The sequence below is a fragment of the Ahaetulla prasina genome, chromosome 4 (assembly GCF_028640845.1).
Source record: "Ahaetulla prasina isolate Xishuangbanna chromosome 4, ASM2864084v1, whole genome shotgun sequence".
Classification (NCBI taxonomy): domain Eukaryota; kingdom Metazoa; phylum Chordata; class Lepidosauria; order Squamata; family Colubridae; genus Ahaetulla; species Ahaetulla prasina.
The window spans coordinates 65,143,402-66,171,636 of NC_080542.1; the positions used below are offsets into that span (position 1 = coordinate 65,143,402).

Here is a 1,028,235-nt window from a genome sequence, read left to right on the forward strand (position 1 = left end):
GTCTTAGTCTACAGGAAACCCAATGGCTCCCTAGGACACACCATCTACCAGAAGAAAACACACACAAACCGCTATCTGCACGCACTCTCTCACCACCACCCAGCACAGATCAACTCCGTAGCCAAGACACTCATCTCCAGAACAAAATGCTTAGCTGACGAACAACACCTAAAAACCAAACTAGACACTCTCACTAATGTACTAACATCCAATGGATTCCAAAGAAATAAGATTACCAAGCTAATCCAAAAAGAACCCCCCACTAAAATCCAAGACAGAGAACAAGAAAACGGCACAGCCCTCCTCCCATATATAAAAGGCACCACAGACAGAATCAGCAAGATCCTCCACAAACACAACATCAAGACAGCATTCTGCACAAACCGAAAAATATCCACCATCCTAAGAAACCCCAAAGACAAAATTGAGTTAGAAAATCAAGGAGTATATGAAATCCCATGCACCGCCTGCCCCACCACATACATTGGACAAACCAACAGAAGAATAAGTGCACGCATTGAAGAACACAAGAACTCAGTCAAAAAAGAGGAACCAACTTCTTCCCTGGTCCAACACTTTAAAGTCACAGGACATGATATTGACTTTAAAAAGACCAGAACTATCGCCAAAACTAAACACTTTAACAACAGAATAATCAGAGAAGCCATTGAGATAGAAAAACGCCCACACAGCATGAACAAACGAGATGATACCTCCCGCCTATCAGCCATTTGGAGACCTACCCTTATTGACAAACGAGTCCCTAACACGAGGAATGACACCAGACCCACACTCACGAGGTCCACACAGGATGTCACCACCGCACATCCATCCAGAAAGCAGACCCAAACCAGCATTGATCATGAAGCACGACCAAGGACCAGAAGCCAGACTGCAGCTGCAACATTAGCCATTTCAAACCCCTCCAATCCATACATGCAGCAGACTGACACCCACTATGAAGATGTAGCATGACCACAACGCCAAACAACAGCTATGCAGCTCACCAGCTCAAATCCCTCTGCAACACAGACTAAACTGAGCACAACGAAGCCCCCACCCAAACAGGACACACCCCCAGCCAATCAGAGCACAAAAAAACCTCCATCCAATCAGAGCACAGCCAAACTCCCACCCAATCAGTTCAAACCCCCACTAGCAGTTAAAAGGAAGAAACAGCTGCGATCACACATTGCTCCCAGAAGCACGAAGCTGAAGCCTGAAGATGACGAATGAGACTTTGTCGAAACGTCGCCAAGACACTTTCAATTTTACATGGGAAAAAACCCGAACAACCAAAGACCTGTGTGTGTGTGTGTGTGTGTGTGTGTGTGTGTGTTTGCCTGTGGAAAGCATTCCTGTGGCAAATACTTCCACTATCTACCATCCTTTCATCACATCAAAAATTATTACAATAGTATAGTGTAATTATCTCCAAATCATGATAGCAACTGGAGTTATTAAATGAACTTATTGTTCATAATTCTGCATCCAATGGAAATATTCAAGGAAGGGAGAATTCACAATCAGGTAATGTCACTGGTGGAATCTCTTTGGAATACATAACAATTCAACTATTAGTATTTGTAAATGACATGATTGTTTTCTTCTTTCTTCTGCAATATTTCCTCTTTTATAAGCAATATTAACATTATAGCAATAGCAATAGCACTTAGACTTATATACCATCTCTTATATACTTTACAGCCATCTCTAAGTGGTTAAGAATCTGCATATTGCCGGCAACAATTTGGGTTCTCATTTTACTGACCTTGGAAGGATGGAAAAACTGTAGCCAGGAAATTATTCTTTTTCTCTCTCCCTCCCTCCCTCTTGATTCAGTTAGCAACCATGTTGCTGTGTGATCTTTCACCATAACTACTTGCAGTCACTAAATGAAAAGTAACTATATTCATTTAATCATGAAATAATAACATAGGTAAAATAGCATAAAATATTATTAAATCTATTCTAAAGGGAAATATATTACATCATTTTTTATTAGTAGAAAACATAGGCTGTTCAAAAATGAATAAATTACATAGTTCGTTTATTCAGTCTTTAATATTCAAGGTAATAATAGTTTTACAGTTTCTCAATACACTTCTTTTGTTATTCTCCTTATCCAATATAATTGATATTCCTCAAAAATTGTCAAATTCTACAATTTTGGACTTTAATTCAAAACAATGACATATTTAGCTTGAAAATATTTACCCAGGCATCCATCCATCCATCCACCTACCTACATACCTATTCTTCCAAAAAGAATTTTTATATATATTACATTTTTCCAAAAAGAATCCAAAACCATATGAGTTAATATATCCTTAAATTTCTTAAATTGCTGACATAATCCATCATATATATATATATATATAGAATGTATCATGATGTTTTTTTAGTAGGATCAGGAGTCCATAGATAAAGAATAAACTAGTTTTGTAGATTAATATTAACTTCAAATCCAATGAAACAAACTTAAAAACTGGGATCTATTGATAATCTGTTATTGAATACTCCAAGTTTTATTCCACAAAAGTCATGAATATGTTTATAACTTTAAACATTTCCATTCCTGATATAATTTCTAAGTCATTTATATGGATATTATTAAAAAATCAGATGAATATAGCATCAGGACAGAATGAATTCAACCCTGAAATGAAACAAGCAAAATAAAATTTATGGCACTCACTATTTTTTTTGAAAATAGACTCTTCACGCTCTGTAGAGAGACTCTGTGAGTAAGAACTGAGGCTGGACAGGTTGCAATTACCTTTATTGCTAACAGCATAACGCTAACAGAATAACAGCTAACAGGCTAAACTTCTGTGAGGGCAACAGCAACAAGTGCCATCTGACAGCTGCTTAAATATGGATGGCAGCCAAAGAAGGAGGAGCTGTTGGTAAGTCCTCTAGAACTTCTGGAAACTGGAGGCTTCAGAAGGAGGCCTAGTCATCGCTGGGGAACCCAGTTCTTCAAGTAGTCAGGCATCGAGAACAATTCGGTTGTGCAGGGTTGGAGTGCCTCTGGCTCGGATGATGATCTGGTGGGCAATGTTTTTTCCCAGGGCATGGATAGGCCTGCTCTGGGCATTGATTGGCTGTGCTCAGGAACCTTCTTCTTAGCTGATTTATATGTCTGTACCACTCTCTCCTGTCTTCAAGTTGGACCCTGTAAGAGTAGGGCCCAGTTAGTTGTGTTATGTGGCCTGGCAGCCACCTTGGATTTGAACCATAGTTCTGAGCAAAGACAAGATCTCCGTTGGCAAAGGTTCTGGTTTTATTATGATTGTCCGGGAGTTGTTCAGTGGCATAGCTGGGATGCAATCAGTCCAGGGCTATCTGTAGCCATCGACTCATAAGCATTTCAGCTGAACTTTGCTTAGTGACTGGGCATGGAGTCGAATGTTGAGCCAATAAGTACTGGCAAATTTTATTATGCCAATTTACAGGGCTCAGGCGGCCTAAAGCCTCCTTAGCTGATCTGATGGCTTGTTCGGCCAGGCCTTTGGCGGTCAGGTGGAATGGAGCCGTCAGGGCAAGGCAAATGCCATGCCTGGCTAGAAACACCTAAAAGGGTGCCGACGTGAATTGTGGGCCATTGTCTGAAACCACAATGTTGGGCAACCCGTAGGTCACTAATAGCTATTCCATGACCTTTATGGTGGCCTCTTATGATGGCATAAGAACCAGCTCCACCCACTTGGAGTAGGCATCGACTACCACCAAAAAAGACTGGCCCAAAAATGGTCTGGTGAAGTTCAGATGGACTCACGACCAGGGTGACCGGGATGCTTCCCATTCCTGACTGGTGCTATGGGGGGATCTGGCCTGGTCTGCTGGCAGAGCTGGCACATGGCTACCCATTCCTCAATCTCCTGATCCATTTTGGGCCACCATACATAACTGTGCCCAAGGGATTTCATGCGTACGATGCCAGGGTGGGCATTGTACAGGCTATTCAAAATTGGCGCCCTTAAATCAGGTGGGGCCACCACCCTGTTTCCCCACAGGAGGCACCCTTTTAACACCAACAGCCCATCCTGTCTCCGCTGGTAGGGTTGGAACTCAGCGGGCACTGGTTCCTGCAGCCAGCTCCTGCGCACCCAGTCCAGCACCCAGAGAGGGTCTGATCTGCTGCAGAATGATGGGCAATGTCTGTTCTGGATAGCAGGGTTTGTAGTTCATTTATTTAAGAGGATGGTTATGGCAGGGGGTGGGTTGCTGACAGAGACAGGGAGGGGGCAGTGACTGAGGGCATCTGTGTGCCCTATAGTCTTGCCTGGCCTATAATGCATCTGGTAATTATAGGCAGCCAAGAACTCAGGTCACTGTGGCATGCACAGTGACAAAATCTGTGGCATTTGGCTATCGCCCACCAACAAGCCCAGAAGTATGGGCTTATAGTCTGTTACTAAATGGAAGAAACGGCCATACACGAAGTCGCGGAATCTCTAGATTCCCGCTACCATTGCTAATGACTCCCTATCCAATTGACTATAGTTCCTTTTTGGTGCGGATAGTGTCTGACAATAATAGGCAATTGGGGCATCCATTCTGTTGGGAAGGATGTGGCTTAGCCCCAATGCCATAGGGGGAGGCGTCACACATCAAAGATACTGGCTGACTGTTGTTATATTGGACTAGGATTGTGTTGGACGTTAGCACATCCTTCACAGCTTTAAAAGCAGCAGCCGCTTTCCTATCCTAGTGCCAAGGTGTTTTGGCATTTAATAGCTTATGCAGGGGCTCCGCTAGTGAAGCCTTGTGGGGCAAAAAATGGCATAGAAGTTAAGCAACCCCAGGAAGGCTTGCAATTCAGCCTTGTTTGCAGGGGCAGGCACATTCTTTATTGCCTCAGCCTTAGATGGAATAGGGTGGATTCACTGGGAGTCAATAAGAAATCCCAGGAGTACCACCCAATTTGCACTTTTCATTCTTTAACTTGAGACACTTGACACTTCTGAAATGGCATAGCACAGCTCTCAACTTATTGATGAGGTCTGCCTGATTTGATGCAGAGGTCAGGATGTCATCAAAGTAGGGAACGACATCTGTTAGCCCATGGAGCAGCTGCTCCATTAAGCTTTGAAACAATCTAGGGGCTATGCTGACTCCAAATTGGTGGCATTTACATTTAAATGTGTGTGACGATGGTATTGTCAACAGGTAATTGCTGGTAAGCCTGCACCAGGTCCAGCTTTAGGTCCCTGTCCTAAAGAATGGAGCAGATGTTGCACCATTGGAACAGGGTAGGGGTTGCCTTGTAACGCCCTATTGATGGTGCCTTTATAATCAGCGCATATCCTGATAGAGCCATCCTGATTGAGGTGGATCACTATGGGGCTTTCCCAATTTGAGTGATCCACAGGCTCAAGAACCCCCTGGGAAATGAGCTTGTCCAGCTCCTGGTCTACCTTGTGGCAGAGCGCAAATGGCACCCTTCTAGGTTTCAAGCGGATTGGTGCTACCTGGGGGTCCAGATTGAAAGATATGGGGCTCCCCATATATTTACCCAGCTGGTTGTCAAAAATGTCTGCATGTTCGCTGGAGAAGTTGTGTAGATGTCAGGAGCCATGGCATGGACTCCCATGTACATTGAGGCCGAACATCGCAAACCATTCTAACCCCAGGAGGCTAGGCAGGTTTCCTTTCATGATGATCAAGGGAAGGTGGCTGGAGAAGTTTCTGTAGTTTATGTGGAAATTGTCACATCCCATTATTGGAATAGCCTTCCCTTGGTAATTTTTCAGCCTAACCTGGCATGGTTTGAGGCGTTGCTTGGAGATGCTAGGCAATAGTCTTTGGATGGTGGCCCAGAATATCAGGGACTTAGAGAATAGAATATAGAATAGAATATAATTTTTTATTGGCCAAGTGTAATTGGACACACAAGGAATTTGTCTTGGTGCATATGCTCTCAGTGTACATAAAAGAACAGGGAATGCCTTCAAGCTTTACTGTGAGGTAAATTTTATTGTTAGGTGAAGTCGCTGTGGCATGGCTGACTGCAAAGGAGGTTTTTTGAATGTTTTCTTGTAGTTGGTGGGCTCAGGAGGCGCATCATTCATAGGCAAGGCAGCCTGACAGACCCTTGACAGATGGCCCCTCTTGCCACAGCAGCAGCAGATGGTGATCGGCTCTGTTATGGTTCCTCCCATAGCCCAAACAATTGGTCTGAGAGAACTTGACCGCTGGGGTCCATTTCTTTTTTGGCATGGTTTTGAGGCGACTCACACCTTCATCCTCGTGAGAGGTGTCGTCTTGGTCTGAATCCTCATGGTGGATGGTATGGCTTTTCCCGGCAAGGAGGGTAGATGCTTGGAACTGCTGGATCTCTGCAGCTGACCTTTCAGACATTTCAGACGCTTTGGCTTCGTCCATTACTGTTGTGACTCCAGCCCCCAAGCCTGTCCTCATGGAGGAGGATGACTCTGAGAGTGATGGGGAAAAGCTGACAAGGCCTCCCTCTCCAGGACCTTCCTGTCTGGCACCGCCCCAAGTTCCAGCTGCAGGCCAGGAGGAGGAGCTGACAAGGCCTCCTTCTCCTGGACCCTCCTCCTCCCTGGCAACACCTCAGGTTCCAGCTGTGGAAGATCAATCTTGGTTTGACCCAAGGCAGTGATGAAAAGATAAGTGTGCGCAGCAAAGGAAGAGGTGTGGCAGGCCCAGAGATTGCTGAGTCACTAAGCCACACCCCACAGGGGATAAAAGTGGGTGGAGTTGCCATCTGGCCCTTGTGATGGACAAAAAGCTACCAAGTGTGAACTGCAGATTGGTCATTTGGGAGTTAAAAGGCCTGGGCTGTGCAAAGGATTTTTCTGTGAGCTCTTGGCAACGGATTTTGGAAATGTGGGCTTCTGTCTCCATAAGAGATAAGGAACTCGGAACTTGGCAGGCCTTTGCACTGTCGCTGCCAGGTCTGTCATCCACTACAGAAAGTCAGGTTTGTTGTAAATATAAAGGACTGTGGGACACGTGTCTCTGCGTCTTCTCTGTGAGGTGGGGAGGGGGACAGAACAATTACTGTCAGGAAGTTCAGCTCCATGTAGGCTAACAACTCCCGCTGCAGCCTCATGTCTTTGACCCCACAGATGAGCTGGTCTAACAAACCATCATCTAGGTTGCGGAAGTCACAATACAATGTGGCTGACCACAAGGAGGCCATGTATTCATTGATCAACTCCCCCTCTCTCTGGATCCATTGGCAAAATGTGTGCCTTCTGTCTATGTGCGAGGACGCTGGGGAGTAGTGGTTCTTCAGTTTTCCCAGCAGGGTCTCCCATGGCAGATCAAATACTGGCTGAGGGGTTGCTAGGGCTCATGCCATTCTGAACATCTCACGGCAACATAAACTTAGGAAATAGCCTTGTTTCCAAGCGCTAGACAGCTCAGTGAACTCGTTTGCCTGTAAAAAGCACTCAAAATGTTTGAGGTATGTGTCCCATGTTTCAGTTGCTGTTCAAACAGCGTAAACAAGGGCTGTGTTGCCATCCTTAGAAGGACGGGATGGAAGAAAGCCTTCAGTGACTGCGTCTCAGCTCTGTTAGTGACTTAGCTGGTCTTACCTCAGTTTTATCCCACCTTCGTCACCAGTGTTCTGTAGAGACACTCAGCAGGTAAGAATTGAGACTGGACAGGTTGCAATTACAACAACAACCTTTATTGTTAACAGCTGTTAACAGAATAACAGCTAACAGGCTAAACTTCCATGAGGGCAACAGCAACAAGTGCCATCTGACAGCTGCTTAAATACGGAGCTGTCAGACAGCTGAATCAATGACAGGGCTTTGGTTTTCCTGCTTCTCATTAGCTTGTATCTTAGGCAATCAGGATCACCCAGCAGCCAGTAAGTCTGTAGGTGGCGTTGTAGCCCCAAGGACTTAACACTTCACAACAACAAGAACTCTGAATAGTCAATAGCTGGGGATTTCAAGGTACTTTATATTACTTCAGTAACTGAAATTCACTTTTCTGCAGATGTTGCCTTCAGCAATAGACATTATTGGAAGCCACAACATCAACATGATGTCACATGCATTATGATATTGTGATGCAAAATGGTGCCAGGATTCAAGCATACAACATTTCCACAAACATATAAACCCAATTATTCCACCTATGGACACCCATGTGCCAACATGTAAAACGTGGTAACATAGGATATCATTAATATGTCAGGCTTTTTCCTTTTTACTAATGTTAGCATTTTCACTTCAGAAGAGAGAGAGGTGCTAACCAGATATAAACCGGTATGGATGAATGTTATTTTTTGTGTGTGTGCAGGAAAGAAAAAGTGAAAGGGGGAAAATGTGTGTCTGCAGAGACCCTTTCTGTTTAGTGCTATTTCACTGTTAATGTATTTTTAATAATATTCATTGTTCTTTGGAGTTTTTCCATCTCTTATTACTCATAATGCTAAGAGGAGACTAAACTAGCTAAAATCTTTTTATGACCAGTTCTAAAGTGACTTTGGTAGGTCAGAAATTAAAATGCAAAACAGGGTAGTTGTCCCATTCCCATTTAATCATCCCCAGGTTATAGTAGGATGCTAATTTTGTTCACATTTTCCATCTAGGAATGCTATTTAAAGAACAACTTAATTTTTATTAGTCTCACTTTTTTAAAAAAAGTATGGTGGAAATATGTCCTAAATATGTCCTAAAGATTGCATCCATTAGACAGCAATCACTGATGATATTCTGAAAGGTGAAATCCTCAGTCTAATAAAACAACTATTTAAGAAGATGGTATTTAAGTAGCTTTATATAGTAGTACAGGTGGTGGTAGAGAGATAAATCCTGTATATATGTGTGTTTTACAAATTATGCAAAAATATGTTGAAATTAAATACTTACTTTATTTTTTTTAAATTGCAGCTGATTTACAATATTCAGTAATTAGCCCAGTTCTTATTCATGTGTCTTTATCATTATCATGAGGAATCCTTTATTGAATAATTCTACCTATTCTATATATATTAGTATAGCCAATGGGACCGCCTACTGTTACCTCATGCGTCCCATCGACCCGTATGCTCACACAGAGAGGGACTTCTCAGGGTGCCGTCTGCCAAGCAATGTCAGCTGGCGGCCCCCAGGGAAAGATCCTGCTCTGTGGGGGCTCCTACCCTCTGGAACGAACTTCCCCCTGGCTTGCACCAAGTGCCTGATCTTTGGACCTTTCGCCGCGAGCTGAAAACGTATTTATTTACTTGCGCGGGACTGGCTTAATTTTTAAATTTTCAAATTTTAAATTTCAAGATGAATTTTAAGGGTTTTTAGATTTTAAATGTTTTAAATTTCGGCCAATTATCTAATAAGTTTTTTAATTTTGTTTTAATTGTATATTGCTTGTGTTCTTATCTTTGGCTGTAAACCGCCCTGAGTCCTTCGGGAGAAGGGCGGTATAAAAATCTAATAAATAATAATAATAATAATAATAATAATAATAATAATAATAATAATAATAATAATGATGATGATGATGATGATGATGATGATGATGATGATGATGATGATGATGATGAAAACTTTTGTTAGTACATACATTGAACATAATGTCAGAATTTCCCCAGTTTGCTCCCCAGTAGTGGGTTCCAGTTACCTTTGCTACCAGTTCAGAACTGTGAACGCATACATGTGCATGCTCGCTTCGCTCACATGTGGCCCTTCTGTGCATGCACAGAGTGTCCATGATGACATCCCGCGGGTGGGTGGAGCCTCCCACCGTTGCCATTACTGGTTCGCCTGAACCAGGGCAAACTGGTAGAAACCCCCCATGACTCCATTTAGTTGAACCAAAGGAACTTTTACTGAAAGAAACTGGTTGCAATGAAGTTAGGTGGAATCCACACAAAATACAAAGCTATTCTTTTCAAATCCCAAACCCTCCCCCAATGACCAGTCCTGCAGCCTACCAATGTGCCACTATGATGTTTTGAGAAACTCTGAGGTGTGAAACTTGTTAACATTTCATTCCTAGGGAAAATGGCCTTGAAGATACTGATACAAGCTGGCTTGGTGATCTGGTCTTCTTCTGTTGTCATTTTGTCCTCCCAATTTCCCACCATTAGATACACAGGTATCTAAGTGTGGACTTCCCCAAATGCCTCCCCCACCCTTTTCCTTTGATGGCAGGAACCCAGCAAAGTGCCAGGCTGATGATGGAGATCCTGAAATGCTGCCTCCCTTTACAAGAATGCTAGTCCTGCAAAAGAAGAGAAAAAGAAAGAACAAGCAAAATCAGAGTTTTGGTTTGTCAGGATATTGATTGTGGAAGTGTTTGAGGAGTTTGATAGCTTTAACATGTTTGATATCTACCCACTCCATTTTGGAAAAGGGAAAGTCTTTCCATGCCACCAGGTTTTGGGTCTTCCCATGGTGTTTGCAGAAATCCAGAATGTCTTTGACTTCAAAATGCTGTTCCCCTTTGATCATGAGAGGCTCAGATGGAGGTGGTGGCAATGGGTACAGGGTGGAGAGTGCCTCAGGTTTCAGCAGACTGCAGTGGAAAATCGGGTGGATGCATCTGAGTTATTTGTGTAGTTTGAGTTCTACTGAGACTGGGTTAACCAGGAATTTAATAGGAAAAGGTTCAACATACTTGGGTCCTGGATTTCAAGTACTTGATAGATAAATACACCCAATCCCCTACATTATAATCCTTAGGCTTCATGGGTTTTTATCTGATTGCTTTTTATAGGAGTCCTTCACATCTTCCAGCAATTTTGTAGCCACTAGCCAAATGTTTTGTAATTGGGTCACCCAGTCTTTGAGAGAGGTGACATAGGAGGAGGCCATTCAGTTACTGAGACAAAGTCTTGGCCTGTGGCCACTTTGAATGGGGTGAAACCTGTGCTGCTATGGACAGAATTATTGTATGCTACTTCAATAAACTACCAGCAAGACAACCTCCACTTGTCTTGCTGGTAGTTTAAATAATACCTGAAGTAGAACCCCATTGGTTCATTCACACACACCATTAGTTTGGAGGTGATGATTGGCCCTTAGCCCCTGGGTGGTTCCCAAAAGTCCAAGAAACTCCTGTCAAAACTTTGAGGTAAATTGCACTCTGCAATCAGAGATTATTCATTGCAGAGCCCCATGGAGTCTATAGTCATGTTGAACAAAAAGTTTAGCCAAGGCTTGGGCAGATGGGATCTTTTAGCAGGTATGAAATGTACTTGTTTGGAGAATAGGTCTGTTACAACTCAGATCACCATATTTCCTGAGCTCTCAGGAATTCTACAATAAAGCTTAAAGAGTCCTTTCCTTAGAGTACTCTAAGGGGCGTGCATAAGAGCACAAACGTGCCTACCGTTCCTGTCCTATTGTTTCTTCCCCTATGTATATATATATTTATAGTACCTCGTTTCTCCTCATATATACGTTCATATATTATATAACCCTTTATGCAACGCTTGTATATATTGTTACGACAAAATAAATAAATAAATAAAATAAATAAATAAATAAATAAATAAATAAATAAATAAATAAATAAATAAATAAATAAATCCCATCAAGATTTCTTTCCATGGAGCGCTAGTCTCTGCTATTGTTTGAAGGAGGCTTAGTGATTTCCTTTGACATTATTTGGCTGAAGCAGCTTGCCACATACCCTTCAATGTTGTTTTTCAGCAATGGCCACCAAAACTGTTTGACCAAATGGAGTATTTTTATAAACCCAAAATGTCCCACAATTTAGTCATTTCTCTAGAATTAACTGTCTCTGGCTTTTCAGGATGTACAGTTTAGTTCCTACCCACACCAAACCATATCTCATGGTGCATTCATCCTTATGTGTTTGGAACCATTTGTCTCCCTCCAGAGGTCCTATTAATGTCTTCAATGCCTTCAGTTTTTAGCATGTGTTTGGTTTTTAGAAGGTCTCACTTTTGTTTGGGCCATGGTGCCGCTAGTTAGTGAGAAGGGATGACTGGTCTAATTATTTCTGGCTCAGAGCTATTATACGGAATCATTCTACATAGTGCATAAGCTAGGAAGATTTTTCCCCTTGGAAACATTTTAGAATGAAATTGAAATGATTGAAATATTGCACCCATGGGACTTGTTTAGGTGACAGCTTTCGGGTGGGAGTGGGGAGTTAGAGCCTGTAGATTTTTTGGTCTATCCAAATTTCAAAAGGAGTCTTGGGTCCCTCCAGGAAGTGTCTAGTGTGGGTGTTATTGAGAAATGCAAACTAATTACCTGCTTTGCTGCATTTTGGCTTAGCACCATCTTCCTAATGCTCTTCAAGAGCATCCCCATTATTGCATTATAACATCCAAATTGAAGTTAATTAAGGCATGAATAACCATAAGCAAGATCTAATCCAGAAATAGGTGCAATTGCACAAATGTTCCACTCTAGTCACCATCTCTTTGAGCAAAGATATGACTCCAGGAAGACTCTCCACATATCCCACCAACTCATATTGGAGAACTGTACTCCCAGACAGAGTTAAGTATAAAAATTTTCCAAAGTCAGAGAGCTTTAAAACCCACAGTCATTTAGTTTTGCTGGGGTTGAATTAGAGTGTGTTCTCCCTCAAAGAGAACCTTGGAACTAGGCACCTGGAAAGGACCTAAGTTAGCTTCTCTTGATGGGTGAAGATAGAACTAGAACAACTGGACATAATCAGCATGCCTGCATTGAATTTCATTCCATCTGATGATCAGTAACACCAACTCCTAAGTAGCTTCCTTAAAAAGTAATTTTCCACTTGCACAGCAAGTATTAGTCACTTTCATTATGTAGATATATTTATAGTGGGTAACCTAATTTTAAACAGTGAATAGCTGGTCTATCCTTCAAACTCAAGGAAAGTTTTTTTTTTTTAAATAATGTTGGACAAAGATGAAAACTAATGTTTGAATGACATCTAATATTCTATAACATAAACCTTAGTTAATTGAATATGCATGTGAGCTGAAGATTTAAAGAGCTCTGGATTCTTAATACAACTGTTTCTTTAAGAACTACCATTATGTGGACTCCTCCCCAAGATGGCTGTTGAATGGTAAGGGACTTTTTTTTTCTTACCCATGATCTGCTTTTTTTGTTGCCAGAGCCAGTTCTTTGGCAGTGCTGCTTCCTGGGAACACTTAGGATGACCCAAGTCAATTTTTGGATAGGTGTGGACAGTGGACCTATGGGAAGAGGAGTCTTGAAGATTCAAATTTCCTTTTGAATCAATCAGAAAGTCATTGGGTGTATCCATTTTTTTGTCATCACCTTTTTTTTCTTAAGCATGACTGGGCTATTAACTTTCACTTTTTGAATTTATTGTTTTACTTTGTTCTTTGCTTTTAAAAATTGATCAGCATTTAATAGATTCTAGGTTTTTCTTCTTCTTTTGCTTTCACTTTGTTTTATGTTGTTTTCAACAATCTTTTTTCTTGCCTTAAAAAATACAGTGTGTTTTTATGGCGAAATGCTTTCATTTGGCATATTAATTCTGGACTCTCACCACAGAATGTATGTATTTTTTAAATTTGCAAAATATTTGGAGTTTATTTCTTTTGAATTTTTCTTTTAACATTGGATTGAAATATCCAGAAAATGCATTTCCTGTTTCCTTCTGCTTCAGGTTTTTTGTTTCTGAATCAAGTTTCATAAAGCAACAATGTTTAAGATGACAGACAACAAGCAGCTTTTAGTTGAAAGTTTTATTAAAACATTTGATGAAATGATAATGCTCAGGGACAATTTAGATACACAAAAGGACTTTGATTTGAACCAAAGAGGTATTCTTATAGCTGGAGAACTGAGTTGATTCCATGTGTCTCTTTCAAACTTTAAGTCTGCATTTCCTCACAATATTAGAAACCTGACTGAACAGGAAAATGATAAATTATTTTTTCCTATGAAGACTGAGGGAGATTGGACAATGGATTTATTACACCTAACTGGAAATCACTACTATCTGGACTTGAATAGAATGAATGAGCTGCAGGGACTTGGAGGCCTTCTACTCCAGTTACCTGCTCAAGCAGGAGAACCAATACAATTTCAGATAAGTGACTGCCTAGACTCTTCTTAAAAACATCCACAATTTTTGGAAGCAAGCTGTTCCACTAGTTAATTATCCTTACTGTTAGGAAGTTTCTCCTTAATTCCAGGTTGCTTCTCTCTTTGATTAGTTTCCAACCATAGTTTCTTGTCCTGCCCTCTGGTGCTTTGGATAAAAATTTTACCACCTTTTTTTTTTATGGCAATCACAAGTACTGGAATACTGCTATCATGTCACTCCTAATTCTTCTTTTCTTTAGACTAACCAAACCCAAAACCTGCAGCCATTGTTCATATGTTTTAGTCTCCAGGCCTTTAGTCATCTTAGTTGCTGTTCTCTGAACTTCTTCCAAAATTTCAACATCTTTTTTGAAGTATGGTGACCAAAATTGGTTGCAGTATCCCAGATGTGGTCTTACTTGGATTTTATAAAATTGTACTAATATTTCATTTTATATTTGTTTATTTATTTATAATTACATTTTTATACCGCACCATCTCCCGAAGGACTCAGGGCGGTTTACAGCCATATTAAAATACACACACCAATACAAATATAATAAATAACAATATGTAAAAACAATTAAAATCAAATATTTAATGGCCGAATCACTAAAACAGTCAGAGACCGATTTAAAACCCGTTTAAAATTTCGCTAAAATATTTCTTAGGCTAGTCCCACTCAGTGAAATAATAAGGCCTTCAGTTCCCGTTTGAAGGCCTGGAGGTCGGGGAGTTGGTGTAACCCCAGAGGTAGCTCGTTCCATAGGGCCGGTGCTGCCACAGAGAAGGCCCTCCCCCTGGGGGCCGCCATCCTACATTGTTTGGTCGACGGCACCCTGAGGAGGCCCGCTCTGTGGGAGTGCACAGGTCATTGGGAGGCAATCGGTGGCAGAAGGCGGACTCGTAAATACCCCGGTCCTAAGCCATGGAGCGCTTTAAAGGTGGTAACCAACACCTTGAATTGCACCCAGAAGGCTACCGGCAGCCAGTGCAGGCTGCGCAGGATAGGTGTTATATGGGAGCAACGCGGTGCTACCTCTATCACCCGCGCGGCCGCATTCTGGATTAGCTGGAGCCTCCTGGTGCTCTTCAAGGGGAGCCCCATGTAAAGAGCATTGCAATAGTCCAGGCGGGAAGTGACGAGGGCATGAGTGACTGTGCGTAAGGAGTCCCGGTCAAGGAAGGGGCGCAATTGGTGAATCAGATGAACCTGATAAAATGCTCCCCTGGCAACGGCCGTCAAATGATCTTCTAAGGACAGCCGATCATCCAGGAGAACGCCTAAGTTGCGCACTCTTCATGTTATTTTGATTCTATGCCTCTGTTTTTACAACCCAGGATTGTATTAGCTTTTTTGGCAGTGGCAGTGGCTACACACTGCTGGATCATATTCAAGTGATCATCCACTAAGACTCCAAGGTCCCTCTCAGAGTTACTGTTTTTGAGCCAGATCTCGCCTACTCTATACTTATATCCTTGATTTTTCCTGCTTAAATATAAAACTTTTTTTCTCCACATTGAAATTCATTTTGTTGGATAGGGTCCATTGTTCAAGTTCATCAAGATCTTTTTGGATCTTGAGCTTGACTTCTGGGGTGTTGGCTATTCCTACCAGTTTAATGTCATCTGCAAATTTGATGACTTTAGTGGGAAAATACTCATTGTGGAGACCAAACTTATTATACTTAAATTAGACAATTGGTAAGAGATGGCATTAAGAAGCCATGCGGATAGTTGATCCAGGATTAATTACTGGAATGATAAGATGTTGCGGTAAATTTTCTGCAAATGATTTACAATTACAATTTGTTAGCAGAGAGCTTTAATCTTGTATTATTGTTGTTGTTGTTGTTGTTGTTGTTATTATTATTATTATTATTATTCACATAGTCAGGCAGATGTTCAGATGGGTTTGCATTTTTGTCTACCTACCGAGTCTTTACTAAGGACCTAGGATAGGCAAATTGGATGCTTGACGGCATTACAGATATTGTCACAGGTTGGGAGCTATTTCAAGTAAAGCTGCCATTTGCAATTGACTGATGGCAAATTTGTCAATGCTTACGGTGTACAAGTGGTGCTCCAATTGTTTTGGGATTGCACGCAAGGCACCTATTACTATTGGTACTACCCATAGCTTGCCTTTGCCATAGTCATTCTATTTCTATTTGTAGGTCTTTGTATTTTGTTATCTTCTCCAGTTCTTTCTCTTCTATTCTGCTGTCTCCAGGCACTGCCACATCCACTATCCAGACTTTTTTGTTTTGTTTCTTATTGACAACTGTTAAGTCCGGGGTGTTATGTGACAGGTGCCTGTTTTTCTGGATTTTGAAGTCCAGAGCAATTTAACATCTTCATTTTCTATGACTTTTTCTATTTTATAGTTCAATAGAAAAAGTGGTGGGACCATAAAATACAAAAAGTCACAGTCATTATTAGTCATTATTATTATTATTATAGATTTTATTCATTAAACATGGAACTCAGTCAACTGAACATTTAAAGATGTATCACAAATATTATTGACTGTCACTGATGGTTGATATGGGTTGCTGCCAGCATCCTAGGTATCGACCAGGTATCTTCTTAAAATGTATGATATTCCAAGTAGCACAGTTTTTTGCAGTTCTGCTGGTGTTATTGCAGGAAGCTGTAATTCCTTGATGTATTTTGTAAAATTCTTGGACATGGTGCCAAGTGCCCCGATGACAATGGATATCACTGTCACATGTTTCATCCATAATTACGTAGTTTCGATGGCCAGGCTTCGAAAACATTTCATGTTTCGAAAACATTTCATGTTTTTTTCTACTTCTTTTTCTTCAACTCTGGTGTTTCCTGGTGCAGTGATACCAATAAATTGTATGCTTTGGTTTATTATTATTATTATTATTATTATTATTATTATTATTATTATTATTATTATTATTATTATTATTATTATTATTATTATTATTATTCCTGATAATTTTGTCATTAGTATAGTATATAGAGATATACCAATAATTTGCAAACAGATTTACTATTTTTTAAAAATGGAGGGAAGCTGTTTTTGGAGTTTTGTATTTTAACTTTTGAATAAAATATTTTTTAAAAAAAAGAAAGAATTATCTTATATTATACAGAGATATAGCAGTTAAATCAAGCACACTGTACAGCATGCATATATCAAACAAGAGTTATTGTCACAATGATCAACTGGAAAGCTTTGCATTGTTTCTGGCTCTGAGAAAAGGCATCACCATGAGAGGAAAAAAATCAGAAAAATGGCCAAAACAGTACAGTTGGAGATCTCCATTTTTAAAAACATGCATTGTACAAACATCACTTTAAAAAGTGATGTGATTTTTAAATAAATGTTCATGACAATCATCTTCATTTTACTGAAATTCCTTTCTAACGCTATCTGAGATCAGAAAGAGACTTATGTTGGAACATCCTCCTGAAGGAGATCTGTTTACAGCATCTGCAGCATTGTGCACATCTGCCACATTTTCAGTGATGTGTCCTCATAACTTTGCCTTCTTTGTACCACTCCAGTAAATTTGTCTTTACCATTTCTGCATTAAAGTGGTGTTTTCCTCTCATGACCCAATTCTTCCTATGTAAATGATTGAAATGCTTCTTTGATGATAGGGGTGATATGGTCAAAGATTGGGATTTCTCAAGTTCTTGTTAAGCACTTTAGGCTGCTGCCGCTAACATGCATTGTTCGCTCTGGTAATTGGCATTCTCTTCCTTCCATTCTCCTTTTTGTTTTTTGAAGGGTTACTGTCATTACATGTTACTGTGATTACATGTTAGGAATTTAAAGTAGATCAGACCAAGAAACTAAAGTTATGAATGTTGATAGTACTTTTATTATAATGTCATAGAAACAGAATCTTGCAAATCTAAATGTACCTATGTACCTATCCTTCCTTCCTTCATCTTCAACAAAAATAGGAGAATCAAATCCAAGACCCTTTCTCAAATCATCTTTATACCTTGGATTCAACTTTTTTTTGTCTGACCACTGCCTTGGTTGGGCTTCTTCTTCTTCAAGGTTATTCTTATTGCCTATTAAGAATGTGACCAGAGGCTTAGTGGCTAAAGAATTAATTTTCCCATTGGTATCTATTAGCCAACCTGAAAAAAAAATAGGTAGTAGACACTGATGGGATACTGTTAGAGTAGTAGCTATATAGTCTCCTCATGTGGAAATGCTACACATAATCATAGACTTAACTGTTTTTCATAATAGTGACAAACCACCCTTTAAAAATAACTCTAAAACTGCTGATAATGTAATATTTTTTTCCATTCACTTGCCAACTGCTGTCCCTGACCTCTTTTTTTCTTTGTTCACTTCAGACTCCATGTGTATACAATTAATTTATTTCAGACTGATTTTAAGCAGCTCACAAATATATATCGTATATAAAAAATAACACAAATGCAGTAAGAGGAATAAAAAATACTCTAAGAAGAAGAAAAATAATGGCTTATCTATTCAATTAATATCAAAATATATGCAACTATTTTCAAAGGCAGATCCATGTACACCACAGTTCAGTAGATGAGCTATAAGGTGATAAGAGTATGAATGACTGCCTGAAGGGCCACCAGACCAGGAAAAGTAGCAATTACATTAGATAATGTTATAAAAAAAACTTCTTGGCCACAGTTACCATCTGTTCTTTGAGCCTAAAGAGACTCCTAGATCATGCACATTCCACTAATGGGAAATGTGACTCTATCCAGGAGTAATTACGGAAAATTCCCAGACTTCAAGCATTCCCAGAAAGCACCAACATAGGAATAAGTTGATTTCTCCCCATCTAGGTTGCCACAAACCTCCCTGAAACAGAGCTTCAGCAAACTTGTTTGGCTAATGTAGGTTAGACCTAGATATAATTGAGTTAAAATATAATCACTTAGGTTATGTGGAAGTTATCTTTATTTGAGTGAATCAGGCAATCATTTACCAGTTTATCCATTTGAACTGATTAAAAATCTAAAACGACATGAAGGATACAAAAACACAGACATTAAATATATGCATATAGAGAAAGTGAGACACACACACACACACACACACACTGTCAAGGTGTCCAGACGCTGCCACACACACACACACACACAAATATATACAAATATACATATATTATAATATACATGCATGTATGCAATGCTAAAAGATAATGCAAACTAATATTAAAAAGAAGAAAGATAAATGCAAAATGCAAAAAGAAAAAAAGAAATGACTTTGGATCTTCCTTGAAATAAGTGCAAACAAATTTAATGCTTTCCCAGCTCGTATGAAATTCTGAGCATAATCATTTCTTCCTATAATTCCCCCTTTTCCATTCACAAATAAAAAATTGTTATCATTTCTGTTCAAATATCAGCAAAAGATCCATAATGATTTCCAGTATTTTATGGCAATATTTGTTTATTTTCCCCTTGGTAAATCAAAACTTTATATTCCTTTGGAAGGGGGGGTCCTAGCAATACTGATCTTTAATTCACCAAATTGCTGTTGTAGGCTATATAAAGGTAGCATGTTTTTTGGGGGAGAGTTAGGGGAGAAGGAGGGAAGATTTGTCTTTCAGCTCCTACATCAGGGGTGAAATGCTCCTGGTTTGGACCAGATCGCCCAATCCGGTAGCGATAGTGGCAGGTGTTCGGAGAACCGGTAGCAAAAATCCCTGCCCCCTTATGCCACCAGATTTGAAATTCTGAGTTCTAAATTTTCTAATTTAGAACTACGCTGCCTTCCGTATGACCTGAGCATAGCTCATAAAATCATCTGCTACAATGTCCTTCCTGTCAATGACTACTTCAGCTTCAACCACAACAATACATGATCACACAATAGATACAAACCTAAAGTGAACCGCTCTAAATTCGATTGCAGAAAATATGACTTCAGTAACAGAGTTGTTAATGCCTGGAATGCACTACCAGACTCTGTGGTCTCATCCCCAAACCACCAAACTTTAACCTAAGACTGTCTACTGTTGACCTCACCCCATTCCTAAGTGGTCTGTAAGGGGCGTGCATAAGAGCACCAGCATGCCTACCATCCCTTTCCTACTGTTCCCTTTAATTGTATTCATTTTATGTATTCAATTCATGCTTATACTTATATATATTATCTAATATGTATTCGACAAAATAAATAAATAAAATAAGCTAGCTGACTGACTTTGAGCCAGTGACTTTCTCTCAGCCCTAGAAAGCAGGCAATAGCAAATCACTTCTGAAATCTTGTCAAGAAAATATTTCAGGGACTTGCCCAAAGAGTTCTCAAGAGACAATGCTGACTTAAAGGCAACAAAACAAAAACACCAACCAAGAACAAGCGGGCAACTGATTTGCTCACAGACTCCCTAGGGACTTTGAAAGCAACTCAGTATTTATTTTTTTATTTTATTTTTTATTTTATTTATTTTTCACAACAGTATATATAAGCATAAGCATGAATAACTATACGATATATAAGCATATATATAAGCATAAGTATGTAATAACATATTATTATTATTATATAAATACGAAATTGGATACAATCAAAGGGAACATTAGGACAGGAACGGTAGGCACGTTGGTGCTCTTATGCTATGTTATGTGATACTAACAGAACTGCCTTTTAAAAATTTTTGCAGATTAAACTCTTACAGCATATGCTCTTTTTCCCCAGAATACTTCATAGTAAGTTGGCACTTCTTAAGAAAATCTAAATGGTGGCACTTAACTGGCCTGTTAGTGCAACTGCAAGGTAAAGCTTAGAGAGGAAGAAAATAGAGTCAGTGAGACATCCAGTGGTTCAAGTAACAAAATAATATGTAGAGGAATGTTAAGCAAAATACAAGATTAAAACTGATAATGAATAATGGAATCAGTGGTAGGGACTCCACAGTATGAAGTGTGTGTTATAATCTACTGTTTTCTCCAGAAAAACATTTATACAAGGACCCCATCTACTGGAACGAAGTGCATATTAAAAGATATATGTTTCAGAAGTCAGGATAAAAATGTAAATTTGAAACAATTTTATTTTCAAAACAGTACATTATGGACACCTGTGTAGAACTCAACTTTTTGTTTTGTTGTTTTAACTTGAAAAAACAGAACTGAATAATAAATGAAAGCCATAATACAGACTCAGATTGAATTTAGAGTTCTTGACACCTACCTCAATTCTATACCACTATGACTTTCTTCTATACAAGGAGACTTTTAGAAGGCTTAAAATAGATTGTTCAATGAAAAGTTAAAAACATTTAAAAATAATTTAAAATAAAACTGTCTGAACGAATAATTTATTTATTTTATCCTTTCACAGGAGTAGATCAGCATTCTAATTCAAGATTTAAGCCAAAATATACTTCCGCACAAATAGTGCTTTTGAATCAGAAGTGTTTCAAATTCTTTACAATAATTAATAAGCATGAGATTATAAATTGAGGTTTTTTTAAAAAAGGTTTCTTTTATTTAATGGTTAAACTCACCTTAGTGATGTATTACAACACTTACTTCCCCCAATTCATAGTCTTTTTAGCAGGAACAGGCAGGACTGAGTTACCTATTTACTGATTTATAGTTATTTTTTCACAGTATATTTTACTGCTATCATGTGAATGTTCTGTTATTGCTTTCAGTTAGATTAATAGATTAATTAGAAGCAATTTACAAATCAAAGCAAAGATTTGAAATGATGCTTACAATTTTATTTTGTATATTCAAGGTCCAATAAAAAAGAAAACAAAATAATAATATTCAATGGCTGCTCAAAAAATTAGACTGTATTATTCCTTGCCCTTTTGTAATTACAATTTTAATTGCTTTTAATTGCTTTGAATTGATGGATTATTTTGTTTAACTTTTGTTTTAATTATGTGTGCTACCCAGTGTCACATGCAAGTGAGATTCAAACAATCAATAACTTTGCCAAGGTGTCCTATATAAGTTTACATAACACCAAAGCTTACATAGCACCAAATATGGTACTTAGAGGATCTTTCCAATGGATATCAAACTTTCTAACCAGCTTAGAAAGTCTCAGAAAGACCAATGCCTAGAGGCACCAAAACACCCTACCTTGCTGTATTATGTCATCTCACATACTAGGCCCAAAGTCTTAGAAAATATAGTAGGAAAATAACTGCTTATATTTTAAACAGTTTTTGAAACTGTTATTTATTTTTTTTAGCACTTATTTTCCTACTATATTTTCTAAGATGTGGGGCTTAGTATGTTAGCTGAGATAGGATGTTTTGGTGCCTCTAGACCAGGGGTGGGTTCTAATTTTTTTTACTAGCGATTCTGCGGGTGTGGCTTATTTTGTGGGCATGGTTTGGTGGTCATGTGACTGGGTGAGAGTGGCTTGGCCATCATGTGACTGGGTGGGCGTGGCCAATAACAATAAATAATAAAAATAATAAACAAAGTATACAAAACAATAAGATATACCAAAAACCAAGTTTCACACTTTACACACACACAACACAACACAACACAACACAACTGACTTACACACAATGTAAAAGCAATTGTACTTCACCCAAAAGGGCCCTGCAACAAGCAGGAACCTCACAAAGCCACAAAAAGCTCAAAAACCAAGTTTCACACTTTACACACACACACAGCACAACAGAACACAACTGACTCATGCACAATGTAAAAGCAACTGCACTTCACCCAAAAGGGCTCCTGCAACAAGCAGGAACCTCACAAAGCCACAAAAAGCTCAAAAACCAAGTTTCACACTTTACACACACACAACACAACACAAGACTCACACAAACAAAATGCCACATACAGCTTTGTGAGGTTCTGTGTGTTTGTGTAGTTAGAGTGAAACACTACAGAAACACACCAAATCTCAGAAAGCTGCACAAATATTTTGTTAATTTATTTATATTTTTTAAATCGGGGTCTCCAACCTTATAACTTTAAAGTTTGTGGACTTCAACTCCCAGAGTTCCTCAGCCAGCAAAGCAGTTGGCTGAGCAATGGATTCCAGGCAGATTTGTGGATTTCAACTCCCGGAGTTCCTGGGGAACTCCAATCAATTACATTAGCTGCAAATGATTCTGCCTTCCAGACATTGTAACTCATTGGAGACACCGAAGGAAAGCGAGCCCGAAAGGAGCTTGCTTAATTAAGTAAGTGAGGAGAGGGGATTGGGTGAGCCGGAGAAAAAAAGTTTTTAAAATGCTCCTCTGAGGATCCCTACTCAGCCACACGATCATCAGAGGGGTTTTTTTTCTTTTAAAAGCCCCTTTTTGGCTGAAGAAAAGAGGCTTTTAAAAGTTTTTTTAAAAAAACCTCTGATGATCGGAGAACTGGTTCGGGGACATGGCCAGCCAGCCATTACCACCAGTTCTCCGAACGCCAGCAGAGTTTTACTACCGGCTCTACAGAACTGGAGCGAACCGGGGTCAACCCACTGCTGCTCTGACATTAGTCTTTCTGAGATCCCAGGAGGATAGCACTGGTACCGTAAAACTTCATAACCACTTTGGTGGAAGCTATGTGTTGTAGCTTCCACGTTCTTATTAACTTTGCCTTGGTATTAGAGTAGGGAGGAAGCATGACTTCCAGCTAAGAAATGGTGAACTGAAGTAGCTCCTCTAAATGCAGAACCAACCACTACCTCAAAATGAAAAGCCAGCAAGTAGATTACCAATTCATCTCTGGAATAAATGACAAGTGACAGTTAGTGACAATTTCTTGACAAGAAGAGGATTTGAGATCAACCAAAAGTTTCCCACACAATTGCCTTTCATATGGAAATTGCAAGACAGCAATGTCTGGCAAGTTTAGATTTCTGTGAGAGGATGAAATAGCCATCTTTTGGATCAAACCATAGTTATGCCTTTAAAAGAACATTGGGTTTGCATACTTCCTTTTCTAATCTTTTTTTTTTTTGCGGGGGGCGGGGGTTGCTTGTTAACTGCTTTTCAGCTTTTAGGATCCTTTGGAGTCACACATTTTAAAGCACCAGATGAGTTTTCTTCAATTCTAGGTAAAAGATGTTTTAAATAACAATAGTACTTACATACCACTTCACAGTGCTTCACAGCCCTCTAAGTAGTATAACAGAGTCAGCATATTGCCCCCAATTGTTACCAACCTTGGAAGGAGGGAAAGCTGGGTCCTCATTTTACCAACCTTGGAAGGACGGAAAGCTGAGTCAACATTGAGCCTGGTGAGACCCCAATTCCCAAACTGCTGGGAGCCAGTGATCAGCAGAAGTAGCCTTCAGTACTGCATTCTCACCACTGTGCCACCGTGGCTCTTAAATACAAGTTTAAGGAGGGTCTCCTGCTTGAGCAGAGGGCTGGACTAGAGGACCTTCCAGCTCTATTCTGATTCTGAAATTCTGAGCCATTTAGAATAAACAGCAAAAAGATAATTTGAACTTTATTTTTTTGGAAAGTTACAAATGGATTAAGGGTTGACATAGATTTGAAATAAAAGTTCAGAATTGATTACAAAAATGCTTTCCTTGGGAAAATATTGTTGTTTTGAATTCTGTTTTAAAAATGATACTATGAGACTTTGAAGATTGGACACTTGAAGGAATAACAATTAAAGGAGAAAAATTTGACAATAAAATCCTAATTGAAAGCAGTGAACATGAGTAATACTACTGAAGGCAAATATATGCATCCCATGATAATGTTGGTTGGTCACTGGAGCTTTCTGACTCGTACTGGAGCCTATCTTCAAGTGAACTTTTCTTTAGAGAGGATTTTTCTCTTAACTTATATTCCTTCCACCTCCTATTTTTTTCCACAACTTTGTGAGGAGAATCTGGAGAAGGGGGAGTAGGGAGTGGGAGGGAGGGAGGGAGGGAGGGAGAGAAAGAGAGAGAGAGTTTAAAATATGTTTTGTAAAAAGAATACATTTTACAGACAAAACTGAGGTGGAGAATGGATTTTAAAATGACAAATTGCAAGAATGATATGAAAAGCATATTATGCTGGACATCCAATGAAATCAGGTGATATTTTAATAATTAAAAGGGATACACAAATAAGAAACCAAGAGAGTTTATAACTCTCCTATATTGTATATATAACTTTCCTATTTTGAGTATATAACTTTCCTTGGATTTACAAAAGATACTTGTAAAAGCTTTGAAGAATTTTGTAAAAAGGGACAAAGAAAAACATGAAACAAGTTCAAGTTCTAGAATGGGGAAGGAGCAAAAGTGAAATGCTCCCGGTTTGGACTGGATCAGGCGATCCAGTAGTGATCATTCGGCGATCTGGTAACAATGATGGAACAAAGCTCCACCCACCCACCCAGGTGTCATTACTACCTGTTTTTAACCAGGAAGTAACATTTTACCTTCTGTTCATGTGCAAGTTTTGTGCATGCACAGAAGGTCCGCTGGTGAAGAAGCACTGCCCCTCTCAGCCCCTCTCAGCCGCTGCATCTCCACCAAGGGCCACCTGCCATCAACCTTACCAATGCGCTTGCTCCGTTGGGATGATGGGCATGCTGAATACAATGGAGGAGGAGGTAAGGCTGACACAGAAGGTGGGGAGAGGGAGAGGTGTGCGACGCTACTTAGAGGGACATTGTGAGGCTCGCTCACTTTTTGGGTTTGGTGCGCTCGGCCTCTTTGGGTGACTGCTGCCCACTTGCCTTCCCCACTGCCTGCATTCAGCTCATGACCTGCCACTTCCAGGCCAGGCTGCCCGCCCTCCCAGAGCATTTTCTTCCTTCTCCTGCAGCAGCCACTGGAGCCGAGACTGATGCTCTGCTTGGGTGTGCATGGACAGCCCTGGGAGGGCAGGCAGATGTAAGGCTGACACTGGCAGTTGGGAAGGGAGATGTGCTGAGCTTAATTATATTATATATATAATTATATTATATAATATATATATTATATATAGATATACATTATATAGATATATAGTAGATATATAGTAGATATATCATAGATGATATTACTCATAGATGATCTACTCAGCATAGATGATCTACTCAGCATAAATGATCTTTGTGACCATATCTCAAGTAATTGTGTTCTCTTTGCTGATGATGTCAAACTATTTAACACCACAGACAATACATCTACCATTCAAAAAGACCTTGATCATCCAACCACTTGGTCCAAAATTTGGCAACTCCAAATCTCAACCAGCAAATGCTCAGTCTTACATATTGGAAAAAAGAACCCAAACACTAAGTACATACTTAATGGACATTACCTTGCAGATGACCCCCACCCTGTTAAAGACCTTGGAGTTTTCATAGCAAATGATCTAAGTGCCAAAGCCCACTGCAACTACATAGCAAAAAAGGCTCTAAGAATTGTAAACCTAATCTTGCGTAGCTTCTTTTCCAAAAACACTACACTACTAACCAGAACATATAAAACATTTGCTAGACCAATTCTAGAATACGGCTCGCCTGTCTGGAACCCTCACCACATATCTGACATCAATACAATTGAACGTGTCCAGAAATATTTTACAAGAAGAGTTGTTCATTCCTCTGAAAACAACAAAATACCTTATCCCACCAGACTTGAAATCCTAGGCTTAGAAAACTTGGAACTCTGTCGCCTTTGACATGACCTGAGTTTAACTCATAGAATCATCTATTGTAATGTCCTTCCTGTTAAAGACTACTTCAGCTTTAATTGCAATAATACAAGAGCAACCAATAGATTTAAACTTAATGTTAGCCGCTTTAATCTAGATTGCAGAAAATATGACTTCTGTAACAGAATCATCAGTGCTTGGAATACTTTACCTGACTCTGTGGTCTCTTCCCATAATCCCAAAAGCTTTAACCAAAAACTTTCTAATATTGACCTCACCCCATTCCTAAGAGGACCATAAAGGCGTGCATAAGAGCACAAACGTGCCTACCGTTCCTGTCCTATTGTTTTTCTTTTTCTCCTTCTTATATATATATATGCTTATTCCTCCTAATATTTACTCTTACATATGTTTATACACTATATAATCTTTTCTGTATGATACTTATATATATTGTTGTGACAAAATAAATAAATAAAATAAATAAATAAAGATCAAGTTAAAACATTCATTAAATAGTATGTAGTAGTTACAGAGCACCAATTGGACCTAGGAATTTTCCAGCCTTTTTTGTCAGTGAACCCAATAGTTTCTGCTTTCTCTATGTTAGAAACTTCTATGAAACTTGAAGTACCAAATCACTTTACAACCTTATTATGTCCTCCCTGAAGATATAGGAATATCTTCTACCCACAGAGACAATGCCACTGTAATTTTGGACATGAAGAAACAACAGAATATGTTTTGCTACTGCCTATACTACAGACTTGGTGGCTCAGGGGCTAGGACGTTGAGCTTGTCGATTGAAAGGTCGGCAGCTCGGCGGTTCAAATCCCTAGTGCTGCCGTGTAACGGGGTGAGCTTCCATTACTTGTCTCAGCTTTTGCCAACCTAACAGTTTTGAAAGCACGTAAAAATGCAAGTAGAAAAAATAGGGACCACCTTTGGTGGGAAGATAACAGCGTTCTGTGCGCCTTTGGCATTGAGTCATGCCGGCCACATGATCACGGAGACATCTTCGGACAGCACTCGCTCTTCGGCTTTGAAACAGAGATGAGTACCATCCCCTAGAGTCGGCAACAACTAGCATGTATGTGCGAGGGAACCTTATACTAAGACACATTTTGTAATGTCAGACTGATCTACAAAACTAGTTTCTTCTCACCATGATACAATTTTACACCTCTCTTGTTTTCAGATCTTGTGATGTAATTTGCATTTTCAGCAGTGGGGGAGGGAGGATTTGGCCAACTCAGAGCTTTTCCAGAAAGAAAATCAGATCAAGAGATTGTGCAGAGTGCAGACCGAAGCAGGATGGGGAAAGGTGGTAAAGGTTCATGGAGATACACTTAGTATATACATATACTTAGTATATATCTAGTAGCTTAGAAAGTTATAGCTTTTCCTTGGCAAGATTCTGTATATTAAAGATACTACATGTAATAAAATTAAGCACTGTATTCCACTGGATTACACTTCTTGTCTCTGGGATGGAGCCTGAGTCTCTGGAATTCATTTACACTCCAGGTTGTACTTCATGCACAGATCAGTCTTGATTTTCTTATTTTTCAAGTTTCCCTGCTTCAAATTCTTCAAATTGCAAAATGTAAGCAAATTTTCTTTATCTTCAATTACATTTTCCATTTTAATTTTCCTTTCTTAATAACTTCCTACTTTCATATTTTAAGCTCCAATGCTTAACATAGGCTGTGGCAAAAAGCAACTGGTTCATTTGGACTATGTTGCAGTTAGAGCCATTTTAGCACATTAATTAATATTCTTGATACAGTTTCTTGTGAATTGTATTCAATTTTGGCAAAAATACATACATTCTCTTTTAGCTTTCTTCATTCAGTCCTTGTCAATAGAAGAGAATACTTTTGTAGCCCAGGGTTCTTAGTGCTCTCTGAGCTTTGTTGTTTTGTTTTGTTTTTTGCAGACTACATTACTAAACTAGGCAACAACAGCAGTGCTAGAAAGGAAATGCGGCTTGCTCTTTTTTTATATAGTAGTGGCTTGTCGCCTACAGCAATCAACACTTAGATAAGCAGAGATTAACACCAAGATTAATATTAGATCAACAATCAAGGTAAATAACACCTCAATGAAGAAATCACCATCTCAGACAAACAAGCTAGCAGTGAACAAAGCCTAAACAAGATATTATCAAAACCATACCCATCAAGCACCATTTAATCTTTTTTATTAAATCATAGTGCTTGCAGGGTTGTTGTTGTTGTTTTGGCAACTTCAGTTCCTCTCCTTTTATTCTTCATTAACTTCAATATTTTCTTCACTTTCTAAATACATTAAATTTTGAATTGTATGTTTTTTAGCTGCTTTCAGTTCAGCATTGGCAAAATCTTTTTATTTTAAAATTATACATTTTTTCTTCATAAATTCATTAAACTTGAAGCCCATATGTGTTTCTTTCTAAAGCTGGTACATTTACTTTTGAAATCCATGTTTTGATTTTTTTTTTTCAATTGGTAGACATATTCAGTAATGGAATAGTTTTCTTCCTTTGGACATTTTTTTCACTTTCAATTGGCTTCCAGTAACCTGTCAATTCTAGGCCTGGTTAATTAGCATAGGATGCTGAGCCTTATAGTACATTGTATGATGAATGCCCAGGAGCCATAGGTTCTAACATTGACACTCATTAATCTGGGTGATAGTTGATCCAGCATGAAATTTGAATTATGTATTCTCACTATATTGAAATGGATTTTGGGAACAGATTTAATCTGACTCTTCAGCCAAGACCTGTCGCGTGGTTGTACCAGTTCAGTGTAACCTTCGCATCAGTTCAGTATACAGACCAATCCATCACAATGAAAGGTTGCTTTGAGGGTATATATATATGTTCCTTTATTCACAACAATGTGAAGTTATAGCTGCCAGTTCTATAACTAAATTTAATTTCATACACGTCGAGTTCTTAATAACCTAGGATGTTGTAATATAGTTTATCTGCGGATCTAGGCAGTGTAGCCTTTTGTAATTAACAGATGGAAATTTTGTCAATGCAGATTTATTAAGTGCATTCCAAGATTTTTTGGTAAGGCACCAAGTATGCCAATAACAACTGGGACCCTCTACAGCTGGTTTATGCATAAACTTTCAATTTCAATTTTCCAATCTCAATATTTTGCTTTCTTTGCTATAGTCGTTCTACTGCTATTTGCAGATATTTGTATTCTCCAGTTCTTTCTCTTCTATTCTGTTGTCTCCAGGTACTGCCACTTCTAGTTATTGTTGATGTTGTTATTGTTATTCAAATTGAATTTCAAAATGACTGCAATTAAATTAGTTGGCCTTCAAATTTCAAAACACAGTTTTAAATTGAATCATTCTGTGCATCTCAAATTGGATCTGAATTGTGATCTGAATTGGATCAGTGCTAATTTGCACAAGCTTTAAAATGATAATTGCAATCCACCTCTTGATATTGACTTTTGAATAATATGCCATTATTTTTATAGTTTATTTTTGTGAATGGCAATGGGGTAGAGGAAGCATAATAAAACTGACATGTACATGATTGACAATTGTTAACAGAGGTTTAAAATTACTCTGTGGGACTGCTATACTTGGCACAATATCTTCCAATGAGGTGAGGTGATGAATGAAGATTTCCTGTGGAGGCAGGAAGTTGAGAATAACATCTTGCTGCTCTGACAGAATAGTCAATCTAGTTTTCATCAGCAAAGTCAACCCGAAAAATTATAAATGCCACCCTCAAAAATAAATACCTGACAAGCTATTCATAGGTCTCCTTTTCTTCTTTTTAATAATACAATTAATAAATTACCCTTTAATAATCATAAAAGTTTTCTTGATTGAAAGTTTTTAAGCTTCAGATAAGAAGAAGTAAGCCTACACAAAACTTAGAAGCGCTAAATTTAGTGTAGCTGACAAGTGAAAAAGAGTGAGAACAGCCAATTTTTTCAGTGACTACCACACTATTCATTTACTAGGTTTAGAAGCTATATTATTTTGGGGAAAAATGTAGAGAAATTGTAGGAATTGTATGCAAATAATTTTGCGGCACCAAAAGAAAATGCTGAGCTGAATCTTTAAAATGCTTAAGAATAAACACTTGATTCTTAAATAAAAACAAGTGAAATTCATACAAATATAAATAAATTTTAGAATGTTTAAACTAAATAGATAGAACACAAACACACAGGAAGCAATCTTGTAGGATAGAGTTTGAAAGGCAGAGGATCCATTTTGCCTAGTTGATTTAAAGGAAATGGTATTTTGTATTATTTTTTTTGGAATCTTAGCATTTAGGTTCTCAGAAAACATCATGTCTATTTAGAATGCTTATTTTTCAATAAATGTATTCACAGAATGTTTACTTTAACTGGAAGTAGTAGAATTATATTATTTATCCAATTTATGTCCTATTTTTCTGTCCAGAGGGTATTCAAGACAACCAACTGTTTTTAAAAAGTGAACATATGCTCACAATAGTCAAATTGCTATCTACTAATTCAAAATGAAATGTTATGGGTAAAACAGAAAAAGTGCAGGGATGAACACAACTTTTAGGGGAGCACATCCAGTACTATATAAATTGCTTCGAAGAGAATTGCTGTTATCAGATCTTGAAACTGCAATCACATCTGGATAGAATTCTCCAAATAGAACTACTTTTGGGATCATCCTAAACTCTTACCTCCTTGGATTGGTACCAATTACGTTAGCATTTATTTATTTTATTTATTAATTCCATTTATATACCGCCTTCTCCCGAAGGACTCAGGGCAGTTTACAGCCAAATAAAAAGTAAAATACAAAAATTAAAAACATTTTAAAATCTAAAACTCAATTCGGCCGAAACGAATAAAACAGTAATAAAACCATAGTAAAAACCCACATTAAAATACGTTACGCCAGCATTGTTGATAAATAAGGGATATTAGTACTAACTACAGGTTTTTCAATTTTAGATTAGTGAAGTATTTAATGATAAGCATTAAAATATCTTAAATGCTTCCTGGTAGCTCTTCACAGAGAACTGTGATGAACAAGGTAAATATTGAAATTTCATCCTTCCTCCTGTTAATCATAGAACGATGGAGAAAATTTGTTAAAATGCTTGCCTGTGGATTGTCTTTCTCTTAAGAGAAACTCATATCAAACACCACTTATTTTGTTGGAGGGTGTATCGAGTATTGAGAGGGAAAAGATAATATAAATTTTTGATAGTTTTGTTTCGAAATTGGGAGTCAGGATACATCATTTTTATTGTATGTAGCTTGCTAGACAGCTGAACATTCATCTTTTCCTGCAAATAAGTATTTGCAGATACAAATAGAATTTCAATGATGCAGATGGAAAAAATCTTGACCTTCTAACTTTTCCTTCCCATCCCTGGTCTTTCAGCTTTCCAACAGAGTGGGAACTCATCACTGTCTGGGAGTTCTTTGCATGGGGAGTTTTGAAGACTACTTGGCAGCAACACAATGCAGTGGATTGAGTACTTTTGGTACAATTTGAAAGGCTACTTTTGAACTTTAAAATTCTAAATGGCTTAGCTTCCAATTATAGGCAAAACTGTTTTCTCCAAGTAGAATCATTTAGTCATCTGGCTAGATCATATATATATATAAACAGATCTAGCCAGATGACTGAGGTTTTCTGAGGTTTTCACGGGTGTTTGTATATAGGTCTTTGGTTGTTCGGGTTTTCTCCCATGTAAAATTGGAAGTGTCTTGGCGACGTTTCGACGAAGTCTCATTCGTCATCTTCAGGCTTCAGCTTCGTGCTTCTGGGAGCAATGTGTGATCGTAGCTGTTTCTTCCTTTTAACTGCTAGTGGGGGTTTGAACTGATTGGGTGGGAGCTTGGCTGTGCTCTGATTGGATGGGGGTTTTTCTGTGCTCTGATTGGATGGGGGTGTGTCCTGTGTTGGTGGGGGCTTGGTTGTGCTCAGTCTAGTCTGTGCTGCAGGGGGATTTGAGCTGGTGAGCTGCATAGCTGTTGTTTGGCTTTGTGGTCGTGCTACATATATATGTCTTTGGTTGTTCGGGTTTTCTCCCGTGTAAAATTGGAAGTGTCTTGGCAACGTTTCGACGAAGTCTCATTCGTCATCTTCAGGCTTCAGCTTCGTGCTTCTGGGAGCAAAAGCACGAAGCTGAAGCCTGAAGATGACGAATGAGACTTCACGAAACGCTGCCAAGACACTTCCAATTTTACACGGAGAAAACCCAACAACCAAAGACTCTCAAACACCCGTGAAAACCTCAGAAAACATATATATATACATATATATATATATATATATATATATATATTTATACATATATATATATATATATATATATATATATATATATATATATATATATATATATATATATATATATATATATAAAATTGAGTTAGAAAATCAAGGAGTATATGAAATCCCATGCACCGCCTGCCCCACCACATACATCGGACAAACCAACAGAAGAATAAGTGCACGCATTGAAGAACACAAGAACTCAGTCAAAAAAGAGGAACCAACTTCTTCCCTGGTCCAACACCTTAAAGCCACAGGACACGATATTGACTTTAAAAAGACCAGAACTATCGCCAAAACTTTAACAGCAGAATAATCAGAGAAGCCATCGAGATAGAAAAACGCCCACATAGCATGAAGAAACGAGATGATACCTCCCGCCTACCAGCCATTTGGAAACCCGCCCTTATTGACAAACGAGTCCTTAACACGAGGAGTGACACCAGACCCACACTCACGAGGTCCACACAGGATGTCACCACCACACATCCACTCAGAAAGCAGACCCAAACCCACACTGATCAGGAAGCACGACCAAGGACCAGAAGCCAGACCGCAGCTGCAACATTAGCCATTTCAAACCCCTCCAATCCATACATGCAGCAGACTGACACCCACTACGAGATGTAGCACGACCACGACCACGAAGCCAAATAGCAGCAGTGCAGCTCACCAGCTCAAATCCCCCTGCAACTCAGACTAATCTGAGCACAACCAAGCCCCCACCCAAACAGGACACACCCCCAGCCAATCAGAACACAAAAAAAACCCCATCCAATCAGAGCACAGCCAAGCTCCCACCCAATCAGTTCAAACCCCCACTAGCAGTTAAAAAGGAAGAAACAGCGGCAACCACACATTGCTCCCAGAAGCACAAAGCTGAAGCCTGAAGATGACGAATGAGACTGCGCCGAAACGTCGCCAAGATACTTCCAATTTTACGCGGGAGAAAACCCGAACAACCAAAGACCTATATATATATGTGTGTGTATATATATATATATATATATATATATATATATATATATATATATATATATATATATATATATATATATATATATATATATATATATATATATATATTCAGTTCATGATCTCTGGAGGGCCAGGGATAGGGGTTGTTCCTCTGCCCTGGTCCTATTAGACCTCTCAGCGGCTTTCGATACCATCGACCATGGTATCCTGCTGCGCCGGTTGGAGGGATTGGGAGTGGGGGGCACTGATTATCGGTGGTTCTCCTCCTATCTCTCCGACCGGTCGCAGTCGGTGTTGACAGGGGGGCAGAGGTCGGCCCCGAGGCGCCTCACTTGTGGGGTGCCGCAGGGATCGATCCTCTCGCCCCTTCTGTTCAACATCTACATGAAGCCGTTAGGTGAGATCATCAGTGGGTTCGGTGTGAGGTACCAGCTGTACGCGGATGACACCCAGCTGTACTTTTCCACACCGGACCACCCCAATGAAGCTATCGAAGTGCTGTCCCGGTGTCTGGAGGCCGTACGGGTCTGGATGGGGAGAAACAGGCTCAAGCTCAATCCCTCCAAGACAGAGTGGCTGTGGATGCCAGCACCCCGGTACAGTCAGCTAAATCCGCGGCTGACCATCGGTGCCGAGTCTTTGGCCCCGATGGAGAGGGTGCGCAACTTAGGCGTCCTCCTGGATGAACGGCTGTCTCTAGAAGATCATTTGACGGCCGTCTCCAGGAGAGCGTTCTACCAGGTTCGCCTGGTACGCCAGTTGCGCCCCTTTCTGGACCGGGATGCCCTGTGCACGGTCACTCACGCTCTCGTGACGTCTCGCCTGGATTACTGCAACGCTCTCTACATGGGGCTCCTTGAAGGGCATCCGGAGGCTACAGTTAGTCCAGAATGCGGCTGCGCTGGTCATAGATGGAGCCCTCGTGGCTCCCGTGATAACACCCATCCTGCGCAGGCTGCACTGGCTACCTGTGGCCTTCCGGGTGCGCTTCAAGGTTTTGGTGACCACCTTCAAAGCGCTCCATGGCATAGGGCCGGGTTATCTACGGGACCGCCTACTGCGACCAGATACCTCTCACCGACCCGTGCGCTCTCACAGAGAGGGACTCCTCAGGGTGCCGTCAGCTAGGCAGTGTCGTCTGGCGACGCCCAGGGGAAGGGCCTTCTCTGTGGGGGCTCCCGCCCTCTGGAACGAACTGCCCCCAGGACTCCGTCAACTTCCGGACCTCTGAACCTTCCGTCGCGAGCTCAAGACACATTTATTCATCCGTGCAGGACTGGCTTAGATTTTAAATTTATAGGGGTTTTAAACTGGTTTTAATATTTATATTTCTATTTTAATAATTGGGCATTAGAATAAGTTTTTTAATGATTATTTTAATTTGTATATTGATGTTTTATATGCCTGTGAACCGCCCTGAGTCCTTTGGGAGATAGGGCGGTATATAAATTCGAATAATAAATAATAAATAAATAAATAAATGTGACGTGAGTTCACTAGGACCCAGAGATGATGTTTCTGAGCCATGCTTCCCATCCTAAGGGAAAAGCCTTGTTTCAGATATGAATTTGGTGTTTTGGAAAGTTGTTCACAGATGATGTCACATCATGTCGAATGGCTCTACTAAGAGTGTTACTATGGTTATAACTGTGCTTATTTATTGTTATTTATGTAGACAATCTTATTTTGTAATTCTGATGGTAAATAAATAAATGTGACGTGAGTTCACTAGGACCCAGAGATGATGTTTCTGAGCCATGCTTCCCATCCTAAGGGAAAAGCCTTGTTTCAGATATGAATTTGGTGTTTTGGAAAGTTGTTCACAGATGATGTCACATCATGTCGAATGGCTCTACTAAGAGTGTTACTATGGTTATAACTGTGCTTATTTATTGTTATTTATGTAGACAATCTTATTTTGTAATTCTGATGGTAAATAAATAAATAATAAATAATAAATAATAAATAATAAAAAATAAATAATAAATAAATGTGACGTGAGTTCACTAGGACCCAGAGATGATGTTTCTGAGCCATGCTTCCCATCCTAAGGGAAAAGCCTTGTTTCAGATATGAATTTGGTGTTTTGGAAAGTTGTTCACAGATGATGTCACATCATGTCGAATGGCTCTACTAAGAGTGTTACTATGGTTATAACTGTGCTTATTTATTGTTATTTATGTAGACAATCTTATTTTGTAATTCTGATGGTAAATAAATAAATGTGACGTGAGTTCACTAGGACCCAGAGATGATGTTTCTGAGCCATGCTTCCCATCCTAAGGGAAAAGCCTTGTTTCAGATATGAATTTGGTGTTTTGGAAAGTTGTTCACAGATGATGTCACATCATGTCGAATGGCTCTACTAAGAGTGTTACTATGGTTATAACTGTGCTTATTTATTGTTATTTATGTAGACAATCTTATTTTGTAATTCTGATGGTAAATAAATAAAATGAATAAGGCATACATTTATCATTGTTCCAAATTAATTTTTAATCTAGCTTTTAAGAATAGAACAAGGAGGGAAATGGCAAAATTATAAATAGTAATATTATTTCCTAATTAGAGCTAACAGATTTCTCATCTCTATGCCTACATTCACAAACAATTGTAGAATTTAATTAATACCAGAAAATGAAATTCAAGTTCAGATTCTTGAATGACTTGGAACATATTCTTAGAACATGAACTATTGTACAATATTGGAATGAGAATAGGGCAATTGAAAAAAGGGTATTATCTGTTGCTGTGATCTTGCTGGAGAAATGTGTGGATCAAAATAAATAAATGTGACGTGAGTTCACTAGGACCCAGAGATGATGTTTCTGAGCCATGCTTCCCATCCTAAGGGAAAAGCCTTGTTTCAGATATGAATTTGGTGTTTTGGAAAGTTGTTCACAGATGATGTCACATCATGTCGAATGGCTCTACTAAGAGTGTTACTATGGTTATAACTGTGCTTATTTATTGTTATTTATGTAGACAATCTTATTTTGTAATTCTGATGGTAAATAAATAAATAAATGTGACGTGAGTTCACTAGGACCCAGAGATGATGTTTCTGAGCCATGCTTCCCATCCTAAGGGAAAAGCCTTGTTTCAGATATGAATTTGGTGTTTTGGAAAGTTGTTCACAGATGATGTCACATCATGTCGAATGGCTCTACTAAGAGTGTTACTATGGTTATAACTGTGCTTATTTATTGTTATTTATGTAGACAATCTTATTTTGTAATTCTGATGGTAAATAAATAAATAAATAAATAAATAAATAAATGTGACGTGAGTTCACTAGGACCCAGAGATGATGTTTCTGAGCCATGCTTCCCATCCTAAGGGAAAAGCCTTGTTTCAGATATGAATTTGGTGTTTTGGAAAGTTGTTCACAGATGATGTCACATCATGTCGAATGGCTCTACTAAGAGTGTTACTATGGTTATAACTGTGCTTATTTATTGTTATTTATGTAGACAATCTTATTTTGTAATTCTGATGGTAAATAAATAAATGTGACGTGAGTTCACTAGGACCCAGAGATGATGTTTCTGAGCCATGCTTCCCATCCTAAGGGAAAAGCCTTGTTTCAGATATGAATTTGGTGTTTTGGAAAGTTGTTCACAGATGATGTCACATCATGTCGAATGGCTCTACTAAGAGTGTTACTATGGTTATAACTGTGCTTATTTATTGTTATTTATGTAGACAATCTTATTTTGTAATTCTGATGGTAAATAAATAAATGTGACGTGAGTTCACTAGGACCCAGAGATGATGTTTCTGAGCCATGCTTCCCATCCTAAGGGAAAAGCCTTGTTTCAGATATGAATTTGGTGTTTTGGAAAGTTGTTCACAGATGATGTCACATCATGTCGAATGGCTCTACTAAGAGTGTTACTATGGTTATAACTGTGCTTATTTATTGTTATTTATGTAGACAATCTTATTTTGTAATTCTGATGGTAAATAAATAAAATGAATAAGGCATACATTTATCATTGTTCCAAATTAATTTTTAATCTAGCTTTTAAGAATAGAACAAGGAGGGAAATGGCAAAATTATAAATAGTAATATTATTTCCTAATTAGAGCTAACAGATTTCTCATCTCTATGCCTACATTCACAAACAATTGTAGAATTTAATTAATACCTGAAGATGAAATTCAAATACTTTGGCCACCTAATGAGAAGGAAGGACTCACTGGAGAAGAGCCTAATGCAATTGAGGGCAAAAGAAGAAAGGGACAGCAGAGAATGAGGTGGCTGGATGGAGTCCCTGAAGCAGTCTGTGTGAGCTTAAATGGACACTGGGGGATGGTAGAGGACAGGAAGGCCTGGAAGAAGGTTGTCCATGGGTCATGATGACTTTGCAACTAACAACAAGAAGCTTGCTTATATCTTATTTCAACTTGCTGATCTTATTTTCCAGTCTGATTTTCCATTTTTGTGGTGCACTGTTTGGTTTTTTTTTTCTTTGTTGATTTTTTATCCCAGGTATTCAGTTATAACTGCAGCTGTACTATACATTAATTGGTATGCTTCTTGCAGTGAGTTGGTGCTTATACTTGCTATTTCAGTATTTGCATCTTTTAACGCTTGTGCTAGCTGTTTCTTTGGAACAAGCTTCAATGCAGGCAACCTTATTCTGATGTTTTTGTGCTGTTCTAGATGCTAAGATTTTTTTGTTTCAATTTTTTTAACTTCTTTAGTTAGGAGGCTTTGTTCATTTTGAGGCAGAGGAGAGGGTGCCTGGTTTCCAAATGAAAACAGTTTTATATCTCTGCTGGATTTCTCTACTGCCAACTCCCCTTGGTTTGCCTCTACATTCTGAGTTACATCTGGCAAGGCTTTGTATTCTTTGCCGTTCTTCCAATTCTGCTTCTGTGAATACCTTATTTCATATTATAAATTGGCGTTGATCTTCTATTTATTTTATTTTATTTATTTTTGTCAATCATATATAAGATAACCGGTAAAAGTATAAACATAATTTGGATACATGAAAAGAGTAAGTAAAAAAAAAAAGGAATATTAGGACAGGGACTTATGCATGCCCCTTACAGACCTCTTAGGAATGGGGTGAGGTCAACCGTAGACAGTTTAAACTTAAACTGGGGGTTTGGGGAAGAAATTACAGAGTCAGGTAGTGCATTCCAGGCATTGACCACTCTCTTACTGAAGTCATATTTTCTGCAATCAAGTTTGGAGCAGTTTACCTGAGTTTGTATCTATTATTTGCTTATATATTGTTGTGATGGAAGCTGAAGTAGTCATTGACAGGTAGGACATTGTGGTAGATAATTTTATGTACTATGCTTAGGTCAGACTGAAATCTGCATAGTTCTAAATTGTCTAAGCCCAAAATTTGGAGTCTGGTGGCATAAGATATTTTATTGCGAGCAGAAGAGTGGAGGACTCTTCTTGTGAAATATCTCTGGACTCTCTCGGTTGTATTTATGTCCGATATGCAATGCGGGTTCCAGATAGATGAGCTGTATTCAAGAATTGGTCTTTCTGATTCTGGCTTTTGTTCTTTTCAGAACTGGTGCATTCATTTCAAATACACTTTTCTTGCTGGATTTGATCTGTTATAACAGATCATTATTTCTTTGTTTTCAATCACTGTATATTTGCGATGGGTAAACAGGTTTTCTTTCGGTGGTTGTGCAGCCGCTGGCTCTGGTTGCTCAGCCAAAAGTCCTCAGTCCTCTAGTCCATTTTTCATCAGTTATCCAGCCACTCCAACATTATCCTGAGCAACATCTGAGCTGGTATACATTTCTGAAATATATGTAACACTGTATTTTTTATTGGGAGGGACACTCTATGTTTGATTCCTCTGGGTGTGTCATTTAATGGGATAAAAATTATTTTTTTAAAAAAAATTTCAGTGAGGGGTTCTAAAAATATGTGTTTTTACAACAAGAATTCAAATCTACTGTTAGTTTTGCAATTGTACAACATTTAGCTTAGTATGGTAAATCCACATCTGATCATATAGCCCATAAAAGTCTCTTGTAACACAAATACTGTTAACTTTATCCTCTTAAAATTACAGTGTGCTACAAAAATTAAAGAGGTTTTTTTTTTTGCATGAATCTTATTTAGCTAAACAAAAATAATCCATGCAATGATAAACTAACACCAGAAATAAATTATCTGAGTTACAAAAATGTTTAAGTGAGTTTCATCAAGTCTTGTTTTGATTTTTTTCTTCGACATCAGCTGCCAACTTGCTTCTTGGCTTCTGATATAACCCTCATGTTTCTCATGTGTATGTATACACTCTGCTTGCTGCCTCTGTGACCTGTTTCACATATTTCTCTATTGTTTGGGCATAACAGGGCCACAGTGATACTTGCATTGGTTCATCAATGAATTTCTTTATTTCCACTGTAGTCAGTCTGCACATCAAATGTGGCTCATATATATACCTTCAGATCAGACAATCAGCTCCAGCAGAGTAGATGCATCATCATCTGTACTCTTCAAGTCAATGATCTTTTGCACACCAGATCTTGTCTATTGAATGACATATGAACATAAGAGTGTCTGGATTATCATATCACTGAAAGCGTACCATGCTGAGCACTGAATGTTTAGAAAAATAGCATCTTTTGCAGTCTGACTTGCTGTAGCTGGAACAATACAAGATGTGGGCCTTCAATCCAGGAATGTTTTACTTTGATGTTGAATCAGCAAGGATAGTACACACCAACAATTTATTCTTAATTTTTGGAGAGTTTTGCCTTTAAAGCTATGTTTTGAAATCCATATTTGATAAAGCCTATTTGCAGTTACCAACCAGTGTGAATGGCTTATCAGGCCATTTTCCAGAAGACCAAATCTGTGGGACATTCTCCTGTCGTTATTGCCTTTATGATTCTATATCCATATGCTTGATCAGTAGAGAGATCCTTTACAACATTGTTGTTCAGTGAAATGAGAGGTTCATCAATTGAAACCTGAAGAATCAATGTCAAGTTCTGTTGCAATGTCTAGCAGGTTGCCAATTTTACCTGCCATTTGTTGTTAGACAAGGTTTCCCCATCGAATGTTGTGATTAAGTGTTGTAGGGATAACGCATTCGTGTGGCGTGCATACACCCACCAGATTTACTTCCAGGCAAGCTTGACCTCTACCCAGTGCATGGCAAAATGTTTACAGCCAGTATTAACATTTGTAGAATCTCTTCCAATGGCCTTCAAGCTTTTGTCAATGCCTTTATTCTTCAGGAACTACACCAGATTATCTGTAATCATCTAAGCATGTTTTCCTGTTTTGACCCTTTCTCTGGAGTGAAATGATAAAGATATCTTCCATCCAGCTTACTGCATACAGAATAACCTTCTTCTTGGTGATACTGGGAATTTCTCGTCTGAATTGTTTGCTTTCAGCATAACTTTAGCTGCATCTATATGGACGTTGAAGAAAATGCATTCTATTTCACCTTTCTTACAGAGTTCATCAAATTCTTGATCTAGAGACTTCATAATTTTTTCCTGGGCTCTGGATTTCATTGTGGTCAACTACAAATCTCTTGTCTTCTTCAGTGATCAAGCCAGCATCTATGAAGGTGCCTATGGTAATGGCAGCAGTGGCACATTGATCAACACCGTATCTTACGCTTTGCATAGTGACAGTTGTTATTTCTAATTTATTGTATTCTGTCTTTTCTTTTAAAGTAGGGAGCATGTGTGTTTGGTCTAAGCCCTCTTCATAACTTCCATCACATTCCTCTTCCTCTTCCCCTTCATTATCAGTCATCTGTCCTTCGTTTTCATCATAATCTGTACTACTATTAATCTTCTCATCGTTCCCATCACCCATCTCCTTCCACTTATGACTGTATGACTGTAACTTTGTTGCTTGTATCCTTATGATTTATATTGATATTGATTGTTTCCTGGTTGCTTATTTGTACCCTATGACTATCATTAAGTGTTGTACCCTATGATTCTTGATGAACTTGTCTTTTTTTTTTATGTACACTGAGAGCATATGCACCAAGACAAATTCCTTGTGTGTCCAATCACACTTGGCCAATAAAAAGTTCTATTCTATTCTATTCTATTCTATTCTATTCTATTCTGTTCTATTCTATTCTATTCTATTCTATTCTATTCTATTTAGTGATAATTCATTTGTCAGTATTGGATATCTGGAATATTAATCTGTTTATATTTAGCGAGCCTTTGTCTCTCATCATCTTGCCGCTTTTTGCCTTTTGATTAATTGTTTCTGCTCAGGCATATTGGGCAAATTAATCTAGTGCTATCCAAAAGAACCAATCTTGTCTCTCTAACCTTTAACAAAAGCAAGTTCCTTCAATGGTATCTTCATCTCCTCTCCTTAGGGCAAATAAAGTTGATGTGAGCTTCTTTTTTTTGCAGGCAGCAGGACAGCCGAATTCATCACAAGAACAATTTGACATTTGTAGTTGAGGATGTCAAACAATTTGTCAAATTTCACAGTGAAAGTCTCTTTGACATGCAGCTTTCCTCTACCAAGAGATATGCTTTTAATTTTATCCCAACTCTCTTGTTCAAGATTGCCACTTTTGAATTTACAACAGTGGTCATAAAAGAAATGTTCACTCGTTCCCACATTTGGATACATGTCTCTTGCAAGACTGGCTGCTGGGTAGTTTCTAGCATGATCACTACTTTATTCTCTTAACAGTGGGGTATATCTGAGAATGTCTCACAGTGTTGGGAGTTCAGATGGCAACAAGTCTCTGCCAGTCCTAATTAGGTTGTTCATATGAGTGAATGTTCTCAGTCTTGTTCTTTTTTTAGAACCCATTACAGATCAGTTATCATACTCACAGGAAATGAATCCAGAAGTATTAACACTCTCAGACAAAATAAAGTTTAACAAAAAAAGAAAGACAGCTGAACCTATGAAATAAAACAAACAACGTGTTAAAAAGTTATGATATTTATGTAGTTACTTACCAAGAACATCTAAATTATATTAAAGTAACTAAAATATGTTTACAATCCCAAGGCATGTCACCTGTGGCACTATTTCTCCAACTTTTAGGCTGTATATATGTGCGCCTAAAGAATAGAATAGAATAGAATAGAATAGAATAGAATAGAATAGAATAGAATAGAATAGAATAGAATAGAATTTTTTATTGGCCAAGTGTGATTGGACACACAAGGAATTTGTCTTCTCTTAGCCTTTAAAGCACAGGCTCTGCTTTTGTCAGGCCCCTCAGCTTCCAGTTCAGGATTTTTAAATACCATTTCAAGCTTTGAGGCTCCATTACTGAATGGCCTTTGGACACAGCTAATCTCTGCACAGCCTTGCCCACAAACGATGCAGGCCAGGAGCCCTTTACCCCCAATTCTGCCTTCAGGGCTCTTCTGGATGGCCCCCTCCCCACATATCCCTGACCTGCTTTTGTCAACATTACAGAAGATGCAACACTGCACACAGTCCAGAAGCAACATGCAGCCTCTCACAGTAATGAGAATTGCCTGCAATTCTCCTTACTGTGAGAGGCTGCACGTTGCAAAGAAGAACAAACCAAGGTGGTAGGAGTGGTAGAGGACAAAGCAAGGCAGGGGCTGCAGAGCTGCCCCAAAGCTCTGCATCATCTTACCTGAAGGCCCTTCAGGCAGGCCACCCATGCCAAACCCTTCCCCTCCCCTCCGCAGGCAGCCACATCCCTTGATTAACCTGCTTTCCAGCTCTGTTCTCCACTGCACATTTACCACAAGAAAAGTAGTCTGTTGGATGAGGGTAAAAAACAAAACAAAACTGGTAGTTCAGACATTCCAACTTCTCATGAAGAAAAAAATGTCTCAAAGTTGGAAGGTGTTTTTACCGTAATCCCACAGACTACTTTTTTTGCCCTGCATGTGACAGTGGAGAACGGAATTGGAAAGCAGGTTAGTCAAGGGATGTGGCTGCATTGGGAGGTTTGGGGGGTTGAAGGATCTCTATGTTTGTGAGAGAGAGATGGGGGGATAGAGAGAACATTGCTGCCAGCCCGGGATAACTCTCTGAGGTTGGGTCAGATCTCTCTCTCTCTCTCTCTCTCTCTCTCACACACACACACACACACACACACACACACACACACACACACACACACACCATTCTTTCTTTGGGATCGCAGCACAGACGCTCTTCCCGGATTGCAAGGCTGAAGGCTTTGGATGGAGCATTTTGGGGATGTGTGTCTGTGCTATGACCCAAGTAAAGAACGATTGGCAGGAAAAAAGGGGGGAATTTTCCTGCAGCCTGTCCTTTCTTTGGATTGCAGCACAGACACACATCCCCAAAATGCTCCATCCAAAGCCTTCAGCCTTGTAATCCTGGCAGGGGCATCCCAAGTAAAGAACGATTGGCAGGAAAAGGGGAAGGAGGCCGGCATCTGGGGAGGTACTTTCGAGATCTGGGCTGAGTTGCAGGCTCAGCTGATCAGTGGGCAGCAATTATGGGGCTGAACCTCTAGGAGGTGTGGGGAAGGGAAGGGCTGCTTCCTGTGCTGGCTACGCCCACCCTTTCACTAGGGCTTATTTTCGGGGGAGGTTGTATATTTATGCCCACCCCAAAAATCAGGCTTAGCCTTATCTTTGGGACATGTCCTATTTCTGGGAAAACATGGTATGTAATGTGTATGTACATATATGGCGTATATACATAGAATTAAATAGTATATTTTGGATGTTCAGTAGTAGTAAATAAATAGATAGGAAAATTGTATCTCATTGAGGCCTTTAAGGTGAGGCAAGGCCAGGCAGGGCACCCCTTGATATGAGTGACGTCAAGTTGGCCACACCCACCCAGTTACATGACCACCAAGCTACGCCCACAGAACTGATAGTAAAAAAAAATTTGAATCCCACCACTAGTTTATTTCCCTTTTCTGCATCCATCTGAATCAAAAAAGTTCTTCCAGTTGTTAACTATTTTTCACTTTATTGTGTTTCCAAAACCTGATTGACCTGGTTGGATAATCTTGCATGCAACCATTTTAGCAATTTCAACCAGAACCCATGCAGCTCATCTAAACCAGGGATACTCCAATTCTTGATCTTCTTTGCTTGTTTTTGCACCATTTATTTTGTTATATGAACATCTTCCATCCCATTCACTTTTATAGTCCTTTCAACCTGCTTGATCCATTTTGCATTCCCATTATGCTTCTTGTTGACCACTTTCAAAGGTCTTAGAGAAATGATGCTGGTTTGCTCAAAATTGTGAATTTTTCTAAAACTGCATTATTCAGTTATCATATCCTTTGGGTATTGCTCCAAGAGCTCCTATTACTATAGGTACAATCATTGATTTCTTCTTCCAGAATCATTCAAGATCAATTTGAAGATTGATTTATTTCATTATTTTTTCTAGTTGTTTCTCTTCAACTCGTGCATCACCTGGTATTGTAATATTAATAAACCAGATTTTTCTTTTCTTTTCCACAATTGTGGGCCATATGTCTGTCTATTTGGATCAGAAAATCCCACAGGATCTTGATGTGCTCATTTTCAAGAACTTTACTGTTACTTTATTCCAGTAATATTTGCTGAATTCAAACCCAAACTTCTGGCAAAGTTCCCGATGTATAATTTTGGCAACTTGATCATGATGGTGTAGATCAGGGGTGTCAAACTCAAGGCTCGGGGACTGGATCTGGCCCATGGGGCCATCCTGGAAACAGCAAAGGACTGGTCCGCAGTGCCACAGCCAGTGAAAATGGAACTCAGGAGGGTTGCAGTAGGTCATCGCAGCCGAAAATGGAGCTCAAGAGCCCATTTTTGCTGGCAGAGCACTTGAGCCACCACAGGCGCCCCCAACACGAGTGACGTTGAGCTGGACACACCTACCCTGGTCATACCCATTCTGACCACACCCATCATGGTCAAATAGAAGCCCTCAATGAAATCGAGTTTGACACTCCTGTTGTAGATAATCTGTGAGATTTTGTTCCAATCACTGATAAAGTGATCCACTTCTTCATCTTTGAAGAAGATGATTCTTCATCATTGCATTAGTGACATTTGCTGTTGTTGACATGTTGAATTTTTGCTTTTATGGAATTGATCTGTAAGGCTTGTTCTTGGACAACCAAAATGAAGCCTTCACAGTTTCTTTCTTCAGCACCCCTGATCTCAACCATCTCCCTGTTAGCTATTTGATTCCAAAAATCCCATAGGATCTTGACTTGCTCATTTTCAAGAACTTTGTCAATTTGGTGTTTCCAGTAACTTTGCTGCTACTATTATTATATTTCAGAGACAAAAAGTATAAAGATAGAGGTATTATTAACTGATTAATAGCCTTAATTTGGCACAATTTATATTATAATCAGTGAACTTAGGTCAAGAGTTTCAGATTTATTTATTTATTTATTTATAATTCAATTTCTATACTGCCCTTCTCCCGAAGGACTCAAGCATGTTTACAACCATATTAAAATACAAAGAATAAATAGCAAATTTAAAAAGAATTTAAAAACAAATATTTAGTAGGCCAATCAAACTAAAACGGTCATAGACCGACATAAAACCCCTTAAAATTTACAATTAAAAATACACTTAGGCTAGTGTATAGATCATTATTGCTTCAAGGAAAACTAAAATTGATGTGATTTTTCTTTTCAAAAATTAACCACTGGCATTTAAAAAAAATTTTTTTAAATCCTCAGGCAAGCACAGTATCCTTGTAATTTCCTCCGGATCCACCAGGGGGCACTCACAGGAGCAACGAGTCCAGAGTACAGTTAGTCAACCAGGAAGCCGAAGGGAAGTGATGTCATCAAGATTCTCATAGTGAAGGCGGAAGCTGGACGCCACCATTGTTCCCCAGAGGGAGGGGGGGCCTCAAACCCTCCCTCCTAAATTTCTCCATCACCTCTTCTCTCCAGAGCTCCACAAAACCGGTAATCTTGTTATTTTAAGTTCTCCTCTCTCCAAAGTGATTCGTGCTCCTTCCAGTCGCAGGAGAGAAACCCCCGCACTCCGAGCACTCCACTCACATTTGCCGATATCTCCTTCCTTCTCCTTCCTCAATTCTTCTCCGTTCCTGTTCGCCACCAGGCTGCTGCAATTATAAATCCAAAGCCCGGTGTCACGGGCACAGCGCCCAGGCGACGACCAAAGTAATGGCGCGCCTGAGGCCTCGAACCCTCCGCGCCTAGGACGCGCCAGCATCGGTCCCCCCAGTCCTGTATGTCGGCTGGGAGACCCCTGGCGAGCCGTCCGTGCGGCAGGTGTCCTTTTCGGAACACCTGGCCCCTGAGGGCCTCGGAGGCGGAGTTGGTCAGAGACCAACTGCTGGAGAAATGGAGAGAATTTTGGAAAAGTTATCTAATATGGACAAGAAACTGGATGAAATAAGAGCAGAAATTGTGACTATCCAAAAGGATTTAAAGGACACTCAACAAGTCTCAGCAGAAAACAAGCAGAAAGTGGAAGGTCTGGAGGGTGAGATGCGGGCAGTGCAGAAAAGAGAGGAGACGACAGGCAATGCTGTGCTTGGACTACAGATGGATAAAATGTCTTATTTCCTTAGGTTTCAAAATCTGGAAGAAGTGGACCAAGAAGACTTGAGAGATGTTGTGACTAAACTGTTGGGAGAATTTCTTGGGAGAGGTGTTGACTTTATGAATTGGGATGTGGATCGAGTTTATAGAGTTAATTCACAATATGCACGCACGCATGCAGTTCCTAGAGAGGTTCATGTCAAATTTGTGAAAAGAGAGACGAGAGATGAAATCCTTAGAAAACATAGGAGTGGGGCACTGACTTATAGGGGCAGGGAGATAGCCATTCTGAGGCAGATTCCCAGACAGGTACGTGAAATGAGAAAGAAATATTACTTTTTGTCAAGCAAATTGTACCAGAAGGAGTAGGCTTCAGATGGCTGATGCCAGAGGATTGATGATTTTCCGGGAGGGCATTACGAAAAAATTAGTACAATTGCGGAGGCTGCGGCCTCGTGGAGGAACACAAAGCCCTCCTGGAATTAGATGACCCAGGAGTTGAAGAAGGGAGGTTATAGACCATGGGAGGAGGCGGCTGCCGCTGTTGCGGCCCTGGAGTTGGGTCAGGCTGAACCCAGAGTTCTGAGATCCAAAACTAGGAAGTGACAATGATATTTGGTATTGTGTTGGTTTTCCTTATTCTCCTTTGTATGATATTTTGATTATTCTTGACCCTTCTTTATTGCGTATGTAAGATTGATAAACTTAGCTACCAGATCACCTGCTTGCCATATGGCTGTTGTATGTGTTTAAAATTTTGAGTAAAATTCTTATCTTGTATAAGAAAAATGAAAATTTACCATACCTGATATGTATTTGTATAAACCTTTTTTGACCAATAAAAACTTTTTGGAAAAAAAAAAAAAAAAAAAAAAAAAATTAACCACTGGAAGCCATATAATGAATTAAGTTAATTTGCTTTCCTTCTCCAACTCTTTGTGGACAGGATAACAGTATGTTTGTGTGTGTGTGTTTCCTTCCCTAAGAAATGGCGTGTAACAGGGTGAGTCCTGTTACTTGTCCCAGCTTCTGCCAACCTAGCAGTTCGAAAGCATGTAAAAAATGCAAGTAGAAAAATTGGGACCACCTTTGGTGGGAAGGTAACAGTGTTCCATGCACCTCTGGCATGGAGTAATGCTGACCACATGACCACGGAGATGTCTTCTGACAGCACTGGCTCTTCGGCTTTGAAATGGAGATGAGCACGGCTCCCTAGAGTCAGGAACGACTAGCACGTATGTGCGAGGGGAACCTTTACCTTTACCTTAAGAAATACATCATATCCCAAATGCTAAATTATATTGCTTCATTTTCATATTTTTCTCTTGACACATTGAGAGAGAGGGACACACAAACACACACAGAGGGAGGGAGGGAAGAGAGAGGGAGACAGAGAAAGTGAGTATAATTTCCTGGCTACTGCTTTTCTTGGAAAGGAGGTGGTGTTTAACAACTGCATGACCGACAGGTATTTAAATCACTACCACCCATTCCAAATGCACATACTATATTTTTCGGAGTATAAGATGCAGCTGTCTATAAGACGCATCTACCTTTTTAATGAGTAAAAACAAGAAAAAAAATCTGCCTGTGCCTCCCAGCAATTTTGCCTCATTGCAGCAAACAGTAATAGCCTGCTTTACTTTCATGTTAGTTTTCAGCATAGCTTGATTAGCACAAGAAAAAAAAACTGCTCCCAGTAATTTACCTCCTTGCAGCAAGCAGCAGAGATCTGCACAGCAATAGGCAATGGCAATCCCTGCAGCCTGAAACAGCTGACAGTCGGAAGGCTGATCCAATGGACAATCAACTTGTGCTAATTAGGCTGTGCTGAAACTGAAATGGGCTGTTTCTTCTTGCTGCTTGCCCCAAGGAGATAAATTGCTGGGAGGCAGAGGCCAAAGGGTGGGGCTACATTCGGTGTATAAGACGCACCCAAATTTTCACCGCTTTTTAAAAAAAAGGTGGGAAAAAAGTGTGTCTTATACTTCAAAAAATACAATAACTATTTTCAGTGCCTAAAGAATCAATATTTAATACCTTCGATTTCTACCGCTAGTGCATTTTAAAAGGTGAAGACACTGTGATATGAGGAGAATGTAGAAAATTATTCCTACTTCAAATCTGAGATGTCAAGAATTCCATCCTAGTTGCAACTAAAAGGATTTTTCTTTTATTTTTTGAGCAAGAAAAATAGAATGGGGAAAGACACATCTATATAATCGAAGGAAAAGTTTCTTCAGGCAAGCCAGTGCAAAATTCAAGAACAGAAATGGCACCACAATCATACTATGTCAAGCTGAGCATCAAATACAGTTCTAATCAATCCTTTACAAAGGGTTACAAACCATTACTAAAGCTTGCTGAAATAGGAATTTTAAGACTTTTTATCACACTTTAGTATACCAATTGTTCGTTATTTACTTCTGATACATGCTGTGTGGATTAGGAGCTTTCAGGCATAGCCAGCAATTTTCATATAATAAGCTTTGTGGGTTCTGAGTTCCTTTCATTCTTTTCTAAATCTTTCTAAATTTGCCCATTTTTCTTCTTAATGGCTCTAATCCCAACACTTGCATGACTAAGACAAACTCAGAAGATTCATGTTCATACCACTGTACTTTGTTTCTACAGTATGAAACAACTGAATTTCCATAACTATTTCTATCAAAGGAAAAAATTTTACCCATCTTTCAAATTTCCCTTTTCTTTTGTTAGTTCCAATTAGCCATGAAATCCAGGGTAGAGCCTAAACTAGGCTACAATTGATTCTGACTGTAGTTTGTGAAAATAACTTTTGTTTTGTAGATGATGATGATGATGTACCAGTACTTGTGCAGTTGTGTGGGGTGCATCTATAGATGTGCATTCCTGTAAATACCCTTGACTATTCCAATCCGAGGCCTCATATTTAAGGTACAGGACTATTTGTGTCTACCTGGCCTTTTTATTTACATGGCATGTACTATTTTTGTACAGGGGAGGGAGAATATTACATGTACCTGGTGCTATGAGAATTCAATGGAGAAGGTCTCTTCTTCACTTAATTCTCATAGTTTTCTGACTGCTTTTATCTTTACTTACCTTTGCTTTCCTCTGTTCATGATGCCTGCTCCACCGCACTCTGATTGGAAGCATATCCAGGTGAGTGCCATTTAGCTGAACTTCACCTTCTTCCCATGCTGGTCCAGTTGGAATAGTTTTAGCATCATATCATGTATTTTTATTTGGAACTGGAAAACCTGAAGAACTTAAATGGAATGGAACAAAAGCAAGAGGAAAAGAGAAAAAAGAAAAGAATGAGACATTTTGCATTCTGTACTAGTGGAAAATAGTTCTGCATGAAATCCTCAGAGTACATTCTCCACCATCATTTGAAATAATATAAGCTTAAGCCAAAAATAATACACAAGGAGAAAAGATAATGTCCCAACTTTAACAGAAGATGGAGAAAAGAGGCAATATTTCTATATTACATATTTAAGCAGTATCTTTTCAGAACTACAATTTCCATTTTCAAAAGAAAACTAAAAGAGCTTAATCAGTTTATATTTTGTAATATAGTTTGCCTTCTGAACAATCCAGATCTAGTGAGCCAAGGCCAGTGATATCACTGCAGATTCAACTACAGTATCATTCATAATCTTTCAAATTTAATTAGGACTATATTGATCTTCTGTCCAGGCAACTACTTGCATTGTATTATTCAACCAATTGTTCATATTTATTCTAAGATAATATATATTTTTCAAATGTCTGTATTTGACATAGAAATTCAGAGAGCAGAATGCTCTGGCCAATACATTTAATATGCAGGATTTTTTAAAAATTGCATCACCTGAGATTTTAAATGTAAAATAATCTGACAATGAAAAACGTATTATTTAGACACTCCAATGTGTGTGGATCTTCTTTCTGTAATAATTTGACTCCCAAACATTATTTGATAACAAACATTGAGTATTTTAGTTCAAGATAAGCTTGAGGATTGTATTTGGTCTATATTTCTAAATGAATTCATATGCTTTGAACTTCTCTGAATGAGGTATAGATTAATGTAGTTATCTGCAGTGATAATGTACATTTTGCTTTTCTCCACATTTCATGGTGTAACACACTGCTAAAAAACCTACAGTACTGAACTGCATCTAAAATGTCTTTTTAGAAAAAAATGTAGACATTGAGTCAAATACATTTAGAAATTCATACCACATAAGGATGCGAACAAATAAATGGGTTGGTTTTTTTTTGAATTACAAATAGAACATAGTTACAAAAAGATACAAATAGAGCATGTTTATTTACATATCTATACTAAACTGTCATAAATGGGGAAATAGATTGATCACTCCATCCCAAAACAGCCAATTGTGCCTCTGTTATATTTTCTCAAGACAAGGAGAAGCAGCATTTACTTTTTGTGGAAAGAACAGACGAAACTACGCAATTGTGGCTTGGTATCAATTCTAGGTCAATTATTAAAATAGATAAGGAGTGTGCTCCTATTTTGGAAATCTATACGCCAGCTGAGCAAAAAAGATGTGATGTAAGACACAAAAGTGCAATGAAGGCTGCAACCCTTTTGTATGTTTTTCTACTCACACATGCATATAGAATTTTGATGACGCTACTATTATTATCATCTTGCCCCTTTTCACTATCACTCGTGTAAATTCAGGTGAGTTTACGCAACATTATCACTGTTGGAGGTATGAATCTAACAAGGCTGATTCTTCAATATCTCATTAGTCACTTCGAATAAGAAGATAATAGAATATAGAGAGCTAAAGATTTATTCTCTTCCCTCTTTGTCTATCACAGTCTCTACTTTCTGTTGTTGATATTGCTAATCTGAGGTCACATACACAGGTCCCCAGGATATTTTTACTTTCTTTTGGGTATGAAATAACTAGTTAGGTATTCAGATATATTTATTACACATAATGCTTCTAACAAATTAAACTCCTGAATGACTCCAGCCAAAAATTGTATCAGCCAATTTGCCCGGTGTCTTTCCATAGCCAACTCATCCTTGCCAACTCACCCTGGTCAACCTACTCTGGGACAATTTGACATGGCCAATTTGCCACAGGACAACTCATGACTTCAATACAGGATAACTTAAGAGAGACAAGTGAAATGCAGCAAGTCTTGTCCTGCTTAGTCTTGAATCTTCTCAAGTTAGAAGCCACAAAGCTGGGGAGAGCTGTAATTCTACTTGTCCCTCTCTTAAATTATACCATGTTGAATCCCAGGCAAGTTGTCAATGGCAAGTTGTCCACAGTGAATTGACTGGGGCAAATTGGCTATAGTGAAACAAATGGGGTGAGTCAGCCAGGGTCAATTGTCCCATTCTACTTTCAATTTCAGTAATTATAAACCTGTTTCACTAATAATTGCCTAAGCTATATTTCCACTCCAAGAATGCTTCCCCACCAAAAGAGAATGCTTTAACCTCTAACAGCCAATGGGTTCCCCTTGCCAATGGCCATATTGGACAATGGATGATAGCTGAAATCCCAAATAATAAGGGACACCAGACTGTCTTCCCAACAGTAGCACATAATCTTACTTGACACATTTCTGTGTTGAAAGAAAATCATTAATATTTCTGTTTGCTATATAAGCTTCCTTTCAAAAAAGTTGAAGCTTTGCATTGTATTATTCAACCAATTGTTCATATTTATTCTAAGATAATGTATATTTTTCAAAAGTCTGTATTTGACATAGAAATTCAGAGAGCAGAATGCTCTGGCCAATACATTTAATATGCAGGATTTTTTAAAAATTGCATCACCTGAGATTTTAAATGTAAAATAATCTGACAATGAAAAACGTATTATTTAGACACTCCAATGTGTGTGGATCTTCTTTCTGTAATAATTTGACTCCCAAACATTATTTGATAACAAACATTGAGTATTTTAGTTCAAGATAAGCTTGAGGATTGTATTTGGTCTATATTTCTAAATGAATTCATATGCTTTGAACTTCTCTGAATGAGGTATAGATTAATGTAGTTATCTGCAGTGATAATGTACATTTTGCTTTTCTCCACATTTCATGGTGTAACACACTGCTAAAAAACCTACAGTACTGAACTGCATCTAAAATGTCTTTTTAGAAAAAAATGTAGACATTGAGTCAAATACATTTAGAAATTCATACCACATAAGGATGCGAACAAATAAATGGGTTGGGTTTTTTTTGAATTACAAATAGAACATAGTTACAAAAAGATACAAATAGAGCATGTTTATTTACATATCTATACTAAACTGTCATAAATGGGGAAATAGATTGATCACTCCATCCCAAAACAGCCAATTGTGCCTCTGTTATATTTTCTCAAGACAAGGAGAAGCAGCATTTACTTTTTGTGGAAAGAACAGACGAAACTACGCAATTGTGGCTTGGTATCAATTCTAGGTCAATTATTAAAATAGATAAGGAGTGTGCTCCTATTTTGGAAATCTATACGCCAGCTGAGCAAAAAAGATGTGATGTAAGACACAAAAGTGCAATGAAGGCTGCAACCCTTTTGTATGTTTTTCTACTCACACATGCATATAGAATTTTGATGACGCTACTATTATTATCATCTTGCCCCTTTTCACTATCACTCGTGTAAATTCAGGTGAGTTTACGCAACATTATCACTGTTGGAGGTATGAATCTAACAAGGCTGATTCTTCAATATCTCATTAGTCACTTCGAATAAGAAGATAATAGAATATAGAGAGCTAAAGATTTATTCTCTTCCCTCTTTGTCTATCACAGTCTCTACTTTCTGTTGTTGATATTGCTAATCTGAGGTCACATACACAGGTCCCCAGGATATTTTTACTTTCTTTTGGGTATGAAATAACTAGTTAGGTATTCAGATATATTTATTACACATAATGCTTCTAACAAATTAAACTCCTGAATGACTCCAGTCAAAAATTGTATCAGCCAATTTGCCCGGTGTCTTTCCATAGCCAACTCATCCTTGCCAACTCACCCTGGTCAACCTACTCTGGGACAATTTGACATGGCCAATTTGCCACAGGACAACTCATGACTTCAATACAGGATAACTTAAGAGAGAGACAAGTGAAATGCAGCAAGTCTTGTCCTGCTTAGTCTTGAATCTTCTCAAGTTAGAAGCCACAAAGCTGGGGAGAGCTGTAATTCTACTTGTCCCTCTCTTAAATTATACCCTGTTGAATCCCAGGCAAGTTGTCAATGGCAAGTTGTCCACAGTGAATTGACTGGGGCAAATTGGCTATAGTGAAACAAATGGGGTGAGTCAGCCAGGGTCAATTGTCCCATTCTACTTTCAATTTCAGTAATTATAAACCTGTTTCACTAATAATTGCCTAAGCTATATTTCCACTCCAAGAATGCTTCCCCACCAAAAGAGAATGCTTTAACCTCTAACAGCCAATGGGTTCCCCTTGCCAATGGCCATATTGGACAATGGATGATAGCTGAAATCCCAAATAATAAGGGACACCAGACTGTCTTCCCAACAGTAGCACATAATCTTACTTGACACATTTCTAGTGTTGAAAGAAAATCATTAATATTTCTGTTTGCTATATAAGCTTCCTTTCAAAAAAGTTGAAGCTTTGCATTGTAGATATGCAAATGAAATTATTTTTTGAAAGTAGAAATTTTAGCTGAAATAGAGTTTAAAAACATGGTAGAATAAAGTAGTGAATTAAATCTTTATTGTTTGCATTGTCTATGGAATAGCATACAAATGTTAAAAGAGTAAAATACGAATGAATTTGCAGCACCTCAATATTCTTCCAGACTTTTTCAGTTATATTTAGCTTTTAATGGCACGATTAAACACTTTACAAATCTAACCAAACTCTTAACAATCCAAATCATGAAGAACATATAAGCATGGAGGATTGATATATCAAATATACACTAGAAAGTGAAGATTTATCTCATCTTAATATATTTCAGTAATTTGTTCAATAATGTAAAAAACCAAATCTACATCTCTCAGGAAATACAGTATTAACAAGCTATGCTGAAAATAAATAGTACATATTTTATAAGAATGTTTTAAAAATCTATCCAGTACTCCATATGCATATACTTTCTAATGTTATATATTCCATTTCAAGATTTAAGAGATAAATCTGAGATATGAAAAGAAATTTGTTCCCACGATTAGTCTCTTCTTTCCTTCCAAAACAATTTCATCTTAACACATGAGCAAGAACCAAGAATCACCAGTTGTTGTTGTTCTTTTGAAATACCAGGTATGCAGAAGATCCACCAACTGTTTTATTTATTTATTTATTTATTTATTTATTTATTCATATTTTTATACCGCCCTATCTCCCTAGGGACTCAGGGCAGTGTACAGCCATATAAAAACACATAAATATACAAAGTAAAACATTCATCTAAACAACTTATTATATCGGCCAAATAATTAAAATAGACATATAAATAATAAAACCCAGTTTAAAACCAAATCTAAAATTTAAGCATTTAAAAATTAAAAAAACTTAAAAATCTAGTCCAGCCCTGCGCAAATGAATAAGTGTGTCTTAAGCTCGCGGCGGAAGGTCCGAAGGTCGGGAAGTTGACGAAGTCCTGGGGGGAGCTCGTTCCAGAGGGTGGGAGCCCCCACAGAAAAGGCCCTTCCCCTGGGTGTCGCCAGTCGGCACTGCCTGGCCGACGGCACCCTGAGGAGTCCCTCCCTGTGAGAGCACACGGGCCGGTGGGAGGCATTCGGTGGCAGTAGACGGTCCCGTAAGTAACCCGGCCCTATGCCATGGAGCGCTTTGAAGATCATTACCAAAACCTTGAAGCGCACCCGGAAAACCACAGGCAGCCAGTGCAGTCTGCGCAGGAGAGGTGTTACATGGGAGCCACGAGGGGCTCCCTCCCGCGCAGCTGCATTCTGAACTACCTGGAGTCTCCGGATGCTCCTCAAGGGGAGCCCCATGTAGAGAGCATTGCAGTAGTCCAGGCGAGATGTCACGAGAGCATGAGTGACCGTGCATAAGGCGTCCCGGTCTAGAAAGGGGCGCAACTGGCGAACCAGGCGAACCTGGTAAAAAGCTCTCCTGGAGACGGCCGTCAAGTGGTCTTCAAAAGACAGCCGTCCATCCAGGAGAACGCCCAAGTTGCGTACCCTCTCCACTGCGCCACCAAGGCCTTTTAAGAGCCTTGGTGGCGCAGTGGTTAGAGTGCTGTACTGCAGGCCACTCCTCCTGACTATCGGTTGCCTGTAATTTGGCAGTTCAAATCCCACCAGGCTCAAGGTTGACTCAGCCTTCCATCCTTCCGAGATGGGTAAAATGAGGACCCAGATTGTTGGGGGCAATATGCTAACCCTGTTAAATTGCTTAGAGTGAGGTGTAAAGCACTATAAAACAGTATATAAGTCAAAGTGCTATTACTATTGCTATGTATCCTTAGGACACAACCAACAATGGTAGCTGCCTGAATTTATCCCTAATTCTTCTGGTTTATAGTAGTGCATTTCTGACACAAACCACGCTTAGGAATAACATAAAATGTCATATCTGCAATCCTTTTTACCCGGATTTCCTGCCATGAATCAATTTAGCATCCATGAGAGTTTTATTTATTTATTTATTTATTTTTATTTATTTTGTCACAACAGTAAATATAAGCATTGACATGTAACAACTATATAATATATGAGCATATGTATGAGCATAAGCAGGGGTGAAATGCTCCTGGTTCGGACCGGATCACGTGATCCGGTAGCGATTGAGGCAGGCAGTTTGGAGAACCGATAGCAAAAATCCCTGCCCCCTCCCCCAATGCCCACACCTCGCTGTTCCTCTTCTCTGTCCTGAAGCTCTCGGTGGTGATATAGCTGCAAATGGCCTTAAATGACTGCCGCGGCACTTCAAAGGACCGCACTACAGCTGATCAGTGCTGTAGGCAGCTAGTAGACCAGTGCCTCTATTTTTAAAGAAGGTAGACCGGTGCCTGCCAAAAGAAAAGGCACTTGGTAGACTAGGGTCTCTCAGTAAAAGGCAATTGATGGACCGGGGCTTCTCAGTAAAAGGCAATTGGTAGACAGGGGCCTCTATTGTTAAAGAAGGTAGATCGGTGCCTCCCAAGTTTTGTATACTTTATTATTTTTATTATTTATTATTATTGGCCATGCCAATTCAGTCATCTGACCACCAAGCCACACCCATCAATTAAGCCACGCTCACAGAACTGGTAGGAAAAATTTTTAGATTTCACCCCTGAGCATAAGTATGTAATAACTATATTAATTAGATATAATGAAAGGGAATAATAGGACAGGAACGGTAGGCACGTTTGTGCTCTTATGCAGCCCCTTACAGACCACTTAGGAATGGTGTGAGGTCAATGGTAGACAGTTTTTGGTTAAAGTTTTTGGGATTTTGAGAAGAGACCACAGAGTCAGGTAGTGAGTTCCAAGTGTTAATAACTCTGTTACAGAAGTCATATTTTCTGCAATCAAGATTGATAATAATAATAATAATAATAATAATAATAATAATAATAATAATAATAATAATAATAATAATAATAATAATAATTTAATTTTTATACCGCCCTTCTCCCAAAGGACTCAGGGCGGTGAACAGGCAGATAAAATAATACAATACATTACAATAAAAACACTATTTTAAAAACTTATCAATATAGCCTAAATTTAAAATACAATACAAAATATAAAATAAACCCCAATAAAATCCATGTTTAAAAACCCTATTTAAGCCAGTCCTGCTCGGAAGAATAGATATGTCTTAAGCTCGCGGCGAAAAGTCCGGAGGTCAGGAAGTTGTCGAAGTCCTGGGGGAAGCTAATTCCAGAGGGTAGGTGCCCCCACCGAGAAGGCTCTCCCCCTGGGGGTCGCCAGCCAACACTGTTTGGCTGACGGCACCCTGAGAAGACCCTCTCTATGGGAGCGTACCGGCCGGTGGGAGGCATGTGATAACAGAAGGTGGTCCCGAAGATATTCCGGTCCTATGCCATGGAGCGCTTTAAAGGTGGTAACCAGCACCTTGAAGTGCACTTGGAAAACCATAGGTAGCCAGTGCAGCCTGCGCAGGATCGGTGTTATATGGGAGCCACAAGTGGCTCCCTCTATCACCCGCGCGGCTGCATTCTGAACCAACTGAAGTCTCCGGGTGCACCTCAAGGGGAGCCCCATGCAGAGAGCGTTACAGTAGTCCAGGCGAGAAGTGACGAGGACGTGAGTGACCATGCATAAGGCATCCCGGTCTAGAAAGGGGCGCAACTGGCGGACCAGGCGGACCTGGTAAAAAGCTCTCCTGGAGACGGTCGCCAAGTGATCTTCAAAAGACAACCGTCCATCCAGGAGAACCCCCAGATTGCGCACCCTCTCCATTGGGGCCAATGATTCGCCCCCAACAGTCAGCCGCGGTTGCAGCTGACTGTACCGGGATGCCGGCATCCACAGCCACTCAGTCTTGAAGGGGTTGAGCTTGAGTCTGTTTCTCCCCATCCAGACCCGTACGGCCTCCAAACACCGAGACAACACTTCAACAGCTACATTGGGGTGGTCAGGGGTGGAAATGTACAGCTGGGTATCATCCGCGTACAGTTGATAACTCACCCCAAAACCACTGATGACCTCGCCCAGCGGCTTCATGTAGATGTTGAACAGGAGAGGTGAGAAAATCGACCCCTGTGGCACCCCACAAAGGAGGTGCCTTGAGGTCGACCTCTGCCCCCCTGCCAACACCGTTTGCGATCGGTTGGAGAGATAGGATGAGAACCACCGAAACACGGTGCCTCCCACTCCCAATCCCCCCAACCGCCGCAGCAGGATACCATGGTCGATGGTATCAAAAGCCGCTGAGAGATCTAGGAGAACCAGGGCAGAGGAATAACCCCTATCCCGGGCCCTCCAGAGGTCATCCACCAATGCGACTAAAGCTGTCTCCGTGCTGTACCCAGTGGAAACCGGACTGGAACGGGTCTAGATAGACAGATTCATCCAGGTACTGGGGTAACTGGTGTGTCACAAAGCGAAGGTTGGAGACTGGATGATAGTTACCCAAAACAGCTGGGTCCAGGGAAGGCTTCTTGAGGAGGGGCCTCACCACCGCTTCTTTCAAGGCAGTGGGAACAACACCCTCCTTCAAAGAAGCGTTGACAATCCCCTGGAGCCAGCCTCGTGTAACCTCCCGGGTGGCCAGCACCAACCAGGAGGGACACGGGTCCAATAAACATGTGGTGGCATTTAGCGAAACGGTTTACATTAAGTTTAAATCTATTGTTTGCTCTTGTATTGTTGCAATTGAAGCTGAAGTAGTCTTCAACAGGAAGGACATTGCAATAGATGATTCTATGAGTTAAACATAGGTCCCTTCGGAGGCGGTGGAGTTCTAAGTTTTCTAAACCCAGGATTTCAAGTCTGGTGGCATAAGGTATTTTGTTGTATTTAGAGAAGTGGAGAACTCTTCTTGTAAAATATTTCTGGACACGTTCAATTGTATTCAATTGTTTTCCCTTATTTTTTCCTCATTACAGTTTGGGCTGATGATTATTCCAAGGCTTCTGGTTGAGCAACATGGAAAAGGGGTATCTGAATCTGAATATTTCCTCCTTTAATCTATTTGCTTAACCACTATACCATAGTGGCTGTTATTTGTGTTGAAAGGAGAAAAAATTAGGTAAAACAATGAAAACAACTAAACAAACCTTTCACAGTGACTTGGCACCCTGGCACATACTTTCCAAATCACAGATAGATTGATCATCTGAGAATGCTCTTCAGAAAATTTGGCATTTCAAGCGGTTATGGACTCATTTGGCAGAGTTGGCCTTAAATCTGATAAAAGAAAGAAAGGCTAATTTAGATACACTAGTAGTTATCAACAGTTAGTAGATAATTAGTGAACCATTGTGAATTGTTCATTACAATAACAGTGTACTTTTACAAAAAGAAGTAGAGCTGTTTGGCAGCTGATAAACAAGCGGCACAGCTGCAGTGCCTTAAAAATAAAGCAATCATTTCAAAACACTCATATTTTGCAAAGTGAATAGGAAAACTTCTGCTTGTAAAAACACTAATGTTACTGGTAAATTGTTGTGTGAATTAGAATTGTTTCTTTGGATCCTTTATATCTTTACATTCATGTCAATTCTTTGAAGAAACTGACAATATAATATTATCATTGCATTAAACTGTTAAAGGTGAAAAGTTGAGAAACTAACAATCTGTGGCTGAAAAATAATACATTTCATTAGTGCTTGAAGTTTTTGAAATAAATGGATTCCAAAAGGGCAATCACCATGAGTACAGAATGTGAGAAGAGAATTGCATTGGAATAAATTACATATATGGAATCCTTGCTATTTTCTGAAGTTAATTGTTTGCTTGCAGAAGTTTTGTTTCCTGAATAGGTAGCATCAGCTCTGATCATTGATGATTACTTAATAGATAATAAAACATCTGCAAACAATCAATCTCGGATAGCAACAAGAACTTTACAGTTCAACTCAGAACTATGAATATATATATTCTCTTCTGTTGATAAAAATGAGGTAGGCAATTTGCCATTTGACTTATTTTCCTTCATCATCAGTAGTCTAAATCTTTGAGTTTATTATGATGCTTCTTACATCTTCTATAGTCCTTTATCATGAATATCTCTATCTCTCTCTCTCTCTCTCTCTCTCTGTAGAATTGTGGCTTGATTTTTCCTCTGTACATGGAAGAAAGAAACTATTAGGGACTGCTTCCCTCGAACCATATTCCCTGGCCTCTTTCTCTTGTTTCTTCTGTCAGAAATACCTAGGATAATAAATAGTTGTAGTTTAACATCAAGACATATATAAAGTACATATTGGGTTGAACATGATCACATGATTTTGTTTAGATCTAAACTGCTGCTGATAAATGTGGGCAAATAAAAAACCAAATTAATATTTCTTCTTTGTAGCATACTCAAGTATCATAAAGAAATCAACATATAAAACTATATGGATTGCTAATACATTATTACATAAATATAATTCATTTATAAAAGGTAAAGGTTCCCCTCGCACATACGTGCTAGTCGTTGCCGACTCTAGGGGACAGTGCTCATCTCTGTTTCAAAGCCGAAGAGCCAGCGCTGTCCGAAGACGTCTCCGTGGTCATGTGGCATGACTCAACGCCAAAGGTGCACGGAATGCTGTTACCTTCACACCAAAGGTGGTCCCTATTTTTTCTACTTACATTTTTATGTGTTTTCGAAACTGCTAGGTTGGGAGAAGCAATTCATCTATAAATATAGCTATTTTTCTTATAATGAATGAATCATTATGGCACTGATTATCATAAGCACAAGTTGCTTTATGTTTAAAACTTTACAATCAAGCCTGTATCAGTCCTCTATTTACAATTGTGTATAAAACTTTGGAACATATGTGTGATGTTGCAATACATATAAAAAGGGATGGAATATGCATCATTATATTATGTTTCTGATCTCAGTCTAACTGTCCTTGTTCTCCTAGCTATGTTGCTACATGCTTCCATTCATACAGTAATCATTGCATTATTTTAATTTTTATTAAAAAGTTACCAAACAAAAATAGCCAGTTCAGTCCAGTTTGGGGTGGGTGGGGGTAGAATCTTATAAGCAGATTTCCAAACCTTGGGCTCATAAATCTTCCTAATTGTCTTGGATATTTTTTTAATCCCAGATCTCATGCCCTGAAAATAACTTTTCATTATCTAACTATATACTAATAAAACACTCATTGTCATAACCTTTAACTGGGTGAAACAGTTCATAATAAGGCAACAATTTTTGAACTAAGGTACTTCAAAGGGGCTAACTTAGAGAATGCATACAAAATCTGGGATCCATGTTTATCAAAGGAATGAAATTTGAAAAACTTGTGAGTGCTTTAGTGCTACTGGCTGAGGCTGTGCTGTTGTGCTATTGTTGTATCACATGATTTTTGTTTTCAACATTCCCTTGATCCCCACTCACCCAGTCACTAAACAGGAAAGGGCAGGGAAGGGTGGGAAGGGGAACGAACCCCTGGCCCATGCTACTCCTTTGCGTAATCCTAATTTATGTCATTTCCCCACAACCTTCCCTGATCCTGCCCACTGCCCCATGTGCCCTCCCCAAGCCATGCAGTACTTCTTATGTAGTCTCATGTACTCCCCCTGTGGGAAATGCAACATTCAGTTAAAGATCATGACAAGAGTTTAGTTGTATCTAGTTCTCCTGTGTCATATAAATATGCATTATCTATATCCCATCTTTGTTCATCAACTTAATATTTCTGCTGATGTGGTGCCAGAGCCAAAGTCTGCCCTCACAGTTGTGCATTTCTACTTTTTGGACAAAATGCCAATTTCTGCCGTATCAAAGGAAAATCAGGACTGCCAATTTGCAACTTCTAATGTTTATATAGCAATTCTACTTCAAATGAGTTCTGGAGGAACATCAGATAATGCAAATGCCTCTTCCAGATAATACCTTTTGATCCAAAGGAATCCTTCCAATGAAGAAGGGATAGAATAATTCTGTGATTATTCAAGGGTAAATTCATTAGACATTTAATGTCTGACCCCAAACTGCAATTAAAATTTATTCAAATTTACTTCATGGACTCAAATCAATGTAGAACTGAGAACAGATATATTTCACAATGATGTAATTCAAAGTGAAATTGTTAAATTGGAGACAATACTATCACTACAAATCTGTATATTGTTTCCTTTGATTTGCAAAAGAACAAATTTGAGATACATCACAACTTTCCATTGACTAGATACCATTTGAATATGAGAGAAGATTTAATGCACAAATTGCCAATGAAGTCACTATGATTATATCAAACAACATTTAAACTGAATCAATATTATTATGTTGAAAGATGAGATGGTTGGAAATCATTGGAAATATGGGCCGTGGTGTGGCTCAGGCTGTAAGAAGCCTGTTATTAAAACACAGCTGCCTGCAATTACTGCAGGTTCTAGTCCCACCAGGTCCAAGGTTGATTCAGCCTTCCATACTTTATAAGGTAGGTAAAATGAGGACCCAGATTGTTGGGGGGGCAATAAGTTGACTTTGTAAATATACAAATAGGATGAGACTATTGCCTTACACACTGTAAGCCGCTCTGAGTCTTCGGAGAAGGGCGGGATATAAATGTAAACAAAAAAAAATAATTCGGAGTCTTATCACTCTTATGACAGCTTTCAATACATACTTTTCTTTACTCTCATAGATGATGGCTGGCATCGTCTACTCAAAATGATGAACAACAAGAAACAAACAGCAATGCATTATAATGCATATCAAATAATCATGAGAATGAATTTAATAACTTCTACAAAAAGTATTTGTAGTATTGTCTATTCCAACAATATATGGTTGACCTAGCTGCTAAGATGAAGGTGAGAGACTAAGTTACATCTGAATGAATCAAGAAACCTTGAGATTAGCAACAACACAGAGGCCTGACTGATGTACTAAATTATGATGATTTTAGAATCATTGGAAGGTGCAACATCTTCTCTTCAACATTTGTTGGTGGATCAAAATATATGATAGCATGATCTCAAGATACCATGAAGAATATTCAACTTAATGAGAAAATTGTTTATGAACTATCTCATTAGCACATATGGTATTTTTGATTGGTGTACTAGCATAGTCAGGTATATGTCATTTTAAGCCAAGGAAAAAGAAGTGAATGGCAGATTAATCACAAATGTCATCAAAAGTGTCCTTTCTTAAATGAAAAACATGTATATCTTTCTTTTTTAATAAAGGATATTTTTTCTTTAATTTTAAAACCAAAACAATATGCCCATTACCATTCTGTTTCTCTTTTTAGGTAAGGAAATGTACCTGAAAGAATGAGCCCAGTAAATCATGCATTAACTAGTGATCATATATTAATTATTCTCACATGTTGACTATCTGCTGTTGATTTTTAGAAGCCAAGAAGCAAATATAGCTTTACATTTAATCCCTGTGCAACAGTAGAAAAACATTAGTACCTCTAATATCTCTTTTCTAGGTTGGCCTTTATTCAAGAGATCAGATTATGACTGTACATTTAGAAAAGAACCTTATATATCAGCTTACATTTTCTGCTGCTTCACTTCCATTTTTAAAATGGAAATCTGCTCTGTCTCTCAACAAAATAGTAGCAGTAATAAACCCATCCACTGACTGCAGAGTAAGGAAATGAATAGTTTCAAGGTACATAAATTTTCAAATCTTTTCAAATTTCAGAAAATCAAATAAATTTATGTCCATGTCCTTGCTTTATTATTTTCTCATTATATGCTGTGTTTTAGAGACAGCATTTACTGAATGCTTCTCAATGTTATAGTACCTATTTACTTTCATGAACTCCTCTAGCTACTCATTATATATATTTATTGTCAGTAAAATATTTCTGAACTTTTTAATGAACTGTTAGCAATATTTTGGTCCACTGAGTTGCTTAATCCTGTCAGGAAAATACCTTGCTTTATTGATCATATTACTATTTGTGGAAAGGTTTCATTTGGTCACATTTAAGATACACCATTGCCAATAAACCTCTCAGCATTAGCGAGAAATCTATATTGCTTCTACAGATGAGTTGAAATAGTGTCCATTTTCATGTTTACACTCAAAAAAAAGTGAAAATTGAACTCTAGCATAGGCTTCTCCTACTGTGTTTCTCCAAAAATAAGACCTCTCTGGATAATAAGCCCAATCGAGCTTTTAAGCGCATGTGGTAAAATAAGTCCCCCCCCAAAAAAAATAAGCCCTCCCCCCAAAATAAGCTCTTCCCAAAAATATTTAAATGCATGCACAGCTGGTCCCCGCCATTTCCTCTGGTTAGGGTTAGGGAGACAGAGCTGGAAATCAGGTAAGACAGCAACAGCAGCCCTGTCTTGCTCCACGTGCCCCAAAATAATAAGACCTCCCAAAATAAGGCCAAGCGCTTATTTCGGGATTCAAAAAAATATAAGACAGGGTCTTATTTTTGGGAAAACACTGAAGTAATATCTGTAACAATGCTATATTTCTAATGCTGAGCTTTAATGACTTCCTATGATTATGTGTGTGTATTATATATACTTGTATATGTATATATAATATCACTGCCAGCAGCAAACCAGTGACAATTACTGAGATCACCAAAGAACTGGAACAACAACTCTATGTTCTATTACCATAACAGAAATAATACAGAAGTAATAGAAAATATGTTATCATTATTTTCTCCTGCTGGATGTAAACATTTAATCATAGTACCACATTTATAAGAGAAGGCTAGGAAACCAAATGTGGAACAAATGAATTATTGCTATAATACTATGAATACAGAACATTTTTGAAGACGAATAACATGCAATAATGCAACATTCATAAAAAACTGAATCAGTACAAAAGAAAGCGATCTGGAGAAGCTGTTTCCTTAATAAATATTGATCTTTTCAAAGGAAAGTATGGACAGATCATGTAGAATTGCACTCATTGAAACATAGATTCTCATGCTGAAAATGAATATTATAATGGTTCATGCTCACCAATATTTTATACAGCATATTATCAGAGAATAGAATATAGAATACAGAATGACAGAGGTGGAAGGGACCTTGGAGGTCTTCTAATCCAACCCCCTGCCCAAGCCAGAGACTCTATACTGTTCTATCCAATCTCTTCTTTAAAAACTCCAGTGTTTAAACACCCTCAACTTCTGAAGGGAAGTGTTCCACGGATTAATTGTACTCACTATCAAGAAACTTCTCCTTTGTTCTAGGTTGAATTTCTCTTTAATAAGTTTCCAACTATTACTTCTTATTTTGCCCTCAGATGCTTTGGAAAATAGATTATCACCCTTCTATTTGTGGCAGTCCCTGAAATATTGGAAGCTTGCTATAATGTTATGCTTACTCCTTCTCTTTGTTACATTGGACATACCCAGTTTCTGCAACCATTCTTTATATGTTTTAGCCTCCAATCCCCTAATGATCTTTGTTGCTCTTTTCTGTACTCTGTAGAGTATTATGGTGGCCAGATCTGGATGTAATATTCCTAATGTGGTTTTACCAAGACAGTATATAGTGGTACTAATATTTCACATGTTCTTGATATTATTCCTTTGTTAATGCAGCCTAGTATTGCATTGGCTTTTTTGTCAGCTGCAGCGCATTGTTGGCTCATACTTAAATGGTTGTCCACTAGGACTTCTAGATTCTTCTCACAGTTACTGCTGTTCACTACATACATTTGGTTTTTCTTGCCTAAGTGTAAAACCTTGCTTTTCTCACCACTGAACTGCATTTTGTTGGATAGGGTCAATGTTCAAATCTGTCAAGATCTTTCTGGATCTTGAGCCTATTTCCTAATTGGCTAATGTATATGTTTTAAATGTCTAGGAACCCCACAATACCAGCAGCACATCTTAAAAAATAACTATGGAATTAACAAAACTCAAAAGACACTGTTGGAAGAAATGTCCATCCGGTTTCAATTCCAAGTGGGGAGAAAGACACTGGAAACATGGAGGCTGTTTGGAAAGATGGTTTAATGGTGGACAGGACCACATGGGTTTGAAGTCCTGGGCAATTGAACACATGGGTGAGAGAGCAATTTATACCATCTCTTGGGCTTTGCAAAAAAATGAATCCTATTGGTTGTCAGACTCCCAGGGGGCTAAGCGGGGATCCAGCTAACCTTGTAGGCTGTCTGTGTCCCAGGCTTGGTTGAATCTGGCTGGGTGATGATGTAATGAAGAGGGTTATATTCTGAAAGAGTGTTGGGCAGTTCCTATTATGGCTTAATGCCTTTGTCATGGTTTGGATCTTGAGTGAGGGTTAATCCTATTAAGTCCTGAGGGTGAAGGTCTTTTGTTTTATAGATAAGCTTGCCCCTGCCTTTTTTCTTGGAGACAAGATGGCCCAGTCTTTCTGGGACTATTAACAAAGGTGGGCACTGCTTTCCAAGAGCATGTTTCTCCTTTTCTCATCTCATCATAATATTCTGCCTTTTAAATATTTCCTAGAATATTTCATTTTTCTAGGAGCGGGTAGGTGCTAACTTTCTACAACACAATACCATATAAAAGATTTATACTTATACAGGGCTATGTATATACAAACAATGCACAACTATAGATTTCATTTCATTATGCTACATAAAAAATTCTGATCTGGGGCATAGCAATGTTGTTTGAATAATTCAGAATCCATTATGAATCATTATAAAAATAGGATAGGGCTTTGATCACATGTTCAAGCCACCATCTTGATTATTATGATCCAATGTTTGTATAATGCCTATATATAGAAATGAACCCAAGCAATTTACAATGGGGACCAATTGTGCCATTATCCAACCTTGTCTGTTTATTCTAGCATATTTTTCATTTAACAAGAAATCCAAGAAAAAACAAGCATAGTTACACAAAGAACTCTTTGATAAACTGAAAAACAAAAAGGATAAGTTCAAAAAATAGAAAGAGGGGAACATAACTAAGGCAGAATATCAACAAATAGCCCAAACTTGCAAAGATGAAGTTAGGAAAGCTAAAGCTCAGAACGAAGTAAGATTTGCAGCAAATGTCAGAAATAATAATGAAAATGTTTCCTTCAAGATATAAAAAAATAAGAAAAAAGTAAAGGTAGCAATGAGAAGATGGCAAGGAAGTAACAGACAATAGAAGAAAGGCAGAGCTTAATTCATTCCTGGCATCTGCAATCTGCATCTGTCTATCAATGCATTCTTTGCCTCAATAATACAGTCCCACCTACCAAAAACAAAACTGTAAAACACAGACTAGGAATACAAATTAAAATAAACAATAAAGTGGTAAGAGAGCACCTGTCTACTCTAGATGAATTCAAATTACCAGAATCAGACTGTTTACATCGCAGAGGTCTGAAGGAAGTGGCAGATGTGATCTCAGAACCATTGAATCATATATTTCAAAGATCCTGAAACATTGGGAAATTACCAGAGAACTGGAAAAGAACTGATGTGATTCCCATCTTCAAAAAAAAGGGGGGGGCATATCCAGAAAGTTACAGATCAATCAGCCTGACATCAACACCTGGAAAAGATATTCAAGCAACAGATCTGTGAACACCTCAAAGCAAGCAAAGTTATAACCGGTAGCCAACATGGGATTGCCAAAAACAAATCATGCCAAACAAATATATTTAATTCTTTGACAAAGTGACTAAATTAGTGGGTCAGTGAAATGTAGTGGACAGAGTGTACTTGGATTTCAGTAAGACATATGACAAAGTGAAATTCGGTATGGAGAAAAGTAAGGTTTTATCCATAGGCAAGAAAAACAAAATATACCAGGTACAGATCAGGTGAAATCTGCTCAATAGCAGTAACTGTAACAGGGATCTTGCAGTCTTAGTGGGCAATCATTTAACTATGACGCCAGCAGTGTGCAGCAACAGCCAATAAAGTGAATGCAATCCTAGGTTGCATTAACAGAGGGATAGAATCAAAATCACATGAAACATTAGTATCACTTTAATCACTTTAAAGTCTTAGAAAGAGCCATATAAAACCTTAGTAAGATCATACTTACTACTGCATCGAGTTTTGGTCAGTATATTATATTATACAGTATATTATAAAAAATATGTTGAGACTAGAAAGAGTGCAGAAAATAACAAAGATGATTAGGGGCTGGATGCAGTGGTGACATTCAAATTTTTTCCCTACTGTGGGGGTTCTGTGGGGGTGGCTTGACTGAGTGGGCATGGCCAACTCAATGTCACTCACAGCCACAGCCACTCAGTCACATGACCCCACCATCACCAAGCCATGCCCACAGAACCCGGTAGGAAAAATGTGTGTTTGAGCACGAGAAGGGTGAATGTTGTGGCAGAGAGAATCTGAACTTTTCTCCTTCCATTCACAATGGAGCTGCTGCTCTCTTAATGGTCCCCCCGCCCCCTCCCTCCTGGGAATCAAAGTACCTTAAAGAGACAGGCTGCAGCAGCTCCACTGTGAATAGAGGGAGAAAAGTTTGGATTGTCTCTGCTGCATTTAACATTGAATTCTGTGGCAAAGAGAATCCGAACTTTTCTCTCTCCATTCACAGCAGAGCTACTGCTCCCTTTATGGTCCCCCCTGGCCCCCTCCTTCTCGGGAACTATCTTAAAGGGACAGGCTGCAGGAGCTCCACTGTGAATGGAAGGAGAAAAGTTCGGATTGACTCTGCTGCATTTAATGTTGAATTTTGTGGAATATCAAGTGGATGGAAGTGCTGACCAAGTGGCCAGAAGAGGTGAGCGGCAATCAAGCGATCGGGGCCAACCATAGGCGATTTTTACCAGTTTGGCAAACTGATTCAAATTGTCTCTACCAGTTTTCCTGAGCCTGTCCTATCTGGTTGAATTTTACCTCTAGCTAAATGCTTAATTATATGAAGAATGATAGAAGGAATTGGATATATCTAGTCTCGTGATAAGAAGGAATGGGGTGACATTTTAGCAGTGTTTCCAATATTTGAGGGACTGCCACAAAGAAAAAGTCAACCTATTTTCTAAAACATCAGAAGGCAAAACAAGAAACAATAGAGTGAAACTAATATAACTTTATAAGTTAGGTAAAATGAGGACCCAGATTGTTGGGGGCAATAAAAGTTGACTTTGTATATAATATACAAATGGATGAAGACTATTGCTTAACACAATGTAAGCCGCCCTGAGTCTTCGGAGAAGGGCAGGATATAAATTCAAATTTAAAAAAAAAAATCAAGGAGAGAAGCAATCTAGAACAGAGGTCACCAATCAGTGGTCTGTGGACCACTGGCGGTCCACCAGAAAATTTTGGTGGTCCACAGTGCAACCAGGTGGAAGAGCTGCTCCAGGATGACCGATGGGCCAGTCCTGTGACTAAAGCTCTGGAATATGGGACTGGGCAGGCAGCTCGTGGTAGAGCTGGAAATCTCTGCTGTAGAGTGTGGTATGTGCAACTTGCAACTTTGCAGGTGGTGCAGTGTGCAAGGAGTAGTGCACCCCTTGTCGGACGTAATGAGATAAAGGTGCTGTTGTGGCAAGGAGGGTGGTGGCACAGGTGGGCCAAAGAATGAATGTTGGCAACCCAGAGCTCTTTCATCCCCCTGCTGTGGCTCCCTGTCAGCTGAACCCACCAGTGAATGGCCTCGCCCCTCACCCTCCCTCCCCACCCGGTCACTCTTCACCTGGGCTGAGAAGGCATGGGTGATGGCAGCAGATGGAGATTTGCTCAACGTTCCAGAGTGGGAGTGCAGCACCCCTGTAGTTGCTTCATTTCTTTCTGGGTCTTGCGGGTGCTTCCTCCAGCTCTTTTTGGTGCTGTACACATCTCGGTCACTCTGGAAGATGTGTGACTTCCTTTCTGCACTGAGACACTGTCTTGGCTCAGCCGTTTCTCTAATGCTGCTGTTGGAACCTCCATGGCCCACCCACTACATTTGAAGCACCTTGCACAGCACAATTAAATGTAGCACACTTCACAATTGGAGGGAAGGCATACCCTCCTCCTCCTGGAGCCCATTACGACATGGAGCATCAGCTGCAGCCAGGTCGGGCGAGTGTCTTCGGTGGAGAGCAGATCATGCATCTTCCCGAGTGACCGAGGTGCATCCAGCACCAACAAAGGTCAAAGAAGCACTGTGAGACTGAGAGACTGCCAGAGAATCAGAATGAGAGAGAAATGTGAGAGAGAGAGAGAGATGAGAGAGAGAGACACACACACACACAGAGAGACAGAGATGAGAAAGACAGACAGAAAGAGAGAGAGAAAGAGAGAGAGAGAGGTACAGAGATAGATATATAGATTCCTGTTTCCCATAGAAAACATTGGGAACCACAAAACCTGGGTAGGCATGGCTGGGGGGGTGTTATGTAACTGGGTGGGAGTTGAATTGGCCATGCTCACCCAGGTTTTGTGGCTGTGGAAACAGGCAGCCAAGCTAAGTGACTGAAGGACCCCATCCAGCAGACTCACTGGAAGTCCACACACTTCAGCGAGGTGTGCACTGGATTCATATTAGTGGTCCCTGGGATTTAAAATTATGAATTTAGTGGTCTGTGAGCTCCGAAAGGTTGGTGACCCCTGATCTAGAACTAAGGAGAAATTTCCTAACAGTGTAAAAATGGAACAATTAACCATTGAAATGGCTTGCCTTGAAGTTGTGGGAGGCTTTAAGAAGAGACTGAATAGCCACTTATCAGGAATGGTATGGAGGTTCCTCCCATCTCTGTTATTATGTTAAAGATAAAAAGTACATCTTCTTCTTCCTGCTTTCTAAACATTCATAGAAAACAAAATTTATTTTCATGTATATATGAAAGTTTTTAAAAGTTTAAAAAAAAAACTAAAAAAAAAACCTCCTGCAATTATTAAACTAGCTACAACTATTCAACTCTGAACAGATACAGAGGTTCAGAGATGAGAGTTTTAATTTTGGTGCTAAGCTACAAAAAGTCTTTCATCTCTTAAGTCTCAAAGACTAACTTCCTTCTTGCCACTGTGAACTACCTTATTAAAAGCTAATTTAAAGCCATGAGTGGTAATGAAATAATTACCCCAAAGTTAGAATCTCCTTCACGATAAGTATTACACATATGCATAATAAAAAGAAAAATTAACAGTCATCTAACAGTTTGCTAATTGCTAATTAGCAACTGAAAACTACATACACTTTTTTAAAAAGCTGTTTTCCTCAGATGGATAAACTGTAAAGACAGGAGGGAGGACAATCTGAGGCAATGTTATAAAATTGGCAACATAGCAAATATTAATTCTAACAGCAGTTAGGACTAGACCAAATTCTGAATCTAATTTATTCTGAGAAGTATTTTTTTTTACTAATTTAAAGATCCATGAGTTTTTTTGTTGAATGTGTGAAGTTTGTTGAGCTCAACTGAAAAGCTAATGATGCCTAAAACTATTCAAAAGAGAAGAAATTTCAGAATTTCCAGACAAAATGAAGAAATAAAGTAGCAGATATATTCTTGGTCAAATCTAGCTAAATTTCACAAATAAACAACCTTGCAATATACCTCGCCCCCCTCATCCACCCACCCACCCATACTCTTCAGATGAGCCTTGTGCGAGGATAGCCTCGCAAGCTAGGGTGAAATTAAAAAATTTCCCCTACCGGTTTTATGGGCGTGGCTTGTTGGGGAGAGGTCATGTGACTGGGTGGACATGACCAACTTGACATCATTCACATCAAGAGGCTCCTTACCGGCCCCTCCCTTCCCAGCCACTCCTTGTCACGAATGGCAGGAAAATGGGGAAGGGAATATTCCTGCCTACCATCCTTCCCTCAGTCTGTGCTGAGATTGAGGAATGGATGACAGGCAGGAAAATCCCCTTCCCCATTTTCCCTCCTTTCACAAAAACAGCTTCATTTCAGCTGCTTGCCCCCCCCCCGGGTCCCCCTCCCTCCTTGGGACTACCTTAAAAGGGACAGGCTGCAGTAGCTCCATTGTGAATGGAGGGAGAAAAGTTAGCATTCTCTCTGCTGTATTTAACATTGAATTCTGTGGCAGAGAGAATGCTAACTTTTCTCCCTCCATTCAGAATGGAGCTGCTACTCCCTTTATGGTTCCCTCCTGGCCCCCTCCCTCCTTGGGACTGCCTTAAAAGGGACAGGCTGCAGCAGCTCCGTTGTGAATGGAGGGAGAAAAATTAGCATTCTCTCTGCTGCATTTAAAATTGAATTCTGTGGAATATTGAGCAGCTGGAAAAGGTGAGCAGTGACCGGCTAGGCATGGGTGGGGCCAAGGAGGGGTTTGTCCTCCTGATGAGGATCCGAAGGGAAAGCCTGTTTCTGCTGTGTTTGAGATATTTGATTGGGGGGATTTGAAGAAATCCTTCTGCTTGTTGCTTTCCCCCCCCCCTCTTTTTTTTATCAGGGAGAGAAGAAAGGAGGTTGTGGGGGCAGATAAGTTGGTTTGTGAAGTGAAATAACTCTGGGTGATCTCATAGACGTGTTAGGCATCCCACAGACTGGCAATGCCTTTTTTGCAGCAGGGATCCCAAAACCAGCCCCAAAATCAAAGTTTTCTTAGGAAAAGTATGTCTCTCCCCGTTTCTCTGCTCACTCACTCCCAGACAAGAATTCGCCTCCCTAAAGGGAGAAAAAAAATCCCTTTTTGGTCTTTTTTGGTTGCGTTTGGTGGTGGTGAACTGTTTAAACATACCAGGCCTTCAGCATTTAAACTATAAAGAAACAGGAGGAGGGAAAGGGGGGCAGACTTGTTGATCTTTCTTCTTCCACTGCCCCCAACCATTAGTTGCTGCTGAAGCTAAGCTCTCCACCTCTGTTTTCTGACCCCCTTTAACAATTTAATGGTGCCAAATTTACCATGCGTGCTTGCAAAGAGGATGGGGTGGGGGCAGAGGAGGGAAGGGTCTGCTAGATGTTGAGTGGAGATTCAGTAACATCTTAAGTCGGCTCCACTGGACACTACTAACCCAAAGATGTATTATTTATTGCAGTAAATCCAGAAAAGTCTACGGCTGGAGCTTTCGAGGGAGGGGAACGCTGAACTGAGGCCTAGAATCAGCTTCGCAATAACTCTACAACATTCCCTTAGATTGGTGGGAGAGGGCACCAGATGTAGGAGGAGAAATGTTTTATCTATTTTCCCTGGAGAGAAAATTCGGCCCTCCCTTTAATTTCTCACTGTCTTCCTGAAAGAGCAGAGGCCAATCGAGCCTTTTCCAAGGGCGAACACCATAAAGGGAGCAGCTCCGCTGTGAAGGGAAGAGGAAAAGTTCAGCTTCTCTCTGGCCACAGCATTCAATCTTCTCGGGCTCATACACACAGAGCAAACATGAGAAGGAGACAAGAAACAGCCAGATTGAATGCTACAAGACTTGGCAGAATTTTTCTGTCTGTGGGTGTGGCTTAATGGGCATGGCGTGGTGGGGTGGTGCCACCCCACCTTCCTGTGAGTGATGTCAAGTTGGCCACACCCACTCAGTCACATGACACCCCCCATCAAGACACAGAACCAGTAGAGAAAAAATGTGAATGTCACCCCTGCTACTACTTCAACTTCCAAGTGATAATTAAATGAGAGCTATTTATAAATTAAAAATGCCTTATACTGTGAAGAATGAATTGAACTTCTTGCTTCTAATAAACAAATGAAGAATTTTATTTCTTAAGCCACATATCAGAGAGTGATGCTGATAATTGAGTTTTGGAAGATTTCAGAATATTAAAGTCCTTAAAGAGGACTCTGACCTTAGAAGGAAGAACAGAAGAAAATTTGTCATACAATTTGGCAGTGGATGGAATAGAAAATAATTAAGATCATCCTAATTTAAACCAAACTGTCATCTAGTTCCACCATCCCATTTCTAAGATTGACTAGGCTGAATATATTTGAACACCAAGTTTAAGATTTATTTTGTATATTAGATACTTTTTCAAAGTATTATCTGCCTGGACAGCTTGTCTGTCTGGACAGATTTAATCTGAAACCTTCAATACGTAAAGCTTCTCATTTAGAAGGACAAAATAAACAAATGAGCCTATTGTTCTAAGATATGTCAAAACATATTCTGATCTTGCTCAAAATCTCTATTATGAAGAACAACACGGGACAAGGCCTAGTTTAAATTTAAAAAATATAGCCAGCCTAACTGTCTGTTTATGTCTGTTTGTCTGTGTTTCTGTCTGTCTGTAATTCTTCTTTGTCACTAAGTCAGGAAAAATAAAATATTATGATTCCCAAGTTTCCAAGCAGCAATTCAGAAGAAGCTTGGAAAAAGTTTCAGCTTCAGTTGCCTCTTCTCCTATTAAATTTATAACAGCTTTATTATTTTATGAGAACAGGTTCCAAAACTATAGGGGCTTTTAATAAGTCATTGACATTTTCAAAAGTACTGATATATGTAAGCTACGTTTACCTTTATTGCATGATAAGTATCAGGAAAACATACCACTCTAACGACATGGAAGACTGTACCCTACATAATTCAAGACAAACAAATAATTCAGTACCATAACTTATTTAAACACTTAATTCTTCAAGTTCTCTTTCTTATTTTGTTTGCTTTGGTAGCTATACTTGACAAGTCATTCTTTTATGGTTACTATTATGTCAATGAAGTGGTTTTTCTACAATTAGATTGCAATTAAGTTATAATAGTGCTATGTTTTACAAGACAATAATCCAAATTGGTTAATAATTGATCTGAATACAGGTGATGCCAATAAAACAGTTTATTGTTTTTAGAACTCAAAATAAAACTTTAAATAAACTGTTTTGATAATGTCTTTTATTTGGGATTAGTATACGTTAATGATTTGTATGTGATAGTATCTTTTTGAAACAAGCTTCACATATTTACAAAAAGAAAGTTGGTAAAATAATACTGCCTAATTTTGCATCTGAATTTCAGGTTATTGCTTGAACTTCCAATCCAAAATTAAAACCTCATTTTATAGGATGCTTAGTTAATCAAGCCATATTCTATTTACCCATTTGGATTATTATTCATTTGTATGGATAGCCATGCTTAGAATATGGAAAAGATTGAACTTTTTTCAAAGATCATTTTTTATGAATTTTCACATAATGCCCCCATGCACCAAAGAGTTCGGGAAAGTAACATTAGATAGATAGATAGATAGATAGATAGATAGATAGATAGATAGATAGATAGATTTCCTTTATTTAAAAAATGGACATGCTTTACACTCTTAATGGTTTGAAGTGATTTACCAAAACAGCTTTAAAATATAACAGAAGTGAATCCTACAGGTAAAACAATATCATAAAACATCCTGGAAAATAAAGAAGCTTGAGTCCTCTCCTAAATTATATTAATGAGGTCGTCTTCAAATAATAATGTATTTGGAAAAAGGGAGAAAGACAGAAGTAGTATTAGGTATGCTTGACACCTTGAATTATTTATAAAAATAACAAAGGCTAGATATAAATAATTATAAATAAATTATGGTAGGAACAATAAAAAGTGCCCCACTGATCACCCAAGAATGTTAGATAAACTATATTGCAGAATGTTCTAAAATTAGCTGGGGCTAAAGTGTGAATGTCATTAAACCTCTGTGACCACAGTCACTGGTGAAATATCTCAACATAGGAAAAAAAGAAGCCCATTCAGCACAATAATTTCTCTATTGTAAATCAACTGTAATTTCCTTCTTGGGCTGCTCACAAAAAGTATATTGCAAAGTCCAGGATTGTGATTATCAATACACTGGATATGAAAACCATATCTGGAAATATACCTATTTATCAGGTCAAACTTTGTAGAATACATGTGTCAAAACTAAATCCTGGTCCCAAAGTGCTTTTCAAAAAGCAACTGGACTTTCTTGGGGGTTTTCCTTGAAGATCCAAATTATCCTGCATTGTGCAGTACACTTTAAGGAAAACAGAAGCCTCAACATTTAAGTATACAGAAAACTCACACATAGAAATCAATATTTACATTTTGATTCTTACCACCAATTGGAGTACAAAATGGGAGTGATCAGAACCCTATACCACTTGGCTGGAAGTTTGCCTATCAGTAAAGAGGAAAAAGGAAAAAAAAACCTAAAATATATTTAAGGAAGCCCTCAGAACTTCTAGCTATCCCAACTAGGTCTTCATCAAATCTAGAAAAAAATCCACTAGGAGCTCCTCCATAACAGACAAAGAAGAGAACAACAAATAAAACAACATTGCCATTCCATATGCTGCAGGTATATCTGAAAACCTCAGAAGGATTTTTAGCCATCATAAAATACTTGACCACTTTAAATCCAAGGATACATTAATACAGAAGTTTATCCACCCCAGTGATAATATACCCAGACACAAACTGAGCAATGGGGTAAATGCAATACAATGCAGCAAGACATGTGCAGATCTGTATGGTGAAAAAAAGAAAACAAAATGTTTTCAAGGAAAAAATCAAAGAAGTCCAGGTGCCTTTTGAAAAGCACCTTTGGGACCTGGATCCACTTTGTAGAAGTGTATTTGTAGAAACTTAGTACCCACCCCTCTCCTAGAAGAATGAAATATTCTAGGAAATATTAAAAAGGTAGAATATTATATTTCCCTGGATGAGAAATGGAGAAACATGGGGGGGGGGTTGTTTTGAGGCAGGAAGCAGACTCATTCTTAATAGCCCACACCCTCCTCAATAGTCCATAGCAGATGTCAGCACTTAAGAAATAAAGAGATAGCTAAGTCTATTCATAAGCAAATACCCTTACCCAAGATCCAACAAAGGTAGGATTAGCCCTCAGCCATAATATAGCCCATAGCAGATGTCAGCATAGAAGAAATAAAGTGATGGATGGGTCTATTCATAAGCAAATACCCTTACCCAAGATCCAACAAACGTAGGATTAGCCCTCAGCCATAATAGGAATTGTCCAAAGCCCCTTCATTGCATCACTCAGCAAGATTCAATCAAGCCTGGGACACAGGCAGCCTACAAAGTTAGCTAAGACCCCTGCATAGCCCCCCTGGGAGTCTGACAACCAATAGGATACATTTCTTGCACAGGAACAGGAAGCTCAAAGGCTTACATACCCAAGAAAGTGTGTGTGTGTATGTGTGTGTGCGTGTGTATGTATGTATGTATGTATATATATAGGTCTTTGGTTATTCAGGTTTTCTCCCGCGTAAAATTGGAAGTGGATATAATGTAAAAAAAAAAAAAGTGTCTTGGCGACGTTTCGATGAAATCTAGAATTCTAGAAACACATTTCTAGAAGCACTAAGCTGTAAACACCTAGCCCGATGATGACGAATGGGATTTCGTCGAAACGTCACCAAGACACTTCCAATTTTATGCGGGAGAAAACCCGAATAACCAAAGACCTACATACAAACACCCACGAAAACCTCAGAAAACATATATATATATATATATAAAGAACCCCCCAATAAAATCCAAGACAGAGAACAAGAAAACGGCACAGCCTTCCTCCCATATATAAAAGGCACCACAGACAGAATCAGCAAGATCCTCCACAAACGCAACATCAAGACAGCATTTTGCACAAACCGAAAAATATCCACCATCCTAAGAAACCCCAAAGACAAAATTGAGTTAGAAAATCAAGGAGTATATGAAATCCCATGCATTGCCTGCCCCACCACATACATCGGACAAACCAACAGAAGAATAAGTGCACGCATTGAAGAACACAAGAACTCAGTCAAAAAAGAGGAACCAACTTCTTCCCTGGTCCAACACCTTAAAGCCACAGGACATGATATTGACTTTAAAAAGACCAGAACTATCACCAAAACTGAACACTTTAACAACAGAATAATCAGAGAAGCCATTGAGATAGAAAAACGCCCACACAGCATGAAGAAATGAGATGATACCTCCCGCCTACCAGCCATCTGCAAACCCCCCCTTATTGACAAACGAGTCCCTAATACGAGGAATGACACCAGACCCACACTCACGAGGTCCACACAGGATGTAACCACTGCACATCCACCCAGAAAGCAGACCCAAACCCACACTGATCATGAAGCACGACCAAGGACCAGAAGCCAGACCGCAGCTGCAACATTAGCCATTTCAAACACCTCCAATCCATACATGCAGCAGACTGACACCCACTATGAAGATGTAGCACGACCATGAAGCCAAACAACAGCAATGCAGCTCACCAGCTCAAATCCCCCTGCAACACAGACTAAACTGAGCATAACCAAGCCCCCACACAAACAGGACACACCCCCAACCAATCAGAGCACAAAAAAAACCCCATCCAATCAGAGCACAGCCAAGCTCCCACCCAATCAATTCAAACCCCCACTAGCAATTAAAAGGAAGAAACAGCTGCGATCACACATTGCTCCCAGAAGCACGAAGCTGAAGCCTGAAGATGACGAATGAGACTTCGTCGAAATGTCGCCAAGACACTTCCAATTTTACACGGGAGAAAACCCGAACAACCAAAGACCTACATACAAACACCCGTGAAAACCTCAGAAAACAAATATATATAGCTATATTTGTATATAGCTGAACAGTTGAACACATTGCTCCCAGAAGCACGAAGCTGAAGCCTGAAGATGACGAATGAGACTTCGTCGAAACGTCGCCAAGACACTTCCAATTTTACACGGGAGAAAACCCGAACAACCAAAGACCTACATACAAACACCGTGAAAACCTCAGAAAACAAATATATACATATATATACATATATATATATATATATATATATATATATATATATATATATATATATATATATACATACATACATACATACATACATACATACATACATATGTAGGTCTTTGGTTGTTCGGGTTTTCTCCCGTGTAAAATTGGAAGTGTCTTGGCGACGTTTCGACGAAGACTCATTCATCATCTTCAGGCTTCAGCCCGTGCTTCTGGGAGCAATGTGTTCAACTGTTCAGCTGCGATCACACATTGCTCCCAGAAGCACGAGCTGAAGCCTGAAGATGACGAATGAGACTTCGTGAACGTCGCCAAGACACTTCCAATTTTACACGGAGAAAACCGAACAACCAAAGACCTACATACAAACACCCGTGAAAACCTCAGAAAATATATATATATATATATATATATATATATATATATATATGTTTTCTGAGGTTTTCACGGTGTTTGTATGTAGGTCTTTGGTTGTTCAGGTTTTCTCCGTGTAAGATTGGAAGTGTCTTGGCGACGCTTCGACGAAGTCTCATTCGTCATCTTCAGGCTTCAGCTCGTGCTTCTGGGAGCAATGTGTGATCGCAGCTGTTTCTTCCTTTAACTGCTGGTGGGGTTTGAACTGATTGGGTGGGAGCTTGGCTGTGCTCTGATTGGATGGGGTTTTCTGTGCTCTGATTGGATGGGGTGTTGTCCTGTGTTGGTGGGGGCTTGGTTGTGCTCAGTCTAGTCTGTGCTGCAGGGGGATTTGAGCTGGTGAGCTGCATAGCTATTGTTTGGCTTTGTGGTCGTGCTACATCTTCATAGTGGGTGTCAGTCTGCTGCATGAATGGATTGGAGGGGTTTGAAATGGCTAATGTTGCAGCTGCAGTCTGGCTTCTGGTCCTTGGTCGTGCTTCATGATCAGTGTGGGTTTGGGTCTGCTTTCTGGGTGGAGATAGATAGATAGATAGATAGATAGATAGATAGATAGATAGATAGATAGATAGATAGATAGATAGATAGATAGATAGATATAGATATAGATATAGATAGATATAGATATAAATATCCATATAGATATAGATATAGATATAGATATAGATATAGATATAGATATAGATATAGATATCTCCAAGTGTTCAACTACTCAGAATCATGCGTGCTTGGTGGTTCTGCTTCACCATTAAATCATCCTTCCAAGCAGCCTCCATGTTTCCAGTGTCTTTCTCCCCACTTGCAACTGAACCCAGATAGACATTTCTTCCAACATATTGAACAAAGTCTTACCTGATAAATAGGTGCCTTTCCAGAAATTCTGGCTTGTTGTTGTTAGTTGCGAAGTCGTGTCTGACCCATCGTGACCCCATGGATAACGTTCCTCCAGGCCTTCCTATCCTCTATCATCCTCTGGAGTCCATTTAACCTCATGCGTACTGCTTCAGTGAGTCCATCCAGCCACCTCATTCTCTGCCGTCTCTTTTTTCTTTTGCCCTCAATCTTTCCCAGCATTAGGCTCTTCTCCAGTGAGTCCTTTCTTCTCATTAGGTGGCCAAAGTATTTGAGTTTCATCTTCAGGATCTGGCCTTCTAAAGAGCAGTCAAGGTTGATCTCCTCTAGGACTGACTTGTTTGATCTCCTTGAAGTCCAAGGGACTCGCAGGAGTCTTCTCCAGCACCAGAGTTCAAAGGCCTCAATTCTTTGGCACTCAGCCTTTCTTATGGTACAACTTTCACAGCCATACATTGCAATTGGGAACACCATAGCCTTGACTATACACACTTTTGTTGGCAGGATGATGTCTCTGCTTTTTAGTACGCTGTCTAGATTTGCCATAGCTTTCCTCCCCAGGAGCAAGCGTCGTTTAATTTCTTGGCTGAGGTCCCCATCTGCGGTGATTTTGAAGCCCAGGAAAATAAAATCTGTCACTACCTCCATTTCTTCCCCATTTATTTGCCAGGAATTGAGAGGGCCATGATCTTAGTTTTCTTAATGTTGAGTTTCAAACCAACTTTTTCACTCTCCTCCTTCACCTGCATCAAGAAGCTTTTTAGTTCCTCTTCACTTTCTGCCGTTAGAGAACAAAAGAACATTTTTGTATCAAAGCTTATACTTTCCATAACATCATGCTCCTTGAAGGGAGAGATCATTTTGACCTTCAGGAAGGGCTTTAAAAGGTGGTTTTGCCTATTGGCCTTGGGTCCTAATAGGAGTAATAAGCTCCTAATAAGCTCCTAACAAGAGGTGGTTACTGGACTGAGAGAAGTCTCTACTACATCCCATTTGTATTCTGCTTTCCCAATAGCCATCTTTGTTAATTCTAATGTTGATATTTATCACTGTAATATTTTAATGTTTTATATTATTGTTTTTACCTTGTTGTAAGCCACTTAGAGTCAGTTGATGGCACAATGGGTAACTTATAGATTTAATATCAATCAATCAATCAATCAATCAATAAACTGGAATCAACAAGGTTCCCAGCACACCCATAATCTAATCAGAAGCTCTGGGAAGTTTCATGTACCATATTTTTCAGACTATAAGATGCACCAATGTGTAAGATACACCAAGATTTCAAAGAGGTAAGCAAGAAAATAAAGTTTTTGCCCTCCCCAGTCTCCAGGAGCACTCTGCAGGCCTCCCAACCCTCTGCGCATTGGAAGGCCTGCAAAGTGCTCTTGGGGCTGGGGAGAGCAAAAATGCAATGTGTGGGGGGTTTGGGAGGTCAAAAATGGAGCCATTTTTCACAAAAGAGCATTTTTGCCCTCCCCAGCCCACAGGAGTACTCTGCTGGCCTCCCAAAACCTCTGTATGCCCTGTTTTTTGTGAAAAACGGGCTGTTTTTCACAAAAACAGGATGCAGGAATATAGGCCAAAAATGCCTATATTCAGTGTATAAGACACACCAACATTTCCACCCTCTTTTGGGGGAGGGGGAGTGTGTCTTATAGTCCGAAAAGTACAGTATTTTTTTCATTTCTATGCCTCAGCTCATAGTTTATGCAATTCTGTCTAAATTTAAATGAACTCAAAACATTTTATCTCTGAAAGTTTCTGTCTGTGTCTATTTGAAAAAAAAAGTACCTCTCTCCACTATGCAGATGTAAGTTGAATCTAAGGTGAGAATGACCATTTTGTGTCTGGCATGTGATTGATAAACTCATTCACAATTTTTTGAAATAGGGTAACAATTGGTGAAAGTAGTGTCAGCCGCACCAGGAAATTAATTCCTCAGGAAGGGTAAACAATTTTCATTACAAGTTTTGTTGTGTTATACCTCCTAAGATTACAGATGATCCACTCTTTGTATGTTCTTATGAAGTAGGGAGGTATTTGTTTGAGCCCCTTCTGCTTATCAGAATGTACATTAATAAATAAGCAATTTTGCATGGAGTGGCAAAAATTATTGACAAGGGAAGATCATTATCTGCCCTATGAAAAAGGTCACATATTAGCTTTGCTCAAAGAGAAAAAAATCATATATATAAAAATGAGATGGCTGCATTTTTCCAATCTGAAATATATTTTTCAAGCTTTTATAAATGTTTTATAAATTGTTCACTTTTCCTTAAGGGCTATTTAGTGATTTTTGCTTCCCTTCCACATTGACATATGGTATTGATTGAAGGTAAAAATGCATTTTCATCTCTGTAAAAAAAACTTCATAGTGTCCCTCAGATATCAATAAAAGTTTTGCCATCTCTTTATTGAAAGATTCTTACTGATAATTACTAATTTTAAATCTATAGATATTTTCCTGAGATAAGAAATAATATTCAATAAAAGAGGTGAATGCTGCTTTCACTTGTCAGTTTTGCTAAATCCCCCATTACCTTTTATCCATTTTTACATTGATTATTGTCATTTCAAATGCCACAGGGATATGTCATGTTAAATATTATATTTAAACAGAAAAGTTCCAAGCACTTGGACAGAAATAGTAAATATTTTTTATAGAAAGTATAGGGATAAAGCATATGCTCCTCTTTGTAGGATGACAAATTCTTTATCACATTATCAAGTTTAAAGATATTGGCCAAGTTGGCCAGTCACATTGTGCCATACACATTGTGCTGCTGCATGACATTATTCAGAAGTAGTGGAAGAAAAGATTAGTGTACATACCACCATCTATGACAGTTACGAGGTTACAAATTGAAGATTATGCAGAACATGAGGACCTATCATCACATGTCCTGCAGAAATATCCCAGAGCTGTGATTTTGAATATAAAAGCATAGGGTAATTCTTAAATGTATAATTCAAAATTATGAATATATATGTATATGTATATGATCCATACAGTTCTTCTGTCAAATCAGGTTTAGATTAGGTTGGATTTTTTTTCCTACCCTTGCTCAATGTTTTTAAGCCTACAACCCCTGAAAAGGCAAATGCAGCTTTCAACCTAGATAAAGTTGTGTGCTTCTGGTACACAGGGTAAGCCATACTTAATGAAAGGGACTAAGGGAGACATGATAGCTGTGTTCCAATATCTCAGGGGTTGCCACAAAGAAGAGGGAGTCGGGCTGTTCTCCAAAGCACCTGAGGGTAGAACAAGAAGCAATGGGTGGAAACTGATCAAAGAAAGAAGCAACTTAGAACTAAGGAGAAATTTCCTGACAGTTAGAACAATTAATAAGTGGAACGACTTGCCTGCAGAAGTTGTGAATGCTCCAACACTGGAAATGTTTAAGAAAATGTTGGATAGCCATCTGACTGAGATGGTGTAGGGTTCCTGCCTGGGCAGGGGGTTGGACTAGAAGGCCTCCAAGGTCCCTTCCAACTCTGTTGTTATGTTATGTTATGTTATGTTATGTTATGTTATGTTATGTTATGTTATGTTATGTTATGTTATGTTATGTTATGTTATGTTATGTTATGTTATGTTATGTTATGTTATGTTATGTTATGTTATGTTATGTTATGTTATGTTATGTTATGTTATGTTAAAGGACACCCTCCATATTAAGGTAAAGGTATCCCTTGTCCAGTCATATCTGACTCTAGAAGAGGTGCCTTAGTTAAGGGAGCCACAGTTGTCCAAAGTCATTTCGGGGGTCATGTGGCCAGCATGACTATATGCCGAGGTGCATGGAATGCTGTTATGTTCCCACCAAAGTCGTACCTATTTATCGACTCACATTTGCATGCTTTCGAACTGCTAAGTAGGTAGGAACTGGGGCAAGTAATGGGAGCTCACCCAATTGCACAGCACTCAGGTCTGAAACCTTGGCTGTCAGCTTTCCAGCATCTTTAACTGCTGAACCATAGCACTCCCTACCCTGCACATAATGAACAATTTCCAATTATTTCTGACTCCTTTTCTGAAAAGTTCTTCAAAGATGTAATGTGAATAATAATTGCAAACAAACCAGGATATATGGTGCTATCACAGATTTCTGCCACATTTTCTATCCTGCTGTTTCTAAATCATAATAATCATAAATCCCATCCTCTACAAGTGAAATAAGAGTTCTTGCATTCTTTTTTCTTACTGTAAACAAAACAAGAAAGTTCTAAAGGGAAAAAGTATAGAAATGAACCACAGTCATTTTTCCACTACTGTGATAAAAAGTGACAGAAGCCATTTAGATGCAACAGCAATAGAGAGCTGTCTTCTATCCACAGCTAGAAATAATTTATCCATCTGCATTTTTGCATGTCAGATGGTAATTTTATAGATCTACCAATAATTATTCAGCAAACCTCAATGTGTTTATATGTGTGGGATTTGTAATTAGTATAGCTTCTCTGTTCATTTCATAGATAGAGAAAATTCATTTTTGCATTCTTTTGGGTATTCAGACTTCTTTTTCTTCTTCAATTAAGAGTTAGGATTTGCTATTATTCAGTACCAATGCAAAAGCACAAAAGTTCAGATAAAGATACGTTCTTCCCAAATGATTTATGTTTATTTCACAGATAACAGGACCAAAATTACATAGTAAGATCCATTTTTTTCTAAGACAAGCCACACATAGAAATATCCACTATATTATACTGCCTTTCAGGGTGAAGAATTTTATGCTGAGTGCAGAAAAGGAATAAGAAATAGTAACCTAAAGACAAGGCACAAAATAAGAAAAATAAAAGACTAAAACTAGTGTTTATACCAATTAATATACCTTTACCAAGCTTATTACCTTTGCAAATCATGCTTGCTTACATCACATGCCTTTTCTTCTACTGATATCTTACCCATTTCTCAGAAACTCATGAAATCCAGCCAACTGTACTCTTACTTTTTTAAATGACATTTTTGTTTATTCTGTTTATTCCTTTGGGACATTCCTCTTCCCCACACCCCATGACTATACTGGTTTCAACTATGCTATTTTTTTTTTCAAAAGCCCTTAAGATTTGGATGCTCTCCCAGAAATGGGTGTCACATTAGACTAATGTTATAAGTATTAATGACTAATCAACTAATGGTCTATTGAATCCAAATTATGGATTACGCTGTGCAGCTGACAGCAAGACACACTAAGGCAGGAGTGTCAAACTTGTGCTGTCATGTCACCGCTGGGGGTGGGTATGGGCAGGATGTGATGCATCCAGCCCGTGGGCCGCAAGTTTGACGCCCCTGCACTAAGGCATTAATAAAGGTTTTAGCTTTCTTTCAGTTTTTTACCTTTGGGTTTCAGAACAGAAAACAGTCATTAAGACTAATAGCCACTGACAAGTCAGTTCTTCATGAAGTTATCCCATTTCTTTTAGAATTATATGAACTGGTGGCTAGTTCCACATTGGATAGCAGTTAGTTTTACAGTTTATGCTGCCATTGTATGCTTTATATATTTCTTTACTGATTTAAAATATTTGCAGGGCTGCCCATTTTATAGCACAAGTTTAAAGAAATTTTAAAATTTCCTTTTTATTAAATGTGAATCTCTCTACATTTAATTTTAAGGAATAAGCCTACATTAAATCATCTAAATTAGGTGACTAGTTTGTGTTAACATGTTTCATGATAAGAAATATATTTTTCTTAAAGTCATTAGAACAGGTATAATCTGCACACCCCATGTTACAATTAACATACGGTCAGACAGAGAAGGAGAAACGTTAAACTTTGCCATCCATTGATAAACTGCAACATTAACATGAAATGGTGGTGGAACGGTGTTTAAATGAAAGAGGTGGAGTAGCTATAATTTTAGAACCAATTTCAGGTACTTTTCTTGCTTAGAAGAAACACTTAATGGATATGACCTATAATCTATACCTATGTAAATTGGCTTTATGCTAAGTGTGAAATTGACTAAAAATTCATAGTGAAATGAGAAGTATTTGTATATAGCAATAGAATATATTTTAAGTTTTGTAAATCAGTTTTGTTTAAAGATAATAGAATGGAGCTGTAAAAAAATTGCTAATGTGGTAGAGAGGGACCAATTTTCAGCACATATCACATATGATTAACAAAAAACAGAGTTGTAAAGGAGCTTGGAGGTCTTCTAGTCCAATCTCCAACTCAAACAGGAGAACTTACACCATTTCAGACAAATGATTGTCAGTCCAATCTCTTTTTAAAATCCTCCACTGAGGAAGCTCCCACAGCTTCTGAAGGCAAGCTATCCAGTGATTATTTGTTCTAACTGTCAGGAAATGTCTCCTTAGTTATAGGTTCATTCTCTTGTTGATTAGTTTCCATCCATTACTTCTTGTTCTGTCTTCAGATGCTTTGGAGAATAGCCTGAGTCTCTCTTCTTGGCGGCAACCCATGAGATATTGGAACACTGCTATCATGTCACCCCTCATCCTCTTTTCATTAGATTAAGCTTACTCAATTCCTGCAACCATTCTGCATATTTCATTAGATTAAGCTTACTCAATTCCTGCAACCATTCTGCATATGTTTTAGCCTCCAGTCCTCTAATCATATTTGTTGTTCTTTTCTGCATTCTTTCCAGTCTCAGCATTGTTTTTTATATCATGGGGACCAAAGCAGTATTCCAAATATGGCTTACCAAGACATGAATAGAATAGAATAGAATAGAATAGAATAGAATAGAATAGAATAGAATGGAATGGAATGGAATGGAATGGAATGGAATGGAATGGAAAGGAATGGAAAAGAAAAGAGTAGAGTAGAGTAGAGTAGAGTAGAGTAGAGTAGAGTAGAGTAGAGTAGAGTAGAATCCTTTATTGGCCAAGTGTGATTGGACACACAAGGAATTTGTCTTTGGTGCTTATGCTCTCAGTGTACATAAAAAGACAAGATACGCTCGTCAAGAATCACAGGGCACAACACCCACTGACAATCATACAGTACAGTAAGCAATCAAATCATACTAAGAATCAATAAATATCAATATAAATCGCAAGATACAAACAACAAAGTTACAGTCATGCAGTCACAAGTGGGATGAGATGGGCAACAGGAACGATGAGAAGACTAATAGCAATAGTAATGCAGCCTAATGTGAATTATAAATTAGATCTTGATTATATTCCTCTTAATATAGCCTTGGACTGCTTTAGCCTTTTTTGGCAGCCACAGCTTACTGCTGGCTCATATTCATATTCAAATAGCTCAAATTCATTGTTCATTAGGATCCCTCTCAAAGATATTACTGTTGAGCCAGGTACCACCTACTCTGTACCTTTGCATTTGGTTTTTCTTTCTAATAGTAAAAAAAATGCCTTTTCACTATTGAATTTAATTTTGTTACATAGTGCCCAGCATTCAAATCTGTCAAGATCCTTCTGGATCATGATCTATCTTTGGGAGTGTTGGCTGTTCCCAGCAGCTTAGTGTCATCTGCAAATTTAATGAGTTCCTCTTCTATCCCATCTAAATCATTTATGAAGATATTGAAGAATACTGGCCTAAGACAAAACCTTGACGAACCCCACTATATACTTCCTTCGATGTAGATGCAGTTTTATTAAGGACTACACATTGAGCATGGTTGGTCAGCCAGTTCCTGGCTAATCCAAATTTTTATATCTGATCGTGTAGTACTTGTGGTCTTCTTTATTAAATGCTTTAATGAAGTCCAAGTAAATCCACAGCATTTAACTGGTCCAATAATTTAGTTACTTTGTCAAGGAATTCAGTAAGATTTGTCTGACATGATCTGTTGCTGAAAAACCCATGTTGGCTTCTGATTATAGATTTGCTTGCCTTTAGGTGTTCACAGATTTTTTGCTTGATTATCTTTTCCAGAGTCTTCCCAGGTATTGATTAATGTCAGACTGATAGGTGAATAGTTTCTGGCTCCATTATTTGTTCTTTTTTGAAAACATGAATCAAGTCAGCTCTTTTCTAGTCTTCTGGTAGTTCCCTAATTGGTCTCATTCAAGACAATGACGAATCCGCATATAGACGAGAGGTTGAACGACTAGCCTTGTGGTGCAACCAAAACAATCTGGAACTGAACACACTCAAAACCGTAGAAATGGTGGTAGACTTTAGGAGAAACCCTTCCATACTTCCACCTCTCACAATACTAGACAACACAGTATCAACAGTAGAAACCTTTAAATTTCTAGGTTCTATCATATCGCAAGATCTAAAATGGACAGCTAACATCAAAAACATCATCAAAAAAGGACAACAAAGAATGTTCTTTCTGCGCCAACTCAGTAAGCTCAAACTGCCCAAGGAGCTGCTGATTCAGTTCTACAGAGGAATTATTGAGTCTGTCATTTGCACCTCTATAACTGTCTGGTTCGGTTCTGCAACCCAACAAGACAGACACAGACTTCAGAGGATAATTAGAACTGCAGAAAAAATAATTGCTACCAACCTGCCTTCCATTGAGGACCTGTATACTGCACGAATCAAGAAGAGGGCCGTGAAAATATTTACAGATCCCTCACATCCTGGACATAAACTGTTTCAACTCCTACCCTCAAAACGACGCTATAGAGCACTGCACACCAGAACCACTAGACACAAGAACAGTTTTTTCCCGAAGGCCATCACTCTGCTAAACAATTAATTCCCTCAAGACTGTCAAACTATTTACTAAATCTGCACTACTATTAATATTCTCATCATTCCCATCACCAATCTCTTTCCACTTATGACTGTATGACTGTAACTTTGTTGCTGGCAATCCTTATGATTTATATTGATATATTGACCATCATTTGTGTTGTAAATGTTGTACCTTGATGAATGTATCTTTTCTTTTATGTACACTGAGAGCTTATGCACCAAAACAAATTCCTTGTATGTCCAATAACACTTGGCCAATAAAAATTCTATTCTATTCTAATGCTGAAGGGTCTTTGAAAGATATCATTCAGTGGTTCTGAGACCATTTCTGCCCGCTCCTTCAGAACCCTGGGATTTAATTAGTCTGGATCTAGTAATTTAACTCATCTATCATAAATAAATACTCTCTTACCATTTTCTTGCCTATTTTGTCTTACATTTCTAATTTGTCTTTTATAGTACTACTTTTAATAGATTTGAGTTTTTTCTTTTTGTGTACATTCAGATGCCCTGATACTCATTATTTTCTTGCCATTTTCTCCCATTAATGACCAATAATTTCCTTAACTTCTCCCTTATTTTTTCACATGTTGAAAGAAGTTTTTTTAATTTGTTTTTTTACTTTTTTTTAATTTATTTACATTTATATCCCGCCCTTCTCCGAAGACTCAGGGTGGCTTACTTTTGTCACAAGCCTTACTTCATTTTGAGTCTTGATTTTCCCGACTTCACCTTTGCAGGTTGAGACTATTCATTGATAATTCTGCCTTAGGTACGTGTCCTTCTTTCCATATTTTTTACTTGTCTTTTTTCTCTTTCAGTTTATCAGAGGGTTGTTTGTAGAGACGTGTTGGTTTCTTCTGGAAGCTCTTGTTTTTCTTCTTCAGTGGTATTGTGTAAGATTGGACTTTTGTAATTTCACTTTTCAAAATTTCCCCAACTTCTTGGGTTATTTTCTCTATGAGAATTTCCATCCTTGAAATCCTTCCCAAGCACTCTCTAAATTTGTTAAAATCAGCTCTCTTAAAGTCCAGGACACTAGTTTGACTTTGTTCTATTGCTTGTGCTTGCATTATGCTGAGTTCCAGTAATGCATGGTCACTCTTCCTCAAGGTCCCTGTAACTTCAACCCCTTCTATCATTTAATCTCTGTTAGTGAGTTCAATATTGCTGACCATCCGGTTCCCTTCTCTACCTTTTGGAAGGCAAAGTTATCTGGTAGATTTAATAGGAATTTATTTGATCTTCCAGATCAAACTGCAGACTTTATCTCCCAGTTGATGTCAGGTTGATTGATTAAATATTAGATTTTTATCCCACCTTTATTTTGTACAACACCAGGCACTATATGTAACATTCCTGTCTTCAATTTTATCCACAACTCTATGATGTAGATTGAGTTGACAATTGAGAGTTGAGACTGGCCCAAAGTCACCTAGTTGATTTTCATGTTTAATGGACAACTAGAACCCACAGTCTTTTATTTCCTAGGTCAATGATCTAACCAATTGGTTTTCTGCATTTTCTTTTTTAAATGCTTTATATTTACATATTCAAAGCAACAAATTCAAAAGAATTTATTTATTTATTTATTTATTATTTAAATTTGTATACCGCCCTTCTCCCGAAGGACTCAGGGCGGTTCACAGCCAAGTAAAAATACATAATACACTATAAATACAATTAAAATACAATTAAAAAACTTATTAAATTGGCCAGAATTAAAATTTAGAAATAAAACCCATTAAAAACCCATAAACTTAAAAAAACTAACCCAGTCCAGCGCAGGTGAATAAGTGAGTTTTAAGCTCGCGGCGAAAGGTTCGGAGGTCCGGAAGTTGACGAAGTCCTGGGGGGAGTTCGTTCCAGAGGGCGGGAGCCCCCACAGAGAAGGCCCTTCCCCTGGGCGTCGCCAGACGACACTGTCGCGCCGACGGCACCCTGAGGAGTCCCTCTCTGTGAGAGCGCACGGGTCAGTGAGAGGTATTCGGTAGCAGCAGGCAGTCCCGTAAGTAACCCGGCCCTATGCCATGGAGCGCTTTAAAGACGTTCACCAACACCTTGAAGCGCACCCGGAAGGCCACAGGTAGCCAGTGCAGCCTGCGCAGGATAGGTGTCACTCGGGAACCACGAGGGGCTCCCTCTATCACCCGCGCAGCTGCATTCTGGACTAACTGTAGCCTCCGGATGCCCCTCAAGGGGAGCCCCATGTAGAGAGCATTGCAGTAGTCCAGACGAGACGTCACAAGGGCATGAGTGACTGTGCACAAGGCATCCCGGTCTAGAAAGGGGCGCAACTGGCGCACCAGGCGAACCTGGTGGAAAGCTCTCCTGGAGACGTCCGTCAAGTGGTCTTCAAAAGACAGCCGTTCATCCAGGAGAACGCCCAAATTGCGCACCCTCTCCATCGGGGCCAATGACTCGCTCCCGACAGTCAGCCGCGGACTCAGCTGACTGTACCGGGATGCCGGCATCCACAGCCACTCCGTCTTGGAGGGATTGAGCTTGAGCCTGTTTCTCCCCACCATACTCTCTACAACCCACCATACTCTCTACAACCTTCGCCGCGAAGCGAAGGTTGGAGACCGGACGATAATTACCTAAAACAGCCGAGTCCAGGGAAGGCTTCTTGAGGAGGGGCCTCACCACTGCCTCTTTCAAGGTGGCCGGAAAGACTCCCTCCAACAAGGAAGCACTCGTAATCCCCTGGAGCCAGCCTCATGTCACCTCCTGAGTGGCCAGCACCAGCCAGGAGGGGCACGGGTCCAGTAAACACGTGGTGGCATTCAATCTACCCAGCAACCTGTCCATGTCCTCGGGAGTCACAGGGTCAAACTCATCCCAAACAACATCACCAAGACTGCCCTCAGATGCCCCGTCCAAATCGCCACAATTTTGGTCCAGACCGTCCCTAAGCTGAACGATTTTATCGTATAGATAACCGTTAAACTAAATAAAGAACTATTAAAGTCTTTATTGTTAGCCATCCCTTGTAAAATGTTATTCTATAATTAGATGATTTGGCTTATATATAAGACTAACAACCTATTTATAGATCTACATGCTTCCTATCAACTTCACCGGTGGCCATTAGCAAATAAGAATTCTGATTGCTATGCTGGTGAAATGTCCACTTCAGAAATTGCTTGCTAAAATGTATCCCTTGCCTATCCCACTGTTATGGAGGGCGTAAAAAAGATCACATATCTTAGTCAACTAGAAGTCTTAATAGTATCTATAATTCTGACTTAATTAATATTAATTGTCAATTTTATCTCCATCTTTCTTTTAAAAATGATTAACTCCAGCATGGTTCAGATAAGCCCCAAAGTCAAATAATTTGTTATTTAAGTACTCCCTATTGTATGGGAAACTTTAACTATCATTGCTGTGGGGTCAAGGAGTCTACATCCTGCAATCTTATGACCAAATTGTTGAATCATTTTTATAGAAGCATTATCTGATTGTAGTTAATTGTTGACATTAAACTAAGATCCTGACTGCTTATTACTGAAAAATTCTAATTACTTGCATACATTAGCTTTAATTTCCTGATAAGGAAAGCTCAGTTGCATTCACTCTTGATTCAGGAAGGAATTAATTGGCAAGAAGTTGAAAATGCAAAACACTGGCTGCATTTGAGAATAGGAACATCCCATCAGTAGAGCTTAGATAATAATAATAATAATAATAATAATAATAATAATAATAATAATAATAATAATAATAAGAAGAAGAAGAAGAAGAAGAAGAAGAAGAAGAAGAAGAAGAAGAAGAAGAAGAAGAAGAAGAACAACAACAACAACAACAACAACAACAAGAACAACAACAACAGCAAGAACAACAAGAACAACAAGAACAACAAGAACAACAACAACAACAACAACAACAAGAACAAGAACAAGAACAACAACAGAGTTGAAAGGGACCTTGGAGGTCTTCTAGTCCAACCCCCTGCCATAATAATAACATAATAATAATAGCATAATAATAACAACAAGAACCACAACAACAACAACAACAAGAAGAAGAACAACAACAAGAAGAAGAAAAAGAAGAAGAAAAAGAAAAAGAAGAACAACAACAACAAACAACAGAGCTGAAAGGGACCTTGGAGGTCTTCTAGTCCAACCCCCTGCCAGGCAGGAAACCCTACACCATTTCAGACAAATGGTTATCCAACATTTTCTTAAAAATTTCCAGTGTTGGAGCATTTACAAGATTATTTGCTTTACTTTCTAGGTAAAACCAGAAGGCATTTATTGAACTTAAGTATTACCCTAAATCTGAATTTAGAAACAAAAATAATAAAACTAAACTAACTAAAGCCATGAATATGTTGTATTCTTCCATGAAGAGATGCATTGGAAGGCAATCTAATGAATAAGTACCACATATACCTTAAACAAAGGGACGCGGTGGCTCAGGGGCTAAGACAGCTGAGCTTGTCGATCGAAAGGTCGGCAGCTCGGCGGTTCGAATCCCTAGTGCTGCCATGTAATGGGGTGAGCTCCCGTTACTTGTCCCAGCTTCTGCCAACCTAGCAGTTTCGAAAGCACGTAAAAATGCAAGTAGAAAAAATAGGGACCACCTTTGGTGGGAAGGTAACAGCGTTCCGTGTGCCTTTGGCGTTGAGTCATGCCGGCCACATGACCACAGAGATGTCTTCGGACAGTGCTGGCTCTTCGGCTTTGAAATGGAGATGAGCACTGCCCCCTAGAGTTGGCAATGACTAGCACGTATGTGCGAGGGGAACCTTTACCTTTACTTTATACCTTAAACATATGAATATTCAAGTCCATCCATCTTACTAGTATTACACTAATTCCAAGCCATTTCCAATTATTTAAAAATGATTTGTTTTTCAAATGCTTTAAAAATTAAAAACAAAACTTGTGGACAACTGTGAATTTTTCCGGATGTTCATTTTTCTTCTAATTTTTGTGTAGTTATAGCTTCTTAAGAAGCAGATTTTATGTTATACAATATTTCCAAAAGTTCTAAAATAAATCTATTTTAGTATGCACTATTTCCTTTAATAAGCAATGTAATTATGACTTGCACATATTTTGTTATGAAATTATGTTCTGCATAACATATGAGTTCAAGAAATTTCTCCATCTACAGTTAGGGGGATCTTTCACTCAAATAACAGGGAAAGAACAATTAGCATCTTTCTGATATTGTTTCTGTTCTTTCCAACAGGTAGTCAGGAGTGAAATGTGTGAGTCAAGAAAATTTGATGAAGGTATTTAATGTTCCTGCTGAATCATAATCTGCTCCACCCAGGGTTTGTGAATTCTTTTTTATGTATGTTTTATCTATGTTATTTTATTATATATTGCCTTGAGTACTGATCAGTGAGAAGGAAGGAAGGAAGGAAGGAAGGAAGGAAGGAAGGAAGGAAGGAAGGAAGGAAGGAAGGAAGGAAGGAAGGAAGGAAGGAAGGAGGGATCCATATGGATATATTCTCTGCTTTCCTTTAGTAGTAGTCTTCCTTGGATCACAATGAAATTACTATTTATTCCTGCTGTAAAATAAAAAACAAAGGAGTCTGTGCTGAGATTTTAATCATCAAATAGCCCTGGCTACTGATATTTAAAAAAAATCTGTTATTCGTTATGTATTTCTTTCTGATTGCCATTATACAATACACCATCTGTTTATGGCTCTTCCTAGGCCATTAATGCAGGCAGTCTAGCTAGTTTATATGGCACTTAACAGTCAGAAAAATAATGATGAATTAACACCTCATCACTCAATATTTTAGGACATCAATAATAGTTAATATTATAACACCCTTTTGAAACCTGGAGACACAAGATCTTAAATAATTCATATATTACTAAATATGTCACTGCATATTTCCAAATATGGCACTGTTAATATGGCACTGCACTACATCTTACAACATCTTAAATCTACAAGGACCTATACAAAGTTCTTTTTGTAGACTTCATCTCTGCATTCAGTATCATCATTTCAGATATTTGCTTCATTAAACTAACTCATCTACGTATGCTTGACCACACTTGTAAGTGGATCATAAGCTTTCTAACAGATAGGAAGCAGCAGGTGAAGCTAGGCAAAAATCACATCAGATACCTGCACAATTAGCATAGGTACCCCCCAGGGATGTATGCACTCTCTATTCTATTATTCTTTTCTCTATATACCAAGGACTGCATCGCAAAGGATCCCTCTGCTAAAGTACTGAAGTTTGCAGATGATACAACAGTGATTGGTCTCATTCAAGATGACAATGAATCTGCCTATAGACAGGAAGTTGAATAACTGGCCCTGTGGTGCAGCTAAAACAATCTTGAACAGAACACACTCAAAATTATAGAAATGATAGATTTTAGGAGAAGCCCTCCTATTCTACAACCTCTTAAAATACTAGACAATACAGTGTTAACAATAGTGCTTCTAGGTAAGTGATGGGGAATCTTTTTGGCACTGAGTGTCCAAACCAGAACACGTGTGTGCATGTGCGCACCGGAGCACCAAAAACCCAAAGACCACTGCCCAGTGCACATGCACGCACCTGCCAGCTGGTATTCAGGTTTCTGGTACTCTAGCATGCGCGACAGCTGGTGTGCCGGAGACCCAAAGATCAGGTGGCGACAATGCACGTGCCCACAGAGAGGGCTCTTGTGTGCCGCCTCTGGCACACATGCCATAGATTCACCATCATGGTTCTAGATTCTAATATATCTCAGGATTTTAATATCTTAGGACATAAGATGATCATCTAACATCAAAAATGCATCAAAAAAGTACCAAACAAAGAATATTCTTCCTACACCAACTCAGAAAGCAGAGTTATTATTGCAACAGAGGAATTATTGAGTCTGTCATTTGTACCTTTATGGTTTGGCACAGCAAATTTCAACAGATTGTTGGGACTGCAGAAAAAATAATTGCAATCACCCTGCCTTCCTTTGAGTGTCTGTATACTGCAGAAGCCAGAAAGATGCCTCTGACCCCTCCCATCCTGAACATAAACTGTTTCAATTCTTCCCCTCAGGATGACACTATGGGGCATTGTATGCAAAATAACCAGACACAAAGACAACTTTTCTCCCCATGTTATTACTCTTCTAAACAACTAATTCCCACAACACTGTCTATGACCTACGTCAAACAACCTAGTAGGGCTATATAACCTATTATCCTTCTCATCTTTCTTGGTAAGCTAGAAAAATGTGGGATAGGTACATCACCATCAGATGGATTTGTAACTGGCTGACAAACTGTTCTCAAGGAGTAGTATTCCTTAACAGGAATACATCTACAGGGAGAGAAGTAAGCAATGGGATACCGCAAGGTTCTATCTTAGGCCCAGTACTCTTCATTATCTTCATTAATGACTAAGGTGAGGGGAACTCATAGAGGGGAACTTATCAAATTTACAGATGATACTTTACTAAGCTGGCAGGAATAGCCAACACCCTACAAGATAGGCTCAAGATCCATCTGGATCTTGACAGACTGAATATTGGGCACTAACTAACAAAATGAAATTCAACGTAGAGAAAAGTAAAGTCTTACACTTAGCAAGAAAAACCAAAAGTACACCTACAAATCAGGAGAAATCAGGCTTAATAGCAGTAGCTGTGGAAGGGATCTTGGAGTCTTAGTGGGCAACCATTTAAATATGAGCCAACAGTGTGCGGTGGCAGCCAAAAAAGCCAATGCAATCCTAAATTGCACTAACAGAGGGATTCAATCAAGATCAAGTGAGGTCAAATACCACTCTATAAAGCCTTAGTAAGACTACACATAGAATACTGCATCCAGTTTTGGTCACCACATTATAAAAAGATTTTGAGACTCTAGAAAGAGTGCAGAGAAGAATAACAAAGATGATTAGGGGCCTGGATGCTAAAATATATATAAAACAGTTACAGGAACTGGACATGGCTAGTCTAGTGAAGAGAAGGACCAGGGAAGACATGATAGCAATGTTCCAATATTTAAGGGCTATCACAGAGGAGGACGTCAGCCTATTTTCCAAAGCACCTGAAGGCCACACAAGGAATAATGGGTGGAAGCTAGTCAAGGAGAGATTCAACCTAGAAATAAGGAGAAATTTTCTGACAGTGAGAACCATCAACCAATGGAACAGCTTGCCTTTCGAAGTTGTGGCAGCTTCATCACTGGAAGCTTTTAAGAAAAGACTGGACTGCCATCTGTCAGAAATAGTGTAGGGCAGTGCGGCGAACCTATGGCACGTGTGCTGGAAGCACATGCGAAACCATCCCGCAAAGAATGCACGGCCTCGCTGGCTCCTCTTCCGCGTTCCTGTGATCAAACGCGCACCGATCAGCTGGCCGTCGCACATGCAGGAGCAATGGAATCTGGAAGAGTGGAATTCCAGCATGCATGCACAGGCCAGCACCTGGCCTTTTGGATTGACATCGCGCACATGCATGACATCCAGCTGTTTATCAGGCATGCTTCCATGCTGGTATCTGGGTGTTTGTGTGCCGGCTTGCGTATGCGTGATGGACCGCCGCTCTTCTGGGTATTGCCGCTCTAGCACGCGCGAAGACCAGCAGGGCTGTGCATATCTCATGGGATGGTTTTGCCTGCCACTTCTGGCATGCAGGGCAGCACACGGGAATGCCAAAGGTTCACCATTATGATTGTAGGGGATCCCGCGTGGGCAGGGAATTGGCTGCCAAGGTTAATATCCTATTGTGATTTATATTTTGCTGATTTATCATTTGTTGCTTATATGTGTACAGAGAGTTTATGTACGGGAGACAAATTCCTTTTGTCCAATCACACTTGGCCAATAAAGAATTCGATGATGATGATGATGATGATGATGATGATGATGATGATGATGATGATGATGATGATTAATCTTCAATTCAATGTACAGTCTGGGACTGGTAAAAACTTAACAGTTCAAGTACTAACCAAGGACCTAAGAGCGGTTAAGGCAGAAGTTAAGTCAGTATACAGACTGCTTTGAGTAGGGAGTTGGTTTTTTTGCAAAGTCAGAATATTCAGATCTAATGAGTTCAACATTTCCATTCTAAATTTAATTTGGAACTTAAATAAAGCAATCTTCATTTTCTATGACTTCCTCTATTTTATGGTTCCACCAGATTACTTACAGATATTTCTTAAAGAAATTTCTTGCAGATCTTCCAATGCACCATTGTTGCGCCTTTGTCATGCCTCTGCTTGTAGTCAGCCTGTGCAATCTTCTTTCAGCAGTTTAACAGATATTCCACCGTTTCTTCAACTTCTTTGCATAGGCAGCACTTTCTATCTGTTGCTGTCTTCTCAATTCTGGTTTTGTATGGATTTGTCCTTAAGGCTTGGACTTGGGCAGCTAGAGTTAATTTCTCAGTCTCTTTCTTGAACTTTCCTGCTCTTAGCTATTGCCAGATCTTGTTATTATCTGCTTTCACTGTTGTTGTTGTCTTTAATATACTGGCAATGTAGTGCTTTGTCTTTCCATGCCTCCATTCTGTTCTTATTTGGTTATTCTTGTAGTCAGTTTGGTCTTTCCAGTAATCAACAAGACTTCCTGGCACACTAACTTCAGTGCATCTTCTTCATTGTCCATTAGATATTCTTCCAAAGCCCTTTTTTTTCTTCTTCAACCATCTGATATATTTGCAACATTCCACACAGTGGTGAGATTCTGCCGGTTCTAGACGGTTTGGCCGAACCGTTTGTTAAATTGCTGGCTTGCCCCATCCTGCTATGCAGCGCAAGCCCCAATCAAGTCAATTCCCGGGCCAGCCCTCCCAGCCTTCCTGCTGCCGCATCTTGAGGATCCTCTGATGCCCCTGCCATTCCTGCACTTAGCGGAGGGGATCACTGCCTGTCATCAGGCAGTCCCTGGCATTTGTCTGCTATAGCAGAGAGGGGCTCAGTCACTGCCTGGTTCATCCAGGCACATTGATGCAAGTACGTTCGTGCCAGAAGAATTGTGGCAGGAGTGTTCATAATGAGCCGGGCTGCCTGATCATATGTGGAAAGTGGCTGCCGAGTCTCATTATCATCATAGCCATGGCAGGAGTGCTCCTGGGGAGCCGGTCTGCCCTGATCCGCAGGAAAAGCGGCATTAGTGCTCGGCTGTCTTAGGTGGGAAGGGTGGGAAGCCTCCCTTCCATCTCATGGAGCACGGGAGCGATCAGAGCTCATTACGAGCTGGGCTGCCTAATTTATACAATGGAAAGTGGCTGCCGAGTCTCGGCATCATTACAGCCAAGGCAGGAGAATTTCTGGTAAGCCAGTCTGCCCAGATCCTCGGGAGACATGGCTTAGCACTCAGCTATCTTACAGCCACATCAAAAGCCTCCCTTCAAACTCCTCGATTATGGGAGTGATCAGCACAATAATAGCTGTGGCAGGAGCACTCAGTTGAGCCAGTCTGCCTCACACCTCAATGAGAGTGGCAGGAGACCTCTGGAGAGCTGGTCTGCCCCAACTATCAGGTAATATTGTGGAGGAGCTTTATACCTCAGCGCAAGATAACAATGTGCTGCTTCCCTTACAGCCGCGGCAGGAGAGCTCCCTTTGAGCCAGTCTGCCTGTTTTTTCGAATGGGTTAAGCAGCGGACGAGCCTTGTCCCTTTTAAATGGGAACTCAGGTCGAGTCAGCTTGTCAAAATTTAAACTACAAACAGTGGGAATATTGGCACCTTTTTTAGCCCCTCCATGGTTGCGATTTGTCAGCTAGTCTGCCCAGTGATATCAAGGTAGGCAGTCTTTGTGCCAGTGGAACATGAGAGACAATTGCTCTTTATGGGGCAGTCTTCCTCGCTACAGCTGGGGACGATTGAACTGCTAGAGGGATAGCTTAAGAGCTTGAGCACTCACTAAAACGGGCTTTACCTTTTATTTGGCGTGGTCTTCAGCCAGCCATCAATGTTCCGATCTTTCTGGTGCTCCAATCAAGTGACAGTTCCTAGGGCAGTAGGGCAGCCTCCCCCCCCCCAAAAAAAAGAGTCACTGCCCTGTTTTTCGGGCCAGTCGAAGCTGCTCGGAAGGCAGCTGCCACAGCCTGTAATTGCTACTTAAGAGCAGCTTCCAAGGCAGGAAAAGTTCAGTCAAGTTGTCTCTTTCTCAGCCTGAAACACACTGAGAACATGCACACATCTCACGGTGCCAGGATCTTCTGGCGCCATGAGGTGTGTGTGCCTGTTTGCTTGAGGCTGAGAAGGAGGAGAAGACTTGGCTGAATTTTTTTTCTCCCTCGCTTCTGACACTGGCCAGGCAGGTGAGCAGCCTCCTGACCAGTGAGCCAAGTGTCCTACCAGTAGGATTCTCTCCCCCCTGGCTGGGAACATATTCAAATAATTTAACAACCGGTTCTGTGGGTGTGGCTAGGTAGTAATGTAACTGAGTGGGCGTGGCCAATGATGTTACTCATGGCAAGGTGCTGCCCACCTTGCCATGAGTGATGTCAAGTTGACCACACCCACCCAGTAACATGACCACCTAGCCACACCCACAGAACCAGTCGTTAAATTATTTGAATCCTACCACTGATTCCACGGCCACATATTTTCCTTGGTAGGTAGAGTCTGTCAATCTCACTGCGAGGATAAAAGGAATATTATTTAAAATTTAATCTTCAATTCTATTCACAGTCTCAGACTGCTAAAAAAATTAACAGTTCAGGTCCTAACCCAGGATCTAAGAGCTGTTAAATTAACATCTGAGTATATAGGCAATTCTGAATAAGATGTTTTTTTGGAAAGTCAGAATATTCAGGTCTAATAAGTTTAAATTTTCCATGTATCTAGGCAACCCTTTGGGTATTGCTCCAAGGGCTCCTATTATTACTGGTACAACCATTGATTTCTTTTTCCACAATTTCTCAAATTCAATTTGCAGATTTCAGTATTTTGTTATTTTTTCTAGCTGTTTCTCTTCAATTCATGCACCACCTGGTATAGCAATATCAATAAACCAGACTTTTTCTTTTCCACAATAGTGATGTCAGGCATGCTGTAGGCCATATGTTCGCTTGTTTGGCTCCAAAAGTCCCATAGGATCTTGTGGTGTTTATTTTCAAAAACTTTGTCAAGTTGGTATTCCAGTAATTTTTGTGCATTCAAACCCAAATTTCTGGCAAAATTCCCAATGTATAATCTTGGCAGATTATCAGAAAACTATGTAAAACAAGATATGGGAGATAGATTACAACATCAATCCCATTTTTGTGGGATAAATTATATTAAATCACTTATTAATACTGTTTCCTTGAAATAAAAAAGGATACCCTGTTTCCCCCAAAATAAGGCATGCCCTGATAATAAACCCAGTCGGGCTTTTGAGCACATGGCAATAAGGCCAAGCGCTTATTTCAGGGTTCAAAAAAATATAAGACAAGGTCTTATTTTCTGGGACACGTGGTAGCTTTTTTTTTCTGAAGGAACCTTGGCTATTACTTTCTTGCTACACAGTGGTATTATCTGAACTAAAATATTTGTAGACTTTGTGGTACAACTCTCCTTATTTTGCCTTTTTTGCATTTTCAGTGAGGATCATTTCATTCATGTATTCAGGTTTTGCCTAGTTATGTCATAGGAAATCATTAATTTCATTTTTCTGTCACTCATCTTCCTAATCTTGCCTTTTTATTTCTGAATACATTCATACCTGCATAGTAACACTTATCCACAAAAGCAATGCAGATCTTTTACAGTGAAGATCTGGCTCAAATGCATTATTATTGATAATTGGCATACTGGTAAATACTGGTAAATATTCAGTTGCTTCTCCTAAGCATGCACACACACACACACACACACACACATCTTTAAATATATATTAATTATAACCTAATTCTATTCAGGATACTGATCTACTCTGGGAATTTAACAATATTTACGTTATATTAAAACAAATAGATATTCCTGATTTCTTCTGTTTTCCTTTCTGAATAACAGTATTTTTTGTGTGTGTAGTTATTATAAACTGTGAACATGGGATGTGCCACAACTCACCTCACTGTACATAGGCAGAGTGATTATAAAAGCTTAATCCAGAAAACAGAAAATACTTCTTAGCATAATTGTTAATATTTTAATACTAGTATTATAGATATTTTAAGTTTTTCATAGATAATAAAATGGCTGATGAGTATATTTACTTTGTAACAAACCTCAACATGATTTTAACATTTCTGACATGCTCCTGACTGGTATTATGAGTGGTATTATAAAATGAAGACTGTTTATAAAGATCCAAAAATTTAATATATATAAAAATGTTAAAAGAATAATAACATTTCACCTTAATTTTTAACAGGAACTTTAATTCTTTGCATTCTATTGCATTAGAACCCATTGCCTTAGATCCACTGTAGAATTTTCAACCTAAAAGAGTTCTTTATATGATACTGTTAAACTATTAGAACATTTTATTTATTTTATTTTATTTTATTTTATTTATTTATTTATTTTATTTATTTTATTTTATTTTATTTATTTATTTATTATATTGCCTTCTCCAAAGACTCAGGGCAGCTTACACTATGTTAGCAATAGTTTTCATCCTATTTGTATATTTATATACAAAGTCAACTTATTGCCCCCAACAATCTGGGTCCTCATTTTACCTACCTTATAAAGGATGGAAGGCTGAGTCAACCTTGGGCCTGGTGGGACTAGAACCTGCAATAATTGCAAGCAGCTGTGTTAATAACAGACTGTCTTAGCAGTCTGAGCCATGAGAGGCCCTTTATTTTATTTTATTTATTTTATTAAAAAAATACCTTATATCTATAAAAAAAAAAAACTCGTATAAGAGATTTTAAATTCAGGAAACATATCCTCTAATTTTTCTTCCTGGTTTATTGAAGGCATGTGGAAGTAGATGAACTTGTAAATACTTGTGATTAGTCAAGAAAAATAAACTGAATTGCATACGTTTACTACACAACTTAATCTCTTTTAATGAAATCATTTATGAACATCTGGCAATATATTTCTTCATAAAATTGTATGAGGATCATGACCTTTTCAAATGTAATCCAAATCAAACTTTCTTCTCCATAAAATTGGCTATGGATTCAAAGTAATAGAGAGAGCCAGGTAACTCATATGGGGATGCTTACAAAGACATTGTGGATATAAATCCAACATGTAGAAACAAAATAAAAAAATAAAAAATATATTTCATCTCCACCCCCACCCAATTTGTTAGTTTAGAAGAGCGAGAGTACCATATTTAGATTCTGTACATTGTTATTGTACCCCAGTATAGGAAAATTTGGAAACCTTAGATAGATCAGATTTTTATTATTTAAGAATGGAAAGTTCTGATGTTAAGTTCGGGCAATGAAGAGGCAGGAGACCAGTGATTGACAACAGCTCTTTAGTTTATAGTGAACCCAGCAAAAGACGACAGGCAAAAACCCCTCTTTAAATACTATTTTGGCTGAGGCTCCAACCAATCAGCAACGTGCTAGTTCCCGCCCAAACTTCCCTCCAAAAGTTTAAATACATTACACTCCTTCCCTCCCAGAACACATTGTACCCATATTTACATAAAATTTGCATGTTATTTTTCCACGTAGTCACGCAGGTAGACAGGGCGTCTCCTAACTCTTTCTGACCTGCGCAATTCATTCTCTGGGAGTGAGTCGAGCTGGTCGGAGGGACTGTTTGTTCCTCCCAGCTCCTCCTCTGGGCCGTCCGGCCCTGGATTATTGGCAGAGTCGTCCCTGCTGTCTTCAGGAGGAACCGGTTGGTGTCGCTGGACTTCACCGGATTCAGATAAGTCCTCCGCTCGCCTCGGGTTTGAGTCAGCTGTAGATTCAAACATTTGGTAGTCAGGGCCTGGCTGTTTGGTTTCTGTATTACTTGGTATTCGTTTTCTTAATTGGTCTATGTGGCGTCTCCAAACCCGGCCATCCTCCATGTCTACTACATATGATTTCGGCCTGGTTATGCCTAGAATTGTCCCTTTTAACCATGTTGGGCCCTCGCTATAGTTGTGTGCCCATACTGGGTCACCCGCTGACATATCCCTAGTTTTTTCTTGGATACCCTTGTACCCATCTGGGGTGTAGGTTGGGTTTAGTCGGTCTAATGGGCACCTGAGTTTCCTCCCCATCAATAGCTCCGCTGGGCTGCAGCCAGTTGTCACACAGGGGATTCTATGTTGGACTGCCAAGAAGGTATCGATTTTGGTTTGCCAATTGCCTGGACTTATCCTAGATAACGCTTCCTTGGTGCTCTGAACGAAACGTTCTGCAAGTCCGTTCGTCGCCGGGTGGAAAGGCACCGAGAGGACATGTCTGATGCCCTCTCCCGCTAAGTACCCCTCAGACTGGTTTGCCGTGAATTGCGGGCCGTTGTCGGAGACTAGGGTGTCGGGCAGGCCGTGTGTTACGAATAGATGCCTCAGGACTGTGATGACTGCTTCGGCCGTTGTGGTTTTCATGAGGATGATTTCTAACCATTTTGAGTAGGCATCTACTACAATTAAAAAGGTCTGCCCATGGAATGACCCAGCAAAATCTATGTGAATCCTGGACCATGGCCCCTGGGGTTTCTCCCATTCTCGAATTGGGGCTGTAGGGGGTAGTGGCCTTGACTCTTGGCAGGATTGGCATTTCCCTACCCTGTCGCTAATGTCCTTATCCATTAGGGGCCACCATACATAACTTCTCGCCAAACTTTTCATTCTCACAATTCCCGGGTGGCCCGCATGCAATAGTTCTAACACATTTTCGCATAGTTTTTTTGGGATAACCACTCTATCCCCCCATAACAGACACCCCCCTTGAACCGACAGTTCCGATCGTTTTTTCGCATAGTCTTTAAAACGCTCGCCCGGTGCAGCGGGCCATCCCCTTTGCACCCAACCGATTACAGTCCTTATTGTAATGTCCCTGTACGTTGCCCTAGCCACTTCCTTAGATGTGACTGGGCCTGAGTCCAAAGAGTCAATGAGCAAGACGGGTGTCCCCGGGGTCGGGTCTTCGATAGTTTCTGGTAAAGGGCACCTGCTAAGAGCGTCCACATGCCCTAAGTCTTTTCCCAGGCGATGGAGCAGTTTGTAAGAGTATGCTGCCAGGAAGATAGTCCATCGGGTCAGCCTGGGTAAAAGTGCAACGGGCGTTGGGCGGTCGCCCGCTAGGAGTCCCAGTAGGGGTCTATGGTCCATGACAATCTCGAAATCTCGCCCGAATAAGTATTCGTGGAATTTCTTCACCCCGGAGACTATAGCCAAGGCCTCCCTATCTAGCTGGCTGTAATTCCTTTCAGCTGAGGACATTGTTCGGGAATAATACGCTATAGGGGCTTCTGTTCCATTCGGTAACCTATGGCTGAGCACAGCCCCCATTCCGTAGGGAGATGCATCGCAAACTAGTACTAGTGGCAACGTGCCATTGTACTGGATGAGGAGGCTATCGCTGGATAAAAGGTTTTTTACCCCCTCAAATGCCTTAGCCTCCACTCTGCCCCAGGACCAAACAGCTTTCTTTGCTAGTAATTTATGTAGCGGTTCGGCTATTGTTGCCTTATTCTTTAAAAATACCGCATAGAAATTAACAAGCCCTAAGAATGCTTGTAATTCCGTTTTATTTTTGGGAGCTGGAGCCTTCCTGATGGCCCATACCTTGCTCTCGGTGGGGTGGATCCCTTTCCTGTCTATTCGGTATCCCAGGAACTCTACTGACTCTACCCCAATTTGGCATTTGTTAAGCTTAACCTTAAGCCCAGCAGACCTGAAAATGCCCAATACCTTCCTTAGTTTTACCCCTAGTTCATCTAAGTTTTCTGCCGATAACAATACATCGTCGAAGTATGGTACCACCCCGGGTAGACCCTGTAACAGTCGTTCCATTAGGTTTTGGAACAGCCCTGGAGCCACACTAACTCCGAACTGGAGTCGCGTGCATTTGAAAGCACCGCGGTGTGTGACAATTGTCTGTGCCTCAGCTGTGCTGCTATCTACAGATAGTTGCTGGTAGGCTTGAGCCAAATCGAGTTTGGCGAAAACCTGCCCTTGTCCTAACGAGTGCAGCAAGTGTTGCACTACCAGAACGGGGTATGCGCTTTTCTGCAATGCTTTGTTAAGCGTTGCCTTGTAGTCAGCACAAATCCGGACCGATCCGTCCGGTTTGACTGGGGTCACTATGGGTGTCTCCCATTTTGCATGGTCGACGGGGACTAGTATTCCCTGGCTTACTAGTTTGTCTAACTCCCGGTCAATCTTGGGCTTTAGGGCGAATGGGACCCTCCTAGCCTTTAACCGGATAGGGGCAACTTGTGGGTCTAAGTTGAAAGAAATAGGGGTCCCCACGTACTTGCCCAGGCAGTCCTTGAAGACGTCCTCGAACTCCTTCAGTAGTTCATCCTTGAGGTTGACGTCGTTTCTGTAGACCCCGGTCACTCCCATGCCCAAAGCTCGGAACCAGTCCAGCCCTAGCAAACTCGGTAGAGTTCCATCTACTATGGTGATTGGCAGGGTCTTCTTGTGCTGTCCATACTTGACTTGGACGGACGTGACCCCTCGAACAGGGATCCGATTTCCCTGGTAGTCTTGCACTCTTAGCTTCTGGGTTTGTAGCTGGCGCTTAGCAATGGCTGGCAAGTCTCTCACGATGGTGTCCCAGGACATAATTGTGATTGATGAGCCGGTGTCTACTTCCATTTGGCACTGTACCCCTTCAATGTAAGTTTTGGTAAAAATCTTCTTTTCTAGTCGTGTCGATGCGTGGCCCACTCTCACAGTGGTCTGATTTAACTTCGCGCCCTTTTTGAATGGACCAATCCCCGGCCGCTTCGCTGCTCCGGCGCTCTGATTGGTCGGTTTGAATTTTTGGTGGGAAGGTAGGGGGGCTCAACAGGCCTGAGCTATGTGTCCTTTTTTCTCGTACCGCCGACAAACCGCGTCTTTGAACCTACAGTTTTGTCGTTGGTGTTGGCCCCCACAACTCACGCACTCGTCCCGGTCACCTCTCTCCGGCCTCCCAGTGCGGAAAACCTCTTCCTCTTCCTCACCTTCCGATTCGGCCTGGACTTCCTCGCTGTGGACCGGTGTTGTTTTCGCTCCGGCACCCTGCGTGTTCGGCTTTTGCAAGGTTTCCGCCACTTTGGTGGACATCTCGTGAGCCCTGGCCTCGTCCAAGGCTATTGCCAAAGTCAGGTTGCTCTTAGACAGCAGCCGCCTTTGCAGTCGGATGTCTCTGAGCCCACAAATGAGTTGTTCGAGTAAGGAGTCCTCCAAATCTCTGTACTCACAGTGGTTCGCAGCTTTCCTCAACGCGGCCATGTACACGCTTATCGATTCGCCCTCTCGCTGTACCCGTTGCCTCAACTCGAACCGTTGGACGAACTTTGAGGGTATCGGTGCATAGTGCACTCGAAGTGTTGTTTGTAGTGTTTGCCACGGTACCGATTGTACTGGCGTTGGCTCTGAAAGTGACTCCGCGGTATCGAAAACCTCTGGACCGCAGTGGCTTAGGAAGTACGCTCGCTTCCAATTGTCCGAGACTCCTTGGAGTTCATTCGTTTCGAGGAAACACTTGAAACGAGCCATGTACGACCCCCATTTCTCCTTGGCTGGGTCAAATGGTGCTGGTGGCGTGTAGCTGGACATCGCTAACTTTCTGCCCTTGAAACTGGCTGGGTTCACGAATTCCTTTGCTCCTTCAGCTCTTTTCCTGATCTCACTGCCTCAATATACCACCTTCGTCGCCAATGTTAAGTTCGGGCAATGAAGAGGCAGGAGACCAGTGAGTGACAACAGCTCTTTAGTTTATAGTGAACTCAACAAAAGACAACAGGCAAAAACCCCTCTTTAAATACTATTTTGGCTGAGGCTCCAACCAATCAGCAACGTGCTTGTTCCCGCCCAAACTTCCCTCCAAAAGTTTAAATACATTACATCTGAGACACCATTAAATTAACTAAATAAAGCATTCTAATTTTGAAGAGAAATTCATTGTTCTGAATTTTACTTTCTTTTTGAAAAGGTTCTGAAAATGTACCAGCAGAAAATGATTAAACTGTTGCCCACTTTAACTCAAATGGCCCTGCAGCAGTTAAGATTTGACAGTCTTAACCAAATTTGGCAGCATCTGATTTTGTAATCTGTTTTTATGCTCTTATAAAATATTACCACTTAAATAGTTACATTTCCAAGTTTGTTAAAGTCAAGAGGAAACAGTGACCTTCCCCACCTCTTCATTTGTCTTTTCTTTTTCTGTCTTTTGCTGACTAAGTCTTAAAAGAATATGCAACATAAACATAACCCCAGGCTTTTGAGTTAATGATTTTTAAAGTATTTTCAGAGCAAAATAAAAACAAAAAACATAATGTGCTTAAACACATTGTTGTAGTTTAGATGCCATTATCAGAAAAAAAATGAATGTACTACAGTATTGTTTATATATGTGTAAGTTTCTCAGGGTGAATAACAGTTTGCCAAACATGGCTTGATTGAAACATCTTCTCATTTCTCTATTATTAGGGAAATGGTTAATCATCTTCCCTGCTCACAAAACAGTTTTTATTAAAATAACTCAAAGATAAATTGAATAAAGTGAATAAATCAATACTTGAGATTTCTATAATCTAATGCTTTTTTCATATCATATGAAAAAGGCATTCGATTATAGAAATCTTAAAAACTGGATTTATTCACCTTATTCAATTTATATCATTCTTCATTAGGGGAGGATCTTTTGGTTATTTTGATAAAAACTATTTTATAAATCTGATTATAAAGGACATTGTAAAAATCTTATTTTCTATTGCTAGTAGTTCAATACCCTTTAGTTTTTATATAGACTCTCTTTTAAGAAGCACAGTTTAAGACTAGAAAAGTAAAACCAAATCCAGCCAATCAAATACTTAGCTATGTGAAAGAAGTCTGAGGATATGAAAAAACTTTAAATAGGAAATATCTGTCCTTCAGAACTTAATTCTAACGTACAGAATTTAGATGATGTTTTGAAGCAGAAGAACAGAACAGAACAGAACAGAACAGAATAGAATAGAATTCCTTATTGGCCAAGTGTGATTGGACACACAAGGAATTTGTCTTGGTGCATATGCTCTCAGTGTAAATAAAAGAAAAGATATCTTCATCAAGGTGCAACTTTACAACACTTTATAGTCATAGGGTACAATTAAGCAATCAAATCATATTAGGAAACAGTCAATATAAATCGTAAGGATACCATCAACAAGGTTACAGTCATACAGTCATATGGGAGGAGATGGGTAATAGGAACGATGACAAGATTAATAGTAGTGCAGACTTAATAAATAGTTTGACAGGGTTGAGGGAATTATTTGTTTAACAGAGTGATGGTGTTCGGGAAAAAACTTTTCTGGTGTCTAGTTGTTCTGGGGTGCAGTGCTCTATAGCATCTTTAATCTTTAATAAAGATCTTTAATAAACTAAATATATAGTATGTTCAGAAAGTCACAAGAAATTACTTCATTATACGATGGATAACTGTATGATCATTTTTTAAAGAAAATGTTCATTGGATCTTAGTTGGTTTTGAAGCCAAAGCTGGCATTGCCCTTTAAAAACTGAAGAAACAGCTCTGCAGATTATTAGTTATGTTGCTTCCCCACTATTCTTTGGGCATTCTAGGACACAATAAGCATTCACATTTTAGAAACAAAACTAAAACCAATTTTAGATCTACCTCCATAGATAAAGCAAACTGAGAAGAAATCAAAATAATTTTGGCAAGTCTACTTCAGAAGAGAAATGTCTAGATGGTTTATAGATTTTTGTAAGAGTCCTCAATGGAGTTTAAGAGCTTAAGGAGCTCAGTGGAGGTAATTTCTCAAGGATTTTATATATTTCTTTAATGTAATAGTTTTCTGAAGATTGCAGTGAAAATGTACGGCTATACTGGAACCTTAACCTTCAGTGTATAGTCACAAAAGTGCTTTCCTTAAAAATCATTGCTGGAGCTTCAAGTCACTGAATAGGTACTATAATGACAGAATAAAAGGTGAAAATAAAGTAGAACTTGCAAAAGCAAGTTATGCCTTCAAATGAGAAAACAATGCTCTCTGAAATCTTTTGTACCTCCTGCCATATTCACTGTGTCACTTTAAGTTTTAAGTCTTTCAAAGGTAGATATTTAAAAATTAAATCAATAAATGGGGGCTGCAATGGTTACAATTGATAATATGCTATGATATGAATTACCGTATATACTCGAATATAAGCCGATCCGAGTATAAGCCGAGGTCCCCAATTTTACCCCAAAAAACTGGGGTAAACTGGGGACTCGAGTATAAGCCGAGGGTGGGAAATGAGGCAGCTACCGGTCGGGGAAACCCTCCCTCCCTCAGCCGAGAAGGCTGGCAGCTCCCCCGCCCCGCCCTCTCACTGCACCGGCAGGGCTTCCCCGCGCTAATGCAAAAGCCCGCCAAGTTTGCACCATCTGGTATAATGTGAAAAAAAGAAGAAAAAAAAAACTCAAGTATAAGCCGTATATACTCGAGTATAAGCCGAGGGGACTTTTTCAGCACAAAAAACGTGCTGAAAAACTCGGCTTATACTCGAGTATATACGGTAATTTAGAAATCTAAATGGAACAGAAAAAGATTTCAAGCTCTAAAAAAAGAACCACAAAACTATCTATTTCAAACTTTTGAAGTTACTTTTTGCAATTTAAATTATAACTTCATCATTAAATGCTTCAGCAGAATGTTGTTTTTTTAAAAATTCATATGTGTTATTATTGTTTTGTTTTCTTCTTTTGGTGTATGTGTGCAGACATGTATGCAAATATACTTTCTTGGATGTATCATATGCTAAAACAATGTCAGAGTTGAAACCTGGGGGTGGGGGAGGAATGTAAGAGTAGAAATATGTTTGGTGATTGGCAAGCAAAGGGATGGGGGAAGGAATGGTAATTTTCAGATAGCCATTTCTGTCTCAAGAATCCCAGCAGGAAATTGAATAAAGTGTCTTGAGAAATGTAGCTCATCAAATGCACCAGAAAAGTTTCTGGATATCTGTTTTTTTAACAACATACACAGAGGAATCTAAACTATCTGACAAGCCATATAGCATTCAGTGTAGTATTCTTTCTTTGAGAAGAGCAATGAATTTAGCTGTTGAAAGTGATAAAATATCTAAGCTGTAAGAATAACTGAGCAATATAGTAAGTTGTCAGTACTGAAGTTTTGAGATTTGCTTCACTAGGCATGCATTACTGACCTGTTGAAATAAAAAATTGGATATTATTTATTGAAATGTTATCATGCATTCCATTTCTTTTTTTAATCTCAATTTTTATTTTATTCAGAAGATTAAAATACAAAATTCAAAAGAAAAGAATTAAACAGAGAGAAATCAAAGCTAGACTAAAACATTGAAAATAATGTGATTTTTTTAAAAAAAAGACAAAAACACATACATCCCTTTCCAGTTGAACGCTCACAAATCTATTGCAACAATAATAGATTCCCCGCTTGCAAATCAGGTCCAAAATTTATAAGCTTCTACGTATATTTGAAACCCAACTGACTTGTCATACACTACATGTATGAAAGAAAAAATACTTAACCCCTTAACAACTGCAAATATAAAGTTCGAAGCACTGTATTAACAATCTGTTAATTTTTTCTGACAGATATGTATTTTTCAAACCAAGTACTTTTTTCTTCACATCTGATAGGAACAAAGTTGGAAATCAAGTCCAATTGTTATTTCCTGTTTTTGGATATCATTTTGACTTTGCACTATTGTTGACCCATCAATTTTTTTCTTTATATTTTCAAGTGTAACCTGTAAATTATAGAGCATTCTTTGTTCAAATACTCCCAAAAACTTTTATCTCCTTTTAGAGACATTAGAAATACTCTGCCTTTCTTTAAGGACAAGACAACCAGATAAGTTGTAGCCCAGCATCCACAAGCATTGGGAATTTTCCCATCAAAAATTAAGAGAGAAATGTCAAGGTTCTTTTTAAAAGAGCTCGAAAGAGCAAAATTTGTAATATAATTATGTGTAAATGTAAGTCCAATTGGATGACTTTCACTGCCAAATATATATACATATTCACTGCAAACTTCTTTATGGCTAAAGTGAAAATAATTTGTGATTTAATAGTAAGCAATGAAAGAACAGGAAAAAAATGTAAAAATCCAGCAAGGGTTTTAATATAGATCAGAAATCAACTACTCATAAATCAAGAGATTGTAACGCTTCAAAAGTGCCATTAAAATATTTGTTGTTAGTTGCGAAGTCGTGTCTGACCCATTGCAACCCCATGGACAACATTCCTCCAGGCCTTCCTCTCCTCTACCATCCTCTGGAGTCCATTTAAACTCATGCCTACTGCTTCAGTGACTCCGTCCAGCCACTTCGTTCTCTGTCATCCCCTTCTTCTTTTGCCCTCAATCTTTCCCAGCATTAGGCTCTTCTCCAGTGAGTCCTTCATTCTCATTAGGTGGCCAGAGTATTTCAGTTTCATCTTCAGGATCTGGCCTTCTAAAGAGCCTTCTAGAGGGTTGATCTCTTCTAGAACTGACGTTTGTTCGCCTTGCAGTCCAAGGGACTCGCAGGAGTCTTCTCCAGCATCAGAGTTCAAAGGCCTCAATTCTTTGGCACTCAGCCTTTCTTATGGTCCAACTTTTACAGCCATACATTGCAACTGGGAAAACCATAGCTTTGACTATACTTTTGTTGGCAGGGTGATGTCTCTGCTTTTTAGTACGCTGTTTAGATTTGCCATAGCTTTCCTCCCCAGGAACAAGCGTCTTTTAATTTCTTGGCTGCAGTCCCCATCTGCAGTGATCTTGGAGCCCAGGAAAATAAAATCTGTCACTACCTCCATTTCTTCACCATCTATCTGCCAGGAATTGAAAGGGATGGATGCCATGATTTTAGTTTTCTTAATGTTGAGTTTCAAGCCAACTTTTGCACTCTCTTCCTTCACCTGCATCAAGAGACTCTTTAGTTCCTCTTCACTTTCTGCCATTAGGGTCCTTGAGTGGCACAGACTGCTAAACAGTCTGTTATTAACAACAGCTGCCTGCAATAACTGCAGGTTCAAGTCCCACCAGGCCCAAGGTTGACTCAGCCTTCTATCCTTTATAAGGTAGGTAAAATGAGGACCCAGATTCTTGGGGGCAATAAGTTGACTTTGTATATAATATACAAATAGGATGAAGACTATTGCTTAACACAGTGTAAGCCGCCCTAGTCTTCGGAGAAGGGCGGGGTATAAATGTAAATAAATAAATAAATAAATAAATTAGAGTGGTATCATCTGCATATCTGAGGTTGTTGATATTTCTTCCAGCAATCTTAATTCCAATTTTTGATTCATCTAGCCCCGCCTTTCTCATGATGTGTTCTGCATATAAGTTAAATAGGCAGGGTGATAGTATACAGCCTTGCCGGACTCCTTTCTCAATTTTGAACCAATCAGTGGTTCCGTGTCCAGTTCTCACTGTGGCTTCTTGACCCGCATACAGGTTTCTCAAGAGACAAATAAGATGGTCTGGTACTCCCATCTCTTTAAGAACTTGCCACAATTTGTTGTGATCCACACAATCAAAGATTTTAGCATATCAATGAAGCAGAAGTAGATGTTTTTCTGGAACTCCCTAGCTTTCTCCATGATCCAGCATATGTTGGCAATTTGATCTCTAGTTCCTCTGCCTCTTTGAAATCCTGCCTGTACTTCTGGTAGTTCTCGATCCACATATTGCTGGAGCCTAGCTTGTAGGATTTTAAGCATAACCTTACTAGTATGTGAAATGAGTGCAATGGTGCAATAGTTTGAACATTCTTTGGCATTGCCTTTCTTTGGAATTGGAATGTAAACTGACTTTTCCAATCCTGTGGCCATTGTTGAATTTGGAATTTGGAATTGAATTTGGAAAACTCAACAATGGCCATTAAAATATAGGTGTGCTTAAGAAAAATAAGCAGCTGAAGAGAAAAGGGGCCAGAGCTTCTGATCAGTCTTACTGAGAATTGTGGCCTTGAGGACCCCCTCTTCTCTGTCGGAACACAATCATCCAAAGGAGAATTTGGGTCCATTCTAATGCCCCTTCAAAAAACAGATCCACCATCTATTTTTTTGTGCGGGGCTGGCCTAGGGTTTAGTTTTTTAAAAATTAGTTTTAAATGGGGTTTTGCACTATTTTAATCGATATTTTTAAATTTGGCCTACTGTAATAAGTTTTTTAAAATGTTGTTTTAACTTGTATTTATTCTTATGTTTTTTATGTTTTATAAGGCTGTAAACCACCCTGAGTCCTTCAGGAGATAGGGCAGTATAAAAATTTGAATAATAAATAAATAAAATAAAATAAATAAATATCCTGGTTTGGTGCAAAATCAGCAGCAGCAGGAGAAACAAATTCACCTGTCCAGTACACCATCTAGTGAGAGGACCATGCATTCCATTTCTGAAAGGATACATAAATTCATTCATTTATACCTGTCTTCAAGTCAAGATTGTTTCCTGGCAACTGTAAAGACAAGTACCTGCAGTTTTCTTGGCGAATTTTTTTGGAAGTGGTTTCCATTGCCTGCTTCCTATTCAGAAACAATGACTGGACTAAGGTATCTAGTATCCTCTCCCAGTCCACACATGCAAACATAAGCAGTGTTCAATGTGTTTGTTATACATCATCAAGCTCCATTGTCATTCCCCAGATTTTGACTACAAGTGTAGTCCTTCAGGAGTCTGTTCCTAACAGACTACAGTCCCATCTGTGTGTAAAGTATGGGAAGGACAATGAAAGCAAGGTTGCACCCCAACTCTCTGGCTCCAACACCCAGCAAAGTTCCACAGCAAAACAAATACAAGTCAATTGAGTCAAGTCACAACAAAGTGAATAGGCAAGAGCATGCATTAAACAATGGGTTGTGAACAGTTGTCTCTGACAACACTTGGGCTTCAAATGCATAGGTACTGACCATTGTGCCTCATTAGGCTGCCTTCTCAAAAGTAGCCTTGCCAGCCTGTATTGTGCCTCTCTTCACTCAGCTCTGTGTGACTTAGGATCCAGGGGGCATCAACTCCCCTTTGTTACCACTGACTGGCTGAAGCTGCAACTCTTCTCTGGCCCTCACAGACGGCTATTTGTCTGGTTATTTGCTCACAGATTTCCCTGATGTTCCTGACAAGCTTTGCCTCAATCTTCCAAACTGGCCACCAAGCCTTTCTCATCTCCCTGGTCTCTGTCCAATGTCCCCAAGGACAGCTCTTCCTCATCATCTGAGCCAGCACCTAAGGCTCCGGCCATTACACTTAGGTGGCTTTGTATCAGCTTTGCAAGGCAAACGAGACAGAAAATATGACCAGATGAGGTAATTCTATTTTATTGTAAGATTACATTAACAAAATCTTGCAAATCTGAAAGTATATTTCTCCCCATCCCTTTTATAGCCAAAGAAACTAGAGTGAGTCTCTTCTGGCTACTTGCCCACATTCTTATTGCAGGGTAAATTGTGTTTTATTTAGCCATTCTCTTAGCTCAGAGTTCCCCAACCTTTCTGACTTTGCAGGCTTGCTGGGCAGGGGAGAGGAGATGGTTCTGTGTGAGGGGTGGTCAAGGCACAGGCATGCATGCAACTCCATTTGCACAAGCTGTGAGCACAAACACCCACCACTTGCACAAAAAAGTACACATGCCCATGCTTGCCCACTACTTGCACAAGTGGGGATGCACATGTCCCATGTACATTCATCTGCCATGTCCAAGGCCTGGTAATAAGCTGTGGCCCTGGGATTTGTTATGTCTCCCAAGGTTATATCAAGATACCATTATGCTTTATGCCTAAGGAGAGTTTCTAGCCTGATGTTTCAACCACCATATCAAATAGTTCCTCCAAAATGTAATTTATATTACATAACTAAAAGGATTTCTAGAAAGGTTTGATATTGTGGGAACCCAAACTGAAAAATACATCAATTAATTAATTATTAATTAATGCAAATTGTGCTGCAGTAAAAATTCTACAAAGTACTACATTCATTGTCTATCATTTAATTGTATGGATTGGATCAAGAATTCATTAGTGCTCAAAAAGAAGTCAAATTCTTTTCATTTGTTTTAATTGCCTTATGCTTGATTGGTCTATGATTACATCTTAATTTTGTAGCTAACTCCAAATAACTATAGTGGGATATTTGTATAATAAACAAACCATCATTTAGAAAATCAAATCAATGATGCCATACTACAGTAGGAACAAGGATGAAATGATTTTAAAATAACCATAAATATAATTCAGTGTAGAAGCACAGTTCTCTTTATATTCATTATAAATATTTCATTGATTAAATGCTTTTCTTTAAACTAGATAACAAAAATTAACAAAGTTTAAAAGATTGAAATATGAATTAATGTGTTGCCCATCTTGCTACCCTAAGCAACTAATCTAAAGTTTATTATTTATTTATTTATTTATTATTTTATTGGCGTGCTGCTCATCTTGTCTCCAAGCATGAAATTTAAAGAGGTTCTTCACTGAAAGATAATATATACAGGTTATTGCACTTTAAAAACTGTTGTATTCATCAGGCATATGAAAACTAAGTGCTGACATCAAAGAAGAGGAAAGAACTTGCAATTTCCAGGGACATTACTTTAGGCCAGGTCTGTCAAACTTGTGGTCTGCAGGCTAGATACGTCACATGCTGGCCATGCCCATGCCCGGTTTAGCGAAGGGAGAAAAGGTCCTGATACATCACATGACGCCGCCATGATGACGCAAGCTTAACAGCCCTGATTTAGGCTATAAACAGTTGACTATATTATAATGTGTGCAAGAAGAGTCTTTGAATAACTAATATAAGCTTTCTTCATTCTATTATTGTATTGCATCATTATTTTTCCCTTAATCCTTTAGTATTCTATATATATAATTGTTCTTTCTTAAAATATTCATTAATTTCTCTATGTTATTAATTTTAAAAATTAGGAGGGGGGCAAAACAGATGTCAAGTTGTATATATAAGGAGAAGCAGGTGCATTCCAAAAACACCTGAAGCAGCAAGATCACCTCCGAGTCCTCTTGCATGATACAGCTTTTATGGCCATTTCATTATCATTCATCTGTCAGGTAACCAACCAGACACTAGACAGTCAACCAGTCAGTTAGCAAAAAAGCGTCATTCTGAGTAGTTCTCATTATTATTTATTTACTTATTTATCTAATTTATATAGCCATCCAGCTCACCAAAATTGACTCTGGGTGGCACACAACAATTATAAAAAACAACAAATAAAAAATATAAAATACAAAAGCCATATTAGTAAGTGTCATGACAGTGAAAGATCCAAACAGGGGTGAAATGCTCCCGGTTCAGGCAATCCAGTAGCGATGGCAGCGGGTGGTTCGGAGAACCGGTAGCAAACATCCCTGCCCCCCCCCGCCACCCATGCCCATCCAATCGCCTAGTCCCCACTTGCCTCCTTGGCAGCTTGCTGTTTCTTTTGGGTTTGCTCCGCCTTGCTCCGGCTGTTGCAATCAATTGCATCAGCTAGCTGCCTGCCTTGTCCCTTGAATTGGGTAAGTGACCCGGGAGTGGGGGGGGAGCTTTAAAAAAATAGTTAATTGGGTTTTTTTTTAGGAGTTTTACTTTTTTTTAGATATGCAATTTAAAGTTAAGGAAGTTTTAAATTTAGCTGCTTTTATCTATAAATATAAATAAAATAAAATAATAAAATAAAATATTTGTGCAGCTTTCTGAGTGTGTTTCTGTAGAGTTTCACTCTAACTACACAAACACACAAAATCTCACAAAGCTGTATGTGGCATTTTGTGTGTGTGTGTGTGTGTGTGTGTGTGTGTCAGTTGTGTGTGTGTAAAGTGTGAAAGTTGGTATTTGAGCTTTTTGTAGCTGTGTGAGGTTCCTGCTTGTTGCAGGGGCCATTTTGGGTGAAATGCAGCTACTTTAACATTGTGTATGAGTCAGTTGTGTTGTGTTGTGTGTGTGTGTAAAGTGTGAAAGTTGGTTTTTGGTACCTCTTATTGTTTTGTGTGCTTTGTTTATTATTTTTATTATTTATTGTTATTGGTCATGCTCACTAAGTCACCTGACCACCAATCCACACCCACCAATTAAGCCACGCCCACAGAATCGGTAAGGAAATTTTTTAGATTTCACCCCTGATCCAAACCATAGAGAAGAAGAAAAAAACAGTTGTAAAAATGATCCATTATTAAATATACAGTCGGCTTTGCTGATAGCGACTTTTCAGACTTTGCTGATAGCGACTTTTAGCTATCTTTCAGTATGTTGCACTGAGGACATCTGCAGTCACAATGCCCTTTATATGTTCCAATGGGCCAATTATGAGATTGGTACCCCCAATTTGATACTTACCATCTGCCAGTGATGTTAAAGAGAAGGGTAGTGATGGGCTTTGTTTTGTTCGTTTTGTTTGTTTGTTTGTTTTATTTGCTTATTTTGTTCACATAAGTGCTTCCTGTTGTAATTATTTCCAATTTGTGAACCTGAAATGAACACTATGTTTAAAAACAACCTGAAAAAATATTGTTTTTACTTAAGGAGAATTGTAACAATTTTTTGTGATTTGAGGTAGAGAAAAAAATAATTCGGACTTTTGGAACTGTAGTAGTGAAGAAGCAGACTCAGGGATAGTGCAGGGGTACCATATAAATTGCTGAAGACGTTCTCTAAGAAAGTGATTCTTTAGATTGGATTTCTAAATATATTGGTGGGTAATCACCCAAAAATATTTCTGAGGTTTATTGGCCAAAGCTAATAGGCCACTGTGCTATTTCCAGCTCTTAATGCTTGAACTGGAGCCTGGAAAACAAGAGGTTCATTTTTGTTTCTTTTTACCAATAATACTGGAAAAACTCCAGGTGCATCAGCTGTGTCACCATCATATTTATGTCCACTAAAGAAAAGTAAGAAAAAAAGAAGGCACTTAAACTGCTATGAAAAACTGCCTTTATTATTCTGAAAATGAGCACATATTTTTGCCAAGAAGATATAACCAAACTGTGCATAATATTTGTGTTTCCAAGGGACCAGTTGCACTGCTCTTTCAATGAGTTTTATTTCTGTGCTCACTTTGATCATGCTATTATCCCACTTAAGAAGCAAACATATACAGAAGAGTCCTTTGAAATAATAAAACTCAAAATGTGTATGATTGAAGATGGAACTGGAAGCCAAGTAACACAGTAGATATACTTGGCATGTACTTTTCTAGGTTAAATAAATGTAGTACCTGGAGCATCAGAAGACCAAGTTAAAAAAGGCACTATGGCTGCAGAAGAGATTCAAGCCTTTGTATGTTTTAGGTTCAGTCCTTTGTATGTATGTGTACGTTTGCATTATGACAAATCAAAGGAATCTTCTGAATACTTGGATACCTCTTTCACATATTTCAGGTTTAGGCAAATTATAAATATTGCAAATAAGTAAATAAATATTTCAGAAATATTTATTTTGACTTCAATGTTATCTACGCAATTGCAATTTATTATTAAGGGATATATTGCTGCATTTCATTATATGTATGACATTCTCCACATAGAAATAGCTTATTCCTTATTATGAAAAGCCTGTAAGGTCAAACCCAATTATTACCTCAATTATAGATAGGGTGGCAAATAGCACATGTCCTGTTTACTTGTTCTTCAGAAAACATCCCTTTTTATAAGAAAAAAAAAGATTAACAGTAAGCAACTGTGTAGAGCAGGAGTGTCAAACTTGCGGCCTGCGGGCCAGAGGTGTCATGCGTTGACCATGCCCATCCCCATTTTAGTAAAGGGGGAAAAGTTGTGATACGTCACATGATGACAACATATCGGCATGAGTTTGACACCCCTGATGTAGTGAGTAACAACTTTTGACCCTGATGTAGAAATTAGCCAGTTTTTCCTAAGTGATTACCTTTCAGGTTCCATCTTGGACTACAATCTATCTCTGTACCATGTATAATTAGTGGTCTGTTTGAGAATTATAAGTGTAGTAGTCCAATACCTGAATGGCATTAAGTTGAGGAAGATTACAATATATCAACTGATATGAATATTTCCTAAATATTGCTTTAAAAAAATGAAGTAGGAAAACTATCACAGAAGCAACCATCTCAAAAACAATGGGATGTATTATACCTTCCTGTACTGAAAGAAAATGCTGTATAACCCTCATTCAGCTGTTAGTCTACAGATCATAGAAATAATGATGCCAACCCAAAGCAGTAATTCAGTTACTATAAATCATTAATCCAACTGACTTAATTCCTCAGCAAATCTTTATGTGTAGTCAGTGTAGCCTGAACAAAATCCACAGGGTATAACTTTTTTGTTGATACTGCAAAGAAACTAAGTAACAAATGTAAGAGCCATGGTGGTGCAGTGGTTAGAATGCAATATTGCAGGCTAATTCTAATGACTGCTGACTGCCAGCAGTTTGGCAGTTTGATTCTTATGTTTATTGTACACTTAAATTGATTCTTTGTGAACAATATTTATCTTTGTGTGTCTACTCCAAAAAGCACTGTACAAATATAAAATTCTGTTTGGAGCCATTTTTTTTTCCTAGATGCAACCACTTCTATAATGCTGTGGTTCTCTACTGTTGTGAAGAAAACATGACCTAAGGCCAACTCATTTTTACTCAATTATCAGCAAAGTTCATTTCTGCAGAAATTAAAATTGAAGCAAATGAAACTTTTTAAATTCAAACATATTAATTTTTACTAGTCTTTTGTGTCTATTTATAGTCATTTTTTCAGGACAGAGAAATAATTTATTTTGACAGTTGTCTTCTGAAGACTTCCATTTTAATATTCCAGAAAAATCTAAATCATTTCATAATTTGGAGACATAGGAACTACCTTTTTAAAGATTCCTTGGACAGAGCAATATCTAATGTAAAAGTCAAAACACACTTTTACATTTACAAATGGCAGGACAATGCAAATTTTTGTTCAGATGTATTTTTCGGCTCACTTTTTAGGTACTGTGAAAATAGTTTAAAACAAAAGGTGGCCCTTTAAATTTCACTTTATCATGTATGTTACACTTTTTTTCAACAATGAGCAAATAAATGCAAAGGAATGCAATTTATGGGTTCCAATTTTATATATTTGCACTGTGATTTTCCGTTCATGTGGCACAGTTGGCTAGGAAGAAACTATGCTAGCAGTTGATAATAAAATATACATTCCTGTTATGTAGTTACTCAGTAACATATAGTTTCTCAGAATGTCAAGCAAACCTATCCTATCTATACATCTTATTAAGTTAAGTGATAGGGGACACCAAGAGGAATTGGGGCTGGCCATTTTTCCCTCCAACATCAATCTTCTATTAATGTTTCATAGGGAAGGTCTCCTGTGACTAAGATTGACTGAATGAGAGTACAATATACAATCATGCACTCAGATTTTGCAGCAGCCCAACAGAGAATATAACTATGGTATCAAACAACAGTCTGGTTTTTAGTCCCCTTCTGTCACTTAAAAAAGGAACGGGATATGGTTCTGTCCTACCTATTTATTGATACTTAAATATTACATTTTATTTCTGGGTTAAAAATATCCTAGAGCCGTGATGGCGAACCTATGGCATGTGTGCCACAGGTGGCACTCGGAGCCATATCTGTGGGCACGCGACCATTGCCCTAGCTCACCTCCAGCGCACAGGTGCGTACAGACCAGCGGTTTTTGGGTCTTCCGGGCCCATCGGAAGTCAGGAAACAAGTTGTTTCTGGCCTCCAGAAGGTCTCGGGGGGGGAGGCCATTTTTGGCCCCCCCAGGCTCCAAGAAAGCCTCTGGTGCCAGGGGAGAACAAAAAATGGACCTACTATGCCCACCAGTAACCTTTTTGCCGTCACATGCCAAAAGTCAGGGGAGCGCGGGGGGCATTGAATTATGGGTATGGGCACACATGCGCACAACCCACCCCCCTGTGTGATCCCCACTTTTGGCATGCAACAGCAAAAAGGTTAGCCATCACTGTCCTAGAGGGAGAAACCAGAATATTAAAATGAATAATAAAAATTGGTAAGTAGGATTTGAAAATAAATAAAAACCAATACATCTTAAGACCCTAACCCTGTGACTTATTTCCTGAATTCTAATAAAATAGGTTGCTTACTTGGCACTCAAATTTGAAACCAAGCACATTTTGCAGGAAATGTCATTCAATCTTTCTAATCCTATACAGGAAGGATTTTATGTTCCTATTATTGCTCAGCATCTGCAGGTTTATATTTATTTATTTATTTTAATTTAATTATTTTGTCACACAGTATATATAAGCATAAGCATGAAATAATTATACAATATATAAGCATATATATGAGTATGAGTATGTAATAACTATATTAATTGGATATAACGAAAGGAAACAATAGAACAGGAACGGTAGGCACGATTGTGCTCTTATGCACGCCATTACAAACCTCTTAGGAATGGGGTGAGGTCAATAGTAGACAGTTTTTGGTTGAAGCTTTGGGGATTTTGGGAAGAGACCATAGAGTCAGGTAATGTATTCCAAGCATTAACAACTCTGTTACTGAAGTCATATTTTCTGCAATCAAGATTGGAGTGGTTAACATTAAGCTTAAATCTATTGTGTGCTTGTGTATTGTTGCAATTGAAGCTGAAGTAGTCTTTGACAGGAAGGACATTGTAATAGATGATTCTATGAGTTCAACTCAGATCATCTCAAAGGCGGCGTAGTTCTAAATTTTCTAAATCCAGGATTTCAAGTCTGGTGGCATAAGGTATTTTGTTGTATTCAGAGGAATGGAGAACTCTTCTTGTAAAATATTTCTGGACATGTTTAAGGCTCTGCGCATGCGCAAGATGGCGGCCCGGTAGAAGACCGAAGCCGACGATGGTGGATCTGCGGCAGGATGGCGGCGCCCAGGCGGTGTGCAGAGCCATTTGCGCCCCCCGGTCGGTTGTGTGATCCCCCCAGCAGCCGTGGGAGAGGTCCGCGGACTTTCTCGGACTCACGGCTGCTGAGGATGAGACCGGGAGGATGAGGGCGAGCGGTGGACGGCAGCCATCTTACTGGGCGTGAGGTGAGGCCGCGGCTCGTCTGTTGTTGAGAGACGAGGCCGCGGCTTATTTCCTTTCCCTGCCGGACTATTCTGCGGTGTTTTCGCTTGCTTTCGCCTGCTCCGCCCTTTCCCCGGCCTTCTTCGGAGTGGTGTGGAGTGGTCTGGGAGCGAAGGGCTGTGAATGGTCCCCCTAGGGGCCTCTCTGTGTGAGACCCTTGGCCAGGATGAGAGGCTCAGCGCCTTGCCGCAGTGAGATCGGCGGCATTCTTATATTTTTACATCATGCAGGCGTGCAGGCCCTCTTTGGAGGTGCTTGGCCTGGCTCTTAGGAAAGGTCTGGCCCTGGGGAGTGGGCAGACCTGGACAGGACCTGGAGCCTTAGGAGCGGATGGCTGGCCTGGAGAGGTTTCTAGCTTTGGGACTATTTTGGCTGAAAGCAGTGGCGTGGTGGGCGTGGAGGTCCCCCGGCCTAGTTTGGCCTGCTTCTTCCTTTGATTATCATCTGCATTGTGTTTGGCCGTTATGGGATTCTCTGGCCATGAGTGTTCCTCTGGAATTGCTTTGGAAGATGTTGGAAACCAGCTTGTGATCTGCTGGGGACCTACCTATTTGGAAAGACCTACTTGGAAAGACCTACCTGGAAAGAACTACTTGGAAATATCTGTGGACACCGCTGGCGGTGGATAGAAGGGCCACCTTTTTCATCTTATGGATTTTAGGACTGAGCTTTGGGTGGAATAGCAACACCTTTGTTATCATGGATGCTATCTGCCTATCTTTACACCATCTTCCATCTCTAAGCCAGCCACCATTTGAAGTGTCACCAGATAATGGTTATCCATCTGATGAACGTTGTGTAATATGCTGCCATCCTGGGACAGTATCACCTCTTGTTGACTTCTATCTTCGTTTTATGTATGCGATACTCGGTACCTGAACTCTTGCGCCTGCGAGGTGCCCCCGCCTCGCAGGAATGGCCCACTTCATTACCAAGGGCCGGCCTCAATGATGGGTCTTGGGACCCACAGAGGTGGCATGCGAAGAGAAAGAGCCTTTGGGGTTTTTTAGATAGGGCATTTTTAAGGGGTGGGAGGGTAAGGGCGGGTGTTGGGGGTAGCCCATCGGGAGGGGGTCCAGTTCCTGCATGTGCTCGCGGCTGCAAATTAATAGGTTCGAAGGTTACAGGGGGGGATTGCGTTCCGTTTGCTGAGGGTGGTCCTATTTGTACGGTACGTGGGAGGGGCAGATATGGCGGAAGTGGGGGCTCATATCGTTCTGGGGGGCACACGCTCGATGTTTGCAGGCGATCGCGCACCCCGAGCCCTCTGACTTTTCCCGTTTCCCATATGGTCAAGACCCTCAGAGCCCGGGCCTTCGGCTGATGTTCTGCAACACACGGTCCATGGTCAATAAGGCCCCCCTAATATACGATCTTATCCAGGGGGGGTGCCGCGGATCTTATGGGCGTTACAGAGACCTAGTTGGGCACAGAAGGAGGCGTGCCCCTTGTTGAAATGTGCCCACCGGGTTTCCAAGCATTCCATCAGCCGAGGGCCGAAGGTAGGGGTGGGGGGGTTGGCGGTTGTTATTAGAGAGAGTCTTGAACCGAGGGAGACCACTGTACCTCAGATTGCCGGGTGTGAATCCCTCTTTGTGAGGTGGGGTCATAGATGTCAGATGGGCTTGTTTGTCATGTACCTGGCTCCTTGCGGCGTGACAGCAGCCCTGCCCGAGCTCCTGGAGGTGCTTGCTGGAGTAGCGGTGGAGACCCCCAGACTCATAGTCATGGGGGACTTTAACTTACCATCGACCGGCATGTCATCGACAGTTGCTCAGGAGTTCATGGCTTCCATGACGGCCTTGGACCTGACTCAAGTAGTTGATGGCCCTACTCACAGTGGGGGAGGCACACTGGATTTGATTTTCATCTCTGGTCAGTGGTTGAAGGATCTGGACTTGAGGGATTTAGTCATCGAACCTTTGTCATGGTCAGATCACTTCCTCCTTCGCTTGGACTTTCTGACCGCCACTCAACACCGCAGGGAGACGGAACCAATACGTTGGTTCCGTCCCAGGCGCCTGATGGACCCGGAGAGGTTCCAGACGGAGCTTGGGCCGTTTCCTGAGGGTCTGGCTCACGGCACGGCCGAGGAACTTGTCGCAGCTTGGGAACGGGCCGCGGCGGGGGCCTTAGACCATGTCGTGCCTTTGTGGCCTCTGACCCAGCGTAGGTCCCAACCAGCTCCCTGGTTTTCCGAGGAGCTGAGGGGGATGAAATGCCGGAGAAGATGCCTAGAGAGTTTTTGGAGGTCCAGTCATTCAGAGGCTGATCGGACACTAGTGAGGTCCTATACTAGGACCTACCCAGTGGCAATGAGGGAAGCGAGACGTTGCTACGTCTCCTCCCTCATTGCGTCGGCAGATAACCACCGGGCCGCCCTGTTTCAGGTGACTTGCTCTCTCCTTCATCAGGGGGAGTGGGATGACCCGTTGCAGGGACGTGCCGAAGAGTTTAGTGGTTATCTATACGACAAAATCGTTCAGCTTCGGGATGGCCTGGACCAAAATTGGGTAGATCCAGGCAAGATGTCAGAGAGCTGTCTTGTTGAAACTGTTTGGGATGAGTTTGACCCGGTGGCTCCCAAGGACATGGACAGGTTGCTGGGTAGGTTGAACGCCACCACATGTTTACTGGACCCATGTCCCTCCTGGTTGGTGCTGGCCGCACAGGAGGTGACATGAGGCTGGCTCCAGGGGATTACGAATGCTTCTTTGGTGGAGGGGGTCTTTCCGGCCACCTTGAAAGAGGCAGTGGTGAGGCCTCTCCTCAAGAAGCCTTCCCTGGACCCAGCTGTTTTAGGTAATAATTATCGTCCGGTCTCCAACCTTCGCTTCGCGGCGAAGGTTGCAAAGAGTGTGGTGGCATGTCAATTACCCCGGTACCTGGAGGAAACCGTCTATCTAGACCCGTTCCAGTCCGGCTTTCGGCCCGGATACAGCACTGAGACGGCTTTGGTCGCATTGGTGGATGATCTCTGGAGGGCCAGGGATAGGGGTTATTCCTCTGCATTGGTCCTATTAGATTTCTCAGCGGCTTTTGATACCATCGACCATGGTATCCTGCTGCACCGATTGGAGGGATTGGGGGTGGGAGGCACCGTCTATCGGTGGTTCTCCTCCTATCTCTCTGATCAGTCGCAGACAGTGTTGACGGGGGGCAGAGGTCGGCCCCAAGATGCCTCACTTGTGGGGTGCCTCAGGGGTCGATTCTCTTGCCCCTCTTGTTCAACATCTATATGAAGCCACTGGGTGAGATCATCAGTGGTTTCGGTGTGAGGTACCAGCTGTATGCTGATGATACTCAGCTGTACTTTTCCACCCCGGACCACCCCAATGAAGCTATCGAAGTGCTGTCCCGGTGTCTGGAAGCCGTACAGGTCTGGATGGGGAGAAACAGGCTCAAGCTCAATCCCTCCAAGACGGAGTGGCTGTGGATGCCGGCATCCCGGTACAGTCAGCTGCAGCCACGGCTGACTGGTGGGGGCGAGTCATTGGCCCCAATGGAGAGGGTGCGCAACTTGGGCGTTCTCCTGGATGGACGGCTGTCTTTTGAAGACCATTTGACGGCCGTCTCCAGGAGAGCTTTTTACCAGGTTCGCCTGGTTCGCCAGTTGTGCCCCTTTCTAGACCGGGATGCCCTATGCACAGTCCCTCATGCTCTCGTGACATCCCGTCTGGATTACTGCAATGCTCTCTACATGGGGCTCCCCTTGAGGAGCACCCGGAGACTCCAGGTAGTTCAGAATGCGGCTGCGCGGGTGATAGAGGGAGCCCCTTGTGGCTCCCACGTAAAACCTCTCCTGTGCAGACTGCACTGGCTGCCTGTGGCCTTCCGGGTGCGCTTCAAGGTTTTGGTAATGATCTTCAAAGCGCTCCATGGCATAGGGCCGGGCTACTTATGGGACCGTCTGCTGCCACCGATTGCCTCTCACCGACCCGTGCACTCTCACAGAGAGGGACTCCTCAGGGTGCCGTCGGCCAGGCAGTGCCGACTGGCGACACCCAGGGGAAGGGCCTTTTCTGTGGGGGCCCCCACCCTCTGGAACGAGCTTCCTCCAGGACTTCGCCAACTTCCTGACCTTCGAACCTTCCGCCGCGAGCTTAAGACACATCTATTTATTTGCGCAGGACTGGACTAGAATTTTTAAATGTTTTAAATTTTAAATTGGATTTTAATAGGGTTTTACTATTATATTCCTATTTTAAATATTCGGCCTTATGTAATAAGTTTTTTAAATTGGTGTTTTATTCTGTATATATATGTGTTTTATATGGCTGTAAACCGCCCTGAGTCCCTGGAGAGATAGGGCGGTATAAAAGTGTGAACAAATAAATAAATAAATAAATAAAATGTTCAATTGTATTGATGTCAGAAATGTGGTATGGGTTCCAAACAGTCAAGCTGTATTCAAGAATTGGTCTAGCAAATGTTTTATATGCTCAGGTTAGTAGAGTAGTGTTTTTGGAGAAGAAGCTACGCAAGATTAGGTTTACAACTCTTAAGGCCTTTTTTGCAATGTAGTTACAGAGAGCTTTGGTACTTAGATCATTTGATATGAAAACTCCAAGATCTTTAACAGGGTGGGGGTCAGTAAGGTAATGTCCATCAAGCTTGTACTTAGTGTTTAGGTTTTTTTTTTCAATATGTAAGATTGAGCATTTGCTGGTTGAGATTTGGAGTTGCCAAATTTTAGACCATTCAGATAAAAAGTCAAGGTCTTTTTGGAGGATAGCTATATTGCTGGTGGTGTTAAATAGTTTGACATCGTCAGCAAGCACAACACAATTACTTGTAATATGGTCACAGAGATCATTAATGTATAATATGAAGAGTGTTGGTCCAAGATCGCTGCCTCGGTGAACGCCACTTTTAACAAGAACATGATTTGATAGAGCATTGTCAATTTTGACCACTTGTTGTCTGTTTGATAAGAAAGCTGTTATCCAATTGCGGAGGGGTCCTGAGATACCGTAGGATTTTAGTTTTAGGAGAAGTTTATCATGTACTACTGAGTCAAAAGTTTTGCAGAAGTCTATGTAGATTGCATCTATTGCTTTGCCCTAAGCAAGATTTGTAGTCCATATGTTTTTGCAGTGAAGAAGTTGTAAATTACATGATAAATTTTTTCTGAAACCAAATTGTTTATTAGAGAGTAGGTTGTTTGTTTCTAGATGGAGGATAATGGATTGGTTGATAATAGATTCCATTACTTTGCAGGTGACACAGCAAAGAGAGATAGATCTGTAATTTTCAACTAGGCTGGGGTCTCCTTTTTTGAAGATAGGGATGACCATAACAAGTAACCAAAGTTTGGAAAGGGAACTGGTCGTGAAAGCTTTTTCAAAAATTATGCTTAGGGGTTCTGCTATATTAGTGGAAATCTTTTTTAAGAAGTATACACATAGTCCATCAGGTCCAATAGATAGGGATGGTTTTAGTTTGCGAAGAGCTTTTTCAACGTTATCTTCTGTGAAATCTATATGTGTTAGGTAGTTTCTTTTTGAAAGTCCAAAGGAGATTCTGTGCAGGTGCTATTCAGAAATCTGTTCCAATATTTCTAATACCTTGAATTGTCAGAGTGGCCTCTGAAGACAGGTGAAGCAAAGCAACATAAATGCTTTATTCTTAGAAGTCAAGGGTCACACTGCTTCACTAAATGTGTTGAGTAGTTTTGCTTCTGTCTTTCAAAGACCCACAGAGGCATAATATCTAGATCTGAATGTTTTCAGGCTCGGTATGATTTTAGTCAATCTGAGTTGGTTTCTGGTGATCTGTGAAATTTAATTTTTTCTGACCCAATTCACTATTTCTACAATTGTGATTATAAACCCTCTTTTGATCACATATATAAGTCAGTTTTTGCCTCCAGCATGCTGAGGTTTCAGCCAAGGAAATTTGAAAACGGAAGGTATGACAGAAAAGAAAGATGGATATTAATAGAGTAGGAATGGAATGAAGAAATAACAAAATTTTACTAAATGAACCTTCATAACAAGAATAATTTAGGGAATGTGACTGGTGACAATAATGTTCAGATGTGTTTTTATATAAGGGTTTATGTACCCTTGTAGGGTTATGTCTGATCACTGAAAAGTTTTAAAAATAGCAATTTAAATTCTGCAATGCTATGTTTAGAGCATGAACAAGATTTATTGAAAAGAATGAATATAGCTAATCCTCCAGTTACAATTATAATGGAGCCTGCCCATTCATTCGTAACCCAAGGATTCATGGGAATGAATCTCGTACCTTGAACGGGATCACTCCCTCCTTTCACCCATGCATTTGCTAATCAAATGCAAGGATCGCTTTCTGCACATGAGGTATTTCAAGGTGGGGAAGGCCATGTGGGGGGGGTGCTAGTGATGGGACAGGCCACCTGCATAAGATCACCCAAGGCTTCTCCAACCCACTGAAATACCTCATGTTCTCCACAATTTCTTTCCTCCTACCCAACCTGCGGTACCAGGTCACTTACATTGTGAAGATCTAGCTATGTAACACTCCATTTGGGCCTCTGCAGGCCTCACCTGGCATGTTGCCAGCCAAAATAGAACTTCTGCAGGGTGCATCTGCTCCTCAAAAGTTCTGTTCAGGCTTCCAGAGGCCTTATCCAGCACGTCACCCACCAAAATGGAGCTTCTGAGGGGTAGATCCATTCAGAAGCTCCATTTTAGCAGGCAACATGCCAGTTGAAGCCTCTGGATGCCCAAATGGAGTATTGGGACAAATGTTGCAGAACTTGTGTGGTTGTTCATAACGGCGAACAACTGCCATGGTGCAACAAGATTCTTAGTTTGTAAATTGTACATACGGACTTGTTTGTAAATGCTAGTGGGTGCTTATCGCGTAACTTCAAATGTTTATAAAGGGAAAGCTCTTAACGCAGGGATTACCTGTACATATTGAAAAGAAAGGACTTTGAGAATTTGGCTCATATCATGAATATAGATTCAAGTTGTGAGGAAATCCATTTCAGTATAGATGATCATTGAGTTTATTTTTTATTTTTTTACATTTGCCTACATATAGAATTCAAAATGAATTTTAAAATGCAGAGTTTAAGCATCAGAATGCATATAAATGCAAAACTGGGAGGTTTTTTTTTTTAAAAAAGAAAGAAAAATCTCCTTTTTTAAATGGCCCATTTCTTTCAAAGACCTAGCAAATCATGAATGCTATATTTTGTTTTCCCCAAGTTTCTTCCATTTCTCTCTATATATTTTTAAAAGTCAACTGATGCATTGTTTTACCATTTGTCCTGTCATCTACCATTTCTGATGCTTTGGAAGCATCTAAAGATCTGGCTCTACTGAGTACAGAGAAGCACACAACCTTGGGGTTGGTTATCATCTTGGAGGTAGGGGTGAAAAGCTCCCAATTCAGACCGGATCAGCTGATCCAATAGTGATGGCCATGAGTGGTTCAGAGAACCGATACCAAAAATCCCTGCCCCCTCCCCATGCCCACCCAATTTCCCAGTTGCTCGCTTGCCTGCTTGCCGCTTTTTAAAAAAATGCTTTTAAAATGTTAAAAAAAAGGTCTTTTTCCTCACCAAATGCGAGGTACGTGTGTAGTGCACACCAAAAGGAGGCATGGGATAAGTAGAACAGTGCACAAGGGGGTGATCAGCTATGGTGCGTAATCTTTCTTTTTACTTTTAAAAGCATTTTTTACAACTTATTTGGCCAAATAGGTTGTTAAAAAATGCTTTTAAAAGGTAAAAAAAAGCTCTGATTATCCCATTCGAGCTGCCTGATCATCAGAGCCTTTTTTTTACTTTTACATTTCTACATTGTAAAATCCAATCTGGGTTAGCCAGCAGAACCATAAGTTTTGTCTTCCAAGCTTTCAAACTTGTACCTGACCACATCTTCAGGGAACTTCTCTCTAGCAGAGTATATTTATTTATTATTTATTTATTTTGTCAAACACAACAATATATATAAGTATAAGCATGAAATAACCACACAAAGTGAATACAACCAAAGGGAACATTAGGTTATATATGCTATATATTATATACATAAGAGAAAAGTTATCTGAAGATGAGCTACAATATGAGTCTTAAAGCTCAGAAGCCAAAACCTCTGGTCCTAGTGATCAACCCAGATTGGACTCCACAACATTATCCTTGGACACATATATTAGCATTCATCCGTTAATTGTATGTTGCCCAGAATTGCCCTGTGAATGAGATGGGTGATTTCTACATTTGATATATAAATTAAAAAATAGCAAAACTGAAAGTAAATAGCTTTTTTGGATATGAAGAATCTTCAGAAGGACAGATTTGATTATACAGGGATTTTCCTTCAGTCCACAGTAAATGTAAAACTTTTAAAAGGTATATTTGGAAATAAGAAAGAAAATAAGTGATTTTGGTTAAATGGAAGAAGGGGTTAGATTAACTAGAAATAAGATTTGAAATCATTATAAAAATATTTCTTTTTGCTTGCTTTTTAAAGTTTTCTTAAAATATTTTTTAAAATGTGAATATTTTGAATTTAAATATAAGAAATCTTTCTCTGGGAAAATATTATGGATTACAGTAGTGATCCTGAACCTTTTCAGCTCTGCAAACTGGCAGAGATGCAGCACTAGAAAGGAGAGGGCTGGTTTAATATGTGTACCCACCACTTCACATGCTCATGCGCTCACCAATGGGCTGCAGACTGGTAATGGGCTGTAGACCAACAGTTGAGGACCTCTGGGTTAGAGAAAAACTACAATAAGATGAGATATTAAAGATAGATTACTAGAGGCAAGTAAAAAGAATCAAAGCTAATAATTAAAGGAGAAAACCCACTAGTATAGAATGGAGAAAATCATTTTTATACAGAAAAATGCAATGATATACTCAGAATTTTGTTTTAAGAATGTCTGATATTAGAAAATGCATTCAAAACAAAGATGTAAAAGAGGATACAACTAAAAATCAGGAAGTTTTGGATATTAGCAAATTAGCACAGGGGCCCCCCAAGGCTGTGTGCTCTCCCCACTTCTCTTCTCTCTGTATACCAATGACTGCATCTCCAATGATCCATCTGTTAAGCTACTGAAGTTCGCAGATGACACAACAGTGATTGGTCTCATTCGAGACAATGACGAATCCGCATATAGACGAGAGGTTGAATGACTAGCCTTGTGGTGCAACCAAAACAATCTGGAACTGAACACGCTCAAAACCGTAGAAATGATGGTAGACTTTAGGAGAAACCCTTCCATACTTCCACCTCTCACAATACTAGACAACACAGTATCAACAGTAGAAACCTTCAAATTTCTAGGTTCTATCATATCGCAAGATCTAAAATGGACAGCTAACATCAAAAACATCATTAAAAAAGGACAACAAAGAATGTTCTTTCTGCGCCAACTCAGTAAGCTCAAACTGCCCAAGGAGCTGCTGATTCAGTTCTACAGAGGAATTATTGAGTCTGTCATTTGCACCTCTATAACTGTCTGGTTCGGTTCTGCAACCCAACAAGAAAAACACAGACTTCAAAGGATAATTAGAACTGCAGAAAAAATAATTGCTACCAACCTGCCTTCCATTGAGGACCTGTATACTGCACGAATCAAGAAGAGGGCCGTGAAAATATTTACAGACTCCTTGCATCCTGGACATAAACTGTTTCAACTCCTACCCTCAAAACGACGCTATAGAGCACTGCACACCAGAACAACTAGACACAAGAACAGTTTTTTCCCGAAGGCCATCACTCTGCTAAACAAATAATTCCATCAACACTGTCAAACTATTTACTGAATCTGCACTACTATTAATCTTCTCATAGTTCCCATCACCAATATCTTTCCATTTATGACTGTATGACTATAACTTGTTGCTGGCAATCCTTATGATTTATATTGATATATTGACCATCAATTGTGTTGTATATGTTGTACCTTGATGAACGTATCTTTTCTTTTATGTACACTGAGAGCATATGCACCAAGACAAATTCCTTGTGTGTCCAATCACACTTGGCCAATTAAAAAAAAAAATTCTATTTGGATTCAAAATTGACAAATTACAAGAAGGATACTGTCCTGCTCACACACCATATGGATTTGAAGTCTTTATTGTGGCTTCGTCACCCCCAAATAGGATTCCCAGGACTCATCCCATATAGGAACCACCACAAAACAGCAAGTCTGTAAAGTCACCTACAGGTTTTAAGTCAAAAGACAAGTCCAAACTAAAACCAAAATCCAGGTCCAAGGTTGAAGAAGCAAAGTTCAAATCCAGCAACAGGAATCAAGGTTTAAATTCCAAGGCAAGATTTATGACAGTTAAACAAATGCATAGCAAGAAGTCTATAAGTTGTTCACTTATAGATTTCTATAAGTTGCTTTGCTTCACGTGCTAGGTTAAATTACCGCTGTCCAATGCAACTCATTAGGGGTAAGGCTGACTCTGCCCAAGTAGCCTCACTGATCTTTGTTGAACACATCCTCTTGGCCCTGGGTACCCTGGTATCTGATGAATGAGCTGGTTCCTTCTTATCCCCATTGACTATCTGCAGCTGTGACCCTTTCCTACCTTCTGCTTCTAGTTGGCCTTCTGAGTCTCTAGTTGAAGCTGTGTTTCTTCCCTCTCTTTGTCAGTGAGCCACTTGTCCAGTCACTCCTCTAGCCCTTTTGATGTTCATGGCCTCTCCTCCTTCTCTTACCCATCCCCTTCTGTTTCATAGTCCTCCATGTCTTCCAGATGCTCCTCTAAGCCTTGCTCTGGTCCTTGAGGCCATCTTTTCCTCATTATCCAATCTGGCTTTGTGAGCATCCATTACAGTAACTTGCTGTTTCTTGATTAGTCTGAATGTTGGTCATCTGCCCATCCATAGTCCCCTCATATATTTCATATATCTCTTCTCATTAGGCCTCTTGACTTGTCTATATATAGTTTGTTCCAGTAGCCCACTTATCAACTCCTTGATCTCCTTGTTTCTCAGCATTTGACATATTAATTCAGGTGATATCCAAGCCAGTATAACTGTCTTTGTTTGTGTCATTTTCATATTTTGAGGTAGGTAGGTAAAGCGATTAGGGAACGCTTGCCCAATGACCCCTACTAATAATGTAGATACAAGTGAAGATTTGAACCTCGATCTCTCACGTCAAAGGCAGCACTCTAACCCATTAATTATCTAGCTGTACTTAAAGGAACATTATTACTAAGTTTACAAATAATTCAAGGCGGCCAACATGTTGAAATGTTCCTCCTCCTATTTTCCCCACAATAACAAACCTATGAGTTAGGCTGGTCTGAAAGAGAGAGATTGGTTATCCAGCTGGTTTTCATGGCCAAGGTGGGATTTGAGCTCACAGTCTCTTGCTTTTTATCTTTTCATTTACTTTTTAATGTTAAAAAAACTATTAGTTTTTATCTTTCTAATTTTAAACTTCAATAAACATTAATATAAAAAGAATAAAAAAGCAAAATGCTATACTTATGTTTTTGACAGTTAAGTGTCAAAATTATGTGTTTGTATAACTACTGTAAGAAAAATGAATGCACCAAAAATATTATCTATAGTTGTTATCGATTTTCTCCCCTCAAAATAGAGAAATCTATTGTTTAATAACTTATTAGGGAATTTAAAAGCTGAAAGCATTTTCCTTGCCAGTATTGCTAATTGCCATCAGATCTTCCTTTCAATAAAATAGAAAATTCAATATACATTGCAAGTCAGAGGGGAAAGTTGAACATTAGTGAGCAAATGCAAAGCAATTATTAAAAAGCAGATATGACGGGAATGCCTGCACTGATTATCCTTCTTGATAAATATAAACTCTGCTTAGTGTTTGCACATCAAACAGCCAAGGATTAAATTAACAGAAATTCATTCAGAACATTTATTTGCTTTTTATGCATTGAATCTCTGCCTACAATTTAGAGCAGATCTTGGTAAAGTAGGCAGACTTTAGAAACCATAAAAAGCTATGATTTCCTATCTCATTATGAAAATTACATATACAGAACTTTTTTATTTATTTATTTATTGATCACATTTGTATACCGCCCTATCTCCCGAGGGACTCAGGGCGGTTAACAGGCATATAAAAAGGACATATAAATACAGATTAAAACACAAATAAAAAACTTATTCTAACCAGCCTGATTACCAAAACCAATTAAAATCAATATAAAATTTAAAATTTCAAAATTTAAAATCTAAAAACCTAGTCCAGTCCTGCACCTAAATAAGTGTGTTTTAAGCTCACGACGGAAGGTTCTAAGGTCCGAGAGTTGGCGAAGTCCTGGGGAGCTCTGCTCCAGAGGGCGGGAGCCCCACAGAGAAGGCCCTTCCTGGGCGTCGCCAGACGGCACTGCCTAGCTGACGGCACCCTGAGGAGTCCCTCTGTGAGAGCGCACGGTCGGTGAGAGGTATTCGTAGCAGAAGGCGGTCCCGTAAATAGCCCGGCCCTATGCCATGGAGCGCTTTAAAGGTGGTCACCAACACCTTGAAGCGCACCCGAAGGCCACAGGTAGCCAGTGCAGTCTGCGCAGGATAGGTGTCACCCGGGAGCCACGAGGGCTCCTTCTATCACCCGCAGCCGCATTCTGACTAACTGCAGTCTCCGGATGCCCTTCAAGGGAGCCCCATGTAGAGAGCATTGCAGTAATCCAGGCGAGACGTCACGAGGGCGTGAGTGACCGTGCATAGGGCATCCCGGTCCAGAAAGGCGAACTGGCGTACCAGGCGAACCTGGTAAAAGCTCTCCTGGAGACGGCCGCCAAATGATCTTCAAAGGACAGCCGTCATCCAGGAGGACGCCCAAGTTACGCACCTCTCCGGGGCCAATGACTCGCTCAACAGTCAGCCGCGGTTGCAGCTGACTGTACCGGGATGCCGGCATCCACAGCCACTCTGTCTTGGAGGGATTGAGCTTGAGCCTGTTTCTCCCCATCCAGATCCGTACGGCTTCCAGACACCGGGACAGCACTTCAATAGCTTCATTGGGGTGGCCCGTGTGAAAAGTACAGCTGGGTGTCATCAGCGACAGCTGGTACCTCACACCAAGCCACTGATGATCTCACCCAGCGTTTCATATAGATGTTGAACAAAAGGCGAGAGAATCGACCCCGCGGCACCACAAGTGAGGCGCCCGGAGCCGACCTCTGCCCCCGTCAACACCGTCTGCGACCGATCGGAGAGATAGGAGGAGAACCACCGATAAACGGTGCCTCCCACTCCCAATCCTCCAACCGGCGCAGCAGGATACCATGGTCGATGGTATCAAAAGCCGCTGAGAGGTCTAATAGGACCAGGGCAGAGGAACACCCCTATCCCTGGCCCTCCAGAGATCATCCACCAACGCGACCAAAGCCGCTCCGTGCTGTAACCGGCCGGAAACCGGACTGGAACGGGTCTAGATAGACAGTTTCATCCAGGTGTAAGGGAAACTGATATGCCACCATACTCTCTACAACCTTCGCCGCGCAGGTTGGAGACCGGACGGTAATTACCTAAAACAGCTGGGTCCAAGGCAGGCTTCTTGAGGAGGGTCTCACCACCGCCTCTTTCAAGGCGGCCGGAAGACTCCTCCACCAAGGAAGCGCCAGAATTGCCTGAGCCAGCCTCGTGTCACCTCCTGGGTGGCCAGCACCAGCCAGGAGGGCACGGGTCCAGTAAACATGTGGTGGCATTCAACCTACCCAACAACCTGTCCATGTCCTCGGAGCCACAGGGTCAAACTCATCCCATAAAATATCACCAAGACCACCCTTGGACGCCTCCTGGGCCACTGCAATTTTGGTCCAAACCGTCCCGGTTGAACGATTTTATCGTATAGATAACCGTTAAACTCCTCAGCACGCCCCTGCAACGGGTCATCCCGCCCCTGATGAAGGAGGGAACGAGTCACCCAAACAGGGCGGCTGGGCGGTTATCTGCCGACGCAATGAGGGAGGAGGCGAGCAACGCCGCTTCCTCAGTGCCACTAGGTAAGTCCTAGTATAGGACTTCACTAGTGTCCGATCAGCCTCGGAGCGGCTGGACCTCCAAGAACTCTCCAGGCGCTTCTCCGCGCTTCATCCCCTCAGCTCCTCGGAGAACCAAGGAGCCGCTTGGGACCTGCGCCGGGTCAGAGGCCGCAAAGGCACGACACGATCTAAGGCCCCCGCCGCGCCCGCTCCCAGGCCGCAACCAGTTCCTCAGCCGTGTCGTGAGCCAGACCTCAGGAAATGGCCCAAGCTCCGTCCGAACCTCTCAGGGTCCATCAGGCGCCTGGGACGGAACCAACGATTGGCTGGCCTCCCCTGCGGTGTTGAGTGGCGGTCAGAAAGTCCAGGCGAAGAAGAGAGTGATCTGACCATGACAGAGGTTCAATAACTATTTCCTTCAAATCCAGATCTCTCAGCCACTGACCAGAGATAAAAATCAGATCCAGAGTGCCACCCCCAATGTGAGTAGGGCCATCAACTACTTGAGTCAGGTCCAAGGCCGTCATGGAAGCCGTGAACTCCCGAGCAGCTGTCGATGACGAGCCGGAAGATGGCAGTTAAAGTCCCCATGACTAAAAGTCTGGGGTCTCAACTGCCACCCCAGCAAGCACCTCCAGGAGCTCAGGCAGGGCAGCTGTCACGCAGCAAGGAGCCAGGTACGACCAGCAAGCCCATCTGACATCTATGACCCCATCTCACAAAAAGGGATTCACACCCGCAATCTGAGGCACAGTGGTCTCCTCGGCTCTAGACTCTCTAATCACAACCGCCACCCCACCACCCCTACCCTGGCCCTCGGCTGATGGAATGCTCGAAACCCGGCGGGCACATTTGAACAAGGGCACGCCCCTTCTGGGCCCAGCCAGGTCTCCGACGCCCATAAGGTCCGCGCACCCCTGAATAAGATCGTGAATTAGGGGGCCTTATTGGCCACGGACCGTGCGTTGCACAACATCAGCCAAGGCCAGGGCCCTGAGGGTCCTGACCATCCGGGAACGGGAGAAGTTTGAGGCTCGGGCGCGATCGCCTGCAGACATCGAGCGCCCCCTAACACGATGTGAGCCCCCACTTCCGCCATATCTGCCCCTCCCCAACCGTGGAAATGTCACCACCTCAACCAATGGAGCACCAACCCCCATGACCTCGGACCCACCAACCCCCGCCACGAGCATGCGAGGAACTGGACTCCCACCCGGCGGGTTTCCCAACACCCGCCCTTAAATCCCTCCCACCCACCCCCAACCCAAACCTATCGATTTCCTCCCCTTAAAAACCCCTTTAACACCCCCTTAAAAACCCCGACAGGTTCTTCCCCTACCTGACACTACCTCCCCTTTAAAAACCCTTATTAAAAAACCTATCTACAAAACCCCACAGGTTCTTTTTTTTCGCATGCCACCTCTGTGGGTCCCAAAACCCGTCATAGAGGCCGGCCCTCGATAATGTGGAGGGCCATTTCTGCGAGGCGGGGGCACCTCGCAGCTGCAAGAGTTCATCAGAAGAATAGCGCGTCGTAATAGAAGATAAGATCGGCGAACTTCTGGTGAAGATAACCGACTAAATTCATGCTCAGGGAGGGATCCCTGAAAGGTTTTTTCCTGGGTTGTAGCTCTTCATCTACTAACTGAAGGGATAGGCACAGTGGTGAAATGTAAAATTTGTTACTACCAGTTCTGTGGGCATGGCTTGATGAGGGGGGTGAGGGGCAATGTGACTGGGTGGGGATGGCCAACTTTTTTTTTTTTTTACTTTTAAAAGCATTTTTTTTTTTACAATCTTTTCAGCTGAATAGTCCCAAATACAAGTTTTGGGCTTTTTCTTTAAAGATATTAACAAGATTGAGAAATCCTTGAGAAAAAGTTGGCTTATAATTACTTGATAAACTTTCCAGAGAAGAAAAAGATTTTATTCCATGAAGACAAGCTGGAAAGAGTGACTTAAACTTGATGAGTTAACTGGATCTAGGATGGATTTCTATCTGTTAGATATTTGTAATTGAAAAAATTCTCAATCCAAAATTTGAAAATGTAATTCTTTTATTTATATAATGCTTAAGTAACTCTTAAAGTATGCAAAATGTTATTGAAAATGTATTTGAGAATACCTATGTTAGGAGAAAGTTAAACAAAATGTAATAGTTTTTGAGTTTTCTAATATCTAAAAAAGAAAAAAGGAGAATATATTTAAGTACATTTTTCACTTGGATATCACTGCTGGATTTTATGCTTGTGATGAAAAAAATGAAATTTAACTTTGGTTTTGTCTGGATTTTTGAAATATTCATGTCTGATTAAAACTAAATTCCCAACTAACCAACATTTTATAAAGTTATTGATGACTGCCAGATGAAGAAAAAAATTTATAAAGCCATTTTGAAAGTTCTGGATCTCCCTGAGTCAGTCAGAAAATCTGAAATTTGGAGAAGTGTTGGAGCCAGTGACTTTTCCAGGAATAATCCTGCCAAAATCACTGCAAAAACCAAAACAAAATCATCCAAAACCACCTTTTAAAAAACAAGGAAACATCCAGGGAATTGCAGGATTACCTTGCCTTGGCTCAATTCATCAACACAGTTCTGGATAAAAACAGGATTTACAGTTTAATACCAAAACAGAAGCTCGTAATAAAGAAAACATCAATGTTTTCTTTATTAAGCACCTGGATCACAGAAGGAATATTATATGGACAACAAGTTAAAAGTTGAATATTTCAGACTAATGAGTGATATTTTTTTCTAAATGGAATCAAACATTCTGCATTAAGACCCTCATACAATCTATCATATAAAGAGATGGTTTTTTCCTGGGTTGTAGCTCTTCATCTACTAACTGAAGGGATAGGCACAGTGGTGAAATGTAAAATTTGTTACTACCAGTTCTGTGGGCATGGCTTGATGAGGGGGGTGAGGGGCAATGTGACTGGGCGGGGATGGCCAACTTTTTTTTTTTTTTACTTTTAAAAGCATTTTTTTTTTTACAATCTTTTCAGCCGAATAGTCCCAAATACAAGTTTTGGGCTTTTTCTTTAAAGATATTAACAAGATTGAGAAATCCTTGAGAAAAAGTTGGCTTATAATTACTTGATAAACTTTCCAGAGAAGAAAAAGATTTTATTCCATGAAGACAAGCTGGAAAGAGTGACTTAAACTTGATGAGTTAACTGGATCTAGGATGGATTTCTATCTGTTAGATATTTGTAATTGAAAAAATTCTCAATCCAAAATTTGAAAATGTAATTCTTTTATTTATATAATGCTTAAGTAACTCTTAAAGTATGCAAAATGTTATTGAAAATGTATTTGAGAATACCTATGTTAGGAGAAAGTTAAACAAAATGTAATAGTTTTTGAGTTTTCTAATATCTAAAAAAGAAAAAAGGAGAATATATTTAAGTACATTTTTCACTTGGATATCACTGCTGGATTTTATGCTTGTGATGAAAAAAATGAAATTTAACTTTGGTTTTGTCTGGATTTTTGAAATATTCATGTCTGATTAAAACTAAATTCCCAACTAACCAACATTTTATAAAGTTATTGATGACTGCCAGATGAAGAAAAAAATTTATAAAGCCATTTTGAAAGTTCTGGATCTCCCTGAGTCAGTCAGAAAATCTGAAATTTGGAGAAGTGTTGGAGCCAGTGACTTTTCCAGGAATAATCCTGCCAAAATCACTGCAAAAACCAAAACAAAATCATCCAAAACCACCTTTTAAAAAACAAGGAAACATCCAGGGAATTGCAGGATTACCTTGCCTTGGCTCAATTCATCAACACAGTTCTGGATAAAAACAGGATTTACAGTTTAATACCAAAACAGAAGCTCGTAATAAAGAAAACATCAATGTTTTCTTTATTAAGCACCTGGATCACAGAAGGAATATTATATGGACAACAAGTTAAAAGTTGAATATTTCAGACTAATGAGTGATATTTTTTTCTAAATGGAATCAAACATTCTGCATTAAGACCCTCATACAATCTATCATATAAAGAGATGGTATTGTCATGGTTTGGGAATAGATGCTTATCTCAGCACCTGGGTAACTTACATCATGAAGTAAACTTTATTTTTTACTTTGATCAAAAAATTCTACAGCTGTTTATCAGGTCTGTCCATCAATTTAAGCTTAAGCAGATGTAGGTCATGCAGCAACATGATGAACCCAAGAATACAAACTAATCTAAAGTATAGTGGGCAATGAGAAAGAAATGTAAAGTCTTGGAATAGTTTAAGTCAAAGTTCAGACTAGAAAACCATAGAAAAATGTTCTAGCAGGACTGAAATGAAAAGTTCATGGAGAAAGCCATCAGGTGTTACTGAGTATAAGTGCTTAACATGGATGAATTGTTACACAGCGATGTGAAAGACCAATCACTATTATAAGAAGCATATGGCTGCAGTTTTACAGCTAAATGTGGTGGAACTAATGATTGAATGTAAGGGGCTGATTACTTTTTCACACCAGTACTTTGTATATTATGTGATTTTTCATCCAAACCCCACTTTACCAAGTAGGATCCACATGGAACTCTTGATAGTATCCAGTGACAAAGGTATGCAAATATACAGAATATACAGAAGTAGCAAATGCTTTTTCACAGAACTAGCTAAGTATTTCTAGACATTTTCTATCTATTTAATTAAAATTAATTAAATAATATGGTGCTTGAATGTCTGCGTCAGTTTTGGAACTAAATGTATTTCTTTTGGAAATCATCAATTATTCTTTCATTTGAAATGTATGCTAAAATATTAAAATACTTTAATTTCATTGTCATTTTCTCTTCCTGATATCCTGTTATATCTTTTGCATCTTTAAACATTTTCCAATAAGATACCTGTATCAATACCTGTAATGGACTTGTTTATACTACTGAGACTGCTCAGCCAGAGAGAAGATGCAATCATTGCAAATAAGTTCAATATAAGAAGGAGTTCTACTAATTGTTTTCACCCTTGTAATTTAATAAAACTATTCAATAGATTAAAAAGTAAATTTGCCTAAGTGTATTGTATGTACTAACCATTAATTTTAACCTCCTGACATAATAGGTGCAGGTAAGATCCAATACATTAGTTTGCTCTTAAAATAATTGGATTTTGCACAAAGCATAGCATAGGTTTAATCACTCCACTATGGCAGTTAGATATTCTGGTTTATTAAGCTTTAATAATTAATTGTGATATTATTGCATTTGGAAAGTCTATTGTTATTCAAATTTAACCCACATTAGCACAGGTTTCATGTATATTATTATCTTCAATTGTGCAGTTACATTCATCTAGCACAATAGAGGTGACTCACAGGTGCCTTTGGCATAACTGCTTTCTCTTTTTCTTTTTCTTTTTCTTTCTTTTTTCTTTTTTTGTTACTGATCTACTATTCTATTATCCTAATACAAATTAGAAAACCTGAAAAAGGAAATATCAGATGGATTAGCCATGGACAAGAAACCCACAGTATATCTCTGTATAAAGACAAATGGATCCAGAAATAGCAGCCAGACCATTGCAAATGCTTCCTTATTTTCTTTCCTAAATAGTGTTAATGTTTTCCATTCAAAGTTATATAGGTAATTTCATTGGCTATATTTCAGAGCTGGAGCAGTAGCATGTTTTCTTTGTCCCTTATATAGTATTTCATAGAAGAATTTAAGAACATTTGTATACTGAAGAGTTAGTGGTGTTTTCTTCTTTTGCACAAGGTTTCCAAATAAATAAAGTTCACATGATATATTCACATATAACAAGAGATAGATAAGTGTTAAAATATTCATTCTTTTTGGCTTGCTAACCATGACCGCAGGAAATGTTTTCCTTCTTCCTGATAAAGAGTAATTCATTATCTGGTCCTCCTTGATGCATGCACTCTGTCCATGCCACTAATCTTCTCCAAACCACTGGTGAATGGTTTAGGGGAGTTAGCAATATAGAAAATGACCTTTCATGTATTCCAATCAAATGTTAGACCAGAAAGTTAGACTGGAAAGGACACATCACATCAGGAAAGGGAAGGAATAAATATCTCTCAAATGTCTTTTTTGTGCAGTAGTATGGCAGAAAACTGTTGGAATGCCTATAGTGTGTGATGATAGCTTTACCCTCTCCCACAGTACTGGCCACTTTGAGGCAATCCACTTGAGGGTATTGATCTAAGGTGAGTCAAGGCATCCCTTCAGTTCTGCAAAGCTTCTTTGGTTATTTACAGTACCTTTGAATTGGGCAATTTCTCCATCCCTTACCACATAATCAGCCATCCTCTTTCCACTCCACTCACTTCTACCATTCTGCTCTAACCTGAGCTGCAGAGGGTAAAATTGTCTTACATCCCATTGACCAGGCAGGCAGAGACTTCCTTGTCTTCCACCTAAGAACAAGAGGCAAGTCCAAACTCACTTAGTACCCAATTGTTAGTTGTTCTTAAGGTTTATCCCTCATTTTTGCTCCAGAAGCTCAATGCAACTCTCAGGGAGAAGTCACTTTATTATAGCAATTCTGTGCAATCACCTGAGACATAGTCAGTAGCCCAAATCATCATGAGTTTCTATAGATGAGGATGGATTCAAATGGGATTTCTGAAGCCTACTGCAATAATTGAAATGTATGCATCTTATTGAAAGGAATCCTGCTTATTTAATCAGTATTTTTATCATAATAAGAGAGACACAAAGTTGGTATGAGATCTCCTTTTATATATATTTGGCATGAGATGAAGTTTATACTGAGAAGGCAGTGAGAACAAGAAGTTAACAAGAAAGACATATTGAATGAAAAATAGTGTGTGTGGGGGGGGAAGAGACGAAGAGAGAGCGAGAAGAGAAAGGGGGAGAGAAAACAAGTCTAATAGATGAACAGGGGAGCAAGAACATGAGACAGACAAAGTGAGAGGAAGAAAGATAAATTGCAAATCAGCTGTGATCAGATGAGGTCATAGTGAGTGATAAAACAAGAAAATCCACCAATTATTTTCATTAAAATTGTCAGGACAACACCATTCACCACACATTATTAAGGTAGACTAGAACTGATGGCAGACTAGCTGCAAAAGCTTCCAATTCAATATGTGCTACTTTCAGGTAGCACATATTGCTGGTTATCTGGATATGCACAATTTTCCAATAAATGTGTTTATTTCCCAGTAAAACTGGTTAAACATCCAGGTCTGGAAACTTGAGAATAGCTTAGTGAGAGTACTCTCCCAAATAACAAATTGTTATTTAAAGACAAGAGTTCCAGATCTCATTCTCAAAAGCAGCTAATATTGTGGGGAAATACAGCAACAAAGCCTTAACTAATTACTAAACCACAGGAGGGGGGGACGTCCCCTCTTGTCCAGGAACAGATATGGAAATTTCAGAGAATAATATTTCATCTGAATGTTGAGGTAGTATTTCCCAGGCTGCTATGGGAAGATCTACATAGTTCATAGTTCTGTTGTCCTTCAAATCCTTCCTTTCTTCTGCTTCTGCAATATAGCTTTTGACTACAAATCTGATGTTTCTTAGGACAGATTTATGATTCAGTGGATTTCAGATCTGAATGACCCCTACACACACACACAAACACACACTTTTATACTTTAACGAAATGATTTGTTTGCTTATTATCTGTTGCATGACCCTGGTGAGCTAAGTTCAGTGTTTCTCAAACTTGGTGACTTTAAAAGCATAGATTTCCAGAATGGACAACTTCAATGGTGATATTCAAATTTCTTCCTACTGGTTCTTTGGGCGTGGCTTGGTGGTGGGGGTCATGTGACTGAGTGGGCATGGCCAACTTGATGTCACTCATACCCACGCTCACCAGTCACATGACACGCTCCCCCCCACCAAGCCACAGCCACAGAACTCAGTAGGAAAAAATTTGAATTTACAGCTATTGCAGCCTTTCTTTCTACCTGTTTTCTGCCCAGGCCTGGCCTAATCTGTCAAAGGCCTCCTCCTGCATGCTGCCCACTCTCCCTTCACAAGTTGCATGTGTCACCCCATTTCCCTTCCTTCAGAGGCCCCAGCCCTAGCCCTGCTTCCTCCCCCATGACTACCTCTTTCTCTGGGCTCATCTTCCTCCTGCAGCGGGCCAGAGAGGGGAAGGCAAGCCAGGGCTGAGCCATTGCTGCTGGGCTCCCCACCAGCCCACATCTCGTCTCCCCTTGTTGCAAGATGCTAAAATAATGTTTTGCCCCCTCTTTAATGCCTGCATGTGTGTGTGTCTGAGTGTGTGTGTGCATGTGTGGTTATTATGTTAAGAAACTGCAGTGTATTTAAAATGCACACACACATACACATAGATATACAAGTAGGCTGAGGAGCTAGTTTCCAAATCCCTTTTCAACTTCCTTTTACTTTATTTATTATTTATTCAACATCTTCTGTCTGCAAAATGTTTGCAAGGTTTGTTTGTTTTTCACATTTCTAAGCATCCCATCTCCTTCTAAGAGGGAATTATTCATTAACGTGAAACTTAATAGGCATCTTAGTCAAGTCATCTCATGTCAGCTTTTTAAAAGAGGGAATGTCAATCTATTTTCTCCAACAGAAGACCTTGAAAATAAAGTCAAGACAGGAGATGATATCATTTTAAGATGCTATTTTTAATCCAAAATCAGAGAACACGTGTGGGTCTGTGAGTTAAGTCTTACTATTCCAGGACTTGCTATGAAGCATAACAGAATGTTAGGAACCTCTTATTTTCCATCAGCATGATGTCTTGTCTTTGTTTGACTATAATCTTTATTAAAATTTAATTTTTAAAAACTTTAACAGAAGTTTAAAAATTAATAGAAGCTAATATTAAGTTATTGTATTATTGTGGACTTTATTATGGAAAAAATGCTGGCTCTTGCTGTGCATCAGGAATGCTGTATAACTTTGACAGTTCTCAAATTTGGTTTGATTACTGAGGCCTATTCTAAAATATATTTCCATGTCACCCATATATCTACATGTTTATCCTTGAGCAGTCAATCATCCACTTCAAGGTTCCCATTAACTTCTTTTTCCATCCAGCTTGCTTTTATGCACAATGAAAGATCTCTCATCTTAACCAGGATTCTAGTTCTTAACCAGGATTCTAGTTCTCTGTATTGCATCAGCCTGTGGAATAAATATATCTCAAGATGATAGTAATTTATCTTTATCAATATTCAATAAATTGTTTCTGCTATCAAATTGGTGGATTACTGCTGCATTGCATGTCTCATGTTTTAACTTTTATGTCAGCCCTTCAGCTCTCAAGACCTGGAAAAGATTAGTGTCTCCCATATCTACCTCAACCAATAAATCTCCAAGTAGCTGAACAATAGTTTGTTTCTTTTGCCAAAATAGTATTTTAATTGTGGATTAGGAACAGTTGGATGTTTGTGTGTGTGTTTGTGTGTCTACCAAGATTCACTACATGATAATTAATTGTTTCTGCAGTATTTTGTAGTATTCAAATTGTGTTGAATAAGCTCTCTTTTATGGTAACAATTGAGATTTCAGCATTATTTGAACTTTTCTTATAGTTTCTGTCTTATCAATTGACCAGGATCTGCATAATGACTTAAAGGAACTCACATTATGAGAACTCTGGGAATGAACACTGTTCAGAAAGCTTATCAAACAATGTTACTTCTGGACACTAACTACTTTATCTTCTGAAAACAATGAGCAAACATTTTTTCTATTGTTTCTGCTGTTTGAGGATCGGGGCTAAATGAGCAATATATATATATGTTCTCTATGTGTAACTCTCTGCTCTTAAGAACACTAACTACAGTATAATGCACAACTCATGTATACAAAAATGTATAGTTCATAAATATTGGTTGCATATAATAATATAACTAATTGTGGGTAACTAATTTATTGTACCATTTAAATGAAAAATGTCATAAATGCCCAAAGATTGTGACACCCAAAGCAACCACAATTTTCACTCCCCGACCAAAATCAATGGGTCATCAGAATAGAATAGAATAGAATAGAATAGAATAGAATAGAATAGAATAGAATAGAATAGAATAGAATAGAATTCTTTATTGGCCAAGTGTGATTGGACACACAAGGAATTTGTCTTGGTGCATATGCTCTCAGTGTACATAAAAGAAAAGATACATTCAACAAGAATCATAATCATGATTTAATGATAGTCATAGGGTACAAATAAGCAATCAAATCATATTAGGAAACAGCCAATACAAATCATAAAGATACCAGCAACAAGATTACGGTCATACAATCGTAAGTTGGAGGAGATGGGTGATAGGAACGATGACAAGATTAATAGTAATGTAGACTTAGTCAATAGTTTGACAGTGTTGAGGGAATTATTTGTTTAGCAGAGTGAGGGTGATCAGGGGAAAAACTGTTCTTGTGTCTAGTTGTTCTTGTGTGCAGTGCTCTGTAGCGTTGTTTTGAAAGTAGGAATTGAAACAGTTTATGTCCAGGATAGGAGGGGTCTGTAAATATTTTCACAGACTTCTTTTTGACTCCTGCAATATACAGGTCCTCAATGGAAGGCAGTTTGGTAGCAATTGTTTTTTCTGCAATTCTAATTATCCTCTGAAGTCTGGGGCTGTCTTGTTGGGTTGCAGAACTGAACCAGACAGTTATAGAGGTGCAGATGACAGACTCAATAGTTCCTCTGTAGAACTGAATCAGCAGCTCTTTGGGCAGTTTGAGCTATCTGAATTGGCGCAGAAAGAACATCTTTGTTGTGCTTTTTTGATGATGTTTTTGAGGTTAGGTGTCCATTTTAGATCTTCAGATATGGTAGAACCTAGAAATGTGAAGGTCTCTACTGTCAATAGTGTGTTGTCTAGTATTGTAAGAGTTGGTAGTATGGGAGGGTTTCTTCTAAAGTCTACCACCATTTCTATGGTTTTAAGTGCGTTCAGTTCCAGATTGTTCTGGTCACACCACGAGGCTAGTTGTTCAACCTCCCGTCTATATGAGGATTCATCATTGTCTCAGTCGATCACTTATATAAGGTCCATCAATTAATCATGTTAGCCTTGTTAGAATGTGTAGAAATAATACTTTAGCTGAGCATTTACACTCTTATTAAACTCTGTTTTGTTCTAGTTTTATTGGCCTCATTTTTCACTGTTCACAGGGCTTAAAAGTAGCTTACCCAAGAAAGTGAGATAAAATGTACATATCAAAGAAAGTTTTTCATTAGATACTTAACAGGAAGGGAGGGAGGGAGGGAGGGAGGGAGGGAGGATGGATGGAAGGAAGGAAGGAAGGAAGGAAGGAAGGAAGGAAGGAAGGAAGGAAGGAAGGAAGGAAGGAAGGAAGTAAGTTCCTTGTATGGGATGACATTGAGCAAATTGGGTGAATGGATAAGGGAATAGTATTGTAAAGGTGGGTCTGATTGAAATATATATTATCTGTGCTGGAGGAAGAAGATCTTTGCAGCTACCCACTAAACAGTTTGTTGACATTGCTCTTGGTTGAAGAATAAAGACTTAATTTCATGCAGCTGCCTGTTTTTTGTTTTTATCATCCCAGCTGAGAATGGTCTTTATAAGGAATAAAACTAATCCAATAATCTATTACCTGTAGAAACTTGCTTTCCTATCAAAAAACCATAGAGGCAAAGATCTATTTCTTTTTTCTGTTTAAAGACACTATATATTTTAGGGAAATAAGAAAAAAATCAGTTTCAAAATATCCTGAAGATGCATTCACTACTGTGAAGCTGTTTTTGCTCATTCACAGCAGGTAATGAGTGCTTTGAAAAGGAAGAAATAGAGGAAACATAGACTGACCATAGGAGATAATAACTCGTTCATTTGTTAAATACAACTTTACTCTTCAGTTTCTGGCACAAGACATTCTAGAAAACAATGAAAAGAATGCTAGGTCAATTAAACCACATGAAATGACATTTGTCTCACTATATCAGAAGGCAGGAAATGGGGAACATGTCACCTTTTAAAACTCTGAAGCCATTTGCTTATGCATGTATTGGTTTTCTTCTCCACCATTGTCTAACTCTCAATCATCAAGTGTTTGCTTTAAACCCAGTACAAATTCAGCCTACAAATAAAACAAGGGACTTTAGGACAAAAACTAAATTTCATTTACTTTTAATTAAAATGGAATGAACTAAGCAAAGCCTGTATAACTACTACCCAGTCACTGGCTTAATAGTTTTGTTCCCTATCCCATTATTTTGATGATAGTATTTAGTGGACAATGTTAAGGAATATAAATACTAGGGAGCTATATCTAACTCTGGAACTTTGCCAAAGAGATTATCAAACCAGATTTAGGAATATGTATGGATCAAGCAAGTCCCTGCTATTGATTGTAAACCATCTTCAGTCTCATATATTTCTCACTCACTACGGAATAATTGTCCCAAAGTATGTTATTTAGGGGCATCTCAAGATTCTTCTAATTGAATTCTATGATTACTCATAAACATAGCAGCAGATGTGGCATTGAGGGCAGAAATTGCTTTTGGTAACTCACTTCCATTTTAACAGCAACACGAAGAAGGCACTTTATGATCCAATTAGTTCCTTCAGGAACTCCCAAATCACTTTATAAAGCATTAAGCATAGAAGGAACATAGCACATCTCTAGTGATTTATTGAAAATATGGGTGAAGATGGGGCCAATTGGTCAGCACAGACTTTTAAGCAAGAAGGAACATAGCACATCTCTAGTGATTTATTGAAAATATGGGTGAAGATGGGGCCAATTGGTCAGCACAGACTTTTAAGCAAGAAGGAACATAGCACATCTCTAGTGATTTATTGAAAATATGGGTGAAGATGGGGCCAATTGGTCAGCACAGACTTTTAAGCAAGAAGGAACATAGCACATCTCTAGTGATTTATTGAAAATATGGGTGAAGATGGGGCCAATTGGTCAGCACAGACTTTTAAGCAAGAAGGAACATAGCACATCTCTAGTGATTTATTGAAAATATGGGTGAAGATGGGGCCAATTGGTCAGCACAGACTTTTAAGCAAGAAGGAACATAGCACATCTCTAGTGATTTATTGAAAATATGGGTGAAGATGGGGCCAATTGGTCAGCACAGACTTTTAAGCAAGAAGGAACATAGCACATCTCTAGTGATTTATTGAAAATATGGGTGAAGATGGGGCCAATTGGTCAGCACAGACTTTTAAGCAAGAAGGAACATAGCACATCTCTAGTGATTTATTGAAAATATGGGTGAAGATGGGGCCAATTGGTCAGCACAGACTTTTAAGCAAGAAGGAACATAGCACATCTCTAGTGATTTATTGAAAATATGGGTGAAGATGGGGCCAATTGGTCAGCACAGACTTTTAAGCAAGAAGGAACATAGCACATCTCTAGTGATTTATTGAAAATATGGGTGAAGATGGGGCCAATTGGTCAGCACAGACTTTTAAGCAAGAAGGAACATAGCACATCTCTAGTGATTTATTGAAAATATGGGTGAAGATGGGGCCAATTGGTCAGCACAGACTTTTAAGCAAGAAGGAACATAGCACATCTCTAGTGATTTATTGAAAATATGGGTGAAGATGGGGCCAATTGGTCAGCACAGACTTTTAAGCAAGAAGGAACATAGCACATCTCTAGTGATTTATTGAAAATATGGGTGAAGATGGGGCCAATTGGTCAGCACAGACTTTTAAGCAAGAAGGAACATAGCACATCTCTAGTGATTTATTGAAAATATGGGTGAAGATGGGGCCAATTGGTCAGCACAGACTTTTAAGCAAGAAGGAACATAGCACATCTCTAGTGATTTATTGAAAATATGGGTGAAGATGGGGCCAATTGGTCAGCACAGACTTTTAAGCAAGAAGGAACATAGCACATCTCTAGTGATTTATTGAAAATATGGGTGAAGATGGGGCCAATTGGTCAGCACAGACTTTTAAGCAAGAAGGAACATAGCACATCTCTAGTGATTTATTGAAAATATGGGTGAAGATGGGGCCAATTGGTCAGCACAGACTTTTAAGCAAGAAGGAACATAGCACATCTCTAGTGATTTATTGAAAATATGGGTGAAGATGGGGCCAATTGGTCAGCACAGACTTTTAAGCAAGAAGGAACATAGCACATCTCTAGTGATTTATTGAAAATATGGGTGAAGATGGGGCCAATTGGTCAGCACAGACTTTTAAGCAAGAAGGAACATAGCACATCTCTAGTGATTTATTGAAAATATGGGTGAAGATGGGGCCAATTGGTCAGCACAGACTTTTAAGCAAGAAGGAACATAGCACATCTCTAGTGATTTATTGAAAATATGGGTGAAGATGGGGCCAATTGGTCAGCACAGACTTTTAAGCAAGAAGGAACATAGCACATCTCTAGTGATTTATTGAAAATATGGGTGAAGATGGGGCCAATTGGTCAGCACAGACTAGACTGAGCACAGCCTTGGGGGCCCCTGTGCTAATTGTACAGGTATTTGATGTGATCTTGCTTAGCTTCACCTGCTGCTTCCTGTTTGTTAGGAAGCTTGTGATCCACTTACAAGTCTGTTCCGTACCTGTAGCTGGTTTAGCTTAGTTAGAAGAATGTCTGGAATGATGGTATTGAATGCTGAACTAAAGTCTACAAAAGGACCCTTGCATAGGTCTTTGGAGACTCAAGATGTTGTAGGATGTAGTGCAGAGCCATATTAACAGCATCATCTGTTGATCTATTTGCTCGGTATGCAAATTGCAAGGGGTCTAAAAGCGGATTCGTGATGGTTTTCAGGTAGGAAAGCACTAGCCTTTCAAAGGTTTTCATGACTACAGATGTTAGAGCAACTGGTCTGTAGTCATTCAGTTCCTTGACACGAGTCCCAACATGATGGAATGACACCAGACCCACACTCAAGGTCCACACAGGATGTCACCACCGCACATCCACCCAGAAAGCAGACCCAAACCCACACTGATCATGAAGCACCACAAGGACCAGAAGCCAGACCGCAGCTGCAACATTAGCCATTTCAAACCCTCCAATCCATTCATGCAGCAGACTGACACCCACTATGAAGATGTATATATATATATATATATATATGTGTGTGTGTGTGTGTGTGTGTGTATATATAAAATACGTGTAATTTTTTTTCTCCCACCATTCTGCCTTCTCACAGGAAACTCAGTAGGGAAAAGTCTTACCTACTATTTTGTAAGGTACTGTTTGACAAGTGTGCCACTGAGAACTGCTTAGAAATACAGGAAACAACATTATTTATCCCCACTGGAAAATTATTTTCCTCAAGTTTCTTTAGAAAACTCTTCCACTTTCCTAAAGAAGTTTCATGTCAGAACAAGCTCTTTCCCAAACATAAGACCGATACCACAAACTACATTTCTATCACATTAATATTCTTTGTTACTGGTGACCAAACCAAAGTGTCATATTTTAAAGTTACTTTGTAAACTATGTCGTGGGTGAAATGCTATGCATTCTGGTACCATTATCCTTCACACTGCATGCTGAATTATTTTATTCTCATATAAAGCAGCAAATTGAAATTTCTTTCAATTTAATATAAAACATCATTTTTACCACTTGTCTTTAGTTTTACATGTTATTTGTTTAAATTGTATGTTTAGGATTTTGGGTTTTAAGGTAAACTTTCTTTCAAGCTGAGCTCAATTCCTGGTGATTTCATAAGGACATCCTTACAGTAAAAAAAAAATGTCAAGGAACAAGGAAATGATAAAATACTTCTACTGCCAAGGAATGATTTGTCTTTTCCTAAGACACTTTTCAATAGGGACATGGTGGCTCACTGGCTAAGATGCTGAGCTTGTCGATCGAAAGGTCGGCAGTTCAGCGGTTCGAATCCCTAGGGCCACATAACGGGGTGAGCTCCCATTACTTGTCTCAGCTTCTGCCAACCTAGCAGTTCGAAAGCACAAAAAAAATGCAAGTAGAAAAATAGGGCATGGGAAGGTAACAGCGTTCCGTGCACCTTTGATGTCTGTGGCCACATGGCCACATCTTTGGATAGTGCTGGCTCTTTGGCTTTGAAACGGAGATGAGCACTGCCCCCTAGAGTCAGGAACGAATAGCATATACATGCAAGGGGAACCTTTACCTTTTTAAAGACACTTTTAATACTAACCTTGTTGCATTTTGCTTGGTTTATAAGCCATATTCTGTTGTCCACACATCTAAAACTGCAGTTTGAAAATTAGTTTGAAAATACAGTTTGAAAGTTGCATTTGAGCTTTGATAAATATGCTAAGCAAAGAACCCAGCTTGCCTATGGCATTCTGTTATTTGCATACCCTGAGCAATGGAGGCTAAACCTCCTAGAGTGCTGATGGTCCAAATGCAACCATTTTTTTGTCAAATTATTAACTGGCTAGTTTAAAACATTAATGTGTTATTTTATATCATATAAAGTAGAAGATTCCATTTTGATAATGAAAAAGAATCCAAAACCCATGCTGAGAGATTACTGAAGGCATACAAAGTACTTACAAGCATTTGTGTTTCCAAGAATATTTTATCAGCCAAGATGGTTAAATATCAAAGGAAAAGGAAACAGGAAAAATAAGCCTGTGTTTAAGCCAACTCTTAAAGCCAACTCTGTACTAGACTAGAAATGAGAATCGGTAAGGATGTACACTGGGTTCTATCAGGTGTGAAACGTTGGGAATGTGTCTCAACCTATGTGGGATACAGAAAATTCTTGAGATCATTGGGATAAACATTTCATAAAAGCTAGAAATAATTAAGTCCTCACCTTTCCATTTCCAAGTAAAATTTATTTTTGCTTGGATATTGCTCATTTCTTTCTGGGATTAAATCAAAGTTAGAGTTACATTCTGATGACCCTTTCAAGTACTCTAAATTAAACCAAATTTAAACAATCTCCCTGGCATACACATTCATTATAGGAGAAGGATATACAAGTAATGTAGAGTTAAGTAAAGAAAAAAAGTCATTTTCAGTTGCAGTAGCAGCAACAAATGTTTCTAAGCAGAAACTCTAATGCTAAATTTTGGCAAGTGTTAGAAGATTCTTCAAACATATTTTTCATTTGCTATTTGTCAGATTCTAGTAGAAAACCAGCCAATTATTGAATCTGTTCTTTTTTATCACATATTTCTAGATATTATAAATTTGGGTCTATAAATACATTCAATTAGAGTATTTACCAAATCTCATTTTATTTGAAGCAAATAGCTGGACCCAAGTTTTATAATTCCAAATGTATGTGTGACAATTCCTTTTTAAAATATCACGGTAGAAAAGAATCCTTTCTGTTGTAGTGCAGCTTTTTAGCATATTTTCTGGTAATTCGTTATATTTTCCTCTACGCGGGTCAAATAAGTAAGTGAGATCCTGTTGGAAGTCACAGTAAAACAATGAATACAATAAAAACCAGTGATAAATTTAAATAAAAGAGAATACAAATAAAAGCAATAGCACCAGAGACAATAACAAAATACATCTTATAGTACTAGTGGGTTCAGTGAAGTTGGAACTATTATTGACCACAAACATCTTCTATGAAGTTGCTCCTCCATAATCTGCAGCAGAGCTGTGCCCAATCTATCATTGCGGTTATAATTCCCAGAATATTTATGTGCCATCTGGCCATGCTAGCTAAGTATTCTGGGAGTTGCAGTCAAATGCATCCCATGAGTAAGCAATTGAGAATCACCTATAATATAATTCAGTCTATAACTGATACCATTACACTCTGCAAGCTAATGAGACTTTCTTGACACCATTAACTATTGGAGTTGACCGTCAATAACAATATGGTTATTGTTTCAACCAGACAATTAAAGCTGTATTTTAAAATAGTTACATATTTAGTTTATGTTTAACAGGCTAAAACTAATTTAATGTAATCTAATTTAAAATATTTTAAATAACTATTTTTATTTATTATTTGTCACAACAGTATATATAGGCATAAGCATGAAATAACTATACGATATATAAGCATAAGTATGAAATTGGATACAATCAAAGGGAACAGTAGGACAGGAATGGTAGGCACGTTGGTGCTCTTATGCATGCCCCTTACAGACCTCTTAGGAATGGGGTGAGGTCAATAGTAGATAGTTTTTGGTTAAAGCTTTAGGGATTTTGGGAAGAGATCACAGAGTCTGGTAGTGCATTCCAGGCATTAACAACTCTGTTACTGAAGTCATATTTTCTGCAATCAAGATTGGAGTGGTTCACATTAAGCTTAAATCTATTGTGTGCTCGTGTATTGTTGTGATTGAAGCTGAAGTAGTCTTCGACAGGAAGGACATTGTAATAGATGATTCTATGATGATTCTTGTAATAGATGATTCTAAACTCAGGTCATGTCAAAGGCGGCGTAGTTCTAAATTTTCTAAACCCAGGATTTCAAGTCTGGTGACATAAGGTATTTTGTTTTACTCAGAGGAGTGGAGAATTCTTCTTGTAAAATATTTCTGGACACGTTCAATTGTATTAATGTCCAAAATGAGGTATGGGTTCCAGACAGGCGAGCTAGACAGGCAAACTAGAATGCAATCCAAATAAAATCTATCTTCAACAGAACAAAACTAGCCCCCTTCAGTCATGAATTACATGATGAGCACTATAAATGATTAGGAGTTGAGCTATGCAACTGATCTTCAAAATCCCAAATGTCTAGCATTGGCTTGGACTGTCCCACAGGGAAAACTTAACTAGGAAAAGACATTCACATATAACCTTTCATATAACTGGCTTCCTATGTGACCAGAAATTCCAAGTGCATTGAAACCTACATATAAGCAGATAATCCATGAACCATCTTTCCCTTGCAATTTGTCCAAGCATCAAAAGAGGATAGAAATATAAAACAATGATGTATCTTTTACTGGGTATATATCAGACAGTTGTCAGGTGTCAAAAATTATGGACATTTTTCATAGATTTTTGTCCATTTTTATATTATACATCACAGCGTACATTGCTCACTCTGATATATCTGTAAGCACGGATAATTGTCACCCTGTATTTGACAGACTGATAACAACAGAAATGGAACAGAAGAGAATACATGATCATTGAGAACCTGGAGGTTATGGATGAGAGATTGGACAAAATAGAGAAATAGGAGTCATTTCTTGAGAAGAAAAGATATAAGATAGGATGGTGTGTCTAATTAGGATACGTTATATAGATACGTTATACAGATACGTTATATTGAGACTTTAATAACTTTTGCACATGCTCTATTGAAGGTTGGATATAAATCTATATTTATAATAAAATGGCCTCAAAAAATATTGGATTTATGCTGAATAAATGATTCCCATTGAAAGAAATTTTGGTTTAGTAATAGAAAGGGAACTCTAAAAAGAAATTATATTTGTTAAGGGCATGTATATGAATATCTGATACTTTAGATAAAAAATAGATCTTTTTTATCCATTGATAATTACTTTATAATTAAGGTATAATCTTTATTGATAATGAGTTACGATTAAACTTGTAAGATTTTGATATAGTATTGATTTTGATTAATGTGGATTAATGTGGATTTTAAAAGTGAAAATTATGATGAATGTATCTTCAATGAGATTTTTATACATGGTAAAAATGGATGTGTAACTGAGATTTGAAACTTTTTGCCATGGTGAAATATGGGACTTTTTTTTTTCTTAAGGCTATATCAGTGAGGCATCGTAGTGCAAAGAGATGAAAGAAATGTAAAAATCAGTAAAAAAAAACAAACAGAGTAGATTTGGAAAAGCAGATTGATGCAGATGTTGAAATTGACTGTTTTGGTTATTTTAATATTTTGTTAAGGTTTATTTTTAAAACTAGAGATTATTTTATAATACTGTTTGATAATTATCAATATTTTTGAATTAATGACTGGAAAATAGATTTGTTTAATATTACGAAAATGTATATGTTTTAAAACTTAGATAATTTGTTATGTTTAACTTAGAGTAAGGATTGCCTGATTATATATTTATACCTATATTGAGAAAATTTTAAATTCTTTTTCTTTTTTTTTCTTTTCCCCCACTTTTCATCTCTCTACGTTTTGATTCTTTTTTTCCACTCTTTATTTTGTATATTATTCTTTTTTTTAAAAAGTAAAATATTTTTCAGCAACATCCTAAACACATTCATGATAACTTTTGGCTGTAAAACAAATACTGAAAGACATGCTGTTCTACAGGTAAGAATAGGCTCCAGTTTAAGGTGAAGATAAAACAATAAAAAAAAAATTCTAGTGCCATTTTACACTACCAAAAGAATAAACATTTATATTATATTATAATATAGATTGAACTCAAAAGGTATTCTTTCTTTTATCTTTCTTTTTCTTTTCTTTTCTTTTCTTTCTTTCTTTCTTTCTTTCTTTCTTTCTTTCTTTCTTTCTTTCTTTCTTTCTTTCTTTCTTTTTGAGCAAATCTCTGGCCCTTTTATTTAGTCAAGCTTTTATTACTTATACAGACATTCTGTAAACTGATTTGTCTCAAGAATTATAATAGTGCTATGGAGGCCTTCTTGCCAACATCGGTAGGGTGCATGTTCTTTGCAGCAAGTGAAGCTGCCAATGAATTTTGCCTCAAGTGAATTTGATACAAAAATTAAGATAATTCTGAGTAAAATCTGTATTGGAGTTCTGACAAGATTAGTTAAAACTCTTGCAAAAGGAAAATGCTCATTTCTCACAGTAGCTGAGTTTCGTCTAATGTAAAATCTGACGTACATATGGAAGACTTTTTGGCTCATTATAAAAACCTAAATGTTTTTTGAGCCAAATGAAACAAGCATTAAAAAGTAAAAGAAGAATCCACAGCTGCAGAATATATTTTAAATCCAATATGCATGTATTTTCCAGCTAACCTAGACCTTTTTGAAATACTTACAATAAATCTATTTTTTCTTTGCATTCCCTCTCCTTTTTATTACTTTGAGAGATATTTTTTCCCTTGGAGTCAGAAAGAGAATTCTGATAACTCTTTATGTGAATGTCTATGCAAAATATAAGATTTGCATCTAAAGTAGAGATTTATTGTTCATGCTGAATTGTCATCATCCTTTGAAAATCCCTCATCCTCCCCAAAACAATTCATCATAATGGTGACAAAACATTTTTCTGTACTTAACTTGGACCACAGATAAACTCTGAATTTCATGGAGTGAACTGTAAAGTTCTCCTTGGGTTTAGGTTGCTCAGTTAAATATCATTTTAAGATAATATAAAAATGAACTTTAAGAATTGCTTTAAAAAATATAGTGTAATTAATTGGATTTATTTGGATTTAATGGATATTTGCAAGGATATTTCAATAGTATTCTTCCACTATAAAATAATATCTTTAAAAATAAAGATCTAATAATGTGACATGACAAAAATTTAGATATCAATATTTAATAGGGTATGCCACAAATATATAACTGATGATAAGCAAGATCACTATGATGCTAAGTAAATAATATGGCAAGGAAGGAAGAAGCAATATAGTTAATGCTATATTATCATTTATTTGAAAGATTTACTTACTGATAATGAAGAAGTACAAAATCACATAGTGAATATGCCTCAAATTATATAGGATATACTTCATTTGCAGGTTGCTCTAAACTGCAAGGAGAAACCTATCTATCTATCTATCTATCTATCTATCTATCTATCTATCTATCTATCTATCTATCTATCTATCTATCTATCTAATTATCTATCTATTAGAATTTGTCAAACAAAAACAAGAACAAGAATAAAAGAAAAAAATACAATGACAGGGAAGATAGGCATGTTAGTGCACTTATGCAAGCCCCCTCTACTAACCACTTAAATGTGAAGTAAGGTCCATGGAAGTCAATTTGTGACTGAAACTGTGAAATTTGAAAGGGGAAATCTGAACTGATTATGAACTGATATAGGAGTTCTGTACTTAGATTTTGTTGAAATTTCAAATCACTGAGATGATTGTCTAAATTAATGATCTATGAACTCGTAGGAGCTCATAGGAAAACTTGTAGGAGCACCATTCACATTTTCAGCAAACAGCCTATATTTCTAAGTATTAATCTTTCCATATTGCAGTACTTTATGTTTGTAACTATTTTGAAAGCTCAACATTTAATATAGAAAAAATTAACTTAAATTGCTATAAATGCCTGACTGGACTTTTATAAAACAATAGCTGAGCAATAGTTAAGAGAGCCGCATTGGTGTCTGGCTAGAAACCTGTAATCATGAGTTCTAGTCATACCTTAGAGACAAAGGCAGCTGGGTTATCTTGGGCCAAGAAAACTGCAGGGACTTTTTCAGGCAGCCTACAAAAATAAGATATGATTGACCAAAAAGATATTCTCAGTGATTAAGAAATTAAAGGTTGGTTGGTTGGTTGGTTGGTTGGTTGGTTGGTTGGTTGCTTTGGTTGGTTTGTTGCTTGCTCTTAGCTGTCCTTATCTATGGTAACTTTCAAATATGATAATTCTATATGTATTATTCCAGATAGAATATCCAGATATAATGTTCAGTAGAGACAGTCTAAAAGAATAGAATTGACTCATATATCTAAAAAAAGAAGTACTTCTAATTCAATTTGAAGAGGAATAAAGAGTCCATAAATTTAACTGTATTTTTTTCAACATCTAAGAAGCTACTTAGAATATATTTGTTTAGATAAAGTCTGAATTAATTAAAAAAAATAGTACTCTGGGAAAAACTTGAAAGAGTCTCAGAACCCAAATTAAATTCAATGACACAGGTGTCTGCTCTGCATGTAAATAAAGTATTAAATGTAATAATTCCGCAGCTAGAAGAGGCAGTGGCGACACATTCAAGAATATGATCATAAAGAAGGTACCTCTTTTCAAAAATGCTATAAAATTAGCCAGGTTTTGCACATTTCAACAGTGATAAATGCCCATTTTAAAAGGGCAAACTTTGCCTACTGTGAACTGATGAAATACAAAACAAATTGGCGTATCATTAGCCCACAAATTTCACAGAAATTTCACAGAAAAACACAAGCAGTTAGAATCAACAGAACAGAACTAAACTCATAGATAAACAATATCTTAATATTTTGTTTAGTCAGCTGCTATTTATTAATCTGTGATCAGCAAAGTGATCATGTTCTATTCGGAGTAAGTTTGTATAATAGATATAAAGCAGTTAATAAAGGGCTCTCAAAGAAGGGATTTGAGAATTTACAGTTTTCCATCGGGAGTCAGTAACATTTAAAAATTCCCAGAACTCTTAATAGCTTTATAAGTTCCCAAATTCTTTATTGTGGGATGTGGTGGCAATTAAAGCAAACCAATTTTGAAAAGTATGAAATATCAATGATCATATTTTCTTCTCTTTTAGACAGGCCATATCTGCACATTAGTCAGACTCTCCCTCTAAACAGACCAGAATACGTGGGCACATTTTCTCTTTATTAGTAGTAGACAAGAAAAACGGGCAAGTCCTTTATTATACAAATCAGAAAAAAGGTAGGTATTGCAATTACTATTGTTTCTCCTAGAAAAGAACATATGCCATACAGTGGTGGGTTTCAAACAATTTCACCACCGGTTCACCGAAAATGTGAGCCTGCACGCATGCGCGCGTGGATGGCTTCCACCACAGGGTGAGGCTCGACTGAGCAGCTTTTCGGAGCCTGATCCCCTCCATTTCTGCTCTCCAGGGCAGCAGCTGCTTCTCTCCACACTGCTGGGAGAGCGTCTTGTGCAATTTAGTGGCTGTGAGTTACCGCTTTCCTCTACATCCCATCCAGAAAGCTCTGCAGCTGAGACAAACAATATTCAACATGGCTGCTGCTTCTCTGTGCTGCAGTGCTTTCCAGATGGGACTTAGAAGAAAGTGACAGCTCACAGCTGCTAAATTGCACAAGACAATTTCCCAGAAAGAGCAGCAGTGGAGAGAAGCAGCTGCTGATCCAGAGAGCACATGGATCATCTCTGCGAGTGACCAAGGCTCGGCATGGGATGGAAGAAGCAATTGCAAGCTCTACACTGCTTTCCAGATGGGACATTTTTTCCCCCAAGTTTTTTATTTTTTTACAGACATATCAGTGCCTTGACAGTGTGGCACCCGGGTGTTATGTGTTCTAATACAAATAAAACTAGTAGTATTAATCATAGTTATTACATTCAATCAACATATACTTCTAATAATGATGCACATTTATATTAAGTTGCAGTCTATCAATATTCAATTTTCCATGTTTTCTCTTGTTATTGCTTTTATTTTATTATATAAAAGTGTATACACTAATATTCCTCCTTATTCTCTTATTTCTATCTCTTATTCTAATTTTTAATCATGTCACCCTTTATTAAAAGAAGTTTTCTTTCTAGCCTACCTAATTTCTAATCATGTCACCTAACCTAAGAAAAGAGAGAGAAAAGCAAAAGCAAATCAGAACAACAAAAAAGAAAAGCCATCTATCCATCGTCTCTTGTCCGCTTCAATACTTTAACTGCTATGCAATTTTTGACTTGTCTCCTATATTCCTCTCTTGGATCTTTATCTCTGTCTGCATCTGCTTCTTGGCTGTTCAGTCTAGATATTTCTCCCACCTCTACCCTCTTCCACTGCCTAGCTTCCAAAATTTTTGCCCAGGCCCCTATCTCCCTTTCAAAAGTATCTTCCAACTCTCTTAATATATTTCCCCCGATTTAATTCATCAGTCACTGTTATTTTCATTGTTGTCTCCTCTTTGTTTTTTTCTTCCTCCATTTCTTCTCTTGCCTCCTCCCTTTCCTGGGCATCTTGGTCTTTACTCAGCAACCCTCATTTGGTATTTTCTGTTTTTTCAGTAATCTCCTTAAATCCTTTCTCCCTCCTTTTGTGTTTTGAAAAAGTAACACCATCTCCTTTGAAGTTCCATTCATTTCTTCCTTATAACAGTGGACAGTTGCCGGCGGCCATTTTGGCTGGGCGGCCGCAGAAACGGGCCTGCGGAAATGGGCCGGCTGGCGAAGCGGTCGCTCGGACATCAGCGACCAGTTGGGGGGTGCGGTAGGCTGGCCAGCGACAGTGATACCATCAGCGGCTTGGATACCAGCAGTAGCGGCACTGATACCATCAGCGGCAATTGGTAGATGGCGCCGGCCATTCTGGAGGGGCGCGGAGCGGCGCTTGCTAGGAATGGCCGGGCTGGATCGTGGACGGTTGCCGGCGGCCATTTTGGCTGGGCGGCCGCAGAAACGGGCCTGCGGAAACGTGCCGGCTGGCGAAGCGGTCGCTCGGACATCAGCGACCAGTTGGGGGGTGCGGTAGGCTGGCCAGCGGCAGTGATACCATCAGCGGCTTGGATACCAGCAGCAGCGGCACTGATACCATCAGCGGCAATTGGTAGATGGCGCCGGCCATTCTGGAGGGGCGCGGAGCGGCGCTCGCTAGGAATGGCCGGGCTGGATCGTGGTTTGCTGCTGCCGGCCGCATATGTCCATCGGCGGCTGGATGTTCTGCCGCTCTATCCTTCAGTGGCATGGCTCAGCAGCATGGTTTCTACGATTCCACCCATCTGATGGTTCCATTGGCAACATCTGGGACTGTCTGGCTGCGTTATGGCCGCATTTATCATCAGCGGCTTGCGGCTGGATTGTTTTGCTGGACTATTTTCAGCGGCACCACAGACATTGGACACAGGTAGCTTGGACATTTTGGATTTTAGATCTCTAGCTGACTTTATATATACCATCATTCGACATCTGCGGCTGAAAACTTTTTCCTGTCCCGGTATTTATTTATTTATTGATGGCATCAATTGTGGACGGCCTTGGACCTGATTATGGGCGGCACCAGTGGGTAAAACTTTGCTGTATCCATTATGGGCAGTACTGAATGGCAGAATCCATCAGCCAAACTTCCACCTTATTTATTACCCTTACCGGGCATTTGGCCCTGGTTTGTGACTGTCCTGACTTTGTCCATAGGCTACGATAACATCAAGTGGCTAGGGAACACCTTTCTTTCCCCACTGTTATTTAATCTTTTAGCATGAAATATTCGTCCGCTGACCTCTTCCGACTGCGAGGTTCCCCGCCTCGCAGGAATGGCCTCCGGTTATCGATGGCGGCCTTAACGAGGGTCTTGGGACCCGGAGAGGTGGCATGAGGAAGAAGAATCTGTGGGGTTTTTTAAACCGTTTTTTAAATAAGGGTTTCTTAAGGGGGGGGAGGGATTCGACGGGTGGGGGGGAAAACCCGTCGGGGAGGGATCCAGCCCCTGTGCTAGTTCGCGACACTATTCCATCTTGTCTGGAGGCAGGGGGGGAGGACGTTCCAGGTTTAGAGGGATGTTCGATCTGTACGGTAAGTGAGAGAGGCAGATATGGCGGGGGGGAGGGGCCGTACCGAGTTGCGGGAGCACGCGTTCGATGTTTGAAAGCGATCGCGTGCTCCGGCCCCTCTGTCCCTACCCGTTCCTCGGGTGGTCGTGATCCTCAGAGCTTGGATCTTCGGCTGATGTTATGTAATGCCCGGTCCGTGGTTAATAAGGCTCCTCTGATTTGCGACCTTATTCAGGGGGAGTCCGCGGACCTTATGGGCATTACGGAAACCTGGTTGGGCCCAGAGGGAGGGGTCCCCCTGGTTGAGATGTGCCCTCCAGGTTTCCGAGCATTTCATCAGCCGAGGGTCCAAGGTAGGGGTGGGGGGGTGGCGGTTGTTATTAAGGAAGATCTAGAGCCGAGGGAGGCCACTATTCCTCAGATTGCGGTTGTGAATCCTTTATGTGCGGTGGGGTTATAGGAATCAGTTGGGCTTGGTGATCGCGTACCTGGCTCCTTGCTGCGTGACCACAGCCCTGCCTGAGCTGTTGGAGGTACTTGCTGCTGTGGCGGTCGAGTCCCCCAGACTTATTGTCATGGGGGATTTCAACCTGCCATCAGCTGGCTCGTCATCGACGGCAGCTCGGGAGTTCTTGGCTTCCATGATGGCCTTGGACCTGATTCGAGTAAATGATGGCCCTACGCACACGGGGGGAGGCACACTGGATCTGCTTTATATCTCTGGACAGTGGTTAAATGATCTGGTATTAGATGATTTAGTAACGGAACTAATGTCATGGTCGGATCATTTCCTCCTTCGCCTAGACTTCCGACCGGCCATTCACCACGCCAGGGAGACGGAACCTATACGGTGGTCCCGTCCCAGGCGCCTGATGGACCCCGAGAGGTTCCTGACGGAGCTTGGGCCATTCCCTGAGGATCTGGCCCACGGCACGACTGAGGAACTGGTCGTGGCCTGGGAACAGGCCGCGGCCGGGCCTTGGACCGTGTCGCGCCTTTGCGGCCTCTGACCCGGCGAGATCTCGACCGCCCGTGGTTCTCCGAGGCTGAGGGAGATGAAACGCCGGAGAAGACGCCTGGAGAGCACCTGGAGGTCCAGTCGCTCCGAAACTGATCGGACACTAGTTAGGTCCTATTCTAGGACCTACCTAGTGGCAATGAGGGAAGCGAGGCGTTCCTACGCCTCCACCCTCATTGCGTCGGCAGATAACCGCCCGGCCGCCCTGTTTCGGGTCACCCGCTCTCTCCTACATCAGGAGGTGCGGATGACCCTTGCAGGACGAGCCGAGGAGTTTAGCGGTTATCTATACGATAAAATCGCTCAGCTGAGGGACGGTCTGGATCGAATTTGGGATGATCCAAGCGAGGGAGAGGAGGCACGTCTTGTTGAGTCCATTTGGGATGAGTTCGACCCTGTGGCTCCCGAGGACGTGGACAGGTTGTTGGGGAGGCTTCACGGCACGACATGTTTACTGGACCCGTGCCCTTCCTGGCTGGTACTGGCCACTCAGGAGGTGACACGAGGCTGGCTCCAGAGGATTATCAACGCTTCTTTGTTGGAAGGGGTTTTCCCTGCCGCCTTGAAAGAGGCGGTGGTGAGACCCCTCCTTAAGAAGCCTTCCCTGGACCCAGCTGTTTTGGGTAATTATCGTCCAGTCTCCAACCTTCGCTTTGTTGCGAAGGTTGTAGAGAGTGCCGTGGCGCGACAGCTTCCTCAATACCTGGATGAAGACGTCTATCTAGACCCGTTCCAGTCCGGCTTCCGACCCGGATACAGCACGGAGACAGCTTTGGTCGCTTTGGTGGATGATCTCTGGAGGGCTCGGGACAGGGGTTATTCCTCTGCCCTGGTCCTATTAGACCTCTCAGCGGCGTTCGATACCATCGACCATGGTATCTTGCTGCGCCGGTTGGGGGGATTGGGAGTGGGAGGCACCGTATATCGGTGGTTCTCCTCCTATCTCTGACCGGCCGCAGACGGTGTTGACAGGGGGGCAGAGGTCGACCGCGAGGGGCCTCACTTGTGGGGTCCCTCAGGGGTCGATTCTCTCGCCCCTTCTGTTCAACATCTACATGAAACCGTTGGGTGAGATCATCAGTGGTTTCGGGGTGAGATACCAGCAGTACGCTGATGACACTCAGCTGTACTTTTCCACCCCTGACCACCCCAATGAAGTTGTTGAAGTGCTGTCCCGGTGTTTGGAGGCCGTACGGGTCTGGATGGGGAGAAACAGGGTCAAGCTTAATCCTCCAAGACGGAGTGGCTGTGGATGCCGGCACCCGATTCAGTCAGCTGCAGCCGCTGGCTGTTGGTGGCGAGTTATTGGCCCCAAAGGATAGGGTGCGCAACTTAGGTGTCCTCCTGGACGATCGGCTGTCGCTTGAAGATCATTTGACGGCCGTCTCCAGGGGGCCTTCCACCAGGTTCGCCTGGTTCGCAGTTGCGCCTTCCTTGATCGGGATGCCTTATGCACGGTCACTCATGCGCTCGTTACCTCTCGCTTGGATTACTGTAATGCTCTCTACATGGGGCTCCCCTTGAAGTGCGCTCGGAGGCTTCAGTTAGTCCAGAATGCAGCTGCGCGGGTTATAGAGGGAGCTACACGTAGCTCCCATGTAACACCGATCCTGCGCAGGCTGCACTGGCTGCCTGTGGCTTTCCGAGTGCACTTTAAGGTGTTGGTTATGACCTTTAAAGCGCTCCATGGCTTAGGACCTGGGTACTTACGGGACCGCCTGCTGCTACCACATGCCTCCCACCGACCCGTACGCTCCCATAGAGAGGGACTTCTCAGGGTGCCGTCCGCCAAACAATGCCGGCTGGCGGCCCCCAGGGGAAGGGCCTTCTCTGTGGGGGCACCCACACTCTGGAATGAGCTTCCCCCGGGTTTACGTCAAATACCCGACCTCCGGACATTTCGTCGCGAACTAAAAACACATCTTTTTATCCGCGCGGGGCTGGCTTAAATTAGTTTTAAGGGAAATTTTATTAATTTTAAATGGGGTTTTTAGTATGGAAAATTTTAATTTCAGGCTAATTTAATAAGTTTTTAAATGGTATTTTAATTTGTATATTGTGTTGTTCTTACTTTTGCCTGTACACCGCCCTGAGTCCTTCGGGAGAAGGGCGGTATAAAAATTAAATAAAATAAATAAATAAATAAATAAATATAAAGCATCTTTTTTGTTTTTAAAAAATTCAACTTTTATCCAGCAGTCCAACGTGGGACTTCTTACAGGTAAGAAGAAGCATCCAGTCCATTCCAAAACTGTTTCAGCTCTCCTGCACCCACAATGCTCCCCCCATGGCCCTTCAGCTTAGCACAGCAGGCTGCAGGCTGAATAAATTATTTCAGCCTGGGGGGGCATAGTTTGATGCCAGGGCGAGGTATGTGGGCAGAGGCCCAGGGCAAAGCGGGAGCAGGGGAATGGTGCATTCCCCGACTAGCTGAGGCAAATGGCGAAGCTAGCCAGGCAATTCCAGGGACAGGGGCAGCTAGCAGTGCCACAATGGATGCAGCTGCAGTGGCAAAGCAAGCCGGGCAAGCTTGAGGCCAGTGACAGTAGTGGGGGAGCTAGCTAGGCCACGACTCGCAGGCTTACTTACATAGGCAGGCAGATCAGAGCTGCTCAGTTGGGCTTCAGGCACTGCGTGGGAAGGCAGGCAAGCTGCAGAGACTGTGTGGTCAATGCAAGCAAGGATCCACACAGTGTGCTATGCCAGGGAGGTAAGATGGAGTGACTGAGCAGGGCAAGGCAAGGCGGGGTCAGGTGAATGGGTAGGTGGGGTGAGCAGGTGGGCAGGGTGAATAGCAAGCAGGTGGATGGGAGTGAGTGACGGATGGTGGGCAGGGTCAGGGCCAACCAGAGATGGTATTTGCCAGTTCTCCGAATTACTCAAAATTTCCATTACCGGTTCGCTTGAACTGGTCCAAACCGGCTGAATACAACCTGTGACATCATAATAGAACAGTCAGAATAACAGACTTGGAAGAAATATTGGAGGGTCTTCTTGTTCAACCCCCTGTTCAAGCAGAAGACTCTATAAATTCTAGACAAATGGCTGTCTAATATTCTCCAGTGATGTACCAAAATTTCTGGAGGCAAGCTGTTCCACTGATTGATTGTTCTCCCTGTCAGAAAAATTCTCCGTAGTTCTAGGCTGGTGCCTAGGTAAGTTTCCATCTATTACTTTTTGTCCTGCTTTCAGATGTTTTGAAGAATAGGTTGACCCCCTCTTCTTTGTGACAGCCCCATAGATACTGGAATACTGCCATCATCTTCTTCCTAGTTCTTCTCTTCATTAGACATATCCAATTCCTGCAATTATTCATTGTATGCTTTAGTGTTCAGTTCAGTAATAGTTTTTGATACTCTTCTCTGCACACTTTCTAGACATCTTTTTTGAATCATGGTGTCAAAAACTGAATGCAATATTCCAATTGATATTGCTAAAACTTCATGTGATCATGATACTATCCCTCTGTTGACGAAGTCCAGGACTGCATTGGGGTTTTTTGACAGCTGCAGTACACTGTTGACTCACATTTAAGTAGAGGTCCTCCTCAAGTCCTAGATCACTCTCACAGTTACTACTGTTGAGCCAAGTACTTCTAGTTTTTCTCAGATCCATTGCTTATCTGTTCCAGGATTTTCCCAGGTATTGATGTTAGGCTGATTGGTCTTTAGTTTGCTGGATCCATTTTTTCCTCTTTTTTGAAGATGGGAATCACATCAGCTCTTTTCCAGTCTTTTGGTAGTTCCACAGTGTTCCAGGATCTTTGAAATATATGGTTCAATGGTTTTGAGATTATGTCTAACAGTCTTTCAAAACTCTGGGATATTATTTCCTGCCCAGGCAGGGGGTTGGACTAGAAAATCCCCAAGGTCCCTTCCAACTCTGTTACTATGTTATGTTATCTATCTGGTCCTAATTATTTGAACTGTCTAGAATGGATAGGTGTTATTTTATCATTTTCCTGTATATTTTGATTTGTATTCCTAATCGGTCTTACAGTTTGTTTTTGATAGGTTGGACTGTTTTTTCCTTTTGTGTAAAGATAGAGGTAAACAACGAATTAAGCAATTCGGCTTTGTCTCTGCTCCCTTTCACCTCTTTGCCATCTTGTACCATTAGTGGACCAATTGTTTCCTTGACTTTTTTTTTTGGTTTTTACATGTTGAAAGAAACTTATTTTTGACATTTGTGGCAAGTCTTAGTTCATTTTGAGCCTTGGCTTTCCTGACTTCATATTTTCAAATAATGGCTATATGCTGGTATTCTGCCTTGTTATGTGTTGTTCTCTTCATTTTTTTATACTTGTCCATTTTATATTTCAGTTTATCAGAAAATATTTTAAGCAATTATACTAGTTTCTTCTGGGAACTCTTTGGTATTGGACTGAGCTTTTATCATTTCATTTTTCAGAGTTTCTCAAACTTTTTGAATTTTTTTCCCCTATAATATTTCCATCCATTGATTTCTTCCGAAGCTTTCTCTAAGTTTGTTGAAATCAGCTCTCTGAATGTTTAAGACACTAATATGACCTTGCTCTATTGCTTGTGTATGCATTATGTTGAATTCCAATAGCAGATCTTTTTCAAAATTCCTATAACTTCAATTCTTTTTATCGTTTCATCTCTGTTACAATTAAGAATTAAGCCCAATATAGCTGACCATCTAGGTCCATTCTCTATCTTTTGAGAGACAAAGTTGTCTGCTAGTTTTTTCAGGAACCTGATTGATTTTCCACTAGGGACATAATTGTTTTCCCAGTTGATATCAAGGTACTTCAAGTTTCCTATTATTATTATAGTGTGATTAGACAAATACTTACCAGAAATATCCCAGATTAACCTGGGTCAAAAAATGGAAAAACCATAGAAATAATAGAGTTGTCAATTCAGGTCACTGCTTAAATTGAGCACTGGACAGATGAAGATTGGAGAATCATAGCTATTCATATTGCGATTCTGATGGAAAAATAGTTTACTTTACTTTACATGGCAATAGCACTTATATGCACAGCCAGCATATTGTCTCCAACAATGTGGATTCTCATTTTACTGATATACCGGAAGGATGGAAGGCTGAGTCAACTTTGAGTTGGTCAGGATCAAACTCCTGGCTGTGGGCAGAGTTAGCTTGCAACACCGCATTTCCTACATGCATTCCACATAAGGGATAAAGGACAAGCAGGAGGTCCAGGTGGAGCAGTGAATTCCGCTGAGCATTCTCCCCCTCCCATCACATGCATTATGATTGAAGTGTGATTATGAATGGTGGGGGGCATATGGAGGTTGATGATTATAAAAACATAGAAAAAGAAAAGGAAGATAAGCTGGCAGAGGCCAAACAACATGTTCTGGAACAGAAGAAATGTACATGTTGGTATGTACTACAGTGCTCAACCTTGAGCTGTCAATAAGGACAATGGAGAATTCCAGCAAGACAATTCTAGGAAAGGATACTGCCAAAGAAAGGAAAAGAACAGAATCAAGAGGGAATTGGGAGCACATAAAGATTGACTGAAGTGAAAGTTTAAATGCTAATAAAGAAAAATTGAGCACTGAGGAAGACTAAAAAGGAAGCATTTAAAACTAGTGGCCAATTTAAAAATGAACAAATTTGGAACTGAAACGGGATGAGGAAAGTGAACCCTGGAGGAAAATTCTACTAAGCATTCAGCATAAATGTTAAAGAAATCTATCAAAGATGTCTATTTCAAAATGCCACAGCCTGCCAAAGTAGATTATGCTGCAGCACAGGCAGCAGCAATTGGAATGAATCTACTACTACCCATTCTTCATGGTTAAAAAAACCTAGTAAATACTAGTATAACTAAGTTAGAATGCTCCATTAAAATCACCATATCATCAGGGAAACTGAATAAAATAAATACATTTCATAAGGTTTTAATCAGAAACAAAATGATAGGAAAAATTGTAGTTAAAAGTATAACGAAGAAATGAAAAGTATGTGTTTGAAATGTTGTGGAGAAAATGCATGTAGTCATGTGATATGCAGAAGAAAATATGGGGTTATTGTTTTGTTTTTTTAATAGCTTGCACAATCTATAAAGTGGCCTGCAACATTTTCCTGCCATTAATCTGTGTAGCAATTTAATAAGGAAATTGATTAAAAACAATTAAAATATATAAAGTGAACTAAACCATACAAGTTTTCAAAAAAAAAAAATCTCTCCTGAGATACCAGGGGTGATATTTTGTATGAGAGTATCAAATCTTATGCTGTTTACATTTTATTTAAAAATGGATTTGAACTGGCACCATTTAAGAGTGTCAAGGGTGCCTGGTTGCCAGGGGCACTACACTGACAATTTTAGTTTAAAAAGCAATATACTGAAAAATGGAATAGAACGCTCTTAATACCTGCAGCATTAATATCAACCAAGCTTAATCCCTACTATACATGTAGACAGTGATGGGATTCAGCCGGTTCACACCAGTTCACACCCGGCTACACCCCTTGCCCCTCCCAGCCACTTGCCTCAGATGAGGCTGATATGTTCAACAATGGCTTTGAGTGGGCTCCTGGTGCTGGTCGAGGCCGAGGGGGTAATGGCCAGAGGTGGGCTGCAGCCTGCTGCCAGTTTGGGTGAACCAGTTGTTAAGATTCTGCGCAGTTCGGTGAACCGGCAAATCGTACCACTGGCTGTTCCCCCCGCCTGCCCCTCCCACTCACTCCTTATTTTACCTTGCCCACCTCTGCCAATTCCTAGAGTCACACCCATTGCCTGCAGCATAGCTGTTGCTGCTCTCTGGTTCCCTCACTTTCCTTGACCACAGGGCCCAGCTGATCTGTCTAGTGAGCCTTCTTTGCCAATCTTGTCTCCCATGTGGCCACACTTCACCTGGCCTGAGAAGTGGGGGAGAGGGCCTGCTGCATTTGTCCAAAAGCTGTGGGTAAGGGGGACATGGCAAGGCTTGGCCATCTTTCAGGCCTGGCTCTGGGAGGGAGGCCCAAGAGAAAGTGTCTGATCTGGGCACAAAGCACCCCAGCACGACGCTATCATGTGCCATCTGCCCAGAAGCAGCGGGTTGCTCTCTCACAGGTTGGATGCAGGACTCAAGGTAGAGGGAAGGCTGAGTGGGTGGCAGCTCAGAGCCAGGCCGAAAAGGAGGCAAACTGGCCAAACCTTGCCATGTTGCCACGAGGCAGGCCTTCGGCCGAACGGGCAGGTCTGGAGTGGGTCCCCCTCCATGGTATGCCACCTTCCACATTTAATTTTGAAGCCACCCATGCAGCCTGCTGCATCCAGGCCTGGAGGCACCCCCTGATTGCTGATCCCTGCCACTGCTGTACACGCCATCCAGCCAGCCTAGACCAAGCCCACTGGGGCCCAGGCCCCCCAGGGTCCACGAGCAAAGGAACGATTGTCCTCCATCAGCTGGCCCTCACCCACCCGGTCAGGTTGTGGGAGTGCCTGGCCTCTCAACTGCCCCCCGCCCTCTGGAACAGCAGCAGCAGCATGCTCCTATTGTCCCAGAAAACACTATAAAGCCTCTGTGACCTCATGTTGTGCTACCCGGTTGCCTCAGGAATGAGGGGGAACAAAGAGGCCAGCCAGCAGGCTGAAGCATCGCTGGCTTTGCTCTCCAGCCTCCACTCTTGCAAAGTGAAATGAAATGCCTTTTCTCTTGCCATGCAGGCCTCCTGATCTGTGGTGGCTCTCTAAATGAGAAAGCTGGCTGCAAGATGAGGGGAGCTGAGAAAAGGCAGCAGAAGTTGGAGAGCAGAGGAAGTGAGTGAACCTTTGCTTACCAGCTGGCCTCTTTATTCCCCCTTGCTCCTAAGACTGGAGCAAGACTGCCATGCTCTGGAATGGCAGCGGCAGCATACACGGCTGCCTTTTCTCTTGCCGCGCAATCTTTGAGACTGCAGCTCCCTAAAGTTAATGGTGCTGTGGCATGGGGGGGGGAGGGCAGGGTACCGCCAAAGTGGTGGTGGCAATGGCCTTAGTATGCAGGAGTGAAGCGCAACTTGCCTTTGCACTGCCCATTCAGCCTTCATCCATTCATTTGTGCCAGCTGGTGGCGCCCAAGGCAGCCCTCAGTTCGGAGCTGGAAGCCATGGCTGGGGTCAGTCCTAGCTTTGCTATCCATTGCAGCTAGGAATCTCAAATAAAGCCGAGAATGAACACTTGTGTTGCAGCCAATCTGAGTGCTAGATAGGCAGGCAGCCTGCAAACTCCATTGTCTTTGAGGAATCTGACCAAAGTTTCACTCGCTGAGGCACCAGGACTCCTGTTGATGGGATGGGATCCTTCAGGCACTCAGCTTACCTATTAGCTCCAAGTCCCATCATCTGCCTCAGCGAGTGGCGCACAAAAGTTCAGCCAGGCTCCTTGAGAGACGGAGTTTGCAGGAGGCCAATCTAGGGGCTGGTTGTAGCACAAACATTCATTCTTGGCGTTGAGATTCCTAGCTGCAATGGGCAACAAAGCTAGGTTTGTCCCCTTGATCCAGCAGCTGGAAAAGCAGGTGGAGAGAAACAATCCTGTTGCCAAGATATGCGTGGGTTGGAGGGGGGCGGGGAGAAATTCAAATTTCAGCCACGCTCACAGAACCAGCTGTTAAAAAATTTGAATCCCACCACTGCTCACAGAATATAAGAAGCTCCAAGCAGCAGTCTTCTTTCTCAAATTAAGGGATTATTTTGTGACTGAGGGAAACTTGACATATAGTAGCTAAAGATGTTAGTAAAAATGAGCTTAGAACATCTGCTTGAGGAGGACCAAGCTATCCACAATTCTCTTTGCAATATCTGAAGCAATAAACTTGCATCCTCACACACTCTATTCCAAATTCCATTCCACCTGTTTTTTTTATTTAATACACTGAAAAGTCTTCTTAGAAATTGTGTTTAGAATGCAAACAAGTGTATTGTCTTGCATAGTAATATTTGCTTATAATTGTATTTTATTATTTAACACGCTCCTCTTTCTTTTAGAATTTTTTCTTATTTTTATCCCAAAGGTATTTTCTTTCAAAGGGCAACTGGACACTAAGCTAAGTTCTCTCAACTAAGAATCTCCATATCTATGCACTTTTGGATGGACACCTTTTAAATGGTGGGGGAATTTGAACAGATTTCCAGAAAAATTGTAGTAGACTCCAGGATTCAGGTACTCTGAGGGCACAGTTAAACCTCCAAGTGGCCTCAAGATTCTCAAAAAGAGTGCTAATGACCAGCATGTCATTAGCAAGAAATATAAATCCTTCCATTCTCCACTATTCAGCCAGAACTGAAAAAGCTTCTTGGATGAGAAGCAGAATGTCTTCAAGCAAAACAAGGTGTCCTTTGAAAGAAAGCACTTTTGGGACAAGCATGACCTCAATGACTAAAAATTTCTATAGACATTTTTTTAAAAAATTGTAAAGGGCCTTGAAAAAACTCGGCCAATCACTTGCTCTGCCTATCTGGCTCTTACTTTCTGAAAGAACAGTCAATGGTCAAAGAACAAAATCTTTATTACAGTCAAAGATCAGCATAAAGATAGTGAGGTACAGCCTATTAGACGCAAAGAAATATATCAATTCATTTTGTTGGAAACCTTCCCATAAGAGAACCTTTGTAATAACATTATTTAGATGATCATAAATGTACTGCAGCAACCCAGAACACCAGAAAAATAAAACAGATCTCTTATACACCATCTTCCAACAAAAAAACATCCATTCAACTGTATCACTCAACCGATTACAGCACTACCAACATAGGTTATAAAAATGAGAATACTATCACACATCAAAAATATGTCATAAATGATCAACAGACTATTATAAGTACATGATATTAACATAGCACACAAATTAACAAAGCCATCTAAAATATTTTAAGTAAACTAAAAGATCCAGTAGTCCAAGAACGAAAAACAAAGTCCATTTACAACATAAAGTAGGATTATAACAGCACATAAATTAACAAAGCCATTCAAAATATTTTAAGTAAACTAAAAGATCCAGTAGTCCAAGAACAAAAAACAAAGTCCATTTACAACTAAAGTAGGAGGATTATAACAGCCGCTGTGTCGGACAGATAAGCAGAAGACTAGCAGAGTGAAAACTCCTTAATTTCACTAGAACAGACAGAATTAATCATGGTTTCAACTGAGAAACTATGAACATTCTAGATCAAACTAAATCCAAAAATATTAGAGAATTCCTGGAAGCTTGGCACTCATCATCCACCAACAAGCACATAAACAACATGTATACCCTATTCAAAAGAAACAATAAAAAAAGCTAAATAGGAAACAAATAGATCCTTGCCAGCAGTCAATATCCAAACAAGCACGGAGTAATGCCAGATTTAACATCAAACAAACATCCAAGCAGTAAATAATAATCAAGGAACTATCAAGGTGAAAAAACACCCCTACCAACACTCACAGGGTTATATAAACAAATAGCAAACTCATCTAGCACTGAGGATGTTACCTAGTCGGACAACAAATATCTGCAAACAAACAAACAAACAGATCCGGAGCTCCCCAAGGACTCCATAGTTTCACTTTCTGCTCTGACTTTTTTTAAAAAAAACTTTAAACTATTGCACAATGTCTGCATCCTATTTTTTCCCTCATTGCCAGGGATACTGTATAATATATTAGTCAAGGAGCAGTGGTTACTGGTTTGCTGCTTCCAGCAAACAATCATTACTTACCATTGATCCTCCTTCTCACACAAATCTTGCTTTGCCTCAGATATCAAGCAGATTTTTCAGATAGTGAGTGCTATCAAGTCACATTTTATAGTGGCACAGGATAGCCCCCTCCTATCCTGTTTAGGTGATGTGGTGCCCCCTAAAGTCGGGAACGACTAGCATATATGTGCAAGGGGAAACTTTACCTTTACCTATCCTGTTTAAAAAAAATAAACAAAAGTCATGCTTTTACTGAGTCATGTGAAGACAGTAAAATCCCATGAGAGTTGGTGTTTATGCATTTCAGACTAATGCTTAATTTCATTTTTATTTTATTTTCAGGTCCAATGGGAGCTTTTAAGTCCTGTGGAATCTACCAATACCATAAGCATACTGAAGAACAAAATTCAAGTAGCAGCATCCTCTATGACGTGGTTCATCAGTCTCTCCTGTTCCCCCCACCCTCTCTCTCTCTCTGTCTCTGTCTCTCTCTCTCTCACACACACACACACACACACACATATACACACAATCATGTGACTAGGTGGGCGTGGCTAGCTGGTCATGTGACCGGGTGGCCATGGTTAGGTGCATAGGGACTATTCAGAGGGCTGAAAAAAGTCATTTCTCACTGGTCTTTGGACTTTTGCCGGTCTTCGCATTTATGACCATCCTCACATTTATGCCCGTTGCAGCATTCTTAACAACCGTGTCACTCATTTCACAACTGCTTCTCTTCACCACGGTTACAAAATAGAGTGAAAAATGTAAAATGTGAGGACAGTCGTAAGTGTGAGGACTGGTCAAAAATGCAAGGACCGGTCAAAAATAACTTTTTCAGCCCTCTGAGTAGTCCCCAGAGGGTTGAAAAAAGTGATTTCTGACAGGTCCTCGCACTTACGACTGTCCTTGCATTTTACATTTTGCGCCCTATCTTATAACCATGGTGAAAAGAAGCAGTTGTGAAATGAGTGACCCCAGGGTGAAATCTAAAAATTTTCCCTACCAGTTCTGTGGGCATGGCTTAATTGGTGGGTGTGGCTTGGTGTCAGATGACTGGGTGGGCATGGCCAATAACAATAAATAATAAAAATAATAAACAAAGTATACAAAATAATAAGAGGTAGCAAAAACCAACTTTCACACTTTACACACACACAACACAACACAACTGACTCACACACAATGTAAAATGCTTTTAAAAGTTAAAAAAAACCCAAATCTCTGATGATGGCGTGGCTCAGCAGGGGCAGGGGGCAAGGGCAGGGATTTTTACTACCGGTTCTCCGAACCACCAGCCTCCATCACTACCGGATCAGGCGAGCCGGTCCAAACCGGGAGCATTTCACCCCGAGTGACATGGTTGTTAAGAATCTATTTCAGCTGGAAAGTAAAATTAAATTTTAAAAACCCTGATAGGTTTTCTTCTCCTTAAATAACAGGTCTACAAATAATTATAAGCTTTCCCATCCTTATTTTAAAAAATACTGTATAGAATAAACAAATATTCAAGATAAGAAAGTCTATCTATCTAATAAACAAATCAAGTAAACGTCTAATTATAATATGTCAATATGTTAAAAAAAGAAAAAAAACAGTCAACAGTTAGTCCAAATATTACAGTAATCTTCAAATCCCTCTGTTAACTGTCTATTACTGTATTTAACAGGTAGAAAGTCCACAAATGGCTTCCAGTCTCTCATAAAGTAATTTAGTACATTAATCAAGAGAGTTAGTTTTGTCATTTATGCTAATTCAGCCAATTTTAAAATCCACTGTTTGACAGTTGGCATCTTTTTCCCTTTCCCATTCTTAACAAGTACAATTCTCATAGCAGTCACCATATAAAGAAATAGTGTCCCAAACTGTTTTTCAATTGGTTCATCGATAATGCCTAAAATAAAAGTTTCAGGTTTCATTAAGATTTGTATCTTAAATACTTTCTGCATTATCATTATTACGTCTTTCCAGTATGATTTAACATATTTACAAAACCACCGTATATGAAAATTTACTTTCCAATTATAATTCAAAGTAAATTTTAAACTATTGGTCCATACATTTTCCCATTTATCTTTTCAATTACTTTAAAGATAAAGCCCCAGTTCAAATTAATATAAAAATAATTAAAATTTAGAAATCCATAAAAATGTAAAAAATATAAAAAAAATTGTGATTATAAAGCAAAGAGATGATAGTAGATATTAACTGTAATGGAGCAGTTTTCATGAAATAAAAAATATGGAGTAGAGATGAGAAAAGGATGTTGATGATTTTGTTCCCATATTCATTTTCTTTTATTTTTAAAGAGCAACACCCCCTACCCAAGTAGTGTTTTGCTCATAATAGGACTAATCATCTTTTTCTTTTTTTAAAAAATGGTCAGTGGGCTACATACTTTTTCAAAAAAATAGAGCTACCTCAGGGGTGTCAAACTTGATTTCATTGAAGGCTGCATCAGGCTTGTGTCTGACCTTTGGGGACCAGGTAGATGTGGCCGGGGTGGGCAGCAGAGGTAGGTTTCAGAAGGTTCTGACCAGTTCTGGAGAACTGGTAGCAGAAATTTTGAGTAGTTCGGAGAACCGGTAACCACCACCTCTGATTGGCCCCACCCCCATTTATTTATTCTCTGCCTCCCGAATCCCAGCTGATCAGAAGGAAATGGAGATTTTGCAGTAAACTTCCCCTGGAGTGGGGAGGGAATGAAGATTTTACAGTATCATTCCCCAGCCATGCCCACCAAGCCACACCCACCAAGCCACTAGTGGGCATGGTCAGCTCAATGTCACTCGTTGAGGCTCCATTTTTAGCCATGATGATCCTCCCGGGCTCCGTTTTCAGCCACTATGGCCTCCTGCAGCCCTCTACCAGAGAAAACAGAGCTCTCCTGAGCCCTCCTGAGTTCCATTTCCACTGGCAGAGGGTTGCAGGAGGCCATCATGGCCCAAACCAGAACCCAGGAGGGCTGCGCATGGCCCTCCTGAGCTCTCTTTTCATTGGCAGAGGCACCGCGGGCTGGTCCTTCCTTGTTTCCAGGGTGGGCTCACGGGCCAGATCTAAGCACCCGGTGGGCTGGATCTGGGCCCCAGGCCTTGAGTTTGATTCCCCTGAGCAACTTATTGATTCCTCATTCAGATCCTCACAGCATCTGGGCATCAGAACAAGATTTCAACAGCATTGCTTAATTCACTCATGAATAATTAGCTATCCCCAGCATACTCGTCTCATGGCAATAGATGAGCTCATCCAGTGGCTTCATGTAAATGTTGAATAGGAGTTGAAGGAGAACTGAACCTTATGGCACAGTGGGACTGAGAATTGAATGTCTCTTCTCCAATCACCATCAACTAATATTCCATAGGAATGAGACAACCAGCACAATACAGTGCTACCTATCCCAAATAAATTATATCTAGAAGGATATAATGGTTGATAGTACTGAAAGACACCGAGAGATCAAGCAGAGCCAAGCTAGATGCAAAGTTCCCATCCTGCCCTTGTCAAAGATCATCCAAAGTGCAACCAATGCCATTTCTGTCCTGTACCTGGGTCCGAATTTTAACTAAAAAGAATCTAAACAATCCATTTTATTCAAGGTCCTCGGATGCTGTTGTGGAATCACCCATAGAAAAGACATATGTCCTAGTCCAATAAGATGACAAGATATGAATAAAGGAACTTGAAGCCTGCCCTACCTATCGAAATGGTACGTCAGTCAGATGTTCTTGGAAGAAGGTGGTCCCTCAAGGAATCTAGCCTTCTGGCATTAAAATTGATACCTAGCATCTTGAATCACATCTGGGAGACAATGCAGTAGTGGAGAAAAGTGCATAAAAGATGTTACATAATCCATTTCTGCTCATAGAAAATGATTGCTTTCCAATTCTGATGCTAGCCAAATAAAATCAATTGTAAGCAGGAACAGATCCAGCTTTTACAGACTGCATCTAAACTTTGTAAGAAGACAGAAAGAAAACCTGGAGGTTTACAACTAAAATGAATGAAATAAAATAGTATTGATCTTTCTGTAGTGGTGTAGAAAAACTGACAAAGCGGAACTATTCTTTAAGACTCCTATTGTTAAATTTCAAATTTGCACAGATTTAAGAACAAAAATTAAGTTAGCAGTTTGTATTTGTCAGAAGCACAGATTAATTGAAGGACTGCTTCTCCCCAATTACATCTACCTGGCCTGCCATAGCAGGCCCATCTATTGGGGAATTAATGGGACCAAGAAGTAGGATCTTTTTGTGTTGGCTCCCTCCTTCTGGAATATTATTATCAGCAGGCCTTGGGACCTGGAACTGACACAGCGTTAATCAAATGGCTGGTATAATTGTGTTTTCTGCTCCCATGGGAATGGAGGAAATTAGGGTTTTTTACATTATGGAATTTTAATGGTGTAAAATCCTCAGAATCACTTGATGTGAGTTGGACAGCGATACAAATGTGTTTAATAAATAAACATAGGTTGTTGTTTGAAGATATTTTAGAAGAAAACAACTATCAAATAAGAATTGTTATTGAGCTGAATGAGAAGCCATGACCAGGGAAATTTGATTCTGTAAAGTCCAATGGCATGCATGACCTGAGGAAATGATGGCAGCATCTTTCAATTGTTAATCTGCACATTAACAAATGAATGAGGCTTTGAAACTCTTAAAAATGGAAGTCTAGTGGGTAATGTGTAATCGGTTCATCACCAAAATAGATAATCAATCAATGGGATTTTTGTCTCAGTGAACCTACTACAACAGCGTACAATATGCAGCAATAATGTTTACCAGTTCAAGTCAATGGGATTTTTGTCTCAGTTAACCTACTTGAACAGCATACAATATGCAGCAATAATGTTTACCAGTTCAAGTCAAGGGAAGCGTCATTGCTGCATAAAAGATATGAGAAAACTGAGAAACAAGAGAATATCTTTTCAGATAAGCATCAGATGGAGTAATCTTGAACTACCACAAAACATCATTTACCAATCTAGTCAACAAGCCAGGGGCAATTGTTTTCTCTTTGTCTTCAGCAGAGCTAGCAACTTTGAATGGTAGAGATATTTATGTCATAAGAATAAAGGCGTTTGGAACAATTGAATTTACATTGTTTATGCTGTGATGCTGCTATGTAATATCACAGGTGACTCAATTGATGGAAAAGGCAATTGTATTAAATCCATTCAGAATGGTCAATGGCTGTAGAAAAAAATCTTTGTATAGCACTTATAAAAAAACAATGAGTTTCAATAATAGCAACAGCTGTCAACAATATCAAGAAAAGCATGGTATGCAAGTAGAGAAAAGAGTTAGGTTTAATCTGGGCAGACTGGAGAGCCAATTTGATATAAATGGTTCTAGTCCTGTCTTAGGAATGACGCCTGCTGGGTGAACATAGGTCAGTCACTCTTTCTCAGCCCTAAAGAGAGGCGATAGCAAACATTTCTCAAAAAAAACTTGCAAAGAAAACTGCAGGGGCTCATCTAAACAGTCAGCAGTCAGCCAGAAGTCAGCAATGACTTGAAGCCATGATAGATGATAGATAGATAGATAGATAGATAGATAGATAGATAGATAGATAGATAGATAGATAGATAGATAGATAGATAGATAGATAAAGATGTGGATGGAGAGAGAAAGAGGGAGAGGGAAAGGGAGAGAGAGATGCATACATACTCATAGACCAGCATTCAGTTTATATGACTGGGGTCAGAGCAGGGATGAAATGCTCTGAAGTCTGCTACCAGTTGGCTTCGCTACTGATTCGCTGCATGTGCACATGCATGGTACATGCCAAACACGCACTTTGTGTGCATGTGCACTGCAGGCGCTACCATGCAGTGCTGAAAAAGGAGGCTTAAGAAACCTTTCTAAGGTAAGTAAAACAGCGAGGGGGGGAGACAGCTGGGCCGCGTGATTTAAATTTGCTAGAAAGCAGGATTTTCTGCTTTAAATTGCGCGGCACAGCTGATCATTGGAAATATTGGTTTGTCCGAATGGGTAGCATTTTTTTAGTACCGGTTCGCCCAAATCAGAAGCTTTTATTACTACTGGTTCAGGCAAACCAGTCTGAACCGGTAGCATTTCACCCCTGGGTCAGAGAGTAAGTGTTCTATGAGTACATGCCAAGAAATATAGGTAGAAAGAATTAACCTGAAATTAGAAGACAAATACTGGGACAAAAAATAAATATTTAACCCTTTATCTATATCTATCTAAGTTTGTGATGCTAAATCATCCTTTCATCAGACATTGTCTGCAAGAGAGAAGCCACCTTCCTTGTATAAAGTTCATAGTCTTTGATTTGGATCTTCATTTAATCAAAGATATAATAAAATGCCTAAAATTACAAGTAATTTTAAGATGCATTAGTTACACCAAAGTACTAGAAAGTATTAGAGATGTTAGCCGCATTGGTGTTGCTGTTGTTGTTATATTTCTTTTAGTAGGTAATTCAAATATTTTTCAGATATTCAAAATAAAGAGTACCATTTCAAGGAAAATTCCTGAGAATCCTTTATATTTCATCTACAAAATAGCATTTTACTAATCACTACTGTAGGAATTTAGCACCCACCCCCTCCTAGAAGAATGAAATATTCTAGGAAATATTTTAAAAAGCAGAATATTATACCTTCCTGGATGAGAAATGGAGAAACATATTTTAAAGACAAAGGAGCTCCCTGCAACTTCCTGACTCCCCCCCATCTTTGTCAATGGGCCATTAAAAGCCTCAGCTAAGCTCACTCATTCTCCCCACCTTTGTCAATGGGCAATTAAGGCTTCAACCAAGCTCACTCAATCCCCCCATGATTTGCAACACAATACAACTGAAACTCACCACATGGCAAGGCTCAAGCAAGCTTGAGAGACAGCCAGCAAGGCTAGCTAAGACCCCCACCCCCTGGGAGTCTGACAACCAATCAGGATACTCTTCCTGTGCCCCAGAAAGGTCAAAGCTCAGAAAAATCATAAAACCAGGGAGCACACAGGATCTCAGGCCCTTTTCTGTTCAGGAACTCAAGCCATGTGATCCTGACCACCATTAAACCATCTTTCCAAGCAGCCTCCATGTTTCCAGTGTCTTTGTCCCCACTTGGAACTGAACCCAGATGGATATTTCTTCCAACAATTGGCACCCACAGATGGGACTCTGTTAACCTAACCAATGGACCTGGCCCAGGTAAGCCTCCTTGCTAGCAGCAGACCCATTGAGTCTGTGGGTAAGTTTTCCTGGACCTTGGCCATTTGGAACTAGGTTTTAAAGGGGTTTTGAGTGTTGAGCTCAAAGACTGCTTGGAAAGAAGGTGAGTACCTCTAAATTTTAATTTTAAGCATGGAAAAGCATGGGAAATATGTGTATGCCTGCATGTGTGTGAATGAGAGAGCCCTGCTCCCAATCACAGCTGGATCTTGCATCCTCTGTGCATTTCCTAACCGCAGAAAGACCAAAAGTCTGAGAGCATGGGGTTTTGCCAGAGCACAGGACCTTCTGTTAGGGAAGGAAGAAGTGTGTGTGGGATTCCACCTAAGGAAACAGTCTGATTCCACCTCTTTGAGCAACCTCTAGCCGCACCTCTGCCTACTGCTAGCTCCACCGAGCCGTGACCGGTAGGATAGAGAAAGCAAGGGGGGGAAGCCAAACGTGGAACTTTGTGTTTATTGGGAATGGAAGCCGAGCGAGAGGAAAGTAAGTGTGAATGAAGCAATTAAGAGAGTAGAAAAGGAGAAAAAAAAGGAAGCAGGAGATCTGCTTGGGGCCCTGGATGCCCGGAGGCTGCCAGTACTGCCTGGTATGCTAAAAAGGAAGCAGGAAGCAGTGTTGAAGAGGTGCTCGTACCTACTGGCAGGGCAGTAGGTCCTCTGGGATCACCTTTTTTGATCCAAACCGGAAGCTCCCTTAACAGGAAGGTGCCCATACTTCGACAGAAGGGAGTCGAAGTCCTTCCCAGAACTTTTTTTTCTGAAAATTGTAGGAGGATCCACCCGGCTAGGCCAAAGTGAAAAATAAAACCTCACATCGGAGAGGGAAACATGGGAAGCAGTAGCTCGAGGGTGGAGGGAAATCCCCTGGAAAACCTGCTGGGGGCCTGGAGTGCCCGGAGGCTGCCAGTTTTACCTGGTATGGAAAAGAAATTGAGGAAATTGTGTAATAAAGATGAGAATAGGAAACAAATTTGGCTAAATAAAGGTACTTAAAAGAAAAGGGAAATATATAAATAGGAATGTTTGGGTTTTTGTTTTGTTTGTTTGTTTGTTTGTCTCTTTCTCTGTCTTCTATGGAACCACGTGGTCTGTCTGTTAAGATTTGTGCCTTCCCTAATTTAACTGAGATTTATGGCGGGAATGATCAGTGTGTGTGTAAATCTCAGAGTTTTGTTTTCCTCTCTGTCCTCCTTGTTTTTATGTGTGTATGTCTGTCTTTGTGGGCCCTTGAGTAATTGTAACTGTAAAATGTATCTGATCTCTAGAGACAAGAATTTTAAATTGTTAGGAAAACAAAAACAAAAGGTTGAAGCAATAAAATAGGGAAAAGAGAGAGAGAGAGAAAAGAAAGAAAGCCTTTGCCCTATTTTCGTGTGGCCACCGGGAATAGGGTACAGAACTTTTCATTTCTGCTTTTTTCTCCTCCTCTTTATCTTAAAGTAACAACTCAAGTTTATAAGGAAACATTTTAAGTTCACTTACAAGATAAGTTTATGAGGAAACGTTTTAAGTTCACTTACAAGAGAAAAAAAAAAATTCAGTCTTGCATTTACTGTGTGTTTAAATGATTTTACCTGTTCCTGAAGCATGTGAATCCAGTTTTTTCTTTCTCATCAGTTGTTGAAACTGCATTTTGTTGAAACTGCATTATCTTTTAGTAACTGCAATATTGATGTGTTGTTTCTTTTCAAACTCTGCCTGCAAGATATCTACCCCCCTCCTTTTTTAATCCTGTTACAATGCCTTTCCTGAGAAGATTACCACAAAAGTGGGGAGGAGATTCTGTTCTAATATCTTTCAGCCCTGAAAAGATGATTCTGCAACTGTGGAAGCAGAGCACATGGTTCCAGATGCTGCCCCCAGAGGAGACCTTCCATTTGTTGGAGCCAGGAATTGAGTTTGAATCCAGCCCCCACTGAAAGTCATCACAGCAACCAGATTGGAGCAGACCTTTCCAAACCTGACTGACCAACAAGCATGCCACCCAAAAGATATGAAAGAAAGGACCCTGAGATGTATAAGTAAAGACTAAAAGACTCTTTTCAATTCCCAGAAGACAACTGGAAAGACTATGGGGGAGGTGGAAATTCATTGTAAGGTTTTTTTTCTTGTCTCATTTACATTGTAATCAGTCTAAAGTACTCATGTAAGGATTGTATTTGAGTGGCTACCACAGCAAGTTCTGAACACCTGAGATTTCTGTCTAATGGTAGGGAAATTTGTCCAGCATGTTTGTATTGTTTGTATTGCCTGAATTGTAAAAGTAGCTGCATACACAGGCATACACAGAGAGACACACCATTCAGAATTAGTCTATTCCCTTCACTTACCTCCACACAAGACTTCTAGGTTGATTTTGCTCTGTGGCACTAAAAGCCCAAGGAGTCAGATCTCCCTGCTAATTCCATGGGGGAGGGGCATCCCCCTCAGGCAATTCCTCTCTTGAAGAGATAGCAGAAAAAGTGATATCCAAAACCCAAGCCCTGACTATGACTCACAAATGATGCTGCCCAGTTGCCCAGTAAAGCAAGATATGTTGCACTGGTGGTCTCATGAGTAGAAGTCCCAGGGCTCATTGTGTGTAATTTTTTTTAAAAAGAAAAAGAAAGGAAAAAGCCTGGATTGCACACTGATTAACCTCAATTTGGACTGAAAAAATCTTGGATAGACTAAAGTAAGAGCTAGGCAGGTTCAGTAACCAACCCTTGGAAATGAGCAGCCTGTAATTTAAAGGAAAACCATGGCTGTGAAAATTTTGGGATGTGTGCTTGCTTGACCTGACTGGAAGCTCACAGAAAGTGATATCTAACAGCTGAAATTAATTGGCATAGAAAATTGGATACTGTAAAATTCTTACCAGAACTTTTTCCCCTGGCTGCTAGACCTTCACGGTTGAAAGCTTTTGGGAGCCACTGAAGGAATCTTTTTTCTGTTGTCTCTATCAATGGCTTCCTTTGCATCAGAAAAATTAAAAGCACCCACTGATTTGATCAATTTTAATTTTGCCAAGAGCATGTTTCAAAACTCACGTTTTGAAAAAAAAAAAAGTAGGGATTGTAGGAATTTAGCACCCACCCCTCCTAGAAGAATGAAATATTCTAGGAAATATTTTAAAAGCAGAATATTATACCTTCCTGGATGAGAAATGGAGAAACATATTTTAAAGACAAAGGAGCTCCTGCAACTTCCTGACTCCCCCACCTTTGTCAATGGGCCATTAAAAGCCTCAGCTAAGCTCACTCATTCTCCCCACCTTTGTCAATGGGCAATTAAGGCTTCAACCAAGCTCACTCAATCCCCCCATGATTTGCAACACAATACAACTGAAACTCACCACATGGCAAGGCTCAAGCAAGCTTGAGAGACAGCCAGCAAGGCTAGCTAAGACCCCCACCCCCTGGGAGTCTGACAACCAATCAGGATACTCTTCCTGTGCCCCAGAAAGGTCAAAGCTCAGAAAAATCATAAAACCAGGGAGCACACAGGATCTCAGGCCCTTTTCTGTTCAGGAACTCAAGCCATGTGATCCTGACCACCATTAAACCATCTTTCCAAGCAGCCTCCATGTTTCCAGTGTCTTTGTCCCCACTTGGAACTGAACCCAGATGGATATTTCTTCCAACACTACCAAATACTTCCAACCCCATTCATATGTGACCAAAACCTACTCTTGACAAAAAAAAATCAGATTGGCATTTCTGATCCAAAGTATATGATAATTTAAAGCTAAAGTCCCAATATTTTTCTTTATGTGGACCACTATGCAATACTATCATTAAAGCTCTTTGTGGAGCACCATATAAGCTAAGGGAAAAAAATAGCATCAATAAAACCTGGTGGGTTTTTTTTTAATGGTCCAAAATCTTGTGAAATAACCAGTTCTCTCAAGTTTTTTAAATAACTTTACTGAAATAATCAAGATTTCAAGAAAAACTTTTAGCAATCTCATAAGGTTTGTGCTATTCAGAATATGTATTTCTATATCTGAGAGTAAGTGACTATGTAGATAAATGGATGGATGATGGATGGATGGATAGATGGATGGACAAATCTTTATGTATGTATGTATGTATGTATGTATGTATGTATGTATGTGTGTGTGTGTGTGTATATATATATATATGTGTGTGTGTGTGTGTGTGTTTTCTGAGGTTTTGCCCTGCCTTTCTTATAAGCAATATAGATGGTTCCTTGGGCACTTTTCCTTTAGACATTCCATACAATTTCTCACTTCCCATCTATGGAAATAGATATATTTTTAATTATTATTCTAAAAAAAATAATTTTAGATATAACCACTAAAAATCAACCTGTTAATTTAAAAAAAAATCATTATTGAAAAATCAAAGAAAGAAGCCTATGGCTTATGAATTCAAACCATGCATGTAATTCTGTGGGACATACATACAGAAAGTCCTTTAGTGCCTCTTTGGCACTTTATAGGTGACCACATAAATCTTATAAACATCAAGTTTAAATATCCCATAGAGTCATCCCATTTCAAATGAAAGGAAGTTTAATGTTTTATTAATATCTTATATTCCTCAGTTTAGAACTATATTTCTATATTTTCTCACTTCCAGAATGATAATAAATTATAGAAAATTACAAGGCTTGCCCATTAAATTTAAACATCATTTACTTAGGAACAGCTGTGGAGGATACAAAATGAATAGGATTAAATTCTATACATATTTTATATCTGAAAGAAAAAAAATCACAATTAATCAATCTGAAAGTTTTGAAGATCAGAACAGTTCAAAATACTTTAGATAACAATATTTCACAGTAAAAATAAAATATCTAAAATATACCAGTAATGAAGATTCAAATTACTTTACTTAGCACACAACAATTTATAACAAATCTATAGTTTTATAATAGCAGAAATTAGAGTTAGGAGATAAATATTCAGGTAGAGTTCTTTTTGCAGTTTACCTGACATTTTTTTCTTTTTGTTTCTTTTTACAAATATCTTCAAAAATTAAAGTGATAGATAGAAACTGATATTGCAGACCAGGTTTCACTTTTTATTTGCTGATTGTGTTCTAATTTTCTATTAATTTACTTTCTTATTTATCATCATGCACTAGGATAAAATGGAGTTTAGAGTAACATCACCCGCAAGAAACTTTATCAACAGCACAGAAGTATATATATATATATAAATAATTTTAAAGCTTTGCAAATTTGTCCGTTTTGTTTTTCAGATGCATAGATCTGAAATAGATCTTCAGAGTCCTTCTCTTGCTTTCAATTTGTTCATTTTAGCGTAGCACTTTCTTGGTTACTTGAATTTATCTCTGATTCCCCCTCCTTGTGGAAAATGCTATCCCATAACTCAGCATAATTAAGCAACTGGACAAGAAAAGAAGATTATCTCAGCATGACAACTGGTTACCTCTAGATCTGTGAGGGCGAACCTATGGCACGTATGCCAGGCATGGCACACAGAGCCCATTCTGTGGGCATGCATGGCGTCGCCCCATCCCAACTCCAATCACGTTTCCCCATCATGTTTCACTCAATCAATTCCAACTTGTCACAAAGTTGGAATTGATTGAATGAACTTTTTCACTTGTGCGCTTCACAAGGGAGAGATGGGGTCCCATCCTCTTCCTGAAGCCCATTAAATGTGGAGCCTGCGTCATGTCGGCTTGGCCTTTCCTGCAGAGCTGCCTGTGTTGGGATGCCCCTCCTCCCTGCCAGCCAGCTGAGTGTGGGCGCACTGCTCCTGGACTCGTCAGACTTGAGACATCATTCCCACCACCCAGCACCAGTTCAGGGGTTCCTCCCCCCCATGGGGTGGGGAGAGAGAGAAACAAAGGGAGGTAGAGAGAGAAAGAGGGAGAGAGAGAAAGAGAGAGAAAGAGAAACAGAAGGAGAGGGAGAGGGAAAGTGAGAGAGAGAGAGGAAAAGAGAAATTATATTACAAACATTTTTGTTTTTTATTATTCATAAACAATAAAAAGCAGAAAAAGTCACCCCAAAGGAGTCTTTGAGGGTTGTACGCTGAGAGGCATGGATTTCCTCTGCCTTCCACATTCTTACTCCATGCTGAAGTAAACCAAATGGGCCAGGATCTCCCCGCTAAGCGGCCCCGCCAAGCGGCCCCGCCAAGCTCACTTGCAAACTCCTCTGAGCGCAGCTCCAAACGTTCAGCTCACGCGTCCCTTCCGGCTAGTGCCAGCACTGAACCAGTGGTGGCTAAGATGCATGCCCTGCCTGCTCTGCTCTTACTGGCCAGAGGTGGGGCTCTATGCCATCGCCTCCCAGCCAGAGTGCCACGTTTGTTTTCTTGCTGGTTGCTTCCAAGAAGGGAGCTGCATTCAGGCTCAGGTCTCCCTGGCAGGATCCAGGTGGGAGTTGCCTTATTTTGTGTGGATCTCTAATGCTTGACTTTGCCTGCCTGTCAGCCTCCCCTCCCCCTCCACAGCCCAAGTGGTTGGATTCACATGAAACGTGAAGCTGGGCAGGAGAACACAGATAGATAGATAGATAGATAGATAGATAGATAGATAGATAGATAGATAGATAGATAGATAGATAGATAGATAGATAGATAGATAGATAGATAGATAGATAGATAGATAGATTAGACACAGAAAGACAGGGAGGGAAAGACAGAGAGGGAGAAACAGAGTGAGGCAGACAGAGGGGGAGAGAGAGAGGAAAAGAGAAATTATATTACAAACATTTTTGTTTTTTATTATTCATAAACAATAAAAAGCAGAAAAAGTCACCCCAAAGGAGTCTTTGAGGGTTGTATGCTGAGAGGCATGGATTTCCTCTGCCTTCCACATTCTTACTCCATGCTGAAGTAAACCAAATGGGCCAGGATCTCCCCGCTAAGCGGCCCCACCAAGCTCACTTGCAAACTCCTCTGAGCGCAGCTCCAAACGTTCAGCTCACGCGTCCCTTCCGGCTAGTGCCAGCACTGAACCAGTGGTGGCTAAGATGCATGCCCTGCCTGCTCTGCTCTTACTGGCCAGAGGTGGGGCTCTATGCCATCGCCTCCCAGCCAGAGTGCCACGTTTGTTTTCTTGCTGGTTGCTTCCAAGAAGGGAGCTGCATTCAGGCTCAGGTCTCCCTGGCAGGATCCAGGTGGGAGTTGCCTTATTTTGTGTGGATCTCTAATGCTTGACTTTGCCTGCCTGTCAGCCTCCCCTCCCCCTCCACAGCCCAAGTGGTTGGATTCACATGAAACGTGAAGCTGGGCAGGAGAACACAGATAGATAGATAGATAGATAGATAGATAGATAGATAGATAGATAGATAGATAGATAGATAGATAGATAGATAGATAGATAGATAGATTAGACACAGGAAGACAGGGAGGGAAAGACAGAGAGGGAGAAACAGAGTGAGGCAGACAGAGGGGGAGAGAGAGAGGGAAAGAGAGAAAGACAGAGAAAGGGAAGGAAAGAGAGAGAGAAAGAGAGACAGAGACAGAGGGAGTGAAAGAGAGAGAGAGAAAAAAGTGGGAGCAGGAAAGAGGGGGAGGGACGGAAAGAAAGGGAGGAGGGAAAGAGAAATGATATTACATTTTTTTTCTTTTTTATTGTTGCTAAATGTAATATTTCAAAAGCAGAAAAAAATGAAGGGGCATAAAAGTGCATTTATCACATTTTTCTTAGAACAATTAGCTGAACTCTCCATTGTTTATCATTATTTTAGGTAGTAAAACCTCATTATACAGGTTAAATTGCTGTGTAGGCACTGCAATAAATAAGTGAGTTTTGGGTTGCAGTTTAGGCACTCAGTCTAAAAGGTTCGCCATCGTTGCTCTAGATACAATACTGGAAGAAATGAATTGTTGGTATAAGATGAAACTTTGTTTCTATAGTGAGGCAGAAAGTCATTTTGTCTTCTGCAAAACTGTCTTCAGACCAGTAGCCAAAAAAGAAGCTGGCTTCCAAGATCTCCTAAATCATGTGTTTTATCGGGGTTTAACTTCCTGTTGCTGATAGTCTTAGGGATCTGGAGTTTATCATAGCAAATATCACTATGAAAACAAAACTATGATTCATTCTGCATTGGGAAATGTCACCATCCTCCAATGCAAACAAGAATAAAGGGTATTGGTAGAAATTCTTTCTTTGGTGATCTTGTAAAGCAAAATTAGTGTTGCTAAGCTGTCAGCAATTCTTAGTGCCCATATTTCTCACTATTCTTTGATGTCAGGCTTCATCATGCACTCAAGCTATGATTCCTTAGTGTAAGTTATCCACAAAAAAAGCTAAGACTGCTTTCAAGCCATGATCAGGTGAAAAGTCTGGTTGATGTCCAGGCAAATAATCAAATATAATGGGAACTTTCCTTTCAGTTTTCAGGAAAAGATCCAAGTTGCTATAAATCAACCAAAATGATAAAAGAATAAAATTTGGCATATAGAAAATATTTGTAAGTTTTTTCAAAATCTTATTTTTTATTAAACAGATAAAGTTTTCTCTTTTTGTTCAGATAAATAAATAAATGGAATTTTAGTTTAGATATTTGAAGTCCCTATATGAAATATTAGATCTGGCTTGAATACTGCACTATTATAAAAATCCATCATTTAATGTTAATTTTATAAAGTCAATGCTAGCAGTGGATAATAAAGATGATATCTAGCATTGTTTCCTACCGGTTATCTCTTATAATCCAACACATGGGATATATGGAAGATTGGCAGAAAAATTATTCAGCTGCACAGACTATCTCCTATCCAAGATTTGATTAATTTGTATCTTTGATGACCAGAATGGGTTTCTGTTTTTTATTTTTGGACCATTTTATCCCACAAGCATCTTTCTACAATACATTGGCTTTCTTTCGGATGCCTCTTTTTTATCAGGATTAGGTAGTCTGTTCAGTACAAATATTGCTGGTAGGATTGTTGCCTTGGATAAACAGCAGGTTGTACTCTTTTTATTGCATACTGTATTTCTATATCAGTGTTTCTCAACTTCGGCAATTTGAAGATGTGAGGACATCAACTTACAGAATTCTCCTTCCCATCTTCAATCTGCCATGGTTGAGAGACATGCTCTCTATATTGAAAATGCTAACTCATCCTTCTACTACATGATCCATTATATATAGACTGGTAAGTAAATCTTATCTGGAATTAATAGGTGGCCTTATATGTTCTATTGCATCCAATGATAGAAAGCTAAGTGTGGCTCAACCTAGATGAAACACACAAACCTTCATTTTCTTATATCCAGTATCCCCTTCCAACATCCACCATTTGAGGCAGATATTCCTTTTTCCCAACAATAAGAAAAATCCAGATTGATAGTGATATGAAATCACAGCAGGCACCATTACAATATATATTCCAACGCTTAATGTCTTTTTCAGTTTATTCCCTATTTTTGTCATACATTATTGAGATATAGATCACAAGCAAAAACAAAAACAGTGATACTTGTATCTTGTCCAGAAAGGTAGATTGTCATAAGACTCAATCTCATGCTAAGAAATCATAACTAAACACAATATATCGTCTTAGAAAAGACTTGATCCAGTTTAAATCTATTTTAATAGAATGGTCTTCAAAAGCACTATAAATGGTAACAGTAAAGGTTCCCCTCGCATGTATGTGCTAGTCATTCCCGACTCTAGGGGGGCTCATCTCCATTTCAAAGCCAAAGAGCCAGCGCTGTCCGAAGAGTCTCGTGGTTATGTGGCCGGCATGACTAAATGCTAAAGGCTCATGGAATGCTGTTATATTTCCATCAAAGGTGGTCCCTATTTTCCTACTTGCATTTTTACGTGCTTTCGAACTGCTAGGTTGGCAGAAGCTGGGACAAGTAATGGGATCTCACCCCGTTACGCGGCACTCGGGATTCGAACTGCTGAACTGCCAACCTTTCGATCGACAAGCTCACCGTCTTATCCACTGAGCCACCACGTGTCGTCCCCCCAAAAAAAGCACTATAAGACAATACAATTAATTGAACAGAACTCAAAAACTCCACAAAACTTCAGAAGTTTTCATAAACACACATACATACACACACACATCTACAAACAATTATGATTATATTACAGATGGACAAGTGTTCTCAAATGTTTTCTGGGCCCTCTAGTGGGTTGCCAAACTGACTCTGAGACCAGTGTTGCTTATTTTCATGTTGAGGTACGGAAAGCTTCAAGATAAAAAAGGAGTACAACAGGGAAGTCATCTGTCTCCCTTATTATTTATTCTATCCATAGAAATATTAATGTCACAAAACAGAGAGAAAACTCAAAAATAAAAGGATTAAAAATTAAATCACAGGAATACAAAGTCCAAGCATTTGCCGATGATCTGGTATTCATTATTGAGGAGCCCCTAGAATCCGGACAATTATTATTCGAAGACATAAACCAATTTGGTAAAGTGGCAGGGCTCAAAATAAACAAGGACAAAACTAAAATGTTGACCAAAAACCTAACAAATAAACAAATTGAGAAATTAGAAAAGAAAGTGGAGATTTCAAGAGTCAAAAAAAAATATTTAGGAATACAGATATCGGCAAAATGCACCACAATATAAAAAGATAACTACAACACACTGCTACAAAAAATTCAAAAGGATTTAGAAACTTGGTCCAAATTGCAAATATCGTTGATTGGTAAAATTTCAGGCAATAAAGATGAACATACTCCCCAGATTGCTATATCTGTTTCAAACTATACCAACTACACCGAACTATCCGAAGCAATTTGCAGAAAAGGAGGAGGAGGGCACATGGCTTTGTGAATTGCTTTGGGCAATCGAGGAGGAAAAAGAGTGTTGCCTCCATGCATTGCATTTTCCGACATTTTCCTCCTCAATTCCCCAAAGCAATTCGGAAAGCCACATGCCCTTCTCCTCCTTTTCTCCAGTCTCACTTTCTCTTTCCTCCTGGCCAGATCCACCTCCCGGGCCAGGAGCAGAAATTGACTGCTCTCAGCCTGGGTCATCTGGAAAAGGGCAGGCCAGGCGGTGAGCCACCTAGCCTTACACCTCTCATGCAGAAGTGCCTGCTTTGCAAGAGCATCACCTCCATGCATCGCGGAGCCGCACATCCTCATGAAAATGCAGCAGCAGGGGTTTTTGGCCGGTTCCAAGCAGCACTGTAAGGTGAGAAAGCAGATCTACTTAATGCATTTTTTGCATCTGTCTTTACACAAAAGGAAAAAACAATCCAACCTATCAAAAACAGCACCACAAAAAACAGATTAGGAACACAAGTTAAAATAGGGAAAAAAATGGTAAATGAACATCTGTCTACCCTAGATGAGGTTCAAATCACCAGGACCAGATGGATTACACCCCAGGGTTCTAAAGGAACTGGCAGACGAGATCTCAGAACCACTGAACTATATCTTTCAAAGATCCTGGAACACAGAGGAACTGTCAGAGGACTGGAAAAGAGCTGGTGTAGTTCCTATCTTCAAAAAAGGAAAAAAAAACAGATCCAGGAAACTACAGACCTATCAGTCTGACCTCAACACCAGGGAAGATTCTGGAAAAGATAATCAAGCAACGAATCACCGAACACCTAGAAGCAAATAAACTAATAACCAAAAGCCAACATGGGTTTGTCAAAAACAGATCATGCCAGACTAATCTTATTGCATTCTTTGACAAAGTGACAAAATTAGTGGACCAGAGGAATGCTCTTGATATAATTTACTTGGACTTCAGTAAAGCATTTGATAAAGTAGACAATAACTTACTACTAGATAAAGTAGAAAAATGTGGGTTAGGCAGCACCACCACCAGATGGATTCGTAACTGGCTGACCAACTGCACTCTACGTGTAGTCCTCAATGGAACTACATCAACATGAAGGGAAGTATGCAGAGTACCCCAAGGCTCTGTTTTAGGCCCAGTACTCTTCAACATCTTCATGAATGACTTGGACGAGGGGAGAGATGGGGAACTCATCAAATTTGCAGATGACACCAAGCTGGCAGGAATAGCCAACACTCCAGAAGATAAGCTCAAGGTACAGAAAGATCTTGACAGACTAGAACATTGGGCGATATCTAACAAAATGAAATTCAACAGTGAAAAAAGTAAGGTTCTACATTTAGGCCAAAAAACCAAAATGCATAGATACTGTATATGTGGTACCTTGCTCAATAGTAGTAACTGTGAGGGATCTTAGAGTCCTAGTGGACAACCATTTAGATATGAGCCAGCAGTGTGCAGCAACTGCCAAAAAGCCAATACAGTTCTGGGCTGCATAAACAGAGGGATAGAATCAAGATCACGTGAAGTGTTAATACACTTGGTAAAGCCACACTTGGAACATTGCATCCAGTTTTGGTCGCCACAATGTAAAAAAGATGTTGAGACTCTAGAAAGAGTGCAGAGAAGAGCAACAAAGATGATTAGGGGACCGGAGGCTAAAACATATGAAGAACGGTTGCAGGAACTTGGTATGCCTAGTTTAATGAAAAGAAGGAGGCTAAAACACATGAAGAATAGTTGCGGGAACTCGGTATGCCTAGTTTAATGAAAAGAAGGACTAGGGGAGACATGATAGCAGTGTTCCAATATCTCAGGGGTTGCCACAAAGAAGAGGGAGTCAAACTATTCTCCAAAGCACCTGAGGGTAGAACAAGAAGCAATGGGTGGAAACTAATCAAGGAGAGATGCAACTTAGAACTAAGGAGAAATTTCCTGACAGTTAGACAATTAATCAGTGGAACAACTTGCCTGCAGAAGTTGTGAATGCTCCAACACTGGAAATTTTTAAGAAAATGTTGGATAACCATTTGTCTGAAGTGGTGTAGGGTTTCCTGCCTGGGCAGGGGGTTGGACTAGAAGACTCCAAGGTCCCTTCCAACTCTCCTATTATTAAAATGTGATGCACAGAGGCTGACAACCTCCGAAGGGTGGGGGGGCGGGTGGATGGGGCTACATTTAGTGTATAAGATGCATCCAGATTTTCACCCTCTTTTTGGGGCCAAAAAATACACTGAAAAATACGGTAGGTTAAAACTAGGAGGTGTAAGTTACTGAATAGTGTTAACTGAATAGTGTTAATGACGGTTCTGTAAATAGATACCAATGTAAATATAAGCACATAGAGAAACGATTGAATAAGAACAGAGAATATATATCTATGTCGATACAGCAAGCTGTAAAATAATATATAATGTAATGTTATGTCTGTTATGACTTTTTATGTGTTTTTGTTGTTTTGTTGTTTTTTTCTTTATTTTGTTTTTAAAAGTTAAAAGTCTAATAAAAATTATTTTCAAAAAAAAAGAAAAGAAAAGAAAATATTTGATCCACAGTTTAAATCTATTTTAATAGATTGGTCTTCAAAAGCACTATAAGACAATACAATTATTTGAAAAGAACTCAAAACTCCCCACAAAACTTCAGAACTTTTCATACACAGACAAAATAAAATCTAAAAACTGTTATGATTACAGATGGGCAAGTGTTCTCAAATGTTTTCTGGGCCCTCTAATAGGTTGCCAAACTGACTCTGAGATCAGTGTTGCTTATTTTCATGTCAAGGAGGTTGGAGTTTTGCTAGGTCAGTCTCTCAAGTCTTAATAATACTTCAAAGCTGTGTTGAGTTAGTTCACTGGTTTTATATCCTTCATAACATATAATATAGAAAGGAGAAATGTCTCTAGCAGTCTGTAGAAGCTCCTACCAATCAGTAAGAACTAATTATCTTCATGACTAAACTAGTCTCTAAACATTTATTTTATTTCCGGGGAGAGAAAAAATATGGGCAGAATGGCAGGATATAAATCATATAACTCAATAATAAATAAAGACATAAAGCCTTGCTATCTAACAGTCTTAGAATCTGGAGGAATGAGAAATTATTTAAATCCCAAATGAGCGTGTTTTCAAGGCAAGCCTCCCCAAAGTGACTCAATTCTACATTCATAAGAAGTAAATTTACTTTCTCATTCATCACTGTAGCTGAATCCAAACTGAGCAGTATTTCAGATATGACAGAAATGCAGATTTGGCTACCATGACCATAACCTTTTCCAGTAATTTTTAAAAGTCCTGAAGATTTAGATTACGAGGGCTAGATAGACTCTATCTAAAAACTTAAAACAATGGTGATGCATTGAAACAGCAGAGTATACTTAGTTTTAAGTTAATAAAATGTAATTAGAAGTAAGCACTATCAATTTGAATAGGTTTATTTTTAGGTAATTATTTATAAAACTGCAGTCAAAACCATGAGCTATAGAATTACATAGCCTCTCAAAGTAGATTAATTTCTATAATTTTACATATCAAACAAAAAACTTTCTAATCAATATTCTACTCAGATGGATGTCACTTAATGTGAAATACTCAAAAAAAAACAAAACAGGAGGGGGAAATGAGTGATGTTTTTAGGAAATATACATCAATTTGTTTTTTTAAAGCATCTTCCATAACTTTTGTAACATTTTACATGAACTTTCAGGTTTTTTTACAATTCACTTTTGAAAGGAAAAAAGAACATGTAAGTAGGATGTTGCTACTAAGAGAAAGAATGTGCATCACAGATATTTTCTATCAGGAGCAATTACTTCTAATGGTATGCAGCTGCTACACCATCAATGTCTGTGCCAGCTCTTACCCATAAGTATAATTCCTGAATCCTTACCTCTTTCATTATCGCATGTTTGGCAAACTGGGCTTGGTGATTTCTTATACATATATTCAGATGGTTATTTTTGTAGTGCTAGAACTCCATTAAGGAAGCCATTTCCATCCATATGAATTAATTAGTAGTCAAAGATATCAAAAATAAAAATATCAATAAGTAGCTCTATTTTTTTAAAAAAGAATGTAATTCACTGACCATTATTTTTAAAGAAAGAGGTGATTAGTCCTATTATGAGCAAAACATTACTGGGATAGGGGGTATAGCTCTTTAAAAATAAAATGAATACAAGAACAAAGTCATCAACATCCTTTTTCATCTCTACTCCATACTTTTTATTTCATGTAGTAAATTATTCAGTGCAAAAGCAGCAGAAACTAAAGCTTTCCATAAAATCAATGGACAAGATTCATCTTAAAGTTAGATGCAAAAGAGAATTATTGCATGCCAATCTTCCATTCCATTAAACTGATTTGAATTGGGAACGTTTGACAGGGCGAAACCAAACCACTTTTTTGTGTGGTTTTCTAAAACAGCACTTAAAATCAACTTTGAATGCTTCAAACATGGGGAAATAATACGGATCAACTTAACCTCTTTGCTGCTATATGCTATGTGTTGTCAGTATTTTTACCTTTTACAAGGTAAAAATATTGTAGCCTGAGTCTTCTTGCACTCAAGTAGATATTTATTAATTCTGTTTCTATCTGCTGCAATGAAAAAACTTCCAACAGTTCCAGTATCATCTAGTTACATAAAATACCCACAGCCAATAAAATCAGGAATAAAAAATAGAAAAAAGGTCCTGATAAACTTGCCATATGGCAATTTCCCATGCAGTGATGAATCATAAAAAATCAAACAATAAATACTGGTATTAATAATTCAAAAGTTATTCTGAAATTACAATAATTACCATGGGTTTCTAAAATTCCATGAAGCCATGTTCACTTCTTTCAACAGTCATTCGTTACAGCAGTTCAAATAGAACCCATTCTCCCAGAATTTGTGCATATTCAAATGTATTAATTGCTACAGTTTAGTAAACATTTTACCAAGATAATAAATCCATCTGTTTGCTCTAAATTTGTAGCCATTTATGTATAACTTGTAACTATTTATTCCATTTTCCTTGTCAAACATAACTGCCTTCATCTTTGATTCATTCATTTCCAGTGTATCATTCCAAATGTAATCTTTTAAACATTCACTGCAGGTCAACATCATAGCTTAAACTGCCTACAAAATTACATATTCATTCCTGCTAATGCTTCTAATTCGGGTCACCACACATCTGTTCATCACATATTACTGCCTTATTTCATGTCATTATTAAACTACAACTTAATCCCATGTATGCTCAAATTCCATCACATACTGCTGCTCTAATTTCATCACACTCTCAGCAACCAATCTTCAATAGGTAAAACATCCAATATAGTCTATTCACTGTATTGGTTCTTTCTATAAATCTAGACACTATTTTTGACACCTTCCTACTTTTCTCAAGAAGTGGGTAAAAAGCAAAAAGCTGTTCTCTGCATTCATTCTCCAGCATTTAATACTTCCTTGATGGTCTGTGAGCTTGGTTGTTGTTGTTTTTTGCAGACTTTTCATTACCTAAACAATATAACATCATCAGTTCTACTAAGGAACTGATTCTAGTAGCTTTGCCCTTGCCTAAAAAAACAACAAAATGACTCCCACCAACACTGACAGGGAAAGCCACTAAAATACGTATATTGAAAGCAGCACCACGCTCTTACCAGCACTCATGATGTTACCTAATTTGGGTAATGAAACATCTGTAAGAAAACAGCTAAGCTGTTATTGACTAGAGTATCAATAACTCCTCAGTTCAACTCTTGCAAATATTATAAATCTACCAATTTCTCTACCCAATATTGACCTGTCAACAACAATATCTTTATTTTTGTGAGAGGATAGGAAGACTTGTAAATCGATTACAAATATTTTTCTTTATAGATACTTCCTAAATTTTTTATATTCTAATCTCTTACACCCTTTCAGCTGGCTTTATGCAAATAGTTTACATTGCATATTTAATAAATTACTTTCTATAGTTTTTGCATTTCTGTTATGTTTCCCTTTGTATCAGGAAATGAAAATAATATTCTTCCAACTTTTATTCACAGATGCAGCCTTGACATATGCACTTCAGCATTCCATATGCAGAACATATTTATATTTTAATATTTTTCCAAGATATATTATCAACCATTGCAGCCATATCATTTTGCAATTTTATTGTGGTACTTATGACTTCATTGAAATCCTTTTTTAATACATTAACATTGAACATTTGGTTCAAATCTACTCTTTGATAAATCATTGTCATTCCCATACACATCATTAAAATTCTCCTTCCAGCATTTCCTTCCTTCAATTTCATCCCAAATAATATAATCACTTTTATTTTTTTATTCCAATAATTATGTGCTCCAGGCTCACAGTTAATCTACTTTTCACCTGTTTCCAGAACAATAGTTTTATTTCCATCAAAACCACTGTGTTTTACCTTTTCTTTTTTAATCTTAACAGTTCCTTGTTCTGTTTGGCTACGTTATTTATTGCAAACTTTTTTTGTACATAATATCTTCCTCTCATTCTCATTTGTTGTTGCAATGATTCTTTCACATTTATTTTCATTCTTCTACAGTCTCTTTCACTTCATTGTTTGACTAAGCATCCTTTGTCCACACTTCTCATTAGTGAAACTTACTTAGGTTGCACTTTGCAGCATAAATCTATTTCAAGGAGCTTTAATATCATTTTTCCTTTTCCTAATTTTTCTATCAATCACTTGGGAAAATCTTAGTTTACATTCATACATTGCATATCTTTTATGACAATTTTCTTCATAAAATCCAGCTTTGATATTTAAAAAAAAGTGTTTTGTTTCACATTCAAAACTTCACAACCCCGCTGTTTTTTCATTAATTCTCTCAATTTGTCATCATAAAAATGAAAACAGTCATTCTTTCACATTTATATTCATTCCTTTGCTATTTAAGTATTTTCATGTGGGAAGGACCTAAGATGGGAAAGAAGCAGCACTCTATGCAAAGAAAAGTATTTCTTTTCTGGGAAAGTATTTCTTTATCACCATATATTTTAATATTTTTCCAAGATATATTATCAACCATTGCAGCCATATCATTTTGCAATTTTATTGTGGTACTTATGACTTCATTGAAATCCTTTTTTAATACATTAACATTGAACATTTGGTTCAAATCTACTCTTTGATAAATCATTGTCATTCCCATACACATCATTAAAATTCTCCTTCCAGCATTTCCTTCCTTCAATTTCATCCCAAATAATATAATCACTTTTATTTTTTTATTCCAATAATTATGTGCTCCAGGCTCACAGTTAATCTACTTTTCACCTGTTTCCAGAACAATAGTTTTATTTCCATCAAAACCACTGTGTTTTACCTTTTCTTTTTTAATCTTAACAGTTCCTTGTTCTGTTTGGCTACGTTATTTATTGCAAACTTTTTTTGTACATAATATCTTCCTCTCATTCTCATTTGTTGTTGCAATGATTCTTTCACATTTATTTTCATTCTTCTACAGTCTCTTTCACTTCATTGTTTGACTAAGCATCCTTTGTCCACACTTCTCATTAGTGAAACTTACTTAGGTTGCACTTTGCAGCATAAATCTATTTCAAGGAGCTTTAATATCATTTTTCCTTTTCCTAATTTTTCTATCAATCACTTGGGAAAATCTTAGTTTTACATTCATACATTGCATATCTTTTATGACAATTTTCTTCATAAAATCCAGCTTTGATATTTAAAAAAAAAAGTGTTTTGTTTCACATTCAAAACTTCACAACCCCGCTGTTTTTTTTCATTAATTCTCTCAATTTGTCATCATAAAAAATGAAAACAGTCATTCTTTCACATTTATATTCATTCCTTTGCTATTTAAGTATTTTCATGTGGGGAAGGACCTAAGATGGGAAAGAAGCAGCACTCTATGCAAAGAAAAAGTATTTCTTTTCTGGGAAGGTATTTCTTTATCACCATATTTTTAATTTATTGTTTTAAATGCCACTTTTGTGTTGCCTTATTGAAAGCCTCAACATTTAGAAAAAAGCTGAGAAAACTCCAGACATTAGGAATCATCATGGGAAAAAGAACAGAGATATCATACATATTTTGCTACACAAGCCACATTCAAACCCACACAACAGTCGAAATTTGACAGTCATCTGATGAACAGGCAGTCAATTTCTATAAGTATTCCCACTTCCTCAAATCCCTCCATTTACAATGCTTCAGAGTGGGATTTACAAGCAAATATTGAAAGTCAACTGTTTATAGACCTTTCCTCTTCAGTGGGAGAGAACTCTTCCCTCCTCCAAACACATTGCAGCAATCTGCTCTACCGTTATTACAGGCTGAGGGTTTGAATTCTAACCTGATAAACTTAACAAACGAAAATATAATTGTCATTCTAACCAAAGTCTGCTGACAGTGCCAAAGGTTCTCTTTAACTTTGACCTGTTTACAATTAAAATCAAATGGTTTCCTTAAAAGAAATCCATATAAAATATATTGCGAACCAATCAAATGACATACATGCTAAAGCATAAACCTCATGCATAGAGTGCTACAAAAACAGCCAAGAAGAAAGCCATGGGCAACTCTACCCCTACTCCAAGGAACAGCGAGAGCAAAATAGAAAAAGATGAGAATCTTTTTCCAGAGCTCATATAACCAAGGGAGAGAGAGAGAGAGAAATTCAAATTGCAAATATTATCTACAACCTAAGCAAATTATGGTACAAATATTAAATAATTGAGCAAATAAAGGACAATGGGTGGGGGGGGAGTGCAATTACCTTTAAGCAAAAAGCATCTGATTGATTTATAGCAGGCTTCTATCCAGCAGAGGCCAAGAATAAATTTTATCTACATTTAAGCAGCAATTAATTTTTTTTAAAACAAAATCTTTTTTTGCATTCTTTTTCAATTTTTCTAAGATGTGTATTCTGCTCAAAGGAACACAGGCCACTCCTAAACAACCTGTTTCTGCTGAAAGAGTAGAGTAGAGTAGAGTAGAATAGAATAGAATAGAATAGAATAGAATAGAATAGAATAGAATAGAATAGAATAGAATAGAATTTTTTATTCGCCGAGTGTGATTGGACACACAAGGAATTTGTCTTGGTGTATATGCTTTCAGTGTACATAAAAGAAAAGATGCGTTCATCAAGAATCATAAGGTACAACACTTATGGTTGTACCTTATGATAGGGTACAAATAGGGTACAAATAAGCAATCAGGAAACAATATCGATATAAATTGTAAGGATGCAAGCAACAAAGTTGCAATCATACAGTCATAAGTGGAAGGAGATGGGTGATGGGAATGATGAGAAGATTAATAGTAGTGTTAGACTTAGTAAATAGTTTGACACTGTTGAGGGAATTATTTGTTTAGCAGAGTGATGGCCTTCGGGAAAAACTGTTCTTATGTGCAGTGCTCTATAGCGTTGTTTTGAGGGTAGGAGTTGAAATAGTTTATGTCCAGGATGTGAAGGGTCTGTAAATATTTTCACAGCCCTCTTTTTGACTCATGCAGTATACAGGTCCTGAATGAAAGGTAGATTGGTAGCAAATGTTTTTTCTGCAGTTCTAATTATCGTCTGAAGTCTATGTCTGTCTTGTTGGGTTGCAGAACCATAGCAGATAGTTATAGAGGTGCAGATTACAGACTCAATAATTCCTCTGTAGAACTGGATCAGCATCTCCTTGGGCAGTTTGAGCTTTCTGAGTTGGCACAGAAAGAACATTCTTTTTTGATGACGTTTTTGATGTTAGCTGTCCATTTTAGACCTTGCGATATGGTAGAACCTAGAAATTTGAAGGTCTCTCCTGTTGATACTGTGTTGTCTAGTATTGTCACCTTAAAGAATGAGTGGAATTCTCAGGGACACTACCAGTTCTGCTTCTGAGAGATGACTATCTAGGCAAAAAGTCTGCTCTACCTATAGCAAGACAGTGCATTGATGACCTTCTGGGGGTGGGGGAAATCTAATTAACTGACAATTTGAGAGAAACTCTAATAGCAACATGTAAAGTAGCCACATCTCTAATTAATTTGGTTTTACCAACTATCCAAAGCATCTGCCATTATTTTGAAAAAATATCTATTGGCATCGACCTCACTCCTTCCTCCGCGTATTAAATCTATATCATCGGATAATCAATATAGAATCCCCTGGAATAGATCCAGATTCTTCTACCCCTTTCAAAATAGCACAACATTCAGAAACTTCAAGGAATAAAAATCTGGATACTACTGAGAGACAAGAAAGTTTTGATTGCCTAAAAGGATACCTGAGCCTAAAAGGATACCTGGTGTGGGCTGCACCAAGAACATGATATGAATATTTGCAGCTTAATATATCCAATAATTGTCAACACTTCAGCTTTCCTGGCAGAGGAATCACAAGAAATGATAATTACAGGACTGAAGGAGGAAGAAAAGCATCATCTGAGGTGGAGTCAACCACTCCAACAACCTATATCGGGGTGTCAAATTTGTGTATTTCATGTTGTCATCACATGATGTATTGTGACTTCTTTCCCCTTCACTAAAACGGGATGGGCATGGCCAGCATGTGACACACCTGATTCGTGGGATACCCCTAACCTATACTGACATGAAACAACAATCAGTTAATGTTCACCATGTTAAGTGCAAATCACTTTTTGATGCAAACCACCAAAAAAACCTGTCTAACAGGATAAGCAGCATAAGAATAGCAAAGGCCGGCCAAATTATAATCAGTGTGTCTTCCTAGATACTGAAGGATCTGTGAACCTCAATTCTTCTCTAGAATGATCAAATGAGCCATATTGTTGTACCCAAAATAGCTTAAGAATCACACATTTGTTCTTTGACATATGTTTCTTTTTTTTTTTTAATTCAAAAAGTTTTACAAAAAAAAAATTTTTCCCCTTTCCCCCCAACCCCTCTCCCTTCACAAACCCTCTCCCCCCTTCCCCCCCTGGCTTCCCGGAACAAACACAAGGTATAGTTAAAAATAAAACAAACATATGCTAAAAAAAAATTTCCCCAAAACTATTATACCAATTCTCCCTCTCTAGCTCTGACTTCCTCCTTACATAACCAAAATCCTTCAAAAAATTAACAATAAACAGTAATAAAATATATAAATCAGTAGAACAAATTAATCCTAAAATATTTAAAACCAGCTAAAGCATAAAAATCCAATCCAGTTCAGAGAATATCTCCCTTATAGCTTCTATAACCATATAACCATATAATTTCCCCAAGTCTTTCTTACATAAGATCTTTCAAGAATATTCTATTTAAAATTCAATACAACAGATTATAAAATTTATAAAATTTCAATAGAAAATTACAATATTATTTAATTAATTACAATATCTATTCAACTTTAGTCCTTCCTCATCAAAATCCAGTATATCCAAATATCTAGTCTCTTATAATCACAAATTGTCTTTCGGGACACTAATATTTTGTCTATTAATATTTTAAAAAAACCTTGTTTCAAAATAATACTTTTGTCTCTTGCCATTTTTTTTGGTGCATTAATCTCTGTCTTTCCTTCGTTGCTCCTTTTAAAAAGTCAATCACAATATTTCCTAGTAATTCCTTATGTCCAGAAATCCAAAATTACTGCCGTATATTCCATCAGTCCAAAAAGAGAACTCTTGGGAAACATTAAGCTTGTGAGTCTTTTCCATTTGAGGGACAATCTCCTGTAGCACAAATTCAGGCAGCTCATCCAAACTATTTAAAGAAAACTTCTTTAGATCACCTTGTTTCTTCACGATCAAATCTTCATATTTATCCACTTTTATTTGTATGTCCTCCATTCCATTTTCCGAATAATTGCACTGGTTAATTTGCTCCAAACTCTCATCCAAAACGTCCCCATTTTTTATCAATTCGTATTTTTGAATAATTAAATACATACTTTCTGTGTAGTCCTGTATAAAGTCACGAATCCATTCTTCTGAAAGAACCTCCATAACAAAATTCCTGCTGAGAATCCCCTTGTAAAATACTTAAACAGCGTAATATAATCCAACAGTCCACAGTCAAACACAATAAGATAAAATCTCCATTCAGTTTCGATTCAACAGCAAAGCTCCCTTTGATGTATCGCTCTGCTTTCAGTTTCTCTAAAACGAAAGGGGGGGGCAAAAATTCCTCTTTTTTTAAAAAAAAAAAAGGGTAGAAGTCAGAAAATCAAAAATACTTGCAAACCAATAATTGTTCCTCACACTCGTTCCGCCTGCTTTTCGTATCCACAAAAAGAAATCAATTGCTAGCAGAAGTGGACACCTTCCTCTTTTCCTGCTTTTTCAGGAGCGCAGAGAATACTGGAGGTTGAGGGAGGGGTAAATAAGGGAATTCGACCGTTCAGGACTTTGTATTACAAAAACAAAGCCCCTAGGGGAATCTACCCAATTCCTCCCCCTTGCTCTGTCTCTCTCTTTCAACCAGAGAGAGAAATGAAGCCGGGATCAGTTGTTAAATCCGGCTTTTACCATATTCAATGCGGAGTGCTATAAATTAGCACCCAGCGAGAAAGGTGGCGCCACCCAGAAGCCGACATATGTTTCTTTTGATTGCGTTCTTCTAGTTTACCCTCTTATACACCGCATGTTTATGTTAATAAGCTTTCTTATCAAAAGAGGTGTGTCTTTTACTGTTATAATAAAATAGAGATTACCAAAGTTTATATGTCTATGTGCTTTAGCTAGCATCCTTCTAGCATATCCTTCTAACTTGTAATTTTCTTGGTCCTAGGCAGTAGTGTTCCACAATTAGTTACACTAATCACTGCTGCAACTTTCAGTATCAGCAATTCCATTAACAAACATTACTAATTCCAATCTGAGTCCTTCTTTTCCTACCTTTGCTTCTTTTCAAAGCCTTGATTGAAAAGAAAAATCCAATATCCTAGTCTATGGGATCAAATCGTTACAACAACTAATAATTGTGGATAAATATTACAAGTAAACACAACATATATATCCTATCACAACAATTAACACAAGAATCATACGAAATACTTTTGAACCTTGCAAAACTGGATAGCCAGCTGGTAAACTGTTCTACCACTCATCTCAAGCAATGGTAGCACAGTGGTTAGAGTGCAGTACTGCAGGCTACTTCTGCTGACAGTGGGCTGCCTGCAATTTGGCAGATTGAATGTCACAGCCTCAAGTTTGACCCATCCTTCCATCCTTCCGAGGTGGGTAAAACGAGGACCCAGATTGGTGGGGGCAATATCCTGACTCTTTAAACTGTTCAGAGAGTGCTTTAAAAGCACTGTGAAGTGGTATATAAGTCTATTGCTATTCCTATCTTCCTCCTTGACAAAACATTCATATTCTAACCATTCTTGCCTTGCATACTCTGATAAAGTGGGGACTCCCTGTGAAAAAAAGGAACCAGGAATATAGCTTACATTTACTTTTATAGTTAACCCAATAAAGAACTTCAGAGCAGAAGGTGATTGGTTGAGAAATAGTCATCTGTCCAGTTACAATACAAAAATTGAAGCATCCAATAATACCCATGTTTCCCTGAAAATAAGACTGGGTCTTATTTCCTTTTAGGCTTGAAAATAAGCACTCAGGCTTATTTTGAGGGAGCTCTTTTTTTTTTTTTAGGTGCAGGAGGCTGGGAGCATGGTCACCTCATGGCTGCTGGGCTCCTTAACCATGGCCCATAGAACAGCTGAGCCAGCGAGGGCCAGTGAGGCAGACAGCAATGTGGCCTATCAGAATCAGCTCCCCTCCCTTCCTCTACCCAGCTACTGCTGCTTGAGAAAAGAACAATTCTGAAAGATTGTGGGAAGCATTTGCTTACAGTAGAAACCGCATCCTGTCCTTTCAACCAATCAAATGTCTGTGTGTGTGTGAGAGAGAGAGAGAGAGGGGGAGGGAGGGAGTTGGAGAGGAAGAGAGAGAATGGAGGGGAATAACAAGAATTGCAGGCAACGCTGTTTGAAAGGGTTTCCTCCACCATTTCTCTTTCTCTCTCTTTCTCACACATGCACATGCAAACACACACACACACACACAAACAGACATTGGATGAGAAACAGCAGAGGGCAACTGGGTAAGGGGACTGATCCTCTCTTGCCTCCAGCTTGGCGCATGCTTAGGGTGGCACCCCTAGGACTGGCTTCTGTGCGGGCGACCCTCACTCAACCAACATGAGAAATGGGTTGTGCAGTGCCTTGTCTCCTACATGAAGCCAGCTGGGCTCGGTGGCCAAGATCAGCAGGCCAGACTCAATGAGCTGGACATGCCATGGACACACCACCACCGCCCGGGAGGAGAAAAGCACATTGAAACTCAAACATTGGGCCTCACCAGATTCAGAAGCCAGGGATCCTGCAGGCATCCCAGCCCAAATCCTTAAGCTGTTCGCAATTTGAGCAAGCAGCACCTCATACCAGCGCAGCCTCTTGGAGCGTATTGTTACACTCATCACAGTTGCAATTTTCTGTGTCAGCAATTCCTTTAATAAACTTTCCTAATTCCAACCTGAATCCTTCAATATTATTCATTCATAGACCTCAATGAATTGCCAATTACCGCCTCTGATAACAAACAAGGAAGCTCTATACTAGAATCACTATCCTTACTCTCTTGGAAGATTGCTGGTTGAGAAATCAGAAGTAGAGACCCTCCCTTTATAAGCTATATCTTCAAATTCAACATCCTTATATTCCAAGAGACATGGTCAACAAATTATCTCTTTATTGAGAGATATAAATAATCTCTTAATCAGTTCCTAGTGCTGGACAAGTGAGCATATATATCTCAACTATGTCATTTGAGAACCTTTAGAACAGACTCATTGGATCTGCAAATTGTGAATAGGACCATTATTATTAATTATCTGGCAGAATTCTCACATTGGACAAACACAAGACCCTATCAGTTTGACTACACAGCCAAATTTATGTTCAGCAGTTCTCCAATTCCATATTGATAACCATTACAAGAGTGTCACTGATCCAATGTTCTGATTTTGAAACTCTTTGCTGTCTCTTTTTCAAATATACATCCTATTCCATCTGAAGATATCGCCAAAATTTTTAAAAATGGACAAGCTAATCAGGATAAATTAACCCAAAGTGCTCTCTGCGAGAACTGAATTCTGTGTTCAGTTCTGGATGACAAGTCCAATGATCAGACTTTGTCATCTTACATTCAACTAGTTCAGCTTCTTCAATTAATTCTCTCTACCCATTCATATATCTCTAACAGGAATCAGAGCTCTTTTAACCAACCCTGGTTTGATAGTGATTGCATGCAGCAAAGAGACAATTAATTTCCTGCCTTAAGGAAGATATAAAGAATTCTCTCTTCTACTCAACCAATCACCTTCTCCTATTGAAGAGGAAATATAAACAAATATTACAGACAAAGAAGAGGTGGATGGAACCTGATACAGTCTTGGAGCCAACTATGTCTACCACTTGCTTCAAGAATTCAGTTCTATTCTGGAAAGATATAACTTTCCAATCTGCTTTCCCTTATCTAGGAATTTAATCCTTTATTCCTGCTTTAGTTTGGGAAGACCATTTTAAATTGCTGTAGACACAGGAGCAATTCTCCCCCTCCCCACCAAAAAAAAAAAAGAACTAGATTATGAAGGTCATCTACTCCCCTCCTGGCTTTGTGTCAGGCTATAAAATTATAAAACTGATTAAGCACTTGAAACCAAACAAATCTCCTGGATATGATTTTATTTCAATAGAGGCTATCCAACATAATTTAGATTGGTGGGTATCTGTTCTGGCTGTCCTATTCACTTATATTGATTATTATACTAAGGTTCCTAATGATTGAGGCCTAACTTTGGTGATCCCAATCTACAAAAAAGGAGGCAGAGAACTAGCTGCCAATTTCTGTCCCATTAGCCTTTTCAGTGTCAGCATACTTATTATTTGTGAAACAAGTTTCTGGATTGGCTTGTAACTGAGAATATTTTGGCTGACAAGCAGACAGCCTTCAGAAAAGGCTGGTCAATCAATAACCATGCTTAAACCTTCCAACTTCTACTTGAAAAAATATTCTTTTGTAACATGCTCATCAGTCTACATAGTGTCCATTGATCTGAGATGTACTTTTGACCTTGGCAATCATAAAGCTCATGCTGGCTATGTTATTTTAAATGCACAAAAACAGTGCTGGCTTTGCAAACCTTTTATTTCTTCAAAGGAGCTCAACGTACACTTGCAGTGATTAAAATTTTCTTACCTAAGATCTGAGACCAGCTCCTTTTTGGAGCTCATTTGGGTCCCTCAGGTCATTCCTTCCTTTGGAAAGAGTTCAGCCCAAGTTTTTGAAACAGCTTTGCTGCATTTTGAACACAGTTCTGCAAGGATTCACATCTTCCCATACTAGCTTAAACTCTCCTCCTTTCTTAATTTTGATTGACAGTTTCCAATATTCCAGGAGTTAGGCAGTACATGCCAGATTATTATTTTATGGCTATTCATAGGCAGCATCACCTTCATGGGCTAATAATACATATTAGCTGATCTCAAACAGCATGCTATTGATCTAAAGCTGAAACCAGACTTTACAGATCTACCCAGAAATATCTTCTTGAACCATTCTGCACATCTTCTCCAACCAACTAAGTCAGGGGTATCAAATTCACAGTCCACAGGCCAAATGCATCATGCGCTGGCCATGCCCATCCCCAGTTTAGCTAAGGGGAGGAAAGTCACGATACGTCGCATGACAACATGACAATGCGAGTTTGACACCCCTGAACTAAGTATATCAGTCACACAACAATCTTCAAAATCCAGAATGTCCTTAACCAAATTCAATAACCTCCCAGCAGCTGTTACTTAACAAAGATACCACAATTACCCTCTCTGTGCAGGTGCTCACTGAAACTATTATTTCTGCTTCTTACTAAATACTCTGGTCATTTGAATTTGTTTTATCTCAAGCTGCTATAATTGGATCTATTTGATTTTACTTTCTTGATCACAACCAAATACTGTTTTATAGTTTGCACAACATGCCATGGTATTAACTTTAACCCTTTTTAGATATTTTAGAATTACATTTTTCTTTTATTTTAATTAATTGTAACTCTTGTGTTTTATTTTCTTGTCCATGACTGAATAAAGATAGGATTGATTTGAACTGAATTGAATACATTAACCGTTTTATACTTCAAGCAATATTCATAATACAATTTTTTTCTCAGCAGACTCTTTCTTCATTTTTACCTTTCTTATTCATTCTCAAAATGGCAACATTATTATTTTTTTCTTACTGTGTCACCACACTCCCATTTGTCCATTAATGTCAAAGTAATATTTATCCCTTGGGTCATATTTACTGAAAACAAAGGACAGTTTTTCCCCAAACCTACAGCTAGTTTTTCCGCTATTATTAATCACAAGAACATAACATGCAGCCATTCCCAGTTTATAGACTGCTATTTTCACATGCACCTATAGCAACCTAAGTGACATTAACTCATTCTTCCTATTGTAAGTATGTGGGCAATGAGGTAAGATAAAATAAGATGGGATAGGTAGATAAAATAAGATGGGATAGGATGGGATAGGATGGGATAAGATGGGATGAGGTGGGAAGGGAAGGGAAGGGAAGGGAAGAGAAGAGAAGAGAAGAGAAGAGAAGAGAAGAGAAGAGAAGAGAAGAGAAGAGAAGAGAAGAGAAGAGAAGAGAAGCTTTATTGTCATTTTTTTTAGTGGGCATTCTTGCACACATTAAAATATTAATCTTTTCTTTGATACTTACATCTACATGTATTTATCAACTCCAGTCCATGAGATTAGACTACTTTCATTATCTATTTTTCCATTTATCTTAGCTTCAAATTTAAAGAGCATATCCAGAGTTTGTTATGATTTTGTTTTTATTTCATTTGTTATTTTTTTTATTATTTATTTCCCTTATATTCTAAGTTTCAATCTTCCCTATATCATGGTCATAACCACGTGGGCCATCTCCTTTGCATTATAATATTTAGTAAGAGAAGGAAAGGTAGCCTAGATTACCACCTTTAGTAATATTTATTATAGATGTTGCATTCCCTTTCTAGTGGTAAAGTCTGTTCAGGCACATTTTGACCAATATACTACAAACACAACAAAAGTCTAGTTTTATTCATGGTCTTCTATGCAAACTAGAATCACTAATCAAGAGATTACCATGCATAATTTTGCTCATATCCTATCAACAAGAAAGCAGTATCCTTGGGACACTGAAAACACATTTCTCCAATTCAAACATTCTTACTACCCAATAAGTAACAGAAGTTGTTTGCATTAACATTAAATTGCAACAAATATCTGCTTTCCATCCAAATAATGTTTTATTTTTTTAAAAAAAGAATAGTCAGTTCTTATTTTCATAAGAAACACATCTTTTCAACAAACAAAGCATTGATAATATTTTCTTCTTTATGATTTCTCAAATCAATTTAATTTTTCCCTCTAGATTTATGTGTGTGCATCTATACATGTGTCAGGGGTGAAATGCTACTGGTTCTCACCGGTTCGGGTGAACTGGTAGTAATAAAAACTATTGATTCGGGTGAACCAGTAGTAAAAAAAAAAAGCTACTGGTTCGTCTAAACTGATATTTCCTACGACCAGCTGTGCTGCATGATTTATATTTGCTAGAAAACAGGAAATCCTAAATCTAAATTGCATGGCCCAGCTGTCGTCCCCCCCCCTCCCTGTTCTACTTATTTTCTTAAGCCTACTTTTTCTGCACACAGCATCATTTGGTGCACATTGTACATGCATGTGCACACAGCATGCATTCGACATGCAATGCTACTCTCAACCAGACTTTACCTTAATTCTTTTCCTAATATTACTTTTACTCTTTTTCTAATTTTAGAAGGTACATGGAGTAGGCCAGGGAAGTGCAAGAAGTTTCCATTTTCAGTATTAGAAATTGTTCATGAAATGCAAAAAAAAAATTAATACAACTTTCTGAAAGCAAAAGCTGAAGAATGTGAGGATGAATAAAGAGAAGAAAGAGGCAAAAGAGTTGAAGAAAAAAGAATGAATGAGTCTTCTTGTAAAAACTAACAAGTACTGCTGTAATAAATACTTTGAACCCATTTATTTTTAACTTTGGAATCCTGGCCATTTGTGGAAAAAGCTAACATGATATATAGAGTGCTTCAGTTTGGGTTGGGAGGGATTGTACATTACAGTTTAAAGCTTTTTGGCCTTGGGACTGTTTAGATACTTGCTGAGTAGATTAGCCTCTGAAGTGCACCTAGAGAAAGATAACTAGTGTGTAAGTTTTATTCTTGCTAAAATCAATGTTGGCCTTTATCTTGAGAAGGAAAACAAAAGGAAAATGTTAAAAAAAGTCTAAGGGCTAACAGGCCTCACTGTCTCTGTTTTCTCCACACCTGCTGGAGTATATTCGATATATATATTTCTGCCATAGGTTACTTCATGGCCATTTAAATTATTACATATTTTAGAAGGTGCTACATCATCTGCAGTAGTTTATCAAATCCAAGCCTGGTTTTAATTATGGAGAATTAAGACGTTAGTGGATGAGGAATGCCAGTCTTTGTTATAAATTCATGTGAAACAAAGAAAGAAGATCTTTATAGCAAGAGATTTTCCTGGTTCATGTTGAATCGGGAAGACTGCAACTATCAAATTATTGCTGATCTACATCTCCTACAATTAAGCCTGGAGGGTCAATGCTGAAAGTCACAAATTCTCCATTTCTTACCTTGTCATAATTGTGTACATTGCAGGACCATTCATATATTTCTATTATAAAAGAATGGACAAGAGTGAAATATGAATAAAAAAATATTAATGTACTTTTTCGGTTGACAAATCAATTAGACTATAGAGCCAAGCACCCTCATTGCAATAAACTATATGAGATTTAAAAGATTTTTTTATATGTCCTCTATATGTATTTGTTTTAATAATAAAGAGCACAAGAGGTTTATTCCAGCTGAGTTTTGATAGCTTCCAGAATGCCAGGTTATTTTTACTTAAATGTTGAAAGTTTTGTGTAAGAAGCCTTTCTTATTGCCTGACATTTGTTATGGAAATGTCTAGCCATAGTCTGTAAGGAAAGTAGTATTTACCCAATTATGGGTAAATGTTTCAGATTAGAGGTAAACAAACTGGAACTGATCTGAATAAAGCCACCTCACTTCTTGCCGTTTTAAAAATGATGAACCTGTACCATAGCCACAACTTTTAACTAGTGTTGAATATGCTCATATATTATGCAGAAGGAAAAATGTTACAACATTTAAATCTAAATGAGAGATAGCTGTAAAGCTGGAATGAAAGAGAAAAAATGTACTCTACAGCTAGCTTGATTTGAAAAATTCCACCTGATAAATTCCAAACATGAACATAAAGGCTGTATCGTGCACAGACAACCAGAACCAGGATTCCTTGCTGTTCCATTAATTTCTATTAACTTGGAGAAAATGTGGAAACTAAGTTGCAAAAATGGCATAGTAATTTGATTTCCCATTGCTGGAGTCACCAACCTTAAAGGTTGCATTAACTTCATCGAAGTTTAAATCTCTGAACAGAAAATAAAGTGTTTGTGTGCTTTCTGATATAATAAATGGGAAAGGGGGCTTGGAGCCCATGACAAAGCAGGTCACCACACACAAATGTTTTCCTGTTCCATATTTCCTCCAGATTTTTTCTTAATGTCTTCCAAAAGTAAATCAGTGAAGATAAATGTAAATCAGTAAAAAGGCAGGCATATGATAGGAGGGAATGTTCCATATTGGAAATACTGGTTCCTGCAAAAATAGCTAGTATTATGTTAAGCATATTTGAAATTCTGTTATCCATTTTACTCCAAAGGCTGATTATATGAAGGCTTAAGATTAGTCATTAATGCATATTTAGTTCAAGTTTAATTAAATTTTTAGAATCTTTGATGAAATAGAGAACACAGGAATCTATTCTTTAATTGTGAGATCAAGATTCCTGCTAAAAATTAGGAGTTTAGCAGTCAAGGAATCTAGTGAGAAAAATCTCATTTTATGAAGTGTCACAATTAACTGTAAGCACAATTATAGTCACTTAACAGCCCATTAAGATTGAGTACTTCAGCTTCTACCTTTTGCAGCCCATGAGTCTGTTGTAAATAGTTATTTCTGGTACCTCTAAAGAGGGATTCTGAATAAGCAATAGCTGAAGTGTGTATGGTATATATCTGCTGACATTGAAATTTATCTATTCATCTTTTGGCATTATATCCAGCTAATTGTATCCCAAACAAATGTTATGGTGTTCTAGTTCCAAACAAGTAGGCCTCTTCTATGATAATCCACCAGTTTTTATATATCTTTTTATATATATAAAAAGGTATATAATTTATATATGTTTATATATCACCCCTGCTCAGAGCAGGGGTGAAATGCTCCTAGTTTGGACCAGATTGGATGATCCGGTAGTGATGGGGGCGGGTAGTTTGGAGAACCGGTAGCAAAAATCCCTGCCCCCCCCCGCCCACGCCTCGCTGTTCCTCTTCTCTGTCCCTGAAGCTCTCGGTGGTGATATAGCTGCAAACAGCCTTAAATGACTGCCACGGTGCTTCAAAGGGCTGCACTACAGCTGATCAGCGCTGTAGGCAGCTAGTAGACCGGCGCCTCTATTATTAAAGAAGGTAGACCAGTGCTCTCCCAAGATTTGTAAACTTTACTATTTATTATTATTGGCCATGCCCATTCAGTCACCTGACCACCAAGCCACACCCATCAATTAAGCCACACCCACAGAACCGGTAGGGAAAATTTTAAGATTTCACCCCTGGCTCAGAGTCACCTGAACTGCAAGATTGGCAGCAAATACATTAATAATAATAATAATAATAATAATAATAATAATAATAATAATAATAATAATAATAATAATAATAATAATAATAATAATAATATTTTAATTCGTATACCGCCCTTCTCCCGAAGGACTCAGGGTGGTTTACAGCCAAGATAAAATACAATGGAAACACATACAATACTAAAAACAGACGTTAAAAAACTTATTAAATTTGGCCCAATTTTAAAATACAATCAAACCCTATAAAATTAATAAAATTTAAAACCCATAAAATCAACTACAAAATTAAAATTCAAGCCAGTTCTGCGAGACGGAATAGATAAGTCTTTTTTTTTTTTTAAATATACTTTATTGAATTTTTTTACATTAAAAGCATAAAAAAAGGAAAAAGAAAAGCTTATATCATTTAACAGCTATTTGTGGTGTTTTTCATCTGACAATAATCCGTGCAATAATGACAAACATTAAATTCTACATATTTGTATTCTTATTTTATCTATTGATTATGCTTAGTAACTAAATATTCCTATCTCCTTTCCATCCATCTATACCACCGTTCCCATATACCATAAAATACTGATGTCTCTTTACCCTTCAGACTCAGAGTTAATTTGTCCATTTCTGCGCAATTCATAATCTTTTGTATAATAAGTCTCTCTGAGGGCACACATGGCTGTTTCCAACATTGAGCAAAGGCCATCCTAGCAGCAGTTAATATATGTAGTATTAAATATTTTATATTCTTCAAGTATTTTTTTTAAAAAATTCCCAATAAAAAAAGTTCGGGTTCTAGATCCAATTGTTCATTCATAATTTCTTGTAGCCACTTTTTAATTTTTAACCAATATTTATGTGATTCGGGGCAGGACCACCACATATGGTAATATGTTCCATCTTTATTTTTACATTTCCAGCATATGGGAGACATTTTGGGATACATTTTTGCTAGTCTCGAAGGGGGCAGGTGCCACCTGTAGAACATTTTATATGTATTTTCTTTGTATGCTGCTGATTTTGTTAATTTATAATTTCAGTTCCATATTTTCTCCCAATCTGATAAATTTATATTATGTCCAATATTTTGGCCCCATGCAATCATATATCCTTTCACTACTTCTTCTTCCAATTCTACTTCTAGCAAGTATTTATAAATTTGGGTAATATTTTTTTTGTCTGGCCCTAGTAAAATTTTATCTAATTGCTGTGGTTTAAGATATATTCCATATTCTTTTATATCTTGTTTGTATCGATTTTGTAACTGAAGATAGGCCCACCAGTCAACCCGTAGTCCTTGTTCTTGGAGGTCCTGTAGTGTTTTTAATTTTCCATGAATATCTAATAGATCTTTATATTTTAGCATTTTATTCAAATCTAAATTATTTGGGTGAATCATCGCTTCCATTGTGGATAGCCAAATTGGGATTTTTATATAGTGTTTCTTTTTAACTTTAATCCAATTGTTTATTAGGGAATCTCTAATCAAATGTCTGTGGAAATACTTTTGTTTCATATGGCCTGTTTCCCGCAGGAAGGCATGCCATCCTCTCTGTAGGTTGTGGCCTTCTATAGCTAGTATTCTTTTATTCTTTAAATTGATCCAGTCTTTTAACCAAACTAGTGTTGCTGCTCTATAATATAATTCCCAATTTGGTAATCCAAATCCTCCTCTGCTCTTCATATCTTGTAGATATTTCATTTTTATTCTAGGTTTTTTCCCCTGCCAAATAAATTTTCCAATTGTTTTATTAAGGTCATTAAAAAAGATCTTTTCTAATTTGACTGGAACAGTCTGAAACAAATATAGGAATTTTGGTAGTATGGACATCTTTACAGCTGCTATTCTTCCTAATAGTGACAGCTGCATCTTCTTCCACAATTCTAAATCTTTTTTTGTTTCTTGTAATAATTTGTTGTAATTATTCTCCTTTATTGCTTTGCAATGCACTGTCAACCATATCCCTAAGTATTTGATTTTTCTTGTTGTTTGAAGTCCAAGTGATCTTTCCGGTTCTATTGTTTGTGGTTCTGTTAAATTTTTCGGTAGAAGTTTTGTTTTCTGTCTATTAATTTTCAGCCCTGCTACAGTTCTATATCTTTCTAATTCCTTAATTAGTGCTTGTCCTCTCTCTAGTGGTTCTTCAATGATAAAAGCCAAATCATCTGCAAACGCTTGCAGTTTATATTTTTCACTTCTAATTTTTAATCCTTTTATTTCTGGATTTTGTCTAATTCGTTCTAGTAATACCTCTAATGAAAGTATAAAGAGCAGGGGGGATAGGGGGCAGCCTTGTCGAACTCCTTTTTCTATATTTAAAGTTTGGATATTTTCTCCATTGATTATAATTTTTGCTTTTTGTATCGAATATATTGCTGTTAATAATATTCTCAAATTTGGTGCCAAAGTTCATATCATACACTTGTTGAATCATAAATTGCCAATTGAAATTGTCAAATGCTTTTTGGGCATCCAAGAAAACAAGGGCTACCTGTTTCTCTGGGTGAGCTTCATAGTATTCTAAACTATCCATTATTATTCTTAAATTGTTTCTAATTTGTCTGTCTGGAAGGAATCCATTTTGGTCTGAGTGTATATAATCATTCAAAATTTTCTTTAGTCTGTTGGCGATAATAGTAGCAAATATTTTATAATCTACATTTAACAGAGAGATTGGTCTATAATTTTGTATCAGCCTAGGATCCGTATCCTTCTTCGGGATTAGCAAAATTAGTGTTTCCCTCCATGTATCCGGCATTTTAGCTGATGTTAATACCTCATTAAATAAATCAACCATTATTGGTCCTATTTGTTCTTCTATTGTCTTATAGAATTCTGCTGGAAAACCATCAGGGCCTGGTGTTTTACTACTTTTCTGGGATCTAATTGCTTGATTTAATTCCATCATAGTTATATCCTTAGTCAGCATTTCTTTCAGTTCATCTTTTATTTCTCGAGTTCTTTTTTCCCTTAGATAGTTCCTAATCTGCTCCTCAACTATTTTTCTTTCTTATAGAGATCTTCAAAATATTTATGTGCAATCTCTTTTTCTTTTCTATTGTATATTGGTTTCTCCATTTTCATCTTGTAATTGGTAAATGATTCTTTTCTCTCTCTCTTTTTTGAGTTTATAAGAGAGCCATCTTCCTGGTTTATTTGCTTGTTCAAAATGTATTTGTTTGGTTGCTTTCAGATTTCTGACCAGTTCTTCTTGCTCAACTAAATTGAGTTTGTGTTTATAGAGAATCAGTTGTTCTTGTAGTTGAGAGTTTAATGGGTTATTCTGTAAATTATAGTCTCTAATTTTTTGATTGTTTGAAGTAGATTATTTTGTTGGGCATATTTTTCTTTGTTCTTTTTTGCAGTAAAGGATATTATAACTCCCCGAACCACAGCTTTCATAGTATCCAATAAGTTTTGGGTCGATGTATATTGATTATTATTTTCTTTAAAGTAAAAATTTAGTTCTTCCTTAATTTTCTTAGTAAATTCCTCATCTTTCAATAATTGAGTATTTAGTGTCCATCTTCTCCTTGGTTTTTTTTTCCTCTTCCAGCTAATTTTAAGCGGGTTGTGGTCTGCCCATGAATTCAATAAGATTTCTACTTCTGCCACTTCTTCTACTAGGTCTCCACTCATCCATGCCATATCAATGCGTGACCAAGATTTATGGGGGTTCGAATAAAAGGTAAATTGTCTTTTTTCTGAGTTTAGTATTCTCCATATATCTATTAAATTTAGTTCTTTAGTCATTTCTACAAATATTTTTGGCAGTTCTCTTTTTTTTTTTTTCATTTTCTTATTCTCCCCATTATAATCTTTTTGATAATTTGATATCGCATTAAAATCGCCTATGATACAAATGTTTTCCTTTTCTAATTCAATAATTTTGTCATGTAGGGCTTTGTAAAATTCATTTTGATTATCATTGGGGGCATAAATTACCACTAATAGGATTTTTTAAAAATTTATCTGTATTTCTATTGCCAAAATTCTTCCTTTAGGGTCTTCAAATATTAAATTTGCCTCTATCTCTTCCTTAATGTACACTGCTATTCCTTTCTTTTTCTCCTGATCTGCAGAAGCCGTAAACAGCATCCCTAATTTGGGGCAATTTAAATATTTTTCATCAGTTTTTAGAATATTTGTTTCCTGTAAGCATATGATATCTACATTTTGTTTTATTAAATTTGCAAAAATCCTTTTCCTTTTTGTCACTGAATTTAGTCCATTTATGTTGATGGATAAGAGTTTCACCTCCTTTTCCATAGCCCTAATTATCTTTCACTTTTTGTCTTCTAATTGCTCTTATATCCCTTTCTGTTTGTTGTTGATTAGTATTTATTTCTTCTTGTTCTTCGTGTTTATTTTTTAGTTGGTCTTGTCTTCTTTGGGGATTTAGCTCTAAATCTTCTTTGCTGCTTTGGTCTTCTGACCCCACCAGTTGTTCAAAAAAATCCTGAGCTTTTTCAAGTGTATCTATTTTAATTGTCCTTTCCTCTCAAGTAACCAACATCCCTTCTGGAATCAGCCATCGAAATAAAATGTTTCGTTTATTCAACTCCTTAGCCAGAAATTTATAATCTTTTCTCTGCTCTCTTACTCTTCTCGGGATTTGCTTGAGAATCTGAATTTCTTTACCTTTATGTGTTATTATTTCTTCTCTGGATATTTTGTATATAATATCTCTCACTTTCCTTCTTGTAAATCGAATGTGGACCTCTTTTGGGAGTTTGTTTCTTCTCGCATAACTCGTGCTGACCCTGTAAACGTCATCCATCTCCTTTAACATTTCCTCCTTGTCTCTATCTAATACTTCAGCTAAGATTTCTGCCATCACTGGTTCCAAATCTTCATCTTTTTCTTGCACTACATTTTGAAATCTTAAATATGACGCAGCCTTATCCATCTCTACGAAGGTCAGGGAATTTCCCATTTCTTTGCTCACCATTTTTATTTGTTGGTCCATCTTTTCTAGTTCCTTCTCTGTTTGTTCCGTTCTTTTCTCTACTTCCTTTATTGTATGTTCATTCTTCTCTAATGCTTGTTGGATTGATCCTATTTTTTCATCGAGTTTTGATATGTCTGATCTCATTTCCAGTTTTAATGTCCCCATTTCCTCTTTCAGTTCGTTAATATCCGCTCTTGTCTCTGAATGGTTCTTTACCATTATTTCCTGGAGTTTTGCCATTGATTCTTGTAACATAGATAGTGAGATTTGAATATTTATATTGGAGGCAGTATTTTGTTCCTCGGCTTTCAGTATTCCCTCTGTTGTTTTTTGTGTTATTGCTGAAGGTGTTGTTGTTGAGGGTGTTAGAGGTAGTGTAGTTTTCTTTCCTGCCTTAGTTAGTGTGATGTTTGTGGAAGTCATCTCTTCTAGTATCTCTTTCTGCTTTTTAAGAATATTGTACACGTTGTCCCAAATTGGCATTAAACACCTTCAAATTCTTTACTTTGAAAGTTCGTTATTAGTATAATTTAGTCCTTACTATAAACTTTTATGTTATTATATTATTTGTATAGATCTCAATATTCACATCAATATTCAGAAATCATAGAATGCATAATTAATTAGAGGGTTGAGGTGTCTTACTATAGATATCTATATGAAACTCTTTTTTTTTCCAAATCTGACTATAACTAATTATAACAGTAACTTATAGTTTGAGTTATAAATATAAATCTTAACAAGTATATATAAATATTGATTATATTAATCAAAATATGTGGTAATCTATAAATCTGAGTTATAAATCGGTATATATATAATTATATATATAGGTTGAAAGAATACAAAAAAGAAAGAGCAGAAACAAACATGAAAGAAGTATCAATGTATAACACTTTCAGTCAGTTAATATATAATGTTTAAATTAGAATATTTAGCTATAATCAATTCTTTGGCTGGGTTAGTTAGCCTTCTAACAAGTAAATTAATAGTTTAAGTGGATTAAATAATGATAGTGATTTCCAAAAAGCGTTCAAATCATTATATCCAGTAGAAGAAGAGAAAAGTAAGAAAAAAAATCAGTTGGCAAATTCAGTAAACAAAAGTAGGCAAAAAGTAAAGGAGTCACCAATTCCTCAGTTTCTTATTAATGTATTGGTCTCTCAAAATCAACTCAGTCTTCCTTATTATGCTGATAAGTTGCTAAGTAATGCTCTTTGCTATGGTTGCTCTCCACTTCCGTTACTTCAGCTGCTTCTAATGAAAAAAAAAAAACAGCCTCGTAACTAGTGTTCAGTTCTCTGTTTTTCAAAGTTCAAAGTTTAAAGTCTGAAATTCAATGTTCAAATGTTCAAAAGATATCCCGGAGTACTAGCTTCTCCTATTTTGTTTGTTAAACATCCTGCCTTTTTCAGGCTATCAATCGCTCCCAGTCACTCTCCGTTCTTTCTCACCAGCTTCTTAGCTGCCTTCTCGGGTTACGATCAATCAATCTTCACAATGAAATGCGAACCTCTTTTTTTGTTAATCTTCTGTTACACAAATTCTTTAGCACTGACCTTTCCTTGCTCCTCACCACAAGCTGTCAATAATCTTGCTTCCCACTTTGTTGGCTGTCAGACTACAGAGCCGGCATTAAAAAATGCCAGCTTTTTGCTTTCTGGGCTCCACGGGGTTTTTCTCTGTCACGTTGATGATTGCCTGTCACCAAACTGCTCCTCGAATCTCCCCACTTCAACACGCTTCCCTACAGGCTTCGTGTACCCTTTTGGGTTTTGCTCCAGCACCAAAAAAGAGGGATGAAGAACAGAGCTAGCTCCTCAAAGCCTCTCTTTGTCCGAGCCTCACCAACCGGAAGTTCGGCATAGATAAGTCTTAAGTTCGCGGCGAAAGGTCCAAAGGTCTGGTAGTTGTCGAAGTCCAGGGGGAAGTTCGTTCCACAGGGTAGGAGCCCCCACAGAGAAGACACTTCCCCTGGGGGCCGCCAGTCAACATTGCTTGCTGACAGCACCCGAAGGAGTCCCTCTCTGTGAGAACGCACAGGTCGATGGGAGGTACAAGATGGCAGTAGATGGTCCCGTAAGTATCCCGGTCCTAAGCCATGGAGCGCATTAAAGGTGGTAACCAATACCTTGAAGCGCACCCGGAAGACAACAGGCAGCCAGTGCAGTCTGCGCAGGATGGGTGTTACATGGGAGCTCCGAACTGCTCCCTCTATCACCCGCGCAGCTGCATTCTGGACTAACTGGAGCCTCCGGGTGCTCTTCAAGGGGAGCCCCATGTAGAGAGCATTAGATGAATGAATGAATGAATGAATGAATGAATGAATGAATGAATGAATGAATGTACGAATGAACAAACAGGCAACACTATATGCATTAAAATACTCTCTTTAAGTTGTTTTCCCCTTAATTATTTTTATGGAGATCTTTAGTAGATCACAGACCAACAAATAAAGCACAAAACTCACAGTTAATTAAGATAAAGGGAAAAAGCTTATTCTAAAATATCTAAAAAGTGGTGTAGTTAATACTATGCAGTATTGTCAAGACTATAGAACAGTATTTAGCTGTGATCAAAAAACATAAAATAATATTGATCCAATAGTAACATCTAAAAAAATACAGAATAACAGAGTTAGAAAGAACCTTGGATGTCTTCTAGTTTAATGCCCTGTTCAGGCAGGAGACCCTGGCCTATACCATCCCAGACAAATGGCTGTCCATTTATCTCTTGTCCAGGATATCTCTTTTTTTAAATCCAGTGATGTAGCACAATGTCTGGAGGCAAGTCATTCCACTATTTAAATGTTCTCACTATCAGGATATTTCTCCTAGTTTTAAGATAATCTCTCTTTGATAAGTTTCTAACAGTTACTTCTTGTCCTGCCCCCAGGTCTCTACAAAAACCCCTCTTCTCTGTGACAGTCCCATAGATATTGGAAGATTGCTATCATGTCAGTTATAATTCCTCTCTTCGTTACTAGATATACCCAGTTCCTATAACCAATCATCATATATTTTACCTTCCAATCGCATAATTATTTTGTTGCTTTTCTCTACATTTTTCTTAGAGTCTTAACAATTTTATTGTATCATGTTGATCCAAATTGGATGCAGTATTCCAAATGTGGTTTTACCAAAGCAGTATAAAATGGTCCTAACACTTCACATGACCTTGATCTTATCCCTCAGTTGATGCATCTTAGACCTCATTACTTTTTCTGGCAACCGCTGCACACAAGTAGTTCATATTTAAATGGTTGATATCCTAGAGCTCTCTCACAGTTACTGCTGTTGATCTGGGCACCACCTATTCTATACCTCTAAATTTGATATATTTTTTGCCTATGTGTAAAACTTTTCTCACCAATAAATTGCATTGTGTTGAATATTGCCCTGCCTCTAACACTTTATTTGCTTATTAAAGATAATAAATTGTCCATAATCAACAGAGACCATCATTAATGAAGAGCAGGAAACATTACATTCTTTATTAGATTTTGAACAATAACTCTTAATATCCCCATAACTCTCAAATATTGTCTGATTCTAGATACATAATGTGAAATGGACCTATGTAGGAAGCATCCATATCAAATGTTTAACAGCTCTCATTACTTTTTGCTTATCTAAAACGTAGCCCCTGTACTTAGCTTATTGTCCTAATTTTGTCAATACATTTTAAACATTCTTTCTCCACACTTGCAGAGAACAAATTGGAAACAAATAGTTTGCTCAACACATCTGCAGTCCCTCCTAATATTCTAATGTGATGTATGAAGACAAACCACCTCTGGATTGCAAGGTCTTTAAGGTCGCTTTTAAGCGGTATGACATGATTGAAGAACAGGACAATGTTTAACAGTTGGCATGATAATATGAAGGGGCAAGAGTTATTTTCATACATCATGAAAGTACATCAGCTTTTTGTCAGCTTTTATCCTTTAAATGTAATTGAGTGACAATTCTCACTTGTCCATGCCAACTAGAATTGTATATATTATGATCTCCAACATCTAATATTGAGATGATTGCCCTTGATTGTTCTACCTTTGCTGTTAATATATTATTTTGGTAGTGTTCAGTATCTGCATTCAACCTCAAACTGGATCAGAAATTCACACATATTGGATTTTTTTAATCCAATCATGGCATTAAATTGAAGCAAATATGTAATTCAGAAATCCAGGCATAATCTTTTGTGAAATTAATTCATATTTACTTATCTCACAAGATACTTTCTGCCTTATAAATATGCTCAGTTTCAGAACACACAATTTCATAACATATGGAAAGTTAGATTTATTATAGAATGTGTGTTTGGTTGATTTCTCATTCTGCCAACGCATTTCATGCATAGCCACAGCTGTTGGTTCTCCTATTTCATATGACATAGCAGAAGGTAAAAAAAGACTCATCACATCAGTATTCTTTTAGTAATAGCTTCTTTCCTAAAATGTCCATTTTGCCCATAGCAGGAAACAGATTAAGCAACAAGCAACATAATGTAAGATTTTAATATACAAGCACCTGGGCAATGTCATTACATGGCCAGAGACCATATAATTTAATGTTTGTTGAAATACAACATTTGTTGGAATTTTTCTCCTTTCACATTTTTCCAAGGAACTGCTTCAGAAATTGTTGCTAGCTATACCTGTATGTGGATGTGGGGTATGGTATATGTATTTATATGTATGTATGTATGTATGTATGTATGTATGTATGTATGTATACACACACACACACACACACACACACACTGTACACACACACACACGAGTACACATGTGTAGACACACAAACACACACATATATATTTATGTTTCTTTGTGTAGATTTATATACCACTTCACAGTGTTTTACAGCCTTCTCTAAGCAGTTTACTGAGTCAGCATATTTCCCCCAACAATCTGGGTCCTCATTTTACCCACCTCGGAAGGATGGAAGGCTGAGTCAAAATTGAACCTGGTTAGATTTGAACTGTCAAATTCAAATGGCAGCAGAAGTAGTTTATAGGACTGCATTCTAACCACTACATCGCCATGGCTCTATATGTATGTGGGTGGGTGAGTGGGTGCGCATATGTATATGTATATACATACACACATACACACACATACATATGTGCATATACATATGTACATATATGTACATATACACACACATATGGCAAACAGCCATAAGAATTTCTGATCCAGTCACATGCACTTAGAAAACCACATGGCTGCTTTAACAACTTGATAAGAGGCACTTTATTTTTTATTCCAAAGGATCTTTTCCAAAGGGAAAATAGATCATTCCCAATGATCTATTATATGAATGCACTGGAGAACTGTTCAGACTAAGAGTCATCCAAATGCCAAGGACACAAAATTCTACTTCTTTTTACTCTATTAGACAACCTATGACTCACTGGATCATCATTTCAAAGATATTTCTTTACAATATTCCTCAATGTCTTCAACAGTGACAGAGCTTCTAATATACATTCAGTGGAAAAGTTCTTAAAATTTAAGGAATTCTATTTCAGAGATGTATCTGCTTTGAAAGTACAGTATGTGCAGCAGAGTCAAATATCAGGAGTTGATTATAGAAAATAACACATTTGGAAGGAACCTTGGAAGTCTTCTAGTCCAATCGCCTAGTCAAGCAGAAAACTGTATATCATTTCAGACAAATGGTTGTCCAGTGTCTTCTTATAAACCTCCATCATGAGAGTAACCACAATTTCTGGAGGCATTCCGCTGATTAATTGTTCTAACAATCAGCAAATTTCTTCTTAGCTCTAGGTTGCTTTCTCAGGAAAGTAGGACTAGTGACTTCAAAGCTAAGGAACTTTTACTGAAAGAAACTGGCTGCAGCAAAATCAGAATCTGGTGTTCCCACAGAAAATACAAAGCTATTATTTCCAATTCCCAATCCCTTCCTCCATGACCAGTGCTCTGGCCATCCAATGTGATGCCGGTATGATTTTTTGATTAAGTCTGAGGTGTGAAACTCGTAACATTCCTTTCTCAGGGCAAACAGTCTTGAAGATCCTGGTACAAACAGGTTTGATGATCTGGTCTTCTTCCATTGTCATTTTCCCCTCCCATTCCCCCCACTACCTTCCCATTTCCCACCATTTGATACACAGGTGTGGGTGGTCACAAGTGCTTCCCCCCTACCTTCCCTTTTTATGGCTGGAACTCAGCAAGGTGCCAGTCTGACGATGGAGATCCTGACATAAAGTATCTTGATTCTTTCTTATATATTGAAGGACCAAGAAGAAATTTATTTCATCTACAGCTGAAAAATAGTAGTACACCATTAATTTATTTCCCAAACCCAGAGAAATGCTAGTTCTTACCCACGGGCCAGAAATCTCTATAAGAAAAGAAAGAAACAGAAGGTTTGCAGCTTAAATTTTAAGCATTTTCTAACCTTGAATTGTTTTGTCAAGTGATAGTCTTCTTTGCAATAAACAACCAATTAATAGCAAGATTAATCATGCCATTTTCAGATTCCCCAACTTTCATAAATAACAGAATTCATATACAGAATTCATGTATGCAATAAATTCAGGTAAGATTTAATTTTCTCACTAGTATTATTATCTAGCTCTTCCCTGTTGAAAAGTCACATTTACATGGCCCTGAATAACAATGGTGGATGGAGGCAGATGAGAATTCCCTAAGAAACCACTTATTAATTCTTGCCAAGTGCAAAATGAATTTGATTGGAACAGACAAGTATAATTCTTGTCTATAATATACTTCTATAATTCAGATGGGATTGCAGGAATTTTATAAACCCCCTATTAAAGAAACTGGATGCTTGTTTAAGTAAATATTTAAATATAAATTAAAAACTGATTACAACTTATAAGAATGTATATAACATCCCTTACAACTGTTGTCTACATATCTTCTTTAATAATTAGTTTGTGAATGATTTGCTTAGTCAATTATTTTGACAAAAGTATTTTTTAAATTATTATTTTCAGTTGTCAAAAAAGCCTAGCTTTATTAGTGAATAGATACTTTTATCATTTTTGAAGATTGTATAAATATATATGTGATATAATCTTTCTTTTCATTAATTTCCTGATATTTTTTAATTAAAATAAACTTCGGTTGTGTTTTTAATCAAAACATGTGTGATAAAATACCTGATGTTTTTCAAGTGATATACTGTATGTTATTAAATGTAATATATGTAATTAATTTAATGATTGAAATGGCCATTATTTAGAACAGTTTTTCCTAATATAAAAAGGTAAAGGTTCCCCTCACACATACGTACTAGTTGTTGCCGACTCTAGGGGGCAGTGCTCATCTCCGTTTCAGCGCTGTCCAAAGATGTCTCCGTGGTCATGTGGCTGGCATGACTCAACACCAAAGGCGCACGGAACGCTGTTACCTTCCTACCAAAGGTGGTCCCTATTTTTTCTACATGCATTTTTACGTGCTCTCAAAACTGCTAGGTTGGCAGAAGCTGGGACAAGTAACGGGAGCTCACCCTGTTACACAGCAGCACTAGGGATTTGAACCGCTGAGCTGCCGACCTTTCTATCGACAAGTTCAACTTCCTAGCCCCTGAGCCACCGCGTCCCTTATAGTGGGATGCAGTGGCTTTTCCCAATATAGTGCCCACCAGATATGTATGTCAAAGAATCCTATCATCCTTTGCCAACATGTCAAAGTGGTACTGAGAGAAGTGTTGTTGCTAAACATGTCAGGATCATTGGGTTGGGTGAAATTGGCTTATATGAGTGCTTCTCCAAGCCTTCAGCTTCCTAAAATAGGGTAAGCAATTTCTTTTGGGCGAAAGTGACAAGAATTTTGCCAAGTTTCCAATACAGATATTCCTCATTTAAGAACTGGTTGCTTAGCAACCTTTCAAAATTATTAAGGACCCTGGAAAACTAATTGCAGTTTGAAATTGTGAGTGCTGCTTCCTCCAATATAGTTACATGATTGCATTTTGGCACTTGGCAATCAACCTGTATTTATGGCCATTTGCAGCCTCCTGTGATTATGTGACAATTTACATTTTTTACCAAAAAATGGTGTTCACTTGCTTAATGATTACAATGTTCACTTAACAACTACAGTCTTCAATTTATGATTGCTATTTTCATTTACTGACTACTGCAAAAATGTAAAATTGGGTCAGTCATATGATGACCCGCTTAATGATCAGCATGACTTACAACCATAATTCTGGGCTCAATTATGGTAGTAAGTTGAGGATTATGTCCCAATTTTCGAGAAAAGACATTTTCCCAGAAAGAAGAGTATTTGCAACTTGCTTTCCTGGCATGGGTGGGAAGGGAAAAGAAATAATGGACTTCTCTAAATGGGCACCTTGTTAATTGCACTCCAGATATTATTTTTTATAAGATTTCAGGAGTGATTTTCCATTGTCTGCTTCTTGGGACTGAGAGTATGTGAATGGCCCAAGTCACATTCATTATTGGTAAGGAAACAAATTTTATTTTCACTGAAATTTTTTATCAGCTGATTAGGGAAAAAAGACCTAATTTGTTCCCAAACCTTTTACCGCAATTTGATCAATACATTTCGCCCATTAAAGTACAATGATTAGACTCAGTGTGATTCTGAAGTATTTTTTTTTAGTGTTGTTATTCCACATAAAATAGCTGTGAATAATTTATTCCAAGCTTACACAATTTGTGATCTATTGTGCTATCTTCAAGCCATCAGCCACAAATGCCAACCCTTCAGGGGCTCAATAAGCTGACTGCCTAAAACTCCAAAAACAGGATGCTATTAAGTTTCTTGGCAATCCACAAGACACTGCTGGTAAGGATTGCTTTTGGCTTAATGGGTCACGTATTGTGCAAACATGGTCTCCTACAACCACCCACTGAGCCATTGACCCTGATGAGGCAATTGGAGGAGCAATATTTTTACAAAGAAAGAAATGTGTAGGAGAGATTATGAACTATTTTTTTCAACCTGTTGTCAGTCCTCTGTCTCGAAGGATGCAGGAAAAATGCCACTTTTCTTTAGCACATACAAAAATGACTGGGAATGCTAAATGCATGTTTCAGTCTATTCAAAGTAACAATATTTCGTCTCCTTAATTTTAAAAAAATCTTTAAGTATTTGAAATCTGCAAAGAACTCTTGTTCTCAAAGCAAAATATTTGCTATCTGCTGTTACTTGCATGGGGGTTTATGCAGCTCTCCATATGACATTAAGTACGATCACAGATGTTCAAAGCACTTACATAGGATTTGATCAGGGTTAAACAAACATTTTCATGCATTAAAAAGAGTCTTCCTTACTAGTTGTGCCATGTTTAATGAAGTACCTCTGGCTTTTTTAAAAACAAAAAATCCAAATGCCCAATGAATATAAAAGAAATCTATAATTATCTGCTTTGTGAATTCTGCTTTAGAAGCAGCTCTTTAGAATAGAATAGAATAGAATAGAATAGAATAGAATAGAATAGAATAGAATAGAATAGAATAGAATAGAATAGAATTTTTTATTGGCCAAGTGTGATTGGACACACAAGGAATTTGTCTTGGTGCATATGCTCTCAGTGTACATAAAAGAAAAGATACATTCATCAAGGTACATTTACAACACAATTTAGTCTTTGAAATGCCATTTTTTACACTTTTTCTGTGGATTTCTTTACTTTTGTGGGTCCATAGGATAGGACACACTACCTCAACTAAGAGGAACATGTTCTCATGGGAGCCTTTGCAATAGTTATGATCTCGTTCATACAGCATGCTAAGCCTTATCTGACATGGATTGTTGAATAAACCATAAGTGACCATTTATAAATTTCACAAACCCACCATGTGGTGTGATTGACTTTTGCCTACATTGTATGGTAATATATTATGGCTTATGACAATGTGAAATGTAAGTCCAGATTAGAAACCATGGATTTGTTCTTGATTTATCAACCACTTTCTCCTAAATTTAACAAGAGAAAGAAACGTGAAAAACACATTTATCAAAATGAGGGCAAGGAGAAGGTTATATACATAATTCCTACTGTTTGTTCTTTAACAAAGACATTTACATTACGTTGCATGGCTGAGAATCACTAAGACAATAAGAATAAAGATTGCAGTATTTGCGGCCAGGTCACTTGGTCCTTTTCCACTGTATGGTAGTTATCTACCAATCAACTAAGTACTTAATTTAACCCTTCTTTCACCAATAATCCCACTGAACATTAACTCCCCCATGGTGTTTGCAAACTGTTTTCCAAATTAAAAATCTGCATCAGTGGGGGAAGAGCAAAACAAAAAACAAAACATGACGTGTGATGCATGAAACAATGAAGTAAGGGTTCAATTTCTCAGTTGCACCCCCAACTTTACTATTTTTTTAAAAAAAATGTATTTTAAATAATTTATTAAAAGGAAGAAAAAGAGCAAACAAGCAAGCAAAGGAAGGAAAAAAGGAAAAGATTAATTGGCACAGAAAATATATCTATAACTGGACAAAGGAATTACCAAGTTTGTACAAGTGTGTCTCAATCATTTTCACTGTTTAATTTCATCCTTGCAGATATATCTCTGATCTTCATGGAAAAATGGCCAATTCTCTTATGAGAATTATAGGAGAGGAGGGAGAAGAGGCGAAAGTGAGACCTCTCCTCTATGTTCCTTAATTCTAGGTGCCAGACCAGAAAAGCTGAACTTCAGAGCAAAAAGGCTGCAAGGATGTTCCTTTTACCCAAGATAATGTGACTGATAGGTGGGGAAACTATCAATTGCAAAAAAATCAGCAGATTACCCATGATATGTGTTTGGAGAGGATTTCTACTGAATAGAAAATGTGCATAATGTAATGTACACAATGGAATACGTTTTTACTATTGTCCCCAAAAGTATAAAAAATTGTCCAAGCTACATTTTCATGAGGTTCCTAAAAAAATGGTATAATGGAGAAAGTGGACAAAATTCTCTTAGAAAATATGTTGACAAGGAAATATGAACAGACTCTCTTTGCAATAGATAATGTTTAAATTCTTTATGTTAGATTCGGGCAATAACGAGGCAGGAGACCAGATGAGTAACAGCAGCTCTTTAGTTTATAGTGAACCCAGCAACCAACAACGGAAAAACCCCTCTTTATATACAGTTCAGTCGGAGGCTTCAGCCAATCAGCAACGTGCTATTTCCCGCTCTAATTTCCCTCCAAAACTCTTAAAGATACATTACACTCCTTCCCTCCCAGAAAACATTTTACCCCTATTTACATCAAATTAGCATCTTATTTCTCTACGTAGTCACGGAAGTAGACTGGGCGTCTCCTAACTCTTTCGGACCTGCGCAATTCATTCTCTGGGAATGAGTCGAGCTGGCCGGAGGGACTGTTTGTTCCTCTCAGCTCCTCCTCTAGGCCATCCGGCCCTGGATTATTTGCAGAGTCGTCCCTGCTTTCTTCAGGAGGGACCGGTTGGTGTCGCTGGACCTCATCGAACTCAGATAAGTCCCGCGTTTTTCCCGGGTTTGAGTTAGCTGTGTATTCAAACATTGGATAGTCAGGGCCTGTTTCGTCTGTTTCTGGATTTTTGGTTGTTCTTTTCCTTAATTGGTCTATGTGGCGCTTCCAAACCCGGCCATCCTCTATCTCTACCAGATACGATTTGGGCCCGGTTGTTTCAAGGATTGTCCCCTTTACCCAATTTGGGCCTTCACCGTAATTGTGTGCCCATACTGGACTTTCCACTGTCATTTCTCTTGTTTTACCGTTTGTCCCTTTGTACCCGTCTGGGGTGTAGTTTGGGTTTAACCGGTCTAACGGGCACCTAAGCTTCCTCCCCATCTGCTGGGCTGCGGCCAGTTGCTACACAGGGGGTTCTGTGTTGTACTGCTAGGAAGGTGTCAATTTTTAATTGCCAATTGCCTGGCCTGATTCTGGACAATGCTTCCTTTGCACTCCGAACGAAACGTTCTGCAAGGCCATTCGTCGCAGGGTGGAAAGGCGGCGAGAGGACATGCCGGATGCCCTCTTCCGCCAAGTACCCCTCAAATAGGGTCGCTGTGAATTGTGGACCGTTGTCGGAAACTAGGGTGTCGGGTAACCCGTGGGTTACAAATAGGCGAAGGACTGAGATTACAGCCTCGGCTGTCATGGATCTCATAAGAATGATTTCCAGCCATTTGGAATAGGCATCGACTACCACTAGGAATGTTTGCCCATGGAAGGGGCCGGCAAAATCGATGTGGATCCTAGACCATGGGCCCTGGGGTTTCTCCCACTCTCGAGTTGGGGCCGTTGGTGGTAGTGGTCTGGACTCCTGGCAGGCTTGGCATTTTCCTACCCTGTCACTAATCTCCGTGTCCATTAAGGGCCACCACACATAGCTCCTTGCTAAACCCTTCATTCTCATGATCCCAGGGTGGCCCTCGTGCAGGAGTTCCAAAACTTTTTTCCACAATTTCTCCGGGATCACCACTCTATCCCCCCAGAGCAAACACCCTCCTTGAGCCGACAACTCCCCGCGTTTCTTTACATATTCCTTAAACCGCTCGTCCAGCGCAGCGGGCCATCCTCTTTGCACCCAACCAATTACAGTTCTTATTGTAATGTCCTTGTAAGAAGCCCGAGCCACCTCCTTGGAAGTGACTGGACCAGAGTCCAAAGAGTCAATTAGCAGAACGGGTGTGCCCGGAGTGGGGTCTTCGATAGTCTCTGGTAATGGGCATCTGCTCAAAGCGTCCGCATGCCCTAACTCCTTTCCTGGCCGATGCAGTAATTTGTAAGAATACGCAGCCAGAAAGATAGTCCATCGGGTCAGTCTAGGCGAAAGTGCTACGGGCGTTGGGCGATCGCCTGCCAGCAGACCTAGTAGGGGTCTATGGTCTGTGACGATTTCGAAGTCACGACCAAATACATATTCATGGAACTTCTTTACCCCAGAGACTATAGCCAAGGCTTCTCTATCTAGTTGGCTATAGTTTCTTTCAGCCGATGACATTGTTCGGGAGTAAAATGCTATAGGGGCTTCTGTGCCATTTGGTAACCTGTGGCTGAGCACAGCCCCCACCCCGTAGGGAGATGCATCACAAACTAACACCAATGGCAGCGTGCCATTGTATTGAATCAGTAGGCTATCGCTAGACAGAAGGTTTTTTACTGCTTCGAATGCCCTAGCTTCCGCCTTTCCCCAAGACCACACAGCTGTCTTTGTTAGTAATTTGTGTAGCGGTTCGGCTATGGTCGCCTTATTTTTCAAAAATACCGTGTAAAAGTTGACCAGACCTAAGAATGCCTGTAACTCCGTTTTGTTTTGGGGAGCTGGGGCCTTCCTGATTGCCCTAACCTTGCTCTCAGTGGAGTGGATTCCTTCCCTGTCTATCCGATAGCCCAGGAATTCCACGGATCCTACCCCGATCTGGCATTTATTCAGTTTGACTTTGAGACTGGCGGACCGGAAAATGCCCAAAACTTTTCTCAGCCGTACCCCTAAGTCTTCTAGATTGTCGGCGGATACCAGTACGTCATCAAAGTACGGTACCACCCCGGGGAGTCCCTGCAATAGCCGCTCCATTAGGTTCTGAAATAACCCTGGAGCCACACTAACCCCAAACTGTAACCGGGTGCATTTAAAAACACCCCTGTGCATTACGATTGTTTGTGCTTCGGCCGTGCTGCTATCTACGGGTAACTGCTGATAGGCTTGGGCCAAGTTTAGCTTGGCGAAAACCTGGCCTTGCCCCAAAGAGTGCAGTAAGTGTTGTACTACTGGGATGGGGTAGGCACTCTTCTGCAACGCTTTATTAAGCGTTGCCTTGTAGTCAGCACAAATCCGGACCGACCCGTCCGGTTTGATTGGGGTGACTATGGGTGTCTCCCACTTCGCATGGTCAACTGGCACTAGTATTCCCTGGCTTACTAGTTTGTCCAGCTCCCGGTCAATTTTGGGCTTTAGGGCGAACGGAACCCTCCTAGCCTTTAACCGGATAGGGCAACCTGTGGGTCAAGGTTAAAGGAGATCGGGGTCCCCTCGTACTTGCCCAAACAGTCTTTGAAGACGTCACCGAACTCCTTCATTAGTTCGTCTTTTAGGTCGACATCGTTTCGGAAGACTCCGGTCACGCCCATGCCCAATGCCCGGAACCAGTCCAGTCCCAACAAGCTCGGCAAGGTTCCGTCGACCACGGTGATGGGCAGGGTCTTCTCGTGCTGTCCATACTTGACTTGGACAGACGTTACCCCTCGGACGGGGATGCGATTTCCTTGGTAATCTTGTACCCTTAGTTTCTGTGGTTGCAGCTTGCGCTTCGCGATGGCGGGCAAGTCTTTCACGAGAGTGTCCCAGGACATGATCGTGATCGATGAACCGGTGTCCACTTCCATTCGGCACGGCACCCGTTTAATGTGTGTTTTAGTAAAAATCTTTTTTTCAAGGCGCGTGGCTGCTTGACCCACTCTCACGGCAGTCTGATTAAGCTTCGCGCCTTTTTTGAATCGACCAATCACGGGCCGCCCGCTGCTCCCCGCTCTGATTGGTCGGTTTGAATTTTGGCGGGAAGTCAATTATTGTGCCCATTAACTCTTCCGTTAAAAACATTCCTAAGAGAGTCATCACTTTTTAGTCTTTCTGTAAAAACAATTGTTAGCATTGATTTGTTGTCTGAGGCTAAGATATTATGTTTAAAAGCTGATGATTAATGTACTAGATTTTTCTGGAAAACTCTGTAGGATGCCAATGGACAATTTATCTTACATTATCATTTGGAATAGCTTTTCTCAACCTTTTTCATCTAACATCATGTATGAAATGATATCCATGTATTATGGGAGTTGCAGTCCAGCATATCTATGGGTTCACATAGATACAGGACAGGTAGAAGTGAAATTACCTCTACATTACATCCAACTAAGGGGAAAATTAGAATCACAACTAAAAATAATAATAATTTGGATGAGAAAATGTAAGAGGAAAAGATCCATTATTTTTTCCAGACAAAGGCTAATTTTCATTTTACTCAGTGATAACTTTTCTTCTGACTTTTGCATGATTATATCATAGGGATAAGCTTCATACTTATTAATTACTCTGCATTGTCAATATATCTGCAGAATCTCCTGCAGTGTTTTCATTGTTTAGATATTTTCACCAAGGACAGTAATGCAATAAATTAAGGAAGAAGTCTGCCTTGTTTCTACGAAGCTCCATGAAAATTCATTGGGCTCATATAATAATATTGTATTTGACAACTTGTTTGAAATAGTATAACAAAAATCTAAAAATGCCCTCTTCCCTGCTTAGCATTACAAATAACTACCAGGCAAAGAATTTTAAATCTTCCTCTTTCCAAACAACCTCACCCTACCCCATACACACACCAAAAAAAGCCCAATTAAAATCAACAATAGCCCAATATTAGAATTCTATTTCAGTGTAAATTCAATTTTTCTTCTAAAAAGGGAAAGGTTGATTCACGAATAAAACACATTGGTTTTTTTTAGTTTTGATTCATTTTACAATTGGCCAAAATCACATAGTAATAATCTGTAATAGATTTCTTGCAGCCCTTCATATTAGGGTGAGAATATGTCATCATTGGATTTTGTATACCCCTCATTTCATTGCAGGTGGGGATGAAACAGAAAGGAAGAGAAAATAATTTGGCTATTTCTCCAATGTCTATTACAATTTCATTTGTCTGCTTCTAGGGCTTAACAGAATTCTAATTGTTGTTTGAGATGAACTTATTTTAAATAATACAATCTTTTGAAAGTTCTATCTTAAGGATACACTTTCCAGCACACTTAAAGGCCAAGAATTCCCAGATATCTGCCAGAAAATTGTTCTTTATTGAAGCAAGGATAGTGACCACATTCTTGAACAGGAAACAAAATTGGAAACCTTCCAGTTGCTGCTCAGCTGCAGCTTCCAGGAGCCCCAAGGCAAATGGAATAGGTAGTTGGGAATTGATCTTTAGCATTCTCCGAAGACTATAATTTTCTACCAATATTCTATGGCAAAAATAAACCGGAAGAAAGAATTTGGTTAAAGACAGATTTTGCTTTGCTCTGTTTTTGACTAGTTATCAGAAAAGAAACTTTTATGACCATGGATATTCTTATTCCTCTAGGTCATGGTTGTCCCAAAGGTGCTTTTTCAAGATGCAACTGGGCTTCCTGGTTTTTCTTTGAAGACATTTTGCTTCTTATCCAAGAAGCTTCTTCAACTCTGATTGGAAGAGGGAAATGGAAGGATTTATATTATTTATACTATTTAGACAAGACAATGGTGAATCCAACCTATACATCGACTACCGTGCTGATTGCATAAAAAATAAAACCTACAATCAAAAAAAATCCCTCTGGAAAAGAAACAAAAAAGGCTATGTTACAAATTTCAAAAACCGCTACAGAAATATATGCAACCAAATAAAAACTGAATGCACAAATTACCACACCAAGCAAGAAGAGAACTTTCTGCGCACAAATTCCAATCGTGTCTTTTATAATTTTGTTAACAATAAACTTAAAGACTCAAGATCCATCCCACCACTAAAAGATTCTAACAACAAAGAATGCAATGACGAAACAGTTAAAGCAAACCCCTTCAACAATTTTCTTTGGCTCAGTTTTTGTTAACTCCAATAACACATATCCAACATTCCACAAATGCACGAGCAATGATTATGATGATTTAACTCATATAGATTTCACAGAAGACAACATTGGAAAAGCTCTTCATTTTTTTATTCAAAAATGTTTACAAAAAAATTTTTTTCCCCTTTCCCCCCAACCCCTCTCCCTTCACAAACCCCCTCCCCCCTCTCCCCCTGACTTCCCGGAACAAGCACAAGGTATAGTTAAAAATAAAACAAACATATAGTAAAAAAAAAAAATTTCCCCAAAACTATTATACCAATTTTCCCTCTCTAGCTCTGACTTCCTCCTTACATAACCAAAATCCTTCAAAAAATTAACAATAAACAGTAATAAAATATATAGATCAATAGAACAAATTAATCCTAAAGTATTTAAAACCAGCTAAAGCATAAAAATCCAATCCAATTCAGAGAATATCTCCCTTATAGCTTCTATAACCATATAATTTCCCCCCCAAGTCTTTCTTACATAAGATCTTTCGAGAATATTCTATTTAAAATTCAATACAACAGATTATAAAATTTCAATACAGGGAAATTACAATATCTATTCAACTTTAGTCCTTCCTCGTCAAAATCCAGTATAAATCCAAATATCTAGTCTTTTATGATAGTTATAAAACATATAATCAACCCATTTCTTCCAGATCTTTCTCACGTATTGCCTTTCAGGAACGCTAATATCTTTTTCTGTTAATATTTAAAAAAAAAAATTCTTTCAAGGATGATACTTTTGTCTCTTGCCATTTTTTTTGATGCATTAGTCTCTGTCTTTCCTTCATTACTCCTTTTGAAAAGTCAGTCACAATATTTCCTAATAGTTCCTTATGTCCAAGAATCCACGAGTTACTGCCGTATATTCCCTCAATCCAAAAAGAGAACTCTTGGAAAGCATTAACCCTGTGAATTTTTCCATTTCGGGAGACAGCCTCCTGTAGCACAAATTCAGGCATTTCATCCAAACTTTTAAAAAAAGGCTTCTTTACATCAACTTGTTTATTCAGGATCCTATCTTCATATTTATCCACTTTTGTTATCTCCTCCATTCCATATTCCAAGTCCTGATTACATTGGTTAATTTCCTCCAAACTCTCATCCAAAACGCCTCCATTTTTTTCCAATTCGTATTTTTGAGTAGTTAAATACATTCTTTCTGTATAATCCTGTATAAAGTCACGAATCCATTCTTCTGAAAAAACCTTCATGGCAAAGTTCTTGCTGAAAATCCCCTTATAAAATACTTAAACAAACCAAAATAATCCAACAATCCACAGTCCAGTACAATAAAATAAAATCTCCATTCAGTTTCACTTTCTCAACAAGTAAACGCCATTTTATTTCATTGTGTTGATTGTAGATGAGAGAAAAATTTTTTTTAAAAAAAATAGAAGTCAGATTTAATACTTGCAATTTAAATGACTGATCTCCTGTGTTTATTCCGTCTGCTTATAAATATCCATAACAATCACTTGAAGCAGAAGTGGTCACTCTCTTCTCTGTCTGCATGAAGCAGAGACACGCTGGAGCTGGAGCTTTTTTTAGAAGGATTTCCAGGGAACTTTCCCTTTCGAGTTCCCCAAACGGGGCCTCTAGAGAGAGCTCTACCTTTCCTTCTTCTTGCTCTTTCCCTTCCCCTTACCGGGGAAGGTACTTTCAGCCGCAGTTTTCACCGGCTTTTACAGAATCCCAGCGCGGGCGCCCTTAGGGTGTCCTTCGGAGAGAGCGGAGCCACCAGAAGTGGAAAACAACATTGGAAAAGCTCTTCATGACTTAAAACCATTGCTATCTATTGGTCCCGATGGAATATGTGCATACTTCTTAAAAAAACTTTCCATTAATATAGCAGAACCCCTAAGTATTATCTTGGATAAAGCTTTCACTACCAGTTCTCTTCCCAAACTTTGGTCACTAGCCATAGTCATCCCTATCTTCAAAAAAGGAGACCCCAGCTTAGTCGAAAATTACAGACCGATCTCTCTTTGCTGCGTCACCTGCAAAGTCATGGAATCAATCATCAACCAATCCATTACCTCACACTTAGAAACTAACAACTTACTCTCCAATAAACAATTTGGCTTCAGGAAAAAATTATCATGTAACTTACAACTTCTCCACTGTAAAAACATATGGACTACAAATCTTGATTAAGGCAAATCAATAGATGCAATCTACATAGACTTCTGCAAAGCATTTGACTCAGTAGTACACAATAAATTTCTCCTAAAACTAATATCCTATGGCATCTCAGGACCCCTTCACAAATGGATATATGCTTTTCTGTCTAACAGACAACAAGTGGTCAAAATTGGCAATGCTTTATCAAATCCTGTTCCTGTCAAGAGTAGCGTTCCTCAAGGCAGCGTCCTTGGACCAACACTCTTTATACTATACATTAATGATCTTTGTGACCATATCTCAAGTAATTGTGTTCTCTTTGCTGATGATGTCAAACTATTTAATACCATAGACAATATTTCTATCATTCAAAACGACCTTGATCATCTAACCACTTGGTCTAAAAATTGCCCGCTCCAAATTTCAACCAGCAAATGCTCAGTCTTACATATAGGGAAAAAGAACCCAAACACTAAGTACATACTAGATGGACATTACCTTACAGACGACCCCCATCCCGTTAAAGACCTTGGAGTTTTCATGTCAAATGATCTAAGTGCCAAAGCCCACTGCAACTACATAGCAAAAAAAGCTCTAAGAGTTGTAAACCTAATTTTGCGTAGCTTCTTTTCCAAAAACACTACACTACTAACCAGAACATATAAAACATTTGCTAGACCAATTCTAGAATACAGCTCGCCTGTTTGGAACCCTCACCACATCTCTGACATCAATACAATTGAACGTGTCCAGAAATATTTTACAAGAAGAGTTCTCCATTCCTCTGAAAACAATAAATTACCCTATCCCACCAGACTTGAAATCCTAGGCTTAGAAAACTTGGAACTCCGTCGCCTTCGACAAGACCTAAGTTTAACTCACAGAATCATCTATTGTAATGTCCTTCCTGTTAAAGACTACTTCAGCTTTAATTGCAATAATACTAGAGCAACTAATAGTTTTAAACTTAATGTCAACCGCTTTAATCTAGATTGCAGAAAATATGACTTCTGTAACAGAATCATCAGTGCTTGGAATACTTTACCTGACTCTGTGGTCTCTTCTCATAATCCTAAAAGCTTTAACCAAAAACTTTCTACTATTGACCTCACCCCATTCCTAAGAGGACCATAAGGGGCGTGCATAAGTGCACAAACGTGCCTACCGTTCCTGTCCTATTGTTTTTCTTTTCTTATATATATATATGCTTATACCTCCTTATATTTACTCATATATGTGTTTATATACTATATAATCTTTTTTGTATGATACCTACATATATTGTTGTGATAAAATAAATAAATAAATAAATAAATAAATAAATAAATAAATAAATAAATAAATTTGCAGATAGCTGGTCATTTTCATTCTTTTAGCGAGTTGTTAAAGCCACCTAGAGATTTATCAGTGTCATCAGGGTCGCCTGAGCAGTGCAAATAGTTATAGAGCTTTCTTGATACTGTTGAAAGGACTGTGTTGTAGACTGAAGATAGATGGTGTTGTATCCCCACCCCCTTTGTTGAGAGACAGCTGTTCAATTTTGACATAGATGGCCTCTTTAAGCCCTCTTTCAAACCAGCAGTTCCTCTCTGTCCAAAATATGGACTTTGCTGTTTTTGAAAGAGTGACCTTTGTTTTTTAAATGCAGATGAACTGCTGAATCTAGTTTGTTCTCCTATGTAGTGCCATGAGTTTATGAACAAACCAACCACTTCATAAAAAGTCCAGTTGCTTCTTGGAAAAGCACCTTTAGAAAACTTTTATGAATTGAGGAATATATTTTTGCACTCTCTCCTTCCACTCATCCAAATCATGCTGGTTTTCTCCTTCTGCTCCTGATTATATGTGATATGTGGGGTTATGTTATATTTTATGATCTTCTTAGGCCGTCCTAATGCTGCTTGGTGGATGCAACAGGGACTAAAAATGTTACCTAAAATATTTTTATTAAAATTTCTGCAGTTCAAATTGCAGGAAAAATATATGAAACAGCCAAGCTGTTTATTGGAGAATGTTCTTCAACTTTTCTGATTTTCTCTCTGATTTTCTCACCTCGCCACTAAATAATCTACTTCAAAATTAAGTAATATAAATTATTTTTTAATAATATTTTAATACTCCAGCTTATGAACATGTTGATAATTCAATTTTTCTATTGTTATTTCATACAATTCTTTTGCTGTTTTTAATAATGAGGTATTTGAATGGAAAGGAAGGATATAAATCTAGCAAACAAGCATCACTGTGAATGTCACACATTCTCCAGCAACTGATAAAAAGAATGTAGTGTAGAAAAATTTAAGAGTCACAACAAGATAACCAGGATCCATGAGGTAACTGCATTTTTGCTTGTTCATTACAGATAAGGTAGCACTCAGCAGCATTTATAAAATCTGAACTCTGGATTTACTGAAAGAAGCTTGAAGCTAGCCAAGACTAGACAGTGACTTCAGATTATATGAGCTCAGTGGTGAAGAATCAGAGCAGGCATCCATCAACTAAACCTGGCTGGTAATATGACACCACTCCCAGCATAGCAATCAAGGAGACTGGCCTTTTCCTTATGTCAGATGAAGATATTCTTTCTTCTTCTTGCTTTCTTTTAGATGGCAGTCAACCATTCAGCTTCTGTTTCACCTTTGCTACAACACCAGCTATTACCCCGAATATCAGTTTAACTTTAAGGATAACATTCAAAGGTCCAGAGATACTTTAGAAATGCTGCCTTTCCTCAGTACTGGATTATATTTGAAATGCTTATATCTTCAGATCAGCAATCAGGTTGTGAATTGAGACTGGTTACCAATTAGCTTTTCAATCTTTTCATCATTAGAATCACTGGGAACTATTTTTCTATTTACAAAAAAGCAGAAGCAAACTTGCCTTTTATATGAGAAGAAATCAGTGCTTCCTTTAGTCCGGGTAGCGATAATAGTAACTGACAGCTGCTGTTATTTTAAGTAGTTTTTTCTTCACCTTAGCTGGAGCTTTTGTGGATTGAAAGACATTTTGTAGCCAAGCATGTCCTTTACCATAGAATTAAGGCTATATTATTGACATTTTAAATGAATGCAGAATGTACACACATTTTGTTTTGTTGGTTTCTGCAGGAAAATGCTGACAGTTTTAACCAAATACATTGCATGGTTGCTTTTAGACTAAAGTGAGGGTAGCAACTTTTCCCTATTCAAAGATACATTTAATTCTGGTCTCATGCCCATTTGTCAAGCATATGAGTATTTAATCTGTTCCAAAAGTCTCTGTGCAGCCTGATTTGTAGGAACAGAAATATTTGTGTCCACCCTAAGCTTTTCTACCATGACAGTTATGCCAATAATTATTCCACTTCAGAAGCAAGTAATGTCAGAAGCAAATAAGATCAACAAAATTGTCATTTATACAGTATTTCTTGCCATCCCTTCTCCGGCTTTTCAAGTCAGTTTTTTAAAAAGGGAAGATCAGGAACATCTACAAAACTCTGGTTTCCATGAACAAACAGAATATTCCATGACTTAGTAATAGAATGAGCTTTTAATATGAGAGTCCCATAAAAACAAATCTCTCCAGTACCTGTGTGTGCGTGACACAGATAACCAAGTTAGCTAGCTTTATGGTTTTTGTAAAATAATTGGCAGCAGTGAAGAGCAAACCTAACAATTATGCCCTAAGCAACCAGTATATCATGGAATGGAAAATAAATGACTACATAAAAAGAAAACCAAAGTTTATGTTGAGGCCACTGCAGGAAGTTATTTACCCAGTCGCCAGAAGTATGAGGTTTTTAATTATTTAATGGATGATTGGGGATAGCACAATTTCCCTAGTCTTATGGCCTCCAGACATGTTGAATTATAGCTTCTAAAATTCCCCTCCAGCAATTATACACATCTAAAGGACATCAGGTTGAGGAAAGATGTGCTAAAAATATTAAAGGACACAGTACACATGAAATACACATAATACCTACATAACAGATATTAAAATTGCAGTTACAATTGTTTTTCTCCCTCTTGAAACCAAAGTACAAAATAGTCAGCATTACATTTACTCAATATTGATACTGAATTTAAAAAGATTAAGAATGTGCTTAATTTTATTCCTTATTATTTTAGGGGACCAGAAAGAATTTATCTTTAGTTCGATAGACCATCAATGGCTTTTCTGAGGATTCACTCAGCTAGCAAGAGGCATTTTGACTAGGCTACAATATACACAAAATGTATTTAATACTAGTAAAATTCTCATGCCTGCAAATTTTAACTGGGAAAAAAATGCACCATAGAGCAAAATGTTTTCAATCAAGGTACATCAAATGGGCTAATTTATAGAATGCCAAGATCCATTACGCCATGGAAATGGAAGTTTGCACAGTTTTTACCATTTACCATTTACCACAGTTTTTACCACAATTTTACCATTTACCATTTCAATGCTGCTGCACCGTTATGTTGCAAGATATTCCCTGGTACCTTCTCACAAGTCAGTGGAAAAGCCTGGGAAGCTTGCAGAGGGAAATCTGCATGACTGTTACTGATTATAGGAATGCGGTGACAGTTTTGGATTTGCAACTTACTTCCAGGGAAATTAGCAGGAAGAAGGTGAACGGGGAACCTTGCAAGCTGCTCAGATAAGTTTTCATCAATCTGCATCCTCCCTGCAAATCCCTTTGTGCTTGGCCGTCACTAATCAGGCAGATCAAGTGTTCCTGTCTGCTTGTGTCCTTTGTTAAATGGAAAAACATCAATACCAGTCTTGCTATGCATCTTTCTTCTTTAATAAAATGATGTTTTCTTTGTTTATTTTAAAACCAAAACAGTTGCAATCCACCCATGGTTTCTTTGTTTAGGTAAGAAAATACATCTCAAAGGATGTCACCATGGGTCAGAGATTATTTATTTATTTTTTAATTATTTATTTATTTATTTTGTCACAACAGTATATATAAGCATAAGCATAAAAATAGCTATATAATATTTAAGCATATATATAAGCATAAGTATGTAATAACTATATTAATTGGATATAATGAAAGGAAACAATAGGACAGGAATGGTAGGCATGTTTGTGCTCTTATGTATGCCCCTTATTATATTTATTATTACTATTATTATTATTATTATTATTATTATTATTATTATTATTATTATTATTATTACTATTACTATTACTATTATTATTATTATTATTACTATTACTATTACTATTATTATTATTATTATTATTATTATTATTATTATTATTATTATTATTATTATACCTAATACTCCTGCCTCCCATTTCCCCCCGCCCCCAACAAAAACCCTCTGAGGTTTGATTGAATGGTTAGTCCAAAGTCCCCTGGCTGACTTTCTTAACTTAGAGAGGTTACATCTCATAAGTTCCTGGTTTGTAGGGCAGCACCTTAACCTTTAGGCCAAACTGACTCTCTAATTTATTCATGATTTCTTTGAAGCACTTCTAATATTGTAAGCTACATAGGATCATGTGTCATTTTTCATCCAAAATATTGACCTGGAACTTTGCATGGTACACAAAGCCAATCTATCAGACTCTATTAATGTCATATGATAAGGGATCTACTTCTGAAGATAATTTGGGTACTATAAAGGTTCTATTGTAACTTTATAAAACGCTAAACAGCTTCAGATGGAAATACATGCTAGACTAGCCTGCTTTCTGCAGACCTTGGAGCAGACTCTACTTTCATTCAGCTTGTGGACAATACCAAGGAAACTATGAACTGAACTAAGAGCTAGAGTTTTGAAACCATCAATAACAGGTTTCAGTCATTAAAAGTGAATTTGGCAGTTTAATTCTTTCAATTGCTTAAGATACAGTTCTTTACTCATGCAGTTAAAGTGTGTTAAGATAGTTTGAAATGTCCTTGTGAATAGATTAAGGTCCCTATATATACTTGATCTAAATCTTATTTAGGATTTTAATAGCATTGTATATTAGTGTTTGTATTGTGTTTCCATTTTTATCAGCAAGCATTTTGTAATTTATAACGAAGAGCACTAGGTAAGGGTAATTAATCAGTTGGTTATATATCAGCACTTAATATCACATAAAATCCTGTGCATGAACACAAAATGCCCCAGCAGCATCTCTGAATTTTTTGCATTGTCCTCCTTATAACAGTCAAATCAGGTAAGTTACTACACCACCTATGACCTTTTGAATCATCCCTTCAAAGATATTTCCTTACCTAAAAGAATGACCATAGGTTAATTGATACTGTTTTGGTTTTAAAATTTAAAAAGAAATATTCTATTAAGAAAAAAGATCTGTATAAAGACAAATATAGAAGCTTTTTGCTTAACAAAAGATATTTTGATAATAACATTTGTGACTGATGTGTCATTCTTTAAAAATAAACTAACTTTTTTTCCTTGACATAAAATGACATAAAGGTAACCATGCTGGAATACCGGCTTCTCCAAATAAATCAGCACATTTTTAATGGTTTGTCCTTGCACTTTTCATATAATGAGAGCAAAGCATCACTGTATTAGGAACTGTGTCCATTGAAGAGGGACGTCTTCTTAATAAATTAAGAACAATTCTCAGAATCACGACAGTGTCATTAATTGATTACATATATAATGGATTTTACAAATGAGCGTATTTATACATTGACATGACAACTGAACATTTTCAATAGTTGTGCATTATAAGCTACTACCCACTGAGAAGTTATAATTCAATTCTGTCCATTTCTTGTTCCATTTCTGAAGACCTGTAGATAGGATATGAATCACATCTTGTATGTTCATTGAGTGAATTGGGTACCTCTTAATCTATGTACCATTTTTCCAACACATTGAGTTTGTGCTGTAATATGGATCATGGATCATAGGCTGATTTTTAAAAAATGATACTGTTGTATTTCTGGTAAGTTTGGATTGCATGTCATTATAATGAAAAATTAAGAATTATCATAGTTCAATACATTTGTTTACATCATGGTATCTTGATACTGTTCCATCATATATTTTGGTTCAGGAATAAATGTTAAAAAGAGGATGATATGCCTTTCAGGAGTGCATAATACCTAACATGTCACTGGAAGGCAAAATCACAAAACTGTGTCTCACTTATTTTGGCCATGTCATGTAGGGAAATTCACTGGAAAAAGCAATTATGTTTGGAAGCATTAGTGGTAAAAGGAAACAAGGTCACCAAAGAACACGGTGGCTGGATATCATCAAAGCTAACACCAGCCAGAGCATAGAAAAACTGAAAGAGGTTGTGCAAAATTGGAAGATGTGGAGAGATCTGGCCCATAGAATTGCCAAGGGTCAAACAAGATTGAATGGATAATCATCATCATCATCATGCCCTCCAATATCTCTAAAACCATCACCATTCCATGCATACATCAGGCATCTGTATGTTGTTAATATCAAGACTGCTAGATGCATTCAGAATAACTCATCGTTTTGCCTTCAGTCTTAGCAGCCGTGTCAACTTTGTATTATTGGAATACTGTAAATATCCTCCTCTGGGAAAGTTATTCAATTCATATTTTATTATTTGATATGCATAGTAATACATTGCTATTAGTTTCTTGTTGTTCATCATTTGGAGCTGAAGATATTTGTTCAGTTTCAGTGTTGTTTGGTATAATGACAGTGACTTCATTGGCAATTTGTGCAAATGCTGGGCAGCTAGTCAGGATCAATGAAAATGGAAGCTTCTGGCATGACTTGAACTTGTTATTTTGCAAATCAAAGTGGTGCGATATATGGGTTTCACTATTGTACTAGTTTCACCAATGTAGTGTGTGTGTGTGTGTGTATGTGTGTGTGTGTGTGTGTGTGCGTGCGTGCGCGCGCGCATTTGTTTGTTTATTTGTTTTAATTGTGTGCCACTCATGATGGCATTCAGTGTGACATAGTTGAATCTCATCTAGAGAGTCTTCTCTAGATAAGATTCAACATTATCACACTGAATGCCATCATTATGGAGTATATCCATTCTCAATTTCATGCTGTATTGAGGTTCCATGAGTTAAATTTGAAAAAATTTGGTTGCTGGTGAGGTCAGGTATTAAATATCTGATGGATTTGCTCTTAAACATTCACAAAAGAATTCCATCAATTAATCGTTGGAAGGACTCCTTTGGCACCAAAGTGTATCATTTGGAAGATGTTGTATTGTCTGATGTTTTTCCAGAACTTGATTGCAATAGGTTCATCACTGTTATATAAACTGAGAGTTACTTCATTTGGTAGAAGCTGAAAATTGGCTATCCTGACCTTTCATTTTATATCACAGAAATCAATAGTTTCAGGAACATGAACATATTGTATTATTTAGTGTTTTCCACATATTCTCAAGTTGACCTTTCCTTTCTTCCTCCATCTTTTCTTGTCTCTTCATTCTATACCTTTCCTTTTGATTGTGGACACTCTAGCCCTTTCATCTTCATTTCTTCACTTGTCCTCCTCTTTGCCAACAATATTTATCATTTTTATTCATATTAAATCATGCATATATGCAATTACATTATAAGTATAACCTTCCTTTTCCATCTCTTCTCTCATTTTGAGTCTGAAGTCCATATAATCATGAATTGACAAATCAGCATATATCATCCATGGTTATTGGCTATCATTTTCCTTCTAAAATGGGTTTTTGAAGTGACTTCCAGGAAGGCATTTTAGAAAATAACCATGTTTCATATGTTTATATTTATATCTCAGTATGGCACACTTCACAAAATGCCTCTTAAATGCTGCATTAACTTTTGGCTTCTTATACTATAAATAAAGATGCCACCCAAATCTCAATAGAATAGAATAGAATAGAATTTTTTATTGGCCAAGTGTGATTGGACACACAAGGAATTTGTGTGTCCATAAATACATGACCTTCTTATTTCAATAGTCTTTTACTTTTAAAAATTACTCAGTTATTTATCCAGACTAAACAACATGCTTCAAATTATAATTTCAGACAGGGCAAATCCCCTCTCCTTCTTTCCTTAGCAACTTGAAGCAATTTATATTATTATTATTTTATTTTTTGCCTTGCCACATAAAATTTGAAATATCCTTTCCCCATTTGTCTGAAATGGTGTAGGATTTCCTGCCTGGGCAGGGGGTTGGACTAGAAGACCTCCAAGGTCCCTTCCAACTCTGATATTATTATTATTAATAATAAAGGTAAATCAGTTGCCATAATCTGTATAATTTGAAATAAAAACAACATCCATAGTAAAATATTTGTTTTTATAACATAAATTCTACCTAACATAGACTACTTTAATTCATACCATCTCACTAGGCCCTTTTGATTTCATTTCACAACTTTTTCATAATTATTCTAAAATAATATACAATTTTGAGTAGTCAATGATACTTCTAAATATTTAACTTTCTTTTCATATCATATTATTTATTAAGTAATATCTTGGTAAAATCCACACTGATCCTCATACACAAAGTTCTGTAAAATCTGTTATAGTCTCCTAGCTAAAATAATGGAAAAGAATTTATCATTGTTCAAGAGAGAAATAATTGATAGCTCTTAGTAGAGGATAAGTCTTGATGCTCTTTTGAACCAATGCTATATTTGCCTCTTTCCAGAAATCTGCCATAGGAAAGCCTTGCATAATTGAATTCATCAAGTTCTTTAATGCAAATAAGAGTATATCTTCAAAACACTCATTAAGTCATTAAGCCTAGGTGCCTTCCTTATTTTTAGTTTTTCAGATATTTCAAAAGTTGATATCGAATTGTTCACAAATTGTTTTGAGTTCCAGAACAAGGTAGCAATATAGATACCTGTTTATGTGCCAGAGAACAAGCACATAGAGTACTAAAATATCTTTCTTAATGCACCTTAAAGTTGGTATGTCTTTGAGAGACACCACATGTTCAGTTAATTCTTTTCTGATATACAGAAGGAAGAAAGAGAACAATTTTGAGAAATGAAGATCAAGTGGTTACAGCAGCAGGAGCCAATAGCACTCAAACAGCCTCAGCTTCCCCAAATTTTGTTATTTCAAGAGTCAATCCCAGATTCTGGATACCTTCTGTAATTTAGTCCATTTGAGGTATCTTGTTTTCACAAAATGTTGTTCTATGATGCACTATTTCACTCAGCTAAAGTTCATGACAATGAGAGTTTTAGTAGTATATAGACATTGCTGAGTGTGATTGAGTTACAGCTTAGTTTACCGTAACTTCATCCATTGTACAAATTTGACTACAATATGCTACATGCTAAATCTATAAAATCATTAATCCTTTACTTATACAAAAGGAAGATAACCTTGAAATTAAGACACCTTACCCTTTTCCAAAAAGGAAACATTACAAGGCATTACAAGGAAACAAGTTAAGGCAAACTCTTATTTCACTATATTTTGAGTTAACCAAATCTTCTTTTATATTAGATAGAACATTAATTCCAAGAAAAATCTGTTATAAAATACTAACCTTAAAAAGATCCTATAAACATTTCCATTTTAAAAACAATAAACATACAGTCATGGGGGACGGGGGACACCACAGAACTTTCTAGAATTCTATACTCAGATTATGAAATGAGACTAATTTTCAGCTCTGCATAATTTCCTCGTTGGAACAGCATCATTAAGCATTGAGGCTCGACAATTCAGTTCAAAAGTCTGGTTATGACCCCAAATGACATTGGACCATCTTTTGTGATAGGAATTTGCCTGCCTCAATGGGAGAGGCCATTTGCTATGCTCCATCAACATATGAGACGTCTTTCATAGAGACAAATAGCTTAGACCACACTTAAGCAATTCTACATTGCAGTCTAAACTGCTTATCTCCTGTGTTGCTCCCATCTGTTCCTGAAGTTAACTTATCAAATTCAGTTCCAGTGCAGTGGTTTGGCAATGAGCCAGTTGGCATTTCTTCAAGAATATGGCTACTGCAGGCCATTCCTATACTGTTTGGCAAGGAATGAATCTACCAGTGCCTGCTCATCCATTTAGGGACTGTTCCCTCTTCACTAATCTTCATTCTTTTCCTTTGTTTTCCCAATGTATTTGCCACACTGTGAATTCTTCACTATTTCTTCCTATATTTTTCCTTTGATACTTCAACAGACCTTTCTCACCCCCTTTATGTACCATCTTTGCTCTGATGCTAAAGTGATCAAAACAAAAAGACAAATTTGTTCCTTCATTCCTACATTTTACTTTGCTTGTATTCTAAAAATAGAATCCCATGCATCTTCTTGATGGACATGAACCACAATTTGTTGCACAGTGCCTGCTGGCCAAAAACTTTGTAGCAAGGAAAAACTGATGGTTTTGAATCTTCTGATTCATGGGAATAGAGTTTAAGGAAACTTAGTAACATTATTCTAGTATGCTTACATTGCAACTTAAAGGTTTTTTTTAAGGAGCTGGAGGGGGCGGGTGGAATCATTGCAGCACAAAGTGAGAAAGAGAGCTATTTTATCCAGATTGGGCAGAAATCGAAACATTGTCCATTAGGAAATCTAAGGTAGAACAAAAGTATACTGTCAAAAGAGAACATTGTGGCCAAGAAAATGTAATAGACTATACAGGTCATTGTTAAATCAACTGAAAGAAGAGAAAAGGAAGTTGCTGGCCAAGTGAGAACATAACAGCCCAGCATGAAATATCCAAGACAATAATCAGCTACTGGAGAAATGAAGGAATGCTAATTAGAGGTGGAAACTCTGCTTGATTGAAATGAAGTATGGTAGACAAAGTAGTGAAAAAGGTTTAAGATGGCTGTTGAAGTCAAACTTCAAAACACAAATGAGGATACATTTGTGCTGGACTGGGAGAAGATGGAAGTAGTAGGCTTCAACACCAACTGCACCCAATAAGCATAGAATAACAGAGTTAGGGACCTTGGAAGTCTTCTAGTCCAACCCTCTGCTTAGGTAGGAAACCCTACACCATTTCAGACAATGGTTATCCAATTATCTTCTTAAAAACTTCCAGTGTTGGAGCATTCACAACTTCTGGAGGCAAGTTGTTCCACTGATTAATTGTTCTAACTGTCAGGAAATTTCTCCTTAGTTCTTAATTGCTTCTCTTCTTGATTAATTTCCACCCATTGCTTCTTGTTCTATCCTCAGGTATTTTGGAGAATAGTTTGTCTCCTTCTTCTCAGGCAAACCCTGAGATATCAGAGTACTCTATCATGTCAGTGGATATGTCCAGTCCTATTTTTCATAAGACTAGACATATCCAGTTCGAGCAGCTGTTCTTTATATGTTTTATCCTCGAGTCCCCTAATCATCTTTGTTGCTCTTCTCTGCACTCTTTCTAGAGTCTCCACATCTTTTTGACATCATGGCAACCAAAATTGGATGCAGTATTCCAAGTGTGGCCTTACCAAGGCATTATAAAGTGGTATTAACACTTCACATGATCTTGATTCTATCCCTCTGTTTATGCAACCTAGAACTGTGTTCGCTTTTTTGGCAGCTCCTGCACATTACTGGCTCATATTTAAGTGATTGCCCACTAGGACTCCCAGATCCCTCTCATAGTCACCACTGTTGAGCAGAATACCACATATACTGTACCTGTGAATTTTGTTTTTCTTACCTAAATGTAGAACTTTACTTTTTTCACCATTGAATTTCATTTTGTTAGATAGCGCCTAATGTTCAAGTCTGTCAAGATCCTTATGTAAGCCTATCTTCTGGAGTGCTGCTATTCCTGCTAGCTTGGTGTCATCTGCAAATTTGATGAGTTCCCCATCTATCCCTTTGTCCAAATCATTGATGACTATGTTGAAGAGTACTGGGCCTAAAACAGAGCCCTGGGGTACCCCACTGCATACCTCCCTCCATGTAGATGCAATAAATGTTTGGACTCACTTCCCAAAGATTTTTCATTGAAAATTGGTGGCCATATTTATTTATTTATTTATTTATTTATTTATTTATCACATTTATATACCGCCCTATCTCCCGAAGGACTCAGGGTGGTTCACAGGCAAATAAAAAACATATAAATACAATTAAAATAACAATTAAAAAACTTATTCTAAAAGGCCGAATTATTAAAAACAATATAAATAATAAAACCCATTTAAAACCAATAAATTTAAAATCTAATCCAGTCCTGCGCAGATGAATAAGTGTGTTTTAAACTTACTTAAACAAACCTTTGATCTATTGAAATGACCATCTTATTTTGCTGCGTGTTTTCTCTTTGCTTTGTTGTTGTTATTAATTTTAATTGAATCTGATTTCAAAATATAATTCATGTAGAGATAATATAAACAGATGAGAGAGAGAGAGAAAGGTCTATGCTTACAAATAGAAATAAATATAAATACACTGTAATTTTTAATGTGCTATTTCTGTGTTAATGAGTTATTAATGTTAATGAGTTATTAATGTTATTAATATTAATACTAATTAAATTAATATTAATTAATTTAATTAATAAAGCAATATATCAATGTATCAATAAAAATACGATGGCAAGGATAAAAAAAATAAATTTAAATTTAAAATGTAAACAACAAAATATATAATTTTGCCTATGATATTTGGAAGATTGATTCTTTCAGTTCACTAGCTTCTTTTTCTATTTAATACAAGGATGGCACATTTGTCCAGTTCAAACTCCATTGCAAAATTTTGGTTGTACATACGGACAGTATTGAGAAGCAATTCTATTTCAGATGGCGTTTTTCAATACATCTTCAGTTCATCCATGTATGATGTCTCCTGGGGATGACGGCTCCTCCACTTCTTCCTCAGAGGCCTCAAGGGAGAATGAGGTCATTTCTGGCATGTCAGGAATTACTGACCCTGAACTGCCACACTTGGAATATTGCATTTAGTTTTGATTGCCACGATGTAAAAAAGATGTTGAGACTCTAGAAAGAGTGAAGAGAAGAGCAACAAAGATGATTAGGGGACTAGAGGCTAAAACATATGAAGAACGGTTGCAAGAACTCAGTATGCCTAGTTTAATGAAAAGAAGGACTAGGGGAGACATGATAGCAGTGTTCCAATATCTCAGAGGTTGCCACAAAGAAGAGGGAGTCGGGCTGTTCTCCAAAGCACCTGAGGGTAAAACAAGAAGCAATGGGTGGAAACTGATCAAAGAAAGAAGCAACTTAGAACTAAGGAGAAATTTCCTGACAGTTAGAACAATTAATCAGTGGAACGACTTGCCTGCTCCAACACTGTAAATGCTCCAACACTGTAAATTTTTAAGAAAATGTTGGATAACCATTTGTCTGAAATGGTGTAGGGTTTCCTGCCTAAGCAGGGGTTGTACTAGAGCACCTCCAAGGTCCCTTCCAATTCTGTTGTTATTATTATTAAGATTAATAATAATATTATTAATATTAATATTATTATGCCTGCTGTAGTGAATGCCAGAGTACGCAGGGCAGAGAGGCAGAGATCTGCCAGATTGCTGGGGGAAAGTCCCTGCCCCTCTTGATGGGCTGCACCAGGAGCTATTTAGCATGGCAGGCAGAGGGAGGCATTGCTGGAAGCAAGTGTGTGGCCAGATGTTTGTTTGTGAGATGTTGCAGTGGAATTAGTGTAAGTTGCAGGGAAACTCTGTGTTCATGTTTTGGACCCTGTTTGAGCAGTTGGTTATCTGTTTGATGGAATAATTGGCCATTGCCTGGAAGTTTAGAAGTTTAGTCTGGTGCTTGTTTGTGGGTAGTTTCACTTGGAAATGGCTCTCTGAACTCCTGTCCTTGGCTGTTACTGTGAATTCTACTTGTAAACCCTGAAATTTTGACCATTGCACTGGCTTATTTATTTATTTATTTATTTATTTATTTATTTTTATTTATTTATTTGATTTGATTTTTATACCGCCCTTCTCCCGAAGGACTCAGGGCGGTGTACAGGCAAGATAAAACCAGCAATATAAATATACAGGTTAAAATACCATTTAAAAAACTTATTTAAAATTAGCCTGAAATTAAAATTACCGTAAACTAAAAACCCCGTTTAAAAATTAATAAAAATTAATAAAAACCTTAATAGAAGGTTCCAAACTTCAGATTGGATTTTGGTTTCTCTTTTGAAAATACCCAGGCAAAGCCTGTATTTCTGAGACTGTTTTGAGTTTGCCATATTTTTATCATCTTTGTTATCTACTTAGTCTCAAGCCAATTGACTGTTTTAATTTAGCATCTGTGAGAGAGCTGGCACCTGAAACAGAACTGCTGGGAGGAAGACAAAACAAAGCTGTCTCTAAACCAACATGGGGGTGTGGGTGAATGGGGCAGCACACTATGTAAAGTAAGTGGGATAACCTGACAGATGTTTTTAATTCTTTGATAGCCACGGCCTGACTTGCTCAATATTGTTAACAGAGGAATCAGTGCAATGACAAATAGTGGGGATAGTGAGTCTCCTTGAAATATTCCTTTCTTGATATTAATTTCTTCCAGTCTCTCACTATTGAGCAACAACCGTGTCTTCCATTGTTCCATCAATCTTTCCACAAAGCTTCTAATCTTTTTACTGATTCTTGCTATTTATAGGCACTTGATTATTCATCATGTGGCAGGAAGTCAAATGCCTTTTTGTAATCAATCCATGCTACATTCAAGTTGGTCTTTCTTCTCTTGCAGATTTCCAAAATTTCTATCTACTCAGGTGGAAAGAATTTCTTTTCAGTTAGATCTGTTGGACTGCATTAGCTATCACAGCCATTAGCATTATTCTTATTATAATTCATCACACAATTGACCAGATGTTTAGACTGGTGTTGGAAGAAATATTCTTCTATGTTCAGTTCCAGGTGGGGAAAAAGTCAGTGGAAACATGGTGGCTATTTGGAAATATGGTTTAATGGTGGACAGGATCACATGGCTTGAGTTCCTGAACAAAAAAGGGAAGAGATGCAAAGAGTCCCTGGGTTTTATACCCTCTCTGGCTTTGAACTTCCTGGGGCACAGGAAGAGTATCCTGATTGGTTGCTGTCAGGTCAAAGCTAGCCTTGCTGGCTGATGTAATCTTCCCAGGTGCCATGTGGGGAGTTTCTGTTGCTGGATGAGTCCTTTGTGTTGCAGATGGGATGCTAAGGCCTTAATGGCCCATTGACAAAGGTGGGGGGAGAATGAGTTTCTGCTTTCCTTTTAGGGAGAAATATTCTGCCTTTTTAGTATATCCTAAAATATTTATTTTTCTAGAAGAGAGATGGGTTTTAACTTCCAACTCTGGATTTAGCATTTTTATTAAACTATTAAATCATTGCCAAGATCTGGGATAAGCAGATGTTGATATTTGATGATGTTAAAGATATTACAAGATGTAAGCTGTTCCAAGGAAAGCTGCCTTTTGCAATTGATTGATGGTGAATTTGTCAATGCCAGTGATGCTCAAGTAGTACTCCAGTTGTTTTGGGAATGCACCCACAATTACTCTTTTGCTTTTTTTGCCACAGTCGTTCTATTTCTATTTGCAGATCTTTGTATTTTGTTATCTTCTCTGTTCTCTCCCAATATCCACTATCCTGACTGTCCTGACTGTTTCGTATTTTTTATTGACTGTTATAAAGTCTAGGATGTTCAAGGATCTTATATTCTATATTCTAGATATAATATGATATTATATTCTATATTCTAGGATGATCAAGGCAAAACAATAGATGCAATCTACATAGACTTCTGCAAAGCTTTTGACTCAGTAGTACACGATAAACTTCTCCTTAAACTAATATCCTATGGCATTTCAGGACCCCTTCACAAATGGATATATGCTTTTCTGTCTAACAGACAACAAGTGGTCAAAATTGGCAATGCTCTATCAAACCCTGTTCCTGTCAAGAGTGGCGTTCCTCAAGGCAGCGTCCTTGGACCAACACTCTTCATACTATACATTAATGATCTTTGTGACCATATCTCAAGTAATTGTGTTCTTTTTGCTGATGATGTCAAACTATTTAACACCACTGATAATACATCTATCATTCAAAAAGACCTTGATCATCTAACCGCTTGGTCTAAAACTTGGCAACTCCAAATCTCAAACAGCAAATGCTCAGTCTTACATATAGGAAAAAAGAACCCAAACAGTAAGTACATACTTGATGGACATTACCTTACAGATGACCCCCATCCCGTTTGGAGTTTTCATGTCAAATGATCTAAGTGCCAAAGCCCACTGCAAATACATAGCAAAAAAGGCTCTAAGAGTTGTAAACCTAATCTTGTGTAGCTTCTTTTCCAAAAACACTACTGTCGTGTCCCACTCCTCCGCTGACGGCCGGGTCAGGGAAATCCGAATCAGGCTTGCCTCTGCAGCTCTGCCCAAAGTCCTAGCAAAGTCCTCAGAGCAGGCAGGAGACCAGAAAGTGACTTCAGCAAGATAAGTTCGACTTTGCCTGACTCAGAGACTGCCAGAAAGCAGATCTTTTATATAGGCCATGGGGTGTGGCTCCATGACTCAGCACTCATTAAGGCCTGCCCCTCCCTTCCTTCTGTTGCCTCCGCCTATCCAGTCTTCTGATGCGAGGGTCACTCCAATCAGCAGCTGTTGGAAATAAACCTTCCTCAGGCTCACATGCTGTGGAGGAGGGGGAGGGGTCTAGCTGCTCCGTTTGCCTGGGCATGGAGCCAGGGCTGGGGCCGGGGGGTGCTCCCTCCTCTGCAGCCTGCTTGGGCATGGAGCCAGGGCTGGGACCGGGAGGTGCCCCCTCCTCTTCAGCTTGTCTGGGCATGGAGCCAGGACTGGGGCCGGGAGGCATACATTCCTCCGTGTTCGGGAGCAGATAAGAAGGCCCCGGCTGCTGTGAGAGCGGGCAAGACACAACAACTACACTACTAACCAGAGCATATAAAACATTTGATAGACCAATTCTAGAATACAGCTCACCTGTTTGGAACCCTCACCATATCTCTGACATCAATACAATTGAACGTGTCCAGAAATATTTTACAAGAAGAGTTCTCCATTCCTCTGTAAACAACAAAATACCTTATCCCACTAGACTTGAAATCCTAGGCTTGGAAAACTTGGAACTCCGTCGCCTTCGACAAGACCTAAGTTTAACTCATAGAATCATCTATTGTAATGTCCTTCCTGTTAAAGACTACTTCAGCTTTAATTGCAATAATGCAAGAGCAACCAATAGATTTAAACTTAATGCCAACCGCTTTAATCTAGATTGCAGAAAATATGACTTCTGTAACAGAATCATCAGTGTTTGGAATACTTTACCTGACTCTGTAGTCTCTTCCCATAATCCTAAAAACTTTATCCTAAAACTTTCTACTATTGACCTCACCCCATTCCTAAGAGGACCATAAGGGGCGTGCATAAGCGCACAAACGTGCCTACCGTTCTTGTCCTATTGTTTTTCTTTTCTTCTTCCTATATATATATATGCTTATACCTCCTAATATTTACTCATATATATGTTTATATACTATATAACCTTTCTGTATGATACTTACATATATTGTTGTGACAAATAAATAAATAAAATAAATAATAATAATGTTGTGTGACAGGTGCCTGTCTGTTTGAATTCTAAAAGTCTCAGAGAACTTCAGATTCTTCATTTTTTATTACTTTCTCAATTTTATGGTTCCAGTAATTCTTGCTTGCAGGCAGATGGAATTTCTTGCAGATCTTCCAATGGATCATTGCTGCTACTTTGTCCTGTCATTTTTTGTAGTCAGTCTGTTATTATTATTTAATTATATTAATTAGTGTAAATAGCAGATGCTGACAAGGTTTGGGGAGATCAACTCTCTCTTTCATTGCCATGTTCCTAAAAACAACTACCCCTCTGAAGGTAACATTTATATTTCAGAACACTGTTACAAACTTCTCTTGAATTTAAATATCAGCAGTAAAGAGATTTCAGTTTTCTGTCCCAATTTCATTCATGAAACTCTCTATGATTCCTCTTATGTAAATGCTTTTCATCCACACAAATGTTGCAATTAATGTCACTTCCAGGTGAAGTCATATAGAATGATTAAAAGTTTATTAAAAATCCTTTTGGGTTTTTTAAAAAAAGTTTTTAGGATATTTGCTATCTCTAGTAAAATTAATCTGTGTTATGATTTCAAAGAATTTGGAAAAATGTTGATTTATCTATTACAAACAATCGTTTCATTAAGTTATAAAAACTTCTAATAACCTATGAATTTGCAAATTCCTTTAAAATGTTTCACTACTCTTTCTGAAAATCCAAAGAACCTTTGAATTTCAGAGTGATATTCCATATAAAGAAGAATCTCAAAAAGTTTTTGAATTAAATTTCTGGAAATTCTATGAATACTTCAAAGCATTTTAAAAGGTTATTTAGCTTAATTAAATGTTAAGCTCCCTTGGAATTCATATAAGTGCTTCCTCTGACAAAATGTCAACTGAATTTCACTTTAGTAAAATTTGAAGGCCACCTGTAACACAAAAAGAATTATGTAGGCTAAGTATGGTCTTAATATAGGTACTAAGGATGAATACGTAAATCAGCAGACATGAAAGGGCACATTTATAGAAAGGTATATGATTAAGTTATATTTCGAAGGCTATTTGTAGATGAGTTTCCTGGAAATTCAGGTTATTGTGAGAAGTCATTTATGCAACATTTAAAAATATAATGATTCATCTTGGTAAGTTAAAAAAAAAAGACAACATTAGCATGTAATTGCGTCAATTGGATGTTTTAAAAAAAATCCATTTTACTGGTATGCCAATCACTAAAATAAAGAAAAGATGTCAGATAAAATTATTGTTGCATAAGATCTTGTATTATTTCCGAATTATTCAAGAGTAGCAGAACTTCTGGCAATATGGCTGATAGTGATGTTTAAATTATTCTTTCTGTAGAAAAGATATTCATGAACAAATTTATTGTGCATATTAATCAAATTGTTCTTTAACAAGCATACAATAAATAGTAACACCTTATATGAGCCCTCTCTCATATTTATGGTTACTCAGAGTGTACACTTATATTTAGAAGCTGCACTGTATTCTATATCTTTTAATGCCACATGGCATTTCTAGGGAATAACTTTTCTTAAGATTTATATTTGATCACATCATAAAACATATATTAAGACTGTGGGTGTGTGAGTGAGTGTGGGTGTATGGGTGTGTGTGTGAGAGAGAGAGAGGTCTAACATCATTAAATATAGACAGATTTTATTATTTGATTAAAAAAACAAATATAATCTGAAATTGCTCCTCTAATAAAATTACATCTTTTTAAAGTATTTTGATAACTATATGTTAAAATCTAATTGCTTTTTAAGACATCTGAATCTTTATCTTCTAGGAAGAATCATTCCATTACAGACGAAAGACTTGCACTACAAAAGATACACTCTTTTTTAAAAAAAGAAGTAAAATGGAAAGAATAAACATGCAAATTAACTTAAACGTAAATGGATAAGAACCATGACAAGGGCAAAAGAATAAGAAATTAATCTGCTAGAAAGAAGTTTACATAGAAATCACTGGAATGACTATGAAAATCTTGCATAATAGGAAGCAAAAACAGTGTTATTTAAGTTTCTTTAATGGCATAGAACAGTAGAATATTTACTAGCAATAAATAAATAAGGGGAAACAAGCTGCTCCATTAACTTAAATCCATGGCTCAGACTCCATTTGAAGAAGCTCTTTTTTCACTGGAATTTGGCATACAAGAGTTGGAACACACAATAATAGGTGTAATTAATTTATACATCATGAAAGAATTGGACTAAGACTTTTGTCTTATATAATTTTAGAACTTCAGGGATATCCTGTTTAAATATAGTTTGAAAACTGGATATCATGGCACAGATTACTAAAGAAATCCAGAGTCATTTTATAGGGGAGATGGATAGATGGAAAAATGAATGAATGAGTGAATGAATGAATGAATGAATGAATGCAAAAAGAGTTAAATAATGATGTGCTCCTGCTGTGAAGCCCATAAGACTCACTTCTGACTTGCAATAATTTGGATTGAATTGTTTTCTAGGAAAATGAAGCACTTCCTGAGAACATTAACAATCATTTAGCAAAAAGTAAACATCATTGCTTTTCAAGTGCTTCAGAATTAGATGTTTACTATAGTATTTTTACTGTTGTGTGCATTCTTTCTATAAAGTAGTAATAAAATCAGGGTTAGACTAAAAGGCATGTATCTCAGGGTCACAGAATATTTAAATTTTACATATAGTTTAAATTGAAAATATGGCATTTTATTCCCTAAAATTTGCAAAGCATAATACTTTAGTTGAAAAATAAGAAATATACTTAGCTTTTTTTAAAAAAAATAATGCATTAATTTTTTTTAGTTCAACTATAACGTTATGTAGTCAACAATCCTTCATACATTCATGAACATACGCACATCTGTACTGTCACATAATCAAATGCTACACATATTGAGAGAAGATTGTAGGAAGACTCCCTTCTCCATGCCATATTTACTCTTCTTCTTGCCTGACCTTCAAAGAACACCAGACAGTAAGCAAAGATCTTTAAGCCTTTTAGCACCTATAGGTGAAATTGTCAAATACCAGTAAATTAACTAAATAAGAACATTCCTTTTAGATTTTATAATTTCCTCATTTTAGGGATATAATTCCTTGCCTAAATTCCTTCCCCCAAGGTCACCATCATTGATTTACAGAAGCTTAATGATTACAAAAGTTTCAGAGGGATCCAAGCCACACTTCCTTTTTATGAGACCAGGTGTGCTTCCCAGCAACCCCAGAAAAAAGGGTGAGCTTTCTAGAAAAGCCTCACTTTTCAAAAGCTGTAACCTTGCAGCTATGGTACCTTAGATTACTTGAGTGCCTGTCTTGTTGTGATTGTCTGTCATGCTCTTGCACACAAATGGAGTGCAGTTATGCCAGTCTAATATTAAAATATGCTAATATCTTTATAATATCATTGCACTTTCTTTCTTACTAGTTTTTTTATTGATTTTATTGATAGAACAAGGCTTCATCATTATGAGTTATTAGAGAGGGCCCCTTGAGCTTTGTATGTGCAGTACCCGTTCTATTTTTGGTTCAAGAGAGAAGTATTAACCCTTTCTCTCAAAATGGTGCTTCAGATGCCTTTATATTATAAATAGAGTTATAATATGAATTATAATTAAAACAGTAAAAATAAAATTAGCAAATCAGATAATTATTACATATGTAAAAAATGAATAATTAAACTATTAATTTGCTTCACTTTCTCTTCAGTCTTGTCTGCACATTCATGGAAAATCCAATTGGGTAAAGTAAAGAGCAAAGTAAAGTAAAGTAAACCTAAACTTCTTTTCCAAAAACACTACACTACTAACCAGAGCATATAAAAAATTTGCTAGACCAATTCTAGAATACAGCTTGCCTGTCTGGAACCCTCACCACATTTCTGACATCAGTACAATTGAACGTGTCCAGAAATATTTTACAAGAAGAGTTCTTCACTCCTCTGAAAGCAACAAAATACCTTATCCCACCAGACTTGAAATCCTAGGCTTAGAAAACTTAGAACTCCATCGCCTTCGACAAGACCTAAGTTTAACTCACAGAATCATTTATTGTAATGTCCTTCCTGTTAAAGACTACTTCAGCTTTAATTGCAATAATACAAGAGCAACCAATAGATTTAAACTTAATGTTAACCGCTTTAATCTAGATTGCAGAAAATATGACTTCTGTAACGGAATCATCAGTGCTTGGAACACTTTACCTGACTCTGTGGTCTCTTCCCATAATCCCAAAAGCTTTAACCAAAAACTTTCTAATATTGACCTCACCCCATTCCTAAGAGGACCATAAGGGGTGTGCATAAGAGCACAAACGTGCCTACCGTTCCTGTCCTATTGTTTTTCTTTTTTTCTTCATATATATATATATATATATATATATATATATATATATATATATATATATATATATATATATATATATATATATATGCTTATACCTCCTAATATTCCCTCATATATATGTTTATATACTATATAATCTTTTTGTGTGATGCTTATATATATTGTTGTGACAAATAAAATAAAATAAATAAAGAGAGATTAAGAACTTTTTAGCTCAACAGTTAAAAGGTTTATTTTCCTCACAGAAGTATCATGGGGAGTGAACTAGATCTATGTAGAATGCAGTGTCTTACTGTTAGCTCTGAGCTATTGCTTTTGCCATTGTTGTAATTATGACACTATCAATCCCAATGGTGTGATTAAACAGTTGAGGGACTGTTGTGAGATTCTAATTCCAGTTTCTTTAACTGCAGTGACCAGCAAGGTAAAAAAAATGTGACCAGCAAGAAAAAAAAACATAAATAATGACCAAATACAAAAAAATAGCAAAATTTTAAAATGTAGTTAAAATGTGGATTAAGAGGAAATTAAAAAAATAGTAAAATAATATAAACATGAAAAAGAAACAGACTAAAATAGCAACATAGTAAAAAATCATGTTCAGATGTTATAATGTCATTATTCTAAAATTAGGACGTCTTATCACTTATGGAAATTGCTGCAGGTAAAAATTTAACAATTTTATTGGTGATGATAGGATTCTGATCTACAATTAGGCTGTTTCCCTTTCATGAAAGACTGAGGGTTTGTTAAGTTGTTATGAACATAGATCTGCTTATATACTACTTTAGAAAAAGCAATGGAAAATCATGAGGATGTATCTGGGGTTCATTTTAACCACAAGGACAACAATTCTTGGAGAATGGGATCTTAGCATACTCCCATCTGGACCTGCTGAGGGAAAGCCATTAAAAAAAGTTCCCTCTTCCATGCACTCCCTATATAGGATCTATAACATGCTAAGCAAACAAAGCTGTAATAGTTGGCAAGTATTAAAGATTTCCACTTTAGAACCCACCACTGAAAGTTGAGTGTATCATCCAGATTGATCTATCAAGTGATGTCAAAGATTCTTTAACAGATTTCAACTTTAAATTGAAACTGTCTAAATCTAGAGAGACTAGAGAGTAGGTAAAAATACGTAACTAACACTATTAGGATTGGGGGGGGAGCATGCAACCTAGATCCTGTGCATGTACAGTTTGCTTGCCCAACACTCACTTCCAGCTGTGCAACCCATTATTAAGACAATAGTCCGTGTCTTAATATGACACGGACTATTATGAGTCCATGGCCCAGGGGTTGAGAATCCCTGCTTTAAATCACTGTAAGTATATACATGTGCTCCATACAGTATTTTGGCTGTTGTTTTAGCTTTAAAAATCTTAGACTATTATATATGCATTTGCCTTTGTGTCACAGATTTTATATGGTATTGTAGTTTATACTTCCTTTAAAATGCTAAACATTTTCCATTTTAAAAACATTTAAAAGAGTTTCTTTCTTCCTGGGGTTTTTCTTATAATTGCAGAGTCTACTTTTTTCAGATCAACTGAGTGCTGATCTGTTGGTTGCAAAAAGAATTGACTGACTGGCTTGTCATCCAAACCTGATGTTATGATCAGACACAGAGCATCAGCCCAAATTCACTGACATAGCTGCTTTCTTACCTAAGGAAGGAATAGAACTCACAGTCTCCTGATTTCTAGTCTGGAGACTTAATCAATAGACCAAACTGGCTTTCTTTTTTAAAAATTAGCTTTAAAACAAGTAAAATTAGCATAAACCTACATTAAATACTTAACAATACATGACTTAATACATTGCTTAACAATGCATAATGTAAGTGGATCACAAGCTTCCTAACAAACAGGAAGCAGCAGGTGAAGCTAAGCAGAATCACATCAGATACCTGTACAATCAGCACAGGGGGTCCCCAAGGCTGTGTGCTCTCCCCACTTCTCTTCTCTCTGTATACCAATGACTGAATCTCTAACGATCCATCTGTTAAACTACTGAAGTTTCCAAATGACACAACAGTGATTGGTGGCATTTGAGACAATGATGAATCCGCATACAGATGGGAGGTTGAACAACTAGCCTCATGGTGTGACTGGAACAATCTGGAACTGAACACACTCAAAACTGTAGAAATTGTGGTAGACTTTAGGAGAAACCCTTCCATACTTCCACCTGTCACATTACTAGACAACACAGTATCAACAGTAGAAACCTTCCAATTTCTAGGTTCTACCATATCTCATGACTTAAAATGGAGACCCAACATCAAAAACATCATCAAAAAAAGGAAAACAAAGAATGTTCTTTCTGCGCCAACTCAGAAAGCTCAAACTGCCCAAGGAGCTGCTGATCCAGTTCTACACAGGAATTATCGAGTTTGTCATTTGCACCTCTATAACTGTCTGGTTTGGTTTTGGAACCCAACAAGACAGACACAGACTTCAAAGGATAATCAGAACTGCAGAAAAAACAATTGCTACCAACCTGCCTTCCATTGAGGACCTATATACTGCATGAATCAAAAAGAGGGCTGTGAAAATATTTACAGATCCTCACATCCTGGACATAAACTACCGTATATACTCGAGTATAAGCCGAGTTTTTCAGCACGTTTTTTGTGCTGAAAAGCGCCCCCTCGGCTTATACTCGAGTCTACATCTCGATGTACTTCGGGAACCCCGCACAGGAGACGCCAAAGAGGCGGCGAGATCGTCCGGCGGGATTTGCCCAAGGCTGAGCAGTTCGCCGCGCGGACCCGAGCCAAGCCGGTCCCAGTCCAGCCGAACGGTGAAAGCGGAGCGGCGCTCGGCATGTCGGGGAAACCCTCCCTCCCTCAGCCGAGAAGGCTGGCGGCTCCCCCGCCCCGCCGCGTGGACCCGAGCCAAGCCGGTCCCAGTCCAGCCGAATGGTGAAAGCGACATGCCGAGCGACATGCCAAGCGCCGCTCCGCTTTCACCGTTCGGCTGGACTGGGTCCGGCTTGGCTCGGGTCCGCGCGCCGGGGCGGGGGAGCCGCCAGCCTTCTCGGCTGAGGGAGGAGGGTTTCGACATGCCGAGCGCCGCCCGCCACTGCTCGCTGGACTGGGACCGGCTTGGCTCAGGTCCGCAGTAACTCCCGCCAGGCTGTGCCGCGAGGAAACCATTTAAAAGCCCAGCTTCTGAAGCACGGAGGGAGAAGAAAGAAAGCCCTGGCGGTGCAATGAGAGGGCGGGGGAGCCGCCAGCCTTCTCAGCTGACGCTTTCACCGTTCGGCTGGACTGGGACCGGCTTGGCTCGGGTCCGCGCGGCGGGGCGGGGGAGCTGCCAGCCTTCTCGGCTGAGGGAGGGAGGGTTTCCCCGACATGCCGAGCGTCGGCCGAGAAGGCTGGCGGCTCCCCCGCCCCGCCCTCTCACTGCACCGCCAGGGCTTTCTTTCTTCTCCCTCCGTGCTTCAGAAGCTGGGCTTTTAAATGGTTTCCTCGCGGCAGGCGGGAAGAAGATACTCTGAGGCGAATATGGCTGAAGGAGTATGATTAGCCCAAGGTCAGAACTCATGGTCTCTGGCTTTCTAGCATGGTACCCTTTAGACCAAACCGACTATTTTTATTATATCTCGTAGGAATTATGCCTGGTAGGTAGGTACAAAGTCTAAATTACTTACAAGACATAAAGTACATTGCATTGGGAGACATTTGTTTGTATCTGAAAGCTTTCAAAAACTACTGAAGAAGTTGCCACCAAACTCTATTTTACTATGACAAAAGGTGAAATCTATTTATAATACAGCAGGTGAGTATATTAACTGTATTTAATTAATAGAAGCCTCTTCCTACTTTTGGAAGGCAGCTGCAAGCATTATCCAAACAAACAAGATTTAAGTATCAAGTATAAAAATAAATATTCAAATAAATATTCATGTTATTTTACTTGGCTCTATCTTTATTTTTTACATTGACCAGTAGCTGCCTCATTTCCCACCCTAGGCTTATACTCGAGTCAATAGTTTTTCCCAGTTTTTTGTGGTAAAATTAGGTACCTCGGCTTATATTCGGGTCGGCTTATACTCGAGTATATACGGTATTTCAACTCCTACCTCAAAACAATGCTATAGAGCACTGCACACCAGAACAACTAGACACAGTTTTTTCCTGAACACCATCACTCTGCTAAACAAATAATCCCCTCAACACTGTCAAACTATTTACTAAATCTGCACTACTCTCATCAGTCCCATCACCCATTTCCTTCCACTTATGATTGTAACTTTGTTGTTTGTATCCTTACAATATATACTGATATTGTTTTCTGATTGCTTATTTATAGCCTATGACTATCATTAAGTGTTGTATCATTAAGTGTTAAATTTGTACCCTATGACTATCATTAAGTGTTGTAAGTGGTATACCTTAATGTATCTTTTCTTTTATGTACACTGAAAGCATATGCACCAAGACAAATTCCTTATGTGTCCAATCACACTTGGCCAATAAAAATTATATTCTATTTTATTCTATTAAAATATAATCAATGTTTACAAATTTAAATAGCCATACAATTATAACTATTATCCTATTTGAAATTATAGCTTCTTGGCTGTTTTACTGCATTAGTCATTGCTGGTCATCCACAATATTACCAAAAGTAGAATATTTTGTTGATGACAAATTTATTATTGACCATCTAAAACATCATTTGGGGCTACTCTGATCTGGTTCACATAAAGACCAACCAAGTAATCATGGCACCTCCTACACTTACAAATCAAGGGCCGCTTACCACAACCCCTTGTCAGCAATGACTGTCAACTTGAAAAAGTTTACTTGATGCCTCAAGCATTTCTGTCCGAGGGTGCCAATAGTTAAGAGCTGATTCAGAAAACTGACGATTGTGAGCTGTTTTCAATTGCAGTTACTTAGTGTGCGTCTACATGTGCTACGTGTGTGTCACCAGAAAATATTATAATGGCTATTTAAAAATTGTTTTGTATTCAGCTAAAGATCTACACTCTCCTTGTCTCTTATTGCTGAAAAATTTCTATTCAAGAATATTTAATAGGTCTGTGCTAAGAATTGCTATGTGTCATAGCCTGCATAAAATAATCGAAGCAGTAATAAATACTTAATTATGTATCCCAGTTTTGTTCCAAAATTTAGCTTAAAAAGGCCTTCAAAAATGGAAATGCTAGGAAAGAATATTTAAATACAATAATTAAACACAAATATAATTGGATTTTTATTTTCCAAAAAATGTGAACTTCCATTATCTTAAAAATGAGCAAATAGCTGTTTAATTATGTGCTCCTTTCATTTTTTGAATGTTTATTTAATGCAAAAAAATTGACAAATGCTACTACAGGCATACTAGAAATACACAAAATTATATTTAAAAACAAAACAAAACAAGGCAACAGTAGTTTTTTGGATTAATGAGGAATCCTAAGGAATTATTGCCTTTTTCTTAAAATACATGACTGATTAAAGAGATTACCACTTTCATTTAGTATTTGACTGTCCAGGTGTTTCACCTCCTCACTTTAGCTACAACAAAAAGGGATTTGTAGTCTGGTATAGTTCAGGCCAGAAATGATTCTCTTTGCTATTTAAAATCAGCTGTGTTGCTATTCATATCTTCTACTGTTTTTCTCCCACCATCTGTTGCTAATGAACTCTTACAATGACAGGCATCTGTAATTTTTTAAAACTGAGTTATAATTTCTGATTTTTGTACAATCATACACATATACATATACAATCATATCTGGAAACAGATTTCTGGATAGATTTAAATTATTTAGAAATTAAAACTATTCCTTAATAACCATAGCAACCTAGGGAGTATCATAATCATTTCTTACAGTGGTTCAGCATCTAGACCAGTGGTTGTCAACCTGGTCCCTACTGCCCACTAGTGGGTGTTCCAGCTTTCATGGTGGGCAGTAGGGGTTTTGTCCGATACTGAAGTATTATTATTATTATTATTTATTATTATTTATTGAATTTTTATACCGCCCTTCTCCCGAAGGACTCAGTATGCAACATGAGGTTTGTGGTCGGAGAAATCAGCCCACTAATATTTAAGATTAATCTTAACAGTGAAAAAGTATTTCTTTTTTGAAGTAATCAAAATCAATTCTTTATTAGAGTCAATGAACAAATGTACTTTACATATTCAAATGCATAAACATTTGAAGGAAATAATTATGCAATGCTGCTAAAATCACAGTATTGCAAAGGAATCTCCCACAGAAAGTTGTACAAAACAGAATTTAAGATTTCTAAAGGAATCTTAAATTGCTGCTGATTTGCACTTTTTTGAAACTAACTCTGATGTAAAGAGTTTTCAAACTGCATAAAAAGATATAATAATTTACTGATATAACTACCAGAGAGAATAAGCATAGAGATTAAACTTAGACTGAAAAACAACACAGAAAAAACTAAATGAAGCCTAGCATATTTCTCAGTTAATGTTCTTCTATTCCTCTAAAAAAGACTTCTATTTGGAATAGAAGTTATTCTTTATCCAATTTATTACCTTGAAAAATCTTGCTTTCTCTAAATTTTCCATTTTGAATATGTGGATTAAAAACAGTTGCCTTGCTCTCTTTCCTAGTTCAATGCATTTCATCTTCCTATTTCAAAAGCCAAAATTGGTCTTTATCCCCAGAAAGAGGGACTGAAGTGGGAAGGCAGGGCAAATAGGGAAAACTCTGTTGGCTGCATGTTCAAATAAATAACTTAATCAGCAGGATGGTGATTCCACATCTTGGTCTGCAGATATGGCAATATATCATCCTTTTCTTATTTAGGTTACTAATATCAGGAAAACAATGGGGAATGAAATAAGATTAGATGTGAGAATGAGCACATATTATAGGAATCCTTGTTTTATAATTCTGGGCCTCCCTTCTTAAACTACTATTTTGCATTTGACTTCAACTGGCAGAATTGTATCTTTTGCAAAAAAAACCCAAAAAAAAAACAAAGATTCTGTAAGTGCATTTTTCTGAGAAAGAACACATCCAGATAGTATAATAATCACTCACTATGGGTGTGCAAAGGTGTTAATTCTAACGTTCTTGCTCGGTATGATATTTGTTGCGAAAGATATTCCACCCGGACAATTCTTCCAGGATTTAATCCAAAGGTCAGACCATTCATACCTACCTCATCAAATTGTTGCCATGAGTTAACTGAAAGATGTTTTCTTTTATCCAGTACCAAGTCTGACTTATGTTAACCCCATTAGATAGGCCAGACCAGTAAATTAACACTTCAGGAAGATAAAAACTATTTTTATTAAGATTGGCTAAAGCACTTTTGTCTCAGTCTCTTTCAAATATTATTTTATTTCATAAAGCTTAAAAAAAATCATTCTTTCCCAGATAACAGTTCTTGCATATTTCTATTACTGTCACCTTCCTTAGTCTCCACATTTATTTTCATATTCCTGTCCCTTTTTTATTTATTCCAATATGTTACCAACTCTTGTGATTTATTCTCTGTTCTCTTTATTCCCTTTTTCTCCTCAAAAGTCAGTTTAGATGTAACAGGAACACTCCTTTAATGAAGCTCCCAATTTCATTTTCTTTATATAAAAAGTAGTTGGGGAAAAACATCTGGATTGGACTACGGTAGGGAATTAACCTTCTCTCCTAAGAATCTTTCCCCAGCTCTTACGTGCCATGACTGCAACACATTTTAATCTATCCCACCCCCGCCTCTGTGTGTGTGTGTGCGCGTGCGCGAGTGTTCAACTAACAATGCTGCTTGTTATAAGGAAGAGATATTCAGTGAAGAAAAGAATACAAGTGTTAATTCTTCTCCCTGTTTCACAATCCCAACCAATGCAGCCCATAGCTAGTTTTGAAAAGGAAAAGAAGTCCGAGGCTCCCTTGTGCCCTCACATTTAGCTTGACCCCATTAACGGCTTGACCCCATTGAGTGTACTTGTCATAGCTGCATTTCAAACCTTATCTTGCAACTGCATGGTGGAACTTAACTGAACTGAATATTTTAGCTGAAATTTAGCTGTATAATCCCCTGATGTAAATTCACACAAATGGAGTTCTGAATTATTCCAGTATCATTTGAATGTCATCACTAAACAAGTCACAAATTTATTAAGAAGACAATCAGATTTGCTTTCACTTTCAAACATACATTTCAGGGAAGGGTTTTTTTGGATTGATAGATACATTTGGAATTTAGATAATATGCTGTTTGCCATAATGAATGCCATGCAGGTGTGAAAATTTTACCAAAAACAAATTAACTCAACTGTAGGAGCATTCTAAGCTACCTTGAATTCCTTAAAATAACTACCTGCATTTTGCCCTTGTAAATGTAGCTGCCTGTAAGAGAAAAAGCCAAGATAGTGAACTCTTGCTTTGAAATATATTTACTCATCTAAACAAACTCAATAGATGAAAATCACACACACTATACTTATCTGCTATGTGGCACAGAGTAAAAAAGTGGGAGGAGAATTATTTCTCTTCAATGCTTCCTAAAAAAGGCATTTCGTGGAGATGGGTGTTTATTATATAAAATATAAACAAATATATTTTGTTTATTTAAAATATAAATAAATAATATATACATTTCTTTGGATGGCTCCCTTTATGGGACAGATTCTTGGCTATTGGTTAAATTCTTTTGTTGCTTTTTTTGATAAAGCACAGGGTATACCAGTAGTCACTTTGTATTGCTGGCATGAAGAGAAATAAATCTTTGCTTTAAAATAGAACCCAGTCCAAAATCTGTTAAACTAACTCTAGATGACAGGTTTCTAAAATCCTCCTGATCTGATGCTATGCTATTACACCATAAACTCTCAAAATAAAACAACAGATTATTATTTCCTCCCTTTGTTGGCTAGTAAACAGATTATAGCTTTCTCAAGGAGAGTCTTAACTATTACAAAACAGCTGGCCAAAATAAACTACAGGGATGGTTCTTAAATATGCAGATTCCCAGTTTATAAAGCAGTGTGGTAGCAGTTAAGATATTGGTCTTGGCAGGTGGAAAGCCAGCAGCTCAGGTTTGAGGCCTCAGTGACATGTGACAGTGTGAGCTGCCATCCTTGCCCCAGCTCCTGCCAACCTAGCAGTTCAAAACCATGCAAACACGACTAAATCAATAAGTACCAATTTAATGGAAAGGTACAGTGTTCTGTGATGTCATGCTGGCTACATGACTCCAGGAATGTCTTTGGACCACACTGGCTGAATGGTCTTGAAATTGAGATGACCACCGCCACCTATAGTCGGCAATGACTAGTGGAGTAAGATCTGCAGGGATTTCTCCTTTAACTTACTAGTACATATTGGCTCTGCACACTAAATTAATATGTGAAAAAGTCACTGCACTCTCACAATTTGTCCCACACAACTCTTCTCTTTAAGCATTATTATTGACTTATAGAAGACAGAAGTGAATATTCTATTCTAATCTTTTTAAGGATGCCTGAAATGCCTTCTTCCATGTTGTCTGTAAATTTTATAAGCAGAATTTACTGAAAATATAATACGTAATTGTAATTAAACTGAATGTTTCAAGAAAACATACATATATACATGTATATTCGTTCTCTGTTACACAGAAAGAGGGGGGAGGGAGGGGAAGAAAAAGAGTATTTATCTTTTTCTATTATCTATATAGACATATCCTCACCCATTCAAAGACAGATACACATATTTTATCATCAATTTTTCTTGTGATAATGTTCATTTTGTTGAGCAGTGTTACACAGATAGTCCTCATTTAGTCACTGCTTAATGACTCTTCTCAGTTATAACAGTGATGAAAAAATATCCTTGGGGCCAAATTTTGCATTTGTGATCTTTCCAGATCTGTAAATTAAAGGAAAACTGAAGTAAGAGAATAAAATGTTAATGTTTCACTTCCTTCACTTAATACCCAGATTGCCAGTCCCAGCTGCGGTCATCAAAAAAGGTTTGCATGTACTGCATGTCAACTATAACAGCAGATAAGTTTAAATATTAAATGAATAGAACAAATATTGACCTTTAAATATATGACATTTTAAAATTGCTAAATGATTGTAATTATAGAAACCATGAGACTTCAAAACCCTTTTTTGTGCCTCTCAGAGATTTTATGACACTGGCTACAAAACTTGATGTCATATATTCCTGTTGGGTTTTTTAGGTGGAAATACTTATTATCTACAATGGAAGCCCTATTAAAAAGTCAAAGACATTTTTTAAAAAAATACACAGCCATTGCAAAAATTCAAGAAAATAAGCCAAGAATATCCTGCCGGTTTCCTCCAACTCTTAGAACATTGGCCATCGAACACTCATCTCTAGTTTAGATGTGCCCATTAACCACTTATGCATCGATTTGCTATATGGACAAGATGAATCATTCTGAACAAAGGAAAGAAAACATGTGGCAAGTGTGCAAATGTATCAAAGATTCTATATGAGGTAGAATTCCCTGGATACATTTGAAAAGGTGCTTTGTTTCCCATAAAGGTAAAGGTAAAGGTAAAGGTAAAGGTTCCCCTCGCACATACGTGCTAGTCGTTGCCGACTCTAGGGGGTGGTGCTCATCTCTGTTTCAAAGCCGAAGAGCCAGCTCTGTCTGAAGATGTCTCCATGGTCATGTGGCCGGCATGACTCAACACCAAAGGCGCACGGAACGCTGTTACCTTCCCATCAAAGGTGGTCCCTATTTTTTCTACTTGCATTTTTACGTGCTTTCAAAATTGCTAGGTTGGCAGAAGCTGGGACAAGTAATGGGAGATCACCCCATCACACGGCAGCACTAGGGATTCGAACTGCTGAGCTGCCAACCTTTCGATTGACAAGCTCAATGTCCTAGCCTCTGAGCCATCGTGTCCCTTTGTTTCCCATAGATGCTTTCAAACATTCCTGGGCCTCTGAAGTTATAAACAGCCAATGTTATATAAGGAAGAAAAAGTATGGAGAAGGTATTTGTTGAGCAAATGAGCAATCCAAATGTTGTGGATTCAGCATTCTGATTTCAAAGAGCAAAACTTCACATAAGTTAACAATCTGTAAGTATATAAGGGATTACCTTGCTGTAATTCAGCAAATAATTTACAATAGTTAAAGATATCTCCACACTCTGACAAGAAATGAATGTATTGCCACCTACACATTAAAAACAAACAAAAACAAAGCTATTTTTGAAGTAAAGAACATGATTTCATTCATTTTTCAACTTAGAAAAGCTATTAGCGAGTTTCAAAAAAATGACCAAATACCCATTGGGTGATGGACGCCATCTCAGACAAGAAGGAAGAGCTGATTCCAGGAATTTCAGAGGGCGGTGGGGAGAAACGCTGACAGCTCCGAGCCATGAGTGAAGAGGCCGGACTTAGTGGAGAGATTGCCGGAGGGGCAACCAGCAAACAGGCAGTTTGTCTCTCCAGGAAAAAGAAAGGCACAGCTGCAGCAGAGGTTCCACAGGAAGAATAGAGGGGAGAAAGTGCATAACTGAAGTTGGTCAGCAGGGATAAATTTCTTCTTCCACCTGATTCATGACTGCACATGGTCAAGAGGAGGCAGGCACAATGGAAGTCAGTGAGGCTACTGGTCAGAGAGGCTATTAGTCAGCAACGCTAGCCTTGCATTTTTTGATGAGTTGCTCCAATCAGAGGCTGTTACACTTGAAATCCACCTGAGCCTTCTATAATTTCATAAACACCAAACTTAAAGACTCAAAAACTATCCCATCCCTAATGGGGAAGACTTTAATGATGAAACCGTTAAGGCCAACCTCTTTAACATGTTCTTCAGTTCAGTCTTTGTCAACAGCAATGGCTTCTGCTCCACATTTCCTAGTCATACCACAACTAATTTGAACGATCTCCTACATATTGATTTTACAGCAGGTAATGCTGAAACGGCACTACACAACCTAAAGTCATCTCTATCTACTGACTCTGATAGATTATGTGCCTACTTCTTGAAAAAGCTTTCCACTGCCATAGCCAAACCTCTAAGCACAATCTATGAGGTATCTTTCAAAACCAGCTCCTTGCCCGACCTATGGTCATTAGCCATGGTCATCCCTATCTTCAAAAAGGGAGATCCAAGCTTAGTAGAAAATTACAGATCAATCTCACTGTGTTGCATCACCTGTAAAGTCATGGAATCAATTATAAACCAATCCATCACCCTCCACTTAGAGACAAACAATCTGCTTTCTAACAAACAGTTTGGTTTCAGGAAAAAATTGTCCTGTTATCTGAAACTCCTACACTGCAGAAACATTTGAACCACACAACTCGGGTAAAGCAATAGACGCAATTTACATGGACTTCTGCAAAGCCTTTGATTCAGTGGTACACTGACAAACTACTGATAAAACTAAGCTCATATGGCATTTCCGGATCCCTGCACATGTGGATAGCCGTGTTCCTGTCAAACAGGCAACAAGTAGTCAAAATAGGGAATGCCCTATCAAACCCAGCACCAGTTAACAGTGGTGTCCCACAAGGCAACATTTTAGGACCCACACTCTTTCTGCTTTACATAAATGACATTGCAATCATATTATAAGCAGCTGCATCTTCTTCACTGATAACTATTTAACACCACCGACAATCCTGCTGCCCTACAAAGCGACCTTGACTATGTGTCAGAATGGTTGTGCAGTTGGCAACTCCAAATCTGAACTAACAAATGCTCTGAACACCAAATACACCAAATAGATGACCCTCACTCTATGAAGGACCAAGGAGTACTCATCTCAAATGATCTAAGCCCCAGAGCTCATTTTAACAGCACTGCCAAAAAGGCATTAAGAGTTGTTAACCTAATTTTGCAAAGCTTCTTCTCCTGTAACATTGTACTGCTAACTAGGCCGTACAAAACCTTTGCCAGACCAATTCTTGAATACAGCTCGTCTGCCTGGAATCCACACTGTATATCAGACATTAATATAATTGAGCGGGTCCAGAGGTATTTTACAAGAAGAATATGCCACTCCTCTGCTCACAATAGAATCCCTTATGCCACCAGTCTTGAAATTTTGGGCTTGGACAACATGGAACTATGCTGCCTATGATCTGACCTAAGCATAGTATACAAAATTGTCTGTCTCAACGTTCTATCTGTCAATGACTATTTCAGCTTCAACCTCAATAATACATGGGCAAACAATAGATAAACTCTAAATAGATAGATAGATAGATAGATAGATAGATAGATAGATAGATAGATAGATAGATAGATAGATAGATAGATAGATAGATAGATAGATAGATAGATAAACTGCTCCAAACTCAATTGCAGAAAATACGACTTAAGCAAAAAGAGTGGTCAATACCTGGAATACTTTATCTGGCTCTGTTGTTACATCCTCAAACCCCCACAGCTTCAACCTTAAACTATCTACCATGGACCTCACCCCATTCCTAAGAGATCTATAAAGGGAGAGGGGTTCTTAAGCACACCAGCATGCCTATCATCTCTGGCGTACTGTCCCCATTTATTTGTACTAATTTCCTATGTTCATGTCCATGTTTATACTTATACTTGTTATCTTTTACATGTTATAAATAAATAAATAAATAAATAAATAAATAAATAAATAAATAAATAAATAAATAAATAAATAAATAAATAAATAAATAAATAAATATTTAGCCCAGCATGTAGAGCACAGCACTGCTGGGAACAACTCATCAATTCCTTGCCATGCATTCATTCAACCATTGTGATTCTTACAATGCACCTAAGCCTTGACTCTACTACTGGGCCTGGATGTTGTTTTTCTGACTTTGGACTTGCTTATTGGACCTGGGACATCCCATTTCTCGATGGAAATATTGGACGCATTGGGTTTTACATTAGTTCCTGTGTGGGGTGAATCCTGGGGAATACTCTTTGGAGTTGATGAAGCCCCAATAAAGACATATGTGGAGTGGGATAGAACATACTGCTTCTGCATTTAACAAGTTAAAGAATATACTTCATGGGGCCTGAATTCTGCGGGAGTGTAGAAGGGAGACAACAGGCTTCCACTGAATGCTTGTAAAACTGAATGGCCATGGATAGATGGTGTCTTAGGATCTGGGGGTTTAGCATCTTTAGTTCTGGATGGGATTGTACTACCCCAGACAGATTCCCATAGGTAAGTTGGTGTTCTTCTAGTCTCATAACTCCTTCTCAAAGAGCAGGTGACAGTTGTGGCTGGGAGACTCTTTGCATAACTTTGTATTGTGTACTAGATCCACCTTCCAGATAATTAGACTTGTACTCAGACCATTGTATCCTGTTTATCTTGTGTTTGGACTAGCACAGAGAATATTCAGAAGCTAGAATGTCACAGAATGCAGCAGTGTAGACAGTTCTAGGGGTCCTAAGATGAGACTTTTACATGAACTACACTGGTTGCTGGATTGCTTCAGGGTCCAATTCAAGGTGTTTTATCACTTTTAAAGCCGTTTACGACATGGGTGCAGACTATCTGAGGAACTGTCTCACCCCAATGAATTGGTCTGCATAATGGCACTGGCAGAAAACGCAAGTTTTGGACTCAATTGGCCAATGAATTTTAGCTTGCCCAGGAGAAGATCTCTTTCTGCCTTGATTCCTACCTTTTGGAATATCATGCCTCGCCAAGATCTTCCCTCTTAGTCTTCCGAAAAGGCCTGAAAACCTGGTTCTACCAACTGGTTTAGGGGCTTCAGTAGAGACATCCACTCTAGAGATGGTTAATAGATTAATAGAAGATTCTACCTCTACCCGCTATATCCAGTTTATTGTTAAAATTATTGTTAAATATTAAAATATTAAAACAATATTAAAAAATATAGTTAAACTTGTTAAAATCAAAATTTGTTGTTGTTAATTGCGAAGTCGTGTCCGACCCATCGCGACCCCATGGACAACGTTCCTCCAGGCCTTCCTGTCCTCTACCATCCTCTGGAGTCCATTTAAACTCACGCCTACTGCTTCAGTGACTCCATCCAGCCACCTCGTTCTCTGTCGTCCCCTTCTTCTTTTGCCCTCAATCTTTCCCAGCATTAGGCTCTTCTCCAGTGAGTCCTTCTTTCTCATTAGGTGGCTAAAGTATTTCATTTCAAAACCCCATGGACAGAACAAAAAGGGGGGGGGAATTAGATAGTAATATTGTTTTATTGCTCTAATTGTTTTATATTATTTTATGATGTTGCATGCTCCCTAGGATCACTCAACACAGAGATGGATAGGACATATGTGTATGAAAATATAAATGTAATAAACAAATAAATATATATTTTCATTGTCAATTTTTTTTCAAGCAAAACAAATGGATTAGACAATGAAAATGAATCTAACTTAGTATACCATCTGTAAAAGCAATAAGTACTTTCACTATCTATTTTATTTTATTTTATTTTATTTTTTTATTTTTTATTTTTATTTTATTTTATTTTTTATTTATTTTTTATTAATCCACATTATTGAACAGTGGTCCTTAAAATAACTGCATTCAGGAACAATAATGTGAATTAAATGCCCAAAGAAGGAATTAGGAACAGCATGTGATTTTCGAGCCTCAGCTTTCCAAACCTGGCCTAATTGATGACAATTCTACTTTATCGCTGCTAACAAAGTTTGATTTATCCTATTATAAAAGCAGCGGTGCCAGTATCTTTTCTTTAGCGGGTTTGGGGGGGGGCCTTAAATGGTAGCTTTCTAACATATACAATCAGCTTTTCATGGAATCTTTCTAGGTTTATCATCAGCCTTTAGATCTATTCCAAAGGACAATCAGCATTTATCTAGAAACTATTCACAAAACATGGGAAAGATCATAACAACATTGCAATATTTCTTCATGAAGAAGAAAGCACACCATAAATATGATTACACTCAGATTTTGAAATCTTTTCATAAAAGAAAAATTTAAACAATAAAAATTAGGAGTTAGAAATACACTAAAAAAGGCAGTTTTTGGCAATTCACTCTTAAAAATATTATTTAATTTAGATTATTAAATTATTATTAACAGAATAGACTAACAGAGTTGAAGGGACTTTGGAAGCCTTCTAATACAATCCCCTGCTCAGGCAAGAAACCTTTTCAGACAAATCCAATCTCTTCTTAAAAACTTCCAGTGTTGGAGCATTCACAACTTCTGGAGGCAAGTTGTTCCACTGATCAATTGTTCTGTCAGGAAATTTCTCCCTAGTTCTAGGCTGCTTCTCTCTTGATTAGTTTCCACCTATTGCTTCTTGTTCTACCCTCAGGTGCTTTGGAAAATAGTTTTACTCCTCTTGCTTGTGCAAAAACATGAAATATTGGAACACTGCTATCATGGCTCCTCTAGTCCTTCTTTTCATTAAACTAGATACTCAAATCCAGCAAGCATTCTTTATATGTTTTAGCCTCCAGTCCCCTAATCATCTTTGTTGCTCTTCTCTGCTCTTTCTAGAGTCTCAACATATATATATATGAGACTTCATCGAAACGTCGCCAAGACACTTCCAATTTTACGCGGGAGAAAACCCGAATAACCAAAGACCTACATACAAACACCCGCGAAAACCCCAGAAAACACACACACACACACACACACACACACACATATATGTGGCGACCTCTAGGGGGAGGGCCTTCTCTGTGGGGGCCCCTACCCTCTGGAACGAGCTCCCTCTGGGGCTTCGTCAACTCCCCGATCTCAGGTCCTTCCGCCGCGAGCTGAAGAGGTTGCTGTTTCGAAGAGCAGGACTAGCTTGAACGTAGTTTTTAAATTGGGATTTTTAAAAAAGGGGTTTAAATGAGGTTTTAAATTTGTATTTAAAAGTTTTAGGGCATCAATTGAATTTAACTGTCTATTCTTTTAGCTGTTTATATGTATTATATGTTTTCTGTTGGTTTTTTTTGGCTGTGAACCGCCCTGAGTCTTTCGGGAGATGGGCGGTATACAAATATAATAAATAATAATAATAATAATAATAATAATAATAATAATATATATATATATATATATATATATATATATATATATATATATATATATATTTATATATATATATATATATATATATATATATATTGGTTTTCTGAGGTTTTCGCGGGTGTTTGTATGTAGGTCTTTGGTTATTCGGGTTTTCTCCCGCATAAAATTGGAAGTGTCTTGGCGACATTGCTCCCAGAAGCACGAAGCTGAGGCCTGAAGATGATGACTGAGACTTCGTCGAAACGTCGCCAAGACACTTCCAATTTTACGCGAGAAAACCCAAATAACTAAAGACCTATATATATATATATATATATATATATATATATATATATATATATATATATATATATTTATTTATATATATATTTATTTGCATTGTGGCAATCAAAACTGGATGTAGTATTCCAAATGTGGTCTTTCTAAGGCATTGTAAAGTGATACTTACACTTCATGTGATCTTAATCCTATTCCTCTGTTAATGAGTGAAACCTAGAACTGTATTGGCTTCTTTGGGAGCTGCAGCACACTACTGGATCCTATTTAAGTGATTGTCCACTAGAACTCCAAGATCCCTCTCACAATTACTACTATTGAACAAGGTACCACCTATACTATATCTGTGCATTTGGTTTTTCTTGCCTAAATGTAAAACCTTACTTTTTTCATGATTGAATTTCATGTTGTTAGATAGTGCACAATGCTCAGGTCTGTCAAAATCCTTCTGTATCATAAGCCTATCTTCTGGAGTGTTGGCTATTGCTTCAGCTTAGTGTCAACTGCAAATTTGATGAGTTTCCTATCTATCCCCTCATCCAAATAATAGATAAAGATGTTGAAGGGTATTGGGACTAAAACAGAACCTTGGAGCAGCCTACTGTATATTTCCCTCTGTGTAGATGCAGTTCCATTGAGAACTACATGTTGACAGTTATAATCCATCTGGTGGTGATGCCGTCTAACCCACATTTTTCTATTTTATCAAGTAGTAGGTTGTCGTCTACTTTATCAAATGTCTTACTGAAGCCCAAGTGAATTATATCCACAGCATTATTCTGGTCCAGTAATTTTGTCACTTTATCAAAAAAATGCAATAAGATTTGTCTGGAATGATCTTTTTCAATCTTGTTCGCTAATTCATTGTTTGATTATCTTTTCCAGAATTTTCCCAGGTATTCAGGTCAGGGTGATAGATCTATAGTTTCCCGGATCTATTTGTTTTCCTCTTTTTGAAGATGGAAACAACATCAGTTCTTTTCCAGTCCTTTGATAATATCTTGGTGCTCCAGGATCTTTGAAAGATATAGTTCAGTGGTTCTGAGATCACATCTGCCGATTGTGGCAGAATCTTGTGGTGTAATACATTTGATCCTGGTGATTTAACTCGTCTAGGATGGGCAGGTGCTCATTTACCATTTTCTTGCCTATTTTAACTTGTATTCGTAATTTGTTTTTTACAGTACTGTTTTTGATACATTGGACTGTTTTCTCCTTTTGTGTAGAGACAGATGCAAAAAATGAGTTAAGCAGTTCTGCTTTCTCCCTATTGCTTGTCACCTTCTTGCCATTTTCTCACATTAATGGACCAATAATTTCCTTGAGTTGTTTTTTTTTTTACATGTCAAAAGAAGAGTTTATTGTTCTTGTTTACTTTTGTTGCAAGCCTTAGTTAATTTTGAGCCTTAGCTTTCCTCACTTTATCTTTGCAGTCTTGGGTTATTTGCTGATATTCTGCCTTAGTTGTGTGCCCCTCTTTCCCATTTTTATACTTGTCCTTTTTGTCTTTCAATTTATCAGACAGTTCTTTATGCAGCCATGATTATTTCTTTTGAGAGCTTCATTGGTATTTTTCTTCTTCGTTTGGTATTGTGCTACACTGGGCTTTTATAATCTCACTTTTCAAAGTTTCCCAAGTTTCTTGGGTTGTTTTCCCCTTGAAGATTCTTATCCATGGAATCTTTCCCAAGCTCCCTCTAAGTTTACTGAAATTAGCTCTCTATTGGCCTATACTTTAATTTGACTTTGTTCTATTGCTTGTGTATGCATAATTTTGAACTCAAATATTGTATGATCACTCCCTCAAGTTTCCAGTAGCTTCAATACCTTCTATAATTTCATCTCTATTAGTGAAAATTAAATACAATATGGTTTATCCCCTAGTTTCCTTCTCTACTTTTTGGAGACAAAATTGTCTGCTAAGTTTGTCAAGAACCTGTTTGATCTTCCACTTGGTGCAGAGTTTGTCTCCCAGTTGATGTCAGGATAGATAGATACAACAAGTATCTATTCCCTCTGATACATGTTTCTCTGTCTCTCTGTCTCTCCCTCTCTCCTCTTTAATATTCTGATATATTCCCTAGCATAGTTGTTGGATTCAATATATAGTTTTAAGTGGTGGAGGACAAAAAACATTTCTTAGCCTAACCTTAAGATATAATGTGCATTTATCCAAAATCAGTGCTATTTTTCTTCTTTACCTGAGACATTTGTCATCAATCTTTTGAAACAAGTCAAGTGGAAATCTAAGTTCTCATTCATGCATAATATTATACTCACAGCTTAGTAGCATCTTATGTTTCAAATCAACTAACTGAAGCCTTGAGCATCTTTCTGTTATTAATGAAAGTTTAATACATGTTATGTTAGTAAAGAATACACTTTAAAACATTAAACATATTCTAATCCCAATGCATAAGCTCAGTAGGCATTTTATTCAAGTGGAGGTCACCCTAATATGATATAGGATCCTATTTCCTGGTTTGATGTATGATGCTAACAGTATCCCTATGCACAGTGCAGACATGCGGACATGCACCCGCCCACATCTATATGCAATTTGCACATGCCTGCATTGTTTCAGTTCAAAGCTCTAAATATAAAATATTGGAATGGAAAACTGTCTTACTGAAACAGACCACTGTTCCATCTACTCATAGCTCATTCAAAATTAAGCGGTAGTTTAAATCTATTACTAAGTCCTCAGAATTGCCTGCTAGGCCCCATAAAAGGAAATATGGACTGTCCTTAAGGCTTCAGACAAACTGGGCACCAAGGTCTTAGGGACAATCCAAATTTCCCTCTGAAACCCATAAGGTCCAGCAGCAATTTGGGGCAAACCAGTTCATTCTTTTCTGTACAGAGCAACCATAGAAAACTCCAAGATTAAGAGTAAGTGATCTGCCCATGACAAGGGAGTAACAGTAATATTACATTGCCAAAACCTAAGACAAAAATGATATCTGAAGTAGATATTTTGAAGTAAATATTTTGCAAAAACTTCAAAGACATTATGTTAACAGGCATTGATGTTCCTAGAAAAATTGCAGAGAATCATCTATACTGTCATCTTCATTATCATCTAATGAATTTTGTATGGGAAAACACAACAATAAATGATGAACTATCAGTTGTAAGTACAAAATTTCCTGACAGGACACACATAGCAGAAAAGGATCACAAGTCTGAAGATAGAAACCACAATAAAGTCATAGCAGCATGGAAACAATTGCTTGCACATGTAAATGAAGTGGATTCCTGACCACTCTGAAATATTATCATAATTGAAAAATATATAATCTAAATGTAGAACTTCTGTTAGCCAAGTGTCTTATTAAAAATATAATTATATTGCTATCAACTGGTCACTCAAATGAAATCACAAAGCAGGAGCCTGACTTTTGGAATTTATTTTTCAGCTTTACTATTTATTTATTTATTAATCAGCATGGCTGTTGTTCATATTTATTTTGTGAATGTTTTATTGTTTTAATGCATCTTGATTTGTTTTAAAATTTTAAATTGTAAGCTGCCCAGAAACCTTGGCTAAGTTGGGTCACATTAGAAATTAAGTAACTAAACATTTCCTCAATTGGTTTTTGAGTTGAAGCTATATTAACCACTGAAATAGGTGAATATTACTTTCTTAGCTTTATTTTGACATCATACAGATTGTCAGTGTTTTGCACATGTAAAACTGACTTTATTTAAGCAATAATAAAGACATCATGAAGTGTTGGATTGAGTGAGTTTGTTCTGAATTTGTCAGTATTCAAGTCTAGAAGATTTGTGCTATGATTTATACAGTGTAATAATGCAGGTTTCCATTATCCCAAATACCAATGCCCTCTTGTATCATTATTTCTAAAATATGAGATAAACAGAAATAAACAGAGTAACAGAAGAACCATGGGTGGGCAAAAAACATTTGGAGCAAGATGACTTCCTGCTGGCTTCTCCATTGACTTTCATTGTAGGAAGCTGGCAGAGATAAATGTGGATCAGTGATGATGAGCAGCATTGAAATGACCATATCTTTGCCAAACTTCAATCCCATAGGAATCATAGTTCAGATTTTGGATGTATTTTTAACCGGCCTATTTGAGATACATTAATTCAAAATTGTTGTCCCATGATGCATTGTTTCACCCAATTGAAGGTTATAAATAATCTAATAGACACAAAGGTTCTAGTAGTAGATGGATGCAACAATTCTAACCTGTCCAGTTCCTTCTCTACAATTATTTTTGAATTCAGTTAGAAGCTTTCCACAATTAGTGGCTTACTCTATAAAGAGTATTATTATTTCTAAAATATAGGCTTTTTGGGAACATGGTTAATTGAGCACACATGGGGAGAGATCTCTGAAGGATTTCTCCCTGGAGTGTTGCTCTTCTGCCTTCTAACTGAAGGGATTGATATCCCATCAATTTTTATGACCCACCCAGTCAGGTTGTGTCGAAGAACTTTCCCTCCGGATCCTTCAATACAGCTGTAAGCCAGCTGTAAGCTTTTGGAGTTGAACTCCAAAGTTGTTTGCCCAGCAAAGCTGGGAGTGGAGAGGCTGCAATCTGTTCAGGGAAGAACAGTCATAAAGAAGCCGTCATTCAAACCAACAGTACATTATGCCTTCCTTATCTTAATCAGCTTCAAAGAGTATTATTCTATCTTGTCAATTTAAAAGAGGCCCTTTCTAGCAACAGTCTGCTATACCTTTTTGAAGACCTGTGCCATTTTAGGGATTTCTTGTTGTCTTAAAAGAACAAGGAAGAAGGCTGCTAAGGCAAGCCAAATAAAAAAGTGCGCCAAGAGAGAGAAAAATGATAGAGAAAGATAAAGATTGAAGCCGTGATTTTAGTTTACTATTACAGCAACTGGTAGCTTGATCTTCTCAGCTGTCGGTGGCTAAAATCTTTTGATTCTGACTAAAAGAGGAAGCTAAGATAGTGAAGCAAAATATTAGAGATATATTTGAAAGGTCTCTAAATAAAATACATCGATTTGTGGATCAGTTGTTCTCTGAGAATAAATAATCCTCTCAAAGTACTTCTGAGATACAAACATGTGGAGAATGTTAGGGAACTGCCAAGCCAACTTCACAAGTAGCTGAAAATGCAGAGGAGTGTATCACAGTTTTGGAAGATATGGTTCAAATGTAAACCTCTCAACACAATTTAAAGAAGAGCTTTGAGAAAATAGACAAATTTGGGACTTTTTCTTTAAAGACATTAATAAAAAGAAAGGACTACAAGTCTTTGATACTTCCAGAGAAGAAAATATTTTATTCCATGAAGATAAACTGGAAGGAGTGACTTAAACTTAATGAGTTAACTGGAATCAGGATGCATTTTTCTCTGCTTGATATGTGCAACTGAAAGAAAAGTTTAATCCAAAATTTGCAAATGTATTTTTTTACACACACACACACACACACACACACACACACACACACACACACACACATATATATAATGTTTAAAGTAGACAAAGGCTATTGAAAATGTATTTGAGAGTACCTGTATTAAGAGAAAGTAAAAGAAATTGATTTACTAGTTTAAAAAAAAACACTGTATATTAAAAAGGATGTTAATAAAAGAAAAAAATAATTATTCTATAAGAGTAGTTTGGAGGGAGGGATCTAAATGCAATATTGAAGTTTAAAGCTTGTACGTTAAAGTTAAAAAATAAGATGTATTAGAAAGTTTTGACTTAGAAGAAAAAAAGTGCCTTTTTTGCTTTTAAAAAGTTTAATACTTTGAAGCAAAAAAGGAAGGGGAAAGGGGGGAAAGATTTCCCTTCCTCTTTTTTTAGGCCAAAGAATTTGAAGAATACAATAAATTTTGTAATTAAAAATTGTGACAGTTCATAAAGATTACTAGGTGCAAATAGAAATACACATTATTTCCACAGCAAGCAAGAAAAAGCATGAATGGTTAACTTGATTACTTTATTTAAAGAGGAAAATATGTTCTTATTTGGATATCACTACTAGAATTTGTGCTTGTGAAGAAAAAAGGAAACTTTGATCTTGGTTTTGTTGATCAGAAAGATTTGGTGTTATAGAAATGGCTAGTTATATATTAATGGGTAAAAGCAAAAAAATTGCAGCTGGAATCTGTTTACTGTGCTAGGAAGAGTTGGAAGCCAATGCCCCCTTTTCTTTCTTTTTCTCTTTCCCCTTGTATTCCACACCCCCTTTTCCCATTCCCTTTCATATATGTATGTATGTATGTAAGCTGGATGTGGTCAAACAAGAGAGGAAAAGACTGAACATCGATATCTTAGGAATCAGCGAACTAAAATGGACAGGAATGGGTGAATTTAATTCAGATGACCATCAGGTATACTACTGCGGGCAAGAATCCCTCAGACAAAACGGAGTAGCCTTCATAATCAATAAAAGAGTAGAAAAAGCAATACTGGGATACAATCCCCAAAATGACAGAATGATCTCAGTTTTAATCCAAGGCAAACCATTCAATATCACAGTAGTCCAAGTCTATGCCCCCAACATTGGTGCTGAAGAGACTGAAATTGACCAGTTCTATGAAGCCCTACAGCACCTCATAGAATTAACACCCAGAAATGATGTCCTTATCATCATGGGGGATTGGAATGCTAAAGTAGGAAGCCAAAAGATAACCAGAATAACAGGCAAGTTTGACCTTGGAGTACAAAATGAAGCAGGGCACAGGGCAAAGGATAGAATTTATTTATTTATTTATTTATTTATTTATTTATTTATTTATTTATTTATTTATTTATTTATTTTGTCACAACAATATATGTAGGTATCATACAAAAAGATTATATAGTATATAAACACTTATATGAGTAAATATAAGGAGGTATAAGCATATATATATATAGGAAGAAGAAAAGAAAAACAATAGGACAGGAACGGTAGGCACGTTTGTCCAACAACCCAAGAAACAACTCTACACATGGACATCACCAGACAGTCAACACAGAAATCAGATTGACTATGTGCTCTGCAGCCAAAGATGGAGTAGCTCTATACAGTCAGTAAAAACAAGACCAAGAGCTGACTGTGGCTCAGATCATGAGCTTCTGCTTGCAAAATTTAGGCTTAAATTAAAGAAAGTAGGGAAAAACCCCAGGCCACTCAAGTATGAACTAAATCATATCCCTGATGAATATACAGTAGAGGTGACAAATAGATTTAAGGAATTAGATCTGATAGACAGAGTGTCTGAAGAACTATGGAAGGAAGTTCGCAACATTGTACAAGTGGTAGCAACTAAAACCATCTCAAAGAAAAAGAAAGGCAAGAAAGCAAAATGGCTGTCTGAGGAAGCTTTGCAAATAGCTGAGGAAAGAAGGGAAGTGAAAGGCAAGGAAGAAAGAGAAAAATACACCCAGTTGAATGCAGAATTCCAGAGAATAGCTAGAAGAGATAAGAATACATTCTTAAATGAACGGTGCAAAGAAATAGAAGAAAACAATAGAATAGGGAGGACCAGAGATCTCTTCAAGAAAATTGGAGATATGAAGGGAATGTTTCATGCATGATAAAGGACCAAGGTGACAGGACCTAACAGAGGTAGAAGAGATTAAGAAGAGGTGGCAAAATTACACAGAAGAACTATACAAGATGAGCTTAACATACCTGATAACCACGATGGGATGGTCACTGACCTTGAGCCAGACATCCTAAAATGTTTTTTTTATTTTTTTTATTTTTTAGACAGACAGACATAAAAACATCTTCAATACAAATACAAACAGTGTGTCAGTTGGTTACAAATCTTTTGTGCATTTTCATCATGTTCATAACTTGTAATTTATCTAATTTCACATTTTACCAATTGTAAATGGTAATACATGTCCAATTGTTTGATCCATTAGTCATTAATTTAACTGTAAATATTTCTTCCCTCACTTCATACTGAATGTTCTAAATTTTATTGTATTATTATAGCTTATATTGTATCCTTCATTTCATCCTAAATCAAACCAATAATAACACATTATATTTTTTGTATTTCAACAATTCTTGTATTATAGAAACCTCTATCCATTACCATTTTTTTTCCTAACCATTGGTAAAATAAGTCCCATAGCTTATAATACTGTTTATCTTTCCGTTCTCTAATTTGAAATGTCAATATACTCATTTTGGCACGTTCCATTATTTTCTTAATAACTTCCTCTTGCGCTGGTATTTTCTCATTTTTCCAGTTTTTAGCAAACACAATTCTAGCTGCTGTTACTACATTCACAATCAAGTATCTCAATTCCCTATTATATGTTTCATGTATGATCCCCAATAAAAAAGCATCTGATTTGAAATCTATATGTTTTTTTATCATTTTTTCCAACCATGTGTGGATTTTAGTCTAGAAGATTTTAGCTTCTATGCACGTCCACCACATATAGTAATATGAGCCTGGTATCTGATGACATTTCCAACAGTTTTTGGATTTATTCCAACAGTTTTTGGATTTATTCTTGAATATTCTAGCTATTCTCGTCGGTGGTAAATGCAACCTGTAAAACATCTTATACAAATTCTCTTTATATGCAATTGACATTGTCATTTTATAACTTTGTGACCACAATTTTTGCCATTTCTCTAAATCAATCCCATGTCCAACATTTTCCCCCGAAAAATGAATCATCGTTTCTTTAACTTGTTTTTCTTCCAGTTTAACCTCTAATAAATATCTGTATAATTTTTAATTATATTTTCATCAGTACCTGTTAAAATTTTATCTAGGTTAGTCACGTTGTTATAAAAACCTTCCATCTTGGAATCTTTAACATATCTAGAATATATTTGCAAATAAGAAAATCAATTCATTTTTATACCTTGTACTTCTAATTCTTGTTTAGATTTAAGGTCACCATTTTATTAAATAATTTGCTATAACTAACAATTTGTTCCTTTCTAAATGTTATTGCTTCAATAGTTGATAACCAGACCGGAAATTTTAAATAATGTTTCTTAATTTTCTCCCAATTTAATAACAAGGCCTGTCCTTGTATAAAATGTCTTCTGAAGTACCCTTGTGTTTTTGCTTCCTTGTACCATAAGAAAGCATGCCATCCCAACAACAAATTATGTCCTTCTAATATTCTAGTATTTCTTAGTGTTATCCATTCCTTGATCCACAACAAATTTGTGGCTTGATAGTATAATTCCCAATTAGGCAATCCAAAAACCCCTCGTATTCTGGCATCTTGCAACAATTTTAATTTTATCCTTGCTTTTTTGCTCTGCCAAATATATTTCAACACTATTTTATTCAATTCTTCAAAATATCCTTTCCCCAACCTAACTGGAATTGTCTGGAACAAATATAAAATTCTATGCAATATATTCATCTTAATTGTTGATATTCTCCCTATCAATGATAGTTGCAAATTCTCCCATTTTGCCAAATCTGTCACTATCTGTTATTTGAGTTTATTATAATTATTCTCTTTAAATGTACTACATCTTGCTGTTTTTATAATGTAAAAATTGTTGAAATACACATTGATTCAAGATGACGAAATGAATGATGCAATACAATTAACATGAAATTTAGAACATTTTATATGAAATGAGGGAAGAAATACCTATAATTAAATAAATGATTAATTGACTAAAATACTTGATATATATTAGATTGGTAAAATGTAAAATTAGATAAATCACACATTATGAATATGGTGAAAGTGCACAAAAGATTTGTAACCAACCAACAAACACACTGTTTGTATTTGTATTGAAGATGTTTTTATGTATGTTTGTCTAAAAAATTAAAAAAAATTAAAAAAAATAGTTCTGTTTCACACTTCTAATTTATTGCGCTAAATCCTCTTTTTCTATTAATCCCATTTTATGTTTAATTAGGTCCATTTTTGTTTTAATGTCCTTTTTTTGTGGCAATTTCTGTAATTCTTTTTCAAGTTTCTTATGATCATCCTGCAGTGTTTTGTAGGCTTGTCTTTTCTTAATATTTCTTTTTCTTATATAATCTATTATCAGACCTCTAGCATAGGCCTTCATTCTGTCCCAGAGATTTTGTATTGATATATCCTCTTTTCTATTTTCTTTAAAAAAGAAAGCCAATTCTTTCTCCATTTTCTGTACAAATTCCTTGTCTTTTAATACTGTATTATTTAAAGTCCATCTATATCTTCTCCTTTGTCCTTTCCATTTCATCTTCATAGGATTATGGTCTGCCCAAGTACTGGTTGCTATATCAATTTCTTCTATATTAGAAGTCAATTCCATTGTCATCCATATCATGGCTATTCTAGACCATGAAAAATGTCTATTTGAATAAAAAGTATATTGTCTATCTTCTATATTCCTTTCTCTCCATACATCTTTTAAGTTTATTTCCTCTATCATTTTAAAAAAGGATTTTGGAAGGGTCTTTCTACTTTGTTTTGTCATCTTCTGTGTATTATAATTGAATTTCTCGTCCACAATACCATTAAAGTCTCCCATCGTGCAGATATTGTCATAGTCCAAGTCAATTATTTTCATGTGTAGTTTTCTGTAAAAATCTTCTTGATTGTCGTTTGGAGCATATATTGCTATTAAGAGTATTTTCCTATTGTTATCAAAATTCTTCCATTTTCATCTGTATAAACTTGCTCCGCCAAAATTGTATCTCTTATATATAAAACTCATCCTCTTTTCTTACATTGTGGCAATAAAGTAAATATTTTCCCCATTTTTGGCTGAACCAATAATTGTTCATATTGCTTTTTAATATGTACTTCTTGTAAGCAGATTGTATCAAATTTTAATTTCTCTAATTTATGGAATATTTTTCTTCTTTTAGTGGCTGAATTAAGTTCATTTATGTTTATTTTAATCAATTTTTCTCTTCCATGTTCATACTTTATAAGAAGGGTTTATTGCTCTAGTCGATCTCGGTTCACATTGTTCTCTACCTTCCACATTACCTCCCACCACACCTTCTTCTTTTTCAATCATTGCTAACAATTCTATTTCTTGTAATTCAGTCAGTGTATCTTCTCTTTTTATCTCCACTTCTTTCTCTTTAAGGTATTCTGTACAAAATGCTTTGGCTTTGTTGATTGAATCTATTCTGTATTTTTGTTGTTGCCATGTAAACAACAGGTCTTCTGGTATCAGCCATCTAGAGCTTACGCCTTTTGGAGTAATATTTTGGTCAAAAAATGATATTCTCTTCTCATCTCTCTCACTCTTCTCAGTATTTGCTTCAGAACCAAAATTTCCTTAACCTTGTATTTCAGTGTTTTCTCTCTTGCAATCTGCAGTATTTGTGCTTTAATCAATTTTTTGGTAAATCTTATGTGGACTTCTCTCGGTAATTATTTCTCATTGCATATCTTGTATATACTTGAAATATCTCGTCCATGCCATCCATCATCTTCTCTCTACTAATTTCTAATGCTTCTGCTAAAATTTCTATCATTTTTCTGCCAAGTTCTCTCCCTTCTCTTCTTCTATATTTTGAAATCTGAGGTAAAATTCTGCTCTATCCATCTCCATCCCAGTATTCCACTCTTATCACATTCCACCTCATCTAATCTGCTATCAATATCTCTGATTTTTTGTCTCTTTGTTCTTCTTTTTCCTCAATTTTTTGTAGTCTATCTTCATATTTTTTCATCATTTGTTGTATGTTCTCCACCTTTTCATCTGTATTCTCCACTCTTGTTTGTATTTATTGAATTCCTTGAATTCATCTACAATGTCACTTCCTTTTCCTTTTCTCGTTCTTTTTCTTTTTCCTGTTGTAACATTGTCTGTATTAATCATTGTCCCCCTGATGGTGAAAAAAGAAGGAGTCAATGTGGCAGAACCAAATGTAGTTATCTTTCTGTTTATCTTTCTGTTCATTTTATCGTAGTCTTCAGGCTCTTCTATACCTTAATCCACTTATATGTAGAATAGAAATTCTCCCATGTAACAGTAAAAAAGGGGAGAACCAAAAGAAACAGCAAAAGAAAAAAAGAAAAAGAAAAAAGAAAAATCTTCAGACTCTTGTATGTCTTAATCCAATTAATCTCCAATCAAAAAAGGGGGAGGGAGAAAAAGCAAGGAAGGGAAGGAGAAAATTATTCTGTTAATTCTCAAATAAAATTTACAGTTCTCTTTCCAGAGTCACTGCAATCTTCTCCTTTTCAATTTCAGACTCCTGACACTGATAGTTCCCAGAAGAACACCTGAATAAACAGTCTTGTAAAACTTCTTTGATGCTCTCCCCACTATCTTATCTAAAATTATATTATATGTTATATTATATTATAAAATAGGCTCAGAGTCCTTGAAATATACACAATGTTACTTTCTTAAATCAAAGGAAAAGAAAAAAAGAAACAATATTTCCAGTACGCTAGATGGCTTGTTTTTCCTCCACTTTTTCTCCTTTCCATATCCAATACACAATATACAAAAAATTAAAAATAAAAAGAGAAAAAGAAAGAAAAAAATAGACAAAAAATAGCACCAGAGAAAAATTGTTCTAAAAAGGCACTAAGAGTTTAAAAATAAGAAAATGAAAAGAAGTTTTCAGTCAATCCAGTCCAAATTAAAACATAAAATCCTCCATAAACATCCACATAGAAGCATAAATTAAAAAGGCAGGAAGAACTACCTTAGGCTCAGGCTTAATTCCACTGCTTAATTTCTTCTGTCATCAATTTTAACTTTCTTTTAATCTCAGGGTGCTCTCTCTTTAATAGTTTGTTTCTTTAAAAAAATTCTCTCACCAAGCCGATATGCTTTCTTTCACTCTCTGCCGATTTGGAGCTGTCCCAACTTCAGCAGCTTTAATGGTTGCCTCTTCTCTGCTGGAAAAAAGAGCTTCTCCTGGATCAAACAGGAACTTTGCGATGTCCCTGGGATCAACAGGATGTGCCTTCTTCTATCACTGTCTCTACGGAACAGTGAGGTCCAAAAAGGACCATCCAGCGGTGAAGATATTGACAGTGATCTTAGAGCTCCAAGATCTGTCATACTGTTGCGACATCAGCTCTGACCCTTCTCCATGAAATCCTAGAATGTGAAGTCAAATGGGCCTTGGGAAATCTGAGCAACAACAAAGCTAGTGGAGCAGACAGTATTCCAGCTGAGCTATTCAAAATCTTAAAAGATGATGCAGTAAAAGTGCTACACTCAATTTGTCAGCAAATTTGGAAAACTCAGCAGTGGCCACAGGATTGGAAAAGGTCAGTTTACATTCCAATTCCAAAGAAAGGCAATGACAAAGAATGTTCAAACTATCGCACCATTACATTCATTTCACATGCTAGTAAGGTTATGCTTAAAATCCAACAAGCTAGCCTCCAGCAGTATGTGGATTGAGAACTACCAGAAGTACAGGCAGGATTTTGAAGAGGCAGAGGAACTAGAGATCAAATTGCCAACACACGCTCATGGAGAAAGCTAGGGAGTTCCAGAAAAACATCTACTTCTGCTTCATTGACTATGCTAAAATCTTTGATTGTGTGGATCACAACAAATTGCGGCAAGTTCTTAAAGAGATGGGTGTACCAGACCATCTTATTTGTCTCTTGAGAAACCTGTATGCAGGTCAAGAAGCAACAGTGAGAATTGGACATGGAACCACTGATTGGTTCAAAATTGGGAAAGGAGTCTGGCAAGGCTGCATACTATCACCCTGCCTATTTAACTTTTGTGCAGAGCACATCATGAGAAAGGCAGGGCTGGATGAATCTAAAGGTGGAATTAAGATTGCCGAGGGAAATATCAACAACCTCAGATATGCAGATGATATCACTCTAATGGATGAAGACTATTGCTTAACACTGTGTAAGCCGCCCTGAGTCTTCAGAGAAGGGCGGGATATAAATTCAAATAATTAAAAAAAATGGAAGAGTGATGAGGAACAAAAAAAAAGCCTCTTGATGCAGGTGAAGGAGGAGAGTGCAAAAGTTAGCTTGAAACTCAACATTAAGAAAACTAAGTTAATGGCATCTGGCCCTCTCAATTCCTGGCAGATAGATGGGGAAGAAATGGAGGTAGTGACAGATTTTATTTTCCTGGGCTCCAAGATCACCGCAGATGGAGACTGTAGCCAAGAAATTAAAAAAACGCTTGCTCCTGGGGAGGAAAGCTATGGCAAATCTAGAAAGCATACTAAAAAGCAGAGACATCACCTTGCCAACAAAAGTGCATATAGTCAAAGCAATAGTTTTCCCAGTTGCAATGTATGGCTGTGAAAGTTGGACCATAAGAAAGACTGAGCGCCAAAGAATTGAGGCCTTTGAACTCTGGTGCTGGAGAAGACTCCTGCGAGTCCCTTGGACTTCACAGTGAACAAATAAGTCAGTCCTAGAGGAGATCAACCCTGACTGCTCCTTAGAAGGCCAGATCCTGAAGATGAAACTGAAATTCTTCTCACTGGAGAAGAGCCTAATGCTGGGAAAGACTGAGGGCAAAAGAATAATTGGACGACAGAGAACAAGGTGGCTGGATGGGGTCACTGAAGCAGACAGCGTGAGTGTCAAGGTTCCAGAAAAACCTCTTCTGCATAAAAAAAACTCAGAAGCCATTGTCTTTCAGAGTTCTTTACTAGCAGAAGGAAACTGGCACACGATGAGTGAAATTCCAAAACTGAACTTCTGGATTCTTTTCGCAGTTATACAAACCCCAAGAGTCCCACCCCCATAACCCTTTGCTGGTCACATGGTCCCACGTTCTCCCAGTTCATTCGAATATCTTTTCGCCACTCCTCCTGCAGATGTGAACACCATCTGACCTTGACCGCTTGAAGAATGTTACCATACCCCTCAACCCCACTCCTTCCCCTCAGGGGAAAAATGTGGCAGTGTCTGGAACCCTAAAGTCTAGTATGGTTTCCAGGCCTGACAGGCATCCCCCCTTGGAAAAGAAGCTATATCCTAGGAAAGAAAACAAAGAATTAATAAAAAAGAGTGTCAGTGGTCCACACTTCCCTTCTACCCCCCTCTACCCCCTCCAAGAGGTTTTTTAGGTTTGTCAGGGAAAGTGTCGTGAAATTGTTTAATCAAATTGTCCGCATTTACTTTCCAACTTTTGACCCAAGTAGATTCAGATAATGGATATCCCTTCCAGTGGACTAAATATTGTAATTGACCTCTGTATAGTCTAGAGTCAAGGATTTTCTTGATTTCATAGTGGGTTTTACCTTGGATTATCAAGGGTGGTGGGGGAGCGGCAGGTTGAAGTCTCAGACCAGATTGTCTAGCAGGTTTTAATAAGCTGGTATGGAATACCGGGTGTATTTTCCCCAACATTCGAGGAAGCTTGAGTTGGACAGTAACAGGATTAATAATTTTTACAATGGGGAAAGGACCCACAAATTTTGGACCAAATTTTCTGCTGGGTATTCTCAACCTCAGATACTTAGTAGATAAAAAGACTTTATCTCCAATGCGAAAAGGGGGTTGAAGGGAACGGTGTTTGTCAGCTTGGGCTTTGTAATTCCGAGCTGTCACAGCTAAGGCCTTTTTTGTATTTTCCCAACCTTTTTTCAACGAATTCATCCAGTCCGTTAGGGAAACGGAAGTGGGGGATTGCACGGGGAGTTCAGGCATTGGAACGAAGTCCATGCCGGTGGTTACTTGAAAAGGGGTTAACCCCGTGCTGCTGTGTACAGCATTATTATATGCGACCTCTGCAAATGGTAACAAATCTGACCAGTTCTCTTGTTGGTAATTTACATAACACCGTATGTATTATTCCACCATCGAGTTCAATTTTTCAGCTGTCCCATTGGTCTCCAGATGGAACCCAGAACTAAGTCCTTGAGATGACCCAATGGACTGTAGGAACTCCCTCCAGAACTTGGCTATGAATTAAACACCCCTGTCGGATATTATCCTTTTAGGAACTCCATGCAGTCTGTAGATGTGTTTCACGAAGAGCTTTGCTAATTTTCTCGCCGATGGCAATCCGCTGCACGCAGTGAAGTGGGCCTGTTTAGAGAACAAATCCACTACAGTCCATATCACTGTGTTTCCCCCACTAGATGGGAGTTCAACAATAAAATCCATGGCAATCTCTTCCCAGGGTCTGGTGGGTTCGGCTACGGGTTGTAAGGGTCCAGGGGGTTTCCCTGGTCTGGACTTCATGGTGGCGCAGGTAGCACAGCTCCGCACATAGTCTTCGACATCTGATTTCATTTTTGGCCACCAGAATTGTCTTCTAGCCAAGTGGAGACTCTTTAAAAATCCAAAGTGACCTCCTAGGCGAGAGTCGTGGCTTCTCTGTAGTATAGGCAGCCGCATAGCGACGGGTACATAAATCTTGGTTCCCTTCCAGGGCATTCCATCCCTTAAGGTGAGGTCTGGCAAGTTTTCTTTAAACCAAGCATCATCAGTGAGTGCTGATTTTAATTCCGCTAGTAGTTTATTTGGTGGGATGTTAGTGCCACGGCGTGATCGCGGTCGAGTAAGTGCTTGGCTGGCCAGTTCGCTATCGGGAATTATCGCATGTATTACCTCTTTGCGTTGGCTGTCAAATTGCGGTTTCCTAGATAGGGCGTCAGCCAGTAGATTTTGGTCGCCGGGGATGTATTTGAGGGTGAAATGGAACCGTTTGAAAAACTGAGCCCATCGAACTTGTTTGGGAGAAAGCTTTCGAGGGGTTTTTAAGTATTCGAGGTTTTTGTGGTCCGTCCACACCTCAAATGGCTCCTTTCTCCCTTCAAGGAAGTGTCTCCAGGAGAGAAGTGCCCAACGCACTGCAAAGGCTTCCTTTTCCCAAACTGCCCATCTGCGTTCAGTGTCCGTCAGTTTTTTGGACACGTATGCGCAGGGCATAAGATTGTTGTCGGTATTCCGTTGTAATAAGACAGCGGCTATTGCTACATCACTTGCATCAGCTTGGACCACAAAAGGTTTATTTGGATCCGGGTGTTGAAGAATTGGTTCCATCGAGAATAGGTGTTTCAGGTGTTCAAAGGAACGTTGGCAGTCCATTGTCCAAGGTAGGGGTTGGGTAGGTTTGGGTTTGGCGGGTAAGAATTTTTAGCAATTCTGTTAATGGTAGAGCTACTTCTGCGAAAGAAGGAATGAATTTGTGGTAAAAATTCGCGAATCCCAAGAAACTTTGAAGTTGCTTACGTGTGCGTGGCGGTTGCCAATCCAACACCGCTTTTACTTTTCCTGGGTCCATTTTGATACCTTTGTTTGATATCCGGTAACCTAGGTAGTCTAGGGATTCCTTATGGAATTCGCATTTGGAAAGTTTGACATATAGCTTGGCTGCTAGGAGCTTTTAAGGACTTGTCTGACCAATTTGATGTGTTGTTCGATATTGTTTGTGTAGATAAGAATATCATCTAAGTAGACAAGAACCCCATGTAGAGATGGGGGTGCAGGGTTTCATTAATTAGTTGCATAAAAACAGCTGGAGCCCCCTGGAGGCCAAAAGGCATGACACGGTATTGGAAACTGCCCAAGGGGCAGTTGAAAGCCGTTTTCCATTCATCACCTTCCTTGATGCGGACCTGGTAATAGGCTTCCCTTAAATCCAATCTGGTGAAAATTTTGCCTTTTGATAAGTGGTTCAACAAATTGTGCATAAGTGGTAAAGGGTATGTGTTTTGTATGCAAATTGCATTGATATTTTTGAAGTCAATACACAATCTAAGCGAACCATCTTTCTTTTGTTTAAATAGCACGGGCGCAGCTACAGGTGATTTTGCTGGTTCAATGAACCCTCTGGCTAGGTTAGTGTCAATGTATTTCCTTAGTTCAGACATTTTGGCTGGCGTCATTGAGTACATTTTGGGTTTTGATAATTTTGCCCCCAGGTGCAATTCAATTGCGCAATCAGTTTGTCGGTGGGGGGGGGGTAAGAGGTTACATTCATCCTCGCTAAAAACATCTGATAAATCCATGTATGCTTTAGGGATGCATGGTTCATTAGGAGATGGATTGGATATGGTTTTTGGATAAGGTTTTTTTCGGCAGGGGGAATTGGGTCTAAGGGTCTGAAAGCCCATATAATTTTCCTGAATCCATCCTCCCATCTGATTGTGGGTTCCCATTTGTCCAACCAAGCTAAACCCAGGATGATGGATTCTGACATCTTTGGAATTACTATGAATCTTATAAGTTCATGATGGGCTCCAATTTCTAAGCGAACCAGTTGTGTGATTTGGGTCGCTGGAACGCCGCCAATCAAGATTCCATCTACTTGGTGGAATTTAATTGAGTGTTTCAAGGGAAATGTTTTTATACGGAGTTGGGCGACCGTAGAGGTTGAAATTAGGCATCTGGTGCATCCTGTATCCACAATAGCCTCTAATATTTTTTGCCCCCTCCCCCTGGAATTATTAAGTTTACTTTGATAGCAAAAGGAGTGCACTCACCATTGGGTCATTTTCTGCTTGGTTTGAGTTGTCAGGAGGTGAATCAGATGACGGAAGGTTAGTGGATACTTCAGTAGGGAGATCTATGGCTTGTCTTGCAAAGTGACTGGTATTTGGATTTTTTCAAGGGGGTTTGCGTGGTTGGGTAGCAGTTGGTGGGCGATACTGTGGGAGAGGTGTTGGGGCTAGGCAAATTGACGCCCAATGTCCTAGTTTTCCACAATGGTAGCATTTAATTATTGTTGAAGGCTGAAAGGTGGAGGGTGTGGTTGGTCTTAAGAGGGAGTGTCTTGTAGGTGGTCGTTGTGGAGTTGTAGCTGGTGATTGGCTTTGGGGGGGTTGAATTCTCTGTCCAGAGCTATGGACACATTGTACCAGTCATTTAGTTGTTCTGGGATTCCTCTGGTGGAGCAGGCTTTTCTGATGTTTTGATCGATTGCCTCTTTGAAGTAGTGGAGGAGGATGCGATCTGGCCAATGTCTAAGATTACCAGCAACCCTTCGAAAATCCCATACAAATTGTTTTAGAGGCATTTTACCTTGCTTCATTGTTTTTAAGGTGGTTTCACATTCTGCAATTAGGTCATCATCTTGCGAAGCGGTGCCATAAATCCGTGAACATCGTTTAGTTCCGGTGCACGTTCATTGTGTAGTTGAGCTATCCACTCTGAGGCTAGCCCCACGTTCATACCATCAGAGATGGCGTTGATTAGGCTTCTTTCTGATGGGTATTGATGTCTATATTGTTCAACATAAGCCTCAATTCTGCTGAGAAAGTAAGCCAGATGGTGTGGATTCCCATCAAAGGTTGATTTGAAAGGGGGAGGGGCTGGGTGAGGGGATGCAGGTGGGTTTAGCTTGCCTGCTTGCGGTTGAGGAGGGATTTGTGGGAGGGCCATTGCTATTGTGGCTGGTTGCTGAGTTGTAAAGGGGGGTGGAATTCCCCCTGGCTGCTGAGAAGGAAGTCCTTGAAATGCTTCAGCTGACGAGGCAAAAATCAGCCTGGGGCCCCCAGGAAAGAAAGGTGCTGAACTTGCTGGTTGCCATTGGTATTGGATCCATCCTTGTCCAGGATAAAATGCCCAACCGGGAGGAATAGAAGCAGCAGGAGGCAGCGTAGGCCTCTGTTGGCGGGAAAAGTCAATTGGAGGGGGGAGTTGCGATTCCCCTCAAGTCCCTGGTGCTGCCTGAACTCCATGCCGTCTGACGGAGGGAAGGGAGGTCCTCCTGCATTCATCAGAACGGCTTCGAGCTTCAGTAATTTCTCCCACTCTGGTGGGAGGGAAGGTGAATTTAGGCTGAGCTAAAGGCTCTCAAGGTGGGTGAGCTGAGCTTATACGAGGCCTCACTTCCAAATGCTCAAAAGTTTCAGGAGGTCTATGGCTTGTCTTGCAAACTGACTGGTATTTGGATTTTTTCGAGGGGGTTTGCGTGGTTGGGTAGCAGTTGGTGGGCGATACTGTGGGAGAGGTGTTGGGGCTAGGCAAACTGATGCCCGATGTCCTAGTTTTCCACAATGGTAGCATTTAATTATTGTTGAAGGCTGAAAGGTGGAGGGTGTGGTTGGTCTTAAGAGGGAGTGTCTTGTAGGTGGTCGTTGTGGAGTTGTAGCTGGTGATTGGCTTTGGGGGGGTTGAATTCTCTGTCCAGAGCTATGGACACATTGTACCAGTCATTTAGTTGTTCTGGGATTCCTCTGGTGGAGCAGGCTTTTCTGATGTTTTGATCGATTGCCTCTTTGAAGTAGTGGAGGAGGATGCGATCTGGCCAATGTCTAAGATTACCAGCAACCCTTCGAAAATCCCATACAAATTGTTTTAGAGGCATTTTACCTTGCTTCATTGTTTTTAAGGTGGTTTCACATTCTGCAATTAGGTCATCATCTTGAAACCGGTTGCGAAGCGGTGCCATAAATCCGTGAACATCGTTTAGTTCCAGTGCACGTTCATTGTGTAGTTGAGCTATCCACTCTGAGGCTAGCCCCACGTTCATACCATCAGAGATGGCGTTGATTAGGCTTCTTTCTGATGGGTATTGATATCTATATTGTTCAACATAAGCCTCAATTCTGCTGAGAAAGTAAGCCAGATGGTGTGGATTCCCATCAAAGGTTGATTTGAAAGGGGGAGGGGCTGGGTGAGGGGGTGCAGGTGGGTTTAGCTTGCCTGCTTGCGGTTGAGGAGGGATTTGTGGGAGGGCCGTTGCTATTGTGGCTGGTTGCTGAGTTGTAAAGGGGGGTGGAATTCCCCCTGGCTGCTGAGAAGGAAGTCCTTGAAATGCTTCAGCTGACGAGGCAAAAATCAGCCTGGGGCCCCCAGGAAAGAAAGGTGCTGAACTTGCTGGTTGCCATTGGTATTGGATCCATCCTTGCCCAGGATAAAATGCCCAACCAGGAGGAATAGAAGCAGGAGGCAGCGTAGGCCTCTGCTGGCGGGAAAAGTCAATTGGAGGGGGGAGTTGCGATTCCCCTCAAGTCCCTGGTGCTGCCTGAACTCCATGCCGTCTGACGGAGGGAAGGGAGGTCCTCCTGCATTCATCGGAACGGCTTCGAGCTTCAGTAATTTCTCCCACTCTGGTGGGAGGGAAGGTGAATTTAGGCTGAGCTAAAGGCTCTCAAGGTGGGTGAGCTGAGCTTATACGAGGCCTCACTTCCAAACGCTCAAAAGTTTCCGGGAGGTTTAATAGGGACTGGGATTTCAGGGGGTTTCTCAGGTCCCAATCCAGTGACTCTCCCGATTCTCTGGGTTTTACTGTCCTCCATTGAGGTTGAGAAGAGGGAGGGGCTCTCCATTCCGCCCCAGGGAAATGTTTTCTCCCGACAGCTTACCCATGAATCGGAGTCTTTGGGCTGTGCACCAAGCTGACAAGCGGGCTCTACCACTTTGGGTTTTTGAGTCATATTTTCCGATGGGAAGTAGGTGATTTCAACTAAGTCCTCAGATTCCAACCTCTGTGCTACTTCCACGCTTTCAGCTTGCTGCCCTTCCATCTTCGCTGGGTCTTTGCACCTCTGTGGAGGTTGCAGAGGCTGGGGCCCAGCACCCCTCTAACTGGCCCCCTCTGAGCGGAGAAGAGGGTACCGTTAAGCAAAAGAAAGTTAAGAGTTTTGGAATAATGTCAAGGTTCCAGAAAAACCTCTTCTGCATAAAAAAAACTCAGAAGCCATTGTCTTTCACACTTTCAACTGGCACACGATGAGTGAAATTCCAAAACTGAACTTCCGGATTCTTTTCCCAGTTATACAAACCCCAAGAGTCCCACCCTCCTAACCCCTTTGCTGGTCACATGGTCCCACGTTCTCCCAGTTCATTCGAATATCTTCTCGCCACTCCTCTTGCAGATGTGAACATCATCCGACCTTGACCGCTTGAAGAATGTTACCATACCCCTCAACCCCCCTTCTTCCCCTCAGGGGAAAAATGTGGCAGCGTCTGGAACCCTAAAGTCTAGTATGGTTTCCAGGCCTGACAGTGAGCTTAAGTGGACTCCAGAGGATGGTAGAGGACAGGAAGGCCTGGAGGAACATTGTCCATGGGGTCGCGATGGGTCGAAGACTTCGCAACTAACAACAACAACAACAACAACAACAACAACAAGGTATGTAGGTATGTATGTATTTGTTTTGATTCTGATATCTTACCTTTTTGCTAATCAGTACAAAAGAATTCAGTGCAACTGTAAACTATTAGCGAGAATCAACTGCAATACCATACAAAATGTGGGCTTAACCATAGTTTATAAGTTTGATTCAGATAGATCTTCAGACTGCTTAATATATTCAAGCATCCCCCTTCCTTTTCCTTTGCTGGACTCCTCAGGACTTTTGGCCTAACTAAAAGCCTGCCAATTGTAGCTCAATAGTCCACTCTAAGGACCATTATGATTTATTTCTAGCTCTTAATGCTGACTTTTCTGGGTGTCAAATACATTGAGAATTATTTTTTCCCCTTGGGCAGTGGCCTGTCCAAATGCTCTCAGGTGATCTCATGCAAGAATATTATAGCCATCATTTGTTGCATGTCTCTACTGATTGGAAAGAAAGTAGCTGCAGCTAAATATTAGTCTGCTACATGTGCTTCCTGCTTCTTTGGATCATAGCACCTGGATTTACCATTACAACCATTAGATTATCAAGGTACCCTGAAGCTATATGTGAGTAGAAGCTCAGATCACCAAATGCAATTTCTGTTTACTATTCACCAGAGCTTTTTCAGCTGTAAACAGGCCTTTAAAAATACATACTCGTGGAAGCATAAAAACTCCTTTTCTTTTCTTGCTTGCTTTTTTAGCATAGTACATAGTAAACATCCTACTGTATAAAATCACATTGCTATTGAAGAGATGATCCAAAAGAATACCAAAGTGCAAAAAGCAACAAAAATGCAAAGATGTAATTGAAAGATGTTTGCCATCTTCTGCTTTAAGTATGAAGTCGCTTAGGTAAAAGTTTTTCAATAAAGTGTGACATTTTGAAGTTTAGTGGCTTTGAGCAAAAAGATAAATATGAATTTACCAAATATCTGACATATCAATTTATACTTATGAGCAGGAAGAATCCAATTTTTATCCTTTAATTTAAATGCTGATATGACTTAATTATTTAATAACGTTGATACCATGATTCAAACAGCATTTGCCAAAAGTTTTGCACTTTATTCCTGTATTATGCTATGATTCTCAGAGATTGTCTGTGATCCCAACCAACCATTATTTCCAACAACCTCATATATACCACACACTCTTTCATCCTTCTATGATATTTCAGATATTTAAAAAGCAATGTATGATCTCTGAAAAAAGCACAGTGTATATTTGCTTATGGATATAACTTTCAAAATAGCATATATTTTCCCACCAATGGAAAATAATTCTGACTGATGTTCCTCTGGGTAAAAATGTTTCATATTAATATACCATACTTGATTGTATTTTAAATACACTGCCTCTCTCTGAATGGCACCAGAATCACCACCAAACATAGGTTGCAACAAGTTGATTGAGAAAATAAATTTAAATGTACATTCAACACAAAAAAGTTTTTATCTTCTTCAAGTAAGCAGTACTTTTTCACCAGTGATAATATATAAGGTTAAATATATAAGAATGCAGAAAGATAAAATTGCTACTTTTCATTAAGACCTATCTCATGAACCATTTTCTTTTCAATGATAATGAAAATAAAAAGATTTCCACATGTGAAATCAATTGTGACATTGTGAAATGGATAGAAGAATCAGGTCCCAGAATACAAAAATATATGTATTCTGGGAAGGTTGGATTATTTTAATTGAGCTAGTGGTATATGTGAACAATAATAAGCATTATGATATCACTGAGGGCAAAAACCCACTCACTTTATATTGTCAGTGAAACAGCTGGATTTAAGCTATTTTCACAGTTAGATATGATCTCTGTTCTGAAAATACAGTTATGGTATTAAAAGTGTAACTTTAGATGTGATATAAAACTTACTCAGCAAGAAGAAATATGCCCATTACCATATTTGTAAGAGCTTTCTCTAAATAGAATAGAATAGAATAGAATAGAATAGAATAGAATAGAATAGAATAGAATAGAATAGAATAGAATAGAATTTTATTGGCCAAGTGTGATTGGACACACAAAGAATTTGTCTTGGTGCATATGCTCTCAGTGTACATAAAAGAAAAGATACCTTCATCAAGGTACAACATTTACAACACAATACATAAATAATAAATAAATAATAAACCCATACATATCAATATTCTGTACTCCTGCTTATTCAAATACCAATTTTCACAGCCATAAAGTATCAAAGGAAAAATTGTTGTCTACGTAATGGGTACTTTCTCCTTTACTATTGATAACTTAGCCTAAAAGTCAGGCACTATTCATCTCTTCAACTGATTTTCAGATCTAATCTAATCACATCTAATCAGTTCTGTTTTTGTATCTTGGAAATAAGGACCAATTTTTTCCTCAACCTCCAAAAGGAAAAAAAAATCTACCACATCAAAGATTCAAAAGTTTCTGTGTCTTTTTTGTAATATTATATTGTGGATTTTCCTTACTTCATTACTAGCTGAAGACCAGAAAAAATACAGTTAATTGGATCCAGTTTGTTTTCACTATTCCCATAGAAAGCGGTGGTAATTAAATACCTTGGCCCATTGATTTTGATGGGAAATAAGTTTATCTAATTTACGCTGCTATTATATAATCTTCCCAAGGAGTCTATTTTACTTAATTAATGGGATTACATCTGAGTAATATAAAAGGTCATGCATTCATCTTGAGTTTGGATCCAGCCAAGAGTAAGTGAAAGGCAGTCTAGGTTCAAAAACAAACAAGAAAAGGTACTTCCACAATCTACAGCTCTTTTCATATTTTGTTTGTTTGTTTGTTTGTTTGTTTCACAGAGGGCAGCTCCTGGAGCATCTTGTCAGAAACTAAACAAAACGAAACTGCATCATCTTCAGCACTCCATCACTGGAGATTTTTAAGAAGAGACTGGGCAGTCGCTTGTCTGAGATGGTATAGTAGACCTCCAAAATCCCTTCCACCTCTATTGTATTCTAAGTCTGTTCTAGAAGGAGAGAGTTCTGCAAGAATCTATTCATCTGCTGACTATTGTTTCCCTAATATATCTCATCCTGTGAATAATTCTTTGAGGAGTTTGGCAGCTTTTCCTTCTCATACATCTTTTATATTTTTATATGCAACTGCTTTGATTAACACTGAAGGTCTCTTGGCCAGTGATTGGTAAGTAGAATTGAATGAAAAGGTATGAATTCAGGCCTAAGCATTCTGTATGGAACATAAGTGCCTATCTGCTGGCACACTATTATAACTTATTATCTGAATCTGAGTAATTTTGTCACAGGTTTTTATGCATGTATAATCGCCATAAATAATATTTAGGATCAAATTGATTTGATCCTAAATATTAGGATCATTACATTAATAATATTTTTATCTCATCCCAAGGTATAGGCTCTTTATCAAAAATCATTTTTGGCAAACAGATCTGAGTAAAAGGTTAGTTTTAGTAGTGGCACTTAGGTTATGGAATATTCTCCATAAAGTGTTCCAACTGATATTCACTTTATTGTCTTTCAATCCCCAGGCAAAACTGAATTAAAAATTAATTGATAAAAATCTGGCTTTTTAATGTAAATGTGATTTTTAAAAATGTTTTTAAATTGTTGTTATTTTCTCCTTTATTGAATTTTGCTTTTATGTTCTTAATGTTTCATTTTCTTATTATTGTAATATACTTTTTATTTTGAATTTTTCTGCATTTCTTTTCATTTGTCTTTACATGCTACAAACAAATAAAAATAATTTTGATCTTGCTAATTTTCAGTACAGATAATCAGTTGAAACACTTTTTAGTGACTGGCAATATGTATCTACTGAAACTCCTCTGAGATCTCACAGTGTGGTATCAGTTGTAAATATCATCCCTTTATATCATTCTCTTGACATTCTGTTGCTTGAGAACAGGCGTTTAGTGCTAAAACCAAGCTTGATAATAATTTATGGCTACACTTCCTAAACTTTCTACTCTGAATCTATATAAATGGTAAACATACATAGCATTATAATCAATACTAAAAAAATGTTTCATGAACCAAGACATTTAAGTTTTGGTTCAGGACTTCCAGTGGCTCCGCTCTCTCCGAAGGATGCCCTAAGTGCGCCCGCACTGGGATTCTGTTTAAAGCTGGCGAAAACAGTGAATATCAGCTGTTCGCCAGCTGAAAGTACTTTCCCTGGTTAAGGGGAAAGGAAAGAGCAGAAGAGAGATAGGTAGAACTCTCCAGAGGCCCCGCTTTCTCAATTTGAAAGTGGGGAATTCAAAGGGGGAAGTTCCCTGGAAATCCCTCTGCAGCAGCTCCAGACCCAGCGTGTCTCTGCTTCATGGCAGAAAGAGAAGAGAGCGACCACTTCTGCTTCAAGTGATTGTTATGGATATTTATAAGCAGACGGAATAAACACAGGCGATCAGTCATTTAATTTGCAAGTATTAAATCTGACTTCTATTTTTTAAAAAACTTTTTTTTCTTCTTTCATCTACAATCAACATAATGAAATAAAATGGCGTTTACTTGCTGAGAAAGTGAAAGTGAATGGAGACTATCTTATTGTGCTGGACTGTGGACTGTTGGATTATTTTAGTTTGTTTAAATATTTTATAAGGGGATTCTCAGCAAGAACTTTGCCATGAAGGTTCTTTCAGAAGAATGGGTTCGTGACTTTATACAGGATTATACAGAAAGAATGTATTTAATTATTCAAAAATATGAATTGATAAAAAATGGAGACGTTTTGGATGAGAGCTTGGAGGAAATTAACCAGTGTAATCAGGACTTGGAAAATGGAATGGAGGAGATACAAACAAAAGTGGATAAATATGAAGATATGATCGTGAATAAACAAGTTGATGTAAAGAAGCTTTTTTAAAAAAGTTTGGATGAAATGCCTGAATTTGTGTTATAGGAGGCTGCCTCCCGAATTCAAAAAATTAACAGGGTTAATGCTTTCCAAGAGTTCTCTTTTCGGACTAATGGAATATACGGCAGTAACTTGTAGATTCTTGGACATAAGGAACTACTAGGAAATATTGTGACTGACTTTTCAAAAGGAGTAATGAAGGAAAGGCAGAGACTAATGCATCAAAAAAATATGGCAAGAGACAAAAGTATTATCCTTGAAAGAAGTTTTTTTTGAAATATTAACAGATAAAAATATTAGTGTCCCTGAAAGACAATACGTGAGGAAGATCTGGAAGAAATGGGTTGATTATATGTTTCACATCTATCATAAAAGACTAGATATTTGGATTTATACTGGATTTTGATGAGGAAGGACTAAAGTTGAATAGATATTGTAATTTCCTATATTGAAATTATATAATGTGTTGTACTGAATTTTAAATAGAATATTCTCGAAAGATCTTATGTAAGAAAGACTTGGGGGGAAAATTATATGGTTATAGAAGCTATAAGGGAGATATTCTCTGAATTGGATTGGACTTTTATGCTTTAGCTGGTTTTAAATACTTTAGGATTAATTTGTTCTATTGACTTATATATTTTATTACTGTTAATTGTTAATTTTTTTGAAGGATTTTGGTTATGAAAGGAGGAAGTCAGAGCTAGAGAGGGAAATTGGTATAATAGTTTTGGGGGGAAATTTTTTTAGCATATGTTTGTTTTATTTTTAATTATACCTTGTGCTTGTTCCAGGAAGTCAGGGCGGGAGGGGGGAGGGGGTTTGTGAAGGGAGGGGGGTTGGGGGGGAAGGGGGGGATTTTTTTTGTAAAACTTTTTGAATAAAAAAAAGTTTTGGTTCAGAAGTTGGTTTTTCTAAATTACCGTTTTCAATGTATACATAAAATTACCGTACTTTTTGGAGTATAAGACACACTTTTTACCCCCAAAAAAGTGGGTGGAAATGTCTGTGTGTCTTATACAGCGAATGTTGCTGAAGCCCCACCCACCCACTGGCCCCCACCCTTCGGGCTCTGCCTCCCAGTAATTTACCTGCTTACAGCAAACTGCAAACAGCATGGTCAGCTTCAGTACAGCCTGATTTAGCACAAGCTGATTAGCGATTAGATCAGCCTCCCGGAATACTTCCTATCAGCTATTCCAGGCTGTGGAGATCGCTGCCACCCATCACCGCTGTCACCTATTGCCACCTCCATGTGCCCATTTTCAGTCTTTGTGCATCCCATTTTTGGCCTCTGCACATCCCATTTTCGGCCTCCGTGCATCCCATTTTCAGTCCATTCCAAGCGGCAGGGATAGGATCTTATAGTCCAAAAATACAGTACTTCAAAATGATAACAGTTTGTTCATGGTAGATTTAGGTTTCATTAGTTCATTAGATTTCATTTTATATATTTATTTCAGAAAGGGCAACACAGCAAAAGCAAACATCAATTTTTCACGAATAGAAAAAGATGGATTTGTAGCCACATGAAGCTAAATCTTATGCAAGTGTTTTAACACTTAATTTAATAGATATGCATGTAAGATTTCAACAGTAAACTCATTCAGGACTCTTAAGATTTGTAGATTGGGCTATCTGTACTTCTTGTCAAAGACAAGTACTTGTCAAAGATTTGAGATGAATATTTTAGAGTCATATGGTATTTTATTTACTGTCTCTTTGAAGCAATGTTAAGATTTCTTCCAATCACTAGGGCACAATTAATTTCATGATGAAATTGTTATGTACCATTGCCAGCATGTGCTTCATAAAGCAATTCTTCCTTGCCTTCATCTTACTGGAAGAGAAAATTGAATCTTGATCTGCAAGAAGTTCATAGCATAAAAACAGTTTCATAAACTACTGTTTTGTTTTTTTAATTGTGCTTAATTGTGTTATTGTGCTACAATGCTTATGTTGACAAATGCAAATCACATAGATTTGTCTACGGCAAAGTGATTGGCAAAAGTGCTCACATCAGTGTTCCACTTTATAAGCTACTTTATAAAGCTAATGCCTATAGTTTTAAAGATGTCAGGATGACATAAAACTTCAGTTGTACATAAACAAATGACATTTCAACATTAGTGCAATTGATTGGCATAATCTACCCCCGTGTTTATTTATCTCAGTGTTCATTCAGTGGCTCTTACCACAAACTAAAGGCTTTGAAAAATTATCCACTATATCAGTTTTAGATGGAAGATTATATTTTAACCGTAGAGCTAAATGCTTACAATTAAGGATATTTGATTTTCTCAGTATTAGGAATCCAGCATAAAATATACTCACAGATTTAATCACAGTCTATATGTAAAGGCTATCTCTTTAGTGCCTATTTCAATTTAGCTGACTCCTTATTAATTGAAATTTAATCCTAAACACAGAAGGCTTCATTAGATATATTATTGTAAAGAAAATATTTTTGTCCCAGCAACAGTCAAACTGTTTAGAGATAAACTACTTCAGCTTCTATTCTACATACAAAATTCCTAGAAGTTGTTCTCTCAAGATTAATCAGAATTATTCTTTATGTACCCAATTTGTTCCCAAGGATCTATTGTAATGCAAATTATCTCCTTCTTTTACAGATATCCACATGAGAATTTTTGCCTGAAATATTGATTGAAATTAAACTCGAGTAGTAATTGGGGGCCAACTCACCCTTGCAGGTAAATACAACTTTTTGTGAAAGGAAGTATACCCACCCTATAAAACCTGATAGGATAGGCAGAGAGAAGTGGTTCTGCAAGTTTATTTCTTTCTTTTATGCATACAAAATTCTGAGTAATTTTCAACCTTAAATTAAAATTAAGTGTAAATAAACTAATAACAAATATGGAAGTTATGAGCCACCTGCAATTAAGGCTTGCAAAAATGTTCCTCTCCAATTATAATTTCAAAAATAGACTATATTTTCCCTCTTGTTATATCAAGGTTTATTGTAGTGATTGGTGAAGAAAAGATATATAAGAAAAACATTCTGTCTCTGTTATCTAAGTATCTGGAAGAAAATAAAAGCAGAAAACTGAAGTATTATTATTACTATTTTATGTGTTTGTGTATTCAAGTTTTTTTATTTTATTTTACAATATATCCATATCAATGTATAAACAGTGGGGCATCTGGGTATCATACATTTTAGTACAAATAAAAATAGTGATATTAATCATATTTGTTACATTGCTCAGGCTTATGTAATTCTAGTGTTAATACACATATTAAATTATAAATTTTAATTATTTAATTGTTCAATGTTTCAATACATTATTCCAATGCCAATGACAATATTGTACATAATAATACTATCATTCAATTTCTAATCTTCCCTTTGATTATTGCTTTTATCTTATTGTATAAAAATGTGTATAATATCCCCTCTCTTTTATTTCTATCCTTATTCTAACTTTTAATCATGCCACCATTATATTTAAGAACAAATCCTTTCTATCCATCATCTCTTGCCCAGTTTAAAGCTTTAATCATTCATTTTTTAACTTGCCTCCCATATTCCTCTCTTGGATCTTTATCCCTAACTGCATCTATGTCCTGACTATTCATTTTAAATATTTTTCCCATTTCTGCCCTTTTCCATTGTCTAGCTTCCAAAATATCTACCCCAAAGTAGATAATTCTATTTTGGTAATCCTAAGAAACCCCAAAGACAAAATTGAGTTAGAAAATCAAGGAGTATATGAAATCCCATGCACCGCCTGCCCCACCACATACATTGGACAAACCAACAGAAGAATAAGTGCACACATTGAAGAACACAAGAACTCAGTCAAAAAAGAGGAACCAACTTCTTCCCTGGTCCAACACCTTAAAGCCACAGGACACAATATTGACTTTAAAAAGACCAGAACTATCGCCAAAACTGAACACTTTAACAACAGAATAATCAGAGAAGCCATCGAGATAGAAAAACGGCCACACAGCATGAACAAACGAGATGATACCTCCCGCCTACCAGCCATTTGGATACCCGCCCTTATTGACAAAGGAGTCCCTAACACGAGGAATGACACCAGACCCACACTCACGAGGTCCACACAGGATGTCACCACCACACATCCACCCAGAAAGCAGACCCAAACCCACACTGATCATGAAGCATGACCAAGGACCAGAAGCCAGACCGCAGCTGCAACATTAGCCATTTCACACCCCTCCCATCCATACATGCAGCAGACTGACACCCACTATGAAGATGTAGCACAACCACGAACATGAAGCCAAACAACAGCAATGCAGCTCACCAGCTCAAATCCCCCTGCAACTCAGACTAATCTGAGCACAACCAAGCCCCCACCCAAACAGGACACACCCCCAGCCAATCAGAGCACAAAAAAAAACCCCATCCAATCAGAGCACAGCCAAGCTCCCACCCAATCAGTTCAAACCCCCACTAGCAGTTAAAAAGGAAGAAACAGCTGCAATCACACATTGCTTCCAGAACACGAAGCTGAAGCCTGAAGATGACGAATAAGACTTCGTCGAAACATCACCAAGACACTTCCAAGACACTTCGGGAGAAAACCTGAATAACCAAAGACCTATATATACACACACACACACACACACACACACACACACTTAACAAGAGGATAAGTGCCATTTTTAAACCTATTACCTTTTTATTTTTCTAGGTTACAGTCTTCAGAATAATTGTCACCAATGACTTGTAGCACACAGAGGGAAAAAATACTGGCATTGGTGAGGAAAAGAAAAACAAAACAAAGCAACTTTTCCCCCTTTTTTCCCCCTAAGGCTTTGAGAAACAATAAACTTTGTCAGCTCAGTTATAAAACATTTAGAAGGTTAAGGTGTCAGCCTTTTGAAGCAGGCTGAGTCAGGAAACAGACACTACTAAGTCTATTGGGACACTACTTTATCGTTGTATGGTGTGATAACACAAAGTCTGACAGATTTTCCCTCCTATGCCACAAAGAATCAAGGCAGGGTAATTTTGAATTTCTTTTTCAGCCCCCCCCCCTTTTATTTCTCAGGGATAAACTAATGTTTATGTAATCATTATTGCATTCCCTTTTTTAGGGTTATCTCCATACTCTTCTACATTATGTCTCCCATTAGATTTGGTCTCATGCCCTATGCATGAAAGATATTAAGGGAATCAACTATAGACTAACCACTATCATCTTTGCTTGATAGTGCTCCCCAAGGTCACCAGACACATTTTGCCACAAAATACCAAATGGAAAGCCCCTGGATAATTTGTATTAGAGAATCTATTATGATAACTGGATAACTCAAGGATGACAAATGAATTTGAATGTCTGATAGCAGAAAGACCACCTTCCAAAACCTCCCAAAGCACCTTTATTTGACTGTAAATTAAGAAGCACAATCTGAGATCATATGATTGAGTAAGCTGAAATGAACTGGTTAACATTCCATGAATGAATTTGGCCCTGCAACAAACAAGACAAGATGAAATATGGTGCTTGACATCTGTTCTCACCCTAGCTACCATAACTCTCTGAACACCTAATGCAAAATTTCAAATACATGTACAACAGTTCTCTTGTCATAGCAAAGCTACAATATGTAGCTTTAAAGAATGGAATATAAATGGTTGTTGTGAAGCAATGAAGAATGAACCTAACTCAAATTAGCAAATCTGCTGCCTGCCTCTCCCCCCTAACTTTCCAAGAGGGTCTAATCTCTAGGGAGGGGCAATATTCTTATGGTTCAGGATCTTGACAAAAAAGAATGAGCAAGGAGGATCATATTCAGGATTATGTGCTACTACATTTGATTGTTTTGCGAGCCAGAAATATATGTGATATAAAATTTAAACTGGAGAAAATATTTGCCTACCTGATATGATGAGATGTGTGAAGGATTGGCTTTCTGTATATGTTCTAAATTCTCAAGATCTGTACAGGTAGTCCTCGAGTTACAAATGTAATGGAGCCTGCCCGTATCTTGAACGAGATCACTCCCTCCTTTCGCCCATGCATTCACTAATCAAATGCACAACTGATTAAGTGCACATGAGGTATTTCAGGATGGGGAAGGCCATGGAGGGCCTACTGATGGAACAGGCCTCCTGGCTAAGACCACCCAAAGTCTCCCCAACCCACTAAAAATCCTCATGTTCCTCAAATTGCTCTCCTCCCCAACCGGGTCACTTACCTTGTGAAGATATAGCAAGCAGTCTCCCCTTCAATCTCATGCATACCACTACTCCTCTGTTCATCCCTCCGCGGGCCTCTCCTGGCCAATTGCAGGCTGAAATGGAGCCTTTGGGAGCTGGATCCAAGCCTCCAGGGACCAGATCCAGCACTTGTAGACTCCGTTCCGCCTCCCCCGGCCCGTGGAGAACCAAAATGGAACTTCCAGAGGCTGAATCTGCCCCTTAGAGGCCCTGTTCAACCATCCAGAGATCTAATTAGAACAAACCATCCAGAGATCTAATTAGAACAAAATCTAATAGCCCAAAAGTGATGATAATCCATAATAATGTCATAGTTAATGAATGGACAGGCCATATTATATATATATATATATATATATATATATATATATATATATATATATATATATATATATATATATATATATATATATATATATATATATATATATATATATCATACACATACATACATACATACATACATACATATATAAAATCTCTGCAAACTCTGCCTATTTTTCTGGCAGAAGAAAGGAAGGAATGAGAGAGGAGCTTGCAAATGATGCTGCTGACATTATTGAGATGGAAAAGTAATTGTTTGTTACTTTCAGTAAACATCTGGATTATGGATTTGCAGATAATCAAGATCTAAGTTCATTGGAATACATAAGGAAGCTGTGACAAAGAATGGCAAGAATTCTGCATCGTTTCTTGACAACTGCAAAAGTATTCTCTGCTGTAAAACAGGACTAGGTTGCCCGTCAATCATTTCCAGCAGAATAGACTTCTCTAATAACTGTGGGGCAATTTAAACCTGTGCACTGTGGCCTCATCTATGAAATTGCCTGTGGCACCTAAATCTCTAAATTCTATTTCTGAACCTGATATTAAATAAAGAATCAGGGATAATAAAATGCACTTTCCAATATAAGCCATCTGAGCATTTCTTAATCGTCTGAGGGCAAGACAAAGTTTCCCAAAGACAAAGCATTGGAGCACTTTGGGGAATTACTTGCTATGTACATGCAGTTCCACAGATGTGGAATTGGTTTCACAATTTCACAACTGAATTTATATCTGCACTTTAGCAGTATATACTTTGGCTAGTTGTCCTGTCAAAATAGAAGAAGAAACACAAACTGAGATCTTTTGTTGTCTAGTTCTCTGATGTGGACAAGGATCTTTTTCTGTTTCTATTTGCATGGTTTATCAGTGCTGATGTCTGGAAGGGTCTGGAAGGTGAAGGTAATGGGGTAAATACCAGTGGTGGGATTCAGCCAGTTCGCACCACTTCGGGAGAACTTGTTGTTAATTTTCTGAGCAGTTTGACAAACTGGTTGTTGGAAGAAATCATTAGGGCAGAGAACCGGTTGTTAAATTACTTGAACCCCACCACTGGTAAAGACTGTTTACTCTTTTCTCCATTCCAGGAATTGCAACCTTAGAATAATCATTCCGAATTCCAAACAGCACATTTTATTCCCCCTTCTTTCAGCCTCAGAACAAGGACCACTTTGGAACACTCTGCAGGAAATTCTACTGGCTGACCTGCCATAAGTAAATCATTCAAAGACATGAGGATACAAAATTGATCCTGGACTTCTCTACACTTCTCCAGCAAATTTTCTTGAGAGCAAAAAATATTGGCTGATCTACAGTGCAGCTGATCAAAGACCTTTCTGGATAAAGCTATCACCTACTACTTGAGGGAAATTTAGACTCTAGGAAACCTCCAGATTGCGCACCAGTCTTGAACCAAGTGATCCATAGCATATTTTGCTATGATTAATCTTAAATTTATTCTTTATTGTCTATTCCCATTCAGAGCCTGACTGACTTGTGGCACTGGGGCAAGGCTATGACAACATTACTTAGCTCTGCAAAGGTCCAGTTAATATATCATCAGAATATTGATGATCCAAACCAACAAATTCAAAACTTCATTAAGATATCAAACAAAAGAAATAAGTGTTGAGCCACAAGGCAGGGTTTTGGACTCAAATGTTCACTCTTGCTCTGGAAAGAGAAACAGAAGAAGAAAAATTACTGAAATGCCAACCTTCCCACTCCCACTCCCTGCAACTGTCTAGAAACATGTTATGATCAATGGTATCAAAAATCTCTGAGCTTTTGCACAATTGTCAGTTCTGCCATAAGCCATCAATAAGTGTGATCAGTGCTATCTCATATCCTGGCTTAAATGTCCTTCTCTGAGTCTGACTGAAGACAGTCCAGATAATCCAGGCCCTCTGCAAACACAACCCAGTCACCAAAAAGGCAAGGTCAGAGACTGTATGAAAATTATCCAGGATGGTTGGATTCAGAATGGGCCCTTCAGAAGATGATTCCCTATTGTCTCCATCATGGCCATTAAAACTACTTCCCCCTTAAAGAAAATAGATACCATTGCATGGACCAATTTCATGTCATCTCCCAACCAAGAGTCTGAATGAAGAAGCTTCTTGGATAAGAAGTGAAACTTCTTCAAGGAAAAACAAAGTCCAGTTGACTTTTTTTTTAAAAAATCTCCTTTGGGATTATCAGCCAGGAGCGGTCAAGGATCAAATAAACAATTGGCCAGGACAGCGGGATCTTGGGCACTTTCCCAAAAGTAATAGGATCAGATTGTCCCTATTTAAACAAGCAAAGCTATACCTCCATTATCTTGACTGGACCAGCTCAATCAGAGTCCAGCAAATCTAAGTGACTTAACCTAAACTATGCCTAAACTATTCCTAATAGCGGATAAATGGTTCTTGGTGCCTCTCTCCCCCCAAGATAAATGAGTCTTGGTACCTCTCCCTCCTCAAAAAGTAATGGGTAACCTGAAAAATTGTTGCTGAATAGCTATCCATGGAAATGATTAGAGAAACATTTATACACAAACATGTCAAGATCATTCTTTAGCTTCCTCCAATAGTGTTCCTGGATGGGAAAGAAATGGAGGTAGTGATTTTATTTTCCTGGGCTCTAAGATCACCATAGATGGGGACTGCAGCCAAAAAATTAAAAGATGCTTGTTCCTGAGGAAGAAAGCTATGGCAAATCTAGACAGCATACTAAAAAGCAGAGACATCCCCCTGCCAACAAAAGTGTATAGTCAGGGCTATGGTTTCCCCAGTTGCAATGTATGGCTGTGAAAGTTGGACCATAAGAAAGGCTGAGCACCAAAGAATTGAGGCCTTTGAATTATGGTGCTGGGGAAGACTCCTGTGAGTCCCTTGGACTACAAGGCGATCAAACCAGTCATTCCTAGAGGAGATCAACCCTGACTGCTCTTTAGAAGGTCAGATCCTGAAGATGAAACTGAAATGGTTACTTTCAGTAAACATCTGGATTATGGATTTGCAGATAATCAAGATCTAAGTTCATTGGAATACATAAGGAAGCTGTGACAAAGAATGGCAAGAATTCTGCATCGTTTCTTGACAACTGCAAAAGTATTCTCTGCTGTAAAACAGGACTAGGTTGCCCGTCAATCATTTCCAGCAGAATAGACTTCTCTAATAACTGTGGGGCAATTTAAACCTGTGCACTGTGGCCTCATCTATGAAATTGCCTGTGGCACCTAAATCTCTAAATTCTATTTCTGAACCTGATATTAAATAAAGAATCAGGGATAATAAAATGCACTTTCCAATATAAGCCATCTGAGCATTTCTTAATCGTCTGAGGGCAAGACAAAGTTTCCCAAAGACAAAGCATTGGAGCACTTTGGGGAATTACTTGCTATGTACATGCAGTTCCACAGATGTGGAATTGGTTTCACAATTTCACAACTGAATTTATATCTGCACTTTAGCAGTATATACTTTGGCTAGTTGTCCTGCCAAAATAGAAGAAGAAACACAAACTGAGATCTTTTGTTGTCTAGTTCTCTGATGTGGACAAGGATCTTTTTCTGTTTCTATTTGCATGGTTTATCAGTGCTGATGTCTGGAAGGGTCTGGAAGGTGAAGGTAATGGGGTAAATACCAGTGGTGGGATTCAGCCAGTTCGCACCACTTTGGGAGAACTTGTTGTTAATTTTCTGAGCAGTTTGACAAACTGGTTGTTGGAAGAAATCATTAGGGCAGAGAACCGGTTGTTAAATTACTTGAACCCCACCACTGGTAAAGACTGTTTACTCTTTTCTCCATTCCAGGAATTGCAACCTTAGAATAATCATTCCGAATTCCAAACAGCACATTTTATTCTCCCTTCTTTCAGCCTCAGAACAAGGACCACTTTGGAACAATCTGCAGGAAATTCTACTGGCTGACCTGCCATAAGTAAATCATTCAAAGACATGAGGATACAAAATTGATCCTGGACTTCTCTACACTTCTCCAGCAAATTTTCTTGAGAGCAAAAAATATTGGCTGATCTACAGTGCAGCTGATCAAAGACCTTTCTGGATAAAGCTATCACCTACTACTTGAGGGAAATTTAGACTCTAGGAAACCTCCAGATTGCGCACCAGTCTTGAACCAAGTGATCCATAGCATATTTTGCTATGATTAATCTTAAATTTATTCTTTATTGTCTATTCCCATTCAGAGCCTGACTGACTTGTGGCACTGGGGCAAGGCTATGACAACATTACTTAGCTCTGCAAAGGTCCAGTTAATATATCATCAGAATATTGATGAACCAAACCAACAAATTCAAAACTTCATTAAGATATCAAACAAAAGAAATAAGTGTTGAGCCACAAGGCAGGGTTTTGGACTCAAATGTTCACTCTTGCTCTGGAAAGAGAAACAGAAGAAGAAAAATTACTGAAATGCCAACCTTCCCACTCCCACTCCCTGCAACTGTCTAGAAACATGTTATGATCAATGGTATCAAAAATCTCTGAGCTTTTGCACAATTGTCAGTTCTGCCATAAGCCATCAATAAGTGTGATCAGTGCTATCTCATATCCTGGCTTAAATGTCCTTCTCTGAGTCTGACTGAAGACAGTCCAGATAATCCAGGCCCTCTGCAAACACAACCCAGTCACCAAAAAGGCAAGGTCAGAGACTGTATGAAAATTATCCAGGATGGTTGGATTCAGAATGGGCCCTTCAGAAGATGATTCCCTATTGTCTCCATCATGGCCATTAAAACTACTTCCCCCTTAAAGAAAATAGATACCATTGCATGGACCAATTTCATGTCATCTCCCAACCAAGAGTCTGAATGAAGAAGCTTCTTGGATAAGAAGTGAAACTTCTTCAAGGAAAAACAAAGTCCAGTTGACTTTTTTTTTAAAATCTCCTTTGGGATTATCAGCCAGGAGCGGTCAAGGATCAAATAAACAATTGGCCAGGACAGCGGGATCTTGGGCACTTTCCCAAAAGTAATAGGATCAGATTGTCCCTATTTAAACAAGCAAAGCTATACCTCCATTATCTTGACTGGACCAGCTCAATCAGAGTCCAGCAAATCTAAGTGACTTAACCTAAACTATGCCTAAACTATTCCTAATAGCGGATAAATGGTTCTTGGTGCCTCTCTCCTCCCAAGATAAATGAGTCTTGGTACCTCTCCTCCTCAAAAGTAATGGGTAACCTGAAAAATTGTTGCTGAATAGCTATCCATGGAAATGATTAGAGAAACATTTATACACAAACATGTCAAGATCATTCTTTAGCTTCCTCCAATAGTGTTCCTGGATGGGAAAGAAATGGAGGTAGTGATTTTATTTTCCTGGGCTCTAAGATCACCATAGATGGGGACTGCAGCCAAAAAATTAAAAGATGCTTGTTCCTGAGGAAGAAAGCTATGGCAAATCTAGACAGCATACTAAAAAGCAGAGACATCCCCCTGCCAACAAAAGTGTATAGTCAGGGCTATGGTTTCCCCAGTTGCAATGTATGGCTGTGAAAGTTGGACCATAAGAAAGGCTGAGCACCAAAGAATTGAGGCCTTTGAATTATGGTGCTGGGGAAGACTCCTGTGAGTCCCTTGGACTACAAGGCGATCAAACCAGTCATTCCTAGAGGAGATCAACCCTGACTGCTCTTTAGAAGGTCAGATCCTGAAGATGAAACTGAAATGGCCACTTAATGAGAAGGAAGGACTCACTGGAGAAGAGCCTAATGCTGGCAAAGATTGAGGGCAAAAGAAGAAGGGGATGACAGAGAGAACAAGTAGATGGAGTCACTGAAGCAGTTGGCATGAACTTAATTGGATTCCAGAGGATGGTAGAGAAAAGGAAGGCCTGGAGGAATGTTGTCCATGGGGTCGCGATGGGTCGAACATGACTTCACAACTAACAACAACAAATTGTGTTCCAATTCTTTCTGATCTCATGAAAACCTTCCTCTAAATATATGAAAAGACTCAAATATTTAAGAAACTGTATCTTTATTGAATTAACTAACTGTCAATGTCCTAACTTTAGAGAGCTAAGTTGGTCCAGTGTTTAAAGTGTTAGACTAGGAACAATAAAGTTAATCTACTGTCATCCATGGATGACTCTAGACGATATTATCGTCATTCAGTTTGGTAAAACCTACAGCATACCATATTTTTCGGACTATAAGACACACCAGAGTATAACGCACCTTAGTTTTGGGGGAGGAAAATAAGAAAAAAAGCTGATTGGTGGGTGGATGGCCTCCTGACTACCCCCAATCAGCTATTCCCAGAGGTGAACTTTAGCAACAGTTTGTTGGTTGTGAGCTCTGTGCCTTGCGTTTTTTCCAGCGTCTGAAACCTCCATTTCAGAGGCTTTTTTTTTCAGCCTCTGAAACTTCCATTTCAGAGGTTGGGCGGGGCTACATTCAGTGTATAAGACACGCCCAAATTTTCATCCTCATTTAGGGAGAAAAAAGATGTGTTTTATATTCCCAAAAATACAGCAGTTGTTTTTCTGAAAAAAATATAGCTCTTGTATTGCCCAGATATAAGTGCACATCAAATAAAAATGCTAAACTGAATACCAAATCCAAGATAAAAACAGAGTAAGTAGATTTAATATTAACAACTTTCAAACATTAGAACATTACAATATTTGTTTCCCATTTCTTTAGCAGCTTGTGATTTTTTTCTGAAAAAAATATATATTTAGCATAATACATTATTTCCTAAAATAAGCATGCTTATTGTACCTTTTTCCTACTAACAATTTGTACTTATTTCTAATATATGTATGCATATATGTATATTAGGAAAAATCCATATAAAATACATTTTTAGGAAAAATTTATATAAAAAGACATACCAAAATTCATACAAAATCCATTCATAGAAATGAATGCTAAAGGTATATTAAATTTATCATTTGTTTTTGGGGGATACTGATACAGTTTTCTCTGGGTTTTGTATTAATTTTATGAACAAATAATTGCATTTAAAAATGACAAGAAGTGTGAAGCTGAAAATAGAATGTAAATCTGGTCCGCCTTTTAGTCTGGGAAATATAAACTGAATTTGTTTTCAAATTCAAATCAGATAAATGCCATACCTCATCGCCGCCCATGGGATCACTATTTTTTACAGGCTTTCTAGGTTACATCTGTTTCTTTTGACGAGACAAATGAAATAGCAAGTTCCTGAGCAAAATGGTACTAGCATTATTTCTGCCTTTCACTGGAGTTTCAGTGAACAGTTGGCATAATATAGCCATAAACGAAGTTTACCTTCAGTCTCTCAGTTCAAATTCCAAGCAGATGAGCAAGTTCCAAAAAGCAACTGTTAAAGATGCATTTTGCCTCTTCAACAAGAACTTAGGAAAAATAGCAATATACTGCAAAATTTGTTGAAATGCTTTTTAAACTTATTCTTGATCTAGTCCGGGGGTGTCCAAACTACGGCCCGCGGGCCAACTGCGGCCCGCAGGTCAGTTTTTATTGGCCCGCAGCAAATTTTGAAAGTATAACTGAATATGGCCCTTTTCGGCCGCCTCCCGGTGCTTGCCCGATGGTTCGCTGCAAGGCTCGCGGCTCCTCCCCATGGGCGGGGAATAATGAAGGGAGGGGGCAGAGGAGGCGGCGAGCGGGAAAGAGGCTGCTGGCCGTGCCCGACCCCAGCAGTTCTACCCTCGCCTTCCTCGGGCCGCCTGGTGAGGCTCCTCGCGCCTCCCCATGTCGGACACGCGTGGCGGCAGTGACAGCCATCGAGAAACAGGTGAGGAGGCGGCAAGCGGGAAAGAGGCTGCTGGCCGTGCCCGACCCCAGCAGTTCTACCCTCGCCTTCCTCGGGCCGCCTGGCGAGGCTCCTCGCGCCTCCACCCCTTGGGCAGGGAATAACGAAGGGAGGGGGTGGAGGAGGCGGCAGTGAGCGGGAAAGAGGCTGCTGGCCGTGCCCGACCCCAGCAGTTCTACCCTCACCTTCCTCGGGCCGCCTGGCGAGGCTCCTCGCGCCTCCACCCCTTGGGCAGGGAATAACGAAGGGAGGGGGCGGAGGAGGAGGCGGCGAGCGAGAAAGAGGCTGCTGGCTGTGCCCGACCCCAGCAGTTCTACCCTCGCCTTCCTCGGGCCGCCTGGCGAGGCTCCTCGCGCCTCCACCCCTTGGGCAGGGAATAACGAAGGGAGGGGGCGGAGGAGGCGGCGGCGAGCGAGAAAGAGGCTGCTGGCTGTGCCCGACCCCAGCAGTTCTACCCTCACCTTCCTCGGGCCGCCTGGCGAGGCTCCTCGCGCCTCCACCCCTTGGGCAGGGAATAACGAGGGGGCGGAGGAGGCGGCGGTGAGCGAGAAAGAGGCTGCTGGCTGTGCCCGACCCCAGCAGTTCTACCCTCGCCTTCCTCGGGCCGCCTGGCGAGGCTCCTCGCGCCTCCACCCCTTGGGCAGGGAATAACGAAGGGAGGGGGCGGAGGAGGCGGCGGCGAGCGGGAAAGAGGCTGCTGGCCGTGCCCGACCCCAGCAGTTCTACCCTCGCCTTCCTCGGGCCGCCTGGCGAGGCTCCTCGCGCCTCCACCCCTTGGGCAGGGAATAACGAAGGGAGGGGCGGAGGAGGCGGCGGCGAGCGAGAAAGAGGCTGCTGGCTGTGCCTGACCCCAGCAGTTCTACCCTCACCTTCCTCGGGCCGCCTGGCGAGGCTCCTCGCGCCTCCACCCCTTGGGCAGGGAATAACGAAGGGAGTTTCAAGTTCATACCAAATACAAAACAAAAGCCAAGATCAGGGGTGTCCAAACCTGGTCTCTTTAATTTGTGATTTCAATTCCCAGAGTTCCTCAGCCAGCTTTGCTGGCTGAGGGACTCTGGGAGTTGAAGTCCACAAGTCTTAAAGAGACCAAGTTTGGACACCCCTGGCCAAGATGAATGAATATGAAACATTTTCCCCCCTTAAATGAAGATGATATCCACATATTGTTGCTTTTTAGTAGACTGACTGTATCCATCTGTATTGTAATGTCCCAGGTTTTCAGACTGAGATCCAGAATGACTGATAGCCATCTCTGTGAAGTCCTTCGTGTCTCAACCACCAAACTTTCATATACTTAAGCCTAAACTGTGCATAGGGACTACCCAGACGGCTGAAAAAAGTGATTTCTGACAGGTTCTCACACTTTTGACCAGTCCTCACACTTATGACCGGTCATCATTTATGCCTGTTGCAGCATTTTGTGCATAAGGACTACTCAGAGGGCTGAAAAAGTTATTTTTGACCCGTCCTCACACTTTTGACTGGTCCTCACACCTACAACTATCTTTACATTTTGCACCCTATCTTGTAACCGTGGTGAAGAGAAGCAGTTGTGAAATGAGTGATATGGTTGTTAAAAATGCTGCAATGGGCATAAATGTGAGGATGGTCATAAGTGTGAGGACTGGTCAAAAATTACTTTTTTTAGCTCTCTGAGTAGTTTCTATGCCCATAGCCACATCCACTCAGTCACATGACCACCAAGCCACACCCCAAAATAAGCCACGCCCACAGAACTGGTACGAAAAAAATTAGCCCCCCCCTCCCCCGTTCAATGGCGTGGCCCGGGCCTTTGCTTATTTTTCTGTATTTGGCCCTCACCAAAAAAACTTTGGACACCCCTGATCTAGTCCTAGTGCCTTTTCCTCCATAATATCCATCCATCACCTTCAAAGGTGATGAAATGAAGAAAAAAATGCCAAATATTGTGACAGCATAACTCTGAATATATTAATACCATGTTATTGATATGTATTCAAGCTTTGCTATGAACTTTTCATACAAAAACACCTTGAATGTTAAGAAAATAAAATATTCAAACAGGTAGAAGTTGCTTCTAACAATATATCTGGGAAATCATTTTGTTTCTCCTTCCTCATCCACCAAAATCATCCATTCATTTTAGATTTTTTTAAATTTTGATATTTATTACATTATAGCATAAAGTCTATACTGAGAAAGTGATATATCAGGGTGCATCATCATAACACTTTAATCTGAAGGCTTCTTTTGCTACCACTACTGCTCCCTGTCAGTCTTATGAGCTCTATTTAATTTAGATTTGAAATGAAATAAATCATTTTTATGTTTATGAATAAGAAATCTAGACCTGCCACAGAGTGATCAGTTAATCAAAATTATACTTCACAGATCAGAATATTTTCTATTCTTAAAACAGATGTGTCTAAAGGCACTGTTTTTGTTTTCAGAGAGAGATCTAATAGAATAATATAAAATAGAATCAGGTAAAGCAGAAATGCTAATTGTCAGAGTTTGTTGCAACACACATAATCAGACAATTTAGCAGGATTCAAAACTTTTTCTTTTTTTAGAACACATTTTTATTGATTTTTTTAGTTTTTCCCCCTACACACATACATGATTTATAAACAGAGTATTGGCCATATTATATCTTATACAATTCAATATATTCAAATATATTTTACTTAGTTAAAATTTTTGTCAGAATGTTCTTTTTTCATAATTTTTATTCATTTCCTAATATTTCCTTGCTCATTTCTTTAAATCACATCTTTTGCCCTCATGTTCTAATTTCTCCATTTTTATTAGTGTTCATTCTTTTTCCTTTTTTTTAACTATTTCAATTTTTATCCTAATATATTCAAATATATTCGGGGTTGCCTTTCTTCCATTTCATCTTTTCCTTTTCACAGCAATCCTTTCTTCTCCTTCTCACTCCTTTCCCTTTCTCCTTTCATCCTATCTACTTTCTTCTCTCTTCTCCTTCTCTTTCTCTACTTCCCCTTCCTTTCTCCCCCTCCACCCTATTTCCTCCTTATCTAACCTTCTCTCCTACTCTTATTTCCCCTACCTTTCCTCCTCTCCTCTTACCTTTCTTCTTTCTCTCTCCCTCCTTCTCCCTTCCCATCTCTCTCCTTCTTCTTATCTCTCTCCATTGCTGTATTTGTTTTCATTTCAGTATTTCTGGTGTCCAGACAACCCCGATTTTCTCATTTATTATGCATATTTCTCAAACCTCCCCTCCTATATTTTAGATATTAACATTGTCTTCATCTTATTCCATTTATATCTTACAATCAATTAATGTAACCTTCCACCTCTTATTTTCTTAAAGTTTTTGTTCACAATTCAATACTTATTATTTTCTTCCAATAGTGTGCATCATTTACTAACATTTAAATTTTATTCCTTTTTGCATCTTAATTTCAATCATTTTCACTTATAAACCATACTATCTTTCATCTTTCATCTGCTAGATTTTCCATTCTTCTATATATTTAAAATTTATTTCCTTACCCTTAACTATAATTCTCTCATTCCATGCATTCTCAAACACAAACAGAAAAAGAAAACATATAACCCATTATATCTTCCATATTTAATTTACTTCTCCTCCTTCTCTTTTTTAAATTTCCTTCATTCACTTCATTTCAACCTTTTTTACTACCTTTTTACAATAACCTATATATTTCTTCTAATTTCCATTATTCAAAAAAAAATTCTACCACTATTTTAATTTCTTATCTACTGTTCCTTTTGCTCCTTCTTTTAACCATTTTCTTTCAGTCTCTCCCAAATCCCATTTCTTAATATTTTTCTCCCTTTCTCCTGTTCTTTTATCTTCTTCTTTCTCCCTTTCTAGCATCCTCTTTTCCACCTCCTTTCTCTGACTTTTACTCTTTTAATTTCCCCCCTCAATTTTTCTCTATTTTTTCCTCTAATCCCAGTGTAATCATCTATTTAACTCTTTTAATTTCCCCCCTTCAATCTTTTCTTCTTTTCTTTTTTCCCTTTCTTTTTTAAAATATCTTTTCCCCTCTCCATTTTTACGCTTTCACTATCAATCCCAACATGATCATCTATATTATCCTCACTCATTTCTTTTTCAACATTATATTTTTGTTTTTCTTGTTTCCTCATAATTTCTTCATAATTTCTTTTTTTTATTTTTAAGCCACAGTTCTGCTTGTTTGTTCCCATTAAAGGACTCTCACATCATTTGAAGCATCTCCCATAATTCCTCCCAGTTCTCCATGTTTTTGATATGAGGAGAAAAACTTTTTAGATTTATTTATCTTAATTTATGTATAATCCAAATTCAAGTCCAAAATATTGTCTCTCTTCCCTCCCCCCCCTTTTTTTTTTCTATTTCCAAATGGAAGCCAGTTCAAATGTTTTTTCCCCCTAGGTCATCCAAGTTCCAATCTTAATCTTTACCACAGCTGTTCAAACAAGTAGACTAAACAAAGCAATATTATCTCTTTTTTTCTTCTTCAGCAATGATTCTCTCCAATCCACAACTCCCAACAACAAAATGTCACTTGTTAATCCACAAAAGCATTTTCTTTTTCTTCCTCTATTAAATCCTTTCGTTAGGAAAAGATGCTTTCTCTCAGTTTTCTTCTCCTTCCAACATTTACATTTTCTTCCAAAACCAATTTTAAATCCAGATGGAATGTTGTTTCTTTTAGGGATTTTGTCTTGTAGATCCTCTTTGCTGTTTGCTTCCTCTCATTTTAAGTTTCTGCATGCCAATTAGCCGCTAACTACAAGCCAGAAAATTTTTGAGCTTTAAAATTTTTTTTCTTCTTACCTGCAAGTTGGCCAATCACTCACCCCGTAACAATACTCTGTTCTGATCTCACCTCCTGCTCAATCTTCTTGTGTGGCCGTCCCAACTTTGGCAGCTCCTAATAGCTGTCTTTCTTGTCATTGGGTTGAAGGCTGGATGCCGGTGCTGCAGGGAATTTGCAACTTCCCTGTTTGCACCGGCCGGTGCCTTCTTTCTTTGCTGTCCCTCCAGGACAGCTATGGTTCATTGAGAACCCCCAAAACAGCAGGAATTTTATCCCTCTTCCGAGGGTTTGCATCGTTCCGTCGCAACACTGGCCCAGATTCAAAACTTCTTTATATATATAATAACACATAAGGCAAATATACAATACCCATGCTAGTTTTTCCAACATGGTAGAGAGAAGAGATTCTAAGTAGGTACAAACACAGGTCAGGGACAGCAGAGACAAGACTTCTCCTATATACTGAACAGTTGAGCTAAGCCACTCCCAGGCTCCTGGCATCTGAACCACCAAAGAGCCACCATTGGCTGACCTTGTTTCTATGCGTATTCCAGTTCATGAATATATCTACACTGACAGAAATGCTAACAAGTTCAAAAATCTATCAAACTGTGAGCTCTTTATAAAAATTAAAATACAAGATTTAGACTGGTTCAGTGCATGTTTCCCATACTCAGAAGCTTTCTGTCAGAGTTCCAAGTATGTGTTCCTATGTGTTATTATGACTACATATCACCCTGGCTCCATACAAACCCCCTCCCAGTTTCCCACAGTAGTAAATGTGGCAGGTCTGAAGGCCTAGTGCAAAAGATGGCTTTGAGACCTGACACTTTCTGTCTATACATGTGTTTGCATTTTTAGATTGTTTCCTTCAAAATGAAGGTTAGCTTATACTTTAGTTTTTTAAATGCAGCTTTATTAAACTTCAATAAAGTTAAAATCCAAATAATTACCACCACCACCCAAAAAAAAAAAGAAGAAGCAAGGGAAGGAAATTCAAAAGAGGAAAAGAAAAAAATGGCTTCCCACATTCTTCAGTACAGATACAAATATATAATCAGATAATATCTTACTGTAAATTAAACACAATATAATCAATATCTAACTCTAAATTTAACAACATATCCAATATTTCTTTAGTCTTAAACAAACCCAATAATCCAATCATTAATTCAAAAGTACTTAACCATCATTATCAAACAAGATTATAAAAAATCTTTAGTTTAAAGATAAACCTAAACAAAATTTTAAAATAACCTTAATATTCAGTTACAACATCTCTATCAATTCATTTTCCAAATCCATTTGTATATTAACAATTTTAATTTACTGCATATATTATATTATTTCACCAATATAATCCTTAAGAAAAATAGGGGAAAATTCCATATTTCCTCCATTCTATTGATCCATAATAACAAAAAATTCTCAATCCCAAATTCATATCCAGCTTTACATTATAAAATATAAAAAATACATTTCGTCATAAAATTCATTTCTTAAACCCACATCCTTAGTAATAATCAAAATTAATATTATATCCTAAGTTTACAAATTTAATCTTGCTTCACTAAAATAGACAAGATAAGATAAAATACAATAAAATAACATAGCCATCATTAGTACATAAATGTCTATACTCTATTTTTATCTAAACTCTATCAAATATATATATACATATCAATTTTTTTTTTATTCAAAAAGTTTTACAAAAAAATTTTTTCCCCTTTTCCCCCACCTCCCCTCCCCCCTCCCTTCACAGCCCCCCTCCCCCCCCCGACTTCCTGGAACGAGCACAAGGTATGTTAAAAATAAAACAAACATATGCTAAAAAATTTTTGTCCCAACTTAATTATACCCCTACAATCATCAATTCCTAACTTCCCCCGAAAACAATCAAAAATAATACATCATAATCATTCAAAGGCAGTCTGATAACTCTTAGTCTGATATCTACTTTGAATATAGTCAATCCATTTTTTCCATTCCTTTAAGTATCTTTCTTGCGTATTGTCTTTCAAAAAGGCTGATATCTTCGCCATCTCAGCCAAATTGGCAACTTTCAATATCCATTCTTCTATTGTAGGTACTTCTTTTTTCTTCCAGTACATACATACATATCATTAACAAATCTCATTATGCCTTTACAATACTCTTCCAAATACTCATCCCAAACTTCTTTCACCAAAATCAAAGACTCATCAAAATCAATCCAGTAAAACAATTTTGAAGGCCATCTTGTTATAAATCTATACTCTCCTTTCATTGTAACCTAACTAAAAATGAATAACTATTAAATAATATATCTGACATATCATAAATGAGCATGCCACTTATATTTTCTTTCTGTTTCCAACATACTTCCAATTTCTGTTTCCTTCTTCATTAGTAATTCATGCATGCCTTTTTCATGCAATTCTGTTAAATCTGAATAGAAATGAATAGACCTTTGAACAAGGTATAATTTCCATTTAATTTGGTAAAATAGTTTTCACTTGGACTATTGTACTTTACTTGTAGAGTTAGTAAAATAAAATGTCCCTCTATTTCTATCAAATACCACGTAATATATTTCAATGCAGTTATATTTAAGTTTTCAACTTTTAATCTTGTTCAAAATAATCATAAAAATTGTTCATGTTCCAGTATTTTTATTTTGATAAAAACTGAGTCACTTAAAACATAAGATGTATTTATAAAATGTCCTTCTTTCTTATCTTTAATTCCCATTGTCTCTTTCATTTGTTTGTGTTCCACATGAACTGTATCCAATTTATTATTCAATAGTTTTTCAATTTCTTTCATCTTAACTTCTAGAGCTTGTAAAAATATTTTAATAAAATTTCCATATCCATATCTAAAAATACACCATGTTTCTTCATTTTTTGCATCATATTAAATAGCAAACTCTAGTGGCCAAAGAAAATAATTACAGTTTACTTTCTCAAAAGGACAACTAGGAGGTAGTGCCAAAGAGCTCTAATTACATTTGTTGTTAGTTCCAAAGCAATCAGCACAGAACTAAGACAAAAACACAGCAATGTTCTCACAAAGAGCAAAAACTAGGATGGGGGGAAAGAGCAGCCTCAAGTACCTCAGATGCAGATTCTTTGAAAAGTAAATTTGGATCCTTTAATAAAGAACTCTTCCCCAAAAAAAGTTTAAATAGCCAAATCTTCTTGTTCTATAGGTTAAATTCAAGTCCCAGTTTTTAAAATCCAAAATATCTCTGAAACATTGAAAGCCACCAAGAAACTTACAGCTCCATAACTGAGGAAAGCCTGTCTTAAAGTTAGAATTAATAAGTTAATTAAAGTATTTAAGAACTAGAGAGGCCAGATCTGGAATGGGTACCACAGCTGTGGCACTTGAATAGAAACCCCACCTCAGGGCTGCTGACTCTCCAGATTAAGCAAAAATCCCAGTTTCACAACCCTCATACAAGCGCTGGCTATACAGAGAACATGTGGGTCAGCTTCTTGAATTCTCCTTGCCTCTGGAGAGTTCTCTAGGCACCAGGAAGCCACCCAGTTTCTCAATACAAACCAACAAACTGGGGTTGAACTTCCCTGAAGAACTCTTCAATCCATCATTTCCCCACTGGAAGTCCTGAATGTGAATTTACAGACTTATTACTAGTGCTGTTGTTTTTGTTATGGGTAAACTTCAATTTGATTCACAGTCTGGGATTGGTAAAAACTTAACAGTTCAAGTCCTCACTAAGGACTCAGAACTGTTAAGATAACATCTGAGTATATAAGCAGTTCCAAGAAGGTTTTTTGTGAAGTCATGATATTCAGGTATAATAAGTTCACAATTTCCATGAATCTAGGAAACTTTTTGAATATTGCTCCAAGGGCTCCTATTACTATTAATAGGAGACCATGGCAAACTTGAGGAGAGGCATTAAGGTGGCTAAACAGGAATACAAACAAAAGTAGAGAAGCATCTGGCAGATAATAACTCAAGACAGGTGTGGCAGGGGTTGCAACATCTAATCAATTATAAGGAAAATACGATGAAAACAGCTATTTATTTATTTATTTATTTGATTTTTATACCGCCCTTGTCCCGAAGGACTCAGGGCGGTGTACAGGCAGAATAAAACGAACAATACAAAATACAATTAAAACGGAATTTAAAAAACTTATTTAAATTAGCCTGAAAATTTAAAAATTTACCATACACTAAAAAACCCCTTTTAAAATTAATAAAATTTAACATTTAAAATTCAGTTCCAGAGTGTGGGAGCCCCCACAGAGAAGGCCCTTCCCCTGGGGGCCACCAGCCGACATTGTTTGGCGGACGGCACCCTGAGAAGTCCCTCTCTGTGAGAGCATACGGGTCGGGGGGAGGCATGCGGTAACAGCAGGCGGTCCCGTAAGTACCCAGACCCTAAGCCATGGAGCGCTTTAAAGGTCGTAACCAACACCTTAAAGTGCACTCGAAAGGCCACAGGTAGCCAGTGCAGTCTGCGCAGGATCGGTGTTACATGGGAGCTACGCATAGCTCCCTCTATCACCCGTGCAGCTGCATTCTGGACTAACTGAAGCCTCCGAGTGCACTTCAGGGGGAGCCCCATGTAGAGAGCATTACAATAATCCAAGCGAGAGATAACGAGCGCATGAGTGACTGTGCACAAGGCATCCTGATCAAGGAAGGGGTGCAACTGCCGAACCAGGCGGACCTGGTGGAAGGCCCTCCTGGAGACGGCCGTCAAATGATCTTCAAACGACAGCCGATCATCCAGGAGGACACCCAAGTTGCGCACCCTGTCCTTTGAGGCCAATAACTCGCCTCCAACAGTCAACCGCGGCTGCAGTTGACTGAATCGGGATGCCGGCATCCACAGCCACTCCGTCTTGGAGGGATTAAGCTTGAGCCTGTTTCTCCCCATCCAGACCCGTACGGCTTCCAAACACCAGGACAGCACTTCAACAACTTCATTGGGGTGGCCTGGGGTGGAAAAGTACAGCTGGGTGTCATCAGCGTACTGTTGGTATCTCACCCCGAAGCCACTGATGATCTCACCCAACAGCTTCATGTAGATGTTGAACAGCAGGGGCGAGAGAATCGACCCTTGCGGGACCCCACAAGTGAGGCACCTCGCGGCCGACCTCTGTCCCCCTGTCAACTCCGTCTGCGACCGGTCGGAGAGATAGGAGGAGAACCACCGATAAACGGTGCCTCCCACTCCCAATCCCCCCAACCGGCGCAGCAAGATACCATGGTCGATGGTATCAAAAGCCGCTGAGAGGTCTAATAGGACCAGGGCAGAGGAGTACCCCCTGTCCCTGGCCCGCCAGAGATCATCCACCAATGCGACCAAAGCTGTCTCCGTGCTGTATCCGGGTCGAAAGCTGGACTGGAACGGGTCTAGATAGACGGCTTCATCCAGGTATTGGGGTAGCTGTCACGCCACAGCACTCTCTACAACCTTCGCAACGAAGCGACGGTTGGAGACTGGACGATAATTACCTAAAATAGCTGGGTCCAGGGAGGGCTTCTTGAGGAGGGGTCTCACCACCGCCTCTTTCAAGGCGGCAGGGAAAACCCCTTCCAGCAAGGAAGTGTTGATAATCCTCTGGAGCCAGCCTCGTGTCACCTCCTGAGTGGCCAGTACCAGCCAGGAAAGACACGGGTCCAGTAAACATGTCGTGGCGTGAAGCCTCTCCAACAACCTGTCCACGTCCTCGGGAGCCACAGGGTCAAACTCATCCCAAACCGGCTCAACAAGACATGTCTCCTCTCCCTCGCTTGGATCATCCCAATTTCGGTCCAGACCGTCCCGGAGCTGAGCGATTTTATCGTATAGATAACCATTAAACTTCTCGGCTCGTCCCTGCAAAGGGTCGTCCCGCACCTCCTGATGAAGGAGGGAGCGGGCCACCCGAAACAGGGCGGCCAGGCAGTTATCTGCCGACGCAATGAGGGTGGAGGCGTAAGAACGCCTCGCCTCCCCCATTGCCACTAGGTAGGTCCTAGAGTAGGACCTAACTAGTGTCCGATCAGCTTCAGAGCGACTGGACCTCCAAGTGCTCTCTAGGCGTCTTCTCCGGCATTTCATCTCCCTCAGCCCCTCGGAGAACCAAGGTGCTGGACGAGATCTACGCCGGGTCAGAGGCCGCAAAGGCACGACACAGTCCAAGGCCCCAGCCGCGGCCTGTTCCCAGGCCACAACTAGTTCCTCAGCTGAGCCACGGGCCAGATCCTCAGGGAATGGCCGAAGCTCCGTCAGGAATCTCTCCGGGTCCATCAGGCGCCTGGGACGGAACCAGCGTATAGGTTCCGTCTCCCTGCGATGGTGAGTGGTGGTTTGGAAGTCTAGGCGAAGGAGAAAATGATCGGACCATGACATTGGTTCTGTTACTAAATCATCTAATTCCAGATCATTTAACCACTGTCCAGAGATATAAATCAGATCCAGCATGCCTCCCCCCAAGTGCGTAGGGCCATCGTTTACTCGAATCAAGTCCAAGGCCGTCATGGAAGCCTGGAACTCCCGAGCTGCCGTCGATAACAAGCCAGCTGATGGAAGGTTGAAACTACAAGTCTGGGGGTCTCAACCGCCACAGCGGCAAGTACCTCCAACAGCTCAGGCAGGGCTGTGGTCACGCAGCAAGGAGCCAGGTACACGATCAACAAGCCCAACTGATTCCTATGGCCCCACCGCACATAGAAGGATTCACAGCCGGCAATCTGAGGAACAGTGGCCTCCCTCAGCTCTAAATCTTCCTTAATAACAACCGCCACCCCCCCCACCCCTACCTTGGGCCCTCGGCTGATGAAATGCTCGGAAACCTGGAGGGCACAGCTCAACAAGGGGAACCCCCCCCCTCTGGACCCAACCAGGTCTCCGTAATGCCCATCAGGTCCATGGACTCCCCTGAATAAGGTCACAAATCAGGGAGCTTTATTAGCCACGGACCGGCATTACACAACATCAGCCAAGATCCAAGCTCTGAGGATCATGGCCGCCGAGGAATGGGTAGGGACTGGGGGCCGGAGCACGTGATCGCTTTCAGACATCGAACACGTGCTCCCAGCTCGATCGCCCCCTCCGCCATATCTGCCTCTCCCACTTACCGTACAGATCGAACATCCCTCTAATCCTGGAACTGAGCCCTCCCCCCCTGCCTTCAGACCAGATGAAGTAGTGCCGCGAACAAGCACAGGGGCTGGATCCCTCCCCGACGAGTTCTCTCCCCCACCCGTCAAATCCCTCCCCCCCACCCTCCCCTTAAAATTCCCATTAAAAGCTAACACACTGATACCCTGCTGGTGGAGGGGCTGAACAGCTTCTTTGCCTGCTTTGAGGTTAAAAGACCTGTCTCTGTGGCTCCAGCTCAAAGGCCCTCTAATCTCCAGTCACTTGCTCTGCATGAACATCAAGTGAGAGCTATGCTGAAGGCTGTAAATCCCAACAAAGCTGCAGGTCCAGACGGAGTGCTGGGGAAAGTGGTAAAAACCTGCGCTGACCAATTAACATGGATAATGACAAGGATTTTCAACATCTTCCTGCAATTGCCTAGAGTTCCATCTTGCTTGAAAGCAGCCACAATGATTCCAGTTCTGAAGAAAGCAGCCATAAACAGCCTGAATGACTATAGACCCATTGCAATGACGTCTATAATGATGAATTGTTTTGAGAGACTGGTTCTACAACATTTCAGGTTGTGTCTTCCATTAAATTTTGATCAACAGCAGTTTGCTTACAGAAGCAACAGGTCGACAGAAGACGCCATCGCCATTGCTTTACATACTGCATTGAGACACCTTGAGAAATTTGGGAACTATGTCAGAATGCTTTTTATAGACTATACCTTGGCCTTTAATACCATCTTACCAGGCATTCTCATTGAAAAGCTGACTGATTTGAATTTCCCTCCCCTCATTTGTGACTGGGCCAAAGACTTCCTGATGGAGCCGTCCACAAACAGTAAGGGTTGGTTCCTTTACACCTTCCACCCTGAAGCTCAGCACAGGCTCCCCTCAGGGCTGCATGCTCAGCCCCTTCCTGTACTCGCTGTATACATATGACTGCATATCCTCAAATCAATCTAACACCATAATAAAGTTTGCAGATGACACAATGATGTTGGGGCTTATAACTGGAGGGGATGAATATAGGGAAGAAGTCCAGAAGGTATCCATATGGTGTTCAAAAAACAAACTACATCTAAATACTAGTAAGACAAAAGAGATGGTGCTAGATTTCCAGAAGCAAAGAGAGGAACCTGCCCCATGTATATTTAGGGGGGCTGTGTGGATGGGGTTTCCTCTTTTAAATTCTTGGGAGCGTTCATTAGTCAAGATCTCACCTGGAAAAACAACATGTCCCTGGTGGTTAGTAAGGCTCAACAGAGACTTCATTTCCTGTGGAAAAATCAGGTGGGACAATGGCTGATGACTTCTTTCTATGGGTCAATGATAGAAAGTGTCCTCACATACTGTATAATAGTATGGTATGGCTGTCTAACAGCTGCGGACAGGAAGGCACTGCAGAGAGTGATCAATTTGGCACAAGAAACCATTGGTTGCCCTCTAACACCACTAGATGACATCGCCAGGTCTTGCTGTTTCAGCAGAGTAAGGAAGATACTTAGGGATGATTCACATCCTGGCCAGTGTCTCTTTTTGCTTTTATCATTGGGCAAAAGACATCAAAGCATTGCCAGCCAGACAAACAGGTTTAAAAACAGCTTCTACCCATGGGCTGTCAGTCTCTTAAACACAATCACAATCACTCGATACACATATGGAAACATATGACTAGACTTTTTTCCCCAATTACTTGTGTAGGGATTATTCTCTATACTATTTATGTTTTGTATTTTCTATTATGGATTGCACCAGAGAGGCTAAACCAATTTCGTTGTATATATGATGTACAATGACAAAAAAGGCACTACTTTATTCTACTTTACTCTATTCTACTCTACTCTACTCTACTTTATTCTACTCTACTGTACTATATTATAGTCTAGTATATTATACTATATACTATTGGTACAACCATTGATTTCTTCCTTATTTTCAGTGTCAGAAAATTTCTCCTTATTTCTAGGTTGAATCTTTCCTTGGTCAGTTTCCATCCATTATTCCTTATCTGGTCTTCCAGTACTTGGAAAATAGCTTGATCCCTTCTTCTCACCTGACTAGTCTCACCTGACTAGTCTCACCTGACTAGTCTCACCTGACTAGGTGGCTCAGTGGCTAAGACACTGAGCTTGTCGATCAGAAAGGTCAGCAATTCAGCAGTTTGAATCCCTAGTATGGGTCTTCTATGTGAGCAGGGGGTTGGATTAGCTGACCTCCAAATCCCTTCCAACTCCAAATAACACTGTTAACTGTTAACTCTCTGTGGCTGCTCCTCAAATATTGGAATGCTGCTGTTGTGTCTCCCTGGTCCTTCTCTTCACTAGATTAGCCATGCCCATTTCCTATAACCGTTCTTCATATGTTTTAGCCTCCAGTCCCCTAATCATCCTGGTTGCTCTTGTCTGCACTGTTTATAGTCTCTCAACATCATTTTTATAGTGTGGTGTCCAAAACTGGATGCAGTATTCTAGGTGTGGTCTTATTAAGATTTATAGAGTGGTATTAGTGCCTCACTTGATCTTGATTGTATCCCTCTGTTAATCAGCATAGGATTACATTGGCTTTTTTGGCTGCTGCTGCACAATGCTGGCTCATATTTAGCTAATTGTCCTAAGATTCCAAAATCTCTCTCACAGTTACTGCTATTAAGCCTGGTTTCATCCAGTCTATAAGTGTACTTTTGGTTTTTCTTGCCTGAGTGTAGAACTACATTTCTTTATATTGAATTTCATTTTGTTAGATAGGGCCCAGTGTTCAGGTCTGTCAAGATCCATCTAGATCTTGAACCTATCTTGAAGACTGTTAGTTATTCCTGCCAGTTTAGTATCATCTGTAAATTTGGTAAGTTCCCCTACTATTTCCATATCTAAGTCATTTATGAAAATATCGAAGAATACTGGGCCTAAGACAGAACCTTGTAATATCCCACTGCTTACTTCCATCCATGTAGGCATAGACCCATTAAGGACTACTCATTGGGTTTGTTTTGTCAGCCAGTTATGAATCCATCTGGTGGTGATGCTATCTATCCCACTTTTTTCTAGCTTACGAAGAAGTAGGTTGTGGTCTACTTTGTCAAATGCCTTGCTGAAGTCTAAGTATATTATGTTCACAGTATTTTGCTGGTCTACTAATTTAGTCACTGTGTTGAAGAATGAAATATGATTGGTTTGGCATGATCTATGTCTGTGCTGACCAATTGGCCCCCATCTTCACCCATATCTTCAATAAATCACTAGAGATGTGCTATATTCCTTCTTGCTTCAAACGCTCTACCATCATCCCAGTGCCGAAGAAGCCCACCATCAAGGAACTTAATGACTACAGACCATTTGCTTTAACATCTGTAGTCATGAAAACCTTTGAAAGGCTAGTGCTTTCCTACTTGAAAACCATCACGGATCTGCTGTTAGACCCCTTGCAATTTGCATACCAAGCAAAGAGAACAACAGATGATGCTGTTAATATGGCTCTGCACTACATCCTACAACATCTTGAATCTCCAAAGATCTATGCAAGGGTCCTCTTTGTAGATTTTAGTTCAGCATTCAATACATCATTCCAGACACTCTTCTAACTAAGCTAAACCAGCTACAGTTATTGAACAGATTTGTAAATGGATCACAAGCTTCCTAACAAACAGGAAGCAGCAGGTGAAGCTAAACAGGATTACATCAGATACCTGTACAATTAGCACAGCCCCCCCCCACAGGCTGTGTGCTCTCCCCACTTCTCTTCTCTCTGTATACCAATGACTGCATCTCCAATGATCCATCTGTTAAACTACTGAAGTTCGCAGATGGCACAACAGTGATCGGTCTCATTCGAGACAATGATGAATCCGCATATAGACGAGAGGTGGTCTATATGCCTTGTGGTGCGACCGAAACAATCTGGAACTGAACACATTCAAAACCATAGAAATGGTGGTAGACTTTAGGAGAAACCCTTCCATACTACTATCCACAATACTAGGCAACACAGTACCAACAGTAGAAACCTTCCAATTTCTAGGTTCTATCATATAACAAGATCTAAAATGGACAGCTAACATCAAAAACATCATCAAAAAAGAATGAAGAATGTTCTTTCTGTGCCAACTCAGTAAGCTCAAACTGCCCAAGGAGCTGCTGATCCAGTTCTACAGTGGAATTATTGAGTCTGTCATTTGCACCTCTATAACTGTCTGGTTTGGTTCTGCAACCCAGCAAAACAGATACAGACTTCAGAGGATAATTAGAACTGCAGAAAAAACAATTGCTACCAACCTGCCTTCCATTGAGGACCTGTACACTGCACGAATCAAGAAAAGGGCCGTGAAAATATTCACAGATCCCTCACATCCTGGACATAAACTGTTTCAACTCCTACCCTCAAAATGATGCTATAGAGCACTGCACACCAGAACAACTAGACACAAGAACAGTTTTTTCCTGAACGCCATCACTCTGCTAAACAATTCCCTCAACATTGTCAAACTATTTACTAAATCTGCACTTCTATTAATCTTCTCATCATTCCCATCACCAATCTCTTTCCACTTATGACTGTATGACTGTAACTTTGGCAATCCTTATGATTTATATTGATATATTGACCATCAATTTATATTGATATATTGACCATCAATTGTGTTGTAAATGTTGTATCTTGATGAAGGTATCTTTTCTTTTATGTACACTGAGAGCATATGCACCAAGGCAAATTCCTTGTGTGTCCAATCACACTTGGCCAATAAAAATTCTATTCTATTCTATTCTATTCTATTCTATTCTATTCTATTCTATTCTATTCTATTCTATTCTATTATCTGTTTTAAACAAATCCCTGCTGACTGCTAGTTATTACTTTACTAGTTTCTGCCATGTTCCCCTCAAAATAAGACCCTATCTTATATTTTTTTGTACCCCGAAATAAGCGCTTGGCCTTATTTTCAAAGAAATCTTATAATTTTGGGGCATTGGAGGAAACCAGAGGAAATGGCAGGGACCAGTTGCACATGTGTTTAAATATTATCAGGGAGGGGTTATTTTCGGGGGGGGGGTATTTTAGCGCATGCGCGCAAAAGCTGGATTGGGCTTATTTTCAGGGGATGTGTTATTTTCAGAGAAACAGGGTAGATGTTGGCAGATCTGGTTTTTTATTATCTCTTCCAGTATCTTCCCAGATATTGGTGTTAGGCTGATTAGGCTTTAGTTTCTCGAGTCTGTTTTTTTTTTCCTTTTTTGAAGATGGGTACCACATCAGCTCCTTTTCCAGTCCTCTTGTAGTTCCCTGGTGCTCCAGGATTTTTGAAAGATGTAGTACAGTAGTTCTGAGATGACATCTGCCAGATCCGTTAGAAATCTGGGATGTAATACATCAGGTCCCAGTGATTTGTATTTGTCAAGATCAGACAGCAAGATTTCTTATTATTTTTTTGCATATTTTAACTTTTAATTCTAGTCTGTCTTTTACAGTTATGTTTTTGGTAGTTTGGGCAATAGTTTCTTTTTGCATGAAGACCGATGCAAAGAATGAGTTAAGCAGCTCTGCTTTCTCTCTTTTGCCTGTTACTTCCTTGCTATCTTCTCTCTTTAGTGGACCAACTGTTTCCTTGATGTTTTTCTTGTTATTTATATATTGGAAGAAACTTTTTTTTATTATATTTGACTTTTATTACAAGTCTTTGTTCATTCTGAGCTTTGCTTTCCTGACTTTGTCTTTGTAGATTCTGGCTATTTGCTGATATTTTTATTTATTTTATTTTTTTTATTTTGTCAAACACAATAATAAGTATAAGGATGAAATAACCATACAAATTGAATACAACCAAAGGGAACATTAGGACAAGAACGGTAGGCATGCTGGTGCTCTTTTGCACACCCCTTACAGATCTCTTAGGAATGGGGTGAGGTCAACAGGGCCGGAATAGCTCAGGCTGTAAGGAGCCTGTTATTAGAACACAATAGCCTGCAATTACTGCAGGTTCAAGCCCGGCCCAAGGTTGACTCAGCCTTCCATCCTTTATAAGGTAGGTAAAATGAGGACCCAGATTGTTGGGGGGGCAATAAGTTGACTTTGTAAATATACAAATAGAATGAGACTATAGCCTTATACACTGTAAGCCACCCTGAGTCTTCGGAGAAGGGCGGGATATAAATGTAAATTTAAAAAAAAACAACAGTAGATGGTCTTTGGTTAAAGCTTTTGGGATTTGGGGAAGAGACCACAGAGTCAGGTAGTGCATTCCAGGCGTTAACAACTCTGTTACTGAAGTCATATTTTCTACAATCAAGATTGGAGCGGTTCACATTAAGTTTAAATCTATTGTGTGCTTGTGTATTGTTGTGGTTGAAGCTGAAGTAGTCTTCAACAGGAAGGACATTGTAGCAGATAATTTTATGAGTTATACTCAGGTCATGCTGAAGGCGGCATAGTTCTAAATTTTCTAAACCCAGGATTTCAAGTCTGGTGGCACAAGGTATTGTGTTGTGGTCAGAGGAGTGGAGAACTCTTCTTGTAAAATATTTCTGGACACGCTCAATTGTATTAATGTCCGAAATGAAGTGTGGGTTCCAGAGAGGTGAGCTGTAATTGAGAATTGGTCTAGAAAATGTTTTGTATGCTCTGGTTAGTAGTGTAATCTTTCCGGAGAAGAAGCTACGCAAGATTAGGTTTACAACCCTTAAAGCCTTTTTGGCAATGTAGTTGCAGTGGGCTTTGGCACTTAGATCATTTGATATGAAAACTCCAAGGTCTTTGACAGAATGGTGACATCTACAAGGTCATGTCCATCAAGCTTGTATTTGGTGTTCTGATTCTTTTTTCCAATGTGTAAGACAGAGCATTTGTTGGTTGAGATTTGGAGTTGCCAAATTTTTCACCATTCCGACACAAAGTCAAGGTCTTTTTGAAGGGTAGCTGCATTGTTGGTAGTGTTAAATAGTTTAACATCATCGGCGAAGAGAACACAATAACTTATAATATGGTCACAGAGATCGTTAATGTATAATATGAAGAATGTTGGTCCTAGAACACTGCCTTGGGGGACACCGCTATTAACAGGAGCAGGTTTTGATAGGGCACTGCCTATTTTGACCACTTGTTGCCTGTTTGACAGGAACGCAGTTATCCAGTTATGGAGTGGTCTGGAGATACCGTAGGATTTTAGTTTTAGAAGAAGTTTGTCATGTATCACTGAGTTAAAGGCTTTACAGAAGTCTATGTAAATTGCATCTATTGCTTTGCCCTGATCAAAATTTGTAGTCCATATGTTTTTGCAGTGAAGAAGTTGTAGATTACAGGATAATTTTTTTCTGAAACCAAATTGTTTATTAGCGAGAATTGTTTCTAGGTGGAGAGTGATGGATTGGTTGATGATTGATTCCATTACTTTGCAGTTGATGCAGAATAAAGAAATTGGTCTGTAATTTTCAACTAGGCTGGGGTCTCCTTTTTTGAAGACAGGGATGACCATGGCTAGTGACCATAGTTTGGGAAGGGAGCTGGTCCTGAAAGATTTTTCAAAGATTATGCTTAGGGGTTTTGCTATAACAATGGAAAGCTTTTTTAAGAAGCACATAGACATCAGGTCCAATAGAAAAAGATGGGTTCAGTCTGTGAAGTGCCTTTTCAACATTATCTTTTGTGAAATCTATTTGTGTTAGATTGTTGTAATCATTGTTGGTACAACTGGGGAATGTTGGGTATGAGCCATATTCTGCCTTAGTTGTGTGTCCCTCTTTCCATTTTTTATACTTGTCCTTTTTGTCTTTCAATTTATCAGTAAGATCTTTGTGCAGCCATACTGGTTTCTTCTTGGATTTCTTATTTTTCTTTCTCATTGATATTGTGCTGGTCTGGGCTTCTATGATCATATTTTTCAGAATTTCCCAAGATTCTTGAGTAGTTTTCCCCTTTAGGATTTTCATCCAAGGAATCTCCCAAATTCTCTCTGAGTTCAGCTCTTTCAAAATCTAAGACTCTGGTATCGTAATGTTCTATTGCTTGTACTTGCATTATGTTGAATTCTAGTATGACATGGTCATTCTTGCCCAAGGTTCCTGCAGTTTCAAGGTTCCTCTATCACTTCTTCTCTGTTTGTAAGAATTAAATCCAGTATGGCTGTCCCTCTAGTTCCATCCTCTACCTTTTGGACAACAAAGGTGTCAGCTAGGTTGGTTAGGAACCTATTTGATTTCTAACTTGGTGCAGTATTAGTCATCCAATTGATGTCAGGGTAGTTGAAGTCCCCCATTATTATTGTAGTGTGTTTCCTACATATATTTATTAGTTGGTTAGCAAAAAGGACATCTATTTTTTCTGCAGCAATATGGTTGTCCTTTACATACAGTGCAATGCCACCTCCTCTTTTATGTGGTCTGGGTTTTTTGAACAGTTTGTATCTTTCTATCAGTATGTTCCAGTCATGCATTTCTTCCCACCAAGTTTCTGTTATTCCAACTACCATACTTTTCGGACTATAAGACACACTCCCCCCAAAAAAATGGGTGAAAATTGTGGTGCGTCTTATACACCGAATGTTGCAGAACCCCCGCCCAACCGTGTCCCCCAATCCTTCAGCCATTTTCGGCCTCCATGCATCACAATTTTTGGCTTCACACACCCTGTTTTTTGCCTCTCTGCATCATAGTTTCAGCCAGTTCGAGGCAGTGGGGATCGCCAGTGGCAGCAATCGCTGCCACCTGGAACTGGCCAAAAATGTGACATGCAGAGGCCAAAAATGGGGTGTGCGGAGGCCAAAAATGCAATGTGTGCAGGCCAAAAACGCAATACGTGGAGGTGGAAATTGGCGAGATGTGCTGTGGTGATGCCTGCAGGGAATGGGTCTAAAACAGAGCATGCATAGGCCAAAAATGTGATGTGTGGAGGCCAAAAATGGGATGTGCAAAGGCAGCAATGGGCTCTGGAGATCCCCGCAGTCTGGAACAGTTGATTGGCACTATTCTGAAAGGCTGATCCAACCGCCAATCAGCTGTTCATGCTAAATTAGGCTGCGATAACATGCTGAAGCTAACCAGGCTGTTTGCTCTTTGTTGCAAGGATGCTAGCCAGATAAATACTAATGGATCCTGGTAGGCAGAGGCAGAATCTTTTTCCTTGTTTTCTTCCCCAAAAACTAATAGAATAGAATAGAATAGAATAGAATTTTATTGGCCAAGTGTGATTGGACACACAAGGAATTTGTCTTGGTGCATATGCTCTCAGTGTACATAAAAGAAAAGATACGTTCATCAAGGTACAACATTTACAACACAATTAATGTGTATCTTATATTCCAAAAGATATGGTATATCATATCTACCTTCATGTATTAATAGTTAAGTTCATCCTGTTTGTTCCCCAGACTTTGTGCATTTGTATATAGGCACTTGAGATCTTTATGTCTGATTTTGGGTATGCTTCCTATGTCTTCTATTTGCCGTTTGTGTTTGTTTTCGTTCCCATCCCTCCTTACTTTATTTTTTAACTTGCTTTCTAGGGGTTTTTACTTGGAATTAAGTCCTGGAGATTGGTCACCCTCCCCCCTCAATTTTAGTTTAAAGCCTCCTGCTAAGTTGAGCCAGTTGTTTTCCGAAAATATTCTTCCCAGTCTCTGTGAGGTACAGCCCATCTCTTGCCAGAAGCCCATCTTGGAGATGGCCCATGGTCCAGGAATGCAAAGTTTTTTTGGCGACACCAACCCTTTAGTCAGTGCTTCACTTCTAGAATTCGTTGTTCTCTTACCTGATGTTGTCCTTTCAATGGAAGTACAGTTGAAAAAAATATTTGTGCACCTAAGTCCTTTACTTTCTTGCCTAACTGCTCGTAATCACTCAATATTGTTTTCAAGTCCTTTTTTGTGTCATTCATCCCTACGTTTAGTAGTGGAAAAGGTAGTAATATGTGGGTTTTATTATTTTGGTTAGGTTTTCAGCCACATCTTTGATTTTACCTCCAGGGAGACAACATACCTCTCTGGATTGACTGTCTGGTCTACAGACAGCTGGTTCTGATCCCTTGAGAATTGAACATCTTATCACCAGCGATCACCATCGCCTTTATTTTTCCTAGAGAGGTTTAGGGTATTTTTCTATCTATCACAGAAGCATTTGATAATGCTACTTTTTTTTAGGGAAATTTAATGATACTTCTTTTCTATGTGTCTGCATGTTTTCTTCCAGGGAGAGTCCATGAAATCGATTGCTTAGCACCAGTGGGGCTGCATCAGAGTGGGTTAGGTTGGACAGGGGTTTTGTACTAGGTTTGTGGGTTTTTTTCTATGGGTGACATGTTTTCATCTGTCTTCTTTTTCCTCTAAGGGGTCAATTCTTTGATCCTTATTATGTTCCTCCAAAAACTGTCTGCTATTCTGTTAAATGATAGTGTACTTTAGACATTGGCAATCCTGTTTGGAATAACAAGGGTCAAAATAGAGGAGTGGCTCAGAATTAGTTCTTTTTTTAAAAGATGCCAAGATACTTTCAAAGGTAAAGGAGCTCATGAACTGCTTTCTTACGTTGGGAATAGCTTGGTGGTCATTTTAACCTTCAAACTGGTCCACCAGGAAAAATTTAAAAGTTAATAATTTTATCCCACATGTCCATTGCTACAAATAACTCTTCATCTTCCCTTCCTCCCTGCATTTCTCTTAATCTTGGGGTGCCGCAAGGGTTGGTTCTCTCGCCTCTTCTGTTCAACATCTATATGAAGCCGCTGGGTGAGATCATCCGTGGTCTTGGGGTGAGTTGTCATCTATACGCTGATGATACTCAGCTCTATATTTCCACCCCTAACCACCCCAACAAGGCTGTTGAAGTGATGTCCCAGTGCCTGGAGGCCGTACGGGTCTGGATGGGGAGGAACAGACTCAGACTCAATCCCACCAAGACCGAGTGGCTGTGGATGCCGGCGGCCCGGTACAGTCAGCTAATTCCATCACTGACCATTGGGGGCGAACTATTGGCCCCCACGGAAAGGGCTCGTAATCTGGGCATCCTCCTGGATGCACGGCTGTCTTTAGAAGATCATATGATAGCCGTCACCAGGGGAGCCTTTCATCAGGTTCGCCTGATACGCCAGTTACGCCCCTTTCTGGATCGGGCTTCCTTATGCACAGTCGCTCATGCCCTTGTTACATCCCGCCTGGACTACTGTAATGCTCTCTACATGGGGCTCCCCTTGAAGTGTGCCCGGAGACTCCAACTGGTCCAGAATGCGGCTGCGCGGGTGATAGAAGGAGCACCTTTTGGCTCCCATGTAACACCCCTCCTGCGTAATCTGCACTGGCTCCCAGTGGTCTTCCGGGTTCACTTTAAGGTACTTGTCATCACCTTTAAAACGCTCCATGGCCTAGGGCCGGATATTTACGGGACCGCCTACTGCCACCATTAGCCTCTCACCGACCAGTGCGCTCTCACAGAGAGGGCCTCCTCCGGATACCGTCAGCTAAACAATGTCGGCTGTCGACCTCTAGGGGGAGGGCCTTCTCTGTGGGGGCCCCTACCCTCTGGAACGAGCTCCCTCTGGGGCTTTGTCAACTCCCCGATCTCAAGTCCTTCCGCCGCGAGCTGAAGACGTTGCTGTTTCGAAGAGCAGGACTAGCCTGAATGTAGTTTTAAATTGGATTTTTTAAAAAAGGGTGTTTAAATGAGGTTTTAAATTTGTATTTAAAAGTTAGAGCATCAATTGAATTTAACTATCTATTCTTTAGCTGTTTTTTATCTATTATATGTTTTCTGTTGTTTTTTGTCTGTGAACCGCCCTGAGTCTTTCAGGAGATGGGCGGTATACAAATATAATAAATAATAATAATAATAATAATAATAATCAAAAATAACATTAGAAGTTCAGTGGTAATTGTCTGATTGTTATCTATAACCCATGCCTTCATATTAGAATGTAACATTTTAAAATAGTATTGTGAAAGTAAAAAATGCTCCCTTTTCAGTTGCTAGACACTTGGTATCACTTTCCCCCTCTCATTTATAGCCTCACTGGATTGGCCTAGTAACCTGACTCTTGTTGTCTGTCCCTATGATGCTGATTCTTTCTTCTCTAGGCTATGATTTACGTAACTTTTGTTTACTGTTCTCCATGCTGCAAAACACCCAACAGTCACAAAACATAGAGGAGATCAAAGAGAATAAGGACAAGCCATCATTATGCCAGCAGCAATCTTTGTATAGATCCCGCAAGGGTTAGGATGCCTGTGGACTGCTAGCGAGAAAGGCTCTCTTCTAGTAGCAACTGAATCAACAACAAATTGTTAAAAATATAATTTCCATTTGCAGATGTCAGTCTAACAAAATTAAGACTTTCCCTTTAAATTACTTTCAAGCCTTAAGCCAGCATGCTACTGCATGCAGATTTATTTGCAATGGATAGAAATGTACATATGTTTACCTCTCACAAACTTAGCTAGACAATTCAAAGTCTTCACTGAAAAGGCAGCAGGATGATGCCTAGTTTGTTTTCTACTCTCTTATACCCCAAGCACAAAATGTTGACCAAATTGCCAGGAGCCTTCTTTCATTTATAAGACTTGCCTAGAGGCTTCACTGAAGAAAATCCAAACAATGATATTTTAGCTGATAGGGATTTTAGCTGAATTTAAGTAAAAGCCTGCAAGGAAGGACTGAGTTGCGATTGCTAACATCCAATATTGTTTTGAAAGTTAAAATAAAAGTTATTGAGCTTAACTTGAATATAAAAACTTTAGGATTCCTGTAGCTTCCTGTGCCATTCTTTCCCTGCTGTTTTGTTGATGGTTTGATGGGAAGATTGAAATTATTTAATTAACAACATGTATTTTAAATGAGGCTTCTGTTAGTTAAATATCTCATTGCAACAAACCACTGAGAGATTTTTCTCTGTAGCCAGGTCATTTTTATGATAAATTCTATTATGTTGGTTCAGTTCAAACTGTGATTTTTGCTATCTTGAAGATTCATATCTACGCAATTGCAAAAAGAAGACCCAAAGAAGCTATTAAAAGAAATTAATTCATTCCAGGAAAGAAGCTATATAAATGTATGAAAGAAAATGTAAGATGTTAGGATGTTCAGAAATGCATTTTAACTAACTCAAATGTATAAAATTGCCTTACACAATGTAAACCGCCCTGAGTCTTAAAATTGCCTTACACAATGTAAGCCGCCCTGAGTCTTCGGAGAAGGGCAGGATATAAATTCAAAAAAAAAAAATGAACAAGAATTATTATTAGCATTGGGGAGGAGCAAGATAGTGTCCCATTAGGATCCCTAAATGATGCTTAAATGATATTGTAGTTGCTTTTTTCAAACATTTAAATATTTGAAAATACTTTTTAAAGTTTTAAGTTCCTCAAAGAATTTAAGGATTTTAAAGAAACTGATGAGCAGGGCAAAAGAAGAATGAGAGAGGAAATGAACATTTGTTTAGACAATATAGAAAGAAAGTTATGGTATTTGTTCTGCGCTTCAACCAACATGAAGCAGATAGAAGTTGTGACATGTTTATTACTAAAAGACTCTAAGGGAGTAGGAATGGAGAAGCAGAAGGACCAAATGGGCAACATTGGATCAGTCCCTGGTTTATGGACTGATTATCATTTACTGGAAGAGAAATCTATAAGTAAAGCTGATTTTAAGAAAATCCCTCCTATTCTACTTACTATCTACAGCACAAATAAATATGACGAAACAGTCAAAGCAAACCTCTTCAACATTTTCTTTGGCTCAGTTTTTGTTAACTCCGATAACACATATCCAACATTCCACAAACGAACCAGCAATGACTATGATGATTTAACTCATATAGATTTCACAGAAGACAACGTTGGTAAAGCTCTTCACAACTTAAAACCATCGCTTTCTATTGGACCTGATGGTCTATGTGCATATTTCTTAAAAAAACTTTCCATTAATATAGCTGAACCCCTAAGTATTATCTTTGATAAAGCTTTCACTACCAGTTCTCTTCCCAAACTTTGGTCACTAGCCACAGTCATCCCCATCTTCAAAAAGGAGACCCCAGCTTAGTCGAAAACTACAGACCGATCTCCCTTTGCTGCGTCACCTGCAAAGTCATGGAATCTATCATCAATCAATCCATTACCTCACACTTAGAAACTAACAACCTACTCTCCAACAAACAATTTGGTTTCAGGAAAAAGTTATCATGTAACTTACAACTTCTCCACTGCAAAAACATATGGACTTCAAATCTAGACCAAGGCAAATCAATAGATGCAATCTACATAGACTTCTGCAAAGCTTTTGACTCAGTAGTACACGATAAACTTCTCCTTAAACTAACATCCTATGGCATCTCAGGACCCCTCCACAAATGGATATCTGCTTTTCTGTCTAACAGACAACAAGTGGTCAAAATTGGCAATGCTTTATCAAATCCTGTTCCTGTCAAGAGTGGCGTTCCTCAAGGCAGCGTCCTTGGACCAACACTCTTTATTCTATACATTAATGATCTTTGTGACCATATCTCAAGTAATTGTGTTCTCTTTGCTGACGATGTCAAACTATTTAACACCACAGACAACACTTCTATCATTCAAAACGACCTTGACCATCTAACCCAGGGGTGTCCAAAGTTTTTTTGGTGAGGGCCAAATACAGAAAAATAAGCAAAGGCACGGGCCACACCATTGAACGGGGGGGGGGGAGGGCTAATTTTTTTTCGTACCAGTTCTGTGGGCGTGGTTTATTTTGGGGTGTGGCTGAGGAACTCTGAGAATTGAAGTCCACAAGTCTTAAAGAGACCAAGTTTGGACACCCCTGATCTTGGCTTTTGTTTTGTATTTGGTATGAACTTGAAACTCCCTTCATTATTCCCTGCCCAAGGGGTGGAGGCGCGAGGAGCCTCGCCAGGCGGCCTGAGGAAGGCGAGGGTAGAACTGCTGGGGTCGGGCACGGCCAGCAGCCTCTTTCCCGCTCGCCGCCTCCTCCGCCCTCCTTCATTATTCCCGCCCATGGGAGGAGCCACGAGCCTCGCAGCGAACCACTGGGCAAGTACCGAGGCAGCCAAAAGGCCATATTCAATTATACTTTCAGAATTTGCTGCGGGCCAATAAAACTGACCATGGTCAGTTGGCTGCTGGGCCATAGTTTGACACCCTGATCTAACCGCTTGGTCTAAAATTGGCAGCTCCAAATTTCAACCAGCAAATGCTCAGTCTTACATATAGGAAAAAGAACTCTAAAACTAAGTACATACTAGATGGACATTACCTTACAGACGACCCCCATCCCGTTAAAGACCTTGGAGTTTTCATGTCAAATGATCTAAGTGCCAAAGCCCACTGCAACTACATAGCAAAAAAAGCTCTAAGAGTTGTAAACCTAATTTTATGTAGCTTCTTTTCCAAAACACCACACTACTAACCAGAGCATATAAAACATTTGCTAGACCAATTCTAGAATACAGCTCACCTGTTTGGAACCCTCACCACATCTCTGACATCAATACAATTGAACGTGTCCAGAAATATTTTACAAGAAGAGTTCTCCATTCCTCTGAAAACAACAAAATACCTTATCCCACCAGACTTGAAATCCTAGGCTTAGAAAACTTGGAACTCCGTCGCCTTGACAAGACCTAAGTTTAACTCACAGAATCATCTATTGTAATGTCCTTCCTGTCAAAGACTACTTCAGCTTTAATTGCAATAATACAAGGGCAACCAATAGATTTAAACTTAATGTAAACCGCTTTAATCTAGATTGCAGAAAATATGACTTCTGCAACAGAATCATCAGTGCTTGGAATACTTTACCTGACTCTGTGGTCTCTTCCCATAATCCTAATAGCTTTAACCAAAAACTTTCTACTATTGACCTCACCCCATTCCTAAGAGGACCATAAGGGGCGTGCATAAGCGCACAAACGTGCCTACCGTTCCTGTCCTATTGTTTTTCTTTTCTTCTTCCTATATATGTTTATATGTGTATATACTATATAATCTTTTTGTATGATGTTGTGACAAAATAAATAAATAAATAAATGACCCTCTGAATTTGGCTGTCAAATCATAACTTGGGAAACACCAATTACTGGAGTTTTTCTCTTCTCTGCATGAGGAGTCAAGGCACCAAAATGATTCTCTCCCTCCTTTCAGCTTCTTATGCTGCTGGGATTGAAATAACTGCTACCTCTTCAATAAGTTTTTCTCCTCTAAGGGATGAGCAAAACACAGAACCCAATATGAATTTATACAAACTTGTTGCCAGATAATGCTCATGCAGCTTTATCAGAATTATAAATAGAGTTAGTCTTGGTTTAGTGACAATAGTTGGGATTGGCAACTCACTTGTTAAGAGAAGTGGTCGCTAAGTGAAACTCCAAGTGTGCTTAAAATGTTACTTCAGCTTTCCTTTGCTGAACAAAAGTTATCCTGTGACTTTTGTTTCCTTTGCCACAAAAGTCATCTCAATCTCTAGATCCCTTCAAATAATAACCTAGAACTTGATTTCTTTTCATTTTTTCTTTTCTTTTAATTTTCTCACTATTGAATTGTTGGAAAGGGTATAAACTGCATTCACCAATACTCAAGTCTGTCAAGATCTTTCTGAAACTTTCTGAAACTTTAGCCTATCTTCCAAAGTATTAACATTTCTCCCAGTTTTGTATCATCCACAAATTTGATGAGCATAATCCCCTCATCTAAATCATTGAAGGTGTTGAAGAGCACTGAGCCCAAGACAAAACATTTGGAACACCATTAAGGACTATATTTGTCAGCTAATTACAAATCCATCTGGTGGTGATGTTATTCATCCCATATTTTTTTAGTTTATCAAAAAGTAGGTTGTGGTCTACTTTGTCAAATGCCGTACTAAAGGTCAAGTATACTATGCACACTGCATTTTGCTGATTCGCTAATTTAGTTTCTTTGTGAAATAAATAAATAATAAAAACAACAACAACCTTACTCAGAACTGTCTATATTCTCAGTTTTTACCAGTCTCAGAATATAATTGAAGATTAAATCTTAAATAGTAATAATAACAACAGCAACAATAGCAATAATCCTATTCCTAGATATTCTGAGTTTGCAAAAAAATCACCTTACTTGGAATTGCCCATATAAATCTTAATTTATCCTAATGCTGTTGTAGGGCTTGTGTGCTCTGAGGAAGATGAGAGCTATGCCAGAGGTTCAATCATACTGGACAGGTTTCATCAGAGAAAGCAGACAAAGAGTGTCTCTCCCATAAAAAATGTGGTGATGCTGTTACATATTTTTTGTTAAATGTTATGAATATATCTCAGATATAAGTTATGAATATAGAGGGCCTGTAATACAACCATAGTTAGCCTTTTCATACACTCACTGGGAAACTCACATTGCTGGAATGTGTGTACCATCGATAAAGATTCTGAGTGCATGATGATTTATTGTTGGTGATACCAAGTAGAACATTAGTGGGTATAAGGAATGTAGTGAATTTATGGAACTGGAAGTAAGAATGTGAAGTTCCTGTTAAGACCAGGGCAATATATAGCATACACATGGGTTCAGAGTAAACAAGCTGGGTATAAAGAGGAGACTGTTATGAACCCAGTCCCCCAAAATTCAAGATGTTGGAGCCGGGACGCCCTGAGTCTGCTTCCCAGCCCATTCCAATGCAGCCTGATCATGTGTGCTGAGAGTGTGATTATTGTGTGAATGAGTAGCTTAGTCGGGCAACAATATTTACAGCAACTTGAGTAGCCTTGTTGGGCGTAGTAACCTGAATAGCCATGTTGGGCATAGCTTAATGTAATAAGATAACTTTGAAATTAAACAAGTATATGTACAAATATAAAGGAACTAATTAAGCTTAGTTGCACACTTGCTTTGGTTTTTGCCAAATAACACAAGAATAAAAGAATTATTAGAAAACTCTACTTTGATGGTTTGAACTCAATTTTATGATAAGGTTTAAATTTCAGAAAGCCAAACTATCTCATCCAGGTTAATAAGGTCTGTGTTAGATCAATTCCAACAAGAAGAGGATATTTGAAATGAGTGCATTGGTTCTGGAATAAACAAAATCTAGAATCAGAAATAATAAAATAGGGGCTGGTGGATCAATGTTCATTTTATAATGGTCTTTGGAAGAATATCTGAAGGAGACTAATGAAGATGCACTGAAGTTAGTATATCAGGAAGGCTTACTGGCTACTAGAAAAATCAAATCAAACTAGAAAAATCAAACCTATAAGAAAGACCAAATAAAGAACAGAATGGAAGCAATGGAAGACAAAGAACTACATGGTCAATACATTTAAAAAAATAACAAAGAAAACAGATAATAACAAGATCTGGCAATGCCTAAGAGCGGCAAAGTTGAAGAAAGAGACCAAGGGACTAATTCGGCTGCACGCATCCAAGTATTAAGGACAAATGCATATAAAGACAGAATCGAGGTGACAATAACAGACAGTAAGAGCTGCCTATGCAAAGAAGCTGAAGAAACAGTGGACCACATGTAAGCTGCTGAAAGAAGATCTCACAGACTAACTATAAGCAATGGCATGACAAAGTAGCAACAATGGTGTATTGGAAGATCTGCAAGAAATATAATTTGCCTGCAAGCAAGAACTGGTGGGACCATAAAATAGAGAAAGTCATAGAAAATGAAGAAGTTAAATTGCTCTGGGACTTTAGAATTCAAACACACAGGCACCTGCCACATAACACCCTGGAGTTAACAATTGTTGATAAGAAAGACCAAAAATAAAATCAGATAGTGGACATAGCATTACTTGGAGACAGCAGAATAAAAATAGATAACAAAATACAAAGACCTACAAATAGAAATATAACAACTATGGCAAAGGCAAGCAAGGGTAATATCAAGATGCCTTGGGTGCAATCCCAAAATAACTGGAGGACCACTTGAACATCATTGGCATTGACAAATTCAGCATCAGTAAATTGCAGAACCCAGCTTTACTGGGAACAGCTTCCATCCTGCAACAATATATGTAACACCATCAGACACAGGGGTAAAATGCTCCTGGTTCGGACCGGATTGCATAATCTGGTAGTGATGGGGGCAGGTAGTTCAGAGAACCGGTAGCAAAAATCCCTGCCCCCCCCCCACTGTCCATGCCTCGCTGTTCCTCTTTTCTGTCCCTGAAGCTCTCAGGGGTGATATAGCTGCAAATGGCCTTAAATGACTGCCACGGCACTTCAAAGGGCCGCACTACAGCTGATCAGTGCTGTAGGTGGCTAGTAGACCAGAGCCTATATTTTTAAAGAAGGTAGACCGGTGCCTCCCAAAAAAAGGCAATTGGTAGACCAGTGCCTCTATTTTTAAAGAAGGTAGACCGGTGCACTCCCAAATTTTATATACTTTATTATTTTTATTATTTATTATTATTGGCCATGCCCATTCAGTCACCTGACCACCAAGCCATGCCCACAGAACCAGTAGGGAAACTTTTTAGATTTCACCCCTGATCAGACATCCACATCTAATAATAATAAATAATAATAATATTTTAATTTGTATACCGCCCTTCTCCCGGAGGACTCAGGGCAGTGAACAGCCAGAATAAAATACAAAAGGAACAATACATACAATACTAAAAACAACCCTTAAAAAACTTATTCAAATGGCCAAATTTAAAATACAATAACACCCTATAAAACTGACAAAAATTTAAAACCCGTAAAATCAAATTAAATTTTTTAAAATCAAGCCAGTCCAGCAAGGCGGAATAAATAGGTTTTAAGTTCGCGGCGAAAGGTCCTAAGGTCAGATAGTTGTCGAAGTCCCGGGGGAAGTTCGTTCCACAGGGTAGGAGCCCCCACAGTTCTTGGTAAGTATAGGTAGACAAAAATGCCAAAGCCAGGCTCAACATCTGGCTGTCTGTGAAATGATCAATCATAGTCATCATCATCATCCCTCCCAAGGAGCTTTACTTTGTCATGGGGAGTGGGGCTTGCGTGCTTTGTAGAAAAGCCAGACTAAACTTGCTCCAAACCCATTTAACTATGGTGAAAACATTAGAGTGAATTCCATGCCAGAGTGAGTGTTGCCGGGCTCAACAAGACTTGCATTGAATACTATGGCTTCTGGTTGTTCAGCAAAAAAATATGCCACAGGGCTCGGTTTCCTCTGCTAGACAACCAGGGCATGGAGTTGACAGGCGACTGGAAGATGAACGAAAGAAACTAGAAATCTGGACAAAGGAAGAAAATTACTTAATTAAAGAAGCTTATTATAGATCTGAGCAAACAAAATGTGGATTTCAAAAGTGCAATTTCAAGATTTGGAAAGCAAATCTCCTGGATATGGAAATGAATGAATGAAGACTTATGGACCAGAGGTGTTTTATTTTGAAGCACAAGCTCTTCACTAATGCAGAATTACAAGAGATGCAAGTAGAGCAGCACAAGGCTCAAGTGTAACTGATAATAGATATAATTTAGAAGTGGAGTAGTGGGGGAAAGGAAGGAAATCAGAGAAGTGGGTGAGGAATAAGAAGCAAGAGCTGTATTAGACTTTGAAGAACGAACAGCCAGAGCTGAACTAGCTGAGAAAATTAAGACTCAGATGGAAAACATGGAAAGAATTTGATTACCAAAACTGAATCAAGTTAGTAAGAGTAGTTTGGCTAAATTATTGAAGATTGTAAATGAAGCTGTCCAGACAACAATAGGAATGCCAAACTGGACCAAGCAGGTTGAAAGTATCATAAAAGTGACTAGAATAGAAGATATTTACATAACAAAATACATGGTGCAAAAACAAGCAAAGAAATTCAAGAACTGAATTTAGAATTCAACTGATTTAGATGAGTTGCCCAGATTTTGATTGAAAATGCGAACAATTTTGCATGCAAGATTAGCAAATCAAATGAATCAGATTCTGGAAACAGCAGAAAGTGAAAAATGGCTAACGACTGCAAGAACTTTTTTGATTGAGAAAAGAACTAGTTAAAATGGAGCAAAGAGTAAAAATTTCAGGATTTTTTCCTACCTATATTTTCTTTCTCAGAGGGACGCGGTGGCTCAGGGGCTAGGACATTGAGCTTGTCGATCGAAAGGTCGGCAGCTCAGCGGTTCGAATCTCTAGTGCTGCTGTGTAACGGGTTGAGCTCCCATTACTTGTCCCAGCTTCTGCCAACCTAGCAGTTTCAAAAGCACGTAAAAATGCAAGTAGAAAAAATAGGGACCACGTTTGGTGGAAAGGTAACGGCGTTCCATGTGACTTTGGCGTTGAGTCATGCCAGCCACATGACCACGGAGACATCTTCGGACAGCGCTGGCTCTTTGGCTTTGAAACGGAGATGAGCATCGCCCCCCAGAGTTGGCAACAACTAGCACGTATGTGCGAGGGGAACCTTTACCTTTTTATATTTCCTTTCTGCTCAGATCTTCTGTATTAATCACCTGTACTGCGCCCATAACAAGCACAGTACTGATTCAAAGTAAACCAGTTATAAAATTTATATTATATATAATATATTCCATATGCGGAGCTAGTCATATATCTATATGAATATATGAATATATATTCATGCAACATGAAGCCAGCTTTGTTTTGAGTGCTTAACAGTCCCAGTGGGGGGGCTATGAAAAGCCTTATTGGCTGATTCACAAGAACAAAGCATCTATTTATTCCACATTCGCACACAAAACATACTTACCATATGGCACACAGATTTATAGAGACACCTCATTTCAATGTGACTATAGCAGGGATATCCCACAGTGACTTGGAATCATTTATGTGTTCACAAGAACTGGAACAAATGTTATTCCACAGATATGACTGCTGGTGTCTTTGGATTATTATCAGTGAAAAATATCTAGAAAATTCCATAAGAAGGAAGTTTTCACTCCATCATCTGCCCATTATGGTGTTAGCTTCAGCAGGATTTTAAGATTTTTCAAAAATATTCTTCCCATGATTGTATATTCTTAGCTTTAATTCCTACCATGCCTTGCTTCCACTTCTTTAGAGATAATGACATTTCTCCTTAGTGAAACAGCTCTCAATTTACAGCAAAGAGAGCCAAAGAACCGTCGTTGGCTGTCACTATCTCTGCTTTTCTACTATAAATTTCAAAGGATTAATTCTGTTCTACATGGTCTGCATATGATTAGAATATATGTAATTAGTGTAGTGTGGTCTTCTGGCAGTCCAGTCTGGGGAAAAATGTTTAGGCATAGAAGAATTCAGGAACTTTGATAAGAAACTTTACTATAGAAGCATGAAAAAGCTATTGCTAAAGAATTCTAGTGACTGCCATGTTGCATAAGGGAGTCTGATATTTGGGGAAATAAGTTTTAAATGTTTGCATATTTTTTGTAGGCACCAGGTTGGATACACTGCTATTTTGGGGAAGCAGAGGCACTAGTTCAACTCTTTCTTGTTTTGTTAATGGCAAGATGTGATAATAGGTTGTTTACTCTGACTGTGTGCTAATTGTTTTGTTGTTGCTGCTGCTGTTATTTTGCTTTTAAAATTGTAAGTCACTCAAAGTCTTATGGAATCGTATGACTTCCACATTGTAAACAAGCAAATAAGCAGACTCTTACAAAGAGTTCGGTTTCTGTTAATTAGCATCCTTTGGGTAAATCCAAGTTTTTCTTTGTGTCCTAATTTTTTAAAAAATATTTGAGAATTTGCTCTGAATTTGCTTTTTCAGGTCATTATTATCAAAATCAAATTTTATTTTTGTGTAGATAGAATTTTATTTTATTGGCCAAGTGTGATTGGACACACAAGGAATTTGTCTTGGTGCATATGCTCTCAGTGTACATAAAAGAAAAGATACGTTCATCAAGGTACAGCATTTACAACACAATTGATGATAATATATCAATATAAATCATAAGGATTGCCAGCAACAAGTTATAGTCATACAGTCATAAGTGGAAAGAGATTGGTGATGGGAACTATGAAACGATTAATAGTAGTGCAGATTCAGTAAATAGTCTGACAGTGTTGAGGGAATTATTTGTTTAGCAGAGTGATGGCCTTGGGGAAAAAACTGTTCTTGTGTCTAGTTGTTCTGGTGTGCAGTGCTCTATAGCGTCGTTTTGAGGGTAGGAGTTGAAACAGTTTATGTCCAGGATGCGAGGGATCTGCAAATATTTTCACGGCCCTCTTCTTGATTCGTGCAGTATACAGGTCCTCAATGGAAGGCAAGTTGGTAGCAATTATTTTTTCTGCAGTTCTAATTATCCTCTGAAGTCTGTGTTTTTCTTGTTGGGTTGCAGAACCGAACCAGACAGTTATAGAGGTGCAAATGACAGACTCAATAATTCCTCTGTAGAATTGGATCAGCAGCTCCTTGGGCAGTTTGAGCTTACTGAGTTGGCGCAGAAAGAACATTCTTTGTTGTCCTTTTTGAATGATGTTTTGATGTTAGCTGTCCATTTGAGATCTTGCGATATGATAGAACCCAGAAATTTGAAGGTTTCTACTGTTGATACTGTGTTGTCAAGTATTGTGAGAGGTGGAAGTATGGAAGGGTTTTTCCTAAAATCTACCACCATTTCTACGGTTTTGAGTGTGTTCAGTTCCAGATTGTTTTGGTTGCACCACAAGGCTAGTCGTTCGACCTCTCGTCTATATGCGGATTCGTCATTGTCTCGAATGAAACCAATCACTGTTGTGTCATCTGCGAACTTCAGTAGCTTAACAAATGGATCATTGGAGATGCAGTCATTGGTATACAGAGAGAAGAGAAGTGGGGAGAGCACACAGCCTTGGGGGGCCCCTGTGCTAATTGTACAGGTATTTGATGTGATCTTGCTTAGCTTCACCTGCTGCTTCCTGTTTGTTAGGAAGCTTGTGATCCACTTACAAGTCTGTTCCGGTACCTGTAGCTGGTTTAGCTTAGTTTAGATAAGCCTATTTCTATCAAAACAAATCTATATGTTCTATACATTCAATGTATTTTAAATGGAGACAATAATTTTTCCAGCTGCAAACTATTTCCCAACTGGGCACAAACAATTTATCTGATCTGAACACAAACTCTAGGCAGTGTTCACAATATAAACACTAAATATTCACTGTACTTATTAAAAGGATCTAAACAAATTATATAAAATAGATCACATATTAATCAATACATTAAACTGATCAGATCCAAACTAGAATACTCTGTAAAACAATTCAGCTTTCAGCACCTTCCTAATGCAAGCACATAGTGCAGCATTATGATTTCCATTGCAGGTCTATTTCAGAGGACCAGTGTTGGTGCTGCCAAGTCAAGTGCTTTTATTTTCCCAAAGTGGGGGACAAAAAGCAGTTTGTTCCACAATGTACTGATATATTAAACAGATTTTAGTTGAAGTTAAATATTCTGCAGGTACCCAGCTGCAGAATATATCAGTATATAGCGATATACAAGAATTAACTTAGAAAACAGGAGGAAAAGCTGCAAATTAAACAAGAGGCATCTGGGGCAATAGAAGGAATGGTGGCATGGCAAATATCCATAGTTTCTTTGACTGTAAAGGGAAGAGGGGAAAGATGTGCTTTGAGGCTTGCAATATCCTGTTCAAGTAACCTTACGATAAAGCTAGAGAGAGTACTCCTGGATGTGTTTCTTGTCTGGACTATCTTGGAAGGCTACAGGTGCCAAGTCGTAAAAGGATTTAAACATCAAAATCAGCTATTTAAGAAAGGCATTCATTTCTTCAGCATATTTTTCCCCTTAAAACAATAAGAAAATCAGTTGTGTAAAGTGATATCATTCCCATCTAAGCACAGATACTAATACCATCTCTTTGTTAAGACCATACTGTCTGTAAAGTCAACCTTGACTATTTTATAATAAAAGTATAAATCAACAAAATAAATGAAATAATTGGGTACCGGTTGGGGTCTTTTGGATATGAGACTTTAGATTTCTATTAGGAATAAATTACAAGCTTTAATTGCTTGTAGAGTGTTAAAACACCAAATTTATTCCCCCATGTTAACATGTATCCTCTGTTCACTTAAATTATAGTAATTATTTCAAAAATTGCAAATATAATGTTGTTTTAATATTCATATATCTCCTACTCATCTTTTCCCTCTTATCTCCATCGATGGATAAATACAACAAATCAAGGATCTATATTTGTAATATCATTCTTCTTCTGCAAAGCCATCATCGATTAAAAAAAACTTGCTTAAACATTGCAGGATTTTCAAGTATGCTGACATACTTTTAAATAAAGTTTTATATCCAGTTCAACCTTTAAGTAATTGCTGTAGGTTTATAAGAGACAGGCTTCTATATCTTTCATTTAATCCCCATCTACAAATTTTAAGAGCAAATGCCATTAAACTCTAAGTGAGCTAGTTGTAATCTACATATACAGAATACCAGAACACTCTTAGCACCAACAAAATGGTAATTACATGCTTTCACCTTAACAACAAACTAGCATATGAACTGCTGAAGATCCACTTAAACAATTTACTTCGCTATAATCTTCATCCAAAGTATCTTGGAGTAACATTGGACTAAACTCTCTTCTATAAGATACATCTAGAGAGTACAGCGGCAAAAATCAATACGAGGAACAACATACTTCAGAATTTATGTGAAACTAAATGGGAGCTTCAGCTGCCACACTTAGGTCATCAGCACAAGGGCTGGTCTACTCCACAGCAGAATACTGTGCCCCTGTATAGCTTAACAGCTATTCATACTAGTCAGTTAGACACCAGACTCAGTGATACCATGAGGATTATAGACAAATGTATTAAAACATTCCAGCTTGCTAGCTTCCTGTTCTGAGACTTATAGGACTGACAGTTTCACAAAGGAAAGATGCACTAATACAGAAAAATTATGAACAACTCACTCCTACCAATGCCGACCTTCCTCATTTATCAGCTGGAAGATTCAAATCCAGATAGCCTCCACTGCCACTTGCATAACATCTGTGCAACAACTTTTATATTGATTTCCAATGGAAAGCTAAATGGGTCACTGAATACCCACATAGGAAGACATATAAATGACCCCACAAAAAAGGTGCCACCCTTTGAACTACCCCATCACTAATAGACAATCCTGAGTAGGATTCATACCTCACATGGCATCTGCCAGGACTCTGTGTAAAAGGGGCATAGCATCCTCCCTCAGTGTGACTGTGGGCTTCCGTGTCAAACTGTAGATCGCATTGTCCAGTATCTGATTTTATATATATATATATAAATGATGCTGTGCTTCAATGGTTAGAAGGAGATAAATATATGTATACACACAAACACACAAATGTGTGTGTGTTTGTGTGTATTTGTTTTCGTAGGTTTTCACGGGTATAGGTATGTAGGTCTTGGCATACTTGGGTCTTTTCCCGTATAAGGTTGAAAGTACCTAGGCGACGTTTCGACGAGGTCTCACTCATCATCGTCAGGCTGGTGCTTTCAGCTTCGGGCTTTGCTCATACAAGCACGAAGCCAAAAGCACCAGCCTGAAGATGATGAGTGAGACCTCATCGAAACATCACTAGATACTTTCAACCTTACACGGGAAAAGACCCAAATACGCTAAGACCTACACACATACAAACACACACACACACACACACACAGAGAGAGAGAGATATATAGATATAGATATAGATATAGATATAGATATAGATATAGAATAGAATAGAATTTTATTGGCCAAGTGTGATTGGACACACAAGGAATTTGTCTTGGTGCATATGCTCTCAGTGTACATAAAAGAAAAGATACGTTCATCAAGATACAACATTTACAACACAATTGATGATCAATATATCAATATAAATCATAAGGATTGCCAGCAACAAGTTATAGTCATACAGTCATAAGTGGAAAGAGATTGGTGATGGGAACTATGAAACGATTAATAGTAGTGCAGATTCAGTAAATAGTCTGACAGTGTTGAGGGAATTATTTGTTTAGCAGAGTGATGGCCTTCGGGAAAAAACTGTTCTTGTGTCTAGTTGTTCTGGTGTGCAGTGCTCTATAGCGTCGTTTTGAGGGTAGGAGTTGAAACAGTTTATGTCCAGGATGCGAGGGATCTGCAAATATTTTCACGGCTCTCTTCTTGATTCGTGCAGTATACAGGTCCTCAATGGAAGGCAAGTTGGTAGCAATTATTTTTTCTGCAGTTCTAATTATCCTCTGAAGTCTGTGTTTTTCTTGTTGGGTTGCAGAACCGAACCAGACAGTTATAGAGGTGCAAATGACAGACTCAATATAGATATGACTTATGCCAAATAAATAAATAACTGAAGAACACAGGGATAGTGTTGTAGCAGTACAGTGGGCTTGCCCTTTTCAGACTATAAATGCTCAAGTGTATTTTTTCAGTGTGTCAAAAAAGAATTAAAAAAATAAATGTTATTTTAAATTAACACTTAAAAGGGATCAGTCTCACCAGATTTCTCTTATCATTATTGGCAATATCTGGATGACTTGATCAATATTTCACAGTCCTTAGCAAGCAGGAAGCCAATACCTCTCCATGCTTACTTTGTCAAAAATAGATCTAGAAAATCCATTGTCTGGTTTCCAACTGATTATTGCATTTCTGCTTATCAACCATTTAATGATGACCACTTAGTTGAAGGTTAAAATTCTCTTACACTTTTTAACAAGGTAAAGTTGTGGTAGTTGTAAGTTCTATATAATCATTCCTATTTACTTCAGATATTGTCTTGGGAAGAGAAAAGAGAAATAAGAATGAAAAAGGGGGGAAAGCTAGCAACCAAGCAAACTAATTTTGTATTTGGTAGAATTCTAGATCCACAGAATTTCACAGTTGCCTTGCAATGGCCTTCACCCTCAGCACTTTGGAAAAATAGTGTTTAGCTATACTGCTACAGGCTGTTCTGAAATTTCAGACTTTTCCCCAAACATCTAGACTTCTCTTTCCTTTCTCGTGTTCAGCTGTGGAAAAGCTTATTTTCTTAGATATTTATTTTAAATCTAAGACATTCAGGATAAACTGTTATAGTTTTGTGAACAAACTGACATATTAGGAAGACAGGAGGAACATTTTGTCAAAACCCATCCTTCACTTCAATAAAATACTTAAATTATTGCAAATTATTTGTGCGGTGGTTCAGATAGCATTTCATGGAAGATAGCATTTCATGGAAAATTCTTGTTAGCAGCTCCTTTTCCATTCATATCCAGAATAAATCGGCAATAAAGACTCCCTGCCTTGTAATATTTTAACAGTAAAAGTTACTTGACCCAGGGCTGTTCTGATTCATGTGATTGTTTGGCACAGTTGAGAGCTTTGTGGGCCATTATATAATACCATAACACCTAGTGGTGGTATTCAATTTTTTTTCCTACTGGTTCTGTGAGTGTGCCTTGGTCATGTGTCTGAGTGGGCATGGCCAACTTGACATCACATCACTGACAGCCACAGCCACCCAGTCACATGACCCCCACCAAGTGACTCCCACAGAACCCGGTAGCAAAAAAAATGAACTTACAGCTATTGAAGCCTTTCTTTCTACCTATTTTCTGCCCAGGCCTGGTCTAATCTGTCAAATGCCTCCTCCTGCATGCCACCCGCTTTCCTTTTGCCAGCCACATGCGTCGTCACCCCATTTCCCCTCCTTCAGAGACCCTGGCCCTAGCCCTGCTTCTTCCCCCACAACTGCCTCTTTCTTTGAGTTTACCTTCCTCCTGTGGAAGGAAGGAGGGCCAGAAAGGAAAAGACAAGCCAGGGCTTAGCCATCACCGCTGGGCTCCCTGACAACCCGCATCTTGCTCCCCTTGTTGCTAGATGCTCTACTTCCTCCACCACAACCATCTCTTTCTTTGGGCTTATCTTCCCCAGGTGGTGGTGGCAGAGAGGAAGGCAAGCTCTTTTTTTTTGATGCGACTACGAGAAGCCTCCCGGCCAACGCCCCTTTGCCAGCCACTTCCCAGCAACTGCAGCTGGCTGGTGGCTGCCAAAAACTACTGGAGGTTTTGAACACACCGAAAAAGCCACTGCAGTGCTGTTGCTGCCCTGTTCTTCACACCAGCCATGTACATGTATCCCATTGCCTGTTGCGCCTGAGGGACTGGCACAGGCAAGTCCCTCCGCTCCGGTGCAGCAGGCAATGGAATACTTGTGTGCAGCCAATGCAAAGAACAGGGCAGCAATGACACTGCAGTGGCTTTTTCGGTGCGTTCAAGACCTCTGGTAGTTCTTGGCACAAAAAACTTCCAGCCAGCCACCACTCCCAGCTCAGCAGCGGCTGGGAGACTTCTTGCACCAAAAAAAGAAAAAAAAAGGAAGCAGCTGCCTAGGTACTTCATGACAAGGGGGGCAAGATGCAGCCTGGCAGGGAGCCCAGCGGCAATTGCCTTCCCCTCTGCCACCAGCCACAGGAAGAAGATAAGCCTGAAGAAGGAAGTGCTCATGGGGGAGGAAACAGGGCTAAGGCTGGTGCCTCTGAAGGAGGGGAAATGGGGCAAAGCATGCAACTGGACCCGTGCCCCTCCTGGCTGGTGCTGGCCACTCGGGAGGTGACACGAGGCAGGCTCCAGGCGATTACGATTGCTTCTTTGGTGGAGGGCGTCTTCCCGGCCACCTTGAAAGAGGCGGTGGTGAGGCCCCTCCTTAAGAAGCCTTCCCTGGACCCGGCTGTTTTAGGTAATTATCGTCCGGTCTCCAACCTTCGCTTCGCGGCGAAGGTTGTAGAGAGTATGGTGGCATATCAGTTTCCCTTACACCTGGATGAAACTGTCTATCTAGACCCGTTCCAGTCCGGTTTCCGGCCGGTTACACACGAGCGGCTTTGGTCGCGTTGGTGGATGATCTCTGGAGGGCCAGGGATGAGGGTTGTTCCTCTGCCCTGGTCCTATTAGACCTCTCAGCGGCTTTGATACCATCGACCATGGTATCCTGCTGCGCGGTTGGAGGATTGGGAGTGGGAGGCACCGTTTATCGGTGGTTCTCCTCCTATCTCTCCGACGATCGCAGTCGATGACAGGGGCAGAGGTCGGCCCGAGGCGCCTCACTTGTGGGGTGCCGCGGGGTCGATCCTCTCGCCCTTCTGTTCAACATCTACATGAAGCCGCTGGGTGAGATCATCAGTGGTTTCGGTGTGAAGTACCAGCTGTATGCGGATGACACCCAGCTGTGCCTACACGGACCACCCCACGAAGCTATCGAAGTGCTGTCCCGGTGTCTGGAGGCCGTCGGGTCTGGATGGGGAGAAACAGGCTCAAGCTCAATCCCGCCAAGACAGAGTGGCTGTGGATGCGGCATCCCGGTACAGTCAGCTAAATCCGGCTGACCATCGGTGGCGAGTCAGTGGCCCCGATGGAGAGGGTTCGCAACTTAGGCGTCCTCCTGGATGAGCGGCTGTCTTTAGAAGATCATTTGACCGTCTCCAGGAAGCGTTCTACCAGGTTCGCCTGGTCGCCAGTTGCGCCTTTCTGGACCGGGATGCCCTATGCACGGTCACCACGCACTCGTGGACGTCTCGCCTGGATTACTGCAATGCTCTCTACATGGGGCTCCCCTTGAAGGGCATCCGGAGGCTGCAGTTAGTCAGAATGCGGCTGCGGGTGATAGATGGAGCCCTCGTGGCTCCGCATGACACCCATCCTGCGCAGACTGCACTGGCTACCTGTGGCCTTCCGGGTGCGCTTCAAGGTTTTGGTGACCACCTTTAAAGCGCTCCATGGCATTGGGCGGGTTATTCTGGGACCGCCTACTGCTACCGAATGCCTCTCACCGACCCGTGCGCTCTCATAGAGGGTCTCCTCAGGGTGCCGTCAGCGAGGCAATGTCGTCTGGCGGCGCCCAGGAAGGGCCTTCTCTGTGGGGCTCCCACCCTCTGGAACGAACTACCCCCGCCGTCAGCTTCGGACCTTCGGACCTTCCGCCGCGGGCTCAAAACATACCTATTTAATTGTGCAGGACTGAGCTAGATTTTAAATTTATGGGTTTTAACTGGGTTTTATTTTTTATATTTTAAAATACGGGCTTATAGAATAAGTTTTTTAATTGTTTTTATAGTGTATTTATGTGTCTATGTGTTTTTTAAGTGTCTGTAAACCGCCCTGAGTCCTTCGGGAGATAGGGCGGTATATAAATATGATTAATAAATAAATAAATAAATAAATAAACTGGTGAAGGGAGAATGGGTGGTGAGCGGGTGGTAACTCTGGGGCAAGGCCGGAGCTGGGAAATAGCATGTTCCACAACCTGACCAAGGCAGGCGGCAAGCAGGTGGACCTCTGAGACAAGGTTGGAGTTGGGTAATGGCGTGTTCCCCAATCCGGCTGAGGCGGGAGGTGGCTCCGGGGCTTCAGGAATGGTGCATCCCTGGGGCCCGGAACTCTGATCTAAGGCAAAGGGCAAGCAGGTGGCATGCATTGCTTACCTTTGGTGAGCTGAGCTGAGCAGGCATCGGCAAGGCAACTGGTGAGGCGATTAGTTGGGCCATGTGGCGAAGACAACATATCTTGTGGGTGGGCAGGGCGAGTGGCCAGAAGGACGAACAGAAAGCAGCAACCAGGTGGGGGTGGGAAGGGCCAGCCAGAGGTGGTATTTACTGGTTCAGCGAACTAGGTAAAATTTCTGCTACTAGTTCGTCCGAACCAGGGCAAACCGGTCGAATACCACCTCTGGTAACACCAGCACAAGTCCCTCCCTCTTTTTGCAGGTTTGGAAAAGGAAAAAAAATGTGCTTTGGAGTCAGCAGAATCTGTGTGCCTGTTTTATTTTTTATCAAATAAAGAAATATGTATTTTATTTAAAAATAAAAGAAAAAACAATGAATTAATCCAGTTTTCTGTTTTCCTGCCAAAATCCAGTTTTATGGAATGGAAAACAGAGGTTTTTGATAAGCCTAACAATGCTTCTTTGGACCTGAATTACAAGAAATAATTACTTTAGAAGTAATGTACTTTTTGACTCATTTTTAATTTTATAAATGACTAATTTTAATCTTGTAGAAGTTTTTGGCAATGCAAGATAGGTATTTCTTCTAAATATTTAGTTTTGATATTGTGATTGGTCTTTATACTGTTTTTCCTTAACCTGATAACCAGCATTGTTATTTCAATCATCTTTAAAGTATATAGTGCTGGACAAAAAATATAAAACATTCAGAGTTGTGGTTCCTGGGCTCTTTCCCTACAACCCTAGGGAAAATAGACATAGCCTCAAAGGAAAACAATAAGTAAAAAAAAACCTACAGAATAATCTTATTAACTACTTTTAATTGCTTTTCAAAAATAAATAAAAGCAAGTTTGGTTCTTATTCATGCCCACCTACTAGTACTTTGCATATAGCCCCTGCAACACTAAAAATTAAGTGTGGTGCTTAAGCAGAAAGAAAAGTATGTCTATCATTTCTGTTCAGCTCAATTCTTTTAAGTAACAGCAGGCCTAGAATTATTTTCCAAGGTTATACTATATATCTAGTCCCACCACCATATGCTTGTATCATCTCCCCTGTTCAAATTCAGTGCATGTACAGTTCATTTCAAAGGGAAACCGCAACAGATGTGGCAGAAATATAAGGCTCTAGAAGAAATGTTGAATTTGAAGAGTTTCAAATATATGATGCCAAATTTTTGCTTTACAGAGGAAGCTTTATATAACCAAGCTGCTCTGATAGCCAGTTTGAAGTCTACTGTTTCATATTTGAGTAGCAGATTAGTTGAATATTTGATCAGTTTCCAGCTACTACCTGCCCTTTTCAGTGAAAGCTTTAGTGATGAAAAAGAAGCTTATTTCTAGTCTACAAACCATATGAAGGAACTATATTTATTTGAATAGGAATATAGGAGGAATAATATAATAGTATATAGACATGATGGTGAACCTGTGGCACGCAGAGCCCTCTCTGTGGGTACATGCACAGTTACCCCAGCCCAGCTCCAGTCACATTTCTCCACTGCATTTCATTCAATCAATTCCAACTTCTCACAAAAGAAAAAGATCTCACGAAGTTGGAATTGAGTGAACTTTTTCACTCACACACTTCAAAAACTGTCTACTATTGACCTCACCCCATTCCTAAGAGGTCTATAAGGGGCGTGCATAAGAGCACACGCGTGCCTACCATTCCTGTCCTATTTTTCCTTTCATTATATCCAATTAATATAGTTAATACATACTTATGCTTATATATATGCTTATTATTGTATAGATATTTCATGCTTATGCTTATATATACTGTGTGACAAAATAAATAAATAAAATAAAATAAAACAATGGGTGAGATAGGGTCCCCTCCTCCTGAAGCCCATTACAACACAGAGCCACAATGCAACCCTGCATCAGCTCAGCTCAGCAAAAAAAGAGCAGTTTCTTTTCCTGCAGAGCTGCCTGTGTTGGGATGCCTTGCCTCCCTGCCAGCCAGCTAAGCTTCATCACACTGCTCCTGAGCATATCGGCCTATGGACGTCAGTTTCCCACCACCAATTCAGAGGTTCCTTCCCTCCCCACCACATGGCAGGGTGGGGGGAAGAGAGAAACAGAGGGAAGTAGAGAGACAAAGGGAGGGAAAGAGAGAGAGAAAGAAACAGAGGAGGGGGAGAGGGAAATAGAGAAAGAGAAAGGGAGGGAGGGAAATCCTGTCCTATTGTTTCCTTTCGTTATATCTAATTAATATAGTTATTACATACTCATACTTATATATATGCTTATATATTGTATAGTTATTTCATGCTTATGCTTTTATATACTGTGTGACAAAATAAATAAAATAAATAAATAAAATAAAGAGAAATGATATTACAAAAGTTTTTCATTTTTATTGTTGCTAAACATAATGTTTCAAAAGCAGAGAAAGTCACCCTAAAGGAGTCTTTGAGGGCTGAATGCTGAGGGGCACGGACTTCTTCTGCGTTCCCACCCCGCACTGAAGTGAACTGAACAGGCGAAGGTCTACCTGTTAAGTGGCCCTGCCAAGCCCACTTTCAAACTCCGCTGAGCACAGCTCCAAACATTCAGCTTGCACATCCCTCCTAGCCGATTCTACACCACAGTGGCACTATGGAAGGTATGGGCCCTGCCTGCTTCACTCTCATGGGCCAAAGGTGGGGCTCCATGCTGCCGCCTCCCAGCCAGAATGCCACATTTGTTTGCTTGCTGGTTGCCTCCAAGAAGGGAGCTGCGCTCAGGCTGCCTAGGCCCCCAACATGGGGGGAGAGAAGGAGATGGAAGGGGTGTGTCTCCCCAACAGGATCCAGGTTAGAGTTGCCTTAATGCTTGACTTTGCCTGCCTGCCAGCCTCCACTCTCCCACCAAAGCCCAAATGGTTGGATTCACACGACACCTGAAGCTGGACAGGAGAGCACAGATAGATAGATAGATAGATAGATAGATAGATAGATAGATAGATAGATAGATAGATAGATAGATAGATAGATAGATAGATAGATAGATAGATAATAGAGGGAGGGACGGAGGGATAGATGAGACAGAGAGAGAGAGAGAGCTAAAGGGAAGGAGGGAGGGAAAAAGAGAAAGAAACAGAGAGAGGCAGAGAGAGTTGCGAGGGAAAGAGAAAGACAGAGAGAGGGGAGGGGAAAGAGAAATAGAGAAGGAGAGAGGGAAAGAAAGATAAATAGATAGATTGCTTTATTGATACATGTAATTTAATACATAAATATGTAAAATAGAATAAAATTACATATAATTACATTCCGGTGTTACCCTTACAATCTACCCCAAAGATACATGTAATTTAATACATAAATATGTAAAATAGAATAAAATTACATATACTGTAATTACATTCCAGTGTCACCCTTACAAGCTACCCCAATCAGTTCCACACATGTAGATCTCAACCGAACCATTTTGTTTAAGTACTGTGCTGTGTTAAATGTTATTTTCAGGTTCTAGCCATATATAAATAAGTTGCTTTGATATGGGGATCCCAATGGGTCATTCATTTGGCATATAGACCAAGGTACCTGTCTTTCACCCCCTTATACAAGCAACAATCAAATACAGAGATGCTCATTGTAGGGTATAGAATGGAATCTCCCATATCTGACCATTGTGTCAAGCTGTTTGAATCTCGCTTATGTAAATATCTCCCTAAGATGTGTTGGCAGTTGTAACTTCAAATAGCTGTCTACTTTAAAAATATGTTTGTATTTGCTCAGCCATTTCAAGTTACCCACCTTACAAAGGATAGCTATATCATTCTGTGCTTCTATATCCTTAATTCTTTGGGCAGCTCTTTTTTTTTATCTTGATTCTATCCCTCTGTTTATGCAGCCTAGAACTGTGTTGGCTTTTTTGGCAGCTCCCGCACACTGCTGATTCGTATTTAAATGGTTGTTTACTAGAATTCCAAGATCCCTCTCACAGTTACTACTAGTGAGCGAGGTACTACATATACTGTACCTGTGCTTTTTGTTTTTCTTGTCTAAATGTAGAACCTTACTTTTTTCACCATTGAATTTTATTTTGTCAGATAGCACCCAATGTTCAACTCTGTCAAGATCTTTCTGTATTTTAAGCCTATCTTCTGGAGTGTTAGCTATTCCTGCTAGCTTGGTGTCGCCTGAAATTTGATGAGTTCCACATCTATCCCCTCATCCAAATCATTGATCATATGTTGAAGAGTACTGGGCCTAAAACAGAGCCTTGGGATACCCCATTGCATACTTCTCTCCATGTAGATGTAATTCCATTGAGGACTACACGTTGAGTGTGGTTGGTCAGACAGTTATTAATCCATCTCATGGAGATGTTGTCTAACCCACATTTTTCTACTTTATCTAGTAGTAGGTTATGGTCTACTTTATCAAATGCCTTACTGAAGTCCAAGTAAATTATATTAACAGCATTTCTCTGGTCCACTAATTTTGTCACTTTGAAAAAGAATGCAATAAAATTAGTCTGGCATAATTATTATTTTGTTTGCTTCTTGGCTGATTCATTGCTTGATTATCTTTTCCAGAATCTTCCCTGGTATTGGGGCCAGGATGATAGATCTGTGGTTTCCTGAATCTATTTTATTTCCTTTTTTGAAGATGGAAGCTAGACCAGCTCTTTTCCAGTCCTCTGGCGGTTCCCCGGTGCTCCAGGATAATTGAAAGATATAGTTCAGTGGTTCTGAGATCTCGTTTGCCAGTTCCTTCAGAACCTTGGGGGGGGGTAACCCATCTGGTCCTGATGATTTGAACTTGTCTAAGGTAAACAGGTGCTCACTTACCATTTTCTTACCTATTTTAATGTGTTCCTAATCTGTTTTTTGTGGTGCTAATTTTGATAGGTTGGACTGTTTTTTCCCCGCTGTGGTAAGGACAGATGCAAAAAAACAAGTTAAGTAATTCTGCTTTCTTCCTGTTGTTTGTCCCTTTCTTGCCACTTTCTCCCAGCAATGGGCCAATTGTTTCCTTGACTTTTTTCTTGTTTTTAACTTGTTGAAAGAAGCTGTTTTTTTTGTTATTTTTTACTTTTGTTGCAAGCCTTTGTCCATTGTGAGTCTTAGCTTTCTTCACTTCATCTTTGCAGGCTCAAGCTATTTGCTGATATTCTGCCTTAGTTATGTTCCCCTCTTTCCTCTTTTCATACTTGTCCTTTTTGTCTTTCAATTTGTCAGAGAGTTCTTTATGCAGCTATGCTGGTTTCTTTTGAGAGCTGTTATTTTTCTTCTTCTATTGTTCTAGGCTGGGCTTCTATTGTATTGTTCTAGGCTGGGCTTTTATAATCTCATTTTTCAAAATTTCCCAAGCTTCTTGAGTTGTTTTCCCATTGAGGATTCTCATCCATGGAATTCTTCCCAAGCTCTAAGTTTATTGAAATTAGCTCTCTTAAAGTCCAAGACTCTGATTTGACTTTGTTCTATTGCTTGTGCTTGCATAATATTGAACTCCAATATTGCATGATCACTCGCTCCCCAAGGTTCCTGTAGCTTCAATAACTTTTATCATTTCATCTGTGTTAGTGAGAATTAATTCCACTATGGCTGATCCCCTTGTTCGTTTATCTATTTTTTGGGAAACAAAGTTTTCTGCTAGCTTTGTTAGAAGCCTGTTGGATCTTCCACTTGGTGCAGAGTCTCTCTGTTGAGGTCAGGGTAGTTCAAATCCCCCATTACTATTGTGATGTGCTTCCTACATACCTTATCTGCCTAGCAATAAGAACATCTCATCAATTTAATTAGCAGTAAAAAGAGTTCATTTTTGAATATATTTTAGTTAAGTATGACTAAATTTTATTCTCAAAGGTTTTTTGTGATTCATTTTATGCAGACTAATTTATCCTTAAGGGGAAAAAATCATTTCGAAAGAGCTGAAAGTGATTTACTGTTAATAAAGCACTCATTTCAAAGCAATTCTAATTCCAAATGACTGTAAAACTATCAGTCACGAGTCAAGGACTACCTGTAATTGTTGATTAATCAAGATTATTTTTATTGAATGAAAAGTTATACCTCCAATGTTATAACTCACCAATAGATGGCAGCACCAACTCACTAAAATCTCTACAGGAGGTTGTGTTCTTCATCTATTCTTTCACTTTAGTTGGTGGAAGTTACTATGAGAAGACACTGTTCTGTTTTCTTTGTAAAACAGAAGCGTGAGGTGAGTACATACTATTCCTGTGTTTTAATCTATGGGTCACGACTGAATTTTTGACTGCCAAAAGAGTCCCTCCAATTGAAATAATCTGCTGAAGGCAAGTTGTTTATTGTGCTGATTTTGTTGATACTAGTACTGAGTTGCTAGGTCAAAAAAGGTAAAGCTAGTAAAACTGAATGTGTTATTGAGAACAAGGTAGATGACCTGTGAAGTAATCAGGAGCCTCACATGAGAAAAGATGAATTGATTAAAGACAATTGATCCTTAATTAAAATTCAATTTTAAAGAAATATGTGGTCACAATTATTGATGTCCTTCAATATTAGAGAGCTTGTACACATTTTGCTGATAGTAGCGTGCATCAAATGGTGGGGATAAAACGGAAAAGTAAATACAAAAAACAAAACAAAAAAAGCTCATTTCAAGGATTAATTTCCTATTTCATTTATTAAATACTCCTATTTAAACTAAAGAAGCCAGGAAGATTTCTGAAGGATTGCAAGAATCCAATGTGTAATTTGAAGAATGGCAGAACTGTATTCTCACTGTGCTTCAGAAGCCTCATTTTCCAAATAGTGACACTTAGACACAAGCCTGCGAACATAAGGGCTTCATGGCCTGGACAAGGAATAGGAGATTGTTGTTGTGGCTTGGAGGATCAAGACAGTGTGAGACAGTAGTGTAGGGCTTGGAGGATCAAGACAGTGTGAGACAGTAGTGTAGGACTGTCTCAATCACAGTCATGGTGCAGTGACTGAAATATTTTTTTTCCTATTTTTATTTTATTTATTTGTCACAATAGTATATATAAGTATAAGCATGAAATAACTATACAAATTGGTTACAATCAAAGGGAACATTAGGACAGGAATGGTAGGAACGCTGTTGCTCTTATGCACGCCCCTTACAGACATCTTAGGAATGGGGTGAGGTCAATAGATAGTTTTTTGTTAAAGCTCCAGCACCAACTTTGACAAGTACCGTAACGCAGGGCAGCCAAAAGGGTATGGATCAATAAAGAAATATGGGGCAGATTTCAGTACCCCTGAACTTAGAAGTTCAGCTCTACTGGGTGAGTAGCTGAGGCTTCCCAGGGTGTGTCAGCTTTGCAGTGCGCTGCAGGGCCAGACTGGGTCAGTTGCCATTTCCAGAGGGAGCTGTGGATTTGTGACATAGTGGAGCATCTTTCCAACTCATGCCTGGCCTGCCACAGGCCTTCCTTAACCCCAAGGCACCCTCACACTCCTTACCAGCAGTTCTCTCAATTTAATGACCTATAGTTCTTGCTTAACAACAGCAACTGGGAATGTCAATATTGCTGGTTACATAACATCCCACTTTAAGATTGCTTCCCTTAGCAATCAAAATTCCTGTCCCAGTTTTGGTTGAAAGTGAAGGAGTACCTGAAATTTACTAACTATTAGAAAGTAACTGAGATTGTTTTTAAGCTGATGCATATTTTCCACTGAAATCAATGGCAATTAGTAGTTCTGTTGATTTTCTTTCATATAATGTAGCTGCAATCCCAAAAGCAATCCACTGCTGAAGACACTTTTTCTTTGAGGAAAATAGGAAAGTGGTTCACTAAGAACTAAACAGCAGAGAAAAACTAATCAAGAAGGACGCTCTAATTAAGATTTTAATTTTGCCGAAGAACTTTCTATTTTATATTTAAGATGAGCATTATCAAGACTGAAAAGGTTACAACTTGGTAGATCAATGCTGATATTTGCCAAAGATGCTACTAATTTTTTCTGTAGATATAAATAATCTCCAACTGTCTACATCCTTTGTACTATTACAGTCAAATAAATTTGCTTTATTCAGAATGCCTTTATGATTTTCAGTTCACATCAAGGCACCCTACCATCTTTGTTTTTGCTTTATTTAGCCACATACACTTTCCTTAGAAAAGTGAGAGATGCATCTTAAAATACAGTTAATTCAAACATTCGAGCAGCACTTACTGGTTTAGCTGAGCCTTTTGTCATACTTTTTAAAACCTGTCAATGTTTTTGCTATAAAGTTGTTTACAGCTCCACAGGTTTACCTCCTAGTAAAAAATAATGTAACAATATATACATAAAGCAGCTTTCTTATAATACAGTTGTTTACATAAATCTCAGAAAGGTCTATTTTAATTATCCATGCAAAATAATTTTCAAAATGGAGCCACAATTTCTAATGACATTGCATAATGTTGTTTAGATCAAATAATAATGAACAGGGGATAAAAAACAAAGAAAATCTGCAAATTCAGTGTTACTTCTTTTTCAGTTCAAGCAAGTGTGATGGATAATATAAAAATGTGATAAATACAAACTAAAATAAAAATAAAATAAAATAAAAATTTAGTTCCTAAATTACAATCAGGCAAGCATCCAGATGAGGCAAACTGAACTATAGAGGCTGAGCATTGCACTGTGGGGCAAGGATTTAAAATGCAATGACATCCTATCTTTTGTGTGGTTTTCAACAAGACCAAAAGAACCTATTGTCAGGGCATTACATTGTTCTCCCAGAGTTTGGCATCACCTATAAGAAGAGTTCCAAAGAAAATGACCCCCCCCAAAAAATAGCAATGCTTTTAAGGAAAATGCATTAATTCACATTCTCAGCAGCCCTGCATTTTTGCGAAGAAGCAAACCATTCTTGTATACAGCATCTCAAGAGCATCTCAAATCCAATACCTATTAGATATTCAACTAATGTAATTAAAGAAATGGGCTTTTAAAAATATTGTTTGGAAGATATGTAGCATTGGGTTCAGGAGATGTAACTATATATGTAGATGCAACTGCAAATTGAATATGATAATTAAAAATGGGAAAATGTATTGTCTATTAGAAATATTCCTTCCAGCCATTTAATAATATGGAACCCTTGACAGGGTATTCAGCAGTGTGGCTTTGTGCTAGGAGAAATTTCATGATATGTTATATAAACAAATGAAGTTTTTGCAACTATTAGAGACTACCAAATATTGACTGCTGCTACATTTTTGTTGTCAAATACTTTCATGCAGGAACTATTGAAAAACCATTGGATATTAAATGATCTTCTATAACAATTTTCTTGTCATATAATATCCAGGTAATATTAGGAAAACTCTTTTTTTATTTCTGTAATGAGAAATACTGAAGAGAACTAGAAAAATGGGAGGGAAATGCAATACAACTCTGATTTAAAAGCAAATGGAAATTAGTCCAATATTCAAAAAGAACGGGATACTATGGATCTTTTAACTAGTTGTAAATTCATGATGATAAATTCAAAACTTACTCTATTAATAGAGCAGCCATAAACATCCTGAATTACTATAGACTCATTGCACTAATGTCTATAGTGATGAAGTGCTTTGAGAGACTGGTCCTATAACCCCTCAGGTCCAGTCTTCCACCAAATTTGGTTGACAGAAGAGGCCATCGCCACTGCTCTACATACAGCAATGAGATACCTGAGAAATCTGGAAATTATATCAGAATGCTTTTTATAGACTAGGGTCAGCAATCTTAAACATTCAAAGAGCCATTTGGGCCCATTTCCCACAGAAAACAAAACACTGGGAGCCACAAAACCTGGGTGGGCGTGGCCAACTCAATGTAACTCAATCCCAACCAGTCACATGACCCGTCCTAGCCACGCCTACCCAGGTTTTGTGGCTCCATGTTTTCTATGGAAAATAGGTAACTCCCTCTCTGTCTATCGCCCCCTTTCTCTATACCTTTCTCTCTCTCATCTTTCTTTCTTTTTCTCTATCTGCCTATCACCCTTTCTACCTCTCTCTTATCCCTCTCTCATTTCTCTCTGTCTTTCTCTCTCTTTCTTTCTCTTCCCTGTGTGTGTGTGTGTGTGTGTGTGTGTGTGTGTGTGTGTGGCTCTCTCTTGCTCCCTACCTCTGTCTCTTCTCACTCTTGTAAAATCCTGCAGCCCTGTGTGCTCTCTTTCGGGCTTTTCGCCAGCTGTTTTTTTTTTCTTCGATTTGGAAAACCAGGCAGGCAGAGTAATGAGCGCAACCTGCTGAGGAGGCTTCCCTCCCACTCCCACTCCTCTCATGTGCACTTTCCTGGCCCCACCACAGCCGATCAGGGGTGTGTGAGAGGAGATGGGGGAGGAGGAGGGACGCCTTCGCTGCAAGTTGTGCTCATTGCTCTGCCAGCTCAGCTTTACAAAAGGAAGAAAAAAAACAGCTGGTGAAAAGCCCCAAAGAGAGCACGCAGGGCTGCAGGGCTTTCAGGGAGTGAAAGAGACAGAGGCAGGGAGCGAGAGAGAGTGAGATACAGAGAGAGAGAGAGAGAGAGAGAGAGAGAGAGAGAGAGAGAGAGAGAGAGTGTTTCCCCTTCCCTGGGAAAATGAAAGTGTTATGTATTTATGTTTGTACCTTTAAATATTTGAGCGGGAAATCAGCACGTTGCTGATTGGACGAAGCCTCCAGCAGAACTGTATAAAAGGAGAGGTTTTTCCCCCAGCCTGTTGCTGGGTTCACCCTATATTAAAGAGCTGTTGTCACTACCCTGGTCTCCAGCCTCGTTACTTCCCGAACTTAACATTGGTGACGAGGATGGGATCTCGAGGCTGAGGAGAACCAGAACCGAGCTGAAGCACGATAGACCCGAACCCAGCAAATCCAGGGCAGAAAAGCGGAGATGGCCAGTTACACTCCGCCCGCACCGTTCGACCCGGCTAAGGAGAAATGGGGGAGTTATATGACCCGTTTAGCTTCCTAAAGCCAACGAACTGCACGGAGTCCCAGACAACCGGAAAAGGGCTTATTTCTTAAGCCACTCCGGCCCGGAGGTCATCGACATCGCGGAAGCCCTGGCAGAGCCAACGCCGTTGCAGTCGGTGTCGTGGCCAACTTTACAGACTTTATTAAAAAACCACTTCGCACCAACGCCGTCCAAATACGTGCGGCGGTTTGAATTGGAGAGCGAAGGCAGATGGAGGCGAGTCCATCGGTGACTACATGGCCGCCCTGAAGAGCGTCAAGGACTGCGGATACCGTGACCTGGGCGAGGTGCTCCTCGAGCAACTCATCCGAGGTCAAAGACATCCGTTTGCGGCGGCGGCTGCTACTAGCAAACACTAACGCTAGCCAACGCTCTGGGCGAAGCCAGAGCACATGAAATGTCCTCTCAAGCGGCAGAGACACTGCAGAAGCCAGTCCCACAAAGGCGGCGCGAGGCAACTCCGGTGCACCAGGAGGAGGTTCAGACCGAATCCGGACGGTGAAGATGAGGAAGGGTCTGCCGCACCGAGAAAGCGACAAAGGGGACCGAGACGAATCACGGAAGCTGCGGGGTCAACACCAGCGCCAACGCTGCAAGTTTAAAGACGCGACATGTCGGCGGTGTGGGAAGAAAGGGCACCTAGCTCAAGTTTGTCGAGCGGCCCAACCTTCCCGCCGAAAATTCAAATCGGCCAATCAGGCGCGGAATCGGCAAGGCGACCCGCGATTGGCTCAAACAAAAAGGCGCGGATTCCAACAAACAACTGTGGTCATAGGCGGCGCCTCGTCAGTGGAGAAGAAGATCTTCACCAAGCCAAAAATAGAGAGTCGGTGCCGGCTTAAGTAGACACGGGATCAGCGATCACCATCATGTCCTGGGACACTTTGGCGAAGTCTGCCGTCAGTCGAGCGCCACCTGCAAGCACAACGGCTACGAGTCCACGACTACCAGGGAATCGCATCCCTGTTCGAGGGACCACCTCCGTCCGAGTCAGTACGGTCCACACAAGAAGACCCTGCCCATCACGATCGTCGAAGGAACTCTGCCCAGTCTGTTGGGACTAGACTGGTTTCGTGCCCTGGGCATGGGAGTGACTGGCATCTACAGAAGTGACTGCAACCTGAAAGACATTCTCTTTAACGAGTTTGAAGATGTCTTCAAGGACTGCCTGGGCAAGTACAAGGGACCCCTATTTCCTTCAACTTAGACCCCAGGTAGCCCCCATTAGGCTTAAGGCGAGGAGGTCCTTTGCCCTAAAACCAAAAATCGATAAGGAGCTGGACAAGCTCATAAATCAGGGATTTTGGTGCCAGTCGATCACGCAAAGTGGGAGGCCCAATCGTCACCCCAATAAAGTCGGACGGGTCAATTAGAATTTGCGCTGACTACAAGGCGACGCTTAACAAAGCCTTACAGAAAAGCGCTTACCGGTTCCGTGGTGCAACACTTATTGCACTCTTTGGGGCAAGGGCAAGTCTTTGCAAAGTTAGACTTGGCCCAAGCCTACCAACAACTGCCAGTAGCGCCCGCACAGCCAAGCCCAAACGATTGTAACGCACAGGGGGCATTCAAGTGCACCGATTGCAATTTGGGGTCAGTGTGGCACCAGGGTTGTTCCAAAACCTAATGGAACGACTACTGCAGGGCTCCCAGGGTAGTTCCCTACTTTGATGATGTCCTAATTTCAGGGAAAACATGGAGGAATTGGGGAACGTTAAGAAAGGTTTTGGGGATTTTCCGGACAGCGGATTAAAAGTCAAGGCAAACAAATGCCAGATAGGGGTCGAATCCGTCGATTTCTTGGGCTACGGATAGACAAGAAGAATTCACCCTACTGAGAGCAAGGTTAAGGCAATTAGGAAGGCTCCAGCGCCCAAAAACAAAGCAGAGCTGCAGGCATTCCTGGGGTTGGTGAATTTCTATGCGGTCTTTTAAAGAACAAAGCAACCGTTCTATGGAACCGCTGCATAGGCTCTTAGGAAAAATACTGTTTGGTCTTGGGAAAGTCAGAAAATAGGGCTTTGAAGCAGTAAAGAACCTGCTCTCAAGTGATAGCCTGCTCATACAATATCACAACTCACTACCCCTAGTGTTGGTTTGCGATGCCTCCCTTATGGGTGGGGCTGTGCTCAGCCATAGACTTCAAACGGCACAGAAGCCCTATAGCTTTTTATTCTAGAACGATGTCCTCCCCAGAGAGAAACTACAGCCAATTAGACAAAGAAGCACTAGCCATTGTGTCAGGGGTTAAAAAATTCCACGAGTATGTCTTTGGGCGGAATTTTGAAATCGTGACTGACCACAGACCGCTACTGGGGATACTGGCTGGCGACCGCCCAACGCCTGTGGCACTTTCGCCACGCTTGACCCGATGGACTATATTCTTAGCCGCTTACTCGTACAAGCTGCAGCATCGACCAGGAAAAGAAGTGGGGCATGCAGACGCGTTAAGCCGATGCCCACTACCAGGGGCGACCGAAGACCCCACTCCGGGGACGCCCATCCTACTTATTGACTCTTTGGACTCTGGCCCAGTCACATCTAAGGAAGTGGCTCGGGCATCATACCGGGACATTGTGTTAAGGACTGTACTCGGTTGGGTACAGAGAGGGTGGCCGCGCCGGGCTAACGTTTCAAAGAATTTGTTAAAAGCGAGATGAGCTCTCGGCTCAAGGGGTGCCTGTTATGGGGTGATCGTGTAATAATTCCTGATAAGTTAAGGGAAAGGTATTGGACCTCCTCCACGAGGGTCACCCAGGGATCGTAAGGATGAAGGGTTGGCTAGAAGCTATGTGTGGTGGCCACTCATGGACGCAGAGATTGCTGAGAGGGTAGGAAATGCCAGGCTTGCCAAGAGTCCAGACCTCTACCCCAACGGCCCCAGTCAGGAATGGGAAAAACCCCAAGGGCCCTGGTCAAGAATCCACATTGATTTTGCTGGCCCTTTCCACGCCAAACGTTCCTAGTGGTGGTTGATGCATTCTCTAAATGGTTGGAGATCATACTCATGAAATCCACTACGGCCGAAGCAGTAATCGCAACCCTCGCCACCTATTCGCAACTCACGGGTTGCGGACACTCTGGTGTCCGACAATGGGCCTCAATTCACGGCAGCCCAGTTTGAAGAATACCTGGCAGAGGAGGCATCCGACATGCCCTCTCTGCGCCTTTCCACCCTGCGTCGAATGGCCTTGCAGAGCGTTCCGTCCGGGCGCTAAAGAGGCATTGTCAGGCTCAAGCCAGGAGACTGGCAAACAAAGATAGACTTTTTCCTAGCCGTCCAACACAGAACCCCAAGCATGGCCACAGGGAAAAGCCCAGCCGAATTACTAATGGGACGGAAACTCCGGTGCCCACTTGACCGTTTGAATCCCCATTACACACCAGAGGGTTACAAGGGGGAATTAGAAAAGACAAGGGAAATGAGCATAGGCGACGGTGTGGGCCCGAAACTATGGGGACGGCCCTAGTTGGTTCGCAGGCCAAATAATAAAGATAACCGGGCCAAAATCGTACGTGGTAGAGCTACCAGACAACCGAGTGTGGAGGCGCCACATAGATCAGTTAAGGAAACGAATAACTGATCAAACCGAACCAAATGAAACAAATCATGACCAATACCAATCAGAATTCACAGCTGACAATGACCCGGGGGAGGCGCAAGACTTAGCTGAGGTCCCAGAGTTCCAGCGACGCCATCAGGTTCCCGAGGGAAACAGCTGGGAAAGTTTCAGAAGTAATCCAAGGCGGATGGCCAAGAAAAAGAGTCAGCCAATAATCCAGAGCCTGTTGGCTCAGATAGAGAGCTGGGAGGAGAAAACAGCCCCTCCGACCAGCTCAAAACACCACCCAGAACTGAACCGCGCAGGTCAGAAAGAACTAGGAGACGCCCAGGTTATTTGCGTGACTACGTCGAAAAGTAACATGTAAATAAATATGTAAATAGAGGCAAAGTGTTTTCTGGGAGGGGAGGAGTGTTATGTATTTATGTTTGTACCTTTAAATATTTGAGCGGGAAATCAGCACGTTGCTGATTGGACGAAGCCTCCAGCAGAACTGTATAAAAGGAGAGGTTTTTCCCCCAGCCTGTTGCTGGGTTCACCCTATATTAAAGAGCTGTTGTCACTACCCTGGTCTCCAGCCTCGTTACTTCCCGAACTTAACAGAAAGAAAACAGAAATATAGGTCTTTCTGAAAGAGCTGGGATTGGGAAAGGAAACAGAAAGCGGTACAGGCAGGGAAAGCTATCCCCTTCTTTCTCTTGGCCCCGCTGACAAGGGGGGTGGAAGGCCAGGCTTGGGGGATAACCCCAGGGGTGAAATGCTCCCAGTTCGGATCAGATTGCCCAATCCGGTAGCGATGATGGCGGGTGGTTCAGAGAACTGGTAGCAAAAATCCCTGCCCCCCACCCCGCCCAGCTGAGCCGCACGATCATCAGAGGGTTGGGTTTTTTTTACTTTTGAAAGCATTTTTCTTCAGCTAAAAAAATGCTTTTAAAAGTTAAAAAAAAGCCTCTGATGATCGTGCGGCTCAGCTGGGATCATCAGAAGCCTTTTAAAGCATTTTTTACAACCTCTTCAGCCAAAGAGGTTGTAAAAAATGCTTTTAAAAGGTGTTGGCGATCAGGCAACTCAGCTGGGATCGTCAGAACCCTTTAAAAGCATTTTTTCTACAACCTCTTTGGCTGAAGTTGTAGAAAAAATGCTTTTAAAAGGCCCTTCTGGCAATCCCAGCTGAGTTGCCTGATCATCAGAGGCTTTTAAAAACATTTTTTCTATAACCTCTTCAGCCAAAGAGGTTGTAGAAATTTTTTTAAAAAAAGTTAAAAAAAAGAGTTGGCCATGCCCACCCAGTTACATTACCACCCCGCACCAAGCCACGCCCACAGAACTGGTAGTAACAAATTTTACATTTCACCCCTGGATGGCCCCCACCTTGCAAGATCCACCCCCACCATTCTTTCCCAGCAGCCTTTGATGGTGGGAACAGCAAATGTACCAGGTGGAATATTGTTGCCGCATACTTTGTGCCTGGACTAAGGGTCTGACCATGCCATTGTTATGAGAGGAAGCCGCAGCAGAGAGCCCAAAGAGTCACATGTGCTCCAGAGCCACAGATTGCCAACCCCTGTTATAGACTATAGCTCAGCCTTTAATACTATTTTACCAGGCATTCTCATTGAAAAGCTGACTGACCTGAATGTCCCTCCTCTCATTTGAGACTGGGTCAAAAAGTTCATGACATACCATCAACAAACAGTAAGGGTTAGGTCCTTGACATCTTCCATCCTGAAGCTCAGCACAGGGTCCCCTCAGGGCTGCATGCTCAGCCCCTACCTGTATTGGCTGCATACACATGACTGCATATCTTCAAATCCATCCAACATCATAATAAAGTTTGCAGATGATACAACAGTGCTGGGGCTTATAACTGGAGGGAACGAATCAGCATATAGGGAAGAAGTCCAGAATGTATCCATATGGTGTTCAAAAAACAAACTACATCTAAATACTAGCAAGACAAAGGAGATGATGCTAGATTTCTGGAAGAACAGAGAGGAACCTGCCCCACTGTATATTGAGGGGGGCTGTGTAGAGTGGGTTTCCTCTTTTAAATTCTTGGGAGTTCTCATTAGTCAAGACCTCACCTTGAAAAACAACACATCCCACATGGTGGTTAGTAAGACTCAATAAAAACTTCATTTCCTTAGAGTTCTGAGGAAGAATCAGGTGGAGCAACGGCTGATGACTTTTTTCTATTGGTCAATTTTTTTGTTTCTGATCAGATTGCATTTCACAATGCTTCAAGTGTATAATGGCTTATTTAGTTATATTAACAGAATAGATATCATTAAACATTATAACTTTATAACAAAAAAACCAGTAAGTAATCCATGGGAAATGGGGTGGGGAGGAGTAAGTGAAATCTGAGATGCTAACAAAGCAGGCCCAGTCTCTGGAGACCCTGTGAATTGGGTGGGGGAAGCAATTGTGGGGACTCCATGGGAGCATGAGGTATCTCAGTAGATTGGGGGAGGCCTTGAGTGGTCTGCTGTAGCACTAGGCCCCACATGCTGTTCCACAACTTGAGATACCTCATGTGCATTTAAAGAACTGTGCATTTGATTAACAAATGCATTGGGGAAAGCAGGGAGTGATCACATTCATTTACCGTGATTCAATCAAACGAATCCCCAGGTTACAAATGTAATTGGCAGTTACATTTGTAATTGGAGAATTACCTGTATAATGAGAGTGAGGGAGAGTCTCAGGAAGTCCTGCCTTAGCACCACATAAGTTCCATGTCATGCCCACCCTAGCCATGCCCACCCAGTCACATGACCACCCAGCCACACACACACACCCAGTCATTAGGGCAGGAAACTGGTTGTTAAAAAATTTGCAGCCCACCATTGATTAAAGTTATGGAGAAACAGTATGTTTTGCAGTCTTTCTGGAAAAAAAAACCCATAATGGGCAAGTCATTCTGCAAAACATTTCATACTTGTCTTCTCAAGTGACAGATAATAAATAGATTAAATAAGCAAATAGCCGTGATAGCTCAGGCTGTAAGAAGTCTGTTATTAGAACACAGCAGCCTGCAATTACTGCAGGTTCAAGCCCGGCCCAAGGTTGACTCAGCCTTCCATCCTTTATAAGGTAGGTAAAATGAAGACCCAGATTGTTGGGGGGCAATAAGTTGACTTTGTAAATATACAAATAGAATGAAACTATTGCCTTATACACTGTAAGCCGCCCTGAGTCTTCGGAGAAGGGCGGGATATAAATGTAAATAAAAATAATAATAATAATAAAGGAACAAAAAACAATTTAAAAAAACAACATAATGGAACAAAAGCAATTGCATGCATCTAAATACAGTCTAATCAGCAATCTAGTATCTGATTAATTTATCTGACACACTCATCAGCTAACATACTAAAATACAAACATGAATTATAATAAATGCAACAAAAATCACAACAAAAAATAAAGTGGTCTTATTAGTAAACAGAAAAATGACTGTTGGAAAAATAACACCTTCAGCTGCTCACGTTACAGAAAAAGAGGAAAGATACTAGGTTTTCCATGTACAGGTTTTTGTCCTATTAAGTGATTTACATTGTATTGAGATGTTGTTAAAACATCTATATGACTGTGGTTAGGAAGTGAATTTCCTGGTAGTATGGATGAAATTGAATAAATATACTCCTTGGTCCCCTGGGTCTCTATTTCTAGATGAAAACTAAAGTATTGCTATTTATAGGAGACTTTAGCTTCAATCAAAATAGGATAGCATTGTGTCTCCAGTCTGATAGATCTCAGACAATAATTAAAAGTAATTATTGAGCTGAATATAGATTTCAATTCAGTTCATTAACCCTTGTCTAGTTAATGACTGAATTAAAAATGGCTCAAAAGTGCAAGGAGATAGCAAGGAGAATTATAGCTGAATGTCTTATGGATTAATGATCATCTGTTTTATATCTTCAGATGATCTGGTATTTTCATGCAAATGTTAAAAGAAGATAGGATGGAACTCTTGGATGTCATAATTTATGTGCAAATGTGTCACACCTGTATTTTACTAGTCCTGCTTTCTGGACATTGCTTTCCAGAAAGAATCTGAACTACTGCAGAACTATTCATCCATTTTTTTCTTTTTAAAAAAATAAAAGACTACCATTTTTGAACATATCAAAAGTAACTGAGAGGTGAAACAGAGATAACAGGGACAACCTTGTATAATTTTTGATTATTCATTATTTTAAATAAATGTTCATCCTAAAACTGACCAAAAGCAAAACCAAAATAGATTTTTTTAAAAATAAAATGTGTCATTTGTTGCTTTGGATGCTTTCTGTCTAACTCTCCATTCCCTGGTCTCTGCTAAGTTGACTAAAAGTGAATTTAAAAGGCAGACTTGTTTTTTGCAGGCCTCATTAAATTCCTAAACTAAATTTCTTTGCCCTCATCCCTTTAGTAGCATCCTTGAAACTGGTTCTTTTCATTGTTTAAATAATAGATTTGTGAGGAAAGGCAGAGCTAATTCTAGAAGTGGATGATTTCTTCAGACCAAAGGTATCAAGAACCAGGTAAAGGAAATGAGGAGCTTCAATGGAAATGATTTGTGTTTTCAACCCTGCTCTCATTATTGTTAATAAAAGTGCCCTTTTTGTCACCAGCTGGAGTTAAGTGAATATACAGTGAAATAATAGCTTGGGCTAAAAAAAGCTTTTAGGAAATGACACTACCTAGAAAAAGGGGAGTTTTTAAATAGGAATGAGGCTTGATGAGTGTGCAGCCTCTGCCACTGTGAAATATAAGAGTATTATGAATAGAGCATTTTCTTTCGCTGTCGCCTGTCTTTTCACACTGCACAATAGGGTAATGGAAGAAACCTTGAACAGCAGATGAAGTGTTAGTAATCTTCCCTGCTGGAGTGGAGTGTTTGAAGAGAATATGAGATCACAGGTGAAAGTTCACACAATGCAACAGGATTTTCAGACACCTTTTCATTCTATTCTTTTTCTCCTTTAATCAAAATTCCATGGACTAAACATTTCAAAAGGCTCAGCAGTATGGTGTAACTATTGCATATAGTTCCTTATCTATGCCATATCTTGGTTCTCTGGCCCTGGTTTTCTTCATTGAGGATCGTTGCTGTTGGCCTCTAATTTCTACTTTGAGAACTGTTGAAAACAGCACATTTTAATCGTGCTGCAAATGGATAGTCTTAGTCTAATATCATAAAAAGCATTTTGCACCAAAAGCATTTTACCCATGACCTCATTTAACTTTGTCAAGTATTGTATTAACACATTTTAAGTATGGAAGAATTTGCTAGATCAAAACAAAAGTTCTTTTAAACCATAGTTTTAAGGACCCATCAGATTCTTTTAAAAAAGCTTTAACTGAAACATGGACTGGGCACTCGGATTTTGAAAGCATATACACAGGGTATAGGCAAGATCAGCTAGTTCTTCAGTATAGCTGAATTATTATAGAGCTTTTTTCTAAGGAACAATCAACACTTAGAATAATGCCTGAAAGTTCAAATTAAAAGAAGTATAGTATGTTCTAATAGGAAAATACTAGAAACTACCCTAGCCATACAAACAGTCAGAATTGCCAGCCATTGTTTCAGGGATAATTTCACACTAAATAACAGATATTTGCTTATTTAGTTTTATTTTTATTTATTTATTTTATTTATTTATTTGTCACAACAGTATATATAAGCATAAGCATGAAATAACTATACGATATATAAGCATAAATATAATCATAAGTATATAATAACTATATGAAATTTGATACAATCAAAGGGAACATTAGGACAGGAATGATAGACACGTTGGTGCTCTTATGCACGCCCCTTACAGACCACTTAGGAATGGGATGAGGTCAATAGTAGATAGTTTTTGATTAAAGCTTGGGGATTTTGGGAAAAGACCACAGAGTCTGGTAGTGCATTCCAGGCATTAACAACTCTGTTACTGAAGTTATATTTTCTGCAATCAAGATTGGAGCGGTTCACGTTAAGCTTAAATCTATTGTGTGCTCGTGTATTGTGATTGAAGCTGAAGTAGTCTTCAACAGGAAGGACGTTGTAACAGATGATTCTATGAGTTAAGTTCAGGTCATGTCGAAGGCAGCAGAGTTCTAAATTTTCTAAACCCAGGATTTTTGTTGTATTCGGAGGAGTGGAGTACTCTTCTTGTAAAACATTTCTGGATATGCTCAATTGTATTAATGTCTGAAATGAGGTATGGGTTCCAGACAGGTGAGCTGTATTCAAGAATTGGTCTAGCAAATGTTTTATATGCTCTGGTTAGTAGTGTAGTGTTTCTGGAGAAGAAGCTACGCAATATTAAGTTTACAACTCTTTTTTGCGATGTAGTTGCAGTGAGCTTTGGCACTTAGATCATTTGATATGAAAACTCCAAGGTCTTTAACGGGGTGGGGGTCATCTACAAGGTAATGTCCATCGAGCTTGTATTTAGTGTTCAGATTCTTTTTTCCAATGTGTAAGACAGAGCATTTGCTGGTTGAGATTTGCAGTTGCCAAGTTTTTGACAATTCCGACACAAAGTCGGAATGGTCAAAAACATGATACTCTTTGTCTGAAATAATGGTGTCAGGGAGGGATGAGTTCAGCCATGTTTCACATACAAATATAATTTCAAATGTACCAGTATTTAACAAGAGGAGAAAGTCAGGCAATTTTTTTACAATGCTTCTTGCATTTATCAATTTGCATTTAAGATCTGCAGGGTCTGGCCTAGAGGAAATAAGGGAAATATTTATAATAGTTATAAAATATTTTATTTTATATTTATAATAGTTATAAATCTATAATCTTAAACTAATTTATTTATTTATCCATTGATAGATGCATACAATGTATATGCTACTCAACTCCCAGTGACTCTGGGTGGCTTAGGCAAGGACAGGAGAAATGCCATTATCAAAGCAAAAGTTAAATAAAAGGAGCCTGAGCTTAGGCCTAGAAAGTAACGATGTGTGTATGTGTGTGTGTGTTTGTAACAATAGCAATAGCACTTAGACTTATATATCACTTCATAGGGCTTTATAGCCCTCTCTAAGTGGTTTACAGAATCAGCATATTGCCCCCAACAATCTGGGTCCTCATTTTATCAACCTCAGAAGGATGGAAGTCTGAGTCAACCATGAGCCTGGTGAGATTCAAGCTGCCAAATTGCAGGCAGCCCACAGTCAGCGTAAGTAGCCAGCAGTACTGCATTCTAACCACTGCGCCACCAAGGCTCATATGTATGATACATTGTCCCCTGTATACAATATTGGAGGGAAGAGGGAGCGAGAGGCATATTCAAACTGGCAAGATTCTGTCACTATATCTATTACAGGTATAGACTTATAATCAGAATTACAGTTGCAAAATTTCAGTTGCAGAAGGCATCTAGTGATTTTTTTGATATTTTTTGTGCTGATTGTTAAGCAAATGCTATGGTCATTAAGAGAACACAGCAGTTGTTAAGCAAATTAATTTTCCCTAGTAGGTGTTTTTTGCTGGGAACCAAAGTAAGTGCTGGAAACTGGCAAACAGAAATGGCATATGTCAAGACTGATTCGCACTTTTACCTTTCCTTTCGGTCCTTCACTCGCAGCTTGACAATAACAGGGGGGGGGAAGGTGGATGGACTGCAAGAGAGGGAAAATGGTATTCACGCATCCGTTAGCACCATGGGGCATTGCTGGCTTCCCAAGGACACATTGAGCAGATGTCTCAGTGTGGCTGGCTGTTTCTCATAACAAAATGAACAGGAGTGATTGGTGGACATTTTGGACTGTGGGTGGCCTATGGGGGAAAGGAGAAATTAACTATGCTTGTTTTTGCAAAGAAAACCCAGAGTTGGTTTCACTTCTTCTGTGCTAATGTGGTTAATTCAGTAAAGTTGTATACTCTTGGAAAAATACTGTCCCAAGAGTTCTTTTTTCTGAATTCACCAACTGACAGCTGACACCATAAAACACAGTGACAGGCAAATGGCCATAAAGGTGAACCAGTTCCCAAGTTCCCAAAATGTGATCACATAACCACAGTGGGATATAGCCATCATAACTTCAACAATGAGTCAGAAGAAGCTTTGGGAAGTTGTTTTAGCTTTGAAGAATTGTTAAGTAACTGACTACCTGTATAGTAAAAGTAGTTCTTATATACATCACATTGGTTTCTTAGTCATGTCTACTTTGGAGAGCTCACAATTTAAAAAGTAAAACAGTACAGAGGATAAAAAGAAATCATAAACAGCCCACAAAACAACATATAACCACAAAAATCCATTTTTCATTTGACTGAGCCTGGGAGACTTTATCCAGACATATCCAGACACATAATAGTTTGTGAATATCAACAGAGTAGAGTCACTCTGATCTCTCATGGGATAATACTCCAGAAAAAAGATATTACAATAAGAAAGGCATAGTCCAGATGATGACTACTTAATTGATGAGATTGGAAGACTCTGCCTGATAGTAGTGACAGGCAGAACCAAGATTATAACTGGACTGGGAGGTCCTGCTCCCAGTAATTCATGCCATTGTAACTTCTTGTTTAGACTACTGTAACTTGCACATGGAATTACCCCTGAAGAGCATTTGGAAATTTCAACAGGTACAGAATAGGTCATAAACAGGTCATAAATGATGCCTGATATGCAGCATATGTATCACCACTGCTGTGTGAGTTGCATTGGTAATTGGTTTGTTTCTGTGTGCAATTCAAGGTGCTGGTTGTCACTTTGAAGCTCTTCATGGCTTGGGTCCATGTTACCTGAGTGGTGTTTTTCAAGAATCTACCTGTCCAACATGATTTAGTAGAATGGGTATGCTGCATATCCCATTAACCAAAGAATGTCAGATGGGAGGGAGTATAAAATGGACTTTTTCTGTAGTGGCCTATATGGAATATCCACCTTCAGAAATCAGAATGGCCCTAACTCTGTTAGCCTTTCATAAGATCCTAACATATAATATAATATATAATATAACATATAATATTGCAAGATCTAAAATGGACAGCTAACATCAAAAACATCATCAAAAAAGGATAACAAAGAATGTTCTTTCTGTGCCAACTCAGTAAGCTCAAACTGCCCAAGGAGCTGCTGATTCAGTTCTACAGAGGAATTACTGAGTCTGTCATTTGCACCTCTATAACTGTCTGGTTCGGTTCTACAACCCAACAAGAAAAACACAGACTTCAGAGGATAATTAGAACTGCAGAAAAAATAATTGCTACCAACCTTCCTTCCATTGAGGACCTGTATACTGCATGAATCAAGAAGAGGGCTGTGAAAATATTTACAGATCCCTCACATCCTGGACATAAACTGTTTCAGATCCTACCCTCAAAACGACGCTATAGAGCACTGCACAACAGAACAACTAGACACAAGAACAGTTTTTTCCCAAAGGCCATCACTCTGCTAAACAAATAATTCCTTCAACACTGTCAAACTATTTACTAAATCTGCACTACTATTAATCTTCTCATCATTCGCATCACCAATCTCCTTCCACTTATGACTGTATGACTGTAGCTTTGTTGCTGGCAATCCTTATGATTTATATTGATATATTGACCATCAATTGTGTTGTAAATGTTGCACCTTGATGAACGTATCTTTTCTTTTATGCACACTGAGAGCATATGCACCAAGACAAATTCCTTGTGTGTCCAATCACACTTGGCCAATAAAAAATTCTATTCTATTCTATTCTAACATACCTAATCCACTGTTCTCTTCGTACTGTCCCCACAACAATTCTGTGGAGGTCAGTTGGGCCAGCAGAGAGTGACTAGCCAAAAGTTACCCAGCCAACTTTCATGCCTAAGGCAAGACTAGTACTCAGCTTCCTGGTTTCTAGCCTGGTGTCATAACCAGTAGACCAAGCTGGCTCTCTCTCCTTTCCACCATTTGTGGGATTTTGTTTTTTTTTTTTATTTTATTTATTTTATTTTATTTTAATATTTTTATTACTTTTTTCTAACATTACAAACAGAAAAGAAAATACATTATTCCACCCTTGTGCTATACATAAAAAAAAGGAAGATTTGGGTCTTCGGATATGTCCTCATGATTGCCAAAATCCACGTTCTCGAGGTACAGGTACTGAGGCGTCCAATGTTCCAAGAGCATAGTCCACGAATGGTTTCCAAATCTTCCAGAAAATATCTTCTTTATACACACCACTTCTAATTTTAATATCACATGTCATCTTATCATTTAAAGCTAATTTCCACATTTCAGAATTCCACTCTTCTATTCTAAAAATCACATCTAGTTTCCAATATCTAGCTATTATAATTCTACCTATTATAATCATAATTCTAATCAATTCTTTTTCATATTTTGTTAATTCTATTTCCTTAATTACCAACAATAATATAGTTTCCATTCTCAATGTTATTACTTTCCCCATCATTTCAAATATCATTTTCTCCAATTGTTGCCAAAACTTTTTAACCTTATCACATTTATACCACATATGTTCATAAGTCCCCAATTCCATCTCACATCTCCAACATTTTTTACTAATTTTTTTATCCATTTGTGACAATCTTACTGGAGTCAAATACCATTTCCAAACAACTTTATAATTATGCTCTTTAATCCTTATAGATAAAGTTCTCATAATTCTACTATTCCAATTCACATTCCAATCTGACTCTGGTATTTCAATATTAAGATCTTTTTCCCAATTTGTCCTCATCACTCTTTGTAATTTTTCATCAGAGTTTATAATCTTATAAACCCTACTAACGAGTCCCTTTAGCCCAATTTCATCTTTCATAATCCGAGATACTAAATATTCAAATTCAGTTTCACATCTATTTATCGAATAGTTTTCCCTTAATTTTTTTGTCCATTTTTCTATCTGTATTTTTTCAAACCAACTTAACCCTAATTTTTCAATAATTTCTTTGTTCCTCCTTTCATTTTCTAAAACTTTTAACCAATCTATAATAGTTTCTATATTTTCATCTTTAATCACTTCATTACGTTTTATATTATTTTTAATCGGCCAATTTCCAATTGTCTCCCCCAAAAAGATTATATCCGGAATTAAAATTTTAACAAATTTATTCCACATTTTACTTAATCCCTTTAACCAATAACTTCTAATTACACATTTTGAGTTTGCTTTATCTAAAAACCACCTTGATCCAAATTTCTCTATATCCCTTAACTCTAAATCTCTCCAATGATTATCTTCACCTTTAAGTATTTTTACCACTATCCGGATACCATATGCACAGTAATAATTAAATAATTTGGGGATTCCTAATCCACCTTCCTTTTGATTTTGATACCACATTTTCTTCACTAATCTAGGTCTTTTCCACCATTGCAAAATTTGTCCAATTTTTTCTGATATCCTTCAATATCTTTCTCTGTCAAATTTAACGGTAGCATCTCGAATAAAAAATTAAACTTGGGCAGCAACATCATCTTACACATTGCAATTCTACCAAACCAAGACAACTTTAACATTTTATATTTATCTATCTTCTTCTCAATTTCATTCATCACCACATCATAATTAAGTTTTTTCAATTCTTTAACCTAGTGTGAAAGCACTATACCCAAATATTTCAATGTATTTTTAATCCTTATCCCAAATTGCTCTTGCATATTCTCACGCTCATTACCATTACTATCCATCAATAATTCTGATTTTGACCAATTTACTTTCAGACCTGTCATTTCCTCAAATTCTTTCAAATGCTTATATATCTTTTTCAGGTCTTTCTCTATATTTTTCAAAATAATTAAAGTATCATCCGCATACAAATTTATCTTATATCCCTTATATCCTTCTAATTCTTCATCTTTTTCTATCATTTTTGTCAAGATTTCCATAGCCAATAAAAATAATGTTGGGGACAAGGGACATCCTTGTCTCGTACCCGCTTCTAATTTTATCTCTTCAGTTAATATTCCATTCACCTTCACTCTTGCACTACTTTTTTGATACAATTTTGAAATAACATGTATAAACTTATTACCAAAGCCTAAAGCCTCCACAATTACTTTAATAGCTTCCCATTGTACAGAATCAAAAGCTTTAAAAATATCCAATGATACTATACCAATTTTATCACCATTATGTTCAGCTACATCTATAATATTTAATACTCTTCTAACAATATCACTCATATATCTGCCCTTCACAAAACCTACTTGGTTGTAACTTATATATCTATCTATAAATCTACTTAATCTATTACTTATAATAGCAGTAAATATCTTTGCATCCTGATTAATTAAAGAAATGGGCCGATAGGACTCAATCCTTTCTAAATCTTTATCTGGCTTAGGAATTAGGGATATCACCGTTCTATTCCATGATGAAGGAACATCTCCACCATGTAATATTCCATTAAATAATTTCTGCAATCTTGGTATTATTAATTCTTTAAATTCTTTATAAAACTCAGCAGGTAATCCATCCTCACCTGGAGCTTTCCCTAATTTTATTTTTTGTATAACTCCATTAATCTCATCTTGTGTTATATCTTCTTCCATCAATTCTTTATATGTTTGATCAATTTTCACCACATATTTTTCTAAATAACTTTGCAATTTTCCCCGATTAACTGGTTTCTTTGAATATAGATTCTGAAAAAAGTTTCTAACCACTTCACATTTCTCTAATTTTTTGTAACATCCAATTTCTCTCTTCTCTCTTTTATTTTTCGCCATCTTTGCCAATAACTTAGAGTTTCTGTTACTAAATTCAAAAAAATTCCTATTTAAATATCTCAAATTTCTTTTTACCAACTCTGTATCCTCTTCTATCATTTTATTTCTTAACATATTAAGCTCCTGAAGAATTTTTTTTTCTTTAGTAAGCAAAAATTGATTTTCCAATTCTTTAATCTGATTTTTATCTCTTTCCATTTTAATTTTATAATTTTTATATTTCCTACTTGATAATTTAATACTCTCCCCTCTAAACACCGCTTTCATCGCATCCCAAACAATTTCAAATTTAACCTCCCCATTATCATTTAATCTCCAACTTTCCTCCAATTTTTTAAGTATCCATTTTTTATCCTTTTCATTTTTATACAGTTTCTCCTCATATCTCCAATAACTTCTTTTTTTCTCAAAATTAAAATCTAAATCCACCATAACTTCTGCATGATCAGAATCTTTAAAAATTCCCACCACTACCTTATCCACATTGTTCAGCAAATCTTTAGAGAGAAAAATATAATCAATTCTGGAATATGTATTATATATCTTAGAGAAAAAAGTATATACTCTTTCAGTTCCTTTAACCTCTCTCCACACATCCACTACACCATTTCAGAGCATCCACTTATTTAAAATCCCCATTTTATTTGCTCCTCCACAATGAGTGGGGTTAGTACTATCTATTTTATCTCTGATTAAATTAAAATCCCCAGCCACAATTACTTTCCCTACACTTTCATTCTCCAAAATTTTTGTTATTTTTTCAAGAAATTCTCTTTGTTTCTCATTCAGTAAATATAAATTAACAAGTGTTGCTTTTTCCTCATTAAGATTTCCCACAGTTATTACATATCTTCCATCCTCATCCAAAATTATCTGATGTTTTTCAAAATACACCCTATCTGATATCAATGTTGCAACTCCTCTGGCTTTTGAAGTTCCAAATGCTTTTTCATATATTTGCATACCTTTTATATACATTCTATTTGAATCTTCAGATTTCTGATGGGTTTCTTGTAAAAATAAAATATCTGGTAAATCTCTTTTAATCTTAAATTCCAATTTTATTCTTTTAATCTGATTCCCTGTACCCTTCACATTCCATGACATTATTTTTATGACTCCCATTTGAACTGTAAATTTTTCAATCCTATCCCCGCCTCTTCCTTTCTGTGCCCAAAACCTAACATTAAACTCCCATATAACAAACATTTAACATAAAAAAAACAATAAAAAAAAGACAAAAGACAAAACAAACAATAAAAAACAAACAATCTTCTTCCCCCACATCCTCATCGGTTTCGCCTCTATAAAGAGAATGGGGGAGAGGGGACGTGCCAATGTCCGGGTCACTTCTTTCGGGCTGTCTATTTAAATTCATCACTCAAGAAAAAAGAAAGTGGTAGCTCTCTCCCGCATTCAGCTTCGTATTTTCCAAGACTCTTATCTGCTTCTTCTCCTGCTGTATCCTCACGACTCTTCTTCTGTTCAACCAACACAGGTGATATTTCTTTCCTCTTTAACCCTTTAGGATCTTGCCCCCCAATAGCCCCTTTTTCTTCTTCTGGAGTTGATGTTTCCACATGTATTCCACCCATCTTAAGCATTTGATCTTTTATCTCCATTAAATCCTCCTCCTTGATCAGTCCAAGCTCCTGTAAATATAGTATTGCATCTATGTCCGGGGTAATTGTACGCATCCTTCCTTTATAAAAAAATTTCAATTGTTGTGGTGGCCTCCAATTATATTTAATTCCGTTATCTCTCAAAACCTTTGTAATTGGTTTTAAAAAAAATCTCCATGCCCTTTCTTCTCTTGATATATCCGGGAAGACTTGAATAGTCTTCCCTTCAAACTTCAAAGCACCTCCCATCTCTCTCACCTTGGCCATAACTTCCAGCTTATCACTAAGATTTGCAAACCTGACAAGCACATTCCTGTTGGAACCATTTTGCCTTCTATATCCAATTCTAAAAACACTTTCCAGATCTGTTATTGTAAACGTAATTTGCGTGTCAAGATCAGTAATCCATTTTAAAACCCGCTGTTTAAAAAACAATAAAACATTTCCAGCCACTTGAAGTAAATGCCAATAAAAAAATGAGCCTAAGTAAGAGTATGAACTCTTTTATTTCCGTTATTGGAGAAGTGATGAAACAGTGCATTGCTAGGCTTAGTAATAATAATAAAAACACAGTGGTAAAGTATGATAGGTAGCTCAAGAAAACAATAACTTGTTGAATTGTGTATATATAACTAATTTATACACAGAGACATGTAAGTGTTCAATAAGTCTCATCAACAAAAAAACAAGTGACACTTTCCAAGCTGCTATTAAAGACAAGATTTTCTTAAACCATTTTACAATCAAGTCAGCATGTGACCCTTGATGGTAATTTTGGACCCACATTTCCTTGAACTCTCATTTCTTGGAATTTTTTAGCCAATGCTATCAAATATATTGTGTTTGAAACAGCCCTTCTATTTGGCAGGAGGGAGGTAAGACAATCCCCTTGGTATAGTACAGTGAAATAATGAGGGGAACTGCATTAGTGCTCTATTGAATTTTTTGGTGTAGCATTGCCAGATTCCTGTGAATAGAATTTAAAGAAAGTTTCTGGCCTTTTTTATCATAATACTTAAGGCAGGATATATTTAGCTTTCTAGATACTTTGCTTTCAGCTTTTGTCAGCCCCAGATTAGCTTAGTTTCAGCAAGGCCTAAAGCTTAAATTAAGAAATATTTTCTCTGTTATGGCATTACCTTTATTCCCAAACAGCTGGATGCAGTTAATAGCTATATCCTCCTTCCCAGAGCAAACAAATTAGTAATCACTGTGCATAATGTACAAAGTATGGTTCTAACATCAGTTGCGAAGCACATAACCATAGATAGTCTCATCTGTCTCTGTTCCATAGCAATACTTAATGAGAGATACTAAATTTGTTTTTAGCTTCTAGACTTTAGCGGTTTTACTATCATTATGGCCTTTGCATTTTATAGGGGACAAATAAGGCAAAGGACTAAAAAAAAAGTCTTTTCAGAATGTTTTACATATACACACACAAATATGGCATAGGACATTCCATAGGGTGGGGCAATGGCATAGAAATTTTTTAACTGAAGGATCTGCAACATACTCCCCCCTCTTGATGATTGAGTGGCACAGGTCAATAAAATTGGGGCAAGACAGTTCCTCACATGATGAGGTTCCATGCCAAGAAGGGCTTTAACAAACCAATGCCTTGAAATGGATCTGGAATAATATCAGCAATAAATGCAGCTCATACAGCAGCCCTTGAGTGCCCAAAACTGATGTCACATATGCAGCCCTTGAGTGCCCAAAACTGCTTGCATGGCTGCATTCTGTACTACTGAAGTTTCCAGACACTCTTCAAGGATAGCCTCATTTCAGTAGTCCATATAGGACAGTGGTGCCCAACCTTTCGATTCTGCAAACTGGCGGGGGTGGGGGGTGGCAGCAACAGGCATGGCCACTTGTACATGTACCCACCACTTTTGCAAATGGAGTTTGGTGTACTTTCCCACTTGCCTGCCACTTTCATGGCCTGGTTCTCAACAGGCCACTTCCCGGGGATTCGGGACTACTGATATAGGAAAGGACCAGGCCATAAGTAGTCTGGTGCAATGGAACTCTATTCAAGACCAAAGTTAGTAAACCACCGGGTGCAAAGAAACTCACAATCACTATATCTTACTTGTGATGCAGATGAAGCCTGTTGTTCTCCATCCAGAGCACTACAGCCTCCAAGTATAATGAAAGCACCACTTAATTCACTTAGGATGAAAATATACAACTGGATACAATCTGTATACCGATGAAGCATCATCATGATGGAAGATTTCACCCAATGGTTCATGTAGATATTAAAAAAGAGCAGAGAAAGTACTAAGTACTAAGCTCTACAGAACCCCACAAAGCAAAGACCATAAGCTGGACCTCTTGTCCCCAATCAATCAGGACCTCTGGTGGCTCAACAGACTAAGCAGTCTGTTATTAACACAGCTGCTTGCAATTACTGCAAGTTCAAGCCCCACCACGCCCAAGGTTGACTCAGCCTTCCATCCTTTATAAGGTAGGTAAAATGAGGACCCAGATTGTTGGGGGCAATAAAAGTTGACTTTGTATATAATATACAAATGGATGAAGACTATTGCTTAACACAATGTAAGCCGCCCTGAGTCTTTGGAGAAGGGCGGGATATAAATTTAAAAAAAAGAAAGAAAGAGACAGACCACGAAGGAAGGAGGTGAACTAGCACAAAGCTGTGCCTCTCACCTCAAGTTCCAACTGTATCAAAACCATCTGAGAAGTTAGAAGGACTAATAGGACTGATGCACTATTTTCATCCTGTTCCTGATAGAGATCACCCAATCACAGCTGCTTTGCCCCATATCCAGGCCTTAAACCTGATTGCAAGGGGACCAGGCAATCTATTTCATCCAGGATCCTCCTGGATGAAATAGATTGACTCAGCCTTCAATCCTTCCAAGGTCGGTAAAATGAGGACCCAAATTGTTGGGGGCTATATGCTGACTCTGTAAACTGCTTAGAGAGTGCTATGAAGCAATATATAAGTCTAAGGTTTTGGTCATCATCTTTAAAGCGCTCCATGGCTTAGGACCGGGGTATCTACGAGACCGCCTCCTGCCGCCGATAGCCTCCCAACGACCGGTGCGCTCCCACAGAGTGGGCCTCCTCCGGGTGCTGTCGACCAAGCAATGCAGGTTGGCGACCCCCAGGGGAGGGCCTTCTCTGTGGCAGCACCGGCCCTGTGGAACGAGCTTCCTCCAGGGTTACGGCAACTCCCAGACCTCCGAACCTTCAGACGTGAACTGAAGACTTTATTATTTCAACGAGCTGGACTAGCCTAAGAATAAAATATTTTAGTTAATTTTAATGGGTTTTAACTGGTTTTTACCGTTTTAGTTATTTGGCGATTGAAATATTTTGTTTTAATTGGGTTTTAAATTGCTTATTTATTATTGTTGTATTTTAATATGCCTGTGAACCGCCCTGAGTCCTACGGGAGATGGTGCGGTATAAAAGTATAAAAATAAATAAAAAAGTGCTATTGCTGTTCTAAACCATGTTCCATAGAAAGGGTAAACTAGATGAAAAATATCCAACTTTGTCGAGTCCACCAATAGCTTCTTAAGTAAAAGGTGGACTACAGCCTTTTTAAAGGGTATACTCCCCCTCCCTTAAAGATGAATTAACCATCACTAAGATCCACTCCTCACCAGGAGGACAATGAGTCTAGATCCAGGGTGGCGAACCTATGGCACATGTGCCACAGGTGGCACGTGGAGCCATATCTGTGGGCACATAAGTGTTGCCCTAGCTCAGCTCCAGCGCACATATGCACACTGGCCAGTTGATTTTAGGGCCTTGCAGGCCCACCGGAAGTTGGGAAATGGGCTATTTCCAGCCTCTGGAGGGGTGGGGAAGGCCATTTTCATCCTCTTCAGGCTCTTTCATCCTCCTCAGGCTCTTTCTAGCCTCTGGAGCCTGAGGAGGATGGAAAATGGGCCTACTGAGCCCACCATGCCATTGCATGCCAAAAGTGGGGGGACTGCAAGGGGGGTCACACACGCATGCGTGGGGGGCATTGTGCACTGAATTATGGGTGTAGGCATGTGCGTGCGCAACCCATCTGTGCTCCTCCCACTTTTGGCACATGACGGCAAAAAGGTTAGCCATCACTGGCCTAGATCATAGGTGGCTATATTTACTGTTTCAGGGATCCTGTTCACTTCCTCAGGTCCAACAGGATCAAACTATCCTCAGATAACGGGGTAAGTCTTCTCTCCAATCTTCAAAGGATTTGCACGTTGCCTAGCCTCCAAATGAGAACAGATTCGAGAAATTTCATTCACCAAATGCATAGAGAATAAACCTCCAGCTTCATATAACTTTAAAACAAGACCACGAAGCAGCACTGTGAATGCAGTAAAAGTGGAGAAATAACAAACGTTTTGGTTATTTATGACTATTATTATTTAGTTATTCTACTTTTCAAACTGTAACAATACTGGGGGAATCATAATTTCTCTGCACCATGGTTTAATTTATCATCACCCATCATCCAAAAATTCATAAACCTGGAAACAAGAACTAGGCTCCAGTTTACAAATTAGATTTTAGAAATGTGATCACTCTACTTGCCACATGAAATAGAAAAATAATAATTGGAGGCTATTAAATCATCCATATCTCTACAAACCTCCTTGGATAATCTAACATATTATACTTTTGATGGGCTTCTGCCCAAGTCTTATCAAACTGTTAATTCTAAGACTCAATAAATTTACATCTATATATCCATGAGCCTTTTCCAGCTTCAAGGACAATTTTCATCAGTCCCTCTTGTGAAGATAAGTAGAGGCAGAAAAGCTGAGACTTTTGCAAAATACTTATTGTACAGTTGTGATAAATACATCACCGTGAGCAGCTTAATTTACTACAGCAGCCCAAAAGCTGAAAGGGTGTGGGTGAGATTTTGTGACAGAAATGTGATGGTTATATGGAGACTAATTGCTTTATACTTTATTTCTGATATGACTGGTGAAAATGGGTTAATGCATTTTATGTTTTTTCAAGTGATGCCCACTTGCAGATCTCAGAAGCTGTGTTCTATTGCTCCAGAAATATTTTTGATGCATGACGGTTGGTCTTATACCTTCTTTCTTCCTTTGTCTTCCTTGCGTGCTGCACAGGGATCTTGTAATAAATGCTTGTTTGTACCATTCTATCTAAACTGTTTACTTACTGTAGGTACATTCTCTTCAGTTTTTTAGCTTGTTGGGTACTGCAGTGGATTCTCACCCTGCCATATAGTATTCTAATACAGCTCTTTTTGTATGACAGTGGATGGTTATTGTTAAAACTAAGAATGTGCAGAGTGTTGGTAGCCTTGTGATAAACTGTGGTTTCTAGTCTTCCATCTTCCTGCTTGCTGACAAGCACATCTAAAAATGATAATTGTCTAGTCATTTCTTCCTCCATTGTGAATTGTATGTCTGGGAAGATGGATATCTATTCAGTAGGGTATGAAAGTCTTTCAGTGCAAGTCTGCTGATTTTTCCATAAACCTTTTTTTTTCTTCCATTAAATTATGTCTGAGTCTTGGAGAAACCTGGACAAGTCCCTGCAGTTTTTTTTGGCAACATTTTTCATAAGTGGTTTACCACTTACCTAAGATTGGAAGAAAATGATTGCCTAAGATAACCCAAGGTGGGACTAGAACTCAGTTTCCTGGTTTCTAGTCTGATACCTTAACAATAACACCACTATAGTACAAACTTAACCACTTAACTGTTACACCAAACTGGCTCCAACCCCCATTAATTTTCCCAAAAACTTCATTAAGTCATCACAAATCTAGTTGCAGCCATTCTGAGATGCACAAACTCATCCCAATGATTCATGTCTTGTCAACATTGCTGCTAAACTTCTCTACTTCTCTACTTACATAATATTCTTTCTTTTTAGAAAACGTGGAGATACCTCAGTTCCACATGATGGACTGAGTTATTAATTAGGACTTCCTTGACAAAATCAGGGTTTTGTATAAATATAGTATGAAGCTAATGGATAAAGAAAGAAGGGAAAAAATGTTCCTCGTATAAGATCAGAAAAAAAATGTGGATGTTGCCTAGGGAACTCAGGAAGAAATGAGGAATAAAAAGGCAGTATTTCTTCAAATAATGTATAATTAATGTATGAATCTATATAGCACATGAGTGCTAACTTAGAAATGTTTACAGCAGTCTCTTAATTATGAATTTCAGTGGTCATGGCAGTCAAACTATATGGAAGCTGTAGATCTTCAAAGCTGAAAGTACTTTAAACAGATTCTATTTTCAAGCCAGCAATCATCACATATAATTAAATCAATAAACAGTAAGATTTTATCTGGATATTACACAGAAAAACAATGATCTTGCAAAAAGTCAGAGCACTGTATATTGTAGTCATTCATTCCATAGGTACATTTAGAGGTGAAACAAAAAGAGTACACTTGATGGAATAAACTGCCAGACATATAAAGTATAAGAGAGAAGTACTATTTTGAATGACATATAAGTAGTCCTGGATGTATGATCAAAATTGAACCCCAAATATCTTTTGCTAAGCAAGACAGTTGTTAAGTGAGTTTTGCCCCTTTTTATGATTTTTCTTGTTAAATGAATCACTATAGTTGTTAAGTTAGTTAAACGTGTCTGGCTTCCCCATTGACATCGCTTGACAGAAAGTCATAAAACATGATCACATGACCCTGGGACACTGCAACCATCATAAATATGAGCCAGTTCCCAAGCATCTGAATTTGGATCACATGGCCATAGGGATATTTCAAGAGTCGTAAGAGTGAAAAATGGTCTTGAACTCTAAAAAATAAACTTTATCCAGGGTAATCTGTTCCAAATGTAGTCTTTCATATTTTCTAATGGTGCACATATCACCATTATCATTGCGTCCATACACCTTGCTACTCTACATCATCTTCACTTTTCTTCCAATTTTCCAGCATAACAGACTTCTTAAGGAGCTGATTCTTAATATAATGTATCCAAAATATATTAATTTGAACTAGAATATTTTTGTTTCTAGAGAGAATCCTAGGCTGATTTTTTTGCTTTCTTACTACTACTATTGCATGATATTGTTTGTGTCTTTCTAGCCTGCTTCTTCAAATGGATCAATATTCTTTCTATTCTGCTTCTGCAAAATGTAGCATTCACTTCCATAAGATATAACGTTGCCTGCATAATTCTGATTTCTGATGATCGGCACATACCATGTCTGAACATTTGTTTAAAGACTTCTTCACTACAATACCGATTACTAATTTATAATAATAATAATATCAGAGTTGGAAGGGACCTTCTAGTCCAACCCCCTGCCCAGGCAGGAAACCCTACACCATTTCAGACAAATGGCTATCCAACATTTTCTTAAAAATTTCCAGTGTTGGAGCATTTACAACTTCTGCAGGCAAGTTGTTCCATTGATTAATTGTTCTAACTGTCAGGAAATTTCTCCTTAGTTCTAGGTTGCTTCTCTCCTTGATTAGTTTCCACCCATTGCTTCTTGTTCTACCCTCAGGTGCTTTGGAGAATAGTTTGACTCCCTCTTCTTTGTGGCAAACCCTGAGATATTGGAACATTGCTATCATGTCTCTCCTAGTCCTTCTTTTCATTAAACTAGGCATACCGAGTTCCTGCAACTGTTCTTCATATGTTTTAGCCTCCAGTCCCCTAATCATCTTCGTTGCTCTTCTCTGCACTCTTTCTAGAGTCTCAACATCTTTTTTACATCGTGGCGACCAAAACTGAATGCAATATTCCAAGTGTGGCCTTACCAAGGCATTATAAAGTGGTATTAACACTTCACGTGATCTTGATTCTATCCCTCTGTTTATGCAGCCCAGAATTGTGTTGGCTTTTTTGGCAGCTGCTGCACACTGCTGGCTCATATCTAAATGGTTGTCCACTAGGACTCCAAGATCCCTCTCACAGGTACTACTACTGAGCAAGGTACCACATATCCGGTACCTGTTCATTTTGTTTTTTTGGCCTAAATGTAGAATCTTACTTTTTTCACTGTTGAATTTCATTTTGTTAGATAGTGCCCAATGTTCAAGTCTGTCAAGATCTTTCTGTATCTTGAGCCTATCTTCTGGAGTGTTGGCTATTCCTGCCAGCTTGGTGTCATCTGCAAATTTGATGAGTTCCCCATCTATCCCCTCGTCCAAGTCATTGATGAAGATGTTGAAGAGTACTGGGCCTAAAACAGAGCCTTGGGGTACTCCACTGCATACTTCCCTCCATGTGGATGTAGTTCCATTGAGGACTACACGTTGAGTGCGGTTGGTCAGCCAGTTATGAATCCATCTGGTGGTGGTGCTGTCTAACCCACATTTTTCTACTTTATCTAGTAGTAGGTTATGGTCTACTTTATCAAATGCTTTACTGAAGTCCAAGTAAATTATATCGACAGCATTCCTCTGGTTTACTAATTTTGTCACTTTGTCAAAGAATTCAATAAGATTGGTCTGGCATGATCTGTTTTTGACAAACCCATGTTGGCTTTTGGTTATTATTTTGTTTGCTTCTAGGTGTTCGGTGATTCGTTGCTTGATTATCTTTTCCAGAAAATCTTCCCTGGTATTGAGGTTAGGCTGATAGGTCTGTAGTTTCCTGGATCTGTTTTTTTTTTTTTTTTTTTTTGCTTTTTTGAAGATGGGAACTACATCAGCTCTTTTCCAGTCCTCTGACAGCTCCCCTGTTCTCCAGGATCTTTAAAAGATATAGTTCAGTGGTTCTGAGATCTCGTCTGCCAGTTCCTTCAGAACCCTGGGGTGTAATCCATCCGGTCCTGGTGATTTGAACTCATCTAGGGTAGACAGATGTTCACTTACCATTTTTTTTCCTATTTTAACTTGTGTTCCTAATCTGTTTTTTGTGGTGCTGTTTTTGATAGGTTGGATTGTTTTTTCCTTTTGTGTAAAGACAGATGCAAAATATTAGTTAAGTTGATCTGATTTCTCCCTGTTGCTTTTGTCGTACCGCTTGATTGCTGGTTCTTTTTCTGTTGACAGTCAAATCTAAAAGACAGAAGTTATGCACCACTTCATTTTTATAGTTTCCCCACAATATATATTCTTAATATATTGTATACTGAATAAATATACAAACTTATTTCATTTCCGGTGTGATCCTGGAACCTATTTTAATATGTTCTGCCCAGATTATTGGGTTTGGTCTTGTGTTTAGATTTTGGAGATTGGTAAATATCTGGCAAAACTAACTGGAGTACCTCTTGAACACTATTGGCATTGACCAAATCACCATCAGTCTTTCTTGGCATTGGTTTTTCTTTTCTTCTTGGCAATCTCCACATTTGTTTTGATACTCAATCTGCTTTCTTCCATTTCTTGGTCTTTGGCAATCTCTTTTCATATTCATTCTTCATAAGTATTTTTACTTCATTCAATCCAGAAATCTTCTGGTTCCATCTCAAATGAGATTCAGAATTTCAAAATATTTTCTGTCAGTGCAATTATGAGCTGGGATAGGCATAAGAATAAGTCAGCCAATGGGAATTGTTTGGTGACTGAGAGCCATATCAGACAGCTGGGAGCCTGGGCATAGCTTAGCTTGACTGATCTGTATAATATAAGATTGCTTCTGTGATTATATAGATTCTGTGCTTCTGGATTCTGGATTCTGGATTCTGGATTCTGATTCTGGCTGCATGCTTTATATTACTGCATATAAATAAGTTTTTTTTATACATGATTCTGCTGAATTTTTTACCTGTGTGCTGGTTGGATTGCTGCAGACTCATAACATTTTCTGACATTCATCTTAAAGGCTCAAAATCATATTGTATAAATTGCTGCTGTTTTTGGTTTTTTTTACTAACTTGACTTGTAATTTGCAAATGAGAAGTTTATGTTCTGTTCATGGAGTTTATGTTAGTCTCTGCCCATGTCTTTGCTGTTATATATGAGTTCTGTATCAATAATATAAAATAGTTAATTTGATTGTTTGTATTGGATAATTGGATAATTTACATGAATATAAGTAACATCTGTGTTGTTTGATGACTCTGTTAGCAATGAAAATATATGCATACATATATGCATATAATCTGTCTTAAAAAGGCTGCCAAATTCCATAACACATACTTTGAAGTTCCATTTAGTAAAGTACAGTGATGAATGTAATTTAAAATTATATTCATTTTTTTAAAAAAATGGCATTGCAAAGACCAAGCCTCCAAAAAGTAAATCAATCCACTATACTCAATTGCAGTTGTACTTTGTGATTGCAACAATGATATGAAGGATGCTTCTCCTTGGTATTGGAAATACAAATTTGACTTTTTTTTAAAAAAAGTAAGAAAAATACTTAAAATATATGAAAGTACTGTTTCTTTCTGCATCTTGAAAATGTTGGAAAATGTACCTGGGTGCATTGTTGGTTCAAACAGGAAATGTATCGTTTGAAACAAGAATGTATTTTTCTATAGCCAAATTATTTGCTAGTGAATTCAAGTAAGTCTGTTACTTTCAGTCTCTTCATGTTGTCTTTTTTTTTGCCAATCATCATATAAAGTGGCAAAATCATAGTATTGCAGTGGCATGATGCATAATTTTCACGAGTGTTTATGTCAAACTTGCCCCAAACCAATCCCTTTGGAAAGAAAAGCCTTCAACTCCATTTGGTTAAAGCAAAGAGTTCTTTTATTAAGTATGTTAAAGTCAAGCCAGCTCTGAAGTTACCGCACTCATTGGATATAAAAATAAGGTTTGCCCCCAGCCCATCCCTCCCCCACATCACCAGTCCATTTCCAGCCAACTGGAGCTCACCAAAATGTTTTGAGAAAACTGAGATGTTTTGAGAGGTAATCCACATATTTCTCAGGGTGCCTAGCTGTGGGATGCTGGTACAACAGGATCCAGCTGCTCTGGTCCTTATCACCTGTCATTCCCTCTTTCCAATTTTCTATCATGTATCACAGGCTTTATTGCTCTTTCATCCTTCCCCATTTCTTCTTTTTGTGGGGACATTCTTCCCTCCCCCCTCGACAGAGATATTAGTCCTGCAAAAGAAAAAAGAGAGGGAAGGGAGAGATACACAACATTTCTCAATTAGTAAACTGTTCAATGTAGCTTATCTGGGTATCGGTCACAGAATTTTTAAAGCAGTTTGGGGGCTTTAACATGTTGGGAGTTGACCCATTCAGCTTCTGAGGAGGAAAGTCTTTCCATAGACTGGGTTTTTCCCCAATGTATGCAAGTCAAAAGTCTTTGACTCCAAAGTGCTGCTCTCCCTTGATCATAAATGGGGTCAGGAGGTTTTTGAAATTCAGGATGCCAGGAAGATGTGACTTCTGATTCCAATAGGCTACAATAAAATACCGGGTATACATGTCTGAGTATTTTTGGCAGCTCAAGTTCTATAGCTACTAAGTTAATAATCCTCTTGATGGAGAAAGATTTTGGGTCCAATTTTTTGGGACAGTTGTCTAGATTGTAGGAATTTGGTAAAGAGACAGACCTTCTGTCCCTCCTTAAAGCCCTTTGGCTTGATGCACTTTTTATTAGTTTGTTTTTTGTATGCTTTCATCCAAAGCTTTTCTCATCACTGGCCAGATGTTCTACAACTGTGCAACCCAATCTTTCAGTGATGCAATCAATAGGGCAGCTTGAGGTAATTCAGGGATAGCTACAAAGTCTTATCTGTAGCCACTTTAAATAGAGTGAACCCGGTGCTACTGTGCACTGAGTAATTGTAGGCGACCTCCATGAAAGGGAGGAGGTCCATCCAGAAGTCCTGTTCGTAATTAATAAAACACCAAATACTGGTCCAGGATACCATTGGCCCATTGGCCCCAACTCCTATTAGTAGCATGATAATGTGAAAAGCTGAGCCCCTGAGTGACCCCCAAATGTTTTAGGAACTCCTGCCAAAGCCACAAAATAAATCGGATTCTGCAATCTGAGATTATTATTTCAGAAGCACCGTGCATCTGATAGACATGCTGCATGAATAGTTTAGCCAAAGCGCTCACTGAGGGGATTTTTTGACAGCGTATAAAGTACACTTGCTTGGAGACCAGATCAGTTATCACCCACATCACTGTATTTCCCAAGCTTTTGGGCAGTTCTACAATAAAGTCCATTGATATCTCTTCCATGGGGCTTTGGGCTTTGCTACTGGCTGAAAAAGCCTGGGTATTTTCCCTTGTTGCCTTTTGGCAGAGACACAAATGGGGCAGCTAGCCATATAGTTCTCTTTATCCTTTTTCAGTGACAGCCACCAAAATTGCTGCATGATTAGGTTTTTACGAAGTCAAAATGGCCCACCACTTTTGAATCATGGCTTTTTTGTAGAACGGATAATCATTGGCTCCCACCCAAGCTAGACCATCTTGCATTGTACATTCTCCCTTGTGTATTTGGAATCACTTGTCCTCTTCCAAAGCTGCCTTTAGGGTACCCTTAAATCATCAGCTAGCTGGGTTTTCATTTTGGCTTGTGCGGGGTGGTGGCTGGAGCTGCCAGTTGCCTGGAGGGAATGACTGGTTTAATCACCTCCGGCTTTGAACTATTGCATTGAGTGCATTGTGGCAGCCTGGATAAAGCATCTGCTAGAAGGTTTCTCCCCCCTGGAAAGTATCTTAATGTGAAGTTGAATCGGTTAAGCACTAGATCCTGCGAGCCTGTTTGGGTGATAGTCTCCAGGTGGGTTTTCAAGGCTTCTAAATTTTTATGGTCAGTCCATACTTCAAATTGTGTTTTCTGTCCTTCTAGAAGAAAATGTCTCCAAATTAGGAGCACCCAGCTTCCCACCCATTTTTTTAAATTTTCCACTTATTCTTTTTCAATCTATCCTAGTTGTAGCAGTCTTTTCCTCAAGCTACTTGCTTCTTATTTTTCTCATATCTTTTTCTCATGCTATATTTTCATCATAGGCAGATTGATAATTTCCCTGGATTTCAAACTGGGAATTATGATTTTTAAACAACTGAATACTCTGAACTATGCCAACTCAGCCAGATACTGTTATAGTTTCAGCATCAAATATATGAGTAGGCTAATGTTGCAAGTTTGGGTTGCCGTATATCGCTTGGCAAATGTTGGGTGACCAGGGGCTTAACAAAAGAGATTAATATTGCTTTATGGATCAAGATGTATATTTACAGTTTTAGAAAGTTTTGGTTTTCAGCTAATGAGAAGGTCCTTGAAGTAATAAGGAAAAGGTAAAGGTTCCCCTCACACATACGTGCTAGTCGTTGCCGACTCTAGAGGGCGGTGCTCATCTCCGTTTCAAAGCCGAAGAGCCAGCACTGTCCAAAGATGTCTCCGTGGTCATATGGCCGGCATGACTCAACACCAAAGGCGCACGGAATGCTGTTACCTTCCCACCAAAGGTGGTCCCTATTTTTTCTACTTGCATTTTTACGTGCTTTCGAAACTGCTAGGTTGGCAGAAGCTGGGACATGTAACGGGAGCTCACCACATTACACGGCAGCACTAGGGATTCGAACCACCAAGCTGCCAACCTTTTGATCAGCAAGCTCAATGTCCTAGCCCCTGAGCCACCGTGTCCCTACTCTTATTACTTGAATATTATTTGAAGTAATACTGGCATTTAAATTGGGACTAAACCCTGATAATGGGTTATTTTTATGCTTTTATTTTTTAAACTGAATTCAAGAGGAGGGTTAGCAAGTGGTGTTGTCTGCTTTTTTTAAATTTGCATTTATATCCCGCCCTTCTCTGAAGACTCAGGGTGGCTTACATTGTGTTAAGCAATAGTCTTCATCCTATTTGTATATTTATATACAAAGTCAACTTATTGCCCCCAACAATCTGGGTCCTCATTTTACCTACCTTATAAAGGATGGAAGCCTGAGTCAACCTTGGGCCTGGTGGGACTAGAACCTGCAGGAATTGCAAGCAGCTGTGTTAATAACAGACTGTCTTAGCAGTCTGAGCCACAGAGGCCTTTGGGTGCCAGTTGGCTTCCCAGATGCTATGCTTATTTTTATTTATTTATTTATAATTACATTTCTATACCGCACCATCTCCCGGAGGACTCAGGGCGGTTTACAGCCAAAATTAAAATACGCACACCAATACAATATAAATATAATAAATAACAATAGTTAAAAACAATTAAAAACAAATATTTACTGGCCGAATCACTAAAACGGTCAGAGACCGATTAAAACCCATTAAAATTTCGCTAAAATATGTCTTAGGCTAGTCCCACTCGGTGAAATAATAAGGTCTTCAGTTCACGTTTGAAGGCCCGGAGGTCAGGGAGTTAGCGTAACCCCGGAGGTAGCTCATTCCATAGGGCTGGTGCCGCCATAGAGAGGGCCCTCCCCCTGGGGGCCGCCAACCTACATTGTTTGGTCGACGGCACCCTGAGGAGGCCCGCTCTGTGGGAGCGCACAGATCGTTGGGAGGCAATCGGTGGCAGAAGGCGGTCTCGCAAATACCCTGGTCCTAAGCCATAAATAAATAAATAAAGAGATGCTACCAAAGCCAATGCAGATTTCCAGAATCTAGTATGCTGGATTTAAGGCAACAGAGCCAACGAAGAGATCTATACTGGATTTTGCTATCCCCTCGGATAAAAGGGGATGATAATAAGCACAAACTAGTTTTGTACATTTGGTTAAATGATATATGAAAATTAAATGGAGATCTTTTTTTGCAAATTTCTGTAAAATCAAACTTTCAAATAGATTAGCTCAGATTGATTCTTAGCAGCTTAATTCAGACACTTGATGTACGTTAGTCACACAGTATATGGCAATATTCTATATATAGAATGAGTGAAATCTCATTTATTTCTGCCATCATATAAAATACTGCAACATTCTTTCTCTTTTTTTAAATCCCTTGGCACAGAAAGAGTTTTTAATTCAAAAACTGTGTGTGCCACTGTGTGGTCTGAACAGCCATTAAATATTGATCCTTCCATTTATGTAAAAAATGCATGAGTCATAGAACAGCCTTTGCAGGATGATAAACACAAAAACTCATTTAGCCACCTTTTATTTTATTCAAATAAAATAAAATAGCAGAGCACGCTAGCAAATGGGCATTTTTCTTGGGATCAGAACCATGCATATATTATATTCAATCTTCTATAGAAAGCAGCGTTTAGAAATAGTTTTATATCTTGCTTTTTTTAGTGCTATCTGCTATCTTTTGCCAGGTACATATATGAATATTAAGCTAGTTCAATAGGCCACTGTTTCAATTTTCTAAACCCATTCAAAAGGTTTTGAAAATGCTGTGCCTTTAGTTTATTCTTTTGCTTGGAACAATGATGGCAAGCTGGAAACTTCAAATGAAACACTCAGTGATTAACAGAGAGTTCAATCAATCAATTACTTAGTTGTTGCTATTGCCACAGAGCAACAGCTCTTTCTGAATTAACCAAAACATCCTTCCACACTCCTGCTACACTTATGGGGTGGGCTGGCCCTTTTCCTCTTTATGTCTCTGCTTTTCCAAACTCAACATTGTGCAAAATTCCAAGCTATGAATATAATATGAAAACTGTTTGGCTGTCAAAATGCCACTCTTCCTGCAGTTAAGTTCCTAGTTAAAACTATAATGGTGGAATGACACTATAGTTTGGCAACCACTCTTTTCCCAATACTGATACAGAATTCCATGTGTGTCGGAGATGGGCAGGGAGAGAAAGCACAGGTAAACCTCACTTATGACAACAATTTAGTCCAAAATTTCCATTGTTAAGCAGGACTGTTGTTAAGTGAGTTTTGTTCCATTTTACAACATTTCCTGCTATAGTTGTTAGGTGAATCAGTGCAGTTTTTATGTTAATAACACTTTTCTTCTCAGAAAGTCACAAAAGGTGATCACAGGATCTTGGGACATTGCAATCATCGTAAATATATGCCAGTTGCCAAGCATCCAAATTCTGATCTTGTGACCACGAGGATACTGCAATGGTCATAAATACAAAAAATGTTCATAAGGCACTTTTTTCAGTGCCATTGTAAATTTGAATGGTCACTAAACAGATGTTTTGCCATTGGAGCTGGACACAATTGGGGCAGAAAAAGGTGGGATGGCTTGTCAGAAGAAGATATAGCTGGAACATAAGAGTAGGGTACCAGAGCAGAGATGACACATTCTGAACAGAGAGGTGTTCTCGGCTTGCACTACTGTTTAGCCTGTTTTTCCTTAGAAAGAAAAAAAATATCATGGTATTCTTTATATTTTTCAAACCAATATGCTTTCCTTCAAATATTATCTGATAATCTGGAGAATACAGAATATCCGGAGAATTTTTTACATATGTTTCATGCTGACTTATAAGTAAGCCTGAAAATTGTTTTTACTGAAAAGAAGGTGACTAGCTCTGTGCCAGGACTGAGTAGCTTTGCCAATGTTTGCGTATATATTTATACCAAATGATGATGGTTCTAGGGTTCTTAATAATGGTAATCCTCTGCTGGGTCTCATTATCATCACCATAAAATCCATTCCACACAAGTCTGAGTGCATTTGGAGAGATCGTCCAGCTGGCTCCTTCATCACAATAGGATTCTTAAGTGCATAGCAGCTTCTGGGTTTTGCCTTATTGAAATATAACATTAAAAGCTGGAACGCTTAACTCATGATATTGTTCTATCAGTTACCAATCCAGGCATGAAGTCTTTTGTGTCCTTTCTCTGAAACAAATAATTATATATTTTTTGCTTTATGTCTTACTCTTTGCATATAGCCATTTTGTTCCTTCAACCTACTATTTTCACTGAATTTGCTCAGCAGACTTCAATCGCTGTATTTTTAATTCCTTGTGCTTCCTTTCACTTCCCCAATTATTGGGATTTTTATTTCATTATCTCTATGCCAAGACAAATAGAAAAAATGCTTATCCTTCTTCTTAATTTTAATATTTGTAGGATCATGTGATTTTTAGCAGAAAGAAAATGATATTAGCAGAAGGAAAAAAATGCAGCTAGGGAATGGTTGAATAAGAGGCAGCTTATTCCACAGCAAAAATGTGCATTTGATAAATGTCGTAGAAGGGATCCTACCTAATTTCATGGGGAGAGAAACCTTCACGACCTTTAGATACTAATTCCAAGCAAAAGCCACTAGTTAACCAATCACCTAAGGAAGTAGGGGGTAAAGAGAAAAAAGAAATAAAAAGAAAAAAGAAAAATACAATGAAGTAGAAAGTGATGGAAAGGATGGAAATCCCAGTTACAAAGTAGGAGATATAAAAAACATACCCAAGACCCATAAAACCTATATGCTAATGCAGTTTAGGGAACAAACAGGGTGCAATTGAAGTATTAGTACATGAAGGAAGTTACAATATTGTTGCCATTACTGAAACTTGGTGGGATGAAACTCATGAGTGGAATGTACTGATGGAAGAATATAAACTATTCAGAAGAAACAGAGCTAACAAAGAGGAGGTGGACTTTGCATTATATATAAAAGATCACTATATCTCTACAGAAATACATAAACAAAAAATGAAAACCTCCTAGAATCCATATGGGTCAATATAAAAGGGAGAAAAAACAACACTGCTAAGACATATATTACAGGCCACCCAACCAAGCAGAAAAAATAGTTGAATTTTTTGCTAATCAATTAACAAATGTATGTAGGAAGTATACCATATTAATAATGGGAGACTTTAACTAGCCTGATATCAACTGGGGCACAAAGTCTGTAGCAAATGGAAGACCAAACGGAAGAACCAACTTAGCTGACAACTTTGTCATACAAAAGATAGAGAAGAGAACTAGAAGAACAGCCGTACTGGAACTACTTCTTACTAATGGAGAAGAAGTGATAGAGGAAGTTGAAGTTGCTGGAACCTTGGACAAGAGTGACGACATCATATTGGAATTCAATATAATGCAAACACAAGAAACAGAGGGTCCAGGTTTCCCCAGAGGTCCTCCATTCCCTCAGGTGGTGGACCTCCCAGGCTATCACCAAGGGCCGATAGTTCAGGGAACCGCACCATCTTGTCCTGACAATTGACACAAGCCTTTACGGTTCGGGAGCTTACCTTGAATCGCAGATGGCCCAGGGCCAGTAGACTCAGGAGGACCTGAGCCACAACATCAATTGGTTGGAGCTCTGGGCAATTCACCAGGGTCTCAGTGCATTTCAGGACACGATCAAGGATTGAGACATTCTGATTCTGACAGACAATGTGGCTGCCAAGGTCCCCATTAACCACCTCGGGGGGACCCACTCTCAGCGGGAAGCTGAACAGTTGGGCCTCTGGGCAAAGATACATATGTGGTCCATTCGGGCTGCACACATTTCAGGGGTGGCAAATGTGCAGGTGGACTGGCTCAGCCAAGCATCAGTTGACCACGCAGAGTGGTGCCTGCACCTGTTCCTATTCCGGGAACTGACGGACCATTTCAGCACCCTGACAGTCAACCTGTTTGCCACCCAAGACAACTGCCAAATACTGAGGTTACAGATTCCCAATGCCAGGGGCAGAGGGAATGGACACCTTGTGGAACCTCTGGCCTCCAGGCCTGCTTTACACCTTTCCCTCTTTCCCTCTGATTTCCAAAGTCATCAGGAAACTGCTGTAGGAGAGGGCAGAGCTTCTGCTGCTGGCTTCGCATTGGCCCAGGCGGCCCTGGTTCATGGCCCTGGTGGCCCTTCTGATTGCTCAGCCTTGGTGGCTCCCTCCGGACAGAATTTCCCTCAGCTAAGGGACATTGGTCCACCTGGATCCCAGTTCCAACTGACCACCTGGAGCTTGAGCGGAGCCTGCTGAGGGAGCAACCTGTCCTCCAGGGTCATCAACACCATTCAGGCCTCATGCTGGGCTTCCACCAACTGAATCTACAGCACCACTTGGTGGGCTTTCAGCAGCTGGTGCTCCAGGAAGGACCTGATCCCCACAGAGGCTTCCATGGCACACATCTTGGAATTCCTACACAATGGCCTCGAAGAAGGATTGTCACCAAACACTCTTCAGAGACAGGTAGCAACCCTTCTTTCCATCTTGTCGTGTGGGTCCACAGAGGGGCCGCTAACCTCTGACCACCCATCGTTCACCGTTATCTCACTGGGATCTTACGAAAGTGTTAATCACCCTTACCCAGGGCCCCTTCAAACCCCTGAGGGAGATCTCCGATTCCTTTCATATAAGGTCGCATTTCTGGTTGCCATAACATTGGCCAGATTTTTGAGCTGGTGGCCCTTTTGATCAGGAACAACCTTTGTATCTTCCATTCTGACCCTACATTCATCCCTAAGATTAACATGCTGTTCCACAGGTCTCAGGAATTGGTCTTGCCCAATTTCTGTCCTGACCCCATCCACCACCTGGAACATTCATGGCATACCTTAGATGTCCAGAAGTCTCTCCATATTTATATCAAGAGGACCTTCTTCCTCCAGAGGACGGAATCTCTTTTAATGTCCTTCCAGCTGACAATCCTGAATCACCGGGTTACTTCCTCTACACTGGGGCGCTGGATTCAGGCAACTATTGCTAAGGCCTATGAGGTACAGGCCTTGCCCACTCCTAGACATATCATAGCCCACTCAACCAGGAGCGTGGCCACTTCGGCCATGTGGGCTACACAGACATCCTTAGAGGAGGTATGTCAGACTGCCACCTGGTCGTCCCCGTCATTACCGTCATTACCGTTTATCCGCCATTACAAATTAGATGTTTATGCTTTGGCGGAATTCTCTAATGGGTTCATACAGCATTGGGATGCCAGACTGGTCGGATCCCTCCCATTAGGACAATGGCTTTGGTATTGTTCTGTTTCCCTTCCCCCAATACTCCCAGCAAAGAGTCAGTCAGAGGCCTCCTTTTCTGATTTATTTACATATATATAAATGTCCTGGCCACGTCTACCCACGGGCCTGCCAAGTTTCTGGAGATAACAAGGAAATTACAGATAAGGCCAGAATTACTCACAAATATATTCTTCCCTCCATTGATACAGTTTGCCCGCGCAAATTCATTGCTTTGTCCAAGACAAAAAACCAGGAAGTCCCGCCTCCTATTTATAGTCTCTGCAGATGTCACTGCATCACAATTATGACTTGGCTTTGTCCCAACGCTTCCTCTGCTGCACGCGCCGGTCATGCCTGCGCAGTCTTGCATCACTCCAAAACTGTTCTTGGGGCGTTGCCAAATCAGAAGAAGGCTCCAGGGAATCAGGCTTTGCCGGCCCCTCCTCCTCCCTTTGAGTGGGTGCCAGGGAGGGAAAGGGCTCAAGAGAAGCAGGGCTTGCCAGGTCTTCTCCCTCACTTTCTGAATCATCCGAGTCCAGGAGTCCGGGTCCAGGAACCTGGGTCACAACACTATCCCTCACCGTAGGGCCCTTCCCCGGGCTGACGATCGGGATGCGGTCGGGCTGGGTTCTGCTCATGGAAGGCCTGCACCAGGTCAGGGCATGAACGCCGGAGGCATCTACCCAGGAGAAATCAGTCCCGTATCCCTTCCACGCGATCAAATATTGGAAACGACCCTTCAGCCAGCGGGAGTCTCGTACGCTGTGGACTTCGTATTCCTCCGATCCGTCCTCGGCGACAGTGACGGGTGCTGTTGGGCACCGAAGGGGACTCGGTGTGGCCTCAGGAACCAGAAGGGACCGGTGAAAAACGGGGTGGATCCGCATGGATCGTGGCAGGGTCAGTCGGTAGGCTACCGGGTTGATGACTGCCTCGACAGGGAACGGGCCGATGAATCGGTGGTCCAACTTCTTTACCGGGCGGTCGGACGGGAGGTGTTTGGTGGAGCGCCACACCTGCCAGCGGGGGCGTTGCCCGTCGGGAGCGGTCGGCGGACCGTTTGTAGTCCTCCTTTGCCCGATTCAGCTGCTGACGTACCAACTGTTGGACCGCATGCAATTCCGTCAGGAAGGTCTGCGTTTCGGGAACAGGAGAGTCCGGTGGTGCCAGAGGGAAGAGCCGCGGATGGTACCCCACATTGGCAAAGAACGGGGTCATCTGAGTAGAGGTGTGCTGAGAGTTGTTAAAAGCAAACTCCGCCAGGGACAGGTAATAGGCCCAGTTGTCCTGTTGCTGGTTGATGAAGCAACGAAGATACTGTTCCAGTATACCGATGACCTTCTCTGTATCCCCGTCGGTCTCCGGATGGTGCGATGACGACAGACACACATGCACCTCCAACGCGGCCATCAGGCTCTTCCAGAAGCGAGCTGTGAACTGAACTCCACGGTCCGAAACCACCCTGTCCGGTAGACCATGGAGGCGGAAGATGTTCTGCAGAAAGAGACAGGCCGTTTTTGCGGCTGTGGGCAGTCCACGGCATGGGATGAAGTGTGCCATCTTGGTGAGCATGTCCACCACCACCAGCACCGTGGTGAACCCAGAGGACGGCGGCAGGTCCGTCAGGAAGTCCATGGAGATCGCCCCCCAGGGTCTGTCAGGTGTCGGCAAGGGCTGGAGGAGCCCGGGAGGGGCCCCGTGGCGGTCTTGGCTTGCCGGCACGGCACGCAGGATGTCACGTAGGCATGTATATCATGCCGCACTGGGCCACCAAAAGGTCCGTGTCACCAGGTGGAGGGTCTTGAAGAACCCAAAATGTCCTGCTGCAGGGTTGTCGTGGCACTGGGTCATGACGAGGGCTCGGAGTGGTCCTGTGGGCACATATAATCGCCCAAACTTGAGTAAGTCCTCCTCCAAGGTCCAAGGAGACGGGGCCCACCTCCGCTCTCCTTTGCTGCGACCAGGCGTCCTGGCGCTGCGCCTCGCACCTGGGCCCGCAAGTCCACTGGCTCCGTGCTGCGGCCAAGGCTTCTGCCGGCAGCACTGTCCGTGGAGGAAGGGGTCCTTGGCGCAGAGGTACTCTGGCTTGGGACAGGGCATCCGCCCTCCGGTTGTGACCGCTGGGAATGTAGGTCACGCGAAGTTGAACCGGCAAAAACAACGACCACGGATCTGCCGCTGGTTCAACTTCCGAGCTGTGGTGAGGTGCTCGAGATTCCGATGGTCCGCTCGACCTCCACCTGATGTCGGGCCCTCCAGATGGTGTCGCCAAGCCTCGAATGCAGCCTTGATAGCCAGCAACTCTTTTCCCAGATGGTGTAGTTGCGCTTGGAAGGATTGAGTTTCCGGGAGTAGTAAGCGCAGGGAAAAAGTGTGCTGCCATTCGTCGGAGCCTGTAGCAGCACCGCTCCCAGAGCCACATTGGACGCGTCCGTTTCCACCACAAAAGGCCGGAGCGGGTCGGGATGCCTCAGGACGGGTTCCGTGACGAAGGCTTTCTTGAGAGCGGTGAATGCTTCTTGCTGCGGGGACCCCACCGAATGCAACCTTCTTCCTGAGGAGCTGGGTAAGTGGAGCCGTCAGTGTGGCGAAGCCGGGATGAAGGTCCGGTAGTAGTTGGCGAAGCCAGCAGGCGCTGAACATCCTTCACCCGACGAGGGCTTCCCAGCTACACAAAGCTTCTACTTTACATGGGTCCATGGCTATGCCCTCGGGCCAGGTTTTTGTCCAGGAAGTCCCTGAGGGCGGCCAACTCGGGCTCCGACATGGAATACAGGCGTCCCACAGGCAGTGGTGCGTTGGGCAGAAGGTCCACGGGGCAATCGTAGGGCCGATGCGGGGGTAGTCGGTCTGCCTCCTTCTCGCTGAACACGTCGGCGAAGTCCGTCAGCTCAGGAGACAAGGTGATGGCAGCAGTGGGGATGTTCTGGCTGGCACAGGTGTGGCGGATGTGGTCGATGCACTGCAGACTCGGGAAAGAGATGGCGTTCCGCGACCAGGCCACCTGAGGATCGTGGGTCCGAAGCCAGGCCAACCCAAGGACCAAGGGAAAATGAAGGTCCGCCGTGACATAAAACTGGATCGCCTCCTCATGGTCCCCAATAGCCAGGCGCAAAGGCTGGGTGGCGAATTTAATGGGGCCGGACACCAGTTCTCGTCCATCAATTGTCTCTACCCGCATCGGAGGGTCCACCGGAACCACGGGGACCGCAAACTGGGTCACAAAGGCCTGGTCCATAAAGTTTGTTGTGGCCCCTGAGTCCACCAGCGCATGCGCCTGGAGCCCGTCCGACTGGTTCCCCAACCATATCCGTGTGTCCAGAATCAGATGCCGAGGGGCCCAGAGTCTACTTCCAACGTCCAGTGGGGCTTAGTACGTGCCCGACCTAGGGTTTCCCGAGGTCGGGCCTGCTCCATTCCGATTGGTCACGCTGTGATTCGGGGACGGCGTCGTGCCCCACTTCGCTTTCTGGGGCAAGAAGGTGAAGTGGCGGGCTCCACAGTACAGGCACAATCCCCTTGGCGCCTCGGTTCCGCTCCTGGGCTGTCAGGCGAGGTCTGGCTGCTCCCAACTCCATGGGCTCTTCCGCAGCGGTTACAAAGCGTGGGGCGACCCTGGGTGCTGGTGGTGCAGGAAGTGGGGTGCAGATGTCGGCGGGTCCCGGGGTGCGACGGACGGTCGCCGTTGCAGACGGGCATCGAGGCGGAGACAAAGGGCACCAAGTTGTCGAGGTCATGGCGCCTCCACCCGGGCCAGCTCATCTTGCAATTCCTCTGAGAGTCCCTCCTGGAATGCGTCCTTCAGCGCTGCATCATTCCAGTCAGAGTCCTGGCACAAAAGACGAAATTCGGCAATGTACTCCTGCAGGGGGCGTTTCCCTTGACAGAGTTCCTTAAGGCGCCTGGTTGCTGTCAGCATTCAAACGGGGTCCTCGTATATGGTGCGCAGGTGCTGCCAAAAACGCTGTTGGTCCGCCAGCAGGGGGCTGTCCTGGAGCAAGAGGGGCGTGGCCAATCGAGCAGCCGAGCTGGAAAGAAGGTTAATCACGAAGGCCACCTTAGCCCGGTCGTCTGGGAAATCCTCTGGCCGCATAGCCATGTAGAACTGGCACTGTCCCAAGAAGGTCGGGAACATCTCAGGCTGCCCAGAAAACTTATCCGGCACGGTTATCGGGCACTTGCAACAAGGAGGAGGAGTGGGAGGACGGGGGGGGCTGCAGGCACATTCCCGGCAGCAAGTTGGCCTGCCAAGTGAGCCACTTGCTGCTGGAGCTGTTGATTAGCCGCTTGTAGCTGCTGTAACTGCTGTTGTACCTGCTGCTGGTCCATCTTTGGTGGAAGATGTTTTAGTCGGGGTCTTGGACAAAATGTTCTGTTTCCCTTCCCCCAATACTCCCAGCAAAAAGTCAGTCAGAGGCCTCCTTTTCTGATTTATTTACATATATATAAATGTCCTGGCCACATCTACCCACGGGTCTGCCAAGTTTCTGGAGATAACAAGGAAATTACAGATAAGGCCAGAATTACTCACGAATATATTCTTCCCTCCATTGATACAGTTTGCCCGCGCAAATTCATTGCTTTGTCCAAGACAAAAAACCAGGAAGTCCCGCCTCCTATTTATAGTCTCTGCAGATGTCACTGCATGACAATTATGACTTGGCTTTGTCCCAACGCTTCCTCTGCTGCGCGCGCTGGTCACGCCTGCGCAGTCTTGCATCACTCCAAAACTGTTCTTGGGGCGTTGCCAAATCAGAAGAAGGCTCCAGGGAATCAGGCTTTGCCGGCCCCTCCTCCTCCCTTTGAGTGGGTGCCAGGGAGGGAAAGGGCTCAAGAGAAGCAGGGCTTGCCAGGTCTTCTCCCTCACTTTCTGAATCATCCGAGTCCAGGAGTCCGGGTCCAGGAACCTGGGTCACAACAGGTATGTCCCATTCCTGACTGCTGGTTCCACCTTCATGGAGAATGGGTGTTGGCCTTATCTGAATGCCCATTCTCATGATAGTGGGACCAGCAGTCAGCCCTGCCCTAGTACTTCCTGGTCCTGGCCTCAGGGCAGGGGACTAACCTTGTCGTTTCGGCTCAGCATGTCGGTCTGCCACATCATCCTCGTCCGAAAGCTGGGAAGCAAGAGGAAGAGGAGGAGCTTAATAGTTTGCAGACTCAGTCCTATAGGATATCAGACAGAGTTAACCCATTCCTGACTGCTGGTCCCACTATCATAAGAACAAGCATTCAGGTAAGGCCAACACCCATTTTACACCTAGACAGAAAAAAACAAAGATACAAGATTAGGCAAAACCTGAGTCAAAAACAGTAACTATGAGAGGGACCTTGAAGTCCTAGTGGATGATCACTTAAACATAAGCTAGCAGTGTGTGACAGCAGCCAAAAAAGCTAATACAAATCTTGTTTGTATAAACAGAGGCATAGAATCAAAATCATGTGAAGTTTTAGTACCATTTTATAAAGCCTTAGTAAGACCACACCTAGAATAGCTGCATTTACTTTCGGTCATCACATTACAAAAAAGATGTTGAGGCTTTGAAAAAAGTGCAAAGAAGAGCAATTAAGATTATTAAGGACCTGGAGACAAAAACATATTAGAATGGTTGTATGAATTGGGTCTAGAGAAAACGAGGACCAGGGGCGACATGATAGCAGTATTCCAGGATTTGAGGTCCTGCCACAAATAGGAGAGAATCAACCAGGGGTGAAATGATCCCAGTTCAGATCGGCTTGCTCGATCCGGTAGCGATGGCAGCTGGTGGTTCAGAGAACCAGTAGCAAAAATCCCTGGCCCCTCCCCCTGCCCCTCCTGAGCCACGCCATCATCAGAGGTTTGTTTTTTTTACTTTTAAAAGCAGTTTTTCTTCAGTCGAAAACATGCCTTTAAAAGTTAAAAAAAAGCCTTTGATGATCCCGCGGCTGGGCTGGCATCGTCAGAACCCTTTAAATTCTTTTTTTTAACAACCTCTTCAGCCAAAAAGGTTGTAAAAGAAAAAGGTTTTAAAAGGCTCTTCTGGCAATCCCAGCTGAGTTCCTCATCACCAGAACCTTAAAAAACATGTTTTCTACAAGCTCTTCAGCCAAAGAGCTTCTAGAAAAAATTATTTTAAGAGGTTCTGGGCTGCTAGGAGGCAACTTCCGCTGGGATCGTCAGAGGAGCTTTTTAAATTCTTTTTTTCCTCTGGCGATCCCAGAGGAGTTGTCTCATCACCACAGACTTTTAAAATCATTTTTAACAACCTCTTACAACAGTCCCCACCCATGCCCACCCAATGCCCCATCCCCACTTGCCTTATTGCTGCTGCTTTCGGGTTTGCAAAGCCATGTTTTACATCAGTTGCATCAGCTAGCAACTGAATCTGCCTGCCTGCAATCCATTTCCTCAGTGAGCAACACAATCTGCCTGCTTTGCTGGCTGAGGAACTCTGGGAGTTGAAGTCCACAAACCTTAAAGTTACTAAAGTTGGAGACCCCCGATCTAAAAAACGTAAATAAAATAATAAAATAAAATAAAATATTTGTGCAGCTGAGATTTGGTGTGTTTCTGTAGTGTTTCAGTCACAAACACACAAAACACAAACACACAAAATCTCACAAAACTGTATGTTTTGTGTGTGTGAGAGAGAGTCAGTTGTGTTGTGTTGTATTGTGTGTGTGTAAAGTGTGAAAGTTGGTTTTTGACTTTTTTGTGGCTGTGTGAGGTTCTTGCATGTTGCAGGGGCTATTTTGGGTGAAGTGCAGCTGCTTTTACATTGTGTGTGAGTCAGCTGTGTTGTGTTGTGTGTGTGCAAAGTGTGAAAGTTGGTTTTTGGTACCTCTTATTGTTTTGTATACTTTGTTTATTATTTTTATTATTTATTGTTTTTGGCCACGCCCACCCAGTCATCTGACCACTAAGCCACGCCCACCAATTAAACCCCGCCCACAGAACTGGTAGGGAAAATTTTTAGATTTCACCCCTGGGATCAACTTATTTTCCAAAGCAAGACTAGAAACAATGGATGGAAGCTGATCAAAGAAAGAAGCAACCTGGAATTAGGGAGAAACTTCCTAACAGTGAGGAAAATGGAATAGCTTTCCTTCAAAAGTTGTAGGTGTTGGATATCACTGGAAAAAAAGAAAAGACTGGACAGCCAACTATCTGCCATATCTGAAATGGTAAAGGTCTCCTGCTTGAGCAGGGGTTTGGACTAGAAGACCTCCAAGGTCCTTTTCAGTTCTATTTTGATTGATTGATTGACTGACTATTACAGGGTCCTTCTGCTAAAACCTCACAAAGTCTTTTATAAAACAATGTTGCAAAGATTAGGTCATATGAGTCTCATCAACTGGTAAAGTTCAGAATGTAAAAAGCTGGCTAAAACATTTATCTCAGGGGTTGTCTTTTTCTTACTGATACTTGAAACATGTTCAGCACTTTCCAGTTGTTGGATTTACCCTATCATTTATACATATACATACATATGTACGTACATACATACATAAATACATGTATTTATATGTATGAATGATAGGGTAAATCCAACATCTGGAAAATGCTACATACATGTATATATATGTATATGTTCTTTATATTCTTTCAAATATATGCAATATAATTCTTGACCGCTTGTAAAATAAGTTGATGGGAGAGGAACATACAGAATCAGGAAATATGAAAGGAGTTATAGCACAGGTAATGATAAAAGGTTTAATATAAGGGTGGTCCCTTAAGCTATGGAATATCTGAAGTGAGACAGAAAGAGGAACCTGGTGATGATAAGTTACTTGTGAAATGTCCAATTTTCACTCTGCTATTTTAACAAGTTAAGAAATCCTTTCTGGTTTCTAAGTCTTATTTTATGAGTTTTTATAACCATCTTGAAGATATTTTTACTGAATGTGAATTCCTCAGAAAGAAAATAGGCAGGAAAGCATCAATTTCACAGAGGAAATAAAGAACATACATTTGTCTGATTATGCTGAAACAATCTAAGCAATTAGTATAAAAATGAGTCCTATTTTTATTCCACAATAAAAAGGCAGATGGCTTCATCTACAGAATGCTTCCAGTATAGCAGCATATATTTAATTTAATTCCGAAAATTTATTCACAACTGAAACAGAAAAATTGTTATGTGTTATGTGTAGCTTCTATCTTTGATGACTTTTAAAGAGTATTTTCTAAGACGAAGAACTGTACTTTTATAGTCTAATGTTATGCTGCATTTAAACATAGCACAGTGTATTTGCTTTATTGTTCAAATGCCCATCCCTGTCATTCATTTCATAACCGTATAACTGAATCTTTAATTAATACTATATTTCCATTCCACAGGAACAAAAAGAGGACATATGTTGGAAATATTTCTCCCCCTTGGGATATTTTTAATTTCAGGGGTTGCAATAACAATTTTTTCAGGTGTAAAAGATGATTTGCTTGAAAGATGGAAAACAATTTATTTCTCATGATTCTTTTTAAAACGAGTGGCTATTGTTGATTTTTTTAAAAAAAAATCTGATTGAATAATATAGTGCTAGACTTTTTTGGGCATATGTAGGGCCAACTCGGGTGAAATCCAAAATTTTTCCCTACTGGTTCGGTGGGCATGGCAGGGGAAGGAAATTGCAAAATCTCCATTCCCACCCCACTTTAGGGGAAGGATACTGCAAAATCTCCATTCGCTCCCCTCGTGGGGGAAGGATATTGCAAAATCTCCATTCTCATCTCACTTGGGGGCCAGCCAGAGGTGATATTTGCCGGTTCTCTGAACTACTCAAAATTTCCGCTATTGGTTCTCCAGAACCTGTTAGAACCTGCTGGATTTCACCCCTGGGCCAACTGTATATTGCATCATCTATTATTGCTCCTATCAGAATTTCCTATATTCTCTGTACTCAGAGTTAGTTGTTTCAAGTTCTATATAAACATTTGCATTCTAATTTTCTCCTTAGTTTAAGACAAATTAGGATGTCTTGTTGTTTCAGAGATTCTGATGTCCCGCAATTGATTTTTTTTTTAAAAAAATCCTCCAATCAATGAAGATCAGAAAATATATTAACCAGTAAAATAGAAAAGCCAGGTCCCATGTCTGCTGCCAAAAATTGAAAGTAATTGAGAGGAATAGAGGAATTATGTGGGTAATTGTGAGCAAAGACTGCTTAAGTATATGTTAATTACCTAGAATTATTTTGGTCTCTTGGTTTAGGCAAAGGGATACACTATATATCACACACAGATGTGCAAACCATTAACTATGGATTACTCAAGCACTCCCCATCTGTATTATAGTCACTGCATGTGCCACATTCTATGCCACTTTGTATAGATGCCCTTGGCTGGAAAAAATATTCTGTGAAAAACTATATCATTTGTGAAGAAACCAAACAAGGTTTTATAATATTTCCACTGTATGTAAGTGAAGAGGATGCCAGAGAAGAAGCAAATCATGCTCATGCTACTCAGTTACCTTTTTATAAGATGCTACAAATAGAATAGAATAGAATAGAATTTTTTATTTTTATTTTTTTATTTTTATTTTTTTTCATAAAAAGTTTTATTTTTACAATCATATCAAATAATTCATCCAATGTACAGTTATATACAATTAGTCGGGCTTGCCCAGTCACCACCACCCTTTTTAACACTCTTCCCTCTTCTACCTTCTTTTACTTTCCAAACCTTCCTCTCCTTCTCTTATCTACATCCGCTCCTCCCTCCACCCTACACCTTCCTTCTCCCTCTACTATCCCTCTTCCTTCACTCTTCTCCTCTTTCCTACCTCCTACTCTCTCTTTTCTCCCTCCTCACCGTTCTAAAATGGTAACTATGCAGACCCGATCCTACATTAATTATATTTCTTCAATAATCCCTGTACATTAACCATCACTCCATCTCTACCAAACCCCCAATTCCTCCCCTTACCCCCCACCCCCCATCCCGACTTCCCAGAACAAAATGCAGGGTATCAAAACTAACAATCATAATCCAAAATAATTCCTAAATTATAATCTCTAGTCACACCACACTTAGTCACACTCTCAATTCCCCTCTCCTTCAAAAATATATCTAATACAAAATATTTCCTAAATTTACTCATATGCTATTCAATATTTTTTTTTATCTGATACTTATTTTAAATATAATCAATCCACATTTTCCATTCTAGAATATATTTTTCTAGTGTATAGTCTTTCAAGTAAGCGGAGATTTTTGTCATCTCTGCCAGATTTGATACTTTGAGTGTCCATTCTTCGATTGTAGGTAATTCTTCTTTCTTCCAATACTGAGCAATCAAAAGTCTTGCGACTGTTATTAAGTTCAAAATCAATTTAGTCTCTATAGCTGTGTAGTCCATAATTATTCCTAGTAGAAAGAACTGCGGAGTAAACTTAATCTTCTTTTTCAAAATATTCTGCATGATCCACCATACTTTAATCCAAAATGCTTTAACTTTTTTACAAGTCCACCATATATGGTAATAAGTAGCATCTTCACAATCGCATCTCCAACATTTAGCAAGATCTAATATGTGTTTCTTGTAAACAGGTAATGTCATTTTTAAATTGTTTCAAATAATGAAATACTTTCCTTCTCTACGGTGAGTTCAGGCCATTAACATTCCAAGATAGGAAACTTTTGGAACACCAGAGATCACATTTTACTTTAGGCCTTGCTCCTCCCACTGTTTCCATTGTAGTAGTTGCCAGTTGTTGTTGTGCCTTCATCTCTTGTTCCTTGCGCTTAGCAGCAGCTCTTGTCAACCTTTGTTCTTTTGAATCTAAACCCGTCGAGGTATTTCCAACACTTGTAATAAATCTTCTTCCATCACAATCTGTTCTTGTACCTGCTTCACTTCTCTTCCTTCACTTCAGCCTCCTTCCTCTAGCTTCCAATGGGGAAGACTTCCAACTTTAATACCTCAACATAAAATTCTCTTGCTTTTCCAACCGTATTGAAACGATATACTTTCCTGCATAATATACTATTATACCAGTTGGAATATCCCATCTATATTCAATCTGATGTTTTTAAGTTCATTCACCAGGAAGGCAAATTCCTTCCTAGCCCTTAACATTTTTGGTGGAATTTCCTTTAATATCAAAATATCTTGACCAGCAATCTGAATCTTCTCCCTTATATGAAGCTTGCAAAATCTGATTTCTCACTGTTCTGTTTGTAAAATAAATAACAACATCCCTTGGCAACTTTTTGCCTTGCTATCCAAGAATTCACACGATATATTTTATCAATTTGATAAGCCACATCTGCTGGACGAGCTGCTAATATCTCAGCAAATACTTCAGAAAAATTTCCTTAAATTCTCTTCCTTATTTTCTTTCAAACCTCGAATTCTAAGAGCAAATTCCATATTTCTATATTGTATCAAAACTATTTCATCCTCTGTTTTTCCATTTTACTTTGAAATTCATCCATTTTATTTTCTAATTTTAAATTATGTTGCTTAATTTCTTCAACCTCCTCCTCCAATAAAATCACATTCGTTGCCAAACTTTGTACTGCCATTACAAATCCTTCTTTAACTTCTTTATTTCCCACTTGAATTTCTGATATCTGCTCTTTCATTTCAGACATCTCATCAGTTATTACTTTAAATTTTTCTTCTATAAAGCCTTTTAAGTTCTCTTGTAACGCCTCTAAATTCAATGTTCTAGTCTCTGCTGTATGAGCTGGAGAGGCACCAGCTGATAAAGTTCCAGAGCTCTTTGTTACAGTAGACTTTAATTGTTTGGCTGCCATCTTCTATAAAATTATATATTTATTTATTTCCAACTTAATATTCACTTTAAATCTTCTTAACCTCTAAAAAACACAGTCTTTTAAAGCAGTATTTAAAATCTCCCTAGATTCTATCAGCAGGCAGCAAAGAGTTAAAGAGTAAAGCAGCAAGTAACATGCAAATTACCAACTGCAGGCAAACGCTGAAAGTATCACTTTCGCTTTCCACTCGTTAACTTGTTAACAATTCGCCTCCATTTTACTGTTTTCAAGCTTGTTACAAAGTATCGGGAATCGGCTTGGCTACTTGCATAAAGTTCTCCCACTTTCGCTCTGTCCGGTATAATCCTTTATTGTCCAAAATAAATCTCGGCTTGGTCGTGGTGATTGGTTCCGCCAAAGCAGAAGAATCCTCGGATCTGGAGCACTGGTTACTGGAGGAACTTAACCTTCAAACCCCTTTTTTCTCAGGGGCTTTAGGGAAATTCAACCTCTGCCCTCAGCTCACCACCTTCTCCTTCTCCCGAAGAAGGGGTTTTCCGAACCGCTGGACAGCAGATTTAAGCTGTCCTAGCGATTCCACATAATCCAGAGGTTGGTGATCATAAAGATCACCGCCATCACCTACGGTGCCAAACCAGAAGTTCCAATAGAATTTGGAAAGAAAAAAAAATAGAATTTTTTATTGGCCAAGGGTGATTGGACGCACAAAGAATTTGTCTTGGTGCATAAGCTCTCAGTGTACACAAAAACAGCAAAGTGATAAGTCATAGATCATAAATCATAGTTACAATTATTAATCATAAGATACAAAGAACAAGTGATAATAGGAAAGATGAGAAAATGAGAAATGAGAATATGGTAATAAGTAGCATCTTCACAATCGCATCTCCAACATTTAGCAAGATCTAATATGTGTTTCTTGTAAACAGGTAATGTCATTTTTAAATTGTTTCAAATAATGAAATACTTTCCTTCTCTTCTACGGTGAGTTCAGGCCATTAACATTCCAAGATAGGAAACTTTTGGAACACCAGCCGCAGATCACTATTGCTCCTCCCACTATTTCCGTTGTAGTAGTTGCCAGTTGTTGTTGTGCCTTCATCTCTTGTTCCTTGCGTTTAGCAACAGCTCTTGTCAACCTTTGTTCTTTTGAATCTAAACCCGTCGTAGGTATTTCCAACACTTGTAATAAATCTTCTTCCATCACAATCTGTTCTTGTACCTGCTTCACTTCTCTTTCCTTCACTTCAGCCTCCCTTCCTCTAGCTTCCAATGGGGAAAGACTTCCAACTTTTAATACCTCAACATAAAATTCTCTTGCTTTTCCAACGGTATTGAAACGATATACTTTCACTGCATAATATACTATTATACCAGTTGGAATATCCCATCTATATTCAATCTGATGTTTTTTAAGTTCATTCACCAGGAAGGCAAATTCCTTCCTAGCCCTTAACATTTTTGGTGGAATTTCCTTTAATATCAAAATATCTTGACCAGCAATCTGAATCTTCTCCCCCTTATATGAAGCTTGCAAAATCTGATTTCTCACTGTTCTGTTTGTAAAATAAATAACAACATCCCTTGGCAACTTTTTTTGCCTTGCTATCCAAGAATTCACACGATATATTTTATCAATTTGATAAGCCACATCTGCTGGACGAGCTGCTAATATCTCAGCAAATACTTCAGAAAAAATTTCCCTTAAATTCTCTTCCTTATTTTCTTTCAAACCTCGAATTCTAAGAGCAAATTCCATATTTCTATATTGTATCAAAACTATTTCATCCTCTGTTTTTTCCATTTTACTTTGAAATTCATCCATTTTATTTTCTAATTTTAAATTATGTTGCTTAATTTCTTCAACCTCCTCCTCCAATAAAATCACATTCGTTGCCAAACTTCGTACTGCCATTACAAATCCTTCTTTAACTTCTTTATTTCCACTTGAATTTCTGATATCTGCTCTTTCATTTCAGACATCTCATCAGTTATTACTTTAAATTTTTCTTCTATAAAGCCTTTTAAGTTCTCTTGTAACGCCTCTAAATTCAATGTTCTAGTCTCTGCTGTATGAGCTGGAGAGGCACCAGCTGATAAAGTTCCAGAGCTCTTTGTTACAGTAGACTTTAATTGTTTGGCTGCCATCTTCTATAAAATTATATATTTATTTATTTCCAACTTAATATTCACTTTAAATCTTCTTAACCTCTAAAAAACACAGTCTTTTAAAGCAGTATTTAAAAATCTCCCCTAGATTCTATCAGCAGGCAGCAAAGAGTTAAAGAGTAAAAGCAGCAAGTAACATGCAAATTACCAACTGCAGACGGAACGCTGAAAGTATCGCTTTCGCTTTCCACTCGTTAACTTGTTAACAATTCGCCTCCATTTTTACTGTTTTCAAGCTTGTTACAAAGTATCGGGAATCGGCTTGGCTACTTGCATAAAGTTCTCCCACTTTCGTTCTGTCGGTATAATCCTTTATTGTCCAAAATAAATCTCGGCGTTTGGTCGTGGTGATTGGTTCCGCCAAAGCAGAAGAATCCTCGGATCTGGAGCACTTGGTTACTGGAGGAACTTAACCCTTCAAACCCCTTTTTCTCAGGGGCTTTAGGAAATTCAACCTCTGCCCTCAGCTCACCACCTTCTCCTTCTCCCGAAGAAGGGGTTTTCCGAACCGCTGGACAGCAGATTTAAGCTGTCCTAGCGATTCCACATAATCCAGAGGTTGGTGATCATAAAGATCACCGCCATCACCTACGGTGCCAAACCAGAAGTTCCAATAGAATTTGGAAAGAAAAAAAAATAGAATTTTTAATTGGCCAAGGGTGATTGGACGCACAAAGAATTTGTCTTGGTGCATAAGCTCTCAGTGTACACAAAAACAGCAAAGTGATAAGTCATAGATCATAAATCATAGTTACAATTATTAATCATAAGATACAAAGAACAAGTGATAATAGGAAAGATGAGAAAATGAGAAATGAGAAGATGAGAAGCATAATAGCAATACAGCCTACTACATGGTTAAATATCTTTAGGTCTAAGACAGTGCTGTGTTCAGCAATGTGTGTGTCTTCATGTCTAATTGTTTCTGGCATGAGGGGAAAAGTTGAAACAGATTAATGTCCAGGATGCGAGAGATCTGTATCATGAATATGATACTATGAATGCCTAGAATGGCTATCTGACACAGGTGGAAAAGAGTTTGATAAAGAAGCTCCTCGGAGTCCTACGGTCAAATGTCCATCATAGCTTAAATACCCTCCGCTACCAGGACTAACAGGTATCCCCACTTTGACGAAGTACAGAGAATCTGAGTGATATATTTCGAGAGGGATAATTCCAGCTTACCGCTCCTCCATAACCACCCACAACCATCTTGTAACGGCCTCTCTTGCTGCTCTCGGTAAACCTGACCCAGATCCGAGTGGTCAAATTACTGTGTTAAACTCCTTAGACCCAACAACTCCACCAGCTCAGCTCTGATAACCCAATAAATCCAAGAGATCTCTGCAGCCCAAATCCCTCACCAGGACTGTGAGATCGGTGAAAGTGAGGAGAGAGTCCCAGGGAGAAAGTGAGATCAGTGAAAGTGAAAGTGAGGAGAGAGACCCAGGGAGACACAACATCCACCCTCCCTATATAAAACAGAGCGATCTATTCAACCAAAGCACGCTAGTTAAAAGCTGCAGGAAATGGGCTGCTGTTGTCTTCGAAGCAAAAGAGACAAGCGAAAGGCATTCGGAAGCTGCTACCTTTCAGAACGGAGCTGCTGGTGCCCTTATAATAAACTCTGCTGCTTTTGTTCTGAAGCTGCTGCTGCTGCCTTTAAAGACAGCAACACCCCACACTTTCATTGCTATCTCTCAACTACTGATTCACCTACTGATCTAGTGTCTGGTATAATTAATTATTAGCAACTCAATAGTTGAGTAATTGACATTATTTACTGTTCTATGCTAATTGATTTATTATTGACATTAAGTTGTTATCTGATTAATTACTTGCTAGTTATTATTTCATTATTGATATTGACTAATTAATTTTGTAAAATATTGACGAAACATTGACCATTGCCAGGCAAAAACTCCAACAAATCTGCCAAACCCCCTCACTACAAACAATGAGCCAAACAACTCCAGAATATGCTATAAATATAATGAATCTATAGACGAATGTGATGAATTCAATAAATGCTGATTATGTACCAGTTATGCCCACCACACCTGCATGAAAATAAACAAATTGATAGCCAATTTCCTGCAATCAGATCCTACATTTATCCAAACATGTCCATCTTGTTTTCCAAAATTTGACTACTTAATTGCCATGTCTGATAGGGTCCATACCTTGGAAACAACTATAAAGACACAACAAACTATCATCGACTCCATTGAAGCAAGCTTAGAAACAAGAATACTAGCATTTTTAGAACCACGTTTTACATATCTTGGAAAAAAATACAGCATAAAAAAATGAAAACTCAGCAGATCAAAATCTTATCCCAATCCAACAAACATTACCTAAACCACAACCTAAACCACAAATATCTGCCAACCAACCAAACAACTTAGCCATACTCATCAAACATACCATTGAGAGAGAACAAAAACGTCAAAATGTTATATTATTTGGACTAGATAATACCAGTGAACCAGATATCACTAAGGTTCGTCACATTATCAGAAACTATAATACACCCTATAATACACACTATAATAATCGAAGTCTCCAGAGATGGACCAGAATACAAAAACAGTAATGGCTCAGTGGCGCCTAGATTCTGCAGAGTCATCTGCATAAATGAGACCAGCAAACGAAAGTTCATTTATGCTATAAATTCAATTGCCAGAACCAACCCCAACCACAGCAAACTTCGATCAGGGCCTGATCTATCATTTCTGCAACGCAAACTCCGCACAGAACTCAAAAAACAGCAAAACGAAGGCAAATCCAACCTATACATTGACTACCACGCTGACTGCATAAAAAGAAAAACCTACAATCACTTGCCCAACATTCAACCCTCCATAACCCAAAGCATCCAACCCAACCCTCCATAACCCAAAACATCCAATCACAGAACTTTCAACCAGCTGTCATCCAAAACTAGGTACGCATGCCCCTTATTTCCTTATACCAGTCACTGCTGAACTTAAATGCAAACTGATAAATGCAAGAAGTGTTGTAAACAATATGCCTGAATTTCTCCTCTTATTAAATACTGGTATATTTGACATTATATTTGTCTGTGAAACATGGCTGAACTCATCCCTCCCTGACTCCATCATTTCAGAAAGAGAATATCATGTTTTCCAGTTGGATCATGAAACCCGCAGGGGAGGTGGAGTGGCTATCTTTTACAAAAAGTCACTGAATCTAAAAAATATTCAAGTTGCATATAAACTCGCTCTTCCAGAAACTATTGTCTGCAAACTGTCCTTTAACATCACACTTCGTTTCTTACTATGCTACAGAGCCCCCGACTACGACATCGTACATGCGAACAAGTTAACCACACTGCTAACATGGGCTGCCTCTTGCCCTTATCCTCTCAACTTTCTGGGTGACTTCAACCTACCTCTTATTAATTGGAAAACAAACGAATGTACAACTGAACTCATCCATACTACCCTGTACAATGCTGTTACAAATCTAGGTCTTGCTCAACTAGTAACTAACAACATAAGACTCAACAACTGCCTTGACCTCATCTTCTGCAACAACACAAACTCAATTTATGGACTACAAATAAAAGAACCTTTTTCCAACAGTGACATGATAGACTTTTGTCTCAATATATGCCCTTATAAAAATTTCCAGAATAATGGTATACCAAACTACAACTTCAAAAAAGCCAACTATGATCTTATAGACACCGACCTCTGATCTCTTGACTGCCAAATTCTATTCTCTAACTGTATCACTGCTGAAGACCACTACAGTGTTCTCCTGCTTGAAGTCAATAGAGTCATTAAACTATAGGTACCACAAATCACCACCAAAATCAGGAAAAACAAATTACCCATAACAATAAAAAAGCTCCAATCCAAAAAAAAATCCCTCTAGCAAAAAAACAAAACTGGTTATGTAGCTAACTTTAAAAACCGCTACAAAAATATATGCCACCAAATAAGGATTGAATGCACAAATTACCACATCAAACAAGAAAAATCAAATCACGCTTTCTATAATTTTGTAAACAACAAACTTAAACATCCCACTCCTAAAAGGATCTAACGATAAAAAATATAATGATGAAACAGTTAAAGCAAACCTCTTTAACACATTCTTCGGCTCAGTCTTTGTTAACAGTAATGGCTCATACCCAACATTCCCCAGTCGTACCAATAATGATTACAATGATCTAACACAAATAGATTTCACAGAAGATAAAGACTGAAACCATCTCTATCTATTGGATCTGACGGTCTATGTGCATACTTCTTAAAAAAGCTTTCCACTGTTATAGCAGAACCCCTAAGCATAATCTTTGAAAAATCCTTCAGGACCAGCTCCCTTCCCAATCTATGGTCACTAGCCACAATCATCCCTGTCTTCAAAAAAGGAGACCCCAGCCTAGTTGAAAATTACAGACCAATTTCTTTATGCTGCGTCATCTGCAAAGTAATGGAATCAATCATCAACCAATCCATCACCCTCCACCTAGAAACAAACAACTACTCTCTAATAAACAATTTGGTTTCAGAAGAAAATTATCCTGTAATCTAAAACTTCTTCACTGCAAGATATATGGACTACATATCTTGATATGTGGCTACCCTTCAAAAAGACCTTGACTGTGTCGGAATGGTCAAAAATTTGACAACTCCAAATCTCAACCAACAAATGCTCTGTCTTACACATTGGAAAAAAAAGAATCAGAGCACTAAATACAAGCTTGATGGACATGACCTTGTAGATGACCCTCACTCTGTCAAAGACCTTGGAATTCTCATATCAAATGATCTAAGTGCCAAAGCCCACTGCAACTACATCGCCAAAAAGGCATTAAGGGTTGTAAACCTAATATTGTGTAGCTTCTTCTGCAGAAAGATTACACTACTAACCAGAGCATACAAAACATTTGCTACACCAATTCTCAATTACAGCTTGCCTGTCTGGAACCCACACTTCATTTCGGACATTAATACAATTGAGCGTGTCCAGAAATATTTTACAAGAAGAGTCCTCACTCCTCTGATCACAACAAAATACCTTATGCCACCAGACTTGAAATTCTGAATTTAGAAAATTTAGAACTACACCGCCTTCGGCATGACCTGAGCTTAACACATAAAATCATTTGCTATAATGTCCTTCCTGTCGAAGACTAGTTCAGCTTCAGCCACAATACATGAGCACACAATAGATACAAACTTAAAGTGAACCGCTCCAATCTCGATTGCAGAAAATATGACTTCAGTAACAGAGTTGTTAATGCCTGGAATGCACTACCTGGCTCCGTGGTTCCATCCCAAAATCCCCAAAACTTTAACCAAAGGCTATCTACTGTTGATCTCACCCCATTCCTAAAAGGTCTGTAAGGGGCGTACATAAGAGCACCAGCATGCCTACCATTTCTGTCCTAATGTTCCCTTTGGTTGTATTCAATTTGTGTAGTTATTTCATGCTTATACTTATATATATTGTTGTGTTTGACAAAATAAATAAATAAAAAATAAATAAATAAAAATATTTTCTCAGCCCTCTTTCTGGGTCGAGTAGTATACAGATCTTCAATGGAAGGCAGACTGGTTGTAATTCTTCTTTCTGCAGGCCTAACTATCTGTTGAAGTCTGTATCTGTCCTGTTTAGTTGTTGTACCATTACTATTGGTACTATCTTTTCTTTCTTTTGCCACAGTTTTTCTTCTTGAGAATGAAGGTGGAGCTGGCGGTATGGGATATGACATGCAATCGTAGCAACATTCCTTTTGTAAGTGAGTGCAATATTGGTATGTGTATGAAGAGTTGGGCTTTAATCACACATTCAGACTTACCATTTTGGCTTTTGGTCCCCCTGCTAAAACCCCATTATTAGTCAAGAAATCCTGACTTTGAACAATATTTTTATTGTTCAAAGAAACTAAATTAATCAATATAGCTGATTTGCTCTGGTTAACAAAACAAGATGTTATTTATGCCAGAAAATTTAATATCAGCACTATAGCAATTGTTTAGATTCTATCCATTAGACCAATACCACGCTCAGTATTTGAAACAGTATTTCAATCTTTTTCTTTATGTAAACCCGTTTATTGTTACTGAAAGCTTTTGAAGTGTCATTATGGTACATAAGAATTCTCCAGTGCCTGATTTGGGATAGAGCACTAATTATACTCTTCGCTCAAATCTAGAGAGACCTATAAATCTTTTAGGGTTTTGATATGCCACCTGAAAGCCTTTAAGATTTTGGGCAATAATGCCAAAATCTCATAAGATTTCAACCCAGAATACCAAAACCTTGCACAGTTTAGTGATCTCTTGAGGTTTTTTTAGTTTTATTTATTTTTGGGGGAGCAATATGGCTCTGGTAGATATTCAGTACCAGAACGAATAAGAGTTGACTTTAGGAATTCTGTTTCAGGGCCTTTATCAGCATTGAATTCATCTTTTAGATGGCGTTGAATAAGTGTGTTTTAAGTTCACGACGGAAGGTTCTAAGGTCCGAGAGTTGGCGAAGTCCTGGGGAGCTCGTTCCAGAGGCGGAGCCCCAGAGAAGGCCCTTCCTGGGTGTCGCCAGACGACACTGCCTAGCTGACGGCACCCTGAGGAGTCCCTCTCTGTGAGGCGCGCGGTCGGTGAGAGGTATTCGGTAGCAGAAGGCGGTCCCAAATAGCCCGGCCCTATGCCATGGAGCGCTTTAAAGGTGATCATAACACCTGAAGCGCACCCGGAAGGCCACAGGTAGCCAGTGCAGTCTGCGCAGGATAGGTGTCACCCGGGAGCCACGAGGGGCTCCTTCTATCACCCGCACAGCCGCATTCTGGACTAACTGCAGTCTCCGGATGCCCTTCAAGGGGAGCCCCATGTAGAGAGCATTGCAGTAATCTAGGCGAGACGTCACGAGGGCGTGAGTGACCGTGCATAGGGCATCCCGGTCTAGAAAGGGGCGCAACTGGCGCACCAGGCGAACCTGGTAAAAAGCTCTCCTGGAGACGGCCGCCAAATGATCTTCACTACCTGGCTCCGTGGTTTCATCCCAAAATCCCCAAAACTTTAACCAAAGGCTATCTACTGTTGATCTCACCCCATTCCTAAAAGGTCTGTAAGGGGCGTACATAAGAGCACCAGCATGCCTACCATTTCTGTCCTAATGTTCCCTTTGGTTGTATTCAATTTGTGTAGTTATTTCATGCTTATACTTATATATATTGTTGTGTTTGACAAAATAAATAAATAAAAAATAAATAAATAAATAAAAATATTTTCTCAGCCCTCTTTCTGGGTCGAGTAGTATACAGATCTTCAATGGAAGGCAGACTGGTTGTAATTCTTCTTTCTGCAGGCCTAACTATCTATTGAAGTCTGTATCTGTCCTGTTTAGTTGTTGTACCATTACTATTGGTACTATCTTTTCTTTCTTTTGCCACAGTTTTTCTTCTTGAGAATGAAGGTGGAGCTGGCGGTATGGGATATGACATGCAATCGTAGCAACATTCCTTTTGTAAGTGAGTGCAATATTGGTATGTGTATGAAGAGTTGGGCTTTAATCACACATTCAGACTTACCATTTTGGCTTTTGGTCCCCCTGCTAAAACCCCATTATTAGTCAAGAAATCCTGATTTTGAACAATATTTTTATTGTTCAAAGAAACTAAATTAATCAATATAGCTGATTTGCTCTGGTTAACAAAACAAGATGTTATTTATGCCAGAAAATTTAATATCAGCACTATAGCAATTGTTTAGATTCTATCCATTAGACCAATACCACGCTCAGTATTTGAAACAGTATTTCAATCTTTTTCTTTATGTAAACCCGTTTATTGTTACTGAAAGCTTTTGAAGTGTCATTATGGTACATAAGAATTCTCCAGTGCCTGATTTGGGATAGAGCACTAATTATACTCTTTGCTCAAATCTAGAGAGACCTATAAATCTTTTAGGGTTTTGATATGCCACCTGAAAGCCTTTAAGATTTTGGGCAATAATGCCAAAATCTCATAAGATTTCAATCCAGAATACCAAAACCTTGCACAGTTTAGTGATCTCTTGAGGTTTTTTTAGTTTTATTTATTTTTTGGGGAGCAATATGGATCTGGTAGATATTCAGTACCAGAACGAATAAGAGTTGACTTTAGGAATTCTGTTTCAGGGCCTTTATCAGCATTGAATTCATCTTTTAGATGGCGTTGAATACCTATGAGCATTTTGTAAGGTCACAATAATTATAATAGCTTGTTGACTGAAAAGAATTAAGCTTCTGGGAGAGGAAATTTTTGGGAAGTTTTTGGGAGATTTTTCCCAAGATGGCGCCGATGAAGGCTGCCTCGGTGAAATGCTCTCTAATGGTTTCTTTATTTTTAATTGTTCTCTGTGACTCACTACGGATTTCCTACTCACGAGACCATCTGCTAAAAATTAAGGAACATTTCTTTAAGGAGCAGCTTTCCTTGATCTCACCCCCACCTGTCTTTACAAACACGGAGGAGATTCTAATACAGGAGGAGGCAATTCCCACGGAGCCATGGATTACCAAAAAACAAACAAACGACGAAAGCAACGGAAGAGAGGTAAACGATCTGAGATCTTAAACAGATTAACAGATTATTCTGATTTTCGCAATTCAGCAGTCCTATGCTTCTCTGAAACCTGGTTAAATGAATCAATTGAAAATAGCAGCCTGAACATTCCAGAGTTTCAGATTGAACAATCAGACAGGATTCCAGAAACATCTGGTAAAAAGAAAGGAGGAGGCTTATGTCTATATATTAATAGAAACTGGTGTCAAGATTTTAATATAATTTACAAATTCTGTGACAACAATTTAGAGACTCTAATTATCAACTGCAAACCTTACTATTCGCCTCGTGAATTTTCCTCATTTCTTCTAATTGCTGTTTATGTCCCACCACAAGCCTGTGTAAACAAGGCATTACGAACTCTAGCTGACCAAATCATGGAGGCTGAAGCCAAACACCCTGATTCACTGGCCATTGTTTTGGGAGATCTAAACAAGGCAAACTTAAGGAAAGAGCTACCAAAATACTTTCAGCATGTCAATTGTCCCACCAGAGGCAAGAATACTCTAGACCATTGCTACACAACACTAAAAGATGCTTATCGGTCTTTACCACGTGCAGCTGTAGGACACTCTGATCATTGCATGATTCACCTTGTACCTGCTTACAGGCAAAGACTTAAAGCTACAAAACCAATAATTAAATCAGTGAAGACCTGGACGGAGGAATCAAAATTAAAGCTACAGGCATGTTTTGACTGCACTGATTGGAATATTTTTAAAGATACCTCTGCAGACTTGGATGAACTCACAGATACTGTAACTTCATATGTCAGCTTCTGTGAAGACCTATGTGTACCTACAAGGAACTTGCGAATATACAGTAACAACAAACCTTGGTTCACACCTAAACTTAAGCAGCTACGACATTCCAAAGAGGAGGCCTACAGAAAAGGTGATAAAATGCTGTACAATCAGGCCAGAAATGCACTAACAAGGGAGATAAGAGCAGCAAAAAGAAGCTACTCTGAAAAGCTAAAGAATCAGTTTTCAGCAAATGAACCAGCAAACATGTGGAAAACTATTAAAAATATCACCGGCTATGGCAAACCTCCTTCCCAGGCTGAAGGTAATCAACAACTGGCAGATGACCTGAATGAGTTTTACTGCAGGTTTGAAAGGAAACTACAGCCACCTATCTCCACAACCCCCATCTCAGACACACCAACAACAGCCAAGCCTCCTACAACTGACCCCATTTCATTGGGTTCACAACCCTAGTGATCACAGAAAAGAAGTGCAGGACCTATTTCATAGACAAAAGCCAGGAAAAGCTCCAGGCCCAGACAAGATAACTCCTTCTTGCTTAAAAGTCTGTGCTGACCAATTGGCCCCATCTTCACCCATATTTTCAATAAATCACTAGAGATGTGTTATGTTCCTTCTTGCTTCAAACGCTCTACCATCATCCCAGTGCCGAAGAAGCCCACCATCAAGGAACTGAATGACTACAGACCAGTTGCTCTAACATCTGTAGTCATGAAAACCTTTGAAAGGCTAGTGCTTTCCTACTTGAAAACCATCACGGATCCGCTGTTAGACCCCTTGCAATTTGCATACCGAGCAAATAGATCAACAGATGATGCTGTTAATATGGCTCTGCACTACATCCTACAGCATCTTGAGTCTCCAAAGACCTATGCAAGGGTCCTTTTTGTAGACTTTAGTTCAACATTCAATACCATCATTCCAGACATTCTTCTAACTAAGCTAAACCAGCTACAGGTACCGGAACAGGTAAGTGGATCACAAGCTTCCTAACAAACAGGAAGCAGCAGGTGAAGCTAAGCAAGATCACATCAAATACCTGTACAATTAGCACAGGGGCCCCCCAAGGCTGTGTGCTCTCCCCACTTCTCTCTGTATACCAATGACTGCATCTCCAATGATCCATCTGTTAAGCTACTGAAGTTTGCAGATGACACAACAGTGATTGGTCTCATTCGAGACAATGACGAATCCCCATATAGATGAGAGGTCGAACGACTAGCCTTGTGGTGCAACCAAAACAATCTGGAACTGAACACACTCAAAACCGTAGAAATGGTGGTAGACTTTAGGAGAAACCCTTCCATACTTCCACCTCTCACAATACTAGACAACACAGTATCAACAGTAGAAACCTTCAAATTTCTAGGTTCTATCATATCCCAAGATCTAAAATGGACAGCTAACATCAAAAACATCATTAAAAAAGGACAACAAAGAATGTTCTTTCTGCACCAACTCAGTAAGCTCAAACTGCCCAAGGAGCTGCTGATTCAGTTCTATAGAGGAATTATTGAGTCTGTCATTTGCACCTCTATAACTGTCTGGTTCGGTTCTGCAACCCAACAAGAAAAACACAGACTTCAGAGGATAATTAGAACTGCAGAAAAAATAATTGCTACCAACCTACCTTCCATTGAGGACCTGTATGCTGCACGAATCAAGAAGAGGGCCGTGAAAATATTTACAGACCCCTTGCATCCTGGACATAAACTGTTTCAACTCCTACCCTCAAAATGACGCTGTTAAGTTCGGAAAATAACGAGGCTGGAGACCAGGGTAGTGACAACAGCTCTTTAATATAGGGTGAACCCAGCAACCAGGCTGGGGAAAAACCTCTCCTTATATACAGTTCAACCGGCGGCTTCAACCAATCAGCAACGTGCTTGTTTCCCAAAAATATTTAAAGATACATTACACTCCTTCCTCCCAGAAAACACTTTACCCTATTTACATATTATTTTTCAACGTAATCGCACAAATAGACTGGGCGTCTCCTGACTCTTCGGACCTCGCAGTACATTCCCTGGGAGTGGGTCGAGCTGACCGGAGGGGCTGTTTGCTCCTCTCAGCTCCTCCTCTAGGCCATCCGGCCCTGGATTATTTGCAGAGTCGTCCCTGCTGTTTTCTAATGGAACCTGTGTGGCGTCGCTGGACCTCCGAATTTCAGATAAGTCCTGCGATTTTCCGGGTTTGAGTCAGCTGTGGAATCAAACATTGTAGTCAGGGCCTGTTTCGATTAATTCAGATTGTTCGGCTATGCGTTTCGATTTGGTCTATGTGGCGCCTCCATACTCGGCCGTCTTTAACTCTACCAAGTATGATTTTGGACCTGTCTATTTAGGATTTGTCCTGCTATCCAGGTTGGGCCTTCACCATAGTTGTGTGCCCACACCGTCGCCTATGTCCATTTCTCTTGTTTTTCCTATTTCCCCTTGTAACTCCTCCGGTGTATAGTTTGGATTTAACGGTCTAGTGGGCACCTGAGCTTCGCCCATTAATAATTCGGCTGGGCTTCTGCGGTTGTGACACAGGGGTTCTGTGTTGGACGCCAGGAAAACATCGATTTTGTTTGCCAGTCGCCTGGCTTGAGCCTGGACAATGCCTCTTTGCGCTCCGGACGGAACGCTCTGCAAGGCCATTCGTCGCAGGGTGGAAAGGCGCCGAGAGGGCATGTCGGATGTCCTCTTCTGCCAAATACCTCAAACTGGGTTGCCGTGAATTGCGGGCCGTTATCAGAAACTAGCGTGTCGGGCAACCCATGGGTTACAAATAGGTGCCCGTGGGACTGAGATCACGGCCTCGGCTGTCATGGATCTCATGAGAATGATTTCCAGCCATTTGGGTAGGCATCTACTACGACCAGGAAGGTTTGGCCGTGGAAGGGCGGCAAAATCAATGTGTATTCTAGACCAGGGCCCTGGGGTTCTCCCATCTCGAACGGGGCGTTGGGGTAGCCTGGCAGGCCTGGCATTTCCCTACCCTTTCAGCAATTTCTGAGTCCATTAAGGGCCACACACATAGCTTCTCGCTAGACCCTTCATCCTAACGATCCCTGGGTGACCTCGTGGAGGAGGTCCAACACCCTTTTCCTCAATTTTCTGGGATCACCACTCTATCCCCCATAGCAGGCACCCCTTGAGCCGAAAGTTCACGTTTTTACAAATTCTTTAAAAGCCGCCTGGCGCAGTGGGCCACCCTCTTGTACCCAACCAAGTACAGTTCTCAAAGTAATGTCCCGGTATGGCCCGAGCCACCTCCTTAGATGTGACTGGGCCAGAGTCAGAGAGTCAATTAACAATATGGGCGTCCCGGTGGGGTCTTCGATCGCCCCTGGTAGTGAGCATCTGCTTCGTCCGCATGCCCCAACTCTTTTCCTGGCCGATGCTGCAGTTTGTAGGAATAGGCGGCTAGAAGATAGTCCATCGGGTCAATCGTGGCGAAAGTGCCACAGGCGTTGGGCGGTCGCCAGCCAGTATTCTAACAGTGGTCTATGGTCTGTAACAATTTCAAAGTCTCTACCAAAAACGATTCGTGAAACTTTTTACCCCTGACACAATAGCTAGCTTCCTTATCCAACTGGCTATAGTTCCTCTCTGTCGAGGACATCGTTCTGGAGTAGAAGGCTATTGGGGCTTCTGTGCCATTTGGAAACCTGTGGCTGAGCACAGCCCCACCCGTGAGGGAAGCATCGCAACTAATACCAATGGCAATGAGCTATGATACTGAACCAGTAAGCTATCGCTCGAGTAGGTTTTTACTGCTTGCCTAGCTTCCGACTTTCCCCAAGACCAAACAGTATTCTTTCCCAGTAACTTATGTAGCGGCTCGGCAATGGTTGCCTTATTTTTAAAAAGACCGTAAAATTCACTAGACCCAGGAATGCCTGTAGCTCTGTTTTGTTTTAGGCGCTGGAGCCTTTCATTGCCTTGACCTTGCTTTCAGTGGGGTGAATTCCTCCTTGTCTATTCTGTAGCCCAAGAACTCTGATTCTACCCCTATCTGGCATTTGTTCACTTTAACCTTTAGACCGCTGACCGGAAAATGCCCAGAACTTTTCTCAACTCCCCAATTCTTCTAAATTTTCGCTGATACTAATACATCATCGAAATAGGGACTACCCCGGGAGCCCTTGCAGAAGTCGCTCCATTAAATTTTGAAATAGACCAGGAGCCACACTCACCCCAAACTGTAACGGGTACACTTGAAAGCACCTCTGTGAGTCACAATTGTCTGGGCTTGGCTGTGGCGTCACGGGCAGTTGTTGATAGGCTTGGCCAAATCTAATTTGGCAAAACTGCCCTTGCCCCAGCGAGTGCAGCAAATGTTGCACCAGGGACCGGTAGCGCTTTTGCAAGGCTTTGTTTAACGTTGCCTTGTAGTCAGCGCAGATTCTAACTGACCCATCTGGTTTCACTGGGGTGACGATTGGCGTCTCCCATTTTGCATGATCGACTGGCACCAGAATCCCTGACTGATGAGCTTGTCTATCTCCTTGTCAATCTTGGTTTAAGGGCAAAAGGGACTCTCCTTGCTTTTAACCGTAATGGGGCTACCTGGGGTCTAAATTGAAGGAAATAGGTCCCCTTGTACTTGCCCAGGCAGTCCTTGAAGACATCTTCGAACTCGCTCATGAGTGTGTCTTTAGGTTAAAGTCACTTGTAGATGCCAGTCACTCCCATGCCCAATGCACGGAACCAGTCTAGTCCCAACAGACTTGGCAGGGTCCCTTCGACTATCGTGATGGCAGGGTCTTCTTGTGTGGTCCCTGACGCGACGGAGGTGGTCCTCGAACAGGGATGCGATTCCTTGGTAGTCGTGGAACTCGTGAGCTGTGTGTTTGCAGTTTGCGCTTACGATTCTCGCAAAGCTGCAAAAGTGTCCCAGGACATGATTGTGATCGCTGACCCGGTGTCCACTTCTAGTCGGCACGGCACTCCTTCGATTTTGGTTTAGTGAAGATTTTCTTCTCGCCGGGTTGCTGCACGGCCTATGATCACGGTCGCTCGATTTGAGTTCGCGCCTTTTGTTTTGACCAATCGCGGTCGCCTTGCCGATCCTGCGCCTGATTGGTTGGTTTGAATTCGGCGGGAAGGTTGGGGTGCTCGACAGACTTGAGCCAGGTGCCCTTCTTCTCGGACACCGACATGTAGCGCCCTTGAACTTGCATCGTTGACGCTGGTGTTGCCTCCGCAACTTCCGTGATTCATCCCGGTCTTCTTTGCCCTTCTCTCGGTGAGGCAAACTCCTTCCTCATCCTCCCGCCTGATTCGGCTGGATTTCTCATTGTGGACCGGGTTGATTTCACGCCGCTGGCGTGAGTGGCTTTTGCAGGGTTTCCGCCGCTTGGGTCGACATATCTCATGAGCTCTGGCTTCGCCCAGAGCGCTTGCCAGCGTTAGATTGTTTTTTGATAGCAGCCGCCCCGCAAACGCATGTCTCTGACCCCACGGATGAGTTGCTTTAACATCTGTAGTCATGAAAACCTTTGAAAGGCTAGTGCTTTCCTACCTGAAAACCATCACGGATCCGCTGTTAGACCCCTTGCAATTTGAATACCGAGCAATATATCAACAGATGATGCTGTTAATATGGCTCTGCACTACATCCTACAACATCTTGAGTCTCCAAAGACCTATGCAAGGGTCCTTTTTGTAGACTTTAGTTCAGCATTCAATACCATCATTCCAGACATTCTTCTAACTAAGCTAAACCAGCTACAGGTACCGGAACAGACTTGTAAGTGGATCACAAGCTTCCTAACAAACAGGAAGCAGCAGGTGAAGCTAAGCAAGATCACATCAAATACCTGTACAATTAGCACAGGGCCCCCCCAAGGCTGTGTGCTCTCCCCACTTCTCTCTGTATACCAATGACTGCATCTCCAGTGATCCATCTGTTAAGCTACTGAAGTTCGCAGATGACACAACAGTGATTGGTCTCATTCGAGACAATGATGAATCCGCATATAGACGAGAGGTCGAACGACTAGCCTTGTGGTGCAACCAAAACAATCTGGAACTGAACACACTCAAAACCGTAGAAATGGTGGTAGACTTTAGGAGAAACCCTTCCATACTTCCACCTCTCACAATACTTGACAACACAGTATCAACAGTAGAAACCTTCAAATTTCTAGGTTCTATCATATCGCAAGATCTAAAATGGACAGCTAACATCAATCATTAAAAAAGGACAACAAAGAATGTTCTTTCTGCGCCAACTCAGTAAGCTCAAACTGCCCAAGGAGCTGCTGATTCAGTTCTACAGAGGAATTATTGAGTCTGTCATTTGCACCTCTATAACTGTCTGGTTTGGTTCTGCAACCCAACAAGAAAAACACAGACTTCAGAGGATAATTAGAACTGCAGAAAAAATAATTGCTACCAACCTGCCTTCCATTGAGGACCTGTATACTGCACGAATCAAGGAGGGCCGTGAAAATATTTACAGATCCCTCACATCCTGGACATAAACTGTTCCAACTCCTACCCTCAAAACGACGCTATAGAGCACTGCACACCAGAACAACTAGACACAAGAACAGTTTTTCCCCGAAGGCCATCACTCTGCTAAACAAATAATTCCATCAACACTGTCAGACTATTTACTGAATCTGCACTACTATTAATCTTCTCATAGTTCCCATCACCAATCTCTTTCCATTTATGACTGTATGACTATAACTTGTTGCTGGCAATCCTTATGATTTATATTGATATATTGACCATCAATTGTGTTGTAAATGTTGTACCTTGATGAACGTATCTTTTCTTTTATGTACACTGAGAGCATATGCACCAAGACAAATTCCTTGTGTGTCCAATCACACTTGGCCAATAAAAATTCTATTCTATTCTATTCTAAATATGAATCAATATACATGGTCAGAGTTATTGATGGTAATACAGAAGTGACATTTATGAAAATGTTTTTATTCAAGTACAGGTAGTCCTTACTTATGATCATAACTGAGCCAAAAATTCTGTTACTAACCAAGACAGCTGTTAGTCTGGCTTCCTCATTTAGCTTGCTTTTAGAAAGTTTCAAAAGATGATCATATAATTCAGGACACTGCAACAATCATAAATTCAGGCCAATTGCCAGGATCTGAATTTTGAACACATGATTATGGAGATGCTACGATGGTTGTAAGTGTGAAAAAATGGTCATAAGTCACTTTTTTCAGTGCCATTGTAACTTTGAACAGTCACTAAATGAATGGTTGTAAATAAAAAACTGGTACTACCATGTTTCCCTGAAAATAAGATTTTTGCCTTGCGCTCAAAAGCCCAATTGTGCGTATTATGAGGGGATGTCTTATTTTGGGGAAAACAGGGTAGGTTTGAATAGAGTATATTGGTCTATAAAGCAGCAGTCCACAACCATTTGAACAGTCACTAAAGGAATGGTTGTAAGTAAAAAACAGGTACTAGGTTTGAATAGAGTAAATTGGTCTATAAAGCAGAAGTCCCCAACCCTTCTGGCTCAATGGACCAGCAGCAGCAGCCGGGACAGTGGAGAGGATGGTTTTCTGTGCCCAACTTAATTTCGCACATGTGCAAATGAAGCTTTGCACACTTGCCCACCACTTGAACAGCCTAATTCCCAATGGGCTATAGACAAGCATTGTGTTGTGCCTCGCTCGCCCCCCCCGCCGCCGCAGCTGGGCCCTTCTCATCTCCTGCCAGACACTGATAGTACAGGAGAATGTCCTGGCATGCCTCCAGCCCCAGTCCTGGCACCATGCCCGGAGAAACTGAGCAAACAAACCTCCTTCTGATAGCATGTGTGCCTGAAGCCAGCCACGAGCTGGGATTACCGGCAGCTGGGGACAAAATGATGCAGTGGACAGATCCTTGCTTCTAGAGAATGGAGAGGCAGCGTCAGCAAAAGGAAGGGAGGGGCAGGCCTGGATAAATGCTGAGTCATGGAGCCACATCCATGGCTTATATAAAGGATCTGCTTTCTGGCATTCTCTGAGTCAGGCAGTCTAATCTGGATTGCTGAAGTCACACCTTGGATTCCTGCCCACCCTGAGGACTCTGATAGGACTTTGACAGAGCTGCAGAGGCACGCTTGATACGGACTTCCCCAACCCGGCCGTCAGAGGAAGAGTGGGACACGACACATTGGTCCATGGTCTGGGTTGGGGACCTTTGCTATAAATAAAGTGACCAGATTTCAGCTATGGCAAAGCGGGACACCATTGACGGGGGGGCTGCGCATGCACACTGAATCTTGCCACCTGCCTGAAGGAGGAGGAACGGCTGCTACTTCTCTGCTCTTCCAGGCAAGCTCGGCTCTCCTCTCGGCTCTTCCAGGCAGGGTCGGCTCTCCTCGGCTCTCCTCTCGGCTCTTCTCTTCCTCTCAGGTGAAGTCAAGCAGCATCTTTCCTCCCTCTCGCGCCCCTTTCTTCGCCACTCCCCCTTCTCCGCCTCCTCCTCTTGCGTTGCCGCCTCCCATTTTCAGAATGGGAGTGAAACAAAAATAAATTGGGACTTTTTGGAATTGCTGCAGGACGCGGGACAAATTATTAAAAAGCGGGACTGTCCCGCCAAAAGCGGGACGTCTGGTCACTATAGCTATAAAGGATTGTTGAATAATTTAGCAAATGCAGAATTATATCTAAAAATTTAGATTTTGATACTGTCATTTTTTGGTAAACTCTAGCCTATAGATTACTAATATTATTACTGCATAGCAGAATCTCTCCTAAGCTACTGAACAAAAATCACCATTATATTACAATAATATATTCTTTAGAAATTATATTTTGCCCAAAGAATAATGTATTAATATACTGCAACTGTTTGGTAATGTATCAGATTATTCAATTAATATAAGTCTTATATATTTTCTATAGGTTCTAATATAGCTATGAAAATCTATTATAATTAGGGTTTTATTTGGCTTTTGAATTTTAGATATTTTTAGTTTATAATTTTTATCAAAACATTTAAACAAGAAGCAAAAAATTAACATAAATTAATATAAGATAAAGTAGTAGAAAGAAATAAAAGAAAATTTGCAAGAAAAGTAAAAAGGAAAACAAAAAAAGATATAAAGAAGTTGCTTCTGGTACTCTTCATAACAGTTATAAGTGCAAATATATTTCTGTAAAGTTATAGTATATTTCTATCTATAATCTATGATGTCTAATCATTAAAACTATAAATTACAACTTTTTTCACAATTTAAAATATCAACTTTGAATTTTTGAAGCATGGATGTAATAAAAAAAGCTTTCTCTTTTCTAGACAATGCTAGCCTAGTCTGACCACTCCTGAAAAATGAATACAATAATTTGCCAATGAGAAAATTAATGGTGTGCGTATAATTATGTTGCTAGCTGAAGAATACTGACAAACACTGTTTATCTGTGTATCCTGCCAAATAATAGATGATGTCATATGTACAACTATGGATTAAATGAGAATTTCCATAAATCCATTATGTGACGTATTTTAAATGGCATTTTCACAAAACCTTCCATTTTACCCCACTTATATTTCTATAGAAATATAACTTTGAGATTTTCATAGTTTTTTCCTTTTATTCTTTGCTTGACATTTGTTAGGTGTTAGGTTTGATACTTAAGTGACTGAATCTTAGGTCATATAATGCACTCTCTAATGTGTTGTTGTGTTTAAACTAACCCTGCCAGGTCCAACAATTAGGAAAAAGTTTTGCCAATTTATGAGAGTTTTAGCATATATTTCCTTCCTCCTCCGCTCCCTCCTTCCTTCCCTCTATACCTCCCTCCCTGCTTCCCTCTTCCTCCTTAACAAATGCTATTGCAATAAGTGAACTAGGGTATTCATGTATCAGCTGCAAAGTTCTTTGCCAATAGCCAGTTTAATACAGCAATTAAAACAGGTGAAGGCTGAGTTTAATCTGAGGGAAAAGTAATAAGAGCTGATGGAATTGTGCATGCTGTATTTCTTGAATTGTGAATTAACACATTAAATGGTTGCAGTCTAGCAAGGTGATGGTTCACCTCCTCCTGTTTTAATCTTTTTCACTTTGCTGTTTCTAAGGAAACAGTGATAAAGGATAAAGTGGACTTGACTGCTTTGGGAGATGCAAATTTCACAGGTCCAGATTTCAGGTGGAGAGGAGATTTGCAAGGAACAGTCTTAAAAAAACAACTGCCTGCCATTTTGCAGAGAGATGAGTTTGATCTTATTGCCAGCATATAGCGTCCAAAATCTATGCTTTGTTCATAGCCTCATAGCCTTCCTCATACTCTAAAACCTTCTGGATTACCTTAGAATCTGCACAGGACATTTTTCTGCATGGGAAATTACTCAAAAGGAAATCAGATATTTTAATATGCCCATTTCATCTGTGCTTGATTCCACCATATATTTTTTTGCATGTCAAATCCCATGATTCTCAATAGGTAAGTCAATCTAATTATTCCACACTATGATTTAACAGAGATTACCAATTAAAATTATGTCAATCCAGTCCATATCTTTTTATTCATTCCCATCGTTAATCTATCTGAGAGTTTATCAGATATTGATTAACACATCCATGTTGTTTCTGTTCAGGAAAAGCTACTGCTCCCTTAAGACACCACCAATGTTTTCAAATAACTATGATGGATCTAGTAGTTCACATGAGCTGCACACTATTGTTTCATAAAGCCACTGTAGAATGTATGTTTCCCAGGCCAGAGAACCAAGAAGCTTTTGCCTTGGCAGAATTTACTATAGCTCACTGAGTCTCTCTAAACAGTTATGAAATTCTAGTACATTTCTTAGTGTTTCACATGACAGTGAGAAATAGTGCTGAGTGCTATCTTTTTTAAAAAATCTTTACAAAAGGAGAAAAAAATTCCAGAACAGACCAATAAAATGATGGCTCTGTTTCCTATTATGTTTCTCTGGAGTTCTGTAAGTAAAAATATTTTCTCAATGTTCTTGGAGACTCCATATGGCTATTGGTCAATGATATATCTTCATAAATCATTGTTCCTTTTTTTTTTAATTCCCTATGCCAACACAATCTTTTCATTATGTGAGATGTATCTTGTTTTCTCTACCAATATCATATTCAAACACGTTCTACTGAGGCTACTCCTGAAAAGTAAGATCTAACCTATTCCCACTCCCATCCCCCACCCAGGTGCATCAGCTGCCTCCTTTTCCATCTTATGTCAACGATTGCATTCTGTTTGCATTGTGATTTTATTGGGTATATTTATATTTGATGATTTCAATGTTTTTATGTTGTAAGCTTCTCTGGGTTGCTTTGAAATGAGATGGGAGACAAATGTAACAACAACAACAACAACAATAAACTCAGTTGACTGAGCTTCATGTTTAATGAATAAACTAAATAATAATAATAATAATAATAATAATAATAATAATAATAATAATAATAAGTAGTAGTAGTAGTAGTAGTAGTAGTAGTAGTAGTAGTAGTAGTATGCGGAAATTTGGGCTGGTGCTGTAGCTGCATGAGCCATACTGGATGCTCAAAGAAGGGCATATAATTCCCTTGCTCCATGAATTGCACTGGGTGCCAGTGTGTGTCTAGGTCCAATTCAAGGTGTATAAAGCCCTACGTGGCATAGGGCCAGGTCATCTACAGAACCAGCTTAGACCCATCTTGTCTGCCTTCCCATTCATTTAGTCAGGTATTACGACTGATGGGGTCTGGGAATGGGGCCTTTTCTGCCACTGCCTCTGCATTGTGGAACATGCTGCCCACCCCCAGAGGTGAGGAAAGCCCCAATCTCTTGGTCTTCCACAAAGGGGTCAAATTTTGGCTCTGTGGCCTTGCATGGAGGCCACAGAGGACCACGTAATCATGGAGTTGGATAGTCCCATGAAAGTTCACCTGCCTTGGAATAATTAATGTTAAATGACTATCTTAGAATTTGTAACTGTTTAACTGTCATTAATCTATAATTTTTAATGTTCTAATTTAATGTTAATCTATACACATACACACTCTTCTTTATTTGGGGTGGAGCTGGAAGGCCTTTATGGAGTTGAATGGTTTACTGGCTGGATGCCCTTCCTGATGCCTATGCAGAGTTCGCAGCAGATATTTTCTCTTTGCACTCTCACATCTGCCACTGTCTAGGATTAAACTCTGAACCTTACAAATGGGAGGCTAGCTTCTTCACCTCTAGGCATCCATGCCATATATACTTATTGTCCTTATATTTCAATAATGTAACTGAAAAAACCTCATTCTAAAGATTCTCTTCTATTGACCAATAGAAGAAAATATAGAACAATGATGGCTAACCTTTCTTTCCTCGGGTGCTGAAAGCACATGTGTGCACACAGTAGCACGTGCATGCATGCCCACACCCATAATGCAATGCCCCCTCACGCTCCCGCCCCCCCCATGCTCCCCCAGAGGCGAGGCGAGGGCTTGGCAGCGCAAGGAACAACAGCCAACAATTTGATAGCTGGCCATCCACATCCCATTGAACAACTAAAAAGACATACACAACAGGCATTATATAAATACCACACAGAGAATAGCTCAAAGCACACAGTCTGCTAGAGAGAGTTCCCTCCAGTATGAATCCCAAAGCTCAGAAGACTAAACCTTTGGTCCCAGTGACTGAATCAGATTGGATGCTGCAACATTATCCTGGGACACATTCAGTCATAAGAAATATATGAATGACTTCCCCTTTGATCATAGCAAATATGAACAAATTTACTAACATATCATCTTGCCTTAAAGTACAAAACTATTGCTTTTTCTTATATCCCATCTCTTGTCTACAAACAAATTCTTAAAGACATCGCCATTCAAATGTCCATTAAACAAAAGTCCATTAAGGGTTATTCATAGATTGCCCTATTTTCATTATTATCATTTTTTGTATTTTTGATCTTCAAGTCTGTACAATTAATGTCCTACTTTTAAAAAAAAATCTTTGCTTTTTCTCACAAAATTCTTCACAAAATACATGACCCAATAAATTAGAGATTGAAAGTAATATGTTGTGCCTGATAAAAATACTTGATCAGACACAACATATGATTTTACAGCATGACAGATAAAAAGCATCTGGCTAATTATTTCTGAACTGTCATAAATAAATAAGAAACAAATGAAATAGGTCATCTACACAAATGGCTTGCAAACTATTCTGTCCAATCCAATCTAATTAATGGTGGACTTCAAATTTTTTAACAACTGGTTCTCTGCCCTAATGACTGGCTGGGTGGTCATGGCGGGTGGTCATGTGACTGAGTGGGTGTGGCCAACTTGACGTCTCTTTTGCTTTCTCTGGGCTAATGAGTTAAAAGCTACCTCTAGATATTCATTTTAATAAGATTTTTAGAAATCTGCAGTTGAAAGTTCTTCATGTCTCCTTACCCTGAAGACCCAATTTCATTTGAAATTTAATCCCAGACTGATTGCCCTTTTAGCATTTCTCTTGATAATTCTCCAAAATGCACCTCTAAGAAGCTACATCTGTCAGAAGACCTCATACATATGCAGATTTGCAGACATCCTGGCTTTGGCTGAAAGAACTGCAGGCAGCCTTCCCCACCACACACTTCCTCTTCCCGCCACACAGAAATTCAATCTCCACTTATTTGCCTGAACAGTAACGTTTTGTCAGGGAAAAATTAGCAATAGCAATAGCACTTGGACTTTCTAGTGCTTTACAGCCCTCTCTAAGCAGTATACAGAGTCAGCATATTTCTCCCAATGATCTGGATCCTTATTTTGATGAACTTGGAAGGATGGAAGGCTGTGCCAACCTTGAGCAGGTGAGACTTGAATTTCAGGCAGTCAACAGAATTAGCCCACCATACTGCATTCTAAAAACGGAAGTGGTGGCTCAGGGGCTAAGACAGCTGAGCTTGTCGATCGAAAGGTCGGCAGTTCGGCAGTTCAAATCCCTAGTGCTACTGTGTAACGGGGTGAGCTCCCGTTACTTGTCCCAGCTTCTGCCAACCTAGCAGTTTCGAAAGCACATAAAAATGCAAGTAGAAAGGGACCACCTTTGGTGGGAAGGTAACAGTGTTCCGTGCGCCTTTGGCATTGAGTCATGCTGGCCACATGACCACAGAGACGTCTTCGGGCAGCGCTGACTCTTCGACTTTGAAACGGAGATGAGTACCACCCCCTAGAGTCGGCAACGATTAGCACGTATGTGCGAGGGGAACCTTTACCTTTACCTTACTGCACTCTAACCACCATATCACCATGGCTCTCAAAAAAACGGGTGGGATGGGGGTGGGGAGAATAAACAGGGCAACAATAGTTCCAGTAATTCCAAACAAATAATTCGAAACAAAAGTAAAAAATGACCACACACAAATCTGGATCACATTTAGCACTGAGCCTATGTTTCTGAATTTTTGTAAGCTTCTTGATCCATCTCCATCTCTACCTCCAAATCCTGGTTTCATTCACATTCTGCTGGAAAGCTTCCTATCTGCTTAACTCTGACATTGTTCTCTTCTCTTTATTGGGATTAGATTGCTGACTCAACCATCTCACTGGCTTTGTCAGTTTAATAGTGCTTAATAAACTGACCCTTATTTTCTTCTCATTTAAATTTAGACAAATCTGGAAATAATGTATTTTATAAGATATATCTATCTGCCACTGAAAGTAGCTTATATACGAGACCAATTTGAAAAGCTCAATTCCATTACAATTGTAACCATAAATTGTAATAATGATTTTCAACTTTCCTCCACTCCTTTATTTGTAAATCCTAATGATGCAACCATCTATTTGTCATCCATCCATCCACTTTACAATTTATTTAACATATGAATAAACTGTTAATTACTTTATAGCTTAAATCAGATCAGGTAAAAATTGACCAAACTTTCTAATTACAGTAAGTTTTCTTCATTCCAAATTGTAGTTATTTAGCAGTAAGAAAAAAAAACCACTTTGCATTTCCACAATAACATGTTTTCCCAAAATAAGCTCTGTCTTTTCCCGTATTTTAGGTACATAGTTTATTATTTATTCATCCATTCATTTAATTGATTTATAGTGCTGCCTATTCAGCACTCAAGGGAGGGTGATGTATATCACTTAAAAATAATAATAAAAAGTATGTGGCAATTGAGACCAGAATTGCTACTGCTAAGTTGTAAAATATGACATCAAGAGTCCAAGTCATTTAGTTATGGCAGTTTCAGCAGTCCCAGTTGCTGTCATAAACTAAGGACCATGCGGGTCATTAAGCAAGGACCTAATGTGGCCAGGTATTCTGACTTTCTGCTGATTTCTCCATTGACTGCTTGAGGGAAGCAACGTCAGAAATCAGATCATGTAATTGTGACTTATTGCAATGTTGTAATTGCAAGATGGCACCAGGTACCAGACTGTTATCATATAATTGTAAGGGTGCTATGATGTTTGTAACTCTGATAATCAACTATAACTCCGATTATCCCCTCATTCAGTGCTGTTGCAAGTTTGAATGGTTGCAGAATAACTGTTCATTACTCTATATTTATCACCTGTAAACAAAAACAGGACAAAAGTGTCAGGAGAAAAATCATTCAACAGGTTATACCACTTCCAGACCAAATTCCTGACATTAAAAAAAATGCTTTTTGCAAGACAGATTGGGATCAGCCAGATCATGGGGAGAATGATCTTCCAAAGGGAGGGACAGTAGAATGGTCATTTCCTGGGTCCATCAGGAAAATAACAGACCCAGAGAATTCCTGTCATATCTTACTGGATAGACAGAAGTAGATGAAGATAAACAGTCGTGCAAGTAGCCCGGCCCTGCACTATATAGGGCTTTCTAGATAAGGATCAGCCCTTGAATTATACCAAAAACTGAACTGCTAATCAGTGCTGCTTGTGAAATAAATGTGTTTTCATATTAATGTATGCCCATAACTACCTACACCACTTCATATAGGATGAACTGAAGCCACTGAACCAAAGTCAACAGCAATTGAAGTCAACAAGGGTAGCGCAATATAGTGTCCACTGCAGTAATTCAATTGTAAAGTGACAAAAAATGAGTGGTTGTGAATGGGCTTCCTAATTCAGAAATAAATAGGCATATAAAATGAAGCTGTGCAAAGGACCTCCAAGCCCCAGCTGTCAGTTGTTTGAGCATTAGTCTAGGACAGGGGTCCCCAACCTTTGGACCTCAGGGACCACCAAGTTCATAATTTTGAATCCCACAGACCATTGGGGGGGGGAAGCTCAGCTGCCTTTAACCAGTGCACTATTATTATTTTTTGCACAACATAACCAAGGCAATGCAGCAAAGAAAACAAAGCTAACAAATCTCAGTTCCCCTGCTTTATGCTAAATTTATTTTAAGAATTTATACTCATTCTATTATTAAATGCACAGGCATATTCGTACCTGGGATTTATCCACCAATCCAATACAAAGAGAAGTCTTTAAAGCCCGTTGTTTCTAAATTTTTGTTTTTAAATCACCCAGGCCAAAAAAAAAGCAGGTTGGAAGCAAATGGAAGACTTGAGAAAGTAATGGTTGCAGGGGGTGGGGGAATCAATGAGAAAACAGGAGATGTCAGAAAGGGATGGCCAATGTATATAGTAATTTTTAAAAATCACAATCAAAGGGGATTTGAGCAGCTAATACCGGAAAACTTTGGAAAGTGCCAGCTGGGTACAAAAAGGGGAAGGATCTCTTTTTTTCCCCAGAAAGAGCTGCAGGAAAAGAAGGGGAAAGAGCCAGGTGGGAGACAAGCCTTTGTGCAGAAAAGTCAGGCAAAGATACCCTATACCAGGTTTCCTCCTCCTCCTGCTGGAACTTCTGCTGCTCTTCTTCTTTTTCTTCCTGGCCGTAGCCACCCAACCTCTGAAGATCCAGTATTTCCATCTCATCCAAAAGGCTGGCTGGGGCCAGAAGAATGGAAGGAGCGGCAAGGGCTTTGTGGGGTCCCCCTGATGGAAGATGGCTTGAAGTAGACAAAGGGCTTGGCTTGGCATATGAGAGCCAGCTCTGGGCTTGACCTGCTAGCTGGAGGGGAGCTGCTGTAGGGAACTGATGAGGGGTGCTTGGGGCTTGGAGTGCTTGGGGCTTGGAGTGGTAGACCACGTCCAGGAAGCACTATAACAGAGAGAAGCAGCCGGAGTCAACCCTGGCTTTGCTGTCCATTGCAGATGCTACATCGGCCCCCTGCAAACTTTCACCTTTTGAGGAGCCTGGTCAAAGTTTCCCGTGCCGCTTCAGTGAGCTCTCCTTCAGAGACAAGAGTTTGCAGGGGGCCAATCTAGTGTTTGCAATGAACAGAAAAGCCAGGGTTGATTACAGCTGCTTCTCTCTGCTAACAGGCAGCCAAGCTAACTGCCTGAAGGATCCATTCTGTCCCTGGGAGTAAAATGCTGAAGCGCGAGTGGCATGGGAAACTTTGGTTGGGCGCCTCGAAAGAAATGCAAAGATTTGTCTGTGGACCACCAAAATTTTTTCATGGACCACCAGAGTCCACAGAGGTCCGTGGACCACCAGTGACCATTGGTCTAGGAGGTTCCACAAACTGCATAATGGATTTGGGGCAATGCTATCCCATCAATTGTTGAACCACAGGATTCCACCTTATCTGGAAACTGAATCTAACTCTGCCTTTTTCCATTTAGTATGTTATAGTCTTCATACACTAAGACAGAATCTTAGTGAGATTACTTGCATGGCCTAGGGTTGATATACACAATAGAGTATCATTAGCATATTGATGATTACTAATCCTGTATGATGAATGACTTTACTCAGGGATTGTCGGTAATTGTTATCAAAGGAAAAGAAATGATCCCTGAGACACTCCACAGACAACTAGCCTCAGAGGAAAGAGAATAGCCATAGTATAGTAGTATCTCCCACTTCCAAACCCTGAGCTTGTCCATGATATCAAAAGTACCAAGAAATCAAGAACAGCCAGATTGGATGTTCTCCAGCTCCATCTTGATTCCATTACAGGTTATCAACCTGTATAACCAATATTTTTCCAAGTTGCAATTCAGGGTAGATGACTACTTCCTTTTTTGTCTTCCTTCTTTTTCAAGAATGCTTTTTGATTCCATATCTAATACTATCTGTCATCTTTCTAAATAAATACTGTTCTTGCATACAATTTTATATCTATATTCAGTATTAGATAACACAACTAAGGCAAAATATCAGAAAATAGCCAGAATCTGCAAAGATGAAGCAAAGGCTCAGAATGAACAAAGATTTGAGACAAAAGTCAAAGATAATAAAAAAAAAGTTTCTTCCAACATATAAATAATAATAAAAAATCAAAGAAACAGTTGGTCCACTAAAAAGAGAAAGATGGAGAAGATGGCAATGAAGTAACAGGCAACAGAGAGAAAGCAGAGCTGCTTAACTCATTCTCTGTATCGGTCTTCATGCAAAAAGAAACTATAGCCCAACCTACTAAAAACCTAACTGTAAAAGACAAACTAGAAATATAAGTTAAAATATGCAAAAAAATTGAGATACTAATAGGTAAAGGTAAAGGTTCCCCTTGCACATATGTGCTAGTCGTTCCCAACTCTAGGGGCTGGTGCTCATCTCTGTTTCAAAGCTGAAGAGCCAGCACTATCTGAAGACGTCTCCGTGGTCATATGGCCAGGATGATTAAACACCAAAGGCACATGGAATGCTGTTACCTTCCCACCAAAGGTGGTCCCTATTTTTCTACTTGCATTTTTTATGTGCTTTTGAACTTCTAACTTGGCAGAAGCTGGGACAAGTAACGGGAGCCCATTAGGCGACACTAGGGATTCGAACCACTGAACTGCTGACCTTTCGATCGACAAGTGACACTGTGTCAGTACTGAGCCACTGCATCCCTACTAAGCCACCGTGTTCCTATGAGGTACTAATACCACTCTAATACCACTCTATAAAGCCTTATTAAGACCACACCTAGAATACTGCATTCAGTTTTGGTCACCACGCTATATAAAAGATGTTGGGACTCTAGAAAAAGTGCAGAGAAGAGCAACCAGGATGATTAGGGGACTGGAGACTAAAATATATGAAGAATGGTTACATGAACTGGGCATGGCTAGTCAAATGAAGAGAAGGACCGGGGAGACATGATAGCAGTGTTCCAATATTTGAGGGGCTGCCACAGAGAGGAAGGGGTCAAGCTATTTTCCAAGGCACCTGAAGGCCAACAAGGAATAATGGATGAAAACTGACCAAGGAGAGGTTCAGCCTAGAAATGAGACATTTCTTGACAGTGAGAACAATCAACCAATGGAACAGCTTGCCTTTGGAAGTTGTGGGAGCTTCATCACTGGAGGCTTTCAGAAAGAGATTGGACTGCCATTTGTCAGAAATGGTTTAGGGTCTCCTGCTTGGGCAGGGGGTTGTACTAGATTACCTACAAAATCCCTTCCAACTCCGTTACTCTGTTAGATAATTAGATATCCAACAGCTAGATCTTCTGGAAGATTAGCCAACCTAACTATGTAGCTGAAAATAGTTCTGTTCTCATAGCTCATTGGCCCAAACATCAGTGGATTGAATTTTCAGCCAATACAGGGATTAGAATGGGTGTTGCTCCTACCTGATACACCCATTTTCTGTAGGGGACGAGAGACTCCAGGCATGATATTCACTCTGACTTCTAGCTCTATAGAAGTTCAAACTCTAAGTTCAAACTGAAGAGACCCCTCTGTTGACATTCCCAGTTTCAACAATGTCACTGCGAGGTTCCAGGTTGCAGCTCCTGCAGCAACACCCCAAGGATACCCCGGACTAGATCCCTCTTAGGGTGGGGCTGGAGTCTCTCCTAGCCTACAGAAAATGGATGTATCAGGTAGGACCAACACCCATTTTCCTGATAGGGGACTCGAGACTCCAGGCATGGGACTTACCAAAGCCGGCTGTCCTCATGGGTGGGAACTAGTCTGGTCCTGCTCACCGGGCATCTCCAGTACTCGCTGAAGGATTCTCCTGCCAAAGGCGGCCTCCACCAAGGTGAAAGCTTCCAGCCAGTAATGTCAGATAAATGGCGATGGTGTTGACCAGATCACTGCCTGACAGATCCGCTTCATCAAAACCTGCATCGCCCAGGATGCTGTTGTAGCAGCACACCTTGTAGAGTGTGCCGTAATCACCCTAGGTCTTGGTAGGGATTGTAAATCATAAGCCCTGGCAATGGTCACATGGAGCAATCTGCCTACCCTCAAACCTAAAGCTTTTGTCCCATCGTAGCTGGTAAAAAGGAAACAAAAAGTGCTTCCATTTTCCAGAATGCCTTGGTTCTCTTTATATAGATAGGCAAGGCTCTCTGCACATCCAGAGTGTGCCAAGCACATTTTCTGGAGTGAGTCGGATTGGGGCAAAAATCCGGCAAAACCAATTCCTGTGCTCAATGAAACCAGGAGTTGATCTTGGGCATAAAGGCAGGGTCAAGCCATAAGACAACTCGATCTGTGTGAAAAACACATTAATCCTCCCTCACGGATAGCGTGGCAAGCTCCGATATTCTCCTGGCTGATGTTATGGCCATGAGAAAAGCCACCTTATATGTTAAAAAACTTAGGTGGGCAGTCCTGAGCAACTCGAGGGAGCTTTGGTGAGCACCTGTAACACTTTATAGAGATCCCAAGTGGGATATTGGTGAACCACTGTAGATCTTAAATTGGTGGCTCCCCTGAAAAATCTCTGCACCTCTGGGTGCTATGTCAGAGTCCCATGCTCCACAGGACCAAACTGAAGCCAATGCCGCTACCTGCCTGCGTAGAGTAGCCAGGGCTAACCCTCTCTCCAGACCATCTTGTAGAAAATCCAATAGTTGGGGAACTTATACTCTTGTGGCCTCGTTAGTCCATTTGGTGCACCATTCACAAAAAATACGCCAAGTAGCATTATAAATCCATGTCATGGATGGTTGCCTGGCAGCCTGAATCATCCGTATGACACATGTGGAAAAGTTCCATTCCATCAGAAGTCTCCACTCAATGGTCAAGTGTAGCCATTGTGGGTCCGGATGGTAGATGGGACCCTGGCTGAAGGAGACCCTGTCGAGTGGAATCCTCCACGGTCTGGCAATTGAGAAGCTGACCAGGTTTGCGAACCACAGACATCTGGGCCAATGTGGGGCTATGAGTATCACCTGTGCCCTTTCCTGTAAGATCCAACTGATCACCCATGGTATCAATGCCATGGGTGGGAATGTGTATAGTAGTCCCTGGGGTCAAGGCAACAAAGTGCATTGACTTTCTTTGACCTCCACACTGGAAACCGGGAGAAAAATCGAAGCAGTTGACTGTTTCCTGGTGATGCAAAAAGGTCCACGTTCGGATGACTGAAATGAACTGATATCTCCTGGAACAACTCTGGCTGCAGGCGCCACTCTGAATGGTCTATGGTGGCCCTGCTCAGCCAATCTGCCTGCACATTGTCTGAGCTTAAAATGTGCTCTGCTTTGATGGATAAGAGATTCTTCTCCACCCAGCAACAGAGGAGCCTCACCTCATCCATAAGTGATCTGGAGTGGGTGTCCTCTTGTCGGTTCATGTGTGCCTTGGCAGCAACATTGTCAATCAAAAGAAGCATGTGTTGGCATGCTAGCAGATCCTTGAATGCCCTGAGAACCAACCGGGCTGCCCTCAGTTCTATCCAATTTATACTGTGCCATGACTCTGACCTTGACCACATTCCCTGGGCCACTACATTTTGGCAATGGGTACCCTAGCCCTCCAACTGGCACCCTTGTGACCAGTAGATGTCCCTGGTTCTTGAAATAACATCCTTTTTCCATGCGACTGGACACCCACCAGCAGAAGGATGTCAATACCGCTGCCAGGACCCAGACTCTGGTAAGGGAAATGCTCTGGCCCGACCTCTGAAACGGTAGCAAAAACCACTGCAGAGTCTTGCATGGAGCCTTGCCCAAGGCACTATTTGTATGCAAGAAATCATCTTGCCTAATAGGGTTGACAGTAAGGCTAATGACACCACTCTGGTCAAGCGAACTAGTGTTATCAAACTCCTGATGCTCTCCAGTCTGTTTGGGGACAGGAATACCTGATAGCTTAAAGTATCGATGTAATAGGTGATTTGTCAGTGTGATATGGCTTTTCCCCACATTGATGAAGAAGCCATGGGGCTGCAGACAGCATATGTGACCCGTAAGTTGTACCTGTGTTGTTGATTGGACCAGAATGTCATTCAGTTAAGTTTGTATCCGGACTGGTCTGGACCTGAGCAAAGCCCCCAGTGCTGCCAAGGGTTTTGTAAACACTCTGGGTGCTGATGCTAGACTAAATGTGAGGGCCCAATACTGGAGGTGTTTGCCGTTGTAGCAAAATCTCAGGTACTGCCTGTGACGTGGCAAAATCGGGATATGTAAGTATGCCTCGGTGAGGTCGATGGAGGTCAAGAAGTCTCTCTGCTGGACATTCTCGAAGATCGATTGCAGAGAATGCATTTTGAACCTCCGATACCTCAGATATTTGTTCAGGCCCTTTAGATTGAGAATCGGTTGCAATCCCCACCCCCGAGGCCCTTTGGATGACAAACAACATGGAATAATACCTGTGTTCCCATTGTTCTTCTGGGAGGGGCTTCACTGCCCTTATTTACAGCAATGATGAACAGCGGTGTTCATGATCTTTCTTCTGTCCATGTCCCATGACCTGGGACAATGGAAAAAAAAATCTTGGAGGGAGGTGCAAGAAATTCTATGGAGAGACTGGATGTTATGGTCTCCCTTACCCACATGTCAGTAGTCTTTTGCTCCCACTGGTCCACGAACAGACCTAGTTGGCCACCAATGGGAGCTCAGTCCCTGGAGTCAATGAGGGCAGCGGAAGGCGCAATTGCTCCCCCGCAAAATGGCCACCTCTTCTTGGGATACGATCTGGCTCTGTCTGCAAACCCGTCCTGTCTGATAGTACTGTCCTGTCTGGTAGCACTATCCCTAAGCAAACCCCCTCTGGGAACAGTTGTAACTCGACCCCCCAATAGGGGCGAAAATAAGACCTTTGGAAAGGTGCTGAGGAAAAAATTATCAAACTGCTGAGGAAGAGCCGGCAAAGCCTTCCTCTTGTCCCTAGCTTCTATCAAATTGGGTCCAAGGATGTGCCAAATAACCTAGACCCCTTGAATGGGGCAGATGCCAGCCTCTACTTCCGCTTGGTGTTTGCCTGCCAGTTCCTGAGCTAAATTAGGCATCTGGCCGTATCAGTTGAGGCAATGGCATATGCCCTAAATTTAGCTGAAGTCAGTGTGGCATCTGCTGTAAATTCTGTGGCTGCCACCACTTTATTAAATTCTTGGACATATTGATTCCCTCTGATTTGTCTCTCCCACCTCACCTCTCAGTTTTAAAATCATCATTCTGTTCAATATTTTCTGGAGTTATTTAATATTAAGCAGTTTAATTACCCTAAGCATTATTTTCTTGAATAATAAATTCCCTGATCTTCTCCTCATCGCTGCCACTGTTATCTGATATGGTATGCCACTGATATGCCACGAATATTGATTCTGACAGCCAAGCTTCAATCCAAATTATGCTTGTATTTACTCACTTAAAACATAATATATTCAGAATTAAGCTTAAATCCTATCATAAAGGAAAGTAGGCATATATTTGATTTTGGGTCCCTTTGGAAAAACAGCATTTTTAAAGGTTTTTCCATAACATTATGGTCATATTTTTACATATAACTCATCCTTAAGTAACAGCAGTTTTTATTAGAAAGAGAGAAAATTTAGTATGATCTTTAGCTATTTCTCATATTGATGAATGACCAGTTATATTCTAAATCATATTCTATTTGTATGAGATATCTATATGACAATGGCCATGAAACTACAGAAAAAGAATTGACATCAGACCTGGCTATGTGATTGAATGTCTGGACAAGTGATTTAATAGCCATAAAGTTGACATTGGTCAGGCAGAAAAATGATTTGCTGAGAAGTATTGGGCCTGATCTGTGTGGTTATGAAAATTCTATTCCAAAGGATTTATTATTTTTAGGAAGAAGATTAATAGCTGCCTACTAAAATCTTGACTTCAAAATAGCAAAGTATTCAGGAAAGAGTTCACACTAATATCTTTTTATTACTTAAAGATTGAGACCAAATGTTACATTGATCAATAGATGAAAAGAAGCTGGACCTGTTTTTATCCTCATTGCGATCTTATGGTGAAATTCTACATACTTCACAGTCAAGCTTTTTCGGGAATTACAACAGTCTCTGAAATTCTCACTTAAGAAAACTCCTGAATAGTACCAATTTCTTTCCTAGACAAGCAATAAGGTTTTATAAAAAAAATTGTTAGGCAGGCGGCACAGATTGGATCATAAAACTGGCTGTTACTTTTCCTGCTGTTGATAGATTATACATAGTTTTTACAAAAATGAAGGCTAACTGAAAATGCTATTGCTTTGTCAACTTTTTGTTTGAGAACTTGTAGTATCCAGCTATCCTCACCAGGTGAACATACTGGGAATTTTCCCATTTCTGCTTCATTTCACTGACCACTGCAATTGGAGATAGGGAGTGTAATGTTGCATTGTGATAAGGTATCACATAGTGAATTAGCATAATTTTTATTTAAAAAGGGAAAAGCAGAATGGGAAATATTGAATACCATTCAGTGGAATTCCAAACCTTGATTTTAAAACAAGACATCAAAACATTTGTAATTATATTATATTTTGCATTTTTATCATATGTCTTAAATATTCTAATTGTAATTCATATTACGTGGTGGCTTTGGACAAGTAAGGAGGCAAGAAGGAGGAATTTTCTGATAGTGAGAGCAATCTATCAATGGAACAGCTTGCCTTCAGAAGCTGTGGGAGCTTCATCACTAGAGGCTTTCAAGAAGAGATTGGATTGCCGCCTGTCAGAAATGGTGTAGGGTCTTCTGCTTGAGTGGGGGTGGGGGGTTGGACTAGATGACCTACAAGGTCCCTTCCAACTCTGTTTAATCTGATTAAATAAAAATATATTCCAAAGAATATCAAGACACTAAATACATGTACAATATAGATTGCTGGGGCCAAGTGGCTGAGAGTTTTATATTTGGGGTTTTATTTCTGTATGAGAAAGTTGCATGGCCATATAAAGTTTGTTAATAAATAAATAATATGGAAGGGAAAGAACAGCTGTTAAAGCTATTTTTAAAAGGAATTTTCTGGCTATATGATGCCTATACCCAGCTACTCAGAGAAAATTAAGAATGGCTGCTTCTGCTATTCTCCACTATAAGTGGAGAATGGTATATACGTGTGTGTGTGTGTGTGTGTGTGTGTACACACACACACACACACATTCATATATATAAACTATTTTCCCAATTTGTACTACCCCTATTTGTACCATCAAAGCAATTAACACTTGACAATGAATCATACTCTTCATCCATGCAGCAATGTTTTTTTAAGAAAAGTTTTTTATTTTTTTCAAAACAAACACACATATAGACAAACAATACATTTTTTCTAAACAGAGTATTGGCCAAGTCAAAATTTGTTTTAGTTATTTCCAACACAATTAATATATTTCACTTTTTGTCATAATATTCTTTCTCTCTAATTTTTTATTTTATTTTCTTTCTGTTTCTTCTGGTATATAAATAATACTACCATTCACCTTAATCTCTAATCTTAATCAATTTTTCTTTTTTTCCCCTCTCATTGTTTTTTTTTAAATTGAAACCCTTTAAAGTCAATGATTTTTCTAAAACCTAATCCAAACTCTAAATCCTCTTATTCAAATATTTTCCCATTATTTCCTTTTCACAATATTCAAATATTTTCCCCAAATTACATTATCACAATTATAGATATTCCTTTTCCCAATATAATATAATTTCAAATATTTTCCCTAGATTGCATAAAAAGTAAAACCTACAATCAATCACCCAACAGCCAACCCTCCATCACCCAAAACATCCAACCATACATCATACAGAACATCCAACCAGCCATCATCCAAAACTAGGTATGCATGTCCCTTACTTCTTCAATACCAACCACTACTGAACTTAAATGCAAACTAATAAACACAAGAAGCATCATAAACAAAATGCCTGAACTTCTCCTCTTTACTGGTACATTTGACATTACATTTGACATACTGGTACATTTGACATTATATTTGTCTGTGAAACATGGCTAAACTCATCCCTCCTTGACTCCATCATCACAGCAAGAGAATATCACATTAACCAGTCTGATCGCGAAGCCACAGAGGTGGTGGAGTAGCTATCTTCTACAAAAAGTCACTAAACCTAAAAAATATTCAAGTTGCATATGAACTCGTTTTTCCAGAAACTATTGTCTGTGAACTGTCCTTAAACATCACGCTTCACTTCTTACTATGTTACAGAGCTCCTGACTACAACATCGCACATGTGAACAAGTTAACTACACTATTAACATGGCAGCCTCTTGTCCTTACCTCTCATCTTTCTGGGTGACCTCAACCTACCACTTATTAATTGTAAAATAAGCAAATGTACAACTGAACCCATCCAAACAACCCTATACAATGCTGTTACAAATCTAGGCTTAAATCAACTCGTAATTAACAACAATAGACTTAACAACTGCCTCAACCTCATCTTCTGCAACAGCTTAAACTCAATTTATGGACAACAAATAAAAGAACCCTTTTCCAACAGTGACAACAGCATGATAGATTTTTGTCTCAAAATACACTCTTACAAAAATCACCAAAATAATAGAATACCCCACTACAACTTCAAAAAAGCCAACTATGATCTCATCACCAATTTCTCATCTCTTGATTGGCAAATTCTATTCTCTAACTGCAACATTGCTGAAGACCCCATTATAATATTTTCTTGCTTTAAGTCAATAGAGTTATTAAATTATATGTACCACTAATAACCACCAAAACTAGAAAAAACAAATTACCCATATCAATAAGAAAGCTCCAATCAAAAAAAATATCCCTCTGGCGAAAAAACAAAACTGGCTATGTAGCTAACTTTAAAAGCTGCTACAAAAATATATGCCACCAAATAAAGACCGAATGCACCAATTACCACATCAAACAAGAAAAAAACCTTCTGCACACGAAATCCAATTGCATGTTCTATAATTTTGTAAACAAACTTAAAGACTTAGGATTCCACTCCTAAAAGGACCTAACTGTAAAGAATGCAATGATGTAACAGTTAAAGCAAATTTTTTTAATACATTTTTGGCTCAGTCTTTGTTAACAGCAATAGCTGATGCCCAAGATTCCTTCATCATACCAATAATGACTACAATGATCTAGATTTAGAAAATCTAGAAAATAGATTTCACAGAAGATAACATTGAAAAGGCACTATGTAGACTAAAATCATCTCTATCTATTGGACCTGATGGACTATGTGCATACTTCTTAAAAAAACTTTCCACTGCTATAGCAGAACCCCTAAGCATAACCTGCAAAGTCATGGAATCAATCATCAACCAATCCATTAATCCGTACCTAGAAACAAACAACCTACACTCTAATAAACAATTTGGAACAAACTATTTTAAACAAACTATTTATAAAACTAAAATCCTATGGCATTTCCAGACCCCTACTTAATTGGATAGCCACGTTCCTGTCAAACAGACAACAAGTGGTCAAAATAGGGAGTGCCCTATCAAATCCTGCACCTGTTAGTAGCGGTGTCCCCCAAGGCAGCATTCTAGGACCAACACTCTTCATATTATACATAAATGACCTTTGCAATCATATTATAAGCAACTGCATTCTCTTCGCCGATGATGTAATACTATTTAACACCACCGACAATGCTGCTACTCTTCAGAAAGACCTTGACTTTGTGTCAGAATGATCAAACAATTGGCAACTCCAAATCCCAACCAACAAATGCTTTGTCTTACACATTGGCAAAACAAATCAGAACACAAAATACAAGCTGAGTGGACATGACCTCTCACTCTGTCAAGGACCTTGGAATACTCATATTTAATGATCTAAGTGCCAAAGCCCACTGTAACAACATCGCCAAAAAATTGTAAACCTACTTTTGCATAGCTTCTTCTCCAGTAATGTTATACTACTAACCAGAGCATACAAAATATTTGCTATTATCAAATACAGCTCATCTGTCTGGAACCCACACTGCGTATTGGACATTAATACAATTGAGCATGTCCAGAAATATTTCACAAGAAGAGTCCTCCATTTCTGTGCTCGCAACAAAATACCTTATGCCGCCAGACTTGAAATTCTAGGCTTAGAAAACTTAGAACTACACCGCCTTCGGTATGACCTAAGCATGGCTCATAAAATTATCTGCTACAATGTCCTACCTGTCAATGACTACTTCAGCTTCAACCACAACAATACATGAGCACACAACAGATACAAACTTAAAGTGAACCTCTCCAAACTCAATTGCAGAAAATATGACTTCAGCAACAGAGTAGTCAATGCCTGGAATGCATTACCAGACTCTGTGGTCTCATTCCAAATCCTCCAAAATTTTAAACTGTCTACTGTTGACCTCATCCCATTCCTAAGAGGGTGTGCATAAATGCACCAGAATGCCTACCATCCCTTTGCTAATGTTCCCTTTAATTATATTCATTTTATGTATTCAATTCATGCTTATACTTACATATATTATCTAATATGTACTCGACAAAATAAATCAATAAAATAAAAATAATTAAAATAAATAAAATAAAATTCCATTATTACAATTATGGATATTAATATTCATACAATTTTACATATATAACCCATTTCCTTCCCTTTTTTCCATTTCTTTTTTAATCAGCTTTCCAAATACTACAATCAAGTATATTACTACAATTCATTTAAATATATAAAATATATTAAATATATTAAATATATTAAAATCATTCAATTCTATTTCTCAATTCCAATTTCTTCATATTAAACAATAAGCAATTAAACAATAAGCAAAGTCAATTCTTATCTTCACAATACAATATAATTTCAAATGCTTTAGCTGAATTCCCATTATTACAATCAAAGACATTCCAAGTATTATAATCACATCTATTAAACTTTCTACCATTCATTTATAATTATAGATCCACTAACTATTTCTTTCTCCCTTTATTCCATTCTCATTTTCTTTTTTTCCCTTTTCCTCCTAATTTTAAAATCCCTTACTCTCCTAATTGGCCCTACATTTCCATCTGCTCTCCTCCTTTTTCACCTTTCTTATTTTACCATTGTTGATCCCAGTGTAATCAGTGTAATTGAGTTTTTTGTATTTTGTCTCTTTCCCTCTTCTTTCTCTCCTTGTCTCTTTCCAACCCCTCTATTTTTGTCATTGTTAATCCCAATGTAATCTTTAAAGTTCACATTGATTTCTAACCTTTTCCTCTTTCCTTTCCTTTTCTTCCCTTTATTTGTTTCCCTTTTTCAGTTAATTTTTACCTAACTCCTCTCTTTTTTTCATTGTTACTCCCAACATAATCATTTAATTTTTCATAATCAATGTCTTTGTCTTTAGTACTAATTTCTTGCTTCTCGTTCATGGTTTCTTCATCCACTTGGGTATGTTCTAACACAGTCTGTAGTTCATCAGATTTAGGTTTTCCATGCATCATTATAATCATTTCATTTAATTGCAATTTGAATGATATATGCATCATTTTAATCATTTCAATTAGTTCCTGCACCTTTTTGTTGTTTCTGGGTTGTCTTTGTTCAAATTTTGAGTTTAATTATTTTCTATCTTTTTTGGTTGTCAATATAAAACAGCTTAAATGAAAACAAATCCTCCTCGAAAGTTCCCACTGCTCTTATCATTTTAAGAAACTTTTTTTCCAAAGTACAAGTTAACCATTGTAATGTTTTTTCCACCTGTAGATGTTTCTCTCCAATCCACAAATATCCAATTTATTTATTAAATCCACGTTGCCAATATTTGCCAATTCCATCTTCTTCTTAATTTTTTTTTATATATAAAAAGTTTTATGTTTACATTCATATCCAACAATTCATCCAATGTACAGTCATATACAATTAGTCAGGCTTGCTCAGTCATCACCCCTCCTTTTAACTCTCTTCCCACTTCTACCTTCTTCTACTTTCCAGAGCTTCCTCCCCTTCTCTTATCTACATCCTCTCCTCCCTCCACCCTCCACCTTCCTTCTCCCTCTTCTACCCCTCTTCCTTCCTCTTCTCCCTCTTCTACCCCTCTTCTCCTCTTTCCTACCTCCTACTCTCTCCTCCTTTCTCCCTCCCCACCATTCTAAAATGGTAGCTGGGCAGACCCGACCCTACATTAATTATATTTATACATCTTCAATAATCCCTGTACATTAACCATCACTCCATCCTCTACCCTCATTCCCCCAGTTCCCTCCCCCACCCGCACCCCAACTTCCCAGCACAAAATGCAGGGTATCAAAACTAACAATCATAATCCAAAATAAATCTTAAATTATAATCTCTAGTCACTCCACACATAATCACACTCTCAATTCCCCTCTCCTTCAAAAATATATCTAATACAAAATATTTCCTAAATTTACTCATATGCTATTCGATATTCTTCTTAATTTTGTATTCCCCAAATTCCCATTTAAAATCCAATTCCAAATCCAATTAAAAGATTTTAATTTTAATTTTTTCTTTGTTCTTCCTTCAATGGTCAAAAGTTTTAAACTTATTTTCAATCCTCTTCACAGCTATTTCGGGTTTCTTCTTCTAATAATTTAATTATCTCCACTCAAATTCTAGACCAAAAATCAAGTTCCATTTCAGAACTTCCGCTTTGTTTTCTCTTTCCATTAACATTTACCAACACCCACTAACTGCTGTTTCTTCGCTGGGGCATCATTTAACAATTTAAAAATATTCTTTTTTTACCTGTGAGCTGGCCAATCAGTCACCCGGTACCAGTACTCTGTCCAAATCACCGCTCCTGCTCAAAACTTGGTCCGATTGCCCCAGCTTTGTGGTAGCCGCAATGGCCGCCACCCCCGCCGCTGCGTCAAAGAGTTTCCTCTGACCTTCGAGGTCAGAGGAAACTCTGCCTGTTCCTCTTGGTCATCCAAGTTGCCTCTCCTTCTTCTCCATCCCTACAGGACAGATCTGGTCTGAAGACCTCCCCGACAGTGGTTTGTCAGCCTGAAATTTTGCCAGGCTCATGAGAGCCTGCTAATTCCTAACTGTATCACTGCAACGCTTCCGGCCGAATCCATCCATGCAGCAATGTTGACATGATGAATGCTTACTGAATACTGAAGAGACCAAACTGGCCTACAAGGAAGAGCAAATGAAGGATAGAAGAGACATGGTAAAGCAAAGTATTACATGACCAGTACATTAAAAACTAGAAAGCAGATAATCAAAAGACCTGGCAATGGCTATGAGCAGAAAAATTGAAGAAAAAGATAGACTCTGGCTGTATAAGATCAAGCTTTAAAACAAATGCATGGAATTGAAAAAAAAAACAGTAATAGACAACAATGCAAAGAAATGCAAACTCTGCAAAGAAGCAGAAGAAATAGTAGACCACTCAATTAACTGCTGCAAATGTGGTTTTTTTTTTCTTACCTAAGTGTAAGACAGTGATGGCAAACCTTTTTGGTACTGAGTGATTTTAAATCATTCTGATTTTGGCACTCTGATTTCAAACAATGGCATGGCAAAGAGGTAACAAGATACATTGGAAAATATGCAAGAAATACCATTTGTCTGCAAGCAAAAGCTGGTGAGACCACAAAAATATTATAGATAAAAAAATAGAGAATGAAGAAAGTAAAGTGCTCTAGCTTTAGAATTCAAACAGACAAGCATCTTGTGTGCAATACCCAATCTTAATAACTGTTATTTAAAAAACCCAAAAAAGCTTTAGTTAGTGGATGTTACAGTACTTGGAGTAGAAAAGAAAAAGAAAAAGAAGAGGGGAAAAATCACATAATACAAAAACCTGCAAAAAAAAAAAGTAGAATGTGATTAAAACAAGACGAAGATAGTACCAGTAGTAATAGATGCCTTGGGTGCAATCCCAAAACAACTGAAGCATCACTTAAATACCATCAGCATTGACAAAATCATTAGTCAATTGCAAAATGCAGCTGTACTTATAACAATTTATAAGTAATGACATCTTTAACACTATTAAACAAAAACATTTGATATCCCAGGTCCTTGAGAAGGAGTCAATAGACAGAAATGCCAAATCCATTCTAAACATATGACTGAATGTGTGACAAACTAAAATAATAATTTAATGTCCTGTAGAATGAAGAAGTTGCCATAGTCTAGTCAATGTTGCTCCCTTATTCTAGCTCTTTGTTTGTCTTGGCTGCTTACAGAATTTTAATTTTATTCTTTCATTTTAAGTAAAATAAAGCATTATCTTTGGAAATGGACTCTTGAGAGCAAATGCAGGAATAGATGGACATTACAATATATTATATATGCATTGTAGTTTCCTGATCCCTTTGGGCAAAGGCAAGAGCAAGGCAGTGGCAACTACCAGGTCCTAATGCTAAACACAGACTTGGCTTACTTAATATGAACTGCATTCATCCAGAACAAAGAGCAGAAAAAATCAATTGCTGTGTTTATTTAATATTTTATGTCTGAATATATAATAGTATGTCTTAATGTGAGGGTCTGGTCAACATACTATCTATTAAGACATTAGGAGGGTTACTCAGTACGTTGAACCCAAAAGTGCCATCTCAATTCACTTAAATTTAGCATGTTCTGTAAATTCAACTATGGACTCTCAAACACTCTCCCCCCCTCACTTTATAATTTTAAAACTTTACCACAAATACCCCCAGGTCTTTCTTGGACTTTAACAGTAACAATGGAGTAAATTTTATTGTGCTATTTCAGCATAATTCTCCTACATCTTGATATTTGTTTTTAATTTTATTGAAGGCTGCCATGATTTTGCAGAGTTGGTGATATATAAATTCAATATAAATTATTCTTTCTGCTTATAAAACAGAAAGAAAAAATAAGGTGGATAATAATCTATGATGAACTGAGCAAATAATTTATTGAAAGGAATACTAGAACAAAAAGTGCCTTCATTTTAAGAGGTAAAAATCACAATTAAATATTTTTCTTTGCATAACAAGACATGAAGCCTCTAGCAGGTGTGCAACTATTATTGCAACGTTTTAAAAATAATAGCCAGCCTTTAAAATTTAAAATGCATGAAAGGAAGACAAAATGTTCATTTTACATTCATCAATTAAATTTGTTAGAAGCTCAGATGAAAAATTTTGGTTCTTAAATTGAACTACATAACTAACTCATCTTGACTTCTGCATTTGTTATGAATAGCTTTTGATCATTTCCCAACTTACCAAAGCTGTATCTGGCTGAGAATTTTAACCAGTTTAGTAATATTATTGTAAGCTTCCATGTGCTGGAAGGCTAACTTACATGCTTGCAGAACCCTGAAAGGGGATTTGAAAATGAAGTGAATACTTCCTAAGACTATATACTCTGTAAATAAGCAGACCAGTGATGGGTTCCTACCGGTTCACTCCGGATCGGCTGAACCGGTAGCGGCAGTGGCAGGAGACTCTGCCCACCCACCCGGATGCTTCTGTGCATGCGCAGAAGCATCACATGCATGCTAGCGCGTGCATGCCCACAAGCGAACTATTAGTGACAGGTTTTGAAACCTGCCCCTGAAGCAGACTAACCCATAGGGAATTTTACATTTGATTCCTCTTCTGAGATTCATAAGCTAAATGCTTAAAGACCATGCTGCTTAGGTTATAACTTTCTCTTCTATTACCTTGCTCAGATGAAATCTGAAGAAGTTCTTGTGTTTCACAGCAATATATAAAGATTGTTTGTGAATGGAAGCCTTATGCTAATATGGAATAACATTCTTATTAAAGCTTAAATTTATCCTTTCTCCTACTGTTTAAAAATTAATGATGGTTTTATCAGAATTGTTTTCATAAATTGATGTGATCCTACATGACTTTTATCAGACTTTTCATTATTTTTACAGAAACTAATACCTTACTCTGTGACTTTTGAAATTACAAATGGCACTACCGTACTCTTAGTTGTCTTTTCATATATTTTACCGAAAAGAGGAAAATAATGAATAGCTAAATTAAAGGAATAAACAAAGACATTTTTGGCATATGCTATATTTTTTTATTTACCTTAGCTTTGCTTAATCAAAAGCATTTGTAATGCCTTGAAAACATATGGAACCAAGCCTGTGATGTAGGAAAAAAAACAATGTTTTGGGACATAATAATGACCACAATTAGCAGCTTAAGATGACGCTATTTGAAATGTTAGGCTCTATGGATTTCTGTTAAGATGTGGCTGTTAATTAGAAAATTAGTCCTTTCTGAGAGGGTGCGTCCTATTAAAAAAGGTTCTGAGAGAGAAAAAAAGACAGAGAAATTACATAAAGCTATAGTTAGGAAGAATTATGGCAGCTCTTTTGCAGATTCAGATGTTTATTAAAAAGTAAAACACATAGTTACACTCTTTCCATGTCACTTTTTCTAAATATTATCAAGCACATATAGTGAAATTCTGTAGCAATTTGGAGGAGAAATAGATTTTTATTGTTGTATTATGCTTTGGAAAAAAACTTAGAGAGAGTAATAATGTATTCCTTTTGCAACAGGGATATGGATCTATTCCTGGGGAGTTTGTATACTAGTATGGAGACAATTCTTTTTATGTACATACGGAATGGCTGTAGTTTTAAAGCGAAATAAATCTTAACCTAAAGAAAATAATTCATATTTTCCTTTTCATTAGAAAAGAAATGCTCTGCAATAGCAAATGTACATTTTTAATTACTGAATTTAGTTATTTCCCCAGAAATCTGCCTACTTTAAATTATACTAATACAATATGTACAATAAATAAATACACTGCTACAATAAAATAACTCCTCAAACGATAAACAACTACTAGTTGCTATACCAGATTTTTAAAATCTTCCAGAAAAATATGAAGGGAGCAATGTTTTTTCAGAGGAAGGGAGCACTGACAGAGAATGCCTGCTCTCATGACCTTTCCCATTAAACATCTTGGATTTATTGTCCCTGTTCACCAAATTGTTTCTTTCATGGTACTGCATAAAGATCGCCTATTGCCTACTTTTCATCTCTGTTTTGCTGTTACAGGTAATCTTTGCTTATTGACCATTCGTTAAAGACTATTCAAAGTTGCAATTATGCTTAGTGAGTGATACTTTCAACCAGTTGTCAAAGTTGCAGCTGTGGAAGTACTCCTGCAGTCAGATGATTGCAGTTTAGGCTCTTAGTAACCAGCTTGTATTTCTGATGATGTCAGGTCCACCTTCATGTCCTGCCATTTTGTTGAAAGCATTTTTCACATGCTTTCACTTTTGCTGTAAGCTTGGAAATAAGGGAGGGAAATTATCTTCAGAGGCAGAGCATTAAATTTTTTTAACAATTAGTTCTGTGGACATGGCTTGACAGTCATGTGACTGGGTGGGCATGGCTGGGTGGGCATGTGACTGGGTAAAGGTTAAAGGTTTCTCTCGCACATACATGCTAGTTGTTGCCAACTCTAGGGGGCAGTGCTCATCTCCGTTTCAAAGCCGAAGAGCCAGTGCTGTCCGAAAATGTCTCCGTGGTCATGTGGCCGGCATGACTCAACACCAAAGGCACACGGAACGCTGTTATCTTCTCACCAAAGGTGGTCCCTATTTTTTTTTACTGTCATTTTTATGTGCTTTCGAAACTGCTAGGTTGGCAGAAGCTGGGACAAGTAACAGGAGCTCACCCTGTTACATGGCACCACTAGGGATTCGAACCGCCGAGCTGTCAACCTTTTGATCGACAAGCTCAACATCCTAGCCCCTGAGCCACCATGTCCCTTTTTTGTGACTGGGTAGGCATGGCCAACTCGACATCACTCACGTCAAGAGGTGCCTCACCCAGGCCCTTTCCTCCCAGTCATTCCTTGGCACACCTGTAGCTATAGATCTATAAAAATGTTGCTCACCTTTTTTCAACTTTATTATGTGCATCTACATATTATAGATGTACAGTGGTCCTTTTCATGGACCACTGAAAGGAAGAAATGGCTACCATGCTTTGCCCAAGAATGTGATAGGCATGTCACAAAACAGGCTTTTGAAGGATTGCCACAAAGAAGGGGGAGGGCAATATATTTTCCAAAGAAGCAGAAGGCAAAACAAGAAGCAATAGATGGAAACTGAACAAAGAAAGAAGCAACCTAAAACTAAGGAGAAACTTCCTGACAGTGAGAACAATTAACCAGTGGAACTACTTGTCTCCAGACATTCTGGGTGCTTGATCACTGGAAGTTTTTAAGAAAAGACTGGATAGCCATTTCTCTGAAATGGTATGAAATGGTTTAGGGTCCCTTGTAAGTGTTATTCTGTTATTCTGACACCTTTCCCAGGCCCTCCACTCAGATTTTGCCATCCTCAGTGTTCCTGCCAGAGCAGGGGGTTGGACTAAAAGACCTCCAAAGTCCCTTTAAACTCTGTTATTCCATTATCCCTGAGAAACAAACAAACACACATACACACACACGCACGCACGCACACACACACACACACACTCAATTTAAGCAAATTGTTTTGGAGACTTTAGAATCAGAAGGTACCTTGGAGATCTCATAGTTCAACCTTCTGCTCAAGGCAGAAGACCTCATACAAACGCAAGTTTGCAGACATCCTGGGCACACAGCCTTCCACTATGGAGCCCTTCTCAGGGAGCAAAGCAAAAACTTTCTGATCCATCCTGAAGTTGAGCTCCAGAGTGGTGGTGGTGGCAGCAGCGGTGGAAGGAGAGCTCCAGAGCGATGGCAGCAGCGCTCTGGATGGGCGGCCCTTGGTGGTGGAATTTTCTTTCAGGCCTCACATCCATCAAGATGTTGCTTGATCTCGTGGCTGCTTTTTGTGGCCCTTGTTGGTGCTGGGCATGCCTTGGGTGCTTGAGGAGACACCCCACATACTCTCCCAGTCGGCAGCTGTTTCTCTCCACTGCTGCTCTTGCTGGGAGAGCATCTTGCTCAGCATAGTGAAATTTAGCAGCTGTGAGCCGCCGCTTTTCTCTAAGTTCCATCCATGTAGCTATGCGGCAGAGAGAAGCAGCCAGGTTGAATGATATTTCTCTCTGCCGCAGCGCTTTCTGGATGGGACTTAGAGGAAAGCAGCAATTCATGATTGCTAAATTTTGCTGTGTTGTGAAAGATGCTTTCCCAACAAGAACAACAGTAGAGAGAAACAGCAGCCGACCCAGAGAATACATGGAGTGCCTCAAGATGTTGCTTGATCTCGTGGCTGCTTTTTGTGGCCCTTGTTGGTGCTGGGCATGCCTTGGGTACTCGAGGAGACACCCCACATACTCTCCCAGTCGGCAGCTGTTTCTCTCCGCTGCTGCTCTTGCTGGGAGTGTGTCTTTTGCAGCACAGTGAGCCTTGGGCACTCAGGGAGATGCTCCACGTGTTCTCCCAAGACAATGGCCCGACCCGGCTGCTTGTTTCTGCTGCAACGCTTCACGGATGGGACAGTATGGTAAGAACCTTACCCAAACCGCTTCAGCCCACCTGTGCCTATGCCACTTCCCTGCTTCCCACCTGCCTGTGCTTCCCCCCTGCGGCCCTTCAGCGGAGTGTAGCAGGCTGCAGGCCAGGTAAATTGCTTCAGCCTGGGAGGAGGGTGCAGTCTGAGGCCAGGGCAGGGTTCTTTAGGTGACAGTGGGAAGCAAGCATAGATTACTTGGGGGCAATGCATTCAATGGCCTTGAGGGTGAAATGTAAGTAAACCAGAAACTTACCTACCTAGGAAGTGGTGAAGGCTTAGGTTGGAAGCGAGGAAGCCAGAGAGTGGCTGGGCTATGAGCACCACATGGCCTAGGCTAGAGCCTAGGCAAGCTGTGATGGCTGGGAAGCCAGGAAAGGAGGTAAGTGAATCAACTGGGCTGTGGGCATCACATGGGGAGGCAGCCAGACTGGCTGGCCCAAAGAGATTGTGATCAACTCAATAGACAGGGCCCCCTGCATGCCAAGGTGATCCGACCAGGGTAAGCTGCTGCCATCCGGATGGGAAGCAGATGCCACCCTATGGGGCCGGCTGCAGGGTGAGGCAATCTGACAGGGGTAGGTCAACCATCCTTTCCAGCCCCGCTTCCCTGAAGGGGTACCTGGCTGTGCTTACCTGTTCTGTTGCTGGAGCAGTCGGGAGTAGCCCGAGGTGGGCATTCAGAAGCAGGCCAAGAGTGGGAGGCCGCCACATCATAGGCCCCAGCAAAGGCAGGCAGGCAGGCAGGGCCACGTGGCCATGTGGTTGAGGCAAGGGAGCCAAAGATCAGCTGCAGCTATGTCGCGGTGTGACTCTAAGGCACCAGCCATGGTGTGCGATGCCAATAAATAGTGGCAGGGTGGGGCAGGGCCAGCCAGCAATTTAACAACTGGTTCAGTCAAAGTGGTGCAAATTGGTTGAATCCCACCACTACTCTCAGACAGCTCCAGTCTGGTTCCAAGGTGGTTGTGTCCTGAGAGTGACCTGTTATCTGCCTAGCACTTCAGCATTCTCAAAACAATCTTGTGGCATCACGTTGGCTCCTTGTGAACTGGTCAGTGGGGTTGGGTTTGAGAAAATGGAAGAATTGCTTCTTGCTTTGCGTGGGACCTTCAGTTTCTGCCTGACTTTACTTTCTCTCAGTAAAAGTTATTTTGATTCAGTTCAATGGAGTCATGAGTTTCTTGAGGGACAAGCTGGGGCAGGTCCTTACAGATGATTGCAACTCCTCATGATCACATTATCATCATTTTCAACCTTCCCTGCCAGCTTTCCACAAGCAAAGTCAATGGAGAAGGTACAGGGAAGGTTGCAAGCCTCTCTGGTAAGGTCCTCTGGCTTTTTTGTGCTTCCACTGTCCATCCCTGATCTCATTGTGTTTATAACCTGCCACACAGTCCAACCCCTGGTTTTCCTGTACTTGTCCCCAAGCCTTTCCCAGTTTCCCAAAACATATACACACTTCTCTGACACTTTCACGGGTTCCCCTTGGCCTCTCCCACCCCCTTATGTAGAACTTCTACTACTTTTCATTTAATGACCAGCAAGGGGATATAACAGCAACTGGGACTAGTAGTATTGTTGTCACTAAGCAATGGGATCATTGTACTTTATGACAACATCACTTAGAGAGGGGAATATCAGTCCAAATTGCTACTGTAACTTGATGGTTACCTGTAAAAAAACAAAAATAAAAAACAACAACAGTTAAGATTAGAATAGCCAAAGGCCACATCCATTGGGACTCTCCAGCTAAATATCTTCTGTATTGTTTTTAGATGTTCTACAAAAGTCTGTGGCTTTCGATATATACATAACTATTGCTATAGATCAGTGATGGTGAACCTTTTTGGCACCGAGTGCCGAAAAGGAAGCACTTTGTGCATGCACGTATGCTTGTCAGGGCCACGACTAGGAAGAGGAGCTGCCCAGGGGGCATGTGCACGCTGGATAAGATACTTCCAGTTTCTGGTGCACTCTTTTGGTTTCTGATGTGCATGCACACATACCGATCAGCTGGCTGGTGCACATGCTCAAGCCGGAAAATGGAAGACCAGCTTTGTACATGCACAAAGGCCAGCTGATCGTCATGTGCACATGCATGCCAGAAACCCGGAAGAGGAACGGGTGATGGCGCATAGGTTCACCATCACAACTATAGATAATGTAGAGAATTGATGTTAAAACCTCTGCCTGTTGTTCATCATTCATTTTCTACCTCTCTCTGCCTTGGCCTGCTTTTTCTCCCATTTTGCTACTAACTATTTTTGATCTTTGCTGATGCTTAATAAACATCTAGTTAGCTGAACTGTGCCATGACCTAGATAAAAGGATTGGCTGGGAGTATGCTGGGTGCAAGCTAAACAACATATTATCCAATATAATCTTCAAATGGATAGAAGGGGATCTTTAGCAGGCATATTCTACCTGCCTGCAACTGTTGGGCACATTTTATTTGAAACTATATTCTTGAAGGACTGTGATTGTGAGCTATATAGAGCCATATATAGCTTTATAGGTAATAAACAACATTAGACCTAAAAATATAGTGATAGCTATGTTATGTGATAATACTAAGTCTAGCCCAGTGATGGTGAATGTATGGTACGCGTGCCAGAGGTGGCACTCAGAGCCCTCTCTGTGGGCTGGCATCACTGTGCCCTGAGACATTGGCCCAATCCAGCCATGGCCGACACAACCTCTCTAACACGAGGGCTGGAAGGGTGGGACTGGAATCTGGGAAAGGATATGATAGAAAGGGGACATGCCCACAGCTGAGGAGCAGCAGCAGCTTCCTCCTGCTTCTCTTCATGCAACACCCTGGCTGGCTGTTGCGGGGCCAGGAGGACACGCACAAGCAAGGATACTCTTCTCAAGCATACAGCTGGGCTTGGCCAAAGTGCAGCAAAGAAGCACAGGATGGGCAGGTTGACAGCTGATGGGTGAATGTCCTTGTTGTGCCTCATCCGCTTTCCCCGCAGCCGGGGCCTTCTTATCTGCTTCTGAACGCTGAGGAATGTTCTAGCATGCCTCCCGGCCCCAGCCCTGGCTCCATGCCCAGACATGCTGAGGAAGAAGAAGCGCCTCCAGCCCCCAGCCCTGGCTCCATGCCCAGGCAAACGGATCAACTAGACCCCTCCCCCTTCCCCACAGCATGTGAGCCTGAGGAAGGTCAATTATCAACAACTGCAGACTGGAATGACCCTCGCTTCAGGAGAATTGATAAGCAGCATCAACAGAAGGAAGGGAGGGGCAGGCCGGGATAAGTGCTGAGTCATGGAGCCATACCCCATGGCCTATATAAAGGATCTGCTTTCTGGCATTCTCTGAAAATCTACCTTATCTTGCTGAAATCACTTTCTGGTCTCCTGCCTGCCTTGAGAACTTTGCTAGGACTTTGGCAGAGCTGCAGAGGCACGCCTGATTCGGATTTCCCTGACCCAGCCGTCAGCGGAGAAGTGGGACACAACAGTAATTGGTGAGGACGCTTTGGCTTTTTTCGAGCCTGATCCCTGGGTGGGCATGCAAGGTTCAGCAGGGCCAGCCCCCTTTTCCCACTGCCCTGAGCTTCTTTACTCCTCCAGGTGAGCAATGCTGAAGTATGAAGGGCCTGACCCCACAGTGCTTCATCACTTAGTTGAAGGCTTCATTCAGCCTTTAAGCAATAAGGCTGGCCGTGGAATCAGAATCAGATGGGTGCAGGAACCAATGCCGTCCATGGCCCTGGTGTGCTGCTCACTTGCATGTGCCAGCCTTACTGTTTGAAGGCTGAATGGAGTCTTCAACTGAGTGACAAAGCACTGTGGGGCCAGACCGTTCACACTCACATCCAGCCCACCAGAGTTCGTTGTGTCAGGGCAGGAATGAGACCCTGTCCCACGGAGCCTGCTGCCACTTGGGCAAGGACAGTGATGAAGACAAGGAAAAGAATGGAAAAGCTTTGCACCAGTCAGCAGGGAGTAGGTCAGGCAAGGCTGGCTAGTGGTTGGGGAGGTGGCAATCATGGTGCTTTGATGGTTGCTGTTGCCAGCAGTTTGCATGCCCCAACAGAAGCTGGAATTTGCAGGTGGGGGGTTGGTGCTGTTCTGCAGGGCCTGCTGCTGCTTGAGTGGGGAGGATGAGTAGAAAAATTGCTGCTCAGTTGGCTCCACCCCCCACCCCCGCCGCCATTGCCAGCAGCTGGAGTGCCCTGCCTAAAGCAGGGATCTCTGTCTCTCTCATACACACACACACACACACACACACACACACACACACACACACTTGGATTGTTCTCTTGCTCTCTCTCTCTCTCTCTGTGTGTCTTGCCCCATTTACATGCAAGCGCCATTGGACAAAGAGGTCTCATTAAGTAGTTAAGTGGAAAGTAGTTGTGGGGGAGAGGAGGAGCAAGAGATCGGCAAACACTTTTCGCACCAAGAATAAAAGTTTCTGGGACCCTGACTCTCTGCAAAAGAGGATGGGTGCCTGAATCTGCATGATATTATGGCACCCAGGAGCGTCCATTCTTGGTATGAAAAGCATTTCTCAGCCAACTCTCCTTTCCCTTCCTCAAAGGTAAAGAAACAGAGAAATAAGGAAGGAGGCAGATGTTTGCAAGGTGAGTCCTTATGGCTGGAAGGGAGGGAGAAGCATGAGGTATCTTAGTGGGTCAGGGAAGCCTTGAGGTAGGGGTGAAAGCTCCCGGTTCAGACCGGATCGCCCAATCCAGTAGCAATGGCCGCCGGTGGATCGGAGAACCGGTAGCAAAAACCCCTGCCCCCGCCATGCCCAGCTGAGCCGTCCAATCATGAGGTTTTTTTTTTTTACTTTTAAAAGCAATTTTTCTTCGGCTGAAAAAATGCTTTTAAAAGTAAAAAAAAGCCTCTGATCATCGCGTGGCTCAGCTGGGATCAGTAGAGGCTTTTAAAAGCAGTTTTTTACAACCCCTTCGGCCGAAGAGGTTGTAGAAAAAAATGCTTTTAAAAGTAAAAAAAAAATGGCAACGCCCACCCAGTCACATTACCCCCCCCACCAAGCCATGCCCACAGAACCGGTAGTGACAAATTTTACATTTCACCCCTGCCTTGAGGGCCTGTTCTATCACTAGCCCCCCCTCCCATGCCTTCCCCACTGTGAGATACCTCATGTGCACATTGGTATTCTTGAATTGTGAGCTCTTAGGAAAGTATCCCTTCCTTGTGTGTCGCAAACAGCTATTTCCAGTAGGGAAAACAGACAAAGCAAATGGGGGAAAATAGTTTCCTTTGCTATATTTCCAGTCTGAATTAGACCATGGCAGGGTTCCTAGAGAACAGCCCTTTTAAGGATTATGTATTCATAGAAAAGCAACTAACTTACCTCTGTTCTTAAACGCTAAAGCTGTTGCATATAAAAAGCACAGGAGCTCTGATCAATTATCAGAGCCATCATTTTGACAGTTTTGCTGTACTGTTGTCTGTGGACGCTCCCATGAAATGCAAGCATGAGATCAACTGAGCCTGGTTTGTTCTCAGTCTTTTAAGTGGTCACAAACTACTAGCAAAAGTGGCATTTGATCACAAGGTGAAGAGGCATCGAGAAATGTTTGCCCTTTTGCATTTGAGCATCCAAGAAGGTATAAGAAAGATAAAGAAAGAAAAGGAAAGAGGGGAAGGAAAAAGAAAGAAAGGAGAAGGAAGAGGGAAGGAAAAAGAAGGAAGGAAGAGGGAAGGAAAAAGAAGTGAAGGAAGGAAGGAGATTATAATGAGAGAGAGTGAGGATATGAGGTAAATCCCGCTTTAGCACTTGACCACCAGCAGCCCTGCTGCCTTTTGCCATCCCCTTGTCCCATCCTCCTGGCCTCTCCTGGTGGTCTCCCATCCGATCACTGAGGATACTTTGGTTACAAAGCCAGGTCTCCTCATAAGGAGAGGGAGTGGGGCTCCCTCTGACCCATATACTTTGCCATTCCTCACACAGAAGCAACCTGGCCAAGGAGAGCGAAGACAACAGCAGTGGGAGCTGGCCATGCCCACCATGCCCACCCCCACCATGGCCCCCAAAGTCAACTACAATCCTGATGCGGCCCTCATTGAAATTGAGTTTGACACCCCTGGACTAACAGATGACCTGAGTGCTGCATGTGTTGCTCTCAAATTTACAAAGTATGAGCCAAGGTTAGAAAAATTATCAGTATGCATACAACAGCAAAATTTACATTAATCAAAAGCATGCCAAATGCAAACTTTTACCTTTCAATAAAAAGTTGTTTGATTCATTGAAACCTCTGTTATTGTGGGTTTTTTTTCAGAGAAAAGATGTTAATCACGTATGAGTTGTTTTTTTCTAAACTAAAACTTTATTATTCAGGTTAAATTGCTGTGTTGGCACTTCGCAATAAAGAAGTGGATTGCAGTTTGGGCACTCAGTCTCTAAAAGGTTTGCCATCACCGGTCTAGCCTATTAGCTGTTTTCTAGACCACCTGAAGTTTCTAGGCATTGCCGATATTGGTCCCCCTCCTTCTTTTTTTCCTATCAAGTGACCCAAATCAGAGCATATGCAACTGCTCCTATGCTCTCCAGGTCACATATACACTCAAAAATATAGGGATGCAACATAAGGGGAAAGTAGAAACATTTACACGAAGACAATACATTTGTACTTTCCTAAGTAGAACCTTACAACATGTTTCTACACATATGCCCACATGTTGATTAGTTCCTGGTTGAGAAATGTATACTTAGTACGTGCTATAAACAGAAAACGCAGCTGCCTCCTATGGCCACAGTGGTAAAGGGGATAAAAAAGAATTAAACAATGCTTTTTCCTTTTTAATTTGGAGTGCAGTTCAATCTTGGTATACCCATTCCTGACTTTCATACTGAGATTGAATATTCTGCTGCTTCTCTTCATTCCCACCAAATGTCTGGTATGCCAATCTATATTTGCTTTAAAAGCAGGCATTCTGTTATCCCTCACATAAGCATTCATACTTTCAGCATTAGCATAAAAACCTCAATAAAACCTCAATGTAATGAAAAAGGTAAACTGCATTTCCATTTCTATTATCAATCTGTTAACTAATTAGCCAACTGATAAGCAGAGAACATAGGTATCCACTGGTTTCCTTTGTGCAGACTACTAATTATTGATCAAATTGTGCAGACTACTGATCAAAAACTTCTGAGAATCAGCAATGTGACACTTTAACAATAAGACTCAAACTGTCCTTGCAATACCTGGGAACTATGGCATGTCAAAGAATTACACTAAGAAAAGAATCAGTGGGCTTCTTTTAAGGAAGAATTTTTATTTTAATAGAGTGGATACTTTAAAGTCATTGAGAGAATAACCAAGTATATCTTGACTCAGAAAGCAAGGAGGAAAAAATTAAGAGTTTAAACCATGGACCATGCATACATATGGGCCTTTACCTCGCTATACTGCAATAAGTGAAATTATTGTATCATTTTGGTTTTTTCTGCAGTAACTACACAAATCTTGCTTAGTTCTATTTTGAATAAAAGGTTGAGTGTTTGGAAAGGTGAGATTTACTGTACATCCATATGAAATTTTATAGCTAGATCTGCTGACTTTACCCCCATCATTGTGGGAAATAAAGCAATCATATCACCCTAAATCTGAAAGGCTAGGGAAACCAGAAAAGAAGCAATGAGTAATGAGTCCAGACATGTGGAGTTTTACTTAGGCTTTCTGTTATTCCTGAAATACTGCTACTAGCCTCTAGTATCACAAATCGTCACTGAATTCTGACTGACATACAAATATGTTCTGTCCATTCAGCCTTCATACTTGAAAATCCAATATCCATTAACTAAGAAAGGTAGGAGGCAACAGTCTAGAATTTAAACCTCAGGATATAGAACTTCATATAAGCTTTGAATTTGATGTACTACACACTATGTGAAGGTGGCTTCATTCATTTTACAATAAAAAAACTGATCTTATCCAGTTATATCTGTATCTTCTGCTGAGTAAAATAGTTTTGAATAAGGCATTAATTATTTAGCCAACTGTGATTGAAGATTGTGCCTGATGTGAAACACAACTGATCCTTAATCCCCAAAAATAAATAAATAGTAAATAAATAATAGTAAATAAAACAATGTAAGGCCAGTGAAAGAGCCAGAACTTGTAAAATTGCCAAATCTCATGAGATTTTGATAGTTTTTCATGACATTTTGCAAGACTGGGTAAAGGCAACAAACCAGGGGTGAAATCCAGCAGGTTCTGGCACGTTCTGGAGAACCGATAGCAGAAATTTTGAGTAGTTTGGAGAACCAGCAAATACCACCTCTGGCTGGTCCCAGAGTGGGATGGGAATGGGGATTTTGCAGTATCCTTCCCCTGGAGTGGGGTAGGAATGGGGCCACACCACCAAGCCACACCACGCCGACCAAGCCATGCCCACAGAACCAGTAGTAAAAAAAATTGAATTTCACCAGTGCAACAAACTCCATACAATTTCAGATAATGCTGTATGAGAATTAGAAATTTCTGTTGATTTAGATCTCAAAATGTTTATCTTGCTTTGGAACCTGTACCAATAATCAGCTTTAGAACACTGTGGACCAATAGTGGCTCCAAACTATAGACTGGGAATTGCTGCTTTCATAAAACAGGCTAAAAAAATAAACAACTGACAGTATTAACATCAAAGAATGTGTATATGTGTATTGTGTGTACGTGTGTGTGTGTGTGTGTGTGTGTGTGTGTGTGTGTGTGTGTGTGTGAGAGAGAAAGAACTGGGGGGGGGGGAGACCGAGATAGACAGAGGCAGCAAATATATGTATGTATATGTACTTCCTACAAGGAAGTTAAAGTTATATTCATTCTGAAAAGCTGTAAAAAATAACTGAAATCTGTAAAAGCAATGCTCACTTACCATACATTTCTAAAGTTTTACAAATTGGTGGTTTTCTTCTTTAACTTTTTAGCTTACAGCACAACTAATGTATTTATATAAACTGTATCGCTAATTAAAAGTGCCTCCCTCAGTCTCCTTTTCAAAGTTGCTTCCTTCCTTTTGCAAGTAATTTCTCCTTTCAAAACATGGACATCTGTGTTGTTCTTAAATAAGCACTGTACAGGTAACATAAACAAAAATTTAAATTCAGAGTATAGCAGTTTAAAAACTTGGTTGTGTTGGCCTGCAGCTGGTAACTCACTGGCATATACATATCAACATGCATATTAGGATTATATTTATGATTTTTTTTATAACTTTCATGACTACTTTGTTTTTGTAGAAATAAATATTTCTATTTTTTTATTTCAATTGTTCTGGTAATGTATAAATAAGTAAATATTAGTACACCGTTCAGCAAGCAGTAGTTTTTTTAAAGAATAATTTTACAATATACCCCATGTGATTATATTATTGTGGGAGCTAAGAATGAAGTATTTTAAAATAAACAATTGAAATTTGCCAGCAGATTTTAAATATATTCAATACATTTAAATATTGAAGATATTTTAAAAGTCACTGGAAGATAAGGTAGAAGGTAAGGATCAGAACTTTCATAAATGGAAATATTTCAATTATTTTCCACCATCAGATAAAATATGCACAAGGCCACTCACTCACTATACTGCCTGAGTTTACACACTGTAGTAAGACCTATTGTGGATTGTTTAATTTTGGTTTGTGGTTTATGATTTAAAGTTCAGTGCAGCCCTTTTCTGTGGCCATTACAGCATCACCCATTATGTGCTAAATATGAAAGCATTATTTTTTAAAATAAAAGTAGGTTTTATAGATGAGGAAAATGTTGAATTTCACACTAGCATTTAATTCTAATGTTGATTTTGTTTTACTGGGAATTCAATAATTTATTTGAAATAGACTGAAAGATGAACACCTATCTGCTTTCTTCAAATTGCTTATTTTAAAAGATGTAACTCCAGCAATTTAATTATATTAAGTAGACATACAGAAAAAACATAATGCTTTCACATGAAGAGTTTTTAATGTTCTGCATATGTATCTCCCTATTAATGCATTTAAGACAATTGTAATAACAATAGATCACAAAGCAGGCATTTGTGGCTTAAATTTGAATAACACTGCACTTTAAAAATTAATCTCAAGAAAAATAATAAGAGTGATCCATAGATAGGACTTTAGCCTTATGGCTAAAGGTGACAAGTTGTTTGGTAAACAATTTACAGAGTGTCTCCTTTCCTAACCATGGGCATTGCAAGCTCATTCTATTAACCTTAATAGGTTTGCTTTCAAAGTGTTTTACTTGGAAGATTAAAATATAAACACTGTAATATGTCAGCCTAGAGGGAAAGCAAACCAGTAAACAGAAAAGTGAGTGCAGTGTATTCATCAAATTTTGTACATCAAGGATATTGACAGCCACTGCATGATGAGGCAAACTTTCTATGTTTCTGATTACACAACAATCCAATGAGAATACATGATAATTAATAATTCAGAAGATAAGAAGAACACAGAATATTTAATCCAGTATTCTGTTTTCCTACAGACCAGTATGATATATATGAAAAATCCATTAATGGAATGTAAATGCAGTAGCAACTGCCAATTGTGTTTCCTTATATTACTATATATTGGATATAGTTCATAAATATTGTGATTACTAGCTGTTGATATCCTTATTCTCCTGTTGATGTTTTTGAATACTTTTATGTTGTTTTCACAGAAATCAGTGGGACAAAGTGAAAAGTCCTGTGCAAAGAAGGTTCAGAGCATTGTTTATTCTGCTATTCTGAAAGGCTTTTTAAAAATTAACAAGAGCAATAGTGGTGTCTAGAAAAACTGTCTAAAATTCTTCAACACTGTAACATATAATAAAATTAAGCTTAAATATTTTGATAAGTCATCAGCATTGATTTCCTATGCAGTGCACGGTGGTCGGAGAAAATGGTGGGCATTTTTAGAATTCCTATAGAACAATAAGAAGATTCAGAAGACCAAATCAGTGCTCTGAGAAAAAGTAAAGGTTTTTCCCCTGTCCAGTTGTTTCCGACTCAAGGGGAGGTGCTCATCACCGTCTCCTATCTGAGGGAGCCAGGGTTGTCTGAAGACACTTTCTGGGGTCATTTGGGCAGCATTAACTTCTCACTGAATTGGTACCTATTTATCTACTCGCATTTGCATACTTTCAAACTGCTAGGTAGACTCTAAGAACTGGTATGCTTCAAAATGTTCTACAACTTGAGAGAAAATTCAGTGCCTGGATTAATTAAGATAAACAAATCAAGTTGTATTATGATTTAGCTCAATGTTTGAACCAGACTTGTGCAGAAGACATTCTAGTATTTTCATTCATTCATTCATTCATTCATTCATTCATTCATTCATTCATTCATTCATTCATTCATATTTCTTAACCATCCATCTTTTTCCTGCCCAGCCATTTTACTATATTTTCAAGTAGCCTGTTCTCAAAGATGGCCAGATAGTTCATAATTCATAATCACAAATCATAAATACTGGCATTATGGATGTGACCATTCATTTTCTCTATTTTATGAAACTTATTCAGTTCATGTACCCCTGCCTATTTTAGAAGGGTTCTAATGTATTTCTAATGTAAAAAATGTATATTGTATAGTTTGTTGTCGACCAGTGATAGTCAACCTGGTCCCTACCGCCCACTAGTGGGCATTCCAGCTTTCATGGTGGGCGGTAGGGGTTTGGTCTGATACTGAAGCACTTTCCTTTTTTTAATTTAATTGACTTCTTAAACAATTTTCATAGCATTATTTAAAAACATTTTCATTAGGTTTTCATAAAATTCCCCATGACAATTTAAATTTCTGAAAATATACTATTTGTATCGCCCGTGCATAAGTTTAGTTCACATTATGTAAGTGAAATTAAATGGCGCTATAGTGCGACTGCAAACAAAAGAGCATCATCCCAGAATAGCTTGTGCATCTCCCCCCACACCACCAGCTGTAACAGACAAGCAGAGCTGGTAACCAGCGTCCCCTCGAAACCCAATCCACGATGCGCGAGAGGCATGCGCAGACGATACATGGTGCATTACTGTGGAACTGGTGAGCAGATAGAAAATTTACTACTAACAGAAATACAAAAGTGGGCGGTAGGTATAGAAAGATTGATTACCCCTGATGTAGACAGAGAATGAAACTATCTGCCTTCATTAGTTGAGTGCCATATCAGTAAGTGATAATGGTAAATGATACATACATACCACTTATATTAAAGGAGTATCATGAGAAACATAAATTAATTCCATATAGTTTAATTCTAGAGGAAAATTTACATGGATCTGTTGTACAACACCTTTTCTTTTCTTTGTAACAGCTTCATTCTTTTACCAAAGTTTCTGGATTCTTGCTCCTGCTTCTTTTCCTTTATACTTTTAATTCCATCAGTGTCAGCTATGAAAAGGCCTGGCCTCTAAATTTTTGCAATTTTTCCTTTTCCCTGCCATCTAGTCACCCCATCATAATCTAGCAATTGCACAGCTTCTGAGTACAATTGCTGCAAAGCTACAATTTCCTGCTCATGATGGTTTTCTTAATATCTGTCATATTATACCTGTGTGTTACACTGTTTTCTGATAATATTTTTGAGAGATAGCTATGTGTATCAGTGATGCACTGTTTAGGGGAGAAGTTCAAGGTGGTGGGGTTTTTTTTGCTCTTGTCTATTACTGATTTTTTCATTCTTCCTCTTTTCTGTCAGTTCTGCAGTTTTAATAGTAATGCAATGCGATACTTCTGACTGGAGTTTTAAACAGATGATTCAGTGCACATGTGAAGGGTACTGTATGTACTACTATTCTGTAATACTTGAAAATATATTTATACTGAGGCGCTCTAAAGCAGTTTTCTTACTCAAGTCCAAAGTGTTGCACAGTTCTATTGTATACTCATTTCCTTCCATGGCAAGTCTGAAGTAAACAAGAGAATAAGTACCTCCAAAATTTGTAACCAGACCGGTTATCATTTCTTTTCCCTACATTGATTTATCATATGCCATCAAGTCAGTATTGATTTATCAAGCTGAATTGGTCTCTGCACATGTCATCCTTAGTGATGTGTGCAAACCAGCATCTGCATTTCCTGCGGCGGATGCAGAAAGCACATCTTTCTCCTTCTGTCCTGGCCATTTTTTACAGAGGCACAATTGGGAGCAGTTTAACAAACTGCATCACTGTTTGGTTTGGTGGCAGCAGTGCCTCAGATAGAAGGTCCATACAGAGAGTGGTAAGGATTGCCAAGATTATAGGAAGCTTGCTTCCTGTTATTCAGGATGCTGCTTATATGCACTATGTGCTTAAAGCTCTCAGCATTGTTAGAGACCTCACACCCACTTTATGGTCTGTTTCTGTTGTTCCCCTCCGGGAGGAGGTTTCGAAGCATTTCTAGCAGGACTACCAGATTCTGTAACAGGTTTGTTCCCTATGCCATCCATCTGGTAAATTTGCAAGATTTGTTTTTCTTGCCATGTACATGTATACATCCGAACTAGACTGTGTTGTTTCTGTGTCATATAATATATGTAGATATCTGCATAATTTTGTATTTATTTATTTTGCCAAGTTTATGTAGTGTATTTTAGATGTGGTGACCCTTTGCAACCAACTTTCATTTTAATGTATGCTGATTAGTGTACATTCAAAGTGACAATAAAGTTATTCTAATTCAGAAGCTAATTCAGAAATTCTAATATGCCATCAAGTCAATATTGACTTTTAGCAACTATATAGATAGATGTTTTCCAGAAAAAGCTGTCTCCAACTTGGTCCTTCAGATTTTCCAGTGACATGCTCATTGTTGCTGTAATTGAGTCCAACCACCTTGCCGCTGGTCATTCTCTTCTTCTCTTTCCACTCACCTTTTCCAATGTATTATCAAATTAAAATCAAATCAAACCAATATCCACTAGGTCTCTAGTTCCTTCTAAGAAAAATATTATAAAATCTCCAAGAAGCTACATCTTCACATAATGTGTCCGAAATATGATAATTTGAGCCTGGCCATTTATGCTTTCAGTAAGAACTCTGGATTTATTTATTTTTTAAGATTCATTTGTTTTTGGCTATCCATAATATTTTCAGGAATATTCTCTAACATCAAAGTTCAAAAGCACCAATATTCTTTTAACTTGCTTTTTCAGAATTCAATTTTAATTTATATTGCCTGCATGAATCTTTGTGGGTAAAGACACAGCACAGTATCCAAATATTTTGTCTAAGCTTTCATTGCTATTCTGTTATTGCTAAACTGAAGTGCATTTTTAAATTGCTAATTCCTTTAATCTTAAATTGATCCTAAAAGACAATGCCAATTTAAGGCTGATTACCATAGCTTTTGTGATTAACTCAGTCTCTTTATATTTCATCTTATCCTCCTTGACTTAGTAGTGGTTGTAGATCATTCAATCTGATTTTCAACTATCAGAATATTATTATTATTACAGATTTGGAATGATATATGATGGAAATGGAATGTTCTGGAAAATTCTCATTTTCCTGACCACTCCACAGCTTGACTTGTTCGCCACAATCAAAGGCCTTTTTATAATTAATAAATCACAAACTGACATATTTGTAATATTTTTTCGTTTCTCAATTATAAAGCATACATATGTTCTCATTTTTAATCCCTTCTAGAGTCAGCTTGAATATTTTCTTTCCACATAGAGTTCTAATTTTCAATAGATGATCCTCATTATTATTTTGCTAGGTTGTGAAATTAAGAATACTATACAAATGTTTGTGCACTCTGTAAAATATCCTTTATTGGCATATCAATGTAGAGTTACTTCTTCCAATCTGTTGACTACTGTTTTCTCCAAACGGTTAGCATAGTTTTAGTAAGAACCTTTACCAATTATTTCTCAATTGCTTGCCATATTTCAGTATACATCCTATTATTTTCTATTGACTTCCAGCTTTATAATGACCTGATATAAATTTATCTTCCAGTTCTGGAAACAATGAAAAGTCTTTGAATTGGCAGAAATAAGTAATTCTCCTGCTTAGGTTTTCTTTCCTAGACTATGCAGTCCAACTATGTTTTCCTTCTTAATATTTCCAATTTTGCATTCCTTATCTTGCGTGCATGTTTTATCAATTTTTCCTTGAATTTAGCCATAAAACTCACCAATCTCTTCTTTTTATGCAGTGTAGTCAGAGCATAAACTTGGGTAATTAAATTAAGACAGTTCACAAAGCTAATTTATATTATTTAGCCTCTGACTGCATTGTATCCGAGCACTGTTATTATATTTTTTGTGATTATAAAAGCAACATTTTTTCTCTTTTAGTTTCATGTTCTGATTAGTAAATATTCTGATAGTCTGACTGAAAGTGTCCAGTTTCAGTCTGTTTCAATTTTTGTTATGCCTAAGAGGTGTATTGTCAATTTGTTTCATCTTTTATTGTGTTGAAAGATGAAACATTCATTTCCATGTTTATGTTTCTTATATTCCAAGTTCTCACTGTAATTTTGTTTTTGCAGTTTCAGATTTTCTGCATAGTGACACCTAGATGTCTAAAAAAAAATAATTTAACTGTACCATAAGCACTATTACTTTGTTTCAATGTCATCTACCTGAGAGTATATCATCGCAACACATTATCAGTCACTATTTTATCTATCCATATGGTTTTCTTGCTAAAACCCAGGAGTGGTTTACCATTGCCTTCTCCTGTGCATTATGAAATGATGTCCTCGCCATAGTCATCCATGTTCAGCATCCTCCTATATCACCTCTTCCTAATAAAGGTGCTTTAACTAGTAGTTGGGATAACCTTGGGTGATCCTGCTGGGTGCATATGCTCTTGGCATACACTTCCAATGTTCTTTGCTCATTCCTTCCAGAAATACGCCACTGTTTAAAAGAGGCAGCACAGGATTTATAGGGTGGGATACCCTGCATAGGTACTTTAAAGAAAGAAAGGGTAATCAGTTTTATGATATAGGTAAAGGTAAAGGTTTCCCTCGCACATACGTGCTAGTTGTTCCGACTCTGGGGTGTGTGTGCTCATCTCTGTTTCAAAGCTGAAGAGCCAGCACTGTCCGAAGATGTCTCGGTGGTCATGTGGCCGGCATGACTCAACCCCAAAGGTGCACAGAACGCTGTTACCTTCCCACCAAAGGTGACCCCTATTTTTTTTCTACTTGCATTTTTTTACATGCTTTCGAACTGCTAGGTTGGCAGAAGCTGGGACAAGTAACGGAACCTCACCCGGTTACACATCCTGATAGAGTGTGGCTTTTTATTGGTTGATTGGGGTATTGATGGATGGCTATTAAGTCATTGTTTCTTTGCGCTGCTAAGTCTTGGCTCCTAAGTAGCTGTACTTGGTACTTGGAAGACTAAATATTTGGAGGACTAAAAGTCTTCTAGGCCCAGTGAATGACCCAGATTGTATCCTGCAACATTATCCTGGGACATGTATATTTGCTTTCGTTCATGACAGAACACCTTTATTTACATATGAGCTTTATCTGAGTGGGGAGAAAAATCTTTTTTTCTTAGAGCTTTAAGATTTTGTAAGGGTATTTGTATTTGTGCTATTTATTTACAAACAATGACAGTGTTTTCAAGTTTGCATCATGCAGCAAATGTAGGGCAGGTCCAAGAATGGATGTAGTTTATAATCTCAATACATTTGATGGCAGATCTCACATTTGAATTCTCATAGTATCATTTTCTTTTCCTTATCTATTCCATAGATAAGATTCTATTGAATCTTATGGCGAAACAGTATTAAATTAACAGTATTAAATTAATGTGAGTTACCAGTCTCCCGTAACATTATTTTCATTATTTCCCTCTCTTCTTCCTTCCAGTATCCCTAATAGTGAAATTTAAGTTTGTGGAATGGAAGCATACTTTTTTTCTGGTCGTCTGTAGGGAATAGCCAGATATATATATTCCTAATTATTTAGTTTTCTAAAATATCCGATATTATAATAAACACAACTTTTGAACAAGAAGTTCAGAGTGACACTATTAATTTTGGATTAAGTTTAAAAAAGAAACTTTCTTAGATCCACATATGGGTTTAGACAAGAGTTATTATCTATGCATGATTTTAGTAATAAATTCACAGTCTATACTATCACATTTTACAATGCCCTAAATCTAATTTGAAACAAATTCATTGTGTTAGCCTTGTATAATTACTGCATATGTTAATGTACATAATTATTTGTTATTAATTTTTCTGTAATTCTCCTGCCTAATTTGTTTTGACAATGCTTAAAAGAGATTGTTAATGATATCCATGCATTCTGTACAAATTACTAGATAATTCCAGCAAAATTAGTTATTAATAGAATTGTTTATTTAAAAAGTGTTTACAAATGTCAATTGTGATGTATCCTCATTAATCATATATATAATCAAGAGGTAATTTTGCCTAATAATGTATGATATGTGGGAATCTTTTCCTGTGTTCTCCCTCTCTCAAAATTGGTATCAATGAAACACCAGCATCAGGAATAGGTAGCATTACTGCCATTAAAAGATCAGTTTTCTTGGTGCTGCCTTGTTCCAGGGGATACACACACACACAGATTTCTAAATTGGAAATGCCCTGGTGATTTCCTCCCAAGTACTAACTAATCTTAATTTTTAAACTCAGAGAATATTGGTTACTTGTTGTTTCTTGTTCCCTGAGAAAAAGCAGGGTACAATAATTACTTAACAATACTAGAATGTCATTGCTTCTATAATTAGTATTATTATTATTATTAGTCATGAACCAATTAAAATAATGTTAATCTCAGAATGGATTTAGGTATACCATGTTTTCCTGAAAATAAGACCTCCAAAATAAGTGCTTGGCCTTATTTTTGGGGAGGTCTTATTATTTTGGGCGCGTGGAGCAAGATGGGGCTCCTCTTGCTATCTTACCTGATTTCCAACTCTGTTTAAATATTTTTGGGGAGGGCTTATTTTCGGGGGCAGGCTTATTTTAGCGCATGCACTCAAAAGCCGGATTGGCTTATTATCAGGGGTGTCTTATTTTCAGGGAAACAGGGTAGTAATATTTCCCTACTTCTCATTTTTAGAAAAAGAGGTGAGATTTTATTACATTCTTTTATCTTAATTTTTTCCAAGTCTGTACTGCTATATGTCTGGTTAACTCTGCACATTGCAGATCTACAAACAGAATAACAGATAAGAGTTGAAAGGGACCTAGTCCAAACCCCTATTCAAGTAGGAGACCCATTAAATGGCTGTTAAATCGAATGCTTAATTGATCCATTCCCTCCCCCCACTTTTTTTTTTCTTTTGAAGATGGGAACTACGTAAGTTCTTTTCCGTCCTCTGGTAGTTTCTAGGTGCAACAGGATCTTTAAAGATATGAAACTTTAAAATGGTTCTAAAATCATTTCTGCCAGCCAATGAAGCAATATTTCTTAAAAGTATGGTGTTAGGACCCCGATGGTGTCTCAAAGATTCTCTCGAAGCCAATCAAAATTATTTGCCAGCTTATGTTGAAAAATAATATCCATCAAATGAGAAGTGGTAGTGGCAGCAAAGGTGTCAGTTTTAATTTTTAATATAATAAATTTTGATAAATACAACCCATAGAAAGAAAAGTTATTTTGAGGTCCTCCATAATGTTTAAAAATGAGAAGGGGCCTGAGAGAAAAAAAAATCAAGAAATATTAAGAAGTATAGTTTGTTTCTTTTCCATGGGAACACAACCTTAGTCGGGAAAGAATAAATGGCATTCCTTATTGCAAAAAAGATTATGGATTTCAATCAAGTCAATTTACAGCACCAACAGACAGGATGATCGTGGAGTTTTAATTCTAGAAAAGTATTTGAGGCCCAAGAGTAAAAATGTAGCATTTTTCTGCAACCTTGTCTTTTAAAAAGACTACATTTTTCCTAGAACTACATACAATGTTGGAGGCTTATTGGGATGATGGGAATAATGAGTCACTTTGTTACTGGGTCACTAGTACAGAGTGTACCATAATTTGGAGACAGGCCTAAAATAAGCAGTATTTTGAATTTTGGAAGAAGACTTCTTTTCTTTAGCCAATTCCTAATTTGACAAAGCAAGTAAAGTAGGCTTCTAAGAAGGTATGCAATTATAGGTATTACACACTTGAAGAGAAAATTTTCTGAAAAGTGAATAAACTTTTCACATAGTAATTCCGTAGTAATTCCTAAGAAAAGATCTTCAGTTATTAGAAATTAGAGAACCACCGAGCTCTAAAACAAAAATACTGAAAGCTTTACTGATGAAAAACAAAAACAAAATGGGAATATGGGTAAAAGAGATTTAATATCTTAGTGAATTTATTAATATGGACATTCTTATTTGCACTAGAAATCATTAACAGAGCTTGGCAGTTGGCCACTCCTGAGTGATTTCTAGTGTAATAGAGCTTATATACCTTTAGCATGGTAATTAAAGAGATAAAGCACTCCCAAAAGTAGATTGTTGTTGTTGTTGTTAGTTGCAAAATCATGTCCAACCCATTGCGACCCCAAGGACAACGTTCCTCCAGGCTTTCATGTCCTCAATCAATCAAAATTGCACTAAGGCTTTATTACTGAAAGTGGAAAGTATGCAAGAATTTACTAAAAAAATGGAGGAGAATAGTTTGTTTTCATGCTTTATCAAATTTATTTCCTGCTTTTTCAATATTAAAACAATTACAGCACAGGATATAATTCATTCTGTAGTTCATTGGATACTTATTTCCGTTGTCCCCGACAAATAACTTTATTCACATTTCACATCAAAAATGAATTTTTCCTCCTACATTTGATCCTAAATTTTGATAGAAAAGAGTTATTTAAGTCAAACATGACTCTTATGACAATTGTAGTATTTGGTGAGATCTTAAAACAAGATTTTTATTGCACTTTGTAGAGCTATTTGCCTAGGTTAATGAAGTCTTAAAAAGAAAGGAAAATAGAAGTTAGGTTCTACATAAATATGGATGCCGAATTGCTCTCGGTGGAAGAACATAGAATGCAGGCCTAAATATGGCATTAGATTATGTTGCTTCTAAAGCTTAATAGTCCCTCAACACCAATCCTATCTTATTTAGAAATATATTTGGCCCTTATATGCACTTGCATCATACATTGAAATGATTGGCCAGTGACATCACTGTTGCCTGGGGGATGCCCAGTTGGGGGCTCTTTTCATGTAGCTAGCAGGAGCTGGAGCAAAAGAGGTTAACTCACTCCATCCCACGGCAACACGAATCTCAAATACGAGTTCCAACCCAGCGTCCTAACCATACGAGCCATTATAACAGAATTTTAACTTACTCTCCAGTTAGTGTGTGCTTGGAATAAAAGAATCAAAGTACCAGAGACAGAGAAACATGATAGTTGATGCTTAGAAAATAGTAATTGTACAAATGTAGAATTTTCAAGGTCCAAACATACCCTAATTTAATTAAACAAATGGTACATTCTGTTTTAAACTAGAAACATTTTCCAGCATGCACAAATTATCTAGCTTTCTTATTATGTATTTTATATTCACACACATATACTGTACATAGATAACAAAAAGACAGAAATGAAGTGAAATATTTAACATATAACATTATATATCAATTGCTTGAATAATTTCATTCGGGCATGAAACAGAAGAATATTATGCCATTTACTTTGCATCAAGAGAGGTACCTACAATTTTTATTTAATATATTATCGGTGTCCTTTCTCTTATATAGTGATGTTCCTTTGCTGCCCCCTACTGCAGACCATAGCATCATTTTCCAAGACCTCTGATTCTGACAAATAAGTGGAATGAAATCATAGACTGTAACTTTCCCAAAGTTAGATAGTAGTAATACTAATTTCTTCATATCAATCATCTCAGTAAGTTTAATATATTAGTATAAATTAGTGAATACTATTTATTATTTTCTAGCTGCAGAAGGCTTTTTAATATTTTTTAATAAATTTCTACCCAAGAATCTGTAAAAAAGCTTTTTTGCTTGCAAAAAGCTGCCCTAAATACCAATCATTAAATTAGAAATAAGGGAATACACACTGAAGATCAATAACAGTCAGAATTATTGTAAGCTAAATATGGAAGTTGAAAAAAACATTTGTTCTCTGGAAGAAGGTAATGAAAGTGTCATAGATATGTCCATGAAGAAGGGAGAATTGAAACTCCCAAGGCTGGAAACTAAGAATCAGAGATCAGAGCAGATCATGATCAAAACAGGATGCAGCTCCCCTCCATATCAAGATTTTTTTTTAAAAGGCAATAATTTCATTATTATATAAACATGGAAGAAAGAGAGGCAAGATTTGAACCCCAACATGGATTGATAGGTTCTGCAATAGCTGATTATCTTTCTAACTAAGAGTGCCTTGTGTTAGTAATAAAACTTTCTACCCAAGTCTTAACTTCAATTCCTCTACTATTTAGCTCCAGAATGCTGTTTGAGTTTCTAGAGAACAATTATTGTTGTGCCCTGAGTGTCCTATCAGCTTGACTCACAGGAGACTACCTGGTTACTACTTGTGATTCTTAGGAAGTAAGTTGCCAGTCTTACAACAGTGGAAAGTCTCTAGTAATTTTCTCTATTATTCCTTCATTTAAATTAAGCTTTTTTCTGGGTAAAGGATTAAGTTTAAAGAACTATGCCTTTTAGCCTTAAAGTTTCAAAGACGCTTGAAGGGCATAAAAATATTCTACATTTGAAGGATTAAAATACAGATTTGTTCTCAGGTGTATACACCATCTGATCAGGATTAATGATAAAAAAAATCTGAATTAATGGTTAAACACACACATAGGTCTGCTGCCATCCATCAGTCTTTGTAAAAATGGCATCTACAACATAATGCTCTATTTGTATTTTTGAACAGGTAATCCTTGACTTACAATAGTTCATTTAGTGACCACTCAAAGTTACAATGGCACTGAAAAAGGTGACATGGCAGTTTTTCACACTTACGACCATTGCAGCATCCCCACGGTCACGTGATCAAAATTCAGATGGTTGAATTATCTCGCACTTATGACGGTTGTAGTCTCCCATGGTCATGTGATCCCCTTTTGCAAACTTCTGACAAGCAAAGTCAGTGGGGAGGCCAGATTCACTTAACAAACGTGTTACTAACTTAACAACTGCAGTGGTTCACTTAACAAATGTGGCAAGAAAAGTTGTGAAATGGGGCAAAACTCACTTAATAAATTTCTCACCTAGCAACGTACATTTTGGGCTCAATTGTGGTCATGACGAGGAGAGGCAAGGCTGGGCATTACAATGAGTGGCTAGGAGGAGAGGGGTGAGATAGAGGTGGGCTTGGCAAGGGAGGCTGGGTGAGACGAACATGAGTGATGTCAAGTTGGCCATGACTACCCAGCCACACCTACCCAGCTGGTCATTAGAGCAAAGAAACAGTTGTTAAATTATTTGAATCCACCACTGGGTTGGTAAGTTTATTGGGAAGAAGAGACTGAAGTCACAGTTGTTTTTTTTAACAATTAACAACAGCCAGAGACATTGAAATTATTAAAAAGAATGGGAATATTGAAAAATTAAAAGGATTATTACCTGCATTTATCATCCTTACTCTTTTTATAAACTGAAACATTATTTTTGATTAATTTGTTTGGAGACAAATTAATTAAAAGGTTTGGAAACTTTGTGTTACAGAATGAATAATTGAAGACAAAATGATGAAGTTGGCAGGTTAGATATTATATGATTTGCTGACTGGAGGAAATAGCCATAAAAGATTTTTTTAAAAAATAAGATACAGATTTTTAAATGGGTAAGAATAAATAAAATGAAAGGTACGTAAATAATAACAAGCTACATGAAAATAGAGATGCAAAACTGAACTGATTCTTATCATTTGAGTTGCAAGTCAGGCATATGAACAGAATTCTCCCCACAGAGTGTAATAATCTCTGAACAGTTATTTATTTATTTATTTATTTATTTATTTATTGTTTATATTTATATACCGCCCTATCTCCCAAAGGACTCAGGGCGGTTTACAGGCATTTAAAAACAAAAAATACAATAAATACAATTCTAAAAACAATTAAAAAACTTATTCAAAAGCCTTAATTAAAAATAAAAAAAGTTCTCAGATTGTTTGTAGAAATATTGTGTTTTACCAATAAAAATGATTAGCATGGCATGAAAAATCAATATACAATTAGAAGCTTCTGCAAGCTCAAAGCATTGATCCACTGAGATTCTTGCTCTCTACAAATGATTTGCTGATCTCAGTTTGCCTAACGGCATCTTCTGGATAAATTTGTTCAATTCCTTTACTAGATCTAGGGGAGCATTGATTTCCGGGATGATAACATGTGTGTGATAATCATGAAAATGTTGCAGTTGATGTCCTTCTGACTTTGATGCTTCTTTGCAGCAGACACTAAGTGGGAACTTTCCATCACTCTTACTGCAGCTGGTTTCCCCTTCCATATGGTTCTTACATTTCCTAACATTCTTGAGTATTCTGTGGATGGAATTATAAATTAAATAGTCATCTAGAATAACTAGTTGGTTACTGGAGGGTCTGTAATATTGCAAAGGTGAACAGGCTATATATGTATCATAGCTGCATGCTTTGAAACTTTTGCAGCTGTACATATGGCCATGGATCTGGTAAAGACAATGTGAGGACATATTTGGCATCTCTGACCACTGCCTATCTAGTTGAGCTCTTCAAAAATCTAAGTTATTTTTATTTATTTATTAAATTTCTACGACTCTTGGCAGCTCACAAGATATACACGTAAAATTCTCCAAGTACCCATTTCCCATTCTCTACAACTGTTTCAGACATGTACAAACACCTAAACTGTGTTCATGGCCTTGGACAACCAATTCAGTCATTTAACATTAGTTTCCGTGAATTTATTACAGTATGATTTGCTTAAAATCATTGTAGAAAAATATAGATCTGCAAATACCGGTAATTGCAGATTATACCAAGATATTCAAAACAGTAAAAGCCTCTGAGAATTTATTTCCAAAGTACAGACACTAAACCTAATTTTTAAATTGTTGCAGAAGAGAGAGGCCACATAAGCGTTTTAGGGAAACAAGGGAGAAATGGTCCTTAATGGTCCGTAAAATAGTTCTTAGGAATACAGATCTAGGACTGAAAAAGTTTTGGCCGTGGCCTGAAATTTTGTGCTCCAGAGCTGTTAAACCTGAATTTAGAAGAAAGCCTGTAATTTATTCTTCCAATTGCAAGATACGGTTGTACCTTTGGTTTGTCGCATGGCTTGTCGCTATGCTAGCAGCATTGCGGAGGCTTAAGTACGTGCAATGCTTGTTTCAAATGTCTCAGTGCCTTCCTGACTTGGAATAATTAAAGGCCCACGAACGGGCAGCCAGGCAGGTTGACAGTAGCAACTTTTTCCACGAGACATCCTCCATTCTAAAGGTGGTGCTTTTCTCACACAACCTACCTTTTTTGCTTCGGTTTCTCGGCAATAGGCACAGCCTTCCTTCCACTTCCTCTCCGGCGGCTACCGGCACTGTTACAAATCAAATGCCGAGTCGCTGATTACCGTGGCGATCGATGTGATCGCTCTCTCACTTCTTCTACACGCAGCGTCGGCGGCGCGCCAGTGCAAAAGGAACATTTGGAGAAATGCACGCCTGGGAAGGTGAGCCGGCGACATCAGGTTATCTGCAGAGCGAAATGCTTCACCTGCCCCTTTGCTTATTAATTCTTTCGTGTTTTCTGTAAGGGGCGAGAGGCATGCTATAGTTTCAAGAGACAGCGGTAGCGGCGGCGGCGATGGTTTTTGCAAACTGTACAATTACTCGCCAGTAAATCCCTCTGAGATCCCTGCGATTTATCCCTAAGAACAGCGTATAGGAACTTGGATCTTGACCCTAGGTAGTGTTTTTTTGTAGCGTCTTAACGTTTCTTTTGATTTCTGCTTCTCTCCTCTTTCACAACCTGTCGAGGGATAAAGTGAAAGCGTAGAGGCTCTTCCTGTCCTTAATTAAGAGAGGCCTCCGGTGATCTTGACGGATCTTAATTTCTACAGCGAGGTCCTGAGCTTCAGACCTGCCGCGAAATTACGTGTTAACTTTCTCAGTCCTGATCTCATTAGAAACAGGAGAAGCGGGCTTTTCAGTTTATCGTATGAACTTGGGCAGGAATTTAATCCCTCTGCCCCCTTTTTCCAAATATATCACAACTCAGACCACTGTATACCCTCCAACACATCCTTTGATAAAGAAGACTGTGGTTGCCAGTGAGGGATGTTTTGGCTTCAAGGAAGAGATACGTTGATCTGTTTTATAAATAATAATTCAGATTTCCCCAAATGCATCCAAGGTGGATTCAAACAAACAAGTTTATCACTTGTCAGAGAAATTCAGGGGCATTATGGGGAAAAAACCTGGAAATACCATGAATGAATTCTCTCTCAAGCAGGATGGTGTTTTTTTTAAAAAAAATCAATTAAATTTCTAGATTTCAATATCAAAGAAAGAAACCAAAGAATGTTAAATGTTTGCATTAGCACTTGATGAGGGGACTGCATTTTAAGCTTCTTATGCTATTTTTTTTCTAACATAATTGTCACCTTGCTTTTATTAGTCTCCTAAAGATAGAAATGGAGCGGGTAGCAATTGACTCAAAAATCCAAAATGAAAACAACAAATCCCAGATGCAAAGAAAGGCAGATTAATCTGAATACATTTGTCCTGTATCTTAATTGATTATTATGTATTATTTTTTACATGAAAAGAGCGCTATAACATTTTTACAGAGGTATTCTTTTTGAACTCTAGTTAGTTGAACTAGTACGACATGAAATTAGAACAGGGCAGATTGAAATTAAACTCCCAAGACAATATTGGTAATGTTTTTTGTTTTTTTTTAATTCAAAAAGTTTTACAAAAATTTTTTTCTCCCCTTTCCCCCCAACCTCCCTCCCTTCACAAACCCCCTCCCCCCCGCCCTGACTTCCCGGAACAAGCACAAGGTATAGTTAAAAATAAAACAAACATATGCTAAAAAAAATTTCCCCCAAAACTATTATACTAATTTTCCCTCTCTAGCTCTGACTTCCTCCTTACATAACCAAAATCCTTCAAAAAACAAAATAAGTCAATAGAACAAATGAATCCTAAAGTATTTAAAACCAGCTAAAGCATAAAAATCCAATCCAATTCAGAGAATATCTCCCTTATAGCTTCTATAACCATATAATTTTTTCCCCAAGTCTTTCTTACATAAGATCTTTCGAGAATATTCTATTTAAAATTCAGTACAACCCATTATAAAATTTCAATACAGGAAATTACAATATCTATTCAACTTTAGTCTTTCCTCGTCAAAGTCCAGTATAAATCCAAATATCTAGTCTTTTATGATAGATATAAAACATATAATCAACCCATTTCTTCCAGATCTTCCTCACGTATTGTCTTTCAGGGACGCTAATATTTTTATCTGTTAATATTTCAAAAAAAAAATTCTTTCAAGGATAATACTTTTGTCTCTTGCCATTTTTTTTTGATGCATTAGTTTCTGTCTTTCCTTCATTACTCCTTTTGAAAAGTCAGTCACAATATTTCCTAGTAGTTCCTTATGTCCAAAAATCCACAAGTTACTGCCGTATATTCCATCAGTCCGAAAAGAGAACTCTTGGAAAGCATGAATTTTTCCGTTTCGGGGGACAGCCTCCTGTAGCACAAATTCAGGCATTTCATCCAAACTTTTTTAAAAAAGCTTCTTTGCATCAACTTGTTTATTCACAATCATATCTTCATATTTATCCACTTTTGTTTGTATCTCCTCCATTCCATTTTCCAAGTCCTGATTACACTGGTTAATTTCCTCCAAGCTCTCATCCAAAACGTCTCCATTTTTTATCAATTGGTATTTTTGAATAATTAAATACATTCTTTCTGTATAATCCTGTATAAAGTCACGAATCCATTCTTCTGAAAGAACCTTCATGGCAAAGTTCTTGCTGAGAATCCCCTTATAAAATACTTAAACAAACTAAAATAATCCAACAGTCCACAGTCCAGCACAATAAGATAAAGTCTCCATTTACTTTCACTTTCTCAGCAAGTAAACACCATTTTATTTCATTATGTTGATTGTAGATGAAAGAAGAAAAAAAAGTTTTAAAAAAAATAGAAGTCAGATTTAATACTTGCAATTTAAATGACTAATCTCCTGTGTTTATTCTGTCTGCTTATAAATATCCATAACAATCACTTGAAGCAGAAGTGGTCGCTCTCTTCTCTTTCTGCATGAAGCAGAGACACACTGGATCTGGAGCTGCTGCAGAGGGATTTCCAGGGAACTTTCCCCTTCGAGTTCCCCAAGCGGGGCCTCTAGAGAGTTCTACCTTTTCCTCTTCTGCTCTTTCCCTTCCCCTTTACCGGGGAAAGTACTTTCAGCTGGCGAACAGCTGATATTCGCTGTTTTCGCCAGCTTTTTTACAGAATCCTAGCCCGGGTGCCCTTAGGGCATCCTTCGGAGAGAGCGGAGCCACTGGAAGTCTCAACAATATTGGTAATGTTGATTAAGTGTCTTATCAGTCTAACCCAAAGTTTTCAAGAAGATAAAAGGACTAGGTTGCCTACTTGAAGGAAGAGATAGGTAATACTGATTGCACCTTTGTTTTAAAAATAATTTGATTAGAATGTATAATTTAGATAACAATTTAGAGAAAAGTTTAAATATTATTTCTTTCAGGGCCATTGTCAAATAAACAAAAGGGGTCTTCTGCTTATTTTGGGGGGGGGAGTCAAAAGTTTTCTTCATCTGTTCTCTCCCTATAGCAACCCCCACTTAGGCAGTCTGGCCTGAGAGAGAGAAAGTGGCCCAAGGAGCTTCTGTGGATGAGGAAAGACTAAATTCTGTATCTCCTTTGCCATTATTCAATACTTGTATTGAGAACTTAGGGAGTCTTCAAGTTTTTGGCTGCAAAAACCTAGAGACTACTACATGTATCTCTCTAGGACAGGGATGTGGGCCAGATCTGGGCCAGATCTGCTTATATCCAGCCGGCTGGGAAATGTCAAAGGTGCCTCTGCTGGCCAAAAATGGGTTGCATGGCTCATTTTCGGCCAGCAGAGTGCTGCAGGAGGCCGTAGCAGGTGAAAACGAGACATGGGGGAGCTGCGCACAACCCCCCGTGCCATGTTTTGGCTGGTAAAGTGCAGGAGGCCATCAGGCTGGAAATGCAAAGTTTTGGCCAGCAGGATGCTGTAGGAGGCGTCCATCCCATCTCTCCCCCCCACAGCCCCCTCTGCTGGCACGTGGAGGAGAACTGCTCTTACCGTGACTCATGAAAGTTCAACTTTCAGTTCTACAGAGTGTCACAGGGTATATATATTATTTTACAGATTCCTAAGTACATTAGTTGAGACTCAAGTATTTAGTTGTGATACTTCTGTTTTATTCCTGACTGTCTCTTGTAATGTTTGGAGCAGTTCTAGCTTCTAATAATGTTGTTGGACAAAAGTTGGGCAATAGTCACAGGACAATTACTAAAGCAAGGACCTTGGTTCTACTTCGCTCCATGAAATTTCTGTTTCTGTTTTAATCTAATTTAATTTAAATCTAATTTAATTTAATTTAATTTATAAGATACCTCTGAACCTAGGCCTTCTTCTGCATTTGGCAGACTCCTGTTTGGTTTTATCATTTTGTATATTTTATTTAATTGTGACCACTATGTTAAAATAAAATATAGATGTGACAGATATTTATGTGTTTGCTATTTAAGTGAAACACACACAAATACACTTGTATTACTCTTATATGCACAAAACATTTTGAATGTTTTTCAGAGGTATAAAAAAACAAGAACAATTATAATTATTTATTGACACTCTTCCTAAATGATATGTTACAAATTAGAAGTATACCTATCAAAAAAATCAGGTTTGGCTTTAATTTATTTTTAAAACTGACAGCCATGTTGTTTTGTTTTTTGTCATACCCACTTTCAAACTAGATAATATTTTTATTTTTATTTTTCATGGACAACAGAATTGTATATAGAGCATTTGCTGTTTATGTATGTCATTTAACTTATTCTGTTCTGACCTGTGATTATCAGATTAATGTCAGACAGAGCCAAAACATTGGCATGTAAGTTGGACCACTAGGTTGATTAACTAAGAGAGAAAGCCTAGTCTGATCCATGGGTCATAAATAGTTGAGATGGAAGAGAAAATGGATACTAGGCAGCCCTGAGTTTATGAGTCAGGGATTCAGACCAATTTGGACCAATTTCCAAGCATGAGTCAATAAGATGGATGGTTGTAAATTTATTTCCAACGGTCTGCCTATTGAACTGAATATTTCCTCTTATTTTGTATGACTAAAACACACCTTATATAGCAGGCCCTATTCTGCCCACAGTTGCCAACCTTGCAGTCTCATACTCTTCCTTTGTTTAATGTTCTGTGTCATATAGTGCAATTCAGGGGTGAAATCTAAAAATTTTCCCTACCGGTTCTGTGACCATGGCTTAATTGGCGGCCGTGGTCAGATGACTGGGTGGGCATGGCCAATAACAATAAATAATAAAAATAATAAACAAAGTATACAAAACAATAAGAGGTACCAAAAACCCAACTTTCACACTTTACACACACATACAACACAACACAACTGACTCGCACACAATGTAAAAGCAGCTGCACTTCACCCAAAATGGCCCCTGCAACAAGCAGAAACCTCACACAGCCACAAAAAGGTCAAAAACCAACTTTCACACTTTACACACACACAACACAACACAAATGACTCACTCTCTCTCTCACACACACAAAATGTCACACACAGCTTTGTGAGATTTTATGTGTTTGTATAGTTAGAGTGAAACACTACAGAAACACACCAAATCTCAGCTGCACAAATATTTTATTTTATTATTTTATTTTATTTATATTTTTTAGATCAGGGGTCTCCAACCTTAATAACTTTAAGTTTTGTGGACTTCAATTCCCAGAGTTCCTCAGCCAGCAAAGCAGGCAGATTGAGTTGCTCACTGAGGAAATGGATTGCAGGCAGGCGGATTCAGTTGCTAGCTGATGCAACTGATGTAAAGCATGGCTTTGCAAGCCCGAAAGAAGCAGCAATAAGGCAAGTGGGGACGGGACATTGGGTGGGCATGGGTGGGGACTGTTGTAGGAGGTTGTTAAAATGATTTTAAAAGCCTGTGATGATGACGCAACTCATCTGGGATTGCAAGAGGAAAAAAAAGATTTTAAAAGACTCCTCTGACGATCCCAGCTGAAGTTGCCTCATAGCAGCCCAGAATCTCTTAAAATAATTGTTTTAACAAGCTCTTTGGCTGAATAGCTTATAGAAAACATGTTTTTTAAGGTTCTGGTGGTGAGGAACTCAGCTGGGATCACCAGAGGAGCCTTTTAAAATCTTTTTTACAACTCTTCAGCCGAAGAGGTTGTTAAAAAAAAGTTTAAAGGGTTCTGATGATCTCAGCTGAGCCACAGTATCATTAAAGGCTTTTTTTTTACTTTTAAAGGCATGTTTTTGGCTGAAGAAAAACTGCTTTTAAAAGTAAAAAAAACCCCCCAACCTCTGATGATGGAGCGGCTTAGCAGGGGCAGGGAGCGGGGGCAGGGATTTTTGCTACTGGTTCTCCGAACCACCAGCTGCCATTGCTACCGGACTGGCCGAGCCAGTGTGAACCGGGAACATTTCACCCTGGTGCAATTGCCATTATTTCAAGACTAGATTTTGTAATGAATTGGGTTTATTCAACAAAAGAGAGAAACTTGAACCATATTCTGTGCCAGGATCAAGGTCTTCAATGAATAGAGTAGAATAGAATAGAGTAGAGTAGAGTAGAATAGAATAGAATTTTTTATTGGCCAAGTGATTGGACACACAAGGAATTTGTCTTGGTGCATATGCTCTCAGTGTACATAAAAGAAAAGATACCTTCATTAAGGTACAACACTTACAACACTTAATGATAGTCATAAGGTACAAATAAGCAATCAGGAAACAACATCAATATAAAATGTAAGCAACAAAGTTACAGTCGTACAGTCATAAGTGGAAGGAGATGGGAACAATGAGAAGATTAATAGTAGTGCAGATTTAGTAAATAGTTTGACAGTGTTGAAGGAATTATTTATTTAACAGAGCGATGGTGTTCAGGAAGAAACTGTTCTTGTGTCTAGTTGTTCTGGTGTGCAGTGCTCTATAGCGTCGTTTTGAGGGTAGGAGTTGAAACAATTTATGTCCAGGATGTGAGGGATCTGTAAGTATTTTCAAGGCCCTCTTCTTGATTCGTGCAGTATACAGGTCCTCAATGGAAGGCAGGTTGGTAGCAATTATTTTTTCTGCAGTTCTAATTATCCTCTGAAGTCTGTGTTTTTCTTGTTGGGTTGCAGAACCGAACCAGACAGTTATAGAGGTGTAGATGAGAGACTCAATATTTCCTCTGTAGAACTGGATCAGCAGCTCCTTGTGCAGTTTGAGCTTACTGAGTTGGCGCAGAAAGAACATTCTTTGTTGTGCTTTTTTGATGATGTTTTTGATGTTAGCTGTCCATTTTAGATCTTGTGATATGGTAGAACCTAGAAATTTGAAGGTTTCTATTGTTGACACTGTGTTGTCTAGTATTGTGAGAGGTGGAAGTATGGAAGGATTTCTCCTAAAGTATACCACCCATTTCTATAGTTTTGAGTGTGTTCAGATTGTTTCAGTCGCACCACGAGGCTAGTCGTTCAACCTCCCGTCTGTATGCGGATTCAACAATGTCTTAAATGAGACTGATCACTGTTGTGTCATTTGGAAACTTCGGTAGTTTAACAGATGGATTGTTAGAGATTCAGTCATTAGTATACAGAGAGAAGAGAAGTGGGAGAGCACATGGGCAGGGGTGTACTGTTGTAGGTATCTGATGTGATTCTGCTTAGCTTCACCTGCTGCTTCCTGTTTGTTAGGAAGCTTATGATCTACTTACAAGTGTGTTCAGGTAGCTGGTTTAGCTTAGTTAGAAGAATGTCTGGAATGATGGTATTGAATGCTGAATTAAAGTCTACAAGAGGACCTTTGCATAGGTTTTTGGAGATTCAAGATGTTGTAGGATGTAGTGCAGAGCCATATTACCAGCATCATCTGTTGATCTATTTGCTCAGTATGCAAATTGCAAGGGGTCTATCAGCGGCTCCATGGTGGTTTTCAAGTGGGGCAGCACTAGCCTTTCAAAGATTTTCATGACTACAGATGTTAGAGCAACTGGTCTCTAGTAATTCAGTTCTTTGATGGTGGGCTTCTTTTGCACTGGGATGATAGTAGAGCGTTTGAAGCAAGAAGGAACATAGCACATCTATATTGATTTATGAAGATACAGGTGAAGATGGGGGCCAATTGGTCAGCACAGACTTTTAAGCAAGAAGGAGTTATTTTGTCTGGGCCTGGAGCTTTTCCTGGCTTTTTTCTGTGAAATAGATCTTGCACTTCCTTGCACTTCTCATCCCACCCTGGGATGGGGTCAGTTGTAGAGCTATATGGCCCTTGACCCCAGCTTCTTAATTTTGGTAATTCCTTTAGTCTGAAGGAAACATCACATTTGGTCATATTTTCTTATAGATTTGCAAATTTCATAAATCTTGCTTTTTAAAGGGGTGTATGTGTGTGATTATTACAATATATATATATATATATGTATATGTTTTCTGAGGTTTTCGCGGGTGTTTGTATGTAGGTCTTTGGTTATTCGGGTTTTCTCCCGCGTAAAATTGGAAGTGTCTTGGCGACGTTTCGACGAAGTCTCATTCGTCATCTTCAGGCTTCAGCTTCGTGCTTCTGGGAGCAATGTGTGGTTGCAGCTGGAAGAAGGAAACAGCTGGAAGGAAGAAACAGCTGCAACCACACATTGCTCCCAGAAGCACAAAGCTGAAGCCTGAAGATGACGAACGATTTCATCGAAACGTCGCCAAGACACTTCCAATTTTACGCGGGAGAAAATCCGAATAACCAAAGACCTACATATATGTATATGTATACCCACACACACCTGCTTCCATCATACCACCTTTAGTGCTTCTAAATATGTATTCCTTTAAAACACAAAACTTTATTGATTGTACCATCATTATTTATTTCAGCATGACAATTCTGACATAGAGTTTTTATAATTGTATAATTCTTTAAGTACTGCACAGAACCCTGGAAACTCCTTGCAAACAATAGGCTGATAAACAATTACAGAGCTTTTGTGAGTATAGATTTTTCCTATTCGTAATCTGGTTCATTTCTGCTATTTTCAGAATTCATTTGCTTTAATAAATTCATTCCACAAATCCATGCCACAAATGCCTACTCAGAACTCATTGTTCCCAAGTGATATGTATATGATTACAGGTTAAATAATACTGCTTGTACAGATATTATTAATGTACTAATTAGTTGTATTTTTATATACTTCAGTTTAAGCGGTTAAATTTGTGGCATTCCAGTTTGGATTTTTGGCCAATGTTTATTTTCAAAATATAGGTAATAGAGAGAAGCTTTGGATTTACTTCTAAATATGTGAGCCTTGAGGGGGATGCTTCAAGGGGGATGTTTCTTATGCCCAGATATATTTTTTTCTTTACTGGTGGTTTAGCTATTTTAAGTACATAGTTTGGGACTGAATAATGCTGTAAATTAAGCTGTGTTTTTCCTAGAATTCAACAATAGTAAACTGTACTCTTGGTGACTATTATGGGATAGTTACATGTTATTTCTTGCTGTTAAAAAGTTCCTTTTTTAAAGACTGAATGTATTCCCATATGGAAAGGCAAGCAAGGAATAGGTGCTTACTAATAATAGTTTATTACATTCATTTTTAACTCTAGTTCTTAGGTATTATATCTCTTGCCCAACACTGGCTGGCATAGAAAATGCATCAAATAAAGCTCCATAAGGTACAATAAAAAGTTCAAAATCCAGAGATAAAAAAGTAACAGGGAGGAAAAATAACTAAAGGTACTGCTTAAAAATTAACTAAATAAAAGTGGAAAATTATGTAGCCTCATTTTAAGAGTGATTACTAGGAAGGGAGTTCACGGATGTTTCTAGGGCTTATGTCTAAAATAAATGAACATCAGCTTGAAGATGCTGTATTGTAATGCTGTATAGTAATGTTTTATTTGCTAAGGTTTTAACTCTGTAGATTTGAGCAGGACTGTCTTTCTAGTAAATATGATAGAAATAATTCTCCTTGTCTTCTGTGGGGCTTATAGGGGTGTGCTTTAGATTATAGTCTGATAACCAAAGCCTAGCTCTAAGTATATGTTTGATTACTCCTGTCTTTTAATAAAACTTTGCTTCCTAGAAAGTGACAAGGTGTTTATAGGATGGAGAGAAAGGATGAAAGCAGTACTGTGCTGCTCTGATGCAAGAGCCTCCATTTTTGTACGTGCATTATGTCAACACATGCAGGTCTGGTAAGGGCAAAAGTTGTGCTGCCCTATTAGACCATTGCTTTTGGCATTTTGATTAAAACTGGTGCTTGCAAACATTTGAAAGAGAGGCAAGATAGGCAATCCATATCAGCATGTGGTTCATTTATGAGGAAGAATCACACGAGAAGGATGGCTGTTTTTATGAAGAACTGTATGCACTCATCTCTGGCTTGAAACAAAATAGAATTTTAATAAAACTCTTTTATTGCAAGGAACATACCATTACTCCCTATAATACAGATAGATTCAACTTCTACAAAGAAACCAACTTCCTCACATGCTCTTTTCTAAGTAGCATTATTTATTCATGCAACTTTCAACACGATCCAATTAGTCTGTTTAGCTTTTTGATTCTATGTCTGCTCTCTGTAACTCATATAACAGCATCTGAGGATGTGTTGCTTCTTTTAGAAAAATCCTACAACCGTAAAATTGATGCTGTACTTAGAATTCTTTAAGTTCTGGTGAAGTCCAATGCCCGATAATCTATATTCTACTAAAACTCTTGTATCTGATTCTTTGTAATCTTCGATTAAGCAAAACAATGCATAATAGAGTAATATTTTTGAATCAACATATTTGAAATGGGCTATGTGGGACCGTAATTCCTGTACGATTACATTTGACAAAACTGTGGCTTCTTCAGCATTACTTAACGTCCTGACTGCACATTTCCTAAATACCTGTAGTTGTAGTGCAAAAGGGAAGAGAGGAGAAGTGTATCCCCATCTTCTTTCCTGCCTTCCAATGACATCTAAATCAAATTGACTGGCGGCAAGGCCTTATGATCTTATGATAAGGTAAGATTGGCTGGGGGACTACTAAATGTCAACTGGTCAGCCCTTTTCTGGAATGGGGAGTGGAGGTGTATTTTTCTGTATAGTTCTTCACTTCCTAATTCCCCGTCTCTCCAATAAAATGGCAGAATGTGTGTAAGCTGAAGAGGAAGAGTAATTTCTGATGCTCCCTGTCAGGCTTCTGATATAGAGTCAGTGAGTTGGCAGGTAGTCATAAGTCACTATCAGTCTCATTGCTTTTTTGTCTGCCCATAATCATTCTGTTTTTCTGTTTAGATAAGAAAATACCTGTGAAAGAATGGGTTAATAAGTCATTTAGAGGAGGACTCCCTGACTGGGAATACATTTTAAGATCCAGTTTACCATTTACCATTATCAGTTTACCATTATCACGATCCCCTGTATCTCTTTCTGGACAGACCACTTTGGCATATCTTCATTTGTGTTTACTTTAGGTCCAATTTACTGCAGTCATTCTTATTATTATTTCTCCCAGATTCAATACATTATTTCATGAACTTTAAAATGAACATTTTGTTATTATTCAATTCAATATTTAAGAATATGACTTTTCTCAATACTATCATATATTAGTGTTCTTCTATTGTGGTACCTCGTACATTCCTGATTTCTGGAATCCCTTCTAGAAATGTTGAATTATAAAGCACTTACTATTGCAGCATTTAAAGCTATACCAAGTATATCATGTCTTATACACAGGGATATGCTTTTTTCATCCATTGATGTGTAATCCTAGAGTCTAATCCTAATCTGCATCTCACAGACGGTACCTAACTATAGCTCAGCAATTACAGCCAGCCAATCAAACAGTTCAAAATCAGACCATGACTCAGAAATATCCTAACAAACAACATTCAAACTACTTTGCATCTCACCAAAAGGTATTTAAAGATATGTGTTTGACAGACAAGCACAACTCAAAACACACTGACAATGTCTCCTCGAATGGTGATGAAACGTTTGCAACCAAATTGGCAGGCTCAGAAGTCAAACCAACAGCCTAACTACCAACCCAAGCTATTAATCAAATTCATTTCACATCCTTCAGAATGTGATTGCTACTTATCCCAAATTGCTAATTGCTGCTCTGAAATGCTGCAGTTAGCCTTCTAGCTTTTTGGTGTGACTGGACAGTAACCATTTTCTGCTTTTAACAAGGTACCCCTGGCTCTTCATTTATTTCTGTTTTGCAAAACCAGAGTCTTTAGCACATCATCACTGCTGGTGAAGGATTCTGCTTCATTTTTACACAATGTGTCGTTCATTTATTTGGAGGTAATAATTTATGATTACCTTTAAGATCAGTTGGATTTACTTCTTACCTTGAAAAAAGAGGAGCTTAGTGTATTGTGAGGAATGACTTCCCATACCAACTTATTTAAAATATTGGCTAAAATCAAGAGGGTTAGTATTTTGACCCTTCAAAAATGAGGAACTTCTATAAGATTTTTAGACAAGATTTAGAATATATCTGACAATATGACAATGGTGGAAAAATTATAAAACAACTTCAAATGAAAAGCAGCATTTGAATATATTTAGAAGATAGTTCCCAAATATATCACCATTACTGTGCAATGGATCTTAACATTTCCTCTGGTTAGTTTGCTGCTTACAGTGCTCTGTTTTAGATCTGCTTCTAAATTTGGCTTGGTAAGTGATCACTTTCTAGTTTGCCAATTGTCGTTTGGAGTGAACTTAAATCAATCATGTTTTTTGACTCAGTATTGATATATACTATAAGACTCATACTTATCCCTCAGTAGGTATTAGTTGTATCTATGATGATTGTTCTTTTCTATTACCCAGTATTTTGGAGGAGTACTGTGTCATGTCTATGTTAAAAAAATATGAAATCAGAATCAATTATTAGGCCAACATGTCATGTTGCAGGACACAAGGGAAAGAAGACTGTGGTGCATAATGTCATTCTGACTGCTATGAGAAAGTCTCAACAGCTGGAACTTTTTCCTGGGTGATCCAGAATTCCTGCTGAATATTATTATTCATGATGATCCCCTTGTTGTTTAAGGCAGTGGTCACCAACCAGTGGTCCATGGTCACTGGTGGTCCACAAGAAAATTTTGGTGGTCCACAGAAAAAATATTTGCATTTTTTATATTGCACTCAATCAGGGGTCCTCAAACTACGGCCCTAGATGGATACAGACAAAGAACAGTTGTGTTGCTGCAGAGAGTCTCCCCCTTTGGGATCTTTTTGTGTGGGGTAGACGGGGGCAGAAATTCCAACTTGGGATCGGCTTCAGCCTCCTGGTGCAGGACTTTGGGTGAAGGCTGGAGGAGAGTGCCTCTAGTGATGAAGAGCCGGAGGGCCTTGTTCCAGTGGGCCTGCATCATGGCCTGGAATTGGCTGACCATCTCAGCCCGCTGAGCCTCCAAGTGCTGGTACCTGGCCTTGCACTCCCACAGGTCTTCCCTCTGCTTGGAAAGCCTATGCTTGTAGTCCTCAGTGAAGTGCTTCTGTTGAGCTTCCTTCTCAACCAGATCCAATTTGAACTGAGCCAGCTGTTTTGCCAATTTTTTCTTGTGGTGGCTGTTTAGCTCCAGCAACTGCTTCCTGTTGGGGCCCTAAGGAGCCTGAACGGGCAGGCGAGGAGTGGCTGGGAGGGGAGGGTGAGTAGAGGCCGGTGAGGCATCCCTCAATGCGAGTGACATCAAATTACCCATGCCCATCCAGTCACATGACCACCTAGCCATGCCCACTCAGCCGGTCATTAGGCAGATCATATTAGTGGTCTGCGGGATTTAAAATTATGAATTTAGTGGTCCCTGAGGTCCAAAAGGTTGGGGACCCCTGGTTTAAGGTATTATATGCATTAGATAGGTAAGTAGGTTTTTGGAGGTTCTGATACAGTTATCAGTAGATGACATTCTAGATCTTGTATTAGTTGCTACGATGTCAGTAGGAACTAGGGATTAAAGTCCTTGGATATGGGATGTGGGGATGTGGTAGAATGGGCCTTTTAATTAATTCTACTTAGATGAGTTGTCAAGTAAATTAAGATGTATCAGATCGTTAGATAAGAATGATAGCATATTGATGAGGATTCAGTTTGGTTTTGAGTAGTTAGACTTGCAAGTTTGCTGTGACATTTCATATTTTCCTGACTTTGTAGAGTTGTCAATTTACAGGGGCATGAAGGTATATAGCAATTCTTAATATTGCAGCCATCAACTAGGAAGTCCAGATACACCAGCTCAATCATGGTTTAGGGATTGTTTAAGTTTGTTATGTCTTTTCAATATTTCTTCCTATTCACAGTTTGGTAGAACAGTGAAAGAAAGAAGCAATTAAGTCTGGTCCTAAGGTTTCAAGGGTTAATTAAGCTGGTTCTAAAATTCCAACCCTGTCATGTTATTTTGATGTATTTTTTTGTAAGTTGTCTTATCAAGCACTGTGATAAAGAGCTATTTTGTCATCATTTGGCACACTGCCCATAGTGAGAGGCAGCATAGATCCATCCTGATGCAAATTTCTGAGAAATTGACTCCTTTTCTCATTATGAAATATTTTCAATTGATATATTGGGAAGAGCTCTGGAAAGATTTCATTTTGGAGGACATTTAAAGATTTGTGGACTGATCAAAACACAACATAATTCTTTTGTGATCTGCCATGCTTGGAAGTCATTCAATAGCATGTATATTGAGCATATGACGTTGTCACTGAAGATTATGACTAAGAGATTGAACAACAGCTTTTCTGGTAACCAGTGTCCAGTATTAATTCTTTTAAGTATGATCAGTAATGCAGCCTCATTTGTTTAAAGTATGCAGCTATTCCTAGATGATTTTGATCCTTTGGGGGATCAAAATCAGATTGATAATTTACTATACTGTTACTGTTTTGAAGATCTCATCTGTAGATTGTTCCTTCCTTTGCACAAACAATTCAAATGCTGGTGCTAAAAGGTCCACAATTTTATTTATGGATGGAAATTCAAAGAGAGAAATTACTGTTTGTGCAGTTAGGAAGCATTGCCTGGGAGTAAGGTCTGTTGCATATTCCTTTGCATTTTGTGTTTCTGCTCACCCTCAAAGAAGAAAGATTTATTGAAGAGGTAGCAGTTATTTCAATCCCAGCAGCATAAGAAGCTAAAAGGGGCAGGGAATCATTATGGTGCTTTGACTCCTCATACAGAGAAAAGGAAACTCCAGTAATTGGTGTTTCCCAAGTTCTGATTTAACAACCAAATTGAGAGGGTCATATCTATTTGTGGTATAGATAGAGTAAATAGAGTAGGAGGAATTTTCTTTTTTTATCAGCTTTTACTTAAAGATTTCTCATATACTTCTCCACTCCAGCTACCTTAAGAGTCTTTCAATGATAAACGTGTCTCAACATTTATCTGCTTGAATAGAAGAGAATAGAAGAGAATAGAAGAGAATAGAATAGAATTCTTTATTGGCCAAGTGTGATTGGACACAAGAGGAATTTGTCTTAGTGCATATGCTCTCAGTGTACATAGAAGAAAAGATATGTTCAGCAAGAATTCTAAGAAAAAACACTTAATGATAACCATAGGGTATAAATAAGCAATCAGGAAATAATATCAATATAAATAGTAAGGATACAAGCAAGTTATAGTCATTTAGTCATAAGTGGAAGGAGATGGGTGATGGGAACGATGAGAAGATTAATAGTAGTGTAGATTTAGTAATACTTTGACAGTGTTGAGGGAATTATTTGTTTAGCAGAGTGATGGCATTCGGGAACAAACTGTTCTTGTGTCTAGTTGTTTTGGTGTGCAGTGCTCTGTAGCATCGTTCTGAGGGTAGGAGTTGAAACAATTTATGTCCAGGATGTGAGGGGTCTGTAAATATTTTCAAGGCCCTCTTTTTGACTCGTGCAGTATACAGGTCCTCAATGGAAGGCAGGTTGGTAGCAATTATTTTTTCTGCAGTTCTAATTATCCTCTGAAGTCTGTGTCTGTCTTTTTTTTTTAATTTCTTTTGTCACAACAGAATACACAAACAATTGTTATAGATAAAACAACATATTTTGAAGAAAATATACATATATGTATAAAAATATGCATTAACTATATCAATTTGATATGATGAAGGGAACAATAGGACAGGAACGGTAGGCACTTTTGTGCTCTTATGCACGCCCCTTATAGCCCTCTTAGAAATGGGGTGAGGTCAATAGTAGACAGTTTTTGGTTGAAGATTTTGGGATTTTGAGTAGAGACTATGGAGTCAGGTAATGAGTTCCAAGCATTAACAACTCTGTTACAGAAGTCATATTTTCTGCAATCAAGTTTGAAGCGGTTGACATTTAGCTTGAATCTATTTTTTGCTCTTGTAATATTGCGATTGAAGCTGAAGTAGTCTTTTATAGCAAGGATATTGCAATAGATGATTTTGTGTTTTAAACACAGGTCATGTCGAAGTCGACGGAGTTGTAAGTTTTCTAATCCCAGGATTTCAAGCAAACCAGACAGTTATAGAGATGCAAATGACAGACTCAATAATTCCTCAGTAGAACTGTATCAGCAGCTCCTTGAACATTTTGAGTCCGAAAGAATATTCTTTGTTGTGCTTTTTTGATGATGTTTTTGATGTTAGCTGTCCATTTCAGATCTTGCGATATGGTAGAACCTAGAAATTTGAAGGTTTCTACTGTTAATACTGTGTTGTCTAATATTGTGAGAAGTGGAAATATGGAAGGGTCCTAAAGTCTACCACCACTACTACAGTTTTGAGTGTGTTCAGTTCCAGATTGTTCCAGTCGCACCATGAGGCTAGTCGTTCAACCTCCCGTCTGTATGCGGATTCATCATTGTCTCTTGGCTGACATAGGTGTTGGTTGGAATCCAAGACAGATAAAATTATAGTTTTTCCTTTTGTCAATATTATCCAAACCAATGATAGGGATTTTCCCCTTCTTTTTTTTTGCTTCCTTCTTGGTTTCCTTAAAATCCATAAATTCTTTGTGGAATTTAAAACTTTTATATGTGTTTACAAGTGTTAAATGTTTTAAAGAGGTAATTATACTATTAACCTGATTTAATAGTTAATGTACCAGGCCAGAAACCAAGAGATTGTGAGTTCTAGTTCTGACTGAAACATAAAAGCCAGTGAATGACTTTGGGCCAGTTACTCTCTCTCTAAGCCTAACTCATATAGTTGTGGGAAAATAAGAAAAAGGAGGAAGATTAGATATGTCACTGTCTTGCATTATGTATAAAAATAATAAAGGTAGAATAAAAGAAATCTTTAAAAAAGGGACAAGATGCAGTGAGCACATAAAATTTCATGTTAACTGAATACTACCTTGCTGGTCTCTTCCCCCTCCTCCCCATCATTTTTGCTGGATATGCATATGTTCTTATTGCCAGCCTCCATTATTTGATTCTGCTAGAGTCTTGGTTATTGTACTGTATTTATTCTTTCTACACTACTCAGAATCATAAAGGATGAGAAAGGTGGATCTGACTTCAGGGAACAACTTCTATGAAAATTGATATTTACCGGTTAAAAATTAAAGTCAGATTTGGGTCCTTTATGTTACAATTTTCCTGCTTATCTGTAACACAACATTTACAAAGATTGAGCCAGTTGATATCTAACATATTTGCACATTAATCTCAATCTGGAATGAGCTTCCTGCTACCTGTTGTATGTAACAGTCTGTGGTTCATTATAAATCAGCTTTTTTTGTGGCTACCTCTGAACTAATCTTTTATACAAATATGCTCTGGGCATGATTTAAATATAGTTAAATATTGCATGAATAACTGGTTTCATGAATTGTAACTTATTTATTTTGATTTGATTTTAGTTTTAAAAACCCAACAATAATCTGCTATGGAACGGGTGTGTACGCCATTGGAATGTCTACTTCCCACTGGTATAGTATCTACTACTTACTTATATATTTATATAGAGAATATACTTAGAATATAAGTATTTATGTATTTAAGAATTTAATTGATAGTTGTATGATTTTACACTATTTTAAAACAAGATAAATCACTGAGTCATGCTTTAGTATAGTAGCCTAGCGTAGCATAGTGTAGTGTAGCGTAGCATAGCATAACATAGAGTAGAGCATGGCTACAAACCATACTGTGATCAGTTCAGAAGGACAAATAGGCACTAAATTTTAATTTGGAAAATCTACATTTGTCCTAATGATGTTGCAAGAAAGAATGCTATCATTGCACCAACTTCTGCACTTCTTCTCAAATCTGTGAATCAAAATACAGTCTTCTCCACTATTGCAGAGCAAAAAAGATTTAGGAAATATGATTGGCCAAATGAGAGTAGCAACATGGGAGAAATTGTAATAGAAGAAATCTAATGTAGCTTTTCCCAATCTGCTGGATGGGACCTGATGGGAATTTCTAGTCATTAAAATCTATGGTTCCTCTTTTCCTAAAGACCTATGTTTTAAAGTTTTGAATTCCATTATTGAATGAAAACAAAAGCAACCAATGAGTGAAAAATATTATCCCTTAAAAAGACAGAATGATGATTTAAAATGGAAGAAGAGATACCAAAGGGTATCTATATATATATATATATATATATATATATATATATATATATATATATATATATATATATTTATATATATTTATATATATATATATATATATATATATATATATATATATATATATATATATATATATTTATGTCTTTGGTTGTTCGGGTTTCCTCCCGTGTAAAATTGGAAGTGTCTTGGCGACGTTTCGACGAAGTCTCATTCGTCATCTTCAGGCTTCAGCTTCGTGCTTCTGGGAGCAATGTGAAACAGCTGCGATCACACATTGCTCCCAGAAGCTGAAGCCTGAAGATGAGACACGAAGACACTTCCAATTTTACACGGGAGAAAACCCACCAAAGTATGTGCTTGGGGGTTATATTTGTTTTGATAGCTGTCAAGGCTTCTTTGATTGGCACTTGGGTGAAGAGGGATATGACATCAAAGCTCACGAGTAGGTCGCTGGGCTGTAAGTTTTGTTTCTTTATGATCTCTATGAACTGGAATGAGTTTTTTACGTGTGAGGCGATGGATTCTGCATAGGGCTGTAGTTGTTTGGCGAGAAATTTGGCTAGGTTTTGTAGAGGTGAGCCTATGGAGCTGACTATGGGTCTGAGTGGGGTTCCTTCTTTGTGTATCTTGGGGAGGCTGTAGAGCTTAGGGCATCTGGATGATTTCTCTCTGGGAATGATTCTTTGTTGGATTTCTTCGCTGATGGGGGAGGCTTTTATTTTGGATCTAACCTGAAAAAAGATACCAGCATAATAATCCTACCAGCAGACAAGGGCAACGCCACGGTGGTTATGAACACATCTGACTACCAAACCAAATTAACCAACCTACTCCAAGACCCTGCATACAAGCCCCTAAAACAGACCCCACCACCTACCTAGAAAACCACTAGATCCAAAATAAAAGCCTCCCCCATCAGCGAAGAAATCCAACAAAGAATCATTCCCAGAGAGAAATCATCCAGATGCCCTAAGCTCTACGGCCTCCCCAAGATACACAAAGAAGGAACCCCACTCAGACCCATAGTCAGCTCCATAGGCTCACCTCTACAAAACCTAGCCAAATTTCTCGCCAAACAACTACAGCCCTATGCAGAATCCATTGCCTCACACGTAAAAACTCATTCCAGTTCATAGAGATCATAAAGAAACAAAACTTACAGCCCAGCGACCTACTCGTGAGCTTTGATGTCATATCCTCTTCACCCAAGTGCCAATCAAAGAAGCCTTGACAGCTATCCAAAACAAATATAACCCCCAAGCACATACTAGATCTGACCAACCACTGCCTATCCAACACATACTTCATCTATAACGGACAAAAATACAAACAAATAGAAGGCGCACCCATGGGATCACCCTCTCACCTGTCATTGCCAACCTCTACATGGAACACTTTGAAACCCAAGCACTAGAAAAATCTGATCACAAACCCAAACTCTGGCTCAGATACGAGACGACACCTTCATAATCTGGCCACACGGAAAGAAAACTTGAAAACTTCCTCACACACCTCAATAGCCTACACCCCAAAATACAGTTCACCATGGAAACAGAAGTTAACAACCAACTTCCTTCCTAGATGTCTTAGTCTACAAGAAACCCAATGGCTCCCTAGGACACACCATCTACCAGAAGAAAACACACACAAACCGCTATCTGCATGCACTCTCACACCACCACCCAGCACAGATCAACTCCGTAGCCAAGACACTCATCTCTAGAACAAAATGCTTAGCTGACGAACAACACCTAAAACCGAACTACACACTCTCACAAACGTACTAACATCCAATGGATTCCAGAGAAATAAGATTACCAAACTAATCCAAAAGAACCCCCACTAAAACCCAAGACAGAGAGCAAGAAAATGGCACAGCCCTCCTCCCATATATAAAAGGCACCACAGACAGAATCAGCAAGATCCTCCACAAACATAACATCAAGACAGCATTCTGCACAAACCAAAAATATCCACCATCCTAAGAAACCCCAAAGACAAAATTGAGTTAGAAAATCAAGGAGTATATGAAATCCCATGCACCGCCTGCCCCACCACATACATTGGACAAACCAACAGAAGAATAAGTGCACGATTGAAGAACACAAGAACTCATTCAAAAAGAGGAACCAACTTCTTCCCTGGTCCAACACTTTAAAGTCACAGGACACGATATTGACTTTAAAAGACCAGAACTATCGCCAAAACTGAACACTTTAACAACAGAATAATCAGAGAAGCCATCGAGATAGAAAACGCCCACACAGCATGAACAAACGAGATGATACCTCCCGCCTACCAGCCATTTGGAAACCTGCCCTTATTGACAAACGTGTCCCTAACACGAGGAATGACACCAGACCCACACTCACGAGGTCCACACAGGATGTCACCACCACACATCCACCCAGAAAGCACACCCAAACCCACACTGATCAGGAAGCACGACCAAGGACCAGAAGCCAGACCGCAGCTGCAACATTAGCCACTTCAAACCCTCCAATCCATACATGCAGCAGACTGACACCCACTATGAAGATGTAGCACGACCACGAACACGAAGCCAAACAGCAGCAGTGCAGCTCACCAGCTCAAATCCCCTGCAGCACAGATTAGACTGAGCACAACCAAGCCCCCACCAACACAGGACACACCCCAGCCAATCAGAGCACAGAAAACCCCAGCCAATCAGAGCACAGCCAAGCTCCCACCCAATCAGTTCAAACCCCCACTAGCAGTTAAAAGGAAGAAATAGCTGCGATCACACATTGCTCCCAGAAGCACGAAGCTGAAGCCTGAAGATGACGAATGAGACTTCGTCGAAACGTCGCCAAGACACTTCCAATTTTACACGGGAGAAAACCCGAACAACCAAAGACCTATATACAAACACCCGTGAAAACCTCAGAAAACATATATATATAAAAGGATGTATGTTTGTGTGTGTGTTCCAGCATAACTCTGGAACGCCTTGAGCAATTTCAACCAAACTTGGTACACAGATGACTTACCCTCTGGAAACAAATATGGAGGGGAGGGGGAGACACACCTAGGTATGTGTGTCTGTTTGTGTGTTCCAGCATAACTTTGGAATGCCTGGGCTGTTAAGGAGAGCGAGCACGGCATCCTTGGCTGGCAATTGTTTGTGATGTCAGTTCCTTCACAGTTTCCTCTGGAAAGCCGGCCATGATGTTCACCCTCCAGTGGACCAATGGGGAAGTGCCTGATATATTTGGGCAAAGTGTCAGGATTGTAGACAGGGCGGGAAAGAGGAGCGCATGAGAGGGAGAAGGGAGAGGGCAGGGATGATGGAAATGAGAGTAAGAGGAAGAAAGGCCCCTCCCGATGGCTCCCTGTCACACAAACACTTTGATATCTATAAATACCCGGGCAAAGATACTGCCTGTTGTGCCTTAAAATGGCTTTTACTGGATTGCCTTAAAATGGCTTTTATCGGCATAACTCTGGAATGCCTCTAGCAATTTCAACCAAACTTGGTACACAGATGACTGGAAAGAAATACTGTGGGGGTAAAACACCCGTAATACCCCTTGGGATGTGTGTTCTATTAAGATACAGCCTGTTGTGCCTTAAAATGGCCTCTACTGGACTGTCTTAAAATGGCTTCTGGTACAGCACAGTGGGGTTGCCATGGTAAAGGCACATACCCCTGGCCCCACCGCAGCTGGCCAGGGTCGCAAGAGGAGAAGGAGGGGGAGGGCCCCCCATTGTGGAGGAGGGCCACCCACTGCGCCAATAACAGCTTATTTTCAGTTGCTTCTAGACCAGTGGTAGTCAACCTGGTCCCTACCGCCCACTAGTGGGTGTTTCAGCTTTCAATGGTGGGCAGTAGGGGTTTTGTCCGATACTGAAGCACTTTCCTTTTTTTAAACTTAATTGACTTTTTAAAAAAATTTCATAGCATTATTTAAAAACATTTTCACTAGGTTTTCATAAAATTCCCCCTGACAATTTAAATTTCTGAAAATATACTATTTGTATCACCCGCGCATAAGTTTAGTTCATGTTACGTAAGTAAAACTAAATGGCGCTATAGTGCGACCGCAAACAAAAGAGCCTTGTCCCAGAATAGCTCACGCATCTCCCCCCACATCACTCAGCTGTAACAGACAAGCAGAGCTGGTAGCCGTTGCCCCCCCAAACCCAATCCATGATGCGCGAGAAGCATGCGCAAACGACGATACACAGCGCATTACTGTGGAACCGGGAGGCAGCTAGAAAATTTTACTACTAACAGAGATACAAAAGTGGGTGGTAGGTATAAAAAGGTTGACTACCCATGCTCTAGACTGTGCTGTGACTCTAAAATTGAAGAACTACTTTGTGACCTAAGTATAGGAAGTCCACTGAAATGATTGAATTATTCAGTCTATCAAAATTAAAGCTTTTATTTAAAACCTTGAATTGCACTAATTTTTCTTCAGAATGGTTAGATTTCTTTTTCCTTTAAGTTCAATTACAGTTAAATGAGTAGATACTGTGAGCTGACTATTCTAATGTTTCAAGTTTTTAACTGAAAAGCATTTAAAACAATTTGTTTTATTTTCCAAGTTGTTGTCTGGTTGCTTTTATTTTATTTTGTAAAAGGGATAACATAGTTATCTGTGTTTAATGCAGTTCAACTTCCTATGTTTTAGGTAACTGGAATATTTATAGTATTCATTGATCTCTCTCCTCTCCTCTCCTCTCCCCTCCCCACTCCCCTCCCCTCCTCTCCTCTCCTCCTTCCCTCTCCATGTTTCTCTCACAAGCATTTTCCAAATAAGATGACCCTGCATTTAAGAAGGTCCCCATCCCCAAAGAATCCTGAACGTAAAAATCTTGAATATTTCATGGCTAGCCTATCTTGTCCCTTAGATGATTGTTAATTCTTAAAGAAATGATCCTAGATATTTTTGTTCTCTAAAAAATGTGGCATGTGACAGTCTTGTGAATATGCATTTATATATAAGCATTGGCCATAAACCAAAAAGGTATGTTCAAGGCTAGAACTTAAATGAATATTAGCATATTTAATAGCTTTTTATTAAAATTAATTGCAATCCATTTTTGAAATTATCCACCACATAAAATGGAGAAGAAAATACTAAGTTCCTTCTGTTTACAAAAAATAACTGTGCTCTAGACACTTTTGCATTCAGTTTATGAATCCAAGGCTTATTGGACGTAAGAATTCAAGGATTCCTACATTTGAATAAGTATGCTTATGATTTCCACTCTGTTTCAGTTATTTTGCTAGTCATTTGCTCTTTGCCAGGTTAGAGAACGTTTGCAGTGAAGAGTTTATTCTGATTTTTCTTATCCACATGAGGATGTTTTCCATTGTAGATGCTTATCCATTGCAAGTGGAGAAGGTCAGAGATAAAATATCTATTTTCCTTGACGTAATTTGGGAATAGCTTCTTCACTTTTTGTATTACTGTATTCTCAGAGAATGTAGGATTTTCTTTCATTTAACCTACAGGAAAAATGTATCTTTCTGATAAATACAGTAGCTAAATGCTAGAGACATTATTTTCAAGGCTGAGAATGGAGACTTTATTTGTGTCTGTCTGTGGTTTAAGAATTCGTATGATTCTCACTAAATAACAAGCATCATTATCTAGATTCTGATGACCAAAATGGATTAACCCTTAGATGAGCATTTTCTGGTGTATGCACTTGAAATGTCACAGAAAGGAAGACTTAATGGCATATCTGAATTATGACAAAATTGATCTCTCATCCTGAATTCTAAAGTGTGAAGAATTCTAAAGTAAATTTAGAATTCTAAATTTTAAATCTAAAATTCTAAATTCTAAAGGATTCTAAAGCCTTAGAGATAAAATTTTCAGATGTAACATGTCTAAATATGTACATGCACACACATGCTCACACACATAACTGTGGTTTAGTGGTTTATTAATATTACCCAGCAACTCCCTTTACCAAAACTCAGAAAAACTACAGAGGAATTATTGAGTCTGTCATCTGCACCTCTATAACTGTCTTGTTTGGTTCTGCAACCCAACAAGACGGACACAGACTTCAGAGGATAATTAGATAATTAGAACTGCAGTTTATTTGTTCTTCCAGTTATCATATCTTTTATGTGCCCGAAGTTATTGAAAATCTGTATTTCCAAATATCCCTCATTAGCCATTGCAGATTATACTGGGTAAATGAAAGAAATCAAGATTCTGAAATTCAAACACCAATGAAACTAATCAAGCTTCTTACTCTAGCAAAATCTTCCTTCTAAAATGCTATATTGCTATATTTGCCTTGCCAACAGTTACTTCATTTTATGTTTTATTGTTTATATTGCATCTGGATTTGGACTCTGAATTTTCCTCAGATAGAATTATTAAAACCAGTGACATTTTTCTTAGTTGCAAAACAAATTACTATGCTTTATATATGTAATCAATAGAGACTCTTTAATTAAGTGAATTGAACATGTTGTTGGATGGATGGTAACTATAGCAGATTTAATTCACCAAGATAACTTCAGTCATTACTTTAATGGCCTTTAACAGATAGTCTAGTGTGCACTTTGCGAAGCTCATTGTTATGAAGAAAACAACCCATTGTGAAATATTGAGGCATCCACATCCAGAAAGTTTGGTACACTTGCTGTGAAGGTTTTATTAAATCATCTGCCTATCTATGTTCATGCAAACATAAAAAGATAACCAAGGAAAAAGTATAAAGCAACTATGCTGAGTATTCTAAATATGTGATTGCTTTCATGTACATTGCAAAGTATTCCTTTAAGGCAGGGGTGTCAAACTTAGATCTGCGGTGTCACGCATGCGGCCCTCATGAGCTCCATTTTCACTGGCAGAGGGCTCCAGGAAGCTGTTGTGCCCGGGCCACCACAGATGCCCTCAGTGAAATTGAGTTTGACACCCCTGCTTTAAGATTTTTGTATAGCTGTAATAGATATATATTAGGAATTTCAGGCTAAAATCCTATGGATGGTTACTCATTAAGGAACTGAAAGTTTGCTGTAATATTTTATTTTAAAAAAGGTTCACATATGACTTTCGTGTAAGAACTATGAAGTAGACTTGATTTCTTTTGTTTTTCATTTGCTTTATTTTTTAATAACATAAGCATTGCTATGAGACACACACACACACACACACACACACATCCCTCATTCTCATAAAAAGTTGCATCAGTCGTATATGAAATGTTATTTCATTTTTTTATATGAAACCCATTGGCTTAATTTTTCAGCAGGAGCTAATATTTGGCGTCTATGAAGGCAAATATTTTAAAATGTCTCAATTTTAATTTCTAACACAGTAAATATGGATATAATCCACATAAACATAAACTCTTTTGGGTCCATAGTCTTTTTTAAGAATGCAAAGGGGTCCTGAGACCAAAATGTTTGAGAACTGCTGATTTAGAGATTCTAGGAAAAAAGTCAGACTTTAAACTTTATCATTATTGATTAAAAGATTGTGACTGATTGATTTTGCACTTCTTTTCGGTGCAGCAATTTGGTTCCTGTTTAACTCTTTGCTTTTATTGCTCTTGAATTTGTTTTCATATTCATGTTTTATTTTTCATTTCAGTTTTAATTAGTATCATTATATTTGATGGCAGAATGTTTAGTTTATCTTCACTGTTAATAGCCTAATTGTTTCTCTTGCCTTAAGTAATATCTCATTAACTTTATAAGCCATCTTTTCCACATCATCTACAGAATTAATTTCCTGTGCATAGACTTGTCTCCAGCATTTCCCCCAAAACTTTCTTAATTAGCATTTTTATTGCTATATATTTTTTTGGTTCTTGTTTTCTGTTCAGAACTAAGCTTCTGAGGAGATCTGGTAAAATGAGCATTACTGGTTTGTTATCTCTTTTTTAACATGTCCAAAAATCAAATTATCAATACTATTATTACTATTATTTTTTCAGAAAAACTATAATTTTTTTAAAGTCGTATATAATGGCACTCTATTAAAATATTTTTATTATTTCATAAAATAACATTAGAAAAAGTTCACAATGTCAAAATAAATTATCTGGAGGGCCAGCCACTCCGAATCTGACCGGACACTAGGTAGGTCTCAAATTCAGACCTATCTAGTGGGGATGAGGGTGGCAAAACGGTAATATTTTTTCACTCTCATTGCATCAGCAGATAACCGCCCAGCCGCCCTGTTTAGGGTGATCCGCTCACTCCTTCACCAGGGAGCGGTGGAGGATCCCTTACAGGGACGTGCTGAGGAGTTTGGACAATATCTGTTTGAAAAAATCACTCAGATTTGGGAAGGTTTGGACACAGATTGGGTAGATCCGGGCGGGGTGGGAGAGGCAGGTCTTGGGGTTACTATCTGGGATGAGTTTGATTCTGTGACTCCTGAGGACATGAACAGGATACTGGGGGGACTGAATGCGACCACATGTTTACTGGACCCGTGTCCCTCCTGGCTGGTACTGGCCACCCGGGAGGTTATACGAGGCTGGCTCCAGGGAATTGTTAATGCTTCTTTGATGGAGGGTGTCTTCCCTACCTCCTTGAAAGAGGCAGTGGTGAGGCCCCTCCTCAAGAAGCCTTCCAGCTGTTTTAGCAAATTACCGTCCTGTCTCCAACCTTCGTTTTGTGGCGAAGGTTGTTGAGAGTGTGGTAGCACGACAGTTACCCCAGTACCTGGATGAAACTGTCTATCTAGATTTGTTCCAGTCTGGTTTCCGGCCTGGTTACAGCATGGAAATGGCCTTGGTCGCGTTGGTTGATGATTTCTGGAGGGCTCAGGACAGAGGTTGTTCCTCTGTCCTGGTCCTACTAGATCTCTCAGCGGCTTTTGATACCATTGACCATGGTATCCTGCTGCACCGGCTCGGGGGACTTGGAGTGGGGGGCACTGTTCATCGGTGATTCTCCTCCTACCTCTCAAACCGGTCGCAGACGGTGTTGACAGGAGGGCAGAGATCGGCCCCGAGGCGCCTCTTATGTGGGGTGCCACAAGGGTCGGTTCTCTTGCCTCTTCTGTTTAATATCTACATGAAGCCGCTGGGTGAGATCATCCATGGTTTTGGGGTGAGTTGTCATCTATACGCTGATGATACACAGCTGTATATTTCCACCCCTAACCACCCCAATGAGGCTGTTGAAGTGATGTCCCAGTGTCTGGAGGCCGTACGGGTCTGGATGGGGAGAAACAGACTCAGGCTCAATCCCACCAAGACCGAGTGGCTGTGGATGCCGGCAGCCCGGTACAGTCAGCTAACTCCATCGCTGACTGTTGGGGGTGAGTTGTTGGCTCCCACAAAGAGGGCTCGCAATCTGGGCGTCCTCCTGGATGTACGGCTGTCTTTAGAAGAACATATGACGGCCGTCACCAGGGGAGCTTTTTATCAGGTTCGCCTGATACGCCAGTTGTGCTCCTTTCTGGGCTGGGCTTCCTTGTGCACGGTCACTCATGCCCTTGTTACATCCCGCCTGGACTACTGCAGCGCTCTCTATATGGGGCTCCCCTTGAAGGGTACCCCGAGGCTTCAACTGGTCCAGAATGCGGCTGCGCGGGTGATAGAGGGAGCACATCGTGGCTCCCATGTGACACCTCTCCTGCGCAGTCTGCACTGGCTCCCGGTGGTCTTCCGGGTCCAATTCAAGGTGCTTGTTATCACCTTTAAAGCGCTCCATGGCTTAGGACTGGGGTATCTATGGGACCGCCTACTGCCACCAGTAGCCTCACACCGACCAGTGCGCTCTCACAGAGAGGGCCTCCTTCGGATACCGTCAGCCAAGCAATGTTGGCTGGCAACCTCCAGAGGGAGGGCCTTCTCTGTGGGGGCTCCTGCCCTCTGGAACGAGCTGCCTCCGGGGCTTCGTCAACTCCCCGACCTCCGGATCTTCCGCCGCGAGCTGAAGACGTTGTTGTTTCGACATGCAGGACTAGCTTAAACATAGTTTTAAATTGGGGTTTTATACTGGGGTTTTTAAATGGGGTTTTTAATCGTATTTAAAATTTTTAGGCCATATATTGAATTAGTTTTTTATACTGTTTTTTAATCTGTATTATATGTATTTTGGTTTTTATTGGCTGTGAACCGCCCTGAGTCCTTCGGGAGAAGGGCGGTATACAAATGTAATAAATAAATAAAAAATAAATTATTCTTCATAAGTAGTAAATAGGTGTGGTAAAAATAGATATGTTTACCTGAAATTTTCTTCAACTGCACAGCAATAATTGTTTTCACTTCTTCCAGTTTAAGTTATGGAGACACATGTTAATGTCATTTCATAATCTTTCCACTGTTAGAATTCACAAACCTAGTATTGTTGATGCCAAGAATATAAATATATAAGCATTATATTACACAACTAAGGTATCTAGTGTAGTAGTAGTAGTAGTGGTAGAAATAATAATAATAATAATAATAATAATAATAATAATAATAATAATAATAATAATAATAATAATAATAATAATATAGGTAAAAGTAAAGGTTCCCCTCGCACCTATGTTCTAGTTGTTCCTGACTCTATAGGGCAGTGCTCATCTCCATTACAAAGCCAAAGAGCCAGCGCTGTCTGAAGATGTCTCTGTGGTCATGTGGCTGGTATGATTAAATGCTAAAGGCGCACAGAATGCTGTTACCTTCCCACCAATATTGGTCCCTATATTTTTACTTGCATTTTTTAATGTGCTTTCGAACTGCTAGGTTGGCAGAAACTGGGACAATAACAGCAGCTCACCCCGTTACACGGCACTAGGGATTTGAACCGCTGAACTGCTGACCTTTCGATCAACAAGCTCAGCTTCTTAGCCACTGAGTCACCTCATCCCACTATATAATATAGTATATAATATATAATACAATTATAGTATAGTATAGTATAGTATAGTATAGTATAGTATAGAATAGAATAGAATAGAATAATGTAATATATGATATGATATGATATGATATGATATGATATGATATGATAAATATAATAATAATAATATAGCTCTGCCCCCCACAGTGGCTGTGCCTGGATGGCTATCTGGTATGGTCCCTGTGGTTATGGGATTACCTTCGGATCAGTCTTCGGATCAGTAGTGGTGTAGCCACCGTGAACCAACCCAGGCACTTTCCATCACCAATTATGAGAAGAAATCAACAGAATTTCACACAGGATTGGTCATTGCCCAGGTCAATAAGTGCCGCATCAGATGATATGGCTCTGGACATTTGTCGAAAAATGGGCAATAGGACTCAGTTGTTGCTTCTGGGGACCAGGGCATGCAATTGCAAAGCGATTAGAACAAAAGCACAAAACCTGGACAACCGAAGAGAATCGAGAAATTATTAAATGTTACTAGCAGACAGAATCAACAGCCAGGGAATTTCAAAAAAGAATGACACAACTGTGGAAGGAAAAACACCTGAACTGTACATTAATCGTTGTAACTGAACAATGATTAATGGATCAAAGATGTTTCATCATCCATAATAACATTTTTACAGATGCGGAAATGCAACATCTAGAACATTGGCTAAAAAGAAAACAACAAGTAATGATGAACAGGCTGAAGAAATTGTTCCAACACCTGAACAAACTGACCAACCAGTGGAAAAAACCAACATACATGATGAAGATCCTCCTCTGCAACAATTGCAAAGTATAGAGCTAAATGATCTATATCATTTAGAGCTAAATGATCTCTATCATTGCAATCATCAATTGCAAAAATGCTGAAGGAAAAGATTTAAAACTACATCAAAGAAAACACAGAAAGAAAAAGACTGTCTGCCATTTGTGAAGTGCATAGCAAACGAGTGAAAGATCTACTAAATGCCGTGAACAACATTTTAACTCCCATCCCATCCATGTGAAACAAACCAACTAATGTACAGCACAGCCGCTGTTATAGAATTGCAGAATTGGGTTATAAAATGCCAAAAAAGAAACCCAGTGGAATAGGAAACTGGAGAAACTTTGAAAATAAAATTTAAAAACTACAAGGAGATGTCAGCAATTTGAAATACTTGAAAGAAGGAAAACTAAAGAATGAAAAGCTGAAAAATAGTTTATACAAAAAATACAACCTGGAGGAAAAAACAATAACAGAAATCATGGAAGAACTAACATAGCATGTAATAGCAACAGCAAAGAAAATTGAAAGATATGAAGGACAAATAAAACAATATCGTGAGAATGTCCAGTTCAGAAGAAACCAACACCTCTTCTACCGGTCACTTGATAAAAATTGAGTCCAAACTAATGTTCACCCATGTAAAGAAAAACTTTGAAGTTTTGGAAAAAAACTGTTGGAAAATTCAGTGGAATATAATAAAACTGCCTCCTGGATTGAAGATATTCAAAAACAAGCAACACAAAGCAAAATGGAGAATATTGTAATAACAACTGATATGATTCAGGGGCTAGGACATTGAGTTTGTCAATCGAAAAGTCGGCAGTTCAAATCCCTAGTGCTGCCGTGTAATGGGGTGAGCTCCCATTACTTGTCCCATCTTCTGCCAACCTAGCAGTTTCGAAAGCATGTAAAAATGCAAGTAGAAAAAATAGGGACCACCTTTGGTGGGAAGGTAACAGCGTTCCGTGCACCTTTGGCATTGAGTCATGCTGGCCACATGACCACGGAGATGTCTTCGGACAGCGCTGGCTCTTCGGCTTTGAAATGGAGATGAGCACCGCCCGCTAGAGTCGGCAATGACTAGCATCTATGTGCAAGGGGAACCTTTACCTTTACCTTTTATGGTTGCAAAACAAGTAAAGATCAAGAATTGGAGTGCCCCTGGCCTGGATGAACTCTATGGATATTGGCTTAAACACCTGGCCAGCCTCCATCACCACATGGCTGTTCAATTTGATGAAATGCTTTAAAATGCAACAAACAAAAAATGGTTAACAGCTGCTCGAACATACTTGATAATAAAAGATCCAGAAAAGAGCACAGAACAAAGCAACTACTGCCCAATTACTTGTCTACCAACAACGTTCAAACTTTTTACAAGCATACTGGCAAATTCAGTTTTCAATCATCTGATGGAAAACTGCGTGTATCTGGTAGAACAAAAAGGAAATTATAAAAAATCAAGAGGAACAAAAGATCAGATGCTCATTGACAAAATGGTACTAAAAATGTAAAATGAAGAAAAACGAATTTAAATATGGCATGGATTGATTACAAGAAGGCATTTGCCCAACAATTGAATTAACGCCTGTCTGAAAAACTTTGGAATCAGCAAAAATATTTGTATATTTTTGAAAACAAAATGCTAAAATGGAAAACAGTTCTAATGGTAAGTGGGGAAAACATTGGTGAAGTCAACATCAGATGAGGAATCTTCTAAGAGGATTCATTTTCACCATTACTGTTCAATATCACATTAATTTCATTGACAATAATCCTATGAAACACAAAACTGGGATACCAAATCTCAAGCCAACAAGGCCAGATAACCATCTACTATACATGGTTGACTTTAAAAAGCCCCACTGAACTTGAATCAATACTCTACACAGTTCAACTGTTCAGTGGCAACATCAGAATGAACTTTGGACTTGAAAAAGACTTATAGTCATGGGGGATTTTAACCTGCCATCAGTTGGCTTGTCATCGACGGCAGCTCGGGAGTTCCAGGCTTCCATGACGGCCTTGGACCTGATTCGAGTAAATGATGGCCCTACGCACTCGGGGGGAGGCACGCTGGATCTGATTTATATCTCTGGGCAGTGGTTTAATGATCTGGTGTTAGATGACTTAGTAACAGAACCAATGTCATGGTCGGATCATTTTCTCCTTCGCCTAGACTTCCGAACCGCCATTCACCACCGCAGGGAGACGGAACCTATACGGTGGTTCCGTCCCAGGCGCCTGATGGACCCCGAGAGGTTCCTGACGGAGCTTGGGCCATTCCCTGAGGAACTGGCCCACGGCACGACTGAGGAACTGGTCACGGCCTGGGAACAGGCCGCGGCCGGGGCCTTGGACCGTGTCGTGCCTTTGCGGCCTCTGACCCGGCGGAGATCTCGTCCGGCCCCCTGGTACTCCGAGGGGCTGAGGGAGATGAAACGCCAGAGAAGACGCCTGGAGAGCACCTGGAGGTCCAGTCGCTCCGAAGCTGATCGGACACTAGTTAGGTCCTATTCTAGGACCTACCTAGTGGCAATGAGGGAAGCGAGGCGTTTCTACGCCTCCACCCTCATTGCGACGGCAGATAACCGCCCGGCCGCCCTGTTTGGGTGACCCGCCTCTCCTACATCAGGAGGTGCGGATGACCCGTTGCAGGACGAGCCAAGGAGTTTAGCGGTTATCTATACGATAAAATCGCTCAGCTGAGGGACGGCCTGGACCGAAATTGGGATGATCCAAGCGAGGGAGAGGAGGCACGCCTTGTTGAGTCTATTTGGGATGAGTTTGACCCTGTGGCTCCCGAGGACGTCGACAGGTTGTTGGGGGGGCTGCACGGCACGACATGTTTACTGGACCCGTGCCCTTCCTGGCTGGTACTGGCCACTCAGGCGGTGAGACGAGGCTGGCTCCAGAGGATTATCAACGCTTTATTGGAAGGGTTTTCCTGCCGCCTTGAAAGAGGCGGTGGTGAGACCCCTCCTTAAGAAGCCCTCCCTGGACCCAGCTATTTTGGGTAATTATCGTCCAGTCTCCAACCTTCGCTTTGTTGCGAAGGTTGTAGAGAGTGCCGTGGCGCGACAGCTACCCCAATACCTGGATGAAGATGTCTATCTAGATCCGCTCCAGTCCGCTTCCGACGCGGATACAGCACGGAGACAGCTTTGGTCGCATTGGTGGATGATCTCTGGAGGGCCAGGGACAGGGGTTATTCCTCTGCCCTGGTCTTATTAGACCTCTCGGCGTTCGATACCATCGACCATGGTATCCTGCTGCGCCCGGCTGGGGATTGGGAGTGGAGGCACCGATATCGGTGGTTCTCCTCCTATCTCTCGACCGGACGCAGACGGTGTTGACGGGGGCAGAGGTCGACCGCGAGGGCCTCACTTGTGGGGTCCCGCAGGGTCGATTCTCTCGCCCCTGTTGTTCAACATCTACATGAAGCCGCTGGGTGAGATCATCAGTGGTTTCGGGTGAGATACCAGCAGTACGCTGATGATACTCAGCTGTATTTTTCCACCCCGGCCACCCCAATGAAGTTGTTGAAGTGCTGTCCCGGTGTTTGGAAGCCGACGGGTCTGGATGGGGAGAAACAGGCTCAAGCTTAATCCTCCAAGACGGAGTGGCTGTGGATGCCGGCATCCCGATTCAGTCAGCTGCAGCCGCAGCTGGCTGTCGGAGGCGAGTTATTGGCCCCAAAGGATAGGGTGCGCAACTTAGGCGTCCTCCTGGATGATCGGCTGTCGCTTGAAGATCATTTGACGGCCGCTCCAGGAGGGCCTTCACCAGGTTCGCCTGGTCCGCAGTTGCGCCTTCCTTGATCGGGATGCCTTATGCACAGTCACTCATGCTCGTTACCTCTCGCTGGATTACTGTAATGCTCTCTACATGGGGCTCCTTGAAGTGCACTCGAGGCTTCAGTTAGTCCAGAATGCAGCTGCGCTGGTGATAGAGGAGCTACCGTAGCTCCCATGTAACACCGCCTCCTGCGCAGACTGCACTGGCTGCCTGTGGCCTTCGAGTGCACTTTAAGGTGTTGGTTACGACCTTTAAAGCGCTCCATGGCTTAGGACCTGGGTACTTACGGGACCGCCTGCTGCTACCACATGCCTCCCACCGACCCGTCGCTCCCATAGAGAGGGACTTCTCAGGGTGCCGTCCGCCAAACAATGTCGGCTGGCGGCCCCAGGAAGGGCCTTCTCTGTGGGGCTCCCACTCTCTGGAACGAACTTCCCCCTGGTTTACGCCAAATCCCTGACCTTCGGACATTTCGTCGCGAACTGAAGACCCATCTTTTTATTCGCGCGGGGCTGGCTTAATTGGATTTTAAAAGGGAATTTTACAAATTTTAAATGGGGTTTTAATTGATGATGATTTTTTAATATCAGGCTAATTTTGAATAAGTTTTTTAAGGGTATTTAAATTGTGTATATTTGTATTGTTGTTTTTATTCTGCCTGTACACCGCCCTGAGTCCTTCGGGAGAAGGGCGGTATAAAAATCAAATTAAATAAATAAATAAATAAATAAAAATGTGCTATATTCATGCAGCAAGGAAAAATGAAAAAAATAGAAGGAATAAAACTGGGAAATGGAAACTTAGTGAAAGCATCAGCAAAGGATGATAGTTACAAATACCTAGGCATATTGGAAACAGATAACATCTTGAATGGAAAAGTCAAAAAGTCAATGCAAAAGGAATACATCAGGAGGGTCCGCAAAATATTAAAATCAAAGCTGAATGCTGGAAACATAATTAAAGGCATTAATACATGGCCAGTTCCAGTGATACGCTACTCAGCTGGAATCATCAACTGAACTTTGGCTGAACTGAAAAACTTGGACCAGAAAACGTGTAAACTTTGAATATGTACCACACTTTACATCCACTAAGTGACATTGACAGGTTGCACCTGTCAAGAAGAATAGGGGGCAGAGGGCTATTGCAAATCCATCAAACTGTAGAAGAAAAATGAAGCTTGAATGACTATGTGAATCAAAGTACAGAAAAATTGCTGCAGGCTGTGAAAACGGAGAGCATTATAAAAACAACAGAAACAAAGGCAGACTATAAGGAAAAACAGCTGGATGACAGATTAAATAGATGGAAAACCAAAGCTTTACATGGACAGCACTTGAAAAATATTGAAGGAAAATGTGATAACAATTTGACATGAGCATGACTTAAGATGGGAACATCAAGAAAGAAATGGAAGGTTTAATACTTGCTGCTCAATAAGCACTACAAACTAATGGCATGAAAGCGAAGATACAAAAATCCACTGAAAATCCAACCTGCCGACTTTGCAATGATGAAGTTGAAACCGTTTCACATTTAATATGTGAGTGCAGCAAAATTGCACAAACTGATTACAAAGCTAGACATGACCGAGTTGCTAAATTAATCCACTGGTCATTATGTAAAAAATACAACTTACCTTTATCCTAAATATCATGGGAATATAAAAGTGGAAAAAGTTGTTGACAATAAGGTGAAGATCTTGTGGGACTTGAATACAGACAAATCATCATCATTGAATACAGACGAATACAGACGAATCAACACGCCAGATATCACAGTTGTTGAAAATTGAAGCATGCAATTTATTGATATCGCTGTACCAGGAGACGCCAGAGTCGAAGAAAAAGAACTGGAAAAAATTATAAAATATCGCAACCTGGCCATCGAAACTACATGATTATAGATGAAACATGTGACAGTGATACCCATTGTCATTGGGGCACTTGGTCCCATATCCAAGAATTTTATAAGATACATCAACAAATTGCAGTTTGCTGCAATAACACCAGCTGAACTGCAAAAAACTGCGTTATTGCACTGGCAGCAACCCATATTAACCATTAGCACCAGTCAATGGTATTTATGATGCATTTTTGAATGTCCAGTTGACTGAGTTTCATGGTTAATGCATAAAGTATATAATAATAATAATAGAGACCTTGGAGGTATTCTAGTCCAACTTCCTGCTCAAGCAGGAGACCCTATATCATTTTAGATAAATGATTGTCAAGTCTCTTTTCGAAAGTTTCCAGTGATGAAACACCCACAACTTCTAAAGGCAAGTTGTTCCATTGGTTCATTGCTCTTACCATTAGAAAATTTCTCATCAGTTCTAGGTTGCTTCTCTTCTTGGTTAGTTTCCATTTATTGTTTCTTGTCTTGCCTCCTGGTGCTTTGGAAAATTGTTTGACTCCCTTGTCTTTATAGGAGCCCCTCAAATATTGGAACACTGCTATCATGTCTCCCCTCCTTTTCATTAGATTAGACATACCCAGTACCTCTAATTATGTTTGGTATGTCTTAGCCTCCAGTCCCCTAATCATTCTTGTTGCTCTTTGCACTCTTTCCAGAGTCTCAACATCTTTTTTATATTGTGGTAATCAGACTGGATGCAGTATTCCAAGTATCGTATTACCAAGGCTTTTTAAAGTAGTACTAGAATTTTGGGATGGAAAAAAAAATGTCTGAACGGAATAAATGCCTGTTACAATGCACATTTTTAGAAAACTTCTAATCTTTAAGAAATGCTTTTTTTAAATGAATCTCAACTGCACTATGAACAAAAATTAAAAAAGGGTAAGTAAGACATATCAGACAGAATCAGTACCTTTTAACTTGCTTTATTTTATTGAATTATTTCTGCACTTTTTTTGGGAGCGGGAAAATGTTCCCATCTAATGCCATACAAAGCTTGATTCTCTCTCCTAATGGTCACTTGCTCATTTCCATAAGAGGCATTTTGGGAAGGAACGCTTTGTACTGTTTGTATAAACCTACCAAAAATTAAATTGTAAGCATATACACAGATTGTCATTTTAGACACATGGAAAAAATAATTCTATATTTACTCTGTACAACTGAGTTGATGAAAATTATATGTTGCAATCATTATTTCATGTTAAAGAACACTTCTTTTCAGTTTTTTTTTTAATCTTATGGCAGCTTCTAAAACCATTTTCCATAGGAATATCTATGATATGTAAATGAGAGGAAGAGTTGTTGGCTTTTATTTTTCATGAAGGATAATAGTAGGACAAAGGGCTCTTCTGTATCACAAATTCCTAACTTGATTTCTGTGTTGAATTATCCTACTCTTGTTTAACTATTGAATGAAGTTGGACAATGGTCTGGAGTGAAATGTCATCCATATATTGATGCCATTTAAAGACTAACATTTACTCCTACTTGAGCTTTCATGCTTCTGATGAAATGGGCGGTGATTCTTGTAGGCTTATACATGTTTTTTAAAAAACAATTATGAAGGGTACCCTCTTGGAAAAGTCATAATATATTCATAATATGCTCCTGATTTCTCTTTGAGACATAAGATGTCATTATTCAAATGGCAAACAACTATATTTTATCTGGAACTTGTAAGTTACCTGAACATGAACTCATTTATATTTATTTACGTGAACTATTTTGCAGTCAAAGTTCCTCTGAATAATATACAAAAGCAACACTGTAACCAGTGCAATAATAACTAACATATAGTAGCAGAAATGCAATATAAGGTTATGGTAAAACAATACTAATATAATTAACCTGGCACTGGAAGTTTCACACAAATCAAGTTGCAGAAGCTTTCACTTTCCTAGTGAAATATGCTTTCACTAGGAAAGTGAAAGCATATTTTTTATAAATGGACAAATAATTCCAGCGGAGGTGAATTGCCACCAAGAATATCTGCTTTCATATTGTTTGGTAGATATGTAACTTTATTTAATAACTAGCTTTGCTTATTTTATTTAGAGTAGTCTATGTGTATGGCTGTTGGTTTCACTATTTTTCCTAATTTTCTATTTTCCTCAAATTCATTCTATGTTGGAGATTTAGCTACTTTTCAGGGAAAAAAATCTGATTAAAATACATTTAAGTACAAGACCTTAAAAGTTACACAGCTGTTCTCAGAATTTTTTAACTTGTACTTCTTGGTTTCAATGGAAAAACTTGGAACACTTTTCTGTACTTTCCCCCTTATAATTTGGTTGCACAGAGATTTAGAACTCCCCAACTGAGTATGGGTATCAAGTTCATCCTGACTGCTGGCAATTGGTTATCATTTTAGGAATTTTAGGACTTTACTTTATGAAAAAGATGAAAGGTGTAATGTATGAGACTATGCTATGCTTTAGTTTTAATTCCAAAGTCATGCCTCTGAATGTGCTTAGGCACAAACATCACACCTATCTGCAAGTTGATAAAATCATTGCTCCTTTTTCTTGGATAACAGGTAGATAAATTATAGCTACATATTCACAAGAAAAGTGGTTATTATTCTCTTTTCACAGATGCCTGTTATTTTACTGGTGTCAATCTATATTCATCAAATTCTTTCCTAAAATCTAGGATGGTATTTCTCAACCTTTGCAGCTTTAATAGCAATAGCACTTATATACCACTTCATAGTGTTTTACAGCATTCTCTTAAGTGGTTTACAGATCAGCATATTGTCCTTAACAATCTGGATCCTCATTTTACTGACCTCAGAAGAATGGAAGCCAGAATCAACCTTGAGCCAGTCAGAATCAAACTCCTGACAGTGAGCAGAGTTAATCTGCAGTACTGCATTCTAACCACTGCACCACCAAGGCTCTTTTAAGCTTTCTGTACTTTAATTTTCAGAATTCTCTAGTCAGCCTGGATAAATATGAAACATAAATGTAGCCTTTTACAATTTGTAAATTGTACATTTTACAAATTCTGTCAATGTGCAGATTTTCTAAGTGCCCTCCAATATTTTTTAGTGTGCTACAAAGTGTGCTGATAACCATTTGGACTATCACTAGGTTTCTGCCATGATCTTTAAACTTTTATTTTGTGATCTCCAATTCTTTGATTCTATTCTATTATCCCACTGTGTTGTCACAACTGTTCTTCAGATTTTCTTCTTTTCAGCCACCGTTAAATCTAATGTGTTATGAGCCAAGACTTTATCAGTTTGTATTCAAAAATCCAACAATATTGTTATTAAGGTTGGTCACACAATCAGTCAGATGTTTAGATTGGATCTGGTGTTCCTACAATTAGTGAATCTTTATGGAAGAACTAAAATTTGAATTAGGTTTATATATATAACATAAATACATATATACATACATATATTACTATTATTAAATTTTTATTTTGCCTTTTTTATAAATAACTAAAAGTAGTGAACAAAGTTTTTCAGGTAGGTTTTGTTGGATATAAAAATCTTTTTTAGATTTTTGCGCTGCACAACCATAATAAAGAAAAAAAAAGACAGCTGTCTTTAAAATGTTCAGACTTAGCCAGACCATAAGCTTTTACATGAATCAGATACTTCTGAGAAATAGACTTGGTGCCAAGTAATTTTCTTCCTGCCGCCCGGACGGGATGCTAATTTAAGATTAACTTCAAGTTTGTCTCAAAAATACCTACAACTAAGAGAATTCTATTACGTTTAGGTGAAAGTAAACTTTTTTTTGTTGTTTTGATATCTGGGCTCTTCTTGAAGTACACATAGCATTCTTTTCTCCAGTTCTTCCTTCAAAGAATAATTTTTGGTAGGGAAAGTGACTGATTCAGAGAGTTCTCCTAGCTGAAGATAGACCTTAACTTGAGTTTGCTTGGTTCAGATATAACACCTTAACTACTAACCCACATTAGCTTTCATCCTTCATCTTTCTTGAGCTTAGATCACAAACTTAGATCCATTCATTCTACATTTAATTTGCAGGAACAAAATGTAGCAGATTGTGCTTTTCCAAGTTGTTTGGCTTTGGTACATCTATAGCTCATTCTGCTGACTCTTGTGGATGATCCCCGATAGTCCTGCCATGCCAATTTGTACAACAGTATGGAAGCCAAATGGTGATCTCTTAGGTTATGGCTATCTATATTATTCAGTCAGAAATCATATGACTCTTTTAATCTTGATTTAGTGAGGGACTAAGTAGCATATTGCTACTTAGATCCTACTGAAATCCAGGGGTAGAATCTATTCCTTTGCTCTTTGCAAACTGCTTTGGATTCACATAGTTTTTTTCAAATGGAGTGACACAAAGTGGCCAGGGAAGGATAATTATCAGTCATTTTTTGAATCCAGTCAAAACTTAGCAACTATCATTTTTCTTTTCAAAGGAGATAAAATAAACATAGGATCAAAGGAAGCAAATCTTTATGGAAGAACTAAAATTTGATGCGGAGAAGAATGATTTAATTTTTATATCCTACATGACAATATTCTAGTTAAGTTTTGATAATTCAGAACTTGTTTATATGCATGTATAATTAATATTACATAATGTCAGAATCATTTTCAATATAAATATGAGTAGCATAATTAGCTATTCTTACTCATCTTAAAAATAGGCAGGGTGTTGTGTACTTTGCATCTCACAGTCTTTTTTTTTTCATTATAGGGAGGCTATGACCTTTTTTTGCTAAACATCATATAATGAAATAAAAGTGGAAATGCATTCAGAGTTGTATATGTCATCATGATTTATTTATTTACTTGTCATACTTATACCCTGCCACAATCCCAAAGAACTCCAATTGTTGAAAAAGCTTTTATTTAAGTACTTATTTGAAAATATGTATTCCTAAGAAGCATCCTAGGAAATATTTCTTTTTAAGTGAAATAGATTGCTGGCCCCAAAAAACTTGGCCACTCTTTTTGAATCCTGTTGGCAGGATTTAGGTACGTACGAGATATGTGACATTAAATTCACTTTGGCATTTAACACAGATACTTTTTTAAATGCCAATAAGAACGGCAAGATAAGAGGGGCATAAAAGAAGTGTATAATATACATTAGGAGAATTTCATAGGTTGTTTTTAACTGCTTTTGGGATTGCTTGTTTCGTTTATTTTGGGAATTAGACAAAATTTTGTTGTGGGGAGGAAGGACTTGGGATGGATACTAAATTGCCTTTCCAGAAAGCTGTGTTACTCTGGAGGTACTAAATAGCTACAGATAAACACTTTAGAGCACAGGAAGTTTATTCCTATAGTACTTATTTTATTTATTATTTAGTTAAGTCTTTAAAAAAGCAAAAATAACTTTCTACCCGAGCAATTGAAGCAACTGATTAGATATGTCTCTCAAAATTCCATAGACAATTTCTTTGAAAGTAGTTTAAAACAAATCTCACATCATTTTTTTGCAGTGGATGGGAAAAGAATGAACACTTTACTTCCTTATAAATGGCCTAGTAACTCAATTAAGTTATTTGGAAAAAGTTGAGAGGAGGGCAATTTCACAAAGACATTTCTCTAAAAATTCTGGCCATATATTTTTGGTGAAGCCACTTATTTATTTCTAGTTCTAGCTACAAAATAAGGTTGCTGTAAATGAAGAGCATTCCTAAACTTCCAACTGGTACAGAAGATGACTGCACAGGTAAATAATGCCAAATATACAGCACACATAGCACCATATCAGGGGTGGGTTATAAATTTTTTTGCTACTGGTTTTGTGGGCGTGACTTATTTTGTGGGCATGGCTTGATGGTCATGTGACAATGGGTGTGGCTTGATGGTCATGTGACTGGGTAGGCGTGGCCAACTCAATGTCTCTCATGTCAAGGGGTACCTCACCTGGCCCCTCCCCTCCCAGCCATTTCTTGTCACACCCAGCCTCAACATATCTATAGTTCTGCAAAAATGTTGTTCACCTTTTTTCAACTTTATTATCTACATACTATAGATCAGGGGTCTCCAAACTTGGCCACTTCAACTCCCAGAATTCCTCAGCCAGCTTTGCTGTCTTAAAGTCTTAAAGTGGCCAAAGTTAGAGACCTCTGCTATAGATGCACTTTCATGGACCACTGAAAGGAGGAAATTGCTTACATGCTTTGCCCAAGAGCGTGATAGGCAACAGTCTTTTAAGGGGCTGCTAGAAAGAAGGAGGGGGAGAAGTATTTTCCAAAGCACCAGAAGGCAAAACAAGAAGCAATGGATGGAAACTCGACAAAGAGAGAAGCAACTTAAAACTAAGGACAAACTTCCTGACAGTTTCAGTCATAATTTCACATATAAAATAGCCATTCATGTAATACAACCTGCATCATTAGTATTATGGCCGATGTTTGACAGCAAGCCTAAAATCCCCATTCCCTCCCCACTCCAGGGGCAGATTACTTCAAAATCCCATTTCCTCCCCACCCCACTAATCTGTTCTGGGAAGGAATCAAGCTCCCCCTCTTCATTTCCCAAATAAAATATTCCAGATATTTAAGGAATAATGAAGCTGCTAGCAAGGAACCAGCCTGGAATTCCACATTCCTGCCAGCTGCATAAAGGAAACTTTGTAAGCAGAAAACAGCTACCGGAAGTTCGGCTCCATTTACAAGCAGGCAGAAAACTCATTCAAGACAGGATACTTCACAATGGAAATCGTCCAAACCTTTTTAGAAACACAAAGTCCATGTTGCACAAACCCCAAAACTTCAAAAGCATTGAACCATATAAGAATTCCTCCTCTTATCCAATTTGTTGTTCAGCTGACTCAGAACAGAGCTTCTAGCTGCTCTGTCAATTTAAAATGACAGGGTTCCCCCCCCTTCTTCTTTGTTAAACAATCTCCTGGCTGAGAAGCAGAAGATCAATTTAAAGGAACGGTGTCTTGTTTTTTTCTTCTTCTTTGACAAGTGAGTCTTGATTTTTTCCTTCTAGCCAATCAGCTGGGAGTCGGGAGGCAGCAATAGATTGGGGGCAGGGGCAGGCAGAATTTTTACTACCGATTCTCCGAATTACTCAAAATGTTTACTGCCGGTTCTTGCGAACTGGGGAGAACTGGTAGCAACCCACTACTGCACCACATCTGTGTGAGCTGCATTGGTTACTGTTGTGTTTCTGGGTTCAGTTCAAGATGCTGGTAAACCTTTAAAGCTCTAGATTACTTGGTATCCGGTTATCTGAGGGTTGGGTTTTTTCCAATAGTCTTTATCCATCCAACCAAATCAAGCAGAATGGGCATGCTGCAGTTCCTGTCAGCCAAAGAGTGTCGGCTGGTGGGGATTAGAAGTTGGGCTTTTTTTGCAGTGGAACCTGCTCTGTGGAACATCTTCCCTTCAGAGATAGAAGAAATGATTCTCCAACCTGCACAACCTAGTGTGATATATGTATATTTGAGAAATTACTTCAAGATCGGCTTTTTAATGTAATGTGTTTAGTACTTATAATTGTAAATAATTTTAATTGTTGCTGATGTTAATGAGTTCCTTCTCAAATCAAACCTTTACTATGGCCCTTGGATCAGAAAGCCTAACAATAAAATATGTAAACCTACAATTATTAATAAAACTAAAAAAAAGACATAAAATGCAATTAAATTATTTAGCACATTAATACTATATGCCTAAATTGGCATGTTAGAAATCTAAAAATAAAGTTATCAGTATTAGAAGTTGATTCCTTTATAAAGGGGAGGCAATATTCATACTAAACTGATGGCAATATTTATACTAAAAATTCAACTGATGGCAATATTTATACTAAAAATTCTTCGTGTGTACATTACAAGTGACACAAAGACAAATTCACAAGAGACTTCCATGTAGTTTTGTTAAGTTATTTGGGAAACTTTTTAAATTACTATAATATATTAATTTATAATAATTTTGCTCTATACTGTAAAGACTTTAGGACCGTTTTTATTTTAATAACGACTTTCTAGTACCAGTAGATTCTTTTTCTTTCTACTTTACTGAGGAATGTCAGGTTTTGCCAACTCATATTTACCTTGCAACTGATACTCTTCTTCATATGGTTCTGTAAATTGTTACTTGCTGCCGTCCAGTTTCTTGAATCAGTAAAATTATTTGAAACAATTCATTAGGTCAAGACTGTTGAGAGTCTAATAAAATTCATCTTGCTGTGATTTCAATATGTCTACTACACCTCAGTTTGATAAAGCTAAGGGGATGGTAATTTTACTCCAATTCTACAATGATTCTCTCTCTTGGGAAATCTTGATTGTTGAAAAAGAAATATAAAAGGCTTTAAGGGGCAAAAAACAAAGTTACTCAATAACAAATTGGTCAAGACAGCAACAAATTAGGACAATTGACTGTTTCTCAGTCCTTATTATTTAATATAATTCTAATGCCAGTAATTTAATGTCTTTTTCTTTCTACTTTACTGAGGAATGTCAGGTTTTGCCAACTCATATTTACCTTGCAACTGATACTCTTCTTCATATGGTTCTGTAAATTGTTACTTGCTGCCGTCCAGTTTCTTGAATCAGTAAAATTATTTGAAACAATTCATTAGGTCAAGACTGTTGAGAGTCTAATAAAATTCATCTTGCTGTGATTTCAATATGTCTACTACACCTCAGTTTGATAAAGCTAAGGGGATGGTAATTTTACTCCAATTCTACAATGATTCTCTCTCTTGGGAAATCTTGATTGTTGAAAAAGAAATATAAAAGGCTTTAAGGGGCAAAAAACAAAGTTACTCAATAACAAATTGGTCAAGACAGCAACAAATTAGGACAATTGACTGTTTCTCAGTCCTTATTATTTAATATAATTCTAATGCCAGTAATTTAATGTCTTTTTTTTTTTTTTACATTTATACCCCGCCCTTCTCCGAAGACTCAGGGCGGCTTACAATGTATAAGGCAATAGTCTCATTCTATTTGTATATTTTTTTACAAAGTCAACTTATTGCCCCCCCAACAATCTGGGTCCTCATTTTACCTACCTTATAAAGGGTAGAAGGCTGAGTCAACCTTGGGCTGGGCTCGAACCTGCAGTAATTGCAGGCTCTGTGTTTTAATAACAGGCTTCTCTATTGCCTGAGCTATCCCGGCCCCTTTCTTTCATTTCTTTGGAATCTAGATTAAACATTTTAATGATTTTTTTCATTTATTGATTAGATTTATATTATACTTTTCATTCAGGAGCTTAAGGAGCATAACCATTATTCCATATTGGGTTTCTTTTTCCTAGGGACTAAATTTTCATTACCTGAGCATTAAAGCCATTCATTGGTGTCTAACAGCCTGTTATCATTTTTTATTTTTCTGCTTTGGGATGTGTGTGTGGGTATGAATGTAAATCGTTCCCATGTTACTCTGACTTAAGTATAGAGACTGCAAAATGTGTGCAAAGTCATCAATTGTATTTGAGCAAGGGAAAATTAATTGCGGCCATTAATTTAATTAGAACAGGTTAATTAATTAACTGATTCCATGAATCAATTAATACTGCTCATTATAATGGTGGCTCTTTAACATTGCAGCCATAAATATTTTTTTCTTTTAAATATGAAATGCTCAACAGATATGTAAATAATGTTTTTAAATCTTGCTGCAGTTTAATTGTTGTGGCACACAGCAGTGAATCTAGACTCTGGGCATCTTGGTGGCGGAGGTTGCTTTCTGTTTGTTTCTGTCTAGAATTTTATATTAGCCGAAATAGCCAAGGAAACCAGAAATAAAGTTTATAATTAAGATTTCTGTGATTTTCCACTGTGTGCCACTGACTTTGCAACTGTACCCTCAACCGTACCAAAAATATGATTGAATAATCATATTTTTATAACCCTATAGAAACCCTGCAGGGAGGACATGATCCTGAAGTATGAAGAGCTGTTCTACAGATGGGGGTTGTCATGAAGATTATAGGAGATCTAGAGACAAACTGAAACTCCTTTAGTTTGTATGTTATAATTAACTAAACAGCATATTTCTATCCTCTTAATTTTTATTTTCCTAAAATGAGCTTCAGTCAGATTCAGATACTAAATTAGTTTTAGTTTAGTTTTATTAGATTTTTATACCGCCCTTCTCCCGAAGGACTCAGGGCGGTGTACAGCCGAAATAAAATACAGAATATATACAATTAAAAGAAATTAAAAGAAACTATTAATAAATGGCCGATAATTTAAAAATTAAAAAATTTACAAATGTTTAAAATCTCTAAAACCCCAATTTAAAATCACTATTTATGCCAGTCCTGCTTGAATAAATAAGTATGTTTTTAGCTCACGACGGAAGGTCCGAAGATCAGGAACTTGACGTAAGCCAGGGGGGAGTTCGTTCCAGAGCGTCGGTGCTCCCACAGAGAAGGCCCTACCCTGGGAGCCGCCAGCCGACATTGTTTGGCGGACGGCACCCTGAGAAGGCCCTCTGTGAGAGCGCACTGGTCGATGGGAGGCATACGGTAACAGCAGGCGGTCTCGTAAGTACCGGGTCCTAAGCCATGGAGCGCTTTAAAGGTGGTAACCAGGATCTTGAAGCGCACCAAAGACCACAGGAAGCCAGTGCAACCACGGAGCAGAGGTGTTACGTGGGAGCCTCGGCGGCTCCCATTACCACTCGCAGCTGCATTCTGGACTAACTGCAGCCTCCGGTGCACCTCAAGGGCAGCCCATGTAGAGAGCATTGCAATAATCCAGCCGAGACGTAACCAGAGCGTGAGTGACCGTGCATAAGGCATCCCGGTCAAGGAAGGGACGAACTGGCGAACCAAGCGAACTTGGTAAAAGCCCTCCTGGTGACGGCTGCCAGATGTTCCTCAAAGGACAGCCGCCATCCAGGAGGACGCCCAAGTTGCGAACCACCTCCTTTGGGGCCACTAACTCGCTTCAACAGTCAGCTGCGGATGCAGCTGACTGTACCGGGTGCCGGAATCCACAGCCACTCCGCCTTGGAGGGATTGAGCTTGAGTCTGTTTCTCCCCATCCAGACCCGTCGGCTTCCAGGCACCGGGACAGCACTTGACCGCTTCGCTGGGGTGGTCCGGGTGGAAAAGTACAGCTGAGTGTCATCAGCGTACAGATGATAACTCACCCGAACCCACTGATGACCTCACCCAGCGGCTTCATGTAGATGTTGAACAGGGTAGGCGAGAATCGACCCTGGGTACCCCACAAGTGAGGCCCTCGAGGACGACCTCTGCCCCCCTGTCAACACCGACTGCGACCGGTCAGAGAGATAGGAGGAGAACCACCGATAAACGGTGCCTCCCACTCCCAATCCCTCCAACCGGCGCAGCAGGATACCATGGTCGATGGTATCAAAAGCCGCTGAAAGATCTAATAGGACCAAGGCAGAGGAACAGCCCCTGTCCCTGGCCCTCCAGAGGTCATCCACCAACGCGACCAAAGCCGTCTCCGTGCTATAACCGGGCCGGGAGCGGACTGGAACGGGTCTAGATAGACAGCTTCCTCCAGGTGCCGGGAAGCTGCCATGCAACCATCTCTACAACCTTCGCTAAAAGCAAGGTTGAGACTGGACGATAATTTCCCAAAATAGCTGGGTCCAGGGAAGGCTTCTTCAGGAGAGGTCTCACCACCGCCTCCTTCAAGGCGGCGGGGAAAACCCCTTCAACTAAAGAAGCATTTATAATCCCCTGGAACCAGCCTCGTGTCACTTCCTGAGCAGCCAGTACTAACCAGGAAGGACACGGGTCCAGTAAACACGTGGTCGCATGCAACCTCCCCAGCAACCTGTCCACGTCCTCGGGAGCCACAGAATCAAACTCATCCCAAATAACCTCAACAAGACGAGTCTCTGTCACCTCAGCTGAATCATCGCAATCATGGTCCAAACCATCACGAAGCTGAATGAGGAGAAGTTGAAATGATAGCATAATTATCAACAATATTTTAAGGCATTCTGCAATCATAATTTTCTAGAAAGGTTTATCTGAAACATTCCTTAGAAGCAAATGATTGTAGGCTTCTTTAAGCTAGCTAAAACAAAAATCATAGCATAGCCTCAAAATACCTTTCAGTGAATAAGCAGTTCCCTTTCATTTGGATTAGGTAAGCAAGCCTTATTTGAACAGAAAGAAGTCATTTTCGGTTGTTTTCCTTTACGTTTTTGTATAGGTATAGGTAGTACTCAATTTATGATCACAATTGAGCCCAAAATTTCTGTTGCTAAATGAGATGGTTGTTAAGTGAGTGTTACCCCATTTTATGACCTTTCTTTCCACAGTTGTTAGGTGAATCACTGCAGTTGTTAAATTAGTAACACAGTTGATAAGTGAATTTGGCTTCCCCATTGTCTTTGCATGGCAGAAGGTCTCAAAAGGTAATCACATGACCCCAGGACATTGCAGTGGTCATAAATATGAGTCACTTGCGAAACACCTGACTCTGGATACGTAACCGTGGGGATGCTGCAATGGTCATATATGTGAAAAACAGTCATAAATCACCTTTTTCAGTACTGTTTCAACTTCAGTCTCTGAATGAGTGGTTGAAAGTTGAGGACTATTTGTACCATATCCCCCATTATTCCAAAACAACCTCAACCAGCCTTTCAGAGAATTATAGAGGGGGGGGGGAGGGGAAAGAATCTGTCAGTAGCAATTCTTTCTATTTCTCCAGTAGCTGAATCCTAAAAGCAGAAACAGTCTACTAACAGAAACTCTTAAACCTGTTCAATTTTTGACAGTAATACAAAAGACTCAATTTGTTTTATATTAATTTTGGATTTAAGGCAGAATGCAGAAAACGTGTTTTAAAAACTGAAATCATTTATTTATATTTCATATTTTTAAATCACCCATCTCCCCCAGAGAGTGGCTTTAGGAGGTGTACAATACAACCAATATATAAACAATGTAAATTAACATTAAAATATAACAGTTTTAGATTTAAAAATTATAAGATTATGATATAAAATTTCAAAATGTAAAAAAATTTAGTTAATACAATCAGGGGGTTGTGATGGGTCTGCCCCCTACTCAAGGCTGCATTAGTTCAGCAAAAGACTTCACAAAATAAAAGGTGTTTTTTTTTAAATGGAACTTTTTTAATGTCTATTCTGCAATTAGTAAGATACGTGATAATATCTATCATCATGTATCTTACTAATTGCAGAATAGACATTAAAGCTTAAATCATGTGCTCTAAAATGAGGCTGTATATTTGATATTATTTTACAAAGAGAGGTGGGAAAAAACCTGAGAAGTACTGAGAATCGAATGCAAGCAAATAAAATTGATGCTTTTATTGGAGGATAAAGAAAAGGTGGTTGAGTTAATTGCCTACACATCCAAGTCACTTTAGAACTAGCAGGAGGAAATTACTTGTTGTACAAAAAGAGCGTGAAAAGTAATTCACAGCAGCTGTCTAATTTAGCAGCAAAAATACACTGCTCATATTCTTAAACTATGTTCACTTTGAGCACTTATTTTGGCTTGCTCAGATGGCTAATGCTTGCTTAAACCTGAAAACAAATTTGCAAGATTTTATTTTATGTTTAAGTGAACCAAAAGAAAAATCTTTGATATTGCAATATTGCAAAATCTTGAAATATTTTTTTTATTAACACTTCAATAGGATTTCTGCTAGAGAGATCCAGCATTTTCTATTTAATTAACATTTTAGATTCTGTTTCCACATTGCATCGTCACTGGAATTCTTTAATGAGTGGGTGAGCCTTAAAAAGAGCAAAATTGTTCCAAATAGTCAACCCATAAATGTTGGTTTTGTTTTGTTTTATAAAACGGATTTATAGTCCAAAGAACCAAAAGGAAGCAGTTTTTTTAAAAAAGCTCTCCATAAATATATGTAATGTTTTAATTACAAGAGATATATCTTCCCTTTTTTTGAATGAGGATTACAACATGAATAGAACTTCCAACCTATAGCAATTTTAGCATGTGTTGCAGTATATAGGCACAGTGTCACATATGGGGGAATAGACTAGTGTGTGCCATAGGTGGCATGCAGAGCTCTTTCTGCGGGCACACAATCCATTGCCCCACCTCAGCTCCAATGCGCACGTGTACGTGCCTCTTGCCATCCAGCTGGTTTTTGGGTCTCTGCCACGCACATGTGGGGGGCTGGGTGCATGCAGGAGATGCCCTCACAGGGGCAGTGTGGACGTGGGAATCATGTATGCATGCATGAAGGGGCGGGGCAAATGATGGGGGAATGTATGGGTAGTGGGGTGCACATGGGGTCACATGCTTATATGCAGAGGGACCATGTGCGCATGTGTGGTGGTCGCGCATACATGCACAGGGGCATGGGAGGGTCACATGTGCATTGCACAATGGGTGTGTATGCACATGCATGCGCTTTCAGCACTCAGTGCCAAAAAGATTAGCCATCACTGGAATAGAGTATCCCATTATATTTTGTGGCTAGCTTCACAATTATGCTCAATTACCTGCAAAATGTCTATAATTTATTCTTTATTATCTGAAGTGCATTTAAAACTGAGCATCTATAGAGAAATATGAGAGAAATATACTGTGAGAACTGAGAGAAATATAAACTCTATATTTACTTTTTGGTTCTACAGATGATCCTTATTTAATGACTACTTGTTCAGCGGCCATTCAACTTACAATGTTCAACAAAGTAGCTATATCTGTATTTCATACTTACGATGTTAAGTATCTCACAGTACTATGATCATTATCTGCAATCTTCTCAAGCAGTGGGAAAGCTGGTGAGAAGTTGTAAATTACGATCATGCGAGGTCCTTGCTTATGATCCATGTAATCTTTATTTAACAATGGCAGTGGGATCTGCTAAAAGTGCTGCCACTAAGTGGCATAGGTCATGTGATTTTTCAATTTGCAACCACTTTGGTTGAAAGAATTTCCCATTTCCCATTTTATAATGATGACTAGCTATAGTCTGAAGTTGATGCTCTTCTTAGTGCTTTATGATTAACATGCCTGAATTGTCAACCCCTTTCCCTGTATTATACTGTTTCAGAACAAAAAGCACAATAAAGGTTTCATTAAATTATTCATGGTATGAATAATTTTCTTTCTCTACTTCTTTATACAGGGAACCCTTATTTAGCAATTGAACCAGAAAATAGTTGTTTGCAAATATGACAGTAACAAATGATAATAAGTATAATCATTTTCTGAACAATGTTGGGATTTACAACAATAAAATCCTTGGTGTGAAATTGAATATGGTCTAGTCTAGGAGTGTCAAACTCTTGGCCCACAAGCTGGATGTGTCATGTGCTAGCCACGCCCATGCCCAGTTTAGCAAAGGGGGAAAAAGTCCCAATACATCATGTGACGCTGCAGTGACAACATGAGTTTGATACCCCTGGTTAGTCAGTTTCTGACAGCAACTAGGATGGACAGGGGGATCAACTAATCAACTTAATCAATCAACTAATTAAGTTCACAGAGCTGAGCTTATTAATTTTCTGCTAGCATTTTTGGGGAACCTGCTGCAAAGAAAAGCAAATCAGGAAGAGATAACTTCTTTAGGTAATCACACACTGTGAGGGAGCAATAAAAGGGAGGAGAACGTCAGGCAGAGGGCACCTCATGAGAGAACTTTATCTGAACGAGAGAGCAACCTCAAAAGGTTCACAACCTTTCTGTCTCAGTTACATAGTTTGATTAAGTGTCACTTAAGGATCATTTTGCAGGCGCTAAAGGAGGACTGGGATCCCATGTGACAGATTGCTTCTTTGTTTCTTTTTTTAATCACTGTTTTAACACCTAGATAATATTCTGCTCTGACAGTTGTAATAGTTGAATTCTGGTTCACAGAAGGACTAAGAATGTTACTCTCAAAAGTGTTTTATAGGGATTTAATTTATTAGCTTGTTTAATTGATTTTGGAAATATATAAGATAGTTCCTTTTTGCACATAGAAATTCACTGTATTTATGCCAAGAAAACAGAATAGCTGGTGAGTATATAATTACAAAAATTGTGACTTTTATGAAACTTTGCATATAGGATTATATTTTAAATTGCTCATTGCTAATCATTAATTGCTAGTTTATATCCAGCTTTTCTGCCAGTAGGGCATTTCATGTGGCTGCCAAGCTAGGAATTTGTGGCAAATAACATGCAATGATTAGTATGAAGAATGATATTGATTAACTACTAAATTGTGTAATTGTAGCTAAGTAAAACTCCATAATTGAAGCATATACTTCATTCTTTATTAATTGTAGTTCTATCTTCTCTGTGGTCTTGGATGGAGTTATATTCCATCAAAAACTTGTAAACTGAAATTCTGTGCAAAGAGCATTTTATTAGAATTGGAGAAGGAAACCATTTTTATGTCTCAAGTGTGATCAATATTACTTTTTGAGTCTGGCCTTTTTTATTTTCAAGAATTATAAGGCCATCATGGGAAATACAAAAGGAAATGCCAGATTATATCTCCAAATGTGATGATGTTTTCATTCATTATCATTTATTCACTATCATTTATTCTCAAGTTTTATTCATCATAAACTGTAGATAATTTATAACTGTACAGAAAATTATGCCAAGAACTGAAAAAAAGGGTTTCTTTGTTGCCTTGTCTCTCAAGAGCTAGTTGGAAGCGGTCAAGACAATCACCCCTCATGGATTATTTTTTTAAAGTCACAAAGTCTTCAAAAAGACATTTTCTGTTCTTGCTGTATTACTGGAAATGTGGAATAGAAATGTTTACTTTCAAAGCACCTGTTTTCATATTATTGTCCATATAATGAATATCAGGTGTACTTTTATCTGTTCATATGCATTGTTAGCTTATACATAGTCTAATTGGCTTATTCCAAATTCTATTTCCAATAAAAAGACCCTTGGCTGTTCTCACGTGAAATCCAGGGCCAGAAACAATGTATGAGAACCCATAGTATGTACTTTAAGCTTGTCAAACAGCAGGTTTTAATGGATTCAGTCCAGGCCCTTAGATGTGAGATGCTTATAAAATAGAACATATTATTCCATTACATGATGTAGCCATGATATAGAACTTACCACGTGTATTTCCAAAATAGTTTGCCATTCAGCATCTAGAATTTCCTCATTAAAAATACAAATGCTTCTGATTTTTACAAAAAGAAAAATACAAATGCTTTTGGACGTGGGTTTTTTGGATCCCTGCTTAAGTTTAAGATAAAGGATCACCTATTGTGATAGATATTTGTTGAAGAGTCTGGAGATCTCTTAGCTGAATGATTAGCAGTGGACATGTATAAGAACTGAAGTTGATTTGAAACTAATGATTTTCTGACTAGATAGAATGTTAAATTAACATTGAGGAGATGTCCTTCAGTTTCAAACATAAAACTTGACAGCACGATTGCATATACTGATTTCCAACACTAAAGAGACACTCTCATTTATATCAAGATTGAACTTTGGGTACAAATCCTCTTGCAAGCTCATTAGCCACTGATTAAAACACCAATGCCTTGCAATTTAGATGTATCAGGAAGTTTGGAAAGGATAATCAGCTAATTACGAGCTGCTGTTTCAGAAGCATCTGGACGGTGGGCCAAGAAGAAGTGGGAATGGTAAAGGGAGCATTGTGATGACTAAATATTGCTTTTATTTTTTTGATTGTGGACACTCCTGCTTGTGGTTCTTCTTTCATAAGCCAGGCATGTATGGAAAACTTCAACTGCATACAGCCTTTTTTTTTTTTTGGCAAGTTTTTTTGGTCATCCTTATACAAATAAGGATAACAGGTAGGAAGAATAGGTTTTTAAGGCAAGATACAGAATTATTTTGTATATGTATTTTTTTCTTGATTGTTTGTGTATATTTCTAAACGTCAGCATTAGAATTAGGTGGTACTTCTGCTGTTGCTGTTTGAGGAAGATGGGCTGAGATGATGCTGGAACGTACTTTACCCTGGAGAGGCAGCTAAAGACTTTCAGAGCATTCAAGAGTAGAAAAAGTTTGATAGAAGAGATTGCCTGAGGGAGATAGGTCATTGCAGCTGTAACTTGGAACGAATAGTACAAGGAATAGAAATCAATTTGACAAAAGAGGAATGAGTTCATTAAATTGAAGAATAGCAAGCAAAAACTTTTTTAAAAAAAATCAAGACAGAGCTCCCAATTTTTTTCTCATGCCAGATGAGAGAGAAAGAGAAAACTATGGTTGGTTGTGGTGGGTATTTAACAAAAGCTATTTGTTACATAAGGAAATGGATTGTATCAGCATGGAACAATTACTGTGGAAATGAAACACTTATAAAACACATTAAGACAATTGTAGGTATATATAGAAAAGTGCTGTGCATAAAAATTACCAGCTGCATCTAAGATTAGTAACAAAATCTATATTGCAAATAGTTTTGTTATAAAAGTGGCCCTTTTGCTAAGTTTAAGTTGTTTGTGTCCATTGCTTGGGAATTAGCATCATCTGAAAACCTTTTCTCTTTCTCCTCTCTGATAAAAACCCAGACAATAATTCATACTTCTAGTGAAGAAGTTATAATTATTGTTATAATGGTCTATCAATCCCAGCCCAAGCTACAATAGTTATTGCTGGATGATCTGCACAGATTCAGCTCTCTGATGCCATTACCAGTTTCTGCCTGATAATTAGGATGAATGTTCTAGCGCATTTACTAGCTTCTCCCCTTAATGTGAACTATATAGCTCCCTTAAGGGAAGAGTATTTTCTGACCATCTGATCCCAAGTAGGCTTTTTAATAACTGTAATGATAGAGGGAGCTACAAAACTCCCCTGTTGCAGAACAGTTGAACCAAAGGGCAAGCATTTTATGTGGCAAGTTACTACTGATTTTTGGCTGTTAGGTCAAGATATGATTTGGAATAAAAAAGGATTAACAGACCAATTCACAGAGGAACTTCAGTTGAAATACAAAATGAATTATTCATAAAGTTATCCCGGAAATTTTGTCTGCTTTAATTCTGGTCTGTTTGGCTACTGATAGAAAATATGAGAATTTGCTACAGAGTACATGCAAAAAGGGAGAATACCACACTATTACTCTATTTTGTTCCTTTCTCATGCCGGTATATCAAATACTTTGGAAGTTAAGTAGAACAAATCAACAGAACTCCTTCATCTGCTAGATAAAAGTTGTGGCAGCGTTCACAAGGACCGTGTTTATATTGTGAACAAGTCAACCTCTTTATACATGACTACCCTGCTAAGGTGTCCCCTTTTGAAACATAGGTTACCTTGAACGTGTAGGGAAAAAGGACAATTGATAACTAAATACAACTATTCCAGTTATAATAAGGTTGGGCCCTGCAATCAACCACAGAATTATCCATTGACATTTATTTGTTGCTGTGCAATCTCAGACTTATTTGTAAGCACACATTCAGGCCTTGCTAGATGCCATGTGTTCTGTCCCCACCAACCACAACCAAGCAGACATGCAAGCTGACTATATCTGCCAGCAATTTACTCCGACGACAGATATCAGTTCTGGCAACGAACCTGCAATTGCCTGCCAAGTTCTCTTATCTTCTCAGACCAGCGTAACTGCAGTTCAGAAATAAACAAAAGCCAAAGTCTTAGTCTCAAAATATTGCAGCCAAAGTTTCCAAGATTTAGTTTTTGTCCGTCACAAGTAGCTATAGAGCAGCTGCTCCTGCTTTTATACCCTATGGGTGTGGCTCCGTGACTCAGCACTCTCTAGGCCTGCCCCACCCCTTATTTTGTTGTTCTTGCCTCTCCTTTCTGCGATGCCTGGGATTTAACCAGGACTGATTGTCAGCAGCTGAGTCTTGAGGCAGAGGGAAGGTGTGGGAGAAAGAGGCCTCGTCATCTCCACCTGGCCTGCCTCTGGGACTTGGAGCAGAGTCAGAGTGGAAGGCTCTGCAGAGGGAAGTCCTGTCGGCTCTTCCCCCTCTCTCCCTGAGTCACTCTCTGCCAGGAGGCCAGGCTCGGGGGCTGAAGACACAACATCATGGGAAACCTTTTTGAACTCTACTTCATATTCTTTTTTTTTTTTAACTTTTTTTTATTACTTTTTTTACAACAAACAAACAAAAAGAAAATACATTATTACACCCTTGTGCTATACATAAAAGGAAGATTTGGGTCTTCGGATATATCCTCATGATTGCCAAAATCCACGTTCTCGAGGTACAGGTACCGAAGCGTCCAATGTTCCAAGCGCAAAGTCCACAAATGGTTTCCAAGTCTTCCAGAAAATATCTTCTTTATACACACCACTTTTAATTTTAATATCACATGTCATTTTATCATTTAAAGCTAGTTTCCACATTTCAGAATTCCACTCTTCTATTCTAAAAATCACATCTAGTTTCCAATATCTAGCTATTATAATTCTACCTATTATAATCATAATTCTAATCAATTCTTTTTCATATTTTGTTAATTCTATTTCCTTAATTACCAACAATAATATAGTTTCCACTCTCAATGTTATTACTTTCCCCATCATTTCAAATATCATTTTCTCCAATTGTTGCCAAAACTTTTAACCTTATCACAATTATACCACATATGTTCATAAGTCCCCAATTCCATCTCACATCTCCAACATTTTTACTAATTTTTTATCCATTTGTGACAATCTTACTGAGTCAAATACCATTTCCAAGCAACTTTATAATTGTGCTCTTTAATCCTTATAGATAAAGTTCTCATAATTTTACTCTTCCAATTCACATTCCAATCTGACTCTGGTATTTCAATATTAAGATCTTTTTCCCAATTTGTCCTCATCACTCTTTGTAATTTTTCATCGAATTTATAATCTTATAAACCCTACTAACGAGTCCCTTTAGCCCAATTTCATCTTTCATAATCCGAGATACTAAATATTCAAATTCAGTTTCACATCTATTTATCGAATAATTTTCCTTTAGTTTTTTGTCCATTTTTCTATCTGTATTTTTCAAACCAACTTAACCCTAATTTTTCAATAATTTCTTTATTCCTCCTTTCATTTCCCATAACTTTTATCCAATCTCTAATAATTTCTATATTTTCCTCTTTAATCACTTCATTACGTTTTATATTATTTTTAATCGCCAAATTCCAATTGTCTCCCCAAAAGATTATATCCGAATTAAAATTTTAACAAATTTATTCCACATTTTACTTAATCCTTTAACCAATAACTTCTACTTACACATTTTAAATTTGCTTTATCTAAAACCACCTTGATCCAAATTTCTATATCCCTTAACTCTAAGTCTCCAATAGTTATCTTCACCTTTAAATATTTTTACCACTATCCGGATACCATACGCACAGTAATAATTAAATAATTTGGGGATTCCTAATCCACCTTCCTTTTGATTTTGATACCACATTTTCTTCACTAATCTAGGTCTTTTGCCACCATTGCAAAATTTATCCAGTTTTTCTGATATCCTTCAATATCTTTCTCTGTCAAATTTAGTGGTAGCATCTCGAATAAAAAGTTGAACTTGGGCAGCAACATCATCTTACACATTGCAATTCTACCAAACCAAGACAACTTTAAAATTTTATATTTATCTATCTTCTTCTCAATTTCGTTAATCACCACATCATAATTAAGTTTTTCAATTCTTTAACCTTAAGTGAAAGCACTATACCCAAATATTTCAATGTGTTTTAATCCTTATCCCAAATTGCTCTTGCATATTCTCAGACTCATTACCATTGCTATCCATCAATAATTCTGACTTTGGCCAATTTACTTTCAATCCTGTCATTTCCTCAAATTCTATCAAATGCTTATATATCATTTTCAAATCTTTCTCTACATTTTTCAAAATAATTAAAGTATCATCCATACAAATTTATCTTATACCCTTATATCCTTCTAATTCTTCATCTTTTCTATCATTTTGTCAATATTTCCATAGCCAATAAAAATAATGTTGGGGACGGGACATCCTTGTCTCGTACCAGCTTCTAATTTTATCTCTTCAGTTAATATTCCATTCACCTTCACTCTTGCACTGCTCTTTTGGTACAATTTTGAAATAACATGTATAAACTTATTACCAAAGCCTAAAGCCTCCACAATTACTTTAATAGTTTCCCATTGTACAGAATCAAAAGCTTTAAAAATATCCAATGATACTATACCAATTTTATCACCATTATATTCAGCTACATCTATAATATTTAATACTCTTCTAACAATATCACTCATGTATCTACCCTTCACAAAACCTACTTGATTATAACTTATATATCTATCTATAAATCTATTTAATCTATTACTTATAATAGCAGTAAATATCTTTGCATCCTGATTAATTAAAGAAATGGGCGATAGGACTCAATCCTTTCTAAATCTTTATCTGGTTTAGGAATTAAGGATATCACCGTTCTGTTCCATGACGAAGGTACTTCCCCACCATGTAATATTCCATTGAATAATTTTTGCAATCTTGGTATTATTAATTCTTTAAATTCTTTATAAAACTCAACAGGTAATCCATCCTCACCTGGAGCTTTCCCTAATTTTAATTTTTGTATTATTCCATTAATCTCATCTTGTGTTATATCTTCTTCCATCAATTCCTTATATGTTTGATCAATTTTCACCACATACTTTTCTAAATAGCTTTGCAATTTTCCCCGATTAATTGGTTTCTTTGAATATAGATTCTGAAAAAAATTTCTAACCACTTCACATTTCTCTAATTTTTTATAACATCTTATACCTCTATCATCTATCAAAACTCCAATTTCTCTCTTCTCTCTTTTATCTTTCGCCATCTTTGCCAATAATTTAGAATTTCTATTACTAAATTCAAAAAAATTCCTATTTAAAAATCTCAAATTTCTTTTTACTAACTCTGTATCTTCTTCTATCATTTTATTTCTTAACATATTAAGCTCCTGAAGAATTTTTTTCTTTAGTAAGCAAAAATTGATTTTCCAATTCTTTAATCTGATTTTTATCTCTTTCCATTTTAATTTTATAATTTTTATATTTCCTACTTGATAATTTGATACTCTCCCCTCTAAACACCGCTTTCATCGCATCCCAAACAATTTCAAATTTAACCTCCCCGTTATCATTTAATCTCCAACTTTCCTCCAATTTTTTAAGTATCCATTTTTTATCCTTTTCATTTTATACAATTTCGTCATATCTCCAATAGCTTTTTTTTCTCAAAATTAAAATCTAAGTCCACCATAACTTCTGCATGATCAGAGTCTTTAAAAATTCCCACATCTACCTTATCCACATTATTCAACAAATCTTTAGAAAGAAAAATATAATCAATTCTAGAATATGTATTATATATCTTGGAAAAAAAAGTGTATACTCTCTCAATTCCTTTAACCTCTCTCCACACATCAACCACATCGTTTCGAAGCATCCACATATTTAAAATCCCCATTTTATTTGCTCCTCCACAACCGGGGGGGTTAGTACTGTGCAATTTATCTCTAATTAAATTAAAATCCCCAGCCACAATTACTTTCCTACACTTTCATTCTCCAAAATTTTGTTATTTTTTCAAGAAATTCTCTTTGTTTTTCATTCGGTAAATATAAATTAACAAGTGTCACTTTTTCCTCATTAAGATTTCCAACAATTATTACATATCTTCCATCCTCATCCAAAATTACCTTATGTTTTTCAAAGTACACCCTATCTGATATCAGTGTTGCAACTCCTCTAGCTTTTGAAGTTCCAAATGCTTTTTCATATATTTGCATACCTTTTATATACATTCTATTTGAATCTTCAGATTTCTGATGGGTTTCTTGTAAAAATAAAATATCTGGTAAATCCCTTTTAATCTTAAGCTCCAATCTTCTTCTTTTAATCTGATTCCCTGTACCCTTCACATTCCATGACATTATTTTTATAACTCCCATTTAAAATATAAATTTTTTAATCCTATCCCCGCATCTTCCTTTCTGTGCCCACCACCCGACATTAAACTACCATATAAACAACAATAAGAAAACAGAAAAAAAACAAAAAACAAAACAAACAATAAAGTACAAACAATCTTCTTCCCCCACATCCTCATTGGTTTCGCCTCTATAAAGAGAATGGGGGAGAGGGGACGTGCCAATGCCTGGGCCACTTCTTTCGGGCTGTCTATTTGAATTCATCACTCAGAAAAAAAGATAGCGATGACCCGCATTCAGCTTCGTATTTTCCAAGACTCTTATCTGCTTCTTCTCCTACTGTATCCTCACGACTCTTCTTCTGTTCAACCAACACAGGTGATATTTCTTTCCTCTTTAACCCTTTAGAGTTTTGCCCTCCAATAGCCCCTTTTTCTTCTTCTGAGATTGATGTTTCCGCGTATGTTCCACCCATCTGAAGCATTTGATCTTTTATCTCCATTAAATCCTCCATCTCAATCAGTCCAAGCTCCCGTAAATATAATAATGCATCTATATCTGGGGTGATTGTACGCATCCTTCCTTTATAAAAAAATTTCAATTGTTGTGGTGGCCTCCAATTGTATTTAATTCCATTATCTCTCAAAACTTTTGTAATTGGTTTAAAAAAAAATCTCCATGCCCTTTCTTCTCTTGATATATCCGGGAAGACTTGAATAGTCTTCCCTTCAAATTTCAAAGCATCTCCCAACTCTCTCACCTTGGCCATAACTTCCAACTTATCACCAAGATTTGCGAACCTGACAAGCACATTCCTGTTAGAACCATTTTGCCTTCTATATCCAATTCTAAAAACACTTGCCAGGTCTGCTATTGTGAACGTAAGTTGCGTATCCAAATCATTAATCCATTTCAGAACCCGCTGTTTCAATTTATCCTCCTTTTCTTCTGAGATTCCTCTGATAACAAAATTATATTTCCTCATCTCTTCTTCCAAAAGACAAATTCTCTTATCTTGCTGCTCATTTTTATAAAATATTTTGCCAATTTGCCGATCTACTTTTGCCTCATGCACATGCATCTGCTCCATTTCATCTTTAATCATTATCATTTCCTCTTTTTGTTTAACAAAGTTATCATTCATCTCTTGCTTCAAATTTTGCACTTCGGATGTCAGTTTCAATGTCAAATTATCTATACGCTCTGATAGTCCTGCTATTTTTTCCCCAATTTTATTAAAGCTGCAGCAAGTTGCTGCGTTTCTGAAAGTTGTTGAGTCATTTTGAAAAAAACCAAAAAAATTTCCAAACTAGGATTCCAAACCAATTTTACAGAGGGTCTTAGTGAAGATCAAAGGACGACAGTCTTTTAATTGAAGCGAAGCAGCTTATGCACTGTTATCTCTCAAGTTCAAGGATACTCCACAAAGAAACACAGAACTTCACAGCTAACATTAATCAGCGCCATTTTTTCCTCCACGTCAGCAAAGCAGAAAGAAAGACAAAGCAACTTAAACGAAGCAGAATCCTTTTTTTCCCCTGTAATATAAACAAGCTATTAATTTGCTCTCAAGAAAAAAAAATAAAGAAAAAATTATCCGCTCAGTAAAATCCTCTTGCTGCTAAACAATCCAACAAAAAATCAGTTTCTCTTCTCTTCAATTAAATTCTGTGTATATTAAATTCTTCTCATTATCAGATTCAGTCCTTAATATTCACTCCTTAGCCTCAGCAATAGAAAAAATTTTTTTTAACACAGAACACGATAGTTAATTTTGGAAAAACAAAATACAGCAATTTATTCCAACTTAACGTGTCTGCCGGCTCGGTCATTCCACGCTGTAGAAACTCCTTAATTCAAGCCGTTTCAGATGACCTACCAGTTTTAAATTCAATCTGCTGGGCTGTTAACACTTTCACCTCATGATTTATTAACTTTCATCCATAACAGTGCATTCCAAACAGCATAAATTCTCATAAATCTTCATTAATAAGCCCTGTGAAGTGAAGGAAAGGTCCTTACCCCACCACAGTCATGGCCACGCCCCTCTCTACTTCATATTCAAGTATGGTCATATGACTCAGTCTGTCTGAACCCTGTTAGAGATTAAGAGAATTGATAACTTATAATTATGCTCCGGGACCATTGATACCTCAACCTATTTTTCACTGTTGGCAGTTTATTTATTTGTTTGTTTATCTTCCTTCTAGTTTCCCCACAAGAACAACCCTGTGAGGTGAGTTGGACTGAGAGAGTGTGACTGTACCAAATCATCCAGTTGGTTTTCATGGCTATGGGGAGACTTAAACTCACAGTCTCCTAGTTTCTTGCCTGGTCCCTTAACCAGATATAGGTAGTCCTCCATTTATGATTGCAATAAAGCCCAAACTTTCTCTCCTATCTCATGATAGTTGTAAGTCAAGGTACAAATGTGAATGACCTGATTTTATTATTATTTCTTTTTATATTTTTTTGAATCATGGTGGTTGTAAAGCAAACACCACAGTTATGAGCCCATTGTCCGTAATGGGCATTTTTTATCAGAAATTGGAAGTAAATTCTAGTTTGTGGTAAAAATATAGCAACTTATATTAATATGACTGCAGAATGCCAGTAGTTGTGTCCCCAAAGTTTGACTGCAGGGGGATGTAATGATGGTGATCAAATCCCGGTCATAAAAACTGTTGAACGTTTTGAAGATCTGTCACAACTTGGACAAATCTACCTGTAGAATGTTTTGCTATTAGTTTCCATGATCATTTATGGTCGTTTGATTTATTACAAGAGAGTTAATAAATTTCTGATTTAAACAGATCTGGGACTCACAATTTTTAGATGTGAAATGAATATCTAGGAAAAAAAAATGAAAACATTTCCAATTCATATAAATCTTTTTACTTTAATAGTTGTTTATGGCAAAGAAAACATTTTAATCACTCTTTAGAATGCTGAAATTGCTATATTTCTCAGTCAAGATTGATGTACCTACTACAGTATATTTAGCAATTCAATTGTCCCTGACTGCTGGAGTTGCTGTTTGTTTAAAATAAAGTAAAAGTTTCCTCAAGCTGGATTATATTTATTAAGTAGATCATAGTAACAGGTATTTCTGATTAAAAGATGAAGAAAAAAAAATCTTTTGTGGGGGCAGTCATAACTATAAGTATGTTTGGACTATTCCATTGATTTTAGCTCTGGTTGCTTTTCTATTTGAATTGCTGAGCACATTTTAAAGCTAACAACATCTTAAAATATAGCTCCCTTCAGAGAATTACTTTAATTACTTCTAAATTCAGGGAATTGATTTATTCAGTAAGAGCAAGACTAATGTTGAAAGGAAAGGAAAAATGTATTGAATTGATGCCATATAATGAAGAAGATAATAGGATTTTGTGGCGCTCTTAAAATAAAATTTGGGTCAGAAGTTTAGTCTTTCTATTACACCAAGTACTATTAGATTTGCTCTTTTTTGCTATGGGAAATATTGGGATTCTACGGAAACTTATTTTTAGTTTTTCTAATCACATTAAAGAAACTTATTTGGTGTAGTATTCGTAGTAATAACTTTTATTACAGTTTTGGGACAGCTTTTTTGATGGATTATCTTATTTATTTTTCCCCTCAACCTTTAGATATTGCTGTGCCGAACTCTGTCCCTGATTTTTTGGTAAAATCCTTCATTTGCTGTGAAATATTTTATTTTATGCTTTTTTCATGGCTGGTGGAAGAATTTTGTAAAAAAATAATAATCACATGGCCTACACAAGAGAAATGAAAAATCTTTAATCTTTTTTTTAATACTTAAAATGCTATTTGTTTACCCATAGAGTATGGGATACTCCTCACATAAGTTGCCAGACTGAGAAAGCTTTCTATAATGCAATATTGTATGACCATATGAGCTTTCCATTATGGAACCTCTCCTGTATTATTACAGACCTGATGGATCTATTCATGATGTTACATGGCCAAACGTCCTCTGCCGCTTATTTTTCATCATGCAACTTACAGTATATTAATAGACAGAAAGAGAAGTGAAAAGTTTGGCAAAGTATTGCAGATAGTCTGTGACTTACTACATTCATTCAGCAACTGTTTGAAGTTGCATCCATGCTGAATGAGAAGACCTATGACCCATGCCTGGAATTATGGCTGTTGCAGTATTCCCATGGCCACATAAACAAAATTCACACATGAGCAGGGCTGGATACTTGGCTTTGAGCTATGAAAAGGTGGGGTGGGGACCCTACTTTTAGCCTCCCTCCCCCTTTCACCATTTGACCCAGGAGCATGATGAAAGGGGGCATTTTGCCATCATGTTGCTTCTGTAAGATGCTTTTTTCCCCCTTCATTTTTCAACATACAAAGCCACACCAGGGCATTTGCAGGAGCTGGAACAAGAAAACATTAGTGAAGGTCAGCTGGATGGCAGAGGTCTTGATGCAGAGGGGCAAAGGCGATTGGGATTGGGATCCGTGCAACTTTCTAGGTTGTAGCAATCAGTCAAGAGCCAAATGGTTCTGGGGCTGCTCACCACCCCACAAAACAGGGTATGAAACCTAAAGACAGAGTTTGGGGAAATAGGTGAGGAGAAGGAGTTGGAGTCAATCCCTTACCTTACTGAGGCTTGGGGCTAGGAGCTACAAGCCTAGAACGGCTTGGATTAGAATTGATTCTGGTAATTTTCACTTAATGATTGCAACATTCTGATCCCAATTGTGATTGTTCGTCAATAACAACCTGTAATGGTGGATGTATTCTAGACTATGTTTGATCATAAATAATATCAGGAGCATCCAAAAGGTATGAACAATATCATGTATAACACAAGTTGCATTTTTCATTTTACCCTAAAACTTTTACTTGTGCTGTAAGGATTTACTGGTTGATTCATTGGGGTTTATAGATAAGATTTCTTGAAAGCCAAAAAGTTGGAAAACCAAATGCTTAGTCAGGCCTTCATTCTCTTCACTATTATCCCCTATTTTTTGACTTGACCCAACAGAAAAACCTATTCTGACGGTTGTGATTTTCGGATTTTGAACTTTTTACAAAATGCATTGGCCAGAAAAGTTGGCTATCCCTATATTGTTAATATTAAGAACTTTGTTGGTGTAGCATACCAGATGGGAATCAGGAAAGCCCCAGTTTTAATTTTGCCTCTCCTATTAAGATGTTAATAATAAAACATTCTCTTTCAAATCTAATGTCTCCATCTGCAGTTAGGGAGATTGCAAGAAGGCAATGCTGCTTTGTAAGATTAGCATCATTTAATGCAAGAAGTAAAAAGTAATATGGCTCTTGGGAAAGGCCAGGCAGAAATAAACAGGCCACTTGCTCAGTTATAATCTATACTATAAACTTTGCTCCAGTCTCGACATTTAAGTCTCATGGTCTGCTTTATCATTTGCCCAGATACTGATAAAGCTGCAGTCTAAATTTAAATTATTATTCTATTTATATGGCTACCCATCTTATGTTTGTTATTAAGTGCCTCAGTTCTCAAGGAGAGAAGCAACCTAGAACTAAGGAGAAACTTTCTGACAGTGAAAACAATTAACCAGTGGAATGGCTTGCCTCCAGAAGTTGTGGGTGCTCCATCACTGGAAGTTATAATAATAATATAATAATAACAACAGAGTTGGAAGGGACCTTGGAGGCCTTCTAGTTCAACCCCCTGCCCATGCAGGAAACCTTACACCATCTCAGACAGATGGTTATCCAACATTTTCTTAAAAATTTCCAGTGTTGGAGCATTCATAACTTCTGCAGGCAAGTCGTTCCACTTATTAATTGTTCTAACTGTCAGGAAATTTCTCCTCAGTTCTAAGTTGCTTCTTTCCTTGATCAGTTTCCACCCATTGCTTCTTGTTCTACCCTCAGGTGCTTTGGAGAACAGCCCAACTCTCACTTCTCTGTGGCAGCCCCTGAGATATTGGAACACTGCTATCATGTCTCCCCTAGTCCTTCTTTTCATTAAACTAGACATACTCAGTTCCTGCAACCGTTCTTCATATGTTTTAGCCTCCAGTCCCTAATCATCTTTGTTGCTCTTCTCTGCACTCTTTCTAGAGTCTCAGCATCTTTTTTACCTCGCGGTGACCAAAACTGAATGCAGTATTCCAAGTGTGGCCTTACCAAGGCATTATAAAGTGGCACTAACACTTCACGTGATCTTGATTCTATCCCTCTGTTTATGCAGCCCAGAACTGTGTTGGCTTTTTTAGCAGCTGCTGCACACTGCTGGCTCATATCTAAATGGTTGTCCACTAGGACTCCAAGACCCCTCTCACAGTTACTACTATTGAGCATGGTACCACAAATATGGTACCTGTGCATTTTTTTTTTTTGCCTAAATGTAGAACCTTACTTTTTTCACTGCTGAATTTCATTTTGTTAGATAGCGCCCAATGTTCAAGTCTGTCAAGATCCTTCTGTAACTTGAGCCTATCTTCTGGAGTGTTGGCTATTCCTGCCAGCTTGGTGTCATCTGCAAATTTGATGAGTTCCCCATCTATCCCCTTGTCCAAGTCATTGATGAAGATGTTGAAGAGTACTTGGCCTAAAACAGAGCCTTGGGGTACTCCACTACATACTTCCCTCCATGTGGATGTAGTTCCATTGAGGACTATACATTGAGTGCGGTTGGTCAGCCAGTTACGAATCCATCTGGTGGTGGTGCTGTCTAACCCACATTTTTCTACTTTATCTAGTAGTAGGTTATGGTCTACTTTATCAAATGCTTTACTGAAGTCCAAGTAAATTATATCGATAGCATTCGTCTGGTCTACTAATTTTGTCACTTTGTCAAAGAATGTGATAAGATTAGTCTGGCATGATTTGTTTTTGACAAACCCGTGTTGGCTTTTGGTTATTACTTTGTTTGCTTCTAGGTGTTCGGTGATTCATTGCTTGATTATCTTTTCCAGAATCTTCCCCGGTATTGAGGTCAGGCTGATAGGTCTGTAGTTTCCTGGATCTGTTTTTTTTCCCTTTTTTGAAGATGGGAACTACATCAGCTCTTTTCCAGTCCTCTGGCAGCTCCTCTGTGCTCCAGGATCTTTGAAAGATATAGTTCAGTGGTTCTGAGATCTCATCTGCCAGTTCCTTCAGAACCTTGGGATGTAATCCATCCAGTCCTGGTGATTTGAACTCGTCTAGGGTAGACAGGTGTTCACTTACCATTTTCTTCCCTATTTTAACATGTGTTCCTAATCTGTTTTCTGTGGTGCTGTTTTTGATAGGTTGGATTGTTTTTTTCCTTTTGTGTAAAGACAGATGCAAAATATGAGTTAAGTAGATCTGCTTTCTCCCTGTTGCTTGTCACCTTCTTGCCACTTTTTCCCAGCAATGGGCCAATTGTTTCCTTGACTTTTTTCTTGTTTTTAACATGTTGGAAGAAGGGTTTTTTTTGTTATTTTTTGCTTTTGACGCTAGCCTTTTTTCATTGTGAGCCTTAGCTTTCCTCACTTCATCTTTACAGGCTCGGGCTATTTGCTGATATTCTCCCTTAGTTATTTGCCCCTCTTTCCACTTTTTATACTTGTCCTTTTTGTCCTTCAATTTGTCAGATAGTTCTTTTTTTTTTAATTGAAAAAGTTTTACAAAACTTTCCCCCCTTCCTCCTTTTCCCCTCCCCCTTTTTCCCCCTCCCCCTCCCTCCACAAACCTCCCTCCCCCCTCCCCCCTTGACTTCCCGGAACAAACACAAGGTATAGTTAAAAATAAAACAAACATATGCTAAAAAATTTTCCTCTTAACTCAATTATACTCTTACAACTCTCATCAATTCCTAACTTCCCCCAAAACAATCAGAAATAATACATCCTAATCATTCAAAGGCAGTCTGATAACTCTTAGTCTGATATCTGCTTTGAATATAGTCAATCCATTTTTTCCATTCATTTAAGTATCTTTCTTGTGTATTATCTTTCAAAAAGGCTAAGATTTTTGCCATCTCAGCCAAATTGGCAATTTTCATTATCCATTCTTCTATTGTGGGTACTTTTTTTTTCTTCCAATACTATCCTATCAGGAATAGAATAGAATAGGATAGAATAGAATAGAATAGAATAGGATAGAATTTTTTATTGGCCAAGTGTGATTGGACACACAAGGAATTTGTCTTGGTGCATATGCTCTCAGTGTACATAAAAGAAAAGATACGTTCATCAAGGTACAACATTTACAACACAATTGATGGTCAATATATCAATATAAATCATAAGGATTGCCAGCAACAAGTTATAGTCATACAGTCATAAGTGGAAAGAGATTGGTGGTGGGAACTATGAGAAGATTAATAATAGTGCAGATTTAGTAAATAGTTTGCCAGTTTTGATGGAATTATTTGTTTAGCAGAGTGATGGCCTTCGGGAAAAAACTGTTCTTGTGTCTAGTTGTTCTGGTGTGCAGTGCTCTATAGTGTCGTTTTGAGGGTAGGAGTTGAAACAGTTTATGTCTTGGATGTAATCTTGCCGCTGTTATTAGATTTAAGATCAATTTGGTGTCAATTACTGTACAGTCCGTAATAATTCACAGCAGAAAAAATTGCGGCAGGAACTTTATCTTCTTTTTCAGAACATTTTGTAAAATCCACCAAATTTTTATCCAAAAAGCCTTAATATTCTTACAAGTCCACCAAATATGAAAATATGTAGCGTCATCACAATTACATCTCCAACATTTTGCTTGCATATCTGGATACATACATGATAGTATTTGTCAGATAGTTCTTTATGCATCCATGCTGGTTTCTTTTGAGATTTATTATTTTTCTTCATCATTGGTATTGTGCTAGACTGGGATTTCATAATTTCACTTTTCAAAATTTCCCAAACTTCTTGAGTTGGTTACCCCTTGAGGATTCTCATCCATGGAATCCTTCTCAAGCTCTCTCTGAGATTATTGAAATTAGGTCTCTTGAAGTCCAAGACTCTAGTTTGACTTTGTTCTACTACTTGTGTTTGCATAATGTTGAATTCCAATATTGTGTGATCACTTGCCCCCAAGGTTCCTGTAGCTTTAACACCTTCTATCATTTCATCTCTGTTAGTGAGAATTAAGTCCAGTATGGCCGATCCCCTTGTTGCCTTCTCTACTTTTTGGGAAACAAAAGTTGGAACCTGTTGGATCTTCCACTTGGTGCAGAGTTTGTCTCCCAGTTGATGTCAGGGTAGTTAAAATCCCCCGTTACTACTGTGATGTGCTTCCTACATACCTTAGTTAGCTGACTAGCAAAAAGTTCATCTACTTCCTCTGTTTGGTTGAGTGGCCTATAGTATAGACCTATGGCAATATCATTCCCCCCACTTTTATATTGACCCAAATGCATTCAAGATGATTTTCATCATTGTTGTGCTCTATTTCTTATATTTAGTGTAACTCCACCTCCTCTTTTATTTGGTCTATTTCTTTTAAATAATTTATATCCCTCTAGCTGTATGTTCCATTTGTGGGTTTCATCCCACCAAGTTTCCATAATGGCAACAATATCATATCTGCCCTCATTTACTTGAATTTCTAATTCACCCTGTTTATTCCTCATACACTGTGCATTGGTGTATAGACATTTGAGTCCATTTGGATTGACCTTGTGTTTACTGTCTACATAACCTGTGTTGTGCCTAACTGCCGCTACTTTCTTGCTACCTGTTGGTTTAGTGCACATGGTATGGCACTCACTATTAAATGCTTGGTTTTGCTTGATAGCAGAGCTGATAATCTTACTCACACAGACATCTATGTTACATGCACTGATAACCCTTTTAATTTTGGATTGCTGGGGACAGAAATTTTCTGTATCAATTAATTCTCTGTCTCCACTGTTTAAATGTTTATCCAGAAAATCTGTGAATTTATTGCTAAGTAACTCAATCCCTTTCTTTGATATATGCAATCCATCTCTTTTGTACAGTTTTTCATTGGACCAGTTGCAGACATTGTGACTAATAATTAAGATATTAAGAAAAGAGCCTCTGTGGCTCAGACTGGTAAGACAGTCTGTTATTAACACAGCTGCTTGCAATTTACTGCAGGTTCTAGTCCCACCAGGCCCAAGGTTGACTCAGCCTTCCATTCTTTATAAGGTAGGTAAAATGAGGACCCAGATTTTTGGGGGCAATAAGTTGACTTTGTATATAAATATACAAATAGGATAAAGACTATTGCTAACATAGTGTAAGCCGCCCTGAGTCTTCGAGGAAGGGCGGGATATAAATGCAAATTAAAAAAAATATTAAGAAAAGATTGGACAGACATTTTTATGAAATGATATAGGATCTCCTGCTTGAGTGTAGGGGGATGGACTGGAAGACATTTGGCATCGCTTCCAACTCTAGTATTCTGTTCTCTTACTTAGTTATTCTTTTTATGATTATGTTTAGCCATCCCATGAAGTCCAAAGAAAGTCTGGAATGGAATAGAATTTCCTGCAATGGTCAGGGGTTTGGACTCCAAAGTCCCTTCCAACCTATTATATTCTTGTTTGAAAATATGACGTCTTCATGTACAGATGATATACAATAGTGGTTTCATATTTCACAGAAGAATAACATCAAATAGGGATTTGCAGTCAACTGAAAAGGGAAAAACCTTCATGAAATGAAATCTCAACTGATTCAATATGGCAGGGTCAACAACATTTTCAGAGAGTTGTGCAATCTGATATTATAGTGTAAGTGTTAAAAATAATGTGGAAAAAGTCTTATAGAATGTCATAGCTTATCAAATGCCAAATTTTGCCCCTACATTTTTATATGGTCTTCGTAAAAATAATGATTTGTTAAGTCTATCAAGTTCTTTTCTGTTTATTTATTTATTTATTTATTTTGTAAAAAAAAAAAAAGATTATTCAGTTTTGGAAATTCTGTTCATTTCATTTAGGTGTGTTGTAGATGTTATAATACCAGCAGTCTCCATGCTATTAATGCCATATTTACTAATCCATTACTATAGAATAATGCAGATTTTGTCTTGAGATATTTAATAAGTACAATGCAACTATAGTTTGGAAGAAATAGTATTGGTATAAAATGGCAGATTTGTGTTTGGATGTTATTACTTTATTATTTTGAAGGGACATAATAATAGTAAACTAGGTAAAATTATTGGGATATAATAATAACTTGCTATTTTGCTTCTGTAAGAATTGCTTTGTTCCTGTAAGAATTAGAATTGATTCTGTTATTTGCTTCTACCAGTGATCTAATTCCTGTTATCTTGTTTTTGTGTACAACTCAGTACCAGGTGCGGGGTATGTCATGGCCTGGCAGGATTACATTGTGCAAATATCTGTGTTGCTAAGCTCCCAGCCCCCCTGTTCCTTGCTGCACAGCCAATGTAGGGCTACAAGGAAGGCATGGGCCAGGGGGCCAGAATTGAGTACTAAGCTGATGAAGGCATAAAAGGATGCTACATCTTCCCCAAGCTGTGGCCTTTCACTGCATGCTCTTTGTCTGTACGTTGGGGTATGGTCTACCCAGCTCTTCTTTGTACAAATAAAAGCTGATATTTTTCCAAGCCTCTTCTCTGTCTCTTTGGCATTCTGGTGACTCAAGTACATTTTGGGACTTTACATTTTTCTGGTGCCTTACATTTCTCTGGAGTCCCCTTCATGGTAGACGCAATTCTAATTCTTACAGAAGTGAAATATCATGTTATTATTATGTCCCAGTAATTCTACCTATTCTACTATTATTATGTCCCTTCAATTTCATATGGAACTATATGTTGCTTAGTTTGTATTAAATAGAAACAGGCTTCCTTACATGAGTAGAAGAGTGATAATCGAGTAGGACCCTGGTGGCACAGTAGTTAGAATGCAGTATAGCAGGCTAACTCTGCCCGCAGTCAGGAGTTCAATCTTTCCATCCTTCCGAGATCAGTAAAATAATGATCCAGATTGTTTGGGGTAATATGCTAACATTGTAAATTGCCCAGAGAGTACTGTAAAGCACTCTGTGAAATATAAGTGCTATTGCTATAATAACTCTGTTCTTCCTCATCTATGTGAAAAAAAAATTAACCAAAAAAGAAAATATAATTCACACTAAGGTAAAATATGGAAGGTATGCAGTATAACTTCCAAATGTTTTTGAAAGTCACAGTGATCACATATGTAGAGCAAGATCTACATATCACAAGGCAATTGAACCCCGGCCTGGGGTTCACCATACATGGGGGAGTAGCTGGATGGCCAAGCTGTGGGAACAGTGTGGATGGCATGGTGAACAGCAGGTGAGGCTTCAGGGGCGGCAGCTACTTCTGGCTGCGCCAGTCAGCTGTTCGTTCAGCAATCCCCGGCCTACTTCCGCCATCACTACCCCGCTTCTTTGTTGGCCAGCCAGGAGGTCACCGCCCACCTGCCTGCCAGCTGATCTAGCTGGGGAGTGCACCATTGCTGCCAGAGCGGGATCCGGATACCGCACCTCAGGTGCCCTGTGCAGCTGCCACCCTGCATTTCTGGGGCCTGGAAAGTTCACTGGATGGTAACTGCCAGGCTGGGCATGTCTGGCCAGCTGGAGGGCATGGAGCTATGCCATTAAAGCATGCTGGGAGGCAGAAGCTCCAAGCATTGATTTTTCTCTCAAAGGTCTGAGGCCAGACCTGGGCCGAACTGAAGCAAACATGCTCAGGAACCATCAAGGCAGCAATAAGTTTGCAGGTCCAGTGGGCACAGTATTTCCAATGTTTCCAGTTTACCCTGCGTTATATTCCAGCCAGTAGGAACTTCCTGGCGGATGCTCTGTCGCAGGTGCCCCAATACAACAGCCGCTGGGAAGAGGTTGTTCACACCATCTGTTCTGTTTCCCTCCCCCAATACTCCCAACAAAGAGTCAGTCAAAGGCCTCCTTTTCTAATTTATTTACATAGATAAATGTTCTGGCCACGTCTACCCACGGGCCTGCCAAGTCTCTGAAGATAACTAGGAAATTATAGATAAGGCCAGAATTACTCACGAATATATTCTTCCCTCCATTGATACAGTTTGCCCGCGCAAATTCACTGCTTTGTCCAAGACAAAAAACCAGAAAGTTCCACCTCCTTTTTATAGTCTCTGCAGATGTCACTGCATGACCATCATTCTTTGGCTTTGTCCCAATGCTTCCTCTGCTGCGCACGCCGGTCACGTCTGCGCAGTCTTGCATTACTCCAAAACTGTTCTTGGGGCGTTGCCAAATCAGAAGAAGGCCCGGGAGAATCAGGCCTTGCCGGCCCCTCCTCCTCCCTTTGGGTGGGTGCCAGGGAGGGAGAGGGCCCAGGAGAAGCAGGCCTTGCCAGGTTTTCTCCCTCACTTTCTGAATCATCCGAGTCCAGGAGTCCGAGTCCAGGAACCTGGGTCACAACACTATCATACCCTTCTCTTCCCATTTTGTGCCATGCCCCGGACTGTCCTCAGCATGACAGTTGACTAAAATGTTTATTTTACATGTCTACTGGAGTGCTATGGCGGATCATCTCAGACCAGGGGCTGCAATTCACTGAAAAGTTTTGGCGGCTCCTCCCAAGGTCTTAGCTTTGTGTTCCACCCTAGTAAACCAGTGCAGCCAAGAGAGTGAACGCCATGGTGGAATGATATCTTAGGTGTTACATCACCTATCAGCAAACCAACTGGGCAGAACTCCTGCCATTTGCTGAGGTGGCATACAATAACGCGGTGTACAGCAACACAGGTTTCACCCCTTTCTAGGTGGTTAATGGGATGGAGTTCGTGTCCATTCCTGAGTGCCCCCAGGATTCTTCTGCCCCAAGCAGTCCAAATGAGTGGATGGAGACAATATGGGAGTATGGAGTACCGTGAAAACATTGTTAAAGGCTCAGGCCAACAAAAAAAACAAACAGCTCCCCATAAGCCGTTCCAAGTGGGAGGCCGGGTATACCTCTCAATGAAATATTTAAGATTAAAGGTGCCTTGTAAAAAACTTCCCCCAAAATATCTGGGTCCTTTTCCGATCATTAGAGTCATCAATCACTCTACTGATTGATTACTGTGGAGCTGAAACTTCAATGCCTATTGGGCCAGGTTCACCCGGTGTTTCATAGCAATCTGCTAAAGCTGGCCAATATCTGACCCCTTTCCCAGCAGCTGGGTCCTGTGGTGGGGAGCCATTTAAAAATTGTCTGGGTGTTGGATTCCTGAATCCATAAGGGCAGGCTACAATACCTAGAACAGTGGAAGGGTATCCCTCCACAGATAGTTCATGGATAGGGGACACGGATATGAGGGCCATGTGAGTCCATAGGCAGTTCCATCAGCAGTATCCCCACAAACCTGGGGTGGTGGTGGGTTGTGCATGTCCGGGAGATACTGTGTCTAATGCCTGTGCTTATTGTCTTCCAGGTGCACCCCGGTAGAGGGGAGCCACCTGTCGAACCCCGGCCTGGGGTTCGCCATACATGGGGGAGGGGGTAGCCGAGCTGCAGAAACAGTGTGGATGGTGCAGTGAGCAGCAGGCAAGGCTTCAGCAGTGGCAGCTACTTCTGGCTGTACCAATCAGCTGTTTGTCAGGTCCCCGGTCTGATTCTGGCATCGCTACACTGCCTATTTGTCGGCTGGCCTGGAGGCCACTGCCCACCGCCTGCCAGCTGATTGAGCTGGGGAGCGCACCATCACCATCAAAGAGGGATCCGGACTCCATGCCTCAAGCGCCCTGCTCGGCTGCTGCCCTGCATTTCCTGGGCCTGGAAAGTTCGCTGGATGTGGTAACTGCCAGGCTGGGCATTTCCAGCCAGCTGGTGGGCATGGACCTATGCCATTAAAGCATGCTTTATAACATGCTTTAAGCATGCTTTACAATAGATAAATATGTGAAATATTTATAGTAATATTTATATTGTTCCTGTAATTGACTAACATATCTATACAAAACTGCATATATTTTTTGATAAAACCTTTAAATCACTCATATGAATTAGATCTCTTTAGAGACGGTGAAAAAGATGCCTAAGGAAATGATGACAAAACATTTCACAAGGAGTTCAGTGATCTGCATTTAAGACTATTACAAAACTTAGAAAGTTGTTTTTTTAAAATAATAATAATAATATGATAAAGTAGTTTTATGTATATATGAGTATATATAGATAAAATATATTGTTAATTGTTTATGAGCTAGAAGGGATCAGTGTCAGAACCTTCCCTTCAACTGTTTTAAGATCCAGATTTAATTCAGCCTTTAGAAAAAAAAAGCTCCCAATCGCTTTTACATATTCTTAAACAAAAGGTCACTTGCATAGTATATTTATGTTTTTATAGTGAATAACTCCTTTGTAGATTATGGAGACTTTTATATATCTATATCTAATTATATCTATCAGTGTCTCACTATACTTGTATACATAAATACACAAAACATCGTACTGTACTGAAAATTATCTGAGCCAAACATTGTCTTGTAATAAATATTTATAGAAGAGCATTATCCTTGCTCTAAGAACTGGGATAACTTCCATAAAAAGTTTTGATTACTGAGAATATTTTGAAATTGAAATTAGTTTGCATACTTTTTGAGTGATAAAATGGTTGTATTCAGGAATGTTTTCAAGATTGCAGTAGCTATGCATTTTCTCACAGAATGTAGCACTGCATTTTAACAAAAGCAGGTGTTTTATAGGGTGAGCTTTAATTTACTTTTAACACCTAATGTGCCAGTTATATTCAGAGGCTTATATAGCAAGTTCATAGATCATTTAATTACAACAGTGACAAGCAAAAAAATACTGGGGTAAGATTAATATTTTAATATTGAAGATTTTTAGGATTCTTAAATTGAATATAAATTCTTTTAGGCTTAATGGACATATAAATGGGGGGGGGAATGGGACTTTGTTGTTATATAAACCATAGCAAGAATGCTTTATGCACAAAAATAGGAAAATTATCTTAATTCCAATAATGAATAAGATTGGAAAAACTGATGGAACTAGCAGAGATGGCTAAATTGACTGCATTAATCAAAGAAAAGGACACATCTAACTTTACTTATTTGAAAACCATTTCTGGATTTTGTGCTTGAGATGGAATAAAATGAAACTTTCATTTTGGGGTTTGCTGATGAGATATGTTTATTGTTATAGTAATAACTAGTACATATTAGCATGTAAAAGTAAAAAGTTGAGGCTGTAATATCCTATTCTACTGCACTGAAAAGAATTGGAATTCAGTTCTTTTTTTTCCATTTTCCCCCTATAGTTTTTCCTTTCCCCTTTCCTTCCCCCATTTCCCCATTATTTTCATTTTCTTTTCTATTTTATATCCTAATAAACTTAATAAAAATGTAAATGTCAAGAAAAAAGAAGGAAGAAGTTCATATAAGAAGGGAAAGAAGCAGGGGAAAAATCCACCCATTAAACTTAGCATACTTAAAGTCTGAAATAAACTACTATGCTTTAGCGCATTTGTAAATTTCTACCAATCCCACAGTGGATGCTTCATCCTACAATTTGAGAATTGATTAAAATATTTACCATTTGGGAAGAGGAAACTCTGAACAGCTTTTCAGATGTTTTTGAACTAGAATTTTAACTTCAATATTAAACTAAAGTCAGGGTAGAAACATTTGGCAAAATTTCAAGCACACTATGATTTATAATGAAACAGAATCATATTTGAAAGTCTAAAAACAAATGATTCACCAAGTTAGTACTTGCACTTTAACAACCAGTTGACTTTGTAACTCAGTAATGGAGTCCAGCCTATGTACTATAATGGTTCAGTTATTAAACTCAAATTGGAGACATTCAAGTTTAAATCCAACTTCAGGCATGGATATTCACTGAACTAATCTTTTTCAGTCTGTTTCTTTGTCAGCCAAACATACTTTGCAGGATTCTTAAGGTAAAATGAAAGATCATAAGAATATGATTCTTGATCTACTAGATTCTCACCCTGATGATAACAATGATAATGCCTTTAGTTTCAAAGTATTTTTTAGAAAGTATGCCTAAATGGAGAGGTGATTTTTGGAGAATTAAGATATTTGATGGAACCAATTTCAGGAGTTTTGGAATGCTGATCTGTCATTCAGTAACTTACAGAGCAGACTTACAGTTTTACACTTAAATGTCTCATAATATTCAGTAACATTTATTCTAAAAATAATAATAACATTATACAGGTACACTCATGTAGTCACATGTCACAATAGCTGTTAAAAGAAGCATCTTGCTTAATGATCCCGCCATCCCTGTTCTCCCCTATGAATCATTAAAGAAATGTGGTAGTCATTATGTGCATCATTTTGGTGCCTCAAGGGTTGAGAAGGCTCTTGGAGCCCTAGTACAGGCTAGCCCACCAGTGGTGGGATTCAAATTTTTTTACTACCAGTTCTGTGGGCGTGACTTGGTGGACATGGCCTGGCTTGGTGGGCGTACTGTAAAAACTCCATTCCCACCCCACTCCAGGGGAAGGATACTGTAAAATCCCCATTCCCTACCCACTCCAGGGGAAGGTTTCTGCAGAATCCCCATTTCCTCCGATCAGCTGGGACTCGGGAGGCAGAGAATAGATTGGGGTGGGGCCAGTAAGGTGGTATTTATTGGTTCTCTGAACTACTAAAAATTTACAATACCGGTTCTCCAGAACTAGTCAGAACCTGCTGAAAAGCACCTCTGTAGCCGACCTATCCTGACCTTCTCCCTACCTCCTGAGATACCTTGTGCTATGCTTTCTGCCCCTTGGGTCCCCACAGGAATTTTCCCACTCCCACTGGGTCCCTCAAGCATTATCGCATGAGTTCATGAATTTTTGGGAAAGAGCTAGCAGTCAGCTGGGCTTATAGTAAAGTTGTTTAAGATATGCCATACATCTTGTGCAGAAGGTTATTGTGATGCATATCTTGCTTGCTGTGGTGCAATGCAATACTATTTTAATTTTCCGTAATGCTTTGGAAAATTGTAAAAATGTAAATGAAAGAACCTCATAGTTGCTATTCATCATTGCATAGATATTGCAGTATGCTAATACTATCTGTATCTGTGGTGAATACAGCATTCTATCATGCTTTTATTTTATACCAGCCAATGACTCTGCTGAATACTATATCTATTGTTAAACACATCGTGAAAGAAACTGATCTGAGAAGTTTGACTAATCTCTATAAGATTCAGTCTAATACCTCATTTCACTGTAACTGTAAAATCTATAAATCTATGACTAATATATTTTCTAGTTATATTAATTGATTTCATATACTACATTAATGCAAATGCCTTATATCCCTATCAGAGTTTAAACATATTCTTAGTAAAACATATTCAAAAAACTTTTTGCCTTCTAATGATTATGCAATTTGATGTAAAGAATAGAATAGAATAGAATAGAATAGAATAGAATAGAATAGAATAGAATAGAATAGAATAGAATAGAATAGAATAGAATTTTTTATTGGCCAAGTGTGATTGGACACACAAGGAATTTGTCTTGGTGCATATGCTCTCGGAGTACATAAAAGAAAAGATATGTTCATCAAGGTACAATATTTACAACACAAATGGGGGTCCATATATCAATATAAATCATAAGGATTACCAGCAACAAAGTTACAGTCATACAGTCATAAGTGGAAAGAGATTGGTGATGTGAACGATGAGAAGATTAATAGTAGTGCAGATTTAGTAATTAGTTTGACAGTGTTGAGGGAATTATTTGTTTAGCAGAGTGATGGCCTTCGGGAAAAAACTGTTCCTATGCCTAGTTGTTCTGGTGTGCCGTGCTCTATAGCGTCATTTTGAGGGTAGGAGTTGAAACAGTTTAAGTCCAGGATGTGAGGGATCTGTAAATATTTTCAAATATAAAGTTCGCCTGTTTCTCCAGAAATGATACAGTAATATGATATTTCTAGGTTATCTAGTGGTATGTTGAAAGGAAACAAATCATAGAATTGCAAATCCTGAAAACAAATTATCAATATTGCCTGTCTTTCAGGAAACCTGAAGTTTTGCCTTCTGATTCTTAATCAGCCTTTGAACAAAGACCATTTTTATCATTTGTGGAATAAAGGTAAGTATTAATGTATGGATTCTTCTTTATCTTTGCTGTCTGGATTTATGGATAAATTTTCAAATTATGGGAAATCAGAAATCAAAGTCATTGACAAATACTAAAAGAATTTTAGCACAGATATAGCAATAGAATTTGTCTATTTACAGTAGCAAATAAAATAAAATCACAGTAAATCAAAAGCAATAATGGATTGATGCACAAGCTATCAGGAGCTAACAGGATGAAGTCAGATATTTGGGCATTTTACACTTTTGACAAGATTAATCATGGAAAAGTTAAAATTTAATAAGTAAAGAATATATCTGAAGATTGAGAAAATTGTTAGAAACAAAATAGAACAGTAGAAATGCCATCAAAGACATGGGCAATACCTGTGATACAATAAATTCATGCAATTTTTAATTGGACACAAGCTGTACTCAATAGTTTGAACCAAAAAAACCAAGAAAACTGATAACTATTTAGTATTCATTACATTCTTGTAAAGTGTTGTGAAAATGTTCAGTTAATTGCAAAAGGCTACACTTCTTGGATCTGCACATATAAAATACTGATAATTCTTGGGAAGATTTTGATGCTTATGAAGGCCAATATTAGCTGAAGAACTGGTATCTGTGTCTTTATGATGTTGTGAACAGATAATAATAGACAACGCGATAAAGAATGAAGAAGCTAAAGTGCTTTGGAACTTAAGAATTCAAACAGACAGGCACCTTCCATATAATATCCCAGATTTAAGAATTGTTGCTAAGAAAGGCCAAAAAGAAGTCTGTATAGTGGAGATTGCAATACCTAGAGACAGCAAATAAAAGCGAAAGAACTGGAGAAAACCACAACATACAAAGTCTTGCAAACAGAAGTAGAAAGTCTGTGAATATGCCAGTCTAAACATCTGGATGACTGCAATCAACCATAATAATAAATTTGTATTTGAAAATAAGTATGTCAGGAAAAAAGATGGAATTTTCTTTGCTATCAAGTAGCTTGCTATACTGAGCAATGTTTTGGTATAGAATAGTTAACTTTTAGTCACAGAAAATAAATCACTACAACTAACAGCTTTATGACTTCAGGTGAAAATAGTCAAGATAAATCTTTCTCTCTTTTTTTGCCAACAGCACTAGTTAACTGATGAAGCAAATTCTGAATTTTATGTGTCATTTCCCACTCAGCAATAAGGTAAATGCACTTATGTGGGAAAGACAATCTTAGGAATATTTGCTAATTAAGTTTGTAATAACCTTTGGTTCATCAATGTTGCCATTATATTTTTGGGAATATTTATTTCAGAAAGTTACCAAGAAAGTTGGCTGGTTTAATTAACATGTAAAAACCTGGTAACCTTTTATCATCAGCACTGGGAGTTATTCCCCCCCCCACTTCCTTCAATTGTGGATCTGTGGGATTTGAATAAGCACTACAGAACATGGTGCCCTTAGAGTTACATAAATCATGAGAGGTTTGAAGTTATTTCCATGGGAAAATCAATGCTGAGTATAAATTCTTACTTTCAAGGTTCTTACAGCATCTGTAAGATGAGCTGAAAACCTAATTCCAACACTCATTTATTGAGTTTTCAATAGCTAGGAAAATTGAAAGTGAGGCAAATTAGGATTTTGGTATGATTAGACCAATTAGGATTTTGGTATGATTAGACAACAATAACAAAAGCTAACTTGTTGCGAGATTCATTTATTAGAACAATTCATTTATCAAAACAATTTATAAAGGAGATATAATATATATAAAACCTGAAGAAGCTAAAGTGCTTTTATTAAGCTGAAGCATGTACATTTGCCTTAAGAAGATGTCCTGTGGAATTAAAAAAAACTGCATAAACTGAACTGTAAAAGTGTTTGTCATGAACTGTCTACTTCAAATTTTATTTTAGCTATAAATTGATTAGGTTACAGCAGACGTTACCATGTAACCTTCTTGGTATGAGGGTTGAAAGGACTATTAAGAAACTGAGTGTAGACAGGCTGGTTACATTAATGATGCATCTTTTGATGGGATAGACGGGGGAAAAAGAGTTAAAATTTAAACTTGTTGCTGCATCTTCCTTCCTTCCTTCCTTCCTTCCTTCCTTCCTTCCTTCCTTCCTTCCTTCCTTCCTTCCTTCCTTCCTTCCTTCCTTCCTTCCTTTCCCATCTGGTTTTCTATTATACCTATATTGTCAAATCTTTCCCTGCTAGCCTTTGAACCAAGAGTCATCCAGGTACTGTGAAGTTCCTACTTTAAAAGAAATAAAGAACTTAAACAGTATTTCTTGCTGTCATTTTACTTGCTTGGAATTACTTCATGCTAGGACACTATGAACATTGAAATAGTACTTAAATATTTTCTTTCAATATTGTTCAGATATTGTTGCTTAACATCCCTAGATCAGCCCCAGGAGCCACTTGTCAGAATGGGGGTATCTAAATTTAGCTTTGGCTAGGACCCTTGGAACATGAGATTGAGTTTCATCATTATTAGAAGGCATAAATGTTGCTTTCTCTGTCATCTTTACCATTTGTAATATAAAACTCATGATGCTACTTGTATTCTGTTTATAAATACCTGGCTTCTATTATATGATATTGTGGCATTTAATATTCATTGAGAGATAAAACTCATAACAGGTTAACATTAATATAGTGGCATAAATACCATAATAATAACTATTATATCTTTAAGTGTTGCAAATTACATTACTACGGAATCGGTTTTTTTCTAAAATTGGACCTTAGGGGATAGTAATATTTTTTAATCTTGCATCAAATCAGACTGGTATTCCGGAAAACAGGAATTAAACATCTGGTCTAGGAGGTCCTGGAAGAAATCTCTGTCATTGTGTAACATTGCATTTGTAATAGACCTTAGTCTCACGTACTCCACCGGAGAGAATATGAGAATTTAAATCTGATATTTCTGGAAGATTCCCAACTTCCCCATAATATTTCAAGCTTATAAAGACCAGCAGCCTAGTTCATCATTTAATAATTGAAGTTTTTTCACATATTAGCATCCATTTTATGAAAGATTTCCCCAAAGATGTTTAATAGAACAGGTAAGTATGGTTCAGTCCAATTTATCAAAGTTATTACATAGCATGAGTTTTCTACTCATTCTCAATGACCTCTCAGGCAAGGGAAATTTTAAAACAGAGTTCTAGATATCAGTGCTCAAACTGGCGTAGAATTACTGGCTTAAAACAATTTTTTAAGTTGGTTGTTTAAAAACAAAACAATTTTCCAATCTGAAAAATGCCTATCAATGAATCTCTCACAATTTTTAAGAAGGGCCTTCTCTAGAGCAGCATTTGAGTTGTTGGATTCCTTGGCCAAATCTGGGCGATTCCACCCCTTACCATATCATGAGAGGGCTTGCTTATGTGCTACCGCAGCCATTGAAAATATTGCTCACCTGTTGTTTGATTTGAATAAATGCCTCCCTTAGGCTTAGATGCTTATCATCCTATTGGAAAGAACAGCCCAATGGGAACCGAATTACAGATTATTTTATTTCCTTCTAGGTTCTAGTGTATATTTTGTAAACAGAACTGCTAAGATTTTAATTAAGGCTGCTCAATCTGATGCATCAAACAAATTAGGATATCCTACAAAGAAGAGTCATTTATCTGATTGCTGAGTCATTGTATTATCACATATGTATTTTATCACTGTATTACTTTCCATCTAGTTTATCCTGGAATCAATTTTATTTTTCTTTAATCATTTTGATAAAGTCATAAAACCAATTTATAAATAAAGTGTTCTATTTTCTACTTCCTAAGGACAATGTAATTTATGTATTTATGAATGAACATGGGATATCTGGCAAAGAGATACTACCTAGGGAATAGTCATATAAGAGACAGTATAGCCTACAGGTGCAAAATGGGCAGGGCAAGAGGTTTGGCCTTTATAAGTGATGGTAATGATGGGGGAGTTCTATTTCAGTTTTTGTTTCAGTCATGCAAGGTTTTGTTAATTTAGCTTTACATAACCTATAATTAGTTGTGTGTCCACCAGAAAGTAAGGAACAGATCTGCATCAGATTATACTACTACTATTACTACTACTTTGTAGGGTTGTGTTTCTAGTTGGAATATCTGGTAAGACGTTTATCGGTGGTTCTCCTCCTATTTCTCCGATCGGTCGCAGACGGTGTTGACGGGGGGGCAGAGGTCGGCCCCGAGACGCCTCACTTGTGGGGTGCCTCAGGGGTTGATTCTCTCGCCCCTCTTGTTCAACATCTATATGAAGCCGCTGGGTGAGATCATCAGTGGTTTCGGTGTGAGGTACCAGCTGTACGCTGACGACACTCAGCTGTACTTTTCCACACCGGACCACCCCAACGAAGCTATCGAGGTGTTGTCCCGGTGTCTGGAAGCCATACGGGTCTGGATGGGGAGAAACAGGCTCAAGCTCAATCCCTCCAAGACGGAGTGGCTATGGATGCCGGCATCCCGGTACAGTCAGCTGCAGCCTCGGCTGACTGTTGGGGGCGAGTCATTGGCCCCAATGGAGAGGGTATGCAACTTGGGTGTTCTCCTGGATGGACAGCTGTCTTTTGAAGACCACTTGACGGCCGTCTCCAGGAGAGCCTTTCACCAGGTCCGCCTGGTTCGCCAGTTGCGTTCCTTTCTGGACCGGGATGCCTTATGCACGGTCACTCATGCTCTCGTGACATCTCGCCTGGACTACTGCAATGCTCTCTACATGGGGCTCCCCTTGAGGAGCACCGGAGACTCCAGGTAGTTCAGAATGCGGCTGCGCGGGTGATAGAGGGAGCCCCTCGTGGCTCCCATGTAACACCTCTCCTGCGCAGACTGCACTGGCTGCCTGTGGTTTTCCGGGTGTGCTTCAAGGTTTTGGTAATGATCTTCAAAGCGCTCCATGGCATAGGTCTGGGTTATTTACGGGACCGTCTACTGCCACCGAATGCCTCCCACCGGCCCGTGCGCTCTCACAGGGAGGGACTCCTCAGGGTGCCGTCGGCCAGGCAGTGCCGACTGGCGATGCCCAGGGGAAGGGCCTTTTCTGTGGGGGCTCCCACCCTCTGGAACGAGCTTCCCCCAGGACTTCGTCAACTTCCTGACCTTCGCACCTTCCGCTGCGAGCTCAAGACACATCTATTCATTTGTGCAGGACTGGACTAGATTTTTTAAAATTTTAAATGTCTAAATTTTAGATTTGGTTTTAAATTTGGTTTTATTGTTTATATGTCTATTTTAAATTTTGGCCTATATAATAAGTTTTTTAGATGAACGTTTTTACTTTGTATATTTATGTGTTTTTATATGGCTGTACACCGCCCTGAGTCCCTAGGGAGATAGGGCGGTATAAAAGTATGAATAAATAAATAAATAAATTGCAAGGCATTGACAGCATGTTTTCAAGCTCTTAGGTTATTTTTTTAATTTAAACTTGACTTTTTCAAAGGATAAATAATATGAAATGGAATTTGGCTCAGTATTGGGGTGAAATTCACTTAACCTTCCCTACTGGTTCTCAAATGTCCGTATGCTATACGCGTGCTCGCTTTGCTCGCTCACGCCATCGTCCACACATGCGCAAAGCCTTCTGTGCGTGCACAGAGGCTTAAAATGTTGCAAAAAAGCAACATCCGCGCGGGTGGGCAGAGATTCCTGCAGCTGCAGCTACTGGTGGCCGAATAGAACCAGCTGAATTTCACCCATGCTCAGTATTCATATGATTCTAACTCAAAATATTTAAGATAGTTAAAAAGATAGTTAATTAGTGTCTGATGGATCTTAATACAATACAAGAGCAGTAAGTGTATTGTTAGCTCCTTATTAAGATTTTGGAGGATTGTTTTATATTTCATAAAGTTCTCTGCAAGCGAGAACATAAGAAATAACAAAGCTCTATTAGGCAAAGTGTTTTGATCAGGAACACTGCATTCAGATCATCCCTATTTTAATTAAGTATTACTTATGCACTGGGATTTTATTAGTAAAATCCACACAAATCTTTTAACATTTCAGAGATGGGATATGCTGAATTCCTGGAAAAGAAACGTTGTTTGCATAAATAATAAGAGATTAGTCTTCTGTGTTATTTTAAAATGAAGAGAAATGAATAATTAATATTTCAATACGATTCTTTGAGGTTCTGACCTTAAGTTTTTAATAACTGAACAATTGCAGTAGAGAATTGCTTTGAAGTACTTGAGAAAAAAACTTGATGGATCATGGTAGCAAAGGCAGGAATTTAAAAAAAGAAAACTATTATGATTCCTTTTAACATTTAACTAGGATACCAATCCCATTAGAGACTTGTCTTTCCAAAAATAAGTTTTGCTCTCTATATATGTTTAATAGTTGCATATATTCTATTAGCATTAAACGATATATTAAAAAAATATGGCTCTTGTCACTCAAACAATTGTTTTCACAAAAATACTGAGAACTATCACTAGTAAAATGAAGGTTGAGAGTAAGTGTAGATCAAAGTTTTAAATAACTTATTGTCCTTAGTCTTTGAAGCTCCAGTTCTAAAATGGAATTGTCACGATTAAATAGCAGCTTTACATTCTGAAATAAAAAAAAACTCTTAAAGAAGAACATTATAAAACTAGATGCAAGCTGATATTCTGCCCTTACTCTGTGGGCTCTTAAAGCTAACTAATCTTCCATTAAGTTTAAAATAATAATTTGTCTATGAATACACTCCCATTCTTTCCTCTGCCATTTTGGAACTGTTATTTTCATTGCACTTTCATCAACTTTCTACTTAAAATAAGATACTCCGCTTTCAAACTGAATATATAATATTATAATATTTACGTAATGCAACTGCATTGGGTCAGATTGTTGCAACTAACTACATTAACCATTTCACTGTCCAAATATGATAGTGTTTAGGTCATATTTCACTTTGATTGATACATATGGTTTTCAAAGTTATTTGTTTCCTTTTGTTCTGATTCTACAAGACTTTAATGAACATACTTATGGTGAGTCTTCTTACAATACTTCTTACAATCTTGATAAGTTATGCTGGCACAGAAATTCTCCATGTCATTGGTGTTATTCCTCTTGTGAAATTTTTCAGGTTTCATGAATCTTGCATGAGTTTCACTATTCAGATCCAGTTTCTAGTATTTCCAGTATTGTATATCTCATTTCTATTACTCCTTTAACAACTTTTTGAATGGCTTCAGTCTGTAGTCAAAATGTAATATAATGATGCATTGTTTCCTCCCCCTATGAATATTGAAAGATCCTCTTTGTGTTATTTATATGGCTGTGTTTACACACATCTATGTCTATCTGTTTTGCACTTGTTAATTTATTCTTGTCTTTAAGAAAAACTGAAAATATCAAAGTTTGTATTGTTGCTAATTATGTACTGATAGTTTTATTTGCATCTTTAATAATCCTGTTTAAATAAATGGATTGCTATTTTATAGACATCTTAATATGTCTGGCAGGAATATTGCTGGCAGGAATAGCCAATACTCTAGAAGATAGGCTCAAGATATAGAAAGATCTTGACAGACTAGAACATTGGGCGCTATCTAACAAAATGAAATTCAACAGTGAAAAAAGTAAGGTTCTACATTTAGGCCAAAAAACCCCCAAAATGCACAGGTACCGGATATGCTCAATAGTAGTAACGGTGAGAGGGATCTTGGAGTCCTATAGTGGACGACCATTTAGATATGAGCCAGCAGTGTGCAGCAGCTGCCAAAAAAGCCAACACAGTTCTGGGCTGCATAAACAGAGGGATAGAATCAAGATCACATGAAGTGTTAATACCACTTTATAATGCCTTGATAAGGCCACACTTGGAATATTGCATTCAGTTTTGGTCGCCACAATGTAAAAAAGATGTTGAGACTCTAAAAAGAGTGCAGAGAAGAGCAACAAAGATGATTAGGGGACTGGAGGCTAAAACATATGAAGAACAGTTGCAAGAACTCGGTATGCCTAGTTTAATGAAAAGAAGGACTAGGGGAGACATGATAGCAGTGTTCCAATATCTCAGGGGTTGCCACAAAGAAGAGGGAGTCAAACTATTCTCCAAAGCACCTGAGGGTAGAACAAAAAGCAATGGGTGGAAACTAATCAAGGAGAGATGCAACTTAGAACTAAGGTGAAATTTCCTGACAGAACAATTAATCAGTAGAACAACTTGCCTGCAGAAGTTGTAAATGCTCCAACACTGGGAAATTTTAAGAAAATGTTGGATAACCATTTGTCTGAAATGGGGTAGGGTTTCCTGCTGGGCAGGGGGTTGGACTAGAAGACCTCCAAGGTCCCTTCCAACTCTGTTGTTGTTGTTGTTGTTGTTGTTGTTATTAGATAACTTTATTGTCATTTTTGTATTGCAAGCATACTGACCCACATTAAAAATGAAATTCTGTTGTCTGCTCTTAAGAGAAAGTGTATATCTACCCAAACACATACACATACACATGTTATGTATATAGATAAATATATACTTGCACCATACGTACATATATACATACGTGTGTGTGTGTGTGTGTGTGTGTGTGTGTGTGTTTGTGTGTCCCAGACAATACTGCGACTTTGCTCAAGCATTATGAGCTATGATCTGGATGAAAGGAAGTGAATTATCAATGATCTTTTCTGCCATTCTTACCACTCTCTGCACTACCTTCCTGTCTGAAGCAGTAATGCTTCCAAACCAGACAGTTATGCAATATGGGTTTGATTCTTCTCAATTTTTTGCCAGTTAATATGCGTGTGCTTTTTCTCAACACATTTCTTGTAACTCTGTTGACTATTTGCAACAAAATGTTTCATGGTTCGGTGACCATGTCCCAATATCTTAGTAATTTCAAGAGTGCTGCATCCCTCTGAAAGACTTTGTACAATTTTTGACTTTTCAGAGTCAGTTAAATCTCTTTTTTTGGCCCATTTTGCCTGAGGCAAAAAGTTGCCTAATGATTATGTACACTTTCATATAGGGTGTTGATCAGGGGTGAAATCCAGCAGGTTCTGGAGAACTGGTAGCGGAAATTTTGAGCAGTTCAGAGAACTGGCAAATACCACCTCTGGCTGGCCCCAGAGTGGGGTGGGAATGGAGATTTTGCAATATCCTTCCCCCAGGAATGGGGAGGGAATGCGGATTTTGCAGTATCCTTCCCCTGGAGTGGGGAGGGAATAGAGATTTTGCAATATTCTTCCCCCAGGAATGGGGAAGAAATGGGGATTTTGCAGTATCCTTCCCCTGCCATGCCCACCAAGCCATGCCCACCAAGCCACACCACGCCCACCAAGCCATACCCACAGAACCGGTAGTAAAAAAATTGGATTTCACCACTGGTGTTGATCTCCTTAGCCCACATCCTCCCTCATTACATAAATACATATCACCTGATATGCTTATATCCACTAAGCATTCAGGTTTATACAGCTTGGAGGTGGAAAATATGCATAAAATGATGATAAATACTCACTTGCTTAATAATTGTGCGCACAGTGCATATGCAGTGCATTATAGTGACATTAAAGTATGATTGTTGTGCTAAATGGATCTAACAAAAGGGCAAAATTCTTTGTAGAAACTGAATTACTGTATAGCGAAAAATGCAGGATCCAATCTGGGTCGGTCACTGGGACCAGAGATTTAGTCTTTCGGCCTTTTGAGCTCATGCTGGAGTCCATCTCTGTATCAGAGTGTGTACTATGGGCTGTTCTGTGCATGGTATTTATATAGTGCCTGTTGTGTAGCTTTTTAGATGTTGATTGGGGTCTTGATGGCTGGCTATTAAGTTATTGGCTGTTTTTTACCTGTGCTGCCAAGCCCTTGCCTCTTAAGTACTTTGTTAAGTCCTCGCGGCTACGTCCTGTCTGCCCCAGCAAAGCCGATTAGCCGCGTGCTGATTGGTGGAGGCGCAAGCAACAGGGAAGAGCGGGAACCAGGAAGAGCCGTCATTGGCTTCCCATTTTGACAGCTACTTTTATATAGCTGTCAACTGCGCGCCTCGCCTCAGAAGCGTTCTAACGAGTTGTTGAAAGGTTAGCGTTGTCTCTGTTCTGTTAATGGCCAATAAAGTTGGAGTTTAAGGCAGCCTCGCCTCTGTCCTTATTGGGCCGGTCTCGGATCTAACACTGGCGACGAAGGTGGGATTATCCCGACATTAAATCCGAGCTACAGACAGAGCAAAATACCTCACGACTTGAACAGCTATGGCCGGTGCGTTGCCAACCTTTCCACCGTTCGTCCCTTCCTCCGAGAAGTGGGACGAGTATATCGAGAGGTTCGAATGTTTCCTCCACGCCAATGACCTCACGGATCTGTCCGGCGCGAGGAAACGGGGCTATTTCCTAAGCTCATGCGGCAGCGAAGTGTTTAGTACCGCGCGAGCTCTCGCCGCCCCACAGCTAGTGTTTGAGTTGACTTGGGAAGCACTAGTGGAAAAATTGAAAAATCACTATGCTCCCGCCCCGTCCCGAATTGCCCGCCGACACGCGTTCCGGCATTGTGTACAGAAGGAAGGGCAAACGATTAACGCATACATGGCTTCCTTGAGATCGGCCGCCCTCCACTGCGAGTTTCGAGATTTTCTGGATGACATGTTGCTAGACCAGTTGGTCTGTGGCGTCCGGGACGTGAGACTCCAACGCGCCTCCTGGCGCGAAAAGATGTCGACCTTTCCACAGCCCTATCTGAGGCCAGAGCTGCGGAATTGGCCGATGATTCGCCGCAGAGCCCCAGCGACACCAAAGGGGATCCCTACCGGGCGATCGCCCCCTGGGCGTCCACCACGAAGATGTTACTCAAGGGAGCTCGTCGGAAGAAGAAGCAGACGTCCGCCGCCTAAATCTACGGCCAAGGCGACGAGGGGACGTCCCCGACAAGCACCTGCCAAACCCATGTTTGGGGTGTGGAGGAGACCACGCGAGAGGCGACTGTAAATTCAAAGCAGCTGTATGTCGCCGCTGCGGGAAACGAGGACACCTAGCGTGAGTGTGCAGGGCAGCCCTGCCATCCAGCGACGATGCCCCGGAGCGACCCAAGTCACAAAAGCCAATCCGGAAGCCGATGGCACGTCAACGGGCCTGTTTCACCGCCTCCGAGTCTACTGACGAAGTCGTCAGCTTTGCCGCCTCCACTGCACCAACCAACAAAATACACTTGACGGTGCGGCTCGAAGGGGCACCGTGTGACATGGAGGTGGACACCGGCTCGTCGCGCTCCCTCATCGCCTGGTCCACCCTGAAACGTCTCGCTCCACGCTTGGAAAAGAGAACTCTCAAGCCCTGTGAAGTGTCATTGCGAGACTATCAGGGGAAAATGATCCCAACCCTGGGCATGGGCAGATTCAGGGTGGCATACAAGAAATTCGAGGGCACCTTACCCCTGATCGTTGTCAGAAGCGACCTGCCAACCCTCCTAGGGCTGGACTGGTTCGCTGCCCTCGGCCTAAATGTGGCAGGGGTCCATACCACACTCCTTGATGTGACGTCAGCATTGGCCAGCGACCGCTGACGCCAAGACGCCTGGGTAAATATAATGGAACCCCAGTGTCCCTTCAGCTTGACCCCAGGTGCAGCCAGTTCGATTGAAGCCGAGAAGGGTCCCTTAGCACTCCGACCGAGTAGATGCACAACTGGATAAATTGATAGCCCAGGGCATTTTGGTTCCCATTGATCATGCTAAGTGGAAACCCCATTGTAATCCCCTGAAGCGGACGGATCCATACGGATCTGTGCGGACTACAAGGGGACGATTAATAAAGCACTCCAAGCCAACCCGTACCCTGTCCCAGTGGTGCAACACTTGCTCCACTCCCTGGGACAGGGCCGAGTTTTTGCAAAGTTAGACTTGGCACAGGCCTATCAACAGCTTCCGGTGGATGAGGAGACGGCCATCGCGCAGACAATCGTCACCCACCGGGGAGCTTTCAAGTGTACACGACTCCAATTCGGAGTCAGTGTGGCACCAGGGATATTCCAGGGACTCATGGAGCGGTTGCTCTATGGCCTCCCCGGCGTTATTCCTTACTTTGATGACGTTCTGGTGTCAGGGAAGGATCTCCCAGAACTAGTCACCAAGGTAAAAGCTGTGTTAGGCCGATTCCAGGCGGGTTGAAGCTACGGAGGGACAAATGCCGGATCGGAGTGCCCCAAGTTGAATTCTTAGGGTTCCTTGTGGATGCTCATGGCATTCGCCAGCCCCTCAAGGTCGAAGCAATCCAAATGCCCCACGCCCACTTCTAAGGCCGAGCTCCAAGCGTTCTTAGGCCTCCTAAATTTCTACGCTATATTCCTTCCCCACAAAGCGACGGTGGCCGAGCCACTCCATCGCCTCCTAGACGCAGGCACACCTTGGAGTTGGTCTAAAGCCGCAGCAGCTTCCTTCGAAGCTGTCAAACGGCTCATAACATCTTCCGCTGTCCTGGTGCAATACAATGAAAAGCTCCCCCTAACGCTCACTTGCGACGCCTCCCCATTTGGGGTTGGGGCTGTTCTCAGCCACCTATTCCCAAATGGAGTGGAGGCACCCATAGCGTTTATCACAAGATTCTCTCCAGCTGAACGAAACTATAGTCAGCTGGATAGAGAGGCTCTTGCAATTGTCGCAGGAATCAAAAGATTCCACGACTATCTATACGGTCGATTTTTTTCCCTGATCACTGACCATAAGCCCCTATTAGGGTTACTGGCCAGTGACCGCGCAACCCCGCAAATATTGTCACCGCGCATGTCGCGGTGGGTAGAATTCCTGGCGGCATATTCATACCAACTGAGGCACAAGCCAGGCAGCGCCATAGGGCACGCAGACGCCCTCAGCCGCTGCCCCCTCCCAGCAACGGTCATCGACCCGGCCCCAGCCCTGCCAGTGCTTCTGATAGAGGAGTCTACCTCCCCCATCTCCGCACTGGATGTCTCCCGTCAGTCTGCCAAGGACCCGGTACTGGTGCAGGTCCTCGACTGGGCCCGCAGGGGCTGGCCACAAGGAGCTGTGGGGCCCGAGTTTCTACCATATACCCGCAGACAAGGGGAACTGTCAGTGCATAAGGGGTGCCTACTCTGGGGGAGCAGAGTGGTGGTCCCTCCGGCTCTACGCTCTCAGGTGTTAGAATGCCTACACATGGCCCACCCTGGCATAGGGAGAATGAAGGCTCTAGGTCGTAGCTATGTCTGGTGGCGGCTAGACCACGACATAGAAAATTGGGTTGGACGCTGCCAGCAATGCCAGGGCTCCAGGGCTGTAGCCCCTGCTGCGCCGGTCCGGGATTGGGAGATGCCCCGGGGACCGTGGGCAAGGATCCATTTAGATCTCGCCGGTCCTTTTCTAGGAAAAACGTTTTTGGTGGTGGTGGACGCGTATTCTAAGTGGGTTGAAATATTCCTACTGCAATCCACCACCACAGACACTATAGTCCGGATCCTAGGCAGGTTGTTTGCAACGTTCGGTCTCCCAGACGTGTTGGTCACGGATAATGGGCCTCAATTCTCCTCAGCGTCGTTCCTGCACTTTCTAGCGGTCCACGGGGTGCGGCATGCCCCCACGGCCCCTTACCACCCGGCGGCGAATGGAATGGCTGAACGGGCCGTAAGATCAGCCAAGGAGGCTTTAGGCCGTCTAGGCACCTCCAACTGGCAACAGAATGTAAATAGGTATTTGATGGCCCAACATACCACCCCGTGCCAGGTCACCAAGATGAGCCCGGCAGAGTTGCTAATGGGGCGCCGGTTGAGAACTGTGCTTGACCGGTTGCACCCCACCTACATGCCGGAGAAGCTCCAAGAGCCCAATATAAGGGCCCGAGCGTTCAGTCTGGGGGATCCTATATTTGCGCAGAATTATGGGGAAGATGAAAAGTGGTTACCAGGGCACATCATTACATTGACTGGACCATACTCTTATAGGGTCCAGCTCACAGACGGACGAGTGTGGCGGCGGCACATCAACCAATTAAGACGCAGAACAACCGAGGAGGTGGGCCAACAACGACAACAAATTCAGCCGCCCACTCAGGCTGAGGCCACCACTCAAATCGAGCCACCAATCGAGCAGGCCTCGCCGATAATAAGGCCGCTCGATCCCCAGAACTTCCCGGCAAACCGGCCATCGACACATTCCCGGGCGTTCTCGGCTGACGTACCTGCTCGTCCATTGGGTCCAACATCGGAAGGCCCGGCTCCTCCTACGCCGACATCCGCGCCAACGATCCTTCAGAGCTGGTCCCCAGCTCCTCCCTCGACTACTCCGCCTCCAGGACTGAGGCGTTCAGGGCGGAGCCGACGCCGGCCAGCGTATCTGGCCGACTACGCATGCGCGATCCGGGGGTTGAGGGGTGTTAAGTCCTCGCGGCTACGTCCTGTCTGCCCCAGCAAAGCCGATTAGCCGCGTGCTGATTGGTGGAGGCGCAAGCAACAGGGAAGAGCGGGAACCAGGAAGAGCCGTCATTGGCTTCCCATTTTGACAGCTACTTTTATATAGCTGTCAACTGCGCGCCTCGCCTCAGAAGCGTTCTAACGAGTTGTTGAAAGGTTAGCGTTGTCTCTGTTCTGTTAATGGCCAATAAAGTTGGAGTTTAAGGCAGCCTCGCCTCTGTCCTTATTGGGCCGGTCTCGGATCTAACATACTTGATAAGCTGGATGATAAATTGGCACTCCTGTTGACTGAGAGACCTGTTTCCCAGGCTTTCCTGTCTGTTTTGGGGCCTGCTTGTCCAATAATTGAATGTGTGTCCTTGTTCATTTAAAATCTTGCCTTTGTTTTGTTGCTTAATTTATTTCTTGATTCGGTATATTTCAAGACCAAAAAGCTGTAGGTTTTACGGGACCCATATTTATTGATTTGCCATCTTTAAATGGTGGCAAATCACCCCGGTTAGGGTGACAAGTCTGGCAACAGCCATCCTGGCCTAGTTATCCTGATACAGGCCTTTCATGCTCACTTCCCTGCCCAGTAACAGATGGCCCTGTCTTCTCACACCTTGCAGATCACTCCTGCAACTTTCCTGCATGCAGCTCCAACCACCACCCTGCTCCACTTTGTCTCGCTCTGTACCTTACCTGCATGCTGGCCTGTTTGCAAATCTGTTTAACATCCTTGATTAATCCTCACTTCATCCTAGTTTAATAATAACAATGGAGAGTTCCATGTTTATCACTGCTGAGTAATTTGGTCACATGAATTTGCATTTTATATTATATTGCTTAGCAACAGAAATTCCAGTCATAATTTCTTAGTCATTAACCAAGGATTACTTATGTTATTTATTTGTTTGTTCATTATCTTAGAAATAGGGTTCTTGGGTTGCCATTTTATTATAACAGTTATTTATGCTTTGGGCCATGCTTTTTTTTTTGCCAAAGTTTTTTATTTATTGAGATGTATTAAGAATTATTCCATAGAATAAAAGACAAATCAAAGAAAAAACAGAAAACTGCAAGAAATAAAAAATAAAGAAATTAAAGTTAACCAATATATAACTGACTTCTGATCTTGTTTCAAAAGATAATTACATTGTCCTTCCTCCCACTTATCTGTTATACAGGCCCCTTCATCTCATTTCATCTCACAAAGATGATTAGGGGACTGGAGACTAAAACATATGAAGAACGGTTGCAGGAACTTGGTATGTCTAATTTAATAAAAAGAAGGACTAGGGGAGACATGATAGCAGTGTTCCAATATCTCAGGGGTTGCCACAAAGAAGAAGGAGTCAAACTATTCTCCAAAGCACCTGAGGGTAGAGCAAGAAGCAATGGGTGGAAGCTGATCAAGGAAAGAAGCAACTTAGAACTAAGGAGAAATTTCCTGAAACAACAATTAATAAGTGGAACGACTTGCCTGCAGACATTGTGGATGCTCCAACATTGGAAATTTTTAAGAAAATGTTGGATAGCCATCTGTCTGAGATGGTGTAGGGTTTCCTGCCTGGGCAGGGGGTTGGACTAGAAGGTCTCCAAGGTCCCTTCCAACTCTGTTGTTATTATTATTATTATCATTTAATCCACATCTTTGTTAATCTTTAAATGCATCATTATGTCATTTCATTCTTCCTTCAGTAAAAAGAAAGAGTCATGACACACTCCGAATTTAATATAGATGCTGCCACGGGGAACCTAAAAAGGAAGAGAGAAAACATTTGCCTAAAACTCATGAAAACTATTTTCAACAAATTTTATTTTTATTTATGTTATTACTTTATAATATTTTATTTAATAAGAGCCAGTATAGTGTAGTGGTTAAGGCATCAAGCTAGAAATCAGGAGATGCTGCTTTCTAGTCCTGCCTTATTTATTTATTTTTAATTTGAATTTATATCCCGCCCTTCTCCGAAGACTCAGGCGGCTTACACTGTGTTAAGCAATAGTCTTCATCCATTTGTATATTATATACAAAGTCAACTTTTATTGCCCCCAACAATCTGGGTCCTCATTTTATCTACCTTATAAAGGATGGAAGGCTGAGTCAACCTTGGGCTTGGTGGGACTTGAACTTGCAGTAATTGCAAGCAGCTGTGTTAATAACAGACAGACTTAGTCTGCTGAGCCACCAGAGGCATGAAACCCCTTAGGTAACCTTGAACCATTCATTTTCTCTCAGCCCTAGGAAGGAGGCAGTGGCAAGCTACTTCTAAAAAGGCTTGCCAAGAAATTGCAGGGACTTCTCCTGGCAGTCTCTGAGAATTGCACAAGATTGAACAGAAGAAAAGAAAATCTTACTTGCAATGTTTCTGTCTTAAACATATTTCAATCTGAAAATAGCAAAGCTCCTCCTTGTTAATATATCTTAAATAAGTAAATTAGCTTGGAGTGACTTGTCTTTAGAGATTGCAGGGTGAGAACAGGGTGACTGGGTGAGACAAGATAATAACTTTGCATTTCTCTTCCTGAAGTACATCCAGATAATAGAAAGATGGGGCTTTCTCCCTCCCTCCCTCTCTCTGCTTTTAGTGTTTTCATTTACCAGTAACAGATTGTAAACCTGGCTTTCTAATGAAAATGCAGGCTTAAGATATGTAACTGGTATAATAGTATTGATAGTATAGTATTGATGAGAAAGTAGTTACCAAAAAAAAAAAAGCGCTCCAGCAGGAACAAAAAAAAAGAAAGGGCTTTCTTTGGGTTTCTTATATATTCTTTATATATTTTTCAAATTATTTTGGTCTGATTCAGGGTGAGAAGGAATAGTGCAAAGTTAATAGAGCGACATGGTCAAATTACAGCTATGATTAGATCTGAAAGTTATATTGTCATCTAGCCTAAAAACATTAGGCTATTGTGGACTATACAAATGACTAAATGTACATTAGGTTAAAATGCAGTTCCATTCTCTTAGTTTCCTTGACAATCACAAATTAATGCTGACTTGAATGGGACCACAGCTTTCCACACAGTGCTTCATAAGAATTCAGAATCACGTCTATTCACTCAGTCCCAGTGCCTTTAAATATTCAGCTAAATGCACTGAAGTCAGAAAAAATAGGATTCACAGTCTAAATCTACCCAGTTTGAGACCTCCCTATGTTTAGCTAAGTACTTGAACAGAATTAGTATCTTTGCAATCGTATGATCCTAGATCCACCATACACATTACGTATAGGCCTGTCAGGGCCTATATTAATGAAGCTTTAGCATTGTATTGCCTATCTTACCTTAGTAGACAGCAGCATATTTTATTTTTAAGATCATGTTGGGTTTGAATTAAAATATTCTAGTTGTTTTTTTGATGAGGTTGAAATAAAACCTGGCCTGTCTTTCATAGATTATTAAATGCAATTGAACAGATATATGGACCATATTTTCCATTTTATTACTCTTCTTTGCATACTAAGAGTCATAAAACTAACTTGCCTTTGGTATCTGTTTAACCTTGCATCAAATCTAGATGTGTTCTCATTAGTGCTGAGCTGTTATGGACAGAGGATGAACTTATATACTTCATTCTATGTATAAAGACATTAAGGATTCTAGTAGCAGACCGGATTCCAAAGGTACTGGCTTTGGAGCTGGCAGGAGAATATTTGCATTTAGAATATATTACTAAAAGGAGTGAACATTTCAAGATGCCATAGCAGAAATATGGACATAGCCATTCTAGTCACAGAATTTCAATGATCATGGCACATACTATGGTGTTTTGTGGAGGATTTAAATTACTTGCCTTATACTATGGTGTTTATTATTATTATTATTATTATTATTATTATTATTATTATTATTTATTATATTTGTATACCGCCCATCTCCCGAAAGACTCAGGGCGGTTCACAGTCAAAAAACAACAGAAAACATATAATACATATAAACAGCTAAAAGAATAGACAGTTAAATTCAATTGATGCCCTAAAACTTTTAAATACAAATTTAAAACCTCAATTAAACCCCTTTTTTAAAAATCCCAATTTAAAAACTACGTTCAAGCTAGTCCTGCTCTTCGAAACAGCAATGTCTTCAGCTCGCGGCGGAAGGACCTGAGATCGGGGAGTTGACGAAGCCCCAGAGGGAGCTCGTTCCAGAGGGTAGGGGCCCCCACAGAGAAGGCCCTCCCCCTAGAGGTCGCCAGCTGACATTGTTTAGCTGACGGTATCCGGAGGAGGCCCTCTCTGAGAGCGCACTGGTCGGTGAGAGGTTAATGGTGGCAGTAGGCGGTCCCGTAAATATCCCGGCCCTAGGCCATGGAGCGCTTTAAAGGTGATAACAAGTACCTTGAAGTGAACCCGGAAGACCACCGGTAGCCAGTGCAGACTACGCAGGAGGGGTGTTATACGGGAGCCACAAGGTGCTCCTTCTATCACCCGCGCAGCCGCATTCTGGACCAGTTGGAGTCTCCGGGTACCCTTCAAGGGGAGCCCCATGTAGAGAGCATTACAGTAGTCCAGGCGGGATGTAACAAGAGCATGAGCGACCGTGCATAAGGAAGCCCGATCCAGAAAGGGGCGTAACTGGCGTATCAGGCGAACCTGATGAAAAGCTCCCCTGGTGACAGCTATCATATGATCTTCTAAAGACAGCCGTGCATCCAGGAGGGCGCCCAGATTATGAGCCCTTTCCGTGGGGGCCAATAGTTCACCCCCAATGGTCAGTGATGGAATTAGCTGACTGTACTGGGCCGCTGGCATCCACAGCCACTCGGTCTTGGTGGGATTTAGTCTGAGTCTGTTCCTCCCCATCCAAACCCGTACGGCCCCCAGGCACTGGGACATCACTTCAACAGCCTCGTTGGGGTGGTTAGGGGTGGAAATATAGAGCTGGGTATCATCAGCGTATAGATGACAACTCACCCCAAAACCACGGATGATCTCACCCAGCGGCTTCATATAGATGTTGAACAGAAGAGGCGAGAGAACCGACCCTTGCGGCACCCCACATAAGAGGCGCCTTGGGGTCGATCTCTGTCCCCCCGTCAACACCGTCTGCGACCGGTCGGAGAGGTAGGAGGAGAACCACCGATGAACAGTGCCCCTCACTCCAAGTCCCTCGAGTCGGCGCAGCAGGATACCATGATCAATGGTATCAAAAGCCGCTGAGAGATCTAATAGGACCAAGACAGAGGAACAACCTCTGTCCCGAGCCCTCAAGAGATCATCAACTAGCGTGACCAAGGCTGTTTCCGTGCTGTGACCAGGCCGGAAACCGGACTGGAATGGATCAAGATAGACAGTTTCATCCAGGTACTGGGGCAACTGTCGTGCAACCACACTCTCAACAACCTTTGCCACAAAGCGAAGGTTGGAGACCAGACGATAATTTGCTAAACTAGCTTGGTCAAGGGAAGGCTTCTTGAGGAGGGGCCTCACCACCGCCTCTTTCAAGGCGGCAGGGAAAACACCCTCCATCAAAGAAGCGTTCACAATTTTCTGGAGCCAGCCTCGTGTCACCTCCCGGGTGGCCAAAACCAACCAGGAGGGACACTGGTCCAGTAAACATGTGGTCGCATTCAATCTCCCCATTAACCTGTCCATGTCTTCAGGAGCCACAGGATCAAACTCATCCCAGATAATAACATCAAGACTTGCCTCCTCCACCCCGTCTGGATCCACCCAGTCTGTATCCAACCCTTCCCGAATTTGAGCGATTTTATCAAACAGATATTGTCCAAATTCCTCAGCTCGACCCTTTAAGGGATCCTCTACCGCTCCCTGATGGAGAAGCGAGCGGGTCACCCTAAACAGGGCGGCTGGGCGGTTATCTGCTGATGCAATGAGGTTGGAAAAATACTCCCGTTTTGCCAGCCTCATCGCCACTAGATAGGTCTGAATTTGAGACCTAACTAGTGTCCGGTCAGATTCGGAGCGGCTGGCCCTCCAGATACTCTCTAGGCGTCTTTTCCGGCGCTTCATTTCCCTCAGCCCCTCGGAGTACCAAGGGGCTAAACGAGATCGGCACCGGGTCAGAGGCTGCAAAGGCACGACTCGATCTAGAGCGCCAGCCGCCGCCCGAACTCAGGCAGCGACCAGAGCTTCATCCGAGTCGTGGGCTAAATCCTCAGGGAAAAGCCCAAGCTCCATCTGGAACCCTTCAGGGTCCATCAGGCGCCTGGGATGGAACTAGCGAGTCGGTTCCGTCTCCTTGCGGTGGGGGTCAGCGGTTCGAAAGTCTAGCTGAAGGAGTGAATGATCTGACCATGACAAAGGTTTGATAACTAACTCCCCTAATTCCAGATCATTCAACCACTGTCCAGAGACAAAAATCAAATCCAGAGTGTTCCCCCCGATGTGAGTGGGGTTGTTCACTAACTGGGTCAGGTTCAAGGCCGTCATGGAAGCCATGAACTCCCGAGCTGATGTGGATGCTATCCCCACCGACGGCAAATTGAAATCCCCCATGACCATAAGCCTGGGGATCTCCACTGCCGTCCCGGCGACCACCTCCAACACCTCAGGCAGGGTTTCTCTCACGTAGCAAGGAACTAGGTACGTGATCAGTAAACCCACCTGAACCCCACGGCCCCACTTCACAAGGAGGGACTCACATCCGGTTATCTGTGGTACAGTGATCTCCCTCGGCTCAAGACTCTCGTTGATAATAACCGCCACTCCCCCACCCCTACCCTGGACCCTGGCCTGATGGAATGCACGAAAACCCGGTGGGCACATCTCTATCAGGGGAACCCCCCCTTCCGTGCCCAACCAGGTCTCTGAAATGCCAATCAGGTCCGCACCCCCCTCCTGTATAAGATCGGAGATGAGGGGGGCTTTATTTATAACGGACCTGGCATTGCATAACATCAGGCAAAGGTCCAGCTTCTGAGGATATGAAGGGACTTTGCAGTGTCCAAATATATTATGGGAGCAACAAGAGTTCTTTATTTACAAAAATACATTCAGGACATTCTCGAAAGCCATGGTAGTCTACAGTAGCCAAAAATCAGAGGAGTCTGGTAATGGTCAGAAAAGATGCTGTTAGTAGAACCAAGAATATATCTAATACAATGTAAGGTAAATGCTTTATCAAATTATCAAGTAGGGAAAAGTGTCACATTTTTCAACATTCCTATCTCCCAGTAGACACATCCCATTTTCACTAATAGTCTTATCTTCAATGGGAGTTAGGTGCCAAAAACAGCACTGTCACATTGAAAATCAGATTAAGCAAATTTCCACCCTTTAATATCCGGGCATTGGAGCCTGATACGAGCAAATTAAGGCTCTCTCCAACAAAATCAAAACAGTATCAAGACGTTATTTGGTTTCTTCCATTACAGGCAGTGATAGTGCATCTTGGCTTCTATGAAGCCATTTAAAACTAACCTGTTTCTCAGATACTTTGTGGCTCACAGGTATGCAGCTATAATACTCTTAAACCCTAGAGATTGTTTAGTTCAATTTTTATATACTATTGCTCATGTTCTATGTTGTATTCCAAACACATGTTGCTGAATTACGACTCATTCTGTCTGTCTGTCTGCCTGTGTTTGTTTATTAAATGTATTTCCCGCCCATCTTGTATTCAATGACTTATAATATAAAAACACTGAAAACCTCTATCCCACTCAGGAACATGCACACCACGGATGTACGGAGTCTTTATTAAGGCTGCTAAGCCTGAACTGGTATTCCCCAGCAATTCCCTGTGCTGGCACCAGCTCAACCCCAATGAGTTCCACAGGCTATTCAAATGAAGCCAACAGTAGCCCTCAAGGCAAAACCAAGTCGAGTCTACTAGGTAAAAGCAAGTTCCCAAGCAAAGGCAAGTCCATAGAGAAAGGCAAGGCAAGGCAAGGCAAAGGCAAGAGCTGAAGAGATATGATCCGAAGTTCAATGAAAGAACACACAGCAAGGAAACAAACAAGTTGTTCCCAGCATCGTCTTCATCTGTTTGCTGTGCTAAATAACCAGCTTCTGGTCATCCAGAGGGATGAGGTTGCCTCCTCATGAGTAATCTGCCTGACCTTCACTGCTCCTGCCTTTTTTCTGCCCTACATGTTCTTGGATCAGGTGCAGAAGGCAGCTCCTCTTCCTCATCACTGACTGGCTCTAGCTGCATATTTTTCCCACCTGAAGCCCCAGGGCTGTCCTGTTGCAGCTATGCTTCAGCCAGATCACTCTCAGATGGTTGCTTATAGTCATTGACCAACTCCCCTCCTAATTTGCCCAGAACTGGTTCATCCTTCTCTCAGCTGACATTTGAAGAGGTATCTGGGGAAGCATCCGAAGTAGTCATCAGAAAAACATTAAAATCATCCTATACAGCAAATAGCAATATTAATAGATAAAATCAAGGAAACAAGATGTCAAAAAGTGAGCTAGACATATGGGGGGTGGGGGATTGGCGTTGAATTTTAATTAATCAGCCACATCCAGTGTGAATCTCCCCTATTGGGTCACCAAGCCATCTTGAGAAAAGAGCCTGGTCGTGAGGCTCTTTTGAAAGCCTTCCAATTAGGCAATTGGAAGTAAATTTCACATGAGAGGATTAAATGTTCTGCAGAAGCCATGGCAGAAAATGCTCTTCTGTTGGATCCTGCCAGCCAAAAGTCCTTGACTGACAGGATCTGCAATATGACCCCTCTGCCGGTGAGGGTGGGGGAAGCCAGTCCCATGGGGTGAGACGGATCCATGTCAGGCAGGTCTTTAAAAATGATGACCAGCACCTTGAATTTCACCCAGAAGCAAACTGGCAAAATGTGCAGCCCACAAAGCAGTGGTGTAACATGGTCCAGTCTAAAGGCCTCAAGAACTGCCCACATAGTTTGATAGCTAAATTTAGTCTAAGAAATAGTTATCAATAGTTTTCTTGCCATGTTTCCCAACATTAAATATTTTTTCAGTTCCTTGAATCAGTTACAAACTAATGGCAACCTTTAGCATACCAATTTGAAATTGAATTTTATTTCATAGCTCAAAAGTCTTTTGGAAGATTTTGTTTGTTTTTCTTTGATTCCAACTTCAGTGTCTTTATAGAAATTGATGCAATTTTTCTTATTCCTTGTAATGTTTTTCTGAAATTTCTTAAAGTTTTTGTGAGGTCTTTTCCTTCTTGGTTTTGTCTTCTTTTCTCTTTTTGGCAAATTCCATTGTTTGTTTTCATATTTAAACTTTCTTCTTTTTCTTGGTCTTTGGCAGTCTAATTTCATATTAATCCTAAACAACTTTTAAAATTAGAGACATGGCAGATTACTTTTGTATAGTTAAGTACATGGAAATTTTCTTAAGCTCACCAGGAACAAAGTCTACTTGAAGAAGCTCCAACTTTGACAAGAGATTATAGCCATTAAATGCAGAGATAAAAAGCAGTCTGAATTTTTGGATATTTTTGTAGGATGATCACTGATGTTTCAGTGAGAAAAATTCATTGCTAGTACCAGAAAGTAAATTGTATGGAATGAGCAATATGGATTTAAGATGCAAGCCTCAATAATAATTATTTTTGTACTCTTAGATTAGACAAAAAGGAAATGTTTGTCTTTGTAGTACATGTATAAATCAGTACTATTTTCTGCTTCAAGAATAATTTGTGATTATTAAATTTATCCTAAATATTATTAAAAATGTAGAGCACTTAGATTGCATTTATTTTAGTCATTGATTATTATAAATTTAGAACCCCTTTAAAACGTTTCTTTATATGTATATTTATATAAGTAATCTTATACATCTGAAATTATAAACAGAAATTGGAAGAAAAAGGAGGCAAAAGAGAAAAGTCTTGGTTGGTAGGCAGTATTGGAAAGACCGTCAACCACAAAAATAAGAGGAAAGTTCATAAATAAGGTTTTCAAACTATTGCGAATGGTCTCCAAGGTGCTGCTTAATGAGCAGAACACAGAGGTCACCTCACCTCACAGCTCTTCAGATTGTGCATTAATCAGTTAATAAGGCATGCTCCGTCAAGCCTGAAAGCTTTAGCAAAACACTATGAAACATTGGCAGTTTCTGATTAATTATTTCCTATTAGTGAGAAAGCATTGTCATTAAGCTTCATCAGAAAGCAGGTGTTCTGATTCACAGGAACCCTGATGTATAGTGGGCAAGGACAGTCATTTAGGACTGAAAAATAGAGTACTATCAGAGTATTATATACAACAAAGTATATCTGTTTTATACCAATGGAAGTTGATTAGAACAATGCAGAGATGGTTAGTTTAGCCTCCCATTGATGTGCTATAAATTTGCTTCTGATTGACTTTAATGATAAAATAAGTAAGTACTTGCAAGTGAATATGTATTGTTTCTGTGAATCTATTATACATTGTGCATGATGCCAATCAATATGAGCTTTTTGGTCACAAAAAAAAATTATAGATTGAAGCTACATTTTAAGCCCATCTTTTGAATACAACATACTTTGCTGATTATTAACACAAGTTGTATTTTTTATCTGCCTTTTTAGTGCTCAAAAATAGAAAGAATGAGTAAAAATATGTGTCAACTCTAAAATAGTGACACAAAGAACCGTAAAATATGTGCACATAATTCTATAATTAGAAACATAAATGAAATGTAATAGCCCCATCATTTACTGCCCAACAGGTAGGCTCTTCCCCCCCCTTTCTAAAAAAAAGTAGGATATATTGCTTTGGATATATTTTAGGTAAAGAAGATAGAGTTTGAGGCAAAATTATTTTGTATGTTTGACAACTGATAGATTCGAGTGGATCTTAAGAATGCAGAAGTTTGCCATCTCCTCTGTTTCACTAAAGAACAGTTTTTAAATATGAGTTTAATTATACTTAGAGTTAGGTATTGGACCAAGCTAAGATTACTGCAGTTTGCTGTACATGGATCTTCCATTGAAGACTAAGTAGAAAATCCGTTGCATGCCAATCTTGATACTGAAATGTTATACCACTGATGCAGGAATTTCATTGGTCATTATCAAGTCTGTCAAGCGTAATTCAGGATGGTAGTGACTACTTTTAAAGCTTATAAAATTTAGGTCTGGGTATCTAAGAGATCACCTTTCTTATATAAATTTTGCGGAGCTATTGATGGCAGAATTATCTTTGTTGTATTTATAGATGTACTTACAGGTACTTGAATTACAGTAATTTGCTTAGCAATGGTTCAAAGTTATGACATCACCCTCCAAAAGTACTTACAACACAATCCCGAAGTTATGTATATTGTTGCACCATGGCAGTTGTTTACCCTTGTGACTAACCACAGACACACTACAAATTTCCTCTTGCCTATTCCCACCCACCACAGGGACCTAACAGGCACTAGCCCTGCTATGCTAGCCCACCGGCTCCTCCCCACCCCATTACCGATCACTCACTTATCATTTGAAGATCCAGAGTTCCAGAACAGCTGACCACTCCTTTTCTCTCCTCAAGCAAGCTGTCTCCTCTCCAGCATCTCTGCCATGGGGTTTGCATGGCGGTGCAGTTTCTTAGCCTGCTCCCGGCACTCCAAAAGCAGAACAGTGAGCGTGCCCTGTTCAGTTTGGTTGACTCACTGAGACTGCCTGCACAGGAGACCCAATCCGCTTTTGTGGCACTGGGCAGCCTCAGTGAGTCTGAAGGAATGTAAGATCGTGCCCCAAAGGCTTCTGTTCTCCACGCAAAAAGCTTTTGGCATGGAGGACAAAAACCTGAAGGAGCATGAGAACACTCTCCCAAAGGCTTCTCTTCTCTGCGCCCAAAGTTTTTGCAAAGGGGCAGAAGGCTTCGGGGGAGCAATCTTGTGCTCCTTGATGCTTTCCATTCCTTTGCAAAAGCTTTTGGCATGGAGAACAGAAGTCTTTGAGGGACATGGTCTTGCACTCCTTCAGACTCACCAAGGCTGCCAGCATTCCAAAAGTAGGTCAGGTGTGCTGTGCAGGGCATGCTCATGGTGAGTCAGCCAAGCTGTGCAGGACATCTCATCCCACTCTGCCTCTGCTCTCGCTGTTTTGCTTTTGGAGGACTAGGCCCCCATGGTCCTCCTCACCCTGAGATACTTCATGTGCACTTAATTGCCTGCAAATGCGCTGGGTGAAGCAGGAGAGATCACGTTCATTTAATGTGATCCAATTAAAGAATCCTTGGGTTACGAACCCAAATGTAAGGCTTTATTACATTTGTAACTTGACGCTTACCTGTACTGTTATAGTAGTTTTCTGTTACTAAAATTATACATTATAATATCTATTCTTGAAAGTCTCATAGGATTGAGACTGGTGTATTAGTTGTATAAAGAACATAAGCAAGATCAAGATGTCTTTGAGTTGGACTCAATTCTGAAAAACCAACTAACTTAAAGGAATTAGTTCTAAGAAGAAATATTTGTACTGTACATTTATTAACTTCAGTATTTTTGTGCTTTATTAGCCAGGACATATGTGGTTCAATCTGTATATTTGATAGAGGACTCCCCCACTCTCATATTTTTTTTCTTTTAAGATTTAAGTTGTCATATATTATTGTAGATACCAATGTGTACAAATGTTTAATTTGTATCACTATACTAGGTAGAATATAAATAAATGGATACTTATTTTTATATTCTATCAGAACAGAATCAGATGTTATTAGCCCTTTATTTATTGTACTGCATGTTCACTTATTAAAGTACATAAATCTTGAATTTCAGGTATATTATTCATGTACTATTTTCAGTATCACTTTGGGTGCACTTATAAAACAGTTTATAGCTACATGGATTCTTATCATATGTTTAACAAAATCTTATTTAAGATTTTTTTCAATGGTGCCAATGTTGCTGGTTCTAGCTGAATAACGTCAGTTTCTCATAATTATTATTTTTATGCAGATACACAGTAAATGCTTGACAGCTGTAATATCTCCCCTTCCTCTTTTCCCTTTGAAGTAAATAGTTTTAGGTAGCTTTTAAATTTAAAATCTGTGCAGTTTTCTGAGGAAAGAAAACTGACATCTATCTAGCAGTGTTGTGAGCATTTTGTAGAACATTTTACACATTGCTCTGCCCACATATTTGCACTTTCATATTCATTGTAGTTGTCAGCTGATGGAGAGTTGGGTTGGGTGTGAAGCACTAGCTTATCTATAGAAATTGGCAGATGATAATTGTTAATCCTAATATTTCCTTGGCATTATTCTTTGTTTTATTTTATTTTTCTGGGCTCCAAGATCACCACAGATGGGGACTGCAGCCAAGAAATTAAAAGACATTTGCTCCTGGGGAGGAAAGCTATGGCAAATCTAGACAGTATATTGAAAAGCAGAGACATCACCCTGCCAACAAAGGTGTGTATAGTCAAGGCTATGGTTTTTCCAGTTGCAATGTATGGCTGTGAAAGTTGGACCATAAGAAAGACTGGGCGCCAAAGAATTGAAGCTTTTGAACTCTGGTGCTGGAGAAAACTCCTGCGAGTCCCTTGGACTGCAAGGCGATCAAACTGGTCAGTCCTAGAGAAGATCAACCCTGACTGCTCTTTAGAAGACCAGATCCTGAAGATGAAATTGAAATACTTTGGCCACCTAATGAGAAGGAAGATCTCACTGGAGAAGAGCCTAATGCTGGGAAAGACTGAGGGCAAAAGAAAAAGGGGCCGACAGAATGAGGTGGCTGGATGGAGTCACTGAAGCAGTAGGCATGAGCTTAAATGGACTCCAGAGGATGGTAGAGGACAGGAAGGCTTGGAGGGATGTTGTCCATGGGGTCACGATGAGTCGGACACGACTTCGCAACTAACAACAACAACAACAACAACAACATTCTTTGTCCTGCTCTCATAATGCTCCTATTAAAAGCAGAGGCTCAGAAAATAGTGTTTGAAAAGTAACCTCAATATATTTAGGCAGATTTCAATAGCTTGAAGGAAAAAGCTAGACTCATGACATATTCAAAGTCATTGTGTTCCAATTTTGAACAATTGTATGAAGATTTTAATCTTTTGCGACTAATAATAAATTCATATATATAAGCTCAATTTTGTCACATCTCTTTTGCTTTAAACAGAAAGTGTTATTTTATCTGGATGGATAGAACTCCAATAATAGATAAACAAAAAAGCACATTACTACAACAAAGGTTTCCAAAATCAATTAGTTTGGGGGTTTTCAATTGAAACCTGATTATGTCCAAGAAGAAATCTTGCTATTATTATTATCATTATCACATATTCCATAAAATGGCTGCTGCTGCTGCTGCTGCTAATTGGCATTCAAGAAAAGATGTCTGGATAACAATGCAACCTTATTTAAAAATCAGTCTTCTTATAGAAAGCTGCATGAAAAGATAGAGAGTGCATGTGAAACCCAACCCTGCTTATATCTATATCCCATTACAATGTTGTCCTGAATATTTTCACTTTTAAATTACATAGTACATTTTCCTATGCATACTTGTGAATATATGGATATATCTTCCACATTCCTACATTTAATATGAGGGTATCAGTATAGCAATAACACTTAGACCAGGGGTCCTTAAACTTTTTAAACAAGGGGCTGGACTGGCTGGGTGAGTGTGGCTAGGTAGTCATGTGACTGGGTGGGCATGGCCAATTTAGAAGTCTATTAAACAATACACACAAATTAAAGTTTAATTAGTTATGCTCCTGAGGGTGGAAAGCAGGTTAGTGAAGGGATGTGGTTGCCTTGGAGAGCGTGTGAGGGACTTGTGTTTGTGTGTGTATATGTGTGTGTATTTCTCTCTCTCTCTCCCTCCCTCTCTCTCTCCCTCTCTCTCGTTGGAGGCTGGAGAGGCCCAAAACAGACTCGTTTTGGGCCACCCCGGCCTCCAGTACCACTTTGCAGCCCCAAAATGGATCCATTTTTGGCCTACTGAGGCCTCCATGTATCCTGTTTTTGGCTTTCTCCTTGGCCTTCAGAACCATTCTGTCACCCAAAAACGTGCCCATTTTTAGCCTCCCAAGGCCTCTGCGCGCCCTGTTTTTGGCCTAATCATATTGGTTAACAATTGCAGATGTCATGGTTCATCAACATCTGGAACCCCATGGATTTACTACTCTTGTATCATACAAAGTCATGGTTTCCAAACCTTCTTAAACTTAGCCACTTGATGAAAAAGTGGCAGAAATGAGAAGAACTTAGAAGAAAATTTATACAGAAGCTCTGTCGTTGTTTAGATGATAGTTCCTTTCCTATCCCTCGGGGTAACCTATTTTTCTGTCCTTTGGAGTGAAGGCTGCCAGAGCAAAACTGAACTATTTCCTAGGTAAACTGGATAAAGAGGATCTAGTTTGTGCATCAGTCTGAGCAGTAGATATGCATAATAAAGAGACAACATCCCTGCTAATACCCTTATTGCTTTTCATGCTGAGAAGAAAGTGATTAAAGAACCTTTGGCTGCACATTGATTTCTGTCAGCAGTGCACAGTATGCTGGCCCTTCAGTTGCTGAATTTAAAATATGGTCTCTGCTTCAGGATGAGTTGCTGATTAGGTTTCGTTAAACTTAAATTTATAAACAGATAATGAATCTCTCTTTGGAATTTATTCACCTGACTATAATTAGACTCAGTATGTTATTTTTTAAGAAAAATGCTTAAAAATTCAATTTTAAGCCAGCTTTTATATATCATGTTAGAGTTGTTGACTAAACAAATCTGTAACTTTAAGCAATAATCAAACAAGAACAAATCATTAGCAGTTAATCTACTATAAAGGAAAGGATGCCCTCAAGTCAAATTTGACTCTTGGTGACTACATAGCATAGGAACACTGTTTCTTGGCAACATCTCAGAAGTGACTTGCCATTGCCTTCTGAGATGTTTTCCAACCTCCAAGTCTAGCCTAGAATCCTGTCTGTGCTCCAAATTTAACCAAAAATCTGGATTGTATGTCCTGATATTATGAAACCAAAGGAGTTCTGAAAAATAACTATAGTGCTAAGATGAATGAACAGATGTTCTGAGAATTAGATACATTCCAAGAAAATGGTAGGCAGTCTTCTTCAATTTATGGCCTTATTTGAAATTTTTGGGAGTATTTGAAAATTGCTTTTAAAAAATTCGTTTTGTAATTAAAATTTTATTTATTTGTTTTTTTAATCTCATAGCCATTCATCTCAAGCAAATGACTCAAGCAAAATGACAGCCATCATAGCAATCATAGAATATCGATCCCCAGTATCCCCTCTAACCGCCTCAGGCATATTCTGATTATTGGTTCCTTTTTTGAAAAAGATATCAGAGAGATATAAATGTAAACATATTCCCATATTGAAGCTATCCACTGTTTTCATTTTCAAAGAATATTGTAGGATTACAAGTTGGCCCTAACAGCTTTCTTGATGATAATAATTACACAAATAATTTACATTTTGTTTTGCACTGATATAACCAGTTAAGTCTAATGGTTAAGGCACCAAGTTAGAAAGTAGGGGATCATTAATTCAAGCCCTGCCTTAGCCGTGAAAGCCAGCTGGGTGACTTTGGGCCAGTCATTCTCTCTCAGTCCAACTCATGTCACAGGGCTATTATTGTGAGGAAAATAGGAAGAGGAAGAAGTAGTTTATGTGCCCTACATACTAAAACATCCCTCAAAGTGAGGTGTAATATGCAAGGGTCCCTCTCAAAGTTAGTTAAAACTCAAAAGGAGGTTAAACGGATGCATTTTGGCCCCCCTGCTTTTCAACTTTTACATAAATGACATGGTAAAATGGCTAAACAAACCAATCTCACCATCCCTGAAAAATAGGTAACTGAAGGATCACCCTCCTGCTCTATCCAGCTGTGATCTTCTCCAGGACAGTAGTAGGCCTTAAAAGAGCCTTGCGAGCCCTTGTCCAGTATTGTAATTACAATAAACTGGACATAAATTATGAGAAAACAAAGATCATGGCCTTTGCAAAAAGGCCAAAACTTATTCATGACATCTAAATGACCCCCAAATAGAGCACAAAATACCTGGGTGTGGTCATTCAGGCCAATGGTTCAAGAAAAGCACATGGAGAATATGCAGCTGCCTTGAGCCAAAGATCAACAAGCACCATTTTTAATTTTTTTCGCACAAAGGGAGGATACATCCTTGCTGCAATTACTGTATTTTTTGGAGTATAAAATGCTCTGGACTGTAAGATGCACCTACCTTTTTGGGGGAGGAAAACAAGAAAACAAAATCTGCCTTTGCCTTTGCATCCATCCGGTATTCATATGTGCTGTTCACTGTGGCCCATTCACCCCAGCCCATTCTGCCGCCCCATTTGCCACTGCCCCCATTTGCCACTGCCCCCCGTTTTGTCACCGGCGCGGGCCGTTCGGCGTGGCCCATTCACTGGTGCAGCCTGTTCACCACAACCCGTTTGCCGGCCTGGCCCGTGTATCACGGCCCATTTGCCACCACTATGGCCTGTTTGGCGCAGCCCATTCACCGCCCCCCTCCCATTTACCACAGCCTGTTTGCAGCCCATTCACCATCACTGATCTCCATTGCCTGGAACCAGCCATATATGCAATGTGTGTAAGCCGAAAACAGCCGAAGGGTGGGAGGTGGGCAGGGCTTCGACAACATTCGGTGTATAAGACGTACCACAATTTTCACCCACTTTTTTGGGGGGGGGGGAAATGTGTGTCTTTTCCATCTTTTAGAGCAAAGTAGAAATCCTATCTCTTGTTTCCATGGGAATCTTCTCCCCAGCCAGGGTAAACCACTACGATGTCTTTTAGTGCCACTAGTGGTGAAGCTAAGACGACATTATAGTGGTTGAGGTTGGCTGGGGAGAAAGGATTACCATAGAAAAGAAAGAGATCGGATTTCTACTTTGCTCTAACAGCATAAGACTAGTGTAAATCTAGCACTGGCGGATCTAAGAAGACATTAAACTACATTGAGTTAGTTTATGCTGACTAGGGAAAAAGGGTTACCTTGGGGGGAAAAAAAACATTGGATTTCTTCTTCTGCCATGTAGCCTAGCGAAGGAGCAGCCTTCTCTACTCTGACTTCCTGAGCATGTCAAAAAGCAAGTAAGTGAATGGTGGGATACAGAAGAGGCCCATAAGAAAAAAACAAGGGTCAGGAGGTAGAGCATGGGATATCTTACAGGATGGGAGAGATCTCCTATGTCTGCACTAGGCCTCCTTTGGTTTCTCCCATCCCTGAGTTACCCCTTGTTCTACCTAACAAGCTGTGCATTTGTTTAACGAATGAGTTGGAAGAAGCAGGGACAAAGTTAGTTAGGTGCTTCATTTAACGTAGTCCCGACTTCTGATATGAATGGGCATTCTCCATTAATGTTGTAAATTGGGGACTACCTACATATGAATTTCCATTGGAATTATTTTCCATCCTGGATAATCAACACAATTATTTTTTCAAGAATAGAAAATACATTTACAACATAAAAGTTAATCAAACTTTTTTGGCAAATGAAACTAAGGGAATTTTTGTTATAATATGATTTGTATTCTCTTTATTAATAAATTCAGCAATTATTCATGCAAGAAGGCTCAACTCAGAAAAGTTTTGGCAGAACCTAAGAAGAAAATAAGAAGAGCCCGTTCATTTTAATTTCATGTAAACATTGGAGTAGCCCTTATCCAAGTCCTCCAGATTGGAGACATAGTCTTGCCAATAAATGCCAAGGATCTAGTGGAAAGCTCACATGGGAAATTTCTCCAGTTGTTTGATGTGCCTTCAGTACAGAGTTCATGACTCATATACATATAGGAGAGAAGGGATAACCTCAATTTCTTGTCCATGTTGTCATCATGTCATCATGATGATTCTTCACAGATATTTGAAACGCTTTACTTTGTCATCTAGGTATCAACAGTTATATTTGGTGCTATAGGCTTGATACTTGGATTAAATTGATACAGTACTGCAATCTCGTTCAGGCTGATAGCCAGACTGTAAAGCCTAGAGACATCTAACATTTTGTTCAGTCTGGTCATTGTGCACTAGGAGCACACAGTCACAAGCAAAGAAGATTTATTGAATGACTATATGGAGGCACTTTATCTGTGAGTTCAAGAAGTAAAGGTAAAAAAGAGAACAGTGAAAAGAACAGAATAGGAATAGGACATCATTCCATCATGTAGTATCTGAATCAATTTCATTAATTTCCTTGGTCATCCATAACATCTCAGGACTATCCCCAGAGCCTCCCTGTTTAAAGTGTCAAATGCGTTTGTCAGGTCAATAAAGACAGAGTAAAGAAACTTATTCTCCTCAATGCACTTCTCCTTGACTTAACTTATGACAAATATTATGTCATTTTTTTTCCATGGGAATCTTCTTCTCCCCAGACAGGGTAAACCACTATGATGTCTTTTTAAGCGCCACTAGTGGCGAAGCTAAGACGACATAGTGGTTTATGTTGGCTGGGGGGAAAGGATTACTATGGAAACAAAAGAAATCGGATTTCTCCCAGTGAGGGAGCATCCTTCTCTACGCTGACTTCCTGAGCTCGTCAAAAAAAAAAAAATCCCCAAAAGTAGGCAAAAAGAAAAACAACATTGTCATGCCATGGTAATTTTGCTAGATCTTATAATATTAGCACATTGTTATGATTGTTGCTTTTTTACTATACTCCTATAACTGAATTATTAATAGAATATTTTGATAGATGTTGCTGTTTGTTTGTCTTTTTTTAATTCATAAGATCTTATTCTGTTCCCTATTAAAACAATAGAAACACATGTGCAACACAAAATCAAATAAAAATCAGATGTAGAGAATTGAAATCTAAAAGCTTACAAAAGCTAACCTCAAATTAATACTTAGTTTACATCATTTGTTTGTTTGATCTATATAGCTGTCTATCTCACTTACATGTCTCTGGGTATCATGTTGTTATCATTTGCAAAAGAGTTCTATAACTTGTTGTAGAATTTGTTCCTCATGTTAGCATCATTGTTTTACTGTTACTTGTTGATATTTCTCAGAAATATCAAGTCATCTTTATGTAAGTATGGTCCTGTCAATCAGTTTGGAAAACCCTGCAATGTCATTGTTTAATATTGCTTGAGTTACATTGTCAACTGAACATTGTTTTCATAATCTGGCTTTTAATAGGTACTAATATTGTGTAGTGATATCAAGGGAATAGCCCTTACTTATCTATTGATAGTTCAACGCAGAGGTTTAAGATAACTCTTTTTTTTTGAAAAAAAGTGTTTTTGTTTTTGTTTTTGAAAAAAAACCCCACATACAGATCTTTGTTGAACAAGATATCAGTCAGGTACATAATTAAACATATTTCAAATTTCACCCCCTCATTGTATTGTTTATCCAATATTTTCCCTTCCCCTCTTCAATTTTTATTATTGCCCATTTCTATCAAATTCTCTATTCCACCCCTTTATCTTGAATAGCATTTAATCAAATCTAGTTCCCACATTTTTGTCCCCTTTCTTGCCCCTCCCTTCTTCATTAAACAAAATACACCATATTTATTCCTAATATTGTCAAAGACCAGTAACAAAAAGAAATAAAAACAAGGTAATATCTATAAAAATCTCTCCTGTCTTAAATCTCACCTTGATTAAAAGGTCTCCCATCACTTATTTATTTCAAAATCCCATTCCAAGTAAAAATATTAAAATAGTAAACTAAATAAAAAGAGCAAAATAAAAAGGAACAAACATTATCCTATTTCTCACATAGTACCATGTTCATATTCAAATATTCTGTTGGAAGTTTTATCTCAAAGTATTTCAATTTCATTGGATGTTCTTAAAATCTGCATATTTTCTTAACTTATTAAATTCCTTGTTTGCCCCGTTCCTCCTCTCAACATTTTTATAATCTTCTAATCTTTAATACAAATTTTAATTTTACATTACTATAACATGCTTTTTATATTCTTCTCTATCATTGCTGCAAGCAGTTCTTGCTTCAACTTTATTCTTTGTTATTATGAGTCTTAAAGGTCAGCCATCTAATTGCAAAAGTGTTCCCTCGGCGTGTCCTGAAATCACAAAGACATTCCCTTCCTGTATTTCTTCTTCTGCTGTTAGGTGTCAGTCTTTAGTATTGTTTTCTATTTTGTTCTTTGGTGTTATCAGTCTAAAGGTCATCCTTCTAATTCCTCCTTTGAAATTGTCCTGAAATCAAAAAGACATTTCCCTCCTGCATTTCTTCTTCTGCCTTTAGGTGTCAGTCTTTAGTCTGCAATTACAATCCACAATTAACAAAGTATCCATTTTGGAACCTTTCCTCTGTTTCAATTTGTTGCCTCTTTTCAATCCTGTAAATAGTTACATTATAATTATTTAAATCCAAATTTATGAAGAGTAGAGGAGCTGGGAAAACTCAATTAAAGTCAATTTTTAAAGTCCTAGTTAGTTCCACTTTTATTTCTTCTTCTTAGTTATAAATTTTTAAATAATCGATAAAAGCTTCCAAAATTCTCCAAAGTCAATTTTAAAGGAAATGATATTCTCTCTGTTTTTTCTATTCAATTAGGGCTCTAGAAATAGATTGCAAGCCACCTTTTGTCAGGTTTTAGGTATCTTTATTTCCTTCCATTTTCATTTCCTGTTTAAATTAGCCGCTATTTCTCAATTTTTCTTTAAATGCTTATTGGTAAAATTGCCTTAAGTGCCTCTTTGTGAGCTGGTATTGACTCACCCGGCTTCAATATCTTATTCAATATTTATGCTTTATCCTCCTGCCCGTTCTTGTGGCCATCCCGACTTCAAGCAGCTGGTGATGGCTGCAGTCCTCCATGCTGGGTCAAGGGAAAAAAGCCGGAGCTACAGGGAATTTGCAACTTCCCTGTCCGCTCCAGCTGCTCCCTCATTCTTCGCTGTCCCTGCAGGGCAGCTGTGGTCCGAAGCGGACCCCCATTTCAAGGGGATTATCGGCACTCACCCCGGAGCTCTCGGGGTTCATGTCCGTTTCGTCATGACGCTGGTCACGCCTCCCCCGGTTTAAGATAACTTCTTGATATTGGATGGAATGTATCATCAGTTAATGTTTACTAAAGAGGTGGTTTAGGAATTAATAAAGTACTGTTCTAAGTCAGACGTTAAGATGTTGGTAAATGTGTATCATGGCTGTGCTCCTGGTTGCCCCATTTATGTTACTGCCAAAGGTGAAGTAGTTATGGTTAAATATGAATTAAGACAGTTCTGCGGCAAGGCATACACTGTTGACATCATTGAAGAAGTTCTTGATGACTTTAAGTCTGTGTATGTGGAGAATGTTGGCATATACCTCAGTCTCCATGGTTGCTGAAATGGGATAATTTTGGAGACTCCAATAGATCTCAAGTTTTTTAGTGGTGCCTCTTACGTAGCTGGAAGTGCTAGTGGCATAGGTCCAAGAAGTCCAAGGAATGTAATATTATAAATGTAATATAACCTTAATGCTGTATCAGTTTAGCTGTTCCATGCATCTGATGAAGTGACTTATGGCTCCCAAAACCTTATGCCTTTTAATAACATTTCTTGATCTGAAACGGCCAACCCAGTTTGTTGGGGGCAATAGGCTGACTCGGTAAACTGCTTAGAGAGGCCTATAAAGCACTGTGAAGCAGTATATAAGTGCTATTGCTATTACTATCAGATTATTACTAATAATCTGTTTTTAGGCTATTTAAATTGAAATTTGTGAAAACAGCTTTTCCTCTACAATTTGTGCCTCTGAACCTATTACTGTGGGAAAGAAGAGTGGAGCCAAAATCATTGGTAGAGACCTGAGACTAATTGCATGATAATACGTGAAAAGTCATTCTCCATGCCCAAGTATTTTCCTCTCTAATTCTGGAAAATTCTAGCATTCTAAGCTAAATACCAAATGCACATTACAAATCAGCAGAATCCTATAAGTAATATACTTTATCTATCTGTTAACTAACTGAGGAACACCATTCATCCATTTAACTTTATCACATAAATGTTTGTCCTTTAGGCTATGAAGAAATTACCTTTTATGTATTATGTTGCAGGTTTATAATATTTAGCTGTTTATTCAGTGATAGGTATATATTTTAATCTTTGTAAACTGCCTTGAGCGTTTTCTTTAAATGGAAAGACTCTAGAGTGCCTAGACAATTTAAATTTATATATGAAATAGTATTTATATCAACACAGTATGTGCAGTTTATTATAATTATTTTATAAAACCAGCCTGTATCTAGATGGATAAACTTTGATACATTTCTTTTGAAACTTATCAAATTTTGTTACATTTCACTACTTCTCATTTGGCCAGCTGTAGCAAGTGCTGATGGATGGATGCTCTGCAAATCTTGTCAAACTTCACTAACTCACACCTGTTCTTCAACCAGAGATAGGTAATATGTTCTACAAGTCCCATAAATCACTGCCAGACCCATTTTGTCTACTTTTTAAAATCTTGCTTTTTGCCTAGTTCTCTGTTTCTAGTATCTAGGCAGCACTCAACAGTAAAGTATTGGTTATATCATAAAATAAAACAACATCCAAATAACATGAAGCATCTTTGCTGGTCTCAGCAATTCTATTTGCAAGATCATTTGCATTTCTTCCTAATTTTACTCTATATAAACATTTAGGAAACTTCATCGTTGTTATAAGGCATTGTATTGGATTGAAACACTCATCAGCTCCAGTCCACTATAGTAAAAAGTCAGAGAGGAAAGAGAGACTAATAATATCCAGAAGCCCCAGTCACTGATGTAAAATACTTTTATCTTTTCACTTTTAAATATTTAAAATAAGCAAAGAAAAATGAAGAGTGGGTGCTGGAATTCTTTATAATTGCAATATATTTGAACATGTAAAAGTCTAAAAGAAGAATAAATAAGAGCATTTGAACTTTCTCTCACATGTATTGATTTGCTAAAGGAGCACAAGAAAAATAAATTTCTCTGCAGAAAGCTTGGCTGTTCAATATTATTTTTAAAACACTTTTTCTTTGCCAATTATGTGAGAATAGCTTTTTTAAATAATGAAATAAAAAGTAATATTTATATTGATTTCATTGGATATATTTAATCAACCAAAAAGTTCAAAAATATGGCCATAAGTCATGTATGAATCATAGAAATTTTAAGGTAATTATTATTGAAGACAGCAGCTAGAATAGTGCAGATATAACAATTGACCCTCTCAGGCTTATACTATTTTAGGGTGTATTCTGATTTTGCTTAATAGTGCTTCTGTTTTCAGAGTAAAGTAACACAATTAGTAGAAGGCAAGGCTAGAAGTCTGTGTTGTATTAGGCCTTCTATGTATCTGTTTAGTATTAAGTATTGCTCTGGAGCTCTTCCCATATCAAAGCTAATTGAATGTAAACACTTTATCTCTGAGCTGCTACATTTCATTTCTCATTGCTGAGAGAGAGATATCTAATATTCTGTATGATTTGTCTGGAATTGTATTTATGTGTTAAACACATGACTGGTATCCTAAGAATCTAAATTTCTTGTTTATTTTTTATTTGCTTTTAAGGTCAGCCATTTAAAATATTGTTCTTACTATAAGGATGTATATGCCCTGGATTTTTAGGGTGGGTGGGGGAGGATGTAAGTGGACTTATTCTATGAACTTTATCTTTTGTTTCTGTTCCCATTGTAGGATTTACCTAGTAAGTGGGAAATGTGAGTTCCTATGGAATAATTAATTACATTATACTTATTAGTACTTGATCTGTAATAAAATCCTGCTTGGATGCGTAATACAGAAATATAATTACAGAAGTCCTTCTTTCAATTTCTGAAATGAAGAAGGTTGTCCTGAGTAATTTGTCCAATTATATGAGTGCTAGAAGGAAAATATATTGACTAAACATGAAGGAATCTCATTAACTGCAACTCCTTGCCAATTCTGTTATTCGGGATGCATGACATATCTTAAACATTCTTCCTGCTCAGGGCAACTCAGGAAATACAATTGGTATCTGAAGTATGGAGTGGTTGCTGATCAGGCCAAATTATTTCTCCCAGCATATATTTCGTTAAAAAATGTCACTCTTCAGAATATGCCAGACTGTTGTTATTTATTGGAAACTAAAATGATTAACTGTTCATACTTGTGAGTGAATTAAGTTAGATATAAAGCACTATGATATTAAATTGATAGCATTATCTTATGTGCCAAATACCATAGAATTACTGTTAGCCCTATGTCCTTAGGCAAATTTGAATGGTATGAAGCCAGAAACTATATGCATAAAGTTAAAGTTCTTTAATATAAAGTCATTCCCAGTAGTGGTAATTTATGAGATGGTAAAAAAATGGATCAAAATAAAGACAGAACACAACGATTCTGCTTTAATTTCATTTTATGAGGTTTCTGATTTTATTTTTATTTATTTATTTTGTCAAATACATATTAAATAATATATATAAGTATAAGCATGAATTGAATACATAAAATTAATACAACTAAAGGGAACATTGGGACAGGGATGGTAGTTACGCCAGTGCTCTTATTTGGCTTTAAACTTATTCAGAAATGTAGTACAGATAGTCCCTCAGTTATGACAATTCACTTAGTGACAGTTCAAGTTATGACATCTACTCCCCAAAGTATTTACAACACAGTCCCGAAGTTACAAATGTTGCAGCACCAGGGCAATCTTTCAGCCTTACGACCAACCACCAAGGCACTGCAACATTCCCTCTGCTTATTCCCTATCCCAACAGGGAGCTAATAGGGCATTCAGTTAATGTGATCCAATTAATGAATCCTCAGGTTACAAATGTAATTGGCAGGCTCTACTACATTCATAACTCAAGGATTATCTGTACAGTAAGTAAGGAGTGGAACTTGTTCTCAATTTATATTCTATGTCTTTCCCTTCAGTATTGGTGGGAGTGGTCTTGGTGGTTTTTGGGTTGGGCTGTTTGTAAGAATGCCAGACTTCCAGGAATTCTCTAGCATTTTTCAACTTGGTCTAGGGTGGTCATGGTTTTCCAATTAAAACTGTGGTTTTCTGTCCATGTGTTATGAAACTAAAGAGATTTAATCATGTTTTCTGATTACTAATTGGTGTTTATGAATATGTTCTGTTAGTTTTCTGCTTCGAATGCTCAAATTACAATAATAAGGTGTTAACTTATTATAGTTGCAAGTTGTGATGGTCATTAAAGAAGGCACTGATGTTCTCACCTTGTTTAATGATCTCCAAACTTGTTCTCCTTGCTGTAGTAGTTAACTGCATACGTCATTAAGCAGCACATAAGATGGCTCAGAGATAGGAAAAGGATCTGGCAGGCCCATCACAGGCCCAGTCTTTCCTGCCCCTAGTCTCCCGAGGCCTCCTCTACTCCCTAAGGTGCTCCTTGCCCTGGTTCCCACCACCTGTAAGCCTAGGGGCCTTGATTCCCATTCAGCCATTCATCTTTCCAGGGGAGTTCAGATTCGCTGCAGTGCATCTGAAGCAACATTTTGGAGGCCTTGAAATTACTTTCCATCTAGCCACTCCAGTGGTGGGTTGCTACCGGTTCGCCCCAGATCGGGCGAACCAGTAGTGGCAGTGGCGGGAAGCTAAGCCCACCCACCTGGATGCTTCTGCACAGAAGCATCATGTGCACCCATGATCGAACCGGTAGTGACAGGTTTTGAAACATGAAGCTCTGAGCCACTCATCTGTACGCTGAGTCAACTGTACGCTGATGATACTCAGCTGTACATTTCCACCCCGAACCACCCCAACGAAGCTGTTGATGTGATGACCCGGTGCCTTGAGGCCGTTCGGGTCTGGATGGGGACGAACAGACTCAAACTCAACCCATCCAAGATGGAGTGGCTGTGGATACCAGCGTCCCGGCACAGTCAGCTGATTCCATCGCTGACTGTGGGGGGCGAATCATTGGCCCCCAGGGAATCGGCGCGCAACTTAGGCATTCTCCTGGATGCACGGCTATCTTTAGAAGATCATTTGACGGCCGTCGCCAGGGGAGCTTTCTATCAGGTTCGCCTGATTCGCCAGTTGCGCCCCTTCCTGGACTCTCTATGCACAGTCACTCATGCCCTCGTTACTTCCCGCCTGAATTACTGCAATGCTCCCTACATGGGGTTCCCCTTGAAGAGCACCAGGAGGCTCCAACTGGTACAAAATGCGGCTGTGCGGGGGATAGAGAGAGCATTTCGCAGCTCCCATGTAACACCTCTCCTGCACAGGCTGCATTGGTTGCCGGTGGTCTTCCGGGTGCGATTCAAGGTTTTGGTCATCACTTTTAAAGCGCTCCATGGCATGGGACCGGGATATTTACAGGACCGCCTGCCGCCGCCAGTAGCCTCCCATCGACCGGTGCGTTCTCACAGAGAGGGCCTCCTTAGTGTGCCATCGGCCAAACAGTGTCAGCTGGCGGCCCCCAGGGGAAAAGCGTTCTCTGTGGGGGCTCCTGCCCTGTGGAATGAATTACCAGTGGGGCTACGCCTTCTCCCTGATCTTCGGACCTTTAAGCGCGAGCTTAAAACTTTTTTCTTTCATCAAGCAGGGCTGGCCTAATGATAAATTTTTAATTCAAGGGTTTTTTAGTGGGGTTTTAAATGGGGTTTATTCTATTTTTATAATTTTACACACCTATTTTAAGTATTCAGCTTATCAAATTAAATTTTTAACAATATATTGTATTTTAATTTTTTGGTATTTTGTGTATTATCTATGCTGTACACCGCCCTGAGTCCGCGGAGAAGGGTGGTATAAAAATGTGAAAAATAAATAAAAAAATTAAAAAAATCTATTCAGAGGAGCTCAGGCCAGCAATGCTGGGTGGAAATAAAGCCTAAGGCCTATGGGAGCTTAGTAGGCATGATAAATGGGAGATATAGGAAGGGGGATGCTACAGCATCCTTGCAGTAGGTTTTAAGAGCGAATTACCGCTAGGGTGCTGCAACAGGCATAACTTTGAAACTAGACCATACATAGCTTTTGGGGGAGTCTGTGGTAGCTCCTTGTAATTCAAGAACTACCGTATGTTATTTATCACCTTTCTCTATCTCTCCATCCATTCATTCATCCATACAGACTTTACTTAACTACATTGGAAACATGAATGGATATAAACACAAACTGAAAAAAGTAATAAGAACAAAATACTGCTGATCCAACATGATAACTATTAATCTAAGTTAAAAAAAACTTGAATAGAGAACTCATAATTTAAATTTATAGATAAACGTTTTTTCAAATGACTCAAGCTTCCTTTTGAGGGCAAAGATTGCCCGTTCTGGGAAATTGCTCTGAAAAATAATAAGTTTCTATCAGTGGCTGGCTATGACATGTTAACTGAAGGTGGCTTTTCCTCCTATGTGACAGAGAATTTGTCTGGTTATGGACAGCACTTGTTTTGTCCTTTGTGATGCTTATAATCTGATAATGTAACACCACACTAATTCATAGCTGCTTGACTAACTCGCTGATTTTTTACTTCAGTATGGAAATCTAGTTTTAATAAATCAAAATATAGATTCATAAGCAATACTGCAGGCAATTGAAATGGTGTGGTATGTCCAGTGATAAGGTATTAAAAGTAAGTTGGCTAATCTTGGGTCAGTCACTTTCTCTTAGCCCTAGGGAGGAGGCACTGGCAAATCACTTTTGAAAATTTCTTGTTGCAAACTTCCGCTTCCACTAATTATGTACTTTGGGGTTTGCTTCAGTGTTTGCATAAATGTTTTTGCTGACTTAATTTAAAACACTTAAAAACTAAAACCTTGAATCTTATGTCCAAGGACAGGTATATAACATTTTTTTTCTTTCACTCAATCATATCTGATTATTGGAGACTGTCTAGACAATCTCTGCAGTTCTCTTGGCAAGGTTTTTAGAAATTATTTGTCATTGCTTCTGTCCTAGAGCTAAGAGAAAGTGATTGGCCCAAGATCACCCCACTGGCTTAGTACTTGAAACAGGATTAAAATTCATGGTCTCTTAGTTTCTAACCTGATGCCTTAACTGCTACACCAAACTAGCCCTCCAGCATTACAGTATTATAAAATATTTATTTATTTATTTATTATTTAGATTTTTATACCGCCCTTCTCCCGAAGGACTCAGGGTGGTGTACAGCCAGATTAAAACAATTCAATATACAAATTAAAACAACAATTAAAATACATATTCTATAAAATTAAAATACATATTCTATAAAATTAAAATACATATTCTATAAAATACATATTCTATAAATAGGGAAATATAGAAGGAAGTTCAAATATATAGAAGAAACAATTTTTGTCAGTGTTGCATATAAACCAGAAACTTCATGGTCTTGCAAGCCATCACACATAATTTTGCCTTCTTATATATTGTACAAAATTCTTAGACAATAGGAATAAAAATGCCTCAGGTGTCCTGGGAAATCTACTAGCAATGTTGCTAACCCAATAGTGGCTGGGGGTATGATGTAGATTGATGTGCTAAATGCTGTTATATTGCACAAAATATCTTCAGAATAAAATTTCAGATCATTATAACTTGCTATTTTTTCAGGAATTCCTGTCATAGGCAATACCCTTTCATCAGGGAGCTGATTATGGATTTCATGCCAAAACACTCTTCTCCAAATAAAACCTCATTCCTTTGTTCATTTTAAATGGGAGTTTTCAAACATCAGAAACATCCATCACAATTGGAAGGAATGGAATTTGTGTGTAGGAATGCAGTCCTGGCTTTGGGCATAGTGACAGAATGAAAGAATTGGTACAGGGGATTTAAAGAAAATCCGTCAGTTCTGAGAGAAAGGAAAATATGAGAAAGAAACATAGAATAATCCCCCTTGATTTTGTTTGGTATGAGGTGGAGCAGAGAAATTCTGAGAGGCTTTCAGTGTTCTCTGATTCTTCTCTCAACAATGTAGAATGCCCCTGGAAACCTTGTGATGCTTGTTCCCTGTTCTTGCCTACTTGAAAAGCTGAACAACAATCTTGACACTTGATCCTTGATTCATACTGGTAGGCAAGATAGATAATCTGAGTTGCACAAGTAATTTATCCCTCTGAATTCAGCAAAAATGTTCTATCATTGTATAAGATTAGCATCTGCCAGTGAAATTTCCTGATCTTGGATTCAGAATGATTACTAGTGTTGATTTTCTTCATGAAATGCTACTGAATTTTCTTATACCTTAAACCAGATCCAAGACTTCCTTGACTCTTTCAAGATGATTATATTCTGCATCAGGTGTCTTCAGGTAAATGCTACAGGTTGTTTTTTGTGGTCTCTGGGACCCGCCATAATCCAGCTATTATACCAGCTAGAAAAGTGTTACACACTAATTGAGAAGACGGGCCAGAAATAAATTAAAATATTAAATACTGTGCAATATTTGCCAAAACCAATTTCTGTGAATGTAAAAAAGCCTTTTCCTATTTATGTGACTCTATCCATGGGTTAGGAAAAGGTATAGTTAGGGTATGAAAAAAAGATGGAAAATGTGTACAAGTATACATATAAAGTTTTTTCAAATGACTTAAGCTTTCTTTTTGGGGCATAATTGCCTGCTCTGGGAAATTGCTCTGAAAAGTAATAAGTCTCTATTAGTGGCTGGCTATGACATGTCAACTGAAGATGGCTTTTCCTCCTATGTGACAGAGAATTTGTCTAGTTATGGACAGCACTTGTTTTGTCCTTCATGATGCTTTTAATCTGACAATTTAATACCACACAAATTTATAGATGCTTGATTCTGACCAGTATTGAAATCTAGTTTCAATAAATCCAAACAAAAATATATCTGATTCTTGGAGACTGCCTGGACAATCTCTGCAGTTTCCTTGGCAAAGTTTTCAGAAGTAATTTGCCATTGCTTCCTTCCTAGGGCTTATAAAAATGTGGGTGATTGGCAGACTGCCTGTAGAGTGCACTTTCGTTTCTTTCCTTTTAATTCCCTTCACTTCATGGCCTCTGCCATTCTACTCTCTGGCTGACCTTTTCAATCTCTGTGCTCCCACTGCTGATGAGTTATAATGCTCCTGACCTTTTGTAGGATAGTTCCTGACCACACAAGGTCTTCTTGAGGTTAGATATGGCAGCTTCCTCATCAGATCTCGGTAAGAAGACCTGTGGCTAACAGCTGCCTCCTGAAGGGCCAGTCTTAGAACAATTTGTCAGCAGTGGGAGAAAAGCAGTGATGGGATTCAAGTAATTTAACAACTGGTTCTCTGCCCTAATGATTTCTTCCAACAATTAGTTTGCCAAACTGCTCAGAAAGTTAACAACCGGTTCTCCCGAAGTGGTGCGAACTGGCTGAATCCCATGACTGGAGAAAAGGGATAATAAAGGATGGTCATGGTTTTCCAATTAAAACTGTAATTTTCTGTCCATGTGTTATGAAACTAAAGAGATTTAATCATATCTTCTGATTACTAATTGGTGTTTATGAATGTGTTCTGTTAGTTTTCTGCTTCGAATGTTCAAATTACAATAATAAGGTGTTAACTTACTATAGTTGCAAGTTGTGATGGTCATTAAAGAAGGCACTGATGTTCTCACCTTGTTTAATGATCTCCAATCTTGTTCTCCTTGCTGTAGTAGTTAACTGCACAGGTCATTAAGTGGCACAAAAGATGGCTCAGAGATAGGAAAAGGATCTGGTAGGCCCATCACAGGACCAGGCTTTCCTGCCCCTAGTCTCTTGCCCACAAGCAAACCGTTAGTGACGGTTTTGAAACCCGCCTCTGAGCCACTCATCTATTAGAGAAGCTCAGGCCAGCTATGCTGAGTGGAAAGGAAGTCTAAGGCGTGCTTAGTAGGCATGATAAGTGAGAGAGATAGGACCTTAATAGCAAAATTTACATTGTATTATTATTTTTAATTGTTACAAATAGAGAAAAAAGAGAGTGTAAAAAAACCTCTAAAAACAATATCAATATACATATTTGACTTACTCCTTCTTTGTATTCCACTCAATTTACAGTGTCTATTGGTGTTAACTTTAGAAACCATACTGCTAAGTATTTTTATTTACTATGTGCATTAAGTGTAATATGTGCATAAAAGCCATACTTGCTTAAACTTCTATTATGCATGTGTACCTGCTTGATGCCCAAAAGATCTCTTTCCAACTTCCAGGCATTTCTTACTTATCTGTTATATATCTCTGCTTGGTATCAAGACACCCTGCAACTTTTCAGATTTTGCTCTCATTTCAATCTAATTCTCCTTTCCAGGCACATGAAATCTAATGTTCCTGTAGTATAGGCCCGTGATGCTTGCCAGAGGTGGCACACAGAACCCACTTTGTGGGCATGCGCGCTGTCACCAGTTGCTCTTCTGGTTTCCAGTGCACACAGGCCGTTTTTTGGGTCATTTTCGGGTCTTTTTTTGGCTGTTTTCAGGCCCTTTTTCGGGCTGAAAATGGCCCGAGAAACAATCAGAAAATGGCCCCCCAAATGGCCAAAAATGGCCAAAAAACAGGCATGCATGCCCCTGCCAGCTAGTCTTTGGGTTCCAGTGCTCGCGAAGACCAGCTGGCCAATGCGCATGCACATGCCAGAAATCCAAAAACCAGCTGGCCGGAGCGCGCATTCACAGCATTGAGCTGGACCTTGGGTTTTCAGTGCTCTAGCACATGCACATGCCATGAATGAATACGCATTCCAGTTTGGGCACCCAATGGCGAAAGGGTTCACCATCACTGGTATAGGCATTTATTTTTTCTACTTTTTTATTTGTATGAATAACTATTGCATTTTTCCCAAATTCCTGCATGCAAAGATGCAGACTACAAATGCCTCTTAAAAAGGTTGCACAGCTTCATGTTTTAACATGTCTTCAGATACACCATGAACATCTGAAAACTTGTCAGTTTCAAACATTCTCACATCAGGCATGTGCAGCTTTTCATCACTCTTTTCTTGAAAATTTTCAGCATTCATTTTAATTTCGTTCTTCAAAATATTGCTATCATTACCACACAAATTTCGAAAGTATTCTTAGTAATCTCTCACTTCAGTTTCCTCAGATGATTTCATCATTGTTAATTTTAGTGTAATTCCAATCTCTGGCATGCCTCTCATATCCCAAGCCAAGGATTTTTAGTGACATTGTGAATCGAGGCTTCCATTTATAACATAATGGGGCTATATTTTGGGACTAGTTTGTTGTAGCTTTGCTGATCATTAGATGCTAGTTTCTAGATTACCATAGGAAAGCTCATTTCACAGGAGAGGAGTGATTATTGGATCAAGGGAGAAATCTTAAAATAATATCAGAACTAGAATCGAGTTTTGAAAAATGGTACAACTAAAATGCAGTAGACACTCATATTATTGAATATGAGTTACTGATTTTAATACAGACCAATATGAATTGGTAAGCCTGCCTTTAATTGGGCTTTCTTTATACTCCCAAGAGTGTTGTTGAGCACCATTTGAAGAAGTTTGTTAAAACCAAAAGGTGATGAAAAACTGTCACAGTGTTAATTCAGAGCCTATAGATTAGAAAAAAACTACTTGCCAGAACAAACCTGAGAGACAAAAATTTTGACATGTATTTGTGAATGCCCTGCCTTGACTCAAAAATAAGAATGTAGTTAGAATGAAAAATAGTGTAATATACATATTCTGTATATTAAACTTGTATCATAACTTTTTTATGCACATATATCTGCGTGTCTCTGAATTCTCTGTGTCTATAGGCTTAGAGTTACATTATATAGTATTGAAATCTTCAATTTAGGAAAGAAATGGGTTTTTGAGTTTAAGAGACAAATGACTTTCCTCTCTCATCAGATAACACTAAAGAGAGAGCAAAAATAATTCACAGTGCTATAGAGTACAATTAACTGTGCTTGAGATTACACTTTGCTGTTCACCGGAGTCTGCTTTATCACAGTTTGATTTTTTTAAAGAGCTGGAATGCTGGAGTTTCTTTTCCCTGAATTTCAATAATATCCCCAGAATGTGTAATTCTCTCCATCTCACAGTCATTAGCCTCTTCTCAAATAATGTTTTATTTCCATGGAAATTGCTTTACATTTTCTGTACCTAGTCTGTTTTAGTCGTAACTTTGTTATTTTGGACTAATATTTACAACATGTTTTTCCTCTGTATGTTCCAAACTCCATTTCCATTCTTCCACATATATCTCGAAAACAGGGCTTTTTTGCTCTGGGTTTCATCTATTCATATTAATTTACTCGATCATATTCAATTATTTGTAAAAAATGTTTCACAATTTTTTCTTAAAATTTATATATGATTCTTTAATTACTATAATTTAGTGAAACATAAAACGCTGAGTGTGAAGGTTCGTTCTCCAAGCTTCTGGGTTGGTTTCTGAATGTTTCATTATGAGGCTAGGTAACATCTTCAGAGAAATTTGGGGAATGTCAGTGTTGGTGTTCTGCTTATAAGGACTCGTCAGTAGGTGTTGTGATGGGTCAGATTTGGTGTCTCAAGTGAGGGTCTTGTGATGACATATTAATATGCTAATTGTTATGGAAAGGATAATGATCCCCAACCTTGCTCTCCTCAATGTAGTTGTATAGGCAGAATGCTGCATATAAGAAGAGAATATAAAAATCTCATAAAATTAAAGAAAAAATAGTTTTGCTATATTAGTGTGGAATAGCTACTATCAGTGTTTGTTTGTTTGTTTCCACGGAGGAATCGTGTTTAAGCAGTGATTTAGCATTCCCTGAAACTCCTCCCCCTTGGCAACCAGTGTTGGTAAAAGGGATACAATCCATCATTAAAGTCTAAAGAGTAATAAAACCGCAGGTGAGGATTTTCTACCAGCAGAATTATTTTTCCCCGATTGGTGGGGTCCAGTACTTTTAGGTCTTTTTACACATATAAATAATACCTGCCATATTCTAGCTGGGTGGAAGGGGCCAAAAGTTGTCCCAATACACAAAAAAGGAATAAAAAGGATCCTAGTAATTAGAAGCTCATCAGTCTGATTGACATTGTAGCAAATATATACGCTTTTCCTTTTGAATATAGTTCAATTTGAATAAGGTTCCTTTTGAATATAATTGAAACCTGTGTAGAGAAAAATCATATCCTCATAGAAGAACAAGCAGGTTTTAGACGAAGCTGATCTACCGTCGATAACTGCTTTGTTTTGAACAATCTAATTGCTAAATTTGCCTATAAGAGGAGACCCTTGTTGCCGCTTTTATAGATCTTACAGATGCATTTGATATGGTAAACAGATTTATTATGGAATAAATTGACAGCTCTTAAAATAGAACCTGGACTGCTGGCTTTGATTAAAGCCCTTACACAAGTACCTATTTGAAAGTGTGATATGGGGTTTATGGAGCTCTGACTAACAGGATTCACACAAATAAAGCGGTAAGACAAGGTGTATCTTAGCTCCATTATTATTTAATTTATACATCAATGACTTGCCAGGATTAATGAAGGATCCCATGGTACATATGCCAGTGATCCTAAATACATACTATAACATTTTGCTCGGTGCTGATGATATGATTTCATTATCTCATTCACAAGAGGATTGCTTAGGCTATTAAAAAAATTTAGCGCCAACTGTCAGAATAACTCTCCATTAGTAAATCTAAATAAAAATTATGGTGTTTGGAAAACATCATCAGAGACATAGATGATAATTAGACGGTGAACCAATGGAACAGGTTAACACCTTTTTATATATAGGCATAACTTTTCCAAGACTGGACATCGTCAATGGAGTACACTGAGCAAAAGCTTGTTTCAATTTACTGCTTAAATTAAAGAATCACAATCCCTTTAATTAAAGGTCCCTTTTGTTAAAGTATATAAAGCTAAGGTTACCCTTATGATCTTGTATGGAGCATAACTTTGGGGTGTATATTCTGCTACAGAATTAGAACAAACACAGTCCCAGCATCTGAAATATATTTTGGGTATAGTTCTAAGGACATCTGCAGCAGTTAGAGTTGAATTCACGCACTGTCTAAAATCAGAGCATATAACTACTGGTACAAAATCAACAAAATGGACACTGGTATAGATTCCCAGAATATTATTTGATTCTCAGTCCTGTCATTGAATTTTAATTATCAATTTTTTGTGTTTTTTAAATAATAGTAATAATTATGTATTTGAATCTAAGTCATACTTTGACTTAGTGTAACTATTACTAATAGTAACTAGAGTAACTATTATTACAAAGAAGATTTTTGGAGTTTTGATTCTGCTGCTTAAAAATGCAAGTTAGCAATCTTCAGAAGTAACTGACATTGTCAAAAGTATCTGATGGATTGAAAGTTGTCAAGTTGTCGGCCCTTAGGATATCTTTAAAGGCACTCTAATTCCCAGGTATGATGTTCAGTGGATATTTGAGATAGCAGAAGAAATAATTGCTGACATTTGACATTCTCATTGACCTTCCTAAGAATAGAAAGGTTTTACAGAAGTCTCCTTAAAACATTCACCATTTTAACATTAAATATAATGCAATATCTGAAAATGGTGTTTAAAAATAATTATTACGCTTTATGCTTTGAAATTATTGTTATTTTTAATGCATAAATTAAGTCAGTATATTTCACTGATGGTACTTCGTATTATTGTTGCTTTTTAATCTTTTTTCCCATACTTTCAAACATCTATATGAAATTTATGGACAGAAGTTTTTATTTAGCATGATTGATGCTTACTTTTTAACATTTTCATAGGGCGGTTCTGAACTTTCTAAAATAATGACAGAATAAAATGAGGATGAACAAATTTAAACTACACTGTGTGTGGCAAAGAGTCTGAAATTCCATGATCAAGATGTCTGATTACTATACCCAAGTTTTAGCTAACTTTTCCCTTAATGTTTTATAGTGATATGGAGAAATACATTTTAAATTACCAGCCTTATTCTTATAATGCCATATATAGCATTCTCTATCAGACAACAAAAGTATTTTTTCTCATGTTTTATCTCATATTTATGACTGCATCTCTAACAATCTATCTGTTAAACTACTGAAGTTCACAGATGATACAACAGTGATCAGTCTCATTCGAGACAATGATGAATCCGCATATAGACGGGAGGTTGAACGACTAGCCTTGTGGTGCGACCATAACAATCTGGAACTGAACACACTCAAAACCATAGAAATGGTGGTAGACTTTATAAGAAACCCTTCCATACTTTCACCTCTCACAGTACTAGACAACACAGTATCAACAGTAGAGACCTTCACATTTCTAGGTTCTACCATATCGCAAGATCTAAAATGGACAGCTAACATCAAAAATGTCATCAAAAAAGGACAACAAAGAATGTTCTTTCTGCGCCAACTCAGAAAGCTCAAACTGTGGAGCTGCTGATCCAGTTCTACAGAAGAATTATTGAGTCTGTCATCTGCATCTCTATAACTGTCTGGTTTGGTTCTGCAACCCAACAAGACAGACCCAGACTTCAGAGGATAATTAGAACTGCAGAAAAAATAATTGCTACCAACTTGCCTTCCATTGAGGACCTGTTTACTGCACGAATCAAAAAGAGTGAAAATATTTATAGATCGCTCACATTCTGGACATAAACTGTTTCAACTCCTACCCTCAAAATGACGCTATAGAGCACTGCACACCAGAACAACTAGACAAGAACAGTTTTTTCCCGAACGCCATCATTCTGCTAAACAAATAATTCCCTCAACACAGTCAAACTATTTACTAAATCTGCACTATTAATCTTCTCATCGTTTTCATCACCCATCTCCTTCCGCTTATGACTGTATGACTGTAACTTTGTTGCTTGTATCCTTACGGTTTATACTGATATTGATTTTTTTCCTGATTGCTTAATTGTAGCCTATGACTATCATTAAGTGTTGTAATTGTTGTACCATGATGAAGGTAACTTTTCTTGTCAGCATATGCTTTTGTTTCTTCCTTGCAGCCATTGTTAACAAAGCATTTTTTTCCATTACATGTTCATTTACATCAGATAACAGAATTCACAATTCACAAATCAATAAATGGAGTCTCAAAATGCCTATACTCAGCATTTATTGACTTACCACCTGCCTTTGATACAATGTCCCTCAAATTAATTATTTATTACCTTTCTTCAGCACCTTTAAACTTACTAATTTTTTTGTTTGTTTACATTTATACCCCGCCCTTCTCCGAAGACTCAGGGCGGCTTACAGTGTATAAGGCAATAGTCTCATTCTATTTGTATATTTTTACAAAGTCAACTTATTGCCCCCCCCAACAATCTGGGTCCTCATTTTACCTACCTTATAAAGGATGGAAGGCTGAGTCAACCTTGGGCCGGGCTCGAACCTGCAGTAATTGCAGGCTTTGTGTTCTTAATAACAGGCTGTTCTTAATAACAGGCCTTACCAGCCTGCGCCATTCACCATTCAATTTAACACTGTCCTTCAATTTTAATGCCAGAGTTTATCGCTTTCTCAAAAAATACAAGAAAAAAAAATACCTTCGTCACAAACCTTACATATAAACAAATCCCTAAAACCTCAGCATATAGTCTTGATAAAAAAAACTCCATTAACATCTGTTAGGAAATAAACATTATGTACTTTTTAACTTTGCTGGAATAAGTCAATATTATAACGTTTTTACTTTTAAAACTCTTGACGATTATTCCTCTTAAGTAATATTCAAAAATCTTCATGTCTTTTTACTCTCCTCTTTTCTCCTCTCTTTTCATTAATAAGTAAAGGTAGCCCTCAACTTATGAACACAATTGGGACCAAGTTTTATATTGCTAAGCAAGGTGATTGTTAAGTGAGTCCCACTGATTTTACAACCTTTTTTGCCGCTTTTGTTAAGTGAATCATGTAACACATATCTTTATTAAGTACAAAGTATGAAACTTTCCCTAAAGTCACTCTTCTGAATTGAAATCCACACATCTAAATCATCTTCTGATTTATTATTTGTGTGTCTTCTTAAACTATTAAACATCAGCTGGGTTAATTTGTAAGTCTGCATAACAACTTTGTCAATAACATTCTTGTAGCCTAACAATTTTAAATCCTTACTGAAAACATCTGATTTTCAGTTGTATACTGTCTCCTATTCTGAATCCAGTTTTATAGTAACAGACAAATTTAAGAGTTCTATATCTATATTGTTGCCAAATACCTTGAATTCTTTCAGAGTTTTAATACTTTTCTCCATTCTGCATTAGTAGGTCTTCTCTCTTAATTATAAGCTTTAACTTTTTCTAGTTGCCTCTATAACCTGTCTTTAAGGTTTCCCCTTACCAAGTTTTTCGCTAATGTATTTTCCCAGAGAAAAATTTACAATACTTAAATTCAAAGTCTTATTTTTAATAGAATTTTAAATGAACTACAGGAATTATTTTTATAATTATTTCAAAATAATTCTTATTTCCAGTTAATCTGTCTCTTTCGTCCATTAAATATTTTCCAAAATTAACATTCTAATCATCCCTTTTTTTGCTTATTTCCAAATAATAGTTTTCTTTAAATCTGCATAAAACATCTTTCACTGAAGATTAAGGGAAACTTAATTACCCACTTAAAGAAAAAAAAAATGGCCCTAGCCTGAATCACCAATGATGATTTCACAAATCAAAATGAATCCACAAATATTCTTCATCATAACAAGGTAATTAACAGCTTAATTGTACAGTTTTTTTCTCCCTCTCTTTCCCCTCTCCCTCCTCCAAACTCCCCCCCCCACACACACACACATTCAAAAACATGTACATATGGCCTACTGAGGATCTTATTGCAGTTGTGGCCAAAATTGTGGAAACCTTTTGGGAAAAATGTAACAATCAATATCAGTATAAATCGTAAGGATACAAGCACCACAGTTACAGTCATAAGTAGAAAGAGATGGGTGATGGGAACAATGAGAAGATTAATAGTAGTGCAGATTTAATAAATAGTTTGACAGTGTTGAGGGAATTATTTGTTTAGCAGAAAATATACTTTTCCCAAAGGGTTTCCACAATTTTGGCCACTACTGTACATTAGAATCAGAAGATAAGCAGCTGAAACAGAGGAGAATATTTTTGTTTCCAAGAGCTGGAAGCCCCTTTAGTACTCCTTTTGTGAGTACAAAATACTTTTTATATCAATATATTGTACAATATTAAAATTGTACAATTCAATATTACATATTGAATCTTATTTATTAATAACACTGTAAAGAACAAGCTAGTGGAGTCATTTTCATTAATTATTCTTTTTTTTCTTTTTTTTTTTGGTATTTATATCCCATCCTTCTCCGAAGACTCAGGGCGGCTTACATTGTGTTAAGCAATAGTCTTCATCCATTTGTATATTATATACAAAGTCAACTTTTATTGCCCCCAACAATCTGGGTCCTCATTTTACCTACCTTATAAAGGATGGAAGGCTGAGTCAACCTTGGGCCTGGTGGGACTTGAATTGGAAGCAGCTGTGATAATAACAGACTGCATTTATTTCTTCTGCTTTAGTATTTGCACTTTTCATCATGGTCTGTCTATTGTAAGAGTGTCCAGAATGCAATGCCAAAATATGCATATGAAAATCAAATAAAGGAAAAATCACCTCCATTTATATGTATTGAAGGAAAAAACAAAATGCATCATCCTTCTTAAAACTGAAGATAAGAGATCAACTATTTAAAAATATGTGAAGTGAATGATGAAGTACAATATAACTGTACTTTTCTTAAAAATATATTCTAGAAAACAATTTTATGTAGCTGAAGGACTGTGCTTGCTTTAATGTGATAGCCTATCACAACTCACTAATTTTAATTTCTAGGCAACTTTTCAGGTCATGACTTTTTATATAGGGAATAGTACATCTTGAATTATCTTTTAGCTAAGTTCCAATAGGGTCAGATTTGTACACGTTATGCATTGTAATATTCTAATCATCTCTGAAAGAAGCAATAATATGATTTTGCTAGTTGGAGTTTTGAGAATTCCATGTAAAAAGTCATAATAGTGTTGGGGATGAATCCTGAGGTTCTGAAATGTATTTGGCTGCGATAAGAAACTGTTCTTTTCAATAATTTATGAGAGTTAATACAGTCCATGTTATTAAATGAACCATGCATAAACAAATAGCAGCAGCAATCAGATTTGGCAATTTGCAGTCCATACTCGGCTCAGTTTAGAAAAACAAATAATAGAATGGGAATCTTTCAGAATTATTTAAATAGTATTCAGCATATCTATCGATTCACCCTATTTGTATTTGTAAAACACATTTTACCTGCAAAACCATGTCAGCCTAAAAAAGAAGGATAAACTAAACTCTGTTATAGGTAAAACAGAATGGAATTGGGCCAAATTCCTTTTTTCTCTTGCCTACTAACCAGAGCTTATAAAACATTTGCTAGACCAATTCTTAAATACAGCTCGCCTGTCTGGAACCCATACCACATTTCAGATATCAATACAATTGAACGTGTCCAGAAATATTTTACAAGAAGAGTTCTCCACTCCTCTGAATACAACAAAATACCTTATGCCACCAGACTTGAAATCTTGGGATTAGAAAACTTAGATCTCCGCCGCCTTTGACAGGACCTGTGTTTAACTCATAGAATCATCTATTGCAATGTCCTTCCTGTTGAAGACTACTTCAGCTTCAATCACAACAATACAAGAGCAAACAATAGATTTAAACTTAATGTTAACCGCTTCAATCTTGATTGCAGAAAATATGACTTCTGTAACAGAGTTGTTAATGCTTGGAACACACTTCCTGACTCTGTGGTCTCTTCTCAAAATTCCCAAAGCTTTAACCAAAAACTGTCTACTATTGACCTCACCCCATTCCTAAGAGGTCTGTAAGGGGGGTGCATAAGAGTACAAATGTGCCTAGTTCCTGTCCTATTGTTTCCTTTCATTTTATCCAATTAGTATAGTTATTACATGAGAAGAAGGGGAGGATTATAAATGTGTTAGGGAAAATTTAGCGAATGATTGTTTTTTCTTTTGAACTACACCTTGTGTTTGTTCTGGGAAGTCTGGGGGGGAGGGAGGAGGGTGGTTTTGGAGGGAGGGGGGAGGGGATGGAATGGGGGGGAGGGGAGGAAAAGGGGGGTGAAAATTTGTGTAAAAACTTTTTCAATAATATATATATATATAGTTATTACATACTTATACTTATATATATGCTTATATATTATATAGTTACTTTTTTTTTTTTTTGCATTTATATCCCACCCTTCTCCAAAGACTCAGGGCGGCTTACACTATGTTAGCAGTAGTCTTCATCCATTTGTATATTATATACAAAGTCAACTTATTGCCCCCAACAATCTGGGTCCTCATTTTACCTACCTTATAAAGGATGGAAGGCTGAGTCAATCTTGGGCCTGGTGGGACTTGAACCTGCAATAATTGCAAGCAGCTGCTGTTAATAACAGACTGTCTTAGCAGTCTGCGCCACTCAAGGACCCTTTCATGCTTATGCTTATATATACTGTTGTGACAAAATAAATAAATAAAAATAAATAAATAATCTTGGGAGAGAGTCTGAATGACCCATGAAATTAATTCTTTAGGTCTTCCTTATTATCACTCGCATACTTTTCAGCACATATATGAGGGACTATGATTTAGGAAAGGAGATTCAGATATTCCACCTTCCCCATTTCCTGTTCATGTTAGAATATCAAGTTATCAACACAGAAATAAGAAAGAACAAGCAGGAATGTTAAAATATGTATAGTGGTTTGTGTTAGACTACAAATGATGGGACAAGGCCTGCATAATGCATTCATCATTATAGACAGTATTGTGCTTCCTTTAAGTTCTTTTTAGAATAGTGGGTCCTTTTCAAAGTCTAAATGTTGTCCCCTCAACAAAGGGAAGGATATCAAGTTAGTTTGACTTTTATGCTGGAGAAGATCATTCAGTAGAGTTTTAAGCAGCACATTTGTGATTTCTTGAATAGAATGTAACAATTAGCAAGAGTCAACATCAGTTTGTTAAAAACAAGTGGTGTCGTACTGATCTTACTACCTTTTCTGGCAGAATCTCTAGTTTAATAGCTTTGGGATACAAATGGTTATAGTATACTTTAAGCCCAGAAAGCATGCCCCACAAAGCTTTTAAAAATGTTAATATTTTTTTAAAAATATATATAAATAAAATAGTAAATTATGGGTAAAATGATGCATCTATTATATGGATTCATAATTGGTTGGATGGCTACATTCTGACAATTCTCATAAACTGCTGTACAACAAACTGGAAAGTACTATTGAGTGGAGTATTTCAAGCCTCTAGCCTTGGATGAAGGGACTGAGGCAGGGGTGAAATCCAATTTTTTCCCCCCTACTGGTTCTGTGGGCATGGCTTGGTGGGCGTGACAGGGGAAGGATACAAAATCTCCATTCCTTCTCCTCCTGAGGGAAGGATATTGCAAAATCTCCATTCCCACCCCACTCTGAGGCCAGCCAGAGGTGATATTTGCTGGTTCTCTGAACTATTCAAAATTTCCGCTACCGGTTCTCCAGAGCCTGTTAGAACCTGCTGGATTTCACCCCTGGACTGAGGGGATGATTATCAGAATTGCAAATGGCTCAGAGTTTGAAAAATGAAGCACAAATCCATTCTACTTATAACACCCAGACTGGAATAATACAGTTTGCATCTTATCAAATTAAATTAAATGTAGTCAACTTGTAATAATATAGTTACTTGCCAGATATATATTCTACTGTGTACTTTATTTCAGGAAAACAGTAACATCAGGCGATTTCTACAGCTTTTGGTCTGCTGTGTTAGAAGAATCAAAATTTTCACTGAAAAATAACAACTTTTTATTGTACTTTCGCCTTTTATCAAACACAGTCAAATCTTCTATTCTTTTGTGATTAGTGGAATAAACAAAAAAAATCTATTACTTTGTTTAGAATGAATTACCTTAGTATAAAATGAATAATCTGTTTGATGGAGATTTTGAATGGCAATTATAATTACTTTCAGCAGTGGGCACTGCATCATACTCTTAACTGGTTTTCTTTCTGGTATCAGTAACCAATACTGCTACTTTTGGGGATGGGTGAGGGAGAAATACTTAGGCAATGAAGAAAAAAGAAAACCACAAAGTTCACACATGATCACAATGAATTATTAAACAATCTAATTTTGAAACTTCAGAAATACTGTTAACTCTTGCATTTTACTGTCAAACATAAATAACGGTTATAGTAGAAGACTTGCAATTCGTATTTTCAAAGCTTTTTAAAATTATTATTTGATTTACTTTTCTTGTTATGACTTTATGAGACTATAGTAAAACGCTCATATTTCATATTTAGACAGGAAAAGTCTGAACAGTATGAGTATGAGGAATAAACAGGATGAATTAGAAATTCAAGTAAATGAGGGCAGATATGATATTGTTGCCATTACGGAAACTTGATGGGATGAAACCCACAAATGGAATATACAGACCAAATAAAAAAGGAGGTGGAGTTGCACTATAAATAAGAAATCACCACATCTCTACAGAAATAGAGCACAACAATGATGAAAATTATCTTGAGTGTATTTGAGTCAATATCAAAGGGGAAAAATGACATTGCCATAGTTCTATACTGTAGGTAACCCAACCAAACAGAGGAAATAGATGAACTTTTTGGTAGTCAGCTAACTAAAGTATGTAGGAAGCACATTACAATATTAATGGGGGATACCCTGACACGGGTAAGATGCTACCAGTTCAGGCCGGTAGTAAAAAATGCTACTGGTTTGGCGAACTGGTAGTAGAAAATGTAAAAAAAAAAAAAAAAAAGTTCTGAAGATCAGCTGAGCAACGTGCAATCATCGGAACTTTTTTTTAAAAAAAAAACTTTTTAAAGCATTTACAACTATCAGTTATGGAGAACCAGTAGTAAAAAAATGCTTAAAAAGTGGGGGGGGAGTTCCGACAATCAAGCGTTGCTCAGCTGATCTTCGGAACTTTTTTTTTAATTTTTACTTTTTTTACTACCGGTACTGGTTCCTTATTGTCTATGCTTTCTAAATTTCCTACCTTGTCCCAGAAACTGCCTGCGATCTCCTTGTCCTTGAAACACAACCAAGATCTCTATTTAGAGTTATAAATCTCCTAATCTCTTCCACATTACTGTCTTTTTCTTTTTCTCTAAGGATAGACAGATTTGATTCATTTTCCATCCTGGCCATAGACGTCTTCACTATCATTGACACTGCCATTGATTTAATCATCCAAACTATTCATTCTTCTTCAGCTTTTTACCAAGCTCAGAATTAATTTTGGAGGGAAAAAAGGCATGTATGAAAGGCATGAGGTGTTCAGGAATGGACAGGCAAATGATAACATGCAAGGACCTTTTGTAAACTGATAAAACTGGTTCGTATTTGTAATATTTAAAGATAGAAAAGTATTGAGTTTACTAAGAGTTTACTCTTTTAGATCAGTGGAAGTAATTAGCTAAAGCAGAATAAATAAATATCCTTTAATTAGAAGTCCTTTAACTTTGATTTCTGAATCCTCTTCTCTCTCTTTAAAATCTGCATCAAATACATCTAATCTTGTGCCATTTTACTTTTTTCCTGCATACCTCTCAGCTGATTGGTTATCTTCCACAATTTAGGAACTATCTTCAGGAACCTATCCCTGCCTAAATCTGGAATTGTTGTCTTCTTTCTTCTCTAATACCTCTCTTCCTTTTTGCTAGATTTTCAAAAAATTTCAATTTCCTTCCTTACCCTTGTGATATTCTGTGTGTGTTCTCCTTGGCTACTACATAATTGATAAATAGAATATAAACAATAGGAACCAAACTTGAACTTTGTTCAAGTACATACAGAATACAAAATAACAGAATCAGAATTGAAAGGGACCTTGGAGGTCTTCTTGTCCAGTCCCCTGCTCAAGCAGGACAACCTATACCATTCCAGACAAATGGCAGTTCAATCTCTTCTTAAAAACCTCCAATGATGGAGCACCCACAACTTCTGGAGGCAAGCCGTTCCACTGATTAATTGTTCTCACTGTCAGGAAATTTCTCCTTAATTCTAAGTTGGTTCTTTCGTTGATAACTTTCCATCTGTTACTTCCTGACTGTTTTCAGGTGAATATAGGTTGATCCCCTCTTCTCTGTGACAACCCCTCAAATATTGAAGACTGCTATCATGTCACCTTAGTCCTTCTCTTTGTTAGACATACAAAGTTCCTGGAACTGTTTATGATATGTTTTAGCCTCCAGTTCCCTAATCATCTTTGTTGCTCTTCTCTGTACTCTTTCTGTAATCTTCACATCTTTGTATCATGGTAAATTGTTTTCTTGACTTTTTTCTTATTTTTTACATTTAGAAATAAACTTTTATTATTATTTTGACATTTGTTGCAAGTCTTAGTTCATTCTGAGTTTTAGCTTTCCTGACTTTATCTTTTAAGATTTTCATCCTATAATCCTTCCCAAGCTCTCTCAAGGTCTGTTGAAATTAATTCTCTTAAAGTCTAAGACACTAGTTTGACTTTGTTCTGCTCCTTTTGTCTATATTATGTTGAATTCTAATATGACATGGTCACTCTACCTCAAAGTTCCTTCATCCGCAATCCCTTCTCTCATTTCATCTCAGTTAGTAAAATTAAGTCCAGTGTAGCTGATCTTCTAATTTCCTTCTCTATCTTTTGAGAGACAAAGTTGTTTGCTAGATTTGTAAGAAACCTGTTGATCTTCTAGAAATGGAAGGATACTTTGATTCCTACACTGGACCAAAAGTTGATAAAGTTAGCAGAGATAACAAAATTGAGTGGTCTGATTGAAAAAGAATAAAATTAATTTTGTTTCTATTTGGAAACTGCTTTTGGACTTTATGCTTGAGGTGGAAAAAAATGAAACTTTGATTCTGGACTTTGCTGCTTAAATAGGTTTGTTGTTATAGATATTTTTCCATCTGTGAGTGATCTATCACCATCAGTCAATCTCTAAAGGTTCATTTTCTGTTTTAATTAATTGTTTCTTACTAGGTTCAGTTTGGTTGCAGTCTTCTTTCTTTTCTTTTTTTTTATTCAAAAAGTTTTACAAAAAAATTTTTCCCCCAGCCCCCCTCCCCTCTCCCTTCACAAACCCCCCTCCCCCCTTCCCCCTGACTTCCCGGAACAAACACAAGGTATAGTTAAAAATAAAATAAACATATACTAAAAAAAAAATTTTTCCCCCAAAACTATTATACCAATTTTCCCCCTCTAACTCTGACTTCCTCCTTACATAACCAAAATCCTTCAAAAATAAAAAATAAAAAATTAACAATTAACAGTAATAAAATATATAAATCAATAAAACAAATTAATCCTAAAGTATTTAAAACCAGCTAATACATAAAAATCCAATCCAATTCAGAAACCATATAATTTCCCCCCCAAATCTTTCTTACGTAAGACCTTTCAAAAATATTCTATTTACAATTCAATACAACACATTATATAATTTCAATACAAGAAATTACAGTATCTATTCAACTTTAGTCCTTCCTCGTCAAAATCCAATATAAATCCAAATATTTAGTCTTTTATGATTGATGTGAAACATATAATCAACCCATTTCTTCCAGATCTTTAATCTTTCAGGAACGCTAATATTTTTGTCTGTTAATATTTAAAAAAAAACTTCTTTCCAGAATAATACTTTTATCTCTTGCCATTTTTTTTGATGCATTAGTCTCTGTCTTTCCTTCATTACTCCTTTTAAAAAGTCAATCACAATATTTCCTAATAGTTCCTTATGTCCAACAATCCACAAGTTACTGCCATATATTCCATCAATCCGGAAAGAAAACTCTTGAAAAGCATTAATCCTGTGAATTTATCCAGTTCGGGGGGCAGCCTCTTGTAACACAGATTTAGGCATTTCATCTAAACGTTTTGGAAAAAATCTCTGTACATCATTTTGTTTATTCATAACCATATCTTCATTTTTATCTATTTTTGCTTGCGCCTCGATTCCATATTCCAAGTACTGATTACACTGGTTAATTTCCTCCAAGCTCTCATCCAAAACATCCCCATTTTTTATCAATTCGTATTTTTGAATAATTAAATACATTCTTTCTGTATAATCCTGTATAAAGTCACGAATCCATTCTTCTAAAAGAACCTCCATGGCAAAGTTCTTGCTGAGAATCCCCTTATGAAATACTTAAACAAACTAATATAATCCAACAGTCCACAGTCCAGCACAATAAGATAAAATCTCCATTCAGTTTCACTTTCTCAGCAAGTAAACGCGATTTTTCCTTTAAGTATTCACAAATAGTGTTTCCTAGCTTCTTAGCTTCTTAGTTATGCAGCTTGCTCCTTTCCACTTTACTTCGCTGTACTTTCACTTCCTCTAAAACACCATTTTAAACAGTCAGTTAAAGCAAGGGGAAAAAAAGTTTCTCTTTTTAAAAGGTGGAAGTCAGGAAATCAAAAATACTTGCAATCCAATAATTGTTCACTCGTGCTTCTTCCGTCTGCATGTAGGAATCCACAAAAAGAAATCAATAGAGCAGAGGTGGACACCTTCCTCTTTTCCTGCTTTTGCAGGAGCACACTGAATACTGGAGATTAAAGGAGGATTCAATGGGATTCAACCTTTCGGGACTTTGCATAACAAAAACAAAGCCCCTAGGGGAATCTACCACTCTCCCCCCTGCTCTTTCTCTCTCTTTCAACCAGAGGGAGAAATTGAAGCCGGGAACAGCTGTTTTTCGCTGTTTTCACCGGCTTTTACGATATCCAGTGCGGAGTGCCTTAAATTAGGCACCCAGCGAGAAAGGTGGGGCCAACTGGAAGTCCGCAGTCTTCTTTCTTTAATTGTGGTTTCCCATTTTATTGTTTGAATCTAGACGTGTCTCTAGATTATTTGCTTTTTCCTCTTTTGTTTGTTTCTTACTATGCTCAGATCGAATACAGCCGTTTTTTGTGGGGAGGGGAGTTTCTAGACTGTTTATGCAGATTCTGTGAACATCCTTGTTGAACATACAGATGACATAATCCTAATTAGTAGCTAATAATATGCACTTCATTTATTCTAGTATTTCTAAAAATGAATTGTCATTTCATTGTTAAAAAGAACATTTTTGCACAATATATAATTAATGGGAAATTCAATATTACAGGTATCTTCATATTTAAGAAGAATGAGTTCTTGTGGCTGAGATCTTTTGTAAACACATTGCTCTAATTTGACTCATTCGAATAAACTACTATAATAGAGGATAGCTGGGGATTAATCTAACCCGATATTTCAAATTATACTGTGTTATATTCCAAGTTTTAGTTTAAATAAATAGATATATTTTCTGTTTCTGCAGAATCTCGAATTTTGTGGCATTTATGTATGATCTGCCTATAGAAAATGGTGGAATTGAGTTTTTCCCTTTAATTTAATCCTCAAATGTGAAAACAAATTAGAGGTTTAACAGCCATTTCACATAAAGGTTTAACAACCATTATACTCACAAAACCATGCACTCAGTAGGAAGTTAAAACCTACCATGTTTTTCACAGTCACTGTGCATATATTAACTATACAAGTGTCTAAAGTGCAGAATTAAAATATGTGTGAAATGGCCCTAAGTGTGTTGATTGTGCATGTCTCTTAGTATACATATTCATTATCTGTTTGTTTGTTTTTCTCATTTAAAGATGTTAAGCAGTACATATTCAAGAAGTGTAGTTGTAAATTGCTACAGTATTGTGGTGAGCAATAGTCATGCACATTATGAAATATTACAGTGTTCTTATAGACATTGGCAGAGCTACATTAAGCTCATTATCAATACCATGATGTTATTTCATTCTTGCAACTCTAAAAAAAATTAAATAAAATCACTTTTAGTATTTGATTGTTCTTTTCTCCCTAGACCACCTTTATCCATTTGCATTTGAAAGTTAAAGCTATTATTCCAACAGCAGTGTTAAACAATGCAACCATCTTTATATAATAATAATAATAATAATAATAATAATAATAATAATAATAATAATAATAATAATAATAATAATAATAATTTAATTTTTATACCACCCTTCTTCCGAAGGACTCAGGGCGGTGAACAGCCAAGTAAAACCATACAATATATTACAATAAAAACTATTTAAAAAACTTATTCCATATGGCCTAAATTTAAATATAAAATACATAATATAAAAATAAACCCCATTTAAAACGAATTAAAACCCCCTATTAAGCCAGTCCTGCTCGGAAGAATAGGTATGTTTTCAGCTCGCGGCGAAAAGTCCGGAGGTCAGGAAGTTGTCAAAGTCCTGGGGGAAGCTCATTCCAGAGGGTAGGTGCCCCCACCGAGAAGGCTCTCCCCCTGGGGGTCGCCAGCCGACACTGTTTGGCTGACGGCACCCTGAGGAGACCCTCTCTATGGGAGCGTACCGGTCGGTGGGAGGCATGTGGTAGCAGAAGGCGGTCCCGAAGATATCCCGGTCCTATGCCATGGAGCGCTTTAAACGTGATAACCAAGACCTTGAAGTGCACCCGTAAGACCACAGGTAGCCAATGCAGTCTGCGCAGGATTGGTGTTATATGGGAGCCATGAGTGGCTCCCTCTATCACCCGTGCAGCTGCATTCTGGACCAACTGAAGCCTCCGGGTGCTCCCCAAGGGGAGCCCCATGTAGAGAGCATTGCAGTAGTCCAGGCGAGAAGTGACAAGGGCGTGAGTGACCGTGCATAAGGCATCCCGGTCTAGAAAGGGGCACAACTGCCGGACCAGGCGAACCTGGTAAAAAGCTCTCCTGGAGACGGTCGCCAAATGATCTTCAAAAGACAACCGTCCGTTCAGGAGAACACCCAGATTGCACACCCTCTCCATTGGAACCAATGATTTGCCCCCAACAGTCAGCCGCGGTTGCAGCTGGCTGTACTGGGATGCCGGCATCCACAGCCACTCAGTCTTGGAGGGGTTGAGCTTGAGCCTGTTTCTCCCCATCCAGACCCGCACGGCCTCCAAACACCGAGACAACACTTCGACAGCTTCATTGGGGTGGTCAGGGGTGGAAATGTACAGCTGGGTGTCATCCGCGTACAGTTGATAACTCACCCCCAAACCACTGATGACCTCACCCAGCGGCTTCATATAGATGTTGAACAGGAGAGACGAGAGAACCGACCCCTGTGGCACCCCGCAAAGGAGGCGCCTCGAGGTCGATCTCTGCCCCCCTGCCAACATTGTCTGCAATCGGTCGGAGAGATAGGACGAGAACCACCGAAACACAGTGCCTCCCACTCCTAAACTCCCCAACCGTCGCAGCAGGTTACCATGGTCGATGGTATCGAAAGCTGCTGAGAGATCTAGGAGAACCAGGGCAGAGGAATAACTCCTATCCCGGGCCCTCCAGAGGTCATCCACCAACGCGACCAAAGCTGTCTCCATGCTGTACCCGGGTCGGAAACTGGACTGGAACGGGTCTAGATAGACAGATTCCTCCAGGTACTGGGGTAACTGATGTGCCACTACACTCTCAACAACCTTCGCCACAAAGCGAAGGTTGGAGACTGGACGATAGTTACCCAAAACAGCTGGGTCCAGGGAGGGCTTCTTGAGGAGGGGCCTCACCACCGCCTCTTTCAAGGCGGTGGGAACAACACCCTCCCCCAAGGAAGCGTTGACAATTCCCTGGAGCCAGCCTCGTGTAACCTCCCGGGTGGCCAGCACCAACCAGGAGGGACACGGGTCCAATAAACATGTGGTGGCATTCATCCGTCCCAGCAACCTGTCCATGTCCTCGGGAGCCACAAGATCAAACTCCTCCTAGATGGTCTCAACAAGACTAGCCTCCATCATCTCGATTACCCAATTTTGGTCCAGACTGTCCCGAAGCTGAGCGATTTTGTCAAACAGATACCTGCTGAGATCCTCAGCACAACCCTGTAAGGGATCATCGCATCCCACCTGGTGAAGGAGGGAGCGAGTCACCCTAAACAGGGAGGCTGGGCGGTTCTCTGCTGACGCAATGAGGGTAGAAACATAGGCCCGCTTGGCCTCCCTCAATGCCACTAGATAGGTCTGGGTGAAAGATCTAACTAGTGTACGGTCAGCTTCAGAACGGCTGGACCTCCAAGCGCTCTCTAGGCATCTTCTCTGGCGCTTCATCTCCCTCAGCTCCTCGGAAAACCAAGGAGCTGGTTGAGACCTATGCCGGGTCAGAGGCCGTAAGGAAACGACACGGTCCAAAGCTCCCACCGCGGCCTGTTCCCAGGCCGCAACAAGCTATTCAGCCGAGCCGTGGGCCAGATCGGCAGGGAACGGCCCAAGCTCCATCAGGAACCTCTCCGGGTCCATCAGTTGCCTGGGACGGAACCAACGCGTTGGTCCCGTCTCTCTGTGGTGTTGAGCAGTGGTCCGAAAGTCCAGACGAAGGAGAGAGTGATCTGACCATGACAAAGGTTCAGTGACTAATTCTCGTACTTCCAGTTCACTCAACCACTGTCCAAAGACAAAAATCAGATCCAGTGTGTTTCCCCCAACGTGGGTGGGGCCGTCAACTAATTGGGTCAGGTCTATGGCCATCATGGAGGCCATGAACTCCCAAGCCGCTGTTGACGACGTACCGGCTGATGGCAGGTTGAAGTCCCCCACGACCATAAGCCTAGGGCTATCAACCGCCATCCCGGCTATCATCTCCAGCAACTCGGGCAGGGCTGTTTTCACACAGCAAGGAGCCAGGTACGCGATCAACAAGCCCACCTGCACCCTACAACCCCACTTCACGTAAAGGGATTCACAACCGGCTATCTGAGGTACAGTGGCCTCCATCGGCTCTAGACTCTCTTTAATAACCACCGCCACCCCTCCACCCCTACCTTGGGCCCTCGGCTGATGAAATGCCCAGAAACCCGGTGGGCACATATCCACCAGGGGCATCCCTCCTTCAATGCCCAACCAAGTCTCCAAAATGCCTATAAGGTCCGCAGCACCCCCCTGTATAAGATCATAAATCAGGGGGGCTTTATTTACTACGGACCTGGCATTGCATAACATCAGCTGAAGGTCCAAGCCCTGAGGAGACTGGCCACTCGGGGAACGGGAAAAGTCTGAGGGGCCGGAGCGCACAATCGCTTTTAAACAGCGAGTGCGCACCCCCTGAACATGATACGGCCCCCCACTTCCGCCATATCTGCCTCTCCCACTTACCGTACTGATGGAACAGCCCTCTGGAATTGGAACGAGAAGCTTCCCCTTTATCTCCGGACCTGATGAAATATCGCCGTGAGCAATCGCTAGAACTGGCTTCCTCCCCAACGGGTTCCCCCCGATACCCGTTTTTACCCTCTCATCCCTTAAAAATTGTTTTTCTAAAAAATCCCATAGGTTCTTTTTCAACGCATGCCATCTCTCTGGGTCCCAAAACCCGTCATTGAGATAGGCCCTTGATAACATGGAGGGCCATTTTCACGAAGCAGAGGACCCTCACAGATGATGGAGTTCAGCCGAAGAATAAATCATATCTCGAATCAGGCATAAATGGCGCATAGATGAAAATGTGTCTCTTATCCGTAGAAGATGGTAAAGCAGTCATATTTGGGTCGATGACATAAGACCCAGAGATGGTAAAAACGATGGGCATTCTCTCATGGAGTCCTCTTTCCAGATGTTAAAATAGTCGGTGCCAGCATCCTCCCCCTATAAACACCACATGCCCGAAAGGGTATGCAGGAGAGGAGGGGGAGGAACCAAGGATAGGGCTGATCTTAACCTGGACTAGCCAAAAAGCTAACCCGAAGCCCACGCATGATCTTATAGCGATCCTAATAGGTAGCCCCAGCTACCCCCATCCACACTCCAGAATTCCAAAGGGGGGGGAGACTAGCTCCAGAATCTAAACTCCCCAAGTCAGAGTCCTGAGTCTGGAGGGGGGGAAAGAAAGGAACATCCACGGAGAAATAAATAGTCCATCGCCAAATCACAGCAAAAACGACCCAGCCCGAGGCAGTCCATCCAGTCCAGAAAATGTCCAAGGAAAGGGGAACGAGAAGGAAAGAGTCTACTGCCGTTTCCACCGCTGGAAAGGCTCCAACGCCATTCAGATCCACAACAGACGTCCTCGCCATCATCGTCGCGGCCACGGCCATGCCCCCCCCACAACGATCCCCGTGCCATAAAGGACCTTGCTGGGGCTCCACGATGTATTTCCGCCGTTCCGAGCGAAGAGTAGAGGCTGGGTGAAACCCTCGTTGCTACCATCGCTGCCGTCAAACCCCCCCCCCGCAGCAAAAAGATCAAAACCAAGCTGCTGGGAGAGTAGGCCGGAGTAGGCCGATGTAGGCCCGAACGCCAGCCGGGAGAATAGGCCGGGGTAGGCCGGAACGCCGCCCCACCCCGCACAAAGATGGCCGCCTCCATTTCGCTGCCGTTCGGCTCCTGGCTCGATGCTCGGCAGCCACGGAACTCTCAGGGGCGAAAAACCCCTCTCGTGGCTGCCGGGATGATCTACCACCCGGCCAGGAAACCCAGGCAGCCCAGGATGTCCGCAGGCTGCATCTACAGACGGAGACAATGCAGCCTTGCCGTTCTGAGAGCCGGTTAGTCATCCATCTTGGACATGCGCAGAACCTAAACCATTTTATATAATATTTTATTTTATATTTTATTATATATATATAATATATTTATCTGTTAAATAATAACAAGTCTGCACTTTGTTCCATAGTTTGTAGAAGTTACTGATTCCCCTTTGCTTGTCATATAATTGCTTTACAGATAACTGAAAACATCTTTCTGTGGGTTGTGTTGGCGTGAATCATTAATTTACAAAGATCAGTGCTTTGTAAATTATTTTTTTAAATAACTAAGTACAGAATGATTGAAATGCTGAGAGTAAATATATAGCAGATAACTTGAAATGTCTGTTAATATAAAACGAAGATTTTAATTGCCCTTGATGAATGATGCTTAACTGCTTCCAAATTTATGCCTAGTCCTTTCAAAATGATCTCAAAAAAATTAATGGAAGAATTATGTTTTATATAAGTGCAGAGTGCAGAGGTTTCAAGAGTATTTGAAATATGCTTCAACTAGCAAGGATTAATAATTTAAATATATATTAAATACAGAAATGAAAATCTTCATGGCAGAATGTTTAAGTAGTAGAACACTGAACAATGTAAAAGGATCATGAAACTGTTAAAACATTTTGGCAAAGTGTTATTTTTTCTATTCTGAAAAAGAGAGAAATTCTTACTGCTTTATATGGCTGTGTATTTTTAAAAATCTATTAACAAATTACAAGTGATTTTTATTTGTACATGTATCTACTAATTAACTACAACCACAATCCTCGCATACTAAGTTACAGTTACTGAAATCTTAATCTTAAAAATAAATTTGGCCAATATAAACAAGTGTTCAGGGACGGGGCAATAAGAAAAGGGATTCAATTTCAAGAAATGAACACAGTATGGTTAATGTCATGCAAAAATACCTAGATACTTTAAGAGTTAGTTACTACTTTCTTGTCTAAAATAGTATTGATATTAATGTATTTATTTGTAAATTTGAGGCATCTAATAACTAAAACAAAATTGTAGTTTAAAAATAATAAACACGTTATAATTTACAAAAAAGAGTGGCATGGGGATATATTGTTCTTTCAAGGCAGAAAGTTGGGAATGTTAGTTTGGAAAGAATTTAGAAGAAAGTCCAATAGAAAGCCCAAGTAGAAAAAAGGGTTTGGAAAGAAACTCTTGCAGCTCTAAATGCCTAGATCTATTTATATGGGGCATACTTAGATTCTAAACTATTTAGTTCTTAAATAGTTGACACATATGTGCCTAGAAAACAGTTTACAACTAATGCAGATATTTTTTAGCAAGCGGATAATTTAATCACAGTATTCAGTCTACCCTAATGGATGTTGCAAACCATTTTCAAAAGTAAACTCACGTATAGGGTCTTAAACTGTCAAACAAGATACAACAATGAAGTTATATTTAATGGTAGTTAAATTCAACTTATCAGTAATAGGATCAATCGGATACTATGTAAAAAATGAAAATATTAGAAGTTCACATGTTACAAAATAATATTTGCATGTAAATAAATTTGTTATTTATGATGACAGCTTTTTGACAACAGCATCCTTTTTTTCCAGCGGTTCTGAGAGTATGTGCTGATGGAGGTGCTAATCATTTGCACTGTATCACCAATGGAAACCGTGACAGGTACACTTATAATAAAATGTTCTAATAATTTTGCATATTTTAGCTTCACAAAGCATGTTGATTAAATTTTTAAAAATTGCATTATCTGGTTTCTAAGTGATACCAGGCTACTGGTATTTCATAAAAACATATGGGATTATTTATGAAGTACCTTGAGGTCATTGTGTTTTCCCATTTCTATTAGAAAAAATATTGATGTGAAACCATGGGCTGTAGAAACACAAATAATAATGTCACAAAATAGAAATCTTTACAATTCAACATAGAAATGTCATTTTTATATTGAAGCCCTGTGATTCAAATTTTAATATGAAATTTCTTCACCTTATTCTATTAATTGAATCTAATAGATACTAAGAAGTGAGACTTGGAAATGGTGGTTTAATATAAGGATGATAATGCATGCTATAATAAAAAGCATACATCGGAGCACAAATATTACTGATTGCTTTTGAAGAAGCTTTTTCATCTTTAAGCGTTGGGAAAGGTGATGACTCTCCTGGTTGCTTCCCAGATATCTCTTCAGATGTCAGTTCAGGGTAGGATGACCCAGTTCCTAGTAGGTCAGAAGGGGAGTTGATCAGTGGCTCCAAGCAGCAGTCTGAGAGTGATTTGGCTGAAGCACAGCTGCAGCAGGACAGCCTTGAGGCATCAGATGGAGAAAGCATGCAGCTATAGTTTGTCAGGGATAAAGAAGAGGAACTGCCTTCTGTATCTGATCCAAGAACACACCGGGCAGAGAAAAGGCAGGAGCAAGATTACTCATGAGGAGAAAGCCTTCTTGATGAGCTGCACAAGAAGCTGGCTCTTTAGCATAGTAAACAGATGGAAGTAGAGGTGGTATTTAGCAGGTTCTGACGAGTTCTGGAGACTGGTAGAGGAAATTTTGTAGAACTGGTAAATACAACCTCTGACTGGCCCTCCCCATCTATTCTCTGCCTCCTGAGTCCCAACTGATCAGTAGGAAATAGGGATTTTGCAGTATCCTTCCCCTGGAGTGGGGAGGGAATGGAGATTTTACAGTATACTTTCCCTGGAGTGGAGTGGGAATGGAGATTTACAGTATCCTTCCCCTGCCACGACCACCAGGCCATGCCCCCCAAGCGACGCCCACACAACCGGTAGTAAAAAATTTGAATCCCACCACTGGATGAAGGCGATTCTAGGAGCAACATGTTCATTTCCTAGCTGTGCATTTTCTGGTCACTGTATTCCTGCTTTACTTTGGACTGATACGCTGCCTTGATTTGGATTATGCCTTGTGAATTTTGGATTTTTTTTGCCTTGTGAACCCAAAAGTGCTTTATCAAGAGGCAACTGGACTTTCTGGTTTTTCTTTGAAGATGTTTTGTTTCTCATCTATTAGCTGACTGGATGATGGGGAATGGAAAGATTTATATTACTTGCAGACAGCTAGTCACTTGCATTTTATTAGCGAGTCATTAAGGCCACCTGGAGCTTTATTCATGTCATCAGGGTCACCTGAGTGGTGCCAATGGGTTCTTAGGATTATTGAAAGGACTATGTTGTAGACCCTGATGACACGGATATACCTCAGGAATGTATGCCAAAATTATGTCACTTTGGCATGGTCGTGTGGAGGACAATCCAATACCTAAACACTCCAATAATGAGGACTATATTTTGCTCAGGAGAAGTTAATACTCCTCTATTTTTTTAAAATCACATCTATAAACAGTATAAAGATATTGATACAAAGTCCAATAAAAGGCTTACAAGACAGATACCATTCAACATGCTACTGAAGAAGGCTTCAGTCTTCAAAGTACTATCAATGTTAATTATATGGGTAGATTAAAGTCTTCAGCCTATCTACTCCTTTTCATAAAAAGTAAAATTCAAGAATTGAAAAAATTACAGTGGGAAAATGGCAGCAAGAAGCATGAGCATGGAAAAAATAGACACAATGAAAAATGAAATTAATCAACAAGAAATTGACATCAGAAACATTAATTAATTGAAATGGATTAGAATTGCATATTTTCAGTCAGACATTCATAATGTTTCCTACTTAGATCTCAAAAATAAAGGAGTGGTTCTACCTCTACCCTGCAGCTCACCTCTTCTTCTTCTCCCGAAGAGGGGTTTTTTCGAACCGCTGGACGGCAGATTTAAGCTGTCCTAGCGATTCCACATAATCCAGAGGTTGGTGATCGTAAAGGGGTTTGAAGGGTTAAGTTCCCTCCAGCAACCCGAACCAATCACCACGACCAAACGCCGAGATTTATTTTGGACAATAAAGGATTATACCGGACAGAACGAAAGTGGGAGAACTTTATGCAAGTAGCCAAGCCAATTCCCCGTTACTTTGTAACAAGCTTGAAAATAGCAAGAAAATGGAGGCGAATTGTTAATAAGCTAACGAGTAGAAAGCGAAAGTGATACTTTTATTGCTTGCTGTCTGCTGCTGGTAAATTGCATGTTATTTGCTACTTTAACTCTTTGCTGCCTGCTGATAGATTTTAGGGGAGATTTTTAAATATTGCTTTAAAAGACTGTGTTTCTTAGAGGTTAAGAAGATTTAAAGTGAATATTAAGTTGGAAATAAATAAATAAATAAATAATTTTATAGAAGATGGCAGCCAAACAATTAAAGTCTACTGTAAATATGAGTAAATTTAGGAAATATTTTGTATTAGATATATTTCTGAAGGACAGGGGAATTGAGAGTGTGATTATGTGTGGAGTGACTAGAGATTATAATTTAGGAATTATTTTGGATACCCTGCATTTTGTTCTGGGAAGTCGGGGTGGGGGGTAAGGGGGAGGGGAATTGGGGGGTTGAGGGTAGAGATGGAGTGATGGTTAATGTACAGGGATTATTGAAGATTTGTTTTCTGAAATTATATTTATTCATCTTATTGAAGATGTATAAATATAATTAATGTAGGGTCGGGTGTGCCCAGTTACCATTTTAGAACGGTGGGGAGGGAGAAAAGAGGAGAGAGTAGGAGGTAGGAAAGAGGAGAAGAGGAAGGAAGAGGGGTAGAAGAGGGAGAAGGAAGGTGTAGGGTGGAGGGAGGAGAGGATGTAGATAAGAGAAGGAGAGGAAGATTTGGAAAGTAAAAGAAGGTAGAAGAGGGAAGAGTGTTAAAAAGGGGGGTGGTGACTGGGCAAGCCCGACTAATTGTATATAACTGTACATTGGATGAGCTGTTTGATATGATTGTAAAAATAAAACTAAAGATGCAGAAGAAAAAGACTTTGATTAGTTTTAATCACATTCTATTTGAAACAACAGAACATTTAAGTAAGATGTATTACTTATGTTTGGAAGTTGGAATTGCTAAGAGAAGAGAAGCTAGTCAAAAAAGGACAAAGATATCAGAGAAAGAAATACTTTATGAAAGCTGTTTTTTGTTGTTGTTAGTTGCGAAGTTGTGTCTGATCCATCGCAACCCCATGGACAACATTCCTCCAGGCCTTCCTGTCCTCTACTATCCCCCAGAGTCCATTTAATCTCAAGCCGACTGCTTCTGTGACTCCATCCGGCCACCTCATTCTCTGTCGTCCCTTTCTATTTTTGCCCTCAATCGTTTCCAGCATTAGGCTGGAAATTGGCAATGCTCTATCAAATCCTGTTCCTGTTAAAAGTGGTGTTCCCCAAGGCAGCGTTCTTGGACCAACATTCTTCATATTATACATTAATGATCTCTGTGACCATATTGCAAGTAATTATGTTCTGTTTGCTGACAATGTCAAATTATTTAACACCACCAACAATACAGCTATCCTCCAAAAAGACCTGGACTTCTTATCTGAATGGTCTAAAACCTGGCAACTCCAAATCTCAACCAGCAAATGCTTAGTCTTACATATTGGAAAAAAGAACCTAAACATTAAATACAAGCTTGATGGACATTACCTTACTGATGACCCCCACCCTGTTAAAGATCTTGGAGTTTTCATATCAAATGATCTAAGTGCCAAAGCCCACTGTAACTACATCGCAAAAAAGGCTTTAAAAGTTGTAAACCTAATCTTGCATAGCTTCTTCTCCAAAAACACTACACTACTAACCAGAGCATATAAAACATTTGCTAGACCAATTCTTGAATACAGCTCAACTGTTTGGAACCCATACCACATTTCTGACATCAATACAATTGAACGTGTCCAGAAATATTTTACAAGAAGAGTACTCCACTCCTCCAAATACAACAAAATACCTTATGCCACCAGACTTGAAATCCTAGGTTTAGAAAATTTAGAACTACGCCGCCTTCGACATGACCTGAGTTTAATTCATAGAATCATCTATTACAATGTCCTTCCTGTCAAAGACTACTTCAGCTTCAATTGCAACAATACACGAGCACACAATAGATTTTAGCTTAATGTGAACCGCTCCAATCTCGATTGCAGAAAATATGACTTCAGTAGCAGAGTTGTTAATGCTTGGAATACACTATCTGACTCTGTGGTCCCTTCCCAAAAACCCAAAAGCTTCAACCAAAAACTATCTACCATTGACCTCACCCCATTCCTAAGAGGTCTGTAAGGGGCGTGCATAAGAGCACAAACATGCCTACCATTCCTGTCCTTTTTTTTCCTTCGTTATATCCAATTAATATAGTTATTACATACTCATACTCATATATATATGCTTATATATTGTATAATTATTTCATGCTTATGCTTATATATACTGTGTGACAAAAATAAATAAATAAATAAATAAATAAATAAATAAATAAATAAATAAATAAGGCTCTTCTCCAGTGAGTCCTTCCTTCTCATTAGGTGGCCAAAGTATTTGACTTTCATCTTCAGGATCTGGCCTTCTAAAGAGCAGTCAGGGTTGAACTCCTCTAAGACTGATCAGTTTGATGCCCTGTTTGGCAAAGAACCAAGCCAGCAGCAGCAGTTGCAGACTTCTTGTGCCGAAAACTACAGGCTGAAAAAGAGGCCTGAAGTCCTGTCGTTACCACCCTGTTCTTCACGACAGCCACACACACACACCCCATTGCCTGCTGGTGCGCGTGCACAGAGGTACTCCATTTTTTCAATCTGCACATATTTTTTAATCAATTCAGTCTGCAATTTTTTTTTAATCAATACGCTGTTATATATTTATTATAGAGCCAAGGTGGTGCATTGGTTAGAATGTAGTACTGCAGGCTACTTCAGCTGACTGCTAACTGCAGTTCAGCAGATCGAATCTCACCGGCTCAAGGTTGACTCAGCCTTCCATCTTTCTGAGGTGGGTAAAATGAGGACCCAGATTGTTGGGGGCAATATGCTAATTCTGTAAACCGCTTAGAGAGGGCTGTAAAAGCCCTCTAAGTGCTTTTAAAGTGGTATATAAGTCTAAGTGCTATTGCTATTATCATTGTCTATTAATTAGTAGTAGAATTAATATTCATCTAGATTTTATATTGAGTGGCCACACATATGAGGTATATGTACAGTATATCTTTGTTGGAAAGAAGAATACGATGACTCTTGGATTTAAATAGATCAGTTTTTTTAAAAAAGATCTAAATAGATTGGGCAGAGTTTTGGGATCTAGTTGTAATATTTTTTCCATTTTATCTTTGGTAGGGCATTACTATAAATGAAGGATCAGTTTTCTTTTAGGTAGGTGCAAAAAAGGCACCTTTATACATGACAACATTCCTTTGTCATTTTTTAATCTAAGTAAGCATTTTTGTTATTTGGCAGAAAAGAGGAAAGCAATAATAACTCTTTCATATTTTACAATATTTGTTTATGTTAAATAACTTGTACCAATAATTTAAGTGATGCTACTGTCGTCCATGCTCCTGATTTTTATAATTTAATATATTTACAAATACATGACATTCAAAATAGCCTTTTGACCTGACATGTTATAAAAAGTAAGGCTTGCACATATAGTCATTTTCCAAATTTCCCCAAACCTTCACATCTTGAGATTATTCACATTCATTCATAAAACAGAAAATTAAAGATCAAACTATTCCACAATATGTGGTATATTGTGGTATATAAATATAGTATTTTATTTGTATGTTGGCTTTCTGCTTCTTAGGTGTTCAAGATAACTTTAATTAATAACTTTAATTTATAGTGAAAGCCACTAGAAATACTACTACTGTTTAAAATGAGAATCATATAATAATATTATTTAGCAGAGTATTATATTTTGGTATTTTGAAATAGGAAGTATCTTACATATTATCCAAAAGCTAATGCAGTCTGCTGTTTGGCATATTAAACTTCCTTTGGTATCTAGCAATTTTAGCTAGTCAGAAAATTTTCAATACATAAAAAACAAGAAAAAAGTCAAAGAAATAGTCCACTAATGGAAGAGGGTGGTAAGGAAATAATGGATAGTAGAGACAAAGCAGAACTGCTTAATTCATTCTTTGGATCTGTCTTAATAGAAGAAGAAAATACAATCCAATTTACCAAAAACAGAACCATAAAAGACAAACTAGGAATGCAATTTAAAATAAGCAAAAATAAAACAAGAGAACACCTGTCAGCTCTAAAAACGTAAAGGTAAAAGTTCCCCTCGTGCATATGTGCTAGTCGTTGCTGACTCTAGGGGGCGGTGCTCATCTCGGTTTCAAAGCCAAAGAGCCAGCGCTGTCCGAAGACGTCTCCGTGGTCATGTGGCCGGCATGACTCAACGCCAAAGACGCATGGAACGCTGTTACCTTCCCACCAAAGATGGTCCCAACTTTTTCTACTTGCATTTTTACGTGCTTTCGAAACTGCTAGGTTGGCAGAAGCTGGGACAAGTAACGGGAGCTCACTCCGTTACATGGCAGCACTAGGGATTCGAACTGCCGAGCTGCCGACCTTTCGATCGATAAGCTCAACATCCTAGCCCCTGAGTCAGCTCTACATGGATTCAAATCACTGGATCCTGATAGATTGCATCCCAGAGTTCTGAAGGAACTGGCAGATGTGATCTCAGAACCATTGAGATCTTTCTCAATCTTTCAAAGTTCTTGAAGCAGCAGAGGACTGGAAAAGACCTGATATGGTTCAAAGACAAACAAACAGAAAATTACAGACCAGTCAGCCTGACATCAATACCTGAGAAGATCTTGAAAAAAATAATCAAGCAACAAATCTGCAAAGATCTAGAAGTAAAGTTATAACCAGAAGCCAACATAGGTTTATCAAAAACACATGCCAAACAAATATTACTTCACTCTTTGACAAAGTGACTAAATTAGGGTAATATTAATGAGAACCTATACCATTTCAGACTGTCGGCTCTTCTTAAAAACATCCAGTGATGGAACACAATTTCTGGAGGCAAGCTGCTCCACTGGTTAATTGTCCTCAAATGTTAGGAAGTTTCTCCTTAATTCCAGGTTGCTTCTCTCTTTGTTTAGTTTCCAACCATTGTTTCTTGTCCTGCCCTCTGGTGCTCTGGAGAATAATTTGAGCCCCTCTTCTTTGTGACAACTCTTCAAATACTAGAATACTGCTATCATGTCACCCCTAATTCTTTTCTTTAGACTAGCCAAACCCAAATCTTGCAGCCATTTTTCATATGTTTTAGTCTTCAGATTTTTGATCATCTTAGTTACTCTTCTCTGAACTTTTTCCAGAATCTTAACATCTTTTTTGTAGTATGGTGACCAAAATTGGTTGCAGTATTCCAGGTGTGGTCTTACCAGGGTTTTATAAAGCGATACTAATACTTCACATGATCTTGATTCTATGAGTCTGTTTATACAACCCAGGATTGTATTAGCTTTTTTGGTGGCGGCTGCACACTGCTGGCTCATATTCAAGTGATTATCTCCTAGGACACCAAGGTCCCTCTCATAGTTACTGTTTTTGAGCCAGGCCTCACCTAATCTGTACTTGGGTGAGACCTGGCTCAAAAATAGTGACTGTGAACAGCTATAGTAAAGTTAAAAGTTTAATCAGTTTTAGAAGTGAATTTCTCATTCAGACCTTCTCTACATCCATGACTACATGTTAATACAACTTTCATTCTGTTGTAGGTTTGTCATAAGTTTTGTTAAGTTTTGAATTTCTTGTAGCTCAGCTTAAGGATAAAAGGTTTAAGAACTCTCATCTAGAGAGACTAAGAAGTGTCAACAGGCTAAACCTGGCTGGTAGAAGATTATTGTAAGTATCTTTTATTTTGAATAGGCTCATCTTTGAGTAAGGGGTCTCCCAGTGAGATTTTTAATTATTGATCTTGGTTTGTAAATAACTTTAAGTAAATTGACTGAAAAAAAGTTCTTTTCCTTTTAAATTAGGATATTCCTTAAAAAATGTTGATTAAAAGCTGTATAGTTAGTTCTTAGCATCAGCTTCTATTTATTAATTTAGGAAACCATTGAAATTATTAAGCTATTTTGATATATGCAGATTCAAAATTAAATGCAAACCAGACAGGAATGAAAAGATGACATACATTTGCTAAGGATTTATAGTAAATTATTGATATGGAAGGGCAATATAACAAGCAATCAACAAAAACTTTTTTAATTGCCTGTACACCGCCCTGAGTCCTTCGGGAGAAGGGCGGTATAGAAATCAAATAAATAAATAAATAATAAATAATTGAGCAAGTCAAGATTATATATTAACAATCAGTTAATAATAGTCTGAATCCAGTAGTAAACCATTTTTCTTGATTTTGGTACTAGGGATACAATTCTTTAAATCTGTTTGGAGGAAAAGGTGATTCTTGGTCAATTGCTTTAGGCAGGAAACGAGCTGACCATTTTAGATTTGTATCCAGCTACATTCTTCATTTTGGGTTGGGACAAGTATTTGGTACCATAGCTGTTACACACACTATTAAAATTAATGTCAAGTAACTAAAGGCTGGATCCAGAGTTATTCATAGTTACAATAATCTACTAAAATCACTGACACTCAACTTGGGCATAAATTTGTTCTAAATATAATTAAGTCTGGACTCAACAGCTGCTGATTTATATGCACATTCAGTTTAACCCTGAAGGCCTTTAAAATGAGAGTAAGCATTTTCTATCATGTTAAAATATCCTATGAAGAAGATGAGACTAGGGAGGGCGGTACTTCCATTCTGATGCTTGGGAAGCTATATGGGAACATTTCTGTTTCGTTGTTTAAATGAATTGATGGAGAGAGAAAGCTGAATAATATGCTTCTTGCTTGCCTGCAGCCCAATTTCTAACTATGATAAATGAAGAGTTGTACCTTTGCTCTAATATATTCTGTCAAACATTTGCTGCTTGCATAAATATATAGAGCACTCAATCCTCACTATGAATGGGGATAAAAAACTTGGAAAATCTTCTGACTTTTCTTAGACTTTAGGGCTTAATGCTCCAGAGGGAGAGAGCTAGTTTGTCAAATATATGGAAGGACATTGCAATAGATATGAATATAATTCATAAAAACAAGTGCTGAATATGAGCAACTTCATAAATATGAGCCTATATTCTCCACCTCTTCATTTTTTTCTTTCATTTTTATGAATTGCAAGTGCCTGACATTCTAAAATAATTTGCACTGAACTGAATAAATATATTCTGAAAACAGTTTCCTATTTCTTTGAAATCTGTTAAATCTGTTCCTGTTAATGAAGTCAGAGAAGACGAACAGGATATAATAAAAATAGAAACATAGTTTCAAGTATAAATGCATTTATCTTTAAGGCTTTTCCAAAGATTTGTTTTTAATCTGATTTTGATGTTTCTATTTTATATATTCCTTCCTTCAGTTTATTGCTACCAAAATTCTGCATATTGTAATTCCCCTGTAGAAAATAACTTCCAGAGTTAATAACTGCCATGTCTCTACTCCTGAGAATGTACTTTATATTGGATAAATAAGAGCAGAATGAAAATTGATGCTTCTCAGCGTGTTTCCATGTACAGGGATTAGGCTTCATATCTGCATATTTATTATGTCAAGAAGCTACACATATATATGTATATATTCAGTATGGGTAATTCTGGTTTGATTTGTCCTGTTCTACTGTAGTTTATTATTTAGAAAAAAGAAATACATCCTTTCTTGATGTAAATGTTAATTGGATACCATTTTATCTTTAAGTATGTTTTTATTGTAAAACAATAACATGTTCATCCTGATAATAGCAGATGTGCAGAGGAATAATTTATATTGTGCAGAAAATCCTCTTCTAGATTCTCCTGAGTCTGGAAGGTCAGCTATTCTCACTACCATATTATTCCACCTAAACTAGGCTTTAAGATTTAAGCATAATTTCTCTGTCCCCTGGATTCATTTCTTTATCAATATAGAATAAATAGAATGGCATATGAAGAAATAGTGTTTATGAATAATTAATCTCCAAATACTGAACAATAATTATTCAAATGTAGAATAATATGCATTAAGAAACAATTGCTTGCAAGATCAGTACTGATATATAAAATAAACAAAATGTTGCACAAAAGTTAGAATAATGAGATAATTAACATTCAGTACATAAGAATTTCTATACAGGATTAGGGTTTTTTATAGCTTAACGATCATTCATTTAGATGTGTAGTTTATATCAAATCTTAAGGGAAAAACAATTGTAACATTTATTATACAGAAACCTGTTTATTTTAAATTCTAAGATTTATAATTTTGTCTGATGCTTTACAACATTGGATCCTGCTGGGCTAATTGAGAAGGATAATATGTCATTTTCCCAGACCCAACAGAAGTAAAGTGTCATGATTGAAGAATCTTCTTTTTGAGCTCTGTGCACACGTGGCTGCATCACCTTACTGCAGATAGTTTGTGCCTTTCTAAAGCAATGGTATTAGGAAAAACACAACATATCTTCCAATTGTATATTTATAGGGATAGGAGGTAGTTTTGTATTTATCCTTCATAGCACTGTAAGAATGTAAGAAGCATTATTTAGTTTGGTTATGATTGGCACTGTTGGGCATTTTTGCATACCCGAGTTTTTCCCCCTCCCCCGCTTATTTATATTTATTTAGCATATAGCATTGGTTCATTGAAAACCAGGAGTCTACAGTTTTATTACAGAATAGTAGTTTGGCTGTCTAAGATTGCTAGTTTGTTCAGTTCTTCTTAACACACTATGCAAAACGCACCAGAGGGGGTGAACTAGCTCCAGATACAAGGAGCTAATAGCATTCTGCAGAACAGTCAGCATCATCTGGGGCTTTTTTTCCTCAATATTGGTTTTTTGTTTTTGTTTTTGTTTTTGTCTCACATTTAGACAGGTCCACTGCCGGTTAGTTTCTTGCTTATATTGTTAGTCCCACCAGAGTATTGCCTATTTATTTATTTGTATTTACATGCTTTCAAACTGCTAGGTTGGCAGAAGGTTAGGCAAGTGACAGGAGCTCACTATGTCACATGGTGCTAGAGCTCGAAACTCTGGAATGCAGAGAGTTGACCTTCTCCAGACAACAAATCCAGAGTCTTTAAGCCGCGGAGTGGCTTAAGCTCACTTAGTTTAAAATGGCGCGTGCACATTTGCAAACCGGTAGGGAAGGTAAGTGAATTTTATCCCTTTGCAGATGCAGTGAAATTACTATCAATGCTTTGCCCGATCAGTGGAACATTTATTTCTTTGTTTTATTTGTTTACTTATTTATTTGAATTTGTCAAACAAAAACTAGAACAAGAATAAAAGAATAAAAATACAATGACAGGGTTGATATACACATTAGTACACTTATGCATGCCCCCTCTACTGACCACTTAAGTATGATGTAAGGTTCACAGAAGTCAATTTGTGACTGGAACTGTGAAAATTCATAGCTGAAACAACTGAATCAGGTAGAGCGTTCCAGACTTTGACAACTCTATTACAGAAATCACAGTCACATTTAGAACGATTTACATTGAGTTTAAAGCAGTTTTTACCACACATATTATTGTCGTTAAAACAAAAAATGTCATTTACAAGTAAAACATTACTATGTATAATTTTGTATGCAATACTTAGGTCTGACTGCAAGCGACGCAGTTCTAAGTTATCCAAACCAAGAATTTCGAGCCTAGTAGCATGGGGGGGGTGGGTCTAGGACTTTTCGCCTCGAACTCTTGGCGCTGCCTGTTTCGCCACCAGGCTTTGCGTTATTACACCTTGGCACTTTGGGCCAGGGCCCCTCTGTCCCAGTCCTTTTGCCACAGCCCATTTGTCGCAGTACAGTTCGCATCAGGCTTTCGGGCGCATAGGACAGTTCAAAGCCAGCCAATCGGTGCAAGGGCTCAGGGGCTTTGGAGTAGAACAGGGGCTGCAGTTCAGAGCGAGGCTCTGTCAGTTCGGAGCCTCCTGAAGCAGCCTAGAGCAACTGTGGGGGGGGGGAGGGAATTTAGCCACAAAAGACGGAGGGAAGGGGGCTGTAGAGGAAAATTCCGAGAAAAGGGAAGGAGTTTACTAGGACAAAGCTAAACAGCTTCAGGCGCTTGTTAGGAGATAGAAGGGGAGGGGTGGAAACTCCCCATGTAGGGAATGAGAGGATTCAAAAATAAAATAGCAATGAAGGGAATAGTAATAAACTTGTTATTTTATTGTATAATATACGTTATGCTGCTATAAAAGTATTTTCCTTTTAAGCATTTATTTGTTAAGCATTTATAACACATGTACCTATGTAAAATATATCTATGAAATCAATTGTATCCTTCCTGCATTAAGATCTAAATCCTTCATAAATCCTTTTTCTTTCTTAAATGCCACCCCGTTTAAGCTAATTCAAGATGCCCCAAAGGAATACATTATTTCTCTTTTTGTTTTCTCAGATTATTTTCTCTTCAGCACCTGTCAATTACACTTGTCAATTACACATCTCTTCAGCACTTGTCAATTACACATCTACATAGCATCTCTCAGTTTTAAGGAATGTCTCCATGCATCCTCAGCAGGCCTCTCTTCTATACCCAAAAAACAAGATAATGCCCACATGTCCTTCTCCAAGCATATGCACCATAGGCATGGAAAGAAATTTCCACAAAGCATATAATCTAACTACATTGTAAAAGTCAGTTATATACCCTAATCTAGATGTACATCCCCCCCTACAACAGACAGATTCCTTCCTTTTGTTTTCCTAATTGGCCACTAATTGATCCCTATTAACCCCACAAAAGGTGTGTGGATTGTTAGTTACATCCTAGGGAAACAGGGTGGCATTTAAGGAAGGAAAAGGATTTATGAAGGATTTAGATCTTAATGCAGGAAGGATACAATTGATTTCATAGATATGTTTTACATAGGTACATGTGTTATAAATGCTTAACAAATAAATGTTTAAAAGGAAAATACTTTTATAGCAGCATAACATATATTATACAATAGAATAATAAGTTTACTACTATTCCCTTCATTACTACTTTATTTTTGAATTCCCTTATTCCGTACATAGGGGAGCTTCCACGCCTCCCCTTCAGTCTTCTAACAAGCATCTGAGGCTGTTTAGCCTTGTCCTAGTAAACTCATTCCCTTTTCTGGGAATTTTCCTCTATAGCCCCTGTCTTTTGTGGCTGAATCCCTCCCCCCCCTTATTCTCGGCCGCCTCAGGAGGCTCCAAACTGACAGAACCTTCCTCTGAACTGCAGCCCCCGTTCTACTCCCAAAGCCCCTGAGCCCTTGCACCGATTGGCTGGCTTCGAACTGTCCTGTGTGCCCAAAAGCCCAACGTGAACTGTACTGCGACGAATGGGCCGCAGCAAAGGGATTGGGATGGAGGGGCCATGGCCCAAAGTGCTGAGGCATAATAACGCAAAGGCAAAACCCTGGTGGAGAAACAGGCAGCGCCAAGAGTTCAAGGCAAAAAGTCCCATTCCAGCATAGGGAACTCTATTGTGTACAGAAGAGTGCAAGACTTTTCTCCTGAAATTCTTCTGAACCTGCTCAATTATACTCATTTCAGATATATGGTGGGGATTCCAAACAGTTGAACAATACTTTAAGATTGGTCTAGCATAAGTTTTATAAACTCTAATTAGCCATACAATGTTTCCAGAAAAAAAACCTGCAAAATTAAATTTACAACTCTTAATGCTTTTTTAGCAACGCTGTTACAGTGAACTTTGGAGCATTTCTAAATTGATGCAATTTTACTAATTTTTTTTTTTTTGGAATATTTGTTACAGTAGAAAAAAAATTCTATAGAATTCTCTGGGATAATTGGGAGAAGGGATAATTGGGAGTCTCATTTGATATCATAATATTGGCGGTATTTTTATTAATGTTCCCACAGAAATAATAAATGTTAGCATGTGCCTTGTTTTCACCCACATAGACACAGTAGAATCTTATTTTAATGGACTAGTTGCAGAAATGTTCATTATATTATTCATGTGATAACACCAACACACAAATGCATTTGAGTTTCTTATTGTTTCATTCAAGATAACCTGCGAAGGATATGGATCAGACAAAACAATCCTTGGAAAGCTGAAATAAGTAACTGAAAAAGTAGGACATGAAAAAAAAATGATAAGGAATGATTTCCTTTACTTTATTCTGGTCTTTACAAATAAAACCCTGTAAACTGTGTTTTTGAAAAAGGTCAACTTTAGATGCATACTTTTCAAACCTATACAATTTCTCATCTATCACGCATGCACAAATGCTTCCCTCTTTTATACGTATTCAAGCTTTCTCATTTTCCTCTCTCTGTTATGCACAGATGCACAGCCACAGGATTTTTGTCTTCTTTAGTAGAAAGTCAGGTCAACATCAGCTATCCCAATAGTGAATTTAATAAATTTGCAGTGACAACTACTAGGAGAAAGGCTTAAAAGTTGCTTAGGACCAAAAATCCAAACAGATACAGAAAATCTCAACCCTGTTCTGTATTCTAGTGGCTATCTGGAGTTTGGAAGCCCAGATATAGTGGCCTCTATAAAGAGAAAAGATGAAAGGAAACCTGGCAAGAAAGACTAACAAAAAAGCGTTTCTTTCAGGGTGTCAAGACAGCTGAGAAGACAGAATTTGTTGCTCTGTGACGCTTCACTAGAGAACAAAGAAGCAGAAGCAGAAGGAAACAGGAACAATGTTTTCTGGATATTTCAATCCAAGGTTAAAAGGGGTTATGTATCTTTTTAATTTGCAAAATTTTGTCTTTTAGATGCCTTTACTCCCTCAAAGACATGCCATCTTTCCATACAGAAAGCAAAATTTATTTATAATAATAGTATAAATCAAAGGGAGAAAAAGAGAATAGCTAAAGTCCAGCAGGGGTTTAAAATAAATCAACATTCACCCAGCTAGTCTACTTTTAATAATAAAAAGCAAAGTAAAAAGTGAATTTTTGGCATGCTTAAAAAAACTGAAATGCCAACAGGAAATGAGTGCCCATCCGACTGCTCCCAAAGGGAACTGGAATCTTCAGGACTCCTCTTACCAAATGGGTCCACAGCAGTGGTAGGTTTCTACCGGTTTGCCCTGGTTCCCGTGAACCAGTAACGGCGGTGGGAGGCTCCACCCAGCAGCCCGGACATCATCATGGACAGTCTGCGCATGTGCAGAAGTGCTGCACACATGCAAAGCATGTACACAGTCACAGTTGCGAACAGTAGTAAAGGTATACTGGTCCACAGCCATCCAAAAGTAATCTTGGGCCATTCCAAAGTGCTCCCATTCAAATCCAGGGAGCAATACTGCCGGAGAGCCAACTTAGACAGCAAAGTTGGCAGGTCGCTGACAAAAGAAACATACCCTTACCGTTCAGCACCCACCTTGGGGAGGAATCATTCTATCTATTTTTTAAATGAAGCTCTGTGGATTATCAGCACTGGAAGATAATTTGTAAATATTATCTGTACAATAAATGGCTGTACAGTTTTGTAATTGACAGCAAAGTCACAAGATTATACATAGATTAAATATAAATCTCTCTACAGATCTTATTTTGTACTCATAGACATTGTAGGAGTAATTGATATATTTGACAAGGCTTCTCTGCCAGTCATAGGCATGTTTATTTGGTAATTTCTTTTTGAATGATACCTATTTTTCAAATGAATGATACCTATTTTTCAATAAATTTGTTTCCCAGAATTGAACTGTAACTTAATTTAGACTGTATGCTACATGATTTAAATCTTATTTATTAAGCAGGAATGTAGTTTTAATTACATACTTCTACATTTCATTACCTCTGAAGAAAATTTCCTTATGGAACAATTCTGCTATTATTCCTCTTGGCTTCAAAAATGTGCAGAAAGTACCAAGGTCAGAGCTTCTTTGGAAAGGTTAATTAAGCCTGAAAGAAGAATGTTATGTACTAATTAAATAGTGGATAAGAAAGACACTATGGTTGTGGCATACAACTTGGTACTGCATGGCAAAGCTGGGGAAATATATCCTATAGATTTATTATTTTATTACCTTTTCTGTTATAAGATTACTCTTGGGTTTCCAGGATAATTTTTATTCTTTTTCAACCTGCATTTGACAGAAATGGAACTGAGTGGTCAGCACTATGCCATACATATATGAAATCATAATGCATCTCTAGAGAAGTTCAAAGAACTTTTATAATCATCCTGGTTTATTTAAGAACTTTGATCAAAATTTCTGTAGCTCTAAAACTAGCTGAGCCTTGTCCCAAATCATAGTGATATATGCTTTTTGAATATGAACACACCTATGTGTCCATATTCAAGAAGCATATATCCAGCTACATTCCTACTTAAAAATAATATTTAAATCATGTAGCATACAACCTATCTTCCTTCCTTCCTTCCTTCCTTCCTCCCTCCCTCCCTCCCTCGAATTCAGGGAAAAAGTCAGTGCAAAGCTGCAAGTCCAAGACCATCAGGCGGTTAAGGGCTAATATGATGGCTTCCCTGATACCAGTTCAGACAATGAGGAAGAATTTAACTCCAGGGACTTTGTAGGAAGGTACAGGGGAACATCAGAAAGATCCTGAGGTCTCTGAGCAGGGAGTGAATGGGCCAGAGGAGGAGGAGAGACCAGAAACCTCAGAACGAAACAACCGAACAAACCACTGGCTGAAGTTGGAGGCTCGGGTGCCCAGTTAAAAAGCGCAGGGCAGAGAAGAAATGAAACGCAGCTGCAGTTGGTCAGTGAGAATGAGGGATGAAAGAAAACAGGTGCAACAGAGATTGGCAAGGCTACTTGCAATGAAGTAGCCTCGCCCCTCCTAATGAGTTAAACCTACTTAGCCCAATGGGTGGAGCAGTGCAACATTGGAAACAATAGTGTGATTTCCTGCTGTGTCTGTGTTCTGACTTCATGGATTTTTATTTTGTTTCTTGATGGTGCACTTGGACTCTGGACTTGTGAATGGATTCTGGACTTGTTACCTTGGATTTGGATACTGGTAGTCCTTGATTTACAACAATTTGCTTAGTGACCATTCAAAGTTACAACAGCACTGAAAAAAGTGACTTATGACCATTTTTTACACTTACGTCTGTTACACCATCATCATGGTCATGTGATTTACATTTGGATGCTTGACAATATTTATAATGGTTGCAGTGTCCTGGAGATGTATGACCAGTTTTTGCAACCTTCTCACAGGCAAAGTCAATAGGCAAACAAGATTCATTTAACCATCGTGTTACTAATTTAACAACTGCACTGATTCACTTAATAAATGTGAGCAGAAAAGTTGTAAAATAGGGCAAAACTTACTTAACAAATTTCTCACTTAGCAACATAAATTTTCAGCTCAGTTGTGGTTGTAAGTTAAGGACTACCAGTATTGTGTCTTTGGACTTGGGTCTAGACTTTGGATTTGGTATTTTGGTGGATTGACTTTATCCCTTTCCACTAATTGGAAAGGTTGCATGAGGTGCCCAAGATGGGTCTGGGAAAGTTTGTAAGGTGGGTTATAGTTCAGGCAAGAGTTGCGATAAGGGTTAGGAAAGACACACACGGGGCAGCATTGGTTGGGTAGGATGCATGATGGTTTGCAAGACATACAGAGTTGTTCAGGAAATACAGACAAGGGGGCTGCATGGGTTTAGAAAGATGTTTCGGGTATATAAGAAGTACTATGTGGGTGAAGAAAGGCAGAGAGAAGCACAGGTTGCATGTGGGGCTATATAACTTGGGGACCACCTGACGCAGTGGAATGAGTTGAGAATGGTATGCTGAGGTTATTTCCTCCTTTATCTCCCTCCCTTTCTCTCTCCCTTTCTTCCTTTTCCCTTCTCTTCCTGTCCCCACAGATAGGTAACTGGCTGCTTCTAGGTGGGGGACCGAGTGAGGGATTGCAAGGCCAACTGGGAGAGCATCATGAAATGTTGAAAATAAAGATTATGTGACTGCAGATCAGCAGCAGCCAGTAGGACTGAAGTAGCGCTTTCTCAAATTTCATTCCCTCAAGAATCTTAGGTCCTGGATTTGGGACATATTCTGCAAGTTAGGATATCTTTTTTTTAATTATTATTATTTTTTATTATGCAATTTCCTTTGTTATATATAAAATTTCCATATCCACAATGGGAAGAGAATGTCTGGGTACAATCTCTTTTAATGGATATCTTGAGGGTATTTCTGACAGACTTTGGATAAAAATTGTTGCCCTATAATGCAGGGTTTCACCCAGTTAGAAGTCATGAGAATGAGACATTTAATAGCATAAAGATTGAATTTAAGATATAATTGTTGTTTGCCAGATGCTCTGAAAACTGTATGTCAGGTTTCATAGCTGCTTTGAACTGCAAAGCTATTCTAGTCTGATAAACATTACAGGAATCAGTGTTATCTGTTAATAATGAATTTCAGAACAAGATATGAACAGCAAGTACAAGCTTATCCTACGTCTGTGATGGCAAATCTATGGCACACGTGCCAGAGGTGGTACACAGAGCCCCCTCTGTGGACATGAGTGCCATCGCCAGCTACTCTTCTGGTTTCCAGCATGCACATGCACGCCAACCAGCTGGTCTTCGCAGGTGCTGGAGCACCAGAAAATGCCCCAAAAACGGCCTGAAAACGCCCAAAAAATAGGCATGCGCATGCCGGCCAGCTGGTCTTTGGGTCTCTGGTGCTCTGGCACACACGAAGACCAGCTGGCCAGTGCCCCTGCATGTGCCAGAAACCCGAAGACCAGCTGGCCAGCACACGCATGTGCACTGGCCAGCTGATCTTTGGGTTTCCAGCACTTCAATGTGCGCATATGCATGCGTGTTCTGGTTTGGGCACTTGGTGCCGAAAAGATTCGCCATCACTGTCCTAGGTCTTTGGGAAGCACTCAATAGAAGATAAAACTGCCAAATCCAGTCTAAACATCAGGATGTCAGTGCAATGAATCATAACAATTTCTGAAAAATTGAAAGGATAATAATTGAAAATATATTTTGAAAACATAATATCAAGACTGACTTGAATGTTCACCTATATCCCACTTCACTCACAACTTGACAAAAGAAAGGATAATGGTAGATTGGAATGCAAAGGTGGGGAAATTGGCATCCAAGCATTGTTGGTTCCTGTGAGATATTGCTTCCCTTCTCAAGGACACCCAGAGGAGATGTCACAACATAGCCGGCTGGTTCTCATAACAAAATGAACAGAAGTGAGTGGTGGATGTTATGGACTGGGTGGCCCACGGGGAAAGGGGAATAAACTATGTGTGCTTTTGCGTGGAAAGTCTGAGCTGCTTTCGCTTCTTCTGTGGTGATGTGGATTTATTCAGTAAAGTTTATACACTTGGTAAAATAATGGTCCCAAGAGTTTCTTTTTCTGAATTTGCCAGCTGCACAGTTGACTTTAAACTAGAGGCGAAATCCAACAGGTTCTGACAGGTTCTGGAGAACTGGTAGTGTAAATTTTGAGCAGTTCGGTAGCGGAAATTTTAAGTGGTTATAACTGGCAAATAGCACCTCTGACTGGCCCCAGAGTGGAATGGGAATGGAGATTTTGCAATATCCTTTCCCCAGGAGTGGGGTGGGAATGGAGGTTTTTCAATACCTTTCCCCCAGGAGTGGGGAGGGAATGGAGATTTTGCAGTATCCTTACCCAGCCACATCCACCAAGCCACACCAAGCCCACCAAGCCACGCCCAAAGAACCGGTAGTAAAAAATTTGGATTTGACCACTGCTTTAAACCAGCTCTTTAAGTAGCAACCTATCTGAACTCCACCAAGACAGTCTTGCGATATTGAGTCAGTCTTGAGATGTTGGCAAATGGAAGAGGAGGTGAAGCCAGGGGAAGCTTCCTCTTGAGAGACTCTGGAGGTGGCCCAAGCCAAAGCTGGGATGCAAATACCTGACACACGCCCACAAACATAGAGCTGAGAAGTTGGAGTAACAGCCCACGCTAAAGAGGGAGAAAGTGAGGGAAGGACCGTTTTCAGGCCCCAAAAACCAGTGGGCAAGCCACATGGGAAAGGAAGTGGAAGCAAAAGATCAACCAATACACCCTGGAGCCATGGTGACCTGGGGGAGCAAGTGGAAGGCTAGGCAAGCAGGCAAATGGGTGATCTGGCCAAATAGAAGCTCCCAGCCTCAGCTTGCAATCCCTTGATGGAGCAACTGAGGGAGATTCAGTGGGCTGGAATTCCAGGAAGCTACTTCACCAAGAGTGGCAGTCATGGGAATCGGGATGTGGGCCATGAAACTGTTGCCTACCCCACTTCTTCCCCTCTTGCAGCCAATGGTACCAACCATATCCAGACCAGTGGGAGCTCCCCACAAAGGGACAGCAGCTGCTATCCCTTCTGGGGCAGGTACTGGCACCCGCAGTCTCAGTAGCAGCATTCAGGTAACCCTGGCTGCAATGGGTTAGGGACCTGGATACGTCCTAGTGCGAGAGGTCTGACCACCACCTCCCCTAGCCATCTGGTTTGATGGGCAACCCAACAACTTGGCTTACTTCCCGAATGAATTAGCCAATACTCTAAAAGCCACCTGGCCCACTATGCATGAAGCACTAAATAAAGCTAGGGAAAGGCAAAAAAGGCAAGCAGATCAGAAAAGGGCCCCAAATAGAGTTTAGAGGATAAAGTGCATTTGTCTACCAAGTATCTTGGTAGGAGCCTCTGTGGCTCAGACTGGTAAGACAGTCTGTTATTAACACAGCTGCTTGAAATTACTGCAGGTTCTAGTACCACCAGCCCAAGGTTGACTCAGCCTTCCATCTTTTATAAGGTAGGTAAAATGAGGACCCAGATTGTTGGGGGCAATAAGTTGACTTTGTATATAAATATACAAATAGGATGAAGACTATTGCTAACATAATATAAGCCAGCCTAAGTCTTCGGAGAAGGGCGGGATATAAATGCAAATAATAATAATAATAATAATAATAATAATAATAATAATAATAATAATAATAATAATAATAATAATAATAATAATAATATCTAAACCTGAGACAGCCTTGTAAAAAATTAGGTCCTAAATATATAGGGCCTTTCCAAAGCATTTGGATCATGAATCTGGTGATGGTGGAACTGAAATTGCCAAGAAGCCTCAGGTGAGTTCATCTGATATTTCATTGCAGTCTTTTAAAACTCTTCCAGGGACCGGTTTCAGACCATCAAAAAACCACCTCCACCTCCCATCCTAGTTAAGAGAGAGGAGCACTGTGAGATCAAAAAGATTCTCCGCTCCAGATATCACAAGGGAAAATTACAGTATCTAGTACTGTGGAAATGCTACTTATTAGTAGATGCTGAGTGGGTGGCTGCTCCAGGTGTTAGGGCAGCCAGTTTAGTTAAGAGGTTTCACACTAAGTACTTCAAAAAGGTCTCAATAAGGAATGTAGTAGTAATTAGGTTGTAAGTAATAATGTGCATGTATATTTATTTTTGTTTCAGATCTATCCTTTTTCCGGTGGGTGGGCATGTCAAGACTGACTCAAACTCATGGATTTGCTCATGGCCTTTAGTTTGCTTTAGCTGATTACATCTGGTACTTAAATTTAATTAAGAATTAGGTTGAATTGTTATTTTAAGTATTACATTAATTTTGCACTGGGTTTTATATGTAACCCTCTATGTTGCCTAGAGTCTGCCTTATTTTAGGTGATAGGCAAACCTCGTAAATGAGTGTTGGAGGAAGAAAAGCCTTGAAAAGCTTCCTAACTCCAAAGCTGTTATTCAATTCATCATTATAAAAATTATAACAAATGACTGCTTTTCCTTATTTGCTGCTGGAGAGGCAGCTGGGAGGGAACTGCCCTGAGAATGAAAAAAATCCTAAATAATGCTATTTTAATTGAGATACCTACCTATCAGCTATAGGAACTGGTACTTTAGCTTGACCCTTTCCACAAAAATAAGATATCAGTGAAATTATTACTATTCTCTCATTCACATTATACTTAATTAGGCTCATAGTTTGCAGTGGAAAATCACTGGAAGGTCTTTATATCTAATGCAATGCAGTCCTATTTTCAGAGTTAGATTATCTTGTATATCTTGAATAAGTAGTGGGTCGTGGCCCACAGGTTGGGTACCCCTGGCCTAGAGTCCAGATTGCAATCATGTAACCATGGGGCATGCTGCAATGACCATAATTTGAGTGCCTTTGTTCAGTACAGTTGCAATTTTGAATGGTCTCTGAACAAGCAGTTGTAAATTGAAAACTACTTATATCCCCTAAAAAGTGAAAACAGAGATATCAGACATTTTTATTTCCTGCCTAGATGTAAAATAAACTTAATTTTAGTCTGCTTTCTACTTCCTGGCATTATTGCCATTGTTTTTAGTGCCTTTGGAATGGACTATTTCACTCCATAAAAATACTCAGGTGCTAAATAAAAAAAAATCAATAGTATAACTGCTATGTTCAATATTAAAATATTGAACATAGCAGGTATACTATGTAATATTTAAATTATTATTTATAATGTATTTATTTAATATTTATTAATTATTATGTAATATTAAAATATTTTCGTTGGTTAGAGTCATATCTTTTGGGACAGTGGCATTATTTCTATTTTACAACTAATTATTTAGCATCTACTTCCAATTAGGGATGCGGTGGCTCAGTGGCTAAGACACTGAGATTGTTGATCGAAAGGTCAGCAGTTCAGCAGTTTGAATCCCTAGTGCCGTGTAACGGGGTAAGCTCCAGTTACTTGTTCCAGGGAAGATAACAGTGTTCTATGTGCCTTTGGCGTTGTGTCATGCCAACCACATGACCACGGAAACGTCTTCAGACAGCGCTGGCTCTTCGGCTTTGAAACAGTGATGAGCACCCCCCCCCCAGAGGAGGGAACGACTAGCACATACAGTATGTGTGAGGGGAACCTTTACCTTTACCCTCCCAATTAGTCTGCATCTTATTTGACACTCAATAGAAATTAAATAATGACAATTAAAGGCAACTCATAAACTTATGTTCACTAGAAGAAATAACTAGCAATAGTTGTGATTTCTCTTTTGTCTAAAAATGGCATTCCTAACTCTGCATATGCAATTGGGTTGTATTGCACTTTTTTCTTTAAATAGTGTTGTTAACATTTTTAGATATGAAATATTTTTTAGATATACTGTATATGGCACATTCATATACCTAGAAATAAGTTCCACTGCAGGGAAGAGGGGGGTTCCATAGTAAAAAACGTAGTTTTAGCTGATAAATAAATTTAACATTTGATACGTTTATAAAAATGGTTTTACTGATAATTGTGATATAAGTTTGCCTATGTAATATACAGAATGTAAGGCATGTTTTGAATTATAGCAGCAGTCCCCAATCTTTCTGGCACCAGGATCAGTTTCATGGATGACAGTTTTTCCATGGACCAAGAGGTAGGGGGATTGTTTCGCACATAACTAGATCCCGTATATGTGCAGATGACACTTTCCTTGTTTGCCCGCTGCTTGTGCAGTTGGGTTCCTAAGAAGCCACGGACCAGTATCTGCCCAGGGATTGGGAGCCCTAAATTATAGTTCACTCAGTAAATTCATAATCCCCTTCATAATGTGAAATGCTCTCCACTATCTGTGATTTTTCCCCTGTGGCTGACAAAGTAAACAACTTTGTTTATGACTTCAGTTGGGTGCAAAGTAAAAAAAAAAAAAAAGCCATTAAATGGCTGAATCCTGAGAATGGTAGAACCAAAATCAATTATTGAAAGAAAATTTCTTTAAAGTGCCTTCGTCCAGATCGGTGTTACACAAATACAATAGGTTAATCTTGCCATATTTATTAAAAGTATAATCTCAGGCCAGAATTCTATTTTTCTTTTCCAGACTTTTTGTCTTCAGGATAAACATTTATATATCCCATTTCCTTTCATTTTTGTTATAGTCACTATCATTTTAACTTACCACTTCACTGTAAACTGCAGCTCCCATTAAAGTGACTTATGTGAGAACTTCAAGGAAAAAAGGCTGTGGCTTTGATTAAGGTTTTCTCTAGAGCAGTGGTTTAAAACTGGATGCTTTCTTAGAAAAAGATTATAAATTTAGTGAGAAAGTCAATAATGATGGAGGTGCTTCATTGAAATGTAGACATCTGGCTTCTGATCAAGATTACACTATAGTCAAATGGATATAAGCTTTTTCTAGTGCATACTCTAGTGTTTTCATCCTTATGATTCATATTTATTTACTATTATTGGGACTCAGAGCAAATGATACATTTGTTTTGAGGAGCTCTAAAAAATTCTTCAATTGATTTATAATAAGCAAATTTAAAAATTTAATAAGCAAATAGGAAGGTTATTAGATTCAAATGAGACAATCCTTTGCTGTATGTAAAGTAATAAGAAACTAATAGATAAGCCTTAACCATAAGAATGTAAAGTACTGTGTTTCCCCGAAAATAAGACATGTCCCAAAAATAAGGCCAATCGGGCTTTTCAGCACGTGCAATAATATAAGCCACCCCTGCAAAATAAGCCACCCCAACTATTTACATGCATGCGCAACCGGTCCCACCATTTCCTCTGCTTGCTTGCAGCACAGACAAGACGAGGTGAGGTGGTGGAGCCGGGGGGGGGGGTGGAAAGAGGGGGAACATGCCTCATGCATCCCACACACCCTTACCATGCAAAAAGTGCTGTGTCCTGCGCCTCACTCCTTAGCACCAAACTGATGGCCGCCGCAAAAAGAGTGGCAGACCAGCGTCATTCCTCATACCCCACTCCTTAGTGCCAAGCTGATGGCCACTACAAAAAGAGTAGCAGGCCTGCGCCGTGCCCCAGGCCCCACTCCTTACCGATACCTACCACCGCCTCCAGCAAAAATGAGAAAGAGAAAGGGGAAAGAGAAAGGAAAGAAGAGGGGGGGGGAGAGGATAAAAGAGAGGAAAAAGAGAATAGAAATAGAAACTCTGGTGAATGATCAGTGTCTTTTCCAGTGTCTAGCATGTTGCCAATTTTACCAGCCCATTTGTTGTTAAACAAAATCTTCCCATCCAATTTGTGATTAAGTGTCATAGGGGTAACTCATTTGTGTGGATGGTACATACCAGTGGTGGGGTTGCTAAGGGTTCTAGCAAACCGGTAGCAGCAGTGGCAGGAAGCTCCGCCCACCCAGCCAGACATCAAAAATGCTCTGCACATGCACAGAAGCGGCGCATGCTCGCGAAGCGAACGCCCGTGCCCCTGTGCTCCCAATAGCAAACCGATAGTGAAGAAAATTGAACCCCACTACTGGTACACAACAATCAGATCAACTTCCTGTCCAGTTTGACCTCTACCCAGTGCATGGCACACTTTAACAGCCAGCATTAACATTTGTAGAATCTCCTCCAATGGCTTTCAAGCTTTTGTCAATGCCTTTCTTCTTCATGAAATACTCCGGATTATCTGCAATCACTTGAGCAGGTTTTCCTGTTTTTGAGCTGTTCTCTGGAGTGAAATGATAAAGATATCTTCCATCCAGCTTACTGCACACAAAATAATCTTCTTTAGTGATATTGGGAAATTGCTGGTCTGAGTTGTTTGCTTTTAACGTAACTTTAGTTGTAACTATACGGCCATTGAAGAAGATGCATTCTATTTTGTCCTTCTTACAGAGCTCATAAAATTCTTGATCTTGACTTCATAATTTTTTTCCTGGGCGCTCTTGACTTTATTGTGGCTAAGTCTCTTCTCAGTGATCAAGCCAGCATCTAGGAAGGCGGCTGTGATAAGGCAGCAATGGCACATAGACCAATACCATATCTTATGCTCTGCATAGCGACGTTTTTTAATTTCTAATCTATTGTATTCTGTGTTTTCTTTTGAAGTAGAGGGCATGTGTGTTTGGTCTAAGCCTCTTCATAACTTCCATCACATTCCTCTTCATCTTCATCATCAGTCATCTGTCCTTCATTTTCATCATCAGAGATAATTACTTCATTTGTCAGTATCGAAATGTCTGGAATATTTTTCTGCTTATATTTAGTGAGCCTTTGTTTCTCATTGTCTTGCCACTTTTGCCTTTTGACTAGTAGCACATCTGGCAAACCAATCTGGTGCAATCCAAAAGAACCAATCTTGTCTCTCTGACATTAAACAAAAGCAAGTTCCTTCAATTATATCTTTGTCTCCTTACAGTTAATGTGAGCTTCTTTTTTGCAGCCACCAGGGCAGCCGCATTTAACACACAGAACAATTTGGCACTTGCAGTTGAGGATGTCAAACAGTTTGTCAAGTTTAACAGTGAAAGTCTCTTCGACATTAGCTTTCCTCTATCAAGAGATATGCTTTTGGCTTGATCCCAGCTCTCTTGGATCTTGTTCAAGATTGTCACTGTGTTGTCACTTGTGAATTTACAACAGGGATCACAAAAGAACTGTTTGCTCGTTTCCACTTTTCAAGCACTTTTGGATATATATCTCTTGCAAGATGCTGCTGGGTAGTTTGTAGCATCATCACTATTTTGTTCTCTTAACAGTAGGTCATATCTGAGAATATCTCACTGTGTTGGGAATTGAATACAGCTCGACTATCTGGAACCCATATCACATTTCTGACATCAATACAATTGAACATGTCCAGAAATATTTTACAAGAAGAGTTCTCCATTCCTCTGAATACAACAAAATACCTTATGCCATCAGACTTGAAATCCTGGGTTTAGAAAATTTAGAACTACGCCGTCTTCGACATGACCTGAGTTTAACTCATAGAATCATCTATTACAATGTCCTTCCTGTCGAAGACTACTTCAGCTTCAATTGCAACAATACACGAGCACACAACAGATTTAAGCTTAATGTTAACTGCTCCAATCTTGATTGCAGAAAATATGACTTCAGTAACAGAGTTGTTAATGCCTGGAATAAACTACCTGACTCTGTAGTCTCTTCCCAAAACCCCAAAAGCTTCAACCAAAAACTGTCTACTATTGACCTCACCCCATTTCTAAGAGGTCTGTAAGGGGCGTGCATAAGAGCACAAGCGTGCCTACCGTTCCTGTCCTATTGTTTCTTTTCGTTATATCCAATTAATATAGTTATTACATGCTCATACTTATATATATGCTTATATACTGTATAATTATTTCATGCTTATGCTTATATATACTGTATGACAAAATAAAAAAAATAAAAAATAAAAATAAAATTCAGACGGCCACAAGTCTCTGTCATTCCCAATTACGTGGCTTATATGAGTGAATGGTCCCAATCTTATACTTTTTTAGAAGTCATTACAGATCAGTTATCACACTCACAGGAAACGAGGCTAGCAGTACTAATACTCTTAGACAAAATAATGTTTAACAAAAAGAGTAAGAAGCTGAATCTGTTAAATGAAACAAACAAACTGCTAAAAAAAAATTTTTTTTTTGTTTACATTTATACCCCGCCCTTCTCCGAAGACTCAGGGCGGCTTACAGTGTATAAGGCAATAGTCTCATTCTATTTGTATATTTTTACAAAGTCAACTTATTGCCCCCCCAACAATCTGGGTCCTCATTTTACCTACCTTATAAAGGATGGAAGGCTGAGTCAACCTTGGGCCGGGCTCGAACCTGCAGTAATTGCAGGCTTTGTGTTCTTAATAACAGGCCTTACCAGCCTGAGCTAAACCGGCCCTTTTTTTTTATTTTTATAAATATAAAAATTTATATTTATGTACTTATTTACCAAGCACATCTAAATTATATTAAAGTAACCAAAATATATTTACAATCCCCAAGGCAGTTCACAACTTTTGAGCATCCCTAATGTTTGGAAATTGAAAGTTGAAAAACCTGATATGCCCTAAGTGGCAGCATCCTGAGTGTTAACTTTGAACCTGGGTTGGGAAGAGATACTTCAGAATCAGTAAAACATCCCCTACTCTTGAATAGATGAATCAAAGGTCACTTAAAAGTAAAATACCTTGATTATCAAGTTGTCTGTTGGCAGATATGATACTCTGAGCCATACAATAACAATTTAGGTTTAGGGAGGAAAGAAAATATATGATATGTCATTAGTACAATAAGCAGTTACATTTCATATATACTAATATAAATATATATATATGTATTTATTTCTAAAACATTCATATTTTTTAATCCACTATATTCTGTAAGAAGGAACTGCATATTTTGTTGTGCTTGTCTACACAAAGATTATGCCTATAGGCAATCCACACATAAATGATTCAATCAGGTCTTCAATCTACTGAATAAACAGAACCATACATATATTTTTCCAATATTGTGATATCAGTTTTTTAGCCATAGTAGGAAGAATCCAATTATGTATGTTATCCAGTTGTCAAATTCCATATAATATGCATGTAATTCAAGAAATTACATTCTTTTCAGAAGAAATTATCTTCTGAAAATCCTAGGTTTGTCACACAATCATATTTATATAATCCCCTACATAGTGGTAGGTGCAGTGGTTAGAATGCAGTACTGCAAGGTATTTCTGCCGACTGCTGGCTGCTTGCAATTTGCCAGTTTGAATCTCACCAGGCTCAAGGTTGACTCAGCCTTTCATTCTTCTGAGGTTGGTAAAATGAGGACTCAGATTGTTGTGGGCAATATGCTGACTCTGTAAATCGCTTACAGAGTAAAGCACTGTGAAACAGTATAAAAGTCTAAGAGCTATTGCCATTTGGATGGATACCATTTCAGACAAACGGTTGTCCAATCTCTTCTTAAAAACTTCCAGTGTTGGAGCATTCACAACTTCTGGAGGCAACTTGTTCCATTGATTCATTTTTCAAACTGTCAGGAAATTTCTCCTTAGTTCTAGATAGTTTCTCTCCTTGATTAGTTTTCATCCATTGCTTCTTGTGCTGTCCTCAGGTGCTTTGGAGAATATCTTGACTCCCTCTTTGTGGCAACCCCTGAGATATTGGAACATTACTACTGTGTTTCCCCAAAAATAAGATCCTGTCTTATATGTTTTTGAACCATGAAATAAGCACTTGGCCTTATTGCCATTCACTCAAAAGCTTGATTAGGCTTATTATCAGGGGATATCTTATTTTGGGGAACACATGGTATCATATCATCCCATGTCCTTCTTTTCATTAAACTAGACATACCCAGTTCCAGCAACTGTTCTGCATATGTTTTAGCTTCCAGTCCCCTAATCAACTTTGCTGCTCTTCTCTGTTCTCTTTCTAGAGTCACAACAACTGTTTTACCTCATAGCAACCAGAATTGGTCACCATGATGCAGTATTCCAAGTGTGATCTTACCAAGGCATTATAAAGTGATATTAATACTGCACATGATCTTAATTCTATCTCTCTGTTAATGCAGCCTAGAATTGTGTTGGCTAATTTGGCAGCTGCAGCACACTGCTGGCTCATATTTAAGTGATTGTCCACTAGGACCCCAAGATCCCTGTCACAGTTGCTACTATTGAACAAGGTACCAAATATACATTTTGTTTTTCTTGCCTAAATGTAGAACATACTTTTCAACATTGAATTTCATTTTGCTAGATATTGTCTAATGTTCAAGACTGTCAAGATCCTCCTTCATCTTAAGCCTATCTTCTGAAGTGTTGGCTATTCCTTCCAGTTTGGTGTTGTCTGTAAATTTGATGAGTTCCCCCTCTATCCTCTCATCCAAATCATTATGAAGCTGTTGAAGAGTACTGGGTCTAAAACAGAGGCTTGAGGTTCTGTTTATACCCCACTGCATACTTCCCTCCATGTAGATGCAGTTCCATTGAGGACTACACGTTGAGTGCGGTTGGTCAGCCTGTTGTGAACCCAACTGCTGGTGATGGTGTCTAATCCACATTTTTCTATTTTATCAAGTAGTAGGTTATGGTCTACTTTATCAAATGCCTTACTGAAGTTATATCGACAGTATTCCTCTTGTCCACTAATTTTGTCACTTTGTCAAAGAATGCAATAAGATTTGTCTGGCATGATCCCTTTTTGAAAAACCCATGTTGGCTTTTGGTTATGACTTTGTTTTCCTCTAGGAGTTCGCTGATTCATTGCTTCCTTATCTTTTCCAGAATCTTCCTAGGCATTGAGGTCAGACTGATAGGTCTATAGTTTCCTGGATCTATTTTTTTTCATCTTTTGAAGATGGGCACTACATCAGTTCTTTTCCAGTTGTTTGGCAGTGCCCTGGTGCTCCAGGATATTTGAAAGATATAGGTCAATGCAGTGGTGAAATCTGAACCAGTTTGCTACCAGTTTGCTGGCCATGTATGCGCACTGTGCGCAAAGCACATGCTGTGCACGCGCATGTGCAATTCATACCAAAAGGAGGCTTGGGAAGGTAAGTAGAACAGCGGGGGCGGGGGGGGGGAATCAGCTATGGTGCACGATCTTGGGAACTTTTTAAAAAACTTTTTTAAAGCATTTTTTACTACCTGTTCGAGCAAATAGGTAGTTAAAAAACGCTTTAAAAAAGTAAAAAATATATCTGGAAAATGTTTTTAGAAAGTAAAGTATGTAGACCCTTGATGATGCAGTGGTTAAAGTGTAGTATTGTGGGCAAATTCTGGAGTTCAATCGTGATGGGGCTCAAGGTTGGCCCATCTTTCCATCCTTCAGAGGTTGATAAAAATAGGACCCAGACTGTTGGGGCCAATATGCTTCGACATTGTAAATTGCCTAGAGACTACTATTAAGTATCATGGGGAGGTATATTAGACTAAACACTATTGTTATTGCTAATTTCTCTCAGAATATAAATTAATCTGGATATAATATTTATTTTGAGAGCATTCTACATTTACTAAAGTGTTGGCTGTAATGAAGAAACCTCTCTCTAGATTTTATTTATATTAAATGTTACTTTTTAATTGTATGCTCTGGTGTGTCTGTATGTGTGCATGTGTGTGTGTGTTCTTAAAATCTTTGTAATCAATGAGTCTGGACAATAGTTAGCACCTAGGTATGATCTGCTTTGATATAACTGCAATAGGAACCCAATTAAATACCGGCAATAAAATTTCTTTACCAAGTATCTCTTCATATACTGGACAAAGTTTTGGCATCAAAGTTGGGTTATATCTACCATATTTTTCGGAGTATAAGATGCACCTGACAATAAGACGAACCTAGGTTTTAGAGGAGCAAAACAAGAAAAAAAAATTCTGAACCAAATGGTGTAGTAATATATTTAATAAAATATAGCAGAATAATATTTTAACCATGTAAAGTCAACAGTGGTATTAGAAACCATCATCACTATCATTAACAAATGAGGAGAGACTTTAAGGTTCAAGCACTCTTCTAATTTTCTGAAAACCCCAAGAACCCTGAGCCTCTGGTGGCTCAGCAGACTAAGTCTGTCTGTTATTAACACAGCTGCTTGCAATTACTGCAAGTTCAAGTCCCACCAGGCCCAAGGTTGACTCAGCCTTCCATCCTTTATAAGGAAGGTAAAATGAGGACCCAGATTGTTAGGGGCAATAAAAGTTGACTTTGTATATGTAAGCCGCCCTGAGTTTTCGGAGAAGGGCGGGATATAAATTCAAAAAAAAAAAAACAACCATCATCGCTAGTGTCAGAATTTAGGAAGCTCAGTTGCTCACAATCACTGATATAATTTTCTTCACTACCTTCATATATGATATCATCTTCAGTTCCATCTAAGGCATTGCTAATGCCACATTTTTTGAATGACCATGCAATGATTTCGTCCTTCACTGATGTTTTCACCCATTCACAAACTTGAAAGATAGTGGGCCTCCTCATTCGTCCAGTAGGTGTCAGATCATGATTACTAGCAGCCATCCATTTATTCCAGTCTTCTCGCATATAAACTTTAAATGGTTTGTTGATGGAAACATCAAGAGGTTGCAACTGGCTGGTAAGATCCCCAGGAATTACAGCTAGATGAGTCTTCATTTCTTTGAATCTTTTCTTTGTGGTTTTGCTAATACGTGCTCTAAACTGGTCAAGCACGAATAAAGCAGTTTTTTTCAGAAGCCCTCCAGGATATTTGGACCACACTTTTTCAACCCATACTCTCATTCCATTTTCGTCCATCCATCCTTGGACATGCACAACACCACCTTTTGGAATCATTTTTTTTAGAAAGGTTTTCCTTTTGAATGTTAACATCAGTGGCAATTTGATGCGGTCTGCACAGCAGGACAACACAACAATGTAATGTGTTTTCTCATGTCCTGTTGTTTTCACAGTTATGCTTTTGGCACCTTTCAGATCAACAATTTTATTAGATGGCACATCAAAAGTTAGTGGGACTTCACCCATATTCCCAATCTGGCCAATTTCATAATTATTTTTCTTCCTTGCATCTATCGCAAATGTATGAAAAGACAGAATCTGAGATTCATACTCTTTTGGAATTTTTTGCTCAATTCTAGTTTTGGTGCGCATAGCAAGGCTGTATCACCTCATAAATCTGAAGCATCATGATGGTGATCCAGTAAAATCCTGAATACTTTCTGTACAGCAGTGTGTTTGGCTTCATATCTTACCATTTTGGTGGAAACTGCGAAGCCATTATTCTGGTGACGTGTGATCCAGTCTTTCATGTCCACCTCTTACTGTGACCACTTTCCAGAAAGCCCACAAAAGTTGTGCTTGCTTTTATCTTTTACTTTTTGCAGTTGATCCACCTGTTTCCTCCACTGTCTTATCATTTTTTCAGTTGGAGGTAGTCCAAAATGTTTCTCCGCTGTTTTGTTTCCATGTTCCTCAGCATATTTCACTACTTCCAGTTTAAAAGAAATGTTATATGCTTGCCTTTTCTGCTTTGACATCCTTGTACCGGTATGTAGCATCAGGAGGTACCGTAGTAATTTTCTGCAAGAAAGAACGGTAACGTGTCCTTTATAACAATACAGAGCACTGTAGCTGAAACCATATTCATACATTCATATACAAGATACTGGTATACTGTATACAGTACATGCCAGACTAGCTCATTACACTCCCTAAACTAATCCTAAACTAACAATAGCAAGCCGAGAATTTTAGGACATTGGTGATTCTTTTCCCCCCGAAAAAAAAAATATCTAGCCATGTTATCTTAACAAAAACGAACAGGCAGGTTCTAGCACTGGCTGCCCATGCTAATAAAACCCTAGAAAGCCTCTGGAGCCTGGGGAGAGCGAAAAACGAGCCTTCCCCACCCACACCACCCCAGAGGCCCTCCGGAGGCAGGGAACAGCCTGTTTCCCATCTTCTGGAAGGCCTGGCCAGCGCGCGCATGTGTACTGGAACTCAGCTAAGCAATGCTTACGTGCCCATTGATATGGCTTCATGTGCCACCTATGGCACACGTGCCATAGGTTCGCCATCACGGCCCTAGGCCAATAATTATTTGTGTAAGTAGCATGGATATTCAAGAGGTAGCAAAGGTTTTCAGGTTTTGTTTAAAAGAAACTTGATTTGAAAGTTTTGGAATATTTGCAATTGTTTTGGAAGAGAGCCGGGCCCTACCTTAACATGTTTCATTTTTATAAATATTTTATTATTTGGATATTTTCTTAAAAGCTTTATTGAGACAAATTTATTACCCTTCTTGTTTCTGCATAAAGGTAAAGGTTTCCCATATCTCTCATGTCCGACTCCCATCTCCTTCTCTTAGCCAAGGGAGCCATTATTTTCCAAAGACACTTCCATGGTGATGTGGTCAGCATGACTATATGCCAAGATATATGGAGCGCTGTTAACATTTGCACAAACATGGTACCTATCTATCTATTCACATTTGCATGCTTTTGAACTGCTAGGTTTTCAGGAACTCGGACAATTAACGAGAGGTCACCTTGTCACACAACAATCAGATCTCAAACCTGGAGATCTTTCAAGCTGACAAGCTCAGCATCTTTAACCTGCTGAGCTATCACATCTCCTATTTTTGCATATAATTAGGAATTAACATAAACAAATATGCCTGTGGTTATCCAAGCTACAACCGTTTTTCATAAATACTGTAGCTTTCTGTTATTTTTAACCTGGAGAATTTAGTTGTAGGCAACCAACCATAAAATGCATAAAAAGGCATTAAAAAATCCCTTGAAGTTTCCTAGACTGTATCACATTGGAAATCAGTCATCAGATCAAGTCAGGCTAATACTCTCCAAGTTAAATGATATTACATGAAATAAACCACATGATCACATCTTCTACTTGAGAGTTAACTGCATAATTTACAAATCTTACATTTGCCTTTTTTGGAAGATCAAGCCAAATAATGGGGCAACGTTTCTATGCTATACATGTTATTATAGTATACTTGCATACATTACATATAAGAATTGATGCCTATTTGATGAGTTATGTACCAAAATGAACATCTTTTCCCTGAACTACCTTGATAGTTGTTTCATTTTGCTGTTGATTTACTTGGGGATTTAGCCAACATTTACAGAAGGTAATACCATTATTGTATGTATCACAGGTGAAAAATAAAGAGTGTTAATCAGCTGCAATTTATACACACTGGCCTGATCATATATAAGTCCTTTTGAGCCTATTTGTCAGTTATTTTTATTGCTCCAGACGAGGTTAAAAACTAGGATTTTTAGTTAAACAAATATATTATAAAGCCATGAGTGGACAACAAATCAGACTTTTCTTAATAATCACTTGCTATGCATGCAACAAATATGTGCATTTACTCCTAGCTAGTTTTTCATCCTGCCAAAGTCTCTGAGCAACTCAAAGGGGCAAAAGCAATAAAACAAGGACTTGTTTCTCAAGCTAAATGATATTTTTTTTTATTCTAAATGCTATCATTCCTTGTTCTATAAATACTTTCCCACTCCCAATGCATCTTTAAGCCTAAATAAGAGTTAAGGATCAAACTATATATTTTCCCAACAGAGCACAAGGAAATTTCACTCGTGATGAAAAAAATAACTGATAATGCAGCCCCCATACAATTTTGGCAAATATCTGTCCAATCTCTTCTTAAAAGTCTCCTGTGATAGAGCACCCAAAATTTATGAACTTTTAGAACTCCTTAGTTCTAAGTTGCTTCTCTCCTTGATTAGGTTACATCTATTCCATCTTGTCCTGCTTTCTGATGCTTTGGAAAATAGGTTGGCCCTCTCTTCTTTGTGACAGATCCTCAAATATTGGAACACGTGTCACCCCATGTCATACCCAATTCCTACAACCATTCCTTATATGTTTTAGCCAACTGGGGCAGATAAGATTTGATTTTGGTTGAGTGGCAGCATATTTGAGACCACAGCAACTCCATTTGTGGAGCTTTGTGCACTAATGCAAGCCCACTCTCATGCAAATGGAGCTTCGCGCACAAGCACTTTCCCGGCCCAGTTTCTAACAGGCCGAGGTCTGGTAGTGGACCCTGGCCTAGGAATTGTGGGCCTGTGTTTTAGCCTCCAGCCCCCTAATCATCCTTGTTGCTCTTTTCTGCACTCTTTCTAGAGTCTCAACATATTTTTTATATTGTAGTGATCAAAATATTCCAAGCATGGTCTTATCAAGGCATTGTAAAGTGATACTAACACTTCACCTGATCTTGATTCTATTCTTCTGTTAATGCAGTCAGGTTGCATTGACCTTTTTGGTGGCTGTACACTGCTGACTCATATTTAAGTGATTGTCCATTAGGACTCCAAGATTCCTCTCACAATTATTGCTATTGAGCCAGATTCCACTTATTCTATACTTGTATAAAACCTTACTTTTCTCACCACTGAATTTCATTTATGAGATATGGCCCTGTGTTCAAGGCTGTCAAGATCCTTCTGGATCTTAAGCCCCTCCTCTGGGATGTTGGCTATTCCTGCCAATTTGGTATCATCTGCGTTCCCCATTTATCCCCTTGTTCAAATCATTGATGAAGATGTTGAAGAGAATTGGGCCTAAAACAGAGCCTTGCTACCGCAACTTCACTGCACACTTCTCTCCATGTAGATGGAGTTCCATTGAGGACTACATGTTGAGTATGGTTGTCAGCCAGTTATAAATCCATCTGGTGGTGATGCTGTCAATCTCATATTTTTCTAACTTATTAATAAGTAGATTGCGGTCTACTTTGACAAATGCCTTACTGAAATCAATATAATATGTCCATATTTTGCTGTGGTCCACTAATTTAGTCTCTTTATTTCAAAGAATGAAATAAAATTTATTTGGCATATTTTTATTTTTTTTGACGAACCTATGTTGGCTTCTGGCTACAATTTTGCTTGCTTCAAGGTGTTCATAGATATGTTACTTGATTATCTTTTCTAGGATATTCCCAGATATTAATGTCAGGTTGATTGGTCTGTTGTGGCCTTGATTCATTTCTTCCCTTTTTTGAAAATGAGAAAAACATCAACTCTTTTTCAGTCTTCTGACAGTCCTCTGGTTCTCCAGATCTTTGAAAGATATGTTTCAATGTTTCCGAGATCACGCCTTCCAGCTCCTTCAGAACTCTGGTCTGATGATTTGAACATGTCTAGGGTGGACAGGTGTTCTGTTACCATTTTCTCACCTATTTTAATTTGTATTTCTAGTCTGTCTTTTATGCTTCTGTTTTTGGTAGGTTGTGCTCTGTGTGTGTGTGTGTGTGTGTGTGTGTGTGTGTGTGTGTGTAGACAGATGCAAAGAATGAATTAAGCAGCTCTGCTTTCTCCCAGATGCTCATTGTTTCCCTACCATCTTCTCCCATTAGTAGACAATAAAAAAATAACTAAATAAAAAAATAAATTTTGGTACCTCATCAAATAATTAATATATATATAAATAACAGATCAGTTAGATACAGTAAAACAGGCCCTACCAATTCAAATAAAACACCCTATAAACAAATATTCAAATCAAATTTAAAAAAGCAAAAAATTCAGGTACCAAACACCAGTTAATTCATAATACTATGTGCATTTCACAAAGTATACATTCCTAATCAATTTAAAATATAGTCTATAGTTAGTCAGTTATTTTTCTTCTGCAAGATGTTTCTTATGTTTTCAGCAAAAAACAGAACAGAAAATAAATTAAAATTTGACTGAAGGAGCAGGATTACTCTGCAAGTCTGGTTCTGGATTGATTGAAATCAATATTGGCTTAGCATTATGAGCCCATAGTCATTGACTGCATTTCTGCAAGGACTTTCCCAATATATATTGACTTTGTTGCTTATAACATGCCGAAGTAGCTGAAAGCACATTGATTTGATCTATAAATAGAAATTCTATGTTTCTAAAACTCTTGTGCATGTTGATTTGTCAGGATGAACTAGGAAGTTGATAAAATCAAGCTTGGTTAGTACTTGAATAGAAAGCTTCCTGGGAATATCAATGTTAAAAGAAAGAGAAAATAATAAACCATTTTCCTGTTGTTGCCAAAGAAATTGTGTAACATGTCCACAAAGTTTCCAGGAGTGGAGCTCAACTTAAAGAAGAATTTGCTTACTTTACTTTCTGCATGCTTCAGCCTGTTTCTGAAAGCATCTCTACAATGCTATCTATAGAACATGCAATGTATCATTGTAAATGCTAATTGTGGGGAGAATAGATTGCACAAGCCATACCAGTATTCATAAAATTTATAAGTTGAAGTAAAATACCAAGTAAGATGATTAAAGTAAATTAAATATCTTAACACAACAGTTCTTGTGTTGTTTACTGCAAGATGAAATATATTTAAGAGAGATGTTATTATAGGTTTAAAACAGAATAAAATGCCCACGGGTCTTTTTTGTTTGTTTGCTAGCATTATGAATCTCAGACATGATGGGTCATTAACTTTTAGGGATACTTTTTACTAGCAATGAGAAAGAACTAAAACCAAAATAAGAAAAGATTAGTAATATCCACCAGAGGTGGAGGCTTCTCTCTCATTCTCTGAAAGAAAAATCAGAGCATTATTTTTTAGACATGAAATGCAGTGTTTTGGCCTCTTAACTAGCAGCTTCTTCTGTTTCTCAAAACAATCATAGCTGAAGGTTGTGTTGCATTTTGCAGCAACTTTCCGGAGATTTGACAAATTGTCAATGAGAATATCTTTGAGAACATTTCTACACTTACATTCCTCTTTGAATCCTGACCTTCAACTGGCATTGCTTTGAAGCAGTAGTCCCAATGATAATCCAATTATCCCCACTAAGATGATAAATAGTGCTTAAAGAAAAAAAAATCATAATTTAGAAAATAAAATATTTCATCTCCATTAAGATGGAGCTTATATTCTTATTTGAATGACTAATTTATAAAATATAGTATTCAGTGATATCTCAGTACTCATCATGAATTGGTTCTAGGAGGTGTGATAAGGTACCAAAAATGATGAGTACCAAACAAAGAATCAAACATAAGGAATAGTGTAGTGAGTCACAAGGAAGCCAACAGTGACAAGTTCCAGCTTGTGCACTGAATGCAAAAGAAATGATGAGTACAGCAAAATGCGTTAACTACCAAATTTGATGAGTTTCAAAACAGATGAGTATCAAGGTACCACTGTAGTTAAGTAAACAGCAAACAACTGATTATCTTTTGACAGTCTAAAAAACAAAAACATCTTGATAACTGTTACCTCACAAACAGTTATTTCAGTTCTTGGCTAACCAGTTATTGCATATGGCTATTGAAAAGAGAGAGAGAAATATTAACCGATCTTCTACGTATGAGGCTTTTTAAAGCTATTGATGCATTCTCAACAGCATTTTGTGTGTTACTTTGTCTGTTACTGTTTCAGTGCATCAGGCAGATGTGTAATCATATCCAATGACAAGAAAAGCTAGATGGCAAAAGTATGTAGTTAAATAAAATACTGACACATAAGTATTGATGCTTAAAATGGTTTTTAAAGGGTTTAAATGGTTTTGGCTTTTAAAAAATCTAACTCTAAATTTCATTGTTACTGGCATATGTAATTCTCACTTAATGATTCTAATTGGCACTGGAAAATTCATCATTAAACAGCTGGTCATGAATGAAAAAAAGTTTGACCACTCCACTTAGCAAGGACAGTTCTGGCAATCCTATTTAGCACGAGGACCCAGATTGTTGGGGGCAATATGCTGACTCTAAACCGCTTAGAGAGGGTTGTAAAGCACTGTGAAGTGGTATATAAGTCTAAGTGCTATTGCTATTAAGTGAGGATAACATGGGTCACTAAATGAGAGCCTCATGTAATTGTGTCTTCCTGCAATATCCCTCCTGACTTTGTTTGTTGGATGCTAGTAGGGAAGTTTGCAAATCATGACTGCAGGACACTTTGGTGACCATAAATATGAAAAGCAATCAATTATTCAGCACCATCATCATTTTGAACAGTCACTGAATGAGTGATTGTTAAACAAGGACTACCTGCATTTTAATCCTAGTTTAATACTTAATGTCCCTATTTTAATTTCTGTTTTAGGATGGCAGATGTACATTGCGTTAATTCTTAAGTGAAAGTATGTTTGCTTTGGAACATATGAAATGCAATGATATCCATCAAATTCCATCTTGGTCTGTAATTCAGTGAAGATATGAAAAACAAGAAGAGCAATTTATATTCTGGTATTAAGGAAATAAGTTTTAGGCTTCAATATTTCAATATTTTTTCTTGTGTGTACTACCCTAATTTCTCTTTCTGGTTTCAGTTCTTTGACCCCAGTACTCTAGAAATTTCCTATACTTTTTGGTATAAAGAGCGGGTTTTGCCATTTCACAATATTCAGTGCATGGACAAAATGTCTCACAAAATTGATTACTGCTATTTTATTTTATTTTTTATTTTTTTTCCCTTCTCTTGCTACATAAATGCTGTGACTTATAAGGAAGATATGCAGATTCTGAATAAGGTCTACGCTGAAAAAACACAGCATTTCTAAAAAGTACTGCAGTACAAGTTATAATTAATATCATTAATATTTGCAAGGAAGGGCAGTACATATTTATTGTTAAACTTACAGTTTAATGCTCAGTACCAGTTGTCTCAGTGACTTGCATTAAAATAAATGAATTGAAATCAGAAATATTGGAAATTATGGAAGCCATAATTAAAAGTCTATTCAAAATGGTGTGTTATGACCTTTTAAAGAGGTCAGTTCAGCATATAATGCATGAAGCATCTTCCAAGTTTTCACAAATATTCAGCAGTTGTAGGTGAACATCCTCTTCAGTGATTTCTCCGTGGGAATTATCATATAGAGAGAAACATGGTCTCGAGGTGTGTAGTGCTTCAGAGTCATAATCAACACTTTATATTTGGATTAAAATGGTAATAGTTGCAATTTTTTTCAATAATATTATAATAAGGTAACTTGGAATTCTTGCCAAGACTAATCTTGTTACTGAGTTCTCTAATAATTAACATTTCTGAACTGTAAAGCATGTTAAAAAATACTAGTACCACAGATTATTTTCTTCCAGGAAGGAATGTTGTTGGTCTATAGCTGTATCTGAAAAGTGATTATGTTAGTTATTGTTTAAATCCCTTCTGTTTTTTCTTTTATGAACATGTGTATTCAGAAGAGAAAAATGGACCATCTTTGTTGTATATTGGCTCCTTATAACTAGTACCTATATCTTTTTGTGATTCACTTTCAATTTATGCAATTCCATGAAGTTACTTGCAGATAGATTTTTCGGGAATCCACACTTTACCTGAAGATTGTTACCTTATCCATCCCCCACCAGCAGTTTCATATTGATATTAAAAAGCATTGTTCATAAAATTGAGCCACGATACACATTATACAATGTTGAGTTTTAGAATAGAGTTGTATAGAATAGAATAGAATAGAATAGAATAGAATAGAATAGAATAGAATAGAATAGAATAGAATAGAATTCTTTACTGGCCAAGTGTGATTGGACACACAAGGAATTTGTCTTGGTGCATACGCTCTCGATGTACATAAAAGAAAAGATACATTCGTCAAGAATCATAAACTACAATACTTAATAATAGTCATAGGGAAACAGTCAATATAAATCTTAAGGATACCAGCAACAAGGTTACAGTCATGCAGTCATAAGTGGGAGGAAATGGGTGATAGGAACGATGATAAGATTAATAGTAATGCAGACTTAGTAACTAGTTTGACAATATTGAGAGAATTATATTTATTTATTTATTTATTTATTTGTCACAACAATATATATAAGCATAAGCATGAAAAACTATACTATATAAGGCATATATATAATCATAAGTATGTAATATGAAATTGGATACTATCAAAGGGAACATTAGGATAGGAACGGTAGGCATGTGGGTGCTCTTATGCACACCCCTTACAGACCTCTTAGGAACGGGGTGAGGATTTTGGGAAGAGACCATACAGTCTGGTAGTGCATTCCAGGCATTAACAACTCTGTTGCTAAAGTCATATTTTCTGCAATCGAGATTGGAGCGGTTCACATTAAGCTTAAATCTATTGTGTGCTCGTGTATTGTTGTGATTAAAGCTGAAGTAGTCTTAAACAGGAAGGACATTGTACAGATGATTCTATGAGTTAAACTCAGGTCATGTTGAAGGTGGCGGAGTTCTAAATTTTCTAAACTCAGGATTTCAAGTCTGGTGGTATAAGGTATTTTGTTGTAATCAGAGGAGTGGAGAACTCTTCTTGTAAAATATTTCTGGACACACTCAATTGTATTGATGTCAGAAATGTGGTATGGATTCCAGACAGGCGAGCTATATTCAAGAATTGGTCTAGCAAATGTTTTATATGCTATAGTAGTGTACTGTTTTTGGAGAAGAAGTTATGCAAGTTTAGGTTTACAACTCTTAAAGCCTTTTTTGTGATGTAGTTGCAGTGGGCTTTGGCACTTAGATCATTTGATATGAAAATTCCAAGGTCTTTAACAGGGTGGGGGTCAACTGCAAGGTAATGTCCATCGAGCTTGTATTTAGTGTTTAGCTTCTTTTTTCCAAAAGGTAAGACTGAGCATTTGCTGGTTGAGATTTGGAGTTGCCAAGTTTTTGACCATTCCGACACAAAGTCAAGGTCTTTTTGAAGGGTAGCTGTATTGTTGGTAGTGTTGAATAGTTTAACATCATCAGCGAAGAGAACACAATTACTTGTAATATGGTCACAGAGGTCGTTAATGTATAATATGAAGAGTGTTGATCCAAGAACACTGCCTTGGGGAACGCCGCTATTGACAGGAATAGGATTTGATAGGGCATTGCCTATTTTGACCACTTGTTGTCTGTTTGACAGGAACGCTGTTATCCAGTTGTGGAGGGGTCCGGAGATGCCATAGGATTTTAGTTTTAGGAGAAGTTTGTCATGAACCACAAAGTCAAAAGCTTTACAGAAGTCTATGTAAATTGCATCTATTGCTTTGCCCTGATCAAGATTTGTGGTCCATATGTTTTTGCAGTTAAGAAGTTGTAAATTACAGGATAAATTTTTTCTGAAACCAAATTGTTTACTTGAGAGTAGGTTGTTTCTTTCTAGGTGGAGGGTAATGGATTGGTTGATGATTGATTCCATTACTTTGCAGGTGACGCAGCATAAAGATATTGGTCTGTAATTTTCAACTAGGTTGGGGTCTCCTTTTTTGAAGACAGGAATGACCGTGGCTAGTGTCCAAAGTTTGGGAAGGTAGTTGGTCGTGAAAGCTTTTTCAAAGATTATGCTTAGGGGTTTTGCTATATCAGTGGAAAGCTTTTTTAAGAAGTATGCACATAGTCCATCAGATCCAATGGATAGAGATGGTTTCAGTTTGCATATATTTTTGTAGTGGTTTCTGAAGTTGGCTACATAGCCAGTTTTGTTTCTTCGCCAGAGGGATTTTTTTTTTTTTTGGATTGGGGCTTTTTTATTGATATGGGTAAATTGTATTTTCTGATTATGGTTTTGGTTTGTGGTATGTATAGTTTAATGACTCTATTGATTTCAAGTAGGAAAATACTGTAGTGGTCTTCAGCAGTGATACAGGATGAGAATAGATTTATTTATTTAGCAGAGTGATGGCATTTGGGAAAAAACTGTTCTTTTGTGTCTAGTTGTTCTGGTGTGCAGTGCTCTATAGCGTTGTTTTCAAGGTAGGAGTTGAAACAGTTTATGTCCAGGATGTGAGGGGTCTGTAAATATTTTCACAGCCCTCTTTGACTCATGCAGTATACAGGTCCTCAATGGAAGGCAGGTTGGTAGTAATTTTTTTTCTGCAGTTCTAATTATCCTCTGAAGTTTGTGTCTGTCTTGTTGGGTTGCTGAACCAAACTAGACAGTTATAGAGGTGCAGATGACAGATTCAATAATTCCTCTGTAAAACTGGATCAGCAGCTCCTTGGGCAATTTGAGCTTTCTGAGTTGGTGCAGAAAGAACATTCTTTGTTGTCCTTTTTTGATGACATTTTTGATGTTAGCTGTCCATTTTAGATCTTGTGATATGGTAGAACCGAGAAATGTGAAGGTCTCTACTGTTGATACTGTGTTGTCTAGTACTGTGAGAGGTGAAAGTATGGAAGGGTTTCTTCTAAAGTCTACCACCATTTCTATGGTTTTGAGTGTGTTCAGTTCCAGATTGTTTCAGTCGCACCACCAGGCTAGTCGTTCAACCTCTCGTCTTTATGCGGATTCATCATTGTCTTGAATGAAACTGATCATTGTTGTGTCATCTGCGAACTTCAGTAATTTAACAGATGGATCGTTTGAGATGCAGTAATTGGTATATATAGAGAAGAGAAGTGTAGAGAGCACACAGCCTTGTGGGGCCCCTATGCTAATTGTACAGGTATCTGGTGTGATTTTCCTTACTTTCATCTGCTGCTTCCTGTCTGTTAAGAAGCTTATGATCCATTTATAAATGTGTACAGGTACCGCTAGCTGGTTTAACTTAGTTAGAAGAGTGTCTGGAATGATGGTGTTGAATGCTGAACACTGGGAAAGAGGTTTGCCATAGCCGGTGATATTTTTAAGAGTTTTCCACATTTGCTGGGTCATTTATTGAGAACTGATTCTTTAGCTTTTCAGAGTAGCTTCTTTTTGCTGCTCTGATCTCCCTTGTTAATACTTTTCTGGCCTGATTGTACTGCATTTTATTACCTTTTCTGTAGGCTTCCTCTTTGGAATGACGTAGCTGCTTAAGTTTAGCTATGAACCAAGGTTTGTTGTTACTGTATATTCACAAGTTCCTTGTTGGTACAAATAGGTCTTCACAGAAGCTGATGTATGATGTTACAATAACTTTAACTTTGCCTCTTCACAGGTCTTCATTGATTTAATTGTTGATTTTGTGGTTTTAAGTCTTTACCTGTAAGCAGGTACAAGGTGAATCATGCAATGATCAGAGTGTCCCGCAGCTGCTCATAGTAAGGATCAATAAGCATCTTTTAGTGTTGTGTAGCAATGGTATAAAGTATTCTTGCCTCTAGTGGGACAATTGACATGCTGAAAGTATTTTGGTAGCTCTTTCCTTAAGTTTGCTTTGTTTAGATCTCACATAATAATTGCTAGTGAATCAGCTTATTTGGCTTCAGTCTCCATAATCTGGCCTGCTAGAGTTCGTAATGCCTTGATTATACAGGCTTGTGGGAGGGCATAAGCAGCAATTAGTAGAAATGAGGAGAACTCTCATGGACAGTAAAATGGTTTACAGTTGATAAGTAAAGACTAAATTTTCATCACAGGATTTAGGATATTATATCCTGAGACCAGCTGTTGTTGATATATAAGCATAAGCCTCCTCCCTTCTTTTTACCTGATGATTCTGCAATTCTGTCTGCTCTATGAATCTGAAACCCTGGAATTTGCATACTATTGTCATCAATATCATCATGTAACCTGGTTTCAATAAAGCATAGGACAGTTTCGCTGTGAAAATCAGAGTTGCATCTGTTTAAAAGGAGTATTTCATCCATCTTGTTAGCAAGTGAATGTAAATTTGTCAGGAAGATCGAAGGCAGAGCAGTTCTATTTCCCCTATTCCTTAGCTTGTTTAAAATTCCCACCCTTTTACCTCGTCTCCATTTTCTCCATTTGGTTTTCTTGGTAATCCATAGCTCTGGGGAAATTTCTTCTTCCTGTGTTAGAATCGCCTCCACGTTTGTAAAGATGGGGGGGACGTGAGATTACAGAAAGCTGCTCCTTAAAGAAACGTTGCTTAATTCTTAGCAGATGGTCTCGTAATCCATAGTGAATCGCAGAGAATAATTAAAAATAAAGAAGCTATTAGCATTTCACCGAGGCAGACTTCGGCAGCGCCATCTTGGATCAATTAAGTTTTGAAGAATAGCTGTTTCCTTCTGTCTCCAAGTGATACTACCAGAAAGCTATCTGATTAAACTATCAAGAAGAATACCATGCTTGATATTATTAAAAGCTGCTAATAGGTCAAAAGGACTAGCATTCAGGCCTTCCAAATTATATAGCAAGCCATCCAGGATAGTTTCACTGAAAATTTCATTTGGAAATCAGTTGGGTCAAGATGATCTGCTTCCTGCTTACAGTGACTATACTTCTCTTCCCAGTTATAAATCTAGCATATCTCAGCATCTATGCAAATGGTTACAACATAATGCATTCATTAGAAAATTAAATTAGAAATGTGTAGTTATTAATCTAATATTTCAATGATTTTGCACTCACTCACTATTCTATTCTGGTTCTTTATTAATATTTGATATTTCTAAATGTAATGCTTTTATTAAAAATAATTGATTGAATATTATTATTTTTCTTTAGTTTTCTGCCTGATTATATCAGTGGGGACTTTGACTCTATTTTACCTGAAGTAAAGAAATATTATATAGAAAAGGTAAGTAAATTCTGAAAAAGAGATAACAGTACTCTTTCTCTAGTAGCATAAACTCTGTTTCTTTATTGACTGAAGCACAGAGAAATTTAAATGGAGAAGACTCAAGACAGATAGATAGAAAACTATTATGAAGAGATAGAAAGGGATAAAGTTGCATTTAAAGTATTTACCTTATTTAAAGCAAAGGAAATGTAAAATGATTCATTTCTTGATTAGTAATAATTATTCAGAACTCACAGCAGAAACAGTTTTTGGACATCATGGGTTTTAATTTGGTCCAAAAGTGGCAGGATCTTAATATACCACTTAAATGCTACTCTCTTTGGCATTTAACATTGACCAGGAGCTCAGTAGCTAGTTAATACATTTATTAGGCACAATGGTGAAGACAGAGTTCAAAGTAGTATTTGGAATAGATTGCATTGAAACAACATTTTTCCTTTTATTCTTCTTACTTCACAAAATTAGAATGAGAGAAAGAGAAGGGAAATTAGAAAGTATGGAGGATGCTCAACCAAAATTCCCTGGAAATACAAAGCTGTTTCAGAAACCACCTGTCATTACCTTTGGTCAGTGGCTACTAAATCGTTGGACATCAGTTATGTATATCTGTTTAGTAGCTTTATATTGTAAATTTCAGAAATCCATCTATTCTTTAATATACCCATACATATTTCCTTAATAATATCTGTGGAAACCTCTCTTCCCTTCAGGTACTGTTGATCATAGATTTAGGTTAAAATTGAGATACACAATTTATCTTATCCATCATCTCAGGTGCTGTTCTGAGAATAAGAAATAAAAATACTTCTTTAAATCTTGTAATAAAAATAGTATTGAATTTTCTTTCATGAGAATGGAAAAGGGAACAGATTATTTAAAATCATTAACTTTTAATTAGGAAAAAAACATTACTGTTAGAAAACAGTTAATTCATTTCACATCAAATAAGCAGAAAATGATTTTTCAGACAGAATCTGCACCTCTACCTTTATTTTTCAGACTCTGAAGGTCAGCAGGAACAGAGTAGTTATTCAACCATATCAATGAAAAGTGAGAGTTTTAAAATAAGGGTGTTAAATTGTGTAAAGGCTTAACACACTTTAACTTTTTCCAACCTTCAGTTGTGTAACAATGTTAATTGCATAATATTGGCTGACTTTCTGGCAGCTTTATAAAGGTAACCATGTGTTGCTGCCACTGAGCTTATATTGTCTAAGGAACATAAATTAGATACGTTTTTTGTTACCGTCTTTTTTGGCTAATATGTTTTTCTTGTTATAAAACATATTAGACAACTAATTTATTCCCATTTATTATACTGGTTTTCCTAATCTGCTTGAACTAGTCATTACAAATAGGAAGCTTATAAGTACTGGCCACTATAGCTGAGCTTCTCACTGATTTTTTAAAACTCAAAAAAAAATTAATCAAACAGCTATTTAAAATCTATTTAAAATATATTTTATCTTAATATTGTACAAAATGTCTATAAAAGAGATAATTTAAAATCTTCTTTTTTGTAAGATGAGTATCAGACTCAAGTAGGATAAAAGCCGGTAACTTGTTAGGTTGTATTTTGGACATAGGTTAGAGCAGGGGTAGTCAACCTTTTTATATCTACCGCCCACTTTTGTATCTCTGTTAGTAGTAAAATTTTCAAACCGCTCACCAGTTCCACAGTAATGTGCCATGTATCGTCGTTTGCACATGCCTCTCGCGCATCGTAGATTGGGTTTGGGGGGGTACTGGCTACCAGCTCTGCTTGTCTGTTACAGCTGGGTAGTGTGGGAGGAGATGCGCAAGCTATTCAGCACGAGGCTCTTTTGTTTGTGGTCACACTATAGCGCCATTTAGTTTCACTTACATAACGTGAACTAAACTTATGCGCGGGCGATACAAATAGTATATTTTCAGAAATTTAAATTGTCACGGGGAATTTTATGAAAACCTAATGAAAATGTTTTTAAATAATGCTATGAATTTTTTTTAAAAAGTCAATTAAATTAAAAAAAAAGTGCTTCAGTATTGGACGAAACCACTACCACCCACCATGAAAGCTGGAACACCCACTAGTGGCAGTAGGGACTAGGTTGACTACCACTGGGTTAGAAGATAAACGTAAGTATCTGCAGTTGGGGCTAGATGGGGCAAAAGAATATAACTATGCTGCAATGAAAACAATATGTTTTCCTTAACTGTTTCAGCCACGTGGGTACAGGTAGAAGAGGTTTCAGATTGTTTTTGGATGTCATGATACACAGTTCCTCATTTTCATATCATCATTTTCTACCAGATAATTGTGGACACATAGATGCAGTCAACATTAACATTAGTAAAATTAAATTGTTCAAGCAGCTTTACAAAACAGTGATGGATTCTTAACGGGAAAAAAATGGTGGTAACAACTAAGGCTGATAAGATATCCTCAACATTTTCTGAAATCTAAATCTGTAGGGGAATTTTGATTCTCTCGGGAAATTGTTCTTATTCTTCATATTTTTCTTGTATGATTTCCCTACTGTGAATGTATGTATGTATGTACGCACATGTATGCGCCTATGCATATATGTATATACAAAGACACACACACATAATATATATAGTATATTACTCAAATTTCAAAAATAAACATTAGAAAAAGAATGTGTATATAGAATGAGCACAAACCACAAATCAGTTTGCTTCTTTTTTAGTGATGGCCCCACATCCTTTCTCTCCTCTGAGAATTATGCCACTGTATTTATTCAGACAAGTACAGAATGACTCCACTGTAAATATTGCCTTAGTGTTTTCTGTTCTTTATTTCTGTCTATATTTTTTTCTGGATTCTTTTCATTGTTTAAGAATTTGTTAATGTTTACTACTAATGGTGATGATAATAATTGAAGTAGAATATACTATATATTTATGACTAAAGTAGGAACTAACCTTTTTTATGACAGTATGTTGGTTTTAATTTGCAAAGCCTTATGCTGAACAACCTCAAGTTACCTAAGAAATATCTTATTCAAATAGATTTTTAAAAAATCAAGTACAATTTAGTGGGGAAAAATGTTTAGTGATCTGCTCGGAAAAGTTTGGAGGATGCAGAGATGCAAAAGTAGATCTTTCTGATAATGGCTCTACATTTTGGAACATTGGTCCCCTTTTCTATAGTTCTTCCAAAAAGGCCAGATGACTTCATGTCTGGAGGATTTGGGGGGGGAAAAGCTTTCAACTACCAAAAGAGTAGAGTTCCCAAGAATAATCATTTCTAATTTTTTTACTACTTCAGATTCAGTATGCAGATTTTAACACTGTGGTAGTTATTTTGTTCTGAAACACATTTTTATTTCATGGAATATGGTATTTTACTTGAACAATTTATTAATTTATTATAGTAGTTTATGTTACCCTTTCATTATAGATATTTTTTATGTTGCTATTTTATCTTACCCATTTGATTTGAATTTTGAATTGCATATTTTGTAAACATTATTATAACTATTGCAAGGCAATTAAATACAATTAAAGAGAGCTAGTTTAAGTGCAATTCTAATAACTAGAAGAATGTGAATTCTTGTCGCACCTTGGGCACAAAGCTAGCTGGATGACCTTGAGCCAGTCACTCTTTCTTAACCCTAAGAATACAAAGGGGAGAACTCTGCCAATCCTGAAGAGTACTTCCATGACATATCAATAAGTCAAGACTGACTCAATGACATAGAATAATACATTAGAATAATAACTTTATTGTCACATATACACCCACACAAAAAATATAAGATAATTAAAACAGGTTTTTTTAGATGAGCTGTTATTTTGAGCTGTGATTTTATTTTGACTTCAATCTGATAGTATATGTATTTTTATATTCTGTATTTTATAGTATTGTAGTAAAGTAAAGGTAAAGGTTTCCCTGTCCGGTCGTGTCTGATTTTAGAGTGTAGTGCTCATTTCCATTTCTTAGGCAGGGGAGCCAGAAGATCTTGGTGATGTGGCCAGCATGGCACACGGAATGCTATTAATTTCCCACCAAAATGGCACCTATTAATTTACTCCCACTTGCATGCTTTAGAACTGCTAGGTGGCCAGGAGGCTGGGGTAGAAATGGGAGCTTGCCCTATTAAATGGTGCTCGAGTCTTAAAGCCAGGCTGTCAGCTTTACAGCTAACAAGCTCAGCTCTTTAACTGCTGAGCCATTATGCACCCTAGTATTATAGTATTATATTTAAAAAAAATCAGTGGAATTTCCTGTTCTTAGCCATTTTATTATAGGCATCTGCTAAAACCAAAATATAGGCAATATAGGCAAAATATAGGCAAAAAAAAAAAATGCACAGGTACCGTACATGTGGTACCTTGCTCAATAGTAGTACCTGTGAGAGGGATCTTGGAGTCCTAGTGGATAACCATTTAGATATGAGCCAGCAGTGTGCAGCAGCTGCTAAAAAAGCCAACACAGTTCTGGGCTGCATAAACAGAGGGATAGAATCAAGATCACGTGAAGTGTTAGTGCCACTTTATAATGCCTTGGTAAGGCCACACTTGGAATATTGCATCCAGTTTTGGTCGCCACGATGTAAAAAAGATGTTGAGACTCTAGAAAGAGTGCAGAGAAGAGCAACAAAGATGATTAGGGGACTGGAGGCTAAAACATATGAAGAACGGTTGCAGGAACTGGGTATGTCTAGTTTAATAAAAAGAAGGACTAGGGGAGACATGATAGCAGTGTTCCAATATCTCAGGGGTTGCCACAAAGAAGAGGGAGTCGGGCTGTTCTCCAAAGCACCTGAGGGTAGAACAAGAAGCAATGGGTGGAAACTGATCAAGGAAAGAAGCAACTTAGAACTAAGGAGAAATTTTCTGACAGTTAGAAGAATTAATAAGTGGAAAGACTTGCCTGCAGAAGTTGTGAATGCTCCAACACTGGAAATTTTCAAGAAAATGTTGGATAACCATTTGACTGAGATGGTGTAGGGTTTCCTGCCTGGGCAGGGGGTTGGACTAGAAGGCCTCCAAGGTACTTTCCAACTCTGTTGTTATATGTTATATGTTATAGAGCGACATATATATTCAACTGCCCCTGTAATTGAAATGAAGAAAATGTTACTATTCAAGTTATCCAACATGATAGTCCTTATACAATCATGGCAAAGCTATATCTAAATATTATTCATGCAATTATGTCCAAGTCTATTTGCATATATTTTTGAACAATAATTTCATTTTTGAGCATGAAAAATAATTTTCTATAAGAGAACCAGAACTGATAGCAGTCTATTGTACAAACAGATGACAACTGTTCATAATCTTTCTCTCTCCTTCCCCTCCCCCACCTTAGAAATATGAAATAAATATGATTTGGGTAAAATTTTGAATTATTTCATTTCAAACTGCAAGCAGAAGAACTATATAATAAAGAAATTTATCCATTTAGGAGTTTAAAGGAAGGGAGAAAGGTATTTGTTAATTCATGTATTCACATGTTTCACTAATTCATGTCTTTACATAAAAGAATTTTTAGAGATATTAGGAATTGGGATCTGGAATATTTAGAAGCAGAACCAAGATCTCTCTTCTTTCTTATATCTCCAGATATTAATGAGTTAACTACATATAATGGAGATAATGATGGAAATAGTGTTTTCAGTTTCTCAAATCAAATCTGAGACTTTGATATTGTAATTCTTTTATATGTTTTAAAAAGAAATTATACAGTTAAATGACTGAATTTGATTTAACTTTTAGGCATACAAGCCATTTGGCTTAATGGAATTGGCAGAAGAGAATTATCCCATTTTTATTGGATCATCATATTGCAAACAGTAAAGAAGTTACAAATTATTGAGGAATACTGCACACCATAGACTTACACACTTGAATCTCACCAAATAGATTTTTCAGAGGAATCAAATGTAAAATCATTAATTTTGCAAGAGAGATTAAAAATGTAAAAATAACCTTGAAATTTGAATTTTCATGATCCATACCTGCTTTTTGAAAATATTAATTAAAAAAAGGTGATTAATAGAGGCTTCACATGCATTGGAGGAATTGTATGCAGGTTTGATACAAGAAATATATGGAATTTTGAGTGATGCAAATAGAATTATGTGACTATAACAAATTATTATTATTATTATTATTATTATTATTATTATTATTATTATTATTATTTCTTTTATTCATTAGACATGAAACTCAGTCATCTTTAAATGTTCAGAGAACTGAGTTTCATGTTTAATAAATAAAAGAAATAACAATAATAATAATAAATCAAATCTTTATTGTCAAAGCACAACATGTGTACAATGAAATTGAATGAGCCTCCCTTGGTGCAGCCCCCCCCCAACACAAAATACGCTTCAATAACTCAATAAATGAAAGAAATACAATTCCTAAACCCAAATAAGTAATAACTAACACACATTCCCATATACCTATATGTATGTAACATTATATTACATCTGTATGAACATATTGCACATTGCGCTGGCCCTGTAATCTATCATATTAAACCTATTAGCAGTGTTATGTTGTGTTCAGAAGTCTGTCAGCCCACGGATAAAAGCTATTTTTCAGCCTGTTTGTTGGGCTGGCTGTGCTTCTATATATCCTTCCCTATGGTAGAAGTCAGGGGTAAAATACTCCAGGATCGGACGGGATCGCGCGATCCGGTAGCGATGGCGGCTGCTGGTTTGGAGGACCAGTAGCAAAAATCCCTGGCCCCATCCCCCTGCCTCTGCTGAGCCGCACCATCAGCAGAGGGTTTTTTTTTTTTTACTTTTAAAAGCCGGTTTTGCTTCAGCCAAAACCTGGCTTTAAAAGTAAAAAAAAAGCCTTTGAGGATCCCGCCCCTCAGCTGAGATCGGCAGCCTTTAAACTTAAAAATTAAAATTAAAGGCTACTCTGGGGATGTCACCTGAGTTCCTCATCAGCAGAACCTTAAAAAACATGTTTTCTGTAGAAAACATGTAGAAAAACTCCTTTTAAAAGAGTCTTAAGACACTTACCTGATTACTGATCGACCTCATGGCTTTTCTCACAGCCGGAAAGCCCCAGTTTCACTTTTAGCACTAGGCTGAACTAATCTAAACTTAGCTAATCTATTTCACCATTGAGTGATTAATGCTGTCTGGCTGAGGAACTCTGGGAATTGAAGTCCAAAACAAAACAAAACAAAACAAAACAAAACAAAAAAATAAAATAAAATAAAATAAAATAAAATAAATAAAATAAAATAAAATAAAATAAAATAAAATATAATAAAATAAAATAAAATAAAATAAAATAATAAAATAAAATAAAATAAAATAAAATAAAATAAAATAATAAAATAAAATAAAATAAATAAAATAAAATAAAATAAAATAATAAAATAATAAAATATTTGTGCAGTTTTCTGAGATTTGGTGTGCTTCTGTAGTGTTTCACTCTAACTACACAAACACACAAAATCTCAGAAAGCTGTATGTGGTATTTTGTGTGTGTGTGTGTGTGTGTCAGTTGTGTGTGTGTAAAGTGTGAAAGTTGGTTTTTGAGCTTTTTGTGGCTGTGTGAAGTGCAGCTGCTTTTACATTGTGTGTGAGTCAGTTGTGTTGTGTTGTGTGTGTGTAAAGTGTGAAAGTTGGTGTTTGGTACCTCTTATTGTTTTTTTATACTTTATTTATTATTTTTATTATTTATTGTTATTGGCCACGCTCACCCAGTCATCTGACCACTAAGCCACGCCCACAAATTAAGCCATGCCCACAGAACCGGTAGGGAAAATTTTTAGATTTCACCCCTGGTAGGAGTGTAAAGAAGTGCTGACCAGGATATGAATCATCCCTGAGGATTTTCCTCACACTGTTGAGACAGCGGGTCCTGGCAATTTCGTCCAGTGGTGTCAGGGGACAGCCCATCATTTTTGTGCTGTGCTCATCACCCTCTGTAATGCCTTTCTGTCCGTGGCTGTCAAGCCAGCATACCATACCATAACACTATATGTAAGGCTTTCTATCGTAGTCCGATAAAAGGAAGTCATCAGTTGTTGTTCCACCTGATTTTTCCACAATACCTTAAGGAAATGGAGTCTCTGTTGATTGTGTTATTTTTCCAGGTGAGATCTTGGCTAAGGTGGACTCCCAGAACATTAGAACAGATCTTTGACTTACTATCAGCTATATTCTGAAGAAACAATTAAAGCAAGAAAATAAGTAAAGCAATTACTGGTTGAGGTTCTTAAGAAACCAAATAAACTATATTTAGTTTATTTAATTATTTACATATCTTATAGCTTTTGAGTTTAGATCAATGTAGTGAAAATACCAACCTGAAAACCATGAAAATGGCAGTTTTAATCCCAAGTTATTAAAAAGATAATAATTCTTTTTACAGAGTTTTTACAGTAAATACAATAATTTACAGAGTTGTTTAAAGGAAATAGAAGGTGATATAGATCAAATCCCACCCCAATCATTGCTAAAAAGTTTCCTCTTGAAGAATTCCTGTGAGATGGATTTAAACCAATATAATTTTTAAAAAATGTCCTGATAATTATTTTATAATCTGAAAATTAATTCCCCTACTTCAAAAAAATACCCTCTAAGTTTTATGTTAGCCTTTTATGTGCCTGCAACATTAAGGAGTATCTTCTGGCAAATGTATTGTAATCTTCATTGTTATCTGTTTCATTGTTATCTGTTCCATGTTGATGGAATTATGTATATGAACATGATTACTGTCAATTGGTAAATAAATGACTTTTAAAAAGAATGACATTTTTCTGGAACAAGGAAAATGTTTAGAAAGTTAGATACCGATTTACATTTTAAATTCTTAACTTTGATTCCTCAAGTCCTTTTTATGTGAAAAAGCTAAATAAATATTTTTCAAATAAGTTCTACTATTACTGAATCAAGAATTAAAAATAGCTTTAAGTTATGAATCTAAGCAACTCTTTAGATTCTTTAGACTCTTTAGATGCAGTTATATTATTCATTTTATTATATTATTTCTTTATTGTTAAATATTATTTGTAGACATGGATGAGGAAAAATGGTGCATTTTTCAGTAGATATTTGAGTTACAAGTGACAGTGATAATAAGTAAATGTGTTAGAGCAAGAAGCAATAGGCAGAATGCAAACAGATCTCAAGATCCATAAAACCATCTAAGTCCAGGTAAATAGGCCCATTTATCTTCTCTGAGTTTACCTAGTTGCTGATATAAATAATCATCTTAATACATGGAGGCTAGCACCCCACCACTGGTTTACAATTCCTTACCTATAGAGTACTATTATCTAAATTAATGTATGGTGCCAAAAACCTCCAATTTGTTTTGTTGGATTTCTCATTTGTGGCAGTCAGATCAGGAATAATATAATATGGAATACAAAAGAATGATTAAATCAATCAGAAATATTAACTGGAAATACAGTGAGGATGATATTAATATCAGTTATAATAGGAATATGTTATAATTTAGGGATAAACACTACTAAAAACTTTGGACATTATATGCAATATTTTGTGTTATTGCTATCATAAAAGATGTATTTTAAACGGTTCTTAAATTGTAGAAACAGTTGCTTACCACACATTCTCAATCACAAGTAATAGCTACTGGGAACATCACACATTTTGCTTCATTTAATAAACACATTAGTATAAAGTTTGCTGAAATGTCAGTGTTTCTCTGCTTAACCTTCACTCCTCTGTCACCTCAAATTAATGGAATTAAGCTCCCTGTGAATCTGTCAACATGCTTTTATTCAAATGTCAGCAAGTTTACGTAAAGATTATACAGTAGTTCCTTTTAGTCCATAATCATTTGACAAGAGGATAAATGGTATCAATTTGATTTCTCTTGATTTCTGATTATCTTTCCTGAATAATAGGTGAAAGTATCAGCCTGAGAAAATAAAACTGCTTAAGAATGAAAATTAATGGAATGTTAATTACTTGTAGAGATAATATAGTATATTATACATTTACTTTGCATTCATAGGAAGTTTTTATGGATGTAGATATTGGAAGAAGTTTAGAAGTACTTATGAAGAAAGCTTCTGTTGTAACAATACTCCAAGGAATAGTTATGTAATTCAATTGCAATATAAACAAGTGTTTGTAACATCTTAAATATTGTCAGGTTTACAAATTTTAAAAGTCTGATTTAGCAAGCGCTTGACAAGCTCAGTCTCCTAGGATTTCCCTCCATGTATTTATTATCTGTGAGCAAACAGGGGTCACATTTCTGTTCAACATACTGTAGAATATCAAATGGATGATGGTTATACCACTTAGCTTCCCATGGCAGACAACCAGAGATACATTATAGCACCAGTTATGTAGCTTACACACCCCAAACAGAAAAGGGGCTTTTATCTTAGTCTGGTATAATGCTCGGTCTTTAACTCTTATGGCTGGAAAGAACAAAAAGCTACAATATCCATTAAAAGTTGGCTCTTGTGAGGATAGGTAGAAAATATTGAACATGTTCTTCTTTATTGCTACATAGAATCTTGAATTCGTCTAATTATCCCATGTGACCAACAAACTGGATACAATAATCAACAGTGTAAGCAATTTCTACTTTCTGATATCAAATAACGTGAGGTTGCCAGTTTTTGTATGGAGGCATGCAACATCAGGCAAAGAGTAATGAAGAGCAATTGAACCTATCTGAGTAAAAATGTATAGTTTCCATGTTCAGTTATATCTGATTCTAGGTCCCAGTGCTCCTCTCTGTTTTTTGGTTGAGGGAGCCAGCATTGTCCAAAGATGTTTTCTGTGGTCATGTGGCCAGCATGGCTCTATGCCAAAGGCAGACAGAACACTATTGCATTCCCACCGAAATGGTACCTATTATTATTATTATTAGTGGTACCTAATATTATTAATATTAACTTACATTTGCCTGCTTTCAGGCTGCTAGTGGGCAAGAGCTTGGGCAGGAACAGGTGTTCGCCCATTGCACGATGCTTGGGTCTTGTTGTGTCTTGTCCGCTCTCACCGCAGCCGGGGTCTGCTTATCTGCTCCCGAACACGGAGGAATGTATGCCTCCCGGCCCCAGTTCTGGCTCCATGCCCAGACAAGCTGCAGAGGAGGGGGCACCTCCCAGTCCCAGCCCTGGCTCCATGCCCAAGCAGGCTGCAGAGGAGGGAGCATCCCCCGGCCCCAGCCCTGGCTCCATGCCCAGGCAAACGGAGCAGCTAGACCCCTCCCCCTCCTCCACAGCATGTGAGCCTGAGGAAAGTTTACTTCCAACAACAGCTGATTGGAGTGACCCTCGCATCAGAAGATTGGATAGGCGGAGGCAACAGAAGGAAGGGAGGGGCAGGCCTTAATGAGTGCTGAGTCATGGAGCCACACCCCATGGCCTATATAAAGGATCTGCTTTCTGGCAGTCTCTGAGTCAGGCAAAGTCGAACTTATCTTGCTGAAGTCACTTACTGGTCTCCTGCCTGCTCTGAGGACTTTGCTAGGACTTTGGGCAGAGCTGCAGAGGCAAGCCTGATTCGGATTTCCCTGACCCGGCCGTCAGTGGAGGAGTGGGACACGACAGGTCTTTAATCTGGGCTGTCAGCTTTCCTGCCTGAGTATGGATAGCCAAAAATGGCTTGGTCTCAACATTTACCATAGGTTTTGGGTGTACATGCCATGTCATTATTGTACTAAATTTTTCTCAGGTTTGACAGGGCTGTGAAGGAGAAGTTATCATTCTTACACCCTTTTGGAGAATTTTATGGTGTTTTTTTTTAATATACATGTGTACATGTACATCAGGGGTGAAATGCTCCCGATTCGGACCAGATTGCGCAATCCGGTAGCAATGGGAGCAGGTAGTTTGGAGAACCAGTAGCAAAAATCCATCCCCCCCACTGCCCACGCCTGGCTGTTCCTCTTTCCTGTCCCTGAAGCGCTCCGTGGTGATATAGCTGCAAACGGCCTTAAATGACTGCCACGGCACTTCAAAGGGCCGCACTACAGCTGATCAGTGCTATAGGCAGCTAGTAGACTGGTGCCTCTATTTTTAAAGAAGGTAGATCAGTGCCTGCCAAAAAAAGGCACTTGGTAGACCGGTGCCTCTCAGTAAAACGCAATTGGTAGACTGGAGCCTCTATTTTTAAAGAAGGTAGACGAGTGCCTCTCAGTAAAACGCAACTGGTAGACTGGGGCCTCTATTTTTAAAGAAGGTAGACCGGTGCCTCCCAAGTTTTGTATACTTTATTATTTTTATTATTTATTATTATTGACCATGCCCATTCAGTCACCTGACCACCAAGCCACACCCACCAATTAAGCCATGTCCACAGAACCGATAGGGAAAATTTTTAGATTTCACCCCTGATGTACATATATTTGTTTACATTTGTACCTTAAACTGCTATTTCAAAGTTTATACTATCTAGATTTCTAATTTTAATTTCTTTGTTGCATGTGTTTTACCTAAGCAGCCTCTTAGCATATTTTGATTTAAAGTTGTCTTTTAGCCAAGCTTTTTGTCTGTATGTTTTCTTAACCTTGCTGATATTGTTTGGTTTTCTTAACCTTGCTGATATTGTGGATGTTTTATTGTACTGGTTACTGACAACAATAAAGTTAAGCTATATAAAATATCAAATGTTTGTACTATCACCAACATTATACATTACTATAGTCTTTTTTCCTGCATTTCCTTTCCTTTAACTTTACATGTTATAACTATCCCAGTTCCCAGACTTATAAACATGTATGTATATGTATGCCCACACAATCAGGACAAGGTTTATGTTTCCAGTGAATTGAATGTAGTATATGGAAAAGTTATAGAATAGAGTACTTGGTTAATCCTAATTATCAGTAAATGATCTTTTCATATTGCTGATCCTACAAGCCATTCTCAGTAAAATGTGATATTTCTTCTAACAATGATCTCTTCATTATAATTCTGTGGTTACTTTAGAATAACTGATATGATTCAAAAATTCATAGAAAGCTACCCTAATATGGAAATTGCATACAGCTATTTCTTCACTTATAACAACAGTTAGGACCTTCTGTCTTAACTGAACTTCTGTCGCTAAACAACTATGTGGTTAAATGAAGCACACCCATTTTTATGAGCTTTAACCATGGTGGTTAAGCGAACCATATAATTGTTAAGCAAATCCAGTTTCCCTCATTGTCTTTGTTTATTGGAAGTTTCCCAGGAAGGTCTCACAAATGACAATAATCTGACCTCAGACTGCAACTGTCATAAATACATTCCAATTGCCAAGTGCTCAAATTTTTATCACAAATCTATGGGGAATCCGTGATGGTGAAAGAACTGGTTCCTAGTCACTTTTTCAGCATAACTTTGAACAGCTGTTAAAAAAAAAGTCATAAATTGAGGACTACCTGTCCAGAATTGTATATATTAAAGAAAATTGCATATGAACAGCATAAACAATTATATAGATTTATGAAGTTAGAAAAAGCCATTCAAAATAGTGCTTAGCTTAGAGTGGGAATTCACATATAAATGTTTCAACATAATATTTATAGTCCAGCCTCTATCAAATACATTCTATGAAGCTTGTTAGAATATTTTTCCTAACATTCTGGAATCCGCCTAATTGCAACATATAATCATCATTATGTGTCCTGGCTCAATTTTTGACCATCTTCTCTGTGATAGTCCTTCAAGTTCTTAAAATTGCTATGTTGGTTCACTCATCTTTTCCCAAAGTTAAATATATCCATTACTCCCAGTTGGTAATATAGTTTCCATATTTCACTGCATTTTTCCTTTTTTATGAATTTTTGCGATCACTAGTACTGGAGATAGTATTTTTTTTTTAATTCAAAAAGTTTTACAAAAAAAAATCCCCCCCTTTCCCCTCAACCCCCCTCCCTTCACTAATACCCTCCCCCCTGACTTCCCGGAACAAGCACAAGGTATAGTTAAAAATAAAACAAACATATGCTAAGAAAATTTTTCCCCAAAACTATTAAACCAATTTTCCCTCTCTAGCTCTGACTTCCTCCTAACATAACCAAAATCCTTCAAAAAATTAAAAAAAATTAAAAAAAATTAAAAAAAAATTAACAATTAACAGTAATAAAATATATAAATCAATAGAACAAATTAATCCTAAAGTATTTAAAACCAGCTAAAGCATAAAAATCCAATCCAATTCAAAAAATATCTCCCTTTTAGCTTCTATAACCATATAATTTTTCCCCCAGGTCTTTCTTACATAAGATCTTTTGAGAATATTCTATTTAAAATTCAGTGTAACACATTATAAAATTTCAATACAGAAAATTACAATATCTATTCAACTTTAGTCCTTCCTCGTCAAAATCCAGTATAGATTCAAATATCTAGTCTTTTATGATAGATATAAAACATATAATCAACCCATTTCTTCCAGATCTTCCTCAGAAATTGTCTTTCCGGGACACTAATATTTTTGTCTGTTAATATTTCAAAAAAACCTTGTTTCAAGGATAATACTTTTGTCTCTTGCCATTTTTTTTGATGCATTAATCTGTCTTTCCTTCATTACTCCTTTTGAAGAGTCAGTCACAATATTTCCTAGTAGTTCCTTATGTCCAAGAATCCACAAATTACTGCCGTATATTCCATCAGTCCAAAAAGAGAACTCTTGGAAAACATTAACCCTGTGAGTTTTTTCGATTCGGGAGACAGCCTCCTGTAGCACAAATTCAGGCATTTCATCCAAACTATTTAAAAAAAAACTTCTTTACATCAACTTGTTTATTCACGATCATATCTTCATATTTATCCACTTTTGTTTGTATCTCCTCCATTCTATTTTCCAAGTGGTTGCACTGGTTAATTTCCGCCAAGCTCTCATCCAAAACGTCCCCATTTTTTATCAATTCGTATTTTTGAATAATTAAATACATACTTTCTGTGTAGTCCTGTATAAAGTCACGAATCCATTCTTCTGAAAGAACCTTCATGACAAAGTTCCTGCTGAGAATCCCCTTGTGAAATACTTAAACAACGTAATATAATCCAACAATCCACAGTCCAACACAATAAGATAAAATCTCCATTCAGTTTCGATTCCACAGCAAGGCTCCCTTTGATGTATCGCTCTGCCTTCAGTTGCTCTCAAACGCCATTTTAAACAATTATAAGAAAGGGGGGGGAAAGATTTCTCTTTTTTAAAAAAAGATGGAAGTCAGGAAATCAAAAATACTTGCAAACCAATAATTGTTCACTCATGCTTCTTCCGTCTGCTTTTAGCAATCCACAAAAAGAAATCAGTTGTTAGCAGAAGTGGACACCTTCCTCTTTTCCTGCTTTTGCAGAAGCGCAGTGAATACTGGAGATTAAGGAAGGATTCAAAGGGATTCGACCTTTCGGGACTTTGCATAACAAAAACAAAGCCCCTAGGGGAATCTACCACTATCCCCCCCCCTTGCTTTTTCTCTCTCTTTCAACCAGAGAGGGAAATTGAAGCCGGGAACAGCTGTTCGTTGCTGTTTTCACCGGCTTTTACCATATTCAGTGCGGAGTGCCATAAATTAGCACCCAGCGAGAAAGGTGGCGCCACCCGGAAGTCGTACTGGAGATAGTATTAAAGGAGTCTGACATCTGCAGAATATAACGGAATTATTTCACATTAATTAATCATTGCTCTTCTGTTAGTGTTGCTAAAATTGTATTTGCCTTTTTAGAAAACACATCACAGATATTAGTCATATTTGGCTATAATTCTGATCTTTTTCTGCTCTTAGACCCTTGCAAAACTTGAACATATTCTTGAGTGAAGAATGTTACATTGACACTTGTTCAATTTTATTCCATTACTTTTAACCAACATTTCTATAATTTTTGAAATTTGTTTCTTTTCCTATCCCCTGAATTTGAAACTTAATAAATATTTCTCCACCTCTTAATCCAAAATCATAAATAATTAGTGTGGAAGTGTGCTTGAGTCAGCATTAAAATTGTGGTAGTTTATTTGATATATCATTGCAGTTTGATGAGGAGCTCTTTCAATGTAATTGCCAAACTACTCTAGAAAGTTATCTTACAAATATGAAATTTGCATAGGGATTATGTGTTCTTACAAATCCAGGCTGACTTCTATTAATTCCTGCACTGATATGGATGTCCCTCTTCCCATTTTGCTGGATATTTTAGATAAGGAATAGCATTTCATCTAGACCACAATCAAAACTATTCAATATCCTCTGCAATTTGTATCAACCTGGACATTTACTTTTATAACTGCACATCAGATTTCATAATTATACTTTATTTGGAGCATCTCAAAAACATTTTCTTATAAAGCAGTGAACACGAGGAAAGAAATAATTTGGTAAGTTTTCAATATCACTGAGATTTGTTGATTTCCAGAGATGGGAAAACAGCACAGTCTGTCAGCTTGTTGAATGAAGACTTGTAGTTAAGAAGCAAAACATGACAAAAAATTGAATAACTTGGATATGCTGTAATTGAAAGTAAATAAATATCTGTGAAGTCCTACCCTTTAATTTGTATGGCAGTGTTTTAGCATATAAAATAAAGTGCCATTTCAGGTTAATTTCTGCCCTGCAGAACTTCATGAAACAGTTTGATGTTGACTAATAACAGCAATTTATCATATGAACCTATCAGAATAATTGGCTTTGCTTCATTGGTGATAGCTGAGCAGTCTGCATAGCAATACCTTCTGTCAGCAAGATGATCTACAGTAAGTGCACAGATGTTATTTATGGCATCTCACTAATTCTTCTTGTATTATGGGCTGTATTTCTTTCTGTGCACAATCAACTTGCTGTTTTTAGAAGACTCTTGTTCAACCTATGAGAAAGAATATATATTCAGATGATGATTTAAATCATATTTCCTTTTGAACTGCATGAGTATTAGCAAAGTTTTGAATACTGTTTGAACAATGGGAAGAAATAAGAAAATAACCTTTAAAATATTATAAAATTTCTTTTTTAATTAGAAAAAAAACTTAATATACATTGTGTTATGTATTGAATGTATATAGCTGCCACTAATAGCCTCTCATTGACCGGTGCGCTCTCACAGAGAGGGCCTCCTTAGGGTGCCGTCAGCTAAACAATGTCAGCTGGCGGCCCCCAGGGGAAGAGCGTTCTCTGTGGGGGCTCCGGCCCTGTGGAATAAATTACCCGTGGGGCTACGTCTTTTCCCTGATCTTCGGACCTTTAAGCGCGAGCTCAAAACTTTTTTCTTTCACCAAGCAGGGCTGGCCTAATGATAAATTTTAATTGTGGGTTTGTTAGTGGGATTTTTAAGGGGTTTAATTTATTTAAAATTTTATACACTTATTTTAAATATTCAGCCTATCGAATTAGATTTTTAATGAATATTGTATTTTAAATTTTTTTGGTACTTATGTTTTATCTATGCTGTACACTGCCCTGAGTCTTCGGAGAAGGGCAGTATAAAAATGTAAATAATAAATAAATAAATAGTTGTGTTAAGCCTTGCTAAAGTGAAACTAACCTTTAGCTCACCCTCACGCCCAGTTTTTCAAGCATTATGATTGGTTAAGACCCTGTGGACACAAAGTATAAATTACAGGCATTTGCCTGCTGCTCCTCAGTTCCAGTTTGAGTCAATAAATCCTGTTGTAGCTATGCTGGTCTGGTTCTTGCCTACTGAAGCCCACTATACAATGGTGATGACAAAGGTGGGATGCTGCAGGGGAGAGAGCTACTGCTAACCAAGAGACTGAAGTCATTGAGTGCCTGGGTGGGAAACGAAGCCCCGGCAGAACTAATCCTCACCCCACATGCCAGTAAGCCACACTGGAGGCACTCTGAGATCACTGGCTGCCAGACCGGGTAAAGAGTCCTGATGGGACCACATTCCCTGCGCTACCTACCAGTAAGACACACTGGAGATACAGACACACCTGGGGGATCCATCCCCAGGACTCCTAAGTGCACCCCAGCTCCACTCTCAGTAGGACAGACATTAACTAGCACCACAGAGGCCATCTCAAAATGGCTAAACTGGGAAGACTCAACAAGTTTGATATTACTCATTCAGAACAGTGGAGCTCCTGAGTAGACAACTATCTCCAGGCTAACCAGGTTACAGACAACGGCCTGAAGGTGGCAACCCTGTTATGTGTGTATGGACAAGCCACGTTTGATATCGTTGAAAACTTGATAAGCATAGAGACAGTGGCCTACACAGACTTCAAGAAAAAATTAAAGAAACATTTTGAGCCTACACTCTCGGTCATCGCCCAGCGCCATGCACTCAAGCAACGAGAACAGAGATCTGGGGAATCTGCAGCAGAGTTTGTGGCAGCCCTTCACCAAGCTTCATGCCAATGTGAATTCCTGTTGTGGTCCATCAGCAGCCTACAGAGCTGGCAATGGAGTTGAACAGCGATGAGGCTGAGGTGACACCAGGGCCATCGGGAAGTGAGATGCGGACTCCAGAGCCTCCAGAGACTGATAGTGAGGCAGAGGAACAGGAGGAGTCTGTTCCTAATGCATGCATGAGAAGAGCTGCCAGAAGGCAAGAGCAGTTCAAGCAGAGAGGATAACTCTGGAGTAGGGCCAAGAGATGATTGGCCCCTCCCATAAGGCTTAAAACAGACCAGCACCAGCATTTGGCCTTTGCCGGAAAACAACGTTGTAGCTATGTCTTCTGCTTCATCTTCTGCTTTGTCTATGTCTTTGTTTTTGTGGCTTCTGGACATTTGCTATGAAGGGCCTTTGGCAGTTTGCCTAATGGGACCAAGGTTTGTGAGATAACTGAGGAATTTGTGTTGGGAGGCATTTGTTTTACTTTGAGTTTAATGACACTGGAAATGAAGGAATTCCGAGCTGTTCAAATTAAGTTGTTTTTTTTTCATGGACTGAGTTTATTACTACCTATTTGGGCCTGGGTCACAACAGTTTCCTGCTCTGGAAGATTATCTCAGAGACAGGCTCATTTGCGGCCAGTGTAATAGTGAATTACAGCAGCGCCTATTTGCCATGTAGAAACTGACTTTCCAAGACGCATGAAGGAAGTCTTGGCAGATGAGGCTTCCAGAGTGGCCATGAAGACTTTCCGGCCACCAAAAATACACACCAGCGATCCACCAAGAGACTGCAGAAGGCTCGGAGAAGGTCAATGAGAGCGACGAAATCAATCACTTATGGACAGCCACCCAGATAGCCATGCTCCACAGAGCAAGCAACTCCCCCACAGAGCTGTGCAAGCTGCAGGGGACAGCATGAAAAAGCAGAGTGCAGATTCCACACAGCCGTGCCTATGAAGAGCAGGGGCACATTGGCAGAGTTTGCAGAGGTCATCAGTGGGGAACAAAATCTACGACACAGCAGCACAAGTGGAAAGGTCTCCCAGGACAGAACAGAGTTGAATACTGCTCGGAAAGGCATAGCATCCAACGTACAGGCCCCACACCCATCAAAGAAAAGATAAGACTCCAACTAAAACTTCAAAAGGTCCCATGCTCCATGAAGCTTGATACTGGATCAGCCATGTCCATTATATCATCCACAACTTTTGTCCACATTTGCAAATGTATCCAATGATGAGTCCTGCTGAAATCATCAAGTTTAGTGCTAATGGACTTCCAGTGTCATCGTGTTCCCATAAGGGGCGAAGCTACCATTAGGGTACAATTTAGAGAGTTCGATAATCCCCTCAACGTAGTGGTTGTAGAGGGGCCATGCAGCAGCCTCATAGGACTGGACTGGTTCGAGGCCCTGGGCATCACAATAATGGGCATTCATCAAACCCAAATAGCCAATCTAGAAGCAATATGCCAACAATATGCTGACTTATTCAGCGCTGAGCTGGGACAATACAAAGGGGCACTCATTTCGCTCAACCTCGATCCACTAGTAGCTCCAATCTGATTAAAACCATGCAGGGTTCCCTTTGCATTGAAGCCTAAAATCAATGCAGAACTAGACAAGCTAGTACAGCAAGGAGTGTCGTGTCCCCCTCCCCCTCCGACAACTGGGTTTGGGAAGTCTGTATCAAGTGTGGCCACGAAGCCTCTGCAGCTTTGCCAAATTCCTTTCAGATTTCTCAGGCAGGCAGGAATCCAAGGTGTGACTTCAGCAATCCAGATTCTTGACTCAAGCTGGTCTTTGATATAGGCCATGGGGTGTGGCTCCATGACTCAGCACTTATCCAGGCCTGCCCCTCCCTTCCTTTTGCTGACGTTGCCTCTCAATTCTCCGGAAGCGGGGATCCATCCACTGTGAACTCCCTTCCTCCTGATCTGCTGCTGGCAATTCTAGCACGTGGCTGGCTTCGTGCTCACATGCTGTAGGAGTGACGTTTATTTGTGCATTCCTGACATTCTGTCCGGGCATGGTGCCAGGGCTGGGGGCTGGAGGCAAGCCAGGCCGTTCCTCTTCATTATCAGACTTGGAATTGGATAGCAGGAGATGGGAGGGGTCCGGCTGAGGAGAGGAGGGCGGGCGAGGCACAACAAGGAGTGTTCCAATCTGTGGACCGTAGCCATTGGGAGACTCCCATCCTGACCCGAGTTAAGCCTAACAGAGACATTCACATCTGCGCAGACTACAAGTGCATCATAAACAAGGCACTACATCAGCATGTTTACCCTGTAAAAGTGGTAAGCCACATCCTCACCTCACTCCAGGGAGGACGAACCTTCATTAAAGTAGACTTCACCCAGGCCTACCAGTAGATAACTCTACTGCAGAAGCACAAACAATAGTCACACACAGAGATGCATTCCGAGTGCACTGCTTGTAGTTTGGGCTAAGTGTAGCACCAGGGTTGTTCCAAAGTATTATGGAACAAACAAAGAAGAACATTTATGGCATCTACCCATACTTTGATGACGTCCTGATTATAGGAGAATCAGCAGCAGTCCTGGTGGAACATCTCTGCACAGTACTCCAACGTTTCTGCGAGGCAGGCCTAAAACTCAAGAAGGAAAAGTGCGGTGTGGAATTCACAGAATTCTTGGGTTTCCACATTGACGCTGCTGGAATCCACCCATCTGAAGCAAAGCTAAAGGCAATTCAGCATACCAAAATCCATGGAGGAGCTTCAAGCATTCCTGGGCTTGGTCAATTTTTACCATGCCTTCTTACCGCATAAGACTGCCCTGGCAGAACTGCTACACCACCTTTACCGCGTTCAAGGCAGTAAAATCATTGTTATCCTCGGACTCCATCCTAGGTCATTTCAACAAAACCCTACCAGCAACACTAGCTGCAATGTTCACCATACAGCATTGGGGTAGTACTAAGCCACAGGATGCCAGACGGTAGAGAGCCCCCCATCGCATAATATTCTAGAATTTATCATCAGCTGAAAGGAACTACGCCCAGATAGACAAGGAAACCCTCACCATAGTGGCTGGCATTAAGAAGTTCCACGACTTCTTATATGGATGAACCTTTTCCATCTTTACAGACCACAAACCTCTGCTTGGTCTCTTCATAGTGGACAAGCAAACACCACAGATCCTGTCACCATGAATGCTACAATGGTCCATTTTCATGGCTGCAAATTCATACCGGCTAGTCGGGCAAGGAAATGGGCCACACTGACGCCCTCAGCCAACTGCCTGTACACAGACTGAGCCAGATCCAGCCCCAGCTTGTTGTATTCTGGCGATTCAACAACTGCCTGTAGCACCCCTACATGCAGGGGATGTTACAACTGAAAGAATACTTAGCCGCATTGAAAATGAACTGCCTGTCCACAAAGGATGTGTGCTGTCTGCTCCAGGGTGCTGGATTCCCTACACAAGGGCACCCAGGAATTGTTCGGATGAAGGCTCTAGTCAGGAGCTACTTGTGGTGGCCAGGCCTGGACAAAGACATTGAGAATCAAGTAAGGAGTTGGCAGGCCTGCCAAGAAACCCAATTGGAGATGTCACAAGCACAAGTGCATTGCTGGGAGACTATGCAAGCCCCATGGTCTCGCATGCACATTGACTTTGCTGGCCCTTTCCAGGGGCAGGTGTTTCTGATAGTACTGAACAGTTATTCCAAGTGGTTGGAAGTGGCACTAGTCTCATCAATGACAATGATCAGGGTCTTCCAAGAGTTGGGCCAACTGTTCGCCACACATGGTCTGCCAGATGTAATCATGTCCAACAACGGGGCACAATTCACAGCAGAAGAGTTTCAGTCATTCCTCAATGCCAACATGATTCGATATGTAACATCCGCTTTGTTACACCCTGCAACCAATAGTCAGGTCGTACGAATGGTTAGGACCACAAATGAGGTGCTGAAGTGGATGATGACTGGAGACTGGAATCACCACCTGGAGAACTTCCTCTTGTGTCAAGACAGTACAACAACTGGTTGCAGCCCTGCAGAACTGAGGTGGGGCCATCAACTCATAACAAAGCTCAACCGACTTCACCCAGAGTAGCAGCGGAGACAGCTCAGGAAACCCTCCCCCCACAGGTTACTTGGTCTTGCCTGGAACTATGTGAGGGGGGCACTGTGGGTGGAAGGTAACGGGTCTCTTGTCATACGAGGTTACTCTGGGGGATTATCATACAATCAGACGCCACATTGATCAGTTACAGGGTTGGCAGGCCAGTCCAGTCCCGGATGGGGATCCCAAGGTTTTATCAGACCCACAAGAAAATTCTTTTCCTCTGAGTCTGCCTACACCACTTATGGCCACCTTCGGAGAAATGGAGGTACCAAGGGCCATAGAGTTGCCACCATTCACAGGCAACCAAAACAGCTATCAAGACTCTGTCCAATTGGAGATGGACAATACTCCACTTCAATAGGACTCTCCAGTAACATTGCAGCAGTTCACCAGGATCCGTGGGCCTCAGCCTATCTCAAACACTATGACTATTGAACAGACTGAAGATAAGAACTATCCTAGGGGGAGGGATGTTTACATGACCCTAACTGTTAACCCTGCTAAAGGAAACTAACCTTTAGATGACCCTCACTGTTAACTCCAACAGGTTTTGGAGGGAAACTTAGAACATTCATATTTGTGTGGGCTTTTTCAAGCAAAATGAAGACCCTGTGGGCCTAGAGTATTACAGGCATTTGCATGCTGTTCCCCAGTTCCAGTTTGAGTCAATAAATCCTGTTGTAGCTATACTGGTATGGTTCTTGCCTACTGAAGCCCACTATACCAGCGGTCACCAACTGGTGGTCCGCAGACCACTGGGGGTCCACGAGAAAATGTTGGTGGTCCACAGCGCACCAGGGTGGAGGAGCTGCTCTGGGATAAGCAATGGCCAGTCCCGTGACTAGAGCTCTGGAAGATGGGACTGGCCAGGCAGCTCATGGTGGGGCTGTAAATCTCTGCTGTTGAGGGAGGTTTGGGCAATTTGTAACTTTTCAGCAGAGCCCTCACCAGCTGGAATGAGGTAATGGTGCAAGGGGGGGAGAATGGCAGCGCAGGCAGGCCGAAGCAACAGGTGGCGGGAACCCCAGGCTGTTTCTTCCCCCTGCTTTAGTTTCCTGTCTGCTGAACCCACCAGTGGCTGTCCCCGCCCCTCGCCTTCCCTTCCCAGTCACTCCTCACCTGGCAAGGGAAGGGGAGGGGGGATTGCAGATTCGTTCCATATTCCAGAGCGGGAGTTGGATCTCACGGCTGTTTCTTCTGGCCTTGTTGGTGTTCCTGCACCTCAGTCTCTCGGGGAGAAGCTTGACTTCCTCTCAGCCCCAAAACACTGGCTGGCCCATGAGAAAGAGTGGGGGAGAGAGAGAAAGATCCAGCAAGAGACGAAGCTTCGCTCCCATTCTGGAATATGGAGTGAATCTCCATTCCCCCCTCCCTTTCCCTTGCCAGGTGAGGATTGATTGGGAAGGGAGGGCAAAAGGTGGGGACAGCCACTGGTGGGTTCAGGTAACAGGAAGCTAAAGCAGGGGGAAGAAACACACCAGGGGTTCCTGCCACCAGTTGCTTCGGCCTGCCTGCACTGCCATCCCCCCCCCTTTGCACCATTACCTCATTCCAGCCGGGGAGGGCTGTGCTCTAAAGCTGCAAGTTTCTTCCATCCCTTGTTGGTGCTCCTGCACCTTAGTCTCTCGGGGGAGGGGGTGCTTGACTTACTCTCAGTCCCAAGACACTGGCTGGCCCCATGAGAAAGAGTGGGGGAGAGAGAGAGAAAGGGGGGAGAGAGAGAGAGAAGGAGAGAGAAGGGGGAGAGAGAAGGGGGAGAGAGAGAGAGAAAGGGGAAGAGAGAAAGAGATGACAGAATGAGTGGGAGAGAGAGAAAGAGAGAGGGGGGAGACAGAATGAGAGAATGAGTGGGAGAGAGAGGGGAGGGGGAGAAAGAGAGAAAGAAAGAGGAGGGGCAGTGCCTGAAGACCCCATCCCGTCACTGGGAGTCCAGGCGCTTCAGCAAGCAGCGCGCTGGATTCATATTAGTGGTCCCCGGGATTTAAAATTATGGACTTGGTGGTCCCTAAGGTACAAAAGGTTGGGGACCCCTGCACTATATAATACATTGAACTGAAGTACTAAAATAAAGAATTACAATAAACTAATTGTTAAACTCAAGAACCATATCAAATTTATATCATATAGCTAGATAAAATTATATCATTCGAACAATCTTCATAAGAATTTGTAGGGCAGCATACTATTTTTTTGAAGTAAACAAAGTTCAGTTGTGAGCTTATGTTAGTATGTTATTTATTTTTAAAAGTTTTTCCCTTTTTTTAGTTTATGCATCATATAGTATTTTTATTAGGATTGTTTGTGCTTCAAACATTCTGAACAATTTGAGTCACTCAAATTAAGCACTTTTCTGATATATATTAAAATAACCCAAATGTATTTAAGCTAATTTGAGAGGTTGAAAAAAAAGATACTGTTTTAACAATCACATTAGCTTTAGTGATTCCTTATTAGTATTTTTTAAAGAAATTTTACAATGATAGAATATTCCACAGTTCAGGTAGAAGATACCTTTTTTTACTGTTTTCCTACTTCAAAAAATTACTAGAAAAGTAGCATTTTTAGCTTAAGTTAATATTTGCAATGCTGATTTTCCACAAATAGGATATTTTGCAGCAAACATAATACTTTATTGCTATATACATTTATTAAAAGGATACAGATCTGATAACTATGACTTGCAGGCTTCCAATTTGCTATCTTTTAATACAGAGCAATAGGAAAGTCTGTCCAATGGGGCCTATAAATCATTTTTAGTTCATTTGTACTTTTGTTACATTCATATATTTGAATATTCGATATTTCAAAGTTATAATGAAAAAACTCACACTTTTTCTTCAACTAACTGCAGACAACCCTTTCAACCTGTTGACTTTATTTTAAAAAATGTAAGTAGCATGTATGGAATTTATGTCAGGATCCTGTCAGGATCCTGTCTTGCACAAACTTTCCAATTTTGAAAAACATTATGACTGACACAAACCTATGAAATGTCAGGTTTCATGGCAATTTTGAGTGATCCATTAATTCTCTGTAATCTTTTCATCAATCTTTCTCACATGAAACTGCTCATGTGCTATTACAGATCATGCACTTTACTCTTAATTACCCAAATCATCCCTTCCCAGTTCACCATCTTTAAAGTTTTTGGCTCAGTGATGCACAATACTCACATTAACAGTCATCATAATCAACCTGCATTTGGCAGTGGAGTTCCATTAGAGAAACTCTCAGTAATCTAAAATTTAGTCACTGCGCATAGCTTAATAAATACCTACTTAAAATTTCAATTTCACAAACAACAGTTACATTGTAGGGGAGATGGGCAGCATAGAAAATAAAGAAATAAAATAATAAAATAAAATAAAATACAACCAAGTTCCTAAAACATCAGTATTACCATATGTTGGTGACTTAGAATAATGTAGGCATTCTTTTCATTTTACTCTCATATGAAGGGGTTTTCAGACTACTTAGTTTTATATTAAACATATTTTTTCACAAATCTATTAAATCATTTAAGAAGATTTGGTGGCTGAGGATTCTTATTATAATTATCTCTCTTCATGTAGGACATTAAAATATATATTATTCTCCATTTAGATATTGATTTTGTAAGTTAACTTTGAAACGATTGTCAAATCCTATTTATTTTTACAATTAAATATTTATTTTAAGAAGAACAAGGTTAGGAAATGTTGAACTATGGTATATAATGTCACTGGTATCAAGAATATTCAAGAATGTCGTTTTATGGCTATGTAAATACAAAATGATAGTATCTTCATTTATACTCATCATGCTTGCTGGGAATCATAACAGACCATATCTAAGATTCTTGATGAATATAATGTGGTATGAATTGTGGGTAGATTTTTCTAAACCTATTTTAAATGATTTAATTAATATTAAATGTTGAAACATATTCTACTTTGGCTTGTAATTATTGAACCAAATTACAAATTGACTCCTTCATATTTCTGAACTTAAAAAGGATTTCAGCATGCTGAAACAGAATTTGTTCAATTTTACTTTAGTGGGAACACTGCCCCCCCACCAAAAAAAAAAAAATTAGCCATCCCTCTTATCATCTGTTGTATAATTTCACATATATTGGATGTGAGAAATACACTAATCATCATGAATCAATAGGATTTCAAACAAAATCCTATATCGATTATACTATTTCACTTTTTCAAGCTGACTAAATATACAACATTGAAACTTGTGTCAAAAGACTTGTATTTTGAGGGGGTATTACTGCAGATGTACTTCTACATACTATACATGACAAAGCTTAAGCCTTTCAGATAACAAATTTATTTACTATTATTATGTCATGATTCCTCAACTTATAGTGACATGCTTGCAGTTGAATTAATGAAAGTTGAAACAACTCCTACTAAAAAGTAATTTTAATGTGCTGATATATTTGTAGTGAAGTTTGTTTATTTTCCCTAAATCTGTATCTGAATAGTCCATAATTCATTTGCTGCAATATGCAAATTAATATTTTAGTTTAGTAACTGTGACTGCTCAATTCAAAAGACATAATTATGTTTGTGATATCTTGTCATCAGACATACAGTTGTTCAACCAGTAGATGTGTACCTTCAAAGCAGATTGATGTTAGCTTGGGAGTTCATTTTGTTTTAAAATATAAATACTCCTTGATATGATTCTACATTCACATAGGTGAGAGAATAAGCACTGTTGAACCTTCCATATGAACATGGACTTCCATATCAGTTCTTATGAGTCATTCACCAGTAATTCACTCATACAATGATCAGAATTGCTGAATATTAGTAAATATTTCAAAGTAATCCTGAGAAAAATTAATTATGAGGGATAAATTTCCTTAACATAGATTTCTCCTCTATTCCTGATACTGTACATAGATTACTTGTTTGAATCTTTGAAATTTGTCCAATATTTATATTCCTGAAACTTTTCTCTTAGATAAAAAAAAAAGTAAAGTTTTTGCAGTTGGATAACTAGCCTGCATAATTTAAAGAATGATCTTCCATTCATGTGGAAGAGAACTATCATGACTCCAAGCACTTTAAAAACTGCAGGCATCAGCCCCCTTCCAAGCTGAAATGATGACTTAGTAGAGAAATTCATCTTATGTGGTGAAGGACCAAACTTCCCCATCAATCACTTTACAACTCTATAATGCCATTTATAGAATGTGATACAGCAGTATCTCTCCCTCCCCTATTAATCAGGTTAAAATATTCCTTGAAAGTATGAATGTATGTATGACTTGGAATCTTACTACAGTTCTTACTGTTTCTCTCTGCCATAATTTCAGCAATGTAACAATGAAAAGATTAATAGGTTCATAAACTAAAAAATATTATAGCTGAAAATACTTCCCACAATATTCCAACAAAATATTGCAATGAAGAATTTAACGGTAAGTTCTCTGTGATGTAGCAATAATTCAACATCCAAAAGAAATAAGGTGTTTGTAGAATATCAAGATACTCACAGAAAAAAGAAATTATGTCTTTTCCTAGCTTAAATAGAAGGAACCAGAAATTTGTTTGATTTTAACAGATCCTAGTAATTGCTCTCAATGTGTACATCTTGCTCCAGATCCCCATTGCACTTCAATCAGGAAGTCAATTTAAGACAACTCACAAAACCTTCAAGTGCAGCATATATTAAGATGATGCATTGTCTCCACTGCTTTTCTGAATAACCTTGACCCCCTTCAGCCAGATAATCACAAAGGCTAGATACAGATTTAAGTTCAAGAGTGGAATCACCATCAACCATCTTCTCTATATAGCTGACATTAATGTATGATAAGAATGAATGGGACATCAACTTGATGATGCACCTGATGATCTACAGTGTAGACATTGGGATGTTACTTGAACTAGAAAAGTGTGGCTGGATGGTAGTAAAAAGAGGGGAAGTAGTTAAGACTGATGGTTATGTAACTGCCAGCGGATCACATAGTAGATATATAGACCAGGTACAGACTTGATATCCCACAGTGACATATGAATCACAATATGGAGGCAAGGAAGACAGCAACATCCAAGTACCAGTAAAGAAGAAGACAGGTCTTGAAGAGCCAGCTCAGTGGGGAAGAACAAGATCCATACTATCAACACATATCCCCTGCAGATTACCAGATATCCTGGATATATAGTGAGCTAGCCCAAAGAAGATATGAAGGCTGCTGATGTGAGGACCTGGAAGCTCCTTATTACGCATAAAGCCCAACACCCATAGATTATGCATCAGCAGAAAGAGGGCAGATGGAGTTTGATAAGTGTCAAAGCCATTATCCTGGATGAGAAACACCTCATCAAGGAGTTGTCGTGTCCCACTCCTCCGCTGACGGCTGGGTCAGGGAAATCCAAATCAGGCTTGCCTCTGCAGCTCTGCCCAAAGTCCTAGCAAAGTCCTCAGAGCAGGCAGGAGACCAGTAAGTGACTTCAGCAAGATAAGTTCGACTTTGCCTGACTCAGAGACTGCCAGAAAGTAGATCCTTTATATAGGCCATGGGGTGTGGCTCCATGACTCAGCACTCATTAAGGCCTACCCCTCCCTTCCTTCTGTTGCCTCCGCCTCTCCAATCTTCTGATGCGAGGATTACTCCAATCAGCTGTTGTTGGGAGTAAACCCTCCTCAGGCTCACCTGCTGTGGAGGAGGGGGAGGGGTCTAGCTGCTCCGTTTGCCTGGGCATGGAGTCAGGGCTGGGGCAGGGAGATGCTCCTTCTTCTGCAGTTTGTGTGGGCATGGAGCCAGGACTTGGGCCGGGAGGCATACATTCCTCAGTGTTCGGGAGCAGGTAAGAAGGCCCCGGCTGCTCTGAGGGCGGGCAAGACACAACAGGAGTACATCAGTAAGGTGGCATCCAAAAATAAGCTGCTGAAAACACCTGAAGCAACAGATTGTTCAGAGAGGTCTCAGAGACAGTCTAATATCTAGTGGCAGGGTGTAAGATGCAGGCAAGGAACGTATACACTGAATGGCCCAACGAAGTAGCAGGTGTTGTATTAGATGTTGAACATCTAAACAGTGAATGAACTAGATCCTGCCAGGTCCAGCTGCTGAATGCCACAGGAGATTGTGGAGAATAACAGGGCTAAGACCCCATGAGACTTCAAGATCCAGATGGACAGGCAGTTACAAGCCAATCAGCATCCGAAAAAGAAACAAGACAGCAGTGTTGACAGAAATAGTAGTGCAAAGTGACAGCAATATTATGAAGGCGTATGAGAAGCTTGAAAAGCTCCAGGGCTTGAAGGAGAAATTAGACAGATGTGGAAAATAATGGTCAATGTGTTCCCAGTGGTGATGGGAGCACTGAGGATTGTGACTCAAGCTGGAAAAGTGTGTTCAAAAGGTCCAAGAACAATATCAAACCTTTCTGTCCAGAAGAATGCAGTGCTAAGGAAAGATGAGATATTGCATAGAATCATCAAAATCCCAGGTTTCTGATAGAAGACCCAAAATTGAGGAAGAGACATAGCACGTAACAAGATTAGAAAGGATTTTTTTTCTACATGCAAGCCTTATTTGCACTGGTGAACAATAAATTTTGTATTGAATCTTCAATGTTCAATCATAGTTTGTTTCAAATGGTGTCCTGCCGATATGATCACAACTATTGCATGAGTTAAAACTTTTTCATGTAAAATAGAGTAAAAGTACTTTGGTTTTGAGGGTTTTTAAAATAGTTGTCTATAAATAACATCTGGAACCAGTTCTGTTTTCACTTATCCAAATATTTAATCTACCCTTCAGATTGTTCCACCATCACAAACATGGCATAATAACTTTGAAGTCAGCAGTTTTGTGTATTTTCTCAACTACAGTCAAACTCAACAGGAAGGAAGGAAGGAAGGAAGGAAGGAAGGAAGGAAGGAAGGAAGGAAGGAAGGAAGGAAGGAAGGAAGGAAGGAAGGATGGAAGGAAGGAAGGAAATCTAGTAGTGATGTTGAGTTTTTAAAATGTATTTATAAGATGTTTTTGGTCTCTGTTTCTATATTTTATCTGTTATTGTTATCTCCTAAGATTCTTCTATAATTGTAACAGGATATAAATAAAATAAACTTCTTCAGCACTGAATTCCAAGTAGTAAGAGCTGTTACTTAGAGTTAATTCTACATTGTCAAATATCATACGTATATACAGTTATATACTTTTATACAGTCAAGTATAAAAGTGCATGATGCTTTCAGATGCCTTGATCCCATACTTTAAGAAAATGGAGTGCAGTTTTTTCCAGACTAGGTGTAAACTCAAAATATAATGAGTACACTAAAATTAATTTTGATTTGTTTTTCTTTATACCCTACTTGAATCAAGTATAGTAACCAAATTCTTCTCCAGTTAGGTACTTAATTTCTCTTTTACAATCTGATAATTTAATTTGGTAATAGCTTTAAGAAGCCTTTGGGATCTCATGTTGTGTACATCTTATTGAGAGTTTTGAAGAATTTAGCTAACAACAACTAACCAACCATTAATTTATGTGTAATGTGTATTCGACTAAATAAATAAATAAATAAAATTTAGTAAAGCTATATAAACAACTCTGCTTCATTCTAAAATTGTACAGTAATACAGATTTTTCCTTTTTTTAATTTCCCTCTCTGTAGGGATGTGAGCTCATACAGACACCAGATCAACAATTAACAGATTTCACCAAGTGCCTTCAGATACTTCAACAGAAGATAGAAAAAAGCAGTCTGCAGGTAATGCTAGCAACTCTATCTATACACATTTTGGCATATGACTCTTCCTGGGTATGTTCACTCTGTAACATAATGGCAAATAAAAATATAGAGGAAGCAGGAATAAAAAAAAATCATTAACTCTCTTCTTGTTTCTGCTGGTGAAACTCTTATGTTCTGAAACTCTTAAGTTCAGAATTGAATCCACATACTACTAAAACTCTCATGAAGTTTACTTGGGTGAAATTGTGTATCATATGACTCACCAGGGAATGAAACCTGAGAAAGTTGTGGCTGCTTCAGTGCTACTGGCTATTGCTGTTGCTGTGTTGCTGCTTGCAATCATGTGATTTTCATTTTCAATGTTTGGTGACAATTTTCCAACTAGTCCTGCATTCTATTGCTCTCTCCCCTACCCAGCAGCAAGAAATTGACTCATTGTGGCTCTTAAAGAAGCAACATCTTTAAGGTGCATGAATAAAGGCCTGGATATTTGTATTGTTTATGTGCCCCTTCTGCGCATGTATCTATACACCATCTTTGTTCAGGAACTCAATACATAACAATGTTCCATTCTCCTATATTTCTTTACAACAATCCTGTGAACTAGGTTGGTGTGAAAGTTACCAAGTAAGCTACCGTGACTGCAAATGGAGTAGAAACTGGATCTTTCTGATGTCAGGAAAATACATTAATCCATTTTTCAAATGCTTGCATTCTGAAATTGAATGTAGACTAGCCCCTCCACCGCCACTTTAGCTGTTGGAGATCAAGTAGACTAGTTCCACTCAAGCTCATAGGAAGTCACCTGTATCTATTTTTTAAACTGTATCTGGTGGTTTTCAAAAATTCAATGGAAAAATGGAGTAGAGGAAGGGAATTCTAAACTGTTCTGAGATGAGAATGGCAACATACAATATTGTGGTAAAATAAATTAAAATAAAATATTATCAGCATAATTGTGTCATGTAGAAAATGAGGAGGAACCTCATAGTCAAGATGACATTAAACATTGAGATGCAGCAAGGAAGAGTACAGATGAAGGAAGGATGAAAGGGCTGCACATTTCCAGAATCACAAGGAAAGTTACAAAATAAGGAAACAAGATGCCAGAGGAAAGAGAAGGTCAACTCAAGAATACATAGAAAACACTAATTATTGTGACAGTTCCTCAACACAATACTCACCTTCATTGACAAAACCTCAGTAGAGAAAGAGCTAGGCAAAATGCATGACTTGCACAAAGTAATATTTCCATCAATGTTGGTGCCATGACCAAAGTCTACCCCATTATCATGCATTTCTATTTCCTGGAGAAATTACCAGTTTGTGTTGTATGAAGGAAAAGGTCAAGATAGGCAATGTGCGACATCTAGTAACAGCATGAGCCTAATGCAAATGAGTTCAGGAATAACGTTAAACAATAGAACTGCCTATTTCAAATGACAAGGACAAGCTATGGAGAATGTGCTGATTTATTTGGAGAAACTAGTATTCTAACACTGTCGCTGAATGTTGCTTTAAGCTGAGAAAAAAGAAGTGAAAAAGTTAGATTCGGGGCAGATCAACTAAACATATTGTCATCAAAAGTATCCTTTGTTAAGCAAAAAACATCTATATTTGTCTTGCTGAAGACTTCTCTTCTTTAATAAAATGATGTTTTCTTCTTGAATTTTAAAAGCAGACAATAGCAGTCTGCTATAGTCATTTTGTTTCTCTGTTTAGGTAAGGAAATACTTCTGAAAGGACGATCAAAGGATTACTTGTTATCTAGTACTGAATATTATTCTGTGATTCATTTATTCTACTTGTGCATGATCAAACATTGTCGCTTAGTTTCTCTCTTCTGGGCTGTGTAGTAAATCAAAATTCTTGTTCTTCCAGACAGTTGGGAAATGAACAAAGATTCACCTGGCAATAAAGAGTTCACTCTTTACTGTCTATGGATAATATCTATGCTTATTGAATCATAACTAGTTCCAGGTGGGACAGAAATATGATTGGTCAGACTACATCTGCTTCTAGAAATTAATTGAGCTTTGAAAACCAATCCTATAATTCTTCAAAACTGTTCTACTACCCAGTTTCAGTAATTCATCAGTAAAAGGCAATACCAAGCAATTCCCATTTTCCTATCCATTTCATATCGGTCTGTCATTCATGCTGGTGATAGTCCTGTATTTTTTGTTGAACTCCCTTCTTAAAGTAAGCATTCATTAGACCATTTCCCACATAAAGCTATATGTGAGTTTTCTTTGAAAGAGCAATGACTCATTAAACTCATTTCTGAAGCTGTGCAAGTATTGCTTAGTCCACTCTGTAGATGCACATCAGGGTGAAATTCGACTGGTTCGGACTGAATCATGCATACCGGTAGCGGCAATTTTAAATGGTTTGCCAAACTGGTAAAAACCATCCCTGATTGGCCTGCCCACCCACTGCCTGCTCTCCTTTCCCCACACAATAATCCTTATGTTGGCAAAACAGCTGGAAACTGTAGGAAAGGTGCGTGCAGAGTGAGTGCACTTCCAGGATACTGAGAGGGATGTCCACCCCCAACGGTATGTCCTTTCAGCGGATTTGAAGTTGGGACTCAGAGGAAAAGAATTTGCTGATGTTCCGAATAGTCCAACTTCCTACGCACTGCAAGTAAAGCCAAACAAAGTGGGAAGTCGGGCGGGGCTACCAAAAGTCCCCAGAAAGAGCCAAACTGGAATCCACACCTGCTTCTCTGGAGTAGCCACCAGGAACTGGACTGCTTTTAGACAAGGAAGGAGGGTGGGAAAAGCCACATATCCTCAGCACTTCGGAGCATAGGGCAGGCTTATAAGAACTGCAGCTTCTGCTCTTTCCATAGGGGCTTATGGGGAGAATCAAAGCGAGCATGGTATCTGATTGCTGCTGCGATTTCTTCAGCCAGCAATGTAAGCACAGCGCGGACTCAGGGCAAAGTGGTGCAGGTATTTTGGTAGTCTGAATAGATAATGGGGTTTCAATCCAAAAACAGCAAAGCCCTGACAACCGACAATAAACCTCAGAGGCTAAACACCTTCCAGGGCAAGGTCTTCTGTAACATTAAGGTAAGAAGGACCTTCGCTCCAAGAAGAAAAGCCAGGAGGTAGTTGGAAAGGAGCCTTCCTCACCACTGGCCTTGTTCACAGAGGATTGACACCATTCCCCCACTTTCTTTGGGAAAGAGCAGAGTCGAGATGCGCTGGCTGCTATTTGCCACTGTCAGCACAGCCCTTCTTGTCTGGCTCTTTGGTCTCATCCAAGCCACCTTGGTATGGTATCCTCTCTATGCACTTACCTTCCTTCCATGGCTGGCTGCCAGGGAAGGCAAATCTGCAGTCACCACCTCTTTTTTTCAGTGTGGCTGGACGCTTCTTGTGCCGAAAAAGAGATGGCAGCTGCAGGTTTCTTGCAGCAAAAATTACCGGAGCTGCTCTGCACCACCGCCTTGTTCCATGCTCTAGCTGTGCACACTGTTGCCTGCTGCACCACAAGTTCCTCCAGTGCAGCGGCAGCAGGCAACAATGTGTGTGTGTGTGTGTGTGTGTGTGTGTGTGTGTGTGTGTGCAGCCGGCACATAAAACAGGATGGTGGCAGCGCATTCAAGAAGTGGAGCGGCTCCGGTAATTTTTGCTGCAATGTGACTGAGTGGGCGTGGCCATGAGTGATGTCAGGTTGGCCACACCCACTCAGCCACAGGATCCCCACTATCAAGCCACGCCCACAGAACCGGTAGGGAAAATTTTTGAACTTCACCCCAATGCACATTCCAGTTGCTTTTTTTCCACTCATTATATGCTATTCCTTCCTTGATGGTTAAAAATAATTTTATATATGCAGTACTGCTGGAGAAAAAATAGTAACCCTCTTTTCTTATGATTTCACTTGCATTTTCCTATAAAAAAATAAGTGAATTTTCTTATTAGGCTAGCATATTTGAACTTCAGTTAGAAAATATATTTACCGTATATACTCGAGTATAAGCCGAGTTTTTCAGCACGTTTTTTGTGCTGAAAAACGTCCCCTCGGCTTATACTCGAGTATATACGGCTTATACTCGAGTATATACGGCTTATACTCGAGTTTTTTTTTTCTTCTTTTTTTCACATTATACCGGATGGCGCAAACTTGGCGGGCTTTTGCATTAGCGCGGGGAAGCCCTGCCGGTGCAGTGAGAGGGCGGGGCGGGGGAGCCGCCAGCCTTCTCGGCTGAGGGAGGGAGGGTTTCCCCGACCGGTAGCTGCCTCATTTCCCACCCTCGGCTTATACTCGAGTCCCCAGTTTACCCCAGTTTTTTGGGGTAAAATTGGGGACCTCGGCTTATACTCGGATCGGCTTATATTCGAGTATATACGGTACTTAGGTTCTACTGCTTTATTCATTGTAGCTTCTATGAAAGAAAAGGTTGTTAGCTAAGATGGTGAACTCTCCAAAGAATTTTTAAAGCAAATATTACAGTGAGAACAATGCAAGCCATATGGTCTGCTATGGTGTTTCAATAATATAGCTATCACCATGTGCTTTTCCTAATAATGCAATCCATTGTTAAAACTGGTGATGGATGCTGTTCTCCATAAATATCTGATCTTTGAAACTCAGCAAGGCTAACTGTAATAGCATGGACAAAGAAGGAAGCATCTCTTTTGGGAATTATAATTGATCTGAATGCATGTTACAATACACTGTAACTTTTCAATTATATTGTCACACAACTTATATGTAATGTCAGCTGTGGGTAGCAGTTTTGATATCAGTATGAACATGCTGCTTTTGCAAAGATACAAATAATGGAAAGATGTCTCTTTTCTATCAGGTTGCTTTCACTGAAAATACAGTCACATATAGCAACAGTGTTTTGTTTGCTTTGGCTTTTTTTCTTTTTTAATTTTTCAGAGGGGCTAAATGAAAGTTCGTTACTTTTCATTTTTGATAATATTGCTCACTTAGCCTGAGCATAGGTTAAATGATTTATTTTGAGAGTATGATAAAATAAATATTTCTTAGAAGAGAGAGACATCTTTTCTTTTCATATATGAGCAGGAATTATTGCATACATTGCTTATGGCCAGGTCAAACACACTATAAGCCTGGGGCTGCAACTTTATCTATAACTTTTGAAATCTTTCTCCTTGAATTTTTTTGAAAGACATTGGGAAAGAAATTAATTGTGTCCGCTAACCATCACCTTTTGTATCACATATTGCATCAATTTCCCCTTGATATAATTTAGCAGCACAGCAATGCATCAACTTAATTTAAATTCTTATATGTTAGTTCATAAGAATGCTAAACAAATCTCTTTATATATAAAATTTGGAATGTTTTGTGCATAATTTCACAATCTTGCAGCATATAAATATACCAGAGGAAAGGGAAGGGAAGGAATGAAATAGTGTTTCCTCACTACTTGAACCAACCAGTTATCTTCCTTATATTTATATCATAATTACAAGATAGAGTCTTTAAGATGCCAGGAGCTGTTTCAAATAACAACAATGAAGCAAAAATAGATTATACATTTGAGCTACACTATTCTAGGTTTCATATAGCAGGCTGTCTTTGAAAAGAAATTCAAACAAATATTTGCGAAAACGTCCAACTCTGTTAACATAGATGTGTTGGCTTTTAAATATGCAGCACTCTTTAGCCCATATATTTATTTACTAACCTAGGTTAATACAATGTTTTGGCCTCAAAAATAAGATATGTTTATGTAAAGGAATAAGTAATGCAGTGCATATATAATCCAACTTCATAACAATCAGTTCTTTCAGAAGAAATCTGGTACCTGGTTCAAGCAGTAATAAGGTTGACAAAAAGACAAGAAAGACTGCCAGCTACCCAAAACATTGAGTCATACTAGAAACCCTATTTCTTAAAGATAATTGGTAGATAATTGGTTAGAATAAGGGAGGACATCAGAGGAACATAATGTATTAAATGTAGTCAAGGAGACATATAGGCAGGCAAGACAACATGGACATATAGTCCCTATAAATGTGATTGATTTGGAGATGAAAAAGAAGATGAAAGAAAGGAGGAAAATTAAACCACTAGAAAAGAGGGAAAAGTACAGTAATTCGTCGCCTTCGACAAGACCTAAGTTTAACTCACAGAATCATCTATTGTAATGTCCTTCCTGTCAAAGACTACTTCAGCTTTAATTGCAATAATACAAGGGCAACCAATAGATTTAAACTTAATGTAAACCGCTTTAATCTAGATTGCAGAAAATATGACTTCTGCAACAGAATCATCAGTGCTTGGAATACTTTACCTGACTCTGTGGTCTCTTCCCATAATCCTAGTAGCTTTAACCAAAAACTTTCTACTATTGACCTCACCCCATTCCTAAGAGGACCATAAGGGGCATGCATAAGCGCACAAACGTGCCTACCGTTCCTGTCCTATTGTTCTTCTTTTCTTCTTCCTATATATGTTTATATGTGTATATACTATATAATCTTTTTGTATGATGTTGTGACAAAATAAATAAATAAATAAATAAATTCAGTGAGCTGCTGCTAAGGGATTAGTCATGCTGCCAGTTACAGAGCTGTGTCCTAGTCACAAACCTATCTTTCAGGTAACTCCATATGAAAAGAGACTACAGTTGTTGCTGCCATTGCTATCCTCGTGAGTAATCACTTTTGCTCCCTCATTTTACAGCCAGTGTGGCTTTTTCATTTCCTCTGTGCATCAAGAAGTTCTTCTTGGAACTGTTTCCCTATTCCCTTGTCTCCTACAAGAAAAATGGTGCTCTAAGATTTCAGAAGTTTTCATGTATGAAATGCCTTATCTGTGATTCTGTCAGTCTCTGTTCTAAATAGCACATTTCCTGCCTTCCTTTCTCATTATTTGTTATATATTTTAATAAAATTAAATATTTATTTCTGAATATTTTCACCACTTATAATAATAATAATAATATTTTTTTATTTTTCAATCATATATAATATAACAGGTAAAAAGTATAAACATAATTTGGATACATGAAAAGAGTAAGTAAAAAAGGAATGTTAGGACAGGGACGGTAGGCACGCGGGTGCACTTATGCATGCCCCTAACAGACTTCTTAGGAATTGGGTGAGGTCAACAGTAGACAGTTTAAGCTTAAAGTTTTGGGGGTTTGGGGAAGAAAATACAGAGTTAAGTAGTGCATTCCAGACATTGACCACTCTGTTACTGAAGTTATATTTTCTGCAATCAAATTTGGAGCGGTTTACCTTGAGTTTGTATCTATTATTTGCTCGTGTATTGTTGTGGTTGAAGCTGAAGTAGTCATTGATAGGTAGGACATTGTGGTAGATAATTTTATGTACTATGCTTAGGTCAGATTGAAGTCTGCATAGTTCTAAGTTGTCTAAGCCCAAAATTTGGAGTCTGGTGGCATAAGGTATTTTATTGCGAGCAGAGGAGTGTAGGACTCTTCTTTTGAAATATCTCTGGATTCTCTTGATTGTATTTATGTCTGATATGCAGTGCGGGTTCCAGACAGATAAGCTGTATTCAAGGATTGGTCTAGCAAATGTTTTGTATGCTCTAGTTAGTAGTACAATATTACCAGAGAAGAAGCTACGCAAGATTAGGTTAACAACTCTTAGTGCCTTTTTGGCAATATTGTTACAGTGGGCTCTGGCACTTAGATCTTTAGAAATTAGTACTCCAAGGTTCTTGACATAATGAGGGTCATCTCTAAGGTCATGTCCATCTAATTTGCATTTTCTATTTGTATCTATTTGTATTTTAATTTGTATCTATTTTCTGTTTAAGTCATAGTGCAGCAATATAGAAGGGGAAACTTCAATTTTAAGTAGCTTTTCTTTTCTTCCTTAATTCTGCTGAACTTGAGAGTATTCTTTTCAGTCTTAAGAAAGGTTCTGTGGGCTTAAAGAATGATGATACTTTTATGGGTTGTTGCTTTAGCCTAAGTTTAGAATGGTGAAAAGGATCTCTGATGACCATTCAATCTTTGAGATAATTTAAAAATATTATCCCAAGTATTGGAATGTTTATGTTTATATTATTCCAAGTATTGGAATGTTAAATGTTTATGTAAGCTTGTTAAAACATGCAGCAATTTTAAAATTAACAAACTTAAAGAAAATATTTTTGGTACAAATCAGTTACAGATATCTGCTATTGCACATGATATTATATACAGGTCTAAAGAAATCTCACATCTTGTTTAAGTCAGTTTGTTTTGACTGAAAGATTTTTGAAAGGCAGTTGGTAGATTCTAAAACTTTTGTGAACAATACAGGAAAAAAACCTTTTTCAATTTGAGATTTGAGATTACAGAACTCTAACTGCTTTCCCAGGAGAATAATGTCATTGACACCTTGTTGAAGGGATTTATAGAGTGTTGACCATTTAATTATACAGAATGCTTTCTGCATAATATTGGATTGGAATCTTACACATTTGGAATGAAAACATCATTAACACTGTGTATAAAGTAATAATAGAGGTGTTTTATAGTTCCTGAAGTTATTTCTGAAGCTTAACATAGCATAATTCAGGATTAAATTAAGAATATGGACAGCACATTCGACATATGTAACTCCTGCTTGTTGTGCTATAAATTTTAAATACTATAATACAACCCCAGTGTTCCATAATTTATCTACTATTTTATTCTCATATGGAGAATAAAGTCCAAAGACTTGACTTACATTGTTTACATGTACAGGCTATTGCTATCAATGAGTTTTAAAATGCTATGGGCCAAACAAGTTGTTAATTGTTCTTCTGTGGTCAAATGGCCTCTTTTATCTTTATCTTCTTGCTGTTAATAGAGATTTAGTTCAGCTAGCTGAATTTCATACCAATATCTTTCCTGGTAACCATACTTAATAGGAAAAAACCCCAGACCTTTATGTATGTTACAATTCTATCCTTCACAGAGTTAATTAATTCATTTTGTATGTCAAGACTTAGTTACCTTGCTGTACCATCCTTAACCTTGTCTAGCACAGAATTATATTTTCCCAGAAGACTGGTAATACAGAAAATGTCCATAGATTTAGGTAGGATTGTTTAAGCCAAGTTGAATAAATATTCATTGCATTATATTTTTCTACTTTGATACTGGATTCAGCTGTAATAAATATATTTTCTTTTTAAATTGCCCAGATAGGGGTAAATAGGGAATGTGCTAATCTTTAAATTTAAAATTAAATATAGACAAATTAATCAAAGTAGTAAAGCATATCATTCAAAAAAATATTATTTTCCAGGTAAATGCAGTAACGGACATTAAGAATTATCTACTCTTGATTTTTTTAATACTATAATTTAAACATCCCATCAGATTTACATTTTTTTAAGGAAACGCTATATTAAAATGTTATGCCAACATGGAAAAAAATACATCAGTTAATTAGTTTTTGTTGTTAGTTATGCAGTTATTATTTCTGATAAATACTGGTGATGCATTACTTTATGTACGGTTATCTAGCTACTGTTATGTCTATAAAATGGATATCCTACAATCCATGTAGGTTGCAATTTTAATGTAATGATTATAATTGATTCTGTAAATATATATACATTATTTTTCTAAAAAAAATATCCAATTTTTTAATGTGCTGAATTGATGCATATTTAAATTTATACTATTTTCATATTTTTTGTTATACTATACACATCCTAAGAGGAAGCTTAAAACTAAGCTTCCATTATCTCTTCCACTAGACCCAATAGGAAAGATAACATAACAGCTATTTAATCCCACATGACAATATTTGGCTAATTTTTGATAAGCAGTTACCATTGTTAAAAACTTCTAAACCAAGTTTTTATCAAAACAATAAAATAAGTAGGAATGCAATGGCTTTATAAATTGACACACTTCAATTCTCTTCACTCTCTTCTCATTCACATACAAATGTACCAGAACCTTTAGCCCCACCGTGCCTAGGGGGCTGTATCATTGGAAAACAACCTGTGGCCCACAAGCTAGTTAGAAAAGTCAATAGTCCATTCCTGCTTGGATAACTGTGAATATGGAGAAAGTGTTTTTGCAAGAACAGCAATGTAACAGATTCTACAAAGGTGTTTTGGATCTCACCAATGCATTCAGACAATACAGGATAATACAATAAAGAAAAATATTCATTCAAATAAGACTTTAGAATAGAATAGAATAGAATAGAATAGAATAGAATAGAATAGAATAGAATAGAATAGAATAGAATAATAGATTTTTTTATTCGCCAAGTGTGATTGGACACACAAGGAATTTGTCGGTGCATATGCTCTCAATGTACATAAAAGAAAAGATACCTTCATCAAGGTACAACACTTATAACACTTAATGATAGTCATAAGGTACAAATTTAACACTTAATGATACAACACTTAATGATAGTTATAGGCTACAATTAAGCAATCAGGAAACAATCAATTACAGTATAAATCGTAAGGATACAAGCAACAAAGTTACAGTCATAAGTGGAAGGAGATGGGTGATGGGAATGATAAGAAGATTACAGTATTTTTCAGCATATAAGACGCACCTTTTTACCTCCAAAAAGAGGGTGGAAATCTGGGTGTGTCTTATATGCTGAATGTAGCCCCACCCACCCGCCGTCCCCCACCCTTCGGCCGAAAATCCTCTCTGTGGAAAGCGGGTCAGATGTAGGACATGATCTGGACCTTCTTCTTCTTCTTCTTCTTCTTCTTCTTCTTCTTCTTCTTCTTCTTCTTCTTCTTCTTCTTCTTCTTCTTCTTCTTCTTCTTCTTCTTCTTCTTCTTCTTCTTCTTCTTCTTCTTCTTCTTCTTCTTCTTCTTCTTCTTCCCCTTTTGGCATTGTTGATGCATTTCCACTTTGCTTGCTTCTCGGAAGATGTTTGCAGGTGCCACTTGGCTTTGAGGAGCCAAGGCGGAAGAGAAAGCCGTCCTTCTTCGCTGCTTGTGGAGTCGCTGCCATGGGTCAGGAATCGAGGGCGCGAAGGGGTGGCAGACTTCAGGAACTGGCTTGGCTGTCGCGTTACTGCAGGAATTGCTTCGGGCAATGGGGAAGGAAAAACAGAATTGCCTCCCTGCATGGCATTTTCCGTCGTTTTTTTTCCTCAATTCTCTGAAGCAATTTGCAAATCTCCCAGGATTTGGAATGGACCCCCAACATTGGAGCCATCATTAAAAAGTCATAACAGAGAATGTTCTTCCTATATCAACTCCAGAGGTTCAGACTCCCCCATATACAGCTTTTTGGGGAAATTACACCCCCTCTGTGGGTGATAGTCTCTTACTGTGATAATGGAGTCAGGGAGGGATGTGTTTAGCCATGTTTCAGACATTATAGTTCAGACATTATAGTTCAGACAACTATAATGTCAAATGTAGCAGTATTTAATAAGAGGAGGAGTTCGGGCATTTAGTTTATGATGCTTCTTGCGTTTATTAGTTTGCATTTAAGTTCAGTAGTGGTTGGTATTGAGGAAGTAAGAGACGTACATACTGAACCCAAAAAATATTCAAGTTGCACATGAATTCGCTTTTCCAGAAACTATCGTCTGCAAACTGTCCTTAAATACCACATTTCATTTCATACTATGTTACAGAGTCCTTGACTACAACATCGCAGATGCGAACAAGTTAACTTCACTGCTAACATGAGCAGCCTCCTGCCCATACCCTTTCATCTTTCTTGGAGACCTCAACCTAGTTCTTATTAATTGGACAATAAACGAATGTACTACTGAACCCATCCATACAATTCTATACAATGCTGTTACTAAGCTAGGTCTAAATCAATTAGTAACTAACAACACTAGACTCAACAACTGCCTCGACTTCATCTTCTGCAACAGCTTAAACTCAATTTATGGACTACAAATAAAAGAACCCTTTTCCAACAATGACCATAGCATGATTGACTTTTGTCTCAATATACGCCCTTACAAAAATCTCCATAATAATGTGATACCCAACTACAACTTCAAAAAAGCTAGCTATGATCTTATAGGCACTGACCTCTTGATTGGCAAATTCTATTCTATAACTGCAACACTGTTGAAGACCATTATAATATTTTCTTGCTTGAGGTTAACAGAGTTATTAAATTACATATACCACTACTTACCACCAAAACTACAAAAAACAAATTAGCTATATCAATAAGAAAACTCCAATGCAAATATATATATATATCTGGCAAAAAAACAAAACTGGCTATGTAGCTAACTTTAAAAGCCACTACAAAAATATATGCCTCCAAATAAAGACTGAATCAAACAAGAAGAAAACCTCCTGCACACAAAATCCGACTGTGCCTTCTATAATTTTGTAAGCAACAAATTTAAAGACTCAAGATCCATCTCATCCCTAAAAGGACCTAATGGTAAAGAATGCAATGAGGAAGCAGTTAAAGCAAACCTCTTTAACACGTTCTTCGGCTCAGTTGTAAACAGCAATGGCTCATGCCCAACATTCCCTAGCTGTACCACTAATAACTACAACAATCTAACACAAATAGATTTCACAGAAGATAACATTGAAAAGGCACTATGCAGACTAAAACCATCTCTATCTTTTGGACCTGATAGACTATGTGCATACTTCTTAAAAAAGCTTTCCACTGCTATATCAGAACCCCTAAGCAAAATCTTTGAAAAATCTTTCTGGACCAGCTCCTTACCCAACCTATGGTCATCCCTATCTTCATAAAGGGAGACTCCAGCCTTGTTGAAAATTACAGACCAATCTCTTTATGCTGTGTCATCTGCAAAGTCATGGAATCAATCATTAACCTATCCATTACCCTTCACCTAGAAACAAACAACTTCCTCTCTATTAAACAATTTGGTTTCAGAAAAAAATTATCCTGTAATCTACAGCTTCTACCCTGCAAAAACATATGGACTACAAATCTCGATCAGGGCAAAGCAATAGACACAATTTACATAGACTTCTGTAAAGCCTTTGATTCAGTGATACATGACAAACTACTTCTAAAACTAAAATCCTATGGCATCTCCAGACACCTACTTAATTGGTTAGCCATGTTCCTTTCAAACAGACAACAAGTGGTCAAAATAGGGAGTGCCCTATCAAATTCTGCACCTGTTAATAGCGGTGTCCCCTAAGGCAGCATTCTAGGACCAATACTCTTCACATTATACATAAATGACCTTTGTGATCATATTATAAGCAACTGTGTTTTCTTCGCCAATGATGTAATACTATTTAACACCACCGTCAATGCTGCTACCCTTCAAAAAGACCTTGACTTTGTGTTGGAATGGTCAAACAATTGGCAACTCCAAATCTCAACGAACAAATGCTCTGTCTTGCATATTGGCAAAATGAAGCAGAACACAAAATACAAGCTGAGTGGACACTTGTAGATGACCCTCACTCTGTCAAGGACCTTGGAGTACTCATATCTAATGATCTAAGTGCCAAAGCCCACTGTAACAACATTGCCAAAAAGGTATTAAGAGTTGTAAACCTAATTTTGCATAGCTTCTTCTCCGGTAATATTACACTACTAACCAGAGCATACAAAACATTTGCTAGACTAATTCTCGAATACAACTGATCTGTCTGGAACCCGCATTGCATATTGGACATTAATACAATTGAGCATGTCCAGAAATATTTCACAAAAAGAGTCCTCCACTCCTGTGCTCGCAACAAAATACCTTATGCCACCAGATTTGAAATTCTAGTCTTAGAAAAGTTAGAACTACACCGTCTTCGGTATGACCAAAGCATGGTTCATAAAATTATCTGATTCAATGTCCTACCTGTCAATGACTACTTCAGCTTCAACCAAAACAATACACAAGCACACAATAGATGCAAACTTAAAGTGAACCACTCCAAACTCGATTGCAGAAAATATGACTTCAGCAACAGGGTGGTCAATGCCTGGAATGCACTACTTGACTCTGTGGTTTCATCCCAAAACCCCCAAAATTTTAACCTAAGACTGTCTACTGTTGATCTCACCCCATTCCTAAGAGGTCTGTAAGGGGTGTACATAAGAGCACCAGTGTGCCTATGGTCCCTGTCCTAATGTTCCCTTTATTTGTATTCATTTTATGTATTCAATTCATGCTTATACTTATATATATATTATAAGTATATATAATATTATATTGACAAATAAATAAATAAATAACTGTCTGGTTTGGTACAACAACCAAATAAACATATACAGACTCCAGCACATAGTTAGGACAGTAGAAAGAGCAACTGTAACCAGTCTGAACCCTAACCCTAACCCATAGAAGATCTGTATATTGCACTGGTTAGAAGAAGGGCTGAGAAAACATCTACAGACCCCTCCATCCTGGACAAAAATGGTTTCAACTCTTACTCTCAGGATGCCATTATAAGGTGTTGCATATTAAAACAACTAGGCGTAGGGTCAAGTTTTTTCTTCGTGCCATAACTCTGCTGAACACCTAACTCTCATATTACTATCTATGTATATTTACCCATGTTGTATGGCCATAATATTAGTATTAGCCTTCTTATTTTTTTGTATTATCCCCTCTTTTGGTATTATAGTGATGATTACTATTCTTTTACATGTACACTTAAAGCTTCTGCACCGGAGACAAATTCCTTGTGCGTTTAATCACACTGGGCCAAATTGTTCTGTTCTGTTCTGTTCTATGCCATCCCATCCCAACCCATCCCATCCCCTCCTTTGAAAAGTTCTATTAGTTCCAGGATAAAGAGCTTATCTAACCATTTCATTCCTTCTACTCATATTACTTAGCAACTGGTTTTCAAAATCTACTGCCTCTATTATTAGAGATAATACATGGCCACCACAACTCTGTGCTACTATTTACTTTGTCTTCCATAGATTTGTCATTAGGATGCATTTAGAAAACCAATGAAATGTCCCTATTTCTGTTCATTCCTATTGTTATTACAACCTAGAAAATCAAGAGCAAGATATTTGTATCATTATCATCATCATTTAAAAAAGAGGATCAAACTGAATGAGGCTAATATATTCAAATATGCTTATTTTATAAATTCTCTCACCATTGTAAATGTATTGTTGATATTTCTAAAATCTGTTCAACATCTCAAATTATATTTATGCTTTTTAAGTATGTGCATTTATATTTCATAGGAAAGGTGCAAAATGTATTTTTGGATCTTTCTTCAACATTCTATTTATTTTTTTCTCTGTGTGTGTTTTGTATTTCTGTTAGATGGACATGATTATAACTTTGGGTGGACTTGGAGGTCGCTTTGACCAAATCATGGCATCTGTGGAAACTCTCTTCCATGCAGTTAAGATAACCTCTTTTCCCATCATAGTTATTCAAGAGTATTCCTTAATATATCTACTTCAACCTGTAAGTTAAATGAAACTTGTTTTTTTAATCAATGCATCTTATACCTTCGATAGAAATTATTACACTTAAAACTATGAAATCAATATATGTAATCAAATACAGAAAACATGTTCTGAAATAAAATATAAATGGCATCATCTGGCTAAGCGTATTTTAAATTGCATTTGTTTCAGGGTAATAATTATATAATTAACTAACTCTGTTTAACTGACATTAAGTTGTTATCATAGCCACAATGTAGTTTTACTTTGTTTTTATGCAGATGGTTGATTCGTAATTTGATAGAGTTAAAAGTACCTTAAAGGGGATTCTTTTATTGTATATTTATGCCAATTCAGATTTGAGTGACATTGGGTCTTTTTTAGATTATCAAAAAGATCTGCAGTCCATATGAAAAGCACAGAAAATATATTAGTTGTTTCTAGCCAAATAATTTTCTGCCATGGGAAATTCCTCAGGAGTATCTAATTTCAGCAATCCATCCATTCATACACACACACACACACACACACACACACACACACACACACACACGCACACACCCCACATCTCCTAAATTTAATCTGAAACAGAATACTTTTCAGGATAATGAATTGAAATATAGAAGTAAACACTGTTTTCTAAACTTATAAGATTCTCAAGATTTAAAAAGAGTACTGCATGCAAAGTTCATTTGATATTGCAATAAGAAATTATAAGACTTTTAGAGCCAAAAAACTAGACTATATTCACAAAGGAGGTTAAATAATCGTTTGCTGCAAGTTATTGTGAACATGTAAATAATTTTGCAAATGAGACAGAATAAATACTATATTTACGAACTGTTTTTTAAATGCAGCATTGGATATGATTTATGGTAATATACAGGCAAATCCATGTAATCTCCTAAAGTAAGAAAGAGTGACTGGCTCAAAGTTACTCATTTGATTTCTGTGCAGGATTAGAATCAAGTCTTCCTCCTGTTAGTCCAGTGCCTTAATCCATTAATTGAGATCAATTAATCTTAAACTAACTTGAGTGCTGATGAATAAATCATTATGACTGGGACCTTACCAAACTGTTACATCTTGGCCACTATGTTCAAAAAACTAAGTAAATATCCTGTGCTGTTGTTTACTGTGAGGCTAGAGTCTTATTAATAGAGTCACATGTTCTGTCAAAGGGAAAATGAAGAGTTATGCTAAAATACCTAAATATTTCAAATCCAGTCATAGGATAGATAATATATGCAATATGATAAGATTGACAACATTTGAGATCTAGTAAGACAAATACAAATCATCGTTAACAGACATAATACAACATGGAACTAAGCAACTCAGGTAGTGAAAGTAGACTATGACCCGAATAGTTGCATCAGAGAAAGAATTATGAAAAGAGCCAAGTAGGAGGCATGTTGTTTATTATTATTGTTATTATTATTATTATTATTATTATTATTATTATTATTATTATTATTATTATTATTATTATTAAGATTTCTAGACCGCCCTTCTCCCAAAGGACTCAGGGCGGTGTACAGCCTTAATTAAAACACATAGATACACAATACAAATCCCAAATTTAAAATACATTTAAAATGAAATATTTAACCAACCAATTTAAAACTAAAACGGTCAAAGACCAATATAAAACCCTAGAATATAAAATTATAAATAGATTAATACAATTAAAATTCAATTAAAATTAAGTTAGACTAAAATATTAAATTAAAATAATATTTAGGCTAGTCCCGCCCGATTGAATAGCAGAGTCTTCAGTTCCTGCTTGAAGGTACAGAGTTTGGGAAGTTGGCGTAACCCTGGAGGTAACTCATTCCATAGGGTCGGTGCTGCCACAGAGAAGGCTCTCCCCCTGGGGGTCACCAGCCGGCATTGTTTGGCTGATGGCACCCAGAGCAGGCCCGCTGTGTGGGAGCGCACAGGTCGTTGGGAGGCTATCGGTGGCAGAAGGCGGTCTCGTAAATAGCCCGGTCCTAAGCCATTATTAATGTATTTATCTTTCCCTGTAATGTAAACATGGCATGAATTGTTGCCATGTATATTAGAATAGTTCTATTACAGTAAATATTTATGTTCCACCTACTTTCATATCATAAGTAGGCCTCTAAACCAGGGATAGGATGCCTTACCTGACTTTTCAGTTATATTTAATTCCATAGTTTACAGATAATATAAGCTATGGCTTGTTTTCCACCTATTCTTTGTGATGTGAAAAATTCAAGATAGTTTTATTTTTGTTTTTTGCTTGTTTCCTGAATCAAAAAGTTGGCCTAGATGTTTTATTAGCTTATAGTGGGCTCCAAGCACATGCAATAGGGGAAAATAAAATCCTTAAATTTGTTTTAGACTAAGAGAGTAATTTCTAAATTTGAGCTATTTTCCTCCTCTTTTGGGACACATTTTGAGATATTAATTCATTCAGACATGTGATATTTTGAGACACGCAGGGCACTTACCACATAGTATATTCTTTGCTATATTTCAGGCCACAGGTAAAAACTTCTATCATACATAGATTTCAAAATGGTTGCAAGGTGAGCAGTCATGGAATATGATGAAGATGCAACCATTTAAGTATATAATGTACACTAAAGTCAAGCTATTTATTAAGATTGTTATAGTCTGATGAGCTGTTTGTACAGAAAACCTGCTTGAATTTCCCCTCAGAAATCACTTTAAATTGTGCAGTTGAAAGACTACTCAGTGGAAAACAGTAATTTCTATATTCTACTTTATGAGAAGGGAAATAGAAAAATACTTTATGTGCAAATCAAAGCTATTTATTTCTCTATTTTAAAAGAGCAGTTATAACTTTGAAGGAAGATATAACTGCTAATGTGCTAATATGCTCAGTCATTCAGACTATGAGCTTTTTAAATATAAACATACACATGCTTTATTTTCTATTATTGTTGATCTTAGGTTTTTTATACAGAGGCTAAATTATATTTTATATTTATCTGTTTTGAATCAAAAATAGGAAGATGCCCTATTATCTTGGGATCTATATTTCTACTTTAGGGGTTCTTTATGGTCTCTGAACTTGGTTATTTTCTTGCAGACATTTCATTACCCAAGCTAGATAACATCATTGGAACTAGTAAGGAAGTAGGCTTGTTCTCAGTTTATATTCTAGTGACTTGCCCTTCAGTGTTGGTGGGAGTGATCTTGATGGTTTTTGGGTTGGGCTGTTTACTGTTAGCTTCTTTGACAGTTCCATGATTGGGGTATTATTTATTTCTTGATTATTGGTCTACTGTTAATCTTAGTATTAATCTATGCTCAACTGGATAGTGTTTGCTGGTGGAGAGGTGTTTTGGCTATTTTGTTCCTTTTTTGGCTTGTTAATTCTCTTTTGAATGGTATATAGATGTTAGTTATGTCTATGTACATATTAATAGCCCATTTATGAGAGTGCCCAGCTTTCAAAAATTCTCTAATGTTTTTCAACTTGGCTTGGTCAAGGATAGTCATGGTTTCCAGTTGAAATTGTAATTAAGTCTGTCCATATTTTGTGAAATTGAAGAGTTTTTGTCATGTATTCTGTCTGCTAGTTGGTGTTCATGGATGTGTTCTGCCTGTTTGTCCTACATAGTGGCTGTTGTAGTCTTTACACTGTATGTTGTAGATGACCCTTGTTTTTTCTTCAGAGGCTGCTGGGGTTTTTTTTGTTTTTGTTTTGTTTTTGTTTACTTAGAATATTTTGGAGGACTTTGGTTGGTTTATGTGCTACAGTGACAGGCTAGGCAGTGGCAGTGGGCTGAATGACATCAGCTGTAGGCCAAGTGGTGGTAGGCCAAGCAACAGCAGTAGGCTGATTGGTAGTAAGCCAAGTAGCAATGGGCCAAGCAGTAACAGACCGTGGAGCAGTGGCGGCAGACCAAGTATCAGTGGGTAAGTGGTTATCAGCAGCAGACCAAGCAATCACATCAGTAGGCTAGGCAGCAGCAGAAGGCCAGGTGACCATGGTGATATCCCAGATAGTGGCAGGTGACTAAATAGCAATGGGCCAGACAGTCCATTTGGGCCAAATAGGAGTGGCGGTAGGACAGCAACGGGCCAAGTGGCAATGGAATAAGCAGTGGTGGCTGGCCAAGTGGTGACGAACTATGCAGCAGTGAACAAACATCAACAGTGGGGCATGCAGTGGCAGCAAATGGGTTGTGCCAGACCAGATGTGGTGACAAATCAGGTGGCAGTGATGCCTGAGGTGGCAATAACAGGCCAGCAGTGGCAGCAACAGAAACAGGGGCAATGGATTGAATAACAGTACCAGGTTGAGCTTTGGCAGGCCTATCTGAGAAACCATGCCTTGGCCCCACTCAGGAGCCATAACTGCTGCAAAGCAGGTGATGGGTGTGACTAAGAAAGCTTTTGCATAGCTTTGGTTTGTGCATTTTGCAACCTTTCTGAGATCATGAGTCCCTCTGCTCAATTACTCAAACACTGCTCATCACTTTTCTGGACTACTGAAATGTGGTATACATGGGGCAACCCTTGAAATTCATTCATAAGTTTCAGCTGGTACAAAGTGCGGCAACGAGAGCAGCCTTTGGCTCTTAGGTGACCTATATTACACTTTTGTTTCACAAACTTCACTGGCTACCAATTTGCTTCCAAACACAATTCAAGGTGGTCTTTGACCTTTAAAGTTTTAATTGCATAGGTCCAGATTACCTGATGAACTGCCCTATTCCTCTAGAACAGCCTATCCTGCCCACGGAGGACAGATCCCATTGGTCAAAGAACTCCAACTATTGGAATCTAGAATAAGACACTTCTCTGCTGCAATGCCAGTTGTTGGAACACCTTAAAGTAAAATCTGTTTCCACTCTTCTATCCTACAAGAACCTGAAGACCTGGTTTTTGCCAGCTGACCTGGAGATCAAATGTAAATAAGTAACACATTTATATTGCATAGAAAATCATCATAGTTTCGGGGTTTTAGCAAACAAATGATTTAGAAATGGGTCCAGGAAAATGACAGTACAGGCATCCAACAGCTGATAGACATATCAGTTGTCCTTTTATCCACCATTTGCAAATTGGATCTTTTTCTTTCTCAGAAAACCGTTAGATATAGTATCTCTAAAACTGTGATTTGGCCTCCAAAACTGAATGTAAACTGTTGTATTGGATAATTATATATAAAGCTGTTCCAATCAAGCTGTGCCTGATTTTATGCCAATAATTTCAAAGCCATTATCTGCTGTGTTTATGCAAGAGTTTGTTTAACTTCAGCATGAGCAGCTCACTGATCGTAAACTATATATTGTTGCAATTGTTATGGAGCTTGAAATGTATAAATCAAAAGCAGTTTTATTCACATTCTTTTGAATTGTAGTTTGGAGCATGAAGTTGTGATATATATTTGAAAGTACCATCAGATGAAATTGCACTTAAACTCATAATAGATGTACAAGATTTTATGTTAGGGAACACTAACTGAAAATGCTGTTGCATTTAAATGCTACTAAGTAGTATCCAAAGTATTTCACTTCTTATAAATCTCACAACAACTTTATGTGAATATTGTTTCTGTATTCCTGTTGAAAAGATGAAGTGGAAAGATGCTGGGTGTTGAAGCCTACCTAATAAATCCATTGCTATAATAAGGTACATACTTCAGATATACTTTTAGTTCAAGTTCTAAAAATAGTGGCCAATGAAGTTGAATAGGGAATCAGCCAGGGGTGGGTTCTAAATTTTTTTACTACCGGTTCTGTGGGCGTGGCTTATTTTGTGGGCATGGCTTGATGGTCACGTGACACTGGGCATGACTTGGCCATCATGTGACTGGGTGGGTGTGGCCAATAACAATAAATAATAAAAATAATAAACGAAGTATACAAAACAATAAGAGGTACCAAAAACCAACTTTCACACTTTACACACACACAACACAACACAACTGACTCACACACAATGTAAAAGCAGATGCACTTCACCCAAAAGGACCCCTGCAATAAGCAGGAACCTCACAAAGCCATACTTTACACACACACACACACACACACACACACAATGCCACATACAGCTTTGTGAGATTTTGTGTGTTTGTATAGTTAGAGTGAAACACTACAGAAACACACCAAATCTCAGAAAGCTGCACAAATATTTTATTATTTTATTTACATTTTTTAGATCAGGGGTCTCCAACCTTAGTAACTTTAAGGTTTGCAGACTTCAACTTCCAGAGTTCCTCAGCCAGCAAAGCAGTTGCTGACTGAGCAGATGGATTCCAGGCAAGTTTGTGGACTTCAACTCCCAGAGTTCCTCAGCCAGCAAAGGCTCTGAGGACATGGATTGCAGGAAGGCTGAATCAGTTGCAGCTAATGTAACTGATTGGAGAAGCCAAAGGAAAGCGAGCCCGAAAGGAGCTTACTTAATTAAGTAAGTGAGGAGGGGGGATTGGGTGGGCCAGATAAAAAAAAGATTTTAAAAGGCTCCTCTGAGGATCCCTGCTTAGCCACGCGATCATTAGGTCATGTCGAAGGCAGCAGAGTTCTAAGTTTTCTAACCCAGGATTTCAAGTCTGGTGGCATAAGGTATTTTGTTGTATTCAGAGGAGTGGAGAACTCCTGGGTCTAACAGTCATGTACAGGCTAGGGAAGAACATCTGAAGGTGTGTGTAATGTTCTAATGTACAGATGTTATAGTTAAATGTGTGGCAGAAAGTGGACTCTGGGTGTCTTTTTCCAAATGCAGTAAGTGAGGTTGAATGTGTGTGTGTGTGTGTGTGTGTGTGTGTGTGTGTGTGTGTATGTGTGTATACACATAAAGTATATAGAGTAGATAAAGTATCTTTTTGTGTGCCTATACACACTCTATACTATGTAATATGTATTATGTATGTACACATATGGCATATATACGTAGGATTAAATAGTGTATTTTGGATGTTCAGTAGTAATAAATAAATAGAAAGGGAAATTGTATCTCATTGAGACCTTTGAGGCAAGGAAAGGCTAGGCAAGGTACCCCTTGACGTAAGTGATGTCAAACTGGCCATGACCACCTAGTCACATGACCACCAGCCATGCCTACCGAGTCACATATCCATCAAGCCATGACCACCTACACATGGCCAACAAGCCACACCCACAGAACCAGTAATTAAAAAATTTGAATCCCACCACTGCTGAGAAAGCCTGGCGCTTTCCTCATAACCTTTGAGCAGGTGTGTGACTCTCAAAAGAATGATTCTAGATGTTCAGATGGTAAAATCATGCATTGGGCAAGCTGATTTCTGAAATCTGCCCTTAACTCTGTGTGCCAATAGTAATACTTAATTTAGCTTCCTTTGGTGCCTGTTCATATGATTGCTTAGAGAGCCCATTTGGTTTAGGAGAGAAGGGAGCAGTCTTGAAACTAGGAGACTCTGAGTTTTAGGCATGAAGCTAGCTGGGTGACTCTCTCAGCTGTAGGAAACATGCAATGACAAAATACTTCTGAAATCTTGACAAAAAAACCTTATACCTAAATAAATATGATATTGATAAGTTTCCACTGTATTTGCTCATTTAACTTCACGCTAACCATTGCAGTACTGAATATAATGTGCATAGTAAAACCCTTAAAAGACCTACATTGGGTTTAGAAAATTTAGAACTCCGCCGCCTTCGACATGACCTGAGTCTAACTCATAGAATCATCTGTTACAACGTCCTTCCTGTTGAAGACTACTTCAGCTTCAGTTGCAACAATACACGAGCACACAGTAGATTTAAGCTTAATGTGAACCGCTCCAATCTTTTTTTTCTGTTCAAAAAGTTTTTATTAGTCAAAAAAGGTTTATACAAATACATATCAGGTATGGTAAATTTTCATTTTTCTTATCTAAAATAAGAATTTTACTCAAATTTTTTAACACATACAACAGCCATAAGGCAAGCAGGTGACACGAAGTAGCAAAGTTTGCAAATTTTAAATACGTAATAAAGAAGAGTCAAGAATAAACAGAATATCGTACAAAAGAGAATAAGGAAAACCAACACAATCCCAAATATCTTTATCACTTCCTAGTTTTGGATCTCAGAACTCTGGGTTCAGCCTGACCTAACTCCAGGGCGCAACAGCGGCAGCCGCTCAGCCCCATGATCTATAACCTCCTTCTTCAATTTCTGGGTCATCTGATTCCAGGAAGGCTATGCGTTCCTTCACATAGGCCGTAGCCTCCGCAATTGTACTGATTTTTTCGTAATGCCCTCCCGGAAAATCATCAATCCTCTGGCATCAGCCATCTGAAGCCCACTCCTTCTGGTACAATTTGCTTGACAAAAATAATATTTCTTTCTTTTTCACGCACCTGTCTGGGAATCTGCCTCAGAATGGCTATCTCCTGCCCCTGTAAATCAGTGCCCCACTCCTATGTTTTCTAAGAATTTCATCTCTCGCCTCTTCTCACAAATTTGACATGAACCTCTCTGGGAACTGCATGCGTGCGTGCATATTGTAATTAACTCTATAAACTCGATCCACATCCCAATTCATGAAATCAACACCTCCCAAGAAATTCTCCCACCAATTTAGTCACAACATCTCTCAAGTCTTCTTGGTCCACTTCTTCCAAATTATGAAACCTAAGGAAATAAGACATTTTATCCATCTGTAGTCCAAGCACAGCATTGCCTGTCGTCTCCTCTCTTTTCTGCACTGCCCGCATCTCACCCTCCAGACCTTCCACTTTCTGCTTGTTTTCTGCTGAGACTTGTTGAATATCCTTTAAATCCTTTTGGATAGTCACAATTTCTGCTCTTATTTCCGTTTGGCCTCTTTGCAAATCATCCAGTTTCTTGTCCATGTTGGATAACTTTTCCAGAATTCTTCCATCTCTCCAGCAGTTGGTCTCTGACCTTTGCCATTTGAAAAAAAGAATCAAAATCCTCAGGCAAGCACAGTATCCTTGTAATTTCCTCCGGATCCACCAGGGGCACTCACAGGAGCAACGAGTCCAGAGTACAGTTAGTCAACCAGGAAGTCAAGGGAAGTGATGTCATCAAAATTCTCATAGTGAAGGCGGAAGCTGGACGCCACCACTGTTCCCCAGAAGGAGGGGGCCTCAAACCTTCCCTCCTAAATTTCTCCATCACCTCTTCTCCAGAGCTCCACAAAACCGGTAATCTTCTTATTTTAAGTTCTCCTCTCTCCAGAATAACTCGTGCTCCTTCCGACCGCAGGGGAGAAAAAACCCCCGCACTCCGGAGCAGTCCACCACGCCACCGATATTCCTTCCTTCTCCTCCTCAATTCTTCTCCGCTCCTGTTCACCACCAGGCTGCTGCAGTTATAAATCCAATGCCCCGGTGTCACCGGGCACAGCGGCCCAGGCGACGACCAAAATAATGGCCGCGGCCTGTGGCCTCCGAACCCCGCCGAGCCTAGGACGCGCCAGCATCGGTCCCCACAGTCCTGTATGTCGGCTGGGAGGCCCCTGGCGAGCCGTCCGTGCGGCAGGTGTCCTTTTCGGAACACCTGGCCCCTGGGGGCCTCGGCGGCGGCCGGATTCGGGCGCTGGAGGCAGGAGAAGCCTTCCAGACGTCCGTTGCCGCTGGATACCGGAAGTCGTCTCCTGAACCGCTCCAATCTTGATTGCAGAAAATATGACTTCAGAAACAGAGTTGCTAATGCCTGGAATGCACTACCAGACTCTGTGGTCTGTTCCCAAAATCCCCAAAGCTTTAACCAAAGACTATCTACTATTGACCTAACCGCATTCCTAAGAGGTCTGTAAGGGGCGTTGCATAAGAGCACCAACATGCCTACCATTCTGTCCTAATGTTCCCTTTGATTGTATCCAATTTCGTATACTTATTACAAACTTATGATTATATTTACGCTTACATATCGTATAGTTTTTTCATGCTTATGATTATATATACTGTTGTAACAAATAAAATAAATAAATAAATAGAAAGCAAATCATATATTTTGAGAAGAAACAATAAATTACATAAATTTGTTAGCCAGTTAGGAGGATAGTGTAATTCATTATAAAAATAAGGAGTTTCCTCCTATTGGATGACTTTACTAATCTGTTAGTATATTCCTCACTGCTTTCCAAGATTCAGGCTGGGAACTTGAGGGGCATAAATGCCACATTTTCCACATGGAGAGCATGCATTCTTCTGTCATCAAATTCTGCCACAAAGATTATAAATAATCCAATTGTATTCTAAGACCGAGCTAGACTGGAACTAGACTGAAAAAAGCAGGTGGCTTGAATATTCTGATTTTTAAATCAGAAGCCAAAATTTCAACAAAAAGAGAAAAGTAGGAGAAAATCAAAAAGTAGAGACAATCTTGTAGAATATTAAATATGGAGATGGCTAGATAATAAAATACCTTTTTTTCATTATTACCACTATGGCCCAAAAGGCAAAATGCCAGTTTGACCCTGGAATACAGAATAGAATACAAAATAACAGAGTTGGAAGGGACCCTGAAGGTCTTCTGGTCCAAACTTCTGCTTGAGATTGTATATTGTTCCAGACAAATGGCTGATCAATCTCTTCTTAAAAACCTCCAGTAATAGAACACTAACGACTTCTGGAGGCAAGCCATTCCACTAATTAATTGTACTCACTTATAGGAAACTTCTCCTTAATTTTTGATTGAATTTCTCTTTGATAAGCTCCCACCTGTTACTGCTTGTCTTGCCCTCAACCCCCCTCTTCTCTGTGACAATCCCTCAAATATTGGCAGAGAGCTATCATGTCAGCCTGATCCTTCTCTTTGTTAGGCTAGACATACCCAATTCCCACAACTGTTTATCATATACTTTAGCCTCCTTTTCATCTTTGTTGTTCTTCTGTGCACTCTTTCTAGAGTCTCACCTTTGGGGGTGGGGGGGAAATGATGGTGACTAGAACCAGATACAGTATTCAAAGTGTGGTTTTACCAGTGCAGTAATAGACACAGACACAGATTAACAGAGTTGTAAGGGACCTTGTAGGTGTTCTAGTCCAAACCCCGCCCAAGCAGGAGACCCTATACCATTTCTGACAAATGGCAGTCCAATATCTTCTTGAAAACTTCCAGTGATGAAGCTCCCACAATTTCTGAAGGCAAGCTGTTTCATTGGTTGATTGTTCTGTCAGAAAATTTCTCCTTATTTCCAGGTTGAATCTCTCCTTGTTCAGTTTCAGTTGTCTGGCCTTCAGGTGCTTTAGAAAATAGCTTGACCCCTCCTCTCTGTGTCAGCCCCTCAAATATTGGAATACTGCTATCATGTCTCCCTTGGTCCTTCTCTTCATTAGACTAGCCATGCCCAATTCCTGTAACGATTCTTTATATGTCCCCTAATCATCCTGGTTGCTCTTGTCTGCACTTTTTCTAGAGTCTCAACATCTTTTTTTATAGTGTGGTGACCAAAACTGGATGCAATATTCTAGGTGTGGTCTTAAGGCTTTATAGGGTGGTACCTCATTTGATCTTGCTTATATTCCTCTGTTAATGCAATTTAGGATTGCATTGACTTTTTTGCTGTTGACGCAACTGTTAGCTCATATTTAATTGGTTGTCCACTCAGACTCCAAGATTCCTCTCATGGTTACATTTCAGCCTAATTTTTTTAAAAGGTTTATTTTAAAATAAAATGGTTTTAGATTTTTGACAGTCTTTCTCAGCTTACAGTTATTTAAAAGGATATAGAAAAAATGTAAATTTATAAAAATTGTAAGAATTGTAAAATATTGATTGCCCCCAGTAGTAGAGTCTTGAGAGTTTTTAAAGCCATTTTTAGAAATATTTCTAACATTGTGTAATTTTGTGTAATTTATTAGCCTTTGGGTTCCTTTTTTGTTTAAAATTCAAAGCATCTTCAAACTTTAAAAATGTTTATTTTAAAATTGTAATTAAAAATCTTAAAATAATTTGCCTTTCTTTTAAACAATATATGGATTTACACAGGATTTTAACTTCTTGTAGTTAATGCTGAAATATCATTTAAAATATAATTAAATCTAATTAAAAGTTAGCCTGCAACTCCTCTTATAGCTAATATTGAAGTGAAACACAAATTTCCAATGCTTCCTCGATCTTCCTTGTCTCTAGGTCAGTGATGGCAAACTTTTTCAGCACAGAGTGCCCAAACCAAAACGAACGTACATGTGCAGACCAGCTTTCCAGTGCACATGCGCCCACCAGCCAGCTGGTCTTTGGGTTTCTGACATGTGCATGCATGCCGGCCAGCTGGTCTTCACGTGGACCACAGCACCAGAAACCTGAAAACCAGCTGACCAGTGTGTGCATGCATGCATGTTTTTTGGCCATTTTCTGGGTTGTTTTCTGGGCCATTTTCAGGTCATTTTTAGGGCTGTTTTCCGGCCATTTTCTGGCATTCCAGTGCCTGAGAAGACCAGCTGGATGTAAACCCAAAGAGCAGCTGGCATGCCATAAGTTCGCCATCACAGCTCTACGTGATATTTTTTGATTAGGTATTCTTTGGTCTTCTTGTTATTCAACTTCTTTTCTTTCATCTAATCCAGGTTGCTTGTACCTGATTTTGGCATATTGATCTTATTTTTCAATCTGATCTTCCATTTTTATTATTATTATTATTATTGTTATTATTATTATCATTATTATCATTATTATTCCTAAGGCAGCATGATGGTTCAGTGGTTAAGACGCTGGGTTGGCTTGTTGGATGGAAAATCAACAACTCAGATTTGAGACCTGAGTCCTGCACAATGGGGTGAGCTCCCGTTCTCAGCCCAGCTCCTGCCAAACTAGTAGTGAAGATAACAGTGTTTCATAATGTCATTCTGCCTATATGACAGTAGAAATGTGACAGCGTTGACTCATTGACCATTGAAACAGAGATGAGCATTGCCCCCTACAGTCGGCCAGACTAGCAGAATAAAATCCAAACAGGGATTCCTCTTTTTATTTTTTTACTAGGTCTACCTTTTTTATCATTAACTCAAAATGGTGAGCATACCTAATGCTGCTGTGTCCTATTTTTCCTACAACAATCTTGTGTAACGATTCGGTTAACAGAAAGTGAATGGCCTAGAGGCACCCAGCAGACTTTCATGCCTAAATGAGTCCCAGAACTCATGATCTTCTGGTTTCTAGGCCAGTATTTTAATCACTACACCAAACTGGCTCTCTATTATGCATTCATTCTTCCTAATCTATTAGCCCAAAAGATGATGTTGGTAAATTTAACATTGAGTAATTGGGTTGCATTTCCATACACGGATACTCTGGCACTGGGTCATCTGCTGAGGGGGTCAAAAAATTCAAGGTGGCATACGCAACTGTGTACAACAACATGACTTTTTGAACACCCCATGGATTTCCGTGCTTTGAAACCATCAATTTTATTACAAATGTGTATTACATGAGATACCATTTAAAATATAAACAACAATTCAAGAAGCAAGAAAAATTCAATTTTGAAATGGTTACAACTACTAGTTTCATTCTCCTTGTTCTGTATAATCACCTCTTTAAATTTCTTTAGATGTCTTCACACAGACTTGCAGAAAAGCACAGTAGGTGATGTATTTTTAATACCCAGTTTGCTTATTACTTTGTTTGAAATCCAGGTGAGTTAAAAGCAGACCCAGGAATTTGCTCTTGAAATAGCATAGACAAGTCTTTGTCTATCACAGCTGGGAATGAATTTCAATAGAAACCAGGTGACCCCAATGTCTTCAGTACTAAGAGGGAAGTGTGTGGGTTTCTAAATATATTTCATACACTATTTAGTTTTGCTTGATGCAGAAAGTTCTGGGAAAAAACTGGCTTGTATAGGTACAAGTCATCTGCTACAATGTCCTTCCTCTTGAAGACTGTTTCAGCTTCAGTCGCAACAATACACAAGCACACAATAGATTTAAACTTAATGTGAACCGCTCCAATCTTGATTGTAGAAAATATGACTTCAGTAACCGAGTAGTTAATGCCTGGAATGCACTACCTGACTCTGTGGTCTCTTCCCAAAATCCCCAAAGTTTTAACCAAAGACTATCTACTATTTTTTTTTTATTAGAATGTTTTACCACAGTTTTAACAATTAATTAACCTCCTCTTCCCTCCACCTCCCCCCTCCCCCCCCCCCGGCTTCCCAGAGCAAATACAGGGTATAGCATTTACCAATCATAAGCTAAAATACGCTAATTATTCATAAACTCCCATCCCTCCCCTAGAACCATAACTCCCTTATTTCATATAAAAAAAAGATTAAAAAAAAAGAAATACTGTATACAAATACAATTATTACTTTCTAATCATTCATATGCTATTTGATACTTTTTAATCTGACATTTGTTTTGAATATATTCTATCTATCTTTTCCATTCCACTGTATATCTTTCTTGTGAACAGTCTTTCAGATATGCTGAGATTTTTGCCATTTCTGCTAAATTCGTTACTTTTAGTGTCCATTCTTCAATAGTAGGCAGTTGTTCCTTCTTCCAGTATTGTGCCACCAGTAATCTGGCTGCTGATATTAAGTTTAAAATTAATTTAGTCCCTATTGATGTGCAGTCTGTAGTTATACCCAATAAAAACCATGGTGGGGTAAATTTTATCTTCTTCTTCAAAATATTTTGCATAATCCACCAAATTTTAATCCAAAATGCTTTGATTTTTTTACGTCCACCATATATGATAGTAAGTAGCATCATCACAATCACATCTCCAACATTTAGTTTGCAAATTCGGATACATACACGCCAATTTTTCTGGATCTAGATGCCATCTATAAAACATTTTATAAAAAAATTTCTCTCAAGTTGTGGGCCTGCGTAAATAAAGACTATCTACTATTGACCTCATCCCACTCCTAAGAGGTCTGTAAGGGGCGTGCATAAGAGCACCAGCGTGCCTACCGTTCCTGTCCTAATGTTCCCCTTGATTATATCCAATTTGTATGGTTATTTCATGCTTATACTTATATATACTATTGTGTTTGACAAAATAAATAAATAAATAAATAAATAAATAAATAAATAAATAAGTAAGTAAGTAAGTAAGTAAGTAAGTAAGTAAGTAAGTAAGTGAAAGAAAAATGCAGAATATAATGTGCTGATGGGCTGTGTTCTACTATGCATCTAGATAATTTTCATTCATTTCAATCTCAGCCTTTCTAAAGCATTTTTCTAATCTTAAAGTTTCTATAGCTTCTTACATTTTCTTTTCTTGCTTTAATAATTTTCAGAACCATTATGAGTTCTGAGAATCAATATGCGACTAAGAATGGTTTTTCATAACCAAGAATAAGACAAGTTACATTTTAAAGAGTATGGTTTTATAATCTGTTATTCAGAACTTTCTCAAGGCAGCAGACAAAATAGAATAAAATTCATTTACTATTCCAAAACTATTAATTCATAAAATAATAACAGAAGTAGCAAGAACACAGTCAAGCATGTGACTATGCCTAAAAAGCAATGGAATTAAAAAACAGCCTATTTTTTTAAGGAGTTTATTCTTCATAAAATTGGAAAGATATTATCTATGACTAATAACATGTCTTAATATAAATTAAAATGTATTAAATCTAATTCAATTTCAGCTTGTGCATATGTCCTTGTATATGAGAATATATCATTTTTGCCCCATAAAGATTCATTTTCAAGTAATTACTGTTGTTTGTGTGTTTTTATCCTTACACGTGCTTTTATGTAATCTATTTTATCATACCGTACTATGTTGCAAATTCATCCCTAATATCCTTTGTAATCCTCCAAAAAAGTAGAATTCTGTAGGAATAATTAATTAGTCCTGAAACTATGGTGATAAATGAGATGTCAGGAAGAGCCACATTCTGCTTTAAGACACTTGCATATTTTTGAGGAAGTACTTCCCTTTGAGCTACTGCAATACGTTTAATAATAAGTCATTGAAATAGGACAGGATGAGAGCGATATTGAACTTGACTGTGCCTTTTCTGTACACCAGCCTGCCACTTGTGGGGCCTGATTGTGAATAGACCACAGCATGGTAGTGGGCCATGGTCCAGGGATTGGGGACCCCTCATATACAATATACAAATATTTTGTTGGTTTTATTCAATTTTATTCCAAATAAATTCATATCCTTCCACAATACATCAAATAAAATTAAAAACAATGTAAGTAATAACAACACCAAATTAGAACAGAAGAAAAAGAAGTAAAAACAATATGGCAAACCTGATAAGATACCACAAAGCATCATAGCTAACATTTAACAAAGGGCTCCAGATACTAACCCAAACCCTGGGAGAACAGCCAAATACTTATGGTCCTCTGGAACACCAACCAGATTGGATCTTAAGTAGAATCTTATTCTGGAGAGCAATGCTGCAACAGGGAAGCTGCACTTCCTGGGTCTTGATATTGTTTAATTATAGAAACCCATAGAGTTCCAAACTTATCATTTTGAATTAATTCATTCAGTGTGGTGATATCCTAAATGGTAATGCACTATTTGTATAATAGGAATGGATTGAGTGAAAAATAATCTAAAAATGGATTTAGCTGCATGTCATATAGTAGCCTGCAGTTACATCACAAAAAAGTAGCCATGCTGCCCTAATGTCTTTTCGGAAGACTATAGAATGTGGAATGGCATGAGGGCAACTATGGAGAAAGCAACTACACACTGGGTATCTGAGTTCAATCATTTTACTTATGGCAACAGGAATAATCATATTGAAGGCATAGTCTGAAGTCTGAGCTGAGACTGCATTTTGCGTTCCATAGAACTGAAAGTTCTTTATAAATGATTTCACTTCTCAGAAAGCCAGATATTGAGAAAATAATGCAAGCCTTTGATATGCTAACTAGAAATTCTGGTTAGGAATTCTGGTTAGGCTAGGAATCCAATTTACTTGGATAACACATATTGCAAAACACCAATCAAAGCTAATAACAGCATTTCCTTCACTAGAGATCATGGAGACAACAAATATGTAGGATTTTTAAGGACCAGTAAGGATCTAGGCAAGCAATCAAAGGTTATATTTACTTTTAAGTTACAGGTCACAAGGATGCAAGCAATTACCAATTTGTTCATGTTAGAAAAGTTTTCATTTTGTTTACCACTAAGTAGAACAAATCATTAAGAGAATCCCCCACAAAGCATGCAACCAGTGGTGAAATCCATTTTTTTTTTACTACCGGTTCTATGGGCATGGCTTGGTGGGCGTAGTGTGGTGTGGCTTGGCGGGGGAAAGGATACTGCAAAATCTCCATTCCCACCCCACTCCAGGGGAAGGATACTGCAAAATCCTCATTCCCTCCCCATTCCTGGGAGAAGGATATTGCAAAATCTCCATTCCCACCGCACTCTAGGGCCAGCCAGAGATGGTATTTGCCAGTTCTCTGAACTGCTCAAAATTTCCGCTACCGGTTCTCCAGAACCTGCCAGAACCTCCTGGATTTCACCCCTGCATGCAACTATACAGTAAATTAATAATAAACTGTAGATTACCATAGGACTGTTTTTTCAGCTTTCAATTATGTATTATTTATATTTTACTTTAAAGCCAAATGTAAAGAATTTTTAAGATTGTTAAATCAAAATGCTGTATAAGTGTAAGAAAAATGATTAAACATGTATAATAAAGACAATGTGAAAAACACAAGTTTGGTTTGGATTAAATACTCCTTGGATCTTCTTCATATATCTGAAGTTAAAAATTGATCTTTATCTTCCGTCACCAGATATAAAATGAAAATAGAGAAAAACTAGAATCAATTTTTCTGATTGATCAAGATTGTTGTTGTTTTTTTAAAAAAATGGTTTAATAAGATAAAAATCAATATGGTCACATTATATAACATGATTTTTGTCAGCAGTAACATTCATAAAAGCATAGTCAGAAAAAAAACCTGGATTCAGAAACAAAAAAGTTAAAGCTTTTTTTGACTTTGCTGGTTTGGAACTGGCTAAAGCATAAAAGAGAATAGTCAATATTTCAACTTGTGTTTTTTCTCTCTCTCTCTCTTTTCAAGTTTAAAGCTGAAGGATGAATCTATATCAAATCACATTGCTTTATTTGTGCCCAAGAGAGATGTCTTTTCTGTGCAAGTCAGCTGAGCATCAGATTAGATTTGGTACATAACTGCATTTGTGGATCCAGATAACTTAGGTTGCTTATTTATTTACATTTTTGTGATATGTGCTAGACCTTATGAATGGTGCTCATATATGGTCCACCTAGCTAGTTTTTGTACTGCAGTCATCCTTGTCCTGAGGCAAGAACCCTCCAGCAAAAAAACAAACAAAAAACCTTTGAAATTCTATCCCAAAGGTGCTTTTTCAAGAGGCAATTGGACTTTCTGGTTCTTTGAAGATGTTCCACTTCTCATCCAAGAACCTTCTTCAGCTGCTTGGATGAGAAGCAGAACATCTTCAAAGAAAAACCAGAAAGTCCAGTTGCCTCTTGGAAAAACACCTTTGAGACAACCATGACCTGGATGACTGAGAATCTCCATAGATCTTCGAAATTCTATTTATTACATGACTTTTAACATGTACTTAATATTTCAACGTTTTAAAATGGATAGCATCGTAACCTGTTTTTTAATTGATTTTAAATAGTTTAAATGAAAGCTCTAATGGACAAATAAGATGAATTAATAACTGTTTACTTAATCCAAAATATAAAATAAGATTCATTAAAACTTTCTCACCATTTTTTTCTAAAATTGAAAATTTGAAAGCACTGTTCTCTTGAACTGTATTAAACTTGCTCACAATCACTCTTGCCTTGGTCACCTCCCATTTGGATTATTGCAATATATTTTACATGAGATTGATGTTGAAGACCACCAGGAAACTTCAACTGCTCCAGAATGCAGACATGTACACAGTAGTGGGAACCCCAAGGTATCCTCATGTAACACCTTTATGTATAAGCTGCACTGGCTTCCAGTATCTTTTGGAACACAATTCAAGGCCCTTTTAAGCTCTATATGGTACAGGGCCATATCTCTAAGAACATCTGCCAATCCTATGAGGTCACATAGGGTAGGCACACTCCTAGTTTTTCCCCCTAAATATTGCCATCTGATAAGAACTAGGAAGTGTGCCTTTGCCGTGGCCCTGAAACTTGGAAGACTTTTACCCTCTTAACCTCCTGTAAAGCTTTGGTGACCTGGCTTTTGCTGTAACTGCTGGGATAAATTTAAATAATTGCATATTAGAAATTTGACTTGGCAAGTCTTTCTAATGTTTTCATCTGTTTAATTTATAGTTTTCATATGATTCTATATATTGTTTCAGTTTTTGATTGGAAGTTGCCCAGAGTTGGTTAGAAGATGATGGCTAAATAAATGTTTTAAATAAATAAACTAAAATCATCTTGAGTGGAGAGGACTATATAAACATATGCAACCTGAAGCTCCTAAGAATCCAAATTGGAGAATAGATTAAATTATAAAATGTGTGTCACAATACGGACCTTTGACTCCTGGCATCCCAATTATCTTTTTCATTTTTTGTCATATATTTTGAACCTGAAACCAGTGGTTTTAATAAAATTCATAATGAGTCATCAGATCAAATCTACATCTAGCCCAATTAATTGTTCCAATAATGAGAAGGGAGATCCTCTTGAAGAATTAATTGTTTGGGAAAATTATGGTTTTAAAGTTACATAGGAAATTAAGTACTGGTAAATACGTTTTATAAATCATTACAAACATCGTACCCCATTTTTCTTTTAGCAAGTAATACTCACAAATTTTATGCCACTGAATCCAGAGATTCTTGGTATTCATGGCTAATAGTCAATTATCAATTTCATTTCATTTAAAGTTGTATAACCCTAATGGTTCCACATTTCAAAAAGCTCTTCCTTGGTTCAATTCTTGTCTGTAATGCAAATATTTTCCTGTTATTAGTTTTCCCAATCATCTGCAAAGGGGAGGTTGGAAACTTAATTGATTGACAATGACTGGGTTAGGACTTGATCTAGGTGATCCACAATGCAGTCAATACTAGATTAGATCATAACCTATGAGAATTTAAATTGATTTTGTGTTTACATTATATTAAGAATATATTTCATCATAGAATACCTTTCCATATTTCATCTTGTAAAGGTGCAAATTTCAAGTACATTCTGAAATTTGCAATCAAAGCAACACTAAATTCAATGGATAAGTGTGAATAGATTCAAAGGATTAAAAAAAACTATACCATATTTTAATGTCTCAGATTTCGCATGTGTCTGCTTTACTTGTTATAGCATTTGTTTTTGCATACTTTAAGCCTGTATCAACGTTCTCTATGTGTTACAGGGCAAGCACAAACTTCTTGTGAACACAGGACTTGAAGGGAAGTGGTGTGGTCTAATTCCAGTTGGGAATCCTTGTGAATGTGTAACAACAACAGGTCTAAAATGGAACCTCAGTAAGTAAGACATCTTTTTTCTACTCTTTAAAATATAATTTTATTAATTAAAAATATAATTATAGATGGATAGACTCAATATTATGTGAAGTTCTAATACCACTTTACAAAGCCATGGTATGACCATACTTGGAATACTGCATCCAGTTCTGGTCACCACAGTATAAAAAAGACGTTGAGACTCTGGAAAGAGCACATAGAAGAACAACAAGAATGGTTATGGGGCTGTATGTTAAAACATACGAAGAACGGTTATTGGAATTGGATATGTCTAGTCTAATGAAAAGAAAGACTAAGGGAATCATGATAGCAGTGTTCCAATATTTGAGGAGCTCCTACAAAATCAAGGGGCTATTTTCCAAAGCACCAAAAGGCAAGATGAGAAGGAATGGATGGAAGCAAACTAAGGAGAGAAGCAACCTAGAATTAAGGAGAAAGTTCCTAACAGTTAAAGCAATCAACCAATGGAACAACTTGCCTTCAGAAGTTGTGAGTTCTCCATCACTGGAGGCTTTCAAAAAGATATTGGACAACCATTTGTCTGAAATGGTATACGGTCTCCTGCTTGAACAGGGTGTTGGACTAGAAGACCTCCAAGGTCCTTTCCAAATCTATTATAATACTATTATAATATTATAATGTACTATAATACTTCATTTCAAGTAGGTATGTAAGGAACTATATGGTTTTAGTGCATTTAGTTAACTGTATATTACAGATAGGATTCCATTCATATTAATTAATTAATATTACAGTATTCGTTTTGGGGAAATTGCATTTTGCCTACAAACAGTTAATTAGAGAAACCTTAAATATTTGAGGAGAAGGGCAAGAAAGACTAGGATAATTATAGTTCTGTTTGACTGGGAAGAAGGCAATGTTCGCTCCTAGCCAGTATCATCTTTTTTTCCTTTGTCAAGAAACTTTCAGTGACAAAGGTTATAAGTACTCCCAGTCCTCAGCAAAGTTCACCACTCTTGTCACCCAGAAGGCTCTAGGAAAAGGATAGTCATCCGTTTAGATATAATTGAATACATATATTTACATTTATAGATGGAAAGCAGACAAGTAAAATATTTGATCTTACTCACAAAGAAGTTTTATAGCTAAGAGAAAAGAGGATTAGCTGATTTTAAATATTTAGCATACTTCATAGGAAGATGTTTGTTTTCTTAGTTGTTGAGATCCTTTTTAATCATAACAGTGTTGAATAGGAGGGAAAATAAACCATTTGCCGTTTTCACTTCATTGTATTTCAGATGTTGGAAATACGGAGTATTCCTATGGAGTTAGAACTTAACCTTCTCCTTCCAAATGGGTTTCACTTGCATAGAGATTGGTAGCCAGTTTGTTTAATGAGTGAAGCAAACTAGAAACTATGAAACAGTGAGTTATAGTATCACCCTTAGGCATGAAAACTAACTGGGTGACCTTGGACTAGTTAATCTCTCTCTCAGTCCACCTCACAGGGTGGTTGTTGTAGGGCAAACACAAGGAGTGAAGAGTATATTAATTGCGTTGTTTATAAAAATAATAGAGGATTTAAAATGAATTATAGATACATAAACAACGGCAATTAAATAGACTGCTAGATCTGATCTACAGAGATTCAGATGATCACTAGATGGCAAGAAAGAGTAAGATGTTTCTGTATTGTTTGTAGAGATTCTCAGCCATTCAGGTTCTGGTTTTCCGAAAGGTGCTTTTTTCAAAAGGCAACTGGACTTTCTTTGTCTTTGCTTGAAGATGTTTTGCTTCTTATCCAAGAAGCTTCTTCAAGTTGTTCAACTTAAGAAGCTTCTTGGATGAAAAGTGAAATGTTTTCAAGCAAAACAAAGGAAGTCCAGTTGCCTTTTGAAAAAAGCACCTTTGGGAAATGTTTTTGTATTCTATTACTGCCAACTTGTAGACATCCAATATTATAGTGCGATACAACTATAATTAGTAGCATGCTTGGAAAACTTCTGATGTAGGAAATACATGCTGACTATGCGCCACCAGTTGCCTATATTAAGCTTAGTGAAGAGCAGAGAATTAAAAATTCCATCAAAGACTTATAGATTCATATAAAGAAATTGGAGCCTAGACCATGTGCCCCATTGATTTTAGTATGTGAAAATGCTGCACCATATTGGGGTGGATGTCCTATACATCCTGATGGGTAAAACACTATAAATAAAGTACATCTCAGCATGTGTGTTTTGATTTTCACCCTAAATTTGCAGTTCATTTTTCTCAACTTTTCAAACTTTAAAAAGTTGTATACCAAGAGACTATTTTTTGTGTTTGTAGTTTTGATTTCTGGATGTAAAATAATGGAAGTGAAGTGCCTTGTGTTTTTTAAATTGCTTTTTCAAAATATTTAGCATATATAAAGTTTATATATTCTGTACATAACTCCAAGTCTGTTTGTGTATCTATAACTAGATCTCTATCAATCTGCCCTACCAATTTTACTACAGATTGAACTGCTTTGACAATTTGCATTTTAATAATACACACACACACACACAGAGATCAATTAATTAAATCTAAATCTAGATAGGAAAACAAATTTTGGGATGGCAATCAAACTAAAATCTATCTTGTTTCAGCATAATTATTACAAAGAAGCTAGATAGTTTATTTACATGTCTAACTCTATAGAAATAGTTGTGTATTAACATTTATAGAATATGTCTTTTCATTTTCACTTTCTGGGTAGGAATTCTCTGTACAAAGACAGATGCCTAACCAGTTTTTGATTTTTGACATATTTGTTTTTCTTATCAAATATATTTGGTGAACACTTTATATTCATGAAAACTTGTTTCTTGGAAAGTAGAAGCTAAATTATTCTAAAATAGTATTTCCAACAGACAAACAACTGAGCATTGGGAGAAGATATTATATATGAAACTTATTATTATTCAATTAGGGATCTTGAATTCTCTCCAATGGCCATTTCTTTTGTTATTCAAAATGAAGTGTTTGGGCCTAAATTTTATCAAGCATACATATATTATAATAGTTCCAATTTGAAAGGGACAGAATTTATTTCTTGATAACATGTCTCTTCTTAATTAGGATAGGTTGGTCAAGATTCCTTTCTGATCTTGAAAATAATCAAACTACATTGTAATTTTATGAGATATTATAAAATGAATGGTTTGGTGTTATTTTATAGAATAGTTTTTCAATATTTCATTAGCACGTACACAATCAATAGATCAAAATATATAGCATTTTGCTTCTTGTTGTTTAAGAGCATATAATGTGAGTAATGATTTATTGCAGCAATACATTTAAAATAAACTTTTAAATAGTAATTAAGTCACTTAACCTTTGGATACTTAGACAATTTGGTTGGGAAAATTATGATCATCTGGATGGAGCAAGCTGTAAGATGTAAATTTCTCTACTTAATCACATGGTCTTTTCCATGTGACCAAATGCTGATTACATACTGTAATTGGGATTCTTTCAATTGGAGCCAATTCCCATGAATGAAATTCCACATTGGATCAGTCATCACCCAGATCAATAAGGACCGCGTCAGATGCTATGGCTCCTGGACTTTTGTCAAAAAAGGGCTACAGGGCTCAGTTGTTACTGCTAGAGAACCAGGGCGTGCAACTGCAAAGCAACTAAAACAAAAGCACAAAACTTATACAACTGAAGAAAATCGAGAAATCATCCAATATTATTACCAGGCAGAACCAACAGCCAGGGGATTTCAAAAAAGAATGATGCAACTGTGGAAGGAAAAACACCCAGAAAGTGACGTAACTGAACAAAGATTAATGGATCAAAGATGCTTCATCATCCGTAATAAAGTTTTCACAGATGTGGAAATGCAACATCTAGAAAATTGACTAAAAAGAGAAAAACAGGTAATGAAGAATAGGTGTTGGCTGTTCCAACACCTGAACAAACTGACCAACCTGTGGAAGAAACCAACATACAGGATGAAAATCCTCCTGTGCAACAATTCAAAAGTGTAGAGCTAAATGGTCTAGCAAAAATGCTGAAAGAAAAGATTGAAAAGCACATCAAAGAAAACACAGAAAGAAAAAGACTATCTACCATTTGCGAAGTGCATACCAAACAAGTGAAAGATCTACTAACTGCCGGGAACAGAATTTTAACATCCATCCCATCCAGCACACAATATGAAACCAACCAACTAATGTATAGCACAGCCACCATTATAACTGCAGAACTGGGTTATAAAATGCCAAAAAAGAAACCCATTGGAACACCTAAGTGGAAAATTCGACTTGAAAATAAAAGTAAAAAACTATGAAGAGTTGTCAGCAATCTGAAGTACTTGAAAGAAGGAAAATTAAATAATAAAAGCTGAAAAATAGTTTACACAATAAATACAACCTGGAGGAAAAAACAATAACGGAAATTGTGGAAGAACAGAAGAAACCAACACCTCTTCTACCAGTCCCTTGATGAAAATCGAGTCCAAACTAATGTTCACCCATGTAAAGAAAAAACTTTGAACTTTTGGAAAGAACTGCGGGAAAACCCAGTGGAACACAACAAAACTGCCTCCTGGATCAAAGATATTTAATAACAAACAACACAAAACAAAATGGAAAATGTTGTAATAACAACTGACATGGATGCAAAACAAGCAAAGAAGGTCAAGAACTGGAGTGCACCTGGCCTGGATGAACTGCATGGATACTGGCTAAAACACCTGACCAGCCTCTATCATTGCATGGCCACTCAATTTGATCAAATACTTCAAAATGTAACAAGCAAAGAATGGTTAACAGCTGGTCGAACATACTTGATAATAAAAGATCCAGAAAAGGCACAGAGCCAAGTAATTATTGCCCAATTACTTGTCTGCCAACAAGATTCAAACTTTTTACAAGAATACTGGCAAATTCAATATTCAATCATCTGATGGAAAACAGTTTGCATCCAGTAGAACAAAAAGGAAATTATAAAAAATCAAGAGGAACAAAAGATCAGCTGCTCATTGACAAAATGGTACTAAAAAATGCAAAAAGAAGAAAAACAAATTTAAATATGGCATGAATTGATTACAAGAAAGCATTTGATTCATTATCCCACCGTTGGATTAACACCTGTTTGGAAAACTTTGCAATCAGCAAAAATATTTGTACATTTTTGAAAGCAAATATGCAAAAATGGAAAACAGTTCTAACAGCAAATGAGGAGAACATTGGTGAAGTCAACATCAGAAGAGGAATCATCCAGGGGGACTCACTTTCACCACTACTGTTCAACATTGCATTAATTCCATTGAGAATAATCCTATGAAACACAAAACTGGGATACCAAATCTCAAGCCAACATGAGAAGATAAACCATCTACTATACATGGATGACTTTAAAAAGTATGCGAAAAGCCCCACTGAACTTAAATCAATACTCAACACAGTTCAACTGTTCAGCAATGACATCAAAATGAATTTTGGACTTGAAAAATGTACTATATTATCCATGCAGCAAGGAAAAATGGAAAAAATAGAAGGACTAGAACTGGGAAATGGAAACATACTAAAAGCATTAGCAAAGGATGAGGGTTATAAATATCTAGGCATATTGGAAGCAGATAACATCTTGAATTGAAAAGACAAAGAATCAATGCAAAAGAAATAGATCAGGAGTGTCTGCAAAATATTAAAATCAAAGCTGAATGCTGGAAACATAATTAAAGGCATTAATACATGGGCAGTTCCTACTCAGCTGGAATCATCAACTGGACTTGGCTGAATTAGAAAACTTGGAGTGGAAACTTTTGAATATGTACCACGCTTTACATCCACAAAGTGATATCGACAGGTTGTACCTACCAAGAAAAATAGGGGGCAGAGGACTATTGCAAATCCACAAGTGTAGAAGAAGAAAAACAAAGTTTGAATGATTATATGAACCAAAGTACAGAACAATTGCTGCAGGCTGTGAAAACAGAGAACATTATAAAAACAACAGAAACAAGGCAGAATATAAGGAAAAACAGCTGAATGATAGATTAAATAGATGGAAATCCAAAGCTTTGCATTGACAGCACTTGAAAAACATTGAAGGAAAATGTGATGAAAACTTGACATGGGCATGGCTTAAGATGGGAACCATCAAGAAAGAAATGGAAGGTTTAATACTCACTGCTCAAGAACAAGCACTACAAACTAATGCCATGAAAGCAAAGATACAAAAATCCACTGACAATCCAAACTGCCGACTTTGCAACAACAAAGTCGAAAGTGTTTCACATTTAATATGTGAATGTGAATATGAATGAACGCACAAACTGATTACAAAGCTAGACACGGCTGAGTTGCTAAATTAATCCACTGGTCATTATGTAAAAAATATGACTTGCCTGTATCCAAAAAGTCATGGGAACATAAAGTAGAAAAAGTTCTAGAAAATGAGAAGGTGAAGATCTTATGGGACTTTAGAATAGAGACGGATCGTCACTTGGAACACAACACACCAGATATTACAGTTGTGGAAAACCAAAGCATACAATTTATTGACATAGCTGTACCAGGAGACTGAGATCAGAGTAGGAAAAAAAAGAACTGGAAAAAAATCATGAAATATCGCGACCTAGCCATTGAAACTACATGGCTATGGATGAAACATGTAACAGTGATACCCATTGTCATTGGAGCACTTGGTACCATGTCCAAGAATTTTATAAGATACATCAACGAATTGCAGCTTCCTGCAACAACACCAGCAAAACTGCAAAAAACTGCACTACTTGGAACATCGTACATCTTAAGAAGGTACTTGGTTGATACCTAGGACGCTGGCAGCAACCCATATCAACCATTAGCACCTGTCAATGGTATTTGTGAAGCGTTTTTGAATGTTCAGTTGACTGAGTTTCATGTTTAATGAATAAAGTAAATAATAATAATAATAATAATAATAATAATAATAATAATAATAATAATAATAATAATAATAATAATTTTTATTATTTATTTTTTATTTATTTGATTTTTATACCGCCCTTCTCCTGAAGGACTCAGGGTGGTGTACAGGCAAAAGTAAAAAAAAAAAAAAACAGACAATACAATATACAATTTAAAATTAGCTCAGGCTGGTAAGGCCTGTTATTAAGAACACAAAGCCTGCAATTACTGCAGGTTCGAGCCCGGCCCAAGGTTGACTCAGCCTTCCATCCTTTATAAGGTAGGTAAAATGAGGACCCAGATTGTTGGGGGGGCAATAAGTTGACTTTGTAAAAATATACAAATAGAATGAGACTATTGCCTTATACACTGTAAGCCGCCCTGAGTCTTCGGAGAAGGGCGGGGTATAAATGTAAACAAAAAAAAACAAAAAAAAGCAAGTTAAAAAACTTATTATAATTAGCCTAAAATCTTTAAAATATAAAAAAAACTAAAACCCCATTTAAAATTAGTAATAAGAAATTTAAAATCGATAAAACTTAAGCCAGCCCCGCGCGAGTGAAAAGATGTGTCTTCAGTTCGCGGTGAAAGGTCCGAAGGTCAGGTATTTGGCGTAAACGCGGGGGAAGCTCGTTCCAGAGTGTGGGAGCCCCCACAGAGAAGGACCTTCCCCTGGGGGCCGCCAGCCAACATTGCTTGGCGGACGGCACCCTGAGAAGTCCCTCTCTGTGAGAGCGTACGGGTCGGTGGGAGGCATGCGGTAACAGCAGGCGGTCCCGTAAGTACCCAGGCCCTAAGCCATGGAGCGCTTTAAAGGTCGTAACCAAAACCTTAAAGTGCACTCGAAAGGCCACAGGTAGCCAGTGCAGTCTGCGCAGGAGCGGTGTTACGTGGGAGCTATGCGTATAATAATAATGTGAAGATACAAATATCCACTGACAATCCAAACTGCCAACTTTGCAATGACAAAGTTGAAACTGTTTTATATATGAATGCAGCAAAATCGCTCAAACTGATTACAAAGCTAGACATGACCAAGTTGCTAAATTAATTCACTGGTCATTATGTAAAAAATATGATTTACCTGTATCCAAAAAGTCATAGGAACATAAAGTGGAAAAAGTGTTGAAAATGAGAAGGTGAAAATCTTGTGGAACTTTCAAATATAGATGGATCGTCATTTGGAACACAGCATGCCAAATATCACAGTTGTCGAAAACCGAAGCATACAATTTATTGATATAGCTATACCAGGAGACATCAGAGTAGAAAAAAAAGAACTGGAAAAAATCATAAAATATCACGACCTGGCCATCAAAACGATGTGATTATGAATGAAACATGTAACAGTGATACCCATTGTCAGCGGGGTACTTGGTACCATGTCTAAGAATTTTAAAAATACATCAATAAATTGCAGCTTCCTGCAATAACTCCAGTGGAACTACAAAAAAACTGCACTACTCGGAACATCGTACATCTCAAGAAGGTAATTGGACAATACCTAGGATGCTGGCAGCAACCCATATCAACCATCAGCCCCAGTCAATAATATTTGTAATGCATTTGTAAATGTTCAGTTGATTGAGTTTCATGTTTAATGAATAAAAGAGATAATAATAATAGAAGAAAATGTGGCAGTGCCTGGAGATAGCAGAAGAGAAGAGAAAGAACTGGAGAAGACACCAAAATACAAAGACCTACAAATAAAGATAGGATGACTGTGGAAAAGGCAAGCAAGGGTAATACCAATATTAATAGGTGCCACTTGAATATCGTTGGCATTGACAAATTCGCCATCAGTCAATTGCAGAAGGCAGCTTTACTTGGAACCGCTTCCATCCTGTGATGATATCTGTAATACCGTCAAACACCCAGATCTGCCTATCTCAGGTCCTTGGTAAGGACTCAATAGGTAGACAAAAATGCCAAACACAGTCTGAATGTCTGACGACTATGCGGTAATCAATAATAGTAGTAATAGTAATAGTAGTAGTAGTAGTAGTAATAGTAATGCAAAGGTAGTACCAATAGTAATAGGTGCCTTGGTTGCAACCTCAAAACAAGTAAAGCAAGCAAAACAAGTAAATTCATGTTGAATACCATCGGAACAGCTTACATCCTGTAATGATATCTGTAACACCATCAAACATCAGTATCTGCATGTGGATGGTTGATGGTGTTATAGATATCATTGCAGAATATAAGCTGTTCCGAGAAAAGTTGCCTTTTGCAATTGACTGATGATGAATTTGTTAATGCCAGTTGTGTTCAAGTGGTGCTCTACTTGATTTGAGATTACAACCAAGGCACCTATTAGTATTGGTACTACTGTTGCATTATTTATTATTACTACTATGGTTAATCTTTAATTCAATTCACAGTCTGGTACTGGTAAAAACTTAAAAGTTCAAGTCCTAACCAAAGAGCTAGAAGCTGTTAATATATATAGGCAGTTCATCATCAGAGAAATGGTTAATTCTTTCAAAAGAGTTAAATTCCAGATTGAATCCACAAAAACCTAGCAGTTAACTTTGCTGAGAGTTACTATTCTCCTGAATCTCAAGCATAAGAGCATAGTGGTAGATAAATAATTGAAAAATAAAATAAAGCATGTGCCAAGTATAGTGCAGGATATATTATATTTAATGTAACATTATGTACAATATACAAAAGAAAAATTGTTACAATAACTAGAGATCTAAATTTACAAGAATAATGCTTTGAAGAATGCAAGTTTTGAAGCTTTTCTTCAACATCTATTGGGCAGCATATTTCCAGCAAGTTCCCCACTCAAATCCATATGAAAAATTCCATATTATAAGAGAGTCCAATTTAAAATATATTCATGATAAAATCAGGAATAAAATATGCCCCTGAATTACCTTTTTATCTGTGATAGTATCTTCACGTAGACTGGAGGAAGGTGTTAAGAGGAGGACAGGTTTAGTCTTCACACTGCAGTAAGTGGCACAGGCTTGACCCCAACCCCCAAATCTCTCATCTTTAAATGCAGTCTTTAGAGATTTTTGTTTAAAAGATTCTTGTAATAAAGCTTCTGTTTGAGACTATTCATGATAGGTTCTGATTGCTTGCACCTGATACTATTACACAACATAGACTTTGCTTTAATTATAGAAGCTTAAGTGTTAAGTTAGAAGCTAGAAGTGTAGAAAAATGCCCTTAGGGGAAAAGGGTGCATTTTAAATATGGAAAGGCAGGTAAATGTCATATTCTAAAGCTTTCATTTCAGAACTGAATTTCTTTTAATTATATACTATAGAGTACATAAACCCACAAGTCTCAAGTGAACACTGTTATTCTTCAAAGGTCTCACATATTTATATATTAGTTTTAAACTGTGAAATCAGTTTGAGAATAAATGCAGGCAATTATGAAGAACCGTACAGAAATACAAGATTGCCAACGAATTTAATGAATTGCCCTGTTGCACTTATGCTGCCACTTGCAGGTAATATGAACACTTATTTTTTTCTCATTGGAAACATTAGCATTAGCAAGACAAAGATGAGCTTTGACCTAACCACAGCTAGAGTTGGAACACTAGGGAAGGATTTATTTTACAAAATTCAGAAACTATTCTGTTCAAGAAGCTAACTAGATACAGTATGCTTGGCTTTATACTTGATTAATCTGTGACAATATTTCTTGGTAGCAAATACCCATTGGTTGCTTGAATATTTCAATTTCTTTGTCTCTCCTGTTGGTAGGAAAGGTTATAATCCTATGCAAAGTTACCTGAGAGTAAGTCTTGCCTATGAATACTTTTAACTTACTGTATTTTTTGGTGTATAAGACGCACTTTTTTACCCTTAAAAAGAGGGTGAAAATCTGGGTGCATCTTATATGCCAAATGTAGCCCCGGACACCCGCCGCCCCCCCACCTTCGGAGATTGTCAGCCGAAAATCCTATGTGTGGAAAGCAGCTGCTGTTTCGCCATCAACATAGCCACGGTAAGAGCGCGCTTTACGAGCCAGGCTGCCCAAATCCTTTTGAAGAAGCAGCGACAACACTCAGCTCTAGGACAGCCAACAGGCCTCCCCTCCAGCTCGTTGAGCATGGGAGCACCTAGCGCAGTTACAGCCGCAGCAGGAGCATTCACATCGAGCCAGTCTGCCTCAGCTGCCATCAACAGCCTACGATGCTACTCAAAGGCAACACTTCAGGCAATTGGGGAGGAAAAAGAGTATTGCCTCCCTGCATGGCATTTTCCGGTGTTTTTTTCCTCAATTGTCCGAAGCAATTTGCTGAAAAGGAGGATGACAGCGCACGGCTTTGCAAACTGCTTTGGAAAATTGAGGGGAAAAACGCCGGAAAAGACTCTCTTGGGAGACGGGCACTTCTGTGTGAGAGATGTACTGAAGGTGCTCGCCGCCCGGCCTGCCCCTTCTCCAGATGACCCAGGCTGAGGGGAGTCGGCTTCTGCCCCTGGCCCGGGAGATGGATCCGGCCATGAGGAAAGAGAAAGTGAGACTGTGGAAATTGGGGAGGAAAAATTGGGGAGGAAAAAGAGCATTGCCTCCCTACATGGTTTTTTTCCGGCATTTTTTTCCTCAATTCTCTGAAGCAATTTACAAAGCCACACACCCTCCTCCTTTTCTGCAAATTGCTTCAGAAAATTGAGGAAAAAAACGCCGGAAAATGCCATGCAGGGAGGCAATGCTCTTTTCCTACCCAATTTCCACAGTTTCACTTTCTCTTTCCTCGTGGCCGGATCCATCGCCCGGGCCAGGAACAGAAGCCAACTCCCCTCAGCCTGGGTCATCTGGAGAAGGGGCAGGCCGGGAGGCGAGCACCTTGCCATATGCCTCTCACGCAGAAGCACCCGCCTCACAAGAGCATCATCTTGATAAATGATCCTGGGAGAAAGCAGCAATGGCCACTGATCCATTTTGGGTGGTCAAAACACCAAGCGGCTGTGAGGAGCTGATGCTGGTAGGCAGAGGCAGAATTCTTTTTTTCTTGTTCCCTCCCTCAAATTAAGGTGCGTCTTATACTCTGGTGCGTCTTTTACACCGAAAAATACGGTATCTGAGCATTTAGTCTGATTTTCATTTGCACTGTCAGACAGACTCCTTTAAAGAGCCTTAACTTATGTAAAGAAAAATGTAAGATATCATGTGTAATGTGTGCATGGTTAATTGTTTGAGTAATTATATTTTTGTGGATGTACCCAGTAAGTAATGGGTATACAGCTGCTACCTGTATAAGAAAAGTTATACACATTTATAAAGTATAATTGCATTCACTCTGTATAGGCTGAAGGGCTGGGAAGTGGCTCACAGGCTAATGCACCCTGTTATTAACACACAGCTGCCTGCAATTACAATTACTGCAGGCTCGAGTCCCACCAGGCCCAAGGTTGACTCAGCTTTCCACCCTTTATAACGTAGGTAAAATGAGGACCCAGATTGTTGGGGGGGGGCAATAAGTTGACTTTGTATATAAATATACAAATAGGATGAGACTATTGCCTTACACAATGTAAGCCGCCCTGAGTCTTCGGAGAAGGGCAGGATATAAATTCAAATTTACACACACACACACACACACACACACACACACACACACACACACACTATAGAAATGAAGTGCCATAATGAGTCATTATTACATTACATGGAAAATGGTTTGTAGCTTTTCTTAATATGGTATAAATACAATGTACAAAATACTTCAATGAGTCATAGAGCTGTGCTGTCTATATCTTTTATTTACTAGAAAAATCTGTAATCTTAACTTTTATTCCATTCTGAACCTTGCAGGGGATTGTTTGAAATTAAGGACTGGGCATACATGAGACAGCTGTAAGTTTTCAGATGGTTACTAAAGCTTCTAAATAAGAGTCCAACTGTAATGGCATCCTCCTGTTTTGAGCAAGGAAGGCATTTCAGGGAAACCAGCCACTGGCAAAAGAAACCATTCCTGGCAAAGAAGCCTTATTGACTAAATAGGTCAGAGTTGATCAAAAGTACTTCCTGCTCCTTATTTGGGTTCCAATTTGCCTTTGTTCTGCCCTTAACATTGCAGGAGTTGGGTCAAATAAGTAAGCAACAAGAAATACATTGTGAACGTGATACGATTCTGTTCTGTACTTGCGTTTCCTCCTGAGAGTTAACATAAGACAAATTTCCTCTGCTGTAATTATCTGAAGTCTTCAAAACATATAAGCAAAGCAAAATGCTACTTGCAGCATACATTTAAATGTTAGTGAATGCTAGGAAAATAGAAGACCATAGGACCATAGAAGAAAATTATTGTTTTTATTTATTTATTTATTTTGTCATAACAGCATATATAAGCATAAGCATGAAGTATCTATACAACATATAAGTATATATATGAGTGTAAGCATGTAATAACTATATAATTTTTATATAATGAAAGGAAACAGTAGGACAGGAACGGTAGGCACACTTGTGCTCTTATGCATGCCCCTTATAGACCTCTTAGGAAAGGGGTGAGGTCAATAGTAGACAGATTTTGGTTAAAGCTTTGGTGACTTCGAGAAGAGACCACAGAGTCAGGTAGTGTATTCCAAGCATTAACAACTCTCTGCAATCAAGATTGGAGCGGTTAACATTAAGTTTAAAACTATTGTTTGCTCTTGTATTGTTGTGATTGAAACTGAAGTAATCCTCAACAGGAAGGACATTGCAATAGATGATTCTATGAGTTAAACATAGATCTTGTCAGAGGTGGCGGAGTTCTAAGTTTTCTAAACCCAAGATTTCAAGTCTTTGTGGCTTCTGACTTTCTGGAAATACCTAGCCAATTACTACTACAAACTTTACAGTAGATGAAGATTCATCAGGGCTCTTTATATTACATACTATCAGTTCAGGTTGGCTTTCTATTTAAGAACTGTGGTTGCAAGGCTAATACTCTAATCAACTGAATTAACATGAACATTCATTGAAAAGAAATGTCTTAATTTTGAAGTAGAACAGCTGGAAATCATCTACATAAGATGATTGTTGGATCTAATGTTTAAAGAGGAGAAACTGGTGTTTTTAAATCATAAACACAGAAATCAGAGCGTAATTGCACAACGCAAAAGTATATTGTCAAAGGATCTTATTAACACATTATTAATCAAAAGATTTTCTCACTTTTGATTATGCCTTTATTATCACTTTGTAGTTGCTAATCAAATGCTGATTTGTAGATGTGAGTCAGTAATTTTTAAGCATGTAGTTTTTAAATTGGTTAGCAATTACTTTCAAATTAAAACATCCTGTTTGCAAAGTATTGCTCTGCTTGTAATCATCAGTGTATTTCACAGCAATAATAAATCAAATCATTTCATGTTCTGGGAAACAAGATAGACCATTCAGATCATGATCGCTTTTATAATTAAGAATTTTTATTTTCTCCCCTTTCCCAAATTTTAACCTCAGAAATTAGTTATGGTGGTGTGATCTTTTTAAAATGTAGCTTCATCCATCAAATTCAATTTGTAATGTCAATAGTCCAGTACAAGTGACACACTTCCATTCTTTACCTCATGTAGAGGAAACGTATAATTTCATTTATTAAAAAAAACTCATAATGGATAATAGCTTTTATGATTAAAAAAACTGAGGCAAATTTCTAGGGTTAACTTAACATTTAAGATATGTGGACTTCAAGTTTCAGGATTTCCGAGCCAATATACTAGGTCTTTTATCACCTGTCCTTTTTCCATTTCCATTTTCCCCTTTTGGGATCTAGATGTGCTGAAACTGCAACTTCCAGGATTTCCTTTAGTTGCCCTGGCAGTTGCAGTTCTAACATTTCTAATGATCTCCCATTGGTGACGCTACCAATTGTGGTAGTGAACTAGACACTTCATGTTCCTAATAGATAACTTCCAGGTATTAATATATTTCAAATGCCACATTTGGCATGGGCTATTCTAATAGTTGTAGGTAGACTGTACTATATGAATATAACTATATAGGTTACCATCATATCTTTTTTGTTGAATTACTTTTTTTTTCTATGCAAGATGAAAAGAAATCATCTTTAGCCTGTTTGAATCTGGGGAAAAGAATGAGGCTGGTTGAAAGCTTCAGCATAGCCGAGGGAATCAGATTGTAGAATATTGCCCTAGGACAAATATCTCAGAAAGCAACACAATCTTTTTTAAAAACAATTTTATTTTTACAAATTAAGGAAAAAGCAACAGGAAATACAAAACAAGAGGGTGGGGGGAAAGGAAAGAAACATACTTCATTTATATATAATAATATATTCCAAACTCATCTATGTTGTTATTAATATATTTATTTAAAATTATTGCCACTGAAAAGTTTTTCAAACGATGTCCTTTAGATAATTTACAAAAAAATTAAAAACAGAGAAAAATGTGTCAATAAAAAAAAAATCAAGGAGCCATCCTTTTGTCCTTATTTCCTCCCACGCCCACTGAATCTCATTTTGTTGAATAGAGTCCAGTATTCAAGTCTGTGCTGTGTCATGTCATGTCATGCCATGCCATGCCATGCCATGCTATGTTATATATTAAGATATTATTTGGAAACTTCATGAATCATAAAATCTTTTTTACCCTTGTTCAGTTTTGTCTAATTCTCAGAAACTATTAGATAAGTCCTTGAACTTTTTTTGCAAAGTTTTTCAGTAATGGTTAACCATTGCATCCTTTCTAGAGATAAAATAAAGTGACTAATCCAAAGCTAACCAGCTGGTTTCATGCCCAAGGCAGGACTGAGACTGGTGAACTCCTATTTCTAGCCTGATGTCTTAGACATCAAACTGAAACCTCCTAAAAACTTATTCAGTGATAAATCTTTAAGGTTTATCTCTCTAAAACAAATTTGTATAACAATAACCTTTCAATTGTTGGCAGTGGCTAGATCAAACCCTATTCATTAAAAGCTGCTTCTACTTCCCCATTCCCTAAAATTCCTGATTAAATCCTCCAATTTCATTATCATCGTCTTCTTTGTCCTTTAATTACTAGTAGGTTTGCATCCCACTATTACATCCTTCTATAACCATAAGGAGAATCTTAATATATAACATAGCATGGCATGGCATGGCATGGCATGGCATGGCATGGCATGGCATGGCATGGCATGACATGACATGACATGACATGACATGACATGACATAACATAATCCTCGGAAGACAGGCTCGATGCCAGAAGACAGGTTCAAGATACAAAAGGCTGGAGAATACTGCTGGCTCATATTAGCACAGACTTGAATACTGGACTCTATTCAACAAAATGAGATTCAGTGGAAAGAAAAGAAGGTATTACACTTAGGCAAGAAAAATCAAAGACACAGGTACAGATTAGGTGAATCTTGGTTCAATAACAGTAACTGTGAGAGATTCTGGAGTCTGCAGCCATCAAAAAAGTCAACTCAATCCAAGGTTAAATTAACAGGAATAGAATCAAGAACAGATGAATTGTTAGTACCATTTTATAAAGCCTTGGTAAGACCATACAGGAAGTCCTCAATTTAGGATCACAATTGAGCTCAAAATTTATGTTGTTAAGTGACAAATTGTTAAGTGAGTTTTGCCCCATTTTACGACATTACTTACCACTGTAGTTAAGTGAATCTTTGCAGTTGATAAGTTAGTAAGATAGTTGTTAAGTGAAACTGATTTTGCCATTGACTTTGCTTATCAGAAGTTTGCAAAAACTAATCATGTGACCCTGGGAGGCTACAACAGTCATAAGTAAGAACCAGTTGCCAAGCATGTGAATTTTGATCACATAATGAGGACGCCGCAAAGATTGTAACTGTCAAAAGCTGTCATAAGTCACTTTTTTCAGTGCTGTTGTAACTTTGAACGGTCACTGAATGAAATGTTGTAAGTTGAGGTCTACCTGTACTTGTAATACTGCATCTAGCTTTGGTCACCACAATATAAAAAGATGTTGAGACTCTAGAAAGTGTGCAGAGAAGTTACTTCATTATTAGAGGCTTTTAAAAAGAGACTGGACAGTCATTTTTCTAAAATAGTTGAATAGAAATAGCTTGAGCAGGGGGTTGGACTAGAAGACCTCCAAAGTCCCTTCTAACTTTTTCTATTTTGTAATTCTGTTAATATATACTTTAGTTACAATCTCTTGTTTTATTTAGCTGGACATCAAGAAAAACAGCATAAGTAAATATACTGCTTTTTATTTTTTCCTTCTACAGATATACATTAGAAGCATGCAATTTAATTCTGACTCTGTTTACGTAAAGTATTTGGTTTCAGTTCAGTTTATTTTGTATCAGATTTAGGAAGATACTTCAGTTTGTTAAAGTCTTTGTCAGAGATGGGGGTGGGAATTCTTTCACTCATTTTATCCTGAAGAATATAGGTCCGTGACAGCGAACCTATGGCAAGCGTGCCAGAAGTAGCACGCAGAGTCCTCTATGTGGGCACGCGCGCCATTGCCAGCTGCATTTTTTATTTCTGGCAAACACATGCACGCCAGCCAGCTGGTCTTCATTGGCGCCAGCATACTAGAAAACTCCCGGAAAACAGCCAAAAAAGAAATATTTTCCAGGCTGTTTTCCAGACCTTTTTCAGCCTGAGAACAGCCTGAAAAACAGCTGGAAAATGGCGCAGAAAATGGCACGGAAAATGGCACAGAAAACAATCCATAAATGGCACAGAAAACGCTCCCAAAAACGGCCAAAAACGGCTAAAAGACAGGTATGCGCATCCCGGTCAGCTGGTCTTTAGGTTTTAGGTGCTCCAGCACGCATGAAGATTAGCTGGCCAGCATGCATGCGCGTGCCAGAAACCTGAAGACCAGCTGGCTGGCATCCGCATGTGCACCAGCCAGCTGGTCTTTAATTTTCCGATGCTCTGGCACACGCGCATGCATGCTGGCCAGCATACATGCAACATTCCAGTTTCGGCACTCAGTGTCGAAAAAGTTTGCCATCACTGATATAGGTGCTTTTCTAATTCTCAGTTTTTATTTTTAGTTAAAATCCTTGATTACAAAAGAACTTTTCTGCCAATATCTATTTTCATTTATTATCTCTCTGTTCCAGCACTTTATTGGCATTGTGCCAAGGTAGAAGGTACAGTATTTAGGGTGTTAATAATGGTTAATTAGAAATGAAATCCAAAAGTATTGGAAACTATCCAGTGGTTCTTTTTCTAATATTTTAACTGATGTGATTTATAGATTATATGAGACCATTTGAATCATCATTTTTTGCTATCCCTACACATTTCAGGAAAACAGAAACCTACTACTTGACATACACTGCCATCTGTTGAACAAGCCACTCAGCTTAAGAATGCCATGTAATACTTTTGATGTCTTTGCTACAATACAAATGAAATCTGTAGTAACAGTTTGTGGTAAACCTGTACATTCAGAACATTTATCAGTTCCATTGTCATGGTCAATAAATGCTAAATTAAAATCTATAAGGTATGTCTGTCAATGTAGTCATTCAAATTGTGGAGATCTTTTCCGCTGACAAGAAATAGAAATGAAAATAATTAATTATTTCAGGGCTTTCTGGGCCCTGACCTTATAGTTGTAATAATGTCTTTGACTGTAAAAGTATTCTCTTTATGGATGAAGATCTGACTATATTGGTTAGGACCTATATCACTGCTGATATAAGGAGTGGCAGCACAATGCCCAATGATATGGGTAGTAATAATATTTCACCCCATATTATAGACCTAGACCAGTGGTGGCGAATCTTTTCAGCACTGAGTGCCCAAACTGGAACGCGCCAGAAACCAGGTGGCCAGTGCGCATGCGCACACCGGCTAGCTGGTATTTAGATTTCTGGCGCTTCAGTGTGCACAAAATCCAGCTGGCCGATGTGCATATGTGCACCGGAAACCAGAAGAATAGGTAGCGACAGCATGCGTGCACACCGAGAGGGCTCTTCATGCCATAGGTTCGCCATTACAGACCTAGACCATGTGATTCTTATTACATTACATTACATATATATAATATCTAATATTTTCTAATATGTAACATATATGTTGGATAAATGCTACATATCAATCAGAGGTCATGGGTTCAACTCATAATGGCTTTAAATTCCCTACATTAGCAAGTTTGGTTTAGTGGTTAAGAAAGCAGGAGACCATGAGTTCAAGTCCTGCCTTATTCATAAAAGCCAGCTGAGTGACTTTGGCCAATCGTTCTCTCAACTTAAGTCACCTCACAGGATTGTTTCTTGTAAGGAAAATAGATGAAAGTTCATTGGATAAGTTCACCACCTTATCTGTAAAAATAATAAGGGTGAGATATAAGCAAACCAACAGAGAAAATTTCTTTTCTTCATGTTAGCTTACGGTTGAAAAGAAGGAGGAAGTATGATGATCTGAGATGTTCACACTCTAACCTAAAAATCATGTATTTATTTCAGTAATAGATATGTGTTCATATTTATATCTACCTCCCCTCAAACTTCTTACTAAGGGTAGTTACCAATTTTTCTCCTATTTGCTGTAAAATTACCTAAGATTGTTTTTTTCTGTCCTTCTCAAATTTTTGACTTTCTAAATAAACCTTTTCAATATGAGTAGTTTGAATGGGAATTAATTAATTAATTACTGGTTGAGTATTACATATAATTCATTATTCCAATGAATTTATTGATATATAGTATTTTGTGAATTTCTTAATCTAATATAAATCTCAGGAGACAGAATTAACTATAGATAAAAATAGTTTTTGAGCCTAGTCATTTTTCATTATCTGTTTACAGTGTACTTAAAGATGGAAAATAGTTATTGGAACTGTTTAGGCATGGAAACACCTACAGCCTGGGATTAAAGAAATGGATACAAATACTAATTGCAACTGATGGGTTAAATGCTTGTATAGCCTTGGAAAAAAAACTTTCCCTATGAAGGATGGAAATCTATAAGATACTATAATTGGAATTTAGGACACTGTTCTTTTAACGGAATAAGAAATATAGAAATCAACACTAGGATGTTTTCAAGGAAAATTATAATTCATTCTCTAAATTAACTATTGAAGTCAAGGTGTAAAGTATCACATCACATTAAGATAAATACACAGCCCAGAAGTATTTGGATCACATTCATGGACCCAGCAGAATAATACAAAACCGACAGATTTTGAGAACTCATATAAATGGATTATTAGATTTGGTTGAAGTAAATGGATATTATCCACCCATTATGACAGTTTTGTCATTCTCTATAGGTTTTCTACAGAAAAAGAAAACAAAAATATTGTTTTCATCATCCTTCTCTTTCTTATTTTATTTTGATATCCTGTACTGCATTCTTGTTTTTAAAATCTGCAAAATGGTTCGTAAAAATTTTTTAAATGTTATTTAAAAATTATGAGGAAGGGACAGTTAGGAAAGTAAGCCTATTTCTTGACTCAAAGGTTAATTGATTTGTATGTATCTAGTCTATGGAGCAATTTTATTCACTTCTTTAGAATTATTGACATACATCATTGAGATATCATGGGCAAGCTCAGTAAGGATAGTAATGGGCCATATTTAAATCTAGGCAAATGTGGGATCCCAAAGGTGCTTTTTCTAGATGCAGCTTTTTCAAGAAGACTTCAAAGAAAAACAAGAACAAGAAAATCCAGTTGCCTCTTGAAAAGGCACCTTTGGGACAATCATGACCTAGATGACTGAGAATTTCCATAGATGTGTGGGATCTTTGCATTGTTTGTAGAAATCCAGGCTAAGTTAAGAAAACTGGCCATGTGCAAAATAATTAGAAAGGAAAAAAATGGAACAAAATGTGAAGGAATAGAATTATAATATACTTAGGAGAAGATATGGTTGTGGACTTACTCATCAACTGCTTTCACAAGGAACATTCAGTAAATAGATTGGATGTATAGAGGAAATTGCATTTAAACAGACCAAACTTAGTAGTTTTTGACATTAAACTGTTTTTTGGGAGTGTGTTTTCCGTCTGGGGGTCTTTATTCTTGAAGTTTAAAAGTTATCTGAAAAATGAATTACATATTTAATTAAAAGGAGAAATTTCACAGTGACTGGGTTTCATCCCAAAACTACTGAAGCTTCTTCACAGACCCCTCTATATGTAATAACCATTGCTATCCTCTGTGGAGATTCTCAATTATTCAGGTCAGGCATGAAATCCAGCAGATTCTGACAGGTTCTGGAGAACCAGTATTTTATTTATTTATATTTATAATTTAATTTCTATACCGCCCTTCTCCCGAAGGACTCAGGGCGGTGTACAGCCATATTAAAATACAGAGAATAAATAACAAATTTAAAAAGAATTTAAAAATAAATATTTAACAAGGCAATTGACTAAAACGGTCTTAGACCAACATAAAACCCCTTAAAATTACAATTAAAATACATTTAAAATACACTTAGGCTAGTCCCGCCCGATGAAATAATAAAGTCTTCAGTTCCCGCTTGAAGGTCCGGAGGTCAGTGAGTTGGCGTAAACCCGGAGGCAACTCATTCCAAAGGGCCGATGCTACCACAGAGAAGGCTCTCCCCCTGGCGGCCGCTAACTGACATTGTTTGGTGGACAGCACCCTGAGAAGGCCCACTCTGTGGGAGCGCACAGGTCGTTGGGAGGCTATAGGTGGCAGAGGGCGGTCTTGTAAATATCCCGGTCCTAAGCCATGGAGCGCTTTAAAGGTGGTCACTAACAACTTGAAGTGCACCCGGAAGGCTACCGGCAGCCAGTGCAGGCCACGCAGGATAGGTGTTATATGGGAGCAACGCGGTGCTCCCTCTACCACCCGCGCAGCCGCATTCTGGACTAGCTGGAGCCTCCTGGTGCTCTTCAAGGGGAGCCCCATGTAGAGAGCATTGCAATAGTCCAGGCGGGAAGTAACGAGGATGTGAGTGACCGTGCGTAAGGAGTCCCGGTCAAAGAAAGGGCGCAACTGGTGAATCAGACGAACCTGATAAAATGCTCCCCTGGCGACGGCCATCAAATGTTCTTCTAAAGACAGCCAGTTGTCCAGGAGAATGCCCAAGTTGCGCACCCTCCCCCTGGGGGCCAATACTTCACCCCCAACAGTCAGCAAAGTCGTAAGCTGACTGTACCGGGACGCCGAAACCCACAGCCACTCAGTCTTGGAGGGGTTGAGCTGGAGCCTGTTCCTCCCCATCCAGACCCACATGGCCTCAAGACACTGGACCATCACCTCAACAGCTTCGTTGGGGTGGTTCGGAGTGGAAATGTACAGCTGAGTATCATCAACGTACAGGTGGTATTCCACTCCGAAACCACGGATAACGTCACCCAGTGGCTTCATATAGATGTTGAACAGGAGAGGCGAGAGAACCGACCCCTGAGGCACCCCAAAAGTGAGGCACCTTGAGGTCGATCTCTGCCCCCCTGCCAACCGTAGTGGAAATTTTGAGCAGTTCGGAGAACTGTTAGCAGAAATTTTGAGTAGTTTGGAGAACTGGGAGATACCATCTCTGGCTGGCCTCAAAGTGGGGTAGGAATGGAGATTTTGCAATATCCTTCCCCTGGAGTGGGGTGGGAATGGAGATTTTCCAGTATCCTTCCGCTGCCATGCCACCAAGCCACACCACACCTACCAAGCCACACTCACAAAACTGGTAGTAAAAAAAATTGGATTTCACCACTGATCCAGGACATGATTGTCCCAAAGATGTTTTTCCAAAAGGTAACTGGACTTTCTTGGTTTTTTCCTTGAAAACGTTTTGCTTCTCATCCAAGAAACTTCTTCAGTTCTGATTTCAGTTCTGACTTCAGTTCTGAAGCTTCAGTTTACTTACTGAAGAAGTTTCTTGGATGAGAAGCAAAACGTTTTCAAGGAAAAAACCAAGAAAGTCCAGTTTTCTTTTGGAAAAGCACCTTTGGGATATTGCTGTCTTCACGACCCTTAAGCAATGGCAAAATACAGAAATCAGCATCCCACAAGTAACCTCTCCACTATTACTATGTTGAGTTGTTTTCTAAGCAAAAAAAAAAAAAGTTCATTTCTGAGATTGAGGAGCCTAGTGAAATAATACAAGTACAGTTAAACTGTTGAGTTCAACTATTTAATCAATGAAACAATGGCAATGCAATCACAGGCCCAGTGTTAATGCAGTAAGCATGCCTTTGCATGGTAATGCTGGAGCTGAAATTAAGCAATTACTTTCAATTGCAGAAGACTTCCTAAGACTGATGATATAGAACACTAAACTCATTATCTGCACAAATGAAAAAACATTGGTACCTTGCCCTTGTTGCCATGATGTCATTGGATTAAGTTCTGGCTAGGATTGAAGATGGGAATTTCTTTGTGGGAATTCTTACTTCATCCTGTTTCCTAACTCCTGCTCCTTCATTGCTTAAATCAAGGCACCATGCAGTCTGCCAACCATTTTATCAGCTTTATTAAAAAGCTGCTAAGCACCTTGTCACATTTAAACTGAGGAGCGCTTTTTTTTTCTCTCCATGTGAAAACATGTCAAAAGAAAATGAGGGGAAGCAGAAGACCAGCTGAATTTTTGCAATCTGTTAGTCAGATATCAACTCAGGGAAAGTATCAAGCATCAAGTGGAGCCATGGTGGTACAGTGGTTAGAATGCAATATTGCAGGCTACTTCTGCTGACTGCCGGCTGCCAGCAATTCGGCAGTTTGATTGACTCATCCTGTAAACTGTTTCAAGAAGGCTATAAAGCACTGTGAAGCGGTATATAAATCTAAGTGCTAAGTGCTATTCTGAGGATAGCAATGGTGAGGTCACTTGTAACATTCTACAGATATGATTCTAGGGATTTCTGGGCAAAGTTGATTGCTGTGGTGAAATATTTCAAGTCAAATTTAGTTTTTGCAAGAATCTATTTATATGAACATCATGTATTTTTTTTTAAAAAATGAATGCCCTACTCTCTTTTCTGAAAGGATACCTGTAATCTCATATGCAGTGTGAGCTAATTTTCAAGGTCCTTCATAAGCCTTCCTTTTTGAATGGTCATGTTTATTTTGTACATCACTGATATGCATATCTGTTGACATGTATTTCTTAAGACCATGTGCAGCCACCTGATGCTGGTTCCATAATTGATCTCTAGATCTTGAAAGTGCTCCTAAATCCCTGATCATTTCTGATATGAAGAAATTAGATCACCTTTATTAAGCTTCCTTTTGGAGAGAGACCAGTGTCTTGTCCACAGCAGTGTATCTTATTGATCTGTGAAGCCTCTCATTTGCTTAGTCAAAACAGATGGCTTCTAAATTTAGAAATTAGAAAGGAGATATTTGCTTTCAGTAAATAAATCTGGAATAACAGTGAATTTTTCAGATAGTCTATAATTAATACCTGGGCCATATTATAAAACTGTTGTTATTGATGTTATATGAACAAATTTATTTTATCAATTTTTGATAATGGTAAGAATCCAATCACATTCTGGGTTTTTTCTTATTATTCCTGAATGTAGGAGGTAAGCTTTTCTAAAAAGTCAAGACAGACTTGTATTTGGTTTTACTGACAAATTGTATTATATTTTACTGTGCGGTATTTTCTTATTATATATATAGCACCTCATTCTATGCTATAGTTTGGTCAGCTTTTATGGGTTCTATACCGTAATCTTGATTTTGAGGTTCAGTGTCGTTATCAAAATTCTAACTCCTGCTTGGTGCACCTGATTACTGTACTCACTTCATACATCTGTGCTAACACATGGATACCCAGATGCCATTAATCTCTCCTTAATAGATAATTGACCATAAAAATCCATTCTAAACCAAGAGGCCAGCCAAGGTGCTTAGAAGGAAAAAACTATTTTAATAAAGTGTTCTCTGTAATTAAACATCATAACTCTCCTTTATTTGTGTTTAATAGCTATTATAATGCTTACCTGCTGCTTCTTTCAAGAGCATTAGAAACTTGTTCAATCTTTGAAAACTGTGCTCAGGTCTTAGAATATGAAAGAGCACTATAGCCTGCAGCTGTTAGCGATGTTAGTGTTTTATTAATCAACATTAAATATAAATTTGGCATTTGTATTGCTACAGAATAGTATTCAGTACCTCTGATAGAATGCATCTTATTTTCCTTATAACTTTAAACCTGGGTTGATTTCTATATCCAGCTCCCTGGAGTTCATTTTACTTTTTCTCCCTATTAATATCATTTGTCTTTTAGAAAGCTGAAAGCATTTGCTGAGCATCACTTTTAATGTGACACTGAGCATTAATTGTATCCTGTTCTGCAAGATATATAAAATAAAACATAAAAATTGAGCAGGATGAATAGAAATGAAAGGTTCCTTGCTCCCCATTTTTCATAATTTTAGAATACATTGTGGGTGGCATCACACTGCATTATTCTTTGCTTCCATGAAAACTAATATATAAGCTAGTATGGGGCTCAGAACTGAAACAGAACAAAGCCCCAAATGTGCAAAAGTAGATAGATGCTACACATTTTCTTCTTCTTCTCTCTTCATAGCAAATATGTGAATTTTAGCTGTCTTTCATTTTCATTAGAGTACTTACTTCCTCATTACTATTTTAACACCCACTGGAGTTTCATAGAGTATGACCTTTTTTGCTTTGAATGACAAAGAACAGCTGATTAAAAAAAGGTATTGCTTAATGTTACATAGTGGCTAAAGCAACAGTCAATAGTTTTAATCCATTCTATCCGTGGACACTTACTAGATTATTTTGAGATAGACACTAGAAGAAATACTGGGTATGCTGTTGAATATAGAGATGCATATATGTATAAATATCTCCTTACAGTCATCCACACATTGTTATATTTGTATAGCCTCCCATACACATTTTGACACCACTACCTATCTAGGAGGCTCCAGTTTATAATTGGATCCCAGATCAAATTACAGAATCAGGTTTTAAGGGCCTTTCAAAAGGCCAACACGATTTCCATGATAGTGTCTCTCAAGTATTCATGAGAACAGAATGGGCATCAGAATACATAACTTGATATTTGTTTGCAGAATGGATATCACTATTAGTTGTCTCCATTGCTATTACTTTCACTAAGTAATTCAGGTGAGGAGGGTGATACAGAGGAAAAACTCTGCCAATCAAACACAGTAAATGTGGGAAACATTTTTAGACATAGTTTGTTTTTTTAATAAAACATACTGTCTTTGAAAATATCAAAAGAAAACAGCTAGGGTCATTTACGCTACCCACTTTTTGACTTTCTAAATTTGGCCTGACTCCAATTTATTTATATGGATTATTTTCAAGAGACTTTTTCTCATATTTTGTCATATCAAATCAAATTGTATTTATTGCTACGAAAGATCAGCAAATCAACTTGCAGTTGCAGTCAGAGATTTTACTCCATATTCCATTGAAAAGAGATAAATGATTGACAGGAACAGAATGAGATACCATGTCAGAACCGCCAGCTCTGGCTTGGCACCTTACCACCATTCTGTCATTAAAGAGAGAGGGAGGTGAGAACAAATGGGCAATTTATGGCAGGAAATTAGGGCAGGATTGGCAGTTGAGGAAGAACAGAGGCAGTTGGAATCCTGTTCATGCTGACACTGACATCTTCAAGGCCGTTTCCTTGAGTGTGGAATTTCACCAGCTCAAATACCTCAGAGTTTCTCATAAAACCTCGGCTGTGCTGGATTGGCTACACATGGATGGACCACGGGTGGGGGGGAGAGGGGAGATGGCTTGGGGAAACCAAAGGTTTTATTTCTGTATTAGCGCATTGGAATTTTAGATTTTGCTTGACTTTCCTGCAATCAGCCTCTCTTGTATAAGTGCCTTTTCACTTTAAATGGAGTTGAGAGTACACAGACAAACCCTAGATGAGATGATGTGGATCTTGATAACATGGAAGTGAGGCAGAAGTTATTCATTCTTTTGCTGTCTCTTAGGCAAAGAGCTAAAATGTTTCAGTTGTAGCCAATATGTAATATGATTTCATTTTGCCTTGATTTATTTAAGCTTTCTTACCATAGATTTTGTTAATTTTTTCTATGATCATACTGTTATTTTAGTGAGCTGCTTTGAAGCTCTTTTTATTCTGAGTCAAACGTCTCTTTCTTTCTCAACTATGTAATATGTGGATCTTGATAACATGGAAATGAGGCAGGAAAAGAAGGCCAGTTGCTTGCCAAAGGACCAACAATTGCTGAATGTTTGCATTGCCGTCTTCCCAGCAAGGACACTATAACAATTACCAGCATGTCTCAGGATAGCCGCCATATGTTAGTAGCTGCTTTTCAAGTGTTAATGGAATATTTAAATTCATTTTATTTATACTTTTAGAGTAAAATTCTATACGTTTTTACAAGCTGCTTTGAATGTTGGGTACACAGAGGAAAATAAATGTAAGTTAAACACATTTTTCCAAAGTTTATTTTTTCTTACTACTATCATAGAATTTTCTTATTTTTTCCATGTATAATGAAAAACAGTTGGTGATAGTTGTTTTTACCTTTTTGGGCTGATCTGTGTTTCACATTGTGTTCTGCCATTTCTTTCTCAGTCTTGCTGAGTTTGGCTGCAGATAGCTGTGCCACAGTCAGAAATTCATTTATTTTGTCCATCCTATTAGTCCAGCTTCTCACTCCATCTGGACTTCTAAATTATATCCTTAATCCTTAATTGCTGTTAGTAATCTAACTGAAAACAACATGTTAGAAATATATTAAATATACTAAATATGTTTAAAGTAGCTTGAATTTCTGAAAAAACTGCCAATATTGCCTCATATACCCTTCCCCTTTGGGTAGGTTACAAGGATTCTTTTTTGGATCACAGGCAGATGGCACAATCAGCAGGTTGTATTAGAAAATTTAAGGAGCAGCTGTTTTTTCTACATTCATTTATTTTGTAGAATAGTTGATTTTAAAAATTACAAAGAAAAATGTAGAAAATATAGAAAAAAGAAAAGCTTTATTGGATATTGTCCAAATAATGAGATTAAAATTAATGAATGAATGAATACACACACACACACACACAAATACAAACACATACACTATAATACAAGAATAATAATTTCAGTGATGGTATAGCACTTGAAATAAACTAAATCAACTTACAATATAATATACTTTGTGAACTTATATTTTGTACATGTTCAAATGTTTAAATGATCAAGCTATCACTTCTCTTTCTGGGGCTCATTAAACTTTGAAGAGCTTGTTCTTCTTCCCAAAAGGAACACCAGCAATGGTGGGTTGCTACCAGTTCGCCCAGGGGTGAAATCTAAAAAACTTTGCTACCTATTCTGTGGATATGGCTTGGTGGGTGGGTGTGTCCTGTGACTGAGTGGGCATGGCCAACTCAATGTCCCTCACAGCCATGCCCACTCAGTCACAACCCCCCCACCAAGCCACGCCCACAGAACCCAGTAGGAATTTTTTTTAAAATTTCTATTCTGCCTTTTCCCTTTTTGCAAGATGCCTACAGCTGCAGCCTCTCTGCCTGCTTGCCACCCACTCACCACCTGTTCTTCCTTCACCTTGGGTCGGGGGCCGGGGCCCAGGGATGTGCCATTCCCCGAGGCCCTGGAGTCGCCATCTGCCTCAACGGGGTCGGGGAATGCACCATTCCCCAACTCCGGCCTTTCTCTGGAGCTGCCACCCACTCACTGCCTGCTTGCCGCCTGCTCGCCCTTCACCTTTGGTCAGGGGCCAGGGGCCAGCAATGCCCCATTCCCTGAGGCCCCGGAGTCGCCACCTGCTCGCCGCCTGCCTCAACCGGGTCAGAGAATGCACCATTCCCCGACACCGGCCTTGTCCTGGAGCCGCCACCCACTCTTCCTTCGCCACGCGGCATATACTTAACATTCCTCCAGCGGCTGGCTGCCAGGAAAGGCAAGCATCCAAAAGTTACCAGAGTTGCTCTCCTTGAATATGCTGCCTTGTTCTATGCGCTGGCTGCGCAAGTGCACACCCAACCTGCCGCTGATAAATAAATGAAATAAACGGTGTGCGCTTGTGCAGCTGGTGCATGGAACAAGCAGCAATGGCGGCGGCATATTCAAGGAGAGTGACTCCAGTAACTTTTGGACGCTTGCCTTTCCTGGCAGCCAGCCTCTGGAGGAAAGTAAATATACGCCGCGTGGCGAAGGAAGAGTGGGCGGCGGCTCCGGGGCAAGACTGGTGTCGGGGAATGGTGCATTCCCTGACCCAGTTGAGGCAGGCAGCAAACAGGTGGTGGCTCCGGGGTCTCAGGGGAATGAGGCAGCCCTGGGCCCTGGGCCCTGACCAAAGGCAAAGGGCGAGGGGGCAGCGAGGGGGCAGCAGCTCCGAGGAAAGGCCGGAGTCGGGGAATGGTGCATTCCCTGACCAGGTTGAGGCAGGCGGCAGTTCCGGGGCCTCGGGGAATGGGCCCCGGCCCCTGACCGAAGGGCAAGCAGGTGGCGAGCTGCCGTCCCAATGTCCAGCTTGCGAAGGCTGGCCTGCGGGCCGTGGACTGGTTCGGGGGCATGGCCAGCCAGGGATTGCTACCGGATTGGCGAACCAGACCCAATCTCCGCTATCTACTCGCCCGATCCAGTCCAATCCGGTAGCATTTCACCCCTGAGTTCGCCCCAGATCAGGAGAACCAGTAGCAGGGTAGAGGCTCTGCCCACCCACCCAGACGCTTGTGCACATGCACAGAAGCTGAGCGAACCAGTAGCAACAGGTTTTGAAACCCACCCCTGAACACCAATAATACTATTTTTCTACATGGGATACCATGTATTTAAACTAGGGACACCTTCATGTTTTTGTCTATAGCAAGAGTTGAGGGCTCTGAGAGAAGCAAAAGAAAAAGATGACTCTAGGAAAATTATCAGTGAAGTGTCATCCCCCATGGTTTTCCTACAGATTTGCAATTTCAGTACTTTTGAATTCTGAAAGATATAAAGACAATTCCATGATAAATGGATGCAAGATTCCATGTTCATAGGTAATGTAGCTTTAAGACTGACTTTAAAGACAATACAGCTTATCATCGCTGAGATGTGGGGTTTAATTTCTATCACTTTCAGCCAACATTTTTTTTAAAAAAAGCATGTATATTATAGATAAATTCCCCTATGAAGAAGACAAATTGAAAATTCTAAGACGATTTTGTTTCATTACCCATTACTTCCCTTCCACCCACAAAAAACTAATAAATGCAGTTCCAGTCATTAAATACCGGTATCTCTTGTCTAATTTACTTGCCATGTGCTTCATGTTTTTAAACTATCTTGATTTCAGATTATTCTGTCACCCAATTTTTCAATAATACTTTCCAAGTTTTCCTACCGTTATCCATTTTTTGATTGTATTTTTTTCAAAAAATGACACAGCACTATTGTCTTTATCCACAACCTCCATCCAGGGTTAAACATTGTGTAGTATGAAAATATTTAATCAAATAATTTGTAATCCATTAGGAATTCAAAATGTTATAAATAGTTAAGCACTCTAATTTCATCTCCTTTTTTCTCTTTCTTGTTATTATTTATGCACTGAAGCTAAATAGAATATAGAACAGACAAGATAAGTATCTGCCCTTTTGATCTCTGTAATATTTTTAAAACAATTGTATGAATTAATTTGATTATACAAAGTAGGATTTCCTTCTACGTTTCATTATGATTTAAATGGATGGTGCTTCACAGCTGTTTTATTATACTACTAACTTTGAAGACTGCCTTTGCTTTTTCATAAAACAGATGAAAAGGAAGAATGGAAACTATTCCCAATATTTTACTGAATGTTTTCAATTATTCCTCTAGCCCAGTGATGGCGAACCTTTAAGGCACAAGTGCACACGTGCATCCAAACTGCAAGGCGCGGACATGTGCATGTGTGCCCCACACATGCACCCGCACCCCACATATGCATCCACGCCCTGCCCGAACTGCAAGAGGCGGGCATATGCAGGTTCACAGCCTGCACATGTGGGCTCATGGCCCGCGCATGCATGCCCATGGTCCGCAAATATGCGGTAAAGTTCTGAAGACCAGCTGGCCAGTGGGAGGCACGCACGCATGTGTGGCAAAGATGCAAAACAGAGCTGGGGCAATGGCTCTGTGTTCCACCTTTACAACATATGCCATAGGTTCGCCACCAGTGCTCTGCCCAAATGTTTCCATTTCAAGTCTTGATAGGTATTCTGCTAGTATCTTTTAGACAGAACCATCATTTGAAAATTGAATACATAATGATCTAGCACTTTTTTGACATTCTCCCAAGTTGCTTTCAGTATTGAGGAGGGGGGGAGGAGGGGGGAATCTCTTGGATATTCAGACATTGGAATGAAGTCCATGTCACTCACTACTTTGAATGGGATTAGTCCCATTCTACTGTGAACAGCATTATTGTACATAACCTCAGCTTAAGTACTGCTCTACCATGGTATTCAGTCTCTCTGCCTCCACATTGGTGCTCGGATGAAAGGCCAAGCTAAGGCCTGGGACGATCCAATGGACTGCAGGAACTCTCTCCAGAACTTAACCATGAACTGGACCTCTTGTCTGAGATAATGCTTCATGGTACTCCATGCAGGCAGTAGATATGCTTCAGGAACAGTTTGGCCAACTGGTGGGCTGAGGGTAGTCCACTGCAGGGTATGAAGTGTGCCTGTTTGGAGAATAAGTCTATTACAGTCCAGATCACTGTGTTCCCCCCCCCCTTTTTAGCAACTCCACTATAAAGTCCATTGCAATTTCCTCCCATGGCCTCGTTGGCTCTGCTACCAGTTGCAGGAGTCCAGGGGGTTTTCCTGGTCATTTCTTCATTGTGGCGCAGATGGTGCAACTTTTCACATAACTATCCAAGGTATCACTTTGAATTGGAAACTCCCTAAGAGGCATTTGAATGTTATTTTCCATTCATCTCCCTCTCTGATGTGTACTTGGTAGTATGTTTCTCTGAGGTCTAATTTGGTTAAAACTTTACCCTTGGCTAGGTGAGATAGCATATCCTTCATGAGAGGGAGGGGGTATAGGTTGTGTACACATACGTAGTTTATCCCACGGAAGTCCATGCACAATCTCATAGTTCCATCTATTTTTTCTTTGAATAGTACTGGGGCTGCAACCCATGGTTTGACTGGCTTGATGAACCCCCTCACTAGGTTTTTGTCTATATATTTGCATCATGGTGTACAGTTTGGGTTTTGGTAGTTTTGCCCCGGGAATGATTTTGATGGTGTAGTCTGTCTCACAGTGGGGGGGCGGAGGTGTAGGACGTTGCACTCAGCCTCACTGGATACTTCCACAAGGTCCTGATATTCTCTCGGGATATGTTAGGCCTCTGGGGTTTTGTCGGAAGTGGCTGCCAGTTGTTCTGGTGAGCTCTTTGGGTGGTGCTTCTATTTGCTGGTGTGGAGGGGGTTGGGATCCCCTTGCTATTCTCAGTGTGCGGCTATCCCCTTGCCACCCTTGACTAGCCAAGAGAATCCCAGTATGACTGCATCTGTCATTTTGGGAGCTATTACAAATTGAATTACTTCCCAGTGATTTGCTAGCTCTAGCCTCACTGGTTCAGTCAGGTGGGTGGCATAGGCTGTCCCCAATAGGAACCCATTGACCTGTTCGAATCGGATTGGGTGGGCCTGTCTTTTCACTCTGATTCCCAGTTTCAGGACCATGGTTAGGTTGATCAAGCATCTAGTGCAGCCTGAGTCTATTAGGGCTTGAAAAGACCCTGGGTTCCTGTTTTTGGGCTGTGCGGCATATTGGGAAAATAAAAGGATGGACTGGTTCACTCGCTATTGGGTCATTTTCACCCTCATCCTGACTGTTGTAGGATTCTGGCGACTGGTCATCGTTGCCTGGGGTTCCCCCCCTTCAGCTGGGTAGGGAGGGACTTTGCAGCCTGGAGGGCTCTCTGGGACATGTTGGTAGCATGCTTGGGGTCTTGTTCCGCTTGTGCCCTGGGTGATGGCTCTGGCCTTGGTTTCAGGCAGGGGTTGTGCAGGCTGATGCCATGTGGCCTATCCCCCCACATCTGTAGCATTTCAGCGGACTTCATGGGAGGGTTGGTTTTGGGGCCGGCTGTGGTACTGTGGTTCCCCGTCAGCTGGGTGGCCTCTGGTCTTTAGTGTCCAGTTGCTTTCTCATGTCGTTGGTGCGCAATCCGCCATCAACCTTTATGGCTACTCAGAACTACTCAGAGACTCGGTTCGGGATGTCCCAGTAGGCAGTTACCTGGGCAATTTGTTTGTTCAGGCTTGTTCTGAAAAATGAACTAACAGCCGCTCCAGCAAAGGGATAGCTTCCCAATGACTCTCCTGAATTCACAGATGTGCTCCTTAATGGGTTGTTCCCTCTGCCTTAGGTTTCTGAGCTCAATTTCTGCATACAGGTCCTTCTCTGCCTCCTCAAATCTGACCTCTAATAGTCATAGGAAGTCATCTACATCTTGCAGTTGTGGGGGGGGGGCTCTCCTCTTGTGGAGGGCTGCAAGCCGTTCCTTTGCTTCACCATGGCTCTGGTGTCCATAGCGCTGTCAGTGGAGTCAAGGAATAGAGCTAGCTAGTCTGAGTCCCCATCAAATGTTCCTCTAAATCAGGATGGTTCATTCAGCACTGCTCCTTCCTCTCCTGTCGACCTAAGTAAGCCTGTGCTTGATGTGGCTGGCCATCTTCCTTGGTACTAGTTTGAAGAGAGTGAGGTAGTTGTCTGCCCTGGGCAGCTTGCCTGTTGCGTGGAAGAGGCACTGGGTGCAGCCTCGGGCTCTTTCTCCTTCTGGTAGGTGAAGAAGAGGGCTGTGTTCCTATCTGCATCTCCTCACTTCAAGGGGATCAGCTGCACTTCCCCTCTCTTGGGCGGCAGGATGGCCCCTCATCATGAAGGGTGGCTCAGTAAAATTCCTCCCTCAGCTACTCTATGAAACTCCCCAAGAGCTCCATCAGGGACTTTGGGAGCCTGGCCTGTGCCCAGTCCCACATCCAATCCACTCTTTCCAGTTCACTCAGGGGCCTTCCCCCTTTCTAGGCATTGGGGTGGGGGATCTCAACCTCAGCTGCTTTAGGGGTTTTATCAGCTGTTTTATGAGTTATTACTCATCCCTTCTTGCTGCGGTCGCTGGAGCAAGTGTTTCAGCTTTGATGTTGGGGGGGGGGCTGTACTCCAGTTGCAATTAGGCTGCTATATCCTGGAATTGCCTGGTTGGAGATGAGCTCTGCCTTCTTTTCAGTCTCTTGGAGCAGGCTCTTCAGATAGTCCATCCTCTGCCATGGTTATCTGAGTTTCTTTCCAAGCACCCCAGATGTCGGGGAGTGACTGGAGAGGCTGGGATCCAGGAAACCTGGTAATCTTAATTAGTTTAAGAAGAGAACTGACTTGCTGTCAGGATTCTGACGGATGCTCTCATTAATTCATGAGCCTCGAGCCAAGTTTCAAAAGAAATCCAGTTACTTATTAGGAGCAACATGTCGGCACATACCCAAGTGGAGCCAGTTCTGCCCCACATAATTTATGTCCCAACTATGACCCTGTTTCCCCCCTCCTTCCAGGGTGTGTCCATAAATCACATTCTCCAATGGAGCACTTTCGCAGGCTGTAGAGAATACACCTCTCCGGCTGGGTCTGGTAACCTAGGCTGCAGCCTTGAGAAAGGTATGTGTGGAATGTGCTTCTGGTAGCTGCCATGTTGCTCTGTCAGTCCCCCCCTCCCATGGCAACAAGAGAACAGGCCAGGAATGCTTTACAAGTTGACAGATATATTCACAATGGTAATTGCTTTTCTTTTTGTTTGCCTGAAAAGAAAGTTGTTAAAAACTGAAACTTTGATATATTTTTTCATCCTTTTTGAGACTATAAGAAGATTATTCTTAAGGAAGTTTTTGAATCAGTACTACAACTTATATGTACATAACACTGTTCATTGAAAGCTTACAAAAAAATTCCTTTCTCTTCAGTTTACTTCCTTGTGGTGGACATGTCTGTATGACAGGAATTATCTCATTACTTTGTGGTCAGGAGGGTTCTGAGACGACATATGAAGGCAGGCAACTGTAACATCAAGACATTCTGAATTTGAAATATTTCACCTCATAGTAAACATATGGTAGTGTCATTCTTTCCTACAACTTTATAAGTGACAAATGTTTTCCAAAGGGACTGCAATACAGGAACAGAGCTCAATATCAGTTTGTTTTCTCTGTCACTATTATTAAACTAGTTGGGCACAGAAGAGGAATATTAAAACAACATTCTAGGCAGCCATTGCAGAATTATGATAAATCTGGCTTGCTGATGATATGGAACAATGTAAGAATAAGCATAACAGCTTGGGTCACCTTCTGTTTTTCCTCTCTACCTGTCATTCTTAATGGAATAAGTACATCTTATCTTCCGTAATACTAACCTCTTATTTTGTCTCTTTTTTGCTGAAATTGTGTCATTTAGATGTCTATGTGGAACCTAAAATAAAAAGATATTGAGAGCACTTATATGGTTTATTGTCTTGAATTCACTATTCCCCTTCCATTGAAACACAGGAGTTGCACAGACATTTGGTCAGATTACAAGAACAAAGTTGCTTGATCACCAGCAACTCTTCTTACATTAGAAAAGAGAAAGAGATACACTCTAAGGATAATACCTTAAATTAGTTGTCCTTCTAATGATGATTTCACTTTTTTGTTTTGGTACAATTCTGTTTTTTACATAGAAATGTATTTTATCTAATGACTCTTTTATCTAACAAAAAGGAGGGCTTTTTAAAATAGTGTAGTAAAGGAAATAAATTTCCAAGTTGGAGAAATCTTTGCTAGGCTAGTCGCTGTCAGTTATTAATGTATTCTTTCTTGCTATTATGAATTACATAATACCATGTAAGTAGACTTCTACTCATAGGAATTCCCTTGTAATTTTCTGTCCCAGATTTTATTTTTTTCTTCATTTATTCAGGAAAACAAAAAAGGGAGAAAAGTCCTGGATATTTTCTTATTGTTTAAAAGTCAAGAAAAAAGAACGAATACAATAAAAAGAATATTTCTTTTGTTGGATCAGACTAAACTTCTAATTTTAAAGGCTACCAGGCAGAACCTGATCACTGCCAAAAATTCAAGATTGTACTGATCACTCCACAGTAGTTGAATATAAACAAGATCAGTATGTCCTGGGAAGTCTTCTAAAAGAAATGCTATGTACCTCTTCCTAATATTTCTCTAGATGAGGCAGCATAATAAAGCATAGTTTAGGCATTCCATTGTGGTCAACAAAGATATAACCAGTCATTTATAAAGAACTATTCTGAATTTCCCTTCCATGATTTCAGCAGGCAGAGTATCACATGAGGCCAGCGTGAAAAACCATCTAAAGTTGAGTATTGCTTTATAATTCAGGTAGCTGCTTCATCCACTCTAGATAGGGAATCATTTCATAGGGAATCATTTCAATAGAACAAAATGCAAGCTTATAAATACAAGAAAGAAGGTTTTTGTGTTAAAACATGAAGATGTATCTATGTTTAGACAGGAAATGTTAGAGACAATTGGAAATTTTTAGTCAGAGCTATTCAAACAGGGCTGAGATTCAGCCGGTTTGGGCGAACATATTGTTAATTTTAATCTGGTTCACCGAACCGGTTGTTCCAAGGACTGGCTGACCCTGCCCTTCCCGCCCCTCGTGATCCATTTTGGCTGTCAGGAAAGCCTCTGAAGCCTGGGGAGGCAAAAAAACGGGTCTACCAGAAGTCTGGAAACAGGCCCATTTCTGGCCTCCAGAGGGGCTCCAGAGCCTGGGGAGGCCATTTTCACCCTCCTGGAGGCTCCAGGAAAGCGTCTGGAGCCTGGGGAGGGCGAAAAACAGGCCTACCAGAAGTACCAGAAGTCCAGAAATGGGCTCATTTCCGGCCTCCGAAGGGCCTCCAGAGCCCGGGGGAAGCCGTTTTTGCCTTCCTGGAAGCTCGAGGAAAGCCTCCGGAGCCTGGAGAGGGTGAAAATGCCTCTCTACCATGGTGCAGGAGGCCAAATAGACCAAGCCCTCATGGCCACGCCCACCCAGCAATTGGACAGCGAAATGGTTGCTGAAATTTTTCAATTTCATCCCTATATTCAAAGATCAAGATCACTCAAAAGTAACAACACCCACAAAAGAGGAAATGCCAGATATCCTATAGTAGAAAAAGTATCAATAAAGTGCAATGCAATAAAATCAATGAAAAATGGCAAAGCTTCAGGAAATAACTCTTACAGTTGAAATGCTGAAAGCTAGTGGTCACATTTTAAATAAAATATTAGCAAAACTCTACTCACGATGCCTCAGAGGGGCAAAAATACCTGTGCATGAAAAAATGCTGAATTGATTCTTATACACAAGGGATCCAAGATGATTTAAAGAACTATCACCCAATAAGCCTTGTTTCAGTCAGCTACAAGGTAATGATAGGTACAAGGTAATCAAGATAATAGCAAAAGGAATATTGAGAACATTAAATGATGCACAGCCAAAGGAGCAGGCAGGATTCAGAAGTGACTACAGCACAGTAGATCATATCCAGATTGTTCAGCAAGTAACTGAAAGGCACAATGAGTGCACCATGCCTCTGTGCATGGCTTTCATTGATAGAGAAAGAGGTGAAAAGGTGTTTGACTCAGTATTCCAGCAAACAATAATTAAGGCATTTTTCAATCAAACCATAAACACTGCTTATGTAAACTTATTACAATCAATATATTAAAAAACAATGACAACAATTTGCTTTAATGATTTAAAGTGGAAATCAAGATAGAACAAGGTATATGACAAGGTAATACGATATCACCCATCCTTTTCTCAGCCTTCCTTGAAGAAGTATTTTGTAAACTAGCCTGGGCAAAAGATGAAATAAAAATAAATCATGCCTATTTAAATCACTTAAGATTTGTAGATGATGATGTTCTCTTCTTACAAGACCAAGAAGAGCCACAAAGACACATACAGGAGCTGCACAAAGCAGGAAAACCATTTGGCTTAAAAACAAACCTGAAAAAGAGCCAGGTTATGTTTAATAAATTCACCAAAGAAAGAAAAAATATATATCTGGAGAAGAACTAGACATAGAAGATCACTTCATATACCGTAGCCAATGGATCTCAAAGGAAAGCGATACAATAAAAGAAATTGAATGGCGTGTTAAATGTTGTTGGCAGGCATTCGACAAGCTAAGGATAATTATCAAAAACAACCTGCTCCTATGCCTGAAAACTTTTCGATCAGTATGTGCTACTTGCTCTTATATATGCCAGTGACACATGGACACTAACCTCACAATCAATACAAAATCTAAGAATGGCAAAGAGCCATGAAAAGATACATGCTTGGCATTATAAAACAAGACAGAAAGACATGCACAAGGATTAGAGAACAAACAAAAATATATGATATCATCAAGAGTATAAAAGAATGAAAATGGACTTGGTTACATAGCAAGAATTGATGGCAGGTGGACCAACACTGTCATAGAATGGATCCCACGTGATAAAAAGTGTCCATGAAAGAGACCTAAAACAAGATGGATTTACGACATCAGCAAGTATTGTGGGCCCATTTGGCAAAAGAAAGCTCAGGACCATATTGGTTGGAAACATGTGGAAGATGTTAGATCAGTTCAATTTCTCCAGTATTCATCATTTATTATATTTTTATTATTAATATTCTTATTAATATTCTTACTGAAAATACCTTTTACGGAATAAAAATACAATTTTTTAAAAAAGAAAAGAAAAGTAATAAATAAATAGAAAAGAAAAAAGAAATATAAAGAAGTGGCTTCTGATCTTCTTTACAACAATTATACATGCATTTATATTTATTCTGTTTCTCTGTAGTTTGTGGCTCCCTTATTCCCATCTTTTTTGTTACTTTTTAACTCACCTTTGTTCTTTTTATAAATAACTCAAGGCAATGAATACGCTTAATACTTCTTCCTCCGCATGATGTCCCCACAACACCACCCTGTGGATGGCTCAAAATCACCCAGCTGGATAAGTGGCTAAGGCAGTACTAGAAATTACAGTTGCCTGGTTTTAGCCTGGTATCTTAACAACTATTCTACCCTTTGTAATCATTAAATACATAAACAACAAATTCATCTTTGGTCTGTTTTCAGGAAAAAGTCCATAAAAGGTTCCATTCACTGACAAATGTAGTTGTTTTCCTTACTCAAGTAAGATAATTGTGCCATCGTTGCAAATTCTGTAATTTTCACCACCGATTAAGAGTATTTCAGAATCTTTCCACTTTTGTGCATATTATGGTATCACTGCAGTTACCATGTACAAATCTTCCATAGATCTTTTCTAGTTGTCTACCCATTAGTCCCAATAAAAAATTCTGGCTTTAGTTGAATAATAATCTTTTTCAAAAAATTAGTCATTGTTTATATTTAAACCCAAAATCCTCTCATGTAGTTTCTGATATGGATCATCTATCAAAGTGACCAAAATACTTTCAGTAAATGATATAGTGGAAAGCCCAATTGAAACGAGTCTAATCAAGATCATCCAGTGTGCCTGAAATTGTGATGCCACTACCTTTTCATTAACCTTTTGCAGAAAAGACATTTTAGGCATTTTAAACACCATTTAAAATACACACTATTTGTGTTGTTTAATGTGTGAGTGAGTGTTACTTTAATGAAGATACATAATGTTTTGCCCTGCAGCATCATTGTGTACCAAAATATTACAAGAACGAAAAGGACTAACAGTGTTTTTAGCCCTTAGCTTCTTTAGCCCATTTACCAGCTGACATTCAATTAAAATATCTGATGCTAAGAACTGGACAGCAACCAAGTCCTACGTTTCACATCAACCATCAGCTAAGATTTTCTGTTGGAAAGAAATTTATCTAACTACAGATAGTTATCTAACTACAGTTGTGAATTGCCATTGTTCTTCCAGTTTCTTTTAGAATCTCTCTTTTTTTAAAAAAAAAAGTTTTATTTTTACAATCATATCAAATAATTCATCCAATGTACAGTTATATACAATTAGTCGGGCTTGCCCAGTCACCACCCCCCTTTTTAACACTCTTCCCTCTTCTACCTTCTTTTACTTTCCAAACCTTCCTCTCCTTCTCTTATCTACATCCTCTCCTCCCTCCACCCTACACTCCTTCTCCCTCTTCTACCCCTCTTCCTTCCTCTTCTCCTCTTTCCTACCTCCTACTCTCTCTTTTCTCCCTCCCCACCGTTCTAAAATGGTAACTGGGCAGACCCGACCCTACATTAATTATATTTATACATCTTCAATAATCCCTGTACATTAACCATCACTCCATCTCTACCCTCAAACTCCCCCCAGTTCCCCTCCCCCTTACCCCCCCACCCCCCGACCCCGACTTCCCAGAACAAAATGCAGGGTATCAAAACTAACAATCATAATCTAAAATAATTCCTAAATTATAATCTCTAGTCACTCCACACTTAATCACACTCTCAATTCCCCTCTCCTTCAGAAATATATCTAATACAAAATATTTCCTAAATTTACTCCTATGCTATTGATATTTTTTTATCTGATACTTATTTTGAATATAATCAATCCATATTTTCCATTCTAAAATATATTTTTCTTGTGTATAGTCTTTCAAGTAAGCAGAGATTTTTGCCATTTCTGCCAGATTTGATACTTTAAGTGTCCATTCTTCAATTGTAGGTAATTCTTCTTTCTTCCAATATTGAGCAATCAAAAGTCTTGCGGCTGTTATTAAGTTCAAAATCAATTTAGTCTCTATAGCTGTACAATCCATAATTATTCCTAGTAGAAAGAACTGGAGTAAACTTAATCTTCTTTTCAAAATATTCTGCATGATCCACCATACTTTAATCCAAAATGCTTTAACTTTTTTACAAGTCCACCATATATGGTAATAAGTGGCATCTTCACAATCACATCTCCAACATTTAGCCTGTACATTAGGATACATACATGACAACTTTTTGGGGTCTAAATGCCATCTGTAAAACATCTTATAAAAATTTTCTCTCATATTTTGCGCTTGTGTAAATTTAACATTCCTCACCCAAATTCTTTCCCAAGTTTCCAACATTATTGGTTGCTGAAAATTTTGTGCCCGCTTAATCATACAATCCTTAACCGTTCAGTCTCTGCGTCTATTTCTACTAATACATTATACAACCTCTTAATATGCTGTTGGCCTTGATCTCTCATTTGTTTTAACAAATTATCCTCAGTTTGCTTAACACCTATTTTTTTATCTAGTTTCCATCTAGCTTGTAATTGTCCATATTGGAACCATGTATAATTTTTCCCTTCTTCCCCCATCTTTTTTCTGGATTTTACTTGTAATTCCCCCTTTTCCATACAAAGAAGTTCTTTATAGGTAACTACCTCCATCTTTTAATATATATTTATATTTTCTATCATGTGTCTCAGGATTGCCCATATTGGAATCTTTCCATCTAATTTATATTGATATTTCCTCCAGACCCTCAATAATGCATTTCTAATTATATTATTTTTAAATATTTTATCTACTTTCTTATCATATAATAAATAGGCATGCCACCCATATAACAAACCATAACCTTCTATATTCAAAACTCTTTCCTCAGTCAAATTAATCCAATCAGTAATTAATGATAAGACAACTGCTTCATAATACAATTTTAAATTAGGCATTTTAAGACCCCCCCTTTCCCTTATATCCTGCATTATTTTTAATTTTATTCTTGGCTTTTTGCCCATCCATACAAAGTTATTAACCCCCTTTTGCCATTCCTGTAATTTGATGTCATTCTTAAGCACCAGTATCATTTGAAACAAAAATAGAAACCTGGGCAAAACATTCATTTTTATAGCCGCTATTCTTCCCAACAGGGATAGTTGTAACTTCTTCCAACTCTCCATTTCTTTCCATACCTTCTGCCACAATACCTCATAATTATTTTTGTATAATTTGACATTTGAAGCTGTAATATATATTCCTAAATATTTAACCTTTTTAATGATTTCAAAACCTGTAGTTCTTTCTAACTCTTCTTTTTGTTGTATATTCATATTTTTAGTTATCATCTTTGTCTTTTGCTGATTCAACTTAAATCCAGATACTTTGCCATACTGACCAATTATATCTTTTAAACCAGTAGCTGAGTATATTGGTTGAGATACAGTAACAACCAAGTCATCTGCAAAAGCTCTTAATCTGTAATCTTGATGTTTAACTCTAATTCTCTTTATTCGATCGGAACCACGTATTTTATTCAGAAGAATTTCTAAAGTTAAAATAAAAAGTAATGGAGACAGGGGACATCCCTGTCTCGTCCCTTTCCCAATTTTAAAAGTTTCTGTTAACCCACCATTTACTATTATTTGTGCTGTTTGCTTCTGATATATTGCTTTAATTGCATGGATAAAATAATCCCCAAATTGCATTTTTTCTATTACTTTAAATAAAAACTGCCAATCCAATCTATCAAAAGCTTTTTCAGCATCCAAAAAAAGAACACCGCTGAGACTTGGTTGTTTCATTCCAAATATTCAAGTAAATTTACAATTTGCCTCACATTATATCTCATCTGCCTATCCTTAATAAATCCTGACTGATCATTATGAATTATTTGATTCATCACTGGCATTAATCTATTAGCAAGTATCTTGGCAAATATCTTATAATCAGTATTTAAAAGTGATATAGGCCTATAATTCTCTGCTTTAATACCATCTCAATCTTCCTTCGGTATTAACGAAATAAAGGCTGTCCTCCATGAAGGGGGAACATCTCCTCCCATTTGAATTTTATTAAATAACTCTTTAAGTGGTTCAACCATCTCATTTTGTAAATTTTTATAATAAACAGCTGTTAAACCATCTGTACCTGGTGCTTTACCGATTTTAAGTTGCTTAATTGCTAACAAAATTTCCTCTGAAGTAATTAATTGATTCAGTTCTTCTCTTTGATTTTCTGTAAGCTCACAAATATTTTGTTGTTGTAAATATCTTTCTATCTCTGTATCATCAATCATATCCCTAGTATATAACTTACTATAATACTCTAAAAATGCTTTTTTAATCAAGTTCTTTTGATAAACTTCCTTACCCCTATATTCTATTTTATCAATCATTCTTGATTTCTGTTTTTTTCCTTATTAAATAGGCAAGCCATCTTCCTGGCTTATTGGCATTATTAAACGTATTATGTTTTACATATTGTAAATTAATTGCTACTTGATCTGCCATCAACATGTTAAACTGACCTCTTAATGTATTTATTGATTCTTTTATTTTACTATTTTCTGGGCTATTTATTAATAACTGTTCTTTCTTTTTAATTTCCTCTTCCAATTCCTTTTTCTTTTTCTGCAATTTATTTTTATATTTAATATTCATTTGTATAAGATTTCCTCTCATATAAGCCTTACTAGCGTCCCAAATCATCTCTATAGATGTTTCTTTTTTCATATTCATAATAAAAAATTCTTTCATTTGCTTTTTACATTCATTTACATTTTGTTCATATTTAAACAAATTCTCATTCAACCTCCATGATCTCCTAGCCTCCTTTTCCCGATCAAATTCAATCCAAACCGGACTATGATCAGATAGAGTTCTTGAACAAATCTTAGTCTTCTTCACTCTAGAGTACAAATCATTAGAAATCAAAATAAAATCAATCCTCGAAAATGATTGATGCCTGTCAGAAAAGAAGGTAAAATCCCTCTCTTCTGTATTATGTTCTCTCCAAATATCTCTTAATTCCAAGTCCTCCATCATTTCAAAAAAAGCCTTTGGTAATTTCGCCCGGCTTGACATTTTCCTTAAACTTTTTTTGTCTTTTTGAGTATCCAACACACCATTCCAATCACCCATTAATATATATGATTTATAATCCCAAAATACTATTCTTTTATGTTAAAACATGAAAAAAAAAATTTGTTGTTGATTCGGAGCATAAACTCCTATTAATAATATCTTCTTTCCCTCCAACAAAAGTTCAATAGCAATGTATCTTCCTTGCTTATCCACCTCAATTAATTTTGCTGATATATCCTTCTTTATATATATAACTAAACCGTTTTGTTTTTTCCAAAGAGGAGGCAACAAAATGTACTCCCAGTTTTGAGTTTATCAAATATTTCTGGTCTAAAGATCTAATATGTGTTTCTTATAAACAGGTAATGTCATTTTTAAATTGTTTCAAATTATGAAATACTTTCCTTCTCTTCTGCGGTGAATTCAAACCATTAACATTCCAAGATAATATTTTAATTGCTATTATCAGCCAAAGGAAACTTTTGGAACACTAGCCGCAGATCACATTTTGCTTTAGGCCTTGCTCCTCCCACTGTTTCCGTTGTAGTAGTTGCCAGTTGTTGTTGTGCATCTCTTGTTCCTTGCGTTTAGCAGCAGCTCTTGTCAGCCTTTGTTCTTTTGAATCTGAACCCGTCGTAGGTATTTCCAACACTTGTAATAAATCTTCTTCCATCACAATCTGTTCTTGTACCTGCTTCACTTCTCTTTCCTTCACTTCAGCCTCCCTTCTTCTAGCTTCCAATGGGGGAAGACTTCCAACTTTTAATGCCTCAACATAAAATTATCTTGCTTTTCCAACTGTATTGAGACGATGTACTTTCCCTGCATAATATACTATTATACCAGTTGGGACATCCCATCTATATTCAGTATGACGTTTTTTTAAGTTCATTCACCAGGAAGGCAAATTCCTTCCTAGCCCTTAACATTTTTGGTGGAATTTCCTTTAATATTAAAATATCTTGACCAGCAACCTGAATCTTCTCCCCCTTATATGAGGCTTGCAGAATCTGATTTCTCACTGTTCTGCTTGTAAAATAAATAACAACATCCCTTGGCAACTTTTTTTGCCTTGCTATCCAAGAATTCACACGATATATTTTATCAATTTGATAAGCCACATCTGCTCGACGAGCTGCTAATATCTCAGCAAATACTTCAGAAAAAATTTCCCTTAAATTCTCTTCTTTATTTTCATTCAAGCCACAGATTCTTAGAGCAAATTCCATATTTCTATATTGTATCAAAACTATTTCATCATCTGTTTTTTCCATTTTACTTTGAAATTCATCCATTTTATTTTCTAGTTTTGAATTATGTTGCTTAATTTCTTCAACTTCCTCTTCTAATAAAATCACATTTGTTGCCAAACTTTGTACTGCAATTACAAATCCTTCCTTAACTTTTTTATTTCCCACTTGAATTTCTAATATCTGCTCTTTCATTTCAGACATCTCATCAGTTATTTCTTTAAATTTTTCTTGCATAAAGTCTTTTAAGTTCTCTTGTACCGCCTCTAAGTTCAATGTTCTAGTCTCTGCTGTATGAGCTGGAGAGGCACCAGCTGATGAAATTCCAGAGCCCTTTGTTACAGTAGACTTTAATTGTTTGGCTGCCATCTTCTATAAAATTATTTATTTATTTCCAACTTAATATTCACTTTAAATCTTCTTAACCTCTGAGAAACACAGTCTTTTAAAGCAATATTTAAAAATCTCCCCTAGATTCTATCAGCAGGCAGCAAAGAGTTAAAGAGTTAAAGTAGCAAATAACATGCAATTTACCAGCAACAGACGGCAAACGCTAAAAGTATCACTTTCGCTTTCCACTCGTTAGGTTGTTAACAATTCGCCTCCATTTTCTTGCTGTTTTCAAGCTTGTTACAAAGTAACGGGGAATTGGCTTGGCTACTTGCATAAAGTTCTCCCACTTTCGTTCTGTCCGGTATAATCCTTTATTGTCCAAAATAAATCTCGGCGTTTGGTCGTGGTGATTGGTTCTGCCAAAGCAGAAAAAATCCTCGGATCTGGAGCACTTCGGGTTGCTGGAGGGAACTTAACCCTTCAAACCCCTTTTTTCTCAGGGGCTTTAGGGAAATTCTACCTCTGCCCTCAGCTCACCATCTCTTCTTCTCCCGAATCTCTCTTGAAGTCTCTCTTGAACAAAATTTTCAATCCCATTTAGTATTTATAAAGAAAATTGCAGTTATCTCTCAATTGATATCTTATTTGCATAATACAGGTAGTCCTCTCATAGTGACTGTCTTAAGCAACAACCATTCAAAATTACAATGGTAATGAAAAATGAACGTTGCAGCCAATGCCCATATTTACAGATAGTTCTCAGTTTACAATCAGGATTGGAACCGGATTTATGGTCATTTGTTGTTAGGATTGTAAGTGGAGGCTCCTACCTTGCCAGACTCAATTTTATAACTTTTTTTGTGGCAATTATTAAGGGGATCACCATGGTTGATAATCAAATCTGCTATTGTTAAGTATAGCACCATTGTAAATGCAAATCCATTCTTTCAAACTAGCAAAAAAGGTCACAAATGCAGTCACATGGCTGTGGGACTCTGCAACTAGTTATAAAGTTGCCAAGTACCCATGTGATCACATGACGTTGGGCAGGCAGGAAGTGTAATGACATTTTAGGATGGCCAGAAATGCTTTATGGCCCAAAGCACTTCTTCCGTCCCTGTAATTTAGAATGAATGTTAAGTAACCAGACATAAATTGGGATTACTTGTACGACCTTTGCAGTGTCTCTCTGAGTTACGTGTTTGCCGTTACAGTAGTTGGTATGCATTGTCCTGTCAACTTGAAACTAGCAGAGTCTCATCCTCCTTTATGACAGCTACAAAAATGTAAGAAAAAGCCATTTCTTGATTTCTTTCTTTGAACATCGTATCAATGATCACTTCCTGCCAATCTTTACCCTGAGAGAGAAACTCATTCATTTTATATGAACAGAGACATTGGATCTCAGGATAAAAGTACATCTGTGTTATGTTAATTTCCTCTTCCAGTAGTCCCCTTTCTTTTCTTTATTGTACAATATGATAATTGGAACAGTTTAAATGGTAGTATTTTATCTGTGTTAACTAATTCACACATGCAAATCATTTTATAAGTATGTACCATCTCATACAACTTTCCAGGTTGCAACTGACTAGCAAAAGAAACAGTATCTGTATGTTGTACAGATATTCCTAGACTCACAACTAGAGTTGGGACCAGCATTTCCTCACTAAACAAATGTAATTGTAAACTGAGATGTCACATGACCACATCACTTAGCAATTGCAATCCCAGCAGTTCTAATTGCCCTCACTAACTAAGAGTTGCAGGCTATTAAGTGACTATCCCCCTCAATGCAAGCCATTCCAGACTTTGTCCCTCCCAGTGTTGAATCAGTAAGATAAGGGACTTCCTCCAGCTCCCCCCATTCATCTATCTCTCCATCTATCCCTTTGGTCACCCAGCACTCTGCCTTGCAGGGAAGCAAGCAGTCCTAGAAACTTGCAGATCTGCAGCTGCTTGTCATGTCCCAGAAAACCGCAGCCACCTGATCCAGTCCTAGCCTCTTCAGCCCAGTCCCAGCATTCCTAGCCACTCTGCAGTTGTTGCCCTGTGTGCTGTCATTCCAGCTAACCTTCTCTGTTTTGTAACAGCAACAATTCTGGCTGCTGAGAATGCATGGTTGGCTTGACTACTGGGCTGGGATGTGCTTTTGCTTTGAATTATTTTATTTTTGGAAACTGAAATTTAGCCCTGCAGAACAAATGGAGCTGCTTTCTTTGGTACACAAAGCAAACTTTTCCCAAAAGCTCTTTGCAAAGGTACTGCCTTGGTCTTTTCTTTTTTCTTTCTTTTTTTTCCCCCCCTACAACTAAAGCTCAGCCCAGCCCAGCAGCCAAATCAGGCATGTAAGCAACAGGACCAAAAAAGATGGCAAAAATTAGCTGGTGGTGAAGCACAGGGCATTAAGGGGTCACAAGGGCATAGATGAAGAGAGAATAAGTGAGTGGAACAGTTAAAGCATCCATGTTATTGCAAGTGCAATCTTGCCACCAAGCACTTGACTTTTGAACGCATTGTCATGGTACACATATACCGTAGCACAACAGCCATAACTTTGGGCACAGGTCACAAGCCCCTTTGTTCAGAGCCATCGCACTTCGAATTGTTACTGAACAAATACTCATAAATTGAGGTTTATATGTACACTTAGAGACATGGAGGCACACCAGTATATGTAAGGTTAAACCAGAGTGTTATGGCCTGTTAAGGTAGATGTCAGGGTAACATTTTTCAGCATTTCTATTCCTCTCATTTTAAATTTGCCATAAGTAAAACTTCTCTTTAAACAATCAAACTCTATGTTTTGAAAAAATAAGAATGTCAACAAATTTCACTGATGATATACATTAACCAGTTTATGTTATCCCACATCAGATTTGGGACCGTAGCATGCCCTAAAGTCAAAAGGTATTTTGTAAGGATGAACGCTTAATTTTAAAAGGACAATTTTCACATGGCCATATATATGCAAATGTTGCTTGATTATTGATAATTATTTAGCTGTCAACTGAACATATTCATCATTTTATTTAAAGAGAAAAATGGTATTTGAATTGATATTGGGTGCCTGACGATTGAGCTATAATGACTATTTAGTAGTCATACTATTTAGCAGAACTTGATGCTCATGTTGACAGATGATTAATGGCTGTTTCTTATATTTATGCGTGCATTGAGGCAAATATACATGAAGCTTCACTTTAGTCAGAGGGATTATAAAAACATTTAAACACCATTTTTAATGTTTACTTTTGAAAACAGCTTGTTAAGAGTGACAAATGCTTACAGGTAGAGCAGTATTATAGATTTTTAAAACTTTGCCTCCTCCAATTTGCTTTTTCCAAGGTAGCTGACATCAAATTACTTCTTGTGTATGTTTACTTGGGAGTAAATCCCTCTATATTTTGGGGAGATATTTTTATCAAATAATTGAAATTGCAGTTTAAAATGTACAAAGAAATACCCAGCATCATTGTTTCTCAGCATTGGCAGTAACTAGAATTAGAGCAAAATTACTTGGAGAGCTGCAAACATTCATTCCCCACTCAAGAGACAATTTTATGAAAAGTAGATCACAATTTTCCACTAATCATTGTGCCTCTGGATATAATGTGGGTCAGACTTCCGTTCTCCTTATTTTGCCAGCCTCAAGTGCACTTCTCATTCTGCAGGACAAACAGAATTGGAAGAGATTATATGTTCTGATAAGCAGCAATTCAGCTCAATTGTTTTTAGTTTCATGGAAAGTGATTTAAAAGTACATGAATGCTAGAAGTTCTTTGGTGACTCAACTTGATGAGGTAAATCTTTGAAATCATTTTTCTTTTCATGTTCCATTTTCGTTTTGGAAAAATCAGAAGATTCTCTAGAGAAGACACTAAGTGTGAGGAACATCTAGTTCCAAAGAGGATTGGGGTTAGTCCTGACATGTTCCAACTACAGGTGGTATTCAATTGGTTCGGACCGATTCAGGTGAACTGGTTGCAGAAAGTTTGAGTAGTTTGGTGAATCCACAAATACCACGGCTGGCTGGTCCCACCCACTCACCCCCACCTGCCCACACATCTTACCAGCTCCCCACACCCACCCACTCACTCTTCATCTAGCCTCCCCGGCGCAGCACACTGTGTGGCTCTTGTGTTGATCACACAATCTCTGTGGCTTGCCTGCCTTCCCACACAGTGCCTTCAGCCCAACTGAGTGGCCCTGATCTGCCTGCCTGGGTAATTAAGCCTGCAAGCCATGGCCTAGCTAGCTGCCTCCCTCATCATCCCTGGCCTCCAGCTTGCCTGGCTTGCTTTGCTGCCATGGCTCCATCCCACAGACTGCTCTCCCTGCAGCCCAGCTGAGCAGCTCTGATCTGCCTGGGTAAGCCTGCAAGGAAGCCCCAAATCCCAGCCTAGCTGCCTCCCATGTGGCCCAGCCAGCTTGCCTGCCTTCTGCTGTGGCCTACCACGTGGCGGCTGCGGCCCAGTTCTTCCTTCATTGATCTCTGCTCCTCCTTGCTCACCTAGACTTAGACTCACCCAGCTTCCTTGGCCTGTTCCCACCTGCTCCAGCAGCAAATGCCTTGAGGCAGAGGTAAGCATGGCCGGGTGCTCCCTCAGGGAAGCATAGCTGGGATGGATGTTTGTCTCCAAAGCCTCCCATTTCTCTTACCCTTCACCTCCTACCGCTTGTCTCCGCCTCAATCCATTCCTCTCCTTTAGCCTCCTACCACTTATGGAAGAGCTCCATGATGGAGCCCTTCCTGGGGAGCAAAGTCTTGGACAGGTTGATCTGTCCTAAAGGCCTCAAGGAGCTGCAGACTTTCCACATGCGTCCACTGGCCTGAGTGCCCTGCCTTTGGATCCTTCAGATCCCAATGGGGCCAGCACCGGCAGAAGCAGTGGTCCAGGTGGGCGGGCAGATCTCCCAGGGTTGCACCGCAGCAGAGCAGCAGTCTTTGCCCCAGGATGGCATCTTCCCCAAGGGCTGCCCACCATCAGTCTTACCTTCATGGACAGCCATACGCTGGCCCCGTTGGGATCTGAAGGGCATGGTATTCAGGCTGGCAGAGGCGTGTGGAAGATCTAGAAGGTAAAGCTGCGCTCGGCCGAAGAGTCGCCTCAGGGGGACATGGCGAGGCTCACTGGCCTTTTGGCCCTGGCACGCTCGGCTTCTGTGGGGCCTTTGAGTAACTGCCACCTGCTTGACTTCCCCTCCATCTTGGGTCCCACATCCAGCCCATGATGGAGATGCGCCGCTTCTGGAGCTGCCCGGCCAGCAGGTGGGCGGGTAGCCCTCAGGGAAGTAATGGGGCCAAGACTGCTGCTGCGGTGCACAGCCCCAAGACATCCTTCTACGCTCCCATAGCGCCACCCCCACCACTCTGGAGCTTGCCATTCACCCCCACCACTACCACCGCCACTCTGGGCCTCGCATTTTGCCCCCACCGCTGCCGCTCTGGAACTCACCTTTCGCCACCACTGCCACTCTGGAGCTCACCTTCAGGACGGATCAGTTCATCCAAGCCATGATTTTCTCCCTGAGAAGGGCTATGTTGTGAAGGGTTTTGGGCCCAGACCAGGTGCTTTCTTTCAGGCTCCCGCCTCGCATGGGGCAGCGGGAGGAGGAAATGTGTGGCCAGGAAGGCTGCCTGCAGTTATTTCAGCCAAAGTCGGCATTTCTGCGAACCTGCAAGTATGTATGAGGTTTCTGTCTTGAGCAGAAGGTTGAACTATAAGACCAACCCCCTACTAGGCAGGAAAACTAGGGTGCCAAAATCTGAGTCGAGGGCCTGGGAAAGGTGTCAGAATAACAAGAGACCTTTTGTGGGGAGGGGAAAACCTTATATCATTTCAGAGAAATGGGTGTCCAGTCTTTTCTTAAAAACTTCCAGTGATCAAGCACCCAGAACTTCTTGAGACAAGCAGTTCCTCTAGTTAATTGTTCTCGCTGTCAGGAAGTTTCTCCTTTTTTGCCTTCTGCTTCTTTGGAAAATACATTGCACCCCTCCCTTCTTTGTGGCAGCCCATTAAAAGCCTGTTGCCTTTTGGGCAAAGCATGTGAGCCATTTACTCCTTTCAGTGGTCCATGAAAGTACATCTATAGTAGGTAAATAAAGTAAAAAAAAGGTGAACAATATTTGTACCGAACTATAGGTACACTGAGGCTGGCTGTGACAAAGAATGGCTGGGAAGCCAGGAGCCAGGCGAGGCACTCCTTGATGTGAATGACATTGAGTTGGCCACCCCAACCCAGGCACATGACCACCCAGCCACCCCCCACCCAGTCACGTGACCACCCACCCATGCCCACAGAACCGGTAGTAAAAATTGAATTCCACCACTGGTTCCAACCAATTCAAAGTGTCTTTAATTAATAGATTAATTAATGCTGTGGGAGCATAAGAGAGTAGAGAATAGCAAAATATATATCTCAGATACAGTATTTTCCATCTAAATATTTTTAAAAAATAAAGATAATGGTGATTTTTACTTGCAAATATTGTAAAGATCAGCCAAGAATGATGGGGGAAGCAGCTTTGCTCCCAAATATTTTAATTTTCATCTATATAAATCACTTCTCATTGAAACCAACAAGCAAGTGTGTACTTACTCTTCTACCCACCCTGCTTGAAAAAAGTCAGGGGAAATGGAGATCTTTATGGTAAATACAGGTGGTCCTTGTCTTATGACCACAACTGAGTCCAAAATTTCTGTTGCTAAATGAGAAAGTTGTTAAGTGAGTTTTGCTCTGTTTTATTACTTTTTTGCCACAATTGTTAAATAAATCACTGAAGTTAAGTTAATAACATGGTTGTTCAATGAATCTGACTTTCCATTGATTTTACTTGTCACAAAAGTTGATTATGTGACCCGGGGACAATGCAACTATCTGAATTTTGATCATGGGACCATGGAGATACTGCAATAGTTGTAAGTGTGAAAAATGGTCATAGATCACTGTTTTCAACACTGTTGTAACTTTGAATGGTCACTAAATAAACTTTTAAGTTGAGGACCGTAGATGCGTTGCTTCTTGCCATTACTCATGACCTTTTGCTATTATGTCCTTTTGGAACATAAAATATTGGAATCAGAAAAACACTGACTATCCAAGGAGATCAGGCAGGGTGTTTATTTTTGGTTTTGAATTACTTTGTAGTTGAATCATCCCTAACTTCTCTTCTTGAACAGATTAAAATATAATAATTAAATGTGATGTATTTACATTTTTGTCTTTCTTTCCAACATATTCAATTTCATAAATGCTATTCATATCCTTTAATAGTAATGGGCTACGTATTTAGCAACAAAGATAACATTTCTGCACAATATAAATGTTCTTAGGCAACTGGATGGAACGGCTAATGGAGCTTGCTTAGTAGGAGCTTTGCTTATATCGTATTCTATATTAAAATCAACAGCATGTGCACATGGCCTTGCATGGTTCAATCAATCATATACTCATAATGCATGCAGTACAATATGCACATGAAATAGGAGCTCCACCTACTGGAAGGATTTACTAAGCTAGTTGAAAAGTCTCCATAAAAGATAAACTGAAGCTAATGCCTCAAGACTTTATAAACATTCCAATGGTATGGAAGTGGTTTCCAGTTATTTTAGTCCAGGATGTTTTTGAACTTTGTAAGTTAGATTCCAGCCCTAACGTCAATCAACCAGTTTATTATTGTGGCCTAGGTTATAACAGCATTACATAGGGTTGTTGTTTTTTAAATGAAAATCAGTAATATTAAAAAAAAGGGGAATGTGGAGGAGCGTATTGCTAAGACAATATGTTCATTTTTCATCCAAAAGACTGGAGAAAAAAGTGTCTAAATGTTTAAAGAAGGCATTGCTGTATGTAATAGACATTTACTTATGTTTGACATCCAGTCCCAGTATTATTTCCTGATAGTCCATGATTTAAGTACTAATAAAAGATTGTTAGTTAAATTCCCCCACATGCTGGTCTGAGGAGACAGAGCACTTCTATCCATGATTAATTTAGTATTATATTTAAACTTTGTTTGCTGATATATAAAGTTTTCTTTTAAACTTTAAAATAAGTAGTCCCCATTGGTAATCACTTTTTTAAAAGATATTTTTCTTTTTTTTCTTCTTTTTCTTAAAGAGTTTTTTCTCTTTTCTCTCTGTTCTATTATAAGCTTTTGATGGGTTATCTAATTGATTCCTACTTATTAATCCTTTCTCTTCTTTATTTTTAGCTTCTTGCATCTCATTTGATTTTTCCTTCCACTGCTTCTTCTAATTTCTCATCCATTTCTTGAATATTGTGTTCTTCTTTTTCCCCCACTACATTTCTGTGTCTCTAAACAATCCCCTTGTCTCCTTATTGTTCTTTATAGATTCATACACACTTTTTAGCATAAAAATATTTCTTCATATGCCTCTATTATCCCCTGTAAATCCGTTTTATAACAATTTAATAAAAATTATATTCTATAGTTCCAACGACTCAATATTTAAAAACTCCTGCTTTTAATAAAATTTTATCAATCCCATAATTATACTTCCAAAACCCCAAATTTATGATTTTTAAAATTCTTTAGTAATTTACTGCCTTATAGTTTTCCAATTATATATCTTCCCAATTGTCCAAATTTTAAAGTCTTATTTAACTTTCTTTTTTTTCTCTTTTCTTCTGTCACCTTTCTTCTTTTGTCTCATAGAATGTTCTGCTGAATAACATTAATAATTTTAATCCAAATTAATCCACTAGATTCCTCCAATCTTTCAAATCCATAATCCAATAGCCAATTTTAATAACGTTTAGTTATTTGCATGTTAGTTCCTTTTAAAAATCTTCAGAAGGGAAAAAAAACTAATTAAATATTCTCAAATTATCCAAGTCATCTTCTAACATAAAGTCAAGATCAGGCCATCTTCCAGATGTTATTACTTCTATTCTGTGTAATTAGACTTTGTGTATATTGAGTTGACTTTCACTGAATATATTGAGGCTATAGTGCTGTAGTACTTCTCTTCTTCCAGTAGATGGCTCTCTTATTCCGCAATCCAACAGTCTGTCAAACACAACTGATTATCCGATAAATCCAGGGGGTTTAAAAATTCAAATAAACAAGACAGGTTATGGCAAAAATCACCTTCAAATTGTTTTAGCTTTTTTCAAGCTTTCTGTGTTTTAAAGCTTTTCTTGGGCTTCTTTCGCCTCTTTATTTTCCCCTCCCCGTGTATTTAGTTGCCGATCTCTTAGGCGTGGGGGTTATCTTTTAAAATTTTTGTACTTGAATCAGGACTTTAGAGTAAAAGTTGGTAATTATCTCACCCAGTTTCAATGCTCTGCCCACGAACTGCTCCAGGACAAATCTTGTGATCCCAGTTGTCCCAGCTTGTGACTGCTAAAAATGGCCATCGTCCCTGCTGTCATTTGGGAGAGCTTGCTTCGGACCTAGCAAGGAAATTGTGAATTCCTCATGGTCAGCAAAGCGCCTCTCCTTTCTTCACCGCCCCTACAAGGCGGCAATAACCTGTAGGGTCTCCCAACAGCGGTTACTGGTCTCATTTCACAAGGTTGGGCAATGTCAACCAGAAGCTCAGAAAATCCACTTTCTGTAATCCTTGTTTTATTGCATATGATACCAATAGTGTACTTAACAAATATGATTTTTACATTGTCTTTAAATTCTCCTTCCGGTATACCCTTTTGCAATTCATTAATCAATAGTCTATTAAAACAAAAAATAAATTGGATATTTTTCCTTTATTGATCAATCACATAAGGAAAAGAATTTTCTTTAAAATCATGTGAAAGAAATATTTCAGAGGTATACTTTTTGATTACTTCCACTTTATCCTAATAGCATGAATCCAGCAGAGCTGTTCTGCTGACATGAAAATGATGATTTTTGCTATTTCTCCCTCCAGGAATGAGGCAACATTAAATATCATATCTGAATCTAGTCTTAGGAAATGTTAATGAATTTCAAAAGTCTTATAACATTTTACATTGTTTATAGTTCTCTTACCATGTTATCCTCATAACCCTGTGAAATACGTTACACTGAATAATTAGAACAAAGTGGAATTGTCCACATAATATTCAGTTGGTCCATAGTTAATGACCAGGTTCTTTGCAACCTTAATTATTGTAAAATGCTTAGAGTCACCTCCAGGCAAGATGGGGAGCATATAAATTGAACAAATAAATACGACTGTTCAAAGTTATGACAGATGCTCCCAAAAGATACTTATGACCCAAATTCGAAGATCCAATATTACCCTCCTCTACATATAGTCCCATAATTGCATTTTGCGTGCTCAGCAACCATCCCATGCTTATAGCTGTTTGCAGCATCCTGCAGTCTCATCACTGCGATGTACAATGTGTATTGTTAGAAACTGGCATTTACTTCCAGTTTCTGGCAAAAAATACCCATTGCAAACAATGGATTACTTAATAACCGTGGTGCTCACTTTACCACTGTTGCATTTGTTTAAACGTTTACCTGCTAAAAAGGTCACCAAATTGAGTGCGTCACATGATGAGCCACTTATTGCACAACTTACAACTGTAATTCCAGATAAATTAGTCATAATTCAAGTACCATATATAATCTGACTTCCAGTTGACATCGCAATGTTTTCAGACTCAGAGAAATGGGTTTCTGTGTTCTCTGTGCTGAATTCTTCCTGTTTGTGGGCTCCGGAAGGAGCCAAAGCTGCCCTGTAGGGGCAGTGAAGCAAAGAGAGGAACCCTGTGAGGTGAAGGAGAGTCACAGCTCTCCTGTCTGGCCTGGGTTTTTTTTTCCCTCTCAGCCACACCAGGAAGAAGAGGCAGCCTAAAGATGGCTGGGACAAGCAAAGCTGGGACAACCAAAGAACAACAACTAAGACTGGTGCTGGAGAGAAGTAGGTGAGCCATGCGGAACTGGGGGACGGGGAGGATTTTTCTTTTGCATTAAATCTAACCCCAAGAAACGATTTAGAACTATTCACTCAGAACTATGTGTTAAAGTGATGTCTAAGCATTTTTGAGGCATTCTGAGGAAATACCTGACCAAAAATGAAAGGCTCAGAAGAGTGAATAATAGATTTTGAAATAAATAGAAAATTGGACTCCTAAATTGGGAAGGCATTTTAAATGCTGGAATTATCTGTTTACAAAACTTATTCTGCTTTTACAATTGTTTTATAACTAAAATGATGATGGACTAGCAAACTGAAATTTAAGTGGAGAGTGCCACCTGCTGATGAAAGGAATAATTGCAAGTCTTCCACCTATATGAAGGACATTGAAAATATCCATTGGATTACTGTTAGCTACCCTATGATTACTGGTGATCCAAATATGAAAATGAGGAAGCTATTTAATCAAAGAGACATGTGAATGTTATACTAGAAGATTAAATTTGTAAAGAGGACACAAAGGGGCTTTTGATAACCTCTGGGACTACTTAAATGGAACTGATTGTTAACCTATGAGACATACAGAACTGCGACTACTCTGTTTTCCCCAAAATAAGACATCTCCTAATAATAAGCCCAATCGACTGACTAGTTCTTGGACTGTTGGATAAAAATTAATTTTTAAAAACAAAATAAGATATTTAATAAGAAATAAGTGGAATTTCAAAGAAGATGGATTTACTTTTTCAAAATACAAAAGACATCATGGAGAACGGATTTAAGGCAGGGGTCTCCAACCTTGGCAACTTTAAGACTTGTGGACTTCAACTCCCAGAAATAATTAGAAAAATGTTGGAATGTGGGAAGGGGCCTCTGGTGGTGCAACAGGCTAATGCAGCCTATTATTAACAGCAACTGCTTGCAATATTGCAGGTTCAAGTCCCACCAGGCCCAAGGTTGACTCAGCCTTCCATCCTTTATAAGGTAGGTAAAATGAGGACCCAGATTGTTGGGGGGCAATAAGTTGACTTTGTATATAGTATACAAATGGATGAAGACTATTGCTTGACATAGTGTAAGCCGCCCTGAGTCTTCGGAGAAGGGCGGAATATAAATGCAAAAAAAAAAATGTGCAGAGATGAGCAAATTAACATTTGAAAATAGAGAACAAAAAGATAAACAATATTATAAAATATGGGATTTATTCTATAATTGGTTAAATGGAAAGATATGTTAGGAAAAATGAATGTAAGATATATGTATGAAAGATATGATTATTTTTTGAATGCACAGGAAGATATGTTAACACCCTTACAGCATGTTGTAATGGAATTGATTTGATTGATTTTATTTTTATGTTTAAAAAAAAATAAAAAATTTCAAAAAAAAATACAAAAGACATCATGGAGAACGGATTTAAGGCAGGGGTCTCCAACCTTGGCAACTTTAAGACTTGTGGACTTCAACTCCCATACAATTTATGTATTATGAGAAATACATAAATTGATTGAATGTAATAATTATGATTAATCTGATCAGTTTCATTTGTATTGGAATGTATGACCACCCAGGTGCCACACTGTTCACATATTGATTTGATATTTTTATAAAAAATAAAAAGCTTGGTGGGGGGGAAGAACTATCTGTAATCATATAGTGGTAAGTGCTTTGTATAAAATCTTTTTCAACTTCCCAAATGATCATTGTTTAAATTAAAATTCCATTAAATATTCAATTTCTCTTTGACTACTTCCAATAATTTTTTTACTATAACCTAGTAACTGATTCCATTGTCAAGTTGCTGTAACAAGTAAAGTATTTATTCCTATGTTAAATCTTTTATTATTTATTTATATTTCTTATTTCTAAACCAGCTACCTCCCTCAGAAATATATCTTTTAACAAAGATTTTAGGTCTAATTGAGTTATTAGGGAAATTCACGGTAAATCAAGTTATTGGATTTGGGTTTTGCTCTGTCATGTCCAATACTATGAACGAAACCCTTAATCAGTTGGCTCACAATAATTTTACCTCATCCACTGCACCACGTTTTCTAGAACAATAGCTATAAAAAATACAAAACAGCAGCTCTATGTTAACTTATATAAAATATTTACTGATTAAAATAAAGGAGGGATATCTAAGACAAATACATTAACTACTGTGATCCCTTGTTTCATATTTTCCGATCTCTCCCCTAAGCAATATATTGCCATATCTAGATAGAAAAATGATCTTCATCTGGTTATCAATAGTATGTGAATATTTTTCCAGGTGTACTGCAAGGTCCCAGTATCACTGGGTTTTTGCACTGAAGTATTTGTTATATGTAGGTATCAAGTTTTTCAAAAACTAAGTTCATTATGAAAGAGGACAGTAGGCAATTTTAAAAAATCACTGTCTTCATATGGCAGAAAGTTTGCAGCAAAGCAAAGTAATTTGTGATGATAAATTGCAGCTGTCAGAATGTCAAGATCACTTTGTGGAATTTATTTGCAATCTCATATTTCAAGTTTATGTGTTGGTAATTCCCTTCCACCCTTACAGGGCAAACTTCTTAGGAAAGAAAAGCAAAATATTGATAGTCCTTTTGTTTTAGTCATAACTAGAGAAAAAATAATTCTACTTTTCCTTAAAATTAAAAGTTTTTTTCAAAATACAACAGTAGCGAAGTGGAAGGAACACCTGTCATACAATTGTCTCTGAATTTTAAAGAATGGCCATTTTTAAGGCAAATGGATTGTTTATTTTTGTTTGGAGCTATTCTTGTACTTATTTTTACAAAAAAGGGTGGTTTTTTTCTTTTAAAGCATACTGCTAATTTTTTAATGCTAGATTGTTAGGGTGACCATCTTACAATTCAGGCATAATTATATCACTAAAAGTAGAAGAAAAAATTATGGCCTAGGCTATTAGTACACAACAATTGAAGGCAAAAGAAGGGGATGACAGAAAATGAGGTGGCTGGATGGAATCACTGAAGCAGTAGACGTGAGCTTAAATGGACTCCAGGGAATGGTAGAGGACAGGAAAACCTAGAGGAACATTGTCCATGAGGTCGCGATGGGTCGGACATGACTTCGCAACTAATAACGACAACAAATTAGTACACAACCTACAAATCATTTCTCCATATATTCAATTTGTTCTCCAAAGTAATTCCTTTATTATTTGAAGGATACTGATCAGAGCTGGTTAACTTTAAATGTATTGCTAGTATTATTAAGCCAATTAAGTATTTAAGTAAATATAGAATAGAATAGAATAGAATAGAATAGAATAGAATAGAATAGAATAGAATAGAATAGAATAGAATAGAATAGAATTTTTATTGGCCAAGTGTGATTGGACACACAAGGAATTTGTCTTGGTGCATATGCTCTCAGTGTACATAAAAGAAAAGATACCTTCATCAAGGTACAACATTTACAACACAAATGATGGTCATAGGGTACAATTTAACACTTAATGATACAATACTTAATGATAAGCATAGGGTACAAATAAGCAATCAGGAACAATATCTATGTGGAGGTTAAAATTTCCTGTGATCAGTAACATGTAAGTAATATTATGATCTTTTTCAAAAGAGAAAGAAAGCTGGGTATCCTTCCCTCACATCTGGATATAGTTAATTGAAAAATCTTTCTCTTGAGCAACATTTTTTTGTTTTAATTGATCTGAGGCATTTTAGAATAGAGAAGAGTTTTGTTCAAAGTGTGAAAAACATTTGCTTTTGGTGCTTAGGTATGCCACATATTTACTCTTCAAATTCCAGTTGCTTGTCTTTCTCAGATTTCTGATGCAGGTAAGATCATAGTTCTAAATTCCACACAAGGATGAACTAAATGGGTTCTGCGCATGCGCAAGATGGCGCTGCTCTAAATATTCGCGGCTGCTGAGAACGGGGCCGGGAGGGCAGTCGGTGAATGGCGGCAGCCATTTTAGACGCGGGGGATGGGATGGCGTTCTGGTCGGCGCGCCGGCCTCCCTCGGCCTACTCCTCGTGCTCTCCTGCCGCAAGGACAACTGCGGCCTCTTCGATATCGGAGATGAGGAGGGCATCCTGGCCTGCCTCTTCGGCCTGGTTCGGCCTGGCTCCCCAACAGCGGCGATGTCAGCTGCGCCCCCCCCCCCTTGTCTGCTCGGGACTCTGGGACTTATTGTAATATCTTTGGGCCCCCTTTGATTTCTTGGGACCTGTTTGGGGAGACCGGTTTGGAGTCATCGGGACTGGATTGGAGTTGGACTGGAGTTACTGGGAGTAGCTGGGAGCTGCTGGGAGTTCCATCTGGAGATAGTGATGGACTTGGAAGGCAGCTTGGATGGCTTGGATGTTGGCTGCAGAACGCCTCCCCCTCCCTCTTTTTAAGACCCAGATACTACCTTTGGACAAACTATTTTTATTTATGCCCTGGATTATTAAGACCTTGGTTTTGGACCTACCAGGATTGCACCATGGGTCTGGTCGATATTGTATATTTTACATCTTAGACATTATATTTTACATCTTATATCCCATATTGCACCATGGAGATTGACTGTCCATTTTTTCATCTTATGTCATCTTATACCTGGATCCTAATTAGAGAGCTACATCAGGATAACATCTTGGATAACATCTTTGTCAGTCTGGGATGGTCCACCTTTCTGCTGACTTTTATTTTTATTTCATGCACTACTATTTATCCGAACTTTTGCGCCTGCGAGGTGCCACCGCCTCGCAGGAACAGCCTGTCACATTACCGAAGGCCGGCCTTAATGAGGGGTCTTGGGACCCAGAGAGGTGGCATGCGTCCAGAAAGAACCTTTGGGGTTTTTTAGATAGGGAATTTTTAAAGGGGGGGAGGGAAAGGACGGGTATTGGGGGTAACCCGTCAGGGAGGGGGCCAGTTCCTGCATGTGCTCGCGGCATTTCTACAATAGGTTCGAAGGTAACGGGGGAGGGTTATGTTCCTGTTAGTGAGGGTGGTTCCATCTGCATGGCAAGTGGGAGGGGCAGATATGGCGGAAGTGAGGGGCCGTATCATTTTCCGGGGGTGCGCGTTCGCTGTTTAAAAGCGATCGCTCGCCCCGGCCCCTCAGACTCTTCCTGTTCCCCGAGTGGCCAGAACCTTCTGGGCTTAGGCCTTTGGCTGATGTTGTGCAATGCACGGTCCGTCATTAATAAAGCCCCCCGATTCATGATCTTATACAGGGGGGTGCTGCGGACCTCATGGACATTTGTTGTACAACCTCATGTTGTACCTTGATGAACGTATCTTTTCTTTTATGTACACTGAGAGCATATGCACCAAGACAAATTCCTTGTGTGTCCAATCACACTTGGCCAATAAAATTCTATTCTATTCTATTCTATTCTATTCATTACGGAGACCTGGTTGGGCACGGAAGGGGGGGTTCCCCCCTTGTCGAAATGTGCCCTCCAGGTTTCCGAGCATTCCATCAGCCGAGGGCCCAAGGTAGGGGTGGGGAGGTGGCGGTTGTTATTAAGGAGAGTCTAGAACCGAGGGAGACCACTATACCTCAGATATCTGGTTGTGAATCCCTTTTTGTGAAGTGGGGTCATAGAGTTCAGATGGGCTTTTTGATCACATACCTGGCTCCTTGCTGCGTGACAACGGCCCTGCCTGAGCTGCTGGAGATGCTCGCTGGGGTGGCGGTGGAGACCCCCAGACTTATGGTCATGGGGGATTTCAATTTGACATTGTCCGGCGCAGCATCGACAGCAGCTCGGGAGTTCATGGCTTCCATGATGGCCATGGACCTGACTCAAGTAGTTGATGGCCCTACTCACATTGGGGGAGGCACGCTAGATCTGATTTTTATCTCTGGACAGTGGTTGAATGATCTGGATTTAGGAGATTTAATCATCGAGCCTCTGTCATGGTCAGATCATTCCCTCCTTCGTCTGGACTTTCGGACCGCCACTCAACACCGCAGGGAGACGGGACCAATATGCTGGTTCCGTCCCAGGCACCTGATGGACCCGGAGAGGTTTCTGATGGAGCTTGGGCCATTCCCTGAGGGCCTGGCCCACGGCATGGCTGAAGAACTAGTCGCGGCTTGGGAACAGGTCGCGGCTGAGGCTCTAGACCATGTCGTGCCTTTGCAGCCTCTGACCCGGCACAGGTCTCAACCAGCTACTTGGTTCTCCGAGGAGCTGAGGGAGATGAAACGCTGGACAAGACACCTAGAGAGTGCCTGGAGATCCAGCCATTCGGAAGCTGACCGGACACTAGTTAGGTCATATAGTAGGACCTACCTAGTGGCACTGAGGGAAGCAAAGCGTTTTTACATTTCCTCCCTCATTGCGTTGGCAGATAACCACCCGGCCGCTCTGTTTCGGGTAACCTGCTCTCTCCTTCAACAGGAGGTGCGGGAGGACCCCTTACAGGGGCGTGCCGAGGATTTTAGTGTTTATCTATACGATAAAATCATTCAGCTTTGGGATGGGTTGGATCAAAATTGGGTAGATCCAAGTGAGATGACGGAGACGCGTCTTGTTGAGACTGTTTGGGATTGGTTTGACCCTGTGACTCCCGAGGACATGGACAGGTTGTTGGGGAGGTTGAATGCCACCACATGTTTACTGGACCCGTGCCCTCCTGGCTGGTGCTGGCCACGCAGGAGGTGACACGAGGCTGGCTCCGGGGGATTATTAATGCTTCTTTGTTGGAAGGGGTTTTTCCTGCTGCCTTGAAAGAGGCGGTGGTGAGACCCCTCCTCAAGAAGCCTTCCCTGGACCCAGCTGTTTTAGGAAATTATCGTCCGGTCTCCAACCTTCGCTTTGTGGCGAAGGTTGTAGAGAGTGTGGTGGCACGGCAATTACCCCAATATCTGGATGAAACCGTCTATCTAGACCCGTTCCAATCCGGCTTTCGGCCTGGATACAGTACGGAGACTGCTTTGGTCACGTTGGTGGATGATCTCTGGAGGGCCCAGGACGGGAGTTATTCCTCTGCCCTGGTCCTATTAGACCTCTCAGCGGCTTTTGATACCATCGACCATGGTATCCTGCTGCACCGGTTGGGGAGTTTGGGAGTGGGAGGCACCGTTTATCGGTGGTTCTCCTCCTATCTCTCTGACCGGTCACAGACGGTGTTGGCAGGGGGGCAGAGATCGACCGCAAGACGCCTCACGTGTGGGGCCTGATTCGCCAGTTGCGCCCCTTCGTTGACCGGGATGTCCTATGCACGGTCACTCATGCTCTTGTTACCTCTCGCTTGGATTACTGCAATGCTGTCTACATGGGGCTCCCCTTGAAGAGCACCCGGAGACTCCAGTTGGTTCAGAATGCAGCTGCGCGGGTAATAGAGGGAGCCGCTCGTGGCTCCCATGTAACACCACTCCTGCGCAGGCTGCACTGGCTACCTATGGTCTTTCGGGTGCACTTCAAGGTGTTGGTTACTACCTTTAAAGCGCTCCATGGCTTAGGGCCAGGTTACTTACGGGACCGCCTACTGCAACCGATTGCCTCCCACCGACCCATGCGCTCTCACAGAGGGGGACTCCTCAGGGTGCCGTCTGCCAAACAATGTTGGCTGGCGGCCCCCAGGAGAAGGGCCTTCTCTGTGGGGGCTCCCACCCTTTGGAATGAACTTCCCCCAGGACTTCGTCAGCTGCCTGACCTTCGGACCTTTCACTGCGAGTTGAAGACTTATCTATTTATTCGCGCAGGACTGGCATAGGAATTTTTAGTAGTTTTTACTATTTGGTTTTAAATTTTATGGGGTTTTATGTTTTAAATGGATTTTAATTTGGCCTATATTTAATAAGTTTTTTAATTACTGTTTTATTGTACACTTTCTGTTGTTTTATTTGGCTGTGAACCGCCCTGAGTCCTTCGGGAGAAGGGCGGTATAAAAATCTAATAAATGACAATAATAATAATAATAATAATAATAATAATAATAATAATAATAATAATAATAATAATAGTAGTAGTAGTAGTAGTAGTAGTAGTAGTAGTAGTAGTAATAATAGTAATAATAACAATAATAAAAATTAAAAAAATATTTGGGGGACAAAGAAGAGCCGCCATAGCTGCCTCTCCTTTTTTTTCTTATTTTAATAAATAAATATAGTACTGAAAAAATATATTATGTTACTTCACAGAGCACCATTAGAGCACAAACCAGGAGCTAAATTGCAAAGTTTTGAGAACTACAAAGCCTAAAACATATTGAATTTGAAGTGGATTAGATTGACTATGGATGTGCTTCACAAATACTCCTTCTGTACTGATTTCTCTTTAGTGTGTAAATTAAAGTCCATAAATTAAACATATTTGATACAAACTCACTAAAGCTGTTGAAAAAAAATTCAAAGGAGTTGCTTCCTGACTTTTCAATTGTTCCTGTCACTCCCAAGTGTCTGGAATTAGTTGGAAATTGATAGAAATCTAAATGATTTCAAATACCTCAGTTAAAAGATGTAGGCAACCGGCAATGCATTTCATTTAATCTATTATTATCGTTTTGCTCTTTTACAACTGAATTTTTGTGTTATCAATCTTCTGTTGTACTTGTAGTTTTTCTTCCAAGGGCAGACTTAAACTATACTTTAAACTACGTTTATTGATTATTTGAAAGCTAGCTTCATATCCTTCATTTTCTAGAAATGGGCCGTAGTCACATGCATCACTGCCCTGCTGTGCAACTTTGGATCTTATCTTTAAAAGTGATTATTTGATAAGAAATATTCCCCTCATTATGAGTTCTTTTATTTTTAATCAAGTTGTAGAAGTTTTTCTTGTACCCATTTTTTAAAAAACCCACCCCAACCTTAACTGATCAGTTGCTGTGATCAGGATTGCAGAATTCCTAAATTACTTCATTGCAGATATTTGTTCAATTTGAAATCCAAGAGTTCCTACATGTTCTCCCTGTAGTGAACATTCATAGAATTTTTCATAAACAAGTCATTAAATAAAAAACAATAATAATGACTTGTAATTGAAAAAGCAGATATGCTATAAATAGGAAATTGATCAATAGAATAGCTCCTGGGTTTAATAAAATGATGAAATAACTTATATTTTTAAAAAGATGCATTTAATTACAAACTAGCAGATGAGAACAAAATGTTTGCAAAATTAAGATTTAATTCTGTAGCATCTGGCCAAAGGTTTTCTTTTTCTTTCTCTATCAAAACAATCATAGTATAAAATAAGAGTGCAAAATCATATTGCTTCATAATAATTATAGAGAAAAAATACTAAAATGCTAGTAATTCTATCTGTATCAATAAAAGAGAATGTCTGTAGCTCAGGGTTGACTAGGGAGCCCTTGGTGCTCTTTGAGCTTGGTTGTTTTCTTGCTGATGTTTTATAACCCAGCTAGGTAACATCTTCTGTGCTATTCTATTCCATAATTCTGGTTCATACAGGGAAACCTGTTCTAGATGGACAGCCACATTTGCATTGTGATGCTCCTGTTATTCCCATTGTAGTAACTGATTTTGTTTTGCTTTTCTACAGATCCTATCCCAATCATTGTTACCGCATAGAGCTGGGTGAGGACCTTAACCAAACTTAGTCATAGTTTGAATAGATAAATGAAAATCAATTGTCAACCTAGGACTGCACTGGATTTTTTTGGCAGCTGCAGCACACCTGCTGGCTTATACTTAAGTAATTGTTCACTAGGACTCCTAAATCGCTCTCACAATTATTGTTGTTGGGTCAAGTTCCACTTATTCTATATCTGTGCATTTGGTTTTTATTACCTAAGTATAAAATTTTACTTTTCTCACCACTAAATTGCATTTTGTTAGGTAGGGCTATGTTCAAGTCTGTCTTGGCAGTATACCCCTAATCCTTTGATTACTCCTCCAGAAGTGGCTGCTCTTTATAAAAGGGTACCTATATTAACATGCAGTTTACAAAAATGCAAACGATTTTGAAGATAACAACATTTAATCTTTGCTTTTTGTTTTTCAGTCAGTTTTGACTCCAGACATTACTTGTCAATTCCATGTAGTTTGCTAATTAACATTTTTGAATGTGATTGACCAGTCTTCCTAGGACTGAGACTGACTGGCCCAAACATTACCCAAGTGGCTTCATGCCTAGAAATGCAAGGCATTTCACTCTAGTCCAGAGCCTTAACCATTTGCCCAAACAGGTTCTCAAACAATACTTATTGCTGTGTGTATGTACATACATACATACATATGTGTGTGTGTGTGTGTGTGTGTGTGTGTGTGTGTGTATGTATGTATGTATAAATACGTTCAATGTATTTTGTATACATTAAATACATTAAGTTGGGCTTGTCAAGCTTAGTGTAACTTTTTTTCAGATGTTTGCAATACTGATCTTGGAGGGCAAACAAATGCATGCTGTCCTACCTCTTTCAGCTTAGCTAATTGTGTTGAACAGAGGTAGAAACTGACTTCAGCTGAATGTGATTGCTGTCTAGGAACCAGGAATCTTTAATGTGCAAACCCCCCAACAATGATGAGGACTTTGGTCCTGAGAATGCATTCTGCAATCCCACATTTACTATTATGAATGCTTGGCAAACTTATTTCAGTTTTGCTCCTTTCCATGCAGGATTTGTAAAAATAAAGGGATGAAGGAAAGGATAGCAAAGTTCAAAACCTATGAGACTTATGTAACAATTGTAGATAATCTTTTTTAGCTGGCTTCTGTGATAATGATGATTTGCTTCAGAATAGTATAAAGATAAGTGGACTTTCTTTATAATAGTAAGAATGATCCCATCTAAGTGAATTGAGTTACACAAAATAAAATATTTCAAAAGAAAGAAATTTTACATTACTGAAAACAGTGAATCAATCAACCCATTCTCACTTTAACTTTTCCACTCAAAATGAACACTCTGTGAAATCTAGAGATGATGCCTCATTAAAGCATCCCAACTTTCCACATCCCCTGTGTTTTCTATATTTTATTAAACATAAGGGAACTTATTTCCTTTTAAATGCTCCATGCTGAAAGTGGTTCTTATGAGATTTTATTTGCACATAGGTATGTTAGTTATGAACCAAACTTTATAGTCATGTTGTAGAACAGCAGAGAACGTCTCTGAAGCCTTCTATCAGATGAAAACTTTCAACTTAGCATAAGCTTCTAAAGTATTTATGGAAGAACAAATACTAGCATTTCTAATCATCTTATGGCTTGGTCATAGCTCTGCTTTACAAAAACTATTTCCAGATAATTTAGAGTGTCTAAGTGGTTAGATCAAAATATCCCATTGGAGAGATACTCAACTAGGCTGTAAGGACCCATATGATTCTGAAAACCTTGTATGCAACCTTGAAAACTCATGACATCAGTTTACAAATAGACATTTTTCAAAGGTCGTAAAAAGTATTAAATACATGAGTGGAAACTTTATATTTATTGTGCTCAAATTTAAATGTAAATGAAATAAAATTTAGTTTGTTGCCCTAATTCCTTTTTTTTTTTCAAATACTCCTCAAAAGTCAAGTGAAGCTCCCAGCACCATGGCTAGCTGGGGAAATTGAAGTTCACCTGTCTTAAAGATGCTAATGTTGAGAAACACTGATTATGGAATGTCAGTGAAAATCCAAGACTTGGCTACTATCCAGAATAACTATTCTAGAATGCTTTACATAGTCCTCTGTAGTTAAGATTCTAAGACAAGCACATATAAGCTATGAAAAGTTGGAGGTAAGAAATTTGAGAACCAGAAAACTATAAAATACAGCACATCAAATCCTGTTAAACTCACCTATTTTGCTAAGATTGGATTTTAGTAAACAGCCATGTTATTTTAAATGGTTCGATAGAAATTAAATGAGTTTTGTTTGTTTGCTTTGCTTTTTCATTTCTGTTACAAATTTTCACTAGCATTCTAACATTCAAGGCAAGTAAAAGAAGACTAACAACAAAAAGAACCAAAAAGGGATAGACAAGTTGTGCAATCACTAAGCCATAATTTACTGAGGCAATTCATTTTCAAATCTGAGTAACTTTTATCCATTGTAGCATCTCAGAAGCATCTCAGAAGAATCCTTTGAAGTGTAAAATGGATTGAGACAGTGAATTTCCATGACTGAAACTGGATATATACCTGACTCTCTTCTGTCCTAGATCAGCACCTTAGATGCTATAACACATCTTACAAAATACAAACTAACAAAGTTGGAAGGGATCTTGGAGGTTATCTAATCCAATTCCCTGCACAAGCAGGAGATCCTATACCAATCCATACAAATGACTGTCCAATCTTTTCTTTAAAATCTCCAATGATGGAGCACCCACAACTTCTGGAGGCAAGCCATTCCACTGGTTAATTGTTTTCACTTCTTACATCTAGGTTGGATCTCTGATAAGCTTCTATCTGTTACTTCTTCTCTTGCCATCAGGTGCTTGTGGCAGCTCCTCAGGTACTAGAAAACTGCTATCATATCACCCCTAGTCCTTCTCTTTGTCAGACTAGACATTCCTAATTTTGTAGTTACTCCAATAGACATTCAAACCACATATTTCGGTGAACATTTGCTACTTAGAAAACAAGTCAATGAAGTGGAATTCTAACATAGCTTTGTTTCAGTGCAAAATGTCCTCCATACACAGAGACTTTAGGGACTACTTTTTCAGATAAATGGTAATAGGCATGCAAATTATTGTCCTGTATTTAACTTTGTTTTAGCTTGTTGGACTTCACTTTTATCATTTTAAATATGCAATTTTCCTCATGGGAAAAGATGGGAATTTGTGTTCATTTTAATAAAACTTTTGATTAAAAATTAATTATTTCTAAAATTCAAAATATCAATCCTTGGAAAGGCCTTTAAGTAGTCATAACTATCCAATCTGCATTTTCAATAATGAAAACAAACTAGTTTGGCTTCATAGGGACCATGAGAGATAGCCTATGGGAGAAAACACTGTAATAATAAAGTATCCTACTCCTAAAGGAGCAATACAAGAACTAGAAATCTGCAGTAATTTAGTATAGATTCTTGTAGAGTTCTGGCGTTCAAACTAAATACCAGCTTTTTAATTGATTTACCTTCAAAATCAATGTATAGCGCTCATCTTAGCAAACTTATTTACATTTCTCAGGTCTCCACCCTCCCTCAATATTGGAAGATGAAATTGTAAATGATAGTATGCCCCTCTATTTATCAGCAGGATAATTCTTGAAAAACATAATAGAATGATGGCCAAACATGGGCTGGGAAGAGGAGCTAACAGAAGGAAGTTCAGTTTCAAAAAGTGGCCCAGTTCAGCTGGGGACTGTGAAGGAAAACTGTCCAAAATAACAGCACAACCCTATGTCAAAAGCAAATGGGCAAGTTTTTTTTAATGTTGGCATCTGTATAATTCTGAGCCTCCCTCCTAATTACACAATCAAAGCAGAGCAGTTGTTAAGATATTGGAAAGAATCCCAGAACCCACATTCTGCATTTTTTTCTCTGTCTTGTTTTCATTGTACCCTGATAAAGCCAAGTAAATAATCACACTGATTATTCAGTTGGTGTTGGCAGGAAGCCAATAAAAGCAAAGCTGTGCTATTGCAACAGAGATTTCAACCCTTTTGTGTATGTTGACATCGCATAAAAGTTTGCAAAAGGTAAAAGCTCATATTGTGATTTTATTTTCATCATTTTGACAAAAATCTTCATTCCTGCACCTAGCCAATTTTGACTGATCTTGAAAAGCATGGAAACTGAGTAGGGCTTAGTTGGGAGATATCAAGAAATGAAGGACAAAAGCCTGCTTGCGAATTCAAATATGCATCAGGGCAGATGGCAGTGGTAAAATGCTTCTCTATTGTGGCGAAGAAAACTTATATGGGCATGTCTATGTAATCACCATGAGCTGAATTTGATTTTAAGTCTTTACTTATATAATCAATTAGCAGATTTTATTTTCAGATAGCACCATTCAGACTACACTTAAAGGATTACATTTGCCCGCATTAAAATAATCCAGTTAGAAATTAGCTATTTTCTATAATATCGTAATTTTCTAAGCACAAATAGTTTTTACACCAGAAAATTAAATCCTTTTTTTCAGTGATTATCTTACAGATTTTCCCTTTTTAAATTTTTATATCTAGATTTTCCCTAAAAGTAAACTCAATCCCAAACTCCTAGCTTGCCCTTTCTGACTCTTCTGACTCGAGCCATTTAAAATTAAATTAAGCTGTTTATTTTATAACTCCAGCCTTTATTATCATAGTTATCAAGGTAAATTTATTTTAAGCTACATATATCCTTTATTTAATTGATTTAAAGTTCAATTAGTTGAAATTTGTATGTATCCTTATTGCTTCCAAAATGATATTAATATGCTTTACATTTACTGATTCCTGAGTCACCATCTGCAATAATTCCTAATTGTTGTCACCATATTTCAAGATTCATCCATCCATGTTGAATGTCCTCCTATCATCTGTATTTTGTTCTCTGTAGAAATCATCTACTTAAGACATGCTCACTTAAAGGCAGTACAAATTCTCACTAAAATTGTAGCTTTCTTTATAAATTCTCCCATGTGTTTAGAGTGCTTCAAGGGAATAATGGAAATTGAAAGAAAGAATTCTTCAGATAGACACTTCCATGGAATTAGTGGTGCCAATCTTGCAAAGTGTTACAAGAGGAAAGAGACTATTACAAATTCAGCTGAATATGCACAGAGACATCAAGGAGAATGTGAGCTAGATAATGTCCAGTATAACATTGCATTAGTCATGAATCCACAAGGCACCTTCAGGCAATTTTCAATCCACAGCAGCAATGTAGAATGATAGCTGTTTTATGGCATGTGTTAGCAAGGAGGATGAAGGTAACTTTTCAAAACTCAAAAGCAAGTACCATTTTTTTTCCTCCTGAACCATTTTCTCCCCAGCCTCTAAGAATTGCAGATGTCCAGGATTGAAACTAAAATAAGTGGCTTTTAAAAAAAGATGTCTTGTGTTTTCTTTAAGCTGCAAAAAAACCATCAGATTTATTACAGACCAAAGCAAAATGCGCCTGAGAAACAGCTTGGCCTACCACATGTTGCTCGAAAAGTAACCAACCTCAGCTAACCTCTGCAGCTGAAAGAAAATGATGCTTTTTCTTCCCTATCTAAAATGTTTTTTTCAAAAATCATACCCAATGGAAACTATAGTTTTTGCAGGGATTATTTGAACAGGACATTTTATATAGTCTATATATATAAAATCAGACTTGTTAAATTTCATATCTGCTTTTTTCAATTTCCATCAGAATAGGAAAATGATAAGGATGCTAGAATTTTATGCAGGAATGAATAGTACCAAATTTCATAGAAATCAATTTAGAGAAGTTTCAAGTTACATGTCTTTGATAATTTGCTCATTCCATTTATACAGCATTTGTGAAGTTCCTAATCTCCCCTCGAGAAGATTTGATATGTTTGATCCAGAGAGGATCAAAAAAAAGATATGCAACTTACATAATTAAAGGGAAAGGGTTTCAAGCCCATGCAGAGGTTATTATGATCCTCTTTGATTTCGCTCCCACATGAACACCTGACCTGTTTTTATCTTGCCTGTCCTACACTTAGTATTGCCTAAGCTTCTCATATACACATGCAAAGGCCAAAATGGGATGCAGACTGCTACTTCCAAGAATGAAAGGTAGAAGGAATCCAGACATATAGAACTGTATTATAGACAATTACTTTATAACTTAAAAAATACAATTTGCAAAAAAAAATAATCAAGAATAAAAAAGTAAAAAGAAAACCTCTGACAATACTATTTTATTTAAAGGTAATTCTGGTAAAATATTGCCTTTAAATAAAAGAAATTATTAGAATATAATCTGCATTTCTCAAAGGTGCTTTTTGAAAAGGCAACTGGACTTTGTTTTTCCTTGAAGACATTTCACTTCTCATCGAAGAAACTTCATCAGTTTTGATTGGGTGGAGAAGGGGATGGAAGGATTAGGATGATCTGCATGTTGTAAAAGGATAGATAAAGGAAAAAGAATGAAGAAGAGAGATGAATGGAAAGCTACAATGTTTTCCCAAAAATAAGACCCTGTCTTATATTCTTTTGAACCCTGAAATAAGCATTTGGCCTTATTGCCATTCGCTCAAAAGCCTGATTGGCCTTATTATCAGGGTATATCTTATTTTGGGGGAAACAGGGTAAATAAAAATTCAAACAGGAATCAATTTTTAAAAATGATGCAGTACCTACAGTGTTGAATATACAGTATATACAGTGTTGAATATAGTGTATTCATCAGAGATAGTACCATTAGCAATCAAGAACAGAGGAATGTTTTCCACCCCTTGAATTGGGTAAAATCCAAAGTGAAGATTTTTGCATTCAACCAAAAGGCTGAATTTGGGGTGACACAACTGGCAGCCTCATTGTAAAAGGACCTCAAATTTGAGGCCAATCTTGATACTATTTATGCTACTAAATTCACAGAGGTTCTAAATTTGCAAGGCCACAGGAAAGGTAAAAATAAATTCCAAAACCCAGTGTGAAATGATCTCATAAATTGTGAATAGGGTCATTCCCAAATAGCTTCCAAAGAATCAGGAGGTTCATCTTATTTCTGAAACCAAGGCAGACAGAAGTGGTATATGCTGACTTACGCTGTTCCCAAAAAGGGAACTCATCACTGGGAAAGCTCTACCCAGCGGTCCCAGTAGATCAGAGGTGGGTTTCAGCAGGTTCTGGCCAGTTCTGGAGAACCAGTAGCGGAAATTTTGAGTAGTTCGGAGAACTGGTAGTAAACATTCTGACTGGCCCCGTCCCCATCTATTCTCTGCACCCAGGTCCCAGCTGATTAGGAGGAAATGGGGATTTTGCAGTAACCTTCCCCTGGATTGGAGGAGGGGGGAATGGAGATTTCACAGTATCCTTCCCCTGCCACGCCCACCAAGCCACACCCACCAAGCTATGCCACATCCACTAGGTAATACCCACAGAACCGATAGTAAAAAAATTTGAAACCCACCACTGCAGTAGATAGCAGTAGAAAGAACACTCAACAAGTTCTTTTCCCAGTATCACTGGACAAGCAGATTCAATCCAATGTCTCTCATAGGCTTCCTGGCCCTGAGACATTAGACAGTGACATCACCATTAAATATGTGTACCATATGCCAATGCAAATTAGCTGTCATGCGGTGATATGTCCATAACTACAATGCAGCTGAATGCTGTACCAGCTGAAGCTTCTAAAATATATTCAAGAGCCTCATGTTGATCCAATTGTAGAGTCTAGCTATGACTTAAGGAGAACATGATATTATAGCCCACTCACTGTGTTGTTTTGCAAAGGGAAGCATCAAAATTCTTTTTGATGTTGATAAATTTTTAAATCCATACTTAAGAGGCCTCAATTCCAGATCCAGAAATCTAAAAAACACTGCTCCATTTTGTACATTTGGACTTTTGCTGTTTATGCAGTGTTATTTAAACCTTTTGAGAATTTTTTTTAAATTTTATTTACATTTATATCCCACCCTTCTCTGAAGACTCAGGGTGGCTTACAGTGTGTAAGGCAATAGTCTCATTCTATTTGTATATTTACAAAGTCAACTTATTGCCCCCCAACAATCTGGGTCCTCATTTTACCTACCTTATAAAGGATGGAAGGCTGAGTCAACCTTGGGCCTGGTGGGATTCGAGCCTGCAGTAATTGCAGGCTGCTGTGTTTTAATAACAGGCTATCTTACAGCCTGAGCCACCACGGCCCCTTTGTAAAAGAAAGTAAAGAATTTTACTTTCTCAAATTTGCTTCCTAATTTTGAAAGTCATTTTACAGGAAAAGTGGAAAGAAGAAATGCAGGCCCTTTCAGTAACATTTTTTTCCACTTACACACTGTGAAAAATGCATATTATTGCACATTATTTAAGATTTTCAATTGTTTCTTCCCTTTGTAAGTTGCTACTAAAAAAATTGATGTAGAACATGTAGGGACAGTATTGTTTCCAGAATGTGTTTTGTTTGTTTCCCATCTTTATTAGTTTTACAAATAACTCAGGACAGCGAACATATCCATCCCACTTTCCTCCTCCTATTTTCCTCACAACCTATGAGGTAAATAGGGCTGAGAGCAAGTATCTGGCTGGCTTTCATAACTAAGGCAGGACTTGAGCTTTTGCTTATCTAGCCTGGTGCCATAAACAGCAGACCAAACTGGCTCCTATGTATAGGATATATTATATCCTCTAATGTCAGTTTTTCTACCTTCCAAGCCATGTTTTTGTCTAATTTTTTTATTCTTAGTTATAGTAATAAAAATATGCTAAGCTTGTAATCACTTTTTACAAGTGTGTATGAATTGCATTTTTCCAAAGTGTTTTATAAAACCACACACGAAAACCTGCCTGGAAAATAGATGAAAAGAGCCATCTAGTGGATAGAAAAAGCTATTACTAATTTAGCTTTTATACAGTACAATACTGGGCTGCTATCTTTGGTATAGATAAATTAGAAAAATGCTTATGCTCTATCACAAACAAAACACTCCTTGAAAAACAAAACCAGCTGCATCTTTTGAGAGGTTCATGAAGCTTGCTATCTCTGCGTGGACTTTGTTTTACTGACAAGGCATCTCTTTGGAATGCTTTACACAGCCCTACGTTGTTGTGATAAATGTTGAGGCATACAGGTATCCACACTGAGAATAAACTCTTAGCCACAGACCTGAGAGCCTGTAATTTTTTTTCCAGAATTGGGAGGAGCACACATATAACATGTAAATTAAAATCTAAAGATGTTGATTGAAAAGGTTTGTCTGGATGCTTTATTTTTGAAAAAGGTTAGTTTTCTAAAATCTTGTAATCTTGTATAATTGGAATATTTTAAAAAATATTATTATTATGATTTGTTCATTAGTCAAGTATGATTCAAATAAATATATTTCAAACCTTCAGAAGAATCCCAATTTTTGGGAAGAGTCATGGCACATATGCAACAAACCATCATGATTTGGAAGTAAATTTCATCAAAAGAGAATTCTATAAAGATTGTCCTATAGGACTTACAACTATTCTTTTAATGATCATTCGGTTACAACAGTACTTAAAAAATTATTTGTGACTGGTTTTCACGTTTTGACTGTTGCAGCATTCCCAGTCAGGTTGTCAAAATTTGTACACTTGGCAAATAGCTGTATTTATGATGCTTGTACTGTCTTGGGGTCATGTGATCATGTTCCCAGCCAGCTTCCGACAAGCAAAGTTAATGGAGGAAATTGTAAATCTTCACTGCCAGCTTCTGAAAAGAAAAGTTAATGGAGAAACTGGCAGGTCACCAGTAGTGATAACTTGTCTATGAAGCTGCAACCACAGAGGATTTGCCTAATGAACTGGCATCCTAAGTCGGTGCAGTCACATGACATCACACTTCGTGACTATGTCGCTTAGTGACATGGTTGCAGGTCCCGATTACCATAATTAAATGAAGACTACCTGTATACAAATACTTATATTTAAATGATGTGGAAATAAATCTTAACCTTTTTTTCTTAATTACAGATAGAAGTATTTTAAAGTTTGGAACACTTGTCAGCACATCAAACACTTATGACAAAACTGGGATAGTGACCGTTGAAACTGACAAGCCTTTGCTTTGGACAATGGGAATTAAAGATCAACAGGATGCTTGAAAGATTGTCATCTTACTAATTTAACTTGAAATTCAAAAATGAATTTTTCTGGAATCTCACCCATTAGGCAACTGAGAATTTTTTTTCCTGCAATTATTTTATTATGATTTTATAAAAATTCAACATTTTATGTAATTGGTTTTTAAAATTTAGCTTCATTCTATTGAATGCCATAGATTTTATGATATTTTTCTTCTTGAAGCCAAGCTGTATTGTTTTTAGCCTGACGTTGAATGTATTTTTAAATGTAACCAGTGCATAGAAAACTTGCTTTAACACATACCGGTAAGATGGGTAATCAAAAGTAGATATATACAACATTCCATGCTGTATTCCAGCTGTTGTTTCTATGCTCAAACTCTTTAGCAAAACTTTGCTGAAGTTTTTTGGTTAGAATAAGCAGTGCCTCTTAATAATTACTAATTAATACCCATGTAATAAATTACTGTGACTAAAAAATGCATGCAAAATTAGTCTAGAGGATGATGTACAAATCAAAAATTGCATAGGAGTACAAACACCTCTGCAGCTCTCAATACACATCTGTGCATAAGCACAAAGCCAGACTTCACTGACTCTCTGTTCTATCAGAGATCATCTCTGTTTTATCCATACAAGGAAAAGAACTCAGTAAATTCTACTCTCACTAATAGTGCAGTAATTTTTATCTCCTACTTATTGGTCTAACCACAAATATCTGAGGTTTATTTGTGATGTGGAGGACACAAAATTAAATGGTCCAGAACAATAACCTATTTTGCTTGCATTAAAATAATATAGGAAAGATATAATGAAACTCTTATTTGCTTGCATTAAAACAACATAAGAAAAATATAGTGAACCTGTTATTTTGCTTCATTAAAACATAGGAAAGAAAGATATAGTGAACCTGTTATTTTGCTTCATTAAAACATAGGAAAGAAAGATATAGTGAACCTGTTATTTTGCTTGCATTAAAATGACATAGGAAAGAAACTGTATGCCAGTACTGGCAGAACAGATATGTTTGCTTGTTTGTATGTATATTATCTAATATGTGCACTTTATCTCCTGATCCCATGGCAGCTAAGTATCATACAGGTCTCTGCAAATAAAATTAAATCCTAATGAATTCTACAATGTAAGCAGTGTTAATTGTATTTTATCTTGGGTCTATTCTTACAAATGCTGTTTCTTAAAGCTTGCTAAAATGTAATGGAATTAGTTCTTTTGGAAAGCAATGTCAATTAATACCACATTGTAATGAGATCTACAATTGCCTTAATAAAGATATAATTTAAAATATATTTGTTAATTATGTTTTTGCAAAACATACATATCTTTTTTCGGCATGAAGACAGACAGAAGTTGGGCATCTTCAGCGATAATTCAAGGTAGAGATATATACCGTATTTTTCAGACTATAAAACACATCAAAATTTTGAAGAGGAAAACAAGAAAAAAAATTGCCCCTGTGCATCCAGTTTCTGTCCTCCCTGGCCCCCAGGAGCACTCTGCAGGCCTCCCAAACCTTCTGCACGTCCCATTTTTGCAAAAATGGTCCTGGTTTTGGTGAAAATGGGGTGTTGGGGGGTGTTCAGGAGGCCAAAAATGGCCATATTCAGTCTAAAGACACTGACGTTTCCACCCTCCTTTAGGGAGGAAAAGTGTAACTTATACTCTGAAAAGTACAGCAAGTCAATTGTATAGATAACTGCTCAATTTTGTTCAGTTTTTTTACAGCACTTATGTTTTCCCAACTTCTGAGAAGAAATGGAATACTTCATAAGTTATCTGCTCTTTCCTAAAAGCTCGCATCAGTTTAATCTTCAAGAGTTGATTCAAGAGTTAAGTAAGTAGGTTACCACACAAATTTTATTTTTAAAATTTAGTTTATTATTGACAAGTTATAAACGAGGAAGATCTTACACAGACAATAAAGTCAGAAAGTCCACATTGATCTGCTATTTTACCATGCACAAAGTAATGTCTTCTTGATGTGTTTAGCCGCCACTGTAAAAAAAAAGAACATCAATTGAGGACTGCCACATAAGTCAATATTATTGTGGAATTATATGTCAAAAAACACAATTACCACCAAAAAATTAAAAAAACTCACTGCAAGAATAAGAATATATTCATATAAAAGTATGTAATAAATAGTGTCTTGATCAGTAGACAACTCAATGAATTCAAGATGCTGTATTAGTTAGTAAATAGTAAGGTTACACACAAGCTGCACATCAAAAAAATCTAATTAAGGTTCTAAAGACTGCATACCATCTTATCTAGAAAAAAGCTTATCTAGAAAATAGATCTCACTGACTAAAACTAAATGTCAATTAAAATGTGGGTTTTTTTGTATCTCAATTAAAAAAAACTTTTTGAAATTGTTTTTTTTTTTTAAATAAAATCCTGCAGGGAGATTGATGCATGCACTTTCATATTGACTTGGATTCAACAGAAAGGTATAGAAGAAATTAATAGTCAAACTTAAATGATGCCAGATAACCAAATATCAAAAGTTGGTTTTACATCCACTCTTTCTTTCTATGGTGACATAGCTCACCATCAAAGTAGTCAGTCCCATATACTAACAAAATAACTATGAGGGAGAAGGGCTTTTCACTAATAGTGTCCTGCCTTATAAATGCCCCTTTTCAAAGGAACTACTTTGTTCAAGAAACAATAAGTATACTCTTATACTTATCTCAGCACTATTAACATCTCATATTAAAAAAAATCATATTATTTCTGTATTTCCTGTACTTTTTGGAGTATAGAATGCACTTTTCCCCTTCTAAAAGAGGGTGAAAATTTGGGTCTGTCTTATACACCGAATGTACCTACCCCACCTACCCACCAGCCCCCACCCACCAGCCATTTTCGGCCTTCTCACGCTGTTTTAGATCTGTTTCAGGCTGCGGGGATCGCCACAGCACATTAGTGCCTGCATGCCTCACATTTTTGGCCTCCAAACACTCCATTTTAGATCCATTCCAGGCTGCAGGGATTGCCACAGCACATCTCTGCTGATTGCTGCCTCTGAACATTGCGTTTTTGGCCTCTGCATGCCCCATTTTTGGCCTCTGCGTGTCGCGTTTTTGGGCCGTTCCAGGCAGCAGGGATCCCGGAGCACAGAGGCAGCAATGGTCTGTGGCAATCTCTGCAGCTTGGAACAGCTGATTGGGGATATTCTGGGGGGCTGATCCACCTGCCAATCAGCTGCTCTTGCTGAATCAAGCTGTGAAAATGTGCTGAAGCTGACCAGGCTGTTTGCTATTTCCTGCAAGGACACTAGCCAGATGAATACCGATGGATGCCGGTAGGCAGAGGCAGATTTTTTTTTCTTACTTTCCTTCCCAAAAACTACTGTGTGTCTTATACTCTGAAAAATACAGGTAGTTGCTTTGTAACACTTTGGCATTTTTTAAATAGCAAACTATTATAGAAATATTCTAAGTAAATGCATGTATCACAGGCTATTTTGTTGTCACATACAAGATTCTTAGATGGCACTAAAGAGGGAAGAGGATATTAGGAACTATCATGAACTTTTTGTCAGATCTTTTTCAACGAATAGCATTTAACACATTTACTTACACAATAATATTGTTGATTGGAATATGGATTAATTTTACGAAGAAACCAATAAATCCCATTATTGCAAAACCTATTGCTGTTGCCATGGCAATCTTCTGGAATTCTGTAATTTAAAAATTATATATATTTATCCAATTCCTGAGTCACTGTTCTCCAAAAATGATGGTGGACAGCTTTACAAACAAAAAATTAAAAAGCACCATGATATTTAAAAATACATACTTGCTTCAAAAGAATGCTTTAAAAAAATACTACCAACTGAGAAGAACCCACCAGGTACCCAACCTAAGGCCTGAGAGGATAGCCACCTCTTTAGGGTTCTTTTGAATTGGAAAGGTTGGGGCCAAATGAATGCAGGTGCTTTAAAAGAAGAGGGTCACTCACTGGGTCACACTAGATTAGTTTAATTGGTAGGACCTGAAGTCAATTAAGTCATACAAAACAGACAGGTATTACAGAATATTATGTCATTTCCTAAAGTGTTTAGAATACTGGAATTAATGACTGGGGTTTTTTTTAGAACATAGAATAATAGAGTTGGATCATGGAGGTTTTCTGGTCCAAACCTCTCAAGCAGGGGACACTATACTATTTCATTTTCCAGATTATCCAGTCTCTTATTGAAAGCTTCCAGTGATGGAACACCCACAACTTCTGAAAGCAAGTTTTTCCACTGGTTGATTGCTTTCAGTTAGGAAATTTCTCCTTAGTACTAGGTTGCTTCTCTCCTTGGTTAGTTTCCAACCATTCTTTGTCTTGCCTTTTGGTGCTTTGGAAAATAGTTTTACACACACATCCCCCGTATCTGTAGGAGCCCCTCAAATATTGCAACACTGCTATCATGTCTCCCCTAGTTGTTCTTTTCATTAAACTAGACACACCCAATTCCTTTAACCATTCTTTGTAACTTTAACTTCTAGCTCACTAATCATTTTTACTGCTCTTCTCTGCACTCTTTCCAAAGTCTCAAAATCTTTTTTATATTGTGCTGATCAGAACTGGATGCAGTGTTCCAAGTGTGGTCTTACCAAGGCTTTGTAAAGCTATACTAGCACTTCACATGATCTTGATTCTATCCCTCTATTTATGCAGCATTGATTGGCTGCATGATTGCATTGGCTTTTTTGGCTATTGTCAAAAAAATGAAGGAAGAGCAATCAGATAACTACTTCCTGACTGTTTTCTAGACTCAGCATTTGTGTGAGAACTATCTTCCCTAAGTCTAAGAAAAAGGTCAATTTTACACCTAGAAAAAATGTGCTCACTACTGATAAAGCTAATATTACATTTTTCTGGGCTCCAGTTCAAATCACTCTGCTCACTTTAACAAAAAAAGTCCCCCTGTAGCCCCTATTTCAAAAATGTACCTCTTGCACTATTAAAATAAAAACTGAAGAAAGCTTCAGTATCTTTTTAAATGCAACCTGTACTTTATATCTCCTTTAGAAATCTTTTGGATACTTCACAAATGAAACACTTAATAATACACTAGATAAGTGTTTTTAAACCTTTTTTTCTTTCACACTATGAAAAATTATGGAGGATCCCAAAGCTGTTGTTTGTTTGTATGGGTTATGTTTATTGACATTTACCTTATTAAAAATTAAATTAACACATTTGCTGCCACCATTGCTTCGCATGACAGGATTTTAATATTGCATTATTTTAAAAATAATTTTGAAGACTTCCAAGAGTACAGTGGAGTATAATAGACATATATATTAGATTTGTTGACTGTCCACCATAGTTTACTGTTTATATTTGAGTTTTTTAATCTGTATTTTTATTTTTATTATTTTCAATTTGTACTATTATTTGTAGTATTTTTACTTTCACTCTTTAAGGGTTAAGGTTTCATTATTAGAATGAAAACATGTGATTTGATAATGAAACCTGACATGAATCACTGTGATTACAGAAATGGTTTGTTTCTTGCATTTTATATTACCATAGATTTCTTTTTCTTCTTTTTCCTCTTGATTACTTTACCTTTTCTATCTGGTTTTGTGCATCTTTTAACAAGTCTGATGGAATCTTTCACAAATTGGCGGCTGGGCTCTACAAATTGCATTACTTGATCCATGATGAACTGAAAAACAAATTAACTTTCAAAATAAATGGAAGCAAAGATAAAATTTTAATCAAAAGTATCTCTGATATTATTGATCTTGTACAGAAAACATAACACTGTTACCCATGGTTATTCTTTCAGAGGCTATTAATAATAAAATTAAAGATGAGAATATTCCAGAGGTGACCTTACCCCAATTGACTAAATATGTCTAAATGCTGGGTGATCAGTATAAGCAAAAAACTTAATTCTACCAAACTGAACACATTGCACAGACTGTGATCCTGATTTTCAAAATAGTGTGCCAACTACCTCACTAGTTACTGGCCAATCAGTAGTTAGTAGCTACTATTAGGAGCTCATCTTTTGGATCAATATCCTTCGAGTGTGCTTCAAAACTTACATATAAATTTTAAATCTACATAAATAAGTACAAGAATTCAATGTATATGTAACATACAAAATGCTACCAGGATTCAATTTCAGATTTCCTTTCCATAAATGGGGGTTATATGGTTCCATTCTTTTACAAATTACGTTAACAGGCAAATTGACCTGTCATCAATTTTTATAGGAGAAAAAAAGAAAGTAATGCTTTCCGCGCGTATAGGAGTGGTTTTCTTCAGCGACCACTCTGCCGCCTTCCTGCAGTTTGTTTGTTTTTTCTTGGACTCCGTTTAGTACGAAACGGCATTATATTCGTCGGGGCTTCATAGATTACAAGTGCTCGTTTTAAGTTAAGATTACCAGTAAATCACGGAAACACATAAAACTGTAAAAAGCAGGTGCGGCTTTCGACACCAGAGAAGAGCGAACAGGACACGGCGAAAAATGGTCCCCTGGGAGTTTGTTTGTTTTTTTAGGAAAGACAATTTTACACGTTTCATATGGCCATGAAAAAGCGACAGATCTGAAGTCGGGAGAGCTAAAAAAAAACAACACAATCTTGCAACCAGCCAGAAGAGGAAAGACCCGCGCATTAACTAAATCTTGGCACTGGAAACGCCAAACCCTCTTTCTTCCCCTCTTTCCCCAACAACTGGAAGAAATAAAGGGACTTCAATCAGAATTATCCGTAATTGAGCCATACTCACAGCAGCGGACGTTTCAACCCAGCGAGGACCCTTAAGACACGTAGCAGAAGAGAAGGCGGAACCGGAAGAGGCGCCTGCGGAAGGAGCGCGCAGTTCCGAGTCTCAACCGAGCCACGTGGGTTCCTTCCTACGCGTGTCGTGTCCATCTGCTGGATGGGCGTGTACGGGAGCAACCCCAGATTTTCGAATCGTGCCTTTCACAATTTGGAACCTCGAAGGAGTTCAGGATGTCTTAGGAAAAGGATACAGACTGCTTTGCTTGTTTGTTCCTTTATTTATTTATATCCCGCCTTTATTGCTTTTATAAATAACTCCTATAAGGTTTGAACATACATAATATTTTTATTTATTTTTATTTTATTTATTTTATTTGTCATAACAGCATACATAGGCATAAGCATGAAGCAACTATATAACATATAAGCATATATATGAGTATAAGCATGTAATAACTATATTAATTAGATATAATGAAAGGAAACAATAGGACAGGAACGGTAGGCACGTTTGTGCTCTTATGCACGTCCCTTATAGACCTCTTAGGAATAGAATAGAATGGGGTGACGTCAATAGTAGACAGTTTTTGGTTAAAGATTTGGGGATTTTGAGTAGAGACCACAGTGTCAGGTAGTCACCCCATTCCTAAGAGTCACCCCATTCCTAAAAGGACTATAAGGGGTGTGCATAAGAGCACAAAAGTGCCTGCCGTTCCTGTCCTAATGTTTCCTTTCATTTTATCAAATTAATACAATTATTACATACTTTTGCTCATATATATGCTTATATGATATTTTGTTGATTTATGTTGATGCTTGTGTATACTGCTGTGACAAAATAAAAATAAAAAGTATGTTCAAAGTATTAATAACTCTGTTACTGAAGTCATATTTTTTGCAATCAAAATTGAAGCGGTTAACATTAAGTTTAAATCTATTGTTTGCTCTTGTATTGTTGTGATTGAAGCTGAAGTAATCTTCAACAGGAAGGACATTGCAATACATGATTCTATGAGTTAAACATAGGTCCTGTCGAAGGCAGCAGAGTTCTAAGTTTTCTAAACCCAAGATTTCAAGTCTGGTGGCATAAGGTATTTTGTTGTAATATGATTTTGTTGTAATATGACTTCCTCCTCCTATTTTCTCCACAGTAAGGTCCCTGCTAGAATTGGTTGGAATGAGAGAGTGACTCACCCAAGGTCATGCTAATGTAGGACTAGAACTCACAGTTTCTAGCCTGGTGCCATAACTTCTAATCCAACATACCCACATATATACCGAACTGCTAAAAATGCAATCTCAGCATTGATATACTATAAAATTGATATTAAAAAGAAACCAAAGAGAGGGGAAAAGAATGACCTATAAGAAAGAATCAGGTCTTAAAAATTAAACAATTCTTCCTTATCCCTTCACTTGTGGGGGGGGAGGAATTTTGAGAGTGAACAAAATCACTGTTCGCCATGTTAAACTAGAATATACAAAAACAAAAGTAAACTACACAATCAACTAAGAAAATAAGAATTAAAAGTCTGAATTCAAAACAATACCTCAGTTTTAATCCATTTTATTTGCTGCAATACTCATTCACAGAAGTCAACTAATGTGGCTTATATGTTATCTATGAAATTAATAAGGCTCAGAGATCAAGTAATTGGTGACATCTAAATACTAAAAGTCAAATCATGTATTTCTACTCCAAATCCCTGCAATGTCCATTTTGCAGAAATATAAATTGTTAGTATTCAAGAAACATACACATAGACAAAATCACTCATATCGCACCTTTGCTTCTGTTTAAAAATGGCTTTCAGAAATGCAGATAATTCTGAGGGTTATCATTTTTGTTTCCAGTCATGAGTGAAGGGTTTTTCTGCATAGCAGTCATAAACTATTTCCCTCCTGCACTAAAATCAACTGAAATTGAAACAGGTTTTACAAAGAAATAAGAGATCAAATCGTTTTCAGTTTGGGCAATAATAATGGTTGGTTATTCTGTCCAAACGGCTTTTACCAAGATCTCCAACTGGTGGCTTTTACTCCCAGGTTGGGACACCAAGAATCAATCAGTTTACGTGGGATTTGGAAGCATGTACTTTTCATTGACTTACATTTTGTATCCTCCCCCACCCCCTTTACTAAGTTTCCTTAATGTGTGATAACATCCATCTGGCATACCATACGTATTAAGAGGCAGCAAGGGGCATGTGGCGGCGGGTGGGTAGGAAAGGGAACACAATTTTACTGTTCTAGAGGGAATTGCCGCATTCTTATCATCAGTCCATGGGGGAGGGGGTTAATCTGTGGTTCATTGGCCTAAATCATTGAAACCCTTGATGCATGTGTTAAAAGACTTAGGCTTATGATTAGAGATACTTTAAAAAATACATAAAACCTAAATAAAACTGTCCCCAAAAGACGTAAAACTGTCCCCAAAAAACACTTTGCATGGGCATCATTTCAAATTTCTGATGTACAATTTAAACGCTTCATACTTAATTAAAATGAAAAGACATATTGACACAAATCAATCTAACCTTTGCTCTTTGCTTCTGTTAAAGAAGTAGCTTGTACTATTTTGCTATGGTTAGGAATTATTTGTTAGGAATTCATTCTGTAAAAGAATTGTATCCTTTTCTATCTGGTTTCTCGCTTCTGTAATTTGCTTCAGAGCTAGGTACATCCTTGGAGACAGTTCCCAGGAACATTCTGCTCCATAGTTGTGGGGGGAGGCTGCCTAGGAGCACAAACACACAAGGATAAGGGATACTCTGTAAGATAACAAATCATGGACAGAGCATGGGCAAAGAACATTCCATGGCTAAGGTGTGGGGGAGGGCATGGACAAGAAAGACATTGCCCACATTGAATAACAAACTTTTGTCTCTGATTGGCTAAACAAGTGTATAATATCCTAGACAAGTTTTACCTAGGTGTGGCTTTTCTCTTTTCATGTTTGTTGTCTGTATGCATATGGAATAAGTCTGCCTAGTTCTTCTTGGTACAAATAAAAGCTGTAATTTTTCCAAGCCTCTTCTTGAGTCTCATTTTGGCATTCTGGTGATTCAAGTGCAGTTCTTTCTTTTTGTTTGTTGTTGTTTGTTTTGAACTTAACAATACCTACATTGGAATTCATCATCTCTACAAGATCAGATTGCATTTATTTGGTTCCATAACATCTTGTCCCTTTATCTTAGTTTTGCACAAAATATTTCTTGTGAATAAATCAGTTAGAAATGAAGCTGTGCGATCAACTTGGCTCTGAGTGAGTATAAACCATTGATCATTCAGAAAGGGATTTCTTAAACCAGCTTCGTTTTCAGGTGTGCAAGTCTAACAATTTAAGCCTGATGTGTAAAAGAAAAAAGTTTTTAGCTGCATCCACGCCACATATAGCATTTTGGCATCTTATAGTCAGGCTGCCATAATATGACATACCAAATTTTGAAGTCTGAATGACATCTAAAATCATGATACTTTGTAGTTTATAATTTAAAATATTGGTAAGACATTTCAGTAAATCAGTATATTACACTTTTCTATATAATAACGTAATTTAGAAGCATTTTTGTGCATTTTAAAAAATAAGCACCCCCCCCTCCCATTACATATTTTACCAGTAACCTCATTCAAGAACAATCAATAAAGGAGATAAGATGCTTCTGTTGAAATTCTTAAAACACAATACTTGAGGATTCCAGCGATGACATGATTGATGACATCACAAAACTGGCTTTGTTGTTGAATCTAATACTAAGTTTTACTTCATTAAGTAGTAATGGTAGTATACAGTAGAAGTAGGACCATGGCAGAGAGGGATGAAGGCCATTTTTTATAAGATCATTCATTAGAATAAGGATTAAATCCTCTCTTAGATCAATTTTTTAAAATTCTTCCTTCCCTTTATGATCCAGCTAAATCAACATTTTTCCTCATCATGGGATCAAGTAATCTTCCAAAGTTTAGGTCTGATCTCAGCTTTACAAATTCTGAAGATCGTCTTTTCCTCCGGGAATCATTAGACACGGTAGTCAGTTCCTTGACACATACCACAAATTACATCTGTATAGAAGAAAGGGACAGTGAGCTTCCGGAAGATGCATGGAATGAGAACAATTTGGAGAATTGTAATGAGGAAAACATGGAACAATTGCAGAACGATAGCCAAGAAATAGAATATGAAAACCTTTATATATCTGACGAGGTAAGGAATCAAATCAATGAAATGAATAAAAAGGCTTTGGACGCCCTAGCAAAAGTTGAACTTCAAAAAGCTGTTGATCTGTTCTCTGAAGCTATTGAGGTCAACCCAAACATTTCTAGTTCTTACACCAACCGTGCCATTGTCTATATGCAATTGCAAAAACCAAACGCTGCTATTAAAGACTGCAACATGGCCATTGAACTGAATCCCAAATCATCAGAACCATTAAAATTGAGAGGAAAAGCATTCAAGGAACTGGGCTGTTTAAAAAAAGCAGCCTGTGATTTTGCTTTAGCTTCTAAGTTAGAATATGACAAAGAGGCCAATTCAGTACTAAAGGAATTAAAATCAGGATTTCAAAGAAATTCTGAAAGGCAAGCAAAGTGCATCCTTACATATAAGGAATCTGAGATACTGGAAAAGATTAAGAAAGCACAGATAATTTTAGAGGATCAAAAACTAGACCAGAGAGAGGAAAGTATTAGCATAGAACTGGAGAACAAAATAGTAAGGAATGAAGAAGAGAAAATGAAGCTAGACCATAATAAAGACTCCCAAGAAATAATATATGAAAATGTGGAGACAGATGAGAAATGGAAGCAGGCCAGTGAAAACAAGAAAGCAGCTTTTAATGCAATGGAGAAAGGTGAATATCAAAAAGCAGCTGAGTTATTCACCAAAGCTATCAACCTAAACCCCCATCTTACTAACTTGTATGTTTGCCGTGCCAGTTCTTTTCTGAAACTTCATATGCCAATTGCTGCCATAAAGGATTGTAACAATGCCATAAAATTAAATCCGGATATGGCCTTACCATACAAGTGCCGTGGAGAGGCATTTTGCATGTTGGGTTATTGGCAGAAGGCTACTAAAGATTTCTCTGTGTCCTGTCAACTAGATTATGATGAAGATACTTATGCCAAGATGAAAGGAATACAAACAGAAAATGAGAAAATTATTAAATGGTGGGAAAACCCAGAGGAAAGAAGTATTCAGGGACAATTTAAAGAGAAGATGAGTAAAATGAAAGAAGCTTCTGGGAAAATACAAGGAAATGGTCCCCAAGATAAATCAGTTATTCATGAGTCTTACAGACAAGAACTGGACCCAAGAGCATTTCACATTTCTGAGGAAAAGACAATTCTGCATAATTCCAAAAACTATAAGATATTCCCTCGTCATTGTTCAGAGGATCAAAATGAAACTTATCCCATGTCTGCAGTAGAAGAGCAAGATCAGTTTATGGATGATGAAAAACAAGAGCACATAGGACTGCATGAAAAAAGGGCTCAGAAAGGAGCTATGAGGAATCAAAAATATGAAACTGAGTCAGAAAGTGAGGATAGCGAATTGGAAATTGATACTGAAGAGGTTATTGAATCAGATGAAGATCTTCCTCAGGAGATGGGAAATGAAAACTTGAAAGTGACTGATGAAATGAGAAAACTAGCCAATGAAAAGAAGAGGGAAGCTTTTGATGCAGTCAATAAAGGAGAACTTTTTAAAGCTTTAGATTTGTTCACAGAAGCTATTAAGCTCAATCCACATCTTACTATCTTATATGCAAATCGAGCCAGGGTCTATTTGAAGCTGCAAAAGCCAACTGCTGCAATTAGGGACTGTGATAAAGCCATACAAATAAATCCTGACTCAGCCCAGCCCTACAAGTGGCGAGGAAAAGCACTGCAAATACTTGGTTACTGGCAAAAGGCAGCTAAAGACCTTGCCTTGGCCTGCCAGTTAGATTATGATGAAGAATCCTATGCTTTGCTAAAAGAGGTACAACCAAAGGCTCAGAAAATCGCCAGGCTCAGGAGGAAACAGGAACAGAAAGTTGATGAAAAGAAGGATAAGGGTGTTTTGGGTGAACTTCAAGAAACTTGTAAGAAGAAAGAAAGATCTCAAATGACATCTGCAGAATTAGGAAGAAATGACAAGGACATTGTGGGGAAACGGAGAGAAAATTTGGGGGGAAACACCAAAGAACAACAAAGAGTAAGGCAAACAGTTCTGACAGAACAAAAGAGTATGCCCCAAGACAATAGAGGGAGATGTTTTCAGGAAAGCAAAAGGAAACAAGTTAACTATATTGAGAAGGAGGAAGAGGAAGAGGAAGAAATAGAAGAGGAAGAAGAGGAACAACAAGAAGAAGAAAAATTCCAAGAGAATTTACTGAAAGAAGTGAACTTTAAACAGAAAGAAATGAAACACCAAGTCCATCAGAATGAATTGGAGGAACAACTAAGAGCTCTTCAGCAAGAATTGGATGAAAAACTCAGAAGTTATCAAGAAGAAATTGATGAAGAAGAAAGCACTTTGCAGAGATTAATAGATGAACAGGAAAAATCACAGCTAAAGGCACTCAGTGAACAAGAACAAGCTTTTAAAATAATCCTGGAAGAACAAGAAAAAATACAGAAGGCAACCTTGAGGGAACTGGCCAGAGCTCAACAGCAGGCTTTAGATGAGCTTGAAAAAGCCACAAAGAAAGCCCTGGAGGAACAAGAGAGAGTCCAGCAACAAGCTCTTGAAGAACAGGAAAGAGCACAGGAGGCCCTGGATGCTTTGGAAAGAGCACATAAAAAGGCTTTGGAGGAACAAAATAAAGTTCTTATAGCTGCAATGGAAGAACAGGAGTACGCTCAGAGAAAGTCACAGAAAGAAAAAAGGATGGCTGAAGCAGCTTTAGAAAAACTTGCAGAAACTCAAAGAAAGGTCCAAAAACAGCAGGAAAGAGCTGAGAGACAAGCTAAAGAAGAAAGAGAGAAAGCACAAAGAGCTTTAGAAGAATTAGAGATTGCCCAGAAAAAGGCTTTGGAAGATCAGAAAAAAGCTGAGAAAATTCTGGAAGCTATAGAAAGAGCACACAAACAGGCTTTAGAGGAACAAAGAAAGATTCAGATGGTTGCTGTGGAAAAACAACAGCAAGCAAAAGAAAGTTACCTAGAAGAAAAAAAGATGGCTGAAGCCACCATGAAACAACTTTCAAGGATGCAAAAAGAATTTCATGAGGGACAAGAAAGTTCAGAAAAGAAAGCAGTAAAAGAGAAAGAGGAGAGTCAGAAAGCCATAGAAGAATTGGAAATTGCTAAAAAGATAGCCCTGGAGGAACAAGCAAGAGTTCAAAAAGCTCTAGAAGCTTTAGAAAAATCACATATGTGGGCATTAGGCCAACAGAGGAAAGTGCAGGAAAATATTCTAAAAGAAAGGTTGATGGGAGAAGTAGCTGAGGAGGACTTCTCAGCAATTCAGAGAAAAGTTCAAGAATGGGGAAAGAATCAGAAGGTGGCCAAAGAAGAAAGAGAGAGAACTGATCAATCCCTAGAAGAATTAGCTCTGGAAAACTTAGAAATTGGTCATAAAGACGCCTTAAAGGAAAAAAAGAAAATATCTGAAGAAGAAAAGGAGTTGGTGGAAGAAGCTCTGGGAAACATTTCTGTGGCTCAGATAAAGGAACAGGAAAAGCAGAAAAGATCTGAGAAAAATGTAATGGAAGAAAGTCAGAGTGCACAAAACACTTTAGAAGAATCAGAGATTCTTCAAAGGAAAACTATAAAGGGACAGGAAAGACAGAATACATGCAAGACCCTCAAAGAATTAGAGATTTCTCAAAATAAATTTCTAGAAGAACAAGACAGAGCTCAGAATGCTCCAGAAGTGGTAAAAATAGCAAAAATGGCAGTGTCAGAACAAACTATAGCATTAATGGAAGTACAAGAACAAACAAGGGGGGGAAATCCAAAAAATAAGTCTGAAGCTGATCTGGAAGAAATTTCCATGGCTCACAGAAAAATCCAAAAAGAACAGAGAAGAGGTAAGGGAAACATTGAAGAAAGTGTGCAAATATCAAAAGCCCTTGAAAATGTGCAAAAGAACTTCCTGGAGGAACAAGAAAGTAACCAAGGCACTCTGGAAATTATAGAAAATGCTCACACAAAGATTCTGAAAGAACAAAAAGGTGTTCAGTCACCACTGATGGAAGGACCGGAAGAAATAAGGAAAAAAATTCAGGAAGAAAAGAAGATGGCTGAGTTAGCCCTAGAAGAGCTTTTCAGGACTCAAAAAAAAATTCGAGAAGAGCGAGAAGAAGCTGGGAAAAAAACCATGAAAGAAAGAGAGAGCATACAAAAGGCCCTCAATGAATTGGAGATTGCTAAAAAGAAATGTCTTGAGGAACAGGAAAGAGCTCAGAATGCTATGGAAACCTTAGAAAAGGCTCATATAAAAGCCCTGGAAGAACTGAAGGAAGCTCAGAGTGCAGTGATGGAAGAACAAGAACAAATAAGGAAAAAAATTCAGGAAGAAAAGAAGATGGTTGAAGTAGCTCTGGAAGAACTTTTCAGGAATCAGAAGTCCCAGGAAGAACAGATGAGTGCTCAGATGAAAACAATGGAAGAAAGAGAAGCTATACAAAAGACCCTAAAAGAAGTGGAAGTGATGCAAAAGGAAGTCCTAGAAAAAGAGAAAGGAATTCAGAATGCATTGGAAGCTGTAGAAGAAATGCGTAAACAGGCTTTGGAGGAGCTGAACAAAGCTAAGAGGTCTGCCATAGAAGAACAGGAACAAGAATGGAAAAGAATTCAAGAAGAAAAGAAAATGGTTTTGCTGGCCCAGGAAGAGCTGGTCAGGACTCAGAAGACAATACAAGAAGAGAGACAGAGGGCTGAAAACAAAGCAGAAGAAGAAAGACAGTTAGCTCACAAAAATCTTAAGGAATTAGAAATTGCTCAAAAGAAAGCACTGGAAGAACAGGGAAAAGCTCAGAAAGCTCTGGAAGATGTAGAAAAAGCTCATAAAAAGGCATTGGAAGAACAAAAGAAAGCTCAGATGGCTGCGATACAAGAACAGGAAAAAATCTGGAAAAAATCTGAAGAAGACAAGAAGATGGCTGAGGAAGCCTTAGAAAAATTGTCAAAGATTCAAAGACAGATTCAGGAACAGCAGGAAGAAAAAGCCTCTGAAAGAAATGCCCAGGAAGCCCTAAAAAAATATGAGTTTGCTCAAAAAATGGCTATAGAGGAACAGGAAAGAGCAGCAGAAGCTCTGGAAATTATGGAAAAAGCACATAAACAGGCCCTGGAGGAACAGAAGAAAGCTCAGATGGCTGCCCTAGAAGAACAAGAAAAACTGAGGAAAAGGTCTGAAGAAGAAAAGAAGGTGGCTGAAGCTGCCCTAGAAGAAATTTTCAAAACTCAAAGGAGGTTCCAAGAAGAACAGCAAAAAGCTGAAAAAACAGCAATGGAAGAGAGAGAGAAAGCTCAGAGAAACCTAGAAGAATTAAAAACTATTAGGAAAAAAGCCCTTGAGGAACAGAAACAAGCTCAGAAGGCTCTGGAAGAAGTAGAAATAGCTCATCAACAGGCTATGGAGGAGCAGAGAAAGGCTCATCTGGCAGCCATGGAGGAACAGGAGCAAGGATGGGGAAAAATGCAAGAAGAAAAGAAAAGGATGGAGGCAGCTCTGGAAGAGCTTTTAAGGATACAGCAACAGTTCCAAAAAGAGCAGGAAATGGCTGAAGAAAAAGCAATACAAGAAAAACAGATAGCTGAAAAGACCCTCAGAGAATTAGAGATTGCTCAAAAACAAGCTCTTGAAGAACAAATAAGAGCTCAGAGAGCTTTGGAAAATGTAGAAAAAGCTCATAAACAGGCACTGGAAGAGCAGAAGAAAGCTCAGATGGATGCCATTGAAGAATATGAACAAGCACGGAAAAAAGCGGAAGAAGAAAAGAAGGCGGCTGAGGCAGCTTTAGAAAAACTTGCACAAGCTGAGATGAAAATGCAAGAGGAATATATGCAGGCTGAGAAGAATGCAATGGAAGAAAGAGATAAAGCTCAGAAGGCCCGAGAAGAATTACAGATTCTTCAAAAGAAAGCCGTTGAGAAAAAGAATCAAAGTCAGCAATGCCTAGAAGCAGTAGAAATAGCTCATCAACAGGCTATGGAGGAGCAGAAGAAAGGTCATCTGGAAGCCATAGAGGCACTGGAAAAAGAATGGGAAAAGATGCAAGAAGAAAAGAAAAGGATGGAGGCAGCTCTGGAAGAGTTTTTAAGGATACAGCAACAGTTTCAAAAAGAGCAGGAAATGGCTGAAGAAAAAGCAATACAAGAAAAACAGATAGCTCAAAAGACCCTCAGAGAATTAGAGATTGCTCAAAAACAAGCTCTTGAAGAACAAAGAAGAGCTCAGAAAGCTCTGGAAAATGTAGAAAAAGCTCATGAACAGGCACTGGAAGAGCAGAAGAAAGCTCAGATGGCTGCCATTGAAGAATGTGAACAGGCACGGAAAGAAGCCGAAGAAGAAAAAAAGAGGGCTGAGGCAGCTTTAGAAAAACTTGCACAAGCTGAGATGAAAATGCAAGAGAAGCATAAGCAGGCTGAGAAGAATGCAATGGAAGAAAAAGAGAAAGCTCAGAAGGCCCTGGAAGAACTAGAGATTGTTCAGAAAAAGGCCCAAGAAGAGCAGATAAGAGCTCAAAGTGCCCTGGAGGCCGTAGAAAGAACTCATAAACAAGCTTTAGAGGAACAAAAAAAAGTGCAGATGGCTGCATTGGAGGAACAGGAACAAGCATTTAAAACATCTCAAGAAGAAAAGATGAGAGCTGAGGCAGCCCTGGAAAAACTGTCACAATACCAAAGAAAAGTCCAAGAAGAGCAGGAAAGGGCTGAGAAGAAAGCCCTAGAAGAAAAAGAGAGAGCACAGAAGGCTCTTGAAGAATTAGAAATTGCTCAGAAGAAAGTTTTAGAGGAACAGAAGAAAACTCAGATGTCTGCCATTGAAGAACTTGAGCAAGCACGGAAAAAATTTGAAGAGGAAAAGAAGATGGCTGAAGCAACTTTGGAAAAACTGTCACGCGTTGAGAGAAAAGTGCAAGCAGAACAGAAAAGAGCTAAGGAAAAAAACATGGAAGAAAGACAAAGAATTCAAAAGGCTCTAGAAGAATTGCAGATTGAACAGAAGAAAGCCAGAGAGGAACAGACAAAAGCTCAAAAAATTCTGGAAACTCTTGAAAAAGCTCAAAAAGAGGGCCTGGAAGAACAGATGAAAGCTAAAATGGCTGCCATCGATGAACAGGAGCAAGCACGAAAGAAATCTCAAGAAGAAAAAATGATGGCCGAAGCTGCTTTGGAAAACATTTTAAGAGCTCAGAAAAAACTTCAAGAAGAACAGGAAAATGCCAGTAAAAAAATTATGGAAGAAAAAGAGAATATACAGAAGGGCCTCAGAGAATTAGCAATTACTCAAAAGAGAGCACTCGAGGAACAGGAAAGAGCTCAGAATGCACTAGCAGCTATAGAAAGATGTCATCAAATGGCCCTGGAAGATCAAAGAAGAGCTCAGATAGCAATAATAGAAGAACAAGAACAAGCAAGGAAAAGAATTCAGGAAGAAAAGAAGATAGCTGAAGTGACCCTGGATGAACTTTTAAAAACTCAGAGGAGGTTCCAAGAAGAGAAGGAAATGGCTGAGAAAAAAATAATGGAAGAAAGAGAAATAAATCAGGTTGCCCTAACAGAGTTAAAAATAGCTCAGAAAAAAGCTCAGGAGGAACAGGAAAGGGCTCAGAAAACATTGGAGGCTGCAGATAGAGCCCATAAATGTGTCCTGGAGGAACAAAAGAAAGCTCAGTTAGCTATTCAAGAACAAGAGCAAGCATGGAAGAAATCACAAGAAGAAAAGGAAATGGCTGAGGCAAAACTACAAGAACTCTTAAGGGCCCAGAAAACTTTTCAAGAGGAACAGGAGAAAGCAGAAAAGACGGCAATAGAAGAAAGGGAGAGACTTCAAAGAAACATTAAAACATTAGAAGAAGTCCAGAAGAGAGCTCAGGAGGAACAGGAGAAGGCCCAGGCATCTCAGCATGCTCTAGAAATTTCCCATAAACAGGTACTAGAGGAACAGAAGAAGGCTCATTTGGCTGCCATGATGGAACAGGAAAAAGCACAGAAAAAATCTCAGGAAGAAAAAAAAATGGCTGAAGCAGCCCTAGAAAACCTATTGAAACAAGTACAAAAGGAGCAAGAAACAGCTGAGAGAAAGGCAATAGCAGAAAAGGAGAAAGCTAAGGCATTGCTAAAAGAATTAGACATTGCTCAGAAGAAGGCAGTAGAAAATATATTGACAGCTAAAAACGAGAGTCTGGAAGAACAGAAAAGAGCTCAAAATGCATTGGACAACCTGGAAAGAACTCAGAAGCAGGCATTAGAGGAACAAAAAAACGCTCAAAGAAAAGCTCAGGAGGAAAGAAAGATGGCTGAGGCTGCTTTGGAAGAATTATCAAGAGCTCAGAAAAAGATCCAGGAAGAACAACATTCAGCAGAGCAGAAAGCAATTATAGAGAGAGAGAGAGTACAGAAAGAGTTAGAAGAATTAGAGAATGCCCAGAAGAAGGCCCTGAAGGAACAGGAAAAAGCTCAAAAAACTCGGGATATTCTTGAAAAAGCTCATAAGCGGGCACTGGAAGAACAGAAGAAAGCACTAAAGAAAATTCAAGAGGAAAAAAGGATGGCTGAAGCTGCTCTGCAAGAACTTTTAAGAACCCAGAAAACATTCCAAGAAGAACAGGAAAAGGTTAAGAAGAAAATGATGAAAGAAAGTGAGAGGACTCAGAAGACTATAGAAGAATTAGAAGTTGCTCAGAAAAAAACTCAGGAAGAAGAGGAAAAAGCTCAGAAGGCCTTGGGAAGGGCTCATAAAGAAATCCTGGAGGAGCAGAAGAAAGTTCAGGTAGCTGCTATGGTAGAACTGGAGCAAGCACTAAAAAAGTGTCAAGAAGAAAAGAAGATATGTGAGGCAGCCTTGCAAGAACTCTTGGAGACTAAGAAAAAATTCCAAGAAGAGCAGGAAATATCTAAGATGCAAGTAATGAAAGAATTAGAAAATGCACAGGAAGAGCTAGAAAAAATAAAAATAGCTCAAAAAGAGGCCTTGGAAAAAGAAATGAATGCTAAGAAGACTCTGGATAATATAAAAAGAGCTCACAGTCAGGCCCTAGAGGAACAAATCAAAGTGCAGCAAAAGTGTCAAGATGAAAAGAAGATGGCCGAGGCAGCCCTGAAAGAACTCTCAAATGCTCAAAGACAATATCAAGAAGAACAGAAAAAAGCTGAGCAAAGAGCAGCCAGAGAAAAAGAAATAATTCATATAAAACTAAAAGAATTGGAGATTGCTCAGACAGTGGCTCTGGAGAAAGAGGAAAATGCTCATAAAGCTTTGGAGGCTCTGGAAAAAGCTCACAAGCAGACCCTGGAGGAGCAAAAGAAAGCCCAGGTGGAACTGGAACAAATGCAAAAAAAATATGAGGAAGAAAAGAAAATGGCTGAAGCGGCTCTGAAAAAATTGTCATGGACAGAGAGAAGCATCCAAAATGAGCAGGGAAGAACCATGGAAGAAACAGAAAAGTCACAGGAGACCTTAGAAGAACTAGAGATTGCACGGAAGAAGGCTCTGAAAGAAAAGGAGAATGCTCAGATAACTTTGGAGGCTCTGGAAAGAACTCATAAACAAACACTGGAGAAAGAAGAAAAAGCACAAAAAAAATCTCAAGAAGAAAAGCAATTGGCTGAAGCTGCCCTGGGAGAACTTATAAGAACTCAGAAAAAGTTTCAAGAAGAACAAGAAAGGGCTGAAAGAAAAGTCAAGGAAGAAAGGGGAAACATTCAGAAGTCTCTCAAAGAATTAGAGGTTGCTCAAAAGAAAGCTCTAGAGGACTTGGCAATAGCTCAAAAGATGGCCATGGAGGAAAATGAAAGAACACAGCAGAGGGCATTGGAAGAAAAAAGGGCAATACATTTGGCTATGAAAAAGCTGGAGACAGCACATGCTAAAGCTATAGAGGAACAACAGATAGCACGGAGGCTGGCCTTTGAAGAACAGCAGAGAACTAAGCAGATGTTTGCTGAACTAGAGGAATCGCGAAGAAAAGTCCTGGAAGATCAAGAAGCAGCAAAAAGGAAAGCTATAGATGAACAAGTAAGAGCTCATCATGCTATAAATGAATTGGCCAAGATACAAAGGGAAGTTTTGGAAGAACAAGAGCAAGCTCAGAAGATAGCTTTAGCAGAACAGCACAAGGCTGAGATGATGTTTAAGGAGCTGGAAGAAAGACAGAGAAAAGTCCTGACTGATCAGCAGAGAACATGGATGAAAGACTTCGATGATCAAAAAAAACCTCACTTTCCTTTAGGAGAATTTGAAAACACTCAAATGGTGGAACAGGAAAATGTTCATGCTAATACAGTAGAAGAGCAAAAAGAAGCTCATAAAGCTACCGAACTGGAGAAAGCACAGAATCAAACATTGGAAAAAACGCATAATAAATATGCAGCACAATTTTCAGAGTCTGTTCTAAAAACAGTGAATGAAGAGGGCACTGCAGTATGTGGCCGTGAATCTGAGGAAGCAGAAAAGAAAGACTTGGTCATACTTGGTGGTAAAAAGTTCTGTATGGAGCCAGGAAAAAATCTTAGGGATTTAGACAAGAAGGAATACCAGCAATCCCTTAGGAACAGAGGATATGACAAGAATTCTCGAAGACCACTCCCAAACTCTGTCTTGGACTTTTTTTCAAACTGACTAAATTCTAGAATTCTGATCCTGAATGAAAGTTAGAGAAAGAATGGATCAATCTTAAGGTCATCTGCAACCATTAATGGAAGTAAAAATGGGAAGGAAGAAATAAGGAGAGAATGTTTCTATTTTTAAAGGCTCTCTCCCCATAAGTGGTATACTTTGTTTAGGATTAAATTAACCTACATAGCATTAGGTATGAATTCTTATAAACATTCAAGGTCTGGAAATGCTTCAGGCAACTTATTCAGATTGAAGAGTCAAAACTATAAATTGGCTTTTTCTCCATTCATCCAATGTAGATTTTTAGGACAGGAAATGTTTAAACATTGACCTAGCAAATTCATTATATTTCCCCACCAGTATCCAACCTGGATTCTTTTTAATCATGCCATAAAATCAGAACATTGATAAAATAAAATTACTGGTCTTTAGATTTAAGTATTCTCTAATTTGATTCAATTAAATTTTAAAACATTTAAAACATGTGAAAAATTCCATAAACATTGTTTATTCTAAAAGTGATTAGATTCAGATTTTTAAAAAATTTGAAAAAATTGAGCATTTATAGTTTACGTAACTCATATAGTTTAATGCTAATTTTTTTCATGTTTCAACAGTGAGAATTCTTTCAAAAGAATCTTTGGTAGATTTTATCAAAAGCTTTCTTTCATAACAGCATGTGTAGGATTGCCCACTAAACCCACTTACTTTCTAAAAGTAGACGTGGGGAGTGACTGTATTTTTGTCATCAAAACATTTCTTTTGAAGTTAGAAAATAATCCATGTGAAGCAGATTTAAGATTCTAGACAACAAATCTAATCTTTTCTATTGGGGAATAAGCTTAGCAGGATTTACTTCAGAAGTAAATTCCAAGTTAATTTTCTTTCATATTTTACTTGGCTAATGCCGCCATTCCAAATACTCATCGAATCTAAGTGTTTTATATTAAGTATAGATAAATAATCTCCAAATACAACACAAATGTAAATAACAAATACTGAACCCACCTAACAATAGTGGCGAATTTCTGTAGCTCAGATGTCGAATGAGGGTGAAGGTTCATTTTCTGAGTTTATGGGTTGGTTGTCTGATGGTTTCCTGGTTTCTGCGCGTAGTCTGGTAACGAATTTTTTTTTAAATTTACATTTATATCCCGCCCTTTTCCGAAGACTCAGGGCGGCTTACAGTGTATAAGGCAATAGTCTCATTCTATTTGTATATTTACAAAGTCAACTTATTGCCCCCCCAACAATCTGGGTCCTCATTTTACCTACCTTATAAAGGATGGAAGGCTGAGTCAACCTTGGACCTGGTGGGGCTTGAACCTGCAGTAATTGCAGGCTACTGTGTTCTAATAACAGGCTCCTTACAGCCTGAGCTATCCACGGCCCTCTTTGGAAACCAACCCAAAAGCTCGGAAAACAAACCTTCACCCTCACCATCAAGTGTTGCTCCCACACATTTCCTGACAATACTATCCCTCCAAACACCAGAAGAGCTTTCACACTTGCTCATTGTAATATCACCTTGTTCACCCTATTGGTTCTATAACACACCAAAAGACCTGCAGCTCTTAAATGTTATTATAACTAAATGTTATAATTATTTTTAATTACTATAAGAAAATATCTTTTTGTCAATGGCAAAACTTTTGGATTATGATTATATATTAATTAAGATACACTATTTTTCCGGGAAAATTGACTTGTAACCTACATTCCAAATATGGGCACTAGGTGGCATTACAGCTTGCATAAAACAAAATGACAATAATATAGTAGTGTTCTCTTGAATCTAAGTTAGGTTTTGTTTTTTTTATAGAACCAACTTTCATGAATTATTTGCATTCGTGTAAAATTTTCATTGTTGTTATTCAACAATAGTGTTCACTTTCCTATATTTTTAGTATGAAAACTGTAGTGAGAGTATATTTCATATCTATACTGTAGATTAAACTAGTCTGGATGGCCTTCCACGTATTTATTACATAATTCTATTACAGTAGTCCTCGACTTACGACCGCAATTGAGCCCAGCACTTCTTTTGCTAAATAAAACATTTGTTAACTGAGTTTGCCCCATCTTATTTTAGAAAATTTATATTGCTGCCTACTCGCCCATGGTGACTCAAGCGGCTTACACGAATATAAAAACATAATATAAAAATAAAAACAATAAAAAAATAATGATAAAAAATAATAAATTATTAAAATAGTAGTCCCATCACCACCTACCCCATCCCAGTGATAACACATATTCATACAAGCCATTTAATGGGCTCCATCCTTTGGGAAGAGTGTTAGAGTGGGGCCAATCTAAACTCTGGGGGAATGATGTTCCAGAGAGAGGGAGCCACCACAGAGAAGACCCTTCTTCTGGGTCCCACCAGACGTATCTCCCTAGGAGATGGGACCTGCCACATTCCTTGCCTTCCCACTCTAGTAGATTGGGTAGATGTGACTGGCACGAGATGTTGCCTCAGATAACCCGGATCCAAGCCAAAGAAAACAAGTAATTATGAACAGGCTGAAGAAATTGTTCCAACACCTAAACAAACTGACCAACCAATGGAAGAAACCAACATACAAGATAAAGATCCTCCTGTGCAACAACTCAAAAGTGTAGAGCTAAGTGACCTAGCGAAAATGCTGAAAGAAAATATTCAAAACCACATCAAAGAAAACACAGAAAGCAAAAGACTGCCATTCGCAATATGCATAGCAAACAAGTGAAAGATCTACTAAATGCCGTGAACAACATTTTAACTTCCATCCCATCCACCAGACTATGTGAAACAAACCAACTAATGTATAGCACAGCCACCGTTATAACTGGGGAATTGGGTTATCTAATGCTAAAAAAGAAACCCGCTGAAACACTAAAGTGGAAAATTCGACTTGAAAATAAAATTAAAAACTACGAGATGTCAGCAATTTAAAAGACTTGCAAGAAGGAAAACTAAGAATTGAAAAGCTGAAAAATAATTTATGCAAAAAATACAGCCTGGATGAAAAAGCAATAACAGAAATCATGGAAGAATTAAAACAGCGTGTAATAGCAACAAAGAAAATTGAAAGATACAAAGGACAAATAAAACAATATCGTGAAAATGTCCAGTTCAGAAGAAACCAACACCTCTTCTGTTTTAGCACATGTTAGGCATAGACATTTCTTTTCATAACATAGTTATCAATCCTTAGGAAGAAAGTAATGGCATTGACTTTTGAAAATCATAAATCAAATAACTGCAGGGAATTGTCCACTCAGTTGCCAGAAGTCAACAGGTACCAAATGAATAAATAAAATAAAGGAGAGGGAGGGAGGGAGGGAGCCTTACTGACGTTTTGTAAAAAGATGTATATGCATTCAGAAAACGTAAGTCTGCACTAAGTATATAAGCTGCATATTTGACAATATGAAGAAGTTTTCTTCCTGCACAACAATTCAAATCAAAAATGCAACAGACCAAACTTGCAGGAGCCTTCAGATCTACCGGTAAATCTAAAATCATCCAGTCTGTTATCTCCTTATCTGAGGTTTCCATGGGTGTACAAGACCATTTATCAATGCCTAAATTCTGTCCACAGAACTGATACTATGAGACTCGACATCAGAAAAAAGACTCTGCTCCTGAAACAACATGTACCTTTTATCTGCAGTGACCCATTCATGAACACAAGATATTGCTTCATTACTCAGTCATCCAACACAATGTTTTTGTACTTATCAAAAGGAACATTTGGATATAACAAGAATCCCATCAAAAGGGATAGGACTTCCAATTTTTGGTCTGGCTTCCATTGCTGCCTAAGGATATGCCCTGAGAGAGAGAAGAAAAATAAGCAAACAGGAATAATGTGGAATAGAAAGACCGTGCCTCTGAATATTGAGAGCTATATTTCTTAAATTGTACACCATGTTCATCAAACCTAATTCTTCAAGCCCCACCCCACCCCTGAATTATTAATATGTCAGACCATCTTTACTTGTGAGCCCGAAGTTCTATGTGGGTCCCTCTCAGAACTTCCTTGTAGAACTCAAATCAGCTTGTTCTGCTATTGCTCCACATTCCTGGCAATCCCCCTGTTAGTTATTTCCTGGGAAGTGAGTGAGTGCCAAGCAAATTTTCCTTAGATCTCTTTTTCCCAGCATCAGTTTTCTTGCAGCAATTTACCAATTTACCAGTTTGTCTAGCTGCAGGAAAGTGTTTGCATGGAGATAAGAGCTTTTTTTTGGGGGGGAGGGGTGTTTCCCTTAAAGGGCCAATGTAATCAAATCTCATGTCTCTTCCTAGGCTTGCAAAAATGTTTTTGGCTCTGTACTTCTAATTCCTGTTACATCCAAATGTCCCATCAGTCCCTGCAAGATACTTTATATTGGTTCTGGCCAATGGACAAACTATGGGTGATACTTTCTACTCAGCAGGAGATCCATACTCAACAAAGTTCATTTCCACATCCTCAAATTTCCCTTAGAATACTGAAGCAAGAACACAGGAAGATCTTGTCTGAACAAATTTTCCAGTATCAACACAAGCTTCTAGTCTATGGAAAGACCATCGGAAACATTTACAGATCATCAGATTACATATCACTAAATTCTGAAGTGCTCCTTTCTCTGTGTTTGTATTTTCAGTATTTATTGCAACAGTGCATATTTAAGGCAGCTGTATTCTATATCATAGAAGTAATCATTGCTCTCCAGTGTTTTAAGCTTTAGCTTTGAAATATGGAATAAAAATTTAGTTTTTTGTAATTGCAGCTAGCTAAGAAATTTTATTTTTTAAAAAAAAAATTAAGGTTATTGTATAACCTTATACAATATTGTATAATATATACAATATTATATTGTAACCAGATGTTTCCTTTTTAACCACATGATAACATATGGTTTTAAAAATACCTATGTACAGTCTTTGTGCTGAGCTACTGAATGGAGCTATCTGGTTCCCAATAATAAATGGACCATTTCTCAAAATGAAGTAATAGAACAATCTTGCTAATCTGTTTGAGTGTTATTGGTTTCTTCCTATATTAGTTAGCAATTTGTGTACAATATTTATTCATATTTCCAATCCACATACAGTCCGTCAATTCACTTAACATCAGAAAGGCAAACCTTCTGAAATATTTTTAATCAAAATTTTACTAAAAGACCAGTGAAAATCCAGGGAAAAGTTTGAAAAGATCCAGATATATCTTGACTTAACTAGAACTATATTTAGGTGACTCATGACATCCCAATTTATACATCCAACTCAGCTAGAGTAGAGCAGACTACAGCAGAAGATTCTGAGAAAGATTGGCAAATGAATAATGGTTAAAACTCTGAACTCTCTGTAAGAGGAGAATATCAATATATAAAATTAATATTTTAAAAAGTCTAGTAGATATTCAAAGTAAAGGTCTAATGAATCTTTGATGCATACTCTTTCTTCCCAAGATATTGCATGTACTCAAAGAGAACAGAAATCTAGACAGAATGTTGCTTCTACAGCAGGGGTGTCCAAACTTGGTCCCTTTAAGACTTTTGGACTTCAACTCCCAGAGTTCCTCAGCCAGCTTTGCTGGCTGAGGGACTCTGGGAGTTGAAGTCCAAAAGTCTTAAAGGGACCAAGTTTGGACACCCCTGTTCTACAGGCTTCTTCTGAAAGGTGGAGTATTTTTCAGAATGTGGGGCACCCAATCTTCCCAAGCCAAGTAGCACTGTAGTGGTCCCTCAATATACTTTCCATAAGGAACTAACTTCACATTGCTTTCACAAGTACTGCCAATACTGAGAATAAAAGTGGCTTTGGACCACTCCAAGATTAATTACAAAAGTATGTATTTTCGTAATATCAGCTTAGTTCAGCAGTTGAACTAATGAAGGTTTGGGTCATTGTGTCCAAAATGGCAGGAAAGATAATATCTTTCCATTTTCAATAAAGAAACTTATTTAATGAATTCCGTATAGTCTGTTTTTTCCCACTGGCAAGAACTCTTGCAATCTTTATCTCCAAAACATCAGTTGATTTACTCAGCCTTCTGATTCCCAGGTTTCAGCTTCAGTCTTCTAATTCCCAGGCTTTAAGCAGCAGCAATCTTCTAATTCCAATTTAGCACATCTGGGCTTGATCTGCAGCACTTTTTTTTAAAACAACACTTGCCAGTAGCACAGTAGAATGGCAGGAACTCTGTAGTAAAGTTCTATCTATTTTATCCTTCTCCTAGTCAGAGGAAAACTAGATTTTGTCCTAGATGGGAGAAAGTCTTCACCATTTATTTTATCATGAAAGGTGAAAAGAAGGTATAGTAGAATTTTGTATCTCCATAATATGTAACTGCTTGGAATAGAAGAGCAACTGGGATTCTTTCTCTCTCATTCTGATCAGTGAGGAAAATGGTTTGGTTCACAGTGTTTCCTATCTGCTGCTCTATGTTATCTGCTCTATCTATGCTGCTTTGTCTTACATATTGGAAAAAAGAATCAGAACACCAAATACAAGCTCGATGGACATTACCTTGTAGATGACCCTCACCCCGTCAAAGACCATGGAGTTTTCATATCAAATGATCTAAGTGCCAAAGCCCACTGCAACTACATCGCAAAAAAGGCCTTAAAAGTTGTAAACTTAATCTTGCGTAGCTTCTTCTCTAGAAAGATTACACTACTAACCAGAGCATATAAAACATTTGCTAGACCAATTCTTGAATATAGCTCACCTGTCTGGAACCCACACCTCATTTCGGACATTAATATAATTGACCGTATCCAGAAATACTTTACAAGAAGAGTTCTCCACTCCTCTGTTTACAACAAAATACCTTATGCCACCAGACTTGAAATCCTGGTTTTAGAAAATTTAGAACTCTGCCACCTTCGACATGACCTGAATTTAACTCATAGAATCATCTGCTACAAGGTCCTTCCTGTCGAAGACTACTTCAGCTTCAATCACAACAATACAGGAGCACACAATAGATTTAAGCTTAATGTGAACCGCTCCAAACTCGATTGCAGAAAATATGACTTCAGTAACAGAGTTGTTAATGCTTGGAATGCACTACCTGACTCTGTGGTCTCTTCCCAAAATCCCCAAAGCTTTAAACAAAAACTATTTACTATTGACCTCACCCCATTCTTAAGAGGTCTGTAAGGGGCGTGCATAAGAACACAATTGTGTCTACCATTCCTATCCTAATGTTCCCTTTAATTGTATCCAATTCATATAGTTATTTCATGCTTATGCTTATGTATACTGTTGTGACAAATAAATTAATAATAAATAATAAATAATAAATAAATAATATTTTGAGGGCTGCAGAGGTGAAGACAATTTCATGGTTAGCTTCAAAGCAGTTTAGAGATTGGAGGTTGGGAGCAGTAGGTTGTGGAAAGCTTATGAATCCTATTTTCAACATTCTGGAAAACTAAATTTAGAATGTCCTCAACATGTATTAGGGCTACTTTGGACTGCAAAAATATGACTGGAAGGCAGAAAATTACTATTGTTTTATACGGCTTTTTGCTATCATCTAGCTATTAGGAAAATATTTACAATCCAGAACCGGTAGCCCTCATACATATATACCAAAATTACATCTAAGAAGATCTCATTCATGTCAAAATTATAATTCATGCTATGAACACATCATGCAAATTATACAATAGAAAAGAACTGAGGACTGAACACTGATGATATTACATAGTTGGGTAAAGAAATGTCTGCAGGGGAGGCGGGGAAACCAGGCTCAGAGAGCCCCAAGGATTCCACAAATGATATGATTTATATATTGCATGATATATCACAGTGGTTCCCAACCAGTGTGCCGCGGCACTAAGGGGTGCCGTGAGATCTTTTGAGGGTGCCGGGAACTTTTGAGCTACGGAGATTTTAAATATCTATTTCCTTATAAGGGTGCCGGGAACTTTTGAAAGGCTTTCCAAGGGTGCCTCAAACAAGAAAAGGTTGTGCCTCAAACAAGAAAAGGTTGGGAACCACTGATATATCATAATGCAAGTTGGCATAGGTGTATAAGTCATATTATGCATTATGAAAAATTATGAATAACATCATTCTGCACCAGTCCTCATATATATCCCATTTCTACTACATAAATGGAAACTCCAGTATTGCTGCAACCAAAGAAAAAGCAGCAAAAAAGTATGCTTTGTAAATTAAAATATTCCCTCACAGATTAAATGACCCACAAGTTAATCAAAGATTTAGTTAGTTAATTTTCTAATTAGACCAATTAAAACTTGCTAGCTTCATAAAGCTTGAACAATACATTTTATTACAATAACAGAATTGCTTTTCGGTGAAGCACAGCGTTAGGTTGACATTTTAAAATGTACATTCATGTTCTGAAGGAGAAATGTTATGTAAATCAGGTCTTAATATGCCTTACAGACTAATTACTTCCACTAAAGAAATACCAGGACCAGAGAAAGGGAAATGAATATTTTAATTATCAGAGTTCTGGAATTGTATTCATGTCAGCAATCAACATGACATCTGGTGAGAATGTAATGAACACAGCAAGATGAATATTGAAATTGACTGCAAAAGATTTGGTTAAGGTGCAATTTATAAAGTTAAAATTGGGGGTTAGAAAAGGAGGGGAAGAATGAACTATGATGCAGTCAGGCAAAGAAATCCAACTAGTTGTTTCCTGGGCCCATTATCTACATTTCTTTTATTGTGGACCAGGCCTTTTACAGTTCAGCCAATTTCTTTATCTTCTTTGACAGTTTGTCATTACTTATACTGCTAGTGGTTGTTAAAATACAGCAAAATGTCAGGGACAAGGACAACTAGTAATTTAAGATCCTCATTGTCAGACTGTGATTAATTCTCCTGCTGTTCCCAACAGGGAAAGAATTGCTTAGAACACTGTAGCCTTCACAACCAGTAATTTAGGTATTTAATTCCCCCCCCCCACTCCCAAGAATTAACTTTTATAGACTCTTATGGGCAGCATGAATTCCAGAATAACAGAATAAGTTTTCAAAACAAAGCAAAATAGGTTTCCTTTTGCTTCTGTACACTTCTGGGTCCTTTCCAACAAGGTACCAGTCCTGCCGGGAAAATCCCAACCCCCTCCCTCAGCCTTCAGGACCTATAATTGGAAAGATGCTCAAGAAAGCCTATTGTGATGTTGCTTTTCTAGAAAACTGATTTCACTTTCCAGAGTACTTGTTTAATAATATTCAGTGACATGGATATTGAAAGACAAAGGTTTCGTCATTGTCCCAGCAGGTAAATGCAAAGTTTTCCCCTATCCAGTTGTGTCCAACTCTAGAGGTAAGTGCTCATCTCTATTTCTTAGCTGAGGGAGAAGCATTACCTGAACGTATTTCCATGGTCATGTGGCCAGCCAGATTATACTCTGAGCTTCCCAGAACACTATTACCTTCCCACCAAAGTGATACCTATTTATCTACTCACATTTTCATACTTTCAAGCTGCCAGGACAGTAGCAAATTCCTTTTGTTAATACCAGGAACATTTTCAGTTTCTGAGACAGCTGGGATACCAGAACAACACATAAAGTCCTTTAAATTAAAAAAAAACTACTATTAATTTTTATGCATATTTGTTATCAAGAAATCAATCTGATATGCAGATGCTTACAAACAGGTAAAATAAAGAATTAGAAATCCTGTCCAATAGCTGAGTGTTTTAACATCTATACTGATAGCAAGAGGACATCAAATTATGATTTATACAATAAAAATAACATTTAGAATATATTGGATTCCATTATGTTTGAATAGAAAAGGACTGTCAAAAACAGAAATTAGTTAAAGATGTAATAAAGATAATGCTTCTTTAACAAAAGTTTCTACAATGTCCTGCAATTACTAAGTTTAGGGAGAAAGAAATATACATATAATTATGCAATAAATGCTAAAATTTTCAGAGGATAATACTCTCTTGAACTATATACATGGAATTTGGCAACAGGACAACAATTCCTGTGCTCTTACTATTGTCAAAAGATTGATTTTGCAGCATAGGCAAAATAAATGTGTAGCCCCATTCACTTTGATGACTTGATTGCAGTTGTTCCTTATCTAGGTAGGAGACATTGATCCAGCTTAATCCCCATCTTTTAATCTTCACAGCAATGTTTTCAAACTGACATTTCTCCCCCACCTGGAAGCTGGGGCAATAATAAGTTTCCTCTAATGGGATGCAAGGGTAACCTGGAAGGAGGGGAGGGCAGAAGAGATTCAGGGAAGCCAATTGTAGATTCTCTCAGGACTTGTGTAATAGGTTAGAATGCTATAGCTTTAGTTTGACAAGTGTATAAGTAAATTTTTATTTTTTATTTTGTCACACAGTATATATAAGCATAAGCATGAAATAATTATACAATATATAAGCATATATATGAGTATGAGTATGTAACAACTATATTAATTGGATATAACGAAAGGAAACAATAAGACAGGAACAGTTGGCACGATTGTGCTCTTATGCACGCCCCTTACAGACCTCTTAGGAATGGGGTGAGGTCAATGGTAGATAGTTTTTGGTTGAAGCTTTGGGGATTTGGGGAAGAGACCACAGAGTCAGGTAGTGTATTCCAAGCATTAATAACTCTGTTACTGAAGTCATATTTTCTGCAATCAAGATTGGAGCGGTTAACATTAAGCTTAAATCTATTGTGTGCTCGTGTATTGTTGCGATTGAAGCTGAAGTAGTCTTCGACAGGAAGGACATTGTAGTAGATGATTCTATGAGTTAAACTCAGGTCATGTCGAAAGTGGCGTAGTCTAAATTTTCTAAACCCAGGATTTCAAGTCTTATGGTGGCATAAGATATTTTGTTTTTAATCGGAGGAGTGGAGTACTCTTCTTATAAAATATTTCTGGACACGTTCAATTGTATTGATGTCAGAAATGTGGCATGGGTTCCAAACAGTCGCGCTGTATTCAAGAATTGGTCTAGCAAATGTTTTATATGCTCTGGTTAGTAGTGTACTGTTTTTGGAGAAGAGGCTACACAAGATTAGGTTTACAACTTTTAAGGCCTTTTTTGCGATGTAATTACAGTGGGCTTTGGCAGTTAGATCATTTGATATGAAAACTCCAAGGTCTTTAACAGGGTGGGGGTCATCAGGAAGGTAATGTCCATCAAGCTTGTACTTAGTGTTTAGGTTCTTTTTACCAATATGTAAGACTGAGCATTTGCTGGTTGAGATTTGAAGTTACCAAGTTTTAGACCATTCAGATAAAAAGCCAAGGTCTTTTTGGAGGATAGCTGTATTGTTGGTGGTGTTAAATAGTTTGACATCATTAGCAAAGAGAACACAATTACTTGTAATATGGTCACAGAGATCATTAATGTATAATATGAAGAGTGTTGGTCCAAGATTGCTGCCTTGGGGAACGCCACTTTTAACAGGAACAGGATTTGATAGAGCATTGCCAATTTTGACCACTTGTTGTCTGTTTGATAGAAAAGCAGTTATCCAATTGTGGAGGGGTCCTGAGATGCTGTAGAATTTTAGTTTTAGGAGAAGTTTATCATGTACTATTGAGTCGAAAGCTAAATCAATGCAGCTTGCTTCTCATTACATTGTTGTAAATACTCTCACACTAAATATAATTCTCAGATTATCTTTCAGTTTTGAGAAAAAAAACCCGCATTCATCCTTATGGATAAAATTGTATAAAATTTTATTTAACCAGTCAGCAACTAAATATTGTTTTAATAGGTTATAGTTATTATTCAACAAAGAAAGTGGTTTATAATTCTTAATTGAGATCTTCCCCTTGCAGTGCATGGATAAGGGAAAAGGGGAGAGGAAATGCTGCCTAGGAAACCATCTGAAAAGAGAGGCAGAAGATCATGATCTTTTAATGTTCTAAGAAGAAAACTCAGGAACAACCACCTTGGCCTAGTACTTAAAAATGGTGATTGGAAGATTGTATTTTCAGAGTTGCAAAATTGTGTTAATGTTGCCTTACAATGAAATAGGTGTAGCTCTTCTTGCCATATTTTTACCCTGGAAAACCAACATTTCCTGATATACAGAACAATTAAATGTCATAGCAAAAAAGGCTTTGAACCTTTGGCAGTATTATTTATTTCTGTAAAATAATGAATGCGTAGAAGCAGGCAATTATTTTATAAATGGCAAAAAATAGTTAAAGGAACTTGTCTGCATTAATGTGAGTCTAGGTCACAATTATGAATCATGAGGAAGCAGGAAACATAATAAAATGTAGCCTTTCTCCCTCTAGTTATTTTTCTGCAATTAGGTTGTATGGTTGCCCCCCCCCCAAAAAAACTTATGTTTCTACTTTCCCAGCATTAAAGCATAAAAAGCATATGAAACTACTCTCAGCTCTACAATAAAGTTATGAGAGGAAAAGGAACAGAAGGAGGAATGTCAAAATGAACATAATTTTTTTGTAGAAATTCATAGGATTCTTCTTAAATCTTATGCTGCCAGTGGAGGATTTATTCCTTTGTGATTATTATGATTATAATTATGATTCAGCAGGCCTCACTGGATTAAAAGGCAAAGTGATATGGCTGTTCCAGGAAAGAAGCACTAATCTGCATCTCCAAAGCTATTTTGTCTAACTGAATAATGAAGGATGTAAATGCGAGCAATGTGTGTGTCAGGTTGACCTCTCTACTTGAAATAAAGTTCATGCCATTTCTCAGACAGTATAGAATAGAATAGAATAGAATAGAATAGAATAGAATAGAATAGAATAGAATAGAATAGAATAGAATAGAATAGAATAGAATTTTTTATTGGCCAAGTGTGATTAGACACACAAGGAATTTGTCTTGGTGCATATGCTCTCAGTGTACATAAAAGAAAAGATACCTTCATCAAGGTACAACATTTACAACACAAATGATGGTCAATATAATGGCCTATGCCAGCTCTGTTAGTCACTGCATTGTTCTAAATTGATTAAATATTTCCAGGGGATCTTGAAAGTCCAATTGAATACTTGAACATTAATTTTGGTTTACGTCAAGTGCCTGATCTTCGGACTTTTCGCCGTGAGCTGAAAACGCACTTATTTATTCAAGCGGGACTGGCTTAGATGTTTTACTAAATTTTAACTGGGGCTATTTATATTTTAGGGTTTTAAACTGTTTTAAATTTTGGCCATCTTGTAATATATTTTGTTTTAGTCTTGTTTTAAAGTATATATTGTGGTTTTTTATTTGGCTGTACACCGCCCTGAGTCCTTCGGGAGAAGGGCGGTATAAAATCGAATAAAATAAATAAATAAATAAATAAATTTTGAGCATGCAGTGAAATAATTTAGGTATTTCTTTGGGGATCCCACAACAATCTGCTTCCCCAATGTTTATAGCATTGTTGAACTTTTCTCCAAATTTTATAACAAAGCTTAAGGAAAGCTTTAAGGAAAGATACAATTTATCAGCATCAAAATGCTTTGAAATTTGCAGTAAAAGTAGTGTTTTTGTTTCCTGGAACCAAGACCACATGTACATTATTTTATTTGGAATAAACAAGTTTCAAAACTTTTCAGCCTCATGTTCTTTAATTAAATCATTTGTTCAGTTTCTCTTCATTTCCTTACCCGGAGTAATTGCATATCCAAGAAAATCACTTCACAGGAAATGATTTCTATATACAATCAAAATATAAGGAGAAAAAAGAAGGTCATTCACCAAAGAGACAAAGAGGAAAGATGAGCATTTTCTCTTTTTGGAAAGAAATCAAGTGAACGGTTGTAGTTTTAGTGGTGATGTGCTTTTTCTTTTCTCAGAAAAGCTCCAAATATTTTCCTGTTATCCCAATCCTGGTTAAGAATTTGAAAGAAGTAATGTATGCTTTGCTACATTCAAGGGTATTTATTGCAGCTTTTGCAATATGGAAATGTGAGCAGATGATGTATTCCCAAACTGTTCTGGGAAAATAGAGGCTTTGAGATCTAATGTCATAAATTACTTCCTGCAAGGAACAGTCCTCAGGTTGCTCCTTGTGGAATAACTTGTAATCTTTAATCTCTTTTAACATTAGATCAGGAGTTTATTTTCAGTATACACGTCATATAAAAGTCTGCTAGCAGAGCAGGATGTATCTCATACTTTGAGGCTAGCTATTTCCTGCTTCTTCCATGCTCTCCATTATGAACAGATATTTTTCTCTGGAAGATTAATCATCTTCAAGTTTATTTTACTTAATTCTTAGGCATTGCTGTTGCCAAGATAACAGCTCCTATAATCCTATACAGACATTCTCAGCCAACCAGCCGGTAGCTATACTAGCACTTTATTAAAGTGAAAGTTGGACTCTGAAGACACAGGATAGGAAGAATATTGATCCTTTGAACTTTTGTGTTAGAGAAGACTCTTGAGCATATCATAGACCAGGGGTCACCAACTTTTTGGACCTCAGGGAGCACTGAATTCATAATTTTAAATCTCAGGGACCACTAACATGAACTGCCTAATGACTGGCTGGGTGGGCGTGGCTAGGTGGTCATGCGACTGGGTGGATGCTGCGGTGGTCAACTCGATGTCACTCATGAGGGGCACCTTGCCGTCCTCTCTTCGCCCCTCCTCTCCCAGCCCCTCTTCGCCAGCCTGCCCAGGCTCCTTAGTGCCCCAACAGGAAGCAGTTGTTGGAGCTTAGCATTCACCACGAGAAAGAGTTGGCAAAACAGCTACCTCAGTTCAAATTGCATCTGACTGAAAAGGAAGCTCAGCAGAAGCACCTCACTGAGGACTAGGAACATAGGCTTTCCAAGCAGAGGGAAGACTTGAAGAGTGCAAGGCCAGGTACTGGCATCTGGAGGCTCAGCAGGCTGAGATGGTCAGCCAGTTCCAGGCCATGAGGCAGTCCCACTGGAACAAGGCCCTCCGGCTCTTCTCCACCAGCAGCGCTTCCCTCCAGCCTTCACCCAAAGCCCCATACCAGGAGGCTGAAGCAGCCCCTGAGTCGGAATTTCTGCCCCCCTCTGATCCACACAAAAAGACCCCAAAGGGGGAGACTCTCTGCAGCAACACAAATGTTCATTGCACGTATCCGGCCCAGGGGCCGTAGTTTGAGGGCTCCTGATTTAGTGCAATATTAAAAATGCAAATAATTTTTCTGTGGACCACCACAATTTTCTCATGGACCACCAGTTGTCCATGGACCACCAGATGGTTACCACTGTCATAGACAGCCAAAAAACAAACTGATGGATCATTGAATAAAGCAATCCAGAATTCTCACCAGCCTCCAATTATCCTACTTCAGACCCATTATAGAAAAACTCTGCTCTCTGGAAATTGCTGTAACACTGTGAAAGATAGAAGGGAAGAAAAGAGGATGACTAGTAGTAAGTAGTCATGTGGTGAGTCAGGTTATAGTGGTGGTGAGAGCATAGTTGAAAGACCTGAAAGACCAGGTTATAGATAGATCATCATAGAAAAAAATCAATGTATACGATCATGTGGAGTCACATATGACTTAATCGCACATAATCAATGATCAGGCTGGCTGACTAGCTGGCTGTCTACTAAAAACATTAATAACTGATTGATTAAATTCTAGAGACAGATTTTCCAAAAGATCATAAATTTTAGGTTGATGAAGTCACAAAAATCATATTTCTGTGTTTAGTCATAGAAGTCATATAATTGACAAAACCTGGTCAGTTTATATAATACAGCAATGTAATAAACAGCATGGGGGGAAAGAATCTTTAAATACAACTAAATAAAATACACAGTAAAATTAAAAATTTAGATTTATTTATTTTTAAGTAGCCACCAATATAGTAGAAAAACTATACTGTATACCAAGTCTCTACCACAGATTAGCAATGAAACAAATCTTAGCAGCATATGCTAATTAGGTAGCATTCTAGAAAATTAGATTGTCAGAAATCAGCATGTTTTAATAATATTAAAGGATAGAATAAGGATCAGCATTAGCAGGGTTTTAGAAATTCAGTTATTATTGGTGTCAGGTTCAAAGAAAGTTTCAGATTTAAACACCTGCTTATTTTTTAATTTTAAAAACATGCAAATTATATCTTGCTATTTTTTGCAAAGATACTATGTTTTATTTTCATGTACTCCCATTTTTTTAAAAAAATATTACGATTCATAGCTTTAGAAGAAAGCAGATACATACATGGATGAGGAGATCAAAGAAATCAAGATTATAGGAATGCTTGTACAATGAAAACCTGCCACTTGTTTACATGTATTATAGATTTCAATTGTGTGGTCACCACCCACCATCTTTTTTTTTTTTTTTTTGAACCATGCCCATTGAAGGATGGCTTGGGTTTCTCCATGTCTTCGACAGAAAAATCCAAATACAGTGGTCAGTTAGTATCAAACCTTTTCATTCACACGTACAGCCTAGTATATGCAATGGTGGGATTCAAATTTTTTAACAACCAGTTCTGTGGGCCTGGCTTATTTTGGGGCGTGGCTTGGTGATCATATGACAGGGTGGACATGGCTAGCTGATCATGTGACCGGGTGGAAGCAGCTATGTGCATAGGGACTACTCAGAGGGCTGAAAAAAATCATTTCTGAACAGTCCTCGCATTTTTGACTTGTTCTCACACTTATGACCATGCTCACATTTATGCCCATTGCAGCATTTTTAACAACCATGTCACTCATTTCACAATTTGCTTCTCTTCACCGTGGTTACAAGATAGGGCCCAAAGATACTACCAAAATACTTTCAGCATGTCAATTGTCCCACCAGAGACAAGAATACTCTAGACCACTGCTACACAACACTAAAAGATGCCTATCGGTCTTTACCACGTGCAGCTGTAGGACACTCTGATCATTGCATGATTCACCTTGTACCTGCTTACAGGCAAAGACTTAAAGCCATAAAACCAATAATTAAATCAGTGAAAACCTGGACGGAGGAATCAGAATTAAAGCTACAGGCATGTTTTGACTGCACTGATTGGAATATTTTTAAAGATACCTCTGCAGACCTGGATGAACTCACAGATACTGTAACATCATATGTCAGCTTCTGTGAAGACCTATGTGTACCTACAAGGAACTTGCGAATACACAGTAATAACAAACCTTGGTTTACACCTAAACTTAAGCAGCTACGACATTCCAAAGAGGAAGCCTACAGAAAAGGTGATAAAATGCTGTACAATCAGGCCAGAAATGCACTAACAAGGGAGATAAGAGCAGCAAAAGAAGCTACTCTGAAAAGCTAAAGAATCAATTTTCAGCAAATGAACCAGCAAACATGTGGAAAACTCTTAAAAATATCACCGGCTATGGCAAACCTCCTTCCCAGGCTGAAGGTAATCAACAACTGGCAGATGACCTGAATGAGTTTTACTGCAGGTTTGAAAGGAAACTACAGCCACCTATCTCCACAACCCCATCTCAGACACACCAACAACAACCAAGCCTCCTACAACTGACCCCATTTCATTGGGTTCACAACCCCTAGTGATCACAGAAAAGGAAGTGCAGGACCTATTTCACAGACAAAAGCCAGGAAAAGCTCCAGGCCCAGACAAGATAACTCCTTCTTGCTTAAAAGTCTGTGCTGGCCAATTGGCCCCCATCTTCACCCATATTTTCAATAAATCACTAGAGATGTGCTATGTTCCTTCTTGCTTCAAACGCTCTACCATCATCCCAGTGCCGAAGAAGCCCACCATCAAGGAACTGAATGACTACAGACCAGTTGCTCTAACATCTGTAGTCATGAAAACCTTTGAAAGGCTAGTGCTTTCCTACCTGAAAACCATCACGAATCCGCTCTTAGACCCCTTGCAATTTGCATACCGAGCAAATAGATCAACAGATGATGCTGTTAATATGGCTCTGCACTACATCCTACAACATCTTGAGTCTCCAAAGACCTATGCAAGGGTCCTTTTTGTAGACTTTAGTTCAGCATTCAATACCATCATTCCAGACATTCTTCTAACTAAGCTAAACCAGCTACAGGTACCGGAACAGACTTGTAAGTGGATCACAAGCTTCCTAACAAACAGGAAGCAGCAGGTGAAGCTAAGCAAGATCACATCAAATACCTGTACAATTAGCACAGGGGCCCCCCAAGGCTGTGTGCTCTCCCCACTTCTCTTCTCTCTGTATACCAATGACTGCATCTCCAACGATCCATCTGTTAAGCTACTGAAGTTTGCAGATGACACAACAGTGATTGGTCTCATTCGAGACAATGACGAATCCGGATATAGACGAGAGGTCGAACGACTAGCCTTGTGGTGCAACCAAAACAATCTGGAACTGAACACACTCAAAACCGTAGAAATGGTGGTAGACTTTAGGAAAAACCCTTCCATACTTCCACCTCTCACAATACTTGACAACACAGTATCAACAGTAGAAACCTTCAAATTTCTGGGTTCTATCATATCGCAAGATCTCAAATGGACAGCTAACATCAAAAACATCATTAAAAAAGGACAACAAAGAATGTCCTTTCTGCGCCAACTCAGTAAGCTCAAACTGCCCAAGGAGCTGCTGATCCAATTCTACAGAGGAATTATTGAGTCTGTCATTTGCACCTCTATAACTGTCTGGTTCGGTTCTGCAACCCAACAAGAAAAACACAGACTTCAGAGGATAATTAGAACTGCAGAAAAAATAATTGCTACCAACTTGCCTTCCATTGAGGACCTGTATACTGCACGAATCAAGAAGAGGGCCGTGAAAATATTTGCAGATCCCTCGCATCCTGGACATAAACTGTTTCAACTCCTACCCTCAAAGCAGCTATAGAGCACTGCACACCAGAACAACTAGACACAAGAACAGTTTTTTCCCAAAGGCCATCACTCTGCTAAACAAATAATTCCCTCAACACTGTCAGACTATTTACTGAATCTGCACTACTATTAATCGTTTCATAGTTCCCATCACCAATCTCTTTCCACTTATGACTGTATGACTATAACTTGTTGCTGGCAATCCTTATGATTTATATTGATATATTGATCATCAATTGTGTTGTAAATGTTGTACCTTGATGAACGTATCTTTTCTTTTATGTACACTGAGAGCATATGCACCAAGACAAATTCCTTGTGTGTCCAATCACACTTGGCCAATAAAAATTCTATTCTATTCTATTCTATTCTAAAACATAAAATGTGAAGATAGTCTTAAGTGTGACACTGTTCAAAAGTGCGAGGACCGATCAAAAATAACTTTTTCAGTCCTCTGAGTAGTCCCTATGCACATAGAGACTATCCAGAGGGCTGAAAAAAGTGATTTCTGACAGATCCTCACACTTTTGATTGGTCCTCACACTTACGACCATCATCATTTATGCCTGTTGCAGCATTCTTAACAACTGTGTCACTCATTTCACAACTGCATTGATTGATTCATGTGACCAGGTGGGTATGGCCAGGTGGTCATGTGACATCACTTCTTTGCCCTAATGACAGTTTGCTGCAATGGTCATAAGTGTGAAAAACGGTCATAAATCACTTTTTTCAGTTCCATTGTAACTGTTGTAAGTCAAGGATTACCTGTACAAAAATACAAAATGCTTCTTTGCTTGCAAAAAGCTGCCCTAAATACCAATCATTAGATTAGAAATACTTGCAGACTGGAATTACAAATCAGGCAGGGGGGCAGAGCATCTTGAGGAATTAAAATAGTTAAAATGCAATGATAACTATCAGCAGCCAACTCTTGCTCATAAAGTGAAACCCTTTAGCAGAAAGGTCATTTAAACTCTCCAGAATGAAGCAAAGGAGCTAACAGAGTATCTGTTGCTTGTTAAACCAATTACCAGAACAAATAGACACAGAACCTAGTCAGATTTCCAAAGCTGCTTCTTTTCAGGAACAGAGATTAAATTTTTTCCATCCAAACAAAGCTGAATAGGGAAAATTATCTCATCACTAAACACAGGATTAAACATCACTAAGCACAGAATTAAACTTCACCAAAAACCAGTTTTAGACCAAAAGTCAGAAAGGGTATGTAAACTCACGTTTGAATGTCAGTCTTTCTAGCTAGCCAATAAGCCTTGCTAAATGTCACTAATCTTTGTTCCTTGTCATTAAAAGCTTCTGTTTCGTTATTCAATTATTTCTTCAAAGTGCTGATCATTGCATCCTGACTGGAAGAACTCCAACAGGGGAGTATTTCCTCCCAACAGTGGTGTAAGCTTAAAACAACCCTTCCCCTTTAAGAAAGTCAAGAAAAAAAAAGAAGCTCAGAGAAGCTCCGGAACCGGAAGCGACAGTAAGTCTAGGTGTACTGCCAAGAATGTAATAAAGGTCAACAGAGAAGCAGTTTCTGTAACCAGGGCAATGAAGATTAGGCTAGGAAGCAACACCAGAAAGTTGTAATTCCTTACAGGATTAACCCTGTAAAGTGGAAAAAAACAAAAAGAGATTCCTCTAACAACTGGTTCTCCAAACTGCTTAACAAACAGTTCTACCAAACCGGTATGAACCAGTAGAATCCCACCACTGAGTATATGTCATGGTGAAGTTCTTTTACATCATGGGGAATGATCCCAGGAACTGTCACTCAGCAACATCTGGAAAAGCAAATGTGCTATGTGGCTAAAGTTGTTTTCTATTTGTTTTTATTTTTTATTTTTTTTTATTTTGTCATATATATATGCCTATATAAAATATAATGCCTATATATAGGCATTAACATGAAATGAAATAGCTATATAATATATAAGCACATATATGAGCATAAGTATGTAATAACTATATTAATTGGATATAATGAAAAGAAACAATAGGACAGGAACGGTAGGCACGCTGGTGCTCTTATGCACGCCCCTTACAGTCCTCTTAGGAATGGGGTGAGGTCAATAGTAGACAGTTTTTGGTTAAAGATTTTGGGATTTTGAGAAGAGACCACAGAGTCAGGTAGTGTATTCCAGGCATTAACAACTCTATTTCTGAAGTCATATTTTCTACAATCAAGATTGGAGAGGTTCACATTAAGTTTAAATCTATTGTGTGCTCGTGTATTGTTGCAATTGAAGCTGAAGTAGTCTTCAACAGGAAGGACATTGCAATAGATGATTCTATGAGTTAAGCACAGGTCCTGTTGGAGGCAACGGAGTTCTAACTTTTCTAAACCCAGGATTTCAAGTCTGGTGGCATAAGGTATTTTGTTGTTTTCAGAGGAGCGAAGAACTCTTCTTGTAAAATATTTCTGGACACGTTCAATTGTGTTGATGTCAGAAATGTGGTTCCAGACAGGCGAGCCGTATTCAAGAATTGGTCTAGCAAATGTTTTATATGCTCTGGTTAGTAGTGTATTGTTTCTGGAGAAGAAGCTACGTAAGATTAGGTTTACAACTCTTAAAGCCTTTTTTGCTATGTAGTTGCAGTGGGGTTTGGCACTTAGATCATTGGATATGAAAACTCCAAGGTCTTTAACAGGTGGGGGTCCCTCGAGTTTGTATTTAGTGTTTGGATTCTTTTTTCCAATGTGTAAGACAGAGCATTTGCTGGTTGAGATTTGGAGTTGCCAAGTTTTTGACCATTCTGACACAAAGTCAAGGTCTTTTTGAAGGATAGCTGTATTGTTGGTGGTGTTAAATAGTTTGACATCGTCAGCAAAAAGAACACAATTACTTGTGATATGATCACAGAGATCATTAATGTATAATGTATAATGTTTCCTAGGTGACCCCCCCTCCGCTACTTTAAAGCGGCAGCACGCTTTAACTCAGACATAAGGAAGATCCCACCATTTCTAGTTTACCCTTTATGAGCATAAAGATAATTCTGAATTTTTGTATCATAATATCTTCCATTTTAGATATAAAACTATATAAAAGGCCCAAAGCCAGAGGATTTTATAGTAACATGGTTTTAGAAAAGGTAGCTATTTCAGTTACATTTTTAGCTGATGCATGGTGCTCAGTCTTTTTGTTGTTTCAAAAAACATTATTTTGAAAATACATTTGGAAATGTATATACAATATTTAGTGAGATTTCTGAAACTATATAGATATTAATATATGATTTCCAAATAAACCTTATTCTTGGTAATCACATTATACAAAATATAAAGATATAAAGCATACAAATAAACAGACAAATTTGTTCATCTTACATAAATGGTATAAAAGTTTATACTTTTATAAAAAATATAAAGAGAGAGAGAGGAAAAAAACTTAGACTAGCTTTTTTTACACCAAAGATCATGAATTTTTTTCAATTTTCCCCTCCAAGTTTAGAGAGAGATAATGAAAACAAAAAGCAACTGTAGGAAATTCTCCTACGGTAGCTCAGTGGCTAAGACGCTGAGCTTGTCAATCAAAATGTTGGCAGTTCAGTGGTTTGATTCCCTGTGCCACGTTAGAGGGTGAGCTCCTGTTACTTGTCCCAGCTTCTGCAAACCTAGCAGTTCAAAAGCACATAAAAAATGCAAGTAGAAAAAATAGGGACACCTTTGGTGGGAAGGTAACAGCATTCCGTGCACCTTTGGTGTTGAGTCATGCCGGCCACATGACCATGGAGACGTCTTTGGAAAGCGCTGGCTCTTCAGCTTTGAAACGGAGATGAGCACCACCCCCTAGAGTCAGGAATGACTAGCACATATGGGTGAGGGGAACCTTTACCTTTAGGAAATTCTCTTCTGCCAGACCCATTTGTTTCTGAGGCTAGCTTTTCAATGTATCAGAAGCTTGCAAAAGACTAGTTAGAAGATTAACAAAGAATAATCGTGGGGTTTAGATGGGAGGGAGTCTAGCCAAGAGAACTGGAAACCTATTGGATTCTAATCTTCCCAGCACTTTATTAAGCTCACAAACCAAGGAACCTTGGTTTTATTAAGCTCACAAACCAAGGAACCACAAACCTGAAGTTGTTACAAATTTCTTAACCACTGACTGCAATGTACAGAGAGAAAAAAAAAGCAAACAAAAACCAGTAAAGGCAGAACACTAAAGGCAGATAGAGAAATGCATGTTTCTTTATTGCTCTCAGTTCTAAGCAACTGCAAGCAAGACATAAGGTTTTTTATAACCTCTGAAAATAGAGTGTTCAAGACTGAGTTTAGGGTGGTCATAACTATCAGTTAAAGAACAACATTGTAAAAAAAAAAACCTCTTCACAAATCTAACTTCAGTCCATATGTAGTTTATTCCCTCTCACTCATGTTGTAATAGTTGCTCTAAAGCTGCCAGACAACTTTCTTTTCTGGAATTTAACTTGACTTATATGTGGGCCTGGATTTGTCATGTTCTGCTCATTTTTATTCATTTCCCAAATGCTTTTCAGCAAAGAAACAAATACAGATGTCTGGCAGCAACAGGATAATGTTTTTTGTTCTTGACCAAATAGTCATAGGCAATATGTGTTAAAAAGAGAAAGATTCCAGAGCTATGGCAAGGAAGTTCTGATTTAAGTGTCAGATGGGAATTATAGGAACAGATCCTTCAACACATCATTTGTCTTCTATAAGATGCTTCAACCAATAGAAAATAAGTACTTTATGCAAAAATATAAATTTAAAAGAAAAAATAATTTGCCTGGATACCTGACAACATATCTTCAGGCATTACTTCTGGAGCCAAAGCTGCCATGCCAATATCCATACAAAACAGAATTAATCCAGATGATGGTGAATGCTCTTCCCTTACAATTCACAAACCCAGTAATCAGTGTAGATGCAACTCAGTTTATCTTCCACCCTAGGGAATATATGTGAAAGGCTGCTGGTATTCTTCTAGGCAAACATTCTTCTGTTGAAGAGAGATTGCCACATATTTAACTCCAAAGTTTCTGAGACTAGGCATTTGTTCTTTAACATCCATTGCTGCATAGCTTCTTTACTTTTAAGATGATAACAAATATTTTGAATTGCAATCTTATGTCTTCATTCCTATTCTCATTCCTACAAGTATTTTCATTATTTAGGTATTCCATTCTCCATGGTACATCTATCTATAGGTTTTCATCACCTATAAAGTGAATTGATTTAATGTTATTTTTTGAAAAAACTATAGAAAAAGCAGGAAAGGGAATTGGGGGAGAAAAAATAGATAAGGAACCTAAAATTCAATTTTCTTCAAAATTTTCTGTTTTGTTTCAAATTTCAGTTAGATGACTTTTCAGTGATAGCTTTTAACTTCGGCATTTAGGAAATGTTTTTAGAAGAATTTCTCCTTTTTTTCTTTAGCAATAATTAAAGAAGAAAAGGAGTGAAGAAGAAACTGTTTCAGAGAATCTTTTCTCTAGTAGCAAATATTTTTCAATTATGATACACACAAACATACTCAGATCACAGGGATATAGTGAAATATCAGACCCATAAATGATCTCCTTTGGTGAGGTGTCTAGATGCCAGTATTTCTGAGATATATTGAAAACAGCACAGGAGGAGAGAGGAGGAGGAGGAAAGCAGCAAACTTTTTTAAAAAAAGTTCTGTATTTGCATAGCTTATTTGTTAGATGGAATCTCAAATTTTCTATATTGTGATAAAGTCAGCCAAACCAAAATCTCCCAAAATTGTAATGAACAGAAGTTATAACATGGTCTACTTTGTAAAGCAGGGCAACAGTTGCCCTTATGCTAGTGAGAGAATAGGGTATGCTCTCACGTGACCTGGTGAGTTTCCAGAAATTGCACAAGAGGCCGTGGTCTTGTGTGATCTCCAGAGCCTGCAAAAATGAGTTTGTTAAGCTCATATTTCATTTTTGTAATTATTTCATGTTTCTTTATATAATACATAGCAGTTCTCATGATTGGACTGTATTTTTTAAAGGAATGAATATATAAATATTTTTTTCTATTTTTCAGAGTGGAGAGAACATGCCAACAGAAAAGTTAGGTATTGTCCAAATTTTTGATATGCTGAGCCCAGAAGATTCGCTATCACTATCTGAAAAGATGATGTTACAAATCGATACATAGAAATGCTAATCACCAAAGTACTGTGCAACTAATTCAAAAGGAAGAACCTTTAAATTACCTAATTGAGAGAATCCCATTGCGGAATTCCCAAATCCTGAAATGCTCCAATTCAATTGATCAAAAAGATCATAGTATCTTTCCAGTACCCTGCCAACCTCTTTAGCATTATCCAGGATTTATTCAAAACAGAGGATGATATTAAATTGGAAGATAGTCCATTCCCCCCAAAAAATAATGCAAAAATATGTATAAACATAGATCAAAATCCTATGCAATTTCCATTATCTGCAGCTTGTTAATTTAGGATTCCCAACTCCTGGAGAATCTTTTACCCTAAATATGTATGTGTGATGACATAGTGGTAAAGGTATGTATACAGTGGTGTGTGTATATGTAAATGTATCAGCTTGTGTATCGATATGTATTAGATGCTACTCTGCAAACAGACAAAACAAAATAGTTAATTAATATAATCTAAATAACAAACTACTGATTAAAATAAAGTATCTCATTTATAAAATTATTCCCTCATAAACATATATAGACCCTTTTATCTATCATCCACAAGTCATTATCATGTATATAAGTATGTGTGCATACTTACACCACAAAATCACTCCATTTCTTCCCCTTTCTTTTCAAACAGAAACACACACACACCCAAATACTGATTTTAAAATACAGGAAAGAAATAACAGAGCAACACTAGAAAGGAAAAGAATGAGAAATGGATTGCCAAAACAAGGTGAAAATTAAATAAGGAGAAAGTAGAACAAAACAGTGAAACAACAAAAGAAGGGATTGTGGAGATAGAGAATAGGGAAAGAGAGAGAAAAATGAGAAAGGAATAAAAGAGGGAAACCTGTTTAGAAGTGCAAAAAAAGACTTAAATTCAGCAAATCAACAGTGATGCCTAATATCCAAAGTCGCCCATCTATTTCTACAGGTTTGTCCACAGCCTCTTGCCCCTCAAGACCATTCATTTCTTTTCAATGAAATTAGAAGTTGTTCAGTGAAGGTAGAAGTTGTTCTTCTGTTTCATAATTTTGGGGAAAAATAATTTCAGAAGAAATACCCTGAAATGAGTGGAGACCTAAATTGAGTAAAAAGTTCCCGAGTGATGGTGAAGTGAGAAGTGGGACTTTGGATAAGGGAAATACTCTTTCCAGAAGGCCCATCCCCATTGAAGTTCCCAATCATTTGGCTTTTTCCTCCTTCAGGAAAAAGCGGGACATTTTAATTTTGGTTAATTTAACATTTTTGCCCACTCTGAGGGAATCTGGCCATTTTCATGTCTGATGCCTCTTGTACAGGAAATGAGTGTCTTCAACTTGTAAAAGATTAAAGGAAATTATCATTGCTCACCTTTGCTTATATAATGGAGGGTGTCAGGTAGGGTGAGACATGGAGTGCCACTCTATCCTGTGTTTCAGAGATGGTGGGAAATAACCTTTCTTCCCTTTTTCCGTAAAGGGGAAAATAAGCAGCATTTCTTTCTTTCTTGGAAAAAGATGCTTTGTGCAAGATGCAACACAACTAAATTTACCTGCATTTTATGGAAGAAACAGAGTTGCAAAGTTTCAATGGACAGAAGCTGTTCTTTTAAGTCAAGTACAATCATTTTCTCACATTTTATCAAATTTATTTTTTCTAGCAGTTTTGAAGTCCTTATTACTGACCTTTTAATTTTCCCATCTCTCATTTTTAATATACTGACTTATGTTCTAAACAATTTTGATCCAGGCGGCTACTGAAAAGACTTGATATATTTTTACTATCTCCAGATGTATATTCTAAAGGACAGGTACATAATTAGAGGATATTTTTGGATTGAGCATGATCATTGTTTTGATGACCTAGAGGCCTTTTGTAGAAAGCAAAAAAGTTTGATGGAATTAGAATAGAATAGAATAGAATAGAATAGAATAGAATAGAATAGAATAGAATAGAATAGAATTTTTTATTGGCCAAGTGTGATTGGACACACAAGGAATTTGTCTTGGTGCATATGCTCTCAGTGTACATAAAAGAAAAGATACGTTCATCAAGGTACAACATTTACAACACAATTGATGATCAATATATCAATATAAATCATAAGGATTGCCAGCAACAAGTTAGAGTCATACAGTCATAAGTGGAAAGAGATTGGCGATGGGAACTATGAAACGATTAATAGTAGTGCAGATTCAGTAAATAGTCTGACAGTGTTGAGGGAATTATTTGTTTAGCAGAGTGATGGCCTTTGGGAAAAAACTGTTCTTGTGTCTAGTTGTTCTGGTGTGCAGTGCTGTATAGTGTCGTTTTGAGGGTAGGAGTTGAAACAGTTTATGTCCAGGATGCGAGGGATCTGCAAATATTTTCACGGCCCTCTTCTTTTTTTTTTTTTTATTGAAAGAGTTTTAAAAAACAAAAACATTTCCCCCCCTTTTTTTCCCCCTCCCTCCCAAAAAACCCCCTTCCCCCCTCCCTCCCCCCCCCGGCTTCCCGGGTCAATCACAAGGTATTGTTATACATAAACCAAACATAGAATAAAATTTTCCCTTCCAATCCAAATAACCACATCCACAGCTTTTCATCTCCCAACCCCCTCCCCATTACATAAAATAACTTTCTAATTATTCAAAGGCAATCTGATATTTCTTAATCTGATATCTGTTTTGTAGATAATCAATCCATTTTTCCCATTCAATTAAATATCTTTCCTGCGTATTGTCTGAAGCTGAGATTTTAGCCATCTCAGCCAAATTAGTAACTTTCAGTATCCATTCTTCTATTGTAGGTATCTCTTCCTTCTTCCAGTATTGTCCAATCAACAGTCTTGCTGCTGTTATTAAATTCAGAATCAATTTAGTCTCAATCCCTGTACAATCCGTTATAATTCCCAAAAGGAAAAATTGTGGCAGGAACTTTATCTTCTTCTTCAGTACATTTTGAATAATCCACCAAATTCTTATCCAAAAGACCTTAATTTTCTTGCAAGTCCACCAAATATGAAAATATGTAGCGTCATCACAATCACACCTCCAACATTTCGCTTGGATATTAGAATACATACATGATAATTTTTTGGGATCTAAGTGCCATCTATAAAACATCTTATAAAAATTTTCCCTTAAATTCTGTGCTTGTGTAAACTTAACATTTCTAACCCAAATTTTCTCCCATGTTTCCAACATTATTGGTTCCTGAATATTCTGTGCCCATTTTATCATACAATCCTAATTTTGAATTAATTAAATATTTTTGGTCTGATAATTTTATATGTGTCTCTTGCAAACAAGTCACATCATTTTTAAATTGTTTCAAGTAGTGAAATATTTTCCTTCTTTTCTGAGCTGAATTCAAGCCATTAACATTCCATGACAAAATTCTATTTGCCATTACTGGCCTCCTGAAGCTTTGAAGCAGACAACGGAAGCTCCTCCTCCGGTATCTTCCGTCTAGCTCCTCCCACAGCTTCCATGCTGGGATCCTGGCTTTTACTTTGAGACTGTTGCTCTTCTTTACGCTTAAGAGCTCCTCTTGTCACCCTTTGCTCTTGTGGTTCCTCTAATACTGGCAGCAATGAAGGCTCTTGGATCACCACGCCTTCTTGAATCTCTTGAAGTTTTCTATCACTTCTATTTCGACTTTCAAAACTGTAGAAAGAAAATCCTTTGCCTTTAAAACAGTGTCAATTCTATATCTCCTTCCTTGATAGAATACTGTCAGTCCAACTGGCACCTCCCATCTGAATTGAATCTGATGTTTTTTAAGTTCTTGTGTAAAAAGCAAATTCCTTCCTATCTCTTAACATCTTTGAAGGAATCTCTTTCAACACCTTCAACTCCTGTTCTCCAATTTTTAAAGTTGTCTGATATGAAACTTGCAGAATCTGATTTCTCATAGTCCTTTTCACAAAATAAACCACAATGTCGAGGAAGCTTTCTCTGTCTTGCAATCCAGGAATTAACTCTATATATTTTATCAATTTGGTAAGCTACCTCTTGGGGTTCCACTTCAATAAATTCAGCCAATGCTTCTGATATAATTTTTCTTAAGTCTTCTCCTCGCTCTTCTTGCATACCACGAATTCTAAGAGCTCCTTCCATAAGTTTATATTGTAATATCACAACCTGATCTTCATTTTGATCCACTTTTTTCTGAACACCTTTCATTTTGTCTTCTAAATGCTTATTTGACTGAGAGATCTGTTGCATTTCCACTTCCAATCCCTCAATTTTTTTACTCAGTCCTTGAACTGCCATGAGAATATCTTCTCTTATTTTTGCATTAAAATTCTCCATCATCTCTTTTTGCCTATCTTCAGAAAGTTTTAATTGTTCTTTCAATATTTCCTCAAGACTTGGTTCAGATCCCCTTCTTCCAGAAGGCTTTAAAGGTTTAGCTGCCATTCTGTCTTCAAAAGAATCAGGAATTTAAACTTAATAACTTTCCTTCCCTCCTTTCAGTATAAAAAAAACTCCGTTTGTAACAATCCACAAATAACAAATAATAAGTAAATTTTTACTTTCACTTTCAGACGCCATTTTAAAAGTCAATTAATCAAAGACAAAGAAAGGTTTCAGGTTTCAGAAAGGGAGTCGGTACTTGCCGTGCTGATTCTACATCAAAGATCGAACGCTTGTGAAATTCCCGTCTGCTTAGAAGATCAATCAATTTAATAAGTCCTTCTGAGCAGAAATGACCACCTACTCCTTTTTCCTGATAAAAACCAGGAGCGTGTTTGAAGTTGGAGGGAGTGGAATTCGGCGGGACCATAAATCCAGGAAAATTCGCTCTTAAGAGCAAACCTCCTGTCAGATCTTCCACTTTTCCACAACTCTGCATAACCCCCTTTTTCCCATAGGGTATGCTAAGCTCAGTGAACAGTGATTTTTTTCTGTTTCACTGACTTTTACAATCTTCTAACACGGAGTGCTCTGTTAGAGCACCCAGCAGGAGCGGTGACGTCACTGGAGCCACTTCACGGCTCTCTTCTTGATTCGTGCAGTATACAGGTCCTCAATGGAAGGCAAGTTGGTAGCAATTATTTTTTCTGCAGTTCTAATTATCCTCTGAAGTCTGTGTTTTTCTTGTTGGGTTGCAGAACCGAACCAGACAGTTATAGGGGTGCAAATGACAGACTCAATAATTCCTCTGTAGAATTGGATCAGCAGCTCCTTGGGTAGTTTGAGCTTACTGAGTTGGCGCAGAAAGAACATTCTTTGTTGTCCTTTTTTAATGATGTTTTTGATGTTAGCTGTCCATTTGAGATCTTGCGATATGATAGAACCCAGAAATTTGAAGATTTCTACTGTTGATACTGTGTTGTCAAGTATTGTGAGAGGTGGAAGTATGGAAGGGTTTTTCCTAAAGTCTACCACCATTTCTACGGTTTTGAGTGTGTTCAGTTCCAGATTGTTTTGGTTGCACCACAAGGCTAGTCGTTCGACCTCTCGTCTATATGCGGATTCGTCATTGTCTCGAATGAGACCAATCACTGTTGTGTCATCTGCGAACTTCAGTAGCTTAACTGATGGATCATTGGAGATGCAGTCATTGGTATACAGAGAGAAGAGAAGTGGGGAGAGCACACAGCCTTGGGGGGCCCCTGTGCTAATTGTACAGGTATTTGATGTGATCTTGCTTAGCTTCACCTGCTGCTTCCTGTTTGTTAGGAAGCTTGTGATCCACTTACAAGCCTGTTCCGGTACCTGTAGCTGGTTTAGCTTAGTTAGAAGAATGTCTGGAATGATGGTATTGAATGCTGAACTAAAGTCTACAAAAAGGACCCTTGCATAGGTCTTTGGAGACTCAAGATGTTGTAGGATGTAGTGCAGAGGCAAAATCTGTTACCAATTTGAGAATTGATAACAATTTCTCCAATTGTTACCAATGGAGAAAAAACATATTTTAAGTACAAAACATGATGAAGGTATGTTAAAGTTGCTCTGACAGACATTTCTCTAATGCACATGGGTATAAAAAGGGAGGAAGTAAAGTGCAGCCAGACATGCAAGATTCTGTTATAACAACCAATCTTAATTGAAGTAGTTTTTGTCTTTCTATGGAGTTGATTTCTGGTCTGGCTACATAATATGGCTGACTCCTTTTTACCATGTTAGACAAATGTACCAACTATAATCTGATATAAATAAACAGTCTTGCAACATTTATAATCTCCCATTTAAGTTATTACATGTAGAATATGTTTTCATTCATATATATGTTCTATATTCACATACATACATAAATTCACTTTGTGCTCATTGTGAAAATGGTGTAAATGGTTCAGTTAATTCAAAAAAGGGCAGCTAGACTGCCAACTGGTAACTGGTCAATATGATCACTAGTTCCTAATCTATTTTCTCATGTACTTCAGACCTGTATTTAATTTCAGCCAGGGTTCACCCAAAAACTGTTATCAGTCCTGGAGCTCTAGTCCTAAAATTTATACAATCAGAAATGTAGTATCAAGGGAGTATTTTTCCCCCATACCAAACATCTGGGATTTTCAATATATCTTATGGGTTGTGTTATAAATACAGAGAAGAAAAGCAAAATGAAGTGTATCATATAATGGCAATAAAAAAATATGGATGTCCTCAAGATGGCAGCATAGTATATGTAGCTTTTCTGTATGTTTTTGTTTCACCCCTAGAATTTTGTTGACATATCCTAGGAACTGGAGTGAAAAGAAAGAGGTAGGATAGAAGCAAGAGCCGCCATTGCTGCTGGTACTATTTTCTGATATTCATTGGCTACACATTCTTTTTCACAAGGCAAGAATAGGCATATCTGGGCGGTAGAAAGCTAAATAACCACAAGGTGGCAGCAAAATTGTTGAGAACAGTCCTGCTTTCTTCTCACCCATAGAATTGTCTTGGGGTCCAGGGAGTTCTACTCCTGCTCTCTTTTGAAGGACAGCAAATATAACTTCCAGGGAAAGTTGAATATGCCAATTTTTATACTGGTAGTAACTAAGTACTGCTTGTGTTTAAAAAAAAAAGGGTCAAATTTCAAATCTGCTAATGACATTTAACAGTCTGAATGTTAAATCATTTCCATCTTTTAATTAACTATGTGTGGGTTGATTCATATTTTTTGCGAGTTCTGAATGTGATACAAGTGCATTTACAGCATACTTCTTTATGTTCCAGATAAAAGATTGTTTTTCTTTAAAGTAATATTTTTAAATGATTTTTGGTCTTTCTTTCGCACCACCCATTGTTTTTTCACCATAAAAACTTGGTGTTAGGAAATAAGTTTATATTTTACGTGAGATTTCAGAGCAGTGAATGCATTTATGTATGTGTAAAACAGGGTAAGTTCCATTTGGAAAAGTCTCCCATTAACAAAATAAAATACTGTTGCAAAGAGAGCTTAAAATTTCCAATTCAGCAGAAAAGCTCGAGACCTGTATGAGAATTTATAGAATTCTTTAACTTCCTCTTGTAGCTACCAAGATAGGGTTCAATCAATAAACTGTGGTCTTCATTTTTGTATAAAATTAGCCTTCCTTAATTCATATACTAAAGTTTAGTAAACAGTATCTGTTTATAAATTACATGTGCTAAATTGATTCCACAGATTTCATACACTAAGAGATAGCAGGTTTCAAAAGTGAAGTCATTCTCTATATCTACAGATAAACTACTCCTTAAGGCAGAGCTAAGGAACATGGTGGCTCAGTGGCTAAGATGCTGAGCTTGTTGATCGAAAGGTTGGCAGTTCAGCGGTTCGATTCCCTAGTGCCGTGTACCAGGGTGAGCTCCCGTTACTTGTCCCAGCTTCTGCCGACCTAGAAGTTCAAAAGCACGTAAAAAATGCAAGTAGAAAAATAGGGACCATCTTTGGTGGGAAGATAACAGCGTTCTGTGCGCCTTTGGCATTTAGTCATGCCGCCACATGACAAGGGAGATGTCTTTGGACAGCGCTGGCTCTTCGGCTTTGAAAGGGAGAAGAGCACTGCCCCCTGGAATCAGGAACAATTAGAACATATGTGCAAGGGGAACCTTTACCTTTACTTTTAAGTGAGGGCTAACATTTAATCACATTTTTTCCTTGTTTCATCTATGTAAGAGAAAGCAGAGGCAAATGGGTATCTGTTTATCTAAAGATTTAGTAGGTTTATCTAAAGATATAGTAAGGATTATAGTTGTAAGCACTTATATAGCTGGCTATCTAAAAGATTTGGTGAGGGAGAGGGGACCTACAAGTTAGCATTGACTCCTGGTGACTGCCTGGACTAGTTCCTGCCAGTTTTTTAGGAAAAATTTCAGAAGTGATTTACAAATGCTTGCCTCCCATAACTGAGAGAATTACAAATTGGTTTTGTAATTCAGGTGGGACTAGAATTCACAGTCTCCCAGTTTCTAGCCTGGTGCTTTAATCACTACACAAAACTGCCTCTTGCAAAGTGTAATAATAAGAAGAAGAATTACTTTATTGTGGATGGCCACTGGGGAAAATTAAGAGTTTTCTCTCTACTGCATTTTTGGAGCCTAGATCTAATGACTTAAATGGAATCCAACATTCATAGCCTTATGGGGAAGGATAGCAATTGTATTCAGCCCTACACATTGAAGAGAGTACAGTGTGATTTAATATTTAAAATGGCAGCTCAAGCAATATTTTTCATTAAAGGCAATATAATTATAAATTAAAATATACATCTTTTTTATTTTCCTGCATACTTTACTGGTCCAATTATTATAATGGACAAAAAGAAGCAAATGTTAAAAAATCAACCATAAAAACCAGACTAAATTCTGAATTGTCCTCATGAATTGCCATTATTAGTACAATTAGTAAAGGGCATGTTTTCTAACAAAAGGTCTCAAGTCCATTTCCACATAGTTTTGGAAAGATTTATTTCTGCAATCCTCAAAAGGCTCTGCTCTTCAGTATGGGGAGTATTGAATGTTGGAACAGGACAATATTTCATACCTTCATTGCTTTAAAAGTCCATGTGAGATTAATTTGTGTGCCATTCTGGAAAGAAGTTGTATATGCAGCTGACACAAACAAGACGACAACTGGGACTTCCATGAAAAGAAAAATCTATGATTCCAGTTCCTAGATTCTTAAGGGCATATTTAAAGTCTAGTTTTGTAAAAACATATAACAGTCCGTATTTATTTCATGTTGCAAACATACATTGTTTTGTACCCTAACCTGAGAAATTAAGAATTTGAATTTTATTAAATCTTAAAAGAAAGCGAGGTTACACTCCAAAATTAGGAAGACTCTTTGGTCAATTTGATAGTTAAATTTTATTCAGTGCCTACATCTTTGCTAGATCTGCTACCTGCAAGGTAATTTATGATAGTTGGAAGGGAATCATGCTATATATACCTCTGATTTCCTATCTCCCTTTTTATGACCCTGTAATCCCTTAATTTGGGATAAAGTCAGGGTGACTGGATGGAGCTGACCATTTACTGACTGGATGTCCTTCTTGACCCCAGTTCTAACTTTCCATCTATTGTTTGCAATATCTTTATCTAAAGTAGCCACTTAACTCTGCTAATAGTACAGCCAACAATATAGCCTATCATTTATAGTCGAGTCGAAACTGTAAAATTTTAATAATGCAGGAGTGAAAAATGTGGCAGTGGCTGTCTTGTAACTCTCCTTTTATATTTCCAGCTTGTCTTTTAGGACAAGTACCTATCCCACATACAAGCCTAAAGACCAGTCAATTGTCAGCACTTGAAATAATTTGAAAAAGTTTGTTTTTAATTCTGACAGTTCTGCAATATAGTGATTGGTATCATTTTCAGAAGGTAGTTATTGTTGTTTGGGACTACAATGTCAGATTGGCATTGGCTGTAGGAGATACATAAGAGATGCTTCAAAGCTTCATTGTTTTTCCCATCCTATTTTAGATGAAAAATACATTTTTCATCTTTTATGTTTTTGTGAAAAACATAAAAAGACTTGTGTTAGGAGTTGCTAATATACATTTGATACAATTCTACTATTCATTTCCACCCCCAATTCCCAGGACAGCTGTGAAATTCTTGAATCAGTGCCTGGAAACAGTCTGAGATTGATGAGGCTGAAAAAAACTGAAGCTTAATCCAGAAAAAGATAGAAGTATTTAAGGAACAAAACCTGCCTGAATGAGGAAAGATTTGCTTTAATGGAATAGCATTTCCTTGAGGAAACTAATTCTGTAATAGCACTCTGGTAGTTGTCTGTTGTCCTGCCTAGAGAAGGTTCTCAAAGCTACAAGGAAATTGGGTGTGGGAGAATCAGAAACAGTTTATAAATTCCTACATAGTAGTCCACACTCAGGATGGTCAAAGATTTGAAATGCTGTAGTTGTAGATGATTGGCCAAAAGGTATTTATAAAATTGTTGAGGAATATACAACTTTACTTAATTTCAGCTATTGCTCCTATTATCTATTTACTACCAGGTCATCAGAGCTATCTTCCATTTCTTTTACCAGTATAAAAAATAAGGAGAGAACATTTCCAGACACCAGATAGTCATCCGTTTACTATGACTTTAAGGACTGAGGTTTACCAAAGTAAACTCATTTCAAATAGAATAGCTTAAGTTCAGACTTGTCCATGAGTCACAATTTTCTGCTAAGATTGCACATCTCTTCAGAAGATGATAGCATGGATATCACCTCCTAAATTCTGAAAGAATACAATTTAATTTGAAGGAAATTTAGCATCAGTTATTTGTCATTACGAGTTTTTCTTGAAATGTGAATATGAAGCATTTCATTTTTTTCTTGGTCAGAGGCAGTTTGATGGAAGAAAAATTATTTCAAAATGCTTTATTTCATTTCTTATTAATGTGATCTTCACATCAACATTTTTTTATTTCCAAGCATACAGTAAATCATCTCTTCCCCTATTTAGAAGAAGATAATATTCTGGCTCCTATGTTGACTCACAAAGAGCTGCATATAGTATAATTGACATGTACCTTTGATGGTACTACCGTGTTTCCCTGAAAATAGGACATGTCCTGAAAATAAGGCCAAGCCTGATTTTTGGGATGGGCCTAAATATAAGCCCTCCCCTGAAAATAAGTTCCCCACACACACACAGGTCCCTTACCCCCACAACCCTTCCAAAGCAGCTACATCCCTGCAAACTCCTGCACCCCCCACCTCTGTCACCGCCCATGGCACCGACCATAGACCTCAATTGCCTAGCCATGGTGGCAGCCTGCCACTCTCTCACACTCTCGCACACTGTCGGCAAGCATTGCCGCCCTTGGCAGGGCAGCCACTGATGGTAGAGAGGCTTCCATGCAACATGGGCAGTCGCAGAGGCCTGGCGCATCCCACAGCTGGGCACAGATTTTGGTGGGGATGGCTGAGACGCTGCAGGTGTTGCTGTTGCTGCCACCTGCAGAGACCTGGCGGCCCCCTGCGGCCAAACTCAGCCACAGGTGAGGAGCATTGGCCGTGGCTGGGCCATCTGAGCTGTGTCTGTCAGGGCTGCTCTCAGCACGGCTGCTCGGCATCTCACTGCTGGGCACCTGGAAGAAGTAACCTGGAGTGGATTGGAGTGGAGAGGACAGGGGGAGGAAGGAGAGGCCTCTGGTGACTGTCACCATAAAGTGGGAAGCATAGTCCCAGAGCAGCCACTATCCTGGCTGGGGTTTGGAAGCCACAGAGGCAGAGTTTGGGGGAGAGAAGGAAAGACCTCTGCTTTCTTCTGCTTTTGGCTGCATGCAAGGAAAGCAGCAGAAGCAGCAGAAGTATTTCTTTCTCTCCCCCAAACTGCCTCCGCTTACAAACCCCAGCCAGGACAGCAGCTGCTCTGGTAGTGTGCTTCGCACTCTATGGTGATGGCTGGAGCTGGAGTGGAACCCTGCAGGGAGAGCTGGCCCAGGCTGTGGCTTCCGCACAAGTGCTGGTGGTGGGCACCGGCAGCATTGGCTACAAGCTCAAGGACCTGTTGCTCACCGGTTTTGCCCATATCGACATGGTGAAGCCTGGGAGGTGCGTGAGCAGGGGGTGGGGACAGGCACTCGCACAGCTTGGTGTCTTCTGGCTGCTTGTGTTCTACACAAACACCCAGCGGAAGGGGAGGAGCTTGATGGCAGCGTGCGAAGGGAGCCTCTCTCTGCCAGACTCCCGGCTGCCCGGGGCCTCCTGCATCCCCAGAATTGTAAGACCCCCGATAATAAGGCCAAGCCCTTATTTTGGGGTTCAAAAGAAAATAAGACCCTGTCTTATTTTCATGGAAACACAGTAGAAAGGAGGCTTGTTAAATACAGATGTTATTACAGTAATACATAATTAATACTATCATTTTACTACCTTATATTATTGATAAACATGTTAACATTGATTCTGCTTGTGGCTATATAGGTGAACAGATAGCTGAATCGGTGGATTGATACATTATATTAATAAAATTCTGAATTTTTAAAAATATATTAATAGAAATGCATTTGGAGTAGGCTACATAATTTAAAGCAGCAGTCTCTAAACTTTCAGGGACCACTAAATTCATAATTTTTAATCCCGAGGACCACTAATATGAATTTTTTAAAAAAGATAAATAGTAGTGCAATATAAAAAATGCAAATAATTTTTCTGCAGACCACCAAAATTTTCTCGCGGACCACTAGTGGTCCACGGATCACTGATTGGTGACCACTGATTTAAAGCATCATTTATTATTTATTTCTATTGAATCAAAATAAAAATATTTCTTTTATGTGCATGTATTTTTTTAGCATATGTCTAAAGAGTAGTTCAATCAGTTTTTACTGAGTAATCAAATGCTGTGATCAACTGTTGAAAGCATACAGACAAAAGGGGTTATTGTACATTGTGCAAAATTTCAAAGGAGTAGCAAAAACTTCCCAAGGCATTTTCATGTTTTTAATTTTTTTTAAAAAAAAATATTTATTTATTTATTGACATTATTTGACCTGGGATTGAAGAGATTAGAGAGAACAAAACAGCTAATCAGTCTTAGATAAAAGTCTCTTCATTTTCAACTGAATTTTAAATTTAAGGGCAAATCCCTCCTACAGCTTTATGTGGCTAATCTCATGCTGAAGGGAATGAAAAACAGAGAGTAAGCTGATCATTTTGTCTCCTGCTTGATTTATTTGGGCTACTGAGGAGGAACTGAAGAGCTCTCAAGGTAGCATGCCTTTTATAGATTCTGAACCGCAGGAGAAGGATAGAAGAATGAGGCAAGAGTCTTCTCCAGTCAGGGGATTATTGAACCACACAGAAAAGAAGTCACACTCTATCTTCAAGGCAATTTGAACTCTATCCAAGCTGAACAAATGTATATCCTATGGCATCTTACCACAGCAGCCAGTAGGTCTATGACAATCCGCCACCGTTAACTCACCACAGCCAACTCGCCACAACCAGCTTGCTACAGGACAACTCGCTGCAGGACAAGAGTTACACTAATATCAAAGAAATAGTGGAATAGAATAATTAAAGAAAGGATGCAAAAGGAGAGACAGAATGAAATGTGAATGGCAAAAAAAATATTTATTTATTTTCAATAATTAAATCAAAATTTTAAATTATCCCACAGTGACTTGCCCCATGGAGAGTTAGCCATGGTGAGTTGTCCTGCAGCAAGTTGATTGTAGTGAGTTGACCATAGCGAGTTGGCTGCAACAAGTTGGCTATGGCAAGTTATCCTCTTCTGGCAGCCAGTGTGCAAGCTCTCAACAAGCTTTCCAAATTTTCTAAAATTTAAAGACCCCTGAGTCCCAATACCTGAGTCCTTTGGTGGGCCATTATTAATCCTGAATAGATTCTGAATGGCTTTACATTGTTCTAGACATACTCCAATTGTTTTCGGTGGAAATTCCTATTCTCATTTGCAATCACTAAAGTGTATGCTTAACACTTTTGACAATAAAGTGTCAATAAAGAATTGAGAACTGACAGGGATTTAATGTAGAAATGGATTGGAAAACGTTTGTCCTTAGTTTGGGATTGCTGAATTACAGCATAATAAAAATCAGGCATTTTTATGAAAATGCTAGAATTTTTCTTGATTGCACTGCATTGCTTTTGTCTGCCATAAAAATATAATGAAAGTGTTATCCCTAGTGCAGATTTTTTTTCAGTCCTCAGAAAATGGTTGGGCTGTGATTCTCAGTGAGATAAATTTGCTTTGTATAAAACATAAAATCCAAAATAATAAAAATGGATGAAATGATGTTTAATTCTGTGATTTATCTAGCATTTAGTTGTTAGTAATTAATCATAAAATCCAATTACTATGTATGGAATTGTGGAAGAAGTAATACAATATTTCAGCCAGAAGTTTGAGAAAAGAAGGGATTCAGCTTTTTTTTTTTTTTACTCCTTGCCTCTTTTCTCAGTTTGACCTTGTTTTATAGAAATATTTTTGGTAGACTTGCTTCCAAGTTCCCATAGTTCTCTCTGCCATAGCTCACAGGCTAGTTATGACTCAGTTTAGTTTTTTCAAAACATTGTAAAGTTGATTTACAGATGTTGAGTCTGGATTTCTTATTCCTGATAGTGTCTGGCACTGTAAGAAAGTGATATTTTTAAGAAAGAATCAGTCATGGAGCTGAATAATTAGGATAAAGGCATGAGACTGTAGGTTTTTTAAAAAGTTTTGAACGTTGCAGAAAAATTAAGAGAAGATTTCAGGCCTGAAATCTGGCAGAAATGTTCTTCCTTTCCAATTAAGATTTTGCTTAATTAAAATAGTTTTCTTCCTCTGGTTTTTTATTTTTATTTTTATTTTGTAAGTCTGGAATTTTACTATTTTTTTATCTGATGTAGAAGGGTTTCGCCAAGAGTAAAAAGAAGTATTTCTTTAATACTATATTAGTACAGACAAGCATCTCTCAGCTATGTTCTGGTGGTGAGACAAATATTATCAGGAATAAGGCAGGAAAAGATCTTGTTGGGGACAGGACTGGGCCATGTCAAGGTGGAAATGGAGTAGGGCCACAGTAACAGAACCAGGACCCTCATTTTTGGGGTTAGGATAAGCATTTTTAATTCTATTCTAGTGATATAGGGTTTTTTTATTGGTTATCTATGTTTAATCAGTATTTATTATAAACTGTAGGTTTCCAGAGCTGCTATTTATTAGTAAAATAACTCTTGTGTATTTATCTATTTATTTCAGGTACAATCATCTTGCTGAGACTATTAAAAAAAAGATTATAAAAATCTGCTCCTAGAAAGATAGATATTGTTGCATGACATCTGACAGACTAACATTTATAGTGGCCAAAATTTCCACTGAAAGGCAATGAAATGAAATATAGTATAAATGTAAGCTGCCTATTTGGGGGCTTTTAATTGTTTTCTTTTAAGTTTATTTTGTAAGCCACTCAGAAAAGTAGGGAGCGAGTGGCATTTGCATTTGTTTCTTATCCACTATTTGAAACTCTTCTTATTGGAAGAACTGCTCAGGAAGTAATGGAAGTATTCAAACTTAGCTGGGGAAAGATCTCAACATGAAGTAAGGAAGGGACTTGGCCCCCTACTCCAAGAGAAGAGAATCCTACAGTAGGGGGACCACATTAAATTGAATGAATTAAATTAAAATCTGGACCAACACCCACCCCAAGACTGATAGTAATTGCTGCATGAAACAGAGTATTTCACCTTTTACAAAAGTACTAAAAACTATGTTAGTATTTAATGCACCTTTATTGCAAAATCTAGATGCATTGCATTTTTTTCCTCTTTCCCTTCCATTTTACATTTGACAAATACAATGGTACCTTGGTACTCATTGTTAATTGGTTCTGGGAGGCACGATGAGTACCAAAAACAATGAGTACCAAACAATTTTTTCCCATAAGGAATAATGTAGTGAGTCACAAGGCAGCTGACACCAACAAGTTCTAGTTTGTGCATTGAGTACCAAACAAATGATGAGTACTGGGACAAAATGTCAAAATGTGTTCACCAAATTCAATGAGTTCAAAGCAGTTGAATATCACTTTACTTCTAATGTGGAGTCCTCTAATTTGAGTTCTCCCAATCCAGTCAGGCATAAAAATACATCATAGCAGGATGCAACTGAAGAACCCCATCAATTCTCAGTCTCTTTTGCTAATGTTGTTTTCATTTAATTCAGACTTTGCATCAAGTTATTGCTAGACAATTGTGTGTGTAAAGTTGTATAGTGTTTTGAATTTGATTACATGAAATTAATTAAGTTAATCCAAAGAAAAGTATAACTGCCTTAAACAGCTCTAGATAGGCTTTAAAACGCCATTTCTGAATTATTTCTGAAGTGTTGCATAACCTTAGTATGTTTATTGTTCCCACATCAAAATCTTCATAAAAAAGACATCAACATGTCTATAAAAATTTAAATGCTGTGGCCTAGAGGTGGAGCTCTTGCCTCTCAATCAGGAGGTTGTGAGTTCGATCCTAGTTAGAAGCAGATGTCGTGTCTCCTGCTTGGGCCGGGGGTTGGACTAGATTACCTGCAAGGTCCCTTCCAATGCTGTTACTCTGTTTCTAAATTACTAGGAAAGGAATGTGGGGGGTAGGGGAGATAACTGGAGCTATACCTTACACATAGAGTGCCATACTCATTATGAATATAAACTGTCTGACAAAAGTGAACAACCAACCACTGTCTGTCAGATTGCATACAGTACATTTCAATATAGCAACTTTTAACAAATATAATATCGTAACTTCTATTATAGGGGTTGGAGAACATAAGCTGCTGGATTTTGTGGTGTGGTATTTCAATAGCTATCAAGCGCAAACATTCCATATCACTTCTCTAATAAGTTCTTAAATTCAAGAAGGTTCTTTGAAAACCTTCCATAACTCTTCTTCCTTCACAAAATAGAAGTCCAAGAAATCTCTAGGGATAACTGTGATATAGATAGAAACTGATAGAACCTATTGCATACCAGCCTCATGTACATAAACAAATTCTCAATGCTATTTTTAGATGAAATTGTTTTTTTATTTGGAAATGTATCTTTGTTGTGGATACTTAAATGGAAACAAAGAAGCAGACCTGAGCTTTTGGGATACATATTTAGAAAGAGGCTCCAATGTTGTATTAATCCTGGGAGGAAAAAGCTTTAACTTACACAAAACAATTTGCTTTTGAACAACCAAAATTGTACTCTTAACCATTCGCCTGGTACATGAAATGTTATAGAATTAGCTATATTCATTTCTAGTGGTTTCTTTTTCTTTTAGAATTCTGCTGTAATGTGTAAGATCAAGCTATTGCAAACATCAAATCTGGTCATGTTGAAGCCTGTGTACAAAACAGCAGCTTTTGGCAGAGTTCCTGCTTTGGGAATTTAATCCCACTGTTTGCAGTATTACCTGAGGCTGATGATGAAGAGAAGAAATTTTCTCAGCCTAGTTCCCACACTCTTCTTAGCAACATCACCACTAATAATTATAATAACCTAGACCTGGGGCAAAATGAGGGGCTTTCTGAAGAGTTGAAAAGTTTTGCTCCTAAATTTTATGATGGGAGAAAACCAATTTACCTCAAAGAGGCTGAAATTAAAACATTATTGTAAGTTATAGATGCCGCACCTCATAAGCTGCTTATTCTATCTCGATACCTGAATATATTTTGAATACAATTCCCCTTCTTCCCATCCAGGCTAGTCAATACATCTGTAGATAGAAAGTTTCTTGACAAGCTGTTTATTTGCTTTATAATTAGGGCATGCCAGTATACTTTTGCTTTAACTGCAAGCCTTATTCTGCTTAAGTAGCAAGGCTAGGAAATTGTATTATGCTTACACTTTTAATGTGGGACTAGTTAAAGAAATGAATTGGTGGATTCCCCTCATTTCAGTTTCTCTCTCAACAATGTTACAATCTTTTGGGGAAAGCATCCACCAAGTGATTTCCTTACTATGGTCAAGTAAGTTTCACCAGACCAGCAGATTTTGCACAAAATCGGTTTGTGTGGGTGCATTCAATATGCTAATAGGTTCTTTTTAACCCAGGTTTTACATGGTTCTGGAACAGTGCTATTCCAAAGCAGTATTATTCAGGAAAAGGTCCACAACTGCAGCTGACTGTGGATATTGAATGAGTTGTCTTTGAACATACTTCACAAAAATGCTAAACTTAATCATAACTTTGTCATGTTTATGTTTCTCTGCTTCTCTCCCAGATTCTTCTGCCAAAGCTTGGGGCTCTACGAAAGAAGAAAGCAAGATGTTCACCTCCTTGGAAAACCAAGAACAAACTTAGGCACCTAAATAAAAGAATATGCATTTCACTGTGTTTAAAACAAACACAAAGAATCCCTGCATCATAGAAAACTAAGCCATTAAGGAGAAGGCTTGGCTAGAATCTTTCTAGGTTGGATTAGGAATGATGTAAGAAAATATATCTAACTACCATTACACTAATTACTTTTCAGCATGGAACAACCTGAAATGTTTTTTGAATTAGGAAACCATCGGCCTTGCATGGACAGAAGGTAATAAAAGGAAGACATTTTTTCATCTTAACAAATGCCTAAAATAACAGGAACTGAGCTAAAGGATCTGCTTAGTTTTTCTTTTATTAAGCACATAACCTGAAATATTATTTTATTCCGTCTTTTTAAGTACCAAGTAGAATAAATAATAAAACATCCTTTGTACCAATAAAGGAGAATATTTGTGGTTCAGGGCTGAAATGAAGTGTCTTTGGTGCTCTTTGAGTTTATCTGTTTTCTTGCAGACGTTTAATTAACCTTAACTAGGTAACATCATCAGTGCTATTAAGGAATGCTGTTTCCTATTAGTTTATATCCTGGTGTCTTGCCTGTCTGTATGAGTGATTCCTCTCTATTGAATCCCTGACCACTCAACTCAGTAGAGAAGAAGAAATAATTCCTTCAACACTGTCAAACTATTTACTAAATCTGCACTACTATTAATCTTCTAATCGTTCCCATCACCCATCTCCTTCCACTTATGACTGTATGACTGTAACTTTGTTGCTGGCAATCCTTATGATTTATATTGATATATTGACCATCAATTGTGTTGTAAATGTTGTACCTTGATGAACGTATCTTTTCTTTTATGTACACTTGGTATGCACCAAGACAAATTCCTTGTGTGTCCAATCACACTTGGCCAATAAAAAATTCTATTCTATTCTATTCTATTCTATTCTATTCTATTCTATTCTATTCTATTCTATTCTATTCCTGGACATCCAATCAGCAGAGATCACAATGGCAAAGTAGAAACTCAAGTTTCTCAAGTGTCACATGCGCCTGCAGACCCTCTGCGCATGCACAAAACCTTTCTGCACATGCACAGAGAGTACAAAACACATTACTTCCTGGTTAAAACCAGGAAGTAATGACAGCTGGGTGGGTGGGCAGAGCCTTACAGCACGATTGCTACTGGTTCTCCGAACCACCCACCACAATTGCTACCGGATTGGATGATCCAGTCCGAACCAGGAGCATTTCACCCGTGACTTAACTCAATATAGCACAACCAACACAAACACTAAAAAAATACACTTCCATACATCAAGAATATCTCAGAAAGCACCAATAACTTCTACAACTATATGGAATAAACCAACTAAAGCCCTTTCAAACATCCTAAGCAAATCAAAAGACCCAGCAACCCCAGAAAAGAAAAGAAAAGTTATCTACAACATACAACGTAAGAACTGCAACAACCATTATGTAAGACAAACAGGCAGAAGACTAGCAGAATGCATCTATAACATCAACTGAAAACATGAAGAAAATTCTTTAATTTCACAACATATAAACAGATTTAAACAGTTTCAATTGGGAAAATGTGACAATCCTAGACCAGGCCAAATTCAAAAATGTTAAGGTATTTCTAGATGCCTGGCACTCTGACCAATCAGCCATCAATAGATACATAGACATTAACAATATCTATCGACTATGCAAAATAACATATGAGACATTCAACCAGCCCAAAAGAGAAAAAATTCCAGCATCTCTCTACCAGTAATCAGCACTCGGATCACCATAGATTAACTCCAAGATTAATTTCAGACCAGGGGTCCTCAAATTTTTTAAACATGGGGCCAATTCACAGTCCCTCAGACTGTGGGGAGGCCAAACCGGCTGGGTGGGTGTAGCTAGGTGGTCATGTGACTGGGTGGGCATAGCCACTTTAGCAGTCCATTAAATGATACACACAAATTAAACTTTAATTTGTTATGTTCCTGAGGGTGGAAAGGTTAATGAAGGGCAGTGGTAGGTTGCTCCCGGTTCTGTCTGATTCTTGAGAACCGGTAATAAAAATGGCAGGAGGCTCTGCCCAACTACCCTGACGTCATATTTGGTGATCTGTGCATGCACAGAAGCTTCTGTGCATGGGCAGAAGCGCAAGCGCGCACTCACGTTGCAAACTGGTAGTAAAGGTAAATAGAACCCATCCCTGGTGAAGGGATGTAGCTGCCTTGGGGTGTGTTTGAGGGACTTCTGTTTTTCTTTTCTCTCTCTCTCCCTCCCTCCGTCCCTCCCCTTCTCTCTCTCAGTTGGGCCCATTTTTGGCCTCCTCGACCTCCAGAACCAGTCTGCTGCCCAAAAATGGGGCTGTTTATGGCCTTCCAGGACCTCCACATATCTCATTTTTGGCCTCCTCGGCCTCCAGAACCACTCTGCCGCCCAACCATGGGCCCATCTTTGGCCTCATGGGGCCTCTGCACATTCCATTTTTTGCCTCTCCAATTTCCAGAAGGCAGGTAGGGGCTGGCAGATAGGTGGGGTGATGTGGGCAAGGCAGCCTTGTGGCCCCGCATGGGCCGGATTAATGGCTTTGGTGCACCTTATCCGGCCCGTGGGCTGTAGTTTGAGAACCCTTGCCTCAGACTAACAACCAAGTAAGCAATATCCCAATCAAGAAACTGACAAGGAGCCATCAGTAAAGAGCCCAACCAAAGAATCTCTAAGACTGCCATCCATAAGAAAGGCAAAACACCAGAATATAAACTGACAGCAAACAGCTCTCCTTACTAGCACTGATGATGTTACCTAGTTAAGGTTAATGAAACGTCTGCAAGAAAACAAGCAAACTCAGAGAACACCAAGGACCCTTCACCTTTTTTTTGTTTTTTGTTTACATTTATACCCCGCCCTTCTCCGAAGACTCAGGGCGGCTTACAATGTATAAGGCAATAGTCTCATTCTATTTGTATATTTTTTTACAAAGTCAACTTATTGCCTCCCCAACAATCTGGGTCCTCATTTTACCTACCTTATAAAGGGTGGAAGGCTGAGTCAACCTTGGGCCGGGCTCGAACCTGCAGTAATTGCAGGCTCTGTGTTCTAATAACAGGCTTCTCTACTGCCTGAGCTATCCCGGCCCCTTGAGCATTGTGTTCTGCAGAGACAGGCTGTGTGCATTGTTACAATAAATGTGAAGTGTATTATTTGTTCTCATGTACTTTTCAAATTATGTAGCCATAAGACATCACACACATTATTTCTAATTATTTATTTCTTACATTTTCACCCTACCATTCAAGGTAATACAAAACATATAGAGGATACAGTTAAAATCCCAATTTATTTCATAATAGATTACTTTTTATACACAAATATGATACATGCATATCTATCACATTATTACAGGATAAGCAGCATTATACAAAGCAAGAGGAGAAGTAAGAAAGAGTAAACCAAGAAATTTAAGGCATGAAATAAATAAAACTAATAACACATAAACTAATTCTAATTCATATTAACACCATTCACTATACTTCTTTATACTTCTTTATCCGTGTAAACATCTTACTTCTACCAAATGCATACATTACTTTACATTTTGTCTTTTGTTTTATAAACATCCCTTTTTCAAGATCTCATCAGTTTCACCCCTTGTGATTTTCTTGGTCTTTTCCTTCCTTTCAGCAATTCATTATTTATTCCATCCTATATTTGTTTGTGAGTCAGTCCTCCTTTGTATGGTCTGCATGATCATACCACCTCAGTTTATTTTCATACTAGCTCCTCAGTGTTTATGCAATCCATATTCATTCAGTACCTATTCATTCTTCTTGACTTACCACAAATACTTCTTAAATTACCCATTCCCACTTCATTGACCTTATTTTCTGTTAAAAGACCCAATTCTGACACTTCTATATCCAAAGTAGGAAAAACTCTTATACACAGCAGTTCACTTCTTTTGAAGTGAATTCCTCCCCAAATACCCCAAGTACTACCCATTATCTTTTCCTCCCAACATTTCTATTTCTCAATATTTCTCCATCCATTTTAACGAACTTGCTTTAGTTGATGCTACTTGCACTTTTAATAATTTATATATAACTTAAGTCATTGTTCAACTGTTTTCCATGTTAATTCAATTCAATTTAGTTTATTACAGTCATAGATCAGAGACCAGAACATGATAAAAACACTCAGTGAATATCCAGTTAAAAATTCTAGAATAAAATGATAAATAATAGATAAAATGTATATTAAAATCCAGTCTGTCAATTACACATGGCCTAACTATATTAAAATAACAAACCATAAAATGTGAGCCGTGTAGTCAATTAAAAAATGTGGTTTGCCACATTTGTTGTGTAAAATAGCTATGGTGGATTGGACACATGTTTCCAACAAATCCCCAGTGCTGCTGCACAGAATCTAGCCACCTGCACTGTAGTTCCAGACTGTTTGTCCTTAAGCAGCCACTGGAGATAAGCAATGTCACAATGGCCAGGATACCTAGCAATTATTGGAAGGATATTGGTTTTTTGAATATCTGTAAAAGGAACATTAAAGGAGTATGTGACCAATGGTCTCCACTCTCCTGGCCATAGGAACAAAGTATTTCAGTCAATGGTATCTTTTTATACTTGCTGTACAGGACGGCCGATGTGCATGGCAACGATGTGCAAGTGCATGGCACCATGCAAGCGAAAATGCTTTCTGATGGTTGCAACTGGCTGACATAGCTGGCAGGTGTAACAACAAATCTAATGGTGTCTTGGTTGTAGTCCAAATTAAGTATTCAGGCTGGGGAGAAGCCTAGATTGGCAAAGTTGGATTCAATAGCCTTAATCCATGATGAATAGATTTTGTCTTGGAGGATTAATTGAGCAAGGCCTTGCGGAAAGAAGTTAAGCTTTAGCCAGAGATTTAAAGACGCTATATAGATTCTTGCTTTGACTTTTGTCAATCCTGTCTCCAGGTGCAGAAGTTCATTTGAGACACAATGCGGCATCTGGAGAATTGCTCTAATAAATTTGGATTGAACTCTTTCCAATAGTCTGAAACATGAAGCTTGAGAGTCTTAACAAGGCCCCATAAAAAAAGGTGTGCTAGCTACTTGGCTAGAAAAAGATTAATTGCAGCAGGAACAAAATATCCTCCCTTTGTGCAGAAAAATGTAAGGATGGTGCTCACAGATCTTTGGCCCAAGGCAGTTGCATATTCGCTGTGTGCTTTTCTTGAGCCAGTAGCCTGGATGACCACCCTTAGATATTTGAAGGTGATTACCTGCTTCATATTATAACTATTTCAATACCATGAATAGAGTTTTGGCCTTTTTGCAAAGGCCATAATCTTCATCTTCTTATAATTTGTGTCTAGTTTATTGTAATTACAATATTGGACAAAGGCTCGCAAGGCTCTTTTAAGACCTACTGGTGTCCTGGAGAGGATCACAGCGTCATCTACATATAGCAGCAGGGCGATGCTTTGATCACCTATTTTTTGGGAGTTGGTAATTTGGTTTATTTAACCATTTAATCATGTCATTTATATAGAAATTAAAAAACAAGAAGGGAAAAATGCACCCCTGTTTAACCCCCTTTTGAGTTTTAACTGACTTCGAGAGGGACTCTTGCATCCCTCACCTTGAGGGATGTTTTAGGTAAGGCAAGTAACTGGTGAAGAATCCTGTGGTCAACTGAAGTAGCTTCCAGGTTCTCCCATAGCTTGGTCCTGGTCTATAAACCTGGCATATAATGATACAGATCTATTTGATATGCATTTTTCAATCAAGCGATAGAGAACTAAGCACTGATCTATGGTGCCTCTCCCCTCTCTAAACCCGCTTGCTCTTCAGCAACCAAGTTCTCCAGATCCAGCTACTTCTTTAATTTATCTTGGAGGTGTTTGGCATAGTTTGCTGATCATATTTAGCAGACTTATTAGTCTGTAATTGGCAGAGTCAGCTCTCTTTCCCTTTTTAAAAATTGGGATAATTGTCAAGCCCCAATTTTCTGGGACATGACCAGTAGAATCAATATAAGTCAATAGTACCACCAGAACTGGTATCCACCATTCCATAATAATTAATAATTCAGCAAAAATGAAATCAGCTCCTGGGGCCTTCCCAGTTCTGAGTTGGCCAATGAGAGATTTAATTTTGGTCTCTGAAACTGGGGATCATTCTGGTAAATTTTTCATTGTATACTTTATACTCTCACTGGAGGAGTCTTCATACATTCTCCAAAAATGAAGTTCCCAGGTTGTAGGAGGTATAGGAGGAGTCTAATAGTATACAAATTCTGTCAGAATAACAAGCTATTAGATGCCAGAATAGAGAAGAGTTCTTTTGCTTTGCAGACTCAATAAGCAGTTCTCAGGAGGACTTGTGCCATATTTCTTCTTAAGTTTTTGAGAGTAAGGAGATGTTTAAGAGTTGTTTTATTGCCATTCCCAGTCTCACTTTTGTACATCTTATATGCCAAGGTGAGAGCTTTCTTGCTTCAACACAATCCTTGTCAAACCATGGTTTGGAGGCAATGCAGAGCCTCTTAGCTGAAAAGTTCCGGTAATGTGCTACTAGTTGTAGCTTATGAAGTATGATTTTATATAGTTCTAGTAAATCTTGGGAAGGGTTGGCTGATATAAAGGTTGAACAGATTTTTATGGAAGTTGTACTCTGATAGGACCCTCCTTACCTTCTGGTGAAGTTGTTGAGATCATTTGACCCAACATCTTGTTAGGCCTGCTGGAGAAAGTGCAGGAATAAATTGGTCCCCAAAGGACATCTACCAGATGAAGGGCTTCGTGTGTATAGACAAAGGTAGATGAGAGCTTTCTACGTAAAGCAGGATTTCAAATTTTTCTATGTAAGTAGTAAGTCCATAAACTTAGGATATAATCAATGGTGCTGGTTTTGGACTGTTTTTCAGGTCAAACACAACTATCTTGGTCAGATATATTAATGCACAGATCCACTGTCCTTGCTGTATAATATAAGTGCATGTAGTATTTGCAGTAAATCATTTGGGTTCTGAATTAACAACATGGTATCATTGGTATACAAAAATAAATACATATTCATGTCCCCAAAGAACTCACTTTAGTGCAATCACATGCCTTTTATACAGTTATCCATAAAAGATTAAATAACCAAAGGGACATCACGTCCTTGCTTAAGAGCCATTTCATTCTTACTTACGTTCAGCAACCAATCTTCAAAATCCTTACTCGTGCAAAACACTTCATAATTCAAACCTATTACATATTTTTTTTTCTAAAAAGTCACTTTCTTTATCATATTTATATATTTTCAATGTTCTGCTGTGGACTAAAAATCTGATAGTATTTAGTTTATATTCAACCTAAAACTGTATTGCTCTTCTCACATATCATCTCTTATAAACTTTCACTCAGAAATCTGATAAAAGCCTTCCCAGGGATTGGTTCAGAAACTAATTCCGCTATAGTTTGTGTATTCATTGTTGCTACCATTTCCTTTATGTGGAGCACTAATAAACAGTATACTTCTGATGTTCAGGCACACATGCAATATTATAAAGTTAAGCAAGTCACAAAGATACTGCACATAGAAACTATATCCATATTGTAGTATCTCCAGTTACACCATCACAATACTGTGATTTATTCATTTTTCCATATGGTCAAAATATTTATGACTAGCTTTTCATCATTTTTCTTCAACATTAATGTTTACAGTTTTTGTTTCAGTTCAGCTGTGTGACATATCACTACCATTCCCTTATAAATATCTGAAGTTCTTGCTCTAGCTTTCTCTTTCACTGCATTTAAATTTAATTCACTATGCCAAAAACTCCATGTTTTCTTTTATTTCCAAAATAATTTTTCATCAGAATCATCTGTATTTTCCTGCCTCCTTTAGTTTTAACTTTTACTTGATCTCTTCATTTTGCATTTTTGCAAGTATCTATCTTTTTCTCCATCTACAGATTGTACAATTCTCCTATCTTTATTTTTTGCAACAATAGTCTTATATACATTTTTTTTCTCATCTACCTTCTTCACCAAGCTGGCAAGCACCCTTTTTATATTTATGATTATCATTACTTTCCATACTTTTATAGCATCTTAGATAATTCTGCTTACTCAGTTCCAAACAGTTTCAACATCCTTTTTACTTATGTTTACCTTCCATTAATTCTCTTCAAGACTGCCCTTTTCCCCCTACTTTTTCACATAGGATTTGTCTTTTGATTGCTGGATCTATTATACTTTAAAATTTACTTATTTCCTTTCCTTCAATGTCTCCCCCCCTCCCCAGGTTTGTTCTTAGTATAAAACAATGAACTGTTCCACATTTAGAACCTCTTATCACAGTTGTATCATTCATCAATTCCCTCAAATTCTTACAATTAAACCACCAACCATTATGTATTTAAACTGTTTTCTTCCTTTTCAAAGTGTACATATGCATTTTTTGAAGTGAATATCTAGGTTGATCCTCTTTGTCCCCTTCAATTTCATCTTCACAAATTGCCTGGACAAAACTTTCAAATTTTCTCAGAAAGACTTTCAGAATTGCTATGTTATTGCCTTCTTTTCCAGAAGTGAAAGGAAGTGACTAAACCAAAGCTACACAGCTGCGAAAACAAGCTTTCTTTGGTCTTAGAGTCAGAGACAGTGTGGAAGTTCATGGCCAACCAAGGACTGAGTCCCTTGTCATGGACAGATCACTCTACCTGTGCTTTATAACCAACTCATCTGCAGGGAAGCAGGGCCAAGTGAGCTATGGATCCAGGAGGGTTTCAGAGAAAATTTGGGGTTATTCCTGAGCTTCTGGTGCATAACTCAGTTAAGGCTTTAATTACAGCTTTGAATGAGCGTGTGACAAGATTTTAGACTGGATTGCACTTATGTGGATTATTAACAGTTTTGGATCTGGGAGAGTTCCCTAATTCATGGAGAGCCCAGAGATATTGATTTTCAATCCTATCATGGTGTCAGTTGAGGTTTTTGCATGATGTTTTTCAGCATGAGAGAAGATATAAATTAGGTTGCCAATCTTAATTTTATCTGTGCCTCATACAACATTCCCTGCTAAGGACAATACCAGTGACATTGGGCATATTTTGGTAAATGTGCCAGAAACATAAAGCCCAATCATGGTCACATGATCAAACAAAAAGGATGGTGACTTGCTGCCTCTGGGCTAATTGATCAGATAGAATCATATTGCTCCATCCCTTGGAATAAGGAAGTGGGAGGATGTAGTCCATTGGTAAGGATACTTTTCCAAAAACTGAAGTCAACTGGACAAAATTTTATATTTGGGAAAAGCCAGCAAAAGAAAAAGTGAGTTTCAAAATAGTCATCAGTCTCTCCTATTTCCACAAAGGCTGCAATTGACACACAACAGAAGCTTGACAATGGTTCCTTAATCAGGGACTCTCTACTGCACAAACTAAAATCACAAGTCCAAGAGTGCTCCTACACCTCAAGAGTTCCTCTTTCATGGGCAGTGCATCTTCTTCCAGGGCTGTCCCAACTCTTACTCAGCAATTGCAATTTTAGGGGATTTAATTTCTATTTGTTCTATTCCATCTGGTACTTTGATGTCCCCAGACTTCAAGTGAGACCATTTAGTGCATCTCCTGCTTGTCTTTGTGGAAATATATAACTGTGTTTCATCAAATGAGGAAAAAAGAAAAGTCTATCTTGAAAGTTGGCCAAATATCACTGTATCAAAAAAATAATAATAATCCTAGTAATATGCTTCAAATTGGATCACCAATTCTTTCACATTTAAAGTCATGCATTCTATGTATTTTACATTGTATTTATTGTTTCTTCTCATTTCAGTACTCTGGGGAAGGCCACCAGAACTAACATAGGATACCAGATCAGAAGTCACTCAAAGTCCAGTGCTCTATTTCATTCATAACCTTGGCATGAATATCCCAAATGTGCTTTTTCAGGAGGCAACTGGACTTTCTTGTTTTTCCTTTGAAGATATTTCTCTTCTTATCCAAGAAGCTTCTTCAGCTCTGACAGGATAGGGGGGAATGGCAGGATTTATATTCCTTGCAGACAGCTGGTATTCTGCATCCTTTTAGAAGGTCCTTAAAGCACTTGGAGGTTTATCTGTGTCCTCAGAGTCACCTGAGTAGTGCTCCAGGTTCCTGTGGTCCGCAGTTTTTCATCTGGAAATCCATTCCTACTCCCACACCATTCAAAGGGTGTTCATCTCAAATTGTATTAGCTAAAAGTCTGTAAAGATTCTCAGTCATCCAGGTTATGCTTGTCCCAAGGTGCTTTTTCAGGCTGGACTTTCTTGCTTTTTCTTTTGAAGAAGTTTTTTCTTTTGAAGAAGTTTCACTTCTCATCCAAGAAGCTTCTTCAGCTCTAAAGGCACCTTTCGGACAATCATGACCTGGAGGACTGAGAATCTCTACAGACTCCCGGCATGAATAGAGCAATTATTGCTACCATTCCTGTCCTATTGTTTTCTTTCATTATATCCAATTAATATAGTTATTACATACTTATGCTCATATATATGCTTATTTAATATATAGCTATTTTCATGCTTATGCTTATATATACTGTTGTAACAAATAAAAAAATAAAAAATAAAAAAAATAAATAAATAAAATTTCTCAACTAGCCGTATGCTGCTCTTGTAATGCCAGATTCATTAAATATACATAAAACTTCTTTATCTAGTATGGCAACGAACTTTGCATGCTTTTTGTACCCCACATTAAAAGAACAGAGGAATTATCTCCACACTAAATTTGGTACTCTGTACCTTTAAAAAATTGTGGAATGAATTTTGTAAGTGTTGATTTTTCAGAAAAGCCTGAGAAGCAGCCCTAACTCTGCTTTCAGGAGAAGACTGTTCAGTCATACACAGCTAGATTTAAAGATAATCCAGAACTATTAAGCAGGCAATCGTATTCAAATATAATATAAGGGAACTAGATGGATAACTAATAGGGAACCCCTTGTAGAGCACCACCCTCTATTTACTCTCTGCAAAACAAACAAAACAAAAACCATGTAGCCCAAATTAACTTAATGGTTTTAGGCACTTTATGAAATTTGTTAGAAATATTTCAATGGACATTGTATTAAACATAAATAAATACTCTCTTTGTTTTGAAAGGATATGAAAATATTTTACTGAGCTTATTATTCTGGTTGATTTGTAAAAGGTGGCATCATTTAATGCTCCTGAAACAGACTTTTGAAATTTTCTAATGTAATTTAATATTGAATTATCTCAAACTAGGTTCTCTTTTACATCTCATTTAGAGTCTTGCCTTCACCCTCACCCCAGCTAATCCAAGAGTAGAAAAATCAACATATACTTCCTTTTTAACTCCTTTGAAGTATCCATTCTAGATAAAACAGGAGAAGGAAATCTCAGGTCAACAGGCCAGCTCATCTATGTACTATTAAACTATCATTCCCATAACCTTTAACTGGGTGAAACTGTGCATCACAGGGAAACATTTTCAAATGGATTAGTTTACCGAGGGTCTCCAAAATATGGGTACTATGATTTCCAAGGGATTCAAACGTAGCAAACTTGTGGCCTCTTCAGTGCTTCTATGTTACCATGATACCATCCAGAGGTTCAGTCAACTGTTCAAAATCTGGCAGCTCCAAATCTCAACCAGCAAATGCCCTGGCTTACACATTGGAAAAAAGAATCAGAACACTAAATACAAGCTCAATGGACATTACTTTGTAGTTGACCCCACGGGTGAAATCTAAAAAATTTTCTACCGGTTCTGTGGGCGTGGCTTAATTGGTGGGCATGGCTTGGTGGTCAGATGGCTGGGTGGGCATGGCCAATAACAATAAATAATAAAAATAATAAACAAAGTACACAAAACAATAAGAGGTACCAAAAACCAACTTTCACACTTTACACACACACAACACAACACAACTGACTCACACACAATGTAAAAGCAGCTGTACTTCACACTTCACACAGCCACAAAAAGCTCAAAAACCAACTTTCACACTTTACACATACATAACACAACTCACACACACACACACACACACAAAATACCACATACAGCTCTCTGAGATTTTGTGTGTTTGTGTAGTTAGAGTGAAACACTACAGAAACATACCAAATCTCAGAAAGCTGCACAAATATTTTATTTTATTATTAAGATTTTTGGACTTCAATTCCCAGAATTCCTCAGTTAGGAAAGCCAGCAGACATTAATCACTCAGTGATGAAATAGATTAGCTAAATTTAGATTAGTTCTGTCTGGTGCTGAAAGCGAAACTGGGGCTTTCCGGCTGCAAAAAAAAGCCATGAGGTCGATCAGTAATCAGGTAAGTGTCTTAGACTCTTTTAAAAGAGTTTTTCTACATGTTTGCTACAGAAAACATGTTTTTTAATGTTCTGCTGATGAGGAACTCAGGTAAGATCCCCAGAGTAGCCTTTAATATTTTTTTTTAAGTTTAAAGGCTCTGCCGATCTCAGCTGAGGGGCGGGATCCTCAAAGGCTTTTTTTACTTTTAAAGGCATGCTGAAGCAAAACCTTCTTTTAAAAGTAAAAAAAACACTCTGCTGATGGTGCGGCTCAGCGGAGGCAGGGGGGTGGGGCCAGGGATTTTTGTTACCAGTCCTCAGAACCAGCAGCCACCATCGCTACCGGATCGCCCAACCCGGTCCGATACGGGAGCATTTCACCCCTGGTTGACCGCCACCCCATTAAAGACCTAGCAACTAACAGCCATGCATTACCATGCATATCAAATAATGAAGCATAGAAATGAGTTTAATAGATATCTATTCCAATAATACATGGTTAACCTGGCTGCTAAGATCGAATGCAAGAGCTTTAGTTATCTCCGAATGAATTAGGAAGCTTTGAGATTTCAACAGATTAAAAGGAAGGGACCTTGTAGGTCTTCTTGTCCAACCCCCGCCTAAGCAGGAGACCCTACACCATTTCTGACAAATGGCAATCCAATCTCTTCTTGAAAGCTTCCAATGATGAAGCTCCCACAACTTCTGAAGGCAAGCTGTTCCATTGGGTGATCATTCTCACTGTCAAAATAATTCCCCTTAATTCTAGGTTTCCATCCATTATTCCTTGTCTGACCTTCAGGTGCTTTGAAAAATAGCTTGACCCCCTCCTCTCTGTGCAGCCCCTCAAATATTGGAACATTGCTATCATATCTCACCTGATCCTTCTCTTCACTATACTAGCCATGCAAGTACTTGCAACCATTCCCCATATGTTTTAGCCTCCAGTCCCCTGATTATTTCGGTTGCTCTTCTCTTCATTTTTTCTAGAGTTTAACATCTTATTTATAGTGTGGTGACCAAATCTGGATGCAGTACTCTAGGTGTGGTCTTACTAAGGCTTTATAGCATGGTATTAATACCTTACTTGATCTTGATTGTATCCCTCTATTAATGCAACTTAGGACTGCACTGGCTTTTTTGGTTGCTGCCACATGCTATTGGCTCAATTTAATTGGTTGTTCACTATTAAGCCTGGTTTCACCCAGTCTATATGTATACTTTTGGTTTTTCTTGCCTAAGTGTAAGTCTTTACTTTTCTCTACATTGAATTTCAGTTTGTTATATAGGGTACAGTGTTCAAGCCTGTCAAGATCCATCTGGATCTTGACCCTATCAACTATGGTATTGGCTGTTCCTGCCAGTTTAGTATCAACTGCAAATTTGGTAAGTTCCCCATCTATTCCCTCATCTAGGTCATTTAGGAAGATATTGAAGAGTACTGGCCTTGTGATACCCCACTGCTTACTTCCCTCCATGTTGATGTAGTACCCTTAAGGGCTACTTATTGAGTACAGTTTGTCAGCCAGTTACAAATCCATTTGATGGTGATGCTATATATCCCTCTTTTTTCTAGCTTACCAAGAAGTAGGTTGTGGTCTACTTTGTTGAATGTCTTGCTGAAGTCTAAGTATATTATATCCACAGTATTTTGCTAGTCTACTAATTTAGTCACTACGTTTCATTTTCCATTGCAATGATGTGCACTTCAAACTGGCCAGAAATATGACACCATTTTTTCTGAATTAGCAGCCACATGATCAGCCAGATTTAATTGATTTAATTGAAGGGGTATTCAAGAGAAAGTTTATCAAAAAGTACTGAAACACGTGTACTCTTTAGTAAGTATATCTTTAGATGCTAAGTGTAGAATATCAAAAGTAAGGTCATTTGCCCTGTCTTGGTTTGGCTTAATGAAGCCAAACCAAGACGCCAATATTATAATTCAATTGGGCAAGCCAAAATACCAGTCTCAAGTGAAGGTCCAGAACTGCATTAATTGGTACTGAAGCACATAATCTATGCTCCAAATTGTAGCAAAAACTCAACATGGTTGAAAAATGGTACATGCAGTAAGAACTGTTCAAAGCCATTTGGCAAGCACACAAGCAATGCTTCATATACTATCTATAGGAGATGATCTTCAGAAATGGGGTGTTTGAAGATACATCGAACAGGATTTCAAAACTGGACTATAACTTCTCAATGAGTAGTATCTTATAATTCACAAAACTATTGAACATGTTCAGTTGTCATTTCACTGTAGAAATATGATCATTAGTCCAATCCACCAAATATGTGATTAAGTATACCATGAAGGAGAGTGATCAGGAATTTTTTGCATTGAACAGAGAAGACAAAATCACAATATAGTCATGCTTTGCTCTCAGTATACAAAGGATAAATCATGGAGAATGTGTTGATTTTTCTGGAGAAACCAATATTCCAGCATGTTGCTGGAATATCTTGCTTTTGGCCAAGGAAAAGAAATGAAAGCTAACATATTCCTAAAGTATGGCAGATCAACCACAAATGTTGTCATCAAAACCATCCTTTATTAAACAAAAAGTATCTATATTCCTCTTGCTATGCATTTTTCTTACTCAATAAAAGCTTTTCTTTAATTTAAAAATCAAAGCAATAGCAATTTGCCCATTGTTATTCTGTTTCTCTATTTAGCTATGGAAACATATATGAAAGGATGACACAGTGGGTCATAAATTGTCTTATCTGCCTTTAAAATCCTGTACCCATATTAAAGATAAATTTAATTTCTGTTTCATTTCCTTTGGTTGGTTTAGTTTCATGAGTAGATTGTCAAATCCCTTTTGAACTTTGACTTGTGTTTTCTGTAGTATTGGCTATTCATCTGGTAGCAGTTATCACTAGATTATCACCCATTACACTTAGAAGATTCCAGATCTTAATGCCTAAATTAATTTGTGATAAGAGAGGTAATACCTCAATAATGTCATAAACCATCAAATGAACCATAAAAAAGATAAACCAATAAATAACATAATTGGTTCATATGTCTTGATACTTCAGCTGGCAGTATGAATAACTAATAAAATCAGCTAAAGTTTAAAAAAATATATCATATATTCATATAAATTTATCAGTCTAGAAATGAAATTGAAACCAATGATCTGATAGGTAACATTACACACACACACACAATATAGAGAGAGACAAGGGTAAAAAACAGATGACTTGGTTAAAAAGGAGTTTTGATTAACATTTTTGGAAAGGAGGAAGTGGATAGCTAGTGAACCACAGATTTAGAGACAATTGGCTGAAGACTTGCTGACTTCAGGATGAATCAAGAACGCTGAAAAAATATCAGATTGAATGGAAAAGATGGAAGAGGACCCCAACTTGACCAGGGGAAGAAAGGAATCTGTGAAAAGAAAATCAACATGCTGATAGACATGAGAGGTTGCCAGCTAATTATAATTAATGCCCTTGATTAACAATGGATGCACAGGAATAGTTACAAGAATATGCACTGCCTCCGAAGAAACATTACAAGGCAGGCAGGAATATAATTAGTTTAGGAATCCTAGAGGAAGCAATAAACCAATAATGTTGCCAATAAAGGGACATCTACAGAAGAGAAAAATACATGGACACCATCTTTTACATGATTGGAGTGGATTATATAAAGTTAATAACAATAAATACAGTTGCTAATAATGTCTTATATCTGACCTGCAATTAGTATTTATCAAGACATTAATTGAACAGACACCATAAACGTTTAGATCATTCATTTTGTTTCTTTTGACATACCCTTGAATCAAATGTCATTTCACTGCATGTGATGGAGATACAGAATACCTGAAACCCTTCCCAGAATATTGGAGTGTGCCTAGAGAGCTCATGATATCTAGAGATCTATACCCAGAGATCTACAATGTATTCTCATGTGGCATTGTATTACTCTCATTCCATTATTTCTCTCTAAAATTAATATCTGGAAAATGTGCATGCCTTTAAACCTACTTAAAATATTCTTGTCATTTATGAAGTTAATTTGCTGAAGCTGTTTAGCATTTTTAATGAAAATTAAGCTTGCTTCTTTTATATCTTCCAAAACTTTGCAATAAAGAGTTGTCACAAAGAAGGCATGAACATCTGTCTACTTCATTCTAAGAGGCTTCCAAATTGCAACTCCTTTTCTAACTCCATAAAAGTAAATGGGTTTTTTTTAGTTCTACTTATTGTTGGATATTATTATTCTTAGCTATAAGTGTTTCATGACCAAAAAGTTTAACCCTGCTCCCATACGCTAACATCAACCTGTCCAAAATGAGTAATGGATCTCAGAGAAACATATCAGAGAGCCAAGAAAATCTTGCTGCTCAGACAATCTTGCCTTTTCCAAGAGTGGGGGCTATACAAGATCCAGTTACAAACAAATTTTCAAGAAGCTGTTTTAAGCAATAAAGCTAACTTTCCTGCTTCTATGAGGGAAGGAGTTCTATTCCACCTTTCCCATTCATATGCCAGATGGGATTGTTGGGATTGTATTTCATTGACATTTGGATGGTCACTAATTCCACACCCTTAAACAAGAGTTCCTGGAATTTTGGCACCTTAGGCAGATCCCAATGCTGTCTATTAGGTTGCGTTGGTCCTGCTGTGAACCTATTTCCTCTCAGCTGGATTGCTGTCTTATACCTATCTTTCATCTCTTTTTCTCTGTCTCCTTGCTGCTGAAGGCAGATAGATGCTCCCACTTTCAGATCTAAAGCCAAGGCCTCTGGGTTCCACTAACCTCCTATTACACTAAACCAAACATGCCAAAGTGGAGCCTCAAGCTAATTCTGGCCTAACTGGCATTTCTTTTGGCAACAGCAAAACAACTTTCTTTTACTTGGCTTTGCAATAAGAAAAAAAAATGGAGGGAGTTGCCTAGCTTACTGTAAATACCCGAAATATAATTCTGTCACTCTCCCTGAGGAAAATTTAGTTTAGCAACAATAGATAGATACACTAGTGGTTTGCTGTTGCTGGCCAAATGCATTTCCATACACACCAATGGCTTTAAAACATATTCCAGGGAATGCTGGTATCCCCCAACTTCCCTGAATGAAAACTGGCCCACCATTATTGCCTTTCTTCTGCAAAATGTAACGAAGATGCTTCTGGATTTACCTTCCCCAAGAAGACAGAGATGTGGGTGAAATAACTAGCATAGAAATCTTTGTGAATATTAGGGATAATTATGTTGTATTTTGTTTAATGAAGAAGGGAGGGGCAAAAAAGAGGACAAAAAACATGGGAACTAGATTTGATCAAATACTTTTCAGGATAAAGGGATGGAATAGATGTTTTGATAGAAATGGACAATAATAAAAATTGAAGAGGGGAAAGGGTAACGTTGGATAAACGATACAATGAGGGGGTGAAATTTGAAATATGTTTAATTATGTACCCGACTGGTATCTTGTTCAACAAAGATTTGTATGTGGTTTTTTTTTTTGGTTTTTTTTAAATTATATATATATAAAAAAGAAAATATTTGCAGCACATAAGACGATCTTGGAAAATGTACCATGCAGTAAAAGTTCCTTACAGATCGTGTGTTTGAAATGTTAACAAAGATAAGCATATCTTTGCAAATTTAAAGGAATCATTTAGAAACTTGTTTTCATTAACATCATCTTTAAAATTATTATAGCCTTCAGAATGATTAATGAACATGATGCTATAAATTGGTGATGTTAATTTCTCCTTAGATCAAAGAATTAACTTACCATAATAAGTTAAACTATTATGACACATTTCCATATCATCCAAAACAATAATTTAATACAAACTGATTCATTTGGGGCACAGTCCATTAGAAAGTTAAGCTGGGAGTATTATATACTTGGAATGATTCTCATGCAGTTGTGTTACAATAATTTGCTGGTGCTTTGTATATTATTGCATAATTGGCAACACAATGATGGAAATGGAAACTAAATTAACATAGCACAATATCTGCATATTTAAAATGTGAGCACAAGATTCATACTAATATAGAACTTTATAAGCAAGTTCAATTTTTTCCAGTACAATGCATTGTAACTACAACTTTCTATTACTGCCATTTTAAAAGCCTATTTATTTATATCCCCCTGTATTATTTTTACAAATAATAGGCAGCAAAACAAGGCACCAAACGTATCCAATAAATCTTCCTTCTCCTGTTTTCCCAGCAGTAATTTGGGGTTTGCAGATTACTGCCAAAACAAAATAAAAAAATTATTAAATTTTTAAATTTATTAAAAACACTAATCGTTTTCAAATCTGCCCCTCAGAAGAACTGAAGCACCATTCTTAAATTAAACTTTTGCTCTGGTCATACTTTGTAAAACAATTTCTCTGCTTTGTTCATTGAAGAATAAACACCAACTCTTCTCTCTCAATAGGTCATCAGCCAAACAAAATCTTAAAACCACTTTCATTAATGAAATATAAATACATTGCAAATTGAAACACATTCTCACAGATAGCACATGAAAACTGCACTCATCTATGATAAACACTATAAAATAGTCCTGGGAATAATTTGAAATTAAAACAAAATAGGAATAAATAAACCAGGTGGGATGTACCCTTTATGCCTCATAAGTCCTTTATAGCGATGTGATAAACCGATCCAATAGAATAGACTTAATAAAGTAGATACTCTGATTATATATTTCTCACAGGCAATAAATAACAAATAGCAAAGTTCTTTGAGTAAGAGAGAAGGAGGTGGGCTAAATTTTACAGTTTTAAATAATATTAACTTCTCCTTGTACCATTCACCACTATATTCTGATGCAATGAATCAAACTCCTTTAATTCAGTCATTTCTGATTCCAAGTACATCTCATGAGAATTGCATTTTAAAGCTGCATTTCTAAACATACCCACATGGGAATCAAGCCATATGGAAAGTGAAAGGGACTTAGTTCTAAATCATCATGTAGAGGATTGCTGCGTCTGCTCTGATGACATGCCTTTTCAGCTGTCACTTGTAATGTTGTTCCAGTATAGCTTTAGTGAAAAATATAAATAAGCTTTTTATTAGTGCAGTACAGGCTGTTCTAGAGCAAGAAATGTACTGTATGTAACAACCACAGAACATGTGAAGAAGGAACTGTTCAGGATGGCAATGAGTATAGAAACGTGGACAGGAGGCGTTTTCAAAATTGCTTTGCCAGGATGACCATTTCTCTGTTATGTGTTTCATAGTCTTGTAGGGCTCTAATTTGCCAGTGCCATCTACTTTCCAGAATTCCTTGAATAAAAACAAAGAAACATTGCCTCTTTCATCCATTTTCATGGCCATATCTTACATCTTCAAGATATTCACGAGAAACCACAATAATGGTAGTTGGGCAGAAACTTCTAACATTGATAAATGTGCATCTTATCAACTTCCAAATTATCAAAACGCCATTTTCACCTTAATACATATGAAAAAAAAGTGCCAACACTGAAGGAGGAATATACCACAGCTAAAAGAAAAACTGCAGCATGGATTTTTAGTGGGGAACTAAAGTTAAAACCTATTTCCATTATCCACAAATGTGCCCCATCATAGTCAGTGGGATCAATTTTTATGTAGCCAAATAGGGGGTTGCACTACTTTTATACAGGGATTTTTTTCCCAGTGTGTACTAGTGATCCTTTAAAAATCAGTCAAGCTATAGGAAATTTTGCAACAGTGAAATCAGCCACCTCTTTTAACTATATATTCTAGAGCCGTAGTGGCGCAGTGGTTAGAATGCAGCATTCTAGGCTAATTCTGCTGACTGCCAGCAGTTTGGCAGTTCAGTTTTCACCAGTTCAAGGTTGACTCAGCCTTCCATTTTTCCGACGTCAGTAAAAGGAGGACCCCGATTGTAGGGGGCAATATACTGACTCTGTAAACCACTTAGATCTCTCTGTAAAGCACTAAAACAATGATATTGCTAAGTGCTGGTCTTACTGCATTCATTTCCAAACTGTCACTATTAAAAAGAGAAGCTTTATGGGTTTTTTTATTTCAGATCTATTTATCTTTTTACAGTCACAGATTAATGTGCTTGTTTTAGAGAAGTATTATAAACACCTACCTCTCATTTCTTGACTGGCAAAATCTATTCTCAACCTGTATCACTGCTGAAGACCACTACAGAGTTTTCCTACTCAAAGTCAATAGAATCATTAAACTCTACGTACCACAAACCACCACCAAAATCAGGAAAAACAAATTACCCATATCAATAAAAAAGCTTCAATCCAAAAAAAAAACTCCTTTGGAGAAAAAACAAAAAGGGACATGTAGCTAATTTCAAAAACCGCTACAGAGATATATGCAACCAAATAAAAATTTAATGCACCAATTACCACACCAAGCAAGAAGAAGAAGACCTTCTGTGCATAAATTGCAAACGTGCTTTTTATAATTTTGTGAACAACAAACTTAATGACTCGAGATCCATCCCACCACTAAAAGAATCTAACGGCAAAGAAAATAATGATGAAACAATTAAAGCAAACCTCTTTAACACATTCTTCGGCTCAGTCTTTGTTAACAGTAATGGCTCATACCCGACATTCCCCAACCACACCAACAATGACCTAACACATATAGATTTCACTGAAGAAAATGTTGAAAAAGCTCTTCACAAACTGAAACCATCCCTATCTATATGACCTGATGGACTATGTGCATACTTCTTAAAAAAGCTTTCCACTAATATAGCAGAACCCCTAAACATAAACTTTGGAAAAGCCTTCACGACCAGTTCCCTTCCCAAACTTTGGTCACTAGCCACGGTCATCCCTGTCTTCAAAAAAGGAGACCCCAGCTTAGTTGAAAATTACAGACCAATCTCTCTATGCTGTGTCACCTGTAAAGTTATGGAATCTATCATCAACCAATCCATTACCCTCCACCTAGAAACAAACAATCTACTCTCTAATAAACAATTTGGATTCAGAAAAAAATTATCATGTAACTTACAAGTTCTTCACTGCAAAAACATATGGACTACAAATCTTGATCAAGGCAAAACAATAGATACAATTTACATAGACTTCTGTAAAGCTTTTGACTCAGTGGCACATGACAAACTTCTCCTAAAACTAAAATCCTACGGCTTCTCTGGACCCCTCCACAATTGGATAACAGCGTTCCTGTCAAATAGATAACAAGTGGTCAAAATAGGCAGTGCCCTATCAAATCCTGTTCCTGTCAATAGCGGCGTTCCCCAAGGCGGTGTTCTTGGACCAACACTCTTCATATTATACATTAATGATCTCTGTGACCATATTAAAAGTAATTGTGTTCTCTTTGCTGATGATGTCAAACTATTTAACACCACCAACAATACAGCTACTCTTCAAAAAGACCTTGACCTGGTGTCACAATGGTCAAAAACTTGGCAACTCCAAATCTCAACCAGCAAATGCTCTGTCTTACACATTGGAAAAATGAATCCAAACACTAAATACAAACTCGATGGACCCCCACCTGTTAAAGACCTTGGAGTTTTCATATCCAATGATCTAAATGCCAAAGCCCACTGCAACTACATCGCAAAAAAGGCTCTAAGAGTTGTAAACCTAATCTTGCTTCTTCTCCAAAAACACTACACTACTAACCAGAGCTTTTAAAAGATTTGCTAGACCAATTCTTGAATACAGCTCGCCTGTCTGGAACCCAGACCACATTTCTGACATCAATACAATTGAACGTGTCCAGAAATATTTTACAAGAAGAGTTCTCCACTTCTCTGAATACAACAAAATACCTTATGCCACCAGACTTGAAATCCTGGGTTTAGAAAAGTTAGAACTCCGCCGCCTTCGACAGGACCTGTGTTTAACTCATAGAATCATCTATTGCAATGTCCTTCCTGTTGAAGACTACTTCAGCTTCAATCAAAACAATACAAGAGCAAACAATAGATTTAAACTTAATGTTAACCGCTTCAATCTTGATTGCAGAAAATATGACTTCTGTAACAGAGTTGTTAATGCTTGGACCACACTACCTGATTCTGTGGTCTCTTCTCAAAATCCCCAAAGCTTTAACCAAAAACTGTCTACTATTGACCTCACCCCATTCCTAAGAGATCTGTAAGTGGCGTGCATAAGAGCACAAACGTGCCTACCATTCCTGTCTTATTGTTTCCTTTCATTACATCCAATTAATATAGTTATTACATACTTATGCTCATATATATGCTTATATATTATATAATTATTTTCATGTTTATGCTTATATATACTGTTGTGACAAAAATAAATAAATAAATAAAAATATTTACTGCTAGAGCCATAGCTTCACAGTATTGCATAGAAGAAGGAAAGCATTTTTTGAAACAACGTCCACAGCAAGCTATTCATATGGCTTCTTTTATGTCAAACCTTTGTTTGTCCAATCCAGTGCCAGCAACACTCCTTGAAGATCTGTGGCAGAATTCTTTTCTAACCCTTCTATTAGTGATCCCTTTAACCAGAACTATTCCAATTGATCTTAAGGCCTTTGCCACAGAGTGCTTGCACTTTATTACTAAATGTTCTCCTCATCAAATATGTGACATTGAATAGAAAAACATCTTAGTTAAAAAAATATTTTTCCCCTGTGGTTGGCATGTGCCAATGAGATGAGCATAGCTGCAGATAATGAGTGGGTCAGCCCTAATTTGCAAAGGAGTAGTCATGCCATTGTCCCCTTCGTTTTTCATATAATATTGTACATAGCTGTCATCACATATACATTACCAGTTTCATGCACGCGCTATGTAAACAATTATGGAAGAATTAATTTATCTTGGTCACAAATGCATTTCTTCCAATCCATCAAAATTCTGTCTAGCAGGCTGCAATATTCACAGAGGATGGTGCCAGAAAGAATTAGCTTCTTACGTCATCCTCCCAATTATTGCTCTCCCTAAAAAGCTGTAGGGTACATATTATTCCTGCAGGAATTCAGAATGGCAACATTAGCAGGGAACTTGTAACAATAGAACCCAGAATGAATGTGGCTCACGGGCTGTAGGTTGCCTTTATATGACAGATGAAAGCAATCTTCCATACCTGAGCATTCTTCTGTCCAAGTCTGAACTGGAGGATGATTTGCCAACTGGATGCCAGAGAATTTTAGGCAACACCTCTAATTAGTTTTCTCTCAACTGGATATGTCTGTACTGCTTAGAAGGAATTTAAAGCCCCTGACTACCCCCAACTCATAGATTACTGTAACAAACCAGAATAGAAATTATTTGACTACCATTCTATTAAAGTGCCAATTTCAGCAGGATGTGTTGAGGATCTCACAATGTCTCTTTGTATGTTTGTATCCCCATTTTAGTTTTGGGCTGTCGATAGTTCTCTAATGCAGAATCATGTAATTTAATCTAAAGTGGTGCTATTTGTGTGTTTATTTGCTAAAATTAGCTTAAAGCAGGCCTCTTTCAGAATAAAAATGAACTTTAGCTTATTTGGTTTTGGCATGTTCCAGTTTGGTTCTTGTTCAAAATTTGTCTTAGATGCCAGGAAACCGCAAACAGACCCAGAAGGTGGGCAGCGGCAGGGGGGAGGAGGAGGGGTGAGATGGCAGATGTAAGCAGTCAATTGACAACCTGCCCCTTTTGTGTTTGTATCAATTGGTGATTGAAGCCCTGGCCACATTTTACGCTTAAAGTCACCATCTTGACTTTTATTTTTTAAGACATAAGATCTTCTGTACCGTGACTATTATACTTTACCATTGGATAAAAAAGTGCAGGTGCAAATTTACAGGTTGAAGAGATATTAATTTTTTCCCTTTAAAATGTGATGAATTATTCAGAAATGACAACGAAAGACTCAGCCTAATGCAAGTTATGCATAACTCTATGTAGTTCACAAAATGTTCTTTTTGAGCATTTGTCTTTACTTTTTTTTTAAAAAGTATACTTTTTTAAAAAGAAGAAACCAAAAGTGTGAAAACTGAAGGCGTTATTATAAGTTGGAAATATATCCTTCCATATTTCTTGTTACCTTAATAATATGTTATGCATGCAGTTTCATGAATTATGTCAACATTCAAGATTTATTAATATGAGAAAGGCCCAGTACAGCTCCCATTCCACAAAGCAGCAATGACAGACATTAATATGCCCACAATGCTTCACGGTTCTTTACAAGCTGATCAAGGATTAACTAGTCCATCCCTATTTATATTAGTTGCAAAAATGTGAAATGAAAACCTCCAAACTAAATTCATGGTGAGTTTTGGACACGATACACATCATCTGGTTTTCCTGGCAATAGTATAAATAAGAAATATATAAACAAGGTTCATTACAGCTAGAAATTCAAACTTTTATTTAGCTTGCCTGCTGAAATATTCAACTGGGACCCTTCTTTTATATAAATGTTTTGTAGTTTTTAAATAAGCAAAAATTCTTATATAACATTACAAATAGCAGTGGCAAGTTTGAACATCTTTTTGAAATGCATTAATGGGGCAGGATAATTACACAGGAAAACTCTTATGTGAAAACACCCTAATTTTCTAATTTTAAAAAAATCTTTGTAAACTTTTATAGTTAACTCAGATGCCTCAGATGTATTATTCATTACAAGAGGGATTTTCATCAAATCATTTGCTAGGGAAGTTGTGTAAATTTTAATCTGCCAAAAATGGTTTATCTTCCAATATTTGGAAAATTTAATCAATATGATGAATGATATTGTTGGGAAAATTAGTGAGACTAGAGCTTATAAAAATATCAAAGAGAGTTGCCTTTCTGCCTCTAGGCTTCCCAACCAGCTTTTTATCATCTCCAGTCGCCAAGATTATGCTGTCAAAATTTCCTAGGAAAATTATCTTTTTGATGCAGTGCTTTGCATTTTTCTATTTTAAAACTAGTCCTAGAATAGATTTTTATTGGTTGACTTATTTTAAATAAAAACAGTTCAACCTTGAGGCTCTGAAAATAAAAATAAAAAAAGCCAAGCCAAATACTTGGACTCCATCCACATTGGTGACAACCTTATTACATTCTGTGCAATTCTCTATGGCAATACATATATACATACCAGTGGTAGGATTCAAAAATTTTTCAGGTTTCAGGTTTCTGGACTTCAGTTCCTCAGCCAGCAAAGCAGTTGCTGACTGAGCAGATGGATTCCAGGCAGGCAGCTTCAGTTGCTAGCTGATGCAACTGATGTAAAGCATACCAGTGGTGGGATTCAAAGTTTTTTCCTACTGGTTTTGTGGGCGTGGCTTGGTACGTGGGTGTAATGTGACTGAGTAGGCATGTACAACTTGACATCACTCACAGCCAAGCCCACTCAGTCACATGATTCCCCCCAAGCCACACCCACAGAACCTGGTAGCAAAAAAATTTGAACTTACAGCTATTCTTTCTACCTATTTTCTGCCCAGACCTGGCCTAATCTGTCAAAGGCCTGGCCTAATCCTGCATGCTGGCTGCTCTCCCTTCGCCAGTCACACGTGTTGCCCTGTTTCCCCTCCTTCAAAGGCCCCAACTCTAGCATCACTTCCTCACCCATGACTGCCTCTTTTGTTGTACCATGGCTGTGACCTTACCATCCTCCCACAGCTGGCTGCCAGGGAAGGCAAACCAGGGCTGAGCCATTGCCACTGGGGTCCCCGCCATCCCGCATCTCACCCCCCCTTGTTGCAAGATGCCTGCAACCACCACATCTTTTTTCTGGTGTGGCTGGAGTAACACAAAAAAAACAAAAAAACCCAGGGTGGCTGCAGGCTTCTTGCAGCAAAAATTACTGACCTCCAGCTCCACTCCACTTCTCGAATGCACGGCTGCCACCCTCTTCTATGTGCCGGCCATGCAGGCATACCTCATTGCTTGCTGCTGCTGCGCCAAAGAGATTAGCCTGGGCACTTCAGTCACATGGCCCCTCACTAGGCCATGCCCACCAAGCCACACCACAGAACCAGCAGTGGAAAAATTTGAATCCCACCACTGATACATACATGTTACATACATACATGTATCCATACATACTGTACAGGGGTGGGTTCCAGGGGTGAGTGACATCATGTTGGCCATGCCCACAGGGGTGAGTGGCCACACCCACAGGGGTGAGTGACATCATGTTGGCCACACCCACTCAGTCACATGCCCAATGCTGCAGAGATAGGGCTAATTCTCCCAGGGGACAGCCAGAGCTTTGCTGCCTCCTCTTTTCCTCCAAGTCCTTGCAAAGGGATATATACACACACACACACACAACACAACACAACACAACAGACTCACACATAATGTAAAAGCAGCTGCACTTCACACAAAATGGCCCCTGCAACAGCAGCAACCTCACAGCTACAAAAAGCTCAAAAACCAAGTTTCACACATTACACACACACAACACAACTCAACACAACTGACTCACACACAATGTAAAAGCAGCTGCATTTCACTGAAAAAGCTCAAAAACCAACTTTCACACTTTATACAACACATAACACAACACAATTGACTCTCTCCCTCTCACACACACACACACAAAATGCCACATACAGCTTTGTGAGATTCTGTGTGTTTGTGTAGCTAGTTCTGAAAGACTACAGAAACATACCAAATCTCAGAAAGCTGTACAAATATTTTATTTTATTATTTTATTTTATTTATATTTTTTAGATCCTGGTCTCCAACCTTAGTAACTTTCAGGTTTCTGGACTTCAATTCCCAGAGTTCCTCAGCCAGCAAAGCAGTTGCTGACTGAGCAGATGGATTCCAGGCAGGCAGCTTCAGTTGCTAGCTGATGCAACTGCTGTAAAGCATGGCTTTGCCAGCCCGAAAGAAGCTGTAATGATGTAAGTGAGAAGGGGAGATTGGGTGGGCCAGAGGAAAAAAATGTTTAAAAGGCTCCTCTGACGATCCAGCTGAAGTAATGAAGTAATGAAGTAATAGCATCCCAGAAGCTCTTAATTTGGCTGAGATCGCCAGAGGAGCCTTTTAAAACTTTTTGTTTTAACAACCTCTTCGGCGGAAAAAAACTTTTAAAGGGTTGTGATGATCCCTGCTCAGCCACGCGATCATCAGAGGGTTGTTTTTTTACTTTTAAAAGCCTTTTTTTGGCTGAAGAAAAGATTCTTTTAAAAGTAAAAAAAAACAAAACCTCTGATGATCAGGGAACCAGTTTGGGGTGGCGGCCAGCCAGCCATTACTACCGGTTCTCCGAACACCAGCAGATTTTTACTACTGGCTCTACAGAACCGGAGCGAACCGGGGGCAACCCACCACTGATACTGTACATGGGAATGGCTAGAAAAAAATGCAAACTAAAATTACCACTTCATATTCTAGTCCTACAGGAAACTAAAAGCATATAGAATCACCATTTATTATTATATAGCACAACAATACTTCCTAGAACCTTAAGCACAGAATACAAAAAACTAATTGTAGAAACAAACTGATAAAATTGGTTGTGTTAGGAATAAATGAATTTAGGAGAAGTGGATTGCAGGATTTAAATCAGATATTACAAGGTGTAATTGTTGTTGTTAGTTGTGAAGTCGTTTCCAACCCATCACGACCGCATAGACAATGTTCTTCCAGGCCTTCCTGTCCTCTACCATCCTCTGGAGTCCATTTAAACTCATGCCTACTGCTTCAGTGACTCCATCCAGACACCTCATTCTCTGTCATCCCCTTCTTCTTTTGCCCTCAGTCTTTCCCAGCATTAGGCTCTTCTCCAGTGAGTCCTTCTTTCTCATTAGGTAGCTAAATTATTTCAGTTTCATCTTCAGGATCTGGCCTTCTAAAGAGCAGTCAGAGTTGATCTTCTCTAGAACTGACTTGTTTGTTCGCCTTGCAGTCCAAGGGACTTGCAGGAGTCTTCTCCAGCACCAGAGTTCAAAGGCCTCAATTCTTTGGCGCTCATCCTTTCTTATGGTCCAACCTTCACAGCCATACATTGCAACTGGGAAAACCATAGCCTTGGCCATATTATTTTATATATATTATTATTATTATTTTATATTATTTATATTAATAATATTTAATAATTATTATTAATAAATAATAATATTTATAAATAATATTTATATTATTAATATAAATATTAATAATATTTCATATTATTTTATATGAAAGAATGAAATGGTAATGGAATACCAAAAAGAGAAAAATTTTAAGCTATAATCAAATAAAAGACAGTATACCATCCATTAAAGTCAGTGGGCATTTGATGGAAAATTGGAAATGGTAGTAAAACAATGTCTAAAAAAGGATTAAATACAAATTTAGAGAAAAAAAGAACAGAAAATTATAGAAAAACTTGGACTGGATTATATTGGATTGGATTGAATTGGATAATACAGTAGAATAGAATAGAATAGAATAGGATAGGATAGGATAGGATAGGATAGGATAGGATAGGATAGGATAGGATAGGATAGGATAGGATAGGATAGAATAGAATAGAATAGAATAGAATTTTTTATTGGCTAAGTATGATTGGACACACAAGGAATTTGTCTTGGTGCAAATGCTCTCAGTGTACATAAAAGAAAAGATACGTTCATCAAGAATGTAGGATAAAGAAAATTATTACCAAATTCTTCAAATGTAATTCTTTGTTCATTGACAGCACCTGTTTCAACTAACATAAATTAAAAATCCTGGACATCACCAGATGTACAAGATTAATACAATTTATACTTAGAAAATTAAAAGGAAGAGGTGTGCCAGCAAACTTTGAGCTATAGGACATGTACAAAAGGTACTGTAGATATTAAAATGTAATGTTATGTACAAGTGTTTGCCAGCTGAATCCTGGCAAAATTGAATGGCTCTGAGGTTTAAGATCTTCCTGTTCTGGGACTATGACATTCTTTTTAGTATAAAACCTGGGACCCTCCTAGGTCATGACTCCTGCTTGAAAAGTCCTAGGAGGGCTTTTGCACAGCTTTATGTTGTGTGCCAGTTGCACCTATACCTGGATAACCTCATAGCTATAATGCCATTGCCTGTTCTGGGCTAGACTACTGTATAGTGCTGTACATAGGTCTGTACCTGAAGAATAGCCAGAAGTTTCAGCTGGTACAAAATGTAACACCATGGGCAATTATTTGTGCTCCTAGAATGATACATTACACTTCTGGTCCAGTCTGCTTTCAGGTACAATTCAAGGTACTGATTCTAAACTTCATGGCATGGAGTTGGGTTATTTATCTTCCTAATTGTGTCTGCATATCCCATCAGATCTGGCAGAAGAAATATGTTGTGAATCCTGTCTGTTAACGGAGTTACATCTGGCAGGACCCAGAAATCAACAATCCTATGACACTGCCCTGTGGAGCATCATTCCCTGAGAGGTAAGATGGCTTCCATCCTTAGTAATCTTTCAGAAGTCTCTCATGTGGTTATGTCAACAGGCTTGAAATCTCAACGAATTGATAAAATGGCTAAATGTCCATGGCAGGGCTGTCAAACTCCCGGCCCACGGGCCAGATGTATCATATGCTAGCCACGCCCATACCCAGTTTAGAGAAGGGGGGGAAGTCCCAATACATGATGCTGCCATGATGACATGAGTTTGACACCCCTGGTCTATGGAGATTCTCAGTCATCCGGGGTCATGGCTGTCCTAAAGGTATTTTTTTCAAAAGGCAACTGGACTTTGTTTTTCCTTGAAGACATTTTGCTTCTCATCCAAGAAGCTGAACTACCTACAATAGAAGAATGGATATTGAAAGTTGCCAATTTGGCTGAGATGGCGAAAATCTCAGCCTTTTTGAAAGACAATACGCAAGAAAGATACTTAAAGGAATGGAAAAAATGGATTGACTATATTCAAAGTAGATATCAGACTAAGTTATCAGACTGCCTTTGAATGATTAGGATGTATTATTTCTGATTGTTTTGGGGGAAGTTAGGAACTGATGAGAATTGTAGGAGTATAATTGAGTTGGGAGGGAAATTTTTTTAGCATATGTTTGTTTTATTTTTAACTATACCTTGTGTTTGTTCTGGGAAGTCGGGGGGGGGGGAAGGGGGGGAAATTTTGTAAAACTTTTTCAATTAAAAAAAAAGAAGCTGAACTGAAGAAGTTTTTTGGATGAGACGAGAAACATTTTCAAGGAAAAACGAAGTCCAGTTGCCTTTTGAAAAAAGCACCTTTGGGTAAAATGGCCACATTGCTTCCTAAATTGAATATGCTTTCTTTTAATAAATACTGGTGTTTTTAAAGATGTTCATTTTATGGCTTGTGCTGTTCAGAGTTTTCTTTGAATAAATCTTGACTGGAACTTGGTCTGATCTAGTAAGCCAGCAGTCCCCAACTTTCTGGCACAAAGAATTGGTTTCGTATAAGGCAATTTTTTTCACTGACCGGGGACGGGCGGGGGGGGGGGGAGGCAGAGAGATGGTTTTGGTTTTGCTTGCTTGCCCACCTCCAGTTGTGTGGGCCCTTTTCCTAACAGTCCAGGGTCTGGGGACCCCTGCACTAAACTACATACTATATTCTTTGGCAAAGGTAGATTATTATCTCTTAAAATAGATTATTCACATCTTACCTTGTATGAGATCCAGAATATGTCCTTTAATTTTTAAAATGTAGATTTGTAATAGAAAGATAACATTTAACAGAAAGGCACACAAGATAAAAGTCAGCATTCTCCTATAGAAATAAAAATGGCATAGATTCTTGTGTTGCAAAATAGGAAATCCTGAAAAATACAGTTTAAAAGAGGATTCTGACCACCTCCTTTTAATATTTTTCTATTATACCTTCAATATAAGACCAGCCAATGCAAAAAAAAATATCTAAAAGGAAATAATGATATTATGCTAGTCTTCTTGAATGTGTGTCCTCAATACTGCTTGGAAATTATGGAGTTCTAATCCCAGTATATTTGGAGGTACCAGTTTAGAATAGAATAGAATAGAATAGAATTTTATTGGCCAGGTGTGATTGGACACACAAGGAATTTGTCTTGGTGCATATGCTCTCAGTGTACATAAAAGAAAAGATACGTTCATCAAGGGTGCATTATCCCCATTGTTTCATAGCTGGTATGAATTTTTATGTATTGTTAATTAAATCTTAAGGGGAGATGCTCATCTTAAATTTAGGAAGAAGGACAAATGGTATGTACATCAAAAAGTGCCTGAAGCTTCAACAGAAAAAAAAAAACAACCCTTATCTTCTTGGGTCCAGAGACACTGGGAGATGGACGCTCTCAGTGCTTTGCAAGGGACACATTTCCTACTCATCACATTCTGAAGCTCCAGCCTGCTTGTGGGGAATAAAGCTGAGTTTTGTCATTTTTTGCTGTGTGTCTTGGCTCCCTTTGTTCCTAGTCAGGTTTGGCCTAGACTGTCTGAGAGCTAGGTTCATGTTGGCTAATTCTAATATCTATCTCACTCACATGTACAAGTATATAATTGGAGACCTTCCAATTACACAATCTTTCAATATTCTTGTCTGTCACATTAACTTGATTTTCAAGATTGCCAAACCTTTGTCTTGCATACCGCATGGATGCACTCATACACAACTTTGTTTATGGAGAAGAGAGATACAAGGGAAGACACACACCATGAAAGAGAACTATTTCTTTGCTGAGTAATGAAATAAATTTTCATCTTCAGAAAGATCAATAAAGGGAGAGTTGGATTATTTAAACTTGAAAAACAAGCAAAAGAGACAGATACGTATTTCCCTGACTGCTCCTTTTTTCCTATTAGTGCTAAAAAACTTACATCCTTCAAATTCATGCCAGTGGCTGTAGTTTCAGAGTCATCTGGAAGGAAATTCCCAGGCAAATCAATATGTTATTGAGGGCTTCTTGGTGCACTCTGGGCTTAATTGTTTTCTTGCAGATGTCTAGAAGAAAACAGCCAAGCTCAGAGAGCATCAAGGACCCCTCATTTCAATCCTGTGTTACAAATATTCTCCTTTATTAGTAATATGCTATTTCTTACTCCCCAAAATAACTGAGTATTACTCAGAAACTACAATTCTTCTGCTATGGAAAGTATGATTTCTCACTAATTTAGTGATGGTGAACCTATGACACATGTCAAGAGTGACATACCAACATGTTTTTGGATGATGTGCCAATGTTCACCCAGATCTGAAAATAACTATCCTCAAAAGCATGTTCCTTTCTTACAGTATTTTTGAAGGCTGTAGAGGTAACATGATTTTGAGTATGCTGTTGCATGACCTCCCAAACCTCTGAAAAACATGCATGAATGAGGCATGCTTCCATGCAGTTTTCTAAGGCTGCAGAGGCTGCCAAAGAGCATTTTCCAAATCAGGTTCAAGAATGAAGATGTGCAATCCAGATCAGCCTTCAGTAGGCTGCAGGGGCCAGTCAAGAGAAAGAGAAAATCACCTGAAGATAAGCAGTACATGGCAGATCTTGGAGAGCAGTGGGCCACACAGACAAGTGTGCCATTCCCTAAGGCTTGTGCACCCCTGCTTCAGGCCCAGCCTCAGTGCTGCTACCAAGTGCTGATATACAGGGTAGCTTAGATGAAGGAGGAAAAATATAGAATTGTTTCTCTTTTGTTAGGAGGATAAGGGTGTGAGACATCTCAACTGAAACAAGTTAGGCACTTTCTAAATTTCTAACATGTCAAGCCTGAAAGGTTTGCCATCATTACTCTAACTTAGCCTAGCCAAAATAAGCACAAAGTAAGCCCTTCACATTTTTGTCTACTCTAGTCTCATATATTATAGGACAAGCCATATATTTAAAATAGCAGAGCAGCACTTTATTTAGAATTTAGAGAAATAAGCATGGCCAGCCCCATAATCTACCTTTTCATTAAAAGTTTAGACACTATTATTTCAGTGGGTTCATCTTTTTGAACAACTAATACCTTTCCTTCTTTTCAAATATTCTCATCATTATATTTCTCTTCAAGATAGTTCTGATTTTCTATAAATGGAATAACAATTTTCAAGAAGAAAACCGAGGACATGGGTGTAATTGAGTTTGGTTTTCATCTGGTGCTTATCTAACATACATGAAAGTGAATATTAAGATAATGCTTGGAGTTCATTAATAAGCCTCTATATATGTCCACAAGGAAAAGGATTGGTTTAGATCAGGGGTCTCCAACCTTAGCCACTTTAAGACTTGTGGACTTCAACTCCCAGAATTCCTCAGTCAGCAAAGCTGGCTGAGGAATTCTGGGGGTTGAAGTCCACAAGTCTTAAAGTGGCTAAGGTTGGAGACCCCTGGTTTAGATGGTCATTAAAGGTAAGAAAGAGGCAGAGTGCTTCCCACAAGTTGGAAAATTTATGAGGAGGTCATTCCCTCTTTTTAAAAGAAAGATTGGGAATAGGTTCAGACATGTATCAAATGGAGACAAAGATTAGTCTAAAGCCTCAGGCCTTTGCTTTCACACCAAAATCATTTAATTCTGCCTAAATATACAAATTGATCTTTTACTTCAGATTTATGTTTGTTTGAATTAATATTTGCCTTCCTCATAATCATGCATTTCTTCTGTACAGAGCAATTCTCAAATGAATGCCATCTCTCACATCTTCAGTCTTCACAGCCAATGCTAAGGATTGATAAACAGAAACAGAAAATATTCTCGGAACTCTGTCTAGCCCTGCTATTGTATCATAAACATTGTTTGGCTAGAAAGTGACTCTTCTTAGGCTGCATGGGGGCAATCTGATGGAGGCAGTGGAGTATAAGATTTGCTGTTTGGTTCTGAGCTCAAACTTTTGAGTTGACAAAAGGTATCCCTAGAGGTAATTTTTGACAAAGAGTGTGGGCTAATTAAACCAAATGGCTAACTTTATTTAAACAATTATTAAAATATATTATGGGAAAGTCTGGATTTCAAGGAATGTAGCCTTTTTCTACAATGTATTTTGAATTGGTCATCTGTTTCTTTCAGCCTCAATATCACAGTGCCATCTGTCTTGAGTCTGGGAAATGCACAAGGGGAATAAAGAGTTGTTACAGATATGGCAGCCTGCCCTGTACATTAGCTCAGCTTGAAATGCAGCACTTACAATTCAAGAGGCATAACCCTTTGGGAACATCTGTTGTGCACAAGCCCCATCAAAATGAATAGGAACTGAACAAGAGCACAGCTGGACTCAAGCTATTTATCTGAATAGCGTTTGTAACAAAGTCCTCTGAATTCTGGAGCAGCTGGCTGTTACTGAGGTCATCTTCAAAAGTTATCTGAACTAATTTATTAAAGTAGGTAGCTCTCCCAAAATAGGTACTTTCCAGATGTGTGAGACTACAGCTCCCATCCTTTGGTCCAGTCTGACTAAGTATAGGATTTATTGAGTGTAATACATCTAATGGAATAGGTTGTGTTAAAATGAACATCTTAGGGTGAATTGTATCATTTCCTGCCAGACTGGGAAAAACATTATTTATGTTTCAAATTAGGTCCTTTTCAATCTATAAGATGAGGCTTAATAAATTATGATCCATAGATAAGCTTAGGTGAAAGAGAGTTATAAATTATTGGAACCATATGAGCATAAGCAGAAAAATTACTAAACATTATTGTTTCTTAGCTTCACTGTGATTTAGGCAATCATTAGGCAGTCTACAGGATCTAAAATATTTTCTTTAAGGATTTGTTCTAAAATTTTGCAATGGTCAAATATGGCTCCTAAAGTTTGAGTTTAAAAGTTATGCATTTTGAAAATCAAATATTTGCATTACTTTGTAAAAAGACATTGACTTATATATACAGAATCAGATATTGCATCAAACATAATATTTAGACAGACAAAGAAAAGATCCGTTGCTGCTTTTCATTATTTTAACTATTGCCAACTTTGGCTTTAGGGACAAATGCTATTTTAGATGCAATATATGAAGAAGAGTTGAGCAAGAGTGTATGTGATTGGCTTGGCTGTGATCTCAAATGATACTAGATAATCAAAATAATCTATAAGATTCACAGAGCACTTCTGCTCCACAAGACAGATCCACTAGATTGCTTAAAAGGCCAACTGCACAAGTATGCATGGTGTTTTTCCGTATCTTCATCAGAACAATGGTCTTCCAGTGTCACATTATCATACTTGTTTTTAATAAATGCCCCTGATTATCACAAATACAATAGTCAAGTACTCTGTTCAATGTTCACTTCAATATAAAATTTTGCTAGTTATTTTAAATCTCAGTATGCTTCTTCTGAATTTAGAACACTTCTACAGTCATTACATGGGGCTCCCCTTGAAGAACACCCGGAAGCTCCAACTGGTCCAGAATGTGGCCACGCGGGTGATAGAGGGAGCACCTCGTGGCTCCCATGTGACACCTCTCCTGCGCTGCCTGCACTGGCTTCCAGTGGTCTTTTGGGTGCAATTCAAGGTGTTGGTTACCACCTTTAAAGCGCTCCATGGCTTAGGACCGGGCTATTTACGGGACCACCTACTGCCACAAACAGCTTCCCATCGACCTGTGCGCTCCCACAGGGAGGGCCTCCTCGGGGTACCGTCAGTTAAACAATGTCGACTGGCAGCCCCCAGGGGGAGGGCCTTCTCTGTTGGGGCTCCTGCCCTCTGGAATGAGCTGCCTCTGGGGCTTCGTCAACTCCCTGACCTCCGGACCTTCCACCTGAAGACTTCCAGCTGAAGACTCTTTTATTCCATCAAGCAGGGCTAGCCTAAAAATGTAGTTTTAATGGGGTTTTAGTTTTATTGTTATTGTTAGTTTTTAGTATTTCGGCCATAAATTATATTAATTTTATAGTGTTTTTAACTTGTATTATATTGTGTTTTTTAAACTTCGGGAGAAGGGCGGTATATAAATTTGATTATTTATAAATAAATAAATAAATAAATAAATAAATAAATAAATAAATAAATAAATAAATAAATAAATATTTCCCAATGAAAAATAATCAAGATTTCAGATAAATATTCCAATGTTAAAGTCATAAATTGGATCTCCCTTGAGGTTGATGAAGGAGGGGAAAAAGTGAAACCAGTAAGGGGAACTATTTTGTTACAAAAAATAATCATATGAAAACAACCATTTGTTTGCATAAAAATTAAACATGCTAATTCATTAGTGTGAAAGCAAACCTAATAACTGAAATATAAATCATTACTTCTAACTATAGCAGGGAAGACAGATAAGTTGCTCTGTGTCTTATCACCTTGCAATCTAGTGCTAACAGTTGATGGGCAGCTTCAAGCATTCATTTTCTCTTCTTCTGATTCTCTATTTTTTGTTTCTGGCCTGCAAACATCTTCAAATATTATGTATAGTCTTTATATAAAGGATGGTCATGTGGAAGGAAAACCTCTGTCTTCTCTTAAATACCCACTAATATTAAAATTCTATTCTATATAATTTTGTTACCTAATTTGGGGTGGAAATTCAAGATAATTTGTGAGCTTCCAGCAAGGGTTCTGAAATGAGGAATGGTGATTCACAGGACATAATTCAGGCAAGGATGATGAAAGTAAAAAATGCCTTTGGGGTGAGGTAAGCTTTAAAAGATATACAATTGTTTCATCACACACTTTCTGCAAGGATTTAAACAGAGGCACAGTTTCTCGCATCTCTGTTAGAAATGATGAAATGAAATAATCGTAGAAGGAATGGTTAGCCCACAAGTTTCCTATAACTAGTGCCATGAAGTTATATTGGACCCAGCTCTTCTGGTCAAATTGGAGAAGCAAGCTGAAATTCCTAGCTCCATAGTATTATTGATCCACATCTGCCTTGCATTAATTTAGATTATTGATCCATTTAGCTGAGAGTAGACTATATGATTTTATAAGGCTTAAATTATTTTGAGAATCAAAAGATTCCACTTGCTTAACAACTTAAAAAGCTGATATGCAAGAAAAATAGGGCAGGATTTTGGTGGGGTGGGGTCATTACTAAGGCCTACCATACTCACACTGTTGATGTGTCTGAGCTTGCAAAACATCAAGTTCTATAAAAACGGAACTCTTGAAATCAGCGAACTGGGTGCTGTGAAATACAATCCTGAAACTACTGGTGTAATTGGACATGTTATCAGAAGAGATAATAGTTTTGCCAGCCTGTCAAAATCACAATTTATTGGCACCATTAAAAAAAATCTACAGAATATGGAAATTGATGGTATAGTTAGAATGAATTTCAGATATACCTTCTGCTGCAACTTATATACAGCTGTATTCATATCATTTTGATGGTATTAACTTTGCATACTGCAAAATTCTTATAAATTGCCAACCGTTACAGATAAAATCAGGCACCTACAACTTATATGTGTATTGCTGTCTTATCTACTCAATGTAAATTTCATTAACAGTATGCAATTTTTTTCTACTTTATTAAATTTCTTGAAAAACAAGTCTGAACTGGTTGAAATACTTCAGTTCAACTTTAATATTATCCAATTTCTTATTTAGTAACAAGTGGTGGGAACTCTGTTTTATTCCTCCACTAAAATTGGATTGTGCAGTAACTGAGGAGGTGGGGGGGTTACCTACATTTAAAGGAGACACTTTCTCTTGGATTAATATGTATGAATGTGAATTAGCTTTTTCAGTTCTAATATTTAGATAAACATTTTAAATCACTATGCTAGGATGCTTAGGAAATATATAGACTTTTGGTAGAAAAAAATCTGGAAAATTTTGCAAAGTATGCTTCCATCTGTTTCCATCTGTGCATGTAGTATACCACATATGTCTCTCAGTTGGTAGGTGTTTTTTGATTGTTTGTGAGATTGTTTCTAGCTTGCAAGATAGCTTGCATAGAATCATGTGAATATGCTTCAGGCAAAATAAAGCTTTCATTGCAGTTATGGCATGCAAGTAAAAAAGTGATTCTGGCCAAACATTAGCAGGGAATTTTACATGTATTATTTAGATGAGAATCCTTATTGAGGTAGTAATCTGTTAGCTGCTGATATTTACATGTTACATGTTAAAGTGGTTGGGGAGAAATTAAAATTCTGAATTAACAAAGTCTAGATAAAAAATTATTCTGGCAGGAGACATGCATTAATAATGGGAAAGAGATATGAAAATACAGAAAAAATGTTTGAGCCATTCAGAGATGCAAGAATGAGTAGGAATGGTCTGGGATAAACATCAATTTAGGAAAAATAATCTATTTATTGGAAAGACATACTTTAAGCCTATATCCACTTACATACAATATGAAAAGAATACATTTGAAATATATATTTTTTATGGTAAAAGTTTAAAATATTGTAGTGAAAGACACAGTGGTAATGAGAGTTTCTGAACATAAATATCTGCAAAGTTATGCTTTCATAGCTAAAATAATAAGTTGTATGCACCATCACACTGCAATTTCTTAGAATTCATATGATGCGATAATTCATGTACAAAATGAACAGAGATGATGCTTCCTTATTCAACTATCTATTTTCCCTTTCATAGATGTTGCTGATTCTGTATGTGATTTTTGAGATAGTATCAAAAGAAAAAAATGGCAAAAATAGATAATGATGAAATAGGAAAATAGTCAAAAATAACTACTTGTGACCATAATTGAGCCCAAAATGTATGTTGCTAAGTGAGATACCCTATTTACCCTAAAATAAGACATCCCCTGATAATAAGCGCAATCGGGCTTTTGAGCGGATGGCAATAAGGCCAAGCGTTTATTTCAGGTTTCAAAAAAATATTAGACAGGGGACATGGTAGTTATAATTTTTAAGTGAATTTTGCACCATTTAATGACCCTTTTTGCCATAGTTTCATTGCAGTTGTTAAGTAAATTTGGCTTCATCACTGACTCTGCTTGTCAGAAAGTTGCAAAAGTATTCACATGAGCCTGGGACACTGCCACTATAAGAAATGAGACAGTTGCCAAAAGCCTGAATTTTGATCATGTGAACATGGGGATGCTGCAACGGTCGTAAGTATGAAAAATGGTCATAAGTCACTTTTTTCATTATTGTTGTAACTTCAAACAGTCACAAAATGAACTGTTGTAAGTTGAGGACTGCCTGTATAGATAGTTCTTGAATTATTAACTGAGCACAGGTTTATGGTCATTAGTCATGCCATGTCATTAAGCTGTGATTGCAACCAATTTTGCAATCGTTCTGCAGATGTTGTTAAGCAAAACTATTATCCATAATGGTCATTTTTTAACTGGAAATCAGAAATAAAAGCCACCTTCTGGTAAAAAAAAACATAATATAAGGCAACTACGTGACCCTAAGACACCACAAAAGGCTATAAATATGGACTGATTGCCAAGTGCCCAAAATGTTTTCAACATTACCCTAGGAAAGGCCGGCCATCAGAACTTCAAATCTGGTTGTAAGTAGCTTGGGGAGGTCCACTGTAACTTTGAGCAGTCTCTAAGTGACCATTTGTGAATTAAGGGCTACCTGTAGTGAAGTAAAACGGTTGCAAATGGTGAAAAAGTATGAATTCTTTAGTAAAAGCTATGCGAAAAGCATTAAGCTGCCAAGAGAATGAATGATAGTGGACACAAAGAAAGATTGTCAAAACTGCAGTACACTTATGGGAAACATAGAAAAATAATACTTGGTGGAATTATGAAATAAAAGAGGCTATTAATAAGAAAAGAATGCACATAAGAAAATAATTGTAAAAAGCAACATGGAAGATATTATATACTTTGCCTACAAAAAAAAGTTATTGCAAGGAATGTAATCAAAGAAAGGAACAATTAAGAATAAAAGCAACAGAAAAAAAATTACGCACAAGTTTGCCAAAAACTGGAACTAAATGCTGTTTTTCATTAAAATCATTATAAAACATGGTCAATGTATCCTGGGACTCTGCAAACAGCCTTAAATGTCCAGCATGTGGTCACATGACTACTGGGTGGAAAGCCGTTAGAACTTGGAATCTGGATTGTAAGTAACTTGAGAGAGGTTCATCATAACTTCAAATGGTGCTCAGTCGTAAGTTAAGGACTAGCTTTAAATGAATTGTGCAAAAAAACCCCATTAAAGTAAGTTTAATTTAGGTTAAGAGTTCGGTGGGGATCAGTTACACAAGAAATGTGTATGGTAACACGATAAGAGAAGAGTCAAGAATGAATGCATTCTGAATGAATGTGGATTGAACATAAAAATTAAAAATATACCCTTCTGCTGAAGTTAAGATGCAGAAAACTTGGTTTATTTTCATTTCTGCTTATAATTAATAATACTTTATTAATTAAATTAAATTATTAGTGTTAAATATTTTTAATATGGTCAGGAAATATTTGCTAAATATTTGGAGAATAATAATAATAATAATAATAATAATAATAATAATAATAATAATAATAATAATAATAATAATAATAATAATATATACCATATTCTTCTTAAGTCATATTATGTCATATTTGCTAAATATTTGGATAATAATAATAATAATAATAATAATAATAATAATAATAATAATAATAATAATAATAATATATACCATATTCTTCTTATGTCATATTAAAAATTACAATCTAATTACAAGATTTAGCTTTTCTCTTATATCTCTATCTTCCCTAGGAGGGATAAAAATATCTTTTTTTCCCCAATATATGGGGTTTTTTTAACCAAAAATATGTCCAATGGATTTGTAAACCATCCTCCGTGAAGTTAAATCTACTTCCTTATTTTTTGCCTCACACTCAAATTCCACTCCAAAGTATAATGGGCAATCAACATCTAAGAATAAAGAATTGGAAACATAATTATATTTATCCAAAAATATTGGCATGGCACCCACCAAGCAGTCCCCCCCCCCCAGTTATTTGAAACAACCCTGCCAGACTGCAGGTGATGGTGTGAGGGTCACCACTGATTTTTCAGTGGTGATTATCAGGATTTGCCATGGAATTCTGGTCTGTTGAGACCAACAAAATAAGAGTTGTGGAATCTCCTTCCTAGCATGGAGCATAAGAGCCTGACAGCCTGAATGAGATATATTTTTCAAACATACAAATGAGGCTCTGGAATGTATCTTCTCAAGGAACGTAATGTTGCACATACTTACAGTAGAGCAGGCTTCTGTTCTCAGCTGACACATATGGAAGGATGCCAGCGAGAAGTATGTTATGTTCAGTTAAGGATGCTTGACTTCAAGCTGCTGGCTCATAAAATATTTCAGAGCATTCTGTTTTCTTTGGGAACAAAGAGGGTGGGGAGGAAAATCGGTAGGTACACTAAAATAGGCTAAGTAATAACTGGAAAAAACATATGCAAAAGAGGAAATATAACTCTACTTGTGCAAAGCTAGCCCTTTATTATCCAAAAGGTGATGATGTACCCGTTTGTTTTCCTTATTGTCTTCCTCTAGCCATTTATTCAGAGAAGAAAATAAATGAGGTTGTCAGAGTGTTTTGAAATAGAAGAAAAAGTTACGAGAATATGCGTCAGCCTATATATTTTAATTCTTTTTTTTAAAAGCCATTTCATAATATATATTACAAATCTATAAGAGATGAGCAAAAGTATCCATGACAAAGGGATAAGGATAGAGAAAGAGAGGGGTGAGGGGTGAGGGGAGGGAGGGAGATTTAAAAATCCAAGATGGTAACCACAATACAAGATCAAAGCCTCACTCCTTTAAACTTCTTTGACAATTGGCTGCTTCTGCGTCCAATGGACATTCCTGACCTGGTATATGTGACAGAAAACAATAGGTGAAATCATAGCTAGCATCAAAACCATTAATCAGGGCTGCAGGGGAGTGGCAGTGTACAACTATGAGTTTTGTGAGCTGATGTGTTGGCTAGCTGACTGGCCAGAGGACATCCTAATAGAGTGCTTCGAAGATGTGCTCAACAATGATGTATACAACACAGGGAACCCCCAACCACCCCCACTCCACCAGTGATACTTGCTAGTTGAAGAGATGGAGATAGAGGTGGCTAGCTCCTGCAGCTGAAATACCCATGGATGGCACCATTGTTCCTCTCTAGTGAAGATTAGCCCTAAATGTTGATCTACCGGATGCTTCAAATCAGTGGTGAAATTAAAAAAATTTTACTACCGGTTCTGTGGGCGTGGCTTGGTGGACATGGCAGGGGAAGGATACTGAAAAATCCCCATTCCCTCCCCATTCCTGGGGGAAGGATATTGCAAAATCTCCATTCCCACCCCACTGTGGGGCCAGCCAGAGGTGGTCTTTGCCAGTTTTCCGAACTACTCAAAATTTCTGCTACCGGTTCTCCAGAACCTGTCAGAACCTGCTGGATTTCACCCCTGCTTCAAATGCAGGAAGGAAGGGCACCAAGCTGACTGCCAACTCACCAAAATGATCCCAAAGACCAGTGACAAAAATGGGAAAAAGGTGAGAAAAGACCCCAAAGGCCCCATAAGATGGTGTTAGAATGAGTTGAAGTCACTTGAATTCCCTCTTCCTGGCTATAGAGAGTGGGAACTCCGACCACCCCAGAGAGGAGTGAGACCGACTCTGGTAACGATTCTCTGGTAAGTCACCCTGTGAATCCTATCACCAACCCAGTCGAACTGAATGTGACATTTTTGGGCACCCAGGGAATGTATTGGCCTTACTGGACAGGCTGCACCAGGTACATGGTGAACCCTGATGTGGTGAAAAAATTAGGACTCCGACTCCGACAGTTAAGGGTACCCATAGCATTTTGCCAGCTAGATGAGAGCCTGGCTGGGGGGAGTCCCGGCTCACTTTATAATGGAACCAGTGGAGATGAGGATGCCCTGAGTTTTATTGTGGCTCTGGGGATGGAGAGATCCCTCTTGCTGGAATAGCTCCAAAAATGGAATCCCTACATAAAAGAGTGGCGAAAGAAACTGTTAAAAATTCGGAAGGGGGGGGCGAAAGAGGAAAGGCTTCTCCCCAGAATACTAGCAGCAAGCAACCTAAGGTGTGTTGGAATTAACCACAGTGGCACAAAATCAACCAAGGTGGAACCTGAAAATCCCCAGGGAATATTGGGACCTAAAGGACGTTTTTAGAGAAAAAGGGTCCAACATGCACCATCAAAATCCTTCCCAGGGCTAAAGTCCAAGCTGTATTCTATGACTCCCAGAGAGCTGGAAGAACTCCATGCATTCATAGATAAGAACCTGCAACACAGGTTTCATCTAGATGGCCAGATCCTGGGTTGTCGCCCCGCTCCTATTCCAGGGGGGGAAAAGATGGCTCTCTCTCCCCATTACAAACCTTCTGAAAATGAAAGGGAAGGGAAAACCCAAGCCTAGCCAGCTCTTAAAGTGGACTATGGAATACCAAGTGGCATTCAAAAAGCTCAAGCAGCTGTTTGCAGCGGAACCTGTACTGAAATACCCAAACCCAGACGCCTCCTTTGTAATCCAAGCATATGCTAGTGACATGGTGTTCTGTCCCCCTCGCCTCAGTCTGAGCGATGACTTAATTAGCCGGCACTATCAGCTCTGGCAGCAAACTAGCGAGCATCTGCCAATGTCTCTGTTATCTCTCTTGATGAGTCAACCAGGAACAAACAGTACTTCAGCTTTAGTTAAGCGGTTGATTTGCTTGCTATGAAGAGGTATAGCAGCCCTCGCTGCTTTTATATCCTGTGGGGTGTGGCTCCATGACTCAGCACTTCCTAGGCCTGCCCCACCCCGCTTCTGTTGTTCCCGCCTCTCCTGCCTACGAAACCTAGGGTGCAGCCAGGCCTGATTGCCATCAGCCGGGTCTGGAGGCGTGGCCTGGGGGGGAAAGAGTCAGGGGACGGAGGCCTTGTTATCTCCTCCACCTGTCCTGTCTCTGGCTCCTGGAGCTGAGCCAGGGAAGCCAGTGCTCCCGAGGTAAGTCCTGATGGCCCTTCCCCCTCACTTTCCAAGTCACTTTCTGGCAGGGGCCCTGGCTCGGGTGGCGCAGACACAACACATGGCTACAAGAGCTGTGCCACTGCAAGAAAACTTCAGGGTTTTCTTCAGCTCTGTGCCTACATCCAAAAAAATTAACGCGCATGGGATGGAGGTGGACAGTTTGGGAGAAGAAGGCCTGTGCAGTTCGATGTGCATTGCTAACTTGGCAACACTTCCCGGAAGGGTGTAAACACCCATTTAAAGTGTGGACAAATCACAAGAACCTAGAAGGTTTTTTTAAAAAACCCACAGAAGCTATCCCTCAGGCAAGCCCATCCAGCACAGTATTTCAATCATTTCAATTTCACTCTGTGCTACATCATTGGTTAAATTATGGACTTATATAGCTATGGACTTCTATAGCTATGGACTTCTATACCTCTATAGCTAGCATATGAGCAGCTCATTGTGCATTTTTTTCTAGAAAAAATGCAAAATTGTTTTCAAGCTTCTTTTTCGTGGCCTGAAAAAAGAAAAAAGAACCACTAACAGATAACAGAATAACAAAGTTGGAAGAACCTTGTAGGTCATCTACTCCAAACTCTTGTCCAACCAGGAGATCCTACACCATTTCTGACAAATGGCAGTTCAGTCTCTTCTTGAAAGCTTCCAGTGATGAAGCTCCCACAAATTCTGAGGGCAAGCTGTTCCATTGGTTAATTGTTCTCACTGTCAGGAAATGTCTCCTTATTTCTAAGTTGAATCTCTCCTTGATCAATTTCCATCCATTATTCCTTGCCTGGCCTTCAGGTACCTTGGAAAATAGCTTGACCCCTTCCTCTCTATGGCAGCCCCTCGAATATTGGAACTGTGGAACTTTTGACATTACCCATAGTGAGGAACCCTAACCCTAACTCCCTGTGCTTTAAACTGCATAACTGTAGCTCTAATTTATCCTTCATAAATTTCATTTTCATAATTTCATACATTATTTACTTACTTACCTACCTACCTACTTACTTACTTACAAATTTATATAGCCACCCAATTCACACATAGAACTCTGGGTAGATGATGATGATGATGATGATGATAATGATGATGATGATGATTAAAAAACTCACTATATAAAAAACCCATTTAAATACCACACACACACACACACACACACACACACACACACACGCACACACAGCAACAACATAAGCAAATGAGCCAGTTGATTGGCTTTCTCTCCATTGTGGTCTCAGGCCTGCTGATAGTCACATTTTTAGGGCCTTTCAGAAAAGTATCAGGATGACAGCCCACCGTACCTCAGAGAGAATGATATCCCATAAAGAAGGGGTCACCACCAAGGAGCGTCTTTTTCATGGTCCAGTCAGATGATAATCCCTAATTGATGGGATCGGTAACATGCCATGTCATGCCATGTTATAATAATATCGTGACACCCTTATAACACCCATTACCCACAAAAAATGTCTTGCAGGTTAATTATTGGAGTTTATAATAAGCATGCCATTAATTCTGCCTCAGGCTAACACTGCCTCCCCAAAGATACTAAGAACAAATTAATTGCTTTGCCTTTCTTGGAAATTCCCTGTGTTATTGTTTTTTTCTGAAGAGGGTTATGAACCTTTTTTGGATTCTTAGATGCTTGGCTGAATGAAAGCTAGCCAATTGAGCATTATCTAAGCTATAGGCTTCTGCAAGAGAAAACAAAGGTGATGCATCATTACATACTTGCATCAAATGTTGTGACACAATTGGATCATGGTGCAACTGCAATCATTTTGATAGCTCATTTTGAAAGACAGTGAAGCTACTTAGACCAAAGAGTGCTACTACAAATAATGCTTTACCTACATACCTGCAATGTGTTAAAAAGTGGTGTTCCAGGATTAGAACAGGTTTTTAATTAAAAAAAAATTAAACTGGCCAACTTAAATATACCACTAAGTTGCTTGCCTGGAATAGTGGCCTAAAAGTAAAGAAAGTATTAGCACATACTGGGGTGCTTATTGTTTTCCGACTACACTTCAACAATGCCCATTGTTGCCTACATTCAAATAAGACAATGGAAATGTTTTTGCATGCCAGCATCAGATGCGTAGATGCCTACAGATCCTTTTGAGCAAATTTTGGAAGATGTGTTAGATGAAAGATTTAGCAAAGGCCAATGTAAATAGTAATTTCCAAGTATACATATTTGTATGTATACAAAACTCATTCTGACTGATTACTTTTTCCAGAAATGTATTTTTAGATAGAACACCAAGGAATATTACTCCACAGCAAGTCCTATTTGTTTTAAGAATCAGGATGAAAGGCTTAATTTAGAAAATTATTTCGCATGTGCAATGGAGAAAATTAGAGAGGGTAGTTCAATCTAATCTAAATATTTAATGGTACTATTGTTTCACTGCCAGAAAAACCAGGATAGACAGTCTAAACTCTTTGTCATTACTACATAATTCTTAGAGATATATGCATTATATATTTAAATCCCAATCTAGAGGTTCCCTATCCAGGTAATGACTAGATTTCAATTATATAACTGTGCCTTTCAACCATAGCTTTGGCCAGACTCTCTTTGTCTGGAAGAAGCTGGACTCACGAAGGATTTTCTGAATTCTCAGAATTACATTCAGAATTCAAAGAACTTCTGGGATGATACAAAGGTTGCTTTAATATGTAAGAATAATGTGATGTTTGAGATAGTCTGTACAAGAAGCATGCATTTATTTGTTCACTATATTTCCCATGTAATATTGCAAAATATATTGAGAATTAATAGTAAGTACACATGTGACCAAAGCATGGCAGTTTGGAAATGGTCCCTCAGTTGCAAAATGCACTTGGACAGGAATAAATGTCCAACTGTAATACAGCTGCTCCTCATATTGCTGAGGAGAGGAAGAAATTGCTAAGCAAATAAAACATCCAATTTTCTTTGATGCTCACAAATTACTTAAGCAGCAGAAATGGTTTCCCCCAGAAGTTAAATATAGCATATGCATTTATTATTTGAAGATGTTCACTGACTAATTCATATTGATGTTGCTATTATTATCATTAGACTACCAGCAATAATTGATATTATCCATAGCACTGTTATTAAATATTGATATTGTTGCAATAAATAAACATAATGTTCTACAGAATAAAAGAGGGCAGAAGGTATCTGCCTGAAGAAATTTACATGTAAAATTTGTTGAAGGTGAAGCAGCAGAAAAAAAGGAATAAATGAATGGAAAAATAAATAACGGAAAACTAAGTAACAGAAGATTCATGGTAAGTCAACAGAAATGTGTTTATAGGCTCTGTTGTATTGTTAGAAACAGTTTAATGTGCATTTTAAGTAAAATTTTAAATGTTTATTTATTTATTTATTTATTTATTTATTGTTTGAATTTATATACCGCCCTATCTCCCAAAGGACTCAGGGCGGTTCACAGGCATATAAAAACATCAATATACAAATTAAAACAATCATTAAAAAACTTATTCTACTGCCCAATTAATTAAAAATAAAAATATAGATATTAAAATCAATTTAAAAAACCCCTCTAAATTTAAAATCTAAAAAACTAAGCCCGTCCTGCACAGATGAATAAATGTGTCTTGAGCTCGCGACGGAAGGTTCGAAGGTCCGGAAGTTGACGGAGTCCTGGGGGGAGTTCGTTCCAAAGGGCGGGAGCCCCCACAGAGAAGGCCCTTCCCCTGGACGTCGCCAGACGACACTGCCTAGCTGACGGCACCCTGAGGAGTCCCTCTCTGTGAGAGCGCACGGGTCGGTGAGAGGTATCTGGTCGCAGTAGGCGGTCCCGTAGATAACCCGGCCCTATGCCATGGAGCGCTTTAAAGGTGGTCACCAAAACCTTGAAGCGCACTCGGAAAGCCACAGGTAGCCAGTGCAGACTGCGCAGGATAGGTGTTATACGGGAGCCACGATGTTAAGGGTTTTTACGTCAGTCTATGACCGTTTTAGTTAAATTAGGCCTATTTAATATTTTGGTTTAAATTTGTTTTAAATTTGTTGTTTATATTATGTACTATTTGTGTTTTTAAAAGGCTGTAAACCGCCCTGAGTCCTTCGGGAGAAGGGCGGTATAGAAATTAAACTATAAATAAATAAATAAATAAATAATGTTTAGGAGCAAAAATAATTAAATAAATGCTTCTACATACAGGACTCTTAACTATGATTATTCAAAAAGCTGCATGGAACTTCTTTGACTTTTCTTCCTTCTCAGTCTTTTTCAGGTTCAAAAAAGGAACAGGAAAGAAAGACAGGAAAGTTACAAATGATGCCATCTGAAACCTGTGTAAAATTCTTTTGAGTAGGGCTGCTTATTTTGGGTTGTTTGCTGTTCTGTTGGTTTAACTGTGCTAAACCTATCTACAGGCATATTGGTTTCCTACTGAAACTGCCAATTTTCAGTGATATGTTACCCAAGTTTAGCAGCTTAAATCTGGGCCACACAAAAATAATCTTGACTCTAACATATATGTGATATCTGGGATTCATATGTAATATTTCAATTTTCTTTTAGATGGGACCCGGAAATTTGCAGTTCCAATTACGTAGCAGACATACATGCTGTTTTTATGTGCCGATCCATCATCTGTAAGGCAAGTCTAATAGCATCAAGGTCCACATTGAATTCTTCAATTGCTGTTCAGGATTGGTTTCCTCTTTCTGTTGCAGTTTAAATAATAAGTTTATGTACCATAAGAAAACCAATTTGGCGTAAGTAGTTTAGGCGCCAGCTAGAAGCTGGAAGACCATGGGTTTTAGTCCTGTCTTAAACACAGAACCAGCTATGGGCCAGTCATTTTCTTTCAGGCTTGGGATGGAGGCAATAGCAAATTATTTCATACTTTTTGAAATATTTCAAAATAAAAGCATTTTCCAACAGGAAGCTTCTTATAATTAATCCCATAATCTTATTTAAAATCTATTCTGGACCCTTATTCCATTTATAGCTTTCCAAAATCAAATTTCTAATAACTCTTTTGTTATTTATTTTAAAAAGTAGCGTCCTTAACTTGTATTTAAACTTCTTTCACTAAGCATCAAAGGAAATTCATCTAGTATTTTCACATTTGTCAATTCAAAGTTCCTAATAGCTGAAAAACAGTTAATAAGAAATTTCTGAAAGTCACTATTTATTTATTTAATCAAACTTTTATACCGCCCTTCTCCCAAAGGACTCCGGGCGGTTTACAGCCAGATAAAAACAAGGCAAACATAATAAATACAGAATAAAATACTATTTAAAAAACTTATTCAATTTGGCCCAAGTTAAAATCTTTAAAAGAATAAAACCCATTAAAATTAGAAAAGGAAGTATGCAAACCTGTCATTTTCCAAAGCTCTACATCACACCAGTGACTGCTTTGAGGGTTCTTCATCAGAAGCAACTGCATAGACCACTCTCTGGGTCTCAGAGGCATTGACTCTGTTTTTATTGGAGCTGTGTTCAGTTTTCTGTTACCTGGAAGTCAAATAATTGTTTTAATCTAAAGCAAGTAAAAGGTACTGTAATGGGGAATCTGTGATAATATTGGAGTCTCAATGTAACTAATGAGAGTCCTATTCTCTTTTCTTCTGGACATGAACTGGACAGGATTCGACAGATATTCAAAGAGAGTAGAATATAACGTTATTCTTCTTGCTCCAGGAAGATGCTTTGATCTTCTTCTTTTTTGTTCCAGGTGGACAATTTCATCTTCCTTTATTCCCAGATTGCTGAAAGATAGCAACATGGAGTTGGATAGGCCATTAGATCAATGAGTCCAATCTACATTTGTAAAGAATCCCAGACATTCTGTCCAAACACATTCAATGAAAGAGAGTCAACAACTTTTCAGGGTAATTGATTCCATAGTTGAACTACTCTTACCATTTTTTTTACTTTCAACCAAAATCAGTCTTCCCATAAATTAATACTATAAAATAATAATGTATTATTGCTTATATTTTAGTAAGAGGAAGGGAAACAGGTCCTGACTCTTTTGGATGACTTCCTTTCAGATATTTGTAAAGTGGTATTTGCCTCATTACTTAATCCAGTGATTTGTTCTAGCACAGAAGCTTCTTTTAACTTTTATAAAAGGTATTCAAGGCTCCAAGGCTATGTAAAAGGTCCATCAAGGCAAAGCTACTACCATTTGATTATATTGCATTTATATGATGTGAGAATAGTCTCCCTGAGATATTTATTCAGCACTTCAGTATTCTCTGGATGAAGAGCAGTTGAAGTTCAGAAGACTTTTAATTAAATAAAATAAATATACTTCTTTTCTGAAGCGGCCCCAAGTTAATCATGATGAGGGTTTCCATATTTCTTTTGATTTTGTTCCTGTGTTCTGAACAGCTAGAAAAAAAGAAGAAGCAAATGAAAATGTTTCCCATCACTCAATTTTCAGTACGCTGGGAAGAGATTTACCTGGTCATTTGTTTCACATCAGAGTTATGACCAGAGGTGGGCTGCTGCCAATTCGGATGAGTTCGAGCAAACCAGTTGTTATGATTCTGCACAGTTCCACAAACTGGCAAATTCCACCACTGGCTGGCCCTGCCCACCCCACCCTACCCCACCCTATCTCACCTCACCCATCTCTGGCCGGTGGCTAGAGTCACGCCTGTGCACAGCTACACTCTGGCTCCTTCGCTTGCTCATTTGCCCAGACTACATAGTCCAGCTGATCTCTGCACCTCATCCGCTTGTCTGCTTTCGCCATGGCCTACCAAAATATGCCAGTTCCTTCCTGTGGCCTTCCTTTGGGCCTACGGGTGGATGCGCCCTTCACTTTGGGTTGGAGATGCACCATTCACTTCGGGTTGGAGACATGAACCTCTGGCCTTCCCCGGGGCCTACAGGGGGATTCCAACTGCTCACCCTTCACCTTGGGTCAGGCCAATTCCTGCCTTTCTAAAGTGACACACTCTCCCCATTGGCCCGCTGAATCAGCTCACTTATCTCCACCCCAGCTGTTTCCCCTCCTTCAGAGGCCCCGTGATCTCTCCACTTCTTCCCCCATGACCGCCTCTTTCTTCCTCCTGTGACCTTACCTTCCTCCCATAACTGGTGGCAGAGGGGAAGGCGAGCCAGGGCTGAGCCATTACCGCTCTGCCATCTTGCCCTCTGCCTCGATTCTCCACAGCTGCTGGGCCTCCCCTGCCTGTGAGCAGGGGGCGACCAGGAAGCACAAGGCTATGTGGCCCGCATCACCCTCTGTCCCTCCCTCCCTCACTGGCCCACACACTTCAGACGAGTGAGGGCTGCTGCTGTGAGAACAGTGTGAGCCCCATGGGAGGCTGGAAGATAAAGCTGATGGCAGGGAAGGAAGATCCACTCCAGGCTTGCTGCACTCAGCCAAAGCCACTGGGGAGGACATGGGTGAGGCTTGGCAGCCTTTTGGGCCCAGCGTCAGCTTCCGTAAGGCCCAGGTGGGTAGTCTGAGAGAAGATGCCTCCCATCCGCCCTCCAAGCTGGCCTGGAAATGGCATGTGTGTTCCCTTGTCGCTCACTGGATGCGGGACTTGAGACAGAGGGGAGGGCAAGCAGGCAGCAGCCTAGAGCAGGGCCAAAAGGCTGCCTTGCCTCGCCGTGTCCCCCCCCTACTGAGGTGGTTCTTTGGCTGAGTTCAGCAATCCCAGTGCAGATCTTCCTTCCCTGCCATCAGCCTTATATTCCAGACCAAGGGGGCTCGCACCATTCTCACAGCAGTGGCCCGTGCTTGTCAGAAGTGCATGGGGCAGCAAGCAAGGGAGGGACAGCTGGCAAAGGGGTGATGCAGGCCACATAGCCTCATGCTCCCTGGTCACCCCCCTCCTGCCTGCAGGCAGGCGAGACCCAGCAGCTGCAGAGAATACGAGCACAGCATGAGATGTAGGCTGGGGGAAGCCGAACAGCAACACTCAGCCTTGGCTCACGTTCTCCTCTACTACCAATGGCAGGTAAGGTCACGTTCACAGCCAGCCAGGAAAGCCAACTGCTGCCTAGCCCAGAGTTGCTCACTGGGGTGGGCAAGGCTGCAGCTCCTGCCTTGCTTGAAGTTCCCAGCCCTTTATTTGAAAATCTCCTCAAAAAAGAGAGGGGAGGAAGTCCTGCCCCCGGCCCCTTTGTTGGACCCAGAAGCCTTGCCTGCTGGGCTTTCTGGGAAATGGGGAGCCGGGCACAATGCTGCAATTGTCCCTTCATGCTCAGTCTCTGGAAGACTGGCCAGGAATGCCTGGCGGGCTCAGGCTTTTTCCTTGGAAAGGAAAGGCTCATTCACTGTTTCTACTACCACTACCCCTGGAGGAAACAGGAGTTTCATCAATTGGACCACATAGGCTAGCTGTGGAAATGGGCAAAGAAAAATCCTGCTAGGATCGGCCGGAGGCATATCTCATATCCGTGAAGCCCAATGTACAAAGCTCAGCCTGGGAGGCCTGAGGAAAGGGCTTAAATTTGCTTGCTCTAGCACAAAGTTTTTGTAGTACCTGATCCCTGTACCTTTCATCCCATTGGGATGCTTTGGAGATGCTATTACAGTAGCCCGGTTTAGAATGATCTTTAGACTGATGCCAGCCTCTGCTCATGCTTTTCTTGGCATCTGGCATGAAACAAGTGGCCCACCTGTATCAAACTCCAAGTCAGCCAGCTTTGTGCTGTCAGATTTCCCGCATTTCCAGGATTTGAATAAAGCTTTAGGCATCGTATGCCGATAGCTCTGCTTGCCTAACTGATGTCCCAAATAGTTTGTGTTGTGGCAGGCAACTGATACTGGCTTCCACAAGGCTTTGACACCAATGCCTTAAGTCAGGCGGGCAGCCCTCAACGGAGCACGAAGCTCCTAATTGCAGGCAGGCAGAAAGTCAATGGAATGTGAAGCTCCTAAACATAACACCAAAGTGTAGCCAGCAGCATGAATAACAGGGAATAAGGAACTCTGAGTAATGATGGTCAGGCCTTGATAAGATTCGCTGCACTTTCTGAGTGGGAAAAAACAGAGGCCGAAGCAGGCACAAAGAAGTGGAAACTGCGCTCCACCACCTGTAGACACCAATCAAATAAAGAGCACAAAGCTCCAAAATGGCGGATCCTGAAACTGCGGTGTGCCAATCAAAGGCACTTCACCACCAGCCACTGTCCAGGGAGTGCAAAACTCATAAAGGGCTGTAAAAAGGGAGGGCCACAAATGTGGCCTCAAAGGTGTACCACCACTGAAGCTGTTAAGGAGTGTGGAACTCCAGAAACTGGTTTATCACTGAAGTCAGTCCAAAACAGGACCGCGAAGCTCCACTAGTCTAAATATTGGGCAGCGCGCAGATTATGATGGTAAAATGGCCACCCGACCAGCTCAATCGGGAGCGTAAAGCTCCTCCAAATCACCTCCAAATAATGGGGGAGCGCAAATCTCCACAGGCAGTCCCGCAGCTGTCTAGGGAGTGCTAGACTCCACAGGGGCTCTGGATGGTGATCAGTCAACGGAAGCCACCATGGTCAGAGGAAATATGTCCGAGAGACAGCTGCAAAGTCAGCAATGGTTGGAGCCTTGTTTCCCGCTGGGAAGGAAATCCCAGCGACTCAACCACTCATGGGAGTCAGCTGGCAACTCACAGTTGGAGACTCTCAGAAGAAACAGCCAGGAACAAATTTCCAGTCAGAAGAAAGCATCCAGGAAAAAAATGTTGGAATAAGCACTTGACATGTCCGTCCAGTCTGGAGGACTGAATCAAAAACTGGGAAGTCCTAGCAACAAAGGTGGTACTTACAACTTTGACAGACTCAGTCCTTCAACCGAACAGACAAGTACAATCCATTCCTGAATGCTGTCTCCACCACTATGGAGAACGGGGTGACTCCATCAGCCTTTCTCTTCCCCCCCCCCCCAGATTCCTTTTGCCAGCATGCACCAGGCAGGCTTGGCAGGCAGCATGATCTTTAAATGGGCTTTTATTTTATCAGCCCAAGGAGTGGGGGAAGGGGCTCGGAATGGTACATAGGAAATTGCCCTGTCTCTGCAGCATTAGCTCACCTGCGCTGCCCCACCTTGCCATGAGTGACGTTGAGTTGGCTACGCCCATTCAGTCACATGATCCACCTAAACCCTGCCCACCCAGCCAGTCACTAGGCAAACCAATTGTTAAATTACTTGAAGCCCACCACTGGGCCAGGGGTACAAATGCAGCAATCTTGTTCATATAAACAGCAAATTAAGTAATAAAATAGCCATCCCCCACATTTTTTTCCTTCCTTTCTTTCTTTCTTTCTTTCTTTCTTTCTTTCTTTCTTTCTTTCTTTCTTTCTTTCTTTCAGTGCCTTCGAGTCGGAGTCAGGGTTTGGCAACTGCAGTTTTCTTGGCAAGTGTTTGGTACAACTGCAGTGTTCACAAATCCCTGCAGTTTTCTTGGAAGTGGTTTTTCCTTGTCTCCCTCCTAGGGCTGAGTGAGAGGGATGGGAAAAGGTCACTCAGCTGGCTCTGTGTTTAAGGCAGAATTAGAACTCATGGTTTCTTGATTTCTCGACTGATGCTTTCAGCCACTGCACTAAACTGTCTCCTAAAATAGCTCTTATACCAATATACTCTAAACTACAAACAGATAGTATTACACCTGAGAAAATGTATTAAAAAGAAATATATATATTTAATATATATTAAAAAATTAAGAAAATAGAAAATCACACTATTTACTAAGACACAGTAAACTGGACAAATGTGGCATGCAGGCTACATTTATACTTAATGTACCAAATTGTGTATGATTGCCATACCTACTATTACAAATGCTCTTTTAAAAAAGTTCCCCAATTTTTAAAGCATTATTTTATTTTTGTACTTTTAAAAAGCAGCTTACCCAACAGTAATAACATCTATTATGTTTTGAATTAAATATTATCACTTAATGATTTTTGAAAGAAAGTAGATCAGTTTGGAGCATAAAATGTGATATACCTTTGGAAAGAATGAGTAAGTGAAAGTTGGGCAGCCATAAACTTCTCTGTTTTTGCCCCTTGTAAATAGTTTTTGCTACAAGCAATGTATAAAGCAGAAAGAGATAATGGGAAACAGCAACCTTATTTATTTTGCAATACGTGCTTTTAAGTATTTTTCTGACATGGAGCTAATTAGAGTTACAAATGCCTATTGATTAGGTATATAAAACAAACAAATAACAAACAGCATTGCATACAAAGTCTTTGTGTTTCTACTCCATGAAATTGAGTTGCTCTGTGTGTGAAGTGGGCAGTCTCTAAATAAAAAAATAAAAAAATTGAAGGCTTTACTGAACCTGTTTCACCACTTTTCTCATATTTCAGAATCCATGATCAAACAAGTTGCAGCCTGTCTTGGTGAAACAGCTTCGTTCAGAGTTATAATAATGGTGCCCCTTAATTTCTCTGTCAGGCCTAATACAAAGCCATTCATAACTTTAAACCTGAACAAGATTTTTAAAAAATTTCTTTGATACATATTTTCATTGAAGGTGTATAGTGATGAACTGAGTCCTTGCTGTAGATTTCAGATCGTGTTCCATATAAAAGTATGTTTTTCACTGTCTTTTCCTAAATAGATACCTTGCCTTTCCACTTGGCAGGAAAAATGAACCAAATAGCAATTGCAGATTTGTTTCAGATTCAGTTCAAATATTACAAATGATTGAACAAAGACAATTGAGCATTAATAGCACAGAATGTACTGCCACTTTGATGTACAAATCGGGGGTGGGGGAGCTATTTTGAGTTTTCAGAGAAAAGGTGGGCCGGTTTTTTCTTCTTTGCATAGCATAAACCAAAATCCCTCAAGGGCCATCTTTGCTTGAATATTCAAATAAAATAATCCAAGCATAGGATAAAGTCATCTTTTAAAAAAAACCCACTCATTCTCTCTCAAGGATTGACAGTATTCATAATTTTACTTGTAAACAGTTTAGACATTTATATTTTGGAAATTATATTCCTATTTATCCTTTTCTTCCTAGGTGTTTTACTTTCAAATAAACATGAAGAGGTTCACTCTAAATTTTATAAATATTTTAAAAAGCATTATGGTACAAATGATGGTAATATTACTTTGTTGCCAAGCCTAATATTTCTCATATATATATATATATATATATATATATATATATATATATATATATATATATATATATATATATATATATATATAGGTTTGAGCTGGTGAGCTGCATAGCTGTTGTTTGGCTTTGTGGTCGTGCTACATCTTCATAGTGGGTGTCAGTCTGCTGCATGAATGGATTGGAGGGGTTTGAAATGGCTAATGTTGCAGCTGCGGTCTGGCTTCTGGTCCTTGGTGGTGCTTCATGATCAGTGTGGGTTTGGGTCTGCTTTCTGGGTGGATGTGCGGTGGTGACATCCTGTGTGGACCTTGTGAGTGTGGGTCTGGTGTCATTCCTCGTGTTAGGGACTCGTTTGTCAATAAGGCGGGTTTCCAAATGGCTGGTAGGCGGGAGGTGTCATCTCGTTTGTTCATGAGATAGAAAACGCCCACACAGCATGAACAAACGAGATGACACCTCCCGCCTACCAGCCATTTGGAAACCCGCCTTATTGACAAATGAGTCCCAACACGAGGAATGACACCAGACCCACACTCACAAGGTCCACACAGGATGTCACCACCGCACATCCACCCAGAAAGCAGACCCAAACCCACACTGATCATGAAGCACGACCAAGGACCAGAAGCCAGACCGCAGCTGCAACATTAGCCATTTCAAACCCCTCCAATCCATTCATGCAGCAGACTGACACCCACTATGAAGATGTAGCACGACCACAAAGCCAAACAACAGCTATGCAGCTCACCAGCTCAAATCCCCCTGCAGCACAGCCTAGACTGGGCACAACCAAGCCCCCACCAACACAGGACACACCCCATCCAATCAGAGCACAGAAAAACCCCCATCCAATCAGAGCACAGCCAAGCTCCCACCCAATCAGTTCAAACCCCCACTAGCAGTTAAAAGGAAGAAACAGCTGCAATCACACATTGCTCCCAGAAGCACGAAGCTGAAGCCTGAAGATGATCACACATATAGGCTAGTGGGGGTTCAAACCCCCACTAGCAGTTAAAAGGAAGAAACAGCTGCGATCACACATTGCTCCCAGAAGCACGAAGCTGAAGCCTGAAGATGACGAATGAGACTTCGTCGAAACGTCGCCAAGACACTTCCAATTTTACACGGGAGAAAACCCGAACAACCAAAGACCTATATACAAACACTCGTGAAAACCTCAGAAAACAAACAAATATATATATATTTGTTTTCTGAGGTTTTCGCGGGTGTTTGTATGTAGATTATTTGATTATTTGGGTTTTCTCCCGCGTAAAATTGGAAGTGTCTTGGCGACGTTTCGAAGTCTCATTCGTCATCTTCAGGCTTCAGCTTCGTGCTTCTGGGAGCAATGTGTGATTGTAGTTGTTTGTTAAAAGGAAAACTATAAATAAAACATATATATATATATATATATATATATATATATATATATATATATATATATATATATGTTTTATTTATAGTTTTCCTTTAACAAACAACATATTTTATGGACAATGTAATAACTGGGTCAATATATTTTTTACATAGTGCTAACAATAATAATACAATTATATATACATAGATTTTGTCTTCTAACATTTAAACTTAATATGCTCATTATAATTATAATATATTCTTTTATGTATTGATGTATATAATACTATTTTCCCAATTTGTGCTTATTTCTACTACCACCACCACGCCACTTGTTGGGGTTCTTCCATATTCACCTCTGTCTTTAAACAGTACTTTTCTCTCTTTACAATTCTTTATCACTTTCTCCAAAAATATATTTAAATATCAGTTACATTTCTTCATACAATGTATTTGCTGACCCCTGTTAAATCACTAATATTTTAAATACTACTCAAAATTGCACCATATTTCCAATATCTCAATTTTCTATAAACATCAATAAAAGCAATTATTAATAAGATTTAATCAGTACTGGGATTATATCTCTAAGTCCCCTGAATTTGTAGTCCTTAAAAGCTATAAATTCCAGTATATCTTTTGCACACAGTTAATTATAATAATACATTTAAATATACCTAATCATAGTCTTCCACCTCCTAACCTTAGTATATTTGTGGTTATAATAAATTCTATTATATATCTGTATATGTGTTACTATTTTCCCAATTTATACTTTCTAACAGGGTGAAATGTAAAATTTGTTACTACCAGTTCTTGGGCGTTGTTTGGGGTAGTGGTAATGTGACTGGTCGGGCGTGGCCAACTTTTCTTTTTATTTTTAAAAGCATTTTTTCTACAACCTCTTTGGCCGAAGAAAAAATGCTTTTAAAAGACTCCTCTGATGATCCCAGCTGAGTTGCCTGATCATCAGAGGCTTTTCTTTTCTTTTAAAAGCATTTTTTTGCCTTTATAAGGAAAAAAGCCTCTGATGATTAGGCAACTCAGCTGGGATCACCAGAGGAGTCTTTTAAAAGCATTTTTTCTACAACCTCTTTGGCTGAAGAGGTTGTAAAAAATATGCTTTTAAAGGGTTCTGATGATCCCAGCTGAGCCGCGCAAGGCTCTTTTTTTTACTTTTAAAAGCATTTTTTCAGCCGAAGAAAAAATGCTTTTGAAAGTTTAAAAAAAAACTGTGATGATCACGCAGATCAGCTGGTCATGGGCAGGGGTGGGGGGCCAGGGATTTTTGCTACCGGTTCTCCGATCCACCCACCACCATTGCTATCATATCGGGCAATCCGGTCCGAACCAAGAGCATTTCAACCCTGCTTTCTACTTGTTTCTATTAGTTTTTAATACAGTCACAATATTGCAAGATACTATATCTCTGTCATCTCTCAGCCTTTTTAGAATTTCATCATTTATTGGCTTTTTGGTGATTCTTTTATATTTCTCTCTTGGGATCCTATATTTCTTTCTAACATTTTTACACTGAATGTTCCCTCTGCCTTACCCCTTATTTCCTTCTGCTGCATCATTTGGATACCCATCCAAAACCTTTTAATTACTTTCAGGAAGTCTTCCTTTTTCCTCTCTGTTTTATTGTAAGCTCTTAAAGAATTATCTTTTTGATTCTTAATATTTAGTGTTACTGTCTTTTCAATTTTTTTATTTTCTTGTAACTTTTTTAAAAATTTATTTTGTCATAACATTATATACAGGAACATATATTGAAAGGAAACAATAGGACAGGAACGATAGGCACTTTTGTGCACTTATGCACGCCCCTTATAATCCTCGTAGGAATGGGGTGAGGTCAATGGTAGAAAGTTTTTGGTTAAAGCTTTTAGGATTATGGGAAGAGACCACAGAGTCAGGTAAAGTGTTCCAAGCACTGATGATTCTGTTACAGAAGTCATATTTTCTGCAATCTAGATTAAAGCAGTTAATATTAAGTTTAAATCTATTGGTTGCTCTTGTATTATTGCTATTGAATTGTCTTCTACATCACTCCTTCTATTTTTTCATCTGTCTTCTGAATATTATGTTCATCTTTTTCCACCATTTGTTGAGGGTCTTCTGCATTCACTTCTTTATCTTTGAACAATCCCATCATCTCCTTATGATTCTTTATCACATTTTCATAAATATTTTTAACCATCACTAACATTTTTTCATAGACACTTATTGTCTCCTGCTGAGTAATTTTGTACTAAATTAATATATTAAATATTACTCAATAGACCTCTAATATTCCAGTATCCCAATATCTAAAAACTCCAAAAAGGTCAATTATTAATAAACTTTAGTCAATCCCAGAATTATTTCTCCAAGTCCCCTAAATTTTTACTCTTTAAAAGCTATAAATTCAGACTTTACAGTCTTTATAATTTCCAGTTTACACCTTCCCAACTGTCCAAATTTTAAAGTCTTTTCTTTTTTTTCTCTTTTTTTCCTTTCCCCCCTTCTATCACTTTTCTTCTTTTGCCTCATAGGATGATCTATCAAGTGATATTAATAAACCAAATCCAAGTTGGCCCACTAGGTTGCTTATACCTTTCAATGGACTTCAATATTTTTTTAGTATTTATAGTTAAGTTTGCCTTAAAGATCTTCACAAAACTCCCTAAACATTTCCAAGCATCCAAATTCCCTACTAAGATAAAGTCAAGGCCAAATAGCCTTCCAGGTGTTGTTTACTTTCTCTCCTTTCATCACTTTCACTTAAGTTTCCCACATTGCGGTAATCCCCTGCTCCCAATTCCAGCATTCAGCAGAGTGTAAAAGTCAAAACAGCTGATTGTCAACCAATTAGGGGGGTTACAGATAGAGTTTAGGAAAGCCGTTTCTCCCAATAATCACTTTTCACAATGTTATTCGACTTTTTCCAGGCTTTCTGTGTTTAAAGCATCCTTTAGATATTTCTTTTGAATCTGAGTCTTTAATCTTTAATCTTTCTCGTTAGTTTTTAGTCTTTAATCCTTCTCCATAAATCCAGTCACTGCTTTCTTAATGTTTGGAGATTGTTTTGGGGATTTTTTTTACTTGGGTTAAATCTCTAAGGTAAAAGTTGGAAGTTATCTCACCCAGTTTCACTGCTCTGTCCATGGACCACTCTAGCACAAGATCTTAATGTCCCGATTGTCCCAGTTTGTGACTGACTAAAATGCCTGTCATTCCTGCTGCTGTTTGGGAAACCTTTCTTTGGATTGAGGAAATTGCAGTTTCCTTGTGATTGATGAAGCACCTCTCCTTCTTTCATCACCCCACCAGGGGGGCTTGACCCCATAGGGTCTCCTGGCAAGCAGTTGCCGGCTGCTTTTCATGGAGCCCAACGGAGCTCTGCTGTTTTCCAGGCATTCCTACCGCAACATTAACCGGAACTCCTCCAAGCCTAATATTTCTGAGGATTGCTTATATTCTATACTTAATGACAGAAACCTCTCTCTTTGTCTGCTGTATTTAGCAAGATTTTAATTCTGACTATTGTGTTCATCTGTGTGGCTCTATTAATAAATACCATAACATAAATCAGTCTTTCTATCAGGCTAGCATTTGCTGGATAATAAGTTTCTTCATCCTCATTCAGCAGTGACAGATTGGAATTTCACTGCAAAACTTTTTGATAAGATGATCAGAAACAGAACAGAAATCCAAGATTTCACAGAGGAATATTGGGATATAGTTTCAGATTATATATCTGTGTCTGATAAAGTAGTGGTTTTGAATACTTTGTGGAGTATGATCAGTTAAAGTAAAGGTAAAGGCTTCTCCTGTTCTGTTGTATCTGATTGTAGGGGGAAATGGTCATTTCCATTTTTTAGCTAAGGGAGCCAGCGTTGTCCAAAGAATTTACAGCAGTCATGTGGCCAGCATGACTATATTCTGAAGGCAAACAGAATGCTGTTACCTTTCTATTTATCTACTCACATTTGCATGCTTTCAAACTGCTAGGTGGGAGGAGCTGGGGCAAGTAACAGGAGCTCACTCTTTATCATACAGTGCTCAAGTCTTGAACCCAAGTTGCCAGCTTTCCAACTGATAAGTTCAGCATCTTTAACCGTGGAGCCACCCATATGATCAATTATGCAATATGTTAAAAATTAAAAGAAAAATTAAAGCAGGGGAATAAAATTTTCTAAAGTCAAAAAATATTGAAAATATCAGTGGGGGTGTCAAGGGAGAAAAGTATGGATCACTAGATCAAAGTGTGAGAGGTCATGACAAATGAGGCAGGCAACCGGAGTACTTTTCAAAGACTTTCTACTACAAAAATTAATTATTCCTGACCAATAATTTTTTTTACTTAACTTTTGACTTGTAATCCAGAACAGTGGGAGGATACCGTATTATTTACTCATCTAATACTCATTTATTGTTTGGCATTTGGCCTATAATAATATGTAAACACACCACACACATATAATTCCTTCCATGTCTAATTTTAGATTCTTTGTGAATGCATCCATATGTGTAGTTGCCTGAGGCAAAATGGATGAAGAACACCATGTTTAATCAAGTGCAAATAAGAAAGTTGTAGCTCAAAATGACAGAATGAAGTGTATAACTCGCAGTATCCATGATAAATGACAGGTGTTTGCTAAGACTTCCAAAGAAAACTTAGTAACCTGTAACAGCCCTCCTATGAGCATGGCATTTTTATTATGTGCTTGAATGGGCCAAGAATGCAAAGTGATGGTCAGAGAAAACTCAATTTCTTTCCTTGCTAATCAAGACAAAGGGAAAAGCAAATAAATTGTGTGTCTGAGAGCTAATTTTCCTTTCTGGAAATTTTATAGTTTCTTTGATAGAATCTGCTTCATCGTTCATATATTGAACTCTCATACTGTGCTTAGCTTTATATTACAGAAAGGCAAGATTCAGCCTCAGAGCTAAAATCACTGAAACTTTATACATCTCAGCCACCATACTAGGAGAAGATACGATAACCCTATTGTTGAAGAGATTACATTTGCAGCAGCATTTTATTGCTAACCCCATATGTTTCTCCATCATAGGTTTGGAAGTAGTAGTACAGGTAGTCTGGACTTAAAATTATTTTTAGTGACTATCCAAAGTTACAATAGCACTAAAAATGTGACTTGTAGCCAGATCTCACACTTATAATCATGGTGACAATTCTAGGGTCCTGTAATCAAAATTTGGACACTTGGTAATCACAGATATTTATGACAGTTGCAATGTCCCAGGGACATAAGATTTCCATTTGCTACCATCCCACCCATCTTACAGCAACTAAATCAATAATAAAAATCAGATATGTTTAATGGCCATCTGATTTGGTTAACAAAAAAGCCAATGCAACCCTAAACTGCATTAATAAAGGTATAGAATCAAGATCACATGAAATGTTAATACCGCTTTATAATGCCTTAGTAAGACCACACCTGGAATATTGCATCCAGTTTTGGTTGCCACAATGTAAAAAAGATGTTGAGACTCTAAAAAAAGTGCAGAGAAGAACAACGATGATGACTAGGTGGCTGGAGTAAAAAACATATAATGAACATTTGCAGGAATTGGGTATGTTTAGCCTAATGAAAAGAAGGACTAGGGGTGATACGATAGCAGTATTCCAATATCTAAAGGGCTGCCACAAAGAAGAGGGAATCAATCTATTTTCCCAAAGGTCCTGAGGCAAGACAAGAAACAATGGATGTAAACTAATCAAAGAAAGAACCAACTAGAACAAAGTAGAAATTTCCTGACAGAACAATTTATTAGTGGAACGACTTGCCTCCAGAAGTTGTGGGTGCTCCAACAATGATGGTTTTTGAGAAGAGATTGGACAACCATTTGTCTGAAATTATATAGGATTTCCTGCTTGAGCAGGGGATTGGACTAGAAGACCTCAAAGTCCTTTACAACTGTATTATTCTATTATTCTGATTCATTCATAATCATAGCACAAAAAAAGGTTGTAAAATTGGATATACCACTTGCCTTTCAATGAAAATTTTGGGTCCAATTCTGGTCCTAAATTGAAGGCTACCTGTATATTTGTGGTTTGTAATATTCACTTTCTGTGAATTTGCCTTGCCTTAGTTTCTGAAGCTAATAAAGCACAATGGTAAACTGCTATTCATTTACTAGTAAAATAGTCATCATACTAATAGGGAAAGTGAATGTTTTGCAGAGGCATGTGGACACACATGTTTTTTCTCTTTCCAGAAAAGGAAGGAAGGAAGGAAGGAAGGAAGGAAGGAAGGGTTTCATAATAATATTAAACATCAAATTTCTGCCACATTTATCTGGATAAAAAGGTAGAGAGAGAGAGAAGGGGGGAATAGTAGACTTTTAAGAATATGGCATTCTAGAGAACTGCTTTTGATCTGGTTGTAGTGAACAATTCAAAAGACTGCTTAGCTTAAAGCAGGAGTTCTAAGATCTGTGTGGATCAGAATTATAGTCTAACATCATTCTAAGAGCCAGTGAAACTCCACCAGGATATTTGAAACCATTGACTTTTCAGTATTCCTTCCCAAATCAACTTTAAACTGACCTGACCTGACCTGACCTGAAGTCTAGGGGCTAAGTCAATAACATCAGGGCAGCTGTTCATACAAAAATTGCACACTTGCAATTTATTTGTCACAATATCACTGCTGCTGACCCAGGTTAGTTGGCGCAAGATACATTGCATCTCTGCAAAATTACTCTAAGGTAACTTTCAAAAGTAGATCCACTAGACAAATCTTTTGTAGATAAAGGGTTATTATCTGCCGTTGACATCTAAACTTGTTTGCTTACATAATTCAGTGCTGTAAATTTCTTCATATCTGGCAAATTCCATGGGCTTTATAAAATGCTTCTCTTCTATGATAAAGGGCTCTCGTTCTAGTCAATAAATTGGTGTGTGCTGGTGATTCATTGGAGACATATGCGAGGAGTAAAAAAAACCTTAATTTATGAGAAATTAAACTCAAATAATTGAAATACTGTAAGAGGTCTTTTGTTATCTACTACTTGGGATTCTTAGGATCTATTGTGTGCTTTATACTTTTTTAAAGTGGCAATGTGATAAACAGTCAATTTTATTGAAAAACAATACTTTCAAATCGTTGAATACTATGCTTTAAGAATGCCTTTTTAAAAAGTGAGATAATCTGTTAAATTCCAGAATGAGTTGCTGGCAAGGTAATAATATTAATATAGATATTATTTACATTCACAGTATATATTCACAACATTAAATTGTAAAAACAAGATGAGATATACTTGACTATAGAAAAGAATTGCAATTTTTTTTTATTTCTGATATAAAGCACACTGTAAATGATACAATACAATGTATTTAGTACTGTGGTTTTGTACTGGCTTCACAATACATACCAGCCTTTTCCTAATATCTTCCAGATGTGATCAGTTCCAATAATTCTTTTCCAGCAGTGAAAGGAACTTTCTGCTGGCTGATAATTTTGAGAGTTGAATTTAACACATTTAAAGCATGAGAAGCTCAATCTAGACTCTAGGTATTTGTCACTCTATTGTTGGATTTCATGAAATACTTTCATATATCTCACCAGATTTATACAACCCATTTGAGTAATCTTGCTTATTTTCTGGCCTCCAGCTGTTTGCCATGCATTTCCTTATATATAAAAAAAGACATTTATGAATATTACCCAAACAGTACTTGTGTATAGGAATCCTAAAATATTGATCACTTTAATAGTGCACATCATATATGTAAGTAAAGGCTTCTGACTATTCTTTAGTTATTTTCAAACCAATACAGCAACCTGCGTGCATCCATATTCAAGGAAAATGTGGCATTCAAAATGGGAAACTTGATCTAGGTTGTTAGTTAAAAAGCAGTGAACCAAACATGATTTATGATTTAAATCTATCTATTCCAAATCATGTCTGTGTTCAGTGTTTAGTAAAAGTTGCAAGAAATTATATAATTTGGATTATTTCCATATATATATATATATACGGAAATATATATGTTTTCTGAGGTTTTCACGGGTGTTTGTATGTAGGTCTTTGGTTATTCAGGTTTTCTCCCACGTAAAATTGGAAGTGTCTTGGCGACGTTTCGACAAAGTCTCATTCGTCTTCTTCAGGCTTCAGCTTTGTGCTTCTGGGAGCAATGTGTGATTGCAGCTGTTTCTTCCTTTTTAACTGCTAGTGGGGGTTTGAACTGATTGGGTGGGAGCTTGGCTGTGCTCTGATTGGATGGAGTTTTTTGTGCTCTGATTGGATGGGGGTGTGTCCTGTTTGGGTAGGGGCTTGGTTGTGCTCAGATTAGTCTGAGTTGCAGGGGGATTTGTGCTGGTGAGCTGCATTGCTGTTGTTTGGCTTCGTGTTTGTGGTCGTGCTACATCTTCATAGTGGGTGTCAGTCTGCTGCATGTATGGATTGGAGGGGTTTGAAATGGCTAATGTTGCAGCTGCGGTCTGGTTTCTGGTCCTTGGTCGTGGTTCATGATCAGTGTGGGTTTGGGTCTGCTTTCTGGGTGGATGTGTGGTGGTGACATCCTGTGTGGACCTCGTGAGCGTGGGTCTGGTGTCATTCCTCGTGTTAGGGACTCGTTTGTCAATAAGGGAGGGTTTCCAAATGGCTGGTAGGCGGGAGGTATCATCTCGTTTGTTCATGCTGTGTGGGCGTTTTTCTATCTCGATGGCTTCTCTGATTATTCTGTTGTTAAAGTGTTCAGTTTTGGCGATAGTTCTGGTGTTTGTAAAGACAATACCTTGTCCTGTGGCTTTAAGGTGTTGGACCAGGGAAGAAGTTGGTTCCTCTTTTTTGACTGAGTTCTTGTGTTCTTCAATGCGTGCACTTATTCTTCTGTTGGTTTGGTTTGTATGTGGTGGGGCAGGCGGTGCATGGGATTTCATATACTCCTTGATTTTCTAACTCAATTTTGTCTTTGGGGTTTCCTAGGATGGTGGATATCTTTCGGTTTGTGCAGAATGCTGTCTTGATGTTATGTTTGTGGAGGATCTTGCTGATTCTGTCTGTGGTGCCTTTTATATATGGGAGGAGGGCTGTGCCGTTTTCTTGCTCTCTGTCTTGGATTTTAGTGGGGGGTTCTTTTTGGATTAGTTTGGTAATCTTATTTCTCTGGAATCCATTGGATGTTAGTACGTTTGTGAGAGTGTGTAGTTCGGTTTTTAGGTGTTGTTCGTCAGCTAAGCGTTTTGTTCTACAGATGAGTGTCTTGGCTACGGAGTTGATCTGTGCTGGGTGATGGTGTGAGAGTGCGTGCAGATAGCGGTTTGGGTGTGTTTTCTTCTGGTAGATGGTGTGTCCTAGGGAGCCATTGGGTTTCCTGTAGACTAAGACATCTAGGAAGGGAAGTTGGTTGTTAACTTCTGTTTCCATGGTGAACTGTATTTTGGGGTGTAGGCTATTGAGGCGTGTGAGGAAGTTGTCAAGTGTAAGTATATTCTTAAATAAGAATAGGTGTTAAATATGTTTATTCCTTTTTTATCACATATTGCAATTTGACTGTGAATAAATTAACTCAAGAAAGTATTAACCTTAAGAGCCAAACTATAAACTAATATTTAACTGCTGTGAATAAAATAAGGTAGCTACTCAATCTTGTGTAACATACAACAGAGTTATGCAATGTAGATTACAGGGTCAGCTAATTTTCTTGATTGCCTGCAAAGCATTAGAAAGAAATTCAGAGGAGAAATGGATGTATGATCAAATACATTTGACTTATATCTAAATTCAAATCACAATGTTAAAAGATACATGAAAACTGTTCCATATAGTCCCTACCCATATACTATTGTATGCATACATATTTGCTTTAGTTTCTCTGGTGCATACAGGTCAGGGATGAGTTCTACTTACCTTTACTACTGGTTTGCAGCGGGATCATGGTGCATAAAACTTCTAAGTCAGGATTCCACTGTAATATAAAATAGTTTTTATAATGGAAAAATAACAATGAGTATTATGATTGATATTATTTGTGTTCTGGAGGATGTCCCAGAAGTTGACTGGCCCTGTCATAGGTGGGTTCTACTTACCTTTACTACCAGTTTGCAATGGGAACACATGCACAGAAACTTCTGAGCATGCGCAGATCATCAATTATGACATCCGGGTGAGTGGGTGGAGCCTCTGGTCACTTTTACTACTGATTCGATAAAACCGGACAGAACTGGGAGCAACCCACCACTGGGCCCTGAGCATGCTTTTGGTTTCTGTCAAGTTTTCATGGAAGTGGGAAATATTTCAATTCCAATAGTTTGTCAAAGATGCATGTGACTTTGTGCCACCTGATAGTTCATTCTGCTTTTATTTTCCATTGCCTTGTATACCTCAATATTCTTCCTCTACCTTTATTTATTTATTTATTTATTTATTTTTTCATATTTGTATACCGCCCTATCTCCCTAGGGACTCAGGGCGGTTCACAGGCAATTAAAAATACATATAAATACAAGTTAAAATAACAGTTAAAAAACTTATTCTATAGCCCATTATTAAAAATAATATAAAAAATAAAAACCCGTTTAAAACCAATAAATTTAAAATCTAATCCAGTCCCGCGCAGATGAATAAATATGTTTTGAGCTCGCGACGAAAGGTTCGGAGGTCCGGAAGTTGACGCAGTCCTGGAGGGAGTTCGTTCCAGAGGGTGGGAGCCGCCACAGAGAAGGCCCTTCCCCTGGGCGTCGCCAGACGACACTGCCTAGCTGACGGCACCCTGAGGAGTCCCTCTCTGTGAGAGCGCACGGGCCGGTGAGAGGTATTCGGTAGCAGTAGGCGGTCCCGTAACCTCCTTAGGTTATCAGTTTATTCATCTCCAATTTAAAAAAAAACCAGCCAAGAACATCCCATGGTAAGGCAGTGGAAATATGAACCATATCTTTGTACATTTTGTAAGCCAGTGGGTTTGAAAGGATGCAAAGGGTTGTAAAGAAATTAAAATAATTTACTGATGTGACCTGAAGCTTTGTTGGGAACATACAAACATATGTCAAAACAATTAAGCTTTCTTACCATTTTTGGTAACACCTATTAAAATTTCTGAAATCTTTATAACTAACTGCAACTTCTGTTACAAATTGAAGAATGAGGATTTAAACATATCTATTTGTTTAAACAGACAAGATCACTGTTGTAAATTCACAAATAAAATACGGTAAATTAAATTCTGAATATTAAAACTACAATATAAAATATAACAACATACAATGGAAACAAAATAATAGAAGTGTAATATTTATCAATAAAACAATTCACACTAACCAAGTGTTCCATTACCAAAATAACAACCCAGCCTCCCACAAGAGTATATAAGAACATTATTCAGACAAGCAGAAATATGTCACAGCAAGCCAGAATACCAAAAAGAAAAAAAGAAAAAAGAAAAAAAGGGAAAAATACTGCCTTTACAACATTTTTCAACAAAAGGGATGTCACCAGAACTTTAACAAAAAGCATTTGATTATTCAACCCGCTACAGCACAAACAACGAACAACATTACCATACATCAAAAACATCTCAGAATCAACCAGTAATCACACAATATTGCCATAGAAACCAAATCAACAAAAGTCCTCCAAAGTATGTTATGTAAACCAAAAGACCCAGTTCTGAAGAAGAGAAAACAGGAATTATCTATAACATGTAGATAAGGATTGTAACAGTCAATATGTAAAACATGCAGTTGGAAGACTAGCAGAGCGCATCCATGAATACCAACTTGTAGTCATAAAACACAATGCAAATTTATTAATCTCATTACACACAGGCACACTCAACCATATTTTCCATTGGAAATTGTGACCAAGCTAAATCAAAACAAATTAGGAAATTTCTAGAAACTAGGCATTCAAATAAACCAGATATCAATAGACACATACAGTAGAAATAAACCAAATTTACAGATCATTGAAAAGAGATAATTAAAAAAGCTAAGAAAGAAACAAAAAAGACCAGAACACATCCTCTCCAGAGCCAATACCCAGATAAGCATGGATTAACACTAGGCAAACAATCAAGCAGAAAACAATAACTTAATCAAATAACTACCAAGGAGAAAAATCACATCCCACCAACACTGGGCAAACCAGTTTATTTAAATAAGCAGCAAACTCCACTTGCATTGATGATACTATACTATCTAGTCAGATAATAAGATGTTTTCAAGCAAACTATCAAATTCAGAGAACACCAAAGATTCCATAGTCCAGCTCTGAGCTACTTATATTCTGTTTTATTAGAATTATCATTATTTCTTCTCAAATCATTTTACCATTTCTATTCAACCATTTTACATGGTAAAAAGAAATATGTCGATCTGCTAATCTAAATATAGTCCGAACTGCTAAAGCCTCTGTCATCATTTTCCTTCTCCCAGCTTTTTAGTGACACTTTTAACACATCAAACAACAAGATCTGTCTATCCCAGATCCTTCCAAATCCACTCAACATCTGGATAACTATGTGACAAGCTATAATAATGGCATAATCATTGAATGCAGTTCTGCAGGTTTCCTGGAATTTGGGGAAGTTTTAGGATGTTATGATGAGTTGGTGATGTGATTTGGAGCAAAAATTCTTCAGTTGTGCTAGGGTCTGGAAGCCAGAGCAGCAATGATTGATGGTTGTGACATCTCTGAAAAGTAGCAACTTTGCAAATCAAGCACCTTCACACACGACCTGAGATTAACTCATAGAATCATCTGTTACAACGTCCTTCCTGTTGAAGACTATTTCAGCTTCAATCACAACAATACACGAGCACGCAATAGATTTAAACTTAATGTGAACCGCTCCAATCTTGATTGTTCAGTAACAGAGTCGTTAATGCCTGGAATGCACTACCAGACTCTGTGGTCTATTCCCGAAATCCCCAAAGCTTTAATCAAAAACTATCTACTATTGACCTCACCCCATTCCTAAGAGATCTGTAAGGGGCGTGCATAAGAGCACCAGCGTGCCTGCAGCGTTCCTGTCCTAATGTTCCCTTTGATTGTATCCAATTTCATATAGTTATTACATACTTATGATTATATATATGTTTATATATCATATAGTTATTTCATGCTTATGCTTATATATAATGTTGTGACAAATAAATAAATTAATTAATTAAATTAAATTCTAGCATTTTGTCAAGTTCCATATTATTTTGTCTCACCTGATAGTTCACTCTGATTTTATTTTCCATTTTCTGGCATACTACTGTCATCTTCATGGCCTTCAACAGCATACCAGAAGAATTCTTTGGGTATCAGAAAACTGCTACAATCTACACATGAAAAAATGTGAAGAGATAAAGACAATTTTAAATCTATCAAGGTACAACATTTACAACACAAATGATGGTCAATATATCAATATAAATCATAAGGATTGCCAGCAACAAAGTTACAGTCATACAGTCATAAGTGGAAAGAGATTGGTGATGGGAACGATGAGAAGATTAATAGTAGTGCAGATTTAGTAAATAGTTTGACAGTGTTGAGGGAATTATTTGTTTAGCAGAGTGATGGCCTTCGGGAAAAAACTGTTCCTGTGTCTAGTTGTTCTGTGTGCAGTGCTCTATAGCGTCGTTTTGAGGGTAGGAGTTGAAACAGTTTATGTCCTGGATGTGAGGGATCTGTAAATATTTTCACGGCTCTCTTCTTGATTCATGCAGTATACAGGTCCTCAATGGAAGGCAGGTTGGTAGCAATTATTTTTTCTGCAGTTCTAATTTTCTTCCCCCTGAGTGAATTCCCCATTCCTGACTACAGTTATTAAAAAAAGAGCTAAGAAGGAATAAGTAATTTCTAGCAAGTTTACAAACTGTTTACATACATTTGTTTGCCATTTAAATGAAATAGAGTAAATTTAGTTAGGAGCAAAGTTTCCAGATTTAAAACTGAATCCAATTCCTTGGTCATTTTGAACCTACTATGTTCTTGTATAGTTGGGAACATAGTAACTTATCTTTCCTGTTCAATTTGTACTAGATTCTCATGCAGTTACCTGGCTTTGGTGGTGAGGACATAGCAATAGAAGTCTTTTGTGTAATCTGGGATATTGCTAAAGCAACATCTGGCCACAAAGTGTTCCATGGTTCTGAAGTGAATTCATTGATGAACTGGAAAAAGAGAAGCAACACTAGGTCTCTTCTAGATTAAAATTGGATCTGGAGAAAAAAATGTTATAAACATTTATTGACTCTAATGAATATGCATGTATTTTAGAGCAGGAATTTCAGTTTGGGGGACTGATAATCATTCTCATGATTTTGAATATGTGTATCTTGGTTATTCTTACAAAATGGCAATATGTAACCATGGGGCGGTTACATATTATCACTAAATGCAGGCAAATGCAAATCATGTGTGCTTCAGAAGCCTGTTACCAGCCTCCTTTCTCATGTTACTCCAGCATCCTTGTAGCATCCCATTGTACCCTCACTTTTTTTCCTCTGATATGGGCTACTTGTAAAATAAATATAAAATGGGCAAATTGGCCCAGACATATAATGGGGATTATGTTAAATGCTGGCAATCTGCTTACTAATTTATCAATTTATTTAAAATGTATTATAAAAGTAAATAAATGCATTCACATACATTTATTTCTGTTGTTATCTAGACTTATAACACTTATTTTATATATTTGAGCCCTCCCTTTCTTATCTTTGAATAGGAGAAGGCATAACAATTTGTACTTTCAAGAAGAAAATATAGCCTTCCACAACAGTATAAAAGTAAAGGTACATTCTGCTAACTACCTACCTACCATTAGCTTCTTCCAGGTGTTAATTAAAAATGTGAAAAGATGCTGTCAAAATAAAGCAGTCTTCTGCTGATACACAAGTGACTGAATCTGAAGAGACTTTGTACTGTCGATTCTTAATCCCATTTAAGAATGCATGTTTGGTAACTAAACCTATCAACTAATAATACAAAATATGAGTGGTACAATATAATTCTACTGGTCTTACAATCATATTACACAATTCTATTACTAACTTCAGTACCAGCACACCTGTTTCTAGATTCAAATCAAAATGCTGGTGCTAACCAGTAAGGCTTGAGACCAGAGTAACTGAAGAAATATTTCTTTTTATATACCTCCACCCAAGTCCAACAATAAGAGGTCTGGCTCTGGATGTCCCTGCATGCTAAGGAATGGCAGCTAGACTTGGTATTGGAATATAACAATACAGGAGGTGGATGCATTCATTTGATTCCTACATCTGGATTTTTTTTGGAAATATGGGAACAAATAATATTGTTGATAGCTATAATATTAACCATATGTTTCAAATGGAGTAATAAAAATTAAGCAACAAAATAAACAGAAAAATAAGTAGCAGTCTGCAAGTAATAGGCCTTTAATTTCCTTCTGGGAAGTTCTAAGCATGTGTATTCTGGCAAAGCAATATAAGTGAGTAAGCACTTCCAAAATACATGCAAAATATATTTTTGTATACCAGGTTCTGAATAAAGTTAATGAATGATGTGCTTGATCATCGATTTTTTTGGAGTGACATGAAGGTGAGTTTAAGTTTAACAGCAAGTTAAATATTTTCTTTATTTTAATTTTAACTTTATTTATTCAGATTATCATTTGGCTTGCCACATAAAGAAAAAAGGCATAATAAATCATTAGTGGTCTGACACAATCCCATATTAGGGTTAAAACCTGAACATTCAGCAAATTCATATGGAGGACTTTTTCTTGAACTTTACTATTTTAAAATGCAAGATGGATTTTTTTAAAAAAAATATTTCCACATGTGGGAATATTTAAACTGTGGGTTTAAAGCAATACTTTAGGGATAAAGATTTAATCGGTATTTTTCAGGTGATATTAATATCATGCAACCTCTAAAATGAAATTTCTCTTCACCCTCCCTTTCTTACAACTTGAAATGGCCTACTTCTTACTATGTATGTAAATTAGCCCTATGTCAACTTGTAAAGCACTTCCATGTCTGTTATCGAGTTATCGGAAACCTGACACCCTAAACGCAGAACATTTGATACAATAAGTTCTTATGAGGCTTCTACAGGATGTTCGGATCTCAGTTTGAAACATAATTTGAAATAAAACAAAGTCTGCCTTTTTAAATACCTATATTCCTGGTTTTCTGTTAGGCTCCTTTACTTGCCATGATACAGTGATATATAGCCAGATATAAATCATTAGCAAATTCTAAACAGTGGCATTGCAGATAGCCTTACTTTGTTTAGATTTTTCTACTTTCCTTCTGTTTACATCATGAAACTATACCATTATTCAAGGGAATTATGAATTTCAACTCTTCTTGCAACTTACTAAGAGGACAAAGAAGTTTCAAAATCAGAGTGTTATGTGAAGGTTTGATGTTTCTGTAAGCGCATAGAGAAAGAAGGAACAAATCATATTTGACAAGTAGTCCAAATTTTTGTATGTATAAAATAATTGTTTATAACTCAAATTTTCAATGGTAAGCTATAATATGCACCAGCAATCCCCATTTTTTTTGTCTACTGATTGGCAGTGGCAGTGGTGATGGCGGCAGCAGGGAGGGGGGATGCTTTCATGCATGCAATCTAATACCACACATGCACACACTAAGCTCTGTGCAGTCACCCAACTGCTTGCAAGGACCGGTTCTCAACTGGCTGTGGATCTGGGTGTTGGGACCATACAAGGGGCTTAGCAAATATAGAACTGGGCAAGAATTCCCAATCAGCTGACACCCAGGTCAGAAAACTAGGCCTATTCATTTTATGTGAATATAGGGGGAGTTTGTTGCAATTCACTCTCCAGTTCTCTAGTATTATTTGGGAAAACTACAGTATTTCTTGGAGTGACTAACCTAGATTCTCAAAAGAAGCAAGTACTTTGAGCATGCACACTGGCTTTGAATGAACTCCATTACTGGAGATTCTGATGGTTGATAGGTCACTGTACAGTGTAATTGGTGCAGAAGAAATCTCTCACTGATTCCCTCTCATCATCATTCTAAATAACAATAACAGGCTATTCTTGAAATATAATTGGATATTAAATGAAATATAAATGTGTATAAGTAGTATTTCCACCCATAGCAGATTACCTTATTATTTCTGTTTGAGTAACTACGGTAAAATTTTAAGGTTCTTTTTATTGATATACAAGTCATGGCTTACAGAACGGTTCATAAACACAAAAAAAGTAACAATGTGTTTGAAAAACAGAATAGTTCCAAATACATTTTATCATCATCATCATCATCATTTTATCTAACACTTCTATTATTGTTATTTTTCCAAATTCTAGTTATTTGAAGCATAAGACCAGGTGTAATTTGGCAAAACAATGAACAGTAATTTTTAAGATGGCTTTTCCCACTTTTTAATTGAAGTGAGTCGGTCCAGAAGATTAATGGTTAATCCTGGCTATTTTCTTACTGATTTTTTTGAGAACTCGGATTTCATCATCCTATTTTTTGTTTGTGTGTCTGCTTTTTACTGTCCTGGAATCAGAGTTCTAGTACTTCGCTAGAAAAAAAACAGTGTTTTTAATCAAAAACTAGTAATATTTAACCTGCTAATCCTTCCAGAATACACAACAGGGAGATAAAGTTAATGAACTCAACAAATGGAAGCCAGAATGGAGTGGCAGTGATTGGATATGTGCACAAACAAACAGCATATATAAGATAAACTCTCGTTCCACTCCATTGTACTTTGGGGTTAAGAATCAGAATCAAAAATGAGGCATTGCAAGCTTTTAATTACATTACTGTTAGGAGATACAACATGATAGCCATGTATTCAATAGAAGTCAGTTCTTCAGAATTAGAACTGTTGCATAACAAAATAATAAATATAGTCCAAAAACAAATGATATATATAATATTACAGATACTAATCAAGATGTATAGATTCTATCACATTCTTTCTTATTTCCAAAGCCATTTTTAATTAATGCTTCCTTTTTCCCTTTATGTTCCCCTTCTTTTGCATAGGCATGGATAGGTGGCAAACCTAGCTAATCTTGGCTGAACTCACAAAACTAGGAAAGCCAGGCCTGGTTAGTAACTGGAACAACTAGGAAATTCATGGCTGCAGGCTATTCTGCAAAGTTGAGATAGCCTCTCAGTGCAACTATTGAGATCTTGACTGCCTATATTTATTTGGCAAATTGTGATCAGTACCCTTCTGTTTTTCCTTTTTCACTTCACAATTATTTTATTTTATTTATTTATTTTGTCGAATACATATTAAATAATATATATAAGCATGAACTGAATACATAAAATGAATACAATTAAAGGGACCATTAGGACAGGGACGGTAAGCATGCTGGTGCTCTTATGCACACCCCTTACAGACCTCTTAGGAATGGGGTGAGGTCAACAGTAGACAGTCTTAGATTTTGGGGATTTTGGGAAGAGACCACAGAGTCTGGTAGTGCATTCCAGGCATTAACAACTCTGTTACTGAAGTTATATTTTCTGCAATCGAGATTGAAGCAGTTAATTGGAACATTCACTTTAAGTTTGAATCTATTGTGTGCCGTGTATTGTTGTGGTTGAAGCTGAAGTAGTCATTGACAGGAAGGACATTGTAGCAAATGTTTTTATGAGCTATGCTCAGGTCATACCAAAGGTGGCGTAGTTCTAAATTTTCTAAACCCAGGATTTCAAGTCTGGTGGAATAAGGTATTTTGTTGCGAGCAGAGGAGTAGAGGACTCTTCTTGTGAAATATTTCTGGATGCACTCAATTGTATTAATGTCCGATATGCAGTGTGGGTTATAATATAATAATGATTAATGGTTAATGCGATTTCATTTTATCAGATTAAACTAAACCATAATTTCTATAATCATGGTTTATTTTAATAAACTAAAATTAGCTGTTTGCATAATACATTGTTGAAAGGCACGTTTTAGATTCACAGTCACTGGCTTAATACATGCACTAATAATAATCAAACAGACTTCATTTTTGGTCAATCCAGTGTGTGAACCAGCCAATTTCAGTTAACCATTTCTATTCCTTTACTACAACGAAAAGTTCCCCGGTAGTTAAAACTGTTTATTCCAAAGAAATAGAAGTGGGACTCTTTCCACTTCCTATCAAGCCTCATCAACCCCATCAAACTGTAAAGAGAAGAAGTAACTAAAGAGTAATTTTTTTAAAAGAAAAATGGTCAATGTAGACAGAAAACTAAGACCACTCTGATTCTCATGTAAGAACTGCACAGTGAAAGCCACTCCATCCCCAAGGAAAGTTGCTCATAGACAGCTTGGCTAAGACTCAAAGTTTCTATTGCTTTATGAGCTGAGCTAAATAGCCCAAGCATGTGTGCTAAATTGGTTACCACCTTTAAAGCGCTCCATGGCTTAGGACCGGGCTATCTACGGGACCGTCTACTGCCGGCTTCTATCTCCCATCGTCCGGTACGCTCCCACAGAGAGGGACTCCTCAGGGTGCCGTCAGCCAAACAGTGTCGACTGGCGGCCCCCAGGGGGAGGGCCTTCTCTGTGGGAGCTCCGACCCTGTGGAACGAACTTCCCCTCGGACTTCGATAATTACCTGACCTTAGGACCTTTCGCAGCGAACTTAAAACTTATTTATTTCGTATGGCTGGACTAGCCTGATTTTTATTTTTATTGGATGGGTTTTTAAAATTTTGTGATTTTACGGGGGAGTACGTTTTTTAACATTTTGGGCATTTACATTAGTTTTTTAAGGGATGTTTTTAATTATTGTGTGTATTTATATTTTATCTGCCTGTTCACCGCCCTGAGTCCTTCGGGAGAAGGGCAGTATACAAATTAAAATATTATTATTATTATTATTATTATTATTATTATTATTATTATTATTATTATTATTATTATTATTATTATTATTATTATTAAATTACTGTGCTCAGACTCACTAAATCATTTCATGGGTTGTATCAGGTCTGTTGCCTCTGTAGGTTCTGCCAAGTGAGGTTGGTGAGCAAATGGTACCAGAACTAACCAGCAATTTGACCATAGCAACTGTGTAAAACCCTTTGCAATAGGCTATTTTGTCTATTCAGAAACCCAAGTGCCAGTGCAGCACTATGTGTCAAGCACAGTTATAAACACAGAGAAAATCTATTAGTCCTATGCCAATTTAAATCAGTCAATGTTAATTGCTGTTAATTGAGCAGTTGGAAAATTTTTATGGGTGGCATGGCTGAGGCTGGCAAACTGGGGGATGGGAGGAAACTATGTGTGATGTAAGCTAATGTTTCTATTATAGTTTACATACAAATGTTCTGAAGTTTTTAAACTGAGAAGTATCTCATTGGGATTCAATCTTAGGACAATACTATTATTTCCTTCTTTGGGTAACTTTATTTTACCCTGGGCTCTCATGTCTCATGTGGCTATGTGCACACATGATTAATGCTATTTTCAGAGTCAGGTGAAGTCTTTGTGTCAGTGGTGTTTTCCATATAATAAAATATAACTCACATAAATCATGAATCAGATTGGAACTGTGCTAAAAATGCTTCTTAATAAATCCAGGAAGGAAAAAATGTGATCTATGGCACTGTTGCAACCAACTCTTCAGTACAAAGTAATGCTATTCAGTCTTATTTTAATTGTATGGAAGCTTTCTGAACTCTTTTGTCAAGAAATCCAGGGAACTATCTTTTCTTATTTTGGTTCCAGACAAAACAAAAACTAATCTTCCCTTATCGAGGACTAAAATTATCATTGCTAGGAGATGCAGTCATAAAGTAGCACCACATGATCATTGCTTAGCAACAGCAACCTAGGCAGTTATGGTTCTAGTCATAATCACAAGGTATGCAGGGAGCCCCAGGTAAGGAGTATGAGCAGGCTGCAGGGAACAAGGGAGGCTGTGCAGGAGTTCGGGAATTGCTGCAGAGCAGTCCGAATACAGGGAGGCCAGAGAAAGACAGTGTGGATCATATACAAATATGTGTGCTAGTGCAGGGATCTCAGTGAAGGAAGGTGTTGGTGGGTGATGTATGTTCAAGGTCAAGGAGACTGGGGAAAGAGGGCAATGGTGTGTGTGTGTGTGTGTACGTGTGTGTACAAGAAGGTCCAGGAAAAGAGGGCAATGGTGGTTGTATGAGAGCAAAGGGGAAGGAGGGCACAGTACATACTACCAGAGAAAGGGCAAGGGAAAACTTATTGTAGCCTGTTGTGACTTTCCCCTCTGGCTTGACTTTGCTGGTTAGGAAGCCAGTTGAAACGATTGGCAGCACTGATAACCTGACTACAAGATTCTGCAATTGACTATAATTGCTAGATGGTCACAAAAAACCTGGATTAAGTTCACTTGACTCAAAAGGCATTGCGATGACTAGAATTTTGAAGATAGGTTATTCAATACCATGGTAACTTTGAACAGTCATTAAATAAATGATTGTTAATCAAGGATTATCTGTACGCATTAAATAAATTCATGTGACAACAGTTAGAAGGAGGTGTCTCTGTATGACGGCAGTGAAAACATTGTGAGTCCATTCAGAGGGAGGATAATGAGATCTAAGACTAGATCTTCAACCACAATATCATCAAGTACATTAACTAAATCAAAGTTTGGCTTGGGGTTTGGTGTTGTTTTTTTGTTTGTTTGATTTTGATAACCAACTGGTATCACTTAATAATTACAGGAAACATTGGTGGAAGAGCACCAATGTAAATTGTTCTCCTGTAGTTTTTTTGTTTGCAGATTTATTCTTTTTAGGATTAGAAAAGACTAAAGATTTATCAAAGAGTGGATTTATCGAATTGTGGATACAGACAATCAAAATGATTTAAGTCAAAATATCAAAGATTTGTCAAGTTACAGAAGATAATATCTGTATCTCCAATATTTCAGAGGCTGCCACAAAGAAGAGGGAGTCAAGCTATTCTCCAAAGCACCTGAGGGCAGGACAAGAAGCAATGGGTGGAAACTAATCAAGGAGAGAAGCAACATAGAACTAAGGAGAAATTTCCTGACAGTGAGAACAATTAATTAGTGGAACAAGTTGCCTTCAGAAGTGTGAATGCTCCAACACTGGAAATTTTAAAGAAGATGCTGGATAACCATTTGTCTGAACTGGTGTAGGGTTTCCTGCAGGGGGTTGGACTAGAAGACCTCCAAGGTCTCTTCCAACTCTGTTATTCTGTTATCTGTAGCTCAAGATTGAACTGTGGAGTCCTTGATGTTCTCTGAACGTGCTTGTTTGCTTGCAAATGTTTCAATACCCAACTAGGCAACATCATCAGTGCTAGTGGGATGGGCTTTACTCCCTGTTTATACAAAGGGCTTGCCATGTCAGTGTTGGTGGAGATATGGTTTTCTTTCTCCTTGGTAGATCCTTGTATAAAAAGGGAGCAGACCTCACAGTTGATGATGATGATAGCTATTACTCAGCTGATTGGTCCTGTGAAGTAATGAGGGATAAAACTTTATACTTTTTATACAACATATGATGGGACAAAAAAGGGTCTGCTTACGGCAACTTTTTTATGCAACTAATAATAATTTTGAGGCCTTTGAACTGTGGTGCGGGAGAAGACTCCTGAGAGTCCCTTGGACTGCAAGGCAATCAAACCAGGAGTGCTATTCAGCAGGTTCTGACAGGTTCTGGAGAACTGGTAGCAGAAATTTTGAGTAGTTTGGAGAACAGGCAAATACCACCTCTGGCTGGCCCCAGAGTTGGGTGGGAATGGAGATTTTGCAGTATCCTTCCCCTTCCATGCCCACCAAGCCACATCACACCCAAGCCATGCCCAAAGAACTGGTAGTAAAAAAAATTGAATTCCACCACTGAATCAAACTGGTCAGTCCTAGAGGAGATCAACCCTTACTGTTCTTTAGAAGGTCAGATCCTGAAGATGAAATTCAAATACTTTGGCCACCTAATGAAAAGGAAGGACTCACTGGAGAAGAGCCTAATGAACAATTGAGGGCAAAAGAAGAAGAGGATGACAGAGAATGAGGTTCCTGGATGGAGTCACTGAAGCTGTCAGTGTGAGCTTAAATGGACTCTGTGGGATGATAGAGGACAGGAAGGCCTGGAGGAATGTTGTCCATGGGGTCGCAATGGGTCGGACATGACTTCTCGACTAACAACAATAATTTATGGCCCTCTGATACATCAGTTGTTGATGAAAGAAAGACAGTGCTGTGTGAATGAGGCAGAAAATGGGTTTTGTCAGGACATGTTTGAGCAATGCCTATTAACACGCTGAGTTCTGTTACGTACCCAGCTGTAAACTAGAACAATTTTATAGAAAATAACTGTGCCATATTTGATCAGTGAGAGCTATCCTTGGCAAATAGCTTAGTTGCAGTATATAGAAGTTATTCCTTAAACATCATAGGAATGAAGAAGGAAATGTACAGTTTGTATTCTGATAGTTTGTCAAGTACATTCCAGGGAAAGTTAACAACTAAAAATTTAATAATTTCAATTCATATTTCTGGACTTTGTTTATTCTGTTACAGCTTTGCTCACAAGCTGTTGAAAAAAATGTGTGTATTTTTAAAAAATGTAAAAACTAAGCATACCCTTATTACATTATGTGCTAAAAATTACCTCAACACAATTTGGAGTTTGCATTAAATCTGGTTAATTAAACTTCCTGTAGATTATCATGAAAGCTCTCCAGGATGCAGAGGAAATATGCAGCATCCTGAGTCCACTTCATAATTCCAACAGATTTGACTCTTGCTCATTAATGTGAAAAGCAACTATGAAAAGCAACTATGAAAAGCAAAAACATTAATGTGAAAAGCAACTATGAAAAGCAACCAGTAACAATAATAATAGAACACAAATTATGTTCAGCAACCCAAAAAGACCTAGGCTTTGGTAAACACTATATAATTGCCAAAACTTCACCCTCTAAATCTCATAAATGGCTCAAAGCATCTTTTCTGCTTTCCTCATCAGCCACCAGCCTTATCCAGATTTCCCCATCAGCTTTAATTAGGGCCAGCCATCTCATTCCAGATTTTTGAATTTATTAAATTTAATTAATTTAAATTTACCAAATTTACCAAAACTAAAGCAAGGGAAATGGTACCTTTAAATAGTATACATATCTTAAATCTGATTTGCAGATCATATTGTCATTATTATGTATGATATATGGTGTATAGTTGTCAGCTGAAGTTCTCATTCTGGTCCTTGGTTGGAGCAGTAAAATACTCTCTCCTAATTGGTTGTTTGGCTGATCAGTTTTATATAAAAGGAGCTGTGTCAGCCAGGGAAGGTGGTTGCCTCACAGGCAGTATTGAATAAAGAACTGTAGGAAATCACGCAGGCCTTGCCTCCATTCTTCACCCAGAACATAACAGTCATAAATTTGTTTTCTCATATTTTATCAAATAATTCACATATATATTAAGTTAGAAACAATGGTCCATCAACCAGTTTGTACCACACGCTATGCCATAATGAATTTTGGGCATGTATAAAATATATTTGTAACTGAAAGTTGATTAAATACATTTTAATCCATATATAGTTGTTCACACACACACACACACACACACACACACACACACACACACTTTCCCTTAACTGACTTCAAATGTATACCTCCTGAAATTACTCAACTTGTAATAAAACTACTTAATTATTAATAAGACATAGCTACAGTTGTTCAGTTTTTACAGATTAGCAGAGTTGAAAGGGACCTTGTACTGTAGGTCGTCATCTAGTCCAACCCCCCCACCCAAGCAGGAGACCCTACACCATTTCTGACAAATGGCAGTCAGTCTCTTCTTGAAAGCTTCCAGTGATGAAGTTCCCACAACTTCTGAAAGCAAACTATTCCATTGGTTGATTGTTCACACTGTCAGAAAATTTCTCCTTATGTCTAGGTTGAATCTCTCCTTGTTCAGTTTCCATCCATTATTCCTTATCTGGCCTTCAGGTGCTTTGGAAAATAGGTTGACCCCTTCCTCTCTGTGACAGCTTCTCAACCTGTACTACTGCAAATTACTTGCTGCTGACGGATATACTTCCAATATGAAGTTATCTGGGAGAGAGATGTAATCCCCATTTCAAGGTTAGCAAACAGCTAACTTGAGGTTTAGCAGCAATTTAAATAATTTGTCTGTCCATAGCTCTGGACAGAGAAATCCACCCTTTGCTTCCAAAGCTGACATTTTCAATGATTGTTTCAGTGATAAATAGAACATAATTTGGAAAGTATATTTGATGTTATTAAGTATAAGAATGAATTAAAGATGAATATCTGAATGCATTCAATCTTGCAAAGACAACAGGAATATAAAAGCAAAAAAAATGGCTAGTATAATCCTTGATTAGAAGACTCAAGTAGACTAAATCAGACATGTTTTTTCCTTATTTGGTAAAAGAACAAGAGTAGCTCAGCTATTCCATCCCCGTCAAGAAAATGTCAGACAGATCTTGCTGCACAAACATCAACTGAACCCATTTATTATGCTTGTTTCTCCTAAGCTAAACCAAAAATATACATTTTTTTCATTCCTGCATTCCTTCTCCTTTCACCCCCAAATGCTCCTAGGGAGGATATGCAAGCCATTCAAAACCTGACACAATGCTCAATTCACTATTCTTATTTTTACTATACTACCTTTTGATCTTGTTTAAGCTTTCTTACATTCTAAATATTCACAGAGCCACTCTAGAAGTTGTAGCTCTGTATCAGTCCCATGCTGATTATTTTCACAAGATGATATTTCTAGCATTCAAATTTAGGTCATGTGCTCACCAAAATGATTTCTCCCACAGTACTTTTCAGGAATCCAAAACTTTATTTTAAATAAAATAAACAGTACCAGCTCTTTTACCTGCATGTAGCATTAGTTCTTAGAAAACAATTTAGTTGCAGCTCAGTCTTAGAAACAGAGAACTTAGTTCTCACATCATAAGGCACAAAATTATTTATATAGTTTGAATATTGTAATATTTTTTAGTAGATAGAACACTTAGAGAAGGCAGAAAGTTTATTTATTGGCTGTTGACTGAGAAAAATACTATTAGCATGTTTCCTTAAATCTTTTCAAGCAAGCAGCAACAGAAATGTAAGTACTTTTTAATGAAAGCTTGAATGCTTTTCAATGAAAAGGTTCTAAAAGAATTATCTTAATTGCAAAAAACATATGTGTTGGAGCAATTAAGAATCATATGTGATCATATTCATACCATACAATAATACATATTGTTTTTACTGAATTTTCTATTTTGTTTTATTTCATAAAAAATTGGCAGATCGGAAAGCAAGGTGTGACAGTCAGTCTCATTCTCTTCTCTGAGACTGACTCTTCTGCAAATGTTATCATAAAAAATATCTCTTTGTTTTGCAGAAATGATAAGTTGCAATCTATTGCCTATGAGGAATAATAAATGCCACACCTAGGGGTGCTGATATGAAAGAGTAAAGATCAATCTTCATATTCATTACTAAATTGCCAGTATGGAACTTTTACTGAGAGAGATTGCAAAGACTAAAATTGAAGGGAATTGCTAACCTGCGAGGTATCTTGACAATGCTATTATTTCAGATATGAGGGAAAACCAATGATCACTGCTACTTTCAAGGGTTTAGTACTTAGCCCAAAAAAATTGTCCAGAAACATCTGGAATATTTGTAGTTAATATTTTGGCACTAGAATTTTTACAAATATGATAAAAAATAAACATTAATTATAATACTTTAATTATTACAAAGGCAGTTCTTCTAATTTCCATGAATGCATTTTAAGATTATTTGAGGATATTTGAAACAAATGCACCAGTTCTGGAAAGAACAATATCCAGAATCAGAAATAACAGAACAGGGACTAGCAGATCAATGTCGATTTATAATATGAAATAAAATATTCACAGAAGCAGAATTGGAAGAACTGCAAAGGTTCACCCAGGGCAAAGAAATCAAAGCCTTTCCAAAAGTAACTCAGAATATAGATGCAACCAAGGAGAGTTGGTAGTAGAGGAATCCAGCAGAAATATACAATTGTTTTCATTTAGAGATAGGGCACCGTCTCCTCTGGCTTAGGAAGAATAAAACCATCTGACAAAAGCAGTAAAAGAATTGAAACAAAGAATAACTGAGCATCTAGAACAGCACAAAAATATCAGAATGAGGCTGCCTGCATTGAAGCTTCTGCCAAAGAAATAGCTAGCACAAACATTAAAACATGCAAATAATGCAATATCAATATAAAGTATAAGCACCAACTCACTGCACGAAACAAATCCACTAAAGTACAGCACAGCTGCAGTTATAACTGAATATCTGGGATGCAAAATTAATAGGGAAGAATAAAACTAAACAGCCCACCACAAAAGTGGAAGATTAGATTGGAACATAAGATCAGCAAGTTGAGATCAGATACAAGCAAGCTAAGACAGATGAAGGAAAAGAAGCTGAAGAACAAGAAGACCAAAGAATACATAATCAAGAAAGATCACTTAGAAACAAGAAAGATCAAGGAAGCACTGGAAATAATAAAGCAGCAAGTAACAGTATAGCCAAGAAGATTAATAGGTACAAACCTTGAATTGCAAATTAAAGGCAGAACCTGCAATTTCAATCCAATCCAATGTTTCTACTAACCCATCAATAGAGAAACTGCACTGAATCAATCAGTATCTGAAAAGGAAGAAACAGTGCAGTTCTGGATGCAGAAAGAAATACAATATGGATGCAGCTTGGTTAAAAGAGGTGGATAAGATAAAAAAGAAGTTGAAATGAAAGAACTAGTAATAACAGCAGAAATGGTAGAGAAAACAGCAAGGAAGATCAAGAATTGGTCAGCACCAGGTGAAGATGAACTGCATGGTTTTTGGTTGAAACATCTAACTGGTCTCTATCTACTCATTGCCAAGCAGTTTAACAACATACTACAAAGAGGTGAAATTGAAGAGTGGTTAACAACTGGAAAAACCTATCTGATAATGAAAGATCCAGCAAAAGGGAGAAGCACCAGGCAACTACAGGTCAATTACCTGCTTACCAACAGCTTTCAGATTGTGAACTGGTGTGGCAGCCGATGTAGTCCAACAGCATCTAGATGAAAACAATCTCTCTCCACCTGAGCAGAAAAGAAACTGCCCCAATAACAGAGGAACAAAAGATCAACTCCTAATTGACAAAATAATTTTAGAAAACTGCAAGAGAAGAACTGCAACCTGAATGTAGCATGGATTGACTTTAAAAAAGGCATTTGACTGTCTGCCACATGACTGGATAATCAAATGCCTAGAAATGATAGGAGTCACTACAAACATCAGAAGGTTTATGCAAAGATCGAAGGCACAAAGGAAGACACAGTTGCAGGTCAATGGTGAGAGACTAGGAGAAGTTACTATCAAGAGAGGAATATTTCAAGCAGATTCACTATCATCACTATTACTTGTCATGGCACTGTTTCCTCTGCTAACAATACTGAATAACTTGGGTCATGGCTATCAAACATCAAAAACATCTGCCAGATATTGCAATGGAGTTTGGATTGGACAAATGTGCCATGTTCACTATCAAACAAGGTAAAATAGCAAAAACTGAAGGAATTACGATGACCCATGAAAATAACATTAAGAATGGATGAAGATGATTACCACAGATACCTGGGTATCCTTTAAGTTGACAACATCAAACACACTGAAGTCAAGAAAAAGATTAGAGATAAATATATCAAGAAAGTGAAGAAGATCTTAAAGTCCAAACTCAATGGAGGAAATACCATCAAGGCAATCAACACCTGAGCAATTTCAGTCATTAGATATACAGCAGGAATAGTGGATTGGACTCAAGCAAAGCTAAAAGCAATGGCTAGGAAGATCAAAAAAATAATGACAATGATGTCCTTTATCCTCACAGAAATATTGACAGACTCTACCTACCAAAGCAAATATGTGGGTGTGGAAAGTTGCAAGTACATCAGGTGGTTGAAGAAGAAAAAAGGGCTTTGGAGAATACCAGAAGGACAATGAAGAAGATGCACTGAAGTTAATATGCCAGGAAGGCTTGCTGACTACTGGAGAGATCAAACTGCTCTATAAGAAAAACGAAATGAAGAAGAGAAGCACTACATGCCCTGTACATTACAAAAAAAGTAGCAGGGAAAGCAGATAGTAACAAGACTTGGCAATGGCTAAGAGCAGGAAAGTTAAAGAAAGAGACAGAGAATTTAATTCTAGCTGCACAAGGACCAAACCTTAAGGACAAATGCATACAAAGTCAGAATTGAGAAGACAGTAACAGACAGTACGTGCCACTATGCAACAAAGCTGAAGAAACAGTGGACCACTTGGTAAGCTGCTGCAAGAAGATTGCACAGAGTGACTACAAGCAACGGCATGAAAGTAGCAACAAGGATGCATTGGAAGATCTACAAGAAATATCATTTGCCTACAAGCAAGAGCTGGTGGGGCCATAAAATAGAAAAAGTCACAGAAAATGAAAAAGTTAAATTGCTGTGGGACTTCAGAATTCAGACAGACTGGCAACTGCCACATAATACCCCAGATGTAACAGTGGTCGATAAGAAAGACAAAAAACTGGATAGCGGATGTGGCAGTGCCTGGAGACAGCAGAATAGAAGAGAAACAACTGGAGAAGATAACAAAATACAAAGGCCTACAAATAAAAATAGAATGACTGGCAAAGGCAAGCAAGCGTATTACCAATAGTAATAGGCACCTTAGATGCAATCCCAAAACAATTGGAACAATTGAACATCGTAGGCATTGACAAATTTACCATCAGTCAATTGCAAAAGGAGGCATTGCTGGGGACAACTTTCATCCTGTGACAATATCTGTAACACCATCAATCATCCAGATTTGCCTATCCCAGGTCCTTGATAAGGACTTGATAAATAGACAAAAATGCCAAATCCAGTCTGAAAACCTGGTTGACTGTGTGGTTAATCATCATCACTATCATCATCTTCATCATCATCATCACATCCATCACCACATGGTCACTCAGTTTGACGAAATGCTTCAAAATGCAACAAGCAAAGAATGGTTAACTGCTGGTTGAACATACTTGATAATGAAAGATGCAGAAAAGGGCACAGAGCCAAGCAACTACTGCCCAATTACTTGTCTGCCAACAATGTTCAAACTTTTTACAAGAATACTAGCAAATTCGGTATTCAGTGATCTGATGGAAAACAGTTTGTATCCAGTAGAACAAAAAGGAAATTACAAAAAATCAAGAGAAACAAAAGTTCAGCTCTTCATTGACAAAATGATACTAAAAAATGCAAAACAAAAGAAAAATGAATTTAAATATGGCGTGGATTGATTACAAGAGGCATTTGACTCATTATCCCACAGTTGGATTAACACCTGTCTGGAAAATTTTGGAATCAGCAAAAATATCTGTACATTTTTTGAAAGCAAATATGCAAAAATGGAAAACAGTTCTAACAGTAAATGGGGAGAACAATGGTGAAGTCAACATCAGATGAGGAATCTTCCAGGGGGACTCACTACTGTTCAACATCACATTAATTCCACAGACAATAATCTTATGAAAAACAAAACTGGGATATCAAATCCATGCAGTGAGGGAAAATGGAAAAAAATAGAAGGAATAGAACTGGGAAATGGAAGCATTGTGAAAGCATTAGCAAAGGATGATGGTTACAAATACCTAGGCATATTGGAAGCAGATAACATCTTGAATGGAAAAGTCAAAGAGTTAATGCAAAAGGAATAAATCAGGAGGGTCCACAAAATATTAAAATCAAAGTTGAATGCTGGAAACATAATTAAAGCCATTAATACATGGCCAGTTCCAAAGATACGCTACCCAGCTGGAATCATCAACTAGACTGTGGCTGAACTGGAAAACCTGGACCAGAGAACACGTAAACTTTTGAATATGTACCACGCTTTACATCCACTAAGTGACATCGACAGGTTGCACCTGCCAAGAAGAATAGGGGGCAGAGCAAATCCATCAAACTGTAGAAGAAAAATGAAGTTTGAATGATTATGTGAACAGAAGCAGAGAAAGATTGCTCCAGGCTGTGAAAAGGGAGAACATTATAAAAACAATAGAAACAAAGGCAGAATATAAAGGAAAACAGCTGGATGACAGATTAAACAGAGAGAAAACCAAAGCTTTATATGGACAGCACTTGAAAAACATTGAAGGAAAATGTGATAACAACCTGACATGGGCATGGCTTTTACCATCAGGCAGAAGACATAGAAGTATAACCAGCTAGACAAATAGGTTTAAAAACAGCTTCTATCAGGCTGTCAGAGTCAGTGTGAAATGAAAAATTTGTTACTACTAGTTCTGTGGGTATGGCTTGGGTGGGTGGGGACTTAATGTGACTGGGTGGGCATGGCCAAAAATTATTTTTTACTTTTAAAAGCATTTTTTCTACAACCTCTTTGGCGGAAGAGGTTGTAGAAAAATGCTTTTAAAAGGCTCCTCTGACGATCCCAGCTGAGTTGCCTGATAGTCAGAGGCTTTTCTTTTAAAAACATTTTTTTTGCCTTTAAAAGAAAAGCCTCTGACAATCAGGCCACTCAGCTGGGATCGTCAAAAGCTTTTAAAAGCATTTTTTACAATTTCTTCTGCCAAAGAGGTTGTAGACAAAATGCTTTTAAAAGGCTCTGATGATCCCAGCTGAGCCGCACGATCATCAGAGATTTTTTTTTTTTACTTTTAAAAGCATTTTTCCGGCTGAAGAAAAAGTGCTTTTAAAAGTTAAAAAAAAACCTCTGATGTGGCTCAGCTGGGCATGGGGGGAGGGGGCAGGGATTTTTGCTACTGGTTCTCCAAACTACCCGCCACCATCGCTACCGGATCAGGCAATCCAGTCTGAACCGGGAGCATTTCACCCCTGGTCAGACTCCTAAACACAATATAGCACCACAAACAGATTAATATGATGAATTTCACTGGTGCCAGTGTGTAATATGTAGATACCATGATATAAGGTCATATATCAGAGTAATATATATGCTGCACAGAATATGACATACGTATGGAAACGTATGACTAGGGTGGTTTTTTTTCCTGACTTCTTGTGTAGGGATTATTCTTTGTATTGTTCATGTTGTCTTGTATTCTTGTATGAAGTGCACCAATAAAGGCTTAACCAATTTCTTTGTATAAATGATGTACAATGATAATAAAGGCTTTGAACTTTGAACTTTAAGTTGGGAACCATCAAAAAAGAAACAGAAGATTTAATACTTGCTGCTTAAGAACAAGCACTACAAACTAATGCCATGAAAGCAAAGATACAAAAAACCACTTACAATCCAAACTGCCGACTTTGCAATGACAAGTCGAAACTGTTTCACATTTAATATGTGAGTGCAGAAAAATCACACAAACTGATTACAAAGCTAGACATGACCGAGTTGCTAAATTAATCCACTGGTCATTATGTAAAAAATATGACTTACCTGTATCCAAAAAGTCATGGGAACATAAAGTAGATATCACTGTACCAGGAGGTGCCAGAATCAAAGAAAAAGAACTGAGAAAAATCATGAAATATTGCGACCTGGCCATCACATAGCTATGGATGAAACATGTAACAGTGATACCCATTGTTATCAGGGCACTTGGTACCATGTCCAAGAATTTTATAAGACATATCAACAAATTGCAGCTTCCTGCAATAACACAACTGCAAAAAACTGCCCTATTTGGAACATCATACATCTTAAGAAGGTACTTGGTTGATACCTAGGATGTTGGCAGCAAATCAACCATTAGCACCAGTCAATAGTATTTGTGATTCATTTCTGAATGTTCAGTTGACTGAGTTTCATGTTTAATGAATAAAGTAAATAGTAGTAGTAGTAGTAGTAGTAGTAGTAGTAGTAGTAGTAGTAGTAATAATAATAATAATAATAATAGCAGCCTCTGCTGAAGGAGGTGAATAAGGAAAAGCTCTTGAAAACAACAAGATTGAAAGCAGAATATCGAAAGGAAAAAACTGAGCATCTACGTGGATAAAGACACCTAAGCACAGTCAATACTTGAAGGACATTAAAAGAAAGGTAGATACAAAGGTTACATGGAACTGGTTGAGATCAGGAGTGCAGAAGAAAGAAACTGAAGGCTTCATTTTGGCTGCCCAAGAACAAGCTTTGCAGACCAATTCCATGAAAATAAATGTTAGCAACAAAAGCAAAGGTCACTTAGTTCTTAAAGATCTGGAAATCCAACAAGTGTCAGACCTCCCCCTTAGGGGAGGAAAGCCTTACATTCCATTTGGTTAAAGTAAAGGGTTCTTTTATGAAGAGTGTTGGTTGCATTAAAGTCAAGCCAACTCTGAAATTATCACACCTGCTGGATACAAAAATAAGGTGTAGGGTTTGCCCCCATCCCATTTCTCTCCCCTTGATCAGTCCGTTTCCAGCCAATCAGAGCTTGCCAAGATGTTTCGAGAACTGAGGTATTGGGGGGTGTTCTGCATATTTCTCAGGGTGCCTGGCCATGGGATGCTGGTACAAACAGGTTTCAACTGCTCTGGTCCTTCTCACCTGTCATTCCCCCTCCCAAATTCCTATCACGTACACACAAACCTTTATTGCCCTTTCATCTTTTCCCCGATTCTTCCCTCTTTTCTCCTCTCCCCCACCTTCTTCTTTTTATGGCAGGATGTCATAAAAAGGATGCCTTGTGAGGCCCCAAGCCAAGCCAGGCAGATCTGACAACAAGATTGGGCTGCTCTTCCCAAGAATATTTGAGCAGTCAAACTCTCCCTTTTAAAGCAGCAATATATTTATACCAAATAACCTTCCCAGAAATCTGAACGGCATTAACTTTGGCACACTGCAAGGCAATTCCCATAGCAGGGCCAATATATAAAAATACCATGTGAGCTGAGTCTGTGCCCTTGTGATCAAGAGGCTATTGAAATTATAGCTCACATCCTGCTATACTGCATTTTCTGTAAGGACTCATGGACTCAATTTGTAACACCTTACCTAATAAAATAGCTACAGTAAGTATCTCTTGGCCAAGCCATTGTTTCAGTACTCTTGAACAGGAATCTGTGATTGGTATGGAGAGAATTATGGCTTGATATACTGTATTTAGAATATCAAAGATAACATAATATCAATCTGAAATATGTCTTCTTCTTCAAATGTGAGCAGTGGTATTAAAGACCACTCCATCCCACTCCCTATTTCGGTTACCATTCAAATATGCTATTACATTTGGAAAAGTAGTTAAATTAAAGGCAGTATTTTAATTCTACAACTGGACTATAATTCTAACTCTACTATGTTAATTTCAATGAAAACCACAGTTTAAGTTTGGAAATTGCTAGAGTATTTTTTATTTGGTTTCTTGAAAGAAGATTAAGCCATTAATATCTGTTTAAAGTGAGCAACTTTGACTTATAGACCACAGGAAGAGCATTTCAAGTAAATTAAAATACTGTGCACATTATTTTACTTTATCTTCAGTAGATACTGTTGAAACTTACTGTAAGTTCTCACAGCAGATAAATTGTTAGACTGAATAAAACATTCTGAGCTTGCAACATTATGAATTCAAAACACAATGCATACTTCTAGCATGTTCTGAAAAAGAAGAAAAGAAGAAAAGTGAGGAACATTTTCAGGGAGGCCTTGAGGGATTAGCAAATGGTATTTTGATGAATATATTCTGGTTATGTTCCCCTGGCTGCCATTTTCTGAATGAATAAGACCTCAGCAGCTATTTTACCAAAGATCTACAGTAAGTTTTCAAAATTTCAGAAGTGTTCTATGATTGAAAAGAGTTAAGGAAGTCTTGGAAAAAAACAAAAATGGCATTGTTTGTGATGGGCTATTATTCATCATCTTCGTTGTTATTGTTTTAAATAGTTTTAAATGGGAAAAGTAAGTATGCTCAGTTTTGTTTTGTGGGGTGTTTTCATACTTGTTTTGTTCCATCATCTTTTTGTTTGTTATAGGTGAAGGATCTCCATTAAATTTCATCTGATTTCAAAAGACAGAACACTTATGGAACAGAACCAAAATAAATGGTATAGGAAATACATGTTACATAAACAGTGTTGCAGGAAATAGGGAACATGTATCTTTAAGAGTATTTTATATGTTATTTAACAGTTATGAAAGACACAAATTAAAAGGATCAAGACCACAGAAGTTTTAAGAGCTAGAATCAGGTAGGAGAAGCAGATTTGGAAAGCCCATATAAGAATTTAAGAAAATGTCCTGCATGATTGTTACAAGTAGTAGGGTGCATGCAGAAAATGAAATATTGGTACTTTAAAGCATTTCCATAAACATTTAGTTATTTACAGATAATACTACAATATATTAAAGCTACAGGAAAAAAATTACATTGGAAAACAATAGTGAGAATTGAAAATTACCATAATAACATTTTGCTTGACCAGAGTTAGACTTGGAATTAGAATGCTTATTCCTGAATTCTTCAGGCATCCACTAATGTTAACAATATTGCATCCAAGAAGCTGAGATGCTACTCCAATAATCTTCAAATCTGTACATAATGTTTGTATAAGTGCTAGAATTGTATCCCGCAAGTTTGAAGCCACTTAAATGATTGAGTAATTGAAGTTATTTCATCCACTGATTACCTTTAAAACTATAACATGTATTTCATTGCTTTCATTCATCTTGCTTACATAACATTATGCCACCATGTTTTTTAACCTTTAGGTTTGCTATATGAATCTTTATCATTTGTTTGATTTGTGTATTTATTTTATTTAGAATATTTATATGTCTGCCTACTTGTTCCCATCAACGTTAGGCAGTTTATAAAACATGGCCATTTTTTTGAAGTAAAGCTACAAAAATATCGCTTGTCTCCAAAAAGCTGTTGAATAGCAAAGATATAGAAGGTGTCACGAGATACTGAGGTATGGGAGCCTCTGTACAGCTACATGAAAAGACCTTCTACCTGATGTCTGTAGGAATCCAATTGTGTTCATTTGAGAATATATGCACATAAATAGAATGCATATTTTAGTTTTGGAGAAAGAAAAGAATTTGTCTCAAAAATCCATTAATCTTCAGCTTAAAAAAAAAATCTATTTTACAAGCCATCTAGAATCATTTGGGAGTTAGTTGGTACCTAAATCCCAAAAAATAATAAAATAAAATACTGAAATATATGATTATCATTTACAACATTTCCATGCTTTCTTTCCCCATCTATGTTTTATTTGCAAGTAAGCATGAATAACATACTATACTAATAATATAATATACTAATTATATCTCAGTATAAGTGGGATAAAAAGTGGTATTGGACTTTAAATGAAGTGAGTTTGCTTTTCTTTCATGGGGACAAAAGGGGACTCTTAAGACCTGAAAAAAATTGTATCTGCAGCACTCCAGCAGTGAACACTCTAGTAATATATTGACAATAGAGGAGGAATCGCTCTACAGTTTCTGCCATCTATCCTCATGATGCTAAGAAAGGGAAAGAGTTTTCTGCCAATATCTTTGATTAGGAGTTTCTTGTATTCCATATGTTTTGCCTGCATGGTTCAATCCATCACCTCGTTATAAAAAGAATTGTGGGAATAAGGGGATGAGAAAGTGATTTTGTTTGACCCCTTGGAGACTTCTGCCAGCTAGCAAGGATAGTGACATGCCATATATCACTGGCATTCTCATTCAGTTTTATATATAATATAATTTCTATAATTCCATTGTGGCTACTAGAAAAAACATAATTCTATATATAGAAGTAGTTACCAGAATGAACAAATTAAATATTTGCTGTTAAGTGTACTTCCAAAATAAAAAAAATTGGATCTTCCTCTGTCCTTACAATTTAAAAAAAAAATTGATTAGAACTCTGTTACTCTATTCTTGGTTCAGCAACAGGAAACAGGACATCTGAACACCCCAGTTAAGGACATCAAGCAAACAAGACGTAAGTGACATGGTCCAAAGTTCTAGTGTTGGACATAAGTCAAAGCAGATGTTTTCATTCCTTTTCTTCTAAGTACATTGACCTGTTTCCAGAAGATGCGCCTACGTCTATGAACATCTGTGTTTGCATTTAAACACAGGTTAAAAGAAAGTACTTTGTTTACAACCTAACGGTTTGTATCTAGTGCCCCAGGTCAAGTAAATAATACATCAGGGACAATTTGTGCTCATTTGTCATTTCTTGGAAGTCTGGATTTAAGCTTATCTCCAAAATTTAAGTTTACTCTATGAAAGAGATGATACGAAGAACCGAGCTGCGGTACAAATGAAGAGAAAGTGTGAAAATTTAATTTGAAGAGCAAAAGAATAATAATGCCTTATGATTTCAATACAATATATTGTTGCCTAGATTTCTGACCTACAACCAGTGGTTGATTCCACTCAATCAAAATACATTAGAAGCTATCAAAAGACCAAGTGGTCAGGATACCCATCTAACCAAAGGATAATATACAACTGCTGAAAAAACAAGAGAAATAAACAGATGTGGTGGAGATATAGAAAGTAACAAGAAGAGAAGCAAACACAGCATGAGAAATGACATCTAGTTTAGAAAGTGTATGCTTGTTAACAGAAGTGCTATTAATGAGTGTCTTAGAAAGGCGTCTATCTATTTGCCCCCCCACCCCCGGCTATGTTTTGCTATGTTCCTGTTTAAGTATTGGAATATATTTCATCATTGCTATTTCCCTTTTTTCTCAAGGCTCAGTACCAGTATAGGAATTACTATATCAGCAATGCCACGATACAGATGGGCATCTTCTCTGTGCAAGGAGTCATATTGTAATAGAGAATGATACAAAGAGAACAGAACTGTGTCATGTATATGGCATGGACAGAATTTAAAAAACAACTTTCTGAGGTGGAGACAGTTTTTGGAAGCTAGATAAAATTTATGCAAGAGCTTTCTTTTAGCTTTTATGTGATTCTACTTAAAAATGGCAGGAAAGCCCGTTGTTCATTTTCAACAGAAGTGGTGAAGGATTCACTGGAGGCATCAAAACAGCATGAGAAACTTTTCAAACTGCATGTCTACTTCTTCCAGGCAGCGATAAATCTATTGGAGTCTTGTTTTCTTAATCTCGAATTGATGCTGTTTATGAGATACCATATTTTTCAATCTATAAGACACCCCCCAAAAAAGTGGGTGGAGATCTCTATGCATCTTATATGTTGCCAAAGCAGTGCCAGGCATTTTCTGCCCCCACGTGCCCTGTTTTTTGGCCCGTTCTGATAATAGGTGGCAGCATTGATCGGCGGTGATAGGTGGCAGCGATTGGTAGCGATAGGTGGCGGCGGGGGCCCCCACTACCTGGGATGGGCCAAAAATAGGACATGTGGAGACCGAAAACAGGATGTGCAGAGGCTGAAAACAGGACATACGGAGGCCAAAAATGGGGCATACATAGGCCAAAATTGGGTGTGCTGAGGTGGCGATATGCGACCGTGACAATGAGCGGCACCGATCCAGACACAGAGTCAATGGTTGATGACACATCTTTAAATGTTCAGTTGAGTGAGTTTCATGTTTAATGAATAAAAGAAATAATAATAATATAATCTCTTTTTAAAAATGTTTTGATAGACTGCTAATCTGTAGCCTGCTAATTGCTCAATCCTAGTATATAGTTTATGGCCAATCTAGCACAATGAAATATCACATATGAATCCAATTATTTGATTAATAACTAATTCATGTGTAAGAAGAGATTTCCAAAATTTCTGCACAAAGTAGTGGAGCAACCTTTTCCTAGTAAGTAAATAGTAAGAAAAAGATATTGCCACCTTCTTTCTTTTAATTTATTTTTCTTAATCTCAAAACAGTCGACAGAATTACTTTTTACTATTCTCAGAATTCCAATGTCAATGTTCTAAATGAATTTGAAGAAATGAATGTGTGTTGCTCAGTGAGAATGCAAGGACATTCTGGTTTATTTTATTGATTTGACTTTCCTCGGTATTCAATGTTTACTCCAATTTCAGTTATTTTTTTACCAATATATTAAAGCATAGTTTACCAATATAATATGTATCTTCTATCTGGGAATTGCAGAAGAAAGTACTACCAAAACATTTCTATTCCTTCCTTGATCGGGATGCCTTATGCACGGTCACTCACGCTCTGGTTACGTCTAGGCTGGATTATTGCAATGCTCTCTACATGGGGCTGCCCTTGAGGTGCACCCAGAGGCTGCAGTTAGTCCAGAATGCGGCTGCGCGAGTAGTAACGGGAGCCGCTCGTGGCTCCCACGTGACATCGCTGCTCCGTAGCTTGCACTGGCTTCCTGTGGTCTTTCGGGTGCGCTTCAAGATTTTGGTAACTATCTTTAAAGCGCTCCATGGCTTAGGACCCGGGTACTTACGAGACCGCCTGCTGTTACCTTTTGCCTCCCACCGACCAGACGCCGACAGAGAGGGTCTCCTCAGGGTGCCGTCCGCCAAACAGTATCGGCTGGCGGCCCCCAGGAGTAGGGCCTTCTCTGTGGGGGCAGTGACGCTCTGGAATGAACTTCCCCCCGGTCTGCGTCAAGTGCCCGATCTTCGGACCTTCCGTCGTGAGCTCAAAACATATTTATTCATTAAAGCGGGACTGGCATAATTAGTGATGTATTTTAATTGGGTTTTTAATATTTTTTAATTTTTTAATTTAAATTTTAATAATCGGCCTTTAAAATTTGCTCTTTTTAATTGTTGTTTTAAACTGTATATATCTTTGTTTTTACTTTGGCTGTACACCGCCCTGAGTCCTTCGGGAGAAGGGCGGTATAAAAATTTAATAAAATAAAATAAAAATAAAATACAGTAATACAGCCAAGAAAACTGCTTGACTGCATCTATAAAGTCATCAGAAATCTTTTCATTGTGTATCATTCTCAAAATAATTGCAGAATGCTGGTCAGTAACTGAAATAAAGTCACTGTGTCCTTTTTCAAATGCAATCTTCCATTTGTTTTTCTGATGTAACAATCAAATATTAGACATGTGAAAAAAGGGAGCAGGAACTTGGTATTTCAAATGTTAGGGATATTGTCTCTGCTATTTGTTTGTGTGCTGCCAATTCAAAGAGCAAAGATATTTAACTAAGTTAATAGCTGACTTGGTTATTACAACAGACCCGCTTGAACTTTAAAAAAAGAATAATATTTTGTTTTCAAAATCTAATTTTATTGAAGTCACTGATAAGCAATTTGGGTAATTATGAGAAGTTACAAAGTAAAAAATACTGGTGTTATTCTAAAATCAATAGAAGTAAATGATATCATTTAACACTGGAATTGCAGTAAATAATAAGTAAGTCTCTAAATGTTAAATCTAATTGATTTATTATAGGATTATTCTTAAATACTATATATATATATGCATGCCAAATACCACTCACTCATCATGAAATCTCCAGAACCGTAAAACCTACAAACTTGAAATTTGGCACATATGTTCCTCTTGGCTTTTAGGTGTTCGCTAAGAAAGGATTTTTCAAAATGATCATCAGATCATTTGTATTTCATATACAGCATTATATTCACATACTCTGATGCTAAGGAGCTAGACATTCTACTCCCCGTCCCCATCTAAAAAGAAATCTGTCCAAAATGCCAGTAGCCTTATATTAATATGCTCTAATGCTACCGATTTGCTAAACCGAGCGTGGGCGTGGCCAGCGCATGACTCATCCGGCCTGAGGGCTGGGACATTCTGTTCTCCCACCCCCTCTATTCCAACTGCCAGTTGCCTTATATTAACACATTCTGATGCTACGGAGTTACACATTCTACAGAGGCGACCGTGACGAGTGCGTAAGTTGTGGAGGCCAACACCAATGACAGAATTGCAGGTTCAAGGAGCAATTTGTCGGCGGTGTGAAAAGAAAGACATATAGCTCAGGCCTGCCGAGCCTCCCAACCTTCCCGCCAAAATTTCAAACCGGTCAATCAACAGGGCGCCGGTTCCGCAAAGCAGCCAGGGATTGGCCAGTTCAAAAAAGGCGCGAAGTCGAATCACACCACTGTGCGAGTGGGCCATGCATCGACATGACTAGAAAAGAAAATATTCACTAAGACCTACATTGAAGGAGTGCAGTGTAAAATGGAGGTGGATACCGGCTCATCAATCACGATTATGTCCTGGGACACGATCGCACGGGACCTGCCAGAAGTCGCGAAACGACAGCTGCAACCCCAAAAGCTGAGAGTGCAAGACTACCAGGGAAACCGGATCCCTGTTAAAGGAGCCACAACGGTCAGAGTAAGATATGGACAATTCAAGAAAACCCTGCTGATCACCATCGTTGACGGAAGCCAACCCAGCTTACTGGGACTGGACTGGTTTCGAGCCCTAGGAATGGGCATAACCAGGATCCACTGCAATGGAGTCAACCTGAAGGACGAATTGTTGAGGGAATTCGAGGATGTTTTTCAAGACAGCCTGGGCAAGTACGTAGGGACCCCCATCTCATTCAATTTAGACCCCCAGGTAGCTCCCATTAGATTAAAAGCTAGGAGAGTTCCATTCGCTCTCAAAGCCAAGATAGACAGGGAATTAGACAAACTAGTAAACCAGGGAATACTAGTCCCCATCGACCATGCAAAATGGGAGACACCAATAGTGACCCCAGTCAAACCGGACGGATCGGTCCGTATTTGTGCTGACTATAAGGCAATGCTTAAACAAGGCATTGCAGAAGAGTGCTTACCCCGTCCCCATAGTGCAACATTTGTTGCACTCGTTAGGACAGGGACAGGTTTTTGCCAAACTAGACCTGGCTCAAGCCTACCAACAACTACCAGTTGACAATGAAACGGCCGAAGCACAGATGATTGTCACACACCAAGGCGCTTTTAAATGCACTCGACTTCAGTTCGGAGTTAGTGTAACCCCCGGGTTATTCCAAAACCTAATGGAACGGCTCCTACAAGGTCTACCGGGAGTAGTTCCATATTTCGACGATGTACTGATATCAGCAGAAAACTTGGAAGAATTAGGGGTCAAATTGCGGAAGGTTTTGGGCATTTTCAGGTCTGCGGGGCATAAAGTTAAACTCAACAAATGTCACATAGGAGTTGAATCTGTAGAATTCTTGGGTTACTGGATAGATAAGGAAGGCATCCACCCAACGGAGAGCAAAGTGCGAGCCATTAGAAAGGCCCCACCCCCAAAAAACAAAACAGAATTACAAGCATTTTTGGGGCTTGTAAACTTCTATGCGGTATTTTTTAAAAATAAGGCAACGGTAGCCAAACCGCTACATAAACTGCTAGCGAAAAAATCTGTTTGGACTTGGGGCAGGGTTGAGGCTAAGGCATTTGAAGGCGTTAAGAATCTTCTGTCCAGCAATAGCCTTTTAATTCAGTACAATGGGACGTTGCCACTAGTACTAGTTTGTGATGCATCATCCTACGGGGTAGGGGCTGTCCTAAGCCACAGGTTACTGAATGGTTCAGAAGCCCCTACCGCATATTTTTCCCACACGATGTCCGCAGCAGAAAGGAACTATAGCCAACTAGACCGGGAAGCCCTTGCTATAGTCTCTGGGGTTAAAAAATTCCACGAGTACCTGTTTGGGCGGCAATTTGAAATAGTCACAGACCACAGACCTTTATTGGGACTCTTGGCGGGGGACCGTCCAACACCGGTTGCATTATCACCCAGGCTGACCCGTTGGACTATTTTCCTGGCAGCATATTCGTACCAACTGTCTCACCGACCGGGCAAGGATTTGGGACATGCAGACGCTTTAAGTAGATGCCCGTTGCCAGAGACTATTGAAGACCCGAGCCCAGGGACGCCTGTCTTGTTAATTGACTCTTTGGACTCTGGCCCAGTCACATCCACGGAAGTGACTAGGGCATCTTACAAAGATATTATTGTAAGGACTGTGATCGGTTGGGTGCAGAGGGGATGGCCCGCTGCACCGGGGGATCGTTTCAAAGAGTTTACAAAGAAGTGTTTGGAACTGTCGGTACAAGGGGGTTGTCTATTATGGGGGGATGGAGTGGTTATTCCGGAGAAATTACGAGGGCATGTGTTGGAGCTATTCCATGTGGGCCACCCAGGGATTGTGAGGATGAAAAGCCTAGCGAGAAGTTATGTGTTGTGGCCACAAATGGACAAAGACATTAGCGACCGGGTAGGGAAATGCCAAGCTTGTCAGGAATCAAGGCCACTACCCCCAACAGCCCCCATCAGGGAATGGGAGAAACCCCAGGGTCCGTGGTCCAGGATTCACATAGATTTTGCTGGGCCGTTCCATGGGCAGACCTTTTTAATTGTGGTAGATGCCTACTCGAAGTGGTTAGAAATTTTACTCATGAAAACCACAACAGCGGAAGCTGTAATACAGTCTTGAGGCATCTATTTGTGACACACGGGTTACCCGATACTCTAGTGTCCGATAATGGCCTGCAATTCACGGCGACCCAGTTTGAGGGGTACTTGGCAGGAGAGGGCATCTGACATATCCTCTTGGCACCTTTCCACCCGGCGATGAACGGACTTGCAGAACGTTTCATACGCAGTGCCAAGGAAGCGCTATCGAGAAATAGCCCAGGACATTGGCAATCCAAAATTGATACCTTCCTGGCAGTCCAACATAGAACGCCCTGTGTGACCACCGGCCGCAGCCCATCGGAGTTATTAATGGGTAGAAGACTCCGGTGCCCCCTAGATCGGTTAAACCCAACATACTCCTCTGACGGGTACCAAAGCACGAAAGGAAAAACCAGAACAATGACAACAGGTGACCCAGTATGGGCACATAATTATAGTGAGAGCCCAGCGTGGCTTAGGGAACAATTGTAGGACTGACGGGCCCAAAGTCATATTTAGTGGACATGGGGGATGGCCGAGTGTGGAGACGCCACATAGATCAATTACGAAAAAGAATACAAAACGATCCAGAAACCAAACAGCTAGACCCTGACTACCAAATATTTGAACCAACAGCTAGCTCAACCCCGAGGCGGTCGGAGAACTTAGCTGAGGCTGAAGAAGTCCAGCGACGCCAACTGGTTCCTCCAGAGGACAACAGGGACAACTCTGCAAATAATCCAAGGCTGAAGGGCCCAGAGGAGGAGCTGGGAGGAACAAACAGTCCCTCCGACCAGCTTGACTCACTCCCAGGGAATGAATTGCGCAGGTCAGAAAGAGTTAGGAGACGCCCTGTCTACCTGCGTGACTACGTGGAGAGATAACATGCAAATGTTATGCAAAAATTATGTAAATATGGTAAAATGTGTTCTGGGAGGGGAGGAGTGTAATGTATTTGAATTTCAGGAGGGAAATTTAGGTGGGAAAAAAGCACGTTGCTGATTGGCTGGTGCCTCAGCCAAATTACTATTTAAAGAGGGGTTTTGCCTGTTGGTTTTTGCTGGGATCACAATAAACTAAAGAGCTGTTGTCACTTGTATCGTCTCCTGCCTCTTCATTACCTGAACTTAACACTTGCCTTCTTTGATATAAGTTGGGTGTAGAAGATAAAACTCTAGGCTAGAAAGCAAGAGGCCATGAGTTCGTCTTGGCTAATGCCTCAGCCATTAAAGCCAGCTCGCTTTGAGCTAGTCACTGTTTCTCAGCCCAATCCACCTCATAGAGTTGTTGTGGTGAAAAGTTCAGGCACAGAGAGAGGGCTTCCCAGATGCATAGTGGTCTGAGCCTTGAATAATAAAGAGTGAAATACCTGTGGCCTGAAAAGACCTACAAATGAAGGGTAATCAGGCTCAAGGCCTTCGTCATCCGAAAGTTCTGGATCTAGAGGAATATCCCCTTCCTCAGACATGGACGCCTGGCTGGACGAACCAGGAGACTGGGCATGGTCTGCAGAGGATTCCTCTAACTCAGGAGACTCCTGGATATGACTGGCTCAGTCAACGTAAGTTGAAGCCTCTGAAGAGGCTCTTGGGTGCAAGCCTTGTGCCATGCACTGCCGAATAGCCTCCGATATCATAGCCGTCATAGCAGGCATAGGCAGGGGTTTGTGTTGCTCCATAGGGCACAATCCAGCAGCTGTGGGAGTGAAAGTGGCTGAAGGGCCACTGTGAGTAGGTAGGAGGATTTCCTGTGATCGGGTAGGCCCCGCAGATGTTAAAGGGGCAAATAACGAGGCCACATCTGCAGCCGGTGCTGACCCACTTACGCCTGGGTCATCTGGAGACAAGGAAGCCCCAGATTGTGATTTCCCACTTCCCAGAAACCCATAGATTGCATGATACAAGGGAAGATAGAAAGCCTATGCCTCACCCTCTTTCTGCCTCCTTCTGGAGGGGAAACGGCACCAACTTATATTATTTGTAGAAGGAAGTATTGGTCAACACGTCATGGGTTATCTAGTGAATAATTAGAATTGCTCTGAACCAGAATTTTAGAAGAGCATCCTACTTACTTTGTTTTGAACTTGGAACAAAACAGCCCCACATCTGTCAAATTACAGTATTTCAAATTGGCTCTTCTGATGGAAGAAATTCAGAATGTCTTCAATAGTCTGGAACATTGAAAATATTCTGGCCAACAATAGGAACTTAGAATTCATTTCTGTTTCCCATTCTTCACTTCTAAACCACAAGAGTGGGTGGAATAGTAATCCATGTTGAGTGTTATCTACCACTGAAACTATTAAAAACTGGCCAAATGAATGATTTCTAAAACATTTTTGAAAAACAAATTTAATGAACTCCTACAGGAAGCAATAGGAATGTAACTATTTTCACACTGCGGGGAAAAAGGAATTAGAATCTATTGCTGAAAAATATCTCATATATACATGCACCTCTTTCTAAACAGAGAAAACTGACAAAGGCATTTTCAATTACTTTAATGAGCTCTCTGAATAGCTCAATCCATAGATTACAAGAAAAAATAACTGTTTTTTATTAAGATATTGAATTTATATCCTGCAATTTAAGGTAACAGCTTCTATTTTCCTCACAAAACAACTCTGTCAGGCATGTTAAAATCAGAGAATGTGTAGCCCAAAGTCACACAGTCAGCTTCTTAAGGGACGACTAGAATTCATGTTCTCCCAGATTCGACCTGAGCACCTTAATAACTACACCAAACTGGCTCTGTAATTTCCCATTACTTTGTAATAAGATCCTGCGGAAAGCACACATAAGTCAAATCTCAGTAATTCCAGTGAAATCACAAAGGAAGCCTAAAGCTCAACATCCACAGATCACTAGAGCATACACAGAATTCACACACCAAAAAGTTTAACAAACACTATTTGCAGAATTTCATCAACCCTAATACCCTGTATATTTGAAGCACCATAATGCTATTATGGATATACAATATATGCCTTATCTACCAATAAAATAATTCAGAGCAAAACACTCATGCAATCTTGAATTTCCACATAGCAATTTCAAAAAAAAAAAGTAGGAGGGGAGCTCCAAGCCATCTTCTTTTCTCTGGCCATATGCTGCATTTTTCTTTGTCCTCAGCACTGTACTTATACATCACCCAAACCATCTACAACAGCAGCAGGTGGAACATGACTAATTTCTTCTGCTGTTTTGGGTTGACTAGAAAAAAAGCCAATTCCACAAAATAAGAGCCCTATCATAGTGTACTTGAAATACTTGAAGCAACCCAGCCGGAAACCACCTAGTTTGTGTTACAGGTGCAGAGCTCTCAAAAACAGCTGTTTGAAGTGTGCGTTTTTGCACTTTCTTCACTAGCTTTGCTTGAAAATATCTTTGCCTGATTCATCATTTCAAGTACAACAAAATCTTACCTCTAAATAGTCGCCATTTCTCTACAAAGCAAAAAGCCACACTTCTGACCATCTGTTACAGTTTTCTAAATTATGTTGGTAATGCTAATGATTTTGTAACAGCTCTTTTATGTTGGTCTATTGACTGGCTGAATTCAATTTGCAGCACTGTCTCCCTTGGCACAAAGATAGAGGCCTCTGAACTCTGTAAAGAAATCTTGCTAGAAAGACAGCAGACCTTCCTAGAATAACAGAACTTCCCCAACTTTTGTACTTAGAATAAGTTGGAAGGGACCTTGGAAGTCTTCTAGTCCAACCCCCTGCTTAGGCAGAAATCCTACACCACTTCAGACAAATGGTTATCCAACATCTTCTTAAAAATTTCCAGTGTTGGAGCAGTCACAAGTTCTGCAGGCAAGTTGCTCTAACTGTCAGGAAATTTCTCCTTAGTTCTAAATTGCTTCTCTCCTTGATTAGTTTCCACCCATTGCTTCTTGTTGTACCCTCAGGTGCTTTGGAGAATAGTTTGACTCCCTGATCTTTTTAGCAGCCCCTGAGATATTGGAACACTGCTATCATGTCTCCCCTAGTCCTTCTTTTCATTAAACTAGACGTACCCAGTTCCTGCAACCGTTCTTCATGTGTTTTAGCCTCCAGTCCCCTAATTATCTTTTGCTGCTTTTCTCTGCACTCTTTCTAGAGTCTCTAAAGGTCCAACATCACAAGGGAGATAAATCATTTACAAGTGCACATTTTAATTTTAATTTGTACATTCCTGATGGAGGGAATTACTTTGGTTCATGAAAAAAATAGTGAAGGGAAGGGTTTTTTCCCCTTCTTCCAAACATGTGTAGTCATGCATGAATGAATATATTCTTCTTAGCCAAAAGCACTTAACTGAATAATAAGAGCAGTGACTTCATGGGAAAATTACAGGAGTGCATTAAACTCCTAGGTGGTTGAACAATGTGGATTTATGGCTCTGAATAAAAGCATTGTTAATGGCATCTCCAGATGTTTCAGTTCTGCACAAAATTCTATTTGTTCTTTGTGGAACAACAATAACAATGATTAAACTTAAATGAGGGAGGTCTCTTTTTTATCTGAGTGTAGGAGATGATCTGACGTGAAATCACAAACATAAAATCCTTATTTTAGATTTTTTTAAAGTTTTTTTATTTTTTGATACACCATATATGCAATGAATATGGCATTGAATACATGTGAACACTCCAGGCGCAAACTAAATATCAGAAATAAATGTCCACAGCATTTCTTTTCACTACAAACATAAGGTAATAATTTATTTGTTTGTTATAATAATTTATATTCTATCTTTAAAAGTAGATGTCCCAACTTGGTTTATAAACTAATCCCAGAAAAAGAATAAAGTTGCAATAATTATGCATGTCATCTGTGAATTAGTCAGTAACAACATACAGTATAACAGCATCTTAACGTAAGAGTTATAAAAGATTTACGTTAATTAGAAACTATATTCCATAACTTTCAGTGAAATTTATAATCCAATCTTTGCATATCCAGAATATGTTCCATTGCATTACATAATCCTCTCTATAAATTAAGTGTGGAAAGATTTTTTTTTTGGCAAGCATTTCTAACAGAAAATTGTTCATGCAACAGATTGAAGTAATTAAGGCAGAATTGCAAAAGAATCTTTTGGGTTTTTTTTCCCCCTGAATTAAAAAAAACATGAAGAAATGAATTGTAAAATATCTGCTGGGGTAATTTTCTGTTTGCTTGGAACTAAAATCTTTGCTTTCACTGAACAAATCAGAATATTGGCAATATTGATAAATAATAGATTTTCTTAAATAAGAATGATGAATGGAAGCATCTCTGAACTTTTTGGGAAGTGCCAAGAACAATTAAAGTCAACCTGAAGTGGTGGGAAACACCTAGAAAGCTACATTTGACCAATGACTTTCCCAAATACTGGATTTTAAAGGTTGTTGAAATCATATTGGCCATTCATGGCATTCCACTTAAAAATATGTGTTTTTCAATCGCATTCTTATCAAAGAGAAATACTCTCTTAGCAAGCAGATGTCCTATTTGAGTAATTCAAATGCAGTGAAACATTTTTATTATTTGTTTGTCCATTATAGTTCTCATTTCCCAATACAGGTAGTTGTTGACTTACAATAGTTCATTTAGTGACTATTCAAAGTTACAACTTCACTGAAAAAAAGTGACTTATCACCATTTTTCACACTTATGACCATTGCAGCATCCCTATGGTCATGGGATCAAAATTCAGATACTTGGCAATTGGTTCATATTTATGATGGTTGTAGTGTCCTGGTCATGTGATCACTTTTTGCAATCTTTTGACAAGCAAAGTCAATGGAGAAACTGGAAAAAAATGTGATTATATGAGGTTCTTGCTTAATGACAATGTAGTTCTCCCTTAATCATGGTAACCAGATGCTGGAATTGTTGTCGCTAAGCAGTACAGTCATGTGATTTCATGTTTTATGACAATGGAAATTCTGATCCCAATTACTATTGTTAACCAAGAAATTCTAATCCCAATTACCATTGTTAACCATGTGGCAACCAAAAATATGTTTGATCAAGAAAATATCACTACTGTATTACTGTCCTTAATGAAATTATTTTGGAAATCTGAGCACATAAATCTAAATTTAGAAGTTAAACCTTGACTTTCATCATCAGTGGATGGCATAGAAAATTTCATAATGCTCTACCTTTGTAAAAATGCCAATTTTGAAACACAAACTTATATTCTACATATTTCAAGTTCTGTCAAGATATGTAAAGATCTATCCTTTTAACTTCATTGCCATTTCAAACTGGAGAAAGGTATATACAATTTTTACTAGTAGATAAGTAATAAAAATGGTTTTTGCAGATGGTAAAACTCTCATATTGCAGATGGCCAAATAGTGTAAGCATGATTGTACATTTTTAAATCTTGTATGTCTTATTTTATTTTGTATGTTCTGTTTTGTATTTCTACTCTGTAGGTTTTATTAAGTTTTAATTAAACTGGATTGCTGACCTATAAATAAGTATTTGAAATATTGACTTTCAGAAACAGAAATGTAGCAACAAACATCAAAATTTTATACAGCTAATAAGGAATGTTTCAGTTTATGGGATTTGAGGATGGGGAAGAAGGAAATAAAATGGACAAGATATAAAAAAACTGGAGAAGATTAGAAATGCTGTGAAAAGAGAAAAAAGCAGAGGAAAATGAATGAAAACAAATTAAATTTTAGAATTTTGGTTGTTTGGCTAATTCAGAGATAATATAATTATTCTACTGCTACAATGGGCAGGTGAGTCTCTGAGTCAACCTCATGAAACAATTTTACATTTGAGATATAATCTACAATTTTATATTTGTAATGTTGAACTCAGTACATATGTACATATTTTTAAAAGACACCTTGAGTAATGCAATGGTCAGATTGTGTGACTGCCTTTCGATGGCTCATCTTTCATATGGGTTGCCTGCAGTGGCTTTTATAAGAAATTGTGCCGATGACAAAATGACAACATGTGTATCATAATGTTATTGTGCAAAGACACAAAACCTTCATCAGACATCAAACAAAAGTATGTTAGTTGTGTGAATATGCACATCTCATTACTTGTCCCCCTGTGGATGACTCTAGTTGCTTGCTATCTAGCCAGCAGTTATGTGCTGTTTATAAATACTTTCACTGATAATTTTTCAGATCTACTCACAACACATGCTGAATTCCTATGGAAAATTACAAAAATTAGTGTCTTTGTTCAAAAGAAGGTAAACTATCTTGAAAAAAGCTTCAATGTTTAATGTAAAGGCCATGTATGCTATAGTGAAATAAACGGGATTTGTTTCCTATATATATTTGATTACATCTCTCATAAGCCATACATATGAGGACAACTATAAACCAACACATTGGTGAATATCAAATAGAAACACCTGAACAACCTGAACAACCAGTGGAAGAAACCAACATGCAGGACAAAAATCTTCCTGTGCAACAATTCAAAAGTGTAGAGCTAAGTAATCTAGCAAAAATGCTGAAAGAAAAGATTGAAAACCACATCAAAGAAACACAGAAAGAAAAAGACTACCTACCATTCGCGAAGTGCATAGAAAAGGAGTGAAAGATCTACTAACTGTCGGGAACAGCATTTTAACATCCATCCCATCCGGCACACCATATGAAACCAACCAACTAATATATAGCACAGCCGCCATTATAACTGCAGAACTGGGTTATAAAATGCCAAAAAACCAAAGTGAAAAATTTGACTTGAAAATAAAATAAAAAAACTATGACGGGATGTCAGCAATCTAAAGTACTTGAAAGAAGGAAAACTAAACAACAAAAATCTGAAAAACGGTTTACACAATAAATACAACCTGGAGGAAAAAACAATAACAGAAATCATGGAAGAAATAAAACGTGTAATGGCAACAGCAAAGAAAATTGAAAGGTACGAAGGACAAATTAAACAATATCCTGAAAGTGTCCAATTCAGAAGAAACCAACACCTCTTCTACCAGTCCCTTGATGAAAATCAAGTCCAAACTAATGTTCACCCATGTAAAGAAAAAACTTTGAACTTTTGGAAAGAACTGTGGGAAAATCCAGTGGAACACAACAAAACTGCCTCCTGGATCAAAGATATTCAACAAAACGAAACAAAATGGAAAATATTATAATAACAACTGACATGGTTGCAAAACAAGCAAAGAAGGTCAAGAACTGGAGTGCACCTGGCCTGGACGAACTGCATGGATACTGGTTAAAACACCTGATCAGCCTCCATTATCGCATGGCCACTCAATTTGATCAAGTGGTTCAAAATGCAACAAATGACAGTTGGTCGAACGTACTTGATAATGAAAGATCCTGAAAAGGGCACAGAGCCAAGCAACTATTGCCCAATTACTTGTCTGCCAACAACATATTAACTTTTTATAAGAATACTGGCAAGTTCAGTATTCAATCATCTGATGGAAAACAGTTTGTATCCAGTAGAACAAAAAGGAAATTATAAAAAATCAAGAGGAACAAAAGATCAGCAGCTCATTGACAAAATGGTACTAAAAATATAAAAAGAAGAAAAACAAATTTCAATATGGCATGGATTGATTATAAGGCAGCATTTGACTCATTACCCAACAGCTGGATTAACATCTGTCTGGGAAACTTTGGAATTAGCAAAAATATTTGTACATTTTTGAAAGCAAATATGCAAAAATGGAAAACAGTTCTAACAGCAAGTGGGGAAAATATTGGTGAAGTCAACATCAGAAGAGGAATCTTCCAGGGGACTCACTTTCACCACTACTGTTCAACATCATTAATTCCATTGACAATAATCCTACGAAACATAAAACGTGTAATGGCAACAGCAAAGAAAATTGAAAGGTACGAAGGACAAATTAAACAATATCCTGAAAGTGTCCAATTCAGAAGAAACCAACACCTCTTCTACCAGTCCCTTGATGAAAATCAAGTCCAAACTAATGTTCACCCATGTAAAGAAAAAACTTTGAACTTTTGGAAAGAACTGTGGGAAAATCCAGTGGAACACAACAAAACTGCCTCCTGGGTCAAAGATATTCAACAACAAACAAACAAAATGGAAAATATTATAATAACAACTGACATGGTTGCAAAACAAGCAAAGAAGGTCAAGAACTGGAGTGCACCTGGCCTGGACGAACTGCATGGATACTGGTTAAAACACCTGATCAGCCTCCATTATCGCATGGCCACTCAATTTGATCAAGTGGTTCAAAATGCAACAAATGACAGTTGGTCGAACGTACTTGATAATGAAAGATCCTGAAAAGGGCACAGAGCCAAGCAACTATTGCCCAATTACTTGTCTGCCAACAACATTCAAACTTTTATAAGAATACTGGCAAGTTCAGTATTCAATCATCTGATGGAAAACAGTTTGTATCCAGTAGAACAAAAAGGAAATTATAAAAAATCAAGAGGAACAAAAGATCAGCAGCTCATTGACAAAATGGTACTAAAAATATAAAAAGAAGAAAAACAAATTTCAATATGGCATGGATTGATTATAAGGCAGCATTTGACTCATTACCCAACAGCTGGATTAACATCTGTCTGGGAAACTTTGGAATTAGCAAAAATATTTGTACATTTTTGAAAGCAAATATGCAAAAATGGAAAACAGTTCTAACAGCAAGTGGGGAAAATATTGGTGAAGTCAACATCAGAAGAGGAATCTTCCAGGGGGACTCACTTTCACCACTACTGTTCAACATTACATTAATTCCACTGACAATAATCCTACGAAACATAAAACGGGTATACCAAATCTCAAGCCAACCTGGCAAGATAAACCATCTACTATACATGGATGACTTAAAAATGTATGCGAAAAGCCCCACTGAACTTAAATCAATACTTTATTTATTTATTTATTTATTTTATTTGTCACACAGTATATATAAGCATGTAATAACTATACAATATATAAGCATATATATAAGTATGAGTATGTAATAACTATATTAATTGGATATAATGAAAGAAAACAATAGGACAGGAACGGTAGGCATGCTTGTGCTCTTATGCACACCCCTTACAGACCTCTTAGAAATGGGGTGAGGTCAATAGTAGACAGTTTTTGGTTGAAGCTTTGGGGATTTTGGGAAGAGACCACAGAGTCAGGTAGTTTATTCCAAGCATTAATAACTCTGTTACTGAAGTCATATTTTCTGCAATCAAGATTGGAGCGGTTCACATTAAGCTTAAATCTATTGTGTGCTCGTGTATTGTTGCAATTGAAGCTAAAGTAGTCTTCGACAGGAAGGACATTGTAATAGATGATTCTATGAGTTAAACTCAGATCATGTCGAAGGCGGCGTAGTTCTAAATTTTCTAAACCCAGGATTTCAAGTCTGGTGGCATAAGGTATTTTGTGGTATTCAGAGGAGTGGAGAACTCTTCTTGTAAAATATTTCTGGACACGTTCAATTGTATTGATGTCAGAAATGTGGTATGGGTTCCAGATAGGTGAGCTGTATTTAAGAATTGGTCTAGCAAATGTTTTATATGCTCTGATTAGTAGTGTAGTGTTTTTGGAGAAGAAGCTATGCAAGATTAGGTTTACAGCTCTTAAAGCCTTTTTTGTGATGTAGTTGCAGTGGGCTTTGGTGCTTAAATCATTTGATATGAAAACTCCAAGGTCTTTAACAGGGTGAGGGTCATCTGTAAGGTAATGTCCATCAAGCTTGTACTTGGTGTTTAGGTTCTTTTTTCCAATATGTAAAACTGAGCATTTGTTGGTTGAGATTTGGAGTTGCCAAGTCTCAACACATACTCAATACTCAACACAGTTCAACTGTTCAACTGTTCAGCAGCGACATCAAAATGAATTTTGGATTTGAAAATTGCAGCTGACTGTTGGGGGCGAGTTATTGGCCCCAATGGAAAGGGTGTGCAACTTGGGTGTTCTCCTGGATGGACGGCTGTCGTTTGAAGATCACCTGGCGGCCGTCTCCAGGAGGGTCTTTTACCAAGTACGCTTGATCCACCAGTTGCGCCCCTTCCTTGACCGGGATGCCTTATGCACGGTCCTCACGTTCTTGTCACCTCTCGTTTGGATTATTGCAATGCTCTCTACATGGGGCTACCCTTGAAGTGCACCCGGAGGCTTCAGTTAGTTCAGAATGCAGCTGCGCAGGTAATAGCGGGAGCCACACGTTGCTCCCATGTAACACCACTCCTGCGCAGTTTGCACTGGCTTCCTGTGGTCTTTCGGGTGCGCTTTAAGGTCTTGGTTACCACCTTTAAAGCACTCCATGGCTTAGGGCCCGGGTACTTACGGGATCACCTGCTGTTACCTTATGCCTCCCACTGACCCGTACGCTCACACAGAGAGTGTCTTCCCAGGGTGCCGTCCACCAAGCAATGTCGGCTGGCGGCCCCCAGGGGAAGGGCCTTTTCTGTCGGAGCTCCTACTCTTTGGAACAAACTTCCCCCTGGTTTGCACCAGTTGCCTGACCTTCGGACCTTTCGCCGTGAGCTGAAAATGCATTTATTTATTCAAGCGGGACTGGCTTAAAAGTTTACTAAATTTTAATCGGGGTTATTTATGAATTTTAAGGGTTTTAAATCGATTGTTTTAAATTTCAGCCATTCATGAAATATGCTTGTTTTAAGTTTTTGTTTTAATTTGTATATTGTATTGTTTTATAATTTGGCTGTACACCGCCCTGAGTCCTTCGGGAGAAGGGCGGTATAAAAATCTAATAAAGTAAATAAATAAATAAAATAAATAAAAATGTGCTATATTATCTATGCAGCAAGGAAAAATAGAAAGAATAAAAGGAATAGAACTGGGAAATGGAAACATATTAAAAGCATTAGCAAAGGATGATGGTTACAAATACCTAGACATATTGGAAGCAGATAACATCTTGAATGGAAAAGTCAAAGAGTCAATGCAAAAGGAGTACATCAGGAGGGTCCGCAAAATATTGAAATCAAAGCTGAATGCTGGAAACATAATTAAAGCCATTAATACATGGGCAGTTCCAGTGATACGCTACTCAGCTGGAATCATCAATTGGACTTTGGCTGAACTGGAAAACTTGGACAGGAAAATGCACAAACTTTTGAATATGTACCACACTTTACATCCACGAAGTGACATCGACAGGTTGTACCTGCCAAGAAAAATAGGGGGCAGAGAACTATTACAAATCCATCAAACTGTAGAAGAAAAATGAAGTTTGAATGATTATGTGAACAAAAGTACAGAAAAATTGCTGCAGGCTGTGAAAATGGAGAACATTATAAAAACAACAGAAACAAAGGCACAAAAACAGCTGGATGACAGATTAAATAGATGGAAAGCCAAAGCTTTGCATGGACAACACTTGAAAAACATTGAAGGAAAATGTGATGACAACTTGACATGGGCATGGCTTAAGATGGGAACCATCAAGAAAGAAACAGAAGGGCCTCTGGTGGCTCAGACTGCTAAGACAGTCTGTTATTAACAGCAGCTGCTTGCAATTACTGCAGGTTCAACTCCCACCAGGCCCAAGGTTGACTCAGCCTTCCATCCTTTATAAGGTAGGTAAAATGAGGACCCAGATTGTTGGGGGCAATAAGTTGACTTTGTATATTATTATTATTATTATTATTATTATTATTATTATTATTATTATTATTATTAATTAATTAAATTTTTATACCGCCCTTCTCCCGAAGGACTCAGGGCGGTTTACAGCCATAATAAAAACAACAGCAATATACACATAAAACCATAATTTAAAAAACTTATTATACAACTGGCCAAATTAAAACATTTAGAATAAAACCCCAAATTTTAAATGTTAAAACATTAAAACCAATTAAAATCCTATTAAAATCCTATGCCAGTCCTGCGCGAACAAACAAATAGGTCTTCAGCTCTCGGCGGAAAGTCCGAAGGTCTGGCAATTGCCGAAGTCCAGGGGGAAGTTCGTTCTATACAAATATAATATACAAATTCGTAATATACAAATGGATGAAGACTATTGCTTGACATAGTGTAAGCCACCCAGAGTCTTCGGAGAAGGGCGGGATATAAATGCAAATAAAGCAAAAACAAAAAAAACCCCAGAAGGTTTAATACTCGCTGCTCAAGAACAAGCACTACAAACTAATACCATGAAAGCAAAGATACAAAAATCCACCGACAATCCAAACTGCCAACTTTGCAACAATGTTGAAACTGTTTCACATTTAATAAGTGAATGCAGCAAAATCGCAAAAACGGATTACAAAGCTAGACATGGCTGAGTTGCTAAATTAATCCCCTGGTCATTATGTAAAAAATACGACTTACCTGAATCCAAAAAATCATGGGAACATAAAGTGGTAAAAGTTACAGAAAATGAGAAGGTAACGATCTTGTGGGACTTTTGAATACAGACGGATCGTCATTTGTAACACAACACACCAGATATCACAGTTGTCGAAAACCAAAACATACAATTTATTGACATCGCAGTATCAGGAGATGCCAGAGTCAAAGAAAAAGAACTGGAAAAAAAATCATGAAATATCGCGACCAGGCCATCAAAACTTCACGGCTATGGATGAAACATGTAATAATGATACCCATTGTCATCAGCGCACTTGGTACCTGTCAAAAACGCTGCACAGCCGCCAGAAGCACAAAACTCCTGTCAGCAGTTTTAGTCCTCCAGCGAACAGCTTGGAAGCCTAATACTCACAATAGAAATTCTGGGGGAAGCACAGAACAAAGCTGCAGTGCAGATCGGCTCTTTGGGAGCTCAAAAGCTCCACCAGGCAAGTCAAATTGTTTGGCGGCTCGTTAGCTGTCAAGATGGCTGCCCGACTCTCTTACAGCAAAAAAGAGTGCAAAGCACTGAGAGGCAACTTCCCCCTTGCCACTCGGGAGCACGGAGCTCCACTCTCCAACCCCCTGTCTCAATTGGGAGTTCTAGATCTCCACTACAAGCCCAAATGGAGCGCTCGCAGCTCAATGAAAGGCACACGTTTGACTTTAACCACTAGCTGTCAAATGGCATGGCAGGTAGTCCCTCCAATGCCTGGGGCTGAACCAGCCTTAGCCGCTGGGAACAGCTCTCTCCCTAACATGAAGGAAGAGCTGTCAACTCACAACCACACTGAAGGGAAGAAAAACAGTCTGGCAATCAGAATCCACAATAACAACAGTCTTTTCACTAAAATCTAAACAGCATCCAGGAACTTTCACTAGGAAGAACTTTTGACGCGACTGTCCAGGTTGAAGACTGAGTCAAAAGTGGGAAGCCCCAGCAACAGAGGCGGGGCTTGACAGCTTTGACAGATTCAGTCCTGAAGCTGAACAGATGAGGTCAACCCATTCTTGGATGCTATCTTCACCTAGAGGGAGAAAATATGGTGTAAATTTCAGAAAGCCATACCAGCTCAGATGTTGCCTGGGTTAACAAGGTCTGAGCTAGATTTTGGAGTTCCTGGATATCTGGTAAAAATGGACTACAGGATTCAGCTGAGCAACCAGGGCCAGCAGCTGCAAAACTGCTGAAAGTAAAGGTATTTGCTCATCACAAAGAAATAATGATCTGTTATTACAGAGGAAGCCCAACAAGAAGATGGTATTTGAAACAAAGGCACCAGTTCTGAAAAGAATAACATCCAGAAACAGAAATAACAGAATAGGGACTAGCAGATCAACATTATAATACAAAATAAAGTATTCATAGAAGCAGAATTGGAAGAACTGCAAAGGTTCATCCAGGGCAAAGAAATCAAAGCCTTGCCAGAAGTAATTCAGAATATATTCCTCAAACCAGGGAGAGTTGGTAGTAGAGGAATTCAGCAGAGATATACAATTGTTTTCATTTAGAAACAGGGCACTGTCTCCTCTGCCCTAGGAAAAATAAAACTCTCTGATGAAAGCGGTAAAAGAATTGAAACAAAGAATAACTGAGCATCTAAAACAGCACAAAAACATCAGAATGCAGGCTGCCTGCATTGAAGCTTCTTCCAAAGAAACAGCTAGCACAAGCATTAAACATGCAAATACCGCAATATCAAGTACAATCACCAACTCACTGCACTAAACATATCCATTAAAGTACAGCACAGCTGCGGTTATAACTGAATATCTGGGATGCAAAATCAATAGGGAAGAATAAAACTAAACAGTGCACCCCAAAAATGGAAGGTTAGATTGGAAAATAAGATCAACAAGTTGAGATCAGATGCAAGCAAGCTAAGACGGATGAAGGAAAAGAAGCTGAAAAACAAGAAGACTAAAGATTACATAATCAAGGAAGATCACTCAGAAACAAGAAAGAAAGCACACTGGAAATAATAAAGCAGCAAATAACAGTATAACCAAGAAGATTAGAAGGTACAAACCTTGAATTGCAAATCTGAAAAGGAAGAAACAGTGCAGTTCTGGATGCAGATATGGGATAACCCAAAGAAATACAACAAGGATACAGTTTGGTTAAAAGAGTGGATAAGAATAAAAAAGAAGTTGAAATGGAAGAACTAGTAATAACAGCAGAAATGGTAGAGGAAAGAGCAAGGAAGATCAAGAATTGGTCAGCACCAGGTGAAGAGGAATTGCATGATTTTTGGTTGAAAAATCTAATTGATCTATACCCACTCATTGCCAAATAGTTTAACAATATACTACAAGGAGGCGAAACTGAAGAGTGGCTAACAACTGGAAAAACCTATCTGATAATGAAAGATCCAGCAAAAGGGAGAAGCACCAGGCAACTACAGGCCACTTACCTGCTTATCAATAACTTTCAGATTTTTAATTGGTGTGGTAGCTGATGTAGTCCAACAGCATCTAGATGAAAACAATCTCTCTCTACCTGAGCAGAAAGGAAACTGCCCCAATAGCAGAGGTACAAAAGATCAACTCCTAATTAACAAAATGATTTAGGAAAAGCGATAGAGAAAGAAAACCAACCTGAATGTAGCATGGACTGACTGCAAAAAGGGCATTTGACTTTCTGCCACATAATTGAATTATCAAGTGCCTAGAAATTATAGGAGTCAGTACAAACATCAGAAGCATGGTGCAAAGATCAAAGGCACAATGGAGGACACAATTGCAGGTCAATGATGAGAGATTGGGAGAAGTTACTATCAAGAGAGGAATATTTCAAGGAGATTCACTATCACCACTACTATTTGTCATTGCACCATTTCCTCTGTCAACAATACTGAATAATTCAGGCCATGCCTATCAAACATCAAAAACATCTGCCAGACTATCCATCACCTTTACATGGACAATCTAAAGCTGTATGGAAAAACTCCATCTGAAATAGAATCGCTGCTCAGCACTGTCTATATAGCCAAGATATTGCAATGGAGTTTGATAAGGAAAAATAATGAAAACTGAAGGAATCAAAATACTCCATGAAAATAACACTAAGAGTCTGGATTAAGATGAGTACTACAAATACCTGGTTATCCTTTAAGCTCACAACATCAAGCATACTGAAGTGAAGAAAAAGATTAGAGATGAATACATCAAGAGAGTAAAGAAGATCCTAAAGACCAAACTCAATGGAGGAAATATCATCAAGGCAATTAACATCTGGGCAATTCCAGTCATTAGATACACAGCAGGAATAATGGACTGGACTCAAGCAGAATTAAAAGCAATGGATAGGAAGACCAGAAAAATAATGACAACGAATCATGCAATTCATCCTCGCAGACTTTATCTACCAAGGCAAATAGGTGGGCATGGAATGTTGCAAGTACATCAGATGGTTGAAGGGAAAAAAAGGGCTTTGGAAGAATATCTGAAGGACATTGAAGAAGATGCACTGAAGTTAGTATGCCAGGAAGGCTTGCTGACTACTGGAGAGACCAAACTGGCCTACAAGAAAGACCAAATGAAGAACAGAATGGAGGCATGGGAAGATAAAGTACTACATGCCCAGTACATTAAAAAAAAAGCAGGAAAAACATATAATAACAAGACCTGGCAATGGCTAAGAGCAGGAAAGTTAAAGAAAGAGACTAATTCTGGCTCTGCAAGAGCAAGCCTTAAGGATAAATGTATACAAAGCCAGAATTGAGAAAACAGCAACAGACAGTAAGTGTCTGTTTTTGCACAGGCAAAGAAGCTGAGGAAACAGTGGACCACCTAATAAGCTGCTGCAAGAAGATCACACAAACTGACTACAAGCAGTGGCATGACAAAGTAGTAACAATGGTGCATTGGAAGATCTACAAGAAATATCATTTGCCTGTAAGAAGAACTTGTTCTCTAAAATAGAGAAAGTCATAGAAAATGAAGACGTTAAATTGCTCTGGGACTTTAGGATTCAGACAGACAGCCAACTGCCACATAACACCCTAGACTTAACAGTTGTCGATAAAAAAGACAAAAAAGTCTGGATAGTGGATGTGGCAGTGCCTAGAGACAGCAGAATAGAAGAGAAACAACTGAAGAAGATTACACAATACAAAGACCTACAAATAGAAATAGAATGACTGTGGCAAAGGCAAGCAAAGATAGTACCAATAGTAATAGGCACCTTGGGTGCAATCCAAGTGGAGCACCACTGAGACACCATACCATGTTTCCCCGAAAATAAGTCCCTGTCTTATATTTTTTTGAAATAAAAATATAAATAAGCACCTTATGTGCTCAAAAGCCCAATTGGACTTATTATCAGGAGGTGTCTTATTTTGGGGGAAGCGGTAGGAATTGACAAATTTGCCATCAGTCAAATGCAAAAGGAGGCAGTATTGGGAAGAGTTTCCATCCAGCAACGGTATCTGTAACACCATCAAACATCCAGATTTGCTTATCCCAGGTCCTTGGTAAGGACTCAATAGGTAGACAAAAATGCCAAACCCAGTCTGAACATCTGGCTGACTGTGCAATGATCAATAATCATTGCACAGTCCATCACTCTGCTAAACAAATAATTCCCTCAACACTGTCAAACTATTTACTAAATCTGCACTACTATTAATCTTCTCATAGTTCCCATCACCAATCTCTTTCCACTTATGATTGTATGACTGTAACTTTGTTGCTGGCAATCCTTATGATTTATATTGATATATTGACCATCAATTGTGTTGTAAATGCTGTACCTTGATGAACGTGTCTTTTCTTTTATGTACACTGAGAGCATATGCACCAATACAAATTCCTTGTGTATCCAATCACACTTGGCCAATAAAATTCTATTCTATTCTATTCTATTCTATTCTATTCTATTCTATTCTATTCTATTCTATTCTATTCTATTCTAAAAAAAGTTAATATCTGTGTGGCAAGAGAAAGGAAGTGACATCACTGAAATAAAATGCTTTTCCCACTTCTTTTTGTGAGGTATATCCACTTAAGGATTGTGCCCAGGTCTGGACCGCTGGGAACTTATTGTGTGGGCTGCTTCACTGCTGAGCCAATTTCTTTTTGGCTGTGGTACATTTCAAACTGAAGTTAAGGATACTCTTTGGAACTTATGCATGTAAATAAAAAGAGTTGGTGTCCACAGGCAAGAGAGCAAATAAAAAGAAAGATGCTAGACAAAAAGGGTTTGGATGTAAAAACAATTTTGCACACAGTTCTGTGGATGTTTATTCTGAAATAAGGCTTAAACGAGTAATGTATCAAGTGAGATTTATTTTCCAGAAAATCTGCACAAAACTGAAGACTTCCACTGCAATTTTAAAGGCATGTACTTGAATACAATGAATACTAGAACCCAGTATGAAAGCTATTCTAGGTTTCTATATATAATAATAAAACTGGATGAATTTCTTCTTCTGAAACTCTGCTATTCAGTGTAACATACATTTGGGACCTGTAATAAATGTTTCTGTACATCAGCTTCTAAGAAGTCTTGTCCAGAGTTCTCAGAAGCACAGCAACTAGGCTTTTCTATAGAATACTCTATATTTTTAAAAGTTTTAAGCAAATCAGTTCTCACCGGGGGGGGGGGTTTCTTATCTTTTTTGTAAGCTACTACTGAATATTCTGGATTTTTGGGAAGTCATCAAACATCCCCAATGAATTGATTTTATGCAAATGTGCCTTCTACCATGTTTAGTGAAACATAATGTTCCATAGGGTTTATGTGAGCCTAGGGCAGAGTTAGCCTTGAACTTTGCATTTGAACTTCCCAGAGACTGCTAGGAGGATCTGCTGGCTGTAAGTGGGGGAGACTGAGAGGGAGTACAGAGGACAAAAGTATATGATATGCAAATCAGAGGTGGGTTTCAGCAGGTTCTGATCAGTTCTGGAGAACCAGTAGCAGAAATGCCCCCATGTATTCTCTGCCTCCCAAGTCCTAGCTGATTGGGAGGAAATGGAGATTTTGCAGTAACCTTCTCCTGGAGTGGGGTGGGAATGGAGATTTTACAGTATTCTTGCCCTGCCATGCCACACCCACCAAGCCACACTCACAGAACCAGTAATAAAAAATTTTGAAACCCACCATTGGTGCAAATCATATACCATATTTTTCAGAGTATAAGACACACCTATTTCCCCCCAAAAAGAGGGTGAAAATACGTCTTATACTCCGAATGTAGCCCTGCCCAGCTTCTCAAATGGAGATTCAAAGGCTGAAAAAAGCATCAGAAACTAAGCTTCAGAAAAAAAGCCAAACAGAGCTTCAGAAAAAAAGCCCCAAATAGAGCTTCAGAGGCCTTTTTTCTGAAGCTGTTTTGGAGGCTTTCAGAGGCAGAAAAAAGTTTTTTCTGAAACAGAGTTTCAGAGGCAGAAAAAAAAGCAAAAAAAAGTAAGGCTCACAACCAAGGAACCTGTTGCTAAAATTCACCTCTGGGAACAGCTGATTGGGGGTATTCCGGGAGGCAATCCACCAGCCAATCAGCTTTTTTCTTATTTTCCTCCCCAAATCTAAGGCGCGTCTTATACTCATACTAATGACATTGACTGGGAAACAAACTCTGCACCAAGTGGAAGATCCAACAGGTTCCTAACAAACTAGCAGAGAACTTTGTTTCCCAAAAAGTAGAGAAGGGAACAAGGGGATCAGCCATATTGGACTTAATTCTCACTAACAGAGATTAAATGATAGTATACTGTTGTGACAAAATAAAAAAAAAGATATTGAAGTTACAGGAACTTTAGGGACGAGTGATCATGCAATATTGGAATTCAACATTATGCAAGCACAAGCAATAGAACAAAGTCAAACTAGAGTCTTGGACTTTAAAAGAGCTAATTTCAATGAACTTGGAGAGAGCTTGGAAAAGATTCCATGGATGAGAATCCTCAAGGGGAAAAAACTCAAGAAACTTGGGAAATTTTGGAAAGTGTGATTATAAAAGCCTAACCTAGCACAATACCAATGAAGAAGCAAAATAACAGCTCTCCAAAGAAACCAGCATGACTGCATAAAGAACTCTGACAAATTGAAAGATAAAAAGGACAAGTATAAAAAGTGAAGGAGGGACACATAACCAAGGCAGAATATTAGCAAATAGCCCAAGCCTGCAAAGATGAAGTGAGGAAAGCTAAGGCTCACAATGAACAAAGGCTTGTGACAAAAGTAAAAAATTACAAAAAAAGCTTCTTCCAACATGTTAAAAACAAGAAAAAAGTCAACGAAACTATTGGTCCATTGGAGGGAGGTAGTGGCAAGAAGGTGACAAGCAACAAGGAGAAAGCAGAACTACTTAACTCATTTTTTGCAACTGTCTTTACACAAAGGGACAAAACAGTCCAACCTATCAAAAACAGCACCACAAAAAACAGATTAGGAACACAAGTTAAAATAGGGAAGAAAATGGTAAGTGAGCACCTGTCTACCCTAGACAAGTTCAAATCACCAGGACCGGATGGATTACACCCCAAGGTTCTGAAGGAACTGGCAGACGAGATCTCAGAACCACTGAAGTATATCTTTCAAAGATCCTGGAGCACAGGGGAACTGCCAGAGGACTGGAAAAGAGCTGGTATAATTTCCATCTTTAAAAAAGGGAAAAAATTAGATCCAGGAAACTACATACCTATCAGCCTGACCTCAAGATTCTGGAAAAGATAATCAAGCAATGAATCAGTGAACACCTAGAAGCAAACAAAGTACCGTGTTTTCCCACGGTCTTATTTTTTTTTGACCCCCCAAATAAGGGCTTGGTCTTATTATCAGGGGCTCTTATTATTTGGGGGGTGCAGAAGATGGCAGGCGTGGGACTGGATGTCCCATCACTGCCATTGTTTCCCTCCCTCCTTGTTCTTCACACCACCCAAGCAGCCTAATACGTTGCACCCCTCCCCAATGGCAATATTTGCTTTCCTTCCCTGCCATCTCTTTATTGAGAAGGGGGGCAGGTGGGGGGGGCAGCAAGACACGTGGAGCAAGACATGGCTTCCCTTGCCGTCAATTCTCCCCCGCTCAGCAGGCTCCTGCTCCTCGTGACAGGGCTCCTGCTCCTCGTGAGTGAGCCACCCACTCCCTTTAGGGATACAATTTGGGGGTGGCAGGTGGGGTGGGTGAGAAGCGAGAGGTGCATCTTACCATTCCATCTCCATCACATTCCTTGCTGCTGTGTCCAAGGAAACATACTGTAAAAGAAAACTTTATTGTGAGTTCAATCAAATTTCTCGAAGTCACAATAAGGTTTTCTTTTACAGTGTGTTTCCTTGGACCCAACGGCGAGGAAAGCGATGGAGCTTGAAAGGTAAGACTTGCGTCCCGCTTCTCATCTGCCCCACCTGCCACAATGAGGGTGGCTAAGCAAGGGGCAGGAGCCCTGCCATGCCTGGCGATGGGGGGGAGAACAGACAGCAAGGGGAGCCTCATCTCGGTCCACGTGTGTTTTGGCTCCCGCCCCCGAAACTGGCCCCGTGCCCGAAAGTGCCTTGGAGCAGGGCCCACTGCCAGAAAGTGACTCGGAGCCAGGCCTGCTGCAAGAAAGTGACTTAGACAGTGAGGGGGAAGGGCCGTCGGGACTTACCTCGGAAGCACCAGCCTCCCTGGATCAGCTCCAGGAGGGCAGGCCTAGGAAGTGCTGAGTCATGGAGCCACACCCCACAGGATATAAAAGGCAGCAAGAGCTGATGTGTCTCTTTGTAGCAGGCAAATCTATGGATTGACTAGAGCTGAAGGTTGTGACTCACCAGCATCTTGGCAGCTAACAAGGGCTCTTGGCAGGTGCTGGCTCTTTTGCTGCCAGAGCTGATAAGAGCCGGCTAATTAAGCCATTGTTCGGACAGAGGTGAGGAGGACATAACAATGTGTCTTGTTTCTCCCGCACCCCACCTACCACCCCTCTTGATAAAAAGACAATGGGAAGGGGAAGCAGTCAGGCTGCTGTTGCCATTTGGGTGGGGTGGGACATGCTGGGCCGCTCAGACAGTGCAAAGGACAGGGAGAGGAGGGCATGTCCCCCATTCCCCTCCCCCCTTTGGCCTCGCCTCAACTCATTTTGGTTGTGCAGCAAGCAACCAGTGGAAATAGTGGAACTGTCTGCACATGTGTGTAAGTAGTTGGTGGTAGGGACTTATTTTGCAGGGGTGGCTTATATTTTCGCATGTGCTAAAAAACCCAATTGGTCTTATTATCCAGACATCTCTTATTTTTGGGAAAACACGGTAATAACCAAAAGCCAACATGGGTTTATCAAAAATAGATCATGCCAGACTAATCTTATTGCATTCTTTGACAAAGTGACAAAATTAGTCAACCAGAGGAATAATTTACTTGGACTTCAGTAAGGCATTTGATAAAGTAGACCATAACCTACTACTAGTTAAAATAAAAAAATGTGGGTTAGAAAAGAATCACCACCAGATGGATTTGTGACTGGCTGACCAACTGCGCTCAATGTGTAATACTCAATGGAACTGCATCTAAATGGAGGGAAGTATGCAGTGGGGCACCCCAAGGTTCTGTTTTAGGCCCAGTACTCTTCAACATCTTCATCAATGATTTGGATGAAGGGATAGATGCGGAACTCATCAAATTTCCAGACAACACCAAGCTGACAGGAATAGCCAACACTCCAGAAGATAGGCTTAAGATATAGAAGGATCTTGACAGATTGGGAGCTATCTAACAAAATGAAATTCATTGGTGAAAAAAGTAAAGTTCTGCATTTAGGAAAGAAAAATAAAATGCACAGATACAGTAAATATGGTACCTCGCTCAATAGTAGTAACTGTGAGAGGGATCTTGGAGTCTTAGTGGACAACTATTTAAATATGAGACAGCAGTGTGCAGCAGCTGCCAAAAAAGCCAACACAGTTCTAGGCTGCATTAACAGAGGGATAGAATCAAGATCATGTGAAGTGTTAATAAGGCCACACTTGGAATACTGTATCCATTTTGGTTACCATGATGTTAAAAAGATAATGAGACTCTAGAAAGAGTCCAGAGAACAGCATCAAAAATGATTAGGGAACTGGAAGCTAAAACATATAAAGAACGGTTGCTAGAACCGGATATGTCTAATCTGATGAAAAGAAGGACTACGGCTGACATGATAGCAGTGTCCAATATTTCAGGGGCTGCCACAAAGAAGAGGGAGTCAAACTATTTTACAAAGCACCTGAAGATAGGACAAGAAGCAATGGGTGGAAACTAATCAAGCAACCTAGAACTAAGAAGAAATTTCCTGACAGTTAGAACAATAATCAGTTGAACAACTTGCCTCCAGAAGTTGTGAATGCTCTAATACTGGAAGTTTTAAAGAAGATATTAGATAACCATTTGTCTGAAGTGGTGTAGGATTTCCTACCTAAGCAGGGGGTTGAACTGGAAGACCTCCAAGGTCCCTTCCAATTCTTTTATTCTGTTTTCTGAGCCTACCAATAGCTCTTGCTAATTCCCCATCCATTAGAGTTAGGAGGCTAATCATGATCTAAGGCAGTGAAGCAACTGCATCTGTAGTGAAGTAATTGCCATTGCTGTCAACTTCCTATAAGATGTCACAACATTGTGGAGAAGGCTGAAGCCCATATGAAACACCACCATTATGTAACTGCTCATGAGAGGTAGTGATGCCATTGGAAGGACACAGTATCCGATAACAATATAACTATTGGTGAATCCCTCCCACTTGACTCTTCATTGAAAACGAATAGGAAAATGTACCAGCCATTTGAGTTTATGATTAGTAATATTAGTAATGTTAGTAATTAAGAATCCCTGGTGCTCTCTGAGCCTGTTAGTTTGCAGACAGATTTCATTACCTGAGTAGATAACATCATCACTGTTAATAAGTGTTAGTTCCCTGTTTATATAGTAGCTTTCCCTTCCAGCTAGATGAGAGTGGAAGTGTGGTTTCTCCTCAGTAGTACTTTAGTTAAGGTATTGGGGGTTTTTTTGCTATACAACCCCAACATACCTCTTCGTCTAATTGTATTTTTACCAAGAACCAGAACAAACAACATAGTCCAAAAAATTAATCTATGGATGTAAAAAAGTACTGTGAAGTCAAATGAAACCATTTTCTTCTATTTTAAGTCTGATTTTTCTGTAGTGAGGAGTTGATCAAATGTTCACTCCTCTCTGTGAGGTGTTTAAGGTTTTGTAACTTCTTTGATTGTGTAGTTTGTACAAATTACAAAGAAGTAGCTAAGCAACCAACAGCAGTTCCTTTTCCTGACAGCGTAACCTCATTCTTGCCAAAATTATCATTGGCCCAAGATGATGTGGCTAGTATTTGATGGCTTTATTCTTTATGGAAAATGAATAGAGGCAGACATGTCCCCACATGTCATTGCTGTATCTGAAAGAAAGTACTGGAAGAATAAACAAGTATTAATGTAGTGGATTAAGGAATGGTGGTATATTGTGGAGTACAAATGCCATGTTCTGGATTGTTAGGGTTAATGAGTCACTAATGTGATTGGATCACATTCACCATAAACTCCAAAAGAAGTATTCAGCTCCTCAGGTCTGCCCACCGCCCCGCCCCCGCCCCCCCAGGCTGCACTGTAAAACTCCAGTTCACTGTTTGCCAGTGATGTAGCTCATGCACGTCAATAATGTCTCCCAGTAATAATTCTGCAGTAGCAGATAAGCTACACATTTGCTCCCAGCATGGATATTTATGATTTCATACCACTAAATTCTAACTCTAAAGACACAAACTATCATTTATTGATCTGCAAAGTATTCTATTGCTTTCCAAGTGGAATATAGATGGTATGAATGCCTGGATTTTATGAGATTCCAGAATCAACTCAAAAGAACCAAGTGCTTTTCAATATAACAAGTCTTCTAGGTTCTTTGGAACTATCAATATCATCACAATCTCATGATTCATGATGTTATGCTAAAATAGGCATAGCACTAACCATACAACTGACAGCAGATATCAAAATATGATTGGACTTGCAATATAAAAGATGTGCACAAATAAGACACATGTAAAATGTATGTCTTTATGCATATATTCTCCATCCTAGTACCTCAAACAACTATGTCTAAAAATAATTTTTAAAATAAGAGTGTCATAATTCATCTGAATAATCACAGAAAATACAATACACCAACATTTCTATAGAACATAATATTGCACCAGTGCTTAGCATAGATTTTTTTAATCTTAATCAAACATATTAGATTTTACTAAATAAAAAGTTTGTTTACTACCTAGTTTCTTTTTTTAAAAAAACCCCTTTTTTCATTCAATCATATTCAGTTTTCAAAGACTTTTTGTTATATGTGTAAGAAAGGATGTTATGGATGAATAAATATCAATTAACAAATAAACAATTAACTTTATGTTTTTCAAATATTCTTAACTCACAAAGACAAGAACTGTTTCAGAAAGAAGGTAGATCTATTAAAGGAGCAAGATGACCTTCCCTGACCCCTCTCCCAAGCTTTCTTGTGAGAAGTTTTATATCCAAATATATTTTATTCTTTTATAATGTTTCCATTTTTCCTTAAAATACTAACAGAATCCAAATGATCTGAGAATTAATGTCTCCACTAGATAATTGACAGACAAGCTGAAATTAAGTTAACCAACTAAAATTAGCAAACTTCCTCAAACCCCAATAAGTTACCTTAATCCACATATCAAAGGATAAGGTCTGCAAACACAAAATTAATTAAATTAGGTTTTCCAGAAGAACTGCATATTCACAAAAATAAACATACCTAAACACAAGTGGTTAATACCACTTTATAATGCCTTGGTAAGGCCACACTTGGAATATTGCATTCAGTTTTGGTCGCCACGATGTAAAAAGGATGTTGAGACTCTAGAAAGAGTGCAGAGAAGAGCAACAAAGATGATTAGGGGACTGGAGGCTAAAACATATGAAGAACGGTTGCAGGAACTCGGTATGCCTAGTTTAATGAAAAGAAGGACTAGGGGAGACATGATAGCAGTGTTCCAATATCTCAGGGGTTGCCACAAAGAAGAGGGAGTCAAACTATTCTCCAAAGTACCTGAGGGTAGAACAAGAAGCAATGGGTGGAAACTAATCAAGGAGAGAAGCAACCTAGAACTAAGGAGAAATTTCCTGACAGTTAGAACAATTAATCAGTGGAACAACTTGCCTGCAGAAGTTGTAAATGCTCCAACACTGGAATTTTTTAAGAAAATGTTGGATAGCCATTTATCTGAAATGGTGTAGGGTTTCCTGCCAGGGCAGGGGGTTGCATTAGAAGACCTCCAAGGTCCCTTCCAACCCTGATATTATTATTATTATTATTATTATTATTATTATTATTATTATTATTATTATTATTATTATTATTATTATTATTATTATTATTACATGTACACACTTTCCTCCCTAGAATAAGCATGTAGACACTTCACCCTGGACAAGCTCCCCCTGTAAAAATCTGATATTGTACTCCATTCCTCTGCAGCTTGCCCCTAAAATCAAACTGTTTTTCTTTTAAGAATAAATATTTCTTCTTTCCTCACAGCTAGCTGGTTCTCATTTTTATTTAAACTTGCACAGCTCCGGCTCAAGTTAGAACCTCAAATTATTTCTATGACAATGTGGCAACCCAAATGAGATTCCAGACAAACCTGGCACTGGTAGCAAAGGGGCTTTGAATTTTGAACCAGACAGTTGCTTGAAAAGAACAATCTTGTAGTACCTCCAAATTTCTGTTTTTTGTACCCAAGGAGTGAGTGAGTGAATTGTGTGTGCTATGTATGGGTTTTTCCCTTCTTCCCTTTCCATCACTGTTTGATTTTATGCTCTGTGCCTTTTCTAACTACCCCCAAACTCTTGTCCATTTCACTTGACTGTGACCAAGAGACTTTAGATAGCAAGGGGAATTGACATTCCAAGGGGCTTGTAGGTTGCATGTAGAAAAATAGAGTGGATGCACAAGTTTTATCAGGGTGATTGCTAGCGTCATTTCATATCAAAGCCATATATAAGATGGGGGAGCTATGTACTTTGCTTAGGAGGTCTCCCAAATGGATGTATACACCCTAAACCAATAGGGACATGCATGTCAGGTAGGGACAAGGAAGGTAGGGACAACCTCTTAATTAGGAAGGTTGCTGTATGTCTAGATTTAGACTGATGGACACCTGATTTAAAGGGGAATGAAAAAAGTGAAATGCACAGGATTTATGTTAAAAAAAATAGACTAGGATATGGAATGAGACTAGTAATTTAATTCAATTTGGCAAAACAAGGGTATTTTCAACTGTAATTTTTTAAAAACCTAACTATTTTCTTGAAAGAATTGCTGTTATTGAATACAGGCATGTTTCTATAAGTTTAAATCAATGGTGAAATCCAGCAGGTTCTGACAGGTTCTGGAGAACCGGTAGCGGAAATTTTGAGTAGTTCGGAGAACTAGTAGCAGAAACTGGCAAATACCACCTCTGGCTAGTCCCAGAGTGGGGAGGGAATGGAGATTTTGCAATATTCTTCCCCCAGGAGTGGGGAGGGAATGGGGATTTTGCAGTATCCTTCCCCTGCCACACTCACCAAGTCGCGCCCACCAAGCCACACCATGCCCACTAAGCCATACCCACAGAACCGGTAGTAAAAAAAATTGGATTTCACCACTGGTTTAAATTGAAAAAAACTACTTTATTGTCATTGTATAGTTATACATATTGTAATTTTATGTTCAAAGTAAGAAAAGTTAAAAAGATGAGTTAATTATGTTGTTTTGATGATCTATGAAAACCAATAAAAAGCAATATATTCCTTTCTGTTATTTCTCTTTACCTGTGTTTACCAGCCTCCAAGTAAAAGCTGGAGGCTGAAAGAAAAAAAAGTGGGGGGAGACTCTTTAATCCCTGCAGCCTATTCTGAACCTTTTTGCAACTGCTAAACATTTCTTCCCTCTGAAGCTCTTTATGAAATCTAAGCTATGAGGAATAATCTTTCCACCTTGGTTTGCAAGGCCAGTAAGGCAATGTGGAGGGAAATCTTTTTCTTGTTTTCTTTCCTTTTCATAGCCCTTCCCCCAAGAAATGGGACAAGAATTTTTATGCAAGTGCCTTGGTCAAATACAGTTTCCTGTCTGTAATTTGTTTGTCAATGCTGCAAGGACAGTCTGGCAGATAATTTAATCAGTCCTAAATTTAGACAGCTGATTTCTTCTATTAAATCCTGTTTAACTTACAGTTTTTCTTATCTGATATGCTAAGTAAGAGGAAGAAATTGCAACCCAGCAAAAGCTTGTTTCCAAAACTCCATTACGAAGTATATTAAAAGTAATGCTAACCCCATTCTGTCTTTGTATTTGTAAACTGCACTATAAGAGATGAGTGAAATGTATGGATAAGCAATATAAGCATAGCTGCCATGTTTACAGCTTTGCTTTTTATAAATGTACATGTTTTGTTTGTAAGAAAGTTAATCATCTGTAACTGTATGTGGACAGTTTGAGAAAGGAATGCCATGTTATAGAAGAGTAGTCTAGATAGGATTTTAAGAAGCAGCAAGAGAAAAGATTTATCCTGTATATGGTGTTGGAAGAAATATCCATCTGGTTTAGTTCCAAGTGGGAAGAAAGACACTGAAAAAATAGAAGCTGATTGGAAAGATGGTTTATTGATGTACAGGACTACATGGGTTTGAAGTCCTGGGCAGCTGACCACATGGAGTAGAGAAGGGGGGTATTCATACCCTCTCTTGGGCTTTGCCCTTCAGCTTCCTGTTCCTGTGCAAGAAATGTATTCTATTGGTCATCAGACTCCCAGGGGGCTATGCAGGGGT

General features: G+C 38.6%; 3 protein-coding genes across 11 annotated transcripts; 2 read left to right on the forward strand and 1 right to left on the reverse strand.

The window, feature by feature from the left end:
* Positions 1-369,203: 369,203 nt before the first annotated feature.
* Positions 369,204-835,120, forward strand: TPK1 (thiamin pyrophosphokinase 1). Of its 9 annotated transcripts, XM_058179853.1 has the most exons (11): positions 496,892-496,924; positions 507,425-507,535; positions 514,361-514,429; positions 519,853-519,913; positions 575,117-575,191; positions 645,429-645,498; positions 691,336-691,408; positions 722,409-722,504; positions 737,681-737,827; positions 758,075-758,186; positions 833,710-835,120. In XM_058179853.1, the coding sequence occupies exons 4-11, from the start codon at positions 519,868-519,870 to the stop codon at positions 833,838-833,840; spliced, it is 750 nt and encodes a 249-aa protein (XP_058035836.1). In that variant the 5' UTR covers positions 496,892-496,924; positions 507,425-507,535; positions 514,361-514,429; positions 519,853-519,867; the 3' UTR covers positions 833,841-835,120. The 9 variants fall into 9 exon arrangements, with proteins under 9 accessions (XP_058035839.1, XP_058035845.1, XP_058035838.1 ...); XM_058179854.1 differs by lacking the exon at positions 507,425-507,535 and having other exon boundaries at positions 496,876-496,924; XM_058179856.1 differs by lacking the exons at positions 496,892-496,924; positions 507,425-507,535; positions 519,853-519,913 and adding an exon at positions 369,204-369,272.
* Positions 835,121-835,692: 572 nt separating this feature from the next.
* SEC61G (SEC61 translocon subunit gamma) lies at positions 835,693-840,724 on the reverse strand. The gene is made up of 4 exons (XM_058183939.1): positions 840,588-840,724; positions 839,412-839,511; positions 837,423-837,525; positions 835,693-835,832 (listed from the first exon to the last, which is right to left on the reverse strand). Exons 2-4 carry the CDS (start codon positions 839,503-839,505, stop codon positions 835,823-835,825), a joined length of 207 nt encoding a protein of 68 aa, XP_058039922.1. The 5' UTR covers positions 839,506-839,511; positions 840,588-840,724; the 3' UTR covers positions 835,693-835,822.
* Positions 840,725-844,520: 3,796 nt separating this feature from the next.
* Positions 844,521-855,362, forward strand: LOC131198218 (trichohyalin-like). The gene is made up of 7 exons (XM_058182713.1): positions 844,521-848,009; positions 848,820-849,006; positions 849,853-850,457; positions 850,791-851,033; positions 851,718-852,893; positions 853,149-853,418; positions 854,217-855,362. Exons 1-7 carry the CDS (start codon positions 844,521-844,523, stop codon positions 855,360-855,362), a joined length of 7,116 nt encoding a protein of 2,371 aa, XP_058038696.1.
* Positions 855,363-1,028,235: the final 172,873 nt, after the last annotated feature.

What these genes read in the sequence shown, in the direction of transcription:
- TPK1 (XM_058179854.1), top strand. Translation starts at nt 519,868, where the DNA reads ATGACCCTGCATTTAAGAAGGTCCCCATCCCCAAAGAATCCTGAAC. An exon ending in TAGAAAAAAGCAGTCTGCAG is followed by an intron (nt 722,505 to 737,680) that starts GTAATGCTAGCA and finishes TATTTCTGTTAG; the next exon opens with ATGGACATGATTATAACTTT. An exon ending in TAATATATCTACTTCAACCT is followed by an intron (nt 737,828 to 758,074) that starts GTAAGTTAAATG and finishes TATGTGTTACAG; the next exon opens with GGCAAGCACAAACTTCTTGT.
- SEC61G (XM_058183939.1), bottom strand. Translation starts at nt 839,505, where the DNA reads ATGGATCAAGTAATGCAATTTGTAGAGCCCAGCCGCCAATTTGTGAAA. An exon ending in CACAAAACCAGATAGAAAAG is followed by an intron (nt 837,526 to 839,411) that starts GTAAAGTAATCA and finishes TTTAAATTACAG; the next exon opens with AATTCCAGAAGATTGCCATG.
- LOC131198218 (XM_058182713.1), top strand. Translation starts at nt 844,521, where the DNA reads ATGGGATCAAGTAATCTTCCAAAGTTTAGGTCTGATCTCAGCTTTACA. An exon ending in ACATTGCTCAGAAGAAGGCA is followed by an intron (nt 852,894 to 853,148) that starts GTAGAAAATATA and finishes GTACAGAAAGAG; the next exon opens with TTAGAAGAATTAGAGAATGC. An exon ending in AGACTATAGAAGAATTAGAA is followed by an intron (nt 853,419 to 854,216) that starts GTTGCTCAGAAA and finishes GAAGAACTAGAG; the next exon opens with ATTGCACGGAAGAAGGCTCT.